At 40.3% G+C, this 1,146,154-nt stretch overlaps 11 protein-coding genes and 2 long non-coding RNA genes across 57 annotated transcripts; 9 read left to right on the top strand and 4 right to left on the bottom strand.

The window, feature by feature from the left end:
* The first annotated feature begins 17,900 nt into the window (after positions 1-17,900).
* ARMC3 (armadillo repeat containing 3) lies at positions 17,901-83,024 on the top strand. 11 transcript variants are annotated; one of them, XM_069005748.1, is made up of 21 exons: positions 17,901-18,094; positions 24,160-24,354; positions 24,763-24,806; positions 29,952-30,000; positions 38,437-38,554; positions 40,523-40,648; positions 41,724-41,792; positions 42,119-42,294; positions 43,624-43,818; positions 44,448-44,631; positions 49,900-50,052; positions 50,178-50,283; positions 63,111-63,360; positions 64,514-64,650; positions 68,044-68,212; positions 69,162-69,262; positions 73,381-73,449; positions 74,696-74,779; positions 78,457-78,654; positions 81,039-81,201; positions 82,672-83,024. In XM_069005748.1, exons 4-21 carry the CDS (start codon positions 29,953-29,955, stop codon positions 82,870-82,872), a joined length of 2,547 nt encoding a protein of 848 aa, XP_068861849.1. In that variant the 5' UTR covers positions 17,901-18,094; positions 24,160-24,354; positions 24,763-24,806; position 29,952; the 3' UTR covers positions 82,873-83,024. The 11 variants fall into 11 exon arrangements, with proteins under 11 accessions (XP_068861849.1, XP_068861850.1, XP_068861848.1 ...); XM_069005749.1 differs by lacking the exon at positions 24,160-24,354 and having other exon boundaries at positions 42,122-42,294; XM_069005747.1 differs by lacking the exon at positions 24,160-24,354.
* Positions 83,025-96,104: 13,080 nt separating this feature from the next.
* Positions 96,105-106,798, top strand: MSRB2 (methionine sulfoxide reductase B2). Of its 3 annotated transcripts, none has more exons than XM_069005743.1 (7): positions 96,105-96,207; positions 96,291-96,333; positions 96,426-96,589; positions 97,567-97,673; positions 98,658-98,734; positions 103,044-103,191; positions 105,666-106,798. In XM_069005743.1, exons 3-7 carry the CDS (start codon positions 96,481-96,483, stop codon positions 105,771-105,773), a joined length of 549 nt encoding a protein of 182 aa, XP_068861844.1. In that variant the 5' UTR covers positions 96,105-96,207; positions 96,291-96,333; positions 96,426-96,480; the 3' UTR covers positions 105,774-106,798. The 3 variants fall into 3 exon arrangements, with proteins under 3 accessions (XP_068861844.1, XP_068861845.1, XP_068861846.1); XM_069005744.1 differs by having other exon boundaries at positions 96,412-96,589; XM_069005745.1 differs by lacking the exons at positions 96,105-96,207; positions 96,291-96,333 and adding an exon at positions 96,817-96,866 and having other exon boundaries at positions 96,521-96,589.
* Positions 106,799-129,706: 22,908 nt separating this feature from the next.
* Positions 129,707-130,771, top strand: PTF1A (pancreas associated transcription factor 1a). Its single transcript, XM_069005742.1, has 2 exons — positions 129,707-130,331; positions 130,447-130,771. Exons 1-2 carry the CDS (start codon positions 129,707-129,709, stop codon positions 130,647-130,649), a joined length of 828 nt encoding a protein of 275 aa, XP_068861843.1. The 3' UTR covers positions 130,650-130,771.
* A 13,252-nt stretch (positions 130,772-144,023) lies between these two features.
* LOC138105712 (uncharacterized) lies at positions 144,024-145,619 on the top strand. The gene is made up of 3 exons (XR_011148630.1): positions 144,024-144,168; positions 144,291-144,384; positions 145,534-145,619. It is a non-coding gene; the product is annotated as an uncharacterized lncRNA (long non-coding RNA).
* A 49,229-nt stretch (positions 145,620-194,848) lies between these two features.
* OTUD1 (OTU deubiquitinase 1) lies at positions 194,849-197,569 on the top strand. Its single transcript, XM_069006648.1, has one exon. It carries the CDS (start codon positions 195,052-195,054, stop codon positions 196,345-196,347), a length of 1,296 nt encoding a protein of 431 aa, XP_068862749.1. The 5' UTR covers positions 194,849-195,051; the 3' UTR covers positions 196,348-197,569.
* A 53,357-nt stretch (positions 197,570-250,926) lies between these two features.
* LOC138105628 (uncharacterized) lies at positions 250,927-265,006 on the top strand. The gene is made up of 3 exons (XR_011148579.1): positions 250,927-251,049; positions 264,511-264,570; positions 264,698-265,006. It is a non-coding gene; the product is annotated as an uncharacterized lncRNA (long non-coding RNA).
* A 19,457-nt stretch (positions 265,007-284,463) lies between these two features.
* Positions 284,464-656,483, top strand: KIAA1217 (KIAA1217 ortholog). 18 transcript variants are annotated; one of them, XM_069006635.1, is made up of 22 exons: positions 284,464-284,733; positions 306,286-306,383; positions 484,805-485,091; positions 561,948-562,143; positions 578,292-578,490; positions 583,333-583,426; positions 606,655-607,487; positions 615,554-615,658; positions 616,076-616,128; positions 623,460-623,620; positions 630,020-630,195; positions 636,598-636,728; positions 636,975-637,122; positions 638,750-639,242; positions 640,053-640,233; positions 644,530-644,684; positions 645,295-645,441; positions 648,745-648,864; positions 651,675-651,752; positions 651,862-653,541; positions 654,000-654,122; positions 654,860-656,483. In XM_069006635.1, the coding sequence occupies exons 2-22, from the start codon at positions 306,320-306,322 to the stop codon at positions 655,352-655,354; spliced, it is 5,919 nt and encodes a 1,972-aa protein (XP_068862736.1). In that variant the 5' UTR covers positions 284,464-284,733; positions 306,286-306,319; the 3' UTR covers positions 655,355-656,483. The 18 variants fall into 18 exon arrangements, 17 of the variants coding, with proteins under 17 accessions (XP_068862736.1, XP_068862734.1, XP_068862733.1 ...); XM_069006633.1 differs by lacking the exon at positions 284,464-284,733 and adding an exon at positions 284,925-285,037; XM_069006632.1 differs by lacking the exon at positions 284,464-284,733 and adding an exon at positions 292,931-293,023.
* A 4,816-nt stretch (positions 656,484-661,299) lies between these two features.
* On the bottom strand, positions 661,300-778,438 carry ARHGAP21 (Rho GTPase activating protein 21). 5 transcript variants are annotated; one of them, XM_069006626.1, is made up of 25 exons: positions 778,099-778,438; positions 776,532-776,852; positions 730,607-730,789; positions 724,730-724,754; positions 713,573-713,665; positions 709,770-709,848; positions 702,444-702,498; positions 691,689-693,636; positions 676,611-676,769; positions 676,354-676,456; positions 676,230-676,266; positions 675,639-675,764; positions 674,611-674,895; positions 673,476-673,540; positions 673,246-673,394; positions 671,564-671,706; positions 671,326-671,481; positions 671,140-671,218; positions 670,610-670,683; positions 670,435-670,524; positions 667,854-667,979; positions 667,620-667,661; positions 667,188-667,293; positions 665,407-665,438; positions 661,300-663,881 (listed from the first exon to the last, which is right to left on the bottom strand). In XM_069006626.1, exons 2-25 carry the CDS (start codon positions 776,616-776,618, stop codon positions 662,148-662,150), a joined length of 5,976 nt encoding a protein of 1,991 aa, XP_068862727.1. In that variant the 5' UTR covers positions 776,619-776,852; positions 778,099-778,438; the 3' UTR covers positions 661,300-662,147. The 5 variants fall into 5 exon arrangements, with proteins under 5 accessions (XP_068862727.1, XP_068862728.1, XP_068862729.1 ...); XM_069006627.1 differs by lacking the exon at positions 778,099-778,438 and adding an exon at positions 777,955-778,080; XM_069006628.1 differs by lacking the exon at positions 778,099-778,438 and adding an exon at positions 777,495-777,647.
* Positions 778,439-790,159: 11,721 nt separating this feature from the next.
* LOC138106280 (endogenous retrovirus group 3 member 1 Env polyprotein-like) lies at positions 790,160-794,431 on the bottom strand. Its single transcript, XM_069006623.1, has 2 exons — positions 794,355-794,431; positions 790,160-792,976 (listed from the first exon to the last, which is right to left on the bottom strand). Exon 2 carries the CDS (start codon positions 792,825-792,827, stop codon positions 790,863-790,865), a length of 1,965 nt encoding a protein of 654 aa, XP_068862724.1. The 5' UTR covers positions 792,828-792,976; positions 794,355-794,431; the 3' UTR covers positions 790,160-790,862.
* A 23,057-nt stretch (positions 794,432-817,488) lies between these two features.
* Positions 817,489-861,309, bottom strand: PRTFDC1 (phosphoribosyl transferase domain containing 1). Of its 4 annotated transcripts, XR_011148955.1 has the most exons (10): positions 861,250-861,309; positions 857,540-857,646; positions 855,414-855,597; positions 838,770-838,835; positions 824,036-824,053; positions 822,528-822,610; positions 822,068-822,114; positions 820,727-820,842; positions 819,471-819,547; positions 818,840-818,849 (listed from the first exon to the last, which is right to left on the bottom strand). XR_011148955.1 is itself a non-coding variant. In XM_069006621.1 (9 exons), the coding sequence occupies exons 1-9, from the start codon at positions 861,292-861,294 to the stop codon at positions 818,802-818,804; spliced, it is 675 nt and encodes a 224-aa protein (XP_068862722.1). In that variant the 5' UTR covers positions 861,295-861,309; the 3' UTR covers positions 817,489-818,801. The 4 variants fall into 4 exon arrangements, 2 of the variants coding, with proteins under 2 accessions (XP_068862722.1, XP_068862723.1); XM_069006621.1 differs by lacking the exon at positions 820,727-820,842 and having other exon boundaries at positions 817,489-818,849; XM_069006622.1 differs by lacking the exons at positions 820,727-820,842; positions 838,770-838,835 and having other exon boundaries at positions 817,489-818,849.
* Positions 861,310-870,235: 8,926 nt separating this feature from the next.
* ENKUR (enkurin, TRPC channel interacting protein) lies at positions 870,236-881,535 on the bottom strand. Its single transcript, XM_069006620.1, has 5 exons — positions 881,456-881,535; positions 877,823-877,968; positions 876,467-876,687; positions 874,519-874,665; positions 870,236-871,071 (listed from the first exon to the last, which is right to left on the bottom strand). The coding sequence occupies exons 1-5, from the start codon at positions 881,527-881,529 to the stop codon at positions 870,898-870,900; spliced, it is 762 nt and encodes a 253-aa protein (XP_068862721.1). The 5' UTR covers positions 881,530-881,535; the 3' UTR covers positions 870,236-870,897.
* Positions 881,528-889,492, top strand: THNSL1 (threonine synthase like 1). Of its 9 annotated transcripts, none has more exons than XM_069006618.1 (3): positions 881,802-881,875; positions 883,493-883,566; positions 884,081-889,492. In XM_069006618.1, the coding sequence occupies exons 2-3, from the start codon at positions 883,546-883,548 to the stop codon at positions 886,358-886,360; spliced, it is 2,301 nt and encodes a 766-aa protein (XP_068862719.1). In that variant the 5' UTR covers positions 881,802-881,875; positions 883,493-883,545; the 3' UTR covers positions 886,361-889,492. The 9 variants fall into 9 exon arrangements, with proteins under 9 accessions (XP_068862720.1, XP_068862719.1, XP_068862715.1 ...); XM_069006614.1 differs by having other exon boundaries at positions 884,078-889,492; XM_069006615.1 differs by having other exon boundaries at positions 881,817-881,875; positions 883,488-883,566.
* Positions 889,493-949,445: 59,953 nt separating this feature from the next.
* Positions 949,446-1,145,056, top strand: GPR158 (G protein-coupled receptor 158). Its single transcript, XM_069006609.1, has 11 exons — positions 949,446-950,535; positions 968,851-968,956; positions 1,036,190-1,036,292; positions 1,043,317-1,043,534; positions 1,061,168-1,061,236; positions 1,090,914-1,091,023; positions 1,120,181-1,120,419; positions 1,131,777-1,131,915; positions 1,136,484-1,136,589; positions 1,138,499-1,138,645; positions 1,139,402-1,145,056. The coding sequence occupies exons 1-11, from the start codon at positions 949,664-949,666 to the stop codon at positions 1,140,854-1,140,856; spliced, it is 3,564 nt and encodes a 1,187-aa protein (XP_068862710.1). The 5' UTR covers positions 949,446-949,663; the 3' UTR covers positions 1,140,857-1,145,056.
* The last annotated feature ends 1,098 nt before the right edge of the window (positions 1,145,057-1,146,154 follow it).

Below are 1,146,154 nucleotides of genomic sequence, written 5' to 3'. Positions count from 1 at the left end.
TCACAAATTATTTGTTCCACTTCTAATAGAGTGAAGGAGGCCTAATGACTTTAGTTTAATGGGTCATGTCTATGCTACTAAAGAAGAAAACAGAATTATTACATAGCAAACATTAGGGCAGTTGTGCAGATTCATATCAAACAAAACAAAATACTTCAAGAGATAGCATTAACTATTAAAAAAATCTTGTTTGAGCTACAGCATTTTTGAAAACCATTCTTAGGTTTTGCTGTGCAAGTTTGTAAAATAAAGAGTTCCTAAATAGCCACATGGATCAAAAATCAATGTATTTTAAAAACGTTTCTTAATGACTGCTAATTTAGTGTGGAAATAGCCTTCAGAAATTTTCAAAGTTAGGTAAAAGTATGTTTGTCTGGATGGGTTTCAGTGGAATCACTGGGAATATGATCTGATGAATTATTTTCTTAGAACTTGAAGATTAAACTTCAAAAAACTATCTGGAAATCAAGAAAATGCAATTAGATAAAATCAGAATGACTTACTAATCATTACTGACCCTACAACAGTTGTCTCTGCCTATTGCTTGCTATAATTATAAATAGTTTTTACTGGATTGTCCGGATGTCTCATACAAGGCCTAGAACATGAACACATTCTAATTTACCTATGACATTCCTTAGCTAAAAGGATAATGCATTACATTTTAATATTTGGTCTAGATACATTAAAAAGTCTTTATTCTGCTTGTGAGGTGAATACTCTGCTTATTCACTTATAATTGTTCTTGGGACCAGTTATATTTTGTTGGAACAAACTAGAATGTGTAAAGAATGACAGACGAATACTTAAAAAAAAAAAAAAAAAGCCAGAGTGAGTTTGGTTTATAATAAGACTTTTTCAGGCTATCTAAGAAAAAGAATTTATAATTGAAGACGTCTGTCTTCTTAGTAACAGCTGTAATAGTCTTTAAACTCAAAGCCACATGTTTAGACTTCAGCTGTAGGCCATTACACATCTGTGACTTTCACCCTCCATCAGCTGAAGAACTTTTTGAATCTCTACCTAACGGCAACTGTGTTGTAGAAAGGAAACAACCCAAAACCAAAAAGTAACAATAACAACAAAAGCAACCAAGCAACCAAACAAGAAAAACCCCTATACCCAAAATTCTGGAACGAAGCACTGCCTCGCTTCCAGGAGGCACTGCTCCTGTTCTTTCAGGCTAAAAGGGGCTCAGAAACCCAGGAATTTCTTCCACCAATGTTATTCTACAGAGGGAAAAATTAATGGTGTACAGTCTCATTAAATGCCTAGGGCTGTGTCAGGGCACTGGATTGTCACATCTGCACACAGATTAATTTCCAAACCCATCTCCAGAATCTTTCCCATTCTTGCCTCCCAAGTCCCAGCACAGAGGCTTGGTCTGTTTCGGTTCCATTTTAGATGCCAAGAAGAACTGAATGTTCTGCCACAAAATCCAGGCTACAACTGCATCTCTATTTGGGCTGTGTTTTGAGGCTATGCAATTACTGCACACTGGTGCAGTCTACAGAACAGTGTTTACACTAACTGGGCTTCTTTTCAGGGATGTCTGACCTGATGGTGGTGCTCCATATGGCCACCCGTTTCACTTCAGCCCTGCTGGGGACACATGAGCCTGTAACAGTGCTTGCTGCTCCAGAGCACGACTTGTTGCAGTGAGTCAGTTCCATCACAAGAGTGTGTTTGTAGCAGATCTCCTGACTGCCCCACTCTTTGATTTGCACTGCAGAGGGGTTTCAGGGAGCCTAAACTGGATTCCTTGTAGGTGAAACTAAACTAGAAAATGTACTTCAGTTTCATTTAGGGCACTGCAGCCACTAGTGGACATTCAGTGTATAAGATCAGATGAGATCCAATTTGAAATACACCCCCTGAAACACACAGAGTGTGTGGTCCTCAGCACTAGCTACTTCCCCCTGCAGGCCTGCTCTTCCTGCAGCACACTATCTGCTAACTTCAACACAGCCTCAGAGAGTTTCAGACCACATGTGTGGTCTTGATGATTGTGGGGGTTTGGGAGTCCAACTTAAAACTGCTGCAGAGTAAAACCTCTGGACTGCACATAATATAGACATAAAGGCCTCAGAACCATTGAACTCAATAACTGTTCCTTTTATTGCACCAAATTACTTGCTAATATGGATGTAGCAGAGAGCTCTTTGCCATTAGATAGTAGCCTCTGATGCTTAATCATGCCAACCAGAGGACAGGTATTTTAGATGTGTGAAAAAATATATGCAGTTTTATCACAATTTTTACACCTGAACACTTACGCTCATCTCTTTGTTGCTTTAACTCTATGGCACTACTGGCAATAAGGCTGCAAATAGGGAGAGGTGGGAGACCTGTCATCATAGAGACCCTGAAATAGGTTGATGACTATTGGTTTTCATAGCTCTGCTTACTTAAGACTAAAATTCCATCATGCAGCTTTTACTGACAGTTTATTTAAATCCTGCAAATGCAGTTTTATTTTATCAATGCACTGTATATCAGATTAACTTTTGCATGCTTTTTTTTAATCTCTGTATATCACCTAGAATTAAAAGTAGAGTCACTGAAATAAATACATAAGTGAACTCAAATCCACCATAATTCTGCTGGTTTGATTCTGATTTCATGCTAGAATTAATCAGAACTAAAACAACAGAAAAAAAAATCAAAGCCATATATTTCCATAGCTGGTACTAGTACATGTCACAGAATCAGAAGGTTGTCATCTAGCAGCACAGCAACTTCTGCTGTTGTAGATTGCAAATACTAAACTAAGGAGAAAATCATGATGGAGCCTAAAATTAATCTGATGCAAAGCCCAAGAGAGATCCTCCACAGTCCTTGTCAAAAGGGAACAGGAAAGATTCAACCAACTATTATTGGTCAGGATTTAAAAAGTGGAAATGAAGGTTTCCACACACCACTAACTTCTGCCATGTCATTTCAGTCTGCAGTAGAATCAACGTACAAAAGAAAATAAATTATGACATAACTACAGACAAAGACCAAGGCTGCTTTAGATTAAGTTACATCAGGGATCTGCACCATCTGTTTTGTATTGAAAAAGAATAATATTTTAAGGGACGTTTATTTCAATATACTAAGCATCTTAAGAGCTCACATAGTCCTTTAAAGTATACCTTGAAATTAAAGACAAAGTCCAAAAGTGGAAACTGAGGGTCCTCAGCATCTTTCAAGAGACATTCAACAACTTCACGATACCACTGTAAATGGAAAACAAGCCTAATATACATGATTCTTGCCTGAATCCTGTAAAAATAAACACCATTAGTTATACTGTGCTACTCACATATTTTATATTCATATCCTGTAAGTTACAAAGGATAATCTTCAGTCATAATATTTACAGATAAATTTCTGTTATACAATTTTATGGAGAACTTTATAAAAACAAAATATTTGTTTCTTTTTAGTCATGGATGGACCTACTGAATTTTCATACACTAGACTTCAGACAAACCAGATTTAAAATACATACAGCTTTTTATTTATTCACTGGATATGAAATCCACTTTTTTTGTTGGGTTTGTATAACTTTTCTCTTATTATTCAGATTTCACAATGTCCTTGCATTGTTTGCCTTGGTGAATTCACTAACTTCAGGGTTTTTTAGCAAAAAAAAATTGATGAACCACCACATATTATCCTTGAGCACTGCAGTTACAGTTCCCTTTATACAATTTAGGCAACTCACCCATGCTAGGACTGTCATGGTCAGTTGTCTTTTTAAATGAGTTATCCAACATCATGTAAGATATAAAAGGGCCCTAATGGGATCTGTTTTTTTTAAATGGTTCTCAGAAACTAGAGTTACAAAGACCACTTCTCTGCAGCTTCCCTGTTTCCTCCCTCTAGCTGTCAGTGCAGCAGCATGACTGTCTGGCTGACAGAAGGGAGTGGGCCCCTCTATTCGACACTCATGTCCAGTTTTGGCAACCTCAGAATAAGAACAACATGGGCATGCTGGACCAAGCCCTGCAGACAGACATTAGGATGTTTAAGGGACCAGAAACACAATATACAAGAAGGAGCTGAGGTATCTCAGGAGGAGAGATGACTAAGTGGGAATCCAGATTCTGCTTTGAACTGCCTGACTGGGTTTACAAGAAAGATAAAACCAGACTCTTCTCAGAGCTGCACAAGGAAAAGACGACAGTCAGGTTGCAATAAAGGGAATTCTGAGTCGATACAGAAAAAATTCCTCTGTGAGAGTACTTAAGGACAGGAACAGGTTGCCCAGAAAGAGCAGGAGTCCATCCTTAAAAAGACTCAGATTTCGGCAGGACTACCCACTGCAACTTGAAAGCCGATTCTGCTTTGAGCAAGGGGCTTTATGTGGTGACCTCCAATAGTCCTTTCCAACTAAATTCTAAGCCTATGTGCATGGGTTGCTACTCCTACCACAGTAATACCTCTCATATCTAGCTTCTACATCTGCATCTATACACTAAATCTGTCATCCAGATCCTCATAATCCTGCATCCTGATTAATTCAAAACTGCTGCTTTCAGGCCATCTGTTATACATATTCCTTCCTGCCCTCCCCCATTGAGTATATACAAGATACAGTGGTTATGATATTCCCTGAACACAATTCTGATGTTACTGCATTTTTGTGTCTCATCACAGCATTTCTTATCTCCCCCCACAGCACAGGAGATTCGCTTGTCCATTTGTCAGATTCTGCCACTGGAATCAGCCTGTGCTGGCAGATCTGCATGGCAAATCGTAGGCCGTGACCAGTCCTTCTGAACTGGTGCACAAATGCCTTCCAGCCTTCCATATTCTTCTGCACAGAGTTCAATTATTGTGATTTTTTGAAGAAGCTGCCAGATGATGCATGGCTGGAAGGGTCATGGTGTTTGTCAGTATCTTTCTTTAAAATGATGTGATACAGATTAGAACATTAGGGAATATGCAAATATGGTATGTCAGCAATTAAATTCAATTAAATAATTACATGAGTCTAGATAACAATATAAATAATTAAAGCAGTTTTCAAAGTATAGGAGTTCTCACAGATATGGGACATGTTTGACAAGAGTCTAGGTAACGACAATAAAAATAACTGTGAAGGCTCTTAATCTAAGTTTGTTTTCTGTCCAGCGTTCTTTCGGCATTTTGATGATTATGTTTTTGGGGAAGACTGTAGGATGTTGTGCTCTATATAAATACACAATTCTGCAAAATGAAGTCCATCACAAAGGTTTGATTCACATACTTGTACACAGGCACCTGGTGATCTCTTTGAAATGTTCTAGTTTCTTGCAAACCCACCATGGCCTCTGTCCTGCCCTTACAGAGAGAGAACTAATCATACACTACATTTGGCAGCTACCTGAGGATTCCCGAGATCCTCTGGGATGTCTGAAAAGATATGGAGCACCTTCAAATAGAGGCAACTAAATCGGAGGCCCTAGCCCCTAGTTTGTATGTAACTTGTAAAATAATATAATAACAAAGGAAACAATTCTACAAAATACACTGAAATTATTAAAAAAAATATTGTAAGAAATCCAACGGAACAACAACAAAAAAATTGCCATCAGGTATTCAGTTTCATATGTTGAGTATACCAGTTCTTGGCACACTGGAATGGAAAGTGCTTTCAGTGCTGGTGAATCTAGTCCCTGCCATCATTGGCACAACCTATAATCCTACAAGTTTTGTCCTTGAGCACATATCACCTGCTCTGCCAACTAACAGCCAAACCCGGTAATCAGTTATAACCCATAGATACATGTGATACAAATATGGGTTATATTTTCCTGGAAAGATCTACATTTTGATTGTTTCTCACACTCTTTCCATTCTTTTGGAGTGTGTTTAGACCATGATTTTAAAGAATTCTATCAGTAAAGCTGGATATCAAGCTGCAAGTTACGGAATACTTGTCTCCAACTATCTGGCTACAATGTTGTTAGAGAAAGTGGAACTACTTACTAGACAACAACCCTGTATGCTTCATATCCTTAGGATAAAAACCACAAATAATTATATCTCCTTGTGTACTGCCTCTGCCCATTTTGGACTGACAATCAGCAATCAGTCTAAAAACTGATATTTGGTTTATATTATTCCATATAAAAAGAGAAGAAATAAATTCAGGACAGATACATCAACACAGAAAAACAAAATCATTCTTAAAGTGATCTGACAAACAACAGCTTCAGTAAGGGAAGATTAGTAATGCAACTAATAAATAAGGATTTTATTGAACTCTCTGCCTAATGGGAAGTTAGAAACATTTGTGGCTGGACCTCAAAATACACAGTCAACAGAGCTCAAACCCACTAACTGGAACTGAGATGTAGATTTGATACTCTTTGCAAAGGAGGGGAGCATTGCTAACTTCCTATATTTTTGGTCATCTTTTTGCTTGAAACTCTTCACTGGAAAGTTCAAAATAACATAGAGGAGGAGGACTAAAAACTTATTGTTTCAAAAGAATGAAGAGAGTGTTCATCAAAACTATAGACAGCCTTGTCCACCAGGTAACTCCAAGATCCTAGACTGTAAATAACTGCATAACTCTGTGAATATAACTACAGGAAAAATCTTTAATAATACTGTCTACATTGATCAAAATATTTGCATATTGAATTCACCAAAATATCCCAAATGCATCCACATAATCATTATTCAGCACAATATATTAATTACAGATTGAACTTGACAGCTATGACCAGTTTCATAAAAGCATTCTGACATGAAGTGTAGCCCCTCATTTTACTTATAGTAAAGGATTCTTTTCTGGATTTAGGTGATTTGTTATAACAATCTCTATCTTTTTTTTGGGATATTATTACCATATTCTCTTCTTCCTTAGCAGAGAAATTGAAAGTATCTGATGGTGTTAATTTTCTTGCTGTATGTTGCTTCTGGAATAATAAGCACAACATGGTTACAGCCTTCTCTCTTTTTTACCCAAAAGATGCGAGTGAATGTACAAGATGCTGGTCTGTGGCAATCACATCCATTACATAACTGAGTTTAGACTCAGACCTGCCAAGTATTTCACCCTGCTTGCAGGGCTCCCACAGTTGGCTCCTGCCTGGCCTTCTCTTGCAGCTGGGGATCCAATACACACATGTATTTGGCACTTACACAGATCCTTTGATTTGGTGCATGAGATCATGGAGCAGGAATGAAGCTGTCGCAAGCCCATGCCATCTTAATGGAGCCTTCTGCTCACAGAGGTCCTGCTAGGGGATGGTGCTCTCTGGATGCAGCCCAATTTACCAGCTGCATGTTAGCCCATCACTCAGTGCTCCCTCTGTCCCTTGGCCTCACACAGCATTCTCACAGGTACTGAAATAGACAGGACTGAAAGCACCGATATCTGATACAATGCAATGCACAGAACTTGCAGTTTATTATGAAGCAGACAGTGCAATAAATCCCTCTGTATTATATTTAGTAATGGTATCATTTGTGTCATTCAGGAAAGTGATCTTGATAGTTTTGTAAAGCCCCACAGCTTTGAATAAATCACTTCCAGAGTGAGGTATTTGACTGATGAGACACTAACTGTCCTACAGCGAGAAAATTATTCAGGCTGGGAAGATGACAGGTTCAGAGCCCGAAAAACAATAAGCCATAGAGAGGCTGGAAAGAACAACATGTACAAAAGACCAAAGGGCAATTGTCACTATCCCTGAGTAATAACCATAACAACAGGTGCTAAAACATACAATGCAACTATATAGTACTAGCCAATTTCTAAACTGGCAGAAAGCTCAATAGCCAAGGGAAACCCTTTTATAACCAAGAGAGTCTCATTAGCACAATGAAAGGGACAAATAAAAATGACTAGGTTTTGTTTGCAATACCCATTACAGTCGCCTGCAATGTGAAGGAGCTTCCTGTTTTCTATTTATATTTGATCTCCCTATGCCATATCTAATATAATGGTTGCCAAGTGGAAAAAGAAGAATAATCTGTAGCTAAAATTGTCTATGGCCTTGAAATTGTTATAATTTTTTCTTCATCTTTCTTTCCAATGAGATTTCTGTCTTACCAAATATAATATATAACTATTCCAATTTTCCCTCTTGAAGATGTTTATCCTTTCTTATCTAGCCTACCTGTCATATCTTATTATAATTTACAGAAATCTGAAATACACTGTTCTGATAAACCTGTCAGAATAATAAAGAAACACGTATAGTTAATCATTGTGATAGGGTTTCCATATTATTCTGAGAAAGACAGAACTGAATATTATGAATAATACTAAATGTAATTTATATGAATATATAAATCCTTACCAGTGGTTTCAATTTTCTAATAAACTTGAAATTTTATCAGATACTAATTGCTAATAAGCATGATTCATTATGACTTGCTGTGCACAGATTTACTATTCATGACAGTGAAGACAACAGACATGGGCATGAAGTATTACTGAAAATGAAAAAAAATTTGTAGCTATCTATAGGTCTGCCAAACATTAAATACTTGTTCTAAAGAATGTCAGTATGTCTGTGTTGGTCTTCAGTAACTATGTTACTCTCAGCATTTTTTAATATATAGTATGCAACCAGGCTGAGGTAGCTAGAGATAAGGATTGGCATCAAGCTGTCATTTGGGGAAATATTGCATCTAGATTCTTTAGGTCCAGTCAGGGGGACCTGAGGGGAGATTTATCTTTCCCCGTAAATTGCTAATGACTTCAACATTGAATTCACAAGTTCTGAAACCAGAAAATAAAAACCCCAGAGAAAGACTTTTTTTGTTTGAAAGGCACATTAGCTGTAATCCTAAGCATATTTTCCCTGCCCCCTGCACAAATATAGGAAAATCCAACAGAACGAGCAAAACCATTCTTCGATTTATTTCTCTGAGCTTTGTTGTCATCAAGCAATCTATTTCAGCCTCCTCTGCGCACCTCACATCTCTTTTCATTTTGCTGTTTTTCACTGCAGCTCTTCTTGCTGCTACTGTCTCTTGAGTCACACACAAATAGATTTAGGCATGAACATTTAAAGGCAAAAGCCTTTGAAAATGATAGAACTAATTTTTTTTTTGTCTAGTTGATAGCTTGCAGCACCAAACCAAACAGAATCATTAAATGGTTCAATGGACTAAGATCAAAGGGAGACACCTGTAAGCAAAATCCTCTATTATCCTTTCACTGTCAAAAGTAATTGTTGCTAATTGAACAAGTTTGTTTAATTGTAATATAGCTCAAGAGACCATATCCTGAGCTGCTGGAAATAGATCTGGTTCTGCTGAAGTCAGCTCTGCTAATCTGTAGCAACTGAGGAACTGTCACAAGGAAACAGTTAACCCATTGCTTAACTAACTGCATGGGCTGCATGACCTGCTATTGCAACCAAAAATGTCTCAAAAGTTGGGCTGAACAAGAAAAAAAAGATCACATTAATCTTTGTCTAATTTTATGTGACCTATTAAATACACATGTTGGTATCCGTAGACTAGAAGACGTCCAATAGAATTTTATGAAGGCCAAATTTAAAATATGCCAGAAAGTCTGCAAGCAGACACCAAACCATCATTTTGTAAATGCTTTTAAAATCTTATTTCCCTTTGCAAGAAAGCAAGCTTCTTTCCTACTTCTTCAGGTTTAACACACTACCGCAATAAACCAGCAAACAATGAAAAGCAGTGCTAGTGTACAGATTTAAAAGTTTAGAAAATAAATAATCATAAATACAGCACATCTTCAAATCAGCCATCTTTGTAAAAAGAGCTCAGAAAAAAAGGGAATGCTTCTGTGCACCCTGGTTTGAGTGTGCTCAGCTTCATTTGTCTTGCGTCAGGAACTAAAACTCATGAACTCTTTGGCTTGCATCCTTCCCCTTCTCACTCCTGCTTTAATTCTGCAAAACAGTTCCTGAATCTGAATGGTGAAAAGAACAAGATCCTCGGATACCACAAAGACAGACCTTGTTCAATCTATGTACAGTCATTTGTGTATCTCACTAATGATAAGGAAGGTAACAAAACACAATTATAAACTCTAAAGCCTTTTTCAATGCCATTACTCTCTACATTGGAAACCATATCCTCAAGTCTGGACTTCCCAAGGTCCTTGAAAAGTTTCTGCTCTGCTCTATAAATGAACCATGTAAGGCAACTGACCTCAAATTATTGCTGTTCTGGACAACAGTGATTTTGCAAAACCACCCAGCATTTACTCCTATTCTGAGTTAAGCATAGCAAAAGGTGCATTAGTACGTATCTACTCAGAAATTAGGAGTGGGCAAGTACAAAACCTGCAATTCTTCTAGAGTCAAAGGGAGTGCAAGATCCAATGACACCTAAATGAACACAGGAAAAGCAGAAGACAAAGGAGGGCTGTGTTGCAGGAAATGTTAGCATCTTATTCAATATCCTAAACTAAAGACAGCTCTGAAACAATTCTGTGCAGAAATCCTACCAAAACCCCTGAACACACCCTGACAAACACCTAAAATGACTGGGCTGATGACCAATTTCCTAACATCCAGAAATAGGTAGCATTTTGGTAGGCTGACAATATGCCAAGGTAATTTTCAACACAAATAATGCCAAACCAAGAACTGGATAGTAATCAGCCTGGGAAATATGTGAAATTCAAAATAACTTCAAGTAAAAACAAGAGTTTCAAGCAAAAACAAAAGTTTCAAGTAAGAACAAGTTTCCATGCAATTTCAAGGTCACAGACTAAAGCACAGCTTATCTTGCTTTTTCTTCTCCTCTTCTACTTTGTCTAGCATTTTTAGGAGCAAAAATACAAGATCTTGGCTTGGCTGATAGATCTAGAACTGTATCTAGATCTAACTGAAAATGTGAATTACACTATTCTAAGAGTAAGGCCTGGCACTGCAAGCAGCCTTCAGAGACAGCACTGCTGGGTCCTTCCAAGTCTCATGGGCTCATTAAGGAGTTGGCCAGCAAGATGCTGGATTCTCATGTCTGGTGTGAGTCTGGCAAAAACACTCCAAAACAAGCATTTGTAGGGTGTGGGAACACATAGACGCTCTGAATTTTACAAAAATTCCCCCTGTGATGGGAAAAGGGAAGAAAGCAGCTTGAAAATACTTAGATATCCTTAAATACATGTATCTGACTTTTTGCAATAGTAACAAGCTATTGAAATATTCTCATAACATCAGAAAGGACAACTGAGAGTTAAAAGCAAAGAATGTAATAAATAATAATTAAAAGTGATATATAGACTTACAGCTTAAAATATTTTAAATAAAGAGGTAAAATTTCTCCTTTCTGAACCCATTTTCTAGACACAAAGGGAATCTCCAGTTAAAAAAACCCAAAACAACACTAATGGGACTTTCATCCAAACTGGTATCTTTCTCAGGAAAATTTATTCATTTGACTCATGTGAATAACCTCAAGCTTTAAAATGTTTGCTTCTTTTCTGTTTTCCAAATTTAAAAAAATCTCTACATAGCGATTTCTTTTCTCTCAGCTGCAGGGATATTTTCCCTTAAGTTTTTAAAAATTGTACAGTGAGAAACAGGAAAATGCAGCTGTAATTGTGTACTCCGTACTGTTTTTTGAGTTATGCAAATTACAGAATAGATCAATGAAGAGGAACTGAAGAAAAGTGAAAAAATTGCTCAATTTCCCCTATGAATCTGAAAGAAACATAGGAAGAAAAAGAAAAGGACCAAACTCTCAAATTCTGAGAATCATAACTCTATAATTAAAAGAGCAAAGACTTTAATAAAGAATGATTCTCATTTTGAATGCTGCAGTATTGAATCAAATGAAAAATATTCATTAAACTGTCTTCTATATTTTGTGAGTCTAGCCTTCAAATGCAAGAACAGAGTTGTCATTCCTTGCAGAAACACAGCCTTTGGCAAGGCTTCAGACGATCGGTGCTGCTACAAGAATGGAAACAGTGCAGCATGATTTGTCCTGAGGACACTACAGAATATTTAGTTTTTGAAGAATGAAGCTGTACACTGAAATTTGGGCAAGAGAAGTCTTAGGATTTTTAAGTACAATCTGTGTATTTCTTCATCAGCACAGGAGATTGTGGCCTCTGAGAACACCCGATATCGAACAATCTGTCCAGGATGACACTTAACAGTGTCCCTGAGAAGTGATTCAGCTTAGCCTTTAAAAGGACCTATGTCTTGGGAAAACAAGGATTAAAATGTATTTGCTAAGAGATGTGAAAATATTTAGGCAGAATTATCTGATCTGTATTAGATGTAAGGTCAAAAATTTCTTCACTTTCTTCCCTTCCTTCAGTCATTCCTTGCAGTCATCCTTTAACATCTCTGATAACATCTACAGTTTTCAAATACCACTTTAGATAAAAATCCACTTGTATATATTCATTTATGTTAGCTGACAGTGGTCACTCCTAACCTACTCTTTTTTAAAAACAAAAAATGTGATAGCCATGGTGATGTAAAACATAATCTCATTTTCTTGGGATACATATGCCCTAAGAAACAAGTGTGCCACCTATTGATTTCCCAGGTACCGCTTTAAGCATTCCCTTCCTGATTTTGTAATGCTTATGTGATCCAGCAACAATTTTTGAGAACCTTAATGAATTTCATCTCAAAACACTGTGTATGATGAGAACTTCAGAAGCTCCCAGTTTCACAGGCAGAATACTAAAGTATTTGGTAATTTCTGTTAAACAACTAAATTGGTTTCACTTTATGCAGTTTATTCAGGATTATACAGAAAGTTTTGTGGTCTCAAATCTTGGCTTAAAGCTTTCACTGCTGAACCACCTGTCCTCTTCTGAGAGTCTCTGAAGCTATTAAGTACATACATACACATCCACTGATGTGACATACCATGAGCAGCACTGAGGTCTAGGTACAAGCTGTGGCTGCAAGTCATCAGTTTCTAAATGATAGTGCTATGCTATTTGCTAAAAGTTCTAATTCATGAACGTAATTTTTTTGTTTTATAGAAAAGAATGCAACTACATTGGGGGAGCATTTTTCAGTATGCCGACAGCATACACTTGGTTCAGGCAGGGTGCCTATGAAAAATGAAGACTTACAAATCTCACTTGCGAGTCAGAAGAAGGAAAGGCTTGTTCTCCATTTTTGTTTCCCTTTTTTTTTTTTTCCCTAGAGAAGGAGGTCAATTTACATTGATATTGAGTAATTTAATGTGTGAAGTAATACAGAAAACTGAAATGCCAAGATGATGTGTTATAAATTCATCACTCCTTAAGCCAGCTGCTTCTTGTCAGAAAAGAAAAGTTCCTTTTAAGTGTCTTTTGAGACTGATATAAAACAAGTTATATGACAAGACTGTTTGTACTGTATGTCATCAGGTATTTCTTAAAGCATAAATTATGACTGATTTTTTTTAACAGAAAAAAAAGAATTATTTCATACAAGCAATCCAGCAAATAGTAATTCTACTTCTGATGTTTTAGGAAATGAGAAATGACTCCCCCAGTGGCACTTTCAGTAAAAGCAGAAAGATAATTTCAAACACTTCAACATGCAAATTTCCAACACTTAAATTCAACGAGTACTTTGATTTGGCAGTAGCTTATTAATTTAAATCCCTTTTGAAATTAAATATTTAAAATGTTTTAAAATGTTGCTCCCCAATATTCTTTCAAATATGTTTCTAATCCATACTTGATTTTTTTTTCAGAAGCTTTAAATTAATCAAACTGATTGGCCCTGTCCCTTCATAGGACAGCACACAAATTCTATAGTGGCTTTATCAAAAGTTTAGTCATGAAATGTCATTAAAATGTGTAGATAATGAAGTTCTTGTAGTTAATTAAGTCCTTTTTCACTTTATTAGGTATTGAGTGTCTAGAAAGTTCTTTAATTTCATAATCTCCTGTCTTGGTTTGAAAGACAGGTGTCTGCCAAGGAAGGCAGGCGTCTCCTTTGAAATGGAAGAAAAAAAGATTGCAACCCCCTTCCCTCTGAATTATTATAATTTTGAAATTAAGGGGCTTTCAGGCAATGATATGAGGAACAGGAATAACAGTTCTTTACTATTATATATCTCTATGTGTATAACAAGGCAAACAAACAACAATAACTATGGCAGTAACAGCAAACACAAACCCAGTCCCGGCCTTCTCTGCTGTCGGGCCCTTTCCCCTCGGGTGCAGTTCCGCTCGCAGCCGGCAGGGGCGCTGGCGGCTCCCGGTGAGCAGGGCAGGTGCGATGGTTCCCCCGCGGCTGCAGGGGGCGCTCCGGAGCGAGCTCGGGGAGCAGCGGCACCGGTGCCCTGGGATCCCGGGGAAGGGTGGAACAAAGGCTTCACAAACCCCTGGGCAGCCGATCCCGGTGTCCGGCCGAACCCTCAGGAACAGCAGGCTGGAACAGCGGGCTGGAACAGCGAGGACGAGCACAAATCCCGGGTGGTAGACGAGATGTATTGAACTTCGGAGCTGCAGTGGGAACCCCCGGAGGTCTCGGCAGGCAGGGCGAGCAGGGCTACAGAGTAGCAAAGGCTTGAAGCAGCGGCAGGGGCAGGGCGCCTGCAGTCCGGCTCCCAGCGGGGCAGGGAAAGGCGGGCTTGGGAATCCCGGGGTTTCTCCGGCAGAAGGAAGGCAGCCGAAAAAGCAGAAGCCTGCAGTGCTGATGAATTAATTCCTTCCAGCCTCTCTCTCGGTCCAAACGCCGGGAACTAACAGCCCACAAGCCTAGGTGAAAGAAAGTAGCCAGATTCACCCCTCCTTCTGTGGCCAGGTCTTTTGTTTTTCTTAAGCACCCAGTAATTTGTCTGCCTGTATGGGGAACCTGTATGGGGAAAATTCTTTAAGAAAAAAAGAAAACAGAAGGAGAACTCCTAAAACCCCAACATCTCCGATCTTTAATACAATATGTATTATTTTGGTTTGCTTATTTTTTAGTGTTAGAATAAATTGTATTTCAATAAAATACTGAGTTCAATAAGTTTTTGGACAATGCTTTCAGGCCCATGCTGTTATTCTTGGGGCTGTCGTGTGCAGGGCCAAGAGTTGGGCCCAACGATCCTTTTGAACCCCTTCCAACTGAAAATATTCTGTGATTCTGTGGATTCTGTCATTTGTGACTATTTGTTGTGAATTTTCATGACATCTTGTAGCTGTTCTCCTCATTAGTTCTCCCCCTTTGCTTCCTTATTAGTACTTCCTACTTAATGATACTACATTTCTACTTAATGACACCTTCAGAATATTTTCACAAAATTAAATTTAAAGATATTTTTCTTGATATATTTGCATAATTTTCCCAAAACACATGTAAAAATGCTGCAATTATATGTTTGTCACACGGTGCTTGATTGCCACTTCTCATGGCAAACATAGATGAAAAGTAAAAACACCAAGTCTTTATTCTGTCTCAGCAGGCTTGACTTTCTCCTGGTCATCTGCTGTTGTCCATCTTCCTTCCTGTTTCTCAAAACAGATTCACACTCTTCACAAAATTTGTGAGAAGTGCTGGCTATGAGTTTGAGACTACCTGTGCATTTCCTTCTGTAGGAGACACTCTAGTCTTCAAGGAGAGCCGAGCCCATTGTTCCATGTGAGTGTATTGAAACACAGGGTGAAGATGCACCTGATTACCATGTCCCTCTTCTTTTCCATGGATTCTGCATCATCATACATCTTTTATGTGATCATTCATATGAAGTAAGGAAAATACCTAACCAATGAGCAGTTGGCCAGAATTATGCCTGAAATAGCAATAAGAACTACCATTATGGATGACAAAAAAAAGACAAGCTTTCCCAGTAACGGATATCGTTGGGTTTGGGATAAGTAGAACCTAAGCAGCAACTAAGCAGCAGTGGGCTGCTTGATCAGTGTATCTCCACACCCCACAGATGCGGGCCAGAATTAGAAAAAGAGAAGTGAGAAAGCAACAAATGGTTCAAGATAAAGACTCATTAATAAAGGAAGAAAAAATTTTTAAAGTTTTTAAAAACCCCAAAGATTTGCAAAGGCAACCACTTAGCACCTTCCACCAGCAGATAAGTGCCCAGCCAGTCCCCAGGCAACAGCTACCTTGGGAAGATCACCCTCCAGCTTTATTGCTGAGCCTGATGTGATACAGCATAAAATAACCCTTCGGTCAGTCGGGGTCAGCTCTAACAGCTGTGTTCTCTTCCCGAACTCCTGCCCACCCCCAGGCTATCCCCTGGCAGGACAGCATGAGAAACAGAGGTGGCCTTGACACTGTGCAAGCACAGCTTAGCAATAGCATTATCAACCCTGTTTTGGTCACAGACCTACAACTCGGCAACATACAAGCTGCTAAGAAGAAAAGTATCTGCAGCCCAGCCACACCCAGCACAGAGTTAAAACCAAATTTTTGCCTTTACTATTTACATTCATCTCTTTAAATTCATTTAAAGCACCTACTGCTCACTGTGGTGCCTGAGTCTGTTTAGAGAAAAATCCATGAAGAAGTTTGGGAAGCTGGTGACTTGCCTCTACCAAAAGTTTTTTGCTTCCTTTCCTGGTGGAGTAACACAGAGTGTCTTGTAAACCCAAGATATCCATTGGCCAGGCTTTGTGAAAAGTCACTCAGCCAGTCACAAAGTTCAGCGTGGCTTCTTTTGTCTCCAGAGGTACCAGTCAGTATAAACGGTTCTTGACTTGTCATCATAGTTGCTTTCAAAGGAAGATGACTATAAATCTCCATAAATGTTGTATAGGCGTTATGATGTTAAAAGTGGAATGAAATGCCTTCACATGTGGCTTGCCTATGGCTGAAAATGACCCACTGGGTCTTCTGTTATGATGGTATACATTTGTCATACTGTCAGGCCAGGACATGTTTCTGCCATGACCTCAACAGAATGATATGGCTTATAAAAATAGAACTAATTTAGACTTGCAGTATAACATTGTAAGAAATCTGGGGAGAAAGCAATGATATTTGTGATTAAAAGGAATCACAAGAAAGAGATGATAGCAGCTGTAATTTCTTTACCTATTACTACCTGACTTTGAGGCCCCAAAATGATTATATTTGCCTATTTTCTGTTACTTCTGCAGCCACTGATAGCAATTATGCTGCATTTGAAGTAGAAAATGTTATTTGATTTCAGAATTCAGTTTAGGATTCCTTCCAAAATAGCCCTGGCTGGCAGAAGAGAACACTGGAATGAATTATTATTCTGAGACTAGCACAACTCTCCACATGGCACGGCTTCCTCCATCACCAGCCTAGAGCTGAGAGGAGGTCGCTCCTCGGGCCCCTGATGTGCCTCTGTGCTCATGTTCTGCCCACGGGGCTCTGACAGAGGTTTACCTGCGCCGTGCTCTACCTCCTGGAGAGGTTTTATCCATTTCTCCTGAAAACTGTTGGCTTCAACTTTTTAATTTTTCTTTTCCCATGAATGCTCTGAAAATAGAGAGTTAAACGAGATCGAGAAAAATCACAAAAGGAAAGTATGAACATAGCAACTTGTAATTTTTAGACAGACTGTACACGTTTGTTACTTTTCAGAAACTGTGTCTTTGGGTGAGAAAGTAGCCTTTTCCTTTAGTCTGCAGAAATAACTCATTCCTTTTTCCACTACTACTCAGCATTAAAGACTTAAAAGTTTCCCTCCAAGCAGTGTCACCAGCACTTCGGAGTCGGGATAAACTGTGAAGTAATGGATTATTTGCATGTGTCACGGCGAAACCGTTCCCCGAGGACTTCTGGGAATTCATATTAAACACTCGAAGCCGTTGCCCTGGGGCAACTGGGAGAGGGGAGGGAAGGAGGCCCGGCTCCCTCAGGCCCGGCTCCCTCAGGCCCGGCCTCCCTCAGGCGCGGCCGCCGCCGTCTCCCGGCAACGGCGACACAGCGGCGCGGGCGGCGCTGCGCGATCGCCCCCGGGCGGCGCGGGGGGCGTGGGGGCGCGGGCGCTGCGCTCCGCCGGCTGCGGAACAAGGGCGGGGAGCAGCGGCGGCGCTGAGGGCAGCTGGCCCGGGGGCAGCGAGCACAAAGCGCCGGGGGCGCTTCCCGGGTCGCGGCGGTGCCGGAGCGGTGCCGGGCGGGCGGTGCGTTAGCGGTGCGAGCCCTCGGGCCGTGCCCCGGCTGCCGGTGGGTCTGGCTCCTTAGTGCTTGTCAGTGAACTGAGGGCCACGTGTCTGTAGACCTTCGAAGTAGTAAGTTAAAGTTTTAAAAGAAATTTTTTTTAAATTGTTTTTTTTTAATTGGTAGTATCCTTCCTGGTACCAGAAAGGATGGAGCAAGACTATTTACAAGGGGGTGTAGTGACCGAACAAGGGGGAATGGGTTCAAATTGAGAGAGAGTAGGTTTAGACTAGATATTGGGAAAAAAAATCTTTACTGTGAGGGTGGTGGAGGCACTGGAACAGGTTGGCCAGGGAAGCTGTGGGTATCTCATCCCTGGAGGTGTTCAAGGCCAGGTTGGATGGGACTCTGAGCAACCTGGTCTAGTTGAAAGTGTCCCCTGCCCATGGCCGGGGGGTTGGAACTAGATGATCTTCAAGATCACCTTCCAACCAATTTTCTAAGATTCTATAATTTTAAAAGGCATACATTGGTGTTTCCTCCAACAACAACCAAAAAGCCCACTAAAAACTTACTGTCTCCATGATAAGGGCATCTACCCCTTTAAGAAAAGCAGTGACGATTGCAAGATTTATACTAAAATTGTGGTGTTTAATAACAGGTGAAGTGTATCAGTGGGAGCATAAATAAAATTTAAACCCAGACAGAGAATATCCTGCACTGAAGGGCTCCTGACACTATTTTATACTAGAAACTGGGGATTTAGGAACTGGTGTCAGCAAAGGTAGGATAAGGTATGGGTGGACACATTCAATAGAGGATAACTGTACCAGTAGTTTTAGATGTGAACTGGGAACCAAGAAACTGCAGTGGACCTGCCATAAGGAAACTTAGATGGTAGAGGAAAAAGAATTTTATTTAAAAATCTAGACAGATAATATGGAAAAAGAAAAAAACCCAGTTCACTTCAGGTGAGACGTGGAATTTTTGTGTGGCAGTAACATGAAAGGTACGAAATCTAAAATCCTGTGGATCAGAGATAAGAATATAAAAACCCAATTGGATACAGAAGTTTTCTCTGAAAGAACAGTCACAGGTGATTAGGCTTTTAGGGGGAAAATCTCACCTCATTTATTAATATTTCAAAGGTTTTGGGACTTTTGTAGATGAAAATTTCAAAGCAAAATATGGGTCAGCTGATAGAGAAGCATCTTCTGTCGTACAGAACTCTTAAAATCTCTTTGATTATCTGAAGGGATCATCTATATGAGATAGTCTGGTACTTATGCAAGGTAAAAACATCTGCTTTCTATTGTTCATTGACAGTAGGCAAGATCACTTTCACATTTATTGATGGAAGCAACATTTTCTTTTTAAATTTCCTTTAATTTCTGTGATTTTTATCATGTTGCCATTTTCTGATTATCTAATATTACTCTAACACAATGGATGACAACATGGGCTTATATATCCCTTGCTGCAGTTAAGTTTGCAAACCTGCTACCTGCGTATTTGCCTTGAACTGCAACAAATGTCTTTTTTTTTTTTTTTTTTTTTTTTAGCATAATAAAGTCTGGTAAATGAGCAGTTAAAATTAAACAATAGGGCTACCCTTGCAGATACAACCATAAAAATCATGAACATGATAATAACACATCTGAGACATTTCCCTTGTCGACAAAGAAATATGAGTACAATTTTGTACAAGACAGGAGAGGTTTCATCTGGGATGCGGTGTTCAGCAGAGGTCATCCATGTTTTCAAAAGGTTGACTTAAAAAACACTTTTGAGGATGATCTTTCTAATGCAAAAATTCAGAAAAGGAAACAGTCAATATATTTCTTTGAAGAGAAAATTATTAATAGAAGCAGTTTCCATATCCCTGTATTCTTACCAGGTCTTGGAAAAGTAAAGGCTAAACTTAGAGTTTATCTCATTTTATCTCATTTCCTGGGGTTCTACTTCTGTTGTGGTGTTCTTCACTCAAAGTTCGTGTGTGTGTGTGCGTTTATGTGTTTTGTGGTTGTTGTCTTTTTTTTAAAGTTAAGTCCCCCTTACAGCAGTAACTCTTTTGTTGCTTTCATTATGTCCCATCACAGCCATTTTTCAGAACTTATTTATACTGTTTAAAATAACTTCATTTTCTGAAAAATAGTTCATACTCTTCAACTATACTTTCATTAGCCAGATGGTGACATATGGCCATGTCTCTTCTTGCTCTTTTGCTTGTACATGTATAAACTACGTATTTTCAGTGGTAAACTTTTTTACCAAGACAGGAAAGAACATAGGGTTTCAGTATGTGCAGTGTGAGAAATCCTTTGATTAAGGTTGCAGTTTTACATCCTTACAGTAGACAGAAACTATTACATATATAAAATATATTTTAACATTATATGTATTAAAATTTTATGTATATATAATATTATGAATTAAAATAGAGATGAGGGTAAACATTCTTTTTGGGTTCCATTTAGGATTTTTATTTGTTAAAAGCCTGACTAATCCATAAAATTTTACTGTATGATATAATCATTATAATGTTTTACAATTTTTATTAAAAAGTTGTTCAATGAATAAGATGCTGCTGGGACATGATTTTTTTTTCTAAAGCAATCTGTACACTTCAGTCAACAGCCTGTGTCTTCAGGAAGTTTGCAAGGCCCCTTTTTTGAACATCTTTTTATGTAGATAAGTCTTTAAATATTCTGGTTGAATTTAGATACATATTTCTGTAATTACTTAAATTAAAAGAGACTCTGCGGAAAGATCGGGACTAATTAGGGGATTGGGCAATCACCAGACGTGAAATTTAGCAAGGTCAAGTGTCAGGGATGGGACAACCCTGGATGTATGTGCAGACTAGGAAAGGGACCTGGGGGTCCTGGTCCATGGCAGGTTGAATGGCTGCCAGCAGTGCCCTGGCAGCCAGGAGGGTCACCCTTGTCCTGGGGGGCATCAGGCACAGCATCACCAGCCAGGCAAGGGAGGGGATTGTCCTGCTCTGCTCTGCACTGGGGTGGCCTCACCTCGAGTGCTGGGGGCAGTTCTGGGTGCCACAATATAAAAAAGATATTTAACTATTAGAGAGTGTCCAAAGGAGGACCGTGAGGATGGTGAAGGGTCTGGAGAGGAAGCCATATGAGGAGCAGCTGAGGTCACTTGTCTTGTTCAGCCTGAAGGAGACCAGGAGGAGACTTCATTGGAGTCTACAGCTTCCTCACAGGAGGAAGTGGAGGGTCAGGCACTGATCTCTTTTCTGTGGTGACCAGTGACAGGACCTAAGGGAATTGTCTCAAGGTGTGTCAAGGGAGATTTAGATTGGATATTATGAAAAGTTACTTCACCCAGAGGGTGGTTGGGCACTGGAACAGCTCCCCAGGGAAGTGGTCACAGCATCAAGCCTGACAGAGTTCATGAAGCATTTGGACAACACTGTTGGGCACACGGTGTGACTCTTGGGGATGGTTCTGTGCAGGGCCAGGAGTTGGACTCGATGATCCTGATGGGTCCCTTCCAACTCAGCATGTTCTATGAGTCTATGTGGGAAATAAGGAATCTTTTTTGGGGGAAATTAGAATCCTTTAACAAAATGAAAACTAACTGAGTGGGGATATGTTTGTTGTCTTCAGATAGAGGAAGGGCATGATCAGAGGGTTTCAGCACCTCTCCTATGCAGACAGTTTGAGAGAGTTGGTGGTTTTCAGCCTGGAGAAGGCTCAGTGGAGACCTTAGAGCACTTTCCAGTACCTAAAACAGGCCCACAGGAGAGCTGGAAAGGAACTTTTTACAATGGCATGTAGTGATAGGACATAGGGGAATGGCTTTAAAATCTAAGAGGGTAGATTTAGGTTAGATAGTTACTCAGAGGGTGGTGAGACATTTGAACAAGTTGCCAGAGAAATTGTGGATCCATCACTGGAAGTGTTCAAGGCCAGGTTGGATAGGGCTTTGAGTGACCTGGTCTAGTCAAAGGTGTCCTTGCCCATGGCAGCAGGATTGGAACGAGATAATCTTTAAAGGTTCTTCCAACCAAGCCGTTCTATGATTCTAAATGTATTCTGATTCTATATATGTAAATATATGTGGAATTTATATAATATACTATATAGTATATATAGAATACAGTAAATATATATTGTATAGTATATATAGTTACTATAAATAGTATCTTCATACATGCCAGCAAAGAAAGTAATTGACAAATGTTCAGACATGACACATATATAGTAAACTGTAGACTGAAAATTAAAAATTAAAAATAGTTCTCTGATGCTCTTAGCAATTGGCTTGTGGAACAACTTTTTAATGAGAGAGGTGGGAAAAAAACCCTAAGGTTTTAAAGATAGTGTTATAAGTGGGATTAACATGATGCCATGGTTGTGATGGGGAGGGGGACAAGTCCACTCGTTCAGAATGTCCCTTTCCCCCTATGTCCCTGTGAAACGGCCAGGAGAAGGCATTCATTTTAAAACATGTAGGTTTTCACAGCTGGCTAAAATCTTACGAGTGTGTCTTTAGTTTTTTACTAGTACTTCTTCCTAAGTCAGACAATCTTTGCCTTCTGAATGGAAGTGTCCTGCTATTATAGCTCAGATAATGGTTGTGTAACTACTGTCTCTCATTTGTTTTAGATTAAGTCAATTTTTCTTTGTCATGGGATGAGGGATTTCACTGTGCCTCTCAGACATTTGGAATCATAAAATTTCGAAAAATCTCCTTGATTCAGCTTGTCACAGCTTGGATTCTCCAAGGATAGATCCTAGGTCTGATGTTATTTAATATGTTCATTATAATTTGGAAATGACCAATAACATAGAGAAATAAAAATTTTCTGGTGAGGTAAAATAATTTTGTTACAACTAAAGAAGACTTGTAGAAACTTCTGAGAGCTCTTCTGCAGTTGGGTGAACTGGTAACACCATGACAAATAAAATTCATTGTTGATGAAAGCAATGTAATTTATACTGTCAGGAATACTTGGAACAATATACTCTTCAGTAGTAAATGTAAATTAATTGTGATTGACTGAGAAAATGAACTGTTTACCATATGTGGATAACTTAATGAAAATCTTCACTGAGGAAACTGGGTAAAAATAAATACCCTGAAAGTTACAATGTCACTCAAATAAGTCAGTAGTGTTCTAGAATTGATTGTGATATTTCTGGTTAGGTATGTCATATCTGAGAAAGATTTAGCAGTCACAGAGGGACTCTGAGACAGGAAACATACGTGTCTGGAAAAGCGATATGGAAAAAAATAATTAAGACAGCTTAGAAAGGAGGTAAATCAGAATGTACAGTGAGTTATAAAGGAAGGTAAAAAAGATCAAGTTAAGGTATCTGTTAACTAAAGTTGTAATACAAGAACGAAGGGTTATTGTGTTGAATTGAATAACACATTTAAACTATTTACATATTTTTAAATCTAAGGAATAGTTCCTTATACAGTACACTTGACAATTGGACCTGTGCTGTAGCATGTCTGACTAAGAATGAAGAGTAAAAGGATTAGGCATTTATGTGGACAGTAAAAATAGCTACTATTGTTAGGAAGAACATAAAAACTTTAGGAGATCTAAACCTTGGTACTTTAGGGAAATAGAAACCCTGCAACAGATGGAGAAAATCTGACTTTTGGGATTAGTTTCATGCATTTATCAGAAACATTTGTGTGTTGTCATTCTGGAGGCTGGATACTGTTCAGCCATGTGGAAGACTGTTCTTATTCACAGAAGCACAGAATCACAGAGTGGATCAGGTTGGAAGGGGCCACAGTGGCTCTGGTCCAACCTCCCTGCTCAAGGAGGGCCATCCTAGAGCACATTGCACAGGATTGCATCCAGATGGTTCTTGAATCTTTCCAGTGAGGGAGACTCCACAACCTCTCTGGGCAATCTGTTCCAGTGCTTGGTCACCTGCAGAATGGAAAAGCTCTTCCTCATATTCAGGTGGAACTTCCTCATCATTCTTTTGACAAATAGACACATGGACACAGATAAAACAGTGGGCAAATTCAAAGGCCTTGACTTAACTGATCTCTCATATAATGTATTATTTTCATGTGGCCCATATATCCATATCTGCAGGAACTGAATATTAAGTTGGACCTGCTATCTCTTTTTAACTTTCTTATTGTATGAAGCCAAGTTTTTTAACAGTGTGCTGATGCTTGTCCTGTCATTACAACACAGGGAAAGGGGAGCCTGTTGATCCATATTTAAGGAGTTGGGTAGAAAAGAAGATGAAAGAAGAATTCGGGAGAAAGGAAGGAGTTTCAAGACTATTCCACATTGTCCTCTTAATTAAGACGAAGTTATCTGAGAGCGATGAGGAGGATATTTAAGCTGACATACAGAGGACATACTGCTTTATGGATCAAGAAAGGAGTGAGATTGTCTGCTGATGATATGATTATATTTTGATTGCACTGGAAGGCAGCAGTACTAGAATGTCCATACAAAAATCAATTGAAATAATCAATGATAATGACCGATTTATAGGCAATTTCACTGTTATCACAAGAAAAAAATAGTTTCTGAGACAAAAATGAGCAGCCAGACTTCACTTAAACTTACTCAGCTAAATTGACATTATGTTATTCTCACCTGTAAGGCAAAAAGAATCTCACTTGTGCATCATTTTCAGTAAGAACCTGAAAATCGTGGCTAGGTTGTAGTAACACAGATTCAGACTGCCTTAAAGCATTGCACTGTTAATTTGAAAAGCGGATCATGTGATAAACAACTGGTTAGAAGCTATTTCTAAATCCTTCTCTTTGCACTGGTTTTCTACAGGAGTAATTGCTCTCAGAGGAGACCTTTGATTCCTTGACTAAGAGGTAAGTTCCACAGCTGGCTGTGCCTTTGACTTATTCCTGTTCTTCGTCTCAGCTCTTGCAGTATGTGCAGGGGCCTAGGTTATTGCATCTGTTATTTAAAGTTTTCGAAAACAGAAGATGCAAATGGAACAGGTAGTGTTTTCTAAATGCATTGTCTGATATAAAACCAGGAAATATTATGTTCTTTAGGAGTATTCAACAGGACTCTAATAGTGTAAAGAAAGTATTTATAAGACTTCAGTATTTCAAACAGAAAAACAATCAGAAGACTTTCCTCATATTTCGAAGGACAATTTATACTTTTTTTTTGTTAAAGCTCACTTGCTAGCCATCATCTTGTGGTTTTTTTTTTTTTTAAAGTGCAGTGACTAGAAATAAGTCGGTATCTCAGATTTGCAATCTAAGAAACTATTCACACTGAGAAAAGAAACTATTCACATTAAAACATGACAGTAAAAATAAGTAAGTACAGGGATCAGGGCCGTCGTTATCTTATGATCTAGTACTTGGAATCTGCTCCTCTAAGCAGGCATCTGCTGCAACTATTTCAAAAAGTAAATAAATTTTCCGTATTTTATTTGACATGGCAGAGATGGCAGTTCCTGATAAAATAGTCAAGAAGTTAGAGAGTTCCACTCTGAACCAAAAAATCCACATTTGTGACCTTCCTCAAAATCATTTTCCACTTACAGGGACAATGTTCTGGTCTTAAAGATTTTACTGGAGATGTTCCTGTTCCTGCAGCCATTTCAAAAAAGACAAGGTGGCTGTGTTTTGTTGTATGCCTGGTTCTGCTAATGTTCAGTCTGCTATGATAGTGTCTGCCAGACCTATCCTGGCATGTGGATTCATGTGGAGAAATGGGGTAATAAACTTAGCTCACAAACTTAGATGTCAATGTAAATGTAAATACATGAGCTAACAACTCTAGACTCTGGTTTTGGTCCAAGGAAAAAGTAGTTATTTTTAAGGTGCTATTCCATTTTAGATACTTCCTTTAGGATGAATCTGCCTTAAGAGCTATTGAATATGTTGACTGTCTCTCCATCCATTATCAAGCAGAGTGATTAACTTCAGTGCTGATGCTTAGTTTAGTTTAATGGACACTACTCATAGATTCTGGATATGGGTTTAATTTAGGATACTCACACTGGAGTGGTTTTGGTCCTGTGGGAAAGCTGGAGGTCCTAATGAAGTTCAGAGTGAAACAGAGAAGTGCCTACTGAGCTAAGGCACTAAGAATAGCCAGAGCTGAGGGAGAGCTTTGGGGATTGTGGTTTTGGAATGAGGATTTAGTTAGACATAATGACTGTCCTGCTGCTTGAGAGACAACACCTGATTGCACCACTGCACTAAAACTGGGTCAGAGTAAAGTAAAGCAAACTAGTTTGTCTACCACTGAGGCAATAAATTCCAGGTGAAGGACAGGAAGTAGCATGGAATGATAACTTCATAGATTGCTTGGCTATGTGTTGGCTACATCTGTTAGGTCAAAGTACTTTATTACCGCTAGCTCTACATGATTTCAAACAATCAAGCCTTTAATCTCAAAAAACATATGTAGAAAAGGCATGCTCCTATGATTCTAGAAATGTAGAGGACATGAAGTAGAGGATATTACTTAAATGAGAATATTATTTTGTCTTTAAGATTTAGAAACATAGAATCGTTTAGTTTGGGAAAGACCTTTAAGATCAACAAGTCCAACTGTTAACCTAACACTGCCAAGCCCACCACTAAGCCAGGTCCCTAAGCACGATGTTTTAAATACCTCCAGGACTGGTGGCTCAAGCACTTCCCTGGGCAATGGTTTCAATGCTTGACAACCATTTTGGTGAAGAAATATTTCCTAATATCCAATCTAAACCACCCCTGGCACAATTTGAGGCCATTTCCTCTTGCTGTATTGCTTGTTATGTGGAAGAAAAGACCAACCCTCCCCTCAGTACATCCTCCTTTCAGGCAGTTGCAGAGAGCAGTAAGGTCCCCCTTCGTCTCTTCGAGGCTGAACCCTCTCAGCTGCTCCTCATCAAACTTGTGCTCCAGAGGCTTCACCAGCTTTGTTGCCCTGCTCTGGACTCACTCTAGCACCTCAATTTCTTCACCTCCCCCTTTCATGTAGTGAGGGGCCCAGAACTGGACCCAGGATTTGAGGTGTGGCCTCACCAGTGCCAAGTACAGGGGAACGACAGGGTCCTGCTGGCCACACTGTTGCTGATCCAGGCCAGGATGACACTGGCCTCTTGGCCACCTGGGCACTTGCTGGCTCATGTTCAGCTGCTGTTGACCAGCACCCCCAGGTCCTTTTCCAGCTTGCATCTTTCCATCCACTCTGTCCCCAGCCTGTAGCACTGCAGGGGTTGTTGTGACCCAAGGGCAGGCACAGGCACTTGGTCTTGGTGAACCTCAGAGCTCTGGCCTCTCCCCATCAATCCAGCCTGTCCAGATGCCCGTGCAGAGCCTTCCTGCCCTCCAGCAGATGAACACTCCCACCCAACTCAGTGTGTCTGCAAACTGACTGAGGGTGCCCTTGATGCCCCCATCTGGATTATTGATGAAGATATTAAACAGAACTGGTCCCAGCACCAAGCCCTGGGGAACAGCACTGGTGACCGGCCACCAGCTGGATGTAACTCCATTCACCAACACCCTCTGGGCTTGGCTTCCTGACAGTTTTATACCCCGCAAAGTGTTAACCCATCCAAGCCATGAGCAGCCAATTTCTCTAGGAATTAATTAATTTAATTACACATAATTCCTAGTGAATAGTTTTCATTTTTAAAATAAGTTTTTCAGGTGACATTAAGCCAGCATTTGATAGATATAAAAATTTAAGCCTTACTACAATTGTTTTCCAAATTCTAAATATTTAGATTGGTAAACTGAGAATCAAAGATAGGTATACTGTAAACCTACTGTGAAAAAGACAACATGCAGTTATCTTGGAGAGAAAGGGATTTGAATAAAGAAGCTCTTTTATGGGTCAGTAGCCTTTCAATACCTGTACACATTGATTGTCAGTGATAATTACAGATCAATGCAGAAAACACATTTTTAATTATCAGTAAGCCAAAGAATTCCATGTCCATCATTCCCTCAAGTCAGAGAATGACCACTGAATACAGAGAGCTTTATGGAAACAAAGCTTACACCAACATTTGATGGCAGAATACCTTGAAATCTAGACTAGTAATTGTAGCAAAGAAACAGACTGAGGGGCATAATCCAAAGTAAAGTAATTGACCTGTTCTCTCTGCTTGTTGCTACAGATTACACTGCTTTTTTAATGAAATTTTTTAAGGAATGACATATTTCTGAACACTTAGAAATACCTAAAAGTTTCTTTAAAATATGCTCAGAAGTTGGATGCTTTCATACAGAATGAAGAAATATTTGCCATTAAAAGCCTTAGTTATTCTTGGTCTTGAAATAGATACATAATTTGAATCTGAGAACATTAATTATATAACATTATATAAATAATTTTACATCAATTAACTTTTAAAATTATTTGGTTTAAACTTAATTAAACTCACTCAGAATTAAAATTGCCTTTTATGTCTGCAGCTTAATTTATATCTGAAATGAATTGAGCTGATCTGAATGATTCTAAATGTGTCCATATCTCCATACCAAGATGTAGCGCAGTTTAAATAATCCAGATTTTCGTCAATATCTGTCTAAATCTGATTCTTGTATGTATGCATGATTCTTACTTTCTACAGTGACTGCATAAATCAGAAGGTAGTGTGTCCATCACAACTGTTGAATATACTGTTGGTATTTTGTCATGCTTTTCCTTATATAAGTGAATTTGTCTCTGGCCAAAGGTGTGCTTTCTGAAACACTGAATTCGCATGTGTGTGGTTCATATGTGTGTATGTACAGATGCACAAGGGTAAAGCAGATTGGAGCTGAAAAATCTTTGGTTGTATGGATCTTCCTCTCCAAACTGTAATTAGTGACCTGCCTATGAAGTTTTAAATTTCAGATCTGTTTTTAGGATATGCTTATCAACTGCTTTCATTACCAATGTGTTACAATTCATTTGTAGAGGCTGGTAGAGGAATAGTACCTGGAAAATTCAAGAAGAGCTCCAAATTTTTTTTGAACACAATAAACAATAGCCTTGACTTTTGTAACCAGCCAGGCTGCAAGTCATGTTGCACTAGAAAATAATCTCTTATACCAGAGGGAGGCTCTCAGTAAACCCTGGCTGAGGGTGAATGTGTGGTCTCCCTTTGAGAACTAACCGAGAAATTAACAGGGGATACTAACAGTGCACGTTTCACTTTTACACGGTGTTAAAACAAACTTCAGTTTGGCATAACTTGGGTTATGTTCTATGTATAGCTAGTGCTAGTGGCTCACGTTGCCCTTTACTTTTGCCAGTACCTTAACTGGAAGGCTCTGCTGAAGTTTTGCAAGCTGCATGAAATTAGGTCCACATGAGGTATTACATCCATATGCTTCAGAAGCTGCTATTAGGTGCAGCTGAGAAGGTCTTCTTGGTTATATGCATATGTGCTAATACAGAAAAAAAAAAAAAAAAGAAAGACAAGCTGAACTTTGTGTAAATAAATGTAACTTTTTAAAGTCAGTGAAATTTATACTGTGCAGAACTGTTTCTTAATATCTGTGGACCTGATTTTTGTCTCCTGTGAAATATGAAAAAATAATTAGAATTGTATTTGAACCATGTTTTCAAGGTAGAACTTATTTGTACATTCTGCAGTTGAATGGAATGTTTGCTGACATAGAACGCATAGACAGACATGGGGAAATACCCTAAAAGGACTTTCAAGTTCATATATGATTTATAGATGCATATAAAGCTAATTTACAGAAAAGGATGTTCTATGTATTTGTACTACATTAGAGCCTGAGCCTGTGATGTCTCAGACCTTTTTAGCTATGTATGTTGTTGGCAGATGTATTTTACTACATGTGTACTAATGTTAGAAAGAGGGACTACTTTCTATATAGAAATTAGTATGTCAAAGAAATCTTCAGACTGATAAGGTGGGTCAAATGAATAAGGAAGTCTGTCTTACAAGCTTTCCTAAATCACTGGTAAGCTGGTTCCTAAAACACAGAAGGGAGTTTGTTTGTCTGCTTTTATTTTTTTTGTTTGTTTGTTTTTAGAATGGGTAAAAAAGTAAAGAAGGAAGCAGAGTCTCCACCCAAGGATGTGGTAAGTTTATAAACTGCTATGCACTATAAAATAAACATTACACAATTATAGACCCAGCTCTACTATCCTTAACATAGTTCCTTATTTTCCTAGTGTACCCTAATTATTCTAAAAATGGCTTTTAAAGATGACTCTGTTTCTGCTTTTCTTGGACAGCATATACAAACCAGAGTGACTGGGCATGTGTAGTTCTTTGTAGAGATTGTTGTCTTTGGCAGGCATTGAATACAGTTATGTATGAAACAATCCAGGCTTCTTTTTATTTGAAAAACAGTGTTAGCTTTCTCTTTGTGAAAATCAAAGGAGAAAGGAGAAGAGCAACCTGAAATCTGCCTGTCTTTTCAACTGTGAAGACATTCTCTTTCTTTAAGGATGAAAGAGTTAAAAGCCTAAATGGATCTGTAGAGTTTTTTACTGGATACTAAATTTGACAAATATTTTGAATACTACTCCATGTTCTGGCTCTTCTGCAAAGATATACAGTTTTAAGAGGCAGTTTAGGTTTTTCTGTTGTCATTGGAAGTACAGTGAAAAGTAGAAGAGTTGAAGCCAAATATATAATAATGGTGGTAGTGTGACTTTTTTTTCAAAAGGTAGAGGCTAAGGGTCTGACACTAGTATACTTTTCAAGAGTTTCTATAAATTAACAAGGTATGAAGAGACCCCCAAAAAGGTAATTGTTCAAAATATAACTATTTTTTGAAGTTTAATTGTTTTATTCAGAAAGAAGTAGAGGAAATACAGAAACATTGAAAAGAGTTCAGTATAAATTCTGTGTCAGATAAGAACCAAATTAATGAAAATGGGGACCTCAATGAGTCCCACAGAGGGAGTCCCACTCCCTCAATGAGTCCCACTAAATGCAAAGTTCAGTACACTGTTTTAAAAAAACCAATGGATTTATGTCTAAAGAGTTGTAGTACTGCAAGAGCTTTTTCAAAGATCACAGAAAAGTTAGTCAGCAAAAACTACATTACAATTTCAATATTAAATAAGCATAGTTTTGACTAAGTAATATCCAATAGCCATGATGTCACTGAGACATAGCAGTTGACATCAGGTTTACCCAGCTGTTCTGTGGTAAGGGTGAATATTACCAATGTAATTCATAACCTTCAATCAGTAATAAATCCTTATGAAAGAAAATTGCATAAAACCTCAACATAACTTAGATCTGTATAAAATCACGTTGAAACCCAGGAGTCACAAAGAAGCTGCATGTGGATAAGTCTAATTAAAACAGGCCTGAAGAATTAGAACTAAGTATCTTTGCGGTCTAAGAAAAGGTTTGAAAGGCATGACGACACATTTAAGTCATACATATGAACTGAAGTAATAAAAGTTGACTTTTTCAGTAAATAGCTAGAAAATCAGTAGATGCAGTGCCACAATTTCTATATCCAAAAGATACCATTAGATTTGCTAGAGAAAAGTGTGGTACAGCCTACTAGGTTCTACAATAACCTGTGAATACACAGAAAAAGTCAGTAAAACTATCAAAAACGAATGAATTGGAAAGAGTGAATTCCAGATGGCATCTACAGCTTTTGGCTTAGTTTTTACCCTTATTGTACTTCAGGCTAGCATATCTATTCTGACAGTCCTAGCAGGAGAAAGAAATCCTGAATGTTGCATATTAAACATGAAAATTGATCATTGTAACTATTAATGAAGAAAATCTTACCATGATGAGAATTTTGTTAATAATTATTGTGTAAAATCAAATCTGAAAACTTTAAATTTTGCCTGGGTATTTCAGATGGCAGGAAATGAGATGCAGACAAAATAAAAGATGTATTAGCTATTATCTTGTGATTGATAATCTGTTTATGAAAATGTCAAGTCCAAGAAAAGAAGCCTTGAGATAATGTAGACGAGCTTATAAAAGAGGGCCTTTGTGCATGTGGAATACTCTGAGAATATATGGTTCTGCAGATGACCACTAATTTTTTATAGATTTCTAGGAACAGGTGGGAAACACATCTCTTAGCTTAGCCACTGCTTGTATGTTTCAGAAAGTATTCCTGAGGACTCTGTTTTCACTGCCTTTCATAATTTGTCTTTTACTGTTCTCTGTTCTGAGAATTGATCTCCAACAGGAAAAACATTGCTTTAAGCCTCTATCTCTATCTGAATGACCTAAAACAGTAATTCAGGCAGATTAAATATGCTAGCTTTGACAGATTGATAGGAACTTTTCACATGATATCTACATTAGGTTTGGTCTAGACAATACAATTATTTGATCATCAGCTAGGTCATGGACATTGAAAGGGGAGCCTAAGATTATCCCTAGACAAAATACTGAAGTGTGTTATCACTTAAAGAAAGCTATAGATACCTGAGTATTTTTGAAAATGGCTTCATTCACAGGACTGATGTTAAAAGGTGGAATGTGTGAATTGGCACAGTCAGCTCCTGAAGTTGTCTCCACATAAACACCTTATTTTGATTAATGCCTAAATATTAATTTAACTTGACTTTAGTGAGGCTTTAAATACTGTCTCTTGTAATATCCTCATAGGTAAACTGGGGAAGTACAGACAAAATAGACAGTGTAAATGAACTGAAAAGTAGCTGAACCGACAGGCTCAGAGGGTTGTGATCAGCAGTATGAGATCCTGTCAGAGGTCAGGCACTAGTGTTGTGCTTCAGGGGTTCATCCTGGGGCAGATACTCTTTAACCTCTTCATTAGTGACCTGAATGATGGGACAGAGTGCACGCCCAGCAAGTTTGGAGAAGACATGAAATTGAGAGGAGTGATTGACAGACCAGATGGTTGTGCAGCCATTCAGGGGAACCTCAACAAACTAGAGAAATAGGAAATTGGGAATTTAATTAAGTTCAATAAAGGGAAATGGCAAAGTCCTGCATCTGGGGGAAGAATATCCGGTACAGACTGGGTGATGACCAGTTGGAAAGCAGCTTTACAGGAAAGAAGCTGGTGATTCTGGTGGACATGCACCAGCAATATGAACTTGGGACAAAGAAAGCTAACAAAACCCTGGGCATTAGGCAGTGTTGCCTGCAACTTGAGAGAGAGAACTCGTCTTTCGCTCTGTGTTCGTTAGTGAGACCACACCTGGAGGGCTGTGTCCTGGTGTTCTGAGTTGTCTGCTACAAGAGGAACAAGGCCTTACTGGAACAAAATCTTGGAGCATTTGTCGTGGGAGGAGAGACTGACAGTTGGGACTGCTCAGTCCTGAGAAAAGGCGTGGAGGGGTCTTGTCAGGGTAAAAATGGCTCATAGGAAGAAGTAAAGAAATCAGGCCAGGCTCTTCTCGGTGCCCAGTGAAAAGATGAGAGGCAGTAGGCACAAATAGAAATGCAGGAGGTTTTTATTTAATCATTACAAAAAAATCCTCTTTTACCGTAACAATGATGGAGCATAGCTTGGCAAGAGAGCTTGTGGGGTTTCCATCGTTGGAGGTACTCAAAATCAGACTGTGCACTAGGCCTGAGCTCTAGCTCCCCCTGCTCTGAACAGGGCAGTTGGACCAGATTGTCTTTGGAGGTGCCTTCTAATATCAACTATTTGTGATTCAGTGGAATATCTTCGGTTTTATTGTTAGTACAGGAGATCAGACAATCACAGAACTGAAATAATTAGCATGTCCAGGTATCTACTAACTCTGTTTTTCTAGGTAAAGGAAAAGGGGTTAAGAATATCAAAGATACCAGTAGTTCTTCTAAAGATTCTATGAGAGGTGCAGGGTTAAAACTGACCTTAAATCAAATTTAAGGGATGAAAAAAAAACAACCCAGCATGATGAAACAGTAGAATAATAGCAGATAAATACAACCTTCAAAAGGTGGGATTTTCATTCAAATTGGAAAACAAAAAAATGCTTTCACTCCCGAAAGTGAAGTAAAAGCACTATGTCATCAATGTCACCTTGCAGCAAAATATTTTGGAAGAGAACTAGCAAAGATACAAAAAACAGCAGTAAAGCTTTTTCAAATTGACTAGATGCAAGAAGCTTCTTAGAGGGACACTATTAGGTGATTGCAGTCATGAAAGAAAAAGAAAATTACTTATTTTTGTATCAAAAAACAAAGCAATGTTGTAATTACTAAAATAAATGCGATAAAATTGCTGAAGTAGGAATAAATAGTGTTTCCCCAGATCTTGTGCTAAATGAAAAAATTGCTAAGATCTGAGAATGTGACACTAGAAGAATGGAAGGTAGAAAATTTCATTTTCAAAAGGAAATACAGCAATAATTACAGGAGGTTTATCTTCTGTGCTGTGCTAACTGGTAAAAGTAGTTTTGGAAAAAAAACAAAACCAAAACCAAACCCACGGATAAATATGACAGCAATGGGGAAGAATCATAGTGCTTGTGTAGAGGAAAGTGTGAGCTACAAAATCTATTTGAGTTCTTTGGAGGAGTCAGTGAGCAAGTGGATAATGGTGTTCTGATTGATACAGTTACTTAGCTTTTTCAAAAGTTTTCAGACCAGACTTTTCACTCACATAAACATGAACAGGTAAAAAGAATTTCCTCTCCTAGCAATAATGTCTGGTTATAAAATAGGAAGCAAAGGTGAGAAAACAAGTTATTGTTCAGATTTCTTACTGGAGAGAAGTTGTCAGTCATGGGGTTTATTCTGCAACTGTGTCATCCAGTGTATCAGAATTAATGTGGATATTTTCATGAAAATGGCATCTACTTCCTAAGTAGGAAAAAGTGAGTAAGTGCAAAATTTCAAATTCGAGGAATAAAAGAGAAAACATTATGTTACTAGCAAATGCATTATACATGCACATGAATGCCATTAACAGTTCTGGTGTTTCCATCTCAAAGAGATACAGCTGAACTATAGAAAGACAACAGAATGAACTAAGAATGAGCTAAGAAAGAAACAAGAACAGACAGAGTGGCTTCTGTTTTAGGAAAGATCAAAGGGAACAGTTTTCTTCATTCCCAGAAGGAATCACTGTGAAGAGGAGTATCATAGAAACTTACAAAATTATGAATATACAGGGAAGGCAAATGGGTGCAATTTATTTCACTTTTTCTTATAGTGGATGAACTGTGGAGGATAAATAAAATTGTCAGGTGGTACTTTTAAAACATAGAAGAGGCACAGTTATTTTATGACCCTTTAGTTCTGATACTAGTGTCTCAGAATATTAAGGGTGTTAAAATACAGATGGCTTCAAAAATTACATACCAAATTTTTATTGGACTTTTTGAACTCAGAGATAAGAATCACTAGACTCTCCAGTTCTCTAGGTTGCAGAATGCTGGTATCTGAGAGGGAACATAAGTAAAATTTAATAGTCTGCTTGCCCACACCTGTTACCCGGCCTTTGTCAGAGACAGGATGCTGGGCTAGGTGGGTCTTTGGTCTGATTGGAAACATATTTTGTATTACATTCAATTTCAACTAAATTAAGTTGATGGAAGCAAAAAAAAACCCAAACAAAACCCCCCACAAAACAACAACAACAAAAACCAACAAAAAACCCCAAAGAAACCCAAATAAACAAAAAAACCCCAAAAAACCAAAACCAAACCAAAACTAAGCCCCACATACTCTTCAGTTTTCTAATGGCTTTGAAGTCAAATGCATACAAAAGTCAAGATCAAAGACACATAGAAGCATTTGAGTTTATAGCTTGCTTTTTAATTTAACTTGCTTTTTTCTTAATACAAACTGAATGTTGGAAATGTTGTTGCTTATAAATTAGTTAAATTCTGTGTTTAATTTGGTTGTTTGTAACTTCAGGTATGTTATTCTAGCACATTATGTCCTGTATGTGCCATTACAGGAAGAGTCTGCAATGATGTGTGAAGATTTAGATGCAAGGCTTGGGTTAAAAAAAAAAAAGGTGGAACAGTACATGTACTGGCATTATGATAAGGAGAAGTCATAACCAGTTCTATGATAGTTCTGAGGAACAATGTTACTTCCTTCCCTGCAAATCTCAGAATCACAGAATGGTTAAGGTTGGAAGGGACCACAGTGGTCATGTGGTCCAGCCTTCCTGCTCAAGCAGGATCATCCTAGAGCACATTGCACAGGAGTGCATCCAGATGGTTCTTGGATATTTCCAACGAGAGAGACTCCACAACCTCTCTGGGCAACCTGTCCCCATGCACAGTCACCACACAGTAAAGAAATTCTTCCTCAATCACTCAGCTGCTAGGGCCTCTTGACTTCTTAAACATACATTGATTTCAGTGGCTATTTTTACCGTGTTTTCAGCACAAAAGTGCTTTTAATAGGAAAGTGCCTATTGAATATTTCAGAGAGTAATAGCAAATCTAATGTCTAATCAAATGGGTAGAGATTAGACTAATTTCACTGTGCTCATGTGCCAACCTGTCATTAAATCCTAGGAATTTTCATTGAGTTGTGATTTATACAATTAATTGTAAGCATGGGAAACAGTGAAAATGGGGCAGTGCAATTGTGACTTTGGTATTAGATTAATGTATAAATAACTGAGATTTAAAACTCTTATTTAATCTTTCATTTCCTATTGAACTTCATCTGAGATCAGTATTGATGTTTATTTTTCTCTGAAGAGCTAACAGCCTTTTCTAAAACTTGGAGTTTTATCCCATCACCAAGTATTTGACCAGACTCAGGAGATATGGTTGTGTTTAAATAATAGCACTTACCTGGAAGATGGTGTTCTGTCCCATGCAAAGACCCAAATGAGCAGAAGTAGAGAAGTATGAAGGAGAATAAAGGGACTTTCAGTTGCCTCTGAATTCTCCCATGGGTAGGATGAGCTGTGACAAGCTGAATTTTTTTGCCTCCTTATTATCCAAAAGAAAATTCCGATAAATAATTCCATCATTTTAGGCCCATCGTTAAGATTAATTTGTAACTTGCACCACTGTAGTATATTTGATTTAATTCCCATTGCGGAGTCATTATTAGGCAAAATGACTTATGGTACAGTAAGCTGATTATATTTTTTTTAGAAAGGGGCTTTGTTCCATGCCTTGGCCCATGCCTCCAGCTTGTCACAGCAAGCATGAAATTGGACAGTGTCTTCGGATTTTCAGACTTGATAGAAGCTAGGTAGGCCAGTTAAGCACATTTGGCAGGCCACCTCTTAATGCAGCTTGTATGTTGAGCTTGCTGCCTGCTAAATTGTGTAATCTGTCTCATGGAAGGTGTTGAAATTACTTAGATTTAAAAACCTATCAAAAATATGAATTTAGAAGTCTTGGTACTGGTATCATATTTTGCCTTATTTTTGAGCAAGTCAGAGAAGGGAGAAGAAAAAACCCTATTCTGTGTTCATTTATTTCTAACACACTCATAATGTTTTTTAAGATTTGTTCTCCATCATTTCCTTGCTTGACAACTGATTTCTATGTATCTTCATACCTTGATTGTTCAGCAAAATGTGCCTTTGATGTAGGTATTAGAAGTTTTTTTAATGACGTAAAAGAAATAATTGACATTTGTAAATATATATGTATATTTATTGTGATAATATTTTAATTAATTTGTATTGCTGTCTTATAATCTGGTATATTTTAAAGATTAATGCATTGTTTTTGAGAAACTGCATGACTCCAGTATCTAGTCATTTCTTATGTAACACAGATACTGTAGAGGCCTGAAGTGTGAGGATAGAAGACAGTTTTTTCATACTAATTAATTCCTTTAAAGCCAAGGAAGCTTAAAACTTTTTAATGAGTAGAATTTTCAGAATTCCTTGAGTTTTCTTGAGAAACAAAAGGCTTTTTTAAAAGATTCCCTTGCTCAAGTGATATTAGTCCTAAGGAGTCTATTGAGAGGGTGAAAACTGTCTGATTTGTTGGAAGATTTCTTTCTGCATGGAAGAGCTCAGAAATGGAAATGAAACCTTTGTATCATTTCTAGTTGGGTGAGCAGGAATTATATCTTGGAAATACTTCATCTAGTAGAGGATCATGGTGAGCTGGTGAACTGAGTTGACAAAGGCACAGAAAGTGTTCTTTTATTTTTTTAAGCAACCAAAAAGTGATATTGCCACAGAGTAACCAAATCCTCTTCTGTGTACACCACCTGAGTTCACAGGCTCTGTGTACAGCTGCTCCAAAGAAACTTCTCATGTCTCTTTCTGAAGCCTCAGAATGCTCTTACATGTGTAACAATTACATTGTGTGTTATCTTCAAAACTTTCTAGATTTGCAGGGAAGCATCAAGGTTTTCCCAAAATCTTTGTTTGCAATGAAATCATTATAATATTTATTTAGAAGTCAAGTTTTCCTTCTTATTTTTCAACAGTGTCTCTAATTGTTCTTAAAAAAATTGGATTTTCCCAAGCAAACAGCACCTCATTAATATTTCTAATTCAGTGTAGATATCAACCAAGATTTTATTTTATTTTTAGTGAAATGTGGGAGTCTATTGCAGCGCACAGGAAGACTCAATATAAATCAAACTTTTCTTTCCCCCTTTTTTTTTTTTTTTTGTAGTTTGATCCTTTACTGATTGAAAGCAAAACACCAGCAACAGCTGTGCTAATGCTTAGTTCTCCTGAAAATGAAGTTTTGGCCAAAGCATGTGATGCTCTATATAAATTTGCATCAAAAGGTTAGTCTGTTTGCAATGAGCTTTCTTTTGCACTGCTTAGATTTTGATAGTAGTTCACAATTCTTTAGTTTCCTAGCATTGAAATCTTTCTTTCTTCTCAAAGGTGTCTGTTGAAGTTTTGGGGGTTTCTGAAATATCTATCCAACCTGTACTTGCAGTAATAAAGAAGTCTTGTCGTTTGCATGAAGGAAACTTTTGTCATTTTGTTGAAGAATTTTATATTCACTGTTTAATAGAGCTTGTTTTAAATATAATATAGATATGCTGTTTATGAGCAACAGATCTGCAGTTGTGAAAGAATTCTCTTTTGTATGTTACGGTTGGAAACTTCTGTATCAGTGTAGTTATTTGAAGCTTCAGTTTTCAATGAAAAGGACTTCTTAGTTTTTTTCTGTTACTTTTACACAAAGTTGTTGCATCAGTATTTCTGTGCAGGTGATTCATTGGAGATTGCTCAGCTTCCTTTATCAAACTTATTTGTATATGAGTTGGGAGTCTAACAAGTCTCCAAGATTCCAAATCTTCCAAAGGTCCCTATATAATCTATAGCTAAATGTAATTTTCAAGGTACTCAGGAGACAAACAGCTGTATAACAATGGCTCAAATTTATATAGCACATAATTTCCTAAGTTGTCTCCTACTTATTCCATGTTATTTGATATTAGTCACTCAGATTGGTATACACTGGTAGTGTTCTTGCTCTGATGAATCTGGTTAAATTTTAATTTCAATTTAATTTATGTTTTATTCTAAAATTATGTATTTATATGCTGATAATTATACTGATGTAAATTACCAACACTGCTGAAATTGTGAGAGAAAAGCTGAAGTCTTTGATGGTTGGCTAGGGGTCGCTGGGTTCTGAAAGATGTTTAGGTTCTGCTTAATATGGCAAGCTTGGTTGACGGCATGAGATCAAATTCTGAATATGTGAAGAGAGAATGTGGACTGTTGCAGACAACTATGAACCATAAACTCTTGCTGGCTCCTTCCCTCCTGTCCACAGTAAAATATGTCACACTGCAAGAGGATAGATGTTTATGTCTTTTATGTTTATACTGAAAGAATAATCCATTAAATTGTTAATGTAGATATTCCTGCGATCTTCCAGAAGACTAGACTAACTTTGCAGGGTAGCACAGGAGGAGTTGATTTCAGTTAACCTATTTTTTTGGACTGTTGCTAGTAAATTAAGTCCCATCCCTCAATAAAAAATACTTCCTCCATTTTAATAATGTCTTGTCCTGAGATTGAGCATAGATCTCCAGTTTCCTCTCACATTGCTCACTTGTAGCCTTGAAGGGCAGGCATGGTTCACTAGAAAATGAATTATAAAGCTGTTGTGGGAACTGAAAATAAGAGTAGGACTGGGATTTTGTTTCTTGGGGTTTGTGTGTGTTTTGCGTGAGCAGGAACAGAAGGCTGTAATCACACTAAACTCCTCTGTTCTTTGTGTGTCCAGCACCAATTCAGCTACAAAGCACTTCATTCTCAGATAGTAGAAATCTCACGTAGGAATTAATGATACAAATCCTGGTAGTTGCTTCCCTTGAGGGATAGTAAAGATCCACAGAATTAATGAACTGTTATTTTGAGGAAGATAAAATTGGGAGGCAAGAAAAGAGGAAATAAAATGCGTTCACCTGGTGGTGTTCACCTATACTTTGCTAAGTAGAAAGCTTTCCTTTCTACTTCCACTGCAGTCTCCAACAAATGAGTGGAGTGTTCAATAGACAGTAGCATCCTTTGCTTTAAAAATATAATTAATCTTAGATACTACTAAACCGTGAAACTATTTGACCCATACGTATTTGGGGTATAAATTAGATGATCTCCAAAGGACCTGTCAGGCCTCTGTTCTTTAAGTCTACTGTCCAATAAAAGATTAGTAGCAGTTTTACCTTGATACATTAGAACTGTGAGGTTGCTGGAATTTTTCTTGGGCTTTTAACCCAGTTCCTTTTCAGGTGATGAAAACAAACTGACACTTCTTGATCTTGGAGCACTGGAACATCTGTATAAACTCCTCTCACACGAAGATCCAATTGTACGCAGAAATGCTGTCATGGTATTTGGCATCATGGCTTCTAATCGTAAGAGTCTCAATTTTTTACTATTTTTCAGTGTGTGGTCATCAAAACAAGAGGTTGATCATGTGAAAAAATCCTATATTAATGGCCCAGAATAAAGAGTAAGTGATGTAAGGTTGAGTTTCAGTGGCTGTTATTTTTATAGTACTTCATAGACCTATCAATGTCATAGATCAATGTCATAAGCAAGTCTTAATTTGGTGAATGTCTTCCATGAGGATATCCCAACCACTCTCAAGTCTTTTCGTCAACTGCTGCCTGCTTGTCATTCTGCAGTGGACCTTGCCCTCTCGGGTTACTTTTAATTTGGCATTAGCATATAGTCAATGCTGCTGCACAAACATGGATTTGAATGAACAAAGATCTCCCATTTATATTCACAGCTTAATTCGTTTTTTATTTAAAAGTAAATTAAGCTCATACCTTTTTTTCTTGCATTTCAACATGTTAAATATATTGATAATAACAACACAGCCCTGTAGGATCACATGAAGTCTGTCCCAAAGAATATTATTTGATTTTTCTCTCCATGGGTTGAGGTTTTGCTAGTTTGCCATTGACAACAATAAAAATGCAATCTGAAAGTCTTTGCTGTGATTTTAGTAAGACCTGTGTAATTCATGTTTTCTATTTGCTGTGTGGGTTGGTGTTAGCATCAAATTGCAAAGTGGTGACTTGAAAACTAAATAACAGAAGGATTAGTTTTAATTTGATAATTTTAACCACAAATAATTTTGACATTTGGGGTATGACTTCTTTGGCAACTAAAATCATGCAATATTTAGTCAGAACCTGCTAGATGCAAGTATTTTGAATAAAGTTTCAATGAAATTGAAATATAGAGGAACTTCATATGTATCAAATGTCAAAGAATGTCATCTGCTACTTGAAAGTCTCTGCTGTTTTTTCTGGGCCCATTATGATCTTGGTCTAACTTTAATTGTGTGTCTTTCCCAGTCAGATCTTTTTGTCACTCAGGGAGTAACCATAAGTATGTTTTGCTTGGAGCAGATTCTGTTTCTTTACTCAGCCAACATTGCCAAACAAAAGACTTCATATTTGTATTACTTCATTGTAGATGATGTCAAGAAGTTACTGAGGGAACTGGATGTCACAAATTCACTTATATCACAGCTAGCACCAGAAGGTACCTTACAGTATTTTCTCCTTGTGCAAAAGTACAGTCAGAAATACTTTATGATTGCCATTTTATGAGACAATTTAATAAAATCTTCCCTGTAACTTACAATTTTTCCTACTACCTGTTAAATAGGTAAATACTTTTATATAGCTCTGTAGCTCACTTAGTAGAGTTCTGTGTTGTAAAGATGGAGCAAGATGTTTGTGGACACATTGGGTATGGTTAACAGCTATTATTTATTGACTTCAAATAATGTTTTAAACCACTAGATTAGTGAACATACTCTGTGCTGAATAAAACTTGATCAAAATGTTTCTTTTTTTCCCGCACAGAAGACGTAGTTGTCCATGAGTTTGCTACTCTTTGTCTAGCACATATGGCTGTTGAGTATACTACTAAAGTAAAAATATTTGAGCAAGGTGGGTTAGAGCCACTTATCAGACTCCTAGGTAGCCCTGATCCTGATGTTAAGAAGAATTCAGTTGAATGTCTCTACCTTTTGGTACAGGTAAAGTTTGCTCTTGTTTGTTGTCTTAAACTACAGAGGCAGATAAGCATTTGCACCCCTGACATTCTGTGTGGGTTAATAATTTTAAAATATTTGTTTCCTTTACTCCCCAGAGTTCATCAATGCATTTGAAACATTGAGTCCTTGCACCTGAGTCCTTGAATGTTAAATTAGTTATGAATATATCTGGTTTTACTGTAATTCTGTTGAACTTAATGCAATTGTCTGTGCTGTACTGCAGTAAAAGTAAAATCAAGATGAGCTTCAGGTTTTTAAAACTAATAATTTGCCTTCTTAGTTGAAAAATACTAATCTTAGTAATGAGAGTTGTAATCTGTCTATCTAAAAGGTTGGAATAATCCTGTAAATTAAAGAACTACCAATTGCATTGTGTCTTGTTTTGACCGGCAAGTCCATAGCACAATTTTGAACATCTTTTTAATGATAGGTGAAGGCTGTCAACAGCTACTTTCCATACTGGGGGGAATAGATTTGTTATTGGCTACTTTCACACTCAGCACTAATGTCATCCATATGCTGCTTAGCAAAAGAATGGTGCATTTGTATGGCAGTTCTCTCCCATGGCTTAAGTGAATCAATTCAGTAATGAATTCAGTTTATAACTCTATCTCTTTTGGGGCATCAGAGCATGTCTATTCAGAATCACATTTTACTCTTTCTCCTTTTTTACTATCTCGCTGTCTTTGTTGCAGGGGATATCTGGATAACTGCACCTGGTGCTTGCTTATATTGATAAGGATAATTGCATGCTGCACATGTGCAATAAGCTATTTAAAAGCAAATTGTAATTTATTTATTTATTTTCTTTTTTAATATAATCAACTACTGTCTTTTTATTAAGCTGCACATCCACTGTTTAAAGTTGAAATTTTAAATTGTCATTTTATAATTACTAAAACAAAAGAAGATATAACCAGGCAACCACAGCAGAGTTCAAAAACTGTTTTCCTCCCGCTGAGGTAAATAAAAATGGTAAAACTAAATCTACAAAACTTTCTCAAAGAAACTCTTATGTTGAGACAAACATGGCAAAGTCAAGAGTGAATAGGCTTCTTTATACAGGACTAGATTTTGTAGTGTGTACTTCAGTCATGCAAAAACCCCTAGAATTTAAGGTTTGTGGGGCTTGATTATATTCAGTTTGGTTCTTGGCTTAAAAGAAAGCAATCTGCCGAACGAAGCTTTGGAGTATTGACTCATTTTTAATGTCTGAAATCAGATTTTTGGTGTTCTTTCTGTAAAGTGAGGAATTGATGCATTGTTATATTCTCTATCACTAACATTCTTTGTTGGAATATTTTGCTGCAGGATTTTCAAAACCGTGCTGCAGTTCGTGAACTGAATGTAATTCCCCCCTTGCTGGGACTACTGGAATCTGAATACCCGGTCATTCAGTTGTTAGCCCTTCAAACCTTAGAAGTAATTAGCAAAGACAGAGAAACCAGGATAATACTGGGAGAAAATAAGGGATTAGATTTCCTTCTGAATATACTGGAAAACAATGTACGGTTTACCTGCCTTAAAAGTTTTTTTGTTCTTGATGCTGATGTTTGTATGACTAATGAGAAATATTACTTATTTTATGGAAGGGTAACATAAGAAGAAAGAGTTACTTACTTGGAGTGAACTATGATAGAAACAGGATAAGCTAGAATATCTACCTTACTAAGAAAAGAAGCAAAGACATTTCCCAAAGTGTTTATTATTCAATGTTTTAGTTGAATTTACCTTATATAGTGGCTTTCAACACAATTTTCTACCATTGTTTATGTTATTATGAGACTCAGTTTAGTACTTCTTGAGTTCAGGTGTCACAATGGGAAATATAATGCGTAGAGAAATTAGTGAAGTTTTTGAAGCTTTAAGATCACAGGCCCATTCTGAGTACCTGTCTAACCCACTTTGATGTAAATGAGAAACTTCGGGGGATTTCACTATTTTTAATACTTTGTGTTGCATCCTAAGGCATCATCAAATAAATTACATGAAAATATGAATTTGTAAGTATGTACTTTGCAGTATGAATAAACTGTCCAAAAGAAAGTTACAACCATTATCCCACAAACTTAAATGCCAAAGATATTTTAATCCTGATTTCAAGGTTGTTTGTTTTTGTTTTTTTTTTTAATTAGGAACTCAGTGATCTACATATCGAAACTCTTGCTGTGTTGGGAAATTGCCTCGAAGATGTGCATACTCTGCAACTGATTCAGCTGACAGGAGGCATTAAAAAACTACTTTCATTTTTAGAAATCTCTACCGTTCCTGGTATTCAGAAGAATGCAGCAAAGGCAATTACCAAGGCAGCTTATGATGGTATGTGACTTTTCAATAATCCATGGACATGAAATTGTTTATGAAGTAATTTTTTATCCAGAATGAGGCCATCTTCTCTGGTTGAGGGTAGTACTTGTGCTGAGGTAAACATTCGAAAGAATTAATTACAGTGATGAGTCTTGCCAATCAGAGCAGCAATTGGATGCTAGGAGATAATATATATATATATGTATATGTATATGTATATGGAAATGTTAAGGTTTTGCCTCAATTTATTTTTAAATGTAATATATTCTTGTAAAATGCTGTCCTCAAAGGAAAATAGAGCTCTGAAAATATGATCCTTGTCTTTTGTTTGGTGATGCCAGCTGACTGCCATCTTAAGCCACCTTTGCTGGCACTGTTTCTCGCCTCTATCTGTTAAGACTTCATTGCAAGCTGACTTCCTTTTGCATTCAACTGCTCGTCTAAATGTCAGGCAATTTCAAATACAAATTCCTTTAACAGAGGCATGAAAGGAAACCTTTCAAATGGCTTGCAGATTAATATTCCCAGGGGAGTTAAATAGTTTCATTGTAATCTTTTTATAATTATTCATCCTATAGTTCTTTTTTATATACTTTTCTTTAATTCACCAAGGAATTGTGAATTAGGCAGAACATGCTCATCATTTTATGCCCACAAGGATGCTCTTTTAATCAAACTACATTTGAAATTCCTTCCGTACGTTGGCTACTGAGTTGCAACACGTGCGAAGTAGTGTTGTGTAACAAAATGCAATGTAACTAATACCATACTTCTGACTATAGAAGATTTTACTTCTGTCAAGGGATTTTTATGACAGTAGAATTTAAATATTTCATTCATATTTCTGGCACCTTGTGGTTGAATCATGGCTTTAATTTATGTGTATTTTAAAAATTTTAATTTAATACATGGATAAAATAATCTCTCCTTTCTGCCATATTTCAGACCTCCTTTCATCTCTCTCCATGCTATCTTTCCAATTCTTTTCTCACCTTGCTTAGTTTGATATCCTGAATACTTGTAATTATTTGGATTGAAAATGATACACAGAAAGAGTGTCCTAGTATTCCATGGGTTTTTCTGTGCTTTTGTCATTATCTGTTGGAAGCTTGGCAAGTCACTGAAAATTGTTTTCATTAATGTTCAGGTATCAAAGATAGGAAGGGACTTTCTTATGTCAGTATTTTCTTTGTGTATTTTCCTGTGTTGTTATTTTATTATGCTACTTAGGACTGTCAGTATCATTTTTATAGTCCTGTGACAGGCTTGTAAGTTGTATGCTAAGCAGATTTATATTTGCTCCTACTGCTTTCTACTGCATCTTACTCCTTTATCATATTTATTTTCAAATAAGCATAGCCTTCTTTTCCTCTTTCACACTTTTTTTTTCAGTTTTTGTGGCCTAATATTTTAGCAGCTGTTAGTAGAAACATGTCTGAGCAGATTTTTAAAGCACGGTTGCAAGAACCACACATAATATATTACAGTACTGCCTATGATCTTATATCATGGGATGTTACCGTCAGTGAAGATGCATCTTCTTGTCATGCTTCTTTACAAATGGAGTCAATGAGGTTTCATTATAAAGGTTTGCTCTCTTCTTCAACCTGTGACAGTTAGTATGGATGCAGCAAGCTGGGAAAATACATCAAAAGAAAATTTAAAATACTTGCTTTCAAGCTGTAGAATTTTGGTGACACCTAGTTAGACAAAAGGAAACTTCTTGTCCTGGTGCAGTGGAAAACACAGTCCAGTAAACTTGCTGCTCAATGTGGCCCCCAAAAGCACTGAATTTTTCAGATACAAAGAGCTGCTGGTCTAAAGTCAGCCTTGGAGTGGAAAGAAAAGGCCATTTTAAGAAGTGGCCCAAGTGCAAAAAGAAAACAGAAATGTTTTCAGGTTTTGTTTGTTTGATTGGATTCTGGTTGTAAGCATACTAAACAGCCTATCCAAAATGCAACACTAATGTATACTATACTAATACTTGCCTTGATGTGAATCCAGTATAATACAACACAGGTCTTAGTTCTGTGGTGACTTTTTTATTAAATTTGCAATAGCCATACCCACATTCTTCAGGTTTGATAATCATGGTTGCAATTTACCAACATTTCCTGTATACTTGGGAAAAAAAATACTGCTTTTCATTGGAATGAAAAACCTACTTCTGCTATGACAGAACATGTATCTAGCTGGTTTTTTAATGCTGGCAGCTGAGTATACAGCAATATCTGGTTTTGAAATTATTATTGTTGACAGATGGAATTTAGTTTTGGATTGGTTTTTTTTCCTGATAGATGTGATCATAGCGAGCAGTTTTGTTTTATGTCCCTTTCAACCCTTTGGAAAGGGACTCCTGTAACTTGGTGTTGTTGTTATAAGATATATTTATCCCTTAAGATTTATTCTCAGTATCAGAATAAATTACATGGTATAAACTTGATATTCAACTTTAAATAGCATCTTTAGGATGCTGCTCTGTTTAAGTACATTAAAATGGATCATATTTCTGTACATAATCATTATGCCTTTGCCCTGAATTTTTTTTTGTTCTGTAACATAATTTTGAATTTAATATATTAATTTATTGATGATTTTGTTTTGTATGCTCAGAATTATAGTGGTGAATTATACTGTGATTCCTGCCTTGCCCACCAATTAATGCAGTCATTTCAGAACGCTAAATATAATCTAATGCTATAAATTATTGAATGTCTGTGAGTGGATTATCTGGACTTTTGATTAAGGAGGGCCTGATTTTCCCCTGACAATGCCTGACATGCCAGCAACAACAAAATGCTGTGGAGTGTGTATGGAGAAAGTGATGATGATGCTCCCTGTGCCAAACTTCTGGCTTGAAGCTCTCCCCGTTCTTTCTGTGTATCTCAATGCATCTCATGCTCAAAGGGAAGCACACTGCACATGCTCTGTAGCCTGATTAACATATGCATTTCACAATATGGATCCTTGTTTATCTATGTTAGCTCAAGATCAGTGAGAAGTCATGATACTATATAACATTAACTTTTTTTCATTTGAAATTGGTATAAATAATTCCATAAGGTCGTGACAGTGACCTGAATAGTAATTGACAGAACTCAGATCATGATTTTGGGGTAAGAAGGGGAAATAGGAAAATATACTGAAAAATAAAGGTTGTCCCACCATGAGGTCAATGCATGAAAAACTGGACAGAACAGTTGATACTCCAAACTCTTTTAGTTGTGTGTGCTTGATTCTCCTTCATGTTAAATCAATGCATTCAAATTACTTAGGGGTCAAGAAATTAATCACTGTAAAAATGGTGTTGGCACTGACATATGAAGTAATTCAGTATAAATGATGCTTTTCAATTGTGCATTCTTTCTAGTCTGTAGTAAAGGACACAAAGGAAACAACTCATACACAGAGAGAGAGGATCAGCAGAAAATGTTCATCCCTTTAATAGAATTCTCACCTGGATATCGAAATATTAATGATTTTCATTGATCTAGCTACCTAAATATAAATGAATACTCTTTATCATAAGTTCAAATTCAAGATCTGTTTTTCCACATTATTATAAAATTCTTTTTCTGTTTAAAATATTTTAAATTATTATTTTCACTCATTCAAATGAATTATATTATTATTTCATATAGGCATAAATTTTCTTTAAAATAAATGCTTACCCATCATCATAGCTGCCTTTAAAATCAAGAATAATTTTTAAGAAAATCTGTAAATAAATAAGTAACTTGCTGTACAAAAAACCAAATTATTGAGACATAAAGAACCTCTAGAGATCACTATTTGGGATTATGGACTACTCTGGTGAGGAACAGGCCAGCAACATACTTGATAACCTGTCAAAAAAGTCTCTTATCCCAGTTAAGGCCTTCTCTTGAGAGGTGGCTGATATGCATCAAGGTTATGGCCAAAGCTCTTCTGACACTTAAAATCCTCTCTGTTTTATTTGTTGCATCTTTGTTTTGTGATTTCATTTGTGTATCTGAGGATTCTAAAAAAGTTTAAAGCTGAGCTGAAGAGGGGAAAGTTACTGCACCTCTCTCATCTACGTGCCTTGAGTCATTTCTGCTCTGCAGTTACATTTTTGATCAAACTTACTTTTCAGTGACTTTGTGGACTTGTATTTGTTTACTTTTATTCACTACAGATACAGATTTATCTAAAAGAATACTTACTATATATTTTTTCCCCTTTAAAACTTTTTTATTTGGAGGACAACAATCCAAACCAGGGAGTGATCCCTCAGAACAGTAGCAAAGCACTGGTAAAATTTCTAAATATTTTGAAGTTCCACTGACTTCACAATTCCTGAAATTCTTTAATACATTCAAAAATTCTACTCTGTAGATATAACTTCCAGCATGTAATTAGTCTGGTTTAAATTATGCCTATGGTTAAATGCTTATTGACTCTCATCATTGTAGAGCTTCTATGCTGTCCTGTGCCTTTCTTCATGAAAGTTTCTTTCAGGGGTGTTTCTAAGAAGCACCTGCATTTCTGATCTCATCAGTTTTGGAATGAGGGAGTTTATCAGTTTGTTAGTATCTAGATACAGATGTCTGTAGATACTTCATAGGTGCTGTGTGTTGTTACTTGTGTAGAGGAAGGAGCACCTCTGTCCTTCCGCAGCTGCTGCCAGTCAGTGCAGTGGAGGTCAGCAGTGAATTCTGTGTCGGCAGGCTAAACTACAAAATTCAAATTCTCTGCAAAGTGGGCATTAATGAAGAACTACAAGCTGTGCAGAATTCAAAACTCTCTTTGTAATGCTCCTTGCTTTTTTTGGGCTATTTTAATACATTGGGTGGTATTTCACCAAGTTAATTGTACATTTACTGGTATCTTCTTAAATTTTATGCATTTGAATTTCATTAGCATAAACTGAAGTTCAGCACAATCCTGCGTAAGCATGATGTGTTGCATTAGAAGAGCTGTTTCCATCAAGCCTTTATGCATTCTGCAGTTTTAAAGTCTTGCAGAGAACAAACTTTGCATTCTGTCAGCCTATGTATGTTTATACTGTGTTTAATAGTCATTATTTGGGCTTAATTCAGAGCTCAATGAAGCCTAATCCAGGAGCTGGACTTGGATGATCCCTTCCGACTCAGAATGTTCTATAATGGGATTTGACTCAGGTGCTTCGTGCACATTCCTTGATGGCTGATTCCTCTGTTACCAAAATATTTCCAACAACTAAATGAAATCAAATTCATGTCCTTTCACTGATTTGGAAAACAAATGCAGATTAATGCTATTGTTGTATCTCATTTAAAGCTGAAATCCGAAAAATCTTACACTGGGAAGAGGTTGAGAAATTTCTCCTAAACCTTTTGGAAACTAACAATGATGAAGTTAAAGTTGCTGCTTCCCAAGCTATTTCTGCCATGTGTGGGAATATAGACAGTAAAAGTGTCCTTGGACTCCAGGGTAAGTAAGGTGGGAAAGGATGAAAGGTGAATTTGTGTTTTTTCTGTTTATAAGGACAATATTATAATTTTGCAGACTGCCATGGTTTATTTAAAGGTTCATATATACAATTATTTCTTTCAAAGGGATTCCCCAGCTAGTACAGTTGCTAAGCAGTAATAATGAAGAGGTAAAAGAAGCTGCAGTGACAGCATTAAGTAATTTGACAACAGCCAGTCCTAGAAATGCAAGGTGAGTCTGCAATAATTATTATTTAAAACACTAATCTGAAGTGATAATATTTTTGTTTTTAAAGAATGCCTTATCTTGTCCTTATCCTACAAGGCGGGTCTGTGCGAATTTGGCTATAAGGCACTTTTTGGTGCTTATGAGTCTCCTAGAATAGCTCGGTTCTCCTCAGTGTTACAAGAGTTGTGCTGTCTCTAATAATGTTTGCTTCATCAAGGAAAGGTATGAAGCAGATGTAATGAAAGCAGAGATATAAATCATGTTTTGAAGAGAACATATGAGCAAAATACATCTTTTAATCTAAAGCATTTGATTTTGGTTTATTTTTTTAAATCCAAAATCATTGAAATGTTTTAAAACTTAATTGTTCATACAACCTTTTTGACTGATCTAAATCCATTCTTTGAGGGAGATAGATCTTCTGAATGTTGGCATTGTTTTGCTCTTCCTTTTGTTTTATTGTTTCCCAAGTAATAGGGAATGCTTATAGTGCATTCTCTGAAAGAAAGTAAGTGTAACTTCAGTATCCAAAATTACTAACAAAGGTAACAATGGTTAGCTCACTATATGTTTCAAAACAATTGTATCAACTAAATTCTACTGTCAGCTGCAGCGTTCTTTTATGCCAACTCTATTAAAAGTCCTGTTAGGGAAAAGCAACAGAGCAGTGTGATGTGTATGAGCATTCACACGAAACTTACAAACCAAAAAAAAAAAAAAAATCCTTGAAAGTTTCCTGGAATATACATACTTAAAGAAGTTGTAATCAATTCACAGGCATCCTTTGACATGAAAAAGTAAAATAACTCACAAAATGAATTTTTTGTTTCAGTTTATTGATTCAGCTCTAATAGTCACTAGTATTCACTTAATGTTACCAGATGGAGCCATAATTTGACACAAGAGAATAATACTCTGTTCTCAGATTCACATAGTACATTTTTTTTTGTCTGATATTCTGCTCTCCTCATGTGCTGGACTCTTCAGTTGGTGTCAGTGGGAGTCACACACACATAAAACAAGCACAGTGCTGGAGTCCAGAGGTCAAACTTTCAGCTCCACTACAGCTGGTTTTCGTAGTGCAGCCCTTTGAGGTTTCACATTGTGAAAAGGCGATCTCTGGAGAGTTTTGAGTTGGTATAGCAGCTTATGCCAACTCATTCCATTTCTTTTGCTAAGGAGATAGTCAGGACATTGTTTAGCTCAACTGCTGGAACAATTCTCTGAGACCTCAGGCAGGGAAATAGCTGTCTCTGTTCCTCTGCATTATAATGAAGTCCGTATTTGTTTCTTGCTGGGCAGAGTCAGGAAATTGTAAAGGTGGCTTGCATATACTTCTCTCTCCTCACAATCCAGCTTCAAGTACAATATGGAAGCACCAGATAATCTAATCAGAGGTCTTCTGTGAAAATCAGGAAGCAATAATTTACATTAAATATGTATATTGGATGAATTCCATGTGACTATATAATTACTTCAAAGCTTCATTTCTAAATCAAAACCATTAATAAGTCATAGAAGGGTCTGACTGTGACTAGGATCTAGAAATTAATATATAGTGTTGAACCCTTAGCTGATACAAATTGGTACAGTTCCAGCTCACTGACTGACTATCAGGCCCATATTTATTTTACATTCACATAATAGGAAAAAAAAAATAATTTGGAGAAAATTCATTCCGGATTGAGTTACCATAATCATATTTCATTCTAGAATGTTTCATTTGTATGTCCTGTAGACCAGTGAAAATAAGTGTATAAATAATGAAGATGCTGATACACTTTTATAATAATGTGACTTTGCTGTCTGATTATGTTGACAACATTCTGTTCTTAAATGAAACTGGTGAGACTAGTGCCCTTTTATCAGTTATGTATTAGATTCTTGTTATAAACCCTCCAAGAATATAAAATCATAAAGGTAGTAGCAGCAGGTGGACCTTATGTGGCAAGAACAAAATGGGTCCAGTGATGGGGAAGACTATTTGCCATAAGTGCTTTCACTTTTTCCTGGCCAGTCAAATATTTAACCTTATTGAATTCATATGCATGCATTCTGCTGTATTTCAATTAATGAGCATTTTTCTATATTATATTGATTGAAGGATGTGTACCTTGCCCTTTTATTTGGTACAGTGTATATTTGAGGATATGAAGTGAGTACAAGATGTTGCTGTTTTTGCTGGAGATTTGTTGCTCTTGTTAGGAATATCAAAAAGTGCTGCCAGGTTTTCATATAATATGGAAAAAAATAAGATTTAAGACAAATTGTGTGTAATTAAAACTTCTGCCATAGGTAGCCCATAAAGATAAAGTCTTCCATTGATTAATAGCACAAGAACAGCATAGGCAATGGGCAGTACTACCCCCCACTAATATAAATTAACCTTGACCTTTAGGTGCTTCCCCACAGCAATGAAAAGCTAGTTCTGTACCCCTACCAAATCAATCCTTTGTTTCTCAACTGAGACAGCTAATAAAGGTGTCAAATATGGTGGAGGTTTGGTAATTAGAGCACCTGTTCATGATGAACGGGACAGAGACCAGCTTGTCATTTCACACAAGTCCTCAAGCAACCATGATTTGGCAAAACCAAATAAATTAATGAATTACTGTGCTTCCCATAGTAGTTTAACCAAAAATCTAGAGCAGAAGAGGACATGAGTCCCCTACAAGTGGTTTGAGTTTTCAGGTTTGCTGGAAAAAATGGATTTTCAATAGGATCTCTACCAGAACACATAGCAATTAATATAAATAACTTCTAAAATATTTAAGCATTTAAATTTTTGCTGCAGAGCTGATGTTGTGTCATACTTCAGTAGCACATATAAAAAAAATACAGTGGTCAAATGCCTCATTAGTTTACAGACTGACACCCCCAGAATATGCTTTTGTAAGAATTTTATCATAAGGACAGAGTTTTAATGCTGCTCAATATTGATGATAAATCCTTGTAAACTGATTAATAATTAGGCTAAGTAAAAATAAAATTGCAAAGTACATTGCAGTTTAAAATCCCATGTGCTTATTCTAACATGTTATGTTATATGTTATGTGTGCATTGCTCTGAGGTCATCCTTGATATATACGTCAGAATTGGTTTCTGTGGTCTGCTTCTGGAAAAAAAGAGAATTATGTTCAGCTGGGTATTTGCATGCATCTTCTCCATTGCATCTTTTTAATCCAGAGCAGTAAATTGCCTTATTGAAAACTGTATACAGTTATTTGGACAGAAGAATGCCATTTAAAGAATCTCTGAAGCTTTCTGGTTTTGCTGTGTCCAGGCATCGGGCAGTGTGGGTGCAGCCACTTCAGTAATGGATGTGGTGCACAAATGGAACAATTACATGTGAACAAAGAAACAGCAGCGTCATCTGTTGGGCAGGAAAATAAGTGATTCTGTGCCACACATCTAATCCTGGAACAAACGGCTTACCTCAGCCTCTGCCTATTTTTTCTCATTGAAAGTATAATCAATTATTTTTGCTTTTCATGTATTTAGGATAAGATAATCATGTTAAATATAAATACAATATTAGAAGTAGCACATAGAAATAAGGTCTCAAGTATACCAGTTAGTCAGATATTAATTTGACCAGCTCTTTTCTTCAGTATTGTTGTAGCACAAATGCCATTTCTAATAGCTGCCTTCATAAATCTGGCAGTGTCTGAATTCTGAGCACCTAATGGATTTGCCACTAAAGAAAAACATATGCTCTGGAATTTAGAACTTTGTACTGGACATGAAAACTAATTAGCAGCCTCAGTAATATTTGTCCTAAATTGTTTATTTTAAGTGCAAAATTTATAGCATTCAGTTAGAATTTCGGCTGGGGAGAGAAGGAAAAGGATGTTTTTTCTTCATCTGTACCAAGGGCTGCAGGAAGTTGTGGTACGTGACAGACTTACAACAGAATATTTCTCCTGGGGTTTATAGTAACTGTCATGTGACAAATTTCTGTATTGTATCTGGATTCAAGGCAGCAAAGTATCATCCCAAAATCTACAAAGTCATCAAGCTTTATGGTTATTTAGCTTTCTAATTCTTAAATCCTTCACAGGAATCAGAGAACCTATTTAAATTCCCAAAGGTTATATCCATATAGGCAGTTCCAGGCATTAGTGCAGCATCTGAATGTATGCCTTCTGAAATGTATCAATATTGTCAAGATTTGAGAGTAGTTTGGGATAGGAGGAGAGGTTGGGAACTCGTTGGTTCTGGACAGCGCCCAGTGAGGAGAAAGTGGGTCGTTCCCTTGACTTTAGTGGATATTATATCTATTATTCCAAACTGAAATTCATGTACTGGTCTAATGACTCAAAATACATCCTCAGTCTGTTTCACCTGTAGTGAGATCGTCTCACCTTTTCCAGCGGAGATTTTCAGTACACAACAGATTTTTTTATTATTTATAAGATGAGTATGGCTGTCAAGGAATAAATTTGAAGAACATCCATTTTTTCTTACATTCCAAATATAGTTATTTTTAGGAAGTAGTGATTACTACCATTAGGTAGTAATATCACTAGGTAGTAATCTTCCCTGTTAGAAAATAGAAAACTTAGTAGTAGCTTTTCTCGTTCAAGACTGTAGATGGAACATAAGTCACATAACTATTCAAGTGTCAATATTACATAAGATAATACATTTGCATGAATATAGGTGTTAATTTATGAACACAACAGGAACACAAATTTCTAGAACAAGAGCTACATTTAATAGCATGATAATCCACAGTAGGTTTTGTCCTTTTTATGGTTTAATAGTTCTTTATGACATGAGTTTGTTTTCCTGAAGGAGGCTATCAACAATAGAATGCTGCTGGCAGTATTGTGCAGATGTAATGTGTTTTAATACTGACCCCTAGTGACAGAATTATTTTTTTGAGCTAATGCGCTGCAAGGTAAAGGGATTTTTTTGAGTTTTATGGGTTGTGCTGTTACTTTTTACATTAGCGTCCACATCGACTGCATCCTGTAAAATACAGTTATCTCAGGCCATGAACAGGTTCCTCTTTTTCCTTTCTCTTACTGTATATTCATATTATGTGAGGTACTTTATAAAAAGAAAAAAAAAAGACAACAAAGTCACTGCCCATTACCTACAAGCTCATAAGCTTTTCCTTGCAAGTTACATCTTGACTTCTATTGAAAACTTCAAAATGTTTTATGGTAAATTTCTCCCTTGGCAGAAAACCTGAATTAAATCCTGTCTGGGATGTCACTCAGAAACGAGTTCCCACTAAGACCTTAACATCACATCAGATGACTGATACACAACCCACAGACATGGGTCTGTGCCCTGCTGGCAGTGGAAAATCTTTCATACAGCCAGCTGTTGTATTTTTCTCTTAGATTGGGAAGGTGTGGCTGCATGGGAAACTCCTTCTGTAGGCTCAGACACTCTTACCTGTTTTCTTCCCAGTACAGGTCTTCTTTCACAAAAAAAAAGAAAAAAGAAAAAAAGAAAAAAATTGTTATGCATTCTCCTGGTTTGTTTGTTTTGTTTTGTTTTTTTTTTTTTTTTTTTTTTTTTTTTTTTTTGTTGTTGTTGTTGTTGTTTTTTTAACTTTGGTTTATATTCAAGACAAAAACCAGTAAGAGCATTTATCTCTATCTAACACAAATCTCATGTCACCACATCCTAAAGTGCATGGAAATCTAAGTAGGTCCGAAATAATTTCAGACAGAGCACTTCTGATCTGGGATAATGATAACTACATAGAAATTTTACTCCTTGTAGATATAGCAAAATCTTTTGGCCTGTTTGTACACCCCTACTTTCAAAGCCTTGCAGTATGATCACTGTTTTATCTTGGCTGTGGAAGGCTGGAATTTCACTCAGAGTATGTATCTTGTCACCTGTAACTTCCCATGATATATTTCTGTGGGATCAGGTGAAAACTTTTTCTTCCCAGATGGAGACTCTTAATCCTGGGAGAGAAAACTTTCTTTTGTATAGTGGCACAAGTACCATGATTACTCTTGAGTGTGTATCCTTGCAATGTCATTCAGTGATATCCACTGAGGTAAATTATGCTTTTTATGAATTAAAAGTGGCAAGGTTTATTTTACATATGAGTAAATATTTCAGACAAATATATCGGTGGTTTTGCATGCACATTTTCTTTGTAGTAGATTTCTAAATTAAATTATTAAAGTGTATGTATGTTTGTTTCAACTTACTTGAGTATAGTATGAAGTTGTTTATTTGAAGTGTCTCTAGGGAAATTTCAGGGTTATGACTGACCATGCAAACTTAATTCTGCCCTGCTGTGAATTTAACCTGTGCACTGACTGGCATGTTGTCCACTTGGACTGTCATCTGGTAAAAATAAGCTTTCACAAGTAACCTTAACATTTTGACTTGCAACCTTAGTAATTTTATCTTAACATAGTGGTCTATGTGTATTTTCTTAGAGATGCAATTTAAAGAGAGAAAGCTAAAAGCATAAATTTCTGCACTCTAAATCATTGTACGAGCTTGAACTTTTAGCAAGGCAAAAGAGACTGCTGCCATCTAAAATATGTTCACAGCTGTCCAGAAAAGAGTTATCCAGAAGTGAAAGCTCAAATTCACAGTGCAAAGTACTGTGTGTAGAGACTGACTTGGCACAGCTTTTTTATCCTTCCTCAGCTGGTGCTTCCAGAGATGAAGAAGAACCATGGTCTCCTCACTCTCTGTGTTCAGAGGAATTCTGAGGACCCTGATTGGGGTTTTTCTTTCCTTTCCTTACACCTCCATGAAGACTGCTCTGGCAACACATGCATGTTCCCTCTTACTTTGCTTTTGTGACAGTGTGGATTCCAGACTCTGAATATTTGTGCCTACTTACTGATTTTTGCATGAACTACTTCTTTGGGTTAGAAAAAAGAGAGAGGGGGATTGTGTCATTTTCATGAGCTTATCCTGGCTGAAGATACGTGGGATCTTTGAGGAACAAAAAGGGTATCTATTGTTGAATTTCATGCCTTCCACATAATAGTGGAAATATCAGAAATTCTTTACAAAGGTTGCAGTTAGTATTATAATTGAAAATCTCAGGTATCATGAATAGATAGTTCATTACCAATACTCCTGTAATATTTTCAACTAGGTATACTACAGTTTTAGAACTGACATCTGTGTAACTTTGTCAGATGACTTCAATGATAGACATTAGAAGATGTCTGTGAGTTGCTGAATGAGAGTCAGGTATTACAGTCTCTGCTAACCCAGACAGTTTAAGGTTTTATTATGTCCAGACTGTGAGGTTTATTGAGTTTTGGTTTTGTTGCAGTTTTAACAAGATACTTGTCATTAGAAAATAGGATAGAGGGCTCAGTTCCTGAAATGAAAAATTAATACGATTTGTTGATATCATCAGTATTTTTATTGGAGCACAAAGGGCCCCCAGACTGTAGATCAGTCTCTTGTGCTAGATTCCCTTACTCAGAATAAACATACTGACATTAATTTCCCTTGCATAGTGAAGAACACGGAAGTAATATTAGTCTTTAAATAAAATACAAGTGACTATTTACAACAGTCAATTGCTTTTGAAAATAATTAAATCACAAAATGAAATTTTTGGTAAGTGCAGAAGACATTTATTGGATGTGATTATTCTGATGGCATAACAAGGCTAATGAAGAATACTAATACATTTAAGGAATAAAAAGGAAGCTATTTCTTGAGGCTTTTTCAAACTTCTGGTTATGATATTCTTTTTCAGCCAGAAATTGCATCAGAGAGCTGGATCACAAATGCCTGGTGTGAAAAAGAAGTCATGCGATTTAACACAGATAGAGTTGATTTTAAAAAATATGTGTAATTAGATGCATAATTCTTATGCATAATTTACATGCAATTATGTATGAAAATGAGATATGCACAGGCATAAATGGCTAGCTAAGCACCTCACACACAATCACAGTAATTTTGCACAGAAATTAAACATGCAGTTGCAAACACATTTGAAAAAAATGAAGTCCAGTGAGGAGGAAAAATTTGAATTTTTTCTGAGCAGAAATTGTGTTAAATCTTCAGTCAGGAGTGGCGGGGGAGTAAACAGCATAGAAGTGAAAAAAAATAATTGAATATAAACCAGTTTATGTTCAGTCATGAAAGAGGAAACAAAACCAAACATACTTTACCATTTTTATGAAGTGTCAATCTCACTAGTGTAAATTTAGTACAGTCCTGAGTAAACAGTGGTGTCAAGCTGTACCACTGCTCTTCTCCTCTATCTCCCCTCCCTGGAAGGTTGTTTAGGTTAGGGCTTTGGGGGGCAGTCTCAGTGTTTTCTGGCAGCTCTTTGAACACTCTTAGTTGCTTTCTCCCGTAGGCTAGACTTTCTCTTCAGGAGGAAAATTCCCGATGTTCTGAGTAAATAATCTGTTCTTTTTCTTGCCATAGCAAGAAGGTTTGGTCACAGACCAGAGCTTTTATGCTCCTGTGATGCCAACAAAGAGGTGGTTCTTGTCACAGAGTGCTTATACTATTAAAAATAAAATAAAGTAAAAAAACCCACAGAATTTTCGTCAAATTTTTATTGGTGATTGTTTTCCCAACACACTTCCAATATTTGAGCTTTCCTGTTGCACCCCAGACAACTAAAGCAACAAAATACTCACTTCAGTGACATTCATACACTTCTCCAAATTGTTTGTTAAAAAAAGTTTGTATTGTGAAGTTTTTTTTGGTAATGATTTTATTGACAACTTAATTTATTTTTGCAGTAAAAGTAGTAAAGAAAATGTTTGTTTTTCTCAGTCTCTCAGCATTTATTCTTTGAGTCTTGAGTTATCTTTTAGAGAATTTTCAAGAAAATGTCTTAATAATGTTACAATGTATATTTAAAATAAACTAAATATTTATTATCTGACCTTTTAATATTTCTCTTTCCAATGACAGTTGAAAAAATTATTTTAGCTATTTTTGAATACAGTCATTTGAATCCAATTGTAATCAGAATTTTACTATTTCACTAAAGAGCGTGCTTAAGGTCCTTATGGTACCTGAACTATATATACCTTAATTAAGGTAAATACCTAACCCTGTTAGGGTAGGCATTCTAAGGATCATAATATGTGCTTATAAATCATAACATGAGAATTATTTTAACTTTAATTTAAGCTCTGCAATTCCTACATGTCTTGTGTGTTTTTGTCTTCCTATTTGTAGTTCAGATAGGCAGCTTCCGCTTTTGAGGAAAAAATGGTGATGTTGCAAATGCAATATCCTTTTTTTTTTTTTCTCTTGTCATTGTCTTCTTTCCTTTTCCCTAACCTTTTTTGTCCTTCTTTAGGAAAGTATGTATTTTGAATATATACACAACATGGAGGAAAAAACTTGTGGATTTATTTAATTAACTCCTTTTCCAGATCAAAAAGTATATTTTTTTTTTCAGATAAACGAAGGCTCACTTCTTCCTTGAGGATATAGTTCTGTAGTGGAAGCACTGATAAATTCCACAGTCTCAGTAGGATGTGTCTGAAGGAGCGTGTTCTGGAGGCAGGGAGAGTCTAGTGCTAATCTGTATTAGTCAGAGACAGAGCTGGTGAAAGCATTCTCTGACTTTTGTTGCCTTATAACAAAAAGATTACATGTGCATGTCTCTGCCCAAGATAGAAGGGAACAAGGACTTCCATACTTAGTGGTGTGGTATTTCAGCACCTTAAACTTAAACGTGTTCATTCTCTCAGCTCCCTTCTGAGGTCAGGTTCTGTGGCCCAGGGTGACAGTGCTATTTCTGTGTTCTCCAGGGGCCTGTGGGGTAGGAGTGAGTTGAACTATGAATTCCCCATTCTTCCTTCTTCTGTGTGCATCTCTGTTACCAGGACACAGCACTGGCCTCAGATGTTCATGCCATCTTAAAAACTTATTATCAAAGGCATTGATTACCTTCAACTCTTGTTACCTGCCATTGTCACTTTGAACAAATTCTTTTTGCCTTGTGCTCAGTTGTACTACTTGATTAAACTATATGCATGAAATTGTGATTCAAAATGAGTCTGCGCAGAAGTAGAATGCAGGATGGAAATAAATATGCATGATCTTCTAAATCAGTGGTTCTCAACCTTTTTGAAGTTGAGTGGCACTTGAGAAAATTGGCTGTGCTCTGTACCTTGCTGAGGTCAGCTCTGAACACACAAGGAGCCGTCACCTTGCTCTTTTGTTAAGTGCTTGTGTACTTGCTGGTTTTATGGAAATTATAGTAAATCTGCTTATAATGTGATTGGTTACGTCATTCAGTGCTATGTATCATTCTGTAGCCACTCTGTCAGGGACTACATGTTTACTAGGAGCTCCTGTGGGAGAATATGTGTATTCTTGGGTGTAGTATAGGAATAGTAGGTCCTCTACTTACTGCAGAAATATTGGATATACTACACCTGTCAGATGCAGTGATGCATTTTATGAGTAGTGACTCTGTCCCATAAATCCTGGGATTTCTGTGTATCTGTTGTAAAGGAGAAACTGCTTGGTTTTATTTTTGTTTTTATTTTTCTTCCTGGTTAAAGTGTGTGTGTCTGCACTGCATAATGCAGTAAATCTGATAGCTCATGAACACACCTTACTGTGTATGGCCGTGTATGTGTGTGTGTGCATATGGTGAGTCTCACCCAAGCTGTGCCAGCAGGTCCGTCCTGGCATTGTTACATGTGCTGGGAATGTGATGTTTTCCAGCAAGCCTGTGATACATGTGGTGTATAGCTCATTCTTACATGTGCAATCAACATGTCCAGAATTTCTTCATATACAGCAGCCTGGATAGAGCTACAATAGCCCTGAAGCTGAAAATTTGGATAAAATTTTCATGGGCAAGACAGTATTAACCAAAGAAGTACATACTTACCTCAATAATAAACCCAAAACAACCACGAGAAAGAAAGCCACCCATCAAATAAAACATTTTCAGCTCTTTGTCATCTGCTCAAGTAGGGACAGGGAAGGAGGACACACAAAGGGAAATCCAGCTACTTGAAGGAAGACAGATGTCTGCAGTGTGGGACATCTGAAAATGTAAGAGTCACTTCTGAATAGAGGCTGAAGTGCTTGCATCAAAGCTACTGGTGCTCCAGGAGGATTAATTAGGCAACACCAAACTGACCCTGTATCTTAATGTTGCACACAAGCTAGTTCCACTCACCTTCAGTTCCTGGATTGCTGTATTTTCCCTGGTTTTCCGAACAGGTAACTACTGCCTGCCTGCCAGATTTTGTAAGATCCGTGCTCCAACACTACTTGTGAGCTGCTACTGCCTTGCACCTGAGGCAGAGATGAGAGTAACAAACCCCATTAGGCTCTGCTGATTCATTCCAAGTATGCTCAGGAGCATCTGTATCCCCCTCTCTGACAATGTGGAGATACTTGCACTAAGATGAGTTCACAGTAAGACCTACATCATGTTGCCCATGTAATGGGATTATGTGGTACAGGTTAGCATGTATTCTACTTTCTGTCCTGTTTGCATAAAAGTGTGACTGGCAGCATTCCTCATGAGGTTTTTTGTTTGTTATCAGTGCCAATAGTCGTTGGTTATATAACATTTTATTTTGTATGTGATACTTCTAAGCTTGGTTTATTTTGTAACTGTGAAAGTTATCAAAATATTAGATTTTGGTAAGGCACTGTTACATGAAAAGATTTTCACATACAGATCTCTTTTTTACTGTGTTCACAGAAATTTAGCAAAACTTATAAAAAGTATAAACTCTTTTGTTGAAGAGTTTTTTATGGTTTTGATGTAGACAACATGTACTAATAGAGGGTATAAAAAGCAGTTGCAATGAAAATTCAACTTGCCATCTGTACATTGCTAACAATATTACCAACTTTTGTTTAACAAACAGATGAGCTTAAAGTAAAATTATATATGCTCTAGTAGTGCAGCTCCTTGCACTTTCTGCTGTCTCCTTCCCAAAGTTCCTACTTCATTAATAATGCTTCTTCAGTGTTTTTTTTTTCTTTGACTGTTCTCTAACCTAAATCTATGAAATTATCCTTAGGAGAAAAAAATCCCAACCATCTTCCCCAATGTTATTTGGAAATAGATTATTTAAAGTCTAGCTGAGGACTTGACCACACCAGCATTTGTCCCAGCACTGCTGAGGGGCAGCACCCTTCAGCCGTGGATGCAGTATCATCTGGGAACAGAGGGAATATGTAAACTGGATCTGCTGTTGATGGACTAGTTGATCTGGACTCATAGTCATAGCCAGCCCTAAGCTCTGTTCTGATGAGTGTGCTGTTACCCTGCTAGCTCAGCTTGTGTAAGTCCAGCTCAGTAATTCCTGCATTGTACTGAACTGTACCATATTCACTTGTGAACATGCACACTTTCGCTGTAAGAATGACAGAAACTTGGTGTCTATATTTATACCACCTAGGTATCTGATCACAGACATTTACAGAGGCAGAACAAAGAAAAATGTGATTTTCTGTTCACTATAATCCTCATTAGAAATCATGCTAGAATGTTTATGGGGAAAGGTGGTAAGAGGCTACAGAAGCATTTGCCTGGAACTAAAGAAACAGAAATTCTGCACCTTTGAAAAGCTGCAGGATTTAATTGATTTGTTCATTTCACTCAGAAAGAATCCATGTCCTTGTAAGTTAAAGAATCCAGAAGTTTGTGACTTGGTTTGTCCGCTTAGGTTGTTCCTCTTGAATTCTCACTGTGAGTCATATATAAATCACACACACACATATTTATGTACAGATACGTACATATGTATATCTGTAAATCTTGAATTGTAATACTAGTTTAGTTGGTAAAAAAGCACACTAAGAAGAAAAAATGGTCCTAAAATAATAAATATTTTTCCCCTCCTTCGTTTTGCTAGTGTTGTTGCCGAGGCTGAAGGAATTGAGCCATTAATGAACACCTTGACTGCCCAGAGAGATGGAGCCGTTGCCAATGCCATTGCAGTGCTAACAAATCTGTCCCTGCAAGAGCCATCCCGTGTCAGTATCCAGAGCCATGGTATCATGCGTGCTCTAGCAGGGCCGCTGCGCTCAACCAACAGCCAAGTGCAGAGCAAAGCTGCATTTGCTGTGGCTGCCTTTGGTTGTGATGCTGATGCACAAACTGAGGTAAAACTGCTCTTTGAGGTTGTGGTTATTGATAACGTTTCTAGATCTGAGTTAGGAGTTACATGAATCAGGAATCTGTTGTGTCTGACCTAGAAGTCCTGAGCTTTCTAGGTAGTTACTTATTTTTGAGATACTTGTTCTGCTGAATTTAGCTCAGTTTTTCAGGAGATCTTGGAAAGGGTTTTCTTTAACATGAATTTTCGTGACTGTTTGCTTTCACCAAATTAATGCTTTGCAGCTTTTCAGTAGCTCAAATGAGTTTTAACCAGGGCTCTATCTTGATCTGTGTATTTAGGAACATTAAATATCAAGGTTTCTTTCAGCTGCAACTGTCAGGTGAACTTTGAAGATGAGAAGTTCAGTCCTCTTTACTCTCCCTCAGAGTTCTGTTGCCCATTTTCAAGGCCTGAATGGCAATGTCTGACCTTGATTAATGAGATATTGGATGTGCATGGAGTAAATGTATTTCAGACAAAACTCAAAATATAATTAATGCTTTGATCAGTGGCATCCGGCAAGTTGAACTCTTTGCTGTTTATGAATTGGTCATAGTATTTTCTTCTCATAAATAAGAATGATGCTATGTGCATTCATAAATCATAAGCTGGGGTTTTCCCATGGGTCAATGCTGTTAATAAGGACATGAATAAGGGGCATAGATAATTAATCTACCTCTTTCAATGTCCTTAAAATGTCTTTCTCTTCAAAAATCCGAATGAGCAATATTTCCTCCAGCATGTATAGGAAAGGTATTGTAGCACACAAGAGAATAGGATGTTAATAAGATTGTCATACATACAATACAAATTCAAATATATTGTGATGTAAATTAGTTGCTAGGAGGCACCAGAACACAGAAAAAGCTGAGTAACTCTCTGTGGCAGTCTTGGGTTGTGTAGCCTCTTCGGGTTCCACACCACAGCCTAATAACTGAAAAGCAGGGCAGAGCCAGAAGGGATGGGTGCCTTGTACCACTCTAAAGCTCCAGCTTATGCAGAGTTCACAGAAACACAAAATCTCCATAAATGACCTTTTTTCCAGCCCAGTATAGCTTGTCTACAAAGCTTGAATGTTTTGGGAGGTGAATTTCACAGGCTGTTCTTGCTGGGATAGAAGAAAGATGTAAGTGGCAATATCTTCACTTTTCTAATAGTTAAGAAATGCAGGTGGACTGGGATTACTCATTGAATTGCTGCATTCTAAGAACGAAGAAGTCAGAAGAAATGCCTGTTGGGCTCTTATGATCTGTGCAAGTGATGAACTAACTGCTCTTGAACTGTGCAGCCTAGGGTGAGTAGAAATAATGTCAAAAGTCAGAGGAAAATTTTTGATGGGAGAATTTAATTTAAGTCAATCTTTACATATTTATAACAGAATAACAAAGCTTTCTGTTAAGCTGAAACTACTTTTGCACCACAGATGTTACAGATGAAATGGTATTGATTTTTAAGAACAGAATCTTCTGACAAAATATAAGCCTGCAGAGAGAACTGTCTAGAATTATAAAACATTTATTGTTTCTGTGACTGAATTAGACTTTACACTGAAGATAACTTATATCTATCAATATTAGGGACTACAGTCCCATACATTTAAAACTGAAATAAGGGTTTCAGACTAAATTTAATATACAGTGAATTGTACTTATTACACATAGGATAGATTTGATTTACAAGCTCTGGTTAACTGCAGGTGTGCTGAAGTGTCACGTGAAAATGGCTCTGTTTCTTAGAAACTCCCAGTTCCATATATTAATATCTGAATTACAGAATCTGGTTTAGGTTTTAAGAATTATGACACAGAACTCCTCAGACAGGGCAACTCCAAGTTACTGTTAAATTAAAATATATGTAATTGCCCTGCTCCCTCTGCTGGGCACTTCTCTGATGACTGCACAGATACTTTAGATCCATCTATGAGGGGATTTCTGAGACTCTCAGAAATTCAGATCAAGAGGGGACCTCAAAGGTGACGTTATCCACCTATCCTAGTGTAAGACAGAATAAGGTACACTGACATATTTTGGCTTGGGTAAATACTGATCCTAGGGAGTTTCACAACTTTCTGACGTAACCTGTTCCAGTGCTGGAATATCCTTACACTTAGAAGGGGTTTCTCAGTTTCAAATATCCCTTAAAACAAATCATGTTGTCCTGCTTTCAGTGAGATTGAATAACCACTTTTTATAGCAATTTGCATTTAACTCACTAAATTTTCTCATTTTCCCTCTCATATGTCCCTCTCTGTTTCCTTTTCATGACAAAAGGTTTTGTTTCTATCATTTCATCACACATCTCTGAATTTCTCTAATTTTTTATACCATTTGAAGTACCATCTCCCAGCTTGGATGAGGTACTTCACGTGAGTTCATACCACCATCAAATAAAGCTCAGTAATTATTTTCTGTATCTTGCATATGGCACTGTTCTTACTTAATCCCTTTTTGTGATGGTGCTGAAGTAGGACTCTAATTTATGTGTCCTTTGAGTTTGACAGCATATTATTGATAATAATACATTAAGCATAGTGTTTCAACTAGTCAGGCACTGCTTCATGTTATTTTCATGTAGATCATATTTCCCTGACTTGCTCATGAGTATCCAAGTAGGAATAAGTGAAAAGACTTATAAAAGTCAAAACATATTTCAAATTCAGCTCATATCACACATCTACTTCTTCTGCCTCTATGTTAATTCAATTATTCTATTGCAGCAAGGATTAGATTGACTTTACATGATTGATTCTTGACAAATACATAATGGCCATTTCTCATCTCTTGTTGCTTGCCAACTGATTGTTTAATAATTTGATATGATGTTCTTTGGACACTGAAATTTGGCTGAATGATCTCTATTGTAATTTCCTTGTTCTTAGTTTTTTCAAAACTAAATTGTATCTTTGCCCTTCTCCACTCACCAGGCATCTAGCCTAGAATTTTCCAATACAATTTTAAATAGTTCCAATGCTGCTTTTGCAAATTCATAGAGTGTATGAGGTAAGTATCCTCAGGGATTGCTAACCTTTTCTCCTCAAACTTATTCTAGACATGTCAAGACTACTGTTTCTACCTCCTTGTTAATATTGCTGCCAGGCATCTGCTTGAAACCTTTCTATGAAAACTGAAGCAAAAAAGGCATCAGACAGTTCAGTCTTTTCTGTGCCATCTGTTATGAGTTTTCTTTCCACATTGAGTAAGAGGCCTACATTTTCCTCTCTGAGTTGTAGCATATGAAACATTTATTTTTGTTTTGGTCCCTAAATAGTTGTGTCTCACTTTGCCTGTGCATCTTTTGGGTTTCTCCCTTACTTTTTCTATTCTGTTGGAAGTGTCAGTGTTTCCATTTCTGTTTGATTCCTGGCTTTTTTTTTAAATTTTTGTCTCTTCATGGAATTTTTGGTGCAGCTGTATTTGTCTGGTTTTGGCTTACCTTTCCTCCATATGAGGATAATGTGCCATTGTGCCTGTAATGTCATTTGATTTAGACCCTGCTGTACACATTAGCCTTTCTTTATTCATTTACCCATTTAAAATTCTTGCCTGTGTTGCTTGCTGATTATCTGCAGTATGCTGTAAACATACAGCCTGAACTGCTCTTCTATCTTCTCCCACTGCTCTCTTCTATAAGAGAAGGTTGTCATTTACCTCGCCTGAAAAACTTCTTCTCTGGAGTTCATCTGAATTCATCCTTCCAAAAGTCTACATTGTAGATGTCCACAGCTGAGGCTCCCTGTGTAGTTGACAGAAATATATATATATATATATATATATATATATATAGGGTACATATAAAATTGATTCCTTGGGATGTGAAGAATATCTGCATGTGTGCATAGTCACACATACAGATAGAAATTTGAATATGTACACACACACACACGAAGATATAATCCTTTTTTCCTGTGGTTTTTTTTCATTCCTAAACAGTCTCAAAACTGCAGTATGCGATGGTCTCCTGATTTGGTTTCCTTTATTTTCTTAGTGAGCTTTTCCTAAGTTGTTCAGGTCAAATCAAATGTTACCAGTATGTGTGTTTCAGCACCAGAAACAGCTTAAGAAATTAACTCCTGTCCTCCCATGTCCCCACATTACTATTTGTTTCTATCTCCATGCTGCAAAACTCCTGCCATTATGGTGGTGTTGATACAACTCTGTGTTTCCATGCTTGTTCATGTTTAGCAAATATCTGCCAACTGTGCTCCCCCAAACACAGTAACAGTCCTAGACCAGAAGGATTCACACATTGCATAATGCACAACTGAATCTGCAAATTGCATTGCAGCTGGAAAGAGAGAGAGAAAGACAGAGAGATAGAGGTGGGGGGAAGGAGGGTGCCTGGACTGTATCATATGGTCAGCTCTGATCATTATTACTTTTACATCTTTTTTTTTCCCCAAGTTCTCTGTAGTGCATAACATCCTTCTAGGTAAAAGGTTGTGGCATCCTGTCTGCATTTCTTTAGGCAGCATTTAACTACCTAAAGGAACTGCTTTTGCTTTTGAGCACCACACAGAGAAGGAATTCTGTGCATCCCAGCCAGCTCATTGCTGGCCCAGAGGGCACAGATATCAGCCCTTGGAAGTGAGTCTACCTCGGCCTTGGTAATGCTGAAATGAACTCTAAGTTGTATAATAACAGTTAATTAGTATTTAATGATGAATTAGCCTTTGTATTTTATTTATCAGTGCTTTAGACATCCTAGAAGAAATTAATCTGTCAACAAAGCGTAAAAATAAGTTTAGTGAAGCTGCTCTGGAAAAGCTACTTGATAACAATCTTTCCCAAAAGTACAGCCGGATGGGATATTTATCATCAAGTAATATCATTACTAATGGCTTCTATGACTGTGGTCAGGTAAGGTATTCTGAAAAAATTACTCTATTTAGAAAGAATAAAATTTTCCTCTTAATTTAGAAAAAGTACTGTAGCAAAAGCCAGAATCTGGTTACAGAAAAATACTTTGTTTTCTTGTCCTGAAATTTCACAGCTGTTCTACAGATCTCTTTTGATAATCTTTCTTCATGGATGAAATCATCTGCATGCTATTCCCTAGTTGTGATCCTGTCAATCCTATCTGAGCTCTTCAGACCTAGTTCCTTTCCAGATCCTTTCTCAAACTTTAGTTCTTCTGGTCTCTTTCCCTGCACTATACTTAATGCTAACTTGACATTGAATGACCTATGGACATTTTGTTTGTTTATTTTTACATAAGGAAGCAAAAAGTTCATATTTTCACCTCAGTCATGACCCTTTCTTTCACAAAAGAAGTGTTTGTATATAAAGACTGACTCCAGTATCACTTGTTAGTGCTGTGCTCAGTTTAAATCCGAGAAGGACTTTTCAAAATACCCAAATGAATTAGAAATACTGGTCTTACCAACAATCAGTGAAATACCTGCTCCTAAAGCACTTGGTTGCTTTTGAAAATTCCATCCTGTGTTGTAAGGCCTTCAGAGGCAGGAACATTTCCTTATTCTGGAACTGTTTGGAATGCTTAAAAACAAAAACTACAAGCTAAAATATTTATAAACAATCTTTTCTAAGAATAATTGATGAAGAAAATGCAAATTAAGAAGAAAATAATTTCAGATATTTTGAATGGCTTTATAAGTTCTTACACAGTCTTTGGTTTACGATTAGGAATTTTAAATTACTGTTTAGGTATCTTTTATATTTTTTTATATTTTATATATTTTTTATATATATGTAATATATAAAAATATATATATTTATTTTAATATATTTTTTCTCTGCATCTTTAACTGAACAGAACACCTTATATTTTATGCTAATTTTCTTGTAGATAAAACATGGAGAGAAATTTTTGTCTTTGGAAGAACTAAGCAAGCAAGAGCTTACTGACCGTCGGGCAATAATCTTCATTAATGCTAAACCCCAAGAAAAGTGAGTCATGTTAGATCTACTAGCATTTGTTGTAATAGCTCATATTTTTAATGGTTTTCACTGTTTCCAGTAAAAACTTCATTCTATCTATCTATCTATCTATCTATCTATCTATCTATCTATCCACACACATATATAAAGTAGAGACATCTGTTTTATTCACAATGCAGTGCTTTTATGTCCTAGAAGGCAAAACGTTTGTATTTTATAAAAAAGAAGAATTTGGAAAACAGCTTATTCAGTTGAGGTGCTTTATTTATGTTAGCCTTAAAGACTCATTCATTTAACACTCTGATTCCTGATGATGGTACACCCAATGTTTTATTAGCTATAAAAAAGCTTGTCATCTGCTGTAATAATTATATCATCTAAGCTAAATGTCAACATTTGACAACGAAACCTATGATTTGATGGTCCTCTTGTACAGACAAATGCATGGAATTTTAAGCATATCATTCCAAGGGGTGGGACAAAGCCAAGCATTAAGCTCTCAGGCTTGATAAAGAACCTGTGTCCATTTCTTCTCTGTTTAAGTTGAAGCCAGCCTAACAAATCTTCTTAGATTTGAATGCAGGAAGTTGGTATTGGGCTTGTTTAACTGGGAGCCATTTCCTGTAAACAGTCTCACAGATCAAAGATTGTTCTACCAATATTTTGCAAGTCCAAAAACTTCTGCTCTGTCAACACATCACATACTTGGTTTACAGTATCATTAGCTTCCCTTTTAAGCTTGTATATGACACCATAAAGATGTCTGGGAATATCTATGACAAATTAGGCTTCCATGCTCTTTGTTGATCCCTAGAGTTGTCTTTAACTATCAGGTCTTCTTTCTTTGTCTTTGATACAGCTTCTTGCTTTTGCACTTTGGCAGCAGTCTAACTCCCCAGTTACTTTTGTGTCCATCATTGGATATTCACTGATCTCAGAAGGAAAACAGAGTTCTAGCACAGGAGCTATCAGGGCTTGTTGGCAGAGCTTTAAACTAGCCTGGAAGGGAGAAAGGGACAAAGCCAGGCTGGCCAGTGATGAGTGATGGGATGCTGTGTCAAAACTTGAGGAAAGGAGCACTAATGGGATCTCCCAATGTGCCTCAGGAGGTGTTGGCTACAATGTACCACACCTGAAATGTTTCCACACAATGCCCCCAGCATGAGGGACAAACAAGGGGAACTCCAGGCTTTGGCCCAGTCCCAGAGATTTGACATTGCTGGCATAAGGCATAAGTGAAACCTGGTGGGATGAGTCCTGTGCCTGGAGTGCCTTGTTGGATGGTTACAGGCTCTTCAGGAGGGACGGGCACGGCAGGAGAGGTGCAGGGGTGGCACTGTATGTAATAGAAGGGGTAGAATGGATGGAGCTCACCGCTGGCAATGGCGCAGTTGAGAGCCTCTGGATAAGGATCAAGGGACAAACAAATAATGCAGATGCCATCGTGGGAGTCTATAGACCTCCTGGCCAGGACAATGATGAATTAATCTTTGAGGAACTAAGGGGCTCTTCCAAGTCAACTGACCTTGTCCTTATGGGAGACTTCAGCTTGCCAGAAATTAACTGGGAACATAACACAGCTGTACAACCCGGGCAAGAAGATTCCTAAAAAACTTGAATGACAACATTATGGAACAGGCTAGGAAAGATGCCCTCCTTGATCTTCTCCTTGTCAACAGAGTGGATCTCATGAGCAAATTGGAGATTGGCAGCTGTCTTGGCAACACCGACCCCGAAGCAATTGAGTTTAAAATCTCTGCTAACAGAAGGAAAAGTGCAAAAACCTCTACTCTGGATCTGAGGAGAGCAGACTTCAGACTGCTCAGGCAATTAGTGAGTTTCCCCTGGGAAAATGTTTTTGCAAGTGCTGGGGTCCATCAGTAAACATCACCTCCTAAGGGCACAGGAGCAGGCAATTCCCAAATGTCAGAAGTCAGGGAAACAAGGCAGAAGGCCATCTTGGTTGAACAGGAATCTTCTCTTAAAAATAAGGCAAAAAAGGAAGGTGTATGGCCGGTGGAAGCAAGACCAGTTGACATGGGAAGAACACAGAGCTGCTGCTTGTCACTGTACGGAGAAAATTCATGTGGCCTAACTCAGCTGGAGTTGAAGCCAGCCAGAACTGCGGGGGACAATAAACAGTTTTCTCAAATATATGAATGTCAACAGGCAGTGTAAAAACAACATTGTCCCATTACAGGATGAGGATGATCTCCTCACAAACCGGGACAGAGACAAGGCAGAGGTGTTTAACACATTCTTTGCCTCTGTCTTCAAAAAAGATGATAGACCAAGGGTGCCCTGAGCTGGAGGACCATGACTGCAAGAATGATCAACTCCCAATCAACCCTGAAATTGTGCAGGATCTGCTTCTCCAGCTGGATCCCTATAAATCTATAGGGCCTAATGGGATTCATCCAGGAATCATCAAAGAGCCATATGATGTCATCACAGAACCTCTCTTGATGATTTTTGAGCAGTCTTGGGAATCCAGAGAAGTCCCAGCTGACTGGAAGCTAATTTTGTCCATTTGTGAGTGTCCAGATTTTCAAGCAGTGCAAGAAGAAGGACCCCAGAAACTACAGGCCTGTTAGTTTCACTTCACCAGTACCTGGTAATGTTATGAAGAAGATTATTCTGGGAGGTTGATAAACACCTTAAAGACAACACAGTCACTGGTCACAGCCAGCACGGCTTCATGAGAGGAAAGTTCTGCTTATCAAAACTGATTTTCTTTTATGACAAGGTAACCCAACTGGTTGATCAAGGGAAGCCACTTGATGTGATGTTTTTGGATTTCAGATAAGCTTTCCATGCTGTCTCTCTCAGTGTCCTTCTGCACAAGATGTCCAGCTCACAGCTGGATAAGCACATCATGTGGGGGGTGAGCAACTGGCTCATGGGTTGGGCACAAAGGGTTACAGTGAATGGGGTGACATCAGACTGGAGGTCTGTCATTAGTGGGGTTCCACAGGGCTCCAGCCTCGGCCCTCTGCTCTTCAACAGCTTCATCAATGACTGGGACCCAGGACTGGGAGGGACACTAAGCAAGTTCACAGATGATACAAAATTGGCAGGAGCTGTTGACTCCCTTGAAGGCAGGGAGGCCCTGCAGAGAGACCTCAACAAATCAGAGGGCTGGAGAATCACCAAACATATAAAGTTCAACAAGGGAAATTGCTGGATTCTGCACCTGGAATGGGGCAGCCCTGGATGTACAGGCAGACTGGGGAATGAGAGGCTGGAGAGCAGCCCTGTGGAAAGGGACCTGGGGGTCCTGGTCCATGGCAGGTTGAACATGAGCCAGCAGTGCCCTGGCAGCCAGGAGGGCCAAGCGTGTCCTGGGGGGCATCAGGCACAGCATCACCAGCCGGGCAAGGGAGGGGATTGTCCTGCTCTGCTCTGCACTGGGGCAGCCTCATCTCGAGTGCTGGGGGCAGTTCTGGGTGCCACAATAAAAGAAAGATATTAAACTATTAGAGAGTGTCCAAAGTAGAGCCACAAGGATGATGAAGGGTCTTGAGGGAAGCTGTATGAAGAGGGACTGAGGTCACTTGGTCTGTTCAGCCTGGAGAAGAGGCGACTGAGGGGAGACCTCATGGCAATCTACAACTTCCTCATGAGAGGAAGAGGAGGCGCAAACACTGATCTCTTCTCTGTGGTGACCAATGACAGGACCTGAGGGAATGGCCTGAGGTTGTGTCAGGGTTGGTTTAGGTTGGATATTAGGAAAAGATTCTTCCCCCAGATGGTGGTTGAGCACTGGAACAGCTCCCCAGGGAAGTGGTCACAGCATCAAGCCTGACAGAGTTCAAGAAGGATTTGGGCAATACTCTCGGGCACACGGTGTGACTCTTGGGAATGGTTCTGTGCAGAGCCAGGAGTTCGACTCAATGACCTTGATGGGTCCCTTCCAACTCAGCATATTCTGTTATTCTGTGATTCCATACTTCGTTTTTGATCCCTGAATTAATGTCTGGTTTATTAGTAGTTACATTATTTCTTCCAGTTATATACCACCTAGGAATATATTTACTGTCCTTTAAAATCCAAACTCCATTTTCATAGCTTCACATGCAAATATTAACTCTACAAATAACATGCAAAAATATCTTATTCTTTTTCAGTGTTGTAGTAGAGAAGGCACAAGATGTGTCACCATCTCATTCAAGAACAAGCAGTAGAGAAAAAGCGAGGTATGGTTTTCAGATTTACTAGTTTTCAGTGTTCTGTTGCTCTAACAGTAGAAATAGAATTCTGACTGAAAATAGTGACAGTTTCTGAATGGAGTACAAAGACCTAAACACAATGTTAAATATGTTTTTGTAGTCTTTCTTTCACCTCCTATTTGCAGTAATATTCCTTTGTCTACTTTAGTGATTATTTGTCCTCTCTTCCCATGCTATATTTGAACAGCTCACAGTTATTTGCTCTTTCTTTCCTTCATTATCCCTTGGAAGCAGTGAAATGCTGTTATTTTACAATTTGACAACCACGACACAGGGAAATTACAGTAGAAGTTCTTTCTCAGTTTAGAACCTAGACCCATAAAATGTTCCTACACTGCCTACATGCCTCCTTATTTCTAGATTAAATCTCTTCCAGTGCAGTTCCATAGATGACTAAAAGCTGAAAAGGGTGTGCTCAAAGATGTCCTGATTTTTAGGCAACTAGCCTAAAAATGATTCGCTCTTGGCAGCGCTTGTTGTGATCCATACGATATACTAGGTACAGTGCTGCAGTCTGTCTCTTCATACCAAGTAGATAAGAACCTCTACTCTTGTAGTGGAAAATTAATTTCCTTCTTTTACAGAAAGAGGATTTGAGTCTGTCCCTCACACCTGCAGATAGCTGACCACAAGATATTTGGGGCTTAGCAGTCTCTTTGTGGTTTGTTGTAGCTGATCACTAACGATGAGGTGTAACAAACAGGGCTTTCTACTTCAGCTGTTCGGGTACTTAACCTTCCTTACTCTTGCCAGGACCAGGCTTCTAGTCCTTTTCTAATATAAAATACTTAACCTGTAGTTTGTTCCTGTGGAGGAAAACTGAGCCATGGTCTCCCAACTGTCCTTTATGTAAACCAGCACAACAGTGCCTTTTGGAGAAGGCAGGTGTACATGCCTAATTCCAGGGAAATGCAAAACCAGTCCAAATAGAGCCTCCTTGCCATCAATGAAATGCTAAGTGCTGCAGGGTTGAAAAAAAAGGAGAAATGGTGTGTCTGTTCTAGGAGCTGATGTACTGTGTTTCCAATTTTTATTTTGGAGCTCATTCATGAACTGTGATACCCTACTGTCTGTACAGATGTTTTATTGACAGATATAATGGCTGATTTCTTACACTGCTTGTATATTTCTGTGTATGTTTGTATCTGTGCTTGAGAGACAAAATGTGCGGTAAGAAAATCAAGACAAAACTGAAATGTGCTTTTGATCTCAGTAGTTCAGTGATATCTCCAATAGAGGAAAAGCAGGAGTTATCTGGACACATCAGCAAAAGCAGCACTAGAGGAAAAGGCTTAAGGTATTATACTTGGAGTAATATTTGAATATCTTTGAATTATATCAACTTGTTTAGAACATTCATGTAAATTACTGACAGATAGTAACTACTGACTGTGAACATTTCAGGTTTTGACTTAAGTCACAACCCAGGATAGACTAGACTGTCAGACTAGTCTGTCCAGAAGTTATTGACTTACAAGGCAGACATTCCCATTTGACTAGTCATTAGGACTGCAAGCACTTCTGGAATCCAGTTTAAATCATTTTATAGTAAATAGCTGAAATGGATCATATGGACTGCATCATGGAAGGTCCCTGTGTCAGGATGCACAGAGTGGATACGGCAGCTTGAGTGTCTTAGGAGGCCTGTCCCAGCTTCTGCTCCCTTGCAGGTCCTCGTGCTGCCCCATGTGCTCTGCTCATGACCCACTGTGCCTATGCCCATTCGCTCAAAGGGAGCAGAGGCAAGGGGAGGTACTGAGCCCCAGTTATGTTTTCTCTGCTCCTGTGGGGGGTTCCTTCACCTCGGAAGATGCTCTAGAGTCATAGGCCATTTTGTATAGTCTCGGGAGCTGAGAGACCTGTTCTGACAAGATAATATATTTGTTTATTACAGTGTGTGATGAGGATACACTTGGATAGTTGCTTATTAATGTAATTTATGTCAATTACAGAGTAAATGACGGCTCTGTTTGCAACCATAACTCTTCAGAAAGCAAAAAATTTTCGTTAGTTAAAAATAAATACCTACCTCAATTTCCCATAATAAACCTTGTGGGGGTACAAGGACTCCTTTCTTCAGCTATGAAATAATTGCTTTTGAATGTCATGATCAAGTTGTATGATTTATAACCCCATTGTCATTCATTTTGAATCCATAATTCATATATCATTGTTATTATTAATTTGTGAGATATATGGGAGTTACTTGAAGGTCAGTAGCTGACTCCAAGTCTCAAACATGCTTAGACATTTTCTTACATATTTTTTCCTTTGATCATATGTTTCTGTTCATCACTATTTTGCAAAGTCCTACTGAATACTGTTTAAAGTCACTGTTTTGAAAAAGTGATACTACTTTATATAAACCATAGTTGAAAGCCAAGAGAAAGGGCAGTTGTAATTGTCTGCTGGAAATGTTTGAATTAGATGTAGAGGAAGTGCCTAGTTGATAGTTTGACATATATTTGCATTGACAGCAACATTTTTAATCAAGCAATTCCATATCTGATATACATTGACTGGGCTAAAAAATTGTATTTAATGTAGACTAATAAATGTGTATTTATTCCATCCTATGTTTCTGTACTGGATTTAAGAAAATATTTCCCAATGCTCATTTATTCCTTTTCAAAAGAGAACCAGGGCATTTACACTATGCAAAATGGAAAGAAAATAGGTGTCATGGCTGCCTTTTTTTGGTAGAATACTGTATTGGCTGCCTTCTTCCTCCAGCTGATGCTCTGGTGACCTGTTGGATCTTGCACTAAAGTTGCAAAGAATCAGAAACAGCCTGGAGACTATTAAGTGCCATGAGCTTTCCTCTGCAATATTCCTCTGCTTTCACAGCAAGTAGTCTCATGACTAGGAAGACAGCTCTGAGAAATGAGAGTGATTTTTTTCTGATGTCACAATTCCCACTGGTAAGAAGATGGGGATTTAAAAAAGAGGGCAGGAAAAAATACAGTAGAAGTCTCCTGTAGTGGTTACCAGTTATTTTACAGCACTGAGCTGTAAGACAGCAGCTCCACAGTTCCTTACAAGGTAAGGATTAGACAGATATGATGAACTGAAGAGTTGAGTAGTAAGGTAGAGACAAGTGTGGAAGACAACCTTAAATCACCTATTCCACCAAGGAACAGAACATAATCATACCTGAGAGAAATAAGCAGCAGCAAAAAACCCAAACAAATCACTGTTCAAACCCGTCTCTCTCAGGTGTTTTGTTCCTGAAAATTGGAAAGGAGGAGAATAAGTGTGATTCTAGAGTTATTTGAATAGATAGGAATAGGGAACAAATTCTCCTATAGCACTGTAATTTTATGATGCACTTCTCATGGAGAAAACAAAGTACTGGGATGATAGAAGGGAAGAAGTGGGGAAAGAGCAAATGGTGAAGAAACAAGAATTATAGCATTTGTAAAAGTTGTTCTTTTGAAAATCTCCTAAACTGGGCACCAGAGAGTTGGGAATAATTCAGGATTTTTTAAACACTGTATTTTTAACCATAGTGTATAAATGGTTAAATGGGTAAGTAGATAGCTATTAAATGTAGCTTTATAAAGTTCTCTGGCTATAGTTAGATAGAGTAAAATTAGATAAAGAAAATTGTTTGTCTGCTTTTTCCCAAGTGTAACTATAATTAGTAACCAGAATAGTTTATTTAAGAGGGTGGTGAATTTTCTATAATTTTAAGATTAAATCTTAATTGGTTATCCTTCTAAAATAATGTCCTTTGTGACACCTATGAAAAAGGCTTTTTGTGAATATGGTAAATCTCAATAGGTTAAAGAAAATTTTGCAAAGTATTCTGAAGACAAATTGCTTGAATTCAACTACTGATAATGGTATATGCCCTTTTGCTTTGTTCAATGCCTTCCACCTTAAGAGTGCTATTCACAGTAAAAATTTTAAGAATAATTTGAAGAGCATGCAATAATGATAGTGTGTCCTGGAGCCATGTACTCCAGTGGTCCTTAATTTCTTTTTTTCTTTTTCCTTCCAAGATCTCCAGAAGTACTATAGATTTTTAAAAAATAAGCCAGAACTGTTAAATGAAGGAAAGAAGTTTTGTTGTATTTCACAGTATAATTGTTCAGGATCTATGCTGAAAAAAGACCTAATGCTTACAAAATACTAGTTTCATGTGTTCCCACAAATGAAAGATCCTAAACTGTCTGGTTGTATAGACCTTAATAATACCTCTAGTAAGATACTGATTTTATAGTTGTTGCATAACTTGTGAAATACACAGTATTTAATTGAAGCAGAACAATCATTTCATTTATACTTCTGCTGGGTGTTTAAGATGCCTGTTTAGGATCATAGTAATTTTTTCAGATCCTGAGCATTAGTAAAATATGAAGCATATGCAATGAAAAAAAGTCAGTAAAAACACAGAGTTGTTATAAAATCTTTCTCTGACGAGCCATGCTGTAGTTTGCATAATGCTTGAAGTACCTGAACTTGCAAGTACAGAGGCTGTCTTTTGGAATATCCTGTCAAGATTTCAGCCATGCTTTTGATACCATTTTTTCTTTTATTTGAAGACCAGATTTTTATCAAGCAAAAACTCATTGGAGTTCATTATTTTTAGTTCATATCCATACAGAACTAAACCATAACTAAAAATATGCCCTATATGTATATAGTAGGCAAGTAAGTGTCTCCTCCTCTAGATAATCCATGTATGGGAACGGCATATCAGAGCCATTAACTAAAAATAAAATTACAACATTGTTAATATGGAGTGAGTGGCACTTGTTCCTAACCACCTCCTGAGGACATGTTCCACAAGCGTTCTCTACAGCTTTGTAGATTTTTGGATATTTGTTACCAAGAGAAAAGATATTTCCTACCTTCCACCTCTCCCCAGTCAATTTGTCTAAATGTCCTGTTGGAGAACTAATGTATTTGAATTTGAACTTTAGAGTTTACAGTATTCTAAATAAGTGTGTAATTTTTTTTCAATGTAAGAAAAGGGAAGGGGGAAAAAGAAGAGGAAAAACCAAAAGAAGTTATTAACATTACACCTGAAGTCCAGGAGGAAATAAATGTAGAGAATTCCCATTGGCTACCACCACCTGACTTCATTTTAATGGATTACATTAATGATGCTTCCAAAACAATTCTACCACTAACTACTACCCGGGAACAGGTTGTGGCTCTTGCACAGTGAGTACCAAATTGTATTTCCATAAGCTGAATTGGTAAAATAACTGTTTTCTTATCCAAGGACAACTTTTCCAAAATGATTATTTTCCAATGCTTAAGTGGAATCCAAATCAGCTTTGGCCCAGAATGTTGACATAATTTTAGATTTTAATATTTTGTTTCTAATTTTGTTGCAATTAATTTAATTTTTTTTTAAATAAAGTATCACCTGCAACAAAAGAGTATCAATTTCTCATTTAAAAAATATTGTTATAGACAATTTCAGGTTCTTTTTCGTGTTTATGCATCTGTACTGATTCTTTGCAATGAACACTTTAGCAACGCATCAAGGAGCCCCAGAGACCTAGGTTTTGCAAAGCCTAAAAGTGTGCTTAGAACACAAATCTAATAGTCAAGATGGTTGAAAGTTACATGTATCATGTCTGTTCTTTCTCCTACCATCTTTCCTGCCTACTTGGTTTTGGAACCCCTTGGGACAGCAACTCTGTTGTATTTTGTTTTCTACGCAGCCAAAAGCATAAGACAAGTTTTCTAATGTAGCTTTTAAGTGCTCTTGTAATTAATATCCTGATGATTTAATAGTGCCAGAATATTGCAATAGTGCATGTACAGACTGTTGGTATCAATGTGTGATTCATTAGTTACACTGACTTCTCAGCCTGGGCACCAGTCACTGCCACCTCCAAGCAGTGTGTCTGTTTTCATCTTCTCCATAGTTTAACCTTTATATCTTAGCAGTTTCCTGGCTGCCTCCTGAGTCTGGAGAGCTTGGTGTCAGATCCCACTTACTCTCACAAAATTTGTTACTTTTACTAACTCTCATTTTAATGAAGTGGTCTAGTGTGATATGAGGAATGAGTTTTCCATTGATTGCAGAATTTGACAGAACAGATATTCAACCTTAACTATCTAGCTGTGTATAAATCATGCTCCCTTCCTCAAGGTGGAATCCATAAAATTCTCTTTTAAATCTGCTCTTCTAACACACCAGTGAAATACTTGCAGACACATAACCCAGTGAAACAGTCACGGGAAATTTATGTAGAATGTTTTCTGTGGGGATTTTTCTGCTTGTGTTCCATTTCAGGCAGCTGCCTGAATAGCTAGCATATGTTGAATAGGGAGTGGGGGAGAAGGCAGCTGCCATCCCTCAGCAGCCTGGGAGCCTGGGCAGAGTTCCTCTTGTGCTCATTGGGGAGGGGGTCAGGGTAGGTGAGGGGACATCAGTAGTGCTGGATGTCTCCTCTGGAACAAACACAGCGCACCTTTGTGTAGTGGTGAGCACGTTGGCTCGTGCAGCTTTGCTCTCTTTAATGAGGGCTGGCCATGGGCAAACACAGCACAAGGGACTGCCTCGAGCCCCACATTTCCTCAGCTTCACCCAGTAATTCCCAGCTTCAAGACACTCCATCTGACACGCTTGGTGATAGCTCTCTGTGGTCATGCTATTGCAATCAGTGCCTCCTCAGCCCTAAGTTTTGAAAAGTGAGGCCTCAGAGGTTGCCTTGCTTGTGCTGTGCAGAGGAACATGTTCACTGCTTCTGCAGAGAAGGGGATGCAGGTTTTAGCTCCCTGTCTGAAGCAATGGCTTGCAATTTTCATGTCTAATTTGCAACATCTTGTCCAGGGCAAGAGACCTCAATAACCCTTGGGCCTGTGGCTGAGACACTGAGGGGAACAAAAATCTTTACGTACAGTGACCCTGCACAGGGTGTGTGTATATGGGGAGACTTACAAACCAGGTCTCCGTCCTGTGTGTGCACAGTCCCCCAAAAGACATGCTTTCAGCAGAGCTTGCACTGACTGTGAGTTCTGATCTGTTTCTGTTTCTGAGCCATTTGTTTTAATGGATAAATACCTCTCACCCTCAGTATACTGGCTTCAATATAAGAAAACACATGTAGAAGGTAAGTACCTTCAGTGAATACAGCTGCTTTCCTATGTTGGGATCAGTACCTATGGCTTTATTTTTGTCATATATATTCTCATGCCTTTATTACTATTTCAAACAAATGATAGGTCTGGGGACTGCAATATGTAACTTACCTAATCTGTTGCCTGTAAACATGAACACTAGCTTCTGTAATTACTTCCTGAGTAATTACACTGTTATTGATGACTTTTTCTGAGGACTTTATGCCTATACTACACCTCTCCAGAATCTCTGCTTTTGCACCTTGGTTTAGGTCTGTGACAAAGGAATCACCTGAGTTATGGTTATCTGTATTTATCAGTAAGCATATTTAAAATACTAATTACTGAATTTTAAAAAATTAATTAGGCAAACATAGAAAAAGTGTTACAGTCTCTCATTGTGCTACATTTTTGCAATAAATACAAGAGGAATTATAGATGTAATTGATCCTGGAATGCATTTGGAACAGGTTTGTTGCAGACAAGATGGGTGGCCCTGTTGAAATAGAGAAACTACATAACTTCAGCTGGGAACTTCAGATAAGTGAAATAGAATTTGAGCTGAAGTGCAACATTGTACCTATCGGGAAAATCAAAAGAGGAACATTCTATCACAGGGCTTTACTTTTCAAGGTACATTATAATTTCTTTTGCAACGTAACATATTTTTGTTAAATGGATATTCTAAACTAAAGTATATTTGCATCAGTATAATACAGTATTTATATTAATGTAAAATCTTTTGTATACAGTTTCATAATTTTTCACCAGCAAAGTTGATTTCCCAGTGAATGAAAGCCAGCATCGCTTCTTTCTGTAAACATTCTTGTTGTCATTAAATTGTCTTAAGTGATATCAGCAGAATACTTGATAAATGGCAAAAAGCCAAAGGATTTGATTTGGAGTCAAAACATTTTACGTTTTCTGTAAACTGTAAAATATTGAATTATGCAGCTTCCTTCTTTTTCCCTGCTGCAAATGTAAACTTGTTGGGACAATTTATATTTGGTATCTACCCAGTATTCCGTGATAGTATATAACAGTTTCTGTGTTCTAGTTTCTTAAACTGGGAAGTTTTATTTCTTCTTTCTTCATATGAAGATGTATGGTGCAGCCTGGTTATCTGTCCCATCCTTTTTCCTTGGCTGGATTTTTCTCTTTCTTGAATGGAAAGAAAAAGAGAAACAAGGGCCTAGCACATTAAGCAGGAAGGACCTAGGAAAGAGTACACAGGAGAAAGTGTACGACCCTAAGTTTATGGTATCCATAGGGAGAGAAAGTTTGCAACTTATTTTATGACGTTCTGAGGGCATGAATTAATTATGCTCCACTGTTCTAAGAAACTTTTGTAGGGACAGGACATCTCTCTTGAAGCCACAGCACTCTAAGCAATAGATACCCTTGTCCATTTGTAACAAGTTAAAAATCTTCCAGGATTTCATTCCTTCACAGCAGATGCATGTTGAAAAAGCAGTTTGGTAGCTGGAAACCATTGTAGGTCTGTCTGTGAGAGTGCAGCCCAGAGGAAAGGCAGGTGTTTCATCCAGCAGACACTTGCCTCGCATTTCATTGCTTCCCACATTTCCAGGGCTGAAAAGCAAGGAGTGTCCTTCCAAGTGAAGCAACAATCCTAAACTTACACTGATAAAAATGTTACATTTTTACACTTAATATTTCATACTAGCTATATGTGTGCAGTGTGCCTACACCTAATTGCTTGAATAGACTTCAAAATGTTATTCAGAAGTAAGTCTTCCAAATAGAAAAAAACATTTCTGGGTACTGTGGGTGTTGCACTTCATTTGAGGTCTGAAGGACTGGCTGATAAACAAATGTATTAGTGTTTGAAAAGAGTTAAAATCAATGTTTTTCATGTTGTGCATAGGATATATGAGAAATAACATTTAAAAGTCTACATTTTCTAAGCAAAACCAACAATAAAATTTGAAGTTTGTAACACCGGCGAAATTTATAAAGTCTGTTTCAAGAAAGCTCTAGGCCTTTCAGGTGTTCGTTTTGTTTTTAAGTATCTCTGGGCCTTGCTGTACATCACAGAAGCTACATGAATGAACTGTGATTAACTACTTTTTCTTTCTTTTTTAGGTGATAGCAGACAGAATGGGCATTAACTGTAGTTTAGTTCGTGGCAAGTATAACAGAGCTTGGAATGAAGTTAAATTGGTTGAAGACTCTCCCAAAGGGCTTCTGCTTCCTCCTCAAGAGTATGTTGTAGATCTGATGTTTGAACCAGGCTGTTTGATGAAACAAGGAACTGCAAAGGCTGATCAATACAAATGTATTTAATCATCTTGATGAATTTCACCAAAATAAATATTTTAAATATGTTTGCAGTGCTGTATTTATGAAACATAAGGGGATTCATATCCAACTATCAAAAAGAAACGTGTCTGGTATGTTGCCTTCAAGGTTTAATAAAACATGGTTTTGGTATCTAACTTCAGTGCTTAAAAATTTTGTTAAATTTTTTGTACTATTTTAAGACTAAACTGCAAAACTACAGATTAAAATTTGGTAATCAATCATATTTGGTGTGTGCTAACATTACAATGCTTATTAAACAGATTTAAATTCCAATACCACAGATTCTTTTTTTAAATTTTCCTTCAAATCCCATGCACATTTATAGGAATTTCATGTCCATAAAGCAGGAAAATGTGACATCTGATGAAATAACAAGTCACTTAAAAACAACTGGACAATTTTTGTGTGAAATAACACAAGAGCTGAGAATCAGAACTACAATAACAGTATACTTTCAGCCTCTGTAGAAAAAAAATCCCATTTATATTTCTTAGAACTTGTCAGAGTTAATATTTACAGATGATAGGATACTCTGGATAAAAGTAAATACTTCTTGTTGTGGCACAGGAAAGACAGATGATTGATAAGTTAATGCTTGTGATCTCTGTTCAAGTTCTTTATTTTTGATGTGAAGATAAAATGGACTCCGAGAAGGCAGTGGTTTTAGACAGGGAATTTCTATTTCTTGCAGCCTTGGGTAACGTGGTGTTGCTGAAGAGTGGCGGTGCTTCTAAGAGAGGTAAAATACTGGCTAGAACACTCTAGTAAACACTTCCTGGTGAAACTGTCAGGAATGTACTGGAGTATTTCAGGGAGCACCACTATCAATTGAGTTTACTGTGGAAAACTGAGAAAATGTCCTGTACAGCAGTTAGGCCAGTGCAGGCAACGTTGTAGAGAACTGAATTTCAGAAGACCAGAACACCTACAACAAGACATTTACTTCCTGCCCACCAAAAATGTGATTTAAAAAATTGAGGTCTGTGTTGTTTTAGCTTTTTAATGTTTGTATAAGCACAGTCACTTGCCTTGACTGCTTTGGGTTGAGGAGGAGATTTGTATCCGTTGTATTCATTACTGCTCATGAGCATGATCCCACCACTCCCTCTCCTTCCTCCTCTGACATGCAGCATGATTTCCTGGTAGCCCTTAGGGGAACATTTTATCTTTATGTTGTAAATTTACTTATATGGCCTCATGCTCATTTGTTTTTTTTTCCTTATGTTCAGAAGTCCTCTAGACATCAGAATGAAAAAGAACTCTGGAAACAAAATGCAGGATGTGCTGGCAGAATTGAGAGAAAGATGAGGATGTGTTTCTTACCATTGCTATGTAGCAGGTAGGAGACTGATGGAAAGTCATATGCTCTCACTGAGAGGTATGATTCGGTATAGAAACCCACAACTTTGAAAGTCCAGCAAATTGAAGTAAAATAAGAATTAATTTCCTGCTAGCTATCATTTTGTATAGTTTTCTTACATTGGAATTTCATTATTTTGTATTGGAACCATAATGTTAAAGTATGACTGACTGTGTTTGAGGAGGTCTTGAAAAGAAAGCAATTTATTTTTTTTCTAATAAAAATTGATATTAAAAAAAACCCCAAAATGCAGTTTTTCAAAATAAAAATTGGGAATTTTCTAGACAATTTACAAGCTCAATTTACATAAAATAATTATCTAAACAAATAAAACCAAATACTATACCCTGCATTGAATAATGCAGAATTTGATGATCTAAAAATGTAGGATCCAGAAATGTTTTATGTCGTTCACAGTTTTGAACTTTGAACTGTCTGAGTTCTGTCACTTCAAAATTGTAATGCACTTGGATGTCAGAATTAAGTTCTAGGTAGAATATAAACAATCTCAAATTGTTGCTTTGAAAGCTGCACTTTATTTGTCAAGTAAGTCAAGAGATGCCACACCTTTTTATTTGATATTAATCAGGGACTTACAGTTGTGTCCATGGGCTGGTGAAGAATTCCTCCAGCCTTGATAAGAGCAGCTCAGCTCACACTCATTCCAGAACTGAATCAGAAAACAAAACGTTTAAACATTTCTGTAGGGCTCAGCTGGGTGAATATTCCCAGGACACGCCCAGCACGCACCATTTGGTTTGGGCCATGCCTGAGGGATTTGATCACCTATCTTCATTTAAGGAGCAGATGGGGAAGGGCTCATATTTCCTTTTACATAATAGTTCACTGAGCAGATCAGTCACACAGAAGGAGTCAGGCTTGATGCCTTCCTAAGCATGAACAAAACAGTCTGCAGCTACCTCATTGCAGGATCTGTTCTGGCCACTAAGCACTCAGCATCCCCTTTTGAAGATCTGCTGTCATGTAGAAAAGAATGCAGGATTAATAGACTGCAGAAACAGAAAAGTTGAGCAACCTCTTCAGCTTAATATTTGGGGGTAGCAATTAGGCTTTTCCTTTGGGAAGAAAGAGTCTGGGTCTCCAGTACCCATTTCCAGAAATGTTCTTGTAGTTTACTGCATAGGCACGTAAACTTCTACTGTAAGATGTAGAAACTGTACCCTACCTAGAACAAGATCCTTATAATTAGGTGCTCTCCTGCAAGGGGAAAAGCTGTCTTAAGCAAAGGTAAGAACTGAGATGAGGTTCATTCCTCCACAGCTGTAACCACCATGCAATGACACAGAAATGGGCATCATGCCCAGCAGCTGTGCAGAATGAAAACCAAATGAGATGTGCTCAGCTTCATGAAAGAGAGGGTATGTAGATGGTTATCCCAGGACAGTGATGGGGACTGAAGATCCTGATTTAAATGAGACATGTCTAAGTCATCCTCACTGTGGTATCTGTGCTTCTGAGAGAAGCTGTTGTGAAGACTCATTCCTCCTGTTCATGGGAACTGCCCAGCTTAGTATTGACTGTGCCAAAATGATGTAGTGCCCTGCTCAGCTTCCTGCATGGTCTTTTCCAAGGCATGTGCAAGTGACACACCACGCGTGCAGACACACACACCCCGCTGCCCCTGCTACTCATTGAAAAGAATTTTGGTTTTGATTTGGCATTGAAAAGTACAATGCCTAATATATAGCACATCTGCATATCAAGAAATAAAAATCTGGACTGTGCTGAGAAAAGGTCAGGTATTATTCTGACGTTTCTGATGAATGTGAGCTGGTAAAGCAGCAGACCAAGCCAATGGTGGTGTCAGTGGGATTGCAAGCTGCAGTAGATGTTTTGGCGTGAAAGAATCTAATGCTTTGGCCCTGCATACCTCTGCTTTTGCTTGTTCTGTGTGTGCTGGGACCATTGTGGCTAAGGGAGTAATTCCAGGCTCTGCAGATGAGTTTTTGGCTGAGACCTGTTTCTGAGGGGTGCTTCTGGTAAACACCTCCCTGCAGAAGTGGACTCTTCTTCCCCCAGCAGGTGCCGAGGCAGTACAGATTGCTGGCAGCAGCACCACCAGCACTTCCATGCTTCCCTTCTGTTGCCCTTGATCCCTGAGCAGTAGGAACACTAAGGTTAACTTACATTTATCTTTATGCTAGCAGAGAACAACTGCAGTGTGATTTATGGAATTGGGACATTTCAAATAGTTTGTGATTACCCACTGCTAAACTAGAGCGTTGGTGGGACATCACTTCCTCAAACCATGCACTCCCATGCATGTAGAAATTAAAATGAGCTCTTCCTCCAGGAAATCTCTGTTGCTGATTAACTCTGGATCCTGAGAAGAATCCAGAGCTCTCAGAACAAAATAGGTATTTATTTTCAAATCCAAGAGGAGCTTTTATTCTGTTACTTTTCTCACTAAACTTGTCTTCAGGGAAAAACAATTCTTTCATTAGTAAATGTGGGCTTTGAATGGTGACTTATTATTTTATCTACAGCTTCTTTGCTGTAGAATCAGCACCTCTTCTACATGATTCATTTCTCTGTAAATCCAGCTCATTATTGACACAGAGTGTCAGAATGGAAACTGCAGAGGCAGTAGACATTTACTGGCCAGTGTGTCAACTCAGTCAAGATAGAAAAGTGCACTAAAACATTTATTATATTCGTGGCCCTCTTGCTGGTTTAGACAAGAGTCTTCCTCCCAACAACTCTTTGGGTCTACCTACTTTCCTTCAAAGACTGGAAAAAAGAAAAAAACAAAACAAAAACAAAAACAACCCAGGTAATTAAAATCCCAAACACATTGCAACAAAGCATAGGAATGGACAGACAGGCTCAAGCCAGGAGTCTATGAAGAAAGTAACTCATCTCCAGCAATGATCAGCATGGGAAAGGTAAAGAGCATGGCCCAAATACATTTCTGTATTTCCAGAGTACTCTGCTAGGTTCAGCACTTCACAGCTGAGGGAATTTCTATTTGTCTAGGGATTTAATAACACATTTACGCAGAGATGAAAACACATAGCACAGATATGCCTGTACAACCACCCACTGGCACATCCAGTAACACACTCTACAGCTGTGCCACTGTACCTTCTCTCCTCCCAGGCAGCTGCACCTCTTCCCAAATGGCACAGAGGGAAACGACCAAAGGACTCTGCTCTAGCACTTGCTGTGGCCTTTGCAATACAACTGTGTATACAGGACATGTTTTTTTCAGTTCACCAGAACTGCTATTGCAACAGATCTTTATAGATAAATTAACAGCTCTTTAGCCCTCTTAATGAGCTTATTATTTTCCTTTTATACAAGCAATGTCTCTGACACTAAAAGGTATCAGAAATAGTGGAATAACTTTGTCTGGCCTTCCTTGTCCACTATCACCCAGGCAGAATTTAGAATTCACATATAGGTAGAGTATGCATAGGCACGAGGGAAACTTAGGGTGGGAGAGACATGCATACATACGCATACGTCTTTGACCTATAAAAATGTTATTTGTAGGACATGGAAGAAATTGGAGTATTGGAGACACAAGGAGCTTTTCTTTAATGAAGAGTGAGCTTATTTTCATGCTAATGAACCAACTAGTTCTTCCAAGTCATTGATGTTTCACTGGCATGCTAAGATGCCATCCATGGAAACCTTGTACAAAGGATAATGAAGCCAGTTCTTGCTTGAGGTTGGATAGATGTTGGGGGAAATACAGTAATATGGGAAGAGCAATCTTACCAAAGTGGGCAGCAGATCCTGTTGCTCATGCAGCCCTTTGCCCAGGCTACACCCACCTATTCAAATGCTGTCCACAACCAGCTCTCCTCATGCTAGTCCTGCCTTGCATGTGAGCACAGCAGAGGGTTTCTTTGACCCTGTCTTCCAGCAGACCAAATGCTTGGACTCTGCAGGAACTTTTTGCATATTTTAGAATAAGAGACAAAAAAAGCCATTCAGCAGGATCTGTTTGCTGCTGGTTTTCACTCCCTCATCCATGCTGCATAAAAGTAACAAAACTCTCCATAGGCTCCACAGTGTGTAACATCTTTCTTTTAGTGGCGCCAGTGTTGTGCAAGTTTGCTATAAAACATGGTGCCAAGTTCTTGTGAAGCAGAAACTGCTCCAAAGTCACTTCACCTTTTCGTTGCAAAAAAGGTTGAGCTAACTACCCAACCAGAGACCTCAGTGCCTGCTGGTCCCACAGCCTGCAGTCTCACTGTTCCCCATTTCTTTGTTGCTTTCTCTTGCTGTTTCCCTAGATTGTCTCACTGTGTCTGATACTGATCTGTTGTGTTTTCTAATCTACATCCTGTCATGGTTTAACGTCAGTTGTCAGCCTCTCATGCACTCCCCCTCCTGTAAGATGGGGGAGAGAATCAGAAAAGTGAGAAAATCAGTTTAATAGGTAAAACAAAAGCTGCATATGCAAGCAAAGCAACACAAGGAATTAATTCACCACTTCCCATGGCCAGGCAGATATTCAGGCATCCCCAGGAGATCAGGGCTCCATCGTATGTTAAAGGTGACTTGGTAAGACAAACAGAATCACAGAATCAATTAGGTTCAAAAAGACCTCTGAGATCATTGACTCCAACCTTTGACTAGGCACCACCAAGTCAATTAGACCACGGTTCAATGTTCCATGTCCAGTCTTTTCTGAACACCTCCAGGGAATGGACCTCCACCAACACTCCACCACCACCATAAAGGACATCACTCTGAATGTCCTCCCCCTTCTTTCTTCTGCCCCCAGTTTTATATATGGAGCACGATGCCATATGCTATGGAATATCCCCCTGCTCACTTAGGGTCAGCGTCCTGGCTCTGTCCCCTCACAGGTTCTTGCACAGCCCCAGCCCACTCGCAGGTGGAGTAAGGAGCAGAAAAGGCCTTGGTGCTGTATAAGAGCTGCTCAGCATTAACAAACACATCCCCATGTTATCAACACTCTTTCCAGCACAAATCCAAAACAGGGCCCATACCAGCTACTGTGAAGTAAATTAACTCTATCCCATTCAAAATCAGCACACCTTTTCTACAGATCAGCAATGCTTCCTAGTAATAAGAAGGATTTGAACAAAAACCCCCAGACCATAGCATGTTTTTAATTCCTTTTTAGTATGAGCTTCTCTGAACAAGGTGCTTTTAGTGACACAGTCTGAAAGAAGATTCCTTAAAGGCCAGGTGTCAAAAAGATATTAAAGAGTCAAAAGGCTTTTCAAAATGTCAAGTCATTAGTTTTAATTGGCATTAGGGAACATATTATGAAAGACTGGAGGTCTGCTCAGTGTCTCAAGATATAACAGATGTTGGTAATGATATCTAATTTCCAAAGTTGGAGAATTCTCTGACAAATGGGCACTCTTAAGACACAGCTTATCCATGGTAGATCATACAGAAGAATCACATGCTGTGAGTGCCAGCTTCTTTTCATTTCATACACTATTTTTGCTGCAGACTTCTAATGTAAGTGGGTTTAATCCTAGATCCACCTGCTATTAATGGGAGCTGCATTACCAAAGAGAGAACTAGGTGACTAAAGGCTGGCTCCTAGGCATAAATATGTGCAAAAAAGTCAGGGACTGTAAGCCCAAACATTGGGCTATTCAGGTACTACCTTTCTTCAGGAACTCCCAATGACAAGACAGTATCAGGAATTGATGGGGACTGGGACTTGCAGCACTGGGACAAATTTAATGTTGGGTCTAAGTGTCTCACTGCAGTTTCCACAAGCTAAGAGCTGTGTGGCATGTGGTAACACAAATAACACGAATGAAATGCAGGGTGAACTCAGGATGCAGTGTTCCACATGCCAAGGATCACACTGGTCCAATGCTCAGGGCACCTCCTTCAGAGCAAAACCTCTGGTCAGAAATCTGCAGCTATTTACACAGGGATTAGTCTGTAGCATTTGTTACCCTGGGGTAGAGGAGGGATGGGAGTCACAGAATCATAGAATGGTTTGAGTTGGGAGGGGTCCTAAAGATCCCCTCGTTCCAACCTCCACAGTGGGCAGGGACACCTTCCACTAGACCAAGCTGCCCCAAGCCCCATCCAACCTGACCTTGAACGCTTCCAGGCACAGGACATCCACAGCTTCTCTGGGGAACCTGTTCCAGTGTCTCATCCAGGGGCTGCCAGTGATTCAGGGTGTTGTTGCCACTTGCTGTGTATTTGCTGACCACAGAGATTCAGTAGTAAAGAGCATCACAGGTTTCAGTCAGGTCTGTGCTCAGTTTTGATACTGGAACACTGCTGAACATTAGGTATGGTGGGAAGGTATCTTTCCTTGGCACTCAGGAACTAAAGCAGTGCACTAACAAATGTGCTAGCTCTACCTGACCTACCAGTATTTTTTCTTGCTAGATGAATGGCAGTATGGTAGAAATAAGAGGTCCATGTGAAACCTAGAGCCTGCTCTGATCCTTTCTACCCTCTTCCTACATAGCAGATATGGACAAAAACATTTACCACAGCAGCACTGACTCAGTACACTCTGCCTTTTAAAAGGCTCCTCACCTAAGGTTCCCACATAAGTAGGTTGTCCCCGCAGCTCTGGCCAGATTTTGTATCACATGAAGCTGGAGGAGAAGGTTTTGCTCAGCTCAGAGTTGCTCAGATAGGTCCTGGAAAGGAAACCCCAACTCCTGTTCCTGTGGGAGCAGGGTGTGCTGGGCCAGACTGCCACCAGGCACTTCATGAAGTGGAAAACCAGCTCATGCCTTGAGAACTGAATGCTAGTTTTTCCAACAGATAACTGCTGAGCATGCTGAAGACCAAGGATTATAACTGAATCTTGAAGTACTGCTACAAGAATGAGTTTAAGGCAGGCAAAGCACACAGGTAGTGCAGATCTGCACACTGTGCACCTGCACATCCCTTAGGCAGTTTTTTGAACTAGTTTCTTATTTTTCAATTCAATCAAAATCTGGTTTTATATAACTGGGAAAATAAAACTCAAACAAAAAAGCCTCCAAAAACACAGATGTCAAATTATTTTTGAGATATTTCGTCCCCTCCACTGTCCATCTACTTTATTAACAGTCCTGCTCCTTACTCTGTAATTCTTTCCCTAGTTGATTCCACTAGGGAATTGGGCGAGCCCAATCTCCCAGTCTGGCCACAAGGCAGGTGTTTCTTGCAAAGAGCCACAGAGTGTTTGAGAGCCCCATCAAACCCCCATGACCCAGGTCACAGCCTTTAGGGGTGCTGAGAGCTCTGCCAAAGCTGCTGCAGACCCAGAGGACAGCGCTTCACACTGGTTAGAGGTGCTGGTGGCAGGAGCAAGTACCACATAAAAAAACATAGGGCTAAGATCTTCTTGGCTTCTTAACTTGTTCAAATACATCAATTTTTAGTCTAAGATTTCCAGAGGACAGATGTGCCAAGAGGTCTTACACAACACAAGTCAATCAGAACTAGAACTCCCAGCTAAAGCATTACCATCACTGGTGGCTGGGACAATGGCAGTACAAAAGTAAGGTCATTTGTAGGAAGCAGGGAATGCACACTCAGCTCCCTGCTTTCTTTTCCTCTTTTCTAATCAAGAGCACTGCAGTGAAGGTGTTACCTGCACAAAACCTGTGGGTCATTCTACCAGTTGGGCCCACATCTCAGCAAAGATGAGATGGAGAAAATGCAGTCTTTGGGGAATTTTTAAGGAGCATGATTTTGTGCTTTCCCAGATTAGAAAATACATTAAAAATAAAACTTTGGGGACTCACTTAAGAGGGAAGGAAAGGAGATTCATAATTTCACTTACATGAGCCCCAAATTAAAAAATACATTTATGATGAATGAGTGGGAATAAAACTTGTTCTTGTGAGCCCCATTCCTCAGTAATTCCCATTTGCTGGGAAAAAGGCAAACTCTGTTATCAGGGAAGTCAGTCTATTGGAGAGAGCCATTTTCCCAATCAGAGTGTGAAACATGACACACCCTACTCTTAAATCATTTCTATTTTACTTTTTTATGATGCAATCATGAATTCGCTTTTTCTGCGTTTGTAATGAGAGAATAGAACAGATGGTCAAGGCTTAGTTCAGGGTGATAAATCCATTAAGATAACCTACAGAAAGCTGCTGCTATGGCCATTGCTGCCAAATAGGTGTTCATTCAATGCTGTGTCCAGGCTTTGGTTACAGTGTGGAAGAACCATCTCAGTTCTTCACTACCTTGGGGTACAAGGGATAAGAAATCACACACAAGTTTGTAGAATGTATTATTACTGTCTATGTGACTTAAGAAATTTGGATGGTGTGATACAGGGGATGCATAGGGCAATGTAGGGAAATAGCCTGGATTTGTTGCTTCCCAATAGCTGCCCCTGAAGATACGTGTACTCCATACCAGACTGCATGTCTGCTTCTAGCTGAACCAGGGGCTCAGTTGCGGAGTAGAGTCTTCTGTCAAGGAGTGATTGCAAACTATCCATTTAACTTTGAATTCATGCCTTAACTTTTTATGCAAAAGATTTATCAAGGCATTTAGAATCCTAGAATAATTCATACTGGACAGGACTTGTGGAGGGCATTTGGCCTAATCCAACTCAAAGCATTTGTCACAGTGAACCAGACCAATAGGTCCCTTCCAACTGCAACTATTCTATTCCATTCTATTCTGTCCTGTTCTGTTCAAATTCCAACCTTAGACTCTAACAGAAGGCTTCCACTTAAGCTATTCCACAAATATGACCTATTACTTTTCAAAAACAAAGGTTAGAATAATCAGGTATCCTATAGTTTATGATTAGCAAAAAGAGGTATTAAACCATAAAGCAAACAAAGAGAGAAGTTACGTGTTCATTATTTCTGATGATGTCTTTGACCTGAATCACATCAGGCTGCTCCATAAATTAATCTAAGCACAATCCATAGATCAGCTTCAGGGAATTTCAGATCTGCATTCAGTCTTTGTGTGTCTCTGGAAACTAGCAATACCCTTTTCCAAGGTACTTTGACACTTCTGCTTCTAATAAATTTTGCCCAAATCCCTTTCCATCACTGGAATTCAGTGACAGAGAATTACCACGTATCTTATGATAGTGTTTCCATGTGGAAACAGTATCTCCATATACCAAAAGCTCATAGTTTCATCACATCCGAGTGACTAGAACCTGGCTGTGGAGCTGTATCAAGTCTATTAGAGAAGAGAGAAAACTCTGCTGAGGAAGGATGTGGAGTTCCTGCAGTATCTCCTACAAAAGCATTGAGGGTTTCTGTGGGGGAAGACAGAGCCCCCCACAGGTACAACCTACCTCTGAAGGGCTTATGCCAGGCCCCTGTTCTTCACTCCCCAGGGACCTCGGCGCACAGCATCACTACATATGACAGCTGCAAGACAAATTGTTGCTCCCACATGTTTCAATGGAACCACCCCATAGGAGGGGACATAGATGAGGTATGACACAGTGAGCAGAGGAAAACCGATTGCATACAAATGTGTACAAAATAAAACCAGCACAATTTCAGTGTTTTCTTCCATACATAGTAATGTCGAGGGGCTTTATTAACAAATGCTGTGTAAGCAGAGGTTTGAATTTGAGCAGGGCTCATTTCGCTTCTGCATCTCACTGCTTCCTGGCTGACTGCTCAGTGTCTGCCAGTGTAGGCATTACATGGTGCTCTACTCCCAAAGCTGTCAGTCAAGACAGAGCCTGAGCCAGGAAATGGTTGGAGCCCAAATAAATATTAGCAGGATAGTCTGGACTGTGACTGCTTCCTTCTTCCCTCCTGCTCTTGCCTTCACATGTGCTGCTGCTGCCTCAGCACAGAGCCACACTATGGGAGGAGCTGAGGAGCTTCTCCCCAGCTACACGTGTCTAATGGGACACTGTGCTGTGGATGAGTGACCCTTCCCTGGATGCAGCTTGTGTACATGCTGGAGTCAGATGACATTTTTAACAATAAATCTGCTGAATTACAACTCGGGGAGAATTTACATGAAAATTTACATAATGTAGCTAGGGGAGATCTTTAACTGCTTCCCCTTGTGTATAAGGGAAAAAAAAATAGGACGAAAATGAAGTAACAGCTTAATTGGCTTTTAGAACAGTCTATGGGGAGAAAGGCAGGCTGGATGTCTGCCTAGCTACACGGCTTGGTGTGTGCTGTAACCATGGGAGGCAACATTACAGGCATGACAGGACAATGATTTGGTTTTCCAGCACTGAAGATCTGAAAAATGAATTACCTCCAGCTGGGGGGGGGGTTGTTTTCCACTTGAGGAAGGCCTGTCATGCTGGTTTGGATGACTGCAGGTCAGGCTTCTGTTGGAGGGGAAAATGGAGGATCTGCTGCACCATGCACCACCTCAAATGTGGATCACAGCTGTTGGGATGAATGGGATCTGCCTCTTCCACCACCACACTCATTTTAATAAAGGAGTGGCTTGCAGTGAACTGGGTAACTGAGAGGATGATGAGGCTTGGGCTGATGAGCCTGATGCCTTGTGCTCCTTCTGCTCCCACTGCCCCTCAGGTACCCACTTCCCTTGCCACAAACTAAGGAAAATGGCACAGCAGCAGACCTCTGTTAGTTCAGTTCCCACTGCCTCAAAACTGCTGCATTTTGGGATGGTACCAGTAACAGAGACCTGCAAGGAAGATACTGACAGTTCATTTTTTATTTAATTTTGTCTTTAAAAAAAAGCACCAGTTAAATCTATGTCAATTACATGAAAACATGCAAGTTTAGGGACTAACCACTTTCTCTCACCCTCCTTCATTTCTCAGATAATTCAGGGAGAACTCTATTGATTACTTGACCTCCTCAGGAGCAAACACTGTCTGAGATTAAGAACAGGAATGTGAGGGAAATGCCTCTTTTCCACAGTTGAACTGGAGACAGAGGCCAGGAGTGACACCATCACCCGCTCCCACATTCCAGCCCTAAGCCAGTTGCAGAACTGGGGGAGTGTCAGATGGGGTCTCTCCTCTCCAAGGCTCCCTAACATGTTCCAACTCCCTTCTAACTTCCCTTTAGCCAGTCATGGCTAAATGACTGATATAAGATGCCACAGGGGTAAGCTAGAAAATGTTTGGAAAGATCACAGGATCTCACTTCCCAAAATGGCTGAACACGGAAAAATGTTGTCCCTCTGCCAGCACCAAAGTGGGGTGGCAAAGCCCTCTCTTCCCTACCAGCAGCACTGCTCTCCCAACATCCTGAATCACATTCCAGATTCACAGGCATCACATCTCCAGGATTTTTATCCAAGTACTCTGGCTTCACTCCACTGTGTCTTACTACACAGGACAAAGCCATAAATCAGCTGTGTGCCCCTCTTCCCCCGCCACTGCAGACAGTGAATGCACCATGTAGGAGCCTTGCTGATATCCATCCTTGGGTGCAATACTCCGTGGATCTGAGCAGAGGCAGTGATTGCAGCCATAGTACTGATCAGATGCTGTGTTGGAACTACCATGCTGCCATGGAGCTCACTGTGTTAGGCATCAGGACGGTTCAATACATATGAGTATAGACAGGACTGATCACACAAGACTATTTTTTAGCTTTGATTTTAGAGTTAGGCTAGAAGAATTAGACTAAAAAGAAAGTAAGTTTGTATTAAACACCATTATTTGCTATCCAATGCTATCCATATTTGCTATCCAATGTAATCAAAACACTTCCTTCCACATCCTTCAGAAATGATGAACTAATTCCAAATCAGAAATGTAACTATTGGAAGAAAAGCAGACAGTAGCACTAAGGCTTAACCTGGAAAACTAACTTGTGTGTAGGCCTACCTTTTAGGGACGGGCTGCCAAACTAACGCACGTGTCCTGTTACAGGTATATTTATAGGCCAAGCCAAAGCAGCTGTGACTGCAAATCACTCCACGGGAACAGGAAACCCTCAGATGGCACAGCCCCTTCGCCATTCCTCGATCAATAGCACCGAGAGCAATGCCTGTAACATGCATCCAGGACAGCAAGAGAGCTTTTGCATGCAAGTACCAGACTTGTTCTCCTTAAAAACAACCTAGAATGGTTGCAAGTAAATGTCTCAACAAGATTTTGTTGTGTTTGCAGCTGCAGCGAGTGTTCATTTTTAAGCTGGTCTCTTTGCCTCTCGGTAAGAAGTGACTGAAACCTTTACCTGCAAATGCTGCATCGGCATTTAAGCGGCTGCTTTACTCATTGCTTTTGTGAGGTCTGATTCTTTAGGTGGAACGCAGAGATTACACACGGCCGGCGTCTTCCCCGGTCCCGCCCCGTTACTATGGCGGCTCATCCGATCTGGAGGATGCTCGGGAGCCGCCGCCTGCTCGTCCTGCTCCGCTCCCCGCTGCCGAGCGCCGGCCGCGCCCGCGCTGCGCACAGAGGCACAGGTACCCCCGCCTGGAGCGTGGGGAGGGGGAAAGGGCGTCCCTGTGCTCGCCGTCTTCTGGCCGCTCAGGAAGGGCTACGTTAGCATGCTGTAGGTTTTGAATTGGCAGGCTAAACTGTGGGGGTTTTGGTTAAACTACCATTTTAAAATTCATTTCCCCCTGCCCTCCCCACCCAGTCTCACCTCTACCTTGCAAGAGATGAATGCAGGTAAGCGTTCATTCCTCAGGAGCTGATTGTTTTTCGAGGATCCCGTGCTGATGGGAGATAGGCTGGGAGGTAATTCCCCACCTCAGACTTTTTGATTTTTAAGCTATTTTACTTGCTGTTTTTCAGGCAGTTTATTAATTCTTTGCCAGTCCCATACCACCATAAGTGTTCTTGGTGTGTACAGACTCATGGGATGTGTTACTGGAGGTTTGCACCATGATGGGCAACTTCTGCTCTGCTGTTGTGTGTCCTTCACTTAACTATGGCCCCTCTTCTCTTGGGCTGCACGTGTTGCTTTCTTCCAGGGTTCCTTCTTAGCACCACTTTTCAATGGGGCCTGTGGAAGTTGCTAGTGTTCCATAGCTGACAGATGAACATTACTTCTGGTTTCTGAGCATTTCCAAGAGGTTTGCCAAGCCTTTTAGTGATACCCAGGGATGAAGAAGTAGCACCAGCAGACCAGCAGTTATCCTGAGCCAGGGCAGATATGGGCATGCACTGGGAGAGTGGATGGTATCTTGGGTCATAGGTGCCCATTTCCTTTACAAGCCTTCCCAAGCCTTCTGGTTTGCTGGAGCTGCTCTCTAGATGTAGCACACCAAACAGGAAGTAGATGCAAAGTCCTGCATTCACCCCTGCTCACATCTCTGAACTGCCCTCTGTGCTCGGTCTGTACCCATAGAAACTTTGGGAGAACAGAGATGATAATGGAAAGCATTAATGGAATCTAAGTTATGTTACTAAATTATCTTTCTGTATCTAATTGAAGACACAGGCTCTCTCACTAAACAAGCTGAAGCAACTGTTGCTACAGACTGGAAAAAAAAATTAACTCCGGAACAATTCTATGTTACCCGAGAAAAAGGAACTGAACCGGTGAGCAAAAGTGCTAATGCTGTCCGAGGGTGAGCCACCTGCTCTGCCTGCTGGGCACAGAAAAACCTGCCCTGGGGAGCTGTCACCACTCAGTTGCTTCACAGGATTTCCCCTGCCTTCCTGTGGATGAAAGTTAGACACAACATATGGAACAGGGTGGATTTTGTTCTGACCCAGATTGTTTTGCAGATGAAAAAACATTCTGCATTCTTTTCATATTTTGTTGTTTGTTTTTTTTCTGGGATACTTTGCTGCCAAATCAACTGTTTGTGTGGTGGGAGTAGAGGCCCCTCCAGAGGAGGGGGAGATCATATTTTTATCCTGTAGTCTCCTTTTTTTGACCATATGTAGATTAGCCATGGAAATCTTAGACATAGCACTCCCTTCAGGAGATGGCTTCTCCCTCATGTGCCAGATCACCCACCGACATGTCCCCACTTTTCCTCCTACTGTGGTGGAGGCCATGTAGCATTGTGGGTACAGAGCTGGTTGTCCCTACCCCAGAGCCAGGATTCCTGCACACGTGGAGCATGTGCCGTGGGATTAAGTCATGTGAGCTGTGCCCAAATCCATATCTGTAAAATAAGGATCCTGGTACTGGACCATGTAGGAAGGAGGAGAGTTCCTTTGTAAAGCCACTTTAAAGTTGTGGCAGTACATAGCAGAGCCCTGGCCTTTGGGATCCTGCACGTTTCACCAGTCTCTTGGAGGTCACGACTCCATCCTTGGTACCTGGATGATTTATGCATCTGACTAGTCTCAAAAGTTTGTGGGGGTAGGGGGTAGTCTTCACTACTAATCCAAAGGCATCCTCCCCGTCATTTCTTCAGGCTGCTAATGTTTGTTCTTCAAAGCCCCCCTGCGAAGCCTTCTTTTTATGGTTTTTCTCCTGTTTTGAATCTGATTCCTACATGCTTCTTCCAGATGGTGAGCCTTTAAAGACCTGCATTGTTAACTTGTCTTTTTTCCTTCCTATGTTAAAAGCCATTCAGTGGGATCTATCTGAATAACACAGAATCAGGAATATACTGCTGTGTGTGCTGCAATGCTCCACTCTTCAGGTAACATCCTTTGGATTTCATGGCATCTTTAACATGTACTAATTGTGGCAGGAGGGGCAATGTCTTTTCATGAATGGCATGGGAAGTGTTGGTCAGAAGAAAAATCCCTTGGTGCCCAAGTGCTATGTGTAAGTCTTCCAAGATGCCTGTGGTGATACAGATACCTGGTACACCTTTTCCTTCAGCTCATGAGGATTGCCAGTGACCAGCATGCAGCTGCCGCATTAGGGTCTGCCTGTTTCTCCTGGCACACACTGTTCTTTTTGGTTAATAATAATTCTCTTAAGTTAATTTGGTTAATAATAATTCTCTTAAGCCACAAGCTGCCACAAAATATGCGTATTTATGCATGAATATCACTGTGTGTTTGCTCTGTTCTTGTGCTCCTCCATACTCATCTTCTGCCACCCGTGCTGCTTGGTCTGCCTTTGTCTACTGTTGTGATGTTCTTATTGCTGGGTCCCTCACACTGGAGCTGAGACCTTCTCTTCATCCACACCGCCTCTTTGTTCCCTAAATTAAATTCCACTATTCTTGCCTTTTTGGCTACATCTACTTTTTAAAGCCTGGCTGCAAATGACTGCACAGTTAACCTCTGTGCTCTTTACAATACTATATATTTTGCAACTTCATTAATGTCTAAGTAAAAGGAAATAGAGTGCCTTGGAGTAGGATGTGCAGAGGGTGTTCTGTTCTCTGTAACTGAACCAGGAAAGACAGTTTCTCATATTTTTAGTCTAGAAAATAGCCCTTATTTATTCCCAACTGAGAATGGAATGAAATGTGGCTGATATGCCCAAATTTATGAAGACTTTAAAGGATGAATCACAGATCAGAACTTCAAATTATGCTAAAGATCAAGAGATCTTCTTAGTAAAAAAAGGATGGGAAAATGTAATGGATGTATTGAAAATAAACCTAAACCAAGCAATTTAATGATAATTGTGCACAAATAATTTTCCTTTGGCCAAGTGCAGAAAACTATTGTTATGTAAACATGCATTTGCTGAAATGTATAATTTTCTGTAGAGGTTTGCTAATGAACACTACTAAATAAATTTATTTCTGATGTTAGCTCAGCATTACAAAATATTCTGAAGACTGATATAAAACCTAAAAATGCCTCTGGAAAATTCAGATAAACTAGAAAAATTGTAAATTACTAAGCTGTAGATGAGTTCCTTCGATTCCTTCAGATTTTTCTTCAATTTAGGCATCTTTTATATTAGACAATTTATATTGACAGACCAACATGAAGAGAGACAAACACTGGAGGGAATTGCTTCTGTTGTTAAACTAGTAACAAAACAGCAATATAACTGAAGAATCAGGCTGCCTTTTGCGCTATCCAGCTCTCAGAGAGTATAAGCACTTTTCTTTGCAGCACAAGATAATGCTAAGCCTCACAGGCAAAAAACCCAAACTTTCAGAAAAAAAAAGCCTTGTAAGAAAATTGGAAACCATTAAATGTGCAAAATGGTCTGAAAAGATCTTTTCTATGGAGGAATTATGCTGTGGAGAACACTAGCAATGAGGGGGAGAAATGGTATTGGATGAGAGATTCATTCATCATATTTGTTTCCTAGTCCATTAAAAATGTTCTTTCTTTTTCAAATGCATTAGATCATTAGCTGCAGGTAAACATGAAGTATTTCTTCCTTCTTTGAAACGTGTGTATACATTTATACCAGAATTTATTACCTTCTGCTACCAAATATTCATTTGAATGAGTTGGAAATACATGGAACAAACCCCTAACCTTTTAAGACAGAAAATTGGGGTACTTTAATGAAATTTCAAACCTTCATCAAACCATAAACCTACAGCTGAGATTCATACAGCAAAAAGCACTTTTTAGAATTATCTGGATTCCATCCAGGACGACTGAAAGAGGGATCAAAGTAAATGACATGTGCTGGAGGAATGGTGTGTTGAAGGCTAATCTAATGCATATGTTTAGGGAAAGTCCATTTATCCATAAATTAAGTGGTGAAATACTTCAAAGGACAAATATGATCTTGAACAGCAATATTTTTGGGTACTAAAATGTTTCTATTAGGGAATCTAAGTGATATTACTGTTAATAAAACCACACAGAGACCATTTCTGTTGAGAGCTAGTTTGACAGCTCAAAAGATTGTTCCTTTACCAGTGGAAAACATCTACAATAAACTTAAGTATTGTGAACGGCATGTAAGGAACAGAGTCAGAGTCAGATGCAGAATCTACACAGTGTTAAAGACCTTTTTTGGCTCTGTGGGTTTTCAAAGAGGATCTTTGTATCTATGTGTGAATAAACATAAGGATCCCTGTGTCAAAAAATAAGGAGTTTTGATAAAAAAAGAAACAAAACAGATGTATGTAAGGGAAGCTCAGAAGTCATGCATGGATATGTGTCCCACAGGTTATTCTTGGGGACTCTGTGTCTGGTAGACACAGTGTTCATGTGGTTTTGTGGCAGGGAAAGCAGGGAGCCCTCTTTGGCTGGAAAGAAACAGACCTGAAGCCCTAAGGACCTTGATGTACAGAGTCTGCAAACTGCATTTGCTTCAGAGCAGGCTGCTTCTGTGCTGTGTCCTATTTCTCTCCAGTTTTATGGAGAGGAGGGGAAGGAGAACTTTTCTCATGGCTGTTTGTGCATTGATGTAAAGGACTAAGCAACATCCCACATAAAAACTAGCCTTTGGTCATTCTGTGCTTGCAAATCTTTTATTTCCACAGCTGCATTACTCAATGACAGCACTGTACAGATGACTATAAAAATGCTGACTCATGCCCTGTTCTTTGGGTTGGAATTTTTATGCCTTTTTCCCAGTTTGTTTGTCTTATCTTTCTAAAAGGCACTGCAATGAAGATTTTCAGATTTTTTTCACTGTTAATAACCTACAAAAATATACATGCTATATACCACAAACTTTGTTTTAAATTCTGTCTTAACCAACGTTTTAATCCCCTTGATCAAGAGCTTTACTGGTGTTGATGTCTCCGTCCACCACTAGATGCCAGTAAGAGCATTAGGTTTGCGAAACTGGGAAAAAAACATGGGAAATCGAGAGGAAATGGTTGTGGTGAGTCTCCAGACTACTGATCTGAGAAGTATGTGAACCTATCTTCATTTCTTGTTCTAACTCACGCGAGGTCCCTCTTTGATAAGAGAAGGTTCATATTGCTGTCAAAGCTTGCACAATTTTAAATAGGAGGGATTACCTCATTTCTATACCAAATCCCCAAAATATCTTCTGGTCATATTTGCCAATACACTCTAGGTTTTAATATGCAGCTAAACAGTGTTGGTCACCCTGTATGTTAACAGGAGGCACCCACAAGCTGACAGTCTGTTGTGCCGTTTCTTATGGCTGCAATTATCTCTTGGGAAAAGCAGATCTTTGTGCTGTGAGGATTTGTCGTTGGTTGATTGATGGTTTGAACAAAGCTCTGTTTGATTTTCCGAACCAGCTTGATGGCTGACTGCAAGACAAAGCCTCCATCATCATCAGGCACGAGCCTGGTCTGGTGGGCCAGCCCAGCCTTTGTCTATTCTTCGTTTCTTCTTGTAAACCCTTTTTTCTGAGATTGCTGGATTGGGCCAGGCTTCAAACTGCAACTCTGTAGGTGTAATTCAGCTGAGCACTATAGCATTTTGGGGTTGTTTAGCCTGGAGAAAAGGAGACTCGGAGGTGACCTTACCACTCTCGACAACTTCCTGAAAGGTGGTTGTGGTCAGGTGGGGGTTGGTCTCTTTCTCCAGGCAGCAACTGACAGAACGAGAGGACACAGCCTTAAGCTGCGCCAAGGGAAATATACGTTGGATATCAGGAAAAAGTTTTTCATGGAAGGAGTGGTGAAGTACTGGAATTGTCTGCCTGGGGAGGTGGTGGAGTCACCAGCCCTGGATGTGTTTAAAAAAAGATTGGATGTGGTACTTGATGCCATGGTTTAGTTGAGGTGTTAGGCATGGGTTGGACTTGATGATCTTAGAGGTCTCTTCCAACCTGGTGATTCTGTGAGCATAATATTACTATAGCATAGTTGTCAGATAAAACCCTTTTCCAAGCTTTATAAAGTAACAACCTGTCACTGAAATAGAAACAGTGAGGCAAAATCTCCAGTTGTGAGCTGATCAAGAATTCCCTTTGGAAAAGAGTTTCCAGCACAGTTTGATGCCAATGAGAAAACTTCTACCGTGCCAAATATTATTAATATTGGTACATCACAGGAATGAGGGAAAAAGCCAATGTTCTTAATAGAAGCAGACTCTTTTGTAACATCTCTGTCATTAATTAATAAGAAGATCTGGTTTCCACTATAGCTCAGAGAAGAAGTACAATTCTGGGACTGGATGGCCATCTTTTTCTGAGGCTTATGGTGCTTGTGGCAGAGATGAAAGCAATACCAATATCATGAGACGACCAGATAATTCACTGGGATCAACTAGAACTGAAGTTGTCTGCAAACAGGTATGTTTATTTTGGAGATGATACACAAAGACACAAATCTTAGCAGATAAGTTTTGTTTGTGCCCATGAATGAATCTACCTAAATACAGCAGTGAGAATTACAGTACCATTCTGTCTCAGCCTGGGGTGAAGAAAAGTACGTGACTGGGGAAAGCAGTTGTGTATGTATAGCCAAAGGCTGGAGTTCAGACAGAAAATTTACTCAAGGTATGCTGCAAGGTGTGGCAAGAGACAGTAGAAGAGACTCTGAGGTAGGGTCCATGCATTTGGCCCATCACAGGGACAGTTCTTCCTCATTCAGTCTTGCTAAATATTTGCTGTAGATGTTCTTAAAATAAGAAGAGATTGGGACACCAGCCACTGAAGCCATTTGCAGCTATTACTGTCTGCCCTCCAGGGTGGTGACTGTGCCCTGCATCTCCATAGCTATTTTCTGTGGATTCTCTTGTTTCACAGAAGCCACCCTTCTATTTTTTCTAGCTATTTTGACTCCCTCAGTCATCTCTTTTCTGGACTAGAAAGGTCCAGTTCCTTCAACCATTCCTTTTTATGCAGTGCTTTTTAGTGTGCTGATCATCCTGTTGCTCTGTTTTGCATTCTTTCCGATTGACCCTTTTCCTTCTTGAAGTAGAGTGCAAGGCTGGAGATAGCACTGCAGCTGGGCCCAGCATGCAGCAGGGTGTAGAGGCTGTTCAGGTGTGTTAGAAATGGTGTTCCTGTCCTTACACCTTTACGTTTCCACAGTCCATATTACACAGACACATTTATTTTGGGATCTGCTGTAACACCCAGGTTCTTTTTCTAAAGAACTGCCATCCCTAACCATTTCTTCCCAACCCTGAATCTGTTTCTTACTTTTGTTAAGGTATAAAAGTTTGCAATTGAATTTAATGAACTGTATCTCAGATTTGGGGTTTTTTTATGTCTGTGTGTGTCTGTTTTTCTAAACTGTTACAATAGTTAATGCTGTCCTTCAGTGTGCTTGCAGCAGGCCTAGGTACATCTGCAAATGTAACAAGTCCATTATCTTGGTAGTGTTCACATTTGCAGCCATATGCAGCAAGCACCTTCAAGAACTGCAGCTGAAGACCTTCCAATTTTATGTCACCAATAGCTGTACTGAGTCTAATTTATTCACCTCAGTAATTTGAGAGGGGAATCCTTAGTTGATCTGTGAGAATGACCTACAGTGACTTATTAACTAACTTGATATTTTCATGATATATTGAGATGTCTAGATCCTCTCATTTATTTCCTATACTTTCTGACATTAATACCTTTTGACTTGCTCTTCTGGGATCTGCTTGTTTGGGAGCAGATACTTGCCCACTGACCAGATGTGATTCCTTGTCACTCCCCAGGATGCTACCACTCACACAACTCAACAGTAATTTAATCATAAAAGATTCTTAATTCAGGATAGGTACATGAGGTAACAGCGTAATATTGGTCCGTAAGTGCAATGGTAATAATGCAATAACAATGGTTTCTGGTCACCAGTGCTGTTCCCCAGGGCTTGGTGCTGGGACCAGTTCTGTTTAATATCTTCATCAATGATCCAGATGGGGGCATCAAGGGCACCCTCAGTCAGTTTGCAGACACACTGAGTTGGGTGGGAGTGTTCATCTGCTGGAGGGCAGGAAGGCTCTGCACAGGCATCTGGACAGGCTGGATTGATGGGGAGAGGCCAGAGCTCTGAGGTTCACCAAGGCCAAGTGCCTGTGCCTGCCCTTGGGTCACAACAACCCCTGCAGTGCTACAGGCTGGGGACAGAGTGGATGGAAAGATGCAAGCTGGAAAAGGACCTGGGGGTGCTGGTCAACAGCAGCTGAACATGAGCCAGCAAGTGCCCAGGTGGCCAAGAGGCCAGTGTCATCCTGGCCTGGATCAGCAACAGTGTGGCCAGCAGGACCAGAGCAGTGATTTGAGGCCACAGCTCAAATCCTGGGTCCAGTTTTGGGCCCCTCAATTTAAGAAGGACATTTTGATGCTGGAGTGTATGCTGGATGCAGGAGAAGGGCAACAAAGCTGGGGAAGGGTTTGGAGCACAAGTTTGATGAGGAGCAGCTGAGGCACCTGGGGGTGTTTAGTCTGGAGAAGAGGAGGCTCAGGGGTGACCTTATCACTCTCTATAACTGCCTGAAAGGAGGGTGCAGCCAGGTGGGGGTCAGCCTCTTCTCCCAGACAACTGAACGAGAAGACATGGCCTCAAACTGTACTGGGGAGGGTTCAGCCTGGACATCAGTGGGAATTTCTTCATGAAAAGGGTTGTTAAACATTGGAATGGGCTGCCCGGGGAGGTGGTGAAGTCACCATCCCTGGAGGTGTTCAAGAAAAAACTGGACATGGCATTTAGTGCCATGGTAGTGATCAGTCAAAGACGGACTCTATGAACTGAGAGGTCTTTTCCAACCTAAATGATTCTGTCATTCTGTAACAATACAATAATAAAATAGCAATAATTTCTGTTGCAGTGTGATGCCCATCTAGGCCATGTGTTTGATGATGGACCCACACCTTCTGGGCAGAGGTTCTGTATCAACAGTGTTTCATTAAACTTCAAACCAGGCTCTGGTCAGTGAGAAGAGGCTCTCTCTGGCTTGCAGAACATTCTTTCTCTGCTCATACAGTACGCTTGTGAAAAACTCTCATGCTTTTAATATATAACTCAAATTTTAGTATTTATGCTGTAGTAGCTTTGTTTTCCAGCTGTTATAATTGATGATAAAATACATATTTTTGTTGTAACTCTTTGGCAGTCTGTCTTTTCATGGTTAATGTGATGTGTTGATCTGCTTATTGTATTTTTTGATTTAAAAAAGTACCTGTGCAATAGTTGACATTCACAGCTATCATCATTAACTGTATTGAGGCTGCTGAATGAGGTGCTCTCCTGAACCTGACTGCCTATTCTGAACAGTAGTTGTGGCCCTCAGGAACATAGATGTACATGGCTGATCATGGCAGAGCTTATACTTCTGTAAAATCATCGTATCCTTCTAAAGGGAAGAAAAAATAACATGAATCTTCAAATAAGGTCTGAGGGGGTTTTTTCCCCCTAATGTGACAGACCTTTAGCTGAGCCAAGTGACTTTTCTATGAACCCATAAAAGCAAAGTCCTGAAGGAGGACCTAATTAAAACTATTTCAGGCAATGGAACGAGTGGAGACATGGAGTCTTTCTTCTTTTAAATCAATTATTTTCATTCTGTATCCAATAGCAGAGCTGAAATAGGGTTTGCTCCAGAAACTTCTCTTACAGCAATTATATGATAATAATGTAATGATATGTGTCATATTTTCAGACTTCTGTTATCACTTGTGTATTTCAGAATCCAAAAATGATAATGAAATTTACTGTATTTGGGGAAAATAAATCAGCATCAAAGACCAGGTTTGGTAAAGTGATGCTTTTGATGCCTTGTCTGTTCTTCCTTGTACAAGTTTGTAAATACTTCTGCATTCTCCCAAGCATTGTCATTATGGTTTGCCCTAACAGCAAAATAAATCCTACATCTGTTAAATTGAGCTTTCCTTCCTTCAGTATTTTTTCCAGAGAAAATAATCTCTGACTCAGAACATCAGCTTCACTAAACTGGCTGGGTTTAAATGCTTCCCTGCTGAGAGTTACTAGGCAACATCTCATTTGGCTTTACCTATAACAGCCTGTTTCCATTCTGCCCACTTTGGTTGCCTCAGTGATAAAAAGGGTGTGTTCATTTACTAGTGTAGTCTTAAAGCTGTTTAATGTCTTCAGAAAATGGACCTCTACTGCACTGAATTTACTTCTGCTCCTTCTGTCTTGCAGCTCTGTGGTTTTTCCTTCTCCTGTGCTTTCTACAGGGCAACTCTACAATTCCACAACTTTTAAAAATATCATAGGGACAATGATCACTACAGCCAGCCTAAAGCAGAATGGCACAAAGCCCACCAGAGGTGCGAAGCAGCATGAATGAAGCAGACACTTGGTGCTACTGATTTTATGTAGTGTCACAGCTGGTGGCAGTCCCCTTGCCATCAGAGGTGTCTGTTAACAGCCCCAGCATGCTGCTTGCTGTGCCTGTGCTGCATCATGCTCTGCCTTTCAGCATTGCCCTTGCATCATCCTCTCTATTTCCTGTCTGCTCTGACAAGGCTGTGAATGCCCAGCCTGCCCAGGTGTCTGCTTTCAAGAGCCTTCACAGAAATCACTGTCTTTGCACTATCTGAATTCATGTGCCCCCTATCTGTTACAGCGGGGATACTGCAACACGCCTATACCAAACCAGGAGTCCCGTGGAAAAGAAACATATATACGGACGGATTCTTGCTAGATGTTTCAGAGATGTTTATTTCCCCAGCCGCATGGCCGGGCTCTGCTGAGGGACTCTGCTACAGTCACAGCACCCGAGCTGCTTTGCCCGCGCAGGGGAACACAAACCAACCCATGGGGAACGAGGCTGAGCAGGGGCAGGGAAACCCCGTGCCTCCCTCAGGGCTCCCAGGGCTACATGGCGGGGGAGGGACCCGGACACCTATCCTGATATATTTTCATCCACTGTTTGTTTGTATATTTTTTTGTTTGTCTTAAAATCTATTGCACAGCTACTGGAAAGGTTATTTGACCTTTAAAGGCATTCTTTAGTCAGGCAGCCTTCTCCATTCTCCTTGCCTTTCCCAACAGGAGAGGCTTCTCTCAGAAAGGGGGAAGGTGCTCCCATGTGGACTCCTGTGTTCAGCCAAATGCTGGTGGGAGAAGCCAGCACCTGCCTTAGAACAGTGACTTTCGGCTGGGATACCACTGGAAATGTTCCTCATTTCTGCAAGTGGCCAAAAGGAGAACAGAACTGGCAAAATACCTAGTTTTTTTCCTGTCCCCAGAGATTCCAGGTCTCACTGACAACTTTTACAAATGAAAGTGCCATACAAACAAAACAGACCATGAAGCTGCAAAACAAGTATCCACACAGGCCTGTGTGCAAACCACGCTCAGTTTGGTACCTTGGAGGGATGGACATGGTTGGTGGAGATCAATGCTTAGTAAACTGGCAAGTTAGTAGCTACTACTGATGGAGGGAGCTTGCCAGAGCAGAGAGCTTATTTATTTCATACCTACAAACATTATTGTATGCAACCAGATGTTTGGGGTGAGCTGCAGCTGGTACCTCCTCACTCATACAGCAGGATGACCTGAGGAAAGAGTCCTGGAAGGTCCCAGTTCAGCTTGTGCAGTGTTACTGATCCATAATCATATGAACAGATCCGTAGCTTTGAGAAGAGCACCTGACCTGCACTGCATTGATACATCACCAAGCAAACACAGGAAAGCCCCCAAGAGACCAGACACTGAGACAAGCAGCCTTGTTCTGCTTCATATGAAGCAGGGGGAAAGAGGAGAGTTTGACCACGTGTGTAAAATCAGGGTAATGGCAAATCACCTTTCAGTGGGATGTAAACTGTTGGACGTTTGGGACCTCTGACCAAAAGCTCTTTGGGGCACTGCACTTCATTATCTTCTGCATTTGTGGTACCAACCACACCAGGACAGATCCCAACTAAAGGCCCAAAGTGTTGTAAGATCATGAAAAATAAAGACCAATAATAATGGAAACCATCGTCAAAGGGTATCATAGGCTACAAGAATTTCCCCATGTGTTGGCAATTACTTTGTTCCACCATAGCAAATAGAGAGCAGTTGCTTTTCTGAGTGGAACATACTCTGCTAGGCAACTGTAGATTTATGTTCCATCCTTCGTATCTGAGGAGTTTTTTACCATGGTTATTTCATTAATTACATTCAATGATGATACTTTTTATCCCATTGTGTTTTTAAATAGCCTTTTTATAAATCCTAATTAAGGTTTCTACATAATTCTTAAGAGATTTTTACATCTTAAATAAACTATTTAATGACTTTCTTGGACTTTATAGCATCTCTACAAGGCAAGCAACTATTCCCTCTTTTACTGAGGGAAGACTTGATGAGAAAAATTTAATTGACTTCCTCAAGACTTCAAATTAAATTTGTAGCCAAGCCAGAATTAGACTCTGCATGGCTCATGACAGCACCCATATCTTCTGATCCTACTTTTTCAAAACTTGTCTTGGTATTTGATTGTTTAGGAGGGAGAGGGGTGTAAATTGTCAAAAGAGAGGGGGTAAACTTAGCATACATTTTTCCAGCTATGATATTAAAACCAAATCTAATCCAACATAGGCAACTTGGCTCACAAAGAGCAATACTTGACCTCTTTCTCAGAGTAAATGTGGTAAGGGCTTGGTTAGAAATTAGAGGAAAAAAAAGTGAGAAAACAGGAAAGAAGGAGCAGATTACTCCCATATTACTAGAAGCTTCACTCAGAAGAAAAACAGAATGGGCAGAAATCATAATGCCCATTATTTTAGCCATGTATCCACAGAATTGTAGTGATGCTCTTTTCTGTTGCACCATGCTGCAAATAATTTGGGTTCTTTTTTGTGCTTGTGGACAGCTTAGTCTGATTTTGGTCAGAATATGAATAGAAGGTATAGGAGAAAGTTTCACAAAGGATGTCTGGACTTCAGGCAGCTCTCTTGAAAGCTGTTTATTGCATAGGTGAAGTTACAGCATTTCAGGGAGTGGGTATCCAGAGCCAGCCCTACAGCTGTCAGCTCCAGCTGTAGGCATACCTGAAGCCACTTTCTGTTCAAGTTACAAAGCATTTTATACTTTTCTTTGCAGAGTATCTTAATACATATCAACCAATAAGCACCATACACAATACCTTTACATTTGCCTATAGCCTATCATAGCTACTACCATCACCATATTATAGTCATTGTTATCCAATCACAAGAGTAAGTTACAATTTAAGCTTACAATGGAAAATTCTCAGACCTCTCTTCTTCTTGCTACACCAACATTTCTTGTTTGCCTGCGATATCTCTCTTTTTGGTAAACACATGTTTCTATTTACTTATGCTCTTCTTGAGACTTATTTACTTGGTGAAAAACATGTCTTTGTAGTCACATACCTTTGTCCTATTCATAAAAATCTCCTTCCATCTCATCTCCAACCTTTGCCTTCTCAGTTATTCAGTGGTCAGTGTTTCAGCAAAACATCTTTTACTCTATATCAAAACTTGCTTTCATTTCTGTCTCATCCTAAGTTTCTACATTCAGAGATCTTTCTGCCAAGCCTACATATCTGTGAAACTTTCTTACCAAATTTTCATCCTCTCCAACAGAAGGGACACTATTCTCAGTGCAAATACAGGATTTTTGCCACCCCTAAACATCTCCAGCATAAGGTGGCTCAGGAGATAGTCTGCATGAGAAAGAACTGGAAAAGTCTCATCTTGTGTTTTGCTTTTTTTCTGAGTATTAGCTAGTAATCCTAAGCACGTTTGTATTTTCTGGTCTTAAGCCCTGGCCCTACTGTGTAGAAGAAATAAGTCCTGTCACCACATGACTCCACTGCCTCCTCTTTCATTCACTTAATGACTTCTTGCACTGGGCAATGAAGTGTTATAAACCATACTCCTGTGCCTGCCCCACCTCCTGCCATACCCGAGTGATGAGCTGATGGTAACACTACCCTCACAGCGTGTCCTGTACTGCTCAGCACCCAGTCACCCTCACGGATTTCACAGCTCTTCACACACAAATGATGCCTCGCCCCAGCCCTTTGAGGTAGTGGTGAGCCACACGTCACAGAATTGGAAGCTGAGGGACAGCTGTGGGAAGTGACTCGCCCACAGTCCCCTGGGGCAGGGCAGGGAAATCTGATTACAGAAGGGGTTCTCAAAAGCTCTCCAAGTGTGAGCTGCTGCCAAAATTCACAAAGGCAGAGTAGTTTAAAAGCAAAGCTCTTTATTGAAGAAGTGCCCAGATTTTTTCAAGACTAAAAGAATTTGTCTCAAGGCAGGTGTGTCCATGGGGACTGGTTTTAGTAGCACTGAGGAATTTGTGTAGAAGAGATTGGCAGCTTGCCACGGGGCAGAAGAAAGAGAAATGCATGCCCATTATTGCACTCCCTTTTACTGTCTTCTCTTTTGTTGTGGTGTTATTTTTTTTCTGTTGCTCTTTGGTATCATTCCTCGCTCCTCCTCCCTGGGCTCTGGCTTTCTTGACTGCACTCACCCTTACCTTGTGCCTGAACCCTCCTAGCTTCACACTCAGTTCACTCCCCTTGGTGCCCGAGAGACGAGCAAGCCCACGGTCCTGCAGCCACGTCCGAATCAGCAGCTCCCTGCCTGTGCAGGGGTGACTGCGGGGATCCGGCCGGCAGGCTCCCGGGAGCTTGGATCCCGGGCAGGCTCCGGGGATTGGATCCCCTGCCAGAGCAAACGTCGGCTGTGCTCATCCTGCTCTCCTGCTTTGCACACACAGTTTGACAACATTTACAAAGTGACTTCCAGAAAAACTCATCAGGGGCAGAGGAGTTGCCACATAAATCAGGAAAAAAACAGTAAAAAAGTCATAAGGGATTCTTGCATAGCCTTCTTTGTTCAGGCAACAAAGGCTGTGCTTCCCTGCTGTATTAGTGATGCATGAGATGTAGAAATGTGGACCACAGCCAGGTCATCTTTGCTCAGGTGTCATTTGTGGAAGAGCAAAAGATGGATCCAGACATCTTGTAATAGCAGGAAAAGGAACAGGAAAGAACAGCAACTGTTGCCCAATTACTAAGAAAGAGGCAAAGGCAACACAGAGGAAGGTGCTGGAGTCAGGGACATTGAGAATTCATGTTTTCCTTTTCAGAGGAGTCAGCACTGAAGGATGATGACACAGCTGGTGGATGTCAGCTGAAGAACTGACTGAGCTCTCAGAAACGGGAGAGCTGAGATCAATCCTCCCTGGTGTGAAAGTCTCTTGGGGATAGTTCTGACAGAGGCATGGGATGCCTATGCATATTCTGGGATTACTGAAGGAGAAAGCCTTGTGAAGGGCTAGGATATGAGCAGTGCTAGAAGCAGGTGTTCACGCTTGGTAAATTCAGGAGACTGACCTCACTGTTAATCAGAATACCAGGTGCAAAATGAACCCGCATACGTTCACTGCCCCAGGAATGACCCTATCCCAATCCAGAAAATGTTCCCACCCTATTTCAGGCTTTACATTTTACTTTTTAGTCCTGGGCCTCTCCTGAATGCACTTGGGTATTCACGCTTGGATCCATTATGAACAAAGATTGTTAAACCTTGTAATGTACAATATGTCTCACTGGAGTTTCCTTAGGCCCCCAGAGAAGGAAAAAAGGGGCCTCCATGACACTTCTCCTCAGCAATAGCTCAAATAACCTCTGCCTCTGGGCTTAGTCTGTAAGACGGGCATTTTCCAAAACTGGATCACATGTAACTTTCTATGACCTTGTAGCCTTCACTTAAGTTTTATGAATGAATCTCTATTAAAAGCAGGGGGTAAATGTTTTTTCTTTGTCCCTCTTTCAGTTTACAAATTTGTCTTCTCCTATAGCCAGCTGTTAAAAGATTGGTTCTGCCCCTGCTTTCACCTTTCCTGTTTTATCAGCTGAGACGTCAAACTGAGGGCCTGACCACTTGGTGTTAAAGATCCATGGCTTTTTTTGTAAGGCAGTGGCCTGGCCAACTCTAGACTCTAAATGCTGCCTTGTCTTACAGTTTGAGTTAGCCTCTCACACCCTAAATCGTGAGGCATCGTTGCCTTGAGCAATGAACAGCTTCTCTGTCCTAATTCAGAGGCGACAGCAGTTAAGAAATAGGTGAAAGAAAATGCGTGTTTCTGGTGTATGAGCACTGCTGAGAGGCTTGATTCTTTTGGCTCTTGCAAATTGTTTGACATGCACAGATGAAAAGGGCTGTAGAAATGCTTATGATGGCTTATTATTTTGGTCCTGTTGCTATTTTTATTTCTATTACCCCTGTGCCAATTTATCTTTTCTGCAAGATTTCACCTTCTTGCTCTACAACTGCCTCAAGAACAGCCAGAAACAGCCAATTGATAAACATTGACTAAATTGAGGTAGCAGATGAGCTTCTCCAAAGAGGCAGTAAAACTCCTCCACTCCACCTATACCATAGTATTTAACAAAGTCCCTTAAGCACCTCTCCACAGATAACTACAGCTGATTAGAGGTGTTCAGCTGTGCTTGTGATGACTTCCCAGCCTGTGGCAACCACTGCAAGGACCTATTCCTATCTGCCATCAGAACCATTCTTCTGGATGGAGAAAGGAAACAAAGCTATTTGATGGAACCATGGCAGGGTGAGAGAGGCAGTTTGTATATGCTGCAGAGATGTGATGCAGACAGGATGATGAGACTAGGCTACTCCACAACAGGAAGACCTCATGGGGTGAGGTGTGGTAGAGGGAAGAGGTGGGAATATGAGGTGGAGGGTGTAGCATGAGGGAGGTGACATTCTGCCTGAGAAAGGTAACAGGGCAGAGTTTTGGGATCCTGTTCTATGGAGCTATGGCATATGGTTGGGTGGTTTTGGAGAGAGATGGACAATGACTACTCAGAGTCACCTCAAATCTAGTATTTCAAAGTGTTTTGATAATTTTCCCTCGAAACGCATTGCGACTCAAATGACTGCTCTGCAGTGACCTCTAGGGTACGTTTGCTTTCAAACCCACTGCAACGTTCAATCACCTCGAAAAAACAGCTTCCCCTGAACATATTATATGGACCTACTTTCTCTTCTAAAAATGGCTTGTGCCATTGCCTGGCTCAAAGTCCTTCTTCACATAATGCCCTACACAGGGCATGTACAGAGAAGAGAGCCTTGTTATCTCCAGTTTGCTGGTGCATCAAAGGAAGTTGCAGATGGTCTGCATGAATCTGATCCAATACTCTTTGAAGTCAATGAAACCCCTTCCCTCGACCCCTCATTCAGTTGTCCTCTCTCAGCTCCTTATGCAAATCATAGTCTATTTTGTGTGTCTCTGCAACAAAACCAACATGCTCCTCCCAAGCATATCCCTTTGTAGAACCTGATGGCAAACCCTTCAGAGTTCTTGGTGTTCTCTTTTTCTGATGAAGCGTGACTTGAAAGTAGATTGGTGTTGTCCAAAGCAGGGGGGAAGAAGTAAACCCCAACCCTACAAACCTGTTTAAGTACTAATTACTGACAGCTGTTATCACTGACTGTAGCAGGACTGCTCACCTGGGTAACAGCCAGGAGGAATAGGCCTCAGAGAGGAACCTGGTGAAAATCAGACACAATGCCAGTGAATGCAGGCCACTTGACACAGAAGGTTGTCAAGAAGCCAAACTGAAAAGTGCTGTCCAAGCTTCAAATGAAATTGCCTGTATTTGCTGCAAACAAACAAACAAATTGATGGATGGAAGTTAACAAAGTGCATAACTCCTAGAAAACTCAGAAGGAAACTCTTGAAAAATTATGCCAAAATTCATAGTGGAAGCTAAAACCAAAAAACGAGCAGCCCTAATTGTGATGCCGGGGATACAATCCTAATGCTTTGTGCCTTATAAGATCGTTCTCATGTATTCATGTGCCAACTGCCCCCCCCTTAACAATTAAAAATCCGGGATACGGATTAAAGCGATAGCAGGTGGCAATCTAATTACTATCAATTTTACATCTGAATCTCTCATTTGTCATATAAGCCCAGCAACAGCTGGCTCTCAACCCTAGTTATCCTCGTGGCTATTACAACAGGTTCAAAGAAGGTACGGAGGGATGGTCCCTCATCTGCACGCTGCCAAGGGGCAAGGGAGGAGGGGGTGTCCAGGTGCCGTGGCGAGATGGAGGGGACACCAGTAAAGCCCCTTTTTCGTTCTCTTCGCGGGAGTCGTTTGCAGCAGGACTCGGCACCGCTGCCTGGTAGCAGCCCCAGCCCTCACCCTGAATCAGCGCGGGCTGAACGGCATCCCCGTGCCTGGGCTGCGGCCGCAGACATGGACCTTCTTAGCGACAACTACAGAGAAAGCACATTTCCAGTTTCCAGGACTGTTTCAGTCGTATCACGGTGTTCCAGGCGGCGGAGCCATCCCAGCGCCGCTCCCGGCCGGCTCCGAGCGGCGTCACGAGGTGGCGGCAGAGCCCCGAGGCTCCGCTCCTGGCACGCTTTTCCCGTGGGGAATCTGGAGGCCTGGCCTGGAAAAAGGTGGAATGAACTGTTGTGTTGTGAGTTTTGGGGATGTCTGTGTTCACACTTAACGGAAGCTTGGTCGATTTTTGCAGCCAGATACATCATAGTTTCCTTCTGAACAGGTCACACTCCCATCCTGGAGTGCAAGTCCAGGCACAAAATTGTTTGTAGTCTTGAAAGCTCTGTGTGGCATTTGCCTCTGGAGTTAAAAAGTGGGGGCTGGCTGTGCCGTCAGTGTCTTCTCTGCTGGAATTTGGTGGTGAGAGACAGTAACATTTGAAATGGCAAGTCTTGGGTAGGGAAGGAGAAGAAGGAGCAAAAGATGGTGACTCCAGGCACAGGGCAGTGTGGGGGAGGGGAGAAAGGGAATGAGGTACCCACTGAAGTGAGGTGGCATGGACAGGGGTTTCAGCAGGTAACTGGGATGAGTGAGGGAAAAGATTGGGGTCGCATCATAGAATGGTTTGGGTTGGAAGGGACCTAAAGGATCATCTAGTTCCAACCCTCCTGTCATGGGCAGGAACACCTTTCACTGCACCAGGTTGCTCTGAGTCCCATTCAACCTCATACACTTCAAGAGATGGGGCATCCAAAATTTCTCTGGGCAATCTGTTCCAGTGTCTCACCACCATTGCAGTAAAGAATTTCTTTCTAAAGTCTAATCTAAACCTACTCTCAGCTTAAAGCCATTCTCTCTTGTTCTATCACTACATGCCCTTGTAAATAGTCTCTCTCCATCTTTCTTGTAGGCTCCCATTAGGTACTGGAAAGTCACAGTTAAGTCAGCCTTCTCTTTCCCAGGCTGACCAATCCCAATTTTCTTACCCTTTCCTCATAGGAGAGGTGCTCCATCCCTCTAATAAACTTCATGGCCTCCTCTGGACCTGCTCTGACAGGTCATGTCCTTCCCGTGCTAAGGACCCCAGAGCTGGATGCAGCACTGCAGGTGGGGTCTCAGCAGAGCAGGGACAGAATCCCCACCTTGACCAGCTGCCCACACTGCTTTTGGTGCAGCCCAGGACACGTTTGGCTTTCTGGGCTGGGAGTGCACATGGCTGGGTCATGTCCAGCTTCTCATCCACCAGCACCCTCAAGCCCTTCTGGGCAGGGCCACTCTCACTCTGTCCATCCCCAGCCTGGATTGACACTGTGGATAACAGCATCTCTGAGGACTCATTAGAGTGTATAAGCTGGATGTGTCTTGTGGCTCAAGCTATCATTACTAACATGACCCTTCAAGAAATGGGGATATGTTCACCAGGTAAACTCCATTTGTATCTGATAACAGCAAAGAAATGGCAAGGTTATAACCAAAAGTACAGCTGAAAATATGTTATTGTCCCTCAGCTGCTATTCCTAAACAATTGCAGTACCCAGGGATCCAAAATAAAGGGAGGTAGCATCTCTGCCCTCTAAAGAGAGGACAATCTGGTGTGTGAAACACCAGGCAGAAGCCCTGGGAATGCAGGAGCTGAGCCGTGAAGACCTATGGAGGATTTGCAATGAATGCTGGCATGGCAAAAAGAGGGCACTGAATTCACACGCATTGCCCTAAGCCTTTGTGTGCCAGTGCACAGGGCCCGCTCTCACTGCCCAGTCCCACAGCCGTAATTAAGGGATTCCCACTCGGCGTGAACAGGTGCAGCCCCACCCAAACAACAAGGCTGCAGACAAAAGATTATAAATATGGCCTAAATCCCTCTACTGTACATTGCAGTGGTGAGGGGGGACAGGTGGCCTAGGGTAATTCAGGTTCAGTCCCCATGTTGGGGTGGGAAATTGCAGCAGCTCATTTGGATGTGATAACTCCTTGTTGCCTCTGTTGATTGGGAAGCCAATGGCGGCATGGATTAAATCAAACAGCCTGTAAGATACTGGCAGTGAAACTTTTCCTACAGATTTCTGACAGCTTGTAAATAAAGGCACAGATGACAGAAAAGCTGCTTTCTCAAGCTATCCCTTTCTCACACTTATTCTATGTCATTTATTCATTCATTCATTCAGCTATAATTGATCATAAAAATCTTGTACATCAGATGAGCCTGAGTGCAAATGCCGGGCATTTGCAGTGTTCACACACCTTTGGGGCTTGCTATGTTCAGAAGAGCTCTTGAGAGTTTTAGTAACAAAAAAAAAATTGTCATCTGATGTGATATTTGCTATTTTCCAAATTTATTGCACATGTGTATTGCACACTGTTGTGTTAGGCATGTCTTGCCACTGCTGTCCTGTCTCTAGATTTGGAGGGAGGTCTTACTCCAACTCATGTAAATTTCCAGTTTCATAATCTGTACTACTTGGGTGCATGGGACTCTGCTACCACAGATCAGAGTGCCCTGCAAGCTTTCTTCTGGTTATCCTCACCTGAGAGTGAGTGAAAGGCTGTTTTCTACATTTAATACATAGAGCTGAGTTATAAAACCCTGGATTCCTTTGAATCAACAAAAACACCCAAGCTAAAGTTTGAACACTGCAGGTTCTCTCGGTAATTGTTAGAGACCTATAAGCAGGTAAAGATTGTCCAGAAGTAATTTGAAGCAGTTAGCTTCCTACATGGCACATCTTCAGTAGGGCTGAAAAATCAGCCAGACTAAGCCTGGGCCAGACTGAGTGCAAGGTGCTTGAGTACTTAAAGCTCTTCTTAGGCTTTTTAATCATTTAAATGGCAGAATGCCTTGAGAAACATGTAGCTGCCTAAATATTAATACTTTAACTTGCAGGTAAATTGTTTCAGTTCCTTCTGTTGCCAGTGAACCAAGAGTGGCATCTTCAATTGCCACCAGACTCTACCTTTAAAAATTTCCCTTCTGAGGGTGCTTTGTTGTCCCCTTTTTCTCCCCATTGACTATTGATGAACACCTTACACTTAGGAGGGCAGTTACTTTAACATAGATGCAGATGCCCTATCTGGTTCTAGATGCTCTCAGGTATCCCATATGGATAGCCTGCATGGAAGTTCCAGCTGAGGTTCCAGAAAGGTGCAGATCTCCTGTTGATCCTGTGTCATATCTGCAAGCCCCAAGTACTGCATAGTTTTGGGTACAGCGTAGTACTTAACATGGTATTAGACCATATATGTCATACTGCTCTGTGTAAGGGACTGAATCCCTCTCCTAATTAGCGTCCAGCTCTTGACTGGATGGAGTTAATGAGGACTCACACCCTAAGTGACTTGCTTGAGGACATTGATGCCAGAGGCATGTGTTTACAAGCCTAAAAAAGAGCAAAGAAGAGGATCCTGGGAAGTATAAATCCATTAGCGTAACCATGATAATGAGAGTAAATTATTAATCAATTTGTAAGCACATAAGTGATAAGAAGGCAGTAAAACATATCAGCATGGATTAATCAAGAACATATCACTTCAAATTAATTCAGTGTCCTTATTTGAAGGACTAACTAGCCAAGTGTGTAAAGAAATAGATATAATATATGTCAACTTCATTAGTGTCCAAAGCCTTTACTCTTCTTATAAACAAAACCATTTAATGAGATCTAAATAAAATAGGGATTAGAATGAGCATACAATGTTTGAATCATATAAAAATGCTCATCCACAATTCGCTGTCAAAGCTGGGTGTGCCAACTGGAGTCCTGCAGGTGTCTGTTGCAGCCCCAATGTTTTCAACAATAAATAGACTACTGGGAAAGGGAGTGCTTTATTCAACTCCAGAGAGCACTGCCTGGGAGAGGCTGGGAGAGTTTGATTTGGAGAACAGGATCAGGACTCACATTGATCTTCACAGATTGGAGAGCTTGCCTGAAATCAATAAGCTGCACCATAATAAGACAAATACAAAATGCAATCTTGGGAAAAAAGACAGATCAAATATGTGATTTGTGAAGAATAACTGATAAGGCAGCAGTAGTGCAGGGATGGATCAGCTGGCTGTTGTGAACTATGCACGAGGCAAAATGGGAGATGCAGAAAAACAAATGTCATTTGAAGGAACATTAACAGCAGTGTTTTGGGTAAAACACTGAGGTAATTATTCTGCTCTACTTGGCACTGGTGAGGCTTAGCCTAAGTACAGTGTCCGGTTTTGGACACTACACTTGAAATGCTACAAGGACATTAGCATCTAACAGCATCAAAATGTTAACAGGTATAAAAAGTGCACACTTGAAGGGGTATGGATTTGCTTAGTCTCAGGAAGAGGTCACTGAGAGGAGACATGAAAACAATCCTCATTTTGAGAAAGTTTCTCATGGAGTGGAATGAACAATGTTTTCCCCTACTGGAAGGTGAGCCCTGGAGAAGGGCTACCAGGCTAGGCAAAACAGTATTTTTAATGTGTGGACAACTTCCAAAGGAAATGCAGCATCTCCTTTTGTAGATGTTTTTTGTGTCCCTGACTTGGTTAATAATTTGCCACAAAGATAAAAGCCTCAGGGCTAAATGGATGCAGAGATGTGGTTTTGCAATGCCTAAATTGTAGGTGCTGGGCATGCAGCCCCAAGGCTCCTGTTATAGTGACAGGCAGGTGATAACAAAGAGTGTAGGAGAGACCCAGTGGGCTCAGTAAGGAGCCAACAAATGTCCAACTCTGGGCCAGAGGAAAACATAACTGCGCTTAGAAGTGGAGGTTGAGGGATCTGCAGTGGAAATCCTTTCCTGGAACTGAACAACCGTGGCAGGTCAGCTATTCTTGTTGGAAGTCATCAAGATAGTTTTAACATCATATTACAGCCAAGACTACTCAAGAAAACATCAACAATGTAGAGTATTTCCTTGTGAGAGACACTTGTGGGGCTAGATGGTAGCTGATGGGAGATTCCTGAGGAATGTGAACCCTTAAGGTGCTTTTAAGCCTTTGGTTTTTCCTGCATCTCTAAGTTTTGTCTCTTTCCAAGACAGGAATCATTAATTTTAAACTCAGCTCTACTTAATAGTACCTAATAGTTTTAATAAAAGTACTCGAGTTTAAAAAGCCATTAGACAAGTTCATGGAAGGAATAGAGAGGGAAATGTATCAAGAGCTCTTAGACACATGGATCTATGCAGTGGCCCAGGATAGTCATCTCACTGCTCTTATGGACAAAACATAAAATTTTTCATGAGAATTGTAGAACAAAAGAGGGACTGAAAATAGTATTTGTCAGTCATGGAACAGGAAAGGCATCCCAGCATGGAAGGGGCTTGAAAAATCATCAGAGGAAGCCTAGGACTGTGAGTATCAAAGTGGCAAAGAAGGAAAGAAATCCAGTGTTAGGAGGTCACATTTTAGGGACGTGTATTAAGAACATACGCTATGGCTGTGTCTTGATAGTCCTTGCCAGGAAGAGGAAGAAAAAGACCTTGGGGCACTAGTTAATGACAAAGTGGTCATGAGCCACTGAAGGAACATGGCCATGAAAAAGGTAAATACAACCCTTGCAGTACAAAGTGAGGGATTTTGGCAGAAAGGCAAATGCTTACATCATTCTCCAAGGAACTGTGAGAACTCTCCTGGACAGGTGTGTACCATTACGGTTCTGGTTATCCCAGAAGATTAACTTAAATGGAGAAAAGGGGAGGGAAAGGTGATAAAGAAAGAGGGAGTCCAATCCTGAACTTGCTTTGCTTGCCCTGGCAAAATGAGAGCTGAGAGGGAATGTGGTGACTGCATGTAGACCTAAGGGAAAACCCCATGGAGATTGAGATCTTTCATGGGAACCAAAACCCACACCAGAACAGATGGGCATAGACCAGGAAGAAAGAATTCAAGGCAAGAAGATGGAAAATGAATGGCGTCTCTAACCAACAAAAAGGGTCAACGTCTGGAAAGCTTCATTTCTATTTAATCTAGAGCTGGTTTCATTTATGGAAGAGACGATGTAACACGGGTGTTTAAGAGAATGAAGAGGTGCCCTGTTACCCACTGGGTAGTCATTGGAAATTGTCAAGAATAAAAAATTAAAGCTAAATCCCCCAAGATTGCAGCATCTCCTGCCAGCTGGTGTTGGGGAGCCTTCCTGCCCTCATTACACTGTAAAGCAGTCACTAGCTTTCCATCAGCTGTGCCCTGCTCTGCTGTGTTTCAGCGAGCCCTTCTGCACTTGTGGGGACAGTCACAACTTGTGGAGTGTTTCAAATGAGCGACCCTGCGTCAGAGCAGTGTTGTCAGGACCTGGTCTCGAGGAACCATTTCCTCTTCCCATGAGTGTTTTTGTGTCTGGGAAGATAAGACACTCCTTATCAAACGTGCTTTTTACATACTGCTTTCCTCCAGTGGCCCTGTTTATACATTCCCCACGAGGGAACAGGAGGGACACAGCTCGTACCGCGAGATGCGGACAGGTGACACTGGGGAAAGTTCTGCGGCCAGGGTGTCCGGGCAGGCCCGGGAGCCAGCCCCTGCTCCCAGGCTGCCCATGCCTTCTGGGGCTGTCGCGGCCTCTTAGGGGAGCCCGTTCCGTGCGGGGACCAGTCGGGTCGGTTGCAGTCTCATTCCGCTGCGGTGCACTGAAGGAGTCACTGCGCCGTCCCCGTCCTGCAAAACCAGCACCCGCCCGACATCCCCCACCCTGCACCGTGGCTGCCTTTTCCTCCGGCCTCTCCGTGCCCGGGGCCTGGCCGGCCAGCTCCGGCTGGCCCCGCAGGCTGGGCACGGCCGCCCTGCTCGCACCTGAACAACTCCCGCAGGAGCAGCCGCGGCCCTGCCGCCTCCGCAGCCGGCGGAGCCTCGAGCCCGGTACTCTCCGTTGATGTAAATAATATTAAGTTTAGGCCCGTCTATTGATGGGTCAGTTTAGAAGCTGATGAAACAGTAAATTGTTGGTGGAAACGTAGGCAGCTTTGTGCTTTGCCAAGCAGGTGCCTGGCGGTTTCAGTCAAGGATTGGTAAATTTACAAGAGCGGAGTGAACGTGCCCTTCCCGGGCTATTGTGAAATTGAGGGGCGAACAAAGGAGAACGTGAATATTCACACAGCCGCCTTTCAGCGTGTGGCATTGCTTCGCAATTTTAAAGCGTTGCGCTTTTTTTGGTTGTTGTTTTGTTTAGGAAAAAAACTACCAACAGTCCTCCCCCCAAATCAGAAAGTACCTGTTTGCGTTTTAAAAGACATGGAAATCATCCGTGAGCAACCATATAATTTGATTTGCTAAGCAATCTGCGAGGCGATTGCACATCATTTATAATGTTCATTGAGCATTTTGCTTAATTGTGTCTCTTTTTGTAAAGGAAGCACAGCCCCCTCCCGGCTGCGGCCGGCACAAGTGGCCAGATTCCCATGGACCCGCAGACAACCGCCGGCCCCGCGCGGGGTTTTTCCCAAGCGGAGCCGTCCCCCCACGCACGTCTGGGGGGCGAGAAAAGGGCTCAGGTACGAGCTCGCTGTCTGAACCCCCTCTGCTCACAGCCCGCGGCTTCGGCAGGTGCTGCCCGTCCAGGCTGGCGGGTGCCCGGCTCTCGTCTCGCCAGGGCGGTGCGTCCCGCGGGCGGCGAGCGCCGGGATCCACAGGTGCGGGACGGGCCCGGCAGCAGAGATGGCGGGAGGGGCTGATTCCCTTTGCCAGCCCCAGGCCCAGGAGAGGAGTTCGGAGAGACCTGAAGCCGGCACCAGAAGGGAAGGAAAGACCTCTCACGCACGACCTCGCTGCGGTCCGCTCCATCCCGTTCCCCCACACGTGCTTTGCCGTAGTCGGTCGCGCCTCCGCACGCCGGGGAACCTGCGCGCAGGCCGGAAGCGCGACCGAGAGGCCGTCGGGCCCCTCGGGCAGGGAGGTGCCGGTCGGGGAACGGCGTTTAGCGGGACCAGGGCCAGCCCCTCGCAGCCAGCGACCCCCCGCCTTTCAGGCCCCTGCACGGAGCGGCAGGCGAAGCCGAGCGGGGCTCGGTGGGAGCGGAGCTGGGGCTGGCAGCCCCTCCGCTCTCCGGCGGAGGGAAGCCGGCAGCCCGCCCGCACCTTTTGCCGGCCGCGGCCGCCCAGCCGCACCATATAATTTGATTTTCCCCCGTGCCCGCAGATCGATTGCAGCTCATTTGTTACATTCAGTGGTTCCTCGGGACGGGGAGGGGGGAGAAGGGCGGGCCGGGGGAGCCGGCGGCACAAGTGTTGGGATTCCCATGGGCTGTGCCTGCTCTCCAGCTTGCCGCACTGGCACCCCGGCCCGAGCGGCCGAAGGAGGGGGGTTTGCAGACACGGTGACCTCCGCGATCTCGGTTTGAAAGACCCTGAAAGGCGGCCCGCTATGGTGCATTACCAGCCCAGCGCCCAGGTACCAGCTCGGAGGGGAGGGCGCGCAGCCGGGCCGACCCCGGCTGCAGGTGCCGCCTCCTCCGCCGGGCGGGCGAGGGCCCGGGGCCACCCCGCCGCCTTTGTGGGGCCGCCGTCCCGCCGCGCCGCGCTCGCCCCGGTAGCGGCGCCGAGGGGGGAGAGCTTTTCCCCGCCTTATTTATGGGCCTCACGTGGTGGAGGGGGAAGGGGTGGGCTCGCTGCGGGCTGCTCTGCTCCCTCCGTACCCCCCGAGCCAGTCCCTGCTCCGGGAAAGCCGCCCGGGTCCTGGGCACCTGCCTCCGGGGATGCTTGGGCTACATGGCCCGGAGGTGCTATGGGCTGGTGCGGTTCTGCTGGCCCGCGGGAAGCAAGAGAGCTCCCGCAGACGTCTCTGCAAGGTGGGTTTGGGTCTCCAGTACCTGGCAGCTCAAACCTACCTGGTGTCTGGCGTGCAGACCAGGTTTTCAGACCAGGAAAGTTGTGTAAAAGTTTATTACCATGAAACACACAGTCCCCCAAGATTGCACTGAACAAAGTTTGATTTAAGTTATGCTTTCAGTGGTAAAACATTCCTAGAAGTTGCTCAATAAAGTGCCACTTTGTATCGTGAATTGCAATAGGACTTTCCCCCCCCCCAAAAAAAACCTTTCCTGGTAAATATCATTTGCACAGATAGTGGGCAGACTCTGGTCCCGTCTTTTAAAATACTCCTGCGTCCTTTCTCCGTCAAACATTGCATCTGTGAGTGCAGCTGATGAGTGCAGCACGCCAAGGAGTCCCGACAGGTGAGCTGCTGAGTTTTATAATCTTGAGCAAAAAATGGTCACACTCAGAATTTGCTCCACTGAGGATTTATGGGCCCGAGACTTTTTGTTTAACCAGACACTGACAGGGTGGGTACGAAGATTTGAGAAGAATATTGCGTAAAGCCTGCATGGATGAAAGTGGAACTCTCCTGCCTTGTCTTCCCATGCCTGTGGTATGACACCCTTGAAGGGTATTGGATCAACAATAGGAGTCAGGAAAATTATGCAGTTAATATAGGAATAAGAGTCGAATGGGAAGCCCAACACACCGGGGGACTTCTGGGGACCAGGATTCGTTATTCTGGAATCTCAAATGCGTTTGGAGTTACTTCACAAGACTCCGGACTAAAAGGCAGGGCGCGGGCTGTGGATCTCGCCCCTCACCTGTGTCTCTCCTTCACCTCGGACCTCACTGCTGCCCTTTAACGCCACCTGTTATCCATTTTCCGTGTCCTAACTGCTGGGTGAAACATGGCAGAAAGTAGAAGCCGGGGCACCTGTGGGTTGGGGCGGCTCGGGGGCAGCGGGGGCCCGGCAGCTTCTTCCCGTCACGGGGGCTCGGGTGCGCAGTAAGGCAACGAGGACGAGCGCTGCCGCTTCTCGCCTTGCGGCTCATCCTCCGGCGGAGGGGCTGAGGAGCAACGCCCGGTCCCGTGTTCCTGCGTGGGTGTCCGAAGGGAGATGCTCACCACCGCGCCCGCCGCTAAGACGGCCAGGCGCAGGGGTGTGCGAAGGTGTTCGTGGGGATCGGGGCAGACCCTTGGGAAGTGCAAAGCCCGCCAGGGTCCAAACCTTCGGGCACGGCCCGACGTGCTCAGCGCGGCGGGCGCTGGGACAGTCAGTGAACCGGGACTGCCATCCTGTTGCGCTACGTGCAGAGCATCGCAGGGGGCCGTGCGCTTTGCAGCCCCTCCGGGGCGAGCGACTGCCCCCGCTTCCCGGGCCAGCTCCGGCCCCGAGAGACCCCGAGGGGAAACCTGTCGACGGGAAGTGATGGGTGGCGGTGGGCCAGGCGCGCTTCTTGCCTTAGAGAAGAAGAGCCTCTGTGGACCCTCAGTGGTGCAGGGGGCGGCCGGCCACGGAGGAGATCTTTGTCGTTTTCTCGGGCCAGGGCCGTGCACCCCAGCAGAGCCAGGGCCGAGTGTGCTCCGGATCCCCTCGATGCAAGGTTCGCGCCCTCTCCTTATTCCCCCGGCGAGGGGTTTTGCGTGGTCCCGCGGAGTGTCGGGAGTGGGTGCTGGTGGGCCAGGCTCCGTAGGCAGCCCTGCCCTGGCCCCGTGTCCCGCCCCATCTCTGGACCTCTGGTGAGTCCTGGTCCCCGTGGAGGTGGCTGCCAGCTAGACTTGTCGTGTGGTCATTGACGCTGAAGGAAGGGCGATGCGCCTCTTGGTGTGTCGTTCGTTGCACCCCCCCTCTTGCCCCCCCCCCCTTCTCCTCTCCCCTTAACACTTGTTTCTGCCCTCAGTGGATTGAAATAACGACGTGTCAAGTGCTGTTCATAAATTTTCATTGCTGCAGAGTGGTGCAGGGAGGTGTCCTTCCCGAGAACAAAAGGGGGCCAGGTGACACATCCGTGTTGGGCAAATATTGAAAAAAGGGAATTTGCGACACGGGCGGTGGTGGCCCAAGTGTGATGCCGCAGCCCAGGCTTTGCTTGTACAGGTTCCTGGTTTTTGTAGATTTCCTTTCGTAATATCTTAGGCAACCCAAGAGGAACCTTCCTGCACCTCAGGCCGTTCCTTCGGGGGCGGTCGGTATTCATTTCCCAAAGGAAGATGTACAAAACTGGAATCGTTCATCTTTAAAGCCATCACTGCCGCAGGGACAAGGGCTGAGTTGGGCACAGCGAGGGAATTGCTTCTGCCGGGCGTCGCATCGAGCGCTGAGGAGCCGGAGAGAGATATTTCGTTTCCTGCGCATACCAGCGCACAGGCAGAACGCCAGCCGTGCCCGTCGTGGGGTTCTCCCTGCATCGCTTTCCTCCCTGGGGCATTGCTCCTAAATTTTCCAACGATCTGCTAGGTCTGACCGGTTTCAATCCAAGCTCCGAGTCTCCCAACAGTCTGGAAACAGTGGGTTCTCACAATATCCCTCCGCTTCCCTTTGCAACTCTCTTCCTTCACCATCGGTCCTGACGGAGCTGCCTCTCGGACAGACAGACCGCACAGACTGACTTCCCAGACTGCCTGCCTGAGTTCTGTGGCCCAGTGGTGTCGTGCCACCTCCACAGTGTGACATTGGCATCCTAATGCTGCGGGGCTCACCCCGGCTGCGCAGTGTTACCGTGCGCCAGAGCTGAGCAGGCTCCGGCAGCCCTGGGAAATAGGGAAAGACTGGCATGGTAAATGAACTGAGCTCCCCCGTCTCTCCGGGGATATGCTGTGCTGGGATCAATAGGACAGATCTTCTTCTCTTCTTTCTTACTCCCGAAGGCCTTGTTAAGGCTGTCGAGAAGATGCTTCACCACCGTGTTAACGAGAGGTGCCCTGGCGCCTTGTCACGCTCTCGAGGACAGGGACACACCGTGGTCAAAATGCTGTGCTGGGAGAAGGCTGGTGGCAGAGGTTTTGAGGGAAAGAGCCTATTTGGGGGTGTTACTCCCCCGCAGGATCTGGCTGCACTTAGCCTGTCTGACCTGGGGGAAAGGTTGCAAAGTGGGCTATGAGTGCGTGTGAGTCTGTGGGTCTCGACCGGGGGCAGTGGTGTCAGGTCGACATGGTTTGCTCATCGGCTTTCAAGTGTCCGGCTCCAGCCAGAATGCGCCAGGAATAAGGACTCGCCACCCCATGGGTGGTGACTCCTTGGGCATGCAAGGGAGGGAACAGAGCCAGCTCTGTGGCCAGGAAATTCCCCCGAAATCACCTCAGTGTTGCTAGGGTTTAGCTTTTTTCTTTTTCCGTGTGTTTTGAGGTAGGTGTGACGTGGATCCGAGAGGGATGCATGGTATGTGGTAGATTTATACTTGTACTTCTGGCTGTGGTGCTCCACCGGTAGCGATCATTCCCTGGCTGCACTCAAGCCCATTTGCTTTTGGAAAAGGAGATACTTCAACTTCAGGCACGGCCCGGCCCGCCCACGCTGCGCGGGGCCAAGGTGGGGAAGGACCAGGCTCACGTTCAGGTGTGTCCCACGAGACAAGAGAGACCGCGAGCTGAGCCCCTGTCCCTCGGGTCTGCACAGGCCTGGAGTCCGGGCTGCTGGCGGTGACACGAAACAGGGGCGCAGCACAGCTGTGGGACTGTGGATGAGCTGGCGGCTCTTGGGGGCCGTGGGGCTGCAGAGGTGGCCGTGGGCTCCCCTGGACTACCCGGCCCCTCCACTCCCCACAGCAGCCGCAAGGGCTGGGCACGGCAGGTCCCTGCCGTCCCACCAGCGCCTCACGCCCGGCTGCCGTGGGGTCGCCAAGCATTTACCCGCCCAGCGCTGAGGAGCGCAAAGGAGGGACAGGGACGCTCGCAGTGTAAGGGGGCAGCGCGGCCCCCCGGGAACCCCGGGGCGGGGAAGGGAAAGCACCACTGTTTCGTGCGGTGCAGAAGCTGTGTTTGCTCCTAGGTGGGTCTTTCTGCTCAGCGGGACAGGGCTGCTCGGGAGGAGTGATTCGAGGGCGAGCGATGTCTCTGCCAAGGTACGGCTGAGAACGCCGAGGGGCTTCCTGGCCGCCGTGCTCAGCGCCAATCGGAGCAGTCCCCGTCAGGCGCCGGTGGGCAGCGAGCTGAGCGGGAGCCAGCCGTGTGCCCCGGCCGCACGGAATGCCAGCAGCAGCTCTGAGCGGTATGAACACGATCACAGCTCAGGAGACCGAGGGAACGGATTATTGCTCGCACTCGACGCTCGTGAGACCGCATCTAAGACTTGCGGGCGGTGTTGGGACAGCCAGTGCAGAAAACAGTCGTGAGGGGCGAAGGGCTGAAGAGGCAGAGGAAGCTGGGGCAGCTGCCTGGGGCGGGAAGGCTTCCCTGGAGTGGGACTGGCTCAGCCTGGGGCAGATGCAGTGTGGGGGGCACCCCGCAGCTCTGCGGGGGTGGGCGTCCAGAAGCCTGGCTCTTGACAGAGGCGCATGGTGAGTGGTTGAGGGACGGGGGGCGTGAATGGAAACAGGAGTCCGGACACACTCATCCCAGTCTCCTTCGAGGTCCCCGGTCCCGCCCCGCGGGTGGACGTGAACGGGGAACCGCATTGCCCCTCTACGGGGACACTCCCTTAGTTTCCCCTTTCCGGGACGGTGGAAGCAGTCCCCCGGCCACGCGTGGGTGCGTTCCTGGCTTCGCGCAGAGGTCTCCGCCTTCCCTTCTCGTTTTTTTCGCGTGGTCCGTCTGCAGGCGGGACTTCCCAAGAAGTGGTTCTTGCAAAGCTCTTTGTTCCCTCCCGTGACTCACGCGTTTCCCTGCCGTTATCACGGCGATGTCAGCGGCTTTGAAGTCGAGTCATTTATTACCTTCCCGGAGCTGGCCCTGTCTTGCTCTGCTGATAGACCTGGGTACGTTTCCACGCGGAGTTTGATCTCTGCCCGCGCTGGTGGCACACTGGAAAGTCACTTTCGATAAACCTCGACAGACTCTGCCGAACAAACTATTGCAGCGCTAATGACAGAGATAATCCTCTCCTAATCTGGCGGGTAATCCATTTCACTCACAGTGAGAATTTTTAAGGCTTTAATCAGTGAGAGTCAGCTAGGGAATTATTAACAGAGCCTCCTCCGAGCGAGCTCGTCCGGAGAGGGGCAATGGGAGTGGGAAAAGGGAAAACGCAACGGGGCCCGATGAGGTCAAAATCGATGCACGGCCGGGCGCAAGAGCTGACGTGATGTGTTCTGATGTTGCGATAGAATTGCCTTCAGTTCGAAAAAACTCGCGCCGTCGATCCCCGCTATGTCCGCTCCGGCAGCGGCTCTGCTGGCGGCGGGGACCGGCGGTCCCGGCGGAGCGGGAAAAGCGCCGGGGGCAAGACGCGCAGGGGTGGCGCTCCCCGATAGGGAGGGCTGTGTCAAAGCCAAGAGGCGCGTTTCGGTAGCGGCTCCAGAGGAGAGGTGCCGAGGCGGCCCGGGGCCCCCTCGCCCGGCGCGCGGTGCGGGCGGCTGCTGCGGGGCCGGGCGGTGCCGGGCGGGGGCTCCGTCGGGTCCCGCCCCCGGCCGCGCGCGGTGTCCCCGGCGGGCGGCCCGGCCCCCCCGGCGCGCGCTGATTGGCTGGCGGCGGCGGCCGGCGGCACGCGCCCGGGGATGTCGTTATAAGACCCCTCGCGTGCCGGCCCGCCGCGCCAGCGGCTCCGGCCTCCTCCCCGGAGAGCGGCGGCGCGGCCCGGCCTCCCGCCACACCGGGGCGGGCAGGGCAGGGCAGGGCAGGGCGGGGGCGGCGGCCCCGCCACCGCCGGGGCGGCTCGGACAGCGGGCCGGCGACAGCGGCTGCGGGCGCGTCCCGGCGGGGGCTGCCCCCCTGCCCCGTCCGCGCCGGGAGCAGCATGGAGACAGTGCTGCTGGAGCACTTCCCCGGGGGGCTGGACTCCTTCTCCTCGCCCCCCTACTTCGACGAGGAGGACTTTTTCTCCGAGTCGCCCCCGCGGGACGTGCTGACCTCGGACGGGCTGCTGGAGCCGGACGTGGATTTCCTCAGCCGGCAGCTGCAGGAGTACTACCGCGACGGCGGCGACCCCGAGGGCGGCTACCGCTGCCCGGCGCCGCCCGCCGCCTTCCCGCCGTCTCCCGCCTCGCCCGGCTTCGCCTACGAATGCTGCGGGGCGGCGGGCGCGGCGCTGCTGTCCCCCGGGGGGCGGCTCCAGGCGCTGGGCTCGGCCAAGCGGCGGAGGCGGGTGCGCTCCGAGGCGGAGCTGCAGCAGCTCCGTCAGGCGGCCAACGTGCGGGAGCGGCGGCGGATGCAGTCCATCAACGACGCCTTCGAAGGGCTGCGCTCGCACATCCCCACTCTGCCCTACGAGAAGCGCCTCTCCAAGGTGGACACGCTGCGCCTGGCCATCGGCTACATCAACTTCCTCAGCGAACTGGTGCAGTCCGACCTGCCGCTCCGCAGCGCCAGCAGCGAGAGCCCCAGCCAGCCCAAGAAAATCATCATCTGCCACCGCGGCACAAGTAAGTGGCTGGCCGGCACGGCCCCGTACGTCCCGGCGCGGCCCGGCACCGCGCTCCGCAGGAATGCCAGCCCCAGCAATAACCCCCTGCCTTCCTTTTCCCTCCTGCCCTCCAGGATCTCCCTCCCCGAGCGACCCCGATTACGGACTCCCCCCTCTGGCCGGTCACTCGCTGTCGTGGACTGATGAAAAGCAGCTCAAGGAACAAAACATCATCCGGACAGCCAAAGTGTGGACCCCCGAGGACCCGCGGAAGGTGAACAACAAACCCTCCGTCAACGACATAGAGAATGAGCCCCCCTTCGACTACGTGGCGTGAGGCGCCGCGCGGGTGGTCCCCGCCCCCGCCCGCTCTGTACATGCTGTATGTAGAGACCTATATTGTAAATGTAATTTAAGATTCAGACTCTAAGGGCAATCAGCTTTATTTATCTATTTATTACGGAGTAGTGATAATGAGGTAGAATCGTCTGGTTTGAATATATAATTTATATAATTTATCTTGATTTTTTAAGATATGCAATAGTTTTATTCCACCAGCACCTTTTCTTTTTCTTTTTTCCTTCTTTCTTTTTTTTTTTTTTTTTTTTTTTTTTAATGGGGGAAATATGACAGAACCTGTGAAAATAATTTATTGCCTTGTATTTGTTAATAATAAACCCGAATTGTACCTTGCGGAGCAGTATATTTGTGGGAAGAGGCTGCCGAGAGCCCCACCGCATCCCGAGGAAGCCTTGCAATGAACGCCTGGACCGGTCTCCAGGAGGGGTGGGCCCCGAGACCCAGTGGCATGCTCGGCCCAGATGCTGGCCCCACTCTGCCCCATCGCCGGCTCGGGCTGCTCTTATAGCGTCGGGGGGACGGGGACGGGCGGGGACGCATTTTCGCCTTCTCTCCACCCCTTTTGACGTCCGCTCCTGAAGTGCTTCCAACTGATGTCTTTGTCTATCTCTAGAAGGTCCCCCTCCTTTCAGTGTCTCTGCACTGCTTGTGGTTTCCAGCTGGACGATCCGAGCCCCCAAACACAAACCTTGCGAGGGTGTGTGTCCCCGCCTGGTACCCCCGACCCTGACGCCATGAGAGTGGGCGCGCTATCTGGAGCCGCATAAAGCTCTTCCCTAAAGTTGCCGGGGAGGGAAGGACGAGGCTGGGGGCCGAGCAAGCTTGGGGTTCTGACGGCTGCCCCTAGTCTTTCGCGGTTTTCCCACTGGCCGCGCCTGGGAAACAGCCCCCGCAGTCCTCGCCCTGGGGAGGGGGCAGGGGGATGGCAAAGCCATCGTGCAACTGGTGGTAGAATCGCTCTGGTAGCCCCAGCTCAGCGTGCCCGGCTGCGGAAGGGACGGCTGGGCTGCACCTGCCCGGGGGCGAGGGGTGGGGGCGGCAGTGGCCGGTCGGGCCGGGGGCTGCAAGTGCTCCCGGCGGGGGCGGGGGGGCCCCCCGGGGCTGGGGCGGGGGGCTCGGCCCGACGCTGCAGGTGCTGATTTTCCCGTGGCACCCGCGGCTCAGCCCCGACGGCTCAGCCCCCGGCAGAGTCCCAGATGCCCAGCCCGGCCCGCGGCCGGAGCAGAGCTGTTCCCGCGTGGAGCCCAGGCGGATGGGAACGGCCCGGGTGAGCCAAGGTGTAATTATAACTCATCATATACTGTACATCTCTCCCTCGTACATCTCTCCCTCTCCTTCCTTTTTTTTTTTTTTTTTTTTTTTCCAAATCTGCTGCAAAGTAGGAGCAATATGTTGCGTGCATGCTAATTGCATTAACCTAGTTAAACACATTTAGTTCCCTAGCGCGGATGGCATGGATCTATTCCAATAGCAATTAGAGGAGCTACTTACACACAAACACGCCGAGACTGGGCCGGGGCGGGGGTTGAATGGGGGCGTCATTGCTTATTTATTTGCTCACTTTTCGTGCGATTCCGGGCTGCGGCGGGGCTGACCGGCCCCAAGCCTTGCCGCGTCCGGCGGGAGGCGGGCGGCACCGGTGTCATTGAACTTAAACGGGGCTCTTTGAGAGAGAAAAAGAGCCGACCTATAATTCGATCTTGTCCTGTATTAGGACCTCATTAAACACAGAAAGTCGCTTTTTCACAAATGCTTCCATCAGGCATGTAATCTCATTACACTCATTAGAAAGTCAAATGTTAGTCGGACTTCAGCTTAATTATAAGTTATGGAAGTGTTGTACCGTTTCCTTCTGTGTATAGCCTCGTTCGTCTCAATTGGCTTTGGTGATGCGATCCCCCACAATTAAAACACTACAATCATTGTTATGTGGCACCTTTTCTTTGGCGTGCCACTTTTTGTGATTCAATGCTTCAACACATCCTTTAGTATGGTGCAGATGAAGCGGAAGAGCCGGCCTTCGCATGTAAAGCACCAGGGTCTCTATCTTGTCATTCTCCCGTCTTGACTTGGCAAGTCCCTTTAAACGCAATCTTCAAAGAGACTGACAGCTCCTTTTGACTGACTCATCATCCATTCACCCCAGCGTCGCGCTCCTGCAACAAAATCCGCCGCACAGGGCAGGAGGGAACCGCCTGTGCAGGTCCCCCGGCCCAGAGGGACGCGGCGGGACCCGGCGGCTCCCGCAACGCCGGCTCGCAGCTTTTGCGGCAGCTTTGGGGGTTTTGCTGGCGGGGAACACGGTTCGGCGCGATACGGACCAGCGTGACCGACAGCCACGCAACCCCAGCACCCAGCCGCCTGTCCCCTCCTCCCCGCGGCCGTGAGCTGCACCTTCTAGCGCTGCCCCCCGAGGCCCCGTGGGCAGTGGCTCCCCGCCTCCCTGCCCCGCTCCTAGAGCCCCGCTCCCCGCCCGAAACCCCGCGCCGGCTCCCGTGGGGCCGCCCCTCGGCGCCCGCACTGCCCCGACGGCTCCCCGGAGGGGCGGGGGAGGCCCGCTCGGGCGCCGGGACTGTCCCGCCTCCCTCCGCCGCTCCCCCCAGCCCCGCATCCCCGCGGGAGCTGCAAAGCAGGGTAGAAGAGAACAAAAGGGGGGGAGGGGGGGAAATCCCCAGTCCCGCTTGGGGTAGGAGGGAGTGTTAGAGGCACTTGCAGGCAGTTTGCTTCCCGCAGTCTCACAGGAGGGAGGTGCGGACTCTAGGTGTGCGGGCTGATGCTGTGCTTCTGGAAGCAGCATCACTCGTGCTGCCCCAGGTGTAAAGACAACTTAATTACCGAAATGGGCAATCCTCCATAAAAAAACAAACCAAAACAAAAACCCTGACCCCCAAACCCCAACAACAAAAAAGTCCGCCAACCCAAAAAACCAAAACAACAACAAAAGCCAAAAACAACAAGCCCCCCCACCCAAAGGACGGGAAGCATCAGACCGCTCGCCTGCACAGACAGCAAGGGGATAGGAAGGCGTGCGTGACTTCTCGGCAGAGCTGTGCGCAGGCAGGGGCTGCCGTGGGCACTGTGAACCCGTCCCGCCGCGGTTCCCAGGGCCTCTCATCTGCCGGCAGTCGGGTGAGCGCACTGCGAGGCGCGGGGCGTGAAGCCTCCCCAGCCCGGGATCTCATCCCTCTTTCATTCACGCATCTCTCGCTGGCACCGAGTACCAGCTGCGAGGTCGAACAAACACCAGTTGAGTGTCCCCTGGTAAACCTCCCGCTTTCCAAAGCATCCCGCAGCCGGTGGGAATGGTCCTAAATAACTCCACAACAAACCGTGCTGCCGAGACCTGGAAGCGTGGGCGGGAGGCGATTCCCACGACGGGGCCGGGGTCTGGCCAACAGGTGCTCGGGTTTGGCGGAGGGCGCCGGGGGAGCCCGGGGAGGCAGAGCCTCCGCTGCCAGAAAGCAGCCTGCTCCGGCGCCTCCGGCTTTACATGGCGTGGAAGCCGCAAACAATCGCAATGATATCTTTATTGCTAGGTTCATGTCCTGGGCTATAACATATCAATCCCTGTCGTGGTTCTCTCGGATGCACCTGGTATTTCAAACTTGTTCTTTTTGTGCTTCTGGGTCCTGGACTGCAGCTGCCTAAAGCGAGCAAAGAGAGAGGCCCTTACAATGTGTCCAAGACGTGTTGGCATGGTTTGCTTGTCTTTAATGTACCATTAACTATTGTCTTTACACAATATGGGAACTGTAAAGCATGACATGTGTTATAATAAAACACATTTTCAACGATACACTTGGACTCGGCGCTGGGATGCAAGCAAACAAACAGGCCCAAATCTTGTTTTGTCTCCCTCGCTAAGCCTACTGGCAATTAAACTTAAGACCACTGCTTTCCCCTGATCAGCCAATTAAATTTTATGTCTCCTAATTTTTCACATAGAAAAAAAGTCTCGGTGCCGGCCCCTAAAGACATTGATTTTCTTGCTATCACCTGGCGCTCAGACCTTAGTTCCATTTATCAAGAAGGGAAACGTCAGGCGTTACATAAAGTGACTCTGTTACCATAAGGCTCTCACCATCCTGCCCTATTGTTTTCCCTTGTTAATAACTCATTACCAGGATTTAACAAATCAACCATTACATATGTTTTGTGTCTCCATATTTTGATCCGTACGATTAAGCAGATGTTACGATTGAAAATTGAAAAGTCCAAGGCTACTCTCGTCTGAAAGAAAGAGGGCAGCCTCAAACAACGAGCTAACAATGAGATTCAGAAGATCTTCAGAAAAACATTTACGACCAATAAACAGACTCCAACCTGCTCCATTTCAACCATTGTGCGCCTTGGGGGAATAATTAAGTTGAATAGGAAGAGGTCCGCGGGGTTTTCAATGCCAAGCCCACAGGTGCGGGGTGGCACGATGAATGATCCGCCTGATTTTTGCCAGGCTCAAGGGCCCTTCTCCTGGCCGGGCGAGCAGATACGAAATATTGTCATTTCTTTTAATTCACAGCGTTACTCTCAGGGCGAACAAAGGGGCGGGGGATGAATGGCTCCGGCTGCAGGCAAGGCGCGCCCGGCCGCCGCTGGCCTCTCCGGAGACCGCCCGGCGGGGCCGAGCGCGCCGCCGCCGCCGCGCCCGGGGCCCGTCCCGCGAGCTCAGGGGGGTGCCCGTGCCCCCCGCGCCGCCGCGCGCCCCCCGCGCCGCTCCCCCCGCGCGGCCGTCCCGGGCCCCCGCCGCCCCCGCGCCCCGCGCCGCCGCGCGCCTCGCCGCGGGCCGGACCCCGCGCGGGCGCACGTGCGCCCCGCCGCTCCCCGCCGCTCCCCGCGCCGCCGCCGCGGCCGGGAGGGGGCGGGCGGGGCGGCCCCGGGCCGGGGGCGGCTCCCGGCAGCAGCCCCCGGTGCGGACCCGCCGCCGTCGGGGCCCCGGCGAGCGGCAGCGGGCGGCGGCAGCGGGGCTCTCCCGCCCGCCGGCCTGCGTTGCGCATGGAGGTCTCCAAGAGGGGGCCCGTCTGCCGGGCGCCCCCGCGGGCGAGGGCGGCGCCGCCCCTGTGCGGTGGCCGCGCCGGGGGGGGCCCAGGAGGGGGCCCCGCGAGGAGCCGTCGCGTCGCGCCACGGGGCCACGTCTGGCGGCGGCCACGCCGGAAGGAGCGGGGCTCCCCCCGGACGGCCCCTGGGGCGGCGTCGCCGGCTCCGGAGGCAGCGCTCCACTCTCCGTCTGCGGGCGCAATGCCCGACCGGGCGGCCGGGAGCCGGCCCCCAGGGGACCCACGGGAGCGCCCGCCCCTTGCCTGCCCCGGTCCCCGCGTCCCCAGCCTCCGCCTGCCGCCCCGGATGGGCGCGGACCCCCGCTTTCCCCGTGCACCTGCTCTGCGCAACCTGGAACGCCGAGCGGCTTGGAGAAGGCAGGGGAGGCCTTGTCCCGCCGCGTCAGCCCCGCTGTGGCGCCCCGCAGGACAGCACCGGGGTGCCAAGAGGCTCTTCCCGGCCCTGCCCGGCCCGGCCCGGACGAACCACGGCCGCTCCGGGCCCCCTGATCCTCGCCGCCCCGGGATTTCCGGTTGGAACGGCGCGGCCCGAGCCTTCGGGTCCGCCTTCGGAGAGTGCCCGCTCCCCGAGGACTGGCAGCGTGGCGGGATCGCACGGGTGGGAGCATCCGCCGCCAGCGCCCCGCGCCCCGACGGGGCCCCGAGCCCTCTGCCGCCCCGGGGCGCGGTGAGAGGACCGGGCGGAGGGGACTCCTCGGCGGAGGAGCTCCGCACTGCCCGGCAGGATGAAGGCGGCTTCCCGTACTGGGGAATGTCTCCGCCGAGCGCCCCGACGGCTACACAGGTCCCCAAGTTCACCGGGGGCCGGGACAGATTCAGAGTGGCCGCTCATCGCCCCAGCCTCCCGCGGTCCGGCCCTGGGCAGAAAGATGTCCCGGGCAGGAGCCACGGCTGGGACCCGGGCAGCCGGCTCCTCAGCGGATGGCGGGCAGGGACGCCCCTGGGGCGAGGTGGGCACCCCCGACGGCGCCGACCCCCACTCGGGCGAGACTACGGGGAACTGCCCCTTGCCGCTGAAGCGAGAAGTGGCCCGAGGCTCGTTGGGGCGAGTGGGGAGAGCCCCTGTGGTCTCAACTCGGCTCGGAGAGCCTCTCTGGTGCCTGACCGCCGCCGGTGGGCTCGGAAGGGTAGAGTTTTGGGAAAAGGGGGAAAACACGGTGCCTTCGGGACGTGTCTGGACCGATCGTGCCCTCCGGCTTGGGGAGCAACGAATCGGGGATGCGCGAAGCACTGTGGCCCCCCCTCGGCGGAGCGCAGCCCGCGACACTGACCTTCCCGCGGGGGCGACCGGGACGCGCCTTTCACGGAATTAGCCGCACAGACGTCTCGCTATAACTTTTGTTCCCCGCCACCGCCCGGACACACCGCACCCGCTCCGCCGCCAGCCCGTCCCGTCCCCGACGGCTCTCCCCGTGCCCTGCCCCGACAATGCGTGAAATGCATCACTGTCACCGGTCGCGGGTGACAGATGAGGCGAAGGCGCGGACCCCTCGCCAAGGTCAAGTTGAAGATGCCGGTGGCGGTGCGGTCGCCGCCGGTTGAAGCTGAACAAGGCCCTCGCGGGGGCCCTTTCCGACGTTATATTTCCACCTCCCCCGCTTCCCCTTTGCCAGCCCTTTCTCCGGGGACCCGCGGGGCCGAGGCGCGGTCCGAGGGGCTCGGGTGCTGCTCGGTGCTGCGCGAGGGGGGGTGGTGGTGGCACGGAATGCCGGAGCTCCGGGCCCTGCGGGTCCAGGTCGAGCCCAGCTGGGCCGTGCTGGACTGGGCCGGGGCGCGGAGCTCCGGTAGCCGTCACAAGCGCGGTCACCGCCTTGAAATAAACTGCGAAACGCTTCGGGGTGAGTTTTACCCCGCGTTCAGCAGAAGTTTTCCAAACGGAGTCTGGTTAAACAAACACTTCACCCTGCTCCCGGCTCCCTCTCTCCCTCGCCCTGTGATGATTGATATTTTTTATTCAGCCAACTTTTATTTACCTTGCAAAAATGTTGGGGACAAATGTGATAAATTACAGATATGCAAATTTCTTTGAATGGCGTTGTAAGTGTGTCTCGCTGGAGCTGAATAAGTCCTTGCAAGTCGGTCTGCGCGCACTCAGGACCCCAGGGAGCTGATCAAAGCACCCTTTCTCTTTCATCCCCAGTATTCTCCTCCAAACTATTTCGATACAATATGTTTCCATGATGCACTTAATGTGCTAGGGACACAGAACTCATTACAACCTAGCTAGTTCTGCCGACCCCTTTGTTCAGAGGCATAAAGTTAAAAAAAAAAGGAGGGGTGGAGGGGGGGTAGCGCTGCTAGTTGCCAGCTTTCTGAAATGTTAAAGCATGCGTCATTTTTCACCAGGTCTCGTCTTGATATCCTCAAAAGACAAACTATGAAACCGGCCTCAGCCCTTTCTGGCATTAATTACGCTGCTGTCCAGCCGATCTGTTTTTCCTATTATATGCATTTCTCAGCAGGGATTTTTTTTTTTTTTTTGCAAGACTAATGCAGCTGCAAGTCGAAGTATGAATACGTTGTATCGGTATAGAAAAAAAAAAAAAGTGGAAAGGCTGAAAAAGGTGTCAAAATCAATGCTGATGTTTTTCTTGCTTGCCCCACGTTTGAGACAGTGGCTTTGGAAAAGGGTTTTGAATCGCCCTGTAATGTTAACTGGTTTTGCCTCGAATTTTAAGCTTCTTAGAAGGGAACAATCTCAGCCGAGGGCTGCTGAAAGCAGGTTACATGTTTACTGAATGCCGATGCGCCCAACAAATCTTTTTTCGCCGGAGAAACGCTTCAAAGTATTTGGGAAAATCGCTGGAAATTAGAAGCCCCGAGTTTAGGGCGATCCATTTCAAACCCATGGCGAGGTGGCGGCTGTTTGGGGAAATGACTCCAGCGGGATGACAGTAAGAAATAAACTCTATTTCAGCGGATGGCGCGTTTGTTTACGGGGTTGATTGGTTGACGGAAATGGCTGGCAGCCAGTTCTGGGAAAGATTCCAGACCTGACTCCGATTAACCCTCTCTGGTGAAACTCTGCTGGAAACCAACTCACCAGCAATTGCCATTAATCTACTTACTAATTAAGCCAATTCATTTCTAAAGGAGAAAAATTCCTTTCTTTGGCCAAACTGATGGGAGGAAATTTGAAAGAAGCGCCAAACTGTGTAACTGTAATTCAGCCAAGGACTGCTAAAACAAGGTGTTGATATATAGCTGGAGATTTAAAACAAGTTTCTAGGGCAACAATCCTTTGGAGACGGTGGTATATAGTGCATAGTAGATGAAGCTCGAATAATGGTGGACTGCAGTGTGCAATTGTACGGACATTGGTTGGAACCAGGACTGCTTTTCCCAATTAAGCCGCTCAAGGCTTTTACTCCTAATAATTTATCTGTCCCGTTCTAACGTTTCAGCCTTGGGTGACAGCTACAAAGAGCATGTGTGCCGGACCCAGAGACCATGGTCATAGAATCTTAGAAAATACTGTACTGGAAGGGACCGACAAGGGTCACAGAAGTCCAGCTCCTGTGTCTGAACAGGGCAACCCCAAGAATCACACCATGTGCCTGAGATCATTGTCCAAACGCTTTTTGAGCTCTGGCAGGCTTGGTGCCGTGACCACTTCCTTGGTTGCGGAACTTGACGTCCAACGTTCGCGTGGCGTTGGCGAGGACGCTCCATCTCCCCTCGTCCCAGGGTCCGGATCAGCCCAAGGAGACACAGGGACACCCTCTGCCCTCGCAGTACTCTGCGCCTGCGAGGGCCCGCCAGGGCTTCTCACGGCAACGCGGCATCACGGCGGTGCCGCTCCGAGGCTCTCAGTGGTACTGAGGTATCACCTTTAGGCGAGCAAAGCTTAGCTCGGTCTGGGAGAGGGAAGGGAAGTCCCGGGGTGACTCGGCCGCTGGCCGAGGCCGCGGTGAGCTGGCTCGGGGGACGGGGTGCTCTTTTCAGAGCAATCCGCCAGCCCTTGTGCTGCTGGCAGGGGGGCACCTGCAAGGTGAGGGGGAGAGGTCATGAGGAGGAGCTTCACCCCTTCGACTTGGCACCTGCAGGAGAAGGAGCAGCCCCCGGCTCCCTGCCCTGTTTGTCGGCCCTGCCGCCGGCATCCCTGCCCGCCCCCGCCCTCGGGGTCTGGCTCGACCACAGTCAAGGGCACCCGCCGTCCCGGGCAGATCCGGGGCCCCTTCATCCTTCGCTTTTGCCTCTCAAACAGCCGTGTCCCTCCGCTATTCTCTCCCCTACACCTTTCTCTGTCCCGCACCTCTCGCAGAGCAGCTCCGCCACTGCCCCCCGTGTGGTCCCTTCTGTGCCCCCGGTGACGAGCAGCGCTGACATTCCCAAAGCAGTGCTGAGGATGTGGGGCCTATGACGGGCACGCAGCGGGGAAGGGAAGGTGCCCAGCCCCAGGACACGGCGCTCCTCCGGACCCGCGCCGCCGGCACCCCCAACCGCCGGGCTGGGTGCATTAAGGGCGCAGCCCTCGGGGTGTATGGCGTAAGAGACGACACACTGAAGGAAGGATAGTTTAAAATCAGTGTAACCGATCCTTCCTTTTTCGTTGCTGTTGTTGTTGGTTTGCTTTGGTTTTGTTTCTTTTCAGGTGCGGGTAATCGCATGAGGAGCAAGTTCGGCGTTCGGCGGAGCCGTCTCCGGACAAGGAGGCGGTGGCCAAAGCGCTCGGCGGGAAGTAGGAGGATGCTGAGCCCTGGACGTGAACAAACCACCCTCCCAGAAAGCAGCAGCTTCGTGTCATTGCACTAAAATGACAAGATCTCATGAAATACACGGTACCACCAAGTGATGACAGCAGAACTATGGACTCAAGCTGGAGACGAATGGGGAAACATTTCCTCCAGCAGCTGATGGCAAAACTTAGCAGGTGCTGTAGGTAGCGCGCTATGTCTTCGTATCTCAAGCAAACACTCAACTTCTTCATTTAAGTCTCTCTCTGAGATCATAAAAAATAGGATGCAATATCTTAAAAAGACTAATGACATTTCACAGGTAATGCAATTTAGAAAGAAACACTTCCATGTTTTCTTTTCCAACAATGTGCATTTCTGTAAACTGCTATAAATTGCAATTCAAAAGCCCTGATCTCGCCATCCCCAATCATTTTTTATACTGATCAAATGAATGCAGATACTCCCATTTGGGAGGGGCGACATGACATTTCACTTGGCAGTTCTAAACAGGTCACAGACCTTTCACAGACCCTAAGGCAGTGGGAGGGAGCTCTTTACGAAACCGTGTAACCAAATCAAACCAATGGTTACCCCTTTTCAATACCATTGGAATGGTTTGCACAATGCTATTCACATAGCAGCAGAGAAACTGAAAGGATGGTCATCCAATGGAAATTTCTTTTCTTTTGTTTAAACTTGTGGAGCTCCAAAAAAAAAAAACAACCAAACCCCCAAAAAACCCTGGAAAACAATTACTTTTTGTATGACAAAAAGCTAAACACTTCTACGTACAGACGTACGTGTACACCAGGGCCTTCAGCGCGCCTGGATGTTTATACAGATATAGTCACACATCTGTGTGTGGGGATGTACATTTATTGGAGATGTTGCTTTGTTTGAAGCCATAGGCACAAAGACACAACATGGCTGCCCTGGAGATGACCTATTGCTTTCAAGTTGCTTGAACACATCAGAATTTCTATTGTTGAGGTTGATTAATTGTAACTGATAAGTTACCATGAATAAAGATTGTTTTTCTGTTTAATGTGGTGGGCCTGATTTGGTAAATGCTTCATTCATGTAGCCTTGCAGTGCAGCATATGGGCAAGATTCATTCAGTATCGCAAACATATACAATTTATTATGCCTGTATGGTCACAACCAAAAGGCCTTTCTATTTTAATGACAAAGTTTGAATGAAAAATTCCATTTAAAGAGTCACTAACATTAAGTGCGGCTTCGTAATTTATTCCTGTTGCCGGCTGCCGGGGAATCGAGCCCTTGGAAAAGCGAAGGCGCAGCGGGCAGGGCCGGCTCCGGGGCCAGGCAGCCGCTCCTCGCAGGCCTCGACCGCCCCACGCGTGTCGAGGACGCTCCTCGCGTCACACGCTGCTGACAAACTCATCGCCGTCGTGTGGCGGCACCGGCGCCGCCGCCTCCCCGCGCTGCGCTGGACGGGGCGGACGAGGGCCCCCCCCGGCCTCCAGCGCCTCCTCTCCGGGCAAAACCGCCCAGGGGCCCACGAAGGCCTCTGCTGAGGCAGGAGGTGTCAGTGCCCACCCGGCGCTGCCCACGCGGCCGGAGGAGTCTCACGCCGAGGGCCGCGGTGCCCTCCCTGCGCCCGCCTGCGCTCGGGTGTCCCGAACCACGGCACGGCACGGGTGGGCGGCCGGAGCTCACCGGGGGCTCTCCGCATCCCCGCGGAGCGCACCCTACCCCCCGTGGCGGCAGGGAGGGCGGCGGGATGCCCGTGGGTGCTGAGGGCCTCCCGCCGGGTGTCGTCCCCGGCCGTGGGTGCCACCCCGGGGGCGCTTACACGGCAAGGGCATGGGAGGAACAAAAGGCTCCGTCTCCAGTATTGGCTCACCCAGGGCCTTGTGTTGATAATCAAGTGAAGTTAAGCACCACTGTGGCGCAGGGGATCTTTGCACCCTAACCTTTCTCCTTCCCCATCTCTTTCTGGCTGATCACTGGTCTAAAAGTTTTCAACATAGGCGACTTTCAGCATTGGCCTCGCGTCTACTTAAAAAGCCCCTGTCGTTTTCTGCATTATCTATTCCCAAGGAAACAGGTCAAAACAACAGCACAGCCTCACCCAGCAGGGGAAAAAGATCAAACTTGAAATGGAGATGTGACGAAGACATGTCACATCTAGGAACTAGGGTGTGGTGCAAATCACTACATTTCAGTCTACGTGTAGGGGGTTAGGTCCTGTTCCTGTCAATTTGAGGGCATTTGTAAAACAACATTTCACAAAATCAGCCTGTTTGACAGATAAAGTAGAGCTTCTGCAATATCACAAATAAACATTTAAATATGTAGGTGAAATTTATGAAAAATCCCTTGAAAGAGCCCTTTCAAGCGTTTTTTAAAAAAATATGACCTCTTAACCTCTTCCTCCTCGATTGACAGAGTAATTTGAAACAGAAACAATGTAATCTATCAAAATAAGTTGTGTTACTTCTGTAAATCAGATATTTATGTTTGAGCTTTCTCCTACTGGCAAGCTGTAAAGGCCCACTGTTATTCCAAGGCTTTATCTCTGAGATTCTTGTCTTTTCTGCTCATTAAGAGTCTGTCTATAGATTACAAAGTCAATAGATGCAAACACCAGACTGTGAGAAAACTCTCCCTGGGTACATAAAAATCAACAGCACTGGATGCTGTACAATGGAAAGCATAGATGTTTGTAGGTGTTCGGTTTTATCATCTTTAAACAAGAAGGAAAGTAAATATTGTGGCAAAACTTCACCCTCCAGTGTTGCACACTTCCTTCTGCCATTTCTAAAGGTGGATCTCTGCAGCATCATTTCGAACTGGCAGATGTAAGTTTAGTTGAAAGACAGTTTACAACTGTTTTGAGTTTTCTACCCCTATCTACAGTGCTAATTATGAATCCAAATAGCAGGTGGTGCACCTGGACGGGATGACTTTACAGCTACTTTTATGGATTATTCTGTAAGGGCATGACTGAACCTAGTGGAGCTCTTTCACATCATTAAAAGACTGAAGGATCCTGGGCCATGGACAGGCTCCTTCCATTCTTTAGAGGTGCTTTGAGGTGCAGATTTTCAGTATTTCCTACAATATTGAATCTAAATTACTAGATGAACTTTTTTTCTTTTTTTTTAATGCTGCAATGTGTGCATTCTCTATATTCCTCTGTGCTCACATGCTAAAATGAGACTAAAGTAAAAAATACCCACAGACAAAACTCTCAGCTTCAACCCAATCCACATGAAGGGGAAATTATCTATGAGGAAGCTGAAGCACACAGTCGGATGGATTTTGCCAAGCTTTTAATAATCGACTGTCAATAACACTCTTTTAAATACCTACAAGTAGTGCTTGGGGTCACCTTTAAAAGCTGGCAAAAAAGCAAAGCGATTTCCCCAGCTTCCTGTGGGTACCAGGAGGTCTGCAGTGGGCGCTGCTGGAGAGGAGCCCGCCCGGCACTGTGGCTGCGGTACCGCCCGCGGGCGGGGGCGCGGAGCGGCTCCGCGGTGCTGAGCGGCCGTGCCGGGTGCCCGGAGTGCGGGGGCGGCGGCTGGAAGCGGGGTTGGAGGTGGGCGGCAGCCCACGAGTGTCTCCTTCCCCCTGCTGCCACGGGCTCCCGTGGTACCTTCACGCCAGCTCACTGTTTCATGTTGAAAGAGCAATTAAGTTTCAGACCTGGGCGCAATCAACATTCCCCGTTTCGCCCAGCAGCAGGGCAGACCCGGCATCTTCCCTCAGGCGAAGTTAACTTTGGGATGGGAGGAAGGTAGGAAACTTGAAGTCAGTTTGTGTAACTGCCTGGGCCCCGTGCTTTACAGTTGGCACCTCATTTAATTCAGCTGAATTAACTTTTCCTGCCTACACTATTGTCATACACTACCCACTCAGGTGCATGGTGCTTTTTCTCTTCATGTGCTACACGGAGCAGTGACTGCCCAGAGCCCTGAAGGAGCCTCTTCCACAGCAGAAGCTTTACACCTGGGTACGTGTGGCCAGCAAGGCTGTGCTTACAGCTTATATTTGTAACTGCTTTACACAAGTAGCAAAGAATTGAAAAAGGTCTATTGGAAAATAAGGAAAGTATATAAAGGTGGGGGCAGGTGTACAAGCTAGAACCTGTCTAAGATAAAGGGATTTAATATGTTTCCTAAGCATTTATAAAATATTTTGTTTTGCAGGATGTTAACCTAGCATATGATTTCCTCCTTTACCTTTAAAAGGTTTAAGGTTCGACATACTACATTTTAGATAAAAATACATTTGTATGGGAGTGAAGAACCTATATTGAAGCTGATAAAGTCACAATTATCTTTACTATGAATCCTATTGTATTATTAAACTTGTATGTGGAGGTAGACAATAGGGGGAAGTGATGCACCCATTGAATCCTAAATTCAGGAACTTCAGGAATAGATAAAAGAAACAGTTCACTTCCTAAGATGTACTTGATTTATATTATCATACATTCCTCAGTGTCTGTTTTTTCATGTCTTTGCTTAAGTAATTATTTACTTCATTAAACATCAGCAAACTTATTCACAGAAAAACCTATGCATTAAAACATTATGTTATTTTCCTCTTTTAAGAATAATTTCCCAAGCTGAAAAAAATTCCAAGCAATTAACATACCTGAGATTTACTGCAATTAATTCTACCTCAGTATACAGAGTTCTCTGGATTTATCCACAGGATTTATCTGGATACAACCAAGAGATGATTTCACTGGTGCTTTGACAGGAAGCACCAAAACTGTTCTCACTTCCATACTGTTTGCAAGTATAACCAAAGTGATGCATTTCACCCTTTTAGAAAGGAAATTCACAATAATTGCACTAAGTGAAAATTTCTCAGCTGATGTCAATAATATTTCCATAAGCTGACAGCTTGCAATAAATCAATCATGGATATTTTAAAAAGGAGTCATAAACCTGAAGCATTTCTTTATGTTTGCATCAGTTATGAGGGCTTTGGTACCTTGAAAAGAAATTCTAGTTTGTCATTCTTGACATAAAACTGATAATTTTAAAATCAAGTACGTTTGTACCATTCCTTTCTGAAATGGGCTAGCAATGTTCCAAGTATATTTCTCTGGGAAGCTTGACCATGCCATTTTCAATTTGAAACTTTTCAGAGTTTTCTTCCCTGAGCATATGATCAGATGATTTGAAGCAAATTTCTTCTGTTACTGGAAGAATAAATCCTTGCCTGTTTTTGGACCATCTACTGTGCTAAGTAGTTTAAAAATCTTATTTTAATAACCTCTATTTTCTGTCTGGTACTTATTTATTACTGCTGTTTTTTAGGGTAGGTTGTGTCTCTGTTACTGTAGGTACACAAACCCATGAATTCGAGACTGGAAATGCTGAGAAGCCTTTTCCTCATCCTCAGCTGACACTTACCACACACAGTTCCTGATAACTTGCTTCTTTTGGTGTGTGCTTATGTATACATTCATCTGGTGTGTGACTCCTAAACCTCCATGTCCCCAGGGAAAGCTCCTGCAGTCAATACTGAATAAGGACTCTGGGACTGTGTTCCCATATGCAGCATCACATGACAAGACATCAGCATTGACAGAGGTGGAAATGAGAGATTTTGCAAAGAAACCCCTTTGAGCACTTGAATTCTCCCCATACATACTATTATAGCTGAATGTTCAAAATCTTCACAGAAAGCCTGTGGCAATGATCTCATGAGCGGGGAAAGGCAGAGTATTTTGCAAGTGTATCTTGTGATTAATGCTAGGTAGGTAAATACTTAAACTTGGGAAGAAGTGAGAAAGGGGGCTTCTTCTTCTTCAAAAATTGTTCATTTTCTTAGTATTTTTTGTTCATTCCATCATACATGACAAGAGGGTGTAGGGGTACAAAACAGAAAATCCATATGTCCAGATAGATTGGATGCCTTCTGATAATTTAGTTGAATATGGAAGCAGGGATGAGGTTGGTTACTACAGAATATTCAACACAGTTTATCAGCAGTTAAGAAGAGACTTTTCAGGGCAAAAGAGTTACTGAAAATATAAAGGATTCCTTCAAAATATCCCATATGCTCTTTGAGGAGAAACTGTAGGGCAGACATCAGCCAGTGGTACAGGTCTCTAACCGGAATGATGTTATATAGCACTGGTAATTAGATCAATTATTTCTGTATAGCTTCAATTATGCATGCAGACATTGTACTCTACAGCCTAATCAACTATTCATGAGAATGTTATCAATCCCTGTGCAGAAGCCAAAACATCACTATGTGTTGGAGGAGTCTTTTGCTGGGTCACAGTTTGCAATATACTTGCTTTCACATGCAATTTCAGCTTTCACATAGCTGAAATGATGAATTTATTGTAGCTACTTTTCAATAATATTAAAGTATCAAGGTTAGGCTTGCTTTAAAGGAAATCAATAATGAATTTACTTCTAAGAATTTTCTCTAGTTAGGGGAATATTTTCCTTTCTGTTAAAGTGATAATGCAGTGAACACTCTTTTTTGCCTAACTAACACTTTTTTTTTCTTTCCAAAGTTCTGAAAACAAAACAAATTACAAGTATGTACCCGACAAGCTGATCTTTCTATGGAAACAACTGCTGAAGTATTTCAGAAATAGTATTCCCACATTATTTTCCTTTGTGCTTCACATTGCCCCAGTGAAGGTAGCAAAAATTCTTTCAAATCATCAGAACAACATGACACTCTTGTTGCTGAAAGTGTAGTTTCTTTTTATTTTAACACAGTCTAGCAGATAGTCTTTCAGTATCTAAAAAACACCAAAACAAACAAACAAAAACCCCAAAACCAAAATTTTTCTTAATTCAGCCAATATTCAGTGTTCAGTAAGAGTGATAGGTATAAAGAAATAAAAGAAGTACATACCACTATTTTGTAATCTGAAATGTGCTTCTGGCTTGCTAAAAGAGAATGGCGAACATCTTCTACGCATTTTTGGTCATAGTGAAATGCAGTTGCATTTAAGTTTCTCTATGCTTTGTTTGGAGTCCTACAGCTTCCCTCTGCCCTTTGGACTTTGGTGAGCAGGACTCTGAAGAATGCTAAATTAAATTTGGCACCTAGATATGGGATGGAATCACAGATTGCACTTGGAAAACCAAGGAATCATAGGCTGTGTTATGCCTGGTTTTGTTCCATTCTTCATCTGTAAAAAATTCAGGTGGAAATTACTGTAGACGTGGTGGTAGAAAGAAGGCAATGGCCAGTCAAGACTCAATCCAGATCAGCCTCAAAAGATGAGCAGCTTTGCTAAATGTATTAGAGGTTGATGAAGGGAGAAAAAGAAGGAAGACAGTTCAGAAGTCCTTTCATATAGATGAGAGAACAAATGATACATTTGCCTCAAATTCCCAGAACCATTAGCAATTACCTAGACATGTTAGTAAAAGTGTCTAACTGGACTAGTTAGTACATAGTAGGTATTTGCAAGGCTTATGCATTTATTAGACAGTCTTCGTAGAGTGAAGGAAACGAGTGTGAAACCTCCAGTCACTGAAGCAATCAGACTTTTGTGCATCACAAACAGAACCCACCTCGTTCACAATGAGTGATAAACACTCACACATCCCAAGCATCCCTTCTTAGCTAGCCAAAATAAAATGTTCTCCGAGAGGCTACCTCTAAACCTTCTGATCCTGTGTCCTGAAGAACAGAATTTTGCCTGAGACAACTATTCTTTAATTCAAAATGTGGAATTAATGAACTCTTTCGCTTGCTCCCCAAAATCTCTCCTTTGCTTGGTCTTTGGGTCAGATAAAATAGCCACTGACAGCACAAATGCCACCAGATGTAATAGATTCAAGTCCTTTTGAATGTAACCATCTCTTCTCTTTTTAAAAAACACCACACCCATGCTATTTTTGCACTCCAAAATTGTATGATTGCAACATGCTAAAGTTAAAAATACTTCAACTTCAGAGTATGTTACTATGAATCAAAAATTTCAGATTGACCGTCTTCAAACACTGTCCATTTTTGTTGCACCTGGAAGTCTAAGAAATTAATCTTTGTCTTCTTTTTTTCTGCTCTTCTGTAGTCTGGATATTCTGTGGTAAATCTATGGCTAGAGGAGAAATATTTCTTTATCAAGGTTGATTAGAAATTATTGTTGACTAAATAATAAAAAAAGCCAAGTTATAGTAAAGTTTATCTGAAACTCAGGAAAAAGATGTAAAATTAAAACTGTTCTTAAAGAAAGACTAAAACACTTTACAATACAGAAATGAGACTAACATGAACAATTCTCCTGCTTAGCTTAGTAATGTAACTTAGTAACTTAGCAGAATGCTTAAAGAAAACCTTCTGAGAAATAGTTGAACTATAAGCATGTAAGCCAAATTTAATTCTTGAGGGACTCTTCTAGGCCCTAACTCATTAAAATAAGCATAAATACTTTCACTGAGTTATGAGAACTGGAATTATTTCTTATATGCCTTTTTTCCAGGCTATAACATGAAGAATTTAATATTTGCATTTCTGTATAAATATCTGAATCTATGTATGTAGCTATGTAACCTATGTGTCTGTATCATCTATATTTATACTTACATTTATTTCTGACTGACAACTTGTTATTACATGAATAAGGCACATTTCCATCATCTTGGTTAAGAACCCAGCTTTATCCAGTTCAGTAATTTAAAGCAGGTCACTCACTCACGGATGCAGTGAATCAGACTACTGTTAGACACACCAGCGTACCATGTAGTCTGTTAATAGCCATAATTTTAAGCACTTAAGCAACTAATATTCCTTTTAAATAATTTCACTTCTCCTAAAGAATTGCTAAGATATTTTCATGTTCTCTTCTGAGAGAATCACCTGAAAGTCAATTAATCCATTGCTATTTTGAGACTTATTTAGAGAATTGAAAAGACACACTTCAGGATGCTTTTCACTGAAAATTGTCCTTTTTTCACTTTATCTGAATTGATGGTTAAAATGGAAAGCACATTATTTTTGTAATTTTGTAGCTTTTCTGTAATTACCTATAGCATCCTGAACAGTACTTTATTCCTCACTAGCCCTTACTTCAATGTAATTTTTTCCTACCTGAATATTTTCTGGCTCTATATTGACCCCTGGATCCCCATCATCTTCAGTCATAAATAATCATATCATAAAGGTCTTTACATTCACATTATATATCAGAATTTCAAACAATCAGTGACATGTATTTCTCATAAAAATTCTACCTGTGCTCACAAACTGGGTTTAGAACTTTCCATCCCCTCATGATCTACCCACTGAGATCGAGGTTTATGAGGTAGCAAGACAAATTAAATTCTCACTGGTTTGGCAACTGGTGGTATTCATAGCATTAGAAACTCACTCATTTATCATTAAATAATTTTGGTCTTCCCATTTATTTTAGAACTGGAGGAATCAGGGTCACACTGGCCTTGCTACCCACTGAGACAATACTATTTCAGTTCATATGCAGATGGTTACAATTGCAGCCACATCTATTTAAAACAGAAGTTGGGAATTAATTGTTATTGTATACATTTGAAAAAAAAACCCCAAACCCTTAGAAAATCTGAATATGTTAAATATTTTAAAAATAAAAACCAGCACAAAATAACTGCAAGTAATAATTCATATTGTAGAGAAAAGGGAAATTCCATTTATGTCCATAAACAAAAGATTTTAAAAAGGATGTAGCATTTTGTTGACTCTAATTGAATATGGAATCATTACTGTATAATCATTCTTAAATCAGGGGAGTATGTTTTAACTTGACTGTTAAATTGAATTGTGTATCTTTTCCATTGAGTATGAATGTATTTGCAAACAAATTTAAAATATTACTTTAATCAAGAAAAAAGTCAACGGCAAGTACTATTGTAATGCAACTCTATGTTTGAACATTCACATGCTGGTGATGGTAAACTCAAAATGTTTCCAATTTGACAAGTTCCATTCTTGTTCATTTTCCCTGAAATTCTTACTATGATGTCAGAACAGCACTAAGGGGGACAAAACACATACAACTCTGCATGAAGGACATGAAAGTAATTATTTTAAGATTGACTGCCATGCAATAAATGAATTTTAATCCATTTATACTCCCAATTCTGTTTTGTCAAAATAATTTTCTTAAATCCCTCCAAGGCCAGTGTAGTGTATTTCTAACTGAACAGACAGGGACAATATGGATTTGTGCTAACCCATGGCCATCCAAAGGATTGACTGAAGAACCTTCTGAACTCTAGAGCATTTAAATCAAATCCCAAAGGACTCAATCATTATGGACTCCTCTGCCCTGTTCCTGAGAGGAAGCCAGACTCTGCTAATCCTGCATCTAGTTGAGAAAGTATCATCCTATATTTAACATCCCTGGAAAAAAACAGGCCCCTAATTTCAATCAGGTCTGCTGTGCTGTATCCACCTGCAAAACAGAAGGACAGATGGCTTTTTAGGGGTGGCTCTCCCTGCTGTGTCAGGACTTGAAATGTGAGTAGCCAACAGAGAGCAACATGCCAAACCTCATAGTCCTGATCTCCCTACCTTCTGTCAGGTGGCTACAAGGGGCAACCTACAGTGTGAGTCTGAGTTCAGAAAGTGGCTGGAAGAGTTACCATTGTGGTTCACTGTGAAACCCCACCTGGGTGGGGTCTGGTCCTCAGCACAGGAGAACCATGGTCCTGTTAGGTTGGGTCCAGAGGAGGACTATGAAGATGATCAGAGGGCTGGAGCTCCTCTCCTACAATGACTGGGTGAGAGAGGTGGGGTTGTTCAGCCTGGAGAGGAGAAGACTCTGGCCTTCTTCACTGCAGCCTTTCAAGTACACAGAGGGGGCTTTTAAAAAAGGGAGGTTTACACAGGCAGATATGGGAAAAGGAAGGAATGGTTTTAAACTAAAACAGGGGAGATTAAATTAAATATTACAAAGAAACTCTTTACTCAGAAAGTGGTGAGGCACTGGAGCAGGTTGCCCAGAGAACCTGTGGCTGCCCTATTCCTGGAAGTGTTCAAGGTCAGGTTGGATGGGTCTCTGGGCAACCTGGGCTAGTGGAAGGTGTCCTTGCCCACAACAGGGTGGGTGGGTGGAACTAGATGATCTCTAAAGTCCGTTCCAAGACAAACCATTCTATGATTCATCCATATACTGCAGAAGGATGTTTTGTTTACGCAGTCAAGGCACAATTCCTGTGCTATTTGTACACACAAATTATGTACACAATATTTTACTGCATGCAGCTGAGCATACCCAGCTTTGACAATCTGCCTTTGTTGGACTTACTGTTTTATAATTTCCACTGTCACATGGCATGAGCAGGCTTCTATGTCTTGATGTATTAGAAAGGTTTCTTTTGATAGAAATGAAGCATTAAATAAAATAAAATAAACCAGTTGCCTTGTCTTTACTTACTGTCTCACTGAGAGATGCACATTTAAGTGCTTAGTAACTGGCGTTGCAGGTTTTTTTCCAAGAAACCTGTCATCCTTAACCAATGCACACAGAAAAGATTTTCATATTAAAGTAACCTACATAAGCTTGTTGTCATTCTTAAGAATTACAGTACATAATTAAAACCATACTGAAATAGAATTCCCAAAATATCAAAGTAACTGTAATGAAATGGACATTTGATTTTCTCTTGAGAGATCTAAATATAAGAGACTTTTAAATACAGATGGATCATCTCAGTTCTGGGTAGCCACAACCTCTGTAATATGAGAAGTGACTCTGGTCAAAAAATTCTGCAGCTGAATTTCTCTTAGCGGAAGAAATCGGTGTATGAATTATTATCCCCTGCTCTGCCCAATTAATATTTACATTCATTAAAATTTTGAAAATGACAAACTTACCTAATTCCATCATTAATGAGTGTGAGGTTTGGCTTTTCCCCCTCCTCACTTTATTCACTAATCTTTGCCTCATCCCTGACATATTTTCTACAGACTCCTGCACATTTCCTCTGCATATAATTTCTATAGGGCATCAGGTACCAGAAGTCTTAAGTTCTGTTCATTCTGCAGTGACTCTTGTCAAAGAGTTTCTTAAGAATTTATACTAAGGTTGCAGTTATAATAATGTATTATAGCAATGAACACCAGGTAAGTTTGTGAATATGGCATTTCTTTTGCTATGTGAATGTACGCTACATTTCTTAGGTACAAAGTAACAAAGCAAGAATTAAAAAATACACTCAATTTTTAGTCTGGTTCCATCCTACTAAAATGACTGGGATAGAAACAAATAAAAATATTGGAAACCAGAAATTAAATACCAGAATAAACCAGAAAAATGCAAACAGATGCGTTGACCGTTTGCATTTCTTGAACATAAATATAAATATACCTATGTAATAAATAAATAATTGTACACAAGTACCATAAACACTGTGATACAGAAGAAGATTTAGGTATTGCAACCAATACTCTCCAGTAGAACTTTAAAACAGCCAGTTACAACAAACTGTTTTGGTCTCTTTTCAGGCCTCAGAGAAATAACTAAGCAAATGCTATTGATCAGCAGAATTAAAACAAATAATCAGTAAGCGTTCAGCAATCCACAAGACACATATACATAAAAATGACATTATTATATTGCATTAAATATTTGAATACAGTAACAGACCTTATGTAGTGGAAAAATCTGTGAGGAGTAGAACACAGAGCTTGAATTTAAAATACCATCCCTTTTCTCTCCTATAACTTTAATCACAGAGTATTGATATTTTATCTAATCCATGAAAATTACTACCTAATTTCTCAAGGCCCAGCTCATGAGTTAATTTGAACAGCTGTAAAATTTTTCCTCTTTGTTTTCAAAGAAATGCATGACACAGGAGAAACAGGTCTTTTTAATGAAAGGAAGCAAAACCCCCTCAAAAATATGAAAAATGTTTTATCAGGTGATAAGAATTTTTCTTTAAAAAGATTATGTAGTTTGGATGGTTTGGAATATTTTTTCTTGAATTCATGAGGGAAGAGTGATAAGTGGCAATGAAATAAACTCTCTTCCACCTCAGAATCACCTCAGAGCAGCTCCAGTTCAGTAATAACTAAAAGACAGCTCTGACTAATGGTCATATTTGGTCCTATATGATTGAAATAATTGATATATATGAAGACTTTAAAGTAAAAACATCTGTTACAAAACCAGAAGTTCCTGGACATTTTAGCTACAAATAGTAAATTAAGAAAAATACAAAAGAAAAATTAAATGGATTTCATTGTTATCAAAAATGAAAGAGAACTGACACTAGAAGTATTAACTAAAGAAATGTACACTTAGTGTTCTCTTGATAGTTTCCAGCAGTTACTTCACCAGGCCACATAGTTTTTGATGATTTCATAAGACACATAGAAGATATTCTGGCCACAAGAGGGCTCACATATTTTATAGGTTTTTGGTAGTTTTTTTTTTCTTTTTTTTTTTCTTTTTTTTTCTTTTTTTTTAATGTGTGTAATAAAATTATAACAATATACAAGCTAAATTCAAGGGGAATATCTGCTGCCCAGATAGTCACACTGTCAGGAAAAAAATAATTTGTCTGGTTCTTTAACAAACTATTGGAATAAAGTGAAGAAAAATAAGGCTGTTCCTACAGGCTATTTATTAGTCTATTAATTGGCTTTTCATCAAAATTATTTTATTACATTACACATTAGCTATGGTTAAAATGACACATTTATATTTTAATTGAACAAAAATTTTAATGGTCTGTGTTAAAAAATATCTTCCAGCACCTACCTATTCAGGTAAGTGTATACTCATTAAAGCAGACTTGGCAAGAATAATAGAACTTTATTTTTCTAAAGAGACCTGCATAGTTACTAAAAACACTGATAACATTGTCATTATATAATCAACAACACAGTGTATTCTCACCATTTTCAGATGAGAAGATAGCTTGGGGCCGATTTCAGTGAGTACTGAATTTACTGAGAAACTATCCATTGATCTTAGAGATATTGGATCAAGCTAATTAAGCATGAAGTACAATCCAGAGAATTTGCTGTGCCATGGATGTGTCTTCATTGCAGTTCACCATTTGTAGAACAGGAATTGCTGCATTTCCATGCCTTTGATTTGTGTTGTGGAGATAAAAAAATACAGGAGAAGAACTGTCTGAAAGACAGCAGAATGTGCAGTTGGTGGGAGATATTGTTCAGTAAAGTTTGGTATCGGTCCAGATAAATTTGAAATGAACTTGAATTTCTGAAAAAAAGAGATCTTGGAAAGAACAAAACGTGATGTTTACATTATTAAATAGATTTTTCAGGACTCCATAAATCTGAAGATAATATTTGTCTGATTCATCCCTACAATAGTGGAAAAGACACCACCAAGAACATATTGAATTAACTAATTTGGTATTTACTCAGGTTTTCCTATTCTGCTATTCCCAACACCACTCACATGTAAACTACCTCTGGTTGTAAACCGTACAGCTTCCACATCTTGTCCCAGAGCTTTCAGACTCTAGTTCCTAAGTTCATAGTAGGGACCCTAGAAGCTCTGAGAGCCCTTGTTAGAATAGAGGCTCCTGAGTCTTTCCACCCTATTTTTGTGCTGTGGAGTTCTGTCTTAGTAAATCCTGCACATTTCACAGACAATAAAGATGCTGCATGCACTACATAAGACATACACCACTAAAATGCTTTGCTGCAGGGAGGAAATCATAGCTCTAAGATATGCCACATGACTTGTTAACCACACTGATGAGTACCAGTGACCTCCAGAGTGGACTGGTTGCATTCCTACTGTGATAGGTTGGGTCCCATGGGACACATGTGTGGATTTCAGGTATTCTTAGTCTGTAGTTTCCTACCTAAGATTGCACTGGGCTCAGTCATGTCCTGTGAGAGAGGTGTTTCTATAGCATGGTGCTAAACACATCCTTTGCATGTTCTGAGATGTGGCCTGATGTTACATGGGGCTGTGTCTTGTCTGTTCTGACCACAGGGAGCAAACCAGCACCTACGGTTTTGCCTTGAGAATCTGGCTGATCTATTAGAAAACAAAATATGAATGAAGCAATAGAGACACTCTGAGGCTGGCAGAGAACAAAGACCCAAGGATGAATGCAAGCATCCAAACCACTAAAAATTGATGGTCTAGATGTAGTCCTAGCACACCTGACTGTCCAAGTGCTACCTGCCTAAGGAGTGGCATAAAGCTTTTTCAACAGGCAAGACTTATACTGGCACCAGTTTTAGACCAAGGGAATTCATGGCTGTACAAGGTTTTCAGTCTTCACAGCAAATCAGAGAGCTGTGTCCTCAGTAGTCGTGCTGGAGCTCTGTGACCTAGAAGCACTGCATTTCTCAATCAGTCTCTACAATGATTAGAGGGAATTTCTGGGTTTTGACAACCAGCAATTTTCAGCCAAAATGTTTCACAACATAGGGAGTGAAGATTTTAGAGAGGCTGGATAGAGCAGAGAAGAAAAGTGGCTGAGTAAAAAGTGTGCAAATAGGAGAATAGTCATCACATGAAAAACAGAAGAAAGCACTGAGATTCTGGGAAAGAGAAAGTGCAGTGACAGAAAATGGTGATGTATGGAACAAGGGAGATGAAAAAGAATTCTATGAAAGAGAGCCATTAGAAGGAAAGACAAAGAGAAACAAATAAGGTAAAAAAGCATAATCAGATTAAAAGCTCACTCAAGACTGATATCAGAAAGACATAAAAAAGATGCAGTCTAACATCACACAAAACAAGTTCTGTTTTTAAGAACTCTGAATACTATTAGCACAGTCTACAGAATTACCCATCTGAAGTGCTTATCATTGTTACAAGCAGTTTAACAGTATACTATTCAGGCCATTAATATTTAATTCCAATCTTTTAAAGCTAGCTATTACATCCTCAAAAGCTAATGACTAGGTAACTGTACAATGTATATCATTACCTTAATTTTCACAAATATAATTTGTACAATCTATAGGCTTGAGGTATTTTATCAATGCAATTATGCAACAATACTAAACCTGTTCTATAAAATCTAGAATTTCTTTTTAATACTGTGTTATTTTGCTCAGATTCCTAAGATAGAAAAGTGCAAAGAGAAGAAGTTAAATCATCTCAGAGGCTTCTTATACATCTTTGAAGCACAGCTTAGAAGTTTTGGCCACTACCTTTCTGTGGTTTGCCTTTCCTGACCTTTATGTTTCTTGAGTTTCTCTGTTTCAGCAGTCAGGCTTGTCTTGCCAGCTTGCTGCTCAGGTACCATGCATGTTATCTGAAAGTAAGTAAAATACTGATTATTTTCTTTGCCAACTATGCAAAAACAAATAGGAAATTTTGTTCATATACAGTGCTATTCTTGGAAAAAGTATTCCCTTTTTGGGGTTGTTAGATTTTTCCAATATCCTGTTAAAAATGGAAAGGTTTTGTAACCTAAGTCAGTCATTGGAAGTTGAATTTTTGTTTGTTCATTTTCGTTTTTCTTTTCTTTTCTGTTTTGTTTTGTTTTTATGGATTTCAACAGGGAACATTTTGGCAACTATAAGAAAAACAGCGTTGTGGATCAGTAAATGCAATCTTGTTACTGCTATCCATGGTAAGATTGCTATTGCTTTAAATGGATGAGAACTGAAGACCTATTGTTACAAATTCCCACTGGCAAAACCAGCACTTTGAGGAAGGTGTATGGCCATGTGAACCAAAGAAAGAAATGAACTCTTGACTCAGAACTAACTCTGATTTTCACAATTATGTCTATACTTGGAGGCCATGAATCCTACCTAATCTTGGTTTTGTGGGGATGCTCTGACTCAGATCAGTCTCAAGTCAGAACTAGGAAAATCCAGGTCCACAGACTAGAAGGGAGCTGTGGCACATTTCCAGTCTGGGTGGTTAGACAGGCTGATGCCCACGGAACATCCTGCCATATAACTTACACACATCCTGTGTGACTTTGGATCTTCACTCTCCTTTCCTGGAAGCTGATTCCTATTTCAGAGAAATGGCATTAGGATTTCTGAAGGGTCCTGGGATAAAGCTCCTACGTAAATGACTACTACTACTTTAGCAATAAAAATGTTAAAGATGCCGTAGTTCTGTGAGATCCCTAGACTTTAGAAAGGTCCACATGTAAATGTATATAAAGTATATATCTAAACAGAATCACAGAAAGGTTGGGCTTGGAAGCAACCTCTGGAGCTACAGCAGGTTCACCTAGAACAGCTTGCTCAGGATTGCATCCAGGTGGGTTTTGAGTCTCTCCAGTAAGGAAGACTCCACAACCTCTCTGGGCAACCTCTTCCTGTGCTCTGCCACCCTCACAGTACAGCAGTTTTTCCTCACATGCAGATGGAACTTTCTGTGTTTCAATTTGTGCCCACTGTCCCTTATCCTGTTGCTGGGCACCACTGAGAAAAGCCTGGCTCCATCCTCTTGGCAGCTGATCCTAGCTTGTAATAATTAGAAGATCACCTTGACAGTAAGTTCTTCCATCTATTTTTAAGATATTTCTGTCTCACAAGGTGTTTCTTTTCCAATTTTCTTTTCTCCTTGGGCATTATAGTTTCAGTTTCATTTTGAATTGGCAAATTGGTCATTATAACTTACTTGCAGTGGTGAAAACTGACAAATAAGGCCTAATAAGCACACAAACCTGTTTTAATTTCCTGTAGTATTTTTATTATTTGAGGAAAGAGAGGACCATTGATGAGGCACACTATCAAAAATCTTTATGCAACCAATCAATCTCAAATCTTCCACTTTCTCTCTGCAGGGTGTAATATATATTACCTTTCCAACTGAAAATTATATTCTATACAGAACAGATAAAATCTGAAAAAAACTAAGATGAAATGCTTGTTCTGTCCTCTCCCCAGCTATCTCCTTCTTCATACCTCGCACAAACACACATTCCCTCCCCTGTTACATTTCCACAGGTCTCCACACATGAACATGGACATGAACCTGGTAAATCAAATACACCCTGGACCCACCTGTTTGAACAGAACTTCCAAGTTTTCAGTCATGTTTTGTATGAAGCCCTAGTCCTATTCAGATCAGGTCCTCATTTTGTTTTTTCAGCTGTAGATGCATTCCACTTTCTCTCACATACACATGCTGGTAGCTATGGGGCTCATTCAGAGGTGTAAACACCAGACTTAAAGAACAGATAATATTGCAGATACATTGCAGTATCAGGGCTTTTAAAATAAAAAAAAAGAAATCTGCAAATGAAATTCACTGTAAATATTCATTATTACTAAATGACTGCAAAACCAATCACAGGGTCAAATTCTCCTTACAACAGAGGGATTTCATACTGATGTAGCACCCTGGATTTCAGTGTCAATATAGCTGGGTAAATGGAGAGTTTGCAAAAGCAGAATCAGGCCTATTGCAGCTGTACACAAAATGGGCTAGAATTCAAGCCATGTGATAATGGTCCAAAGCAGCTCCAAAGCCACAAGATTTGATTCCCACATGCTTGAAATAGAAGCATAAAAGGGCTTCTGTAGCTCTTACTGGTATCCTCACTGACTGCTAAGACACAACAGAGTAGAAAAGACCATGTCTAGAGACTTTGCACAATTTGAAGACCCTCAGCTCTTGGGATGGTTCTGTGAGGAAGCAGTGGCACTTCTGAACTCCGGCTCTCTATGAGAGTCGATAGGAGTGAAGGACAGTTGCACTTGTGCTTCCTATAACATTTATTGTGAAAAAATTGTAAAAAAGCCCACCTTTAAAACTAGTGCTAAGGACAGCTACATCAAATTTAAACATATAAATGTTTTAAATATATAATTCCCTCCATTACGTTTTTTCATTTCACTTATTTTCCTCATTTCAAATCATTATCATGTTTCTCTTTAGATCACTTCAGTCACTCCTGCGTTTTGATATTCTTTCTACTCTGCTTTTGTTTACTCCTCTGAAGTCTCTGTCATCACACTTGTCTCTCAAAACTGTGCTTTTCCTGCCTGAAAAGAAGAGCAAATATCTTTGCAGATGTGGAAAGCAACTATAAACTGGATTAAAATTAAACTTTTGAAGACAAGTGAGACTCCTGCCCCTTTTCAAGGGTGTCTCCAGTGTATTCTTAATACAGAAGGAGCCTTGATCAATCTCTTGATCCAAAAAGGCCTTGCTATTTAAACTGTATCCTTCAGCTTTAAAACCATAGTCAGGCCTAAATAAGATTTGATTCAAATTTAGGGTATTCAAATTTTTTCAGAAGTTTGGAATGTATCATTCTAAATGTGTTTATTACTGTCACTCATTCTACTCAGTGCAGAATGGTGAACTAAAATTTAGGCACTCCTGCAGCTGACTGAAGCTAACAAAACAGGTTTCTGCCTGCTCCTGATGTATCAACAAATCTGAGTGAAGGGCTATGAAACTATTGCCTTCTTCCTTACATTTGATTTAAGCTCTGATGCCTTCGTTTTTTTTACATAATGCTGCTTAGAGTAGGACACCCCACAAGCACAAGCCTACTGAATATTTTCCACTGTGAGCTTCAGCTCTCAGCAGCCATCCTTGGTACATGTGCATGGTCTTTGGGCTGCCTCAACACATGGCCATCTGTCAGGACTGCATGGTGCCTCCCCACAACTGGGTCGGACCCTTGCCTGAGGGCATTTGGTTCCAGACAATGCTGGTTTAGATGAACACTTTGGCTGACACTACAAGTGCCATCTGTTCTACAGGAAATCCTTTCTCTGTGTCATTAATGAAGTGTTTCCAGCACATAACTATATATTCTTCTCCTTATATAAGGTTTTATGTAGTAGGGATTATGAAAACATGTTACTTGCAAATGAATAGTTTGCAAAAATACCAAATTTCATTACATAAAGTTGCTTGATACACTCAGTACAGATGAGCCCTACCCACCTCTTTGGCAAAGGAAGCATTTGCTTAGATGGTGTTTCAGCATGGTGACAGCACCTCAGCACCTCAGCACCTCAGGCAATGTAAAAGAGCTGAACCTTGACCTAAACCTTCCTTCCTCAAAACCAAAATATGAATCCTGTTAAACAGATTCCAAAACTTAAGTAAGGAAGGTGAGCTCCTATAGCATAAGTTAGAATGTTCTGTATTAGCATGATGATTATAAGAGTTATATTTCAGGGAAGATCTTTAATATATTTCAGATAGATGATCAAATATGAAATTAATTTTTGACAAAATAAGTATGGCCAGAATCTAATAACTACAGCTTTTCATGTTCACTAAGCTTTTCATCCATTCAGATGCTGGAGCTTTAACTTTCTGGGTAGGAAAGGGCATTGGCAACCAGTCTTTTAGTAACATCTCCCCCTCCTTCCAAACTAATTTTCTTCTCGAAAGGTGAAAGTTTGGAAAACAACATATGCTGCTTGACTCAGCACAAAAAGCTACTCATAGTTATGTTACAGAAATATTATTACTGCATTTCAAAAATATTAGATTTCCTTCTCAACAAGACTTCTAATTGCCTGAAGAGTTCTAAAGTGAAACCCTTTTGGCTGAAAAACCACAAGGGCTGGAGAGGGGTGAAGATACCACGGCTTTATAGACAGGATCAGAGATAGACTTTCCCTTTACACCTAATGAAGAGGAGTGTCATAAATATCAGATGCAGTAACCTACTGGAAATCTTCTGTTTTGGGAAATTTCAGGAATATTCTTTCCTCTCTAGAGGACTCTCCAGAGTCCTGAAAGTACAACTACTGAAAAAAAAAAAAAAAAGGAGAACTTTTATAGGTCACTGTTCTCTTTTTTTGAAGTAGTTACAGTTTCTACTACTTGCAATTCAAATTCACTCATCTTAATCTACTTAAGTTCAGAAAGATTTGGCAAACTTATGCCAAACTATGAGGGTCAACAATATTATGACAAGATTTCAATAAAAATAAATATTATTTTCCATTACTTATTGTATTATTATAAGGTTTTATGATGACAAAGAGAAAACCTTGAAGAATATAAATACTAAGGAAGGAAGCCATTCAGTATGTACTAAATATTAGGAGCTGAGGGTTGAATTTAAGGAAGTTAGAAAATAGAATGAAACCAAGAAATTGAACTACAAATATGACAAGTCAGCCTATGAAACAGATTTTGGGACAAATGTGGCAATTTCATTACTTGTGACACTATATCTGTTCTACTCTTACACCCTTCTCATCATTATATTGCTTGGATATGAACTGCTCTAATGAAAACCCCACACTAAGAAAAGCCTTCCCTTTGATGGGACTAGCTAGAATGATCTAGTATATATTTCCATCTCTAGTCTCCTGGTTCTGTAATAAACACTATTTCTTATTGCTTATATCTCCCTTTTTATCAACAGTACATTATGCAGTCATCAATTACCACTGAAACAGAGGATAAACAGATATCCTATTATTTTCAAAATCTTAATCTATACCAAAATGGATTTTCCAGTGTAAATAAAATCCCTATCTAGATACATAAAAATGTATAGAGGTGAATGCAGGTGTCTCTATCTACAAAAAAAATTACACAACCAAACCTGCAACAGTACAAACACAGTGTAAAAGATCAGCTAACACTGTATGTGTACTTAATAGTAATTGAATAGTAATTGAAAAGTAGTTGCACATTATTGAATGTGTTATCGTGTACTCCTTCAAACCCACATTCAAAACTTAAAACCCCCAAACTATAGAGCAAAACCTCACCATATCATTTAGTGTTTTACCCATTAAGAGCAGATTGTATCTTGAAAGCCCTTCAGGCCATGCCAAAGTGTACTCAGTGTCTGAGAGGCACCATCCCCCAGGACTGCAGGGCTGTGGGCAGGGAGTGGTGTATGGACACCCCCAGATCCCCGTGTGATGGCCAGGCAGGAGTGGTCAGGTCTGGGCCTTTATCCTTTGCTAAGAGCCTGAAGGGAATAATTATGCTTTGTACTTTTTAAAGGGTGTGTGGAGGACGAGGACTCATCTTCTCTCTTGAAGGATCACTGTAGTGTTGTTCAATGTCAATACAAAGCCATACAGCTTTAAAAAGAGCATCTGCAACCACAAAAATGATACCTAACAGAAAACTGGAAAAACTGTAATTCTTACTTCATCAAACTGCACTAGAATCAAAGTGGCCATCTGAAGATCAGTCCTTAAAAAGGACTGAAAAACATTTTAGAGGTGGTGTGGGGGCCAATTTTTTGTCAAAATTTTGTGTTGTTTCTATTGAGATTGAAACATTATGTTTCTGCTGTGATTTTACTGTTGAATATAGCATTAAGGCAAGTAGAGGTCTGGGTAAGTATCAAAGCAGTACTTAATTGATACTGAATCTGTTAAATAAGAACATGAATTAATTTTTTCAATAATGTGTATTTCACTGTGCCTATAATGTTTTGAGCCACAAGTCTAAGTAACAAATAGATAATTACTAACAGTATACAAACTTTTTGTTTTAATACAATCAAGTACCACTTTCCAAGATCACACATACTTCAACTAACTTAGATGTGCTCTAGTTCAGTTTATCTCAGCATATGGCTTGTTCTCACCACATGCCATAGATTTCCAAATCTAACTGTAATTAATAGGATATGTCAAATAACTATTGAAGGAAATCCAGCCTCAAAAAGTGAGGCTGATTAACACATTGATTGAGATATCAACTTCTAAGCATTGCCTTAGTTGGTTTTGTTCCTATTATTTGAAGTTTCAGGAAGATCGGGGATATTAATAACCCTTTACTCAAATAAAGGCATTGTGAAATATAAATTAAATGTAACTTTAAGGATAATACAAACAATTAAAAAACCTTTTGTTTTTATAATGGTTCCCTACTTGTATTCTGATATAATAAAAATATTCTGAAACAGTTAGAAAAAGTCCACAAATATATCTATACACACACACATGTGTATATATGTGTGTATATATACAAACACATTTCCGGGCAAATACTTTCTAAAATGACTAAAATATAATTCATAGCAGAAGGGAAATCCAAACAGTTTCACTGTCCCCACACCTTTGGCAAATGACAGGATGTAGTAGTATGAATAGATGACAAATTATATTTTTATTTGATTATAATCACATTGAAAAACCTCATAGTAGAGTGAGTTTTTAAATAGCTGAAGTAATTAATGGAAATCGTTATAGATCTGTCATTCTTATGAAGGGAGAAAGAGCATTTTTTAAAGGAAAACATACAAATGCTATTTAAATGGTACAAGATCTTTCCTTATTTCTTTCACATGTTCTTTACTTGAAGGATTCCAAAATTGGGAAGTGTACAGAAGGACTTACACGAGCAAGGATTTGGAAAGGGAATATGACTTATGTAAAGCAGATCACACTTTCTCTCAATAAAGCAAAGAAGTGTTTTTGATTATTCAGCATGAAAAAAAGGAAATCATAAATGGAGATTTAATCCCTAAATGTCAAGAATAACTCAAAGACATATAATTTTATTATAAAACCCTTTAGACCACTGCTGCTGGGATCCCCTTCCATGCCATTTTAAATGAAACTAGAATGCAATAGAGGACAAATGAATTTCCTGAATGAACTGCTCTGTGGGCATATTTTGAAGTGTTTCAGTGATAGATTATGATAGGCTTTTGAAAATTACACTAAGCATTGCAACCACCTTAAAAACTAATTATGTATTCATGTATACTTTATTTGCAGACTCTTCTGTATTCCAAAAACATTTCTTGCAATAATTTTGCAATAATCTCTATTTTCAAGAGAATTCAATGATTTCTTAATATCCTGAATACTGACAGCCACAACACAGTAAGATCACTTTATATATATATCTGTTTGTCAGATTTCTTTCAGTTGTATATATTCATTACATATGTGTTATTGTGCCTTGAAAGCTAGAATATGTGAAGTGCAAGAGTAAGGAACCATACCTCACATTCGGTATAAAAACAGAGGAACTAGAGGACCTCCATGACAGGTATCAGTAATTCCTCAAGACCCCCCTGGCACCACTTAGGGCCCACACAGGTTTTTTTCTGGTAGTTACTCGCTCAGATGCCAGCTGTACCCAAATCCCCTAGCAGCATTTTAAATCCTGCTTCTTTCTCCATGGTCCCTACAGGATCTGATCCTACTCAGTTAATCTCAGTGAAGGAAATATTTTTCACATGAGGACAAATATGATTCTCAGCTTAAGATTCAGAAAGAAAAGACTATTCAACACCTGGACTACTTTTTCCTAAAACTTGCTGTGTGAAGGCACTACTGCAGCTCTGTAAGCTGTTGGTCTTCTGCAATACTATGGCATTAAGGTAGGATTTGTGCTGCTTTTGGTTATGAAATATGTAGGTGTAATGGCAAACAGCAACCATCTTGGTTTTCTGTCTCTGTGATTCATGTAGTTGTGTATTTTTGGTAAAGCATTGTTTCTGGTGGAAAACCTAGGATTTGAGGGCTGTTTAATATTTTCCAGTATTTTTAGCTATCTGTGAGGTACAGTGATAACAAAGGGATTTCTTCCATCAGACTCCTACCCTGTAAGTTGAACTGATTTCAGACAAACAGCCCCACAGCGACACTTACCCAATAACTGTAGCTGTAAAACACCATGACCATCACCAGACCACCACCCTGTGGTCTGCCATGCTCTTGTCTCTAGACTGAAGAGCAAGGATCACTGAGTACCTGTTCAAAGAGGTAGAAGGTAAGGACCTAGTTTAGTAGTGATGTTACTAAACTCCATTTGAGTTAAATGGAAAAAAAGACTGCTTAAAAAAGCATAGTTGTAAAGAAAGCAGACTGCTTTAAAGAAAGTAGACTGCTTTTGGTGTAAGGAAAGTATTTAATTACTTACATAATACTCATACTCACATACTTACATAACACAAACATAGGCTTAAGAGAAACTGGTGGAAAAAGAAAAACTGGACTAAGACAAATTTAAACAGAGGTATAACACAGTAACAGCACTTCACAATATTAAGTAATAAAATTTGTATTTGCCTTATGTGTTAATGGCATTGTTCTTTCTGCCACACCCAGGACACTTCACAGTTTTCTCTTGTTGTCTTCTCTCTTCTCCTTCTGCTGCTGAAAAAAACCACCAAGAAATATGAACAAGACTATGGCCAGAAATCTTTGCAAAAAAATCTAATATTAACCAGTGTTATGGTTTATCTAATAATTATATTAAAATTAGTTACAAAGAAGTCATCTGTGAATAGTGTATTCAAAAGCCATAGAACTTTTTTTCAGATATAAAGCTAATTGTATTAGCACTTTGATCTATGCCAGTGGAAAACTGTTTTTCAGTTCACCATCTGGGAACATAATAATAACTAGAGGGAAAATATGCACTCTTTTTTTTTGAAAATGCTGTTGAATATGAGCTGGGACTGTCAACAACATTAGAAAGTGACAGCAGCTCTGGCTTGTACTGAGTTGCAACAAAGCCAGCTATTTCTGTGTACTGCTCAGCATTGTTCATGGATTTGTACTACGCAGATGATGGGAAACCAATAATATTGTCTATAGGCAATTAAATGGAACAGAATATTGATAGAATCATTAAAGATGACAAAAGGGGAAGATTTAATCAATTGATATTTTTCTCCATAAGATTTTCCCAGGATTTTACTACTGATTGAATATTCAGTACTTTGTTCCTGATTCTATTTTGTAATTGTTAATTTTTTAATGTTAGTCTAACATTGTTACATTTTCCAGGATTTAAGATAATATCATTTAAATGACATTAGGAAATGTCATTTTCTATCGCTAACATTTTTATTTGTTAAAATAAAGTAAAAAATATGAAGAATTGTATAGTAATAAAGAAAACATTACATTTATGTAATAATCTTTATGAAATTGCTTTAAGAACATGTTAAAACTGAGAGCAGATCTTTTGAGAGCACAAACGCTTTATTCCAATCACACGTTCTAGGATTTATATTTCCAGATTCAGCCTTACTGACATATTAATTTTTACGTTCCAACTTCATCCCACACAAGCCCTATGTACACTGAGAGTGTTTTTATTCTCTTTCTTGTCCATCTTTCTTTTCCACATTTGTATGCACTCAGAGTACCAATGAGAAGTCCCAGAGAGGAAAGCTTTTAAGTTGTCACTGAGTCTCCTCCTTCCTCGCTGCTTTCCAGAGGAGCAGCATTCCACGCTCAGTGTTATTTCCCATCCACTGTGCACATTACTGCTCTGAATTACTTGATTTAGCTGCATTACTGCTGTATTTCTTTTGTGCTTAATATTGACCTGTTTGATAATATGCAATGACAAGACAAGGTCCCAAAAACTTTCATGCTAAATAAGGTTAGGGGTTGCAATCAGTCAAGGTATGTTCATCACTTTTCACTATCAATTGGGAACACTCTCCGTGTTTTGGGGACCTCAAAAGCAGACTCCAAAGTATGTCCTAGATATTTGACAACTGTGGGCTTGATTTTAGAATTAGGAGGAGAGAGAAAATTAGGAGGAGAGAAAAGAGTGAGACCAAAGCTCACTCAACAGCCTTTGCAAAGGCTGGACCCCTGTGCTCTCAGACTATTACTACACCTGTGCATGGAAAGGTTTGCCCAATTCATCCAAGAACATTCCCTTAGAAGAAGCATTTTTAGATAAAATTTTGAACTATCTCTGGATTAATAATAAACTAGAAGTATAGGTGTCTAATAATAAATATGTATTTTAAGAACCATTTTTATTCTGAGAACATATTTTTCTCCTGAGTTAATAAAAGCTTCCTAATATCTAGATTATATCAAATCTGACTGCTTAAGCTTTGATGTTAAAAGTCCCACTGGGATTTCTAGAATTATCACAACTCAATTTATGACTTAAAATTATTTTTCTAGGTGCCTCAGAGATGATGCAGAAATGTGTCTGAGCTGTTTTCATGTTACATACCACTTTCGAAACAGATGATGAAGCCAAATCAACTCTCAGTTACAGCATCTTACACCTTCAAATGCTTTTGGTAAATATACCAGTCAGACTGTAATTTTTAGCACTAACTAGGATTCTATGTGGGCAGATTCTTATCCCAAAAGATTTTCCCTGAAAGAGCAAAGTCTATACTCTGGCCTGACTTTAGACAAAAAAATTTTAAAATATTTTATTTATTATTTCCAATTTAATGCAGTCCTGCTTACACCTTCAAGTCAAAGAAATTTTCTTAAAATGTGATGAGAATTATAAACTAGTTTCATTATGAAGGTACTTACTAGAATTTATTTAATATGCAACTTACTTGGTAGGATTTTTTAACCTTCACAAACTGTTTTGAAAGACCTACTCTACATTATACTTTGGGTTTTTCCCCCCTAATTAAAAAAAAAAAATGCAGTCCTACAGTACTTACCCAGACTCACTGAACTGAAAACTGAGTAAGTACTGCAGGATTGGTCCTCTATTAAAAAAGCCCAAGACACATGGTGCTGAGATTAACAAAACAAAGTAAAGCAGCTATGACTTGGCACAAAGTTTGACAAGCTGCAGAAAAGCAAATGTTTAAATAACTGAAGTGGTACTGTTTTTCTATTCACAACCTTTTCTCTTCTAAACAGTATCATATTCTTTTCCAGCACATTTAGATTGCAAGTCAAGCTGTGTTTTATTTTTTATTATAATAAACCCAGTCAGTTTACTGTAACAAAGACGTACTAGCAGTGATCAGTGTGAAAGCCAGTACGAAATCAGGCTGGGGAAAAAAAAAAGTCAAATGGCAAAATAAAGGACCAGCCGTCTGGAAAGTTCCTGGATCATGTAAAAAGAAAATAAAAGGCAGTGTTCTTATGAGACTAATGCAGAATACAAAAATATTTTAAGACAAAACTCTGTATCATTCCCTATGACATTTGCAAACAGCAGCAGCAAATCTTTTCAAATAAGGTTGCATTTATTAAATATTTTCCAAGTCCTCCTAAATCAAAATAGTGGTGTTTTTTTTTAAAAAAAATATTTCTAGTAACAATGTTTACCTCTGTTCCTTTCAAAATATGGTAAGAACAAAATAAAACAGTAAAGTATGTTTGCTGTCTTTTTTCACATGTAAAATAACTTTCCTACTTTTAAAACAAAATTATGCAATCTATGGGCTACCAAAAGACTTTTGCATATTTTATTAGACTTGCAATAATAAATGATGGTTACAAACAACTGTGTTACACCAGTATCTTACCAGATTTTTAGCCGATGGTCTTTCATTGTCAGTTCTGCCTTGAATTTTGATCAACTAAAATACATATCTGGGAGAAACAGAGTTGGATTTCTTACTACAAACAGGCATAAATTTCTAAAAACCCTTTCAAAGGGTCAGTCTCCCTGATAAAGAGACTACAGATACCTAGCTTCTGGCTGGGTTTAAACCTTGACACACATACATTCATTTGTGTGATAACTGCTAACAGATAGGTATCTCCACTTAGAGCTACATACTTTAATGTGAAGTTTAATAACGTCACAAGAGCCACACATATAAAGCAGAGTAGAGTGTGATGTCACAGGAGGCAGGAAAAGGATGAAATCATCAGAAACAGAGACTTCAGTGACCCAAACCCTCAGAAAAGTGGGTACTTGTGGAAACCTGTTCCAGGCAGACAGCAAGGGCAGTTTGGAGCTGCAGGAGCAGTTCCACTGCTGTGTTGTACATGTGTAGAAAGATCAGCAGATGTCTGTATCATCTGCAGCAAGTTCTAACATGTCCCTGAGAGACAACATTGTCAGGAAAATTACACATCTCTTCTCACCCAGGACAAAGGATTGTGCCAAAGGAGCAATTTAGGCAAAATTCTTTATGAATTCTTTAGAAGTTCCAGAATCAAACTCCTTTAAACAGTTACACTGCATGGCAAAGCTTCCTCAGTTCTGCTGGACTGGAGCTGTCCGTCAAAGCTACTGTCATTTGGGAGTTAAACATCTATATTTCCCAGTGTCACCAGGAGCAGAGTTTGTTACTTACTGAATTTGCATTTTGAACATATTTAAAACTAGACAATGTTGAGTACAACACTGACATTCATTTTCTTTCATAAAAATGGAGAAATGCTCCCCTTCAGCATAATAATCTAGGAGCTAGAATGCTCGGCCACAAATCAGGGCAGCTGACATTGTATGCCACTGGGAGTTTTATGGGGCTTGATTACAATATCCCAAGTCATGGAAAAGTAGCCTAACTACCCCTCTATGATGAGAATAAGCCACCAGTTCTGTTCAAGCTGTGCCATTGGACACAAAGAATATGAAATTCATGAGACTAGATACAGAATACTCATGCATGAGCTTGATTACATACCAAAGCTGTGACTGCATGAGAAAGGGACAACCCTGTGTTTTGGCTTGATAGATTATTTATGCATTTTACGTTAGACTATGAATTACAAGAAGACAATATACAAAACATGCCCCCTTCCCCCACTCTGCAACCCAACCCAAGGAAAAATACTCAGCAAAAACACAAAGAAAGAAAAAAACAGATCTATAGATCCAAAGTCTCTTCCTCTATGCTGAGTATCCCAACCTGCATCCTAGAGATTATGGCTCTCCTGTGCTTGTTCCCCCTGTATTCAGTTTTAAGAGGCACATGGTATAAACTAGAGTTAATTCATTGGTATATGGAGCTACAGGTTCAAAGGTCCTCAAGTTCAATGATCAGAGCCCTAGGCAAATGCTCCAGTCCTTGTGAGAAATTCAGCCCTTGCCATTTCTTATGATGTTCTTATGATGAGAGAAATGAGAGAGGCAGTGCTACCAGCTCGGCTGCCTGGTCACAGGAGGAAGATCAAGACTCCAAGTCCCACCTACAAGAAATCAATCAGTAATTTCTAGTTAGTCCAAGTGCTTCCAATAGGTTTCATTGCCACTTATGACTGGCTGTGTCTGCTTGGATCCCATTTTTAAGTCTTATCTTTTCCTTATACTGTGTATACTGGATACTGGTGCCTGTATCAACTTTGTGAATTCCCTTTCTGGAATAAAATGCCCAACTGCTGGGTACTACAGCAGTGCGTGCCTTCAAGCCCAGCTCCTCTTTTTTAAGATCAAAGCTTCGTAACCAAAGAAGAATTTATGCACATTCTGGTTATCTGGAGGACATTGATCAAAGGATATGTAGTTGATCTCTAAGAATCGTGGTTTTCCTTTTGGGAATTGAAATATAATTAGATTTATTATCAGAATTATAATGAGGACTGCCCCAAAGATTTCTCACAGAACTTCACCTACCTGTCACCTGACAGACTGTGCCATGACTCTGAAGGGCCTCCCGTACAGGCAGCTGTGCTGGAGGCAATTGGGAGGAAGGTGTGTGGTCCAAATTTACACAGATATGTGCTTGCAGATCATATGAGTGGCACACAGAAAAGAGTACCTATGCTGCTGCTCAAACCCACAGACTGAGGTGACAGATAAATAGGTAAAGATAAATAGGTATCACTATTATAGGAGTGGGAAATGTGGTCATAGAAGGGATATTCATCCAAAGCACAATAAAAGGCAACAAAAGGTATGATTTTAGAAATCCAATGCCTCAATCACCATAAAAATATATCTATACTTTTAAAATATGAATTTGTATGAGAATTGAGTAATAGTGGGATTTGAATATAGAAGTACCACTATTTCCCTTATGTTTCAGCACCAGGAAGTGAGTAATCTACAAAACACTTTGGAAATGTGTCACAGAAGAAATGTTTTTTATAGGAAGAAGTCCTGTGTCTTATCCCTTAATTTTTAGAATGAGAACTATACACTGTAGAAAATAGTCCTTTGAGAACTATCACAAGATAGGAAGTCCACTGGGAAGATATCTAGATGTTATACCAGGAAAACACTGAGTGCTGTCAACCTTTTACTGATATCAATTGTTAATTAATAAATATTGGCATTGAAGGTTTTCTTTAAAAGTTGGCTTTTACATCTTGTTCAGATAGTGTTTTGGTCAGATATTATATAAATAATAATTCACATGTAGTAATAGATCTATTTAGGAATAGTGGAATATTTAACAAGACACAGGTTACAAAAACTATTGATTTTCTTTTTTGAAGTTTCTAGCTATTCACCTATGCAAATCTTCTTTCCTCGCCTTCAAAAACTTACTGAATGTGTTACTTTTTAAAATAAAGTGTTCAATCCTTTTACTGTAGCTTATTGAGGTTTAGAATATTCATAGTTTTTTCAAGTAATTTTCATTCAAGGAATACCAATTCATTATTACCCTACAATGAGTTACACTACCATAACCCAAAATGTAACATAAGTCAAGTTAAAGTCAGCTTTCTAACATTATTTCGACTGTACATTGCCCTAGACTCCAAGCTCGTTCTGCCAAGAGTGTAACTTACAGAAATTAAAATACTTTGAACCTTTTGAAGTGCTTGCACATCTCTTTCCATTTTTAATTGCACTGTTTGAACTTGCTTATCTGAAAACAAGAGGGGAAAGAGAAAACCCATGAAATCACTTGCCTCTGATACTTTATTCAAAATGTTTGCTTCAGGTCAGTGTCCAAAGCCAGCAGAATGCACTGGGATGAGAGTCCTGGCAGAATTGTGACCTTCACCACCGCCCTTGACATTCACAGCCTCCTCCCTGCTGTTCTGCTGGCTGGGCACAGAGATATGAAGAACGAAGTTCAAGTGTGACTGAATGCCCACAGCTTTTCACTAATATTGGTTCTGGACATCCTTGCTGCTTGTCACACCCAATACAAAGTGTTTTAGCAGGTGGTTCTTTGTGTCTCATCTAAAACTACCAAAAGATAAGAGGTTAGATAGGATCAGATGATAAACAGGAATGAGGAATATTGTCTGTATCAAATAAATCTTGCCACTATTAAAGATGATACTGGGTCTAACCTTTGTAGACATAACAAAGCTAAACAGCCAAATTTGATTCTGTTGCCATAGTTTCTAGTCCTTCACTAAATGTTTCACTCTGGCAATATGTGAGAAGTACCCTGCAGGTAAGGACTGTACATTGCATCTGGAAAAACACCTTTTTTTTAAGAACTATAATAAAGCACAGGTATCAAAAGTAGCGCCAGCTTATTTGAGAGAAAATGATTCTGTTATAAATTTTCCCAAAACCACAAAACTAATTATATGAAGAAATGTACATTTTGCAGAAGCTCAAAAACTACTCTAGGGAGAGAGTAGATTTTAATATTTTTAAGATAAAGTAGTAGACCATTATTTAAAAACATAACTATCTACAAATGACACTTTGCTGTATCAGTAACGTCACATTATATATCTGTCACAAAATAAGAAGTCTAGTCACATTGCTAGGCAATATTAGAAGTCTCAAAAGCCACAGCAAATATTCCTTTGTCATAAACTAAAAATATGTAAATATATGCATTAGAATTAGAATAAGTATGTATGAATTTTGCTGCAAATACATACAAAATTAGCATTTGATACCAGAAAAAGACAACAGTCCAGAAACAAGTTCTGAAGCATAAACAATTCCAACTTAATGACATTTCTTACACGTTTTTAAACTAATCATCTTGATCTGATATCAGTTTAAAGTTTTACCTAATAAATACTTTTCTTTTTCAGCATGTTCCAGAGCATTTTCGAGTTGAGAAGTCTCATTGTGCAATTTAAAAGCCTCATTCTCTTTTTCAAGCTTTTTTTTTCATGGTCATCGTCTTCAAAGACAACCTGAAAGATTGTGACGCCTTGAATTTATAAGGAAGGAATCAGGGATTTAAATATGCTGCACTGGTGTAATATTATACAACACAGTATCATATAATTTCTGAATTCTATTACAGAGTCATAATATGAATAGAAAAAAGTCGAGACTCTAAATAGGTCCCTGCTAGAAGAAAGGCTGCAGTACATTATATACAAAGCCCATAACACATGGGGACATTTTATTGACAGGAATAATGCATATCATACTGTTTGTGTGCCCTCATCATTCAGGTCAATTTATTATGGAGGCTGTGTCCAGGAAGGCAGCTGGGGCCTATCCACCCACACTTCCCCCCGTGTTTATGAAGTGCTGTCCGTAACTAGGCAGGCAGGAGGGACTGTGGACAGGCAACACCAGGGGGTTGCAAAGTGCATGGCTAAGGAGGGGGGCTTGTTGCCTTTGTGTCATTTCTCAGTGACAGTGCTGCCAGTGTCATGAGGAGCACATCACATGTCAAAGCAGTGAAGTTTTCAGGCTGGGAGCCGCATGGAGTCCATCAGGCCTTCTGATATCAACACAGTTGGTTTTCTACTTGGTGTCGGAGCCACCCAGAGGCAATTCATATTCTGAACATTAACATGGCTTTGCATGCCTGTCACACATAGACCGTGCAGGGGTTTAATGCTATTGAAGACTACGGTTTAAATCTCTATGCAAACAGTGATTACCTTGTAAGAAGGTTCCAGGATAACATGCAACAAAAGACTTTAAAGTTATAGTTTTAGTAAAGCAATCTCATTTACATTTTTATTATGCGTGTCCTTTGTTTAAATCTTGCCACGTCCATTATGGAAAAGACTTCTTATGCAACTGAAGCTTATTGGGACAGCTACTCTTTTTTTCTTGTTGGTTTCAAAGCTATTGAAAACATTTGAATATATTGTCTTATGGCTGTCTAGTTTTTACTGCCACATATTTCTTTTAAAATTATAGAAAAGCTTTCAGAGCTGGCACAGAACTTTATAGTAATACCAGAATATTAACTAACTCCTGAAACCATTTAAAATATTAACACAAAAGAGAAGACTCACACAACAGTTGCTTTGCTTGCTAAAAAAACCTCAGGATATTATTTGCATTGCTTGGTAAAAATATGGACTTTAAAAAAAAAATTACTCCAAACAAAAAATCTTAAAGACCTTAAAAAATTAAATTTCAAGGTTTTGAAACAGCCTGTAAACTTAAACTATAGTGTAATGGGTGATAAAATATAGTCCATAACTATTTGTTTTTCTTTGAAAAAGACATTTTTGTCTCAAATTTTCCAGAAGAATTACTAACGTACATAAAGTTTTGACTGCAAAGTTTTCATTGATTTTATAAGAAATTGTGTAAATAAAATGCCAAGTGCTTTGCAAATTAATTCATATTAGTTTGTGGTTTCCCTTCCTGTACTGAAGAAACAGTAGCAGCTTACATAAAGACCACTTGTGAGTAACAAAAATGTTATTTTTAATAATGCAATATTTTAAATAAATTCTAGTGAAATATTTCATCAAAATTTCATTTTAAACAGTGTTTATGCAGTATCAGATTTAAAATTATTCCTCTGAGATAACTGTGAGAGTGCATGCTTTCACTGAAAACTTTTACCAGATCTTGTAGACAGCCGAACACCCTGCAGGGAAAGCAGTAGTGTTAAGAAAACAGCACAAGAGACATTTAGGTAATTAGCTGACACTCTACTCTGGCAGTGGTCAGCCCTAAACCACCGCAAAACAACCTCAGAATTTCAAAAGACCTTTTAAGTAACTGTTACAGCTCTTAATAGGCTTAAGTATTTGTTCCTCTGCTCTGGCTGTGTTTAAGCATCAACAGCAGATGCTCGAAGAAGAACCCTCACACAAAATAAAGAAAAAAAGATTTAGATGACTCCTATGAGTAAGTCTGAAATGGCATCTCAGTGTAATCATGATCTTGTCCTGTTTTTAAAGAAAGGACACGAAAGGCTTTCCTGGCCGAGCTGCCCTTTGCCATTCCCGGACAGCCTTTAGCTCGAGCGCCCCCGGCTGCCGCGGCCGAGAACCGCAGCTCATTAACTATTCCGTCTCCTGCTGCAATGAGGACACTCATTAGCAAAATGAACAAAGGGACAATTTTCTGTAGCTACAGTCATCTGTTACACTTTGAGTGGCAGGTTTTGTAGCAATGTTCTCCCTACCATCTGCCCACAGCGGTAGCGTTTGGCTTGCTTAAACTGGGGAACTTTTAAGTTGTAAGAAAAAAGGGCTAGAGGTTGTATGGGTTATACAACATGGCTCAGACAGGAGACTTTCTGGATTTCCCACCTTTTCTGATGTACTGCCTTCGTTCTAACAATGTATTACTTTAAATTAAAAAAAAAAAAAAAAAAGAAAATCAGCATATTTCAGCCTTAATAATTCTACTCCATATTTGCTAAGGTTTTGTACAGTAAACTTACAATAGCTTTTCTAATAACACTAGACAGATATGCACACATAGTTTTGGAGCACAATGAGCTTCAACTAGATTCATTCACCTATACTTACAGTATTCTAGACAAACAGGTAAAGGGGAGAGAACATAGCTACTCACTATGCAATTGAGAAATACACACTTCAGTTTTGGTGCCTGGCAGTATTTAACATACACTCAAAATAGTAATTTGACCTTTTGAATAACCGCTATGACTTTTGCACTCTTATTGAAAAGAAATATGATGCAAATTACTGATGTTATCCTATGACATGAAAGAAGAATGTATTTGAGTATATTCCAGTGAAAATTATAAACTGAAGTTGTTACTGTTATAGATATATTGGTAATTTTCCTTGAAAACAAATCCATTCTCGAGAATCTGTCGCCCAAATGATCATGTACCTCTGTTTCAAGCTCGACTTTAGGTATTTACAGGCCATGCTGTGTGCACACCAGAGGGTGCAATTGCCCAGGCTGTCATTAAAAACACTCCTTTACAAACACACCCAGTTCTGAGTTGCAAGGGAAATGATAATTTCAATATTAATTTTTATTTATTTTTATTATCCATAACATCTAACATTCCTATGATTATAATTTTAAATCTTTCACAATTTATAACTGTATATTTCAAAGAAATACAGTTTAAGGTTTAACATGGGAACTTGCAGTATGGGCATTGGTTGGATACAAGCCTTTACTTTACAGTCAGCCATCCTGTTACTAAATCCGTATCTTCAATTCAGCTAATGGATATATTTTATTAGGGCTTCCAAGGTCTTGAAGGAGATCAAAATGTCATAATTCCTTTGACAACATGCTCTAATCAGCAACCATTCTCATAGTGGTTTCATCTTGTAGCCACTGCATCCTGTCATCTATGGAGGCCTTTTAAATGAAACAAAACATAGGCACTGCCCAGGGAGGGATTAACAAGTGGCTACTGGCCCAGATACCTCTATTTACCTCATCTATGGAGGCCTTTTAAATGAAACAAATCGCAGACACTGCCCAGGGAGGGATTAACAAGTGACTACTGGCCCAGATAGCTCTACTTACCTTCTAATGTCATGTCAGAGCTGGAAATACTAAAGACAGCATAGCTTGGGAGGGAAAAGAGGGTTTTAATTGCCAATTCTTTGACAGAAGAAAATAGTGAACTTTTCTTGTTCCTGTTTTGTATGAGAATGTAGAATTCTCAGAGAAGCTGGTGATCACAAACTTGCTGTATGGATTAGCTACTAAAGATTGCATAGATCCTGACAGCACCACCTAAGGATGAAGGGTCGGCCATCCAATTTGACACTAAATGTTTACTGCAACCAACTGTTTTCATCCATTCAGAAGCTTGTTTGGGATGAAAATCAACTAGCAAAGTTTTGTAAACTGTTAGAATACTGCATGTGACCTAGAGAGTGATTAAGCATTCTCTTAAGAGAGAGATTCCAAACACTATGCAAAGATCTCCAAGTCTTCTCTTTGGCAAGGTATTCAGATTCTGTAATCAAATAATCTCAAACTATATGATAAACAGATTTAAGATGAGTTTTTCAACTTAGGGCACTTTCTCCAGTTTTGACTGGAGAAATGTTTTGACTTTTTCTTGTTCACTTCCCTATCTATTCAGGCTAGAACTAGTACTAGTTCTCAAAGACTTCAGAGATCTAGTACCTCTTTACACTTATCTGGTGCCTGTTCCAGTACCCAACCAGCCTTTGAGTGAAGCACATTTTTCTAATACCCAACCAAAACCTTCCCTGACACAGCTTTAGGCCATTCCCTGTCACTGGTCACTAGAGAGAAGAGATCAGTGCCTGTCACTCCACTTTCCCTCACAAGGAAGCTGCAGACTTCCCCTCAGTCTCCTCCAGGCTGAGCAGACCAAGTGACCTCAGAAGTTCCTCACATGGCTCCCCTCCAGGCCCTTCACCATTCTTGTAGCCCTCCTTTCGACATTCTCCAATAGCTTTTTGTCTTTCTCATATTGTGACACCCAAAACTGCACACAGGACTCGAGGTGAAGCCGCACAGAATAGAGCAGGACAATCTCCTCCCTGGCCAGCTAGCTGTACTGTGCTTGTCCCAAGGATTTTCACTTTATTAACAATTCTACAATTTTTACTTAAGAGTAAAGCCATACAATTGCACTCATTTCCCTTGCTTACAATAAATTGATTATTTTGTCCTTAATTGTGCCATTTATAGTTCTTTCATTGATATGTTGTCCATTTTATGGACAGGTCTTTAGTAAAAGCAGTTCTCTCCTTTAGTAAGGGCCTATGCCTTATTTGCCACATAATACTTCCTTTTTTAGGAATTTCAGCTTTTTTGTTCATATTATTGTGTTCAGATTTTAACTGTTAGTCAGTTTTTCTCATCAATATATATCAAGCTTTGGAAATACTGCATGTATGTGCACCAAAACTCACTTGCATACATAGATGTGCTCATATATTTATGGCATAAATATATATTAGCTTCTCATTCACCTTGGCCTCACCTTGAACCCTGTGTCTGGTTCTGGGCCCCACAATTTCAGAAGAATGTGAAGATCCTTCAACATGCCCAGAGGAGGGCAACAAAGCTGATGAAAGGGCTGGGAGGAAAGTCCTATGAAGAGCAGTGAGGACTTTGGGCTCATCTAGTTTGGAGAAAAGGAGAATGAGGGGTGACCTCATTGCTCTGTACAGCTTCCCAAGGAGAGGAAGCAGAGAGAAAGGCACTGATCTCTTCTCCCTGGTGTCCAGTGCTAGGACACATGGGGATGCTTCAGGGTAGTGCCAGGGAGGCTTAGACTGGATATTAGGAAGCATTTATTTACTGACAGTGCTGTCATACACCTGAGGAGGTTTCCTAGAGAGATGGTCAATGCCCCCAGCCTGTGTCTTTACAGTGGGTTCACACGTGTGACAGTGGTAATACAAGTGCCCTGGGGTTAAGAGGCAGAGTCCAAAAACTCTATCAAGATCCCTGATGATCCACTAAATAATGCAGCATTACAGCACTAAAATCTACAACTAACTGGCCTAGTACCACTAAAAGCTGTGAGGCAGTTCAGGTATTGCTGCCTAACTATTTAGAACCGTAATAGCAATGAAAGGTTTAACATCTGAATTCCAGTGAAGTTACAAACGTCCCTACAGGCTTTCTGATCCAGCTGGATGTTCTAATAGTACTCCCACCAACTCAGAACTTTTAAAAGATATTGAGGAGATGATTTTTTACCCCTAGAATTTCACATACCGTCTACCTTAGGGGGCTGCCAGCACAGTTAGATGGCATTTTCAGATCTCGTTAGTACTACACATCTCAATGAAACATAAAGAGCAGGGATGAAAAAGCAATAGAGTTACAAGCTTAGCTGGCACTATGGAACCTCTTTAGAGCCTGAGACTGCTTTTACCAGCCTAAAGCATATGTGAAATTTTGAACAAGTGTTACAGATTTGTCACATTTCAGTGAACTCCAGATGAATACAGTGAATTTGGATAGAAGGACATGTTTATGTTGCAAAAGGGATACAAAAATGAATGGGCAAATTGAGACAATCATGTCTTCCATTTGAAGACTACAGACTGAATAAGCAGGAGAGTTCTTTGCCTTTATAACTACCTATTTGTGTCTGCATTTGCATGGGGGAAAAGATTAATAATTGAAAAGAGGTTCTCATATTTATTAATGGTTGTACCCAAGTAGCTGTTATACACCATGAACTCCTACTGCAGATGTTAAGAAAACTCAAATGAGGGATTTTGTATTACATCTTTATATTTCAAATGAAGTTATATCTTCACTGTATATTTGAAATGCTGATTTAAATGATTAACAACCCAATTCTGAATGCAAAAAGAAAATACTTATTTTAGGATTCCCAGAAGCAGTGTTTCACTACCTAATTGTAAAAAGGGAACATAGACTATTCTTCAAATTGTCTGTCTAGTCTACAGCTCTTTTAGATTATCTCTGCCTAAAACATTAAAAGTAATTGCTAGAAGATTCCTCAATGCTCACAAAACCCCCTATTTTAAACTTGGTTTTGGAGCAGAATTTCTTTTTTCAACTGATGGTGCTACAGACTATTATCCAGGAATGAAGAACAAAAGTAAAAAATGAACATCTTTACGCTCTGTGAAGTTTTAAAAAATCTTGCAGTTTCTTTCTTTACACAAGCCACCATTTCCTTCACTGCTAAAGCCTTGGATTTGCTTTCTAATCACCCACTTTAAGCTATGCAACATTCTTGAACTGCATATCATCTTCTGTCACTCGGTCAGTGTTTTCCGCATTCTGATTTCCTCTCACATCTTTTTAAAATTCCTCAGCCTCACAGCTCCCTGTATCTTTTCTGTGAACTTTTCTCCTTTGCTTCACATTTCTCTATCCTATTCTGTGAAACATCCACATGATTAATGCTGGCTTAAACCCATTCAGAAGTGCACCTGTTCTCCTGTCCCTGCACATGTCTAGGAGATCATTCATGCTGTAAAAACACATTCTTTTCTCCTTCCAGGATTCTCTATGATTTTTTAATATACTGTATTACACAGTAGATGCTGTTAATATACTGGACACACTTCCCACTATATATCTCCACTTGACTGTGCTATGTACAAACAGGAGAGAAATTTTAGCTAAATACTTTACCCACTACCTTTCCCAACTACCCAAATAAGTGAAGTAATTTAATAATCCTTTTATTTAATACTGACTTTGTTTTGTCAAGAAGTACAACTGTGCGTGCTCTGTTTGCATGCACGGAAAGAAAGATTCCATACTTCCTAATGTGGATTCTTTTTGCTGTTCCAGTTATATGCTGAAATTAGTCACCATGAAGGTTTGTGGCACAGACCCTAGAGGGCACTAGGAAGCCACCTGGAGTGCCCACGATTGGTCATCATGGGCTACTTGGGAGCCTAAGAGTTCAACTACCAAATTCATCAAAATATTTGTTTTTGGTTTTGTTTTTGTTTTTTAATTGAACCAGTCTCCCTTTTATATGATTACTAGGTTTCTGCCTCCTAACAGACCCAATCACAGACTGGCAATAAAGCAGGTTCCCTTCATTTGCTGTGAATTAAAGCATGCTCATCCTTCATGATTTGACTATCCTGAGTAACATGGAAAAGTAAGCACTGACTGCATATTTGGGTCTAATTCTACACTGCTTGAATATTTTGTGGTCAATCTTCACCAGTTGAAACTAAAATCTGCACTTTTTACATTCTTCCACTGGTATCTACTAACATACCTCATTCATGTTGTATTAACTATGATGTTACGCACTTAAAACTATATTCAAGAATGCTAAACTGCCAAAGGAAAAACAATACTTATAAAAGGAAATTTTGTGTTGATTTTTTTTTCTATTAAATATAGTTTAAATGCCTAGTCCACAAAAAAATCAAATACCTTCTCCAGGTTTTGAAGAGCGAAGTTATACTCTGTAACTAGTTTATGACACATTAATACTCAGATCAGCAGTCTACTATCACACCAATGACTAAAACCCACCTCAAAAATGGCCCTGAAAACAGCCAGTACATCACATACCTGTTGGTGTTTTGTTGAATTTGGACCTCTTTCTGTAATTCAATTTGTAATACATTACTGAGAATTTTGAGGTTCAGTAAAAGGACAGGAACAATTACAAAACTGAACCAACTACTTTTATTTGTTCTTCTTTTTTTGTTTAAGAAAGTTAAATCCAAGCTCTTCTACTTAAATAATAAGCTCATGTTCCTTTTCTGTAATTTTTTCTGCATTGGCTATTAAAATATTTTTATTAATGTTCGTATCAGAAACCTGAATCTGAGGTTTTATGTATATTTCTCTCTGTAATGAGGGTTCACTGGTTGCAACATGATAGCCAAGGAGTGTTAATGCTGGCATGGGCTGTGATTTACTACCTAACAGTCACTGACGGTATTTTGTCAAATAAATATGTGGGAAAAGAACTGTAAATAAATTATAAACACAGAAAGTGTGCTACTTTTCTTGCCCATTAAAATACTGCTATAAAGTATTTTACCAGAAATACCACAAGAAAATTTAAGAATATTTTTCTAAATATGGTTGTTAATATGCCAAGTACATTGTAATTCATGTTCTGCTCATTGCAAATTTGCAAAAGGCACCTTACACAGTAATTTTCTAATCTATATTAGTACTATTCTTTGCTTCCTTGGATTACTTTTCATTAAGTAAAGTATTGTTGTAATCTGCACAAAAAGGACATATGAATGAATCCCGGTATCTAGTGAAGTTGAACATAAAAGTAAAAAAGAATTTTTTCTTTACCCATTTATGTAAAAAGTCAATGTCTGTCAGTGGGTCATTTATGTATTTACAAAGGTTTGGAGTCTGCTCTTCAAAATTTTCTTCATATTGTGTTTGACTGATGCTTTTGCAGATGAACAAATCTGGCTAGAGGGAGCAACTGAGCTAAAAATGAAAATCTTAAAATTATTTATTTTTATATAGAAGGTAAGCTGGTCAAAAGAAAAGTATGGCTATTCCATTACTCTGTTCAAGATGCTGATGACTAGATTCAGTCACCTAAACACATTTCTATGTCCTACTGTTCACCTGGGCAGGGTCTCTACACCTGTCAGAGCCCACAGCTTCATATGAACACTTTGGACATCTCAGGCTGCCAGCTGAAATGACATCTGCAGAGCAAAATACCTAAATTTAAGTGTCTACCTAAGAACTTGGGGAGTTTCTGCTACAGGCAATAAGGCAAATGAAACCTGACTCATGAACACATGGTTTAGTGTCAGAAGAAGTGAGGTATGAAAGACATCTCATGCAGGGCTGGCTGACAAGGCACAGGGCTGAAGGAAACCTCTCCCTTTCTGAAACCAAAGGCAGAGGCCAGGTAGAATATCTTTGGACATCTCCACTGAACAGAAAGATCTGCATTCACTATTTGGGAAGACACTCTCATAAGACACCTAAATGTATGTTTCTCAATCTGTGAGCTGATTCTCAACCCAAATGAACAAATTTGACTGTTAAATAAAGTATCAGGGAGCCTTCTGTAAAGAAAATAAGAAATATTGCACTGCAATGTTGTTTCATAAAATTAAAAAGTAATTACATTAAGAAAATTCTAGTTTGATTTTGCAGAAAAAATTGTAAAAATGTGCCCAAATTAACATATATTGCCAAGTCAGAAGTACCAATGACACCTTTTTAATGCTTGTTGCAAGCATTGCTCCATTGGATCACTCCTGGGGATGTAAAATTTAAAACTAACACTAACATCAGGAAAACTGTAACTCATTAAATGGAAGATCTGAATACACAAAATTGAACACATATCTCATTAGTCCCATGCAAGGAAAGCACGAGACCTGACCCTCAATATAAATATACTTGGTATACTGGTGTACAAAGTGTTCTCTGTTAAACTAAAGACTCCCCCTCCAAACCTTCAGTACTGCATATTTGGAAGATACTTGGACTCACTATTTGACAGGCAGAGAATATTTATGCAGGAAGGATATTCAGCTTTCTCAAAAAATAACTAACTTAGGAACACTCAAGTATCTGCCAGATGGCAACCAGTCAGATTCTGCAAATGAGACCCACACATATGTATTAATACAGATATCAAAATGTAAGCCCAGTAAGTGGCCAAAGCTTGTTTATAAATCCTAATTCAACATCCTGTAAAGTATTTTTTTTGATAAAAAGAATTGAAAAATCAGCATTTTAGCAAGTAACAGGCGAAGGGTTAAAGGAAATACATTCTGCTTGCCCCTGGTTCAGATGAGCAAAATACGCTGGAGTCTTCCAGGGATTAGAGGCAGAATGAGATACTGCTTCTAAAAATAGTACCCAAAGCATTTAATTTTAGTACTTATCTCTGTATGCCGAGAACTAAAAAGAAAAGCTTATTCTTTCTAAGAATTTTGTGCGCATAATTATTTTATAACCCTAAGCACCTTCCTCTGAAATTTCTTACACAGTAAAGGGACAGCTAGAAACCCCTCATTTTGGAGGAGCACATCTCCCTCTGCAGGTCTCTAGAGGTACCTTCTTCCCGCACAAATTGCTAAGGCACTTACGTTAAGCAGACTGCACTGTGCCTCCTTTAGGACTGCACCCTCCCTCCCAAGTCTAAGCATTACATTCCAGTGACACACTGCTTAGGATACACATAACTGCGCAAGACAAGAGTAGACTATATTATTTGGATCTTCTTCCCAGTTTGCTTTTGTATGTGATTTGCCAAAGCACTGCGCTATTTCATTTAATCTCCTTAGATGTGTGAGATCAGCTAAGCCAAACTTGTAACTCACACAGGGCAAGTGTCAGGGGAACTGCCAGGGCCGCATTTATCTCCCTGCTCTTAGCCACTATTCTAAACTTTCAGAATTTTCACTTATCTTTTTTTGTACCTAAAGCCATGTTAACCCCTGTGTAATTTTCTCTGATTCAGATAGCTGAGCAATCCAGTCTCTAATTAAGCTATTAATACTTGCATATTAATCTATTTTAAAAACAGAAATCTATATGATTTAGCTAAAATAGGTATATGAAAACAGAAGAAAAGCCAAAACAGATTCCTTAAGGATTACACACTACAGAGATGACAGTGACAGAAGTATTTTTTATACCACAAGGAAAACGCTGACATTTTCCTAATTACCTTGACTAAAGCTTGCATAGCAATAGGTAGCTCCTTTATTCTGGTATTTCTCTGACACCTGCTTGTGTAGCATGATCAGTGTCATTTTTAAGTCACCTGAAATGCAAGGGATACAAAACCTAAAAGATTTGAAAAAAACCCCACTTGCAATATTACAGTATTTGCATTATTAATCGATCCTCTGTTAGTAATGGAAAATCAGAGGCAGTGCCTGTATTTCTTGCATCATTTCACTTGAATCACTTTTTAAAGATAGACGGCGGTATTGGGTTTGCATGGCCCGGTTTCGGTAGCAGGGGGGCTGCAGGGGGACTGCTGTGGTCAGCTGCCAGAGACCTCCTCCATGTCCGACAGGGCCAATTCCAGCCAGCTCCAGGACTGACCCAACGCTGGCCAGGGCTGAGCCCAGCAGTAACGGTGGCAGCACCTCTCCGGTAAGGGATTTAAGAAGGAAAAAAAGATATTGTGCAAATGTGATTGTGCTCGGACAGGAGTGAGAATATGGGAGAGCAGCAACTCTGCAGACACCAAGGTCAGTGATGAAGGAGGGGGAGGAGGTACTCCAGCCGGAGCGGAGATTCCCCCGCAGCCCACGGAGAAACACAGGGATGCAGAGATCCACCTGCAGCCCGTGGAGGAGCCCCACGCCGGAGCAGGTGGATGCCTGAGAGAAGGCTGTGACCAGAGTCAGGAAAAAGAAGGCCGAGTCCCGTTAACAGCGTCACCCGTATCACGGGATGAGGGTCCGGGAGCCGCCCTCGGCCCTGGAGCTGTAGAGCCGGGCGGGACTGCCCCGGAGCGCAGCCGAACGCACACAGCCCCGGCCCGGCAGCGCAGGAAGTGACGCGGGCCCGGTGCCGGGGCGGCGCTGGGCTCGGCCGGGCCCGCTCCGCTTGCCCGGTGCCGCCGCTGAGGCCCCGCCCCGCCGGGCCCGCCCCGCGGCCTCCGCGCTCCGCATGGGCCCTGCTGCCCCGGGGCCGCCGAGCAGAGCCCGCCCCGTGGCTGGTTCGCCCTTCAAAGCCTTCCCGAGCGGGGAAAATTGGTGCAGCCCAACCGGCCCATCTCCCCGGAGGCAGAACGCGCTTCATCGGTTTCTCCTATTTACTACCAGTCAGCTGCTGCTCCGCAAATACCCTCACTCCTTCTGCACCTTTTTTCTCATCTGACACGTTTAAATCTCATTCCGTAGCCTGTTCCCCACCTTAAGCCAACCTCCTCGCTGTTGGAGCATCTGGTCAACTGGACACTTCCTATTTAAGCTAAAAGTGCTGTTAAGTTGTAAATACCAGTGGTTAGATCCGCACTGGAGAGCGTCTGATGAGAGTTCATGCTCTCCAGGTAAACGAGGTCAAGAAACATTCTCCCCACACGATGGCATTTTTCAGACAATATTGCACATAACGTGGCACCAATGCAATGACTCCCACCACACATAGAACTTCTCACCTCTGTTTACAAACAGACTGGAGGAGGGACAGGTGGATGAAGTTTAGATGGATTTTTAAAGCTGCATAAGAAGAAGAAAATGTGGAAGAAATACGGAATAGTGGCTTAGGTGTTGAAGGTGCAAGAAGAAGACGAAAATCTGGGCAGTTTATGGCTGCAGGCTAGAGGAAGGGGGTGTCAAACATGAGTATAAGCCATTATAAATGGCCAGTTTTCTTCCATTGTAATAACAAACTTAGACTTTGACATTCTAATTTTCATGTGGTTAGGAGACAATAGTGTGATGGCCCAGAGCTAGGCATAATTTTCTCCCTTGATAGAAGTCAGTCAGAAAGTAAGGGCTAGCTGAAAAAGCTATAAAGGTATTAATGTGAGTTTGAATACACTCTTGGATCTATAGTGCTCTTTGACCACAATAGCTATTAGCATCTGCATTAAAAATTCCTTAAACTTTCTTTGAACTCAAATTACATCTGAAGAGATATCAAATATTTAATATCAAACATCTCATTGATGCCTTAGGCATCATCATCAACATGGCACAACTATACAAATATTGAAGCAAATAATGACTTATAGATGATGCAAGGAGTTTTAAGCAGGATGATTTCTTCTAATGGAGTCGAATTTTGCTAGTTCAATGCGACACATAATCTTTATGGCTCATAACTCACCATGATCAGATGAATAAGACTATTTCAGATTCTGAAATTCCACAGAAGTGCCAGGGAATCATATGGCTTTTAGAAAAAATGTGCCTTTCTTTTTCAAGAATGAAAATAATTTTACTAATTGTACCTTTTCTGCAAGCGCCAGGCATTATCTCACATCATCTACAGAAGGAAGATGGAAAGTGATACAAACTGCCAACATACAATTAAATGCTAGATTTTTTTCTCTGAGCTCAAGCTGAAAAAGGGGTAAACAAGTGATCCCTATTATAATAGTAAAAAAAGAGAAATTTAAGAAGTTACATATAGTACAGGAGGTAAGTCATGACTACATTGACAAATGTTACTTAAATGAATATAAAGGAGGGAGATTTCATTATTAAGTCAGATGTGCTGAGTAATACTTTAAATTGATACTTGTAATTTAACTATTCTTCTCAGAGGTTTTCTTCCGGTTAGAAAAATAAAGATAACTGAGTGGATGGCAGAAATTATTACTTGGCTTCAAAAGACCATTTGTAAAGCCTGTCTTTTAGGTCACCTTTCAACACTAATAATATAGGGAAGAGTGCATTTTGGCTTGGAAAAAGCCTCATGAGCCATTTGAAAAAGATCAAAAAATTATTAAGAAAAAGCTGCTGAAAATTGCATCGAAGTTTTTATGACATGTAGGAATCAGGTCACAGATTAGGAAAACTTATTTCTTTATCCTATATATTGCTTTGATCCATATGAAAGGAGCAAGTTTTATCCATTAGAAGTTCTGATCAGAAAATTCACATGTATTTGTGAACTGAAAAACTCAACACTTTGTTTATGATATATTTCATCCTCTGTTAGTTCTTTTCTTATTTTTGATTACTGTTGGTCTTAACTATTCTAACTAATGTCTTTATGTTAAGTAACTCAATGTTGCACACCGTAATTACCTACTGCACTCATAATAATCTTGTTTATTTAGAAATGTCTTTGCTATTTAGCCTGGGCAAGGACAGCTATTGATTCTCTTAGATAATAATCAAAAGCTGTTTGTTTATATTCTTCATTCTCCAAATTCCCTGAAATGAATTTTTATGATAATTTTAACCCAGTTAGAAGCTGCTGAAAATGGATTTGGAATGGTACTGATGCCAAATCTAAAAGAATAATATTTCTGGCATAATAAAACACTGCTTTTAACTTTGAAAAATGGGTTCAGTTGTAGTCTTTGAAAATGAGATTCTACTTGCCTCTGGTTTGTGTCCCAGCCTGGCTGGGTATTCTGCTTTCTGTGCAGGGAGCACTGTGGCACCACAGAAAAACCCTGGAAAAAAAAAGGAAACCAGGAAACAGAGATAAATGGAACAAAGATGCGGCATAAGATTTGACTGCACATTAAGATCAAAGTCTTTGCCAAGCTATAGTCCTCTGTTATAATGCAACTATAATGGTCCTCACATTCATAGGCCACCCTCGTTTCACCATGCTGCTGCAAGTATTTTGTTACCAGGATCCTTTCATAAATTATTTGCAGTTATGTCATATCTGAAAACCAAGGCTGTGAGTCAGGACTAAATTTATTCGTTGCCAGTCTGTGTCCATTTCTTTTTGGCCAACATTACCTTTAACCTAAGGAGCTCTTCTTACTCCCTAGTATTTAATCTGTGATGTATTTGTAGGGATCCCTTCTCAAACTCTGTTAGGTAATGCAAGCCAAGAACAGTTGTCTCCTCTTGTTGGACAGCCACCATTATAATTCCCCCTTGCTCTCCTTCCAGTCAACATCCTTAAGCAACAGTGAACAGAAATGTATACAGTATCCCAGATTAAGTTTCGCAAGTCCTTTCTAAAAGAAATATTTATTTTGGATACGTACTCACCTGCTGTGTTCTAAGATACTATTTATCCTTTTGAAAGTTACATCACATCAGAAACTACAGTGATTGTGCCTCTAAATAGCATTTGTGTGTCTTCTGTCCTGATGGTTTCTCACAGCTGAGATTCTGCTAATAACAGAAATACTGACCTGCCATCAGGTGGATGTCCTTTCATTTTGCACTGTTCAATTTCAGATAATCACATAAGAAATTCTGTCTCTAGTCTTCAGATGTTTCCCACATGACACTTAAAAAATCTTCTTTAAATGCTGCTCAGCTCTGAATCTTTAATTCAGTAGCACACCTAGTGCTGGTGTAATTAATGAAACTATTAAAGTCAGTCTCAAGATGGATCTTGGAAGAACTCCACTAGCAAGTTTCTTTCAGTATAACAGTTTCTTTAAATCATTTTCAGTTGTCTCTTCCCATCACCACCTTTTATTTCTTGTTCTAATCCTTGTCTTCATTGGGTTGGTAATGACTCATACCATGCAGTATCAGAAACTTTATTTAGATACCGCAAGATTAGGTGTACTAAATTTCCTATAGTGACTTTATATCAAATTCAGATAGACATGAGCTAAACCCTCTATGTCCAGGTCTGATATAGTAATCTGACTGTATTTGGGATTCTATCTGTGAATTACAAATTGATTAATGCTTAAGTTTCATAAAATTGTGCTTACCTATAAATCACAACTTGAAGAATGTTTATTTTCATATATGGATAATGTAGCTTTTACAATTAGTGCTTCTTTGTAACAATGGTAATGTTTCTATTACACTTGAACAAATACTGAAACTCTCAATTTGCCAAAATCCTACTTTAAAGTTTTTGTAGATACTCACTGGAAGCCTCAGGAACACTAATTTATATTTCAGGCCAAATAAAGATTCCATCCTGATCGGAATTACCAGCATAAATCGACTAACTGGAGAGTATCTGTCCCTGATTTCTTCCAGTGAAATATATTTCAGATTCAGGCTCATTATATATGCTATATATATAGTTATAAATGCTTTTTAAAAATTGTCTCTTGTTATATTAGAACTTTTAAAATTCAGATCAGAAAAAAATTCCATATTGTACACTTAGGTATGGTAAAGTGTGTTAAAGAAAGGTTTAATTATTTACGCAGAGTAGGACATCAGTCAGGATGAATTGATGTCATCCTCCCTCTCTAATGTCTCTACCTGTGTTATTTTGTCATGTTAAGACAGTGGAGTTAAATAGCTGTGATCCAACCTTGCCATAACAGTTAACTCTGTGCTACATAAATGGAAACAGAGCAGGTTTTTAATTGTGATGAGGTAAGCTTCTCCCTACATTTCATCAGGGATTTGACATGACTTGCTGGGCTGGTTATGTAGCACATAAGCACAGCCTTTTCCCACAGGAAGAACTTGGCAGTGGAACAACAAAGCTGGTTAATGTAATTACGTGCTATTCCGTGACTCTCAAAGCATGAATGATGAAATGCGGTTTTCTGTGACACTCACTTCTCCCTGCAAAATGATGATTCCTCCTTTTGCTGCTTATTGATGGCAGAAAGGCAGGGAAAAGTGTACATTGCAAGGTTGTGGAGGATAGAGGGCATGACACTTCCCATAGAATCAGTCTGTTTCCACAGTCTTTCGGTTGTGAGGCCACACATGGTAGTGCTGGCTGCTTGCTACTTCACTGGAGTATTTTTTCACTTCAAGAGTAGACAGTATTGCACCTTCTTTTCTACCACAGTTATTTTATGCTTCCAGTTTTTATCAAGATTAATCTATTAATAATATTTCCTGTAATTGTGAGTGGTGATTTCCTGCTTCTGGTATTTCTGTATTGCCCATTTCCCCTACCTCCTTCACAGTCTGTCCTTGTCAGAACTGTGTTCTGCTCTTAGTCTTAGCCGAAGTATCTACTTTCCTTGACCCTAAATTGCCATTAACCAACATGACAGGGAGAGAAGGTGACTGACCTCCTGTAACTGACAAAAAAATAGACATTGTGAACACTTCTATATCTCATAAGGTTTATAAAAATAGAGAAGATAACCTTTCCAAACATCATACACATTATAAAGTTTGTCTGTGTAACATTATTACCACATTATTATAATTTTTTTTTCAGAGGAAACAGCAGTGTAGATCTTCCGCCTCCCCCCCTCGCCCCCCCTTTTTTTTCCTGGTATCATCTTAAGGCCCTGTGCACAATGATCACTGCAAATGCCATTTACACTTCTGAGCAGAAATGTGAGGCTTGACCTGCGTCATCGCTCACATTTAGAGACTCAGTTATCGAGTGGGATACTAACTGAGCCCTTGAGACATGAGCAAATATCTATATTTATCACCAACAGCCCTTTTTCCACAAACTCTTGCCACATGATGTCATAGCACTGCATCTCTAATGCCTGGTGCATCCATACAGTGAATAAAATTTGAATATATGCAGAAGCTGAACAACAAATTGTGAGGCAAAGCTCTCTGAGACACAGCCCTTGTTTTATGCAACTTTTTCACACTTCAGTGTAAGTGTGGCTACACTTTTCCTCCTTTTTATGTTAGCATTTAGGGTGAAATGCAGTAGGTACACCAGTTAATACTAACACTTAGGCCATCACAAAGCAGCTGGCATCAGGAGTAGAAAAAGGAGATGGGGAATGGGAAAGAGCAGAACTAGTTCTTTTGGCAGTGCTGTTGCCTTGTGACAGCTTTATAGATTCACTGACTATACCCTGAATAAGTTACTTGTAACTGGTAATTTTATGAAAGATATTATATGATATGATTGATATGATCATCTGCAGGCAACAGAGGATAAAATTGATGTTTTGTCAGTATGTTCCTTCTAATTGAAGTGTATATGCATTTCTTCCCTGTATTGGAAGATCCTTGATACATTTTTCTATTTTCTGTTATTTTCCACATTTTGTCCTTGGTATACTGCTTCAGATTATTAGTATAAATTCAACATTTCATTTTCCAGTTACATACAAAAAGTTATTAATTAATTAAATACATCAGTCAGAAATGTCTTTGTGTGAAGGGCTGTTAGGTCAGCACAAAAGAAAAAAAAAACAAAACAAAAGAACAAGCAATGGAAATGCTCATTCAATGTCATTCAATACATAATTTTAGCAAACTTCTTGTTTCTTCACTAGCAAATGTTCCTGGTGATGTAATTAATTTGTTTCTTCTATGTCAATCATGTATCTACTACATATTAAAGTTAAAAGTAGTTTTACTCTCATGCATTTTGGTTTACGTCAGTGAATACCACTGTTATTCCACAGCTGTTTTTGTGATTGTGGTTTGCCTTCTAAACAATCTAAACTATTCCTGGAATGTGCAGGGTAACCAGTGATAACAGTAATGTCAAGAGAAACTTTAACCACGGGAGATGTTTATGCTTTATTACTACAGAGCTTGTTTTGAGATCTATTTTGTAAGAGCAAAGGACTGTACATTACCCTGTAATGACTGATCCAGAAGCTCAGGAACATTACTCTGTGGAAAACAGTGAAGGGCATATCCATGCTGTGTTCTCCTCACTTTCCAAATTCCCCTAGTGCTTGTGAGGCCACAACATGTAGGCAAAAGTGGATAGAAGTTGGAAATACAGGAGTATTCTGGAAGCAATCAATACATGCGTTGTGTTTTAGCCAGGTCATCATAAAGAAAAATTTAGTGTTCCCTTGGAATTAACAGCAGTTCTATATGTAACTGAAAGAAATGTTGACGACCAATATTCTGGTACTAAAAGGCACTAAAGGCAGAACCACATGCCCCTGGCTTTTAGAGATACCATTGCATTAAAGGATTCAAATATTTCTTTGAAATTTCTATTTCACCAGAATTGTACTCATAGCATTTGATCATTCCAGGTCCTGCACCTGGTGGTGGTGGATGTCCCATCCATGGAAGTGTTCAAGGCCAGGTTGGATGGAGTTTTGTACAACCTGGTCTAGCAGGTGACCAGGAGCTAGATGATTTTTAAGATTCCTTCCAATCCAGGCTGTTCTATGATTACTCCCTGGTGCAGACCATGTAGGATGTTATTGTTAAAACCTGTCAGATATCTAAGAAAATTACCTTTAGGAAGTGGTGATTCCTGGTAACTCCTAGTATGAGAGTTGAAAGCTAACCATGAGATAGCTTGTGTGGCAGAAGTTCAATGGGATTTTTGTCATTGGTCATCCAAAGAGACTGGATTCCCCTCAGGCCAAGTATGTGTGACTAACTCTGGCTGCTCAGTTATGAAAAATGTTGGTTGCATTACATTGTCAGTATTTAATAACAACACAGGTAAAACACACCAAGGTGAGCTTCTCTTTCCATTTACTTCACACAGGACATAGTAAGGATATCAAAAGTAGTATACTATTAACACCAAGACAGTGGTTACAATGTTTGTTTTGTCTCTCAGTTACCTAGCAACAGATTTTGATTCTATCTAAACCTTATTAGACAGCTTATTATGTGCTTTTTAACTGAAAATATAGGAAAGACATTATATCTGCTTATAAGCAAAAAGAGAAAAAAAAGAACAATCTATCTGCTACAATTACAAAAACCTGCTGGCGTATTTAGCGTGTATTTCAGGATATTCACTGGATTTCTGTTCAGATAAACAAGTTTTCTTGTTGAGAATATGCTACATTAGAGCATTAGAATACTAGCACGAGGGTAATTTGGGCATACAAAAATCTGTTTCTCTCCTCAAATGAAGCACCACAAGCTTCAAGCTGTACCTCATTGTAACTAACAATCAGATATAAACAGCTGCCCATCCATTAATGTACCACTGTTCCAAATAATCTATGGTTTTGGAGAGGCAAAACAGTCATTAGCAGGAGTTTTTGTAGTATCCTAGAAGAAAGAAATTTGCAGTACTGAGTATTCAAAATGCAGCACTTTCTCCTGCCAGAAGTGCTCTTATTCTGCTGCATCCATTTACTGTTCTCTAACAGAAAGAGCTGCCTCTCTCCCTCCCCTCTCTCTGTTACCAGATCGCTGAACTAAAAAAAAAAAAAAAAAAAAAAAAAAAAAAAAAAAAAAAAAAAAGCAAAAAAAAAGTAGTAGTAGAAGAACTGGTGAGCATTAAGTAACATAAGTAACATACATCTTTATAAATTACCAAAGCCACAATGTAGAGCAACTGGCATATTTTAAACCCACTTGGAAGGGGCAATTTCCAGTAGTTTTACATTAAATCTCCTATCAGTATATATATAAACATACACATGTTAACTTGGAAATAGACATTGTCAAGTTTTGACTAAGAAATAAAACTAAGCAGGAATCTTTCCTTTCCTCCAAGCATCCATTTCAAGGAGGAAAGGTTTCAATTTATTACTATTTGATCAATATATATTCCTCTCTAAGTAATGATTAGTCCAGAAATAAAGATTCACTGACTGGGCTCACAAGCTATATTTAAAACAAAGTTCTGAACATTCTGAAATACAAGAGTCACTCTGTAATTTCAGAGCAGTTGTAATATCTTATCCCCCTGTAACAGGCTGCCAGAAATGCTCCTGGATAAGGCCCATCACCATTTGTTCTAAAGATATCAACTTTTTGGCTGGCTCTGGCAGGTAAGTGAGGACATTTGGGCTTTGATTCACATCTGATATACTTCTTACATTTCAGCTTCGAAGGCAAAAATTTTGGATATATGTTTAGTCTGTAAATTTTTATTGAAAGGCTCCCAATATTGCATGCAATAAACTGCTGTGTTTTATCCAGAATAAAAAAGATGGGAAAGTTTTTTCCATAAATATCCACATTACATTGTATGAAGGGTTTCAGCATTTTTTCTTAAACATGCAATTTAGTCAAGTGAATCATAGTATGTTTTCTGTGTAAAGAGAATGAAATTCCATATTGTTAATTATTCATACTGGTAGCCCTTGAATCAGCTGCAGAGACTGAAGATAGGAAGTATATCCCTAAACATGGATACAAAATACAACCAAGGCTCCAAAGAAACAATTATTTTTGACATTGCAGTATATTGCAAGTGATCCTCTTGTTCTGTCTTTTTAATTAATATAAGTGGAATGAGGAAAATAATTTTTTCAGAATATTCAAATAAAGAGTTTTCTGTTTGTTTGTCTGTTTGTTTTTAAAGTTCTGGAATCTGCTTGAGTTACTAAAACTTTCCTGAAGATATTTGAGGCTGTGGGATGGAATCCAGAATTGTTTTAAAGTATCACTTTGAACTTGCCTATGTCAATACCTTTCCCCGCATTTTTTAAGAACGACTGTCTGTGTTAATATTTGATCATAGTGTAAACTGGTGTTTCTCAGTCAGCATGCCTGTCAGAACGTAATCAAATCGAGCGTGTAGAGACCACATCGTCATCCATGGACAAAGGCTTAGGCATGACTTTATTTATACCGCACTGAGGCTAGAAACATGGCTTAATTTCAAGGTGCTACAGGTATTAATAAACCAATTATCAATGATCTTGATGAGACCCCTATTTCGGACCGCATCTCTCCTGTTAATATGTCCTGGTTTATATCACACGTGTTTGTATACATGCAGTGCATTTCCCAGAGTGGGACTACAGATGGACACACACCAGCTTGTGCCTGGGACATTCCGAAACCGAATGGATATAATGATTATTATTCCTGCCCGAGCCGCAAGTGAGGAACCGCGACACCGATCACACGTAGGCAGGAGCTGGGCGGTGCTCGCTGACGTGCCGGGCAGCCCCGCCCCCCTCCCGCGCTCCCGCAGCTTCCAGAAGGGCCGGAGCCCGCGGGGGGGCCGGGCCGGTGGCGCAGTCGGAATTGCCGCGGCCGCGGGGCCCGGGCGGGGCGGGGCAGAGCAGTGATGCCCTTGTTTATTTTTACCCGGGCGGTTCATCCTCCTCGGCAGCCCCAGCGCGGCCCCCGCTGCCGCTCCCCGCCCCAGCTCCGACGGCGGCGCCGCCTATAAAGCGCCGCCCGCGGGGAGCCGAGGATGCAGCTCTACAGCTCCGTGATCACCCACTACCCGGCGGGCGCGACCGCAGCAGCCGCCGCGGCCTCGCCGAGCTCCGCCGCCGTCTTCAAGGTCTCCTTGTCGCCGGGACCCTCCGCCGCGGAGGCACCGAGCGCCGCCGACGCCGCGGGCCCGAACGCGGCCGCTGAGAGCTCCGGCAAGGACAGCTTCGTTCCCGCGGGGGGCAGCAGCAGCGCCGCCGCCATGCCCGCCTTCTCGTCCTGCCTGGAGGTGATGCCGAGCGGCCCCGCGGCGGGCCCGGCCGGGCGGCCGGCGGGCGGCCCGCAGTTCAGCTCCTGCGCGCAGGTCACCGTCAGCCGCCGGCGGCCGCTGGAGCGGATCGTGCCCATCCGCATCGTGCAGCGCGCCGAGGCCGCCGGAGAGCTGGTGCCGGGCTCGCCGCGCAGCCGCGCCTGGCTGGAGGGCATCCTGGAGAGCGTGCGGCAGGCCGGGGGCGACGGCGAGGCCGCCGCCGAGGAGCCCAGCAACCGTAGCCTGCGGCTCAGCGAGCACTGCCAGGCGCTGCAGGCGGCGGCCGCCGGCGCCCAGCCCGGGCTGGCCCCCGGCTGCGGCCCCGCGGAGCGGAGCGGGGGCCCCGCGCAGCCCAGCGGCCCCGCGCCCTGCGAGGAGGAGGAGGAGGCGGCGGGGCCCGACGTGCGGCGGGGGCCCGGCGGCAGAGCGGAGCGCAGCGAGAAGCTGGCGCTGTACCTGGCCGAGGTGGAGAAGCAGGACAAGTACCTGCGGCAGAAGGGCCGGTTCCGCTTCCACATAATCCCCGACGGGAACTGCCTGTACCGCGCCGTCTGCAAGGCGGTGTACGGGGACCAGCGGCTGCACGGCGAGCTCCGCGAGCAGACCGTGCACTACATCGCCGACCACCTGGACCACTTCAACCCCATCATCGAGGGCGACGTGGGAGAGTTCCTCATCGGCGCCGCCCAGGACGGGGCCTGGGCCGGCTACCCGGAGCTGCTGGCCATGGGGCAGATGCTGAACGTGAACATCCACCTCACCACGGGCGGCCGGCCCGAGAGCCCCACCGTTTCCACCATGGTTCACTACCTGGGGCCCGAGGACCCGACACGGCCCAGTATCTGGCTGAGCTGGCTTAGCAATGGGCACTACGATGCTGTGCTGGACCGCATGTGCCCCAACCCAGAGTACGAGGCGTGGTGCAGACAGACTCAGGTACAGCGCAGACGGGATGAGGAGCTGGCCAAGTCCATGGCAGTGTCCTTGTCCAAGATGTACATTGAGCAGAACGCCTGCTCGTGAGACTGCCTGGGCCGCAGGCTGGGAGCTTTGCTGCAGGGACTGACAGAGAGAAGGTGTGCTGGCTGTGATGGTGATGCCTTAATCCTTAATGAAGCAGCAGCACCACAGACTGAGAAGGACTGTAGATTGTGGGGGATAAATACAGACGTATTTGTAATATTCTCTTGTAAAAACTTAGCCTCGGGTTATTTGCAAGCAGATTTCTCTGTGTATGTTTGTGTCTCCCCTTCCCACTGTCTATTTTCTATAAGAATGTATTTTTTGCACACTATTTTTAAACTGTTACCTCCATCTTCTACATCTTACATTAGTATCTGGCTTTCAGCTGTACAGCCAAAAACGTTTGTAAACAGTTTTTGTAAATACGGCTTATGATGTAACAGCTATTTTTTGCTGTGTTTTTTACCCATAAACCTTATATTTTTACCAAATGAGGTTGATGTCAAACTGACCCCCCTAGCTGATGAAACTATTGTGGGTATTTTCTTGCAAAGTTAAAAGAATGGCCTTTGTAAGAGTGCAGCAAAGTAAGAACAGACTGCTTTTAGGAACAGTTGCTTTCTCTGCCTGGAGCACAGAACAGGTCCTTTGAGCCAGTTGGAATGCAGCTTACAGCTACACATGAACAGTGCAGGGAGCAATTGACTCTTCTGTATTTAATTACTGTTTTGAGTAAACTGGCCTCTTGTTGCCTGGTTGGCTCACCCTCTGCTCCATTTATATTATTTATCTATAATAACAGAACATTAACTTGCAATAGAATGTTGTGACTAGATAATAGTCTCCTGCTTTGGCAGTAATTGCCTTGGCTGCACCTCAGTGTTTGTGTTCTTGTTTCTGGGGTTTTGGTGTCTTTTGTATAAGCCCTGCTTCTTTTTTTGGCACTGGTGTTTCACCAACAAATCATTATCTGATCACAACATTTTATTCACTTGACTTTATTTTCTAATCAAGAAATCAGGAATGGTATTCTACATTATGGTTTAGAAGAAAAAAAAATACTTAAATTGAGGTTTGTATGGTTTGCTGGGTCAAACATTTAAATGTTTCCAATATGAATTCTGTCTCTTCTACTTTCTGATTAACTTGTTAGATCTATTTATTAAGTAATGCAGTTTGTACTTTTTTATTTTGTAATATATTGTGATTTTGGAATTTCTACTGTATTTGTATAATAGGAATATTCACAGCTAAAATGGAATGAATAAAGAATATAATTTTACTTGTGCTCTTTTTTGCTATCCTGTGCATTCCTGGTGTAGGGAGGAATTGTGGGTGGGTTCACAGGACCTTTTGTTTGGCTTCTCTGCCTTAGTCTCCCCTATTACGATGTGGGAAGAAGGGGCATAGTACTTTACAAATGTGAACCACTGATAATTCTGGTGTCTGTCAATATGTGAAAGACAGAAATGCAAGCATTTGAAGACAATTGAGTATCTGTAACTAGATTCTTACTGCAAGAGATCTTAGTATATCTGTTTGCCAATGAGAAACGATTTTGTGTATTAACATGCCTTAGAAGAGGTGTTCTCAAGCACAGTACATGAGCTGGTGACACCAGGGTTGGTGGTGAGCCAGCTCTCTGCTGGACTGTGCACACTTGGGCTTGGACATTGGTCTTTGGGAGCCTCCATTCTGCAGTTAGCCCCAAACTTGCCTGAGATTTGTTCTGTTACTGGTGATACCTTGGCACCCTCTTGTTACATGAATAGAAGTAATGTTGTAAGGAAATACAGCTTTTTATTCCCCTCACAAGATGGAAGTTCCTTGCAAGTTGTTAAAACATGTTTACAAATCAGTCCCTGATCTCAGAATAGTAGAAGGCCCCGTCCTTAAACAACAGAAGGGTACTCAGTTAAAGTCAGGATTAAAAAGTAACTACATAGTTGAAATGCATCAGTCTTAATTGAGCACATGTGATAAAGAGCTGCAGGACTGATTTTGTATGTATTTGTTACTGGTTTATGTGGTACAAAGAGCAGATTTAAATACTATGTTTTTTTCAAAATATTGGTAAATATAATATTTTTGCCCATTTTCTTTACACACAGTTGTGCTTTTTCTTTGAAGTGCAAACGGTGGAAAACCTCCAGTCTTTCTAGTCTGCTACTGCTTAACCACTGAATCTTTGGAAAGCCGAGTTCTGAGGTGACAGCAAGGCAAAGATGCAGTCGTGGATGTGTTCAGAAGGAAAAGAGGTAGTTTGTGGGGAAAATGGCTACTCCCGTGACTGAACATGAAACTCTTGATACAGCATCAGTAACTACTAGTGGAATGTTGACTGATTAAAAACATTGTATCCAGGCTGCTTAGGTTTTGGGTTGGATAGGATTAATTCATTCAAAGTTGTGAATATCCCAAACTTTCAAAAAAACCCCAAACACACTTACTTTAGGTCTTCTGAAGTTACCATTTTCAGTTGTATCATGAATTGTGATCACAAATTTTGTTCTGTTTTGCAGCACAAACCTTAGAAATGCTCAGTAAGCTAAGTGGAAAGGATTGGTACAGCATAGTGTTCACTCTCTGCAATAAAAATGATATTAAAACATCACAAATAAATAAAGTAGTGTTAAAAATGAACTGTGCAGGACCCTGGGATGGGTTCCCATGGAGCTCCTCAGCAATTTATCTACTGCATGAGTCATAGGGGCATGCAGATAACTTTAAGGAATTTGAAAAAACTGGGTTACTTGTTGAACTAGTTTGCAAAGACATTGAGGGTGTGTTGCTGAAGAGTGTAACAAGGCACTTGTTTTTTGCAGCTTGCATTATATACTGTGTCTAAAAGGAAATTACAGAAATGGCACTTCAGATGTTTTGGCACATTGAAAGTGATTTTTTTTTTAATAGCTGTGGTGTTTAAAGTTCAGCTGAGACATGGGGTTCAGATGCAAGCTAGTGGTATCTTGCTTAAACAGGAGTAGAGGCAGTTTCATGGAATAATTTTATGGAAGCAGGTATCCTAATGTGGACAGAGCTTTACAAAACTCCCTGTAACATTGTCACTTGCCACCAGCAAAAGCAGAGGTAGATGCAAGTTTTCCCTTACTGTCCTCTGTTCAACAATTCCAGTAACAAGGGAAGGACAAATACTGTCCTGGATCATAATTTCAGTGCCTCATTATTTTAACCTTGGCTAATCACTTGCATAACCCAGCTAATCCTTAGACCTGTCTGGGGACTTTAGTCAACAGACTTTTTATTATTGAAAATAAGTCAGAACAAGAGCTTGATTTTCAATATGCCACTTGTATGGTTCTGTAAGTCAGGTAGAAAATGCTTTAATTCAAAACCGAGCAAATGGGAACTTTGGTCTGTGGGAGCAGAAGCTTTGTGATGCCATCTTTGCCTGTATTTTATAACAATTGTGAATTAGTTGACAGGTTGGATGCTTCATTTCAGGAGTTCCTTAGGTTGCCAAGACTATGACATTCTGTCACTAAATGTGTATGGGATATGTTAAAATTCTCATGTGTTTTGAACAGACTTTATTACACAAAGCAACGTTTGCAAGAGCTGAATTGGTTTGCAATGAATGAATCCCAAAATAAGGGTGATGGGCAAGTAGGAGAGGGAAGATTTGTGAAGTTTTGGTTGTTTTTCATCTCAGTCAAGGTCTTGCTCTTCAGAAAAGGATGACACTTTGTACTTAGCAACTTTCTTAGGACACACAGAAGTTGTCTAACGCCAGCTACGGGGTTTTATCTGACCTATTGTATTGCTGGTACATTACATGTGTGCAAAATAAATCTGTTGCATTAATGCCACTTGTAAATAAAGGTGTATTTCAGTACTCCTTATACATGTACAAAATCACCTGAATACAAGTATTTCTGTCTGCTTTTGCTTTTATGATGTCGGAATTAGTTGATAGGATTTTTGAGGACAAAATTTCAATTTTGTTTTAGTGATTTGTCAGTGTGCTCATGCATAGATTCTAAATCCAAGCAGAAAATGATGACAAATATTTCACAACTGACAAGTACCTATCATTACCTGTTTTTTGCCTATAATTTGCTTATACTCTTTCATATTTATCCAGCAGTTTATTGATATGCAATGATAAGTGTTCCTAGGATGTTGGTGCAAAATGGTGTGAAATGAAAAAATTCCTGAGCCTCAGTGTTAAAAAGATTGTCCCATTCCAGAATTGCATGGTTGTGTGAAAATATGCAGCATGCAGTGAGATGGTGAGTAACTGTTTGAAAGGACATCACCTCTGCCAAATGCAATTGTGTAGTCATCAGAACTTTTTAAAAGAAGCAGAAAAATTTAAACTTTGAATTTTTACTAACATACAGGCCGATTTGTAACATTTATGTGTGTTTCAGTTGAAAAAAGTGTCTTTCATATTTCCTGTTCAGTTTTAATTTATAATCTTTTTTACAGCGAGTTTATAGTATTAATGGATAAAAAGATACAGCAATGCAGTAATATATTGTACTTCAGCCATTTTTTTCTGGAGTTAGTATTTAAAATCTGTTTATACAAGGAAACCCATACATGGTATTCAGACTGGAAATGAATGGAAATAAACCACTGTCAAGTTCCAGGTTTCTGTGGCATGAGTGGTTATTATTCCATCTTCTCATGAATTTGTCCTAATTACTGAGTAAGATCAGCCTTCTCTGGGAAAAAGATGAGTGTGCAGTTGTAGTAGCATGATGCATGTACATATGGATGAGTAGAACACATCTTTCTTGTGTGTTCTTAAAAAATGGCATTTCCTGCATTTTTAGTGTGCATTTTTAAACCATTATGCTTTTAATCCTATTTTACTTCATAGGTTTCTACTGGAAGTTGTAGAAAAAAAACCTACTGTGTTCTTCTTACGAGGCATGGTTAATAGTGTTTGAACCTTCAGTGCTGTAGCACAGTGAAGCTGTGTACAGAGTGGCATCTGCAAGGAAGAAGACAATTGTAGGAGGAAAGTTGGAACTGGGATCTGGTTGGGAAGGGGCCCAGGTCGCCTTCTATCCTTTCATCTCCCTTGTTCAACCACATCCCTGGCAGGGTGACCCTGACTCACTGTGCCCTTGGGCTGGTGACAGCTTCAGGATCACTGCTGCTCCTCCTTGGGGTATAGTTATGGAGTTCCTGTACTGACAAGATTTTGGAGGCTGTGAATGAAGGAAGGGATGCAACACTCATTAAAAAGTGGGAAGGATTTAATAGACAAAGACATGGCGTTTTTCTTGCCTGTGAACTTCTATTACTGAATTTCAAATACTTAAAGCATGGTTGAAAATCAAAATGGTTTGCAAAGATTGATGTAATTTTAAAAATCATATAAAACATGTTAACAGATTTTTGAGACTCAAATAATGCTGAAATATGCTGAAATACCTTTTTTTTAAAAAAATTAATCCATAATTACATTAGCAAAACTATTATTTTCACAGGTACAAGGATCCATCATTTTTCCTGCAAAAAACTTCTATTTTTGCTGACAGCTAAACTTCATTTTCCTGCTGTTTAACTAACCAACATTTCTGGGCAAGAAAATAATGATTTCAGATCTCTGAGTGGGATTTGGAATTTGGTAAACTCTGTCAATTTAACCCAATATCACTGAGTGCAATATTTCTTCCCATTGCTGATGCTGTACTCAAGTTTAGATGTCTGCTTTTAGAAATAACATGATCTTTGGAACTCCAACTGAGCTTCTTTTGGTATTTTTTAGGGAGAGCCTGTGGCCAAAATGTACTCCCTTTGTAAATAAACAAACCAGTATGTTTTATATCTAAATTGCCTGTCTTCCATGTGACTTAAAGATTGAGATATGACCAAGCAATTAAGCAGCTAACTAATGTGTTTATATGATTTGTTTGCTTTCCTGACAAACTTCAGCTCCACTGGATTGGGTTACTCACAGGGACTGACCTTGCATTTTGTGGTTTAAGGAGCAATGATAAAATTATTGTCCCAATAATTACTAACACAATTCCTATTACTTTTGCAAACTCTATCTTCAATTTTTAAATTTCTTTTAATGGTAATTTTTGTTGATTGTCAATCATATGCCTATTCAGGATTAACCTTAGAAAGCAGTTATGCTATAAACCCAAACCTAATTAAATAGAACATTTGAGTGAGTTTATGAGTTGACAGCTGTTTTGCTGTTTATGTATAATTGAGGGAAAGGTGGTGCCCAAAATGAAGTGGTTGTGAAAGGACTTGTTTTGCTCTGAAAGATGGTTATGTCAGCTTATAGATCAGCATTGTGACTGCTGATGTAAAAGCTTTAATGCAATTGAATTTTTTATTTCTTAATGAAGTAATAATGTTATCTTACAACAAGTTACATTTTTGCTACACTCAGGATGGAGACACAAGAGACCAATACTGGTAGATTAAAAAGAAAATAATGTTTTGCTTTTAGAAGTAATTGCTTTTTTTTTCATTTATCTCCCACCTTTGTAATAGCCAGTGAAAGAGAGCTTTGGTTTTAGGTACGGAATGTTTGTGCATGTGGCCTGTGTTCTTCCTGAACTGATAAGTTGAATACATGTAAAATAAGTTTTTTTACTTCAGATTTATACCTATAAAAGTGGTGAATAAACAGTTGGCTAAAAAACTGCCTGTTATACTGGAGAGCATTTGGCTCAGCAAAGCTGCAGTCCCACTGAGACTTGGATGGGAAGCAGCATTTTAACAGCACATGCTTTATAGGTATTTGAAAACTTAATCTCCATTTATTTATTTTGCTTTTAGTTTTTAAATTTTTTTGCATGCACATTATCTTACTTATCAGGAAGTAAATATTTATGGATGTTTTGGCAATTAGGTAGCTGTCCTTTTGGATGTATTCACGATAATTCATGTGAATCATTCACGTGAATGTGATTCCTGGTAGATTTCCATTTTTAGTTAGTATTTTACAGCGGTTGCCCTGAAGAGGCTGTGTAACATCTGAAATTGCTAGAAATTATACCAAACAGTAAAAAATACAGCTATTTGATAGAATTTATGTAATCAGATTCTTTCTCTTGTCTAGCTCTGGCCAGAGACAAACATGTTCCAAAACAGATAAATAAGACAACACTGGGCTCTGTTAGGTAAATTAAAGAGGCTTTTGCAGAGAAATAATAACTGTGGAAAGCTTCACCAAACATGTTATTGCTAAGGGGGCTGTTGGGATACCGTAGTACATATGTTCTTCAAAACACTTTATTGTCACACTGAAATTGTGACAATTTCAAACAAACAAAACCTAAAAAAACCCAGACAAAAATGGCAAACAAAACCCCAAAAGAATGTAAACTTTTACAACCAAAACCCCAAGGGAAGCTGCTCTGAGTAGGCTGTGTGTGTGAGGAGCCATCGTCACAGGGACAGGTTATATAACAAGAACCTTGGCAGTGGCCTCAGCTCTAATATCTACAGGAAATCATTCTGCCAACCAGGCTTCTGCCCTGGGAGACCAAGTAGGTAATAGTAGATGCTCTACTTCAGTCAAGGGATTGAGTTAATCTCTGCTAAGACTTTTGGTGCTTCCTCAAGCCTCTGAGCTTTATCTCTGCTCTCTGGATTATGCTCTTGCCAGCCCGCAGCTGTATCATTTCTCTTTGGGTCACTTGATATTGATGGACGAGGCAGACAAGAGGCAGGTGCTGTCTGTGTAGAGAAACCTGTGCTCCAGCATATCCCGTTGGTGTCTTGTATCACTCCTGTCTAGTATGAAGTGTGAGGAAAAAGAAATTGTACACCACTGGAACATGGAATCAGTTCTATCTCTTTGTTCACTCAGTTCTCAAAGAAAAAAGTACAAATCTCTGCCAAGTCAGTTATACTTACTTTTTAAATTTATTTTTTCTATGAACTATAAATATACCGCAAGGAGTTTATAACTAGCCACTGAGGCATTTTACAGCTCTAAAAATGCTACAGACATTTGGTCACATGGAAATTTTCAGTGGGATGCCACAGGTTTTCTACCAAATTCAGTTCTGGATTCAGATTTATCTTCTGCTTGAATATTTATTTCAGTCTGTTTACTATCACCATTATGTATTTAATCCCCTCATAAACTTCGAGTGTTTATTCCCATAGCATAGGGAGGAAATACTGGGAATTGTTTCCAGTGTTAAAGCTAGAAAGGAAAGGAGGGTAGCACCTTATGGTAGGGAATGTTCCATGACTGCTTAAAACCAAGAAAAAAACACCTGAAATCCTTGACATGGACATTTTAACTTCCTTTTTTTTTTTTTTTTTTTTTTTTTTTTTTTTTTTTTTTAAGGGAAGCTGTGGGAACCTAGAATGCAGAGAATATTTCACTGCCTGTTTTGAAAGGTTTTACCTTGGACAGTACTGTTTTTGACCTCTGCCCATGGGAAAATTTGCCTAGCCTCTGAGAAGAATTTTAATCTACAATGGTGTGAATTAGGTGATAGAATACTATGTGATATTATCACAGGGTGAAAAATTTAGAGTTTTTAGGTCTATTTGCATAGTAAATAGATAGAAGTAGAAAACCTCAAAATGGAGGATAAGTTGTAGTTAAAATCTTCTTTCTCCTTCTTCACTAACTCCATATTTTGAAGCAATAGTGGTTTGGGATGATTGGACACAGAATTCCGCAGTTCCTGTCTACGTGATTTAGGAACTTGTTGGACATAGTAAAAAAGTGAAAATATCTTGTGTTTTAAGTTTTCATTGGGTAATTTACCTTTAAAAAGCTGTGAAATCTTGGTAAGTTGTCTTCTTGCTGCATTCTCTGCTCTGTGCTATGTCTAAGCCATGCCAGTGGCTTGTACTCCTTAGATAACAATTAGTAAACACCTATCTGGAGACTGAGAAGCATGAAGTCCCACTCTCCTTTTTTCTCCTGGCAAAAATCTACATGTCTCCCCCATCAGGGAAGACAACAATTAATGACATGGACAGCGTTAGGAAGCGGTCATTTAAGTCCGGGCCTTGTGTATAGATTTTTTTTTTTGCATACAGATATCTGTAGGGATTGTGGATGAGAAAGAAAAAAATTCAATAAAATAAATCGACAAAAATGTTTATATACACACCAAAAAGGTTAGGAATGGATTTCTGGTCTCTCACTACTAAAAGGACTAACACTTGGAAAAAGTAGTTTCAGACTGAAAGCCTCCTTTAGAAAGCCTTATTCTGGTTAAATATTTCTTGTATTGAGTACATGCTGATGCATTTGCTAAATGCTCTGAAGAGAGGGCCAACAAAAATGTGCCAACAAAAGTGGAAGCAATGTGTCTGTCTCTGAGATGAAAGTGCAGCATGTAAGGCAGCTCTGCTTTCCATTGGCCTGACCCATGGGTTTTATATCTCACTTACAACTTTGCCTTTGTTTCATTGGCATAAAAAATGCATTTTATATGTTTTTGCAACACATTTCCCACCTAGAGATTAAATATGAAGAGAGATCTTGTTTCTTGGGAGTCAAGTCCAAAATATATTTTAGAAATTTTCATTTGATTGCACAACCTTTATGGTGTAATTCAAGCACAGAGCTGTGAAAAGTATGTTTGTAAAGGAGTATTAATTTCACCTTTATAGGCTTTTAAAGTAAGTGTTTACAGCTGGGTTAAGTTTGATAAATAGTAAGGGAATTCTGAATGGGAAATATGTGAGTAGGATGTTATAAAAATATGACATTTCTTGTTCTTATATGCTTTATTGTAAATTTCCAGATTTAATTTCTTTAGGGGAAAAAATAATTGAGAATGGAGCTTATTTGAGCTCTTTGCTGCTGCACTGCTGGGCTAGTTCATCCCAGCAAAACCCTGAACCTTGTCACCCTCCTGAAAGATCATCCCTTGCCTCTAGTTATTGCTGATGAGGAATTAAATGCAGAGTCTGTTTACACAGATTCCTGAAAGAAAATCTTTGAAAGGGAGAATGTAATAGCTACAGCTGTATGGAAGGTCAATCATCACCTGTACAATGTTTGAAATGCCATTTTTGACTTGTCTTCCTTCTATGCTGCCCTGTGAGATGAAGAAAGAAAATTACTGTGCTAGTCCTTTGGGGAATGTTTGCTCTGTAGAACACAGTGCTGTGCAGAGAGGCTGTTGAGCTCAGCAGGGGCAGCAGCATCACAGAATGGTGCTCCTTTGGTAGAAGGAAAAGGCAGGTCTCTGAAGCAGGTGCATAGGATGCTGAGTCCCAGAGCTGTTTTGCTCTCTCCCCAGTGCATGGACAAGGTCCTGGGCACTCTGACAAGGTTCATTGTCAACACTTGGAAGCATAGGTCAGTTTTTAGGGATTTAACTCTGTAGACCTGGTTTGAAGGTATTACTCTGTGCATAGCTGCCATGCAACAATCTTGCAATATCAAGCTGCAATAATTGTATGAGGAGAATGTAGCCCCGGGAAAGAGTTAAAGATACTATATTACATATAAAACTTCCATATATAACCAAATTACTTTTTAATAGGAAGCCATGGTGACTACAAGCAGGAAAATGTTATAGCAGTTGTAAATAACATAAACCACTTCTCAGCAGTTCTGGTGGAGATGAGAGGGAATTACATAACAGCTGCTTTCCAGCCCCAAGCTAATATGACTTGCCCGCTTTGCCAGTTCTTGGAACTCAAAGATCTGAATCGTCACCTCCCACCTACACTACAACTGCTGAGCTCAGAAGGGTGGTTTAAATTAATGGATGTTCTACAGTCATATTTCTGTGAAACATGTAAACTTGGTTCTGTTGAGGTGTTGGGGGTTTTTTGGGTGGTTCCCCTCCCCGTTCCCCCCTCCCGCCCTGAAGGTTTAGGAGGAATTTGACTGTTCTCAAAGTCACGTGTAAATTCTAAGGTCAAAATGCAGCCCTAATGCACATGCAAAAATTGGTTTTTTTCTCTGGCTGTTTGAAAAATGTGACTTTCACTCCCCACTGTCCCAGGCAGGCCTGTCACTGTTCCACCAGTATTCCCACCTCTCTCTGCTGCATTACCTTTAACTTTGCTCTTACTGTCTGTACTGCTTCTGGCTGGGGTAGAGTTAATTTTCTTCAAAGTGACTAATATGGGACTGTGTTTTAGGTTTGTACTGAAAAGAGTGTTGATAATAGAGAGATATTTGTTACTGGACAGCAGTGCTTGCACAGCATCAAGGCCTTTTGTACTTCTTGTACTGCCATGCCAGGGAGGGGGTTGGGGGTGCTTGGAAAGCTGGGAGGAGACACAGCCAGGAGAGGTGACCCCAGCTGACCACAGGAATATCCTATATTATAGAATGTCATGCTCAGTATATAAAGTGGGGGGAAGAAGGATGGAGGGGAGGACGTTTGGAGTGGTGGAGTTTGTCTTCCCAAGTCACCATTGCATGTGATGGGGCCCTGATCTCCTGGAGATGGCTGAACACACCTACCTGCCCATGGGAAGCAGTGAATTAATTCCCTGTTTTGCTTTGCTTGCATGTATGGCTTCTGCTTTTCCTATAAAACTGTCTTTATCTCAACCCACGAGTTTTCTCACTTTTACTCTTCCGATTCTCTCCCACATCCTGCTGGTGGGGGAGTGAGCGAATGGCTCTGTGGTACTTAGCTGCTGGCTGGTGTTAAACCACAACGCCCTCTCAGCCCCTTCTCCCTGTCCTTTTGCCAACCTGTCATTGTCCTCTGATCGCAATGCCTGTTCCCTCTCCCTTGCAGCATGCATCACTCCCAGTGGCAATTACCACTTTTCACAGCATGTGTCCCAGTAATGTTGGATCTAAAGCCCCTGAGTCACAGAGCGACTGCTGTTTTTCAAAAGGACATAGCAACACATCTTATTAACAGCAAGGCTTGTTTTTACTGGTGATATCCTAGTAGGAACTAGCGGTCATTTGGAACAAAGTTGTCTTCCTCTTGTTTTCTTGAGCAGGTTAAACAAATTACAAGTTTGAATGCATACACAAACCTTCATATCATTACAAATCCCAGTGCTGTTGGCAGAAAGGCTGTAGTGTAAGGCAGAGAGTAGGTAGATGAGAGAAGCTGCTGTGGCAGGGCTGGTTCTGCACAGGCTTGGCAAAGCTCAGCTCTGTCCTGACTCAGGGGCAAGGAGGCTTAGGCAGCAGCACAAAGGTCTGATGACTTTTTTATTATTTTAAGACCTGCTTTTTCTAAAACTCTACAGTTCTAAATTACTTAAGTTCATTGCATAGTCACTGGTAACTGCCAAAAGCTGTAACAAAGGTGATTTTAACATCATGTTCTGCTTTGCTTGCATTGCTGGAGAGATCAGAGCTGCAGACACTGCAGACAAATCAGCCCACCAACTATCCTGATGATCCAGAGCCTGCAGCTTGATCTGAAAGGAGGTGAGTGAGACACCCGAGTGTATTGAGCAGTTGGTGAGCTTACTTGTGTCTTAGTTATCGCTCCCTGGAAACATGAGGTCTGACAGGCTATGATGCCTCTCCACCCTTTGGAAATGTGGCATTTTGTGAGGTGCATATTACTTTATGGTTTTGAAAAGCTGTGTTACACTGAAAATTCTTCTTCGTTTGAATCATTTTGTAGACTACATGGCACCCTATAAAATTTTCATCCTGACTGGTAACTGTAACTTAAGATTCCTGCAGTATCACAGCTTTATCCACAGCTTCATCAGTGGCTCATGGCTGTGACAGTCATGCAACTGCTCTTGCTCAATTAATGCTTATCAGAGAAGCAAGGAACAACTTTCTCACAGAATTAGCTTACATAAGGTGAGAACCTCATGAAGTGCTACAAGGCTACATGCAAGGTCCTGCACCTGGGTCAGGGCAATCCCAAGCACAAACACAGGTTGGACAAAGCAGCCCTGAGAAGGATTTGGGGATGTTGGTGGGTGAGAGGCTGGGCATAAGACAGCAATGGGCACTTGCAGCCCAGAAAGCCAAATGAGCCAAATGGGCTGTATCAAAAGGACCTGCATGGCTAGCAGGTTGGGGGAGGGGGTTCTGCCCCTCTACTCTGCTCTCATGAGACCCCATCTCAGGTACTGCCTCCAGCTCTGAGGTCCTCAACATAAGAAGGATGTGGGCCTGCTGGAATGAATCTGGAAGATGGTGACAAAGGTGATCAGAGGGCTGGAATACCTCCCGTATGAGGGCAGGCTTAGAGAGTTGGGGCTGTTCAGTCTGGAGAAGAGAAGGCTCCTGGGAGATTGTATAGCAGCCTCCCAGTACCTAAAGGGGGCCCACAGGAAAGATGAAGAGCAACTTTTTACAAGGGCATGTAATGACAGGGCAAGAGGCAATGGCTTGAAACTGAAAGAGAATAGGTTTAGATTAAATATAAGGAATAAATTCTTATGAGGATGGTGAGACATAGAACAGGTTACCAAGAGAAGTTGTGGATGCCTCATCCCTGCAAAACCAGGCTGGATGGGTCTTTGAGAAACCTGGTCTAGTGGAAGGTGTCCTTGCCCTTGGGGATGGGAACTAGGTGATCTTTAAGGCTCCTTCCCACCCAAATCATTCTGTGAGTCTATGATTCTATGAGTTACAACTAACAGGCTTTATAAACAGCAGAAAGTACAATAGAGTTGCTGTGAGTCATGGTAGATATGATACATGCACTTTATTTTTCCTTATTTTTCTGTGCTTGTAAATTGCTAACTCATGTTAGATGCAAATGAAACATTTGGCCTTTCTAGTTTTTCATTCTGTTAGGTTTCTTTTGTTGTTTTCCTTTAGGCTGTAACCCTTTTCTGTCAAACTTGCTTTGCATTTGTTTTTGAGTAGATACTTATGCATTTGTCTATTTATATACTAAAATATAGCATTCATTTTCAATAGTAACAGAGAAATATAGCATTTACTCATAGATCTTTGCAGATTAAAGAGAAAACATACAGAATAGATCCAGTTACTAACTGGATGAGGAAGGCTTTATAAAAGCCAAAAGAAGTATATTATGTTTGTATATGTAACAAATAAAATGCCTTAATGAACATAATACCACAAGAATAGCCTTGCATTTTAACAGAATGGTGTCTTTAGCTCAATTTACATTAAAATTAATTCATATAATTATCATTAAACCCACATTTGTTTCAGTGAAGTTCTCAACTTTCAAAAAGACAGAGACTTGCCATCCATTTCTGGTAGGGCCAGTAATGCTGTTTGTACTTTGGCCAAGGCAGAAAAATGTGCCAGCTCTTTGATTAATAACAATAATTTGCAAAATAAATTCCCTCCTCTCAGGCTATTTCGTATCACTAATTTGTTTTACTTTGCTGTATGAAAGATTCTATCTCCCAAACATTATTAGAGATAGAAACATGTTCACAAAGGTTTTTGTCCCTAAACTTGTGCTGTTTATTGTAGCATCTCTAATGCCTCTGAAAAATACAAGATTAAACCCCCTCAGTATGTTGGATTCCACTGACAGATGAGATTGAGTCTTTTTTATGTCACGTGACTGTGTAAACAATTTTGTAGGAAAACAGCAGTACCATCATATGTTGTTCTCTCAAGCAGTAGGTACATAATCTTCAACACAAATACCTTTAAAAATAGAAAGGGTGAGTTGTACTGTGTGCCTGTGACTTTTAGTTCTACCAGTACTGATATATATCAGATACTTTACTGCTGTGCTATTTCAACCCTGTGGAAAAATTGGTCCCCTGTAAATAAGTGTCACGCATAGGGCTGCATATCATTGTAATAACAATTCCTGCTTAGTTCTCTCATGTTCAGAACTTCTGTTCCTTACAGTGCTGAACCTGTAAATAAATGAATCAGACACCTAAATAATGGGAACGAGAATAATAGTTATGTTGTTCATGAACTGTCTTGTGTTTCATTACTCTTTGGAGCTCCTCACAGGTTTTCTAGTCAAGCAGAACTGCAGCTCAATCCTAACAGCTGTTGTGAGCTAAGTGTGCTTTTGGCTAATCTTTGTTACCTTCCATGTTTGTGGCCTTCAGTTAGTATGCCACAAAAGTCCACAATCTTAGACACCATCTTCATTTGTTACATATGTCACTACAAACAGATGCTTATGGTAGAGGAATTAAGTAGCTTCTTAAAGTGCTTAAGAGATTACATTACAGTTTGAGGGGAGCATTATTAAAGGATTAGAAACCTCTCTTAACAACTAAAAGCACAAGCAGTCTAAGGTGTTACATTGCTTGATTTGCAAAGCTCTAGGTATATGGGTGTGCACTTTCTAACCTCATGAGTAGATGTGGGTTTGGCTGATGTGGAAAGCATTATTGTTGCCAGAACTCCTAAACACACCCAGAACATGTATTATAAACACCCCGAGAGCACCTACTGTTACTGCTATAGAGAGGGAGAAACAAAGTTTGGATTTACAACACTGAAAAAACCACTGATGTGGTGGTTTTTATGTACAGTGTTAATTTCCACAAAAATTGGAATTTACACGGAAAACATTTTTGAAGTTATTTTCAATCACATGTAAATTAAAGAAGGCAATAGACTTTTACTGAACAGTGTGCTTTTAATGCCATATGTATAGTATGGCTCTTAAAGGTCATGGATTTGCTCAAAGCTATTTGAAAGTGTGTTTTTTGTAATGTTTGTGTTGTAAAAATGACATTGTAATGTAAAACTGGTAATGTTTTTAAACTTCTCATTCATTTAGTTAAGACCAAGCAACTCCATCCTCTTGTGATAGATAAATGTGTTTGGATAATGGCACTCAATGTGGCAGTGCCTGCAAAATAGTTACTGCACCAACAATCACTTGAAGGAAACCTAACAGGTTTGCAGGAAACAGCTGAGCCCTTGGACCCAAGTGAATGGTATCTGAGTTTAACTTTTTCAATATTCAGTTCTACAATGTAAAATGTTTTATCCCAGTAACAACACTCCTTTGAAACGATTGTATTTTTCAGAGCTATGAATTCAATACCAAACTATACCCCTAATAGTTGTACATTCTTGGTAGCTTGAAATCTGTTCAGAAAGTAATTTAAGTTTTATAACCTATATCGGAAAAAAATCCATTCCAGGATTTTTTCCAGTCCTTCCAAGAATTGCCCTTTCAGCTTCAAACACCCCTGTGTCACTTAACTTGCCAATAGGAAAAAGAAATATCTGCAGGGGATAGATCCAATTGTGCCTCAGCAGCACACAGGTGTGACAGTCTGGATCCTGTACTTACATTCTTCAGGGGAACATAGAAGTAGCTTTATTGATTCAGAGGGGTCAGCAGCACCTGGTCTTCTCTTTCCTGTAGTAACTATAAATAGACACCTGGATGGAGGACTAAGGACAGGCCAAGCATATATGATATTCCCCCCCAAAATTTTCCCCACACGATTGCTCACAGCTAAGGGGTTTGTCTATTGGATTGGTCTGTTTTGTAACCCTTTCTCTTGCAAGGTGTCCCAAGAAATGGGCAATCTCCCATGAGTTCCCTTGCATCCACAGCTTCCTTTGGTTGTGCAGGGCACCCTTCCATGCCTTGCATCTCACCCCACACACCACATCCTCAGGGAAACTGCACAGATTAAGCAGAATTACTCCTGCACTCAGGCAGGAATTCCTGGCTGTCTGCTACCAGCATTTCTCACCATCAGCTACTGCCCTCTCAGACCTCTCAGTCCTGAGCAAGAAAACCTGTTAAAAAGATGAAGCTGAACCTTCAGGAGAACTACAACTGTCAGTGTAAACAGAGAAAAAGGTTTTCTATCAAGTTCCACAGGCAATAATGACCTGGAGTTCCTGTTTCCCTGTAGGAGATAAACATCTCACCTTCTGCCCTCATTAGCACTGTCCTGGAGACTCCAGTTACCTTTTCTCTCAGATGATTAGCATACCAGACTAAAATTGCAGGGATTTCTTCAACTTGCATTCAGCTTTGAATATCACTGCCCTGTTTGAAGAAAGGATTGACTGTCTGCAAGCTTTTTTTCCCCTTTGTACCGGGTGGTCTATCGAAGACCTTCTTCTTCCCACAAACTCTCCCTTTCTTGTGCCATTGAATGTTCATGGTGGTTACGGTTACTTCTAAGAAAACAGCTATTGAAGGAATGGTATTGTTTGAATTACTGCTCACTGTGTTCCATTTTCAGGTTGTATTTAGTGTCAGTAACAAAGACTTAAGATTTCCTAGCACTGAATCTTGAGGATATCGGAAGTCAGGGCTGTGAGGTTAGGATAACTGGGTAAGTAGGCCAATAAGTAATTATGGTAAGAAGGTTAGGATAATTAGTAGCAGCAATAAATGGCCAAAGTTATCCTGCTTGAGTTCTCTGTTCTATATTTTGTCAGTGATCATTTTATTAGGACAAATTAAGAGAAGTAGAAATACCTTGTTAAATACTGTTGCAATCATAGAAGTTAAAATTAAATTATATCAATGGGAAGGGATCACTGTTTTTTGATGTGAAAAGGATGAAGTAACTGGTGTTAGTAAAGTAGAATGTTATACAGTGAGTGATACTGATACAGTGAGTGAGCATGGAAAGCTCAAAACTGAAATTAATCAAATGGAAATATATGAAAAGCTTAAATAGCAATATATTCAAGCAATACATCCTGCAGCTGACCTGACTAAAAAGGGATTTTAAAGAAAAAATTCATAGTTAAACATGCAGTTTAGTGCATATATAATTTTTATTTGCACACAGACCATGCACAGCACTGGAGAAATTCCAGGTGAAATGTAGTTCTTGGCTTTCTTTCAATGTCTTTTCATCTGCTATTTCTAGGATTTATATCTCTTGTGCTTGGGCTTTTCACTCCATCTCCTCCTAATATTGAAGTCTGGGTGACTTTGTGTCTAGGCCAGCCTATGTAGAATAGACTATCTGCTTCCAAGTAGGATGCAAGTAAGATCATCCATAAGCTAATAATTCTCCTGAATCTTTCCTGTACTTTGTCTCAAAGTGGAAGATGTTCTTCTGTAAGTGTCACTGTTTCCTGGTGGAGCATGTAAAAGCAAAGAACCACAGACATGTGGGCTGGAAGTGTACTGACAATTACAAAAAAGGGCGCAGCTTTGCCATGAGGGGAACCATCAAAGAACACATCACAGCTGTATATTCTGCTTTCTTGCTACTGCTGATATTTTCTTTTTCTGACCACATTATGCTAGAAATTAAAGTCAGAAGTGTCAGTAACAAAGGCTGTATCCTTGTCCCTGAGATTCCTGCCTGAAGAACTCACAGCTGGAATATTAGTCTCAGAGATGGCTGATATATGCCAGCTTTTGTGTTCATCTATGTTCATCATGTATCAACTCCTCTTCCTGCTGCCCTAATTGGATTGTGAGGGGGTTCTTTGATTTTAAATAATCAAGCTATGGAATGCTGCATGTCTACATCTGATCTTGTTAACAGCCTCTGAGGTTTCCTAGAACCATAAAAGGTGTTTGTCTTCAACCTGAAAACCAAAACTGCATATTCTGGTTTGATTTCATTGGAATCTTTTCTTCTTTTTTACTCTCCTTTTCATAAACCAGAAACTGTGGGGTTCATCCAGTGCTCAAAGGGATAATATTTCCAAGTAAAAAAAATATTCAAACCACTGGTCTTCCTTTTATTTTGCAAGTGTATCTTTCTCTTTGAGAAGATAAATACAAACTCTTCAGGGTTGATCAGGACCTACAGGGTTGGTGTATGCCTAAACATGACCTCAAATAAATTAGTGGTTTACATGCCTATGCATATTATATATAGTAGTAACATACAGGAGCCCTGACAAAGATTGGTTTAAGCACTTTATAAATGGATAAACAAGTCCCTTCTGTCTGTCAGAAAGCCTGAAAAAATGCAAAATAAGTTGTTGCAGATGAATAAAGTAAGCTAGATGATTTTTCCATATGCTGAGAAGATCAGTGTTGGGGCCCTCCCCCTGCCATGTAGCCCTGGGAGAGGGGCCCTGGGGGGAGACACGGGATTTCCCTGCCCCTGGTCAACCTCATTCCCCATTGGTTGTTTTGTGTTCCCCTGCACGGGCAAGGACCCTCGGGTCCCGTGATTGAGCAGTTCCTTGGCAGAGCCCCGGCCATGGGCTGGAGAAATAAACATCTCTGGAACATCTACCAAGAATTGGTCCATATGTATTTATTTCCCACGGGCCTTGTTGATTGATACGCGTGTTGCAGTATCTGCACTGTAACAGATCAGAATTATGAATTGAGTAGTTTAGTCAAAGTACCAGCTTGCTGCTTGGGGGTACACTTTATAGTTAAGGTTGTGGCATCCATCCTTTTGAAAACAAAGCATTTAAAGTAATGCATACACATACACACACATATACACAAACAGTTTATTATCATAGGTCAAAATACGTTTGTGACAGTAATTACAGGTTCAGAAATAACATTGCATTTCTTTAACTTAGTAGAGCCGTGGGCAAAATGGAGTAAAAGCTTTATATGATACTTCTTTTCAGCAGAGCTGACATTTTTCTAAAATTTCATCTTAAAAATTCTTCATGTCTGCTACTTTGTCATTAATTGAAATCTATCCTGCATGACTAGTAAGGCATGTTTCACCTGAATTTTTCATACCCTATGGAGTATAAAGGATTCAGCAATGAAAAGTATTTTACCCAGCTAACCATTGCCTCTGAGGTTATGCAAGAGGCTGGTATGTTTCCAGCTAGGCTTGTAAGTTTGCAACATGAACTCCAAATGTGCATCAGACTGGGGTGGGCTCGGGGCTTCTGTCTCCTTTGTGCTGTCCTCACTTCAAAAGTTGGGGCTGGGGCCTTTTGCTTCTCTGCTGAAAGCTTCTCTTATGTTCTCCATTCAGAAATTTTTGAGGAAAAAAATGTTTTAAAGGAAATTTTTTCTTCTTTGAAAAGAAAACGGTATGGAAGTTATATGTGTTAAATGCTATCACCCCTTTATCTGAAAAATAAGAATCATGGTGGTCATTCTGAACAGACTAGATGAGGTTTCCAAGAGGATTTGAGGCAGCTAGGGAGGTACGGTAATTAATAAACCTAAGTACTGGTGGTGTCACTTGGACAGACTCTGCTTCTTACTAGGTGGCTCTGCATATCACTGTGGAAATAAAGTGTTATCACGGTTTATGCTTTGGATGACTCCTCTTGAAGTGACTTGTAATCTCTAAGTAGTGCAATTCTACACTCTTAACAGAAGAGAAGCACACAGGGCAAGGCAGTGTGTGATTTTCTTCCACCACACAGTGAGGAAATCCAGACTCGTTTAGATTGTCATACTTTTCTCTTGCAAAATAAAATTTTTAGATCTATCAGTTCTAATTCTTCCCTAATGTAATGTCAGCTTTATATTTTCCAAGCAGTGGGTTGCAAACAGTAACCTGTTTGTGCCTGGAACAGCTGCAGAAGTGCAACCACAGTGGCTCTGGGCAGGGCAGTGGGAAAAAGAAATCGATTCTCCAGGTCCAGTGCCCAGTGCAGTCATCCAAATCCTACTGAACACCAACCTGGGTGACCATGGACAGTGCAAAGTGTTTGGGAGGAGTAGCTGGGCATGGCATCCCCCTGTTTGGCTACCCCTTGCATAGCAGGCAGACGGTCAATACAAGCACTGTTGCTGAGGTGAGGGAAAGGAAAGAAAGAAGAGCAGCAGCAAAGTCAGGAAAATAATGCAGCCTCTTCTCTCGTTTTGCTGCTCTCTTCTGCCTCTGTGATTGACAGTGCTCCTGGGAAATCCTTGACTGACTGAAGCCATATGTTGGACTGAGCAGATCAGCCACATCCAGCAGCTGGCCACTGTGCAAGGAGGACGCAATAGTAACTGATTTATGAATTAAACTTGCTTCTTTTCAAGTTTTTTCTTAATGTTGCCAGAAGGGAATGAATCATATTTACCATCCAAAAAGAGTTGGACATAAGCTATCCATAAAAAAAAATAGTTTCATTATTTTCTTTATTGCATTTACATATCAAGGGAGGCTAATCCTGATGGGATAAGTGAGTTTGTGGCATGTCTGTTCAATTTAGAAGTCTCTGAATTGAAGCCTGCACATATTTGCAGACTGAACAAGGATGAAATACTAATCTGGTAATAAAGCCTCTTATTCTAACGTGCACACAAGAGTCATAGTAAAGGTCTGACTACAGAAAGGAAAAATATTAAGGTAATGTATAATTTAAAATAAAGAAGCAGGTTGTTGTATTTAGTGGATTTTGATCAGGAAACAGAAAATACACAAAGCATAGTGTATTTTAATCTTAATTTAACAGAGAACGGTTTCAGGTTGTTCTCGTCAACATGGTCACATGAATTTCAACATTTGGGCATCCCTAACTACCAAAGTTATAATTTGAAGTTTAAATTCAATAAGTATATGAGGAAATTGAAAGAGTGAGTCATAAAAGATCATATCCTTGCAAAATATTTGAATAATCAACTATATTGTGAGGAGAAATAATATGTATGACAGCTTCATGTGATTTTTGGTAACCAAATTACATTTTCAAAGTTTGCATAACGCAGCGAGAGCTCTGCAATTGGCCTCTGCTCAGAAGGTTCCTCAACTCATTATCATCACCATTTTTTGAGTAATAGCAATAAAATATTTCTCTGCTACATACAAAGTGGTGGTGGAAATTGTTGCTACCAAGTGTATATGGAAATGAGATTCATTTGTTTTTATGTGGTTATGGGTATGAACAAAAATCTTGAACCATAAATGTCAGCATTAACCTTTAGCTTGAAGGTCCCTCTCAGCCTGGAGGCAATGCTGGATAAAGCAGAAGTAAAATTGAAATAGAATAGACATTCTTTATAAAATGTCATTTTGAATGCAATAGCATTATAATTGAAGACACTACCAAAACAACACAAATAAATTCATATTAACATTAAAGGTCTCTAACTTAGCTGTTTGAACAAAAGGCCACCACAGACACACACAAGTGCTGCATAATGAGTTAGTATTAAGAAAACTAAGATCAGTCTCAGATTCAGCTACCTGCTTTCCCCCTTTAAACAAAAACATGCATCAAGAACAATAATCAAAATAAATCAGTAAATAGAGAGCTCAAACTGAGGAAGATATGAGGCACCTTTTTTTTCCACAAAGAAACAATTCCATCTGCAAAGAAGGTAAAGTGTTACATTTCCACCTTATTAGCTGTTCATCCCTGCATTATCATAATTTTTAAGAATCCTGCTTCTAGAATTATTCAGATACCACCGAAACTTTATTTATGGACATTCTGAATAAGCTGAATAAATCATTAAGCACTGTATATAAAATTCACAGGACAAAAAAAGACTATTTAAGTTAATTTTTTAATGCAACATTCAAGGTCTATTAAAGTTACGAGCTTTTAGAGTAATGTAAAGAAGCTGCTGCACATTGTGACTCCTGCTTTCATCTGTAATACTTAATGGCTTTAGGTCTTGCTACCATTAGGCTAAATTGAACAAATGATTGGAAATGTTGTTAATTGGGAGAAAGGGGGGAAATGTCAATCATGAGTCATTAATCATTTTACTTTTCATATCTGCCTTTACAAAAGCATGGGCAGAATGTGCTGGGCATTAAGTGTGCTTTAATTAGAACTGAGAGATAAACCCATAGCTTCACATTGAAAGAGAGGTGTTTTACCTGGTCTCTGGTGAACTTAGAGTAACAGGGCATTAAGACAATTTATTTCAGGAGGACCCTTCTAAAGCTAATATTCTTAAGGCTTCCAGATGATCAGCTGATCAATTCTCCTCCCCACTGGGTGGTACTTATTTGCCAGCTGGGTTAAACTTGCACAACATTTAAAGAAAACCTGCTTAAAACAGAGAAGGTAGCCTTAAAAGCAAAAAATACTACAAAGCTTAAAAACCTAAACCACTTGTCCTCCTTACAAAAAAACTGACAACAACAACAAAACAAACAAGCAAACAACAACAACAAAAAACAAAAGAAAAAGCAGCTCAGCTGCAGTGTTTCTCCTCAACTGCTGAAATACCTGAGGCTTCCCAAGCTAATATAGTGGCGTTAGCTCATTGCAGGTGGTAGAAAACGTGGAGGTTTTAACACAGACAGTCAGGACTGTGAGAGTTTGCCACACAACCCCTGATACTTCAAGGACTGCTGTGTGTAGAATGGTATGCACACCAAAGTGTTATTTGGATCTGATTACAGGGATAAAAATCCCATCCCCAGTCCTGTCCTTTCATGTCTGTCTTTTAATGCCTCTCCCAGCAGTGGAGCTGTGCTTTGCCAACTTATGTGCAGACAATGACTGCTGTAGAAAGCAGAGTGAAGTTTTTGGTAGGAAATGAATGATGGGAAATAAATCTCTTCTTGTTCTTAATGACTATTTGTTCTTTAGAGTGCCTTGATTTGGCAGCCTGCCTACTCATTGGTATTCCCCAAGAATGCAGTGGGCTCTTCGCGGTGGGATGGTACAGAGTGAGTTGGGATGAGGTAGGATGGGATATGGTGGGGTGAGTGGACTTTCTCATCCAGGAGTACTGGGTGCTCTTTTGCTCTGCTCTTCTGGTGGCTGCTGCTTTCTACTGCTTGCCAATGTGAGAGGGCAGCTTGTGATGTCCAGTGGTATGCTGTCATATTACTTGTTAGCGTAGTCATTTATTTTGCCTTGTTTAATATTTCAGTAATGAGTAAATACCAGAAAACTTGTGCAATAATCTCTGCCTGAGAATTTAGGCAGTGGTTTGAATACTGTTCCACTCTGGGAGATGGATCTACAAATGACAAATGTTAAAATACATGTTTTTATTTGTGGCCACTTCCCTGAGAAATGTGCAGTTTGCATTTCTTTCTCAAGGAATACTGAGCCTGAGAAATCAGTTTAATGTTATTTTTAATAGAAAGGTCAGTGATGGCTGGCTGTATTTCAGAAATTCCTATGAGAAAGGACTCAGCTTGTCTCTTGACAGCGCTGCAGATGAGCAATGATCCCAGCACAAGAGAGGTCAGTTCAGCTGCCCAGGGGATCAAGATAGCTCAGATTGTAACAGGGATTTCTGAAAACGGATCTATGGCTTTTTACAAACCAGTCAGCCAGGCCTCCTGTCTATGGAGAAAAGGAAAAAGCTTTGTTTAGAGTCTGAGATTCAGCACAGGGTTTTCTCTAATGATCATTATTCTTCAGCTACTCCTGAGCACCAGCTGCTGCAGTGGCCCTTCATCCCCACCTGTGTCTCTGCAAACACTGCTCCAGTCCAGGTCTGCCTCACCCCTTGGCCAGCAGCAAACTGAGTGCTCTCCACTTTGAGTTGGTTACAATTCACTCTGAGTTTGGTCTGATGCTGTTAATAAATTTTCTCTTCCAAGGAAACACCTTCATCTCAATCCATATTTTCAATGGTTAGGGACTTTTTTCACTGGAATATGGAACTCTATGCAGTCATCTCTGATACGAGTGCTCATGGTACAAGCCATAAAGACTGCTGCACCCATCCTTGCTGACACTGACCCTTTTTCACCAACTGAAATCAGAATCTCACTTGAGAGATGTCTCCTGTTGAAGAGTATTTTTATTCCACTTTTTTATTGCCTCCACTTAATAGAAGTATTTTCTCATCATTTCCTAGTTTTTCATTTGGGGAGCAGTCATCATATTGCCTTACCCCAGAAGGCAGGTAACAGATAGGTGGGAATCTCCTCCTGGGAGAAAGTCTTTGATTTACTGTGTTCAAATTAATCCTACCAACCTCCTACCTTCCCTGCTGTTGCAATATCCTGGTTTGGATTCTAGGCAATAAAGGAACAACATTAGTTTCAAATGTTTTATTCCCAGAAAGGTTTAGATGAACACTAGGGCATGCAAGGTGATGACCTTTCTTGTGGTACTGACAGAAACTGATAGTTAAAGATGCCAAACTTCTGTGAGGAGAGGAGAAACCCAGTGGGTGTTTAGAGAAAAATCTTTCCAGGGGAAAATTGGCTCTTGGTGGGTAAGCAAGTATTAATAAACTCATCTTTTTTGTCGATTACTTTCTTTCCTCCCTTCTCAATTCCCCACCTCTAAAGAGATTTTCTTTATCTGATTCAGTGGTCATGGAATGCTGTAGGGCAATGGAGGATAAATATATTGTGCATTGAAAAGTAGCTAATACTGTATGTCAACCAAGTTGATGTTCTGTGGCATCAGTTTGTCTTATTTGATTTGACCCAGGGACACTTCAGTCAATCAAGCTGTGCATTATCATTTCAAGCTCAAGGAGAGATGCACTATTAATCTAAGTGAGCTGTAGTCAGACTTGACAGGCAGGGGACAAATCCCTAATCAATCTTTTAATCACCCACCTGGGGTGATTTGAATGAAGTCAATTAAGGGATCTTTCATCAGCAGAAAAATCTGTACTCAGCTAGCTGAAGAAACATATGTAAGATCTCCTTTGTGAAGATATCTTTAGAATAAAACTCTCGAGTATCTTTCTCTTCCCTCATCCATTTAGTGGGAAGCAAGCTGGATGAGAAAGGAAAGATGTATGTAGGAGAACTGCATAAGATTTCAAAATAATAAGATCACAGACATGTATTTGCAATAAATGTCCTTATTCTCCAGAAGTGTTGCAAATATTCCAGAAAATGCCAAACTGGAAAGAAACATAAATACTGAGTAATTATTTTCATAAACCAGCTCTATAAAACATCATGATCAAATAATTGGTTGAGGTGTTAAAGGACTGCTTTTCCTATTGTAGTTAGTGAAGAAACATATGGTGGAGACTTTTATAAATTCGTTTTCTTCTGTTGACTTTTCTGATACGGTTTGTGACTAATATTTTGTATTCAAAATTCCTGCCAGAGCTAGTGATGCACAGGATGGCCATAGAAAGCAAAACTTGGTTGTGATTTCTGAGGAGAGATATTTTATTTTAACTCACTGGAATATGCCTGTAAGTTTTGAGAACAAGGTGGTTCTTTTCCACTGAAACTTGAATCGTGCGATTTGCTTACTGAGATTTAATATTTACAGATCTTTGAACATATGACCTGTTGTGCAATTTTATTTTGTTCTGGAAAAGTTTGAGCTGAAGTGTCAAAACCTGTAGCATTTGTCATTCCTGTAAGTGACATAGATTTGGTGTTCAAAAGCAGCTTAATCTTAAAACAACGTGACAATCTACCTGCAGCCCGATCGTGAAAATGTGACCGAAAACTAAAAGTACTTTCTCAGGGCATCTCAGATGGAGCTTCTATTTGTGGGGAATAAAATTACTGAAGGAATTTTCAGGATAAACATTAAGTAATCTGTTGTGGTTGCTAGACTTCTTACTCAGCCTTGTTTTTAAAGCTTTGTTGGGTTATTTCTGTTCTTCATCCTTGTTTGAAATGCATCCAGGTTTAAACTTCTATTGCATGTACATTGGGAGAGATCAAACCTTCAATTCTGTAATAATATTATTTTTTTCTTCCCTAATAGAGTCATATTAGTGCCGTAATAGGAACTTAAGCACTAAAGGTTGAGCTGACGAATAATCGACTTTTATTTTCCTCTCTACTTAGATCTTAAACTGAACAAAATCACCAGCTCCTGGTAATGTTGTCTCCCATTCTTATCTCTGTAGAAGACTGAGATAAATTTCAAAAGAAACAAACAAAACCTACTTGAGAGGGACCTGAGGGATGTGCAGGATTGCAGTGACATTTTCTTTAATCCTCTTTGGCACACTTTTGGTACTGCCTTGTGTGAGCAGCTGAAGCCACTTCCTTTTTGAATAGCAGGAGTTATTGCAAGCTGAAGCCCAGATTCATGGGGACTCTTGGGAATCTGAGCATACACCTGAAAATCTATTGTGTCACAGCTGATGGGGTCCTGGTTGACGTGAGCTGCCTTAACACATCTCTGAAAAAAGAAGCAAACCTCTCTTATGCAGTTGGACCTACATGCCTGCTCTTGAGGAGGTTGTTCTGGTTTCAATGTTAATTTTGAAATAGGAGTTGAAATTTGCTGGTTGCTGCTCAAGGTCACTGGGACATTGGCTGTTGTTTCAGATTTTATTTTCCAAAGAAAGTCAGGAACCAGCACATAGGACTTCACTCTGCTTCTGTTGAAACAATAGGAGAAGACAGAGACCACCATGAAGGACAGCTCACAGAAAAACAACAACCAACAACACACAACAAAGCCCATGGGAGCCATTAGCTGTATGGAGGAAGGGTCAATTAAGGCTTATGAAGGAAAAGTCACTTTTCATTTCTTCTGGCTTATCTGTTTCAGCTTTCACTGAATTCAGACAAATCACTTCATAGTTACACCAATGTGGTAAGAAAATCAGGAGTGTGGGTCATGCATGCAGAATTTATTGAGCTGGAGGAACCACAAAACCAGTGTCGTCTCATGCAAGACCACTTTCAGCTCAAGATCCCTGTGTGTCCTTGAGCTTCCTGGGTGACTCTGCCCTCCCTGCAGGGACAGGTACCTCATGCCTGGGGGCAGGATGGTGGATCAGATTTGGGCTCCTTTTCCTGTGTGCTGGGCAGGTGATGTTCCAGGCTGTGCTGTAGCTGTGTGACGTGAAGTAGAGCAGCCCCAACCTATCTTTGATCCTGTGTTCACGTTAGGTCACAAGCACAGTACCTGAGAATGTCTTGCAGAATCTGGGATTACCTATATGCCCTAGTGTGTCCCAATGTTCCACTGAATGATGATCCAAGTGTGCACTGTCCCTCTGCAGGGTCTGAATTTCTGTGGGAAGGTGATTGGAGCCTGTGGGCGAAAGGGGACCTGAGCTGCAACTCACCCTCTGCCCGCTGGAGTCACCTGGGATACGAGGGCGTTGGAGTTCAGATACAGCCTCAGTCCCATGCTCCCTCCAGACCTGGGAGATGAGAATTGCCTCTTATCTTTCACAGGCATGGTTCTTAAGGTCAGAACCCCAAGAGGCAAAACTGAACAGCTCAACAGTTCACATTCTGCTGTAGGATGTTGCTACCCTCTATTTGTACAACAGCTCAGGTGGCCATTGCCTTCATGCACATTAGGGAATGAGTCACAGGAGTGAAAGGCAGGCCTCATCAAACCTTTTTTCTCTTTCAGTCCACAGCAAGCTTTTGTATGCTGAGGAGATGACAAGTAATGAGCTCTTTAAATAGTTACTTGAGAGAAGCAATTCAGGTTGTGTGTAGTAGACACAACTTTCAGTAGTGTATGGAAAACAGATTTACTCTTCATAAAGAGATTAAATTTCATTCTTAATTGTGTGTCTTTCTTTTCTATAACAATTTTTAAATTAAAATTCCTTAAGAATAAATATCCCATCAGGTTGAATAAAAACGTTATGCCTAATTTATGCCATTTAAATTCAAATGATTATTATGGTGTTCAAATATCCAAAATCAAGTGGGAGGTAGGCAGACAATGAAGGCACAAAAGACAACATAAATCTTAAAATTTTTAAGGGAAAAAATGCTCAGGGTTCTGCTCCTCAAAGCCCTATCTCATGCTAGTCCATTGACTTCACTAGGATCCTCTGATAAGAGTCCATGCTGCTGGGGTCATTCCCATAAGAAGATATGTTTTCAAATTAGTGTAGCTTTTCTGTTCTTAAACAACAAAAATTTGAGATGATATGTGCAGCTGACTTAGGAATTTTGGAAAGCAGAACTGCAATGAATCAGTAGGATAGTACATAGGAAATCAGGGGATTAAATAAACCAGGAAAATGTGTGTGGGGACTGCTCCAGAACACCATTTTAGAAGCATGGAGTTAACGTGTACCACCTACCAGGGAAGAGTTTTTAAAGGACTGAAAGGAAAACAAATTGTTGTCATGATCAAACATCAAGGCAGTGGAAACTGCTAAATTAAATCAAAGGCATTTTTTAAAAGGTGGAAGTCTTATCTGAACAAAGAAAATGGAAAAGATCATAAACCTACCATACTGAGTGTCCCTCTTTAGTAAAGTAGGCCAGAGAGGATTTTTGAGGGGGAGCTAGTATAAAGGTGTGAAAGCTGCTATAAATCTGCATCAAAAACATCAAAGGAGAAAGTTGACCAGAAAGTCAACTGGACCAATGCATGATGAAGTGTAGAAAAGGCACCCTGTGAAGACAGGACCTTGCAGCAGAGCTAAATGATGTGTTTCTATAAGTGCTGTTTACAGGAGAGGTCAGCGAGGCTCCCGCTGGAGTCATTCTTTGCAGGAGATGAGTATGAGAAACTGATTGGAATAAACCAGCAAACTGAATCTAACCTCTTCCCAGGACCAGAACAAATTAATGCAGGAGCTTTAGGTAACTGCAATTGCCCTGTTTGAGGCACAGCTTCAAGCACTTAAAGACAAAATAATGGAAGGCTGCAAATGGGACACCAGGCTTCAAAAACGGGATTGAAGAATAATCTGAAAGAATATGGATTAAGTCTAACATCCATACCAAGACAGTTGGTAGAATTGAAAAGACAGTGGGAGATGGAAGGAGCAACTTTCTCACTCATAAGGAGGCTCTTTCCATGGATCCTTCTCTTCATCGATGGCCCAAGACAAAAACACAAGGACCTGATACCAAAGATATCCCTAAGGACAGAGACATAGGGACAGTCAGAATGAAGGGCTCCTCTCTCTTTCAAAGATGATGTGCGGCTGGCCTGGGCCAGCTTTGCCACTGTTGCCTCATGCTGCTGGTTGGAAGGGTCATGGGTGTAGTTTTAATGTGTTGGTGAGGGCTCTGGGCCCCAGCTCACCCTGCTGTGGCCCCCTGGTTTGCACCCCATGGCACCTAGGAGAAAGGAGGGTCTCAGCCTGTGAGAGGGCACATTGCAAAGGGCAGGGACACTGCACAGCAGGGAGGAGCGAGTAGGGCACAGGCTTTTGGAGGAGGACTCTGACTGAGCCTGCTTCATGTTCAGGTGTTCCATGGCTGTATGTTGGAGAAAATAGGAGGTTATTTGTGGATTATCACCTGATTTGGGCTTATGACTATGCCATTTAAGACATAAAGGATATGGTAAGAAGATTTGAAAGATGAAATGAGGGACAGCAATGCAGATGTTAAACCAGAATATTTTCTTGGAGTAGTCTGACCTGAAGCTACCTGAGCAGATTTGCAGAGATGACTGATTAATGAAACAGCACATGAAATTCAATGTCAATAATTATGAGGTAATGCATACATGAAAAAATAAGTATAAACATAGTCAGTAAGGGATTAATTCCCTAGTACCACTCAGAAAGGAGGAATAAGAGTTAATGTGGATAGTTTTCTAAAGGCATCAGTTCAATGGTTGTTCAGAGTCAAAGGCAGATTGAATCAGATATGCTTTTAGGAAAGGAACTTACAACAAATCAGAGCATATGATTATCCTCCAGAGCAAAACCGTGATGAATTGGCACTGGAGTGCTGTGGATGAGGCCCCAGGACTGACAGTCCTGGTCTGCCAGACCTGAAGGAGGCTAAAGCCAAACCAGGAGGAGGGTGCCTGGCTGCCTGTAGGGAATGATTTGCAGGTTTGGTTTTAAATTTATGCCTTTGGTCTCTTGTATCAAACCCTGCATATGGGGCTGATTTCTGAATTATTAAAATTTGTGGTGTGGATATGTGTGAGGCTCTGTCTTAGGAGAAATACTGTATGCAAAGTCCTGTGACCAGTTTAACTGTAGGTGCTGTTACAGGAGGGAATACAGAGATAGTCCCCTTTCTGAATCGACAGCTCAGTTACATCCCCAAACCACAGCCAAGCCTTTGACATGCAATTGCGGCTGAGACCAAAGAAAGTGGCTTTTTGGTGAAACTTTCTCTCCTCTGTATGTGGTCTTCTGATCTCATGATAGGATGAAGTTTTTCTGATGTTTGTCTTGCCTTGGGGAGGCAAAGAAGGAGAACAAAGCAATCTGTCTGTCCTTTGTATACTCACTTCCTTCTCCCATCAGGGTGAAAGTCCTGAGCTGTTTGACCTATGTCAAGAGAGATGAGCTGGGCTTCCAAATCCAAGTTAGCAATGACACTCAAGCACTTCTCTCACAGACTTCCTGCAGCAAAATTGTTTTTTCAATTTATTGTGCTGCCCAGTGCATATATCTTTCTATATTTGTTTTTATATAACTATAACAGACTTTGCAGGGAATGTTTCTTTGGTTGCTATTGTACAGAAGATAAATTACAGTAAGTCTGTACTGTATACCCAATATAACACCAAATTTTTTAAATTTAGATATTATTTTATTGTATTATTTTAGTATTTATATTATGAGACTATTAAATGATTTTCCTTTATCTAGAGGGCTGTGAGTGTGCTTAGTTTTGGCATTAGAATCATGGTAACCTCTTGTAAAAGCATGATGAATCAAGAAATATTAGATTGCTGATAGTCCAAGTGGATTAACTGTGTGAGTGTAATGTAAAGTTCTTACATTAAGGTAAATCTGTATATTATCTGATAATGTGCTGATTTACTGTTAGTGCTCTGTTGTCTGGTACTGTGATTGGTACAGAAATAGAATACTAAGTTATGTTCTGCTAGACAAACAGGTACTTTTAAAAAATGAAAAGCAAAATCTGTTACAAGTAAAGATATGGCTTGTTTTTTTCTACTAATATTGGAACAGGCAGTTTCATCAGTTAGTTTGTCCTTTGTCCGTGCTTTAAAATTGTTGCTCATATTATGTTGCAGCAGGTTCGAATTTTGCAGGCAAGGGAGTTTTGTTGAGCCCTTCACCTTCAAAAAGTGCCCTTGGGTTGAGCTTTCAGCTAATCTCTCTTGAAACTCAGCTTTGATTACATTTTGAGAGATTAGGAGCTGTTTGTGGTGTCTTTGGGAATGATAACACCACGCTGTAGCAGGGTGTAAGTGCGCTCTTCTTGAGTGTGCTGCTGTTTCTCCTTGCTGAGATAGCTGGGTTTTCTGAGCTTTGAATGTGTATAAAAGTAGAAGGGAGGCAGATCTTTGCTATCCCACCAAAGTGAGCAGATCTGCTTGGAGGATTAAGGACTGCACAGCCTGTTTTAGCAACCTTGCACAAACAAGGTTCAGTGATGCGACACTTCCATCCATTAGACCTTTATCAATATCACCTTGCTGCTAAATTATAAGCAAGAATGTATTTATTCATCATAAAAATGTTAATAAATTCCTCTTGCATTCATTTAAGCACCAGCCAAATAGCTTTATGTTCTACAGTGACACTTAACATACCAAGGTAATTGTTTTACTGAAGTGTTTCTACACTCCGAGCAATCGGGTTTGCTTCTTACTTGCTCAGCATTTTGCTGTACTGAATGAACAGGACGTCACTGAAAAACTTGGGAACCTCTAGAGTGTTTAAAAAGATTTTAGATGGAGAACCTTAAACTCACCTTTGTATCCTTTGGTATCTGCTTGTTCTCTTTTTTTGCCTTGAAGCACCAACATTCATACTTTATTTACAGATCTCAACAGGCTTTGCCTTGTCAAATATTTTGAATTCCATAATGAGGTGTGTAATGTCTCTTATATAAGCTCTCATTTGTGCTCTCCTGGGGATGCCTTGCTTTTGTGCTGAAATGGATTTGCCTGTGTTTACTCTACTCAATTTACTTTTTACTGAGAAATTAAGGCAGTAACATTTGGCTTATGATCTCCCACCATGTCGTTATTCCCCTCCTTGAAAAAAAAAAAAACCAAAATCAAATGAAACTCAAGCAATCACCCTGCTTCAGATCATCAGTTTGGTTTAGAACTAATGTCAGTTCCAAGAAGCAAGTGGGCTGAGTTGAAGGTGGATGAATGTCTCCAGCAGGAAGTGGGTGCGCTCATTTTTCCTGGATGAGAACTTCATTAATACTGTGATGGACTGTATATACAATCCAAGCTACTTCTATTTATGGACTGGCTCTCCAATTCATGTTTTATGAGTTTCCTCCCAGGCAAAGCTGCTCTGTTTGCTTCATTAAAGTCCTGTCAGGAGAACAATCAGGAGGATATTAATCTGAAGCTCAAATACCATGTCAATTAACAGGCGGGGGTTTTGTACTGTGGAGTTCAGAATGTACTTGGCAGAACAAATGCAAATAAACCTTTTATCAATGAGAGAGCCTTAAAGCAGTAGATAGAGACATTTCAGTCCCTTTTCTAAATATGGTCTTAAAATAGTTTGCACCAGATGCCATCTATGAATGACACTTTGTTATTCTCATGTTTTAGATAAAAATATTAGAACAGAACTTCACTTTCATAGCAAATATGTGGATATTTTCATGACATATTTTGGAGACAAGCAAACAATAATCTGTTCTACTCTTTTTTATGGCACAGAGAAGCAAACAAAGAGAAAGGTCTCTCCTCTGGAAGATGATGATAGTTAGATGCACTTTTTAGGAGCCCCACCCTAAGTGTGGAACATTGTTAGTAATGTTCTGTGAAACTGGGAAACTCCTTTTTACTGGCAGGCAAAAAATCTTAGCTTTTTAATGTAATCATTGGTACAATCCATGTGAAGTCATTTCCTTACAACACGATGGGATAAAACATAAAATTGTGTTTGGGAAGCTGTGATGGGGACTGAAATACAGGGATTATGGACACACATTGAGGCCATGTCCTCTGGTGCATTGACTCTCACTGTCAGGAAGAAACAACTGAGCCTTGGCAGCTCTTCTGGCAATATGTGCTGCATTTGGGTGAAGAGATTCCATTTCTAGGTTAATTTTCTAAATTATTTAAATTAAAATAAGTACTTCAATGTTTCAGTCCATTAGAAGTTGGCTTTGATGCAGTTACGTTAAGGTCTGAACTAACAGTGCCAGAAACCGTTTTCAACCGCTTATGCTGGGTAGTGTGGGCATAAAATGCTAGTAAATATAAATCAGAGTATGTCACATTCATTTGAACATGAACACAGCTATGTTAGCTTCAAGGCAGGAGACAAGTAAGGCATGAATTTATTACCTAGAACAAACCCGCATGCATGAGGCTTTAAGTCACAGTCTCACTGGCCATGTGTGTACTGCTTTATCAGATTGCTCCAGGGGACAGACCCAGGAAGGCAGCCTAAGCTGGAGTTCATGTCCACATTTGGGGGTTTACCATACTTTCCACATGCCCCAGATGTGTCCACACAAAGCAGCACTGAGTGTCCTTGGGATCTCCTATCCTGCAGTGCTTTAGGCACCGTCAGCAAGAGACGGGCTATCTATGTGACCTACCATCAGCTCTGCCTAACTGGCCTCTCTTGCCTCTGTTTGTGATTGCCAGTAGCAAAGACAGGTAAAGAGCCTTTTTTATTTGCCTGGACCTCTGGATTCCCAGCTGGTCTCACTGCTTCCCCAGAGTTTGTCTTGAGTTGGAAGCAAACAAAGCCCTGCTGGCTGAGCCCCCAGGGGGTTCCCTGACGCCAGGACAGGTGCCTTCCCTCTAGCTCTGCTCATCTCAGGCTTATTCTCTCCCTGGACCTTAGTTGCAGCAGTGGTCCCCAGCACCCACACTTGGCAGCATAGATCCCTTGGGAGATGCGGAAGGCGAGACCCTTCCCCTGTTCCTGCTGCAACTGGATTTTTACAGTTTCCTCATGGAACTGAGTCATGAGCTAGATTGTGCGTTGCCAAGTGACAAACACGTTGGGCAGGACTCAGTCTGGGATACTAAAATTAGTCATCCAATGTATTTGTAGATGAGATTTCTAAGCTCCCACTACTGATGGTGAAGATCCAGTCTGCAAATCTCAGGGGAGGGATATTCAGCAGAGATGGTGGGGTCTGGAGGCTGAGTCTGCCCAGAGTGAGGTAGACACTGAGAAGTTCCATTTGGTTGCCCTTTTACTAGCAGTGGTAAGTGGTAGCTCTGAGATGCCTGCGGCTACATTAGACGTCAAGATGGGGCTTGCAGATGTGACACAAGATCTACAGGAGACATTAGGTCCACTGGAGCAGCAGCTGGAGGCCAGCCAAAAAACTCCAGGGCATCCTAATGTTATCAGACACCAATGCTTTCCAGCTGAATCAAGGCTGATCTCTATTGACTACAGTAGGAACTGAGATGCCCAGTTCACAATTAAAGGTTTGAGATTAGGCACTTAAATTTAGATACTTCAGTCTCTGACTGAATACCATCTTTGTTTCTGGCAAGAACCAGGAGCCATTTTTGCACTCTGAATAAATTTACATCCATAATACACAGACACACATACACGCACACATATGTACACACACAACATAAGTTCTTGAAGCCAACTACCAAACCAGCATCCCCTGGACTTCTCTGTTCTCTGTCTTTAGGAATGCCCTGGGCATGGGGCTGCAGCCTTTCCCTTTTCCAGCTTCCTTGGAAAGCTCCTGCCACCTCCTTTCTTCATAGGTGAGTGAACAACAGCTCCTTTCCACCCTCACCCTTGGTGCTTGGCTGGGGGAGTCTGACAGCCCTGGCCTCAGCCCCTCATGCCCACACAGGACTATGAGGGAACATTTGTGCTGCCTCTGAGAGCCCAGGGTGTTGAAGAGGTGGCTCCTTTTATCACACCAGTGAAGACAGAGGTTCTGGCAATGGTCAGCACTGGGCACAAAACCTTCCAGTGAGGCTCTGCTACGAAGTGGGAACTTCTGCTTTACTTATGTTGTGGCCTCTTGAAGACCACATGGTCACTGTCAGCCATGGCCTTTGATGCAGACTCTGAACATGCAACATCACCTGCAATGCCTGGGGAAAAGACCCTGTGAGCACAGCACAAGTGCTGACATGAACATTCCTCCTTAATGAACTTCAAAAAATTCTGTTTTCTGAGAAGATAACCACAGATCCTCCTTGTCAGTACGTGGTGCGGAGAAGAGTGTTACACCAGCTTTATATCCTGGAAATATTAATGCAGTGCTTCTTTGTCTTCAGTATAGCTATTGACTAGATATTCCCTTGTATATTCTATTTATGCATTTGTTAACAAAACAGTTGCTATAGTTGCACTGAATAGTCTGGGTATAAAATTTATTAATTCTGGAGATAAGCATGTTCAGCAAAATGTGAAGTTGCACATGACCTTGGCAGTGTATGTTTGCCCTAATTTGATAACCCCATTGTTTGATCCTCTGGCAGAAGCACCTGTATTTGTTATTACTTGTGTTAGTTCTTATTATCACTGTATCCATATCCATAGGTCCATCTCTTCTATACAGCATACACTGAACCTATCACATTTGTCTGGGTAAAACCCCACCCTCTTAGCAATACACTGGTACCTCCCCTACTCCTACTTAGCCATTACCTTCTCAGCAAACAACTGACTGCTTTGTCAATCCAGAAAGTGTTCCAATGCAAGAGACTCAATTACCACTGTTCAGAAATGTTCAGATATTACCACCTGGATCTGAAGAGTATTGTGTTTTAGCAGTATGAGCTACTGTCAAAGAGAAACACACAGAAATGCTTTTGTTTGGGCCTTCGCTAACAGAAGTAATAGAACTTCAGAAAATTAAAGAGTCTAGGTAAAATTAAGACCACAAGCAAAAGAGGACTGAAGGTGGCACTGTAGGAACAGATATTTCCCTTTTTAGAAAAGAGTGATGGTAAATGCTTGCTTTCTCTTTGAAACAAGAAAAAGAAAAAAAAGAGAAAGGAAAAGAAAAAGAAAAAGGAAAAAAAGATAAGGTTGTAATCCATGACCCTTATTTTCCCATATATTTTCTCTAATTTTGCTATTCATCCTCCTTCCTCAGAGTGGGACGGCTTTGAGGAGAGCACCAGGGCATTCCTTGTCCTTTCCAGCAGAACAGACACACATCTGCCCACAGTGGGCAGACTGTCCACACCACGAGCAGGGCAGTCAGCTGGATGTGGGGAAGTCCAGCCAGTTTGATACCAGGCTGAGGAGCCATAAACTACAGCACTTTTCTTGAGAAAGAGGTCAGGCCTATGGCAGGTTATTTACTTTCCACAGATCTACCTCTAACACCCACTAGAAGGGCAAAAAGAGACACATCTAAACCAACCAGTCTTTACACAAAATGCTGTGGGTTGTTACTCAGCCCTGCAACTCTTAACTCCAGCCAAACCTTCAGACTATCTTTGCCTAAACTAACCGTCCATCCTTTCTTTGCCCCTTTGTTCTCCCTCTGCTGTAGGTGGTGGCCCTGCTGGCCTCCAGGCAGGAAGACTTTCCAAGAGCAGCTCCTTCATCCTATGAGAAGTAATGGTTATGTTGCAGAGAGGTTTATGGTTTCAGAAACTATCCCTAGAGCTCCAGAGGTGTCCAGCACCTGCTTTGGGGACATACAGCAAGTACAATACCCTGAATGTCTGCACAGTCTCTATACCACTTAACTGCAGAGTAAAGGCTTAATTTTGCAAATATTATGGGCCAGATGCACACATTTCAGAAGGAACCTTGTGGGTTGCAGCCAGCATCTGCATCTACCATAGTGCTGTTTCACTGTACTCAAAAGCTTTTAAAGACAGGGATCTGCCTTCTCACTCAGCCACAAGAATCAGACCCATGCTGGGAAGCAGCAATGTGACCTGGTCTGGGAACAGCTCCAGCTGTGAGAGCACAGGGGTGGGTTTCAGATTTTGTTTGGATTTGGTGCAGTTAATGTCTACGTCTACTTTGTTTTGGACCTTGTCTGAAGGTTCAGCCTTTTCTGGTCACAACTTTGCTCCTATAGTTCAGCAAATTAGTGGGATTTATTTTCTTGTTTTGTTTTCATGAGAAGGACAAATCATTTGTCATTGTAGGCATAAGTAGGCATGGAGGCTTTGAAAATCAGAAAAGGGACCTTGAAGTGGGATCTGCATCAGGAGCAGGGTGCTGGGCAGTGCCCCAGTGTGCGGTGCATCAAAATGAGACAGATCTTCAGTCAGCAGCAGCTCCAGCATTGGTGAGCTGGTGGACAACAAAAAAGTACAGCAAACCTGAGTGTGTGCACATACACACATAGCACAATGGAAGTTCAAGAAAACAATAGCATACAAAACAAGACCAGAATATGTTATTTGTTATCAAGATACTACTGAAAAGATGAGAGTTTTTAGATGTGTATCCTGGAAGCCAGAAAATACAGTCACTGTGTGGAGGATATATGGTTTTCCTGCATGCTGCTTTGGTGTGCAGCCCAGGACACCCCATGCCTGCCTCTATGGATCTGGGGACAGCCAGTGACATCCCCAGCAAGGACTGTTGGAGAGGTTTCACAAACATGAGAGCTATGAAAGGCATTTAAGAGCTAGTAGAAACAAGTATCATGGGAAACTTGTTATTTCTTGTAGCAAGTTGCTACATCTTGTAGTTTATTATCTGTTGTAACAGGTTTGCACAAGGTCTGTACTTGCCTCCTATGATGTTACTATAAGGTTTGTTCCATGGAAGCTAAGCTCTGTTACATTTTGCCAGTGCTAAATTTCACTCTAAAGGAAAAATGCCAAGGAAATACTTTGGCAGGGTAAATAAAGCAATGTGGATAGCCCAGCATCTGTAAAGGACGACTCATTCCTACCTTCTTGTCTCTAAACTCTGCTGTGGAGCAGGGTGTCATGTTCAGAGACATCTGGGGTATCTTTGGGCAGGGTCTTTGTTCCAGGACCCAGAGTATGTGACCGTGCTCCGTCTCTGAGCCTGGGGGATGAAGCTGGTATGCACTGTGAGGACAACTCAGGTAGAAAGTGAGGTGTTGTCCCCAGAGGCAACTTGCAAAGCACTTGTGAAGATTTTTGAAGGTGTATCTGATTTAACAGACTGATGCCTTCAACGGAGGGGTCCGTTGTAAGGCAGGGGTGTTATTCTGTGTGTTTCCTTCATGTTGGCATTGCTGTTCTCTGAATGTCTTTCTCTGCAGGAAGGAAAAGACAAGCTCCTTCCATTATTTTAGTAGGACAGGCAGAGTTCTTTTCCTTCCAAGGCTGGAGGTGTGTTGGTGTGTGCTCCACAGAGCTTCCCTTGCCCAAGAAAACATCCAGTTGAGGTCCTGCAGCCTGATGCAGGTTTTAGGGCCCTCAGCTTCATAACTGCTTCTGACACAACAGTGCCCTAGGTCTGAATGTGCCTGGTCAAACAGGAAAGACGAACAAAACAAGCACATCCTGTATTTTTCTAGAGATGCCAAGGAAGACTGTGTAGGTGGGAATCTGGTATCAGCCTGGATATTGTGCCCTTGGAGACTTCTCTCTCTCAGTAGTTCTCAGTAGTTATAGCCCTGATGATCACATGTGGGTACCAAAATCTTCCTCAGTGAGCCACCACATGAAAGCATGCTTATTGTCCAAGAATATTTTAACTGCCCAGATTACAGCTTCAGTGAGAGTGTTTTATTTGGATGGGAAATGTGAGGATGGTTGTGAGGAGGTACTCATTGTGGCTCATACCCTGTCTTGCCTCATGTAAGAAATGAGAGATTCGTATGCAACACTAACTGTATTTGAGTTATGAGAAAATAGAAATCCTTTCTATGTCCCTCTCTCACTCTTTCTGACACCCTCCTATTTAACAAGTCCCATTATCTTCAATAGGAGGCAATTCATATGTCAGTGGTAGGATAATGGCTGGCTGTAAGGTAGCAGATAACATAATCTGCCTCTTGAAGTTCTACAGAAACTGTCCTTTCTATTTATTTTACTTGACCTGGAAAGAGCAAAGTGCTGTTAAGTGAGCAGGTTTGACTGATTGCAGATATATATCTATACCCAGGAGTCTCGCCTATCAGTAAGTTACTTTCAAGTAAGGATAGGTTTGATTTGCAAGCTTTGTCCTTAATCTAAACCAATGTGTAATGGAAAGCTAAACCTCAAGTCATAAGGTGCTGTTATAAATAAAGGCAATCACTGGGAAACAAAACAAGTTACTTGTTCAGATGATTTGTTAAAATAAATTAAAATATAGTAGTGTGATAATGCTGTTCTTTAGATGCATTTGAACATCTTCTATCACTCTCTGTCACTTGGTAACTTCATTAAATAGCAATAGATTTTAAGAAGGAGAAAAATACAAATTATTCTTTTGCAAGTTGCTCTCCCACACATTCACAAGCAACATCTGTCTTTAAGAGCTATAACACGTCTGAGGCTATGACAGCTCTGCTCTCTCAAGTGAGTATTTATCACTAACCTGGGGAACTTGATGATTTATAGAAAATTTTGAAGCATGATAATTAGGAGACAGCTTGTAGTAGTCTTCAAGTCGTGTGTGTTCATTCTGGTCATGGATTGAGCAGTGGAGTATTTTTTGCTTTCATTTTGAGCCACCTAGTGGTAATATAAGTGAGATACGATTTCTGTGCTGGAGAGCTGTGAACCTTTCTCAGCAACTATTTCTAATTTAATGGGACTAAGCTCAGTAAAGTGAATTGAAACCTCAATATTTTCCCCTTTTGCTAAAGAACTTTTGTTTTGTTAGAAATACAGTAAAACTTTCAATGCTGTCTAACAACAAGGAGTTAAAACATTCCCTCAGATTTTTCCTGTCAATGGGCTGCTCCAGGACTCTGCTGAAGTTGTTTCAAGCCACTTTCAGCTCTGGGAGGCTTTCTGCGGACTTTCCAACTCACCAGGTGTTCAAGTGATGCTTGGAAGGTGTGGCAGAAGGGTGCATTTAGTGCCTCCCTCACCTCAACCCATTGCCTCTTTTGCACTGGAGACAAGCCTGGGTGGAGAGTCAGGCAGCCTTGGGCCATACCACTTTCTGGCCCTCAGCCAGATCTGGTTTGAGAGGCTTCCCCAAAATATTCTTTGATTGGAGTCAGGATTATGAATGGAAATCCCTGAGCTTTGCCTTGTGTCTTCAGCACTTGCTGCTAGCTTTCATTCTCCAGATACATTTTATCCAATGTATCCTAATATTAAAATCTGAAATTAAAAATAGTGTTTTCCAAAACTGAGCAACCCAAATACTAACCACATAGCTGAACTAGAATTAGCAGGGAGCATTATATATTCATATATCCATGACAGAGCTGCATTTTCTAGGCCTGTTGTCTGAATGATAATCAATCACATGTCCTTTAGCACTCAAAGAACCAAAGTTAATTACAGACCTGCTCAGTGGTCTATGAGATACACTCAGCACCTCAGATATACTGTAGCTAATTTTAGGGTTTCCTAAATGGGAACTGTAGATCACAGTATCTTTCATTTTGTCTGTGTGCTCATAAAATGGTCTCAAGAGCATCCAGATCACTAAAGCCTTATTGCTAATCTTGCAGGTTAGAAACCACAGTCACCTTTCTTTCCTGTGCTGAATTCTTGAAGCCTGTCTAGTCTTTGGCTGTTCCCTGATGCCATGTTGCATACCTTTTCCTTTATTTCCATATATCACTCAGTTCCATAAATATGACTTCCAGATTCTCAGACTATGTAACGTTCCAGAAGACCCCTAAATATTACATCCTATATTCTCAATTGTATTACTGAAATATTCTTCCCGAACAATCTTAAAAAATAAATAAAATAGTTCATCCTCTGATTTTAATATACAGTCTAGAAAAACAGAGGTCTTATTAGAGAGAAGAAAAAAAATTAAAAATTGTATCTTTAGTGCTTCCTAAAGGTTAACAGGCTCAAATAATCCCCCAAGCATTAGTAAAGAGAACATGCTTTGCCTTCCCCATAGGAAAGTTAGATTTCCCCACCTATTTAGCATTTGTAATTTCTGTGTGATACCTCAAGATTCTGGTGTGTCATGTTTCTGTTTAATTTCCCCCTAAATTGGGTACCGGAAGCACCAGACTTATTAAGCTGAAAGATAGTTACAGGCAGAGTACGGAGACAGGTGCTCGTTAATTATTATTCGTTCTGAAAAAAACACGTAGAAAGGATTATAAGAATTCCTTGTAAAGTAGGAGAGGAAGGAAATATCAGCTGGGGCAGGGAAACCACAGGAACAGCCCATATGGGAAGAGAAATTCAGCCAGATGTTTGTTATCATGCTGAATTCAGTGAAGCCAGACACCAGGTTGAGGATGAGCCTGGACAAGGAAAAGGATTTTCTCTCTTCTGCTGAAGGGCTGTGTCCAGAAGAAGATGTGTCATTTCCAGATTACTGCCTGTGTGGTCTAAAAAGAAGCTCGGCTTTTACTGTGCTGCGTGTTTTCGGGGTCAGAGCGAGACAGCTGGGCTCCAGCTGCCGGCTCCGCCAACAGGGAGCGATGGAGGCAGTGCTGGAGACCATCGCTGGCAGTGGCAGCCGCTGCCGTGGTGTGCTTTCCTCGGACACTGCCCTGAGCTCTGGAGAGAGAAGCCAGGCAGCTGCCGCGGCCCCAGAGGAGCAGCGCTGTGCCTGGGGCCTGGGGGTCCAGAGCCCGCTCCTCTCGGTGGAGTGTTAACCCTGACCTCCGCCGCTCCTGGGAGCTTTCTGGCTTTGCAGGGAGGATGAGGGAGAGGGGGAGAGCTGGGCACGAGAATTGACACCCTGGCTACTGCCCTGAAGGAGTGGTGGAGACCACTCCCTGTTCCAGTCCATGTGGAAATACTGACCATGAAATAGCAAACCCCAAATTGCTGTCCGTTACACCCAGAGAGGAATTTAGGAATGTCGTTCAGACAAAAATCACAAGAATACACTGGCTATCTAAATGACTGAGGACAAGTTCCACTGATTTTCAGTGCTTGTCAGACAAGGCTGTATGTCTTTAAAACCGGACTTTATCTCCTGCCAGGTTTGCTCAGAGGAGATGGGAATTCCTCAGTAAGCCTTAGGGGCAGGCAGTGGGATGGAAACACACTGCCTCCCTGGAAAGGAGGTTCTGGAGTTTGCAGCCATCACAGGTCTCGAGGCACAGCAATGTCAGTGGTGGCTCCATCTGGCACAACTTTGGGGTAAACTCTGCCTTTTTCTGACCAGAGAAGGTGGGGGTGTCTGCGCAGAGATGTGTGCAATGAACTTGGGCAGGCAGTTACCATTGCAGAGGGACATAGGCTGGGGGGAAAGATAATCTGTCACCTGGCCTCTTTACACACCATGGATGTCTGTGCAGGGGACCCAGTGCAAGAACATTTGTTGGGCACCTCCTGATTTCTTTCCAGGCATTTCCCCAGGGAAGGACAGACAGTGGTTTTAGATAAGCCCTGCCCAAAACGACTGAAGCTTTACACCCCTTCTCCAGTCACTTCCTCCCTGCTGTCCAGGTGTCCCTGGCTGCTCTGCACTGGAGGCAGCAGTATGGTCTGGTGCCCAGGCTGGCACAGATGCCAGGAGAGCTGTGGCATGAAAGAGGGGAGAGGAGATCCATGTAGGACCCACACTGCCACTGCCAGCAGTTCCTGGAAAACTTTCCAAGCTGTCTTCCCTGTCTCTCCGTGGACACAGGGAGAGCTGTATCCACAGTTTTTGTGGCACCTCACTGCAGGGCATGTTTTTTGGCTCCCATTAAGCAGCTGAGAGGCATAAAAAATAAGGTTACAAAGGAGCAATAGCTGGAATATCAGAACAGAAATTACTAGAGCGGGTTTGCCTGCTCAAGAAAACAGTGTGCTAACAGAAACAGTGTAGCAAAGGATGGGCTGTTTGAAATAAAACCATTGAATTGACATATCTGCTGGTCCACAGAGATCTGCGGGCTCTTTAGCTGTGTAACTCCACCACAAAGCCTGTCTTGTGGCAGAGTTATTGCTGCTATGCCAGTCTGATGTAGGGAAGTTTCTGGACTTGTGCTGGTAACTGCAGGGCACTAGCCCTGGCTTTGCCAGCTTTGCCATTTCAGCAGTTCTTCAGACCCATATGCATGTGCAGGGCACAAAAAGGTCATTTCCACCTTGGGGGCCCATGAAAGTTGTCATGCAGCACACAGGTATGCTCAAAACTTTTAGATGCAACATAACTGCTGGACTGTAACCACCGAGTAACTTCCATTTGGTCATGGAGAGAGCCGCAAAAACCCTTCAGATGTGTCTAGACAAGGAATAAAGTTTAAAGTTATTCCCGCCAAAGACTTCTACAGACTCACAGGCATGTATATATTTATCAGTCCAAAAAAACCTTCAGGTAACAGTACATTGCATGGAGCTCATGGTCAGTTATACACAATGTTGCCTGCAGAGCAATTATTTTCCTGAGAATATTAATGCATAATATAAGCCACCATTCTTATTTTTAGGTGTATAATTTTGCTTTGGCCATTTTCATAATCCATGTTGTCTAGTACCACCTGCTTTATAAATTGATCCACCTCTCTCACTCTGCATTACTGACATGTCCCCATTCTTTACTACTCACCAATTTCTCTCAGCTGCAGGATAAACTTTATCTTTTCTTCCCAGTCACTGATGATAGTGTATAGCAGTTTCTTGACAAGAGGGAAGGAGCTGTCATGCCAGTCTGTCAGGTTCCTGTTTATTAACTGCAGCAGCCAAAAGCCCACATTGCTGTAGAGAGGCTGCCTGGCCTTCCCAGCACTATTACAGCAACAATACCCACTGTAACCCTTTTCTTCTCACCCACTTTAATTTCCCTGCAAAACATTGATAATGATGTCATCAATTCCCAGTCACATTCTCAACAAAGTGATTATGCTTAAAAAAAAAAAAAGGAATTGTTTAAAGAGGGATTGATTTCATAGAGTCCACACTTTTCTGAACTGCATCTGAAAAACAAAGAGAAAGAAACAAAATAATGTGCAGCTAGTTAAGAAAGAGCTTTCAGACTTTATTTTGTTGGGAAATGTTTTAATGTTGCTAGTCATGGTTAGACAATAGGGGCATGACCTGAACATTCTAGAAAAATACCAGCTGCTCTGAAAGAAAAAAATTACAAACATATGGTGAAACCGGTATCACTGAAGCATTTAACTTGACAAATTTCACGTAAGTTAATTCTGGTGGTAATATAGTTTCTTCCGGGAACATTTATTTATTTGCACACTGTTTTTCTAAGTGAGTTACATCCAGGCTTTTTCACTAAGGTTCACTGTCTCTGGGGAATGTCATTCAATTTAATGTTGCTCAGAGTGGTCTCCAAACACACTGCTCCAACTGTTTTTTGAACAGCACAGTTGTGTCTCTTCAACCCAGCCCTCTCTCTGCTGCTATTAACTGCCTCACTTTCCAGACTACACCACAACCTTACTTACTTTCAGAAAGAACTTCCTCCACCCTTAAACATTTTTGTTTGTTTGTTTTACTGTTTTCTTCTCTGGGATATACTTATTTCCCTTAAATCAGCCTTCTACTTCATTCTCCAGGCAGATATCTTGAGTTGGTTTTGACATCGTCTGCCTTTCTCTCAACTCTTCCTGATGGTCTGTGAGTTGCTCTACCCAGACCTGTGTCAGCTTTTGCTCTCTTGAAATCTTTAACCATGTCCAAATCACCACATGACTTGACAATTGCAATTTTCATTTCTGGTTCTCCTAAATTTTTGCTGTCTTAGCTCTGATATTTCTGGGATGCTGCAGCCAGGCTCTTCTTGGTCTTTGAACAACGCTACTTCAGGATTGTCCGTGACTGTTGGTGTATTGATTTGCCCAATATATAAAATTAGGTACATTTTTTGGGCTTTCATATTTTATACTGCAGATTTGTGGCTATGTCTGTTGATGCAACCTGTACAAAATTAGTCACCAACTACTTACTGTATTGGAAACTAAAAGCTGGATTTATGCTGCATTGTTAGAGGTGATACTGTTCTCTCCAGGTCTGGAGGATTGCTCTGTTTCTTGTGATCTGTCCTAGCTGAAGTTACTTTTATCCAACCAGCAGCACAGGCAATTCCCTTCTTCTGGGAACAGAGCCTGCCTCAGAAACCAGTTTGCTACTGCCCCTTCCTGTAAATTTCACACGGTCACCAGCATGAGAAACTGCTTTTTAAGTTTGATACATAGTTCTCTGCATATCTGCCCAGCATAGGGGTACATTTGCCCTCCTCTGTACAGGGACATGTTGACTACCTTTTGATTTTCCAAAGTCAGTAATTGACATGCTGAGTCCATCTATAACTTTGATATTTTTTTGGCTTGTCTCCTTTCAAAATTTCACTTTCAATGCAAAAGGATATTTTATATTCCTTTATTGCCAAACATGTTATTAAGTTACATAAAAACAAGACAGAAATTGGAGGACTATGGGTAAGAAAGATAGCATAGATCCATAATTGTGCATATATATTAAAAAATATGCCAGTATAAGAGAAAGAGCAGAAGTATAAGAGGAGATGTTTCTTCATTGCAGTTTTTTATATCGGATAGTCCAAAACTGGGGCATGGAAAGAAAACACAAGAAATGTATGAGGTGAATGGGAGACTGGGTGGGAGAGGCAAAGATGTGAGAAACAGTGGTCCAGAGAAGGCTGGATGGTGACTTTAAATCTCTTTTGGCCTGCACAACCCCTGTGCAGGTCTACATGTGATGGTGAAGAGAGGTGGCAGCCAGCCCCTGAGCTGGGGTGTGATGCTGGCATGGGGCTGTTATGGGCCTCTGGGGTTTCCAAATGAAAACAAGAAGTGTAGCCAGTGTCTACCATAAGCCTCTCTTAATCTCAAACTATTTCTTTCAGCATATGGAGTGTATTAAAAGAGTATAAAACCATTCTCAGTGGAGGTTTACTGTGTATTATACAAAAATTGAATTGTTGTAATAGCAACTGCAGTTGACTACCACCTCTAAAGATGTGGCATAAATCTGAGTTTTAGTGCCCCATGTAGTAAACACTTAGTGGGTAACGTTGCACAGTCTGCACAAACAGTGTTATGGAGCAGAGCCTCTCTGCTAAAACAAACACATTGCCACCAATCTACATTAGAAAATAGAAAGGCCACACCAATTTAGAAAAAATATGTATCAAAGCAGATCATTATTAGACACATAAATCTAAGTTGTTGTGAGATGTTGTCTCAGCTACAGCACCATCATAAAATGATCCTAATAGCCATACAACCATTTAGCTTCATCTGAAAATACACATTCCTTTGACATGTATGGGAGTTGTATACTGGTACTGTAATTACCTTAATTGGGCAATTGCCATTAATAATTTTCCTTTTTAAGGATTTGAAGATGCTCTGAGTAGTTCCTCTACTTTGTTCTTACTATAGCATTTTCCTAGTTGTTCAAGGCAATTATTTAGAATTTAAATGTGCCCAGTGAATCTGCTATGTAAATGCAATTTATTGTATATAAATTATTAGCTATGTCTAGAAAGAGGAGAAGCAAGAAAAATAAAGACCCAGCATATGTGGTTATACTTTTTGTAGCATCTAAGTATATATTTTTTTGTTTTTCCAAATTTCATGTCATTTTCCCATGTAAGAAGAAGTACAAGATATCCTGATTCTTCTTGTATTCAGTCATATGCTTTTAACTTGTGATTTAGGCTAGAAAAATATGAATAAAACCAGCTTCTTTGACAAAAGATATGTATAGAGAAATATTTTTCTTAACAGTCTGATGAATGAAAAGACAAAATATCACTGAACTGCAGAAGAAAATGTTGACACACCTAACAATTTTTTTTAAATCCTGCAACAATTAAAAACTTCATTAATGGAATAATGAGGTAAAAGAAATAAAAAATGCCATGGGGAAGACCTGCTTTAATATAATGAAGAGTCTTGCTGTTCCATATCTGCAATATTAGAAACACTATACATTGCACATATACGTGGTGATTCTGCAGGCTATGAAAACAGTGACGCCTCTGTTATTTATAATCCATAAACTGTAAAAATCAAGTCATTCTCATTTCACAGGTGAGAAGCAGTATTCAGTAGTTCAGTATTTCAATACCTGAAGTTGTGACCCGTTGGAAAAAAATGGAGGAACATTATGAGGGATGAGTTCATGAGGAGGTGCCTGAACGAATTAATGAATGAACAAATTAATGAATGAATTTAGAGCTCCCATGAACAAAGGAATCTTCCAAGTATAGACCTGAGTCATGGGTAGGAGGATCCAATCTACAAAGACAAAAGTGAACATCACAATTCTTTGCAATTATGACTATGATTTGATCCAATATTAGAAATAATAGAAAGTATTATAAGAAATAATCCTTACTACTGTAAGGGTGACACCATTCTGGAGCTGTACGATACATCACTACATACTATGTTCTCACATTCCAATAACTGTAAGGAGTTTCTGAGGATACTCAGTCTCAGCCAGCTTCCCAGAACTTAATTAGAGCTAGGCAAAACTGAGAAAAATTAGCCTTTGGAATTTTTTCTCTTCTAAAACATAATGTACATAAAAAACACACAAAAATAATAAAATCCCCACCAAGCATGATGAATAGCAAGTTGACTGCAGTGTTTTGTAAAAGCTGTGTCTGAACTTGTCAACTGAGTGTGCCCAGGATGGTACCTGGATCCAGAGGGCAGCTGACCCACCTCTACTAAATTCCCTCAGGCCTTGGGGTAAGGTGTCACATTTCATGGGTAGGAACCCAGGCTATGCTAACTCCCAAAATGTGTCTAGGAATGGTTTGAGAGAGTAGGAGGCGGCACAGGCCAGCCTTGTGTTGGAGGCAACTCTGATGGCTCCAGTGCCTGGGGATGCTCCTTTGAACTGTTTAATTTGCTAGTATTGGTACAATGAGAGAGACAGTCCTAAAATAATAGCTGAGTATGTGTGTGTATGAGAACTGTACCACAGTCAAAGTCTTACATTTGTATTGTCTTACTAAGTATGTATGTTTAAATCCTGAAGTCATTCCCTTGAACCACAGTCCCCAAGAACCCGGTCCTGCAGATGGGGAGAACGAATCTCTGGAGAGCTATTAAGTGAGCAAGTATTTGTGGTGAACAAAAAAGCAAGTGTCAGCAGGATTAATATTCAGGCATCTCCGCTCTGGCCCACAGCCTGCCTGCCTGGCATTGCTCCTGTGTGCCTGCCTCAGCTTACCTTGCTGCTGCTGCTCCTACCTTCCCCACAGTCCCACGGCCTCTCTAAGCAGTGAGTTGCATCTCCCACCACCCAAGCTCCCTCTCTACTTGGCTCCTGCTCTCCTGAGCTCCCAGTTACTCCTCTTTCGCCAGTTGGTCACATCCTGTTTTTTGCTGCAGACTGCTTTTCCCTCTGGCTCAGGCCCCTTCCATTTGGGCAGCCAGTATATTTTTCTCCTCCAGCATCAAGCCTCAGCTTTCCCAGGAAACTTTTCTCTTTCTCCTTCCTCCAGCCTTTGAGTAATCTCCACTTCAGCAGCAAGCCCAGAACACCCATGAAAGACAAATCTGCCTTGGCTGGGTGTCCTGGAGGCTGTGAGTCATGCTGAGGGGACAGTGCCCTCCCTGTCACTGGAGCAGTTTGAGCAAGATCAGAGAAAAGTGAATTCTTGGAAACTGTGCTGTGAGAATAGAAGTCTCCACCCAACAAGAACAAACAGCATTCTTCTTCCCAGAAATTAAAAAACCCAGTAAGATCTGGTGAGATTTATTGCAGGCCTAAAAAAGCGCAGCTCAGAAGCAGGAACCATCCATTGTGTCAAAACATGGCAGCACCAGATTTGTCTCTTCTGTCATCAGAAATTTTAAGGCTAGTAAAACAACAAATTTCTCCAGGTCTTGCATCCTGAAATGATAGAAACATTTAGGCAGCAACACTCAAACCAGACAGTCCCAGTAACCAATACTGCCTGAAGAAAAAACCCAACATAGAAATATCTTAGCTGTATAGACATGCACTAGAAGAAGCCAAAAAATAGGATATATTGAACTGCCAACCCCACTTTTCATACCAAACCATGCTCATAATGTAGGTAATATGGATTACCAGAGCCAGCCCAGTTTGACACCGCGTGGCTCAACACTAACATTTGAAATGTTTATGCAAATGATGGGTACTCACATGATAAAGTTATCTTGGCTTTTTTTTAGCTGATTCTCCCATATCAATACTGTCACACAGCCTAAAGCAATTGAAATGATTGACTAGCAAAATGTGCTAATAACGTTGATTGTCTTCATTTATTTGCATATAATTCTTTGCTAATTTCTCTGCAGTAATTAGGACAGTGGCACATTGCTGACATGACTTTTTAAAACAAGAATGTGTTAAGTAATATTCAAACCTGTTTTGTGATTTCCAACTGATGTTTTCAATAAAGAAAAATCTCCTTCAGGAAAGATATTTCTGAAATGAATATATATTTCTAGATTTTAAGCAATCATTAGAGGGAGATTTTGCTATCAATGTAGATGTTAGAAATCCAGAAGACATTTCTCTTGAGGCTACAGCTCAGTCAAGATAGATCACTGTTGCCAGTCAGGTAGGAGTTGTTGCCTGGGAAATATGGAAATGACCCAATGTTCTGCACTCAAAGCCCCAAACTGGTTGGAAGAAAATACTGGCAGAAAGAAATGCACTCCTGTAGTGTCCCATGAATTATATTTCAGTTTGTCATTCCACCTGTGGCATTTAAGTAAATCTGATGAGGTTGATAAATTACTTACTAATTATGCATATTCCATTTTGTTCAGCAATTCTTCCTACCAAATCTTTGATCCTCTTTTGGGGTTACTTATAATCATGCTACTTATAAAAGTATTTAAATACTTTCTTTCTTCCTGTCACCACTTTAAATTGCATCTATACTGTGCATTACTGGGTACTAGACACTGAAATATTTTATAGAGATAGCCTGGATGTTAGAGTCTATTCTTATCTCTTATTAACATCAGGTTAGCATACAATTCACAACCTGGTTTTGTGTCTGTGACCCTGCAAGACAAAAGAATAAAAGTGAAGGACAAAAATCTGTGTCCAGAAAATCACAACTGGACAAATGTAAACTTTCCTGAGTGCTTTGCCAGACACGTGACAATTTTAAATAGAAGAAAGTGAACAGGTGAAGATAGCATCAAAGTCAGCATTAATGGTGCTGCCTAAACAGTTTAGCTGTCTTTGCTCCATTTCTCTCACAGCTATTGCTGACTGTGACTACAGACTTGAAAAAGGATGGAGGTCACCAAAACAAGAAATGCCTTAATAATTAAGGGCTCAATACATTTCACAAATGCACCTTCTTCTATATCTGCTGCCAAACAGCTGTGTATCTGTGATATCTCGTAAAAATAAATTAAGAAGCCTGAAAGGCTCTGTTCATGATCTAAATGTGGAACTGGAGATGCAGAATGAGGATGAAACTACTAATTACTCTCTCCAGGCTCATACTTGCAATATAATCAAATCTGTCTACCAGGGCGATCAGCACTTAATCAATTGAAGTGTGATATAACCTTGCACTTCATGCTAACATGAAGCTAGAATTAAAAAAAGCCCTGTCATTGTTACAAGCATATTTTCAAGGCAGAGAATTAGCAGGCTTTGGTCTCCAAAATGAGCCTTTCAACATTTAATTACCTATAGTAGGCTGCACACGTTTGTTAATGTCTGTGCCGAGCTAACAGCTGAGCCCGCTGATGCCAGCAAGCCCTTCCTCTGCTGCCCTAAGAACGGTTTGCTATAGGAATACCTTGTCCCAGCACACTTGTCTGCTGGTAAAACACTAAGTGTTCTCCTTGTTTTAATGCAAGATGGCTTATCAAGTAAAGAGGTGAAGAATTTTACATTTTCCACACTGTCATATCTTATAGCCTGAAGAAAATGTTAAGCGTGGAAAGGTTGTAGTTGTTTGGTTGTTTTTGTTTTTAATTTTATTTTTGCTTTTGTTTTGCTTTGTTTTGTTATTTTTTTCCCTTTTTAACTGAGACTATTCTTATAGCTGAAAACCTCTGTATAACATCAGTAGTCACTTAAATGCTGTATTTGGACAGTTAGCAAAATTTTGTGGATGTGTATTTAAATCTCAGGGGAGCTTCTCTGTCTGTCACATCAGTAGCTGGCAGCTCAAGAGGAAGGTTTCCCACAAAGATTCACTTGTCCTTTGATTGTGGGGAAGTGAAATAACATCTCTCTGGTTTTTTTATGACTTCTACTTCCGAATTAAACACGGAAATACAAGGACATGATAAAGAGAAAGAGCTTGGCTTTCTGAATGTGTAACACACTTTGGTTAGGCAATAGAGTGAAGATTCTGTGTCAGCTCTTGTTTATTCAGATGTGCTTTTGCTGCCCTCACAACAGGTTTTCCTACTCAATGTCCCTTTCTGGGCATGGAGAGCAACACTATGGAAAGGGACCTGGGAGTCCTGGTTGGTGGAAAGTTGAACATGAGCCAGCAGTGCCCTGGCAGCCAGGAGGGCCAAGTGTGTCCTGGCACAGCATTGCCAGCTGGGCAAGGAAGGGGATTGTTCCACTCTGCTCTGCACTGGGGCAGCCTCACCTCGAGTGCTGGGGGTAGTTCTGGGTGCCACAATATAAGAAACACATTAAACCATTAAAGAGTGTCCAAAGGAGGACCATGAGCACAGTGAAGGATCTGGATGGGAAGCTGTATGGGGAGAGGCTGAGGTGACTTGGTCTGTTCAGCCTGGAGGAGAGGAGACTGAGGGGAGACCTCATTGTGGTCTTCAACAACCTCACAAGGAGAAGACGAGGGGCAGGCACTGATCTCTTTGCTCTTGTGACCTGTGACAGGACTCAAGGGAATGTCCTGAAGTTGTGTCAGGGGAGGCTTAGGCTGGATATCAGGAAAAGGTTGGGTGGTTGGGCACTGGAACAGGCTCCCCAGGGAAGTGGTCACAGCATCAAGCCTGACAGAGTTCAAAAAAGGTTTGGACACTCTCAGGTACATGGTGTGATTCTTGGGATTGTTCTGCACAAGGCCAGGAGTTGGAACCGATGATCCTGATAGGTCCCTTCCAACTCAGCATATTCTATGAGTCTATGGTTCTACGGTTCTACGGTTCTATGATTCTGTGATTCTGTGACTCTATGATTCTATGTTTCTTTCCAATCAGATTTTGAGCTGGTTGAAATACTGACACAAAACATTTTGGTTTTGTCTGTTGTTCCATTTCTTTAAAACTGTTTAACTCCCAGACTTTGATTGGAAATGCTATAACGAAGAAAAATATTTTTCATAACAATGCTCTGTTTTGAAATTTCTAAAACAAAGCTTAAGGATCTTGCTCTCCCTAAAGAGGATGATAACATGGCTGTTTTGCTTAAAGACTGAAAGAGAGATCAGTCTGGGGCTCCAGGAGATTTCCAGTAGGCCTCCTGGCCTGATGCTCACCAGTCTCCATTGCTCAAGACAACTGAGGTATCAACAACTTGTTTCCCTCTCCTCGGTGCTTGACTTTTCTCCATTTTGTCTCCGGACCGTCCACCCTGGACATGACTCTTGTCTCGACAAACTCTGGAGAATAACTTACTTGCATGTTATTTGCATTTCATCACTCTTAAGGTTTGTTTAATACTCATTTGTATTGATTGTGTAATAGGACATATTTGGTTATACACCTTGGGTTTTGGAGACAGGAGGGAGGAGTTAGTCTGGCAGTGTCATGGTGGAGAAACAAGTGCTCTGGCAGGAGGAGCAACTTGGATTGAGCTGGCTGTGCCATGTGGAAGGTAAACACATTGGGCGAGTTCTCATCTGCTGCCCAGGGTTGGCAGCAGCTGTGCAAAGTTGGAGCACAAGCCCCTGTTCTTATGCTGTACCTTGCTCTGCTCTGCAGGAGTGTGCATTACTGCATATAATGCAAGTAGGAGCATTTGGCCTAATCACCGTTTCTGCTGAAAACAAAATCTGTCAAGTGGTAAAGACAAAACACTGTGCTGAAAAACCTTCACATTTTCTGCTTCTGTCTATTGTGAAGTCTGCCTTAAAAAGAAAGGAATCACAGAATAAATTAGGTTAGAAAAGACCTTTGAGATCATCGAGTCCAGCCTGTGACCTAACAGCCAAACCATGGCCTCATTAAGTCTTTTTTTAAACACCTCCAGGGACGGTGACTCAACCACCTCCCTGGGCAGCCCATTCCAATGCCGAACCACTCTTTCTGTGAAGAATTTTTTTCTAATATCTAGCCTAAGCTTCCCCTGGTACAGCTTGAAGCTGTGTCCTCTTGTCCTGTCACTGGTCACCTGGGAGAAGAGGCTGACCCCCTTCTGGCTACAACCACCTTTCTGGTAGTCATAGAGAGTGATAAGGAAGGCCAACTTTACGCCACTATAGAAATGAACAAACTACATTTCTGCTTTCTAAGTTCAGCACAGCCTGTGCTCTCAGAAAAATATTCTATTAGTAGGCAAAATCTGAACACAAAGGCATGATATCTTTGCTCATTCCTATTTTGTCCTATCACCTTCTGTTAATATCCAGACAAGTGAAACAACCTTTGTAATTAAAAAAACCAAAACAAACTCCAAAACAATTTCCTGTGTACTTCCTTCCATGGAAGAGGAGGACATTAGAAGAGGTCAGCTGTATCCTTGATTTTCTTTTTTTTTGTCAGCAAAATAAGAACATCAGAATTGTAAAAATGTCCAAACTCAGTAAAGTGTTCATTAGCATTCTGTGGAGTCACTTCAATTAAAGAAAACTCTTATTTTGTCTGCATCACTAGGGAAATGCAGACTAAAATTGGAATGTAAATGTGGTTGTATTTTGGAATGATTTAATGTGACAATCTTCCTATTTGCAAATGGCCCAGCAAAGGGTCACAGTTTAACATCAATTCATAGAATAAAATGCGAGTTCAAAAACATGTCAGAACAATTTGCAGGATGTTTTTTAATTATCTGGCAAAGAACACACAGAGATTTCTTACATTATTTCATTTTTCCTTGAGACTTTGTACGCTGCCAGTTTTGAGCCACGAGTTGTTTGCGTTCTTAAATTCCTGTTTGGGAAGTTTGCTAAGATGCTAGCAGGAAGCTCTAGCATAGTTTCCCTTCATTTTCAAACCACTTCAGTGTCTTTTCCCACTGATGGGATAAATGGGCTGAGCATTTTCAGCTGCATCTCAGGTAAAACCAACCAAAATCAAGCCCTTAAGGCCCTGATTTTTGGAGTGCTTAACACTAACTGTAGCTGAAGGTAATTGGAGCTGCTAGGGCACTGTAACCCTGAAAACTTTAAACAATGCTGTCTTTGTGATGAGGATGGTCCTTGGATTGTCAAACTTGCCTGGAGATATGAGGTAGGATGACTTTGCACATACTGCTTAAAGTAGGACTATGTTTTAAATTCTGTCTGCAATCTTGTTGATCACAATTTAATGAGCTGTTCCTCTCCCCTGTGCAATTAAGGTTAAGAAAGTACTCTAGATATTTTGTAAGTAGGTACAGTAAATACCCAGTAAATAGGCACAGAGGTTCTGCCCAGCCTGAGGAGTTTCCCATAAGGGCATTGAGTTGTGGGGAGGTGCCCTCTGCCCGGGAGGAGAAGCAGCCTGCTTGCTGCTCCCTCCTTGCTGGGGATGTGTGTGCACACAGGAGCATGTGCCAGACACTTGTGTGCACTGGGGTCCTGATCTTGTGGCACTGAACACTTCCCAGCCAGTCCCCACTTTTCCACTGGCATGAAGAGCAATGCCTGCTCCATCACACACTGTGCAGGAAAGCAAAGCAAACCCAGGCACATTTTGTAGCTCTTAATTTCTTTGGTGGGGGAAACATTAAGAAGTGCTATTCCCATGTGCGTCTCGGTCGTGCTTGTTGCTATGAAAGTGCTATAAAATCCCTGACCTGTTCTCAGGCTCTCTGTACCTCTGCCATTGATGTGCCCATTTACAAACCCCTTGGCTGTTCCTCCCAGCTGGGACTCCAGAAAAGAACCAGGACTCTCTGGCATCAATGCCACTAAATAATTCCAGCTAGTATTACTGAATTCAGTAGAAGCAGAGCAAGGTTTGAACTCTGAGCTCTGTAAATGGCACTCTGTGGTTACTACAAAGTGATAAACCAAAACTTAAGCTACCCTTTTGATATCTGATTTGGTTAAAATTGCGTATTGTAGAATCACAGAATTGTTCAGGTTGGAAAAGACCTTTAGGATCATCAAGTAAGTGTCACCATTAACCCAGCACCACCACCATGTCTACCACTGAACTATGTCTTCAATGAATGATATGAACTCCATTTGCACCTTAATCAGTATGCCAGGGTCAACACTACTGGCCATCTCCAGCAGCCATGAAGACTTGAAGACATGCTACAGTTAGACCTCCTGCTGAAGCAATTCTCCTGTGTCAATTTGTTCACTTACTTCTTTCACAACTGATCTTTCAGCTTTCAAGTGTGAAACAATAAAGTGCCACTGAAAAAATACCCTCACTGTCATAGTCCAGTGGGGTTCTATGCTCACTGTCTGTCAGTGTGGCCCACACCAAATAGGTTTACTGTACTAGACTGAAAAATAAAAGTATTTTACTATCTGTGAATCTTAAAAGATGGAGTGTATTGACTGAGCACATGAGTGTATTGACTGAGCACAATCCCGTACAGCCAAAATATTAATTCAATCCATTATCTTCTCTCTGATAGCAGTCATCTGTTGATGCATTAAGAGGAGTACAAAGCCAGGGAAGCCATAAACACTTCCCCAGCATAATATCTCAACTTCTGATGACCCATAGCTCCTGGGCTACGCATTTTTTCTCCATATTTAATATATCTGGACTGATTTTTTAAATTTTCCTCTTTTGACTCATCACTCTGGGAAGCCTGGGAAGTTCTGGTGAAAGCCTATGGAAAGACTTTTTGCAGCTGACTGTGTGCTTTATTTCTTTTCTTTGTTTTGAGTTTGCCATCTTTTGTCTTTCTTTGATACTTTCTGATTCTTGCACTAGAAAAGCCAGTGAAAAAAGATTCTCTTTTATGTTTGCCATACACTTGTGATTTCACAGACCTTTCTTACAGCCTTGTTGTCACCTCTTTTCAGACGGAAAAAGCCTGGACTATTTAATCACTTCAGATGCAGAAACCATTTGATACCTTTGTCATCCTAATACTCTACCTCTGACCCCCTTTCAGACCTGCTGTACACGATGGAAATGGGCGGACCAGAACTGCCCGCAGTATTCAAGGTGTGGTAGCCCCACATCTATGCAGCATGGGATGATGTTCTCTCTCTCCCTTCTCTTTTCCTTTCTTAAAAATTCCTCACATTCAATTTACTTTTTTTTTTTTTTTATTACTCCTCAGCATTAAGCTGACACTTTCATAGACTGTCTATTATATTTCCAAGATCTTATTCCTGAATGCTAATTTAAAGACTATCACCATGTATATAAAGTTAGGATTGTTTTCCTTGTACATGCTACTTTACATTTATCTACTTTGAATTTCATTTGCCACTTAATCATTCAGTCACTTTGTTTCCTGCAGTTCTCTCTCTTTCTTTTTTTTCTGGCATGAGCTAAATTCTTATCAACAGAAAACATAGCCATCTTACTATTCATCTCCTTTTCCAGGTAATTCAGAAGTGTGTTGAACAGGGCAGACTTATCATACACCCCAATAAGACTCTACTGGTACGTTCTCTGCATTGAGAAAATTGGTTGTTTATTCCTACTCCTCATTTTCTAAACCTTAACTCTTTACCTATCCCTCAAAGGAGTTCCTTTCCTATACTGTAGTTGGAAGAGTTTTTGGTGAAGGACATTGTCAAATACTTTTCAGGAATTCCAGAGATTAAATCCCAATCAGTATGTGTAGGATAGGGTAGGAATTGCTTGTTCACTATCTCTTCTTGTACCTGAAGTGGGAGACACTGAAGGATGTTTCTATAAGGCATACTTAGGAATTTTTTTAAAAAAGGAAAATGATTCTTCGTGCAATGTGTAGTTAAGTTTCAAAGTTCATTGCCACACACAGTGTGGATAGTATTTGGTATTTGTGGATTCTGGGGACAGACTGGTCTAGTTCACAGATCACAAATCCATTGAAGGTTACTAAACGTATAGAAATAAAGGCTGCCTGAAGAGCTCATGAAGTTAAAATGATTGGAAGCCCTAGGAGAACTCATCAGGAACATCTTGTACATCTGTCCTGGTTGTCTTCTCTTTCCTAGGCATTCACTTTTGGAGACAGGATTCTTAGCAAACACAGCACAGCCATTCCTCTGCCTTTTTGTGCCCACATTCTTAACTGGGTTTATTATTGGATGCCTTCAGAGAATTTTGTCTGGTTTGAAAGGCATGACTCCCCTCTATGAAAGCTCCTTCCCTGGGGTGCACTTTCCCAATATCCTCTGATTTAAGTCCTACCCATGCTCCTGATACAGTTGTCAAACTAGGAGGTGCTACAGCTCTTCAGGTATACATTAAAAATTTGTCATCACTTTTGCCATCCTCCATTCCTGCAGTGCAATGACAGCTCTAATGCCTTGCAGCTTCCTTTAGTAGGTTGGCTTTTAAATCATCTGGACCCGACAATTTTTTACCTTAATTTTGACAATTTCTTTTATGGATTCTTCTAATGAACTCACTCTGAAATAGTTCCTTTGACATATCCCCTCTGATGCATGAAGAAAGTTTCCAGCCCAGATATTTCCCCGAACTCCTTCAAGGCTGTAAAAAAATCATTTAATTTTCCTCCTCTGCTTTATCTTCTCTGAAAGTTCCTTTTGTACTTTGATCAATTAATGGGCCTACAAACTCTGTAGCTTCCTGCTCCTGATGTGTTTGAAGAAATGATTAATTATGAGGTTTTTATGCCCTCTGAAAACTGTTCTTCAAACTCTTTTTTACTGGCCTGAAACGAGGAACAAGGGAACTTTGCTGAAGGCATTAATTTTGATTTTTTTTTTTGTATTTTTACTTCAGCAAAGAAAGGAAAATTCTTATTGATTTTCATAATCCTGAAAATATATGGATTTGCAACTGAACATACTTCTACACCAAATTTGTTACTCTTTTGGTCCTACATACATATCTACAAGAACAATTATACAGCATAACCTGATTTTTTTCTGTAAAAATATTTTTACATATTCTCTGACACATTATTTTATGCTAAATAACTAGATGCCTTTTTCTTTATAAGTGTGACAAGTTGCTTCTGTAAAATGCATAAAAGTAGTATTTTAGTCTTCTCTTTCTTTAGCTAGATGAAACTACTTGGATGCCTTTCCTCTCATCTGCTTATATCTGACTTGTATCTCACCTATGCTTATGGCAGTTGGTTGCTCCACTGCTCTTCCACAGACCCCTTTGCACCCCCATATTGACTTCTGGCTGATATTTGCTGTTTAACTTTTTGTACTTCTGGTTTGGTACTTGCCCAGTCCCCAGTCAGTTTGGCTACTCCTGGTCATTAGTATCTCCTTTGTTTAAGCATTTCTATGTTGGTAACTTGGCTACTCTCCTCAACTTCTGGTATAGAGGCTGTTGTGAAGTAAAATAATCTCCTGGCTCTTGTTCTGTGCTAGGGGGTGTGTTGTGGTTGGGCATGCTTCTATTCTGCCTGCTGATGGCAAAAATCCTCTGTTGTTTTGTAGCTTCATCTTTGTACATGTTGGCAGAAAGCTTCTATGTTGCTCTCTACCCTACTGGAAATGTTCATATTCCTAGAAATCTTTCCTGTTCATACCTTTATTTCTGCTACTTTCTGGTTGTTCACAATGTAAGTAAATTTCCCAGAATTTCCTATTTGCTTTTGGATATTCACAATCATTCAAATTTTGCTGAAGTTGGTCTTGTTGAAGCACGTTATCTACCCTGTTACTCCTTGCTTTGGAGGTTTATCTGTGTGTGCACAGAAACTGGGAGGAGGGTTAAGTCAGTAGCAAATATGGCTCTTGATGTTTCAGAGGAGGAACTTCACATTTCAATCCCAGGAACTTCACAGTGTCCCTTTTCCAGGTCTGTCTCATGGGCCTGTTCATGGGCAGCCTGAAAAGTTGAGGCAATAGCAAACAAAATTGTACTTTTTGGTCCTGTTGTGCTCCTTTTTTTACTCATGATTTTTCCTGATTGACAGCATCTGCCTTCTCACTAGAAGATTATTACTCTTCCCTAATTCTAACTACCTTTTGAGGTCACTGTATGCCATGAAATTCTCTTTCTTAAATGAATATTATTAGAGATGATATGCACATCTAGACTGTTTAATGACATAAATTTTTGTGAAGTATAAGATTTTTCTTCTCTGAAACCTGCTTGTTCTTAGCTACTTGTCTGTGTCTGATTTCATTTGCAATAATATCACTCATGAACAGTTTCTGACACTGGCACTAATAATACTCTATTTCTCATCTTTCAAATTGCCATTCTTTTGGTAGTTTGACAGTAAAATAATCTTTAACATTAGCAGAAGTAAGGCATCTACCCTGTTGGGCAGTTCTAAAATTTTCTATAGTTTTAGCTGACTAAATGGCCTCACTTTTCTAGAATTAGTCAATTCTGTCTCCTTCTACCTTGTTTTATTTACCTCATTAGGAGAAAAAAAATGATAATTTTTTTTTTTAAAGCAAATGATGAAGTATAATTTAAATACTTAACCTTCTTTGAAACTGTGTATTTGCAATAAAAAAAACTGAAAACCCAAAGTGTATTGGAATCCGAGCTTGGATGTGAGTGTCAGAATGAGATTCATAACCCCTTCATAGCCACTGGCCATTGGGATTCTGCTGAACTTCGAGGTTCTTGAGTCAAAACGTTTCTAAAAATAAATTTGGAGAAGTTTAGAAGTGTGCTTTGAAAGGTGTGACAACAGAACACACTGATGAAGGACTAAATATACTGCCTTTACTCCCTTTTACTGCCCTTAGATGTGCTAAGCAGAGCTAGGCAGACCTGTGTTTCGATGACATTTCAGGCGGAGATACTGCCTGTACAACATTTCAAACATGGCTCTGTATGGTCTGAGAATCTCTGCTGATGGCCTCTTAAGGATGAGCATGTTTGCTCCTTGGCCTTTGTGGCTCTGGCTGTGGAGGCATATTTTTGCTTTGCTCAGTTGGTAAACCTAGCAATGCCTATGCCTGGAAGTAAAAGAAAAGCCCTCAACAAACAAAATCTGTTTGAAGGAACTAGCTTTAGTACTTGTTCATTGAGTGTTGATTCAAAACCAAACCAAACTGCTATAAAACACAATCACCACCTCTGTGAGCCAGACAAGAGTTTCAAGGTTTGGTGCTTATCTGAAGCATAAGATGCACCACTGATCTCTGTCTCTCCAAGAGACGCAGCCCACTTTCACCCTGCCTTGTTGTCCAGCCACTCTTTCAGTGCCCCTTTACCCTTTGGAAATACTTGGCTGGCTTCTGGAGTGCCAACTGTCAGAGTGGCTCAGTCTCGGCTGGGAGACATCTCCTCCCTCTGAGCCCTGCTCACTGTAATGTTTTCTGACAGGGGGAAGCTGGTTGTGGCTCCCTTGACCCTTGCCCACACCTCTCTGCTCAGCTGCACAGAGCATCCTGTGCAGTTATTTTCAGATGATAAAAGTTAGCTGATTCCTACAGCAGGATCACTCTTGCACTGCGGATGAGCTTTCTTTTATTGCTTTGTTCTTCAGCATGTGTGAGGTGGCCCTGAAAGGACTGGGGTCCCATTAATCTGGTATCTGTACAAATCTTTAATGAGATGCTGTTCCCTGCTACACAGCTTGCAATCTACAAATGTCTTATGACATATGATGAAACCCAATCTACAGAATAGAAGCAAAGTGATTTAATTGAATGTCATATCCGCAAAAGCCAAAAGGCAAAATCCTGGCCTCAGAGGTCACTGGCCAAGATCCATTGGCTTTAGCAGTGCCAGGCTTTCAACAAGAGTCTTTGCAGCACAAGTATTTGTATTCTGCTCACATTGACCTACTTCAGGTCGAAATTCCCTTTAGCAGTGCTCACTAAGCCATAGGGCTTGCTGGTAAACCTTAATGTGTTTAGCCAATGCAAGCTGACAAGGGCATGACATCATTAGCCAAGTTTCACATCCCACTGACCTTGCCATCATGACTTAATCCTCTGGGGTCTGTCATCCCTAATGGTTTGTTTTGACAGTGCTTTACAGCACTTGTTGTGTACTCACCTACTACAGTCTGTCAAGAAAACATGGATATGCAGAAGCTGCTGTATGTCTCTGATGGCATATGAATTCTAGCAAAGATTGACTATGTCTTTTGTTGAACTAGCATATTGACAGCTCTGTCTTGTTTTCTGATACCTGAGTTATGGATTTCCCAAGTCTGATATTATGTGAATTGTGTCACACAGAAATTACCACATTTTGAGAAAACTTGGTATTTCTACTGAGAGGGTGATTTACTATGATTTCACATCTATCATGTTTGTCTTTCAAAATTTCAGACAATTTTACAGGCATCATTACCCTGATTTATTTTGGAGAGTGAAAACCAAAGTTGCACGCTGACAGGTCTGACCAGAAACCATTGTTTCACTGATTAGGTCTCTCTGCGCTAGCAGAAGGAAGAGTGAGTGCCACATCTCCAGTAGGGAGCTGAAGTATTGCAGGACTGTTCTGCAGACCAAGCACACAAGCAACTCACCTTCTACTAGGAAAAACAGAAGCAAGTACCATAAATTCCAGAGCATCATGTGTACTCTTCTCTATGCCCCATAGAAAAAGACAAAACAACAAAACCAGAACCAAAGCAACCAAAACAACCTTTCCCCCCAAGGCCCCCCAAACAACTAGAAAAGAGAAGAATCAACACCACCTAAGTTAAATGATTTGGGCAGCTGGAGGAAAAGGGGGAGATATGGACCTGTACCTCCAGGCACTCCTATTTGAAACATCTTTCCACATTCCAAGTAATATCTAGTCCTGCCTAGCAAGCTGCATCCTGGGGAGGAGAGTGGGCATTTTACTGCATAAAAGATGAACTAAGCTTTACAGCTCTTTTTCTGAACTCCTTACATTACTTTCATTAAAAAATTGTCTGTGTGGGGCAGTTGTTGCAGAATAAATGCAGGGGGTGAATTTAAAGTGCAACAATCAGTCTGTACTCATTCCCAGTGTGGGAAGTACAAAACACACAGGGACAATTTCACTATGGATTAAGAATGTCCTCCTGAAGAGTTAGTATGCAATAACTATTCCAGGCTATTTCCCCAGGTAGACAAGCCTAAACATCTGATAAATAGGTCTATTCCTTTTCCTCTTAACCAATTAAGTACTTATTTTAGAAGGATAAAATGAATTATCACATAACTATTTCACTGCAATATGTCTTACTTAGTGCATTAATGTCAGAAAAAGTGAACTACTGTCCACAGATTGGAAAGAAAGGTATTAATGTTTTGCATGTACAAGCAAAGAGATGTCTCTTGACCTTATTTTATTTTGGGTAAAGATTATGATGTATTGTTGTTTTTGCAATGCTCCACATTTATTTCACAAAATAAATCACATAATGGACTGTCATAATAGCCCCAGTAGCGTGACAGGAAAAAAGAATTGGTAGAGCTACACTTCAGCGCACAGTGAAATAGCTAACAATTTGTTAAATATCCCATGAGTGGATTAAATAGGCATATGATCAGTTATGTGGCTGCCAAGCCACAGCAGGAGCCAATTAGAATTCACCAAAAATAATTTAGATGAAAACTGATGAATCTATCAAAACCTAATTAAATTAATGGAAAAAAGCAAACATCTCGTTGACAGATTATATAACCAACAAGTTTGTCTGTAAACAGTCAACAAAGGATGGCCACTGAAAGTAGACCTGCATTATTTGATCTTGTTTGAAGAGTGATGAGTTTTTTAACAAGTAATATTCTTCCTATTTCAGTTTCAGGTAAATCAGTCACATAGAAAGTGAATCAGCTGGCTTTACATGAAGTAGCACAAAGTCATTCAGCAAATTGTAACTGTTGTTAATTATTTCATGGCTTGTCTTACGTGAGACACCTAAGAGTCTGTGGAGGGGGAGGGATTTGAATGAAGAAGGTACTGTAGACAGGAGCTCTTTCAAGCTCTGATTTTATAGAACGGACTAGGAAATACACTGATAAATACAACTGTTAGAGCTTGAGTTCTTTAATACTGAGTTATTTTCTATGGTATAATGTTGGGGTAGAGCATGGTTTTTATTGAAATGCTGGGTATTAGGCCACCAAATGGTGAAGCAAGTCTGTGTGAGAATGAGCACTGAGGTACCAGCAACAAAACCCAGAAGGCAGAAAGGCAAGACACCTCTAAACCAGAGCTTTCAGCTGCAGTAAATAGATAAGCTGTCTTTAGAACCAAAAAGACAGGGACTTGCATGGTTATTCTCACTGAAATCCTGCAAAGAATTAGCCAGAAACAGGGCTGCTGATCATCTTACTCCAGCAATGTCAGGATAGGTATTTCTAAAATGTACCTTACACTCCAGTTGTTTCTCAGATATCTGCACTGTTCATTCTCCCATGAAACTGTTGTACACTGTGAACTATAACCTGAGTTTTCTTTTCACAGAAATTCAGTTTTCCCAGTGCACCAATGTATTTTGTGCTGGATGCGTTTTGTATGACTAATCAATACAACAAAGACATTGCTGAGTGTTACTCAAGACAGAGATTTTTTTTCCCCCCATGCTATTCAGAAATGAAGCTTTCAGCTGCCAACAGAAGAAAGGTGATATGTGTTTCTCCTCTGCGCCTGCGCTTTTTTGGTGGCCACATGGGAAAATGCTAGGCCAATGTCTGATTCATCTCTCTTGAAACTTGGGAAGTTAGCAATGACTTTCCTTTTCCCTTTTCCCCAAATTGAAGGCAAGTGAAAGATCCAATCCTTTAAACACAGTTAAAAACATTCTTCCAACTTGAAGAGTGAATATTTAGAGTAGATATCTATAAAAGTCAAAATGCAGAAGAGTATATGTTCTGTCATCACTGCATGAATGTTAACATTAGCCAGATCCTTGCATTACATAAAGATGTCTGAATTACCTGGTATAAAATATTCTTACAGTCTAAGGAGACATTTTAAAGTGACCGTGTCTTAATGCATAGATCCATAATAAGCAGAGGTGTTTGCTTTCTCTGGGAAAAAGTGTAGTCACACATGCCCCATTTTCTGATTTTTCTCGCTCCTAGAATTAAAGCTATCCTTTCAAATGAGGCAAAAATAGAATTGGACTGTAAAATATGAAGTAATTTCAGTCCTTGAATTAACTTTAATTAAACTAGAGATAACCTAAAATGGAGGAAAATGGGGAACCGAAGGGGAAAAAAGAAAATTGCAAATGAGAATGAGGATGACTTATTCAATCAACTGTTATACGCCCTCTAAGAGATGCCTTCCTGAGAGTTTGGGATTTTTTGGGGGGAGTGGGGCAAAGTTTTTTGGGGGGTTGGGTGTTTTTGCTTTTGGGGGTGGAATTTTTTTTGGGGGGTGGGAGGTGTTGGCTCATTTTGAGGGAGGAAGAGGGACAAAAGGCAGGAGAAGCACCTCGCAGGGCCCTGAAAAGGGACAAAAAGATGCTGTGCTTTACTTGCTCTTGGTTGTTTCTGTGGTGCTCTGCGGGGAAGAGGAGACTTTTGGCATGTCTACCCCAGGCAGCACAACGTGTGTCAGCACAGGGACTGCAAAAATGCTGTACAGAGTCATACAAATAGATGACACACTATGCAACCTCTCACCATGCCTAAATAGCCATCAGTGAGCTTCCTGTGGAAAACACCCAGGAGACAAGCTGTGAACATGTAACATTTTCTCAGCACTTAACAAGGCATCACCTTGGAGCTAAAGAGGATAGCTACCCTTTACCTCCTTGTTCAGACCAGTCCCCAGCCATAAATAAGCCCCTTACACTGCTGCAATGTGCTGCAAGGAGCACTTTGAGGACCAAGAAAAATAAGCTTCTACTCAGGACATAACAAAATGCAGGAGCACAATCTTTCACTAGGAATTTCCCACTTCTGTGGGGTTTTTTTAGGAGTTGGATATCCAAGTCTAACAGAAGCTTTAGAGATCCTCTAAAAATGGTGCTCTCTACCTGAGACTCCAAATTCCTCTTGAACAATCATAGAGTCTGCCCTGCTCTGCTAAGACATAAAGGACAGCCTACTTCTCTGTAAGAAGGAATTAGATAAAGATTTGTTGTGATTACTTTAAGCCCCATACCAATTTGCTAAAACTTGAATTCCTTGATGTATTTTGAATTACTGAATATATTGAAGAGAAATTACAGACATTTGCATTATCGCAACTGGGTCTTAACATATTTTTTTCACATAAAAGTCACATGACAGGTTGGACATTAGGAGGAATTTCTTCACAGAAAGGCTGATTAATTGTTGGAATGGACTGACCAGGGAGGTGGCGGAGTCAATGTCCCTGGAGGTGTTTAAGGAAAGACTGGACATGGCATGGTCCAGTTGACATGGTGGTATTTGGTAAGAGGCTGGACTTGATGACTTCAGAGGTCTTTTCCAACCTGTGGATTGATTCTTTAATTCTGTAAATATGAAGTTCTATGACACTACTAGAAATATGCCCTTTCCATATCCAAGGGTTAAATTTCATGCTTTGCTCCTGAAGAATGCATTAGACCCCTTTAAAACACATATCACCTTTTCCTGCTGGGGCTGGTGCAGGCAGGCAAATAAGGGCTAAGCAGCAACTGAAATATGTACATGTCTTGTGGTAGATTTCATATAAGACGGTGCCAATGTGTCTCACATTTATCTCTCACCAAAATTTTTGATAGTTCTGGAAGACCTTTCTAATGTATCCCTCCTATTTGTTGTAAGCAGAATGGGTCTCAAAACAACACCACTGCACTCTAATAATATGCACCAGTTTCTCATTAAAAGAAGCTTATAGCTTTGTTATCTGTTTGCAGAAGTAAACAGAAAGACCTTGGTGTATGCACTAGCCTTAATGTAGAAAATTTTAGAAGTCTCCTTGATAAAGGCACTACATGGTAAGGTATAAGAATGCATTACAGAGCATCTTTAAATAAGATGGAAAGTGTTCATTTTTTAAAATCACTGGATATACTCCTGATAGGGAGCTTGATTCATACCAAATAACATCAATAAAAATGTAGTCATTGACTTCATTAGAAGGATGCTCAAACTAATTATTTGCCACTGGTTTTACATCTACAATTAATTTTGAACTTAATTTTCAGAGGTACTAAGCACACTCCCATAACCCATTGATTTCAAGTAATGTTTTGGGTGCTGAGCACTTCAAAAAATGAGGCTGCCTTATCTACAAATTCAGTCAAATTGTTAATCCACATTGGAATTAATGGACTAAGCTAACAGAATCTGCAAATAAATTGGAAGCACTGAATTAGTGCGTCTCCTGATGGTTCTGGAGAGCAGCCTTATCTAACCAGCCCAAGCCATTTTTTCACCTGCTCTGACAACAGGCTGCCAGGCGTGGGCTGCTCTGCATGGCAGCAGCTTTCTGCTAGGGCACTTTATGTCACACAAAAATATATTCAGTGCTTGAAATGAGCCTATTATTAATAAACACCAACACATCTCAGGGGTGCTATTCATCTTAGCACCATCCTCATAAAACCTTTTTTATTGTTTGTGTGATACATTCTCAAGATATTAACATTTTATGTGGCTGGAAAGAGAAGAAAATCCCCAAATTTCACTCTGTGAACTCAAATCCAAAAGTGGCCAGTGCAGAAACTGTATAAAATTGGATAATCTGTTTACAGAAAGAGCTGGATGGGTAATGGAGTTGGCAAAGAGATTCAACTTTTATATAATTGGCTCAGATTCTTTCAGAGTCAGAAGGGTCAGTAAGGCTTTACTGCCTGAAAGTTGCTTTGAAAACCTGTGAAATAAACGGCACATTTATCATGTAAGGGACATTGCCCATCATAGGAAAAATACCATAACATTGCCTGGTATCATGGAAGAATTGCCAGGATTTAAACCAGAGGCAGCCGAACAACAAATGGGGTTTCAGGTACTTACAGGATCCTGGAAGATCTGGAGTCAAATGATGACTGGCCTCCCTACCCTCATGGAACAACCAACACTCAGACACCTGTATAAACAGCAATAATTAGCTCTTTTGTTGATCTATTTAGAAAAAAAATATATTTCAGCATTTTTAATTAACTCTGGGTTGGAATAAATAATCTTTATTTTTAACATGATAGTCTCAACTTCCATTTCCAGCATCTCCAAATATTGCTGACTATTCTCTTAAAATGGATTTTGTCTAAATAATTTCTTAAAATCTTTAAATTCCATATTTTAAAATATGCATGAACTTACTCTATAATAAATGGAAAAACTAAATGTATGCTTAACAAAGAAAGCTGAAAAGACATGAAGTTTAGAGTAAGACCATATTTATGTTTTCTGGTTGTTTTGGTATATAAAGCCATAGAAGAGAAAAAAGCTAAACCTATGCTATATTAACAGACGTTAAACAAATAAATTGTGAAGTAAGGATAGAGAATAAGTGAAGAAAAGGAACAAGAAATCCAAAAAATACAGTAGCTTGTCTATTTGAGTTAAAATGAAAGCAAAGTGTTCACATGTGTGTAACTTCCAAAATATTCTGCAGGAAGAGAAAGAATTTGTAATTTTCTGTGCTTTTCTGTTCTTGATTTTCAGAGCTAAGTGCAGTAAAGATGTACAAATTTTTGAGTTCTTATTGTTGTTTTGCTCCTATTGTATGGAGAAGGGAAGTAAAATCCTTTGGATATTGAATATTCCGTTACAGGTCTTCCTGCAGGCCATTTGGAATCCTTGCAGCTGTGAGGGAATTGCATGCCAGACCCAGGTAAGCCTGGCTGAAATTGAATGTTCAGCAGGGAAGGCTCAGGTGTTGGGAGCTCTCTTCTCTTTGAGTGCTTGTAAACTACCGGATCATTTTCCTCTTGCTTGTGCTGTTTCTGTCCTATACACAGGGATGGAGCAACTTCAGGCTGGATTTGTCTTAGCTGCATATCCCACAGAGTAAGGAATAGACTTCCTGGACCCACTGCTCCCAGTGGCGAGGGCTTTAGTTTCTACCAAAATGTGTGATGACAGTAATGAAAAACCAAAGCTGTCCTATCACCTGCAGCAATTGCAGCTTTGGTATTGCAGCTTTGAGACCAGAGTTATCTTTTGGGCACAGATCATTTTGGTTAAGAGTTATCACATGGATATCACCATTGCTTCCCTCCTTCTCACCTGCCTCATATCTGTAACAAAAGCTGTCGGTATGTATAAAAGTTTGTGCTGAGAAAGTCCTGCTTAGGCATGCTGTGAGTAATGACTTCCAGACCTGAGTGTGGAGGGACTCTATGCTTGGAACAAGTGCTTGCCTTACTGGCATTCCTCCTCAGAATATGTAGCAGATCTTTGATAGATAGATCTGTGATAGAATGCAATTAAATGTATCAAGTTCCAAAGCTCAGAAGAAATTTAATACTTCCACAATTTTTAGTAGTCCCACAAGAATGTTTGGCAGAAGTTGCAATGTGCGGTATAGCAATGAATATCAGTCTGTGTTTGGAGAGGATTTTGAACAGAAGAGTGCTACCATAGACAACAGCAAGGTGAGTTTTGTGAGGAATGAGACAACTCTTTGTAGAAATTAAAACAATTTATTAAAACAGAAAAAAAGTTGAAAAATTGCAAAAAACTAACAAAATATAAAAATTTGGGATCCAGATGGCTCGAGAGATATGCCCCAGGAGCGCAGGGATTCAGGAACTTTAGGCTTAAGACAGCTCTGAACCTCAGGTAGAGAAAAAAAATAAACTTGCAGTTTAGGCTGGTCAAAAAGAAATCTATTTCTAAAAAGCCCCTAGAAAGGGGTAGGCTTCTCCAGCACTGCCTTAGCAAGCTGGAGAGGATGGGAGAATGAGACCACGTGTCTTTCTTTTTCTTTCTTTTATAGCTTTTGCTCCGCCCACAGTTCGCCCACAGCCCACCCCTTTGGTTCAAGGTGATTGGTGCTCTCCCTTTGACAGACCATCTCCATCCACCAATGGCTCCTCCTGGTCAGAGGGGTGATATCAGTTGAGATAAGGGTCATGTGCTTATGGGGGGCTGGGCTGTTTGTTGCAACTGGGGTTTTTTAAAATCTGCCTTGAAACCAAGATACAAGTAAAACATAAAAAAAAATACATCCAACACATCTTAAAACACTTGTAAAGGTATACAGTAAACACAGGAAGATCATAAAAACTTGATTAGTGTACCTGGACTGATGGATTGCTTTAACATTCAATTTAAAAATATTAAGCTCAAATTAATTAAGGCACTTAATATGCAAAGACCAAGCACAAATAGGGATTTCATGTATGACAAGTCCCCCCTTTTTCTCTTATGTTCACATCTTTGGTCTTTGCATTTAAGTGGAGGTGGATAACTCTTCAGGGATAGATTCAAGCTCTTTAAAACTGTCCCACACTTGCTGGGCAATTTTTCTCTCCTTTCTAGTTTTCTTATTGTTACTATTATTGACATGCATAATCTTTTGAGCGAATGGTGGACGCTGCTGTTGTCCTTGAAGATCCTGGATCAGTGGCATGCCTTGGACGACAGTGGTGATTAGACGGATGAAACAAGGGATTAAACAAGGGAGAAAAATAAGTCCTGTAAGGGAAAGTCCAACAATAATTAAAGCTTTCTTCCACCATTGTCCTTGGCCAGTAGAAGTCTTGTGGTGCTTCCCAGAAGTGGGGTTGTATACTTGCTGCTGTAATCCAGTACTTGGAAATTTGTGGCAGGACAGAATATGGATTTCCTTGATCCCAGCACTGCCAGAGTTTTTTAACAGGATTCAAAATGCAGTTTTTGTTTTTAACCTTTTCTGCAGACCAGAATACATCTGGTTCTTGAGGTATCCACCAATGTTTTTGCCCATCAGTTACCAGGTACCTTTTGCATATTGTCTCACCAACTTCTTCTAAAAATTTTCTTCCTTTCCTCCAGATGCATTCTTCTCCAATAACAGTATTGCTTAGCAGCCAGGTTTCATTGTCATGTCTGGTTGTGGGGGAGAGATTACTCAGTCGGAGTAAATCGGGGGGTCCAAGACTGACTCCCCGCCAAGGCCAACTCTCCGATTCTAAAGTTCCTCCACACACCCAGCAATTTGTTAAATTTAGCTGTTGTCCAATCCTTTCTGCCAGGTCAATAAACAAGTTTTTCCTTGACATCAAAGGATTGTTTTCTTTTTGTTTTTCCTTTTCTTCTATGACCACCTCTTGGATCAGGTCAGTGTCATAGGTCTTTCTTTTTAACAAATCTTCTGTCTTGGTTATGTATCTAAAATTGAAACAGAGCCAATCGTCTTGGGAGGGGCACTCTCCCTTCTGCTTATGTATTTGGGTGCCAATGTTTTTGCCAATCCAGTACTTGTGACCTTTTTCTGAGCAGATACTCAACCTTGTTATGTTGTAACAAGATGGATTAACATAAGTATGTGCTCGGAAAAAGTGTCGAATTTGAAATGAGCCTCCTTCTGCCTGGTACACAGTCTTGTAACATCTGTTACAGCGGCTGTCGGCTGCTTGTGTAAAGGGAGGCCAGAGGACCCAGAGACAGATGACACTTAGTAGCAGGATGTTGCTCACTTTCCCCTTTTGGCATACCCGAGAGGAGCTGTCAGCATTTGGGTTGCCTCTGCTGGTGGGGGTTGTCATCTTTGCTTCTTTCGTCCTTTCTTTAGGCATCTCACCTTCAGATGGTTCTTCAGTGACCTCAGGCTTCTGGAAACTCATGGTTATTTTAGGGTTGGCCTTGTCAAAGATTAGAGTTATCGTGCCCATAATTTTGGAGTCTGATTGGACTGTTATTGGAAGAGAATGCTGGCTTCAAATGGAGCCTTACTATACAGTTGATGTGACAATATGGTTGTGTGAAGGCAGAATCTGTAAAAGGGAATAACAAAGAACAGAATTAACAGCAAAATATTTTCAACTTAGTTTAACAACTTGTAGCTAGCACTTATTACTGAGGTATAACTGGGGAAGAACTGGGAGTACAGGATTTTATTAACTTGGAGTGAGGGATGCTGAGTGGAGCTTTCAAACAGGGTGTTTAGTTTGATGGTTTGTCTGGAGGTTTCTTCTCTTCAATTGGTGGTGCCACCGGACCCTTCACCCTCTTGACATGCGTCCAGCCCTTTTCAAATGTCCGGACAGCTGTTTCAGTGGTTAGCTGGACCTGAAATGGACCTTCCCAGGATGGGGTTAATGACTTTTCTTTCCAGGATTTTATTAACACCCAGTCACCTGGATTGATGTGATGTAAATTGAAATCAAGTGGGGGAGTTTGTGGTAGAAAACCTCTTTCCCTTAGCAACTCTAGATTTTTGGCAATTATCTGTACATATTTTTGTACATTGGTGTTTCCACACTCTTTCACATTCAACTCTTGTGGTGTAGCAAGGTAGGGTAATCCATACAACATCTCATATGGTGAACAACCCAAATCAGATCTTGGCTGTGTCCTGATTCTAAGAAGAGCAAGTGGAAGGCATTTTACCCAGGTCCATTTTGTTTCCAGCATTAATTTTGTGAGGGTGTTCTTGATTGTCTGGTTCATCCGTTCCACTCTCCCAGAGCTCTGTGGATGCCACGGGGTGTGTAATCTCTAATTTGTTCCTAATTGCTGAGCCAATTGTTGTACAATTTGGGAGGTAAAATGAGTACCTCGATCTGAATCTATGCGGTGGACTATCCCATAACGGGGGATAATTTGCTCGAGGATCACCTTACTCACTGTCTGGGCTGTTGCATTGACAGTTGGAATAGCTTCCACCCAGTGGGTAAGGTGATCAACGATTACCAATAGGTATTTCCACCTCTGGACAGGAGGCATTTCTGTAAAGTCAATTTGAATGTTTTGGAAAGGCCTGATTGCTAATTCAATTCCTCCGCCCGTGTTCTTTTTCATTACCTTTTTGTTAACTTTTTGACAGATTACACAGTCCCGGGTTATTTGGTTGGCTATTTCATAAACACCAGTGCATCCAAAGGTTCTGAGATAGTGATCCGCCAGAGCCTTTGAACCCCAATGATTGCTTTGGTGGATATTTTGTAGAATTTCTCGGGTTAAATTTTTGTTTAAAATTTGGCGTTTATCTGGTAAATACCAGCGGCCTTGAGAATCCTCATTGGCACCAATTAAAACTAATTTCTGTTTTTCCTGATCAGTAAAAATGGGCGTGGGTAAAATGTTAGTTTGTGGAATAGTGTCAGATGTGGTGGTGTTAGTTGGAAGTTGGTTTACTTCCATCACTTTTACCTCTTCTTCCACTGCTGCTTCTTTTGCTGCCAAGTCTGCTAGGTTGTTCCCTCGAGCTTCTTTTGTGGTTCCCGATTGATGACCTGGAATATGCACCACTGAGATCACCTGAGGCAGTTGCAGTGCTTTTAGAATTTTTAGGATCAATTCCTTATGTAGGATATCTTTCCCTTTGGTGTTTAGGAACCCCCTTTCGGACCAGATTTTTCCAAAGGTGTGGACTACGCCATAAGCGTATCTGGAGTCAGTGTAAATGGTCCCAATGCTTCCTGCTAGTCGGTGGAGTGCTTTTTCTAGGGCATAGAGCTCACAGACCTGAGCTGACCAGGTTGGTGGCAATCTGCCCTTTTCTAGCACACACATTTGGTGTCCATTGACCACTGAATAGCCAGAGCATCGCTTTCCACCCACCACTCGAGATGACCCATCAATGAAGAGGATTTCCCCTTCATTGAGGGGGCAGTCCACCAGGTCCTCTCTGACTTTTGTTTGGATGTCAATTATTTCAATGCAATTGTGTTCAATTTCTTTTTCTGATGGGGTCCCATAAAGGAATTGAGCTGGATTTTGGTGTGTACACACAACTAACCTCAGGTGGTCTGAGTGCATGAGAATGGCTTCATATTTGACTATTCTTGGGTCAGTTAACCACTCTGCAGCCCTGTGAGCTAGAATGGTTTTGATTGAGTGTGGTGTATGCACTGTCAAGTCTCCACCAAAAATGAGTTTTTGACTCTCCGAGACCAGAACAGCTGCTGCGGCGATGGACTGGATGCAGACGGGCCACCCTCTGGACACTGGATCCAGTAATTTGGAAAGAAAAGCAACTGGCTTCCTGACTCCTCCCCACTCCTGGGTCAAGACGCCATAGGCAACTCCCTTCTCCACATTAACAAATAGATCGAAGGGTTTTTCTAGTGAAGGAAGGCTTAAAACAGGTGCTTTTGTTAATTTCTCTTTCAGATTTTGTAATTTTTGTGTGTCTGAATTAGTCCAATTAAAAGGTTCTTCTTCTATTAGTTTTTCATATAAAAATTTGGCAGATTGTGAATACTGATCAATCCACAGTCTGCAGTATCCAAATAAGCCTAATAATTGCCGGATTTCTCGTTTTGAAGTTGGAAGTGGTAGATTTAGGATTCCTTCTACTCTTTCAGCACTGAGTTTTTTTGTGCCATGGCCAATTAGATGTCCCAAATACTTCACCTCCTGTAGCACAAATTGTAATTTAGGTTTTGACACCCTCAGCCCGTTCCTCCCTAGAAAATTCAGTAACTGAATTGTAGCAGTTCTTACCGTAGACTCCTGTTCCCCAGAGAGGAGCAGGTCGTCTACGTACTGAGTTACCTGAATCCCTTCGGGTGGAGAAAAGGAACTTAGCAAATCTTCTAGCGCTTGGCCAAAGAGTGTGGGTGACTCGGTGTACCCTTGAGGCAGGCGAGTCCAGCGCAGCTGCTGCTTCCGTCCAGTGTCTGGATCCTCCCAGGTAAATGCAAAGATGTCTCTGCAATGAGAATCTAGAGGACATGACCAGAAAGCATCTTTAAGGTCAATAACAGAGAACCAGGCATGTGCTGGGGGTACCCGACTCAGGAGTGTATAGGGGTCCTGCACCAGTGGGTACCTGGTTTGGACTCTCTTATTGACCTCACGCAGATCTTGTACAAGCCGGAATGACTTATCTGGTTTCTGGACAGCCAAAATTGGAGTGTTGTAACTGGATTTGCAGGTCTCAAGAATTCCATCTTGTAATAAGTCCATGATAACAGGCTTCAGGCCCTTTCTTTTGTCCTTGGAGAGGGGATATTGTGGTACACGTACTGGCTGGCTATTTGGGAGCAACTCAATTGTTAGAGGTGTGATGTCCATTTTTCCCCGGTTGCCAGGTTTGGCCCACACTACCGGGTCAATGTGTTGCTCATCTACTAAAGATAAAACAAACAATTTAGTGGTAATTTTTCCACCCTGCGGTACCACCCCAACCCTCAGAGGTATTTGGAAGTCACGTCCTAAAAGATTGATTCCAGCTTGAGGTAGGTATAGCACATCCCCTGTATGGGTACGTCCTTGTATGGAAAGGATTACATTTTTAATTACAGGAACAGCAAAGCTTTCACCATTAGCACCATATATATCTAATGTATCTTGAGAAATAAAACATCCTGGAGGTGTTTCAGTGACACAGGTTCTTTCAGCACCTGTGTCCACTAAAAACTCCACTTGTTGTCTCTGGGGTCCAGCTTCTAATTTTATCAAGGGCTCTTTAAGATGTTTTTGCCCCAGAGAATAAAGCCCCTGACCCCTTCAGTTGTTCAAAATTTGTCCCTCCATTTGAAGGACTCCTTGATCTCTCTGCTTTTTAAAACAGTACCACTGCCCGTGGCCTGGTTTATTACAGTATGTGCAAATTAACCTCTCAGGTCTTTGAACAATTGGGTTAGGTTGTTTATTGCAAACACAAACCTGTGGCTGTTGCTGAGAGCAGATTTGGGTTTGCTGTTGTGGGATGCCCCTTTGGGAAGTTCTTTGTGTAGGAGGGTTGTGGATTGGAGCATTAGTACTGTTATTCATTATTCGGCTTTTAGCCTTCATCCTCTCTTCATCCCTCCTAACAAAGACTTTTTGGGCTTCCTCCAGTAATTCATCTAGTTCCCTCTCTGGCCATTTTTCCAATTTTTCCAATTTTTTCCTGATGTCAGGCCAGGAGTGAAGCACAAAATGTACCTTTAGCATAGTTTTGCCTCCCTCACTGTCTAAGTCAATGACAGAATAAAGTTGAATGTTATTCCTTAACCGAGCCATCCAAGCTGTTGGGGACTCATCCTTTTCCTGTTCCCCACAAAATGCTTTTTTTATATTATTAACTCGAGGAACAGCTTCTCTAATCCCTTTTATAATTAAATTTCTGTAGTCTTTCATGTTCCTCCTGCCCTCTTCTGAATTTGGGTTCCATTCAGGGTCTGTCAGTGGTAATTTTTGTTCTCCAATTGGGCCCTGATTAGAATTATTTTCTCTGTCCCAGACTGTCACTCCTGCAGCTCTAATCAATTTTCTTTCCTCAATGGTGAATAAGGAGTGAAGGATGGATTGTATCTCTCCCCAATTATAAATATTAGGGCCGAGGAATTGATCAAATTGGTCAGCTAGACCAATGGGGTCAGCCATCAGGCTTTTCATTTCTTTTTTAAATTCCCGTACCTCAGATGAAGCTAGAGGTACAACTACATAACCAATTCCTCCTTGAGCATTTCCCATGGGTACCTCCCTAAGAGGTAAAATTTTAGACTCATGGGGAGTGCTAAGGCAGGTGGGACAGTCAGGTGTTTTAAATGATTTCTTTCTAGTGCAAGATGCTGGGCCATCCTGGCTAGAAGAAATCCTTTGTCCGGTTGTCTTTTTGTGAGAGCAGGAAGGAACAGAATTTTCTTTTTCACTTTCATTCTCATTTTCTGAGTCCCTTTCGATTGGGTGGCTTGATGAAGGAAGGACCCTTTCTTGTTCAATTTGGACCCTCCTTTCTGGAGGAGTTACTGGAGGAAGGTAGTCTAGGGGGTCCCACTTTGGTTTATTTAATTTAGGTTTTTGTTTTTCTTTCTGTTTGTGTTCTTCTGCAATGGAAAAAATTTGGTTTGAATTTTTATTAAGTCCAATTGAATTAGATTTAGTTTCCTCTTCCAATTCTATTTTTTTGCTTTGGTCCTCATTTTGTTTTTGCCAATAATTTAACCAAATTTTAGCATAGTCTAATTCATCAGAATGTTTTGGAGCTTTGTAATGTACATAAGAATGCAAAGCCTCACAAAGCCATTTTTCAGAAGACCCATACTTGGGCCATCTGAGCCCATCTTTGTTAATTTTATGTTTTGGCCACTTAAAAACACAGTACCTAATCATTTGACACTGGTCTTTTTCTTTAGTTAAAAGATTTTCTTCCCACTTTAGGAGCATTTGCCCTAACGGACTGTCTGGGAAGATTTTGTATTTCTTCATTAGGTCTTTCTTTTTGCTATTCACTTGTCCCATTTTGTTACTGGGAAGCAAACAAGTAGCTAGTGCAGAAGAAAAAAATTTTTTTTTTTTTTTTTTTTTTCTAATTAAATAAACCAAAGTATTGTATTATATAAAACAATTAAAATATTGCATAAGGAAATAATATTACAAAATAATCTAAATTCAATACACTATCACAATAAAAAAATGATAATAAAGTTATAAGCATAAAATACAATACAACTAATGTAGAGAAAAGCAAGCAGGGTTAGTAGATATATGATGGCGAATCTGTGGGAAAAAAATTAAATATGGCAGGCTGGTGAGAAACAAATATGGTGCAAGAAATATTAATTTTAATTATAAAAAGAATAATTAGTGAATATTTAAATTGGTTAAAGTATGACTGAAATTTAGATAGTTTTATACATATATACTTAAAATTTAAGAAACAAGAGTTGTCTTTATTAGCAAAGGAGAGATAGATTAAAATATTTATAACCAAATTAAAGGAAAAAGATTATAATGAATAACACAAGCAGTAATTCAAAATATCAAAGTAGTGTCTTATGATTAAAGCAGATAAAGCAAATTACAACTACAATCCAATAACCCAAACACTCCAAACTAACAGGAAGTATAAAGGTGCTAGATAGCACTGACCACAAGAGTGCAGCTAAAACAAGTTCACACATGCACTTAAAACGGCAAAGGGGTGCAGTTCAAATTAAAAGGACACAAAATGGCGGCCGACCACGTGGCGGCCCGAAATTTCAAAATGGCGGCCGACCACGCGGCGGCGCGAAATTTCAAAATGGCCGCCGACCATGCGGCGGCGCGAAATTTCAAAATGGCCGCCGACCACGCGGCAGCCCGAAATTTCAAAATGGCCGCCGACCACGCGGCGAAAAGAAAAAGAGAGGGGTTTAAAATGAGGTTTCTCCTCAGTTCTAGACCCGAGGAGACTGAGACACTAATAAAAATGAATTTGGGGCTGCGCACACCCCTAAAACGTGGAAACCTCCCCCCAGAAAGGCTGATCACCACACTCGATCTTCCCCTCTGTGTCTCTAAAGGGGTGATCCCTCGTGGTGCCCTTAAAAATGAACCCTTTCAAGCACACTCACACACACACTGGGGGCGGCCAACCCCCCCACACACTCTCTCACAAAAGGAATTCCACTCGGAGGTTCCCCAAAAACTAATAGCCCTTAAAAAGGGTAAGTCCCTAACTAAGTTCCCTTTAAGAAGGGTTCAAGCCTTACCACAAGTCTTTCTCCACCGGAGGTGTCCTTTCTCTGCTGCAGTAATCCTTGTGGGAGCCCAGAAAATCCAAGGAGAAAAAAACCAAAAAAATCGCAAAAATTCAAAAATAGTAAAATTAACCAAAATACCTGGATTTTAGGGCAAAAATAGGCTCCCGGACGAGTCCCCAAAAGAGTTGTGAGGAATGAGACAACTCTTTGTAGAAATTAAAACAATTTATTAAAACAGAAAAAAAGTTGAAAAATTGCAAAAAACTAACAAAATATAAAAATTTGGGATCCAGATGGCTCGAGAGATATGCCCCAGGAGCGCAGGGATTCAGGAACTTTAGGCTTAAGACAGCTCTGAACCTCAGGTAGAGAAAAAAAATAAACTTGCAGTTTAGGCTGGTCAAAAAGAAATCTATTTCTAAAAAGCCCCTAGAAAGGGGTAGGTTTCTCCAGCACTGCCTTAGCAAGCTGGAGAGGATGGGAGAATGAGACCACGTGTCTTTCTTTTTCTTTCTTTTATAGCTTTTGCTCCGCCCACAGTTCGCCCACAGCCCACCCCTTTGGTTCAAGGTGATTGGTGCTCTCCCTTTGACAGACCATCTCCATCCACCAATGGCTCCTCCTGGTCAGAGGGGTGATATCAGTTGAGATAAGGGTCATGTGCTTATGGGGGGCTGGGCTGTTTGTTGCAACTGGGGTTTTTTTAAAATCTGCCTTGAAACCAAGATACAAGTAAAACATAAAAAAAAATACATCCAACACATCTTAAAACACTTGTAAAGGTATACAGTAAACACAGGAAGATCATAAAAACTTGATTAGTGTACCTGGACTGATGGATTGCTTTAACATTCAATTTAAAAATATTAAGCTCAAATTAATTAAGGCACTTAATATGCAAAGACCAAGCACAAATAGGGATTTCATGTATGACAAGTTTGCTATCAAAACAGTGGGACAGTGCAGTGAATGCTACCCTTTGTAAAACACTCCAAAAGCCAACAGAACATAACCAAGTAGACAAATAGTTATGTCTCTCTCCTTTGTATTAAGCTGTGTAGTACCCCTCAGAAGGCCCTGCAGCAAAGAATGATTGATGCACATAACAGTGAATTTCATCCTGCTCCTCGAGGACAGGAGCAATTGCTGTGCCTTTCCTTTTCATTTTATGCGGTTCACCATGCTCTTTGCTTCATGCTTTTCAAGTCCTTGAGCATAATCAAAATAGTACAGGCTGTCTGTAACCTCAAAGTAAAACAGATAATTTAGAAAATGTTTTTGCATATCCTTTCTTCCCTAATTTTTCATTTGACCGCCGATTATTTTGGTTTCTTTTTGGCATTTAATATCAAAGACTATACAGCTAAAGTCGGTACCTACAAAAGGTATATGAAAAGCAACACCATGTTCCCAGACTGAGAAGGGTGCTTGTCTGGATGGTATAATTTTAAAAAAGTCTAATTTGGCTGCAATAAAATATTAATTGAATGCTTTGCATTAGCTGTTCTTATTTCCTTGTGTGCAGCATTCTTTCATACAATTCTGGTACATTCTAAAAATGCTACCAGTCTAAGAGGAAGATCATGCCTCTAAAAACTTCTTCCTAATGGAATATTAAAATTACAAGTCAGTTGTCTTAAAACCACTGAGTAACAGCACTTTCCTGTTTACCAAAAAAACTACTCTTTTCAAATGGCTTTATCTGCCTCTTAGATTTTCCATCTTAGCCCACTGGCCTGTGGAGAAAAAAAAAAATTATGTGGCCAAAACTGGAATCTGCATTAATTGCCTCTGGGAAGACTGAATAACATTTCAACAGTACTAGCACTCAGTACCTCATTGTGATTTTCAGCTGAGACCACTGGTGCTTAAAGGATACCTATCTAGGTCACAGTAGTACTTGTTTATCCATAGCAATTGCTGTATGTCCAAACAAATAAGGTGAAGCTTAAAAGGCAGAAAAAAAAGAGCAGCTTTTGTGTCATCAGTTTGCCTTGAGAAACTTAGTCACCTATACGGTTTCATAAGAGCACATCATGTACACAGCATATCCACAAAACCAAGTGTTTGAAGCGGGCCTATCCAGATGACAAAAGTTTTTCCAGTCTTGGCAAAATGATTTGGTTTGACAGTTGATATGGGAGCCATTTCAAGGTATCTGGGCGCAGGAAACTGATGGCATTTCTCATAAGGGGGAAAGGTTTCTTCCCATTCCCTTTGCCACACGGTGATGTTGCAGCTTTCAGCTGAAGAAAATGTTTCATCTGGGTCCTGAAAAAATTGTTATCATGTAGTGAGTTTTAGAGTGAACAGCTTTTGTTGCAAGTTTACAGCTGCCTTCTAATTTCAAATGGATTTCAAACACACCTGCGCAGTTCTTCAGGCATCACTGAATCCAGCATTTACTGATTTCTGTGGATCAAAAAGTCTAGGAACCAGTATAAACTGCAGACCAATATAACACAGCATCGATATTAAAGTGCAAACCCTGCCTATGCAATGTTTCTCCTTTAGCTCCAGGCACAAATGCAATTTGAGAGACATTTTCTGCTCAAGAACCTTCAATGTCTTACTATTTGTTATGGATGTTGAATGTACAATTTTTAGTTTTGAATCATGTCATCACTGTCACCATTCAAAAGACAGCATGTCATCTTGGCTTAGTGTATGAATTATGGAGAAACAGTTTTAGTACTTTACTTTCTATAGTAATCACATATGCAGTCTTGACACACTTCATCTTCTCTTTAGCCTTTTGGAAATAAAGATCCCTATGAACAAGCAGGTATTGTCTGTACTTACAATTCTGAAATGTTGATCAGTAGTTCATCATTGAGTATATAAAATGAAGCTTGTACCATTAGCCACTTTTACAAGAGCTATTTTTTGGGAGCTGGAGCTCCAAGTGTTGATATAATGACTTCCTGTTTTCATGATGGTACTGCATTTTCAAATATTTTCTACTCAGAGGACTATCTCAGTTACTCGAAATATAAAACAGAATACTCTATAAATCTAGAAATAAATGTATAAGCACATCATTTCATGCTTGATGTATTTATCATAGGTTTCCATAAGTCAAAAAAGACCCCGTTAGTTTTAGCATTTTATTATGAGTGCTTCTCTTTTGATGGGAACAGCTCAGTCATAAGCTAAGAGTAATTACATTGGATGGGAGCAAAGGCCCACATCACTCAGGACACTTTCTCTAATGGTCACCAGTGGCAGATCACTATGGGAAAGTAAGTATAAGCAAAAATACGTATAAGCAACAAATTTATGTCAGTTTAGGGACTTCTATGCAACTACTGCATACACCCCACTGTATTCACTGTATCCATCTCCTTGGATGTTGGTTGTAAAAAACCTAAATGATTTTGAAAATATTGGTATTTCAGGCTGAGTCAGATATTGTCTTACTGAGACCTATTTCTTTACTTTAAACTTGAAGTTGGATAATTTCAACTGGTGGATTATAGATCTGGAATTATGAGAGAGAGAAGATAATGATTTCTTATTTTTCATCTCGATATCATCCATGATTTTAACCTTGGTTGTATCTTCCCAGTTACATCTTTTCAAAACTGGAGATTTCAGGTTGTCTTAGTTTCTCTTTGCAAGATTGTTCTACCCCCAGTCAGAAGTTTTTCTAACAGGGGCATCATTCTCTGTGGGAATGCTGTAGGGACATTATTAACATTATTGGGCTCTAATAGTCTTCAAATTGTGCTGAGAACTACCTACAGATGTATTCAGCACCTCTTAAAGCAAACCATTACAAATAAAATAGTTAAAAGGGATTTTAGCAGCCTATCAAAAGCCACACATAGCTAAAAGTCCATGATGTCTAAAAGATATGTTTTTCCAGGAGGAAATCTGACAGTGTAAATATAGATTCACATTGGTGTTTCAGGAACATTTTTAGTCGTTATTGTACAGGTGGGGAGACAGTGAGCTTCCTTTTTTGGTATTACTCTTCATAACTTGGTTTTATATTGAGGGTTTAGCTGCCCACCCTTCCTTGGCAACAGGCACATGAATGAAAAACATATAAACCAAACATGTGCACACACACTATCCTTTCACTCTGGCATCTTTTTTTACACTGCAGAGTAGTTCCTCGTCCGTTCCTGCTGCAAAACCATGACTGGCAATGCTTCAGCAGCATCTAAACTGCTGAAATCTTTATGCCAACAGTTGCTAGTAGAGGCAAGGATACAGCATTTGTCCCCATCCTCTGACTTTCCCCAGGAAGACTGACAACTAGGAGATTTCAATATCCTACCAAAAAAAAAAAAAAAAAGAAAAAAAAAAGAAAAAAAAAAGAAAGAAATTTATTGTCCAACATATTCCTCTTATTACTCTTCTCTCATCTAGAAATTAACTTCTACTGAAGCCAGCAGAATAACACCTGACTTAGCTGGGAAGAGAACTGAGAATATTTGGGTTGCCTTCCTGATAACACTGATGTCATTGTTCATTTCCATTTTATTGAAATGTTATAACTTTCGTCATTTTAATGTAATTTCAGTGGGCATAGTCTAGCACAGAGTTCAGACCTAAAATTTCTTTTATCTGTGGGCTTTTATTTTCTAATATTTTCTTCAATATATTTTATTCAAAAGTGGATGATTCCAAGGTCATGTAACATCAGAAACAGTGTCCTTCAGCAATGCATAGAAAATATGCAATTGAATTAAACTGTAAAGTGAATGAAACTGAATTGCTAGGAATGGCAGAATATTGCCCATTCCTACTTCAGTGCCAAAACGAGGAGTCAACCAGTCCTCTTTTGGCTAAAACAGAACCAAGGGAATACTTGGGGTGAGGAAAGGCAAAAAGAAGTTTCACTTCTTTGAGGAATCCAAGAAGGCTCTTTGGCATTGAAATGAAATATTTAGCTAGGGTTTTTTTTCTGAAAGAAGCAGAGAAAAATGCAGATTTGGGATTAGGTTCAGAAGGGAGAACCAGGAGTGTGGCAAACACCTGCATCCCAGATACTGATGATAATGATCCTAGAGCTGGAGATGCTCCTCTGACCCCCCCAGCCTGGACTCTCCCTGTGCCCACTCAGCTTACATGTAGGACAAACCTGGCCACCTGCCACAGACTTGACCTTGTGTTTTCCAGCAATTCCTGGAAAATGTCAGCTTTCCAGAATAACTCATAACTCAGGGAAGAGCCACCATGGGAAAAGCTGCTGCACTGGACAGGACGTAGCTGGATCCTGCCTGAGTTGTCCTGGGTGTGGATACCAAAGCAGTTGTTTTTCATAGGAATTTAATTATTTTTGATTCCTCTCTCTTGCTTTAGAACATTGTTGAAATTGGCTGAGTGCTCTGCTATGTACTATTGCAAAACCCTGTGATGATCTTTGCTGAACATAAATGTTTTTTTGTGTATTTTCTTAGTTTTTCTAAAAATCTCTTTTCCCTCTGTTGGTTGAATTTCAAAGGAGTATTGTGTGCTCCAAAACAGGGGAGAATGTTGCCATGATGAGATTGTGTCTTGCAGAATTCTTTTTTTTTTTAAATGCAGAAAATTCTGAAGGATATATTTTTTTTCTGCAGAGCTCCCTGCTTGGAGATCTGAATTAAATCTAGGAAAATATTAATAAAGTTTAAAGATCATTCCATAAGAAAGCAATGAAAACAAGTGCATGCTCTAGCCACAGAAAATGTAAAAGACTAAATGAATTCTCCATTGAGGTGGTTGCCAGGTTGTGCTGCAAAGGGGATGAATTTGGCTCGGAAGCCGAACTGCAAGTTCACAGCCTCCCCAGAGGTTTGGTTCTGTTGGAGTGTCTCTGCTGCTGTGAACAGTGACTTCTGGGAACTGCGCCTTCCCTCAGTAATTCTGCAGCAGTGCAATCCTATATTTAATCAATTCAGGTTCTAGAAATACTTCATTGCCCAGTGTGAAAGTCACTGTACAGACCCAGAGACCAAGAGAATGTACTTAGCCCCCATTCAGAAAAGTTAGACATTCCTTTGTAGAAAAATAGAGGGTGAAATGCAAGTGAAAGAAAGAGGGAAAATACTGTGTCGGACTTTTCTGCCCTTTCAAAAGGTGATAAAACTTCGGGGAAGTTCGAGTTGGTTTGTTCAGTGGTGTTGTTCTTTTTTTTTTATAATTTAATTTTCTTAGGGGGTGGTGTTGGTGGTTTTTGTTGCATTTTGTTTTGTTTTAATACTCCTCATCCCTACTTGACTCTTGGAAAACAAAAGGGATTGTTTAGGCATGTTGTACTCAGGCTAATAAGTTTTAGATGTAACGGTAACTTAAAGTAACATCATGATTGTCTCAGGAAAACAATAGAGCAGTAAAATCAGTGAATGCAGAAGTTTTGTGGATATCACAGGTACAAAAATTCCCTTCATTTCTCATGGTGCAATTAACAATTAGAATTTTCTTGTGAATGGGATGGGGAATCACAACACACCTGTACAACAACTCTTATTGCAAATACCAAAGTAAATATTCATCCTAGAATAGAATATTTCCATCTGACTCAACATTTTGCTTACTGCTTTCCACTCATGAATGGCTTCCTGTTTGCAACCATGACAGGAGCTGTATAGAACAGCTAACAGATATCAAATAACTAACTTTACATGAGGACAATGTTGAAAATTGATTCCTTTTGAAAAATCCCACTGAATGGAGAAGATGGTACTTTTTAGCATCTCTAAGGCTCTTATTCTGCCTGCAGGAAAAGCTTGTTTACTTCAATAGGAAAACACAAAAAAAGAAGTACTTGTCTGCAGATAAAAATGCAGCATTTTAATGTAAGATTTTTATTCAGAAGAATTAAAAAAAAAAAAAAAAAAGAATTCACAAGAAAAGACTAGCGTATGCTTTCTAAAGATCATCTTAAGTTTATTAATAATGGGTTTTAATCAACCCCAGACAACGATTTCTTCAGTGCAGTCTCCATTGGTATATATTATTTGTGGCAATTATACGTTTAAAAGGCTTTGTGGGTTTAAAAGGCTGTGGTGGCTGATTGACCTGTGGTACAAGAGACAAGAGAGTTCTTAGTAACACAGTCTCTGGTGCCAAAGACTGAGGTTATGGTGAGGGAAGAAGCCTCTCCCAGGATGCCGTGTTCGGTTTCGGCAATGTACCCCGGTTCAGCTTCCCCGGCTGGCTCCTGTGGTAGCCACAGCCCTGTACTTAAGCCTGAGCTGTCACTCGGGGTCATTTGCCTCTGGAAACCTTCACAAGTTGTAGCAATGAACTGCTTTCTGTGGAACTCTAAGCAAGGACCCTTCTCAGCTCCTCGCCGTCGGTTTAATGTTACTGGAGCCATCCCTGCATCTGTGTGCTCACACACGTGAGCCACGGAGCCGGCTGGGCAGGGAACCCACTAACAGGGCTCTGACCTGCTCATTAGGCCAACACACAGGGATCTTGGTTCTGTACTAAATCTGATGAACATCACTAGGATTTTCCTACAAGAGGAAGTAATTTTCCATTTACAGGTCACCGTGGGATGTTCAGTCATGCTCTTTGGCAAGGCTCAGGGAGCATCCTGTGAGACTGCAGGAGCCCTTGACTGCTGGTGTTGGTGAGAGCAGAAATCTGCAGCAGGACCTCTTCATGCAGCTCATGACAGTGTTTAGATGGGTGCTTGCAAAGCAGCATCTTCCTTCCACTCCCTCACAGCTTCCTCTTATGTTTCTAGAAAGAAATTATACAGATTTGGTCTCAGCTGGACTGAATAGCTTCCTTTGAAAATGCTGAGGTAGATCATTTCAGATGTTTGGAATGAAATAATCTGAAGCACTGCTAAATGCAAAGGCATTTTTTTCTCTTTTCAGTTTATTATAATGATACTACTATGATTGTATCCATTTCAGAAGTTTCCTTTGCAGTTACCCAGTTAGGATTAATCACCACCTCTACTCTATGAACTTATGGCCCAAGAGGCATTATAAGTAATGAAAATAAACAAGTCCTTAGCATTACTTTAAGTGAAAAATTTAAAGCTGGAAAAATGTATTTAATACTATGATAAAACACTAAGCGACCATTATTGTATTTTACATAAGGGCATATAGAGCATAAAGGTACTTACATTTATTTCTGATGTGTAAAGTCAAATATCATTCAAAAATGATTCCATTCATAAATATCTTCAGTGGAGGGGCAATAATTTACACTAACGCTTGGAAAACCCAATCTGAATTCATTAATCTTGCAATTCAGCAAGAAATCAGCATATTTAGCACAAAAGAGGAGAACTCAACTGAAATAGCCTGGTTTCAGGACACCAGCATGAAATTGTATTGAATACCTTTTGCTGCTAGTGCTTAGAGCTCTTCAGAAGAAGAAGAAAACCTCAATAAATTAATGCACCATAACACCAGTCTTGCTAAAAGCATAGTTTGTACATTTGATTTTCAGGACTGTGCTCAGTCCATCATGGCATCATTTAAAGAAATGCTTGGCATCACTGGGACTGTTGTATGGGCTGCTGGATCAGAGACACCTCCTGCATGGTCTTGGGCAAGTTATTTCACCTTTCTATGCTTCTGTTTACCCTGCCATCACTTGCCTGTCTTATCTGCTTAGCCTGGACTGGAAGTCTCCAAGACAGGCATGCTCTCTCTGTGCTTGGTCAGTAAAAAGCCCAACTGAGTCTCAGTTCAGCTGCAGCCTTTGTGCACTGCTATATTACAAATACTGCCTCTTACCATAGATGTAAATGCAGTGTATTGTACTTGGCAAAACCACAGTCCTGGTAATAAGATCCCTCTCTACAGCATCTGATACTCTAAAATCTCAGAGAGATGGAGAAACCACCTTATTTATATGAGCTAGGGTGAAGTTTGTAAGGACATACATTATTGAAGTTTTGTTGCTGCTCTGTCTCATGTTTAAGTGGATTATTCAACTTCATAGCTGCTGGTTTTTGCCCAGCACACTATGCAGGCAAAGCCCCATGCCTTTTGATAAAAAGGTCAAGTTCAGGCTGTCTACCTTCCAGACAGAAGTGTCAGCTAGTTGAGAACAGGAGGTGCAGAAAGGCAGAAGCCAAAACTGCATTACTAGCTGATTCCATTTTAAACATACCTGCAAAATAAAACCATCACCCCCCATCAAAATAAACTAAAGCAAGCTTGTGACTTTATAATCAGAGTTTTTAAATGTTCCCTGTCTTGATATTTCTTGCTCTTGCCACTTAAAATTCTCAGATAAACAACATTTACAAGCATAGTAGTTGTTGCAGGAGGTATTGCAAGATTGCAATACCAGTGTGGCTCCTTGCAGCATCAAGAATAATTTTTATGATGGGGGGAGGGAGGGGGAAAAACACAACAAGGAAAAAGAGATTAATTTAGTATTTTTCCTTCATGTAAATTTCTTTCTGTCTTGAGATCCTGTTTATTTTGATTTTTTTTTAAACATGCATGACATTGTAGAAAGTTTCCATAATTCTCATCCTCATTTACCATCAGATTACATAGATAACAGCGTCCAAGTTTAGATTCTTTTTTCTGGGCTCCTCGTGCATTTAGATTCTTGCTCAAGATATTTTTCACAGCCCGATTAGAGTGTGAAAGCCCAGTTTGTCCGAACAGAACTGCTAGTACGATGTTCCAACAGAAGAAGACAGTCGCGTCCCTGTTCTGATAGAAACCACTCAAGCCAGCACTCTCCTTAAAAAGCAGAGAGGAAGGTTTCAGGGGCTGGGGCACACGCTGATGCCCTTCTGGCTATCTCTCCACCTGGCTGTGGCAGGAGAGCTCTTTCCCGGTGTGGAGTCAGCCGGGCCAGTGCGTGAGCGACTTCAAATTATGCCCATGTATGTAGAACTGATTTGGGAGGTTCGAAGCACAGGAGCGACACGACTAAAATGCTCCGCTTAGCTAGATGCGGCTATTAGGACGCCTAATAAATATTTATAGCCCCTCACCGAGGAGGTGATTGACAGCACGGGGGCAATCCCTACCCTGCAGCTGCAGGCAGCCAGCCGCCTCGGGGAAAGCATCCCGGGGCGGGGGTCGCGTAGAGTAGGGTGGCGTTGCTTCCGCACTCGCGGAGGGGCTTGGGACGGCCCTCGGAGTTCCACAGTTCGTGCCTTCCTCCTCAGGGGCTGCTGGCACCGCCAGGGCAGGACCCGCCCCGGCCCGCGGAGGGACGAGCGGCCGCTGCGCGGTGCGGCCCGGCCCGGCCCGGCTCCCCCCGTGGTGCGGGAGGGCGCTGCCGCAGTGACTGCGGTCCCGCGGAAAGCTGCGGAGCCGCCCGCCCCGCCGCAGCCGGGCTGCCTGCAGGTGAAGTGAAAGTCGTCGGGGAGAGAGAGGAGGAGGAGGAGGAGGAGGCGGCTGCGGCGGCGGCGGAGGAGGAGGAGGAGAGAGCGCGCAGCCCGTCCTGCGCGCTGCAGCCGGCGGAGGCTCCGCACCGCCCCCGGCTCTCCGCGGCGGCGGCATCCCCGCTCCGCCGAAGTGAGTGGTCCCCAAGTTCGCTTTGCCGGGGAAGGGGGTGACCTTGGGGCGATCGCCCCGCGGGCGGGTGGGGCTGAGCGGGGCGGGGGTCGGCGCTGCCCCCGCCGCCGCCTCCCGGTGCCGTCAGCGGCTCGGGGAGGCGAAGGGCGGGCGGGGAGCGGTGCTCGGGCGGCTCCCGGCGCGGGGGAGGCACCGGCAGCCGGCGCGGGAGCAGCCGGGCGGCTGAGCGCCGGGTCGGGAGCACCGCATCCTCCGGCTGGTCGGGCTGTCCCTGTGCCTGCCTGTGCCTGCGAGTCTTCTCCTTGTGAGTAAACTTAGGAATATGTCAAACTTAGAAGTTACTTATTGATAAGCGTGGAGTACTACAGAAACTGCTTTTCCCCCGAAAAACATGATGGGGCTGTGTGTGTATTGCATGCTTTGACTGTCAGCTTTCCACAACAAAATGACTGTGCTTTTTGGAGGAAAAGAATCCCAACCTAAATCCTTTAAGAATGTGCAGTTTGAGTCGGCAAGCTTTTCCTTTGAGCCCTGAGGACGAAAGCGCAGCTCTCCAAGCACTCCAAGTGCGGGGTCCGCAACCCTAGACCTGCTGCTCTGCTTGCAGGGACCGTGTGAGGGTATGGAAGATGCTTAGTGGGGTGTTTTGCGTGTCTTTGCCCATGTGTGTGCCCTGAGGTATGATCTGCTCTCAGCCGAGAGTCAACTTTTTCTGCTGCTTCCGAAGTTCAAGCAAAACTATTGTTAGCTTCGAGAATAGCAGGATTTGGCTTGTTTGTGTTTGGCAAAGTTCAGCCCCTGCATGCAGTACTGGGCAGTGTGGTGATGTCAGCTTCTCAGAGTATTTAAATGTCGTGTTTAGTGCTGCATATCTGTGCTGCTGTTTAAAATCAGTCATCCTTAATGTGCTTTTATTTCCTGTTCTTTCTCTGTCCTAATGCCTTCAAAATCCTTGTTTGGAGTCCTGCAGATGAGCGTTGCATACTGCCCAGGGATATCACCAGCTGATTGTTTGCATGTCTCTGGTTGCTCAGGAAGGCAGCCTGGACAGTAGCTCTTGCTTATTGGGGAAGCACAGACTATTAGGCAAAGCATTGCATAATATAAAGCATTAAGATGTAATCTTGTAGACTTCTAGTAAACTGACTTTCTGCTTGTTAGAGATGGATATCAAACCCGTATTATTTAGTTTTTCCTTCTGACCTTGTGAACTGTGTGAAGTGCAGTGAGTATGCAGTGCATAGGAATCTGTATCCTCTAGTTCTCTGAGAATGACATTTTTTTACAGTGACCAAGATAGATCTCTGACTAACTATACCAACTATATTTTTATTTCATTATCTCTGTGTTCACCAAGCCAAACCTAATCTCAAATTCTTTTGATAACACCCAAACTAATGCGTGCAGGAATTCCTGGGCACACAGCTGCTCATGTTGTACGTACAGCGTCCAGGATGCAGCACTGATAGTGCACAACTCTTTCTGCAGCCAGAACCTCACTGTGATTTCATACTTTGTGTTCTTGGAGTTCTGACTGATGTGCATAGGCCCAAAGACTTTATATAATGCCATAGTTCAGGCATGGATTTTAGAGAACCTTTATCCTCACATCATTGCACAATTAGAGGAGGAAGTTTAGTATTGAGTACTTTTAATGCTCCTGCGTCTGGAACTATAAATATATATTTTTTTCCTGTATGGCAGAGAAATTATTGTAAAACTGTTTTGACAATTTGTTGTAACTCAGATTAGCTATGTTTTCCAAAGCATTCAATGTGCAACAATAAAAATGCCATTAATAAAACTCCTGTATTTGGTTACTTTTTTCTTGCCCATAAAAGCTTTGCTTTTGTATTCTTATTCATCATTGGTTTTGTCAGGGCTTTTTATTTGGTTTTGTTTTGTGCCTTTTTTTTCTTAACAGATAGATGTTCTGATTAGCTAATTTGCTGTCTACCTATTTTCAGTGGTTGACATAGCAATCTCCTGTTTATCGCTTTGTGATCAATTACTGTACTGATACTCCATGTGTGTAGCTTTTGGTTTAGGCTATAGGAAGAGGTGAGAAAAGTTAGCTTACCTTTTTTTTTCCCTTACACATTCCTAAGGAAGCCAGTGCTCTGGTAGGGCAATTTTGTTTGCTGAGTGAATAAATTCATTTCTCTTCATTGGAGGTTAAAGCTTGGCAGCTCTTTCATGTGGAGCCTTGTGTAATAGGGGCAGTGGTTTTGTTGGGGCAAAGATGACGTCTAGGCTGCTTTTGGTAACAGTTTGGATTTTGTAAGGTTGCCCTTAATTGAACAGCTCTCTTGTGTTTGACATTTGCTGTGACCTCCTGCTGTAAGCAAAAGGAGACAGTTAATGATTTTGAAGCTTGTCTTTCACTCAGAGTTGAAAATGAGGATGTTATTTCTAGTTCCTGTTCTAACTCTCAGCAATGATTGAATTTTCACTTTTTTTTTTCCTGATGTTCTATTGCATCCCTATCACACTTGAAATTTTTACAAACGTACAGAAAAATTTGTGCATGTACTGAGAAGCTAGGTATTTAAAGTTTGCTTTAAAGATACAGAAGTCTTAGAGGTAAAGCTAGCCCATTTTTACAACAGTTATGTTGACTAGTCAGTTAGGGTTTGCAGACTGTTGGAAGTTAAGTTAGAAGTAGTGAAGAAAGCAATGAGGAGAAAGTAGACTGTGGGTGGTAAATACGGGACTAAGAAAAAGGGCCGTGCTCTGGAGCAAGAAGCAGAGGATGCAAAGCAAGCTGAGAGGGAGGAAAACTAAAGAAATTGCTGGGAAAGTGGGGTGGAACTAATGTTAGCTGCCAGGGAAAGAGAAAAAATACGGACTTTTTCTATTTGACTCGTCACTTATATCAAACTGTAATGAGTTTAAAATCTCATGGAGGACGACGTCATTTTTACTTATGCCCATTCTGTATTTGACACTTGTGGTGGGCAGAATCTCAAGTCTATAGAGAGGAGTTTTATTGCAGACCCAGCTTTGCTGGCTTGTGGAAACCAACTAAATAATTTGTGCACTACCTCAGTCCTGGGCTCTTCTACTGAAGTAGTGCATGTGACTGGTTTGTCACGGTATCTGTGTGTGCTTGCACCTCGGCAATGGAACTGAAAATGGCAACTTGAGCATTCAAAGGGTGGCTGGTGGTAAATGCTTTGTCTCATGCATAGCCCAGCTGGAATGTAAATTGCTGACCTGGGGGTGAAGGCCTTTCCAGTCCATTGCAATTACTTGAGGTTTTGGGCCTCCTCCAAAACAGTGTGTTCCAGCTAGGCATCACTGATTATTTAATTCTGCAAAAAATAAATTGCTTTCCCTTGAATGTGTTGGGCTGTGGTGCAAAGGGACCTTCCTCTGTGATACCAAACGTCTCAATCCCTCTGACTGGAGGAGATGTGATCCTTGGTCTTGATTCAGTGAAGACTTGAACATAACACTTGACATTATATTTATCTGTTAGTCCTTCTAGATTTGTATTCATGAATTTGGATTCACTAAAGATGTCTCAGAACTTGTATACATAGTTTATATACATGCAAGACTGCTTCTCATTTTTTTTCTTCCTCAGCACAGTTGAGTAATAGTGCTTCTTCCATTTTTTTCTCCAGTATAAGCTGGAATTGGCTATATTCCTGAATGCCTCAGAATTCATTAAATAATGGAATGGTAGTTTTCCAAGCCAGCATGAAACGAAATAACTTGTGTACATGTGTACACAAAAAGAAAATGCTGAGATATTTGTTGTTAACATTAAAGTATACTTTTAGATCTTGGGATAACAACATTGTCTGTCCCAGGGTGATGGGTAATGCCAGGAGAAGAAACAGGTTTTGTGTCAGGGACGGAATGCATTGGGACAGTACAGTGGTTATTCCAAGATCATCCCTTGATAGTAAATGGTGGTGGTGGTTTGGTTTTACTTTTTTTTTTTTCCCCACTGTTTTTGTTGTTGTTGTTGATTTTTTTTTTTATTTAAGGGGATATTAAAATGATTGATTGTTATCCCTTTTGCTCCAATTTTTTTGGATGGGAGAGGGAAACAAACCCTTCTGCAGTTCCTCACTGAAAATCTCTCAGGAAACCCTGAGAGGTTGGAGTATCTCCAAATCGCTTGATACAGTGTTTGGGTTTGTGCAATGTAATGGTGAGTTTGTAAAATCTTGTGGACTATGTGTTTCTTTGAAACAGGGTAGCTTTTGTATTTGTCACCATATAGGTTCTTTCCCTGTATCTCTTCCTTCTGCCTGTAGCATTATGCAACTTTTTACTCTAGGCCCCAAATTGCCTAAAATATAAGTCATAAGTCACGTGTGTGTGTGTGAGTTTCTTTTTCTTTTCTCTTTTTTTTCCTTTTTTTTTTTTTTTCTGTTCATGCAGTATAGACTAAATCAGTTTTTAGATCTTATGAAATGCAGTGGAAACTGTTACTTTTCTGCATCCCTTCTTTGAGTGTGGTGACACATGAAGTGGTGCCTTTGTAGAATTTGGTAGGAGTTTGGTTGAGAGCCACAGGATGGTTAAGATTGACAGGGATCTCAGGAGTCCGTCTTGTACAACCTCCCAGTTCTAGCAGGCCCGCCTAAAGATGGTTGTCCAGGCGACTTTTGAGCATCTCCAAGGATGGAGATTCCAGGGCCTCTCTGGATACCCTGTGCTCAGTCAGTATTGCTAAAAAATATGTGGACTCCTTTGAGATGGAGTTTTAGAGGAGTGTTTAAAATCTTTGCGATTGGCGATGAGTATTTGATGAAAGATGCAATTTAAACCAAATTAAACCCACTACAACCGAAAACTTCTGGGGTTTGCTTATTGCTAAGATGCTTTATACAGCTTTATGCTGCTCAAACTCACAAAAGCTGGCATTTTATTCTTCAGCTTGCCTACCTGGTGCTTCCCTTTCATTCAGTTTTCTTGTGGTCTCTATCCCAAAAGAGTATGAGCACAAAAATCATTTATATCCTAATTTCCTTTACAAGGATGGAGAAAGAAGCCCTGCTTGGACTACTGACTAAAGGATCCCTTAACTCTGGAAGAATGAAACTTAATCATGTCAGATTTGGGAGTTCTGAACCACAAATATCCCCACATTCTCCTGCTCTTTTCCTGGTGCAGCTGACGCTGGTGGGTGCCCCATCTATTCTGTTCCTGAGTCTGGATATGCAGTTCAAACAGACCTTTCCCTAGCTGGAGTCACAAGTCTCAGAGAAGATCTGGAAAACAAAATACATGTTTATCAATTAATTTGCCATTTGTGTTGTTCACTATGTGGCTAATGTTACTGGCCTATTCTGTACTTTCTTTAGAATACATTGAAACTATATTGCACAAATTCAGTTTTGTTGCATTGCTCCGGTATCATGTACAGCAGAGTAGGGAAGACTACTTATAGTTAAGCATTTACTAATTGTTTTAAAAACTAATTGTATATAGCTTTTTGACCTAGGAAGGTTTTTGTAAGTGAAACACAGCAATACTTTTTTTCCTCATAATTGACTCACTATATTCTGTTTAAACCAGTTTTTTTTCTCGCCATATTGCATAAAATAGAGTAATAGAAGGCTCTCTACAAGCATGCCAGAGCTCAGCTTCATGTTTTTGGTCATTGGGAAGCCAATGGAGAAAAGCAACAAGGTTGTCTTGGCATCATGTAAAAGAGAACATGGACTGTCAAGATAGTTAGGACTGAATATTGCTTTAGTAATGACAAGTCCTACCTTGGAAACAGCATTCTGTCTGGCAAAAGTCTACATTCTGTGATTAGGAAATATGTTCTATCCTTTATTGCTATGACTTTGTATGGGGATTATTTGGAAAGGTTTGCTGGAAGAATTTTCTTAAAGTTATTTGTCTTCATGTTGAAATCCATAAGGATGGATTATACCTATTTGTTACGCAGGCATGGAGTATGTAATTAGAACTTTGGCTGAACATGTATTATGCATTTAGTGAGCAAATGCTTTCCATTGTTATGTTTGTTCGAGTAAACCACATTTCAGTATGGATAATCCTCTTTTAACATAATTAGAACATGGAGCTAATACTAAAACATCTTCAGTTTAAAGACAAATGGGATAGTAATAGTATGCTACTGAAGTATCACCAAAGAAATATTGAAGGAGTCGTGCTATAAGCATGACTACAAGATTTCTGTATTTCATCCTGGCCCATTTCTTTCATTCTTGTGTGTGGTGCTATAGTAATTATGAAGGCTTTAATTGCCTAAGGGCTTGCCAGCTTGCGTTTGCCAACTATGCTGAAATCCTGGCCAAAATCTTCAAAATCATGCAGTAAGCTGCAGTTGGCTCAGAATGGTGGATATAAATAGATGATATGGTGCTGAATTACAATTCATTATTGAAATTCAGCTAGTATCTAACAAATAGCCATAAAAAGGCAACATTTTTTCCCTAATAAGGGCTTTTAAAAGAACGCAGTATTTTTTTTTTTTTATTTAGCAAAGTTAATATTTATCACAACATCGTAAGATCTAGTTCTTAGTTTAGTGACTCTTTCCAAACAAAAATCTTTTTCTGTTCTTGAAAAGAGTTGTGGTCTACTATCTAGTTGGTTTCCGGTATGAACAGTTCATTATTTTATTTTGGGGCGAGGTAAAATTTGGATGAACACAGTGCATTTTATACATAAGTTGCTTTTCAAACATCTTGCTTCAGAAATTGCACTGAAGAACTGCAGTGCTTAACTGATAGTATTTTCAAAATGATTTGCGTTGCCTCTTCCCAATAATAAGGAAAATTTGTGCCAGATTTGAAAATGGGAAGATACAAAGGCTTATTCATGGAATCAATTTTAACTAATCTGTGTGTGGCTCCCAAACAGTACCTTCCAGAGGCTAGAACAACATCAAAGTCCAATGGCATGACATGTTATGGAAAGTATGGAAAGAACTCATGGGATAAATCAGTCTGGAAGGGACCTCATAAAGTCTCTAGAGTGGCCTCCAGCAGACAGCAGGGGCAGCTGTGGTGTCAGAACAGGTTGCTTAGGGCTTGATTCAGTCTTGTCTGTGCAGGCTCCATCCGTTTTCATATCCCTGAGGACAGCCTGTGCTGCTGCTTGACTCTCCTCACAGTGAAAATGGCTTTATGGATTATGGGTTTCTCCAACCTGTATGCTTGGTGTGTGCATCTGTGTTAGATCTTGACTCAGTTTTTTGTGTTGCCTGTCAGGTGGTTTTGCAGTTTGATTTTTAGAAGAAGGGGATCAGTTCCCTGATTTAAGTGTTTCACCTATGTGCTTGGGCTGTTTCCTTTGCACACAGAGAAGTTGGGTGCCTTAGAAGCCGAGCGAAAATGCACTTCTTGGGGCAGGAGGTGCAGAGAGTGAGGAAATGCTGCATGTGTTATATTTGATATCCTGTCTCCATGGAGCTTAGGCATATGAGGCCATGCCAAGTATTGGGTGTGCTAGAAGTTCAAAGTCTAGCATTTGCAAAGTGTTATGTGGGGCCAAGACCAGGACCTAGTTCCTGAAGCTTTGTCTGTTTGTGTTGTGCAGCTAGAAAAGCTGTTTAATTGACTTATCTCTGCTCCTCTGAAACACGAGACCTGAGTATGAATACTTCAGGGCATTTTAGGTAATAGGCAAACAGGTTAGTTTGAAGCACTTTCAGCAGTGTTTCAAGTTACCTCGTACATTCTGCTTTCAAACTAGCAGTTCTTCCCTGGTAGGTTCTTCTAAGATGTACTAGGTAATTCTGTGAGTGGTAATTTGAGGAATTCAAATTACTTCAGCCCCAAGTTAGCACTTCCAGCATCACCTGGCAGGAAAGTGAGAAAAACATTCAGCAATTCCTCAGCCTAAGTAAGTCTAAACCCACTTGTCCTGTACCCTGGCATTGTAACTTGCTGAGGTCTGTTTATGTGTTTCCTATTAAAACTCTGCATCTGGATGAACAAACCAACATCCTTGGGGGCAAGAAAGCATAAAGCTATTTTCTTTCTTTTCAAGTGATGGCAGTGCTGGGAAAAATGGACCTGAGCTAGAGTTCACTGTCTGCAGATGCAGTTTCTCAGGCTTTATCTGTGTTACTGTGAAGTGTAACTGCTGGTGTATTCACTAAAGGTATTAGTGACGGATATATCAGCTGTCAGCATGCTAATAAGCATCATTAACTATCCTCAAAGCAGCTAAATGACACAGCTGTTGAAAAGGCAGGAGTTGCACTCTAGCCTCCTGTCTGAGCTCCTCTTTAGGCCCTAATGGATGGAGCTTACTGGGGGAAAACCTGAGGGCAGAAGCTTGGAGGCAGGTGAGTCTGTGTGAGAGATTCCTCCTTTTGATGTTTGCTTTAATGTTTACAGAGCACCAGCATGCACTGGAATTGTTTGACTAGAGTTACTGTTTTTGTGTCTAACGACCCATAATTGCACTAACATCCAAAAATCTCCAAATGATGCGGTGAGGCCACTCTGCCTTCCTTGGTTACTTGTAGGTGCAGATTTACCGGTAGCTTGACCTTTTCATTTTTTACTGTTTTCAAGGTGTTGTCTTGCTTATCTAAATGTTACTAATTGTCTTTGTAAACCAAGTGTCTCCATGGATAGCTATCCTATTACTGTACTTCTGTTATTTTGTAATGTGAGTCTTGTAACCAATTCTTTTATGGGATTCTCTTTATGGCCTCTGGCACAGAGCTTGGTCTCTGGATTGCTCAATAAAGACCAGGCCTCTGAATGCTTTCTATCATTCACAAAAAATCAGACCATTCACTAGCATCCAGCACAGCAATAAATGATTTTCAATTTTTAAATTTTTTTTGCCTATGAAGGAGAAAATCCCCCTCGCGTTTGCAGGAGGACTGAGGAAAGAAACGGGGCACTCTGAGGTTAAATGGAAGGAGATCTGGGGCACAGCGAGGAGCCGTTCAGCATCGTCTGCCCCTTAAACTCGGGACTCGTGTGCTGAGGAGGGATGGGAGCGGCGGGCGTTGCCGCAGCTCTCCGCAGGAGGGAGCGCGGTGGCTCCGCGGTGGCTCCGCGCCGGCCGGCGGGGCTGCTCTGCCCGGGCCCGCTGCGCACCCTGGGCGGAGCAGGGCAGGGCTTGTCCTCGCCGGGACGTCTGCGGCTCAGCCCTGCTGTTCGCCGGGGCTGGAGCATCAATGCTATTTTATGTGTCCAGTTTTAAAGGTTACGTGGGGCGTTGTGTGCAGGGCGAGAACAAGAGTCTCTTTCTTCTGCAGGCTGCCGACTTCGAGAGCTGCTGGCAACTTTTAACGAGTGATAAAGTTGTACTTCTCCCTACTCGTTTTATTTTTATGGCTGACATTTTAAAAATTCTGAACAAATATCTGCAAAGGGCACCAAATAAGCTGAAAATTATTAAGATTCAAAGATATGAAGTGCAGCGATGAAAATATTTAAACCACAATTTTGTTTATTCTTTCCTTTCTTTGGTGGATTAAGCTAGTCAGTGAAAATCTGTCTCAAGTTCTATTGCCCACCCCCTCAAAGAGAACCTCATTTTGCCATGCAGCACTACTGGACACAGTTGTTATAACAATGGCATTTCTTTGTGATTCTGTACTAAGCTGAATTTTAAGGATTCTTGGTTTTCTCCCCATCTTCGCATTCTGTCACTACAAGGATTTCATTTCTCAAATGCTCAAAGAAACCCAAACACAGTATGACCAAAGAATATCAATAATACCTATTTATCAACTGCTTTAAAACATAGCTATTGTTTTAAAATCAAAGTTCACCAGAAATACATAGCAAATCAGGTGCTCCAGCCAGTCATGCTAGTTCCTTAGGTGCAAAGCACCCTTTGAATTGAGACACACAGAAGTCCTCCTGACCCTCAGTTTACTGATGTTCAGAACCATGTTTCTCAGCGTTTTAAGATTTGCACATATTTTTTCCTGGGTTATTTTTTCCACATCTTACATTTGCTCTAGAAGAAGAAATGCAATGGTAGTGATAAAAAATACAGACACTTTTTCCTTTTGAGGCTATACAATGGTATTTGACACACAGAATTAAAGCATAAAGGTATTCAGACAGACTGTCACTACATTGCAGCCACTTCTCAGATTCAGTACTTTATTATAGACCTGTATGTAAAGGATATATTTGTGAGATTTGACATGTCCAGTAACTTCTAGCATGATGTGTAGCAACTTGAGCCCAAACCCCATCTTCACACCTTCATCTCCTTACTCACTTTGGAAAGATGCAGACATTAGACATACTGTCCTTTTTGATATAAACCAACCCAAGTACATGAACAAATTAATAATGTAGGAGAAAAATAACTGAGGCATAAAACCTAAAACTTTGAGGCTAGTTATTCTGTGGATGAATATCACATGAAACATTCAAATATAGCTAAGTTAGTTATTTATTGTAACCAGGCAGAGCTGAAATACTGTGACTATACCAGTTCACCAACTGTCAGGTACTAAATCGGAACTGATTAAATGTGTAATTAATTTAGTTCATGCACTGATTGTGAAGAATTTCAAACTAATATGTGTGTACTAATAAAGTTGCATTTTTGCATTGCAGCAAGCATGAGCAGAACTTTTTATTTGTCATCCTGGTCCCCCGATTTTGTTTTACACAGCTGAGTAACTGTAAAACTGAGCCTTTCTGTCATGTGGAAGCAACAAGAAAAATGTTTGTAGTCTCCTAAATAGCTTTGTTTGTCCTAAAGGCAAACCATATAGTCAAACCATAATTTTCTTCCATGGTTAAATATTAAATGACGGAAATTTGCTTGTTGATTGTTGAGAATTGTTGATACAACATTTGGGGTTTGGTGATTTGCTTAGTTATTGATTTATTCTCCAAAAGAACTTTTTATGTTTCCATGGTCCAAAGGACAACTGTAGCAAACCAGTGACTGATGGAACTGATGCTTTATAGCTGCTTTTAGTTTTGAATTTTGGGATTAATACTAGCAGTTCTCAGGAATAGAATTAACACTTAGCTTCTTTCTGTAATAATACTTACCTGCTTTTTCTAGCTCAAGAAAGGTGCCATGCTGGACAAGCAATGCTGAGTGCTAAGTGAGGGATGTACTGTGCACATCTTCCTCTTGCAGCTCTTCCAGCAGAAGAATCAGGAAGTTTTGATAGTAGCACTACAGAATGATTGGAAAACAGGAGGCTGTAGAATTCAGTAGCTTCTGTTAACTGTGAGAGTTTTCTTTTCTTGTGCATAGGGTAACATGACCTACTAATGTGACCATTAACTTAACAGGGTAGTGCAAGTTGCTTTGTGAAGTGGGGCAGGAAGGTGAAAGCAACAAGTTGGTAGCTAATGGTCAGAAATTGGAGGGTGTCACAATAGAAGTACTCTTCTAAACCTTGTTATTTCTTTTCCTGTAGTTGGCTACTATCAGAAAAAAGTGGGCTAATAAATCGTAAAGTTTGGTATGTTGCAACCTGCCTTGAGTTTTACACAGTGGCAGTTCCAGAGCAGTTACACCGCTGACTTCTGTTGCTGTCTCCCTCCAATTCTGTTGGTGTTTTAGCTCTGTAGTATAGAAAATAATCTTTCATTCATATTTTGTCATCAGCTTTGGTTCCTCTTTGTCTCCTGACACCCATGTGCAAGAATATTTGTAGAAGAACTTGCTTAATAGTTTCAGAACCCATTTTTACAAACAACCTGCACCTTTATTTCCTTTAGGAATTCCTTTCAGGTGCAGTGTTTATCATACAAGTTTGCCTGTGGCTGAGTATGCACATCCTTCATTGCATATATCTTTATCTGCACTGTAAGGGAGGCTTGGTGAGCATTGGCAGTACTGCTTTTAGAAAGAACAAATGGCCTGTAGATGCAGAGCCTGTGAGATGGAATAGTATCACCTTGTGCTTGATGAAAGCTTATTTTGAAGAAATGCTGTCCATAAGACATGCTTCTGCTATACCATTCAGTCTCTTACTAAAGGGGTTTTGGTTTTTTTTTAATATAATCCTCTTCCCCGCCTCCGTCCCATCCCCTTCCAGTTTCCATCATGAGCATGTTCAAAGGAGTTGTTGTTGGTGCTAAATGGGACAAAAAGCCGAGCAGGAAGTCTGGGACTGGTGCCGTGCTTTGCGCTCCCTTCTGACTATGAAATGAGTGAAGCATCCACGCTGTCTCCCATTGCTTTATGGTTTGTTTTTTTTAACATTGATACAGTTTTAGCTCTTAATCTGGGATCTTGTGATACCAGAGAGAGTAGCTGGTGTGATACAAGGGTCTTGAGCTCCATTGCTTTTATGCAACACATCTGTTTCATATACTTGATTTTATTAGCAGTGGTGTTACAGGTGTCAGGCTTTCAGCATTAATTTCTTTTAACTGTACCATGAAGTATTGTTTGTTAAACAGTACTTCATGTTTCTTTTCAAAAATTATGTTTATTATCAAACATAGTAGTTGAGTTATAAGTAGAAACCAAAATGGTGGCAAGAAACATAAACATTTCTCACCTTTGGGGATGATGAAAGAAATTACCTTTTAATAACAGTGTTTTACTATAATGAGTAAAGGTGAAATGTGAAGATGGTTTGTGGGCTCAAGATGCTAAACATCATGCTAGGAACTACTAGAACACATCAAATCTCACAAACATAGCCTCTACATCCTGGTTCATAATAAAATACTGAACCTGAGCGGCTGCAATGTAGGGACAATCTGTCTGAATACCTCTATGCTTTAGTTCATGTCAAGTATTGTGGTGTAGCCTCAAAAGGAAAAAGTGCCTATATTCTTACATTGCTGCTGTTGCCTTTCTTGTTCTACAGAAAATGTAAGAGATGACAAAAATAAACTGTGGGTCAGGTGGACTTGTGTGCATCTGAAATTGAATGGTGCATTGCACTTAAGGAACCAGCATGACTGACTGGAGCACTGCATCACCTCTCTGTTTCTGGTGTATTACAGCTGGTGAGGGGTCAGTAGCTCTGACCGAGGAAGCTGTGACCGGTCTGGAGAGATGGTCCCAAAAGGAATCGCCTTCCCGAGGCCTGGTGTCTTCCCTCAGCTGCTGCCTAGGAGGGCCAGTGCAGAAGCTGTCAGCTCTTTAGTGATTGTCAGCTTGTGATTCCAGCTCAGCTCTGCAGGGCAGCCTCCAGGCCAGAGCAGGGAGAGACGAGAGGCCCGTGTGGCTGTTCCGCACGAGGCAGCTTTATTAGTCCGTACTCCGGAAAAGGGGAGCCAGGGACGAGAGCTCTCTCTCCCACAGGGGCAGGGGGCTGGCTTTATAGGGATATAGGGGATGGGTGCCAGGGGGTAAGGGCCAATGGGTTACAAGGGATCTCCATAGGGTCTCCTAGAGGATTCTGGGTCTGACTTTTCTCGCTGTGACTAAAGAAGTGGTTGCCTTTCCAGAGACTCCTGCTGGCCGATTATGCAATCTCAGCAGACATCCCTCCAGGGCAGGGGCTGGCCATACCCCACACTGGTGAACTTTGAGTTTGAAACCATAGCAATGTCTTAAAGCAGTTGATAAATAGCTGTTATTGATGTACTTCCGACATAATGTGTTTGGGTTTCATTGAGCATTTGAGAAATGAAATCCTTGTAGTGACAGAATGCAAAAATGGGGAGAAAACCAAGAATCCTTAGAATTCAGTTTAATATAGAATCATGACTAAAGAAATGCCATTGTTATAAATACTGTATCCAACAGTGTTGTATGGCAAAATGAAGCTGTTTGAATTTCTTAATTGAATTTTCATATGTAGCATATTTGGATTCTTCCCACACATAAGCTTAGTTCATTTTCCTGCATGCTGTAAGATTAAAACAGGGCAACCTTAGGGTTTGGGATTTTTTTACTTTTAATTATTAAGGTGTTGTGAACAGATTGATTTCCACACCACCACCACTTCCTCTTTTGTGTTGTTTATGAGAGAAGTGTGCACCTTTAAATTCTATTCCTTATATGTGCTAAAGCCTTTAAAATACATTGCTGAAGTGTTTAACTGTTTAGCACAGTTTATTATATTCACATACGTGCAGTTCTGTCATCCCTTAGTTACTCTGCCTTGTCCACTGTGGTATTTTAGTAGTCTTTTTTGAGTTCTTGGGTTTTTGTCTGGAGTTTACAACTGTACAGGATGGACTTTTCAGTCAGTCATTACTGGTGTGTTTCTTGAAGTGACAATTACTATGTAACGTTTTCACTTTCTGAGAGGTGTAGATCTGGATGCAAACAAGAAACAGGATTTATACTGTCTGTCTACATTTATAAAAGTACTCTTTAGCTGTGAATGGAGATGACTGAAGCACAGCCAGGAAAACTTTATCTGATATTTGGATGATTGCCATAAATAGAATTCAGCTAACACATGCCTTTGTCTGTTGTTGAAAATCAACTTTAAAAGGATTAATTTCTCAACCCTACCCTGCTGGGAAGAATCCTGAATATTAAAAACTTTTCTGAAGGTTAGTGGAACACTGCATAACTGGTTTTTGTTCAGCTGTGAATTGCTCTTTAATAGTAGCACTTTTGGTACTAAGAGCTGTGTTTTAAAAAATTCAAGAAACAACTTTGAGTTCTAATTTTTATTTTTAAGTACAAGAAATAATGATATTACAGTTATGATACAATTTTAATGACTTTTCTGGTTAATAATATATTCCTGATAATCTTTAAAATAGAAGCGTCTGTCTTTCAGCAAATTCTTCTATCTTCACTAGCATTCTACAGTGTGCATTTCAGTGTTGTTACATTTGCAGGTAAGATTTGGATTTTACACTCTCCAGTGCTGCATCATCAATAAATGTTCAGATCCTCTGCTGATTCTTCAGCAGAGCTGTGCCAACATGAAATTTTTGATCATGAAGTTTTCTAGTGCAGGTAGAAACATGGCATCTGCCTTCCACTATGTGCTCATGAATTGTCTTGATTTAGAGTTTTCTTCTTTTGTCTGAAGCCAGAGGAAACTGGAAGGGAGATTTCTGTTTGGCTGTGTAAAGCATTCCTGTACATGCTGCAGCTTCTTTGAAAACTTGCCACTGCTCCTGTAGCATCAACACAGCTCTGGTGCTGATAATAACAGGGGCACTGGAGGGAAGACTTGCTTCCAGTCTTTTACTGCTTTACCATCTGCAGGTACTTTGAATTAGTGTGGCAAATAGAGGGAGGGTATAGCACTTTGTTTCCACTGTCCTCTCTTTAGTGGTGCTACTCAAATGAAAACATTTGATGAATATTAGGAAGGCTACCAGTTGTCTTGGTGACATACTTTGATTTGAGAGCTGTGTGAAAATTAGTGGTCCAGATAGTGCTGGGAAACTTACTCTGAATATGTTAATGTCAATAGGAACAGAGGGAAGCAGTCTTTGTGTATTTGTCAATTAATCACATTATTTTGATATGTATACGTGAAGACATCAAATAAAAGCATTCTTTTAGTAAGTCTTTCCTGGCAGATTGAGCACTGGGTAAGACAAATTCAATTGTGCCCTGCTGACAGCAGGCTGAGGAGTCTAGCCATTCTTCTATGACTCAGTTTCTGCATTTTCTAGGAGTAGTCAGACTGACAACTTTCTACAAAGTTTTAAGGTGTCTCCATCAAGACTCATATAGCGTATGGTGCCCTTTTGGTCACTTTCCCCAAGGGTAGGTTTTTCTTGCTCTTTGGCTTTTGCCATGGTTAAATGGTTAAATTTCTATGGTTAAGTGGGACTCGGCAGAGTTAGGTTTGTGGTTGGAGTCAACGACCACAAAGGTCTTTTCCAACCTAAATGATTCTATCCTGAAGAATTTTAAAGAGTAACAGAGACTGAAACCATATGAATTAATAATAGCATTATGACTTATCTGATTGCTGAAAACAGTTATTTTCTTGGCTACATTACTGATTTCAAGGTACCATAGCTAAATGCAGATGTTCTTGTTCACTGTAGCTAATGTACCACTTGTGTGTGTGTGCCTTGCTCATCTGTCTGGGCTGCATCTGAAATGATGTCAAAGGTGCAGAGGTGTGTGAGAAACACCATTTGGATGCTTTCATATATCCAAAATGGAAGCTGTTCTGCTCTATATTGAAATGAGTTCCATTAGGAGGAATTCATTTCAAGCGAAAAGTATGTTAAGAGCTACTTCTGCTTACAAAAGCGCACATCAGAGCTGAAGAGACTTGGAAGGATTTCAAATCTCCTTGTGCTTTTGCATTAAATGAATGATTTCTGGTGTTTCTATTCCTCTGCCCTTGCTCCATTGCTACTGTGTCTTTTTTTGCCATTTTCCATCATACTGCCGGTTTGTCCCCGGAAGAGACCTTGAGCCTTCCTGTATGGGTGACTTAAGGTGTGCTCTGTGTTCTGTTCAGTTCTGTGTCTGCAGGCACCATCTCTGCTTGGTCCATGGTTAGGAAGTGTAAGCAGGCTCTTCCCAGTTTACATTGAATTATGCAGTTCAGTTAGCTATGTTTTAGATAGCTCACTGAAGCATAACTTTCCCCTCAGCAGAGCCCTCTTCTCACAGGGCAGCTCTCTGACCTGCCTCTTGTATATGTGGTGACAGACTTTTGTGTCATTTGCGCCTTGAGGGAATTCTTGTGCTTTATGGAAGGGGAAGCAAAGAGGGCAAAACACACTTCTACAAATTTTTGGGTTTTTTTACCCTGCTTAGTGTGGTGGTGGAGAGGAATCTTCTCCAGGTCCCAAATATTTTTTGGACAACAGGCCCAAATGAAAATCCTGTTCTGGTGCCAGGAAGAGCACGGCTGAGATATGTGGAGGCTTGGTTAGCACCCCAGCCCCACAGCTCTGGGGCAGGATCTGCCAGCCTCTCTGCATGGCCACCATGGTCAAACTCTTGTACCTTCCAGGGTTTTCCATGAAGGATGGTTTGTTCCCTTCTTGGAGACTTAATCTGAGTCTTGAAGATGCATGTGAACTAGTAGGGCAAGAGTGAAAAGCAAAATGTGAGTCTTGAAAGACTGGGACAGCTCGGGTTTTCTGAGATGTATAAAGAAGCTTTAACATTTCTAATTTAATTTTAATTGTTAATCTCTTTATTTGCCATTAAATTAATCTTCAGCTATTCTATTTTATGTTGTTAATTTCCTTTCTTTTCTTTTTATATTTATGTCCTATGCATTAACAGTGTTATTCATTCAAAGGGTATGGCTATCAAACAAAATGAACAAATAATCAGATGGTTCAGAAACCTTTTTTTAAATTATTATTTTTAGGAAATAAGCAGTTAATAGTTTAAAGTAAGATGGTAAGAAAGAATTGAACAACCCATTTCTCTTTGGTTTGGTCTACATTAACTCCTTCATGTTGCTTGCTATAGCTCTCATCTGCTGCCTGCAACACCTTCCCATTCCAAAGTTAACTGTTTCTTTCGTCTTGTGAGCAGCAGAGATCATGGTGAGGCCATTTGGAGAGCAAGTCAAGATCTCTGAAGTCAGTTTGTGGAAGGCTGCTTAAGCTGCTGCCACTGGAGATTGAATGTTACTCTGTCCGTCCCATGCCTGAGAGTGAATAGGTGATGCAGTTCTTGTAATGCATAACTTCTCTGCTTGAAAGTTGAAATTGAGTCCATGTTTATACATTTGAATGATTCAAATTTAAAAATAAGAGTAATTATCTGTAGTGACACACTAAATAAACTGCATTTTTCTCTCTTCAGAAACACTTTTCCTCTGGAGAATTCAGCAGCAGCAGTATAAGACAGTTGCTCTTTTCAGAATATAGGATTTCTTTCCTGGCCCTGAACTTTTATCTTGCTGAAACAAATATTTTACGATTAAGAAGACTTGGTCACATCTGGTACATCTTAAAGAGGGTTGCTTTTCCAGGAATAGCATGCAAACATGAAATCAGAATCACAAGCAGATGTTTGCTAATACGGCCATAGATAACCTTTCGGTTTCATGTTTAATTTTTATAAATAACCATCTGTAAAGAATGCAGATTAATAGAGAACAGAGATAATTTCTGTCAGCATTAATATGTTAACTGCGCTGTGTTGCTGATGTTGTATTTATTACTGTAAAATAGCATTATTTATTATACAAAATTGTCAGCTGCTGGTTACACAAAAAGAGACATTGTTGTCATTGCTCTTTTACAACCTGGAAATGTTTGCTTTTCTTTAAAGAACACAGGATGATCACCTGCGTCAACAAGACTGCTAATTTTGGCTTAATTCTTTCATCCATTGATAAATTACTTGTCAGAATGTTGTGGAATAGAGAGAATTTCTGGCTTTTTGTTTGCCTTTACATTTTTAGTGAGCTTGGCATGGCTCTTGCAGTTGGGCTGGTAAAAGTGAGGTATTTGCTCCCTTGACTGCTGGCCTCAAAGAAGCATATTTTGGCCTATTAAAACAAAATCTGTTTCATAACGCAGACCAGTAGCCTCTTATTCTTCTCTTATAATATTCTCCTTTTAACTTACTTAAATTAGTTTTGGATAGTTCAGTGTACAGATGCAGCTGAAAGGTCTCCCTGTCACTGCTGCAGCAGGAGACAAAGGCGTAAACTATGCTGCCACTGCCGCTGCTCTTCTAGAAGGGTCCTTGTCACAGTGGGACCTTAATTGGTGGCAAAATGTATTCAGATGCCATCATGGGGAAGGCATGACATAGGACAATGTCAGAAGTGTCCCTTAGCAGTAAGAGCTGGATGCTCCAAGCATGAGGCAACTGCCATCTACTTTCTGCTGAGGTACCCAGTACGTCGTGTCTTTAGGGCAGCTCTTGGTGTTGTGGGAGTTCAGGATGGGGGTGACTACTCGTGAATCTGAAAAATTATTGTTGGCAGAGTCATGTTTGGGGAGGAATGCAAGTTACCAAATCTGCTTACTCAGAGGATGAACCTTGTGAGGGAGAGGGGTGAAGTTCATTGGTGTGGTGCTGCCCAGTTTGTGCCACTTGCAGGACCCTGCCAACCCCCTCCCTCCCCTGGCTCCAGAGAGCAGTGCAGGGCCAGTCAGCAATTGGGCTGGTGGAGAAGGGTGAGATGGGGTAAGTGCCAAAACAGGTTAATGTGAGTAAACAATCAACCTGTAGAAGGTGTCTGTTTGGTGCTTTTTGGGGGTGTGTTTATTTTTTGTTTTTAATTTTAGAAACTTTGAAACTTCTCACTTGATGATAATATTGGCATTCCTCAGAAACAGAGATGCACATGAGTATAGCAAGTACATCTCAGCATCCAAATTTGCAGATGACGTAAAAGAACTGTTTGGGAAAGATAGCACAGCACTGAGAATTCATTAGAGCATTGCTTGCATTATAGTTGAAATACCTTCAAAGAGAAACTAACAATTGAAATAAGTTCAGAAGCAGAAGAGCCTTGCAGGCATTAGGGAAGGGGTGGGTAGAAGCTTATGTGCTAGCAAAATTTCTCCAGCTAGAATATTATTTTACATTCCTGTTCTGTAGTTTGCTCCCTTGGTAATTTGCAAATGGAAAATAAAATTTAGAATTATAGCTGATTAGATATTGTGAGCTCTCAACAAAGCATGTTTGTGTTCTGTATGCAATTATTACAGAGTTGCTGGGTACAACTTGGTAGATGAATCTGAGTTATCTTTTGTGTTCAAGCAATTTAGTCTCTTCTGTTGTGTATGAAGAACGAACTATGTTCTCCTCCAACTACAGCACTCTTTAAATAAAGGATATTTTATGTTATTTTTTAAACCAGTAATTATTTTTCAGTTTTATAGTGAAAATTAACCTAATTTAATCAAGTATAGCCTGTACAAAAGATTTTGATTTTGCCAGTAGTGATTATATAGACTGCATTCAGGTTCAAATAAGCAGTATTGCTATTCTCAATTCTGAAGATATAAACCCAGCTACTCTCTCTGGCTCCTTTTCTTTCTCCTGGCTCCCTTATTTGTATGTGTTCAAGTACTTTGGCCCTTTCAATCCTAGATGTGAATCTGTGATTCTTGCTAACAGATTGTCTGGGCTTGTTCTGAAAAATGCCACTTATGCATCTTGATGTGGGGACAATACTGGAGCATTTTGCCAGTGCCATGTTCTTTTGATGGGAAACTGGGGCCAGGAGAGGCAGAGGCACTGGGATTCTGCCTTTTGCTTTCTCTTGGGGTAGTTTGAAGCTCACTAATGGGGCCAACCATTTGCAGATGTGACCAATGATTCCCCACTGTTAAGCAGGGTTCTTAAAACTACTTTTGTTTTGAAATTTTGAGAGAGCATAGGCTGTGTTTATCAGACTACAAGGCTTTGTGAATATGAAATGTTGTCTTTAAGATTGAGAAATATGTTAAACCACATAGATGCAAATTAAAGGGTAAATTGCATAATTATATCTCAGCCTTTCAGTAGATCCACATTAAGTGTTTGCTGTACTTTTAACAACAGTCATTATTTCAGGATATTGTCACATTGAACCTAAATCACATTAATGGCATTGATAATCTTTAAACTCCTATTGTTCTTGAGTGACAGAAGTAATGTTACTGTTCTTTTTTATTTTCGTGCTTCTAGATAAATTTTTTTATTTGAAATGACTAGAACTAACAAATGGATGAAGCTTGGAAATGGATATTGGTGAAATAAAGCTGAAATAAAATTTTACAAATGCCGGGAGCTCAGTATTTCTTTGGACATATGTCAGCTTTGCCTTGTGATGAAAGGGTAGCTGATGCTTTAAGAAGTTGGATCATTTGTTTGCTAACTTGTGGCAGAGTAGTAGAGAGAAGACTCAGGTGCAAGAAGTATCACACTGATTAGGTGGATGATTGTGGTTAGATCTATTGCTAATACACTATCTAAATATTGCCTGTGCAGTGTATAATATAATCAGGTCTAAAGGGTTATACCATAAGCAGGTTCAATTAGGAATGTACAGGTTTGCAGTCTTTGGCTTGCAGAATGCACAATTGCAAGGCTACAAGCACCTCTGTGGCTACTTTTGGATTTTATTTCTGCACATGACTGGATCTTAGTGCTGTTACTCACCTGTCCAAAATGAGTGTTCCCTGTCTTCAGCCTGGATGTACCCTGCAGACATCTCTGCCTGGGGAAGGGGTGAGGGTGCAATCCACCTGGAAGCTGCCTGCAACTTTAGGGGACCAGTTGGCCCAGACTCCAGCATTTTATATCCTTTTGCAGGCCGATCTGTACCAAAGTCAATCACAGTCATCACAGCTTCCCCACCTCTGGAATGCATTCATTATGTTGACATACAGACAGCTCCTCCAGCAACTTCCACCTGGTGTTCTAATCTTAGGAAAAATCACATTGCCAATCAGAGACAACTGCAAGGGAGTGGGTGCGTGTGTGTGGGGAATAGGACTCAAAGACCTGTCTTTCCTTGCTGTCACCCAGATGCTGCCGGGCATTTCTGCTGTGTTAAGAATACTTGGTTTTGAGATCATTGCAATATTTTTCTGAAGTGAATAGCTGTTAAATTGCTCGTACTTCCAGCTTTAATTGCATTTTAACAAACAATGTTTTTGTTAGTCAGCCTCAATGATGTGTTGTTTGCAGGGTTTTCAGCTGTGGCTGTCTGTGGGAGGCTGCCACTGCTGGTTTCCAAAGGGGCTTCGGCACATTCACTCATGACTCACTTTTTTCCTGTTTTAGGTTTCCTGAAGTTCCTGTGCTGTGATGCCCCGGAATGCCTCATGGCAGAGCCACCCGGCCACCCCGCTGGAGCGTGGCACTCCCCTGTAGAGAGCTGGGTAAGTGAAACCTCATCCTCGGCCTGGAAAACGCTGCCCTCCCACATCTCCTGTCTTCACAAAACTGGTGACATGGGCTGGTCTCATCAGCCCCTTCTTGTGTGTCTTATCACGCTCTCCTGGCTTCATGTGCATTGGAGAATGGTATGCTGGGAATGCATGTGTATTTCTGACATGCTTTGAGACAGTTTCTTCTGGAGAGGTGGTCATGTGTTAGATGGATAGGGAGGATATGAAGGCAGAATTGGTAAGAGTTGGAGATGATCACTAAGATGTGAGTTGTGTCTTCATTGTCTCTTTTATATATATGTTCATAGAAGATAAGCCTTGGGGTGAGGAAGGTGGGTTAGAGGAGGTGCATCTGAAATTCCCTATTGCTCCCCTCTTTAAAAAAATTAATTTCTGGAAAACCTATTTTTTTCTGTCATGAACACTGTTGATTTCCTTCATGTGCTATGAGCCCCATCACATCTTCCATGTAGTGCTAACATTTGATAGGTGGGGCTACCTGTTAATGGAAAAATTACTATGTGGTACTCCAGTTGTATCATTTTCCTCTTGCAAAACTAAGGTGTGGTGGGTGTCTGGGACCTCCTCTTTGACCCTCTGAGGAAGACATTTGGCTGTTTCCAGGGCCTGAACTGGGCTTGGGCCTTTCTTTATGATTTTATCAGTGTATAGATCACTATGTCTGCTAGGGAATCCTGCTGAGACACAGAAAATCCTGCTTACGATTCTCATATTTGGGAATAAATCCAGATATTTGCATGTCAATATTTGTGGGTTTATGGATAGTTGTCAGGTATTAGACAGAACTGTGGACTTCTGGATCTAGATCCTTCTAATAGCCCTCAAAAACTTACGGGTCTAAGGGGAATTTCTAGGAATTAATCCAGCTGTCCAAGAGAAAGGACAAAAAAAGTACTCACTGGCATCTGATCATTTGCTTTAATTGACAGGACGGAGAGACATACCTGAAAAGAAATATTCTCTCTTGGTTTTTCTACAACAAAGAACTGTCTTGGGCAGTCTAAAACCTGAATATGCCAAGTAGAGCTGAGAAGAAATTACCCTGTTTTATGTAGATAATGCAGTCCAATGCTGGGACCAGTTCCTCAGACCTTTGGTTTAAGAAACTTGCAGATTACTGATGGACTGTTGTCTTCTGGATTTCATTTACGCTCTGATAAGAATGCATTTTGAATATCTGATTTCCCCAAGGCCAAATACTTACATTTTTGGTCTACTACTGTAGTTGCTTTAGCAAGTGCCAGCTCACTTATCCAGTGGTGGACATTCATTGTTAGTGTCTGAATTAATGGGTAGAGATTCTGCTGATTTTGAAAAACTGTCTGATTCCCAGGAAATGATCTTTCAGAGTTATGTTGTTAACTGATTATTTCCTGTCTTGTCCCATCATCTTGTTTGGGAGAAGATGATTGTGAGGAAGAGGCTTTTCTGTCTAGATGCCCACAGATTCAGAGGAAGTCTGAGCCTGCTGCCCTGCCTTCCCCTGGGGTGGAAACTATATGGGTGAGAGATCTGTCTGTATGGTCAGGGCTAATAAGTGATTTTGTTAAACAGGACCACTTTGTGATCTCGAAAACACTGTCTGTGAGCTGTTGTTCTGGTGTCTGAGGGGGGGTGCATTGGGGCAATGTCTCTGGGAGGACTTGCAGCAGTGGTGGGTGACTGCTGTTGCTGAGAAGAAATGTGAATTGTTGTGTCATCCATGTTCATGTGAAGCTGCTTGAGAAATCATTGTCAGCAGAGCACCATCAGTACATTGGTAACAATCACTTGGACTCATGACCAGGCCCTGTTCAGGCAATAAACATGTTGAGGCCTGTGGTTGCAATCTGTGCCCCTGGAGGGATTGTACTCTTATTTGCCTCTTGGGTAGATGATGTCAGCAATCTGCTCCTCTCATCTTGAGATCTGACCAGTGGAGTTACCCTGTCATCAGGTTTTGTGATGCTATTAGCTCAAATGTTTGAAGCTGTTTCTGTTCATCATGCTTTGCATTCATTTCTGGTTGTCTTGAGACAGGCTGAGTTTAAATTCACCTTACTGCTGTGTTTGTAGTTCTGAGGGACAGACTCTGAATCTCTGCAAGACACCTTCTTTGAATCTGAAGCACTTTTTTAAAGTAGGTTTAGTACTTGAAAATTACCTCCTCTTTGGGATTTTGCTTCCAGCCCAAGCTAGGAGATAGCAAAGCTTTGAAGTGGGGTCTGTGAAGGTGGTGTCTCAGTCTTTCCCTCTATGTCTGGTTAGTGACACTAACCTTTTGTATCTGCTTTACAGAAATATTTTTTCTTTTTTTTTTTTAACTCTTTCCACAGTTGATTATTCCCTTCATTAATTTTATTCAAAAGAGGGCAGATACAGTTCAGTAGAAATTTGCCTTGTGGTTATTTTTAATTGTATGAGCGGTTTCCAGTAGTAGATTTTCTGGAGATCAGTTGATTCACAACCAGCCATGACTGGCATTCACTGTGGGTTGATTCTTGTTTTTTCAAATAACTGATTTTGACCAGTTTGGTTATACCAGATGAAATAGGTTCATTTTAGGCACCCTAGTCTTCAAATGAGACTGGGTATGTGGTAGGGCAGAGCTGCAGCACAGGGAAGTTTCCCAGCCTTGTCTGAACTGGTGTGGATTCTCAGCATTGAGCTGGGGTTTTCCTCCAGCACAATACAGTGATTTTAGGAGCTGAAAGGAAGCTGCTGCAGTAGTTGGGTTAGCTAGAGTTAAAGGCTGTTGAGCAGCTTGAGCTGTATCAACCTGGCACTACTATACCTCTCCCTCCCTGGCACCACTCCTGGGCTTGTATTTGGACAACCCTATAAAAATGAGGGGGTTAGACGGAATCTTGCGATTCTTCATGACTATTTATTGTTACTTTCCTGCTGCAATGGATATTCATTACATGTATTTGGCTAGTTGCATTACATGCTCATCACTTACCAAACTTGCATGTTCAGAAAGTGCTTTTCTTTTCACTTCTGCTTTTCAAATTATTTTTTTTCTGAGTGTGGTGGGGAGTGTGTGCATGTGCTCCTGGTATCTTTTGCTTCAAATGTTCCTTCTGAGTCCTTATCTCTGCATATGTATTTATGGGCGTTTTTATTTTAAGTGCCCAAGTTGGAAATCGACTTTCCTTGATAGTGCGTCTAAGGCATTTGCACCCTGCCTTTCCTGTGCCTGTATGGATAAGCAAAACAGATGTACCTGATAAACAATTTTGACTTTCTCTCAGTCATTTAAATGAGTCAGAATTCTTTTTCATTACAGATTTTGTCTTTGCCAGTGTGTTGTTCTCAGGACTGTTTTCTCTCCTTGTTGTTTTGTTTGTCTCTGGGGTTGCGTGGTTTCTGCACTTCTCTTATGCTTTCACCTTTCTTTGAAAATCAAGGGAAACATTCTAGTTTATGGCATTTCTTTATCAGCCCTTCCCAACTTTTTACTAATTTCCTTCCTTTCTTTCTGGGATAACTGTAAATGTTGCCCATCCTGTGGTGGGATATTTGTGTCACAGATGTTCTTGTGAGGTGCTTGAATTGTATGGGGGGAAACTGCATCCTGAACAAACACTCAATTTGCTGATCTTTTAAACTTTACCTTTTTTTAAAAAAAAATTATTTTAGAAAGTACACATATGTGTGAACATCTTTATCAGTCTGGATTCCTTCTCACACCTGGTAAGTCAAGAGACTTGGCACTGAGAGCGTTTCCATATGTCTGCAACATTTTAGGTATATATATATTAAGTAAATTTTGCAAAATATTCTTCTGAAGAGTGCAACATCCTGAGAGAGGCAGATGGCCTGTAAAACCAAGTACTGCAAGAGTCTTTTCACCGTCTTCTGTGCTCCAAGATGTAGTTCTTAGGAGCTCCTGGATCCTGACATGCTGAAGAGATGAAGAGGCCCCGTGTTCCTCCTTACTTTTTCACACTGGAGCAGATTCATTTACCACTCACTGTAGCCTCAGTTCTGTAGCCCTCAGCACAGTCCTAGTACATTTTTGGTGTAATCATAAAGATGTCTATTTTAATTGGAGACTTAAATTTATCTGCTCTTTGAGACGCTAGTTCCACCCTTTCCTCCCCAAGCTGTAGAAATGTTGTGTCTTCCACTGAAATGTCAATAAGGACACTAGCTTCCATTACAGTGACCTGAGAGGCTGGGCACAGCATTTGCCATGGGCATGACTTGGGCAGTGTTAGCACAGTAAATCTATGATCCCTCATGGTGAGCCCCAGGGCACCATGCTTTAGGCAATGAGGTTTTTCCCATTTTCAAGGCAGATGCATCCACATATGAAGATGGAAACAGCCCCCAGCTTGTTGCCTGAGAAGCAGTCGTCACCCAGCTGGGTGTTGATTCCCACCATCAAGAGCTGAGGAGGTGTTATTTTCTTTCTTTCCCTTGTTTTATTCTTGAGGATTAACAGGACCTTCTCAGGAAGAGAAAAATGTTGTCTTTTAACATAGCCAATCCTCCCCTGAGGTGGTATCTTGAGGAACTGCTTGATTTCTTCATCTTTGTTCCTCATGAGCTGCAAAGGCATCTTGGACTCTGACCATCTGATTACTCCTTCCAAGAAGGATGTTTACTTTCCTCTTGAAGAGGAAACTGTGAAGAATGACACAACTATTAGTAAAAAATAAAATAATTTATTAAAAATGGAAAAATGGAAAAATTACAAAAATTAGCAAAATATAAAAATTTGGGATCCTAGTGGCTCAGGAGGTATGCCCCAGGAGCGCAGGGATTAGAGATCTTCAGGCTTAGACAGCACTGGACCTCTGATGGAAGAACTTGCAGTGCTGGGCTGACTTTTAGCTAATCCAAAAGTCAAAGGTAAAAATTATTAAAGGCTCCTTAATCGGAGTAAGGCTTAAGTACCCAGCACTGGCATCCACTACCGCTGATCTGCAGTGGTCTGCACCACTCCGAGGCGTGCCTCGTTTTTTTTTTATAGTGCCTTTGCTCCACCCCAGCCCGCCCACAGCCCGCCCACAGCCCGCCCCTTTGGTCTAAAGTGATTGGTGCTTTCCTTTTGACAGATCATCTCTGTCTACCAATAGCTCGTCGTTGTCAGGGGGGTGGTAACAGCTGAAGTAAGGGTGGTAAGATGCCCTCATTAAGATTCAGGTTGCCATGGAGCTTGCCTGCAGAATAAGGGCTATGGGGCTAAAAATAGCTGTTGGCTGTTAGAAACTGGGGTTTTGGAGTTGGTCTTGAGGCTAAAGTGCAAAGTAGAACCTTTAAAATATTAAAATACATCTACCTCTTAAAACACTTACAAAAGTAAACAATGAACATAGGAGAAACAACTCTTACAGTGTACAAGTGGTTTAAAGTTTGAAAAGGGATTTTTAACTGGGGAACTTTTAACTGGGGGATTTTAACTGGGACTGGTGCAAATAAACTGCTTTAAGTGAAAACAATAATAATAAACTTGATTTGTGTACCTGGGCTGATGGGTTAACTTTAACATTCAATTAAAAATTGTTTAACTCAAAATTAACTCATTAAAGCACTTAACATGCAAAGACCAAGCTAATTAGGGATTTCATGTATGACAGAAATGGTGGGTTTTGGACCCTTGTGAACTTGAAGAGGGTAGGTAGCTTTGCAGTGAGAACTGTAGAAGAATGTGGATTTTTAGCAGTGGGGAGTGTGATTAGGGAAACACATTGGACCCTAGTCTGAAGTGCATTCCATTAATGTAAGACTTGAGGGCTGAACATGGCAGGTATCAGGACAGAGAGGTTTCCCATTGCTTCTGTGAGGAAGTTTTATTTGCTCAACGTCCACCAGCTAATGGTGTTTGTTATTCCTGCCGAGTTGACATCGGTCTGAGTCTGTTGTGATGTGCAGGGCCTTCTGCCCAAATCAGGATGAGGTCTGATAGATATCAATTGCTTGAACCTGGGACCAACCCCTCACTTCTGCATTTTCTCCTGAGGTGTTTTGTTCCTCTCTTATCGATAGCATTTTCAGGGGAATAGGAAACATCCCAGCCTGCACTGCTAGTGCTCCTCTGCAGAATGTTTATTGTTGGAAAGGCCTTAAATTCTCCCTCAAAGCTCCCTCCCAGTTTTGTGTCAACGCACCAGTTTCTCTCTGGATTTTCTGTTTGGTTGGCTTTCTACTGCTAACCTTTCACCTAACTCTGGGGCTGAAGTATTCCTACAGCTTTTTAGTTTTCAGGAGGGTCTAGAGATGTGCTATGAACCTCCTGATATTTTTCTGATTGCTGGCCACAGCCTGGGAGAGGTCAGTAGCATCATCTATCCTCTGCTTAACGCTGGGAGTCTCCCTTCCAGTTTCTGCCATAAACGGAGCTGTTGCTGAAGTATCAAGAGGTTATTTGGCCTTTGAGTGTTGAGGGAGGCAGAAATGATTTATCAACTTTTTTCTTGAAAATGTCTGGTGACATGCAAGGAGCAGAATGCAGGGCTGTCAGTGTCACCCAGGTTCAGGGGAACGTGTAGTGGAGCAGTGCGATGCACAAACGTTGTAAAATGCAGCAGGTATCAGTAACATCTGTTACTGTGTTGTTTTAAAATTAACCTTTGGCATATCGCAGCATTTGGAAAAAAAAACCAGTACTGGAATTTTGATGATGACACATAATGTGGGGAAAATGTTACAGCACTCAGGTTTGTCAGTGATGTTCAGATGCTTTTCTCTATACCATTTTTATTGCTATCTTAAATAAATTGCTCTTGTAATACATAGTCCTGACTACTTTGGGTCCAATATGACTTCAGAACAAATGTCTTCAATAAAGAGATTCCTTCTGGCCTATTCTTTTTCTGTTAAAATAATCAAGATTTAAAAAGAATGCATGGAGTATGGTCATAGCTCCAGAGTGGATGTGAATGTTGAACAGTCATCATGGCAGTGCTGGAAAATACTGCTGTAAATAAAATGTACTTTCTTGGGTTTAGGGTGGGGTTTCAAAAAAGACTAAAAAAACCCACCAACCAGGTAGTTCTAGAAGGCTTGGCCACATCTAGGCTGTACTGATTTTGATGAGTAATTATATTATTTACTCTCAGAGAGGAACATGGTTAGTAGGAACTTTGTATTGAAGATTATTTTTAACATGATGAAAAATGTCTCATCTGTCTGTTTCTTTTCCATGTCTCTACTATTTGTGTCTTTGATTTCTTTTATTAGTAAATGAGAGGGGAAAAATGGGAATAACATCAGGAAATAGATGAAGGCACAGTAAACAGTACTATGGGAACAGTAAATAAAGCATCCGCTCTTGATTTTTCTGTGAAATCCAGAAGTAACTGGAGAAAAACACTTGTTAGATATTTTTCAACTTCTGCATCTGCTGTCACGCTTCCCCTACTTCTAAGAGTTTCTTTTTTTTTTTTTTTCCTCCTTTTCTCGAAACAGTTGCTTCATTGAAACCAAGACTGAAGCCTACAAAGGAGCCATAGTGAACGAATAATAAAGGACAGAGATTCCAAATGTTGTTGATCTGGGCTGGATTTTTCTGTAGCGTTTGTGCCTGGTTTGGGATCCGGATGTGACCCTTCCTGGCAGTGCATGCTTCTGAGGCTGGAGCACGGCAAAGTTGGTGCCTGCAGCTCTTCGGGCACCACTTATTTACTGCTGGGAAATTAATGTCAACATGACATGTAGTTCACCGTTTTTGCAGGTGGAATGAGTCTGTGGCATAACCTAGGGATGGAAACTAGAGGATTGTTTAGCATTCTGCTTGATTATTTCTTCTTTGGCTCCCCTCCATGACCTGTTCACACACAGATTAAGGCTCCCGTTACAGCAGAGTAGCAATGTTGGGCTCTGCCTAAAGCTCTCTCTAATCCAGGCATGCATCCCATTTGGGGCTATGTGCATGCCTGTCAGGAGCTGGTGGCTAATCCCAGTCCTAGGCCACAGGGCAGTGAGTAAAGCAGTGCTGAGTCTGAAGGCAGCATTGTGATACTGATTTGGAACCAGGGCACAAACCCAATACAGCTGTGATCAGCAATGGGGCCCCCAAATCCTGCTGTTCTCAGTGGCGTGCTTCCTGACACTTCCCTTCTCCTGAGGTATGTACCAGGGAGCTGGTGGCTAGTGGATATATGATCTATGGCTTGCAGATCAAGGCTTGCCAGTGGTATCCTGGAGGTTTGTTTGCTGTTCCAAGCTTGTCACTGCAAAATGGTATTAAATGGGAAATAAAAATGGAGAGGTTTTTTAAAACATGAAAGATTTTAAGCAAAACCCATATAGCTGTCTGCCAACTTTTAATGTTTTTATTCCTTTAATATTAAGGGCTAGAAGTCTATTGTTTTGGGTTTTTTGGGGAGCTTTTTAAAAGTATGTGAGTCTCTTCTGCAAACATCAGACTTGAAGAACTAAGACTTTGAAAGAGCCAGATGATATTGTGAGACTCTGGAGGGAAAATATGATGCTTATAACACTGCAGATAGCTCCTTAAAGTACTCCCTCTGCTTCCACATCCCTTTATTCTGGGACATGAAAGAGAAACCTGAGCCAATACAGGATTACAGAACTAGGTTACAAACCTGAAGCTAAGGCTTCAGGTTTAAATTTATTTTATATGCTTATTTTGGTTTAAAAATTGTATGCATCTGGAAAACTGTCTCTCCCCATGAGAGTTCTTCCTTTCAAGTAATTAATGCAAGACAGTAAGCAGCAGAGACAATGAATTGTAAAATTTCATTGCTGGTTTACAACAAGAATTTGAACCTCATCCATCTGTCATCAAAAAAAAAGAAAAAGCCTTTCAAACAGCAGATGGTCTTGTAACTGAAACAGATCTGAATTCTGGCAGACAGGGTGAGAAATGTGCATTGTGAGAATAGGGGAAACACTGCACTGGGAAATGTTCATCTTGGTGGAATGTTCCTGCCGTGAATACCTTTGCTAATTCTGCCTTGCACGATAGTGATCGTCAGAGGGCACAATCAGTAACTTCCATTCCAGCACAGCTTGTACGCTCTTTTTCTGAAAGGTGCCATTTCCTAATAGGTATTTTATGAGCAACTTTGGTGCACTTTGTGCATGTTAATAACAAGGGCTTCTGCATAGGAAGGATTTAATTCTAATTGGAAATCATGGATTAGCATTGCAAGAACCTCCTTCAAAATAGAACTCTCTACTTACAGTGCACGGTTTATGCACAAGCATTTGGTCCTATGGGTGCTTCTAGCAAGATACTTAAATTAACAATAAATAAATAATGCCAGCTCTCCATCATTTAATGGTACTTTGAATGACAACAAAAAAAAATCCCTAAACTTGCTAGAGGCTGATTTCTGCCTATTACTCTGCTTTGTGTTTTAGCTAGGTGAAGTTGTAGCTGTACAAATTCATTCAGGATTCATTCTCTCTAGGAATCCCTGAGTTATTTAATCAGATTCACTGGCTGCAGTGGATAAGTAAACTCAGTGCTGCTTGCATGTGTGCCACAGATACCACTGATAATTGAAATTCCTAGGGGCTGTCTGTGCCTCTTGCATGAGGTTTGGAGTTCAGTAGCCCAGCACACTATTAAAATTGCTTTTGTGACTGTTCAGTAAAAATCACATTGAGCCTTCTCTCAGGCAGCAGAAATGCTCTCTGGAGTTATTTTAGCCTCTTCATTGCTATCTAGCAGTTTTTTCAATAATACATAGTGGGAAATTCTCTCAGTTGAAAAATACAGTAGTAGTTCAACACATCCACATTTTAACTATTTTAGGCCTAGTCTTTAGTCCATCCTATGTTTAAAAACAGGTTAGAAATCTGAAGACAAGATTTTGATAGCTACAATTGCTTGTGCACCAAAAAGCAGGAAGATGATCATGAACAGCAAAGTCAGTAGCATCATGTGGAGTCTTTGGGTGGGAGCCTTCTTTATGCAGTGTAGTGCTGGTTTGTGCTGCTGACTGAAGCAGAAAGCTGGGGATACTCTGTGCAGTCCCTTGGGATGAGTTTTATGCCAGAGAGGCAGCACTTGCCATGCAAATAGAGGAAAAGCCAAACAAAAATCTTTTGTATGATTGATGAATATGTTGTTTGGTTGAAGAGAGCCATCCTTCTTCTCCACATCTCTTCTGGTAGTACTTCCTTTTAGCGTTGTTCTGTCTGTTGCATGCATGCAACATGAGTTTAAAAAAAATGGGTACAGCAAATACCTTTAAAACTATCCCAAGGAGAGGAATACAGCTGCCCAACCTGATAACTCTCTCTTCTGGCTATTTAACCAAATGATCTACATCAGAAGATGGGAAAAACCTTGAGACAGTGCTGTATACTTAGGAAGGCTTCTTCCAGAGCCCATCAATATTTTTATTATAGCCAGGGACCTGAGAACAGTCATAGCTCCTGCAATCTTCATCCTCATACGTATCCAACATGATACTTACGAGAATCTGAAGGTATGTGAGCTTTTAGTCTCACTAAAATATATTAATAAAAGATGTGAATAATGGCATGTGGGCTTTTCTTGCACTGGTGATACAGTTCTGTGTCTATTATATCAATGTGCTTTAAAAATAATTCCTTATAATGCATGCCGTTACATTTCAGTGACCCACAGACTGAAATGTCCTTAGCTTGGTAAGTAACATATTAGAAGGAAGAGATCCAGTTTCAAATCTAATCTCTGCCTTACAGCAGAATTTGAACTGTGACATCTCACCTTGGGAACATTTGTGAAGCTGTGGCTAGAGGGTCTCCCTCGATGCTGTACTGAAGGTACCTCCTTTGGCATCAGTAACAGTTTTGTGGAGCAGTGGTACTGCTTGGTTTTGTTTGTTGTGACCTCTGGGGCACTGCCTGGAACAAGTGAACCCCTGTCCACCCCTTGTGTTTATATTCTGGTGCAGAGCCCCAAAGGTAAGGTGAAAGGGGAGTCCTGCAGCACTTGGTACTCCAGAGTATACCCCACAAGGATGGGGATATGTGCTTAGGATCCCCTGAAGATGGGAAGGAATTTTATCCATGGACCAGCAGCCTGCTCTAGTGGAAGATGTCCCTGCCCATGGAAGGGGGGGGTTGGAATGAAATGATCTTTAAGGTCCCTCCCAATCCAAGCCATTCTGTGATGTTCTGCACAGGTCTTAAGTTTGATCGTTAAAAGAACAAGACAATGCCCCATTTTTCTCCAGCTCCTCTTAGCTAGTCTTGCACGAGTGAAATGTCACAGGACTTGCGGCCATCTGAAGCACAGTCACCTCCTCTGGCTGGAGTGAGGTCCAGCTGTCCACTCTCTTCTGCCTGGGTTGGGACTGGATGCAGAGACCTGAATTTCAGGGGCTCCATTTTCCAGCTGAAACCCACATAATTTCCTGCTGCAGCCTGTCCTACCTTGTTTCGTGTCAAAGGGAAAGTTTAAACTTCAGGTTTTCTTTTTATTTTGGTGAAGGGTTCCTGAGCTTGTGTGCACTGCTTTCTATGTGACACAGCTACCAAATAAAATCAATAAAAATTGAAGAGCTCTGGGTGTAGTGTTGAGGTACAGTGTGGCATGGGTATGTTAACATACACTTGGTTTTCCTTATTGTCTGTTTTATTGTTTCATATTTGCTTTTGTTTAAGTATTTAACCCTATTTAAAATTAATCTTGCTCCTCTTTGAGATGTTTGTATATGTTGATCTGCTGTGATGTTTTCGTGGCAATTTCTTGGTTCTTTTTAGGTAAGCAGAAATGTTGCAGCTGTCCAGGTTAGTCATCACTGCTGCAGCACTATCCTCAGATGTGTAATGCATGTTGGGTTTTGAGGACAAGATAATCAGAAAAGCTTGATTTCTGCCAGAATAGAACAGCTTCCTCCCTCTCCTTTGACTTTCTGCTAACAAATCACATCCCACTGCTGTTGGCAGTGGGAGGACTGTAGGGTAGGAGGGCAGCCGAGCCCACAGCGCTGCTGTGGGATGCAGAGGTGAGCCCCAGAGAGGACATGTAGAGCTGGCACAGCCCCACTTTCCAGATGTGGACCCTGATCCTTTAGTCACATCTCTGGTATGCTGTGGCAGTGCTTATGCTGAGTGGTGAAGCTACAGAATCCAGTGCATGTGGATGTTGTGGTTTGAAAGTTTACCTCTAGTTTTCTGTCAATCCAGTGCAAACATTGCTGCAAGAAGCTGTTCATTTTCCATACAGCTCCAGGAGTGCCTTCAGATCGCATTTCAGTGTTGAATTTTTTTGTGGTCAGTCAGAACGTGCTATGTTTGTCACAACTATTTTATTCAGGTCTGCTAATGGATTCAAGAATAAAACGAATTTTGCAATTCTGTGCATGTCTCAGAATCTTTCTCAGACTTTATCAGAGCCTGAACCCAGCTCCCTGGCTGTTGTCATTCACACCTCTCAAGAGTGCATTTGTCAGGCTGCTGATGCAGTAATTTCTTGAAAATATTAGTGGAAAAATGTGGTTTGGAGGGAAGATCAGGCTTCTAGTCTTGAGATAGGAGTAGTAAAGGCAGGAAGAAGTAGAAATTCATAGGCATTTTTGCTGTCATAGATTTCTGTGAAGTTTTTGAAGGAAAATGAGTTCTAGGTCACATTTAGACATGGGCTTTTTTTCTTTTCTTAAAAGGACAAAATTGAAATCTTTTGAAAATCTGTTAAGGCATCATGTCTGAGGACCACAGCCCTTGAAGGACCTCATCTCTCATTTAATTTCTCCATAAGATGTTGTATTATAGATCTTACATCTATGTATTAAATTTTCTTGAGATCTTATTATGCATTATTTATATATACATATTTATATTTAAGATATTTCTGTGTTAAGGGATCTCTGATGCATCCAAGAGCAATTTTTAGTTACTAAGTAAGTAATATGGTGAATATTTTTCAGAATGTGGTGCTGCTTAGAAATTTTATATCTTTAGTATGTTGTGTAGGGATACCTTTGTAGTAAGTATTCCATGTAAGTTAAATTGTGGATTGAGGAACAAGATCCTGCATTAGCAAGCTAAAATTCTGTAGGCTCATTCTTTGCTAAACCCCAGCCTTTCATGGAAAAGGCAATTGAAAAGGGAGAAAAAGCCCTGCAGTTATCTTACAGCAAAGGATTAAAACTATCCCACCCTGGTCTGGGAAACTGTGTGGCCATGAGGGAAAGGGTGATAAATTCAGCTGACTTTAATTTGCCAGAAGTTATCCTGTCTTCTCCTTTAATATTAGCTGTTGGAGAGCTGTGATGAAGTGTTCTTCCTCCTGATAAGGGCTCACTGAGAAGTGGCTGACAGGTAGAAACTGCAGCCAAACTGCTGCATGTTTTAGAAGGTGTTTGCTGATGGCCGGCATCTCTTGTCAGCACTGTTGATAAGTGCTAATGCAAACAGCCACCCAGAATTTGTCTGGCAGTCCCGTGAAGGGCCGGATGAATTGTGCTATGCACAATGTGCTAATTGTCACAAATTGGCTACTCTTGGTTGGGAATGACAGGGTGAGAGTGTATGGTGGGTTTTTTTATAGTCTAGTTGTTGCATACTTAGCTTGTATCAGTTTTATTCTGAGAACAGGCATTTAGAATTTTTTTGTACATTGGCACCAAAGGGAATTTTTGTTAACCTCAGAAATACTGTTGATTAACTATAGTATAAAATTCAAAGCAGTTTTATTTAAAACTAATTGAAAAGGGCAAGAAAAGGTTCTGGAATACACTATGAAGAACTTTTTTATTGCTGAAGTGTTTTAAAAATATTTTAGGAAATATTTATTTTTCCTTTCCAAGACCTTTTAAAGTCAGAAATTCCTTCTATCCAAAAAGGACCTGGCCTCCAAAAGCTAACAACAGAGTGTCCCCTTACATCCCCTCAGAGATAGGTGGAATATCTGCTTTCTTCTCAAAAGGCAGAGCCTGTTGTTTTTTCATTTGCTACCCTCCCACATCAACACTGAAATACTGTTAGAACAGCTCAAGCCCACAAGATGGGGGTATAAGGAATCATATACAGAAACGGGCAGGAGAGGGAATGTGTGTGTGCTCTGTGTGAAAGCATTTAGGAGAATGAAGCCCTTCTGTTTAAGGGGGAGCTAAGGCACTGTTCAGCTGTGTTTGGAACGAATGGAGGGGCTGTGGCTTTCCTGATGTGGAGGTGACCCTGTGGCACCTGATGCTGTGCACCAGCCCTGCTGCATGGTGGGGGCACTGGTGTGGTACCCCCCAGCAGCTGCCACCAGGAGTGATGATAGTGACCCATCTGACTTTGACAACACTCAGCTTTAGGCTGCAGGGCAGACATAGCATATGTTCCTGAATATCTTTTCTTTTCATGGTCAGGAACTACAAGGCCCTTCTAACACTGTCCAGAGAGGTGGGAAGGGAGACAGGAGGTTTGCTTACTGTTCCTGTTAGTGCATATAAGCATCCTGGCACAATAAGTGCTGCCTCTGCTTGTCCCAAGCTAAAGACACATAAGAAATGCAGGTTCATGCTACTATCTGCTTGTCCTTTCCCAGCCGATTTATGATTTAGATCCTAGGAGCCTGCTGGGTACATTTCTCTTTGAAATATAAAGCTGTTGCCTTTCTTCCTTTGTCCAGCTGCAATTCAGAAAGAAGAATGAGGGAGGGACACAGGCACAGCACCTGTGAATCCAAATGTGAGGGCATGAATGTTTCATGGTATTATTCTTTGCTATAATATAGCAAATAATAAAGTGCTCTGTAGTAATAACACTACATGTTTGCTGTACTGGGGAAATTGGCAAACACTGAGAGAAGGAACAGTATTAAGAGAAAACAGTAGCTTGGCATGTTTGGTTTCTGTCCAGGAGCCCCAGGAAATGAGGAGAGTGAATAAACAGAAGCAAGAAGACCCTGTATAGTCAAATTGTGCTAAATTGCCTTGACAATTGAAAGAAGGTGAATGGAGAGGGCAGGATGTTCAGAAGGATTTGAACAGCACCTAAGGCAGGAAACAAAGAAAGATGCTTGCTTAGCAATTGAAAGGGTATTGGGGTCTTTCTGTTTGTTTCATTTTGTTGCAGTTGCTTTTTTTCCTAAATTTTTTAGTCTATTATATTCCCAGTGGTAGAATCCTGTATTGCTCTTTCATCTAGCAAAAATGATGGTTACAGTAATGGTTGCTGTAATACTGTGTGAAGCATGAGAGAAATGTGAGAACAGTTTAAAGGAAAAACACGTTTATTCTGATTAAGAAAATCAGTGGATGGATTGCCACTCAACTTCATGAAGCAGAGCTGCATGCACTGCTTATTACTTAGTCTTTTTTTTTTCCTTTTCTTTTTTTCCCCCTTTTTAAAGGGGAGTATTAAATGTCAGGAAATAATTGTTATATAATCCTTGAAGAATCAGGCTCTTTTGAGTTGTTTAACTTCATAGATTTAATCTGGTTTAAATCACAATTAATTCTTAGGTGAGTCCATAAAAGTACTTTAGAGATAACCCTGATTTTATTATTTATTTAGTTAAGTTTTTCCTAATATAGACTTTCTTTTGTGGTTTTCCACTGGGTTTCAGCATAAACAGCACACAAATATTAGAGATGCACTCTCTTAGAATAAACCTTTTAATCAGCATTCTTGGCTGCTTAGTTCTGAATTCACCATTTGTGGCCTTTTCTTGCAAGCACTGCTAGGCTTGCTAAGGCTCTGTGGTCTTGGTAGTGACCACAGGAGCTTTCAGGAGCAGTGAGTTGCCCTGTGGGCTGTGATCTGAGCCTCTGCACATCTCCCTGTTCTCTGGTGGGCCGTACAGAAAACAGAACTGCTTGTGCTTCCACAATAGTGATTATACCCTCTTGGATCTGTGCTCAGTGTCTGTGAGTGCCATGTGCACATGGATTCAGGTGCCTAAGACAAGATTAAGTGCAACTGACCTGTTGTTGGCCAAATATATTTGGGTTGGGTTTCTGTCTGGGCTTTCTTGCCCTTCTCAGAAGCTACAGAAGTTCTCAGCAGCAGAGATGCTCCGTGGGAGAGTCAAAGCTTGGAGGTTGTACAGAGCACTCTGTTTTTTTGTGAAGATGTGACATTTCTTACCCATGTGGTCATATGGTTTGGACTTTAGAAGGAATGTTCTCTTCTCCAAATCAGGCATGCTGGTACTCATTTGTGTGCTGGGACTCTGATCACAAAAGAAGTGCAGATGACCAGGAAGAAGAACTGAATTTTCAGTTCAATTTATTTCAGGTTCAGTTTATTTTGTCTGCTGAAGTTAAATAACTGCTTCAGGTGAACCCAGATTTTAGTGGAATTGAAGACTCAGTCTCAATCTGCAGGAGTTTTGGAGATTTTTGACCTCCAGGCGTTCTGCATGTTGCAGTGTTTGAATGAAGACAACAACAAACTTTACAAGCTTTCTATTTTCCTGGCTTAGCTCTTTCCCTCCTTCTCCTTGATGTCCTCTGCTGTTCCCGGTTGCATTAGAAAGAACGTACATCTTCCTGCTTTTCTGCTGGTCACCGTAAACTTGAGCCATGAACCATGGACCCGTGGACACTTCATGCTGTGTGAAGGGGTCACAAAGTCATAAAGGAGTGTGGTGTCACCTGCAGGTGGCTATTGGCTACTGGCTGTGAGGGATGTTGAAATGCTTTGATTGAGTTGTGGTAGCTATTGAGATTTTACCCAGTTGCTTGTGTTGCTATCTGCAGTTTCATCTCCAAGTCTTGTGATTGTGGGAGATGCAGCATTAGTTCCACAAGTGCCAATAATTCCTTGCCCTTGTCATGACTGAAAAATGTGAATATGTGAAGATCAAATAAAAACCCCTCTGAATTTCCTTTGCTAAACCCCACCTTTTTCTTTAGTCATGATATTTTTTCCAATGCGTAGGCTTGGGAACACTGTTTAAAATCAGTGAACAGCATAAACATGCTGGTTTTATGTGCTGATTTTGTAAGTTGGGGACCTGACTCCCTTAATTTTCAGTGAATAAAAAGCTTTATATGATGAAACTGCTTAATGGTGAACTGATTTTTCTCATTGGTGGGAAACCATTTTTGTTTATTCTCACTGTGGTTGTGACTCTATCAGAACTGTCAGAAAGCAGTTGAGATGTGCAGGGAAATGTCCATTTTGTATTAGATTCATAACTCTGCTTTCAAATGGTCTAGTCCAGATGCCATACAATAATGTGTATAGAAAAGAGAATATATATTAAGTGCATTATTATGCAAAGGATAGGCAAATCTACCATGCCATACATCAGTTTTGTAGTCTTGCACCCTGCACATACCAAATCTGAAAGTAAATATTTTGAGATCTAGTCATAATTTTGTTCACCTTCTCAAAACCTATCTGCACTTTTAAGTTGAACTGAAATGATTTTTCCCCAAAGACATCTTCACTTACAAGCTTTCTGATGTGACAAAGAAATTAGCACTCACCTAGTAAGTCTGGAGATAAACTAGATGAAGCAATTTGCTGAAAACTGTTTCGGAAAATACTGTAAATACAAAGTGAATGTTGTGCAGTTCTCAGAGCTTTCAATGATCCTGATCATTGGTTATATTTTGATAAATTGGATCTTCTACACTAAAATAGTTTAAATTTTTTTAAAATGTGTACTTTATGTGAAATGGTATCAGTCTTGTCATTACTCCTTGTTGACTAATCTTGCCTTAACTGAGGCACTATGAAGCCCAAGTACCAAGAAACATGGCTGTAAGACATGGTGAAAAGGACTCTGCTGCTGATGTGTCTACCCAAGTGAAATGGGAAAGCATTTACCAGTCTTCTCTTTTTCTACCTGTTTTTTTTTTTAATGCATTGGTGGGGGCAAACATAACACATCCTCTTGTCTTTTCTGGGGCATGGTCATACTCTGGTTAGCTAAATTTCATGCTGATGTGCAGTGACAGGAGTTCACCATTAGATCTGTCAGTCTTCTTACCCAGAGCTGATCTTGACCTGATTTCTCTGTGCAATCAATTAATATAAAACCAGATGCCAACAATCTGTATTAACTGTGAATTAAATTCTTATCAAAATGAATTGCCCCAATTTGGGGTGAAACAAACAGAGCATGTCACTTGTTTCAAAAAGTATACCATCTGTCTGATAGAGCTGATTATCCAGAAGTGTCACTAAAAATGTCTGCATGTCTACAGAGGGGCAAATAATTTGCCTTAGGAAGAAAAAAAACCCTCTTGCTCTTACTTCTGAAAGTTATGCTGATTGATAAGGTGATTTGTTGTCCAGAATGCCTGAAGATGAGTTGTGTGTGTGGGACTGTTTATGGGGTGGGATTCCTTCTCCTGAGGGTATGAGAAGGGCTGCGTTATGAACCTTGTGTGTGCACTGTACTCTTACTCCTCTTGCCTTCCAGCAGCACTAACTTTTATAACCATAAAACACAATTATCCCTAAGACATGCCTGGTAATGTTGTGGGAGTAATTATGAAGCAAAATGACTATAATACAGCTGAATGAAGAGCTCAGGTGGTTTCTCTTAAGATTGCAGGGCAGGTCATGTTCAGAGAAGAATTAAATACTAAATGAGGGGTGAAAATGCACTGGAGTAGAGCCTGGATTCTGTAAGTAAGTTGTTGAGGACTATAATCTGGTTTCCTCAATGAGTTTTAATCCAAATCATGTAGGATATGGTGGCGAATAATAGTAGTTAAGCTAAGGATCAGGAGTCCAATTTTCATCATGTTTCTAGGAAATATAAGACCTAGTGTTGCATAGCAACAGTTGAAGGTATAGCAGTATTTGCACTTGAAAATGTTTAGTGCTTTGGGAAGCATTAGGTGGCTGATGAGGTAGGCAGTGAGGAAATGGTATTATTCTCTCTTAGGGTACAGTTTAAATGCAGTCTTGGTTTTACTGGCTGAAGAACATTAACATCCAAATAACTAGCTAAATGTCTGCAAAATGAGTTATTGGTCTCAGTCCAGTTTTCAGAGCACCCATATTCACATTTCAAAAACTATTTCTGTAATTGGCAGTGTTGTTGGTGTGCTCTGAAGGCAAATCAGATACAAACAGCCATGGAGGCAGGCACAGATCTCTCTGCTACAGAGCACTCCTGCCTGGTTGCAGGGGGCTTCCTGCTCTGGTCCTCCTGCCAAATTGAGCAGTTTCTATTCTTTCTAGCTTATAACTTTTCTCTACGGCTGTGTGGTGAACTTGAAAGCACATTATTTACATTTCATAGGATCCTGGTATTTTCGTTGTATTTTGTGTTAACTGTGTTTTGAATAAAAGATGCTACCTAGGATATTTTTCATCTTTTGAGATTCTCCTAAAATATTTTACACTTAAGTTTTTCAGAGTGAAATGTGAGTTCCCATTGAAGGTAAGAGTTTTTCAGAAATGTATAATCTCTATCCAAACCATCTGTTTTCAGAAGGTCGGTGCTCTTCTCACCTGGCACACCTGGAAATAGGAAGTCTGAAAAAAAACAGGAAACTATCAGAAGATGCAGAGAAGTAAAGCTGCTGGAATGACATGACAAGAATTTGCAGTGCTCTAAATGCAGTTTGGTACATTAGCTGTTGACTGCTCAAAAATTAGAAGCTTTTTGTCAGAAGAGCTTGTCAGATGCTCAGTAGGACCTGAGCATGTCGTAGCCAGGCTAAGGAGTGTCATAGAGTAACAATGAGCAAAAGGCATAAAAACTGGCAGCTGACAGCATGACAGCCATAGAAATGCTTGCTACATGTTTTGTAAACATCTTATTTTACTTTTTTTACTAGTATTTAATATGCTTTAAAGGAAGCATGTGTAGTAGATAATCTCCAGGGTAAATCCAATACAACTGAGAAGTTTGGAAAGGCTCGAAGATGTGCTTTACCACATGAAGATTTCACTCAATGCCAGTGCTGACTCTTCATTTTGTTAACTGCCTAAAGTAAGCTTGGTCATGAGCTCCATAAGAACATTTCTAACAAGAGAGAGGTTCAGATTTAAGATCTACTAATCTTTAAATAATCACCTAAAAAAGTATTCTGTATTTGACTCCACTTCATTGCTTTAATTTAGGAGCCCTCAAGACATATGTAAATTAAATGAAGGACAGATTTATAGGACATCCCTAACTACTTTGTTCCACAAAAATACATATTTGAATCCTAAAGTAATTTTAAAATGTTGTAGCCATTTCTGGATAAAAAGATTTATGACTATTCTGTTTATGTTGCTTTTTCTAACGGTAAGAAATTATGCCTATGTCATTTCACTGTTATGGTAGTAGCAGGGATGAGGAAAGGTGTTTATTAGTGAGGTCACTCATGTTAGCAGAGTAAATAAAGGACAAAAACACCCCACTGGACTCCTGTCATGAGGCTAATTCTTGTGTAATTTGGAGTTTTGAAGGTCTTTGGTAGGAAACTATGCACCCTTCTTGAGATAACCTTTATTATCTGAACACAATGCCAGCACATCTAGAAGTCCAGAGGTTTGTGCCTACTCATAAGAGAAGGTGAAGAGTAACATTTCATACTCAAATCTGGGAACATCACAGCAGATTTTAAAATGCATTAATGATTGTCAACTTTGTAACATATTGTGGTGCTTGGAACCTAAACAGCTTACTGTGTATTAAAAAAAAAAAAACCTTCATTGTTTTTCCAGAACTTGTATCTTCTTTTTCCTTTTGACAGCAAAACTTCTTATGATGCCTTCTTATGGTTTTAAATATGCCTTCATTTGTCTATTCACTGTGAGCCAAGGCAGTTTTCAGCTGTGATTTTTGATTAACAGAGAAGTGATGCCTAAAAAGGAATTTTATAAAATGTTGGAAATTATTTCCCGTCCAAAGCATGTGCGCTTTTTCCTGTGGGTGAATTTTGTGTTTAGTCTAAGGGATTATGGAATTTCTGTCACCTTAGTGAGACTCGTATCCACAATAAAACGGTCAAATGTGATCTGCTTTTAAATCTCAAGATCTTGTTCAGTTTACCTTTTTATATCAGAACCAGTCACATGAAAACTAGAAATGGAAGGGAATATACCTTATATGCACAGTTAGGGCTAACATCAGCAAGTGAATGCTGAAAGGAGTACATCTTATTTGCATGTGCCTATTTTTGTTTAAATATATTAAGCTCTGCAACTTTGGCTTCAGTGGGAATTCTGCATTCCCCATCTATTCAGAAAGCTAGTCATGTTCACATAGATTCTTAAATACAGTTTTGATTTAAGTGCTTCCTTTAGGCACCTTTGGGCCTGACTTCTGAATAAACTAGATCCAAAAAGAAACTGAATATTCTGTATTCAAGTATCATATATATGTGTAAGCAGGTAAGTTAATGCACCAATTTTTTTGTTTTGTTTTTTTACCTTGGCTGAAACAATCTTTTAGTGCTTCTTGATGTTTGCAATAAAAATTGGTAGAAACATATGCAGAAACTTGAAGAGATTCATAAAACACTTTTTTTTCTTGGTTGCTATTGTACTTCAGTTGTGTTTTTATAAAGTGTCCTAACTTTGAATTCATTTCTGTATGAAGCTCTTCTAAGGTAACATTTTTAGGTTTAATGTGTTTTCACCTTTTTCAATCAATTTTGTAGCAGTACTTTTGTTTGCTTAGTATCTAGCAGGTGTGCTCTCGTGCCTTTATATGCATAAATTTAACTTGCCTTTTATATAAAACTCAAATTTTTATATACATAAACTTAATGCAAGTTCTGTAATTTGTGAGGATTTGGTTGTGCATCAAAGTAGGCATCTTTCCTAAAGGGGACTAGTACTTAAATATATAACCCTAGGACTTTTGTTAGTTTATAGAGTGAAAGAAAGATGGTATTTTCAATGAAATAAGCTATTTCTAAAAAATGAACCAAAAATACACTGCCCCCACGCTCTTGTTGTGACATTTAGCATAGATTTAACGTTTCTCTGGTTTTTAGTTATTTGATGCATTCTAAAAAAACCCAGGTAAAAAGCGATGATAGCTATACCTTTTTTATTTTTCTTGGATTTTCATAATATTCTATCACAGAAAAGAAAAAAGTCTAATTTTTGTGCTTTGAAGTATGTACTTATGCTGTTTTGAAAGAGTTTACATTAAATGTACATATTTAGATGAAAAATATACATCTTTTTTGGTTATGTAGACTGCATACATAATTGAAATGCTATTCTCAGAACGTTCATATGATAGGATATGACGGCTTTGATGTAAAACCAAATAACAAAACCCAATAGGAATTTGTATGTAGTTTTGTTGATTTTTAGCTCATTATACAGATTATATTTCATTAAGGTCTTATTAATGAAAGATATAAAGATCTTGCTAAGCTATGTCCAATATTTGAGGGCCTGGCACTGCAAAAGCAGAAGGGAGCTTTGGAATTTTGTATTTCCATTGTGAACTAAGGACTGTGTGGAACAGAGGGAAGTATTTTTAATTTTATGCATATGAAGGTTTCTGTACAATACCCACCGATGAAGGCATTTTGGCATAGTCTGAAATATTCCTGACTTGATACATCTCTTGATACTTATTAGATATTTTCTTGAACTATTGAAATGACTGAAGTGCAGAGCAGACAAAGGCTTTGAATTAGAGAGATTTAGGATGCAAAATGCATGCTCAGGAGCACTGAGTTTTGTTTCTCAGCAGGGGTCTACCTGTCTTCTTGAGGAATTGTCTACCACCAGTTCAGTGTCTGCAGCTGTGGTGTTTGTGTGTCTGTATGTAGCTACACATGAGGCTGTTACTGGGAAGGTTTAGCTGGGATTGTGCTAAGAACGTCTTCTTCAAAGGGATCTGGACCTTTTCAGCACTATATTCTCTGTGTGGTTTTTGGTCTTGCCCTTCTCCAAGGGACAACAGAGAGAGAGAGAGAAGGTAAGAAAAGAAACCTCACTTTGCAGTCTATGGGATCCTACAGTTTGTTGTGCCAGTTCCCTGGGGATGCAAAAGCACATCAAATAGTGCGTGATGCCACTGCATAGTGATCTGGACCTGCATTGCCCTCTGACAGCTGGGCTGTCTTTCTGGGCTGGCTCTTTCTCCAGTCCTGGGAGATCAGAGATGGCATTTTGAATCTGCATGACAGCAAAACTTTCCTATGAACCAGATCTGTTCCCAAAGTCTTGCTTGCATCTGTTCTCATCAAAGGATGGTGCCACCTGCAATCTGGGCTCTTGTGTCTGGTTCTGCTTTCAGGACAGGTTTTCATGAACATAAATGGGTGCTTGGTTTTGATATTTTGGAGTCCTTGAACAGTATAAGCGGCTTATAGAAACATGCAAGGTCTTAGAGGGCCTTTCAAGGTCCTGTCCTGTTGTGAAATCTAAAGGAAAGTCTTTCCTATGTCAATTGATGGGGCATCACACCAACAGTGTCTTTATTACTAGGGCTTGGCATTCTGTGGGACATAGCAGGCAATTTATAGCACACTCTAAAAGCTGAATAATCCTCAGCATAAAATCCTGAGGCAAGTGGTAGGCAGAGTGTCAGACTGCCTGCCTGAATAATGAAAGGAAGCAAGTAGGTGCTTGTTTTCAAACACCAGTGCCATATAAACAGCAACATGTGGGAGTGTCAGTCAGTGAGAGATGGAGGGCTGCAAGTGGAAAAACTAGTAGACATAGAGAAATAGATGTGCACTAAAAATATGTAGAGTAAGACATTCCTGCTCCTGAGGAGGTGCTGGGAATAGCTGGCACCAACAGGAGGAGATGGTGGTAAGGAGGTGGATGGGCCATCGCTAAGCCAGGTGTGCAGCAGTGCTCTGGTCTGAATATACTGACATTTACAGGGTGCACACCTCAGCTTGTGATGTTTATATTTCTTCTAATCCTGTCCTTCAGCTTGATGTTCTTCATCCATTGGCTCTGGGTTGTGCTTCTATGGGTCCCTGCTATAACTGTCCTTCTGGTTCTGGTTGGTTGCAAAGCAGTGGTTCAGTGGGATCACCTGGCTGGCAAGCCCTGCTAAACTTGCTCTGACTTTCTCTCCTTTGCTGTTCCCTGCTTGGCACAGTCCTTGCTCTCTCCCCAGCTTTGATTACACAGATGCTGCTTTTGGGCAGATTTTCTGCCTAACCCTCCTGGCTTTCTAACTAGAAAAGAAAAACGAGAGAGAAAAATGGGAAAAGATATTGTTGGTAAAATTGTATCAGAGTTTTCATGTGAATTATTATTTCTGTAGACACCATCAGAGCAAGGCTGTTGCTTGAGCATAGGCAGGACTCACCCCACCCCTGAAGAAGCAGGGCAGAAGCAGCTCATGTCATGCAGAGGCCAATGGCTTTGTCATCTGACCTCTGCCAGCAGCTGCTGAATTCAAATGAGTATTGTTATTACCAGATGTTGCAAATAATTAACTGTATATTAACAACTTCTCATGGGATTCATATGAGCATCTGTTCTATTTAAGAGCACTGCAAGTGTAGGAGGAAGTACAGGAACAGGAGAGGAAGACAGGGCAATCCAGAAACTGATCATTGGCTCCTTACATTGATCAGAAACTTCTATCATTGTTTACCTCTGGAGTGCGTGGTGAGACTTCCTTCTTTTTTACTTCAAGTTGTTTTTTTGTGGACAGCTAATCATATCATAAAACCTGAGAAAATTAGAAACTTTTAGCACCCTCTTCAGATGCTTTAAAAAAGTCAATAAAAGCTCATGAAGATGCATTTTATGGAAGCATAGGTAGGCCAAACATGAGCTGCTACAGAGGAAACCTTTCCATGCCAAAGGATTTAACTTTCCAGGTGTGAAAAGAACAAGCTTGAATTTGGAAAGACACTGATCAGTTGTCATGTTTATGCTTTGATATGTAGGCAATGTTTGGTTCTGTTCACAGGTGGGCTGAAAAGACTTTCTGGAGAAAGAAGAACTTGTATTCTCTGAAGTAGACATGCTTGAACGGTTTGTGGGGAAGGGTGGTCCCGTGGGTGGCTTTTTTATTTCTGTTTTGCTTTTACAATGGGAGATCCATGGTGAAGGTGGAGCTCAGAGCTGTGTTTGGAGGAACTGCTGATAGTCATGGATACAGGATACAGAGCACCAGGGCAGTCTCTGCTGGTGGCTCTGGAGCAGCTGCTCCTATTGGCTGTGTTGGGTGAATAGAGCTGGTTACGTGCACATACAGCGGTGTCCTAGAAGCACAGGACCGTGACTCAAATTGGATGGCATTTCCATGGAGAAAGGCAAAGGATGAACTATCTCAAATGAGGTTTTGCACTACTTAATGTCTTTTAGATGTGGCAGCACAATACTGCTTAATTTGCAGATGGAAGGCCAGCTACTCTCTTCAGGCTAAAACTGAGTTTCTGCAGATGCTGGCTGTCCTTGTGATCACAGAACAAATTGCTTAATTTACTAGCTCAGAGATGTCTGCCTGGTGCTGGAGTTTTGTCTTTTCCTGTTTCTTTAATCCTTTGTGTTTAAGGCTGTGAATAGGAGCGTAGCACATCCTACAGCTGCAGGGCCAAGGCACCACTGATAATTGTTTCCACCACTTCGCACACAAAACAATTGCTTTCCTTCAGGATGTTGTTTGCCTGTGACTTGAAAATCATCAAAACTCTCATTTAGAAACTGATGGTCTTTCAGTTCATCCTAATACACATGCTATCTTTTTTAATGGCTTGTTTTACACCCCCTAAGCACTTTTTGATTGTTTTCCAGATTTTTTGAGTATTATTTCCTGTTCCCTTTAGAACTGTGTGTATGCTTTTGGCTTTAGCACTTGATCTTTCTTTGACATTCAGTAATTTTTACTGTGATAGGAGTTTCACTGAGTGAGTACTAAGCACTGTCAATTGTGTTTCCTTACTTCAGTCAAACTAGACCACTTCTGTCACTGTTGCAAATATGTGTGTGCTTCCTTTTTTTAGGTGAATCCATTAGGTTAATGAACTTTGCTTTCATCAGTAGCTCATCAAGCAGTAACTAATCAAGGTCATTTTCTCTTACTTGAAACTGCTGTTCTAATAGCTGTAGATATTGTATAATAATTGTATGAAGAGTCATTGAAAACTTTACTAAATATTTGTATTTGCACTACTGAAAAGGCTTTTAACCTAATGTTCAACTTCAGTTTCTTTCAGTGAATGGGGAAACATATTAGTGACACTGATTTTCCATGTTGTTGTGAAAATAAATCATTACCCATCTGTCTTTCCATAGGCCCTAACCATGATTTAATTTTGTTATTCTAGGAGGGAATACAATAAATTTAAAATTACTCAAAACATTTTTTGTGGGTTTTTTTTCCCCTTTACCTTTATAAGATTTCTGGGGAACTTTAAAATGTTGGCATAAACCCACTGTCACTGTGCTTTTCCAGTAAAAAGACTGGACTTTATGTGGTGGGTTGACCCTGGCTGGATGCCAGGTATCCACCAAAGCCTCTCTGTCACTCCCCTCCTCAGCTAGAAAGGGGAGAGAAAATAGAATGAAAGATCATGAGTTCAGATAAGGACAGGGAGATCACTCACCAGGTCATGGGTAACACAGACCCAACTTGGGAAAATGAGTTTGATTTGATAGGTCATAGATTAGACCAGGGTAATGTGAAATAAAAACTAAATCTTAAATACCTTCCCCCTATCCCTCCCTCCCTTCTTCCTGGGCTCAACTTCACTCCCCATTTTCTCTTCCTCCTCCCCCCAGCAGCACAGGGAGATAAGGAATTGGGGCTGTGGTCAGTTCACCACACATTGTCTCTACCCTTCTTTCCTCCTCAGGGAGAGGACTCCTCCCACTCTTCCCCTGCTCCAGTGTGGGGCCTCTCCCACAGGAGATAGTCTTCCATAGACTCCTCCAGTGTGAGTCTTTCCCAGGGGCTACAGCTCTTCCCAAACTGCTCCAGTATGGGTCCCTTCCATTGGGTGCAGTCCTTCAGGAACAGACTGCTCCAGCATGGGTCCCTCACAGGATAACAAATCCTGTCAGAAAACCTGTTCTAGCATGAGCTCCTCTCTCTACAGATCCTGCCAGGACTCTTACCATAGAGTTGTAGCCTCCCTTGGGAATCCATGTGCTCCAGGGTGGGGTCCTACATAGGCTGCAGGTGGATCTCAGCTCCAGCACCTGGAGTACCTCCTCTCCCTCCTTCTTCACTGACCTTGGTGTCTGCAGAGTTGTTTCTCTTACATATTCTCACTCCTTTCAGGACTGCTGTTATTCCAAGCAGTTTCTTTAAATATGTTTCCCCAGGGATGCCACCAGCATCAATGATGGGCTCAGCCCTGGCCAGAGGAAGGTTCATCCTGGAGCTGGCTGGAACTGGCTCTGTTGGACATGGGGGAAGCTTCTGGTAGTTTCTCACAGAAGCCACCCCTGTAGCCCCTCTGCTACCAAAACCTCATCATGCAATCCCAATCCATTAAAAAAAAAAAGGCAACAAACAAAATCTGTCACATCTTAATCAGTAAGAGATAACAACTTCTTTTTTATCTTAGGAGAATTGGTTGGTTTGTTCTTTTTTCCATTTTAACTGACACTTGTCATTATCTGGCCTGGACTGTAGGCTTGTATTTAAGCAGTTAAATCACCAGGAAACAGCAGGAGATTTGTACATGCTGATGGTAATTTTTGAAGGAATATAAGTTGGAAACCACTCAACTGTTACCAGCCTGAGTCTGTTGCTCATAGAGTTGCAGAGATACAAGTGCTAGGAGGGTACACATTAGCTTGGAATTTAAAAATAAATGGTCTCTGTCAACAAAAGTGATTTTCTTTTAGCCCAATGTAAAAGGGAGAATTGGATTATAGAGAATGATTGATATTGGTGTTTGAATGTGTTTACTAATTAAATTAAGAACTTTTTTGGTGGTACTCCTTGTTCAATATCCTTGCACAGATCCCAGCAAGAACTAGGAGGGAAAGATTGTATTGACTAAGATTCATTTCTGCATATAATATCCTGCATTTACTGAAGAAAATCCAGTAGAGGCAGCCACTCTATAAGTATATTTTATTCATTTGTTTTTGGTTTTTTTTGTAAATTTATTTACATACTCATTTTTGTAAATCAGTAACATTTTAAAATATCTGTGAAGGTAAGTTGTTGTCCATTAAATGATGATTGCTTTTTTCTATTCCATTTTTCCATGGATTGTATGCTTTTCTGTGTACACAGAAAGTGTACCTGTGTTCCAGGTGGTGCATTCCATCCCACTTGACAGAAAAGTAACTTCTTCCAAGCACAGGTTGTAACCTTGTGCTTGTTCCCCTCCACACTTGAATGTTCTCCAAGGAAAGGTATTTTAGAATTGTCTCTCTGTGCCTTTGTTGGTGGATGTTGATGGGGCAGAGGGAGAAACAGGGTTCTTGTACTATGGAAAAATCTTTTACACAGTCCTTCAGGATGCTTAGATTAGTAAAGAATCAGCTGTTAATACTCCTTTATCAATTAGGAAAGCAGTAAACAAACTAAGTGACATCCTGCCATGGTGTAATTCAGTCTGACTCCTTATAAAATTTACTGATGCACTTATTAGCAGTTCAGATTTAGGTCTCAGTATGTGTTGGTGAGGCAGTGTAAACCTCTTAACAACAGTTACTTACTTGCAATGTTTTCTGCAACCTTATAAGATCTATGTAGTACTGTGTAATTTAGTTGTCATAATTGTGTTAAATTTCTTGACATTATCTATCATAAGACTTTTCAGCAAACAGAGAGATAAGTAGTGTTTTTCTACTGAACTTTTGAACTTTTGCTAAGACAAGATGTGCAAAAAATACTAAAAAAGTAGAGACAAATTTATGAGTTGATAGGCGCCAGCAGTCTAATACAGGAGCCTGATAGGAAAACACCCCACAATTAAGAGCACTAAATTCAAAGTTTGAATTCTAGCCAAGTGTCTGAAGGCACTCTGGGAAGGAAAAGCGTAAATGTTGCTACTTTTTTTTTCTAAAAGGTTAACATGAATAGTTGGAACATGAATAGTTGATAAATATGAAAGAAACAACATGACATGGTTGGTGAGATACCCAGATGAAAACTGAGTTGGATGCTGCTGGGAACTTAAGAATATTGTTGAGGTAATTTCTTTAGCTGTTGATCTGTGCTAGGAAGGATGATTTCGGTTTTATCTGTAATAAAGGCTGGAGTAGTGTATTCTGGGCAGCCTTAGTCCGGTGAGGAGGGAGAGGGGTGGGAAGAGCCACTTACGATACGGTGCAGTGAGAAAGAGGAGACCTGTAGGATTCCAGCTCTTTAGTCATCTCTGTACAGAGAATTATTTTCTCCTCTCCTTCTCTAATGCTTTAAACCCCATTTGTATTTACTTCTGTGTCATGTCCTGTTACATGACTGTGTGTGCCTGAACTCCAGAGGTGCCGCTTCTCTCCATTGGCTCCACGTGGTTGGGATGCCTCCTGGGGATTGAATGATTTCTACATTGCTGAAAAGTAATTGTGAGGAGACCTCTTTCACTTGTAGCCAAACTTCCCAGGATGACTTGCTGGTGTTACAGGAAATCTTGAAATAGGGGACTTTTCATTTCACTTCATTCAGGCTTGCCCCTGCTGGGAGCCCATTCCTGGCTCCTGAGCTGGCAGTGTGGAGAGCTGGGGCTCCCCTTAGTGTACAGCTGCTGTTGAGCAGAGTTGTTTTTCAGTGTTATGGTGACTCAGGAAAACTCAGGATCAGGAAATCCCTAACTATCATATATGAGAGATTTTTTAGACCATTTAAATGTTTTAATGTTTAACAGAATCTCTCTCTTGGTGATGTAGAAGATCATACCTAGGAGCTCAGAGATATCATTTTTTTGAGGTAACAGGAAAAGCTTGAAATGTCAGGCAGTTGAAAAGTTGTCTGCTGAAATGCTTTTTGGAGGTGAAGGAGAAATTCATTTGTAGAAACCATCTCAGGGGAGTCTATGTGTCTTGGATGTGTTTTGTGATAGTTACATGCAGTCTTAACAGTTGCAGCAGTTCTGCACAGAAGCAGTTTCTTATTTTCCTGCTCTTTCAGATATGTCTTGCCTCATGCATGGCTTTTTAAATGTCTCTGTTATTGTTCTCTGCCATGCCACATTGTCTTATTGTTATTGCAGCACTTTAAGTAACATGTCAGAAGTGATGGAAATACAATGATAGGGCCAGCAAACAGAAGGCTGCATAGAGGCAGGCAGTGCACATCAGGCTTCATTTTAGACAAGTCTCAGAATAAAGTTTTAGGCCAAAGCTCTCATAATTTGGACTCCTTCTAGTGCAATTAAGTGGCGATTACTATTTTCTAAAAGCAGAACTGGAGAAAATTGATACTGTCAAGCAACTTGAACTTCTTTATTCTTATATGTAATTTTCCTTTGTCTCATAAAATATCAATAAATAATTAAAACAAAGAACAATCTTTCCCTTTCAGTTGAATGTCAGGGTAGGATTAATTTTCCACTGAAATACAGTAATGGTCACTGCAAAAGAACTGGCTGCATGAAAGCAGGGACTAAAGCAGATATATTCTCTCAGAAGCACTCCATCCTAGAGTTTCCTGCAGAACTTCAGCCATTCCCATTTGTCTGCTCAGAAACCTGATTTTCCACAGTCTGAAAGGGAACCAGTCAGCTTCAGGTGTCAAGGAGTTGAGGGAGCACCTTTGAGACTCTCTGTGGCCTCACTGACACTCTTTTGTGCTGCAGTGATCTGGGATCTGCAGTGATCATTTAACTGCTGTGGTGGAAAACCAGCAGTGTCCTGGCTGGTTGCAAAGTTCAGAGGTTGAAGCTGTGGTTTCAGAAAGGTAACAGTCAAAAGGTGCTCTGGTTTTTGAATATACCCCAGGGGTTTTGCCTGATTTACCAAGAATTCCAGGGTTTGAGCCTAGAGGTGAGAGGGTATGCATTGCACATTCAGGAAATGCCTGGATGTCCAAGCAGTCACAATCTTCTTGTTAATGGTGGGTGGAAAGCAGAAACTTGCCACTCTTCTTTAATCATCCAGAACTGGAGAATTCAACCAGACCTTCCTATCACTGAGATAACAAAATGATAGTTACCATTTGTCATGGGGCCTTGTAGGAGGTTCAGCCAAATCCTTTGGCAGCTTCTCCAACCTTATTGGGATGTGTGTTTGGGTAAGTAATGAGGCCATTAAAACAGCTGGCTTCAGTAAATGGGCTTGGATTGAGTTTTCACAAGTTAAAATGCATGGAAAAATATGTACTAACATGCATGTAAGGTAAGGTTTTGGGTTTGGAAAGGACAGACTGCATTAATCTGATTCCTTAGTTTATCTAAGTCTGCTGGGCTGTGGTGCTTGAATAAAAAAGTGGCTTGAATATTGAAGTAAAGTTTTTCCCCCCCTTAGGAATAGTACGTATCTGGAATGTGTATCTGAAGCCAAGGGAGACATTATGGAGAAAAGGACACTGCATTTGAGTGACATTTTAAAATACAAATGGAAAATAACATCTCTAAAAAAAAGTACTGGGGAGTATCTTTGTAATGAGGGTGTCAAGGGCAGAAATATAAGTGCTTGTAATATGGAACTCAGCAAATAATTTAAAAGGAGCTAAATATGGTTCTGAGGAGAAAGAGGGTACTGGGCTTGATTAGTGAGTTGCTCTTTCTCCAGTTGCTATAATTGTCTTGGTGCTGTGGCACCCCCGAGACCTCAGCGAAGTAAATCACAATATGAGATACAGCTTTGTGTTAGCTCAGACTTGAAACTGGTCCTGTAGGTTATACCTGGGCTAGCAAGGAGGATCAGGGCATTGGTGTGAACTCCAGCAGCTGTTTAGAGCTCAGTGTGGCCTGGAACAACCAGCCTTCATTCCTGCAGCTAACCAATTGTTCCCAGTCAGCAAGAGGTCAGCTTCTTTGGAGTATAAATGGGCCAGACCTGTGGGTGCAAGGCTTCACCAGCTTCAGAGACAACAGATGGGCACTGCCCCAGAGTGGTGCATTCAAACACTGGACTGTGTTTGAAGCTGCTGCCTTGGCCCTCAGGCTGGGTCACGTCTGCTGATGTGATGCTCCAGACTAACACTGAACAAGTCTGCTGAAATTTCCTTTCTGTACCAGCTGTATTCCTGTGGATATGGTTTTCTCCTGATTTATGCAAGAATTAATTAAGCCAATGATTTTATGTGTCCATATCTTCTCATAACATATTGTTAGTGGTCTGCTGGTATAGGAAGAAGGAAATGTAGCATAATGTTTTGCAGTAATTAAGTCCTTTATAGAGCAACATGTATAAATTTTTAAAAACCTCTTATTTTAATACTTCCGTCTAGAGCTCTGTTGTCTGCTCCCTGCATTCTAGTCTCTTCTGCTTCTCCTCTCCATGTTGCATGAGGCTGTTTTACATTTCTCTTGGCTGTCCTCTGTATCAAGTAATCACTGTAACAGTCTCTTTTCCTGTTCTCTGAGTGTCCTTTAACTCCTATCTGAAAATCTATTCTCTCGTGCTCTCTAATGGTGCTCATGTGTCAGTTCAGTGTTCTGGGTTGGAGGCTGTCCTCTCCTTTCACTCCAGCCATGGTGTCAGGGACTGGCCCTTGAAAATGCAATCTCCACTACATGGGAAGTTTAAAAGCTAAAATGTCATAGGCTACCCTGAGAGGTCATCTTACCTCTCTGTTTTTTTAACATGTGATTTTCTAAAGATAGAAATGCAGCTACTGTCTTTCACAGACAAATCACTGTGCCTTTTTAGAAATCATTGTGATTAGCTGAAGCTAGAGGATTAGTGGTCACATAGATGGAGTTGATCCTGGAAACCTTTGTGTAGATAGAGTAGTAGGAAGTTGGCTGTAATTGATGTCCCTGTAAAGGACAGCAAGAGTCAGGGACATAGGGACAGAGGAGAAGCCCTCGAGAAGATTCTATATTGGCTTTGACAAAAGCAAAGACAGGCTAAACTTGATATATGCTACAGAATACCACACAGGAGGGTGAAAATAGTGGTTGCTGTTCCTGAATTTCCCTGTTACCACACTTTAGTACAGGAGTGGCAGCTGTAACCCACTTGTTGATGGTTTTTTAGGATGCCTTTCTCATAGCCAGGCCTGACAGTTGCATGCCACAACCTGGCAGTAGGAAAGAGGTGGTTTTGGTGTGAGTGCATTTTATCAGCCCCTCCTGAATCAGGTATGGATTATGTCTGCAGTCATGCAAATCCAGTTTATTATAAAATGGCTTTTCTGGCCATTTCATTCTCACTCCCCTTTCTTCCCCCTTCTTGAAAAATTCCTTGTAATAATTTATGAGAATACTGAGCAAACTTTTCCCACAGGGTTTTTGTTGAAGTGGGATAAGCAAGTAACAGTTTTTTCTCAGCTACCTGTTTTATGATAGTTAATTCTAAAAGCATATAAAATCAAAAACTCCAGACAGTTTTTGACAAGAACTCCTGCTAAAGCAATTCTGTGCATCTACTGCCAGATAGTCTGGCTCCGTAAGTATCACTGTATTGTCGTGTACTTTTAAAAATAAAGCTGAATGACCTCTTCATTTGAGTCTGTAACTGGCCTGCTTGGCAATGAGTTATAAAGTAATCATCAAAGACCCTCACACATAGTTCGCAAGTAATTCTAAAATATAAAGTTGTTATGAGATTCCCAAGGAACTGCTTGCTAAGGCTGGGCACCTCTTTGATGCAAAGGAAAAAGTAACTGTGTGAGGAAGGAAAAACCAGAACTCACAAGACACTTGAGTAAGGGAGTTTGGAATCTAAGGGATGTAAGAAAGGGAAGACAAGGAGCTCCACCCAAAAAGAAAAAAACTGCAATGAACAGGAGCAGTAATAGCAGAGGGAAACTCTGAAAATTACATTCTTAACATCTCTTCTATAGAAAAAAAGAGCTGAATTAGTTTAATTGCAAGGAAGTATTTTCTAACAATCATTAAAATAGTGTAAAGCATATTAAAAAAGTGGCATACTGTGTGTGCCATTCTATCAGCAGCGTAAGTATACAGTAATGATATTTTCCTGTGTTTATGCAACAAAATTTGTCAAATGTTTATGTAATTTACACTTATTTCAGTATTGTCTCTGCACTTTCAAGCTTGGAAGGGGGTGCTGTAGTTTCTTACTGCTCAGAGTTAATATAATGCATAATCTTATGTAGCAGTCTATCAGTCACCCAATTTTGTTTCACATTTACAATGTGGCAAAATAGAAATATTGTCTTTGATTGTTTTAAATTTTATTCTGTTTTGTCACCCTTAAACTTTATTTAATTGAACTTCTTTTTTTTTCCCTTTTTTTTCTCCTTTCTTACATTACTAACATATTTGTTTGCAGAGTAGGGAAGACAATACATTTTTGAATCTGTCATTGTTTCAGCATTCATTTTATATTGTGTGATTACTTGTGTTACACAAATACTTTGGATTTATCAGTTTTTTTATTCAGAAACTTTGAATTTTGATGTAGTATTTTTGAGATAATTATTCCCTTTTTTTTTTTCTTTTTGGTCCTAAATTGTAATTAATATCGTAGTTGTTAAAGGTTGGAAAGAAGTTTTAAAGTCATATATCCTTCTCACAGGATTTTTTTTCTGGTCCCTTAACATGATGATTGCTGGTTATTTTATGAGCAATCCTATCTTCTGGCTATCTTTTCATTCCCAGGTGGTTGCCTTTTCCTTTTCAATTTCCTTGCATCTTTAAATTTATATCTCGAATCTAGGACCAATTAAATTATTTCCTTTCTTGAAAAGTTGATAAATTGGGGGGGTGGTTTTTTGAATGGTCAGATGCCCATGAGATTCAGGGCTAGTCTTTTAGGAGTGACTGGTTGGTATCTTCCCTTTTATTGGGGAAAAAATACTGCCCACTGTCGGTGGGCAGGAGGGGAATTTGGAGGCAGCAAGTAATTCTAGTTGAATGGGAGCTTCCTGTAGGAGCACATTCAGGCTGGACTTTCCACATAACTGCCTGTTATTTGCAAGTTGACTGTAAGAGGTGAAACTGAATTAAACCAAAAAAATCCTCCCCAGTGTATTCAAAGCTATAACTATTTTACTTTGCCCAATTGGGACAGAAGCATTGAAGTCTTTTGGAAAGCAATACAACTGCTCTATCTTTGGGGCTCTGCCCAGTGGTGGCTTTCCATGTCACTTGTTTTCCCTGTGGCACTTTGACTTTATTCTGTTATTTCTGATTATTAGTCAGCAAGGAATGAATCCATTTTGGCTTTAGATCATGTGTGCTTGCTTACAATTTTTTCAACAGTGTATTGACTTTACATGCTATTCAGCACTGAAAATTGCCTAAAAGTATCTGTAGGGTTTAATAGTTCTTTTGTCTTTATAATTTCTATTTTAATATGTGCCAAGGTTAAAGATATGTGAGGATTATGATTTTTCCATTTTTAATTGTTATTATTTATTTGGAATTCTGCAAATTCATTCAGTGATCCAAGAGTCAGGCTGAGTCCATTCCTTCTCACTGAATAATGCAAGTTTTCTGAAGAAATTATGTCTTAATTAGCAGTTGTATCATACCCAAGCCTTATCGAGTCCTTGGTGATAACTGTGTAGATCATCTGAGACTAATTCTTACGAAAGAGTAAGTGTTGAAATGTGCATAGCAGTTCTGATAATTAATTTCCTCCTCCTGTTCTCCCACTGTCACAGCTCTGTGGAGAGGGATGGAGCACCATGGGTGCTGTATTGTCACAGCAAAGGGCCAGAGAACTTGTTGTATCAGGTCCCTGGTAGAAGATTCCTAAGTAAGAAAGTCACATCTTCAAAGCAGAATAGCCCTTCAGGTATGGGCTGAAATGGGACTGACAAAACTTCAGGGTTTTCTTCATTCTCTTGGACTTCTTAGCGTTTTCTCTTCCTAAGGGAGTGGGGGGAAGGGGTGAAGGGGAAAGAAGAGGGATTTCTCTTTTCCAAAGAGATGAATTTGGGGTTTTTTTCTACTTGAAGTAATAAAATGGCTAGCTTAATTTTTAAGGCAATTCACTGGATAATAAGACTTCAGGGTTACTGCTTTTATCCTCCTGGAAAACCAGTGTGCACACATCCTGGGTTGAATTAATGCTTTTTAAGGTATGTGTTTTGCTTTTCCTATAAACTAATTCTCTCTGTTGAAAGGCAAGGGAATTGCAATTGAAACTCGGGGAAATACTATTTACTGAAGATGTATTTACTAATAATATGGAGAGTTACATGTCCTACATATCCCACACCATCTAGTGGAATTTTTTTGCATCAGCACCATGAGGTCAAGGACCTGAAGGGATTGAGAGATTTCAGAATGAGACTTTGTGCATTTTCCCTCAGCTACCATAGAAAAAGTGCCACATGGATTAATAATGAATTTTTACTCCATCTCCTTGAAAAACACGTATGATGGCTTGTTACTCCAGAAGAGGGAACCTACTCAAGAATATTTGCCTGTGTCATTAAACAGATCCTTATTGAAACCCTGTGGACAGATGTAAACTGGAAAAATAAGGGTTGGGAGAGGAGCCAGGCAAAAGGTCTTCAGAAGCCTGTGAGTTTTGGGTGGGGACTGGCCATGCTGTATCTTCTGATACTACATGATAATTCTTACAAAATACTCAAACAGTTTTTACAGAGACACTTTTGCTTTGCCAGGTACACCCAACTGGTGTGACAGCCTTGGTTTGGAAGGGGCACCTCCTGAGAAAGCTTTTTGCATGGTCTCTGATTCAAGCATAGAGCCTCTGGCCAGCAGCAATGGTGACCCTGCACATCTGACTTCAGGAGGCCACTTGTCTCTTGAATGACCATTTGTCATCTTGGATGCAATGGTTGCAAAGTCATACAGACAGTGGGATTTAGCTGCAATTGCAAAGGTAGTAATGCCAGCTGATAGCTGAGTTTGTATGGAGAGAAAGGGAAAACCAGAGAAACTTGGACTGACTTCAAGACTGGATCTTGTAATCTAGGAATTACTTTCTGATTTTTTAAACTTACTTTGTTTTGCATTGAAACGTGAATTATGGTTTATCACTTAACACCACCTGAGCTTTTTAACCTAAGAAATTCCCATTACTGGTATTGTTCTTAGTAATGCCTTTGGTTCTTCCTGACTTGTGTCTTAGGCTGGTAGCATTTCGTGTCAGGTCATGGGTTTGGCATAGTGTTTGGAGCTCATGCTATGAGGTAAGTGTGTGTGTAGATGGATTTTGACATCCTCTTGTCTGGGCACGTGTGCTGCTCAGGATGGAGTCAGTAGCTCAGGTAGTCTCTTCTGATGTTAGTGGATGGTTATGTTGGTCTCCATGCTACACAGTAGCTTTGTTGTTGAGTCTACACTTGCCTACCATGTGTATGAAGCTCAGAGAAAGATGAACCTACCACCTTTATATAGCTCTATATTAGAAGGCCTGTTTTCTTCTATGGCCAGCATGAAGGTGAGCCATGCAGAGAAAACCAAGAGAAGAAAACCATTAGTTCAACAGTAAGGCAGTTAACTATTTCCAAACTGTGAAATATAATTTATTGAGCAGGCGTTTTATACCAACTTCGTGTTTAACAGGTTTTCATAAATTATGAGCTGAGAATGTGTCTGATGGCAGGGGATGGTTGGGGCCCTTTGCCCCTGCCATGTAGTCCTGGGGGAGGGGCCCTGGGGGGAGACACGGGGTTTCCCTGCCCCTGGTCAGCCTCATTCCCCATTGGTTGTTTTGTGTTCCCCTGTGCGGGCAAAGGACCCTCGGGTCCTGTGATTGAGCAGTTCCTCAGCAGAGCCCTGGCCATGCGGCTGGAGAAATAAACATCTCTGGAACATCTATCAAGAATCGGTCCATATGTATTTCTTTTCCATGGGCTTCGTTGTTTGATACGCGTGTTGCAGTATCTGAACTGTAACAAATGGTGGTGAAATGCTGGCAAGACACCGATCCCTAAGGACAGAAAGTTCGTGAGTAAAAACCACTCTAGATCTCTCTCTTCTCACCTTGGTTTGGATATTCTCTCTGGACTATGGAAGAATTGTGGGAAGTGTGGCTCTCTGAGTCACAGAAAGAAATGTATCTAGAAGTTAAAGGAATCCTCGAACAACAAAACAGGAAAGTATTTGTTCCGGGACATCTAGAACATTTTTTTAACTGGCTTTTCAAAAATTTCTTTTATATTTCTCAAGACTTACTTTTTGATATTGATCCTTCTGGAACTGGTAAATGGAACTTCTGGTACGAGATCTTGGAAGAAATAATGAATCAAACAAAACATGCAGTAGTGACAGAACCTCTCCATGCATCCCGTGTAATCAGTGAAACTCTTGAGGAGCATTTGTATGGTCCCATTACCCCTAGAGCAGAGGATGGCCATAATCCTGTGGCCGAGACCGCGCGGCCGCCGTCCCAGGAGCGCGTGACTGCAGCCGTGCCAGCGGAGGTGCCTGCGCTGGATGCACCCGGCCCCCTTGGGAGCCCACGCCTGATCGTGGACCCCATCCCTGTCTCGGGGTCCCCGGCCACTCGACCGTGAGTGAGGGAGCGGCGCCGCGGGTGCCGTGGGGCACGTGCAGCAGAGAGGCGGCCCCCACGAGCAGCCAGGAACTGGGGGTCGGCGTGGAAACCCGCTCTGAGCACACGGCTCGGAGAGCTCTGTGGAGGGAGAAGCGGCGGTTTCCATAGTGACAGGAGAAGCCAGGCAGCGCTGAGCCAAAACAAGGCCGCTCTCAAAGCAGCGTGGAGTTGGCGGAGCCGCTCGCAGGGCGCGGGGCAAGCGACGATGGCAACGCGGGGCCGCACAGAGCCCAGACACGCGCCGGAGCAGCACCGCTCGGAGGGCGCGGAGCAGCCGCAATGTGGGGGCCTGGCCGAGACGCTGGAGTCAGAGAGGCAGCAGCCACGCAGGACCAGCAGCTACGACACAGACCCAAGCACGTAATAGGAGAAGTTCTAGCAATGAAAATCACAGGAACTGTGAAATGGTACAATGTCAAAAACAACCATGGATTTATAACACGAGATGATACAGACGAAGATTTATTCATCCATAGAACTGCCATTAAAAGGAATAACCCTAAAAATTACCTGCAACATGTAGGAGATGGGGAAATTGTACAATTTGATATAGTGCAAGGAAAGAAGGGTTTACAAGCAGCAAATGTTACTGGGCCTGGAGGTATTCCAGTCAAAGGCAGCCGTTATGCACAAAATTATAAACAATATCCATCCCAGCAACTTCCCTACCCACAACCTATTTTCCCCTTTTACCCTATACCTAATATGAACCCTTTCCTAAGTTTACCCCATCCCCAGTTTATTCCTAATCCGTTTTTCAGCCCATGGCTTGCCTATACAATTCCCTTTCCCTACAACTCCTCTCCGATGCCGAGGGGGGGATGAAACGGGGAGGGAAGAAATTAAACCCTCTCCTGCCTCAGTTTCCCCACAAAGCATGCTCAGAGAGTCCCGTCTCCCTTCTGTTAGCCTTAAGATGTTCCAGAGAATCTGTTTGGACATTTAAAGACTCAGGAGGGTGGCTTGTTTTGTGTTGAAACTGTCCTTGTTATCTCATGTTTATCCAGTTGTTTTCAATGTTAAGTTTTAAATCTCTTTTTGTTAAAAATAAACGGGTGAAATGTTGGGGTCCTTCTGCTGCCGTGGGGTCCTGGGGGAGGGGCCCTGGGGGGGAGACACGGGGTTTCCCTGCCCCTGGTCAGCCTCGTTCCCCATTGGTTGTTTTGTGTTCCCCTGCGCGGGCAAGGACCCTCGGGTCCCGTGATTGAGCAGTTCCTCAGCAGAGCCCCAGCCATGCAGCTGGAGAAATAAACATCTCTGGAACATCTATCAAGAATCGGTCCATATCTATTTCTTTCCACGGGCCTCATTGTTTGATACACGTGTTACAGTATCCGCACTATAACAAGGGATGCTGATTTTGAGGTCTGCAGGTTAGAGCCTGCCAGCACTTATTTGAAGGTGCAACTTTCTGATATTGAGGGAGAAGACACTGGCTTGCAGCAAGGGCAATCACTGGAAAGTAATTGCTAAAATGGACATCTGTCTGAAATGGAGGTGGCTGCAAAAAAGTATAGTTTACTGGACATACTCTGATACTTTCTGGTCTTTCCAAGTATTATGACTGGTTAAGTAATAATAGTTTCCTAGACTCAAAGAATGGTTTGGGTTACAAGAGACTTTAAGGATCACCCAGTTCCAACTCCCCTGGCATGGGCTAGGACACCTCCCCTAGACCAGGTTGCTCAAAGCTCCATCCAACCTGGCCTTGAGCACTTCCAGTGTTCTTCCAGGGACAGACCCACAAGTTCTCTGGGCAACTTGTTCCAGTGCCTCACCACCCTCCCACTTCCTAATATCTAATCTAATCCAATCCTTCCCTGTTTAAAGCCATTTCCCCTTTTCTTATGTCCTGTTTAGAAATCCTTGTCCAGCTTTTTTGTAGACCCCCTTTTGGTATTGGCAGGCTGCTCTAAGGTCTCCCTGAAGCCTTCTCTTCTCCAGGCTGAATAACCCAGCTCTCAGCCTGTCTTCACTGGAGATAAGCTTCAGCCCTCTGATAATCTTCATGTCCCTCCTCTGGACTTACTGCAGCACCTCAAAATCTTTTCTGTTCTGGGGCTCCTGTTAGTCTTGCAGGAGTGGTAAGGATGCCCACACACTCAGACATTACAGTAATTTGTACCCATCCTCAAATCTGGATTTTGATTTGAAGAAGAGTCCTTTCTGCTCTAAACAGCTTGAGTTGAGAATGGAAGGAGAAATACAAAAAACAAATAAAGCAATGGTTGCAACTTGGTCATCCTCCAAATAACAATTGTTGTCTCTTCCTGTAGCAGTAGCAGAATTCATTTATAGAAAACAATTCCAGCTGTAACACAGAGTCTGTGTTTAGACAATAGCCTGAAGAGAAAAAAGAGTTTTAGTTTAGGAAGAAATACCATACAGACTGGCTGCAGCAGAAAATCTACATGACACTACAATGAAAACATCTTTTTCTTTTTTTGAGTCCAGGAGAAAGTAATCCCCTAAGTGTAGGTTTCAAATATGTTAGCTTATATATATATATATATATATATATATATATATATATAAATATATATATATATATTTACACACACACAATTAAAAAATATATGTGTATGTGTATATATATACACACATATAAAATTTACCTGGCAGCATGACTACTTTTTCTTTCTTCAAATACAAATTGTATTTTCAAGAGAATTTTCTCTTTCCCCATGTATTTTCTCACAGAAGTTTCTGAAGAGAAATTAGCATTGGGAAAAATGTGCTAACCACAGGATTCAAATGTAGCAGCTTGGTGGAATTGAAACTGCCTGTACTTTGATTTCTGTACCTGAACATGTACTCTGATACAGACTTGTCACTCTCCGGAGAGGGAGGAATTTAGTGGATGAGAACATGGGGAAGGGAGGTTCTTTTTCATGTCCTTCCTTTTAGAAACATGGCTTGCTTCCTGAGAGTTATTAGTTTTATACCTTAGAAAAGAACAATTGTTTTCATCCCATGTTCTAAGTGTGGCTTATTTTTCCCTCTGACAACGTTGACCAGAGACCTGCAATTTAATATTTGTAGTGGTGCGCTAAGCTGTGTTCTGTTGTGTGCTACCTATTTCTTCTGTCACAAAATAGAGATGAAGGTCTGCTTCTTTTCTGAAGAAACTTATAGTATCACTATTTGGAACTTTTTTCTGATTTGCATCAAAATCTCATCAAACTGTTTTTCAGGAGATTTTGCTTTGCTTCTTCCTGTCTCTCTCAAATCACCATCATATGAACCCAAATGTAAACATTTTTACATTTACAACCACTTTGTGGAATTAATGAAAAATTTTCCACCTCACACAGCCACCTCTGCTGTCCCCCACTGAGGGTTAAATTCATCTCTGCTTTGTATGCTGAAGTGTCTTAGAGTCTATCATCAGCATCTGCAGGATGGGAAAAGTCTGTCAAAACACAGAGAAGTTTGGTCTCAGAATGCTCAGAGCTTTCCCCTTCCAATGTGTTCTGGGAATGGGCTTGCCAAGGCAGGCCATGGCTGTGTCCCCCAAAACACAGGCAGCCAGGTTGCTCTGGGCTTTTAATCGGGTTTCAGAAGGTTCTTGTTTAAAAGTCACATTCTTTTAATTGGGCACCTCTTGTTAGAGATTTAATACTAGTCAATTTCTAAAATTTCCACTAAATTGGAAACTGAGTGGCACTTTCATGTGGTGATGCTAATTCCTAGCAGAGGTCTGGCTGCTGTAGCCTGTGATTCTGCTGGCTGCAGTTGACTTCTGAAACATCCCAGTGGGGGTTTCCCTGCACCTTTGGGGCTGCTACTGAGTTAGGGAACTTTGAAAACTTCAGTTTGGCTGTTTCCAAACTGGCAAAACTTTTTGAGACCTGCATGTTTTAAAAGCCCCAGGTAGTGAGTTTTGTTGTTAATGTGGACATTCATGGAAGAGTTGTTTTCCTCAATGTCTACTTTTTTTTTTCATCATAAATTGCATTTTAAAAGTCAGTGTTTAATGATGAAAGTGGGAGGCATTTGAAGAAGAGATTCAGAAGCATGAAGTCCTTCTGAAGGTGAGTATCTGGATGTCCCTGTTAATAGCCACATTTTAGACTGATTTCCGACTTCAGTGTATGTTACCTCGAAATGTATTATGCCTTTCTGCCACTTCAGGGAATGCACAAATAGTGAATTTCTATGTTCTGATTTATAGGGAATGAATGCCTTGCATTTGTTACACAACCTTGGTGTCTCGCTTATTCATCTACGGACAGAAAACCAATTGACTTCTCATTTCCTGTGTTTCACATTCTTTTATGGAGCAGAAAGAAGCTTGTGATGAACTGTTACAACATCTTTTTTAATGCATATATAAAATCATTTAGCCCAGTAAATGTTTCAAGGATGGTTAGGTCAAGTTGTGTCAGCATCAGTCAGTAGTTCTGTGACGCCCAGAAATATTTTTGACCTCAGCAATCGGCGTAGGAAACTTTTGCATTGTTTTAACCTCCCGGGTGTAAGTTTTTACCAGTTCTGGAAGGGTTTGGGAGCTCATGAGTCTGTGCTGGACCACTAACAAGCAAAAGGTAACAGATGACTTTTCTGGAGAGAGCTTTCTATACGTGCAGGTATGGCTGTTCTTCAGTTTACTCAGAATAGACCACTTGACGGATAACTCTGGCTTTGCAAAACAAATTTGTGGGAGGTCAAGATGGGTGAGAGTGATTTACTGCAAGCAGGAAGTGAAGGTGATTTATGCTATCTGTTCCCTCCATGTGGCAGCTTGGGTCGTGCCTGGTGACTCCATTTTCTGTAATAAGCGTGGGCTGTACTTGTATTCTTTTTTAGGATGCTTTCTCCTAGTTTTGTCTTCACTTGCTTTCTCTGCAGGAGAGGCACAGAAGAAATGATTTCTAAGTGAGTTAATATGTTTCATGGATGGCTGAAATTAAATCCTTTTTTGTGACACCTGTTCTGTTGTGCCTTCCTCTCACCCTGTCTTTGATACATCTAACACAACTGCCTTGTTTATTTCTGAGTAAATACAGATTTAATTTACATTATGGCTCTAGTTATGTTCATGTATCTCTTTTTGGTGCCCATAGGCCCAAGTGTGCCACCTCCTTGTCATGAATTGAACCTCTCAGCTGCAGGACATCCTGTATTGAACTCAGTGAGGAAAATAGATTTATATGAGTTACCTGTTGAATATTTTAAATAATTAATGCACAGGAAGAGTGCTGAGAAGGGCTGTGTACAGTCGTGATTAGGGCAGGCATAGGAGAGCCCAAGAGTGCTGAAGCCACTGCACAGCCAGGGACAAGGATGGAGACAGGGCAGGTGTCACAGTGCTGCTGTGGCCTCCTGCTCGCTGCTGCTTTGGGAGCTGTAGTGCAGTGGATGATCTTTGCAATGCCTCCTACACTGGACTCTGCAGGGAAGGTTACAGAGCAAGTCCTCGTTTGGGGATTTCCCCAGTGCTCAGGAGAGAGCTCTGAGCAGCTGCACAGCTGGGAGGCTGACCTGGTGTTTCAGCTAAATGGCAGAGGGGCTTCACTTATTTCTCTGCTTGTCAGTAATTATCTACCTACAGCTTTCATTCCTGCCCAGTGTTATTGTTGTGCTGGAAGTCCATGTCAGTGGCTGTCCTTTCCTCGTTGGGTACTTTCCAGAAACTACTTTAGCAGTTACAGTTTGTTTTCTTTTTCTTCTTTCCATTCATATAGTAGTTCAAGATAAAATAGAAATAAATTAATGTAGTTTATCATGTTCTAGATCACTGTTAGCATTTAAGAACATCTACATGGAAGATAGACATTTATATTCCTCTATCAACAGGAAAGAAATTGATTGAGCTTCTGCTGTGAAACCAATAAATAACTGGGGAGAAAAATACTACAGTTATTAGGTCAAAGAATCCTCTTGCAATGCATTAAACTATCTATTACCTTATAAATCAAATTTAATGTTAAAAAGCTTAAGAATAGGAAATGTTTGAATCTTCTGCCAAAATCCCATTCAAATGAGTAAGACAATGTAGGTAAAAAATTAGTTTGGACAAATTCAATTTAATCTTATGAGAAGAAGTAATGCTATTCTGGTAGTTATAAGGCAAATAATTGTGGATTTCTGTCTCAAAGTAATATTTTGCTCTCTTGAAAATGTCTTGGGAGCATTAATGTTTTGTTTCTAGGCTTGTGATGTCTTAATTGTGTTATACAACTACATACTTACAGAATCACAGAATCACAGAATAACTTAATCAATTTTCATCTTGAATCAACTATGTGTTTTAATGAAGAAATTATTCTGTTACATAAAGAAAAATAAAACTAAATTTCATAATTAAATTTTCAGAGTCAAACTGTTAACTCTTAAGTGATACTAGCCATGGCTGGTTTTGTTGTGTAGTCAAGAGAAGTTGCCTGACTTAAGAAAACTGTCTAAATATGAAGTATAGAAATATCTGATTTTTCTTACCAGGTTATTAATTACTTGCCAACAATAATAATTAATTATTATTTATTATTAACCCAGCTATTAATTAATTATTAATCAACTAATCTTCTATTAATTATGATACATTATCACTAAATTTATAGGAATAGTGGGGTTTTTTCCCTACATTTTATCTCTGCTTTATTAACTGAGATATGCTAGAATTAGTCTTATGTGGGGGGAAAAAATGTAGCTGTCTAAGGCTAGAATCCATATTCAATTTTCCATTTTTATTTTTCATGGTTTTATTATTTATCTTTCTTGAAACCAGAACAGAGAATTTAAAATGTGATTCTGTATTGTACCTGGAGAACTAATTGTTAATTCTTACTTAGTGATTTTATTGATCTCAGTAGGAATGAAAATATGGCACAGAATGTATTTTACCTTTAAAAATCAAACATGGCCATGGAATTTCATTCATTACCATTGTATAAATCTGGAATTTATAGCTTGAAATTGCACTGATATTCTTTCTGGGTAGATGGTATCTGGGATGTTAATCTGGTTTGTGACTGACTGGAATCTTGGTCATTCTTCTGGTTTGACATGTTACAAAGTTATAGAAGCATCTTTTTAATCAAAGTTAGCAGATGAACACAGGTAACATTTCTCAAATGGGAGGTTGTTGGCTGCTTGTTGCAGGATTTGGAAAAGAATGGATATTATGAGTCATGCAGGATTTCTGTGTTTGTGGACTTCACAGCAGCACAACATTGACACCCCATAGCATGAGTTTTCTGCTCAGCTCCAACTCTGAACAGTTTTTCCAGGCCATCACCAGCCCCTGCTTGCTGAGGAGGGAACCTCCATGCCCCGCACCCAGAGGTGTGCCTGGGAGCTGGCTTCACACTGCACCAGGACCCACTCAGAGAAATCAGTGCTAACCCTTGTCTGAAGAGGCTGTTCCTGTGTGAGCCAGAGCAAGTGCCTCACATCAGGCTCCACACAATGCAGAATACCCTTGAGTCTATTTCTTCTGTTACCTTGATGGATCTCTGTTGGGATGGTCATCCAATTGCATATTCAGGCTTCACATCAACAGAGGAAGTTGAAGCATTTGATGGTCATGCCTTAAAACTTAAGGACCTGAATGTATGGTCCCAGATGAGAGTGGGTGCTGCCTAATCCCATTGATGTAACCAACAAATAGAAAGCAACACCTGTAACTGCAGATGTCTTCCAAAGCAGCATTTCTATTTCTGCCAGAATTCTAACCTCATATTACATCTTGATTGTAATTTTCAAAAATTTGACAGATTTTAATGTTAAATGGCCAGACTCTCTCCCAGGTACCAAAAGTCTGGCCAAAAGTTGTGGCTCATCCTATAATTTTGAAATAAATACACAAAATCAATCAAAAGCAGAAGCAGGGGTCACTTTTTTTTAGTGTTCATGTACCATGTGTCAAAGACGCAATCCCCATTTTTATCAGTTTGTAAAGAAGACAAAAATGAAGACAAAATAACTCTGCTGAGCTGTTTGTACTGCAAAAATCCATCCAGTTCCCTTTCATGCCCAGATGTTCAGAGTAGTTCTGCAGTGCATTTTCAAGGAGGGGGAGGAAAAAAAAAGTGTACAGATTTTTTGTGCTTGCAGATTTCTTCCCCTTACTGAAACAGTGAGACATGTAATGGCTGTCATTTTGAATACGATGATGGTGAATAAGAGTAAAATAAATTGAAAAAATGACTCCTGGAAACTTGAAGTACTTGTATAATTAATGTGACAAAATTGACTTTTTTTTCCGTTTCTGAAATGTTTTACAATACTCTTGTAAAATTTAGTGGAGGTAATGTTTTAGAAAGATTAAACATATAATAAGGGAGAAGAGTCTTCCTAATAGCAATTTTGGAAGTGCTCAGGGAAAAAAATGTTCAGTGGAAGATAGTGTTATGAAATTAATTATAGAAATTGTTAGAAGATACAAGAGGCAATAAAAAAACCCGCTGTTTTTCTACAAATGAAAATGGGCAATAACTTTGTTAGTTGTGGAAAATACGTGGTGGCAGAAAGATAATGCCAAATAAAAAAGTATAAAAGCACTTTCCCCCATTGATATTAAGCACCCAAATAACTAGAAAAACTCTTTAGGAGCCCCGGAGGAGCCCTGTAGATAACATTTTAAACTTTGTTAAGCCCTGTCCCTGAAGACTTGTCGAGATAATGACACAGTTTAGGAAACTGCTTCAGGACATGCTAGGAAATTACAGGCATTCAGTTGTAAACTAAGCTGTTAAAAACGATTCTAACATGTCAAATGGGAGAACATTAGGCACCCACAGCTCTGTTAAGTGTGTGTAGTGTAGGTTAGGGAAAAGAAGTGGTGCTTTAACCAGAGGCAGGGAGGTGGAAGCTGAGATGCTAATTGGTTAGGACTTGAATTAAATAAATATGTATATATATACACCTTTTGTTTTCTGTAGGAAATATGCACAGCAGCCTCAGAATTACTGTGACGTTTTTAACACAGCAGAACAGCCCTATGATTCTGTGATTTCTTTTAAAATATTCCAGTTGGCTTTTGCTTTTCTTACAAAATTATGCCTGCCAAAATTGTCAGACAATGGCACTGTTTACAGGTATTTTTGTGCAGAAAAAAACTCTTCGCTTTTCCTTCTTTAAAGCAGACACCTGGAGCAGCTGTATACAAAAGGTCCGTTTTTATGTGCTTGTCAACCATTACAGCTTTTACTGCTCTGAAAAAACAGTTGTTCTGTTTATGACTGACAGAAATCACATACAAATGGATGAATGAGAGTTTAATACATATTTAATGTAGGAATATTTCCTAACAGGGATATAATTATGAATTAAAATCCCATTCAAAAGAAGCTGTGTGCATTTTTTGCACTTATATTTTCATTACCAAGTGCTAAATAAAGTAGGGGGAAGCACCACTCGTAGCTGTTTTGGAAGGTAGAGAAATTCTGTTTAAAGGATGGAAGTGAACTTGAAAGGCAGTTGGTTTTCGAAAAGCACCTAAAAGTAAATATTAGCCTGCTTCCTGCATCCGAGTCTTGCTGCCTGTTCTGAGTTTCTAATAACTAATTTAGAGATAGACTTATCTATGTTTCTTTGTGTAATTTTTCTATGTAACTATTATTAGAGCAAAGTTTGTATAAAGTCCGATTTACTTCATAAAAAACCAAACGCAAAAAGAAAAAAAATCCCAAAAAAGGAAAACCGCATCAATTCCAGCCATCCCTGAAGTCTAACTTTTGAATATTCAAGGAAATTTGATGTTATGAAGAGCTGTCACTACTTCACAGCTATGGATGCCAAATCAATTATGTTTGCAAACCTTGAGATGAGTCTGGTTTTTTTTACCCTCTCACTTGGGAGCAAGGAAGCAATTTGGCTGAATATTTAGGCAATTAATGTTGAAATTAGCTTCAACTTTTGAATTTTAAGGAGTTTAGAAAACTATAATCACATATAAATGAACTTTCTGGCACTTCTTGAGGAATACCATTTTCTGAATCAGGTATTAGCTTTAAAATGTGGGTGGAGGTAGGAGCAGGGCTCTGGCAATCCTGTCCCTGCCAGAGCTGGGTGCTGGTGTGAGTCAGGAATTGATGGAAGTCCAGCCTGAATGTCTTGCTGACAGCACCCAGGACCTTGCAGCTTAGGGACAAAGTGAGCGGTGGGATCTGGGGAAGATGATTTGGGAGATGAAATTTTTGGGATCTGAATTTATGCTGCTCCTTACTCTGCCCTCCTTTTGGAAAGAAGCTGCTCTCTCCCAGGTGATCTCTCCAATGCTGTCAGGAGCTGTTTGAGTTAAAGTTTTGTAGGAGCATTCCCTCTGCTGGTCTCCTTTATGCTCCAGAAAGTGGGATCAGCTGCCAGGGCGAACTCTATCTCGCTGGAGCAGAGAGGTGGCAAAGCATGACTGTGGGAAGGGATTTGTGCCAGATTGTGCCAGATTGCTTCTAGTGTTTTCGAGAAGGCATGTGAAGGTTTGTAAGGGTTTATGTCTCCCAAAACCTAGACGGAAACATCACAACATGACAAAAGGCATACACCTAAGGTCAAGACTTTTTATTGTTGAGTTTCAAAGCCCAGCAGAGAGGCAGGGTGTCTAAGGAAAGGTAAAATTATCTGTGCAGGAAGAATTTTAGGCAAAGAAACAATATGTGAATTGCTGCTCATTCTTACTTTACTGATCGTGATGTGAATGGTGGGGTTGTGTGAGGCTGCCTTGGCCAATTCTCTGGTTATAAATTGCATTCTCAGTTTTTTCCATACGATGGTGAATTGGTGTCCAGGAACAATCAAAGAATAAATACTGTGACATTAAAAATGTAATTTATTTGTTAGCTTCCAATCAGTGGCAGCAAGGAGCTGTTGCATCACTACAGGAGATAAAAGTCACCCAAGAGACCTGAGTCACAGAATATTCTGAATTGAAAGAAACCCACAACAATCATCAAGTCCAACTCTTAAGAGAATTGCCTGTTGGAACCCTGAGTTCTGAGAACTTCACCCTTTCAGTGCTGACAGACAGTGATCCTCAGAAGCACACTGCATTTGACCTGAAGCCTTGGGAAAGGCTTCCCAAATTGTGCAATAACACTGGGGTTGTTGCTGTATAATTAAAGTTATATCACTGGGTTGAATATGTAGAGATGTAGAAAATTAGATTTATGGGATATATGTAACAATATGGAGGATTTGGGGTGTGGATTTGTTCTTCTTCTTTTCTCCTTCCTTCTTCACAAATCTGGGTGTTCTGGTATTGGGTCAAAAAACCCACAGTGCACATCATGAATAGTTAGCTAGTGGATTATAAGTAAAAACAAATTAGTTGGCATCCATAATTGGGTGATTTGGACCTTAAAAGGCCTTGGAAGTTAGAACTCATGGCCATTTTCCACCTTGTTAACTTAGAGGCACATCGTGTGCAGCTGTATTATAGATAAGATACAATAAACATCTAAGTCTGAAGATAAACTCCTGATCTCCTGCATTTTAAATTGAACTCTGAGTACAAGAACTCACGAAACAAAGGCAAAGAAGAAAAGAAATTATTAAAAGGAGAAAAATAATAATTGCCCATGCAGGGATTGAACCCATGACCCTGGTGTTATTAGCACTCTGCTCTGACCAGCTGAGCTAATCTCAGGGAGAGTTATTGCTTTCTCAATTTTAGATTCTATGTTTTTTAAAAGATGCCCCCTTCCCATGAAGGCTTTTAAGTTGGAAACACTTGAAGGCTCCATTCAACACCTGCTCACCTATCACTGCTCTTATGAATGATTGTATGGCAAGAGAAACCTTTGCTAAGCCTAGTGAGGCGTTTAGTGCCAGTACAGGCTGCCTTAGGTGCTGTGTAGCAGACTGGGTGTGAGTAGGTCAAGTAGGGATTGATGGAAAACAGCTTAATTCAAATAACATCTCTGATTTCCGCTGAAACAGGAAGGCTGTAGGTGGGAGTAATTTGCACATATAGGAGTTGGGGAGACTAGAAGGAAGGACATTTACTGAGCTTGGGTGAATCCTCACACTCATTTTCCTCCTCTTGGAGTATCCCATGATGTAATTACCATCAGCTGAGGTGAAGAGGTTAAGATAGTCACACAGAGAAATTTATATGTTTGGCTTGAGACATAGAGCCAACACCGAGGGTCCCAGGAACAATTGTGGGGCAGGTCAGACTCCTACAGCAATACCTATGCTGCTGGCAGGCAAAGCTTTGATCTGTCTTAGGACATCCTCTGGCGTGCCCTAAACCACCAGAGGTCTGGGAATGTGCTGGCTCCAAAACAGAAAGGGAGATTAGTCCTGATTAAAGCATAATCTTGGTACACGGGTTTAAGTTGCCTTATAACACCCTGTAAACAAGAATTCACATTTCCTTGTATTGGCTTTTGAGATTGTAAATTATATTTTAATGTTATAGGCCTAAAGGCTTGGTAGGCTGGTAAGTAGTTCGATGTTTAAAGAATTAATTGTTGTTTAGTTGCAGAACTTACTATGAAATACATGCTTTATGGTTTAGTTATTTTGGAGTTTAAATATAGGTGTTGTTAAAAATCATTTTAAGTCTCTATTTCTAGTAGTAATTTCTCTTTTTATCATTTATACAGATCTGAATAACTGTAGTATTTTCACAGCAAAGACTAATCACACTGCTTTTAGGTGTATGTAGTCCCTGAGACAAGCATGGAGGTTTTGTATTGTTTTGATATTTATTTCTTTTAATAGAACTAAACTAGTGCAGAGCGAGTCTTATTTGCTGGTGACTCCTTCAGTTCCAGAGCTCATGAAATATGGCTACAAATTGTTTGCAGATATATGAAGATCCTTTCACATTGATGAGCAAGAAAGGAACAAATAACATCACATTTATTATCATCAATGTCACCAAGAGAGATCTCAATCTGATTGTTTGGACTCAAACAAACCTTGCAGCAACCACTGCCCATTTTGATCCTCTCTCATTGCTGGTACCTAAGGTACCCTAAAAAGATGGTGATGCTCATATGAGAAGCACAGAAGATACTTCTGTTTTTCTACTCAACCTTGCAAATCCCCTACCAGGGATCAGTGAAACATTCCAGCATAGAGAAACCATTCACAATTTTTGAGGGATGGAGGTTTATACAGTTCAGGCTTAAATTGTTTTAACATACCATGCAACACTGGTGAAAGTGGAGACAAATGACCATTTATTTATTGTTCTGCTTTTTTCATTATCCTAGGGGTAAAGTAAACCACAGGCTCTTGTGGCCAATATGTTATTCCTAAGTGTTAGAACCATCCCAGGAAAGCTTTTAATATGGATTTGAAATTATCTTCTAAGATGCCCAGGTGAGTTGTTCTATTTAGTTGATGTTTTTTCCTCTTTTAATCTCATTAGAAGCATTTGGTTTGAAAGTGGGACACACAAAACTAAAATAAACCAGGCATTGATAGCAGACTTGGACTTTAGAGCATTAGAGGCTGGTATTTTTGAGTTTGGAAGAGATAGAGTAAATTTCAAATAAATGTTTATTATGGACTTTGAAAGAAGTACTTAAAAAATATATTTAAAAATTGATCCCGTTTCAGAGAAAGGTGTTATTATGCAGCAAATCTAAACGAAATTTTTATATATTAATATTAAAATTAAGATACAGAAAAAGCAGCCAGTATTAGCAAAGAAGACATATGTCAATATTGGCAAAATAGACATATCACTGCATGAAAACTGGGATTTATTTATTCAGTATCCAATTATATTATACCTTTCTAGTGGATTATGAAGACACTTTGATTTAGATTTTTTTTTCCAAATTCAAGAGAGTGAAAGTTTGACTTTTGTGGTTAAGTAGGCTCTGGTGATTAAAAGTGTGATTCCCATTTCTGCCAGACACATTTTGCATAACCTTGACAAAGTCATTTCATCATTACATGATGTTTAGTTCCTCAGTGAATTCTTAAGGATAGTTGTGTAAAACCTGTAGCTGATACACTATTCTGTTCAGGTGTAGGTTTTGCCTCTAGACACCTATATCTAAACATGAATTAATTATGGAATAGAAAATGAAAGTCCATTTTGGCAGACAGTACTTGCTGAAGAACAACAGTCTGTGTGTATCTCACAGTTTTATAAGGTGATATGTAGCAATAGTAACCTGACTACATTTGTGAGGAATACTGTGGAAGGCTTTAGAGCTCCTTTGTTTGATTAGAAGAATTTTTCTAAGTCTTTATAACTGATGATAGAAATTGTAGAAGTTTCGAGTTTTGCATGCAATATGTAGTCTATAATGTTTTTTTATATTTAGGTTTTTGCAAAATACCTGTGATCCACCAGACGATGAGCTTATAAATACATAATTAATTACAGTCAAGGAATGAGCAGATTTTTTTTATATATATATTTGGCTTTACACAGTGACTGGGCAAACATTCCTCTGAAATCTGAGAGACTCTGATTGATGTGAAGCAACAAAGAATAAAATACTGTATACTGTTGCATCAAGAGGCATTAATACTTCATGTAAATTGCTTCCTATTTTCCAAAAGCTTAATTTGCTTCCAATCTAGAAGGAAGGAAGGCACAGAGATGTACAGTGTTGGCAGAAATAAATGGTGGGTGATGCTTGCAGGACCTTGCTCTGCGTGGAACTGTACAGATAATGGATTTTGCCAGTTCTGGATTTGGGACTGATTCTATTGCATACTACATGGTTTAGTGGTGAGCACAGTGGTCCTGGGTTAACCACTGGACTCTATGATCTTAGAGATCTTTTCCAACCTTAACAATTCCATGAATCTATGATTTTATGGCAAGGCAACACAGGAAGTCACACACCAGGGGACGGAGGGCTGTTAGGCCTGTCTGGTGGTGCCAATATGATTTGTATAGGTTTTTGGTATTATCTGAATGTTGTTAGTCTCCCTACACATAGCAGCACAATGGGAAATTGCTGACTTACAAAGGATCTGTGATTTGTTTCTGACCACAGCAAACATAGGTCATGTCCATCACCCACCACAGCCCCACTCTGCAAAGTGCAGTACAGAGATCCCTGCAGTTGTCCTTCCTCGGGGCTGGTGGTTTCTACTTCTCAGTATTTTCAGTTCATTTTATAGGGAAAAAAGAGCAAGGATGAGGATTTCTCTCTCAGTGCAGCTGTGGCACGAGATGTTATGGTGACATCCTGGCCTGGTGGACAAAAAGAGTTCTTAGGAGAAGGGTTTCCACATCTTGTTGTAAGCAGTAAGGTAGGAACTCAGTTTACTGCCTTAGTTGCTGTAGCTGAGTTAGTGATCCAAGAGAGAATATTATTGAACTAAAAAGTTGTCTTCACAATTGTCTCATAGTAATTAAAATCCATATATTAACTGAATATTAATTATAAACAATTCATGAAGATCAAGAGATAGGAAATTTTTTTAAGGAGTTACGTGTGTGTGTGTTCCTTGTAAAGAATTTTTTATCTCTCCATCTAAATTGCCTTTTTATTTTTCTGCTCTTAATTTAAGCTTAAATCTTCTTTTTGTGAGTGGTTTGAATATATATCATTCTAACGGGTTTTTTTTTCCAGGAAAACTCTTGTAGAACAGCCATGCATTAACAGTGCATATTTACAGCCTCCCAGGAGGCTGAGTGCCTGGAGAGAAAGGCTTCTTAGTTCTATATTCACGCTGTTTTATTTACATATGTGTAACAAAGACTCACGCAGTGTATATCTTTTGAACATATGTATTGCTGAAAATTATATGTAAGCATGTTGCCACAACAGAAGTGCATGACAAGCCTTTAATTTCCTGGCATACCCTCGAGGGCACAAACCAGTTTGGTGGAGGGCTGGAAGTTGCTACATCCCAGTGAGGCAAGAAGGAGGTCTTTGTTTCCTCCCCTAACGTGCCTGTGCATGCTTCATCCTGTTGCTGTTCTCTCCCTCCTTTGAATTCAAGCTGATAAGAGCTGTGGTGTTCTCCTTGGGTTTCCCCATGGCTATCTATCAGGGCAACATTTGAAAAGCTATGGTAAGTTTGTGGCATGTTTGAGCGAATTTATGGTTAAGGTTATTTCTATTTTCTGAAATGCTGGTGGTGGTTGGTAGCAGTCTGGGACAATTAGGTACTCTTCTTGATAGACATAGGCAAAGGTGCTGGACTGAAGATGTTTACACTTTAAATTGTTGATGGGCAGCAGAACCACCCAGAACTCTTCTTATTATTTCCTGTAAGGCTCTAAGTAATAGCAATGTGTAAGGTGGGAAGCTCATATTGCCACAGTAAGGTGCAGGTTTGTACTAGCCCCCACCAGTCTGAGAAGACTTCTTCTGGCTTAAATACAGGAGGAGCTGTATGGAGAAATCCATTTGACTGTCCTTTTAAAATCAGAAGAGATGGAGAGGTTTATCTGCAGCAGATAAGCTGTTGCTGTACAGCACAAGCACCTGAATAATAATGTTTTTGTGGTGAGAAGGAGCTGCAGTATTTCGTCATAGGTTTGCTCAGCTGGTGAAGAGGGCTTCAAACTAAGGTTGCCAAGGGACGGGAGCCACAATCTATCCTGCTCTACCAGTTTGATGCCAATGCCAGCAGGAGATGCCCAGAGCCTGGTGAGGGATCACAGGTCAGCAGGGAAGCACCTGAAGAACAGGACAAAGGAATTGCTGCCACTACAGTCAGTAAGTTGGCTTCATCAGGAGCCCAAGTTAAATATCTCTGTGAAAACACAGCATGGGGAATAAACAAGAGGAGTTAGAGATGTGTGAAGACTGCAGGGCTGTGACCTAGTTGTCATCAGTGGCCAGAAGGTCCTATGACTGGAGTGTTGGAATGGAAGGATATGGGCTTTTTAGGAAGGACAGGCAAAGCAGGTGAGGAATGAGTGTTGTTCCCTATGATAATGACCAGCTGGAATGCATGGAGCTCCACCTGGGGATGGATGAGGAGCTGACCGAGACCTTATGGGTCATGACTAAAGGGAGGGAAGGGACAGGTGACATTACAGTGGGGGTCTGGTACAGGCCACCTGACCAGGACAACTGAGTGGATGAGGGTCTCTATAGACAGACAGGAGCATCCTCACATTCACAAACCCTGGTCCTTATGGGGGACTTCAACCATCCAAACAGGAGGGTCAACATAGCAGGAGATAAGCAATCCAGGAGGTTCCTGGAAAGTGTTGTTGATAACTTCCTTCTCCAAGTGATAGAGGAGCCAGCAAGGAAAGATGCTATGTGTAACCTTGATCTCACCAACAAGGAGGGGTTGATGCAGGAGGTGAAACTCAAGGGCAGACTGGGCTGCAGTGACCATGAAATAATGGAATTCAAGATCCTTGGGGAAGCAGGGAGGAGGCACAGCAAGCTCACTACTTGGGCCTTCAGGAGAGCAGGCTTTGTCCTCAGGGATCTGCTTGGTAAAATACTATGGGATAATGCCTTGGAGGGAAAAGGGACCTACAAAAGCTGATTACTATTCCAGGATCACCTCTTCCAAGCTCAGAATCAATACATGCCAATAAAAAGAAAGTTATGCAAAGATGCCTGGGGGCTTGCATGGATGAACAAGATGCTCCTGGACAAACTCAAACACAAAAAAGAAGTCTACTTCTAGAGGGTGGAAGCAAAGACAGGTAGCCTGGGAAACTTACAGAGAGATTGTCCGAGCAGCCAGTTATTTGGTTAGGAAAGCTAAAGCCCTGATAAAATTAAAGCTGATCAGGGATATCAGAGGACATCAAGGGCAGCAAGAAAAGCTGCTACATACAGGGTGGTGAAAGAAAGATATGGGAAAGAGTGGGCCCTCTCTGGATAGAAATGGGAGACCTTGTTACCTGGGATTTGGAGAAGGCTGAGGTAGTCAATGGCATTTCTGCCGCAGTCTTCACTGACAAGTGCTCCAGCCACACTGCCTAACTTGCAGAAGGAAAAAGTATGTACTGGGAGAATGAGGAACCGCCTGCTGTAGAAGCAGATCAGGCTTGAGACAATCTAAGGAAGGTACACAAGTCCATGAGATCTGATGAAATGTATCTGAGAGAAATGTTCTGAGAGAACTGGCAGATGAAGTGCCTAAGCCATTATCTATCGTATTTGAGAAGTCCAATTAAGTTCCCACTGACTGGAAAAGGGGAAACATAATGCCTGTTTTAAGAAGGGATATAAAGAACACCCAGGGAACTAGAGTCCCATCAGTTTCACTTCAGTGTCTGGCGAGATCATGGAGCAGATCCTCCTGGAAACTATGCTGAGGCACATGGAAAATTGGAAGGTGATTTGTGACAGCCAACATGGCTGCACTAAGGGCAAATCATTCCTAACAAATTTGGTGGCCTTCTATGATGAGGTAAAGATGTTGGTGGATGAGGAAAGAGTGACTGACACCACCTACCTGAGCTTGTGCAAAGCATTTGACACTGTCCCATAGGTTTCAACCTAGCTCAGGCTTTGAGTGTCAGAAGTTGGGTTACTGCTCAGCCTGTCACACTGGTTTGGGATGGACTCTGCACTGTTCCTGGTGGGTGGTGAACATTTTTTAGTCTGTGGATGTAACTTTTGGCAGGATTTCTGTCTGGAGTGGTTCCGAATTTGTATTATTGTACTCTAAAAACCCCCCACATTTGAAATCCTTGAACAGAGAAACAATACTAGTTCATAAACTCTTCTGAAGGAATTAGATGGAAAGAACCACCAGACTCTCCCCTGCAAATGTATAATCATAATATTTCTGGATGGCTTCAGTAATTTTGCCCCATCTGGAAGCAGCAAGCTGGGAATGAACTAAGCAAAAGGTAGGCTGCATGCTTTGTGTTTGTTCTAACAGGTGATGTGTTGGTAGGAGACAGAGAGTTGGAGGTTTTGATAGAGCTGTCTGACAAACAGCCTGGCACACTCCTTGGCATTGCCACAGGAGTAGCTTTGGAGAAAGTGATGGTAAGGGGTTCTTTTGTGCTGTTCTTTTTCTCCTGGAAAATACCATTTGGTAAAAATCGTATTTCCCTGGTGGAAAAATAGTATTTCAGTGATGTTTTGGACTTTTCTTTTTATTTGGTGGTAGAGGGGAGCAGTGAGGAGTGAAAGAGAAGCAGTGTCCTGTTACACTAAAAACACCAATTACAAGGTGGCATGAGGTTTCTAGATTTGTACTACCATTTTTGTTTTGTGTGTATGCTCCTTGAAGCCAAAATCACCTGAACTAAAAACTTTAGCTTTATCATGCACAATACTTTACTTTACCTGAAATCCCATATAATTGTTTTATTTTTTGCCTCCGAAACCCCCACTTCTATTAATCCCGATTGGGAATATTGATGATTTAAAATAAAAAAAAAAAAGAAAAAAAAAAGTGGAATTTTCCACTGAGATGAATCTCAGTTCTAGAAAATATTTCTTCACCTCTGTATTGTTCAAGTGTTGAAATAATTAAGTGGGTGCTTGCTTTGTATCTCTAGTATTATCAGGCTAAGCGCAGACTACAATGTCATAACTTTATATTCTAATTAGTAATTATCCTGATGCATTTGTTCTAATCTCCACCTGGGATGGGCATTGCAAAATGTCATATCTAAGACACACCCTTCTTGGATTTTTTCTTGTGAATATGTGCCAATTGATTAAACTCATTGATTTAAATGTTCTTGATCCCTGCTGAAGACCTTACAATTGTGCATCGCCCCTGTATCAACTGCACATCAGCTATTGAAAGGATTTATACTCAGAAGGCTTATTTTGTTGGTACTGCCCTTGCCCTGCCACAATAAAGCATTATTTGGTGACCTTTAATGAGTCCAGATTAGTAATGCGGAGAAAGCTGCCCTCTGTTCGTGACAGCAACCTATGGCTAGACCAGGGGCCACCAAATCTGTTCTATCACTCTCCTTCTCAGCTGGACAGAGGGGAGGAAATATACTGAAACATCATGAGTTGAGATAAAGACAGGGAGAGATCACTCACTGATTACTGTCAAGGGCAAAACAGACCTGACCTGGAGAAATTAATTGAAGTTATTATCAATTGAAAGATCAGAGAAGGACAACAAGTAAGTAAGAATAAGTAAATTAAATCTTTAAAAAACCCTTCCCCCACCCCTTCCTCCTTCCCAGGCCTAACATTATTCCCAATTCTCTACCTGCCATCTCCCAGCAGTGCAGGGAGATGGGGAATAGGAGTTACAGTCACTTCATCACATGTTGATTCTGTTGCTACTTCCTCCTCGGGAAGAGGAGTCCTTTGCCTGCTCCAGCATGTAGTTCCTCCCCCTGGAGCCAGTCCTCCCCAGACTTCTCCAATTTGAGTCCTTCCCAGGGGCTACAGTTCTCTATGAACTGCTGCAGTGTGTGTCCTTTTTCATGGGGTGCAGTCCTTCAGGAACAGCCTGCTCCAGTGTGGGTCCCCCACGGGTCCGACCAGGAGCCTTCTCCAGCTTGGGATTTCTACATGGTCACAGCCTCCTTCAGGCCCTCACCTGCTCACCTGTGTGGGGTCCTCTGTGGGCTGCAGGGGCACAGCTGCCTCACCATGGTCCTCACCATGGGGCTGCAGGGGAATCGCAGCTCTGGTACCTGGAGCACCCCTGCCCCTCCTTCTTCACTGACCTTGGTGTTTGCAGAGTTGTTGCTCTCATATATCCTCACTCCTTCTCTGGCTGCAAATTACTTCTGCCCAATAACTTTTTCTTTTCCTTCTTAAATATCTTATCTCAGAGGCTCTACCACCATCACCCATGGGCTTGGCCTTGGCCAATGGTGGGTCTGTCCTGGAGCCAGCTGGTATTGGCTCTGTCAAGATACAGAAGCTTCTGTCAACTTCTCACTGTAGGCCCCCCACTACCCAAACCTTGCCTGGAAAACTGAAAACACAGGCCCAGACATCAGTTACTTTAGATGACTTAACTCTTTTGCAATTAATTGCCTTGTATGCAGAATTTTAGGAGTTTGGGTTTTTTTTGTCTTTGGGAGGTTTCTTTGTACTGCTTTAGACCCTGGTGCAAGAGCAAGCCTTATGTCCAAATACTGCCATGTCAGGTGTGGGGTAATAATTATGGATGGGAGCTTGCTGAAACAGGGTTGCTGTCTGGAGGGAAGAAAAATTGGTCCTTGGACCCTTAACCATCTCTTTCATCCTGCTGTCATTTTCTTCTGAAGAACACTGTGAAGCCCATGGGCAAGAAGTACAGCTCAGATGTGGAAGCACAAAGGACTGGAAAAGAACTGTGGAAACATAAATGGTTGGTATTACAAAAGAGGCCAGACATATCTTCTTTTTTTTTTTTTTTTACTTTTTTTTTGCTTTTCTTTTTTACTGGGTCTGATATAATTGCAAATTCTGCTTGAACGGAGCTTCCTGCTGAAGTGTGGAATTTAGCAATGCATTGTTGCCTTGAGAACAGCACTCTAAAAACTGAAGCACTTTGCCAGTGGATCACATGGGAATTCTGAAACTTAGATGACTAAGGTCAAAACCTGTGTATGCTAAGCACTTGACAATATCATTACTGGAAACTGAGGATCTTCAACATCTTGTGGAAAGAGATCTGAATTTAGCCACCTCTTTTCGGAGTCAGTGTAACTCTCTCCAGAGTTTTCTTTTTTAAAACTAGAGTTCTTAGAGTCATGCTGGAAATTCAGTAGTCTGAGGTAAACCGAGTATGTTTTCAAGTGAATGTGCAAGTATAAATGAGTAGTGATAGTCTTGCCAAATAAAAGTGGGACAAAACCTACCAGACCACTACTGAAGTGTAGTCTCGTTGATGGGTGGGCTGGAGTTATGGGCAGAAATTGCATTGCTGTCCATATCAGAATTTTTGCTAAAAAAGATTTTTTAAGTTTGGCTCTCTAAAAACTGGTCATAAGCTGTATTTGTACCGGGATAAATATGGATAAACAAGTTATTTGCAGCATATCTTTGGTGCATTTGTAATGTCTCTTGAAAATTGCTGGGCATATCTAGACTTCCAGCTTTGCTGTTGGCTTGTGCAACCAACACTTTTTGTGCATTTTTAGATTCTCCCTCTTCTCAACCAATTTCCATTCTCTATTGATATTCTCCCTTTTTGTGCCTCCCTTTCTTCTCCATCATTACTCCTTTTACTCTTATTTCCTCTCTGTTCTTCTGTTTTCATTAGCTCCACAGTACTATCCAAACCAACAAAAATCTAGTTGATATTGGGTTCATTTCAGCTCAGTGACAAACTTGTCTCCTTGTGGTAGCCTGTCTTTGTTGAAACCCTATTAGCAATGTAAAACCAACCCTGAGTCCAGGCTGGCTGAAATGCTGTGCCTCTGAGCCACATCTGCAGTGTGGTGCAGTGATGGGCTGTAGAGGAGGTGCTGCCTGTGCTGATGAAGCATCCTTATCCTGTGCAGGCTCCAGTCCACTGGTTTTGCTGTCATTCCCCTAGTATTTGGCATAAGATTTTCATGCTTTTTCTATTTTATCTAACTATATTAAAACACTCATAGATAACATCTTAGTGAATGTTAGTAGATTTTTTTCTCCTCTGAATATTTCCCGTTTTCATTTAAAGTTGAAGATTCACAAGTAGCTGAGGAGAGACCTTAGCACATCCTTAGTTAATGCAATGCACACACAGTGCTGCTGTTGTTGACTTCCACTTGGCTGCTGCTGGATCCTGTTTTCAGTCTGACTTGTGTGTATTTTTGACTTTGTGTTTATCTGTTTGTTAGTCTCTCATGACACTGTCACTTCTAAGCAGTAATTCGCTGAGCTTGAATAACCCAAGTTTTGAACTTTCTGACCAGTATTATTAAATGGGGACAGAATAGGTCAAGGAGAAAAAAATCCCTGTTCTTCACTAACTGTGTAATGCTATTGAACAGGCTAAAATTAGCCCTGTCATTCCTCTTCTTGCTTTTAGGCATCTCAGGGTAATTATAATGGGAAAAGCCAGCCAAGCTATAACTCAAATAAGCTTAGGTTTTAAGGCAATCTTTTTAATGATTTGCCTTTCCCTCTAAGTAAAATACAGATTATAAAGATTAAGTTAGCGGTTGCTTTTTCTTGCAGACAGCATCTCAGGTAAAAAAATGAACCAGTTGTAAATTAAAGGCAGATATTCAAGCAGAATAAAATAATAATCAAAAAGTGGACCAGACAGCAAATGCAGCTGATGCTCAGGAGGGTTGGGTCGAGTCCCATTTCTGATGTTTTGGTTAGTTAAAAGCTGTGATTATGTTCCACATGAACTGCAACTTCGTGTATGCATTTTGCATTTATTAACTATGTTATGAAGATGATACAGACAGAGACGAAACTGTTATGGAGGATTTGGGATGGAACGAGCATGCTAATGAGCCTATGCAAAAATGCATCTATTAGCCAGATGGTGAGTTACACAGACATCAGTTTCTGTTTACCATCTGTAAACCAATCCTCAGAAAGAGGCAGGAAAGGAGCTAGAAATGGTGTAGAGGAAGAGCAAACAGTAACCGTGTAGTAACCTTCACGATACATCCTGAATGTCGCTTTTCTTGAATAGATCAGTGAAATACCCCTTTCTTGTCTCTGGCAGTAGATACTAAATTACTGCAAATTCTCTACGTTTTTCCAATGCTTCATTCTCCACTGCATCCCCCTTTCTCAATATGCAAAAAAGACAAGTAGTTCCTCACCATGAGCAAAACACTTATCATGGTTCAAAGCAAGTTGCAATTAAAAAAAAATGCTTTAAACTGCTAAATAATGTGTACCACCGAGAGGAAAAAAAACCGTCCTGAATGTAGAGAGAAAAAGACCTTAAGGTCAACTAGTCCTATCACCTCCTCAACAAAAACGTGTTTTGAAATGCAGTCTTAAACTTCTCAATTTATGGAGTGACAGAGTCAGGAAAAATAATTGCCGGAAGTGCTGTTGAAAGAGGTCTCTATTTTAGTCCAAAACTGGAAAACTGAATTGATTAATGATTCCGTTTAGATTAAATTCACTGTAAGATTCAAAGGTGCTTAGAGCTTATTTTTCCTTGTTCACTAGAGGGTAGCAGAGAGAACAGTGAGAGCGTTTCAGCACAGCCTGTGCTCAGTAGCAACGAGTTCACTTGCAAGCTTCTGTATTCTTAGACTAATCTGGTGCCCTTCAGGCTTCTTGGTAGAGCAGAAAGGGTACATTTGATAATATAAATGTAAACCATCAGCTTAAAACTTAAGAGCATTCTTAATGTGATGTGATAAACTTAAAAATCATTCTTGGTTTTAGCACTGTTAATAACTGTTTTAGTTTTTTTCAGATAGTAAACATAAGCATTTCTAACATGCACTTCTCTAAGGAAGCATGTTTTTAGTAGCATTTTATTGTGCACAGGAGACACTGTCATATTTATGTAGGCAGAAAATTTAAAAATAATACCATGACTGTAGAAGGTTGCTTCTCTTGTAGGCTGTATTTGTGGATATTCCACTGAAATAAATGCCTGCAGTCCAAAATTTCCTTCTGCCACCACATTAAATACCTGACAAAACAAGCCATCATGCTGTATACCAATAACGGAGACCTTGTGGCATGTCTGCTTCTACTGCATTAAAATTCAACAGATTTCAGTATGAGTTACATGTACCCTTTCTGGGCTGCAGATGTCCAAAGGAATATCAAGAGTAGAGTTTCAAAAGCTGTGTTGAAGAGCAGCCTTCTACTCTTATGGTGTTAATAGACAAGCCAAAAATATTGCCCTATGGCAGTATCTCCCACCATCAATATTTATTGCTGTGTCTGCTCTCTGGCATTTAGAATTTTAAAGTTATGCAGTTTTATGAGGTGTTGTTAAAGGTAATGTTACCTAACTGAGGATGATGTTGTTACTATGTTAAAAATCACCCTTTTTACCCAAAATAATTCACATTGTGTGTTGCCTTTATTTGTCTGTGATGTAGAAAATTGAATCAAAAAAAAACCTGCTTAAAAATGTTTGCCCATCTCTGTTTTATATGGTCACTTGGGCACAAGGTAATAAAAAGGGACCTTTCATTAAGTACTGGGACTATTCTCAACAAAAGGAACCACTTGAAATTGTGCTCATATCCCAAATAGCACTTCAGGTCCAAAGAAAACACCCTTTTGCAATCTCTCTGCATCGTGCTTGTAACAGAAGAGTATGGACTGAAAAATCTGTGTTGCCGTCCTCCCCTCCCCCTTCCTGTCCCCATACACATGCAAAGATGTGCCCACAGGCCCTCACAGCCTTTGAAGCTTTTGTGTGTGCCTGTGTGCCAGCCCTGCATTGCAAATAGAGAGGTATGGGGACTTCTTTGGTGTTACCCAACTCCATGTTACACCCATCAACTGATTTCTGTAGGGCAAATAAATATTTGGGGAATCTTTGAATGACTCACCCCTTTGCATTAAAACCTTTCTCAATTCCTACCTCACTTCTGGTCTGAATTCCACAAAGAGACTGAAATCCACAGAGGGGATTCATAAATGTGCTCCTTACTAAATATGGCAAACAAAAAGAAAACATGTTGGTGTAGAGAACCATCCTCCTTGTTTTGCTGATTCAGATGTTGTATGATTAAACATTTATAAACCAAAACTGAAATATAAGCTCACTTTGTATGCTATATAAGAAATTTAATATGGTCCTTTTCATCAAATTGAATTGCCACATCAGTCTTCAAAGACTTTGGAGGCTTTGGAAGCTTCGTGTTGCAGCATAGCATACAGATGTCCTACCTAGGGTTGAAGCTTTATTGTGTTTCATTGTGTGATGGATCATGTCTGTGCTCTGTTCTTTTATCTCTGTTATAGAAAACCTTTTGGACTTTGATTCATACTCGGGAGTGTAAATAATGCAATTGGTTCTGATGTGCTCCAGTGAGAGGGAGCCATAAGACAAGGAAAAACCAGCTAATATCTCATCTTCCTGAAATCTAGATTGAAATTAGCTGTAAAACAAGTTACATTGCCCATTTTCAATTAGTTTCTTATGTCTTTTTAATGACTTCTTTTAAGACAAGTTTAAAGAACAAATTTCTATGGAATTATGACATTCATTTTTAAAGATGTAATACTAGATATTTATCTTTACTGTAAAGCTGCTCAGGAAACTGAAATTTGCATAGCAGTTCTGAAACTGCCTCTCCACCATGGTAGTAATTAGTGCAGTCTTAAGCAACTTCTTACTACCAGGATCCTGTTAGTGGCTGTGTAATGTGTATTTGTAGAAATCCCCTCTACACCATGCCCCAAAACAACATGAGCACCAGTCTCTCCCGGTCCAGAACTTTGATATCAGCCTCTTTGGTGTTTGGGTCTGTAGGATTTGGGGTATCTGTGTGAAGTACTGCCTCCTGACTCTGGTTTTATGTTCTTTTTTTTTCTGTCCCATCAGCCTGTGGTTTTTTGCACAGAATTTGCTAAAATAAAAGCACCAAGCTTCTGTGTTTTGAGTCCCGTCATCTGAGTTCCTAAACCCTTCAATTAGGCTGAAGTATTCTTCATTTCTTTGACTTCTCAAGAAGCTTTCGTCACAGAAATATGTTTTTATTGTTTAAGGACAACTCTTCACCAGAAAAGGCTGAAGAATACTTTGCCAGTGTCGTGCATGCCAGGGTCATATCATTCACCTAGATTGTGTTGGTACCCCTGGACACTGACACTTTAAACTGCACTGCTCCAGTGCTTTGGGGTCTTGCTTTCCCTAGTGTTATCTGTCTGGTGGGTCTGACAGGTTATATCCAGATGTTTCCAACAGATGTTGTCTCAGTATGGGGGACAAAAGGATCTCACCTTCATAATCAAAGAACAGCTCATGAAGATACATGGACCAGTCTACTCTACATGCTAATAGAATTTATGCAGTATCAAAGTACTTAACAGTGATGAATGTAATGATTTCTCGTTATCCCTGCTTATTTATGTCATCTGTTTATTCATTCTGTTATCTTCTTTTTATTGACCAATGTGCAAATTTTTTTTGAACATAAGTTCGTCTGTTTATGGTTATAAAATGCCAATCATTCTGCTGATACTATCAAATAATAAGTAATAGTAGCATGAGGCAATGTACATTGAATATACAAACCAATACTTCAGAACTTTATGAATTTTCTTACACTGTGTTTATGAGCTCCCAGAGTATTTTATGTGCATTCAGGCCACTTCAGTTCCTGTGCTTGATGTAATTAAACCAGACTGTTGAATTTTTTTTAACTAACCAACCTTGATGGCCTCTCATTAATAAACAGCTTGTTAAATGACAAATTTCTGCAAGCATGGATTTATTATTCAAGAAGCTAGTGAAAATAATAGTTTGGAAGGCAAAAAACCATCTACAAATTTATGGTTTATGTAAGGATAGCCTAGACTATGGAAAAGTTTCAGTAAAGACTGAAATGTTTTGAAAGTAGGACAATCATGCAAAGTCATGCAGGGATATATATGGCAAGTGTGCACATATGCAAAGTATTTTCATGAGCCATTCAACTAATTTTTGTTCAGTGTCAAACCTGTCATCACTGTTATCTCCACCTCCCATTCTTGATGCTGCAAGTGTGTGTTAAAACCAGTTATGGTTTTCTTGCTCTTTAGAAATATCTTTGCCTTCCCCTCTCCCCACTGTGTTGGTGATGCAAACATGACACCTCTCCCAATGCTGATGACATTTGCTAAATATTTTGGTGCCTGCTCCTGTGATTATCCTCTGGACACGACCATGCACTTCAGCAGGGGAGGATGGGGGGGGGGGGGGTACAGACAATATTAATCCTGTCATAAGGATGTCTGTCCTCTGCTGCTGACTGTGCCAGTGTGAGGCATTAGCTGCATAATGGTGTCCTTCTCTCCCTCAGCCTTTCTGTTCCCCTTTGAAATTGCCTTCTGTAAGCTTCCTCCATGGCAAGGCACAATTGGTTATGTTGCTTAGCAAGGAAGAGGAAAAGAGAATTGTAGTTGGACAAATCTCTTTACCTTTCTTAGCCTTATCCACTGAAAACTAAAGTTTTTTTAGATGATATTATATATTTATGTTGCATGGGTAGTATCTTGTGTAAATTAGGTTTAATACACAGACATGTGGCCATGTGTGTACAGTCTCATGCCTCAAGTGTGTGTCCCTGTTCAAGCTTGCTGCAAGTCCCCTTTATTTCCATAACTTGTTACAGTGCAGCTGAGTAATAGCATTAAAAATTGTTCAAAGCTTTGCACTTTAAAATAGTCCTATTGCATTGCTTTAGGTGAATATAGGTATCCCCTGAACATAGACATCCTAGGGAAACTAGGACAGTGTACTCTGTGAGTGTGTGCTTCCATGTAGCATCTAGAAACTGAATTTGGATACTTAATTGGTGTCAATAGTGTAACTGGTTATTTCAGTTCTTGATCCTTGAACATTTTAATAATAAAAACTGCATTTATTGTGATCTATGAGTGCCTTTATCATTTGCTAGTAAGAACTTTTGTGTCTTTACTCCACTTACGTTTTTGGTTAAGAAGAAATGTGGGTTTTAAATCTCATAAGTGGGTGATTTCAGACAGTCTATATAAATGAGAGTTATGAAAGCACAGTGTGTTTAGCGAGGGAAGGCCCATGCTGACCTTTCCTCCCTGAGGACAGGGAGCATTCTGGATGCCATTCCATAATATTTCATTTTTATTGGATGTTTGGAATATTTTCATTGAGAAGTTACTGGCCTTCGTTACAGATTTTAGGTGTATGACCTATGAGGTATGGAGGCACATGGATTGTCTGCAGGGTGCCTGGAGGTTTTAGTAATTTAAAGCGTTTAATGTACCCTAGCTGTCTGGAATGTCCAGGGAAGGGAGTGCAGGGGAAGTCACTCCTACCAGCAGTGCTTTCTAGACAGCACTGGAAGATCTTATCCAATGGAGATGAGACAATATTTTGACCATTTCAGGTTTTTTAATCTCCCTTGTACTTACGCATGGGGGAAGTTTATTTGGCACATTGTAAGCACCGATTTTCTCAGAAAGAAAAACAAGACGGCATCAAATGAAGCTGCACAGTGGACTCCAATCCCTGGGGTTAGAAAGGAAAGACCTCTTTATATCTATAGGGAAGGGGGGTATTTAGGTGCAGCCTCGCCTGCTTTGTCTGGGTCAGGCATGCAAAACTGTGGGATTAGTTTAATGCAGTTTAAGTGGCCTCATGCTCTAAGTGGCACAATAGTTGGCTGGTGCATAACTTGTGTCTGTTGACCTGGTCGCTGTTGCCTCTGAGCTAATGCCCAGACAGAGGAGTCAGCAGTCACTTTCACTTTGTCTGCTTTGTAAGAACAGTCAGGGGAATAAAGCAAATGCCCAGTGGAGATTAAATCTATACACACTAAGTCTTCATTCACAAAGTTCTAATGGTGGTGGTAGAAACAGGAGGGGGAACAACAAGGTTTTACAGTTACTCATCCTCTTTTGCTGAGGAAAAAGACAAAATGCAGTCTCAGGAGCTTTGCATCTCACTGTATGGTTTCTCGTTCTCATATGAATCTGGTTGATTAAGAGGTGATGTGGGCAGGGACAGCTTTCTGGTGCATCTTCTGCCTGCCAAAGCCCTGACATGTAAGTACACAATATGCAGAGCTTCTACATTCTACTGCTGAATTTCAGCAGTAATTTGTTTTCAGTATCTCAAGGTAGAGTTCAGTATCTTAATGATTTTATTTTTTCCTGAATATTTCTGAATTGGTCCTCATTTATCATAATGATTTGTCTAATCTCCAGTAAGTTTTTGAGTAACTGTAGGTTACTGAAGCCTCAAGAGAAGTAAGGCAGTTAACTTCATTGAAACTTTGTGGAGTTTGAACACATGAGTTATTTATGCTCTTTTGAAAGTCTAATTGGTGGGACTACTTGTTATTTTTTCTGCGTTCAAAAGCGCAAGGAAGCACTGGTAAGTTTTATGTATTTGCATGCCTATGTGTGTGTGTGCGTGTGGGCGTACAGGATCTGTATTGCCTGTGTCTCTTGGGGCCTGTTTGTGTTGCTGCTCTGACTGCTGTGCTGCAACAAAGAAACTGCTTAATAATGTTAACTCAGTGTTTGGATCGGAAATATTTTTTTTGTTTCCAAAGAAGAATGAGCTCCTTCCTGTGTTTCCTTGTAGTCCTCTTGTAGCATTACGGGCTCCTTTGTTCTCTTCTGCTCTCGCTAGGGAGCTACCCCAGTTTCAGCAGCAAGGCAGATGCTTGCCAAGCCACCTCCTCTTGAGCTGAGCTCCAGAACTACAGACCAACTTGGAGTGGGAGATTAGGGAGCTGCTGTACAATAGCAGGCAAAGGCAGAACAAGCAGCAGGGGCAAAAATGAACTTTTTAAGGCTGTGTTTCAAAAACTGCTATTTGAATGTGACAGCAGATAGGATGCATCCAGAGAAAAAGCAAATTTTTTTTTTCTTTCATAATTATTTACACTGATTTTGGCTTTAGCAGAAGATTGTCCTCAGCTTTCAGAGGTTATCTGGTGACAATATTTGTGAGGAATGAGACAACTCTTTGTAGAAATTAAAACAATTTATTAAAACAGAAAAAAAAAGTTGAAAAATTGCAAAAAACTAACAAAATATAAAAATTTGGGATCCAGATGGCTCGAGAGATATGCCCCAGGAGCGCAGGGATTCAGGAACTTTAGGCTTAAGACAGCTCTGAACCTCAGGTAGAGAAAAAAATAAACTTGCAGTTTAGGCTGGTCAAAAAGAAATCTATTTCTAAAAAGCCCCTAGAAAGGGGTAGGCTTCTCCAGCACTGCCTTAGCAAGCTGGAGAGGATGGGAGAAATGGGGCCACGTGTCTTTCTTTTTCTTTCTTTTATAGCTTTTGCTCCGCCCACAGTCCGCCCACAGCCCACCCCTTTGGTTCAAGGTGATTGGTGCTCTCCCTTTGACAGACCATCTCCATCCACCAATGGCTCCTCCTGGTCAGAGGGGTGATATCAGTTGAGATAAGGGTCATGTGCTTATGGGGGGCTGGGCTGTTTGTTGCAACTGGGGTTTTTTAAAATCTGCCTTGAAACCAAGATACAAGTAAAACATAAAAAAAAAATACATCCAACACATCTTAAAACACTTGTAAAGGTATACAGTAAACACAGGAAGATCATAAAAACTTGATTAGTGTACCTGGACTGATGGATTGCTTTAACATTCAATTTAAAAATATTAAGCTCAAATTAATTAAGGCACTTAATATGCAAAGACCAAGCACAAATAGGGATTTCATGTATGACAAGTCCCCCCTTTTTCTCTTATGTTCACATCTTTGGTCTTTGCATTTAAGTGGAGGTGGATAACTCTTCAGGGATAGATTCAAGCTCTTTAAAACTGTCCCACACTTGCTGGGCAATTTTTCTCTCCTTTCTAGTTTTCTTATTGTTACTATTATTGACATGCATAATCTTTTGAGCGAATGGTGGACGCTGCTGTTGTCCTTGAAGATCCTGGATCAGTGGCATGCCTTGGACGACAGTGGTGATTAGACGGATGAAACAAGGGATTAAACAAGGGAGAAAAATAAGTCCTGTAAGGGAAAGTCCAACAATAATTAAAGCTTTCTTCCACCATTGTCCTTGGCCAGTAGAGGTCTTGTGGTGCTTCCCAGAAGTGGGGTTGTATACTTGCTGCTGTAATCCAGTACTTGGAAATTTGTGGCAGGACAGAATATGGATTTCCTTGATCCCAGCACTGCCAGAGTTTTTTAACAGGATTCAAAATGCAGTTTTTGTTTTTAACCTTTTCTGCAGACCAGAATACATCTGGTTCTTGAGGTATCCACCAATGTTTTTTGCCCATCAGTTACCAGGTACCTTTTGCATATTGTCTCACCAACTTCTTCTAAAAATTTTCTTCCTTTCCTCCAGATGCATTCTTCTCCAATAACAGTATTGCTTAGCAGCCAGGTTTCATTGTCATGTCTGGTTGTGGGGGAGAGATTACTCAGTCGGAGTAAATCGGGGGGTCCAAGACTGACTCCCCGCCAAGGCCAACTCTCCGATTCTAAAGTTCCTCCGCACACCCAGCAATTTGTTAAATTTAGCTGTTGTCCAATCCTTTCTGCCAGGTCAATAAACAAGTTTTTCCTTGACATCAAAGGATTGTTTTCTTTTTGTTTTTCCTTTTCTTCTATGACCACCTCTTGGATCAGGTCAGTGTCATAGGTCTTTCTTTTTAACAAATCTTCTGTCTTGGTTATGTATCTAAAATTGAAACAGAGCCAATCATCTTGGGAGGGGCACTCTCCCTTCTGCTTATGTATTTGGGTGCCAATGTTTTTGCCAATCCAGTACTTGTGACCTTTTTCTGAGCAGATACTCAACCTTGTTATGTTATAACAAGATGGATTAACATAAGTATGTGCTCGGAAAAAGTGTCGAATTTGAAATGAGCCTCCTTCTGCCTGGTACACAGTCTTGTAACATCTGTTACAGCGGCTGTCGGCTGCTTGTGTAAAGGGAGGCCAGAGGACCCAGAGACAGATGACACTTAGTAGCAGGATGTTGCTCACTTTCCCCTTTTGGCATACCCGAGAGGAGCTGTCAGCATTTGGGTTGCCTCTGCTGGTGGGGGTTGTCATCTTTGCTTCTTTCGTCCTTTCTTTAGGCATCTCACCTTCAGATGGTTCTTCAGTGACCTCAGGCTTCTGGAAACTCATGGTTATTTTAGGGTTGGCCTTGTCAAAGATTAGAGTTATCGTGCCCATAATTTTGGAGTCTGATTGGACTGTTATTGGAAGAGAATGCTGGCTTCAAATGGAGCCTTACTATACAGTTGATGTGACAATATGGTTGTGTGAAGGCAGAATCTGTAAAAGGGAATAACAAAGAACAGAATTAACAGCAAAATATTTTCAACTTAGTTTAACAACTTGTAGCTAGCACTTATTACTGAGGTATAACTGGGGAAGAACTGGGAGTACAGGATTTTATTAACTTGGAGTGAGGGATGCTGAGTGGAGCTTTCAAACAGGGTGTTTAGTTTGATGGTTTGTCTGGAGGTTTCTTCTCTTCAATTGGTGGTGCCACCGGACCCTTCACCCTCTTGACATGCGTCCAGCCCTTTTCAAATGTCCGGACAGCTGTTTCAGTGGTTAGCTGGACCTGAAATGGACCTTCCCAGGATGGGGTTAATGACTTTTCTTTCCAGGATTTTATTAACACCCAGTCACCTGGATTGATGTGATGTAAATTAAAATCAAGTGGGGGAGTTTGTGGTAGAAAACCTCTTTCCCTTAGCAACTCTAGATTTTTGGCAATTATCTGTACATATTGTTGTACACTGGTGTTTCCACACTCTTTCACATTCAACTCTTGTGGTGTAGCAAGGTAGGGTAATCCATACAACATCTCATATGGTGAACAACCCAAATCAGATCTTGGCTGTGTCCTGATTCTAAGAAGAGCAAGTGGAAGGCATTTTACCCAGGTCCATTTTGTTTCCAGCATTAATTTTGTGAGGGTGTTCTTGATTGTCTGGTTCATCCGTTCCACTCTCCCAGAGCTCTGTGGATGCCACGGGGTGTGTAATCTCCAATTTGTTCCTAATTGCTGAGCCAATTGTTGTACAATTTGGGAGGTAAAATGAGTACCTCGATCTGAATCTATGCGGTGGACTATCCCATAACGGGGGATAATTTGCTCGAGGATCACCTTACTCACTGTCTGGGCTGTTGCATTGACAGTTGGAATAGCTTCCACCCAGTGGGTAAGGTGATCAACGATTACCAATAGGTATTTCCACCTCTGGACAGGAGGCATTTCTGTAAAGTCAATTTGAATGTTTTGGAAAGGCCTGATTGCTAATTCAATTCCTCCGCCAGTGTTCTTTTTCATTACCTTTTTGTTAACCTTTTGACAGATTACACAGTCCCGGGTTATTTGGTTGGCTATTTCATAAACACCAGTGCATCCAAAGGTTCTGAGATAGTGATCCGCCAGAGCCTTTGAACCCCAATGATTGCTTTGGTGGATATTTTGTAGAATTTCTCGGGTTAAATTTTTGTTTAAAATTTGGCGTTTATCTGGTAAATACCAGCGACCTTGAGAATCCTCATTAGCTCCAATTAAAATTAATTTCTGTTTTTCCTGATCAGTAAAAATGGGCGTGGGTAAAATGTTAGTTTGTGGAATAGTGTCAGTTGTGGTGGTGTTAGTTGGAAGTTGGTTCACTTCCATCACTTTTACCTCTTCTTCCACTGCTGCTTCTTTTGCTGCCAAGTCTGCTAGGTTGTTCCCTCGAGCTTCTTTTGTGGTTCCCGATTGATGACCTGGAATATGCACCACTGAGATCACCTGAGGCAGTTGCAGTGCTTTTAGAATTTTTAGGATCAATTCCTTATGTAGGATATCTTTCCCTTTGGTGTTTAGGAACCCCCTTTCGGACCAGATTTTTCCAAAGGTGTGGACTACGCCATAAGCGTATCTGGAGTCAGTGTAAATGGTCCCGATGCTTCCTGCTAGTCGGTGGAGTGCTTTTTCTAGGGCATAGAGCTCACAGACCTGAGCTGACCAGGTTGGTGGCAATCTGCCCTTTTCTAGCACACACATTTGGTGTCCATCGACCACTGAATAGCCAGAGCATCGCTTTCCATCCACCACTCGAGATGACCCGTCAATGAAGAGGATTTCCCCTTCACTGAGGGGACAGTCCACCAGGTCCTCTCTGACTTTTGTTTGGATGTCAATTATTTCAATGCAATTGTGTTCAATTTCTTTTTCTGATGGGGTCCCATAAAGAAATTGAGCTGGATTTTGGTGTGTACACACAACTAACCTCAGGTGGTCCGAGTGCATGAGAATGGCTTCATATTTGACTATTCTTGGGTCAGTTAACCACTCTGCAGCCCTGTGAGCTAAAATGGTTTTGATTGAGTGTGGTGTATGCACTGTCAAGTCTCCACCAAAAATGAGTTTTTTACTCTCCGAGACCAGAACAGCTGCTGCGGCGATGGACTGGATGCAGACGGGCCATCCTCTGGACACTGGATCTAGTAATTTGGAAAGAAAAGCAACCGGCTTCCTGACTCCTCCCCACTCCTGGGTCAAGACGCCATAGGCAATTCCCTTCTCCACATTAACAAATAGATCGAAGGGTTTTTCTAGTGAAGGAAGGCTTAAAACAGGTGCTTTTGTTAATTTCTCTTTTAGATTTTGTAATTTTTGTGTGTCTGAATTAGTCCAATTAAAAGGTTCTTCTTCTATTAGTTTTTCATATAAAAATTTGGCAGATTGTGAATACTGATCAATCCACAGTCTGCAGTATCCAAATAGGCCTAATAATTGCCGGATTTCTCGTTTTGAAGTTGGAGGTGGTAGATTTAGGATTCCTTCTACTCTTTCAGCACTGAGTTTTTTTGTGCCATGGCCAATTAGATGTCCCAAATACTTCACCTCCTGTAGCACAAATTGTAATTTAGGTTTTGACACCCTCAGCCCGTTCCTCCCTAGAAAATTCAGTAACTGAATTGTAGCAGTTCTTACCGTAGACTCCTGTTCCCCAGAGAGGAGCAGGTCATCTACGTACTGAGTTACCTGAATCCCTTCGGGTGGAGAAAAGGAACTTAGCAAATCTTCTAGCGCTTGGCCAAAGAGTGTGGGTGCCTCGGTGTACCCTTGAGGCAGGCGAGTCCAGCGCAGCTGCTGCCTCCGTCCAGTGTCTGGATCCTCCCAGGTAAATGCAAAGATGTCTCTGCAATGAGAATCTAGAGGACATGACCAGAAAGCATCTTTAAGGTCAATAACAGAGAACCAGGCATGTGCTGGGGGTACCCGACTCAGGAGTGTATAGGGGTCCTGCACCAGTGGGTACCTGGTTTGGACTCTCTTATTGACCTCACGCAGATCTTGTACAAGCCGGAATGACTTATCTGGTTTCTGGACAGCCAAAATTGGAGTGTTGTAACTGGATTTGCAGGTCTCAAGAATTCCATCTTGTAATAAGTCCATGATAACAGGCTTCAGGCCCTTTCTTTTGTCCTTGGAGAGGGGATATTGTGGTACACGTACTGGCTGGCTATTTGGGAGCAACTCAATTGTTAGAGGTGTGATGTCCATTTTTCCCCGGTTGCCAGGTTTGGCCCACACTACCGGGTCAATGTGTTGCTCATCTACTAAAGATAAAACAAACAATTTAGTGGTCATTTTTTCACCCTGCGGTACCACCCCAACCCTCAGAGGTATTTGGAAGTCACGTCCTAAAAGATTGATCCCAGCTTGAGGTAGGTATAGCACATCCCCTGTATGGGTACGTCCTTGTATGGAAAGGATTACATTTTTAATTACAGGAACAGCAAAGCTTTCACCATTAGCACCATATATATCTAATGTATCTTGAGAAATAAAACATCCTGGAGGTGTTTCAGTGACACAGGTTCTTTCAGCACCTGTGTCCACTAAAAACTCCACTTGTTGTCTCTGGGGTCCAGCTTCTAATTTTATCAAGGGCTCTTTAAGATGTTTTTGCCCCAGAGAATAAAGCCCCTGACCCCTTCAGTTGTTCAAAATTTGTCCCTCCATTTGAAGGACTCCTTGATCTCTCTGCTTTTTAAAACAGTACCACTGCCCGTGGCCTGTTTTATTACAGTATGTGCAAATTAACCTCTCAGGTCTTTGAACAATTGGGTTAGGTTGTTTATTGCAAACACAAACCTGTGGCTGTTGCTGAGAGCAGATTTGGGTTTGCTGTTGTGGGATGCCCCTTTGGGAAGTTCTTTGTGTAGGAGGGTTGTGGATTGGAGCATTAGTACTGTTATTCATTATTCGGCTTTTAGCCTTCATCCTCTCTTCATCCCTCCTAACAAAGACTTTTTGGGCTTCCTCCAGTAATTCATCTAGTTCCCTCTCTGGCCATTTTTCCAATTTTTCTAATTTTTTCCTGATGTCAGGCCAGGAGTGAAGCACAAAATGTACCTTTAGCATAGTTTTGCCTCCCTCACTGTCTAAGTCAATGACAGAATAAAGTTGAATGTTATTCCTTAACCGAGCCATCCAAGCTGTTGGGGACTCATCCTTTTCCTGTTCCCCACAAAATGCTTTTTTCATATTATTAACTCGAGGAACAGCTTCTCTAATCCCTTTTATAATTAAATTTCTGTAGTCTTTCATGTTCCTCCTGCCCTCTTCTGAATTTGGGTTCCATTCAGGGTCTGTCAGTGGTAATTTTTGTTCTCCAATTGGGCCCTGATTAGAATTATTTTCTCTGTCCCAGACTGTCACTCCTGCAGCTCTAATCAATTTTCTTTCCTCAATGGTGAATAAGGAGTGAAGGATGGATTGTATCTCTCCCCAATTATAAATATTAGGGCCGAGGAATTGATCAAATTGGTCAGCTAGACCAATGGGGTCAGCCATCAGACTTTTCATTTCTTTTTTAAATTCCCGTACCTCAGATGAAGCTAGAGGTACAACTACATAACCAATTCCTCCTTGAGCATTTCCCATGGGTACCTCCCTAAGAGGTAAAATTTTAGACTCATGGGGAGTGCTAAGGCAGGTGGGACAGTCAGGTGTTTTAAATGATTTCTTTCTAGTGCAAGATGCTGGGCCATCCTGGCTAGAAGAAATCCTTTGTCCGGTTGTCTTTTTGTGAGAGCAGGAAGGAACAGAATTTTCTTTTTCACTTTCATTCTCATTTTCTGAGTCCCTTTCGATTGGGTGGCTTGATGAAGGAAGGACCCTTTCTTGTTCAATTTGGACCCTCCTTTCTGGAGGAGTTACTGGAGGAAGGTAGTCTAGGGGGTCCCACTTTGGTTTATTTAATTTAGGTTTTTGTTTTTCTTTCTGTTTGTGTTCTTCTGCAATGGAAAAAATTTGGTTTGAATTTTTATTAAGTCCAATTGAATTAGATTTAGTTTCCTCTTCCAATTCTATTTTTTTGCTTTGGTCTTCATTTTGTTTTTGCCAATAATTTAACCAAATTTTAGCATAGTCTAATTCATCAGAATGTTTTGGAGCTTTGTAATGTACATAAGAATGCAAAGCCTCACAAAGCCATTTTTCAGAAGACCCATACTTGGGCCATCTGAGACCATCTTTGTTAATTCTATGTTTTGGCCACTTAAAAACACAGTACCTAATCATTTGACACTGGTCTTTTTCTTTAGTTAAAAGATTTTCTTCCCACTTTAGGAGCATTTGCCCTAATGGACTGTCTGGGAAGATTTTGTATTTCTTCATTAGGTCTTTCTTTTTGCTATTCGCTTGTCCCATTTTGTTACTGGGAAGCAAACAAGTAGCTAGTGCAGAAGAAAAAATTTTTTTTTTTTTTTTTTTTTTTTCTAATTAAATAAACCAAAGTATTGTATTATATAAAACAATTAAAATATTGCATAAGGAAATAATATTACAAAATAACCTAAATTCAATACACTATCACAATAAAAAATGATAATAAAGTTATAAGCATAAAATACAATACAACTAATGTAGAGAAAAGCAAGCAGGGTTAGTAGATATATGATGGCGAATCTGTGGGAAAAAAATTAAATATGGCAGGCTGGTGAGAAACAAATATGGTGCAAGAAATATTAATTTTAATTATAAAAAGAATAATTAGTGAATATTTAAATTGGTTAAAGTATGACTGAAATTTAGATAGTTTTATACATATATACTTAAAATTTAAGAAACAAGAGTTGTCTTTATTAGCAAAGGAGAGATAGATTAAAATATTTATAACCAAATTAAAGGAAAAAGATTATAATGAATAACACAAGCAGTAATTCAAAATATCAAAGTAGTGTCTTATGATTAAAGCAGATAAAGCAAATTACAACTACAATCCAATAACCCAAACACTCCAAACTAACAGGAAGTATAAAGGTGCTAGATAGCACTGACCACAAGAGTGCAGCTAAAACAAGTTCACACATGCACTTAAAACGGCAAAGGGGTGCAGTTCAAATTAAAAGGACACAAAATGGCGGCCGACCACGTGGCGGCCCGAAATTTCAAAATGGCGGCCGACCACGCGGCGGCGCGAAATTTCAAAATGGCCGCCGACCACGCGGCGGCCCGAAATTTCAAAATGGCCGCCGACCACGCGGCGAAAAGAAAAAGAGAGGGGTTTAAAATGAGGTTTCTCCTCAGTTCTAGACCCGAGGAGACTGAGACACTAATAAAAATGAATTTGGGGCTGCGCACACCCCTAAAACGTGGAAACCTCCCCCCAGAAAGGCTGATCACCACACTCGATCTTCCCCTCTGTGTCTCTAAAGGGGTGATCCCTCGTGGTGCCCTTAAAAATGAACCCTTTCAAGCACACTCACACACACACTGGGGGCGGCCAACCCCCCCCCACACTCTCTCACAAAAGGAATTCCACTCGGAGGTTCCCCAAAAACTAATAGCCCTTAAAAAGGGTAAGTCCCTAACTAAGTTCCCTTTAAGAAGGGTTCAAGCCTTACCACAAGTCTTTCTCCACCGGAGGTGTCCTTTCTCTGCTGCAGTAATCCTTGTGGGAGCCCAGAAAATCCAAGGAGAAAAATCAAAAAAATCGCAAAAATTCAAAAATAGTAAAATTAACCAAAATACCTGGATTTTAGGGCAAAAATAGGATCCCGGACGAGCCCCCCAAAAGAGTTGTGAGGAATGAGACAACTCTTTGTAGAAATTAAAACAATTTATTAAAACAGAAAAAAAAAGTTGAAAAATTGCAAAAAACTAACAAAATATAAAAATTTGGGATCCAGATGGCTCGAGAGATATGCCCCAGGAGCGCAGGGATTCAGGAACTTTAGGCTTAAGACAGCTCTGAACCTCAGGTAGAGAAAAAAATAAACTTGCAGTTTAGGCTGGTCAAAAAGAAATCTATTTCTAAAAAGCCCCTAGAAAGGGGTAGGCTTCTCCAGCACTGCCTTAGCAAGCTGGAGAGGATGGGAGAAATGGGGCCACGTGTCTTTCTTTTTCTTTCTTTTATAGCTTTTGCTCCGCCCACAGTCCGCCCACAGCCCACCCCTTTGGTTCAAGGTGATTGGTGCTCTCCCTTTGACAGACCATCTCCATCCACCAATGGCTCCTCCTGGTCAGAGGGGTGATATCAGTTGAGATAAGGGTCATGTGCTTAGGGGGGGCTGGGCTGTTTGTTGCAACTGGGGTTTTTTAAAATCTGCCTTGAAACCAAGATACAAGTAAAACATAAAAAAAAAATACATCCAACACATCTTAAAACACTTGTAAAGGTATACAGTAAACACAGGAAGATCATAAAAACTTGATTAGTGTACCTGGACTGATGGATTGCTTTAACATTCAATTTAAAAATATTAAGCTCAAATTAATTAAGGCACTTAATATGCAAAGACCAAGCACAAATAGGGATTTCATGTATGACAATATTGTTGACTTTTATGAATAAGTACAATGAGACTAGGGAAAGTGCAGTAGTGATATCTTAAACATGCATTATTTTTCAGCTTTTTTTGTTATAGCAGTGGATCCTCTCCTCTCACATCAACTTTCCTGCTGCCTTTTCAGTGCTTCAGAGGCACCCGTAGTCATTGCTGTCAGCAGCAGCGGCCAAGAGAGCAATGACTCCTGCCTGCTAAGGGATGCAGCAGGGCCTTTGATCACAGTCTGGAAGGCATAAGGAAAACATTGAGAAAAAGTGTCTAAACAACCACTTAAAAAAGGATCCTGGCAATGAAAGGGAGATGGGTAGAGGAATTGGAAGGATCTTCAGAAAAAGAGTGAAGCTCAGCCAGCTCTGAGTCCGTCTGCTTAACCTGGCTGCAATGAACTTCTGCAGGTTTTCCTTCTGGTAACAAGGACGAGATTTGAAAGCAATCACTGAGTGAATGTGCATGTAGGGGTTTTTATTTGAGGGTGAAATACAAAGGGTTCCAACCTATGCTGTTTTTCCTTCCATGGGGTTTTCTTTGTTCAGACATTTAGGGGAACAATAAAACACTGTAGACGTTGTTCAGTACCATTGTGCTCTGTGTCTTCAATAAACCCTCAGGTAATTCAGCAAGTGTAATCCACTCCTTTTTAGGCTTTATATATTCTCACATTTTTGTTCTTAAGAACTGGCCTTTCTTATTGAAAAAAATATTGTTCATAATTATTTACATGCACTTTTGTATCTAATTTAAAAGGTTAAAACTTGCATGTAAATAAAGTGATATTGTTTTGCTTTTTTTCCTATAATTTGTGCTAGGTTTATGGGAGGCAAATATTTGTATCTGACGTATATACAAGTACAAGAAACAGCTCAAAAATTCAGGTGATGATGGACAGCGATTATTCCACCTCTCAAAGATAAAAGCCTCTTATTAGTTGATATCTCAGAATAAGACATTGAAGAATGCACAAGATTCAAAGCTAAAACAAAGTGCTTCTTACTTCTCTGGAAGTGTGTGACCAGATTTAGTAATCTCGTGTGATGACTTCTTGGATGGCTGGGGCTATCTCTGTCTATATCTGTAGCCATATCTGTGGTTACGTTATTTATATATTTTTAAAAATATTATTAATATCACTACATCAGAAGTCAGTAAAAATTACTGATGCAACTGTTAGAGATATGTTTACATAGTATGTAGAGAGACATAATCTAAAAAAATTTCATGGTCTTTCTCTAGCTACTCTTGAGGTACTCTCAAATTTCAGGAAGTATTTCATGACTGGATTGGTATCTAGTTCATGTTATTAATGACTTAATTAGAATACAGGTATCAGCTATTCATGTTTACATGTTTCTGATTTGGTGTAGTGAAAAATGTCCCTTAAAAAAAGGCAGGGGGAGGGGCTGGTGAGAACAGTGTCAACTCAATTGTGTGCATCAGTTCTAACAACTTACTCTAGTCTTTGCCAACAGCCCCCCTCCACATCAGCAGCTGCTTATCTCATCTCCTGGAAAAGGAAAAATGGATGAAATGGATGAAAAAGGATGGCATGAGCTTTCATTCTTACCATAAATCTTCTTGTAAAAAGGCTCCCTAGCAATGGCATAGCTTTTTCAGTTGCACTTCTGAAATATTCTGAGTGGGTCACCAGTTGTCTGTATTTGAGCCCAGTTAAAGGCTGTAGTTTGAGATCTCAGTCATTCATTCACTGGTGGTAATAACAGTTCTGATAGTAGAGGCAGTAAATTTTATCAGGTCAGTCTGATTTAACAAGTGTTTAAGAACATAAATTTTAGTCTCTTCCAAAAACACTTCTATATAAAGCTAAAGGGCCACTTTTAAACAACTCACTAAATTAGGATTTTGGATGTTTTACTTTCCAGCTGTTTGGTAATCTCATATACCAAATGTTATCTATTTCTATGACTCACAAGGACTTGCAGTTATGCTGCTATTTTCTCAGAGAAAGTACTATGAAAATATATTAAACAATGCAAACATAATACCAAAATAAAATTTACACTTTATTGTGTCTTATCTGATGCTACCCTGCCAGCAGGCTAAGCATGTAGCAAAAATTAGGTTTTATGAAGTGTTCGCTTATGTGAAGTAAATGCATATTTAAATCAAAAACATTTTAAAAGTGTGTGTCAGGGTGTGTCTAAGTGTTTGAAACCTCTCCAAATTTGAATTCTCAAGACCTCTCTGAATTAAGTTTTCATCATGAATCCCTGGGGATGGTGAGAGTTTTATTATTAATGGTTTTTAGGGATTTTTGGCACATTTGTTGCTCTGTGATAAAGCTCCTTGATGCCGAGCATCTCAGGACGGCAGAGTTGCAACTGCTTCTTGGAAGATGCCCCAACGTGATCTGTATTGATAACAGGATTCATTCTGCTGTCACAAGAAAGGAGAAATTTTTACGCTTTTAAGTTTGGATTGTAACAAAAAACCCACATTTGAGAACACTGGGAGGTGAGTGCCAGTTACTGAATAAAATTACACCTTGCATCTGTGTGTTCAAATATCCTACACAGTTCTATTTTCTGAGTGAAATTACCTGGGCCAGACTCTGGGTCTGACAGGTGACATAAATGGAGCCGAGCCATTCTTTTGAGCATCTTTTGGTCATTTATATTTTTCTGTCTTTAACATAGAGCTGTGGCTCACTGAAGTGCATAAGTGGTATTTTGCACTGTTCTATCAGTGTACTTTAATTACTGAAACTTTGTGCTTGCATTCTCCAGTACTGGGGTTCTTATTTGTTATGTTTAACCATGCGTTTGTTAGAAGGATACAAATACTTTTAATTTATTAAGCTTCAAATTTGAAAATAATTTGTAAATAAATGTAACTAGACATAAAAGATTGCAGTATAAAATTAATAAAGCAGAAGTAAAATATATTAACATTCTGCAGTGCGCTTATGCCTCATCAATGCAATTCCTGAGGCTCAGTGAACCTGCAGTGACTTTTCACTTGCATTAGGTATAGAAAGTCTACCAGCAAAGTAAAGGAGATGAAGCTAGTACTCATTTATTTTGTATCAATATTTTTTAGTAAAAGCCTGGTTTTAGTTGTGATTTGGATAAAACTTACCTTTCCTTCTCCATGATTTGCTTTCAATAGACAGATATTGCAGATAATGTAACTCAATCTATGCCACTGCATGGAGACAATTCTTGCTGGATTTTTTTTTTGTCCTTCAGCCATCATTCACATTCTCAATTCATGCAAGTTTAACAGGACTATTCATTTACAGATTTGTGGGTTGAGGAGTTTTTAAGGTATTTTATAAAACAAATATTAGGAGAAATTGAAAGCAAGGCCTCTTTCTCCTTGGGTACTTACAAACCTAAGCATGTGAAAAAAGGTGAAAAACGAACATTTTGGAAAGTATGTTCTCATCTTTCCTGCTTATTTAGGTAGTGTTTTTTTGATTGTTTAAGAACAATATCTATTCATTGACATTGACTCATATTCAACGCAAAAACTGAAATGCAGATATGAAGGCAAGACCTGTTTTTTTGATGCGACTGCTTTGCCTCATTAGTCCTCTTACAGGTTATGTCTACTAGTAAAAATAAGGGATTTTTTTTGGTGGTGTGATAGGGATATGAAAATTTAAACTATTTTCCTTTCCTCTTTTCACTGCATTTGGTAATTGTATATCTCAATCTCAGTAGAAACTGAAAAATCTTTGTTCAATTAACTAATTCAATGCTTTTGCTCTGAAAACTCAGTCCAAAATTTGCATTGAAAAAAAACCCCCAATGTTTTATGTTTATGGGATTCCTAATTAATATTCTTAGTGACCTAGAAAAGAATGCAAGCAGTCAGTTTCTGTGGCTAAAGTAGTTCAGAGACTCTCAGCTCTTTTCCATGTTTAATAATAAATATCAAAAAAGTTGATTCCCCCTCAAGAGCATTATGATATAGCACACATTAATTTTGAGTGAGCAGGAATAAGTAACACTAACATCTGTTCCAGATGTTAAAATAACTAAAGCTTAAGATTTGGGTGTTGCACCGCCGTTGTCACTTGGCTCTCCTGGGACTGCATGGGCACCCCTTCATTGGGATGGCCTCTAGACTTTTGTTTAGGTGTCTCATCTAGGCACTCCCCCACCAAAATCTTAGATGGCTTTTCCAGTAGGGTGGTCCTCTCCCATCCAGCCCAGCATAACTACCTGCACTGCCTGGGCAGCTTTTGGAGACCTACATCTCTAGAGACATGGAATGGAAAATCCTGCCTGCTTGCCTTGGAATGTCAATGTATAAGGAGCACAAATACCTCACAGGAGAGATCCAGACATGAATGTCAGCCTGCCATGTTTTTGTGTCTCTCAGCTGAGGGAGAGCGAAGTTTTAAGCAGTGTCCACTCTTCAAGTTGAGTTGTAGTTACTCTGCAGCCAAGAACGCAACAGTCATGGAACAAATAAAGGTGTTCCAGGCTTGAAGGTAGGGATTGGAGTGTTTATCTGCCCAGCCTGTTTCCAAGACAGTTCTTGCTTTTAAAAAATGCTTATCTAGTAGATGAAAGTGTAAAATGCCTACATGTGCTTCCACATTGCTGCCATTACTGCAGCGTTGGCCACATCTTGGTTTTCAGTGTTTTTGACAGACCTTAGCTGTTTGCTGGAGCCTACATGTCTTGGGGCACAGCTGATCAGCAGATGCCTGTCCACTATAAGCATATGTGTGGGTGATTAAGGTGAATGCACAGGGAACTTTTCCTGGAAACATTAAGTAAGGAGCCACCTGTTGAGTTTTAGTACCTAGGAGATTAGGTAGTTCTGAATAATGAGTGAATTAGTCCGTTGTACAACTTCAGTAAGTTTTAAATTTCACCTTCATATTTTATTTTCTTGGCACTTTTTCTTTCTGCAACATCTGAGCTCTCAGGAGAGCTCTTGGCACGTGATGACTTTGTGGCTTCCGCTGTCTCATCAGCAAGTTATTGGTCATCACTCACACGTTATCCAAAGCTGAAACAGCTGTGTGCTTCAACTGGTTCTATCAAGAAGTTTTCTTAAACAGGATCACAGAATCAATTAGGTTGGGAAAAATCCTCTGAGATCACTGTGTCCAACCTATGACTGAACAGCACCGTGTCAGCTAGACTGTGGCACTAAGTGCCACCTCCAGTCTTTCCTTAAACTCAGATTTTCCTTAAACATTTCCTTTGTTAAGTCACTGGCTTAATCTACTAAATCCCATGTGATGGTGCCAGCCACTGTCACCTTTCAGGCCGCGGGGTCCCCTTGCTTTCCTCTCCAGGATCTCCTGTCTTCAGTGCCTGCAGGCATCTTTCTGCTTTCCTAAATTGTTTTTTATTTAGGAGATAGTCAAGTGAGGCACATCTTGGCTACATTTCTGAGCTGATATTTCTGATTTCTCTGATGTTTATCAAGGAAGTGGTTGGTTATGTCTTTTATCATGGCCTTGGGAGTGTTATCATATGTATGTGTGGGAAGGAAGGGAAAGGGGAAGATGGCAGATGGGAAAAAGGGATTTTCAGTGGAGTGAATACCAGCACTGGTGAATTGACATAAATTGAATTGCACCCAGCCTATTTTGTCTTGTGTCCTCTGTTCTCACCAGTGTACACTGAGAGTGTCCAGGAAAATTATTTGCACTTTCCCATTATTAACTATTTTCTTGCCATGGGAGAGCAGTCTAACTCGGCCTTCCTTGCCCAGGTCCTGACAAGTAAAGGAGTGAGTGGTGCTGGCACATTTCTTTTAAACTGGAAGAAGTCAAGAAGAAAAGTGGCAGTGCAGATTGGATGTTCCTGCTCTGCAGATGCTTCTCATTTTCCTGCACTGATGCCCACAGACACTAAAACCAACATCAAAGAGAAACAAATGAAATATGTGTGCCTCCATGCTTGTCCAACAGCCAGCAATGAGTGTAGTAGAATCAGTTATTTTGTGATTCACTGAAATAATTTGTTAGTTGAGTGTAAGATTACTTGCCATAACATTTCTCTTTCAATCATGAGACCTTTGCCATGTAGGTAAATATACCTATCACCAAAGGAAATAGTTTGAGACATTACATTTTGAAATGATACTTAGATATTGTGCTCATCTGGACTGATATTATATTAGTTGTAATAGTTGACCCTGATGTACAAATCACACTCAGGGTATGTATTTTTCCCTTAAGGTCTGTGAACAAAACGATGATTTTGCTGATTTCACAAAGTCTCAGCAAAAAATATTTCATTATCATTAACCAAGAATTGCAAAAATTATTTTCCTGTTAGGTTTTATGTTTTATCAGTTGTATGTGCTTACTTTTTATAAATAATATTAACTTTAAAAAAAGTATCATGTAAATATATTTTATTGGGAAGTAATGTATGATCAAAGCTAGAATCTGTTTCTCAAATAGTTTGTTAGCTAGATAATGTGTCAGAATATCACTCTGACAAAAAGATAAGTAGGAATAATTAGATTTAGTTTGTAGAGATGTGGTTTGCAAGATTTTTGTCCATCTCCAAACAAAGAGAGGCCAGATCAGAGATCAGTGATCAAGTTTTGTTCAATTAATTTACTATCATTTTTTTCATAGTAGCATGGGTCTACAAGGCTTAGGAGAGGAATGTATTTTTAGAAAACCATTTAATTTCAGTTGAAGTGAGAAATTACTACACAAGAATTGTGATAGACAGGGAAAAAGGGAAAAAGGATTAAAAGTGGCAGAGGAAGAATAGGGGAATATTTTCAAATAATAATAATAAAGGAATAATAAAGTTAGGCCCACAAAAAATAGGCAACTTGAAGCACAATGATACCTAAATTATTATAGAAGGTGACTGGGAAGAAGGAGTAAACTTCCCTCTGTTTTTTATACCTTAGTTAAGGAAAATAAAAGTTGTAAATACCCAGTAGCATTATTGCCTCTTTAAAACTCACGTAATATGTGCAGTAAAAAATAAATGTATAGATGGATTTCCTTACACTGCCCCTCCAGGTAAAATTTATGATGTAAACACAATTGGAGGGAATTGTCAGGGAAAACCAGGTTTGCCCTATGCTATCTTATGAGTGAGTGTATGGAGTGTACAATGATGCAATGAAGGTTGTGATTTCTTAGGTGTTATCCTAGCCTCCTTTGGATACTGTTGGACTAGTGATCAGACACTTGTGTCAGAAGAACCTTTCAAGGATGATGTAAGTAGGATAAATTACTGGCAGAACAGCATACAAATGAATTGTGTTTAACAAATATTTTAGTATTTCAAGATATAAAAACATAGTAAACCAGAGAATAAAAAAGTCCACTCCACAAACTGTATAACGGAGTTCAGTAAACAAGACTTTTAAGTTAATATTCTGAATTTCTATCTTGATGCTTTCAAAAATAGCATCTAGTGAGTCACCCTTTGGACAGACTGTTGTGGTACCAAAGGTTGCTTATTAAGAGTAAACCTCCTGCTTCTGCATTTCAGAAAGTCAGAAAATTAAGTTATTTGTTTTAGGACAGGGATATTTTTAACTTCACAGGCCAGGAATTCCTAGCTTTGTTGACAAGCTACAAAAGATGGCCCAGCAGTATCAGAGCACCATATGTGTGGATGGAGAGATGGTTCCTGTCCCAGCAGTGCAGCAATAGCATGGGAGCATCCTGCTTTGCTGGTCCTGATGCAGACCTTTTTCTTCAGGTATCCTAAATTATATCCACCATTATTTATTCTTCAAATCTATCAGATTATTTAAATTCAAATTATGGAGGGAATTCCTCAGCAAATAATGTCCTCCTACTACATTGAACTACATTGAAAATAGTAAAATGCTTATGTAAAAACAACCTCAGAAAAAATACCAGCTGTATGGGAATAGAGAATCAGTTGAATTTATTTCCCCAAACACAGCATACTTTATGGATATTTCTTCTGAGTACAACCAACTTGAAAGGAAGAGAAACTTTATTTGTGGGAATGTAGGTCAGTCAGCAGTACAAACTCCTTTTTTTCCCTCCTCAAAGGCCCCATAGTTGACAGTCTATATATAATAAATAAGTAATGATTTTATGTGGACAAAACAGGCTAAACAAGTTGGGAAAATTGGAGGAAGACCATCTAGATAGTGTAGATCCAGTTGGTGCTTCGGATCCACTTTGAGGTGGCCTCCAGAGCCTCTGCTGCAAAAAAACATAGCTACCAGTCAGCACACTTACAGCATCTTCCCTCTCCTCCCAGGCCTGCAACCGGCCATCTCCCATGGCCCAGCTGTGTTTGGCCTTGGCTCAGGGTGGGAGCATTTCCCCACCAAGTCAGCTGCTGAGGGGAGAGCCCAGGGACAGCCACCTACCAGGGCTGGGAGATAGGGCTGGCGTGCTCATCTCTGATTTCCCCCTTGTGCCTCTGTCTCTGGGAAGTAACAACTTTCTCTTAATAAGCATAATGAAGCAAGTCAACGTATTTGAAGATGGCAGTGGTGTGACCCAAGAAATGGGAGAAGATGAGCTGCCACACATTTCTTGATGAGTTGTTTCCATAGTGAGGGAGTGAGGAGGGCTGGGAAGATGAAGGCTGCAATAACATGGAGCAAGGTGTGAATAAAGTGTGCACGAAAAAGGACTATTAGGTTTTGTTAGTATCATAACACAGCTGGCTAAACAGTGTTTCTTCCAAAGTGTTTCTTCTTTGCCACATTGTGCTCTTTCATGTTCTCCATTATAGGTAACTCCAGCCCATTGAATATCATTCAAGTGAGCTCTTCCAAGGAGTCTCTGCTGTTTCTGAAAAATGCTACACCCAAAAGGGCAATGTTTCCAAAAGAACATTTTTTTCCTTGTAAAAATACCCTTCTCTTGTCCTGTTTGCATGTCATTGCATTCAAATCCAACAATCAACAACGAACAGATATTACTACTCTGTAAAGTGTGTTTTGAAAAAGGCACCACATAAACAGACATATATACACACACATACTGTACTGTAAACTTGAATTCACTCTGGAGTAACTTCTATACTTAATTCTGTAGTTAATCTAGCTGGACAAAAGCTATTATTAATGGTTCTGTGTAGCATGCTATGCCTTTCGTGACAGGATATGTAAGTGATGAACCAAGATACACCTCTAGAACTGCTCTGCTTCCTCATAACAGGTCATGGCAATGTCTGTGAGCTGGTGGACAGCAAGCAAATGAGAAAATGTATTAAACTCTCATGGATCTGTACAGTGACAACTGTGGCCTTGCTATGCTATCTCCTACACAATTCCCTCTTTCTTCTGATGAATCATGACAATATAAAAGGCAGGTTTTTAGATTAGAAGGATACTAACGTGTTGATATCTTCCACTGAGAGCTTTGGTGATAAAATTCTAACATATCTTTACCCAGCACACTCCCAGTTGCAGGTGTGTCATGGCTGGGTTATTCCCCACTCTTTCATTCTTTCTTTTTTTACCCTGCAAATTATGTATAAACATAAAAAACCCACCTGTGTTATGGCCCTAGTCTGCAGTCATGTGTATAGTAGTGGATCTGTTCTACTTGAGATGAGAGATGTAAGTTTCCAAATCAGAATAGGATGATGAAGGAAAAAAAGACCTTTATTTATTTACATTTCAGTAAAGCTTCTGAAAACCCCCTAAGTACATTTGTAAATGGAATTTTGTGATACCCAGGTGTTATTTTTGGCAATGTCTAACATTTAAGGAAACACTTATTAGAAATTCAGGTTTTTAGCATGTGCAGCTATAATCATAGATTACAACTGATACCTTGAGAGGCCTCCTAGAAACAGAGACTACACAGGAGTAAAGGATTAAAAGAGGTATTTATTTGAAAGGCCTTCAGAGGTACACCCTGGGGAGCCTGAAGCTATTCTCAAAGATGGACCCCAGGTCATGAGTTCTTCACTCTTTTATAGGTTTGGTTCATTTGCATATCAGGGTTAATTCTCCAATTAAAGCTTCAGTTTCCCTCTCAGCTTGCCCCCCCCTTAGTGGCTCTTTGGTTTATACTTTTGGCCTAGGACAGTCTTGGTGTCCTTGGAAAGCAGGGCTGGAGAGGCTTTGTTATGTCTACCTAGTAAGAGAGAGCAGAAATTAACAGGCTACAAGAAACTTCAGTCACACACCACGAAATACAGAATTTGAAAAATATAAAGGTTAAAACCTAAGGCATCACAATCTATGATTGTAAGTATGATATAACCCTTTAAAATTTATGGCATTAATTATAACAACTCTAGTATTAGCCCATCTAAAATGTTTGGTGCAAGTTGTGGATCAGACTAAAGAAATGAAAGAAATGGGTGAGTTCTTCTTTCTATCACTGAATGTACGTGAAACAATTGTTGTGTTCCCTTGCATGCCAGACAAGGCCTTACAAGTTCTTGTAGACCATAAATAAATGGATATGTGGCTGAGATAGTGCCTTGGGGCTAAATGCTCATGAAATGATAAATCTGAACAAGTAACAAAGCAACCTGTCAAATACAGGGCACATTGTTAGATGTGGATGCTTGAAAGATGGGAGGGGATGGGTTGCCTGAGGAATGATAAAAATTATGATGTTTACAAGAAGACATGTTAAGTTCTGCAAAATGACTGCATATTTCAAAGCAGGAAATTGTACTAATGCAATTTTAAGGTTATACTGTTAAAAATCATAACGATTCGAGGAATACTGAAGTTAAGTGTCCCATGGCAAAATTGGTTCGGGTTCCCTGTGTGCCTGTTTTATGGTCCTATGTTGCATTCAGTAGTACAAACACCAGCCTAACCTACCCTGCAGCAGGCAATGTGCAAGAGGCAAAGCAGAGGTGTAAAATTACCCAAGAGCTCAGCAGAGATAACCCTGCTTTAGCAACCTTCTTTTATGTTTTTTGGCACCGCAATTAAACCATAAATGTTCTGCAGCTACATTAACTTAGCTTTAACTTGTCTAATATCCTATCACGCCTGTTCTAAAGCAAAAGAAAGGAATTGCATCTTTCAGGAGGAAGACAATTTTTTCTAAATAGTAAGTGGTTGTCTCTGGACAGGGCTGAACCTTTACTGTTCCACAGTTACTGGTAGTACTGTTCTGCCCATTCCATTGAAGAGGTTCCACTCCAAATTCATCTAATGATCAATTCCCTTGACATGCGCACTATAACTGAGGGGCAGTTCCTCATTTTAGGTTTCTAGACTTGTATCATTTTGCCTCCCTTTTTGTGATGACAGAGGTTGAAGTAGGCCTCGTGTCTGCCTCTGGCTTGGCTTTCCAGGCTTGGGAAGAGCAGTGCAGGCCAAGCCCTGGGCTTCCCTCACAGCTCGCCAGCCTGGAGGCATAGCAGTGTTTGACTTCTGTCGCTGAAGCATTCATGGAGGCTTTAACTGAGTCATATATTTAAGAGCTTCCAAACTGGAGGAGAATCTGTTCTGGTCTTTGAAGTGTCTGGAAAAGTTACTCTCCTGCTGACTCTGTGTAGAATTCTCTACCATAGCTTATACTTCTGTCTCCCTCTGTCTCTTGCATACACCTGTCAGCTGCTGTGCCTTCATTTATTTTGTGCCCCAAAGCCACCATTTCTCCCTCTGAAATGTTCCTTTGTTGTTTATTTGGAAATCATCTGATCATTTAAATCAGGTATTTCAAGTCCTACTAGGAGCTCTGGAAAACTTTGTGTTTCTGCACTTTGGATGATGGAGTTAAGAGCTTCTGGGAAGCTTATGCTGTAAGGATAAAGTACAGATTGTAGGTGATAGCACAAGTAATTTTCTCTGTACTTTCTAGGCCAACAAACACTTCCAGCTTCTATGAAGTTTCACTCAAAATTCTTTGTATTGCTAAGACATCTATCTTTCTTGAGTTGTATAAACTGTGTTTGAAGTATGTATTAAAAAACAAAACCAGTTTGGTTCTAATTCTTGGAACAGGTGTTGGCGGTTGTTTGCTGTGCTGAGAGGTGGAGGTATTTTTGCTTCTGTCTGAAGTTTTTCAGAAGTAGTCCATAAATGTTTCATTTTCTACTCAGGTGTTCTACCACTAACATAAATCATGAGTGTCTGTAAAGGTAAGCGTTAAGGGTGAGGGTGAGGGTGGGGGTGTGAGGATTGCTTTTGGCAAGACGAGGAATGAGGGTTAAATGCCAGAAAGATGTCTGCTGAGATAAAACATTGGGTGGGTAGGTATGTTAAAACCAATTTTGCATCTTTGATTAAAGAACAGTTGTTTTGGACCAGACAGCTCTAAGCAAACACTGTTGGATGATGAGAGAGGCAATCCTTCACTGACCCCTGTTTTTTCCCTGTAAAACTTTGATCCTAGACACTGACCACATCCCCAGTCAGACACACAGGCAAGGAGGACAGCATGGGGACAAGAGGCTGGCAGCAAGGGATAATTGGATGGCTTCTTTCTGGGGACAAACATGTTGTGTCTTTACTTAGTTTTGATGATTAGTTTTACCTACATGGTGCAAAATTGTAGATACACTAATTCAGATACCTGGGTAAAATTGAAGGTTTAATTTTCATCCAGTGGAGCAAAAAGAAGGTAATGTTTAATTTCTCTAGAGGTTCAATTTTTCGAAAATTACAGTATTATTTAGTGAGAAGAAAATTTTTCTACAGTATGCTCATTTTCTGATAATGTGCACAGGTCTATAGCATGTCTTGGAATTAAGAACTAATTTAATCAGTCATTCTTTGTGGCCTGTGGCTGAGATATACTTGAATATGACAAACTTCAAACTTCTATTTTATCCAAGGCATCTTCAACTAAGGAGCATTCTGTGAATATGAAGAGAAGAAATAGGAGTGTTTGTCTTCATCTCATTGGTTAATAGATTACTCTGTAGTGTTGATGGATATAAGACAACTTTTCCCTGGGTTCTGTTTGGAAAGAGACAAACTGCTGTGGTTGATGGCAGAAAGCTCTGCAGACTGTCATACCTGTCTGTTACATGTCTTTATTCAGTTTTTTATGCCTGACTGCTTAGGAGATAAATCTTGTCTCACATGAAAAGATGTATTTCCCCACTTAAGACAGTTCTGGCCTTTAATATAAAAACTTTCCCTCTTACACTAAGATTTATTTAGTGCCATTTCTTTTTCCTGGTCTTTGTGTTTTGAATCTGGGTTCTGCTTGACCACGTATGTAACAGAATCTCATGAAAAGTGGAAGAGTAAGATTTGGAACTTGCTCTGATTCCTTGCCTTTTGATACAATGCACAGTTGAGGTTTTTTACTTACCAAAATGCACTAAGTCCAAACGTAGTATTTTGCCAGAATCAGTGAGGATTGTTGACCTACTGTCTGTGATTGCTGTGGAGAAACCCTTCTCTGGAGTTTTTCTCCCTAAGTGTTACGCAATTGCGGTTCCAAACAAAAGTGGAGTTTGTACCTGAGGAACCGTGAGTGATGAGAGCTCCCTGATATACTCAAAGACTGCAGTTTCCCTCCAATTTGTGGTCCTGCTGACAGACTGGGTTTGTAGGAAAGCTACTGCTTTTCAATGAGTAGCATGGTACTCCTCATCCAATGAACTCACTGACTGCTCCCTCTTGCTTGATCCTCTTGGGAGAAGCATTAATTGACTCTAATTATAGTAGCAGGAGGTGATAACCTCTTTCTTGTCATGTTTGATTTCACAAAGCTCTGGAGCGTGCTGCTGTTCAGTGCCACGCAATGAGCAGAGGTGGGCTCTGAAGGTCTGGCAAGAAGTAGCTGATAGTTGTGGGGTTGTCTTTCCTAAAAAGAAGATACTGCTCAGCCTTGAAGGAACTCTTGCATTCAGAGTTAGACCTTACAAGATGACAAGCTGCAAGGGAAGCTTATTAATAAACCTGATGAGTTGAAAAGTGAGTGCAAGGTTTCTGGAAGCCCTCTCTCTCTGCAATTGTCTTCCTAGCTAACATTTGGAACAAATATAACATGGAGGTGTCATCACTATTGGCCACCCACCCTACTTCTCTCCCCTGAAAGTCCAGAAAGATGAATCATCACAACAGGAGTTACCTAAAATTGGTATCCAGATGTTCTGGGTGCAAACGGCAGATGCGGCTGTTGAAATGCAGGGAAGCCTGCGGGGGGAAGCCAGAAATTAGGATAGCTGATGATGAGACCATCATCTGGCACTAATGTCCAGATTTTGCTATCTAATAGGGGAATGCAGAGGAGGGTGATTTATCTTAAATGTCACTTCATGAACACAATGATTAAAGTGCTTACACTGGAAGTGAGATTTTGGTAAAATGCTTTTTTTTTTCCACTGAGTTTCAACTCTACTCTAAATTAAGTGCTCTAGGAATTAAGTGATTAGAGTGCTTAGAAATCAATGGAAGAGTCCTTCTGTGCCATTCTCTGTTGCTGAGACTGCTTCTATATTTTAAATGTAAGTAATTATGAGAGTACAAGTCCATTCCTTTGTCTTGCTTCAGGTACTCACTCCAGCCTGTAGAATCCAGACAAGACACAACGTGAGAGGTTTTCAAAATAAGCTAGAAATGTTCATGCACACTATCCATCTAGACATTAATGCTATTCATATTCCTATTGTATTGGTGGTTCTGACACATATGAGTGTTTCTCACAGCTGTGCTGCTCCATTTCATTTTGTCTGAGAAATAATGAAGGTAAGCACGAGAGTGATGCTGTCCTTAGTGGGCAGGTTTGGAACCCGTAGAAATGATGAGTTGTCCTTGGGGCTAGTGAGAGCACATTTGATTGCTTGCAGGCATAGGGCCTCCCAGCCTGGGCAGCGCTTCCAGGATTTATCCCTAAGAGGCAGATGAGCTCGGTGAGGAGAAGCACTAAGTTTTGAGGGACCTTGCAGATGAGTATAAAAGGATTTTGATATTTTATGGGCCTAGGTTAGCAGATGGCAGATGCAGCGCAGTACACATTCATGTAGAATAAATAATGAATCTTAGAGAAAAGAATAAGAGGAAACATCTGCTGAATTGAAACAGGATGTATCATATTGACCGAGAGAAGAAGAGCAAGTTACCATGGAGAAATTCTCAAAATGGGCAATACAGAGAGCAAAAATGCTGTTACTGCATATTATTTTAATTTTTTTTCTTTTTTTGTTAGAACACAATGTGTTCATTTAGGGGTATATGATTGCTGTGCAGGAATATATATTAGTCTACTGGCATAAAGAGCTTCCTCCCACTTGAACACTGAGTTGAAGGGCACTTAGAGCCATACCTTATCCATTGCCCACCAAGGGTGAATTTTTCTGAGAAATGTGCCAGTAATTCACCAGAGTGAAGCAACTCTACCCATCTGCATTAATGTACCAAAAGTGTGATGGTGCAGAAACTTAAGAAATACAAAGCTTCATGTTCAGGGTCAGGATCTAATTGCTCATTCTGTTGAATTCATGTGGCTGAACCCATAAATGAGCCAATTCCTGGCAATGTTGCCTCATGATAACGGATGAGGTGTTTTCTTTAAGCAACCAAATTGTTTGAGTTTTTGAGTTGGTGAAAATGTTACTTTTTAGGGAAACAATCTTGTGGTTCATTCCAGCATTATTGCTGTATATGTGTTCATGAATTTAATTATTTCTTGGTGTTTCCTGTTATAGAATGTGAAATAAGGTGGCACTGATATTGTTGACAGGTTCAATCTCTGTCTCCTTCCTAGTACTGAATTTAAATATCATTGCTGTAACTGACACTATGTAAGATAGGTAAAAAAAGGTCAATTCCTATGTTGAAAATCCTGTGAACTAATAGTAGAGATACTGGTAAAACAGTTTCAATTTTTTACTTTTAATTTGTTTTGGCTTTTTTTTATGAATGTTCAATCAAAGAACTTTAATACAATGTTAGTTAGTATTAAGCTTGCATATTAGCCAGGAGAAGATCCATATAATATCATAAATGTTGCACAACTGTATATTGTTACACAAATGTTAGTGGTTATGTAATATTTAAAGAATGTTATTCTGTCATAGTCAGGATTTTTAACCCTTCTATCCAGATACTCTGCTTATTCATATTTTCAGAATAAATAATCCAGCAGTCAGTGAGACAGCAATATACTTGTTGTGTATTTTATAAAAATAGACTGACAGGGATTCCGAGATTCCCATCTCGGTTTTCCCATGATCAAAAAGAAAAAAACTAATAATGTGACCTTTACATTAGTATACCACTAATTATTGTAGTTCAAATATTTGGATGCTGATGGACAAGTACCAGAGGATGGAAGGGAGATTTCCTGGACTAGTAGGTACAGTGTGTTGCAGTGCAGGAGAGCAGCAACCCTGTGGAAGGGTCTGCACAGATTTCACTTTGAGATACGTTGCCTTGATGACAGGATCAAGTACCTACAGAACTGAGTGGTGTTAAGATGACCTCGATAAGTCAAATGAAAATGTGAAGTAGTCTGGAGAACTAAAGGTGCCAAATTCTTCTTAAGACAGAATTGGTGTCAGCAGCAGCCTTTAGAAGTGCTTGGTTTAGTGGTTCTGTCCTGTCTGTGGCTTAAAATCAAATCAGGAGTTTTTCTTCAAAGAAATAAAAAATATCTCAACACCACCACAATAGTGAGAGAAATTTGTATCTCTCTAGTTTGTTACCCTGGGACAGGACAATGAGCATACATAGTTGTTCTGCTTATCCTTTTTTACCTGTGTTTTTTTTTCCTGCTATCAGGTTTGTTTCTGCCTGGTTCTGTTCTGAGACAGAAGGTGGATGTTGCAACACCTATCTCTCTTCTTTCTTGAAAGCTTAATGTGAATGAATTTCTTCATTTGGTCTCCTAATGAAAGAAGTACCTTTAGCTGCAAAGCCATTCACTGTTATCTTGGTAATTTTATGGGCCACTTGCAATAGTTGTATCTAATTCAACACATTTCAAAAAATAGGAACCTGGTACAAATAAAAAAAAAGTAATATTATTTAAAAAAATTTGAAACGAGTGAAAATTACTGGAAAACTTGCTGAATTGGCATGTCATGTTTGCTTGTCTGTAAAGTGTCCACTTAAATAAAGACCAGCAAACAGGGAAACAAATGTCTGGGATGTCATTCATAATAAACATAGATGAGCATTTGATTTAACATTCTAGGAAAGCAGGCACTTTATGATGTTGGGACAAGAAAAAAATTACTAGAACTGGAGAAACATGATTGGACAAAGCCAAACTACATGGAGGGGAATATTGAGAGTTAAAAATAGTAAGCTTCTCTGTATTATGAATATTATCATGATTAATAAATATTCTGACAAATACTAGGAGGCACTAAAGATTCTGCTGAGAGTTGTGAAATTTTCCTTGGAGAACAGGATTTGAAACTCTGCAATATGCTAAAAGGGGTCACTACAGACCCAAGAAATGAGTTTCCACCAAATGTTATTCTATTTTGAACTGTTAATATTTGTGAATTATTGGCAGCTGTGATCTAACAATTATGCCATCTTTCCTTATTTACATTTCCTGTCTGATGTAAAATCTCAGCAGTTACTGTATATCATTTGGCCTTCTTCAGTGCTTTATATTTTTCCATATTTATCCAAGTCAATGAGAAAAATGTTTAAATTGGCATTACAGAATATTCCTGTAAAACAAAAATATTTGCTAACTGAATGTAGAGAAGAGTGACCAAGATGAGACAGTTGTGTTAAAATATCCCTCCTAATGCACAAAACATGCACATTCCATTTTTTAAACATTATTTTACTTGGGAAATTCTGTTTGAGATGTGGCTGCGAATAAGTTAGTTGAAGACTGAGTTGCCTTTGACATGATCTGCATGTGTATGTGTACAAAGTGTATTTTATAAATGTATGTGTGCATGGCAGAAAATGAGATAAATAGCTTGAGAGATATATATGTGTGTTTATATGGTTTTGGCAACTTAAGTTGCAGTGTTTAGGCCACTGGTGTCATTTTCCACATTCCAGATCTCAGAAAGGCTTCGAAGAGCTGCTCATCATAAAATTTCAAGCCAAACCTCTGCTTGCTTTGGTGGGTATTTGAGAAATGTCTATGCACACTTTTTCCAGTGGAGAAACCCTGTAAGTTCAAGTGTCTGAGCTGACACAGCAGCTTGGCAGCAACCCAGGAATGGGGGCTTGGGCTGCCCCAGCCTCTGGTGCCTGGGGCTGTGCTGCCACGCTGGGCACGGGCTGCCTGCACAGCCCTCCACAGGCATCAGATGCACTGCAGCCAGGAGGATTATTTGCTCTGGCAGCAGCTGTTTACTCCCAGTCACTGTCTTTTTCCAGGGATTCTCCCTTGCCCTGTCATCTGTAGTAAATTCAAAAATTTCATTTATGCAGTGGGAGGAAGGCCATGGCTGCCTCAATAGGTTGTGCTGTCCCTGTAACTGAAAAAACCCCAGGTTGAATTCAATAAATCCTATCAAAGTATTTCCATAGAGACATTTTTATCATCTTTGTTTAGAGGCTCCAAACCATTTGTTAAAATGCAGATAGTCTAACTGAATCTGAATAAGGTGCTGGAGAGTTGCTATCAAAACACATGACTCAGTCATAAGGTACCTAACTTAATTTATTGATACTTTGCTTAAGTCCACTGAATTAATGTTTGTTTTAAGTTAGAAAAGCGAAATATTTGGCTATAGGTGAAAAAGGTGTAGGGTTTTTTGTTTTCTAGTGATTTAATTTCCATGATGAACTTAAGCTTACACTGGTGGGTTTTATCTTATACCACGTGGAGCTCCATGTCTCACAAGATCAGGTTGTTATTACACAAACTTTTACTGAATTTGCTCCCTGGAATTTGAAAAGGGGAGGAAATTGGAGGAACATTAGGTAGAACCCGGAAGAGTATTTTTTAGTGGTTGAAAAGCATTACACATAAGTGATTTTACTATTTTTCATGTGCAGTATTTTGCCTATCAATATCAATATCTTGCCTATTCAACCACTGAAAGACATATTAAATGAAAACTCAGTGAATGTGTGCAAAAATATTTGCAGTTATAGGGTACTCATAACAATCACATATTCAAATAGTAGGTGTTTTAATGGATCAAGCTTTGGGCAGGGGCTAAGGATACATGATCTGCTTCCCTACCACTACTGACCTTCTGTAAATCTTGACAGGTCCATTCTCCTGTTCTTTTTCCCATAATTTACAGTCAAATACAAAGGAAAACATGTCTGGAACAAATAGTCAATCTTCAGCATTCAGAGCATTTCCAATATAAACCCCACCCTAATCTTGGTTAGAACTTCACCACCATGTGAAAACACACATCATTACTAACCCTGTAGTAGGTCCTGAAGCTGGTTTCAGGTTCAAGAGAGAAAACGCCTGCGTAAAACTTGCTCTAGGACGTTAAAGGCTTGTTGTAGGAAAGTTTTAAAGCCTGCAGTGCCTGGCAGCACAATCACTCACGTGTCAAATAATTAATTAATGTTCCTCTTTATTGCATTCTGTGCCCATATATAGAAACAACCCATACCACAGCCCAGGGGTTTTAATGATGTTGCAATGGAAGTGTCCTTGACCGTTTTATTCGGGGTTCCTTCTTGGAGCTTGCCAGGGCTGGTAGAGCCTCTTGCTGCTTCAGTACAAGGCCACACATGGCTTCAAAAAGGTCACAAAAACTCCTCAGAAACTGAGGAACAGCTGGATGGGGAATTTCCCTTCCTCCTTTGCTTGTTCCCTACCTTTGTTTTCCTAGCACTGAACATAAACCAAACGCTACTGCCCGAGCCTGCCTTGTGCTGGTGCCTGGTGTGGGATTAACCTGGGAGTCAAGCACTGCCTGTGCAGACATGTGGTAAGTGACAGTCCCACCTTCCAGAGCTCATGATCAAAAAATACTAAGTGCCTATTTAGGATTTTGGTATCTTCAGTCTGGTGCCTGAAATTTCTCAGCACAAAGCAAAACTAAATGAAACAGTATTAAACATTGTGTTGCTGTGAAGCCAGCAGTCTGTGTGCTACTGCATATGGTGATACCTGCACAGGCATTATATAGTCATGTGGGTGCAACCTGTAGTTCAGATTCCTACAGTAAAGGAAGTCCATCATTTAAAAGATGCTTAAAATATATTTGGAGAGGATAAATTGTAGTTTACTGTGCTGTGAGTCAAATGAGAAATGGTCCTCAAATTAGCCAGGCCACATGGCTGGGGTTTTGTTCAGCATGAATGATCAAAAATGATGAATTCTCATCACAATGACAAGCTAGAAATACAGCACTTTTTGATCTTCTGTTTTGATTTTGCATTCTCTGCAGAGCAGCAGCCCATGCATCTGTAGGCACCCAGCTCAGGAGGGCCAGCTCCTGTCCCCTCCTCCTTAAGCCACAGAGGTGAATCCCTGTGGTTGTGTTTTCCTGTTACAACACACAGCAGGTCATTTTGTCCTATCAAATCCGCTGTTTTGCTATCATTTAGTCAGAAAGATGGCAGGAGTGTTTGCTTTCTTGTTAGAGCTATAGTAATTTTCATTGACTCCAAGATATTACTGAATTGTTTTGTAAGACCAAATATTTACTCTGATAACTACTTTCACTATATTAGTTTTGGAGGTGTTTGAAAGTGTGTTCATTTTTGACTGCAAAAGATGGTGGATCATAGTTATTTCCCTGTGTTACCTATTTAATTTCAGAATCCCCAGCGGGTTTCTGTCCTGCAGGATGTCAGGATATTTATTCCTTCAGTTGCCCTCTAAAATTCCTCTCTGACATTGCTGGAAAGTCTTTGGGTTCGTTTCCTTCAGGATTTGAGGTAACACACATTCAGTGTTCTTTTCAGTGCTGCTAGTAGAAGCATTCACCTGGTAGAGGTTAGAAACTTATTTTTAGAGACACAGGCCTGACCTAAAGGCAAAATATAGAATTCAGTGGAGCTCAAAATTGACTTTGCTGCTTTTGTGAGCTGTCTGCATGTGCCACAATCCCTGTGTTACAGTGGTCTGCAGGGGGTCAGAGCACAGGTCTGACTGGTGGGCTCACTGCTGCCCTGTGAGAGGCTGCCCGCGAGGACAGGACAGGACGGTGTCGCGGGGAGCAGCGCAGAAGGACAGCATGGGGTGCGAATCTGCTCGAGAGCACGGAGCCCACACCTTGAATCTGTGAGTTGGCTTCTTGCCTGTCTGATAACTTAGGCCAGGATGGGCTAATCTTTGCAGGCATGTGGACTGCCTTCGGATTTTAGGGGTGCCCACTTTGCCTGCTGGCACCACCCAGGACCAGCAGCTGCCCCGTTTTGCTTATGCTCCCAGGGAGAGGTGGTGGGACAGACTGACGTGGGCACTGAGCTGCCCGATGCTGATGTAAGCTTTTAGCAGCACAGCACTCTCTAGCCTGAAGGCGATTACATTTCTGGCAGAAACAGGATATTTAAGATTAATTCAGAACTCAAATGAGTATTAGTAGTGTTGCAGTGAGATAGCGTTTATGGGGAAAAGAGGTACTTTTCAAAGTTATCAGAGCACTAAATGGAGGAAGAATTCCTGGCTTCACAGAGCATCTCCTAGACTTCAGGCTTTTTTTTTTTCTCTCTCTTTTTTTTTTTTTTTTAGATTGGTTGTGAACGTCCTAAGTAGGTCAGTGTATATTTCAAACATTTCACAAAATGCTAGAGCTCTTAAAGCCTGATTAGGAGAGGTTACTAAATGCTTGCTTTTGGTGTTTTCTCCTTTGTTCAATGCATCGGGTTTTAGTTCGTGTTCTTTGTATCTTTGTTAGCTTTGTATCTTTGTAGTTTTTTTACTTGTGGAACAGATTGCAAATTATTTTTGCCAATGTTTTTTAAAAGTCTAAATGGCTTGGAATATTTTTTTGCTTTGGTTTGTTTGATGCAGTGGCTTTTACTACTTGGCAACATTATATTATAGAGTGAAGCTTTCTGTTGTTTCTCATTTCTGTTTCATAATACTTCAATACTTTTTAAAATGTCCATTAAGTATAATGATTTTGCTTTACTTACTCCCTATACTGGACTGCTGAGACTCATACAATCTTTTCTTTCCCACTCAGGAGTTCTGTTTTCCTTTTTGGGCATGGTTTGTCTTTAGAAGAATGTTTTTCATGTCTGATAGCCTTCTTTGCTCTCTCCCTCATACTGCCTTTTGGAGATGGAGAACTAAGGAGACTTAATAGACTGGTTTTGGGTTTGGGGGTTGGTTTTATTTTTATTCTCTTGCTGTGCTTTTAATCAGGCCTTTCTCATATGATAGCTTCATGAAGTAGCCTGACACAAGCACATATTTTAGTGCTTTAATCACTCAGGCTTTCTTTTAGCTAACTTCTGTGTTCTTACGTAATTCCTCTCTTTAACAAGTAAAACAGGGATGAACTCTGTACATGGGGCCAGGCATTTTCTTCAGTATTGTGTTGAACAGCAACTATTGGAGGTGGAGAGGAAGACCTGGGCTTGTCAAGGGACGTGGGAATGCACTTTTCAAAGGGGAGGGGGATCAGAGGGAGAAACAAGTGGCAGTAGAAAATACCGGGTTCAGGTTACTTTGAAAAATACAGGATAATTTAGTCCTTGTGGGAAAGAAGAGAGAGACAGAAAGAAGAGAAATCAAAGGGGATGACAAGAACAGAAGTTGATAAAGACACTATATCCATTACAAAGTGGATGGACACTATATGGGAGCAATAGGAAAAAGATTCAGTCATCCCTCTTAATACCGAAGTGCTCATAAGACTTTGATGCCAAGGGTAGGACTCCCCCACAGTGGTAGTCCCTCATCAAAGCTTTACATAATATGTCTGCATACAACCTTATTTATATTTGTCATGAATGGAGGTGCAAAATTATTTAGTAGTAGATTCCTTAGTAAAGAGTTACTTAAACTTGAATTCGCATCCCTGAGTGAAATGCTGTTGGTCTGACTCTAGAGCTGAAGGAACTCAGAGTCCTCTGGTGGTCTGAAAGTCTGTATAAGAAAAAAAAATATGAGTAACATATATACTTTCATAATATTTATACAGCTGTAAGAGTTTTACTTTACTTAAAAATTTCAGCAACTTCATGTTATACAGAAATATTTCCATCAGCCTTTTGAACAACGAACCTAAGATGATGTGAATCTTAGCCCAAAGCCCATGCACATAACACATGTTGTATTGTGAGTTGATAGATCTGAACACCCGTTCCTTATTATTGCCTTTATTTTTTCTTTCTGAAGGATATTTTCTTTGCTGCCTTAAAACTGATATGATAATCAGATCACTTGCATCAATCTGTGTTCCTGAAAGATAGGACAGACATGTATTGTAGCTGCAGATGTTATAAAAGTTTGACAAAAAATGTCTCATAACTTCTGTAGTGTTCAAGGTCGTAGAAGAAAACTTCTCACATAGAGCAGGAACTTGGTTTTAGCCTGTGAGTCATAAAATAGAAGCTGTAAAACAAGTCTGTGAAATATAGTAGAAGAATTTTAGTTGTTTTCAACTGACAATTCATTTTGTAGGTACTGAAGTAGACACAACTCTGTAGCACCAGTCATTCCTTCAGAGAGAGAAAGTGTATGGTCAGCATAGACTAATGTCTTTTTGTGTGGAAAGGTTTTTATTCCATTAGTAGAGTAGCTTGTTGAAATAATAAAATATGTACTCTTCACCTCTTATTTTCATTTCCTGATGTATGATTGCTTGAACTGCTGTTGAGTAAAATTTGCAGCAAATGTTCTTTCTTGTTCCCATTTGATATAGTTCACACTCCATTAACATCCTGATAGAGAGAAGGACGTTACTGCATAACTTTTTATTTTCTTGTACCTCTGAGGTGACTTTGGGATACCATACTGTGACTGCAGAATATCACACAGATTTTAGATAGTGTCAGTGGAGGGGGATGAATTCTTCAGTGATACTCAGACTTGAAATAAATTTAATAATCATATTTCAAATTAATTGTTTTGTTTAATTTTTTAATCATGAGATTACAGCTGAATTTATCCTATTGTGCACGTCTACTTGAGCACTCACACTGTGAATGCCACTCTGGTTCTGGCAAATACTTTGCCTGGATGTATCTGCAGCCCCTTGTTTAAAGAAAACTATTTCACATTAGAAATAAAAAAATCACTTGTTCATGACATTGGAAGAGAAAGGTGATTTTTGTAAAAGCAGAATTTACTTTTTCTATTTCCGGTTGATTAATACAGTTAAATATTATTTATTTTTCAGATGAAGCATTCTTTTGCATGTGTCTGTAGTCATTTCTTCAGCACAGATTATATAAAAGTGATGTTTGAATTTAAAAAATTGTCTCAGACAGGTAGGAAACAACTAGACTCTGTAAGTCATGTGATGGAAGGGAGATACTGAATACAAGATTAGTTTGAATACAAACAATGGTTAAAGAGGTAAAGATCTAAAGACAGATACCAAAGGACCTGTCTGGGTGGAACAGATAAGGTGACATAAATCACTTTAATGAGTGTTTCAGCTGAAATTCAGAATTAAAGTGGCTAAAATTGGCACCAAGAAATGCTGAATGCTTTTCATTCTTTTTAACTGAAATGAAAATAGAACTTCTTTTGTCATCTGACAGGGATGTGTTTATCAATCTGAATACATGGCCTGTCAGAAGCAATAAGCATTTGCAGATTCCTTTGAGGTCACTGGGAGTTGAGGGATAAGCAACCTTTTAAATTTACCCTGAGTGTCTGTGACAGAGTGCATGAGCCTTGGGGCAGGTGGCGTAAGGAAAGGGTTAATTAAACAAACCTCTACAAAGGGGCCAGCAGCTTATTCTTATCTGAGGATCTGCAGGGCTATTGGGGTGGATCCATGGTGTCTATGACTCTCTCCAGTCTCTGTCAAGTGAAACAGAGGAAAGGGATTAAAATGAGGCTTGAAGAAGCCTGGCTATTAATGGGAAGACTGAGACCAAGCAAACTCAGGGACAGGGGTGCCCATGTTTGGAAGGTCTTATTTTAAGTAGTCTGTAAGTTGCATCACTCTGTTACAATAAGGAGTGGGTTGGTAACAGCAGAAAGGTGTTCCACGGCATCACATTGGCCATCAGACTATACTTTATTCCTTTGATTCCTTTGTGATCTGGGTTCTCTAGACCAGCTGCATGTGCTCAGAGGAGACTTGAACTGATGTTGCTCTGACCTACTACCCTTGTCCTGCTTTTTTAACTGACTTTGTCACAGAGGCTGCAAACCAGAGCCAAACTCTCTCCTTATCACCTGTTTGATTCCAAGGCAATATGTAAAAAGTGGTTTTTATCTGCAAAACAAACCACAGAATAAGGCAAACCCCTTGGTGACATACCTGTGCTATTGTAATGTTTGAATGTGGGTATTGTAAGCATGTTTCACCCCACACTGTGACCTCTGCAATACCGCAGCAGTAAACAGTATTGGTAAGAACTGCTGGCTTCCAAGAAGATCAAGAAAGGGGAAAATAACGCTGAAAGTAATATTTTGCTTTGTTAATAAATGTTTTCATTTCAGTTTTTCTTAAAACAATCCTTTCTAGTATTTGTATTTTGGATTCCTAATGTCATTTTACAACAAGCAACTCTTAATTAGGTTTGAGAGTCCTGAAAATCAGATACCAGTCTTTTTGGTAGACAAAACATGAGGTATTTTTTGCCTGTAATTTAGCTGGATTTGAAGTTGATATATTTGAAGACTGACCTGAGTCAACCCTAGTGGGAATAAATCAGAAGGTTCTGTTATGGGCTTTGCGTCAGGTGGTGCTCAAGATCTAATTGTGTAAATCAGAAGCCTTATAAGTCTCAGTTCATGCTAGCAGCCATGTGAAGAATTGCTGAGACTTTCTCAGCACCTCATGGGGCACTGCAGCCTTTGACTAACTGTTTTCTTGGCACCCCTCTGAATCTGCCCAGCATGAAGCACTGTCTAGGGAGGAGAATTTCTGCATCTGTGTTCTTGATTGTGTTTTGATTCCTGTTTGGTTAGTTCAGAAAACCAAGATTTTGCCAACTTACTGTGTCTCGACTTGTATCAGTTTTTCACCCTAATTTGTTAGAAAACAGCCAAACACACTGCAGAAGTATGGCAGCCCCTTACTCATGTGAGAGGAAAACAAGGACTTGTCACTGCACACAGCATGCCTGAGCTGTGATGGAGGAGCACGTCCCAAGCTGTGTGCCATGAACACACGACTGTCGGGGTAACCACTCTCAACATACTCAGTAAGTCCCTTGAAAGGCTGGGGAGATTGGGAAGAAAGCCTTTATTTGACTTCAGGGTTGTGACTGAGCTGTTAGATGAGAATTTGGTTTCATCTTGGACTATGGGTAAGCTGCAATTTTTGTTAATAAACAGACATTGTGTGAAACTTCTGAAGAAGATAATGGGTCATCCAGGCACCTTTAACTGATTTAGGGCTTCTTTGTCATTATCTTGGATTTCTGTGCACTTCATAGGATTACGTAAGAAATAGCAGGTGATGTCCTGATTTTTTAAAAGAAACTTTCTGAAAGATCAGGAGATGTGGCAGACCACCAATTTGAGCTGATTGCATCAAGTAAGACCTCAGTACTCATTATGGCAAATTTCATTCCATATATACAATACTACACTTGCTTTCGTATCTCTGGAAATTTTACTTTTTCATATGTACCCATGAGGAAAAATAAGTTATTTGTGTTCTTTGACAGCCTCCTGTAGTTTTAACACTTGCAGCTAACTTACAGTTCATGTTTTCTTCATGATTTGAAGTGTTTGCTATTACTTCTGCTTCCTCTCTCTTCTTTTTGTTTTGCTTGTCTGCTGTAGGAAAAATTCTTCCAGTTTTATCTGGTGTGATCTTTTAGGAAGCTTCAGTCTCTTAGTAAACAAAAAGCATTGAATTCTATTTGGATGAAAATTCCTTTTACTCTAATTTTTGTGTAATGCATGCATTGCATTTTGACTCCTAGAATTTCTGAAATATGACTAATATGATACTGTCTAGAAATGGTAGGTATTAAGTAAGCAGCCTTAAAGTAAATGGTGCATTTGCTGTGTGACTGCAAGTTTTGAGTCCCTGCTAATAAAATAGTCCTGGGGAGGCATTAAATTCCATGAGAGCCTTTACTTCTTCTATCTTTCAGAACACCTCAGAAAGTTTGCTCTTCTTGCTCTACCAGCTCAGGTAACTTTCACTTGCTAGCAAATCCTTGCCTGGAAGTTGACAACCCCGTACTTGCCTGTATCTGACTGTATTTTTAGGAGTGACACTGTGTCGTGACTCACCCATCTGCACCAGACCCCCATGTGAGCAGTGTCATCAGTTTCCATCAGAGCACTGGAGTCAAAGTAGTTTGGCTCAAACTGAACATCAGCTGTTTCCCTAGGCTTCCGAAATGGCATTTATTGTTTAAATAAATTAAAAGGGTTTAAATGACCATCTATGTAAGATGTTGCTGAGCAGCCACGTGGATTATGTCAAGCCACTAGGAAAACGACCATTTTTCATAAGATTAATGATGCTGAAAAAGGAAGTGCAGGCTTTGTGATTGAAGGCAGCTGTTTAGTGGCGGAACATAATCCTGGGGACAGCTCATAGGAGCTGAGCCTTGCACTGGTTTGTCAGCATGGCCTCTATGTCAGCTCACTGTGGAAAGGAGGTGATGTTCTTGCCAGGTCATGGTGCTAAGCTTGCACAGTGTTTCTATTAACGATGTTATTCCTAGTGGCCTGGTAAAATAGGAGAGGGTGCGCATGAAGTAACATGAAGTAGTTGGACACACCAGATGTTTCTGGTAGGGGCTTTATGCCCTTCTGTCTGTCCTGGGCTTGGGAAGAGCCCTTTTTTCAGGGAAAGTAAAAAATGAAGGTGCCTCATGTCAGAGGAAAACGTACTTCAGCTCCATACTCCAAAATACTGGGTCTGGCTCATAGATTTACTTGCAATTACAACACAGTATTTTACTGAGGTGACTTGTAAATAAGTATTTCAGGCAAAGATCCAGCAGCTCACTTCTATCATTTACTGATGTCTGAAGAACAGAATAAAAATCCCACAGGCACTTAGGTTTTGTGCAACATTCTCTGTATAATCCCACAAACTATATCCAAATTCTGTTTAACTGTATTTTTGTGCAAATGTGCATGTTTCATAAGAATAAATGAGTGATAGTGTTCATAATAATATTTTTCTGTTACCTTTTTTAATATCTTACTTATAGTCTTGGACAATTTTCAATTTGCTGCAGAATTTAACAGTCTGGAGAAAAACTGGTGTCTGTGTAGAATAGAATAGAATAGACTATTTTCAGTTGGGAGGGACCTACAATGATCATCCAGTTTCAACTGCCTGACCAATTCAGGGCTCACCAAAAGTTAAAACCTTGTCCAAATGCCTCCTAAACACTGACAGGCTTGGGCCATCTAATGTTTTGTGGCTTGCTTTGAAGGTCAGCTGTGAGGTCTGGGTCTGACTTGGAGGAAGGAGAAAAGCAGATCTTGCTTTTAAGCAGTCAGCAATTACCCTGTGAAGTATGGGTAATGTAGAACTTGACACTTACAAAGGCAACAACATACTCACTTATATATTGGTTTGTTGTTCAAATGTTACCCTCTGAGTGAGAGAACTATAATGCTCCTCCTTACAGCCTCAATCAGCCTTGGCTCTTGCATGCAGCTTTTAAGTCACATCTGGTTGTTGTGGTCAATTCCAAGGTAGGAATTTTTACAATATATGTCATGATTGCAGTTTAAATTAAGAAATAAGTAAATAATTTCCATTTGTTCTTGATTATTTTTCTTTTTTTATTTTGTTTGTTTCTTTTGTTTGTTAGTGTTTTTTTGTTTAAGTTTTAACTTTAAAGTTTTACATTTTAACTTTATGATATGGTAATCATATTCACCACATTTTTACTAATGTCAGATACATACCTATATATGTATGCTTTGAAACCTTCTTATACTGCATAGTTCAGCAAGGCATTTGTAAAACTTGCACAGTCTAACCACTGAATATACCAAGGTTCAGAGCGCTTGTGCTTCCATGCTGCTGGCAAAATAAGAAAAGCTCTTGAATAAATTCTATAGAGAACTACTGTTCTAAGAAAGAGATTCTTGTGGTTCTGTGAAAAAAATATTCCACATCGTACAGAAGCTGTAGCTAAGTTGTTTCAATTCCATTTTAACCTTTTCAAAAATCTACACATTTTATGAGTTCTGGGTGATAGCTATTTCCTTCTCAATAGCAATTTTTGTCTCACACTCAAAAATAAGTGCATAAAACAGGAAAGTTGGAACAGTCCAAATCATACCATCAGCTTAAAAACCTGCCTCATCCACCAATTAAGCTAAAGCCACAAACACGCAAAACTGTTTGTCATGTGGTATCTAAATCCAGGAGAAGATGTGTAATAGGAGACTAATAGTAAAGGTCTCCTTTTAAAATCTTTTTGAAATTACCCTAATATGCAATGGAAAATCTGATTTTAGAAAAGATAGAAACACAGTCATGAAAAATTAGTTTATGTACAGTTTTATTGTATATGTAGTTTATAAAATGTTGAAGTTCTTTTTTTAAACTGTGATTCACTCAATTAGACTATGCATAAGACTCTCATCTAACACCATTATATCAGGTGCTGGACCAAAGAAGGAAAGCAGTAATCTCAAATCAATGTCCTAATATGGATACCAAATAGTTTGTTCTCTTAATAAGAGGATTTATCCTTTTTTCTTAGTGCATAAAATTTACTTCCTCTTTGTTGGCATGTTTAAGTTTACATTCTAGCCTTGAAATAGCTCTGAAAACACTGTACAAAGAGCTGGTTCTGGGCAGTGCTCAGTTGCTCACCCTCTCTCTACGTCTCTCCTACATCTTTCGTGCTGATTATTGTGCTATCTCCATTAAATGCTTATTCCTTGTGTCACCTTTAGTTGAAATGAAAAGAATCATCATCATAACTGAGTCAAATGTCCAAATGAAAAAGTGGTTTGTCTGTATGCAAGGACAGCAATGTCCTAGATCCCACGGACATGGCCAAGAGGTTGAGAGGAGGAATCAATGCCCCCTGCTTAGCACTCATTAAACCTCACCTGTACATTGCCCAGTTTGGTGCCCTCCAGTGCAGGCACACACCTAAACCAGAGGGCCTGAAGGCGCTGGGGCCAGAGCAGCTGCCCTGAAGGGAAAGCTGCAGTAGCAGGGCTGGCTCAGATGGGGTCAGAGGCACCTTGGGGCACCTTGCAGCCCTTTAGGTCACAGCAAGGAGGTGACTGCTGCTTGCTACAGTATATGGAGGGGCCAGAGACAACAGACAGAAATTGGAATGAGAGAGATTGAGAGTGGAATTGAGGAAAACCTTTTCCACCCTGAGGAGGGTGAAGCAGCAGCACAGGTTGCTCTGGGAGGTTGTGCAGACTTCATCCATGGAGGCTTTCAAGGCCTGAGCAGCTTGGTCTGACCGTGCATCTGCCCCAGTGTCAGCAGGAGGTTTTCCTAGGGGAAGGATTTCCCACATCTTTAGTCTTGGTGCTCTGCTCCTTGGTGGGGATTCAAGTTAATTTCTTCTCCTCTGTGCCTTTAGCATCCCAGTTTCTTGCAAGGTCTCCTGCACCACTGCTACTCTGATCCCAAAACCTTTTGCAACTGTGATGGTGAGAGGCTGGCTGCACTTTTGCAGTGCACACATTCCTGAATAATCTCCACAAATCTTTCACAATTTCCCTTTTTTTAAGAGTCCAAGTCCAAGTTACATATTATTGTAAAAGTTGCTTCAAAGCTTTAAAATGGACATAGAGTGAAGTTAAATGAAGAGACATGGGATATTTTCTTATAATTTCTTGATGTGTTGCTGTGATAAAGCAATGACATAACTGGCTAAACACAAGTAACTTCCACAAAACAAAGAACATCTCTGGCATCTAACATGGGGTCCTGCCAACACTGGTACCATCAAAGAATTCTATTGCTTTTTACTGAGCTTGAAGTTAATGAAAATTTAATGAGTTGTAATTAAGGACTGAAGGAATTGAAGATTCTTTATCAAAGTTTCCAAATTCTGCTTGGTGAATAACAGTAATTGGCAAATGCAAACATATTGATTGATCCTGTATCCTAATTGCTGTTCTGTAAATGGAATGAGCATTTCCCCCCCAAATTAACAAAAGATCACTTTTGAGGGTTTAATTAACTGTTCTTCCAATTCTTAATTCATCTAAAATTAACCTTCTGTGACAATTATGCATCTTTAAAAAAAATTCCTTCTAACATAAGCTATAGAGGTGTACACTGACTTGGCAACCTACCATTAGCTTGCAAAAGAGAAGATTTATGGCCGGAAAACGCCAGCTGCACCTGTTGTTTTTGCTGAACAAATCACCCTGAAATACACCATCACTCCAGCCTGCCACTACATCATTTGTATTGCTAGGAAAGTGGTTTTTTTCTGCATCAATAGTATATATTTTTTAGAAATGAGTAAAACCACACAGTTCCCCAAAGTCTAACTGGCATGTTTGTGATTTTACAAGAGTCTTATGAATCACTGGTAAAATAACACACTTCGATTAATGAGTAATATTAGCTATAAAGTGTCTTAAATAAGATCACAGGATGTGGTGTTTTTAACCTCTCACAGAGCAAATCTGAGATCTGTGCTTTGCAGATTGCATGTCTCCATTAGCACCCGGTTGAAATCTGATCTTGTATTCTTCATAGTAACCAAAATAAAAAGACTAGCCAATTATAAACTTTCTGGAAATAATGGATAGTTATCACAACTGTGGTCAGAGAGGCTTCAGGGGATCACATTGTTGTGCCACCTGAGCATAGATTTAAGGCAATTTTGTGCTGGCTTCCTCTGATCCTGAGGCTTGCTCAGGGATGAAGGGGTCTCTTCCCTAATGTTCTGTCGGGGATTTGGATAGGGCAGTCAAAGCTGCTCCACAAAGGAAGTCCTCAGGGCAGCTGCTCGCAGTCATGACAGCAGGTAGATGGACATGCCTCTTATATTCCCCACAGCCCATTTTTGTAGCAACTTAGCATCATATATTCTCACCTACTTGAAAATATGCCTAATGTGGTACAGCCATGATAGCTGGCAGAATTTCTTTTTTTATCCTAATGTCTTTCCCCTCTGACCCAAATTGCCTCTTTGTCTCCAGCAGGTTCCCTCACCATCAAATGTCCAGTGCACCTGGTGGGTAATATCAGGCTGCAAACTGCAAGGCTTCCTTTTTTGACAGGCTTCGTAGTGTATTTAGAACAGTAAAACTTGATGCTCTGTCCAATAAATGGAGACAACAACCAAAGAAGCAACTCTAACTGCAGAGTCTGGTGGCTGAGATAGAGGTGAAACCAAGGCTGATGTAGACTATAACAGCTGCTGTAAAATAAGCCATAGTTCACTTAAAAAGTATAGGATTAAATCCTGAATCTGGACCAGACTCATGTTATGTGGTTAGGTTCCACCAAATTAAAATTACCTGTGCAATTACCTTTGAGTGTAGAACCCTAAATAGGTGGCTTTAATAACTAGAATGAAATTGTTGTTATTAAGGGATATGTGATCTTATTAGCGACAAAATGGACCAAAATAGAGCTAGTCACTGCTTGTGGAAGAAGATGGCTAATTTGTTTGTGCTGTAGAAAACTGTGGAGAGCTTGGAAGAAAAGGTTTAGGATAAAAATGTCCAGAGCATCATTAATCAAAGAAATATTTTTCCTTTTTTTTCTGTTGTCATGTAATAGCGCTCTTCAAAAGTATTAAGGTGTGTGTCATACTTCTTGGCAGTTGACTGGCAATGGGGATTATTTTATTCAGTGGAAGACATTGCTTTATGTGAAATAAACACGAAGGTCTCATCTTGAGACCTGAAAGTGTTACTTGCTTAAAGCTACCTTTATGGTCACTGCCTCCATTTTCCCTATGTTTTATGGCTGTTAGCTTTGCAGAGTTGTTAAAGGAGAAAGCAGTAATTTTCTTTAGGTTTAGGCATTATCTGGGACTTACTTGAATTCCCAATTGCAAAACTTCATTTTGACATGGGAGTAAATAATTTACAAACTTGTCTTTAAAGTCCAGCAAAGATTTAAAAGATCCTTTTAATTCTAATGTTAAACATGGAAGTTGCCCAGATCCTATTTTCCCCCTTCAAGGAGTCTTTATTGAGGTAAGAAACCTGATTTTTTTGATCCAAGTGTTTCCAGTCTTTCCCCTTACAGACCTTTTCTCTGAAAGACATTTTAAGGACTATTAAAATGAGGGACATCATGAAGGCTTGCTCTCAGAATTTGTAACATTAATTTTTAATAGCTTCTGAATTATTCTGTTTATTTTATGGTTCATATAATAACATGGTAGATGTGGTGGTTGCATTTCAGGGGAAGGAATTCAGGTCAAACTTGCTGAAATCTCCCTGATAGCAGACTGGTGCCCATTAAAAGCACTGGAGGTCTTATCAGAGGGGAGTTGCTGTTCTTCTACTTCTTTTCACCTATTTTCTTTCTGTCTCTCCTTGCATGTGTTTTTAAGTGCATGTCTGTTCTTTATGTAGCAATCCCTACCTATAACATCAACTTTATTTTAACCCTTTGGGATCAAACAGGAACATATTGAAGTTAAAGTTTTACTTTATTTGATTAATGCATTAGTACAAATGAAACAACTTTGAACTAAGACTCTTTGTTTTTTACATCTTTTAGTCATTACAGCAAACCAATATAGCATCAAGAACAGTCAGATCAGAGAACACTATTTGGCAGAGCATAGTAAATAATGTGGTCCTTGGGAAACAAAAATATGCATTCAAAACATCATTTTACCAATTTCCTTCATGGTTCTAGGCAGAAATGCTGGTCATGCAGTGTTCTCTTTATTTTAACTTGTGCTAACCTACTTTAAAATGGCCATTGACCTTTTTTAAAGGTATAATTTTTATATAGTACTTGGCATGGTCATCAGTTTAGTTTTCCATTCAGAAAATAGGTTGGGGGTTTTAATAACATACTTCATAGGCCCTTATTTTTTATTGATGAGGTTATTAGTTCTTTTCAAGATTTTTCTTGGTTTGAAAGACTACTATTTCAGTTTTCTTTGCTTCATTGCCATCTGCTATTGTCTGCTGTTTGATCACTCTATTAGATTTTCCCTTCATGTTCCTGGTAAACAATGTCTAATGATGGAGGTTGGAAGAACCATCAGGGTTACCTGGATACCACCCCAAATATCTGCCATAAATAAAGAAAACAACAGTTGCTGCATTCCTAAAGCATGCTATGTGCTAAAAGCCCCTCACTCTTAAGTGCTAGTAACTGGGAGCATTTGCTGTCATTTATGTAAATAAGGTAATAAATCATCAAATATGCAAAGCAGGACATTAAGTCATCTGCATAAAATCTCCAGATTTCAGAACATTAGGCTCTACAAATATGGGCAGGTTGTAACCAAGAAATATCTTTCCAGATGGCTTGAGCAGGTGAGGATGCAATGCCTGTGCTTTTCAGAGGAGTAGTGGTAAACTCGGACTACCTGAACTATTATCTATAGCTATAGAAACATAATAAATGGAGTTGCAGATTTTTTATTGTTGTTTAACAAACATGTTCATCTCTCCAGAGTTGCTCAGACAGCAAGGGATCAAGCATCTGACTGTTTATAGACAGTTTACACAAACCCATGCAGTCAGCATTATAGGGCACTTACTGTGCTGTAAGGACAGTATAAGGGACAGAAAGGATCAAATTCAACTGTGCTGTAAGGACAGTATAAGGGACAGAAGGGATCAAATTCAACACCAGTCACTTGAAATTTTGACACAGAAAAGAACCTTATGCATCATATATGTTGTACTGCATAAGTAAAACTGTGCAAAATGTAAAGCTTGCTCCACTCTTATGATGCACATTTTAAATGGAACTTAGGAGAAAAAGTATTTTTTCTTCTCTGTCATGGCCAAAACCACACAAAAATCACAGACAGCTGACCAGATTAGCTTCTTGAAATATTCATTAATGGGTGTCTGAAAAATACTGCATCTTACAAGTAGAAAAATAACATTTTATATTCTGCAGTCCACTAAGTCATCACTCCCAGGACTACTCCTGAGAAAAGGACACTGGATTGGTGGAACACTCTGTGCCTGTCTGCAGTTTAGACAGTGTCTATAAGTATTTTGCTTTTTAAAAAAGCCCCCAAATAAATGTCATTGTAATACCTGACTATAAAGGGTTCTATATCTGCTTACTTGCCTTCTGCTTTCCATAGACATGTGGAGATTTTTCTTTACATCCAAGGTCTCTGGTGGAAAAAGACTGTGGTAGTCCAGCCAAGAGTGCCAGAGCTACAGGTACCCTACAGAGCTATTCCTTCTCACCACTGACTTCAGAGGACAACCCTTGCCTTCCCAGTGTTCTCTTTTCTCTGTAGTTTGCTCCTCCTAATGAGACTATCCACTGCAGCACCCATACCCAGGTGCTATTAATGGAGCCTTGGTGGCTGAGGAGTAGTTAAAATACTTCATGTGGGATATGAGTGAATTGCCTTCATGCCTGAAGTTTGTCTTCCTTTCATTCATTTTGTGCTTACTTTTCTTACCTATTTTTTTCCCCTGTGCGGATGATGCAGAACTTCACGATGAAAGAGGAGTATTGAAAGAATGAAAAGGACTTATCTGTGCCTTGACCATATGCACAGGATTCTGTCAGTTATGGACTGTGTTTGTGTCTCCTGGCATATCCAATCTGCTCTTGCTTCCTACCTATTTCCTCTTCATTTCAGGATTTCATTCAAACCGTCATAAAGGGCTGAATTTCTGTAAGGGATATTTTATCTTTTGTAAAGCTTTAAGCTCTCTGTATTTTTGATGTGTTAGAGCTCTTCTAAAGGTTATTCTTTTATTAAGAGGTGGTCATTTGAAAATGATGATTGAAAAAGCTAGAGAAGGCTGCAGTTATGCTAAAACAAATTAGCAACTAACATTTGAAACTAACATTTTCTTCAGAGTAAAATGTCAGTGTAGTGTTACAAATTGTTTCTCTCCCTCCCCTTTTTATAGTGGCAATAAAGACTAAGCCAGTCATAGTTTCACTAACTTAATTTCAGGAGAGATTTTTAAATCTGGACACTTCTCTTTTATCAAAAAACTACTAATGCTATGAATTTCAAAAGATAATTTTGTGCACATTTTAAAATGCGTTAAGAACCTCATATGAAATAACTGCAAATGTGGAAAGCAGTATTCATGTTACTTAACAATGAAGTAATAATAGCAATGATCTGCTGTGATTTATAGCTAATGGATATTCTTTTAAGAACATATTGAGCCTAAATTCTTATTTGATTTGATTAAAAGATCAGACCAAAAGTGAAAAAAAGCTTTGAACCAAGGTTGTATGAATTTTAGGTCTTTTAGTCATTACTGCCAACTTGTGCAGCACCAAGAACAGCCAAATCACAGAACACTTTGCTAGAGTTTAGCAATAATTTAAATGTGGCATAAATATATAAATTTTTTATTCTTCTGTGAATAGCTGATAAATAGATAAAGATAACATTCTGCAAAAAAAAAGTATTTGTCATGCGTTGCATGGGCAGCTGTTCACAGTCTGGAATTGCTTAGTGATTAACATATCTCATCAGGATAAAGTACCCAGGCCTGCCATCACAGTTGACACCAATTGGAAATCTTAGCACCAACCTTGGCAAACAGTTCAAACATTAAAGGCTGTGTTTACACACCAGTGCCCCGTTGCTTTGTTCTTCTGAAGGTGTACCCTTTGGTCTGTGCAGTTACCTAAGTGTGCCTGGGCTCCTGTAACCCTCAGGCAGGGAAGGGAACCAAGTGTAGTTGTCAAAAGGCATCCTGAGGGCAGAACAACACCAGGTAAGGGATAGTGATGATGTACCTACACTGGTTTAGAAAAACCATAACCTTCATATAGTTCAATGTTTACATACACTGTAATAGTAGGCCACAGACCTGTGTACTCAGGCAAACCAGGACTTTGAAGGTCTTGGAACCAAAGCCAAATATGAGATGTATAAATGATAAAATAATAAAGAAAATTAACTTTGCCCTTACAGTATTCCTGGGTTTGTGGCAGAATAAGGTATATAGATTCTACATCTGTAAATGCTTTTATCTTTAAGAAAGTCTTTGCTATGGTTTAATTTTTGAAATTTTGACAAAAAGGAAATAAAATAGACCTGAAGGTTTTTTTTCTGACTTAGGCTTTTTTCTAAAGACTTGGAACTGAGATTAAATTTTTATAGCTGAGTAGTAAATCTCTGGAACAGGATTTCCTGATATAAATGACAGCTCTGCTTTAATTATAGCATCTTCTGGGCAGGTATTATATTACAACAGGACCCTTAACAGACTTCCCTTTTTAAGACCATATTCAAGAGTAACAGGACTTGCCATAATTACAGACTGCTTTCTGTTGGAGGGGTTCACTTGTCTTTGAATGAACGACTAGGTACCTTTTGCATGGTTTCTTTTCCCAGCAAGAATGTCTTCAGATCTGTGTGAAATGTTTTAAAATGGGTCTCGATATATTGAATGTGAAGCATCTTGTGTACTATGCAACTATTTCAGAAATCATATATGGAGAAATAAAGCACTGGTACATTCTTCTAAGAAAGCTTTAACATCTGCAAAATTAACTTGTCACTAATTTTGCATGCTTCAGTTACTAGAAAATGTAGCTCTCTGAAGCACCAAGCTTTTTATTTTTTATTATTACATTACATACCTATCTGTGACTTGCATCTGAAATTGTTTTCATCACTGATCTTGTTCTTCTGGTGCCTATACATTTATTTCACATTTCATGCTGAAAATGTTATGCCATCTGGTTACTTGCGTAATTTTGTAAAGAGAAAACTTCATTAATTTGCAGTTTTAACTTCTGCACCTGCAACTTCCATTTATTGGTGTAGCAGTTGTTGCCTGTCAGTAGTTTAGAAAGAGTCTGCTGAAGTAGAAATATTTCTGTATACATGCCTTTCTCTCTTTAGATAATTTCAGGCCAAAGTTTGGGAGAGGATTTGGTGAGGCTGAGAAAACATCACATCCTGAACCGTACAGCATCAACTCCCAATTTTTCCTGGTTCACATATGAGGGATCCTCTCCCCTCCCCGGTTCTTTATGTGCAAATGTAAACTAGAGCTCCATGGTTGCCCAAAAAAGGAAATTTCAAGCTTTGCAAATGCTTTGTTTGGATTAATAACATCTATAGTCACGTTTCTTTTATCCCGGAGGGCACAAACATTGCTTAAGTTAATAGTGGTATCATAACATATTTAATATGCTATGGTAAAAATGCCTTCTGTTAGCTAACTCTTAACAAATTCTTGTTGTCATATTTCAGCAGTAATTTATTTTCTAGGCAGGAAAGAGGAGAGGTTAGTTTTGAACCTAAAAGGACAGTGTTTTAAGCAGGGTATGGAAAGTGTATGGTTTTCTAAAAATACTACTTGTTTACATATATGTGATTATTCAAAAACACAGACTGCACTGTTGGTCCCTTAATATTAATTTCCTCTGCATGAGGCTGTGACAGTTTATTCATTGACCCAAAGCACTAGAAGACTTCCTACAGCATTTTACGAAAACCTGACAAACTGAACTGCTTTTTGCTTAATGGTGTGTTACATCAATATGATGTCTCTGCCTAGCTGAAGTTGGCTATCTGAAATCTAAGGGAAAAGGGGCTGGGCTTGTTTTGGATTTTTTGTTTGGGGTTTTTTTTGTTTATTTTTGGTTTTGTGGGTTTGTTTTGGTTTTTTTTAAAGTAGTTCAAAAGAGTAGCTTGGGGTTTCAAAAAGCCTGAGAGCTGATGAAAGACTTGCTCCCTGGGGAGCTTCATTAAGAACCTGTGATGGAGAGGGAGGGATTGGCAGGAAGAGACCTGCCCCACAGTCGGGAGGAGCCCAGGCCTCCAGGGCAGTGGGGCTTGGGAGAGAGGACCTGTGCAGTTGGGATGTGGGTGATGGGGAGCTGGCAGCAACCCTGGGCTGCATGCTCATGGCTGTTCCAGCCTAGAGTGCACTGCTTTACTGTGTCTACATCCAGCCTGAAACAGTCAGCTAAGAAACCTCAGCTTATGTTCTGGAATGGTTTATTTCAGGGTTTGGGGAGATTTTGGGGTGTTTTCTTTGGTGTTTTGGTTTTTGGGGGATTGGTGGCTTTTTTTAAGGGTTTGATGCTCATAGCTGGAATCACCAGCTTCACATCTCCGAGCCTTTAAAACAAGCAAACAAACTGGACTTTTTTGGGGGGAACACTCTGCCAGTCTGCAGGAAGCTAAAACAGACGAATGACCAGAAAGGAAGCAAATGCTCCCAGAAATGGCAGTCAGGCATGGGATAATTTAATTGCTGGGACTTTGGAGAAAGGTTGTACATCCACCGTTGGACAGATTTAAAGATATTTAAGCTTCCAGATTATGGCCACTGAATAAATTTGATAATACAGAATGACAAAACTCGGGGGGGTGGGAAGGCACTTCTGGAAATTGCCTAGTCCACCCCCAGGTCAGGCAGACTCAGCTACAGCAGGCAGGTCAGCGCTGTGCCTGGTTGGGTGCTACTTGTCTCCAAGGATGGAGACTTCATGACCTCCCCGGTCAGCTTGTGCCACTGTCTGACCACCTTCACTCTATAAAAAGCCTAAAGTTCGTTCTTTCCCCTGGTTTCAATTTGCACTCATTGCCTCTGGTCCTTTCGCTGGGCAGCACTGAGAACAGCCCACTCCCTCCCTTTATCCCCACCTCAGATGTTCATGCACACGGATAAGATGCCTCCTGCAGGCTGAGCAGGCACAGCTCTCTCAGCCTCTCCTCACATGACACCGTGCCATCAGGCACTGAGATATTACTGAAAATGGTCATCTTTGACTGGAGTATTCCAGGAATTTCCCATGTTTGAGGAATATATTTGACTCACCCCATTTCTGCAGGGCTGTATCTCTGCTGTGAGACAAAGAGCTTCTTTCTTGTCAAAACCAGGATGTTGCTGCTGTCTTTCAGTGGAGAAGTGTCACCTTGGCATCCAAAGGGCCAACTTAGGGCCTTTCCTGTCAAAAGCTGATGGATAGAGCTCCCTTTCCCCATCCTTTTTTTGCTATGTTGCTAGAGAGAGCCTTAGGAAAATCTTGAATTCACTATGTCCTTGCTTTGCTTAGAAATTAAATTAAGTTTACAGGTAACATGACCGTCTAGTTAGATTCTCCTTCACAGATGAGGCCATTCTTTCTATGAGGAACCTGTGATAAGGGTGCTTAGTTTGGGTGAATGTGTAATGGACAAAAATCTCAGTTGGATTTTGCTTTAGCAGTAGTGAAATACTATTTTTGTAGTCACTCAGGACTGGATTTTATTTCACAATTGTTCTGTGTTTGGCAGAATTAAAATATGTCTTTGTAGTCTCAGAGGCATTATTGTCACTGCTCAAAAACTCTTCTTAAGCATACAGCACTTGTGTCTGCTTACACAATGAGAAATCATAATGGAAGATATTAAAAATTACTATTGGTCAAGCAGTCCAAGATCTTGAGAGGGAATGACAGTATTTCTTAGGCTCAGTACAACTGACCTCTCACATACATACTGGCTTTCAGATTTTCTCTTCCTTCTTCACTCATTCTTTACTCCAGTTACATGATTAACTTGCCATTCATCATCTTGTTTCACCCCTGTTTGTGTTCTCATTGTCTTCTGCATGACCTGCTGTGCCTGAGCACTGGTAATGAGCCCAGTTACACTCATGCCTGTCAGGTTCCTCCTTGTGAGTAGAAATCTTCCCACTCAGAGTTCCTTCTGTATTGATAAGATAATATGCAGAATAATATTACAGCAAGGCTTACTGTATTGAACGTAATCTGGCCCATTCTTGATGGGGCAACAAAGCAATAGACACCATGCTTTATAGAGAAGGCATAAACAATTATCTATCTATTTAATGTGGAATTCTTGGGGAAAAAAATGGAATTAACTTGCAAAAATGTTTTACTGCATTGTACAGTTGCCATCTCTGAAAACGAGGAATGGCTGTAATAATTTAGTCATGTTTTGCTTTCTTTTTGCTTGTTAAGCATTTCTCCTAAATATCTATTAGTACTTTAGCTTGTGTAATATTGATTTGCTTATGTTCATTCTAGTTTTGAAATAAAGTGGACCCTCATATTCTGTTAGAGATGCAGCATACTGTTTGCTTGGGATATTGAGAAATAAATTTTAAAATTCAGCATGAAGATTTTACTGTAACTGTAGCTGTGATGTTTTCTTTTGTTTGCCCTGTGTTGCTTTTCTCTAGAACTTCTTTCCAAAGTTATGGTGAATGGAATTTTCTTTTCATGTGACCAAATGCTCTTTGTCTTGGCAGCATTCACAAGCACAGAGCTGGCAGAGAAAGTTAGGCAGGATTTGCCTGGGCATTTTCAAAGAAGAGCACCCAGGAACTGAGATTTGAAATAATGTAGCCTGAGGTCAGGAACTTTTTGTTTAGAGTCGGTAAAGAACATGATTGTCTGTAGTGTGCAAGAAGACAGGGATTTTCTAGATATATATGTACCAGTGAGATAGGAAAGTATAATGGGCTGTATTCTGTGCAGTGTTGCTTCCTAAACAATGCCAGTTAATAATAAGGGATTTGGACCATTTTTCAAAGAGATGATATTTGCTGTCAATCCTTCCTTTCTTTTGGTGAGTCAGATAATACAATGCTAGGAGAATATGCATCATTTAATCCAATTTAAGCTTGCACCGTGCTTAACTCAAAGACAAATGTGTTCTTGACATCAGGCATTTACCATATAGCACTGAAGCAGTGTGATTTTGGCTCACTGTGAAGAAATCTGCTGAAACAAGAAAGTGTTCGTTTGAGAGAGAGGGTTGGGAGAGGAATGCGGGAGGGTCCCACATGCAGAGGTAAACCCTGCACCTGGGTGGTTTTTCACGTTATACCTGCATAGGTGGAGCATTCCCCTCATGCCAGGGTGCTCTCAGTGCACACCAGGAGCTCAAGACAGTCCCTGGAAGAGCATCTGCTCCCCACAGCGTGGTTGGGACTCAGCACTGGGACAGAGTCATCTGTTTTACCCCAGCACACATTTGCATTCCACAGGTCTGGGAAACTGCGTGACCACCCAACGCTTGGTGTTTAAAACTGATCGGGCTGGCAGCACAGCACTTCACATCCAGCTGCGCTGCGCACACAAACTCCCCAGCCTCTGTGCTGGAAAGTGAGCTGCGAAGGATTTTTTTAGGAATTGCTTTCGGAGCAGGTACATTCCTGCACAGGCAGGATGTCCAAACCCTCTCGGTTGGCTCGACCTGTGTCGGCTAGTACAGCTCCTAAATCGCCTTTGTCCAGGAAAGAAGATTTTAACAGCCGATCACGAAAAATTAGGCTAGGTGAAAAGATTTTGAGAGCTGGCAGCGAAGGAAACCTGGTTAAACAGCATCAGCAAGAGCAGGTGGAAATCACAGAAGGGCTTGTGCCACGGAGGGCTCCTTTCCTGAAAGGTAACCGGTTATTTCATGCTGCAAAAAAAAAAAAAAATAAAATCAAATGCATTTGCAATCTTTGTGCTTTTAATAAACCCCAAACATCAATTATGGTATAATAGGGGTATATGTGTGTATGTGTGTGTGTGTACTGTTTCTAAACGACAGATTCTTGTACATAAAGCATTTGTTTTGAAAATAAAAGGGCTCAAAACATTTTTGTTGTTCAGTTTTGGCTGGGTGCTGTATACAAGCTAAAAATGTTTAGCTGTCAAAGTGGTAAATCACAATCTTTTACAGTCTAAATGTGCCACTGTATTGTGAAGCTTTATTTGAAATAATGATTTGAAATTATTAGCAAGTGTGAGAAAGATTAAATAGAGAAAAATAAAGAGAAAATAGACATCAGTGCAGGCACAGAATCTTTCAACCCTGCAAGTAAAACTCTTCTTCGTGGGTCCTAACAAGGCAGCTGTGACTATTTCTTGCATAAAAACTAAACAGATCAAGTGTATTTGGAAAGGCTTATATGCTTTCAGAATGCAAACAAATGTAGAGGATAATATAAGATTACTATCTACTTTCACTGATCTGTTGAGCAATGGGCTGCAGAAACACTGCCTCTTTTTAACTTAGTTTTTGTGACAGTACTCCTTAGAACTGAATTTAAAAGTAGCCATTTAATCTGCATGGTGTAAAATGGGAGTAAGTTGCCATTCTATCAGGAAATAAAAGTAGTAGTATTCTAATTGTACTCTTCATAAAGTTTATATTTAAATATGAACAAGAAGCAGAATCCTTTCAATACAGAATAGAAATGTCCCTCCATCCTAAATCCACAGGAAAAAGAAGTGTAGATTATAGACCTTTGTAACTTGAAACTGTACTTTCATTTCACACACATGGTATCCAAGGTCACAGTTTTTATTCCCATCTGAATAAGGTTTAAAAGATTTTTTTTTTCCTGCAGTATGACTTTTATTATTTCACAAAGAAGGAAAAAGTGATGACACCTAGTCTTACTCAGGGAGATGGATGATCTGTTTGTTTCTACAAAGGAAACGGGGTTTGAAGCACTTTATTAATGGCAGAAGAGAGCAAATAGAAAAGCTGGAGGTGGGAGGGCTTAAATTTCTGGTCTCACTCACAGAACATCTTGCTTATTTAGCGATATAATGTGAAAACTCATTTTTGATCTTGAGATGTATTGCAAGAAAGTTTATTCCAAAAAAAACCCAGATGTACAATTCTTTTTGCCCTGGTAACCAGTATTTATTGATTTTATAGTAAATGATGTTTCATAGTCAAGTTTTTAAAATTTGAAAACTTTCACAGAAAATCCTGCAACAGTATGTTTTTCACCAAGCTAAAGTTTTTTAAATGGCAGTTTGTGTTCTCTCATTTATTGAGAAAAGGAAATCATGTGGGATGTACAGAACGGAAAGTGTGTCCTTTTAAGGGATGTGATTTTTATGGCACTCTCAATTACTTTATCACCTTACTTTTTCAAGATGTTCTTGGGCTATATAATGCTTTGCAACTTAAAGCAAGGGTTGCAGTCACTCCTTAGAGTTTTGGGTGAAATTTCTCTAAAAGAGAAATCTAGTGCCTATCAGTAGTGCTACAACTTGGCATGTGCTTTTAGTATTTATAGCTTACACTTACTGTCTTTTTGAGCATGAGTTAAACCCTGTTAAGTACTGGTTTTCTGCACTGGGATGGTTGTTTTACTTTAGGCAAGATGTTACTGTGAGTTGTTTTTGTAAGAGATGTTGAAGAACAAATATTGATATTTCTGAAGGGAGCATACTATAAGGGTGATGGAAATGCAGAGTGTGTTTTTTTCCCTCTGGAAATGGGACTGACTGGATGACCCACAATAAAGTCCAAACATTGGCCACAGTGATTTGAAAGATGTTTTGTGAGAAGCTGGTACAGACCTGGATGGTGAAAGGGCACCAGATATGGCAGAAGCCAAAAGAAACAGTGAAGGGTGTAGAGGCCACAAAGCAGTGCCCTGGGGCAAGGCTGAGTAACACAAGAGAGCACGAGCAGCAGCCAAGGGTGTTCATGTGGTCTTGAAGTGGTAAAGAGGAAAAGTGGGAGAGGTGGTAGAGGGCAGGGATAGCCTGAATGGCTGAAGTAGAAGGCTGAAGTGAGGGGAGGCAGAAAGTTCCTGTGGGAAGAAAACTGGGGCTTGGAGGAGAAAAAAAAGGCAAAGGAGGATTGGCTTTTAGGTGGGTCAAAGGGGCAGGAATGGAGAAGTGGGAGAAGGAGGCTCTGTTAGGTGGGGAGTGGGGTCCTGAACAACCTCACATGGGAGAGGGATTTGACCAAATTTCATTCTTTGTTGTGTAATGTCAGTGAAACCCCATGGCTGGGTGTGCACTATACCTTAAAATCCTGGTCTGTGCACAGAAGATCAAGCTGGGTTGTCTGGATTATTTTCTACTGGTGAACTTCACATGTCTTCATGTGAAGCAACATTACACTATTTCTGGTTTCTTTGAAAGTTTTAAATTAATAATAAAGAGACAACATGCATGAGTGGTGCTAACAGACTACAATCCAGCAAAGCTCAGTGCTTAACAGATAGGAAATACAAAATTTTGGCTCTAATTTTAATGGGACTGTAAAGCATGATGACTCATTTTAATTATGTTATATGTTGGGGGGGCGGGGGCGTTCTACAGAATTCTTCCCTGTTTTGTGCAAGATGAGTTGTGCTTAACTGAGAAGTTGGGTTCAATTAGCAGGGGGGCAGCTCATGGCAGAGACAACGGTAGTCCTTGTAGGTACTGCCATTAGAGGTCAGAGTGGAACTCTGCCTCTGCCACTGAGGTCTGTGTGGCGTAGACAGACACACTGCTTCAACTGTCACTAGGGAATGCTGGCTGTATGGATTGGGTTTTTTGGTTCAGTTGTTGGATGTGCAAATCTGAGACTATGGGTTCTGATTTGCAGAGCTGAAACCACGTAACTGTAACTGAAGTCAGTGTCAGCTGCAATTTTATTGCACGAAATGCTGTCTAATGCAAAGGACTCAAGAAGGTCATCTCATACTTACCTGTTACTCTTCATCTGAATTTAATGGACAACTTTGGCCATAATTTCTCTAGATGCCAGGTTCATCTTGCTAAAAGAAGAAGGAAGTAGAAGAATAAGATTCTTATTTTATAATTAGGAATACTTGACCCAGGCCACAAAATTTGTTGCTTGGTCTTCAGACCAATATCGGACAAGTGTGCAATACATGAACCCCAAGTCCACATCCAGAATAGCCAAGATGAATAATTTGCTTCCATGCATATGAAATGAGTCCTGTTGATTTTGTGAGGAGAACAAGGCAATGGCCATATGAAGGATGGGATGGGGCTGTGAGTAAGGAAAGTCTGTAATGCAATGCATGTGCACAGGGAGTGGGAAACAGGGTTGCAGAGACAGTCTGAGTTTTCTCCCTTCCCATCTGGTGAGGGATTTCTTTGTAAACTGAACATCATTTTAGGATTTGCTGGTTTAAAGAAAAAAATGAAGATAGGTAAACCTTTCTTTTTTAATTTTCACTTTCATGACTGAATCAATTAAAATAGGATTTTTTCTCCTCTGGGATGTGTTACTGATTGGAGAAATTTATGAATTTCTGTTACCCATACTTTCCTCCAAGAAAAGCAGAGAATATACTAATGTCTGTCTTTTCAATTTCCTTTCTCTGTGCCCTTTTATTGAGTTTTGATATTTGCTTTAATATTTGCCTTCACATCGTTTCACTCTGCTTTATTTTTCACTCCATTTTCTCCATTACAGTTTCCTCCTCGGTTTCTCCTCTGCACTTTACTTTGCAGTTCATGGTGCTTGGAATGCAAGGCCAATACTTTTAGACTAAACCTTTTGGTGTCTCATATTCAGTTGGATCCAAAACTAGACAAAACCTGTTTGTTCCATCTCTGGTTATTAAATGGGGGCCAGAGGACTTTGGGGATATAGTGGGATTCATATCTATGGCCTCTTCATGCAAAGCAAGCAATAATAGCACCATAGAAAGTGGAAGTAATTACATTTTCCCTATTTTGTTTTTATGACAAACTCCAAAGACTATACAACCCATATGTGTATTATTAATTATCTCCAAGAACATTATGGTTTTCAAATAGATATAGAATAATGGCCAAAGTTTGGAAATTATTCTTTCTGACATTCGAGTAATATCTATGGAATGTTTAAGGCCAAGAACTTTATTTGTCAGGAACTTCCATCTCACAGCATTTCCTGACAGGGATGTACCTACAAATACAGAACACATGTCAGACTAGGGGTTTGCCATCCAAGGAAGTTCATTATTAAAAGAATAGCAAAGCAAAGAATGTTTGTATTTATCCTACAGTATTTTTGTTTCATCTGCAACTGCAGAGAACACAGATCCTGTAAATACAGTACTTGTATATACAAATGTTCATTATCTCACTAATTTAATGCTAGTTCTTAACTACCAGTACATTTTTTTTTTCAATTTGAAATGCAGCATTTTTACTGTGATCTTAAAAAAAAAAAAAAATCAGAAATTGTATTGTCTTTTAGAGTAGTCTGAAAAACTATAGTGAAACTAGGGTTGGTATCAGATGTGCAACATAATACAGTTAGTGGTTCAAAATTTTGAGCTTGAGACACATAGCTTTGATAACCTAAAGGGAGTGTATTATTTAATTTTACTATATTAATATTGGAAATAGAGAAATAACATGGGCTGTTAGATTACAAAATAATTCTAGATTAGATATCCAAGCTGGAGAAGAATATTATTAAGATAACTCTTGGAATTACATAGTTGCAGTGTAGAAACAGAGATCAGGTATGAGACAGTAGACATTCTTTCAACTGCCTACATGAACATTTATTTCTGTAGCTGCTGAAGTATGACTTCACCTGGAGGGTTAATAGGGCAGCTGAACATGCCTCCCTCCAGTTAAGATTATGCAGTATAAAAACTGGAGTTATGGTTATTGAAAAGTAAATGTCTGGACATTTGTTTAGGTAATGAATGATTGGCCTACCTATGTTCTTATTTGCCCTGAGATCATGACTCAAGCATAAAGTATACTTTAGCTACTTTTTTAAGCATGATTTCTTACAAAAATTGGTCATGTCAGAAATACCTGGCAGGCTTTCTTTCATTGGTAACATTTTACCCATTATCTGAATTTGTGCAATTATGATGGGAGGTAAGGGTCTCAAAAATACTTCATTTCTGTGATATACTGTATACACTGTAGCTTTGTAGGATACCCTGTTCTGTACCTGACAATTTGCTGGCTGGGTGGAGAAGGAAGACCTGATTGATAACTGTGTTCAGCGAAAAGCTGCAGTGTGTGCTCAACTCTTCTTGCACATCAGAGAGTTCACGTGTGGGTGACACCTCATAAAAAACCATACCCCAGGGACAAGCTCAGGCTGGAGCTCACAGCTCCCATAATTCACTAGAGAAGAAAATTCAGAATGTGGATGAGATTGCATGAGTTCTGATGGAAACATTTTGAAATTGAATGTATACTGCAGCCTAAGTATAATTCAGTTTACCAAGTCAGTAGTCAATCCCAAATAAAAAATAATGGAAGAAAAAGCTGCTTTGGAAACCAAGTTACAGTAGTTGCGTGGCTTACAGAACTATTTTTCAATTGCAAAAAGTATTTTTTTAATTTTAAAAAGGTGCTTTAAAATTCTTCCTCTGGGACCTGGCAGGAAAAGAAGGAGAGCTCTATACATCCCCTTGGGAAGCTCAGAATCTTCTGTTTGTTTTACTATAAGGGCATAAGGGATGAACAAAAACTTCACCAATTCTCTCCACAGCTCTAAAAAAGCTTAAACCATATAGATAAGGGAATTTTGGAGAGGTCCCAATTTTGGGGGAAAATAAGTATAATTTTTGGAAGGTTAATTTTTCCTTAAATTGTGTCTTTCTGAAATCTGTCAGAAGTTTTGAAGTTTAGATTAAATTAAGCAAATGAAAAGATGGCACGGATTGTGGGTATTTAAATGTTCCTCATTAGGTTCTTGTTCCATAAAGCAACTAATCAATATCACTTTGACATGTTTAGGATGTAGGTATATATTTCATACTGAGTATATAACTTCTCCTGTATATACAAAATTCACAGCAGTGTAAGAATGTCACCTAAGTGGCATGGCTTAATTGGAACCATAGTACTTCAGTATTAGACATTTCAGTACGTGTCAGTCAAACAGTAACATGCAAATCTGTACTAATTTTGCAAAATTTGAATGAGAAGGCTCAGAAATATTAGTCCTACTGTCAAAATCCCCTCAAGCCTGGCTGTTACTGTGAAACAGGATTTTTTTCTATCCGTAATTTACCCTATTAATATAGGATGCATAATTTTTTGTCCTTTTGTCCCCTTTTATCAAAACAAGAGCTAGTGTTTTGAATTGAAAGCATGACTTTCAGATTTATCCATTTATTTAATGCTGTGGATATTCTAGTAGATTAAAAAGTTACTTGTGAGTTCTGTTTTAGTTTATTTGTATGATGTCAAGACAGGAGTTGGTCTACAGTTGAGAGGTTTTTGACTGAAAGTGGAAAGAAAATCACTGAAATATGATAAAAAGAAATACCAATGATCATGTATTTAACGTTCTTTGTACTTGATAAGCTTGTGTATCTTTTCTTTTTTGGTGGATGGACTCTAGTATCCTTATAGGCTGAAATTCAACTCCTTTCTCTACCTGTTGTTATTCTTATCTGCTAATTAAGTGATGAGACAGATCGAACTTTCTTTAATTTTCAAGTTAGCTCACATCATCCTCTGCAATGGGATTTTTCAAAGCTGGACATGGTGCTCCAATCACTGAGTGCAGTGGAAGGATTATGTTACAATTATTGCAGATAAATGTTTATAAATCCTAGTGCAAGTACAGGTTTTTTGCAAAATGGCATGGTAATGTTTTAAGCTTCTGATTAACTCTAGAGCCATTTTTGCTGTTAATCATCTTTTAACTTTAGGCATTGAGGGTTTCCCCCTGACCCAGAAAGACAATCATTCTAGCTGATCTTAATTCCTAAATCCTTTCTAGTATTATAAGTCTAGACACAACATCAGCTCTTTCCAAATATTCTGGTATTTCACCCATCCTGAGTGAATTCAGGTAACTATTAAGAACACAGAAATTTTTGTTAGTTCTTGTAGTGCCCCAGAATGAAATTCATAAGATCCCAGCACACTGTCTGGTTTCATTCCTTTTCTTTTTAGATTTTCTTGCTGGTATTAATTATGGAAGACATGTGGTCACAGCTGACCCTCTTCTTGAAGTCTGATATGAGAAAGGCATTCAAAATTATGCTTTCCCCACCCCATTTGTTAAAAACTGTCTTTTCTGATTGAGTAATGGATCCATCTTTTCTTTGCCCTTCCTCTGACTAGTAAGGCATTTATGCAGTAAGTAGTCACCCAGGCCTGCTGTTCATTTTAAGGAGAGGGAAAACATTCAAGACCTAGTCATGAGCCAGTTATGCTGCTTAAAAAAAAAAAGGCAAACTGCAAATACAAGAAAAATCAAAATATCTGGAATGCACAACTAGCTGGCTGAACATATCCAGGGTATTAGTATCCAGACATTTAAGAACAGGCAAAGCTGTACTATTTTTGGGAAATACATTTTATGATGGCCATCTCCTGATGACATAGGCTGAGGTGGTGTCCTGGCCTAGATAAAATTTATCTTGAGCCTCATACTTTGAGTTTGTGATCATGCTAAGGTCCTTGCTGCAGCTTCAACTGAGTAGCTTCCTGAGCAGTGAAAACTTCAGAGACATCTCCTCAGCCTTCTATCTTCCAGTACTCAGATTCATCTGCAGCATCTAGATGTGACATAGATAGACTTCTTGTCTAGACTAATTGTTTGAAATTAAACTTTTTAAGGACCTCTCGTTAGAACATGGGAAAAGAGGTTTAGGCAGAGAAGGTGTAAGTGCAGCCCTGCTGTCTGAGGTGCAGGCACTGCCTGGCTAACAAGCAAGCTTCAGAGGCAACTGTGCTGCCTGGCTGCATCTTGGCTGTCACCTTGCAAGAGCCTGAGCTGGCAGTCAGGACCTGGAATGTGTATTGCCTCCTTTTGAGGCTGCAGATTTATCTTCTGGCAATGATGTTCTGCCTGTCTGAAGATGGTCCCTCTCTCCCCATACCCATATGGTTTCCAGTGCCAGGTGATTATGACCTCTTTCTCTCTCAAATATCAATTTCATTAGGGCAGAGGATAAATACTAAGCATATCACTAGTGAGGGTGATCAGATAGCACCTAAAGGGGTTAAAATTAATCCAGCGGTTTGATGCCAAAGTCTAGCTTCCCTTAAACACATTTTATGCTGACCTATTAGTTACTATTTTGTGGCACAGATTTCTCAATGAAGCCTTGAGTGCATGATAAATGACCTCATTCACATGCTGGACATTCCAGTCAGTGTTAAAATCATACACTCAGTTCATGAACTAGCCATGTCAACTCAGGTTACACTTGGCCATTTTCCAGCCTGCACATCTCACTGTGCAGTTTGCTTCTCCTACTGATCCTGTGCACACTGTAATTATCTGAGGCTCATCCACCACCTTTCTGTGTTTCCCATTGTTATATAGTGCATGCACTTACAGGATTCAGTTTATCTTTGTGCTGAATTACGTCTTATATTACCATTTGTTTGCAGTTCAGGTAAACTGTTTCCTATTCTTCATGTTTGAATAACTGAAGTATCACTTGAATGCCTTCTTGACCTCAGTGCAACTAACTGACCTCTTCCTTTACAGGGCTCTCTAGCTCACAGTGTTCTGCAATGGTTTGCATGCTCCACGGCTGGGCAAGAGCCTTTGTGTGGGGCAAAGCTGCAGCTTTTGGGCAAATCAGACTACTAACATGAAAAGCTATCTCTACAGAACCTCAGAAGTCCTTCAGGATCAAGCAAACGGTTTAAATTGTACTTGTACTTTAAGTTGTAAACCTTTAATGATAGTTAAAATAGGTCATCCTGGAACCAGAGCATTGTTTGTAATGCTTATGCAAGTGTGCGTGTGTACCTCTACACCACTCATCCACCTGCAGCTCCCAGGGAAGCTTCTGGGAGACACAGTGGTGGTAGTTATTGCTGAGCAAATATCAGACTGAAGTTAGCTGCTGAGGAGATAGTTTTAAGTAGGAAAAAAGTGTAACTAGCATTTACTTGCTGACAACTAACTGTTGGTTTATAGTGCATTGTTTAGTTGGTTTTTTTAATATCATCAAGCTGATATGTATCACTGCATGTAAAGTAAATAGAGGTGCAAACAATACTTGTGCCAAGTAACCTAATTCTGTATTTTTAGAGGAATTAAGAGCCTTATCAACCATACAATATTTCTCCATGAAAGATACCTCTGTTCAAATGCCGCTATGTCCTAATATAATTAAAAGCAGAGCAAAGAGTAGCTTAACTTACATAAATATTTTGTTTGTTTGTTTTCCACATTCTTACAAACTAGTCTTTGCTAGAAAATTGTGATGCAGTTCTAGAGACTCATTGTAATTAACCCACTGCAATGTTTGTCTTCATAACTGGTGAAATTAGGGAACAGTGATATTTAGCATCAGGGCAGCTGCCGCTAGTTAGCTGGATGGTTTGTAGCAGACAAAACAATTCCTTCCTGCTTGACTGGCAAGTTATTTTAACAGAATGTAAATTCAAGATTTCAGTGGTGCTCCTAGTTGCATGAAATCCCCTTGGGTGTCTTACTGCCATGACCTCCTTGGACATTAATGCTGCTGTTATTGCTTGTTCTGGGGGTGTTAGGAGTTGCTGTCTCATCCAGGATGCCATGGAGCTCCTCCCTGAGATCATCTAGGAGCTTCATTTAGCAATATCTTCCTGTTTCAAGGACTGAATACCAGTGGCAGTAGCCTTGATCTCTCCTTTTACTTATGTGCTAAATCTAAACTATGCATCCAGAGATAAAAATGGTGGCCTGTAGTCATCTTCTGTATTTAGTAATTCCTGTTCAGCCTTGAATGAAAACTGTAATTTTTCAAGTCAAAAATGGACTGCCATTTAATTTCTTTTTTAGTCAGCTAATCACTGCAAATGCAGAAAATCATGTTATGTCAAAAGAAGGAAATTTCCACCAGTACAAAGCCAAAAGCTTTAGGAAGAAAATGTGTGAGGCTCCAGGCTGCTTCTCTGGTGCGTGGTACAGAACATTGCTCCATCACAGCTGACCCATAAAAATCCACAGAGGTGATCTACAGTAGCTGTTTAATAATAATTTCTCTGTTTTCCTCTCAATAGTAACACAGGAGTTAAATTTTGAATGGCAAGTTACAACTAAAAGCACTGATTTTTCTTTAGTCTCTTTTCTGTCGGTAAGCACAAGTCTTATTGCAGATGACAGGATAGAGATTTTCCAAGCCCTCTGTGAAAATATTGGTAGAAAACAGCAGGTGCAGCCTTAATTTTCACTCTTCATCATGGCATGTTTAAGCTCACAGTCCTAGCACCAGTTGGTTTTTATCTTCCTCCAAAAGTTCTGTAAAGCTTATCAGTACATTGACTCAAGCCACGTTCCTGACATTTGGAGCTCTTCTGCGCCACTCAATGGCATGCAACAGCTCATATCTTTATATCCTGTAGAACATGTATCCATTTATTACCTATAATAATTCTGATAAAACGTCATCTCTCAAGCAGAAGTCTTGTCATGGTAAATGTTTGAAAGCCAAATCCTCAGTATTTAGTATATCAGTATATCAGTATTTAGTATTAGTATATCAGTATTTACTGACCATTTTCAAATGATGCTGATAGGATGTGTGGCTGATGAGCTCAGGCATTCAGTAGTTTGTCAGACACTGTTCTGGAGAGATACGAGAGGAAGTGTCATTATCTCTCCAGGAGGCACATTGTATTCTGTAGCAGTAAGGAAATGCAGCCAGCTGATGGTACTAGATATTCTCCCATCATTAAAAAAGCTAACATATGAGATTAAAGATCCTGTAGATTGTGACAGGACTATTTCAAAAGAGAGTTGCATAACTCTCTAAAGAGGTTCTAAGTAAATTTGTTTATGATTTTCATCTGTATGTTTGCTTAAAGGACATTAAGAGCAGGTATAGGTCCATTTACAGTTTGAATCATTTTCTATTAATATGTTTGCTGTAGCTGCCATGAAGAGACGTGATGAAGTAGCTGCTGCCTGACCTGTGGGCAGTGTCAGTGTGGAAGGGGAGTCTGCTCACTGCCAGGACTGAGGATCCCTGATCCTCAAAAAAGATTTTTTTTTAAAAGAAATATGTGCTTTGGTACATGGAAATACAGACCAACCAGTGTGGATGGAACAGTCAGGACTCCCTTACCTCAGCCATGCCACGGGGTGCCTTTTGGGGCAGGGGTTGCTTGGTGGATTAAAAGTGCTGTAAAGGAAGGGGATGAGGTGTGTGTTAGGGGCTACTTTAGAAGCTGAATTCTGAACAAGTCAGAATTCATGGCAAAATCTGTGTCTTCACCATAATGATATATGGTTAAAATACGTGAAGCCCTCGTAAAGGATTCTGTGTTTTAAATGAAAGGTGATATACATACAGACAACATTACTGATATTTTCAATGGAGAAACTGAATAAACATCTGATAACACTTGTGTTGAGGATGATAAAAATACTGTATCTCTTTTAAATTACCACAAAATCACTTCTACAGGAGTTGATGTAAGTACCGTTTTAGTCTTCAGTGATTTTCAAAAGAATACATTCAGTAACTTCAAAACACAAGTATTTCAGCTTTAATTTTCTGATTAGATGCTTCCAAGGATTGAAAGAAGTATGTTTGAGCTCTGAGCTTTTCTGTTTTACTTTCTTAGTTCAATGAAACTGGACTAATATAGACTTGGGGTAACCAAAGCAAGCACCCTTGCAACTTATTATATTATGTGATCTTTGCACAGGCGAGCCTTGTAAAATCATCAGCATGTTTAAGTCTCTTGGTAGCTACACAAGATATTTATACACTTTTTCAGAAGGGAAGTGCTGTGAAACTGTCAGAGCTCTTCTGAATTTCCAAAAGAGTAAAAAACCCCAAACAACCAAAGAAAATAGTGGGTTTGGATGATGCAATCAATATGAATTGCATCCTATCTGCATTGGTACTAAACATTGCCATAAATATTTTTAATTATCACATGATTTTGCTCAATCAAAGTGATGTGTATTCAGCAGTTCTATTAAGTAGTCACAGTCAATACGTGGATTTCAGTTCTTTGATGTGTCTTGATATGTGAGACAACCAGCTATAAGGAGGGGAAGAAGAGTGATTTGCACTAGCAAATTTAACTGGTCACTCATCTATTCACTCAGTATGCAGGCTACAGAATTCTTAGGCTTTGTTTGATAGCAAACAAGATTTATGGTTTCTCCTAGCCTTAAGAAAATTCTTGTACAGTAGGAGTAATGCAATTCCTTATTTATCTGTCTAGTTTCGCTCTCACCTTCAGCTGGGGCACCCTTCATCTGTCATTAGCAGGCAGCCTGAGCACCCTGCTGCTGTGTGTAATTAGCCCTCTGGACAGGTTAGGAGCTGGGGAGCACATTTCCTCAGCCAGGTACCTTCTGATGGCTGCACACTCCCGTTTCACCAGCCAAGGGATGCAAGGATGTGTCCCTGTCTGTGTCCTGTGGGCAGCAGGGAGTTATATGTACAGCCTGTCCAACTTGCCACAGTCTCATCTGAGGAACTGATGATCTGCACGGCTGAGCTACGATGAGGACACTAATGCTTTATGGGATGTGGCTGCCGAGCAGGTGTGTACGTAATGATAGTAAATAACATTGACCAGCTACATATCAGCATGCTCAAAGTGTCACAATAATATAACACACTCTGGCTTAGCATGTATTTACTGGCTCTAACATCAGGTTTAAAATTTGTAGTTAGGTTGATCTAATACTATGGTTGTATATTATGAAAGACTTCATCTTAAATAGTAAATTAGCATTACCTTTAAAATGTTCTGTTATTTATTCCACCTTCTTTCCAGTACTTTTGACTCCAAAGAAAGCCTTTTTAACTGTTTCTGCAGTTTATAAAGAAATGTGTCCACTTATTAAATCCAGATATGCCATTTGTTAAAGGAATTGCATCCTGTGAGACACCCTGGAGAATGTTCCTTTCATCTTTTAAAACTGCTTCAGCTAAATAAAATGGGTATTCAGCCTCCCTGAGTTCACTTTAGTGAATGTTGTAATGCTGACTTTAAAATAAATGGGTATTTGGAAGAAGCATGTTTCTCCTGCTGTGCCGAAGTTCTGGTATTTTCAGTATGGTACAAGCTGCCTTATAAATGTTTTATCTGGACAACTGAGCATAATGCATCTAAAGACAACTCTTCTGGTGTAATGATAGTCTTCTCATTATAAATTATGGGGGAAAGGAGATAGGAGAAAGCTTTGGGATCATACAGCTAATTCCATCTGGTAAAGTCTAGACTGCATTGAAGGCGTAGTTTGAGATCTGGGTTACTTTATGACAATACTGATAGATGACTGTAATTGGACTCAGAGACACTAAAATGAGAACAAGAAATAAAGAGGTTAAGAATTTTTGTCTGGGCTGTGAATCTGTCTGGTGGTATTCTTAATGCATTAAAATAGTATGTATTGTATATTAATAGACTATTGTTTTAAAATTATTCAGTGTTGTTCTCTCCTGTTGTCGGCATTTTAGGTGCATTAAATTACAAAAGGAAATTGAAAAAAAACCCTGTGAGCACAGGAATCCAAGTGAGTTCCTGCATGTCAGACAGATATCTAATAAAAATTAAAGCACATGTTGAGTTTAGATTGTGATCATTATTGATTAACTGCAGAGACCAGATGTGGACACCAAAGGGGATCTGGAGAGTAAAAAGTTTGCTGCATGTGAGGGCATGAGACACTTGAACCTGAAAAGAAACAGGAGAGGAATGAGAAAAGTTCTTACTAACCCTATTTTGAGTGAAGAATGACTGTGAGTCTCATGTTGGAGTGGATCAACAAGGACCACAAAAAGATGGAGAATGACACAGGTGAGAGCTGAGATGATCTCTGGTAGATCTGTTCAGTAGATTACCCCTAGAGAAGATTTGGAAAGGAAGAAAGTTTTAGGCAGTTTCATTATTGTATGTCAGTAACAAAATAAGGTCATTGTCAGTGGGTGGACAATATGCAGCTTCCTCATTTTGTGGGATTGATGAGAATAGTTTTAAACTGATGAAATGGGATACAGGAGAAAGTGCAAGAGAGACCCATGTGATGCCTGTACAAGCCTTGAGGGCACAGAGAAATTAAAATTGGACAAATGAGACTACAAAAGTGGAAAAGGAACAATATTATGAGGTGATAGCTAGCAAGAGAAAACTAGTTCCATTGTTGGTAAAAATTTTGACATGAAGATTTAGTTATGGAATAATCCCATCTCATCTGGCTGGGAGTTTGGGTGAGGTCAGAGTGAATCATGGAAGTGTTGTTGCATCAGTGTAAGGATCCACGCAGGTGCATGGAAGCTATCTATGCCAAAGGGAGAAGAGGTGTTATCCAAAAAATGGCAATGTGTCCAGGAAGGCTTGTATTGGCAAGTGGAATCAGTTCGGTGTCTGTGCACATTAAGGGCATACAACATTGAGACAGGGAAGATGGGATTAAAATAGAACCTCCATAAATAAAGAAAAAAAAAAAGGAAGAAAAACTAAGAGAAGAGCTCTACTGAGGTAGTGTTGCAGTAATCCAAAGGTGGGTGGGAACAAGGACAGGGAGAGAATGACTCAGAAACTGACATAGGTCTGTAAGGTTTCCAGTGGACAAATATTTGAGAAGTTGCAGGAGGCAGTTAATTAATCTGGAATAGAAAGTGCAGGGACTACTATATAAGGCAGGCATGAATGTCATCCTTAGCCCAAGGTTCAAAAAAACTGCTAGAACTAATAAAAATATATAATTGAGATACATTGTAAAACAGTTTCCCATATTTCATTGTATAAATAATCATCCTAAAAATAGTATTAAGCATAAGCAAGGAATCTGAAAGTAGTGGAAAGAGGATTGGCCTATGCAGAGAACTGTACCATAAAATCAGAAAACATGAGAATGAATTGTAAATGTCTAAGAATCCACTTAACAGAGATGAAACTATTTTTCTAAAAATAAAAATTGCAAAAAGCAAAGAAGACTGGAAATGCAATCAGTGAAAAAATAAAAGAGAATTTTGACATTAGTGGTGATATAGATGGATGCATTTTCGATGTAATAGGTAGCATTTTAATGATTCTATCGAAGACAGAACAAATGCAGGGCATCTAATAGGCATGATTATGCAGAAATGGAAATTCTTACCTCCAGGGGGAAGCAAAACTTAAATTATGTAATTGTTTCAATCAGAAGAGACCATATAATCCACATCCAAGAACTTGCATAATATTTCAATTCCAAAAGCAAGTAGTTTTAATAAATATATCACATCAGTTGGTATTACCTGGGGAAATAAATGAAAAATAGTACTTAAATTGGAAAAAAAATTACTCCATTAAAGAGCATTACTGTAATCTCAATAGTATGTAAAATCTTCTTAAAAAAAAAAAAAAAAAGGAAAGAATAAGCAAATGACACACAACATGATGAGTGAGTGAAGACAATGTAGGATCTCCACAAGGAGGTCATGCCTGATTAAGCTGATACCTCTAGCTGAAAAAAATAGCTAAGCTAATTCTCTAAACAAAAGAAGTAATGATATATCCACATGGGCTTCAGTAAAATACTGTATTTGTCATCTGCTGTGTAGAGATTTGTTAACACAGGAATTATGAATGAGTTGTAGGAGAGAAAAGAGAATGAAAAAATTAACTAGAAGCAAAATTGGAGCTGGAGGACAGGTTGGAGGTCACCAAAGGGTTTCCCAAGGACCTGACTATAGGATCAGTCTTAGGAAATGTTTCTGTTACCAGTTGTACCACAAAAGCAATGAGAGTGGGAAAAAAGTCTTGGTGACACACGCTACCAGAAGGATTATGCTAAAGGCTGGAGTTTAATTTTGAAGAAATGGGATGAGCAAATGAGTTGGAAAACAATGCAAGGGAGATGAAAGACTGCTGTCAGAATTGGAGGGTCTTGCACTTGGGAGCTTGTCTGAGGGAGAGACTGGACAGGCATGGGAGTGCTAATCACAAGATAACTGAGGCCTCAAAATGAGACTTTTGTGGAAAGTGGACAGATTTGGTTCTAGCATGGATCATCTGACATCTGGCAGTATAAGGAAGTATGTTTCCCATGCAAGGAAGCCTTAGTGCTGCTTGGTATAAGGTATGTGTAAAGTATAACACACAAAAATCTGTGCCAGTGTGATCATTTACTTTAAGGAAAGTAAATTCAAACTGTTATAGGAGCCTAGGCAGGTTTCTAAAATGCCTTGGGGAAGGGAGAGACAATTTTATGAGGGGAGATTAAAATCCTTGATTTGTCTGAGTCTATAAAAAAGAAAATTGAGAGGAAATACAATTGCTGTCTTGCACGTAGGAGGATTTGTACATAAAAGATAGTTCTAGCACAAAAAGAAATAATTACACACTGATCTTGAGAATCTGTGGGGTGGAAATTCAGGCAGCTTTCAAATATGAAGCACAGTAGGACAAGGCACCTAACTAATTTTTAGATGAAAATGTGTTGATTCATGAAAAAAAAGTATGTAATGTAGTGCCATGTGGTGCCTACAGGGAAGGGATTTGGTAATTAAATGGATTTCTCTTCCTAATGAAAGGAGACACTGGAAGGATGGGAAAGGAAGACTGTTTAAAATAATATTGGTAAAGGTAGCATGGTGATATACTTGTAAATTATTAAACTCATGTTTTTGATTCAGAAGGGAGGAAACCCCTGTATAATACTCATATCTCCAAAACTACACACCACAATAGCTTTTTAATAGCTGAATTTTCCTTGTCTGGGGAGACTTAGATTAATTCGGCCCCTTTTTACTGTGTGGATAGGTTTGTTAAATGAAAGCCTACCTGTATTTCTAAACATTTTTTTATTTTAAACATTTTTTTCTACTTTCTTTTAGTAAAAATGATTTTTACACTGTACATCAGAGAAAAAAAAAGGGAAAACCATACTGCAGCTGCCATTTTGCTAAGCTTTTCACGTAAAACCTTGATATATATCGTGTGACTGTATTTTGCTGTATATTTATAACAGTAATTATTTTTGATGTTACCTTTCTGCAGTAAAACACAATTTCTTGCAACTTATGGGAAGCATAAACTTTATGACTCTCCTATTTAGCATAGAGAAGAAAATCTCACAGCAAAAGAACAGTTAGTGTCTTGTATTAATATTTCTATGATTAGTGTGAGAAGTTGAGTTATTTTAATAGCCCGATTAAAGAAGTAGAATTGTATAAATGGGCTTAGTGCAGTGCTGTGTAATGTAATCCTCCTCATGGCAGCAAAGAAAAAGGAAAGGTTTCTGCTGGAAATGGCATTTGGTGTAGCTCAGTAATGCAGTCTTTCCTACAATGGCACAGAAAGATATTGGGAGCCTCAGACTATGTTTCTTATAATGTCACTTTAGTTATTCTGGTTTTTTTGGGCTTCCTTTTTTAGCTTGAAGGAATTAAGTCCCATTGAGATGGAAAAGATCCATATCTGAAATAATGTAAATTGTTTGTTGATTTTGTGAAATGTGTAAGTCATAATGTGAGCAAAAACAAATCTCTAACTTTGATGGCATGCTGTGAACTTTCTCCCTCTGCCAAAATGTTTGTCCTTGGAGGTGATGCATGGTGGAAGATTTCTAAGGGCAAAGATAACAACAAAGTGATGTGTTCCTGGAACTAGAGCGTTGGGTTAAGTGTTCTGCTTGTTTGTTTTTTTTCCCAATTCGTTTCAAGTAAATGATGATCATTTACACAGACTTGGAGAGTTCGGTGAATAAATGAACCCCAGGAAAATATTAGGCGGTTGCCTGCAGGGTTGTTTAGAAGAGACAGTGTTTTCAGAGAGGTGGGAGGATTCCTGCTCGAGGGTGGCATTTGTGACAGCTGCCACAGGGCAGGAGCCAGCCATGAGCTTTGCTGTGCTGCTGTTATCCTGGAATTTCCTCTGCAAATGGGTAGTCCTGCTTCACACACAGCGGCTTTTTGAATTTTGGCCCCATCAATGCAATTGCATTGCTTCCAGCTCAGCTATGATGGTGTAGCTAAGATGGCAATCTGGTGTGGGGTCCGGGGGCAGGGAGGATGCCCCTGTGCCTGCCAGCTTGGCCCTGCTGCCCTGAGCAGTGGCATCCCTGCTGAGCCAGGCACCACCGAGCAGGGGAGGAGTGCAAGGCAAGTGCTTGAGCCCCGCAGAGATGCAGAACTGGATCTGGCGTTGTCCTTGATCTGCACTAATCCCAGTCTTTCAGCAAGGTCACCAGTGGTGTGGGTATGGGGAGGGATTTCTCTGCCAGGCAATGATGAGCCACCAGTGGGACCCGCCATAGGTGGGAGGGCCTATTTCAAGAATTACAAACGATGCACTGGTTAAGGAATGTAGGTGGAATAGGGATGGCCCCAATATGAAGTGAGCCAAGCTGCAATTTTGTGATTTCTCAGGGAATCTTTTCCCTCAATATTATTGTTTTGAATGTTCAGAACAAATCTGCATTTCATAACTAAATATATTGGTTGTTTTTGTGTTATTTCCTGCTTAGACATAACTAGGGCATGTGGGGGATCTTGGAGGAGATCTAAGATAGCTACCATCTGAGATTTTTATCCTCAATTTTCAGACCATGCTGTGTAACAAAATCTGAATATTCATTTTGAACTATTGGGGTTTGCTTATCTAAACTATTTGAAATTCACCAATCATTATCAAAGCTAAAATCTTCTTCTCTTTCCTTCAGTTACTGAGGGAGATTGCAAATTCTTACTTGGGAGAGTAGTCAGTGTGGGGAGATGGACTACATAGCTCCAACTTTGAAAGTGGGACAAGTTTAATGTTTTATTTTCTGTTTAAAAAGCCCCCTAAAGCAATGGAGAAAGGACATCTAAAAACTTACGTCTCCTTTTTGAAATTTATTAATAGAGGTGATTCTCCCTTAGCAAGCTGTAATAGCCAGCTTTGCTACTTGCTTGTTTATTTGAGCAATGATGAAGTTACATAACTTTTCTTTAGGTAATACATTCATCAACATAAGCAAAGTCAGTTCTTGTATTTTATGTATGGATATACAGTTTTCCCTCTTTGCCTTCTTCCTATATGTGAATTACATAGTCTTAGCCCCTTAAAAACTGAGCTTCAACAATAGAATATGGTGTCAGCGGAGTGTCCAGCTCACCAGCCTCCATGAAAATAGGTTTCTCTAATGTAATTTGTGGTTGCATGTGTGACACAGACTGTCAAAATCTTGTATTCAAGATTAAAAATTTTATTTCTCTTCACTATTGTCATGTTTTTCTTTCCCTTAGCTTTATTCCATCTTACTCTCTTCCTTTGCCCTCCCTCAGCCTTCTCACCTCTTATTCTTCCCATTGTAACAAGCTTTTATTTCCCTTTGCTGCCTCTGTCTGGCTTTAGCTTATGCTGTTTCTCCTCTATGCATATTTTTCCTTGTATTAATTTTGTAATTGGACCACTGTCTGTGGTTGGATGAAGTGAGAGTGAATGAATGTGGTCCTGAGAACGAAAATTTAAATCTGCTTTGATGGCCAAGCCCATGGCTGTAGAAATGACAGTCAGGTTGAGTGCTGTGAAGGCCAGAAGGCCACATCTTTCTTAAAATAAGGGGTGGGAAGGTTTGCCCATTTTTCCCTGCCATTTTACAATATAAAGTTGGTTGATCTTCAAAGTGATCCAAGTGGCTGAATGGATTTTGTTCATGCCCCTGGACTGGCATGCCCCTGGGCAATCAAGAAGCAGAGGAGTCCAGCCGATGGTAGGGAAGAAACCTTTGAAAAATTTAGAGGGGAAGGGATTTATCTGACTCCTCAAAGGGAAAATTACTGATTCTTGCACTCATAGGATGCTTCTGTTGGGATAGTGTGAAATAAGCACCTTCAGGACTCGGAGCTGCTTTGGAAGGGTTTCCATTGCACTCCACCACAAAATCAAAGGCAGGCAAGGAGAGGATTTTCATCCTGGTTTGTTTAACTGCATTTGAAGGACAAGCCTTTGCATGTAATTTCAACTCCATGGAAAACGTGCTTTTAAAAATGAGTCAAAATGAGTGGTAGAAGCTTCCTTTATTTTCAAATGGCCAGGTTGGTATTGCAAAAATTAGAGAATAGAAAAAAACCTCCGTCAGCATATCATAATGCCTGCAGAAGGCCTTTTTTTGGTTATCTTTCCTTTTTTTTTTCCTTTAAGAGAAATTGCTTTGTTTATTTTCTGATATTTCAGCTGCATCAGTATGACTGACCATGTTACTTTGGTGATTAGAATTATTCCTGCGCTGGGCTGTGTGCAGTTTTCCTTTTGTACGCAAGAGGAATGCTTCTGCCAGAGCAGGCAGTGCCCCTTCTGTCTGCAAAGTGGAACACGTTGTCTACAGAAGCAGAAACATATTTGTGATGAGAAGGAAAAAAATATTAATCCTTTCAAGAATTAATTTTCCAGACTATGCTTTTGCAAGGTACTGAGTGTGTAAACTGAAGCTGCTCATCGTAGATAAGGATAGAGGGGAAGGACAGATGTCTGCGGACAGGAAAGAGAAACTGCTAAGCACAGACTCTAGGTGCACTGCAGGTAGCTTTATGTGTTTCTATAAACTGAAATGTGATTGGAAAAATGGCAAATTTCTGAATGTGAAAAATTAGAAGGTAGAAAATGATCCTTTGCCATTGAGGATGAGCACTGCCTGGGACTGGGGATGACCTGGCAAGGCAGCAAGCACGTCCCTCCATTGCTGGGTGTGCATCCCTCCCTTGTGGTCTGGGTGCCTGCAGATGGACAGCCTGAGCAAGTCAGTGCCTTGCCCCTGGAATCTGTGCCTCAACAGGGACCCTGCAGCAGGAAATCCTTTAGCACACACAACTTTAGAGCTCCTTTCCTTTTCCTTCAGATGTCCTCACACTGCTGTGACATATGTGAGAGAAGTGGCAATTAATGTCATGGGGAGTACAAGAGACCTGTTCAAAGGCTCAGGGTGATTCTGTTGCCTGAAATTTTTATCCATTAGAAAGATATGTATTTTTAATAAAAGGATTTTTTAAAGCTAGAATGGGGTATGATGAGAAATGTAGAAGAATGAAAAAGTTCAAAAGATTTCACTAATCCCCTAAGGAAAACAATCTCACAAAATCACTCTCAAGTGCTTTGTATTTGTTTGCTAACTGGAAACTCTGGATTATTTTAACAAGAAAATTATGAGTAACTACTTTTTCTTTGGACTTCTGCTACTGTAAATAAAATGTGAAATACTTTCCCTGTACAGGAAAGGATTATTTTACTGATTCATAGTTTACTTGTGTTTTTATATTGAAATTTATTTTCACCTTTCTCATGATGAAAATGGATAAAATACTTCAATCTGTCTATATACATGTATTTTGGGGGTTTTTTAGTAACTTTTATGGTATGGGCTGTAAGCAGGTATCTGAATCAAAATACTTCATCCTGAAGTTCTGTTCCACTCATTCATGAGTAATTTATTTCCACAATTTGTTAAGTAGGTGATTAGAGTAATAGGCACATACTGGTAGTTTTTCAATTATTTTCACTTACACTCAAATAAAATTCCTTTTAAGAAGAGAATATGTTTAATGTGTCATTGAACGAGAGCGTAACTCTCTCAAGATAATTGTCTAACTTTTATTTGCAGTTGTATCCATCAAATACAAAGGCAACATGAAAAATTAGAGTAATAGAAGAGTAGATACTTTGCTTTAGTGAGAGACTATGAGCTGCCCTGGTGAACATAAGAAAAAATTACCTTCCTAAAACTATTAATTTTAGTATGGTATGTTAGCAGGCATCAGACTTAGAGATGATTGGGGAAGGATTTTTTTTTAATTACTTTCTTATTAATTTATTTAGTTATGACTGTGAACCCATAAATGTATAGTTTGAAGTAAGCTGCCTTTGACATTGATATAAAAAAGTCTCATGTCTTTTTCCAGCTTTAGATTTTCTTGGTGCTCCAGCTCCTGGAATCCTAAATGTAAATTTAAACCTCTGATTCTAGGAAAAAAAAAAAAGAATCTCAGCATTAGAGTTACAAAATGAAATTGGTGGAAATATTACCTGCCTGTAATTTAAATGCTCAAAATCCACAAAGCAAATGGAGAGTCCAAAATTTATTTTGGATTTTAGTGGGGATGTGGATGCAGGGCTGTGCTAAACCCAAGGACACCTTAGCTCTTTAGGTTCAACATACCACAGAGGTTCTATTCTGTCTCCTTCTCACATCTTCCAAGCAGGATATAGATTTTTAATAAAAGCTCTGTGAAAGGAAAAATAGGTGTTCTGAGCAGCTTTAATCCTGTTCTTTGAATTTATACTGAGAAGCCGGCTATTTGTCATTTCATTTCTCACGCTGTATTTTTACCTTCACTAAGTACACGACTGAGCAGCTTCACACCAGATTTAAATGAGAGGGAAACCATAGCCTTTCCAAGAGAAAGTCTCGGTTGTGGCTGGGAGGGTCTGGGCAGGGAAACGAAGAACCCATTCTGTTAACTCAGTTTGCCTTCATAGCTTCTCTTTGAGTCATCATCGCCTTTGCTCCCACCTTTCCTCTGACACCTGGGGAGGAAGGAGATGCCACCCCCTTCTCAAGTCATCATGAGATTCTCCTGGGTCCCTGTCAGGTGTAGCACAGTAAAGGTGGGAGGGCCTGCAGTGCAGTGGGGCTGTGCTCTGCAGGGATGAATGCAGTTTCAGCCCGACCCCAGGGAGTCTCCCGAGTCCAGCCGAGCCCGTTCCTTCAGCGAGGCAGCACAGTGCCACCACTCCTGATAGTGGGGATTTGTAAACTATGGGGGGTTTTTGCTCAAGTAAGCATTTTCTTCATACAATATGAACAATTATTTAGTTTAAGTGCTCCCAAATTTAGACACAATTTCTTGTAGGTAAAACAAAAGGATACTGAGGTAAGATTTCTGTAAGAAGGAGCTTTTAAGAGTGAAGTTTGTCTTCTTGTTATGCTTGGTGGGACCAATGACCATAGCCAACAATTTTTGGTGCTGCTAAGGGGAGAAAGAACAAGATCACTTCTCACCTCCTTTCCCGGCCACCTCCTGGCTCTGTGCTGGTCAGATGGGACAAGAGCTGTCCCTGTCCTTTGCCAGGACCCAGACCTCCAGGGCAGAGTGGGAGCTGCAGAAGTGCTGGGAAAGTGGTCACTAGCTTGGCTTTCAGCCCCATCTGGTGAGCTGCCCTCGCCAAGGATAAACAATGTAAGGATGTGCTGGTAAGAAAAAGGGCAGGAAAAAAGTGATTCCCAGTGTGCTGGAGGAGGAATAAACTCTAATGTGATCATCCCTGTCACAGATGGAATATTTTACAAAGTATTCTGTCTATAATATAAGAAATATGCTAAACATCACTATTATGCTGCATTTGAAACATAGAAATAAAGATAGAAGTTGAAAGGTAGAGCTATTGCCTCTGCTAGGTTTATAGCCTGCTGTCAGTGGAAGATGTTAACCCTAAAACCTCCTGGGAGCAGCTCATTCACTGTGGGGGAATAGCCTTAAGGGTTAATAAAATGTAGCAAATTGAATTTTTTACCACTATAGCTGGCCATTATTTTTTAATTTCTGGAATAAATGATTGAGCACAGAATGGTAACACAAACTGTTGCAAAAATCAATCTCCCTGTTAAATCCCACTTTTGTTTGGATTGAGGTGGAGTCAGTTATTAACTGCATGATCAGAGCACAGACGCTGAGTACTATTCTTTCCTTAATTGAGAATTGCTGTTACAGATACTTGACAGTGGTTCATAGTGGCAATAATCCCTTTTGAAAATGGTTGTTATTCTAGTCATAAGTAGCTTGCCAGGGCACTAGCCCCAGCTTCACCTCTGATGGTTAGGAAAAGAATCTGGTTGGTAACTGATGATGTTTAGTGATTTCCTGCTAGATAACTGCTGAACTAGCAAAGTAAGAAAACATAACTTTTAAAATATTTTACCTTTGGTTAGAAGGAAGGTGTGGGCTGTGAAAAATACTGTAACTCTCATTGTTCAAAATGAAAATTTGCTGCTTACTGAGAGTGCTGACTTAAAATTCTTGCACGTCTTTTGTTGATCTTGCAGGCTGATGCACACGACCTGCTAATGCGATGCTTGGCTTTCCATACAGAGCCATTCATCCATGTTATATGTGAATGAAGCTTCCTGGTTTGTACATGTGCTGTGTCACATTCCTCTGGTTTTCTAACAAAGCTTTTAATTGGTATGCTGTGACTAATGAGCATGAAGTCCCAGAGGAAATGGAGCAGAATTTTCCATTATCCACCAAGAAGCTTCAAGCACATAGATTATCAGGGCTTGAACTCCAGGATAAACTAGGGTCAAAGGCTCCAAGTATAATGAAACTTCATAGCTTAATATTTTGCTTCCATAACATTAAATTAATAGTTTCTCAGCAAAACTGGATTGTCTGTCTGATGGTGCTGTGCAAACTGTAACTGGCATTTCACTTGGACATCAGATCAAATCCCTGACCCTTCACTGTTAAAGTTCCCATAACACTTGAATACTGAGGTCCTGCCTTTGTTCCGGTTTGGGTAATGATGTGTGGCATACTTTTGTGGGATAAATCTCTCTTCAGTTTCTAGCAGAGAACTTGCTCTTCATTCTTCTTCTGAAAAACTATTATACAGTGTTGCTGACACAGGATTGCTGCCATATGGTGCCCAAGAAGTGGTTGCATTTTGGCGGGGGGTGGGGGGTGTTAAGAGCTCTGACTCAGACTTGAACATGTTCAGGACCACTTTGCTTTCAAGATTAGATGAGATTGGATGTAGTGAGACCAGCATATAGGCTACCTCTGCCAAGTAGAGCAAGGTAATTATCTTCTATGCCTTATGTTCAGCACACCTACTAAGTGTCCCCAATAAGCACAGTATCAAAGAAAATTTAAATTAACTTAAAAGCATAGAAAAGTATTCAGAATGTTACTGGAATTGGTGGAGGAAATTGTGGTTAGCTTTCCAATAAAGTATATGGCATAATATTTTTACCAATTCACTCTTTTAGTATTTAGCCGAGTATACAATTAATCTTTTCCTCCTTTGTCATAGTCTCAGCGTGACTTATGCTTTGCAGTGAAGCCACCAACCCAGAGAAAGAAAAAAAGAGATTTTTTTTTTTTTAAGGTTAGTTTCAGCAGGGTCAGTTCCCTGAGATGTCATGGTTCAGTGTGTGGCTGTGCAGAGGTCTGTGGGGACAGGGACTGGAAGTGAGCAGCTGAGGGAAGAAGGGATGTCTTCTTGCAGCAACATTACCACCTCGTAACAGGTTAAAGCTCATGAAGCTATGGCTTATGTCTTGGGAGCCCAGAATTAAAATCAAATAAACCTGATTTGTTTTACATGTTGAAACTCCTCTATTGCAGGAAAACATCACGGTACTTGTGGGAGCTGTGTGGGGTAGGTTGGTCCTTCTGGTGCAGGTGGATCCTTGCCTTCCCAGCAGCTGTGGCTGCAAGAAAGCCACCTTTGATCTGCTCCTCTCTTACGCATTTGGTTTGCTTCATTTCCTAGCTGGTGGGCTCTTGTAGACCCTCTCTGTTCTCATTCTGGGAAGGAGCTGCCAGAGGTGCTGTCACCTCTTGTGCTTGTTGCATGAGTGCCCAGTGTCTCTGGGGGGTGTAAGTGCGTGTGTGTGTTTGCAGTGAGGAGAACACAAGGAGATCTGTGGTTCTGTGCATCTTTTTGAGAAACAATAAGGGAATTGCTGCTCCAGAAGTATCTTGGACAGTTGTTTCACAATACAGAATTGGTTTCTTTTGTTTGCATATCGAAGAAATTCTGTATTAGCAGTGTCTTATAGAATATTAAGGTTGTATTACAAGATTCAAAGGTTACCATGTGCAAATACTAAGAGCAATAAGTACATTGTGTATTCAGATTGTGATATATTGTCTTTTTATCCTGCGAGGAAGGGGTTTATGCTTCCTCTGCCATCAGGATTTCTGCATGCACTATTAACCATGGATAGCTGTAAATACTTGCCTGTCCTTTTCTACTGCCACATATACCAAGGGGACAAACTAACGGTGGTACCAGAACATTACCTATTACTGCTTTAAAGCCCACAGAGAGGGGCAAGGGGAGTGGAGTTTAAAGGTTTTGGTTACATTCTAAATGCAGGTAAGAGAGCACAGCTGCTGTACTCCAGGGTGGCATGGAGTATATCCATTTACTCATCCATGTTGCTGTATTTAAAGTACAAAAAACCAAGGGAGTTGAGGTGAAGGTCAGTACTGCCTTTCATTTTCATTTGACAGATCCTGTAAAACCCAGAGTGTGGATGTCTGCTAACCACTGTTACACTGCAGGTTGTATTCGGTGACCCAGCAGTATTGCAAAATATGCTGGAGCTTCATCTGTGGAACACCTCCTGGCTTTCTGGAGAGCAGAATGCCTCACAGCCCCTGAGCTGGGGCACAGGGGCGGCCCTTCTGGCCTAACAGGGAGAGAGGGTGCCAGGGGCTGCTGGAGCTCTCCAGACCACATGCCTGGATTTAGTACTGCTCTGACCTTCTGGCATCTTGCTTTTGTTTGGGAGCCCACAAGTGGAAGGAGAATTCCTCTGTCCAGTCCAACCCCCTTTTCCCAAAGGGCAGTGGTGTTGAATCACATTCACAGATTTGCTGGTTTCCAACTCAAAAACCACCTTGGTTTTCATACTAACTGTGCATTTTGGAAAGCTGTTTGGTCCATGATTCCTTTCCCTTTCCAGAATTGTAGCAGGTCTGCTGTGCAAAGACCTTTACCACTCAAAACATCTCCTGTACTGAAAGGGTGGAACTGTAATAGCCAGCCTGTTTCTTTGTGTAGGCAAATGTTTGGGAAAGTCATCCCACAATCCCCCTCTGGTTTTTCAACCCCCTGTGCTGCCATGACAATCTAGAGAAGTCACTTACCTGTTCTTATTTTCATGCAGGTGAGAAGGAGGTGATTATAATTATGCTTTGGAAGCCGTGCCTTGTGTGAAAAGTGTTATCCAGCAGAACCTCCAACCTTGTGCCTTTCAAAATCAAACATATTTTCCTACCAATCTCAACAGGTACCCAAAGGCACAAAAACCTTAAAGAATTTTCAGGCTACAGCAAGAACCTCAAATTTTGCTCTTCCCAGATCCCACCACTATATTCCCCAGAATAATTACACTTTTTGACAAATGAGATTTTGGAAGCTGTACAGAAATAACCTCTTTTTAGTCAGTAGTTCAACTGCTCAGAGAAGTGTGTATTGAGTGATACTACTTCTTAAATAAATGCTAATATGTGCTAATGTCTAATAATTTCACATTTGTATTTTTGGTTTTATTCTTTTTGTTAAAAGCCTTAAAACTTTCTTCTGAATTTTATACTTACATTTTAGGGAACAATAAAGCTATAACCTTTAAGATCATTACTGCTTTATAAAATGAGGGTAAAGGTGTTTGCTTTTTTAGTGCTTTGGGAGATATTCATATTCTAGTAAAATATACCACACTAGTTAATCTAGATCTTCACTAAGCAAATGTAAAAGTCAAACTTTTTAAAAGAGTGAGAAATACTTGATTTTCAACATTTCTCTGAAATAAGATGCCATGTCCTACTTTTTAGTGCTTGGTTTGTTGAAAAGATCAGAAGTACAGCCCTTATTGACTTAGTCCTGTGCTGAGTGTAAATTCACACAAAGAGGAGCAATTTAACATGTGACTGACCTTTTTCAGTGCAAGATGAAGAAATGTGCTGTTAAGGTTACCGGAGTGTGGCAGGATGTTTAATCAGCTTCTTTGCTTTAAAGAACAGTAGGAAGGAGATGATGTATTAAAGACGATAGCTTCTTGTAGATTTTAACTCGTAATGCCAGGATCTGAGTACAATAGCAGATTAAATCTCTGTAGGGAAACTTCCTACTGGACTTTCTATTTTTAGATGTTTGTGGCTGCTTCTTCCTTCACTTCTCACTAGTTGGCTGTTGCTCCCTTGAAGAGTTGAGTTGCTTTCTCTGAGATTAACTTCCAAATTCTGACAACATACTTCTTCTAAGAGCATTTTTTTTTCTCAGTTTTGTAGAAAAGGCAAAAGAAGACAGTATAAGTGAAGCCATGCACCTCCCTGTTGTATTTCAGTGCACACATGAGGTAAATTCATGGCTTTGAGCACTAAATGTTTGCAACACTCTTAGTGTGTGTGTAACAGCACAGCAAACTTCCATGTAATAAGAGCAAATCAACCCAGATTTGCTTGTGCAGCTGGGTAAGAAGGGCAGTCTGGTGTTCTGTGCATTCAATTTGTCCCTCATGTTTGAGAATGGCCCAGAGCTATGTTTGTCTCCTCTGAGTCATGCACATATCCATAAGTCAGATGGCTTCACCTGGCTGCCTTTTCTCTCTAACCAACATGAACTGGTTCCAGAATAGCTCTTTATTTTAGGAACAGCACCTTTTTTCTCTACTGCCCCCCATGCCCTCTCTTGAGAGATTTATTTACAATAGGAATCCTGATTCTAATCTATCTCAGAGCTGGCACAGCTGAGGTTATGATATTAATTTTAATTACAATGAGGCCTTCTTCCTCTTCTCCACTGTTCATCCTCAGGATGTTGTAGTTCTGTGCATCAAAACCCACCACTCTCTGCACCTACTATGATCTTTTCAGAGGTTCACATATCTTGCATTTCACTGTCTTTCAAAGTCCATTTTTGTGTCCATTCTGCTCTTGGTGTTGGACCAGATGATCTTTAAGGGTCCCTTCCAACCCAAACCAGTCTATGATTCTGAATTTCTATTCTAATTCAGGCAATGCATATGTATTTTTTGGAAGTTTCAATAACCACTTCATTATTTGTAATTTGCATTTTTGGCTCATACATTTACTATTAATTTTCACCTTTTGCCAATCAATGATCCTTATTTTTAATAAGGTATATTAACACAATGAAACTATTATAATATTACAGAAATATTCTCCTATTAGTCTTGTATGTTTAGATGAATGCTCTTTTCACTGTAACAAATTTTCATTTTATTCTTTTTTAATGTAACTGTGTGGTGGGTTGATCCTGGCTAAATGCCAGGAGCCCACCAAAGCTGTTCTATCACTTCCCTCCTCAGCTGGGCAGGGGAGAGAAAATGCAATGAAATTCTTGTGGGTTGAGACAAGGACCAGGAGAGATCACTCACCAGGTACCACCCCAGAGAAAACAGACTCTGTGTGGGTAAATTAGTCTAATTTATTACCAGACAAATCAGAGTAGGATAGCAAGAAGTTAAATCTTAAAACACAACCCTCCCTTCTTCCCAGGCTTATCTTTATTCCTGATTCTCTACCCCCACCTCCAGCAGCGCAGGGAGATTGGGAATGGGGGTTACAGTCAGTTCATCACATGTTTCTGCTGCTGCTTCCTCCTCAGGGGGAGGACTCCTCACACTCTTCCTCTGCTCCAGTGTGGACTCCCCCTGAGGGGAGACAGTCCTCTACCAAGCTGACATAAATCCTTCCCGCAGACTGCAGTTCTTCACCAACTGCTCCAGTGTGGGTCCCCCACAGGGTCACAAGTCCTGCCAGAAAACCTGCTCCAGCATGGGCTCCTCCCTCCATGGGTCCACAGGTCCTGCCAGGAGCCTGCTCCAGCATAGCCTTCTCGGGGGTGGCAGCTGCCTTCTGTCACCAAAGAGCTAGCGTAAGTTCACACATATTTGTCAGCAGTCTCTTCTTGGACTGGGCTGTTTTGTCCATGGCTTCCTTGTGCCAGGGTGGTGCTCTGGATGCTGCATGTTGGATACGGAAAAGTCTCTTCCCTCCCCTAGCTTCTGGGTATCTCTTGACTCCCCCTTGGATCTGGCTCAGCTTGTCTGGAGGGTGGAATTAAATCTGTATACAATTTTTGCTCTCTGTGTCATAAGGGTTGTCAAAACCAGAATTACAAGCATTAGTTTATTAGTTTTAAGAATGGTATAGCTGAGATAAAAGCATTAGCTGCATCACTGAAACAAATCTCCCCAATGATACTGACATACTACCCTGCAGAGGACACTTACGAAATGTGTTACAGTGGGTTATTTAAGGGGCTGTTCTTGAGGAGTGCAAAGATACACCTTCAAAGGATACTTCTGTAGCAGCAAAACACACATGCACAGCAATAGCAAGTTGTCACAGGTTACACCCCTACTTCCTGGAAAGGAATTAAGGCAAAACAGGGACACACCAAGTTTTTTGAGAACTGGAATGAAAGTTCTGAGTCTCTGTTTGAGCTGTGGTGTATGAGCCTGGCAGCAGCTGCTTCTCCCCGCCTACGCCTCGGCTGTGTCCAGGGTGACTGTGACAGAGGAGGCTACAGCCAGTAATGGTTTTCATTAAAAAAAAAGTATTAACAGCAGCATAAACCTTCTGTGGGTTCTTCTTAATCAGTGATAACATGATGAGTAAAATAAGGATATGGTAAAGACCATTACAAAAACTTCATTTGCTGCTAAATAGCAATTTTATGCAAAATAGCTCCAGCCTCTTATTGGGTCCTGCTACTACTCTACTGTTTCTCTTCCAAGAAGAGGCAAAGTTCATGGGTGTAGGAAGGGTAGCTGCAATTTATTTCCTTTATTCCCCAAAGATGCTTTTTGGGCACTGTAAAATGAGATTTCAGTTTTGCAGAGCCCTGCAACAGGCCCTACATAGCTTGGGACCCTGCTTTGGGAACCATTGTCTTGGACTTTAAATGTGAAATCAAGACAGCATCTGTTTGCATTTAGTCTGCTATTTAAATGGACATGGATTTTGGTATGGCAACCTAATTAGTTTGAGACAGCATTCCTTTTCCTCATATGAAACAAAAATCATCAACTGAATAAATCTGTAACAAATTTTATTGACATTTTGGGAGGCAAAAGCATTTCTAGTGTCAATTCAAAGTATTGTCACATGCTTTCCCAGGACAGACTTTCAGTATATCAGTCCATTTTCATACCTGCTGCCTCTATGGTAGCACTGCTAATCAGATGGCAGGTAGCCACGAGCCATCAAACACGTCTCTCTGCGTTTCTCCCAGGAGCATTTTTATTTCCCTGCTTCCTAATGAAGGATTTTTTTGCCAGAAAACTTGTGGAAATATTTTTCCTGTATTTCTTCAGAGTTTTCCCAGTAGAGAGTATCTTTCAATTTCAGCTCTTTTCCTCTGTCACGTTGACCCCACCACTGTTCTTTCTGGATTTCCTGCACGTTTTGTTTTTCCAAGTTTCCGTTTGCAGTTTGTGATGATTCTTTTGCACTGATGGAGCATCTGCCCATAATTTGCCATTTTCTATTGTGAAAAACCATTTTGTTACAGTGAGGCTTTGATTCAGTGATTAATCAGTTCAGTCTGTTATTCTCAAAGATGACTGACTTCTAGTAATTTAATTTCAACCCCTAAATGAGCAGCCTGGGCTCCTGATACAGCAAATAAAACCTCCATAGAGGAGTCTAGAGCACTCTCATCTTCCTGATCGTTGATCAGATTGTCTTAAATTGATCAGGGATGGAGGAAGATATGTCCTTAGGAAGGACTTTCTTTGTCTCTTGCTTTTTATGGAAGGTGATAATCCTGTTGAGCTGTTACAGTTCTTCCACCTCACATATTAGTATTAAAAGTTAGATCATGGTTTCTCTGTTTTCCAAGTCTGCAGCAAGGTCAGAAAAAGATATGAGCGAGGGATTGGTAAATCCAGGAGTGGCATGCTGTGCTGAAGAAGCCTGTGATTACCAATCCAATGCTACATAAAAATCTCGTGGAGAATGCTTTTTGTCAACACAGTTTCCACAGAAGAGTCCTGGGAAGGTTGTGAAGGCTGAAGTGCTCACAGCACAGCTGAGTTTTCAAGATTTTATATCAGATCTCAGGGTGAAGGCATGGACTAAACAGGGACAACTCTGGCCTTCCACCTTTCTTAAGATGCTGGGGCTGCAATGTCAGTCTCTCTGCCAAAATCCCTTAATGATACAGAAGGATCTCTGAGAGGGAGTTTCACAAGCTATTGTGCAAAGCCCCTTTCTTTGGCCTATAAGAGAGGAGGGGAAGTGTTCCAGGCTGAAAAAATGAAGAAGAGACAGAGAATACTATCTTCTAAAAACCCCAACTACTCCAAACAAACCCAGGAACCAAAGGACCCTCTATCTTCTCAGCTGCTGAATTCAGCTAACACCCACTTCTCATCATTGCTGTACCAAGGCTGATCTCAGAGTCTAGCATATGGTTTGGCTATTGACTTGGCTTCCACTTAATTGAAGTCTTTGAAATGAGATTGTTCCATGCTGTGCAATGCACATTTATACAGCCACTCGCTAAATATTTTGCCTTTCCTTGCCTATTAATGGCAGTAAAGTTGTCAGGAGGCTGTTGCCACCTGAACCTTTTTGTCGTTGTCTGTCTTCTGACTGTTGACCCTGCCAATTGGGGTGAATTCCCTGATCTTGCAAGGCTGTGTGGGGCTGATGTAGAAATTTTCATTTAACATTTACGGCAAAGGCACTCTGTCCTCTATTGGCATCCATAAACTATCACTGGTTTGTTTACAAGACTGGCTTATAAAAATACACCCAGAGAGTGAGTGAAAACTTGTTTCCTTACTACAAGGGATCTTAACAAAGAGCTTTCCGGACTTGAAAGGCAAGACAAGCAAGCATTATGCTAAGATTTAGGTTTCTGCAGTAGGAAGTCTTTTAAAACAGTTCATAGAGATCTCCTTTCAGAAATGTCTGTGCTGACATTTAACAATGTGGTTGTCAAAATTTTGGGATGGAGGTTGTTTGGTTGGGGTTTTTTTAGTTTGTGAGGTTGTTCCTGCCTGTAGATTGAGAGTTGCTTCCTTTCCTGGGGTTGGAAAGGAAGACTTACTGCAATCTATTTCAAGAATAGTCTGAGGAGGAGGAAATTCCCTTCTTGTTCCTAATAACACTCTGCTGGAGGAGGAGAATTGTTCAGTAAGTTAAAACATTTAAATGAAGTTTTGATTTTACACATCTTGTTAATATCTAGAAATTTGATTGTATTTTAAACAGAGTATGTTTTATCTTCTTTGTTAAGGGGGAGGGACCGTGGGTATCGTGTAATGTCTTTGAACTCAGTAGATACTAATTTGGTGAATTAGCAAGGGTGAAATGTTCAGTAAGAAAAGAAAACAATAGCAGATCCTCTACTGCTTGTTATTACAAAGTGCCAGTCTAAGCTGCTGGGTACCTCTGAGAGATATCAGCAGTGCATTTCATTGTCCAGGATCTTGGATTCAGAAACAGAGGTAATTTTGCCCATCTACACATCTGTAATGTTCTTATCTTTTCAGATGTTTCAGATAGCTTTAGGGTACTTCCACCAACAGTTTAGAATCAAGGGTTCTGTTTAATTATCAATAGTAGAGCAATCCAAACCTCCTTCAAGGCAGAGTTAGATACCCTAGGTGAGCAGAGTAGAATGAGAGTGTTTTTCTAGATGCATTTCTCTTTTGCTTTAATCAAAAATGGAGTGGTGTTCAAGGCATACCTAATGCTGTACTTCATCCAGAAGCGTATGCTGGGAGCAGTGGCCATGTGGACCTAGGTATGGAGGCACTATGGAAGCATTTGTGCTCCTCCATTACACAAGGAAGGTGCTCCTGGTGCAGTGGGGTGTGTGCTGAAGCACAGTGGGAGCCCCCAAAGTCCCCTTGCCCTCTGCTCTTTCCCCACAGGGCTGACTTAGGGAGGCAGCTTGGGTGCAGTAAGACAAAGCCCAGGATCTGTCTGTGCCTCCTTGCCTGCTCCTTGGCTGTCAGTAGAAAATTTGTCTTCATCCCAGTGGCTGCGATTCCACCACTGTTTTTGGGCTCGTTGTAGGAGCTGTTACACAAATGCCAAAGAGGCTCTGCACCCCAGAAGTCTTAAACTGCTGAAAATTCACATTTGTTCTCCTTTTGCCACCCCTAGGAACTGAGGTTTGGTGAGCAAATTCTTGAAATTTTATGCAGCAAAACTCAAAGAAAATAATTAATTTTTTAAAAATGAGAATAAGCTGGAGATGGAAGAAACATCTTGTGCCAGATAATTTATCAAGTGTTCTCTGCAACCCTTTTCAAGCCAAGAATGTTGCTGCAGGTGTGAGTTTGCTCATGAAGCTACTTGTATACCCAGGTGAGCCACCCTCACACACTGTCCCCACCATGTACATGCTGGCCTTTCAGAAGAGACACATTTCAGCACTGAGTGTCTCATCCTATCCCATGATCTGTTTTGGGACTTGGCCAGGTGGGACTTTAATCTTCTGCAGACAGTATAACCTGCTTTGAATTTCTTAAAGATCTCTGTCAGACTTGTGTGCCACTATGTGAAACTATTAATGTTCATTTCAGTCCTGCATCTGTTTCAGAAGATGATTGCTACATTTAAGTGAAAATCAAGTTTTTAACTGAGAGAAAATTTCTGCAATGCATTGTAAAGTATCACTTATTATATTATGAGTAATAGCCTGAAACTCTTAGCAGAATTCATTGGACCATTATATCACATGCTGTGCAGGAAATTCTTGTGCGTCTTGATAGAGTTTATAATTTAATTGATGATGAGCAATTTAGAGAGGGAGGGATATGCTGTGAAACAGAGGTGTAGCATTATGTGTCTGTGAACACAGGTGTGTATATATGGAATAGTTCAAAATTTAATAACTTAAGAATGTCTGTCTTCCAGTCTATACAAATTTATAAAATTTTGAGTAATGTCAAATAACTCTTATTTCATTTTTCTTAAATCACTTTATTTTCCTGTAACTTTGTGCCTTTGTATTTCTTGCACGTGAAAGCCCAGATTGCAACTTTTAAACTGTATGTTAGACAAATTTCAGGAATTCAAGTGCTCTACTTTCATTTTTATTCTGCCATTGAAAATACAGGGAAAAAAAAGATAATTTGCCCAAAAAACATGTTGGGCGCTTTTAGTGTGTTTCAGGTATTCAGAAATTTTAGAACTATCTATTCCTTTAAATAGAACTCAATGCATTGTCATGTCCAGTGCATGTGGCACTGTAAGGCAATTCTTTTTGTACTTGTAAATAAGATTCCATATGCAAGTACTTTGAAAGTGTTTTTTAAATCTGCTGCATCTGTGTCTGATGTTAAAAGCATGAAAAAACAGCCAAAAAACAAGCCCTCCTAATGACCTGAAACTGCAGAATAAGTATACACATTCAAAACTGCCTATCTTTAATTTAAAATAGCAAACATAAAAATTAAATGCCTTCCTAAGCTTTCTCCATTAGCTTTACTGTTTTAAAGACCTTCTCTGCCAAAAATTCCTTGTCTTTGCTCGCAGTTTTCTCATCTGGGCAGAGAGAGTCATTCCCTTCTGTGCTCTGACCAGATCTGTTTTGATGTCACCTCATCTGCAGGGTGACACAGCAAAACACTCGAGCCTCTTTCTGCAAAACCTGGAGCACCCAGTGCCCCCTGCCTTGGCACCCTGTTCAGTGGCCCTGGCCAGGCATGGCACAGGCAGGGCTGTGGAGGAGCTGTGGCACTGCAGAGAGAACCAGGGCAGCCAAAGCCTCCTGGCTGTGGGGCAAACACCACTGGGTTGAATTTAGAGTTGTAGAAGCAGCTCAGATGGGGAGAGCTGCTGCTGTGGTCTGTGAGCAGGGTCTGACAAACGCCTTTGGAGAGTGGGCTGATCCCATTTCCGCCAGGAGGCTTAGCAGCAGAAACCACGGCCTGGCACACCCAGACTGAGTGGTGGTAGGTTTGTGCAAGGTATGTGACACTGTGAATGGACTGGCACTGAATTTCTGTCAGGGTGGCAGAAGCAGTTATGGTCCAGCAGCTGAGTATTCGTAAATTAAGCCAGTGACAGGCATAGAAAGACTAGGTCAGCAGAGCCATACTGGTTTAAAATTAAATAAGTGAATAAGGTTCATTAAAAGATAAACCTAATAAGCCAGTTACATTTTAATTTTTCACCTAGAAGTGTTTAGCAGTATTGTATTATGTGTAAGGATATTGTGGTATCTTATTAGGAGACAGTAAGGCTTCTTATGTGTTTAAAATAGAAGTTAAAACACAATAATGAAGTTATGTATATGTAAGAACCACCTTGTGTAGATATTATGAAGCTACATTAAATTTTGCCTTGGCAGTTTATCTTTGCCCTAAAAAACTTAAAGTAGTGGGTTTTAAGGGGTTTTAAGGGATTTTAAGTCAACAGAATTTTCATGTCATAATTTTGCAGCAAGTTGTGATATTTATAGATTAGTGAGGTTCAGCGTAGTAAGTGGAAATTTATCCATCACTGGAAACTATGTGAAAATGAGTTTTACTTATTGTTTGGATTAAAATTTATTATCTTCTTACTTCTGTACTTATTGATTAATTTAAAGTATAGGAAAAAAAATTTACTAGGTTATATAACAATGGCTAAATCTTCACAGTAGTTTTGTAGGAAACAGACCATGTAAATGCAACATCAGAATGGTGTGTTTTCCTAAAGCGGTACCATATGTTAGTTGATTAACAAGTTGTAGGGTTATTAGAAGATCTTGGCTGCTGGTAAGAAGGAGCATCTGTTTTCTAAGTCTTTTATCTAATATGTGTAAAGACTTTGCCAAGTCAAGTTTAAGTGTTGGGTTTTTTGGTTTTTTCTAGGGGGTGTATATCAGCTATATATTCCTTGGGTATTTTTCTTTCCATAGGTGACACTAATGCATTGTTGGGATTTAAATCTAACCCCATTCCTGTGAAGAGCATGCAGTAACATTAAGAAGTAATGCTCAGTATCCCACGTGCAGGTATTTTATAAGATCAGTTCAAAATTCTGCCAGCACCACAGCTTGTATTTCGTCTAAAACTTTATGTTTTGTTTTGTTTTTATCTTCAACCAGACATCAACTCCAGTAACTAAATAGCAATTATGGAAGTTTAGTTTTCCTTCAGAACTTAGCAGCTTACACTGATGGCATTGGAGTGTGTCCAAAGTACCAAGTGTGCGTGCCTGCATCATTGTGTAACTCCAGAAACAAGTGTCATGAGTTTTACAGAGTAAAATATACCTCCACTTATGACTTATTCTGAGATGTTACATGGAGTTTTAAGTGGTTAATCAATTTTATGACACCGGCTTGGAGCAGAATCTCTTGTGGTCAAGCCAGTTTTGAGGCTGTAGGGAGAGCCAACAGCCTGAGGCTTCACCCTGAAAACAAATGAGGTTTTAGAGAAAGACTGAAGATTTTAAGATCTTTCAGGACTCTCGAAGAGAACTTTTACTCTTCTGTGTTCAAAATCAGTATGCGGTTTCCAAAGCAGCATCTAAGAATAGCTTTAAGGTTTCTTATCCAGGCCTGATGAAGTTTCTGGACTTTCATATGGGGATCTTGCCAGCCACAGGGAGCCCGTGGGACATGCTTCTGCATGTTCTTCTTTTGGGACTCCTCGTGTTTCATTAAGGATGAGAGACAAATGGAAGTTTTAAAAAGAGCTTTTTTTAAAAAAAAACAAAACCCGTGGTTTGCATGTCATTAATGTCTCTATTGTCAAAGTCTGATTTCTCTGTTCATCTGATTTCCCCATACTTTCATTAGAAGGCTGTAATTTGAGGCTGTGAAGGAAGTTTTGACACAGACAATGGGTGGAGATCAACCTATTTTCTCTAAACTCTGGGACTTTCCATGGTAGGGAACTGTTTAGTTTTGCAAAAGTTGCCTGTATTTCATTGGCAGGACATTGAGCACAGTCGGGTCACGACCACAAAGTGAAAAGCTAGGACAAGTCTTGAGATGAAGTAGCTTGATGGGAAGTGAATTCCCTCTCCTGCGGCCAGGCTGTGTGTTTTAGGGGACAGCAGCTTCAACACCTGCAGGAGGTGGGTGCTCACTTTCTCACAGCCTTCAGCAGCTGTAACCCCCCAGGCCAGCTCTCAGCCTCTCACTAGCCCAACTATCCACTCTATCCTGCTACTGACAGCTTTAAAAACGCAGTCTTTTAACTATGCCTTTGTCTCTAAATAGCTTTTCTTCCTGTGTTTCTTGGGGGGGTGCTAGGTGAGGCAAAGTAAGATATGTTGTCAGCAAAATACACTGAAGATGATGAGCCAAGAGGTGAGAGAAGCAGCAGCTGAGCAGGCAGTGGCAGGATGCACACGTGTGTTTGTGTGAGAGAAGTGTTACCTCTCCGTGTGGTGCCATATGCTGCACAGCTCTAGATCCCCACATGGCTCAGCAGAGCCCGGTGTGGATGCTGCAGTGTGTCTACATGGATTGGGGTCAAAGTGTAGAAGGAAGCGCTGTTTGCAACCCTTCTGGCACAGCCACAGCAACCACTCATGAAGTGTTACAGACAGAAGTTTTAAGAGCAGGCTTCATGCTTCGGTTTTCAAAGTCTGGGCAGGAATCAGGCAACAGCTCCATCTGGTATGACATTGCAAACAGAAATGTAGTGCAAGGGAAAGACAGACCATCCTCAGCCTTGTAAAACGGCATTTTATGGTAGTGAGAGTCTCCTCATATGATCTGGGTTAGATTGTTCTGTTTCAAGAGAGAAGTCTTTTAGAAACTGATTGTCTAGTCTGCTGGCAGCAAAACAGTATGACAAAAAGTGTTGGGTAAAAATAGAAATAGGAAAGTCTTTATACAGAGAATCTGGAACATGAGTCTAAAATTTAGAATTAAACATATGCTTGGCTCTTGAGGAGAACAGTCTACATGGGAATCACTCACTGTCTAAAACATCGTGGAAATGTTAGAAAGAGTATTAGGAGATATTTCCATGTATAGAGAGTACATATTTTTCCAAATAAAAAATTAATTTTATTTTATTCTCAGAGCTATTTAAGGAAGTGTCATGCCATCCAAAAAACCACATGTACAGATGTTTTCAAGTGATCACCACTACCTCCATTGGAGAGCGGCCCACTGAACAATAAGTGCTCTACTCTGCTGCGTGCAAGAGTCAGCTCCTGTAACATTGGTCCTGTACATGCTGGACATTTAGTCTAATGCATATGCTACTGTACAGTCATGGAGAGGTGTCTCAGGAGACTAATTCATCTCATCCTAAAACAGGTGTCTAGAGTCAGTGCAAAGAATTACCTTCAGCAAGTTCCTCTTTAACTTCCGTGGTTGCTAAGTGGATACTAGGTGGGCATTTGCTTGTACTTTTGATGGCTGGGACTAAGTGAGGTCTGGCAGGTTGGCTTCTGTGCAGAAGAAGGAAGGTCTGGGATGCTTTGGTGGTATCTAAGGAGAAGTCCCATCAGCTAGAAAAGAGCACTCTTATTTTCTCTCATTTGCAGGGCCAATACTGCAGATGGGTGTAAAACATCTCTAGAACAACCAGTGCATCTGCCAGCCTGCAGCCACCTTTGCAGGTCCATGTGCAGAGCCCTGGTCTCCAGTAGAGGACAGATTTGGCTGCTCTACACAAACCACAGTATCCGAAGGTTGCTTATGCAAGGTGTTACAAACTGTGTGCTCCACACCCATGAAACTTTTGTGATTTTTTTTTTAACTACTTCAGATTTTCTGTGTGACGAGTTACTAAGATATATCACTATATATTGTGTCAGATGTACACCACTTGAGAAACAGTATTTAATCATGCAAATAAAATGTTTACAAAGAGTCTGCTGCAACAGAATCCCAGACTCTAAGAGCTCCCTGTTACAGCAATAGCTCCAAGTGCATGACACTCCTAACTACTCTGATGTGTTTCTGCAGTTAACACACAAGTACATAATCTCAGATATGAAACTGCCATTGCTTTACTACTTTCTAAAGTACTTGAAAATCTAATGAGATTCTGGATAGGTCTCTTTCAAGTCAGCCAGTCATAACATTCCTTGGGAAATGGCTAGTAAAAAGTTTCTTACTGTGCATCACTGCTTAATAAAAGGTGTATTATTCTTTGCCCTTGAAAAATGTCTCCTGACTAAAAAAAAAAAAAAAAAAAAAAAAAAAAAAAAAAAAATCTCGTTTCCTTGGACTGAAAAAGCATAAAGATGGTTACACATCTCAAATAGGAAATAGTCAAAGCAAATCTCCAAGGAACTACAGGAACAAAGCATATGATGCCTTCATCACAAGGTTTTGTGCAGCAGTGTGAGCAGACATTCAGATTTTGTGCTTCTAAATGAGCAAATTACCAATGACCTACCAGATCCTGGTGCTGCCTTGTGGAGTACTGTGCGCTGATCTGCACAGCCTTGCCTGCTGTACACTAGGTCCCATATCCCAGAGAAATGGGGAAGGGCAGGGGAGGCTTGGTGCCATGCTGTGCTTCAGTCTAAGTCAGGGCACCTAAAGTCCTCCAGAGTGGCTTCTCAGTAGCAGGGAATTGATGCAGGAGAAAAGATGATCTCAGCCCTGCCAAGCTGTACAGATCCCTTGTTCAAAAGGTTTAACAGTGTTCCAACACTTGATGGTATCCAGAGCCCTGGATGCTGATGCTGTCTAAGATTTACCCTGCATTGTCTGTCACCTCTGTGGAACAGCCGAAGCACCGCAAATTCGTTCTCTAGCTTCCACTGCACTAACTTTCCTGCATAGACTATTTTCTACAACAGATGAGACATGACTTAATATATTGTATGCCATTCATTTTCTCCCATATCCTCTCTTCAGGAGGAGATTTCCATGCGATTCTCAAGAGAGAGCACAGTGTTTTGGTTAGGTCTAGGGTTGCTATTTTTCTGTTGTAATGTGCTTCTATTTCTTTATGTTTAGCACATATTACAAAGTGTTGCCATCAGTATTAGGGCTTCTTGTACCTTGTCAAGTGTTAAGAGCAGTTGTAGCAGGCCCAACAACCTGTCTTGAATGATGATTGTTACCAAAGGAAGAATGTGGGATCAAGGAAAGTATGTAGTCATACTTCTGGAATATCCTCCCAGCTCCCAAAAATATGCGATTAAAAGATTACTTGAGAGAAACCAAGGATTATGTCCATTTTATTAACAGTGCTCAATGGATTTTTTTTTTCCATTAGTTTGTTTTTTATTTTTTTTAACTCCTCTTAACTCAGTAACTGCAATGTCTTACAGCAGGAAGTTCCCCAGCTTCACTTCCATATTGCTCTGGGAAATTAATATTCACATCTGTGTAGTTTGGAATCATTAGCTTACTTCTTTCATTTGATGACCCTACAGTCTGTATTGAGAGAGACAACGAACAGCCTTTTTCCATTCAGCTTCTGTCACTCATGTTTATAGACCTCAAACAGATGTTTGAGTCATCTGTTTTCGTAATGGAGAGTTCTACATAATTCAGTTGTTCCTTGTACAGAAACTCTTTTATAACTTTGATCATCCATGCTGCCTTTTTCTAAACATTTCTATTATATCTTTTTTGACCAGGAGTAAATTAAAATTGCATGCAATATCCAAAATGTGAGTAGACTGTGGATTTGTACAGTAGCATAATGGTATTATCTGCCTTTTTTGCTATTCTTTTCCTAGCACTTTCTAACATTTATCTGGTTTTTTAATCACTAATGAGCACTGAGCTGAAATTTTCAAAAAATGATTATAACCTCAAACTCTCTTTCTGAGAGATAATAGTTTGTTCAATGTCAATGTGCATCACTTTACATTTGTCTACATGGGATTTCATCTGACAATTTACAGCCTAGTCAGTGAATCTTGTGGTCTCTTCCTTGTAACCAATCCTTGTCTTCCCTGAATATCAGAATGTACTCAGTAAGCTCTGCCACCTAGCTTAAACCCCTTTTTCAGCTCGCTAATGTTGAGAGCTGCCTGAACCAGTCCACTCTGTGTGATTGCTAATCTACATCTCCAGGGAAATTTGGCTTTTGTTCCTACAGGGTTTTTCCTATTTTTATTCAGATTTTATCAGTGGAAGATCTCCTCTCTTTGTTTCTTTACTGAGGGATGTTGCTACATGCCCTCTGGAAATCCAAGGGAGCCATGTCTGCTGGCTATCACATGTCAGTTCTCTCGCGGGGCTGGGAAATGGCAGCAGTTCTTGCTTCTGCTTTCCTTGACCCATATGATCTTGTGTTTCAGTTCTCTCGGCAATATTAAATTGCTAATTTCACACTACCACATTTGGCGGTTGCTACCTGCCTAACACATTGTCCACATGGAACCTGTCAAGAGCCCTATTGGAGAGGGACATATGCTGCTTTCTGAAGTTGGGGGAAGTGTTAATGGTTCTTATTTTAGCTCCATCAGCAAAAGAAAATTACAAGCGATAGTGCCTCTGTGGCTAAATTTGTGGTTTATTGAAACTGTGGCAGAGCCCACAAGATGAGGAGAGAAAATAATGTCTGATTTTAAATTTCAGCTGTTGGCTGCAGCTGCAGCTTTCAGAAAGCTTTTCAGCCTGGTTCCTGTCCCATTTTCTCCTAGCTTCCTTTTACTGCAAAGGGAAGCTGAATTGCAACATTGAACACTCCATGACTTAGGTTTTTCTGTACACAACTTTAACTGGCATGGCTCTTAGCATAGGTATTATCAGATGTACATTGTTTAAGTAGAGGATGAGGAAACAAAATTTTTTAATTCATTTTTTAAAGTCTGAATGTGTAGCAATCCAATTGATGTTTTTAAATAAATAGGAGAATTGTTTGAATTTTCTGCAAGGTGCTGAGTTTTTATGTTACTGTTTAATTGGGATGTCACTTCCTCAATGAAATAATAACATCAGAATTCACAGTTACTTACATATTGAATGAAGCTGTTGTATTCTTGCAACTGGTGACAACTACTGCAAGATGAAGGGGAATTAGTCTCTAACCTGATAAAAAAATCTCTGTGGCATGGCAGTCCCATACTGATAAGGACAGCTGAGGAACTGGAAATATGTTACCTTTCAACAAGCAAGGCTCTATTCATCTCTTGGAAACACTCCTGAGATTTACACAGCACTATGAAGAAAAGGTATTTAGTGATGATTTGCAAAACATTGCCACAGTCTTAGTGTCTGTGACTAAAATCAAATACAGTGTAAGACCATGTTGAAAAAGGACCTCATGCTGCCCAGGAGGCCTGGGGTAGCCTTGCCCTTGAGAGGAATATTTCTCAGACTCTAAAAGTCAGAAGACCACCCAGTCTTTTCCTTGCTGGGTGGAGAAAACAAACAAATTACCTTCTTTGATGGTTGGGAAAAGAAAGTGATTGATAATTACTGCCTGCAGCATTTTACCCCTAACTGTGGTATTCAGCCTGTGTTTTCTGGCTGAGTTTAGGCACTTCCTTTAGAAGACTCCGCATAAGAGCAGACTAAAAGCATTACATTAATATTACTCATGGACTGCAAACTCATCCTTCACTTACTTCACCCTCTTCCAAGGGCACTCCTGTGTTACTCTCTGTTGTGAGAGGGGATTTAGAGGAGCTTATAAGAGTGAAATGGAGGCATGTAAGTAATACTGTATCTCGTCTCAAAGAGATCTTGTACTTCTTTCCTTCTAGCACTTTGCCCAGAATTTCCTCCAGCTGCTGAAAGGAGTTAAATATCGTTCCAGCTGTGGTCTTGAAGCATTATCTTTTAATCACAGTTCTAGAGCAAAAAAGCAAAAGAGGGATGAAAACAGGAATTTATTACTGGACCTTATTATATTAATGATTAAATATTACAGCAATAGTATGAAAATCATAAATAAAATTGAACAAATTACAGAGTTACATTTTGCAAATGAGTCTTAGAAATCAGAGTATTGGAGTATATACATATGCAGTAAAGGCTGTCTGTGTTGCCAATTAATATTTAATAGCCTTTTCTTCTGGACTGAGGAAAATCTGTCATTGTCAGTACTTACTGCCTGCTCCCTACCCTGCACTGTGCTGTATGTAAAGGCATATGCCATGTTATGAAACATATTTATATATCTCAGCACAGACTTGCAGTTTGTAAAGGGGCATACATAATAAAATGTCACTTTATGTTGTCAGTGGAATGTTCACCTGTGAGTCATCCCATGGTTTGAAAAGTTTTTGTAAGAAATACAAAACAGTTGGAATTAAATTGTCTTGGGTTACGTATTTATTCATGAGAGAGATAGACACTCTGCCTCTGAAAAAGCTTAAACCTTGTATGACACCTTCCTATGCTGATGTTGCTTATTCTTGTCTTCACCCCAGGCAGTTCTGTATGCTTCTTGTGGCCTGATAAGACAGAGCTTTGTTACTTTTCTCTGTTTTTATCTTGCACAGGAGCAGCAGACTTCCCCTTGTAGGAGGAATAGGATATGACGTGAGTCATGACACTGCATCTCACTTGGTGTTTGGACATTTTACCCTTGCAAAACCTGAAACATTCTTTCCCTTTTTGGGAGGAGGTTGCTGCGGCCACAGGCTCCGTGTCCTGGCTGGGCAGAGTGCCCCAGCCTCAGCCCCCTTTCCCTGGGAGCTCTGTGTTGTCATGCAGCATCCAGCTGCACCGGTGTTTTCAGAGGTAAATTTAGGTCATGTACCCTTTTATTACTGTTAGTATGTTTAGTTCAGAAGAATGGGCTCTGACAATCCCACTATCTGTACTGCAAGGAGAAGATGGGAATACTGGAAAGAAAGTGAAAAGAGGCAAAGACGTGTTTTCCAAGAAGAAAACCAAGACAAAAGGATAATGCAAGTCTGATGGAGCTCAGGATGTGTGAGTGAGTGAGTGAGTGAGTGAGTAGTCTGTGAGGTGGCTTTCTTACCTAGCACACATTCTACAGTACTGCTGGGTCTGGCTGACAAGGGGAAATAAATCTGATCCTTGGAAACTGCAGTTAAGGCAACTTCGCCATGAAGAAATAGGAGGCTATTTCTTAGCACTGAGGGTAATTAAACATGAGTCAGTTAACTGTAACACAGTCTGTGAAATGAGAACAAATATCTTTGCAAAGCCATTTGAGCCCAGGCAGCAAGAAAGCCTGTATTTACTGGATGGTTGTGGAAGGGTGGAGGGTTGTATCAGTCCTGCTGCTGCTGGACATGGTATGCCCAAGTCAGCAGCTCCATCAGCCGTGTCTGTGGGCCTGCCTGCTGAAGCACCCTCAAATAACAGCACTGGCAGCTCTGTATTAAAGGCAGTGATTAAAATCAACTGTCATGCTTGCACCTTTCAGCAGGTAATGGGCATTGCTCAGCAGGATTCATTCCCTTCCATGTACATCAGGACAGTATGTTTTGAGGTGTTCTTCCTTTCAGGTTTTTTTCTCATGCATAAAAGATGGACTGGGCTGGAGACAGTGACTGGATGTGTGTATCACTGCTTTGGTTAGGATGGTTTGGAGGTTTTTAAGGTGAATTTCTCATGGGGGAAATTATAGGCAGAGGAGAGAACTTTGCTCAGTGTTATGCTTCCTCAGATGGGAGCTTGATGTCCCTCACTTTCTTATGCTGATCCTCCAGGTAGATCTCATTGCATGTGTGGTGGGGTTTTAAACAAATGCTAGGGCAGATGCAGCATTGGTGTCCTGAGATCAGTAATGTCTTCTTCATCTCATTTAAGCTTTTGGCCTTTGTGGGAGGTTCCCACATCAAATTTAATGGCTTGTGATAGAATGGGAAATCAGACAAGATAATCAAATGGTCTTGTTGCCCTAAAGCTATGAAACCCTAAATACTGAAGAGTGAATTAGTAAGTGTGCATCCCAGCAGAACAGACTGGGCAGGCCTGAAAAAGAACAGCAGTGCCTCTACTGTCAACTCCAATTGCTTTCTTACTAATCAGCTGTCTTAATAATAGCATGAGCATGGTCTGGGGAGGTCAGAGAGGCACTTTGAAGGAGGGAGATGTACATACTGTTGGAGAGGTCATTCAACATTACAAGTTCAAAGGTCTACATCAGACCTCTGCTCTTACATCTGCCTTCAGAGGCTGGTGCCCTACAAAGGGTAGATAGAAAAGCTTTACATACCACAACCTGCAACCATCCCTGCTGGGTTAGAAATCAGATCTGCATAGAAAAAGGCTGTAAGGATTTATTCTGCTTGGTTTTATGTCTTTTCAGACATTCGGATAGTAATTTGTTTTATAGTACTGCCTTTGTAGTAGGGGACAGGGAGAAACTGTGGCAAAAATGATTTAAAATGTCCAACTCATTAAATCATTAATGGTGCGGACTTCTCACTTGATTTTAGTCTGAGTCTTAGAAAAAAATCTAGTTCTTTCCAGTGACATTGTTGAGAAAAGTCAAATACGTGTTTGGGTACAGTCCAGAGATGAATAAAATGAATAGTGTTCCCAAAAATGTTACTTTTCAAGAAAGACCATCATCATGAATTGTGTGAATGCTGTGGGTTGGCAACACTGATGCCATTGTGTTATATTTCTAATCATTATTTACCAATTTTTTATTGAAACAATTTTTTGTGGTAGAATATTTATCAGAAATGCTGTTTGATAAGTAAGTTGTTATGGTAATCACAGCATAACTTGAACTATTACTTTATTTCTGAACCCAGGCTCTATTGAAATATACTATGTATTTCCTGTTAATTCAAGCAGTCACTTAACAATCTTATAAACTTGATGTATACATGGTAAAAGCTAAAATAAAGGATCTCTCATATTATTTCAAAGTATAATTATACTTTGTGTAGAGCAGCTCTTGATACTTTTGATCACTAAAGCATGTCACCTCATAAATGTACAACCAGATCCTGCAGACATCCATGAAATCGTCAGTGTTTCAGGCAGTAAGTCTATTCTTCTGGTACTGCTAAAATGTTGGATCAATCTGAATTGAGACTCTCAACCAGAGCTCTTTTTGAGTCAATTTATCCAAAGTGAACTTACCAAAACCAAAGTGCTTTACACTGGGGAGAAATAGAATTTGAATGTAGAGCAGATTGACTTTAAAGTGACCTTCCCCCCTCCCTTTAATCCACCTCCTTCAGGAACAATCCCCTACACTGTTCTTTCCCACCCACATATTGCTTTTTATTCCATTAAACTCTAGTGATTAAAATTTCTGCAATGTAAGGCATATTTTGCCTTCACAGAGTAATTTGTTTGGTACCTTACAAAAACATGATCATATTTTCTGAGTGTTTCTGAGTTTGCAGGCTGATTTCTTTCCTTACCTTCCTGTATGAAAATGTGGTGTGTGAAGGGCTGGCGGGTGTGAGGAGGAGCTGAGGCATGTCAGGGTTGCCAGCTCAAAGCTGGCTGTTCTGGTGGCAGTGCAGTCATATTCATGTTAGTTTGGTATGGTGGGACGACAACAGGCGGTACAAAGGCTGAAATAAGGTGTTGCATTGAACGAGTCAGAAACGTGGATCCTGTAATTACGCTCATTTAGCTCTGTTCCATCTTCCCTTGGGCAACAGAAAGGGAAGTCATGGTAAAGTGTATCTACTGTTGGCTTTGTTGGGATTGTCCCAAACTAGAGAGGGAGACAAAGTTATTGATGAAAGAAAAGAATCACCTTTTTTTGTTTTTCTCCTCACTTGAATGTTGGCACTTCTTTGTGATGACCACAGTTCTTCTCAGTTTGATTTAGGGCATGCAAAAGTGTTTACCGCCCTCAGGCCTTTTGACTTATTTATAAAATTGGAGGGAGAGGAAGGAAACAAAAATAAAACTTGGAAAACAGAAAATCTAACCTATTTAACATGATCTATGTCCAGGTGTGAGAGTTGTGAACTTGAACAAAATGTCTTTTGGAGTGCATGAAGGTTGCTCTGTTACTGAGATGAGCATCTGAGAGCTTGGCAATGCCAAGTGACAGGTGATTATAGCCACTTTCCAGAGCTATATTTGAAATGGAATTGGAAGGATGAATATATCTTCTGCCTAAATATTTTATGTTCAACTTCTTAGTCACTCTTTTGTACAGTTTTAGTGATTAAGTCTGGCTCTTAGCACCACTGTTAGTCTCTGAACTTTTCTGAAGAGCTGAAACCTGGTCTGACAAGACACAATGAAATTCTGTTGTGGAGATGTGCAAACTCATACTTTTTTGCTTCAGCTGAGTGTTACCATTTCACTCCTTTGGCTAATTTTGCCTCACAAGTAGGAGACTTCTTAACTGAACTGGAATATACAGAGTATAAATATTGAAAACTCTCCACAGATTTTTAACAGGGAAGGTAATTTCATGATAAATAATCCCAGTAGTTGTTTTAGATTGTCACTGTAAATTTTAAAATCAATTTCAGATGTTTTCCTTTAATTTAAGCACTGAATAGTTTAACCACTATGCTTGCATTAAAAATAGGACCCACTTCACTGAGATCTTTTACTAAGCAGATGAGGCCAAATGATCATAAAGCCCCCCTCCACATCTTAAAAATCTCGAATTCCTTGTACAATACCAAATCAATAGACAATTAATTTAGAAAGTAATCCTCTTTGCCCCCAGATGTATTTACATGGATTCATATTGATAGACCTCAGAATTTTTTTCATTTTGCCTGTACATGTTAGTGGCTGCTATTATATCTTCTTTGATAATATGCTGTTTGAACATAGTCCTTTTCTTTTTGAAGTGAGTCTGTTTTAGTTTTAAGCATTGAGAGACCACCACCCAGCCTAGCAGTGAAGACACTGAGGATGAACAAGAATGAAGATGTGCTCAAACAAGCTACAGCCCTGAAGCTGGTCTCTGCTGTCCAAGGGGGAAATCAGAGCTTTGTCATGTGAACTCATTGCTCTTTTTCTGAAGTTAGTTACTTTCTCCGTTTCAAATCTGACTACTTCACAGAGAATGGCCAATTCCCTGGAGTACAGAGGGGAGGTTTCCTGACACACTGGAGCCATCCTCATGATGCTCCCCTCCTGCAAAGCAGCCCCAGGGCAGTCCCAAGCAATCTCGGGCCATATAAAGGCTTGGAAAGGTGCTGCAGTGTGACCCACTTGGGTGCTCATAATTCCCCTCAGGCTTCTGCCTCACCACTCCCGGTCTAATATTTTTTTCTGGACTACAATAGGCTGAACAGTGTCAGGCTGGTTCCTGCAGAGAGCATTCCTGATGTTTTTCGCAGTGGCTGCATGATTTCACATGGACATTGAGACAAGTCTTTAATTATGGGACACTTCTTATGATTTAACTAATAATAATTAGATTCCCAGATTTTTAGTTATGAATAATTGCTAGAGCCATGGAGTCATTGTTGTATATTATAAGTTGCACTAATTGAGTGCAGCCAGTATTTGTTAATTGTTCCTCTTACGCATATGCTAAATCCAGAAGAGTTGAAGTCGCTCTGGGACATTAATTTTAAACACAATTAAAACATCATAACCTGTTGGCAGTTATTATCTCTGCATTGTTTTCATATTGATGGATCCAGATCTGAGCACAGTAATTAAAAGGAACCACTGTTATTGTTGATCCCACAGATAAACAAACGCTGATTGCGTGCTGTGAACTGGTTAATCAAGTTTATTTAACTTGTCGTTAGTGATTCATCCCAGTGACTCTACTGGGGTGCTCTTTATTTGAGCCTAATAATATAAAGGTTCTGGCTGTCTCCAGCTGCTAAAGGAGTTTCACTAATTCTTCTAAATTAACTCCGGTAACATCTTGAGGAATAGCATTGTCAGATACACAAATTAAATCCAGCTTGAGACCAAGGAATTTTTCCTTAAAATGAGACATGCTTTGAGACCCAACTGCTCCCTGTCCTGAGCTGCAGTAGAGGTGATTGTGTTTCCTGGGTGGTGATTATGTTTTATGTGCAGGCTCTTTTGTTTTGTTTGATTTTGATGATACTAAAGTGTGCCATGTTTAGTCTCTGCCTTTGCCAATGCTCTTTAATCCTGTTTGAGAAACTACTTCTGCAGGTGCAGAAGTTCTCATAAGGTGACACCCAGTTTTCAAGTCATGGGTCCACAAACAAAAAACCAATCTCTCCTAGACCATCTCTATATTCTGGGTGTCCAGTTTGCTCAGGCCCCTTAGCAGCACTATCAGTACCATTTCCTGTCTGTCTCAGAAGTGGGAGCATCTTGCTGTGGCCATGAAAGCAGCAGTTCCAGACCAGCTTGGCACTTTCCCGAGGGGCACCCGGCTGCTCTCTGGGACTGGGAAAGTCAACAGAACAACTCTTTCTTGTGCTCTTGGCTTTAGAAAACTAAAGGTGCTGGCTCAAAGTAGATAGTTTAATTTTATTATTATTGTTGTTGTTACTGCCATCATTATTTTAGTCTTAGACTAATTTTCTAGGTATTTTTCCCCACCATGGATGGAGGGAAAGCCTCCTAAGGAGCTAGAGTGCACTGATTCTGTTCTTATTAACGTTCTTGGTACAAACACTACTGACCTTCACAGCTAACCCTGGTTTTGTACAAGGCTGAAAAAGTTCCTTCCTTTCAGGCATTTAACGCAAGTATGTTTTGTGCTTTCTTTTGTGGTATTTTAGGATGAGGTCTTTTTAAATGCCCTTAGTTTCTGAACTCTCAGTTTCTGGGCCCTGTGTACAGGTAATGTCTTAATACAGCTTTCATGGTGCTGCTCCAGGCAACCACAGTGGCTTTCTTTTTCCATCAGAGGTTTCTGAGTTCCTTTACATTTCTTGAAGTAGGTGGTGTTCAGTGTTCACTATTCCTGCAAGAACCCTCTTATCCTTCCAGCTGGCTGTGAATGTAAATTGCAAGAGGTTCATCACGATTGTCCAGACTCTGGAAACCATCGGTTAAAGGTACATTCCTTCATATCACACACATCAGATAAGTGGGATGGCTGGTCATCACTTCTCCTCCTAAAATAGTCCACAATCAGAATGAGCAGGAGGAACCCAGGGCCAGTAAAAACACTATTCTAAATAAAATCACACTGTTTTCTTTACAATTGCAGGGTAACTATAGTATAGTATTCTGCTGGGAGCACTGTACTGCAGACCTTAAATAGCAGTGCTAATGTTTAAATCGTATTTTCATCTTTTCTATGTTTTCCATGCCAGATTTCTGGGACTTTTGCCAGGTTCCAAGACCATATAGAATTAATTGTTAAAAAGGAAAAGAAATATTTCTGAAGTGCTAGAGAATATGTATGTCTGATCTAATGAACAATAGTTTTGTTTGTTATCAGTTGTTCCTTGTAATTTACTCAAATGCCTTTTTTTTTTTTGCCTGGAAGGGGGAGGATAGGAGCATGAGGAGAGTGATCCTCCTTGAGCTTCTGTACTGAATTTATATACATGCAAAACATTTCTGCATTCAATAATCTAAGTAGACAGGATGACATTTCTGCCAGATAGAGATGTAGAAGGAAACGTAGGGGAATTTTCCTAGCCTGTCTGGACTGGGTGGTTAAGAGGTCATTGCAAACAATTTGGCTGATGTTATATTGAAGTCAGAGTTGAAGAAAACTTGGAAGACCATGTCATGCTAGGTCTGTTTAAAAAGACATCCAAGATACTGTTACCTGGTGTTGGAGTATGCATTTAAGTGAGAAATTGCCTATTTTTATTAATATCTCAGTTATGCTTTGTTCTTAACCTAATTCAGAAGTTGTCTGTGGATAAACTTTCTGGTCTTCATGCTGTACTCAACACTAAGTTTGTTCCACCATCTCTGACTCAGTGTTATGATTTGGATAGACTAAATCCGTCTGATATTCTCTATTAATCAACACATGTAGCATCTGCTGGAATCTGTGGGATTTGATCTCATCCTTCTCAGCCACATTATTTTTTGCTTTGCAGCCTGGTAGATCTATCGATTTTCATGCAGGCTGCTGACCTGTGATCTGCCAAGACAATTAGTTACATGTTTCTATATGTTTTGCTACTGAGGCTTCAGAATCCCTCTTAACCCAAGTCCCTGCTTACATATTGCTACCATTCGTTTTTATTGGCTTCGCTAAAGTTGAATTCCTGTATCTCGATTTTTCCCCAATCCATTCTTTGAGCGGCTTGAAAGAATCCAACTGAAAACAAAACCTCAAAGAGTTTATATAATGAATTACTTTTAAACTAGACGCTAAAAAAGACAGAGGAGCATTTATCAGGAATGTTTGTGGGCTTGGTGGTTACGAGCTTAAAAAAAAAAAATACCGTGTGGAAAGGCTTTTGTCCCATGACAGAGATTTAAAAGGCTGCGGGTTCGGATTCCAGCGGAGGCTCAGGCCTGTAATCGCGTTTGAAATGTTGCCTTTCACACGGCCGCCCGGCTGCCGCGGGGCGCGGGCCGGGTAGGGGCGGCTGCGGAGCCGTCACCTGTTGGGGCCGGGCTCGGGGCGCGCCGGTGCCGCCGCGGGACCGCGTCCGGCCGCGGGGCTGCCGGGGGGCTCCGCGCCGCCGGCGCAGCGCGTCCTTCCTCCTCCCGAGCCCGGCGCGGACGGTCCGGGAGCTGCGGCTCCAAGTTGGAGAGCTTGTGCGGTAGGCAGGGACAATGGAGGAAAATGAAAGCCAGAAACTTGAGCTGTGCCTGGCTTGCCCAACAGACAGCAGGCAGACGAGGGGTAAGTAAGCGGCGATATAAGTAAGGCAAAGATGGAGTTATGTTGAAGCATGTCCCTCGTTGCTGCTTTTTATAAGTGGAGGCAGAATGCATGAAAAAAAAAAAAAAAAAGGCATTTTTTTCTTGAGCTAATGGCTCTGCTGTGCACATTTCCCTAATATTGGAACTTTATGAGTTTAACTTTCTCTTGGGAGAGATTTCTGTGTGCCCCCTGAAGCCGGGAGCACGCTGCATGGCTGTCACGGATGCGGGATCCTGCCGGTGCGGAGGCTGAGGTGGGGAAAGCATGTCCCCTTCCCTTTAAATGCTCTGCCAGCCTCAGCTATGGCAGAGAAATAGCTCTTCCTTCGTAAAAGTGGGTTTGAGCTCATCTTTACCTCGGGGTGTCTGTTAAAAGGGGGACGTTCACGGCAGATTGTGACAGGGTTAGTTTACTTTGAGTGAAACCACTGGGGTTTGTTTTGGAGTGAAGCCAGGACTGTCTAAGCGGGCTTTCCACGGCGCTGTGCATTCATACATTCACTGCTGCACTATCTATTTCCTATAAAGCGAACGAAAACTATTTCCTGGCGAATTCTACGTGGGCTATTCCACGTGGAACAGAGCATTCAGGTAGCATGACAAACACCTAATCTAATCTATATCTTTTACAGTATCTGTGGGGCACCTGTGGACATTCCCATTTCCTGCATGTTATATTCCTCAAAGGCACTTCAGGAAAAGTTGTGTTAACTGTGCTTCTGTGAAACAAATAGTGCATGTGGTTTAAAAAAAATAACATAAGTTTATGAGCATGCAATACCAACAAATAGTGCATTGGCAACTTAGAAGGAAAAAAAATGCTCTTTTTTTTTTTTAATTTGGGTGTTCATTAATTGATTGATGCTCTTTTGAATTGCTTTTTAAGTAAAATTACTGAGCATTGTGAGTAACCTTTGTATGTGTATGTTTAGTGGGATGGAAATCTTCACTTTGTGTCTGTCTAGGGAAAAAAAAGCCTTCAGTAACACATTTCTTCTGTAGGGCTTGTATGAAACTGCGTCAGATACGTGTGGAGCTAGGAAAACAGAGGGCTGACCAGACTGATTCTATGGTTCCAAAAATGTTGAGTGCTGAAAGCTCATAACCAAATGTAGTAGTTTTGGCCCATATCCAAAATTTACATTGGAAAGAGAGCTAATTGTAAAGACAGTGAAGTAAATTAGAACAATTCCAAATGATATCACATTTACTGCTAACATAAATGTAACAGAGATTGGTTTGACTCATGCTGTTAAATCCGTATTCTTTTTAAAATTTTAGTATTGAATGGGGTTTGCTTCAAGGCTCAGTTTCACAGTTTCAGTATGGGTCAGGTCCACACTTGTTCCTTTTCTGAAATTATTCTGAAAATGTTCTGTTCTCGTGTCACCTAGGTTGCAAAACAGGACTATTTAAAATCTTCATAGCATTTAAAGTAATGAAGCAAAGTGACTTTCCTGACCTTTGTAGACTTCATGGAGGGTGTGACTTAGAAGAGTTACATGCCAGGACATGTCAAAGGACTTCTGTTTTTCTATTTTTTTTCCTCCTAGCTCATAGCCATTAATCTGTCATGATAATCTTGCTGCTGATCCTACATACACTGCTTCTATGCTGCAGACCTGGGCCTTTACTGTAGTCATGGGTGACGTTTGTGATGTTAAGAAATCTTGAAACTTGTTTTCAGATGCAAGAAGCAAATCAAGTATAAGAGTTACTCACACCTTTGGATAACCAAATTCCTCCCTGTCAATCACCAAGACTTGCTTTTAGTTGCCCTCTAGACTTGCTTCTTTATTGAACAGAAGAACCTTCAGCTTTTAGCTTCAGAATATGAGGGAGGGAGAGAGGGAGACAAGCTTATCTCACACCTCTGAGTTTTCTATTGCCTTCTCTTTGCTCTTTTCCCAAGGAGGGTACTTGAATAATTTATCCTTTTCCTTCTCTACTCTTAGCACTCATCTGGGAACCAACACATGATGTTTCACACGTTTCACAGTTATCTGTGGAGATTGATTTGCTAGGCCTATTATCTTCACTTGGAAGATATGGAAGGTTTACCCACGATGTTATTGAGCAACTCCAGAATCCAGAAAACCTCTCTCAGTTTTTCCTCCCTGTAGCACTCTGGCATACACAGCATCTGTAGAATTTATGTGTCTCAAGATCCACAGGGGGGTTTCAGCAGCCCAGTGCTCAATCTCACCATTGAAGTCACTTATCCTGTCCAGGAAGTGATCCACAACATTTTTTTTCAGCAATTAGTAGGGAAAAGACCCATACTGAAACACAACAGATTTTGGTTTGCAAAGAAAGTCATGTGCTGCTGAGTGCTGTAATGGTGCAGGATCAGGATCCTGCTGGATGCCCAAGTCAGCTCTCTGGCAAGATGAGAAATTAGTTTGCATAGTTTACATTCCTTTCTTTTCACTGGTATTTATGCAGTATTTTCCAAATATATGAAAGAAAAATAAGAGAATTTGTTGATCTTTCTAATACAGTATAAGAAAAATATGTTATTTTTGATTCCTTTTCAAGGTTTCACCTAATAACAAACAGGGGTAAAACACTTTACTTGATATGTCTCTTTATGTGCCAAAAATTAGCTCTTTCTTAAGGTATTGAAATTACTGAAGTGCAGAGTAGGGAAAGACTTTGCATGAGAGAGATTTAGGACCTAAAGTACAGACACTGGAGTTCTGGGTTGTGCTTGTCAGCATAGGTTTACCTGCCTTCTTGAGGAAGTGCCTGCCATCACTGCAGTGATTGAAACTGCTGCTGTGACCATACTCTGAGGGTTTACACCAAATTGCTGTACTCAGTCACCCGCGCTCATGCTGACTCCCTCCAGCTCCAGGAAAATCCCTTATTTTATGTCTGTGCCTTTGTTCCAGGAGCCTCAGGGATACAACCTCTAGGCTCTTGGCACAACAAATTAAAGCTGGTCCATCCAGCCCCAGCCCACTTCTCCCTCCCATGTAAAATCCATTGGAATGACTGTGCAGCTTTCAGAAACCATTTTCACTGGGTGTATCTAGAGTAGCCATGCTGGCTTCTTGCAAGCAAAACTCTCCTGTTTGCCATTTTTCTCAAACAAGCTCAGTGTACCTGGTGGCTCATGCTCTGACTTTTCAATAAGCAGAGGGTTTGGATGCTTCTTAATTGAGTTGTGCTTGAAAGGTTGAGTGCATGCATGTTTGTACACAAAGGTGAGGCTGCTGCTCTGAAGGTTTGACTAGGATTGTGCTGCTAAGAAGGTCTTAGAAGGTGCTGTGAAGATCACAGATGACATTTTGAATCTTTGTGAGAGTAAGACTTCCCTGTGAACCAAACCTGCTCACAAAGCTGTGTCCAGATCTGTGCTCATCAAAGCATGGTATTGCCTGCAGCCTCGGCCCCGTGTCTGCATCTGCTTTCAGGATAGGTTTCCATGAATGCAAGAGGGTGTTGTTGGACATTTTGGAGCCCTTGAAGAGTATAGGCAGCTTAGAGAAACATGCAAAGTCTTTGAAGACTGTCCAGGGCCAAGTTTTGTTATGGAACCCAAGGAAACTGATTCCCTATGTGAATTGGTGGGACACCACACCAGCAGTGGCTCCACCGATAGAGGATTTGCTTTATTACCAGGGCTTGGTGTTCCATGGCATGTGGCAGGCAATTGACAATGCACACCAGAAAGCTGAGAAATCCTCAGCATAAAATCCTGAGGCAAGTGGTAGGCATGGTGTCAGAATGACTGACTGAACCATAAAAAGAAGCAAGTAGGTGCCTGTTTCCAAACAGCTGTCCTGTATAATGGCAGCATGCAGGGAAAACATCAGGGGGAAGATAAGGGGCTCTGAGGAAAAAAGTGCCTGACAGAGAGAAATAAAGATTTATTTAAAACAGGTAGAAGAAGGAGCTTCCTGCTCCTGGGGAGGTGCTGGGAAGGGTTAACACTCACAGGGGTGTCCAAGTCTGAGTCTGCCTGGAAAAGATGAGGAAGGCCACATAAGACTTGGAGAGGCCTTTTCAGTGCTTCAAGATTTTGTTAGGTTTTTTTTTTCTTTGCTGACAAAGGAGTGAGAGATTTTTTCAAAGGTATTAGGTAACAAGGCTCCAGTCTACAATTTTTTGAGCACCAGAGGATTCATGTTACAGAGTTACCTGAAGATAAGCCAGCACTTACTCACAGTGTCTGCCTATCTCTTTACAAATGTCGTCGTGGTCTTTGGTCTTAAAGTAGATTTTAAAGTAGTAACATTTATCTGAGGGGTTTTTTCTTTTCCTTTTTTATATCACACAAAACTTGCTTTTATACTATTTCTTAAGAAATGGTTTATGAAAAAATGATGTAGAATTTTCCAGCCTGCTGTCCTGAGACATATAAAATGCAAGGGAGATCTGCGAAATTTAAAACCAGACCACAGTCACAAATCAGGAAAAAAGAGCCTCCCAAACCCTGTTATTATTTCCTAGGTGTTTCAGAACCTGTTGAAAACCCACTGGAAAAAAAAGATTAAGGATTACAAATCTGCTCTGTCAAAAGAATTTTATCAGTTCGTATCCTTAAGGATACTAGTTATGGGGCCATTAAGTGTACTGGACCCTATTGAAGAAATCTGTTTCTTCTTGTAGAAAGCATCCTGTAGATCTTAAAGGTCAGGGCATAAGAGCCCTGTCAGATCTTCTTTTCAAGTCACATAGGTAAAGTTGATATAAAAGGAACATCTACTTTAATGACACTTGCTTTTCTGTGAGGCAATACTGCAGTTGTGTGATAAAAAGTATGTAAGTATGTGTATAGCTTATATAAGGGATTATTTCCGGGGCACTTACTATGATGTATATATGCCTAATGATGCAGAACATGCCGCTGCACACTGCCAGAATTTTAAAAGTACCTAGCTTTTACATCAGTCTATTTTTCTATTTTGCTGCTAATGTGAATGTTGGTATTAAGTTTTTATAATAGAAACTATGTTTGGTTCTGGTTTTTGTTTCTTTTCAGACCAGGCAAAACCCAGTTTGCATGTAACATCACTGGACGATGCAGAATGTCTCCGATCTAAAGAGCTCCTTTCGACCCCGAGCAGTCACGCTTCTTCTCACTCTAAGTCCACCCGCAACATCCCTCGAAGACATACAGTAGGTGGCCCTCGCAGTTCCAAAGAAATACTGGGAATGCAAACCTCAGAAATGGACAGGAAGAGAGAGGCTTTTCTTGAGCATCTGAAACAGAAATATCCCCACCATGCCACAGCAATAATGGGACACCAGGAGAGACTGAGAGATCAGGTAAGGAAGTCAAATTTGTATCATGTTTTTTGTTTAACAGTCCTTATAACTCCTACAAAATTGAGTGTTACATCATTACAAAAGGGGAGAATTAACAAAGTATGAAACAAATTTTTTGGATCTGGCCTGTGATTCAGATGTTGCCTTAAAATTCAAAGAAACAATCATTAAAATTAATCTAGTCAATATTACGTTGGAATTGTTTGTTGAAATTGACATTTCTGAAGAGCTTTTCATTTTTTTTAGTGCATACACAGAGAAAGGAGTGAAGGTGAGACTCTTGATCTTCGTATATGAGTCTCAATCTACTTTTCACAGCTGAAGGGAAAATATGGAACAGCTGTTAATTTCTGTTACACTTTCAGTATTGGCACCGCTGCCTGGGAGAAAAGAAAATACCTGCAGAGTATGTCTGTATGCTTTAGCTGGCTCTGTTACACTTTCATTTGCTTTCTTTTCTATTTTTGAGTTTTGTAATGCAAACAGAACAGACTTACCCATAACTATCTGCCTCCTCCAAGCAGCTTTGACACCCACATTCGTCTGTCAGCAGCGTACCTGAGGGTGGTGTACCTCTGTCTGCCTGCAGTTGCTTTCCAGCAGCGAGCAGTAGTTGTAGGGTCAGAGGAGAGGTGACATGCTGATGTATCTCTCAGAGCAGGTGGAGGCTGTGACACACCAACTTTCTGAATTCAGGGAATGCCATGCAAGGATCTCTTCCTAGCTCTGGACTCTGGTTTTGGGTGCAATGATAGAGTTTAATCTCTTCAGGCAATCTACTGTCTATTCAATAATTTTTTTTTTTCAAACAAGCATCAGAATTTGGAGTTTGGTCTAAAAAATCTTGTGCTCATTATTCTCGGTTTAACAGCAAACCTTTTTGTAAAAGTTTTTTTCCCTTAGTGGTATATAGGTGTTTCAGCACTAATAGCAAATTAATTGTAAATAAGGAATAAAAACAAGTTGGAAAAATATTGTACACTGTTGTGGAAGCTCTTAGTGAATTCCAGGCTTCTTTGAAGCTTTGCAAACTTGAAAGGCTTTGAAGATCAGACTGCTACAGGTTTGGAAAGATTGTAATTTGTTAACTCACCCCTAGAACTTCTCTTTTACAGGGTCTCTAGAGATCCCAGGTGCTATCACTGTTAGAATCCATCTCTATTCAGCTAAAATTGCTGCAAGACTTCAGCTCTAATGAGGATGATCTATTCCTTATTTTTAAACAGCTTTACTCCTTTCTTTTTAGAGTCTTGACTTTTTTCCTCCCCACTTATCTCTTCCATGGACTTTAGTGACTGTGTGGAATGTGCTGGGTGGTGGATAAAGATAGCATACAAATTAAATAAAAGGGGTGGGAGGGGGGTGAAATCCAGAGATTAGATCTTTTGGAGTCATGTAAATATTTAGTTCCAGTGTTGCAGACACTGCAAACCTCGTTTGAACAGCCTACAGCATTACACCCTACACATTTTGTAATTTGAGACTTTTCTGAAGGCAATAAATTACAGAAGGAATGCAGTAACTGCTCTTTATTTGTTTAAAATGTGTCTTCCTTGCTAATTTATTGAGGGTAAAATTCATTCTCCTGCTTCTATTTTTTAGTGATTAGACATATGTATTATATGTGTTGTGTGTAATGAGTTTTTTAACAACTTTAAAACAAAATAACTTTAAAATTACTATTAAAGCATCAAAATGTATTTCTTGGAAGTGGGAAATACTGAAGACTCCATCCATTCAGCATTACTTAAAGAAGTATAATCTGAACCAAAACCACATTAAAACATACAGAAATAAATAATACAGGTTGATTATAAGAAAGTTGCTTAGTTGGCATGTGATTTATCAACTGTCTGGCTCATCAGATGCAGTAAGACTATGATGATCATAGCATTACAATTCAGAGGGGGATTTTCTTACCAACTGTGTCTCTGTGTGCACACCCACATACCAGTATTTCTTGTGTGTGTGTGTTTGCGTGTGTTTATATGTAACTGTATATAGATACACATAGGTATGTGTGTACATATATATATATATATATATACACACACACAGAGCTCTGTGTGCGTGCATGTATGAGTATGCATACAGCCTGCTTTCTTAGCCACTCCATGAATAAGACTATAGTATACTTTTGCCTTAGAGGGTGTATATGTGTGTTTAGCATCCATGCTTCTTTTTTCCACACATATATATGGAAGTGTGTAGCAGTGGTATGGAAGACAACCTACATGCACATGTAGTAGGTATGCATGTGTAACATATACAAAGATGTATGGGAAAACACGATTTAAAATGTCACATTCTAAATTAAAATAGCAATTTATTTTCCAAGTTCCTTTCTGGGTTCCTTTTCTCCCTTCTTACTTCTGCAGCTGCTCCAGTATCGGGAAAGCGGCGACATTGTCCATGGTGGGAATTTCCCCACTGTAGGATACCTATCAAGGATAGTAGCTAATGCAACTCCATCTTGTAATCTCTCTGTCAAATGGTGCAGCTGAAACATGAAACACCCCAGTTTTTATGGTCAGGAGGTAGCCCTTGGTATATCTCATAATTTCTCTTCCAGATTGCTCTAAACCCCGTAAGGTCCACAACCAACAGAAAATCAAGATTGGTAATTGTCTGGTTTTTTCCTATGTGGACTTTCTTCTCTTGTCCATTTTAGCCATCAGTATCTGAGTATGGCAGACGGACTCCTTGTTTGCAGAAAATAAACATAAGGGAAAAATTATTTGATGCTGTCACATCCTACTGTGTCACTTCTACCAGCAAGGGCAGCTCTGAATGTTGTCTGCATCTTCCACTATGCACTAATAGTTTCCTCCAGGTTTCATTTATTCAGATAAATCCCTCCCTGGATGTGCCTCCTGAGGACCCATTTCTACTCTTGATAATCTGCCACAAATCAGAAGTACAATCATGGCCAGGTAAAATGCCTGCAGGGATTACTGGTGGTGAGCTAACGTGGTGACCTGAAACCTCCCAGCTGTGCACACAGATAATTTCTCCTCCGAAGGTTTGTTGCCTTGTTTGTGATATCCTGTTCAGGAGAGGAAAGCTCACAGAGGCAGGGGCCATCTTTATTTGCACAAAGGGGCTTGGGATAGTGCAGCAAGGCAAACAGCCCGCAGCTAAGCTTGGTCTGTGGTAAACTGGAGCGTGACTTTGCAGCAGCCTGGAGATGCAGACGTGCAGTGCCTTGTGCACCCCAGCACAGGGGAATGCAGCACCCAATGGCCACAGCTCTGCGACCCACAGCCTGGCAGCTCACCCTCACCATTTGCAGGTTTTTCCCCTTCTAAGATAAGTCCACAGCTGGGCATCAGAGCTCCCTCCACCTGGAAGCCTGTAAAGCTGAGGAACAAAATTTTTTTTTAGGAAATGCAAGTTTCTGCAGGAGCTTTAAATGCCTTACCTCTGCTAAAGCTGTCTCATCTGTGGCAATGAAAGGAAGGTGCTAATGTAATCCCCAGGAAAGTTAGAAAAAAAAAAAAGAGAGAAAGCAAGAAGGAAACAGTCTAGGATGTTTTCAGTTTCAGACAGTGTGAATCATCTGCTGTGGAGCTCATGGGAGGACACGGTCACCCACTTAGGTGAGGTCGACTCTGGTCAGCAGAGAAGGAAAGAGCAGGAACAAGTGTAAAAGCTGGGTCTGTAGCTGCAAGGATGACAAGCAGTTAGCAATTAAGAGGTTAAAATGCTAACCTGGCAATGGGAGGGGGTAATCCCTGCTGTGAACCTGTTTTACAAGTCACCTCTAAAAAAACCTTTCTGAGGGGCAGAGAACAAAAATGACTGTGTGGAAGTTTGTCAGAGCAGGAGTTTGTGAGCCTGGGGTAAGAAAGTGAGCTGGAAGAAGTTTGCCACAGCTTTTTTCAGTTGTTGTTTGACTAGGAAATAGGCTGGGAGGTGTGGAAGAGTCAGGAGCAGCTCTAGTGCTTCAGGCAGTGCTCCGTGAAGAAGAAGTTTTCTTGGCAAACGAAATTAGATTTCAATCAATTAAAAACAAACCCCAAATCTTTCCGGTGCCTTTGGAGGGCCGATTGCCTAGAAAATGGTGGTTGAGGGATTTTTGTTATGTTCATTTAGGTCTGAACATGACAGGTAACTCTGGCATCTGGGCAGGTGTGGCTAAGGTTACCATGGAGATCCATGATGTCATGCTTGATAGAGCATGTCAAGACAGCTAATCTAACATGTAGATGTTCAAAAAGTCCCATAGGCTAGGACTAGGCTTTATGCAAATAACAAAGTTACTCTGCAAGAGGGCAAAAGAAAACACGGCTGAGATATGGCGTGCATTGTACCTGGCAGCCTGAAAGGATTATTACAGACTTCATCATAAATTAAAACTTTTGGAACTAAAAGAAGAGGATTTCAGACCATCTCTGGCCTCACCTGTGGAATCTCACATTTCGGTAAATAAGCCTCTTTCTGTTTCTGCCGTTGCTGTAAAAAAATGCTTTTGAAATCGTGGAGTTTGCTTCACCACGTTGATCCTGCTGGCAGCAGGGCTGAGTCAATAAAGCAAGTTTTCTGGCAGGGCATGTTCCCTTTTCTCTTTCAAAAATGAGTTCTTTATTGAATGAACTAAGAATTCAGAATTATTTGAAAGGCATTGTAACTTATCATGTTGATTATATGAATCATGCTGCAAAAATTTCCTAGGTAGTGTTTTGGAGGAGAAACTAAGAATGGAGACACTGTATTTATTTGTAGATTATTGCCAGATGTCTCTCCTTTAACTGTTAAAATAGAACCCTAAAATAACAACAGCGTTTATTCCAGGATTTGATATCTGTTAAAATATTAAAGCTTTTTGTTTTTTACTTGAATAACAGTATCAGTTGATTAAGCTGACTTTGATTGTGTGTTTTGGTGTCATAGGTAACGTTTGAACACTTCTTAATTGTTTTTTTTCTTGGGTAAAAGTACATTAGTAGAGGGTAAACACATTTGGAGGTGAAAGTCTAGCAACAGAAAGGCTATTGGGACTTTGGGATTTGAGGTATAAACAAAAGGGGATAGTTTCAGTCCCTCTGGAGAGACAGTACACGCCTTGTGTTCTTAGTTGCAACCACTTTTGTGCTCACATCAGTCAGGACAGATCAGTAAACACCAGTAGGTAAGGGATGGCCCCCCGCTGGCACGGCAGGATATGATAACGGGAAGCAGGGTTAGGGCTGCAGAGTTCACTTGGTTCAAATCGCTCAGTGTGGAATGGGAAGGGGTAGGTCTGGGTGGGAAAGGGTGGGGACAGTGCCCGAGCTTAAAACTGTGAAAAGAGAAAAGTCTTAATGTTCTGCCTAAGACAGCTGAGAGATATAAACTTGAGAGGAACTTCAGTTCGATGTAGATCCTCAGCAGGATTTAGGGAATGAGGGGGCTGCAGAATGTGGTAATCACTTTGTCTAATTCCAGGTGAAAAAATAAAGGTTTTCTGATGTTCTGCATTGCTTGATCAGGCAAGGTTAAATAAACTTTTTTTTGAATGTGTAGTGACTTTTAAAGTGAAAGCATTGAAAGTACTAAAAGTGAAGAAATCACCAACTGATTTTTTTTTTAGTCACAATTCTTTGGCTTTTACACCCAGTTATATCTTGAAACTGAGTTATTCATGGGAAGTTTTTAGAAAATATTTCAATTTAACCCTTCTCCCAAAGTCTGAGTGTTAGTTATTTAGTACTTGTGTATGAATTAATACCAATGTGTCAAATGAACTAATATATTTTGCATTCATTACCCTGTTGCTGGTTGATGCCATGGCATCAGGTAGGGAGAAATTGATTTAGTGTTAGTACTTCATGAACAATCTTTTGGTCTGTGCCAGTTAAAAAACAGAGTTAAAAAATTACATTTAGTTTTAAAATGCAAAGAATGTGATTCTAATCTGGATATAGATTGCTGCAGATTTTTCTAGTTGGGAACATCCATTTCATTGAATTACTACTTGGTTCACAAACTGCTGTATTTACCGTGTCACCAAAAAATGCCTATTTGTATCTGAGAAGTCAGCATCATACAGCCAGAACTTGCTGTTGTGTCGGCATAGGCTGTAGGTATTTCTTCAGGAGAAAAGTAAACTTTCAGAAGTTGTCTGAGGAGATTTCTCTGAGTTCCTGCCTCCTCTCCATCAATGGGCACTACCTCCCTGCCCGAATGGGACAGCAGTTCCCCCTCATCCTGGGGCAGTCTGTGTAACCCAGCAGAGCACACTGCAGGCTGAGGAAGGGAGGCCCTCCCCAGTGTCCACACGTGTCCCCTGTCTCACATACATCTGGTGCAACAATTCATTGCTTTCCAAGGCTGCTCTAAGTTAAAGGCAACTGCTCATGTTTTATGCTGTTACAAGAACCTAAGAAAAGCTATGAAAATGAACATATGCAACATGATTACACGGTTAAATGTCTGCTGGATTCCAAGCCCTTAGCTTTTGTTTATGGAAGGACATGAGATGACATGTCCATTTGTTTTGAGCTGAAACATGCTCTTTAGCCCCTAGATAATGCTGTGATTGCAAGATATTTATAAATAGCTTGATAGATAAATGAACAAAGAGCTGGTTCATTAGCAAAGTAAAGTGGATTTACTTTGTATTCACTCAAAGTGAAAATGCTGAGGAAGAAGAATATTCCTAATAGAATGTCTCAGTGGAAAGTCTTTCAATTTTACCCTCTAGTTTATAAAAGTAAGGCAACCTATTAAGGTACATATTAAACTACTAGCCCTAAGGTATCTCTGGGAGTAAATGAAGTTTAACTAGATCGTTAATACTTGCTTTGATAAATGTAAGTTTCTCCATTTATATCTATCAGTTAAAACTAATTTGAAAAGCTGGGTTTTTTTGTAAAAGCAAACAAAACAAAGCTGCAAAAAGGCTAATAAAACAATTCCTTTTCTTTTTCCTTCCCTCCCCCATGCAAACCACACACCAGTGCAGTTACTTTGCCCCAACAGGATTAGTAACTTTTTTTCTGTGGCAACGCCTCTGCATTTTAAATAGTATGTATTGTTTGTAACTCAGAAGTCCCAGGTAGTTGTTTGTACTCACCTTTGTTCATGTGAATTTTGTACATATATTTTTCTAATCTAATTTTATGACAAGCAAAAGTATTTTTAGAATGCTTTGTATTCAGCTGACTGAATTAATGCCTGCACTAATCTTGTTCCAGTACCTATTGTTAAATCCAGTAAAGAATCTAGGACTTTGGTATCCCTTAAAGCGTATTTCAGGCAGCTGCCTTCAAGAGTGTTGCCCATGGAAACCTTTCCCAGTTATTGTAGACACCTGAGATTACTTAGGTTTCAGAAACTTAAGCTTTTCTGGCCCAGAATGTCCTGAGGCATTTATAGGTGTGTTTTTGCACATACTTGGTTTAGCCCTCTTTATTTCTGGGTTGCCTCTGTCGATGACTGCCAAAAGCTGCACCAAAACAGCCAGCAGGGCCCTGCTTGGGGGATGGGTTCAATGCAGCACTGGCTCCTTCAGCAGTGATGGGGAGGAGCATCTGCACAAAGGGTGCTATTGCCAGTGCTTTCCCTTCCAACTCTGCTTTTAAACCAAAGCACCTCCAGTTCCTTCCTGCCCAGCTCAGGGGTGAACAGCATGGGAGGCATCCTCAGGACACCATTCTACATGGGGCTTGTCAGTGATCCCTAAGTCCCAAAATTAATTTCAAGCCCCTTACCAACTTATGGGAGCACAGTAAGTTTGTGACAGAAGCGATAATAAAGCTCTGGTCTACAAACGCTTTTGGCCATGCTGGTTTTGAGGAGGCATTCCCACTTGGCCATAGCTCTGGAGGTCTCCTGCAGAAGGTGTGAGCAGCACTTGCCTGGCAGATGATCACAGACAGACAGAGGTGTTGGGTGAGGGCAGCAGGTTGTGCTGGTGGTAGGGCTGAGGTGACAGCATGACTTCCCTGGCCAGGGGTCAGTGCTCCCTTCTGTAACCTGTGATTAGCCTCAGTACTGGTGAATATTTGCTGTGTCCAAAAACCATTTCCCTGCAAATGGTTGTGAATATGCTTGGGTTGTTCTCATTGCTGCTGAATAGTCCTGTTACCTTCTCACTGGCAGCACTTTTGTGCTCTTTGCACACTGTCTGTTGGGATGGGAGCACATATTTGTGTCTGTCATCAGCAAAGTAAATGCACCTCTGGACTATTGCTGCTGCTTTACAGCATTTTTCAGTTGATTTTCTAACAAAGGCAGATTGCACTGAAGCCACCTGATTAAGTGGTTTGGTTTAACCATAATCCCTGGGATTTAAATGTCTTTTCTGGGCTCAAATAGGAGAACAGGAGTAAATAAGACAAGCAAATTGCTTATGAACATATATTCCAATTTCCTTTCTCTTCAAATGAGTTGAGTACACCAGGAAAAACAGTGCTATTGTTAAAACTGTGGCCAACACCTGTGACTCTGACAGCTGTCCCTGAAATGTGTCTTTTTAACATTCACCCAGTCATGGTAATTGTGCCAGTTCAGTAAATTCAGAATCTGTGGTATTAAGTCTTGCATTTTGACATAGCAAGTTAATGCAGGGACTTTTGGTTGGTCAAGAATCTTTTGAAGGGTCCTCTTTTGGTCTTGTGGATTTTCTGTCCTAATTAGGACCTTTTGTGCTACTGCATTTTGTGTGGTCTCTTGTGCAGTGGATTGTAGCGATTCCAGTCAGTCACTAGGAGATTGCTGACTTAGTAAACACTGAGCAGTGTTGGTTGTTTAAGTTTAGGAAAGATTTTCATACATGCCATGAGTGCAATTCACTTAAAAAAAAAAAAAGTCTAAAATTCAAAATTAGTTATGAAGGAAAGGAAGAGAGAAGCTATTCTCTTAGGTTATCTTTGGTTATCTTTGGATTATGAAATCCAAAAGACCAATAATATGTTTTTCACCATGAGTTCTGCCTCTCGAGGGCAGTTTCTTAACACTTGTCACGTGGTAGATGTGGGATAATCAGCCATCATGTATGTTCTGATCTTTAGTAGTTACAGATTATTTTGTCTCACATCTTGAGATTTATCTTCCAAAATTATCTTCTTGCTAGTTGTTAGACTGGATCTTCCTGATACCTACATGAGTGTCCAGTTCTGTTTTGTATTGCTGAATTCTTATGTTAATGTCTCATGACAGAAAATTCCGGAGCTCAATTAAGTTTTAAGAATATTTAATCTTCTAAGGGGTTTACATTTCTTACACATACCTTTAATAAACTATCTTCATGCTCTTGCAATTATTTCATTCAAAAGAGAAAAACCAGTTTTACTTAAATTTCAGTTGAAGCTAAGTATTTCTTCAGTCTGGAAGGAGATATCTATCTTTCAAGAAAGGAGGAAGGCAGCAAAAGGAAAATGTGAAGAGTGGAAAACAGAGTTAAAAGGTTTTTTTTTTAATTTGAAAGAAGTTGATTCTGATTTTAAATCCTACACGATATATCCATTTCAGATACACTTCCTGCCAGATGAACAAGCAGAGACTTTTCCAATTTGCACCTATGTTGTGGGTATGTGGGTGTCTAAAGTCTGGAAACAGACCTGCTGTCAATGTTTATGTATGAGCTTTGGGCTTTCTTCTACTGTGCTTTGAAAGCATAATTTTAGCTGTATTTATTAATTTATAGCCCTATTTTTAGAAACACAAAATATAACATCAGAGTGTTGTAATTAGTAACAGACTACCCACAGAAGGAACAAATACTTAACTTTGATTAGAATAAGTAAAAAGAAATGTTACTTATTTCCCATTGGCTGAACAAATAAACCATTGCATGACATTGGTTGGTTGATTTAAACGAGAGTAAATATTGTTTGGAAGGAAGAATTATTTTTTAGAATAATGTAAAAAAATAATTAAAAACTACACATATAACATAAATGCTTCTTAAAATGTGTACCTAAAAAATTAGAACACTTATAAAATTTCTTGTGGATCTAAACAAACTGTTTATTTTTTCTTTTTTTTTTTTTTTTTTACAGAGAAATAGTAATTTGAGTAAATTGTTGATCTACTTGTATTTCTATTATATATTTCCCTAAAAGTCTTTAAAGAAAAACTCACTCCAAAACCTCACAGATATTGTGTGCCAATTTCGCTCTTTCATTATGGATATCCCATGTTCTTTATTTTTTTTAAAAAGTTATTTCATACTAAAATTGTTTAATAGCTTTGCATTAAACAGACAACATTATGTCAATGACTACTACCCAGTTATGTGGGAGAGCCTCTGTATTCTTCTGTTCTTAGAATGTAAGTAATCCAAGTATCATGACTTGTCAGTAACTACTGCAGTTTTTTGGGTTTTTTTAGAGGATCTCTATTGTTCTGATTTTTTTTTTCAGCTACTAATCCAAGATGCCATCTTTTTGGCTAGTACTAAGTCCAGCACTGGGAATACAGGCTGGATGGTGCCTTCTGCCAGCCTCTTCCATGCTCCTGTGTGGGTGAGTGGGGCAGAGGAGGGTTTTTCTGCACTACGCAGACCAGGGACTCCCTGTTTTACCAGAGGCAATTAGTACGGTGTCTGTCACTGGGGAATTTAAATGAAAGCGTGTGGTAGAAACAGCATCAAACCTTTTTGGAAGTCAGTGGAGAACCTCTCCCTTCAGAACATTGCAGAAGGGTGGGATGGGGTGGAGCAAGGAGGCGCAGATCACAAAAATGTTTTTCTTGGCCCTCGTGGTGCTGGTGTTGATGTCAAAAAATTCCTGCTGACCGGGGTACAGTTGGCTCAAACCCCCAGCGGATTGTCTGACCGACGTGCTCTTCCTCTGATATCAGATGCAAGATGCAAGCATTTAATTTTTGGCTCATGTGTACTTCCCTTCTAATTTATTTTTACCAAGTGTTTTCCACACCGGACGTTGCAGCCGGCGACTTCCCGCGCAGGCACCTGCTGCTGCCGCCGCTCCTGGCACACCGGGCTCGGCGCTCCCTCGCACCCGGCAGCTGCCGGGCACTGCTGCTTGGGCTCCCGGCCACAGCGTCCTAATCCCGGCCTGAGCAACTGGGTTAATCCCATTCTGAGCCTGGAACCCTACAGCAAGTGGAGTCAGGTTTCTTCCTGAGGCCACAGAATAGCTTTCAGTAATGCAGGACCACTGTAGAGGTCACATATGATACTTGGTTGTTACTGTAGCTTAGTTCAAGATACTTCACCACAGCATTAACTATTTGTATTACTTTGCTTTTTTATGTCTTCTTACTGTGCATGTTTTGCCCTCTTCCTTCATTACTAACTTGTGACCTCCTTGGTCTTGGCTATTAATCCTGACACAAAAGGGTAGTTTCCAGCCCATATGCAAATGTATTTGCTCAATCCCCACCCGTGTGCGAGCATGCAACCATGAGAAACCAGTATTTTTTTGTATCTGACTCATTCACACACCTGGATGTGTAATGAAGTTGCACATCAGATGAGGCTCTGCTGCATGTGCACACCTATGGAAAAGCTTCACCAGGAGGAAGAAGGACATTTGCTGCTCCTGCTTCTGCCCTTCCATGCTGGTGACAGTGTGCTCCTGAGGGGATGGCTTTTGGGGAGAAGGCAGCCCCTTGTGCTCCTGTGGCACAACCGAGAAGAAAAAGGAACCTCTCATCTCTTTGCTGCTCCTCTGGTGATTCTCCTGCAAGCCAGGTATAGCTGTGATAAAGAGTCAGGGCTTTCTTCTGTGTAAGAGAGAGTGGAAGATTTTGGATAGGCTGTTATATTCAAAACATTGCTCCCTGTAAGAAGGAATGTCTTTAAGTGTTCCTTATTATTATCCTATTGTCCATACAGGTTTCTAGGTTGATTTTGAGAGGTGCAAAAAACTTTGTTACTGCAGTAGTTATCAGATGTTTTTAAGAGGCAGACTGACAGTCTAGAGAAGGAGGGTTCCTCTTGAACCATGTTAAAATACAATTTGATTTTATCTCATGGTTTCAAAATTTGTCATATGCTTTCTTCTCTAATTATAGAGAATGTCTACATGCAAGGTTTAATCATTTTACTGGAAGTCTTCCAGGACTCTGGACTTTGTGGGCCTCTTCTAAATTGAAGGGTTAGAAAACAGACTTCTACTCTGAAGATACTTGAATAGTGAAGATGCGTGAGCTACTTTTTTTCTCATGTCTTCTGTAGCTTCTACTGTAATATTTTGGGTTTGACATATCTTTTTTCCTCTTGCTGTGACAGCAGGTGTTGGTTCGTTTTAAAGAAACCATGAACTCACAAGTTCAGTCTTGTTTCTGCATGACCTAAACCTGTCTCAGAGACATTATTTTGCTAAGAATAGTTCCACTTATAATATGTTAGACAGATTTCTTTGTTACTGTGGTATATAGGCAAAGCCAGCTTGGAATTAAGGAAACTTTTCATAGTTTGTAAAAGGAGAACTAAGGAAATGAAGGGGAAAAAAAAAGGCTCACAATTACTCAAACAGGTCCTTGTGAGATGCTCCTCATAGAGGGTTGGGGGGTTTTTAATGTACTTTTGCAGATTTCTCACAATATCTGTTAGTGATGTATTGTCAGAGAAAGGGCTGAGGTTTTTTGTGATGTGTCACAGCAATGTGATTTTGGATGTAGGAACTGGGGCAAATAATTCTGAACTGATACCAAAGAGATTTTTTTTGTAGGTGATCACTCTCTGTGATGACTGTAAGGAGATGCATAAACTTCTAGATTAGATTGAGTTGCTGTGTAGCCTTTTAAACACACCAGACTAAAACTAATGTGGGGTAAAACCTACAGATCTATTGTGTCACCTGGCAAAACAAGGGCAGTTTAGATACCATTCAGTAGCTTACTGTGGTAAGATAAACATGGAATTCTAGGTATTTTCCACAATAAAAGAGCTTACGTGGTCTTTTGATCTGTGCTTTCTGCTGCCACTTGTCAGACTTCCCTGGATACTGCTAAAATGTCTGTGCTTTTGTTATTGTCCTTCCCTCTTTCTCTTTTTTTTTAGTTTTAGGAACACACTATTAGGTTTTGAGAGCAGAATGGTTTCCCTAACTCTTAATTTCTTCTGCAAAAGCAGTCAGACAGAAGTTATCAAGCCTTTCAAGTGAGGTTTGTCTAGCCACTACTGCTTTGTTTTTCAGCTTATCTTCCCTGTGGTTTGAAAACTTTTTTATATGTCTGGGTTCTGTGATCTTTCAGAAGTCTTTTAAAATGCAGTCATAATTTCAAAATGTTCATTCTGCCTTCAGATACTTTGAGTGGAGACAAGGGTGATGATCTGGTTTTACTTACTTCGATATATGGCAGGGAGCTATGTTTGGAAGCCTAATCTCACATACTGTTTGACTGCTCATTTAACCAGAACAGCCAGCCTGATTTCACATCGCTGTCTCTGCCAACCCACAAAATCACCTACATTTGTTCACCCAAATTCAGCAAAGAAGCTGAGTCTGGCAGTGTTCTGTTGCAACAGTCAGATTTAAGCAATTTTATCTGAAATCCGGGAGGGAGGGAAAGTTGAATAAAAGTTATAAGGGAAGAAAAGTCTGGATGAGCCAAGGAGAATGTTTTGCTTTGAGTGCATTCTAGGTGTGTTGGGTGTTGCACTGAAGAGCAAAACCATTAAAATCCTTTTGAAAACTAATGACTGGCACCAACTGCAAGATTAACAGCACATTGTAGTATCATGCTCAATAAAAGCACATAGTTTATCTTTTACATGACTAGACTGCCTTGGTTCACAAACAAAGGGAGAATTTCCAGTTTCCTTGTTTGTAACAGGTAAGCAGTCATAACCATAGCTCTGCTATTTGATCACTTGGAAGTTCTGGCACCAAGAAGCATTGTAAAGAACAAATTTGCCCAGACTCATAGCCCATGCGATCCCTCTTATCTCTCCTGTAACTTTGCTCTCATCTAAGAAGAAGATCGACCAGTTGTTTCTCATTTAAGCTCCTGCTTCAGACAACATTAGGCATGATGCTCAAATATTCCCCATAGAAGTAAAGCTGGTTGTCAGCAATGTAAAAAGGCACCATTTTTCCCCATTGCCTTTCCTAAAAGCTCCATGTAAATATACAGGCAGTTGGTTTTTAATAACCAAGCTCTTCCTGTTGGAAAGTCTCAGTAAGTAGGAATATACAAACATCAAACTGACTTTGCTGTCCCAGGCGGGTGTTTGAGTTAACTGCTGCTCATTGAAGATGATTTCAAAAGCATCTGATTAAAATGTTAATACAAGTGCTGTATTTCAACGTTTTTTGGTGGGGTTTTTTTTGACTGATAATATGATTGCTGTTTGCTTCTGTAAGTCCAAAGTGTACTGATCAAAAGAAGAGTGATGCTGAGATCTGGAGACATTGTGGGAGTTGTACTTCTTTTCCTCAGCCTAATCCAAAAAGACACAACCAAAACAAGTTAATAATTCATCATATTGGAAAATTTCTTAAGTAAATACTGCACTATGAGCTCTGTTTGACTTGAAGGAGAACAGCTACTATACTTCCACTTAAAAGAGAGGGGGATATTCCTTCTTATCAGCAGAGCTGTTTCTTTCCTGACAGTTTATGCTGGTCAGAAAGGATAAGGGATAAGATCACAGGCAACATAACAAGGCCTCTTGCCCCCTTTTTCATGATTGGTAGGCTGAGAGTCAACGGGACAAAATCTTTATTTATTTCTCTGACACACTGCCTTGCTACTTCACATGAAAGCAGTGCAGTCTTAATCTAAGGGGTTTTGTACAATTTGAGTTAATCCAACCATTAAGAAGCACATTGTTTAAAGATTTGCAGATACTATTTCACAGGTCAAAAAGCTTCTGAGAGTTTGGTCAGCCACTGCATTAGATAAACAAAATTAGAGCAAACCATGATGCAGTTGTTTTGCTCTTTTTTCTTTGCAGGGTATTTTTTTTGTCTTCCCTCTTATATTACAGGTTGCCACAAATCATCTGTAGAGTACAGTGACCTTTAAGAAAGACTAGTAGTGATAAGTGCTTAGGGATCATTGTCTTGATAGCTGGTAAGAGAAGATTATTGTAGCAGGAAGTTATCTGAATGATGAAAGATCAAAAAAATACAGATTCCTCCCAGCCTCAACCCCTGGTAGAGTAGCCAGAGGTTTATTAGCCTCCAGGAGGGCTGGACTACTGGAATGGGTCATCTGGCATGGTTTTAGGCCTGGTCATTGATATCAGCATAGTTTCTACACCTCCTCCTTGAAAACTGAAATCAGGAATATGATTTACTGCAGACACAGGCAGGGGGAGGTTCATAATCTGGATTTTTCCCTGCAGAAATTTCAAGGAAAATGATTAGGGTGCCTTGAGAATTGCTGGCCCTTGGGACTGGCACAGAGAGAAGTAGGTGACATTTAACATTTGAAGAAATCCATGGATTGCTTCAAAGTTTGGTAGTAAAGTGCTCTCACCTGGGTTTGCCAACTTGAGTTTGGTACTCAATAATCTTATTTTATATTCTTTGTAAATTTGTGGTGAAATGAGTTCATTTGGGAGGAGGTAAAAATAGCTCAAAGTTAAGATTTTTCATATAGAAGAATGTTAAATGTCATCTCTTGAAACAATTTTTGGTAATATATTGACAGGCAGCTTTTACAGAAATATTTCTTTTTACTGGGATCTGGACTTTGGCAAAGAAATTCATTCTGCTTAAGCTGCCAGCAATTGCAATACAATCTTTTGCCATAGGAGTATGACATATTGTCCTGGGAGGTACACAGTATCTTGTTACAAAACCAGAGTGTATCTCACCTCAGAGAGCATATTTTAATATGACGTTATCTTTTGTTTCCTCAATACTTCATCATTAAAATAGGCAAGGAAGTTTGGCAAGCAATTCTGTAAAGATGTGAAGAGCGACAAGTGAGAGAACGGTGATTTTACAAAGAAAATTACAAATAAAACAGGCGAGGAGAGACTTTATTCAGATGTGTAAACATATCCTTTGGGCCAAGAGATAAAGCCAGAGGTAATGAACTGTCAGACCCAAGTAACCACCTTAGGAAATGTGCACAGTGTTTGTGCACAGACAAATGTGTGTTCTGCTCACAGTTCCTGCTGGGAATCTGCTGTGATGATGCAGAAACCTGCAGTAGCCTGCAGAGTGACTTTTTCGGGCTAAAGAGTAGAGCCAGTTGATGATTGTGAGCATGGTGTAAATATATGATACATGTACGTGTTTAATATACCACAATCCTACATGGGTAAAACTTTTCACAGGTTAAGACTTTAAAAGAAGATACTGGGTTGGTATTGAAAGAACCAGCAGTGGCATTACAAGATCAGATGACTTTGTAAAGTTTTGCCTTAGCTTTTGAAAACTGCAATGGAGAGTGGAGCAACTGCATTTGAGCAAATGTGTGATTGTGTGTCATAGTAATGCCTAAGCTGAAAAGGGCCTCTGGGTAGCATCTGAACTGCTGTGGAAAGCAGAGGTTTAGATTAGGTTATCTACACCCATCAAGCTGAGCTTTGAATATTGCCAGTGAAGGAGTTTCCACCACTTGTCCAGGTGGAATTTCCAGGAACAAGGTAAACCGTACCCTGGAAAATGGTAAGTCTGGAAGGGATGTTAGGAGCTTTTGATCTTTCTGATTTCACAAGAGTTCCTAGTGTGATGCTATCATAAAAGGAGGAGTTATTTTCCAGGAAGACAGTGATTATGACCCAAAGATATCCTTACCTCTGGATGTGCATTGTGACAGGAATGCCTGCTGTAGTTTCAGAGGCAATACTGTTGAAGGGAGTTGAGCCATGGGAGCATTGCAGAAGGACACCCAAAAGGTTTGAGATCTCATCACATTACTTCTCTCTGAGAACCATGATTTTTTACCCATTGACTCAATCAAAATAGAGATCTTCCTTGATTAAGAAATGTAATTCTCTGGAAGCAGGAGAAAATATACTGAGTTTATACTGGCTTTTTAGAACAGCATTAAAAATCATAACAGAAACTAAAGCTTATAGCTGGAGAGCTGGGCAGATTCAAATCAGGAGTAATGCACAATATTTTTCATATAGAAATGATTCATTATTCTGACAAATTATCAAGGGAAGCAAGAGGTTCTTCATCTCTCTAAATCTTTGAACTACGACAGGTTGATTTTCTAGCTGATATATGTTTTAGTCAAACAAAATTTACTGATGAATAGGGGTGATTGGCAGAGACTTATTGGGTGCTCCTTGGCCTTGGTTATGCAACTGAGGCTCTTGGCTATTCATGCAATTTTAATGTTTCAAGCGCTGTTCACATGGAACTGAGTTTGACCCAGCTGCTTTTGAATATAGGACTGCAATAAGAATGATCTATTTTAGAAAAAAAAAAAAAAAAAGCTTTATTATTTGAAAAATTAGGTTGATGGAAAATCTAAGATTAAAAATAAGAGTGGTACACAAAATATTATAAGAAAAAGAGTCAGTGAATAAAATTAAGGTAAAGGTAGGATAAATAGTATTTGCCATTTACAATTAGAATATTAATATATATATTATTGTTATCCTAGGCAGGATACCAATATACAGCTATCATAAACAAGCGCAAGAAAGGCTCGTGTGGTCGCCACCACAAAAATTTCCCAGCCTTAAATGCCCTTAATTCAGAGGAGTTTTTTTTACCAAAACTTTGAATTTCACCTCAGTTACTCCTTGGGAAAATTCTTGCTTACAGCAAAAAACAGTAAAATTTTTGGTAATGTTAGAGATCTCAGGATTAGTCCATCCTGAAGTTGATACTTTGTAAGGTACCACCAAAGTTCCCCATTGCTTCTTCATGTGCTGTCACAAGTAATGGATCTGGCTACAGTAAATTGTTCTGAACAAGGACAAGACTACAGCAATCAAGAAATAACCCACAACCTAATTATTTTGGGGCATGGTAGGGTAAGGAGGAGACAAAAAAACCTCCCTTCACTAGAGCAAGGTTCCACAATGGATAGAAATGTACCTGAAATTGGGACTTTGCACCATTTGACAATCATTTGTGGGCACAGCAGAATGAGGAATGGGACTCTGTCTGAGGGAAGGTGGTGACAGAAATCAGAATGAGTTTTCCAAGAGAGAACAAGAACAAAGTGAACAGAACAGAATGAGGAATTTCTGTTAGGACTCATATCAGAAACAAGGAAAGGACAAGTGCCATGTTAAAGCAATACAGGAAATCTCTAGGCAGAAAGTAATTCTTGATATGTTCTTGTAATCATAGCAGTATGTAAAAAAATGAGGGAAAGAACTGTAATGCACATGTGGTGTAATAGGCCAGAGGCATAACATGGATCTGTCAGAAAGGCACACACAGCTTTAGAAGGGGTTAAGTAGATGGCTGTGCACTAAAGCTGGTTGCAGCAGGAGGGGAGCATTTTGAACCCAGGGACTGAGGTCAGTGAGTGCTGCACAAAGCTGCTGGTGCTGAGCAGTTTTGTAGCTGGGAAGGCTTTCCTAAATGATGTACAAGAGGTCTGTATGTCTGTGCCTGGGGAATTCAGGCTGCAGTTTGGTTGTGTGTAGCCCAGCTGAAGGTAGGTGGGGGGTTCTGAGAGGGAACCTCATTGTTGTCTGTAAGGATCTGAAGGGAGGATGCCAAGGAGGTGGATCCAGTCTCTCCTCAGTGGTGCCAAACAACAGGCAGAAACTGATGGACAGGAAGCTCCACCTGAATATGAGGAAGAAATTCCTTACTGTGTGGGAGACCAAGCACAGGAACAGATTGCCCAGAGTTGCTGTGGAGTCTCCTTTACTGGAGATCCTCCAGAACTGCGTGAACACAATCCTGTGCCATGTGCTCTAGGATGACCTACTTGAGCAGGGAGGTTGGACCAGATGACCACTGTGGCCCCTTCCAGCCTGACCTATTCAGTGATCTTCATTCCACTGTGTGGGTAGATGGGGTTTGGCCTAATGGTCCAGAGACCATCTGAACTGTATCTTCTTTAAAATACATGTACACAAGAATATATAATTTCTTCATTGAAGCCATCAACAAAAATTAAAGTTTTAGTGATTTACAATTTCCAACCAAGCGAGGGATAAATTTGTTGTACTGTCAGTCGTAAAGGAGCTAATCTATCTCTGCTTTCTTTCTTTAGTGCCTCTCCTTCTTTCTTCGCAGATCTTGCTTCTGTTTGGAGAAAACCAGATTTGTAATAAAAATTGATAACAGCCTGTTTAAAAAAAAAGCTGCCTCTATCCAGTTTATACTTTGTATAGTCTAGACAGTCTGAATTCGTAAATATCCTGCTATGGCATTAAGCTGTAGCAAGCTTGACAGTAATAAAGAGAACTAATTTTTCCCCATGCAGCAGTGGTGAGCCTTCCAGGTTTGTGTGGGTGACCCCCAGAGGTTTGCAATATCACAGTCAGCTGCCCTGGCTCAGCAAAATAAGCAGAAAAATTCATCTCCGGGGTCTCTTGGAGTTTAAATGCAGAGGAGGGGAATTTGTAAAAAAGAAATGCATTGCCAAGAATTCAGAACAACATTTTCCTGGGTTTTTTCCCTGAAATTTCAGTCTGAGTAAAGCAAATCAATCTCAATTTTGTCCCAGTCTCAGCAGGTACCTTTTTAAACTTTAATTTGCTTTATTTATTTATTTGTTTTTTAAAAACTCTTAATTTTAGTGGTATTTCCTAATTTTGGAAGTATAATTTCTGAAATGCTGTGGAGAAATTTTGTCTAGGCCAAAAGGAGGAATACTGAAATGCTTTGAATGTTCATATTTTAATGAGGAGTACCTACTTTAGTATATAGACTGTTAAAATTTGATCAGTTTCAGATGAAAAGTTGGCCACATTTCTGCAGATGAGTCAAGAACTAAGTCTGTGAGCATGGGAGTTCATTCATTAACATGGTACTTCGTTAAACTGAGTCTCTTAAGCTCTGCTCCCAAAACATTATTCCTCAAGCCCCTATAAAAAAGAAGCACCTTTGAACTGAAATTTTCACAAGCATGAAAGTTATATTTTGTTTCCCAGATAATTGTGATCTAAAACATTTCTTCGTACCAAGAGTATATTAAACTCCCTATAACATTCATTTTAACCAGTAGTTCCTCTCTTTTAAAAGAAATGAATGTTATATAAAATAGAAGTCTAGTGTCCATGTCACTTTCAATTCTCCATCTGTCATGAAATAAATAATTTAAAGGAAAACAAAGCATCCAGAGTATGTGCTAATGAGTCAAGTGTACAGTTGCTTTTGTTAGAGTTCTTGGTGGGGCTGAGTATTACTTTGCACAGGCTTTTCGAGCTTTGCTGACAGCTACAACACACCTGTAGGGTGTGGGTGGTGGAGTCCCTGGAAAACAATACCAAAATGCACCCTTGACATATGTTATGCAGTACTGGGTTTCTGTCTGTACTTTCCTGAGTTTGGGTCACATTCTCTACAAGGTCTCCAGGCTGTGTACAGAGGTTTGTGGCTGATGAGAAATGTGCTTCCAGTATTTCTTGCTGATTGACCTGGGTCGTGATCATTTCTGCCTGTAGTTCTCAAGGCGTGGATTGCTAGTGCCTTCTAGGCACTGGGAATAACACTATGATTATGGAATACCTTTAAAATTACATGTTAACCAGCAAGAGAGAGAGGGACTCAGTTTGTAAATCTCCTTGAAAAGCACACTGGAGTGTGAAAGTGTTTTTCCTCCATCCCCTTGACTGTACTGCTGCTATAAACCCAGCACAATGTTCACTAATCATCCTCTCTACAACTATCCACCCTAAGCTTTGTTCCAAAACTTGGTGAAGCCTCGGTTTTGTCATCTCTGGAGGCTTCTGTCCATTTCTTCACAGTCTGAAGGGATCAACATTGTCCGTGGTGTACCCTTTCCTTCCAGGACTTGTGCTTGGCTTGCATGGCTCCCTCCTGCCAGAGAGCATTGAAGTGAGGCCAGCTACCAAATATGTGTCTGAAATGTGTGCATATTGTATATTTAAATTAACACAATCTCATATTTGTATATAAATGGTACTTTTAAGCTATTTCCTCAGAGAATACCAAAAGACTCCTTCCTCCTCTTACTGTGGTGAAGCTGGGGAGCCTGTAGAGGGGAGGGACGGCTGCGAAAGCACGAATGAGTCTGGGGAAATGTCAGGGACAGCCTGTGGACCTGTGCCATCAGCCAAGTGTGTCCGGGCAGCAGTGACCTTCAGCGTCCCTCAGCCATCTCATGCCAGTGGCCAGGGTCAGTGGAATCACCACATGACCTTTCCCATGGGAAAGCTTTCTCCCACAGCATATTTGTGGAAGTCTCTTGTATTCAGGCTTGGAGAGGGGGGAGTTGGCCTCTGTTTACGCTAAGGAGCAGATTGGTGATTGCTGCCAGTGAAGCATTTTGCTCAGCACAAAGCTGTTTGGATAATAAGATGCTAAGATGAGGACATAAGAGTTCATACCACTTTAAAAGTCCATGTAATTATTTTAAATACTGGAAATATTACTTGAAGAAATGTTCTGTGCTGTTGTGTCACAAGAGTGAAACAACAGCACATTTTATTTGAGACCTTGAAAATATTTTCCTCCTTCTAGTAAGATTGATACAACTTTCCCACCACTTGCATTGAAAGTTGGCAAGATGCTGAGGAGAAGTTAGAGTTTTACTATTTAAGTTAACTTTGCAATCATGTTTGTACCTGGATGGAGAGACATGATTTACTCAACTATGCATAAGGAAATTTCAGCTGTGGGAAGCAAGTCTTAGAATGTGTTTAGTTTTAATTCTTTTCTTTGCTGAAAGTTGAGGAAACTCATACTCCTAATTTAAATGAACATCAAAATTTCACTCAATATCTTAAAAAAAAACCAGCAAAGACATGTTCTACCACACCTACAACTGGTAGAGAATTTGAGAGAGATTGGTATTATGATATATGATACTGGTTTATAATGAAGGCAGATACTGTTTTAAGAAAACAAATCCAAAAAGTCCACTTTCTGCCTTATCCAAAATTTAAGGCTTTAAGTTGTATGAATCACAGAGAATTTGACACTGGCACACAAGGATTTTAAAAGCATTTTACATCCCTTAAAGTGGTGACCAGCTTTCTATTCAGTTTTAATATGTAGGGAGAGTAGCATGTATTACAGATACTATTTTAAGTTTTGTGAAGTTAACTATTAACTAGAATTCATTCAGCTGATGAGCCAGGGCATGAAGGCTTTCTCTGAAAAAGAAAAGGAGAAATAGAACAAAATCTTATCCAGATAGAGCTGAGCCAAAGGGGGCTATTCAGAGCTGTGAGTACAACAGGGTGCATTTAGACAGGAAAAAGGATGTCCACCTGCTAGCTTCAAACACTTCTTGGCCCCAGGAAAGACAAGCTTTAGTCTTAGCTCTTCATCCAAGATCAGTAGGTAACTGAAAGTGTGTGCAGCAGTGTTTGTGCAGTGAGAGTTAAGGGGCAGTGGCCAAGGAGCCTTCCCAGCATTCCAAAGCATTGCAGATGGGCTTTCGACTCATTCCTCTGACCGTGCAGATGAGCCATAAGCTCTGACGAGACAGCAGGAATTCCTCCAGTGAAAGGAAATTGCCAGGTGGTTTAAAGCCAGTATGTCCAACTCTACCCAATTGCCTTGTGCCAGTACTGTAGGATGAGGCAGAGGGGGTCATGGGGACACTGGTGCTGTCACTGTCTGGTGGTCTGTGGCTGCTGGCAGCTTCTGGGGACAGTAGGGGCTTGGAAAGGCCATGGTCTATTCACAAATGTACCAGAGAGGTCAAGAGTTTATTACAGGAGCACCCCCTCACCTGGCTCCCTACATTCAGCTAGATTTGTGATACATGTAAAATTAGTCAGGATAATTTTAATAATATCTGAAAAGCTCAGATACTAGTTCACTAAGGCAGAGTAGTTAAATCTGATAGGCAACCAAATAACATGGGATGAGAACAGTGTAAAAACCTTGAAATTACAAGTCTAAAAATATCCTTCAGGATTTCTACTGAAAGCAGAGAAAAAAGAAAAAGGACAGGGTGATTTTGCTTTTTTATTAAAAATCAGCAAACAAAACAGATGGAAGACATCTCTGACTTGTGTCTGCCTAATGTGAAGCACCAAAGGGTATTTTTTCTGTTTTTCATTTTGAACATGGGGGTGGAGATAGATTAATGGGTTTTGGTTTAGCCTCCAGTTCTTAAATGTCTTGCACTTGAAAACAGTGTTTTTCTCCTCCTTTATAACAGATGTTGCACTCTGGAGAATAATTTCTTACTGTTTTCCAAGTTCAGTGAACTGCCTTGTATTTTAATGATGTTGGTTAGGAAATGTACCAGTTCATAACCAATGATGTACCTAAGGCTGTTTATAGACTTCAGTATGGGATCCATCACAACTGAAATGGCTTAGGAACATGAAACTTGATCCTTTTGGACAGCTGTGTACTTAAACTGAGGAGAGACAATCAAACGAGGAAGGATGACACTGGTTTTTTTACATGATGACATGTTTGGGATTTTGCAGTTATTTAAACAATACTTCAGGATTTACAGGATCAGAATGATTCCCCCAGGTAGCAGGGCAGCTCACAGTAAGTTCAGATCATTGATGACATGCGTAAGCTGTGTATGTTAAGGTAATTTAGATAATATTTGTGAGCATATTTTTTTTGCTTTTATAGGGATGGCTTAGTGAAATATGAACAATTTCCTGATGGATTTCTTTTGTTTTCTCTTTGTGGACAGGGTGTAGTGCAAGGCATTTCTCTGAAGTTCTCAGTTCTATTGCCAAGTATCATTTCCAGCAAACTAATTGAGAGAGTTCATTTACTATTGCTCACTCCATTACACTTTTTCCTTTGTTTTGCAGCATGCTTCTCTGCTTGCTTCTTTTGCTTTCTTTTATGTACCCTTTAAGCCCTGAACGAGCTGCTTGAATAAGTCTGTTCCTTGAGATTTTCTGCCTTTAAATCCCTCTTGCTGACTGACACATTCCTCTGTGAGATCTGTGCCTACCATGGCATCTTAGTGGACTAACATGGTGCAGCTGCATGGCTGCTTAGCACAAGCAATCTCGCTAATTAATAGAGGCTCCCCTTAGGGAGTGGAATCTCAGTTCAGTGCTCACCCTGAAGGAGCTGCCTAAAATGGATCAGATGACATGTGTCTTAAAAATGCCCACTGGTTTTTAAAGGTGATAAGCTCACACTTAAAACACACCCTGTGGGAATCCACAGTGTAGGTGTCCTGAGTTAGGGAAGATCAGTGTCTGAATAGTTTTGTCTTCTAAAAAATTGTAATTAGTGCATTGCCATCTTTTACTTTTTTTTTCTTGAAGTTCAAGCTCTGTGAAGAAGGAGCTATCTAACTTCTTGTTTGCACAGTGCTTAATAAATAGCGAATGCTGTCATGATGTTAGCTCATTAAAGGCATTGCAATTTTTAGAGCTTAGGGTCAAGGCTGAGAAAACCACATGTTGTGGGGCCACACAGAGCATGCAAAACTCAGTTCAAAATTCAGAATTCTTACTGCAGATCTTGCTCTGTTTCATGAATAATATTGAGATACCTAAGGATTTTTAGATAATTTTTTAAAAGCAGCTTTGTCAACCAAGTTACAAAGAGAAATCATAAAGCACTTTATGGTGCATTTCCATTACATAGTGACACCATTGTGGGAGTAGTGCAGAAACCAGTAGAAGGAATAAACAAAATACAGTTGGTATAGTTCAAATACAAGGATAGGAGGATATATAAAATACTACATAGTGCATAGAATCAAATATTAGCTGGGAAGAATGCCAGAAAGACTTATGTTTTGAGTTCAGAAGTGCTTTTAGTTACATGTCTCTTTTTTTTTTTTTAATTGAAGTACTGTTTTTTTCTCCTATGGCCTTTCCTTCAAAGGCTTCTCATGTAGATGTTTATTAGTAAACAGTTGCTTGCAATGAAAGACCATTACTTTAAAGCCATTGTGGTTTCTAATGTTGATTGGAGGCTGTTTGTGCTTCTGTTTGTCCTAATATAAACCAGATAAGAATATGTAAGTATTCTTAAACTGGGCAGTTAACTCATATAAAAGCTACATAGATCAGATAACAACCGTGATTATTCACAGAACTTTTGACCCTTTAAAATCCTTGAAGTAAAATAAATCATTAAAGTGTACCTAAAGCGCACCCTCATGTGAAAGCTTTTATTATATATAATTACTATTTATACATTATCTACCTATATATTATATGTATGTGTGTATGTGTGTGTGTATGTGTGTGTCTGTGTGAAAACAATGGTTATTACAAATATGTTTATTCTCTTTATTTGTTGTATTTAGCTGTCCAGTGAGGTAGGTACTTGAGAACGCTGTGAAGATGCTTGATATTTAGGTATCAGAATTGCTGTGTTGTCAGCTGGTGTCTTGTTCGTTCAAAGTATTTGAAAGATGGGATTTATTGGAGATTGGAATCTATAAGATTGAATTCCTTAAAAAGTCTCTATATAAAAATATAGTTCAAATCTGTAAGATACAAATTCCTTAAGTTGCAGTTACATAGTAACCACTGTCTTGTCAAAAATTTGAGGCTAGCTACTTGTGGTTGAGTACCTGATGTAAGCTGGTCTTTAAAATGGGATGGTTTTGTCCAGTGCAGAGTTGAAAGAGGCTTGGCCTCTGAGAGCTTAACATTTTCTACAGTCTTGAAGCTTGCTAAATGGTTAAAAGATGCTAAAGCTACAACAGTACTTATGTTGATGATCTGAGAGTATTCTCACAGCTTTGAATAAGCAGGAAAATATTATCTCTAGGATGTGAGAGACGCAAGCTTAACACAAATATGTCACTATAGCTTCACTTGATTTGCTTTACTGAGGCACAAGGGGACAGTGGCTATAATAATCCAAAAGACTGAGCTTCTGTGAACACCAGAGTTAGACTGTAGATTATTTATTTTGGAAATGTTTTGGTATTTTGAGATGAAAAAAAAAATTGTGTTTTTTTTCCTTATGCTCACAAAAGTTGAGTAGTCATGGGTGTCTCCAACATCAAAATGGTGTAACAGAACAGGGGACAAGGTTTGTAAGAGAGCAATGATCTAAGTTAGGGAGTGGCTCCAGGGATAAGTCAGCACAGTAAGAGGTTAGATGACTGAATGAGATGTGATGGAGGGAAGGAAGAACAGGAAGTTACAGAGCTGCAGATTTCTAGGGACTGGGAGAGAATTCTGGAGCAGCATCCCTGTTTGCGTCACTGTTCTTAACCAATTTCCTGAGCACCTACTTCAAGCTGGTGGTGTAAACAGGCTACTAGAGTAACTGGACACTTGGTCGAGTCCTTCTTATTCCTGAAATAATCTCTAGGCCATAGTAACCCCTGGGTGACAAGGATGAAGTACAGCATAACACCAGGAGAAGAACCAGGTTTGGGGAAAAAAGTGACAACTTTGCCATTTGAGTCCCCTGCCATAAGCACTGAGCCCAGAAAGTCTCTAGCTCTCCAAACTTCACCAGGCTGCCTTTCTCCAATTGCTCCCCAACATCCTGCTTCAAATAGTTTTCCGTCTTCCCAGAAAATTGTTTTCTTGTCTGTAATTTCTCCTTCACCATGCTACTGTTTGAACTGTTTCCTGAGGGTGCTTTGGCCTTCTCCTTCCCTGACCTGGATATGTAGTTCTCCAGGCTTTTTCAGTAGCTGGTCTGCAGTACAAATAAAGGCCTGTTTGCATACAGCCTCCTTGCTTTGTCCCAGGTATGGAAGCCTGAAGATTGGGAGGCAGGAATGTAGTGTTGAAAATTTTCCATCCACATCCATCCTTGTGTCATACTAAGTTAAACTTGTCACCTACTTAGTGACATGCAGTTTATATCATCTTACAAATGACCTTTGACCTTGTCCTGCTAAATTGAGCTTGAACTTGTGAAACTTTAATGTCAGAAGGCTAGAGCAGGTCTGTGGGGAATTATAAGAGAGAATTGAGCTGTGAGCTGTAAAACCTGCCTGCAGAGGCACATGGCAGAACAAAGGAGCACATGGCAGCACAGAGAAGCTTGTCTCCACCAGGCCCTGGGGGAGGAGGTGTCACAGGGCAGACCCCTACGAAGTGTGTTGCTGATGGGGCAACACGGCATAGGTCACGTCATATAAGGAAATAAAAGTGTACAAAACCAACTCGCTCCTGTGAATAAACAATTCAGATTCCCTGGCAGTTTGGGTCCGAGATTCAATCTCCGACACAGGTCAGAACAGCGCAAGAACATAAGTTACAGTTCACCATACTATTAAATTTGAGCTTTACTAAACATAGTACGAATTGCCTTTAAAGAAACACTATTGACTTAGAATTTGCACTTTGTCTTGGAAAAGTTGTGTGTGTGATATATGAAGTCATTGGACAGAACATATAGGGAAAATTTTCCTTTGTATTTCATCTTATTTGTCCTTTTGCTCACATGTTGTACCTTTGGTCCATACTTTGTCTTTTTGGTTGGTTGGTTGATTTGGATTGTTTTGTGCTTTTTTCAGAAGAAAACATAACTGTAAATCCACAGCAATAAGAGGTAACCCAATAGTCATAAACCACTTTTCCTTAGCTTCTCTCTTGAAAGAGAAGGTGTCTTGATACTGATTTATAAAGGGGGCTGAATTTGTTATAAATCCAATTTAGAGTAAGTTAACATTACTTAAAAGGATATTTTTAAACTAATAGGATTTGATGGTCTGACTTCTATTTCTTCCCTAAGAATGCATATATATGCAGTAGAAAATATTTTGTAGTATGTTTATCTAAGTATTCTTGACTGTTCAGTAAGATTACTATCCAAGGTACGTGCACATTTGGATACTTATTTATGGGGGTAAAGATCTTCATTCTAGGACATGCTATTTGTGTCTCTCTGCTGGTTTTTAGCACTTGTCACTGTGTATTGTTTTGAGTACAAAACATCATCAAAACCCAAATTAACTGGGTAAAAAATTTAGTTGTGACCTATGATCTCTTTCTTTCTATAGACTTACTCAGAACTAAATCTATCAGTGGTTGATAAGGGTAGCATGAGGACTTTAAAGCCTTAGAATTTATTTTAGCTGAAGAGCAGAAAGAATAAATTTGTGTTTCATAGCCTGCTTACTCATGAATAACTTTGACTGAGATATATTTGTAAGCCTGGAGAACAAGGCAGAGGAGTGTGTCTGAGCTGCTCTTGAGGTTTTGTGGCTAGGTGCCTTTGGGGTTCCCTTTCCTGGAGGTTTTGTGACCAGTGGGGAGTAACTAGGGGTATTGGCTCATAGTGAATAAGAATATTGTGTCAAACCTTTAAAAAGATGAAAATATGTGGAATTGACAGTAGTCCGGTGTATAGCTTTTTTTTTTTTGTAATGTAATTACATCCAGAAGTGGACAGGTTTCACCTGTGTTTAAGGTACATGCAAAGTTGATTTTTGGTGTGAGCCTCACTTGATTTCTTCTAATTCCAACTTGAAAACAGACTTGCTGCATTTTTTTGCCACCATGAGGCTCTTTTAATTAATACTTTCTAACTCCAGAGTTTCTTTTTTCTTGAGATTGCCTCAGAAGGAATGTCAACCAAAGAAGACTGGCAAGATTTATAGATGAGGTGCAGTAAGATGTGAGGGAGAAAGAAAAGCAGTCATTAGTTTACAAAATTAAAAAGAATCGGTTGCAATTGCAGGTCTTGGAACTCTTGTTGAAGCTCTTGTGAATGCCACAGTTTGGGTGCACTGTTTGTGCCTGCATACATCATCTTATTTCCAGAACTGTTTGATCATCAGCACTAAAGCTCCAATCTCACCCCTGGGACAAGCAGCGTCCTTCTGCCTAGCTTTTATTAGATTAACAGAAGGAAGACTTACTACTCATGTCTCCAGAGAGCCAGAGGTATTTCCCATTTCTAGAAGACAAGAATGAAGGAAGCACATTTCTCTACTTTTTGCAAGACCTTCCGGGGCCTTGTGGACCTGAAGCTTCCTCCTTGGACAGCAGTGGCTGCAGCCTTTACCTGTGTGGCCTGGCTGGCTGACCATCACATCAACACACCTCTTCCATGACATAAACTACAAAGCTTTAGCACAGAAGGAAGGGCTAAGCTGGATAAAGTTTTACAAATTCAGTGGCACGGAGTAAGGAGTGTTTTGGACAGAAAGGTAGGCTCAGAGAGAAGGAATGGAAAGAGATCCAAGTTTAAAACTTCTTTCTTCCTCCTGTCTGAGAAGAAAGGTGTCCTGCTGTTTGTGGCTCAGTCATCCTGAGGAGTTTCTGTGAGAGAAGGAAGGGACAGGGACAGGTGGCCTTGCTTGACTTCTTACTGCTCGGTAAGGGAGTAGAGCTCCAACCAGTTCCTCAGGCATGTAATATTGCTGGAGGAGCAGGTCTCTGGGGAACAACTCTTGGGGAAAAAAAAGCATAAGAAAGAAATGTAGTAAATGATACATTAAATTGTATAGAGAGGGGGTTATAAACATTTTTTACCTACTTTTTAACATACTTTATTCATGAAAAAGTCTTTGTAACAGAGAAAATAGGTAGAGGATGCAGCTTAGACTGGAATACTTCACTGCAAAAAGGGAAATTCCTCCTCTGTGTAGTAGGAAACGCCATAAATACACATTCCCTATGAGTTGTAACCATTGTACACAACAAATACAAACTCAGACTTTTGCAGGAAAACATGAGTCTTCAAATAGAAACTGGGGTTAAAACAAATTAAATTTAATCCTTTTCCTGGCTGCATGGTGTGGGTCATTGGCTAGTTCCCAAAGGCACTGGCAGCTCCCAAAGGCATTTTGGCTGTCCTTGTGCCTCTGAGCATTTGCAGGGTGAAATTGTACCGTGTCCTGTGGCTTTGCTGGCTTTTCAGTTTGCAAGGGATAAATATGGAATCAGATGATTTGGAGTCAGATGATTTGATCAAAAAAAAGAGGCTTGGACATACTTCTGTGTATTGCCGTGATCCGGGGTGAAGTGAGTAAACCTCTCTTACCTGCTGCTGTTGGAAACAGAAAGGCAATAACTGCAGAGTGGGTATAAAAGGCAAGTCAGAAACTGAGTTATGCATCTGTATTGTCTCACTGGCTGCCTTTGGTGGAGTGCTGAGCTGTGGTTATGAAACCGTGCCCTGCATTTACTCATGTCGCATTTGATTTGCAAACCTGCATGCTAGAGTGGCAGGTCAATGCCTCTTGCTCCAGCTGGGAACACCCTCATTTCCTCTTCTGTGCAGCTGTTGAGAACCTTGCCAGAGCATGCCTTTGTCTGAGAAAGGATGCAGACACTGAAGTGACAATATGTGGAGCAGAAGCACAAATGGGGACAATTTAATACAGAGGGCAGGCAAGCTCTGTCACTCAGCCCTGTGACAGGGAGCTCTGCATTTCCCTTTTTTCAAGAATTTAATCTGGTGGAAGTGCCTGTATATGACACTTCTGAACTTGCTGGTCCTGTTCTCCTGTGTCTGCATATCTAAATCTGGCATAGATATTCTTTGATATTTCTCTTTTAAAGAGAAAATTTGGTGTCTCTTCTGTTTGTAAAGAAAAATAGCATTGTTGAGTGAGAATCAAGCATCTTGTCACTTTCATAGAAATGCTCCAGTGCTAATGCACCTGAGGGAAGTGCTAATTCCCCTGAGGGAAGGTGCTTTCACTTGCCACAAAGGTGCCTGGAAGGATTTGGAACTTGATCTCTCTCACACACACAGACAGATAGAATGTTCAAGATATGCTCTCCTGCTTCTGGTGTTTAGATTTTAAGGTCTACTCTTCTTCTGGAGCCATGTTTGAGATAGTTGATCTGTGTAGCAGTTAAGGGCACTATGTCCCTGAGATACCAACGGGAAGTTTGGGAGGATGCTAGGCAGAGAAAACAAGGTTGCTTCCTCCTCTTTTGGAGTTCTTGCTCACTAAAAGATCACAGGATTGTCTCAAATTTGTTTTAATCATCAGAGACCATGTGGAAAGGAAGAGGAATACCAGAACATTGACAGTGTTAGAGAGAAGTAGAAGGTTCTTATTCATGGTGTTCTTCAGAAATTAAAGTGCAATATAAATTTTAACACCTTTGCTTAAATCTAACAAATAAATCTTTATTAAGAGAATAAAAACATGCCATCACTTACCAATGATCTTGGAAGCAGGCAGAGTGAAAGAGGGAATTCTGCATTCAAGCCAGGAAGTCCTCAAACATCTTAGCATCTGATGGCCACTCAGAAGCTTGCCCACTGTGACTTATATTACTCCACACTAGTTAAAAATACACCTCACCTTTGTGCCCTGGGGCCATTTCATTCAGATCATGCCAGCGTCCTCTTCAACCAGATTTTGAAGCTGACTCCCAAGAAGCTGAATCCCAAGTGGCCTATAATCCACTCTTAAAAACTGCAGAGTCAAAGACCAGGCAGTTTGTGGAGTTCCTGAGGGAGCAGAGCAGCAGTAAAGGCAGGACCTGGGGCTGCTCCACAACCCAGGGCAGCACTGCAGTGTCACAGAGGTGGCTCCATAGCACCATCACCTCAAGGGGCACAGAGAGTCCTTTCCATCTTCTTATCCTGTATCTGTCTCATTGCAGGGACCACACTGTGTGGGAGCGAGACCCAGAGTAAACCTGGGTTTTCTGACCAGGGCCAGTGCTGTGGCAAGGAAGAGGCCATCTGGTCAGCCCTGTCATGGCCCTTTCAGATCTTACAAAAAGGCTTGTAATTACATTTGGGTTGGATTTAAATAACACATGAAAAGCCAAATCTATCATAATGCATTTAAATACAGCAACTACTCTGCTTTTCTGGTTTAGTGAGGATTGTGTGAATCAAAAATACCTTACTCATCTGCAAAAAGTCTTAGTCCCAGTAAATTATGACTTTAATTACAGGAAATAATCATAAACTACTTTATATGCAATTAAAGACACTTTCTTTTGGAGATATTTTTGTAATTTGTATTTTTTCCTAAAACCAATTATCTAAAATATTATACTTTTTCATGCCTGCAGTGCAACTTTGTCTTGCATATAAATTGACTTTCAAAAATTAAGCTTTCTTTATGTGTAATTGAAACTTGAGACTATTTTACCTTTATATAGTTAATTGATTAATAGGTCAGATAACACCTGCTGGTTGGCAGTAGCAGCTAACAGTTTTGTGCTACAGTTTGCTTGTTTAAATAATTGTATTAATTTAGAATGGAAATTGGCACAATTACAATGGTATTTTTGAAAATGTCAATTTTATGGGGTTTTTTTAATGTTAATGTCTAATCAGCCTGTGATCAAATGCTGAAGCTGTTTGAAACAGAAAATACTTCTCACACTGAAATTTAATGTAACGCTGGTCCAGAGCTCATTCATTTCATGGGAAGCTCAGTGTTGGATTTGGACTATGGTCATAATTTTATCCATCTATTGAAAGAGAATGACAATATTCAAATTCAGACCAAACAGTGGTGTGGCCCAGATCTTTCACAAACAGCTACAAACAATCAGTGGAGAATTTCATGGCAGTGGTAGACTTGAAGACCGGGGAAAATGTGTCCTGAAGGATATGTACCCCTGTAGTGATTGCAACCCATGACATGGGAAGAAGAGGAAGGTAGATATTTTGTCTTCTTGTGCTCAAAGTGACAGTTCAGGGAAGATCCTTAACCTGTAATGAATATCTATGAGTCAGGAACAGAAACATGATAATCCAGCAAAAGCAGTTCTGCCTGTGTGCTCTCAAGGCCTTTCCAGGGGAACTGTCCAGGTGCCATCCTCCTTAGTAAATACGTGAATGGTTGATTGGGAGGATAGGGCTGGGTGATGGGAAACCATCAGTGTTCTAGAGGCTGCCTTGTCAGCCTTCTGCCTCAAAACCCAGTCTGCCTGTGACGTGACTTCCACAGGACCATGTTGCCCTACCAGCTGGTGACACCACCCAAGTGCTGGTGTGAACACACAGCAGGGCAGGAGTTCACACACCTCCAGGAGTATTGCACATTGTTTTCATTAGTCCCGATCTGAAATGTGATCTGGGGAATTTGCAGAATTAAGCTGTCAAAACTATGCAAAATTAATTATAGGCTGGATTTGGCATGAAAGCTTAGATACAGTGTTTTCCCTCAGCATTTGTATTTGCTGTTGGAAATGCTTCAGCCCATACATTGTGCAGATAATGCCAATGGGGGAAATCACTAATGAAACATAGTTTTACAGGTGGGTTTCTCTTTCTCAACCTTAGGCCAGCCATTTATCCAATAAGTATAAAGAGGTAATTTCCATTAATTTTTACAGCAGCAAGGATAATTTAGTGTAAAGTTACATGTTATGTCTGTATTGATCTAACAATCCAGTATCCTTTTTTTCCTCTTTCCCCACACGCTAGTTAAGGACTCACAGAAGCAGGACAAAATTAACATGGTGCTGGGAAATGAGAAGACAAATTGTTTCACCTTATGCATAGGGAGGAAGAAGGGGATATGAGGTGGGGAAGGGGGCAGGAAATTTGAGGATTTTGCCCCCTCTTCCAGCTATGCTGAACTGTTAGATCAGCTGAGCCATAAATAATGTATCTTCAGCCTTAGATTAGTTCAGGATGTAATCCTTCCTTTTTGCCCTTACCAGGGAATCACTGCTGAAGCCCTTTCACTAATAGCAAAAATATTTATTCAGACACAAGATAGCCATTTATCCCAAGGAACCACTTGTTCCTCCAGAGACACACGAGTATATCCCATTTAAGTAAATGAGTGTTCTGCAGACCTAATTAGAGACAGGGTAAAGTCCATGGTCCTGTGCCAAAATGCTACATCATGAACTAAAATTCATGGAAACTTAATACAGAGTCACCATTTATTTGCTATATTTAAATCAGACTTCACACATTAAATGAAAGCCAATACGCCCAATAAAAGCTTGTAATCCAGACTGTAATAATAAATCTCATGCTGGTATCCTAGTACAGAAGAGGGTGAAATTGTAACTGCATTGACATTAATGTCATAGTATGTCTTGACTTCAATAGATCCAGGATTTTTTTGGTAAGGTTTTTAAGGGTCTTAATTTACTAGCAAAGTAAGTAATCTAGGATTTCCTGTTCCCCCCCTCTCACCCCCCAGTCACTGGTGTTGTGATCAGCTCCTGGGACAGTACTAACATGTACTCAGGTGGATTTCTCTGCAGCATCAGCTGTCTCCTTTTTTTTCATCTGCCCCCCAGAGCCCCTTGTCTGTTTTCACTGCCTTGCCTGCAGCCCATGGGCTTGGCCAGGTGCACTGGTGCGTTTGGCTTTTAGACTCCTTTCCTAGGAGGAGAAAGCTCACATGACTGAGTATGCATCTTTTTGTCTGCAAAATGGTCTTCAGTGATCTTATTTGAGTTTGAAAGGAGAATAGCTATCCTGAAGGTCACTGGGCAGAGGAGGTAATCCCAACTGAGCACCTTACACTGCCCCAAGCTGCCTTGGGAGGGGAGCAGAGGCAGCAGTGCCGGCAGCTGAATGCCTGTGGCACAGACATTGCTGCAGCAGGGGCTGTCCTTCCTCAGCAGGATGGTGGAGGGAGCACAGGTGGGTCTCACTCTGTCGTGCTGTGTGGATGAGGAGGGGTCAGGGACAAAGGACATGAATGAAAGGCAGAACAAGTTTCAGAGTTGTGTCCATTGCAGAGCTCTTTTTTTCCCCTCTGAACAGTTTGGTTTCGTGTGACTTGAACCCCTTCCACTGAATGGTGGCAACACAATGATCTTTGCCAAAGTGTCTGATTATGTTTATTTAAGACATGTCTAGTGGTAGAAAATCAGTAACAAAAATCGATTTGCAGCTTTTTCTGTGCTTTGCAAAAGGCATGCAAGTTTCACTTGCACTAGTTGGAAGCAATTGAAAATAGTTAAGAAATATTTCATAGTGTACAGTGATAAAAAACTTATTTCTTGAAGAAAATTAATTTATATTATTACATATGACATTACCATACATAAATGGGAATTAATTTTATGTCCTTGGAGATATAAAACAGCATGGAAACTTGCATAAATACTTTTGTCCTCAGTTATGGTCATTAAATTGATGTGTAATGTCTAGTGTTGTGTTGATTTAGCTGTAGCTTAAACCTGGGGCTTATGAGCTGGGAAAAAGGTAAGGTGTTTTATTCCATGTGTATCCATATTTTCATTGCCTTCAAAAATATTTGTGTATATGCAAGAGGCACAAGATTGGTTACTAATGTGCTGGCTACTCCCCTTTATTGTTTTGAAGGGTTTAGCAACTCCTTTATACAGACTTTTTCATTCATTCTACATTTTCTTCCTGGCCTTACCTAAAGATTTCATTTTGCAGGCTCCTGTACGTGAGTTTATCTTTAAAGGTACCAGTATTATAGTACTACAAATGTTAGGCAGGTTTCTTGAAGTTAAGCACATGGGAGTTTCTGCAAAGTTAAGGCAAGACTGGGAGACATTGAGCTGCCATCTGAATAAAAAATACCTTCATTTTCAGTAGATGTGAGAAATGAAATGTTCCTTAGAAGGTTGCAGACAGGTTTCATGCACTGGGGACTGATCTATGAGCACTTCTTCTCTGCTAGATTAGAGCATAAATATGTTTATTCTTGTAAGTCACAGTACAAGGGCAGTGCAGTGGCAAGCAGACACCTGACTGACCAGCAGGTTAAAGGAATAAGGAGGAAATTCATAGTTGTTCTGTTTTCTTGTAAACTATGCTTATGATTCTAGTGTGTCTGAAATTAAGGTAGAAAAGAAGGATATACAGGGAATATTCAGAAATTAGATTACAGTAGTATGTTACCAGTGAACAGAAGAATCCAGTTATAAAATTTACTCCCTTATTATTTATTTTCTTTTCTATAAGGGAGTCTTTTATTTCTGTTTGGTGGGTAGGATTCATCCATAGCTCAGTTTGCTTACACCATCCCACCTATCCAATCTGTGTGTGTCAGGAGAGGGGTCCTGTGTGCAATTGCTCCCCAGAGAAGGCTTTGTTGCCTGCAAACAGCAGTTGAGAGAGTCCTTTAGTGCTTATATGGTGACTCCTCTAGAGAAGTTCGTTATTTAATACCTGTTTTATTTTAGGACCAAAAAAAATCCGTAAGAGAAATGGGCACTGTTCACATCAACTGTTTCTGCCCTGCAGATATGAGGGGAATAGTTTCCTTTGCACAGGAAGAATTGCCAGGAGCCTTTTAGCCAATTACCACAGCAGTTTGTGGACCACAGCAATAGAGGGATTACTTTGCCTTCCGTAGTGAACATTAACCACTGCTGTGCTAAACAAATGAGCCTTTTATATTTTATCTACTTTGATATTTTAAGGAAATGACAAGTCTTGAAATGACAAAACCCTGGTAATAATGAGGTGACTTATCACCACATGGCTATTATCAAGAGAATTTACTTTCTATACTAGTGTGTGTTAAAGAAGAGGCATGCTCCTTGTTTGCCTTGGAAGTAAAATCATTCAAGTTTACTCTTGTCAGGTTTCTGAGAAGAATAAAACATTGTTACTGTTTGCGAAAGAGAAATGCTCTGGTGGAGCCTGGCCTACAAGTTTTCTTCCTGGAAGCTGCAAGCGATCACGGCTCTTGTCTTGCTGAGGTTTCTCTGATTTCACCTTCATCTGTTGTCAGGTTCAGCTGCTGGCAGTCAGTTCTGCATTCGTTATCTCCAGTAAAGTTACCTTATTTGCAGTTAATCAAACAGGGTAAAAAAAAAAGTTGGACTTGGGTGTTTTTTGACCAGCATAGACTTCACCTGTAAGGGAAGAATTCTTTTGGCAGTGAACCGCAGCACTTCTGTAGAAGCTGGTAAGCCTGGAAGTGTAGCATCCACTACATCCTTGAGGTAAGGTTGTTTCAAATGTGTCCCTGTTCATGTCCTGATGTCCTTCATGCTGTACTGGGAGTAGACTGACCATAAAGGGAAGCTCATGTAAATACAGGTAACCAAAAATATACCATATACTTAAATTTTATATTGTAACATTAAATTAGTAAACCACTATTCACTGTGACTTGTGCATTAATCTTGTTTTCATGTAAAACCCTGTAATCATGTTTTGTTCGTCAGTCAGTCAGTGTTCACTGGAAACAGCCAGATACACAAGGACCTTTGCAGTAGTGCTGTTCTTGGAGTCACTAGCACAAGCACAAATGACAAAGATTACAGTAGTATGTTACCAGTGAACAGAAGAATGGCTATGTGTTTGAAGACTTTTGCTACTTCTTTCTCGAGCTTCAAGCATGAAACTATATTTCTGTGCAGTGCAACTGTGGAGCAAATCAAGAAGAGCCCGGGTTACACTGTTGTGTACACCTAAAGTGTAGAGTTACAGTATTACTTTGTGGTGTCAGCATACTGCAGAAATAATCAGTGTATATAAATTAAAATATGAGCTTTCCAGAATTGCATGTGGTGAGCTTTAGTTTAAACGTAGTTAACAACATGGCAAAACCTATTTAAATGTCTATGTACATTTGTCTCTGTCTACTTTTAATGTAGGTGCTCTCAGATGGTTGTGGATGCCATGTATAAAGCTTTTGTGTAGTACAGAACTTGTATGAGCACATCAGTATGCCCAGCAGCCTTTACAACTAGCAAGAAGAACCTAACTGAACATAAGAAACTTCATCTCTGATAAGGGATTGTTTGAAAGTTTTTCAGAGAAAAAAAAGACAATTTCGTAAGAAGCTTTTGCCACTTCAAAGCCTAGAAAAGTAACACATTTGGATTCTAAAGCTAATTGGAAAGATGATTTTACTAATTGTATGAGCATCAAGAACAAAGACACTTAAAAATTCACAAAAAAATAAGTGCAAATAACTTTAGAAAGCTACAAAAGCTTTATAAAAGTAGACCAGATATTGCATAGCTGGATAGTCTACCATAATGGATCTGAAAGAACTACAGAAGTAGAAACTCTGAAATTCTCCCAGACATGTGAAGTAATGCCTTGCATTATTTTGTGGGCAAGGCTGTTTTTCTTGGCCATCATTTAGAAAGGCTTTCGTGTGTTATCATCAATGAATTAGAACTTGAATAACAACTCTTGGATATAATCATCATAATCTGTTCCTGTTGGGGCGAGACAGAAGGGGAAAAAAAAGCTTATTGTAAAATAGTTTAAACGTATTTGATGAAAAAGTATGGATAACTCATTTGCTTAGAATAGCTTATCATTTAGGTGGACTTTTTTTGTTGGGTGGTTCATAATCATTAGAGCCTGCTTTAAGAGTTCCTAACTCAATCACACTGCAAAAGCAAGCTCTGTGTATGGTACTGGTTAGGATCTTGTGTCTGCTTTGAGTTCCATTCTGAAATGGAGTAACTGAACATGTCAGCCTGTCCCATAAAACAAAAATGAGTGAAGTAAAATAGATTGCAGTGTGTTCTCCATATTGCATACCTGCCTTAAGAAATTACTCTTAATAGGCCTTTGGAAGACACTGAAACTGTGTGATATATGCTTATATGTATATATACATATATGTATATATCCTTATGTCCATTCATAAATTATTTTTACACATGTCAATAGGTATCAGAACTTGCCTTCATCTTGCCCTGTGGTTGTGAGTGTTTGAAGGTATGTGAGAATGTCAAGTAGTAACACCTTGTTGAAACTGCAGGCAGTCATGTTAGGTGGTGATTGTTAGTTCCCAGTTTAGGAATCTGAAAAGAGGAGCATCTTTATATAGGGAAGTGGATAAGATGGAGATTTTGCAGAAGACTTTTGCCTTGTCTGGGTATACAGAGAAGAAGGTAGATTTCTACTATGTGGGGATAAAAGAAATGAAAATTTCTGTGCAGAAGGGATGTGAGAGGTGCATGTATTCTTGGATGCAATATATGAAATATCAGACATAACAGTCGTTACTTCTGTTTCCTTTGTTTTTTTCTGTCCTTTTTTTTTAATGAAGGAAAAAAGCATCATTTAAGTGAAAACCATTACATGAACTAGAAGCTTTTAATTTGTTTCATAACCCATATATCCCTCTGCCCAAACAGACTCAAATTCTTCAGTTTTCCAACAGCTTGCAGTTTCTTACTGATATCCCCCACTTGTGTCCATTTTTTCCTAGTTGCACCTAAACATAAAATCTGCATTCTGATTCAGTGGTCTTTTCAATAGCTAAAAAAAATGTTAACACATTTGTTTGGAGCAATGAAGTGGCTTGTTGAAACTTCTTGTAAGTGACTGGCAGTATAACAGAGTCTCAGAAAGACATTTAGTGAATTTGTCTTTAGATGAACTTCTTAATGCAGGAAGATTTTGTGGGGCCAATGGTGTGAGGTCGTTCCAAAATTACCTTATTTTAGTGGGTTTTGGTCCACTGTGTTTCAGGTTCAGAAGCATTTACTTCGTTCTACTGTGAGTGATAGTGCTTCATTATGACATTTGCACCGACAGTTCTGGGAGAGGTGCTGAAAGGCCCTAGGCTACATCATAATTTTCAAACTCCCACATGCTTCTCCCCATTTTTATTAGGATCTCCTCAAAGGCAGTTATACACCCTCTTTCAAAATGTTGTTTATAACTCAGGTCTGTCAGGTTGCCTGTACAGCACTCACGAGTGACTGGGCAACCAGAATGCTAATTGCTACCTTACTGAACAAACCATAATGGCATGTCATTTTCTTTTTGCAACCTTTTTGTTTATTAACCTTTTGTCTTTGACCATACATTTTAATTATTGTGGCTTTGGAGTGGATTTTGCTGCCCGCTTCAAGCTTTTCAATGCCTGTGTACAATGAGACCTAATCCTCAGCTGGGGACCATCTCTAACAATGCAGTACAAATACATTGTATTTCAACATTTTTTGTTTGATTTTTGCCTCATTCAGAAGGGCTTTTGTTGTTATTTCTCAATTCCTATTTGACATATTAATTTTACAGTGATTTTCTGGCTATTTAAAGCAGATTTAAGGGACACACTTTCAGTGTTTTGCAAATCATCCACTGCACAATATAAGAAACAAATCCCTGTATATATGGACTGAGGGTTGATTTTTAGCATGTCTCTACACACAGTACCTGCTAATGTACTTGAAAGGTAAGATGTGTGACTTTCTACAAATCTTTAGCTTTGCAAATCACAGGATTGAAGAGCTGGAGTCTGCTTGTTTGCTTTCTCATGCTGAAGTGGTACCTGTCATTACTGTGTGTTACGTTTTTAAAAAAGCAGGGAGGAGAACATTTTTGCTATTGTGTATGCCTCACAGAGCAGGAAAAGTAAGGCATCATTTAAAGTGGCTATTGTGCAGGAGGTTTCTGGAATGTTTGGCATTGCATGTTCAACTTTGGCATTTTGTCATTAAAAACTGGAACAGAGCACAGGCTCTCAAATATGCAGTCAGGCCTCTTGAGCTCCTGTAAAAATAAGCTGGCAAACAAACCCCTCTAATAAAATGCTGATGCTGGAAAAGATATACGGTCATCATTTCGTTATGCTACTTTTCTCAGCATGTCTCATCTATTTCCGAAAGTAACAGAGAGAGATGATTACCAGAAAAGCAAAAGTCATGATGAGGTGAAATCCTGGCTCTGCAGAGACAGAGAACAGCTATGTCACTGGGCCAACCTTCGAGCCATGAAATATCCCAGTGCCCTGGCCAGGTCACTGGTTTTGATGGCCATTAACTTGCCTCTTAGTCAAAGCAGTTGTTTCTTCCCCCCTACTGCTCTTACGATGTTCATTGTTTAGCAGTGTAAGTGGGGCTTATGATTGTTAGTTTGGGCTTTAATGACATTGTAGCCATTTAAAATGGCCCCCTGGAGCCTTCCAGGGGTTGAGTGCACTGGGGAGGCAAAAGGAGGCTTCTGGCACTGGGAGCATTTGGGTTTTGGGCTGCTGCTGATGACCTGGGAGGTGAGGGTGGTGACCGTGCTGTAGTCCTGCTGTCTGGGCTTCTTCTGCTTACTGGTACTGTTATTTTTCCTAGCAATTTTTCTCAGGATGGGAATTTGTAATTAAATTATAAATTTTTAACTCACGTATTTTTTCATTCAAAATCTGTATATGTACTTGCAACATTCTCTTAATTATCCTGTGCTCTTTCCTTCAAAAGGAAAATACATGTGCTTAATATGTACTGTGTGGGGCACTTGTGTAGGATAGTTGAAGGAGTAATTACAGGAGTAATGACAGCCTAGAAAAGTATAGTATCAGAACATTTGGTCATTTAATTTATAAATTACAGTTCTAGTTAAAAAAAATGTATTTTCAGGTTAGACTCTTCAAAGTGTATGTATCATCTGCTAATAATGACAGTAGAACTTCCCTGAATACAAATAAAAGGTGAGGATAAAGAAACTTCTTTTAAAACAAACATTTTGGCAGTGCTGAAAATGGTAACTCTAATGATGTCACAGAAATTGCACCATCTTTCCTGTCATACCACACTGGCACATGGGAGGCTTAAATAAGAAAAATACTGACATGACAATCAAAATAATTTGGTAGAGAGGGAGTCCTTGAAGAGACCATGCGTGCCAGAGCAGAGCTACTTTCCAAATACTCTTGAGTGTGACAGTGATCAAGTTGGTTCAGAAGGAAACAAGTTTGTATAAGACTACATAATCTGTTTTCTGTTTCCGAATGAAACACTCTTGTACTGTCCTCTCAGTTCTCTGGCCAGCTCTACTGGGCCCCTGTTGCTGCCTTGGAAGGAGCCCATGGGTGCCTGGAAGACTAATTGTGTTGAATGAAGGCAGGACCTGAAAAATAGTCTTCTTTCCTCATTCAGAGAGTAATACTTGTTAAACTGCCCAGCTTTAAATATGGAGGAAACAGTATTTCTGATCATCTGTAGTGTCAGTCAATCAGTCTTATCTTTTTCTTTGTGCTGCTTGATTACTGGGGAAATATTTAACTATGAGCAGCTTAAATGTTTCTGAAACAACTCTCTGATCACATATTGTTTTGCCTCTTCAGTTTTGGAAAATATAAAAGGAAAATACTATTATTTGGTCTCTAACCAGTAGTGTGTTTTAATAGAGTGGAGATGAACGGCGTTGGCTATTTGCGGCTTCTTTCTTGCTTAATTCAGTAGCTCTTGTGTCCCACAGCACTGAACAACACAGTTTGTATGTGGTCTCTACTACTCATATAAGCAGCTCCAGGAACTTTTTTTTAAACTTGTATCTTTGAGAAGGTCCTTGAGCCTGGCTATCTATAGCTCACCAGAGAACAGCACGTCCTGTGTGCTGCACTCTGTTCATCACGTCTTGGAATTGTTCTGGGCATGCATCAGCCACTCATCTGGGTGAGATGAAACACAGACGTTTCTAACATTTTGACTCCCTTTATCCTCTCTGTAGGAGCTCAGCAGGCAGGATGTACAGTGATTTGGAAATTTCTGCACTGAATTCCTAAAACAGCTGAGTCAGCTCCAAGGTTTCTCATGGCTGTGTTTTTAGTTGTCTGTTTCATAGATGGTGATAGGACTGTGGACTGCCAGTGATGATAAAAACAAATATATATTTGTGGCAATTAGACATTGATGTATCTGGAGCTAAGCTGTACTGTTGTTGGCAGGATTACAAGAGCTGGGTTGTTTGGAGATTTAATGTTCTCCTTGTGGCTATTGTAGGGCAAAACTGAAAGCTCATAAAACTGAAGGCAGGTCATATCAACAGACCAATTAAAGACAGTGTGTATCATGGATACAAATGTTTGTGAGCTATATTGCTTACACAGTAATCATTATTTTTGACCTTTCAGCATGAGCTCTGTTGATTCCTCATCACTTTTTCATGCAGGATAGTCTTTCGGAGAAAATACTATGAGACATGACTTCATACAGTCTCTGACTGCAGTCCTGATTAAAACCAACTTGGTTTTACTGGAGTGATGTAGGGGACAGAACAAGCCAGCTTTTCCTTTCTGTGGTTTTCACAGTGCAGGTCATCTGAAAAGATGAAAATGGTTTTCCCAAAAAAGAATACTTTTTCCCATAGGTTTCATTACTAAATCAGAACTTGAGTGAATGATTATTGTGTGCAGTTGAGTGGCATTCGCTTTAATTGTGCGTTTGCAGGTGGCACTGTCTTCTCTGTCAGGAGGTAGGAGAAGGTCTAAGGACTTTATCTGTTAGTGACACAGCCACTGGAACAGCAGCAAGATAGCTTGGTTTGCAACCACAACACTGTTAAAACACAGATAACTTTAAACAACTACATTCAAAACAAACTTCTGTCTCATCAATGCCCAACTGATTTCTAATAAAACCAAGCTTTAGCTCTTCTTTTGATCTGTTTGCATTGAGGCTTGTTTGCATGATGCAGATGCAAAGGAAATACCTGCTTTGCTTCAGTCTGACGTTTCCATTAAGATTACTCTTAGTATAATCTTGCTTCACAAAAACAGATTCAAACCTATTTAAGGATAAGATAAGGGCCTTATCTTGCGGCAGAAAGCTGCTGAGCCCAACTGGTGAGGATTCTTAGTTGCTGTGAGTCGAAGAGAAAATGCATAGACTCGGAGCTTTTGTTACATACTTTTTTGATGTGTCACTAGTTCTCATTGAAACTAAATTCAGGCAGAAAGTTGGTGCCCTGATACCAGGGAAGGTATGAGAAGGTTGATATGGGCCTACATGTAAATCATTATCACAGTGAAACCCCAATACTGGATGCTGACCCAGCATCCTTCTTTATGGTATTTTTTCTATGTTCAGTGGAATATGCAACTCTTACATTGCTGTTTGCTACCTTTAAACAGCATTGAACAGTGTTCTTGAAAAAACACAAATAATGTGTGGACTTTCATCCATTTCTTGCTAAACACCTTAGATAAACTGTTGCAAGCCCCTATATCCTGTACCTTTTCCGTTATGGTTCTCTCTTTTTTTTAATACCATGGTAACTAGAACTAGTAATAAGTAACAAAATGAAATAGGATGAGCAAATTTCAGCTCTTAAAGCTCACTTCAATGATATGAAAGTTAATCTTGTGCTTCTGATTTTTGTCCTGATGAAGTCCCAGTTCTTTCCATCAACTAAAATCGGGGTTTCTCCTCTGGAAATATACCTTAATATTAGAAAATGCACATCTCTACACTTTAGGACCAAACTGATTGCTATAATAACTTTTTTTTCCTGTCTCACATACCTTTTCTTCAGAATTGAAGTGTACTCTGTTATCAGAAATTTCTCACAGGTACCCATATTACATGATCAAGTCTCTTTTTCATATTCTTTTGAACAAAGCCTGAAGGGAGGACTTCTCTGGCATCATCCATAATTCAGAATTTTATAGCTCTTTTCTGAATGTGCTGAAGTTTTTCAACATTACTTTTGAAATACACACACACCAGAACTAAGCTCACGTTATTTTATGGTCCTGTCAGAGTCACATAGACGAGTAATGCTGCTTCCCTACTGTTAGTTTGAATTCCCTTCATATATTGTACTCACTGGCTGCAGCATAGCTTTGGGAGTTCATGGTCTCTTGTTGCTTCATGTTTTTTAAAACCTTTTTAAACCATTACCTGAAAGATTGTCATTTGTTGGTGGCAGAACCAGCAAAGGTCTCACAAATTTCCTTGATTATGCAAGGTGGAAAAAATTCCACTTAGTCCTAAGCAAAACTCTGTAACTGATGGCAAGGCATATCAATAATCACATGATAAGTAATGTAATTTATTATATTCTTAAGGTTTTTGACAGTTGTCACATCCAGTAAAAAATTGCAGTTTTACAATATCCCTATAGACTGGAAAGTAAGTTTTATTTTGAAGTTTGGAAACTGAGGCACAAATTTGTCACTGGCTAGAGTGTTGCTATACCTGTACTGAACCTGCTTTTACTGAGTCCACAACCTACTCATTCCCATCATGATGTTATTCTGAAAGTGCTTCCTTATATGTGGACATGGTACCTGTTTTTAGGACAGTCCTGTGCAGGTTAGTGGTCTCTTACCAGTGCATGAAATGCACCATGGCAGCATGAACTTAGTTGCTCAGCAAGTCTGCATTCCTTGGCACAGGGATCAGGATAATACTGCTGGTGTCCAGACTTACTGTTTTCATAGTGCTGCATTTCCTCAGTAATGGCTTATGAGGCAAATATTTAAGTGCTTATTGTTACATATTCTCCTTTCATCTCATTATTTATAGAGCAATTGTTAGGATTGTGAAACTATAATTTTTTTTCTTTTTTAAAAAATAAGTTCAAGCAGCAGAAGTTGAAGACTTTCAAGTGTGCACTTAGGAGTTCACAGTGACTGTTTTGTCTCCTGTGGTTCACTCCTGGCACTCCTTCAACTTAGCAGCCCTCGATCAGCAGAGCCTGCTGTGCTCCAGCGCCTGAGCTCCTGCAACACCTCTGTGTCCTCACTGGAATGAATTTGAGAGTTGTCAGACCCTGGCAGATAGATGATCTTCCACCCATAGAAGTCCTGTCAAATCTACTAAAGTATCTTTTATGGTGGAGAACAGACACAAAGTGCTTCAAAGGACTTGCTCAATCTTGCATCGTTTTTTCTCTGCTGTTAAAGATGTGGGGCTCGGGTCAAGTTCAGCATGGGACCTTTTGCATCATGGAAACTTTTGTACTGGAAGGAGAAGTTCACCTATTAGTTAAACTAAAAGAATAACTATTTTAGGAACTTTGGGTACTTTTGTTGGGCCAGATACTGTGCATCTCCTGGGGAGCAGGTTGTCCTCTTTGCAGTATGTGTGTTTTACTCCTTTTTGTACCTGCAAAGAGTTTTTGCTTCAGTGTACTTCATAGTTTTACCTTGCCCCGATCACCCAGTATTGCTGTAGAAAAGGACTCTTTGGGATGTACCTTTTTCTGCTGAGGAGACCAGTTTTTCCTCTGGTCACAGCTGTTTGCTTGGAGCCCATCTCAGACTGGAAGCCCTTGTCTCATCTGAAAGAGGATTGCTCCTCTCTCCCTTTCCCTGTCCCACGATGACAGCCAGACGTACCTCACAGCCAGGATTGGTTCTTCCATGCCTGCACTGTCTGGAAGTAAAGGCGGGAGCTGTTCAGGCAGCTGGAGCTGGAAGGTGCCAATCCAGGAGAAACTGAAGGGATCCCGGTCTGAGATGTTTTCCTCTGAGCTGTAGTTTCAGCCCCTCTGCTTTCCCTGCTGATGCTTTGGGAGCACAAGGCAGAATGAGGGGCTGCCCTGCTGCCTGCTCCCCCCCTCATGGCATGGCTTGCTGCTTCCCAGGGGCAGAGCCATGGACTTTCTGTGGATCAGGGAAGCATGGGAGAATCCAACACAGCTTTCCAAGCCTGGTTGTCTGCCTTACCTGTGCTGCCCATGCCAGCCTGCCACTCCAGGGCAAGCCTTGCCATCTCATGAATCCCAAGGCTGAATTGTCCAACGTCCCACTTGCTAAGAGAATGGAAGAGGTTTTTTTAATTATTACTTCTTTTTCTTTCTTCAGAGCATGCAACAATCTCTAAAGGTCTAGAAAACAGGATCCTGTTGAAAATTACTGCCCTAACTGAGCCTATTGTCCTTGCCCAGTGATCAGGCCCTTGGCTCAGCAGTTGTGGTGTTAGATGCAGCTCCTGGAGGAGCCAAGTCAGGATCCTATCTTCTGCCACCCAGAGAGCCAGGGATCCACCACTGCTAGAAACAATCAAAGAAGACAGTCCCTAGCATTTGGTTAGGGAGTGTTTGTTTACTCTGCCCTCCTGACATATATCCATGATCATAAGGTCCTTAAATTTTTTTAGTTTTTAAGTGTAATTATCAGAGACATTCTAAGTCATCTTCTATATCCAGTGCCCAAGCACTTGCAGCGGGAGTGCCACTTGCTGTGTGGCCCTTTCATACTTGTAGTCACTGCCACACTGCAGGGTCATTACCCAGTGTTTGTTTTAAATGTCTGAAGTCCAGATCTATGTTGGTATGTTAACCCACCACTTCTGTGTAGTCTGGAAATGTTAAAACCATAAATTATTATAAACAAAGTGCCTTTGGGGGAGCTTATATATTGTGGTTATTTAAGTAGTTCTAGAGATTTCTGCCTTAGAAATCTCTTATGCTTTCTTCTGCTCCTAGAATGTATACACTATCAGAGAAATATTCCACAGTTCACTGAAGAACAAAGGTATATTTAACAGAAGATGTATTTCTACCGACTATATGCTTTTTTAATTAGGATTTTAGCTTAAAAAAATAATTTCAGGTTGCTTCATCTGCTTTCCATATGTAACTGTTTCAGCTAAAATACATAGCGAAAGGTTTAATTGAATCAGTGCCATTGTGTAAATACAGAATTTCTGTATATGTACATTTCTCATTCTGATAGCTTCCAAAAGATAGCTAAGTGACCATTAGAATAGTTTAACAAGAAAAGATTTTTGTTTTATGAGATGTAAGTTCTCCTACATAAAATACAACATGCTGGAACTAATTTTCATTGCCTGGTTATGGTTAATGGGTAAAAATTTTCAGTCTGTGCAGAACCATTTCCATACCACTGACTCATCTGTTTTAAAGAGACCTTGTCTTGAATAATACATGATATTTGGTCTTTGAGGAGGAACTCCCATGGTCCAGTGTATACTCAGTACACCCTTGAAATTTAGTCCTTGGTTTTGAAAGGTTCAATATTTCAGTGTCTGGCCATCTTTAACCCTCAATGAATATTTTTTCATAATAGATAAAGTTCCAAGTAAACTGCTATAGTTTTCAACCACATCCAGGAGGAACAAAGTGAGTTAAGGCTGGAGCCTAAAACTTCTAGGCAGAACTAATAAAGCTTCTCTTTGTTGAGGTTTTAGATGTTGCTTTGTTCTCGTATGCCCTGGTGAAAAAAATGTTTCTTAAAAAAAAATATTTTACAGACACTTAATCTTGGTTGTGTCTAATGCCTTACAGTATTTTTAAAAGAAATTCCAAGTGGATGAGTTATTTATGTGTTTAGCTTTTATTTTCCATTATGTCTTCTAATAGATTCCAGATCTTATCCATATTGTAATGGCTTCTGTATTACAGAGCAACAAAATTTACTGGGTTAAATACCCATTTTTCTTGCCTCTCTGACATGAAAGTGCCATAGACCTATACAATAAATTGCTAACACATTTTTGAGCTTGAAAGCCCATGCTGTCACCCTGACTGTCTGCACACGGGCTTCACCAGACATGAGGAGGCCCCGGTGCACTTCAGCACACCTGGAAGCACCGTGTTATTCCTAGCACTCAGGTGAACATGCTTGGAAGACATGATGATTAAAGGCTGTAAATGGAGAAGTGTTCAGGCTTGAATTCTTTGTAAATCACTTCCCTCAACCAACATGTTGAAGCACATGTAGAGCATAATTTTATAGACTTGTCTGAGACTTGGGGTATGCAGATGGAATACGTAACGTGATGTCAAAAAGAAGAGATAACTCAAACTGCTGTCTGCTTTCCCCCTCACCATCCTGTCTTCCCCACGCATACATGTCTTTTCTTTTTTTGTTTTTTTCTGGCTAGATTTACTTGAATTTCTGGGGAAAGCAGGTGTTTAGGGGCCAGAACAGCACAAGGAGTGGGGCTGAGCTTTCAGCATCTTGGAATTGTCACCATGAATCCCTGATTTATTTTTTTCTGATTTTTGAGACTATAAGCTCCAGGAATTGAAATGTAACATTCTGCACTCAAGAATTATTCCATAGAAAATTGAGGGAGCCTATAATTAAACACTTGTGCACAGATAGCAGTATTGGAAGAATAAATTTGGTGCCAGTCTCTCCAGAAGTGGTTGAAAACCGTAAATCATGAAGCGAATAGATAATCACAGATATGACAAACTGTAGCTGCATCTGCTGATTATTTTCTCCTCAACCTCTTGTGTACAATTAAGAATTCAGATTTAACAGCTGGGAATGATTTTCAAAAGTTGATCTGAAGCAGAAAGTTCTATTCAGAAACTTTCAGCAGTTCTTTTATCTTCCCCATTCATTATTTTTTCTGGAATAGGTTAAAAAAGATAGTACTTGACCTGCTCTGCATTGAGATAGAAAAGAGATCATTATAAACTCAGATATGGATTTATGCTTAATGATCCACCTTCTAGTGTGACTGAGTTCAACAGCAAACAGACTGAATATCTGTCAACAGGCTAAACTTTCTTTGGTTAAGAAACTTCATCTGTTAATATTTTATTTTCCTAGTTCAGCAAAGAAACATCTTTAAAAGGTTTCTTGTTGATAGTTGTGGCAAAGAAACTTAGATAAAAAGCTCACAGTGAGTGCCTGTTAGAGACAATACAGAAGGGAAAACTATTAAAAACTGAAGGTAGTTACTAATGTAATCATACATCATTATATACACTGGTTAGCATAGAGTTCTATATGTAAATATACCAATACACTGAATGGACAGATCTGTGTAGACCACATCTACATATAAAATTCCTACAGAAAGATCTCCTGCGTGTCAGTGTGCTCCATGTGAATCTGAGTTCAAAGCATTTGGCATTTAGGGTGTCAAAATCAGCTCTTCAAGCATCAGGACACAGTGTTTATATGTTTATGTTCTCCAATTTTTTTGTATTCTGCCAGTAAAACCTCTGTTTTTAATGATCCAACAAGCCCATACAGGAGTTTTATCTGAATATGTATGCACATGGATTTACATGCTTCCTTTACAACAGCAGGTATTCAGACATCTTTCCCATGTCCAGTAAAGGGAACTGTGCATCTTTTCCAGTGTGGTAAAGGATTATTGTGATTAATCTGGTTAATTAATTAGTCCCTCTAGAAATGGATAAAAGAAGAATTGCATTTTTGGTAAGGGTACATCCTGAGGGGAGGCACTAAGGGCAAGTTTATTTATTCTCATTTGACAGCAACAGTTGTGGTGTACATTTTAACTTCAAATATTTTCTCCTCTGTTCTTTTCATTTGGGCATTTACGGTTGCTTTGCAGTGAAACAACATATTTTTATTTTTCATCAAATTTTTTCAAGTCTTAACCTTATTGTTTGCAGATCACCTCCAGGAAACCTGTCTGAAGTCCGATCACCCTAAACAAATGTGTCCCATTTTGGATTTTTGAAAGATAACCTGCATTATCAGCCAAAGTATTCTTTAGAGCCAATATTCTACTGCTTATCTTTCTCTTTATTCTTAATTTGCTTAGTTGTGTTGGGGGTTTTTAATTTTATTTTATTTCATAACAGCAGTATACCCATACCTAAGCTTTTCATTTTTTTTCTTCGTCTGTTCCATTTTAAAGGTGCAGAATTATGCTCCCTTCTCTAACTTGGTCTTGTTCTCCTGTTACCTGGTCTGCTGTTACATTGTCTGCTGCTCAGGTTAAGAAGCTTTCTTCCTACAGCCTTTGTAATTTGACGTGTTTTTAAGGATAGAAAGAAAGTAATTTTTACATCATTTTACAAGCTGAACATCGAGAATAAATGTTGTTTTAGACTATTTCAATATTAATTTAAACAACCAGTTTTCCAGAAAATTTTGCTTAGAATGGAGGAGCCGTGATCCAACTTCACTTATTTTTTAGGCTGGTCACACTAATTTTCAGTGTATCCAGTGATTATGGAAAATTTTGCTCATGGTAGACTGTGGTGTTTCCTGGGGTTTCAGCTGGAAGAAAACAGTAATATCAGGTGGTGGGATAAGTTAGCAGATGGTACAAGATAGGGAAATAGTGAACAATTTTCTCAGTACAAAATGATCTGCATCCACCGATTAACTCAAAGCGATAAAGCAGTTTCCAGTGCAGCCAGATGTCAAGACATATGTGCAGGAGCAAAGAACATGGGCCATGTAAGATCCTGAGGACATGGGCATGTGAAGCACTGGCTTCAGAAAAACTTGAGAGCTGGCGCTGCATATTCAACCAATCCTGACCTCTCAAGATGACTTGGAGTGGGAGGGCCTTCATGGCCTTGGAGTTGAGCAGGGAATTCTTAAGTAATGCTCGGAAGATGACACCGCTTACCAAACTGAAATTGAAGGAATTATCCCTAAACTCTTTTTTCTAGTTCTGCTTTCTCCAGTTTGAAAAGAATGTTGAATTATAAAGACCCAGAGAAGCCGTCTAGTTAATAGCCTGAGATTATTCATCAGAGTAAGCAGAATTTCCCAACTTCAGTCAAGTTCCAAACAGCTCAAAATCAAGACAAGATGCACATTTTTTGGAATCCACATTTTTGCATGAGAAAAACTATCCACTTGAATAGATGTTGGTTAGGGGTTTTTTTTATTTTAGTTTGATCTGCTGCTTTTGTTGTTGTTGCTGTTTTGTTGGTTTGGTTTTTTGGTTTTTTTTTTTAATATGTGCTTTATTCTAACAAGAATGAATTTGGATTAGCCCCATTGCCTGTGTTCAGACTAGTGGCTTGCTCTTAAGTGAATCTTGGTTTGTGTGTTTGAATTTTCAACAGGAATGTGAGCATTCCTAATTTTCACCTCTTTAAAAACTCAGAAAATTTTTAACAGGTTGTGGAATACTATCTTTTCTGCTTCTCTGTCACACTTGGAGATGAAATCTTTCCAATAATAAGGGTAGCAGACTGGAGAAATAGTCATATGAACAAAGAGCTGTTGAAACCCTTTGAATTAATATAAAAGCAGTGCTACTCTACACCTTAATCAATGAAAAGGGCTGTTTGAGCCATAGGGGTTTTATATTTCTTTTTTGTTTACAGATTTACAAAGAGAATTTTCAAAAGTTGTCTTCAGGTCTTCCTTCAGAGAGCAGTTGCAATGTAATTACAAGATATATATTGAGGAAGAGGGAGCATCTTCAAAGATGTTAAAAAAAAAAGATAGCAGTGATGATGGTTTTCAAATAATATATTTTATACAGCAGGAAGAAGGTGATTACTAAAAGGTTAGCCCAGATTATTATTCATGAGTTTTCTGAGCTTTTAAACAAATGTTCATAACCTCATCATTTTCTCCCTCTCAAAAGGTGTTCAGATCTCCACATGTGCAACAGATCAAGTGTACTTCAAAAAATAGGCATGTTGTTTGTGCTTGCAATTCCAGATGATCTTGTTATGACAATGGAGCTTCTGCAAGGAGTTATCTGGGGGCTGTGTGTATCCTTTCTCACTTCAGTTCCTCTTACAGCTGGGAGCTGCTACTGTACTGCAGAAAAATCCTCTCCTTTTTGGGCACTGTGCTTTGGTTTCAAAGCCAAGTGCAATTAAGTCACCCCGATTAGATCATTAGAGCCTTCAGTGAAATCTGCTCAGTAACATGTCTGAACTTTTGCTGTGGTTCCAAATGAATAATTTTTTGGTATTTGACTTTGCTTTGAAATGTGGAGTGCTCCTTGCCTGAAGGGGAATCTGGTATTGTATAAACATGGAAGGTTTCAGACCATTTGAGGGACACAGTGCAGAATAATTCAGCCATGCTGAAGATCTGAAGTATTTCAGCAGTATTATTGACACTGTGCTCTGTATCTGCTTCATCTTGCTGAAAATTTTACAAATTAGGGGGACTCCTCACAAACACTTCTGGAAGAGCTCACCGGGCAGAACTAGCTGAGCTCTCTCCCTCCTGGATAACTTCTGTACGTGACCCTGTGCATTCAGCACCAGGCATAAAGTCCTTAAGGGCATCTCCCTCCCCAGACACTTTGCTCCCATGGTACACCATGTGCCTCCTGAATGGTAACGGAGTGTTGCAAAGTGTGGAGCACTGGATATTGAATATTCTCAGTGTCAAGGCTGGCATGAGGGCATTATTTACCAGCAAAGGTGAATCCATAGGGAGAGTAGCAATTTGCTTTGAAAATCAGGGTCACTTTCACACACCATGTGCCACTGAGCTACATTCTGTGGCGAGCCTCACCCCTGGTCACAGTGGTCTGTGGGAATGCACAAGTCACCAGATGCATGTGATGTCTTCACTTTACATGTCCTCACAGTACTGTAGGGGTAAGACACGGCCATAAGAATCACCAGTTGAAGAAAACAAGAGGAAAGAATATGAAGGTAACAGTGAGCGATGAAAATACAGATATAAAACTGGGAAGACAAAATATACAGAAGAAATCCCCTAAACATCTGACACCACCAGCTGTGCCTCCACCTACTTAAAAGTAGTTGGAGGTTTCTTGTGAGCACTCTGGCTCTGTTTTTGTTTGTTTGTTTTCAATGCTAGAAATTCACAGAGATTTACTGTAGGATTAATCACTGTTCAGCATGACTTAGGCTAGCAGAATTTGACTGCTTGACTAGTGTGAGAACTCTTCATCAGAAACAAAACCACTAAAAATTCTAAGCAAAGCCTGAGAATAGAGCACATTATTTTTTTATTCTCCATGGCATCAAAATAATAATTAATAGTTAGCACCATTTTGGTGACTCTTTGTTTCAGAAGTCAGACTGTTAAAGCTACTCATTTTCAGAGTTCCAACCTTTTGTTTGTAGCTTATAGAAATACAACATTAGTGCTTTAGACTTCTCATCAGCTCTGTGCCAATGAATTTGACTATATGAATAGCTGAATTCTTCCTTCCAGCAAAGTATGTTCTTCACAGTAAGCATTTTTGTGTGCTCCTCTGCACCACTCCAGTTAACATAAGAAAATCAAGAAAAAGAATGATAGCCTGAAACATAGTTGGCAAAAGTTTTATACTTTCATACTGAAATGTGTTTCTTTTGCCAGTAAGTTTACTAAAATTCAATTTTTTTGGAAAATACAGTGCCTTAGGAAAGCTGTAGTACTTGCTAGGGAGATCATATTTATTAACCAGAAAATAATAATTGGAAAAGAGATGAAGCATGGTCTGTTGCTTTAGAAGTTATTCTTTGAATTGGCCAATTTTCAACTATGAGGAAGTCTAGAAGGACTCTATCCCATTTCTGCCTCCTAGATTTTTTTTTCCCAATACCACACTGATAAAAGATTGCATGTGAGGCTTCTATTTTTCCAATAGACAGTGGAAATATAAATTATCTCTGGGGTTTTTCCTAGTTCTAATGAGTTAAGCCTAGTTTGGAAAAAATATACACAGAATGGAGAGATGCAATTTGGACACATGTTTTGCTGTTAATACAGGATATTGTGAAATAGCAGATTCAGGCATTAGGAATGCAGCACTCTGAGGTGGTAGGTTGTGACTCTACTTGCAGCAATTTGCATAGCATTTTCTGCGGGTCTTTATCAGTTTACTTTTATTGCTATTTCACTTCCTGTGTGAAGAAGTGGAAGACCCCCTTCTGGCAAAGAAACCTTTGCAAATTATGCTGACCAAAGGAGGAGTTGCCCTTCCTGATCCCACTATTCCATACTCACTATGAAGATTTTTCTTCAGTTTACACAGTTACTGGCTTTCCCTTCTTTGTGGTCTCATCAGTTTTGACTGTGGAAGAGATGTGTTTTATCTTACCCCAAAAGATCGGATACTTAGAAGAATTTGTCAAGTACTTTAATATCCTGTGATGCCCTTTTAAAATATTGCTTTATTATTGCTTTTAGGCAAAAAGGCAAATACTAAAAACACTTGGAAAAGACCAGGTAACTCATAGACATACGTGAAGGCTAGGTATGGTCAATCAGATGTTCCTAGCTATGTCCCATTGATGGTTTGTGGCAGTCTAAAGAGAGACCTGGCTCTTCACATGTGACTGACTTTCTTCTCCTTGCATGTGAATCAAATGAAGCTTAGTCTATCCCATATACTGTCATACAGCTTTTTCACCTATAAGCCATCCCAGCATTTGGTGCAGCAATGCACGCAAGTGCAACTGAGGTGCCATCACAGGGGCCATGACTGGAAGAGCTGCTGTTCTCTGGGCCAGAGGTTCTTGTTTTGCTTGGTGATCTTTCCTGCACCAACATGAATCAAGTAGATTGAGAACTAGCAAAAGTTGCTGCTTGGGGATTTGCCCACAGATTTGGGCATAGGCAGCTCTACAGGAGACACCAGGCAGGTGAAGGGTGTACGGCTGGAGCTCACTCTCAATTGCTCGCTGCTCCTTCAAACTGCCCAGTGTGAGGCAATTCAGCAGAGGTCTGTAACCGGCTTATCTGAGTCATAACATGGCTTTTATGGCCTCTGCTTCAAGGAGCCAAGGATGTGCAAAGTGGCTGATAGCTGCTCATCTTTATCATCCCTGCAGCTGAAATCAGGCACTTCCCACCTATTAATGTGAGGTCTGGAGTTTGAGAGCTCATCTGAAAATAGGTTTGTTCACCTCGTGAAGGTTAACATTTGGTAGGGGTTTTTTGTTTGTTTGCTTGCTTACTTGGAGCATACATTTGACAAAGTACCAGGAGTTTGCAAACTGTTTTACCTGTTCCTTGGGCCAAGTTAACACACATTTCTCAGTCCTTGCACAAAAAATGCTGCAGCTGGAGTTGCAGACTTTAATAAGCTGGTATCTGTTGTAGTTCCTCAGAAGAAAGGTCTCAAAGGGTGAGTACGGTTTTGTTCCTTCTTCCCCTCTCCCCATGTTAAATGCTATCTAATAAGGATTGCTTCTAGCCCATATGTTATTATTTGTCTAGTATTTACTAAGCCATAAAAAGGGAGGTGCACAGTTTCACAATAGTTTTTGTTCCAAATTTCCTTTAAGTATTTCATGCAAACAAGACATGCAGGTTCTGTTAACTAGATTGAAAGGATTCATGATGGGAGAGTACCTTTCCAAATTAGAATTGTCTACAGAATGCTTTTAAAGACATCTGTGGGGTTTTTTTGTACTCTTAGGCCACACAAACATATTTTTTTAAATTTTCATTTGCATTTCAAGCAAGAAAATATAAGAATATCTAGTTAATTTAGAAACATACTTTTCTGGATGTTCTTATGGTTTTTTTCTTCCTATTTTTCTACTGTCTGCCTTTCTCTTGTTCCTCTTAGGAGAACAATTTCTGTTTTCCTTCAGCACAGGTGCTATCTTTGTAAAGATCACCATGAGCAATACTGTTGGGGAGCTCTATCCACCATTATTAGTCAAACCTTTACTACAGAAGGGTCTATCTTTTCAATTAAAAAACCAATTTTTATAGATTTCTAGACCATTAATTTAGAAATAATTTAATCTGATACTGAATTATCTCTATGTCCTATAAGCAGTCCCATGCATTTAAACTTGAGACCTCTGAGTTCTGAAATTCAGGAGACGCTGTCCTAACAATCATTACCTTTTAGTACCTAAAATTCCACTTTGAGAAATTTCTTAAAAGCTTTCAGTTTTCCAGGGAGTTTTAAATGAAATTTATAAGAAAAAGTAATAGATATTGGGAAAGAATCTAAGCCATTACTAATAAAATCAACAAATAGTCCCTCAGTTCACATCGCAGAGGGGTCTGTGGAATTGTCAATTTCTTGAATTACACCAGAGAATCAGAAGAGACATCTAGGTATTGCTGCTACTGGGTTCTTTTGTTGTGCCCTACTTTCTTCTATATATGACATGAAGTTAGTTATTAATAGCTCTGAAATAATCACATTATTATTTCTTTTTAGAATTCAGTGTTCCTTCAGAAAAATTAAATATAATCTTATTTCTTTCAGCATTGTTGTACAACTTGCACCCTTGCCTTATTGGACACTATTGAAATTACTGGCCACTTATTCAGTTCCTGAGATAAACAGAACAGAAAGCTCAGTCAGTGCATGTCAGGGCAGATATGATCATCCACTAGATTTTTTTTTCCACTTGGCTTTCTTACACTACCTAACCTTCAGTGAACTCCCTGCAACATCTGCTTTCACAGAATTCTCCTTAATCCACCTTCATTGTCAGACTGGGTTTTCTGTTTGATTTTTAGAAATAGAGAAATAATCATCCTTCTGGTAATTTCAGTAACTAGAGAAAAATGACTGAGGATGGGAACTGATTTAAGAGGGTTAAAGGGATAATAGGGTAACACAGTCAATGTGAATAGAAGTCTTGAATATGTTCATGTCTTCATAAGAACTTAGTATTTCCTTTTGGGTTCATCAAATCAGAGTATTTCTTCAGTTTTGAATTACTTTAGCCCAGAACCTTCAGGTTAAAAAAACCCAAAAGTTTCTCAGTCTCTCTTCTGCAGCAACCAAATAGATCCTGTAGTATGAAATATTTGTCATACAATTATTATCCCCCACATAAACCATCTTTGCATCTCCTTTCTGAGTGGAATAGAATAAGAACTGTGTTTTCTAGCTAGTCAACCTGGGTATTATTCCTGGGAACAACGATGGCTGTCATCAGTTTATGTTGTGAACAGCATGCTGTTGTGAATAGCACTGCTGAGTATATCTCAGGGTCATGATTTCTCTCCATCGGAATTAATACAAGTGGAAGCAAGAAGACAATCTCTTGAGGACACTGAAGGGAAAACATGCACCTCTGCAGTGCACATTTAGGTGCTGTAACCCACCATCACAGAGTTTTCCTTGCTAACAACTGCCTCAAAGAAAAGAAGGCCTTGATGTTTGTAAAAAGACAATATACATTTCACTGCCATTTGGAGAAAAAAGTTCCTATCCAAAAAAAAGTAAGTATTGTTTCATGGCCAAAATAGAAATCATTTTCTAGTTTCCAAGATAGCACCAAGACAGAGAGCAAACACCAGACAGGAGCAAAGCTACAACAGAATATCTGCAGTCTATGAACATATTTATTTTCACAAGACTAGGTACCAGTATGTCCCTCAGGAACCATGTTCACCCATGTTCAGACACATCTAAAAAGACCACTGCCCGTATGTCCTGCAGGATCACCTGTTGGAAAGTGAATTACTCTCAGAAAATTCCTGCAAGAACAGTACATTAGAGTCCATTCTTTCTTCACTTTGAACCTTTCAAATCTGTTTTTGAGGCTTAAAGACTCTTAAAGAGGGTAACTTTGTAGGGATGCCTGTTCTATGAGCTTCTGTGGAGTCAGGATTCCTTTTGTGTGCATACCTGTAACTCGTGAGATGTGCTCTCAATAGTATCAGTAACCAGGCAAATGGATAATCTCAAGTACAAACCTACATTGTGTGCTGGGTGCAGTATTTATTGGCTGTTGGAGGCTGTGTTATGTAATTAGAAGAAACTGAGACAGTTTTTTCAAATATTTGTGTATACCTTTTTTTGTTTGAACAGGTAACATTTTCTTTTGCAGTATTTAGGAGAGGGAAGGCACTGAAGAATGTGAGGTCATTGAATATTCACAAAAGAGCAGAAGAAGCTATGTACTGCTCATCTGGTTTTGTCTACTAAAGCTTAGTTAATTTCAAAGTTTCAAGTTGATTTGGTAAATTTTCAGCAGTTCTGAGGACACTATGTTCTAAAACATGCATATATTCTAAAAGAACACTAAATCATGAAAGAGAAAACTCAAATGTACATACTCCTGTTACTGCACCTCCCTCTGATATGCAGAAGAGATAACTATTGGCTCATCCTAATCACAGAATGGTTTGGGTTGGAAGGGACCTTAAAGATCATCTAGTTCCAACCCCCTGCCATGGGTAGGGATACGTTCCACTAGAGCAGGTTGCTCAGAACTCCATCCAGCCTGTCCTTGAAGACACTTGGGGATGTTAGGCTTGCTTTCTCCTAACTTTTGATACTTTGTCATTTAAGAGTGATGCTAGCACTGTAGCTAGAAAGGTTTTTGGTGAACAAAGATGTTCTTTGAACATCTTTGTTCACCAAAATAAAAGATCCCAACTTGTGAAACGTTTAAACATCTGAAGAGAAGACATGCAAAATACAAGTAAATGAGATTTTAGAAAGACACCTCTCTTTGTAGCACATAAGAATAGAGAATTGCACATTCCTTTCTGCATGGATGTGTTATATCCCTCCCCTGTTGTCCTTAGGAAAAAACTCTATACTCTATTGCAAATTATTATCCACTGGCGATGGGCCTGGCCCCTTACAAGTTGGAAACCATTTTATATGCTGTAGATTCTTTCCAGTTTTAAAGCCGTGTTGGCTTGTGAACAATGATGACATCAACTCCTGAAATCCAACTCCAGCTTTTGTTCCCTGTTCCGTAAGGTTTATAAAGCCAGTAGCATTTGTTTTTGTTCCCAAATAGGATATATTTAAACTGACATATCTGATTAATGGGCTGAAGTTATGGTTTGTTTATTATTGGGTTTACATTGTATCCCTTAAGTGTGAGAAGATAATTTTAAGAAGAAAGTTTTGCAGTACATAATAAAACATATTGCAATAAAGACTTTTGAACAATATATAGTATTTGACTATCTATACATAAATCTGAAAATGAAATTAATATGTAAATATCCTTATCAATGAAAACTTAAAGTGTTGCTTTGCAATAGTGATGTTACAGTAATTTTCCACAGCCTAAAGTTGGCTGGAGTCAATTAGCCCCTGGCATTACAACAGTGATACCTGATTGTATCAAAACCAGGAATCACTTGGGACCTTGCAGAATCTCACTGTTTGTGTATAATATTATATGTACTTAATATTTATCTATCTCACTTACATGAGATAACTGATATTATGAGATAATAAGACTGACTTATTCTCCTGGATTCCACTCTAATTACTTTATAACTATTCAAGTGTAAGCCGCTGTATGCTGCAAAAAGGCATTTCTGAGCTCATAGTTCTCTTGTAATTGTGTAGATGACAAGTATGTGCTTAAGTAAGGGTGGAAGGTAATAAAATTCAGTTAATCATAAAACAGCTTTTTATGTTTGATGTTGTAGTTCAAAGTTTTAGGTGTTCTTAGGGAAAATGCAGGAGACTGCTTTGCAAAACCTCCCTACTGTGCTAAGACAGTGATCCTTACAAGAGGTTAAGAGCAAGCTTAATGTGGTGTATAAATGTAATACTTTTCTGTAGCAGTTTTCCCTGCAGTGTGATGGAAACTGTTCATGAGTTAATTATTGCAGAAACCATGTAAGGTAAAAAGGCACTGTGAGTTCTGTTGTATATGGTGGGCCAAGGACAGGAAAAGTGGTTTTGTGACTGGAATGCGAACCAAAGCTTGTTAACTCTCAGACCACAGAAAGCTATGACTGGACCAAAGCTATTCACCCATTTCTCTGTCGTCAAGGAATTCTGATTAAGTTTTCCAATAATGTTTTAATATATTGAGAAATACTTGGTTAAGAGAGCACTCACCAAAGAAAGAGGTTGCCACTGCAGTTCTCCATTGATTTTTCTTACCCAGGTTACCCTCAATGAGTATTCTCTAAATTGTTTCTGCTCCACTACTTATTTTCTTAAAAGAAATTAGGAGCTTTGAAGCATATAAATGAAGTAGGTTTTGCTTTTTGTAAAAGCTGAGCAGAAAAACAGGCTGCGGGATGCAGTCCCAGGCATCCTGACATAGGCAGGTACTCAGTCTACTGCATGAACCCTTTCCTAAAGTTGTCTAGGGCAGTAGTTAAAAATGGTGGTTCTTGGCTGAGACCTGCAGTTGCCATCATTTGAAGTTGTGGGCTTTAAGTTATTAGAAAACCTGTCCATTGAAGTTGTTTTGTCTTCTGGAGGTACACAGCAGAAAGGTGGAACAAAATGTGTGTACACGTTTTTGTTTATACTGTCTTCTGAGTAAATACAATATAATTTTTTTTTTCTTTTGGGGTGGGGGAGCAATTCCTGTAACCTTTTCATTCTGAATAGGAAGTAATCCAAATTTTTATCACTTCGAGTAGTTTTTATAAGGTTTAAATGGATGAGCCGATCACAGACTGAAAAACTAGGTAAATTTAATCAATATTGAAGGCCAAAATGCAATCCTAAAACAAGAACTTCTAAAAGAAACATTACAATTAAATCTGAGCAATAAAAGATGACAAGTCCATGCATTTTTCTGCATTTCAGAGATGTTGTTCTCAATAGACCATCAGTTGTCATTGCATACACCATACTGTGCTTTTCAGTGATGGTTGTTGTATGAATAACCAGGTCAGCCAGTTGTTTAAATAAAGTTGGGAGAAAAATATCACAGAAAAATGAGAGAGAGCAACAGGCTATGCTCTTTAAACATCACATTTTCTCTATTATTCTTACTTTTCAAAATACTGGAAACAGCTCATGAAAATCTTTTGCTTCTTAGATCATCATTGTTTCTTTATTCCTTTATAAAGATTTATAATATTTTTTGTTGTTGTTTATCTTCAGCAATGTATTGTGATTCCAAGAAGAGGTGATAACAATAGGAGGAAGGGAGTGAATAATAGGAGTGATAGACTATTGGAAATAAAGATACTGCATTTGTCTAATTGTCCCAATTTCTAACAGTGGAACAAATACAGAAAAATGGTAAACAATATACTTGACACTTACTTAGTAAAGTTTAGTCTCTGAATCCATACTTAAATTATTGGATATGTCAGATATTACATGTCAGTGGCTGAAAACCACCAATTGAACCAGTAACTGAAAATTGGTCTGTTTAATGCTAATCTTACCATAATTAGCAGGAGGCACAGGGAGGTACCTCTTTGTGAACTCATAAGCCTTGTTAGGCAACCACATTTGAGATCTTCAGTCAATGTTTTTTCAGTTTCTGTGTCTGTACAATGGAGGCTTTTCACCTACAGAATTTTGCATCACAAAGGAGTGATTCAAGTTCAGGTTCATGGATTCGAATCAGGTTCAGATTACCTTAGATAAATTAGGACCAATCATCATATTTTCTTCAGCCTGCACCAACCAGTCTGGGTTTGCATGTTGCACTGACAGAATTTAAGTGATACTTAAATTCTGTAGTGGGGAACAGACAGATCATAAACACAGGAATAATTTCTTTTATGTGTTGTCTTGGTTACTTTTATGTGAAATGTGGAAAGAGGAGAGTCTGATAAGCGCCCATCCTGTAGGTGCTAGGGCCCAAGAAAAACCAAACAATCTGTTCATGCCTAACGTCTTTAATGAAAATAGTTTCATGGACTTCTTATATGATTATTCCTAATTATGTGCTTAATTATATACTTTACACATAAAGCCAAGACTGAAATATACAATACCCTGCAGGTTCTTGCTTAAAATCCCCTAGACTTAAAAGTCATCTAAGGTGAACAAGAAGTTATATTTTCCTTTGTTATTGCATGTGGAGTACAGATACAATACTGTCTTTATGTAGAGACAATGCAAAAATACGGTGCTTCAACACAGCATCTCCACATGGGTGGAGAGACAAGAAAAGGGGGAAGGCTGTGTGACCCTGGAGAAATTCTGAACCTCTTAAATAGCAGAATATTTTTTACTTTAAAGTTGTAAATACTTTATATCTCTTAAAAAGTATAATTTGGACTGTGATCTGAATTCCCTTGAAATTTTTTTTGGTCTAGTTCTGGGTGTTTGCTTTTAACATTTACTATACATATTATATGAAGTTATATAAGATAGTATCTTAGATTTAATTCTCACTAAAATTAGATTAAACGCAAGGGTTTAGCTATTTTTTTTTACAAGAACAGTAAGGAAGATGAAATCAACCATGTAGAGAAGACCCTTCTTTTTTGTTGTTGTTGTTTGGAAATCAAACCCAAAATAGGTTGCCTGGCTAACATATGTCATTTTTAGCTGTAATGTTCAATGAGTTTGAGCCAAAGAGCATATGCAGTTTGAAGGATATGTAGATGAAGAGTGTGCTGGAAAATGTAAATCTTGAAACATAAGAAGTCCTAATGTTTTGTGCAGACCTCTTCCTTTGCTATCTTTTTGAGTGCATTCCTGGTTTGAATTTCGCTGGTCTTTTTGTTTCCATGCTTCCTTTAGAGCCATTTGTCATTGGCCATCACCACGTGTGTCATCCCCCACCCCCACAGTTGTTTAAGTGCCGTCTGTAGATCGCCTGCAGTTGATCCTGTACATGGTGTTTTCATGTGATGAAAGACTTCACCCTTTCCCTTCTTCGGCAGATACTTGTATGCTTAGCATTTCTGTTGGAAGAACCTCTTTGGCCTGATCCCAGCTGAGTTACTATCCTGACTTTTTCCCATCCCAGAATTGTTGAGAAATACCATTTTCTCGCATCCTCCCCACAAAACCATTGCGCACAGGATATAGGCAGTTGATCCTCATTTCCTTCCTTCAGTTTCAAGCTGTTTAAGAGGACTTATGAGTCAGCATCTCATTTAGTTGTATATTATCATCTACATACTCATCTCAAGCCCTTTGTGTTCTCATTATCATTTCCCTACAGCTTCAGCTGATTGCATGTCTCTGCAGGATTTCACCCAGTGACTGTAAACCTAAGGAACGTTAATTGTCATCCTAATGTCCTGGGGTCCTGGCACAACCCCCCTTTGCTTCATTCTGTACTCCTGCATTTCTGTGATTTTAGCTGCTTTTTTTCTGAACAACAGTGTCATCTTCCTGGGTGACCCATGATAAATGTAATGCATTTAATGTATTCTGCTTTTGTAAGGACTTCCCTTTTGAAATCCACCAGAAGCATAAATCAAGGGCATATTACACAGACTGAAAAAAAGGGGAAAACTTAATATGCTCCTCTTTTGCAGCACTGCCAGTGAAAAGGCACTTTGGCTTGTATGTCACTGCCGGCCAGAACAGCAGTGCTGCATTCCTGCGGAGGGAGCACATTGTGCTCCTAACACCCTTCTGTGACATTATTTCAGACTGACTCAGGGGCACAGATGTCTCCTACTAAATCATCAACACAAATGTCCCAAGCATCTGCGTCTTCCTCTGGATACTCAGAATTTCAGTGTTCAACAGGCCTGATCCTGCTTAAAATGGTGAATACATTCCTTTGATCTGCTTAGCAAGCAGATCCCACAAGGCAGATTTGCAGTTCATTCACCCTTGTTTTGAGGGCCCTGGAATAATGACTAATACAGTCAGTCAGCCCCAAGGTATTAATCTTTGTCCTCCCTAAGCTGCTGTGTACTCCTTTGGGCACTACCTTACAAGTGGTATTCACCAGACTTACTCTTATGTCTTTGTTTGACAACATTCAGCACATTCCTGGCAACTTTGCTTTCCTCCTATGACTCTTAGCTTTCTACACCTTTTTCCAGGGCCACCACTTGCTCCATTTAGGTTTAAAGTTCAAAAGCAACATGTTTTGCAGCTGTTTCCTTTGTCTCTGGTACTTTTCTCATTACAATGATGTTTGGCTCCCAACATTTTCTCAAATGTAATGCCCCTTCCTCCTCATACCTGCCAGTAGTGACACTCTGCAACCGTTCCTTAGCTGTGTGTTGTGTCCCAGCCCCAGCTTCCACTCTCCTTGGCCTCTAGTATTTTCCACCTTTTTCCAGAAGAAACTACTTATGCTCTTTTGTTGACTTTTTTATGTATTACTTTTATCTATCCACCTGCCTGGATTAATGTTTCTTTGCATGCCAGTCCAACATATACAAGCGTTGGTGCCTCTTGTATTCTATTTGCTTCCACAACTCATAAGAATATAACACTGGTTTCAACAGGAGCCTCTGTGCTCTGAGGGTATTTGGTAACAGAAAGTGGAAATCTCTGTCATTTTTCCATCTCACCGTGATGTGACAGGCCCACCTTTCACAGGTTTTCCTTGTGCTGTTTGAGCTGGTCAAGTAATGTTCATTCAAGCCAGCTAAGGATATGCACTCATAGATGAGAATGAAATCACAGGCTCTGTACAACTCCATTTAGGAGAAGGCGTGGGATCCTATCTGCTGGCCAGCAGAGGTTGCTCAGAGCACGTTATTTGAGTGTTCTGCACTCTCCAATTCTTTATTTCTTAGTAAGTCAGGTCCAGGGGTTTTTAATCTTCTGTGGGATTTGCTCCAACATCCTGTTTCTCCCCTCATGCTGGGTATTTGTTTGGATGCCTCATCTCTCTGGAACAATGACAGAGTTGGTGAGAGAAGCAGAAGACAGGGGATTGTCCCAGGAACCTGTCACTGGGCTGGGAGAGATCACAGCCCTTACTGCATTTGGAAATTGCAAAGATCTCCTTGGATTCATTTCCCATCATTGTGGACTATATATATCCATATGCATGCCAACAGATGGAAAAAAAATCATACTCCTCTACAATCTTGAAGTAAAGGAAAAAATAGATCATTATTGTTTTCCATCTTCAAATACCCCTGAGGTTAGTGAGTGCTGATGAAGGCATCAGTGTGGTGTTGAGTTTGGATAGAAATGCAGACAGTTAAGAAATATTTTGGAAAGTTCCAAAGGAAGCCATGCTTCAGGTTTGGGTTCAGACCCAAAAGTCTTCAAATTTCATTCATAATAAGGTCTTTACGTGGGCTGCAGTAATGGTCTTAATTATATTTCTCCCATACTGGCATGTCTGGATCTTCTTTAGGAGATCTGAAGTTTGCCACATAACACTATGGATGCCTTGTTTGTGTCCTTGTGCTACCTCATGCAGGAGCTGAAGAAGCCTCCTGCTGCACTGCTGTTGTGGTTCTGGATTTGTGTGGGCTTCATTTTTTTTCCTGCAAGACTGTTTATTCAGAGAACACTAGCTCTGAATCTGGCAGCATATTCGTATGATTTCAAATCAATTCCTGCAGGAGGAGGGAGAGACTTCTGGCTCTAAGGTGGACTAATTTTATGTATTTTAACTGCAAATCTTAATTTATCTACTTGCTTTAAAATAAATACCATGTTGTGATGAGAGGAGGGAGAGAGTTAGGGATACAGGCAACATTTTCTCTGGATTGAGGGTGGGAAGTGTTGCAGGTTTCCTCAAGCATCCTCATTTCCTTACCCACCCCTAAGTCAGAATTGATGTTTCACTTCCTTTGGGACTAGGAAAGTGGAGAGAAAAGTGAGGCAGTTGTAATTCTCCATGAGGTGACAAGGTTTGAGGAAACTAAGTAGCTCAGGTTTCTCCTATGCAATGGCTTTAGGCAGGGTGACTGTTGCACGCTTTTAATGCTGCCGTTGGGCACAGTAATGTCCCTCCTGAAGTGTGGTCTTCACATGTAATGATGCCTGAATGTCAAGCAAACATGCAGCATGATTTTTTTTCCCTTGGAAGTCTTGTTTGACATTGAGAAGGGACTTGGTCATTACAAAATTATTTTCTTTTTTTTTCTTTTTTTTTCTTTTCTTTATTAAACAGACTAGTTTAATAAAAACCAAGGCGGATTTCTCAGGTTTGCATATGTGGGGTGGTAACATTATAAAAACATGAAAAACCCCAATATAGTTTCAGTATTACCGAGACATTAGCAACAGACTGTTTTGTCTTTGTGGTTTGGAACTGGAATTTTTCCAGTTGTTGCCGGAAGGCTACATTTAATTTGTACTGTGTTTGCATAAATAGCTTATTTGTAAAAATGACATTTTACTTGAACAATTCTAAATGATGCCGTTATCATAGGGAGAAAAATGATCTATTGTTCTCTTTATAATAAAATGGTACTGCCCTTCCAAAGTATCCAATGGACAAAAGCATGAAAAATCATAGCATACTTGTAAGTTGCTTATCTCCTCCCCAGAATCAGCTCTCACATGCTCATATCCTCTGGGTTTGTAAAATTCGAAAGATTTTTTGAATTACTCTCTTAATTGTGCTGTTTGCATTATAATTACTCGCTAAATAAGATTCTTTAACAATGACGTCCTTGTTGTCAAAGCAGTTGCATTTCTTTGCCTGGTATGAATAGCTGCATGTTCCGAACTGGGAAGCAGCAGTTGTTGTGGGATCCTGACGCTGTTGAAGGAGGAATTGATTGCTTAGAGAAGATTTTTTAGAGCACTCTACAGAAATCTCTCTTACCTCCACCCACAGGCAAATGAAGATTAAGGAAAATACAGGAGCTCCACCTCTGTGAACTCGAACAGCAGTAGGCAATTTCCCCTCCAATTAGCATCTTGTTCATGTGTTGGAGGGAAAAAATGGTTGGGTTTTTTTGGCCTTTAAACCCCTTTTCGCAAATTCTCACATTCTGTGGGGTTTAAGATCAGAGATAGAATAGTAAAGAGAGATGTGATTGGAGAAGACTTTTTAATCATACCATAGTTTCTCTTACTCTTCTTAAAGTTGTGGTTAATCATGAGTTACACAGTATTTCTAAGTTCTGCTTGAAGGATTCCATGTCTCTGTAGTAAGTGTGAAACAAACACAGAAGTATAATGACTGCTGCTAACTCCAGCCAAGAGTTGTATAATTTCTCAGGAAGAATGTTTTGTTATTTGTCAGTTATGGTTTTTATATATATATATATATGAATCTCTATGGCTCAGCTTTCAGCCATTAACTCTTATATTAAAACATTCTTTGTTTCTTTGACATACAACCATGTGTAGCACATCTGAACTGAGTCCAGCAAGAGTTCTAAGAATATTGCGTATTAAGTATTGATAGACCATTTTGTTCTCTGCTACGTGTGTTTCCTTCGTTATTTTTCAGTGCTTCTCTTCTTTCAGTATACTTTCAGTATGTACAGGTTATTCTTTTTAAATTTATATTGTTCTCCTTTTTCTTTTCCTGTTAACAATTATCTCTCCCCCTCCCCTTCTTTCCTCTCTTTGATCCACAGGTTTTGCAGTGCATGTTGGTCTCCCTTCATTCAGAACTTGACATTCAAAGGTACATGATGAAAATTGAATCCTCTCAGAGAGTTAGTACTGTACTTTCTTTTTTCTGCACTCTGCTGTGAATTGATTTTGTGACCCTTTAATTGTGTGTCTTGCTTCACAACTAAAGTTCTCAAATAAATATGAATCTGCATGCTTTGTCTCTCTGTATTTCACAGCAATGAAGAATTATGCATACAGATTAATTGCATATGGAAGTGTGATGCATGTGCATCCCTTGATAATTTTTTAAATTCTGACTTTTCCTTTAGTGGCATGATAGACATGAAGCTCTTGTATTAGATGCTCTCAAATCCACCAGAATTCAATAGGAGATCCTAGATAAGTAAGTGATTCCTAAACACTGTCCCAAATCTAGCCTTATATTTCTATTTATACATACATGTATAAATATATATAATAAGGCTTATGTGGTAAAAGTCTTGCTGCAAATTGAAGGACAGCTCTGTGGGCAGAGCAGTATTTTTGTACTGGACATGCAAAAAATCTTAGTTCCACAACTTGCGGAATTATACGCACACTGTGCACCTCTGAAGTCACCTGTATCTCACCTTTCATCCCGTTGAGCTTCTCTTCCATTTTAGATGGCTTGTAACGCCATACAGAATGGATGTCTACAACAGCTACCTTTTTTCCCCCAGGGAGGCAGTGAATGTGTCATGCCTTGTAGATCCACACGTAAAAGGTGCCTCTGCACGGTTTCTACCTCAGTCAACAGCGCAATGATAAAAGCACCAAGATAACGCGTGCTGGGAGCAAGGAGGGACGCCTCGGAGCAGGCAGAGTGGCAGCGGCTCATTTGCACCTCATTTGTGTTTCCACTCTCGGGATTTAAGCAGGCCAATAAACATGCCGACCACAGGGAAGGGTGGGAGAGGCAGAGGTGTGGAGAGCTGTAAGGCGTCTTCCTCCCTCACCAAGGAGATGGCCTCGAGGGAGGGAAAAAGAAGCAGAGGAGCAAGGTGACAAGTTGGGAGAGAGGAGCAGCAGAAGCTTCCATAACTTCTCTCCTATAGCAGCCCCCTAACTCTCCCAGGTGCCAGAGCAACAAGCTCTAGTAAGTGCTTCATCACATGTTTACTTCTACGGGTAGAGGCTAAAAATAAGTCCACGGCGTGGGTGTGCTGCCGCCGGAGGCAGCGCTGCCTCTCCCGGGCGATTGTTCTTGCTGGGGGCGGGCAGCTGCACCCTGCCCGCAGACCTCGCTCCCACTCACCGGCCCTCATGTCGATTGGTCTTTTTTTCGGGTATTTTTAAAATAGCATGTTAATTCAGAGCGCTTTCTTAGCTTGTAGAAGAACAGAAAAACAGGTTTTTCCAGGATCGCTGCATTGTGTTCCTTTGCTTTGGGAAACTGACGCCACAGAAACAGACCGTCCTCCTGTTTTCCTTAGGGACATATGTGGGAGAACAGGGATGGGTAAATAATCTTCTTGAATCAGAACTCACTATCCTCTAGGTACATTTAGGCATCTGGTATATATTCTCCCCCCCACCCCCCGCCCCTTAGTTTTTGCATGTGGTTTTAAGCATGTAAAGATCTTTCCCCTTTAATCAGCATAATGACAGTTTTTGTTTAAATCATCCCTTTTAATCTTCACAGTTCTCATGGCGATTTTGGGGATTGTGTAGGTAGGAGTTACCTCACCCGCTGCTGATGAAATGCAGCCATCTCCTGGATGGAACAAAGGGTCGTGCTGGGTTGTGAATACTTCACAGTAGAGTTTTTCAGGAGGAAAAAGAAAAATAGCTTCCAACTGAAACTGCCATAAGGTTTTAATTAAGACAAATGCTGATATCCAGGCTGGAATTTATGGATAACTTATTTAAACAAAGTAATAATAAACTGAAGCTGTAATGTAAGAATATGACAGAGGCTGTGAAAGACGAAATTTTGCTCTGAGCAAAACTGATGGACCCATAGAAGCCTTTGCGGGGAAAAATAGTGAGGTGATCAGGGACTTTCTAAATTTGACTCTCATGTATGAATAAAGTTTTCACATGGCAAAGGATGAGAATAAAGCAGAGAGATAAATAATTTTATTTTAAAGATTTCTTTCATTAAGTATGACTTTTTATTAGTGGGTGACTAATAGTTTTCTCTATTGTTTTACTTCAATTTCTACCCTAAAATCTCAGGCAGGCATTTGTAGAAAGAGAAAACCTTGGATTTGGACAGAAACATACTGTGAAATATTTTTACACTTTAATGTGGATGGCTTGGGGTTTTCTGATAATACACGTATTTCAGAGAGATGCCACAGCATGTTGCATATTTCAGTCTGGACTTGTCTGGACCAATTAAGCTGCTCTTAGATGGGCTGTTGAGTTCCTTAGGGCAGCATTTTCAAATGCAAGTTCCTGCAATTAAACATCTGAATAAGAGGTCTGGCAGCATAAGGGCTGAGCACCTACAGCTTTTATTGCTCCTAATGAATATCTTTACTATAAACAAACAGATTTCCTGAAAAACAGGTTTCCGTTTATCTAGGTGCTTACAGTTAAAAAAGAAAAGTTTGAAAATGTTGCTTTATGTTAGTAATTTATAACAGAGTTTCATGAAAAACTTTTTCTGCTAACTCTGGGGATCAACCAGCTGAAGAGCCAGCCGTGGTCTTGCCAAGGGGGAGCAGCCTGTGGATGTCCTGCTTGGTGATTCACAGCACTCAGGATTAAAAGAAATGGGTTTTGGCAGCTTGCCACAGCAGGGAGCATGCAGCTGGCCACCAACAGGAGCTAGCAAGGCTCGTGGGAAAACGTGCAGATTTTTAGGATGATTTGAATATCATTACTACCTAAAAATTTGGCAGATAAACTCTGTCACATCATTAGATGTAGTTTTTTTCCTCTAGGTGGAAGAAATTGGGGTCAGCATCGGTGAATACAGAGTGGTGATAAAGATCCTGTCAAAAGCAGAGAGGAGTTTTGCCTTCAAATAAATTCACTAAATTGAGTAAAATGGCTACTTGTTGGAGCATCCTGACCCTGTCACAGTGACGGGTAGCGTGTGGCTGTGACTGAGCATTGCTGACGCTGATGACTGAGTTATCTTTCCCTCCTTCTCATTCACCATGGGAGGGAGGAATGCTTTCTTTCACCTTACTTGGAGAAGTTCTTCTGGGTCTGTTTCCTCCCTTTCTCAGAGCATGAGAAGATCTGCTCTGGGGCAGTACCTCAGGTTCACAGTACACTGAAGTCATTGCTTTGCTCAATGACTGCACGGCAGGTGGCCGGCGGGGGGGGCTCTGTGACTTGTGCTCTGCTGGCTGGCATCCCTCCTGTGTGAGTATGGCGAGCCCAGGCTTCCCTCAGGACCGCCGGTGGCAGGAGAAGGCCGGTAGTGCTGCAGACAAGGGCGAGCTCGGGCAGCATCCAGCGCAGAACATGCCTCCAAGCCAAGGAGGCTCCAGGCAAGTGGGGTACCTTGGCTCAGTGCTAGGGGTGGTGGGCAACCATGGCTTAGGCATAGTCTTTCTCCTTATCAAAGAGGAAAGAAGTCTTGCCATTCATACCATAGAAATCAATATTGCCACCAAACTGAGGTGCTTTGTGAGAAAGAACTGGCTTTGTAACTTGTCCTTGATTCAACAGAAAGTAGTGAAAAGTTTGAGTTTGAAATAGAGAAATGAAAGCAGACATAGATAGAGACATGCTAGGCCATGAGTAGGCATCAGGGAAGAGTATAACCAACACCTACAGGATCTGCGTGCGGGCAAGTGGGCAGTGGCCCTCTCTCTCTCTTCAGCTCTAGAGAATATGGATGCTGGCATGTGCCTGCTCCTGGCGTGGTACCATTTCCAGCTGATGGCATCTGAAAGAAAGATGCCATAGATTTTTACATCTTGTAATGGTGAAAAAGCACACAGAGAGTAGTTAGCTTGTCATGAGAGATGGTTTAATGTTGCATTCAGCTGCTGAGTCATCTCCCCACCCTCAACTCCCCCAGTGAGACACAGTATCCAAATACATCAATTGCACAGATGTAATAGGAACTTTATACAGACACGTATAAGCATTTAACTTGTCTGAGAAAGTGCTGTGGAAAAATATGGAAAATGCTTAAAAACAAGATGATATGGGTAGTATTCGCTTTCTCTTCAGCAGTAATGTGTCACTAATATCATGTCCAGACAAGTAAAACCCCGTTGTTGCGTTAATATGGAAACCCAAAGACTCTGTATCTGTGGAAAAAGCAGATCCATCCTTCAGACAGTGATAATTTAGATCTGACACAAATGTGATGAAGTATTATTGTTGCAGTAGTAATAATTCATGTGCTGTGGCAATACTTTGGAGTTAATAAACTCATCATACATGAAACACAGCCTGTTTATATGCCTATTTGCAGTCTGTCACATATCCTGTATCCATCTTTGGCACAAGTCACAGGACAAATAGTTTACTTGAAGGTCAAGAAGAGTAGGCTTCCATTTTTCTACTAATTTTTCCTCTCTATTTGAAATGTCAAGAAGACTCTTAAATGTGGGGAGAGGAGGGGTTGCCTATGCTTTGTTCTTTAGAGTACATGATTGGAAAAATATATTTTACTAGCCCTGTATTATTTTTTTATATCTTTGTTTACCATTTGTACACTGCCAGGAGTGCTAGCAACTTCCAAGATATGCAGGATTCTTCTCCTGAATAGATAAGTTTCTGTTGAGGTAAGGGCTAAGGAAGTTCCTGGAGAACAAGAAACAAGAAGTGTGAATTGATCAAGAGATGAAATTAAATCTTCAGGTTATATGATTTTTTTTTTCTTAGTTCTGTTTTGTCTGTGGAAATGTGTGAATCAAATTTGCAGGAGAAAGGAAAAGAGGGAAAAAAGATTTCTGTTATATAGATTAGTATGAAAAATAACTGGAAACAAGCATAAAAGAACACTATGAAGAGCAGAAATATAAAACCGGCTAGAACAAAAGCGTGAGAGAATTAGTGTGGACAAATGTGAGCAGAGGACCAGAGGCAGAGACATACAGAGAACTTGATGAAAATCTCTGGTGCTCCATGACTGCCCATTAGATTGGTATCTCTGCAGTATTTCACTTTTCCTTATTCAGGTACTTTCAGACTTCATTCCTAATTATTTGCCATTTTACTGCATTTAAAGAACCTTACACTTTTTTTCTTTATTTTTTCTGAGTCAGTGAAAGGACTAAAGCAGATGTATTGAAAATGCATTCTTTTAACAACCTGTAGCAGACAGATGCCAGTCATGAGGCATAATTAACTACAGTTTTAATTCTTCATCAAATCCCAAGAGTAATTGAAAGATACTGGATCTTATGTAATTGCTAGCCCCATGTGCTATATTTAAATATATACCCTGAAAAAGTTACAAGGACCTATATCCTTGTAAATAAAATAATATATCCTAAGTAAAAGAGACATCACAACGCACTGTGTAATTACATGTAAGTTTGCACCAGAATTGTCCGTCCCTATTTTGGCCTTTCCTTTCTGATGATCTTCTAACCCAGAACTAGCACAGAAAACATCTTTTGTCAGAGAAGTCCTTAAGGAGGGTCAGCTCTACTCAGCTGGCTGAAAGATGAACCCTATTGCACAAAGAAATGCATGGGGGTGCCTCCCAACGTGCAGCTTGGGCAGAAGACCATGGCTGACTGAGGAAATGCAACCTAACTGGTCTTGGCAGAGGGGGCAGAGAGACCTGCTGCCTAGTTCTGAACCTCCTTCTGTGCTCTGGCATTTTTCACCAGAGTGGCTTGGAAAGTGCTGATGTTTCTTTGGATTAGTCTGCCTCTGTGGAATATCTATTTACACATTTAAATTTTGGAAAATGCTGTTCCTTAGTGGGCACGTCTTGAGTTTTCTTCTCTGTTAAGTATTACAGGTTTTGTTGCTACAGTACCATTCTGACTCACATAGCAGCAGTCTAGACTATGACTCTAGTTGGATACTGTTGGGTCCTGAAACATGGACTGTTGGGGTCAACATTTTGTGAATGCTTGTACTGTGTGCTAGTTCCTGAAAAGTCCTTACAATGACACTTGCTGGAGTCTTATTTTAAGCATTTTAATATTAGTGAACATTCAGTGCAAAAAAATCATGTGGCATTACTTATTAAGTATTTATTTGCCATTTGTCTTATTTATCTTATTTGATATTAGAATCAACATCCTGAATAATTATTACGAGGGTAGGATAATGCTGAAAGTTTCTGCGCTGCTTTCTTCAACAATCTGTACAAGTCCTTGTAGTTATAGCTACATAAATGCTGCTGGTTCCCTCCCCACTGCATGGGTTGGTTTTCCTAAGAAGTGAGACCTAGCAATCCACTTGATTATTAAGTAGCCTCGAGCCTAGTGCTCATTGCCAATGATAAAAATGCTTTCCTATCAAATATGCACTCATATCTCTCAGTTACTTGAATAACCACTGTTGTTGCTGAGTTCGAGAATTTTTTAGAATCTATTTAAAATTCAGAATCCTGAAATGTAATGTTTATAGGAGCTGAGCATGACAAATAGCTTGAAGCCTTTCATAAACCCTATGTGTATATTTTGGGGGATCTCATTTATAGCTTGTGTTGGCTTTAGGTTTGTGCCACTCCACTTACTAGAGTGGAACTCCTATGGATTTGAACTGGTGGATTAAGAGGAAGACTGGGCTTTGTGTCTGAGCAGAATCCATGATGTGCCTCTGGCTTGCTTCAGAAGGTGCAGTATTGATGGTGAAGAATGAGGGCTGCCAAAAAGGGGTCTTTTTTAGTGTGGTGGGTTGATTGTGGCTGAACACCAGCTGTCCATCAAGCCACTCTCTCCCCCATCCTCTGCTGCAGTGCAGGAGAGAAAACAAGATGGAAAAGTGTCATGGGTTCAGATAAATGCAGTTTAATAAAGAAAAAGGCCACATGTGGAAGCAAAAGTAAACAAAGTATTCTCTATTCACCATCAGCCGGTGATGTCCAGCCACTTCCCAGGAAGTAAGGTTTTAGGCTCCAGCACGCGTAGCAGTTGCTCCATAGGACAAATGCAGTAACAAATGGTCCCTTTCCTCCTCCTTTTTCTTCACTTTTATTGTTGGGTAGTCATCAAATGATATGGAATATTCCTTTGGGTCAGCCCTTCTGATTATGTCCTCTACCAAGATCTTGCCCGCCCACAGCCTCCTGCATGAGTGGGGGGCATGCTGGAGAGAGCCTTTATGCTGTGCATGCCCTGCTCAACAGGAGCAGAAATACTGGTGTGTTATCAACACCTTTCTAGCCACCAATACAAAGTACAGCACTGTGAGGGTTGCCTTGGAGAAATTTATCTCAGCTAGACCCAATAGATTTAGCTACAGTAATGATGTCATGTCATCTGTGGGGATCTGGGATGCCGTATCTTAGGTCCTACAGCATTTCCCCAGGGACAGGCAGCCAAAGAAAAAGAGCATGTTGGCTCCATCTGTACATTGACAGAACACGCTGGGCAACTGCTCAGCTAAATCTGCGTCTGTTGATTTTGGTAATGAGGTGTCCCCTTACTTCTCAAGTATACATCTGTTCATACGTGTCAATGAACAATACACATGCAACTGCATGTCTGAAATGACACTTGGGGATTATTATATTATAAATTGAAGAGAAAAAAATAAGCAAAAGCAAAGCAAAATAAGCTTGACCCATATTTTCACATTATCAGTATATGTTTTCTTAAAGAAACAAAAGCAATCTCCTTCCCAACAAACTCCGAAACTAAGGACTTTTTTCAGGTTGATTTTGTTGCCTTTTTTTTTTCTTGTTTTATTTTTAGTCATGGTTTTCTAGAAAGGGAAAATTATATGCCTTCTAGCTCCCCATTCATGGATATGTACAGATAAGTTTTTAATCAGTACAAGGAACTATAGAGCTGTAATGTCTTGGCTTGGTAGTACTTCCGTAATATTGCCCATGTAAACAAAATACTTTAGCAGTGATGGTTCAGAAGCCATTTTGGAAAGTTGAATGAAGAAGTACTGAGTTACCAGATTCTTTTCTGCGTTTGCAGGTTGCTTGTCACCTCTAACTTTTCTGGCAAAGTCCCTGTGTTTACAACCTGCAGGCTAGTGGTGACCATGTCAGAGGCACTTCAAAGCATACTTTAGAACAAATGTTGTTAGCTTTAAGTTCTGCATAAAATTCGATGCTCTTGAACAATTTCATTGCAGGACATTGGATAGTACCTACTATTTTAATATTAGCATTTTAAAAGTGAGGAGTTCTGGAGGATTTACTTTCTTGTGAGGTATATCTAATCATTGTAGTTTGAGAGCAACTGCACAGCTTGGCAACAACAGCCCTCTATAGCCAGCTAATGAAAATGTAATAAAACTTGAAGTTCTTCATACATTCAAAGTCACATAAGGAATATTATGTGATGCATGCTTTTGCTGAAATGAGCTCTCCTCATTTCACTTGAGAAACCACTGAAAGAAACAGATGTCAGCAAGATTAGTTAGCTTAGCTATCCAGAAAGAAGCACAATCTTTTTTGGATCTTGACAGCATCTTCAAACCTAGAGTTGAAGTTGATTTTGATACAGGGGATTTTTAACGTAATAGCATCTGACCTTAAATGATAGGGGAGAGAAAAACATGTAAGTTTAATGACATCTTGTGCCTGGTGCTGATTATAGATGTCTGTAAAGTTCATATTTACATACTGGATTTGGAATCGAGTAAGCTTGCTTTGCTTTGAATTTCTGCTTGTATGTTCCCATTTGTTGTGATATGGTTTGATGGAGAAAGACCAGGAAATTATTCTTCCCAAGTAATAGTACGTGTGGTTGTGAGGGGGTTTCACTACACATTATTGAGAATGCTTCTTAAAGCAACCCCTTTTTGTAGAAATGGCTTATAGTGTCACGTACAGTTTGCAAAAAATGTTCAGGACATTTTATTTCCTGTTGAGTGTGTTTTTATTAGGCAGATCCTATGGTGAAGAGTTGGTAGAAGTGCATAAATGAAACCATATCTCTCCCCTGCTGGAAGAGTTGGGTTTTTTCCCAGTAACTGTGTTTAGCAATTTACTAGTATGATTTCCCAGTAAAAGCCATAGTTAATTTGGTCAGTTAATGAATACAGTTCTGATTTATGCTGGTGTAACAAAAACGAAAGTAATTGTGATTTCAGCTAGAAATGTTGGATGGCTATCTTGGCTTTGCTGCGTGACCTGGACCTTGCATAGATGGCACAGCAGAAGATACTGAAATTGATAGCTTTACAACTCCATTACAGTATTGCTTTTCAGAGAATTTTTCTTAGCAGATTTTTTAACATTAGAGAGAGAGTGCGTGTGTGTGCGTGTGGACAAAGAGAATGGCATTACTGTACATCTCCTCAGCACATATCTTATCCTCAGGGCCTTGTTAGCAACAAAATTTGCAGTGTGGATATACAACCATAAAAACTGGAGCAGAATATCCAAGGACACTCTTTTCCTAAATAATCTACACAGAAGTGACCTTCAGCATACCAGTATTTGAAGAAGTTTGGATTCCTTCCTTCTTCTCTTTGATTTTTTTTCCTCCCACACTCTGGTTTCAGTAGACTAATAAGGAAATACTCTGTGTTGCAGACAAGAAGCCCAAAGCCGTCCCAGAGCCCACAGCCCAATTTGGGTGACCACACAGAACACCTCTCTGAAGCATCTGCTGATTCCTTAGAGGCCATGTCTGAGGGTGATTCTCCAACCCCCTTTTCAAGGGGCAGCCGCACACGGGCAAGTCTTCCTGTCGTGCGGTCAGCAAACCAAACGAAGGAACGATCACTGGGTAAGAACCTGCTTCAGTCCTTCTCCATTCTGTGCTTAGTCCGTGTTTTCTATTTGTGGATTTGAAACAGTCTTTAAATAGTTTGGGGTTAAAAAAGGAAAGACTTCAGCAGCACATTATTTTTCATGTCAGGTTGTTCTTTGGAAATGAACTAGGTATGGGATACTGAGTAACTTGGGGGAATGGTGAAATTGTTTTCATAAGATCTGAAAGTGTGATGGGAGCATAGTAGACATGCAAGGAGAGCGATGCAGGCCCTGACATGAAATGCTGAGTAATGGTTAAAACCCACTATTACAAACACTTTCTGCCAAGCCTGCACAATATGTGGCAATGAACTTAATACAAGATTGTACCCTCATTTTCAGACAGGAGACACAGGCTTTTTCACTTTGCCATCTCGTCAAAGCCAGACTTAGTTGAAAGAAACCTAGAGATATTTTTGCCTTAGTAATCCATGTTACTGAAAAGGTTTGTATGTGCATGGTGGTAGCTTTCCAGGCAGAGGATTTGAATGGATATGCTGATGGAGATGCCCTTTACTTTGGGGCAGTGTCCTTCTGTCTGCCCAGTGACAAGAGTGATGTGTCAGCATAGGTGGACAGCTCTGGTTCCTGTGTTCTGCCCATATCTCAGGGTTGAATTCAGCCCAGCTGTGAACCAGACCTCCTTTTATGATGGCGAATTTTGTCTCAGAGACTGTGCTCAGCTGATGGATGGTAGGAGTAAAGGCTGTTCTTTTGAGAGAAGACACCAGAGGGCAGTTAAAGCGTTTTGGGAAGGTGCATAACTCGTGCAGATTGCTGAGGAAGGCAGGTTTTGCTCACAGGTAATAAAGTGAAATGCTGCTTTCCTGTAGGCTCATCTCCCAATATAGAGAGTGACACAAATCGAAGACTGGACTGTAAATCATACCATGCTTGTAAGCTTGTCACGGTGGTTTACTCGTCCCTCAATAATCTAAGACAGTTTCTGTCAAGAGTAGTATGATATGTGACAAACAACAACAAACATGAAGAAAACAGGGCTGGAAGGGGTCCCTGCCTCTCCCAGAACTGCCAAGTGAAGAGCAGAGGGGCTGGAAATAAGGGGCTGATCCCTGTCTGTGCCAGCTCACAAAGTGGCTGCCCTCCCACAGCCTCCTGGGCCACCAATATGTTGAACTTTTGGGGGAGAAATTTGTAAGACTTCAACCTGGACAAGACTTTTTAGTTTTGAGGTGTTTTTAAGAGCACATGTAAGTTTACTGTACATGCAGAGGGTTCATCTCTGCCTGTAAGTCACTGCTGGCTATAGCATCCTCAGTATGGCTTACTTCACCCCAGGGTTTTCTGGAAAACTTGTATTTGCTTCAATGTGATGTTAAGTGATTGAGCCTTTGCAACTCACGGTCCAGCCCCACTGTGTGGGCTGAGGACCCCAGAGCTGGATGCAGCACTGCCAGTGTGGTCTCAGCAGAGCAGGGACAGAATCCCCCTCTTGACCAGCTGCCCACACTGCTTTTGGTGCAGCCCAGGACACATTTAGCTTTCTGGGCTGGGAGTGCACCTGGCTGGGTCATGTCCAGCTTCTAATCTACCAGCACCCTCAAGCCCTTCTGGGCAGGGCTGCTCTTTCTCTGTCCATCCATCCCCCAGCCTGTGTTGATACCGGGGGGGTGCCCTAACTCGGGGAACCTTGCACTTGGTCTTGTTAAACCACGTAAGATTCCCATATGCCCACTTCTTGAGCATCCCTCTGGATGGCATCCCACTCCTCAGGCATGTCAACAGCGTCACGCAGCTTGATGTCATCTGCAAATTTGCTGAGGGTGCACTCAATCCCTTCATCTATGTCATTGATACAGCATATTAAATAACACTGGTCCCAATAGAGACCCTGAGGGACACCACTTGTCCCTGATGTCCATTGAGACTCTGAGCCATTGACTACTACTCTCTCGATGCAACCATCCAACCACTTAATTATCCATCTAGCAGTCCACTTATCAAATCTATCTCTCTAATTTAGAGAGGAGAATGTTGTGGGGACCATGTCAAAGGCTTTACAGAAGTGAATATATATTCCCTTGTCCACTGCTGTAGAAGCCCATCGTAGAAGGCCACTGGGTTGGTCAGACAGGACTTGCCCTCGGTGAAGTTGTGCTGGCTGTCCTGAATCAACTCCCTGTCCTCCATGTGCCACACACACGTGTGTATGTATGATCCTTTCCCCAAGTGTTCTCAGCCTCAAGGTATCTTCAGCTTAGAGATTTCCTGGTTATGATTTCTGCCTGTATAATAACCATCAAGATATGTCTCCTCCAGGTATTTGTTCTGGCCACCTTTGATCCCATGTAAATTTTTCACATCTGCAGCAGTGCATCTGTGACTTTGGCAGCAAGTTTCTGTTGGTTTACTGCCCAACCATTGCTTTCCTGTTGCTTTGTTTTGTGTGTGTTTATCAGCTCTAAGTTATGCTCCCTAGTTCTTGTGTTGGAAGTGACAGAAAACATCAGATTGCTATCTGCTTCCCTCAGGCCATATCTGATTTCTTTGGCCTGTCATTTCCCTCAGGTCATCTCTTCTCCAGACTGAGAAGTGCTGCTATAACCACTTGATCCTCATCCAGAAACCATCCTGGACATTTGATAATCATTGTTGCCCTGAACATTTTGCAGTTCAATAATATCTTTGTGAAGATGAGAGAACCATAAGTTCACTGTTAAGTTGTTCATTCTTAAACCCTTTTTTCTGCATCTCTTGCATGTACTGAAGTGTGTTGTCCAGGCCCTAATGGAGGACAGCCACATGAAGGTGTACTATTTTATCTCATGGCCAGGATTTCAGACCCTGCAAGACACCCTGTCTTTCATGTACCACAGACCAGGCCCCAGCTTATCCCATCATGAACAGGCCAAAATCAGGAGAAAGAAAAAAAAAAGCAAACAACAGCGAAGCGATGTAAGATGAAGCATTTCAGTTGAGAGTTTTTAGATTTGAAATGAATAAAATAAGTCTTTTCTCTCTGTATTGCAGGAGGGGTCACAGATATGTGTGTGGCTTAAGGGATCATCAAATTAGCCAAATAGGAGGTAATATATTGTCATCACCCCACAATCTGTCTTTCAAGTTGCTCCAGGAACTAAGTAATAAGAAATAGCTTGTTTTAAAAGGTAGTCTAAAAATTATTCCAAAATAGTTGCCTTTTTTTTTTTTTTGTTATGTGCACTTCTTTTATAATAATGTCCTTTTCAATTTCTTCTGCCACTGTGTTCTAACAACACCATCAGCAATGTTCTGAAATTTTACTTTTGAGATGCTTTGCACGCTGTGGTCCTGTTTGGTTCCAGCTGTAAAAGGGGACTGTTTATTTAAAAAAAACCAGGAAACTGTTTATAACTTCAGATTTTAAAGTGTCATGAAAGTACTTCTATTCACATGATTTTAAATAATCTGTGTATAATCACCACCCTTTCCATATCTATTAACTTTTTAATTTAATATATTTTAAATACAAATTATTTTTTGATCCTCAACCAGCGTAATTTCAGTGAGGAAAATAATGAACTTTTGTAAATTTTTATTAATTTTACATTGTATATCTCAATGCCATCTTAAAAAACTGATATTTTCTTTTTGAAATTCTAATTGTTCTGTGGGTTCCTATTTTACTAGCTGTGTGTGAGTCAGTTTGTTTCTAAATTGTGGTCTGAATTAACATAGAGCCTGAGAAAGAATAACAGAAATGCATTTTGGCTACCTCACTATCATGGGTTTGTCAGTCAGGACTAATCTAATAGGACATGGTATTCACGTGGAGTTGACCTAGAAAACAGTATTCCAATTGTGGGCCCATTTAAAATTTCAGCCACAGCTTTTGAAATTAAGGTCTTTCTTGGCTAAGAGGTCCACCAGAAATCAACACTTTCTTCATCATTGTGCAGCCTGGAGACAAAACAAGATATTAAAATAAATGAATTCACTGTGCAAGAGAAAACTAAATGTATTTTAAAATATCTATTTGAAAGCTGGGAGCTTTTCCAGTGCGATAACTGTGGGAAAAAAATTATCTAGCAAAACTGTCAGTGAGAATCAGCTGAAACCTGGAAAGTGCTCAAAAGTTTTCAGCAAACTTCACTTGCAATTTGCCTGGAGGAAGCAGAACCTGACAAGCATCCAGAGGTTGCACCAGCAAGCGCCTGTGGCCGCTCTGCAGCTCGCTGCTGTCCCCTGCTCCGGTACCTCCTTGTGAAATGAAGGCTGACAAATGTGTTCACTTGTAGTCTCTCGTGTGGTACATCTGTCCAAACAATGGGCAGCATCCTTTGTAAGGGCAGGCACTGGCATCCTGTGTGGTGATGGAGTGGCCAGGGCAGTTGATTCGATGGGTCACAGCCCTGAAGGGCAGGGTGTGATCACGACCTCCCACTGCAGCAGCAGCTGTTGGTGCTCCTACAGGATCGGGCTGTACAGGCAGGGTTGGATGAAGGAAGAATGTGGTACAGGGGGGGGATTTCCATAAATGCACAAAAATTTGGGTTTGAGAAGTGACTGAGGAGGACGGAGCTTTATGGCTCAAGGGTTGCAATCATCCTTTCTGGGTGCCCCAGCTGGAGTGCCTGGCCACTCCAGTCTAGATGAGTAAAGAGCAAAGGATGACCAGGCTCCCTGCTAGTAAACCCATGCCTAAAGTTAGGTGTGTGGAAAGGCCTCTTCAGAAATGTTTGAGCCTGCCAACATTTGCATTTTATTTGCATTTGGAGGGATTACATAAAGGAGTAAAATTATACAAATGCTCAAGGATTGGCATGGGGAGGGTCTTAAGCGATCATGGAGTATTCTGATTATTATTTATTAGCCCCCAAACCCGAGTTTTGGCAGGCACAGGTTTTAATGTCTGATTAATTCGTTTTCTGCCACCTTATATGGAAATGCCATTACTAATTATAATCATAACACCTCAATCTTTTGTAGCAGTTCTTACAGATGTCTCCCAAAGCCTGGTAAAAAAGAAAGTCAGGGCCACAGTGACAATTTCACACATAGCAAAGCCTTTGCAGAGAGACAGATCATTGCTTTTCAGCTGGCGGTAGAAATAACTCCCTATTCGTGTGTATGCAAGATGCTGTAAGACACACAGAGAAAAATTTAAATGGTAAAGGTAGACATATATTATATTGGAGCTAATTGATTGTTACTTACTATTTATGAGCTAGAAATTAAAATAGGCATGTAAAATCAGACAGAAGACGTGTGAATGGCCATAGACTTATTATATGAGAAGCCTGTGATTTGCTAGCAGTGGCACTGCCCTCTCTGATTCCTTAGGGCATGATTTAAGCCTAATGAAGTCAGCAAGAACTTCAGTTTAGTTCATGGGAAAAGAACTCCCTGGGAAGTGCATTTCAAGTTAAGGCTAAGTATAACTTTAATGTATTCAGTCACCTTAAAGAATTTTCCCTATCTTGACTTTTATAGTGTATGCAAAGCAGCCAACATGCAAAAAGGTCATGTAAGTATTTGCTGTCATGGTCAGATAGCTTAACAGCAACTGACAGGTCTATAGGAAAAACAGCCTGAAACAACTAGTTCCAATTAATGAATTGAAACACAGACCTTAGGAAATATAATACTCTAACGTAGCTCAAATTTTCCTTCCAGCTTTTCTAGACTTTTATTTTCTTTCCTATTTCTTCAAATTATAATAGCTAAAGGTTTTGGACTTGGAAAGAAGAAAACACACACCTCTTACCTGAAATCTTTTGTAACAAAAGAAGGTAAACAATGATACTGACATATCAGAGTTTTTTCTGTTCCATTTATTGTCTCTATAGGATATGTGAAAGGCAGGTATATAAAAGAGTGAAATATGTGTGGCTGCACTTATGCCCACAATTACTGTTTACTTAAGAGTTTCTTTCTCCTGTGATAAAATATGTTGTGAGTACCTGAAAAAATGCTTCCAAGGAGCAAGATCCTATTTAGTACATACTGTCTCCACAGTGGCACATTCTGTCTGCCACCAAAAAGCTGATATGCAGGATATTTTGGATGCTGTGTCACACTGGAGCTGAATTTTGTTGCAACAATTTTTGTATCAGCATGGATCTAATGGGTTCATTGCAGTGATACTGGAGTAGAAGATGTACAGTGTGCTAAACAAACCCATTAGTTATGTTAGTCTGTGTCTGTCACTGCTATATCTGTTGATTGACTTTTGAATGCAACCTTTATTAGTTATGTGCACTGCAGTAATACTAAAGAACCTTGAGTAAAAATGATGCCTCACTGTGTTGGGTAATATGTGGTGACAAAATACTCCTATTTCAGAACCTTGCAACATGAATAAATCAGAATGAAAAGTGGTGAAAATAGTAGGAGAGGTAATGAGTGTACAACCTGGATGAACTGAATAAAGCTATGTCAGGGTAGCAGTGGCTTTTCTCTTTACCCCAAATCATGCCCTCACTGAAGGTGTAATATCTTTATCCAGCTCTAGTATCGCTTCATATTCTGATTTAGCAGCAGGAATTTGAGCCTTCAGCATTTGGTGTCTGCTGGAAGACAGATTTGGCAGATGGAGTAGCTTGTACAAGCCTTCTTCCTTCAGAGGAAAGGTAGGAGGCCAGATGGAGCTGTCCCATGGGTTGTATCTAGCACAGGAGCTATCACTTGGATAAATATGATCTAATATTTGTGTCAGATAAAATTTTTAAGTCTACCTCTAATACAGTAAGTCACACAAATACCAGAGCCTTTCATTTGACATGGGCATGCAAAGGAAAAAAGTGCATTGCAATTGCATGCATTGTAAGAAGTGTAAGGCTTTGGCCAAACAGAGAAGCAGAGCCTGTCCCTCAGCTCACTGAATTTAGGATTTGCTGCCAGGGCTGACAGCAAGTCCCTGAATGAGGACAGCTCTTGGATTTAATCATTGCTCCCCATACTGTTTATATATTTGGTAGCGATTCTAATGCATAGTTACTATGCTGGGCCTAAGTTCAAATTTCTGTTCCCAGAGGGGAATAATGTCATCTCTGTGGTATCTCTTGTATTTGTTCTTGTTCTGTATCTCTTTTCTGCACAGAGTACCCAATTCAAACAGGATAAGAGGATAATCACTGCATCAGAAGCTTGTTGATAGCCCACTGATTAGGGTGCTCTCTTGGGACAATAGGGGCAATGGTCTGAGCAACTCTAAAGATGGGAGCCCTTCTGGATAATTTTTCAACTACTCGGCTGTTTCATAGGAGACAGGTGCTTGTACCACTGCTTTGCCCAATTACCTTCTGTGATGAATTAGACCATCTGTGGGTATGAGGGCAGAGCAGTGGATGTTATTTATCTTGGCTTTAACAAGGCCTTTCACATCTCTCATAGCCTCCTTGTAGCCACATGGGGGAGGTAGGGGTGGCCTTCAGGGTCTGTAACTGGCAGCTGGGTTTAGCTGTGTTCTTCAGGGCTGGACTCTGGGGCCAGTGATTTTTAACATCAGAAATGGTTGTTGGGATGGAATGAACCACCAGTAGGGTCAAGTCTGACACTACGTTTGAGAGAGCATTTAGTGTGCTGAAAGGTCAGATGGCCACTTCACTGGGACCCAGTGAGCCAGAGAAATGGACTAGCAGGAGCTTCATGAAACTCCAGAGAGGCAAATGCAGCCTTTCACCAGGGACAGAACAGCCCTGCAGCAACACTGGCAAGGACAGGTTGGCTTGGTAGCAGCTTTGCAGAAAGGACTTAGAGTATGACAGCAAGGTGACTGTGTGCTAGCAGCATGTCCTTGCAGCAAGGGAAAACTGCATAGCTGGCTATAGGAAAAATTCAGCCAGCAGGTCAAGGGGAATGATTATTTCCCTCTTCTCACCATTTGTGAGGTTGCACTGTGTCCAGTTTTGGTTCCCCAATAGATGAAAGATAATGACAAACTGGAGTGAGTCTAGGAAATGGCCTCTTGGCATTCTTCTTAATCATGCACCCTAAAGTCTTGGGTTCAAGATCCTGTCTAAAGTAGCTTGTGAGGACTTCACACAAAGTCAAGCTGTTTGTTAGAGCCCACAGAGGTGAATTTTTGGTGTGGTGCCACAGCCAGCTGTGCTCTTAAATGCTGATGGCTCAACCCCTAAATTTGCTACTGACAGCAGTGATCTTTTTAGAAATGAAATAACTTCAGAAGTATTGAAGAGAATTCCTGCTGTAAATACAGAACATGTGGTAAATGGAGCAGAACTACAAAGGCATGCATGGCCTACGTGACTTTAATGCTTCATGTCTATGGATTATTCAAATGGTCACATTCTGCACTTGAACACATCAATTGCACCTTATTTAGTACTAAAAAACAGGGTTTATAAAAATAGTCATTACTCAAAAATTAGTTTGATACAGCTGATTTATACAGAAAGGAAATGTAATTGGGTAGAATTTATCTTTCTTCATGTTTGTTGAAGAGGAAGAACGAGTAGTCCAAGAAATTTAATTGATATTTTCTTGTCTTTTTTGCTTTTGCCCATTTAAAATTTACTAACAATAATGCCCCTATGTAAAGTACTTGACTGCAGTGGCCTTAAATGCTTCACATATCTGTGTAGTCTTTGGCATACACATCCTTGGAAACTGTACTAGTCAGCTTGGTAGCTTTGGCTGGGAGCCAGCCATGGCTTACTGGCTTCTTCAGAGGTCAAGGGCTCAGCCTCTGGTGGACTAAAGCAGAGCCTGCATGGACATGTCCCGTGCCTCTGTGTGTGGAGTTCTCTGATTTTACTGTGCTGAACTGGAATAGGTGCAGCATGGCAGAGCCTGTGTGCCCTCTGAAAAATAGCTCTGGTACACACTCTGGTTCTCGTTCATCTCACTGAGTTGTTCAGTTGTCATTTTTAAAGTATTTTTTCATTAAGTATCATAGGGATTTTGTGTTCTTCCAAGTTTGCTGGCATTGTTTTGTCAGTTCAGGGCATGAAAAAGTCACCTTGATGGTCAGTTGGGCTATTCTGTGGAACAGAATGCAACTATTGTCCAAAAGTCATCCTACCAGAACATGGATTTCCACCTGGGGAGCTGGGTTAAACTGAAATTGTTGTCTCAGAATCTCTAGATGACAGAAGTAACTTTTTACAGTAGATGGACTTGCTGATATAGGTATATAGACAAAGTTGCCTTTTGGCAATAGGGTTTTTCACAGGTTTTATCAGAAATCAGATGGGGAAAATACTGGGTTTTCTTTAGGTAAAAACAGTTGTCCATTTTCTTTGTGGTTTTTACTTATTCTTCTTAGCCAGCTAAATGTATTTGTCTGTAGAAAAGTGCTAGTATTTTAGTGGCAGTTTAAAACCTTTATTTTTCATAACACTTTGGTAGGAAATTTATGTTACTACTGAGTTTTCCATCTGTCTTTTTCATTAAGGAACAAAATATTGCAAGTCACTGTAAATAGCATAGAAGAATGAAATAGCAGTAAAAAGCAGTACTGGACTAAATTAAACAGTTCCTTTTTCTTTTTTTAAATAGTTATCAAACAACTTAATACCTTAAACAAATCTCTTCAGACTATTCTGCAGAAAAAATAAATAAAATAAGTAGTTGCTTTTATTCATTAGAAGATCTACTTTTTTATTCTCTTAGTACTTGAAGACAACTAAGTATATTTATAGAAATTTTCTGAATGTGGAAGACATATTTTCAGGAGGGAGTACTAATAGAAGTTATTATGAGAGCTTCAGGCTAGAAATACCACAAGGATCGTAGCAATGACCTCAGACTAGTTGAAACTGTGTGTGGTGAAATAGGAGAGTTAAGTCTTGAGGGTATGGAAAGTAAGAACTTCATCTTGAGGAATTTCTTCCATGCTGCAAGAGTTGTTACTGTAATAAACTTGTGTCTGCATAACTTTGGCAGAATTTGGTGATATGTGTTTGCTCTGTTTATTAGATAGTTGGGAGGAAGGAGGGACAGGGAGCAGAGAACAATATGGGCCTATGCCATCCTTACAGTCTTATATATGCCAATTTTGTCAAATAAAAAGCAAAAAAAAAATTGAAGTATCTTGGAATTTTAGTAAAAAAGTTTAAAATTGTAAGCTACTCTTTTGAGGAAGGGCCTGGCAGTGTTTATTGTGACCCCCCGTGGATTGTCCTGAGGTGTCCCAACAAAAACAGTTATCATTGAGACTTTAAAGGCTATCCTTAGTTTCTGAAACTCGTGCAAGTCTCAGGTAATGATTTGACATTAATATAAGTAAGAAACAAGGATGCTTTTTTTCACTTTTGCTTGTTACCATTGCTGCTGATTTCAGCACGAGGGAATGTCCAGACAGAGACAGTGACTCAATGAACTTATGGTGGAAGATCAAGCTAAACCAGCATGAGAAGACAAAGATTGCTGGTCTTCTCAAAAAGATATGGTTAACTGATGGTTATGGGTAAAGAGTGAAACTAATCTAATGGCATTTCTCCCATTTTAGTTACACCTTGCTTTGCACCTTGGATTTCAAGAAGGTCCAAAGGTCCCAGTGCATCCAGTTTTTGATTGCTGTAGTCTAACCAGCTTTACTATTACTGGAAATTTACAAACTGCTCACAGAATTTCTAGAGGATACATACAGTCACTGTGTTGGAAGAGAGTAGGAGTGCCTTGTTCATGCCAGTGGTTTTTGGTTCTGTGGGAAGGTTTCAATGCTCCAGCGCCCAAGCATCCTACACCAGCCAAATACAAATTTTATCATCAGTTAATACCTCTCTTCAGCTGGATTAAGGTATTGCCAAATGCCAGTAAGATATTTCAGTGCAGAAATTTGCAAGACATCTTGCCTACACAGAGGGAGTCCTGTAGCTTCACAGAAAAGAAACTCATGAACCCAAATGTAAGCTTTAACTGTATTTTATTTCATAACACTGAGGAGTTATTAACTCTTCTGCCTCAGTTTTCTCTTCTTCATTATAAGAGAATTATGTGAGAAATTGTATTTTCCATTTAAAACCCATCGTTTGAGAGAATTAACAGATACTTGTGAAGGTCACAGAAGAGGACACAATCTTGTTTGTTTACTTATTATTGATTTATCAGGTATTTAAATTTCCTTTCTTAAATAATGAATTTCTGAAGATCATTTTTGTTCTTTAAACAAAAGCAAGTTGTGATTAGAGTTCCCCTAAGTATGTAAGCTGTCCTGCACTGAGATCATTGTTAGCAATATAACCATGATAACATGGTGCTTAGTCAGGGTTAGGTCAGCACCATGGAGGTGCTGAGAGATGTGAGCTGGGTGGTTTCCTGACGCCTGCATGACATTAGCTCTTGCCATAAGGAGTAAACCTTAACCAGCTCAGGGGTTATGGTCTAATCAGTTTCGGTGCTGTGCCAACTCTGTTGTGGTCATGCAGCTCCTTGCGCTAAAAGCCAGCCTAGAAGCCCTTGAGCTCAGGTGAGATTCACCATCACACTGTGAGGGCACGCCATCAGCTCCAAAGTGGGTTTTGCAGCCCAGCAGCACTACGTGAGCTCAACGCCCTCCATGAACGTGGTGTGTGTGCCTGAGCTCAGAGCTGCGCTGGACTAAAGGCACAGGATGGCTGCGCTGGGCACCCCGACCCAGGGCTGATGGGCTCAGCCACCCGAGTCAGGTTAACTGTGCATCTAACACACTGTGTTGTGTTTCATGTAGATCATCCCTCAGAGAAATGATGAAATCTTTTGCACATCCTGCCACTGACCCTCAGTACAGAGGCAGCAAAAAATACTGTGTTTTGAAAGAGCTCTGTATGTAGGGAAGGAAAGGGCAGTCATGTGGTGTGTTCACAGGATCATCATCAGATCTGGGTTTGATGCTTGTAAACCTTTCTTTGAACATGTTCTTTCACCTCTCGGGTGTTTAATTTCCCCTTCTATAAAGCATACCTCTTTGTTGACAGGAATGTTGTGAAGCAATTTGTTACAAGGCTTATGTTACTAAGGCCTAGTGTAAATGTTTTCTGCTGTGGCCTGTGTTGAAGTCTGTGGTCTGTTGCTTGTCAGGTGAAGTACGATCAGAAATTCCAGAGGTATTTCTGCAGCTAAGTTATACTACATGACAAAGGGGATGGCTCAACATTATGGTTTGTGTTGCAGCTGTAGGACAGTGCACGGCTGGCAGTACCTCCAAGCTCGCAGACGAAGGAACCACAGCATTGTCTGACATGCACTTTCAAAACTGTTGGATGGTGTTGTTACTTCGTCATCTTCATACACATTGTCCTAGAGTAGCAGGGAATTTTGTAGTCCTCTTTGGTTTGTGTTCTATAAAACTGGGCACAATCTTCATGTTTCAGGTAAATCTATTGTAGCCGAAGTGTAAGTGCAGGAGGGACTTGAGGGTACATGGAGACAGGAACATCCCTTGTGTTTAATTGTATTTTCAGCAGCTTTGCTGACACATGTCCTGTGCCCTAAGTAAAACCACACCTAAGTTATATTCTATTTCTTCTTGCTTTAAGCTCCATGGGAGTGATTTTTTTAGCTGAAGATAAAACATACCTGAGAGCAGCTTCCATGAAATAGAACCTGTGGGTATTGCCGGTGTTCAGAATTCCACCTGGGCAATGTGTGGAAGAAAAATAATGTGAATGATTTTAACTAATGGATTTTGAATCTCTTTATTTTGTCATGCTCAAAAGGGATTTTTAGAAGTGAGCAGTTAGTTCTGTCAAATAGGAACTGCTCTAAAGCATTGCTGTATCATGATATGGATCAGACAACTCAAGAGGAAAGGCAGTTGGTTTTTTAAGGGCATGTGATTTAAAAGAGAATAAAGAAAAAAAGAATTTTTTGTGTCTTTGAAAATATCTTTTCTCTGTCAAGTGAGATTGGGGCCAAAACATTTCTCCAAGTTGTATGTTTAAGCTGTCTATTTTAAGGCATAACATGCATATTTGCATTGAAAATTCAAGACTCAAGGACAACTGTGATTTTGCTTTTGTGGGAGCATTGAAGCACAGGCAGAATCAAGACTGGTCTGCAATGATTTAGACTTGTGTGTAAGGAAGTTTTTTCAACTCTGCCACTTACTCTGTGTTAATGGTTTCAGTAGCTCAGTATTGAGTGTGGTTTCAATGGTCTGAAATGCAAAACTAGCATTTTTAAATTCGGCACTAACTTCTAAACTGGGCAGAAAAGAGAGTCACACTCAACTGCAAAGCTGATATACAAAGACTGTCTTTTTAGCCAAAAAAAATCTCCTTTTTTGCCACTAAATCCAAGAAAGTTTAACTGCCAAAACACAGAAGGTTCCTTATGTTCTTCATAAGAACTGAAAGCTATCATCAAAAATGAATATGTCTTTGCATATCTTGAAAGAGTGAAATAAATGCAATCATTAACTTGCTTAATTTTTTTTTTACAAATATAGTTAGTTTTTGAATCCTAAAGACTGTTTAGCTGCATAGAATATTTGAGCATTAAAAAGACAATTTTACCTAGAAGAACATAAAGAAATAAATGGTGTCTCAAATGATAATAAAGAGAAAAATAGTTTAATAGCTCATTAAATATTTGCATTAGAAATAAAAGTTGTAGGAAAACTCCTCTCAGTCTTTGAAAGAAAACTAGTTAAGCTTCAGTCTGAAAAAGTTTTTACAGACAATGGAAAATGGAAATTTGTAGTAGAATTCATATGGGGTTTGATTGCAATATTAATGAACAAAGAAGTATCAGCTCTTGATAATAATACGAAGATTAAGTTAACAGCTCTATTTTATAAAAGCAGCCTAATATTAAATAATGGTTAGGTAATGCTGAGTAGTCTGTTTAGTATTCAGGAAAGTTAACATCTTCCATCTCTAAGTGCAAGCACAATTATCTACCCACTGATTGTAGGAACATCTGACTGTTTGTGCCTTCCTCTATAGCAATTATGGGCAACACAGGGACAAAAATACTAAAGACTAAGGGGAGACAGAGCACTCAGCTTGAAATGTCTTCTCTTCATTAATTGCCTTTGTATTCTAGGACCTCAGCTTTTCCCACTGCTTTTGCTCAGTGTTTGTATCTCAGCACCATAAACTACCCATCCATTCTGTTGCTGATGACTTTCAAGTGTGAATCACTGACTTCCCATCTAAATTTTGTGATTTGCTGAGATTTGCTGATGTCTGATGGTAACTGCACTGAGGCCTTGTGTTCCCAACCCTCCTGATTACATTGGTCATGGGAGAACAACATTACAGTGCATCTACACTGCAAGAGCTGTGGTGAATTCAGCTTGTGTAAAATGCTCTGCCAGGCTTTAGCCCACCTGTGTTAGTTACTAGTGGATGCAAAGGCCTGGCAGCACAGAATCTTCCCAAGATTGGAGAGAATCCAATAGAGGGTCACAAGGATTATTAATTTGGTTGGAGCCTCTTTGCTCTGACAGGTTGAGAGAGCTGGGACTGTTCAGCCTGGAGAAGGCTCAGGGGCAGTGATGTCATCAATGTACAAAAGAACCTGAAGGGAGGGGGCAAAGAAGAGCCAGGTTCTTTTTATTCGTGCCCAGTGAGAAGACCAGAGACATTAGTCATCAAATGAAACATCTGAGATTCCCTCCTAATATCAGGAAACCCTTCTTCAGATTGACCAGGCACTGACACAAATTTCCCAAAAAGGCTGCGGAGTCTCTGTCCTAGAAGGTATACAAAAACTGGACATGGTCCAGTGCAAGTGGCTGTAGCTGTCCCTGTTTGACTGGGATGGGGGGTGGACCAGATGACCTCCAGAGGTGCCTTTCAACCTCAGCCATTCTGTGATTCTGTGATCTGCCATATTTTTGCACCAGTGTAGAAGCTATACTTTCTCCATCTCGTACAGACAGCAAGACAGTAAAGGTGTTTCCTCCTGGGACAATGCAGTGTTGTACAGAGACACCTGGGATGGCTCAGGAAGAACACAGTGCACTAAGCTGGGCTCACCAGTTCCCATTTCCTTGTATCCAAAGTAGTTCAGCTGAACACTTGCTTCTGAATCTACTCCCTAGTGCTGTACATCCCAGGAAATTGCTTAGTTTAGTTGCAGTCCTGTGGCAGCTTGTTTCCTGCTGTGCGGGTCCTAATAAACCTCCCCACATTGGAGATGCTCATGAGAAGACCTTTTCGTTTTCTTTAGGAGCCAAGCCCAGCATGGTTAGAACTCATCAACACCATCAAGTCCAGACTGATTTATTCTGTTGATTGAGATGGCTCTTTCAGAGTGCTGTGGTCCTTGGAGGGCTTTGGAGGTGGCAATGGCATGGGAGTAGGCTGTAGCAATGCTCATGAGCCACACTCATGCAGTACTGGCCAGTGGAATACAGGCACCTGCTGGTTGTACAGGAGTCAGCAGAGGCCTGGCAGGGCCTACACAGGCATCACAGAAGAGGTACTTCCTATGCCTTCATTCAGTCCCTGGTCTGTATTATTCATGTTTCTTTCCATTATTGAGTATATCACAGCCTCTCATTCCCGGAAAATAGCTATATCAGAAAGGTGTTCTGTCTTGAGTGAATAAGAATATCCATATTTTGCAATTTGGCATCTAAGATTACTCATGTTCCTCCCTGAGTAACAAGCATGATTATTAACAGTACTGTGAAACCGAAAGATTCTAAAATTCCTCTTGTTTTTGTGGGGCACCTCAGTTTTACTCCTGGCAGGAGTTTCACCTGAGGTTTTATGCGATATAATGCCAGCAAACTGAATTGTGAATATAAAATTCCTTGTGCTAAAATGAAAATCTTGGGTTTATTGATAAGTGTGAGGTTAAAGTGCAAAATTTATGTATAAGGAAAGCCATGTGCTATAAAAGGATTATAATTTCTTCTTCAGCTACTTTTTTTAAAAGTACCTTGTGACTTACCAGCAACTTCCAATACGCAAACTTGGTGTGTTTGAGATTTTCCATTAGGATTCCTATGGTAAACTTCTGATTTACCTAACTGAAGTACAGTAAGAGGCTTCTCAGTACTGGGACTAGTACATTTATCAAGGTAGAAACATACCATTGTTCTATGCTCTATTCCAATAGTCTGTTGAAAAGGAAAATTACATATGTGCTTTATTTTCTAAAGAGTGTGAGTTCATTTTTCTCTTGTCATTATGAATGTGGTCTGTGTTCCACACAGATTTTGAAATCAGATCATTACTGTGCACTTAAGAATATGTAACTTCCTATTACATTTGCTTGTAGGTGTATTATATCTTCAGTATGGAGATGAAACAAAGCAGTTGAGGATGCCGAATGAAATCACAAGCACAGACACAATTCGTGCCCTTTTTGTAAGTGCCTTCCCCCAGCAGCTGACAATGAAAATGCTGGAATCACCCAGTGTCGCCATTTACATTAAGGATGAGAGCAGAAACATATACTATGAATTGTGTGATGTGAGGTAAGACATGGAATTACAGCTATGGGTTTGGAGATTTTTTGTGGGTTTTTGTTTTGTTGTGCAGTTATAGAATAGAAAGGAGTGGGGTTGATAAGTATCTGACAGTGGCCTGACACATAAGGGCATGTTCAGTGGTATCTGAGTAATCCAGGAGGTCTGGTCTGACAATGCCTTCAGCTGTAGGTGCAATATCCATTGCACAAACCACTGATAAATGGCATGCCTTGCTGAAATATTTGTATATTACACAAAGCTTGACATATTTAATATGTTTATTGAGTTTTAAATGAGACACAATCACTTAAAATACAGAATAAATATTTACAGAAAAACGGAGTTGTTTCTTTGCTGGGAGTGTAAAGCCTGATTTCATGAGACTGAAGGAACATGAATGTCACTGATGTCCTTACAACAATGCCAGCTAACACAGCCAAAGCTCTGTGGCACTAGTGACCGCTGCTTCAGCCCCATCACCTTCCTGTTATATGTCAGGATGCAGCAACTGATGCAGTTACTTCCCTTCACTAATTCAGAGCTTGGTCAATGAATAGTTCACCTTTCTATTCTTTATTTTGTGGGAGTGCAGCTTCTTAATTAACCGTGTTTCTTCAACAGAAATTCCAGGGTCTCAGGTCCCTAGAAAGCCCCAAATCATGCATAAATAAAGCTCTCAGGTACACCTCAGACATGTTACACCTTGTAAAACTGATAAAATGGACAGAGGAGTGTAAGAAGATGAAGGAGAAAGCAGAAGAGCTGTTTGCTCTCTGCTAGTCTGCCACTAATGCAGGAAAATTATGTGGTGCAAGAGAAATGTACTGTCCACTGCTGCCTTGTTTCTTCTGGAGATCCTATGGCTAAGGTGTTTCTCCATATCATGTTGTAGTTAAAAGAGCAAGTTGGAGCTTTTCTAGCCCTTCCCCATCCAATTCCCCCATTCCGGTTCTTAATCTTTGGACAGCACCACACTCCATTTTCTCACCTGTGTCTTGCTCTCCCCAGGCTGTCTATCCAGTGTCTTGTCATTAGCCAGTCTCTTGGATTTCAGTTTATTTTAATCTTACTTGCTTTGCAGACTCCCACACCCCTGTTTGGCTACTGTAATGCCTATGTGAAGACCCATCTGATTTTTTTCATCAGCATCATCATCTTTCAACATGTACCCAAGTTTCTTATACATCAAACAGTTTATTCAGAAGATCAGATCAACTGATTGAATCACAGTAGGGGTTACCACATCTCTGTTGCCAAGTGCATTACTGCCAACCATCATCTAGCGCATTGGCTCCTTTTCTCTCCCTTTATCCCTCCATCTTCCCTTGAGTTTCAGACTACCAGTTTATGACTTCATCTCCTCCCTGCCCCTGAGAATGCAGTTGTTGATTATCTTAATGCCACTCCGCCTTTTTTTCCCTTGCTCCCATTGCAGGCGTCACTCTGCCAGCCTCAGGCCTGGCTCAATCCCAGCATCTGCTTCCTCTGTTCCTATGCCTGTATTGTAGAGCATTTCTAGAGGAAATCCCACAGCCCAGCTGACTTCCTCCATAACAAAATTCCTCTATAACAAAATTCCCTCCTTCAGTTCTGCCACTCTTCTTTCTTAGGAAACCTCAGCAATTCCAGGTTAATGGAGTCCATAACATGCACTACCAGCTGCATTTTCACCACCTTTGAATAGTTTCCACAACCATTTCTCCATTTCTGTTCCTTACTCTTCACAAGATCTTGCCAGTGTCTCCCCTCAGAGAACAGATGAAATAAAGCATCCTTTTTCTCTCCTTTGTTTGCCATGTCTTCCTTCAATCCTCCTCTTCCTTTCCCTTAAAAACAGGGGTTTCAGTCAGCTTTTTAAGCTCTCCATCTCCCTCAGCGGCTGCTCCATGTTCTTCTGTGCCTTACATTAGGCCATCATACTTCTTCCTCTTTCTTTTTCTCTTTTTTCTCTTTTTTCTCTTTTTTTTTCTCTTTTTTCTCTTTTTTTCTCTTTTTTTTACTTTTTTTCACTTTTTTCACTTTTTTCTTTTTTCTCTTTTCTCTTTTTTCTCTTTTCTCTCTTTTTCTCTTTTTTCTCTTTCTATTTTTTTGTTTCTCTTTCACTTTTTTTCACTTTTTTTCACTTTTTTCACTTTTTTCACTTTTTTTCACTTTTTTCACTTTTTTCACTTTTTTTCACTTTGTTCACTTTTCCCTTTCTTCTCTTTTTTCTTTTTTCTCATTTTTTCTCTTTTTTCTTTTTTCTATTTTTCTCTTTTTTTCTTTTTTTATTTTCCTTTTTTCTTTTTCATTTTTCCCTTCTTTTTCTTTAATTTTTTTTTTGTCGCTGGGGACAAAGCCCTCTCTTTCTACTTAAGTAGAAAGTTTTTCCTTAAAACGGTTCTGGACTCTGCGTCCAGTGTAGACTTCAGATTTTTGCTCCAGAACATCCCTATTGTACAGTCTTTCCTCTCCCATCACATGGAGAAAAACCACTCATGTAATTATTCAATTTTTTTAATAGCAGTTGCTGTAATCGTCTTTTCTTGGCAGTTGACACAGGTAATAGGTAATCTTGCTTACTCTTACCCATTCAAATGAAGCAACAAAGATCATTCTCCTAGTTTGACAAGCAGATTGTTCCTCATGCATTTATTTTTCACTTGTCCTCTGACTGTATCTTCTCCATCTTTTTAAACCACTTGTCTTCATTATGAGGGCTCTTCCAAGCCCACTTCAATGCTACTTTTCATTTCTTGTTAAGTACCAAGTGCCATCTGCTTCCACTTGGTGAATAATGCCAGCTTGAATTCTACGTCTTTAATTTTCAAACAAGTGCTTTCCTGCTCCCTCAGGCAGCCCTCTAACATGCTTGGAAGGTGTCCTCCACAGACATCTGCAAAGCCACTGCGTTGGTCTCCTTCCCACTCTCTCTGTTGCCTACTCAGATCATGCCCATGGTTCCAGCATTTGTTTGTCACTCCTCTGGCTGGAGAGACTATGTGCTTCTGAGTTCTTTTTGTTTCCTTATCTTCCTGCAGCTATTGTCTTTTGTGACTCCTATTCACCTTGTAAGCTGGTGAAGAGGTTGTCTTCCTGGGATGTTTACACAGCACACAGATCAGTGAGGCCTTTGAACATGCCAAGGGCATCTGGGAGCTACAGTAATGCAAATTATAGTAATAATAAAAGTACAGTAATACATATCTGTTATCAGTAATGTTTATCTTAGAATAGCAACATGAGGTGAAATACATTCATATCAGAGATCAAATGCCTAGTATTTTGGTGCTCTGCCTTGCAGCAATGTTTTACTTTAAAGTGTCATGTTTCTACAAGAAATATTTATGGAAAATGCTTTTAAAAAAACCCCTCCAGTTGTTTGAGGTCCCATCTCATAGCCATCAGACAGAAAAGACAGCAGATAAAATGTATTTAAATGAATAACATGCCATTTGTTGAATGGGAGATGAGAGAGCTTGCTTTGTATTGAGAAGAACATAGTCCCACGTCCGAGGCAGATGGTGGTAACTGAGGCTCCCAGTGCAGGTCTCAAAGCAAAAGGGTCACATTTGCAAGATGGAAAACACTTTATGTTACCATAAATAATTGAAGAACTTGAACTTGCCACAAGGTAGCTATTTTCCTAAGCAGTCTACAAGTAAACACTCATAAATACTACACTTCTCATCAACCCTCCAGTTTCTAAACACAAGACACTGATCTGTCTCTTAAGCTGCAGGGTTTCTTTAATAACTACTTGACATCTACAACAGCAACACAAGTTCTGACTAGCTACCCATTCAAAGCAATCACTGATTGTAATATGACATTGTAAGAAAGAAATTGGACCTGCCCAACAATCCTTCCCTTCATTTTTAAATTATAATTCAAGTGATTAAGATCAGTTCACTAGACTTGTAGCTGCACCTGGAGGAAAGGAATTCAGTCACATGTGTAAGTAAATTCTCTAGAGATCACTGCAGGGAAATGAACGGAATCGCAGATTTGAAAGGATGTAAGTGAGCATAGATTGGAGGCTTTGCTACTGATTAAATGCGAACCAGAATTCAGCAGAGCTCAGGGCAAGTGTCAAAGCCATAAAATTATTGGAAGGTAGGTCTTGAAACAAAATAGAAAACTCTTCTCTCTTTCCTAAATGTAGTAGTTAAAAAATGAACTAATCAATGACAAAGTGTAGAGTCCTAATAAAACAAAAGCATTCTCATAGGGCTTTTCATCTAAACCACTTCTGTGTAAGCTTTCATCAAAACTTTTGCTAATTTGTTTCTATAAAACTTACTTTTTCCCTTTAAAAACTGTCTTTATTACAGATAAAGTTTAGAGGAAGAATTTATCTACTACTGACTTTTTAGCTTTTGTGGATTTTTTCAGCTTTGTGAACAAGCTGATAATTAAAATTTCATCAAGAATAATTACAGTTAGAAAGACTGCTTTTCTTCTGATATTCTTGCTTCTTAGAACAGCAAAAATTTATGTGGGCTGAGTGCACAATAAAACATGTAAATATTAACTAAATCCCTTTTGAGTGCTGTGCAAATGTTGAAGTTCTATTGTCTTCAAAGTGTTTTCACTCTATGGCAGGATCTTGAAAGAAACTTAACACTATCTAATTTTTATAGGTGTGGAGTTCTAGTGAAAAAATGATACTTCCCATGGGAAAGAAAATCAAAGTAGGCTTTTGTTTGTTTGTGTATGTCTTAGTTATGGCATTTACATTTTCCTTATAGATCAGCTGCAGACCTACTGTGTTTGTCTGTTGCAAAATTCATCTGTCTGAAAATTTCAGGCAACAGAGTAAATAAAACTTCTTTCATCTGTTGTCATTGCTGATTCTTTTAATTTCAGGAATATTCAAGACCGATCTTTCCTTAAAGTTTACAACAAAGATCCTGCACACGCATTTAATCACACTTCCAGAGCTGTAAATGGAGATATAAGGGTAAGTACTAGTGCTGCATTTATACTCTTTTCCTCCAGGTTTTATGCTACATGTTTGAATTCTGAAATGTAATATGTACACAGCAATTCATAAAACCAGGGTTATATGTATGACACATACACAGAAGAGGGAATAAATAATGCTTGTTGTAATGTGTTTTAACTGCTTTTCTTTTTCCAGTTATTTGGCATGGGCATTAACTGGTTTCTTGATCTTGTTTAAATGCAATAAAGCATGTGAAGCAAAACATAGCCTTTAATTATGTATTTTGTGACACAGACAATACTCGGAGTTTTTTACAGCTTCCTCTCTGTGTTTCCAAACCCTTTACACTGAAGTATGGCATGGTGTTAGTACACTCCAGCAAAGTTTCAGCAGGGATTGGTTTCCAGTGACTGAGCAGATGTACCTCACTTGAAGGCTGCTGAAACTCTTTGTAAATGACATTTTGGATAGGAAATTCTGATAAACATTGTGGTGTAAATGGTTTTGTCTTTTTCTAAAATTTTCTACCTATACTGAAAAAGGATGAGTATATTTGCATTTTCAGGTGAACGTTTGGTATTAGGAAACTACAGAGAATGCATTTGAAACATTTGATTTGTCTCTCTCGCTGTGTCTACCTTTTGCTGCACTGTCACCTCCCGCCCTGATGCCAAGAGGGCAGGAGATGCAGCTGTGGGGCACCTCTTCCACCATGTTGCCTGCAGCTGCTGTTGCAGGAGAGGGTGGTGGTGGTGAGATTACACAGCCTCATCTCCTCCCCACCCATCCTAGGTCTCTCCACAGGAAACAATACAACCAAACCAACTCAATGGGGCTGGAAGAGAACGCCACTACTGTCCTACCTGCTTTGTGCCTTCCAAAACTGATTCAACTGTGCAGAAAATTTCCTGTGAAGTGATTTCCTTAATTGTACATTTGCTACTTGGTTTCATTACCAATTCTGAGCATGTCTCACTGCTTTATTGCTAATATTTTGTCTAAGTGCTTCTGTGTTTCAACAGTTTAAGGCTACAATATTTTAGAAAGATTGAAATAGTTTATTTACAGGCACTATTCTCAACCACCTCTCATTTATGCACTTCAGTTATTAAATGGTCCTTTGGATAGGTCAGAAATCTTATTACTTGATTTTTCACACTGCTGCACACACAACATGAGAAAGGAAATGGATGTGCTTCAAAAGGAAGATGGGATCATTTTTTGTGTATTCTGTAACATACTGAAATTCTTCAGTTCTGGTTATATTCCTGTGGCAGTAAGTGGATGTATCTGATACATCTCATTCATATTCAAAGACATGACATACTGTCATTTTGCATTATGACATTAATGCTTGTAACTGTGGCTTTATGAAGTTATGTTATACTGTTCTTGTTCCATGTACAGTAGATGCTGAAGGTATATACTGTGGCTTTATTTGTGTGTTCTAGGCCTGTTTAAAGGTACTATTGTAGTTAACTACATATATTTGAACGTAAAAACTACTTCTTTGGCCCTCTTTCAGGCATTTGCTGCCTAGCAGAGTTGTTTTGAACACAGGTGCTGCCTCTGTGCAAAAACTGCAATTATTTGAATTGTTTATTTTAAAATCCTATGTTGTACAACAGATACTCACACTCAACATGTCCTGGTTATGCCTGAGTTAGCACCTGTTGGTCATAACTAAAAAATAATGGTGATGCAGTGATGACCTTTGCAGAGGTGGTGTTTTCATGGCAGAATATTGTATTTTACTTTACAGAAATGCAAAGACGCCATTTTGAAATTCTGTGCACCAGCAAAAGAGCTATTTTCTCATTTGGCTTTTGCTTTGCATTGGCAGATTTCTTGTCTTTCTGGTCTGAGAGGTGAAGTCAGAGCCAGGATGTTCATAAAGGCTTTGTGGAGAAACATGCAAAAAGTCTTCCCTTTGATCTATGTGAACTTCTGCACTTCAAAGTTAGGAGCATGGAAACAAGCGATTTCTTGAGCTCCAGAAATACTGAAACCTGTTTTTCTAAGGATGTGTGTCTTTTGGTTGGGTTCTTCCTTATGCAGCAACACTCAGGTCCTAACTGAGGCTTTTGCCAAAGCTGTAACACCCTCCATCCTCTAGAATCTAAAAAGCTGAAGCCCACACTGCAACTGTTCCTCTTTGGCAGAAGTACAGTAAGGTCTTCTGTCAAATCTCTAATTTGGCAAAATTTATAGGGATGTAGTAGTCTTATGGTTTCTACTCATTGGTTAAATCTGGTTGAACTTTGCCTGGGGATTCACAGGTTATTAGTTCAGCAGAAAAAAACCACCAATAACCAGGTGGATTATTTATCCCTCTTTCCTTAGGAGATGGAAATGTGAGGGTTATAAGTGAAAAACATGTACATTTTATGTACTGGTATTGCAGAGTACCCATAAGATTGCAGAAAAACCTTTGCTTCTTATCTCTCCTTTTATGTTTGCATATCTTTGCATTAGGCAAATTGATGTTCATCAATATCATACAATATATGAGTGCTAAATTCACTACAGTGGGAAGGAGGGAGTTTGTGCTTGGCATCATGTTTAACTGTTTCAAAATACCTACAGAAAAGCAGCTGATTGTCAGACTGTTGAAAAGCAGAATTTAGACTATAATGAATTAGTCATTTTAAGTATATTTTTCCATGGTGATACTCTGAGTGTGGTTGTATCTCCTGTCATCTGTGAGTTAAAACTTTATTTTCTTGATGTTTGGGAAAGTTTTGCCTTTACAGATTTTTCTGCTGTTTGTCTTCTTGTCCCTTTGGAATGTTTATCCCTGGGTTTGATGAAGTTCAGGCTTCTATTCATGTGCTTTATAATAATTTCCATGTAACTGGCCCAAAATAATCTAAGAAAATAATATTAGCTGCCAGCTTGAACACCTGTTTTAACTACCAAACAGATGTGAGACCCGTATAGGAATTGGCAGTAACACTTGAAGTATTAAGTATTATCCATATGGACAAGAAGATTCAGAATGTGCAAGAAGAATGTGGGATCTGTAACTTTCAGATCTTCCATTGAACCATTCAGCTTTCGTGTCCACTAATCCTAATTTTCCTGCTCTTTGTTTCATGCATTTTTCTGAGTGGGTTGTGTTTGAGAAAAAAAGAATTGGCTGAGGGTCCAAGCAAGCTCTAAAGGAAAGATTTTCTTGAAATCCTTCTGAGTGCCTCACTTGCTTACTGGTATTGGCCACTTACATCTCAAAGAGTGTGGTCTGCTTGACAGGTCTGCTATGTTGAATGCTGCTAAGCAAGAAGTAGCCACATAGTACAGTCTCACTGAATATTTGTGCCTGTGCTCTTCCTTTTTTATTTTTCCTTTCCAAAAATGTGTGCTGTAAATATACAACAGCTGGGGTTTTTTAAAAAATGTATCTTCACATTTCTGTCTTTCATTCATTTATTCCTACACTTGAGCTTGTATCATTTTTCAGCACTTTCTAGCTCTCTGTGCAACAATACTTTCTTCTGACAAAATATTATGAACAATTGTTTAGATGGTCTATTTCTTCCCCCTGGCATTGTTCTGAATTCCAGTGTAAATGCATGTACACAGCCATGCAGCTCTGTGCCCTTAGAATTACTGTTTGTAATTTGCATAGGTTGGAAGGAGAAGGGCCCAGGTTAGCAATGGTGCATAGACTGAATGCCAGGACATGGCACTAAAGAACTAACAGTGGGGCTTTATATGTTGCTGAGTGAATTGAGTTTCTTTGGAAGTGTCACACAGATCCTTTCATCCTGGGCTGTTGAGCTGAACAGTGAAGTGATTCCCCCACTGAATGTGCACAGCATATTTTCTATCCTCTTTCCCTGCACCCTCCTTCCCTCCTTTTCTGGAATGGCTAAAGGCTAAAGAAATTTAAATTACAATCTCCCCCTTCTGTTATAGAAACTAGTCAGTGTTTCTGGTGGCACAGCTGGATACTAATAACGTTGGCTTATGCAGTGGTTTGTTTTGGGCTCCACTTAGCAGCCAATTCTGAGAACTGGGAGGGAGTTTTTGCTTCATAAGAAAGCAGTGGCTATTTTGCTTGGCAGTCTTTTTCTTCCCATCCACCTGCCCTAAAGTCTGTGGGGTACACTTTATTTTGAAATGTCCTAGACCTGCCATTGTTTCGCTTAATTCTCTGACTTGCATAAGATCTCTGCTGGGTGAGGTCAGAATATCCTAAGAATGCTTGTTGTGGCTGTTGTTGTATTGAGGTATGCTTTGAGGTGTTTTGCGTTTTTTTTAGAGACTATTTCTCTAAGAAAGAACAATTAGGGCAAGTTGAGTCAGAGCTCAGTTGGAGCAGTGCAGGGTAATCTGGAAACTCCACATTTTATGGGAGTTAGAGTGGCAAAAAGATGATGATGTTCCTGACAGCAGTGGGGCTGCCAGGGTGAGAGGACTTAAAATGAGTTGTATAGGAAAGTGAGACAGACATTTGGTAAGTTGGGTAAACTTGTGCTAAATAGCTTTTATTATTGAAATTGCACACCACCAACTTTTCAGTTTTCCCTTGAAAGCAACTGGTTAGCAGGCTGCTAACATAGCTCTCTGGAGCTAGATGCAATTTGTGAACTTGAAAATACCCTACAAGTGCTAAAAACCCTCAAACAACTGCCCAAGAATTTAAGGCTTCCCAGGAGGCTGAAATTCAGTGTTGCTTTGCAGAAAAGACAGAGAAATAATAAAAGCAGAAGAATTTTTCTGTGTTCTTAAGGTACCTGTAAATATACATCCAGCTTCTTTAATTTCTTTTCATTGGATAGCTTATGATCTTAACATCAATAAACATAAAAGTTGCAAATGCTGCCACAGTTATATCTTTACATTGCATACTACAGCTAAAAAAAAATAACAGCTCCTTGCACTACATAGAGGTATTTAGAACAAAAGTATTTATTGGAAAATAATTCAAGCAATAAATTGAGTGAATGCATTTTAGTGCTAGGATGCCTATAGGACAGCATCTGTATAAGTTGCTATGTGTTTACCTTACTGATCCTATTACTTTAAAACTTTGTTTCCTTTTGGGAAGAAAAAAAAACAAAATGAAAAGGCAAATGCTAATACCTCTATTATCTGATTGAGACCTTCCAAATGATACAAATCTCATCTCTCCTGCTGTTTTGCTGTCTGCTTTTTCTAGTGCTCTTTTTGTCATTGAGAGGTTATGACAACATAAGCCATATTGTATTTATAAACATCACGTGTTTCCTTGATATGACTTGCGGTGTCTGCCAAACAGAACACATGGAAGAAACATTTCTCATTAGCTCAGCATTGGTTTTGGTTATACTGATTTCCGGGACAGGAAAAATGCCTTCCTTACTCAGCTTTAACTTTCATACAGTAGAAAGAAAGCCTCTGAGTGTCCATGAAATCTCTTGAGCAGAGACGCTGCAGCTCTTTCAGGCCACATACTTTGTCTGACAAAAAGAGAAAAAGCAGTTTATTTTAAAGAGCAGATGTAATGGCATGTATTGCTGAAACTAATTCTGAATTAAAATACCTGCCAAAGTCATCTAGAAACAGAACTGACCAGGAGATGTAAGGTAAGATGATGCTTATAAATAATGAAGGATATGTATTTTTTTTTACTATTATTTTCCAAATGAAAATATATTTTCAGATTAACTGGGAATTTAAATCAGAACAATTAAAACTGTTTCTTCTTCCTTCAGCTGTTGAAAAAATATTTAATTGCTCTTTAAACCACCAAACTCTACTCTTAGATTTTATGTCTAGTTTCAAACTTACATATTGAACATGAACAGTTATTTTCCAACTTGCTGTTACAAATCTTGCTGAGATCTGACCAAAATATATAAAAGAAGTCTCTGATGTTCTGGATTTTCTTTTTACTGATACGGATTTTACTACTTTTGCTTTGAGTGGGTTTTCAGTAGTTACCAATTATTTATGCATGTACAGACCTGCAGATATCAAGGAGTACCTGCATCAAATTAGTCTGTGATGAAAGACTGTAAATGTACCTGTTCTCTTTCATTCATGTGTCCTTTGATATACAATACCTACTGCTGTGCAAAGCCTAAATTAGTGAGAAAAAGGATAGAATTATAAAGAAAAAAAATTATTTTTATTTTAGCTACACATAAAACAATATATTATTCTCAAATGTTTTCTAGCTCAAAGCTGCTTTGTTTAAAGATACAGATCCTGCATTACAATTGGATGGATACTGCACTGTTTCTTTTTTAATATGATGGCTTTGTGTTTGTTTCACAAACATTAGAAATAGTATTATATGTATGTATAGGGAATATATGTATGCATAAGGAATATAACCTTGTATTACCATACCAAGGTTTTAAAAGATACTTCTGGGTTTTTTTTTAATTTTCAAATAATGAGTATGGATTTTAAGTTGATATGAAGCTGCCATTGAAAGAAAGTGCCATATTCTTGATATGAAACCTCTCAAAGAACACGAGCTTGCCACACCCATGCAATCATCTCCCAGTTAGTCTGAGAGGAGTGTCATATGGTAGATATCACAAACCAGTAACCTGGAAACTCCCAGAGAGTGGAATTTTTAGGGGGTGGGTTCTTTATTTCCCACTAACAGGCCTGTATTTAAGCTGGTCTGCCTTTCATGTTGAGGTTTGCTGAGACCTTACCCTGCAGCTGATGAAGTTACTTAAAGACAACATATTATCTGTTTTGGGTGAAAGTCTTTCCAGCCCGTCATTAAAACTAGAAATCATATCTCTCATGTACGTCTGAGGTTCTTAGGCAAAGATTTTGCTGCCTTCAGTGACAGCTTTCCCTGAATAAAAACATAAGGATTGGATTTGAGTCCATTTTTTATTATCTACTAGTTTCTGCTTTTATTCTTACTCCACCTCTTTTTACATAATGTTTCCTTGTGCCAATTCTTTAGAAGTTTTGCTCTCTTTTTTTCCCCCCTGCTTTCCTTGCTTTTAGTACAACAGTTTGCACTAATTTGACTGCTTGACATTCCTAAATAGCTGACAGAGTCAGATGTTGCCAGAGCTCCCTAAACACATTGATAGATGATAAAAATGCTCATGGCTGTGACCTCCCTTACCAGGAGGGGAGGTCCTCCTTTACCTCCTTTGTAAACCAGGTAGCTTATCTGAATTGCAGGAGTCATGCAAGTCAAAGTCCAGTCAAGTTTTATGACTTCCATATAGCTTTCCAAATGAGCTGTTACTCAAACAGGGGTTAAAAATCACTTTTTGAAGGTGGGCATTTTGCTACCAGGGTTCCCAGAACCAAGTGAAGTTAGCAACAATGTTTTTTCTTCTTCAAACAACCCATTCTTCTTGTCATCCAGGACCTTAGCTTTTCCAGTAAGTTTTTCACAAATCCAAAATGTGTTAGTTCATGTGATCGTGTCCCAGATTCTCTGCTTTTATTAGTCATTAGCCTTATGAATACTAAAGAGAATTAATTCTGTCCCAATCTTCCTTTTAACAAAGAGGAGTAAACCATTACCTGGTGTTTAAGGGAACACAGTTACACATCTGAGAATCTTGATTCTTCTCCATGTTGGATTGCACTTTTTCTAATAAGGGCTCTGGAAAACTAATCAGTCTTCTGAAAATATGAGCAGTAAAAATATCTTTCCTTGGATACAGGTTAAGATCTGGGGTTAAAAAAAGCCTCAGCTGGAAAAAGCAAGACAGTTGCAAATATCAGCACTCAGTAGGACTCCATGAGAAATGATGTGATGCTGAAATTATTTTTTGTCTGAATAGATGCCTTTCTTACATCATTGCAAATTTGAACTCCATGTGACTAAGTGAAAAGACTGAACGGGTGTGTTGGGTAAAGGGCTAGTCCCTGTATCACTTGATATTTACTATAGATAGCTTGACCTTTGGGTAAAGTAGGTTGCTTACTTCAGCCATGCTGACCAATTTGTATATTTTTGGGATAGAAGGAAGTAAAATGAAAAGAAAATGTAGGATTCAAACAGTATAGGAAGAAGTTTGTGATCTAAGAAGACTCTTAGTTAGTGCACTGATAGCACTTGTAACACTTTAAAAGACATACAACTGCAAATGCTGTTTGACCTTATAGCAATGAGCTGTGGTGTGGCTTGGACACTTGCATTGCAAAATTCGGTTGAATTAAAGACTCTGCATGACCATTTCTCCTGCCAATAGTGCTGACTGCAGAACTCAGCACAGCAACTTATTTCTTCTGACTTTCTGTGTCCTTCTATTGGAAGAAACAGGTGTAAACATGCTGCTTATGTCTTTTGACTATCAGCTCTGTTTTATAATATTTTTATATTATTTACATTCTAACCCATTTCATATATCTGTAGTAGGAATTTTATTTTGACTCATTTGTTTGGTAATGTAAGATGAGAGCAAGGGTTACACTTTCTTTATGTTCATTTAGCTATATCAAGTTGTTCAGTTTTATTTGTCTTCAGTGCAATGAGAAGAGATACAAATATGGAACAAAAATAAGAGCTGAGTCGTTAGTACAGGGAGTCAGAAAGCCATGCATTTATTTTGATTTATGAGTGCAGTTACTAAAAGTATTTTTCTTTTAAATAGCAGGAATCTGATATACAGCATATTTAAACCAAATAAAAATGCTGATCTGTACCAGAACTGTACATCTTTGAAACTATTCCTTTTTTGGAAAAAAAAGAGATGACCCCATCAGCTCTGTGGTGCCCTGAGGAAGTGCTGAAATTGAGGCTGGTCTGAAGGGTTTGGCTCCCTGCATTGGTGGTGGTTGTCTCTGTTATGTACATGGTGTCCTTCATCTCTTCAAAGAGAATGGGGAGGGGGGAGGAAATGCTTTATGCATTTTCATGAATTACATGACTCTGTTCTCAGAAAATTCTACCATAAAAAGCATCAGTGGAAAATCAAAAGAAAGGAACTGTTGGTTTGAAAGCAAAAGCAACAATTGGTTTGAACGCAGCACTATTTATGAGGGTTGCCATAATGTTAACTTTAGAAAAATAGATCAGTAACAGCTTTTATATATTCAATCCAAACAATCTAATGGCTTATGGAATGGGTGGGCCATGCTATACTGATGAGATAAATGTGGATATTGGCAAACCAATGATGTAATTATGTGAATTCGACCTTTTTAGGACTGAAATGTGTTATGTTTTAGTGTGTTTATATTTTTGTCATTTGTGATAAAACCCTGAAAAATCTTGGCTGAAATGCCAGGAGGTTTCTTAGTGCACTCACCATTCTTTCTGCATAGTACACAAAGGAAGCATAGGAAAATAAAGCATGAGAAATTTATTAACTTCTCTCTACTTAATTGGATAATCTAAACATTTTTTTTAACTCTCACATTTCATTTGTTCATAGGAAATTAAATACATAAATAGGCAGAAATGAGTGCCTGTTAACTGATCTGGGTGTTTGTCTTGCCAATCAGGAGTAAAGCAATGCAGACTGGTAGCAGGGAGATAGCTGAAATGATGAAATGCTGCTGGGGAAATAAAGTTCCACACAGAGGCACTGTGATTTCAGACAGGCCAGTCAATGCAAAATGTGCTGCATCTCAACCATCTTTTTGCTCACTTGCCTAAAGCCTAAAGTGTGGCTAGACTGGAAGCTCTCATGGGGTGGATCTGGGTCAGGCTCCAAGTGGCCTTGTGCTCCCTTCCCTTCCAAGCACAGTTCAGCCAGTGTGTTGTCAAAGTTGTCTGACTTGACAGCTAATATGTGACAGCAGGTCCAGTTCAGGTATAACCAGGCTAGTCCAAATACAGAGCCCATTCCTGTAGCTATGTTTAAGAGGATGCATGTTGTAAGCTCACCGTTCTATGGGAAGAAGAGCGATACTGCTTTCCTCTTATTTTTTTGTTTGCGTCTTGTTTTACACCTGAAAAAAAGGTGACCTCCGTGTAGGAATGGGAAGGGCCATTGAACATTATGATGGCCAAAGAGCTTTTGATGTGCAGGTGTTCTTGGGGTCGTAAGCCTGTGTGGTCAGGGGATTGATAACATGATGGAATTGATAAGGGGAAAATTTTTCTGAGAAGTAAAGGCTGCATGTACATGCACATGTACACACACATGACATCTCTCATCACTTGCCAGAAGCTTGGTGATGATTTCATCAAACCAGAGTTTCTGTTGTCCCCCTCTAACAACCAGACATGTACAGAGGGCAGCAGCCACCTCAGCATTCTCTCTCAGCACGCAGTCCCACTGCACGGGGCCTCTCAGAGGTGCTGCTCTAAGGCCTCACTTGTAGAAAGCTGTTATTTCTCACAGTGTCTGAGGGAGATGGAGCTGTTTGGAACCTTATATCTTCAGTGGTAATGGCTGAACTAGTTTTTGAAACCTAATGCTGGGTTTCAAAAGCCATTTATAGCTTTAAAGTGCATCTCAAATATCTTTGTTTTGAATATGAGAGTGGATTGCAAAAGCAAGTGATGGTCTTATCTTCTTTTCCCATGTTCTCAAGCATTCATGGGTCACTCCAGCTGGCATTTACCTGAAGTGCTCTGCTCACTTCTTTCCTAAAAACCGCCCTCATGTTCTGACCACACCTGCCAAAAACCCCACAAAGCCTCAGACTATTAAACAAAACTAAGTAAGTTTATCTTGGATGTTCTTCTTCCTAGTCCTTCTTCTCTTTCCTTTCTTGCCCTCTCCCTCCCATGCCTGCTGTGCTAGGCTACAGCATTGTAATAACAAGAAGTAATGCAAAATCTTCTAGCACGGAAGAAAATTTGCATTAGTTCATGTTTTTCCACTTCATTCTATTTTTTTCTTTCTTTAATTGAATTTTTTGTTGACTTTTCCTTCATACACTACAGTCTCTTTAACTCCTCTTTTTCTCATCAGTTCCTACCTACCCAGCTTAAGTAAGTCTCTTATTTTTGTTTCTTTTTTTATTTATTATGCCTTTCTTGTTTCCCTATTAATTTCGCAGCATTCCATCTCCAATATTACTTTCATCTTTCACAAACCCCTATTTAATATCCTTCACACTGTTTTATTCCCTTTTTGTTTTGTCTTTTTTCCTTCCTTCTGTAGTTCTACACTAAGAATTCCCTATTACCTTTCCACATAATTCTTCTTTACCTCCTGTCTCTATTCCCAGTTTCAGGGAATCCCAGTCATTTAGGTTGGAAAAGATCTTTAAGGTCATCAGTCCAAGTCATGAGTTAAGTCTTAGTTAAATGTCTGCAGTATATGACTTGCTATTAATATTTCTGCATTACCTGTGAACTAAGAAGGAAAGATTTCATGCCACAAACTCAGTTCTCTGCATTTAAAAAGTTAGAAAGTTTAGGCATAAACAAGTGTGCTAATGAGTAGGACAGAGGAAGATGAATGCACTTCTATGTTGCTCTGCTGATAAATAATGTTTATTGCCAGCTTCAGGAGAGAGATGCTTAATTCTTAATAAAACAGGAACCACAGGTCAGGTTGGATTCTCCACAGTGGATCACAGCAATGTCCATTGCATGGATCAGCAAGCAGCAGATGGAATGAAGCTGTCATTGTGCTTTGTAGTTATAGGATCTCAGCTTCCCTATAAAGAAGGGGGAGAAAAAGGAAAAAGGTAGGATGAGAAGCAAAGCAGAAAGTGAGCTAAATGAAAAGACATATGGGCAGGCTCACTATAAAGAATTTTTAAAAAATCTAATCCTTGTAAGCTCAGTGTAGAAATTGCCGCCCACTGCAGTCAGTGGTGAGAGGCTGGGAATGCAGAAGGGCAGTTCGTCCCACCCAGCTCTAGGGGAATGAGCTGACTCTGGAGGATGTCTGGCTGACTTTCTTTTAATGCAACATTAGGTGAGAAAAATCCTCAATCCAGAGCAATGAATATTGCTTCTTGACTTTTTGAGAGGTGCTTAATGCATATATGTCTGTGACACATGCTGTGATACTTTCCTATAGCTAGGCAGATGCCCTTGCTTAAATTAGTACAGAAACAAGGGGGAAGCATGAGGTTTGAATTACAGGGTAGAGAGACAGACTGCAGACCTGATGTAATAGTTCAGTTTTGCAGAACCTTCTTCATGCAACTCCAGTGAGAGCTGGCTATATTTGCTCTAGTAAACGTAAAAAAAATTTTGAGAGGCTTATAGAGTTTCCAGCAGAGGAGTTCCCACTTTTACTTGTTTGCCTTTAACTTTTTTAATCCCTAAAAATCAAAAATTTTGAATTATACAGATCTGTCACCACAAAAGGACAGGCCAAAAATTTACTGCTACTATGCAAAACATATATGTATGTATATGTACATAATGTTAATACACAGGTTACAAGACAGCACCGTTCTCTTGGGAGTGTGGGCTGGTTCAAAGGCTTTGCACACAGGTTGCTCCTCACTGCAAACTGCAGCTGTTCTAGTGAGAGTGCTGCTTTGCCAGCAGTGACGCTGTAGAGCTGCCTGTCCCCTTTACAGTGATGCATTCTAGCCAGTAGTAATGTGCTCTGTGGTGAGAGAGGGCTTTTTGTTTGTTTGTTTGCATTTATGTTGTAAGAACTAGGGAGTTTGGAATAAGTATAAGAGAATTTTATGGTACTTATGTTTACCCCAAGGCATATCTGTTTCACTGCATGCCTTTGGAATCAGTAAACAGAGGGAATACAAACAATATGCATGTTTAGGAGAAGATAGCGTGGTCTGCACATAATCTCAAATCCAGTATGTGTTAGGCAGCCAGAACTGTTCTGTTCCATCCCTGTTTGTTTAGCTTGGCGTCTCAAATTCAAAGAGCTTCTGTAGGATTTTCAGTCTTCAAGGAAACACCACACACATCCTTGTAGGTATAAACATGGGCAGTGGGCTGGAGAGCTGATGTGAAAAAGTCAAGGCTGATTTGAGAGAGCTTTTCAGGGTCATGGAGAGCAGTGTGGAGTGCAGAGTGGCAGCAGCACAGCCTGGCTGGATTCCAGGGTGTGTCACCTTGGTGACTCTGTGAAGGACAGCAGTCTGGGGGGCTGTGTTCTGCTCTCTCATTTTTGCCATGGGGAAGCAACTGACACTGAGATCAGGATGAGGTAAGAACACTTCTTTCTTCTCTGCTGAGTATTTTGGAGGCAAAGCTAAGGGTGGATCACTCTCCTTTCACTGAAGAAATTGAATATCATATCAGGTGCCACCCTAAGCAGAGAGAAGAAAGATGCTGATGGCAGTTCCCCAGCTGCCTTCATGAGTCTTGTGTATCAGAGCCAGCAGATTTAGGAGATCCTGCAGACAACTCCACAGATGGGTCTTTGACATCTCAAACTGCTGGTTTCTTGGGTCAAAAATTAGAAGCTGGGTGGGCGATAGGACTGGTGAGATGGTAGAAACCTTCCTTGGCAGAAAAAAACCCAAACCTCAAAACCCAAATCCACACCCAAAATCCTAACCCCAAACCCCCAAACACAGGAGAAAATATGCTTTCTTTGTAATTCAGCTCTAAAAGCTGTCATCAGCAAACTGTCTTTCCATTTCCATTTCCATTGGATTCTGCTGGACTGAACTAACTTGCTGAATTTAAGCAAAACCCTATTGACTCCACCACAAGCTTTGTTCTGGAGTGCTGAGAACAAAACCAAGTCATGAGTTAGTGACCAGCAATCACTGTAAGTGCTTCCCTGTTCTCCATCAAGGAAATAGTTGTTTACAGCACTATAAGGCATTAACTACTTAATTATTTCCATCCATAAAAGTATTATTAAAGGCATAGGAGCCAAAAGAGCTGTTAGCAGGAGCAGAAAGAACTTTGATCAGCAGTCAAGCAGTAAGTTATGTCTATGTCACACGTATATACCCCACAGTAGACTTCAAAATATTCTCTGGCTTTATAATTGTGTGTTCTACTGATGTTTAGTCTCTAACATTTTTTCTGCTTCAAAATGAGGGACACAAGCAGAAAATAAATTGATGTGATGAGCAAATTGATGGAAAAGTCCGACAGACCAACATTGTTAATGATGTAGAAGAAAGGAGGGTGACTGGCATTACAGGTCTGTGGTAACTTGAGCCTATCATTAGTACAGGCATTAACATCGGTTTTAAAGTCCTAAATTAATCTAAACTTCCAGGCTTGGTCTCAGTGAAGCATAGGGTGTTGTGCCTCTTAGGGGCATACCCTTGGTTTACACGGGCTTGAACTGAAAAGGAGCTCTTGTTCTGTACAGTACTTTATAAATAAATATATGGCATGTAATTGTACACAGGGTAATAGATAATAGATGGCAAGCTAGATAATGCTTGAGGGCTCTGATAAAGTAATTGAGATGGAAAGTGATGCTTGAATTGTTTGTATGCATTGTTAGAACCTACAAATTACAGCCTTGGTAATGATGTAACTGTGCCTGATGTATTTTAAAATTAAAAGCAGATTAATTCATCTAATTAAAAGCTTTTTGTATGCATCAGACATACATGAAGACTCTTGCATATCATGTCATATGTATGGAGAACTAGTTATATCCCAGTCTGATGTTCTGGGATATACTTTGTCATGCTGGAGTCCAATTACTGAAAATGTGCAGCCTACCAGCTTGCAAGTCATTGCATGGAAACTTAGCAAAATACAGTAATCTTTTTTATCCTGCATGTTAGCATAATAATGTTATTTCTCACTTCAGGTTTGTTAGCCTGTAAGGAAGAGCATGGATAGAAGAATATTCTCTGCAACTGCTGAAAAGCACATGTAGCATTAAAGTGTTCTAGGATAATTTGCTTGTATTTTTTACTCTTGATGTTTCTGAGTCGGGTTGGTCCACCAACCTAAGCAGCTTTTTAACTAGGTCAAGTATATACATTCATTCATTAAAAGGGGATGCTTGACTGGTTAGTTAAACCTGCCAAATATAAACCAGATTCTTCAATGGTAAATACTGCTTTACCCCTACACTTCAAGAAACAAGCCTTGACTGATTAAATTTGAAACAAAAATAAATAGGTTTAACATTGTTTCTGTGACATAATAATACTTTATTATAGTGCTAGTGCAAATATGTAATAAAAATAATTTTAATATATTTAGGGGGAAACTGAAAAGTAAGCATTTATGACAAATTTTTTTTTATTACATTTATGAAAAAACTGTTACTATTACACTTCATATAAGGTTCTAATAAAGGTCTAGTCAAGATCAATAATAGCTTACAAATTTACAGCTTACATTGCAAATCTGAATTCACAGCCGCTGTCTAGAAATCTGGAAGATTTCTCTGATGCTGGGCTGGGGATAGTAAGGGGTGAAACACCTGGATTTTTAATTTTGGCCACCAGATCTGCTCTGATCTTTTCTCCTGTTACTTAAATGCTTAGTGTCAAATTGCTGTTTCATACCAGAAATGAATGATGCCTCCTTCACTAGTGGCTGAGAGCAGTACAGTGAAACAGAAATGCTACTCCTGTAAGGTCCCATTAGAACTGATTCTGTACAGCAATATTAGCTCATGATCATATGCTTAAATTGTATTTTTATTCCTTTGAATGCCATTTATGATGATATAGGCAATTTTTTATTTGCACAAAAGCAAAATCAGACAAAATCCAAACCAAGAGCAAAAGAACCAACCCCCCAAAGCAGAAGATAACTGCAGGACGGGGAAGGGTTTGTGTCATGAGATTTTTCCCTTATGATATTAAAGTGTCATCTCTTTGAGGCTGTAAATGCTGTCTTTTTAAGGAGACAATTTCCATATTCTATGGTCTTTTTGTGTGAGGAGATAGAAGGGAGTGAAGCATCCTTTCTGTTCTAATTTTGGAAAATGTATTTACCTTCTCTATTGTTTCCTCTTAAAAAAACCCAATAAAACAAACAAAAAAAACCCTAGCAACCAATCATAATGCCTTATGTGGTGTGCTGCAGAGATAACAATGAGATTGATTTATGGGGATCCCGAAGTTCAGATTAGTCAAGTGGTTCAGGTGCCTGGTTAATGAGTAGACAGCTCTCAATGGGAGGAGCTTGCTCTTCCTTCTGCAGTGTCACTACCAATCTGAGGAGGTGAAAATCTTCTAAGGTTTATAACTACTGAAATTTTTTTCCTAAAATTCTGTCTACTAGGTTTGCTAAATAGTTGGAGGTCTTCACCTGTTGTTTTTGAATATGTATATGTCTCATAGTGTTGCCTTTGAAATGCACTGTGTTACTGAAACAGAGATTACTCACTATTTTATTTATGCCTTTTCCCCTTTGTGAGTCTCTTTTGTGGTTCACTCCATAATGTTAGTCTCTTTCTGTGCATCTTATAGGCACACATTAAAAAGTGATTGAGCAGTTGAATCACATAGTGTTGCACAGTTTGTGACTGGGTGACATGCCAAGGAGGTTATTTAGTGACTAATTTCGAAGGGGAGGAGAAATCGCAGGCTTGTCATGTGGAAAAGTACTTCAGCCTATTGAAACAGCATTGCTTGGATGACTGGATAAAGCAAGATGGCCTGTTGTGAGCAGAGGGAACAAGGAACATTTTCCCTGTTTCGAAACCTTTTCACAGAAGACATGGCTATACAAAATACTATACCATAGACCAAGGATTGAGATTCAAGACTGAAAACAAAAAGTGCTTTATTAGATGAAGTGGAACCAAATGTTCATCTCACTGCTGTAGCCATTTGAGTGATTTCCTTAAGAAACAGTAAGTGACTTTAATTATTTTGGAGCAAAGATCTTATCAAAGATTGTTTTATTGGTCTGTAGGCAACAATGTTGTCTAAGTGTGTAATAAGAGTGTTAGTGTTTTAAATAGTGAAAACAAATACTCAGGGTAGCATCAGGATAGCTGAAGAAATTATGCCCAAAGAGCAGACTGTGTAGGATTTGGTCTGAAAACTCTCCTCTCTGCTTGTTTGCATGATCCACCTTCAGCATGCACATTGACTTACAGGCAAGGTGAAGCCTTGAATCAAACATTATTTTTGATATTACCATTACATTTGTTTTGTGGTTTGCTTAGAATTTTATGGATCTGTTTTACATTCAGTAAAAAGTGAACTAGGTATTCTTTGTTTTCCCCATGGGAGCTTTAGGATATGGTATGAATTAAACTTATATATAGTCAGGGATATAAAAGGACATACTGAGACATGTAAAAATACCTTGAGGTTAAAACATTTGGATCACTGTAGGGACTGGATTCATACATAAGTGTGCATTAAACATATATGTATAAAATAAGGAACAATAATGTTAAGAATGTGTTTGATGCTCTATGGCATGGCAAGGGAAATGATGCTGTGTCTGAGCTTCAGGTCAGTGTATTGGTAACCACAGTATGGTGTCCTAAAAATTCTGCTTTTGAGGATCAAATAGTGCTTTTGCCATAAACTCTGTGCACACCTGCACAACTGGGAGAAAGATGTGGGGACTGGATGTCACAGTGGTATTGAGTAGTGGGGTGACAACACCTGATTATAATTCACTCAGGATGCCTCCTTTCTGGAGGGTCATGTTTATGTTCTCTAAATTCCACCTCCTAAGATAGGGAGCATCATCTCCTGGTTCTCCTGTTTTGTTTGTGTCAACTTCTAGCTAGCTGAGCCTGGACAAAATAAACAGTAATCTGTGAACATAGAAACTGGAGGACTGGATGATTTCACCATCACTAACCATCACAGGCTCATCTTAACAAACATCTTATATTGACTGACTGTGTTGTTGTTTGTCAAGGAAAAGAAAAAAACATGGAATTAAGAGCATAAATGGAAGAAGAAAAACCCAGTGATTCCCTTGATATATCCACCATATTTGTAATCAGTCCCTAGAAAAAGAAAGGTTCTCTTTCATAGATGGTCTGAGTTTTAATCTCAATTCTCCTTTCACCATAATACAGAGATTTTTACATCTGGGCACATACCAAAACTATACAAAAGGACCTAAAAAACTGAAACCTAGGTGTATGCTAATACTGGGAAATTAATTATAAGTGTTGAGATTTCTTAGGGAGCTCTGCAACTCGTTTTCTGGAAAATTATCCAGGAAAAAAGAATGGAAATATGTGGAAACATGGAAAAATATAGAAAAATGTTAAGAGCAGCAAGCTGGGTCTTGGATTTCCCCATTCATTGGAAGTTTGAACATTTGAAATCAGTTTCATTTTACCAGCATGTGGTCCCCATAATGAAAAACAATTGTGAACCCTGGCAGCTCCTAGAACCATGTACTGTGGGGTCAGATTCAGCTGAGGCCAGGTTCCAACTTAGGCAAGGTCAGTGGTTTTGTGATCTGAAACCTTTTTTTTTGGGCATCAGAGGGCCCATTCTTAGCCAAAATTGCCAAGTAAGCCTCTAGTCTGGGAGCATTGCTGAGGAGTGATGGCTGTTGAAACCCCAGCATGTCTCACTGCTCAGAAACCCCAAACTACCGAGCACCCACCCTGCTGAAGAGACCATGGAAGAATTGGAGTCCCTACCCCAGATCAGACTCTGACCAAATTGACCCAGGTCTACAAATCTGGAAAGCCATAGCTCTAGAGCACTCAAGGGATGTCTGGTAAGAAATAACACCACTGTTGACTGAAATCTGCTGGGTGCTTTTTTCCCCGCTTTTGTCTTTACTGATGTTTTTATGAAATGTTTTCAGCTCTCTTGGATTAGAGTTGTCTGCTGAAAGTACATGTCATTGGAAAGTTTCTGACCAGAAACAGCTAAAAGTTATGCTAATGTGCTTGAAGTTTTCAAATATGGCATCGAGCAGCTGGAGGAACCCACAACTGCAACCAGCATGATTTTTTTTTCTGTAATGACCCAACAGAATGGGGAAATTGATAGGAACTAGAAGGCATTCTGTGAGAAAGCAAGAACAGACAAGTGTGACAACTTCTCAGTGATGTGTGATTTGGCTTCAGACAGATAGTTTTGGTACAGATACTTAAAATTTTCATTTAACTGTTTACCAATTCTGTAATTTTTAAGTACACTTTTTTGTATTGTAAATTATCTTATTTTAGAAATACTAAAACTGTATAAAAGTGTTTGGGTTTTTTTCAAAAGTGGATTTGTGCTTTCAGCTCTCCAAATCCAACTGGAATGAAAGATCAGTCATGACAGAAGTGTTATCATATAGTGGAACTAATGGTGAAGCTGAGCGGTTTGGACAACTAGTACAGTAAAGCTGTCAATTTATTTTTATGGAAAAGAACAAACTTGTGGATTCTATTGTTGTTGGATTGAGGGTTCTTTAATTAAGTCTTTCCTCATTAGAAAAGTGAAGGATTGCCTTACTTTTTAGAGGATTTTTTTCTGTAGAGAAATTTCCATAAAATATCTCTTTACAAACAGCTTAATTTATCCGTTTTGTATCAGTACTTCGTGTTTCTGTAGCTTTTTCATCATAGACTCCAAGGTCTCAATATAATTCTTTGCAGGTGTCCTGTGTTTACTGTTGGGTGAGCCAGCTTGGGGAGCATAGGTGCACTTTCCTCAGGGAAATGCAGAGTGTCAAAGGGAGAGTAAGAAAAATAATAGCTTCACATGGCTGAAAGGTGATTAATGGAGTCTGTTGGGAACTCCCCAGTGTCTGCAAGAGGGTGCATGGATAACCTCCATCTCAGGAACATGGTCTGTGTAGGTATTTTGGCAGTCTGAAAAACTTGGGGCAAAGCCAATTGCTGTGTTGTCTGGTGATGTAGAGGAGGCCTAGGAGAGCAGAGTAGTGGGAAGGGCTGCCAGGTCAGAAACTCTGGCCTACTTTTCCCTTTGCCCAAGTTTCACTCTGAGATCTTAGCAGATAATGGCTTGAGTCAGGCTGTATGTCTGGTGTCCAGCTGCACGGTGAGCTGAAGGGTTGGAGTGGTGCTCATGAGTCAGCAGCAGGCTTGGTGCCGGGTGCTGGCTGGCATTGCCCTGGTGCGTGCGCAGGCACAGCTCCACGTGCCCTGTCTGCTGGATGCAGAGGGACTGGCTCTGCTTGTCCTCTCTGTGAGCCACCAGGAGCAAGACTCCTTGCACCCACTCGAGTGGATGGATAACTGGTTTGCTGACTTTGTGCAACAGACATTTTCAAAATCTAGCAAGTTACTCAGTGTGCCAATAAGCTTTGAAATAAAGAACATAGATGGTTTTACATAATGTTGACTCTTTAGTATATAGAGACCCTGTTTGAAAAAAACTATCAAAATCTGTATCTTGCAGACTTAAGTCTTGTTAGACTGACCAAAAATCTCCACAGGAGATGTTTAAACGTGGTGTAATCTTTTTTACTATAGAAAGTGAGAGATTCTCAATGATGTGATTTTCCCTCAAATGTTTTATACGGAAATGGTTGCTAGCTGTTTGCCGTATTTTAACCAAAGGATTGATAAGACAAGTTTCCATTTGAAGGGTGTAAGTTCTGTAGGCAGTAGGAACAAGGAAGAGCTATGTGCTAAAGAAAACCACACCCTCAGGCAAACATATTACATGGCTGCAGTCGAAAAGCACATGATCCTGTCCTTTCTCTAAAAAATCTTCCTCTTGCCCTCAAAGCAATTGTTTGTGACAGCACCCAGTATTTAGAGGCTCAGATAAACCCAATATCCTCTTTCTCTGTCCCTGAGTCATGCCAAGTGGCTCAAGATAGCCTGTGTAGAAGAATCTGGGGTTTCACTGAGCAACATGGGGGTTTTGTGGTGGAGGATGGAAGACGAAAAACAGCGCAGAAAGTGAGATATATATGAGAGAGAGTAGTGTGCCTAGACTGTCACACCAAAGGGGTACAGATGAGAAGCAAGAAAAGACCATTCTTCACATTTTTAAACTTACCATTAGCAAAGAATCTGGAGAGGAAGTACCAACCATGTGGCAGAAGACACTGTAATCCACTGGGTAAAGCTGCCTGGCTCCTGGGAACCAGCTCAGATCCCTGCCCAGCCCACATGCCCTGGTGAATCTTTCCTGGGCACCCTGGACTCTCTGGCTCCAAAAGTCTCCCCTTTGGTACACTCCACCCAGGGCCTGAGTCCTGGCTTAAAACAGCAGGTGAACTTTTCAGAAAGGGGTTGGGTGCCCAGGTGCTTGTGCCCTGCCCAGCCCAGGGGAGCCTTTATTGAGGCTGTGTACACCAAGTGCTAGAGTAAAGCAAAAGTAAATAATGTTATATACATCAGTACGCAGACACAAGATTTTGAGCAATAGTCCCATATTCAAATTCTTTTCCATCTTAAAGTATTCCATCTAAATGATGTTAAGGTGGAAAGTAGTAATTTTTCTTTGACAGATTGCTTTGACTTTTGAGAAATTAATGAGCATATACAGGAATATGAAGTCCAGAAGTAAGGGGAAGTTAAACCTTTCAAATCTTCCCATGGAAATTTTCTCCTCTCTGCAAGGTAACATTGGAATTTTCCTCTCACTGCAACCCACCATATCCTAGTGGCTGTGGTTTCTTTGACAGATACTATTCCATCTGTTGTAGCTTTATCTGAAGTGACTAAACAGGGCATGGTGTAGCTTGTACAGTAGAAATCTAGGAGGATTTTCTTTCTCTGTGTTCTTCTCTTGGTATAAAACATCTGCATTTGCCTGTCCCTGAAGACATGATCCCAAAGCTGCTCAAGTCAGTAGGAGTTGTTTTGTTCTGCTGGCCCAGGGCCAGAGTCAGTACACACAATATGGCTCAGTATGTTGCAGTGTTTCTTCAAGCCAATAGAAAATATGTTGAATTCCCTCTTATAAAGCGATTAATACTGTTTAGTTATATTTTAATTATGTCTTATTTTAAATTCCAGACTAGATTAATTCTCTGTGCAAATGAAAAAATTATGCCACGTTCCTGTTTGGCTTCATAATTCTTGTCTGGCTCATAAAAGGCCTATCCCAGTGCACACCTTTGTTGTGTTCCACTTATTTATTATTGCTGTGGCCACGATCAGGTTATCTCCTTTCTTCTTTCTGATACCTGATTCTCCAGACTGTTGATCTCCGGCCCTGGGGAACGTCATTTCTAATTCCTGAGTGCAGCACTTGCTGTGATAAGTACAGCTATTGTTTATATACTAACACTGCAATTCCCTTACCAGTGGAAAAACCTGTGGTGGGGCAGGAATAATCTCTTGCTTCATCTGCCATGGATCACTGTAACTTCAATGAATCCAGTCACATTATCAAAGCAAGGAGTGAGAGGGGAGAAAAATTGTGTAGATTTCAGATCAGCAACATCCAATGTACATTATTTTGCGCTCTGTAACTTCAGGAATGTGGAGTCAGGCTTGGTGATACACAGTTTTCTACAATCCCTTGGAGGTAATGGAGAGGGAGGCTGAAACTGTCAGCATGAATTTTAGAAACTATACATTTTTTTCCCTATGTAGTTGGTCATTAGCTGAATTTTTCATTTCCCTCTTCATCCACCTTAGCCCAAGGGCACCAGAGCAGGCACATGATGCTTTCTAGAGGGAGAATTTCTCCTGTCTGTCATTGATAGTGTTCAGCCATCTAGAGAGGTCATGGTTGTCAGAGTGAGATTCTACACTCTCAAAAGCACAGGTATCCATTGCAGATTTTTGCCAAGGCCTCTCTTAACAAAGCACTAATACATTTGGAATGGAAGTTTCCCATTTCTTTTCCTTGCTTGCTCATTCCTTACTGCTGCTTACAAAACTGTGATAAAATGTTGGATGATTTTCTGAGGGTGTGCTACACAAACCCTCTGAATCACTCTTATCTTTGCAATGGCACATATTATATAGGGTCAAACTGTTTTCATATAAGTTGACTGTGTTATAGTCAATAAATGTGTGGGTGTTTCTTCTATGCTTTGTGTGTCCTTTGTGTAATAAAGACCATATCAAGTCATTAAAAGCTTAAATCCTGCACTGAAGAAAATGGCCAATTAGTTGTAATATTTTTTTTTCTTGTCTAACAACTTCAGGTATGTTTGTGATGCCAGAGCATCAGCATTTTTATCCTGTTTTGGAATCAGGGAACTCTAGCCTGTGTGTCTGATCAATAAACTGTTTAAGTCTGTCACTGGCTACATGTACTTGAGACACCTGGCACCACAACCTCTGATTGCAGCTTCAGTAGCTGTGAATATCAGATTAGGGTGAGAAGCTATTTGCATAAGTAAAAGCATTTTTAAACCTCTCATATTCCTTTAACATACAGCCCATTTTATTGCTGTTTATAGTTGTTATTTTCATTAGGCACTGAGGTCCCAAAGTGTTTTATTTATGCAGATGTAAAATTATTTTGTCTTGAGGGTTTGTTTTTATTTCCTAATTTTCCATAGACACCCCACATCATGTTTTGCTCATTCAGTAATTTTATATCTTCTGTGTTTTTCCTTTTCTTTCCAGATGCAGAGGGAAATTGCTTATACGGGACGAGACGGCCCAAGTGGTTCCCACCCTGGATCTGCCACACACCCTCTGCATGTGATGCCCAGCTCTCCACCCTCCACCCCAGTGCCCCACTCCATGCCTCCCTCTCCGTCCAGGATTCCCTATGGTGGGGGCCGGCCCATGGGTGTGCCAGGCAATGCCACCATCCCCAGGGACCGTCTTTCCAGCGTGCCAGCCTCGCGCTCTATATCGCCCAGCCCGAGCGCCATTTTGGAGAGACGGGACGTGAAGCCAGATGAGGACATGAGTAACAAAAACCTTACCCTGGTCCGAAACGAAAGTCTGTACGGCGACCCCTACTTGTTTCACGAGGGGAGGATGAGTGTGGCTGCACCACTCTCTGGACACCCCCTCGATGTCCCCGATCACATCGTAGCCTACCATCGCAGTGCCATGAGGTCATCGAGCACTTACTGCAACCCCTCTATGCAGCCTGAAATGCTGGAGCAGTCCTTGTACAGACAAAAGTCACGAAAGTACCCGGAGAGCCATTTGCCCACTCTTGGCTCTAAAACACCTCCAGCCTCACCCCACAGGGTGGCTGACATGAGAATGATCGATATTCATCCTCACCATGGCCCTCACATTCCTGCCCACACCCTCCAGCCTGACAGGTCTTCCCCCAGCCGCCAGTCCTTCAAAAAGGAGCCAGGACCGCCCATGTTTGTGGATGCAAAAGCACGGAGTGCTGTCGGCCTCTCGGGCATGGCCGAGGCAATGCCCTCTCCCGTGGACAAGCAGGCCTTTGGCTATGGGTCACCCACGATGCCCAAGGATAAGGAGACAAGGTAAGGCAGAGCTGGGGCTTAATTTATGCAAATGAGAAACGTTCCTAATCTGCACATCCTTTGTTGTTTAAGACTCAGGGGACAATGTAATGTGTAGGAGGCTGCTGCACCCGGCTGCAGTGTTTATTAGCTGCCTGTCAAGGTAGTTAGTAATTTAGAGGAGATGTGACACTATTCATTATTAATTTGAAAGTGTTGCCAACCCATGATGAATCCCTAGTTATTTTCATTTGTGTAAATTTCAGTCATTGGAAAAAATATAATAAAATAAAATGATTAACTGGGATTTTTCTTTCCAGACAGCCAGATCATGTTACAAGAACAAATGATGTTCTGTTCCTGCTAATAAGGGAATATATTTCACCCCCATTAAGAATGACACTCTGATATTACAATTTTGGTTCTTTATGGAGTGAAGTTTTTCTCATCTAGTGTTAGGAAATGGGAAGAATTTATCATTACTGTCTTATCTCCAGTAGAACATGAATTTGCATAAAAATAGGACAGTTGTTTACAATAATGTTCCGTGAGGGGAAACTGCTGAGAAAAGCAAGTCTGTTCCAGGGAAGAAATTGAAACACGAATGCTGTTCCCAATGATTTTTCCAGCATCACAAGTAGTTGGTGACCTGACTGTTGTTAACTTTCGTGCAATGGCAATGATGACAATGATCTCTCCTGTCTTTTTAAGGACCAGATTTACACAAAGGTCTGTGAAGGCTTCTCCTGCCATAGACCCTGCCCTGGGAGAGAAAAATCATTACATGGCCAGGCGGTTGCTTTGTATTTATATGAGCTGTGTTAATCTCTAGCATATTGTTTGTGCTGTTAACTTTTATGGAGCTCTTTAGGGAAGTGAAGATGAATAGCTGGAAAATGCTGAGCTCACAGAGGCCAAAGGTAACTGCTGACTGCCTTAACCACTGGGAAGATATGGAGCTTCATCTAGACCCCAGGCTTCTCCTCTATCTGAGCAACTTGCTCAATTATTAGTCACCTCTTCCCATGCTTGGCCAGAAAAAAAAGTGGGTCGTGAGGTCCACTGGTGGGGAAAAACTGGAAGAAAATAAAGAAAATCAGCCACCCACAAAAATTACAGGCTTATAGCTTGGTAGACATAAGAGTACAAGTTAGGGCATATTACAATCTAAGATCAGTGAGATCTGATTTTTATGTATCTATTTCCAAGAGAAAGTTGCAGGTATCTGAAATTTCATTTCAAGCTACCATTATTAAAGCTAGGAAACTATTTGAAGGAAATTTGCCAATTTTAATCCATTTACAGATTGAAAATTTTACAAAATTCATGATAGGGATTGAAAATAAGGAAGGACACCAAAAACTTTTTTTTTTTTTCAGTTTGGGCAATTTTCTGTCTTCCCACTGGGCATCTCAGCTGTTCACTCAGCTACACAGATATGCACAAGGCTGTGTTTGTGAATGGATAAAGAGCAACTACACAGATAGTTCTACAGCTCCTTAAAAGGGAGTTTTGCACCAGGAGTTTTAATCCCAGTCCCAGAATATATCAACAATGAAGAAAACAGTATTTGCATAATTGCACTTCCATATAAATACATGACCCTAAAATTCAGCATGGTGTGTATTAGTCACATGGCACTGAAAGAATAATTTTGAAAGCTGTCTTTATGTGTTGTGGTTTTTTTCAACCTTGAGGAAGTGTGACTTTCTAAAAAATAATTGTAAATACCAAAAGCAATTAATGCAAATTGGTGTGTTTTCTAACCACTGCAATATTAAGAATTGGGTTTGATTTCTACAAACACAAAATGCTCTAAGCTGTAATTTTGCTTTGTAGTGATTTTGTAAACTTTGAAAGCAAACACTGTTTAAACCGTACTAAACTAAACAAGGGGTTATCCATGTTGAGGTGCTCTTTTCCTGCTTCAGCAGGGGCTGAATTGTTACCAGGTTGTTATGGATACCTGAAGGGTGATGTGTATAATGGCAGACAGGTATCCCCTGCCTTGTTGTGTAGGACTTAGAGTTTACACCCCTAAACAGTATGGGCTTGCTTCTGTGAGGAAGAACATTTTTGGGGTTGGAGAGATAGGGCTGAATTAATTCTCTTCCAGGCATGGTAAAATGAGCTATATGCTACTTGCTTGTGTATGTTACCATTTGCTGAGGCCAAGAGCCTAAAAGCCAGGCCATAGAGAGCACACAGTAGTGTATTCAGTCAGCCTGCATGCAGAGGTGTCAGCTGTGGGCAGACAGAGCAGCTCTTAGCCTTGGAGGTGCTGAGGAGAGAGGTCTTGTGCATCTGTGCACTGTGGCAAGACAGACTCCCCTGACTGATTCAGGAGCAGGTTGAGGACCCTGCAGGCAACAAATCCATCATCTCAGCACTGTTGTTGCTTTAGTCCCTAGTGGACTGTGCTGAGAGCAAAGAAAACATCTCTTGTGTCATATCTTTATGGAAATTACCTTGAAGTAGTGCTGTCACAATCTCAGGACAATGCAAGTTTAAATATAAGTCAGAGGAAAGATTGAAACAGATAGTGACAATGTCAGAAGTAAAACTGAATCTCTCTTCCCATCTCAGTTCTCCTTCAATTTTTACAGTCCAAGGCTGAACTGGGATATCTCTGTACTTTATCAGAATATGTTGGGTACTTACACCAGACAAGACCTCTCATTGACTGGATCCTGGTTTTGTTGAAGAAATAGTTCCATTACCTTTGGAACATTAACTGCAGCAGATTTGGATCTATGAGAGATGAAAACTGGTATTTCTGAGCTCTTCTTTTGGAGTTTCCCATTTTAGTTTGACATTGCAGAAGCCAGTTTTATCAAGCCTGTTACTTAAGGCAGAGTTGAGGGGGATTTAATTGCTTCATGTAATGCCTTCTTGTAACTGTTTTACCTCAGTTATTTCCAAGATAGCTACTTCTGTGGTATAAAGCATTGAATAAATTCTCGCAGTTAATTCATTTACCACAAGAGTTCCTCCTAAAGCTCTTCTACAACAGTAAATAAAATAAGATAGTGTTCATGTGCAGAAAAATATTAGAAGTGACAACAGTTTGCAGGATTTCACCTTCAAAGGTGAAAAAATGCTGAAATCTCTTAAATCTGAAGTCTACTGGAAGAAGAGTAAATTTTTGTGAGTGAGCATGAGTTGTTTAAACAGTGATTTGCTGTCATGTTTTTGGATAGCTCATTTTTGTAGCTTGTGGGACATTTCTGGAAGTTACTATGGGCCAAGCAGATGTTTAAATGTTGATAAATTGGAAAGAAGCTGTTTATCCAAAAGTGCATTAAATTAAATACTGTTTAACTTTAAATCATTGCATTTATAACACGTGTTGCAAAATTCTAGGTTATTTGATAGTGCTAAATATGTATATAATAAATGCTGCTACTCCTTAAACAGCAAGATAACTCTAGAATATTTTTCCTCCAAAAGCATTTTAGGGGTGTACTGTGGTTCTCTTCTGCCTGAGCACAAGTTTTATCCTCTACTTTTTATGCCATACTAGTGAGAGAAGATGATAGTTGGACTGAGCAAAAAAGTGATCACATTTTTGGCTCATGGCTTGCAGTTCAAGACTAAAGTGTAATGGCCATGTGTAGATTATTAGATACTCCACAAAACCACTTTATTGTTTGATATGTTGAAGTATGGATGGACTCTCTATGCTTTGGGAAGAATGACCTTACTTTGTAAAGGCATGGACAGTGAGAGACTCTGTCAGCAATGCACTGAGAAGTGTGTAAGGGAGGCTTTGCACATACACCATCTCAGACACTTTCCACAGGGTCAAAACTGCATATTCCTCGGTGAAAGGTGTTGAATAACCAGGCAGAAAAAGATGAAGTCCAATGACCAATACAGGATGGAGGAAAGGTAAACTGTATTTTGTCTTCCTTCTGTTAGAGGAAGATGAGATGCAGGCTCTGGGATAAGAGTTGTCAAATAGTGTAACAGCTGGCGTGCTTCAGAGCTTCCTTTTCCCCTTTAGCTTCAAGATGTAGAAGGTTTGAGTTTAATCTTCTCCTTAGAAGACTGAAATATTCACCTGTGTGAATCTTTCTGTGGGAAGAAAGCAGAATACAGAAGAGTTGTGCTGATCTTGGGTTCCCACCCTTCCAGGACACCCACTCATCTGTTTGGGGCAAATTTGGGATAAAGTCTGACTAAGACATCTTCACTTGATTCTAGGAAATCCATTTGGAAAGCCAACCTACTCCTGTTTCCTTTCCTTTCCCAGTGAGATAAAAAAAAATTACAATGAAATGTTTCTATCATAGGGTAATATAGGAAGAAATATGTATTTCTCTGTGTCTGACCCCCTTTTCATGGCTTTATTTGGAGCTTAACTATAAAATATGAAGTCACTGAAAGTGTTTTCTCCAGGAAGGTGTGCCAGTCAGTTCATGGTGCAGATTTGGTGTTTTGAGTACATCTGTTGTGGGTGATGTGCTGCACAGCCTGGGGTTGGGCAGGAACATGAATGAACAGTTGCACAGACCAGTTTTATTCTGTGTCTGTAGGAAGTATCTTCTCAGTGATGTGAATATTAAAGATGTCCCCAGGAAAGGGAACTAACATGCAAGTAACGTCACGCTTAAATAGCATTGCTGTGACAAGTGGATACCAATTCAGCAATATGCTGTACCCCTTCCTGGAATTACTTCCAGTTAACTGGAGTAGAAGGAATAACATGAAACATCAGTGAAGCTGTAAGGAAGAAATCTGGTGATGAAATCTGATGTATCCTTGCACAGTCCCCAGAAAAGCAAGGGCTTGCATTGGTTCTGCTGAATTTGGGGAGTGAGATACTAAGGCCGGGCCCCAGTTCCTGGACATACCCAGAGCCAGAGCTGTGGGTCAGGCTGCTGGGGAGAAGAGGGCTGGTAAGTGGCCTGTCCCTACCTTCCTGGCCAAGGTCTGTGAGAAGCCAAAGCCAAGTCTGCCAGAGTTCTGCTGGGCGTCGCTTCTGACCTTGTTGCCTCCTTTCCTCCCCCACCATGCTGCCACCTCTGACTCTCCCAGCATTCACAGGAAAACAATGTGAAACAATGCCTTTCTGTGCTCGGGTTGATAAAATAGCCATTTCTTTCCCAGCTGCTGTAAAAGGGACCCTCCCTGCTCTTCCTGGGTGGTGGACAGATGCAGTTTTATCTGGGAAATTAATCTTTGAGCAGAGAGCTGTTGGCTCTTCTCAGGCTACCACCCTTCGTCGTAGCAGCAAGCAGAGGCATCACTTTGTTGTGTTCTGCCTGACCCTCTGTCCTAGTGCTCCACATCCTGGCCTGCCCTATGTCACTGGGGTGCCAGCCTGTCCTGTGCCCTGGGAACCTTGGTCTTTCCTATGTTGCTGGAGTGGCAGCCTGTCCCATGCCTGGGAACCCTGGCCTCCCCCATCCACTGGACTCTGGCCAGCCCCGTGCAGGCAGAGCTGCTGGGACGGGCTGTTCCCACCTTCCCCTCTCCCAGCAGTGAGCACAGCCAGGGCTAGAAAACACCATGCTGAGAACCAAAAATGTACAATTTTTTTCATGGCAGTTCTGGCATCCCTGATAGACCCTGGCCTGGCACAGCCTGAGGAAAGCATCTTTTCTCTCCTGGAGCAGAGGCTGCTCTAGCCCTTCACAAGGAAATTGGAGGCAAAGGGGTCGACCGCAGATCCTGTCCCTGCTCTTCTGGGGCCTTGTGGTGACAGAACTGGGCCACCAGCCCTCCAAGCACATCAGCCCAGGTTGTGGCCCCACCACCAGGCCATCCACATCCCTCCCTGCGCATGCTGGAATGCACTGCCTCCCACCACCTTCGGTCCGACCGCCTCTGAAAATCAGGTTGTTTTATTTAATGCCTGAAAGGCACCTCCTTTCAGACACCTGTTTTTGAAATGTTTAGTGCTAATGGCCTTAACAAGGGTATTACAGTGAAATGATTACAGGAAAAATCTGCCTTGTTTCTAAGAGAGTAACTCCAGAGCACACGTAAATTCTTCACATTCTTAATGCTTTTACCATATGAAGAATAATGTGTTCTGTGCAATTGATTCCAGTATTTCATTCATTTTTCATCATCTCCTATCTTGGAACATCCCTCTCCCTCTTAACAACATACTTTCCTAGATTTCATGGCAAAGGACATGATCAGCTCTGTGTTGCCATAATATCCTTTGAAGCGGAAAATTGTTTCCAGATTATCTAATGTGGGATAAAAAAACATCATCTTTATGGATTGGTAAAACAGATAGACTTCCAGTTGAGTTTAGTTCCAGGAAGGTTTTGTGATGATTATCTGGGAAAAAAAAAGTTTTCATTATTAAGTGTCAAAAATGCTTCATTAAAGTTTTTTAGAGTATATTTATCCCTGGGTTTTCGTACTTGTTTTTGTTCCAAATGTTACTGTAGCCTGCACCAGTTTCTTATTTTAAAACTTGTAATAGTGGAAATTCCGTAACGTAGTTCTTGGTTTGAAATTAATTAAGTCAGATTCACTAGTCTTCTCATCACCCTTCAAAATACCTTTCAACATGCAGACAGAAAAGTAAGAAGTGTGCACTGCATTAAATTGCAGTAAGAACACATCTGGTGGCTGGGGACTGTCTGAGCACTCTCTTCTTCCCTGCTTGTGTCTGTTAGCATCTCATTACTTGTTTTGCTGCCCTGTTTTCTCGACCTCTGGGTGTCTCTGAGTCTCTCCTGGCTATGGTATCTGTGTGCTGTCCCAGGAAACCTCATACATTCCCTGAGTGTGAATGAAGTAATTAGCCAGGATAATCCATCTGGCTGCAAGCAGGGCTGGTTACTTGCTTTGTATTGTGTCAGCTTGCTTTTGGCTGCTATTGGTACCTATGTTTGAGTTTATATGACTATTATTGATGGATGCTATTGCTTTGGCCACCAAACAGCAACTGCAGCTGGGGTGGCCAGAGTTTGGCTGCTCCCATGTGCACAGGATGCTGCAGTGGTGATGGATGGGCCGTGCAGCACTCTGTGTCTGAGTTTGTCTGTCCCATCTTCTCTCATCAGTCACTGCTGCTGGTCTTAACCACTTGCTTTTTGAGAAGTTTTGTTACCAGTCATCTTCCAAAACCACAGGCTGCTGTTAGAATTTCCTTCTGCATGTCTCCCCACACACTTAACTGCTGTAATAGAGGGATGACTTTTCAGAAGGTCCCATACTGATGTGTGTCTGTGTTGTGCTGTGTCATTGACGTACTGGCACATGTAAGTGGGCACCTGTGTGAGCAAAAGGCTGGTTTGGAGACGACTGAGGAAGTCCCCTGCTACCTGACTAATATATGCATTTATGCAAACAGATAAACACACAAATGTTAGCCTTCACATCCCAAAAAAAGTTACTGTTCTTGTTTAGTGACCTTTGGTTCCTATGGAAAACACTGAATATACTTACTGTAGTTCTCCATCTCTTTTCTTCTGCTTTTTGGGAATTTCTTGGGATATGTGCATGAAAGAAAATCTATTTTATTATCATGTTGGCGTACAGTCTGCATTTCATGTCCTGTGCCTCTCTGTCACATTTCTGTCCTTTTCACAGCAGACAGTTGAGATGTCAGGTGCAAAGGATTTGGACTGGAAAGTAGTCAGTTTGGACAGATTAAATGCTTCACAGACAAAAATCCTGGGTTTGAGGAAAGTAAAAATAGTAACAAGAAGTGTAAAGTCTTTAATCCTTTAGCCTTAAGTACAAACAAAACGATTGACCCAGTGTAGGTAAAAGAGAAAATGCATGTAATGCTGAAAATTTTTTTTTCACTAGTTCCAAGAGTCATTAACAAATTGTTTTAGGTGCCTGTCTTGTGAGATCATTAGAAGTTTATTATTTGGTTGTTTGTTTTGTTCTTTTTAGCTAAGCAGATTTTTTAAAATTGTCTGTTACTGTGCAAAAGCTGTCCAAACCAAGATGTGGTAAGCTGCTGCAATAAGGTATATGCAAACTGGTACCCAAGGGCCTTTGCACAAGCTCTGTAGTGTCTTTCCAATCCTGTGGTAATCATTCACCTAGAAAAACAAGTCTGAAAGCAAGTATATCTGGCTTTAACAAACGGTTCTCTTGTCTTACAGAGAGAGGATACAAGCCATGGAGAAACAGATTGCCAGTTTAACTGGTCTTGTTCAGTCTGCGCTTTTTAAAGGGCCAAATACAAGTAATAGCAAAGATGCTTCTAGGTAAAAACAGAATTCATCTGTAACGATTTTAGTAATCAATCAACAAAAATATATTTGAATGTAATAGTAAAAAAAATCCTGAATGCTCAATCATTTTAAAATTTCTTTATCATCTCCATGAGAATGCTAGGCAGAGAGGAAGAATATGTCAAATGATAGATGGAGATTAACTGCATTACTCTTTGTGATAAAAAGAATTAATGTAGCTACATCTCTGCGCTTTCTACTGCTTATACTCCATTCCTTGCTTAACTTATACTAAAAGGTGATTAAAAAAATAAACAACTGACAAATTACTGGTGATTTAAATTAAAAATATGTATGTTAGACAAGGCCATTTAATTTGTTGAATATAAACTTCACTACAGTTTTAACAGCTAGTAAACTAAAGTTACAATTTTTCTTATTATTACTTAGTGAGAAGATGATGTTGAAAATTGTGTCCAGCAAGAGCAGCGTTGACACTGCAGGTAAGATAATTCACTTTTAATTTACAACTTATTCAGCTATATGAATAGCTCTAACATTACAAACATCCCAGCTTATGGAAATGTCAAATTTACTTAAATTTCCATAGCTGTACTGTCAGAACTAAAGTTTAAGTGCAGGATATGGGAGTTGATCACATGTTTAAGAGAGGAATTTCTGACAGGTTGAGATGGTATTTGGAATGAATTTCACATCTGTGCTGAATGGTTTAAATGAGATGCAGAGCCTCTATCTGGTGAATTTCCCAGTGACTCATCTTGTCTATAGGGTATATATACATATATATATATATATATATATATATATATATATATATAGCTGTCATTAACCCTAGATTTGTCCAGATTGCTGTAGAAGACTAAATATTTAACTCCTTTTCTTGTCACCTGAACTTTTTCTAAGGTCCCTCTGTCACTAGGATACTATGGATGTAATGACACCAAGAAATTTAGCAGTCAGCAAGATAGCACTTTCCCTAATTAAGCCACGTTGATGTGTTACTAATTATTAGCGTGCACCTAAACTGCTCTGAGCAAGCAGCAATTATGAAGCCAGTAGGAGCCTGTCTCGTTTTAGCATCCCACTTGGAGAGCTGTTAAGTGTGTAAAAGATTGAGTTAAGGCCTGTTGTGAAAGATCTCTGTGTGGTTCAAGCTCTTTGTGTATGGGCTGCTGCTGGAGAAGTCCGCAGGGTATGTGTGTGCTTATATGCCTCCTCTTCACCTTTGTCATGTACTGAAATGCAAATAAAGGCAGTTCCCTCCTTCCTGGTAGTGCTGTTCCCACAGGGAGGTCTGTGCTCCGGCAGGTAGTAAACCACACACATTTATTAGCAAACCTCTTATGCTCCTAACTAACCTTTCTGTTGGAGCTGTTAGCTCACGTTCAGGATTCCTGTTTGTCTGGAATTGCAGTGTGTCCTCCTAATCGACAGAAACCAAACTAGACCTGGAAGCGATCAACCACATGGAAGAGAGAAAAAGCTAAAGTCCTGGTACTGAGGCTTTGCTCCCAAGCCACTCTCTGGTGCGGTTCCAACTCTTCCCTTCCTGCTGGCCTCTGGATGGGGAGAGGAATACTTAAATCTTTGAAGAAATAAGTTGTAATTTTTCAGTTGCAGACAATATGATGAAAAGTCTGTAGTTATTCAAAACAGCTGCAAAATGGTCTTAAGATTTTTCCCTATTGCAGTGTCATTATAGACTGAGAATTTATGGCATTTCCCACTTGCACAGGCTTCACCTCATATAAAGCACTTATGAAACCCTCACAACCAGCACATACAGTGCCTTGTGTTCATCTTTGTAGTGCATTGCAAACAGCAGCCTCTCTGCTTTCCCTGTGATGGTACCAGTTCAGACAAATACTTGGGGGGCACTGAGCTGGAGGACCTGATCTGAGTGGGCCCTACTTTGAGTGGGAGTTTGGACTTCCAGAGGTCCCTTTAAGCCTAAATTATGTAGTGATTTGTGTGTGCATGTGTGAATGTGCTCTCACTTAAATGCGAAGTGGATTAACATTCTTTGGGAAAACAACCTTACATAAAGCAAAGGCAGGGATTCTCTGGGAAGTCATGCCCAGCCCACCAGAATAGCATGGTTCATCTGACCAGCAGCCATTTCCTGACACTGTTGTTCCCAAGTACTCCTTGCACACATTATCGTATGACTGACACATCCCTGAAATTACAACATTACATCTAACAGCTGCATGTGCAAGCATGGTGGGAGAGATGGAGGGTGGGGCGTGTAATTTACTGTCAAAGACCAGATCATCATCTGTCGCTTACTGACTGAGAGATTGGCTTTGTCACATGGCCATGTGCCTGTCCACCATATGAGTAAGGATTCCAGCATTCAGCTTGTGCTATAAATGCCTTTCTCATCACTTGGGAGAAGGGGATAGGACAGTGGGAATAGCCATGCAGCCAGCAGCTGCAAGGATCCCTATCAGTGCTATAAAGTATAGTTGTAACTCCAGCACCTGCATCCCTATATCCTGTCCTTCCAACCTGACTCAGCCACAAAATTAAATTGTAGCAGGCAAGGAAAACAAGGTGTGATGACCCCAGTATACTACAGTATTGTAACCTACAACAGCTATTATTGAAGACTGCTGTATAAAAGAATAGTCTTTTATAATGGAATATTTTGCTTTTGCATCTAGAATTGCTCAGGACATGGTCCAATAAATCAATGCAGTCCAGCTTACTTGAAAATTAGGCGATCTGCCAGAATATGCTACAGAATGTTCCTCCTTTTTTGTGAATATGCTTGGGTTCAAACATGCCAGCAGGAGCTAGACACACTTCTGCTGACCACTGTTTTGTTCTTCAGTTCACCCCAATCTTTATTAAGTATAGCCATTTAGGCAGTCGACTCTCTTACTTTACAATTCCATTTGACAACTGTGCACTGAGATACAGTTTTAGCAATTTCAAAGACTATTTGAAAGAAAAAGTGGTATAAGATGTTGATTGAACAGTCCTTTCTAGAGCTCTGATAAGCAAAAATGTGAATTGCTTCCCATTTTAAAAAATAAAACATCTGTGCAAGATAATACAGCCTCATCAATGTTGAACCAACATTGTATTATATAGTATGTGTTCCAATGATAGGACACTTTCATGCAGAAAATAGAGAACTACATCCCTTGGGATGGGAAAGAAACCAAAATTTCTAAACCCTAGATAGCTCTATATAGCTAGGTTGTGAATACTCTGGTATGTCATATGAGCCAAATTGTTGTTTTTAACATGCTTTTGCTTTGCCAGGCTGTAAAAAGCAGTGACTTCTTTAGCCCCAAATGTTAAGAACCCTGAAGAAACCCAGCTTTTTCACTGAGGAAAATGAGTCTGCAATGACAATGCTGTCTGCATCTTTTATTGCTTTAGGCTCAGTTCTTTCATGGGGGATGGGTTCAAAGAGCAGTAACCCTCCACAGACTGGCTATATCTCTTCTGTTAATGTTAGGAGAAATGCCATGACTGAACCCTTATAAAGATCTTAAGTTCCTGAAATGCAAATGGCATCAAGGAATTCTTCACTTAGAAACAATATGTAATTCTAAAACCAAACCATACTAGTAAGAGTCCCCATGAGATTACTAACAAATATTCTGAGAAATACTCACATACTCTCTTTTCTGTCATATTTTTGTCCATCAACTGGAGATTGATTGATAGACTAAATCCTGGATTCATTTATTAAATTGGGATCAGTTGTTTCATGGATTACTGGAAAAAGCAGTAACTTTCTCCTAGTTGCTGCCTTGTTAGAAGAGGAAGGAGGACATTTCAGTATTCCCTGAGAAGGGGATCAGGGAGTACAACTTTCTGCACTAACACCACCAATACAAAACAAGAGGAAGATGGCAGCAGGGAGAAGTATTACAAACATAGGGCTCAGGTTTGGTTCCTTGCTCTTTGTGAACTGCCTTGTTGTCTGTGCATATCTGTGTGCCTTTTTCACATGCATGACTCTTGCTGTGATGACCTGTGAATTAAATCACTGTCCATATCTGCTTGCTTATCTCAGATTCAAAGACAGATCATGCTAATCTTAGAACTCTGTTATCATTTGCAGATAAAATATGATCCTGAATTCATTCTGGATCAGTGAGGTGAAGTTGCACCCTAATGTATATATAGAATATTTTACTCTTTTAAGGGCGATTTAGTACCATCTATTTACTGTCACATCTTCCCAAATAATGCTTGAAAATATTGTGGCTCTTTAATAAGATTAGTAATTGTGAAGAAACATTGCTAGGTGTCTTCTGATGGCCTTTTGTCCCAACCTGCTTCAAAATAAAATCTTAGCATTTTAGAAAAAAAAAAATCTGGAAAATGGAAGGAGAGCAGTGTCTTTACAAGCATAGCAAAAGTCAAGTGTCAGGGAGTAGAAGTCATGTTCCTTACCCCCTGAGCACACAGCAAACCTTTCCTCTTTCTGCACATCAGTTCTCTCTGTGCTCTAAAATGGCAGCTTAGTTCATTAGCCTTTGTAAAAAAAGTTAACTTTTTTTTTTGTTTGTCCAGAGTATTAGGAAATTGTGGTGGAAGGTTGAATTTCCCTTACCTAGCTCAAGAAGGGGTTTATTTAAAAACCCAAGAGCCAGTGCTGTTTCTTTCCCTTTAATCCATCTGGCCTCACATCTAATCGCAAAACTATAGCCTGGGACTATTTCCAAAAGTGAGCTACACTCCCTAGATGAAACAGCCCCTCATTCAGCTGCCTTTTTATTCTTTCTTGATGAAAATATGTATATCTGAGAAATCAGCTGCTGATCATTATTGCTCACTCGGTGTCTTGTGTTTCACACCCCCTGGAGTCAGCAGTCCCAGTGCATGTTTCACAGGCTCTGAGTACACCCTGCAGCAGGGACACTGTGGCAGCCAAGAACACCTAATGGCGAAAAGAGGTGGCTGAGGCAGCAGTGGAGGAGGAAAGCTGATTTGTAGGGAGTTGGAGACATTTATTGCTTACAGAAGCAGATCACAGGCAATCTACACTAAAAGGAAAGCAGGCACCCCTTCCTGAGAAAATACGTGAATTGACTGGGGTCCAGCATGGGGGGAGGGACTGGTGGGGTCTGATTCATGCCTTGGCTGCCTCTTCACAGGGTCGGGGGCTGAGGTTTTGGAGCTTTTGCTAGAGGCAAAGAACAGCAGAAAGGTAGATGTGCTTTCAAAAATAGTCCAGATTTGTGGCTAGGGATCAGAACTCTTGGAGGCTTATCCACATTTTTCAGACTCTCTGGTGGTTTCTGTCTGTAAGGTTTATGAACTAAATACCATTTTCTTAAAAAAAAAAAAAAAAAAAAAGGCAAAAAATAGTTCATGTGGGAGGGAAATAGATGCTTGACTGTAGGAGAAACTGCAGTGTACATATAGACGGATAAGTATTAGCATATATTAGACTGAAGCATGGAGTGGGTACATAATGGCAGAAAACAAGGACTGTTTATTTCTTGAGTGTTGCTTTCTGTTAAGGAGCTCTTTGAAAGTCAAGAGAGCATTGAATCATACTGGAGTATAGCAAAGATGTGCAGCAGCTTGCTCTGCAGTGTAATGACAAGTGCTGTTGTTGAAGCACCAAGCAGATCTAGCTGGAGTACGTTTAGGGAAGGTATAGCATTACAACAGCCTGTACCAAGCTAGAACAGCTTTTTGTCTGAGCACGTCTCCAGAAGCCCATGGCATGGCACACTGTATGTAGCATGGATCCAGCCAGAGGGGCCTGGGTTGCAAATGAAGGTGAAGTAACAAACATGATTCTTAAAAACCTTTTTTTAAAATAAGAATAGGCTGGTGTAATTTCTATCCTTTCAGAATGCTTCCCCCAGATGAATTTTGTAAAAGCTGTATTTGAGGTATCCACACCTGTTGGAAAAGGAATAACAGTATGTTGTTATGCTGAGCTGTACTTACTCAGGCACGTTTGGAGGAATGGTTGAAAAGACTACGAGGGATGAGAGCATGGGGAGAGAGCTTCCCAGTCTTGGAGTCATACTCATTCCAGTCAGAAGGTGTGTCATGCACTTTAGTGCACTGAAAATTTGACTTCAGCAGGCAAAGCTCACAACACTGGTTTTTGTTTGATTTCATTAAACTTGATAGAATGTGTGCCTGTGGGAACAAATGATGACCAAAATCCCTGTGCAGATCCATTGATGAGCTATTTTCTGTTTCCTCAGTTTGTTTTTTTTTAATCATAGAGAAGAAAGATGTTGAAGTAGGGAATGACCTAATCATAGAATAGAATCATGGAATTATTTAGTTTGGAAAAGACCTTCCAGATCAACCAGTCCAACCATTAACCTAACACTGCCAAGCCCACAACTAAGCCAGGTCCCTAAGCGCCACATCTACACATCTTTTAAATACTTTCAGGGATGGTGACTCAACCACTTCCCTGGGCAGCCTCTTCCAATGCTTGACAGCCCTTTTGGTGAAGAAATTTTTCCTAATGTTAAATCTCCCTGGGTGTAACTTCAGGCCATTTCCTTTTGTCCTATCATTTATTACCTGGGAGAAGAGACCAATTCCCTTCCAACCTCCTACCAACTGCCTTTCAGGCAGCTGTAGAGAGCATTAAGGACCTTGAGACTCCTTTTTTCCACACTGAGCACCCCCAGATCCCTCAGCTGCTCCTCATCAGGCTTATGCTCCAGACCCTTCACCAGCTTTTCTGTCCTCTGGACATGCTCCAGCACCTCAATGTCTTCCTCATAGCGAGGGACTGTTAACTCAATAGTTCAGGGAGCAGCAGCCATCTGAGCCATTTGAGATCAAGGCATAAGGTGGATTTGGCAGTGTGATGAGAAGAGTTTGCAGGACTACCTAGTACTGGACTTAAAAAATGAAATTTGTTGCACTGTCTGTCATTTTGTCTGCTGGGGGAATGAGGGGGGAAGGGACACATTAGAAAAAAAATTGAAGAATATGGGTGTGCAAGAGCAAATTGCGATAAGGAGCTGACGTTTCTATTAGCTGATGAGCTGGAATTTGCTTGTTCTCTCTAAACATAGCTTCTTCCCAGGTACTTGGGACTGGAAAGAACAAGCTTGGCATTGTTGCTGTGTAGAGGAGAAGCATTCTTTAACAAAGTTTTGTGAGGACAATGATCATTATTTTCAGTGTGGCTTGGCTCATTTCCTTTTGTTATGCTGTATTCCTTTCTGGCAGACTGAAAGGGAGTGGGGTTGATGCAACATGGCTGGAGAGCCTCTGCCACACCATCATTCCATTTCTCTGGTTTTATATGGTTGCTGCTGGAGATACCTGCTAGAAATAATGCAATTGTCCTTTAAGCAGTGAAGCAAGATTCTCTATAGAAATCTTTTCTCCGTATTTGGCAGCTTGGCTGAATCCCTCTCCCATGATGATTAGTCAACGACTGGGCAGTTCAGGAGTCCTATGAATGAATTTGCATCATCTTGGTCTCAGACATCTCCTGGGAGGACAGTCCCGAAGTTACTTTCAGAACCAATTTGATTTGCTGCTGTTTTGTGTAATCAGCAGTTATAACTTATTATCCCATCTCCACTACATGTGGTAGAAAGCAGTCCTGGGGTAATGCAGGGCTCTGATAGAACTGAGGTTCCAGCACAAATACACTCTGATACTGTGCAGGCTTCCCTCAAAATATATTGGATAAGGAGGTGCCAGTCCCCTGTTAATTCTGAGCATTGGCATCCGTCATTTTCTTTTCTCATCCATCTGGGTGAAATACGTGGATTCAGTGGGCAGAGAAGGATCATGTTTGTACCTTCTCTGCTGTGAGCTCAACCTATACTGCTGCTTATTGCAGGTGCTGCCAGCATATCTGGGGGGAAGAATGCACTGGCAACTGTGGAGTCAGCTGTGATCCACCATCCTGCTGGAGCCCCAGCAATGCAAGTCAGCCTGCATGATATGAAACGCAACGTGTCGGATCTGCGGCTGCAGCTGCATCAGATGAAGCAGCTACAGGTATGATTATCTGGATGATGCTGGGAAAAAACGTGGGTTGTCAGCAAATGCCTCTTTACTCCCTCCCTCTCTCTCATTTTGTCTCTTTTAAAGCTTTTGTGCAAGTGAGTCTCAGTAGCACAGTTCTAGCAAAGGGCAGACCCAAGTACTACGGATACAAAAGCTTGCATAGTCCTCGAGGCGTGAGAATTAGCTGAGTTAAACTACTGCTGCTCAGATATTGAGTAAAAAATTCATTTCTAGCTTTTTTTGGATGACTCTAGACATTACAGCACTATTTCTATTATAATATATCAAGTCTGTGATTACAGTTTGGACCCTGCTATGCTATGTGCTGTATAAACATGTCAAAAGAACCATGTTCCTGCTCCATACTGTTTACAGTTGAGACAGATTTTAAGTCCCTGAATAAACAACTTTGATGTCAGGAAACCCAAATGTAGCTGAGGATCAGTAGATATGCATCCTGTCCTGTATTTACAGAATCTAGACAAATAGCCAGCTTGAACAGTAAGGAAAAAAGGTGTTTCAAATATTGCTGCAAAGGTTTGTTGCGGCCTACTTACATTCACATTTTAGCCATACCTTCCTAATGCACATCAACACCTCAAAACCTTCAAGAAACAGTACACCCAATGAGGAGTAAACAAAAACAGCATGTTGGCACATACAGTCATGCTGCAAATATAAATATATGCTGTTCATCTCAGACACTGTGAAAATAAGCATATGCAGCTGTACAGGTCTTCAGCCCTTCACTTAATTGGAAACTGAAGAGCACTGTGTATCATCTCAGAAGATGGAAAAGAAGGCAGAGCACTTTCTTGTAAGACAAAGTGGGCAGCAGGGGAAGTTTCAATACTCTGCCAGTCCTCCTTGCCCAGAAAGTGACATCACATGTTTGGTATCTTCGAGCTGCAGCTACTGCTTTTATAGCCAGGGTGATTTTGAATGGTACTATGTCATCACATTTGATTTGCTGATGAATTTTAGAACAAAATAATGGTAATACAAATCAGAATTCAGAGCATGTTTTACCTTCACCTCCTTATCTAAATGAAATTGAAAGATGAACCAGTCATAGAGCAAATGAGCAGAAGGGTGAGGTAAACATCAGTATAGGAAAATGTGTCCAACTGAAGGTCCTGTGCTCTGTTTGCTGGGAGTGAAGAGATGGCAGAAGGTGTTTGGAGCAAAGAGGTGGGTCAGGTGACTTGTGTCTGTGATACAGCTCCCAAGTGTTTAAACTTGCAGTTTAGGATGAGTATGTTCCAAATGTCCCTTTCAAAAGCTGTTCTCAGCAGTGCTGCTTACATGCCAGCCATCGTGTTCCCCATCTAATTTCAAGGCACTGCCATGGGATCTCTGCCCTGGCACATTGTGTCTAAGTGCACATTCCTTCCACATTTGTGCCGCAAACCACTGCAGCCCCTCTGTCCTTCTCAACGCCATGTGCCAAATGCAGCTCTTGGCAAATGCCTGCGGTCTGGCTCCCAGCTGCGCTCAGCATGTGGCCTTGGAAAGCCGGAATGGAGGCTGCAGTGCTGCTTGGAGGCAGGGAGTGCATCCTTCTCACAGGGCTGCTCACCAAGGAGGTGGCATTTCCCCAGCTGCGCTTTGTCTCCACGGCCCTGCCCAGGGCAGAAGCCTTGCTTTTGATCAGATGTAACATTGTCACACAGGAGCGAAGAAATTTCTACCATCTGCACAAATCAATGCTGCCAGGGAAGTCTTGAGAAGGAAAAAGGACATATCCCGAGTGTGCTCATTAACTCTGGCTGCCTTCCCTTAATTCAGAAATTATAGCAAACTTGGTGCATTGAGCTAATAGGAAGTTAAGAAATTTTGAGAGTTGGAAGAACCTGTAGCTCAAGGGAAACTTTGCTATGTTACACATGAATTCCATTCATGACAGTTTCTGTCATGGCATTCCTGAATTATTTTGGAAAAGAGCTCACAGTTTGTAGGACAGCAAGGGAAACAGGCAGTGTTTTAAACTGAAGAGTGTTGAAACATCACATTTTTAATGAAATATTTTGTGCTATGTTTTTTCAAAAATAATTATGAGTAAAAGAGAAAAAGTATTTTTCTGGTTTCCCAGATTATTTTCATTTTATATTTGACAGTGCTTCATATTTTTCAATTTCACTGTTTTTCCTGGGCTGGCAGTCAGTTTGTTCCTGTTTGTGTGAATTTTTTGTACAGTGACAGACTGGAAGAAATACTTCAAAAAAATGAAGAAAAAAAAAATTGCACAGGCACAAAATTTGGCAGGATAACTAAGAAACAGGAACAGGACATAAAACTATGTTTAATAATGTCTATTGTTTAATTTTCAATTGATGTTACTACCGTAAGTTCATACTAATTTTCTTACTAGAATCAGAGAAATACATGATAGAAAAGACCACTCATTCATGTATCCGTTGTTTGTGCTGGCAAAATCTTCTTTTTAAACCATATCCAGCAGCAGTGGATCCAGACGTATTGATTCATACACCAGATAAACATATGGTACAAGATGCCACCAAAAAGTCGAGACTCAGTCTGTGGTTGGGTTTTGAACAGAGATTCTTAGCACACAAACATTTCCCTCATGGCTGTTGCTAGGGACTGTATACACTTCTTGCTACTACACTTGCATGTTCTAAGTGCTCTGGTTTTCAGAGACATTCAGGACAGACTAGTTTCATGGTGCTGTGGAGTTTTCCTCATTGCCAGAGATAGGCTGTAACCCAACCTTTGTCCTGGATGAATGTATTACTGATAATAATTGAGCCCATGAGTTTAGTTGTTCATTCTGTGCTCCCAGATAATGAGAACTCTTAGTAGCAGGTTTGAACCAAGCCTTAAGAGTACATGTACATGGTATATATCATTGGTCATTGTATTTACATTGGATTTTTTTGTCTATTCCTTCTTTTCTTTAATTGAACTCATTTTAAGGGAACACAGTTAGATATGATAAATGTTCACCATTAGGAACGTGTATGCATGCATGCTTTTCCTTCACTCAGTGCACTGTTTGCAGGGAAATGAGTGCTGCAGAAAGGACAGAAAATGTAATAACAACACTGTCATAAATGGTATCTGATACTCAGTCTCGCAAGTGTAACTTTGAATTAGAAATTCTAATATATTTTGAGCTGCATTATAGAACTGGAGACACTACCTTTAATCAGCGTATGGTAACTTCAGGAACTAGATACTTAGATTCTACACAGGTCTTGAGCTGCAGGGAGCTAGGTCCTGTTTGTGGCTGGGCTCTGTAGTTCATGGGGAGGTGGGTGGCCCAGAAGCCTCTCCTAGAAGGGCCTGGGGGGCTCCCACTGGGCAGGTCATGCTTCTCTCCTAATGAGGAGCAGGGTTGTGAACTAATACTTGGTTTTTTAGTTACCTGTCTCATAGATAATAATTGGTTCAAAGTGAACTGAACTAGTTATCAGATTATTCTTGAAGTGGGTGCCAGAGGCAGAGCTGGGGTACTTGTGTGAGAGCAGTGATGAATAATGGCTGGAACACTAGATGAAGAAGAGGGACAAGGAAAGTATCTGAAGAGATTAGTGAGGCTGGAAGTGAGAGCCAAGGGTAAAGAATGTATGAGAGGATGCTAGAATTCTAAAAAAGCACGTTAAATTTGTTTCTGTTTGATTACTGCTTGCAGTTACAAGTTAAGTTAACTCTAATTAGCAAGAAATTGCCATTTGGTGGTGACAGGAAAGCCTGTGTTGCTTTTCCTTACTTTTGGGCACTTGCCTTTGGAACTTCAGTGCTGTTTTAAGAAGGTTTCTTTTCAAGTATGAACGTCTAAGATTGTTTATTTGGCTTGTTTTCAAGTAAGCTTATAGTACAAAAGGTTCTACTGTGTGGAACCAGAATAACTGTGGCAGATCCATAAAGCATCTTCTGCTTGAGATGGTGGAGTAACCAACAGAGATGGTCAGAGGGGCAAGTGGAGTGTGCACTTAGCCAGGGAGTCTCATATCTGACACTGCTGGCAGAAGAAAGGTAAGAATCAAGTTCAGTTCCAGAACATGGAGGTGAATGTAGTGGCCAGAGACTGCCGTCTCCTTCTCAGCCACAGCTCTTCTCCTGTGCTCCTGCTCTGTCTCATGGTGTCCTTTGTCTTCTGACTGCCACAATTGCTCCTCTCCCACAGTTTTCTTCTGTCTCTCTGAACCCAGTACGTCTTCCTTCTCACCTTGTGTCCCTATTCCCCAAGCATGAACAAACCCAGGTTTTCTGTAACTAGCCAAGTATTGCATGAATTTTCATAGAAATACCAAAAACATTTCTTTGATACCTACATGAGTCATTTCCCAGATTTCAAGAGCTCACTCCAAACACTGAGGTTTGGGAGTCCTCAACATACAAGCTTTTTTTGAAATCTTGCTATGTTACATTTTTATTCCCTATTATCATTATCAGAAATAGATGAACTTTTATGACTGAAACTTCCTGGTATTGTTCAAGCACTTCATAAATGGAGGTGACAAGCACCTTGGCTGTACACATCACCACAACAAATATAGATCCCCTGCATACCTCCATAATAGGAAAAAACCTGTGCCTGCCATTTCACAGCCACACACACTCACACATACTCAGTTTTGCTATTAGTGGAAGTCCCTGTTACCAGCTGAGGAACATCAAGGACTTAAATTCTGGACACCTAAGACTTACGTCTAACTCTGTTACTGACCTTCTCACCGACCTCGGATCAGTTGTTTCACATATCCTAGCTCACTTCCATGTGTCAAATTTCCCCACGTTTTAAAGAGCTGTGAATAAGTTGTATGACTGAAGTGTTACATGCTCATTCACTCATTTATTCATTCATTTAGCTTTTCCTACTTGAAAATATGACATGATGAAAGAGGTGTGTATCTTAGATAGTTGTGCTGGCCTTGCAGTAAGAGATTTTAATTTATCAAATACAAAAATTAATTCCATAATGGTGAAAAATACACATATGCACTGTCTTCAAAATAATCCAGCTATTATTTACATATTTCTGTGATGTTGAAATGTTTTTCAGCTTCATTTTTTCACTAGCTCCTAACACTTCTCTTCAGCTGAGTTTTGAGCTAACTCTTCCCGCTTGTCACAGCTTTTCAGACACACAGACACACACACACATTTGCACTGAGGTGTTACCCTCCCTCTCATTGCAGTTGTGTAGCTGGAGAACAGAGTCAGGCACAGGGACTGAAGAGTCAGGAGTGGGGAGCTGAGTTTGTTTCTCTCATGCCCATACCGGTTGGAAAGAATTGTCTCAGCAAAGGATTTTTTTTTTGTTGATTCTCATGAATTTTCATAAATCAGTTTTAAAGACATCTTGCTACATTATACTGTCTTGTAGGTAACCCATTTTTGTGATTCTTCCTATTAGGTCATGGGTTTATTTTGTGTATTAAATATGGTTTGGCTGTTAAGCCTGGATGTTTACAAGACAGATGACAGTTCAAGTGCTAGTTTTAAGATGGGAATTTTGTCCCCCAATTAACACAGGTGCTTATTAAAATTTTACAGTATGTGATAGCTTCTGGTCTAACAGAGTTGTGTTTATGTTGCCTGTATCCTAAAACTGTGACTAGGTGGAGTCCTGCTTATCACTTTGAATCTTGTGATTTACGTAACAGACTTAAACAGGTTTGGTTTGTGTGAGCGTGGGTCTGCTCCAGGGCTACCCACAGAAGAGTACAGCCTAGTTTGCCTTCTTACCTGTGTTTTGCTCTGTGAGCTTAGTATCAGCAACACAATTAATGCTTTAGTTACTTAACATCAAGTTAAGACAAGAAAGAAGGTGTGACTTGCCGTTCTCAGAAAACTACCGTATTTTAAAGGGGGGGGGTTTCTGGTGGGTAGAAGGAGGTTTTATGTATTGCAGATGAGCTGTATGCCTCTACCAAATTATACCACATGTTACAGTCCTTCCTCTGCCACTTGAGAGACTGAAAATTCCCATTCTGAAAACAGCAGTGCATTCCAGCCATGACATTAATGTGTGGGATTATCCACTAGGCACGTATGGACAGTGAGATGCATAAGCTTGCCCGATACATGCAAAGTGGAAGTCAAGCATCCGGCGTTCTCATGAGGCGTAATTAATTCTTGATTCAAGTTGAACCAAGCAGAATAAAGGGGCCACAATCCTTGCAGAAGTTATGCATTGAAGGTGATGTACTGATCCCAACATCTTTTGCTTATGAGTTTGAAACTGGAAGCTGTATATATACATGAAATAATGTTTATAGGTACAGCTAAAGAGGGAAAGAAGGTAAAAATACTCACTGTAGGGTGGTATTTATCCCAACCTTCTGAGCTCTGCAATGTATTCTGTTGCTGGGGATGTCAGTCAGGCAGGAAAAATTGAAGTTGATTTCTTTTGTGCAACAGCTGCAGAACCAGGAGATGCTGAGGGCAATGGTGAAGAAAGCAGAGCTAGAAATCAATGGCAAAGTGATTGAAACAGTGAAGAGGCTTGAAGATCCTGTGCAGCGACAGCGCAACCTGGTGGAACAAGAAAGGCAGAAATACCTCAACGAGGAAGAAAAGATTGTAAAGAAGTTATGGTAGGTTGAGAAACCTCTTCCAATTTATTGCTTTTGCCTGTCTTTTTCTTCCATGAAGTAGACACTTCTACTACCACTGTCTTCAGGTGAACTGCATCTGTATATGCTGTATTAGCTGTGTTTCCTTGATGTGTATCCCACTGGCTGTAAAACTGTATCTTTTAGTGTTCAACTCACTGGTCCTGGCTGGGAGTCCTTCTCCACACTGGGTAAGTCCCACCAGTACCAAGAGTTTCGACCTCTTCCGAAGTCCCCTGTAAAGGGACAGATGACTGTAAGGACTGTGCCCACCCCTGTATTCTGGAAGCCTCCCCCTACCCTAGTTCTCCCCTTCAGCCTTATGTATTTTGCTTTAGGGAGGGAGGGAGGAATTTCCTCGAGAACAAAGGGATGCAAAGGAAGGTAATGAGTTTGGCTTTAAGTACGAAAATCAGATTTCAATAGTAAGTGCTTTGGCTAGTGCATGGGAGAGGTAGGGGGAGCTCTAATAGAGCACTGGACTTTAATTACAGTCAGTAATGCCAGTCCTTGTCTAAAATGTACTCACTGAGATTTCCAGCCACTTAGCTGTACTTTTTGTTGTTGTTGTTGTGGAAAGGCCTTTTGGAAGATTCTGGGCTTTTTTCCCCAGAACTTTGGCCCACCAGGACTGGTGGGATCAAGTTGTTTGGTTTAGTCCATGTTTAGAGTCAGGAGGAGGCAAGATAAAGCTGAAATTAATAAACAATTTAACTAATTCTAACACTCACATTTGTAAGATGTTATATAACTAATTATTTCTCATCAGTGCCTTTCTTTCACACCTGAAGAGTTGCTCCATAATGGAGAAAAAATTTCTAGTCAGCTTGTTGTTGGAAATTGTGATTGAAGAGGCATAGAGTACAGTTATTGACAGCTGAAGAGAGTAAATCCTTCCTGTTGATCAATATGTTGTCAGATTAATACTTTTTGTAATTAAAAAGGTGCATCTGTAAGGGCAAGGTTGGATGTTACTAGGGGAGAGTACTGTGAAGAAAGGGTGAACGTGAAGTAACAGTCCATGCTAGTGTAGGTAATCCTCTCAGCTGGTTTGTAATCCTAAATAATGACCTTCCTGTTCCTCACTTTACTCCTGTGTACCTCATTGCCAAGTTCCTAGGTTGTCTGTTCTCTGTGGAAAGAACAATTTGTGTGATGGCTGTTTATGGCATTGCCTCATTAAATGGATACAGAGTGAGGTCAATTGCCAATGGCATTTGCTGCTACAGCTGCTCATTAAGGATACGGCTCGGATTGCAATATGGTTCTATTTTATCAGGTTTTGGAATTTTTCCTTTCACAGAGTTTCTGCTACTTCTGTGCTACTGCATTTGTTAAAGCTATAGGAAAATGTTGTAAATCATTCAAATGTTAGGTTACCCCTTTTAGAGACATCCTAGAAACAAACATTTATTTTTCATCAGTTGTGTCCAATGAGATTCCTTTGTCATGTATTTGCTCATTTGCAGGGTCAGAGCCTGAAAGAAAAGCACATCTGACAACAATAATTTCAGCAGCTGATGGCTGTTAATAGTGGAGAGCATACAGCACAAAATTACACATCAAATGTCACTGTATTGAGAAAAAGGTTAATATTCTATATAGGCATTTACAACTAAACTGATCCCACTGCAGATGAACAAACAAATGCAAAGCCACAGGGCACAAAAATTGCCATTTTTTAGGATTTCAACTGTCACACTCTTGATCTTTCCTAAATCAATAGACTGTCTTCATGTGAGACAATGGAGCCTAAGGATTACTGCAATACTCACAAAAGTGCATTTACTACCCTGAGGTGGTAAATGTTACCTTAAAAAGTCCTTTCTGCAACTGAAGATTATTGCTTGAGCATGGAGGTTGGACCAGATGACCCACTGTGGTGCCTTCCAGCCTTACCCATTCTGTGATTCTGTGAAAAAAGGAAATAAGCATATTGGGAGTTCCATGTTGTAAACAACAGAAATGTTGGTGTACATTTCAGAGCAAGCTTTCTTTTTAGCAGAAAGCTTGCTCAACAGATTCATAATGGTGCCTACAGAAGTGTACCCATGTGTGTCACAACTGTAGCAGGATTACAGTTCAGAGATACCTAATGAAATCTGTTAAACATTGTGTTTATGTACTCTTTTAACAGTGAAATACACACTCAGAATTGAACGTGTAGGTTTTCTCTATCTAGTCTTTGGACTCAACATTAGAGATGTTATATATAGCACTTGTAGATACTAGATTTAAGATTTACCAGGCCAAGGACAAATTATACTGCTATGACACATTGACTAATGAAGTAATTGTGTCATAACAAGCATCTTAGAGGTGTGACCACTCTATGTTGTAGATTTTAAGCACTTTAATAGAAGGGGTTTATAAGCACAGTATATAAATTATAGCCACATCCAATCTGTTTAATTGGATACGATCCACAGTAAGTTACAATTTATACTTTGTTAGAAAAAGTATCAGATTTTTCATAATAATAACCATGCTCCATGAAAACAAAACTGCACTTAGCAGTCTTGGAGAACTACTTGGGAAAGGATATCAGAAGAATCTCTTTTGGTTTTGTATCTTTCATCTGTCAATCAGTCCCCAAACTCATAAATGACGCACAGCAGAATATTCACCCTCACCGTGCTACTCATTATGTTACAGACACTCCCCCACTCCCTTTCCACTCCTCTTTCCCCCACTCATGCCTTTTCCAGTATGAGAAGTCTTAGTCTGCTTAGTTAACCTTCTTCTAGAAGCCTTTCCATACATTTCATCATCCTGTTGCCTTTCTCTATGCCCTTTCTAACTTTGGTGTACAACTGTGAGAGGGGGATGAGGAGACAGGAGAGCCCTACAACAGCTTTGTTGGATGCAGGCACACTGTGACCTCATGCATGGTGTGACCTCCCTGTCCTCATGTTCCACAGGAGCTTTACATTAAAAATCTAACATCTCACTCACAATGGATGATTATCAGTTCTAAGTTCATCACTGTGTATAAAACCTTAGGGTTTTGGGAGGTTATTGGTTTTAGGTAGGGTTAATTTTGGTTTTATTTCTCCTCATGAGCACACTTTACATATATTAGGAGTTAATTTAATCTTTGGTGTTTTCCTGGTCAGTTAGTATCAGATGGTCCATCTGCAGTCCTCTGCAGCCACCTTTCATTTGCATTTCCCTGAATAATATGATAGCCTTTTGAGATTTTTTTTTGTTATATTATTCATCCTCTTTTCCAAATTATTTATAGTATGTTGAAAAGCACCAGCCCTAGCAGTGAACCCTGTGGAAACCACCAGGAAAGTACATTCATTGAGTTAGCTGTTCATTGATCCCTTATCTTTACTTCAGTGCTTTATCCATGAGAGAATTTCCTCCCTCGTCCCATGGCAACTTTGCATTCTTGAAAGCTTTTCCTGAAACACCTTGCTGAAAGCCTTTTGGGCTATACTTTGTCCCCAAACTTCCATTGTTTCTTCGTGGATTTGTGAGACTTACCTTCATTTTACACAGACCATGTTAATTCCTACCTAACACAGCATATTTATCTGTTGTTCATTGATTCTTTATTGTTTATTTTTATATCTGTCCATTACCGATCTAAGTGTCAGTCTCACCAGAGTACAGTTCCCTGGATATCCCCATACCATTTAAAAAATGTATTTGTATCATTTATGACACTTTCCACTGATCTGGTGCCAAAGCAATTTTAATCAAGAAGCTAGATGCTTAGCGTTAGTAGTTCAGCTGTTTCAGCCTCAAGTTGCTATAGAACACCAGGGCAAATACTGTCTGGTCTGGGTGATTTGTTACCATTAATTTTGTCAGTTTGTTTTCTAACCTGTTCTACTGATACATCAGTCTGAGGCAGATCCTCTGAGGGGTTTTTTTGCCTAAAGAAGGATTTCAGCATAGGAGTTGCCTCGGCTTCCCCATGTAGAACACAGATGCAGAAAAATCATTTACATTATATTGGCCTTCTGAAACTGCATTGATGTCCATGTCTTGCTAATTTGCTCAGGCCAATCTATAAAGCCAAGTGTTTTGCCCAGTGAGAGAAAAGAAATTCTGGAGACAGCTAATCTGTTTCAGGCTTTGGGTCCTAAGGGATGAAGTTTTTTTTCCCTTGCAGTTAGCCACATGAAGCAGTGTAATATGGTATCCCCTGGGTAATTTCAGGATCAGTTGTCTTGTTTGATAATATGTGGAATCAAAGGGGTTTGTGATGACCCTTCCATTTCTGCTCAAAGGGGAAAGTGGGCCACTGTCAGCTACCTGCAAGTCCTTCTTTCATCCCTACATTTCAAACAAGCATAAACCTACCAAAACGTTGTAATCTCATTTTGTGTTTTCTTTTTTCTTCTTTCCACACATGGACAAATTTAAGTGTCTTTCTTTATATTTTTTGTTGCCTGGTAGATGCCAATATCTGAGAAGCTGCTTTTTCGGTGCAGATCTACAAAAGGGAGGAGGGATACCCCGTGATTCCCAAAGCAGCACTGCCTAGCCTCAGTGCCAATAGCAGGGCATAAAGACTAGGGAGGATGCATGACTGCAGAGCCCCGTGCTGTAGAGCAGGAGCCTTTGCGTTATAATGAGTGACAGAAGGCCAGATTCTTCTTCCAGGTCCTTGCTAGAGTGTGTCTGTGCCCTTTATTGCAAAGGCAGCCAGAGACAGTAGATTATAGCGGCCTCTTCCGCTGGAAAAATACCCTTAGAAATGTTCCCTTGCTGCCATCGTGTGGTCCAATGGATTGTTTCCTGCAAGTCTGCTTGTGCTAGTGGGAACTGGGACTGCCCCAGCTTTCTGAAGGCAGAGCCTTTGGGAGAAATGTTCTTAAAGTGGGAACAGGATCATTTACCTCCACTTGTTTGTGATCTGTTCAGACACAAATTGTGATTCTCAGTTCAAAATAATTTTTTAGTTTCTAAAGTTCTTGGTCTTTGGATTGAAATGAACTCTTTGCTGTGCATGCTTAGTGTTCAGATGCTGATCCTGTTTCTGTTTCTCTGTGTATGAGAAATACTATTGCATTGCCATGGATTGTTCTGTGGGACTGTGCTTCTGATCTAAACTGACCTACATGTACAGTAGTGCTGTAAGGAATTTCCTTTGGTTTTATCCCATTACTGGCCACCTGCTTTTCTTCCCCATGTCACTGAGATGGGTCTGGGAAATGGCTGGCTTTGCATGGCAGTGCAAAGGAAATATGTGGAAATGCAAGACTTGCAGATGGTGCAGATGGCAGGCTTCTCCCACCCCTTTCCTGGCAATCATCTTGTACCTTGGTTCTCTTACAGCAATTGCAAAACTGATCCCTGATGGATGCAAGAAATGAGGCCCAAGATTAGGTTCAAACAAGTAGCTGATTTGTCAGTTCAGAGTTTCCATTGTTTTCTATCTGCAATTAAACTGCTTCCTAGAATATTCCTGTGAGTAAATTTGATATCTTAATAGAAGTGAATTTCTCTTAGATATTCAGGAGATGATCTTTCTAAGGTATTTGCATGGGTGTTTGTATAGTTGCACATAAAGCATCTCAGGGTTGGGGTTTTTTTGAGAAAATTTTATGTATCTGTATGGAAACCTCAGCTAAAGCAATGTTGTCTCAAGTTTTAAAAGAAAATCCTCCCCAAATGAAAACAGAGTTTATGTGTCTGAGGTATTAAAAAATCTTACATGAAGTACGGAAAGATTGGCAAAAATATTGGGAAAGGTGAGAAGGAAGCACCAGATGAAGCTGGAGGAAGCACAGAATGGCAGTGGTTGGAAAAACATCCAAAGTGATTCATTCTTGTGTCCAAGTGCTGAGCAGGAGCTGCACACAGCGCACACTTGCTGTTTCAGTCTGGCTATTCATGGAAACAGGATCCTGTATCCTGCCTAGCAGTACCCAGTAGATAAACAAGGTTGTGTCAAGGGGCCTTTGGTGCCAGGTTTTGGGTTGTTCTTAACTGTTGGGCATTCCTCTGCATGTCATCAGCAATGAGAAAACACAAGGTGTAAACCAGTACTGGATATAGTGGCACAGTGTTTCTGTACCCTTGGAGCATTTGCATCCCCAGAGGGCTGCTGGCTGTTCCGTGTGTTTTACCACCCCACCTGCCCTTTGTAGCACAGCTGCCCAGAGGTCAAGATGCTCTACACATCTGCAGCCTGTCATGGAAATCAGTGACTTGAGCTAGTTACAAGCCTGTTCTTATGCTGTGAGTGTCCAGCATTTTCACCCCCCCCTCTTGGTATCCTGTGGTTTGTTCAGCCTGTGGTGTCAGATTTAAAGGTGCCCCACTTGAGGTTTATGGTTTAGTTTACTCCGTTCATTTACATATATTTTCTTGCAATGTGAAAGTCCTGCTTAAATTTTCTGTCCATGTTATTTCTTCTGCCAGTGAGCTGGAGACATTTGTTGAAGACTTGAAGAAGGACTCTGCTGCTTCCAGCAAGACAGTTACACTGAAAGATGTTGAAGATGGAGCCTTTCTTTTGCGTCAAGTGGGAGAAGCTGTTGCTACCCTGAAAGGTATGTACTTTCCTTTTTACTTTTGTTTCTTTTCTTTTAACCACAGAGAACAGTTTTGCCTTTGATCTGGAGGCATTAACGTCTACTTCCAAAAAGATTTAAAGATTTAAAGCTGGGATTAGGGAGTTCACTGCATGACCCCTGGAGACAGACAGACATTCAAGTAATTGACATTCACCCAATTGTCTGTTACTGCCCAGGGCTTTTATAATTTCCTCTTCAGCTTCACAATTGTTTTCTTTGCAGGAGAGTTCCCAACCCTGCAAAATAAAATGCGTGCTATCCTGCGGATTGAGGTAGAAGCTGTGAGGTTCCTAAAGGAAGAGCCCCACAAGCTGGACAGCCTGCTGAAACGTGTGCGCAGCATGACCGATGTCCTTACCATGCTCAGGAGGTGACTTTTTTTCCTTTTTTCTTCAAGTTTAAAGGATTTCCTCAAGCAGGGCTGGAACAGCTTTTGGGTTTGTTTTCTCCTCCTCACCCCTGGCAAGTCTGAGAAATTCAGCTTGATTGCAGTGTTTATAGGTTATTCCTGGAGCCCTCTCAAGGGAAATCAAATTAGCCTTTCCAGTGCTCTGTGCAGTGAGTCCATTCTGTCCAACAGCCTCAGTCACTGAGATCTCACAATTGAGACTAGGTGCCTCTCAAGCTAGCACTTCCATATTTGGGAAGTACCTGAATGAGAAAACTTACAGTGGCAACAGTCCCATATCTGAGCTAATTAACTTCAGGTATTTACAGCAATTTAAGCTAACAGAAACATTCTCTGACACTGAAAGGTTCATCTCTTATAATGTAACAGTAAGAAAAAAATAGGGAAAGAATCTAAGTGGATAAAGGTATCCTAAACTTTCCTGAAAGAATACACTTCTGAATTAATGCCAATTCTTTTTCTCTTCTTTGCAAGGAAGATGCATTAGAGAAAGTTGAAATATTAGATAAAACTTATGTCCACTAAGTGCCAGTGTTTAGCTATGTTTTTCAGAATATATGAGCAGCAAATTATTGCTGATTTATATAACTCAGTGGGCATTGGATTTAATTCCTGGTCAAAACTGTCAGTGGTGGTGGTCTCAATTTTAGTTCAATTACAAGAAAATGTAAGTCATGAGCTATTGTCACTACCGTTATTCTAAGGAATGTAGGGTGGTTAGTGTTTCAATATATCCTGGATCATATGTAAAATGGATTTGGCAGTACTGGCAGATGGATAAAATGGTTTATGTAACAGGTTTTCTAGGAGCCATCACTTATTTTTCCATGCAGACAAACATCTATATCCTTTCACATTAGTTCCTTTTCTTAAAAATTACTACAGTTTTTTCCTGTCATGCAAAGAAAAATAGAACAATAAGCTATGCATACCAGAGTTTTACCAAAAGTCATTTTTTGCAGCAAAATTGCACACTGAGCCTCGTAAAGTCTGTTTCAATAATGGGAAAACTGATGGCATTTGATGGCTTGCGACACTCAGGAGCTCAGACATTTCACAGCTAGCTGACAGAAATAGTTGCTTCTTTACATCCTCAGCTCATCCTAACCCACACTCTTGACAGAAAAGATCTTTGTGAAGTATCATTTGAGACAGAACCTTCATTTGAAGGCTCTGTTTTGACAACGTGCCAGACTGCTACCTCTCATTATATGTAGCTTCACTTTTCTGTGCTTATAGTCCAGGAATATCTTGTTTAGCTAGGTACATTGTATACAGTTTAATCGACTGATTTCCATTCTTGCACTTAAATCAACCCACTGTAACTCATGGTTTGGTCAGAAACTGCCAGCACATCACTGAAGGTTTGTAAACACTTTAGAAATTAGAGTAGCCTCTTTAAAATTCTGAGCCCCTGACTGAGAGAAAGCTATAAAATCATACAGCTGAGAGCATCACAAAATAAAACCCCACCATTTTGATTGTTTTGATGTAGGTGCTTTTTCTTTGCAAGAGTTTATTGTTATGTATTGCTCACAACTGGCCTGTGTACTAACCATGTGCTATTGTGTTCAATTTGGCTGCACAGACATGTTACAGAAGGTCTGCTGAGGGGTGTGGATCCATCCCAAGCCGTGCAATACTCTGCTACAGAAAAGTCCACTGCAGCTGACACGCTGAAAAACCAAGAGGAGCGCAAGCCCACCCAGGGACATGCACAGCAAAACCTCACAGCAATCCCCTCCGAGTCCCAGGTGTCATCAGTCAAGTCAGAAGTCATCCCCTTCTCCACAATGACTGTCCATCATGTGCAGAGCTCTCCTGTTGTCATCCATCAGTCTCAGCACTCCTCAGCCCTGGTCAACCATGCCCAGGGCTCACCCACTGCAGGCAGTCACAGTGAAGGTGTGCCAGCAGCTGGTCACCCCACAGCCACCCCACCAGCCCCCCTGCAAGAGCCCACAGCAGGATCCCAGGCCACACCAGCACCACAGGTCTCTATCAATGGCACCACCATGCAAAGCCTTTTCATTGAGGAAATTCACAGTGCAAGTACCAGAAATCGAGCTGTATCAATTGAGGTACGGTGTATTCTGCTCAACCAGCTGTCCTCTCTTTGGGTCTGAGCTCCCAGCCTCACTCTTGAGGCTGCAGGTGGGACTTTCCAAATGCATTCTGGGGATTTATGTGCTTAACCCCTAATTACACTGTACTTCTGAAGATACCTTCTGATTTTGTCCCTGCTCATTGCAGAAGGGTTGGAGTAGATGACCTCTAAAGGTCCCTTACAACCCAAACTATTCTATGATTTTAAATGCAACGGAAAAATTACACGTAACCAAAATTAGTAACTGTGTTTTTAAAATTACCTTTATTGAAAAAAAATTAGAATTCTATTTTAGAAATTTTTAAATATCTTATTATTGACCAACAGCATATAATTCTCTGGCAACACTTGCATCAGTGGATTTCATTCACTTTTTAAATCTCCATATCCCTTATTATGGAGAAGTAAAAGTGAAAAAGTGTGAAGCTCCAGTGGTTTCAGACAGAAATATTGAGAAAACCCACAGGTGAACTGCTGTGTCCTATTACAGACAGGCACTTTAATCACTAGTGTGATACAGTAAGGCAGAGACCCAGATATAAATTTTGCCTTTGTTCCTTTAGTGAGTAGTGGCCACTGTCAGTCTGCCATTGTTTGTGCCAAATCTAGCACAATACAAGTCAGAACAGTGTGCAGTTACTGTTCAGTTTCCTTTAGCTGCTGACTAGAACTGAAAGAATCTATCCATACTGACCTATAATGTTGACAGATGGATTTTATTTCTAAGTGAGCGATCACAATGGAAATCAGAAAAATAAATAGATGCTTTACTGGTTTTGTCTAGAAAGCTGAAAAGAAGTGGGAAGAGAAAAGACAAAACCTTGATCACTATAATGGAAAGGAATTTGAAAAGCTCTTGGAAGAGGCCCAGGCCAATATAATGAAGTCAATTCCTAACCTGGAGATGCCTCCCCAGCCAGCAGTCCTGCCTAAAGGGGATGCAGCAGAAAAACTAGAAGTCTCAGGTAAGGTTTGCGAGAGTAAATGGTGCTAAAGAATTGCATGTCTGGAAAGAAGAGGTTATTTTTCTGAATTTCTAGTATGTTTTCAGTTTATAGATTTCTATGATCTTGAGGAAGGACAAAACAATCTCTGAATACACAAAAATCTGCTTTAAAAAGCAAGAATAACTTGCTGTGTGTGGATAGAACAGCAGTAAAAGTTGGCAATTGCAAGCAGGAATATCCAGGTTACGCATTAGGAAAAAACCTCAGAAAGATAAGGAAAGTGAAGCACTGAAGCTACATGAGGCAATGAGGAGGATGCAAGATCCCCATTACTGGATAGAATGGCTTAGACTAGCACTGAACAGGAATTATATAGGTAGAGCTACTTTGTGGTAGCAAGATGGCAAGATGTCCTTCCAGTCCTATTTCTTTCACAATTTAACATACAAATCCATGTCTGAATTTATGCAAAGTTCAAGGAGCAAAGGAGATGACTCAGCCAAACCTCGGATTTATCCCATTAGCCAAACATGAATCAGCTGTAAGATTCTTGCCCAGCTACATAGGCAGGAGTCCATCTGGCTCAGTCTCTGACAGGCAATTGGAGACACTGTGTGTGGGGAGCACAGAACCTGGCTGCCTCCTGCAGTCTGCCCACATGATTTTAAAGGGAATATCCCAATCTCCTCCTTTTCGTATCCATTATGGAACTTTTATCCAGTATTTCTTTACTTGGCTTATACAATTTGCATCCCCTTGCTGTGGCAGCAAGCTCCCATCTTGTGAAGGACCTTTCCTTCATCTCATTTAAACTGATACCGTACCAGCTTCACTGAGTGAAGTTCCAATAGTTCTAGTATTCTGCCATTTGGCAAACAGCTCTTCATTTCCTTTATAAAATCATAAAGGCAGCAGATAAACCTTTATAATATCCTGGAGCTCTCAGCCTGCCCCACAGACTTCAAACTGTGAACTTGCAGCCTTTCTGGTGCCTCCATGCAGGCCAGCTGCTCCATCCCCAGGCTAGATTCAGTTACCCTTGTTTAACTCCACTGTGTCCTTCTGGAGCTGTGGAGGTCAGAGCTGCATGCTGCACTCAAGGTGTTGGCATGCCAACGTAGTAAAAAGCTGAAAAATAATGCCCTAGGGGTTGTGTAGACAAATTCATATAAAAATTGGGAGGAATGTTTTCAGATCCAGCATTTTGTTCTGGGTGTACCTTTGACACTGCCAAGTTTTGCCGTCTTGGATGTTTTGCAACATACATGTTGAAAATAAATTCTGTTGAACCTCATAAAATAATTTTAGAATTCTGGCACCGTTCAGTGAGATTACTGGCTATCAACACAATTAGCTTGTATAATGTGTGGCATAAATAGAAGAAGCCAGTGAAAATAAGTACCATATGGGTGCAGTGAGCTGTGACATCTTAAAAAGTGCACAGAACAGTAACTGAGAAGTTTTGTAAGTCGCCTAGTTAACTAATCCACTCCTAGAATACAATTTTGCACAGTGTGCAACCAGCAGATTTAAGAATAAATTTGATGAGATGAGACATTTGCCTTCTGTTATGCATAATGAATCCTGCAATAGTAACATAAATACAGGAACAGCAAAACTTTTCCTCAATATCTAATTAAATATCTCACGTACCACTCAGCTCTTTTATGGCTGAGGATGAAAAGTTCAGTACCAGTCTGCTGTAGACTTGAAAATTGAGCAACATAAGAAAAGACAGACCACCTATCTACCAATAAAATTCATTAAAAACTTTGGCCATAAATTAGCAGAGCCTTCTGTTGGCTCAACTGCAGTCCCCAGATAGGTCATGTTGCCAGATTGTGTTGTCTCATCCATTCTCCGCAAAGAACCTCTCCCAGTGAAGAAACTATTATTTTTTTCTCTGCAAACCACAAAGCAAAATGAAATTACACACTTTTTACTGTCTTTCTTATTTACTCTGTAATTATTTCTTTAATGTCTTGACTCTAACTCATATTTGTATCAAGATTGTTCAGTGAAAAATTTGGGGATTGTTTCTAGCATGTACTTTAGAAATTGGTCTCCTTCATCTCTCTTTCTGCCTTCATATGTGAGAATGCCCTGATTTTTGCAAGTGATGAGTGATCAGTAGCTTCCATTAGAAAGAGTTTATCTGACTGCAGAGACTGCCTCAAGGCAGGCATTCTAATTTTGAAACCTTTTGGATTTATTTTGGTACAAGTAGAAGTCTGTATGGTGGGAGCAATTAATTCCAGTCCATCTTCCTGTTGCAAAATGCTGCAGTTTAGTCAAACAGCTGGCGACAAACAACTCACATTTTGTTCACAGAAGTGCTGAGCCCTTTGGCCCCAAAGAAGGTTCCATAATGTGTAGGGTTTGTTCATGGGCAATCTCAGGCTTAGTGAGTTAAACTTGTTTATTTACTCCTCCCTCTCTAAATATGCCAGAAGGAAAAAAATAATAGATTAAGATCTTCCCCACATTTTTTTCTTCCAAAGTTTTTTTTTCTTCCCATTTATATTGGGAAAATATAATTGTTTAGTAAATAAAATAAAAATCCAGCTTTGAAGTTTTATGACTAGCCTAAAGTCACTGCATTGACCATGAGCAAACTCCATCACAGCCTCTCCTTAATGACTCCAGCTAAGGAATGCGAGAGGGATTAGCCTTCGATAACCAGTGCACCTTCCACACTCAGTGACAATATTTCTTGCCTGTGTTCCTCCTTTTTATCTCCCATTTTGAAGATGGAGATGGATGAGTGTCTCAGAGATGTGAATTAGATGGTAGGAATCATGTTTTCTTTGTGCCTTCCATTTCTCTCATCCAACCTTGCTCTCATTAAGTGGGAGAAAAACTTGGAATTCTTGTAGTCAGAGTCACCAGTTTGAGGGTAATGGGTTGTACCTATTAAAAGGAGTAGGGATTTACAAAGGCCCTACATCATAGTCTGCTAAACACCATCTTGGAGAATTACTCTGATTTTACAGCAGAAGTACATCTGATGTAATTAAAAACTGAGTGGTGTGTATTGACCAAAGAAGAGGTCTAATGTCAAGTGCATCTGGAAGTTCACTCTTCTTGCAATCCTGCAAATGAGTGCCAGATAACCAGGGAGGGAGATAATACAAGTGAATATTTCTTTAAGCTTAAGCAGCTTCAAAGAACATTTGAGCTAAAAAGGAAACAAAGATGAGCCCAGGTCAGACAAGGGCTCCATCCAGTGCCCAGGGCCAGCTGGAGCATTGGAGGAGCCTGACAGAGCCCCAGGAGTGGGCAGTTATGCAATAATTTGCCCAGAGGGAACACTTAGCCCTAAACAGCTGAGTAATCCCAAAAGCAGAATGTTTTATCTTTCTGGATTATATTTATTCCAGCTGTTTATGTAACACTGAGTAGCTGCAGAAAGGTCGTTCTTTTGCTCTTGAAAACAAACACTGTAAACAGCAGTGTGAAAATAGTGGCTGTTGCCATATTTATGATGCTTAGCCTTTAACCAGAAACACACAGGGCCAGGTCATGAGCAGGGTAATGCTACTTCTGGAAGTAATGCTGTCCAGGGACAATGGGGAGGAGGAAGTGGCAGCTGGTGGGAAAGCATCCTTGGGGCAATGCCAGTTTGAGAAACTGGTCTTCTCTAGGAAGACTCTCCTCAGAAAGCAAGGGCTGATTCTGGTCAGCCTTTGCATTTGGTATTTGAATCTTCTCGAGTTAGTGAAATACAGGGCTCTTATATGATAATTCAAAGACAAAACTGTGCATTCCTGGAATGTTAGCTAGTTGTGTCCAGCTGTGAGATGGACAGAACTCCAGCTCCTTGCACCTTGCCAGCAGCACCTCCCAGGCAGAGCAGAAACGTGTGCTGGTTGCTTCAGAATTGCTGAGAACAATGAGAAGCCTCCAGGCTGGTGTCTCACTTGCATCCATGTCAGTGGCCTTGCTTCCAAAGGAGCCTGAGGGGCACTGTTTGTAACTGGGTACCCAGAATTTGCATTTTACCTGCTTCTTTACACATGTGTGCTCTGCTATCCCATTTGTACACCTGATGGCTGAGACTCAGCTACAGTGGCCTGGAGGACAGGAGTTTTGCTGAAAATTTCTGGGTGAAGTGACCCAGTTTCTCTGTGCAAGTGCAGTGCTATTTGCTTTTGTTAGAGGTAGTTACACTTGAGTACCAAATGTGTTTCTGTTCATGTATTCAGCAACAGGACCTTTTAAGACATTTTTTTCTTTTCCAGTTGAGGCAGGTGTGCAAACACTGTTTTCCTCTCCTTACCTATGCTTACTTTGTGCTGCTCTCTTTACCTGCAGAAGAAGCTCCTGATGGAGAACAGGATAATGACAAGCTGACCAAGTCTCCACCTCCTCCACCTCCACGGCGCAGTTACCTGCCAGGGTCAGGACTGACCACAACGAGATCAGGAGAGGTCATCTATACAGCCAGAAAAGAGGCTGCTGCTGTCAAGGTTCGATGATTCATACTCTAGGCACTCAGACTCCTGGTGTGAGAGGTTGGCAAAGACACAAGACACAGGCTTGGGTCTGTAAACCACAAAATAAGTTGAGGCAGAGCTATGTGTTGGAAAGCTACTGAAACTGCTTACCAGGATGCGCTTCTGTTAGGCCAAGTGAACAAGTCAGATTTGTTCAGTTCTGTTTACAGGAGTCTTGCTGCTCTTATCTCCTAGCAATGCAGCAGGCAAGCCACAGTCTGCTTTCATTTAGAGTGTTAAGAAGATTAAAAATCAAAAAAAAAGAGAAGCATGCCTTAAACAGATGGGGAAGATCAGGTCAGATTTGAGGGTGTTTTTACAGAAATGTTGCAAATTAGTTTCTTTGGGCTTGTTTTCCCCATCTGTTCTGGGGAAGGAAGTGGAGTGAAGTCCAATTTAGGAAGCTTTTTAATCTGTGAACATATAATCACATTGGCAATATTGGTTGCTTTTGAACTGATGAAGTAGCAGGAAGAGGGACCTTGCAAGAGGGGAGTTGCAGTCGTGTTGAATTTTTGGTGTTTACTTTGCATCAGGAGGGTTCAGTTGTGTTATCTGTCTGTGCTTTCTCATCCCCTTGTAGGAATGCAGTGAAGATGCTGGGCAAATAGCACAATCCAAAGCCCCTAAAGAGGATCAGGCATTGTCTCGGAGCACAGGGCACGCTGTAGCACCAGCTGCAAAAGATGAAGAGGAAGAGGAAGGAGATAAAATAATGGCAGAATTACAGGTATGCCTTTAGGGTTGCACATGAGGACACCTATGCCCAGTGTCACTTCTATGGCCTCAGTGCAATTTCCAGCTCAGAACACGGAGGAAAGTAGGTCTGCTAGCCTCACCTGGTACCACTGTGTTGCACTGAGTAGTACGCTTTTTGGAAGTACTCCCAAATTTTGTTCTGAGAAGTCTGGAGCTGAGTGGTCAAGAACACAGTAGCTGCCACTGGAGAAGCCTGCACAAGCAGATGGGACAAGTAAAATGTTGGTGTGCATTCGATGCGGTTGTCCCTGGCCAGTGTTGCTCACCTGGTACCAGACTGGCAAGGTACTGAGCGCCCATCATCTGTGCTAACTTTGGTGGGAGCAGAGAGTAACTGGGTCTGCTCCTGGTGGGCTGTGCTATGCTCCAAAGTTTCCCACAGTGTTTGAACATTGACACATAACCTGATCCCTGTGGTGCAGCTGGTACCTCACTCTGCCGGTGGCACAGAAAAGGGCTCTCTGGCTGGTCCTTCACTTGACATCACATAGGACAGTTCACTTTGGTGATGAAAATGCTGCAGTAAATGCCAACTATTCTAGCTACCATCAATGAGCTCCAGCTTCCCAGGGGCACCCTCTGTCCTCTTCCATGCCCACATGAGGAAAGGAGGTGTGGATCAGCCTAACTGGCTGTAACTTCTGGTGTTTTGGAGCACTGTTACAACACGAGATGATCCCTGCTGTCCACCTGCCAGCAGGTGGGCTTGGTGCTGCCCAGGGAGCATTTGGAGCACAGGAAACATGGGCATTGAGCAGTAACTGTTCTGTCTGATGGGTGCACCCTGCTCCTTCCCTCAGCTCTCACCCACCAGTGCTGGTTTGCAGGAGAGAGCAGCAGTTTACCCTTATCCCCCCTCCGTGTGCTGATGACCAGTGGGACAGGAGAGCTGGGGACATGGAAGCTGTCATGGCATCTCTGTCTCTAGGAAAGCAGCCCTTTGCCTTGCAGCTGGTGACAATGAAGTGGAGGTGAAGATATGGAAAGGGAGGCGGAGAGAAGCTAAGGAGGAGAAATAGGCATGATTACTCAACAGGGAATGGGTGTTCAAATGCTAGTTTTGGGGGCTAGCAATACTAATTTTAAACCAATACCAAATACCAGGTATATTTTAGAAGTTTAACAGAGTACCGTGTTTTAGAAAGGGCAAATTGCCTCATCTAAGAGCTACAGGCTGATTAGTTTGATATCAGTCATAGGAAGAAAGATGGAAAATGAGATATGAGATTCAGTCATTGAATAACTAAAGGACAGACATAAACAGTTATGCTGGTGAGCACCATGTGATGTAACAGAGAGCTGTCAAAGCAAACAACACTCTTTGATCAAGTAACAGGTTTGACTGCTTGAAATGAATTGTATACCTATAAACATTCTAGAAAGGCATTTGATCAAACATCACACAACATTCTCATAAAAATCTAGCACCTCCAAGTATACCAAAAGACCCCCTATCACAGCATAATTGAGAGCTGTCTGATTTTGAAATCACTGACCTTGATGCAGGTGTTTATAGACAGGTCTCATAGAGAGCAGCAGCAGTGTCTCTGTATTTTCATCAAGAACCTGGAAATATGTTTAAAATCCTTACTGTGTAAATCATCTTAATTCACATCAGTGGAGTATGAAAGCAGAGACATGATAGCAGTCACTTAATGGTTATAAAGCTTTGATGAACTAAAAAGTCCCCATGAAGAAGAACAACATATAGGCCAGGCCACAACTGCATGTCTTGGAAAGAAACAGGAGTTGCAGTAACAAGTTGACAGGAGCTCCCAGGTCAGTGCTGTTGCCACAAAATTGTGTCTGCTTTGGGTGTATATGTGAGAACTTGGCGTGTTTTTATCTCTGTGTACAGGATCAGTGAGATCCACACTGTGCTGCTGCATCCATGACTAAGTATCCATGTGTCTCCCATTTGAAAAGGCTGTTACGAATATGAAGCTTTTCAGAAGAAACTTAAGTACAATGTAAAGATTTTTAATGTAGCAGAAAAAGGCATCATAATAATCAGTGGCTGTAGCACAAACTATTTGGAGACTGTTACAGATATTTCAGAGCAAGGGTGATAAAAAAATATGAAAGGGAAATAGCTTTTTTGACACTTAAGCCTGAAGGACTTTGAGGATGCTTAACTCAAATCCACATCACTGGTCTCACAAATGGGTATGTTGGGGAAAAATCCCTATCCTGTATTGTGAGGAGCAAGACTATTTTTTCTATTAGTTCCATGTCATCTTAGGTATTCTGGTCTGTTAACACATACAAATATGATGTAATGGAAAACCAGAAGAAACTCTACATCCTGGTTTTCTGCGCTGGTTTTTTTTTTTTTTGTTACTCTTACTTTTCTGATTTTGCATTAACATGCTCTTACATATGAAGAATACAGTATTTAAAGGGCAGGCCTGATTCTAATCTGTAATCAGGGCTAATAATTTCGTGACTTACCAGGAGTCAAATAATTTCCCTAACACATGGTATAAAAATATAATCTTCCTGCATGTCAGGGTGTGTCTGACTCCTGTGAGCACTCCCCCCTTTTTGCTGTACCTCCCTGTACATCTCACTGAAGGCAGGCCATGTGCCAGTAGAGGTGTATGGAAATTCTGGTGAGGCACATTTGCTGCCTGCACTGCACAGTGATAGTGGCAGGGATAGTTTTGCTCCTCTGGATCTGGGAGCCAGTTGGATAGAGAAACTCAAAAGAAATAAAAGGAGGATAGCAAAAGAAATGGCTGAAAATCTGGGCCATGCCCTGGGGGATACATGGTGGGACGTCAGTGTCCACAAACCCATAGGTTGAGACAGTCAACTTATGGCTCATTATCAAAGACTGTGACAAAGGCACATCTCCATGTTTAAAGTTTTAATAGCAGTTTGTGTGGGAGAAGTGGAATTATATAACTCTTGCATGATTATCAGCCACAGGATAGGTGCTGTCACAAGCCCTAAGCTTGTCATGCGCTTTCTACTTGAGTTTGAATAGCCTGTAGCACCTCTGTGTGCCTTCATCATCTGCAAATTCAGAAATCAAGCTTGTCCTCCTTACAGGGAGCACTAAGGTCAGCATGATGTTAGCGTCTTGACAGGCTGGAGGGGATGCCCTGGTTCTCTTAATCTCATAGTCTAAAATCTCTATCTCACAAGTTTGTAGATAACATTGTTGAGCTGTGACTGTTAAAAACAAGTGCTCTCTTTGTAGTTGGTCATCTCCAGATATTTCTGTGTAAAAGTCTTGGTCTCCTGATAACCTGCAGTATTTATTTCCTAGGCTTTCCAGAAGTGCTCTTTTATGGATGTAAACTCAAACAGTCATGCTGAACAGTCCAGAAATGACACACATGTAAAAGACATAAGGCCTGGGACTTTAATGCATCACAAGGAAAAGAAGGTAACAAGTGGCAATTGTAGACAAGCCACCCCGTCTTGGCATAACCTTCTTTCCTTCAAAACTAATCTTACATCCTGCGTCCTGTTCTTTTTAACCCCCACCCACCACTGCCCAGCGGTTTCTTTCCTTTCATCTCCGTATGGCCCAGAAACACTCATATGGAACTCTATATTAAACTATATTATGTGTCTCGTTAGCAATTGCACAATGGTTGCATGAAGTTTTATGATTCTGTGAAATCAAAACAGGATCCATCAGTTTCTGTCAGAGATGCTCATACTACTTAGAACATCCATCCCCTGCAGTTCTGGCGATGGATGGTGAAGCATCTCTCCTAAGCTTGAGGGGAATTAATGGTTCCTCTCAGTCTCTAGAGCCAGCTTAGAGAATATGTGCTTTATTTTGTTTCATTTGTGGGTCCCAGTGTGTCTGGGGCTGTAGCCGGGCTGGGGTAAATTTCACAGCTGTGCATGGACTGGAGTTGCCAGTGGAGTTGATTGGACTTAGCAGGCAGCCAACGTGCAGGACAAGAAAAGGATAAGTATTTCTACCCTTGCAGACCTCTATTTTATGTTTAAGAATAATGAGTTGCATCAGTGCTGGGGTTAGGGTGTTGTGTGAGCGTGACAACTCATCAGCCAAATGCCAGTTTGCAATGAAGGTGGGTATGGTGGGGAAGGAAACACAGCTCTTCAGCACAGCACTTCAACATTCTCATGCATTTTGTGTGTGTATGCAAATGCTGCCAGCTCAGGGCATTGCACTCAAGGACTTGTGATGGAGCTGCCCAAACAGAGGTTCTGGTCTAAGGCTGCAGACAGCTGGCTGGGTGAGGGTACAGGCCCATGGGAATGAGGGAAAAAGGAAAAACTGTTTTGTTGTGGAATGTATGACAGTGTTACAGAGGAAAAAAAAGTGTGAATTCATCCTCATTACTACTGTTGTCAGAATGAGAAGATCATATTGTTATATAAAATCCTGGGTCATCACTCAGGACACTGCACATCCTGTAGCACAAACATTTCTTTGAAAGGTCCTGCCAAGTAATTGCCATAAACTGGTATTTATTTGAATAGCACAGAGTCCAGGAAATTAAGGTTAATGAGATCTGTTTTTGTAATCTGACATGACAAGAGTGTTTATTGGCTTTAAATATGGAACATTATGGTCATGATAAAATCGTTGAGGAAATTAGTTTTGTTGTGGTTTTATTTTTTTAGTAGAAAAGCAGCAGTTCCTAAAATGAGATATATTGTACAAGGACACCATGAGGTGTTACACTGGTGCTTGGAACTAGAAGTGGAACTCGCTAGAAAAAGATGAGCAGTCAGCATATCCAGAGGCAACGAGTGCCATTAAGTGGCTTGGCCTAATTCTGGGGAGTCTGATATGTCATGGGACTGGGAGGCACTGAGCACTGGGCAAGTCGGGGCCTGGGGGGATCACAAGCCCTGGTGTTTGGTTCCCACAGTGCCCCTCAGCACCAAGTGCAGACAGTGTCAGCCTGCCCACCAAGGCCTTGCTGCTCTGCTGGTTTGCATGACAGCTCTTCCTCATTTAGAAATATGAGGGATGTCAGGGTATCCACAGAGCAGCTGCTCAGCCTTGTGACTGCTGAACAAGCCTTTGTGGAGGTGAACTGTGACTCTGGTGTGTGAGTGACTTTGATTGTGAGTAAAGTTTTTCTGTGTAAAATCCTCCAACTGTACATAAGAAAACATCACATAAGGTGTAGAAACTGTACCTGGTGAACCTCTGTATGTATGGGTGTGCATGCACAGCCAACCCGGGGATTTCTGCACTGTCACTCATCCATCTCAGGTGGGAGAGCAGTGCTCCTGAATGTTCTGCACATCTTGATGCTCACATAAGTATAGTCTGTCCTTCTGGTGTATTAGGAGTCAGCTTCTAGTCTCAAGCAAGCAATGTCAGTATTACTGCTTTTGGTTCACTGCCTTCGGGCACTCGAGGCCAAATTACTTTCCTTCTTGGTGAGCTGTCTTTTGACTGTAGATTTCTCTCTTACTCATTCATAGTCATGGTGTCTCCTCAGATCAGTCCTTCACCCTGATGATTGGTGTTTCTCCTAAGTTGTCACAAGCACTTAAACCAAGCCCCAGAGAAAAGCGTGGTGTTATGAAACAGCATTTCCAGCGGTTCTCACTTGCAAATAAAGAAAAAAGTCCCCCTAAAGTTTTGTTGCTAGGAATATACATACTTCTTTTGAGCCAGTAGATGACTTCTCTGTTTGGTGTTTGGCATTTCTGCTATAAATGAATGTAGCTCAGTGTTTCATTCTGCACTTCCACAGGCACCACAGAGTGCCACTGGTAATTCTGATGGAATACTTCTAAGCTGAAGCAAGGATTTACAAGTGCTCAGACTGTAATGATACTAATTGTGATGGAGCAGCACTGCTCAGGTGTGAGCAACATTAGAAGAAGCAAAATGTAACTTGAAAATCAGCTTTTACTGATATAAAACTTCCTTTCAAGGCGAGCCAGGCTCTCGCGTTTGGCTCTCTGGGGAGCCAGCAAGCCACAGTGCCCTGCTGTCAGCCCTTCCACGTCAGCCTCCCTCTGATGTGTCCCAGCAGAATGTGACCAGACAGTGGGAGACTTTCAACTTCAATCTTATAAAAACATGGGGGGTTTTTTAGCTGGAAGGTGAACAGGTCAAGGAGCACTGTGTTGGAAATAAGGTAATTAATGGGCTTTTGCATATTCTGGAGCCCTTGTTAAAGCAAGGTAACATCCCATCCTGACCTAATGCATAGCACAAAGCAGTAACATCATGCACTGTTCTGCCAGAATTTGGAATTTTGCCCCGAAGAAAGACAGGAATCAGATGACAACTTGAGACATGTCTCTGCAGCAGTAAATGGAGTGGTGAGTTCATGAGGTCTGCACTTCCCCTGAGATTAATCTTGGGGGAAAAAAAAACGTCCTGTAAAGGTAAAAGCCCTGAATAACTAAGTAATCCAACTTTCCCCCTTAGGTGTATGGGGCTACAACAGGATCTCCCACAGATAGTGACCATCCTAAAGAGAAGAGGGAAGGGAGAACTGAAGAAGAATTGGGTTCTGATTCATCCAGTACATCTGACAGTAAAATTGGCTTTTCAATGAATGACAGTCCTACATTTAGCAAGGGTTTGTTTGTAGACAGTACAGACTATTCTAACAAAAACCTTCAGAATATGAGCACAAACCTGTCTGGTGTCAGTTTGCCAGAGGAGGACAAACGAAGAGGGGCTCAAGATATCTTAGGATCACATTTTCCAGCTGTTGAGACTGGAAAACAAAAGCCAAACTACAGACTGTCAAGAGATGCTCACCAGGACGTTTTGCAGGGTGAAGCCTTGCAGAGCACAGGCAAGCACATCCCCATCAGCAGCGTTGCCCCTGTCCTGAGGCACGCACAGGAGGCTGCGGGGCCTCAACCTTCCTTGCAGGAGCAAGAAGTCTCTGCAGTCAACTACAGTCAGGTTGTACTGAGACCCAAAGTGTCCAGAGCAAACAGTGTGAGCAGCATTGAAGACACAGACTCTCCAGCCAGCTCTCCAAGTGAAGACAACCCACCCACAGAAAACATTGCCTTCATGATTACTAAAACAGCTGTCCAGGTGCTCTCAAGTGGGGAAGTTCATGACATAGTCAGCCAGAAGGGAGGAGATGTGCAAACAGTCAACATTGACGCGAGGAAGGATGGGGCATCAGAGAAGGGCATCCCTGAGAACACAGACAGCGAAGAGCCAGTGGTGTGTCTGGACAAAAAACCTGTCATCATCATTTTTGATGAACCGATGGATATTAGGTCAGCGTACAAACGGCTTTCTACAATTTTTGAGGAATGTGATGAGGAGTTGGAAAAAATGATGACAGATGAAAAGATAGAAGAAGAGGAGGAGGACGAACATGAAGCACATGAAGTCTCTCAGAGGCAGAAGGAAGAGTCCCCAGTAGCTAATGACAGAAAAGCAACCACAGAGCATTCAGCAGCTCATGGTCCCCAGAGGCCATACCTATTTAGCCTTCAGTCTGACTCTGTAGAAAGCACACCTCCTGCAGAGGAGGAAAGCACAAAGACAAATTTTAACAAATACCGTCAGATCTATGGGCTGAACACAGACGCAAACTCAGACTCTGCTGATCAGTTGGGAAGCAGGCAGGATTCTAAGAAAAAATTTAAGTTTAAATTCCCTAAAAAGCAGTTGGCTGCTCTGACACAGGCAATACGGACAGGAACCAAGACTGGGAAGAAGACTTTGCAGGTTGTGGTCTACGAAGAAGAGGAGGAAGATGGGACCCTGAAGCAGCACAAGGAAGCAAAGAGATTTGAAATCACTAGGTCTCAGCCTGAGGAGAGTGATAAAAGTCCTTCTGGGAAGCAAGAGGGACCCTCTGGAGCTGCAGTGTCCCTGTCTAGGACTGATGAAATTCGACAAAGTACATACAGAACGCTAGACAGCCTTGAGCAGACTATAAAGCAGCTGGAAAACACCATCAGTGAAATGAGTCCAAAACCTAACCCTGAAAACACATACACCTCTGAGGGAAGCACTGTCCCCTTCTCTGCCCAGATAGTACCAGAGACCCCATCCCGAGAGCATGTAGTGCTGGATGAGAGCCTTGCTGGTGTAGAGCCCCCTGCATCACTCCCAGCCACTTCACGTAAGGTACCTTAGTCCGAGAAATCAAACCTCCAGCTGCTTTCTAAAATCTGCAATAATCACCATTAAACAAGAGGGTCTTGTGATTTGTTTGCTTCCTTTCAGGTGGCTTGTTTGGGCTCCCCACGAGGTGTCTAACAGCTAATAGACCATTGGTTTTTGGGGTTTTTTTTTTAATCTTTGCTGCTGATTGGTGATGGGCAAATGCAGGGGAGCTGGGTAGAATAATCTGCTGTGTGAAATGACAAGCGTCACTGACATGAAATCCAGGCTGATCAGTAGCTGAGCAGTTTTCTCCATTTGATTCTGGAAATTAACACCTGCAGTGTGAAGCTCCTGAACTTTCCCTGCATGTAGTACTGTGGCTTTTTTTTGGCGCATGGTGTGCAGTCCTCTCTTCAAGCACTCCAGCACTGACCACGCCTTCTTGTCTTCCCTCCCTGCCCCTCCACTCGTTTCCACAGGGCTCCAGCGCTGCCTCCCAGACAAGCCGGATGCCAGTCCCCATGGCTTCAAAAACTAGACAAGGAAGCATGGAGAAATCAGGCAAACAGCACAAGCTGCAGGATCCACGCCAATACAGACAGGTAGTTTTACCCTAAACCCGGTGTTTGGATGGACATTTCATGTTGTTTGTTTATTTAAAAACTCCAGTAACTGACTGAGATTATACCAAATATCGGATGCCTGAGGTCTAACTGGACGTCCTGGATCCTGGGGGCATGACAGTACTGATCTTTTCACCATGCTTGTGCATGCATGTCTGCAATAAAACACCTGCTGCTTTTTTTGGTTGGTTGGTTTTTGGGTTGGTTTTTTTTAATTTGTTTGTTTATTGGGTTTGGCCTTTTTTTTTTTTTTTTTTTTTTTTAACTGTGGTATTCAGCTGTAATTTTAAGATGTCAACTACCTGTTTACTTTCCATCTGGTAAATGTGGTGGTTCCTTAGGAGAACTGGGAATGCTTCAGTTCAGAGTCTTTACAGGAAGCCCTGGACACTAACCTGTTGGTGTAGGTGGCAGTGGGTGCACATTAACCTCGGCGGGACGTCTCTCACACGATAATAACGCGCAGCATGGCCGACGTAGTGCCTGGTCTGTAACTCGTAGGTCACGCCTTCTCACAAAGCTCTCTTGGCTCTTTCTCGATGCACTCTCTGTTGGGCACTTTGGGTTTTCTACCAGGTCCAGTTCATGGCTGCAGGACTTAGCTCAGGCCTCGAACTGTTAGTTCTGATTCTCTGTAGGGCTGATTTCCCAGGTCCTGTTGGTTTATCATGTTACTGGCTTTCTGACAAACTGTCTCCTGACATCTTTATTTGCAGGCTAATGGAAGTGCTAAGAAAGCTGGTGGGGACTATAAGGCTACTTCTCCTACCCTACCTGCTTCTAAGATCCCAGCCTTTTCTCCCACTTCTGGGAAAAGCAGCTCAGCACCTGCTTCTAGCGGTGACAGCTCTAACCCTCTTAATCCACCTACTAAAACCTCCATTCCTTCCTCCTCCCTTCTCGGTCCTCAGACAGGTCGCATAACTTACTCTACCTCCCTCATCCCCTCTGTCTCTAACGGCTCCTCCAAGTTTCAGAGCCCCACTTACCCAGGGAAAGGTCACCACCTCTCGTTCTCACTACAGACTCAGAACGGCCGACCACCCCCTCCTTCCTCCTCTACCTCTCCCCCCTCCTCTCTCTCCCCTCCTTCCCTGAACCAAGGTATGAAGAGCATCAGGACAATCCACACCCCTAGTTTCAACAGCTACAAGGCACAGAACGGGAATGCCGGCAAGTCCGCCCCATCCACGGTCAAGGAGCCATCCTAAAGGCTAAGCACAGCACATCTGCCAGGTCACCAAGGCTTTTTGTTCACTTTTCAAAGAATCCGCAGCCAATATTTTAACCAGGGAATGTAACCATTTTGCTGTATTGCTGGAGGCTTAATACTAATCACGTGCTAAATACTGAATTACTACACTAGATTAGAGTGAAGCTTTTTGGAAAACTGTTGCTGTTGTAATGATAAAAGAGCATTTTATTTCTATAGGCAGCACCTCTTACAAAAAGTGTGAAGGTGTGTGAGTGAACTTGATTGTGTGTGCACAGTGGTGTACTGAGCATGGGGAATTGTATGGTTAAAAATTTACTAAGTTGTTTTGTATAAAGCTATTTTTCATTATGGGGTCTAGAAGTGAACAGAGATATACTAAAGTGTGATTATATTCAACTGTAAAACTGAAACTAAAATATTTTTCTTTTATTTTGGTGTTATTTAGCTTTGTTACAGATTTCTATTTTTGTCAACAAATGTCATGGTTCCTTTCGAGATCTTTTTGCCAAAACATTTTGATACTATTGTAATGTACATTTGAAAGTAGTATGCTGGACAGTAAACCTCTGCACAAGAAACAGAACAAGACTGGTCTTATGTGTGTATGAGGCAACTCAACTTATTGCACTGCCATTCAGATTATATTTAAGAATTTGCCAGCCAAGGAAAAAATAAATTGTTTTACACATATAGATAGTTGCTGATTACTTTTTTTCTTAGCTAAATCCACCCTTTTTCCTTTAGTTTTATTTTACTGAGACCTGGTAGCCCATTAATGTATTGCATTGTGGATTTTAAAATGTACACTTCAGTACTGTTCTGTATACTGGCAAACTTTTGTACATATCTATAAATATCTATAAATAAATAAATACTGTATGTGGCTGGGCACATAGAGTAGTTTTACCACACCAAAGTTAATTTTTATGCATGCTTAAAAATATATATGGGGAAGGGTTGAAGAAGATGGGTATCAGTTAAATAGGAGAAGAGCAAGAAACTTGCATAGCTAATGGTTTTGTAAATAAATCTATTTGTATAACACCATAATGTAATATACAGAACTATGATAAGCAAAGATCTTTACAAAAATAAAGGGCTGCATGCTTATATATTTGTATTTTGTCGCTAGTAACTTTTCGGATGGTCGCAATTGGCTGTTCAGCTGTTTGCCTGAAGGTGTTAAGCCATTAGGAGAAAACCTGACTTAATTTTCCCCAGGTTAAGGCTATACATAGTTTTTATCGACATAAATTTGAAAGACACCATTTTGAAATGAATACCTTACTGCTGGAACTCCAAGTTAGAAAACCAGCAAGCAAAAAAAAACCTTTGAGTGATTGAATGAGGTACCATCCCTTCCATCTTGCAGTACTCCTTTTTTTATTTCCCCTTGTGAAAGGGGAAGTTTCCTGGAAGCATCATTCCAAGGCGCTGCCCTCGGATGGTGCATCACATGCAGCTGGAGAATGTAAACATTGAGCCATACCTCAGGAACACAACACACATTCTGCCTCCAGCGGGGTCAGGCCGAGTGCCATCCCCTCTGCTGGCACGGCAGCCAAGGCGCCTGCAGAGCACAGGAGCTTCAGTGCCAGGCTGAGCTGGGCTGGGACAGGCTGGGGTGCTCCAAGCTAAAGCAAAGGCGTGGTCAGAGCACCCACACAGACCCACTGGAGTGAAGGCAGTTCCCTTCTAGCCAGGGTGGAGCAGCAGGGACTGGTGGCTCCAGTGCCTGCTCTGTTCTCTGCTTTCTCATGCATGGAGTACACGACTGCCTGGCTCTAACGGGAACCTGCCTGATCCAGTGCTGTAGCTTGTTACCAACTCCAGACAGCACACACAGAGCACCAGCTGGCTGGGTACCTGCTCCTCCTTCACACAGCCAAAATGTAACCTCAAGCTAAATGATGGACAGAGTAGGATTTGTTCCAAACTGTTTGTCTGACATCTCCCAAGGATCAGACACTTACTGAAAAACAGACTTACTAATAACTGATGCTCTGTAATGGCACCATGAGGTGTCTGTCCCCCATGAGCCATGGCACAGGCAGGCAGGGTCCCCAGTGGCTCTGGCACTGCTCCCATGGCTCCTTTTCACAGCCTCTTCAGGTGCTAAAGCAGCACATTCTCTGTATCTGGCCGTATTTAGACATGGACAGCGCTTGTATAATTAACCAACGACCCTGCACAGTCACTGGTGTGCATGGGCAGTGAGGCAGTGCTGCACTCACTGTTTGTGGTGGTGAGTGTGAAAATCACCATCAGGCAGTGAACACTACACCCACCTGAGGCCTTAGTGCATCATGACCTGCACTTTTGGTGCACCTGCCAGGGTGCAGCACCCGCCAGGAAACAGCATCAGGCTCAGCCAGCTCATAACCCACTGCACAGGCAGAACTGCCAGGACTGTCTCAAGGCAGGCAATGTTTATTCCCTCTCCATCCTGCTTGTTCAGCAATTACCAGGCTTTCACAAACAGAGGAAAGAGCTGTACACAGGTTGTGGCTCAGCACAAGGAAACCATCAAGTCTGTAAATAAATTCCTTGGACACAGAAGAAATCAGAATTGGACAGTAGTGAAGAAGACAGGTTTCCCACTGGAAAGCAGTTATGAAGAGCAGTTTTGGTGGAGCTGGCTGCTGCTGAAGTTTGGGACAAGCCATGGGACAAGGTACCTCTGCAACAGCAGCTCTGCACTGGCAGAGCAGCCCCAGCCTCACTGCTCTGAAATCCAGCAGTGAAGCAGCTCACTAAAGGAGCTGGCAGGTGAGCAGGACCTTCTTGCTGCCTGCTGTAGTCACAGCCAGCCAAGGACTTCCTAGCAGAGTAAGCACCGTCCCTGTGTCAGCCAGTTCCTCCTACAGGGAGGGACTGCAGCAAAACCAAAGTGACACAGCACAGAGCCCCTGCACTGGGCAGCACACAGACGTGGGAAGGCAGAGCCAAAGAGGCTGCATATAGCAGGAAAAGGGAGGGATGTGCAGGACATCTGAATGTACAGGGCCAAAATCCATCTGATCCCCACTGAGACACAGCCCTTCCTGCAGGCTTATAAGCTCATGGATTCTGTAGCAGATGGCTAAGGCAGATTTTTACAGTCTCATGACCAGGAGCCACAGGTACATGCACCAGTTCAAGGATTGCAGGCCTGCTTTAAGCCATTCCCCCTCCAGGCCACACATCAGCCCATACCCTTTCCAAAGGCTGGCACAATTAATTGGTTGATTACTATCTAAATGTGAATGGTGTTATGACCCGGCTTTGGGAACAAAACCACAACTTTTTGTAGTAAATGAGGCCACATTTCAAACTCTTGCATCCTGTCTGAACGAAGTGGAGAGGTTCTCAGAGGCTACACAGGAACCTGAGGTCCTTAATGTGCAGCTCAGCAAACAATTTTCCTTCAGCTCTGCAGCGGCACAAACGAAGTTATGAAAATGTCTGGCCTGTGGCCATATTTTAATTCCACATCAACAGTGCTGTGAGTGATACTAATGGGGACCATAACAAGCCCTTAAAGTCTTCCAAAGCCGTCACACAGCACCTTCCAGCTACCACACTCCAGAAAAGGCAGTTCAAACTAAACCACTGATCACCACTGAAGCAGGAACTGCTGTTAGGAACCATTTAAAAAATCCAAACACTACCACTGCTACCAACACAGTTCATACTTCCATTATTTCTCCATCAGATCTCAGCTTATCTGTCCCTAACAGCTCTAAACAGTCCTCAGACCAGAACTACTTTCCAAGCCAGTCTGAATCCTAGTGAAATACAGAAACAAAAAAGGGACACAAATAGCAATGTTAAGAAATTCTGTTTAAACATAAAAAACCACCTCTTTTTATTCTATGACCAAAGACCGGCACAGGTTGCCCAAGGAGGTCATGCAGCTTTCAGCTGTGGAGATCTTCAAAATCCAGCCATAGCCACAGCCCAGAGCAACCTGCCCTGGCTGCACATGGCTGAGCTGGGGGTGAGCTCAGTGATCCCTGCCCACCTCACCTGCTCTGCAAGCCTGTGGAGCTGCCCATCCCCCTGAACCCAGCTTCCAAAGGGAACACTGACAGTAACACTATCCACCTCAGGACAGTGTGCTGTATGCACACACTTCCCTTCTTGAGTCAATCAATCAGACTGTCACCCTTCTCTTCCACAGGAGGGGGAAAACAGCAAGAAAAAAAAAATTTTAAAAAAATCCCCAATATAGTAAAAAAGCACTACAGAAAAGGGTCTGAGATAGCTCCTGTTAAGGTCTGGGCATAGTAATAACTCCTAAAAATGTCTATTTTCTCAGCTGCCACACTGGCTGAAATTTAAGGTGACCCAAAATCTTGGCAGTCTTCAAGAAGCAGAAAACAGCATCAGTGATTTTCCAGCTTCAGAGATGCAGTCACTCACTACTTTTTTCAGGGGGAACTCAGCAACCTCCTCTCCCTGATGCCCCTGGCAGTTGCTCCCTCAAGTGGAGCAGATCTCCCCCCCTCAAATCATCGGTTTCCCCTGCATGTTCAACGCTACCAGTGCAGCAGCAGAGAATACCATGGAGGCTGATGAGGTTAAATAAATTTGTACACCTGCAGCACTGTCAGCCAATACAAGTCATGTTTTGCATGTTTGTTTTCTAAGTTCCTAATTTTTCAGATCTCATGTTCTTCTTCATTTAATACAATAAAGTTCTATGTTCTCAAACACAAAAGCTGACAGTCATGTGTCTGGGTTCAGAAGTAAAATTATCAGTTATCTAGAACACAACAAAGTGGAAATTAACCCATTAAAATGGCTGTCAAAGCAGAGTAACCTGCAGACCCCCAGCCCCCCCGTGCACCTCCCTAAGTACACTGCTTCACTGAGGAGACCTCTGGGACTTCCTGTGGATGCTCAGCACACACTGACAAGCTTCTGAGACTAATGATGGGACAAAATGCAGCTCCAGTAGAAGACAATGGGTACTCGCTGCTGAACAGCATTAGAGGCATCACAACACTGTATTCTGAAAGCCTTTGTTGAGATACACTTTACTGTTACAACTGAAACAAAACCCATCCTCAGTTACTTGGCCCTTCACAAAACACACCCATTCTTCCCGACACTGCACACAGGAATACTGCTAATGCACCCACCTCTGTCTGCTCTGGGAGGAAAAGACATTTTAGTTTGCACAGACACCACAAGAACATGGCTCATTTTTATGGGACCTGGTATTAGATGCACCCAATTACATGGTGAGAACTTTCAGAGGCCAGCTGTTGTATCTGGGACTTTTCTTCACAGCCGATTTTTATAATGATTTCTCCCAAGGATCAAAACCACAGAAGATCAAAGCACAGGACTGTTACAGTCACTCTGAAAAGAAATGAGGTCTGCCTTTAAAAGCACGTCAGCCAACACATCCTAGTACCACAATTCCTTCTCCTCGCAGTAACTGGACACACTGAGTTTTAATCCTCTGCCAAGCAGGAAACAGTGTAAGAAACAGGGACACCCAAAGTGATGAACAGCTGCTTTGTTTTCAAGTAGGTATGCAAGAACATAGAATAAAAAAATATAACTGATATAGTTTGCACACAGATGACTTTTTAGGGTAAAAACACTTTTTTAAAGTTAAAATTATAAAAAGTCCAAGACCCAAACTACAGTATTGTTCCGATTGGCAGATACTGATGTTCATTCTGACTTCACAAAACCTGCACATTAAACCCACTTCCTGCATACCTTAGAATCAAATTATGTATCAAGATGAAAATATTTAACCAACTGAATCCCTCTCACCTGCTGACCTGCATACTGTGGCCCCACCAACAAAAGATTTATGAGAAGTTTCCTTCACCCAGGAGGAACTGCAGGTTTGGTATCCCGAGAGCAGTTGCTGACTGCAACTTACAAATGTGGCATTTCAGAACGGTTCATCAGAAAGAATTTGAATCACACAAAGAGTCACCAAAACAATTTTATTTCCAGTGTTTAAGTGGGTATGCACACAGGCATGATACAGGTTTGGATTCATTAGGTCTTCATGCAGAATTATATTCTCAATAAAAGAAACCAGTTCCATCCAGTATCCACTATCTACACGCCTATGTTACAACATTTATATCAAATCTGGTATCTGAAGAAAAGATACACATGTAATATGTACAGTTAAGTTACTTATTTTACAGAAAGATTAGAAATTCAAGTCACATAAAACTCAAAATCTGTATTAAAATTGGAAATATAAAACTCCAATATTTACTGGAATGCCTAAGGAATGGAAGCTCTGTAGCCACCTGTGTTAACATTTGTAAAATGTAATGAAACTCCTTAACAGTAAAATGCATTCATTTGTTTGTAATAAGTTTCTCTAATTTAGCAATATGGCACCCTAACAAACCAAATGAATTTATAATGAGGCACTTGTTAGTGACTAAACCAAAAGAACAATTTTCCTGCATACTAATGCCAGGCCAACTCTCAGTCAGAAAACCATGTATACACTACACAGCATGTTGCATCAGATGCTTTGTTCAACATTTGTATGCAGCCATCAAATATACTTTTTCTTAAAATATATATATATATATACTTTAGTGTTCTTCTGGCTGTGGTAATGCACTGTGAAGACGTTCCACAGAGCACATTGATGAAACCAGCCCAAATGAAGGCTGCATAACAACAACAGTACAGGAAAAAAATATTTATATATGTACACACACACACGCACACACACACACACACACACACACAGTTACTGGGAAGTGTAACAGTAAGTTAATGAATTGCTGCAGTGGACGTATCTCCCCATTTCAAAGATACTGGTAAAATCGAGATCTCACCACTTGGGTCCCAGACAGTTTATGAGGATGGGCATCAACTGCTGGGCTGAAGTTGTTTTTGTTGATGTTCTGATAATTTGCACCATTTACCTGGTCTGGTGGCTGAAATGGTCCCGAAGGTGGTGTTCTATTAATTAAGGTCAAGCTGCTGGAAGAGCTGCCTTCATCTTCCTGCATCTCTGCAGATGAGGGCAGTTCTGCCTTTGATACCTCTGCTAAGTTAGTGTTCTCAAGTCTGGGCTTTCCAGTTTCACCCGTACTAAGGTCAGTTGTGCTAGTGCGTAAACGTTCTCGTGCAAGCCAGTCCGAGATCGAGAGGTCCTGGGCTGGACATTTTGGCTTCAACCGAGTCACAGCTGAAAGCTCAGATTCTCTCTCTCTACTTTGACTTGGTTCTTGAGCTTTCCAAGCATTCAAGACACTTATTTCAGCAAAATCCCTCTGCCCTCCAAGTGTATGCCTTCGCCTAATATTCTTTCTCTTTGCAGTCTCTGCAGAATTAGCTTTTTGATTCCCAACTCCAAACATGTCATCAGCAGATGATTTGAGTCGCAGCTTTAACCTGTCTGTAATCTTAAGTCTCCACGTAGGTTCTTGTTTGTCAGCCTCGTTTTTGGCCGATGTAGCTAAACTGCTTGTAGATCTCCCTTTTTTCATGATGTCAAACATTTTGGTCACAGTAGGCAAGTCCTTCTCACTCTTCGCATCCCCTGACCCCTCACTGTCCGTTTTGTGCCGTGCAGACTTTCTCCTGGAGAGTGTATCACATTCAATAAGTTTGTGCGAGCTGAAAAGTCTGCGACTCTCTAACTTTGGCGTGGAACTTCCCTCAGTACAACTTACTTCACTTTCTTCAGAGTTCCTCCGACTGGTCTTTACTGCTTCTGACACTTTCCCTTTGGACAGCCTTTCGGCAGCAGCGCTGGTAGCAAAGACAGGGAAGTCACTTTCACTGTCTGTCTCCATAGGACGCCCTTCGCTGATCAATTCACTTCTTTCATCATCAGCATCTTCTCCCTTGCTTTCTGTCACTGACTGCACCTCAGGGCTCAGCATACTGGCATCTAAACCAGTCAGATACATAGTAGATGAAGTAGTTGAGTAATCTGAGGTGATGGAGCTGACATCAGCTGCTAAAAACTCATTGTGTTTAATTTCAGGGCTGGCTACTTTTTTGCATGAGTATCTGTGCTGGGAAGCCTGGGAAGAAGTGCTTAGCATAGTGCCAGAGTCAGACACTGTCTCCTCAACCTGGGAAGAAGATTGTGAAATAGGCATTTTTGGGTTATTCTTCTGCATGGTTTGCAGACAGTTGATATTTGATGATTTTGTACATTTTTCATGGTAAGGCAGTGAAGGTTCCTCTGTCAGGATATTTTCTTTCTTTAATGACTTCTTTTCATCCTTTACAACATTCACATCTTTTTTACTGCTGTTCTCTTTTTCCTTCAGGACAAACATCCTTTGTTTTCTCCCTATCTCTCTCTCTCTTTCATATTCCCCTTTAGCTGTGTCCTCTTTTGCTGTGTCACCACGAGATTGTTCTGCAAGCTCCTTCTTGAAAAACACATTATCCAACTCATCCTCTGAGCTACTTGGTTGTGGTTTCTCTTTAGTTTTTTTCCGCTTGCGACTAGCTGCTGCAAAAATGGAGGACACAAGCAGTTCCTTGCTATACTGATCCTTTCCAGAACCCCAAGAACCCTGTTAAAAAAAGGGAGAGGGCATAAGTAAAGTCAAAAATAAACATTCATTAGCCTGAGACAGTTAAAAAACACATCCTGAGCTTCACAGTAGAAAGTGCGTCTTCATTCAAGAAACACTTACATGCTCTTTCTGTAGTTTAAATGACATTGCCCCAGAAGCCAGTTTTCATCCTGAGCCTTCCACTTTTTATCTGAGTCCCTTCAACTTAACAAAGATTAGTTTGTGTATACTATTATTTAGTTTTTGATTGACTAATAAAGCAGGCCCCATTACAGTAAGAAAACCTTTTCAAGACTGGTTTGCAACTGCTTCACAGATGCTTCACAATCTCTCCTTTCAAGGTCTCATCTATTCAAAAAGGCTAATTACTCCATTTTCCAGTTCATCTTTCACCTTTCAGACTGAGTTTATAAATGGTATCCATTAATTACTGCCAATAAAATGAATGTTACTCATAACTAGTTTAAGTGTAGAAAATTAACAAATAAACTTCCTTATTTTAGAGGAATCTATCTTTAAAATGCCACAGAAACAATAAAAGTGCAAGCCAAATTATTCCATTTTATGAATTAAAAACTATTTTCACTACTCTGACAACATTACCACCTCGCCCCTTGGAAGCTTTGCTCCTTTCCTACTTACTGCCCCCCACCGCTACAGGCAGTATGATGTGGTGTCCTGGAAACTGGGCTATTTTGAGGAAACAGCCAAACCACCAAACATCCTCCCAGAGCAGCTGTGTTGGCATCTCCACAGTGAACCAGAAGGATGCTCTGAGTCCTGTTCCCAGCTCCAAGGGGGGCATCAGTGCCACACCTGGAATGCAGGCCAGCATAAAGCTGTGCCATGAGCTCACCGAGGTCAGCTGTGTGCTGCCCTGTCACCCTGTGCTACCCCGTGTTAGAACTACTGAACAACAGCCCAGGAGACAAAGATTTGTCCACACGTCAGATGAGAGCTTTGTCAATAAGCTGAGGACTGAGCGAACGCCCATGTTCCAGTCTTGTTCCCCTGCTTCACAAGGCGTTCCTCCCAAGCACAGCAATACTTCCAAGGGAGATTCTGCAGAGCAACCTTCAACCACAGCCTTTGCCTTCCTCTAAGATGAGGAGCTATTACCTCCTGAAGAACAGGCTGAATTCTAAGTATATTTTTCTCAGTGAAATACAGAAATATAAATACTCTCTGTGAGTTAGTACTATGCCAACAACAGGGAACATATTATATATACATTTACCTCTACCAAATGAGATGCAAAAAGAAGCTAAGTGCTCACAATTGTGAGAGCTTGGAATGAAGCTGTTGCTGTGTGCAGCTGACTGCTTTGGTAGATGCAGCTAACTGCACACAAGTACTTCTCCAACGTAACACTTCAAAAATAGGTTATGAGAAAACAGTACTACCACTTACTCAAGAAATTCTACATAAGCTCTATAGTACATCTCCATATCAGTAATTTAATAAAGCAAGCACCTAACAGATTTCAGAAGCTTGTACTACACCACATCACAAAATGATTTACCTTAGATTTTGCTGAGTCACTAGTAGCTGAATCTGTGGAAAAATTAGAAAAAAATTTTGCTCAGTTCTCTGCAACTTTTTCCTTGTTGCTACAGACAATGCTGGACTTATGAAAAAGACAAGCACGGAACAAGATGTGAAGCAAATTAAAACCAGAACAGAGTGAATAGTCAGAGCTCACAAAGATGCAAGCTGCACCACAGAAAGCCACCGCCATGAAAGGATGCTGTGAATTGTAGGCAGAACCAGCTCAATGATAGGAATGGCAAAGGAGCCCTGTTCTTCAAAATCAAAAACAGAAATACTAATGTTTATTTGATGCTTTAAAGTATACAGCCCCTGCAAAACCGCAGCTGAGAGACCTTTTCAGGATGGCACTGTGTACTCTCTTGAGATTCAGAATACACAAAGCATAATTGGGTGTCTTAGTACAGCTGGCTCCCTAGGTACAAATCATGGTTCTTGTAGTCATACTCTTTTTGTGAGTTTTTAAAGGAATTAAGTCATATTTTGTGTGTAAAACCCCAATTATACATCTCTCTCCACCTCTTACTACATACAGGCAAAATTTTATTTTTAAATTGTCTAGATGTCAGCAGCTACTAGTTTTGTACTTTCCCACAACAAGCGCTTTTATGAAATGAAAAATGGACACCATAGTTTTACTGTCTCGCAAAACCCAAGATTATACAATTATAAAGGGGGTAGGAAGGGGCTAGCACAATGACTAAAAAACATGAACTTGGGACTTCCTCCCTGGGAAGAAAGAGCTGAGCCCCCTGCCACACCCCTTTTTGACACATGGCTAATGCTTTATGACTAGAAAGACTGGTAGACCATACCATGCTATTTCTCCTCAGGGTCTGCTTCAGAGATAACAAGAAACAGCAGAAAAACTTTTAAAAAGTAGCATTGATCTGTTTAAAATACTCTTAAAAGAAAATTTACAGCACAGATCAACTTGGGTTTTTTTCCATTTACAAGAAACGGGGGTTTCTGCAGACAAGGCAGCTACAGTGTGGGCAACAGTCCTCCTTCTTCCTACAGTTCCAGCTGTCCATCAGTGACATCACAGAATCCACTAATGACATCACCGTGTGATAGACTCCTCCCACTTCGCCTGTTACAACATCAGTACAAAGTGACTGTTTCAGTAAGTGCTGAACAACCCTTTGAAAACTGAAACAAAAGCTAGAAACGAAGGGATAACATTTGTGGCATACAACATGCTGGGTTAGTGCAATAGTAGAGTGAAGGGAGGAGGGGAAGAAGTCACCAAAAAAGAGCCTGTAATGCTTATCCTTAGCCACAAAAGAGGATGGCATTTATAAACAGAAGGAAACCAGCTTTAGTATAAACATACTGCAACATAAAGTGTCCATCACTTGACAAGAAAACATAACTCAATTTGCATTCCTAACGTTGGAAGGAGCAATATTAGAACACCACTGAAGATCAGTCTTTCTGCCATCACAACAAACCACTTTATAGCAGCGTATCTGCTTGACCTCACAATGATGATTGCATGGGTTACTGTGAATAAATAAAATACTATGTGCAAGACTCATCTTTTAATGATTAAATTCCTGTTAGACAAAAAAGTCTTCCAAATTATATCATGCATGATTATCAACAATTCAAGTCTTTAAGAAGTGTTAAATGATCTTTTGGAAAAGAGGAAAACGTTTTATTAGTAAAAGAAAATAGGAAGAGAGAGTTACAGTGAGTTAACAGAGTAGGTTATTCTAGCCTATGGACTAACACTGTCCAGGCAAGAGTTACCTGATACGTCTCCAGGAGATACTCCCGTTCTTCCAATGTTGGTGAGTAAATGATCTATGTTTGGCACTGGCTGAGATTCTACAGTGTTTTCCTCCTGAACTGCTGTCTACAGTTAATAAACAAAGATCTCTTCATCATCGTTTCACAAATAGTTCATTACGATTCAACAGCATTTAGAAAACTGCATTATTCACCTGAAGAACACGAGGAAAGCGTGTCCTATTTTCCTTTATGCTTTTAAAACAAATGCATGGCTTGCTTTTTAAAAAAAAATAGAATTCATTACTACAAGGACTGGAAAGCTAAAAAAGTGCTTCTGAAGAGCAAACCATACAGTGACATAGTAAGAAATACACAGGCGGTCTAGAGGCAGCAGAAGCAGATTCTAAACTAAGGCAGTTAGAACACAAGTATTTATGCCATAATACTTACAAGAGGTTCTTCAGCATCATCTTCTGTGAAAAACCAGTCATGCTAAAAGTTAAAATAAAAAAGGTGAAAACCCCACAGGAAATACAAAACCCAAATGTGGCACAATCATACATGGATATTACTGAAAGTGACAGTTTGATGGATAAATACCAGACCCAAACTGGTCCAATGAGAAAAAAGCTGGCTGATCTCTGTATGATCTTATCTTTTAAATAATGAAATGCACCCACTTACTTTTTGGATGAGTGTTTCTACAATTTTATATTGGTCTGGCATGTGCGTAACCATGTGTGTCATGTTATCATCAGATGTCCTCACAAGTGTTGGACCAAATACTATTGCCAGGTTTCTTGGCTCCATCTAAGAAATGAAATATTTCCACATCATACATTTATAATGAGAAAATACAGTAATATGGGCTAAGTACATTAATATAATACTATTAATATATATGAGAACTATTTTAAATAAGGACATAAAAGAGTTTTTTAAAAATACATTAGTGACTCAGGTAGCATGTTACACTACAAGAAAAGTCTCCTAATATGCAGCTGCAATAAATACACCCAACATTTCTGCAATTCAGAATTCCAAGCTTCCTTAACGTACTGCAAGCAAATGGCTCCATAAGCACAGAAAACTCACAGACTCAGATATATTCTTTACACTTTCAGGGGGATCTTTGCATCTTTCCTTAAAGAAACACTGATGCTGGGAAACATTGATGTTTTAAGAATTTCTTGTTTTGTAAAAAGGCATTTATAGCTCCCTGGTTTTTTTTCCTGAAAATGTTTACATGACACACACACACACAAAAAATTAAGCTGGTAATCAAATACTGTATTATATCTACTGATAAAGACCTCATTCAATTTGCACCAGCTTCAGAGGAGGTGGCAGAACAAATATCACACATCTATTCTAAACACATCTATTTGTGAGACAGTCATGTGATCAGGTCACCACTTTAAAAGTGAATTAAGTGTATGACTAATGTTACATCTCTGACAAATAATTTCAAGAAGCAGCAGCAGAACTTACCTTCTATTTTTGCTTACTTCTTTAACTCTGAATTTACTATTCTAGTATAGAACAGTAATATACAGGAGGCAAGGTCTTTGTGCTTACCAGAAGTAAGTTGCAAACGTGACACAAGCCCCCAACGCTCTCTTGGACTTGAATTGTGTCTTTTGACAAGTCACACAATTGTAACAACACCTCATTCATCTAGCCTTATATATTCAATAATATTAACAGTATTTAACAACATTCATATAGCCCACCAAAACCATAAAGTTATAAAAAAGCTTCCTTTAGGCACTGCACTTAAAAATGACATTTACTATAATTTCCTTATAATATCTGCTGTAATTTCACTGAAGTTTGTAATCTGTTGAATTTTTTTTAATGAACACACAAATACTTCTCTTTCGTATTTACCTGGAAGGTATTATTTGCAGAACCTACCATATTCACCTCAACTGATCTTTTAAGTGATATAAGATGATTTAAATGATTTGGCCACAGGCTCTTCTATGTACCACCAATTATATCAAGTTTTTTTCCTTTACTCTGTGTGGGGTATGCCCAGACACTGCCCTGGAGGGACGTCTGCTGAGATAAGGAGATTGCTCAATCTCCAAGCAGAACTCCCCTGGAAAGGCATCCACTTTTTCAGTTACGGCGAGAAGAAGACAAACTCAGAATCCTCTGGGAGACCCTATGCAGATCCTTTGTAGCCCACTGGCCTTTACCCTCTGACACCCACCCCCTGTATCCCTATAAAGCCAGCCCCCTGCCCCTGCGAGGGCAAAGAGAGTTGCTCGTCCCTGGCTCCCCTTTTCCGGAGTACGGACCAATAAAGCTGCCTCGTGCGGAACAGCCACACGGGCCTCTCGTCTCTCCCTGCTCTGGCCTGGAGGCTGCCCTGCAGAGCTGAGCTGGAATCACAAGCTGACAATCACTAAAGAGCTGACAGCTTCTGCACTGGCCCTCCTAGGCAGCAGCTGAGGGAAGACACCAGGCCTCAGGAAGACGATCTCTTTTGGGACCATCTCTCCAGACCGGTCACAGCTTCCTCGGTCAGAGCTACTGACCCCTCACCAGCTGTCATAACTCTGCACACTGGAAGCCAAGCCACCACATTACCTGCCCTGAGGTAAACCTCCATAAGCACACCCATATTATGGACAGCTTTGCACTCAGCTACCCCTCCCTGAGAAAGGGGACACTATTATTTGTATTTACTGCAGGATTACAGCATGCAGAGAAGCACTCAACACCTCTCTCCCACCCTACGGAAATGACAAAAAGTTACATTTAGTGGTGGAAAAAGACCCAGTAGTGATGGACTACCACCACTTACAGTATGAATTTTCTTTATTAAAACCAGCCAAACAGCATCTATAGGGTAATTAAATAGTCAACTACAGCAAGTCCTAGTCTTAAAAACTTCTCAAGCATACAGAAGCCAGGCTTCAAAGAAAGCTAATGTGACAAATGCTGTCAGCACTTTATTCACCTGTGCCCTGCCCAGGCAGTCTTACTGGTGTCTGAATTGGATTACAGGAAATTTACAGACTTGGGATACATATAGGATGCAAGGAGTTACTACTAGTTTGAATAAACTTAATTCACACTAAACAGGTGCATATTTTGCAGGAGTACTTAGCCTAATACAAAAATCTTCTACACACAGCAAAACTCCATAATTTCATCTACAACAATAAACTATCACCTTAATTAGAAATAACTCTGCACAAAAATACTACTTAATGAAACTAACCAAAACACATTATATGTTTCTTTCTAATACCTTGTTCTTTTCTGAGTTCTCTGCTACTGTCTTCAGGTGTGCAGAAAGAAACTTGAGAGTCTCATAATGATGTTCAGGTAAATCATGAATCTGAAACAAACAATCACTATTCAGAACACTGACCACTTAATGCTAATTTTGTAATGCACCTGCAACACAACTGATTTTAGTTTACCAGTCTCTTCAGTGTTTTCAGACGTTCAACAGGATCTTCTTTTCTATTGGCATCTATAAAATCTGCATATTTATCTGTTAAAAAAGCAGAAATTATTCATATATATGAGTTTTTATATCTATGTATGTATGTGTATACACCCCCATCTGCCAGCCCCACTTCCCCTTGAACACAAGTAACATATATACAACAATGACCTCTGGAAGTCATAAATTAGCCCATTATATTGTACATATATGTATTGTATGACAGTGGGGAAAAAAAACCCCAGCTTTCATAGAATACTGCAACAGCAGAATTGAAAATTTTACTCCTTTAGTTGCATATTCATAATCCCTTCACATCAGAGAAATTCTATTTACACCTCTCATTCTTAAGACGATCACCATGACTCCCACTCTTTAAGGAAGACAACATTTATTGCAGAGTGGGGATGATTTCACTGGATTTTCTCTCAAATCATCTGAACGTTGTAAGACAATTGTTCAACAGCAAGTCCTAAAGACAAAGCTGTAATGAAAACAACCTACCGTTGGTAAAGAGGGGTTCTGGGAGCTTTCGGAAGAAGGATTTCAGCAAACTGCTTATCACGTTCAAGTCACGCCATTTCTATGTGGTTAAAATAAAAGGTCAGACATGCTTTATATTTCTATAATCACAACACAACCAGAAGTTTTGGGCATTTTAATATGAAAATAGTGTGCTCGAAGACTTACATCATCATGAACATCAATGTCAGTCATTCCTTTGTTGAGCTCTTCTTGCATACTTGAGATGGCAGCATTATTTCCAGGCACTCTGTAAATACCTGTGTACTCCAGACCTCTTTCTTCAACCAGTTTGCAGCATATATCAACAATCAGCGGAATATACTGAAGAAAGAGTTGCATAGATAAGTAATTGATTTAAAAAGTATTTTAAATTCACAATGGAAAAAAACCTCTACTTCCATACTTTGTTGGTATGAGCTGGGGGGCAGTCATCCAGTCTAACACCAAATGTTCCAACAGCAGAGGGCTTCTTTTCAAATGTCTTCCTCATAATGCTTGGAATGCCTTTTCTCCACGTCCCTTTGTCTTTTGGTGGGCTTGTCTCATCTTTTTGTTGTTAGGACCGTGGAAAAAGAAGAAATAAAGACAAAAAATAAGAACATTTATGCCACAAAGCCAACTGTAAGTACAGGTAACAGATTTGCAAAAAGCAAGTGGCACCTGCTGCATTTTTAGCTTTTACCAGCCTGGCTTTAGGCAACAACTCACTAAATATTAGTCTGTCTTAAACATAACTTCTCTTACTCTTCTGTGGTTCAAAAGATAAATCTAAACATACTCACACCCCAGACTTAGCAAAGCAAGTAGCTGGATGGAACTGTGGCATTTCATCATTCTAAGACTAAAGGTATATAAACTACGCAATTTAAATTTAAAATTTAACTTAAAATTTATATAAACTACTCAATTAGAAAAAAATAAAATCTACATTTAGTAGCACAACACTAAGTCTCTATGGAATCACACTGCTGCACAAAATACCCATCAAACTCTAGAGCCATGCTCACACACTTGGGCAGACTTACTCACTCTTTCAGAAATTATCAGATTTTAGTCACTCCTAAATCAGTCCAAACATTACTCACTTAAAGTATTCTCTATTCAAAAATCAGATTGGAAGTTCAGTTGCTCTGTCTACCTCTCCTAGAGAATTCTTGTAGCAAATTGCGATTCCCATTTATCCTGCACTGCAAGTCACCTAACACAGTAAGTACTTCCTTCTTATGTCTGGAGATATTCTTTCAGTAGATTTGACATTTACCCAGCACATGGAATTTAGTCACATGTGTAGCATTGCAGGAGCAAAGGGACATTTGTTGGCAACAAAAAACAGAATTCACTGATAGCTTAAATTCAAGACTGAATCGTTAAAAAGTGGCTGATCAAAAGTGATTGCTTATTCAATTGCCTGAATTTGTATACAACATTTTTTAAACAACAGTCTGATCTGAAGTACCATATGTTTACACACTACATGAAAAAAAAAAAGAAAAAAAAGAAAAAAAAAGAAAAAGAGTAAAGAAGAGAAGCTTGTGACATTATTTGATGGAGTTCAGATACTGATTCAAGTTTGCCAGCTCATCAGACTTTTTTAGAACTCAGGAGGCATTAATTTTATTCCAGAAAAAATAATACAGGTTCACTCCAGTGTTTTAAAATTAAGACAAAAAAAGCCGTTTTTCTGTACTTTTGAAATACTTCAATGGAAAAATTTACCTTGTGACTTCCAAGTCAGCTGGAGACTGACTTGTATGTATTACACATAAAATTATTTCCAAAGCTTGGCAAAATTTTGCTCACAAGAAGCCTAAAACCCGTATTTTACTATTGTTAGCACTACACTGAGCTGTTGGAGAAAAAAAGCTACAAAACCCTCTTGAGAGGGACCTTAAATAAAATGCTTCAGGGATCTGAGATGAAGTAGCTCCTAGTGACTAGAGTGACCAGAGCTGCAGCTTAAAAAGCCCTGGCTAATACTTGGTTTGCATCTATGCATTCATGAACTAAAAAATACCTGAGAAGGGCACCTCGATGGCCTTGCACTGGGGCAGAAAGGAACTAAAGAAATACACAGAACATACAGACCTTTAGTGAGAAGCTTCCTTTCAGTCTCATCCTTAGGAGAATGTGGACTCTGAGTCCTCTGTTCTGCTTTAGTTCCAAGTAGAGTCTGTCTGATACTTAGACTCTGGCGAGGTGTTTTGGGAGATGGCTCTGTTTTGCTGCTTGAAGAGCTGAACAAGAGAGATTACTTCAGTTAAAAGAAGCTAAATAAGAACTCTACAACAACTACTGGCAACATATAATCCACCTACCTCATCATTGTACTGTACTCTTTAATCCTTCGACTAATCAGATCTCTACTAGTAACACCAGTATCCTATAAAACAAATTGAGAAATACTTTATATTTCCTTTCAGAATATGATCAACTCTTCTGGTCACCAAATAAATACAGAATTCAGCATTTCAGTCCACCTTAAAAAAACCCAAACCCTCAACCAAACCAAACATCCTAACAGGCAGTTCTTGAGAACAGCAAAGACAAAACATTTAAAACCAGAAGGAAAACTAAAGTGAGTAATTACAAATCAAGTACTGCTATTTATACGGGTTTTTTTTCAAAGCAGTACAATCTGATTAAATCTTTTTAAACTGAAAGTAAGGTTAAACAGAAAAAATGCAAATAAACACATTACTACTTTGAAAAATACAATCCCATGTGCACACAGTACTTAGAAAACTAATTGCTACTACAAATACAGCTGAAAAAGACATGAATTCAAATCTGCTTTTTTACCTATCTTTGTAATACTTTGGATAATTATTTTGAATCTTAGCAGATGTGCACAACATGAAAATATTCCTCTGTTGCTCCTCAGTGCAGTGAAAATGCACCATGGACAATATTGGGACAGATATTGATACCTTATGTACAACAGGAAATGCTTGCCTTGGGCAATGAGCATTAACTTAATTCATAGAAACATCAGGATTTAATCAGAGAAACAGGCATCCTCCAAAGTTTCACTTTAACTGCTGAGAAACTCTTCACACTGTATTACTGCACACACCACTTTTGCAATGCAAGCCTGAAGAGGGACCCCCACTGGTACTAAACATGCAATTATCTTTTAAAAAAGATTAGGTATTTTTGGCAGATCAGTTTACTATAAAGTGTACCTTTAGTCAAATCAGCAACAGCATTAGCTAATTTCTTTCAAAATTCTATGTTCTAATTATGACTATGTTGACCTTTTTTTAAACTCTATTCATTTACTCAGTTACCTTTCCTTTCACCTCATTTTCTTGTATGTTCCTGTACACATTTTGGTCAACTGCTTAATGAAAAAATAATTCTTTTGTTCAAGTATTAATTACAAGAAAACACAATACATGTAGAATTAAAATGAAAGAACTATGACTTCTGGTTTATATATTATAGGATTACCTCATCATTTAAGTTGCTGTTGTCCTGTATTGCTTTAATCCATGCTAACATATTATCTCTGTCCTCAGCTTGAAACAGATACTCGCGGTCTGATGTGGTGAGTCTAAATACATTTTTCCTCTTGGTTTCACAGTATGAGATGTCTATTAAGCAAGCATTGATGCTTATAGGTTGTTCTTCCTCAGAAAGGGTCACTTGTTCCTTTTTATCCTTGTACAAATAAAGTGAATGACCTCGAAGAACAACATACAATTGCTTCCACGGCCGAATGCTCCCACCAACTCGCTGAAAAACAGCAACCAAAGTGTCAGTTTGCTTACTTGTTACAGTGCACCATTCTGGATTACATAACTACCTCCAGAAGCTTCACAAAGAAAGGCTACCCACCTGGCTGGCAGAAAGACTACACAAGGTGGGATTCACTAATTGCTCTCCATTAGAGGAGTGAATAACCTGCCCTCCCAGACCACCCCACTGAGTGTGAGCTCACATATGACAGTAGGAAGAAACAGAATGCAACAAATTCTGGTCTGGTATTTAGGGAACTCTTGCCCATGCCTTTTAAACTGCCTTCAAGTCAGAATGGCATTTTCACACCACTGCAATTCCAGAATCCCAGTTTTCTTTAAGTGTTAGTCTATATTTGTGCAGAAGGTTAATTTGAACTCAACTCCACAACATTCACAAAAATTACAACTTTTTTCATTATTAGGAAAGAGGAAAAAAATACAACTACACCCACCAAGGGACTAATTCTTATTATTTAATTAGTCATTAGAAATTAGTTTACTTCAACAGATCCTTTGAAATGTAAAACTAAAACAGTTTGGAAAGCAGTCTGTAGAAGAGGCTGAGGAATTGACTGAAGTCAATTTTTAACAGGTCTGAACTTTTGTCAGTCTTATTGATGATCTTATCCCATCCAAAAAAATTAAAAAACCCAACCAAGGAAGGATTCAAGTTTCTTATCTTAGTTTGTTACCAGCTTAGTGTTTGTCCGAAGTTAAAAACCCAAACATGACAGGTACCTTTCCTTTGTCTGTAAAAAGCTGACGAAAATGGAGCCATCCTTCTTTGGAGGCATCAGCAAACACCTCTGAAGAAGAATCTTTTCGGGAGCCAGAGTCTTCTGAAGATTTCTGGCTGTCTGGGACCTAGAGAACACATCACAGAAAGAACCCCACAGTGTAATTCTAGACACATTTGTCTACAGTTCCTCTGCTCAAGATGTTTCTCCCTTTAAAAATGTCCCCAGGGAAAATATAATTTCTAAAGTTTACACACAACAATAGTGACCTTCCACATGTCAAGAATACTTTGAGAAACTTCAGGAGCTTTAGACTTGCATTAGTGAGTTTTCACAAAAGGCCACCACATTTAATATGCTTTGTTTACAGAGACTAAGGAAAATTAAAATCAAGGACCATGTGATGAGCCCAGGAAAAAAGAGACCATGTTTACTTATATGATGTATACATCAGCAATCTCATCGGTAGCAATTCCAATGAACTTCCTGTCTGTTCAGCACATCACTTTGTATAACAGACTTGTATAATTCAAACAATTTGTCACAGCAATATGGGTAACATTTAGGAGTTGCTATATATATATTTACCTACCTTAATCCCTTTTAAACTAGACACATGTTTGATGGATCTGTTGGAAGAAAAACAAATGTTAAAATGAGATTTTAGACACTTTAAAAACAGATGTCCAAATTCACTGATTTTTTCATGAACTCACGATTTTCCCTCTTCTCTGTAGTCATCCAGTCCTTCATCATACGACTTGGATCTCTCAGTTTTTGCGGCAGGCTGGCTATCCAGGACACTAGGCCGGATGGATTCTACAAACAAATAGAAATTCTTGAGTATGCAGGAACCTGAATCATATTTTTGCAATTTATTTCAAGCAATAAAGAGTTTACAAATTTCACTTCTGATCTCCAGAGTGTGAAAGGAAAAAAGTTGCAAGAGAAGAAGAATGAAATCAACGCTCACCATGATCATGTGAAAGTTGTCGCCGAATTAAAGGGATTGGAGATGTAGGACTGGGAGGAACAGTTGTTATAGCTGGTGCTTGAGAAGCAGATGCAGAAATAACAGCAGAAGCAGGAATGTGTGCAATATCATGGTCAATACTAGGACTAGTCGGTTCATCTACAAAGGTAATATGTTATATATTAACATATTAAATGCATTAATCAAATGCTCAAACCAAATAGCTGTCTGAACATTCTTGCTACTGGGATATCAGATCTTAAATCATGAAGTCATTCTAACAAACAGAAGTGTCCAATTAATTCACACTGTCACATGTACTCTTTTTTTCATGAAGAGAAACCTGTTTCATTTCTTAGGGATGTTAATTGTACATCAGGGATAAAGGCAAAGAACATCATCGATTTTGCTGTGTTTGAAAGAAACTGGAATTATTTGCTAATCTCTCAATATTATTTGCAAGTAGAGTCTTTTTGTTTATATGCATAAGTAAAACCCACACTTATTATATCAGTAAGTCTGAACTCAAGAAACAGATAACTACAATAAAATATGGGCAGACTATCAAAAGCCATTTGGTTTAAAGGAGTGTTCAAATAAAAGAGGCAAGTTACAAGCAAACAAGAAAAGCATTTTAAATAGCTATCTAGCATTCAAAGAACCAATCCCCCCCATCCTCCATACATTCAAATAAAAGCAGCAAGTACTCAGACTTTTAAAAGATGGGACTACTACATACCAATCAGTTCTTCCACTAATTGTTCATAGAAACGATTGCATGCCATACATGCCCAGCACCTCTCAGTCTCAATAGCCACAAGAGTCATCATGAAAGATTCCAAAAAGCTTTAAACATTCTAGTATTTAACATGTTTCTTACAAGATGGAAGAAGCCAAAAGATGCATTTTCCATCATTTTGAGAAAAAAGCCGTAACATCTTCTAGAGCACATTACTAGTAGAAAAATCATTCTACTTCATGCTCTGGTAGAGGAGGGGATGGAAAAGAAAAAAAATCAAGTCACGAGCAGGGGCTGAACTGTACTGCCGTAATGAATATGAATGTACTCTAGGTGCTAAGAATTGTAATATGCAGAGCTACTGAAAAGCCTATTGAAATCAATGAACACTCACAGACAGAGGTTTATTCTTTGCTTTGTGCGAACACAACTGCGTGTGCTGCATTGTGCTGCTCCAACAGTCACTAACAGTTCTGTTAAGGCAGCACTTGTACCATCAAAATTTGGCAATGTACATTTAGAACAAGGCAATAAACAAAGTACAGGACGGTTTAAAAATAACATGCCTCTAAATTGTCTGGAGTGAAAAATATGGTAACTTTTGAAGTTAAAAAAGCATATCCCAAAAAACCCAGCTGCAAACTAGAAACATTAATAAAAAGGAAATGCAAAAGAATTTACACCAAACCATGACATTACAATTTAAAAATTTCCATGCTTTACTTGCATCCAAAGTGATAAATTAACATGATTTACAGATGACTTTACTATAGAACTAGCACACAGGAAGAACCTCAGCTACACTTCCATTTCCAACCTACAACAGCACAATTTCCTATTGCCTTTTTTTTCTCCTGTGCTCCCTGAAGCTAATGTTGACTGAAGAATATAATCACCCACTGCACAATTGATTGACTTACAGCACACAGACTGAAAGTGTTCAGGTTTAAGTTATTTATGCTAACAGACATATCTCAAATTTCATAGTCTCTACTCCCAAAAGTTATAAAAACACTAGAACTTGAAACAAATCTCTGCAAGCTGTGAATACAAATGTGTTTGGCAACACTACATCATTTCCCACAACACTTAAATCCAAGAATTCAGATGAGGAAGAATAGTTTATAAGTCCCTGAAAGCAACAAAAATTATTCAAATCATTATTACTTCACAGTGGATCTAATTCCCAGTTGAATCAAAATTAAAGTTGTTTTAGAAATATGCAAACTTTAGAGGAACTGCAAATTACATTGGTACAGGAGAGGAATAACTATTCAATCCCTGAAGGGACTGAAGGTCAGCATATAGCAAGCTCTTATGTAATGTAAAGTGATTATAGAGCAAATCTTGATGTATACCATACGAGTTTCTGCCTATTAATTTAATGCATTAGCAAATACCACTGCTGCTGTCCAGTAAGAAACAAAACCCAAACTACTACATATATGCCTTGTATTTTGATCTTTCTTTCAAGTGCTTGCAATATTTATCTACCTTTTCAGTTTCCTCAACTGACGTATTTGAACCCCAAAACTCCTCGCACAGCATATGAATGGATGTGTTCAGCTCACCAATCAATGAAAATAACTCTGTCCAAGATGCAGTGAAGCGCACAGAACAAACAAGCCAGAAGAAAAACCACACAAAAGAACTTTCAGTTTCCTACCTCAGATTACTGATGTGTCTTTAAATATTTGCAACAAAAAGGTCAAAGACTCCATGGAAAAGATTACTCTGGGAGGTACTGAAAACACCTGGAGGACAATGCAGTCATTGGTCAGAGCCAGCATGGCTTCATGAGGGGAAAGTCCTGCTTGTCAAACCCAATTTCCGTCTACGAGAGAGTAACCCACCGAGCTGCTCTAGGAAAGCCTAGGATGTAACCTTTTAGGCCTTCAGCAAAGCTTTTGATACCGTCTCTCACAGTGTCCTTCTGGACAAAGCATCTGGCTCACAGCTGGATAACCCTGTTACATGATGGGTGAGCAACTGGATCAGGGGTCAGGCACTAAGAGTTACAGTGAATGAGGTGACATCAGGTTGGTGACCTGTTACTACTGGGGTTCCACAGGGCTCCATCCTCAGCCCAGTTCTCATCCACATCTTCATTTTAATGACTCGGACACAGGACTCAAAGGAATACCACGTAAGTTTGCTGACAATATTAAACTGGAAGGATCTGTCAACTCCTTCAAGGGCAGAGAGGCCCTTGACAAGTTACAGGGCTGCACAACCATATGAAGTTTGAGAAGGGCAAGTGCCAAACTCTGCAACTGGGATGGGCAACCCTGGTTGTGTGCACAGACTGGGGAATGAGAGGCTGGAGAGCAGTGACGGGGAAAGGGACCTGGGGGACCTGGTCCATGGCAGGTTGAACATGAGCCAGCAGTGCCCTGGCAGCCAGGAGGGCCAAGTGTGTCCTGGGGGGCATCAGGCACAGCATCACCAGCTGTCCCACTCTGCTCTGCAATGGGGCAGCCTCTCCTCAAGTGCTAGGGGCAGTTCTGGGTGCCACAATGTAAGAAAGATATTAAACTATTAGACAGTGTCCAAAGGAGGGCCACAAGGATGGTGAAGGGGTCTGGAGGAGAAGCTGTATTAGGTCACTTTGTCTGTTCAGCCTGGAGAAGAGGAGGCTGAGGGGAGAACTCATTGTGACCTTCAACATCCTCACAAGGAGGAGGGGCAGACACTGATCCCTTCACTCTTGTGACCAGTGACAGGACTCAAGGAAATGGTACAAAGGTGAGTTAGGAGAGGTTAAGGTGGGATATCTGGAAAAGGTTTTTCACCCAGAGAGTGGTCGGGCACTGGAACAGCTCCCCAGGGAAGTGGCTGCAGCACCAAGCCTCACCAACTTCAGGAAGAGTTTGGACAATGCTCCTGGGCAGATGGTGTGATTCTTGGGGTGTCCTGCACAAGACCAGGAGTTAGACTCAATGATCCTGATGGGTCCCTATGATTCTGTGATTCCAGCACTACTTCATGTTACACTTTTCAAACACAATATGTTCTGCATTATTGTCTATGAAACGACACGAGACCAGCCATCAGAACAAGCCAACACAGTGCCAGAACATCTCTGGCCAAGGGGGGGGGATGCCACTTGTAACCTCTGTTTGCACATGAGAGTGCAACTGGTGAACAGCTCAACTAATGATTTTCAGGAAGATCCCTTCAATGCAAAAACATTTATGGGGGTACAACGCCAAAAACTTGTAATAAATAGGCAACGCAGCTCCAACCACAACTAACTGATCCTCTAGCTAAGGCAGAGAGGAATTTGTGTATCAAGGTACACTTGTATTGCCATGCAGCTGGAAACTGGGGACCTACAAAGACAGGGAGCATCTGTACACAATGTAGGTGAGCTGAAAAAAACCTAATTGATTCTGCAAAGACACGGATTTACACAGAATGGGCTCAGAGGCAGAACCGGAGGCAAAACTGAGGATTTCAGGGGTGAGAAAGCATAACAAAGAGGACATGCTATCCCCACTATGTGAATGAAGAACTAAGGAACAAGTATTAACCAATTTATCAGATATTCAAAGAAACAGGCACAAAATCACTGAAAAAAAGCACAGATCCATATAATAACCTATTAAGCTGCTACAATACAATTTTATCATGATTAACATAACATTTCATGTGTTTGTGTATTCCATCTCCTGAACAGTCCCTTAAACATTAAGGTTTAAAAGTAACAACCTGAACACGAAAGGGGGCATATTTTGAGAACCTCAAATGTAATTTGAATGAATCACAGAATTATTCAGGTAGAAGCAAACCCTGGAAGGTCTCTTAGGCTCACATTCTCCACAAAGCAGGGTTAGTGCTAAATTCAGACCATTTTGTGAGGGCTCTTATCCAAGAAGTGCCAAATAGAGGGGAAGATGTTCCTCAATATCCTGGCTACGTTCTTTCTTATTGATACAGACCAAGACAGTGTTGCCAAACTTAATAAACATATCCTATCTCCTCTCTAGGTCATGAAAGTTAAACAAGATGGACCCTGAAGAATGCCACTTGTAACCAGCCTTCAGACAGAATATGAACACTTAAGCAGTATCCCTGAGACCTGATAATTCAGTTTTTCTATGTATCCAGCAGTACAGCTGGACTGCACGGCACAAGGATCTAGACTACAGCACAAGGATGGTATCACTGAAGAGCTCAAAACCCTTGCTAAAGTCAAGGTTGGTGACCACCTTGTGTTTTTCCTCTCATTCACAGATCTACTCATCTCATTACAGAAGGCAATCCCATTAGTCAAACACTTGGTAAAAATCCATGCTATTCCAAATCATCTTCTCCTTCCTTTGCCCAGAAACTAGTTCCAAGAGGACCAACTCCATGATTTTCCTAAGGACTGAGATAAGGTCAATTGACTGTCTTCCCTGAACTGTCCTTCTCATCATTTTTTAAGATGGGTGTACCATTTGCTTTTTTCCAGTTAACAGGGACCTCTTCCAGTCCCCATAATCCTTCAAAGATAGTATCCCTGCAATGACACCAGCCAACTCTGTCAGCACCTTCACATGCATTTCCCTGGGTTGCATGGACAGGTATGGGCTGAGCTGTACTGGAGCTGTCTTAAGAATTACCTTCTTTATCCAAATTGGTAATGATTGTGGTTTTTGTTTGTTTGTGTTTGTTGTTGAGTTTTGGCTGTTTTGTGGTTTCTTTTTCTTGGGGGTGGTGCAGAAGCAAGGGAGAGAGGTATTTAAGGAAATTGTGTAGTTAACTGAATCATATACACATGGGAAAAAAATTCACAGACAGACTTTCACACAGACACCATCAGGGATGCTTTAATAGGGATTATTAACAGAGAAGGGTGCTTTCTCCTCCAATCCATACGGATTCAGTTTGCCAAAGCTTTTCTTCACTGGTAATAAAAAATTACTGGAAAAAACTAGCTTCCTTCACATTTATTCTTCTTCAGGCATGGCAATCATGCAAGCAATGTTTCAACACCTCAAAAGACTGTAAGAAGGAACTGTGTTATTTAGTAAATGTATTGCAGACCACATTACCATTTGTAACACTAATTGGGCATCTCAGTTTAAACAAACAACATGAATATGTGGCCACAAAGCTTAATTCAACAAGCATGTATTTTATCAAAGACTATTATCTGATTTCAAGATTCAGATCATAAAAATGTAACAGCTGTGTAGTAATAGACACTTTAAAACAGCTTTACATTTCACATGAAGAATGCTGAAACAGAATGCACACCCAGGAACAAAAAAATTGTCCGACATACAATTTCCCAAACTGCACATATTGAAGGAGATAACTTATTTTAATATTATTGGCTTTCTGACAACCATACCAAACTCTTGGATTAGGTATTTGTTTATAGATGCTCCTGTAGTATTTAATGCAATTTTGGTTACTCAGATCTTGTGTAAATGTAACAGTGATCGATTGTAAAAAGGCCAGCCTTCTGCAGACGGCTACAGAGAGGTAGCTTATGCTGCTGTCTGTAAAGCACAGGGCTAAATGAGTCATTACAAACATTATTTTCATTCAACTGAGGCACAGATGTCAAGGTTCCTTACAGACTCAGATGGCATCTACCTGATAGCCATTACAGTAAGTATTTTAACAATTGCCTCTCTATTTCTTCAATAGCTCACTCAAACAACAGGCTATGGCTTTGGATGCAATTTAAGAATGAATCTTACATGTCAAATTAATTTGCTTATGTAAGAAAAGAAAGAACAAACTATCAAGTACTCATCAGTAGAATTAAAAAAGCCCTAATCCTCTCTTTATGAAAGGACTGACAGGATGTGCCAGTGACCCTGCAGCAGCAATGGCTTTAGAGGCACTGCCTTACTGATTTCAGCCCTTTGTCAACAACTGTTTTGCACTCCAAATCCTTGGCCTGTCCAAGTACTCCACAGTACACGACACCACAACAGGCTCTGCACTGTCACGATGTACAACAATGCCTTGCTCTGAAGTATTCTTCCATTAAAATCTTGCCCTATGTCTAATACACCCTCTGTGCCTCTCAGGTTAGATTTGCTCCAGCTTGCTATAGGAAGCACTTCTCTAAGTACAGCCACATGGACGGGATGTCCCTTCCTTGAACTCAGCAGCAGGCGGGACACAAAGGGTCGAGAAAAGGCTGCTGAGGCACAAGTGGAACAAGGCAGAGCACAGCAGGGAAGTGGCACCAGTGAGGAGATTGCAGAAAAGAAGGAGAGAGCATGGACAAGATAACACAGGTTAGGAAAAGGATCCTCATCCACATACAGGCAAGGAAGGAAAAAAAAAAAAAAAAAAAAAAAAAAGTCTATGTCCATGAAGCCCCAGAAGAAGCTGCCATTAAGGTAAACATAGACACACTAATGTAGGCCATTTTTCTCAAAAGCCTGTCAGGAAGACAATCAAATAAAAATACCCTGTATACGATTTTGCCAGTAGTGAGAAGGCCAGAAATAACCAATAAACAAAAATGAATTGTTGAATCAAAAGTAAACTATATGGAACTAACCCTGCTATCATACAAGATAGCACAAAGGACTAATAAATGACCCAGAGCAATGACTTCTTGTTTTAAATCTTGCAGTACAAGCTGCTGCATCTCATACTTCAGCCTTCAAGGGTAAAAGCTCCCTTAGGTATAGACCTCCAAGGCTAAAACACGTGATTTGGAAAAAAGATAACACTATTGCCTGGATTCCTCATGACCTGTTACCTCATTTTTTCAAACAAGAATCTTTAAAAAACTATTTTTTTGCTAGTTTTTAAGTACTTCCAGCACTGGCAGCACTAACTGTCTTTACAAAGAACTTATTCATACATCTACTTTACACAATTATCCTCACGTGGCCAAAAGAATAGAATGGAAACATGTCTGCACGCTGAACACATTGATTGCTCTAAGCCCCAGAAACACAGGACTGGAACAAGCTTCCCTGAATCATCAAATCCAGTCCTCTGCTAATGCACTCATGTAAATAATATGTTTGTTATACTGACTGAGTTACACACAAACAGAAAAGGTTTCCCAAGGTTATCCTTCATGTGAGACTATTGTGAAAACTGTATCTATGAAAGTCTATTGTTTATTTCAGTGTCAAACAAAAGTTTAACTATCTTTCTACACAAAGCAATCCTAAAGGTTCCTGCTTGCCATACTACCCCATCACACAAAAATGTACAATTCTCAGTATACTATTTTTTTACCAAGAACCCCAACAGCATTCCCTTATTACCTGAAATTATTTGAAGTTATAATGATACACTAAGGATGATTTATGCTTTGAAAATATTACTCATTATCAAACAAATCTGATGCTTCTACTGAATTAAAACTCTTCTAGACGCTATGAATCATTGCTCCCAATTTTAAGTTTTAATTAAAAAAATATTTTTGAGTTACTGAAGCATTTAAATTGTACTTAAAACACTAATTTGTAATTTTGCATTTTGGCCGCTATACTTCAGAATACCACAATGATTTAAAAATTGTTTGTTGGATAAGAAACACTGAAATGTTCAGCCTGGAGCAACAGTGATTTGGCAGGCCACACTGTAAAACCCTGGAAAAAAAAAATACAAGGCCGATGCTTATCTTAGAAACACTGATGACATGTTAAAAGCTGTTCCAATGCTATTACTCTAATAATGGAAGAAACAGTCCTCAAAAATGAACATCTGTCAGCCCTAATCTCTACTGCAATTACACTTATATTTTCATAGTGTGGAATAGCTAGGCAGTAACTTGTAGAAAAGAAAATTATCACAATAGCTGAAAATTTTCATTTTCATCTTGACTGCTAGCAGTTTTTCCTTAAAACACATCATATCAACCATCAGTATTCAGGCACCATTTGCCCTGAAGATATCCATACATTTTGGGTTGATGAACCACAGTCTCTGCTGGAGAAGTCTGAAGTTTTGAATTTCTCTCTGCCTGATGCTTCTCTCTCCTCATAAGCAGAAAATAGAATGAGTACATTCTTTCAAATGTTTCCTTTGTGCATATGAGAATATTTCTGCTCGTTTCCCCTAACTTTGTCTATTCCTATCATCATAACCTTTTTCATAGTGTGTTGTGCAAGCATATCAATTTTTCTTGTTTCAATTGCATTCAATATGTGTGTATTCACACTGTCATCTTCCAAGCCTCAGCAGCCTGCACAGAGAGGCATTAAGGTGTAGGGGGAGGATAGGGAAAGTACGGCACACATTCCTCTAAGACAAGACAGTAAAGTCTTTAGACTTTCCAAAAAGTACTCGGAGTTATGTACATAACCTAGGATTTAAAGGTAGGGATTGATAAGGTAAACCCTATACACCCCTACTTCAGCACTAGAGAATATGAATGCAAACACATGTATAATAAAGTCACCTGAAAAGTTTAATAATACTAGGTGGTTTACAAACTTTCAACTCCTAATTCCTTAAGGTATTTTAAAACAATATATAGTAACAAAATTTAAAAACTAAAAATAGGATTGAGCAGAACTCACTGGAAGCCAGGTACATTTACCCTATCTGCTAACCAACAAATACCCAAGTACTTTTATTTATGACATATTTGTAGAAAAATAGGTAATATCAAAAAAAAAACCCAAAACCAAAAAACCCACAAACCAAATCAAAAAACCAACCCCTCCACCCCCCCCCCCAAACCCCCAGCTTTTTGTTTTTGAAAATTAGCATGAAGATCAGCTTTTAGCTCCAGGTAAACAGTCAAGTGTGCCTGATTACTAGCACAGACATTGCTGTGGTGGTTTGCCTGCACTAAGGGTAAAAACAGGAGATTTATTGTACAGGTGGTGAGGCACTGCATCAGATTCCCCAGAGAAGCTGGGGATGCCCCATCCCTGGAAGTGTTCAAGGCCAGTTTGAATGGGGCTAGGAGCAACCTAGTGGAAGGTGTTCCCACTGATGGCAGGGGGTTGGAACTGGAGCATCTTTTAGGGACCCTTTCAACCCACACTGTGAAGTTAGCAGGAGACATGTTTTAGAAAAACACAGAAACACACTAAGGGTGTAAATACCATGCAGTTTAAGCTGTGAAACTCCTGGCAAATCTTTATTTAAATCAATACAGAGTATTGGACAAAATTTTACTGTAATACAAAAGAGAATAGAGAAATTTATGGTGCACTTAAAATCCCATTTGGCTCACAGATGTTGTAAAGTGCCAATAGTTGGGAGGATAGGAAGTACCAACATTAACTATCACATATCCTTGTCCTGTTTTTATACCTTTCCTAATGTATGCGTTTCAGTCAGAGGAAGAACACTCATCTAATTTTTACAACATTCTGGTGTTATCAAAGTCTGGTCAGATATTTTTATCTGTCTAATTTTCTCTCAGTTGTTCACAAATTATTAGTGGAATGAAGTGACCTAAAATTTTTCAAGGGTAAGGATGTACTAAATATTTTCAAAAGGGGATCACACCTTTGAGGAAAAATCTTTGTACTTATGTGATGCTACTCCATGCCTAAGAAAAAAGCTCTACAACAGGATGGCTATGAACTTGATTTAATTTTAAAATCATTTTGAACTTCAAGATGATATTTAGGCTAAGTTTTTTAAAACATATCCGTTTAAAACTAATTTTCATGAGACAGGCCACTGCGAAGTTGGAAAGAACATTCACCCAGTAGTGATGGCCAAAGCACTTAGCTGGCCTGACAGCTGGACATGCTGCAATCAGGTTAAGTGTTGAAGCAGTGCCCCCATTTCACTCCTGTGGGTAGCTCATTCAGCTCAGCATGGGAGCTGGATTAACCTCTACAGTAAATAGTGTAAGAAGCAAAAAAATATTTTCAACCTTGCTGCAAATCTCAGACATGCATACTAGACATTTATGTCTACGAAATGTATTAAAATAACAATATTCTGAATCAACATTTTCTCAACAGTTACAAAACACGTAAAATGATTTGGGTTGGAAGGGACCCAAGCCCCCTGCTGTGGGCAGGGACACCTTCCACTAGACCAGGTTGCTCAGAGACCCACCCAACCTGGCCTTAAATACGTCCAGGAATAGGGCATCCACAAACTCTCTGGGCAACCTGTTCCAGTGCTTCACCACCCTCACAATAGAGCACTTCCTCCTAATATCGGATCTAAACTTCAGTTCAAATCCATTGTCCCTTGTCCTGTCCCTACACATTCTTGCAAAAAGTCTCTCTCCAGCTTTCTTGTAGGCTCCTTTCAGCTGGAAGGACACAATTAAGTCACCCCAAAGCCTTCTCTTCTCCAGGCTGAACAATCCCCATTTTCCTAGCCTTTCCTCATAGGAGAGGTGCTCCATCCCTCTGATAAACTTGGTGGCCCCCTCCTCTGGACTTGCTCCAACAGGTCAATGTCCTCCCTGCTGAGGACCCCAGAGCTGGATGCAGCACTGCAGGTGGAGTCTCAGCAGAGCAGGGACAGAATTCCCACCTTGACCAGCTGCCCATGCTGCTTTTGGTGCAGCCCAGGACACGTTTGGCTTTCTGGGCTGGGAGTGCACATGGCTGGGTCATGTCCAGCTTCTCATCCACCAGCACCCTCAAGCCCTTCTGGGCAGGGCTGCTCTTTCTCTGTCCATCCATCCCCCAGCCTGTGTTGATACCGGGGGGGTGCCCTGACTCGGGGCACCTTGCACTTGGTCTTGTTAAACCACATGAGATTCCCCATGTGCCCACTTCTCAAGTGGTCCAGGTCCCTCCAGATGACATCCCATCCTTCAGGTGTGGCAACAGCACCTCTCAGGCTTGGTGTAATCTGCAAATCTGCCAAGGTGCACTCAACTCCACTGTCCATGTCATTAATGAAGATATTTAATAACACTGGTCCCAGCAAGGACCCCTGAGAGACATCACTTCTCATCCATTTCTATCAGGATGTTTATCAGCATTCTAATTTCCATTTCAGTGAACATTAACTCATCCAAAAATTACCCAGAAGGTCAGAAAACTATCACTTGCTGTTCTCTAGCACAGAAATCATGCAAAAATTACAAGTCCAAAAAATGCATATTAAGCACCACAATTGCTAATATAGTCACTGATAGAGAAAATTATTATTAGTGTAGAGAACAGGTGAAACCATTTCAGGGTAAATAGAGTAGGCTGTCACTAGACTAACTTGTATAGTTTGAAACAATAAAGAGCATTTTAAGAATACAGCTTTTCTTTGGACCTGAAATAGAAATAGCAGTTTTCTGAGAACCACAATATCCTGCATTGAGTAGCACATGGAAAGTAGAGAAGCCTGGAATACCACAGTATGTTCATCTGTAAAGCTGCCAGCTTTCATCATCCTCCAAGACCATGTGCTTACCTGAAGAAGAGTTTGAACACACAGTATCTTGCCTAATTTTTTCAAATAAATCAGTCTCTCCCATAAAAGGTACTCCAGCTACCTACTAGGCTTGGTCTGGTCAGATCTCTAACTTCTATTAGTAAATTAAACCCAAAATTTAAATCTCCCTGCTTCTGAACTGCCTTTCTGAAAAGACTAGCGTCAAAAGGCAGTCAAAAGTCAGTAACCCACCATGATCCCTGCAACAATCTGCTGCAAGGAAGCGCGATGGAAACTCTGCTTGGATTTTTGCTGGTGGTGCAGGGCACTGTGCTACTTACCAAGAGCTAAAATCATCCTGATGTGCTATTCTCAGAAGCAGGTTAGTCACAAAATACTGCTGCAAAAGGCAACTGTTCCTGGCTGAATTTCTACCAAAATAAAGTCCTGGCCATATCTACTACTTTTAATAAGCAGAAAGTGATGATAAAAATAGACACACCACAAATATTTTAAACACTACACCTATTTTAAATGGCAACAATATGTAACCTTGGAAGATGTTTGTTACCCTCCTCCCAATTTATATTTTTACACTACTCCAAGTATCTACTGTACAAATTACTTCAGTAAGTGTATTTATTAAATTAGCTCTATCCAATAAAACCTAAGAATGCAAAAAACCCAATTGCATGGATATAAACATAAGGGAAGTAAAGCAATTGCCAACTTCAAGGTATGTTTTCATTCAAAGATCCTTCTCCATCATCAAAGAGAAGAAAAAAAATAAACAAAACCGAAAGAAAACCCTAAACCAAAACACAAAACTCCCAGCGATTTTCCATCTGAAGACTTGAAAAGCCTTTAACTGAATTTCAAAGTAGATCTAGGGTTTTATCCACCTGATTAAGTACAGCTTTTAACAAGTGAAGTTGTAATTAGGCATAATGATAGCAGAACAAGCAAAGTTAGAATATGCATATAAATTCTAACTTAAGAAGTGGTCCACTTTCATAACATTTCATGTTCTTCCTATTCAGAGAGGGTTAATTCCTTCTCAAGGTGCTGGAGCTGGTGTGGAAATTTTCCACAGCACCTGTACTGGCAAAAGAATTTTGGGCTAGGAAGACAGCCACAAGGACCGGGCTGGCTCAGATAGTGCCCAGGCTCTAGAAGCACCAGTTTTCAGCATTTCTGGAACATTCAGGAAGTTTCATTCCAAGAGGCTTATAAGAATTCAGTCCCATGTGGTGCGATGCCAAGAGGCTGCAATGGAGAGTTACAATTTTGTTCCTTCTGAACTGCTCAGCTGCTACCAAATACAGTACAACTGATATGTTTAAGGCTTCTTTGAACTTTCATCAACACATTTCTCTAAAATATGGAAGCAAGTCACATAAATAAAAGTTCATGGGAAATCTTTGTCAAAATCAAGACAGGAGATGGTGTAGAAAAGGTTGGGCTTGACTTCACCAATCTTGATCTGACTTTAACACGACATTTAAACTGTATGGGGTTACAATACTTCCAGCAAACATGGTACATAACTAAATCAAGAGCCCAACACTGATTTTAGGCAGAGTATTGAAAAATCCTGCACAAAGATCAGTTACATGCCTTACAAACTTGTGCTAATCCTTAAAGATAGATTGGCTGATTCTAAAGAAGAATCTAAAATTACACTGGGTACTGATGCATCCAGTAATAACAAGAATGAAAAAAACTATACAACTTCCATTCAAAATGGAAAACCCAATATAAGCAGCATCTACTAGCTAAGAAAGCACTTTTTAATGTCTTACCAGTATTCTGTCAAAAGAATAGAATTATTGTATCTTTTGTATGATTTCCACTTTCTGATGAACACAAGATTCTTCACTGTTTTTTCGTTATTCATTCTCAACTAGTAACAGATAATATAGATAATGCTGGGGGAAAAACATCACTGCTTCAGATTCACAACAGAAGACAATTACGCTAAGACATTGTATCTGTAATTCCCTTAACCTAATGTGTAAAAAAAATGGATCATTTAGAAGAGTTGTTTTTCACATAGATGAGTTCAAGAATCAAACTTCAGTATTCAGTATTTTCTAAATACTTCTTACACTAAATTCAAGAGCAGAGTCAGGTATTAATCAACCCCTGTGGAAAATGATCTACAGACATCCAGACTACAAAAGATTAAATCAGCCACAACAAAAGAAAAACCAACCCAACAACAGGACAAAAACAACAGATGCACTGACTACTTGAACAGAAATGCTCTGCCACTGTAACCCTTTCTTCATCAAAAGACACTAATTCATCACATATCCAAAATTCTTTTTTTTCTACTATTTCCAATCATTCCTTTAGTTCTTTTCAGCCTCCTTCCCATAAGCTCCCTGTAATTCCAACCCTGTTTGTGTCGCAGCACAGACAAATCTTTCTGCCTTCTCAGATTCTGCTTCCACAAACCCTTGCATTCATATCCACACAAGCATCTTTACTTGCAAATCCATTTCTTTTTATTGCTATCCTTTCACCTGAAAGAGCTTTCATCTACTCCCCATCTGTCTCAGAAAGCTTTCGCCATACCTACTCAGCTGAAAAACTTATTTTTTCCCCACATATCACTCTTACATGGATTTACATCCATATTCTCTCTTTACTGGATTCCAAATATGTTTTATACTAGAGAAGTAAAAGTATTTGAAAGGTGCTGCAAATGCTAGTTGTCCATATACATAATATCACAACATTATGTGGCGTGATAACGAGATGGAGTTATGTAACACAGACTTCTCCAGAGGGTTAAGGAAAACTCTAGAAAAATAGTACATCACTGTAGGCTTTTTTACACTCATTCTCCAGGACTCCCAAACAAAACAGAACATTTTTTTTCCTCCACTGAAAAATATTTTTACATTACCAACCTAAAGTTATTCTAGATGAGAAAAATCTCCCATGCCTCTCAACCTCAGAGTTTACAGTAATAGCAGTCAGCTACCTGGTATGGTGTTTTTTATCACCTTTAGGAGAGAAAAGCACTTGATGTACACTGAAATAATTTAACTCACCAATAAAAGGAATTGAAGCCAGAGAGTCACCAGGTGGGCTGGAACTTGATGCTTTCCTTTCCTCTATTCTTTTTATGTGGACTTCTCTCCGAGCATCATTAGGTAACCAACAGGTAGTGTCTGAGGCTGCCTCTTGATCATTTACAGCAAGAATATAGGACTGATGCCTCAAAGGCTGGGGAGTTTGGTGGCCAGAAGGTGATTTGTCCCGCATGACCACTGCGTCTTTGTCATTTCCTTGAACATCCATTTGCAGACTTTCAGACTCACGAACATCTTCCCTTTCAAAACCATGAATCTTTTGTCTGATGGAACCATCTACATTGTCAGAGGTAGTTGAACACTCACTTGTTGGCTGAACAAGTTTGGCAGAAGCTGGAGCCAGACAGGAAGGTTGGATGGTTTTACCAGTTTCTGTTTTGTGATCTGGGGCACCTTCGGCTCGGATCCTTGACTGTTGGTTTAACAGACTGCTTTGATGCAAGTGATTTACTGTTCTTTGGTCTTTGCTGGCAATAGCATCCAGGCCCTGGTTAAGGGGAATCGATGGTTTTGCTGCATAGGGAGCTGAGTTCTTCAGAGAGCTATTTTTAGAATTTCGGGCTGGTGTGAGAGACAACCTCTCTTGTGAAACACCTGCAGATTTTGAAACTCCCCCAGGAGTTTGCAAATCACGAGAAGGCTGTAACATTTTAATATCTGGTGAAACTTTCTGAAAGTGAGAACCAGGTAGAGAAGCTCTACTACCTGTTCTCCTGCTGTCTGAAACATAAGCATTCGGAGCAATATGAAAATTTTGGCCTCGAAGGGACATATGAAATGCATGTTGTCTAGATCTGTCATAAATACCTCGCCGATCGTCTTGTTCGGTAAATCCTGTCCATTTGTAAGTCTTTCTCCTATCTCCATTTGCATCTGCAATCATATTCTCAGAATGAAAATTTTCTAGCACTTCACCCTGTTTGCTGAGATAATCCCACGACCGAGCCCTGTGATTTCTAGCATTGACTGAAGGCGAAGTCAGAGTATCTTGTGAAGCACTTCGTGGCCATTCTTTCAACACAGGATCTTCAAGCCTTTCCTGGGATACACTTCTCTGACGGATCTGGACAGACTGTGGAACCCTGTCGTGAGAGGTGCTCCTGCGCCGTACCTGAGAAGCAGTGCGATTTGGCACCACCTGATTATACTCAGTTGTGTTCTGAGAAGCTGCCCTTAAGCTATCTAACCTTTCCTGTATTGTTCTGGAGCCATACATGTGCATGCGCCTATTATCAATGTACTCCTTGTAAGTTTTGTAGGTCTTCCAGTCTATATGCTGGTGGGATGTTGGAGAACTGTAGTGATTAGTAGAGACTGAGGGTGAGTCTGTGGCTTGAGTAGAAGGTCTAGTGCTTGGGATGCCTTCTGGACATACTACATAATTTGAAGCTTTACTTACTGTTCCAGTTGTATCAACTGGTCTCGTTATTGGCGTCTGGGGAAGTACAATGGCAGTGGACACTAAAGATGGTGGTGATGTGGTCCGTGCTTTTAGACTGGTTTGATCTTTCAAGCCGTATCTTACTTCCTCTGTCCTGTGAGATGGACCAGCATGGTTATTTCTGCAAGATGGCAAATCTACAGCCTTCTCAGAAGGCACAATAACAGTCCTTACAGTTTCATTGCAAACACACACGGCTGTATTTGATTTTGCAATGTCTGTTGGTGATGGAGGCACTTGTATTTCCATTCTGTAGGCCCTCTCTGGCTGTGTCAATGCCCGGACTGGTCTACTGACTTGCCTTTTCCCCAGCGAGAAGTCAGAAGGTAGCTTGTCTCCAGCTTGTGCCTTAACAGAGGCTGTGGATGTCAGGCGTGGATAACATATTGGTGGTGGTTCAGGTATGTTGTGGGCATTACCACTGTAGGCTTCGTTGCCTTTCAGGTAGGCATCTTGGGAATACGCCTGTGGAGAGAAGAGTAAGTGAGTATTCAGCAGTGAGGGAGATGGAAAAGTTCACCATCTAGTATTTGCATGATCAAGCTTCAAGGGAGGGGAACACAGGTTCTAAATTCACACTCCCTCTAATCTTAGACAAAATGTTAGTTAAGAAGACAAAAACAGCATTCCATCGCCCTAGTGAGCACAAACACAACAAGCAAAATCATGACATACATTCCCTCCCTCAACAATTAAAAAACTGAACTGATGACCAGTTCCAGGAAATACTGCAAGTAGGGCACTGAGGCAGGTTTTTCAAAATCCATGAGCACACAACACAGAATTTTTCTCTCCCTTAATTTTGCTTTCTAACATGATACTTCACGCATTCTTCTTGTTTAAGCCTCCCATTTCTGGAAACTGGAATTTCACATCAATCAATAGGTTAAAATGCTGCATAATAAATTCAACTAGCACTAGAAAATTCTCTATTCATTTAGGGTATAAAACAACTGTTCACTTAATGCAGTACATATGAAAAGTACAGACATATAAATATACATACACATACTCCTCTAAGATGTCTTCTACGTAAAAACTACTGTTCCTAAACATATAAGGAATAAATTGAAGCAGTAACATATTGTTGTGAGCCAACACCCTGTAAGTCACCTTATATTTTACAGGAGACAGCAAGTACATGGTACGCAAATTTTACTGCAAAAAACATTAATGATATTCAGCATTTTTAACTTTGAGGTACAAATAGTATGAAAATTCATACATAGCCACCACTGTCCATGCACTATGGAAACCCAAACTGAAATCTCTAATTTCCTTAGTGCACTTTGCATCTTCATGCATAAGAACCTGATTCCTAAGAAAGAAATGGTTATATTACACTTGGTATGTTTCTGCAGCATTTCTGAAAAGCAGAATTTGTCATTGTGAAATTAACGGAACATTCAAAATAATAAATCAATGAGAAGCACACAGCATACTTAAACAATATTCTATTATTGAAAAACTTTAGCATGACTTTGTTCAGTTTGACCATAATGAAATAAAGAGCCAATGCAGAGCCTGCCAATGTAACAGAAGATTAAAATAATTTCTCAGGGCTTTTACACACTTAGGCGTGCTATCATATCACAACATTTCTTGTTCAAATCGTAACATGCTCAATTCCAGTATATCAGTGTGCTCTGCCTTAACAGCAGACAGTTATAAAAGCCCAAGTGCAGCCATAAAATTAATACAGAGCAAAGTACAGAGGAGGGCGAGGCATTTACAATACTGCTGCAATGTTATACCGAGCATTAGCGAAATGCAAAACATTAAAGCACATTGAGAGAAAACAGACCAAATAACACAGGCACAAACCACAAACCAAGAGATCAGCATTATGAAGAAAATTCAGCTCAGACTATCTAGCTCATTTCCAAACTTGCTGTTTCATATTCTTGCTTCTCACAAATCATTAAGAAAAACATGCCTTATAAAACCATCAGAGAAATGGCTACTGTACATTTCTTACCAGTGCTGTGACATCCTTTGTAAACTGCAGCTGGCAGAAAACAGGAAAACACAGTAAAAACTGCTTACAGATGTAAAGACAGAATTATCTTGTTATATTGATGTTGACTACAGCAAGCTAAAAATACAGCTACACTGATTTCACTGGAAGGTACCAACAGACATAAAGGGCAGTAGAGCATAAAAAATAACTTCACCCTCCTTGTGAGCATGTCCATCTCAGGCTTATATTTGCTCCTTACGTTTATCCTGTACCTTTACAGAAAGCAAAATATGTTTGTGCCATTTTGCCTTGGTGCATCCCTACAGCTGCCTGCAGAGAGCTCTGGCTCTGTGCAATGAGACTTCCCTTCCACTACAGCAATATCACTGTCTCTCATTTCCCTGGGCTGCTACCATCCATCCCTGCTTCCTGGTGACGAAACAACGGCTTTATTATGCATTTAAAACAGCACGCCCCTTCCTCACATATATCCAAACATGACCACAAACTGTCAGCTGACTGCAGCTGCTTTCACGCTGTACATCTGAAATTAGAGGAATGATGCTGCAGAAACACTCTCCTCATGTGATTCGTAATTTTTTTCCTTCACTCATAGTAAAAATCAGGACAGGATTCCCACTGACACATTTAATGAGGGGAAGGAGCGTAAAAAGGTAAGTATTTCTAAACCTTTAAATAAATGGCTATTTAAGATCTTGATGGACTGTAAGAATTAAATAAAATTTGGAAAAGATGCTGAACACCCAGAACCAGATTGAGCGAGATCCTTCTGGCATGCAGGACAAACAAAAACCATTATATAGTGCCCCCTAATTAGAAAATAATTATCAATTTATACAGCTGATAAAACAGCTTATATCCCAACTTCTCTGGGATGTGCACACATCACACCAAGAGAAAATACACCCCATCTACATTTTTGTAAAGCATTCCCCTGACAAACAATGCTTCATTGACTTTGACAGCACAAAGGCTAAATTCCAAAGCTGATGTGATCTGATTGTAGCCGAAGACAACAGATGAGTATAAAAGTAAGTTCTCAGCTCTTGACAAAATTTATCACAGGTATTAAAATATCACCCTCAGAAGACAGGGTCCAAAATGATATCAGCTAGGTTTTCTCCTCCCAAAAAAAAGTATGTTTTCATGATTGCAGGTATATCCAGACAGACAGACTGCCAGTTCTGTGTTAGTTACTGGGAAGTGTGTTTCTCCTTTCAACCTCACTTCACCCAAATCACTGAAACAAAGCGGAACATACTTCCAAGAAAGAGAAAGTTTACAGACAGGACTGTGATAGTTCCACAAAGAATATTTGATATCTTTGTTCCATAACTCTGATTAGGGGCCTACAGGAAATAATGCAACATATAAACAGATGGATCTGTCCTAAATAATGTCACGCTGAAGGATGCATTATCAGCCTTTTTACTACGAAATATTTTAACTGCTTTAAGCACAAAGTGGTGAGATTTTTAGAAAAGGTTTAGAGACTAAGAAATGTGAAATACACCAATATATTTATTACTTCATACATTGCTTTGACATTTAACATATTTTGCAACCACATAAAACACAGCTTGATTATTACTCTCTTTAGTTTCTCTGACAATAAGTCATGTGAAAATGCTACCTTAATCTCTAAGTGATTGCAACAGGACACATTCATAAAAATGTCATTAGGGTATGGCTGAATTTTAAGTGTTTATAAAAAAACAAAAACCAAATCAACCAAACAAAAAAAGGCTTGCAACTTAGAAAACAAAAATTTTCTTTTAATATCCAGATCAGTGATGCTCCGGATTCAGACACCAGCCAAGCTATTTCAATTTCTAAAGAACTAGTTACTCAGCAGTTATTCAGAAGTCTCAACATAATCGGAAAATTAGTCTAGATGTTTTATGAGCTCTTTTCCACCTTCTCAAAACAACGGCAGTTTTAAAAGACTACCATACAAATGCAGCAATTTAGAGTGACATTAACTGCTCTGATGGATAACAGCTCTGCAACAATTACTAGAAGAAAATTGCTGCTCTTACAGTAAGAACTCAGTGTGTTTCCAGTTATTGGATACCATTTCTTCCCACCTTGCAATCTGCTTTTGTTTGCACGAAGTTTGCAAACTCCTATGGTAAAGGATTAATTTCTTACTGCGAATTTGTAGAACCATAAAGGGTTTAACTCCTAAAGTAATTCATGCCATATGATAGGCAAAATACATTTTATGCAAATAAAGCATTTTACAAGGTATCTCATAAACCACTTAAAATTCAGCTGAAGGGTTTTGGTCCCATTTTTATCCCCTTGGTTTTATGCCATTAGATGCTAGAACAGTAACAGCCAAATGCATGAGGATTCCTCTGGGAAAGAATCATGGCGAAACCCTGTACTTTCAATAGCTCAAACTGACCCCTTAGCCCAAATCCATGAAAACATGCAGCCCTATGTTTCACTGAGGATGGGTGTGCTTCACTACACTTCACTACAGGATGAGCAACAACACTGATTTCAACAGAACTATTCACAAAATTGGTGATAAGCATTTTGATAAATCAGACGCTAATGTGCCCAACTCCTTGCAAGACTGAGCTTGGGGCATTCTTCTTTCCTTCTCCAACTAGTTTGGCTTCAGATTCTTTACTACTAAATTGTTCTCTTCCCTGGAGCTAACTTATCTTCACAGTCATCATGAGTATGGGAACTGCACACCAGAAAAGTTTACAGCTCTCTTAAAAGGAAACACTTTCTAGTTACAGTTTGTTCTAGCAAGAATGTTAGTAATACAGCTCAACTGCTTTCATTTTACTCTGAGACACCCAAACACTATAGTCAGATAATGTTATTTGAAAAACAACCCAAAAAACACACACCCTTTTTTCCTAAAGGCAGCGCAATTTTAGTATTCAAAATTTAATGCCTTAGGCCCAATAAATTTTATTTCCAAATACAAGCTGTGTAACAGACCTTCTTATAAAGTCTAAATTGTGGTTAGGAGGGTCGATGAAAATGGCATTTTCTAACATATGCAGTGCTCAACAACAAAGTTTAAGTCTCTTCTTCTAGGTCACTGCGTCTTCACAGCACACACGCTGCCTTTTACTGTACTTGCTGCCAGAGCTTTAATATTAACCTCTGTGCACATCAGTAACTGTCAGCACAAAATCTCGAAGCAAAAAAGTGCTCCAAGTCTCTGGACTAAATACAGCTACTTAGAAAAACGTATCTATCTTTATTAAAAGATAAAGCGAATGAAAATAGTTCACAGTTTGCCATGTTGCTCCACTAGGTCTGATACAACTGGATGGTCTCAGGAAGGGGGGGGGAAAAAAAAAAAATAGTCTTTAACATTGAAACTGCAGGCAGACCTGTAGTCAGAGACACAAGGTCATGTAAAACTCTAGGATACATTTCCTCATTTAAGATATTTTTCTTTTTGTTGTTGTGGGTTTCTTTCCTTCCTTCTTCTTTTTTTTTTTTTTTAAATTATAGGTGCACCACTGGCAATTTCAGGCTACTACAAGGCCTTGAGAATCACCAAATTCCTCAAAATCTCTAAGTTAAGAAATGATAATGCAGCAAACTCTTCTCTTCTGCACAGATCTCCCAATACACTGAAAATTTCCATATCACCTGACTAGAAAGAAGGGAAAACAAAAAAGAAAATCTATGCTTCAATTCACTTTTATTCACTTTCCTGGTCATTCCATCCAGGATTTTTGGTTCCCCTACTGTCTATGACAAGAGAAACATTTCTGTTCAAATGCAGTCAACTTTCAGTTACTGACACACAGCTTCATTGATTTGTAATTCTAAGGAAAGATTAAGACTTAACTAAATTTACCAAAAACATAATAGTAAACAGCCCCTTTTTATTTCCACATTTACCATTATTCATGGAATGCTCAATAAAATCTTTCTGTAAATGAAACTGCAAAGTTCTTTCCAGAAGGCTAAGGCATGCTTCAACAGATTTGTACATTTATAGAATTTAATGGTGATAACACCTAAGACCAAAAGTAACCTCTTACCTTTTGGGGCAATTCCTCTAAGAAAATGGTTTTTCAGAAATTAATATGTTGAAGGTAGGCTAAAAGTTAGGTAAGACAAGCTTTTGAGTGAGTGGGTAGTGAGAAAAGTGCTAGAAAATGAAAGGCGGAAAAAAAAGGACACCTTCCCTATAGTATGTATATACAACATAGTTCTATACATCTACAAAATAATATCTACATATATTTACCTATAATAAGTACTATATATAATGATTAATATGCTACATTACAAACAACCTTCCAAATAAACGGCTCCAATGTAGATCATATTAAAGATACCATTTTTCAAAGACTGGTATTTTCAAGTGCCTGGTACTTCGAAATTCAGTGACTTGTAGGCTGTATTCTTTTTTACATATATAAGGAACAACTAGCAAGTAAGTAAATTCCAATGTGAACATTCCCAAAAATCCTGCATACTGAGGACAGGCTAACATACATGTGTTAGACACAACAAAGCCTATTGACAAAAGTCATAATAATGCTCACCTGTAAATAGGCTTAGAAAACCCAATTTACCCTATGGAGCACCTTCAGTATTTCAGTATTTTCCACATCGCACAAAAATTTTTGAACAACTGGAAAGTTGTCAAAATTTGAACAGTATTTTAGTATTAAACTTGCTATCCAAAGGCTACAAAACAGCAACAATTTCATTGAATACACTTGAGAAAAATGAACTATCTGTAGTTGACCTAAATGTGTCTTCCCATTTGCATGAAGTCAGTGGCACTAAAACCTACAAGATGTCAAAATTCTGTCAAAAAAGGTTGACAATGCTACAGAACATGCATGTAGATACATCAAATTTGAAACACCGAGGATAGCAGGACATATAAATAATCCTCCTCTTCCTAGTTTAAAAATGGTCACAATACCTAGAAATGTTTCAAAATAAGGTCTTTTGATAAATTTAAGTAAATTAATCACAAATCTGAGGAGGAGCACAAGAAAGCCAACACATACACAGTTGTCAAGAGTTCAAGTTTTTGTCATGGATAGAGATGTTTTAAATATCCTTTTCCCCATTCACAAAGTGACATTTTCAACATCACACCAGTGAACAAACACAACTGACACTGGTTTCACTAATGGCAGGATTTCACATGTAATTCCCTTCCTGGGAATGTAAGCACTGTTCACATGCCACAGAGGGCAATGGCCTGTGGATTGGAGCACTTCATTGTTACTATTGATGAATGGATCTGAATCCCTGTTTTCAGGAAATTCAATATACCAAGAGGTTCACAGACATATATGGATATTTCTGAAGACTAAACTCAAGGTTTAAAATTAGCAAACTAAAGATAGAAACAAGTAACAGTGTTTCTAGCCATAGAATAGACTATGTTAGTAGTCATGAGCACATGGAATAGACTGCCAAGTACTATAAAACTTAGCACAACCAGCATCATTCCTGAATATAATGAAACTATTCCATCCTCGTTGCACTAGATACACCATTCATGAGCTCATACCACAATATCCAGTAGCTCTTGGAGCTTTTCTATTTTTACAGCATACCAGTATTTAACATGAGTTTACAATGAGTGACACTATCTGAAGACACAGTGAAACGTATGGCAGATGTCACAGAAAACAACTATGTTATTTAACATTCTATAATAGGCTTACATAACACAACTTCAGGTTTAAGTTTTTCCTCTATTAATAGGGCCATGTACCTTACCATTGACTGTTCACTTGGCACTTACACTGACATCTGAAGATGTTTCATATATCCAATCTTTTTCTAGAACTTCCACAGGCAGGTATTTTTTCTCTTTTCTTTACCCCTCAATCTCCTCAAGGAGAATTACCTTATTTTCTTTTTGTTAATATCCTTTCCTTTGTCATCCCAATGACAATAATAATCTTTTTTTCCCTCTGACCCCATCTCGCCTGTTGGTACAACAAGTTATATCCAACCAATTATTTTTCATCTCTACTTCACCTGAAGGTTGCACTTTGTGTTTCACCAGCAGAGAGATGATGTGCCTAAGACCTTTTCACCCAGACAAATACAAATGTTTAACTTTAAAACTACAAATCCTGCCTTGCCCAGATTCTTACACTGTTACGGCTACAAGACTGCATTAGATGCATATGGCATTCAGGTAATTTAAATGTTATCATCATTCCTTCATTTATACACATTCACAGTTCCAGTTAAAAAAAAAAACAAAAAAAACCAAAAATACCAACCACCAAAAACACCCCAACAGCTTTTCTCTCCCACTTATTCATGCAATTGAAACTCACACCCTGCCCCCAACATTTTCTGTGTTGGATTACTGAAATACTTCTTTATCAAATGTTCTCAAAATATCACTTCTATTCTAATAATCTTGGCTTGTTGTCCTAGCTGGAGAGTTCCTGTACTAGCTTCTACCTCCACTTTAACTCAAAACAAAGTTTTTTGGTTTTTTTTCTTTACCCATTAATTTGATCTGTAATAATGGAAAACAGCTACTGAAACCCATAGGTTTTTCTTAACTTAAAGTCACCTTACTACTTCTGTGTGCATTAGAAAATACACTTTTCCAGCTACTAACAAGTAAATCTACTCTGCTTGTCATCTTCTCCTTTCCTCTGCTTCCAATTAAAAATAAACTAGAGCATATCAATATATTAGGTGTTTTTCTGATTCTTCCCAATATGTACTTACATATCGTGTATTATTCAAGGCTCTTTTGGACTTAGAGACAATAAATGGGATATGAATTATCTCACTACATATGCAGGACCTCAGTTCAAATCAAGAACAAATAGGCATTAGTGCAACAAAACACTTACAGCAGCCAAAATTAAAAAATTTGGTAATAAACTTTGGCCCATTCATCACATTTCTTAGTCCACTCACAATTAGTGAATTATTAACAAAGGCTTCATCTGTAAATTTTTTAATTCAAATTCTTTAGAACTGGACAACCTAGTTAAAGGAAGCAATCCCATTCATAAATTCTAACATAAGGAAATTAATCCAAATTACAGTAAAAATATAAACAAGATGTATTTTTTAACATGCTAGAAATATCACGTGAAGACACTAATCCCTATGTTCGGATTCCCCTGAAATTTCAGGCATGGCAAGAAGGCAGGAAAATATTTAAGGAGTGACAGAGAGATAAATGTTAACTCTTAATTATTTGCTGATAGCACACTTCAAAGACTTTGTAAGCAACAACAGAACATTTTTGTCTAGTCAATATACTCTCTGAACAGGAGCTTCATAAACATACCAGTTGAAGGATGTCCTCATCTTTTGGCATAACACTAAGCTCCAATACGCTGTCACTGAAAGAAACAGGAAAAAAAATACATCACAGATTAACTTCTGGAGATTTTCAATTCTTGTTATAAAGATAATCCATTTACTTCCATAGATGAAAACTATTCAAAAACTCCAACTCAGCTATTATGACAAATATGCAACTCAACAAAAATAAACACTGATTTCCACTAGAATCTTGGGAAGTAAGAATAGAAGAGTAATCTGACTGAGCCAGTTTATTGAGCCAACACACTGGTTTGAGCAGTTTTATTTCCTTTTATTTTCTCCCTCAAGTCCTAAGGTACACTACTTGTTTGGAGCCTCTCAGACAAAACAATATGACAAATCTGCGAATAAAGCTAAAACTTCCCACTGTGTTTAATTCAAAAATAAAGTCTCTTAGCACTCTTTAAAATTGCTGTGGTGATGTCTTAATCACCACACCACATGAAAAGAGGAGCAATACCAAGGCAAGTACTGACTTACACCCTTCCACTCCAATCACCTCTTAGCAGAATCAACTTAAACAGTCATTCAGATGACATCTGAAATATGGATGAAAAACACTTGCTATTTGTAAGTGCTGCATTTGTCAGTCTGAGCTGGTGAAACCAAAAACAGCAGCAGCATAAAGATCCAGGAATCTGAATAGTTCAATCAGTGTGACTCAAACACAAGCAAAATCAGGACATCAAATGAACAGTGTACCAGTTATCCAGCCAATTATTTTACAAACAGTGAAATCCACGGTTGGTTTTCACCAGAAATAAGGTATTTTCACAAGCAAGAGAGAAGCATATGCTTGTAACACTGGACACAGAATAGATGAATTTATTATCTCATTTGAGATAATGGAATAATCTGTTCACATTCATTAAATGTGAAGTGGAACAGGTACAGAGAAGGGCTACAAAAGACTAACATACAGTCTATTACAACGAGGGGGAAGAACCAAAATGAAGATACTATGAACATTATTTGGAAATCTCACGTTAGAATTAAAAAAGGATCTTTAAAAAAACCTGACCAGTATCAGCATTAGAAAAAAAGGCATACAACCTAATTGGGTATGTCAGAAATTGGCTCATCTGTACTGGTCAGTACAACGCATTAGGTGAGGAAATACAAAACCAGCACAAACACTGGCCCAATTACAGGGCACACCGATCAGCCTACTGAGAAGGACCTCAGATTATTTCTGCAGAAAAGAAACTCATCATCTCAAAATGTAATGTGTGATTTATTATGCTTTCTTATATGAAAAATGTTTCTAATTTGTGGTTCCTTTTCCATTTTTTAGCGACCACAGACATAAGGCTGAATTCCAAAATAGAAGAGTAAGGGTATTTGGTTTCACAATCTTTTAAAATCATTATTCATTTTGGAAAAGAGTGTTCTCCAAGTAGCAGAAAACTTACTTTAGTCTTAAAACTGAAGATCAGCAGTGATTTAAGTTTTTAAGTCTACATACATCTAGGAAAAAATAAGTCTTCAAAAGCCTTGCAAAGATTTTTTTTTTTAAATACTGAATTATAAGAAACAAGGGAGTATTGATTTTATGTGCACTTAAAATAGCATTTCCCATATTGACTGAATGCATAAACAGCTTGAGGAATTTTTAACAAAGCGTTCAGATTCCAGTTCTACATATACATAGCATGTACATATAAATCATATCAGACAACTACTTACTTGCAGGATGAAGACTTTGGATGTCAAAAATATGATAGCATTGCTCCTCTTGAAATACTTCTTATATAAAGAAATAAAACTTGACACAGAACAAACCATACTAATTCAAGTATTTTGCATGTTTCCTCCCCCTCTTCTAAGAAAGTGAATAAATCCATTTACTCAATTTACATCTTTTTAGTAAACATTCAGAAGACTAAAGGGTTCCATTCAGGAACACTGTTTTAAACATAATTTAATTAACTACATAACTATTCTATTCCTGTTTGCCTGAAGAATCTTTTGGAGACAATTTGGATCTTCCTACTTTATATTTCGTGACATGCTCTGAGGATGTTTTTTAATTCTCATATCAGAAACAAAAAGTATTAAGGAAGACATCTGGTTTATTGTACTACATAATGTAAATGCAAATTATGAACTAGAAAGTAAGAACCACCACACAGAAAGTGATAGTCTACACTGGAACTCCAGACACAGAAGTACTGGAGAGTACTCCAGAGTACTCAGAACTCTCGAGATATTTCTCATTCTCATTACTTGCATTACACATTCCGAGAGTTAAATTAAAGTGTATTGATTCCAAGTCATCAAACTAAAGCACTAATCATGAAGACCATCTTCTGATGCATTATTTTGTATTAATGAAACAGATTCAGTAGCAGAATTCTGTACGTTTCTGAGTAACCTCAACACTTTCAGGAAGAATTTGCAAAGAGAAACAACCAGAATAGAAAATCATTCAAATTCCCCAGTTTAAGAAAAAAACAGGGGAAAAAAGAGAAGTTGCAAATCAGAATCTGTTTCTTCTTTTATTTAGAACCATAAATAATTTACAGAGTTTATGTTAGCAATCAACATATCTCCAAGTTGATTATGTATGTAAACAGGTAAGAATAAATTTTTAATGGACCAAACCAGCAACTATTGGCAAAGAGTAGGAAACCTAGAGTTAAAAGAGTAATCATGATTAATTTTACAGGACTGTAATTCTAGCAACTCTTTTGAGGTGTGCCTTTCATCTCCCAGAGGAAATAATTAGTGTAAGTTTAGTTTTACTATCTCCAAGCAAAGAAAAGTAGGAAACATTCTAGACACAGCTTGAAACTTTTCTGGGAACAATACAAGGCATGGCTGAATTATATCTCATCCTTAAGTCCCACTGGAAGATACGGACATCATTTCATCTCAGGCAAGTAAGTTCTGATGTCTGAAGCATTATATAATGAAGACAAGCAGCTAAAATTGAACAACTTTTTAGAAGAATAATAAGCAGCTATGAAAATGGAGCCACAGGAATAATCTAAAAAAAAAAAACAACCTGCCAGCCTGCACTGAGTTTTATTGTAAACAGCTGAACAGTGAGTGATGGGGAAGCCCTCTCTTTAGACAGAAAAGATGATAAAATGTGTTGTAACCTTAAAAACTACTCTGAAGATGAGTAAAATGACAAAAGAATAAGCATTTACACTCATCAATATGTTTGAATGAGTAATTAAAAATTATAAAAGTACAGCAATTAAAATGTCTAGAAAACCAACACACAACATACTAAGACTATGAAGAGAACTGTCTTCAGTCATAAAAAAGATTTCAGCTGACAACTCAGCCTTTCAAAGGGCCTTTCAACAAGTTGCTTGCACACAGCCAACTAAAGAAGCCAAGGCATGCTGGATGAAAGATCAGCTAAGACACAAAACACAGCAAAAACTGTGTCACTGGGTGTTTCTAATGTGAAGAGTTTAAGTACATTCAACAGTGAATTTGTGCAAGACCAACCCATCATGAATTATTAAATCAAGCAATGAAGGTAAAACCTGTGGTTTAGCAAGTTCCTGAACCAAGATTTACATAAAGTGGGCTGGTATTATCTGACCATTCAATCACTCTACAGTTCCAGTGTTTTCACGGACTTCAAAGAAATCTTTTTTGATATTATCATAGAGGATAATGACATAACAGACCATCCGTCTGACCCAGGTGGCAATGCTAATGCAAGAGCAGCATGCACCATAATGCAATTTTACTTGCTATGAAATGGCAGCATAAGAAGTTGTCATAGGTTAGCAAGCATAGTCCCAGAAGGGATGTCCTTGCTAAGGGGTGCTTACAGCTTCCTCTGGGACCTGATAGAACCTATCAGCTGGTCAGTTTGAATATGGACAGTTCTTTAAGCCACTTAAAGTTGTGACCGCCTCTGTGATCCACACTTAAGAATAGACAAACTCCCCCCCCAGCTCTCTCTCGTTTCCGGCGCTGGGACAGGTGGCTGCGGGGCCCGAGCTGGGACCAGTGGGCCCGGCCAGGCCCTGCTCAGGCCAGGCCAGGCCGGGCCATGGCTCCAGGATGACCCCCCCAGCAGGGCTGTGGGCAGCCAGAGCAGCTCGGAACCGCCCCCCTCTCCACTGCGGCCAAGATTTCAGCAAAGCGGCCCCGCTGTCCGGCAGAGGCCAGGTGACCAACTGCGATAAGCCACATTCCAGCTGCAAGGCCGAGGTGAGATTAACCCTTTTATTGCTGTGAAGAGCTGAAAACCTGAGGGAAGAGAAAGAGGAGATGCTTAAAGCTGAAATTCTGTTGTGAAGCTATGATATATCAGAGTACCCGTTGTAATTTCATGAAGATATGGGGGGTGGAGTGTTCAACTCGTAAGCAGAAGCACCTGTGCTGAGATAGGCAGATGCTGAAGCAGCTGTAATTTCATGAGAAGTTTGAACAGGGAGAGATGGAAGCGATGAGGACTTTTGCTCCAAACGGGAAGGGAGAAACCTCAGTTCCTAGAGATGCTCCCAGAGATAGTCCTAACGATGAAGATGAGGAAGACCCTTTGCTCCCAGGGAAGGAGAAGGGCCTCTGTTTTTGTTTCTGAACGGCTCAACCTTAAAATTGTACCCCAAAAAACTTCAAGAGTGGACCCTCGAAAGCAGTTGCAGGAAAAGCTGCAAGTCGGGGGAAGGGACTCACATCGCGAGCAGAGAGACTCCTCTTCCTAAATGGACTGAACAATATTTGGAAGTGGGTGGCTGTCTCGTTGTGATAATGTTTTCATAGCACGAGCAAGAAGAGACTTCTCTTTCTAAATGGACTGAACAAGGTTATTATGGAAGTGGTAAACAGACTGAACATCTTAAGGGTTGTCTTTTTACATTGTCAGTGGGAGACGGGAGGAAGGTGGGGGGAAGAGAAGAGTTCTGAAGGTGAGGTATAATTTTTTTTCCCTCTTTTAGGTCTGTTAATAAACCTCTTTATATTCTTTCAAGTTTGGTGCCTGCTTTGCATTTCTCCTAATTCTTATCTCACAGAAGATAAACAGTAATGAGTATTTTGGACCAAACTGTTGGAGAATGGCTAGAGGATCAGGGACATGGATTATTGATAAAGGGTACAAATCAATAACAGAACTGTACAAGCAAAAGCCTGCAAGCAAAGGCCTGCATGAGAAAAAGCCTCCATGAGAAAATGCCTGTGCAAGAAACAGGCCTGAGAACCAAAAGGGAGTTTCAAGGAGGTACAGTCCTATGCTGATAAAATGTACTGACCATGAGAAGGGAGGAAGATCTTTGATCTCTCAAGTCAAAACATAAATAATAGAAGCTTGCCAAATGTAGTCTTTTATCTAACACAATTATGTAGAAGTAAGAATGCGCTTTCGTAAGTTTAAACTAATTAAAGAACTGATAAGCATGTACTTTCACACTATATAAGTGCCTCTGTATTGCTAATAAACAAAGCTTGCTTTATCAATCACATTGATTGTCTGCATGTCTTCCCCCGCTGAAAGTCAGCACCAAACCACTACAGAAGTAAAAAATTATGTTCAGAACAACTGCTCTGAGTTCAAAAATACTGTTTTCAAGCAAAGAATGAGAGACAGCTGATTCTTCAGTCACATGAGAAGTACTGCCTGTAAGCTACAAGATACACCTGATCTGGAGTCTGAGTTCTCTTCATGGATCAGAATTAATATTTATCTGTTTATCCTAAGAGGTTCAGCTGTAGACTTCCTGATGGTCGTATCTGCTGTATGAAATGCTCAAGGATACACATGACTTTTTGTTACAATTGCCTGTGATGTACACATCTGGCTCGAGAAAACAAACTGTTCTCCCCTAACAAACAATAGCATCCCTTCATCCACCCTGCACTCATGGAAATCAGGGGGACAGATGCAGCAGTGTGCTACACCATTCCCGGTTGCACCAGATAATCACTGACAAGGCCTTGTTCAGGTGTCCCCAGTTTTTCCACACACAGCAGGGGTTCAGTTCTACTGAATGGTTCACTACCTACCCTCACTGAAAATAAACTCCATTCACTGGCACACCTAGAGTTAAGAATCCCTGATCACACAGGCCACTCAAAGACGTGACTGGTCTCTCTTGGATTAAGAAAGTTAACTGACTGATCTACATGGTTGGGCATGTAATGTCTTGGGTATACACTACTGTACAATAGTGGTGCTTGTAAAAATACAAAATAGAGAAATTATTTACGGCTAGTGTTATGTGCAGTGAAGGAAATAAAAAAGCCCATCTGTCTAGACAGCATTAATGCTCTTGTATAGACAGCATTAATGACACAAGACATGTTTCAGTCTACCTTGCCCATCACATCTCTGAACAGTTTTATTGTTTATAAAGAACCCCAAAACAACAACAAAAGAAACCCAAAACAAAACCACAAAGATAAAAACCACTCAGTACACGTGAGATGTACACATTTGCAACAAAATCTTGAATAAAGACATCACTGAAATAGGAAGATCATAATCTTATTTTTCCTATTTCAAACAGTAAGAACATCTAAATCTTAACATGTGACAAGCCACTAAAAATATGACATGTGAGATGTATTCTTTCATACTGATCATAACACAACTTTTTGCCACATAACTCAACATTATATTATATATAATTATAATACATATATATTATAACATTACATATATATAATTATAATTATATATAATTACATTATATATAAACTTGTTGCTGTAGAACAGAAATTCACACCAAGAAAACTGTAAGAATGGAGGCAGACATGAGACATGAAATGGAGAACCTAGACTCATGCATAGACATGATTTCGCAAGTGCTTGTGAGGTACAGGAGCAGTAAATATTAGTGTTTTCTCAACTCTGTGCAAAGTTCATAATTTGCTGCAAAACAGAGGAAAGCAAAGACTTACTGCAGATGTTCTGCAGGTGTGCACTACCATAATTTTTTTCCTTCACCAGATACACTGATTTCTAGTTCTTAGATATCATAAGCAAGGTAGAATTTATAATCTTCTTTTCCAATTGATTATATACATGTATGTATACCTAATCTGTCTATTTTAAGTTCAGATCTCCTCTATATCACTTGGTGTTATTGCTAACAAGGGACAAGTACTGACAATAAAAGGACTGTGGTACAATTCAGCACCCATATTCTCAACCTTTTCTCAGCATTCAGCAAATACATGAAGAAAAGAAATAATAAAATGGAGTGTGTATAAGTGAAAATTTAATAATATGATGACTTTTCAAAACTCCCGTAACTGGTCATTTCATGCTTAGTATACAAGAAGTGTGGCACATAATGAAATACTATTATCTTACCTGTTCTGTATTAGAGCAATGACTTGAGAATATGTCTTCCCAATAACACTTTCTCCATTGACTTTTATAATTCTGTCACCTGTAGAGAAAAAAGTTGTAACTGAAATTAGTTTGTCTAGACGTTTTTTAAACAGTTTTTACTTTGCACTTCTGTACCTCACAATAATCAAGAATACCAATATGTTAAATTCAAGGTTAAGTCTTCCTTAGAAATAAAAAAAAAAATCCAGAAGATGCACAATACAAGATGCACACGTAACTATACACAGGATGCCAAATTTCTCCTCTTTTCCCTGAACATTTTCAGACATTTATCTTACTCTAAACTTTCAAATTAATAACCCGGGTAGTCTCATAGAAAGAAAACTACAAGCAGCTGTAAGCTACACTAGAGGCCCACTTATGCATCCCATCTTCACAATAAAGCTATCAATGTATGGCAACACACACTAACAGCTCTGCCCTATTCCTAAATAAATTATAAGCAGATATAATTCCCTGGGGTTAGCCCAGCTGGTCAGAGCAGGGTGCTAATAATGCCAACGTCACTGGTACGACCCCCTATGGGCCATTCACTTAAGAGTTGGACTCGATGATCCTTGTGGGTCCCTTCCAACTCTGAATATTCTGTGATTTCACTCCAGCACTTAAAATAAAACCAAACTTTAACTCTCCTTTCATAGCAGCAAATACTGCAATTCTGTGCTTCTTCCTTATTACAAATAAAGAACAAACATTTTGAAAGGCTCCAATTTCCTCCCTTCTCAGAATAATCTGGGCTGTTTCCAAGATATTACTGTCTGTTCAACGCATCTTGGACAATGGTAAATGGCTCTTTCTTATTAATACCCACCAATCTTTAGATCTTTAGATCACTTTTATAAGATTTCTCCCAGTAGTTTGTTACACCTTCCTCAAGAGCTTCATATACTCTCATAAATTAATTGTCAAATATATTGTGTAGAGCTATTTTTAGCTTGTGGTGACAAACTTATCCTGTTCTTTTGACCAAATGGTATTTAAGACATCTCTGATCAGAAGAGCAGAAAGGTATCTTGAATTTCTTAACAAGGAGAAAAGGGTCTGAAGGATTATAGGGAGGAAGCTCCGAAAAGCTGCTGGAGGAAGAAGAGCTGTAAGAAAGGACCTGTGCAAAGTGAGGCAAAGGGAATGGCTTTTTCAACACTGCTTTAGAAACTGAAAGCCCTTTCTGTGCTTCTGGCATGATCAAAACAAAGCAAGGAAAATGCTGTTCACTCTGAATGCTCAGCCTGACTTGGGGACAATAATGCTTTAAATGCTCATACTCTGTGGAGGTTCCCCATACAGACCCCAAGGATTAACAAACTACACAGATCTGACTTTTTAATTAGGTCTGCACACATAATGTAAACATCATGCAAACAAATTGGTGTGATGTTTTCAACTTTATAAAAGTATACCTATTCCCCTTCATCCACTGGTTACTGGTTACTTTTTTACTGCCTGAAAGAACTCTTCAAGTTTTGTCTAATGCTTCCTAAGCAATGAAAGAAAGCTTGATAGCAGCAAGCTCTGAACCTGGTCCTGGCTCGGTCATATTGCAAAACTTCCGCAGAACACACCAGATCTTTCTCTGGGACTTTAGCTGGCTCTTTTCCAGGCTGTTTAAGAACAGCCTGTAATGTGGGCTACATTACCACAGATGTAGATCTTTACTCAGTATTCCCACTAAAAACTATAATTAGGAGTATCTTTAGGTCATAAAATTTTATCTATACTTGTGCAGCTTTTATTTTTCACAGAAGCAGACTAGATTACACACAACAGTGACACAAGTCTACTTGAAATATGCATCCAATGGATCTGCTAAAAGATCTGATGGGGACACACTGCAGAACTGGTTACATAAATGACATGAGCACAGACAACTCTGCAAGTAAAACTTTGTTCTATTTCAGGCACATAGAAAGGGGAAGTCAGTGCCTGTAGTGCAAAAAAGGATACAGACACATGAAGGCTTCTTCTAACAGCTCTCCATCAGTCTGGTGGCCTGCTACATATTTCGATCACAGTAGAAATTAATCAGAATGCCCTTTCCACACACATTTTAATTCTTTATATTCTTGCATACAGGTAAATGACAGCACAAAGATCAAGACACAGGAAATGTAGATCTGTTTTGGCTGTTTGTATTTCAATATTTCTAATATTTATGAACTCCCAGATATGTTATTTTTAATGAAATGCCTCAGAGGTTAAATATGGGCGAAGTATTACCTTTCTAACTCTAACAAAAATGATTTTACAGGAGTATCCAAGAATTCTTCAGAATGGACTGTCTTATATTTAAGATATTTTCCCTTATTGCTCAGATTTGCAAGAATATTTCAAGCTTTCTGGTGAGTAGCAGTCAAGTAAGCTCCTGAAATGGAGCTCATTTATCACGGCTGATGAAACTTACGTTAAGACTTTCAGTATTACAAAGGACAAACATAACTTCCTAAACTCAAACTCAATCTTCAAGTATTTTCATTTGTGTAACCATGAAACAGAGTGAAGTTACATTAGGAAAAAAAAAAATACAGTTGATTCTACAAAATAAGAAATGTATACAGTGTCCGTATCAGAGGTTAAGCAATCTACCTGACTGATTGTTCCCTGAGTGTTTTATATTACTGTATTTCTGTCTTGATATTATATTTCAACCTAAAACTCATAAACAAGAAATACTGGCATGACCTAATTAGATACAACAGCTATAAGCAGTGTGTTTAAGAAGAATATTCTAGTTATTAAAAATGTCTTCTCTCATTTGTTTTCTGCTCTTTATTCTGGGCTCCTAAAAATCTCTTCTGTAACTAAAAATAAAATATTGTCTACAGATTTCATCTCTCTCAATTTGGCAGACACTGAACAGAGTAGAAATTAACATGGTTCCTCTGTACAAGTTCAACATATGCTGTGTTTTATCAAGCCAAAACATTTCTTTATATAATAGCAATCAAATTTTGCCAAAGTAGCCCTTCTCTAAATAACTATTTAAGGAGGAGTTAAAAAAAAAACCCAAAACCCTTCTGGTGTACAAGTAGGATCTAGAACTGTTTTTAAACTGATCAACCTAGAAACTTTGTCTTTCTTTAGGAAGAACATATAAAACTTACTCTATTCCAGTCAAATGGATGTAAAGAGCTCTTGAAAAAAATATATCGACATCCTGTAAAGGCACAAGCCTTTTATAGAATACAAGTTCTGCCATATTTTTAAGAAACATGTGTTCACAGTGGTATCCATCTATGTATGTAATTTTATCACCTGTAACATTTTCTATTACAGCTTTTTCCTTCCTTCAGCACCTAAGTAAAGATATGACACAGTTCAGAAAAAATCCCACATTTTCTGCTCTCCAGTTTGATTAAATGAACAACTGAACAGAATTTTGTAAGAATAGAGAGACTTGGACTGTTCCTATTTGATTTAAAGGACACAGAGTCGAAAACTTTTATTTAATGTACAAAGACCTGAATGTTTTCAGGTTATCAATTTGCCCCAAACCAAAAGAAATGGGAGCTTACAGACATAATTTTCCTTTTTTTGCCTCTTCTTCATGTATTTTATTACTCTTCTCAGATAGTAAATCAAAAATACTAAGACTTTAATGCCTTAATAAGCAAAACAGTGTTTCCAAGGTGAAAAATACCGCAGGACAACTTAAAAGTTTTTAAAGGAAAGAACAAGGCTTAAATGGAAGATAGAACTATATAATAGCAACTTAAACCGTAAGTATTTTATATCATGTAAATAAATATGCTATTGAACAGTACCTGTGCACAGCCCAGCTTCAAAAGCAGGTCCACCCTCTTTAACTTGTTTAACGAATATGGTATCCATTGGCTCCAGTCTGTTTCTTTGTTTTCCTGAGAAAGAAAGAATATCTCTTAACAGCATTTCATTATACTGCATTACAATGTTTTTACTTTAAAAATATTTTGTGATGTAATCCTGCTGCATTCACAGAGACATACAGAGAAAGAAATAGTAATGTAATGGAAACTGAAAAATAAAATCTTTTAGTCTTCCCTTAGAATGAAAAAACATAACATTGATTTGCAGTTCTCATGGACCACAAAACTCATTTTTCAAGTGTTTTTCAGAAACTCCAAGATGAGGTCTAAAGTTTTCCTGAAGATTTACCAAGGTTCAAAACGAAATTTATAATTCAAATTATATGCACATCATATGTCTGCACATGCTGTACATATCTGTACATACACAACTTCAAGTTAATCTACAGTAGTTAGAAACCATGTACAGCTGTATTTTCTTGCTTTCTCAATACACTCTTAATTTCTATACTTCCAGAAACACAGGTACTTTTTGCTTTTACATGCTTGTCACCAAAGTTAAGTAATTCTTTGTTAAGTAGCCACAGCTTCTGAAAATCAAGATAGGAGGGTGGGTGTGTGTACAGTAAAACAAACAAAAACACCAGCAAAAAACTCCACAGTTATACTGCAGGTTAAAATACAGTGTTGCTGTCCTATGTTTGCACACAGATGGAGTAAGCCATTTTACAGCATCTACACAGCTTCACTCATGCAATCATTATGCCAGCGAAGGTAAAAAAACAGAACCAAACCAAACCCCCCCAAAAACCCAAACATTCAACACCCCCCAAAGAAAACCACCCAGGAATAATGAAAAATAAATAAATAAAAGAGTAATAGCCCTACATGGTTCAGTGCTGACAGAACCAGTGGCAGAACCTGAAAGGCTACAGCCAGATACACACAGTCTTACAGTGCCAGCGCTGGCTTTGATAGCCTTGGTCCCTCCAAACTCCGGGCTCCAGTTAGTATTCCGGGTGCACACTCTCAGCTAGGGAAATTCCACCTTTGGAAGCTACATGATAAGCCAGCCCAGGGAACTGACACAGCACGAAAATAAGCTGAGTCTGTTCCAGTTTAGCAGGAAACCCTGCCATAGTGGAGAGAGAGAGGTTTAAACTGCAGGAAAAGAAGGCACAGGAGGAGAGAATAAAGGAATTGCTTTAAACTGGCATTGCTGATAAAGAAACAACTCTTTAAAACTGGAGCTACTAGGTTCTAACCATTTCTGAAATGACTTTGACTTAGGCACAAATGGCCCTGCTTTTGGAAGTACTTTCCCTATAGCTTTAAATGTCCCACCTAAAGTGTTTAATAATCCACAGTAGTATTTATTGACTATAAGGTCCCCCCTTTACCTCTTTTTTAAGTTCAGTTTCCATGTGGGCAACGTTCATTTGAAAAACTTTAATAAACTGCAAAAAACCAGCTCACCCCCAGATTCACATTTTTCAGATGCTAGTTTTAGCCTAATGCCTTTATTGCACATATCCCCAGTGTCCTGCCATTTCACCACAAAACAGTTCAACAAAATGGCTTACTCATATGGCTCCACATGGCCTTCTCAAAATAGTTCGAGATTGGGAGCAAATAATCAAAAGGTTTATTTGATAGAATCAGAAAAATTCTATATATAAAGCAACTGAATTACAAATCAAGAAACTCCAGCTGGCAGCTCAGCCCCAAATACTTAAAATTTGATTAGCAGGATACAGCTACAAGACATACAAAATGCTCTTTGTGAGCCAAAGTTAATATCTGTCATTTTTAATCTGCAGATTTAAATAGACACTGAACATATGATGGGTCTTGTCTTTTAAAAAGCCAGCAACATTTCAGCAACTTTAGAGAAGCTCCAAGATTAATCTACCCAGATGCCATGAAAAAAGGTTGTTTCAAACACTTACAAGAATGAAGTTAAAATATGGCCTTTTATAGGACCACCAAACACCCTTCCCAGTGCTACCATTTATCTTTTACTGAAGACACATGCATTTCCAAAAGCGGCAAGTAAAATAAAAATAATACAGCTCCCATGGCACATTTAATTTATCACATTTCAGCTTCCTTTATAAAATACTCTTCAAAAAAATGTTACTGCTGGTTTGCTTAATACTCAAGTGCTGCTTTATGCCTTGTCCACACCTGAACATGCAAACCAAGAGGTCAGGCAGATAAGGTTACTCCCATTCAGCATGCAAGACAGAACTCCTTTAGTACACTTCCCACTTCTGAGTAAGAGGGGAAACTTGCAATGATTTATGGAGACCAGAGACTGCATGCTTCCCTGACATATGACCTGCCTGTCAGCTACACCCAGACATTATGGGCACTCACTTCACATTTCCACAGCTATTTTATGAATCAATTCCGAAAGCTAATTGCACATTAAACTTGGTTCTTTGACCTACTTGCAGAAGGAGGCTACATTACACAGTCATTCTTACTTCCTAAAAAAAGTCAGCCACCACACTAAAAAAATCAATTTAGGGGCAAAAAAAACAGAATAAAAAGTTAAAAATATTGACTACATTTGCAGGTTCATAATATTAGTAATATCAGTAATATCCATATACAAGTAGAAACGAGAAGGAATCTTAGAACTCTCAAGCTCTGGTAGATGAATATATGTTCTTCATTTCTCCTTGATCTTTTACATACTTGGATACAAACCAAATCTTTTTTCAATCAGTAACATATAAATGAACTTCCTTGAATACATAACCTCAAAATGTACATTTATACTTTGAGTTTGAAACTCAAGCAAAGCTAAGCAGTATTTTTTGACAGTAGAAGCTAACAGTACTTTCTTCAGATCAGCTGAGAGGGAATAATCTTGTAGATGTGCACTCAATCATCAGAGAAATAAACCTCAAGTAAAATGGATTACCTAATAACTTACCTCGTGTCTCAAAATTTAACGTTCACTACACTCCAATTTAATTGTGCCTAAATCTCCATGTGGTCCTGTCTGTACCCACTCATAAGGCAAAAGCAAGATGCTGTCTAGAAATGAGAGCTTAAACTTCCCTTGTAAATCTAGAAGAGACTATAACAGCCCAAGTTTTACACAAAGTTCTCTAGCTCTGCACTACATACTGTCAGGATTCATGATTTTTGTTTCTAACATTGAAAAGACCAATGTTTTGGAGCATGCCAGAAATTTCTGACAAGGTGATACAACTAAGAACAGTAAAAGCACCTCAGACCTCTCATTTGTAAGGCACATAGCCTTATTTGTGCTTTTTCAGTGCTCATTACTGCATATGATTTTGCCTCCTTCCCCCTTCTCCATACTTTTGAAAACAACTTTGTAATTGAGCATTACATTGCAGGCTACCAGCAAATACAACAATTTTTCTCCCAAATCTTCAACTGCAAGTGAAAAGTAAGACATCATGCACACACAAAGAATAGACAAAGTGTGAGTTGCCAGTAACACATTCACATGTGCAAGGAAACAGCACAGATGAAAAGCACAACTTCTGTAAAAATAACTTCATTTGTACTTTATTCCCCCATAAATGTAGCTATAAAGAGATGTAGTCTTACGTAAGGGCAATAAAAAGAATAAAGCAAAGTTGATAAGTACACAACTCAGCTGGTCAGAAACTGTAAAGTCCATCAAGTTGTTCTTTCCTGTATCAGTTTTGTAAGCACACAAAAATTTCCAGCATGAGTAAATGGTCACCAGTCAGGATAAACAGAAAGGCAAGTTTTCATCCAGGCACCAGTGTAGTTTTGCTAACAGAACAACTAAAATACTCCTTGCAGTGCAATAACTCCCTTCAATGATGTTATCCAAATGAAAACAGAACTTCCGAGTAAGCAAATGGGTGTCTGAACTTTTAATTCGGAGATTCAGCATCATTAGAAATAAGGAAATAAAAATAAATCCCTGTATATAGAAGGCTCAAGGCAAAAATTAATTGGCTTAAACAAAGATAGTACAGAATCAGGAGAGTCTTAATAATAAAGTCCTTAGTCTAGATAACCAACGTTAAGAAAAAGTAGTCTGAAGAAGCACAAACACCTGAAAATCAAATGTAAGACAAGTATCAGTTTATTGCAACATTCTTCCAAGCCAATATGGTTTTCATAATTCTACGCAAATCTTCTAATTAATCATAAACTACATGCCACCTTCAATAACCAGTGAGATCACAGTGAAATCTACAAATTACAATTAGTGTCTTGTTTTAACTTTTGTTCAAATTATTGCAAAATAAAGATTTTATTTATAACACATATCATTAAATCATTTAAAATCTAACCTTTATACTACCTGGATCTACAAGGTGAGACTTCAAGTCAATAATGCCTTCACAGTCTGACAGGAGAAAGCAAGTCTCCCACTGCTAGTTACAAGGAAGCTTTCCTGACAAATGTTTAAGAGGCCAGAAGTGGGTGGCAGAGGGGCGTAAGTTGCACTAGCAACCCTCACATTTACAAAACAATAGAATTCAAACATGCTCTCCCTAATAAAAGGGCAAAAAAAATACTACTGCTTTTAAACAGAACAGTAAAATTAAGACTAGTCAATATTTAAAACTGACTTACATCTGGGGGGTGATATTCAGCAAAGCTTCTCCTGACTCCCCCAAACTTGACACAAATTAATTTTATCTAGGTGCCAATTCTATCTTAATCCCCTAAAAACATAGTTTGAAATACAACTGTTACAAGGAACATAACTAGTATTATATCAAATGCAGTAACCATGACTCAGTTTTTTACACTACTCCTTACAGACCAGACAGTATTACTGTACTGCTTTATGATTCACCTGGAAAACAAAATGTCATGGCAGAAGTTATGCTATCAAATCTACCAACACATTACAACCTAGCAACAAGCACTTCACTTCTCTGAAGTCATTAACCTTTTGATATAAAACACAGACTAAAACATCTGAGTCATGAAGACTACAAAAAGGACAACCTTTACATTTGGAATAGGAAAGGAAAAAAGGAAAAAAAAAAACCTCATGCTAAAGTGCTACTGCTAACAGAGCTCTTCTTTTCTTTTTGACCAGCACAGCACAAAGCAGCAAGTGTTGGGACACAGTATAAGATGCACTTTCTTACAAAGTCTCTCCAAACTAGCCACTGCTTAAAAATATGTCATTTATCCTCTTCCTCAAGGGGGGAAAAAAATCTTCTGCTCAGGACAGCTGAACTGTGCTTAGAAGTCCTCGTAACACAGGGATTCAATAAAGTCTACTAAGGTTTGTAAAATAACCTTTTGTAGAACATTTTTGCTCCCAACCCTATGCTCAGCAGACAGCAAAAGGATGACTTTCACTTTTCCATTTAAGAAACCAGCCCCATGAAACACCTCAAATTAGTCAATTAAGACAGGCTCTTATGTACATCTTTCTCTGACTCAAGGAAGAGGAACATTCCCCTTGAGCATGAAGATCTGCAAGTATGCTTTTGGGTATCCAAAGCATTTGATCTCCATTGCTTCAACAATGCTGAGTGGCACTGATTCTCAGTATGTCTTTCAGGCAAAGGGAGGGGAACAGATACAGCAGGGCAAATGCTTCAAATCGATCACTCAGTCAAAAACCTATTAAACATTTCCCAAACTACTCAAAAAGAGAGTGCTGAAAGTACAGCAAAACTTGCATTTATTAACTGAGATTTCATATAATTAAATATAAATCACAAACCTGTCAGGATTAGATCTGACTGAGGGAGTCCAACTAAAGATAATTCTGCATATTATAATCTGCAAACTGAATTTCATACATAGTAAGCATTTCTCCACTAGCAATTCACTGTGGAAAAGGAGCCCAAAGGTCCCGGCCCAGCCCAAACAGAGCTTATTTCACCTACTGTCAAGCACAAAGCAACTCAACTGAAAAACACTAGCTGAAATACAGTGCCAGGGATGAGCCTCTGAAAGAGGATGAGAAGTAAATTAGTGCTCTTGAGTCATTTAGCAGAGAAACACCTGGCATTCAACTCTCTAACACAGGAAAAACACACTCTTATTTCTCAAAGCACCTCTGGCATTTTAATTAGGCAACTCCAAGATGGTATTTCTTATTTTGCTTACTTTTCTGTTAAACCACTTGACTCAACCCGATCTTCATGCCAAGGTAGGGGAGAAGAAGGGAAAATAATCTGGCAATATTATAATTTGGAAAATTATAACACAGTTTCAACTTAGTTACAAACTCTCCAAAACTGTGTTTTCTCATTGCATAATTTGCCATTACTATGACTTTATTCAATTCTCTCAAATAAAACCTTTTCAAGTTTAAAATTTAATCTATGATTAGTCTAGAGGATTTACTATAGTCCTTAGATAAGCATAGAGCAATACAACTTTTATCTGTTGTAATGAACCTATGGACTCTCCCTGAAATCCTTTGCAATCACACTTCATGTTTTTATTAGAAGTTAAAGATGATTTGAACTCAATAGAAATCAGTGAAAAAACACACACATGACAAGCTGGAAGACTAATCCAGTAGACATTCCAGATGTACTATAAGAGAACAAGGAATGAACAGGCTCTGGTCTCAGTAGAAAACTAAGTGAGCCCTCTTTTAGCATTCCCAACATTTAGGTGTTAAAAAATTAACTTGGATCAAAAATCCACAGAAGAGGGCAATTTACTGTCCCACTATCCTGAAGTATTACTGTTACATACCTCTTGCCTCTTACTCCTAATTCTACCTTGGACTGTATCATCCCAGTCATCTATGACCTTTCCAAATGCTTGCTTTCACATTCATTCTCTTGTTCCTTACCTACCTTGTTCCCATCATCACAGGCACAATATGTTTATTTCATAACAGACTGAGCTGATAGACCATGATGTTAAAAAACATGGGATTAAATTAAATCCCGGGAGAACACAAACTACATTACAGAAACCAACAGTCTGTTAAAATAAATGAAACATTAAAAACTCCAGACTTATGTAAGCAGCAGTAAGGAAAAAGAAACTTTTCCTGCATTTATTCCACCCTTCCCTCAAAGGCTCTACCCTGTCACAGCAGACTTGCACAGAGCTGAAGAAAGCCAAGTAATAAATTGCAACTATTTAGTGTAGACAATTGAAGGGTAGAAACTTCAGTACCTACTTAGGCACATTAAAAAATAATAAGCCTGGTGATCAAATTTTAATGTTCTAGAAATCCCAATGAAATGTCTGAAGTCTCATTAACAAATGCACACTGGGTCTCTACAGAAAAGGACACTGAGTAATATACTTAAGTTGCCTTTCATTTTTATGGAAAAAGGAGCTCCTAGTTGCCATAGCTACTTCTACACAGAAATAGAGACAAAAGTACAAAAAGCAAGAACATCATACTAAAAAACAAAAGACACTGGATTATAATGATACAAGATTCCCAGGTACTGTGTTAGACAAAAAATATCTTAGTTCTGTTGAAAGATAAAATTTCTTTCAGTCTGTTTCTTTATGCTGTTTCTTTATCACTGTTCACTTTAATCATGATCACCAAGCCAGAAGACTTCCTTTTTAAAAGAAAACATGTTTTAGGACAATACACAAGGAACTACCTTCATATGTACAAAACTTGTATTTTGGCATCCACAGTTTTAAGTAACGTTTGAAGGACAAGAAGATACAGAATCATACTAAGTGCATAATCAAATGGCATGAAGTTCTTCTCCAGCACACTCATCACATGTTGACAGTGCAAGTTTCTAATAAGAATGCTCCAGTTTTTAATAGGTATGGGTATTTTTCACTTTGGCTCCAAATATTCCTAATATGCTCTCCTGGAAGACTTCTACCTGTGAGATTCCACTTAAATAAATGAGTATTGAAATAGGGCAACTCGAAATAATAGGAAGAATGCCAAACTCATGGCAAGCTGTCCTCAAAACACACAAAACAAATACTCCAAGTTATTTACTGGAATAATAACTCCAAGAAATACATAATACAGACTGGTCACTGTAACAGAGACTCTCTGGAAAGCAGTAGAAGCTGATAAAAGTTTCCAACCAGTGACCAAAGAATCCACTGCAGAAAATCTGTATCTTCTGATAAAACGCACCTGCCAGAGAAGCATTTCAATGACTTGGCTTAAGATCAACAAACTGGAGCAGTGAAAGTATGAAAAGAACTGAAAAATTTAAAATAATCACTACAAAATATTTGGGGTAAATCTGTTGAGTTGCCCTTCCACCACATAAGGGGGTGCTAAAGTCTCCCACAAGGAGCATTACATGCATATGTGAAGCCTACACCGCTTGTCTGAAGAAAGCCTTGGTTGCTTCTTCCATCAGAGGGCAGCAGCAGACACCCACCAAAACACTGCCCACAAATCCTGACCACAGGCTCTAAGCCAGCTCCCCATCCATCCCAAGCCAGAGCTCCTTCCATCCCTGCTGTTGTCTCACAACTGGGCCACAGAGGCAACTTGACCTCCATGGTCTCAAAGCCTGTTCTTCCCAAAGTACCTCTGCTTATCCACTGCAGCATCCTGGTCCTCTCCTGTGAGATATCCCACCAACCCTCTGTGATGTGTGAGTGTGCAGGGGCTTCAGAGAGCTCCTGAAAAAGGCACGAGAGCTCCATGATGTTGTTCTGTAGGCTCTCTCTTCTTCATGTGCATACAGTTAAGGACGACCCCTTCTGTCCCAGCTGTTGACCATAGGATGTCTCCTCTTCACAGCATCCTATCTCTTTTGCCTGACAACCCAATCTTGCTTTTGGGCCATCATCTTCCTCCTGGGTCATTCCCAGTTTAGAGCTCGCCTGGACAAATTTGCATTACCTTTCACTATAAATGCTTTGAAACTTTACTGCTTACCAAAACAAAGGTTAATGCAAGCCAGGAGCTTGATCTAACTATATACTAAAATTCTATACCAGAACGTAAAATCATACAAATATATTGCTTTCACTATTTGAACACATCAAACAGGGTACCTGCTTTTATCTTCTGCCCTCTAGACTTAATTAGGTGTTTTGATCCTTTGGAAAAATATTCAAGTGCTCTCAATGAAAGGTAATAGCAACAAAGATGCTTTTTTCCACACTCGCCTAGTCAAATATATAAATGCTGAATTTGATAAAACCCCTCATCTTTAACAGGTAAGCTCAACCTATGACAAGAGCAAAGCATAAAGGGCAGGTAACTATAAATTTTCACTGAAAACTGATACAAAAAAAGACACTTCTGCACTGGCACACACTGCTTCACAAAAACGAAATGCTTGGATCCCCTTAGCTTAGTCTTTCAGAGAGGAAAGCTCAAGCGAATTAAGTGAATTTTCATGTACAAACTTCAAAGAAAAGTGTTTTTCAATAGGGTGTTTTCAGTTAATTACGGCAGGGCTCCGCAGAGGCCGGTTTTCCCAATTTCGCTGCAATGCAGGAACCCGCCACCAGGTGGCTCCGGCGCCCGGCCCCGAAGGCGCAGTTCCCGCCGGAGCGGCTCCATCCCGCGCTCCGGTGCGAGGCGCTCCAAGAATCCCTGAGATAATCCGGCACAGAACTTCTGGCCTACCTGCTGCTGCTGAATAAACACCACTTTTGCGAACATGCAAAATGAGATGTGCGCTTTTCATGATTTTCTCCTCACAAGCTGCCTACTGCCCTTATTTGGGAACAGGAACAACCTGTAGCAATGTAAATAAAAACAGTTTCATCCCCTGTATGCCCCCAAGATCATGTCAAATGCTAGAGAAAAGTATCTAACAGACTTTGTCCCATTTTGCTATTTTTAAGGGTTTAATACACAAAAATGGCGGGTTAAATTCTACTGACATCTCACAGCCATTCCTCCTCTTTTCAGGGGGACAAGTCCAACCTCCTCTCCTTCATGAGAATGCTGTTAACTTCCAGAGAATTTGTGCACTCTGATCTGCATTTCAATGTATACAACATATCACGGTACTATAAATAAGCAATAGTTGATCTGTGATTCATAGGTTTAGAAGCTAGACAAAAAATTTTCACGAAGTAACCTTGTTTCCACCTTCACAGGTCTCATAGCGAACCAAATAAATATTTCTTCACTGCTGTTCCTCTACTGAAAAATAGCTTTCAGATAACATTTTAGATAAACTGACCCACATTACATCTTTAGCTGCCTGAGTTCTCCCTGTGAGAACGAGAATACCACAGAACTTCTCTAGATCACAAGTGGTGTCTTCCATACTGGTGTGGCACAGAAGATCAACTCCCTTCCCTTCCTGAAAGAATCTGCCTTTTCCTTTTGTATGTCAAAACAGATAAAGGATGTTTCATGTTTGGGGAGCGATAAGAAGTAGGAAGAAATTAACTTCTCACTGTTTAACATGCAGGTGATGACAGCTGAGTAAAACTAGGAGGATGAAATGGATGAATCCATCTGGTTCCAAAAGAAAAAAGTAAGAAAGTTCAAATATTCATGTTTCCCAGAATGCTTCTAATACATCACAGCTACACAAAGAAAATGGAAACAGGAGTTCAGACATACCTTCGTCTTCCAACTAAAGGAGGTATTTAAGGTACACAGGTACCATGCTTTGCTGCAATCAGAACCCGCCAGCAGAAGCAGCACTCAGGCCACGCTGTCCCCCGGCTCTGGGCAGCCCCATCCGCAGTGAGCTGCACTGCCCCTGTCAGGCAGAGCACCAGGGGAACCCCACACAATGCAGATAATCCCACCGCCCCTGTACCTCTCCATCATGACACACTGGGAAAACAAAGTGGGACTGGGTTCTCAGTCTGAAAACCCAACTTCTTGAATCAACATGTTTTTCACCCTTTTAAGGAAACAGTAAGATATCAGCAAAATAGAAGCATGGATGAGAAAACAGCTAAATACCAAAGAAATTTAAATTAACTGGGATGGAGATATAGCATAAATTTATAAAAAATAAGTTCATGTGTGAATAAAGAAAGAAAGCAGACATAGGCAATGTGAGAGGGAGAAAGCTATGAAAATGGAGGGGAACTGACTGGCATAATCTAGAATTAAGTGACTAGTCAATGAGCTTGATGCTCACACTGAAGTGATTTTAAATTTCAAGCTCTTAGGTAGCAATTCAAGTCTATTACACAGCTGAAGCATTCAATATATTGGATCTGTAAGAGAGTAAAAACAAGACATACCTTGTCTATTCCCATTCTCTTCATCCTAAAGAGGAAGAAAGAGTGCATATTAAAAATTCAATAAATGGAAAAAAATGCATAGGCATCTCTTAAGATACAAAGACTTGAAGTGAACTGGTAAGGTTAAAATTGTATTTTGGTACCTCCTACTTTCTCCACAACTGTTCAACTTAAAGAATTAAAGCTTTTGTTCTGAGAATGTAAAATAATAGCTATTTTAAAAACAACAACTAAGCACAATCCTATGAAACCTCCCCACAGAAACAACATGAACATCATTATGTGGAAACAAATGTACCAAACCCCATGAAACACTGCCACGAAGACTTATACTGCACTGAATGTTGTTGCAAGCATGTTTCACCCGAAAGCCAGGCAGGAAAGGTTACACTAAAATCATCAGGATACAAAGCTACATATGCAAGAGATACAAAATATTTTGTAACAATATCTGAAGATGCTTCCTGAAATTTGAAATACCAAGTTTGTTTTACCTTCAGTACCACTAAGGAAAAATATGTACCCCAAACACTATTTAGCGACAATCTTAAGAGTCTCCTTCTGCTCACTGATCCCAAAAATCACACAACTGGAAAGTACTGGGGGGAAATGGCATGCTTAAACTAAAAAAAAAAATATTACCTAAGTTACATTCTTGTCAATATTTTGGTATGAAGAGCATGGTTAACCTTCTCTACAAAAATTCTACCCTTTAAGAAGCAAAATCACCTAATTAGGAAAATACCTGCTTCCTTTCTAAACTGTAGCCTTCATAGAGTAATAAATATTCAATCAAATACTACCTATTAGTCTCAGAAATTGCATTTGAAAAATATTTCTAACTATTCACCTCAGCTAATTAGAACAGCTTTGTCCTGAAGGAAAGAAGGAGCAAGGAAATGACCATGGAAATAATTGTCACCTGGATATTTCCTCCTACTTTTACATGGACTAATTCCAAATTTCTAGGTATTTTGCCTTTAAAGAAAAATCACTATGTTTTTCAAATTAAATAAGCTCAAAGCAACTACAAACTGCCCTGAGCAATCCATTCAAGAGAGAAAGACTTGAAGAAAGAGAGGAAGTAAGATCCAGATAAGATCATTATATAATGATGAGGAAGAGGCAAGTCTGTCCAAGGTGCAATAAATTTCTTACAAGACATACAAAAGTTCTGCTGGAACTTTGTAAGACATTAGAGAAAGATAACTTTAAGGAACAAAGAAATAAAGAATAAAAGGACTCCCTCAAACCTGAAACACTAAGTTATAAAAATCTAGCACATATTCTACTTTTAAAAAGACATGATACATCATTCCCACCCAAACAGTGTATCTCTAAGTTGTACAGTCCTGCTCTACACTGTGGTAAAAATGGCACACTAGAAGGCAAGTACCATTGACTGCTTACTCCTGAAGCCCTGTAACAGTCAGTTGGTTCTGAACTACAATCAGCAGCCAAGAATTAGACATGGAACTTCTGCATGTTTTGAGTTGCGGCTCAATCTGTCAAGTGAAAAAACATCTTTAGGACTTTAAGTATTAGAACTCATAGTCTGAAAAATCTGGGTTACATGTATGGGAGGCTACTTGGTTTGATGCTATATAACAAACAATTTTGAAGAGAAGACTTAGCCAAAGTAGAAATGCCATAATTTATGAAACACTGCAGTGGTTTGTCAGTTTGTCACTGGCCATGCAAAGTTCTGTTATCAAAGACAGCTGCAAAACATTCGTTTTTCATGGTATCAAGCCAATGAGATCAGGCCTTGAAAAATGGAATGAATGCTTTATAACACAAGTGTTTTGAAACCAGCTTTCCCTCCTACATTGACCCGTTACACATGGCAAGATGTCAGCATATGCTGCATCCAAACCCATAGAAAAGGTTTTCTTTTACCACTTACTTGCTTCTCAGACAAATAAACTTGGGAGAACAAACTTCACATGCAAAAACAACGTGTTTCTAACAAATTCCAATAAACACCTCTTAAAGGCATTATGTAACACTTGCTTTTTGCAATGCTAGCTTAAGAAATCTTCCACACACTCCAAATTCACTTTCTTAGGGGAAAGGAGGCATGGGAAGAAAGGACGATATATAAATGGGTTATTCCTGAATGTGCAGCTATTCCCAGTTTGGTCTGTGTTCCCACAGAAGCACAGTCAAGTACTTTTGCCAAAACGAAATGTGTTAAACCACAGCCTCCATTTCCAAGGTCATCTTTCACACTGTCCTTCACACAGGGCTGTCCCTCCCAAGAGACCTACCAGACAACAGTTTTTTCCATAACCTATCACAGTGTTTATAAGTTAGTTAATTAAGGCCAATTACAATGAGAAAGAGACCCTTGATTTGTACTTAAATAGCTGTTTTATGCAGGAACCATGAAAAGATAGCAGAACTTAGCAAAATATACTGAATTTGACCTAGACTGAAGTACTACATACATAAGGAATGCTAAAAGAATTAGATATATTTTTATTATACATATATATAATAAAAATATAAATAATTTAAATACAACATACTAGCACTCCATTTTAAAATATGCAGAGACACTTCCCTGAATTGATCATAACCAATCATTTTCACATGGGGAAAGGGTATCACAAAAAAAAAAAGAAAAAAATATCACCTGAAGTACTATTAGGTGTTGATGTATCAAGATAAGTGTGTTTTGGGGCTCAGAGCAGTCACCCAGGTCTTGGAGGCAGATCTGCCTAGATCTCCTTCCTTGCAGCAAGCTCTTTGGGACAATAAATGAAGAGGCTTTCCAACTGAACAGAAGTTTTATTAGACTAACAACTAGAACACTGAACTTCTCAAAATTTAACAGCTCAACACCGCCAACACACCTAGACAGAAAACAGATTACACATTTTATGAAGTAATGCCCATTCTCCTCCACTCAATACATCCTCTGGTGTGCAGTTCTTTGCTTCCAAGAAAGTTCACCTCAGTGGCTTTCCAAGCAGCAGCATCCTCCAGCATGTAAAAAGCTTATCTTTCAATTCCCATGGAATATGCAGCTGTGGTGTGATCTTTACCAGACCCTGCAGGCTAAGAACATTATGCTCTATGTCCTAGAGATGCCACTGTTCTCCCCTTGTGAAGAGTCTTGTCCTCCTCTTCCCAGAGGATTCCACCTGACTCATTAATAGCTTTTTCAAACACAGAAACCACAAGCAACAGGAACAGAACTTTGAATGGAAGTATTTTCACTAGTATTTCTGAATTGGAACCTACAGTAGGTGTTAAAAAAATCAAAAACATATACATCCACAAAGAATGTGGAAAGATTGTTTGAAGGAAAGTACTTTTAGACACTTTTCTTTCTCTTCACTACCTCTACTAGTTTATGTTGATTTGTAAAATTTAAAGAGATCATAGGGCAGGCTTACCTTGGGGGAGGGGAGGAATTAAATCCAACAAAATTAAAGGAGCTAGAAATGCTTTACACCCTGGGGTAAACAGTAGAGACTTCTGCATTGACCTAGAGGGACAGCACCAGCATCACACTGACACTTGTGATAACAAAAGGGCTGTGGCTCTGAGAAACAGGACAAGGATTGAGTGACTCCAGCTGTTATGTCAAGGGCATCTTCAACATTCAGTTGTAATCCGTGTCTTACATCAGCAGTGGCTGCATTCTCAAGTGTGAAGGAGGGACAAGGCTACTACAAGATTCAGAACAGTCAGAAAACCAAATCATATTCATCATTGTTATACTGTCTCTGAGGGGTGCAAAACGAAACATCTGTGACTTCTGAGGCACTTACAGTTTTGATCAATGAGGAAAGAGAGAGGAATGATACTTGAGCTTACAGTCGATGACAGAGACTGTAATTAGCTGGTAACCTTATCTGATCAAAGATCCTATTGAACAGCTGAGAAATCAGATTTCCTCATATTAGGATCAGTCTGACAATAGGTGAATTTCATTCTTTCGTACCGTAACTTAGGTACATAGATTTCCACAAAAGCCACATTATGAAGACTTTTAAGTAGTAATTTGGAAGATCTTTTTTTTGCTTCACCTCATGGACATTTAAAAGAAGAAAAGAGAATATAACTGTTCAGTTTGGTTTAGAGAAGTACAGACCAGGGCTTTGTCCAAATGAACCTTACCATCTTTACATGTAACTGAATCCACGAATAAAGGTGTTACATTATCCAATCATACAATGATTTCCTTTTCAAAATCAGACAGAAATAGGAATGAATTAACCAGATTCTAACATGTCCAAGAAGAAACAGAGAAAAAAATTAAGAAGGCATGAAGATCTCTCTTGCAGAAAAAGAGGGAGTTAGAGCTTCAAAAGAAGTCTCGAGATTTACAGGTGTTAGGCTCACTACGAACTGCTTGGGTCTCTCAGAAACCATCAGATATGAATGAGAGAGGAAGAGAGAAGAATTTCTTTTTTACAATGTCCTTCCCTTCTGCCTGTCTCCCTTCACATGTGAGAAACATACTGACTCCCTCAGAGACATCTAGTGATGGCTTTTTTCCAGAACATATCCAGTCACTTCTTAGTTAAGGAGGTTAACCTTGCTCATGGCTGTTTATTTTCACCCTCAGCACGAAGATCAGCTCTTGTTGAGAGATGCTAACAAGTGCATATAACTTGTTCTGCTCAAGGCTAAGGATTCCCCACCCTCCTTCCTCTGTTTCACACTGAATTCAACCAGAGACTGCTATTACCTCTGCTCAAGGACAGAAATGTTGGGATCACCTGATACTGCTAATACCTTCACTTCCATATAACTTCAGTCACTCCTGTCAAGGAAAAAATTTGGGCACTCAAGTGGAGGCTGAACAGCTGAAGTTAACTGGAAAATTGTGCCAACTTTCTTCTGCAAATCTTTTTCTACTTCAAAAGAAATCTTACAGCTACCAAGGACAGGCAAAGACAGACAACTTTATTGAAAGACACCTGCAGAGACACATGAGTCAATTAACTTCATGCTCCTTCCCAAAAGCTTCAATACCCATTCCCCAGCTTGGTAAGAATTTGTTCTTCTGCCTAACTGGAAAAACAAAAGCAAAACTGAGGGGTAGCAGGGCTCATGAATACCATTACAGTTGATGCATTTAAAATGAGCAAGTGTTATCTGAACTCTCTAGGAAACACCCTCTCTCGATTTTCAAATTCCTCTCATTATTAAATGGACTTTTTCTCAACACCACATACTACAGCAGCTTTCAAAAGCTTCAGACACATAAGAGAACATGTACACTCTTTGAGCAAGGAAGACCAGTTAGCTACTTAACATTTAGATCTTCTTGTTTTAAATAACAAAAATGTAAAATACTTTTAAGAAAGTTGTCTTTTAATGTAGGCCTGTATATAGCATGTATATATTCGTCTTTTGACTAATGGAGAACTGCTCTTTTCAGCAGAAAGAATGTAACATAGAAACATAATCTGACTTTCTAATGTACATTGATTTTAGGATACTCAGTTAGAAACTAAGGCAGACTAATTCTTCTTCATCTCTTAGTGTGATGGTGTGACAAACTTCAGTTTGGGGTGGAGGGGAACAACAACAACAAAGAAACCCAAACATCAAACCCTTGAAAATTAAATCTACACTTTAGAAGAGGTACAGACTAATTAATGACACTGGCTTTGGATAAAAGAAGAATCTGTAAAGAGAAATACTTTCCTATTCTGCAATGACCACTGGTCTTACCCATGATACAAACATTTTTAACTGACTGACATACTCAGTCAATTCCATTTTATTGGAACAGGTCAGCAAACAATGCCATGAGCCCACCCACCTTACAAGGGATCTTTCAAGTAAGCTGGATTTTTGACCCTAAAAGATACAAGGCTTTATAAAAAGTGCTTTATTATTAATTCCACTTACTTTAAAAGAAAACTGAACCGCAGACTCCGGAGGGTAAACTATGAAGTGTCTTAAGGTGAAGCCAAAACCCTGAGATGTCCTCCTTAGCACGACAGTTTTAGGACCAGGCCAAGAGAAAGTTTCTTCCTCCTCCGATGGTGATATAGCTTCACTCTGCTCTTTTCCATCTTTATTTTTTGATGTCTAAAATAGAAAAAGATATGCACAGAAGTTTTAATTTGGATCATTGAAAAATAAAAAGAAAACAAGAGTAAGAGTTCCTAAACATTCCTGTACACTTGAAAATAGAATTTCTCCCCCATAACCAAAATAACTTGATGATCACTAGTATTTCCAAATATGTACTCCAAAGCAGCACCCCTTACACCACTGCACCTCTGGTCATATTGCACACAAAATAACACTTAAATTTTAAATGAGGTTAGGTATTTTAAAAGTCAACATTCAACAATGAAAGACTTGAATGAACCACAAGAAATGCGTACAGCTTGCATGTTTTATTTGCCTTCTATTTACAGACTATTAGAGATGTGACTTCTGGGACCCCACTTCTGGCTGTGCTTATCTCACACACACATGTACAAAACAAACTTCTCCTTCCCTCACAATTCAGGCATGATTTTCTAATATCTCCTCACTTAATGTAAATAAAACAGGACACGCAATTGGTTTGGCTTCCTCAGCAAGACATTTTCCTCTAGTCATATCTATGACCTCACCTTTGCTTTTTCCACCCTTAGCTATTTTCTCTGAATATTTCACTATGCAAATTCTAAACACAAAAGTAAAAAAGTCTCCCTTCCTTTTACAGTCCTACTGCAATCCTTCCTCTCATGCAGACATAAGCAGTCTTGGGTGGGTTTTTTCTTATGGCTAATTTTATATACCTATGACTCAAGAAACATATTAAAATACTTATCTTCTCAGCCTTATATAAAATCTTCCATTTCAATTTTCAAAATGAGTGCCACACCAGCACTCAAAGGCAGGAGACACAGAGAAAGCATGCAAAATCCTATGACCCTCCTCTAAAAGATTCTAGTTCAGTGATGCGTGAAACAAATTTAGATACCAGAGCCTATAGCCTATTCAAAGGGTATTCAAACAGAAATAATAGTCTTCTTGTCCTCCAGTAGCTCTGCTGCTGTGGCTCAGCAACTGGCTGATGTGTGTCAGAATTTACTGCTTGGTTTTCTCCCTGTCCTACTCCAAAATAATCTCTTTTGCTTCAGTCTTAGAGCTGGAACCTCGAACTGCAGTGCTTGCTGGCAAGATGGGCTCAAACAACTCCAACCAAAACCTACAGAGAAGACAGAGCATGCCCACTCTAACCACAATGAGAGCAACACGTGTTACTACAAGAAAAATAGCGCAGCTCCTTGGTAAGAGCTAATCCACCAGAACAACATTTTGCTTTCGGGTATGTAAAACACAATGCATTTGTCCACACATGCTACAGTTTGCCCTCAGAAACCCCCATCTTGCTATGTCCAACAGGGAGAACCAGCAAATACTAGCCAGTGCTCCAAAGACCAGCCTCCCTACCTCCAAAAACCCTGTTTTCAGCAAGAAAAAAACATACAAATCGAGAAGGGTCTTAACACTACAGCCAAGCCACGAAATGGAGCTGCTTCAGAAACGAGAAAATATGGAGAATCCAGAGCAGCCTGACAGGATCCTGCTCTTCCAAACAACCTGAAGAATTAACAGCAGATTTTGGAAAGAACAGTTATAAATATCAAGGACTCAGTCTCAGCCTAGTCTGTCCTCATCTATCATCTTCATTCATGTTTTAAAGTGTTAATGTGAAACCGAGAAGACTATGCAATTAGATGACTAATGAACAAAAAATTAGTGAGCACTGCAGAACTGCCAAGAATGAGTGGCTTGAGTTTGAAGTTCAAACAATGAAAAGATTAGGGCAAAATTTACATAATCCTTTAGCCTAAGGATGGAGTTTGTTATTGAGGTGTTCCCAACCACTCTGTTCAGCTTCTGAACACAACAGCGTTTTATCAGTTCTGCACAAATAAGTGTCGCTTTTCAGGCTTTCAATCTAAGGACACAAGCAGAAACTGGAGCCAGCAAGAACATTTTGATCCTAGTAAACTGGCAAAAGAAATAGCTCCTAGTAAAAAAAAGTATCACTGGCCTCTAAAAAATGACAGTGATTTCCTCCATCAAGTGACTCACAGCAACCCATCTATTTAATATTCCCTTGCAATCTTTTGTTTCTCCTCTCAGGAGAACAGGCAATGCATGATGCAAAGTTTCAAATGATCCAACAACCACAGATACTGAAAAATGTCCATAAGCAAATACCCATAGTTAGAAATAGGTAAACAGCAAGCTTAAATGTAGCACTGAAAAATCCAAGTCTTCAATATACTTCCATCTTTTTTCTAACAAAAACCTCCTTAATTAGCCAAAAGGTAATTTTAGTATGTGTAACAACTGATCACTGTAAGTTACATATAGAAATACTGTAACCTCAGTTCAAAATAGAGCCATACAGAGAACTTCACTAGCTTTTAGAAACAGGAGTTGCAGCATTTCAGTGTAGCAAGGGAACCTCTAAAATTTCCTTGTAATTTCATGCAAACTTTTAGCATTCACAGAAGTTAATGAACTATAAGTTATTCATAAACCCAGAGCCAAATAATTATTTCTTGAAAGAGCACACCAAAAGGGAAAGGTGAACTTCATGCCGACCTTGGACCCCCCTGCAAGGTCTGACAACAGGGTAACAGAAAAAGCCAGTATCAGTAATAAATGTGAGATATGTTCAGTAATAGCAACTTTCAGCCACCACTACAAACAAGCAAGAATCTGATTTATAAAGAGAGTCAACATCTGTTGAGTAACCCTGTGACACTTCCAACCACAGAACACACACCAGAATATCCCTTGCCAGAAAAAGCTTTAAAAAGGAACAAGAAAAGTTCTCAAAAACATAAACAAAACAAGGATGCAAGACAGCAAGCAAGAAACAGATGATATTTAGCACAGGCAAGTACACACTACTGAAGGCAAAGTCCCTACACAGTTTTCCTTGCAAATCAAATACCAAGTTACAAACACATAAGTATCTCCTATCCTAAGGGAATCTGTATTTTGGGTAGAGTCATTTCCATTATGAGAGATGAAAAATGAATGCTTCATTTTCATATAAGATCTAACAAACCAAAGGTTATTGAGCCATATTCCTTACTGAAGATCTGTATGTTTATTTCTCTATAGACTCAGTCCTCAAAACTGAAGTCAGAATGCATACAATCGAGTTCAAGGACTGAAGAATCCCAGGCTACTAAAAATGATTCAAACATCATTTCCCTTGGGAATTTTTCATGCAAGGTTTCTGAACAAAGTATCTCAATGCATTATTTCCTGTTCTATGCAATTGCAAGGACATACAACAGATGCTTAAGTGCATTGTAAAATGCATACCTTGTTTTTAATATTGTATTTAACCCTTCTTTCTAAGCAATGAAAGCATCCATGAAAAATCAGCTAGCATCATAAAAAAACTACATGAATCACTGGCAGCTTAACATGCAGTTAACAGAATTATGTAAAATCGCTAAGTAGCATTAATGTTTGTAAGTATTATTTCCAATTAAAAATAAGTCTCAAAGCAATAGTTTCCCATTAGATCAGTCTGAAGTAACAACTAAAAAAGCTAACACACCCAACCTGCATGCTCTCTAAAGCCCCTCTAATTTCTAATCTTCTGATCAATTTACAGACCTGTACTGTACAAGCTAAAAACCCCTAAGTGACAGTCATAGGCAACTGCAATCAAAGCTATCAATAAAGAACAGTTGTCTTGACTACCTAAACAGACAAATAGGTATGGTCCAAGTTCCAAACACTGTCTTCATAGGTGAAAAATGGTGAACACTAGAAATAACTGATATATTCCACTATCTATTCTGGAAAAATCATTCAAGCCCTTTTAAAGTTGGTATGAGCAACCAATTTCTATCCTTATTTTGTGTTTGGTACCTAAACTCAAAATTATTTCTAAAGAAATGGGGCATGGGACTGACATCCAGATTTGCTCCCTTTTTACTGTTTTATGTGTTTTTTTACAATACAGAATGCTTCACAAATAAGTTATGTAAATTGTATCATTATGTAAATATGTATCATTGTGGATGTAAGGATTTCCCACACTGCATTTTTTTGAAGCCTAAATCTGTATTTAAAAAACAAACTAAAAACAAACAAAACAGAAAAAAAACCCAAAAAACAAAACAAAACAAAAAAAAACAACTCCCAAACCAACCAACCAACCTCCCCCACCAGACCACCCAGGGGACTTACCTATGAGTACCCCAGTAACAGCATGGAAACAGCCTGTGCTAAGCAGCACCTACTTCAGCTGCACTTAGCAAATGTTCAACTTTTAGCTAGTCTACCAAGAAAAGAGATACCTGATATAGCAGTTCAGGTAGACAGATCTATGCTGAATAGAAAATGGGCTGATGTTACCCAATTTTACTGATTCAACAGCAATCGTATGAGTTTTAGGGCTTTTTATTAACTACTGACATAAGCCAGAGCAAAAAAATATGGTTATTAATCCCTAAAATCTTCCTGAGACACTGACAGGATATTCCAAATGCTCTAATAAATGCTCAACTCACTTGAAAACAGGAATATTTCTTGTATTGGGTCATTTACTTTCTCCAGTTTTTGCACCCAGTTGCTATCACTTAGCTAACTGTCCTGTTAAAATATCTGCTATTGCAGAGAAAAAGGCTTTTCTAGAACAGTCTGGCCTTATTTTAATGTGACAATGAAATAGGTTCTTTAAAAAGCTAACAAAGAAGAAATAAAAAGGTCTTTTCTGGCTAAGACTACAGAATGTGTAGGAAAAAACCTGCCTATGAGACAGCCACATAAAAGATTATACAACCTTTTTCTGAGATACATTATCTCCATCCTCATTTGCAGTATAGGAAGGTATACCCAGCCTACAGACAGTATTTTATCTTAGTAGCATCTGAGAAGTGGGATCATTCACACAAGGTGTAAACTGAGTCTTTTTCTTTCAGTTCTCAAGCTAATAAACCAAAATTTCAAGGGAAATGGGTGACATTTATAAAGCCAAATACCTTGATCATGTACTGAAACAGTCTAAAGATGCAGTAAGATAACTTCTAATGTGTCTTTAAATCAAACTGCAATGTACAAACAGCATCTTGTACAGAAGTTTATTCCCAGTTGAAGAAAAGTAATTACTGACACAAAGGTAACATTTTAAGTAAATCCATCTTCCAGGTATCCAGAACACAGCCTTCTTCTAAAAACAAAGAAATTAATTCAATCACTTTTAGCCTTAGGAAATATATTAATTTCTTACTGAAAAAAATGACTGCAAAGAGATCAGCAGGAAAACTGGAACACAGAAAACCCCAAACCCACACAATCATTTTAGGCCTCTGTGTCAAATACCCTCTTGTCCAAACTTCTGACTGACTTTTATGTTTACCAAAATTTGTAATCTTGCCCTGAATAGGTAGGATGTTGACAGAGACAGAATTCAGGCAGGAAAGATAACCTCTCAGTAAATATACTGGCAGTGTCCTTCCCTCAAAGAAGTGTTTCATCATTTTATGTCCTTGAAATATGGCTAGAGAGTGTAACCAACTATATTCTCCAAACCCACAAGGATGGTCAGAAATCAGTCTGCCAAACTGGTGAGATACGAGGAAATCTATAAAAATCCTAGATGTAAGACTGTGGATGGTAAATGACACCATAAAAAAAGGCATCTAGAATTTGCAGAAAGCAAGAGAAGCAAAAAAAAAAAAAAAAAAAAAAAAAAAAAGAGAGAGAGAGAGAGAAAAACACCAACTGAATATTTAACAGCTGTACATGCTAGACTTGTTAAAAAAGTCTAAGCTGAATTCCAAAGACGCATGCGGCAGCGCATGCATAATACCAAAGCTGTCCCTTCTTTGCTAACATCAAAATTAGCATGCACAGCTAATTAACAAATATCCCAAATGTTTCAGTATTTTGATTGTCAAACTGGAGCATTCATTTTTGCATGAATGTCACCCTTCACATTAAACAAGCAACAAGGTTAAAAAATAATTATTAATAACATTTAATTTATGTACAGATTTAAGCTGATGGCAGATATATAATAACATTAATTAACTGCTCCTACCTACATGCTCTACCTACTTCAATGCAAAAGTACATCCTTCTTCTTGTCTACCTTTTAGAAATACGAGCATTACTTGGGCATGGCTGAGTGTAATCAACTCCTGTCAAAGTGAACTTTGCCAAGTAGAAATAAATTACTGTGAGTTTAATATAAAAGTTTCCCTCTATCCAGCAATGAGCTGAACTCTCAACATACAACTAAAACGCAATACAGATTCAGAGCACAACATACTCAACCTAACAGTATTGACCACATATTTACATGATTGCTGACATTCACTATGTGCTGACACACAGTACTGAAATTACTTTGCTCCACTGAGAAAGCCTTTATCTACAGAGTGACACTGAAAGAATGTTCCCCAAAGAGAAAAATCAGGCAGCTTAGATGTACTGAAGCAAAGAAGAGGAAAGTGTTTCCTACCCCAGGACATCTCTAAGGATTCCTCTTTGCAGAATGGGCCACAGGGAAATGGATCCTACTCAACAGATCTCTGACTGGTAGCAAAACCCTCAGAGCACAAGACAGAAGGTATCTGTCTCCATCCTCTCCACTTCAGTGCTATTTATTTAACAAAGCTGCAAGAAGGACTTGGTTGCTCAGTGCTTGTAACTGCTGAGCCTGTTTTCAGTAGTTACCAAGAGGAGGCTGCCTTGTCATGAAGCACCTGAAACTGGAAACGGAGATGTAAAAAAACCCTCAAAGCTTTAAAGATCAAACAGCTACAGAACCACACTCACCACAAGACGAGATGTGGAGATAAACACAGCCTGAGTCCACACACAAAACCATCAGCAGATAGCATTAACAGAGACAGATAAAGCTGATCTAGTCAGGGCCCTCACTCTGGGGTCACTGCTGTCTGGTTTTGGAACTGGGGGCACAGCTTCTCTTCCATGCTACAGTTCTTCCTGAAAGGGGCAGGGGGGCAGAGGGGGACTAGGGAAGGTGTGGAGAGGGAAGAAAAAAGAAGAGTTTCCAGAGAAAGACTTCAACTCCCAAACTCTAAGAAAGCATCAGCACTCAGAGTCACTAGGGTTCCCACTCATCTCTTAGCGGGCAGGGGTTATGCATGCATGAAGTGCAGGGTATTTCCTGAGACACCCCAACAGTAACATTTCTCTTGTATTGCAGCTGAGTGAGATGCACTAACTGAAAAGGGTAATAGAGGCAAACAAACTGAAGAACTCAACTACCACTAGAACAAGATCCAAATCCTTTACGACTACAAGTGGAGACTTTTACTACAATTAATGGTTCAGTATAAAACAACAGGAAAAGAGAAACAGATTATTAGTGATCACCACAAGACTAAGGGGAAGATTGGCAATGCAATTCCTCCTGTTTGCCGCTCACCTGGGTTGGTGAGGTGGGACCCAAGCAGCCACCAGCAGCAGTGAGGTGGTCTCTATGAGCAGGTCTCCCTCTCTCAGCCCCCTCATGGGTCTTGCTGAGACCCCTAATGAGACCAGGCAATTCAGAGCAAGGGAAGGCAATAAAAATGTCAGCATCACTTGATGGAGTGACCACAGGTCCAGGTGTGTCCCTCACAGGAGCTCACTTCTTGTCACTCTAATGCACCATTATGGCACTAAGCCTCGGTCCTTTTTGGTGGACTAATCAAACTTAATTCAGGCATGTGTTAGGACACAATCCTGGGAGCAAACCTGCCTGTCTTTTTCGACTGTGAATCTCACCCAGATGGAATACAAGCCAGTACAGTTCAATAACAAAGGCAGTGGCTGCCTGCCTGCAGCAGAGGTTAGCAAGAACACCAAATTTTGAGGTGCATCTCAGGACTGAATACTGTAATTCAATAAAATACATAAATCATATCCTCAAACCAAGACCAGGTAAGGAGAAAGGCAACTGAGATGGCAATACATGTCTACTCCCAGCATATGAAGTAAGTGGGAAATCTGCGACCTTTCAAAACCAAAGCATACCCGTGCCAGCATGGCAGATGGCTGGGAGGCACAGGGAAGGAAACATGCAATTCTGTCAAGCACCATGCAGGCTTACAGAGCTGGCTTGGGCTTGGAAGGAGGACAGAGGGATGCATGTTCCTGTGTACTTTCTGCCTACTTCTGTAGTACTACTGTTGTAGTAAACACAATCATTCAAAGGAGAAACAGTATTTTCAAGATAAAGGATTTCAGTTCTCATAAAGGTCAAGGCATACACAGAAAACAAACAGTAAAAACCTCCATGTGCGCATGTTACTACACAGCTCAAACTTGCCTTACTGCACTCTACTGTTCATGAAAGGCGGCTCTGTAAAGCAGCTGGTGCTCATGTCAGTTTCATCAGTACTCCACGAGACTTAAAATGCAAAGCTGAAGGCTATCTACAGCAAGGATGATCTCAAAAACGTTCCCTCCATGTGTCTGTTCAACTGAAAAGTTTTCAGTTTACCTGGCTCTGGATTAAAAACAGTGACACCCCAAGTGAATCTGCAAACTGAGGCTAGCTAGACATGCTTGCTCGAATGAAAGCAGCATTCAGCTTCCCAGGCCAGGCAAGATTCGGAAAGAGTTCTTCTACTTCAAAGTAGGGAAAAATCCCAACCTAATAAGACTGCCTAGACTTCAAGTAACTTTTTTCTTTTTTCACACAGCACAAGCTCTGGTTTTCTCATACTGTAGTTCTGATAGCTGGACCTTTTGTACAATGCTCTTAACTTTACCAAAACCAAGATCATATCTGGTATGACTAGTACTCCACCACTTCCTAAACAGGATTTCTCCACACTTAGCCCCAAACCCCTGAATTAATCACAAATAGACATAAACTACCTCCTCAGATCTCCGTTTAAACACTACATACTACCAAATTTAGCATATTTCATTAATCTACCATATGTCTATTTTATTTTTATACACATAAATACACACAGAAAAGTATACTGTGTTGTGCGTGTACATATATACATATATTTGTAGTAGCTTGTACACATCCAAAAAGTGTACTAATTGACTGGGATTCTTTGCAAAGCTAATTAAGTGCACTTCAGATAATAATTTATACTGCCACAGAGTAAAAGCCCATTTCAAGCAACAGCACCAAGAAACAGAGTAAGAAGTATATACTTCACAGTTTTTTATGCAAACTATTTCCATGATGTGTTTTGTTTGTATCTTGAATTTTGTTATTCACAATAAACATGGAGTTCATAATATTATATTTAGTCAGAAAAACATTAACAACAAAGAGAAATTGAGAGCTTCCTTGTTTTCTTATAGACCCATTAGCAAAAGCCTCCCCTCTTAACAGCTACATCCTTAAACTGGAAAGAAAGGAAACATCTGCAGGGCTGGTAGCTAGCATAACAGCAAAATATCATGTGATCTTAATTTAGCTAATTTGAAAATTTTCCTTCTCTGCTTGTTCTGTCATTGCTTGTTAAGAATAGGAAATTCTTTGTCCTCACCTTACAGTGTACTCTGGAAATATCAGAGACAGGAGACAAAGAAAGCATGCTTCTGCTCCTCAGCATTGAAGAAATGTTTGAGGTTACCCCATGCAAGATAAAAGAATATTCTCAGCAGTCTGACAGAAGTGGTAAGAGCACCTCACACAGTCTCCACCTGTCAAGAGCTGCCTTAGACTGCTTCTTTCAACCTATAGAAGTTTTCCAGATCCAAGACTATGAGCTGCCCCATGACCCACTCTGCCTCCTACAGACAGGGAGAGGGCACTAAGAAACACCACCTATGTCCCCAGCTAAGTACACTACTGCAAAAACAGGAATGAGTTTCAGTGAAGTTTGTACTCTTTTTGCTTTCTAGAATAACACAGGCTTTACCAAACATGCAAGATACCACACAGCTTCCACTACACTTTCACTGTAGTATTACCACAAACCTATTTACACGTGAAATAGCTTTGCAGAAGCCTTCAAGAAAACCAAAACCATTGCACAATGTAAAATCACCAGAATCACCTGCACACACTCCATTTCAATAACATGATGCAGCACAGGTGCATTGAAATTATTACCAGCCCTGAAACTACCAACAGATTTCCTTTGCTTCACAGTGTTTCTCTCCACTGTAGCCAGAGACTATGTCTTGAATCAAACAACTATTAACCCCGCTAGGGACACAGTTAAAGTTGACCAAACCACCCACTTTTCCACAGCTTCTCTGTCCCTAGGGCAAACCTCTGTGTTTGGACTAGGCTATTCCAGGATGCAGCTACAATACTGAGTAAGGGCTTTGCTTTTGGGCTGAGCAGTGGGACAATGTACATCTTACACCTGCTCTCTATTGAATGTAAGCATTAGGCTGACCTCTTACTGAAACTACTTGTCTTGGGGTGACTACTGAACTTTTCAACATAAAAAAATATGCTCCTTCCTGTTCTAAAAACAAGAAAATTAGGTCATTTATAGACTAGACACATCACTTCATCTGCATAAATACATCATCGTACCTGCTGGTAATTCAAGCTGTTAATGCTTAAGCTCATTCAATTCTGCAGTACTGCAGCTCTACTTGAGATTTTATTTCATGTACATCAGAAAAGTCTCTGACCCACCCAGAGCCAAGCACAAGTCTTTGGAAGATCAAGGATTTGATCCTTCAGTGTCAAAACCTGAACAGTAACCTTAAAAACATGGTTATTGCAAGTGGGTTGTTATTCCAGAGTTTGACTCTTCCGTTTGCAGAAGATTTACCTAGTCATATGGGGGAAGTTTCAAGAACAACCCATTTAACAACAACTGTGTGGATCAAGACTAAAAAACATCATAGGAATTTTAAGAGAGAACGTGGCTCAAAACACCACAAAAAAGACCAGTGTGTCAAGATTCTTTACCTCCCCATATACACAGCCTCTCTCCTCAAAAATAACCTCTAAATAAATCTACATACAGCTTGAGATACTCAGTGTTGAAGCTTTCCAATACAGTGACCTATTAATAAACTCCTGCAAACTCCACACTTAAAAACAATCTTGGTCCTGTGTTTCTAGACATTTAATTTCAACATACTACATAATGTGCAAATCAACACACTCTTATGTCTCAAAGCCCTAAACCCAGAAGTGAAAAGGCTTGTCCATTGTAAAGCAAAATAAAATAAAATTAGCATACACAGATGCAAAGCCACATATCCAAACACCCAAATTAAATTACGTTTGACCTCTAAATTTGTAATCTATTGTGCATATATAACAGAGGAAGAAAAGCAGCCTTTTCAGTGAATAACTTCTTTTACAAAGATACAATACACAGGAAAATGCTTAATAAAGGACTGTGAAGTCATTAACCTGAAAAAATATCTTAAATCTTTATGCCCAGAGATGTCACTAAGAGGATAAAGAGGAGAAAGTTGTCCACAGGATTTTCAGTTTAACTGCAAATCCAAAAGCTTCTGAACCATGACTTATGTGATCAGAAGTGACCCGCATATTTCCTCACAGTTTGCACTGTGTATGTCAGTAAGAATGGCTGATATAGGTAACTAAATCTACATTTGTTTCTCTGTCTGGAGGTTGGAGTGCGGAGAGAGAAGAAATCTATTTTAACACAAATCTGTTTGCTTATTTAAGAACTACTTGCCTTTTATTGTGGCTTGAATTGCACACTGTTGCCAAGTTATTTCCCTGTACTTCGGACACTACAAAAATGTTTCCTCAGCAATGTGAATTCCCACAATGAGTTAAGTCACCAGCTATTTCATGCAATGATTTTACACTTTTTGCTGAAGCTGAAAACCCTGCACTGCTACCACGACAGATTTTTATCATATTGCCTCCCTCCCTTTCAGAGGCAGCAGATGAACAGAAGTAAGAGCACAGTAAGATAACATAAATATCGCATTTCAAAACCATTATCAGCTGCAAATATCTCAGAAGGAATGCAGACACCTTTGTTATTTCATCCTCCGAGTGACACATTTGGAAGACTGAAAAGCATTTTTCACGTTATTGGAGATTCTCCGGAGGAAGGGAAATAGCTGCAGTGCAGCAGCTGCTGCAGCGCTGCTGCGTTCTGGGGCTTGAAGGAAGGTGATGCGAGAGCCGGGCTCACCCCACAACGTCGCATTCTCACACACTGCCTGCAACAATGAACTCCAGCTAAAGGAACAGAAATCAGACACCTGGGCTGCTACGTCACCACATACTAACAAACCTTCATGTACATCAAAATAATCTTTGATAAGAAGGTTTCTCCAAACCCAACAACTGCAAAGATGAAGCCCACCCTGTGCACTGGAATTTGACCAACTTCCAAGTTTACAGAACCTGCAAAATACTTATCCCTGGCTGAAAAACCCAAGATTTGAGTATTTACATGGCTGAAAGAGCATTATCATTATTTTTAGCGGCTAGGCTGCAGCAATAAGATAAAAAAAAGAAGCCTAATGCAGTTCATCAAAGAACCAATGAGAACAGCACATGAGAAGATGAGATCTCTCTCCTCAAACTAATAGAAGTCTGCTCAGAGCATAGTGCTGACCTATGCTCTGTGCTGGTAAGAAGACAACCTACATTCAATTTGTGGTCTACCGTTTCCTATCTAACACATGAAAGAAAGGCATTTGTAATAAAAGGACGGAAAAAAAACCAAAACCACTGTATCACCTACTTTATATTACCTGCCAGTACTTCTTCCAACCATTTGAAGCAGTGGTATTTATTGTTTTAGGCATACCTGCTCTACTGTATCTCACCATGGCCACAAGGTCAACTGACATACCAGGCATCTCCAGAGTCTGCTCACATGCTGGAGGCTCATAAAGGACATCCTTACAAGGACAGAGGAAGTAGCTCCTACTGCATCTTATTGAGAATGAGCCTAGCTCATATGTTACTGAGGAAAAATATTACCTAGCTCTTCCATACATTCATTGAAGAACTCCTCTTGGACCACAGCTAGCATGCTAAGTTATGATTCCAAGACTACAACTCCATAAACACCAGACTATCATATGAAAAAAAAAAATTGCCTTAACTTTTTAAGGCACTCTCAGTCCCTCATTTTTCTTCTTTAGGAAACAACACTAAAAATTCCTTGTTTACTAAGACCAAACTATATTAAAAATAGGATCAATCATTTATGATACTGTCAGGGCAGTCTGGATAAGTACAACATAAATTTGCACATAAAGCAGTATTTACCAAGGTCCCCCACAGGATACCAACCTTTCACCTACTACTCTGCTTCACTAATTCTACATTTACAATCATGTTGAAGTTCTGAATTGCCAGTAAGACTCTCACACTTGAATCTACCCCATGTCCCACAACACAACTGTCACAGACAACATAAGCAAGAAGCAAGACACTTTGGTACTTTGCAATAACTCATTTAAATAAATGTTTTTAAGACAGGTAATGCAGTTCTCCCATGAACAAAAAGTGAGAGATGAAAAACTGCAAGCAATCAAGTTTATTGTCACTGAAGGCTTCTGAGTAATTATTTATGGATCACCATGTGATAGCCATCAATTCCATTCAATGTTTGGACTAAAAACTGTATTTCACTGATGACAACAGAACTTCACTGATCTACATCACAAAATAATTTTAAGGGTTTTTGTTTTAGTATGAAACACTGCATATCCTTTGAAAACATTCTAATATACTTAACAGCTTGCTGTATCAGAGTGCAATGGGTAACTGTGCCCAACCATACTAACTTTTATGTCACACTATGAAAATACTTTTTCTAAAATTTAAACCACCGTGGTAGACAGAAGAAAATATCCCTGCTATTTCATGCTCGCTCACTTCCTGTTTTAAAAAATAAGACTGGGGAAATATATGCTGCAGAGCCAAGGGAGTGGGTGGTGAACAATAAAACCAAAAGAAATCCTTAGAATGACAGCAATCTAATTTGAGATATTATTAGTGACACAAACTTCAGGAGTCACCCATCTGCTTTCTCACCAGCAGCCTGCTTGGGCACTGTGAGGTGGGAAGGGTGAAGAGCAGCACTGCTGTGTGCAACAGCGTGCACTTCTCCCCAAGCCTGGCAGCTTCCACTCCTGCCACAGCATTTCAATGCAGCAGGAACAGAGTAGCTGTACTGTAACATCCCATAAATGAACTTCCAGCGTCATCTCAAAGAAAAGTATCAGCAGCAGTTCATTAAATTGTATGTTTACAGAGACTGGACTTCAGTTAAAGTAAACAAAACAACCCCAAACACACACAACTGCACAGTCTATTTAACAAAATCTAGCAAGATCAAACAGTTCAGCAACATTTCTAACTCAAGCATGCAATTAATTCAGGGTATACTGATCTAAAGCTTGTTTCTTCTTTCCAGATTGGTAAGAAACAGTTTTTAGATTATGTGAACCCCGTCTGGGTTTTGGTTTGTTTTTTTTTGGGAGGGGCGGGGGGGGGCAGTGTTTTGGTTTTTTTAAAACCTTCCACTTCAATATGCTCAAAAACCAATTCTCTTTTCCGTTCCCTCTAGTTATATCAAATGCACCTTAAAACTTTGCAGGACTGCGTACATCATAAGCTCTATTTCTTCTTGATTTCTGTGAAGTATGGTAAGCAATTGTCATACTGCATTTGACTGGACAGGTGAATTCTTACATACATGTAAGCAAACTAGATCAAACAGTAGGGCATCTGTAAAAATTAAAAGTTTAAGAAAATGCATCATGTTTTCTCTGTTTTTTTAAATTCAACAGAAGATACTTGTTACCTGGAATATTACCTAGACTACTTGAAACACCCAGACACCATCAATCAGGTTTTACACCATTAACAAAAGAACTAAAACAATACCCAAAACAAACAAAAACCAAAACCAAAGCACACGACCATCATCTAACAGTGTGTACTTTCCTGATTCAGAAGCTTCAGTACAGATGTGACATACTGGGATTGCAGGCATTTTTAAATGGCAATTATTTCAAAGGACCTCTATGTATGGTGGAAAAACATTCTGAAACCTCTAGTTACTGTACTGAAACTGCAACTTTATAAGAAGTGCTTACCTCCCCCTTACACCAAATAAAAATTAAATAAATTTTCTTCAGTGACTGGCTGAATGTTATATGAGAGATACAGGTTACATCTAGAGTAACTTTAAAGTAGTATTACAACTGCATGCACTATTTAAAAGCGTTTAGCAAGAGGATTCTATTTTAAAACATTTTCATTCAGAATCCAGGCAACTTTGTTTGGGTTTTTTTCCCTCCAGTTCTAAAGGAAGGTAGTGAATTAGAATTAAATCTGTCCATATTAAGAACTGAATAGCATCCTGTGATTTATTTAATCCTATATATTAAAAAAAAAAAAAAAAACAAAAAAAACCCCCCAAAAAGGTAAAAACCTCCCCCTCACACATTTTTTAACCTATTCATGATCAAGTATTTTGAACTAGCCAAGATGCTCAGTCTTTTTAAAGCAGGAAAACATATCAGCTTTATATTTATTAACAACTTAGTTTATCTTGGCATATCTCCCCCTTCCTATATGTGATATTTACCTTTTTGTGCAATTCATTTAACAAAACCCCACAAAGCATAAGACTCTAAAGAGAACAAACTAAAGTACTCAAAGTATTTAAAAAAGCAATTATATAGTCAAACCATGCTTTGTAAGCTTATTGACTCTAGAATACTCCTTAGTAAATAGCAGCATTTCCAATAGCTCATTCTCAGCAAGACTGGGGGTGGGGAGAAGAGATCAACCTGAGCCTTTTTGTTTTCCCCTAATACTAAATTATATAATCACCTTGTATGTAAGGACAAGCAAACAACAAACCTGATCGCTCCATGCACAGTACAGGTTACATATGAAACTCCAGTTGTGATTGATCATGCAGTCCAAAATCCTGAACTGGGCCATGTCTTGCTGTAGTGCAGAGTGCTGCTGTGCTCTGACTCAGCTTTTGTCCGGGTGATCCTCGAGGATATGAGAGCTATGCAGTAATGACATTCAGGAACAAGGACTTTCCTTCCTGTTCAGTCTCCTTTCCCACCCTAACTATGTGTCAAGTCAACAAGATAAATTAACAGAACTGTGTAACATTCTTCAAAATAACACTTCCGAAGCTGACAAATTATGCATTCTTGGGAATATATGGGAAACAAGAACATCCTAAGAAACCACACTAAAGCAAACAGAAAGGCACTTTCAAACTGTGCTTGTTCTTTTCCCTACCCCCTTCATTTCTGCTCCTGCTGAAATCACTCCAAAAATCAGCAATTTAGTGTCATCATTCATATCATATGAATCTTAAAACTTCCTTAGGCACAGTTGTGATGATGGTTCCCCATACTGTACATGAGATTCAAAAGCTATGGTTGCTTCTTTTAAAACAGCACAATACAAACAACTTTTCAAAGTTAGGAGAACATCACAGTGTTCATAAAAATTATATGGGATTATCTACTTTGTACTCTTAAAACAGCAGACTTCTCTTTAAACCTGTAAAAGTACCATTGGCATTGCACAGAAATGCTGGCTGCCTTTAGTAATGAAAGATGACAACCCTACTGGTCAGAGCTGCAACACCAGAGGGATCCTGAGAAACTGAAGAAAAGTTTCCTTCTTCCTTTGTGTATTCCTTTTTTGCAATCTGCAAACAACAATCCTATATTAGCATGAACCTCACTTACTGTATCTTGACTGCTTACCTAGTATTCCCATTCCAAAGTGAGATTCAGAAACACAGGAAATGTGTTTCTGCAGAAACATGCACATTTTATCTGGTGACTACACAAACTATTAGACTAGTCACAGAACCAGCTTAGAATAACCTGCAGTTTAAATGATACAATTATTTAACAACATCAGTGAGATGCAAGAGACAGAAAACTGTCTGGGGAAAAGATGGAGGAACAGCTACAGGAACAAGTGGCCAGTTCACCCTTTGGCTCAGTAATGGCCAAAGGACTGACAAGTACTTCAAATGTCAAAGAAAATGTGTGCTACAAAAGTAGTCTGGAAATAAAACAAACTTGTACATGAGGGTCAAACAAATGGTGTGGCCAAAGAGCAGCTCTAACTTTGAGACAGTTATACAAATAAGGCCTCATTTGTTTCAACCAAACCAAACAAAAAAATCTTGTTCCAATTTCTCATCCGAAGGACCCTGGAAATTAATACCGGAGTCCAAGCCAACCTCTTCCCTTCTTGCCAATGTGAATAGTCTGAAAACTTCTAAGACCCTTTTGTGCACAAAAAAATCTATTCTGGTTCATTTTAAGATATATATGACAGGAGATTCTCGATTATCTTTGAAACACCTAATTGTGCAGAAGGGAGAACAGCAGTATCAGTGCAACTCAGCAAGAAATGAATGTGTCCTCAGGTGAAAAAAAAAATTGAACAATTACATCTCAAACAAGTTAGATGGTCTGTGCTGACATGACATGTGGCTGTAAGAGTCGCTCTGCTTAGCAACTATTACTAGGTGGAACAGATACACTTCCTCACAAGAGACACCATAACTATCCAAGCTTGAGAAATGTTGGAGAGGATGTCTGGGAAGGCTTTACAGAGCAGGGGGTTACTGCAGAAATGCCAGAGCAGACTAAGGCAGTGAAATCTCCAGGACAGCAATGCTGGAACGAGGAAGGACTCGGCACCCTGCAGGACTGGCAGCAGGGATGCTGGCAGAGCGTGTGGGGCAGCCTACACATGGCTGGAAAAGCAGCCAGCTGCACATTTGTTGAGACTGTGGAAAAATGCTGTCATCAACTAAGTAAGGCAGAGAGAAGAGGGAAAGTAGATCTGGAAAATTAAGAGAAGACTAATCTTCTATACCAAAATCAACATCAACCAAGTTATTCTTAAACAGTACTTCAGTACAGTTCTGCAGTGATTGGTTTTACTATCAATTATCTACTTGTAAATTCATAAAATATGACTCCATACTTATTTCCTATGAAGCACCCAAACGCCTAATAAAGTATTCAACATATAATATTAAAAATCTCCTACTGCACAGTATGTTATTATTAAAAAAACAGCAGTTACAACTCAATCAAACTTGTGTAATTCTTTCCATTAAGTCAGCAGCCATTATTTACCCATTACTTTCCATTCATTTTCAAATCTGTTTCAAGGAAATCCTGAACCCATTTTTTATCTCCTACAATGTGGACAGTGCTTATACACCAGTGCAATTTACGCAAAAGTGTCTAAATAGTGCAGATAAAAACATAAATAGCAATACAGAGCAGTAGGAGAACATTTTAAGAAACAGTCAGTCTTGGCCTGTCAACTGCTGTTAAAAGTTAGTATTGAAATGCTTGCAAATTCCACTAGGCACAAGAATGAGATGAGGACCCAAGTTCTTGCAAGCTAGAGTCTTTAGTGAAGTGCCTCAGATAAAAGGAATTCACAAACTGCTGCAAGAACACCACCTTGAACAGTAAATTACAGTTACTGCTTAAAATGGACTGTCTCAAAGTTTTTCTCCAAATCAGTCTTTATACTTGTAAATTTGAATCTGCTGTTACTGAAAACTGTTCCTGATCGTCATCAGCCAGCTTGACAATTGCCCTCATTTACAAGAGACAAATCCCCTTCCTGGCATGACCAAATTCCACTAGTTCAGCACTCCCCTGTTCTAACCTTATTTTCTTCATTATTAACATGTTTTTTGGGAAACTGTTTTTATTTCTCCTAAGCATGGTTACTACATATGAAACTTCCTTAAAGCAAGCATATGATGATGAGAGGGCTTCCCTTTTTGCCTTCAACATTCAATTTACCAATGCCTTCCTTCAAAAAGTTTAATTCAGAAGCCAAACTGAAATGACTTTTGTTGTAAACATTAAAACTTTTAAAAAGTTTTGCTCAAAATTTAAAAGCAAAGTTTACACACAATTTCCAATTTGAAGGTCAACAGAGCATTTAAAGATGCACCCACAGTATAACCAGAGAATGACAGATGACATACATCAACATTAGCAGGCACCAAAGGACTCACTGTCCAGAGAAAATTTGAGTCCAGGACTCAATTGCCCAGAGACCTCCTTATCACATACTGAGCTTGACTGAAAAACAGATGACGATGACACCTCAGTTTTTGATGTTCTACTGCTGGTCAGCTTTCCTCCCCTTAAAATAATGAAGGGACCACTTAGAATTCCGAGAATACAATAAAGTTGAACTTCAATTATGCAATTTATTAAATAAAAAATCAAAATATTATCCAATGTCCTCTCACATCTGTCACCATGCCCAGTGTTTTCTGTTGGTGTCAAAAACCAGTACTAAGATCTCAATATTTTGAGGTAACTAAGCTAAAAACAGGTCAGAAACAACTTCCTCAACCCTTTCAGAACTCTCCGTCTTTGTATGCAGATTCTAGAGGGTTAAAAAGGAAGAGTAGAAAAGAGCCACAATTTCCCTAAAATTGTGCCCTTCGAGCATCTAGACTTCTCTCTAAAAACTGCAGTGAGTTTTCTGAAACAGCTCATGCTCGGAGAAAGGAAGGGCTTCCACTTCCCTGTAACGCCGGATACTTTTTGTACGTGAGCAAACATGCAAGCCATACACAAGGGTCAGCACACTGGCAGCACACAGTGCAGCGCGTACCAGAAAGGTGCTGTCCAGAACCTGCAACACAATTCTTTGAAAGGGTAAATCCTTTACCAACAAAGTGTAGACTGATAATGATGATGGTGAAGCTCTGGTGGAAATCTCGCGGGTTTTTAGCAAATGAAATTGAGAAGTGCACAAGAACAAGAAAGGAAACACGTGTCTGAAGAAAAAGTGTTTTCATTGCTCAGGTCACAAAGACTGACAAGGAAAAAAGTTCCTACAAACCAAGTCAATAGCAGGAAGAGGTTGAAATATGATTCCATTTTGAATTCTTTCCTATAACTGAAATTGTTACCTATGAACATTAAGAAAAAAGGAAGAAACAGTAAATACAAAAACCATCTCTCTCCGTAGTGGGGAAAAAAAAACCTGGAGTGTCTCCTTCCCTCTATATCAACTCCTTTTAAAGATGCAACACAGTTCATAGAATTAGAATTACAACAGATCCTTGGGGGGGGGCAAAAATGCAGGGTACAATGGCTAGCACAGTACCGTTTCAAGCTGTTTAACACATACAGTATCTAGATCATATAAAAAGAACTGTTCTAGTAATTGTTTTAAAAACAGGCAGTGAGGTACTCATCACTTTGGCTGCCTAATTCTTCAAAAATTCTCCTGCATTCCCTCTCAAGACAACTTTACCATCACATTTGCTTCCAAGAAGGACATGTGATAGCAGGATTGATCTGTCAAGTGTCAGTTTGAGTCACAACAAAGAAAAGTCCTTTTCTCTTGAGTAATCAGTTCAGTTCACCAGTTAAGCTCAAGTACTGCTCACTTCCTTGGATTTTAGCCATAGTTCTTTTCAGTGGACTAGCTCTATGTTTCCCTTCTCTAACCAACTTTTAGCATTTTCTCTTCTTTATCTGACATATTCCAACACAGATCTCTGTTTCAACAATCAACATCCAAACCAAAACTGCCTTTTACTAGCTTCAGCTACAGGAAAGTATAATTTTCCATGTTATCCCATAAAAATGAATATACTGGATATAAAACAGGATCAGATTCCTCAAACTGAACTCTAGTAAAGCAGCTGGCAATCTTTAGAAACTGGAAGCAAGCTTCTAACAGTGCTCTATTTAAGAAATGCACAGCCAAATTTAATGGGAACTGAGTAAGAAATAAAAGCCATATGTACTCTCATGCAAAGTATGCTTCTGTCACACCCTTAAGCACTTGGTAACATTTACCATGTTAATGAACTCAAACTCCGGAGAACATGTAAGTTTACTCAAGCTATCATCACTGCTACCTACAAGCTCAGTGTCTCCCAAGAGCAGATCACTTGCTTTCCACCTGCAAGCTCCTGGATAGCAAATGTACTCCTCCAGAGGAAATTTCTGTTTGTCTAACCAAGTGTCCACACAACTACATCAGTTTTGTTTCAGTGTCCACTTGCTCTCACTGTCCTTAGTTTTTTTATGTTGGCAGAGGATGAAAACAGCAAAATCTAACAAAAATTTTACGAAAGTCTATTTGTTAAATGCATTTTAAATCATATTAGTACTATTCACTGGTTATTTTACATCATCTCCAGTCTAAGACAAAATGCAACGTGACTTAATTTGAACTTTCTCCACATGGTAATTTTTCATGTCTGAGCAAAATGTGGAAAAAGAATACTGTAATGCTTATTCCTACCATAATGTTCCACCCACCACCACTTAACTTGTCCTCATGAAAACAATTGTAAGATACATTACTAATTGTTTCTAGATTACGTCTGAATCTCTAGAAGACACTGTACACACCAGCAAATGATGCAGCCATTATCAGGTTAGAAAGCAGGCAGGTATTCTTCTTTCACCCCCCCCCCCTCCCCCAGGAACAATGGTAAAAACCTCTGAATTAAATCACATCAAATGTAATGGCTTTGGTATCAGCAGCACACACATTTTATTTTACAAAAAGGTTTTTCACTGACAGTGTTAGTGATCCTATGTGAACACACGTGTTCACAACTGGCTTGAGCACCACCACAGGAAGAATTCTAACAGGGACTTCCTGTTTGTAGGGTATGCCCAGCCACTGCCCTGGAGGGATGTCTGCTGAGATAAGAGATTGCACAATCCCCCAGCAGGACTCCCTGGGAAGGCAGCTAACCTTTTACCCACGGTGAGAACCGACAGACCCAGAATCCTCTGGAGACCCTATGCAGATCCTTTGTAGCCCACTGGCCTTTACCCTCTGACACCCACCCCCTGTATCCCTATAAAGCCAGCCCCCTGCCCCTGCGAGGGCAAAGAGAGTTGCTCGTCCCTGGCTCCCCTTTTCCGGAGTACGGACCAATAAAGCTGCCTCGTGCGGAACAGCCACACGGGCCTCTCGTCTCTCCCTGCTCTGGCCTGGAGGCTGCCCTGCAGAGCTGAGCTGGAATCACGAGCTGACAATCACTAAAGAGCTGACAGCTTCTGCACGGCCCTCCTAGGCAGCAGCTGAGGGAAGACACCAGGCCTCGGGAAGGCGATTCCTTTTGGGACCATCTCTCTGGACCGGTCACCTCCTCCTCGTTCAGAGCTACTGACCCCTCACCAGCTGTCGTACCTGTTGTTCCCATTCTTCACTACACTGCAGTGCCATGCCATCAGCTCTGCTATTTTCTGATCCCAGCACAAAGCCAGAACTAGGTAAGTTATTTGCCTGCTAAAGACTGAGCTTCAGAATCCTAATATTTCAATTGTAATAAAATAGAATCCTTACATACATTAATGTCTATAGAAGCACACAGGAAAATGTAGTGCTAGCTCTGGTGATCAAACAGAAAATCCTTTCAATTTACTGGGACATTTATTTAGATAGCAAATATATTATAATACAGTTAAGTCTTCTCAATCTATCAATCTCTAAATAGAAGGCTAGGATAAAGCCCATCAGCAATTGTGATCACACCGAAGCACCTTAACTTACAGCCCAGTACCCTCCTATTGAGACCATGGGGTGTTCAGAAGGCTGAACTGTTTGTGTACAGAGAACTGCCTTCCTGAAAGACAATCCCAGAAAGCAACACCCATGTCACTCCAGACACAGTGCCAGCCTGACCAGAACACAGACATATTCCTGCTTTCTCTGCATTCAGACTGTAAAAAGAGAACCAAAATTTAAAAATATTACTGTTGGTAAACAAAAGAACTGTTAAGTAATAAGATCTTTTCAATAAAATCCTCCCATTTCCATTAGAACAGTAGGTTCTCAGTACCTGACTACATGGTCTACTTCAAAGCACAACTCTGATATATGGAGAGTAACAGCATAACTGTCCTTCAACACAAAGTACAAATTTTGAAGTTAACATAGCCTCACCTAACAGGTAATCAGAATAGCTGAGCTCTTCCTGAAGCCAGCTAAAATGAGAAAATAAAATCTTCATTAAAATAAAATTACTAGCGCATGTGTGAAGCCACTAGAGTTTATCAGCTAGTAAAATAATCACCTTTGCTTCCCCTGCCTTCCTTTTTCCTCAGCTGGAAGGCAGTCCACCAGGGGAACAAGAAAGGGACTGTACCAAGCTCTCAGAAAGGTAAGCTCCCACTTCAGAAAGCAGAAGTCTAACCTCATCTACAACACAAAATTTCCTAACATTTCTTTGACATAACTAGTACCACTGACTGGACTGAAAAACAAAAAACAAACCCAGAAAATCAGTTTTGGCATGCTGGAAAACAGATTACATAGTATTATTGATCTTAATTTTCACAGAACATCTTTATTTTGCTATTCTTAATGTACAGGGTTTTTTCCATGAGTAGTGAAAATATGTTTCTGTTAAATGATATCTTACCCTTACAGATTGGCAATCTCTATGATTTTAAACTTTACCATCTGCACTATCAGAGTCAAAAAGCTTCAAATTCAGCAGTAATTCTTCAAGGTGTTAGACTTCAGAAGAACAATGCGAGTTTCTTTTAGAATTGCTCTCCCAAAATTCAAGTAAAGATCAGTTATTGTACACATGTCCTAAAAACACTAGAAAAAAACTTGTAAGTGAACATTACATTCCTTAATATCTCCCTATATGTTTCCCATAGCAGCAAGAGCCCTAAGATCTTAGGGCAAACTTGCTTAAGGCTGTTACACTCCAGCTGGTGAGGCCTGTGTATGCTGAACACCCTCCTTAGCCACTTCACCTCCACACCAAGAGACATCTTGAAATACTCTTCATAGGAGCCCTTCCAAATACCTTTCTCCTGTTCCCACCTGTGGTCTCATAAAGGGAAAGCTTGAGTAGAATTCCCACATTGTTAGTGTCATGCAAATGCTACAGAGAAAGGTGCCATGTAGAAACATCATTTACACTGAATTACTCATTGCAGTCTGAAGTCCTTTGTTAGCACATTTTTTCCTGCAGATGCGTGGGCAGGGGACATAGACTAAGATACTGGATTACTAATGAGCTACACTCTTCACACCTGCACTTCTACTTTCCTTTTGTAGGGGGATAAAGTGTAAATATATTAGCTAACATATGCTACAAATAAAGCTACTCCGGGTTACGTTTTCCAGTCTGTCAGGCAGTTTGTTGTATTGATTACAGGCACCATAATGCAGTACAGAGAAGTCCTGTCACACTGAAGCTACAGAACCCTGCAGAGAAACAAGTATCACCACTTGTCACTCCCAAGAGAAGAAGAGTTAAATAAAAACAGCTTGTCAACTAATACACCCTGGTGACTTATGTCTAGCTTTCTCTTCTGACTGGCCCCAAATTTTGTTAACTTGCACAGTGCCAGAGGCTCGTCTAGAACTTTGATGAAGCTTTCATTCCTTTGAATGAAGATGAGGTACCTCAAACAAACAATAAAAATCAAACACCCCTGTTCCCTGTACATCAAGTTTACAAATAAAATTTTAGTTTAGACCCTATAACCTTGCTTCCATATGCTGCATTTTCAGAGGCTTAAATTCAAGTCTTTTTAAAAAAAACCTCAAAGATTAATCTCTATAATATCTAGTAATCTCTCTAGGCAATTTACATAACTGGAAGAGATTCAAAGATTCAGATTTTCCTTCAGTTTTTCCATCATTTTTTCTATTAGGAACAAGCCCAGTTTTGCACAGTGTTACCAGATCAGTCATGTGACACAATCTGAAACTAACTTTCATGACTTCCATTATTTTTTGTTTTATAAAATATGTGGACTTGATCAAAGCTCTTCCCCACCATTGTGCAAATTTCACCTCCTCTCTAAGGTCTTCATTCATCCAAAGGCAGATTGACTTGGAAGAAAATATCCTTTCAAAGAAGTTAACATATTTTCCAGGGAGCTCTGGAATTCTAAGAAGGCTTAAGGTTTATTTTAGAAACAAATTAAACATATCAAGTTGCTACACGAGTAGTAGAACTGACTTTGGTCTCATACATCTTGTAACTCCCCCTCATCTTCTTTCGTCCTGTCAGATCCCCTGTAAAGGAAAGAATGTTTTTTGGCAGTCACACATGTGCTGACTGGCCACAAGAGCACCCCCATCTCACCTTCAGTGTGAGGCATTAACCGAGGCTTCTCTTCCATCTACCTACTGAGTGGCTCTGAATTTCCAGGCACTTCATTACCTCTGAGACCTTCTTCCTGCCTTGAAATTTGACCAATATTGGCCAGGGATCTCAAGAGCAACTGCAGAGCAACTAACAGATGGGCAGACTGATGCCATGAACAAAAGAAATCAGATTCAAGAATTTTTACTTCTTCACTCCATTACATCACTTGCTTCTTACACTATTTTTTGTCTGAAGAAAATGAGCCTTGCATTTTCACCTGTGCTGCCTTCAGCATGCAATTATCCTACAGAAATGCAGATATTGTGATCTTTTCATCAAAAGTAAAAGAAGAAACTTGCAGAACCATAAGCTACTGCTTTTAATACATTTCAGTCCCATAATGCTTATATACATTATTTAGGAACAAAATAACATAACTGAAAATTATGAAGTCAGCCATATTCATGGCAAAAAATTACATGACTACAGGTAGAACAATAAACTTTTTTTTTATCAACATTCATTTTCCAATAGATTAAACTGTACTATCCCCATTTTCTGGATGTCTGTAGAGCTAAAGATCATGTTTTTCCAGGCAGCAAGAGCTCAAATTCACAAAATACAGGCAGAGCAAAGATAGTGTTGCACTACTCTTTATGGGGTATAGCCCCAGGTCTAAGCATCTAGTTAGGAAATTCAAAACAGTGAAGTACAGACCAGGCAGATGCTAAAAGCAGCATTATGCTGAAGAAAGGAGTATTCCAAAATCCCACCTATTTTTACAGCTTGGACAACGGAATGTATTTGCAGATGAAATGAGAAAAGCACTATGTAAAATTACTGCAATGCATGTCTAAATGATCAAAGGTGCAGAGAAGCCAGGTGTCTCAATCTGTCGGTATGTAACAGAAAAAATTACCTGTAGCATGAAAGAGACTTGACATGATACTTAATAATTCTTTCATACAATGGAATTTAAAACCTTTTAATTTCTTAACCACAGGATAAAAGGAACTTTTATGACAGAAACAAACATTATGCAAAACACTACTGTAGCACTGGCAAAGACCTGTTTTTCGTCAACTAGAAGCACTGTCCCATTACACTTACAGAGGAAGTCAATAGCTTCACCCTCTGGCCTCAACATTTCAATTACACTGTGAACCCAGGGTAATTTTTAGTGCTTACCACTAAAGGGAAATACACTGATTGCAAAAAACCACAGACTCAACACATGTAGCTCCACTGGGATAGTATCTAAGTAGATCTTAGTAATGATGTGTCGCTTAGAACTATGGTCTTAAACCTCACTATGCTGGTGGCACAATTCATCATTCCAAAACTCTTGGAAAAAAAGTCAGGGCATCCTCTGAAAGGTTAAGACAAAGAGAATGTGCCCTAAATGCAGGAAGGATCTTAAAAAACAGAAGCTTGCTCATATTAGCACATTACCATTCATCAGCACAAAATATCCAACTAATAATAAGTAAGTTTCACTTTCCAAATGATCTCTCAAGCCTACATGACATTTCTAGAAGTGATGGGCTTGGCCAGCCTAGCAGCTTACTGCTTGCCCCTTCAATGAACCACTTCAGCCAGAGACTGCTAAGAATGCCACCAGAAGTGCAGCCAGGCCTCAGAGGAGATGGGAGAAAAACTCCCCATGAACTAGAAGGAACTGGTTTCTGAGAGGTATCATCTTTGCTCAATTCATAACAGAAAATTAATAAATAAAAAGCCTCATCTGAAGCTAATTCTAGAAATAAGGACTTACTCTGCTTTAGTTAGTAGGGAGTGGAGATATATTCCCCTAATTTCTAACTCAGTCAAATAATTTGTCAGTTTTCATAGGACAAATCTGTGCAAAATCTCATTTTTTAGCTTATAAATATTTTGGGGTGTTTACTACTAATGAAAAGGTATAAGCAGAGCCACACCAAAACTCCGGCCAATAGGGTTCCACCCCACCAAGTCAAGAGCTACCCACAAGCCTGTCTCCCACCCTGCACACAAACAGCCACATAAGTAATGTTATTTGGAAACCAGTAACAGCATCCACATCTCGCTAATAAATAACGGCCTAGCAAGGCAGCTGTGGTACAATGGCCTAAATCATAACTCCACCATTTCCTTCAGATTTATCATCAGTCTTAGAAGCACACTGACCTCAGATCCATCTTTTGTACTACTTATTCCCAAGATCTTGACAGAGAGAACTGTTACACTGAGAAATTAAAGGACAATGGAAAAAAATAAAAAGGGTTTCCAAGAACTGAGTTTAAAACGCAATCTCTGGAATTCCCCAACATTAGGATAAATTAAGAAAAAACACTCTAGAAAGGAAATTTGTACCTTCACTTTTCATGAGCACTGAACCTGAAAAAAAGTTGTTAATACAGGAAACACAGAGACAAAACACTCCTAAGAAAATGACCTAAATCTCATTTTCTTTACCAAAATTTCACCCTCCAAAGTTAGGCAATAAAGAAGAACTGTAAATTTGACCAAATAATCACCCTAGTAAAAACTCATGCTGGATAATGAAAAGCCACATCCTCTGCAGTCATCTCACTGAAGTTCTTGAGACAGGCTTAAAACTCAGATCCATCATCCATTTTTTTTTCTTATCCCTGAAACACCTTTATCTCTAAAAAAACATAGTCCAAAATAGCACAATTTCACTCAGCTTTACTTCATACTGAAACATAATCTTCATGAGGTATTGCATAGGTGGGACTCGGGACAAAAAAAAAAAAAAAAAAGAAAAAAACGCCCCACTCCAGTGTGCATAGAATCTAATTCCAATTTTTTAAAGAACTCTACAGGCAAAGACAAGTGTCCTTTTCTTCACATAACTATATTAAGAAACACCTCATTTTTATTATAAAGGACATGCCAGTAAGATTTTTTTAAAATGTAGCAGGCCAGAAGGTTTTTTCAAGAAAAAGGAACAAACACACAGCTCTTATCGCTGACACTGGAGACTGCTGATTAAAAGGCTGCTGAGGTCTTCGTGTGGTAAAGTCCCAGAAGTCTCCAAAGAGGAAGGTTCCAGGACCTCTCACAGCCTGTTCCAATGTTTAACCACCCTGAACAGTAATTTTTTTTCTTGTATTCAGCTGGAGTTTCCCTTACTGCACCCGTTCTCTCATCCCTTCCCTTTCAATAGGCTGAAGGCCCCATCCAGCTGCCTCCGCAGCCTTCCCTGCTTCAGGCTGAGCAAAGCTGGTCTCAGTGGCCTCCTATCCAGGCAGGCACTCCAGGCCTGAACACCTTCCCTCTCTCCAGTTTACCATGTCCTGCAGCAAGGGCCAAACACTGGGCATGGTCTTCTGGGAGGAACACAACAGCGAACAGATGGGCAATGACACCAACACGTTCTGAGATTATGGAGTACAAATGTTGTGAACACTGACCAACCAGATACGCTACACCACCACAGCAACAACAATTACACCGCCAGCACTGCTCACAGTCATATTAATATTTTTCCTCTCACCAAATTGTTTGAACAATGACCTCCAGAGTTGCAAAATCAGCATGCAATTCCCTAGCCTTTCTTAAGTCTTCTACTCATTAAAGGAGGAAGTCTTGCCACACACTAAATAATGGAATGAAAGCCCCAGCAATGGAGGAAGTAACAGTTCAGTAGGAAGAGGATAGGATGAGAAGGGGTAAGAGAGGGCATAAAGTGGTCCTCATTTTTAAGACACATGGCAGGTGTGATCAACAACATACAAAGGCACACAAAGGCTTAACCGAACATGAATAATCTGTCACCCATTAAAAACTTACCCCTATACTGAATACTAAGCACAAGGTACATTAATGAGTAACAGATTCCCTTTCTAAAAAAGCTGGATAGAATAAAGGGTCAAAGACTTCTTTTATTCTTTTAACTGGAAAGTTCAGGGCTACAGTGCAAAACTAATTAAAAATATCAAAAATTCCCACTCTGAAGATTCTTAGTAAATATGGAATAAATGTACTAGCACTTAAAATCTCAAAGACACTTTTAGTAACTAATGACTGAAACAAACAACCTGAGCCAGAAATCTAAGAGCACAAACTCAGAATATGGTGCATAAACCCACCCAAGACAGTATATTACAACAGACTGAAAAACTGTTCACCCACCAAGACATTTTCTGTATGTAAAAGAACACACCACACAAAATGTCATCGGCAAGTTTAAGACAGTCTGTGAGAACTACATTAAAAGTCTGAAATTAATGTGCCAGTGAAACTTAATGAAATTACCATTTCAAGAAAAGCATACAATTTTAACAAGCAAGTCCTAAATCAATCATATCAGGTATCAGACTTCTGTCAGTACTTGGGGGAGTACTAACATTACAGCCAAAAAATCCTACAAAACAAGTTATAGAAAACTACAACATTCAAAAAGAAATTAAAGAAAAAGAAGCATAGCTGAATGTGTGGAATAGGGGAAAAAACAACACACTAGCAGAAACCAAGAAACAAGCAGGAGGTTTATCAGTGGAAAACTACAGGTTGACTATTGACTATATAACAAACAAAGTCACATGAATTAAATTCAGAGTTGCTTATATTTCAGCAGAAAGTCTGCCTTGTGTCACCACAACTTCATTTCAGCCAGCAGCAGGTCTTGACCCTTAACAAAAATTCACCTAGCATCATATTAAGCTCATAGTATATCTTAGGAATGTATTTTACCAGACTTATCCCAAATGTGAGTACACACACTGTGACCCATCAATCATGAACTACTACACACATGCCAAGCTCCTCATTACATAAGTGACAATAATCGGACAGTGCAAAAATACTTGGTACTAGGGAAGTGGCTCTCTTCTGGAGGCTTTTGCTTTCATTTTTTATGATGTCTGTAAAAGGACAGTGTATTTCCTAGCCTTGTCTTTCAAGTGAGAAATTATTTTTTTTTAAAAATCACCATACAGCAACTTCAGGTCAAACAGCAGGAGTTCCGTGACCTGCGTGTGTTTGCACGAAATACCACGTGTCAAATGACGATAGGAGACCTGCACTCTACTAAAACACAGCAAGACATGAAGACAGCACAACTTGCCAAAATACTTTCAACCGGATTTCAAAAATGAAACTGACATCGAACAATAACTGAAAACTACTTAACTGCAGGAATGCAAGCTGTTGTTTCAGTTTTATTTAACAGTCCTTTTCCAAACCTCTTCACTGCTTTTCTTATCAAATTTGTATCCTGGCTTTCGAATTATGTCATATGACAAAACAGATTAATCCTCTAATGAAATTTCCTCTTCTCTGCATTTAATTCCCCTGCACAAGTTCCTGGCCAACAGCCTTGTACAAGACCCATTCAGAAGGTATTCACAAAATATATGCAATAAAATACACCTCATTTTAAATAATCTTATTAACATCACAGCAGAACACAAGCAATCCAGTAGGTTTTCAGAATGTTCTAACAGTTACTTTCTGACACAGGTGAGTGAGATTCCAAAAAGGAACAGGCAATCTACTACATCTTGTATTTACAGAAAAGGAAGAATTCTTGGGAGCATGAAGTTCAGGGGCCCCCTTGGCTACAGTGACTGTGAACAAGATTCAGGATCCTCAGAGCAGAGAGCAAAGCCAAATAACAGCACCACAGCCCTGGACTTCCACAGAACAGGACTGCTCAGTGATCAGCTTGGAAGAATTTCAAAAGGAGGCTGTCCTGGAGAGAAGAGGGGTCCAGGAGAGCTGGTTGATTTTCACGGATCTCCTACTACAAGCTCGAGAATGGTCCTTACCAGTGTTCAAAGAATCAAGCAAAGGTGGCAGGAGGCCTGAATGGACAAACAAGAAGATTCTGACTGAACTCAAACGTAAAAGGGAGTGTACAAGGATCACAGGCATGATCCAGGTGATCCAGAAAAAACAAAGACCCTGTCTGAGCATGCAGTGATAGGGGTTAGGAATGCCAAAACCCACTTGGATTTCCATCTGGTACAGGACATGAAGGGCAACTAGAAAGGCTTCCAAACATACAATGCACAAGAAGGTGGATTTATCAAGAATAAAATGTACTTAATCAGCCTGATGGCTATTTGTAAAGAGTTGACTGGCTTGGTGAGAGAAGAGCAGCAGGTATTTTTTGCTCTGACATCAGGAAGGTTTTTGACACTGTCTCCCATTATGTTCTTATGGACAAACTAATGAAGTATGGGCCAGATAAAAATAGACAGTGAACTGAACTAGAAATTGAAGGGGTTATGAACAATAGGAAGAGGTCCAGCTGGAGGCCAAGTATGAAATTAGAAGAGAAACAAACTGAAATAGAGGAAAACCCGTGTAAACATCACCACCACCACCCCAAATTCTACTATAAGCATCATCAAACACTGAAAAAAAGTTGCCAGAAAAGCTGCTGAGTCTCCATACTTGTGGTCAAAACCAGCCTGGACACCATCCTGGGCAGCCTGCCCCAGTTTACTGAACTAAATGATCTTCAGAAGTGCCTTCCAACCTCAATGATTCACTGATACTGTTAAAACTGGTTTTAAATCTGTGCCATATTTTCAGTGGTGAGAAAGCATTTTACAGTAGCTACACAAATCATAGCTGCAGACAAACCAGGTTCAGACTATTTTTGGCGAAGTGTCACATTCTAGCTCAAATCCCGAACATTCCCTACCTGCTCATGGCCAATACAATCAGCAATACCCTCTGCTAACATGCACACAGGACTCGGAAGTAAGTGTAAAAGTGTGGAGGGCTGTGAGCCCTTGGCACAAGAGCCCTCTGCACTCCCTTGGAGGAGAGAGGCCAGAGAGCAAAAAGACTCTCCCAGAGATAAGCAACCCTCCTCGGGTCATGGTGATAAAGTGAACCACCCCCAGCATGTCTTGTTTCTATATGGTAATAGCCTGTACCCAGTTGGCTAACTGGTTTCTACCCCACCCCCTGCCTTTCCCATAAAAAGCCCCTGTTTCTGCCCCTTGGGAAGGAGCCTCTGTCCCTGGCCTTCCCTTCACAGGGGCTGCTGGACAATAAAGGCTACCTCTGTGGAATTACCAAACGAGGCTCCTGTCCCTCTGTACCCGAGTTCGCCTTGGGTGATTTCACAAAGCTGAATCAGAAGAGCTGGAATCACTTTTAGCAGAGAAGTTGCTACACTTGCTGAAATCTCTTGCTGCCCAGGGAGGCCTCCATCGCCCTGGAAGAGTTGTTCTTTGCAGGATGCTCTCTCTAGGAAGGTCGTTGAACACCGGTGCTGACCAGCATTGGACCCCCTGCGATATAAAAGTGTATTCATGCCTTCTCTGCCATTCTCATTTCATTTACTGAAACGATGCTGTTCATGCAATTGCCATCATTTTCTAAAACTTCTGGCTTCAGCAACCACTTACACAATTAAATAATCACATGTGTATATGGAAGGAAGGAGGAAATGGAAGAACAAATTCACCTTAATATTGATCTCAGTGGACCAGAAACTCTCCAGTCATAGATCTAACACCAAAGAGAGATGGCTGCAGCTACAGCAGTGGTCACCACACTCCAGGTAAAATCCTGTGGTAACTACAGAAAACAAAACCACACCAGGAAGACAAAATTCTCTTAAAACAGGCAGAATTTGTTAATGTTGGAAGGAGATACTAGATGAAGTATAATTATACTTCAATCCATGACTTATTATGGAAAGATGCTCAAGAACTTCTTTTAGTTTTGCTTTTTTTTTTTTTTTAGATTAAATTTACAATTTGTACTGCTTTTACAGCAATGAGTCTTATTTGCCTGTTTTTGGACACATACCTACAACTCTTTCAAGTTGCAGACATTCAAAAAGGCAGGCCTCATTCTTCACAGATCTCCTTTAAATGGACAAGCTTTTTCACCCTCTAAATCTGAGTAAGAATAAAGGGGTTGTATAAAAAGATAAACTTTTTGTTCCTGAAACAAACTTATCTACTTCCACTTGTGTTTAACTTCAAAATACGGTTATTTTTACTACATTCTTCATATTTTCATGTTGTGACTTCATATATGAACGGCATGTCAGGTTTTCTATAGCATATATGGTCTTGCATTATACCAAGAACTGGTATGTGTAAGCTTTTTACTCTAACAGTTGAAGAAAATGTTAGCTGCTTGTGGTATTTTTGCTTAAATCTGACATGGGTCTCTTCAAAAGAAGGTTTGAAGAAAGTATGTAACTCAAGTTACTTATTTATATTCTAGCACATAATACAAAAAGCAGTCAGCATCAAAGAACAGAATAGGCAAAACTGATTTTCAAAAGAATTAAAGATTTTTTTTCAAAGGCTTATTTATTAGAACCACTGATCCAAAGCCTGATGAAGTTCAGAACCATCTCCAGCTTAAAGGACTTATACAGGCTATTTATGAAGTACGAATAAATGTAATTTTTCCCTTATTTTACTATTTAAAATTAGAACAAATATTTTTTTCCCAATTATTAAAAAACTTTTATTAACATAGGCAACACAAGATGTCTTCTGACATATATTTTTTTATCATTTCTGAAATCATCTAACTTAAATCTGCACTTAAGAATAAAAAATACTCTGAACTTCAATCATTTAAAACAATAAATACAATGGAACTTCAAAAGAATTCATTGGAATGCAAAATACAAAACAGTATAATGGAAAAGTAAATAAGGTAACAGAGGAAAACAAGCTTGTGAAATAATGTGCAGGTAGGCCAGAAAGGCCTTATTATGCAGTAAGAATAAATTAGAAGATCCTTCTGTAATGAGTCATTCTAAAATGCAACTAGTTGTATTTCTTTCCCAAATGAGAAGTGTCTTTGCAATAAAGAAACCAAGTTCCACAAAAAACAACTGCACCATGGGATAAAGAATACAGAGAAAGGACAACCACTGCTCCTAATGCATTGAAACACACAGTTAGATGACATATTCTTATAGGAGTTGAGTAACACTCAGCTGAGTGTTTTACATTCTTGTAATCCCAGCTTTCTCATTTACAAAAGTAGGGAAGACTACAGGCACCTTCCAAGGAATGAAAGCTCAGGGTATCTTGGGTCCTAAGCAGGAAAGAGAAATCTGCCAGACCAGATTATCCAAGCGGGGGAAGTCACCACAGTATTAGCTGAATTTAAGGTCAAGTCACTCCCACAAATCCTGGTTTTAATCTCACACATAATGCCTTCCCCTTAACTCATTTGGTAGGATTAATGGTTTGAATTTTTTAAAAATCCAATAATTTAAAAAAACAGACAAACAAACCACCACCCACATAGCAACAGAACATCAAAAAACATACCCAATAACCACAAACAAAAAAAACTCCATGATAAAACATCGTTATTCACCTTTTTGGCAGTATCCAAAATAAGGTGATTGTGGTGTTTTGTGCTTCACCTCCCCCACAGCAGAGAACCTAACACAGAAAAAAAATCTGTTTCCAAACTTCAGACTCCCATTATGAACTGCAAAGAAGCTTATAGACAACCATTACATCACTTACTGATGTTGCATCATCCAATATTTAAGCCACTGAATGGTGGCCATGAAATGCATAAAGGTTAACATGCTGAGGGAGTTGCAAGGGGAGAATCTTTTTCCCAAATAAACTCACACCGGGATAGTGTGAAAAACAGGCATCACTGAATTCTAAACTAAATACAAGATTTTTTCCTAAGTTTATACAAGTCCCAGATTTAAATGAAACAAGGAAAAAATGATTCTCTACAGACAAACTTACCAGTGAGGACTGTTTACCCTGAACACACCTTGCTGAGTAACTGTCTAATATTACCACTGGCTCTACTCACTCACATTAAAGAACTCAGTTTCTCAGTCATGAATCACTGATTACAAGAGCAGAAACCATCTGAGCCACAGACACCTTGTAACATTTTGGATCAAGCTTTAAAAATAGTTTTTGGGGGTGGAGGTTGTATGTCTGCCCACCCACAAAAGACAAAAACCCCAGCTCAACAAAACTTTTTGTGGCCATCTCATTTCAGAGTTGCTTAGGTAGAAGTTTACCTTTTTTCTCCTTACCTTCCAGATAACTGATTTTCAGGAGTGGTGAAGGGGAGAAGTTTCATTTTGCCAGATGGAGCTGCTCCTTCCAGTCCTTGCCCTATCCGTACATCACTCAGTCCCATGCCTTTAGAGCTACGCAGCTTGCTGTGTAACCTCTGAAAGTGCTACTTCCTTCCCTTAAGCTGTAGAAATGGAGTGAAAGAGAAGTAACTATTCTACAGCAAACAGAAGTCCCAGCAGCATCATTCACCACAAAAGGAGAAAGGACTTTTCCACAGGATCTAAGGGATTTACTGGATTTGCTGCTGCAATAAGACCTGGAATCAAAAATTAAGTCCTGCAATGTAATACAGTCCACTAAAAAGGTGACACAGGAAACTATTCTACAGGCAAAAAAAGCACTTGCCTGACTGCAAACAAGTAGAAAAGAAAGTATGACAGTATATGTAACTTGTGTGTACAACCCCAAATCACCTTGCATTTTCCTTCAGCTGGGAGAGAGGATGGAGAAGAGATGGGAGTGAAAACAAAAGCAGGCAATGGTGCATTTCATTTTAGCTTATTAAAACTGGAGAACATTAGACCCATATGATGCAACAACTTTAACAGAAGTGAGTAAAACCAAATACGTAAGTTTGGTATCTTCAAGAAGCAAAAATAGGCCCAGTCCTGAATATCTGAAAAACTCAATTTCCTGTTGCTGATCACCAACAGCTGCCTTGTTTCATCAGGCTTGGTACAGAACCTCCTGAAAGCAGAAGGAATCTTGATGAGCTACTATGGAATCAGCACTCCAACATGTAAGAACACCTGTAGATCAGATCAAAGATTCAACTAGCCCAGCTCTTACAGTGCAGATAGCTGTGGATAATTAGGAAAGAACACAAAAACTAGCATCACTACACTATCCTCCCAGCTTTAATTATTCACAAATCCATAATTCCTTCCACTACAAGGGTACTAAGTAACTCTAAAAGCATTGCTCTTTCAAATATAAATACGCGTTACACACATGCTTTTAGCTTCCAAAATATTATGGTGCAGAGTAACAAGCTTAATTAATTTTTATGCAAAGGACCATCTCTTTTTGCTTGCTCTCACTCCACCATACTGATCTGACACCTCCAAGTTCTTGGTGTAGATAGGATAAAGCTGGTCCACAGAAATTCAAGATGGAAACGGAGAAAGCTACAATATCTCAACACCACCTCTCTCTATTCTCCTCTTTCCTAAACTGCGAAGTCCTAGCTTCCTTTTTTGGTTCTGATACACAAACAACTCCATATATTCAATTATCATAGCTAGCCTTTCACCCCAACTTTTCCAGCTCTACTACATTGTTTCTGAGATGGGGAAAAATGAAGGGAGATGGGACCTAGATACACAAGCTCCAAGTGCAATATAGATTTATATACTGAAGCCTAACAGAGAACACTGTCTATGGATGATGATTTGCTCTTTTGACCAACACCAAGCATTAAGCTGCTCTTTAATCTGTGGAGTTACCTACCAGAACATTTAAGATTTCACCCATGAGCTCCTGTTAAATCATTACCTCTCAGCATTTTATATGTGACATAATACTTCGACATTTACACACATTTTATACCAACTAGTGCTGAAGAAGGTCCTTCAGCATTTCTGCACAGACAATTCATCTTCACTAATCTGAATAACTATCAGCAAGCAAAAGTTCTCTACAAAGAAAAAAAAAAATAAGCACTTTACCTCTCCATTGCCATTTAACTCACGAAAACAGCAGAAAGTTACCAGACCTATTTAGATATACAGCTGAATCGTAGCCTCAGTCAACAGTGCAAATGGAGAGAAAAATACTCAAAACCATCTACAGTCCTGAACTCACAAAAAACAACACCTAAAGGGCATGGGCTATGAAATGCTACCTGTATTGGCCAGCAGTCATTATACAACATAATATTTTGTAACACTTTCATACAGAAAAAAACCCTTTGTTGCATGGACTCAGCTACAAGGACCATTTTGGTTCTGTATGCAGTATTTTTAAAAAGCGGGAATTTTACTCCTCATGTTTAAAAAAAATTAAAATGCTAACAAGAGACACAAGCATGATCACCTTGTAAGATCACCTCCATAACATCATGATCAGAATACCAGCTTGCCAAACTACTTACTGCTACTGAATTACTTCAGCATCTGATTCAGATGCACAGATTGTGACTAATACTGAAGGTTTTTCATGTTTACTTGTTTCACTCTTCCAACTTTCATATTATTGCTAATTTGGAAAGATGGGAAACTTTAAAAACCCCAGAGCAGCACACAAGCCATCCATTCTTTTTTCCTTAAGAAAGATCATGTTTAAATCTCACCTCACAAGCAGCTCCAAAGCAACTTCTCCAACATATTTTTTTAAGAAAGTAACTAAAGCATACAGAAAATGTGAGACTGTATTTAGACAGACCCATGTAAGTACAGAGAATGGAGCAGAAGGCCTGTAAAATTGCCATGAAAATTGATTACTCCGGGCAAAGTTTACTTACTCACCTTTTAGCATGGTGATTGAGGATAATAAAATTTTTTAATGCATGCAAGAAGGAACAAGTCAGATTTTACACCATTGATGAATAAGAAATGTTTGTGGCTATACATGGGAATACTTTTCACTGGAGTCACAGGCTCCCTATTAAAGTTGCATCAAAATTAGAGAGAGAGCTGAGAAGAAAAGCACAGCAACAATAACAAAGTATGAAGTGCAATGGGACAGCTTGTTACACGAAAACTGCAGCATTTCGTATGGAGATAACCCTAACCAGATCTTTATCTTACAAAAAACAGGTCAGAACCCACAGGTAAGAAGAGTCACCTGCTTGAGGAGCACATACTAGACCTGTTGCTTCTTTTGCTAACCAAAAAGAACAACAAAAACATAATGTTTCAGTTCTCAATTCTTGCATCAAAAGGAAATTCTGATAGCTTTGCATACTCCTGCAAGCACTGACTGACCTCTAGCCCTCTTAAACATTATGGAACTCAGGACATATATATTTAAATATGTTTAAACCACAACAGACTTTAATTAAAGAATTGTATTTAAGTATCTGTCAAGTTTCCTAGGAAATTAACCGCTTCCACATTGTCTTACATCAGGACAGACCTTGAACAAGTTATAATGTGTTTTCCTCAAAAATAACTGGAATTGTGTTACAGTTTTGAAGTCCACATGACTTTAGCATCATAAACCAGTTTTTGAACGTCTCCACGTATGCAGTTTTCCGATATAATACCACAACTTAAGTTGTAGATTGAGCTCAGTTTTAGTTTTCAAAATTGACAAGTTCACCTCAATGCTGTGAAGGTATCACTGGACACATTGTATCTATCTGCCACAAGCCAAGTGATCTGTAAGGGATTCTCGAGAATTTAAAAGATTCTCTTTTTGCTCATCCCATGACAGAACAAGTTGTATCTAAGACACCTATTCACCTCCAAGTTTTAAATCACATCAGCATTTGAATTTTAGTCTTTTCTGCCCTTGCACTTAGACTAAGAGAAGTACACAGATATATTCAACACTAATATTTAAGGCAATTTAAGAAGCTTTTTTTTAAACTTTTTTTTATTACAGGATTGTTCACTCTCTTATGTCACAAACTTTGTAATACAAAAAGACCCAAATATTTAGATGAAAAACTAAACTAAGAGAGAACAAAATACAGTCTTTCAAAGGGTAAGTGGTTTGCAATAAAGTTTCAATAAGAAATAGTACTCCATCAAGTGTACAAAGAGATCTACATACATATACCAATAGGAGGGCACACTGCCATTTCTGTTAGGTAAAAAAAAACCAACCAAAAAACATCCCTTCCCCCACCCCCCCCCCCCCAAAAAAACCCTAACAAACCAAAAACCCACAACAAACAAACACCAAAATCCCCACACAAATTCAGGTTTCTCTTTTCAACCAATTTGTACCAATTGCAACTGTGATCTTTTTAATTTCTTGTCCTCAGCCCTTCAAACAGACAAATATAAACCTCAAAATTTAAAGTACGAAGATTACATTATCTAGCCAACTCAGTGATGCCAGTGCAAGATTACTCCCTACAGCATATTTGCTAGTGCTTAATGCAGTCCATACTGTGTGTCCTAACACATTATGCAAATGACACACACATAAAAGAAAATGTCTATCTCAGAGTGCCCCCCTCCACCAACAGACAATCTGTAATTAGCCATGTCCTCTAAGGAGGCACCTCATTCACTCTCACCAAAGCAGCAGCTGCTGGCAAATGGAAATAAAGAAATTTAAAACAAAAATAAGCCTACTACTACCTATACTCCCCAAAGGTGTATACTCATGGTTCCAAGCTAAAGTCAAAATCTAAACAGCTGTTTGTATTTTTCCAGAATGCCCACACAGAACCTCTCATGCCCAGTGCCAAATATTTATTAACATGATTTGTATCGGGCTCTCAAACATGCTGTACAGAGAGCTGCAGCAACAGATCCCAAGGCTTCACTGAAACACTTCTGATCTACAAGCTCCCAAGGCAAAAATCTAGAACAGAAAATACTAAGCAGCAATGCTTTCTGCTGAACACAATTCAGAAAAATGCAGTAGTTCTAGTCCCCCAGCACAGAGGTGCAGAGAACAAAGCATACAGTTGTGCCTAATCTTTACCATCCTACTACAAAGTGATCCAATTGCTAAACTCTAATATCACCTTCCCAGGAGAGTTCTCTTCAAATCCAACAGCAGTCACCAAACAGTAAATTCTGAAAATTGTTCCCTGTAAACAATTCAAGGAGTAGCCAGAATTCCCATCTATCTAGAGTAAATGAAAAGTGCATTTCACCATGGTTAAATAAATAAATAAATAAATAAAAAGGAAAAACACACCACAGAAGAAGCCTTCCCATTAAATAACCATTATGTACTCAAGAACTGTATACATAAAACAACTTAATCCTACCTTCCAACTCTAAGATTACGCATTTTCAGGTTTACAAGATGTGTCAGGCCTCTGATATGAGCAAAATCAAAGCCTGTTTGATGTCACTGCTCCCACCCATTATACTTCTACTGTGTGTGCCTACTACTGGATGATGGGCAAAAAATACCATGGAAGTGTCTTTGCAAAAATAATAAAAATTACAAGACATAAGAAGGATTTGGACAGCAGAAATGTGCAGCATTTATAATAATCTGCATTTCATACTATAAACAGGCAAAGCGTTACAAGATTCTTGTAAAAATAAATCAATCTGATCAGACAACATAACTCACATCCACTGTCTGGGTGCTATGCTTAGTGTAACATATTTTTAGTACATATCTATTACCTTTTGATAAGGCAGACAAACACCTCCTCTGTAGCAAGGCCCTAAATTCAAGGTTTTGATGAGATCGTAGGCTCTGACAGCTTCCACAATCATGGAATCTAACAGCCCACCAAACTGACTTCTGGAGCACTGTCAATTCAGACTGTTTCAATGCATTTTAGAAGCCTCAACATTTATATCAGGGCTAACCCACTTTTTTTTTTTTAAACAGTGACTCCTGTTAACCACAAGAAATCAATCTTGTTTTCATTTAACATCATTTCGTAATTTTTTATATCTGCTCCTATTCTATGCAATTTAACATACAAACAACTGCCAGGAAGAATAGCACACAATCTCTGAATGCTAGAAAACCTCAATTTTTTCTTCCAGTTGTTATCAGAGAAAAAAACCAAAACATCAGCTTCAGAGGACCAGTATATACTCCTAACAGCTTAGCCTAACAGTGCCACTTAGACTTCCTTAGAAAGGTAATATTTTTTTTTAGTAAGGCTCACAGGTTGCACATGTTTATATTACAGTCATCATCTACACAGCCACATATGTACGTAGTCAGGGAATTAAAGAAAAAAAATACCATCTTTTACTCTTTTCAGAGCCCATACTGTTCAGCTATGATTTCGTTTTCCACCTACAGTAAGACGTTTTCAAAGGTACAAGAGGGACAAGATCACAAATGCATACAGCAAGATAAAAAAACCTCCTCTTCCCTAACTCAATTGTTCTCTCAATTGTTTTTGTGGGTTAAGTAAACACAAATGACATGAAATAATATGTCTGAAGTAGCAGACGTTATTTTTGCATCTTAATGATAAAAATTACTAAAAATAGCTTGTAGAGAGAAAAAACTCAACTTAGTGCTTTGATCTTTGTCAAATCTGCTAAAGAAAAAAGGTTCAGCTGTATAATGCATATACAGCATGCAATAAATGCAATTATTTTATACACAGTTCAAGATACTCTGAGTCCACCGTATTTCTCTTGCAAAAGTTTTTTTTTTCCAGACAATTATACCAAAGTGGTACAATCAACAAACTCGTACCACTGGGAAGCAAGAAGTCACTTTAGAAAAACACATCAAATGCAGTTACATTGGAATGTAAAGGAAGATATCTTCCTTTCCTTGAAGGAACGACTTCCTGCTTCATATTGTCACTTATCAAATATGTAACATTTCCTTATGGAAGAGGTCCATGTTTTGTCAAATTACCCTAGGCTTATGCTGACATAGAGCAGAAGTCAGCGTTACGCTTGCATGATTAAATAGGATTTGACTCAAGCTTTTTAAACAGCTTCAACCAAAACTCCTGGTAAGGCTAGTATTTATACTGAATTTATTTAACAGAAGCTTTGGGTGAAATTCTCTATCACCCAAGTAATGTACACTTCTAACAACCAGTATTGTGTACTCTTTGACATACAAAATCTTACAAATGGATTTCTCTAATTCTGATCTTTAACATTACGATTAAACCTTCCAGTGTCTGAGTATCAGGGATAGAAAAAAGCACCAGTACCCAACAGCAGAGAGTTCCAGAACAGTTCACATGTTTACAGGCATAACTACAGAAAGACTGACATTCTGCTCGGATAGTAGAGAGATGTAACACCTGGGAGTCACCACTTGAAGTTTACCAGTGTCATCCCAACCGGGCTGTTAAAATAGTAAACAATCTATTCATTATTGTTAGCAAGAAGGCAAATGATTTTCTATTTTTAGTGCCACCATTGCCCTTCCCTGGTTCCTGACCCAGCACATGCTTCTCCTCAGTTTACGCAGTTGTGCTCTCTCTGATAAGGTGTAGGAGTGAGAATATTGCGGGGTTTTCTTCTTCTCTGAAATTGAACAGTTGTGATTACAAAGCAAGTACTGATAAACCTCTTTTAATTTTATAGAGGTCTTTGGAAAGGTATTCCTAACTTTTGACAAACACAGAAGCTCTGGGGAATCACTAAAGACTGTTCACTATTCCTAACAACTCACCTGCTAAGCAAAACAAAAACATGTCACAAAACCAAAAGAAAAATACCAGTCGTAATAAAATTATTTGATAAAGTATTTTTAGTATTCATTTTAGTATTCATAAACCAAGGAAACAGTATTGTTAAGAATAAAATTTGGCTTTTAAGGCCACAAACACTGTTGCTTATATTTTCTTCAACCTGCATTTAATGTTCTGAATGTAATTTTAATACAGATTAACAGTAAACTATACCACAAAGAGACACAGCAATTCTTTAAATGCAAAACAGTAGTACTAGAAAAGCAAAAAAACCCAAAAACTAAAAGCACTTTTTGTTGTGCTTTTCCAGGCAAAAGGACGGGAAATTAAATTTACACTAACGAAGACACCACTTCCAGCCTCAAACCTGGACAGGCCTGTGGGATGTTGTGACTGAAGCAGTACTGGCTGTATCGCAGCAGGGCTTAAACTCTCCAGCAAAACACCACTACAACCTGACAGAACAGAGATAGCCAATGCTTGTTAATCTAAAAGCCAGAAAGAACACGCTCTCACTTATCTGTCCTTATGAACATAAGCCCAGCAGTTCTTCCATTTGTAAACGTGTGTCAGATTTCAAACAGAATGGCAAACAGCCCTGAGAGTCCCTGGCCCTCTCTGCCAGCTCCCCCAGGAGCGCAGAATACGTGACCTGTCCCTTTGAGCAGGCGCTCCAAGCTCAGACGGAGCCTGCAAGCCTGAACGTGCAATCTTTGTTCACAACAATCGTCTCAGTGAAGGGGCTCTGAAGGGAGAAAGACCACTAGGTATGGTGTCGAAGGGAAAACCAAAAAAAAAAAAATGAAGTGAAAATAAAAATAGAAAACATGGCAAGGCATGACCAAACGGAACTTAGTATCAGAGCAGGCAGGCGTCCAAAACAAAACACAATTATTGACCAACATACGCAGTATCCAGACGACTCAAATCGCATGTCCTCTATTCTCCTACCTGTGTACACAAAGATTCACAGAAGCACCACTTCTCAGTCAGACATTCCCTTTCTTAGTCTGACCACTGATCTTGAAGCTAGAGGACAAGTTTTTCAGTTCTTGCTAAAGCCTTGATGATTACAGTTGTGCATTTCCAAAACCTTAAACTGATCGAAAATCCTAATTTCTGTTGCAACTCCCTTGACTGTAGTGAACAACAGCTATGCTTGGAGTCTTCCTCATGACAACCTGCTGTCTGTGTAGGTCTACACCTAAACATTAAATGGGGATGACTTAATTACTGCATTATAATGCAAACACCATATGGGATCCAGTATCCCAAAACCATAAATCATTTCCCAAAATTGCTAATACTTTGCAGATCAGTGCTAGAACACTACAAACCCCTGCAACTGCAGCAATTTTTTTGAAAACTAGAAGTCTGTTTTTAATAGTAATTGTCTTTTCTTAAAGGTGTTTTCCATTTTTTATACAGAAAAGCCATTCTTACTGTTCAACACCAGCAAGAGAGACTTCAATTAAAAGGATTTGTTCACATATAGCACAAGAAGCACTGTACACAGGAACTACTCCATCAACTGAACTGAGAGAGCAGATGCCAAGCCACAAATCCTCACTCTCTTGACATTTTACACAAATCTATGAAAATAAAGTTGTAAGAAAATAAACTGAACTTTAAGACATGCAGCAATATTACACGAAGGCAACGGAGAACGCACAGCAACCTTGATCATGAATTCACCAGGGCCGTCTAAGTTCAAGCAAAGATTACATCAGGCCTGCTCTGATCAAGGCAATCACCCGTCTGAGCGCGTTTTTTACCAGTTACATTTTAACTCTAACATGTATGTGCCTGGCAAAACAACAGGCAGAGCAGTCCATTTTGCAATTCCACACCTATTAGTAGTCCCCAACTAGACAGCTTTAACATGATAAGCTCCAAAAGTGCCACAGACCTTGTTAGGGCTTACCACCGTAGGGAGAGGTAGATTATGACAAGAGCCAGTACCAAAGCCCAGATGTTTCAATATGACAGAATTAAAAAGCAGATATTCATTTTTACCCTTAGACATGTGGTTTTCTCCTCCTTCCCAGACTATGTGAACTATTGAAGAACAGGTTCTCCAAACATGCAACTGTTTTTCAGCTGTATTTTATCACAGAGTATTTACATCTTCTGTGCTCTTACTTAAGACTCCGATTTCATCCTCACCCAACCCACCTGACTTTAAGAGACTGTGTGAATCTCTTAATTGAGGTGATAGCAGAAAAGAAAACCCTGCAATACCATATGTGACACTTTCAGACGAAGGCAAAAGGGTGAATTCAAGATAGCAGTAAACCAAAACCCAGTGTCCTAAGGAAAAAAAAAACAAACCCACAAAAACACAAAAATCATAAAACAAAAAACCACAACCAATCCAAAAATCACCCAGACTTTTAAATTAAAGTTCTGTATGTTTAAAAATCACTCAATTGTATTTCAACCTCGAGAAACAAAAGGGGGAATACCTACATAAAGGGCATATATCTCATAGCCCTATGCAGATTTAAATCAGCTTTTTCTTCAGCACAACATACATACTCTAACTTTGAGAAATACAGAATCAAGTTTGTCTTTGTAAATAAAGCTTAAGACAAATCTTAAAACAAGTCTACTGAAACTGTTGTATGTATTTTGTTGAATCTGAAGTTCATAATTTTTTCAGACACATTTATTACTGTTAATAGGGAGCACAGAAGGATCAGACACGGTTCTGTGTTAAAAACTTTGTCTTACAAGTCAAAACATGCAATGGTGCCACCATAGGGCATGCTATTAAGTTTCTGAACTAAACACACAGAGGATCGTTCCAGCAACAACTGCTATGGACAGAAATATCCTTAATATAAGCTGCTGCGGACAGACAGGAGAGTGGCAAGCACAGGGTACAAGCAGACAGAGGCCAGACCCTTATTTCTACTAAAAATCATCACGGTAGAAATGTGACAGGAACGAAGCCGTACCCCCGAGCGCCCAGCGAAGCGCTCCTCCAGGACGGGCAGGTTGGGCGTGGGAGCGACACGCCAGGCTCTGCCCGCGGGGCCGGAAGGGGGGCGAGGGGCCCAGGGGGCGGCCCCGGGGAAATCTCCATCCCGAGGGCCAGGGCGGCGGCGGCTCCGCAGGGCGGGAAGCGGAGCCGCCGCCCGGCCCGGGAGCGGTGCCCCGAGTGCGCGGCGAGCGCTCGGCCGGGCGGCTGCCTCCCCTCCGCTGCTGGGGAGCCGCACCACTCCCAGCGTCCAACTCCCAGCAACTCCGGGGCGGGCGGGCAGGAAGAGTGGGAGGGAGGGAGAGCTGGAGGGAGGGAGAGCGGGAGGGAGCGGCCATTAAGCCCGCTCCAGCCAAGCCGTTCCCCGCGGCGGGAGGCGGCCGCCCGGCACGGCCCGCGCCCCGCCCGCCTCCGCCGCTCCTACCTGGCCGCCGGCGCCGCTGCCGCCGCCCGGGGGGGGCTCGTTGTCTCCATCTCCGCCGGGTAGCCCCGCTGCCCACCGGGTCGCCATTATTTCATTCCCGGTTACAAAGGAGGCACAAATCCTCTGGAGTCCACATCGGGGAAGGGAAGGGACGAGAGGCGGGAGCCAACGCCAGAGCCACTCACGCACACCAGGCGAGGCTCGGCCAGCCCAGCCCCGCCGCCGGGGGACGGGGGTCGGCCCCTTCACGCGGTTGCCATAGGGAAGAGCACCCGAACGACCCTGGGCTTCAGCTACACTCCCCGGCTTCTGCCTTCATGGCTGGAGGAGGAGAGAGAGAGCAGATGTGTCAGTCCTCGGCACGGGGCCGCCACCGCCTCCGCCGCCCGTCCCTTGTTAGGCTAATTGCACCCACTCGTCATCTTCCTCTTCCTCCGGCTCCTCCTATCCAGAGCTCCAGCCGTGGGGAGGAGAGGGCAAGCGGGTAGAGGCGGGAGGCGTCCCCTCCCTCCTACTTCGCTACACGCCGCCGGAGGGAGCGAGGACGGAGGGAGCAGCGCTGTTTAGGCAGCCCCGGCCGGCGGGGCGGTAGGGCCGCTCCCGGCCCAGCCGAACTTTGATCAACTGGTAGAGGAGGAGGACGGGACCAGGGGCCGAGGGGCCGCTCGCTCTCCAGGCCGGGCGGAAGCCGCCGCCTGCTCACGATTCCCGCCCTGGCAGTATCCAGCGGCGTGCCGGGGCGGAGGGCGGCAGCAGAAAGCACACAAGCCCTGATGAAGAAGTGGCAACAAAAGACCCCTCCAGCAGCACCGAGGCCGTGCCGAGCTTTTGTCTCTTAGGCGGGTCTGCCCCGCTCGCAGGCGGCTCCCTCCCCCCGACTACGTAGCCCGAGCCGTTCGCGATCAGACCACCGCGCCCCACGCCCCGCCCGCGCCCCTCCCTTGGGCCTCCCCCCTCACAGACGTTGCTTCGCTTCGACAGCGGCAGCCGGCGGCCGCTGCGGCCCCGCCGGCGGCAATTAGGGCGTCTCGGCGCTGGGGCCATCGCGCCGCGCCAGTTACGCCCCCCTGGGCTCCTCCCAGGGCTCCCCCGGCTACCTGGGCACCGGCCCGGGCTCGGCGGGGGTGGAGCGGCGGGGCACTCCAGCCAGCGCCTGCCCGAAGGCGCAGGGCTGTGCGCGGCTGTGCCACCTCCGCCGTGCCGCTCACCGCGATCGCTTCCCCGGGCCCTAGCACGGCGCCCCTTCCGCCCCGTCCCGTTACAACCCATCCCCGGGCAGGCCCCGGGTCCGTCCCGGCGCCGCAGGCCGCCCCCGCCCTGGCAAGAACAGGGGTGACCACCACCCCAGCCCGCCGGGCCGGCAACGCGACCCCGCGAAGGGCGGCGGCGCCGCCCCACGGCCCCTCCAGCCGGCCCCTCTTACTCGGCGGCCCGCGGAGCTCCTGCCCCTTCCCCCGCCGCGGCGTTCCCGGCGTTGGCGGCTCCCGCTGCCTCTGCCGGTGGGGAGCATGTCCCCTTCCCCTGCCTCCCGGCTGGCGCTTTCTCTTCCCTCCAAAAGTCCACCCACCTTCTGAGACGACACCGCGAGGGCAGGAACTGGCTCCCGGCTGCCGTCCAGGGCACCCGCCCTGCGGCCGGGGAGCGCAGAGCCCCGCCGGCCCCCGCCCCCCAGCACGGCCTGGGGCGGTGGCGTTTGCTGCTGCTTCCCTGGGCGTTTTCGGGGGTGTTCAGACAGCACCGATCTCAGACTTTCCGCCCTAATGCAGGATTTGGTGCTTCTGCCGCCAGCTCCACCTGCACCTGGCTTCGGGAGGACCGGGACCGCGACCGCCTCGCGGCTGGCTTTGGACGGTCCCGGCCGAAGTCCTGGGCCGCCCCTGGGCGAGTGGCGGGGGGAGCTTGGTTTTGTTGTAGCCGCGAAGGCGGTAAATGTAAACATTTTCTATACTTTATCATCATCGGAGTGTCTGATTTTAAATTTCTTTTCGGTGTTTAGAATGGTGTTTTCTAGCGTAGAGGCTGGACAAATAAGGTTTCTGTGAAAGGGAACAAAGAAAAACAGCATTTGCAAGAATTGGTAAAGAACTGAGTGAAATGAAAGGTTGTGTCTAGTTTGTGTTCTGAAAACAATAGTAATGTTTTGGGTTGTGGTTTTTTTTTACTGTGCTACCCTTGACCATGAGATTGTAATCTCTGAAAAGAGGTGACCGCCCTGGTTATCCATCAGCAACTTGCATCATCAGCAGGGATGAATACTGGTATCCAGAGAATTGGAGAACGAGCTTACTTCCAGTAGCTGGAGGAAAAGTCCCAAGACCCATATGCTAATTATTGTCAACCAAGGTCACGTCTGGTAAGTTTAAAAGGGTGTTACAACTCACAGCCTGTCACACTGATTCAGGTGCTTGCCTACAATACTGTGTGTTGCTGTAGATTTCATTAGGCGTATAGATAGTTAAAAATGTGTGGTAGTTTCTGAATTTGAGTTCCTCATAAATTTCTGGTGTTAAAGACTACTTTGTGCCTGAACCTGATCTGGCCCAGAGATTACATACGGATGTTTTGAATAAGCATACTGCTGTCCAGCTGGCAATCTACAGGAGGGTTCTGCCCAGCTCCCTAATAATTTCACACTGTCCTACAACATTGAAAGATTTGTTTGCTATCCAGACCCAGAAAAAAACTGTTATAGTTTGCACAATGGTTGTGAAGAAGTTGAAAAGACCAGAATTAAAATCACTTGACATTTTTGAAGGGTGGAGAAGGGGAACAGCTGGGGCACTTCTGTTGGGATTCTGTTATCAAACAGAACCAAAAAGTGTAGCTGTGTGCTCAGCTGCCTACTGTTCTCTGCATAGGAGTCATCATGCCAATCTGCAGAACACCATCAAGAATCCACGATGTATACAAAATCAGTTCATGTATTCATAATAGTATTTTTTTCTATGGTAGCCACAGTACTGACTCCAAATCTAAATTAGCATCATAACTAATACCCATATAGAATGTTGTCAGATTTACAAAATGTCTTGGAGAGATTGAACTACAAGTGGACTCTGAATATAGTATCTAACAAGTCTCTATATCAACATAGCTCCATCAATATAGAGACAAATCTTCCAGTTTCACTTTTTTTTACATTGCCAATCAATTTCTCTAGCTTTAGCTTTCAAACTTTAACAGGGAGATGAAAATATCCCAGAGGAAAATTTGATCCTAGAATCACATATTACTTCATTGCTGGGTTGAGGGATTAGATCTCATTATTGACTCTGAGACACTTATATTTGTGTAATTATCAAAAGAAAATTCAGGCTACTCAGACCTTTGTTAAACTGTGTACTTAATTTTCTTCCTCATATTACAGTGTTCTGTTTTTTCAGTCGCAGAAGTTTTTGTTCAAGACACTGGGGCGTTTTTAGGACTTTCCTGTATAAGACTATCTTGCTGTAATTTTTCATTGTAAATGTGGTGTCTTAGTTACAATAAAAGCTTAAGGAAGGACACAAACTTTCAGAAACGTGCTCCGTATCTTGGGTTCATAACACATAGCAAACCTTTGAGTCCCTTAATCATCCTTGAAAGTAATTTAATGAAAGAGGTTGCAAAATCAGAAATAGGGTAACCAAAAGCTATAATTTCACTTTCTCACCTTCCAGTCTGAAGGTGTTGACACATACTCGCTTAGCAGGCAGCTGCAGCAGCTTAAAGTGTTAACACCATCCTACTGTTTATTATCACTCCTTGCTAAAGAGTATCATCCCCACAGGAGAGCTGCTGCAGACATCTTTGAGCGCATCTCAACCACTTCAGTGCAAAGTCTAGCAGCTAATTTAAATTGCCAAGGTAGGCAGACGTCAGCCTGTCCTGCAGTCTAGGGGCTAAGGTGTGCTCAGTCTTTCTGTTCTGCCCATTCTGCTGGGTCAGTGGTGGCACAATTATTGGGCTCTATCTTCTTAAACTATCACCTGCTGAATGAATGTGTTGATGTGTTGAGAATATAGATATTCTAGAGGCTAATTTGTGGACATCAAAATTCACTGGGCCAGGTAGACTGGAGGACTGAATTTCTTTACACTAAATACATTTTAAGTACCTGCCTCCTTTCCAAATGGTGCATAGCACCTGCCTCTGGCAGGGCACAGGGGCCTGCTTTTCTCTCACATGCACAAGTGTATAGACCTGTAACCTGCACCCAGGTGAAGCAATTCATTTGCCAAGCAGTTCTGTTGTCCTTGCCATCTTGAGGGCTCTCTCATTTTTCACCACCTGCAGCCCACCATGATATGTCAGACCTGAGGTGCCACAGGCACTGAGGAGGCTCAGCCATAGCCAGTCCCAAATGCCCAACCTTTGGGTTAGACAACAACAGGAGTGGAGAGAAAAGGAACTTAAAGTGAGAACAGGTTTTTTACAGGACTCTTTAGATTAGATTAGTGTGGAATACCTGAGTAAAATAGATTAGATAGGCAGCAGTGGGAGATAGCAGTAAATCTTGAGTATTTTGTGCTGGGGTAAGGACTTCCTAAGGAGAAGTCTGAAAAGTTAAGTAGGAAAAGGTCCAAGTTTAACAGGGCCTGAGTTTATGGATGAAAGGAAGAGTGAGTGGGTGGAGATGCGCCTCAGGCAAGTAGACGTTTTTTACTGAATTTTGCCCTCAGAAACTGTCACTTGTAGGAACTGCTGGGGTAATGATCGTTCTGATAAGAGTTTCTGCTATAGTCACTAGTGGCTTTAATCTCACAATCAAGGCCTGCTTTGAGATGTTCAGGCTAAACCTGGACACCTCTGCTATGTTCTTTGTTTTGAACATAAGAAATACTACTGCTTCCCAGGAAATGTTTGCAAGCACATGTAGTGTGCCTGACTACAGACTTTCCACCACTGGCATCAGCCTAACAATGTCCCCACTCCCCGAGGATGCTGACAGGTGCCCGAGAATGATTCAACAGATTCTCCCCAGCATGAGAGTTTGAGGAGTGGATTACACATATATTTTTCATTCATTGGTATTTCCAAGATACTGTAGATAGTAGTCAGACCCTCCTACAAGTGTAAAAGCCATTAAATCATTACTATAGCTCCACAGTAACATGACCATTGTCTGCAACTGCATTAGCTTTACAGATTCCTGCATTGAAATTCCTATGATTCAGACATGATACAGGCATCTGTTTCTTGTCCAGCACTAGTATAGTATTCATCCTAGACATCAGTAGTGATGGCCATTTTCTTGGTAACTGTACCACAATATTCCCCTTTCACTTCATGGATGTTCCTATCAACCAACACTCAGGAAACAGAAATAAATATCATTGCTGCCATGCCTACATCTTGCCTCCCCTTTTACACCAAACCCTTGCAACTGTGTCTCCTTTCTTTTATTTAAATCTTCTCTTCACAGGAGATCACACCTACCTCACTTGGCCCCAGACATTGATGCTTTTAAAGTGCTCCAGAACACTGCCAAAGAGAATTGCAGCAAGGCCTATCACTGAGTCTATAGTAAAAGAGGATTTTGACATCCTGAAGCTTCAGTCAGCCGTCTCAATCAGTCACAGGGTGTTAGGCAATACCTCCCAGAAGTAACACCATTTTAAGCGCATACAGTATTCTGCAAGAGTACTCTCAGGGAAAATCACTGCCTGGGAGTGCCAACAGAGAGTAACATTGCAGCTTTGGTGGAAGTCTGGGCATCTAGTTCTTATCCTGCTGCACTGTGGGGAGAAAGAAGCCATTTGGCTTCTGGCAGTGGTCCACTTTTGGGAACCAGCTATCTATGTTGAGAAAAGCTATGTTGTGTCTCAGATGAAGTGTCTTATACTCAGTGTAGTCTTCTCAGATAACAAAGCTGAGGTGTTAAGGGAGATCTGTGTCTGTCAGGATGCTGCTCCTGATGTGGACTGGGTAGCAATGTCCGAAACACAAAGAGAAGCCAGAAGTGGACAGCAAGATGACTGTTTCTCCTGGCCAGCATCCCTGATCCATCGCCAGTCTTCCTGAGCTGGACCCAGAAGTGTTTGTGTGAGGCTACCAATGTGCACCAAGGCAGGCTGGCACAGCTTTTACAGCAGTAAGCCTCAGCTGTTCAACACTAATCATCCCTGCTGTTCTGACTCTGGAGTTGGATACATTTTGGTGGGTTTGAAGCATTAGTATTTCAGCTCAGACCACAAATTTGGTACTCTGTAAAGAAATACAAAGTTGTTCAAGCCTGCAAGTATTTACTAGCATCCAGCCAGGGACAAAAGTAATTTCAAGTATAATTCAGTGAGCCCAGGAGAATGGGTTGCAGTATAAAATTTGAGCAAGCAAGATTATGGTTAGGAGGAGCCCAGCAGAAGTCACTTAATACTTTTAACTTGGGTTCCTAGCAATGAAAATCTACTGACACAGTCTGAAACCATGAGCAAAGCAAAACTTGTTTTTCATGCTTTGCTGTTGGAAACTGTCACTGTGGAATAACAACAGTGACAATGTTTCTGAAGATGCTGTGCCTGTTTACAGAGGATTTCCTAATTTTTTAAAGGTCGAGGGAAATAAAATCACTGCAATATTTTCTGCATTCACTTAAACTATCTACATTCTTTCATTTGTTTCAAATTAGAGGAGCCAGAGTTTAACAGATAAAGTCATCGGCCTCGGTTCTGCTGAGGGTTTATTCACTTTAGGTCAAACAATGTTAACTTGTTTTAGAAAGCCATCAGGGACTATTACATGTGCAGCATTTTCCTTCAGAAACCCTCCCCTCCCACACATGCAGTTTAAAAGAGTTCAACACAATAAATATCCAACCTATTTAAAACTGTCCATGACAGGAAAGGTTTAAGTGCTCGAATGGCAGAGAAAAGTGAAATGACAATTTGAGTTACCTTAGCTCCTCTACTGAAGTAACAGCTCTGTGTTTGCTTCTGTGCTTCTGACTGGAAGGTGATAAATCAGCCCTATTTTGTAAAATGTTTAGTTTAACTACTGAACTGACAATTTAGATGGAAGTAGCTGGTGATGAATTGACAACAGTGTTATCACTCTCTCCTTGCTTGATCACATAATCAGCAGCTTGATCGGCTGATTAGCGAAGCCTTGTTTTAGTAGCACAGAGGTGCTAACAGCCATCTCCAAAATTCAGGCTACCCATCTTGTATTTTTTCTGACTATCCACAGCCTCCCTCTAGATGGACGAAGTGTGGCAGCTTTCTTCTGAGCTCTGCCATGTAACAGATCTTCCTCTAGAGCTGAGCTGGATCAAGACAGCTTTCAGGCATTGAGGAAAAACTCAGGAGTAAAAATTAGACATATCACATGAATATGTTGATTTCATTCAAACCCTCCCTCCTTCCAAAAATGACGTGCCCCACCCAAAGGCAATGTGTCAGTTGCTGCTCCCACATTTTACCTACTGTCAAAGAGCTCTTACTTCACTTTGAGCTCATAAGAACCTCACTGCCAGATACCCTGTAGAAACCACGTACTTGGCTTTTACTGGCTTCTAAACCTGATTTAATGTGCTTCTACTTATGCCAACTGACCGCTGCTCAGCTCTCTTTTCACTGAAGAGACACAAGAGATGTTCTCTAGGACAGCAGGAGTCATCCAAAGGTCAGAAGGTGTCTAAACCTGTAAGCTGATTACTATTTATGGAGACTAGGCTCTGAAAGTGATATTACGCTGGGGTGGGTTTTTTTTTGGTTGATTCGTTGGTTGGGGGTTTGTTGTTTGGTTTGTTTCCCCACTGCTTTCCCACCATCCATCTTTCTGCTGAAGCTTTTAAAAAGTGAGATGGAAAATAGGGAGACAGCATCCAGGGAAGCATGATCCCACAAAAAAAGAAAAACGAAAAACAAACAAACCAAACCCAAACCAAAAACCAAACATGTGAGGCAAGCTGGATTGTATTTATGTCTGTATGGTATAAATTTTCCAGAAGTGACTGGATTTGGAATATCTTTTGGTATTTTAACAGAACTAAACTTTTACTATAGCTTCCTGAAAGAAGTATTATAAATTCCCCAGCAAGCTACATCCTGCTTCCAGAGAAAGGATTGTATATGAATGCTGCTTTCAAGAAGAAGAAAATACAGGATTAATTTTCTTTCAGTGTTTTACAAACCCTTTGAAGAAATGGTGCAGAAGATGCTGGCTGCTTGGAGTTAGAGATACTATCTAATGACTGATTCTCCTCTAGCTTTGGGGACTAACACAGACAACTGTGGGAATTAGGGACACTCAGGATTGGGTTCAGGTTCCAAGTGGCTCATCTGCCTTTACAGAAAAAAAACCAACATAGGAATCCAGCAATGTAAATTATTGCAACTAATGAACAGAAATGCTCATTATATTTCTGTAAACAGGCTGTGTTGATTGCCTATGCAAACTGTAGTATGGAAAGAAGAAACATGCTTTTGAACTGACTGAAGAAAGCATTAAACATAGCATGTTTCTAGTGTGACTAAATTAATCATCTGCACCCTCCACCAGTTTGTCCCTGTTTGGCAATGGACTTAGAGCTTCAAATCTAGTCAAAAATCAATCCAGTAATCTGATCAGCAATAACATAATGGTGGGAGAAGTCAAAATTAAAGTAACGAGCTAAGGAACAAAGCCATGTTTACAGAATATTTTCAGCCCAGTCTTCTGCTGAGGCACCCTCAGATATTCATTTCAGAACTGCTTTCCCAGAAAAAAGCAGCAGCCAAATATTTTAACTCATTAGATATACTTGAACTTTTCGCTGCAGTATTGTGCTGTTTCACATGTGCCAGACTCCAAATGGCTCCATGTGGATGCAAAGTATGTCCACACAAAGGTCATTTGCAGGATTAGACCAAAGAGTTGCATGGGAGGCAAGGGAAAGCAGTCCAAGTTAATTTAATTCTCAAGGCGGTCCTTCGGGCCTAAGCAAAATACAAAACAAACTGAGCACAGTAATGAAAAGCATTTTTCCCTGATGGCTAGTGTCAGGGATTAATATTTTTGATATATTAAGAGTGGTCTTTCCTTTTGATCAGGTAGGGATGGACTATTAGCTTTCAGGACTAAATGACTACCTGAGGTGAGGGCCACAAGTATTTTACAACTTTTATAAAGGTAATTAGCCTGAGTGACTGGGTCTGATTAATATAAAAAAGACATCCAAAGGGAAAACCCTCCTCCTTGATATGACATATTCCTGTTTACTCTTCTCATCCCCTGTGGGACCAGCTGCAGGAGCAACAGGTTCTATTCCATTGGCAGTGTGTCAGGCTGCTCTTCTGGAGACATCCTCTAAGTTTTAGAGAAATCTTGATGAAAGCCAGAGAAGAAGCAAAGATTTGCAGCAGTCGTCATTTGTCAAACTTCTGCATTCACTAAAACTTTTTTGTGCTGCTCTTAGCTTCTATGTTTATTTAATCTGATTTTCCTTATTTTTTGCTTTCTTTTGTAAAACAACAGTTGTTAGAACACTGGCAGCTCAATCATTTCCTTGAAAACTGGTTATATTGCCTTTTGAACTGTGTGATACTTCCAAAGCACAAAAGAGTTAAAGAAAAATAAACAGATTACTGCAACTTTCTGCATTTCAAAATAGAGGTAAATAACATCTGTGCAGTGCTCAAGTCCCTTCCAATAGTTAGCTGCTTTAGCGAAGGGGTGAACCATGTGGAAACACTGCAGCAGTCATCTTTTGTCTTTTCCTCCTGCACGATGTGTTTTCTGACTCCAGCTCAGAGGATTATGCTTTTCTTGCTCATGACAGTACTGTTCTTACAAGAACAAAGATGAGAGCAGAGAGTGAGGCACATTGCTTGGATCACTGGGAAGGATGGTCCATGATAGTGCCGCCTGAAGACAGCTACCTCAAATAGCTCCCTGATTTAGCTGCATCTGAAGCTAAATGGTAATTTCACAGACTGCTGGACTAAGGAAATAGTGCCCCCACCCCACTCCTTTCCATGCTGCTCTGCATTGAGAGAGGGTACAGAAACTGACCCAGCTGGAGGGGATGCCAGCTATAGGGAGACTGGTCCTCCTGAGTGATGGGATTGTGCTGGTCAGTGATCCTGCTCCTTGCAGCATCCTCTGCAGAAGCATTGCTGGAGCACCTTATTCCTGTCAAATGTGTCACTCGGTGCAGAGCAGACTGGCAGGGTGCTCTAAACCATGTCAGGGCTCACCTGCCAGTCTTCAACAGATGTGGTCCACTTAATAGTCAAGTATTTTGGTTCTTCTCTGATAAATGCCAGAGCCTTGTAATGTGGCATCTAGTTTGTTCTAGTCTTTGCTCATTTTACGTTGGCTTCCTGCAAGCTTTTCGAGTTTCTGCTCATGCACTTTCCATTGATTATACATAAGATGCCTGCAGAATCTAAATGGTCCTTAGCGTTTTGGCTGGAAAAGCTTTAATTAAATGGATCTCATACTCTCTTCTTCTTTTTAATGAAATGACTTCTTTTGGTTCCAATTCAGAGCAGGAGCACTGCTGAAATATTGAAAACATTAATGGATTATCAAAGCATATGCTGGGTACTCTCCTTCAAAAATATGAATGTCTTATTCACCTTCAGTTTAGCTCAACGTGAAGACAAGAATGAGGGGCTCTTGTTACAAATACAGGTGTTCCTGCACAGCCACTACTGTTTATTTCAGGAGCAAGCAAATCCTTACAAATCTGGCTGCAATAGGACTCCCTTTCTGGGCAAACAGGGAGCTTAATAACACAACCCCTTAATATCCTGAGACAAGGGAAATTTTCTGCTTGCCTTGTGCTCTCCAAATGCACTAGACACTGAGGATGGTATTCATGACACCTGATTTTTTTACCCATCTATAAATTATTCATTTGATCTGAGATAATCAGCTATGCTCCCTCAATAGTCAATTAAGAGACAAAGAAGCTGGCCAGACACGTTCATACCACACATAAGATGGCTTGCATCAACCTCTCAGGGCTCTTATTTCTCTCCAGTGACTTCTGGGAAAGCCCAGACTACTGCAACTGCAATGACATATTAGCCCACTTTCTTTTTGTCCACCCTCATATTGAGAGAATTACAGAAAAAGTAACAATTTATTCTTGTGTATAAAACACATCCCTTTGATGGCTAGCCAGGGACAGCTGTGCAATTCTGCTCTGTGTAACTATACATATAGAAGTATTAATTATTTCTATATTTAGAAATACATATGACATGAGGTAACAGCAAGGCTTTCATCCAAGTGTGTAGGGAGAATTTTCTCTTGGTAACATGGGTGTTAACCAAGTATATTAACTGAGACATTTCAATTATGTTAATTAGTTATTTTCTAATTCTTTAGCTTTATAAATTGTCGTGCCATTTTGTGGGGTGAGAGCAACAATGTGACTAGGCTGCAGGATCTGTATTACTAGAGGTTTATCTTTAGTAAGGAAGAATTTTTTACTCTGAGCAAGGTACCAGGCCTTGTATTTTGAAAGCTTCTGTAAAAGAAAATATTTATTTTCAGTTTCGTTTCATTCATCATGTTAAAAAATTTAGCAGTCTGGCTGTCACTAACTATACCAAGAATATTTGTATATTCTGGAAAATATATACCTTTTTTTTTTACATAGAAATTGGATCCATTTAATAGTAATAAAGAATTGAGCAGTGTGTCCCCTACCACAGGAAATTATTAGAAGATCTGTTTCACAACTGATTTGTGTGTAAGTCCAGAGAAAAATAAAATATTGAAACATGATGTAATTGACCTCTCTTGAGGTGAAGAAACATCATAAACCATGTGCCAAATGCATTAAAACTAAATTCAAGTCTTTTCAAAGTACACACTCTCATGAGGGCTGGGGGTTTTTTATTCGTTGTAATCTGTATGTCAGCATCATAGAAAGACTTTCTGGACAGATATTCTTTAAACTACTCCATAGCAAGGAGTGATTAAACCCTTATCTTGTTCACCTGGACAAGATAGTGATTGGAAATGTGTTCTTTTCATGGAACTGGGATTGAGAACGAAGGCCACCCTACAGCAGGATGCTTTTCAGTCATGTGTGACCTGAACTGAGACCACTGTGGTTATTCTTCTGATGCTGCCAGCAAACAGCATGAAACAATAACTTTGTTATCCAAGCATTGCCACATTTATCACAGCCTCGAGGTTAATTTAGAAAGCAAATACAACTCAGGGCTTTAACTGTGTCTGTCTTAAGGCATAAGTATATGGGAAGGCATGTCAGAGGTCAAAGGTGCTGTTAACTACAGTTATGAAATAGAAAAGAAGTTTTGGGAAGGAGATCAAAAATAAACTTAGTTTTGTGCGTGTTAGCACTGTAGAATCTGTGACTCAGGCATCCATTGAACACATGCAAAAAGTATTTGGCAGCAGGATGGTCCTTCAGGAGAAACCATAGTATTTCTAAAGGTGCCAGAACACATAAGTAGCTGGGTATGGCCCCCGCGGATCGCCTGGTAGCAGCTCCTGCAAAGTGCTTGGAAGCCTGTGCATCTCTCACTGTATATTCTCATTTATCTACTTGCCTTTGGAGTCAAGAAACAGCCTCCCACGAGTTCCTGAGTGCCAAATTACAGTTACCCACTCTCTTGTTATAAAAGCCTCTCGTTCTCCTGTGACAGCTGTTGGAGCAGAGCAGTGCCGGGGGCGGGTCCTGCAGCCCACCGGCTCCTGGAAAGTATAGGAAGGCAGCATCACAGTGGAAGAAGATCTGCACAGGATACTGATCATTATTCAACATAAACATATTTGAAATAATGAATATACTATAGAATATACTATGTTTTCCTTCTTTGTTGTAAGAAACCCTTTTTTCATCTCTCTATGAGGCTGATATCAAAATGTGCCTCTGTCACAGGACTTGCAAACCCCACTTTTTTTTTTTTTTTTTAAAGACCATTCATCTTGATTAGCAGGATTTCCAGTGTTATAACTATGTCAACAAAGTCAAACTAACTTAGGAGCCATCTCACACACTACTGTGTTACCCAGGGGCAGATCAGGCCTCATTACTCCTTTCATGAAGCTATAGTGTTATGATCACTATTATAAAGACCTGAGGGCCTTTGGGATATTAGTCACATGTTAGATCTCCTCCCTTAAGTTCCTTGTGAATTTCAGGGTTATAAATCATTTTCCTTTTATGTGGAGAAATCCCTACCAATGTAGGAGCCAATTTCTAGTCACCTAAATGGTCATGCACACAACCCGTAATTGCAGAATTTGTATTCAGCGAGCTACGCTCACAGTGTTTATTTTACCCGCTTCATGACTGGATGGAACTACACAGCTCCATACTTATTTCAGGCTAAAAGCATGCAAGTGTTCAGCACTGAACCAGGAGAATATCTTTTCCTGGTTTACCTCCAAAGTAGTTCTGTTATGAAGATCTATTCCTAAACTAGCACATAGATGTCACTTAGAGACAGGTTGTAATGGGAAACATTGGCTTTTTGGCTAGATTAGTGCATTTAAATGGATCAATGATGTGATGCAGCTGTAGGGTGGAGGCTCTTTAAAAGCTGCACTTCTCAGTGCCAAATATAATGAAATACGGATGACTTCCAGCTAACTTATTGTTGATCTTTGTGAGGAATGAGACAACTCTTTGTAGAAATTAAAACAATTTATTAAAACAGAAAAAAAATTGAAAAATTGCAAAAAAAAAACTAACAAAATATAAAAATTTGGGATCCAGATGGCTCGAGAGATATGCCCCAGGAGCGCAGGGATTCAGGAACTTTAGGCTTAAGACAGCTCTGAACCTCAGGTAGAGAAAAAAATAAACTTGCAGTTTAGGCTGGTCAAAAAGAAATCTATTTCTAAAAAGCCCCTAGAAAGGGGTAGGCTTCTCCAGCACTGCCTTAGCAAGCTGGAGAGGAAGGGAAAATGAGACACGTGTCTTTCTTTTTCTCCCTGTTATAGCTTTTGCTCCGCCCACAGTCCACCCCCCTGGTTCAAGGCGGTTGGTGTTTTCCCCTTGACAGACCACCTCTGTCCACCAATGGCTCCTCCTGGTCAGAGGGGTGATATCAGTTGAGATAAGGGTCATGTGCTTATGGGGGGCTGGGCTGTTTGTTGCAACCGGGGTTTTTAAAGTCTGCCTTGAAACCAAGATACAAGTAAAACATAAAAATACATCCAACACATCTTAAAACACTTGTAAAGGTATACAGTAAACACAGGAAGATCATAAAAACTTGATTAGTGTACCTGGGCTGATGGATTGATTTTAACATTCAATTTAAAAATATTAAGCTCAAATTAATTAAAGCACTTAATATGCAAAGACCAAGCACAAATAGGGATTTCATGTATGACAAGTCCCCCCTTTTTCTCTTATGCTCACATCTTTGGTCTTTGCATTTAAGTGGAGGTGGATAACTCTTCAGGGATAGATTCAAGCTCTTTAAAACTGTCCCACACTTGCTGGGCAATTTTTCTCTCCTTTCTAGTTTTCTTATTGTTACTATTATTGATATGCATAATCTTTTGAGCAAATGGTGGACGCTGCTGTTGTCCTTGAAGATCCTGGATCAGTGGCATGCCTTGGACGACAGTGGTGATTAGACGGATGAAACAAGGGATTAAACAAGGGAGAAAAATAAGTCCTGTAAGGGAAAGTCCAACAATAATTAAAGCTTTCTTCCACCATTGTCCTTGGAAAATATTTTCCCACCATTCAGAAGTGATCAAGGGCTGCCATTTCTGCACTGGAACATGGGCTAGTTTCCTGATGTTTTGGGTAATCTTGGTGATGGCTTCACCGTGATCATCAATATGGATGCAGCAGTCTGAGGTGTTAAACTTGCCACATACTCCACCTTCTTCAGCTAGTAAATAGTCCAATGCCAGCCTATTTTGGTACACGGCCGCTCGAGTTTGCCCTTGCTGTGTGTTAAGTAGTTCAAGAGCAAGAGAGGTCTCATTAGTGATTACCTCAATTAGTGCTTGCAGTCTGATGATCCGGTTTAGCATGTAGATGGGAGTTCGGTACCCCCAGCTCCCATCCTGTGCCCATGTTGCAGGTCCATAAGTCTCTAGGATCCTCTCAGCTGGCCACTCTTCTTCTCCCCATCTCTGGGTCCCTCCTATTACATGTCTCTTAGTACGGAAAAGTTCATCATAAAGGGAGATTCTAAGGTGGGCTCCAGCGTTTTCAGCAAGTAGGAAGAAGTTTGGTTGAATGGCTCCAAGAGTGCAGCTCCCTTTCCAGCGAGGTGGTAAGTTGGAATAAGCTCGGTTACCACAGATCCAGTAGAGGTCTTGTGGTGCTTCCCAGAAGTGGGGTTGTATACTTGCTGCTGTAATCCAGTACTTGGAAATTTGTGGCAGGACAGAATATGGATTTCCTTGATCCCAGCACTGCCAGAGTTTTTTAACAGGATTCAAAATGCAATTTTTGTTTTCAACCTTTTCTGCAGACCAGAATACATCTGGTTCTTGAGGTATCCACCAATGTTTTTGCCCATCAGTTACCAGGTACCTTTTGCATATTGTCTCACCAACTTCTTCTAAAAATTTTCTTCCTTTCCTCCAGATGCATTCTTCTCCAATAACAGTATTGCTTAGCAGCCAGGTTTCATTGTCATGTCTGGTTGTGGGGGAGAGATTACTCAGTCGGAGTAAATCGGGGGGTCCAAGACTGACTCCCCGCCAAGGCCGACTCTCCGATTCTAAAGTTCCTCCGCACACCCAGCAATTTGTTAAATTTAGCTGTTGTCCAATCCTTTCTGTCAGGTCAATAAACAAGTTTTTCCTTGACATCAAAGGATTGTTTTCTTTTTGTTTTTCCTTTTCTTCTATGACCACCTCTTGGATCAGGTCAGTGTCATAGGTCTTTCTTTTCAACAAATCTTCTGTCTTGGTTATGTATCTAAAATTGAAACAGAGCCAATCGTCTTGGGAGGGGCACTCTCCCTTCTGCTTATGTATTTGGGTGCCAATGTTTTTGCCAATCCAGTACTTGTGACCTTTTTCTGAGCAGATACTCAACCTTGTTATGTTATAACAAGATGGATTAACATAAGTATGTGCTCGGAAAAAGTGTCGAATTTGAAATGAGCCTCCTTCTGCCTGGTACACAGTCTTGTAACATCTGTTACAGCGGCTGTCGGCTGCTTGTGTAAAGGGAGGCCAGAGGACCCAGAGACAGATGACACTCAGTAGCAGGATGTTGCTCACTTTCCCCTTTTGGCATACCCGAGAGGAGCTGTCAGCATTTGGGTTGCCTCTGCTGGTGGGGGTTGTCATCTTTGCTTCTTTCGTCCTTTCTTTAGGCATCTCACCTTCAGATGGTTCTTCAGTGACCTCAGGCTTCTGGAAGCTCATGGTTATTTAGGGTTGGCCTTGTCAAAGATTAGAGTTATCGTGCCCATAATTTTGGAGTCTGATTGGACTGTTATTGGAAGAGAATGCTGGCTTCAAATGGAGCCTTACTATACAGTTGATGTGACAATATGGTTGTGTGAAGGCAGAATCTGTAAAAGGGAATAACAAAGAACAGAATTAACAGCAAAATATTTTCAACTTAGTTTAACAACTTGTAGCTAGCACTTATTACTGAGGTATAACTGGGGAAGAACTGGGAGTACAGGATTTTATTAACTTGGAGTGAGGGATGCTGAGTGGAGCTTTCAAACAGGGTGTTTAGTTTGATGGTTTGTCTGGAGGTTTCTTCTCTTCAATTGGTGGTGTTACTGGACCCTTCACCCTCTTGACATGCGTCCAGCCCTTCTCAAATGTCCGGACAGCTGTTTCAGTGGTTAGCTGGACCTGAAATGGACCTTCCCAGGATGGGGTTAATGACTTTTCTTTCCAGGATTTTATTAACACCCAGTCACCTGGATTGATGTGATGTAGATTAAAATCAAGTGGGGGAGTTTGTGGTAGAAAACCTCTTTCCCTTAGCAACTCTAGATTTTTGGCAATTATCTGTACATATTGTTGTACATTGGTGTTTCCACACTCTTTCACATTCAATTCTTGTGGTGTAGCAAGGTAGGGTAATCCATACAACATCTCATATGGTGAACAACCCAAATCAGATCTTGGCTGTGTCCTGATTCTAAGAAGAGCAAGTGGAAGGCATTTTACCCAGGTCCATTTTGTTTCCAGCATTAATTTTGTGAGGGTGTTCTTGATTGTCTGGTTCATCCGTTCCACTCTCCCAGAGCTCTGTGGATGCCACGGGGTGTGTAATCTCCAATTTGTTCCTAATTGCTGAGCCAATTGTTGTACAATTTGGGAGGTAAAATGAGTACCTCGATCTGAATCTATGCGGTGGACTATCCCATAACGGGGGATAATTTGCTCGAGGATCACCTTACTCACTGTCTGGGCTGTTGCATTGACAGTTGGAATAGCTTCCACCCAGTGGGTAAGGTGATCAACGATTACCAACAGGTATTTCCACCTCTGGACAGGAGGCATTTTTGTAAAGTCAATTTGAATGTTTTGGAAAGGCCTGATTGCTAATTCAATTCCTCCGCCCGTGTTCTTTTTCATTACCTTTTTGTTAACTTTTTGACAGATTACACAGTCCCGGGTTATTTGGTTGGCTATTTCATAAACACCAGTGCATCCAAAGGTTCTGAGATAGTGATCCGCCAGAGCCTTTGAACCCCAATGATTGCTTTGGTGGATATTTTGTAGAATTTCTCGGGTTAAATTTTTGTTTAAAATTTGGCGTTTATCTGGTAAATACCAGCGGCCTTGAGAATCCTCATTGGCACCAATTAAAACTAATTTCTGTTTTTCCTGATCAGTAAAAATGGGCGTGGGTAAAATGTTAGTTTGTGGAATAGTGTCAGATGTGGTGGTGTTAGTTGGAAGTTGGTTTACTTCCATCACTTTTACCTCTTCTTCCACTGCTGCTTCTTTTGCTGCCAAGTCTGCTAGGTTGTTCCCCCGAGCTTCTTTTGTGGTTCCCGATTGATGACCTGGAATATGCACCACTGAGATCACCTGAGGCAGTTGCAGTGCTTTTAGAATTTTTAGGATCAATTCCTTATGTAGGATATCTTTCCCTTTGGTGTTTAGGAACCCCCTTTCGGACCAGATTTTTCCAAAGGTGTGGACTACGCCATAAGCGTATCTGGAGTCAGTGTAAATGGTCCCGATGCTTCCTGCTAGTCGGTGGAGTGCTTTTTCTAGGGCATAGAGCTCACAGACCTGAGCTGACCAGGTTAGTGGCAATCTGCCCTTTTCTAGCACACACATTTGGTGTCCATCGACCACTGAATAGCCAGAGCATCGCTTTCCATCCACCACTCGAGATGACCCGTCAATGAAGAGGATTTCCCCTTCATTGAGGGGACAGTCCACCAGGTCCTCTCTGACTTTTGTTTGGATGTCAATTATCTCAATGCAATTGTGTTCAATTTCTTTTTCTGATGGGGTCCCATAAAGGAATTGAGCTGGATTTTGGTGTGTACACACAACTAACCTCAGGTGGTCTGAGTGCATGAGAATGGCTTCATATTTGACTATTCTTGGGTCAGTTAACCACTCTGCAGCCCTGTGAGCTAAAATGGTTTTGATTGAGTGTGGTGTATGCACTGTCAAGTCTCCACCAAAAATGAGTTTTTGACTCTCCGAGACCAGAACAGCTGCTGCGGCGATGGACTGGATGCAGACGGGCCATCCTCTGGACACTGGATCCAGTAATTTGGAAAGAAAAGCAACCGGCTTCCTGACTCCTCCCCACTCCTGGGTCAAGACGCCATAGGCAACTCCCTTCTCCACATTAACAAATAGATCGAAGGGTTTTTCTAGTGAAGGAAGGCTTAAAACAGGTGCTTTTGTTAATTTCTCTTTCAGATTTTGTAATTTTTGTGTATCTGAATTAGTCCAATTAAAAGGTTCTTCTTCTATTAGTTTTTCATATAAAAATTTGGCAGATTGTGAATACTGATCAATCCACAGTCTGCAGTATCCAAATAGGCCTAATAATTGCCGGATTTCTCGTTTTGAAGTTGGAGGTGGTAGATTTAGGATTCCTTCTACTCTTTCAGCACTGAGTTTTTTTGTGCCATGGCCAATTAGATGTCCCAAATACTTCACCTCCTGTAGCACAAATTGTAATTTAGGTTTTGACACCCTCAGCCCGTTCCTCCCTAGAAAATTCAGTAACTGAATTGTAGCAGTTCTTACCGTAGACTCCTGTTCCCCAGAGAGGAGCAGGTCGTCTACGTACTGAGTTACCTGAATCCCTTCGGGTGGAGAAAAGGAACTTAGCAAATCTTCTAGCGCTTGGCCAAAGAGTGTGGGTGCCTCGGTGTACCCTTGAGGCAGGCGAGTCCAGCGCAGCTGCTGCCTCCGTCCAGTGTCTGGATCCTCCCAGGTAAATGCAAAGATGTCTCTGCAATGAGAATCTAGAGGACATGACCAGAAAGCATCTTTAAGGTCAATAACAGAGAACCAGGCATGTGCTGGGGGTACCCGACTCAGGAGTGTATAGGGGTCCTGCACCAGTGGGTACCTGGTTTGGACTCTCTTATTGACCTCACGCAGATCTTGTACAAGCCGGAATGACTTATCTGGTTTCTGGACAGCCAAAATTGGAGTGTTGTAACTGGATTTGCAGGTCTCAAGAATTCCATCTTGTAATAAGTCCATGATAACAGGCTTCAGGCCCTTTCTTTTGTCCTTGGAGAGGGGATATTGTGGTACACGTACTGGCTGGCTATTTGGGAGCAACTCAATTGTTAGAGGTGTGATGTCCATTTTTCCCCGGTTGCCAGGTTTGGCCCACACCACCGGGTCAATGTGTTGCTCATCTACTAAAGATAAAACAAACAATTTAGTGGTCATTTTTCCACCCTGCGGTACCACCCCAACCCTCAGAGGTATTTGGAAGTCACGTCCTAAAAGATTGATCCCAGCTTGAGGTAGGTATAGCACATCCCCTGTATGGGTACGTCCTTGTATGGAAAGGATTACATTTTTAATTACAGGAACAGCAAAGCTTTCACCATTAGCACCATATATATCTAATGTATCTTGAGAAATAAAACATCCTGGAGGTGTTTTAGTGACACAGGTTCTTTCAGCACCTGTGTCCACTAAAAACTCCACTTGTTGTCTCTGGGGTCCAGCTTCTAATTTTATCAAGGGCTCTTTAAGATGTTTTTGCCCCAGAGAATAAAGCCCCTGACCCCTTCAGTTGTTCAAAATTTGTCCCTCCATTTGAAGGACTCCTTGATCTCTCTGCTTTTTAAAACAGTACCACTGCCCGTGGCCTGGTTTATTACAGTATGTGCAAATTAACCTCTCAGGTCTTTGAACAATTGGGTTAGGTTGTTTATTGCAAACACAAACCTGTGGCTGTTGCTGAGAGCAGATTTGGGTTTGCTGTTGTGGGATGCCCCTTTGGGAAGTTCTTTGTGTAGGAGGGTTGTGGATTGGAGCATTAGTACTGTTATTCATTATTCGGCTTTTAGCCTTCATCCTCTCTTCATCCCTCCTAACAAAGACTTTTTGGGCTTCCTCCAGTAATTCATCTAGTTCCCTCTCTGGCCATTTTTCCAATTTTTCTAATTTTTTCCTGATGTCAGGCCAGGAGTGAAGCACAAAATGTACCTTTAGCATAGTTTTGCCTCCCTCACTGTCTAAGTCAATGACAGAATAAAGTTGAATGTTATTCCTTAACCGAGCCATCCAAGCTGTTGGGGACTCATCCTTTTCCTGTTCCCCACAAAATGCTTTTTTCATATTATTAACTCGAGGAACAGCTTCTCTAATCCCTTTTATAATTAAATTTCTGTAGTCTTTCATGTTCCTCCTGCCCTCTTCTGAATTTGGGTTCCATTCAGGGTCTGTCAGTGGTAATTTTTGTTCTCCAATTGGGCCCTGATTAGAATTATTTTCTCTGTCCCAGACTGTCACTCCTGCAGCTCTAATCAATTTTCTTTCCTCAATGGTGAATAAGGAGTGAAGGATGGATTGTATCTCTCCCCAATTATAAATATTAGGGCCGAGGAATTGATCAAATTGGTCAGCTAGGCCAATAGGGTCAGCCATCAGACTTTTCATTTCTTTTTTAAATTCTCGTACCTCAGATGAAGCTAGAGGTACAACTACATAACCAATTCCTCCTTGAGCATTTCCCATGGGTACCTCCCTAAGAGGTAAAATTTTAGACTCATGGGGAGTGCTAAGGCAGGTGGGACAGTCAGGTGTTTTAAATGATTTCTTTCTAGTGCAAGATGCTGGGCCATCCTGGCTAGAAGAAATCCTTTGTCTGGTTGTCTTTTTGTGAGAGCAGGAAGGAACAGAATTTTCTTTTTCACTTTCATTCTCATTTTCTGAGTCCCTTTCGATTGGGTGGCTCGATGAAGGAAGGACCCTTTCTTGTTCAATTTGGACCCTCCTTTCTGGAGGAGTTACTGGAGGAAGGTAGTCTAGGGGGTCCCACTTTGGTTTATTTAATTTAGGTTTTTGTTTTTCTTTCTGTTTGTGTTCTTCTGCAATGGAAAAAATTTGGTTTGAATTTTTATTAAGTCCAATTGAATTAGATTTAGTTTCCTCTTCCAATTCTATTTTTTTGCTTTGGTCTTCATTTTGTTTTTGCCAATAATTTAACCAAATTTTAGCATAGTCTAATTCATCAGAATGTTTTGGAGCTTTGTAATGTACATAAGAATGCAAAGCCTCACAAAGCCATTTTTCAGAAGACCCATACTTGGGCCATCTGAGTCCATCTTTGTTAATTTTATGTTTTGGCCACTTAAAAACACAGTACCTAATCATTTGGCACTGGTCTTTTTCTTTAGTTAAAAGATTTTCTTCCCACTTTAGGAGCATTTGCCCTAACGGACTGTCTGGGAAGATTTTGTATTTCTTCATTAGGTCCTTCTTTTTGCTATTCGCTTGTCCCATTTTGTTACTGGGAAGCAAACAAGCAGCTAGTGCAGAAGAAAAAAATTTATTTTTTTTTTTTTTTTTTTTTTCTAATTAAATAAACCAAAGTATTGTATTATATAAAACAATTAAAATATTGCATAAGGAAATAATATTACAAAATAACTTAAATTCAATACACTATCACAATAAAAAGAATGATAATAAAGTTATAAGCATAACATACAATACAACTAATGTAGAGAAAGGCAAGCAGGGTTAGTAGATATATGATGGCGAATCTGTGGGAAAAAAATTAAATATGGCAGGCTGGTGAGAAACAAATATGGTGCAAGAAATATTAATTTTAATTATAAAAAGAATAATTAGTGAATATTTAAATTGGTTAAAGTATAACTGAAATTTAGATAGTTTTATACATATATACTTAAAATTTAAGAAACAAGAGTTGTCTTTATTAGCAAAGGAGAGATAAATTTAAAATATTTATAACCAAATTAAAGGAAAAAGATTATAATGAATAACACAAACAGTAATTCAAAATATCAAAGTAGTGTCTTATGATTAAAGCAGATAAAGCAAATTACAACTACAATCCAATAACCCAAACACTCCAAACTAACAGGAAGTATAAAGGTGCTAGATAGCACTGACCACAAGAGTGCAGCTAAAACAAGTTCACACATGCACTTAAAACGGCAAAGGGGTGCAGTTCAAATTAAAAGGACACAAAATGGCGGCCGACCACGTGGCGGCCCGAAATTTCAAAATGGCCGCCGACCACGCGGCAGCCCGAAATTTCAAAATGGCCGCCGACCACGCGGCGAAAAGAAAAAGAGAGGGGTTTAAAATGAGGTTTCTCCTCAGTTCTAGACCCGAGGAGACTGAGACACTAATAAAAATGAATTTGGGGCTGCGCACACCCCTAAAACGTGGAAACCTCCCCCCAGAAAGGCTGATCACCACACTCGATCTTCCCCTCTGTGTCTCTAAAGGGGTGATCCCTCGTGGTGCCCTTAAAAATGAACCCTTTCAAGCACACTCACACACACAAAGGGGGCGGCCAACCCCCCCACACACTCTCTCACAAAAGGAATTCCACTCGGAGGTTCCCCAAAAACGAATAGCCCTTAAAAAGGGTAAGTCCCTAACTAAGTTCCCTTTAAGAAGGGTTCAAGCCTTACCACAAGTCTTTCTCCACCGGAGGTGTCCTTTCTCTGCTGCAGTAATCCTTGTGGGAGCCCAGAAAATCCAAGGAGAAAAACCAAAAAACCAAAAAAATCGCAAAAATTCAAAAATAGTAAAATTAACCAAAATACCTGGATTTTAGGGCAAAAATAGGATCCCGGAGAGCCCCCAAAAGAGTTGTGAGGAATGAGACAACTCTTTGTAGAAATTAAAACAATTTATTAAAACAGAAAAAAATTGAAAAATTGCAAAAAAAAACCTAACAAAATATAAAAATTTGGGATCCAGATGGCTCGAGAGATATGCCCCAGGAGCGCAGGGATTCAGGAACTTTAGGCTTAAGACAGCTCTGAACCTCAGGTAGAGAAAAAAATAAACTTGCAGTTTAGGCTGGTCAAAAAGAAATCTATTTCTAAAAAGCCCCTAGAAAGGGGTAGGCTTCTCCAGCACTGCCTTAGCAAGCTGGAGAGGAAGGGAAAATGAGACACGTGTCTTTCTTTTTCTCCCTGTTATAGCTTTTGCTCCGCCCACAGTCCACCCCCCTGGTTCAAGGCGGTTGGTGTTTTCCCCTTGACAGACCATCTCTGTCCACCAATGGCTCCTCCTGGTCAGAGGGGTGATATCAGTTGAGATAAGGGTCATGTGCTTATGGGGGGCTGGGCTGTTTGTTGCAACCGGGGTTTTTAAAGTCTGCCTTGAAACCAAGATACAAGTAAAACATAAAAATACATCCAACACATCTTAAAACACTTGTAAAGGTATACAGTAAACACAGGAAGATCATAAAAACTTGATTAGTGTACCTGGGCTGATGGATTGATTTTAACATTCAATTTAAAAATATTAAGCTCAAATTAATTAAAGCACTTAATATGCAAAGACCAAGCACAAATAGGGATTTCATGTATGACAATCTTTATACGAGGGGAAATTTTGCCACATGAGTATTTGATACTGTGTAGCTGCACTGTGGAAAATCAAAAAAGATTCACAGAGATTATAAAGATATGAGATACAGGGAGGAAGCAAAAATTGACAAAGTTGGTAAAATAAATGTGAAATGAGCTGTAGATAATCAAAGATGAGTAAAATAAAAATTATAAAACTCAGTAAAAAAAAGAGATTAAAATAATGGAAAATATAACATAGAGTAACATGAAAATGATCAATAAAAGACTGGATGCAAACAGAATAATTATTCTATGAGAAATAAATTATTCTGGAACAAACTGTAAAGCTGTACAAATTCAGAGCTAAGAAGATTAGCCTGATTCTGAGCTGATCACTTGTCAACACAGATAATTTTTTTTTGCTGTGTTGTACTCACAGCTCTTGATTTGGATCACGTCTTATTACCTAAACTTACAATCTCAGATAGGTAACAAAGGGAGACCCATGAAATAGTTCAGATCAATGTTCTTGTTCCCAGGTAATTCCCTTTTCCCCTCTATAGATCTACCACAGCCATTGTTAGTATATTTTTCTTGTTTCTGACTGTAAGATGGGAAACTCTCAGGCATTTTGTGCTAATCCAACAATAGTTTAAAAAAAAAAAAAGTCTTTTGCCAACTGAGAAATGCAGCAGCCCATGTGAAGATGCTCAGTTGAAAAAGAACACACACAAAAAGACCCTGACCTAATGTCCTCTTCAGCAAACCATAGAAAATTAAGACAGTTCTGGAGATAACAGTACTCAAGTACTTTTTTTATCAGAACCTTAAACTTGAAGTTATGTGTTTAATCTCAAAAGAAACCATCAAAATGTGACCCAGTTTGTGATCAGGTTTCCTCAGCATTTCAACCCAAAAAAATGCATTAAAGGAGAGTTCAGTGAGTTGGAAGAACAGCTGTGTGTGGGGTGAGAGCAGTGCTGTGTGTGGAGTGAGAGCAGTGCTGTGTGTGCAGTGAGAGCAGAGCTGTGTGTGGGGTGAGAGCAGAGCTGTGTGTGCAGTGAGAGCAGTGCTGCGTGTGCGGTGAGAGCAGTGCTGTGTGTGCAGTGAGAGCAGAGCTGTGTGTGCAGTGAGAGCAGAGCTGTGTGTGCAGTGAGAGCAGTGCTGTGTGTGGAGGGAGAGCAGTGCTGTGTGTGGGGTGAGAGCAGTGCTGTGTGTGGGGTGAGAGCAGTGCTGTGTGTGGGGTGAGAGCAGAGCTGTGTGTGCAGTGAGAGCAGAGCTGTGTGTGCAGTGAGAGCAGTGCTGTGTGTGCAGTGAGAGCAGTGCTGTGTGTGGGGTGAGAGCAGAGCTGTGTGTGCAGTGAGAGCAGAGCTGTGTGTGGGGTGAGAGCAGTGCTGTGTGTGGGGTGAGAGCAGTGCTGTGTGTGGGGTGAGAGCAGTGCTGTGTGTGGAGGGAGAGCAGTGCTGTGTGTGGGGTGAGAGCAGTGCTGTGTGTGGGGTGAGAGCAGTGCTGTGTGTGCAGTGAGAGCAGTGCTGTGTGTGCAGTGAGAGCAGTGCTGTGTGTGGAGGGAGAGCAGTGCTGTGTGTGCAGTGAGAGCAGTGCTGTGTGTGGGGTGAGAGCAGAGCTGTGTGTGTGGTGAGAGCAGTGCTGTGTGTGGGGTGAGAGCAGTGCTGTGTGTGCGGTGAGAGCAGAGCTGTGTGTGCAGTGAGAGCAGAGCTTTGTGTGGAGGGAGAGCAGAGCTGTGTGTGGGGTGAGAGCAGTGCTGTGTGTGCAGTGAGAGCAGTGCTGTGTGTGCAGTGAGAGCAGTGCTGTGTGTGCGGTGAGAGCAGTGCTGTGTGTGGAGGGAGAGCAGTGCTGTGTGTGCAGTGAGAGCCGTGCTGTGTGTAGAGGGAGAGCAGAGCTGTGTGTGCAGTGAGAGCAGTGCTGTGTGTGGGGTGAGAGCAGTGCTGTGTGTGGGGTGAGAGCAGTGCTGTGTGTGCAGTGAGAGCAGTGCTGTGTGTGCAGTGAGAGCAGTGCTGTGTGTGGGGTGAGAGCAGAGCTGTGTGTGCAGTGAGAGCAATGCTGTGTGTGCAGTGAGAGCCGTGCTGTGTGTGGAGGGAGAGCAGTGCTGTGTGTGCAGTGAGAGCAATGCTGTGTGTGCAGTGAGAGCAGTGCTGTGTGTGGAGGGAGAGCAGTGCTGTGTGTGGAGGGAGAGCAGTGCTGTGTGTGCAGTGAGAGCAGTGCTGTGTGTGGGGTGAGAGCAGAGCTGTGTGTGTGGTGAGAGCAGTGCTGTGTGTGGGGTGAGAGCAGTGCTGTGTGTGCGGTGAGAGCAGAGCTGTGTGTGCAGTGAGAGCAGAGCTTTGTGTGGAGGGAGAGCAGAGCTGTGTGTGGGGTGAGAGCAGTGCTGTGTGTGCAGTGAGAGCAGTGCTGTGTGTGCAGTGAGAGCAGTGCTGTGTGTGGAGGGAGAGCAGTGCTGTGTGTGCAGTGAGAGCAGTGCTGTGTGTGCAGTGAGAGCCGTGCTGTGTGTAGAGGGAGAGCAGAGCTGTGTGTGGGGTGAGAGCAGTGCTGTGTGTGGGGTGAGAGCAGTGCTGTGTGTGGGGTGAGAGCAGTGCTGTGTGTGGAGGGAGAGCAGTGCTGTGTGTGGGGTGAGAGCAGTGCTGTGTGTGCAGTGAGAGCAGTGCTGTGTGTGCAGTGAGAGCCGTGCTGTGTGTGGGGTGAGAGCAGTGCTGTGTGTGCAGTGAGAGCAGTGCTGTGTGTGCAGTGAGAGCCGTGCTGTGTGTGGAGGGAGAGCAGAGCTGTGTGTGCAGTGAGAGCAGAGCTGTGTGTGGGGTGAGAGCAGTGCTGTGTGTGCAGTGAGAGCCGTGCTGTGTGTGCAGTGAGAGCCGTGCTGTGTGTGGAGGGAGAGCAGTGCTGTGTGTGCAGTGAGAGCAATGCTGTGTGTGCAGTGAGAGCAGTGCTGTGTGTGGAGGGAGAGCAGAGCTGTGTGTGCAGTGAGAGCAGAGCTGTGTGTGCAGTGAGAGCAGAGCTGTGTGTGCAGTGAGAGCAGAGCTGTGTGTGCAGTGAGAGCAGAGCTGTGTGTGGGGTGAGAGCAGTGCTGTGTGTGGAGGGAGAGCAGTGCTGTGTGTGCAGTGAGAGCAGTGCTGTGTGTGCAGTGAGAGCCGTGCTGTGTGTAGAGGGAGAGCAGAGCTGTGTGTGGGGTGAGAGCAGTGCTGTGTGTGCAGTGAGAGCAGTGCTGTGTGTGCAGTGAGAGCAGTGCTGTGTGTGCAGTGAGAGCAGAGCTGTGTGTGCAGTGAGAGCAGAGCTGTGTGTGGGGTGAGAGCAGTGCTGTGTGTGGAGGGAGAGCAGTGCTGTGTGTGGAGGGAGAGCAGTGCTGTGTGTGCAGTGAGAGCAGTGCTGTGTGTGCAGTGAGAGCCGTGCTGTGTGTAGAGGGAGAGCAGAGCTGTGTGTGCAGTGAGAGCAGTGCTGTGTGTGCAGTGAGAGCAGTGCTGTGTGTGGGGTGAGAGCAGTGCTGTGTGTGGGGTGAGAGCAGTGCTGTGTGTGGAGGGAGAGCAGTGCTGTGTGTGCGGTGAGAGCAGTGCTGTGTGTGGGGTGAGAGCAGTGCTGTGTGTGCAGTGAGAGCAGTGCTGTGTGTGCAGTGAGAGCAGTGCTGTGTGTGCAGTGAGAGCCGTGCTGTGTGTGGAGGGAGAGCAGTGCTGTGTGTGCAGTGAGAGCAGAGCTGTGTGTGCAGTGAGAGCAGTGCTGTGTGTGCAGTGAGAGCCATGCTGTGTGTGCAGTGAGAGCAGAGCTGTGTGTGGGGTGAGAGCAGTGCTGTGTGTGGAGGGAGAGCAGTGCTGTGTGTGGAGGGAGAGCAGAGCTGAGAGCTGTGTGGGCTGACAGTGCTGTGTGGATAACCCCTTGTGTTACGTAACAGAAGGCCCAAAAGTGTAAATGGACAAGGTCACTTTTATCTTGTCTGAACTTGCCTCATCCCATGTGTTGCTTTTCCAAGCATCTACACAACTGTATTATAGATGATTTTTTTCAAGAAGTTGGTGTGGCTGGACACTGGGGGTTTGCTAAAAATACAACCATAAATGAACCATTTTTTTGGTCTGCTGTTTTTGAGAACTGGAAACTTGAATTGTTTATGAGAAACAATATCCTTTTGGGCCCAAGGCCTTACTGCATTTACTGCACATGGAATTGGACCATCTCTCACACGCAGCAAAAAGTGACCCATGGCAACAGAAGCTGTTTCTAGCCAATAGCTCTGAAGAAATTAGAGGGCTGGCTATGGCAGTCCCTGTTCCAGCAGGGCTCTGTAAAGCATTTTGCATTGTAAATTGCTTCAGCTCTGCCATCTAGGGGAGCTCAGCCCAGCAGGGTATGTGCTATAGGAAATAACAAGGAATCCATTGAAAACAAAGGTTTTTGCTAGAAAAATCCAAGGACAATCCCCAGCCAGGCCTGTGATTTGGAGAGGAGGATAGCCTGTACAGGACTCCTCTGGTCATCCTGCCAGGTTTTAGCTGTGATGTGGGCACAGCACAGAAAACTGATCAGACAGAGTCACATTAGCATTTCAACCTGGCTATAATGAGTAGAACACATGCAGCTGCAGGTTTGTCAGTCCCACATGAGCAGGCTCTAAACAAAGCTTGTTATTTAATTTCAGGGGAAGAGAAACTGAGACTAAAAACATCTTTCAAAACTGTCTAGTTCATCCCCTTCCAATTCCAATTGGGTTGTTCCCAGTGCTCTGTTTTTTAGTGATTTATCTGTTCTAATTTTAAATGACTCAAGAGATGGAGTTTCCACCTCTTCCCTTGGGAAATTAGTCCATGGTCTGATAGACACAGCCAGGATATTTTCCTGATGTTCAACCTTCAGTGGTTTTCCTTTGTTCAGTTTAATCTCATTACTCTCAGTTATTCCCTGTCGGTCAGTGCCAAGCACTCAGCCCCTCTCTTTTGTGTTTACACCTTCACAGTTGGATACAGTTGTCTTTAGAAAAATCTGGTAGGCTTGATTATATATTGTCCACCTTCTCAAATGAAGAGAAAAAACAAAAAAAAATGAGTAAAGGATAGTACAAGTTAGACTTAGAGGATGTTTTCAAGACTTAATCTACTTCCATTCACCAAACCTCACAGAGGCCTACTCATGTTTTTTAGGTTACAGTGATTGGTGACCCCATACAAACCCATCACCACTTTCCTACACATACAGAACTATGGAAACATAAGTTACACAAGGTGGGAGTAACGGATGTGAGAAACCAAAATCAGGTTTCTATAATAAGAGGACACAGAAGCCCAAGAGTTGCAAGAAAAATGTGTTTAGTGGAGTGGCATTAAAACATTACCAAAAATATCTGAATGTGACGAATAGGAAGTAGAAAACCTGGTGAATCATAAGCATGGAGAAAGCTGCCGAAATGGTATTTATGGTGAGATCCTTCAGAGGCAAAGTACAGAGAGGGAAGAAGAGGTGATAGAATGCAGCTATTTCTTGAATTTGCAGAAAATATTGAAAAGAGAGTAAGGTTCCCTTAACTCCTTGTAAGAAAGATTAAAAAATGTGGAAGTGGAAATAGAATCGTGGAAGCCAAATGAAAGAATGGAGAGTAACCTGAGCAAATCCCGTGAAAGCAGGAGACAGATGAGAGGAGGAAGGTAGTATTAGCTGGAAATAAATCAATAGAAGCTTTTGTGGGACCCTCAGCAGACAGCTGGGCTTTCTGGAAGCATGGTCTGAAATGCAGTATCAATAGACAGTCTGTTCCTGCTTTGCCCTCATCATAAGGAAGCTGCTGAGAGAGATGCACTATTCCTTCTCCTTCCCCCACAAGCTTCTGTCTTTAACATACCTGAGTTTTACGTATAACAGTTTAAAATGTTTTTAAAGTGACAGTTTGTAATTAGAATGGAAGACTCATCTTGCCTCCAGTTCTGAACTTTATGGACATCATGAACCAAGTACACTGATTCAGTGGAGCACAGGTGGCAGAAGCCAAATCAGGGAAGAGTTAGGTCAGAAGAAGAAAACTCTGAGCAATGATGTGCTGCTCAAGGAGCAGACCTCCAGCAAGGAGGAGAGAGCACCCGGATGGACAACTGGAGTCAAGGACAGGATTTTAAGGTGGGAGAGACTAAAGCATCCTTAGAAAGCATTGCTCATTGCACCTGCAAATATGCTAATTCCTCTTTCGAGGTGAATCCACTGAGGAGGCAGCAGGAGAACATTGCTTTTGTCAGGGATAATGACTGTAACTCCATGGCACTGACGTTATCAGGAGCCACTCCAACAGCACGCGCACAAGCTCCAGGCCCTTGTCCTTTGCACACAAGTGAAATAACTGGGATAAGTAGGACAAGTAGGACAAAAAGTTGTTCTGGGCTCAGGCATGGCTGTTCCCAGGACGCTGCATTGCCTTCCAACCCATCTGGACTGCAGTGAGGTGTGGAAGAAAATTCTCTGGCATATCTTCATGAGCTAAGTGTAAAGTTATTATTGTTATGTGGTGGCTGGTGATAGAAACTGCAAGAACTCTTCTGGAGACAGCAGAATCTCCTTTCACCTAGCTTAGTTCAGATAATGCCAAATAGACAGACCCTAGCCAGAGACATCCGAGCCCAGAGATACATTTAAAAATGTATAAGACATTCAGATTTTGAATTTTAGAAGTTTAAGCTAAATATCCCCTCTTGCCATAGATAACCTTCTGTGATACATATTTGAAAATTAGTTTTCTCTATAACCTCTTGCTTTTTTCCCTTATGATTTTTTTTTTTTTTTTTTTTCTCATTGGACATACTTCCCAGTTTAAGGTTGTACATTTTCAGTTGGACTGGAACAAGCGGAAGTGCTTGGTAGCTGGCTAGGGTCACCAGCACTCTAGTTGTCAGGCAGGAACAAAGAAAGGCTGCAAAATGGCTAATAAGATCCCAGGTTGAACTTTTTGAAGAAGATAATAAATCAGGGGTTATAAGACATTAGGAGATTTTAAACTGATTTAGGAGCTGTAAGGCTATGTAATTTTTAATTCATCTGGGAAGCAGTAGCACAAATATAAGAGTTTTGTCTAGACCAACATCTAGTGATCTTTTCTAATTCTGCATTTTGCAGAATTAGAAATGCGTGGTGACTCCACCTAAGCCATTTGTCTTGATATTATTTGGCTGGACTGTAGTGCCTTGGTATGCAATATCACTTACTTATCCATTTTAAGGATCACCCTTCAGCTCAGAAGGAGAAGCGAAACTGTCAGGACAGACAGCAAGAATCTGTGATTCACAAGATGTCACATGCTTCAGTTTCTTGACAGGAGTTGCTGAAACAAGAACCACCTGCTCCTGGTAGTAATGCAGCATCTCAGCTCTACAGCTATTTCAGTAGAGTCTGGGGGGAAAAAAAGCTACAAGAAAAAAATTCTGCCAGAACCTTCAGCAGCAGTCCTGTGAGACCAGAAAGGAAGAGCAGCAGATCCTTCAGTCTGAGAGACCAGCAGAAGGCTGCTGGTTCCAGCAAAATCAAGACAAAGCAGAGCTAGAAATACAACAAAAGATAAACAAAGGCAATAAAAGAAATGCAGTGGGGGGAAAAGAGAGTAGTATTAGGAAGAGGGCAAGGTGCTGCAAGCAGAGTATTATCCAGCAGTTGATCTGTTGGGCAAGGGGCCAATTAGCTAAACCCCAGCACACCCTAAGCCCCAGGCCTGTGATGGGGCTTCCCCTCAGGGTGCTGCTGCTGAACAGGACACTTTGCCATGTACAGTGCCACTGCTGAACAGGACACTTTGCCATGTACAGTGCCACTGCTGGGGATGAAAAGCCGGGACACCTCAGCCCCTACAGAACCTTGGTTTCATTTGCTGTGGCACACTCTCTAATAGCTTGAAAGTAGTGCTTATACGTATCTCTAAAATCAGGCCTGTAACTTCTTGATTTTTGAAACAGAAAATCTGTGTTCTTGCCCACATCCTGTATTTGTGCTGTGAAAGCCAGCTCAGACATATCTGCAAAGGGCCAACCTGTAACAGTCTTACTTAATGCAGTACTTTTCTCTTGGAAGTCACTGCACTTGGCTATCCACTCGATTAGATGAGCTTCCATGTTTTTCAAGACTGATTTGAAAATACGAAGATATAGAAAGGAAGATGATATCCAGAAAGGAGAAGAGGGGTATAATCTGGCCTTCAGCAATACCTGATATTTGGGTGGGAGCTGAAAGCATACAGCTGTTGCTTTTGATTTTAATTGCAATAGAATTTAAAAGAATTGTAATTAATATGACATGAAAGCTGAATGGAATGGTCTGGCATAAACTGAGCCTGTGGTTAGTTTAAACATCTATCACACTGACCTCTCATAAATCAGGGTCAGGAAATAATGAGGGGGCAGGCAAGTGTTTGTGATGTTGTTTGCTGTCTGGATGTTCAAAGGAATGCTGGAAGAATGTGCCAAGAATCTGGCTTTGTCAGGAAAAAATGTTATTGTTTTTGAAAAGACTGACAGATCTTTAGAGACAAAGAGGAACAAGTTGGGACACAGGTGAAGCAGACTAAATCCAGAAGCAGGGCTTCTAGAAGTTTCTCCAGGTGTTGCAAATAATTGAAGCTAGTAGGAGAGGCCCAAGACATCGGGCTGTAATCTGGCATCATGCTGTGCCTGTGTGTGGAACCAGTCCCAAGGGTGGGGGCAAGGTGGGGGTCTCAGCAGCCTGTAAGGCTTGTGCAGGTGCCTGCCCAGCCCAGAGAGCAAACCTGGGGTTGCAGAGATAGATACTGATTGCAATGCACTGGGAAAAGCAGATCAGCAATCTGTGGCATTGCCACAAAAATCTGCAGCAGGAACTCAGATGACGCCCAGCATATATTCTATGCTATTGTCATGGCCAGAAGGGCTGAAATGATGAAGGATATTCCTCTAAAGCCAGTTGTTCTCACTTTGAGGCTGCCTTGCTGTGGCACAAAATGTCACTGGAGCAAGAGAAAACAATTTTGTAGTTGCTGAGATAATTCAGAACTTAAATGTGATCCACTACGAACGCAGCCAAGGTGTATTGGGAGAAGTAAGGCACGTTGACCTGCTGTGGAAAGCACGAGGGAGGGCAGCAAGAAAGATAATTTGGATGAGCAATCTGCATTGCCACCTTTGAAATATACTTGTTGGAAGGAGGGAAAGTGAGCATCCTAAGTTAAAAATAGACTTGTGAGGGTTCCCTTAACTGGAATTTCTAAGGTCAGTAAAGTAGAGCTAATGAAGCACACTCGATATGCAATGAGGCAGGAATTCTGTGGCTTCAATTTACTGACTTAAAACATAGAAGTTCTGGTAGAATTCTGAAAAATTACTGAGAATATGAGAAATAGAAAAATACCTTTTAGCTGAGACTTTCTCAAAACAGGGATAGAAAAAACTGATTTTTATTTTGAGCTGGTTTTCTATGTCCACATTTCTACTAACAACTAATATTACAGGAATATTATACATAAATAAGAATTCTTTCTTGTCTTTCAGAAAGCAATTAATGCAGATAGTGACACCTGAATGCTTAATTGCCTATTTTAAAATTAACTTTTAGAGCAAATTTGGTATGAATTAACTCAGAAGAGTGATGGCAACTTCCCAAGATTTTTCACCTTAGGTGAGCCTATAGACAAAAGAACAAATCATAAATGCTTTTTTTCTTGAAATGACTAATTAGAAGACTTTTGAAAATAAGCTGGCAAGGGATTTTTGCAAAGTGTGTCAGGAAAGAGGAAAATTTTTTAAAAAGCCAAAGCCTCTCCAAACTCTAAATTCTTAAGTAATTATTTACAAGTTTGCAGATCTTTATCTGTTAGCTCTTAGTTTCTATGATAAATACAGTATTACCTACTGGGACACTACATTTCTCTATACATCAAAACTGTCTGAAGGAGCGAAGGCAGCAGCTTCTTTCAACGGCAGCAGAGAACATCAGCCAGGCCTTGGTGCCTTAGCATTTCACGTATCTTGATACTATAATTTTGATTAAACCTAAACATGGAAATCACCTGCTTTCTTGATTTTCAAAATAACTTTTTCCCACTCACCCTATTATTTCAGTTGTAGCTGTGGGCTGGGGAGTAGGTCAGGAATGGTAATATTGAACTGTAAAACACACATTCATGAAGCAGTCTCAGGTGAGAGCCAGTGGAGGGTGAGAAAAAACTGGTTCTGGAAAGAAGCTGAAGCAAGGTAGCACCAGCAGCCAGGGAGAGCAGCACAAACCCTCGGGAGAAGGGCAGGGATGTTTATACAGGTAGCGTGAGGACATTTTTTATTTAGAGCTTGTTCTTGGTGAAAAGCTAACTCCTACACCTTTACAGTTTTAAACTGTGATCCCATCTGCTCTAACACTGGGAGCTGAGCTTGGAAAATACCAGGAGACATCAGTGGGGTGCTGGACTTGGCGTTGGGAGCTGCCACTAGAGGCTATGAGCCCCGAGGGAGCACTGTGCTTCTGATGAGGTGCTCCGGCTGCTGCATAAACCAAAGACTGTGGTTGTCCTTCTCACATCCCCAGCCCAGCCCTTCCAAAAATGGCAGGGTAAAATGTCACTATCCCCATCCCAGTTCAACCCAAGCCTGTTACTCCATAGGCTGTGCTGATACCCAGTACTTTGTGGCCACTCCTGCACTACGTAACTGGTAATAATTTTACATAGTTTAGTGCTTTGGCTGGGAAAGGGTTTCTCTTAGCAAATTAAGGTAGAAGATGCAGAGGTTCTGCCTGCTCTGTCAGGATAATGACTGTGGATGAAACTGTGGCTTTAGGCAGGCCAGGTTGGTCTTGAGGAGCCTCAAGGGAAAAAGCCTTGGAATTCACAGGCAGGTGAGCTACCGAGCAGAATAAAGCAGCTGTGCTCTGTGATGATTGTTATGATTCATAAGCAAGAGTTTATATTCTACTCTTTTTGTTTTACTAGAAATGGGCCTTGTAAATTATGAGTTTGGAAAGTCTGCCTAATGATAGTTGAGAACAGCTATGATGTGCCTTTGTCTCCTCAGGTAATGAAGATTTACCTCAACAGCAGAGACTTCCAGAGCACATTGGTGGATCAACTGGTGGTAAGCCTTACTTCAAACTGCACGGCTGCTTTCCTGTCATATTTAGTGATGTATTAAATTTTGTGCCCAAAGTTTACATTCTTGTAGTTAACAATAGTACAAACATTCCTAATTTTAGGCCAATGCCATTATATTAAAGGAGGCAAAAGCACTGTTTGAAGTAACATCCATATTGAAAATTATACTATTTTGATGTGTACACCTAAACTAACAAAAATCTGTGGCTCGGATCTTGCTCAGACTCTGTAGGGGCTGAACTTGGGGTGTGTGAGCAATGGTGGTCACCTGGTCTGTGTTCCTCTGTAGGAATGGGGCTTGTATGTGTGGAGTGAGTTGCCATTCAAATACAGAGAGCATACACTCCTTCTTGAGTAGCTTTACTTTTCACAATCTATTTTGGCTTCACACAATACTGTTGGCCTTCTGCATAAAAAAATTTACATGTCTCAGAGACTGCTGAAGTTGAGACAGTCTAAACACAGTTTAGGGGATGGAAAATAACCCTGGTAGATCTGTTCCCAGCCAAAGAGTTCAGATCTGCCTGGGGCAGTGCCATGATGTGCCTCGATTCCCTTCTTCCCTTCTGCATAGGAAATGTGTCTTATGTTTGACTCTTTTTCTATAAATAAACAGACCTTAATCAGGAAAACACTTGGTAGCTTTGTGACTTGTGTGGAGAAAATATTAAAATATTTTGAGGCATATTTTGGCTAGGCTGCTGTGAGATATGGCTGAGGCCTGACCTGACTGGGATAAACCCTGTTCTGGATTTGTCTGAGTACTGGAGCTAGAAAAGCTGCAGCAAAGGAGGATGTTTGTTGTGCTGATTTGTGTCTCAATGGCTGGATTCCTCCTCCAGCCCCAGCCGCTACCTAAGCTCTGGGAGCAAACAAAACCACACTGTACAGTGGTGGTGGCACAAAATCCTCCCTCTATGCCTTACAAGCCAGTCACCTCTAATACTTCTGGATACAAACCAGAGACTTTCTTTCCCCCCAGAATTTAAATATTTGTTACGTTTCTTAAAATCTCCCATGAAAGACCAGCGACTGCCACTCAGCAGAGTATCTCAGCACTTTGTGGGTTTTGTTTTCTCTTAGGGTTGCAAAATCAGCAGGGTCTGTCTCCAGATCATCCTTCACCTCTCTCCCAGCACCTGTGAGCTGGTAAATTGGGTAATAGGCTAAGAGGAATTGGGAGAAATTAAGATGTAAGGAATAGGGGTAAAGCTTAGAGGGGAAGACCTTAAAATCTCATAAAATAAGACAGAGAGGCTGTGGGGAACAACACTGAGATCTATATAGAAGGAGTAACACAGATGTATAGTACTTGATTAAATTTAAGACAGAGAGATTGAGATTGACTTTACAGGGCCTACAGCTTAGGCAAAATAGTACTGGAAGCTTCAGTTGGGTGTTTGTAGTTAAAAGCTTGAACACAGTTAATAGCATCATGTTATTATGTGAAATGCTTCTGAAGGAAGATAAACAATTTCAGTTTATTGTGGTTTTCTTTCCCATATGGCACAAATGGGCCCAGGACCAAACTGGCTCTCAGCAGAAAGCTTCCATCTCCACACTCATTCAGCAGGTCATATTTAACCAATTTTAATATCTTGTCTGTACACCCACTGGTGGATCCATTCCAATCAATATTCTACAAATAAAGTTTTTTTTATGACACTTCATTTTTTACTCTCTTTGACTCTTTTGCCACTGTTGTTGAATATTCCTTTGTAGCTGATCTGTTTTCTGTCTCTCTGGGCTAATGTTTATGCTGAGTTATTATTTCCAAAAGCTAAATTTTGAGCACTCTCACTTCATTCCAAATTTCCTAAGAAAGAGCAGAAACACTACTATAATAATGCTCATGAAAACACAAACAAATAAATCAATTAAACACTTGTGTGATTCAGAAAGACAAAGAGATATTCATGCCCACATCAAAGAATAGCACAATTGTACTTGCCTCTCCTTTTTGTTGTGATATCCTCCTGTTTTCATTCCAAGTTATGTTGCTGCATATTTTCCCAGTCCATCCAGATTAGGCAAGAAACATATTTTCAAAGGTACATGGTCACTGAAGGATGCAGCTAGGCATCTACCCAAGCAGGTGAAATCCCATGAAATTCTCTTGGATGCATAAGCACCTTTGAAAATCTGCTTTTGAATGTTTCAGGAAAAGGGCTTAACTTACGTGGTAAACAACAAGCATTTGTGACTGTCCTTGAAAACTACAGGACTGGCAAGGACTTGGTTAAAAGACATTGTGATAGAATAGAGCATAAAAGCAGGGTGTAACTGGAGATAAGAAATCTGAAGAAAAGAGATTAATACTCTTTATGAAAATGGAAGATGGCTGAGAAAAGACACTTCAAGATAACTCTGTTTTCTGGCATTGCTTCCAAAACATCTTAGCTAAATTCCAGTGTTTTTCTATGCAAATTCAATAGCTATGAAGGCATAACATATGTTTTCCAGCAATAGCCGTCCCTTGTGTAACCTCATGACTTAACAGCACTGATAAATGTACAAAGCTCTACTAACAGTAGGAAAAACGGATTTTTGAACACATGTAGTAATGAGTTAATTTAATGAAATTTTGTGGCATGATTAAAAACAAGACTTTCTTACCATTATCAGAAGCCAAATCATGCAGATTGAAGACAAACTTCTAGAACTACAGTACTACAAGTAATTTTTGTCTCTTTCTGCTATGGAAAAACAGAGGAAAACTTTCATGCCATTCCTGAAACAAACTAAAGGTCATCCTCTGAACAGTATCCAAAACTTAGTATTAGACATAAATCGCTGTACTGCAGACTCCAATAGTTTGTCAGTAGTTCATTGCTCCATGCAGCAGCAGAAGGAACGAGGCTTGACAGCAAATTTTTAACTAATTGAGTCTAAATTTCTGCATTTGGAAACCCCTTGGTGTTCCAAAACAACTGCTGGCAGCAGTGAAAAGTTCAGCTGCGGATACGCATGTGTTCATGTGAAGGTACAAAGAAACCAAGCACTGGTTTATTGACAGAAAGGAAGGCAGGGTCAGCCAGTTCTGCGTAACAGCACAAGCATCCAAACTACAGCTGACAGCCTTCAAAGGGCTTACGGAGCCTCACCCAGAACTGATGTCTCCTTTTTTCCCTTCTAAAAAATTTTGTGTGTTTTCTGCAAAATAAAGGACAACCTTTCCTCAGTATGTTTGTACTGCCTTCTTTATTTGAGGTGTCTTCCCCTTCTAATCATTTATAAGTGCATAATATTGCTGTTTCTTAACAAATAATTATCCTTTTAACACTACAAAATAATCCCACAGTATAGTTTATGGCTTGTGAGCAAACTTTCCTAGCTGGCCAAGTGTCGCTGTGGTGCTGTCACTGCTCTGAATATCCCTGTCAAGCACAGCAGTCATTCCCTAGTGGTACAAACATTTCAGCCAGGTACTGGCATAGCTGTATGTGGCTGCCTTCCCAGAGGAAGACATGTGGCATTAAAACAGTAACTGTGAAAAAACTGTGAAAAGTGTATGAAATTAGGATGCAAGCGTTTATTTTCCCTCCACTGTATTTTCAACTTTTTGAAAGGATGGCTAAAGCACCTGACACCCTGCTTCTCTCACCTAAAAGATTTCAAATGGGGACAGAGACAAGCACAGGAGGATGCTGAATCAGCCCCTTAGTCATCTGGAGAGTACAACCAGAGCTAACTTTTGGAAGACTGAATTGGTAACACACACCTACCTTAACTTATATATCTACATTTCTCCCTCCAATTTAAGGAGAAAAAGAATTTAAGATACCTTTCCCAGTACACTGAGATACTGCATTCATCTCAAATCTTTATATTTAGACTATGAGAGGTTTTGGAAAACATTTAAAAAGGTAAAAGAAGGAAAAAACATCCTCAAATATGATGGTTTTACAAAAGGGCAAGGAATCCCTCTGTCTCTTGCTACACGACCCTGTACTGGTTTTCTTTTGAGACTCTCATTTTTAACTGAAACTGAAAATTAAAGTTTTCAAGGTAGCTAGAATCAATTACAGTTTGCATGTGTAACAAGTTTGATTACAATAGGGGTGTTCACTGCTATGTTATCTGAGAAAGTCAAAATGCAAAATATGCAGAGAAGCCAATTCAGCCTTTATCTTCTTCAGTATAAAGAAATATTAAAATTTAGAATTCTCAGTATTTGTATTTAAATAAATCTTATTCTTACCACTGAGCAATAATGATGACCCATGACATAAGTACATCTCAATCATTTGACTGAGTATACATTGTGATGATTTGACTCTTTCACAGATCAGAAACTGTTCTGCAGCTGAATATCACATACAGTTAGTATTGTATTTTGGGGGAAATATTGGAATTTTACATTATACAAATTTATTAATAACACTTTGAGGATTAACATAACATGGTCAAGAAATATAACACTAATAGTAAGCAATCAAACAGACACTATTTTCTACTTTGTTCAGCTCTAACTAGAAGAGTGCAGCAGCTGATTCAATTGAAAAAATATCTTAATTACAGACCATTTAGACTATTTAAATGCTATTTTTAGGCAGAAATTAGTAGATATTCAGACCGTATCTGTGGTTTGCAACATGAAATCCTAATTTATATTCAGTCAATCAAGGTGCAGGAATTATTCTTCCTACTTTGACCTTCTCTCCAGAAAATCACTTCTGCCTATTTTGGAATTGGACATAAATGGACTGAATAAAGTCTAAAACCTGATGGCTGATAAGTATTTACATCACAGGTGGGGAAAAGATGCTGGTGTTAAGTGCACAAGAAGAAAAACTGAGATAAAAAAGGAAGCCCACCCATAAACACAATGTCCAAGGAAAAGAATGGATTTTAAAGAACATCTTAAGTAACAGATGTTGCTGAACTGATTAAAAAACCCCAAACATAGCTTTGTGGGTCATAGTGTGCAACCATAACTGAAAAAATATTTAGTGGCCTTTTAGTTAAAGAAGTGGAATCAACACTGTTACCAAAACACAAGACAACAAATTCTCTGAGCACACCAAAGAGACTAAGCCCAGTATTAATCAGTCATATATGCATGATTATCTGTTCCCTCAGTTACACTAATGATATTTTGGAGTCTGATTGTTAAAGTAATTGAAAGCTAATTTTTCAGGTGGAAGTGCTTCAAGTGAAGAGTAATGTTGATGGCAGCTGAGATGCCTGGAGATGCTCAGATACATATAGGTACAAAATTCAAATATGACATTAGAAGAGAACAGCCCCTTATTCTCGGCATAATTCCACATGCAAATTCACTAGTGAAATCTGTATGGTGCTCTTTCACAATGTGAAAAATATGATGACAGGAGGAAATGGAATTTGAAGAAACACACCAGTTCTCATATTTGCTAGAAATCTGGTCTTTTCTGTTAAGCATGTAGATTTAATAATCTGAGTCTTCCAGTGAAACAATTTTGACACTGTCTGAAGTATGCGTATCTACAGTACTTCATATTTTCACTCTAATTTTACACTAACTCGCCACATTTCTGTTGTTGCTGCTGAAAGCTGATCAATGTAGCAAGGTGAATTGGACTGCGATTTTTTAAGAATAGAGGAAAAAAAGGAAATAATCTAATGGATGTCTTGGACTAAGCCTAAGCCTAAGCATGTCAGTCTATTCAGTGTGTCATTACTACTAAATCCAGGGCAGTCAGAAGCATTAAGAAAAATGTCACTACTCTCATAAAACATAAAGTGATAAAATTCTTCAGCAGCTTCTTCCAAGTTCTGTAAAGGTATGCATTATTCTCCAAAACAGAAGAAATTTACTCTGAGGGAAAGCTTTTCAACAGAACTCTTTTAAAATACAAGTTAAAGGATTAGAAAAGAGCTCTAGCAATCACCATAATTCTTTGATCTTTTTCATTCCCTTAACATCATGGATTTTATCCAAATAACAATAGATTATCAGCTACAGAATAAATACATATGGTATGTTTAGATTACCAGGTAAATGCATATTTTTTAAAAGCTTTTATGAGATGTGCAAAATACGCTGAAGTGGGAAAACAAACAACTGGGCAATGTAACAAGAATTCTTAATGTTCCTTTATTAGTTTATAGGAATCTGCAGCTAGTAACAATCTGCCTCTCAGTTCAGAGCAAAGCTCCTGATACACAGCTACTTACTTTGCATTGGTTTCCCTGGGGAAGTTTTTGAGAACACTTATATTCAATACAGAATTAAACTTCTCTCAGTTAATACAGTATGTAAATTCACAAACTTCTTCAAACACAATCTATAAATGAAGGAATTAACTGGTTTTCTGTGTTGTCCTATACATTTTTTCTTTTTTTGCTATACCAGTCTTCTTCAGCATGGTCAGATATGTGTTCTCAAAGACTACAGAAGGTTACAAAAAGTCTCAGCGTAGACATTCTAAAAAATCAAATCATAACTGAATAATTGTCTGACTGGCATTAAACTTCTGTGGTAAATGAGGTTTAGTTAAGTAAATGAGGTTTAGTTAAGAATATAAGCTCAGGAGAACACTGTTAATTTTCATACTTGTTTGTGTCCTAGAGAAGAAAGGGATACCATGCAGAAATTCAAACCTGCCTGGCCCTGGTTTGCCTTGATTAAAATTGAGCACATTAAACAGGTCAGATCTATGGCTACATGACATACCAGAACCACAATATCTTCCAGTTTTGGATCAACGGGGTCTTGCAAAGGTTCATTTTGACCTGCACTCTAATTCAGCACATTCTGAGAGCTAAAACTTTGTTTGGAAGAGTGGGTAATGAACTGCAACACAACACAGAACTTCAGCTGAAACTTTTGAATTGTGGAATTAAATCAAAATAATGCTTGCCATTTGGTAGCAGCATATCTGACCAAGACTAAAGGGATGATGAAGTCAATAAAATCTTGTAAAATAATCTTCCTTCACAGAATGGCACTTTTGAACAATCTTACACAATACAGTGCAGTAGATGAATTGCAATAGGTGGAAGGAGGGACTGAGCAAAGAAAAGATGCATTCACAATGAGACCTGAGGCAGACAAGTTATTAGTTAAAAGGCATCTTAGGTGGTAATTTTAATACTTAATAAAGGTAGTAACTGTAAAAGTCCTATGCTTCACATTTTAGATAAGAGCTCTCACTTGTGTAAATATTCATCAGCATCTCTAGAGTAAACCCCTTCTTATACTGAGTTGAAAGACATACGAGTCAGTTGAATTGCTCTTCTGGGAGATGCTTGAGGGAGTGTAGTCAAATTTCTGCTTCACAGAAATATTCAGGTGTGGATGTTACTGCTTCAGACTCTGTATTTTGTTTTGCCATGATCATTGATAACACATATGTGCTGAAAAAAACAGAACATTGCAAAAGCATGGTTGAGTACATTATTAATTATTAATTAATTGTTTAGAAATTCTTAGGCTTGGCCTACCTAGTGATCTTATGATTACTCTTTCCAGACATCTGGAAGTGAATTCTGATTTCATTTTCTAGCTACAGCAAGTTTTCCCACTTCGAATTCCCAGCTTTGAGGTGCACCTCTGGGACTACCACAAGAAGCAAAGGCAAGGTTTGCATCTTTTATCCATCCTCACCTCTCTGAGAAAAGGGACAGGCAACATAGCATTTAGACAGCCTGTCTGACCTATGGCTGTGTTTCACTTTTGCTGCTGTCTCTGCACATGCTGGCAATGGTGGGCCTGAGAAGTCCTAGGCTCACAGAAGATGGAAATTTAGGGAACTCTTAGGGGGAGGGAACTGTTCACAGTGCTGAGCAAGGACTCTTTTGGATTACTTGAGGTCTTGCAGGGAGTTCTGCACTCACTGAAAGGATCCCAAATCCCAACCACATCAAAGACATACCTCCACAGAGCCCCAGGGAGACAAATTATGGGATATTTATGGGAATAAATAAGGGAAAAGTAAATCAGTGACTTTTTAAACTATTTTTTTATAAGAAACTTACATTTAGATCTCTGAAGTGCTCATTGTAGTCTAAGGCATAACCTACCACAAATAAATCTGGAATTTCAAATCCGTAATCTGTATTGAGACAAATAACAAACACCATCAATACAAGATCAATGGCAGTTATAAACCCTTAAATTCATGTGTGGTTCTCAACAAGCAAACTCTGCATATATGTCAGTTGGGGCTGTGTTACTTTTGAATCTGAGACATCATGGTCAGCAGTAGCTCCCAGTCACAGAGTACTTGTGACAGGGATGTGAATAGTCAGAGGAGAGGAGAGTTGTATAAAATTATCCCTGGCACATTGTGGAAGGAAGCCAAAATCAGAGCTGGAAAATTCTGCTTGCATTTGGAAGCTCCACTGGTATATTTGTGTGATGACTACGGTCCTGTATCACAGTAATGACAGAAAAATGTAAAATGTTAAATCAGAAGTAGCTTCCAGAGATCTATATATTTTCTGCTAAGAATAGCAAAATCTATCTTTTATTTTATGCTACCAAAACATGGCAAATGCTTCTTAAATTAAAACCCCAAGCTTATGAAGATGCAAGCACATGCTTAACAAAGTAAATGCATGCAGTGCACCTCAATTATACAACTTACACACATGAAGCTAAGCACAGACGTGCATCTTTTTGAGTGTGAAGGTCTGTGCAATATCAGCACTATATAAAACAAGTTAGACTTTTTCCAAATTGTTCTTTAAATAACTAGAGGAAAACCCAATCTTACAGACACAAAAATAGCTCCACATAAAAAATTCTACAGGTATTCAGGTAAGGAATTCATTCAGTTGTTTAAGATTGGGGGTAATAGGCACTTTGGAATTGTAAATTTAGGTAAGTGAGGAAATGATACAGCACTATCAGTGATTTACAAAAGAGATCTATGATGTTTTATACAATTCAATGCACTATGAATAAAAGAGGATAAAATTTGTTTCATTTAAAAGTTAATACATAAAAATATAAACCTACCCTTCATGAAGTAATTTTATTGCCTCTTTTATATGTTTAACATTAGTGAATCCATTCAAATATGTCTTAATTTACTGGATTAAATTCTAAATGTTAAAAATACCACTCCACTGTATAAAAAGTTGTACAACAAAATGTTTGGATCATAGTTCAGATTACAGGGCTAAAACCTCAGGGCCATGACCAACATTTAAGTAACTTTGGCTTCATAAATTTTCCCTCTCTCCCACATCTCAAATCAAGACCCCTCATGCTGCCTCCTGGTACTCACCTGCCTACTCTCCTTCTACCCTCCTCCCCAGCTCAGCTGACCAGAGCCTTCTTCAGTAGCAAATACTGGTCGATCGCTTCTAGATGGATCTATTATTTTCGTACTTAGCCACATACCTGTTATTACATCATATATTCTAAATAAGTCTAAAATGACAATTGCTTGGTATAGCTCTATTTATAGCTTCATCATAATACAGTATAAGGACCAATAATTTAGAGAGAAGTGGTGCCAATATGGTGCAAACTGAGCAGCAGGAGGAAGTTTAAAAAGCCTGCCTTGGGTTGCAGTGTATTCTATTACCATCCTCATGAGCTGTTGAAATCAGGTGGGGCAGTGTTTCCTTGCCTCCTCCCCCCAGACTATCTTGCTGTTAATGGCCCATCATTGTCCCGCTGCATGACTCAGAGATAACTCCCTCCGGACTATCTTCTGTTAATGAGCCTAATCAACACTTGGCCTCATGACTCATTACCCTATTGTGAGATGCTCCACCCAGAGGGAGGAACCAAGCATCCCATCCTGGATATAATCTGTGAGTCTGAACACCAGAGGCAATCCTTCCACTGGATTTCCAGAGGACAGGAGCTACACAGCCACCACTGGACCTGAGGAAGAGCAGACCCTTTTTTCTAGAGGATCACCACTTCAGAGGACTGCAGCCACCATTCTATCGGACTGCTACCACCATCCTGATTAACAGGGTGTCAGGTTGTATCTTGACTCTGTCAATTTGAACCAGTGTTTTCTTTTAGTTTTTCCTTTTCTTTAATTTCTCCATTAAATTGTTATTCTGACTTGGTGCCTCCCACTGGTTTGTTTTCAAACTAGTACAAAGCTCAATTTATCTTCTGTTTTTTAGGGAGTGGGATTTAATTATAATATCAGTGTTTTCCCTTTGAACAATAATACTTAAAAATAATTAGAAGTGCTTTTGAACAAAAAAATGTAAAACTTGTTAATACTTAGTCACAATAAAACACCTTTCGTGCTCAGATGGAATCCTGTGGCTCCTCTAAAGAGATGCAATGAGGAAGGAAAAAGAAAAAATGGACATTCTCTTCAATACTGTTTGTCAGAGACAGAAGATAAAACACTCATCTTTCACTGATAAAATTAAACCCTTTCGAAATTTCCCAGTAAAGTTAGTATTCTGCAGAAAATCTAAGTAGGGTAGGCTTCCAAATGACAATTATACAAATCCTTCCATTGCATCCCATAGACCCATTGACAACTTGGTATTTTACCAAGTTATTACAGTCCACAGAATGTTATGAAAGGCAAGTGACAAAGTAGTAGTAACTTCTTCTACTGTCAAGTAGAGATTTTCAGAACACTTACAATCTGGTCTGTACCCATCAGGCCGAGATGTTCTCTTCACCAACAAACTGTAATTAAAAATAAAATAAACCCCATTTAAATCTGGATATGTAACTGAATAACACACATAAATACTATTCCCTTTATCAAAAATCTTCTGAGCCATGTGAATCCCTGTTCTTGTTCTGCTTCTCTTCCTGACAACTTCCTGATTGCAGGGAAGAGGAGGATGTATTCCCCTCCCAAGTCCATCAGTGCCAGTCTTGAAATGGCTGGAGGGTCATCACCAAGGGAGAACAATACAAAAGCCTTTCCCCTCCTTTCCTTCACCCTCCCCTTAGTGATTCAGGCAGCTCCTCTGCACAGCTCTCCTTGATACTGCAGCATCAAATTAAAGCAGGATCTCTGAATGGGAACCTACACTGAAAAAGATGCTGGACCAGACTAATTAATTACAAAATTTTGTGATTGTTTTACTCACCTTGCCACTTTAATCATTTTGGGCTTGTATTTTTCTATATTGTTAAGCAGAACCTTCATGGTCCTGCCAGTTCCAACAATATCCTTATAAAATAAGAAAAATAAAGTAAGTAAAACACAAAGGAAAGCTGAAAGGAGGAAATCTGGACAATGACTGAGCAGTTCCACATTCTTATTTTGTAGAGATGATTTATTTTTCCATTGCATTGTAAACCACATCCAAAAAAGGTTTTAACTGAGCTTACACTCTTTGAAGCAAGCACTTTGTATTCATAAAATTATCAGTTTAAGGACTGTCCACTTCCTCTTGAAAATAGCTATGTTGCAAGTACGTGGGATGTAACATGGGACTGGAAATGACTCTACTGGGCACTGCAAGGATGCAGGGATTAGACTTTTCATATTACACACAAGATCACAGTATATCAACATGTCTCCATGTCAGGACTAAATCTGCCCTTTTTGTTGTTTTATTAGCACAGTACAAATTAGCACAGTGATTTCTCCAGAGCTGCCATACCCAATATCATCTCAGTGACATCAGTAGGTACCTAGCTATAAAACTGACCATGGAGAGCAGCTGTTGATCCTGAACTCTGGGGGTGGATTAGCAACACCTTGTCTCTCTTTAATAGCATTAACAAAATTTGCTGTGGACATTTTTAATTTCTGTTAAAGCAGTTAGAATGAGTAAATATGGAGCTCTTAGCAGCTATTCAGGTAACCAGTCATCTCTGTGGCTGATGGCTTTTTTTCCATCCTTTGCTAAGAAAAGAAATTCCAACATTATACAGTTCATTACACCGTCCAGCTTACTTCCCACACAAGTAGACTGGATCTGAAATGCCAGGCAGATCCTAATGTGCTCTCTAGCTCTCCCAGTTGCTTACCCAGCATTTTCAAAGAGAATCACCTATATTAATCATATGAGAATTTGGAGCACCAGTGAGGTGACACATTCTTTCCCTCTACAACTGAACACTGTTGACTTACATCAGCTGCAGCTCTGTGATGGGCTGTCGCTCAGGGACACTGTTGGGTGGAGAGTTGGATGCAGGAGCCAGAGGGACTTGAGGGAATGACTCACACTCCCAACCACACTGTGAACAACCCTGGGGCTGTAAAGCATATGCAGGGCCACTATTTCAAAGTCATGCACCTGAGAAATGCAGGGCATCACTGCAGTTGATTCATTGTCCTCTGAGGAACAGAACAACTTGCAGAACAGGAGTTGATGAAACCATAGAAAGAAAAAATCAAATGATGCAGAAACAAAGACCCCTGTGTATCACAAGGCAGAGCACCACTTAGAGTGACAGCAATGTAGTTTGATCTGTCATGCAGTTGCAAAAAGACTGAGAGGCCATTAAGCAAATCAACCCCTCTCCCTCTTCACCACCTCCCAGCAAAAAAGTGTGAACATAGACAGTATTTAGAAACTGAACAGCCAATCATGATTTGACTGTGTGAATTTATCTAAGTACAATATGACATAAGCATCCAGCTTACCTCCACAATTAGAACATTCTGGAAGAAACAAACAAAAATGAATACAATTACACAATATTCACATAGTAAAAGAAACAAATGTTTAAAAAAAGGAAATTAAGAGATAGGTCCATGTGCATATGTACAACACAGTAGGTCGCAAGGAGTTTCCTGTTTCATTTTTGTGCCCTGAAAAAGAGCCAGCCATAAGAGCAAGCCCTGCAGTCAGGGACCACAACTTAACTCAGCTCTGTCTAGATTATCCTCTTTGTTCAAGAACAGATGTAGCTTTGGAAAATAAAATTAGATGGAAGAAGTCCAAACAGAATGAGCTTCACTTCATTCCAGTGTCTCTAGCGGTGTACTACAGTGTACTCTATAGTTCACTAAATACTATTTCCAATGTTAATATGACCATACAGCAATAATATTCTTTCTCTGAAATAAATGGTCTTCCTCCCTCCACCCACACCCCAGCAACCTCATAGTAAAGTATTACAGGCCAAGTTGTAACACCCACTCTCAAACTGTAAAGCACCCTCTTTCTCTTCAGATACTGCTGCTGAAATAAGTATTCTTTGAAGGGAAGGGGAGTGCGCCAGCCAAGAGCAGTGATGTCAAGCTTTATGACAGTATCATCACACAGGCTGAATCCATTTGCTGAAATGGTTCATCACTGTTCCAGGAATTACAATGTCTAAGGAGACTTCTGCTCTTCTACTAAAAGCAATAATAAGATGTAATGTCCTTATTAGAAGACATAAAAACCTGTTTATTAGTAGGCGTGATGATACGCATGGTCAAAAGATGGACTCTCACAATCTTGCATTAAGATCTACTTTCTGAAGTGAAACCTGCAGTAGCAAGAGGAAAGTTATTTCACAAATACCTTTATCTGTCTATCAGTGTATACATCTTAGATGCATGTGCACACTGTGTGTCCTGCAAAACCTCGAGACCACATAGTTTCGTATCCATGCAGTATCCACCAGCCTAGTTTACATTCCACTTCCTTTCTATCAGGCTTGTTGGCTTTGCTACATACATAACATGGAGACTGTCTAACTTCCTGTTCCATAACAGAAACCCAAGTTGAGAGTTGTAAGAGACACTCAAACACACAGAATGAGTGTGAAGGGAGCATGCTCACAACCAGCACACCTTTAACAGCTTCATTAACTGATATGTAAATAACTTTTAATCTTCAAACCAGAAATTATTAATATAGATTATCCATATATATATTCATACTGCAGCTCTTCCTAACACTCACAGTGCTTGGTAGGGAGATATGGCATACTTCATGCATCAAGCACTGAAGAAAGATGTTACCACACACTATATTATACCTGGATGCTTCTGAAATGGCAAAACACTTGGTAAAGGTGTGGAGGAAACTCCCGGTAGCAGTTGAGCAAATGTCAGCAATAGAGACACCACTCAAGAAAGCCACTAATTTAGACTGAGCTCTGGTGGAATGTATATTAATTATATTAAAGGGAGGCTCCTTTTTGGTGTTTTCATAACAGGTTTCACTCGTGGTTATCCTGCTTGGCACTCCTGACTTTCAACCTCTCAGCTGCTGACACAAACAACTTTGGATCTCAAACACCTAGTCCTGCGAAGGCAAAAAGTTCAAGGCCTCTTAACAACAAAAGTCTGAAGACACCTTGCCTCTAGAAACTTCTCCCTTCAAGAAAAAATGGATGTCAGTTGTCTAGATAAGATGAAGAGACCAAAACCATGTTCAGGAGAAGCTTATGACAAGTGTGTAGGAACACATTTTTTTGAAGGAAGCCATTTGGATTCAAAATCAATTTGGTTCTCATCTGGCTTCCTGTATGAAGTCATAAGTAGGAAAAACACTTCTGAAGACTAACTCAGGACACCTGGATCTGAGGCATAGGAAATCACTTGATTCAGTCAGTGGACACCTGAAGATAATGTGCAGGAGTAATGGCTTAAATACCCCCAAGGAACTTGTGCAGCTAGTGATACACATAAATATTGATGTGTTTGCACACAGACATGTGTACGTGCGCACACACACATGTACATACATACATATATACACACACCCACACACACATATGCATACATCATATAGGGAGATAGCAAAAGAGTTGACAAGGAAAGAACTTCACCAGAACTAAAGATGGAAATGAACTCTTTTAGTACCAGCCCCAGTGAGAGTAACCATGATCAAACACAGCCCACGGATCTCCAGGCAGATCCATAGCGATGAGACAGGTTCAATAAAGTTAGTCTATGTGTCAGGGTCTGAGTCAGTGTTTTCAGTAATGTACAGGTTTGGCTGTAGCTGAGCTGAAGGTCACTACCCACGCAGCACAGATTAGGCATGGATTAAGAGCCCAGGGCTGAGCTGGTGTTCCTGTGCCCACAGGTGTGAGTAGAGGCCCCAAGAGACACAGGTCATGGCCATTAGCATCTATTAGTGCACCTATTAGTGCACTGTGACAGATGGAGAAAAAGCAAAGTCCTGGGACATTTCATTGACAGACAAATAGGTTTCTTTGCTACCACAGTTGCTTCAGCTATTCTGTCAAGATCGGCAGTAGGGATTGTTTTGCTTGCTCACATGTGGAAATCACAAAATTGGACAGAATGAGGGGAGCGGCCTCCCTGACCATGGAAGTTGGGTTAACCAATAGGGAGCAGCAGACCTTACTATTCAACTTGTGAGAAAAAAATCATAGACATTAATAGAAAATGGGTCTGAAGAGACCATGAAAGATCATCTTCTGTTGGCCTACAGAAGAAATTTTAAACTATCCCTCACAGATATCTGATTAACCTCTTAGAGAATACAATGAGTACTTCAGAACCTCTCCAGGGAATGTGTCTCCATAGCTCACTATCTAAGAGCAAAAATACAATTAGAAAACTTCTGTTGATATTTGGCCTGAACTTGTTTTGAAGAGAACATGGAAAAAGCTTTGTTTTCTTCTCTTTTTTCTTCTATATTTGAAAGACATTTCCTCAGTTTCCTCTTCTTCAGATTAAACAACCTGTTTTATTCAACATTTTCTCACTAGTTATATTTCCTAGCTTTCTGATCACTCTTTTGTTCTCCTCTGGAATTTGTCCAGTTGGTCAGAAATCCTTCCCTAGTTGTGGTGTTCCAAACCAGAAGGAAGTCTTTTCCAGTGTCGAGAGAAATAAAAGAACCACTTTGTATGCTTCATAAATAATACTCCTTTCTATATATCCTAGTACAATAGTTACATCCTTTATAAAAATCTACTGGTGTCTCATGTGCAACTTGTGATTCACCTATTGTCTCCAGGACTGTTGCTGAGTCAGTCCTCCCGCACTTGCATTTATGCAAAAGATTACTTCTGTATAAACACAGAAGTTGGTATTTGTCTTTTTTGTCATCACATGTCATTCTTTGAAACAAATTCTTAAAATAATTTCTTAAGATCATAATATCTTGTAGTATTTTTCCAGGTAGTATGAGTACTATTAAATGCTAATTCCATCTTTTCAATCATGAATTAAATATTGTATAGTCCCTGGAGAGGGTGCTTTAATGCATCTTGTCTGACAGGGAAGTATAATTAACTGTTTCTTGAGAACAGCTTTCCAACCCGTTACACATCTGTCTAATAGAAATTTAATCTTGTCTGTGTTTCCTTATCACAAATGACTCATATGAAGGAAAGAGGATTAACGTGGATCCAGACATGCCTGAAAGGTTTGTCTGGCTACAGGAGTAACAGTCATCAGCACATGACTTCATCTGAAGTGTAAGATCTCATATTTATTGACTAACTCGAGAAGGAAGGATTTTGGTGGACTCTGTCTCTCATCCATAGAGTCAAGGAGTCCAACTGTTGCAAATCATACACATTGGGAAATTTGGTCCTTTGAAGTTCCTGTAAGTTGTCTAGGCCAGAAAACGCAGATGCTGTTTTGTATTATGCACATTCTCATTATTTGCAAAACACTGATGAGGATTTTCTGTACTATGGAGAAATCCTGTATGTAAGGACTTTGTAGTTGAAAAGCCACTATAAAATATTTAGATATGAAAACATTTTGTAACTGTAAGTAAGCAGCATCCTAACTGTTCAGAGTGATACTTTAATCTCTGTTTTCATTATTCAGGGTTACTGTGTCTAAAGTCACCATACTTTTCAGTCATTAACTGCTGCTTAAGACCAAAGACGTTCAGTGGTTTCCAATCCTCTGGTACCACAAACCCTCTCCTACAAAATAATGTGATGTGCTGGGAAACTGACTGTCTTGCTGCCTATCCCCTGCCTTTCTACTGTTGAAGCAGTCTACAGATAGAAGATTTCAGAAAAGGGACGGAATAGCAGAGTAGTAGACGAACAAACTACAAACTGCCAAGAAATGTTTTGATATACAGCGTCCAAGACTAGACAGTGGTGACATCTAACTAAAACTGGTTGAAATAGATTAGCTTATCCTTGATCAGATGGATAGCAGAGGATGGCAGAAGAATGCAATGGATACAACAAATTAGTACATTATTAGTAATGTCAAGATCATCCTAAAAGCACAGCTGGCTGCATCCAGCATCTCTTGTGAAAGGTCAGTTATGTGGGAGACCTTATTCAGCTTTGCTGTGAAAACCACCTGTGAGCTGGTGCACAGGAGACTGGTAAAGCTCATCAGCTTGTGGTGCTGCAGCAGTAACTGATGGCTGGATAAAGAAGAAGCTAAAAGACACTAAAGAAAATAACTTTTCACAAGTATGTGTGTTTGGAGCTCATGTACCACACAGATCGAGACTGTTTTGTCCTTTCAGATATATTTGAGGCAATTACAAAGAAGGAAACCACATGAAAAGAAAACTAATCCAGCCTTCTGGATTCTATCTACTTTTGAAACCCAGAGAACAGGAAATAGGAATGTTTACTGACATGTTGACTAGACTAAAGATGGTTTAATTTCTGAGTAGAGCCATCTTCACCAATACAATCTCTGAAGTATATCCAGAAATCTAATAATGGCATTAATATATCTTACAGTGAGACAGAGTACAGTCAGTTTTTAAAAATATGTCCTGGAAAGATTTCATACATAGTCCAAATAAAAAAGGATGCTGGCTCTCAGAGAATGAAACACCTTCCTGTTGAGTCACTGCAAAAGAATCAACATTGCAAAAGAATCAGCTTCCATTGCTGGTGGATCAGAGGGATGGATGGGAGCTGATAGATTTGGATGACTATGATCCATTCCTTGTTTACACCTTTTTTTACCAGGTAGCTGCCAGAAGGTAGGCTGGTGCAATATAGAGTCACAGAATATCTCAAGCTGGAAGGGAACTCATAAGAACCATCAAGTCCAACTCCTTGCTCTTTGCAGGACTACCTAAAACTAAACCATATGAATAAGAACATTCACCAGGTGCTTCTTGGAACTCTGACACACTTCAGACCCTGCCCACTTCCCTGGGGAGCCCTGGACTACCCTTTTGGTGGGGAATATTTTCCTAATGTCCAGTCAACTTCCCCTGACGTGGCTTCATTACATTTCCTCATGTCCTGTTGCTGGTCACTAGAGAGCCTATGCGCTGCCCCCCTTGAGGAAGTTTTAGGCTGTGATGAGGGCACCCCTCAGCCTTCACTTCCCTGGGCTAAACAATCCAAATGACCTCAGCCACTCCTCAGAAGTCTTGCCCTTGAGCCCTTGCACCAACTGGGTTGTCCTCTTCTGGACACACTCTGATAGTCAGAAGTCCTCTTTGCATTGTGGCACCCAGAACTGCCCCCAGCACTCGAGGTGAGGCTGCCCCAGTGCAGAGCAGAGCAGGACAATCCCTCCCTTGCCTGGCTGGTGATGCTGTGCCTGATGCCCCCCAGGACACAGGTGACCCTCCTGGCTGCCAGGGCACTGCTGGCTCATGTTCAACCTGCCATGGACCAGGACCCCCAGGTCCCTTTACATGGTGTTGCTCTCCAGCCTCTCACCCCCAATCTGTATGTATAACAGGGATTACCCTGTCCCAGGTGGAGAATCTGTTAAATTCCATACGATTAGGGATTGCCCAGTTCTCCAGCCTATGCTGATTTCTCTATAAGGCCCCTTTACCTTGGAGGGAGTCCACAGCCCCTCCTGTTTTAGCATCGTTGGCAAACTTTCTTAATGTATGTTCGATTTCTGACTCCAGATCATTTATAAAAACATTGAAGAGCAGTGGCCCTAAAATTGTCCTCTGTGGTTTTGAATGCAAAGGGGTGCTGTGAAATTTAAAATTCTCCAGTTTTGAGTGAGCAGGGCACACACAGCTTGCAACTCTGCACATGATCATTTGAACTGAGCAGAAATAATATTTGTGGTGTGAGCTGGATCTGCACAAAAATAAAACTTGCCCTTCCATATTCTTTTCTAGACAGTAGTGAAAATGGCCCGTAGCAACATGTCTTGGGTCATCTGAAAAAAGAAGGAGTTTTTTGACAATACTAGTACTATTTAAAATTAAGAAGAAATAATTTTTAATCCTCGTCTGGCATGTGAATTTGTCGCTCATGCTAAAGAGAATTCTCTGTGAATTTTATTTTTTTTAAATAATGAACAGAAAACATACAAAAATTGAAAATCTGTCATTTACTGCTTTTTAAAGCCACACAAGTTTATACACTGCAAAAAAAGTAGGTTGTTTTTACAGTACATGTAAAAAAAATCCTCACTTAAAATAAGATGGATACTCCAGCACTGGGTCAATATATTTCTATTGTTTGCCTTCCCACAGGTCAGTAATAAATGGAACAATGTCAGCTAACAAGACCAAGCAGAGTAATGAGAGCATGTATGCCTCCTGGCTGACAGTAGTAAGTGCTATGGAAGTTATTTTTCATCTTCCTGGAAAAGAATAACATTTTTTTTTCTAGACTTGGATTTTATGTTCCGTTCAGAAGACTGTTTTCAAAGGAAAATTGCTGTGAAATAGTAGTACTTTGAAGTTAGCACTGAATAAGACTTTGAGGAAAACGGTGTCTTTGAATTAATATAAAATGTGAAATTTGAACAAGGTAAAAATTCTAAGTTGCACATTTAGAAAGGGGGAGTATTTCCTTGAAAACTGAAACTATACTTAAGTAATCAAATAAACAACTGTATTTAATGCAATACTACAGCTAAGAGGACAAACTCAGCCCTCACTTGTATAGCAAGAAAATCAGGTAGGTACATAAAGAGGATATTTTCTCCTTAAATGTTTCAGCATAAAATCAGCGGAATAGCATGCACACACTATTTTTTTCTTTAATAGAAAGAAAAGAACAGAAAGAACTTAAAACTGAGAAAAGAAAAATAATTTGAGAGCTGAAAAATACACCTTAGAGTGAAGTAAGGTTTGTAGCTGGAAGGAATAGCTTTTATTTAATTAACAGTCCATTTCCCAGTGGGGGAACATTTTTCACAAAAGAACTTTGACCTTTCAGCCCACAACCTCAGAGAGAACACAAAATACCTTCAACAGCTGAGCCTGGGAACAAAAATTCAGAACTGCTGTATGCACTCGAAATCATGGACTGAATAAAATACTGGCTTTACAGCACATTATAATCCTCCACTGCAGCTGCCCTTCAACTCATTTATCAGTGTTCCACAGCTGATAATTTCCTCTCTTATTTTAGCTCAGAGGAATTCTTAACATTTTAGCTGCCCCTCTGGTCACAGGGCAGGTGATTATGTAGGGCAATCACTTTTCTTATCCCAAATTGTCTGATTACCACATTAGGTTAAAATAAAGAGTTTCTCCCAGTCTGTACTTAGCTTTAAGTTTGCTGATTCTATTCAGACCAACAGAAGGACCTACATGCTTGAAATTTCATTTCTTCCAACTATATCAGTTGCCTACTATTAATTTCCTGTTGTTAATTCCACCTTCAAACCTTGTCTCATTTACATCCTACAGTATGCCAGTACTGTACAGCAGGCTCCCAATGGATTAGTTTATCTAAAAGAAGCTTAAGTAATGACTGTGTGATAGGCAAATATGCAACCATATGGCAATATAAATTTGATAATGGCAAACTGCTCAATCCAGTAGGCAAAGGTATTAAAAAAGGGAACAGCAAAAGACAAAAAACTGTTCACATTCAGAAGAGAAAATTAGGTTCACCATCTTAGCAGTGATGACAGTTGACTATTGGTATAACATGCCTGATACATGGTGGCTTCTCCATCAAGTCTCTAAATCAAAATTGTTGGTAGTTCAAAAGATACACTGTGGGTACAGTGAAGCAATTATCACTTGGGACCCTTCATTCTAATCACCCAGAAGTTCAGACAAGATGAATTTGGGCCTTAAGATAAAGGAATCTCTAAACAAAGCTCTGTTTGTGATCAGGCCAATTAACTGTCCTGGGAAGGAAAAAAAGAAAGGGAAAAAAATGAACCTTAATGTGGCAAGATTGGCAGAATTTGGATGGATGGAAATACTTTTATCTTCAAGTCTCCATTGATATCCTGAGTTCCTTCCTGTCTCTTTCTTGGATAGAACTATTCTTAAACCATTTGGGAGAACTTGTAACATATTGTTAGTTACACCAGCTTGCAAAGCACACATGAATACACAGTTGCAGGAGAAGGTGAGTTCTTTTATTTGTCCAGTTCTACGAGTGAAAGCATATTTGTAAAAATACCCCAAAACTCCCAGCACCTTCCCTCCACAAAATCTCTTTTTTATCAATCTCTATTTCCTTTTTTGTTTTGTTCTATGGCGGTGAGGGGATAAAAAGCAATAATATAGTGTATTTTCATCCTCTTTAGTTAAATTCCCATTCACTAGTCTGCATTTTCAGTTAGATTCTTTCTGAAGACACCTTTTCATGTGTACTCCATATCATTAGAAATATATAAATTAATAATGTGATTCTTCAAACTGAATTTTTAATGGTTTATCAGTTTACTCATCACACATGCAGTAGTTTCTTTCTTAGCATTGTATTTGGGGAACCTCAGGTACCACTGGTTAAACGACATTTTATGACAGTGCCATAGAGCTGAAGAATCACCATTAAATAATAATTAAAGAAAAATGCATCAAATTTCAGTGAAGAGGTTCAAAGGAAGCTACAAGGACTCCTGTGAGAAGTGAAATCATTTCATGTTATGCACACAGGAATGAAATCCACAGATATTAACACTTCACCACAGTGTCGGAAAATAATATTAAAGACTTTTGTAAAATGAGACATCTAACTAGGAACTTTTTACGGGGTTCTAGAAAAGGTCACATATGTCCGATTTTCATCTTTTCTGCTGAGCTCATCCACATCTTATGGCATACTTGGAAGGACAAATATGATATTTCAAAAATGGGGTTTTTTCAGACTTTGTTTGGTCAGTAGCAGATGCTGATGGGAGCAAATGAGTTAATGTGTTAAGAGTCCATGTATACAAACTCCAACTATTTAAACTGTGTAAAACAAGTTCAGAATCTCCAAGAGTTATCAGAGGGGGAGGGGACATAATGGAGGACCTGATGCTTTGTTCTTAGAGAGCATTGTGTCGAATGCTGTGCACACTCATGTTCCACTTGCAGCCATCTTCACAGCATCCTCCTGTTGCACATAAAAAGTAGAACCAACTACCATAATTAATCTAAAGGTAATGCAGGAATGACTCATGTCCCCATTTTCTCACTTGTTTGAAAAGGTACAGTCTTTTGGTCATCTGGAATTGGATGAGGACTTTCTCGACATAGGTGGAATAGGATTATGAACAGGTATGATGTAGAAGCAGGCAGACAGTGGCTGAGAAGAGCCCATGTGAAAAATGGGATAGGAAGGCTGTAAAGGTTATTTTATAATTTCCTTCCTCCAGAACAACAGCAACAACAAAATAAAATAATGATGAACAGCAGAACAGATTGCCTAAGAAACAAGTACAAAGAAAGGTGATTGACTTTGGAGAAGGAAAAAATAGTGTATTTTGCTTTGGAAAAAACAGTTAAGGATGGCAACTGTCAGAAGAATAGACAGTATCAAAACTAATTAAGAAAAAATGCAGAACAACAGAAGTGACTAAAGATGGAAGTTAAGCAGAGGTACTGAAGATGTGCAATGCTTCAAAACACATAAAATCAACCTTTGAAAAGATGAGAAAGGCAAGGCTGCATGTCTGATAGGAATAAAGTAAGATGTTGAGGTCAGTGGGGGACATGACTATTTCCAAAGTGTATAGTGAATCTTGTACACATTTATTGTCATATAAACTGTCTCTCATGTACATAATGTTCTAAAGAGAATGGCATTATTGTTTCTGCAAATTTATGGGTGTTACTCTGGAAAGGAATGCATATAGGGGAAGAAATCACAACATTAGCCAAGGCAGTGAATACTGATGGAGAGAATATAAGAAGTATAGACTGAATAGAAATCTGAGAAACAAACTTGAAATGGTGAGGATAATATGTATATTATTCTAGAGAATAAAACATTGTGTTAGACAGGTGTCACATGTATGGTTTATTAAATAGTGAAGTGCTAGCATATTTAGGAGAATGATAGAGAAACAGCTCTCAGAACTGTTTCTGGAGCACACGACATGCATAGAAAATGGTTCTGTAAAATAGGAATGAAATGAGAGGCATAAGAAAAGAAAGTAAGAATGCTTTATGTTCCTGGAACATCCTCCCAAATGACAAGCTGGGCAAGAAAATGGTAGACAGTGGATAAATCGATTTAGGCAAGACATACAAAGGAATTTTGGAGATTTTATAGCACAACTCCTGCCAGAAGTGAGGAGTGCTACATGGAGGATATCTTCTTCTGAGTGAAACTTCTTTTTCGTATGAGCTGATCAGTCATTTTAGGAGACCATAAGAGTGATGATGGAGTGCTCAAACTAACACAATGAAGCGCAGAGAGAACACAAATACTCACTTTCTTTTTTCTTGATGACTATTTATTACCTTCTACACTTCTCTGAAAATGACAAACCACTGGCTGTCAACAAGATGTACTTAATACGAACAAGGGAAATTCATACAGAACATAAGCATTGACAGAATTTCAGAAGTTCACTGGCTCCATAATTGTATTGTACTAACTGTAAAACTACTCTGTTTTAATTTGAAGTTCTTGTTAACTTCAAAATTAATAATGATTATTTTTGTTCACATTCTATGCTATACAGAAATGGGGCAATGACAGTAATATATGGATCTGATTTTGACATCAAATATATTATGCAACTGTAATTAGTATTTAACTGCAAAATGATATAAACTTCGAATTTAAGATTTTATCTAACTTGTCTCATTTGCAAGGAGACAAGTCAAAGTAGTATAGGTGCTTTTTGAAAGATTACAGGACATATTTTACATATGGAATGATATACAGAATGATTCGTGTCAATGGAGACTTTGGACTACAAAACCAGCCCCCCCAAAGCTCCTCAGACAAAATATGCATACATACAAATATAAGAGCTAAATGGCAGTGGTACTCATGACTCTGGTACAGCTGAACCTACTGAAGTTTCTAGATGCTTTAAAATTTACTTTGTTCAAATGTCACCAACACTTGAAAATATGTTAGGAATTTTTAAAGTATTATACAGTATGGTTACAGTATTGATAATAAGCAGGGTTATATTGTTTGTTCTTTCACGTCATCTTCATACATTTTCATTACCATCTTGCTGTGAAACAGATTTCTGAACAGTAATTAATTATCTCACCTTTTCAAAACGTTTTCCTCTTTACAAACATTAATGATAAATTTACCCAAGTGAGCATTTCAGCTTTAATTGTAATTGAAAACTAAGTAACTACTTAACTATGAAATCAGATACTGAGAAACTTTATGTTCACTTCTTACATGATTAAAAGAGAGATTTTTAAATAATATTTTTCTGGATAGAAATGGTTACAAAGCATTAGAGTGTTAAGCTCTATCAGGATTCATTCTTCAAGTACCTTAATTAATGACTCGTGCCACGGAAAACTTCATTCTTGCCTCAGTGACCTTCTTCACAGAAGAATAATTTCAGATGGGGATGATTTTCTTCAGATAACAATTTGGGCAGTTTGGGTCTGTATGCTAACTCTCATAATATTTCTCTTTTTCGTGGTTTGGGTCATCATACATTTTTGCTAGGGTTATAATATTTTTATAAACAAAAGCATATAGTAGAGAAGTACAGAGGAGATATTATTCTGAAGAGCTATTATCCTTAACAACCTCTTTTTAATTAGCTTTTAAATTTTTTTGCTTTGTTTAAGCTTTCTCAGCAAAAAAAAACACGTTATATACCAGTATGTTCAGTCAGTAATCTGTTTTTCCGATAACCAGGAAAGCACAAACATGCCTTAGTTCTTCACTCAGATTACAGGCTAGCTGAGGTTCCAGGTATTATCACTTAATGAAAGGGAGTCCAACATTAAAATCTCAAAATCTTTTGTCTGTAAGTTTCAAAACTGTTTACATTTATTGATGCTTTTCAACTTTACAGAAACTTAATGGAACTTATATTCCAAACCCACGGTGGTGCTTTTGAAAACACCTTCCATGATCAGTAAATTAATGGGATTTCACATGGTATATTAAATTTCCAATGTAATTACAATCTTTTCTTATTAAGTACTCCAAGCAGGCAGAGGAAGAACAGAGCTTGCTCGATAGCAGGGAAGTTGAATTCTATGAGTTAAGTCTTCAACTAATTCACTCAGTGACATTGGATGGTTACTGAACCGGCAGTTTTAAAAGCCAGCAGCTAAAGAGAGGTACTAAAAAACACTTCAAGGAAAGATGAAGGATGTAGGAGGCTCTGAATCAGCCCACAAATGGCTGATTAGTAAAATGTGCTGAATACTTGCACTAACTGCTGAAGTCAGCAACAGATGGAGGAGTTGGCATCTGTGGACGTAAGGCCACTCCTTCACATATCCAACTTTAGATACGTAAGCATGAGCATTTGAGCCTAAGCTTTGCATTCCAGCTTTTCAAACAGTAAAGTAAGTCTTAAGGGAACCCTGTTCTCACATGTTATAGTGAAAATGCTATTTCATTATTCATACATCAGCTGTGTCCCAGACAGCCCCACACACAAACAAACGCCAAATAGGCCCTTTGAGCGTTGCTCCCCCGGCAGCCCCAGCTCTCCCTTCCTGCCCCGCTCCAGCCTCCACACCCAGCTTCCAGCACCGGGCTCCCTTCCTGAGCAGCAACCACCTTTATTACCAAGCCAGCCGCTTCCACCTACCCAAGAGCCCAGCCTCCCTCCCCAGCAATCTTTAACTATGTTGCTTCTCAGTCTTCTCCCGAGTATCTCCTAGCCTCCCAACAGCCAAATTTTGTGTCCCATTCCATACCCAGGAACAGGAGAGCCATGCCACTGAGAAAAAGACTACCAGGATTTTCATTGCATGAAAAAAATTTACTTAATTTTTGGTAAGAGCAGGACTAAATAGGGTAAAATCTTCCTTCTCTCTCATACACATGGGACTCAGATAAATACACAAAAGTCATGCAAAAAATAATGTTTTGCCCAGTGAATTCAAATGATACTGAAAATATTATGTCTGGAAATAATATTAATATCTGCAACCATTAATCAAGGACATTTGGGATTGGAAGATGGGGAAGGAGAGCTGGGTCTGGAAGTTTAGAGAGTGTTTGGACTATCTGGGAAAGATAAATGTTAAGTAAGATGAATAGGTGCACTGCCAGTTTTGCCTCTGAGGTAGATAAACATATGCAAAATCATCATAGAAAAACAGGTAACTCCAGTGTTTGAATATTAGAAAGTAGCAAATTAATTAATATTTCCTCAGAATATGATTAACACTTCAGTGGTAATTTGGAAACAACATCCGGCAGGAGTATTTAGAAGTGTAAATTGAGTACATATATATCACTAAAATATTCTGAGTATAACAGCATTTTTTAAATTTCAGTTCTAGTTGCATCAAAAGCTATTTAATATAAATGAAATATTTAAAGTTAAGTTTTTCTCTTCTTTTTCTTGTGTCCTATAGTACAACAAAATAAATGAGCTTGCCAATGCTCCATTTGAGTGCTTTGAAGAAACTGATATTATCTAGAACCACCTAATAAAACAGTGACTGCACATACAGTACAAATAACAAGATAAGTATTATGTTGCCTTAATGCATAAGTAAAGAATCCATTTTCTGACCATTTGCCACACAGACCATTTGCCTAATGAAATCAGCCTTCCTTCCTCTTCAAAGTACTGCTTTGTATTACCATGGTTGGATGAAAACAGCCTTTTCACTGCCCCAAACCACTCTTTCTCCTTACCACAATGCTCAAGCATAGTGCAGATTCAGTCATACAGCCAGCCTAATGCTGAAATAAAAAATCCCATCTGATTCTCTGAGTGAAAGGTTCCACAACTTAATTCTGTGCAGTAGGCAAAATGGTATTAAACTCATATGCTGAATTCAACAGGGATACTCACTATGCAGTTTGCTTGTATGCACCCACTGAAGGCAGAAAAAACAAGGTTTCTTGACATAAACAAATTCAGGGGAAACATTACAGCACAAATTTTGTCCACAATCTCACTGGTAGTACATATATAACTACTGGGAAATCCCTACACAAGGATGGAGAGGCTACATTCTGGCCTTTTTGGGCATCTGCAATCTGAAAGCAATGGCATCACAGCAATTTAATACAGAAGAGTAAATATCTTTGATTCCAGTATCTGACAAAAATTACACAGCTTTTCTCAAGCATTTTTAGTGAATTTATTTTCTTTCTTAAATTTAAAATTAACAAACCTTGCCAGCCAGCTTTGAAAGATCATCTCCTCCCATTATCTGCATATCTTGCATAGACTGATCATTCTGAAAGAAGAAAGATAAAACTTTGAAATTGGTTATAACTGTATAAAATAAAAATATAAATGTTACCTTTTTTTTTGAATCTTGATTACTAGTCTTGGTTATGATTATTTTCTAATGCTTGTTAGTATTGGTGTACAAGAAAACCACACTCTCATTTTTTCCTGTGGCTTCCTGCATCTCCAGGTTGTTTTTAAGCTAACATCAAACTCTAGGCTTTACAGGACTAGAAAAGGGCACATCTTGCTTTTTAAAATAGTGCTCCCTTGCTTGCTATTTCTTAATATGACAAGTGTTGAGTAACATATTTATCCCTTTTAAAATGGGAGTACAGGAGCATCTCAACACTTGACTGAACACCTGTAAGCACATTCTTGGTTTGGAGCAGTTTTTGGAAACACAGGATAAATGTGCTTACATCTAATCTCTTTTTGGAGGAACTCACTCCATCTTTTTCAGGGGAAAAAAGGTTTTGCAAAATTTATCACTTACTATCAAAAATATTTTCAGTGTGTCATACAGTTTCCAGAGCTTTGCATGTTCTTTTTCAACTGACTCAAAGATAAAATCCTTGAGGTCGATTACTGAAATATGGCAAATCAGGTTGAACTAAATGCAACAGAATAATATGCTTTGATTTTCCTATTAATAAAGGTATTTCTTTGAAAAAATCAGATTTCTTTTTTTCTGGATTTGTTTTATAGACATTTCTAGTTGAAACTTTTTCTGATGGAAAATTCTCAACCAGCTCTAGCTCCAATTCATTATCAGTGGAACACAGAGTTAAGATCACATAAGGGAGACTCGTGGACGCTCTACTCTTAAGGCAAGACAAAAGAGGCCTTAAAGAAGGTAGCAAATTCAAAAACACATGGTCATGGACAGGCTAAATGAACTTTTCAGAAAAAGCAAGAGCAGAAATAAGTATAGTTCATGTGGGTTTTTTGCCAAATTGATGCATATGCTAATCTAATCTTCCTACCCATAGGAAGATAGCATTAGTCCGATTTTAATAGTAGTGGCAGTACCACAGTGTGATACTGTGGTTTACTGGTAACCCCAGGAAGCTTCACCATTACAGACAACTGACAAAAACCCAATGCTTGAATACTGTGCTTTTATTCCATAAATCCAGTTCTCTGAAGTGAAATGTTTTTCCACAGGTAAATAGTGGACCTCAGGACTTACAAGGTAGGTAAAGATCTACTGGACTAAGGGGTTTATAGCTCTTCTTCTTCCCCTCCCAAAGCAGGATAAGCACAGGCAGCACTTGGAGGGTCAGAGCTGCCCCCTGTGCCGATGGAACCGCACCTGCCCACGCTCACAGCCCAGGGGCAGAAGTTCAGGGACTTCCAAGCACCTTTGCAGATACTTGATCACAAGCAATCCTGGCAGCCCCAGGAACTACTCGTGGTCCTCATGGGAATGGATTGCCTATGTTAATACAGCCTTCCTGAGTAACTGTAAGTAAAGGTTGTAGAATTGCCCAGATGAGAATTTCTCCAAGTTCGCATTCTGCAGACCCACCAAAAGGCTCCCTGGCTTTTACTCAGACTCCACTCTCCACAAAACCCTCACACCACAGCTTTGTAAGAGGTCCTTAGCAGTCATAGCTTTAAAAGACAGTTTTTAGACCTGCCTTCACTTTTTCTGCACTGGATCTGGGAGCTTTAGATAAATCTCATGCTGCTCTGATCCGTTTCCTGGGAAACAGGGCTAGAGCAGCAATGAAGGTTACATCCCATACATTTTCTAATATAAGTTTCAATATATCTTTTACTTTTGTAAAGAAAAACAGAAAAAAAGCCCAAGCAACAGCAAAGCAAGAAACTGCTTTCCTCATAAGATTATTTTAAAACTAAATAAAAAGTGGAGATTGAGAAGCTTTTAAGTTCAGGTTTAAAAGCATAAGTCTTTTGTTGTAAAGCAAGACAGGTCACTCTTCAAAAGTCAGGGATGTGTTCAAGTCAAGACTATTATAAGACTATAAAAAGCAGATTGTTTCTAATATCTACCACAGCATGTGTAACCAAGGCACTGACAAAATATTTTTTCATTTCCAAATGAGAAAGTGTAGAATTTCATTAGCAACCAGCACACAAGAATTACTGAACAGGCAGTTTGCCCTTAGCTGCTAGCTGAAAAAGAGAAAGAGAAAAAAGATGACAGTGAGGTGCAATGATTAATGAATTTATTTATTTTCACTAAAAAAACCCCTCTCTTTCAACAGTATTCACAGCAGCACTGTTTCCTTTGCATTTGGTATTTCTGGCTTCAGCTGAAAGGAAGATGCTGAAATAGCATCTTCATTGCTGGCAAGCAGCTAAGCAAACACAAAAGCCATTGAGAGCAGGGGGATCACAGCATCCCGTCAATCTCTGCATTCACACATGGCTGTTGGGACACAACTGCACACATTTATGAAAATCCTGGTGTTCTGGAGAACGAGTGCTGTCAGAGGACAAGGCTGAGTATTCATGGTGCCTAAAAACCATATCATTTTCTATTTGGTTTTTCTAGACACAGCTCAGAACACTTCAGCCAAGGTATTTTCAAAAAAAGTAAAAGAAATTCCTTGCATCACACTGGAGAGCAATTCTCTTGTTAAAAAAAAAATAAATTCAGATCATTGATTTTAATGCCATTTATAACTATCTACATTCATCACTTAACTCATGTTGTAAAATACATACCTGCCAAACAGCAAGGCTCAATACCACGGTGTGACATTACCCTGATCATAATGTTCACATAGATAATTTGCACACTATGGTTACCATGGGAACCTCTCAGTGCATATTTCTGACTTCTCAGTTTATGATCTCAAAATAACACTAACTAAATGTTAAGCATAAAGTACAATGAATGTCAGGAGAGAAAAAAATCTGTTTCATTCACTACCAATTAATGTCAATTCAGAACTGTTTGTTTAATTTTCATGGTCTTAAGTCATTCAGAGCTTCTTTCTTCCTTTGGGAGTTGTTCCAGCTGATATAATCGAATCTCTGAGATTTCTTATAAATACAGAAATATGAATTGAAGCTTCACTTTCTGTCACCCAAAGTTCCTCAATACTTGCTTTCTAAAATCCCTAAACTCTATCAACTCTTTTTTTTTTTTTTTTTTTTTTTTTTTTAATATTTGACACTAAATATATTGGCTTGGATAGACACAGCTCTAAATCACAGTATGTTTTGGTTAATGCAGCACAAAATTTATTGCAGCTGTTTCTGACAAGACACAATGTGTTGTGTCACATCTCCACACCTCATCACAAGCTACAGTTAATACTACGTTTCTATTTTTTTTCTGTGCTTAATAAATCTGCATTTTCCAGGATAAATCTCAATTTCTTTGGTTTTAATTGCTGTGTTGTGGTTTTTCACTTGTTCATCTTTGTTGTATAATTTTATTTAATTCTAGGAATACTTGATGAATTAAAGCAAGAATGTTATTTCCACCACCATTTTTCATGGCATACAAAATAAAACTTTTGCTTTCTATGTACATTGGAAGTATACGTATTTAAATTCCATCTATACTAAGTCATGTATTTTGAACTGGGTGGGGCACAGGATTATTACATCTCTTTTACATCTCCTGAGATCAACACTTGGACATAGTTCAAGTTACAAGTGAAATGAGTTGGGTGGTCTCGGGAAAATTCATTATAAACAGCATTGCTCATCTGAAAATTGCACCAAACTGTGAACATCTGTTACTCTTCTGAAGAAACAGAATCTGGAATACATTAATACTGGGCTCAGTAAAACAAAGATTCTTTAATCATGGCAAAATGTAGCTTTAACAGAACAGTTTAAATGCATAACTAAATTATGAAATATGGACACAAGGTCATTATCACACATCTAATTACTACGGTCTGCAGAGTTCATATGGAATTTCTTAAAAAAATGTGGTTACCTTTTTCTCCCAAAATTCATCAGGGAAACTCAAAACAAAAAAGAATGTGACCACAGGCCTGTTCTATGTTGCTTTTGTCCCCTTGGGTGATACAGCAGATCCTCCAACCTGAGAATTCCCATTAGAACAGCTCTTTCACTTCACACCATCATTCCATCTCCTACAACTGGGTTTTCCAGGAAGGTTTTGACCAAAAAGACGTCAATGACAGACCATTCAGTTGTCCCTTGGATCCTAGTATAAAATTAAATTGCTTTGCAACCTGCCTCCCTGAGACATACTTCAAAATATGAATATGTTAGTTGGGGAAGTATCAGTATGGCATCTACATGATATATTAACCTATTTTGGCTAATAAGTAAAGCCAAACTGATTTTTAAAGTATAGGCTATGAAATATCAGTGAATCAGCAGAAGTCGAGTGGTAGTACATAAGATGCAGTACTTAGAAGCAGCAGTACATTGAATCAATACAATTTTGGGTTTCTTCTCTCAAGAACAACAGCTAAGAACAAAAGACCTCTAGGGTGCAGAACATGAGCTGCCACAGTCTTCATGGCAGGCAGCTAAAAGGACTATCCAGGCTTAAGTAGCAACGTTCAGAGGGCAACTAGTAAGTACTGTTAAGCTGGAGACTTGTGCAAATGAGTGGGAATGATATGCATCACTTCCCAGTAAAGACTGGAAAGTTTGCCTTCCCTTCCCCAGAATCAAATGTATACCAAAGTCTGCAACCTCCGGGGTACACCCACATTCAAAACAGTCAAGTGCCAGGTCACTGATATATTTTTAAGAAGTGCCTTGAGTACCTTGCAAACAATCCAACAATGCTGAGCCAGTTGAGAATTGAACCCAGTAAACTGGCACACACCCACTGCCAGACCATCCCCTTTCCCACAGGGAAGTACAGGTACACGTGCACTGAAGCACTGACAGCTTTGTCCATCTCTGAAAGCTTTAAAGCTGCCTTCCTGAGCTGACCACACCACTGACTGTGCTGCACTGAGACTGGCCTTATTGCTATTGCCAGGGTAACAGATGATAGCAAATTTTAAAATGGTGTAGGTGTATATCTAGCAGAGTTCTAGTTACCACACTGTAAGACATATTTTACTTCTGTAGCAGTAGATCTACAATATAACTCATTTGAAGATTTACTTATTCTTTATTCCATTTCTTCCTTTTTGTTATTCCTTAACTAAAAGCTCCACCACTCAGGTTTGGAACTGCTTCAAATTCAGGCTAGTCTATCCAGTTCCAGGGAAGGCCAGAGTTTTGCAATGAGGAAGTTGGCTTTGGACAGAGAAAGACAAACAATGAACTTACTGACAGCAAGGTACTCCTTATCAGCTGACCTGTGGTAACAACTGGGTATGTTTCTTCCCTACTGTAAAAGCAAGGCAGGTCATTCAGCTTAAACAACACTCTGGGAAACAGTAAGTCATTAAACTTAATAAATGGAATTGTTTGCAATCATCTGTTCAGACACTCAGTAATTTTTTGTGTACCAGGACTCCTGCATACCTTCTCTATATTTAATCCAAGGAAGGTAAGGTATCTTAAAAAAGGGCCAAACTGTCATAAATTGAAGTAGAATTTAGACCAGTTAACTTGGCTATTAAGGATTTTAGACAATAAATTATTTCATTTTTAAATTTCTGATTTAGCAATTAAATTTTATATACTTGCTTAGCATTGGTTAAATGGGTTATTTTGTTTAAGAATGAGGCAGTAAGATTGCAGCACTACAAATAACCATATGGCACAAACAGCACCCGAATACTCAAAAAGATCAGCAAGGACTGAAATCAAGAACATATGATAACAAAGGTTTTGGCTTGTATGTGTATCAGAAACACAATAAATCCTCAAAACTCAGGTTAGTTTCCACAGACTGTAGTCTGAGATTTCCTTGTACTCTAGCTTATTTTTATTCTCTAAGATAATATTTAAAACATAGAAATTTAATCTGTGTATGTTCCAGGATCAGAAAAGGTACTAACAATTTTACATGGCTCTTCAGTCATGTAAGGTGAGGTTCACATCACATAATTTTTTTCCAGACATGGGAAGCAAATAAATTTTAAAACTTACGGGTAAAAGAAAAATTTAGGAAGCATACCCTCCAGAACTGCCCTAATCCTACTCAGGCACTCCTTTTGGGCTGGCAGGAGGCATTGCTAAGGGTGTCTCTACCTTTTGTGATAATAACATAATACCAGCCCACACTCTTGGAATAGCAGACTTGGGATGCTTTTCCTCCTCAGCTCCATAAGCTAAAGAGTGTATGGAAAATCTTCCTCCTGCTATGGTAATGCAAAAATCATTAAGGTCATCAATCATGCTATGGCCAACTATACTGGATGCAGGTAGGAAAATGTCAGTTTGGATTCAAGTCCACAATAACTGGAGTATCTGCCTTTTGCCCAATTATTGTTTAGCATTAAATGCACAAACATTACAGCAATGGAACTACAAGTCATGTTTCCCAGCCTCAGCAGAGGATCTTAGCATGCCAGCTGGGACACTACTAAATCCACATGTACGATCTTACCCCATTTTTTAAACTGTGTTGTAAATTAATGATCAAAAGTGCACGAACATTGTGAAAAATCATATAGTGAGTTTGTAGCTCTGTACTAAAAACCCTGTTCACTTGGGGACTCTGCAAGCACAAGAGAAAACAGCTTTCTCTAGAATAAGCACAAAGTTCTACCCTTCTGACCCTGACTATCGTTAGTTCCTACGATCTGGTGATAAAAGGGAGATAGAAGAAAAATCTTGAACTTTGTCAAATAGCCACAGGCTGAGAAAACAGATAAATAGGTGTAAGCAAATTCACAGAAGATGAGGCTGATAAAAACCTCAAAAGCTTAGTCCCTTCCAGCAATCCTGAGCTTACTGAGTTGACTCTCACAACTCAGTAGCACTCTCTCCCATACCACTGTGTTTAGTCCCTTGGCTAATGACAACTTGGAAACTTAACAGCACTCATATTCTTTGTGAATTTTCTTGCAAGGTTGTTTTATAGTGTCTCTTCTTTATTTAAATATTTTAACTTCTGTTAAACTTCTGTCTTTCAAATGAGGAGGGAAAAGAACTTTGTATCTGTCACACAGATCAGCACTGCAATTACAGAGGAGTTCCTGTTACAGCCATATTCCTTTAGAGCAACCCTTTTAGTTTATGCCTTACAGCCCTGCTGGGGTGTGACACTCCATGAGCACTACACATGTTATGATCTGTTTTAAGAAACAGCATTTAAGATGCCAGTAAAAGGGAGTCATCAAATTCCTTGAGAAAAATTAGAACCCTCTGGCTTCTTTTAATTAATTTTGCCCCATTTCAGATCTTACTATGAAAAACTCACATATTAAAGGGCACTGCTAGCATCCAAATAATGTGATATTTTTCCAATGCATAAAAATGGAAAATGCAGAGTACTTTCAAACTCATCAGTTTTTACAACAGGATTTACAACCATTTAGTTTTGGACCTTTCTTACATATAAGATCCTATCTCCCTGTCATTGTAAAATCTGTGAAGCAGGATGATGTATAGTATTGCTGCAAATGCCATAACTTAGTAGTATCTTAGTGTCTTTTTTGGCAGAATATGAAACATTTTACTAAAACTAAACTTCAATGTTTTAGGTTTTATAAGAAACCACTGCTTTACAACAAATATTGTATCCAGGGGAATCTGATTCTTTGAAAACATGAACAGTTGGATGCTTCTAATAAAATCCCTTGATGCTTTGAATCCGTTCTAAAAGTGACCAATTTAACAATATCTACAGTCTTAAATGTTAAGATGTTCCACGAACCTGGATTGCTTAAAAATACCAAAAATTTAAGCTCACAAAAAAAAACTGTATTAAAAAACCTTAAGAAAAAGGAACTTCAGATCTAAAACTATTTATACACAGCAGCTGTAGCCTATGTAATATACTGTAATCCAAGACATTTATTTCAAATTAGAAGATGTTTTTCAAAAGAAAACATTACAGCTTGTAAGAAAAACATGATCCTGGGGGAGACAAATTTCTCAAAAAATATTAGAAAATACTTCTATGGAGTTTACATTAGATCTGAAATCCAGAAGAACACAGTACCAACCCACAGTAAACAAAAACTAATTTTTTTTCATTAAAAAAATAATTCCATAGCTAAAAATCATATATCAGTATGAAGGAAGATAATACCTAAGCTGGAAATGATAAAAATTACAAGTATGTTGAAAAAGCAGGTAGCTACTTGCTTTAGTATGCCCCATAAATGCTTTAAAACAATACTTTGATATTTCTGAAAAGCTGTAGGACAGCTCAGTATCACTCTGCCTTCACCACCACATCTGCTCTAGTTCTGTCCCCATGGCAATCAGGCCGCTTCCTACTCAGTTCTCCCTCGGCTGTTTGGTTCCCCCAAATCTTTCATATGTGAGTCACTGAAACACTTACTCATACTTTAAAAAAATCACTAAGAATTCAGATGGTGCTAACATATTCAAGTGATGCGTAGGTGTGTTATCTGATGCATACAGTTACAAAGATCATCCTCTATGAGTAAGTTTTACATTAGAGATAAACTTGATAAACTGACTGTATGGTAGAGTTATTATGACCTTTCCTGAACTATGCCCACAAATTAACACCTACTTACATTAGAAATAGCATCCCAAGCCCCTGAGCAGTGTCCAACAGCAAAATACTCTGTGTTTTATTTTAAATATAATGCTTTCTTTGAGCAAGAAATTAATTAAAGCTCTCATATCTCACAACTCTGCCATCACATTAGATGGAAGCTGTAGATGCCATGCAGGTGAAAGGAGACCATCTGCCTCCAGACCTAAGAAGTTTCAAGACTCTGACTTTTAAGTTCACGTTTTATTCCATATAGTATGACCTTCTTCAGTTTATCTTAGAATACTGCGAAAACTAGGCTGGTTCATGAAAGTAACTAGGGTTGAAATATCCACACTTCTGATACCTTTGAGGAGCATCTCTCAGGTAAAGCAGAAGGTGAATCTGAGGCTTGCACACATAGTAGGAAGGATCCCTTGACTATGGGCAGACTCCTTTTTCCAGCAAGAACTGTGCTGACTAAAGAAGTTACTGCCCACAAGCTGTCCCCAGCTGCTTGTTAAATCTCCCTCTGGCAGGGGTTACTGAGATGCATGTGTGCATCTGGGTCACTAAAAATTAATCCAGCAAGCTCAAGCGGTCCAAACAGAAAGTCTCTCATAAGTGGTATCATCTGGGCTGAAACAGGGAGTGCTCAGAAGCAGCTGAGCTGGCCCATGTGGCTGCCTGGAGGGCACTGCAGTCCCTGAAGAATGAACTCCAGACGGTCACTGTTCCAGCCAGTGCAGATGCAATCAGAAAAGAGACCCACCTCCAGTGTCTGAGTTTTCACACCAAGACACTAGCTGTCTGTACCTGATGTACAGATTAATCTGGCAGGAGAGTTTACTCTCAAAGTGCCTGAATTGTGCTGCTACTCTTGTAACACCACCCACCATTTAACCAAAGAGACTGCCATTCTTCTCATTACAGTTTTGTGAATTTCTTTTAAAGGTTCATCAGCTAGCTGCAAGCTTTGGGGATGACTTCCACTACTAACATTTTTGGCTATTTCTCTGAAAAGTTTGAGTGTCTCTGAGGCTGGCAGTTTGCAGTAAGACACTGCTCCATGTTGATGTGGTTTTTTGTTTCTTTCATGAAAAATATTCTATTTTTAAACAACTCTTAACACTTGAAAAAGGAACATTTGGACACAGTTTGGAGAACTGTGAATTGTAGCATCTCCAAACATTCAATTCACAAAAAATATGATCTGTTTCCACTGTTCATCACCTTCTTAACCATCTCAAGTCTTACTAAGTTTCAGAAAATACCTGAAGCATAAGAGATACAGTCAGAGCATCAATGCCTGCTTAAGATTTGGGAGTGTCTTTGGTTTGGAGGTGTAAAAGACCTTTTACTCACTTGTTTTAGCAGGTTTGAGCATCTTATGGAACCTTCACTCAAAAAGATAGTACTACTTTGAGATGCAAATGTCATTTTGTCCATTCATAGATATGGAAAGTGCACAGAGATAAAATCCCTTTGGCAATTCTAGGAGATTTCCCAAATCTCTCATCATTAACTTGCCCATAAGACATCTCTCTGGTAGCATCATCTACAATCAACAGAACATATTTCTCAGAACAGCAACAGCTTTAAGGTCTAGATCCCTGACACTGGTAGCTTCTATGGACTAAATTATGTCATGTTTCTGCTTCCCATTAGCATCTAAAACTATGCTAAAAATGCTGCAAAATTCTCTGTAAAGTTGTTCACTGTCTACAGGGCTGACTGCAAGACATATATCTGAAAAAAGTTGACTATATTTTAGTTTTTGAATGTCTATTACACACACAACCTCTCTCCAAATTAAATAAACCGCAAATTACTAATTTTCAAATTAAACCTCCACTGAAGTTATTTATTTACATGTCAAATGTATAATTCACAGATAATTTGGAGTTCAGTCCTCTGAACTTATGGTAGAACTTTGCTTTAAAGTTGACAGGAATTCATTCTATCAGGCAGTCTCCAGTTTGTAATTCTTCCATGGCTACTCAACATCAAGAAGATGATGCAGTCATCAGCTTAACTGTGTACATGAAGCAAAATAAAGGGAACTCACAATTTGCCCAAGAGAAAACCTGTTAGTACAAAAACTAATATGAATTCTCTTTCATCTCAGGATGTACATTTTTCTCAGGAGATCACAAGTTGTGTTTTCCTGTGTGACACAGCCATTGAGATAAACAATCATTGTAACAGTGGTGTAGACTCTGGGTATAGACTTGAATCACTAAATGCAAGCAAGACAGTTTTTTCTTCTGTGTTGTTAAATTAATACAACCATTTTGAGGTTACTTGCTTTTTCAGGGTCATGATTTCAACATATCATTTTTAAATGCAAAGTTCATAGTGATCTTTAAAAAGTCAAGTTACATACAATAAAATTATACTGAATAAGAATAGGTTATTATGAAAAGCAGGACTGTAAATTTTATACCACTCTGATTATAGTCTGATGCTTCATGCTGTTGAGTCTTTTAGGAATTACGTACACTCATTTGGTGCATGAGAAGGAAACCTGCATGGCAGAAAAACAAATTGTTTTACTACATTTACCAAGCTTTCAACTTACTCATTATAAAATCCCTCTGTTTCCTTGCTCCTGCAGTAGAGAGATTTAGCAAAACTATTTACTGAGGTGGCTTCATATAGCAAAAACATTCAGATTTCTACTAAACAATGATAGTTTTGTTGCTTGTTTTCAGATTCTTGCAGCACTAATAGCCCTGTTTATGCCAAGACTAATAACCAACAGTTGTAAATATGTTTCAAACAACTGGAGGCTGAAGAGGAAACAGATCATATCAATGGATTTGTTTGTGAACAGAATTCAATGCAGCCATTGTGCATGGATTACAATTCAGCAGTCACATTTTTACATTTTTTTTTATTTGTTATGTTCTGGAAACCATAAATAATGTACTCATTTTAAAGAATTACATGAATTGACCAAATCCACATAATCCTCTGCAAGTTCATTCATATTTGGAGCATCAAACACATCTTTGGGCAAGCTGTTCCAGTGCCTCACCAGCTTCATCATAAAAAAAATCTCCCTTATATCTAGTCTAAACGTATCCTCTGTCAATTTAAAGGCATTTCCCCTTGTCCCATCATTCCACGGCCTTGTAAATATCCCTCCACCTTTCTTGTAGGCCCCTTTGAGGTACTGGCCATCTCCTCTAAGGTGTCCCCAAAGCCTTCTCTTCTCCAGGCTGAACAACCCCAACTGAATCAGCCTGTCTTCCTAGGAGAGGTGCTCCAAACCTGTGATCATCTATGTAGCCCTTCTCCAGACTCCCTCCAACAGATCCAAGTCTTTGCAATACAGAGGACTCCAGAGCTGATGTAGTACTCCCAGGTAGGGTCCCAAAGTTATTCAAAATAACAGAGTTTGTTATAACAATGTAATTTCAAAATAACAGAGACAGCTGGACTTCTGCCACTTTAGTCCACACATATAACCAAAGAAATCACAAAAGACTTAAGGAAAAATAACAATCTCATTCCTAGTTTACCTCTCCATGCTTTTCAGTGAAAAAAGGTTATGCCACCAAGATTCACTTGCTCTTCCCCAAGATGTGAGCTTTACTATCATACCTATTTTATAAAATATGGTAATTAGGAGAACTAGATAAATATCTATGGATAACTATATGGGAATACTAAACATTTCACAGGAACAGGTAGCAATGCATGTAGAAAGCACACTGGTCTGCCTTATAAAAGTGTGTGGTGTTCCTCCTCTCTTCTATCAGTCCCCACCACCAGTTTCAACGACGACTCTTATCATGATTCCTTCTCTTTTTAGCTTCCATCATCTATCCATGAAAGAAGTCTTAATTCACATGCATTTACCTTCTCTTCTATTTAGAGGTTGCTGGGAACTTCTCAAGAAAGTCTGCATACTTACCCTACTTCTTAATTTTTTCAATTCCACTTAAAACTTGAGGTTTGACTGAAAGATCACATTTGGCATAGCCATGGAACAGGATTAGGTGATATTGTTGCATCTCTTAGTAGGGGATCAGACTTGCTAAGCCAGAACATCCTCCTCTGTCTCAAGCTGTAATTCAACCTTTACCTTTTCAGCTTGTCCTAAATTGTCTCTTCCAGACTGAACAAAGAGAAGGTCTAATTGTTGTTTACAGTCTACTCTTCTGCTACACTTCTTCTAGAATGTTTTTTTACTAAAACATACCCTATTCAGCCGTTCTCTTTATGACATCCACACCCTTCTATTTTTTTGTTCACTCTCTCTTTTGGTTCATCCTCAAGCATTCATCCTTGTCTAGTCCTATCATTTAATTGAAAACACCCTAGTAAAATATCTGCCTAATTTCTCTGTTGTACTTCCCTCTGGATTCTCCCTAATTAGCTCTTTAATCTCCTAAAGTTATCAGTATCACAAACTTATTACAGAATTTCTGGATTCACCATCTCTCCTGCTAGGGTCACATTCTCCTTAGACAGCATTTCCCAACTCAACTTCTTCCACCAATAATTTTCATCCTTGACTTCAACATACCATGCTTCTGAAAATATTTTTGAATTCTCCTTTCAATCTGAAACTCTCACCCATTTTCAGCTTCAGAACTCCGGTTCTCTGTGGAGGAACAATCACTCAGGAAAAAAAATCAGTATGGTAAAAATAGAGTAAATTTTATTCCTCCAGTTTTAAATTCAAAAATCTCTGCAGCCAATTCCACTGTTCCTGACTTATATTAAAATCCAGTATCTTAGAGCTTAATATCTAAAAAGCTGCTAGATTCTATCAGTTCTCATGTCACTGTTTCTAGAATACAGTGTTTTCCCCTAAAACTTGGCATGTATCTTTCTATATAATCATATTTCACATGAGGACTATTGTAGTGCTTCTTGCTCTACCCACCATACTTCTTGCCTTGCTACTCTTGAGTTCATTCAAAAAAGTGTATGTTTTCTCTTCTCTGCCTCTTAAAACTCAGAGATGCTGCTTCTCATTCAGATTTCCATCTGGAAAATGCATTTGATTTTCCTCTCCATCTACTTACTGACTCTTATACTTAACTCTACATGATGCTTCCTATCTTTTTACTCCTGAAATCATATTTTCTAACTCTCGGTGCTTTCTTTTAATCTGCCCCTTGTAAAATACAGGAAAGTTTCTCACAAAAATGTAAAAATGTTCAGGCACATACGACAGTATTTTGCAAACCAGATAAAACCATCCTGATTATGGAAGTACAAGTAGCCATTCATCTCATTAATATCCAGAGAATCTAAATGTACTATGTTTTTTTTTTTAATCAATTCATTTGCATGAAGAAATCTAACAAAAGAAGATACATGCCCAGCTTTCAACTACTTAATCTGAAAGCAGATCCTAACATACTAATTAAGTCAAATTCTAAAGTCTAAATTCTGTAATATTATGACAGCTTTGAAAAACAAAGAGCCACGTAAAACTGGTCATATTTGCAATCTCCTTTTCCTGTAATCATGTCTGTATGCCAACCAGCAAAGTACAACATTTTCCACTGATGCTTGGTAATTAAGGTGTTCTTTCACTGATGCCAAGATCTGATTCTGGGTCACAATTACAGCCCATTTTTGCTATCCTATTGAACCAAGAAATCCCACTTTGAATTACAACCGCTAAAAATGAACTAACCTTTCAATACTGAAGCTGGAATGAGACAATACAAAAATCCGATGAGTTTGAGCTGAAATTAGTTGCTGGATTTAAACAGCTGGAGGGGGGAAGGGAGACATGTCTGAAGTAAGCATATTGAGAGCAGCAGAACTCCCTTCAGGAGAGAAAGAGAGAACAGTTAGTAAAAGGAAGCAGGATAAATAATGCGAGAAGAACAGTGTCTATAAAATGACAAAGGGATAAAAAGAGAGAGCAGTAATAAGTCTTACTAGAAAGTGGAACAGAAAACACAAAGGAAAGCAAAGGAATGGAACTTGTGATGCTCCAAGATTTTAAGTAGAGTCTTATCTCTAAAGCTGTAATTATTGCCTCTGATTAAAGTGTAAAACACTGAGAAAGATATGCTATTACAGAATAAACTAACATGGGAGATTTGGGAGTTTCATATAAGTCTGGGATAAAGAGTCACTCCAACTAGGGACAGCGAGTTCCTCAAGTGTTCTGAGCCCAGCTATGTTGACAAGGGAACATTCTCCAAAACCTGCAATTGCACAGGACACAACAGTAACTTAAGATGCAAAGGACGGCAGGGAGTGGTACTGGTACTTCAGTCAGCATTACATTTATGTATATCTCATGGACTGCATCTACCAATATTAATGTAATTTCAAATTTCCACTGTGGTGTCATTCAGCTTCTGAAGACCAGACAGGTATCAAGCCCTGATCCAAGCACTAAATCAAGGACAGCTTCAGCCTCTAAATACATGACACCTCCTTGAAAGTACATATAACAAAAAAGAATATATTTAAAAAAAAACAGATGCAGGCACTAGTTCTTGGGAAGGTGCTACCTTTCTGATACAGCATGAGGTTAGGACCCAAAAGATGCATAGCCACTAAATGCTAAGATCACCTAGGACTTAGTATTGGTAATTGCACCTTCGCATAATAAAATTCTTAGTGCTGTTTCAGCTTGATTTAACCTCCTTTACATTATTTCCTAAGCTAAAGATGTGAAGATTTCCACATTTTTGCAGTATACATCTTCTGCCACTCATTGATTACGGGTTAGTATGGCTAATAACATTTGACCCCAAGGAAAGAAATTTTAGAACCAGGATATCTTCATACTGGCTAAAAGATAACCCTATAGGAAAAGCACATGCATTACCTATATGCCAGATGCAAAATAAAACCCAATTTAAGTAATTCCACTGTTTGCTCAGCAGTGTTACGGAAGTGCTATCGTAACTACACAAAAAAAACTTGAGTAAGATTTCCATGTGCCATTATGTGAGACAAACATTACAATTTATTAATTATTTCTGTAATACTGCTGAATACCTAGAAAATAATTAATATTAGTATTTCACACATGCTTCATAGAACTAATTCTTGAAAGAGAAGTCCCAGGACCAAATCCTAACCAAATGGCTACAAAAGGTTCTCATTCACTTTTTTCCACTATGAAAAAAAGTCAGACTGGATCTGTGAAAGTTAGGAAAAGTTTATAGTCACTGGGGTCAGAAGAAAACGCCAGCCAACAAACTGTGGAAAGGATGTAGAGTTACTGTGGGAACTACTGGACACAGCAAGTTGCATTTCTGCAAGACACTATTTTATCACTTCATTTATTTAGTGTACTTCCTCAGACCTTTCTACAACAACTTATAGAAATGCTCCCTCACTATGAAACATGCACTGCAAGGTAGAATATAAATTTATAACTTATATAATAAGAAATCGTAATTACAGGTTCTAAAAAGATGCTGGTCATCTCACTATCATATCCTCACTGACACAGGTGAATTATTATTGCATAATTTCCTCTGAAGATAACAGGAGGTCTTGATGACTACTTCAACACTGGATTTGATTCAATGGCTTGTTTCATTTTCTTGTAGAACACTATCATCATCTGGTGGTATATTTTGCTGCTATGTAAACTGCATGCTGTGAAGATGAAAGCATTTCATTTACCTAGCATTAAACACTTAGAAGAAGACACAGATTTACCACCTTGCAGTTATGCCAAACTATGTGGGGGTGGAAAATGCAGTGGCATGAAATTAACTTGACAGAACTGCTGAGGATTTTGATAACAAACAAGATGTCGACATTTTACATGAACAAAATTTGAATAGTTCTCTGTCCAGAAGTAAAAGACAGACTAAATAAAACAATAGGGCTCAAGGATGCTTCATATCCTCATTCATACTATCTACAAAGTATGAAGGATATGAGTTTTTAAAGAAAACTTCACAGGTTTTTCAAACAGAAATATTTTTCACGTCGTTTTTCTTATAATTGGAGGTGGAGATCTCATATGCAAAAGTCAACTATTTATTACAACATTCAACCAGAATCTACATAAATCAGTTGTTGACTTACGTGGTAACTTTTCAGTCTAACAAAATCGACTTTCATGGAGATGAACCTTTCTGAATTTCTGCTAAGATTTTTAATGTGCTCCACAAGATCAGCACAGAACTTGTAGCCACCTTTGAGAACACAGAGAACCACAATATCATTGTCTCCAAGGTCTTGCATAATATCTTTGGCCAGTCGTTCTGTCCTGGGCAAAAAAAAAAATAAGGACAAAGTAACATTAGATGCAGATGCTCTAAGTTCATGGTATGCTTTACAAACTAACACTGTGGTGAGTATAAAGCTTGACTGACATTGTTCAAGTATCTTGACTTCACAGAATCACAGTCATTTAGATTGGAAAAGACTTTCAAGATCATCAAGCCCACCCTTTGACTGATCATCACAGTGTCAGCTAGACTATAACAGTAAGAGCCATGTCCAGTCATTTCTTGAACACCTCCAGGAATGGTGATTCTACCACCTTCCAAGACAGTCCATTCCAATGCTTGACTGGGTTTGGATCCAGCTCACAGAAGGCAGATACAGAGTGATGGATGCATGATGCAAAGCACTTGAATCTGGTTAACCTTAAATGCATAAATTCCCCAGCTGTACAAACAGGAGCTACACATCTCAGTATATTTTAGGCTCATAAATATGTCAGAGACTCGAGAGAAAAGAATGTGAGCTAGCCTTCCATTTTACCTCACAGGAATTACCAGTGTAAAACATACCTGTACAAACCCCATACCTGTTAGTTAGTGCACAAGAACAACAAATTAGGTGAGAGGGAAAAGAATTATTTGAAATATTTCATGCTGATTGGCTTTGGAAGATGTTACCCCTACAATTTTAATAAAAATATACATAAATACTAGAAAGAAATAGAGCATCAGTCAAAAGCTTATATTATCACTATTTTGTACAGCTCGTTGTTTTATACAGCAGAAGTGAAGAGTACAAAGAGCTTCAGTGACTTGTTCAAGGTCAAACACAGGCAAATAATCGAGCAAATGCTCCATTAAAACCTGCAGTTGTGGGGTTCCCAACCAAACCTGTCTTCCCTCTGACAATTCTGCATTGCAAACACAATATGGCAGATGACTGGAAACAAAAGACACATTTCTGCCAGGCAATGCTACAAATGTTTTCAAGAAAAAAAAAATTAATCTTAATAATAAATATAAATAATAAATATTAACCTTAAAGATAGCATTTCTAGACCCACAATAAGGTACTGGGTCATTTCTTGATGTAATGCAGTATCCACAGAAAACTCAACAATGTCATTTGATGTTTTGAGGAAAAACAGCTCAGTGCATTATATTCTGTAAACACACTGGAAAATTCTTTGATAGCTCTCTGAATTAGATTAGTAGTTTCAATGAGAGTAGACTTGTTGACAGGATACAATTTATTAAATAATCCTATCATTTATCCCATGTCTTTCATTATTATATTTTTCAGGTTTAGCTGGTTTTTTCTTTGTCTACCAAGTGTAATACAGAAATCAATTTGCTACTACATAAATACATCAATTGAACTTTACTGAAATCTGTGCATGGAGCAGAGAAGAATAAGCTCTAGACTGAAGATAATATCCTAAGTATGAGAAATGGCTGTTGCTTCATTTCCACATCTTTGTATTTTTAACGCTCTAGTAAATTCATATAGCAATAATCAGTATACTTTTCATTTGAGAAATAGAAGATACTAGAATATTAGATCATCTCATTTGATCTGAAATATCTAATTCCTTTTAGTGTTGTAAGAATGAGGATCACTTACTTTACTGAAGATTAATAAAATAGTCTTTTATCATCTTTTATCAAGTCCGAGAATAATGGGGAAAACCTCTCATTAAGAAACATTTCTTTGATGAATTTTCATTTTTTATATTTTGGCTCAGATTTGGAGCCAAAATTTCCAAGAATTCCAAAGACCACTTTGTGTGTTAAAAGTGTATGAACTCCAGCACAGACAAAAATGTACTAATTTAAATTTCTAAATAAAAATAGCCAAGTTTTTAACTTTTAATATTTTAGGACAAAGATTATACATACATTGTATATGGATGACAGCCTTCATAAAAAAGGATAATACTACTGACCAAATAATTTATTTAGTGACATTAAAACTACACCTACCTGTCAACAATAATGCCATGAGGTATGAGCACATATTCCAGATCTCCATAGTAGTGCTGAGGATAAGTGAACAAATCCAGACTGTATCCAGGCCAATTGTCTGAAATCTGAATATCAAATAGTACTGTCAAGAACACTTCATGGTGTTTGACATTATGTAACTGATACAAAGTCAGCATTCTAGTACACTCTATTGGATGCCATACTTTCTTCCAGTTACAAATTACTATTTTGCTTTTCTCATTAATTATTTTGCTTCTCAGTATATCTCAGACATCAAATGCTACAGTTTTTTCCTCACAGAATCTCGGAAATCTCACCTGAAATTACAAACAACTGGATAGATAAAGGAAATATTTAATACTAATCTACTGTCAAAGTTTGTTTCTAAGGACTTTCAAACACAAAATGCCAGTAGAAGGGATTCTCTAACGGGAGATTCAGACAGTGGAATTAAAAGTAATAAAATTCTATATTCAAATTGTACATTTCTAGTTTAGAATTACTTAAAAGTCATAAATAAATAAATAAATAAATAAATAAATGTTCTACAGATGAAACAGCACACATGGAGAATAATTTATGTGGTTCATGGATATCTATACAAATCAGTGAAAAACTACTTCTTGCCAAAGGTGAGGTTCTTAATTTAGATATCATCAAAGATAAGTGATTATGAAATGTTTGCATCTCACCTCACTATCAAACTAGTCTGTAAATCCATATATTTACAGAAAAAAAAAATTACAGACTTAATATACATTAATTTTTAAGTGTCAGAATACAAAGATTAGATCTCTCAGCATACAATGGTAGTAGAGATTAAGGTCAAAAATTAGCCAACAGTGGAAGGCTTCAAAAAGCTATGAAATGCAAAGTCACCAGCAAAAAAACTAAACAAACTCCAAAACAAAAATTTTCTCTATTCCTTATGAAAGACAAGATCTGAAGGTTCACAAGGTATCTTGAAATCATCACAAAGCTTTTCTTCAGTACTGGTTCAGGATAAAATGCGACACCTAATAGGTTTTCTTTACAATCATATTCCTCAAGTCACATATTGTCTGTCTTTCTACAGTTTGGCTGCAGGAATCTTGAGTAAAAGGAGAAATGGTGACAAACTTGCCATTGTGCAGTGCATGTCTTAATGGCATTTTTGCTACAGATAGTCCTTAAAGGACCATCACTGAAACTAACCTCTGCTTACCATTTTACAGTAGAGCAATAAACTGTTTCTCACAAATATTTTGGCTAAGATAACATATTTGATGTTGAGCTGTTCCTCCACATCTGCTCTTCTTTAACTCAGACACAGCCCTGCCTCATGCTGTATTGAAACACTGTTCTGCTGTGTGGATTTTGGTTTGCTTGGGCACTTTTTTTGCATATTAATTGACAGCTACAGACACCTTGACTGGAATGTTTTCTTAACTCTACACAAAAATTTCTGCATCAAAAAATGTTATTCGTTGGAAACTGCTACTGAATGTTTGGCCATGAAGGGAATGACTGGGAGATCACTGGAATCAATGAAAGCTTTTCACCTGACTTACACAAGCCTTGAAACTACACAAAAGAGAAAAAGTTACTTAGTTGTGTTCCTCATTTCCATAGAAACAGGAGATTATAAATATCCTCCTTGGCGAGGTTTTTAATTAGAGGCAAATCTTGCTCCAAAAACACTGCTGTAGTCGGCCTGGAAGGACTATTTTCCCATCTACTTTTTCAGTGCATGGGGGGGGCTGAAACTTTAAAAACATTTTGTAGCAATGAATAGTCTGTTCAAACGCATTTTAATGTAAAGTGAAACAATTTCATTAAGTATTACAAACACCCACTAGCAAACCCTGTCAGTGTTGCTAACTTCTGCATTCTTGTCAAATTGCACTGTTTCAGTGTGATGCAGAACATCAAATTAAATGGAGAGAAACTGCTTCAGAATTCATACAACCAATAACTTTTACTTAGGTTACAATAAGTCCTTTATGAAATAAGATCAGGATGAAATTTTGATTCTCCCATTTATCCTTCTGGTTCTCTAGAATAGCAGAGCATAAACAGCCTAACTCTGCAATAATATTGAGGTTCTTGTTTACAAGTGCTTGCTGGCATTTGACAAATAATGCAAAGTACATGTGAGTGAAATCCACATGTACTTTCAAATTAACGATTTGTCTAATATAATAAGCCTGTTTCATATTCTTCTTTCCTTTAAACAGGCACTTCCCAACAACAACTCTTAGAAATTCTCATTTATCCTAAAGCCAGCCACAGTATTATGCTATAGACAATTTTTAAGTAACTGTAAATTCTTATTACTATTCTGTTTGAGAATTTTAAAATACCTTGAAAATATGAAGGAAAAAATTCTGATTTTTTCAGAAAAAAGAAGCAGCATTCAACTAGATAAGTAAATAAATATTCTAAATACTTTGGCACACTTCTGTGTAAAAAAATTCCTACAGTGAAAGAAAGACCTACTTTTAAAGTTCAGGCTTTGCATGTTTGAATAGCCCAGCAGATATTCTTCTTAAGTCTTTAACAAGTTGATGTGAATGGATACAAAAAGGAATACAAATACATGGAAATATCCAAAAGTGTGCTCTTGAGGCCTAAGAGAGAAGCTGAAGACATTCAATTGCAACACCTTTGGAAGAATATTACTAGTTTTGTTGTCTGGTAAAATGAGCACAGGTGAAGTTTGAGCACAGTCCTCAGCTCCAAGCAAGCATCAAGGAAGTCCAGCTTTTGTAACTCAAACTATGCTGTGCTGGACTTACTGCTGGTTGGGTTTTCAGGGAGTTGAGCAGAAAAAATTAAACCAGTGCAGCAGAAGATAGTCATGCACATTCATGTCCTTCTTTGCAATAACCTCATGTTGCTTTGGTGATACACAGTCACCCACTTTAAGAATGTCATTCATTACACAGGTGTCAGGAGAGGTGGTGGATGTGCAGTGTTTTCAGACACAGCTCGAACACAGAGATGGGTCCTTCGCAAGGGGCTTGGCGGGGACGTTGGAGTGGACAGTGTGACCTACACAGAGGGCCCTGTCCTGTAGGCAGCTGTCCTGTGAATCTTCTGTTAAAATCCTAATGCCACATTAAAATAAGAACATACCTAAGGTCGTGGCAGTGATGGCATTTGCTTCATAGGGGAATCTGGTGTGTCTATCAGAATAAGGATCACATTCATTCATTTTTGCATCATTTATCCTTCCCCCCCCCTCCCCCCCAGCAGAACACGGGCAGCCCAACGTGCTTTCACAGCGCCCGCAGACCCCCAGGGGCCTCTCAGAGTTCGGGTGGGAGAAAAGACACCTCGGGATCCCCGGGGATCCTCATCCCCGTTACTGAAGGAGTCTGGGGAAGCACAGCCACCGCCACAGGAGCCGCTCGGGGTGATTCCGGACCGTGTTTTCACGGCGGAAGCCAAGAGCGCGGCGCAGCCCGACACGCCCGTCCTCCTCCGGCGGCCGCAGCCGGGCCGGGGCCGGCGGGCGTGGCGGGACCGGCGCAGGGTGGGGGGATGCGGCCCCAGCGCCGGCCGGGGGGCCCGGAGCGAGCGGGAGAAGGGAAGGGGAGGAGAGGGCGGGGGGTTCAGCACAAAGCGCTGAGGGGCAGAGGGGAAGCGGGGCCGGGGACCGGGGAGGGACCGCGGCCGGCGGGGGCCGAGCGGCCGAGGCGGACCGGGCCGCGCTCCGCATTTACCACAACGCCGCGGCCTCCAGCGCTGCTCCCGCCCTGCCCGGCCATGTTCCCGCGCGCGCCCGCCCGAGGGGCTGCGGCGGGGCGGGGCCGCGCCGGGGGAGCGCGGCTGCAGCGGGTGCGGGGTGCGGGATGGAAGCTGTGCAGGTGTGGGTACGGTCGGGAGGGTGGAAAGTCTTGGGCAGGGCTGACCAAGCGGCCTGGCCTGGGTTAGTAGGTAAGATTAAGCTGGTGTGGTTTAAACTGCCGTTTTAACAGGACTTTGCTTATACTCCAGGAGAGAATAAAGCAAATTTCCAATAGTTCAGTACTTTCCATCCTCGCTGTCTGCTGGAGTTGCTGCTCCTTCCCCACCACCGTGCACATGCTGGAGCTATGTCTTCCCATTGCCCCCAGCCCATGCCCATGGTGCCTATGCTGTCTGTGCAGTTGGAGGAAAACAGGCACCAGGAACAACGCAGCTTTCTGCCACCCCCTTCCAATTCTGTAAAAATTATTATTAATATTTTGCTTTCACTGCCTTTTCAGAGGAGAAGGAGCTTGTTTTTTTCCTAGCTTACTATGATCATTGCCTACCTTTACGTTCCCTATAAAAAGTTCAAATTTGGACTTGCTCTATCCTTTTTGTATCCTGTCTTTGGGGGAAAATGCCAACAGCCTCTCTGCCCACTGTGGAGAAAAAGAGAGCTTTTCACGTTCTTAAAATTGAAAGTTGGTTATAATTTCTGGTATCAATCTGTCAGATACACAGCTGGTAGAATTCTGCCACTCCTATACTAGAAAATACTAAAGGAAGAAAAAGTTGCTCTTCGGGGAGACCTGGACATAATGAAATATGCTTGGTGGTACCTGAGGCGCTCTCACCAACTGAGTAGGGAACATTTCAGCTTGATACACTGCTATTCTAAAATGTGGTCACTGACACTTGTAGGACACAACAGATGGATCCAGGGAGCACTATGGGTATGTCTACACCGGGAGTTTGGTGTCCAATGTGGACTAGTTTTAAGGTGCATTCTGTTAGTGCACTTACATTAGAACTGATAGAACAATTCTTAGGAGTCTGCTGTTAAGAAGGCTCCTATAAATGAATAATTTATTAAAATCTGGCTAAGTACTAGAGCAATTGAAGATTATTTTGTGATAAATTATTTGTTTCATATATGAAGCCAGGTGTGTTTGCTTTTTGATGAATTAAGGAACTATTCTTTAAAGAACTATTGCTATAATAGACAACATGTCTGGAAGAACAAAAGACCAGGTTTACCAAGTATCAGAAGTCCACTCCAGAATATATCTGCCTCAAAGTGGTGCCTGTAAATGAAGACTCAAGCGTGCTGGGAAAAAGTAGTTCCTGTTCACAGTGCTGTAAAATAATAAGTAGTGAATTTGATAAACAGCATATGCAGACTTGTACAAAACTACAAAGAGTAAATAAAAATATTCTTGGAAAATACATAGGGGGTTTCATAATGGACAAAATCTCCAAACAGATTTGCATTTTAATGATATATCAACATTTCATACAACTATTGAGAAAGAAAGTTTAATATTTCATCTGAACTTTGGCTTAAATACCCTGATTTGTATTCACAATGACTTTTCAGGATTTGAAGATTCCTCTTGTCTGAACATGGGCAAGAATCCCTCCTAAAGCCCATATTTGCCCTAAAGCTAGCACAGTCTGAATCAGTTACCACCAAGTTACCAACAAAGCTGCTGCTACATTTAGATCACAGAGCTGAACTCTATGGATCTGAAGCTATTTAGATTACAGCTAGAAACTCAAATCAATTCTGTCACTTCTATATGAGGTCTGGTTTCTTCTACCTTTCAGACTACTTGGGTTACTATTTACAGAGTTCTCTGTACTTTTCACCATGTTTTTTATCAGACTACTGCAGTACAAGAGATTGTTCTCACTACACTGCAAAGAGAAGCTTAATGCTTTGAAAAACATTAACATGAACAAGATACTAAAAAATAAATTCTTCCAGCATTGTGCTGGAAAACTTAAGCAGGAGATGTTTGTTCTTCCCATCAAGATTGGATGACTGTGTTTGTCAAGTCTTTGTTTTGGTATTCTTCCAGCAATTTTGCAGGGCTCGCTTAAGGAGTGTAATGAAGTGTCATGTCTTGCTAATAACAATAAATATGAGTAAGGAAATTAAAAACTAGATAAATTTAGCTGGGGTACACGTAGATAGTACTGCTTTCAGCAGCCACACACACAACCCACAAGGCTGTTCTTCTCCATGCAGGATTTTTTCATTGGCACAAAATGTAATACATTTTGTTTAGTTTTTTGCAAATGAGAGAAATTTGTGGTTCTGTGAACTCACAGAATTAGTAGAAACCAGAATTAGTGACATTCTTTGTGCATGATGGAAATGAAGCTGCTAAGGATTTTCTAATGGAGGAATGTATACTTACTGGATATTTACTTTATTTTTACAGTATGAACTGGTATAGAATGAATGAATTTACAGTAGACTTTCAAAACTTATTTTAATTAGGGCCAAAATATGATTAGTGAGAACATGATATTTGGGGCTTAACTATGAAAAAGCCTATACACATTCTGAAGCATGTTCTTACTATCTTTGTTTAGCTGTTTGTTTATGAACTAAAAATAGGAGGAAAAGAATAAACATTTCTAGATATACAGCCATGGGAAATGATCAAAGGGGAAAAGAACAAAGAAAATAAGGGTAGATAAAACTAACAAGTAGGACTGGGTAGGTCTGGACACATAGCCAAGAGCCATAAAGGAGCAGACGGAAGAAGCGACACACAGAGAAACAAAGCAGAGTTAAGACTTATATGCAAACCCCTTGTGGATTTATTTATATCTTTGTCCTTTACACAACTTTATAATTTCAATTAGATGTCTATTCGTCTCTTACCATGTTACTGATAAAAGTAGGACATGCTCACCCTTTGACAACTCTAATGTAAAGAAATACTGAAGGTTGGGGGCAGGGATATGCCAAGAAAGCAGTCCAAGACAAATACTATTATGGAGTTCCCTGTAAGCAACCTTTGCAACTGCATTATGTATTCTGCTTCCAAGAAGCTATAACAAACATTTGACAACTCAGTTTAATATGTAAACACCAAAACTAGACAAGAAAAGCATGAAAATCCAGAATATTTCAAGAGGTATGGCTTACCTAGGTAGAAGCTTGCCAATTAGGGGATGAAGTAAGAGCTCTTTTTCTGGTTCTGCCTGTTGATGCAGCTGTTATGTGAACAGCAGAACTGTAAACAATCTTATCAAGCATAAACTTGCATTTCTTAGTGGTTACAAGGTAAGCTACAGCACACACACACCCCCAATTGTGGCAAAGACATTTTTGGGTAAAATGGTTTCTGAAGAGAAGCAAAGCAAAAGTCTAGCATACATACAGTACTTTAGGGCATGTTGGAAGCAATTCTAAATTGTTTTCATATCCAGTTTTAACATATTCCAGAATTTTGAGTTCTTGTGTATTACCTGAGGCAGTTACCCAGTCCATAGGGTGGCTGCTGGAGACCGTAAATGTGGCAGAACATGTCTGGCAGACAGTATTACAGACATCTGGGAGAACGTGAAACAGCATTTCAAACCATTCCCCTACAGTCATGAACACAGGGAGGCCATAGGAAAAGCTGCCCCATTAGCAGGGCTAAGGAGCATCCTGCGATGTGCAGCAGAAGAGATGCACATTGTTCTTCGTGACTCCTGTACTAGAGCAGGTGACACAGTGGCACTGCAAGCTGGAATCTGGCTCCTGTCCACCTTCCAGTTCAGAGGAATTGGAAAGTTCAGCTTTTGAAGCAGTTGCAGCATCTAAGATCTACAAGGGAAGCTTGGTCACAGTTAACCTGTACTGAGTCTGTGAGACTGACTTAGGCTTTGAAAATTAACTTGAGTAAGTTTGATATCAAGAAAATGGCTAAAAGCTGCCATTCAAGATGTTAGTCTATTTTTTCAAGTATTTATAACCTTCAAATCACTGTTAAGCACTGCTTGACAGAACCCTGGGCTTTGACTTATTTGGTCTATGATAAACATCTTTAATACAAAACTACATTTTTGTTTGTTATTAATCTCACTGTGCCAAACTAGAGCAGCGAAAGCTTCACTTTGCAATTTCCTGGCTCCTGAAGATACCCTTCCTGCTTTTCAGGTTCATGTTATTAATATAGAGTCCTTGTAGCTGAAAGAAATGCAAACAGAAATTTCCTTTTGTCCTTTAATACTAGAATAAACTTTATATTCTTTATAATACTATGGAAATATTTGCCCTTACCAGCTATTTAGAGGTATTGACATTTGAATGATAAAGCATTATTTTCAAGGAATGCCGCTCACATCATATCCTATGACAAATTCATCATGCAAGACCATGAAAACTAGTCAGGGAGTTGTAACTATATAGTGGGTCACACCCAACGTAATGAATTTAACTGTTAAGAGTTTGTTTTCTTTTTAAAGGAAGAACAACCGTTCACTTGGCTTCATCCCTCTTTTTAATGTTTTTTTCTTTTTTTCTTTATTAAAACAAATCTGGGAAAGTCTGCCAAATAAAAGAATTCTGAGTGTCTTAAACAGCTAAACAAGTAACAGTTTAAGGGCTTTTTTTTCCCCCAGAATAACTCAGTTATATTTGATATAATTTTGCATAATTCACAGCTTGCCTAGAATAAACAGTGCAGTAACAAAAGTGTATTGAAAAACAGAGTCTGGTCCCAAGAGTTGTCCTGTAGTGTAGGACAGTGAATATTCATGGCTGGCCAGCCTCTGTGCTCTGTTGTGGCACAGAATGACCCGCTACCCGAGGGTGCTGGAATGGTGGATTTGGACCATATGCTAATTTTACTGTTTGTGTAAAAGACGAATTATTCCTCCTGAGCAAACAGCAAAATGTGGTTGTTTCTCCCTTGTGCAGTGCTTGGGGCCACATGTTGAACAGTACTGGAGTTTTTTCCTCCAAAGAGAGAATTACTACATTGCTTCCTCAGCTTTAATATGGACCTCAAAGCAATATGAGGTCCTTTAACGTGGACCTCAAAGAACAGGTCTAGAGGTACTCGTCCATTTTTACAGCAGCTCTTGGAATTAGAGGATTGAGTCCCCTGAATTTTCTATATGGGGGCTCTCACCTAGCAAGACTAAATTAAACATTTATTTCAATAATTTTGAACAACCAATAGCTTTTAAACCATTCCATAGTGCTGTCTAGGCTCAGCTCATAGTTCTAACTTTAGGCACACATATCCTGTATTTAAAACAGATGGGCTCAAATTACCTAAGTCAGGAATCCCAAAAATGAGAAATGCAGTATTAATGGTTACCAGTGAAAAAGCCAGGTATAAGTCATTTACCATTGCATTTCAAAAACGTTCTATGACAAAGACATGAATAAATCATATTGCTCCAGGGAATAAGTTAAGTGCTTTAAATCTCATTTCTCTTCCTTCAACTCCTACTTTCCAGTTGCTGAAACAAATGAGATGAGGGTTCTTGGAAAACAGATCCTTTTAGTAAACAACATGAATCTTATTGCATGGTCTTCATGCCCACATGATCATATTTTATTATTATTATTATTATTATTATCACACAGGAGCTCCACTAACAGACAAAATCATGTCAGACACTAAGCAAAGAGAGAAAAACACAATCCACATGACAGATAACTTTACAGTCTAAGACAAGAAACAGCATGCTACAGTGCTAGGGGAGTTCAAGGAAACTGCACAGGTCAGCGAGATAAATCCTAGTCTCAGCTCACTAACAGCTCAGCTGTTGTCACATTTTTGGTGGGCACCATTGAAGAGGACATTTGAGGAAAGATTTGAAGACAAAGTTACTCCGGTGTTTGCATGTTTGTGTAAATTTCTCCATGCTGTGGAGTCAATGTTGAGGCTGGAATGAAATAATGAATTAACACCACAGGCTAGTACTGTGACCGAACAGAAGTTCACTCTCCTAGCAGCATCAACAAGACCAGAATATAGCTGCTATTTGGCTATGTCTGCCTGTCTACAGCTATTTGTGGAGGTACACTGTGCAAAAAAATGGTTTTTCATGACTTGGTGAAATGGAAGTCACATTTACATCAGTGCTCTTTAAACAGTAAAGAAGAAAACACAAGAAATAACTCACATTGCATTCCTACCACAATGCCACTTCTTATCCTGGAAGGTGAAAACCCTGAATTTATTCGTATTTTATTTACATAACTTTGCATGACAAGAAGGGCTGGAGGAAGATTGAGATAGTATGAAAAACCCTATAATCCAAGCATTCGGTTGTGAAGTGTACATCACCACTTCAGATGGTCACTCATGGGAGAAATGGCTGTTCCTTCTTGGTTTGGTCAGGCTCAATACACCCCTAGTTCCTGGGGTGGACAATGCCAGCCAGCTGCAGGGCTCAGCAGCTGCCTTCCTTGACTATGGAAAGTGTCAGACAACCTTAATAACAGGGTTTGCCACCTGTCTCTCCTGTAATTATGTTATTAATATTATAAGCATCCTAAAGCTGAGGATGAAAGTGTGGACTAGGGCTAGCACTTATCTAGGATTCCTATTAATTTGCATATATGTGAAATTTTCTTATCTAAAAGATGTCTGCCTTCATTAGGGCTGAAATTGTTAGATATGTTGTGTTCCCTGAAATGTATGCCAGTGAAAGGACTAGATTCTAGCTTTGTGGCAGAGCAATCACAGCAGCAGTTTGCAGTACCAATTTTCCACAAAAATATACAAAGGGTCAGAACATGCCCTCCTAGAATAAAACCTACCTACAGAGACAATGGAAAATGAATTCAGGGAGGGATTTCTCCCATTTTTCCCTCTGAACTTTGCCCTTACTGTTTTGTGAGGGGAATGAGGTTACACCTCTGCAAGGAAGGTTCTGAAGAACTGTCCCAGACTTAGTCCCCAGGAATGCATGCAGAGCCCAAAAAGCCACCATGGTCCAGGATCAGCCACACGGAGCCCATATGCTCCTGTCACAGCTGACACTTGCTCGAGGCAGCTCTATTGCAGCCATACAATCAGGAACTCCCTCGGTTTGTGATGATGCCATATCTGATCCCTTCCTTCCTGAATATAAATAGTTTCATTCTCAAGAACAGCCAGTGAGATACTCATCATAATTTCATGTTGCTATTTTTAAAAAATAGATACACAGCTTTGTCATGCACAACTTCCAACAGGAAATATTTTCAGTTTGTGGCAATGTAACTCTTACTGACCAATAGAGAATTCATGCCCCACTTTGCATATGTTTTATTATGGTTATCCAATTTAATACAGACAATTTAAAATTACCAATTTTATGATTAGGAAGTACTGAAGCATTTTGGTTATAGTCTTCTAATTTCATTGATTATTAGTAACTGACTGGTGAATTTAAAGGATGTTTCAACTGGTAATGCTACTTTTTAGCCTGTGGACAGACTTGTTTCTGTTAATATTTAATAGCTTTTATGAGGGAACAATTCTATCAGAACTATTGAGTTTATTCACCTTTTTCTTTTTGTGATACCAATGGTATATATTAGTTGATTATGAACATTATACTTTCAATTACTGGCCTTTCCTGAACATATAAATACAGTTACATTCTTTGAATTCTGTAAATTTATTTTGTCAAACTTCCCAGAGAGAGCTAAAGGGTAAGAACATTATCCTTCTGAATGCATTTTCAATGATTTTCATTATAACAATTTTTTTCCATAATCGGAGGTGTTGGCAGGTCCCTTGGAATACACCAAAAGGAGTTACAGCTCTCCATAGGGTGACAGAAGCAATTTGCATGTCTCGTGAGGGGAGCATGCAGCAGAGCTACCTGCAAAGAGCTAGATGAGGCCCATGAAAAAAACCCCACAGCACTTTTGAAAGACACTAGTGACAGTCCACTCAGCTACAGAAGGACACTGGCTTTTGTCTCTTCCTCTGCTGTTAAGCAGGAATACTTTTTGCATCCCTTCCCATTCACGTCCTAATTTCCCAATAATATATTAATATACTTTTAACATTTTTTAAAAGCAGTCATTTCTACTGGTGAATGATAAATATTTCTAAGTGTGGTCTAGCTGCTTGTCCCAAGTTTTGGGATAGGCCACCACCTACTCTGCATTTCCATAAAGATAGCACTGATGATAAATGGAAGAACCAAATACAGATTCTAACCTAAATCAGCCATGTAATCTACAAGTAAGTAAAAGCTGAGAGGGAAGCAGTGGGAATGCATGCTCTTTTGGAGCCAAATCCATTTTTTTAAATTTCAAGCCATATGAAACAGCCTTTTCTAATTACATTTAATTTCTTAAGAGGGGCATCAGGTACTTTATTAGAAGATAATGTGATGTATTATTAAGTGCTAATAATTAAGTGTGGTTTTGTTAAAATATACAGTGTGTCATTCTTTTGAGTAAAAAGTATATTAAATCCATGTTTTACTAATCTGCATCTTTCTTCCAGCTTATATCCTTCAAAAATAAACATGACTGATTAACAGTAAGTTACAAAGAAGAAAATATGCATTCCTGCTCACCCACACGTTCCTAGTGCATGTCATAGACAACTATAAGAGGCACAAGAAATAGAGCCTAGAATCACTGTGAAGTCTTTAAAGCCATTCCCTGACAAATTTAGGAAAGGAACTTAATGTATGGGGAAATTTGGCTTTTCATTCTTAATTTCAAATTTTTTACTCTATCCTTTGCATGTCAGATATGATGATGTCACAGCAGCTGCTGGTGGTAGTGATTGATACCATACAGAAAAAGCTGTGTTCTGACCGACTGAAAAGGTATTTTCTAATCTAAACAATATCTATGACTCTATGAAGCAACGGTTAACCAGTAGGAAAGAAAAACATTTTTTCCTTCTATGCAAACAATTGCAATAGAGTGTGCTGATACAATTTTTGTCAAAGTCTTGACTCAGATGCTTGTATATTGCTTTCATTCTAACAGTACACACATAATTCCAGTCAAAACAGTTTTTAATCGTAGATTTACTATAGTATTACAGAATTATGTACTTGTAAAAACACACAGCCAACTACATGTGGTATCTGTATTGTGTGAAGTCTATATAATAATAGGTTTCCACATTAAAAATTGGTTTTGGTAACAAATATGAGTACACAAAATGTTACGCAGAAGCCAAGATGTTTAGAAATACAATCACTCAAGTTTTTAAGTAAAGCACAACATCTCTTTAATATGTAGTCCAGAAGCCATTCCATCCTGAAGTTATATTTACCAAGCTGTCTTCAGCAGCCAATTATTTCCCTTTGTTTTGGCTAGGCAAGGAAAAATGTGCTCCAAACATACGAAACAGTGTTTTATATGCTTTCTGTATGGTGTTTATAGAAATCTTAGTAGTTAATAAAAATTACAAAGAATAATAAATTAAATTCATTATTTATACTCAAAGTTTAGTTACAAATTTTATTTCAAAATGTTTTGGTAATTGTACAGAGGAGAGTTATATGTAACAACTTTTCTAAGAAGCTACATACTTAGTTGAGTATTTCCTTCTAAATAGTTAAGAGCAGTGTCTTCTGAGAATTTAGAGAGGCACTTCTTGGAGATGTAGGGATAGAGAGAAAGGAAAAAAGAGGCAATATCTGCATAACAATCCTTACACATCTGCAATGTAAATATTTTTGTGCTTCTCAATTGCTGCTATGTCATGTTCCAGTTGTTTCAGCTTTAATTCTAGCTCTTCTTTATGTATCTTCTTGTACCTGGTGTCTGTTAGTACTGGAAGACCCTGATATGCATGATTTATTTCTTCCCAGTTCTTTTTCAGTGCCTGGTGCCATTACATGAAAAGGAAATATATAAGAAAAACTTCAAGTAAGAACAGCATGTACATAAACTACTTGTTTTTTTAATTTATATTACATTTGCTAAGTGTCACTGCAATGTAAAAATAATAGAGAAGTACATGAATAGTGTGTAATCATCTTAATTGGACCAAATTAATTAAATCCTTAAGAGTTACACTACTTGGAACTCCAGCCAAAATTCAGCAAAATTCAGCAGCAGTTTCAGACCACCACCAGCTTAATTTTCTGCAACTGAGACTTTGTTCAGACCATGGTCACCAGACTAATTCCACAATATTTTAACTTCTATAAACTACTTTGAAAAAATCTGAATAGTTGCATTCCCCTTCTAATCTACATTTACAGTAACAACCATAGGCAATTTATTTATCATTTAGACTAAAAACCCTGTTACTGACCGTATCAACAATAATTTCAATTACTACCTTTCTTGAATGATGCTGTGCGAAGAATTACCTTTCTAGATAAACCAAACCATACCCTCCGTGTATAAAACCTCGAGACTAAAACCCTTCCTAAAAAGTTAAAAATGCTACAATCCAAAACTTATTCACAAATCTATTAAGTCAACACCAGAGAAAACACTTTTATCCACCAATATACACTGAAAGGAACCAGACAGTGGTAGAAAAATAAAATTTAAATCTTGTCTTTATATCTCTTTATATCCTTTACAATTACCACAACTATTTCTCTTACTTTCTCTTCTCAAAAGTATAATCACAACCTACACATCCTATCCACATGCATGTGAGGATTTAGTAGAGTTTATCCAGTGCATCAAATGACCTCATGAAAACCACATGGGTGAACTTAATAACCACAACTAACAAGGAGCTGAGGCAGCAATCAGTAAATAATAACATAACACACCTATCAGTGAGAAAACACTTTTCCAAAATGTTTATGGCCCTCAGTTCTGTCACCTGAGAGAGTATCACAAAGTATCTTCAAAAATAAAGAACTGAAGTTACTCTCTTGAGAACTAAAGTTTTCAACACTGCTCCATAACTAAAACTGGATTTAATTGGCACACTGATTTTATGGTACACTGTGATTTCCAGCCTCATGTCCCCCATTATTATTAAGCAGCTTTTCACACAAATTGGCTAACTGATGAACATACTGAAGTTAAATTTAGAGGGTTATACACATTTAGCTTTGAAGATTGTTGTTTCTATTTCAGAGCTCAAGGGCTCTTGCACTTAAAAACTTGTCTTTTGATGACTGTATGAATTGATTTAACAGAAAAAAAATGAACTCTTCTGCCAACACTAAGAAAAATGTAATCTTTAATATGAACTAATATTTTAACAATTCAAACTATTTACTGGATAGCAATTCATGCTTTTTGCATATTCATATTAAGCATCTAAGTGTTGTTCATAAAGGTTATTCCAACAATGTTCGTATACCAATATCTACATAAATTTAAAAACCCTACTGCTACATGTGAAACTTAAAGCAACAAGGATATTTATCTACTGTCTTGTAATGATACTTGTCTTTGCTATCCAAGGCTGTGAAGTACTTTGATAAAGCTCATAGTCTACCAGGCATTAGGTAGAGTTTACAAATATATAGGCATAAAAATAAATCTCATCTTTTCAAAAACTTTCATGTAAGAGTCATTTGTAGATTCGTTAAATAATTCTTCTTTGTGTACATTAGTAGAAACTGGTTCGGAAATAATTGAAAACAGTGAATTTTAAAACATTAGAGCATACATTCATCAAATTTGCTCTATCCCTACAAAGTGGAGAGATCAAAAGCACATCACTCTATAAAAATCTCCTACACAGCTCCTCCAACAATGTAATATGCTGACCACTATTCTTATAGGCTAGATCACAAACTGAATATCCAACTCTATATAAGGAATTCTAATACATGCTGGATCAGTGAGAAATATGTACTGCATTTATCAACATTCTCTTTTATTCTCATAAAATCCCAACCAAAGTAAGCATAATGGAGAGTTCAAAAAATGTTGGCACAAATTACTTCCCTTTATTTTTGTAAGATCATGAGGCTTGATTTTGGTCTCAGGCATCTATTGCCACGTATTCTTTCAAATCAGATAGTGCACATGTGTTCAATAGCAATGCCAATTATTTTAAAGGACAGGAATCCCCATATGTCTACAGCTGAGCACTGGGTAGAGCACATACCCTGGGGACACTAATTCCTCCTGACAATATAACTGTATAAGTAAGCCCATGAAAGTGCAAATGGTTTTGAAAAAAGATAAAAAATAGAAGAAATACTGAATTAATAAAAACAACCTAAAAACTTCAAAAGTTAAAAAAATATTCCAGTGCATTAAATGAAGAATGGTGAGCAGCTGAACTCCTGTGCCTTTCTTGCACATATATTTTTGCAGCATAGTTAACTTGTTGGACCATCAGCTTGTTCCATGCCTTACTCATCACAAAAATATCCCAATCTTCTTCAAAACAGCACGCTGTTACATTCTTTATATTGCTGTCAATGCAATTCCCTCACCTCTCTCCCATACTCCTTTGTAGCTTCTACTGCTTGTTGTATATGCAAAAGACCATTGTGCTGGACATTTCAGACCTTGCCAATTAACCAGTTCATCTTTCAGGCAAGTGAGTTAGACAATGTTTCCTCTCTAGATTTTTTTTTTTTTTGATGGGCATTCAGCATCTTAGAGCTGTCCATATATCTATTAATTTGTTTCAGGTGGATGCTAAGAGCAAGTTATTAAGGGACAGACTGATAAACAGGTATCAGAGTCATTTTCATAGGAAATTTGTCTAAAAAGTGGTCAGGAAAAATTCCAGTTCAAGGGCAGGATATACTTTTAAAATGTCTCTTTTATGGTATACTACTTTTATGGTATTAATTCTCTTTAGAAAGTCTTGTGCAATAAAAACTGTATGAAAGACAGTATCCAGAACAGCTTGACAAAATACAAAATTTTTAGTCATAGTTCTATGACTATATTGCAATTAAATTCTGTTTTCTTTTTTTGCCACATTTTAAAACATGACCTTATGCTTTAATCAGTGAGGTCACAATGTGAAGATAGAAACTACCAATAAAAGGAGCAATATTCTGCATTAGGAAAAAAATTGTATTTCTCCATTTAAAAGTGTCACTAAATCCATATTGGTGATTTTCTGCTCTTTGAAGTTTCACTGAAATTCCAAGTCATTAAGGTGGATAAGAATCAAACAGAATTGAAAACTGGATTAAAACTGTAGCTAGATCAGTTTCTTTCAGTTGTTTACAACTGTTCTACAGCACCATCTAGTGAAAAAGTAGCCAACTCACTCATCTCGCTTAAATAACAAAATAGTATACTTTTATTATTTATATGGACTTACACTACCTTATTTAGTCTTTTGGACATGTTACTAATTACACTAAATCAAAATATGCACCTTCAGAATATTTGTCCTTTCTTCCTCAGATAGAGTTTTCATGGCTTTCTTCTTGAGTTGCTCCAAAACACTGGCCTCATATTCTTCCTCCTCTCTCTTAATTTCTTCATTTCTCCGTGTCACATATTTTGGTGTAACACCATAATTCTGCAAGGAGAAGGAAGAATTTCCTTATATATGGTTTTAAGAAGGAAACAAAGAGATACCTGTCATCCATAATATATTACATTTGCAAAAATAGCTTGGAATTACAATTTGTGCTACTAAGCACTAAAATCCTAACCACCATGTTCTTAAAAGTGTCAAACATTATTACCTTTGTAGCCTGAGAAAAATACATAGACAATTCCCTTCAATTTCTTTTTACAACCTTAGAAGACAACAGAATCCAGAAACCAAAATGTCTATTTATAAGAACTGATTGTTGAGCAAAGAGTTTGAAACCTGTTTATGACAGTGAGCTATTTTACATTTATATGGTGTCAGATTCTATGACTGAAAACATTCCTTAGAGAATTTCTTTGAAAGGTCTTCCTGTATCCTGATTTTTGCTGAACATTGCAACATACAAGAATACATACATGAAAAATGAACTAGTTAAGAAGGATAAACTATCCCATATTGATGTGTTTCTGTGAGGAAAAAAATAACTTCTGAATATCCCACATGTTCTTGGGGAAACACATCTATTTTGCCATAACCTTTGTAAAATGAAGCTCATCTAGCTCTGACAGAAGATATCAGAGTCTACCTTCTTTCTAATAAACGCAAAATTTTTCACAAATCTTTTAGTCTCAGGTAGCACCATGACTAGCATTGTTTATATACATGTTTAGCCATGAAAAAGTACTACAAGGGCTTCAGGTTCTTTTTGGCATCTTCTCCGTCTTGAGTTATGTCTTACGTCATCTTCCTTTTTTTTTTTTGCATAGTGCTCTGTCATGGCTTACATGTCTTGATACATCTTATTTTGCTGGGTAGGGAATGGACTGTTCTTGTGCTCAGAGGAGGTTGTCCTTAAAAGCATGTCAGCTCTCCCAAGCTCTTTGCTTTCCAGAGCTGTCTCACATGGGATTCTACTTACCAGTTACCCTGAATAACCTGCTGTTTGCTCTCCTGAAGTACAGGGTCAGTACACTACCACCTGCCTCCCCAAGCCAGAGGGGATCTGGAACTGCTACATGGCCTGTGCCACCCAGACTACAACTGATTATCACACCCCTGACCAATTCTTTCTCCTTTGTAAGTAGCAGAGCCAGAAGAGCATTACCACTGGTTGGCTCATCCACCACCCGTGAAGAAAGCTGTTGTTGACATGCTTCAGGGAACTTCTTAGATTGCTTTCATCCCATTGTGTTATCCTTTCAGCAGCTATCAAGGAGAGTGAAGTCTTCCATAAGAACCTGCATTGTGATCTGAAGATTTCCTCAAGTTGCTTAAAGAGATTTTCATCCAGTTCCTCACCTTACTGGGTGCTCCATAACAAACACATTTTTGACAGCCACTGGCCTTTCCTCTGATCCTGACTCACAGGCTCCACCAGCCTGTTGCCAATTCCACAGAAGAGCTCCATCATTTGAACAGCTCCTTCACTCAAAGGGCAACCCTCCTCTCTTCTTCCCTAAGCAATGAACCTTCATTCATCACAGAATTCTACGTCTCCCCATTCGACACTCTCTGGGTTCCCAGTGCCTGACATACATCATTGCTTTAGAACAATCACTCTGCAAATTTTTTTGGCTGACAGCATAAGCAAATGAAAACAGAGTAAAGGCAAGGCACAAATCTAGTGCCAGTGATTTCTTCTTGATGAATTCAAGAAGTCTAACATGAACAGCTATGATATCTAAACATCTCAAAAAGAATAAATATTTCACAGGAGAATGCAATAGTGAACCTAAAATAGGCATTACTAATAGTACTTCCAATATAATTTAATAAAACTTACCTTTTTTTTAATGTATTTTGGAACAAGTCCTGAAGGTTCAAGGGGATATTTATCTCCCTGTCTTGTATCAACACAAAAAGGTCGAGGCTTTTTAGGCACCCCCCTGATAACAGCAACTGCATTTTTAATTATAAAATTCTTTTTAATCCGAATAACTGGGCGGTATGTCCTCTGTGGCACTGATAATGGAAGCAATTTTTTACCATCCTCTTCCTTTTTTTCTGTGAATAGAGCATGTAAACATCCTCAGCAATAAACTTGAAGAGATTTGCAATTTCATATTATTACACTTTTCAAAAGGGAAAAACTATGTACACAATTACATAGAAGTAGAACCCAACAGTATCTACAATGAAAGAACTGCCTGTCAATGAACTGTGATGTATGTATGTTTGGCCTAACAGAAGTTTCATAACCTTGGAAATACTATGTTGTTTCAGGTGGGTTTTCCTTTTTTTGTCACTCATTTCCTCTTAACCACAGTAGTACAGGACTTTTTTCAAATGTAATTATAACTACTTTTAGTAGAGGGCCTCGTTGTCAGAGCCCTTAGGCAATAATGGCCCCATCCAGTCTCACCTGGGGCATCCACCCCGACTCCTTGGACTCAGGAACCCCATTTCACCTGTCAATACCTGGATGAGCAGTCTCAACCATGTCTGCCCCTAGTCCTGCTCCTGAAGAGCTGTGTGGAATCAGTGGAAGCACCTGGCCTGTAACCTGATTCTGCCTGATGGTCACTGGGACACTGACAGGACAGACTTTCCTCACCACCCTGCTCTGCTGGCCTGCCTCATGTGGTGGGACTGCACTCTCTTGGTGAGGTCTTTGCCCAGCATGCATTTTGGTTGCCTTCAATGTCTGACTCATCTCTCCATAGGGAAGAACCCTGCTCCTGCTGCTCCCTAATCCTTGTAAACAACTTCTTACAATCCTTTATCCAGACAATATAGAAACTCTTCCATTTTAGTGTAATCTTTTCTCCAAGGCACCAACAGAAATTCAGTAGTCTCCTGAGCAGTCTCACTTATAGTGAGCAATTAAGAATTATTATTTCCCATCTTATTTCCCACTAGACATAATTCTAATTCATGATCATTACCAGAGGTAATGATTTTATCCAGGTTGTCTGAGTTCATATTCTTCTTTGGCAGAAAATACGTGTAATGTCACAAGTGACAAAGCTCATTCCTACAACAGCTGGTTTCCTGATACCGACCCCATGAACCAGTACTTTCCTGGGGTTTGTTTTTACAACCTGATAGCTGGCCATAACTTAGTACTGTAGGACACACAGACTTAACTCTCTACTGTAAAAAATACATTACATTGCATATACTTTCTGTCTACACTTACTTGGTGCTAGCTTGGGTTCCTTGGAATGTTTCTGCAGAAAATCATTTGGAGATGGCACTGCAACTTTTGCTGGCCCCATAGTTTTCCACTGAGATTTATTTTTCACTGCTTCATGTTTCACAAATTCTCTATATTTGGATATATACCTTAGAGGTTAAGAAATAGCCAAGAAGAAGTTAAGGGTCAGAAAAATATTCAAAATAGTTCTTCAAAGAATATACTTTTTTGCAGTAATTCATGGCAAAAGCCTAATCTGATTTGGTTTGTACTCTCTCCCAAATAAAGGTCATCATTCACACAGCCTTCATGCTAAGGCTAAACCTAGTGATGCACTGATAAATGAGTTTTCTGGTTCTGAAGTTAGCTTGATTCTTCCTTCAGCTTTTGTGTCTCTGATGTCAGGATTATCACACTTGGGGAAAAGACTACCAAATATAAATACTGAACACAGACATTCTGAAATTCAACAAAACCTAAATTTTGGGAATAAACTTGAGTATTGCTTGCATGAATTCCTTATGGTACGTGGTGTGATTCTTGGGGTGTCCTGTGCAGGGACAGGAGTTAGACTCAGTGATCCTGATGGGTCCCTTCCAACCCAACATATTCTATGATTTATGCTTGAGAAAGGATGTCAAATGTAGTCAAGAATTGTACAGAATTCTTATTACTGTCCACTGCATCACTGTCTCAATGTTCCTGTTGAACCATTTGTTACAAACTCTTATGAGAGATTATATGAGATGGGTTACTGCTCTGGAATACCACAGCCCACTGCAGATTCCTTATATTACACAGATATGAGCTACAATCCTGAACAATGGTAATCAGTGGTGGGTTTGGCACTGAAACAGCTGATGTGAAAATTAGTAAGGGCTCAGACATGAAAAGCTGTATGCACATGGTATGCACACACTGCTGTTTTGGTTTAATGTTGTGTATGGCATGGTAACTTCTGCTTTAATCAAAATCTCCAAAAGAAGCCAAATGCTGATCATTAGCTGATTAGCAACATCTTGCCTCTATCTGAAGGACTGAGCTGTCACAGATGTTTGCCTGAGGAAGCAGAACTCCCTGCTCCTGAAGCAAAGGCTCCCCCACTGTACTTTTATAATCTGTCCATCTTTAGGAAACATCATATTAATTTATGGTAGACAAAAGCTCATGAAAAACTGCATTTCTTCTACAGAAAGAAAAATGTTTATGAAAAAAACTATGCCATGTTTTCAAGTAAGCATAAAACAGAAGAACAAAAAAGATTACATATAGTGCAACCCATTCTATGGAAATACTGAAATAGGAAAAAAGATACCATGTAATGCTGGGCCACTGAATGTGTATCACAGTAGCAACACTGATAAAAGCTCTTGTCCATGAGCTGCAAATTTGCAATACATGTATTTGTACTTGATCATAACATTAGAACATGTCAGAGGACTTCAATAAAATTGTGAAGTTCTTTTGTCTTTTGGAGGTTTGGTCTCCAAAATCAGAGAGAGGATTACGTACATAAGATTATATATAATTCCTGAAATACTTCTAGTTATAAGGAATGAGGTTTTATTTATTTTTTGCTGTTAAATTCATGGCAAACAGCTATAGACATTGCACAAACCAAACTGATAAATAACAGTATTTCTCACCATTTTCTAGGAGTGGCATTGTAAGCACACAGGAGAGAAAGGCACTGGCTTTATGAGAAGTTTGACCTAGTGGGGTTCAGAGTCTTGGAATGAGAAAATGAATGAGAAGACACTGAGTTTCTTACATAGTGGTATGAGGTAAAGACATCATTTGTAGACAGCTATAGACATTCCTCTGGACAAAGAGATGGGGAAGCCGTTATCTTTTCAGTGACTTTCCAGGCCAAGAAAGTGGCTCAATGCCACACACCAATATCACAGGGTTAGAGAGGGTTGCAAGGAAGAAAACATGGTTATGGGGAGCATCAGAATCTAATCTGTTCATCATTTAGCAAGGGAAAAAAAGACAATACATCTGTAAGAAGACAGAAGAAGATGACACCTATTCCTTAGGTGTCATCTTCGGATACCAAAGCTGGGGAAAATGAGGATGTTTGCTGTGGTTTCATGAGCAGTACCAGCCAGCAGAGTAAAATTTATATGATTTCATTTGGCAAAAAAAAACCCCAAACAACAAACTAGATTTTGTATGCATTAGTTAAAACTAGTCAGATCACACTATTAACCAGGTTCAACACTCCTGTTACCAGCTGAATATTTGTCACATTGTGAACCTAAGCAGCAAGTGTGGTGACAACACCAGGATCAGAAGAGGATTTAGTCAGATTATATCCAAGCCAAGGAATCCCTTGCCTAAAGTGAACCTGATGGTCATGGAGTATACAAATCTCTGAATGGTATTAAGTCAGGAACGGGTTTAGTGTGCATGCCTTTCCATATTGTCCTTTCACCTTCCTCTGTCTTCAAAAGTATCTCTGTCCAAAACTACATCCATTCACAATGGAAACAAACAAAATCTTAAAAATCTACTTTTACGTGGAAAAGACTCAGAACTAGGAATCTCATACGTCTGAATCCTTTTATTTGAAACAGGATACCTTTGTTCTAATGAGTGTCATTGATCCAGCTACTTATTTTAAAGCTATTGAGTTATGACCTACATTACCCTTTCACTGAAGACGCTAAGTGTAATAGCCTTCTTTTATATAAATAAGGACTTGAAGAAAACCCAACATGTCTGCATAACTCTTGGCAAAACACTTTTTAAAAATATTTTTAAGGTAAGATGTGAGAAAGAGAAGCAGAAGAAACAGTGTCAGAGGACACACCTGACACATGGGAAGCATGGAAATCAGAAAGCCCAACTTTTCAGCTGCTCACTGAGAAGTTGTTTTAAGCACAAATAACAAAGATGTCATGTAATTCCTGTGCACAGGAAGAGTATTTATCAATTATCAATGAACAAGATGACACTTAAGATACCAAACTGAATCATCACCTCATGGAGCAGACTGTAAACTCTCAGATCATAGAATCAATTAGGTTGGAAAAGACCTCTGAATTACTGAGTCCAAGCTAGGAAAAACCACCATCTTGTCAACTAGACCATGGCATTGAGTTCCACATCCAGTATTTCCTTAAACACCTCCAGGGATGGGGACTCCACCACCGCCCTGGGCAGCCCATTCCAGTATCTAATCACCCATTCCTGTGAAGAATTTCTTCCTAATGTCCAACCTAGACCTCCCCTGGTGCAGCTGAGGCCATGTCCTCTTGTCCTGTCGCTAACTGCCTGGGAAAAGAGGCCAGCCCCACCTGGCTGCACCCTCCTTTCAGGCAGTTGTAAAGAGCGATAAGGCCACCCCTGAGCCTCCTCTTCTTCAGGCTAAAAACCCCCAGCTCCCTCAGCTGTTTCTCGCTGGAACTCACTGGACTCGTGCTCCAGACCCTTCACCAGGTTCGCTGCCCTTCTCTGGACACGCTCCAGCACCGCAAGGCCCTTCCTGATATTAGTGACTCGTTAGGAGGAGGAATAACTATGCAAAAACTAGTTTGTTGGGGGGGGGTTTAATACCTGTTACCCGTTAAATGCATTGCCCTGCCAGAACCAGCCATCCTGCCTGCAAGTGGCTCCGTCACACCCACATACCTGGCAGGTTTGCCGGGCTGCTCCGGCCGGGGTGGGGGGTCAGAGGCGCCCTTCTGGGCACTCTGCGTGGCCATGCTCCGGCCGCGGGACCTGGGGCACGGGGAAGACCCCACCTGTTTGTGGAGCTCTGGGCGCGGGGTGCCTGCCCCGCTGCGGGGTTTGGATATGGGGAAGCGCGGCCTCGCCGAGGGGCTCGGGGCGGGGCCGCGGCTGCTGTCAGTTACCGGGGAAACCCGTTACGGGGAACGGCGCCATGAGGGGCGGGGCGCCGCCACCTGCCCCAGTGCCCGGCGCGGAACGGCTGCGCAGGCGCAGCTGCCGCCGGTACCGCGCGGCGCGGGCGCGCCGGGGAGCCAGGGCGCGGCGGGCCGTTGGACTGCGCGTGCGCGGTACCTGTGGCAGCGGTCCCCGCCCCCGCCGGTACGTGCGCGCGCCGCGCTGAGGGCGCCGGGGGGCGGGGGTGGAACCAGCCGGGATAGGGGGGACGGGACAGGACAGGATAGGGCAGGGCCGGGCAGGGCCGGACCGGACCGGACCGGACCGGACAGGACAGGGCAGGACAGGGCAGGGGCCTCGCTGCCGCTAGCGAGCGGAGGCTGCAGCTCGCAGCCCGGGGCTGGCTGGGTGGGTGCGGTCCCTCCGGCTCCCTCCCTCTTCCCGTCCGCGCTTTGACTCCTTCAGGGAGCCGATGCAGGAGCTTGGTTTGGGAGCTGGTCTCGTGTCTATCCAAGTAACAAGGCCCATTTTTCACTAAAGCGCCTGTCATCGGCACTGGTTGTTAAAATTGTGGGTCACAGCTAATCATAGGTAGGGGCTTTCCTCGTTCATGTCGAGCTGTATTGCTAAAACAAAATGTCATTGGAGGTGTGGGTGTAAGCTCTGCTGCAACAGCCCCACCCTTTTGGCATGGCGTTTATATCTGAAGTTGGGTGGGTGGATCATTTGAGCTGGTTTTACTGTTAAAGTTTTGACAGTGAACAAAAAAACTATTTCAAAAGAAATGAGTTGTATTCAATGGTTGCAGGCTTCTGTGTACATGTACTTTATGCGGGTGGGTGCAAAACTGAGTTACACGGGAATGGGTTGAAATGAGTAGCTGAGTAAAGGAAGTCTCATCAAGATTTTGCACCAAGTTGATTTTAATCAATACCTATGGCCTAAATTCATAAAGCAGCCCAGATGTTAACACCCATTATTTGTGTAATGCAAGTGACTGCAGCTCAAAGTTAATCTGTAGTGGAGCAGGACATGGCAGGTCGGACACTGTGCTCGGTGTGGTTTTCACTCCCTTAGTTCACACACACAGTGCTTGAAATGATTCTTACATTCAGGAAATAAAGTCACTAAAATATACCGGGTTTTGGTTTATTTACTCCTAAATATAACCTTTTTACATCTGCAGGTTTAATATGAAGGTCTCTCTGTCCCAGGAAGGAATATGTACATACTTCTGTATGCACTAGAGTGCGTTACTATTGCAGTACAGCTTTACAGTAATACTGGATATTATAATTACTCTTTGCAGTTTGTTTTTCCTTTTTAATAACTATTACAAAAAAACTTTATATTGCATCTACACAGGATGACCACCTTATACTTTACAAGGATTGAGGGGAAAAGCCTGTACAATATGATATGCACATCTTTGATCTGTGCCCTGTAATTACAGCATATCCACCAGGTCACAGCATTTGGTGCAAACACAGACTTACTGTTTGCAAGCTCAACTTTCCATAGAAGTGAGCAAATGCTCTTCCCCTGCTCCCCTCTCAGTTTTAAGGAGATTTTGAGAGTCTTTCCCCCTTTGCTCTAAACATCACAGACAAATCATGTGCTCCAATTAGTGCTGATATTGGTGTTTATTTCTCTAAGTAAACAAAGCACAATGTTGGGAGTTTCTTGCTTTGCTGGAAATCCATCCTTCTTAGTTACTTTTTTTTTGTGGGTGGTGTCCTCATGATTTCTCTCTCTCTCTCTCTCTCTCTCTCTCCTCCCCTCTCTATCCCCAAATTTATATTCAATACAATTACAGTATAGAAGTTCTTCAAAAATCCCTTGCTTGGTTTGTCATCCCTTCAGAAGAGGCTTGAATGCAACTCTTACACAAGACTGTGAGTTATCTGTGTATTTAAGTGGGTCTTGCATTTGTTTTTTTAGAAAGAAAGTATTAAAAAAAATTAAAGTTTTTTTGGGAGGTGGGACAAATGCATGTTTTGTTAACATCTACAAGATTACAAGAAGGTAATCAAGGTAATTGCTGTTTATAAATGTGTAGTATAAAATGTGTAGTATAAAAGCAAGTCTACTAGAAGAAAAGCTAATTGACTTTGAATTCCTATAAGCAATATTATTTGCAAGCAATATTACAGTGTTAGGCTTGGATGTCTTTTTTTACCTTGAGGACATGGTTTTGAAGGTGGATTTGTCAGTGGAAACAAGCCGGAACTATGCAGGAGAGGGGAATAAGTCTTACTCTGAAAAATACCTCCTTGGCACTGATGAAGTTGTAGCTGGATTTATGTTTGAAGTCTTGTTCTAAGTTTTATATCCTTGAGGGTTTTTTCATAGGTGTTTGCTGAAGGACTAGTTACTGTTTGTTTTTTTGCTTTTTTCTTTCTGAAGCAGCTAAGTGGATTGTCAAGTTGTCTTGGAAAAAAACCCACAATAACTCATCAGAAGATGTTTCACATTTTTCAGTATCAGCCTTTAAGACTAATAACCCAAAACAGTCTTTCTAGCATGTGTTTAAAACTGATGCTTTCAAGACCTGTTGCATTTGCACAGATATGGAAGTCATGGTTATCAAGTCATTCTCTTCTTGGAAAGAAAAATATTATCCTGATGGGACCTCCAGGTGCTGGGAAAACAACAGTTGGGAGAATAGTAGGCCAGAAACTGGATTGCCCTGTCATAGACATAGATGATGATGTCCTTGAAACAACCTGGAATATGAGTGTGTCAGAAAAACTGCAGGATGTTGGTTATGAGGAATTTCTAGAGGAGGAAGGAAAAGCCCTGTTGAAGTTCTCAGCATCTGGAAGTGTAATTTCCCTTAGCGGGTCCAATCCAATGCACGCTGCTGGCATGCAGCACATGAAGAAAAACGGAATAGTTGTATATCTGGATGTGCCCACAACAGTCATTATGAGCAGGCTGAAATCAAAGGAAATGGGTCGTATAGTGGGCCTGTCTCCTGGTATTTCTCTCAAGGACATACTTCAATTTAGGAAGCAGTTCTACAAAAGGTGGTTTGACATCCGTGTTCTTTGTGGAGGGGATATTGCAGCAGAGGTTGTAGCAGAAAAGGTACTTGATGCTGTGAAGAGATACCAAGACTCAGAACTGGAAACTTTCATTTCAACGAGGTCTAGTAGGTCTGGAAGGAGTACGGAAGAAGACTCTCATAAATTATATTTCAGTGACGTTGTTACTCAGGGCTTAGCCCTTGATGGAGGACTCTTTGTTCCTGAGAGAGGACTTCCAAAATTCACTGCTGAAGAATGGCAAGGTCTGATAGAAGCAACTTACACTGAAAGAGCCCAGGTGATACTAGAAAGATGCATACATCCTGATGATATTCCTGCTGCTAAGCTGGCAGAAATTATTGAAACTGCATATGGAGAAAACTTTAGTTGTTCTAAAATTGCCCCAGTTAGGCATCTGGCAGGCAACCAGTTCCTTCTTGAGTTATTTCATGGACCAACAGCATCGTTTAAAGATTTTGCATTACAGTTGATGCCACATTTATTTGCCTACTGCATTCCCAGAAGCTGCAATTACTTGATTCTGGTAGCTACTTCTGGGGACACAGGGAGTGCTGTTCTAGATGGCTTTAGTCGTCTCCATGACACTGACAAACAGAGAATTGCTCTGGTGAATTTTTTTCCTGAGGATGGAGTAAGCCCAATTCAAAAATCACAAATGATTGGCTGTCAGAAAGAAAATGCTTGGTCAGTGGGTGTCAAATCTGATTTTGATTTTTGCCAGACAGCTATAAAGCAAATCTTTACTAACTCTGATTTTACTGGCTTTCTTACAGTAGAATATGGAACAGCTTTAGCTGCAGCAAATTCCATAAACTGGGCACGACTGCTTCCTCAGATAGTTTATCATGCCTCTGCATACCTTGATCTTGTTCATCAAGGTATTATTTCTTTTGGAAGCCCTGTAGATGTTTGCATTCCTACGGGAAACTTTGGCAACATGTTAGCTGCTTTGTATGCTAAAATGATGGGCATTCCTATTAGAAAATGTATTTGTGCTTCCAATGAAAACAATGTTTTGACTGACTTCATAAGAACAGGTGTTTATGATTTGAGGGGAAGAAAATTAATTTCCACTTTTTCACCAGCGGTAGATATTTTGAAGTCCTCCAATCTTGAGCGATACTTACACCTGATTGCTAATGAAGATGGACAACTGGTGACAAAATTATTTAATCAGCTGGAAAATCAGGGCCACTTCCAGCTGCAGAAAGATCTACTTGGAAAGCTTCAACAGGACTTAGTGGCTGGCTGGTGCTCTCATGAGGACTGCCTGGCTGCCATTCACTCTGTGTACAGTACTACAGGATATATTTTGGATACACACACAGCTGTAGCTAAAGTAGTTGCAGATCGATTACAAGATAGAACTTGCCCAATTATTATTTCATCTACAGCTCATTATTCTAAGTTTGCACCTGCTATCTTGAGGGCCTTGAGGATTGCAGAAATAAACCAGAATCCATTAAGTCAGCTACACCTGCTGAGTTCTTACAGTGCTCTGCCTCCAATCCACTGGGGCCTATTAGAGACCCTGAAAAAGACAGGAAATGGGGATCACCAGGTCTGTGCTGCTGATATGACTGCGCTAATGTCCCATATAGAAACCTTAATTCAAAATCATTTTATGAAAGTTTTTTGAGCAACTGATCCAATGTCCACAATTGCAATACCTTCTTAACAAGCTGCATGTTTCACTAAAGCCATTATTCATCTGGCCTGTGTCCAGTCCACAGCATATCACAGAGTTTTATATTCAGTTGTCGAGCTTTCAACAGTATTTGTAAGTAACGTGTGAGATTTCTAGTGGTGAAAGGTTGTGAATCGAGAGTGTAAAACTGTTAAGAGGAAGAGCATTTTGCGGATCACACACAGTAGAGAAGCCAGTACTGCTGGCTTTCCTTGGCAGTGCTGTCTCCTTCACAAGCCTGAAGCATCCTCGTTGGAAGGAGGCAGATAATGAAGTCTGACCTTTCTGGAACTAATAGCTCTGGTTTTGTTGCCACAATGATGTGAACCTTTGGTCAGTGGATGTTTTAATTAAACTTCAACTCATTTCACTTAGGGCACTGAAACATAATAAGATAATATAATGATGTTCACATGTTACTAACGAGGGTTGATTTCACTAAAAAGATTAAAGTTTCCTTGTATTATTAATCCTTGAACCGTTGACTTTTGTGATATATTACCTTCTTGTATAATGTTTTTTATGTATTGTGTGGCCAGTGTCTAAGTAAAATAATATGATCTTTTTTTAATACCTTTTTCTCTCAAATATTTTACTGTGTCAAATAGAATACCTAATTCAATATTTTTAATATATTTGAGGTGTGGCTCTTCCTCCAGTGTCTTGTAGTCTTTTTCCTAGATGTTTTGTATTTGATCTTTCAACTTTAGAATCCTTTTTTAGTACTGTAGAAGAATCTGCTAGTAGTAACAGCCATCTTCTTAAATAAGAATCAGACTTCACCATTTATTTACATATATTTTTTGTATTATGTTTTGTCTTTGAGATCATATAGCTTTTCTTGTTCTAAATACTTATGTTTTCATATTTTTTTAAGTTAATTTCCTTGATGTTCTGTTCTATTCATGCTTTGCATGAATTAGTGTAAGAAATAAGCTTTCCAAATTGCTTGGCATCTCATCAAAGAAAGTGAAGGATGAATTCCAGTGTGATAGCATCAGAAGTGTTCATTATGTAACCTAAAATATATCTACGTGGTTTTGCTAATGACAGGCTCTTTGCTTTTTTTTTTTTTTTTTTCCTGAAGAAAAAATAGACTGGATTGTCCAGGGAGATCATGTGGTTATGGACAAATGTATTCTACTAATTGAAGATTATATTTCGCAAGGACATAAACTACATTTCACACTATGAGAAATGGTAAAATGATGTATTGGAAGTTTTGAGTGGCATGCAGTTAAAGGTAAAGAGCTAAGAGTCTTCAGATATAAGGACATATAGCTATGGGAAATTGTGTTTCTTACTAAGATTCAAATAATCTGGTAATTGATAACATATTTTTTTGCCTCTTCAGTAGGCAACATTTCCTCCATGTCAGGATTCTCTTGGGGCTTTGAACTGTTGCTGTATCTGACAGCTTCCTCTATGTGCCTGCTTGTACTTTTTGCCACACTAGAAGTGAACAAGACACCATCTAGCAAACTATTTTAAAGAATTGTCATTTCCTCCAGCGTAAAGTAAAAGTCCCAAGCATGATGTGCCTTTGCCACAGTGAATCCATACACAGTATCATTAAATGTAGCTGAGAACATGGGTGTGACACAGTAGCTTTCTAGATTCTCCCATTCATAGATACTTCTTGGGACCTTTCTAGTTCTTTGCTCAAACCTCATGTCTGCAGGAACTTTGAAAAATAACTTTTTGTTTTCATGGAATTGTGAACAGACCAGGTTGGAAGTGATCTGAAAACATCTGGGCCAATCTTTTGTGACTAAGGGAGCCTAGATGAGACTACATAGCAGTCTGTCCAGTTATGTCTTAAAAACTTCCAGAGATGGAGACTATTCCCCATTGCTGGGGCGATTGTTCCAGTGATTGTGTTCTCACTGAAAAAAATTGTTTCTTATATCAAAATGAACCTTCTGGTGCAACTTCCCCTTGTCATCTCCATATGGCTCCTTGGAAGAGAAAGCCTCCAATCACTTCCTAACCACCACTGAAGCATTGGAAAACTGTGCTGAAGTGCCCACTGAACCTCCTCCAGTGTGGAAAGATTTTACTTACTCAGTGTCCTCGTAGGGCAGGGGAATTTTCGTCATTTTCCAAACATGACATGGGAAAGACCATGTTTATGTAATTTAAAAAAAAATCCAAGTTCTGTAAGAAAAAGTTGCATAAGCATGTTGCCAAGAAAGAAGCATTGCTTGTATCAGTGTTGAGTGAACATCCACCTTGCATTTCTGTATGTTTCAGTCTGATTCTTAACAGTAATTCCAAGTGGGAAAAAATGTAATTCTTTCTCTGGATGTACTCCATACAAAACCAGAATTCTAAATCTTGAAAACAGAAAAAAAAACCCAAACAAACCAAATTGCCTGGATTGAATTACTGGGACAGGGTTTGGTTTCAGCATACAGACTTGGTGGAAATCCTGCAGTACCTAGTTCCATGGGGCTTAATTCAATTTGGCATGACAGGGCAATTTGTCACACACTGTTACAATACTCTGTGGAAATATCTTCAAAGAAGAGCTTGTTTTCTTAGAAAGTACCTGAGAGGGAAGAACTGAGATTCTAAGCAAGATAAGACTAGAAGCCAACATCCTACCCTGAGATAACTCAGTGTTAGATAAACCAGTCAGAAATAAACTAGCAGGGGATTTATTTTGGCATGACTTAATCATTATTTCAAAGTTCATGGCAGTAACCCAAGTATGGTTTGAATTTCTAGTTGCTGCTTTCCTATCACATGAGCCATTATAGCAGTTGATATAAATTAAATAAGTAAAACATGAGCACTTGTACTTAGGTAAGGGCTTTCAACGTGGACTAAAGGTGTATAAGGGCAGTGGTTAATGAGCACATACAGTATTAATACATTTCTCAGAGTGTCTGTTAACTTCAGTAAACTATTTTTGTGCACTACATCTGCTTGTGGATCCTAGTAATGAACATTACAAAATGCTGCAGTGTTGTGATCCTGGATGTACACAGTATTTGTGACCTGGTGCTAATGCTGTGTTCTCGTAGCTGTAGTGTACAGTCTTTTGTTCTGCAGGGCCTACAGGAATGGAAGGGAAAAAATTTCCAGCATGCTCAGAATAGCTGGCTGTGTGTACATAGGATAGCAATCCCCCTTTCTTCCCAGCTTAGATTTTCTTAGTGTCAGTAATATACTGTGGTTCAACAAATATTGTGCTACTGTTATAGTCCTTTTTTCCCCACTGTCAGTATTATGAAAGATTCAAAAGGCATTAAAGACTGGGCATAAGTGCCCTTTTTGTCTTGTGTGTTCAGCGTGCAGACACTGTGCACACTGAGTGCTGTCATACATTATTTTCTATCAACTTCTTAAGGCAAAGGTGGTGTGCCAATGGTACAGAACAGCAAATCTATATTGTGCTGGTTAGCAGGATTCTTTAAGCCATTTAGGTTTGCTGTGTACACAGTTTGTTCCTATTTGTCTAGCAGGATGTTGCAGTATCAATCAACAAAATCCAGGTTGATGGAGGGTGTGAGCATGCAGAACTACACATTTCCACTGGCTTTGTTGACCCAGAGTAGTAACATAGCTTTAGTTAAGCTGTTATTCTTCTGTACAGATAAATCTTTGCTGAACACTTGCTACTACATGGAAAACCTCAGGGACAAATTGAATACATGTAAGGACAAATATAATGTCTATGTTTACACTTTTTATTTTAAGAATATTTATGTGGAAAATGCTTTGTTTTGCTTACAGATGTACCAGGTGCTCATTACTTGCCTTTAGTCACAGCCCTTCTCAGGGTGACAGAGAATAATGTGAGGTAAAGGATGAATAGAGCATCAAAAGATAATTCTGTGTTCTTAATATTTTATGATCTAGAAAGGATTGCTGTTTACAGTTTTGAGGTGCTGGAACATTTTATCTGATGGAACTCTACAGGGAAGATTCTTGTTGTTCAAAAGGTCAGCTTTGCTTTCAAGGACATCAAGAACAGACATTGCTATTAAGTATATCATGTTTGGCATACCTGAAATACACATTACTCATTTGTATCCACTGTATTTTTTTCTAAATAAATACTGCAGGATCCACACTATAGCACTTTTTTTGCAAATATGTTTGTAAATCCTTATCAATCTGCTATGAAGAAAATCTACTAAAAGAAGTGGTTTTCGGAGTTTGATATTCTTAAGTCTTGAAAGATGTGTTCCATCCTGTGTTTCCTTGAAAATTAGGGGTATAGTTGATGACAATCTCGTAATTCACTGCTAAGACTAAGGTTTTAGTGAGATAATCTGCATCATTCTGGAAGGAAGTATGTATAGAAAAAGAAACACAGATCAAAACCAGCAAATGTCTAAACACTCTGTTTACATTGCACCACAGACTTGTCCAGTGCTGCATGGAAAGCCTGTATTCTGAGGATTAGTGTGGAAAAGCAAATCTCTGACTGTTTAATGTTTCTTATTCATGTTTAGTTCAGTGGAGAGATGAACTAGTTGTCTGTTAGCTGTTGTGAAGCAACTTTGGTACTCTTCTAATATCATTTCAGGATCATGGGCTTAAAAATTACTTGAATGGTTTAAACAGCAATGAGCAGTTAATGTCAGAGAATTCATGTGAATGGGCCATTGATTCTGAACATGTATTAGCAGCTTAAGGAGGATTTAAATGTCACTGTGTTTTTTCACAGCAGTTACAATGTGCTCAGCTTGCTTATGAGAACTGGGAAAGCTGGTGCTTCAGATTTTTCAGAATGTAGTGATCTAAAAGATGGCTCTTGCTCTTACTCTCCAGTTTAGCTAAAACTTTTGAAGATCTCCTAAACATAGATCTGTTTGTTCTTTTACTCGAGAAGACTTATTCCCTGATAAATGTTTAAAATGCTGTCTGGCCTCATTCTTGACTGTATAGGAAAATTATTTAGCAGAGTTAAGAAAACACCTGATTTACTTGCTTATGTACAGTATCTTGTAGAATTTAACCAAGGAGAGCATCCACAGTGTATTCCTTGTGCAACATAGGAACACATTTTTTATAAAAAGTGTATCTCAAGTTTCATGAAATTAGTTACATAGCACCAGAATTGTTACTCTAGCATTTTTTTAGATATTTTGTCACTGAGATTTGGAATAGACTTAGATTTTCAAATAGTTTATTTTATTTTAAAGAAGTTACTGTTATAGAAACATGCAGGGTATCACCCCCAAATTTAAAATTCATCATGACAATAATTGAGTCAAACCCAAAACACCTTGAAATATAAATCAGAAAGGAATGACTGAACAGATTTGTTATGTGCATTCACACAGGATTTGGCTCTTAACCATGAGTTTATTAAGAACATAGGAGGAAATAAAGTAATGACTGTTCAAATCTACGAATGCCACAAAACTTAAATAATAAGGAGCCACTTAATCAGAGCAAGATTAATTGCCTGGTTAGGAGCTGTAAGCAATTTGTATTTCATTCTGGCCTAAAGCAGACCTGTGTTTTTAGGACCATAGAGGTTTGAGAACATACTTAACAAGTTGAACAATTTGTGGTAGGAAGTGCTGACTTTGAATAGTGTCTGGAAATGTGCATTCTCAACCGAACACGAATTTTCAGCATGCCTTGTGGTCAAAAGGACCAGTGAGATCCTGAGGTTAGAAATGGGAATACTGTCAGGGAAGTAATACTACTGTCTGTATTTGACTTTGGTGTAACCTTTTGGAAGAATATTATGCCAAATTTCAGTAGTCACAATTTTCAGTAATGCTGGGAAGTTGGACAGAAAAGAGTCATGAGAGCAATAAAAGTATTAAAAAGAAGCACTGGCATGAGAGTCTCAACAAACAGAATCTGCTTAGTTTAGTGAAAGAAGAATCAGCCTAGATGAATCCTCTTCGGAGAAAAATTGATAATACTGAACTGTTCCACCTAACAGAGATAGATCCAGCAAGTCTAAGCAGAAGTTGGACATGTTACAAAAAGAGATAAAGGTACATAACCGAAGGTATCCCTCGTCTGGACATATTAGATGATTTCTTGAAAAAATGTGATTTGATAGAAAGAGGACTAATTCAGACAAGTCAGACCCATGTTACACAAGAGGTGAAACCAAACAATCACAAGTTATGTTTGGCTGCCCCAGGAGTAACTTGCCTGTTAACAAAAGCATGAACAGCGTTTCACAGAGGTTTGAGAGCTAGAGATTGTGAGCTAATTTCAGTTCTGCTGTGGTGTGATCAGTACACAGAGGAAGTTGTGTGCTAAATAGCCTACTGGATATGTTTAGCCTTGTTCTTTCTGTCTCTAGAGAATTGCAAATGGACTACTAATGCACACCCTGACTTGACTCATGGCTATTAGGATATGCCTCATTAGTTTTAAATTTCATTATACAATTCGCCTTGTGATGGTTTGGGCTATATATACTTTCATTATGAAAATGAGGTGAACAGCACAGGAGGAAAGTGTCTGTGTAAATGTCAGCTTTATTGAATGTAGCTAATTATTATTTATTTTTCCAAACTTTTAAAAGTTAGAGATCTTTTAAAATTTATTAGATATTTTTGGACCCCTTTTCTCTCTGCTTTTACAAGAAACTTGCAATCCAATGGCCATTTTCAATTCATTTTCATCTCATAACAAGATTTATATGACAAATGGGAAAATCCAATGCTTCCGTTTTGTAGTTAAACTTGAACTTTTATATACCAGTTAAAGCTTAGAGAAGGTAAAATGTACTCACAGGTTCTGCTCTAGCAATGTATTTTGTTTAAAACATATTTGCTGGTGATTGAATCACAAACTCAGACCGGCAGGGAATCTGAATCGTTTCTTTAAAGGAGTGAGTTGGTTTTATACACTTTTCTAAGGTACAGTATTTCCTTATATGGCGTGACCTATCCCGTGTTGCCACATCACCAACACACTTCCTAAATGCCCTTCTGTGGGATGGTCACTCACTGTTCACCCATCCGTCAGCTCCCAGCAGGCTCCTCTCTGTAGGGCTCTGCCATGTGACACCTCCTCCCCCAGGGTCTGCTAAGAGACAAGCCTCTGTGTGCCACCATGTGCTCCTTTGTGCTGCCATGTGCCTCTGCAGGCAGGTTTTACATCTCACAACCTAATTCTCTAATTCCCCATAATTCCCCCTTTTCTGTTTTATACAAATAAAAATTATGACAGTTATTAAACAGGTAGAACTTTGAGAAGCAACATAAAGTTGTCTAAGGCTTTTACTATCACTCAGAGTCTGCAACTGCTGGAAGGTCTTGTTTAGTCTAGTGAAGACTTACAAAGACTTTCTTAGGCAAGACTTTTAAGTTTACTTTGAAAAAGGGTCCAGCTTTTGTAAGCTCAAATTAGCAAGTCAAAATGACTTGACTACACTTTTAGGGCAGAAACACGTGGGTCTGATGGTATAAATCCCTAGTCAGCCAAGGCTAGGGCTTGGCCAGAGCCTTAAGCCTTGACTGAGAGGGTTTCTCAAAAATACTTATAAAATTGCTTAAAAACTTTAGTAATATCATTCTGAATGCAATTGAAAAATTAAGAACATATAAAATTTTTTACAGTCTTTGCGGGGGGTACACCCCATCTCTGCATTCCCCCTTTTCTGTTCTAACAATATGTAACACGAACATCTTTCAATTTACCAAATTCAGGAAAATATGGAACATAACATGCAGTTTTCTTACTATGAACAATAAAATAATACATCTAATACAACAACAAGTGTGCACCAAGTAAAAATAAGCAAGGTAATATCATTAACTGCTTAAATACTTCACTGTTTCACAGAATATATAATCTAGGCTTTGGACATTACAATTATAATAACATTAACTTTTTAAGTGGTTTCAAAAGGTTTCAAAAGGTAATAAGTCTAATTCTTGCTTAAAAAAATAGCTTACAAATTATAATTATTTTCTATCACAAAAATCAATCAGAACAATGCAGGGTGTCACAACGTGGTGTGGTAAAAAAAAAGCATTGTGCAGCTGCTCTCGCACAAGCTGGTGCAAATGCTGAATGCTGCAGGCTCCCCCACCCCTGAGGAAGGGGCAGGAGACAGGAGCCCGGGTGGAGCGGCTTGAGTCTGGCCGTCCATGTGGGTCCCCCTGGCCACGTGGCCCTGCTGGCCGTGCGGGCCTGGGCGGCCGCGCAGGTCTGCAGAGGTCCTCTGGCGGCCGGCAGAGGTCCGCCAGCCCATCTCTTCACCTCTTACATGCAGAGAGCCGCCTGTGGCCCCCGCCTTGTGCTGAGCAGAGCTGCAGCCCCACCAGCTTTCAGCGCCACTGATCTCGCCCATCCACGGTGTGGGGGCGGCCGCCGGGCGCAGCCACGACGCGACTTTGCCATGTGCTCGCCAGCGCTGTGCGGCCCCGCCGTGCGCTCGCCAGCGTGTGCTCTCTGGCGTCGTGCGCTCACTTTCTCCCCTGCCACATCTGCCGCTGCTGCACTTCCGCAGAGGGCAGAGACATAACGTGGTACCAGGGATTATCGCTGGCCAGCGTTCCTGCTTCTTGCAGCAGCACTTCAAGTCCCACGGGGCTCACCAATGGACACACACAGAGAGGCTTATAATGAATTCCTCACACGGGGCACCATTTGCTGGCGATTGAATCTCGGACCCAGACCGGCAGGGAATCTGAATCTTTTATTCAAAGGAGTGAGTTGGTTTTATACACTTTTCTAAGGCACAGTATTTCCTTATATGGCGTGACCTATCCCATGTTGCCACATCACCAACACACTTTCTCAATGTCCTCTTATGGGGTGGTCACTCGCTGTTCACTTGTCTGTCAGCTCCCAGCAGGCTCCTCTCCGTAGGGCTCTACCTGTGACACCTCCTCCCCCAGAGCCCGGTGGAGACAAGCCTCTGTGTGCCACCGTGTGTTCCTTTGTTCTGCCATGTGCCTCTGCAGGCAGGTTTTACAGCTCACAACCTCATTCTCTAATTCCCCATACATATTTTCTTTACATTTTAAACTAATTCACTAAATTATATCTAAATAGAGCAGGCATTTAGGGGACTTTTTTACTAAGTATCTGTGGCAATCTGATTCTGTTTAAAATGGTAATAAATGCATCCTATCTCATAATGAAACCAGTGCTCCCTGCATAATTAATTTGCATTTTATACAGATGAGGATGGGAAAGCCATATTCACAGTAGTTTTCAACCAGGAAGGTTAATAAAAGGATTCTATGCAGTTCTGAAACACCACACAAGCGGCTCATTTCTGCAAAACCAGTATTTTGCAAGTGAAAGTTTTAGTGAAATTTACCTGGAATCTTTGTTCCATACAGCTCTTATCCACAAGGTGGCATTCCTAACAGGAGTTTGCTAGACATGGTCATTTCTTGCAGTTTTTGAAGGGATGTAAGTGAAAGGCGGTCATAAGCATTTGTAATATTATACAAACTTTTTATGTTTTCATTTTTATAAAGTGTAATTAAGAGTAATTTAAGTCAGAAACCTTAATGATAATTAGATCAGTACTCATTGATTGTGGAGTATCCAGAAATTTGTGATGGTTCCAGGTTAACAAAACAACACATTCATTCATGGTGTTATATGCTACTAGAGACTTTTCAGCGGTAAATCTGGAATCAATTTTGCTTTAATGAAGGAGTCTCAAATAATAATTTAAAAATTCTTTAAATCAAGAGCACAAATAATACCTAGGTCTTGTATGCAAACCTCAGTGTTTGGTGTTTTGAAAATGATGTGGCATATGGGGAGCTTGTAGGGAGTTCTGTGTTAAGGAAAGGGAGATAACAGTGTTCTTGGGAAAAAGCTGCATAAATTATGTCTTGCTCTGCAGGGGAGGATTTTCATAGTTTAATGTTACAATGACCAAGCAACTTATTTTCATATGCCTGTCATCCAGGCTGATAACTGAGGCCACAGGCAGCTCTGCTTTTCTTCAGGCTTTGTATAATTTTCAGTTTCTTGTAATCTTTGTATGCTAAATTCAAATGCCTTGTTATTCTTTTTCTTTAAATACAAGCTTGAAGGGAGTATAATACAGCCTGCTAAACCAATGCAAGTGCACTAGATTTTATATAACAGGGACATGCATATTGTACTTTTCTCTCCTGTGGTTAAGGTCTTGATCTTACTTTGCTTCTTTTGCTGACTCTGTAAGATCAGACCTGAGCTAAATAATCATTTATATTTCCATTCTAGCTTGTGGCCTACTTGCATTTTGGTTTGCAAAAAAAAGACATAACCTACAGTTTGTACTTAAACTGTAATCCAGTGAAAATTGTGGAATTTTTTCCAAGTCTATTTCAAGTCAACAGAAAGGAATATGAGTAGATTTTTGTTTGTTTGATGTATTGTTTTGTGGTAGCAAAACTTCTGTGGAGTCTTTCCTAACGCTTAATTCCTGCTAATTCCTCTGTTCCCTGTGCCGACTCCCACTGATGCCTCAGCCCTCTGGGTTTGGTTCCTGTCACTTAACACAGCTGAAAGAACAGAGCAGCGGCTGCATCCACGGCTGACACTAATGACAGTCGTTGCTGAGTTAGTGGGCACTACTTTGACATTAGGCAGATGTTCTTTTTCCTAACATGCTGTTGTACCTCTATCATCTCTCAAAGATGAGTCTGCAAAATAGAATACGAATTCATATTTACTGAAAGCAGTTGTCAGTCAAAAAAACCCACATTTTCAGAATATTTAAGATGGTAGAACCTACCTGCTTGTTGAATCTGGCAAGGACTGTAGAAGCAAACCTTCTGAGTTGGTATCTCATGCTAACTACCAGTAAAATTTGAGGGCCAGAACATCTCCCACATGCCTCAAATTTTAAAGAAATGTGGTGAAAATTACTATTTCCAGGATGTGGAAATGGCTGGACAAAGAAAGTTATACATAACAATTACGAAGTGTTAATGAGGAAGTAAATTATTTGTTGTTGTTGCCTTTCAAGTAAAGCTACACACTGAATTTTCATTATAGTAGGTAGGCATAGCAGTAGGTGAGTAGATGGGGGCAACATTCTTCTGAAAAGAGCAAGAAGTCCCACAGGGGAGGTTTAGGAAAAACAAATGTACAAAAAAACAAATGGAAAGAAACATTCTCTGCTCTGATGGCTGCCATGTGGAAAGGGCTTATTGTGAAGGGCGGTCTGTAGATAGAACTGTACACAGCTATACAAGGGAACAGGTTAGTCAAGGTAATGGCAGGGTTCAGGGTCCCCAAAAATGCTGTAATGTGTAGGGTGTGATGGACATCAGCAGGAGAAATCAGTAGTCTGGAGCATCGCTGATGTTGCTTCTGGGACATCTCATGATGTTGGATCAGATGGATATGTACTCCAACTCCCAGAAATGGGGGAAAGAAATTCTGCTGAATTTGTCCTTTTGCCTGAGGGTCTCTCAGTTATGTGACAGGGATGATAAGTTCATATAAACAAGCACTTGCAGGTAACACTGTCAGAAAACATGGCTGTACTGACTGCAGACAAATAATAGTCCTGATACTTCATGATGGATCTGGAAATTGCTTTGCTAGTACAAAGCACGTCAGGGGCTAATTTGATGCGGTTTATTGCTTGCAAGAGGTGGATTATAAATGTTTGGAATTGCATCTTATGTAACTGCTGGTGGATAAGCATAGGTATGAGTAAGTGTGAACTGGGAAAGGAAAATTTCATACTGGGAACTGTAACCACAAGTATTATCACTTCCCCTATGTAACAAACTTATGCCTAGGGCAAGGAAGCACAATTACTGACAAGCTGTGTTTGCTCATGCAGGTGATTTTATTGCTGTAAGTGATGTATCACTCTGGATTACTTTTTTTGATGAAAGACTTTTCTGGAATGATCGTACTCCAAAGAAACTTTGGAGTTGTTTGCCTTCAATAGATGACCAGGTCTGCCTTTTGAAAATGTTAAATTTGTAAAGTACTTCCCTGGGGGTTTTAAATTGGTGGAAGACAAAGGGTCATTATTCAACATGGAGGTTTGCTTCCTCAAGTTAGTCACATAATCTCTTTCAGTCTCTCCCTTTGACTTCCTCAGTCTCATAAATCTACAACTACGTATTTTAGAAAACTATCAGATACTTAAATATTTAATATACTTCCAAATTGTATGATTTTACTTTACTGTTATCAAAAGAATATGCTGGATTCTCTGAAATTATATTGGGTGCTGAAGATACGCTGATCATTTCTGAAAACAGGAAAACTGTCCTCACTTCTTTTACTAAAGGCAAAACGATGTTACATTTTCAAACTGTTAAATCTAGCTTTTAAGTCCTGATTCCAGGAAGTGTGCAGCACCTGAATTGCCAACATCTCTGTTCATTATGCTCCTGGGTCACTGATGGTAAAGTTCTTACTTTCTTATGCATTTCTATTATTGTGAAAAGAGATAGTTTTAAGTCTAGATACCTTTCTTCTCAGAGGGATCTGAATGCAAAATAGAGTTATCCACTGTATTACTTTGGCCTGACACTAGAATTACTTTACTAAAGACAAATCAAACCTCATATCCAGTCAACCCCTGTTCAAAATACAGTGATGAAGCTGAGCCAGAAGATACTGAGTGCAAAGTGAACTTTTCAGTACTGTGTAGAGCCAGTATAAAAGCTAGTTGAAAACTACTTCACGAACTACTAAGATCTCTGTAGTGCCCAATATCAAACAAATTGTTACTAATTTCTGCAAGGCACAGCTGACAGCTGGTGGAAGAAATATAAATCACTTTTTAAAAAAATCTGTCCAAAATAAAATTTGCCTTCTGTGAGCACTTAGCTTGTTGTGCTAAGCCTCAGGGTGAAGAGTGGATCTCCCACGTCCCATGGTGGTGGCTCTTCGGTCAGTTCAGGGACAGCAGAAGCATCATCTTCATTTATGAGGTTTTTTCCCTTGTATTAATTGCATGATCTGCTTCATAAATCAACTTACATTTAAATGGAACAGCTTAAAAGTAATTGTGCAGCTGAGCAACTGATGAGTTATTGTGCCTTATGGCTGTGTGGGTAAGGACCAAAAAGACAAAAATTGGTCTCTTTAACCTCCAATGTCCCTTAAGTCTCCTCCAATGAGTTTCCTGTCACTTTAATTTAAGATGTATTTTGATCACCTTATGAAAGCAATTCTATGATGCATTTATCTCCAGTTCCCCAGAAACAATTGTCCAGTCCTGTGTTCCTAAATTCCCTTCTGTATGTTGCCTTTCCTTTTTTCTTTTTTGATAGCTGTAATAGATGTTGTTAGGGATGATGCTGTGTGTAGATCTGGTTTTAGAGGATAGACAGAAGAAATAAACAATATTTGGAGTGTCACTGAGACCACCTTGGTAATTTTTTTTTTGCTTGCAAAGCAGATGTCTCTGTTATGCACTCAAATTCTTCACCACCACCCATTATCATAAAGTCATTTTAGCATAACTATTTTTTAATTCTCTAAGCCTTTTCATGGCACAATTTAAAATCAGTCTTTGTAGGATAAATTTCACTTTATATTACAACTCAAAATACAAGAATCATATTTTTTTTTAAAAATCTTGTAATAAGAATTTTGCTGTTAATGTAATTAAGTTCCTTTCAGGCTAATACTTGGACTGCAAATCAAGAGTTTTATTTTCCTTTTGCAATCAGGTACCCTTTGAAATGTTCACACTGAAGTTCTGTGAACTGTGTTGCCATTCTGTGTTGTGACACTGTTGTCACTCTACTTCTGTCAGCAGGATTTTAAAAACTGCCATGAATTCTGACTGGAAGGAAAAGTGTATGTATGCAACAATTTTCAGTGGAAAGGAAAACTAGAAGACATTATTTTGTTATTATAACTTCACCTAAGAGGAGAAGAGGTGCACATGTATGTGTGCGGATATTTGATAAGTTTATATCTTTCTCAGAAAGCTTCAAAGTCATGATTTTTGCAACACTTCAACTTGATATGGGGATGCTGGGATTTTTTTCCCCCACCTTACTCCTACCCAAATTCATTAGTGAATGACACAAAAATTTTAAAAATCAGACTTCACTATGTAGAAAGTAAAAAATGGTAAGGGGAAAGAGCAGCAAAAATCAGATCCAGTGAAGACTCAGAAGCTGGATGCAATTCTGCTGAGTATCTGTAAATTAAAGTCCAAGACTGAAATTCTGACCACTTAAACAATTCCTTTAACCATGGCCATGACTAAGGCTTCCCCTAGCCTTAAAATCCTACTATAAAAGTGGAGCTGTGGTTTTCTTGAGAGATTTGTGTAGATGCCTGCTGCAGTGAGGCTAGGTACCAGGGAAACAGCTTTTGCGGGGGGGCAGGGGCGGTGCTGAGAGGTTCTACTTCTTGTCTGGCAATAATTCTGAGCTAAAAGAGGAAGAAAGCATTAAAATTTTTATTTAAACCCTCAAAAATTGTGTTTAACATGGAATGAGCATTTATAGTTTAGCAGTCTGTTTATCTGAGACTGTATGATTTTATGTATATGCACATGTATATATAATGTACATGCATACAGATTGTATATGTATTTCAGTTTGTTGTGTGCATGGAATATCATGCTCACTGGATCATTGTGATGCATCTCAGATCATGGGTTGGAAGAGTTGTACATCCCCGTGAAGGAAGAGATGTGCATCCCTGTGGGTACCAGTCTGCTGCATCATCACGTCCAGATGGGATCTGGCCCATGCAGTTGTCCTTCCTACTCAATGCGAGTTTGATGTCACAGAGGGACCACACAACTTCCCTGAGCTGTGCTGTCAGGTTCAGGGCATCTGCAGCCCAGGGCTCCAGCTGGCCTTGACCCTTGGCAGGTTTTGTGCAGCTCCGTTGCCTGACCCTGGTTCACTGTCGCTGAGGAAGCTGTCGCTGAGCTCTGAGAGTTTGTAAACTGAAACCGTGCAAGATAAGAAAAGTAAAAACAGGCAGAACTGAATGTGCTGAGCTGGGAACAGTCTCGGGGATTGGGGACAAATACTGGTGTGGAATCTAAAAATCTGAGGGAGAAAGCAAAGACTTAGAAGATGGCATCTCTGCAACTATGAGGACTTGAACTGATTTACTGGAGTATTTTGACATGAATGAAAGACCTTTCTTATTAAAGTATGCAACACCAATAAAAAGCAACAGAAACCACTTTGTATGCTTTTCTCTTTTTTCCCCCTCTCCCTTTTCCATATGGATCTTCATCTCATCAGCTCCCTCCTGACCCATCTGAAGGATGCTTTTCTGATCAGCCTCTGGTCAAAAGTGCCTCTTGATACCCTTTACTGTTCTCATTTTGCTCTGTGAATCATACAGCCCCGAAGGCACTCTTGGCACGTGGTACTGTTCTCTCACTGCTCTTGACCCCAATGTCCACACTGGCATGGTGTGGTGGCCCTGGAGCGCTGCAGTGACCATCCATCCCCCTGGCTACCCACAGAGGTACCCAGCTTGACATCAGGGCTGGAGGAGGAAGAACAAGCCCTCAGCCCTGATGTGAGTGTCCGGGGTCGGGGTAGGGACTAGGGGCCCAAAACGTTCTGCACTATTGCTTATACCAGCACCCAGGTGAAAATAACTCTGGTTTCTAATCACAGCAGTCACCAGGGCTGCTGAGCCCAGGCAGAGGTTCCCCACCTTGCTGTCACAGCCAAAGCCAGCAGCTGTCTCCAGAAGCACACTACATTTATACATGGCAGACTCTGCTGCCTTCAGATCTCTCTGATTAAAGAAATCATCTCATTTTGGGAGTGTCTAGTAGCCTTCATAGGCTTCATGTTTGGATGTACTATTTGTATAGATGGCATTGAGATGCAGCCAAAGCCTTACTGAACTTCTGTTGGTTTTCACTTGGACATGGAAGAAATACGTGTGTGCCTTCTGGCATGTGCTCTGCAACTCCTCAGACCAAACTGGAGATGCTGCATCTCCTTATCTCTCATGTCCTTCAGACCAGGCTCCTTTCTACCTGCACTGTGTATCTTGATGCCAGTCTCTTCATCTCACGTCTGATGGCAGGTAATTAAGCAAGGAGAAGGGCATTGGACAAGACAGATGACCTGGACAATTTAAGCTGGACTGCAAGTATACCTGGATTCCATACATTTTAATGTGAGGAGGTTTTTGTTTGCTTGGGTTTGTTATTTGTTGATTGTTTTCTTTGTTTGTTTTTAAATGAAGATGTTAACATTAAATGTTTGGCAATTTAGCTGTCCCTGAAATGTCAGTTCTGAGGACCAGATTTGGAACGGGATTTATCTCTGATTTTGTTAGAGTATCCATTTTGGCACAGAGTGGAAGTTGCATTTGATTCACTAGTTGCAATCAGACCCATCAATACCAATATCAATCAATTTTTTATTATTTCATATCCACATTGTGTGGATTTCAGCTGTAGCTTCAAATGCATGAACAATGCTTGCTATTTGCCAACTGATAATTAAAGAAAAACCTTAGCGGTTGGAAAATAGTAAAAATCAGAGAAATTGAAGATATGATTTGGTAATTAAAGTGGTTAAGAAATTTCTTCAATGTATTCTTAACTAAAGAGAGGAATAAACAAGTGATGGAGAATCAACCAAGAGGCAGGGGCAGAAGACAGGAAAGTGGTTGTAATGTTAAGAAGGAAGTTCATAACTCATTAATGTAGGAGGATTATTTGAAGATATTAATGTTATGGTGTACAAGGGAAGTGCAATAGCTTTCTAGAGCTTTTGGCAAAATTTCAGATGAGAGTACAGTGGCTGCAAATAAATGGAAGGTTTTTCATTAGTTTCATAATTAAGCAAAAAGCAAAGGGGAAAAAGGTAGCTATAAAAAAGAGCTTCTTTTAACTGGAAAAAAATTACAGTTACATTGAAAGCTGTTTATTACAGAGAAAGATATGGCCTCGATCTGGCCTACAAACTTTGTACTTGGATGATTTTCCATACAACAAAAACCCCATGCATGTTAACTCCAAAGTAGCAGTGAGACATGATACTATTGAGAGGTCTCCAAAGCTACAAAGTGTGAACTAGATATAGACAAAATATAAAAATATATCCAGTGAACTAAACTGCCCATGTGGTTAAATCACTTGGGAACCTGGAGAAGTAGGATTTCATACACAAGAAAGAAACAAAGGTGCTCAGGGGAAAGAAAGGCTTCCTAGTCACACTGTGAGCTTCTGCTCTGTAGAAACTGCTGCTGCCCAAAGTCTTCTGAGGAAACCAGTCTCTGTTTGGTGTAAGCTGAAGGCAGAAATATTATTGCACAGTGTACAATAGCATTTACTTTTGGGCATTTGCGAAACAGGCAAAAGATACATTTTGGAGAGAGACTCACAGCAGTCTATCAACTGGAAAATAAATTATCCTCTTCTGCAGCCCACTCCATTATTCCCCACTGCCCTTAGCTGCCTCCTCTGAACTTGGATTCACTACATTTCCAGGCACATCTGAGCTTAGAGAACATATTATGTAGCACAAGGGAGAGCAGGTGGTCCTGTGCAGCCCTGTTTGTGTTCAGCCTAATCTGAAAGATTGGCTTTTGGAGGAGGGGCAGAGATCTGGGGGCAATATATGCAATTCATCATCACTCTTTTCACTGACTGTGAGAAACTGCTACACCTGCTGCTCTGCTTCAGATGGGCTTTGAAATGCTGGCAGACTGAAGGACATATGAGTTTTTCTTTCATGATAACAAAAATAAGCACTTTGTTCTGGTATCTGTAAAGCTGAGGCAGTTTCCTACAAGCAGCGATAATTCGAGAGCAGTTTCTGGCTTGCAGTTGATACATAAACAAGAGTATTTTTGGAAGTGCTGGTTGCTTTTATTATTAAAAAAAATAAAATCACTGCTAATTTTCACTTTGCTGAGTCTTTAAAACATAATTTCCAAAAGAAGCACTTTGAATTATCAGGCAGAAGGAAAATAACTCATTGCTGTGAGAGAAGATCGGCAGTGCTTAGTATGAAGTAACTACTAGAAATCATTGTGCTCTCAGAAGGAGTCTGGGTGCCTTTATGCCACAAAAAGTTCAAACAGTGTTCAACTGTGATCCAGAACCCAGAATAACGATGCAAAGCAAATGTCCATTGATGTACACAACCTGTCCAAGCGGAATCCGAGTGTGTTAGAGGGCTGGTAAGATGCCCAAAACCAAAGTGCTGGTATGGGTGCCCTGATGGGAAAAAGACCCAACACACAGTAGCTCAGAGTCTGTGTTGGAAGATGCAAGCTGCGAATGCATTTTCTGTGTTTGCCAGGCACTTCTAGAGAAAGCTGGGAAAATCCACTCCTGATTCATCAAAGGTTTTCACAAATCTGCAGATACCAGGCCTGAGTTTGAGGTCCAGGAGAGGCCACGTGCTGCCTGTGTGACTGTTGGGGGAGCAAAACCAATGCGTCCTTCCCCGTGTGGAAATTGGGGAACTCAGCTGCCTTGCCGAGGGTGTCATGCCCAAGATGAGGGCAGGGCTCTGGGTCCTGATTTCCAGCACTGCCAGTGTTGGCTGCCCCATCCCATTCTGCCTGCACCATCCTGTCCTGGCCCACTTCACCCTCTTCCCTTGCTGCAGTTCCACAGCTACCTGGTACCACTCCCTGCAGCGAGTGTTTGTACCTGCACTGCTGAGAGCCCTGGAGCTGATCTGGGCATTTAGGGAAGGCAAAACCAGATATGCTAACAGTGCATATAGATAAGGTAATATTTTATTTGGGAAAAAAAACTGAATACAGTTTCCAAACAGCATTTAAAAATGGATTGCAAGAAGCTGAACTTCTCTTGTAAATAATAAAAATTACGAATTGTCCATTGTAAATACAAGCTGTAGCTTCATTGAAGTTCATTTATTTAAGCAGGTTATGAATTATTCTAGTTTTGTTCATCACCTGGCTATGTGACTGTGTAACATTAGCATCTACATCTGTATGGGAGTAATATTACTGTATGTCTTTGAAGACCCTGGAATTTCAGAATAAAGGGTTTAATTAAGTGTTGGATTTTACTTTATGGAAACTCTGCAACCTGATTTATTTCAAGTGAATCACAAAAGTGCCATGGAGACCAGTGGGAGCAAGATTGGATTATTGCAAAATGCAGGCTTAAATTATTAAATATTTATTAACTTTAAAACAATTATCCATGACGTTCCCTCTTAACCTTTTCATTATTGTTCTACACAGCCTAAAATAGCTACCCAAGAAGTGGCTCTAAATGTGAACATGAACAGGACATCATGCTTTCCAAAACAATTAAAATTCTCATTCACTCTTTCCATCTTCCTCATGCTTCATGAAGATGAAAGACAGCAAGGGACATGGTCACTGGAGATACTTGTAAAGTCTATGACTGAGGCTACTGAAATTCCCTGCTAACTGGGCTCGTGAAAACTTGGCTAAAGAAGTGCTACAGTTCCAAAGTCATTCAGCTACTAGAAATAACTAAGTCATACCTTCCAAGGCAGCCTTAGCTCAATTTCCCTATGTATTACCCTTTATAATATAGTATTTAATTACATCATCACAGACAAGTTATTCCTGAAATTTCTTCCTAATACCTTGAGCATATATGTATCTATGTAGCCCTATGAGCTAGGTCTTCATTTCCTCCAGAGAGCATTGTATTAGAACCTAGCAGAGAGATACTCGATCTAAACTCTTGATTTCCTGAAGTTTCAAAGGCAAAGTCAACCTAGCACGACAGCCTTGAGTGAGGAGAGCTGTGGAGGGCCCACAGAGGAGAGAGTGGAGCCACATGTCTCTTTGTCCCATCCACCTCTTATATTTTGCTACAAATACAGTGATCAAAGTGACAGTCCAGTGCCTCCCCAGCAATACAGCCCCACCACTCACTGATTAACAAAATGAAAAACCCCTTGCCCAGCGGGATGAGCTCATCCATGCTAGCTGAGCGTTCAGGATTTTATTTTGCTCTAGGGTCAGGGAAAATGCAGTATGATTTTAAATTCTGTCGCAGAGGAAGAGTACACAGTAGGTAGGCAAACATGCTAAGGAGGACTTTGGACTCAGGTTGGTCAGAGATTGGAAGGTGTCAGGAAACGCCTTGCAAATCACTGGGAGTAAGAGCAAAGGAGCAGCTCTGCAAGTCTCCCTTTTCCTTTCGGCAGTAGCTAATTAGTCTCTTCATCAGGAACAGGTTCCCGTGAAAAGCAAAGCCCTGCACTGGCTGTTACCAAGCAATTATTCATTGCCATTCAAGCAATTATTGCTGCCTCTGAGACAGCAGCTCCTTTCTTCTTTGAGAAACATAGGAGACGACTTTCCATTAAGCAGTCAGTCTTGTTTACAGGAAAATGCATAAATAAATAATAGAAATAATCTACCAAAGCAAAATTCGATCTTTTTGATTTTTAAGTGAAAAACCTGAGGGGGGAACCACTGATGTAGAAAACAGTGAAGGTTTTTGACTCTGCCTGAGGAAAAATAAAAGAAAAAGCCCAAATCATTTAAAACCTTTTTTGTAAAAGATTTACCTTATGTTTTCAAAAATTATGATAACCTCTCCAGATAGGTAAAAAAATGTCACTGCTCCCAAGTTGGTGGGGAAACAAAGAGTTTGCAGTCTACTATCAAAGACTTAGTTGGTTTCAAGTGTTTCAGTTTCTGATTATTTTGATAGGAAAGCTTGAAAGGATGAATGTGTCTGTCCACTGCCTGGTGACACTCTTAATAATGATCTTGTGCACTGTCTCGGGGTTGCTGAAGACCCTTATCAGAAGGCATGAGAACACCAGACAGGTTGCACATCCAGAACCACACAGACCCATCCACAGTTTAACGGGCACATCTTTACCTGGATATGAGTACTGTACATGCCTAGGTCTCCATTGTGCTCAATTTCAGGGGTTTTTGCAGGACTGATATATAAAAAGCTGGTTAGAACTAATGAACAGGATCAAGTGGAAGCGAATGGCACGGCAGTAAGAGGATCTGTCCTTTTACAAGCTGTGGCAGTAACAGATGAAGCAAACTGGCCTTCCCTGGCTCTGCAGCTTGGCTCCGGAATTTCTCTCCAAAGGGGGCCGAGCCCACAATCGCGTGGCAGCACAATCGCTCCTAAAACTCGAGATGCTGCTCTCCTGGAGGTGGCACAGCGTGGTGCAGAGCTGTGGAAATAACAGGCACGTTTCTCTTTCAGCCTTACAATAGTATTAGTAGGCTTTTCCAGGAGTTTTGCCGACTTACCGTACTTAGTAGCCTAAGGCAGGATGAAGGCCAGGAAGGCGGCGCGGCAGTCTGTGCTGCTCTCGGGAAGCAAAGAGAGCCCTGGAGCGGACACCGCCCGGGCTGGGGCCGGGAATGTGCCATTAAGGGCTCCCTGGGCTCTTTTCATCCCGGTTTTCCGGACAGAAAGGCATCCTCAGCAGCCATCTGCCGGGCCCCCGCTCCCAGCCCGCCTGCGGTGCACTGGCTCCAGGGGGAAGCATCTGACTCATTTACCCTGGGCTGATAACATATTGCAGATATTTTGCGGAGGACAGCTGAGCTTTTTGGTGCCTCCTGATGCCTAAAGAGCGTTTTGTTCCTTTTGCCTTCCCTAGGTATGCCGGTTCCTCTGTGATGTTTTGGAGGGCAGAACCTGTCATCCCACAGGATATTACTTGCTTTGGTACATCTGCCTCGTCTAAGAGAACTGGGGCGTTGGTCCTTCTGAAGATATCAGAAAATCATCTTTTAAAGGGACCCTACTTGCTAAATAAATTACTATTTACCTAAGAGTGCACGACCTGCTATAAGTGTTCATAAAACTTTGAGTTAATGCCTTAAAATGAGCTAACATTACTTTATTGTGGTTCTATTTTAGTTCATTTATTTTATTTTATTTTATTTTATTTTATTTTATTTTATTTTATTTTATTTTATTTTATTTTATTTTATTTTATTTTATTCTTCAGCTTGCTCATTATACTCCAACACTGCTCTTATGCATGCACACATGTTGCTATTTGTACATCAACATCAAAGGAAAAAAGAAAGACACTCTATTGCTATCTCTTGATCCTCCCCTGAGGATGCTGTGATTTAGTCTCTGATCTGGAGGGCACTGTTATTGGGAACAATGCCAAGTCCTTTTTTCAGAGCATGTATGAGACTGAAATTGCTCATTAAAATTCTTCCCCACCTTAGTGCACAGTGTTTGCTGTGGGCTGCATTGCTGTTTGACTGACTGTGTCAATACTGTCTGGCCACTCAGCACCTGAGGCCTGGGACTGCCTTGTTATCCCTTTCTGACCCTGCCTTGGAATACTTGCAGGATTGTATTCAGATACCTTCCAAATTTCAGCATCTTCCTTTTATAGATTTAATGGCCTCACCAGTTTTATCTGCTTCTGTTTTTTTCAGCTCATTTATCTTGGTTACATTTAGTTAATTGAGACTAATGTTTTGTTGAAAAATATCTCTCTTGGTCCCCAAGCTGAGCTTTTGAAGTGAGTAGATTTGAGTAAAAATTTGCAAATGAGCTATTAATATCACCGCTGCAAAGATACTCTCTCTTCACCCATCACTTCCACATTGGCCTGCAGGGGATTCCCTTTCCTGACTGGTAGTCAAACAGTTGCCAGCATGTCTGATAGCCTAGTCTACTTCTGACTGCTGTACTAGAGCCAGTCGTACTTACGAAGGTGTAATACTACATTTTATCCCAAAAGAAAGGAAAATATATATTTTATCTTCAACTCCTTAGTATCATTTTATAAATTAATCTGAATTCTTATTTGGCTCGTAAATGTGAGTATCACAGGATACTCCCTGGGAGCAGGAGGCAGTAGTTACACATGTGAAACCAGCCCCCCTCTCCTTTGCCTTGCTTAGGAACCTGTGAAACTGTGATGAGCTGCCTGGGAGATCCCAGCACTGCCAGAGGGCCACCTCCTGAGAAACACAGTTCAGCAACAGGGAAGCACCTGGTAGTCTTTCTGGAGTTTGTCTGTTCTCTTGCTTGTAAAAGGACCTGCAGTTTTCTCGTGTTTACAGGCTTAATGTTGCAAAGGGCATAAAGGTGCACCCATTTTTCTGTGTTAGAAGTAGTTCTTGGCATTCCTTCAAGGTGGGGTGACCCTGGGTTTGTCTAAACTCCAGATTTGTGTGGCTGAGGATGCCTCTACTGCTGCCCTTTCCAGCCTGTCACTGTGACACACACTGTGCCAAGTCCCCATGGCCTAGGCACCATGAGGGTTGGCTGCTCAGCTGCTCTACAGCTGCAGTACTCTCTGTCCAGCTGGAGAAATGCCATTTGCACCAGCTGAAGGTCTTTCTCAAATATTTAGTAGCCACATCTTTCACAGCTCCTGGCCATTATTATATCCTTAATGATGTGTGAGTGAATGATTAAAATTCTACTACTAAAAGTAGAAAGATGTTTGGAAAAAGTTGGATCTATACCCCACAGAAGGAAGAAAAATGTCATAATGTTTGGTCTTGCACTTGACTGAGAAGCTGGTCAAATTCTCAGACATACAGATCAAGCTGAAAAACAAATATAATTTCCTAAAACTGGAAGAAAACTCAAAAGACAATATCTTCAAACAAGAAGTCATTTTATTAGGGGAGCACCAGGATACAGAGGCAGTCCAGGAGAAGAACAAGCTCATCCATGTCAGTCTGTGACTGCACAGCACTGCTGGGGCAAGTGGGAGCAGAGACCTCAGGGAGGCACAAACCTCTCCCTGACTGGGAGTGATGGCAGCATTGTGAGCAGGGGTGACAGATGATACTTTTTTCTGCAAAATGAGGATGGGAATGTCTCATCAGTGAATTCCCAAGCTGCATTTCAGTGGACTGCAGAGGTTAATACTATGCCTGGAGACAGGGAGCTGAACAATCACAAGACCTAATTGCACCTTCAACCACCACCTGTCAGTGGAAGACAGTTATGTGAGAGGGGCCAGTCTGGAAGTGAGTTTTCTGCTCCTCATGATTATGTCCTCAGCAAAGACACATCAGCTGAAAAGCTGTGAGGCATTTCTAAAACTTTAATCATGACTTATTATCATGGCTGCTTTCTGCTGGATATTCCTAGCCTCATGGGCCTCTTAATATTTATAGCAGCTATCACCAAAATGAGTGCAATACGTCTTCAGTCCAGGACAGATGGGATGCAGAGAGCAGGGAATGGGAAGGTGTTTCTCCTGGAGACCCTCGTTTCCTGTGGCGATTTAGCCTGTACTGAAACTAATAAACAGGTCATGTCATTTAAAAGGAAAACTCCCAGGTGGAAAGGTAAACACATGCTTCAGAGCAAGGCTAGGTTAGTAGGTAAATAAGCATCCCTGATACTCAGGTGCATTTAATGTGAAATGTTAATTGTGTTACAGAGGGCTTAGGTTTGGCAGGATAAAATGACCAGACAGCATTTCTAGATCTCACACCCAAGCTGATGACAGTATTTTATTCTGTTACAGTCCATGGATTACCATCTAGTGACATCAAATTACTGCTAAAAATGCTAACCTGTGGCACGGAGTTCAGAAACACAGCATTGCACAGGCAAGCACAGCAGAAAGGCATCCCAGTGACCATGGCAGGACTTGTGCTGAGTGGGGCAGTAAACACAACACGTGTTGGCACAGGTGAAAAGTCTTCAGGACAAAACATTTTTCTTTCCCTTTGGAAAGTGCTTTCTCCAAAAGCACTGCTTTGCCTTTAAGTCAAAAAATTGACCTCATGTTGCTAGGAGGATATGCTGAATGAACGGAGTGAGATAACCACATTTTATTGGATATCTTGGTATGATGTTTATAGGGTAATATTGTATGATGTTAATACCAAGAAAGCTCAGGGTCAGTGCTCCCTGGTCTTGCCTTCACAGCCATGGAAGAAAGCAATCCCATGAATGACACTTGAAATAAATCTCAATATTTCCATAAGAGACTTGGGTTCTGAAATGAATTTGCTTTTTAGTGCCCAAAATTAGACATCACAAAGATTTTTTTAGAAATTGTTGATCATATTCCAGCTCTGAATGTAAAGGCTCCTGGCAATTCAGCCGTGGTCAGTATGCATAGTTCTATATTTAGGTATCTGATTGTAAGGACCCTGGCCGTGATCTCCAAGACAACTTCATGAAAGCACATAGAGAGGCTGCAGCTCAGCTCATTCTTACTATTTTCACGACCTTTTGTGCTCCATAGGTATATTTGTGATGACTGAAGGAAAACAGCCCTGTTTTATGGGAACCTTGGGAATCAAAGAGCCTTTCTTGAATATGTTTTTGGTTTTGTTTCTTTATTTTAAATCTGAACAGAGCACTGAAGATTTTTGCCTCCACAAGTTCAATAAAGTGTTTAAATACTGAAACATTTTCACTCTTGGCTCATTACTCAGGGCTTTCAGCATTGTGTTTGAAAAGGAGCTATTTATGGGTTATCAAACAACTGTGCTGGGAGAAAGGAATTTAAAGAATGTCCTTGAGCCTTTGGGGAGCTTTGCAGAACAGGAACAACAAAAACTTATGCCAACCCTTAGTGCCTCCCCAGCCAGGCTGCCCTTTTGCACCTGCCTGCTGCCACAGTGGGATCAGAGGACTGTCCCCACAATGACATGGGCACAGCGTTCAGGAATGGAATCACTATATCCTTTTAAAGACAGCTCAGGCGCTGTTCTTGAAATGGAAGGGAGGTTTTAGTTGGGATGGATCCTCTGTAGGACCCAAATGAAGAGTAGATGTCCCACAAGAGAAAATTCTGATCAAAACAGAGCCCTGACATTATTTCTTCATACTGGGACAATATGCAGTGATGTTTAAAGCATGCTAATGAAGTATTTGTATGAATCTCTTTTAAACACAGCATATTTTGTAGATGATAATGACAACAAGAAGACATAGTAATAGAAAACTCACTAATTTCTCACTATTAACTTGAGTGATAGGCAGAAGGAAAGTGCCTCAGCCCCAGTGCAGGCTCATATACCTATCCTGACCTTCTTCTGGCTCACTCTCTTTCCCCATCAGGGCAATTTCATCAGGGAGACACAGATTTTGTCCCATCATAATGGACAGGAGAGCAGGGGTGCTCTGCCATTTGAGAGATGGCTGCACAGACTCCTTGCAGAGCTCTGTTAGCAAATCTTAGGGACATGTCAAGTCCGGCAAACTACTGTCCCTGCCTGCCAATACATGCAAAGGGAAAACATTGAGAAAGAAGAGATGTATCTATTGAAAGAGCCCACAAAGTGGCATTCAGACAGGATATACACAGAGTACATTTCAGTCAGAAACCTTTTACCTTCCAGACACTGAGATTTTGCAATAAGCTCTCTGAGATTTTCACAAATCAAATGCTTTGCTTTTTTGCCAAAGAAAAGGGTCTGGCATCTGGGCTGTTGACAGCAGGGGATGAGACTTAATGATCTGTGTGGCTGTTCTAGGTCTCTGTTGTTCTCTGCCTTCAAGAACTTTCCCTCTCTGCTCCCCCAGTTACTCAGCATTTCTAAACTTGCTTATCCTCAAGTGAGTGTAAATCCTACACTGTCTGTATACAAGAAAAGGAATTATCCTCATTAAAACCAAGTAAATTAGTATCTTATTGCAGCACAGCAAGCTAAACTCTGACTTAGACAATTGGTATTTGTGTTATCTTGGTGTTTTGTGGCTCAGTAGGAAACAGCTACTGTATAAAGCCCCCTCTATTGAACCCAGTATCTCATGCTTTAAATATGTTCACCAGTGCCTGAGGGATGCATTTCCCAACTAAAACTCCTCCATGCCCTGGATAATCACTTATGGACAGCCAGGAAAAGCAATAGCTGCTGGCAAAAATCAGCTCTCCAAACCCCACAGTCCTGCTGTAAATCTGAGGAGATATAAGATGGATATGTCAAGAGCTCTGCTTATGCCCTAAGTCATCTACTGACAAACAATAACAGAAGACCTTTACCCCATCTCCTGCCCAGCCAAAGCCTGACACCATGGAAGGGCTGTAAATCCAGTACATGAATTTTGAGCTTGTTTTACCAGCAATGACACTCTCTCCTTTCTGAGTAGGATGTGAAAGACTTGGAAAAGAATTTGAACTCCAACTGGCTTCCCATAAGCCAGGGACATCATAGAATCATAGCATGGTTTACACTGGAAGGTAGCCAAAGATCATCAAGTTCCAACCCCCCTGCTGTGTTGAAGGACACCTTCCATTAAACCAGGTTGCTCAGAGCCCCATCCAACTTGGCCTTGAACACTTCCAGGGATGGGGCATCCCATCTTCCCTGGGCAACCTCTTTAGTGCCTCACAAATCTCACAGACAAGAATTTCTTCCTAATATCTAATTTAAGCCTCCTCTCTTTCAGTTTGAAGCCATTGCCCCCTGTCCTGTCACTACATGCCGTTGTAAAAATTCTCTCTCCATCTTTCTTGTAGGCTCCCTTCAGGTACTGGATGGCCACAATTAGGTCACCCTGGAGCCTTCTCTTCTCCAGGCTAAACAATCCCAATTCTCTCAGCCTTTCCTCATAGCAGAGGCGCTCCAGCCTTATGATCAAGTGGTGGCCCTCATCTGGACTTGCTCCAACAGTCCAATGTCCTTCCTGTGCTGGGAATCCCAGAGCTGGATTCAGTGCTCCAGGTGGTGTCTCACAAGAGCAGAGGGGCAGAAACAACTGCCTTGACCTGCTGCCCACGCTGCTTTTGATACAGACATGTACTGGAGAAATGCTGCCAGACTGAGGAACTAGGCAGGCTGTTTCTTTAAGGGCATAAAAAGATCAGTGTCTGAAAGAACAAATCTCCTGACACCATAGGGATGACATTTGCTGTATGACACTACACGAATTTAAGATCATTTAGAGTAAGGTCTCTGCTTGGCTTCCAAAATACAGTGAGGTATTTAAAAGATGTGTAGATCTGGTGCTGAGGGACATGCTTTAGTGTTGGGCTTGGCAGTGTTATGTTTAACAGTTGGACTTGATGATCGTAAAGGTCTTTTCCAACCTATATGATTCCATGATTCTATACTTGCTCAGTTGCTCCTGTTGGACATGAGGGGCATTGCCAGGGTCCCCCCTGTGCACTCAGAGCTGACAACATTCATAGGCATTTTCCAGATTTCCTACCTTAAAGTAACCTGAATTTATCACCTGACAAACTCAGCAGCGCAGTCTAGTTTTTATCTGTCACAGAGCAGACGGCAGTGGAAATGGAGGTTCATTACTTTCTCTCCAGGACTGCAGCGCTCCCCGTTTCACCGACTGGCTGCTGCCCGACAGACTGGTCGCTCTGTCTTCGTAGCTGACGAGGGCTGTTGCAGACGCCACCTCATCACTGATCTGATTATGTCGAGATGAGGGAGGATGTGGTTTTGAAACCTTGAATGCCCTTCACTCTCCAACTGCTCTGCCGTGAGGCGGCTGCTGTGCAGTGTGGGCTCTTCAGTTGTCTCCTGGATGGAATGATCTCATTAGGTGATTTCAAAGAGCTGGATGGAGCAGAGCCACCTGCTTTCTCAGAAGGAGAGTCTCATCAGCGTTCCTGGAACTGATAAAGCATATGTGAAAGGGATGTCTGCATCCCATGAAAACATTACTTTAAAGACACAGCTCCAAAATTTCTTTGTTTGGAGAGCAGTAAACAGACCAGCCCTTTGCCTCCTCTCCTTCTTCCTCTAATCTTTCTTTCCCCTTTACCCAGGCTTTTTTTGTTTACATTATACTTCCAAACAGCTTAGGGATATTTATCAGTCACCAATATTTTTATTCTAGAACATGTAAGCCATGGATACACAGGAATAAATCCCCGTGGGGAAACCCCACTTCTGGAATAAGGGGATTTTTGATTTCTAATCCACAGTGGTAAAATGAAAAAAAAACCTCCTTGATCCTGGAATAAGACCATGTCTGAAGGTGTATTACCAACATTGTTGTAATCATATGCAGTGCCGTGTCAGCACATGCTGGTTCAGCTCTTCTACCAAAAAGAGCTGCTGCATGGTTAGAAGTGCTCCTGAGACTCCAGGAAGGTGAATTCCTGTGCCTGCCTGTGGAGTCGCGTGGGTATGGCACCTGAGGAGTGCAGACTGGGCATCCACATTCCTGTCTGTCCATGAGCTGCACAGAAGAACCATTTCTGGGAACAGCTGGAGGCTTGGGACTGAATTGCCTCCGGTAAGAAAAACAATACCTCTGATGGAGATTTTTCTAATGGGAGTATCTACTGCCTTCAAAGTGGGGTGATATTAGCAGCTCATTTCATACAGATCATAACGTAGCTACCTAATCTGCCTTTAAATGGTGGCCTGCCTGGTTTTTTGTTTCAATACCATTTCCCAACTCCTTCTGTTCTGTAAAACAAGCAGTATTAGAGATGTAACTGAAGCTACAAATTGTGGTGTGGCCTGTTATCTTTTTAGTAAGCATCATAGACTATTTGCTCAGCTTACAACTGACATTTTTTCATTGCAATCCTTTTAAACATAACCTGTATTCTGGAAAGCCAGGCTGACTTTCTGCAGTGTGTGCACATCAGTAGCTGAAAGGTAGAAGGCAGCATTCAGTTTTCCTGATGATGTGAAGGGCAGACAGAATCTGCTGCTCTCCTCTTGTGCTACTGCCTTTGTGGGGCTGCCAGATCAAGGTTTTTTGGGTAGGAAATGTGGCTGGATAAATCAGGAGAGAGCATGTATGTGCAGAATGAAAGTGCCATTCCATGAGGTTTTTTATCTTAATGGAATTTTTAAAATTAAAGTTGGTTTATTCTTCTATATTGCTTTTGCTTGAAAGCTGAGGCATTGCTAACTAGATTATGGAAAACATGCACTCTCATGTTTTTCTAGAGTTTGACCATCTTAGAGGTGGTTTTCTAAGACATTCTCAGAGCTATTAGAGAAAAATACCCTTTTCTCAGAGCATCATAAGTATAGTCTGCTGTCTTCTCCTGTGATCTTCAGAATGGTTACTATTTAATTGTTGATATTTACAATGTGGCAGTAGTTAAATGTGGCTGCTGTTCTGAAGTAATCTTTATATGCCTACATTCAGATGGAAAAATATTTGTGTTATGATGAGTCACAGGAACTGATTTAAAATGCTGCATGAAAACATCTATACAACCTCTACCTGCAGCCTGAAATTCTTGGCATAAGCAGCAGGGGCTGACTGAAGTCTGCAGGGTTTAATCTGACTGTTGTTTCCCTTTGCTGACACACAGGGAACCGTGTGTTTGCTCCTGTCTCTCCTTGCTCGGCAGTGACTGTGCCTGGACTGGTGCAGCAGGAGGGCCGAGGCCCCTTGGTAGCACCCCTGCAGCCAAACCATCCTTCTGCCTTCACCAGATGCATTGGACACTGCCTTGTGGTTTCCAAACCCACTTTGCTTTTGTGCCTTTAGATTATGGCTTTGCTTCCCTGAGGGATTTGCTTGAAGAAAAGCTCTCTGCAGCAACAGGAAAAGCACTGCTTTTCTCCCGACAGGCATCCCCAGCCCTGGCCTTTGCTGCTGGGACTCCTCTGGGTGCTTGAACTTCCTCTATCATGTGCATTAGCAGCAGTGCTGGAGTACAGCAGCTGAGGGCACCAAGAGCAGCCATGGGGCTCACCTTTGGGGAAACATCAGCGACAGCAGCTCAGGTGCTGCCTCTCTTTAATACCAGGCTCCAGCAGCAGGCGCTGGGGTAAGGATGCTTCTGCACTCCCTTCTGCTGAAAGCACTCTGGCTCCGGCTGCTGACAGCTGACATTCCTCCAGTTGAGCCTTGCCCATCCAGCCCGTTGGAAGGTTTAGCTTTCAGTAAAAATCAGACCAAGGCACCCATTAAAACAGTCTCACATTAGGGCTTAGCAGTCTGGGCAGTCTCTCCTGCAGGCAGGTTAGTCACTGGTGGATTTTACACTGGTGGATGGACAGGGACCTGTTGCAGTTTTGGAGACAGACAAGCGACAAGACACACTGGGTTCATGCACAACAGCCAACTTTTATGGAGTGCTCCTTTACTTTCATAGATCTGAAGGTCCGCACAGTCGATCCCTATGGGCTGAACCTGTTGCCACCTGGCCAACCAGCCAGTGGCTGCTCGTGTCCCCAGCGGCTTGGGCCTGCTCTCCAACAGCCCACACTGGTCGGATTACACAACCCACTGGTCAGGGTACTTATGTAATTTCAGTTATGTCTTCATTATGTCAATTATAAAAGAGGGAGTTATAAAATGGGATTAATTATTATTGTGGGGCCTTCAGGCCAGCTGCTGACCACCACAATAGGGATCCATTCTCTAGAAGTGCCCTAGGTACCAGTGCATGGTGGTTCGTGCTCTGGAAAAAGTGGGCTGTTGTTCAGAGCCTGGTGATCTCTGCTGATATACTGCTCTGGGGACAGGCTGATGAGGGTTAATCAATTCATCTGGGGCCACCAGCTTTCTCAGCTGGTTGCCACTCCCAGAGAAACGATATTTTCCTCCATCAGACTTGACTAATTGTAAGCCCTTAAAAATGGCACTGCCAAAAAAGAGGGACCTGCTGAGTGAGTTATTAGTCATCCTTATCTGGGAGGGAAGCGATGGTTGCTGTAACAGCTTCTTTATCTCTGCAGCACCATGTTCTCCAGAGAGGAGGCTGTGGGATGCCAGGTGCAGTGAGCTGCCAGACACCTTCCTTCAAGGGGAGCAAAGGGTAGAACAATTTGTTTTTGAAGGGCTATCTCTGTGCTCTCCAAATCATGACCTCGTTTTTAAAAGCTGATTATTTTTAACAGGTTGTAACTAATAAAACCACCTGTATTTTCCTGTTGATGTCTGACATGGGTTGGACTTTGGGGTTTTTTTTTTGCAAATAGATGAAGCTCAATGTTTCTGCTGATGAATGATCCAGCTCTGTCTCAGAGCTTGCAGCAGACTCCAAATGTCTGGCTGGGAATATTCTCACTCTGCATAAGTGTGATCCTCTGTTTGTAGGCACAACAGAGCCCAGAACACATTTTGAAGAATGCTATGGTTGAATTCACTTTGGTATGTCCTCTGATGTCCTTCCTCTTGGGTTTAAAATGGTTTCTCACATACTTTCCAAGCTTGATTTTGTTGTGGCTACTTTTCTGTGCTGATGAAGAAGTCTCCAGAAAGCATATTGAGCATGTTATATATTACACATATGTGCAATCCACTGCTGGGAAATGGCATGGGGTGTACCAGACTGGTCTTTCCTAAGTGGGAATGTGAGAGCATCACTGTGTCTTCTCTCTTTAACCCCCACATATCTCAAGAAAGAAGAAAAAGCCTTGTTCCAAACCTCTCTTAGCTACACTCCCTCATCCTCTCCATCCCACAGCAGTCCCAAGGAACCCCTGGAGAGCACTGCCCACCACAGCCATTCAGTATAAGTGGTAGATGTCTTCAATCGAAGTTTTGAGTTTGGTCTGTGATTCAGAGGTTCATTCATAGGTGTTTCCTATCAATTAGCAAAATACTTGATCTCCAGAAAAACTGGCAGTGATCTGCCTGTCCAAAGTAACTGAATTGCTGTCAAACTGTCCATCCTGCTCCTCCTTTGCATAATGTACTCTGCTACAGTGCCTGTTTAATACAGCAGCATTGTCTAAGAAATGACATTTGGCTTTTGTCTTGACAGGGGTTTGACAGTATCTCACCACCTTTCCCATTATTTTCCCATTACAAGTTTTATCCCTAATGAGGCTGAGAATAGGGGCTGCTTTGCTCATATCACAGAGATTGTCACAAATGAATTTACCCCCAGCTTCTTGCAAGGACCCATCAGCACCCAGTTTACTGATTAGACCTCGGGTGTCTAATCAGCAAATTCCTCTGGTGCAGCAGGGAGATGTGTCTCTGCCAAGCCCTGGCTCCTGCAGGTTGAAGAGCTGCTGTGTTTCTTTTATTAGCTGTGATATCCACATAGGCATTAATGGGTCAGCTTTTGCTCCTTATCTGTGACCTTCAGTCCTGTTTGTTAGGACATTTGTGTGATAAAGAAGTGCACCTCCCAGGTTGATAACATGGTTTGTTTTTCATGAGACATGTACTTGCATACGAAATACAGAGTATTACTTGAAAAAAAAATTAAAATTCAGTATCTCTCTTGTGTTTAAAACATTCCAGGAAAACTCTGTATCAAAAAGTATTCTCAATTTCTATTTCACAAATTTTCTGTTTTCTTTTTCCATCAGCAGAATTGACCTCATCTGGGCACACAGAGGGGATGATGTCATTGTCAGGGGCTGAGGTTAACATGAGGTTCCTAAGGCTGTCATCCTGTATGCTCATTTTCCACTGAAAGAAAAACAGAAAAAAAATGCATTAAACCATTTTAGAAGTCAGAGTATCTAATCCAATCCTTTCAAGCCCCTCACTACAAGAAAGATATTAAAGTGCTGGAGCGAGTCTGGAGAACAGCAAAAAAAGCTGGTGAAGAGTCTGGAGCACAGGTCTGATCAGGAGCAGCTGAGGGAGCTGGGGGTGGCCAGCCTGGAGAAAAGAACACTCGGGGAGGACCTCATTGCTCTCTACAAGTCCCTGAAAGGAGGTTGTAGCAAGTTGGGGACCGGTGTCTTCTCCCAGGTAACAAGAAGAAACAGCCTCAAGTTGTTCCAGGGAAGGTTCAGACTGGATATCAGAAAAAAGTTCTTCACCAAAAGGGCTGTCAAGCACTGGAACAGGCCACCCAGGAAGGATGTGCAGTTACCATCCCTGGAAGCATTTAAATGACATGCAGAGATGGCACTTAGAGATATGGTTACCTGGTGACTTCAGCAGTGCTGGTTAATGGTTGGACTCAATGAAGTTGAAGGTCTCTGCCAACCTAAACAATTCTATGATTCTATGAAATGTCTTCTAATTCATAATATACCACCTACTTATTGATTGTGCTACAGAGCTTATAATTTTCCATACACTGCAAAAAGTTGTGAATAACTGATGATGTAATAAATTTTGCTTCAGCACTTGCTTCTGGTTAAAGTCATATACAAAAGTGTTCAGTTTCCATTATGGTTTACAAAACAGGAAAAAATGTCTAATGGAAAATTTAGATCACTTTGCTCAGAATTTAGCTAGGTAAAGAAGTTGCTCAAAAAATACCTTTTTCATTTATACACATATAAATTCAGAGAGATTTCCCTTTTAATGATAGACCAGACATGTGTCATCACAGTGACAGCTAGCTGAGTCCCCTGGCTGATACAATACTGTTTGTCAAACAAATGGCAAGGAGTGCAGGTTGCAGGAGCCTCTCTGCCAACGAAATGCCTCCTGCCAGCACCGTAGGTGGCTGACGGACAGCTCCTTCCAAACAGGAACAGTTATATAATAATAACTCCACTCTGTGTCAGTGGTGATGCTAATGTATGCAAATACTGCTATGATGAATCCAATTAGATTTCTCTGTATATAGAAATATGCCAGACTACCTGTATCTAATATCATGATGAAGGGAGAGAAGAGGACTTCAGCCTTGGAGATTTCACCCCTGTCTCTGTTCCTGGAGCTGCTCTGCACTGGGCTGGGGTCCTGGTACACTGCAAAACTCCCTGCTCCTGCCAAGTCCTGCTGGCTGCTGCAGCTGCCTGGAAAAAGAGGCACTGCAGCTGAGGGGACTCAGAGGCTGGCATTCCCCACTTTACCAGGCTGCAGTAGGTTCAAAAGTACAGCTGGTCAGGGCTAACAGTAACAAAGAACTGTGGAGCCTGATCACCTGCTTTATATTTTCAGGAGCTCATATTCACTTCTGCTATGGCATTATAGAAGAGCCCACTTTGGAAGGAGCCATGAAAGATCTTCTGGTCCAAACTCTTGTGGAAAAAGGAACCTGCTATCTGGCACCCTGGGACTGCCCCAGCTTGCCCCAACTGCCCCATCACCTCCAGTGATGGGCACTCTACCATATTCTTGGGAAGGTTGTTCCACTGTAAAAAATGTCTTTATTCCATCCTGGTTAGGTTACTGCTTTCTCTTGGTTTCCTGACAAATCTCTTTGAGTGTTTCCAGCTTATTTCCTAAGCTGGATAGTGAACAAACTCTGTTGTGCAAGGAGGCTGGAGGGGAAGCTGCTGGCTCAGTAGACGTGAATGAGACACTTCCAGACTTCACGAAAGAGAGGTTGTAATTTATTAAAGAAATTTTTCTTTAGGGCCTCCTGAGTACTTATTATATTCTTGTTCCTGCTGATCAATGTTCCTGTTGTCTTGATTAATCAACTGATCTTGTGAATAGTTTTAATCAGCTCCAACATTGCCAGGAACTAGCCCCACTTCAAGTGAAGGAAACACAACTGTCAGCAGTTGACAGGACACCCAGCTGCTTGTTGGGCCTGAGGCTGGATGCTTGGGATGGTATAAAGGCAGATTCTGAGAGAAAGAAAGATGCTGGGAAAGACAAGAAAAGAAAGAAGGACAGGTAAAATCCCAGGAGTCCATTGCTGTGAACTGTGATTGTGGACAAGGCACTGGCACCATGAGCATGGCAACATGCAGGTGGCCAGAGTGGTGGCCAGAGGGAAAATCCACTGCTTGCATTTTTAAGTCATGCAGTAAACACTGCAAAGACTTCATTTAGCTGCATTTATACCGTTGGCCCTGATCCCTAGGGGATGGATTGACTTTAAATCACAGGATTTTCTATGTAATAAATCTGTATTTCTTTTTGTTTGTCTTGCAAGCTATGGATTTCACCCAAATTCATATGCCAATATTTTTCCCTTGTGATGACAGGAACCACAGTGACAAGGACTCTGCATGTGTGAGTCTGTCCAGCTGTTCAAAATTCAGTGAACCTGTGGGCACTGCTTCAGAGAGACAGAACATACTGCTGCAGTCATCTGGGCAAGGCAGCTGGGTCAGACATGGCAGGCAGCGAGCTACGGCCCTGCTGTGCCACACAGCTGCAGACAGGCCAAAGCACTTGTGGGGGACTCAGCTTAAAGCAGCCTGTGCCCCTTTAGGTGAGCCCTGCAGCAGTGGTTCGTGTCAAACTCCTGCTCCCTGTCCTCCCAACACAGACATCAGGCTCCATCGAAAAGACCTATTAGCTCCCCTGCTCAAATGGAGCACAACATAAACGGGATCAGGTTACCCAGGTCCAAGCTGCACCAAGCTGCTGGGAATACTTGCTTTGATCCCCACAGGTGCAGGATTTCTGCAGCACTTCCCAGGGCATGCTGGAGCAATTCCCCTGCACTCCTGCATTCCCTGGAGGTTCACACCCCATCCAGTGGTCCTTTCCTAGTACCTGCACTGATGCTGACCTGATGGCAGCATTTCACAATGAGATTTGCCTTCTTTGCACTGGCAGGGCAGCTCCAGCCTGGTGTCCACCTGGTGTGGCTGCAGGTTTGCAGGGCACAAACTCTTCACCTCACACATCTCATGGCACACCTCTTCCCAGAACTCCAACTACTAGGTGGTTAAGTTTGTCTTGCAGGGTCAAAGGAAATGCATTCCTGGCTGCTGAGTACCAGCCAAGGAGCCTAAGTGGCTTCCTTTCACCATCTTAAGTAACAAATGCCCCTTCCAGGGCTTACTCCCCTACCAGCCACCAGTGACAATCAGCACTGGTCCACCATTAGCATTGCTCCCCCACCATCATGGGCAGCTGTGCAGGAGCCTGCTCTAAAGTCACATATTTTAGGACCAAATTCCCTCTGCCTTCCTGCCTTCAGCCGGGCACCAGGGTTGCACTGCAGATTTCTTTCCCTGATGAGAGCAGAAAACTGATCAGCCATGAGGTGCAGCTGATGATCATCTCTTCTACAACCCAGTTCCCTCCCAATACAAAGCAGCATACATTCTTTTATGATATTACATATTCCTACAGTGCATTTTTCTAATGACTTAATTATATTATCTATATGCTAAGTATGTGCTAAGTGAGATCCCATTGTTTGCAGTGGTTGATCTGTAAACATGAGCTGAGAGGAAGAAAGTGGAGGAATGCCCTCCACAGAAATATTACACTCAGACTTGTGGATGGAAAAGAGTAGAAGAAGGACAATCTGCTACTGCTAAAGCAAAAGAATTTCTGTAAGGCTTCAGTACTAAATTTCTGATATCAGGAGCAGGAATGAGAATTATAGCTGGAAGCTCTGAGCCCTACCTTCAAGATCACTCACTGATAAAGAGGCCAGTTCTCTGGCAGGGGAGAAGTCTTGCTTGAGTTTACCTGAGCTCTGAGGAAGCTCCCAAGCCATTTGCAGATAGGAATCTTCACTTGAACATGAGCTCAGATATGGGTTGATTCCTTCCTTTAATGGCTTATCCCTAATATGAAATTATCTGTCTTTTTAAGGCCAGCAGATATACCTCCTTGCTGTTTGCAGTCCAGCTTCTTTCTGTTGATCCAGCAGATAGGACATCATGGCTTACCACTCACATCTGACACTCTTTGCCTCTAATGCCTTTCCTGTTAATTTTTTTCCCATTAACATTAATTTGAATGATCAAAGTCAGGCTGAGGCTTGTAGTATCATTGTTCTACCTCTCCTGCTTTAAACTACACCAAGATAGCTTACTATGATTTAACATACCAAGGCCCACAATAATATTGAATATTGAAATACATGGAATAATTAATATTATCATGCTGCACATCTTTTAATGCCACATGTAACCATATCCTGGTTTGTGTGTGCTGCTCGGTGCTCATGTACCACAGCTGTCTCACCTCAGCCTCTGTCAGTTCTTTGAGGGATCACAGACGGGCACAACCCCTCATGACTTACCTGCCCCATGCTGAAGCACTCCACCGCTTCAGTGGTGCAACATGCAACAATAAAGCTTCACAGCTTTAGGGCTTTGAGGTTTCACTTTTGCCTATCATGTAACCCTTGATCAAGGCTACCAGATGTTTCAAGTCATCACAGTGTTGAGTAGACACTACCTGGTTTTACTTACCTGTCCACATTCTCCACTAGAGAAGGTTTCCTTTTGAGTAGGAGGTGCATAAAGCTTTATCAAATCTTGCAATTTGCCTTTTGTCATTAATGTTGGCATCTACTCCCCAGAAGAACTGGAAAGACAGTGGCAAGAAAGGTACATTAGCCTCCCAAACTGAAGTTTTTGGTTTAATATGTAGTTGCCATTGCATACTGAGGGTTTGTAATAGAAGTTTTTAATTGAGATTCATGAATTGCTGACAGACAGATGTCCAAAACTATTCTACTTACCATCAATTTGCCGGCATAAGCGACTGACCAAGGTACACAGACCGAGGTACACAGTTGGTATAAAAATCTCTCTTATATCCCTTTTATCAGGTTTGGCTACACAATTCTGTTCATTTTCCACAGAAAATCAGCAGCAATGAATAGCTGTCACATTAGGGCCATCACAGAGTCACTAATACAGCTTCTTTGCAGGACTAAAACATCAGCTGGCCTGTTTTTTCTTTCACAGAGACCATCTAGGGAATCTAGAAACACCAGAAATGAGAGAACTGTTCAAATTACTTTTCGAATATTCCTTCAAAAGAAGTCACAGTCTCCTGTATGAGGAGCTGGGCTAATCTTCCAGAGACCAGTTCTGCAGCTCAGCATCTGTTTTTGTGAAGAAATAATTTTCTATCTGGAGTCTGGCATTGCAATTATCTTGAGTTTTTCCAGGAAAATTTATGATAAAAAAATTAAATAAATTAATTTTCCTGCTTTATCTATTGAATATTCACTCAGGCTCCATAGCTAGGCCTTCTTATAAGCTCTAAAACACCAAAACAAGCCTTTCTTCTCTATGTCCAGCTGTGCTGTGTGGAAAAGCCTCCAGGTAGGACTGTCCATCTTGAACTTTTCAGTTATTCCTGTTCCTTGGTGGGGAATTACCTCCCTCTGGGCCCTGGGGCTGAGGAAGAACCATGTTCTGCCACCGACCTCCCTCAGTGCCTCCTTTCCCAGGTCCATGGTGTTTGCTCTTAGAGAACATTGCTGTACAGAGGTAGTTGAACCATGTGGTATCTGCAGCACCCCGGTACGGCCTGCCCTCGCTGTCAGCAGCTCCATTAAGGCAGGATTTGGCTTTATTTCAGTGGTGCACTGGGAGGGGTCGGTGAGGGGCCTGTTCTGTGCAGGAGTGACCTGCTGTCACTTCACCGACCTGGCCCAGACCTGAAAGGTAATCTGACTCAGAGAGCTGAGAGGTTTTGTCTGGAGACAAGGCGATAACAAAGCCAAGCAGCTGAGAAGGATATTATTTTCTCGAATGAACTGTTGTCGATTAAATTCTGGTATAAGAATAAAACAAAAAAGAAATTACAGTTGTTTAGAAAAGGCTCTTTTTCACAATGATACTGCAGCTTTTAACTTGGCTAATTTAAAGGCTGCACTGGGGCTACCAAAGGGTGTCAAAATTAGTGGTTCTTCTGAGAGGGTCAGTCATGTCCTCACAAAGATCAGCTTGCTTTTGCGTGTCATTAACACGAGGCTCAGTTTCCACCTGGTCCTGAACACTACATTAGAAAGGCCAGCATCAAAAGATCCACAATAAAAAAATCATGTATTATTGTCAGTTTTTTAAAATGCTCCTGCCCTTCTTAGAGAGCTGGCAGCAGGCAGAAAATGCAATAGGCCTTTGGCCAAGGTCATCCTGAAAAGCATCCTGACGGGGGACTGGGCAGAGGAATCATGCCTTGCCACCTCAGTCTGAATCCTGCAAGTGCCCTCAACCTTCACAGGGCTGGAGACCTCAAACTATACCAACTGTTTGAATTTCACTGACACAATGAACCTCTGCATCCTAACTCCAAGTGTGCAAATTTTTCTCCTTTTCCTGTTCCTTTATGTGTAGGCAAAACCACCCTAAAGGATGGTTTTGATTGTGTTTATTTGACTCCATTTGATCCCTGTAAATCTGTTTTACATCCCTCTAGTAAAATTGCTCCAGTATAAGGCAAGAATAGCTTTTTGTCATTTATCACTTCGCTCTTTTAAAAACAGACTCTGTGTTAGTGCTAAGTAGAATAGGAACAGCTCAGAATAGGAACATCTATTTTCATGAGAGATGAGTCTGAGATTCTTCTATACAGGGTCATTGGAAAACCCAGGAGTCCCTGCCCCAGTGCAGAGATGTGCTGTGTGCACATTTAATCTCCAAATGCTTCCAACTTGTGCTACCTGTCAGTGATGCTGATGCTTCTGACCTCCCACGAGTGTGCAGACTGCTGGATGGAGATGTTAAATAATGGCTGCATTTTCACTCCATGCTGGCTTGTATCTGTGGTGACAGGAATATTTCCTAGGACTATAATGCCGTGCTATATTTTTACATCTGTGGGTCGAAGGCAGAGGTTTTGAAGAAGGGCTCCCAGAGGCACTCCCTTCTATTTTTCCCCAGCAGCTCATAAGCAGAAATGATGTAAACCAAAGAGATTTCCTAGGAGAATGAATGCAGGAACATCTCACTTTGCTGTTTGCCTCTCCAGCTTCTGTCCATAATTATCTTTTTGAGGGATATGGACTCCTCAGAAGAGTCTTGGTGTGCATGACTTCTGCAAGGACAACAGAGCTGGAGGTGACTGAAACTCCCTGGAATAGGTTATGGAGAAACAGGACATCTCTGTGGCTGTCCCTCAACTGAACTGCTCTTCTCATTGCTGTGCAGATTGGTGGTGGGCTTGTTTGCCTTGTCCTTGGGAAGAAAAGAGATAAGCCCTGTGTAACTGGAGCAGGAAGAAAGGATAGGACGTTGTGAAGGGAAACTCACTGACTGCAGTGTACTGAACAGGAGTAACCAGAGATGGAAAGTCATTATAGTTTACAGACCAGCCAGTAATTTGTAAAGCATCTGTATACCCTTCAGTGCCAAGGTGCCAGGCAAATGGATCAAGACTACAGGTGGTGAAAATAATTAGGAAGGCAAGACACCTCATTTTGATAATCTCTTTTAATAACAATAACAATCTCCATTTCATCCTAAGAGCTCTGAGGCTAATCCAGCAGTTTTATTTCTGAGCATTCTTGAGTGTGACTTTTAAAATCTCTTCAGCTAATTCACTGCCTTCTATTTGGGGAAAAGCCTTGAGAGGTACTGCTAATGAAGACAAATGAAGGAAAAGGAACTTGACCCCAGAGTATGAAATTTTGCTCATTAACTTGCTCTTCCAGTTGGCTGATTGATATTATTTGGATGTAGATGGGATAATTAATGACAGGAAGTAATGCAGCAGGATATGAGTTGTGCAGAATGCACTTCAGTAAATCTACCTTTTATTATGTCTTGTTTTATTTATGTGCACCGTATTTGTTATGCCACTGCCTGATGTAGTTACTACCTTCATTCAGAATTTCCTTAACTTAATAGTTTTCTTCATTCTTTTATGCTATTTTGGGGGGTTTTTTTGTTCATGTTTCTGTATATAACAATTTCCTAGTCTGTTTTTAGTAGCATGAGGATGCATTTTCATGGTCATATGGAACATTCAGCATGTGAAACACTTCTTACAATAGGAATTGCCATTGAGATGAACTATACTTCCTTCCTACTTCACTGGACAGGCTATTGGCATTGCCAGTAAATTAATGCTCACAAATCTCCCATGTACTCTCACTCACATTATTTCTCTACCCCAGAAGGAAATGAGCTAAATATGAAATTTTTTACATTTTTGAGGTGGGTGGAGGGTGAAAGAACTTTTTTTTTTAAATGACACAGTCTTCTGGGAAGAAAATTATCTTATGGTTTAAACCAAAAGATTTTAAACTAGTAAAATACCACTGTGCTTTTGATTTAGCTCCTTGATGTATGAACAATAAATAACACCAAAGGAAAAGATGAGCTTAGAATACTGAATGATGTGAAATGACCTCTGGTAAGCTTCTGTAAGTATTTATGCATGTGAATAATTTTACATAAACTTACTGGGGTGGTAAGAGAATATACACCAAAAAACTATTGACCTTAATCTTTGTTTGAATGATGACGCTGTTGCTATGAATATTTTTACCCAGGTTTCTCAAAGAACACTATGTTTTGTATGTTTGCCTGTCCACCTGTCTTTTGCCACCCCAACCTGCTTTGAATCCTTTGACATAAACCTGGTACTTACACTTGAGGTCCTACAATGAAGCCTTTTATGTAATGAATACTCATAAAATTAAAACATTCGAACAAAAAAATAACCTTATTTTATGCAAGATGTAAAGCAGAAGATGGAAGAAAGTGCCAGGACAGATTAAGAATCTGAAATTAAGAAATAGTCCCTGTCTGAGTGGAGCTTCTATGGTCATTCAGCGCATATCAGCACAGATTCCTAGGAGGCAGACAAAATGGGAGTTACAGCTTGGGGCTGCACGGCAATTGTTTGTGTTTACCTCGCTGGATCGAAGGGACTGAGACTGCTTATCTGCGAGTCGAAGAGGGGAAAATGACCTCACACGTCCTGCAAGGAAGAACATTCAGATGAGCAATTATCAGACAATAGCTGACGCTCTGGAATTTCCTCTAGTAACAATAACTTGATTGCTTGCATAGTCTTACAGGCACTGGAAAGAGAGGCGGGGAGAACCAGGCACCCCAACAACTTTGACAGTCTCCATGATTTTATTTAGGACACATGGAGATGAAAAGTTGGAAGTGGTGTTATAGAACAGAGCTGCATTCCTACAGAGTGTGACGGTGTGTTTCAGGTCTGTGTTGCTTTTAGATTACAAAAGTATCTTTCTCCATGCCAGACTGCTCCATCCTGCTCACTTTGACCATGGATGTCCATGGATGATGAACATCATCCCAGACATAAAATGGAGATCTTTCCTCCTGAAGACACCCAGTGTTGGCTGCAGGGTCTTTGCTATATACAGAGAGGTGTATGCTTATTAGTGTCCTGTACCTGAATATGGCATTCGCTTGTCCTTTTGGATCACTGTGCAGTGAAGGTAGTGCAAAGCTTGCATTTCACCCCAGAACTCTGCATTCCTCACTTTTAATAAATGAAACACATTAGGAAGAAAAATCTCTCTTTAAATTTTTTTATTGGAACATGCTCAGAATAGTTCAGGTATAGGCTCAGCAAGGGATCTTTTAGTGATCTTATTCTTTAGTACGCTTCAAAGAACTAATAACACCTTTAAAGTTCATAATAAAATACCCTAATAATGAATATTAATCCATGTCGGCTACTTTTATGAGATAGTAACAATCTGAAGTGAAAGTTCATCTTGCTGGAAATATGTAACATAGCCAAGAGAAAGAAAAGCTCTCACCCTCTCCAGTGAGAACTGCAGAAAGGAAAAAAGCAGACTTCTTATCATTCAGAATTTACTGAAAACATGTTGAATGTTTATTTGAAATGAGAGGAATGGCCAGCCAGCTGGCAGCCTTCTGAAAGTCTGTGTGTCTCCTCTCAGCAGATGGTGCACACAGAACCCAAACACAAAGCCTCCTCCTTTTGTCTGAGGTGCTTGAAACGTGCTTCCAGGCAGAACTGTGGGCTGCTGTGCGACCACTGCTGCTGTCTGCAGGGGACTAGTGAGGGTAGGAAGCATTTTAAGAGGGGTAAAAGACCATTTAGTGTGAAGGATTTTATTGTTTTCCTGATGAAATAAGCTTCGAGCTGATCCTTTTGTCCCAGCACAGAGGAAAAAAAAAAAAAAAAAAAAGGCTTGATAATCCCTCTGTGTAATACTAGCAGTCAATTGCACAGACTCTGTTATCTCTTCCAGTCTCTCCCGCTCTCCTCCGCTCTCCTAGAGCACCCATCTTTGCCCTTCCCCACAACTGCTCTGCTGTGATCTGCCCACATTCATTGTCTGTAACTCAAATCCATCCCACCTCCTTTGAATCAGAGTTTTTCTTTCACTTTTTCTCCATTTCTTCCCTAATGATTATTTATGAAGTAAATTATGCACATTACAGCTTATATGAAAATAATAAATGTTCTGGCACAACTACTATAGTAAACTGTCTGGGTAATAAGCCCTGAAAATTACAGGGAAAATGCCAAAACATTTCATTGTATAAACGCCACAACCTGGGAGCATGAAGCACCCATGACTAATCATTGGTCTCATTAACTAAACCGATGGTGGATGTAAAGACAATAATTAAGTCTGTGGCATTTATGACTTTTTAGTCAGAAATGGTAAAACCATCGTTTTTGGCCACTTTGAAAGGCGGGATAAGCTGGCGGCCAGTTTTCCTAGTAAGAAAATACCTGTAATGAACCTGAGCTTAGCGCTCAGCAGCATGCGCTGCGCTCCCGGAGCACCCGAGCCGGCCCGGGACAGACGGAGCTCTCCCCACACGGGAGCCGCGGCTCTGCCCCCGGCACAGCGCTCGTGTTCGAGCGGGAGGAGGGAACGGAGCTCCCCCTAATGTTGTTTCCACGTCCTACAGCCCGGGCTGCCCGGGGGGGCCGGGCCCGCTGGAGCCGGGCTCTGCCCGCAGCCGCCGCGTCTCTCGGGAGGGATGCTCGGGGTACTAAACCCGAACCAGGAGCCCTTGCTGGCCCGCCCCAGAGGTGTTTGCTGGCTCCACTCTTAGGACTGGGCCTTATTAGTTTAATAATAGAATCATAGAATGATTCATGTTGGAAGACACTTTCCAAAGGCCATCTAATCCAACCCCCCGAAGGGACACCTTCGACTAAGTCAGGTTTCTCAGAGTCCCGTCCAGCTTGACCTTGAACACTTCCAGGGATTTGCCTCTCTGGGCAAGTAATTTTTAATTAATTAATTAATTAATGACTATTCTTGCTGTTAAGCCTCCTAGGAAAAGCTCTTCATAGCTAAGCAAGTTGCTTACACTAAAGCAGGAACAAAGTGAAAAGTAAATTTCTAGTTTAAGGATTAAAGGCAGACTCCACTCACAGGCACATCAGAGGATTGCCTTTTACTGCTGTGGGTCCCAGGGCACTGACTCTGGTAGAATTATCCAGCTGCTCTGTTACTCACTGAATACAGCTTTGTGTAATGGTTCTCTCATCAGCCTTGAGGATCTCAGGCATAATGGCTGGTTTTATTATAGCCACAGATCTCCGACACAGATCCTGGGTATATGTAGTAGAGAGAGCCTCTTTACCCCCTTCTTTTTAAACCTGTTTCCACAAGAAGAAATGGAAAGGGGTTGCTGTTTATGGAGTGTAAAATCCACTTTATTTTATACATAGTTAAACACCTTATTTCTCAAGGCCCGTGTAAAGCTCTGACACGCACAAGCTTTTCACAAAGATTATCTTATGAAATACCACAAGGTAAGGGTTATAATCTGGAGTATTCCTGTTTCCATTCAGAGGTCCAGAAGCCTGCAAAAGTCTGTAAGCTGTACAGGGCACAGATACTTATAAGAAACGAATGTGAATTGGAGTGGGTGGCATTGTGGGTTAGGTAAGTGTCCTGAGTTAGGCTGCTGGCTGGCTGAGCTTCATCTGAAATAATGTCATGTGGTACAAAATATTGAAATGGCCAGAGTTCTGTGCTTGGCAACACATCTGAATACCCTCAAAAACGGTGTAAAGAAGGCATGTGCAGCATCTAAAGCCTGGAGCACTACCTAGTGCTTCACCCAAGCTCAGTGCATTGGCAGAAATCAAGAGGTGAAATAAAGCTGCTAGGGGAACTGCAGGTCAATGTGTCAGCTTTGGCTGGCCATTGGCAGGATGATACACATTTGAGAAGGGATGTTGTCAGACCTGATTACTGCAACCCACCTACCAGGACAAAGCAGTCCCAGCTGTTGAAAGAGCACAACAAATTCTGGATGCTAATATTGGCATTAATAAGTTGAGTAAATACAGAATCATAGAATTTAGGTTGGAAAACTCTTTTAAGATCATCAGGTCTAACCATTAATCTAACACTGCAAAAGTCACCATTAAACCATATCCCTAAGTGCCACATGTAATTGTCTTTTAAATACCTCCAGGGATGGTTACTCAACCACTTCCCTGGGCAGCCTGTTCCAGTGCTGGACAATCCTTTCAGTAAAGAATTTTTTTCCTAATATCCAATGTATAAACCTCCCCTGGAGCAACTTCAGGTTGTTTCTTCTCGTCCTTGGAAGAAGAGGCCAACCCCCACCTCTCTACAACCTTCTTTCAGGCAGTTGTAAAGAGCAATAAGGTCACCTCCAAACCTCCTTTTCTCCAAGCTAAACACCCCCAACTCCCTCAGCTGTTCCTCATCAGACTTGTGCTCCAGACCTTTCACCAGCTCCATTGCCCTTCTCTGGACATGCTTCAGCACTTCAATGTCCTTCTTGTAGTGAGGGGTCAGAACTGGACCCAGGATTTGAGGTGCGGCCTCCCCAGTGCCAAGTACAGGGGAACGATCCCTGCTCTGGTCCTGCTGGCCACACTGTTGCTGATCCAGGCCAGGATGACACTGGCCTCTTGGCCACCTGGGCACTTGCTGGCTCATGTTCAGCTGCTGTTGACCAGCACCCCCAGGTCCTTTTCCAGCTTGCATCTTTCCATCCACTCTGTCCCCAGCCTGTAGCACTGCAGGGGTTGTTGTGACCCAGGGACAGAGCCCAGCACTTTGAACCTCAAACCTTTGGCCTCTCCCCATCAATCCAGCCTGTCCAGATCCCTGTGCAGAGGCCTCCTGCCCTCCAGCAGATCAACACTCCCACCCAACTTGTTGCCTCTGCAAACTCACTGAGGGTGCCCTCAATCCCCTCATCTGGATCATTGATAAAGGTATTAAGCAGAATACCAAGTCTGAGGAACAGCACTGGTGACCAGCCACCAGCTGAATGTAACTCCATTCACCAACACTTTCTGGGCCCAGCAATCAGGATAGCTTTTTACCCAGCAAAACTATTGAAAGAAGGGGAAGAGACAACTTGTAGAAAGACTTATTTGACCTTGTGTGACTTAAGGGGAAACCTTATAGATGGAAGAATCTTGAGTGCAAGAAGAGGTGTTGCTCATTCTCTTGGATTTATCTATCATAAAAGTGGGATTTCAGATTTTATGGTTCTCTCAGAGTAATGTCTAAACAAATTTTAAGAAGTGGAAGAGACTCCCTGTTGAGATTTGTAAAAAACGTAAGTGCAGAAGTTCACATTGTGACCTTCACATACTCTGTGTGTGTCTGTGGATGGATGTTCACCTCCACTAGCTCTTACCTATCACTCAGGGAAAATTCTCACCATTTATTTTGCTGTGTTGCCCTTCAGGCTATCCTCATTTTCTACAGTACCCACAAAGTTATTGTAGGGAAATTACAGGTTTAACATTAGCTGCAACCTTTGTCACAAGAAGACATTAGACAGGACTCTCAGAAAAATCTACCACAAGCAGCCAGCACCTCATTAGAAGAAAAATCTGATCAAATGTGGATTTTTTATGAGAAGTTTGAGCACTTTGCCGTGAGGATAGATGCAAAAGGTGTGAATAAATCAAGGGGTAAAATAACTGCTGTAAAATCTTTTCTTGAAAACATTACACCAGGGATCCCAGATATTACTTTTCCCTACACTTATATTTTTCATCCATCAGAGTTTTTTCAATGCCATCTAATTTTGCAAATCCTGAAAGGTCACCGGTTGTAGGTGGATTTATATACTTCTGTTATTTCAAATAGAAATACAGCACTGAACTTTGTGTGTTTGGCCCTTTATATATCTTCAGGAAATTCTAGAAATGAAATACTGACGGATAACACAAATCCTATAACTAACCCCTGACACTTTAGGGAGAAAGAAAACTGCTAGTGAAAATGAAATGAGCTTCTCAGCAGTAAAGTCTTGCAGACTAGAGGAATTGACAGTGAAACCAAGGGTACCCTCAGCCCAAAGACATTGCTAAGAGAATTAAGAGAAGAGTTCGGGAAAAGCAACATACCCTGTGCCGAAAGGGTGGCCGAGGAGTGAAGGAAGCATGTGCTACATGGTATCAGAATTATTACAAATGCTTCAAAATGTTTTAACAAGCATTCACGCTTATGTTTAGATCATACATATATAAACCACAGACTGAGCATTGAGACCTCCTCTCCAACACAGAAGAATGTAAGTATAATGTTTACTGGGGAATGGGCAGACTAACAAAGAGGCAAAGGCTTCTCTTCAGTAAAGCAGTGTTAGTGTGCTGCTGGGAGTAATCTGGCAGGGAGAGAGATCCTGAGGGACCTGAGGAGAGAGCACAAGAGTCATCAGAGCTCTAGAAAATATGACCAAAGAAGAAAAAGATTGAAGTCCCTGTGGTAGCTCAATCCAGAGAAATCTGAAAGTGGATATGTGCAAAATCTAAATGGTACCTCCAAAGAGGAAGGAATGAACAGTTCACCATATCCACTGTGTTGGCACAGGAAAAATAGACTGACATTGAAACAGGGATAAGCAAGGATGGGGAGCAAGGTTAGTGGGGCAGGCATCTGGTTGCTAGGAAAGTCTGTGGAATCTCCACCACTAAGGAATTCTGAGAAATTATTTAATCCTAGAACAAGAAGTATGCTTTCAGGTGCATTTTAGTGGCAAAAGTGAGTGACTGAGAACAGTGGGGCAAAGCTTTAGGGGAAGAACCATTTTCAAAACTGACATAGAGGTACAGACATGGAAAAAGAGAGAAACTGAGGGCCAAAACCACTGGGCTAGACAGAATTGATTTGCACTAACCCCAAGGATGAATGAGAACTCTTAGAGCACAAACCTTTCTCCAGTGCTCTAACTCACCAGGATCTAGAGAGCTGTGGGCTAAATTTAACACTGTTTGCAATCTGGTATTCTCTGAAAGAAATGTTGAAAGAAAATTTCCTATGGAACAGAACTAGCTACACAAGGCCCTTCTGCCTCTGGGATAAAAAGGAAGGGAGACACAGTACAGAGCAGATTAAAAATTATGTGGGGAAAGCCATGAAAGGCACCAGGAAACACAGCTGAAAACTAGACTATGCAAATGCAGACCAGACATAAAGTGAGAAGCTGGGGCACAAAAGATGACAGGTGTTGCACAGAGATTAATAGTTCCTGTGAAGATTAAGAGTGCCTGCTGCTTCTAAAAAATAAAATGGGAAAAAAAAGAAGGGAAAAACTCCAAAGCTGTCAAAGCTGCAGAGGGAATAGCAAGGTACAGGTGAGTTCTAAAAATATGGGAAATGAAAATGAAATGGCTTGGAAAGAAAGTCAATGGAGAAGATAACCAGAGAAAAAGGAATGAGAGAGGAACAGAAGAACTAAGAGATTTAAAACCTTTACCATCACATATTATCACTTCCCAATAAAATGTGCCATTACCAGGGTGCTGCCACCAGAATCAACAGAAAAAAGGAGAAGAAGGGAGATAGCAAAGATGGAAGAGTACCAGGGTTTTACAGATGATTTGAAGGAGAGTGTTCAGATGACAAGAAATGGAAGATGGTAAGAGTTGGTTGACTGACAAAACTGAACACAGGAAAGAGATCAAAGAGGCAACATCCAAGGGCTGTCTGCAAGAGAGATTGCAGAGCAGGGAGGGAGAAAAAGAGAGAGAGATCCTTTTTAGAGAGGTGCAGCTAAGCTTGAAATGGCTGGATTTATGGGGTGAAAATAGGAAAGACAAGAGCAAATTCAGATGAGAGTTATAGGCTGTCTCACACTATGAAACAGCCCAGGGACCACTTGGAGACTGACTGGCCCAGCGCAGACTGCACCTATAGAGCTACATGTTCAGACCGCTGAACAGGATGGCTGTGACCAGAAAGTCTGTTGGAAATGTTCCCAGGTTGGCATCAATGTCCTAACACTGCCATGGAAGGAGTGCTGGGCAAGGTCAGCACCCTCCCAGGGTCTGCAGTACCTGTGCAGGCTGAGTGCTGCTGCTCAGGACTGTGCCCTTGCTCCTCCTGTAGCAGATGACTCCCAAAGGGCCCAAAACTTCAAGAGAGAGGGAAGATTAAGAGTCTTTGGAGGGTGCTTTACCATTGCTACTGATAGGACCACACAAATTTCATTATCAAAAATAAGGTGGTTCAAAACAGAACAGCTGAGTAGGATCATGAGTAAAAAGCCTTTTCAGGTAAATACAGCATCATCATGTCACTGCCAGAAACAAAGGTAATCATTTCAGCTGACAGGACAATGCAGAATTGAGTCCAACTGGCATAAATGTAAAATGTGTGCATAATGCACATTCCTGGAGTAGCAGAAATGAAAATAGGCTTGGTATCATTCCACTTTGATAAACATGGAGCTTATCTTCTGTTTGCAATAGCAATTTATCAAGTCTGATGGCCTAGAGCAGTGGGGAGACAGGGGAACATCTGCAGCATAGTGAACAGTGTAGAAAGCACAGCAGAGGTGGCTGGACACCTTTGTGGAGCTCACAGGGTGCAGAAAAAATAAAAGTTCTGCAAGCTTCAGTCAGAGGGTGTGCCCTGGAACTCAGTTGATTTAACCCTTACCTCTCAGCACTGCAGTCTTTGTTAAGCACTACTCCTGGACATAAGAGGAATGCTGGATGAATTTTTCCACCTCTCTTGCCCCCTGCTCCTTCCCAGCTGTGTGAGATGCTGCACCTTCCTCTTCCTGGCTCTGATGTTGCCTCAGGTGAGTAACTGAGACTCCCAGGGCTAAAAATGTAGGTGGGGTTGGAGTATAAAAGGAACATGGTTAGGATAATCCATAGGGTTCAAAGCATGTGGATGTGTTTGTGTATTTACATAGTTGAATATATGAGTGCAATGGAAGAGACCAAAGCAGAGACCTTAACTAATACCAGAGGATCAGAGCTATTCAGCAGAACTGGAAGGTAAGGGAAGGGATTTTTCCCCCAGTCTTGGGCTATTTTTCCAGCATTTGGTCGTTTAATGGAGGTACTTGGTGTATTTGGTATGTGACAGTTCACCAGTACAAAAACATTTTCATTTACAGCAAAGACAAAAGCAAGAGGAGACACATCTGCAGCACCACTCCAAGACACCAAACCTGCACCTGTATTACACTGAATGGTGCTGCCTCCTCCTTCAACTGTGCCTGGTCTCACACAGACCTTGGTGAACCCCTGCCACAAGTACACAATTTTGTTCTTGCATCAGGGTGGGGCTGCTGGGATACACACTCCTGAAAGATGGGTCCTACCGAGAGGTGGAAAGGTAACCCTGACACTGGGACACTGAGCTGCAGAGAGAGGATATGATGTGCTTTAAGCAGGTGATGGAAATTTTACCCAAAAGGTACATCACAATGTCAAGAAAAAATTTTTTATTTGGACAGAGGTAGGGAAAGGAGAGTCCTCCTGCCTTGAACCACAGAGATGGAGGGGACCAGATCCAGCTGCCAGCCGCTGAGCGTCCCATTTATGTGTAGCATAAGCTACAGTACTGCACAGGCTCTGAAGGCACACTTCCTTTCTCTTCCCATTTTTAATGGCTTTAATGGAGCCCTAAAGCCAGCTTGTCTTCATTCTCTGGTCTTCATTTGTTGTGATTATTTCTGTATAGACTTTGTGGAGATCTAAGAGCCAAAGTTATAGAATGGGTTTTTGTAGAGTTAGGAGGAAAGTTATCACAGCTGATTTTACCTTTAAGGAAAGAATGAACTCACCAAATATCATAGCTGATTTTTACAGAGAAATGTGTCTACACAAACTAATTTAGCATATTGAATTAAAAAAAGCATTAAAACCCCTTAAGTACAACATTTCTGCGTTAAATGAAATTACAGAAAGTCAAATGTAATGGCTGGAAGAGGAAAAATTATCTAGTCTCATATTTGATTTCCCTGACTGCTTCTTGTTGGCTCACTGAGCACATTCACTTTTTCATCAAAATGGTCACCAGAATTTTGTTCTGCTCTGTTTGTTGCAGAGCATCACAGACACTGCAGATCTTAGGAAAAAAATCTCTTTTCCCTCTTTCTCCCAATGTGTTAAACTGCCATCTTGTAAAATGAGCTAACCTTGCAATTTGGTATTAAAATAAACCTCTATGCAAGTCGTTTTTACAGCAGGAACAAAATTTAAGCAATGAATGCTGGTACGCCTACACAAATACACATACATGCACACACGCCCACACACAGCCATCCAAAGTGAAGGCTCAGTTCCAGACTCTGTATAAATTTGATCTGGGTTGTGCTCATTTCGGATGTGGAAATCTGTAGTTTTTGTGGAAAATGCCTTAGAACAGCACGCAGGGCAGTGATAACACATTTGCAGAGGAGCAGTATAAATAGCAGATCTGAGATAAGATGGCTGATAAGTTCTGGCTTATCAGATAGAAGATGCCTCTCCTGCTTGTGGAAGGGAATGAATGATTTACATACATCTTAACATAATTCTTTGATATCTTTTAGGAAAAAAAGTAGAATGTTGTGAATTTTCCAAACCTACAGACTCCAAGTCTCACTTTCCAAAATGATTTTTAGCTAAAACATTGTGATTCAGAAGAATCAGCTGAAATTACACTTACTGAAATTATTAGCTACAAAAGACTGATGCTGAAAGCAAAGCTGAAGGTTATGTATCTTCTAACCACAGCAGGGTAAAACCAGATGACATTGTCTTGGAAGTGAAAAGAAGACATTGACCTGACTTGTCCTCGGCAGAGTTACATGTGAAGGAAGCCCACTTTCCACAAATCCAGCAGCATGGATTTGGATATACTTGATCTGTCTCTCACCTAGGTGCTGTTTCAAACTTTGGAACATGCACCAAGCACGGACAGAATGAGGGACTTATAGTGTCAAAAGCAACATTTTCCATATCTTCCCCTCTCTGTCATTAAATGTTTGCAAGGCACAGCATCAGTCCAGTGCAGAACTTGACGGTGTCTCTCCTTTGTCAATGTAGACTAAAATACTGACTCTTGCAAAATCTGTGAGTGGTTTACTATTGATTGCAGTGTAGATAGATTTTAGCCTTTGCATCTATTTGAAAATGGAGTTTGGACAGACCAACTGAAAAAAAGTAGATTTTGAATAGGGAAGTAGCACTAAAACCAGTGCACTTATCAAAATAGGTCCCTGGATTATCTTACTACCACCAGTATTTTTACTGCTCTGAGAGCTGTCATTTGTGTTTCAATGAAATACCTAGAGCTGGCTGGCTTCTCTTTCAGCTACTGGAAGTTTATTTTATATGAAGAACTGCATGTCCTTATGTAGGTTACTCAGAATCAGTAAATTTACTGTATCTCAGTAAAGGAAAAAGAAACTTATGCTTGGTAAAAGTGTTGTATGTCTATGAAAACTGGCAGACTGCAGTCCTGTTACTTATGCTACAATCACAGTGGGTCACTACTTACACTCTTGGAAAAGGACACACTGACGTGGCTGCCTTGCCTTTAGTCATTTGGTGCAGCTGAGTCAGAACAGACACAGGTTTAACAAGTGACCCAGCTCATCATTCTCTTTCTGGAGCACAGTGGGATCAAGAAGCATTCCAACTCTTGAGAGAGCTAGTATTTTAGCCTGCATTGGCAAAAGAGAGGCATCAAGCCCTGCATGGACTGATGCTGTCTCTTGCAAACATTTAATGAAAGAGAAGGGAAGGTACAGGTAACAAAGCTCTTGACATTGTAAGGCCCAAGTCCTCCACTCTGTCTGCCCTTGGTGTGTGTTCCATAGATTGAAACAACAGCTGGATAATACTGCCAAGACAACTCAAGTACACCCATCCCACACTGCTGGACAGGATTTGCGAAAAATAGGCACCTTTCACAAATTATGATTTGGAGTAAGCAAATATCAGCAGTTTATTAGATGAAAACTGAGTATGAACGAATTTGTCCTTGAAGCTACAACTTAATGTGTAACTGACACACCTTTGTTTTGATTTTACTATTTGAATTGCCTTAGAAAGGTAATTGGGATAATCAATGCAAAAACTAAACCATTGGCTATATTATGCCTTAGAGAGAGGAGTTGCAGGCTGAGTTTAGATGTAGAAAAACAGTTATCCTTCTTTTCTATTGCTGCAAAGTAGGTTGGGTTTTTTTCATGGGAAATCATCACTCTTTCTAGAGAAGGCACATTGAAATGTTCCTCTGAAATAGCTTTCCTCTTGACAATAATGGCTAAATCCTTTCTATACCTCATCAGTATTAGCTTTCAATCTTTTCAGAAGCCTCTGATTTCTAGAATCAGTGGGGAACAAGCACTTTCTGCTGAATGCCATCCTTGCTCAGTTGAACCATAGATTCAAGTCTCCCCAGTTTTACAGACATGTACAAAAATTCCCTGCTGCTCTTGAACTGACATTAATTTTGAAGATAATTCTAGAGGAATGCTGGATTGGCTGAAGAGATTTCTTCTTCTATAGGGATTTTTTTCTGAGTTCAAAGACCCAAAGCTCTTATCCCCAAAAGACCTCTCTACCATCTTATGAATGATGTAGCTCTGTGCATCACTATTCACTACAGGTCCCAGTGACCAGTGATCCACATCAGGAAATATGAACCCTAGAGTTGCAAATAAAGGGCATCAGTGATGAGAGACCCTAAAGTGTATCTGTCAGTCTACTCCTACCCACTGTCTGCCTTATTTCTTCATGTCATGCCTCCCTCTTCAGTGCCAGAGGACTGCCCAGATCAGCTCACAGAGTTCCCACCCCAACACTGCAGTGGCAAGTGACTGTCTCATCTCTCATCTGCTGTCCTTGCTTTATAGGGTTTGTATGACTTTTGAAGGTTTGGCCCAAAGCTTATCTGGCCATGTGCCCTCTTGTCCATTAAAACTGCTTTCATAAATCAAAAAGATAAGTATTCTGGAGCCTTTTACATATGACAAAAGGCTGTATCATTATTTTATTTTTCTCACTATGCTACCTCCAACACCTTGCCTTTCTCTTCCAGAGTGAAGTCTGTCTGACCTACAGTCAAGCAGAGCCTCTCTTTTTTACAAGTTATTAAAAAAGGGTCAGAAAAATTAAATTTCTTTGGCTCCACTTTTTCCTTCCATCTCTGATATCATTGATATGTCCCTCTCATTCATTGTTTAAAAAAAAAGCATCTACTTTGTCTTACCTCTTGTTTTTCTGTTGAATGTGGAATGGGGCAGATGGAAAGGAATAGGGAGAGGAAAATTTGGTTTTCTTGGATAAATCTTGTTTCTTCCAAGAAGAAAAATAAAATCAGCATTTTAACTGAGGGTTTATTTTGAATGTTTTATCAGGTGAAAGCAAGGGCTGCCTCCAACCTCAAGGTCCACGATCAGTAGCTTCTGCTTTTTGCATCTTGTTTCAAGTGGACAGCTCTACATGAAACAGCAAAGCTGTTAAAAGACCCACTTAACAACACAGCATAAAGAAACCATTTCCAAACAGAACTTATTTTGAGATTGTGATTTAGCTCCCAATTAATTCAAATTATTCCTCCCTTTGAAGTTTATTTTCATTAGCTGACATCTGCAAATTCTTAGAACAAAATGTAACAGGATGTAGGTTCTTGTAACATTTTAATAGGAATCCTGAATTCTTCCTTCTGTATATGAGGTGAGTGGGCAAATACTTAGCTATATAAATTAATATAAATTCATTGGCTACAGTAAAGATATGCTAATCTACATCAGATAACAATTTTTTCTGTTTTATGTAACAGAGAGAAAATGGAAGATGATTTTAGTCTTGAAATAGATTTGAAAAAAAAAGTAATTGGTATAATAATTGGGAGGGAGAATACTTCATCTGGACATAAAGTTAAATCCAAAGTAGTTACCATGCCATCATATTGCAGGTTACATCTTTGAAAGTTCAAAAAACATTTATAATGCCCTAAATCCCTAAAGCAGCAAGGAAGAAAACAACAGACAGCAATTTACTGCTGTACAGACTGGATTAGGATTGTGTACATTCATGGTTTATTGCTTCATAGCAAAATTGTTTTTCTTGAGAATATTGTTGGAAGTACTATGAATGGTATTCTTGTTGTAAGAGAACAAATAAACCCACCTTGCCTGTGCTCTTCTCCCAGTGATTATTCTTCCCTGACAGTTCTGAAGGATGTATATTTAGTTGCTAAAAAGCACTATATTAATTTGAATGCTCATTGTAATGAACTAGTTCATTACTGAAACCAAGGTGCTCAGAAGAAACTTAGCTACTTCATGTAACATGTCCTGGTTGAGATGTTATTTTCCCAATGCTTATAATGATTTTTAAACTTTATTTTTCAGGTGATTACTCCTTTATCCCATTTTAGCGCATTTATCTCTCGTTGATTTCTTGCCTGCTTCATTCTGACCCTGGCAAGGTGCTGGACTGCTGTTGAGCTGTCTCCTCAAAGCTGTGGGTTTAAAGCTCTTGTTGAGAAGGGTCTCCACCTCTCACTTGCCATAGGAATGTTCTAGGCCCTGGCTGTTAATCCAAAGATAAGCACTCCCACCACCTCTGCCTGTGCTTAAGCAGACATCCATTAATCTGTACCCAAATACATGAGTTAGGTAGTTAAGGACAAGAAATACTTTTACCCTTTGAATGAATGCTGCTCTTGCTGCAGCTAAGATTATCAGGGGATCGAGCACTCCTCCTCTCCATGTGAGTTACTGCTCACCCAGGGATGGCTGAGGGTCTGAGCTCAGCAGCTCGTTCTGCTGCAGGGGCTGGGGATCCATGTTAGCCTTTAGGCTTCATAAAACAGGGCCAGAAATACTAATGTCTCCTTTTGGGTATAGCAGTGAATCCTCTTCTACCATTATTAGGGGTGTTGCCCACTTAACGTCCTTATTTAGCACAACATTTACACTGGAAATTAAGGGGAAGTGGGATTTGCTTTGTGAAGGCAGCCCAGGTACTGTGCTAGCCATTTATTCCATTTGCTGCACACTGCCTTAATTGACACAGGCGTTTCTGGTTTACCTTTGTTTGAATTTCAAATAAAGAATTAGTGGAAAACTCCTCAGGGATCTGACTGCTTTGGGTATGCATTCTGAGCTGCAGTTCTGCTCTCCTTACTGCAAGTGTGTTACACTGTGTGTCCTTGCCACAGAGGCTGAGGGCACCAGCAGCTCTCAGTACCTGTGCACAGTGTTTCCCAACACTCACATCATGTCTGTAAAGTACAAGCAGAGTGGACTGTATTTTTATCTGTATTTTATATGGACTATATTTAGACCTGAACTTCAGCATCCCCCATCTTTTCCCAACTGTGAATAAGCTAACAAAGCTTTGAATAGTGTTTATTTAAACTGTAGAGTCTGCATCTGCATATTAGATATCAGATGCAAGTTCTCCATAAACAATTAGGTGCCAAAGTCATCAATGTGTTTTCTGACATTTTCTCCTAATCTAGAATAACATTCTCTGTTAGAGATAAGATGTGATCTTTCAAGCATATACTACCACTTGCTATTTCAAGTGTTTGGGGGGAAGATTTTAAAGTTGGAAAAAAATCATGCTGTGAATTTTCAGAAAAAGAGACGAGAGAGATTATAAAGAAACTAATGAAATAGATATCACCAGAAGACTACAAAAGAATTATTAAAGTATTTTTTAGTAATCACCTAGAAGTAATAAACTGATTAAGATTAGCCAGTGTGAGATTGTCAAGAAAACTCCACATGAAACAAGCTGAATTTTCTTCTTTGACTCATAACTGACTTCATGGACAGTGATGAAGCAGTAGATATTCTATATATCTGCATCAGCAGCATTCACTATATACGTAGCTTGAGGTTCTCATCAGTAAATTAAGGAAATATTGTGTAGGTGATTCATGAGTCAGTAAGCAATTGCTCCTGAATTCATTTTCAAAAGTAAGTATCAGCTGTGTACTATCAAACCAGGAGGATGTTTCTAGTAGGTTCCTGAAAGGTTCTGATCTCAGATACATTCTCTTAAATAGGTTAATCAACAGATTGGCTAAGGAAATAAAAGGTCAAATCATTAGCAAATGACTACAAGAAACAAGGAGATAGTTAAAAGCATTTTGAAAAATTGAATAGGAATTAAATATAATCTGGAAAAATCAGAGGGTGCCTAAAATCACTTTGGTAAAATTCAGCAAATACAAGTACAACATACTACCCAGAGGTAGGCGAGCTCAAATCCTCAAATAAAAACAGATTATGGATAACTGGGAAGCAATATGTTTTGAAAGGTTATGAGGATTACTAAGCATTACAGACTTGAGTACTGGTCAATACCATGATGAAGGTGAAAGAGCAGACCTCAATGTGGGTATATTAACAGAGAATTTTACACATCCTGGAGAAGATGCATAATGGGAGGCCTTGTCTGGGACACCTAGAGAAACAGGCTAACAGAATGAATAGTCAAGAAGAAAACAGCAGGGCCAACAACAGTTTTGGAAAGCAAAGCATAGACTGTTAAGAAATTGGATTAATTTAGCCCAGATAAAGAAAAAAAGGAGTAAGTCAAAGTGGTCTTTTGCAGACAGATACTAGTTTATGGTGATTGTGCTCTGAGAAGAAGGCAAAGAAACAAAGAAAGTAAAGAAGACTTTGAGTGTATTATAGGGCCCCCTTAACCCCACACCTGATGCTAAGGTTATGAAATCTGGAAGAAGGTAGTTAGGGTGGCTGTGGGGTCTACCTGACTGGAAGTCTCTGAGAGCAGGCAGAGAAGCCCCTGCCAGAGACAGCTGTGCTGTACGTAGTCCTGCTGCAGTGCTGAAGTGCTCTACTAGAGAACTTCAGTCAGATTCCTTCTGTCCCAATGTTTCTAAGAAATATCCAGTGGGTTGGAATTTCTCACTACCAGTGAACATTAACTGACAGGCAAGCTCCTGCTGCTTCTTTCATCCACTTCCAAGTAAGAACTTTAGTACTCTGCATTTTGACTATTTCCCCCTGAAATATTTAGCTTATGGTTTTAATTCATTTGTGAGAGGAAACAAGAGAACTAACAAAGCCTGCTTTCCAATGGATTTGTGTTCACTCTTTCTCTCACCCTCTGCTGTAACACCAGCATTTCTCCCAGCCCCCATGGACTCTTTGCATCGCTTCTTAAAGTCTCACAGCACTGAGCTCACTGTCAACAGTACCTGCAACTCCCCCTTGTCTTTTTGAGTTCCACCCCATCAGCCCCCTTGGCTGTTCCCCCATTGTTGCATAGGGGGGCTATCCCATATATTCCAGCTGTTTTGGGGGTATATTTATGCTTATTGGCCAATATGAGTGGTCAAATGAAACACCAAAGAGACCATCTAACTGTTGAATTCACTCTGAAGCTTTTCCCTCAGTGTAAAAATGAACATGGGTTGCTTTCTTTGATCTAGCTGTGAGTTTCATGGCATTTGTAGAAGCTTGTAGACTGCTGTCAAACTTACCTGAAATGAATTAAAGGGATCAGAAGTCATTGGCAGACAAAAAATATTGCTGTTAGAACATTATTTGTTTAAGTACTCAAGCTAAGAGCACTTCTAAAAATACTTCATTTTCATGTATTTTTAAATACTATAAGCAGTGATTTTGTCTCTGTTTTGTGAGAGACATACAACACATAATTTTACAAGTTTTGGCACTTACTCTTGTGGGTATACTCTGTATATCTCCTAAATAGCTCAGGACAAGTACTAGTAAATGAGTCTTTAAATGTATTTCTTTCCTTGATTGCAACTGGTTTAACAATGCAGTAATTGTGATGCTTTTAGCTTTTAAATAGTTCAGATAAGCCAAGATCTTCTTGCATAGGCCATATTTGAAGAAAGTAAGTTACACTTATTCTGGTCTGTTAATAACAACTAACACTTTGCACTACTGTTCTTTCTACTCTGTAATTAGACCCATGTAGAGCTGACTTCTATCCTGATAGGTAATACAGTGAATTTGGATGCTTCATGTACATGTACATTGCATGAAGTAATTGCAATAGTTGTAACAAAACTCAGAAATATTCAGGACAGTGGTCAGGTGCCTCCTCATTCCTCACCAGTGGATGGCTCGATGCAGCACCTCTGGCAGAACTGAGGCAGAAGCATAGGAATTATTCAGTCACAGTAATCTTGTGTCTCAGGGGACTCCCAGTCCATTTTCACAATGTCTTGGTCACAGCTGAAGGGATTTCTGACACACTCAACTGATTACAAGTAACAGTCCAGAAAAACTAATGCATTTTAATATTAAAATAAAAATACAATGGTCAAAGGCTTCTACACCTCTTCCAGTCCTCAGTAAACTGGTGTAAATAAAATATTTGGTAGATTTCCTTAATCTAGGAGGATACTACATTTCCATTTTGCCAATTCCCTGGATCTGGGCCATGAATGGTAGGCTTTGGGTCACACAGCTTAGTGTTTACAAAGTCATAAGAAGATGCACATTTGCAATGGCTTAAAATCTATTTGTGTCTCATTTTGGACTGGCTATACACAGTAGCTGTTTGGGATCAGCTCTGAACTGACTGCAGAAAGAAGCCCTGCAGGATAAAGAAAGCCTCTTTGAACCCTCTGTGATACACCTGTACAAGACTCAACCATGATCCTGGTACCCTCAATGAGAAAGTCCTCATTAAACCCCTCATCCTCTTCCTCTGGTTCAAAAATGGTAGCAAAGAGACCAAACACACAGAGCAGCCCAATAAGATGGGAAAAAGAGAGACTTCTAATGCCTGAGGTTAAGGGAGACTTCCAGCAGCTGGAGGTGTGCACCAACCCATTTGGGTCTTTTCTGCTGGCAAGCCTTTGGGTTCAGAACTATAGCTTCTGGGGTGTTAGTGAAGGACAAGGGGCTGGGGGACCGGTGGGTGCTACTAGAGAAGGGTACGTGGAAGGACTATGAGGTGATCAGGAAATACAAGGGACTTACCATGCAAGTACATAAAGGGGATATTTGAGTATTCTGAGAATGTGTGGATGTGGCCATTGAGGAGGCCTAGCACAATTCAGATAGGAATTAATAGTCAGGCTAGAGTAGGGGAAATGAATTTCCAACAGGGAACTGACCTTTTCTTTAGAGCAGCCCTTGTCTGTCAATAAAGAGAATCAGCCTAGGCACACCATTAAAAAAAAAGTGTTTATTTATGTTGCCAGTGATATCTCTCCATGTAACAGATCCCACGTTAGTTTAGCTCAGTCCTGAGAGCTGCTGCTGTCAAAAGCCCTAGTTATCTCTCATCCGTGGCAAACGATGCATCTTTAGGTATTTGCTCAGAGCAGATTTGGAAATACAGACTTCCTGTGCTGTGCTAAACTGTAAATACCAGCGTCTGAGCTTCTCAGTATAAGCAGTTTCTAAATAATCTCAAACTCTTCACCTGAGGGAAATTTCAGTACAAGTAAATGATTGTTACGTGTTGAATATCCTCTTCAACTGCATGCAGCAAGAGACAAAAAGGATTTATCATTTTCTCCCTTAACCAACACGTGATATTATAATTATTAAAGGTGTCCATAGGCAAAGACAAAGTGCATAACATCACTAGGATATATGGACTGCAAATGTAATTTACGTTTAGCTGTGTTAGAGTGACTACTCCATTAAGTGTTGTTTCAAATAATTCTAAAATAAGATTATGCTTTAAGGAGCAGATATAGCTTATTTAAAAATGGTTTAAAATTAGATCATATATTCTGCATAACTGAAATAGGATGTGAATGCACGTGTGTATGTGGGAGAAAACAAAAAAAAAAGATCTTTTACTACTCTTTTCATCTGCACTTTTGAATTACAAAATGGAATTTTATATTACATGAGAATGGAATGTAGTTAGGAGATTTTGCTATGGACCACCTCCTCCAAAATTCACCCTCTGCTGTCTCCTATCACAAACCCCTCATCCATTAGTAAGATATTGAGCAGGTGCATACTTCTGACAAAGAAAATGCACAGAGTTAAACACATGTTGAAATGTTTTACTAAACTACATCCTTATTACTGATCATGATGGCTTATCTGGAAAATCCCAACTATGTCTTCTAAGCATTTGTGTTATTCCAAAGGGGTTTCCACAGAGCAGGAAGAAAGCTGGGTGATCAGCCTGTGCTGCTGTGGCTCCACAGAGGTGCTCTGAAGGTCAGTGTTAAAAGCCACTGGATTAAGGCTTTAGTTTCGAAAACAGCTGTAGGAATTAGCATCTTGGAGTTAAAACACTAAAGGAAAAAAAGAAGAAAGATCACGGTTACACAAATACAACCAGCCAGCCACCGTATTGCAGGAGAAGGAGAGTGGCCCAGCGCCCATTCCGGCGGGATGCACTCCGTGCCCGGGGCAGGTGAGGCGAGGCGGCGAGCGCGGCGGCCCGTGCGAGGCGCCCGCGGGCCGCGGGCCGGAGATCCCGAAGGCGCAGTTCCCATTCCCACCCAAACATCGTTCACTTCGACAAAGGCATCCCTCCTGGGCAGCCCGGCTGGCCGCACGCGTCCCGGGGGAAGCCGAGGAACAGCCTGTGTCCCCGCCACCCACCCTAGAAATGCTGGAAGCAAGAGCGCCTTCCCCACAGCGGCACGCAGCCCTGACAGGCACCAGCCCACGCTGCGGATCTAGCTGCAGCTGCCTTCCCCCGGAGCGCCAGGCTTCTCCTGCTCCCCGCAGAGGAGGGAGGGAGGCGGAGCGGGGTATTTTGGGCCCCTGGACCCCCCCCTCCTGCCCTCGCCCCGCAGCCGCTCCCGCGGGTCCCGCCGCTGACCCCCGGCGCGGAGCCGCCGCGGCGCCGCCCCAGGCCCGGCCACCAGGTGTCGCTGCCACGCGCCGCGGACGAGCCCCGCGCCTCGGCCCGGGCCCCGCGGAGCCTCCGCAGGTTCCCCGCCCGCGACCCCCGAGCCCCTGGAAAGCGGAGCGGCTCCGACTGGGGCGGGCACCTGCCCCGCCTCCGTCCCGAGCGGAGCCGGCTGCAGGTGAAGAGAGGTGCCTCGACGCCTCTCCGCGGTAGCAGCACCGCCTCCCCCGGCACCGCACGGCGCCGTCCTCCTGCCCCGTGAGTGGTTGCCGGCTGACTGACAGGCGAGGCGGCCACATAGGGCGGCCGCTGGCTGGCGTACACCTATAAGGGCCGGCGGTGAGGAGCGCCGTGAGGTGTGGGGTTGCCTGTGGTCGAGCCGCTCGGCGAGCATCCATCCTCCCACGGCCGGGCGTCCACGCTCGCGGAGCCGAGCGTTGGCGGAGGCGGGCTCCTGCCCGCTGGCTCCCCGGCAGCAGCCCCGCCCGCCGATCCCCGCAGCAAGTGGCAGTCCCGCGCTGCGGGCCCCCCTCTCCGGCAGCGGCGCCCGAAGGATGCGGAGCGGCGGAGCGCGGGCGGCGGCGGGGCGCCGCGGGGGGACCCGCCGCTGCGCCGGGCGCGGGCGCCGCCGCCCCTGCGCGCTGCGCCGGGCAGGAGCTCAGTGAGCGCGGTGGCCGCGGCGGGAGGAGGCGCAGGCGGGCTCGGCTCTGCCGTCGCCGGAGGGGCTGCGCGCCGCTCCGCGCCGGCGGTGGGGCTGTGCGGAGCCCCGCGCTGGGGCGGTTGCGGGCGGCACCGCCACAGGTGACTCTCGGGCCGGGGGTCGCGTTCCGCCCCGCTGCCGCTCGGCCGCCTCTGCGCGTTCGCACCCCTGCGCCGCGGCCGCCTGCGCGAAGCCCATCTTCAGCCGCCTCGCCGTGCCGGCGCGACCGGCAGCACCGGGGGACATGGCTTTGCTCTGGCTCCTTCTCCTCTTGCTCCTCGCCCAGCGCGGGCTGGGGGCTGCTGCCGACCAAGGGCAGGCAATGCGCGGCCGGGAGCGGGCGCTCGGAGGGAAGCAGCCTACTTACAACCACATCAAGAGCCGGGAGCCTCCGCCGGCTCCGCGGAGCCGCTCTACAGAGAGCACCATCTTGGCGCAGCGGCTCGCCGAGGAGGTGCCCCAGGACGTGGCCTCGTTCCTCTACACGGGCGACTCCCGGGAGTTGCGGCGAGCCAACTGCTCCGGGCGGTACGAGCTGGCCAGCCTCGCCGGCAAGTCGCGCTTCACCTCGCACCCCTCCCTGCACGGTGCCCTGGGCACCCTCACCCACGCCACCAACTTACTCAACATGATCCTCCAGAGCAATAAGTCGCGGGAGCAGAACTTGCAGGAGGACCTGGAGTGGTACCGCGCATTGATCAGGAGCCTGCTGGAGGAGGACCCCAACATCTCCAGGGCCGCTATCACTTTCAGCACGGAGCCTTTCTCCTCCACTCCCCAGGTTTTCCTCCAGGCCAGCAGGCACGAGAGCCAGGTCCTCCTGCAGGACTTGTCCTCCTCGGCTCACCGCCTGGCCAACGCCTCCGTGGAAACAGAGTGGTTCCACGGCTTGAAGCGCAAGTGGAGGCCACATCTGCACAGGAAGGTCTTAAACACGGGCCCCAAAACTTTGGAAAACAGTTGGAAGAGGCGGGAGAGCTTCACTGCTGAGAAGAACCACATCAGGTGGTCCTCACCATATCTGGAGTGTGAGAATGGGAATTACAAACCGGGCTGGCTAGTGACTCTCTCGGCAGCTTTCTATGGGCTGCGGCCAAACCTCCTGCCCGAGTTCAGGTAGGAGGAGTGTTCTGCTTGCTTTCTGTCGAGAAGGGGAGGGGGTAGTTTGGTTCTGCTCCACTCCTAGGGAAGGGCATTTTGGGTCTCTGGGTGACCTCATCAACCCCTGCCGCACGGGCTGCTCAGTCACACCGCAGAGCAACCTCAGGCCTTCTTGTTGAGCTGTACCTTCGTGTGCCTTAGGGAACTGTTGCTCAGTACAAGAATCGCTGTCGTCTCGGTCTGTAAGACAGCGTTTGCTTTACCTGCTCCTACTGGAGCAGGCGTGCATGTGTGTTATGTTCCTGGTGTGCTTGTGGGGAGACTAGAGCAGCAGTTGCCAGTTGAAGTTTATCTCTGTCTGCAAGAGGAAAATGTTCACCAGGGCGTTATTAAATTGTGTAATAAACCTAACTTGACCCCAGGTATGCTTTTAACCATCTGGGAAATAACATTATTGTGCTGGTAGACTGCTGTTTCTGGTCTCCAGAGCACATCCACTGTGGGGTGCTCGAACCTGGTCAGCAGTCAGTACACTTGTAGGTAAACAGTTGTTGGTGACTGCAGTTCTGTCATAGTGCTTGTGGCTATAACCTGAACTGGCAGTAGGAGAGCTTTCCTTAGGACACCACTAGCTTTATATTTGATACCTGGCATATGTAAAGATTTGCTTATTTTTTATTGCTTTATGTACTTTTTGTTGGTTTTATATACTTTGCCACTGCGCTGCAACTAGCAGAGAGGAGGATAGAAAAAGACTCTCTTGTGTCTTTGTATTTTGACAGCAAAGAGGTATTTGCTCAAAGAATGAGAGTGACCTGTAGAGTAAGAGATGTCAGATTTTCCCCCGGCACTTCTGCAAGGGGTTCACAGGCAGCTCTGCCCAGTGGGGAATGCCCACTGCCCAGAACAGCTGGCATTTCTCAGGTTGCAAAAGGAACACAGGGTTTCATTTGTGCTATGAATTAGTAGTATGTGAAGATAGATAAGAACATAGCAGACACAGAAGAGATTTTGCCACACCTAGGTGGCAAGGAAATAGTGTCTGCAAAAGCTGTTTCTCTTGGCTTAGTCTGAAGTCCAGTGAGATCAGAGATATGAGTGGAGTCATAAATCCTTGAAAAACCCAAAATCTGTTGAATGGATAATGGCTGCATATTTCTCTGTTGAATTACTTTTTGCCCTGAAATTTTCACACTTGCGGGAATGGTAGGGTTAAGGTAAAATGAGCTCATCTGTATGCTGTTTGTTGCTGAATTCCTCTCGAGACTAAAACCCAGGAATAGGTCTACTGTAGAGCTCTTCTGGACCCTAGGGAGTCCAGAGAAGTCAGGAAGCTTGTCAGAGATCATTGAAATGCAGTGTTCAACACTTGATGAATTTCAGGATGTGGATGAAAGTTAATGTAGGCTGATAGTCTCTTGTTGGGGGCAGAGTTTTGCAGGACCACTAGGCTGGAGGTGTGGTGGCAGGCACGAACTAGCAGAGCACGTAAATTTTGATACGAGGCTTATCTCAAAGGAGCTTCAATCTTGACTTAATTGAAGAGGAAATAAATCCATGTTTTAAGCAAAAGAGTCTAAAGCTTCAATCCCATCTGTGTGCCAAGATTCTGTGATGCCAGGAAGCATCTTAGTGGTGTTGGTTTCTGCTGTGGTGGCTTTGGTGTGCAGAGCACACCAGTTCTGTTTTGGAGTAACCCTGGCCAACCCAGGCAACCAGTAGATGTCCTCCTGGATGCGGTACAGAGCAGTGCCTTCCCTGCCTCATCTTCCCAGCCTCTGTTTGCCATGTGGGGGTCACTTCTGTTAAAAAATGGAATAACCTCTTATAACCCTGATACTTCAAATGGCATTCACTGAGCTCATCTAAGCTTGGAGAACCACTTCTTATTTAGAAGATCTTGAGATGGAGTATACTGTGCAAGTTCAAAGTGTTGTGTTGCTGCTGTACTGAACAGTTAGGACAAAACTAACAAAGCTTTGTGGTATCAAAAGAGATGAGTTTGTAAGCATTTCTAAAAAAATGGGTTATGTTTTTTGCCAAACTATTAAAGAAGCAGGTGGAAGAAGTAAAATTATAAATGCATGTATGCACATTCTGGCAAGGCTAAAGGATAGTTCCTGTGTTCCTGGTTTGAGGTATGCTAGCTGAAAGATGGGCTTTAATGTAAGCTTATCATTTGGGATATTGAGAAAGTAACTTCTCAGCTACACAGAAAATAGGATACACAAAATATGCTTCTTCAAGACTTGTAGTTTGTCTATCTACACAATGTTTTCAATACTTAATAGGTACACAGCCTCAATGTGAATTTTTAAGAGAAAAAATGGTTTAACGTATGAGTACATAATAGAAAACTGTAAAATCTAATGTGGTTACTGGAAAATTAGTGTGAATTAATATAAGATGCCTCTTGAAGTAAGCTTTACTTCCCCTCACCATCAGTCTTTGAGTGACACAGTATTTTGACCTTAAATCCTTATTTAAGGCTCATATGATAAAACAGTCTTTACTAACCTTCACCTTTTGGGACAGCTAGGTTGGTTCTCTGGAAAATGTATCTTTGAACCATCTGTTAGAAACATTTTAATGAATCAGTGTACATGCTCCTCCTATTTAATAGTCTGGCATGATGTCCTTAATGGTAATTTAGTGTATGCCCCTTTAATATTATTCTAACTGTTTGTGTACTTTCTTTGCTCACATTAGGTTAAGGCATGGTACAATAGGGTGAGATATATTCGATCATACTATATTCATGAAAGAGAGTTCTTTCAGATTAGAGAAGGAAAAGCCATTGCTCCTTCTTGGTATCTCTTCTGTGGTAGTAACAGATGTGTTTGTTCATGTGGCATAGCAAAGGAAAGAGTTTAATGGAGGCAATACTGGTAACTACTATGTTCAGTGCATGCTACTACTGCAGTGCTGTTGTCAATGACATTCTGAAAGTGCAGCCAAAAGCAGCAAGCTTTGTTCTTAACACTGGGAAGAGTTACAGTGCTTTTGGCCTGAGGATGTGAGTGTTACAGGCCAGGGGGCTCCTGCAAGTAGCTTGTCTGTCTTCAGTTTCACCTCTCTCCTTCCCAAGAGATTACTGCCAAACTGCCCAGAGTGAAGGCCAAGGAGAGAATATGGTTGTCTTGCCATGACTAATACTATAGATGAATACTGAGATGAAGTTGTGCTGATAAATGTACCAGAGGCTGTTCAGGCCCAATGGGGCCACATCAGCCTAGTACAATGCTGAGCTAGCAGTGCTGGCTGCCTGCAGCTTCTTAGCAGTGCTTGCTGGTATTTTGTTGTTGACATTTGCTGGTCTTTCCACCCAAAGTGCATGGAGAGAACATTACTACTGCCTGCTTGCAAGAGGCAGTGTAGGCCCTCATTCAGAAATGAGGATCCACAGAGACTAGAAGTAATCACTTGGCGTTAACCATCCCTTCTGTCTAAATTGATGCTGTTTGCAGCTGAAATTCACCACCTAATGTGCCTAATCACTCTACTACTCCAGTGCTGCAGGGGGTAGAGCACAGTAGCATCTGTCACCGATCTTCTGTGTCCCTCCTCTGCTGCTGCCTATCACATGATGAGAATGAACCATATTTTATGTCATGTAATGAGCCAACTGTCCTCTCTGCAGCCCTACTGAGAAGGTGGGAAAGTGTGGGAAGCTGCATCTTACAAATACAATTCTTTCTCTAGAGTATTTTCTTGGCCCCAGAGAAGAAATTAGAGGTCTTCATTGCTTTAGCACTCCAGGAGACAAGTGGGGAAGATCACTTACTCTGGAGGAAAGATGACCAAATAGTCAGCTAATAGGAACACACAAGTTAAAAAAAAGTCCTCCTTGGGTCACTGAGTCAGTCTTCTGCTGTCACAAGCCCACTTAATGTTATCAGCTGACAAATCCCCATCTTAAAGTAGATGGGTTTCCCTCTTGACTCTTCAGTTCACTGGCATGCCAGACCTAATGGTTGGATAGCTTCTCCTGATTTCTGATCTGAATTTATTCACAGTCAGTTCTCATGCATTTTTTTCTGGTCCAGAACTCTTCCATCTGACTTAGCACTCTTAGCTGGTATTTACTGCCCTGACTTATTTATAGACAGTGGCCCCTTCTCCACCTTTGTTTACTAGACTACACAAAGTGGCTTTCTTTAGTCTGTCATAAACTCTCTGTTGCCATGGTCCCTCTTCTCAAGTCCTGTCCCAGTATTTGAAGGTGGTTAGTCAGATTCATGTGCGCTGTTTCAGCCTTGTGCAATGATATCAATTATCCCCAAACTCTGATGAATGAGTGGCTGCTTTTGCAGTTCAAAATGTTCCCTTGTGTGCTGTTCTCATTTTCTTTAATGTTGTATTGTAATACATCTACATTTTGGGAACTGGTCATTGGTCTCACATGATTTCTCATTGTGGAGGTCAGATTGGCTTCAGGATACAGGGCATTGGCTTTCTTTCCCCCCTCCCACCACATTCCAGCAAGTTTTTCACTAAATTTAGCACAGCATTTGCTATCTTTTTTTTAAAGGTTTTTAGGAAGAATCCAATGGAGTAATGTCTGTTTTGGCAGAAAGGTACTTGTAGCGGGTTTAGTTTGTAACCGGGCAGAAACACCAATTTAGTGTAGTGGTTTGGTCCAAAATACTCATTTACTGTTTATCTTCTGTGAGATAAGAATTAGGAGAAACACAAAGCAGGCACCAAACTTGAAAGAATATAAAGAAGTTTATTAACAGACCTAAAAGAGGGGAAAAAAAAATTATACCATACTTTCAGAGCTCTCCTCCTCCCCCCACCTTTCTCCCGTCTCCCACTGACAATGTAAAAAGACAACCCTTAAGATGTTCAGTCTGTTTACCACTTCCATAATAACCTTGTTCAGTCCATGTAGAAAGAGAAGTCTCTTCTTGCTCGTGCTATGAAAACATTATCACAACGAGACAGCCACCCACTTCCAAATATTGTTCAGTCCATTTAGGAGGAGGAGTCTCTCTGCTTGCGATGTGAGTCCCTTCCCCCAACTTGCAGCTTTTCCTGCAACTGCTTTCGAGGGTCCACTCTTGAAGTTTTTGGGGTACAATTTTAAGGTTGAGCTGTTCAGGAACAAAAACAGAGGCCCTTCTCCTTCCCTGGGAGCAAAGGGTCTTCCTCATCTTCATCGTTAGGACTATCTCTGGGAGCATCTCTAGGAACTGAGGTTTCTCTCTTCCCGTTTGGAGCAAAAGTCCTCATCGCTTCCATCTCTCCCTGTCCAAACTTCTCATGAAATTACAGCTGCGTCAGCATCTGCCTATCTCAGCACAGGTGCTTCTGCTTACGAGTTGAACACTCCACCCCCCATATCTTCATGAAATTACAACGGGTACTCTGATATATCATAGCTTCACAACAGAATTTCAGCTTTAAGCATCTCTTCTTTCTCTTCCCTCAGGTTTTCAGCTCTTCACAGCAATAAAAGGGTTAATCTCACCTCGGCCTTGCAGCTGGAATGTGCCTTATCGCTGTTGGTCCCCTGACCTCTGCCGGACAGCGGGGCCGCTTTGCTGAAATCTTGGCCGAAGTGGAGAGGGGGGGAGTTCCGAGCTGCTCTGGCTGCCCACAGCCCTGCTGGGGGGGTCATCCTGGAGCCATGGCCCGGCCTGGCCTGGCCTGAGCAGGGCCTGGCCGGGCCCACTGGTCCCAGCTCGGGCCCCGCAGCCACCTGTCCCAGCGCCGGAAACGAGAGAGAGCTTGGGGGGGAGTTTGTCTATTCTTAAGTGTGGATCACAGAGGCGGTCACAACTTTAAGTGGCTTAAAGAATTGTCCATATTCAAACTGACCAGCTGATAGGTTCTATCAGGTCCCAGAGGAAGCTGTAAGCACCCCTTAGCAAGGACATCCCTTCTGGGACTATGCTTGCTAACCTATGACAGTACTCAATCAGCAAGCTGAATAAGTTGGGAGTGGGGTGTTGTTTTTTTTTGTTTTGTTTTGTTTTTTGTTGTTTTTTTTTTTTTAATTTTATTTTATTTTGAATGGAGTCTTGTTCTGGAGCATTTACAGGTAACTTCATTCTGAAGTTTGGCCAGATTGTGCTACATCTTAATATCTTCTGTCTTCTAGAAGCTTGCTGCTTCTCTCAATTATTGGAAAGATATTCCTTGATGCAAAGATAATCTTTACTGCACAGTTAGATTGAGCTGTTTCTTCCCTAAAGGCAGTGTAATTTAGTGATTTCCACTGTACTATTAACAATTGGACCACTCCAGTGTTGGACTATGATGGGACTCTTAGTTAAGGAGACATTACTAAAGGCAGATTAAACCACGGAGATAGAAGTATTTATGACAAATAAGTAATTTTTTAGGGATTACACATAATTTCATATTCTGCTAAATATTTCACAGTTGTTAAATTGCTTGGTAAAAAAGCCTAAACAAATGTAGACATGAAAAAAAGAAATTTTAAAAATGGGCAATTATTTTAAGCATGCTTTAATTTCTTCCTTTAGCCCCCTTTTTTTAGTTTCTCCCAATCTCTCTTTAGTCTCAGTACTGAGCTAAGAGAAAATTAATTTTAATTGTTTAAGGAGGCTTTTTAATTTTTTGTGCCATTGTGATGTGACACTAGTTGTATAATATGGAAAGTATTTTGAAATGGTGAAGTTGACATTTTTTATAACATGTCCTGGCTCTTAACATGATTGAAGGTGTGGGTGGATTTAGAACAGGTTTCAAAAATGAAAACGAATAATTTATTTCCTAGAATTTCTGAAAGTCTTGGATTTCTTTTCCTGAAAAGAAGTTAAAACAAAGAAGCTTCTAATGATTTACTGTCTGTTTGTGGAAACCCCCAGGGTGTTGTAAGTATTCCCTGGGCAATCAGTTATGTCCCTGCCAGCATTTTTCATATGAGGTCATGGATAAGGATAGAAAACTGGATGTTGATGAAACATAGGAAAGGAACAATAAATAGGGATTTTTCTTTTTAGAACCATGATTTGTCTTTCTTCAGTACTGGAGAAACAGAAGTGGGTCTTTGAAGAAAAAAGTTAAATATGGCCATGAGAGGATTGAAACACATACTGCATTCATGTCTGCAATTACATAGCATGTGCTAAGTTGCAATAAAAGGAACTATTCTTTTTTGGGTCAAACTTCTGTTTCCAATTCCTCTGTTCTCTACCTCCATCCCCCTTGGGCCTGACTTCCAGCACAGCAGGTTATCAAAGTTCTTTTGAAGGGGATGTACATGTGGCAGTCCTTACTATCTGAGATTCAGCTGTAAGACTGTCATCTTTTCTGTTTGTGAATGTGGGCTGAGATAGAAATGTTCCTAAGGGTAAGAAAAAATGTATTGCTGTGTTAGGTCAGATGAAAGGTTTCCGTAGCCCTTGCTCCAAAAGCAGTTTCTGGCAGGTACTGAAGGAAAAATGTCAAGTTCTCCTAACCTGATTATATCCAGTTTACCAATATTAAGCAATAAAAATAAATTGTTTTTCAGACTTTATCTGAATGACTGGATCATAAGTATAGATTAAACTGACCTTCTAATCCATGTTTTAACACATTTGTCTTCTGCAATGTAGTTTGGTATTGTATTCCATAATCTATTTATTTATTACATAATATCCATATATTATGGGTTCCATAATTTTTTGTTTTTAGATTCACTTTGTGAATCTAAATTCATTGGGAGATCCCAGATTCTTGAATGAACATTTCCCAAAGTGTTTTATTACATCTTTTCTGTGTCAGGCAGGTTTAGTTGTGGGTTATATTAAGTGTTTTTTTATCACTCACAGACTTTGTCACTGGCTATCCATTTGTGGTCATCTGTGAATGTGCCAAACAAAGAAAAGAGTTGTGAAGTCCAGCTTGTTAACTGCCCTGCATGTGAAAGCTGACTTTAGTTTCATTGATTCTTCCAAGAGCAATGAAAATAACTAATTTTTGACAAAAGCCATCTCTATTCTGAGCAATTTTTATATCTTGGTTTTGTATTGTGTTAGAGATTCTACTTCAGCCTTCTACTTTCTGAGGTATTTGAGATGTTTTTAATTAGTAGAGCCTGTCCTTTTAACATGCTGTTTCTAAAAATGTCTTGGTTTTGTCTTACATTCTTGTAATTTGTATGTTCCTCCTTGCCTAGGTTTATGCCTTTCCTTTTTTTTTTTTTTTTTGAGGTTGGCGTCTACTTACTTTTGAGTTTTAAAATGACCTTTTTACCTTTAAATAAATCTTCAGGGTCACAGGATTTGGTATAGTTAGGCTGAGACCATCCCTCCTGTGTAGGATTCTTCTATTTCAAAAGCTCTTTGTGTTCCTGACATATTTTCTTCTATCATGCTCTGTTCCTTGGGACTCTTTCTACCTGCCTCTTTCACCTCATGGAGGGTAATGGAAACATTTCAAAGAAAGCAACCTGAATTTGGCTCCAAGATCTTTTTTCATGGGGATAATCTAATGTAAGTAGTACTCCACCATCACTGACATCTGGTATTCCTATCCAAGGTGATGTTTTGTGACAGAGAGCATCCTCAAGCAAAAAAAAACCAACCAAACCATCTCTGCCCCTCAGAGTATCTAAGAAACTCTCTGGCTAAACTGCAGGGAAATCCCCAGGGAGGCAGCACTGCATGCCATAAATCTCAAGTCAGATTTAAATCTGAAATAATTCTTCAGACAATAGAGAATTCAGCTTTAAGTATTCTGCCCTTGTAGTACTTTTCCAAATGGCCTAGAGGGATTTTCTTTGCAGGTGAATCCTAATTTATGTGCCCACACTGCTTTACCTTACTCCTCAGTTAAGTTTATTTTTAGTGAAAGCTGGTTCTCCTTTGAAAGGTGTGTGTGTGTGCTGAAGAGCAGCAGTCATGCTATGGCTGAGGAATTAGGGAGGTGCCTGTCCTGTTAGTAAGGAATTGGTGGTAACTCTGTGACCAGGTCAAAATTGTGTGTCATGTCCCAGTAGCCTTTTGTGATCTGGCTGGTTAGGCATGGTGACAACTTTAACAATGTCTAAGTGATGCAGAATCCTAAATCTTAACTTTCAAAGGCAAGCAGACTGCAGAAGCTGCTGTTTGTCAGTGTGACTTATAGCTGAAACTCATTTGTGAATTTGACACCAGGATTATTTTTGGATGCTCAGTTGATGGGGCATTGGAGGAGCCCCAGGTGGCAGGTAGTATGCAGTATTTGAAGACTAATATTCTTGAAAGTGGCAACCTCAAAAATGAGTGGTCAGAAAAGGCATCTGCCCTGAAAACATTGGCTATGCTAAATACAGTGTGTATTTGTCTAGAGGAGTGGGCATTTGTAGATTTCTGAGGGCTGTAGAGAACTTGTTTTTCTTATCTCCTTGTTTTGTGGTAAATAAGGACTTATGAAGGACAGCATGGAGGGCTGAATGAATATGACAGCAAGAATCTGAGCAGCTGGCTAGATGTGGGGGATGATGCCCACTTCAGTGTGTGATAACCATGCCTTATACCTTAATTATGAGTGCTCACAATGCTTATGGGCTCAAAAATAAGTGTACAAACTTAGAAGGCAAACTGCATGTTTAGCTGAGCTGTGATGACCTCTGTGCCAAAAAAGCTTTTGAAGACTTAGAGGACAAGGATGCTGTTTATCACCATTTAAATGCTGGCAGGCTATTATTTTGTACTGTTCTGGCTTAAACTGACTAGGAGAAGGAGAACATGCTCCTTCTGCTTTTTTTATGATGTAACGGTAGATGCAAAAAAAATATTCTGGAGATAGGTTTTACAACATGTTGTTACAATGAAATATTATAACTACTGAAACTATCAAGATAGCTAGTAGGTTGGGAAAATAAGCTTAAATCAATTTCTGGCACAGATTTCAAGGCAAGCAGCATGCCAACAAACAGTAGTACTGGAAATATAGACAGGCATTAAAGCCTCTTAAATCAAACCTCTGACCTGACAGAAAATCCTTGATAACATCATTCGTCAATGATTATCTTACATATAATTCAACTAATTCTTTCTTAACTGTGTGTTTAGCATGGACATGCAATCCTTAAATACCTTTTTTGTGTGTGTAAGGACTGTAAAATTGTGGCAGGAAACAAATATCTATTGTTACAAGGAGATTAACAAAATATACTTACCTGCCAGATGGTCCACAATTACCAGTAATGTTGTTATTAACTTATAGCTGTGGCTTGGTTCAGCCAGGCAGCATTGCCAGTGTGGATGAATGTGTTACGCTGACAAGCAGAGTCTAGTCTTACACCCTTGATATTTGTCTTGATTGCTTCCACCAAGATAGCAACACTGCAATTATTCCCAATTAGTTCGATAAATATAACACAGGGAGTTGGTCCATATATGTTCTGGGAGGATGTGTTCTTCCATATGTTCCATTTTCTGAATGCTGAATCAAAAATAACTGGAAATGTGGGTGGCTAAACAGGCTGTGCCAGCTACTGTATTAATCACAGATGAATTTCAAAAATATATCGTGTACATATTGGTGTATACTGTGTAAAAGCAGTGGGGTACAAGTCTGAGATGGTGTTTTAAAATGGCAAAGGATCTCAAATGAACACAGTAGAAGTCTTTTACCATCATGATACTTTTTGTAAATGCCACATATACGCTTAAAGAAACTTTGCTTTTGAAAGCACTGTATCCTCAAGTAGTTTCAGACCCTGGTACTACTTCAGAAGTGCGATGTTACTATGCAACATCTATTGCAGAGGTCTAGTGAAAAAAGGATAATAATATGCACCATGGGGGGAAACAGTTGAAATCCAATGGCAGCTTGTAACTATTAGGAGAGAGTGCTTTCCTGCTTCTGCACTGTCCTGTTTCTTCTTGTTGTGAATTTTCACCCCAGAAACTCACAAAGCTCTGAGAAAAGAGAAAACCAGAACAACTTAACCATATCAAAAGTTCAGGTTGTGCTGCAGAAGAGCTGCAGATGGGAAGAGTGTTGGTAGAAAAGTCTGCACTGAGTTCATGCAGATTAGGTTTTGTGAAAGACACATTCTTGTAAGAAGTGCTTTAGTACAACAGAAGCAAAAGGAACATGCATTTAGTTTGAAATGGTAGAATTTTATAGTGTTTCTGGAAGAAGTATTATGAAAATATTTTCAAGCTTGCATAGCTTAACAGGGAGATCCTGACAAAACTTAAGCATAAATTGAAAGTGCAGGTGGGAGTGGGGCCTGGTAACCTGGGAGGAATATGGAGATGCTGTCTGAGCATGACTCTGATCATGAGTATCTTGTATCAGCAACAGTGAGGCCAGCAGGACCAGGGAAGTGATCATTCCCCTGTACTGGTGAGGCTGTACCTCAAATCCTGTGTTCCATTTTGGGCCCCTCTCTGCAGGAAAGACATTAAAGAGGCTGGAGCAAGTCCAGAGAAGGACAATGGAGCTGGTGAAGGGTCTGGAACACAAGTCCTATGAGGAGCAGCTGAGAGAGCTTGGGGATGCTTAGCCCGAGAAGAGGAGGCTCAGGGGAGACCTTACTGCTCTTTACAACTACCTGAAAGGAGGCTGTAGAGAGGTGGGGATTGGTCTCTTCTACCAAGTGACAACCAATAGGGCAAGAGGAAATGTCTTCAAGTTGTGCCAGAGGAGTTTTACATTGCATGTTAGGAAAACTTGCTTCACTGAAAGGATTGTCATGCATTGGAACAGGCAGCCAGGGATGAGTAACCATCCCTGGAGGTATTTAAAAGATGTGGCGCTTAGGGATGTGGTTTAGTGGTGACTTTGGCAGTGCTTAGTTAATGGTTGGGACTCAGTGATCTTAAAAGGTCTTTTCCAAGGTCTTTACTGCTGAATGGAAAAGTGTGCTTTGTGACAAAGGATGCTGAGAAATCCAGGGTACTCGAGATATCTTCCAATAACTACAGGCTGATCAGCCTCACCTCTGTCCCTGGGAAGGTGATGGAAGAGTTGTGAAAACCTCTTCTGGAACACATGAAGAGGAGGAGTGTGATTGGGAGTAGTCAGTATGGATTTCTGAGGGGGAAATAGTGTTTAACCAACTGAGCAGCCTTCTGTGTGGATGACTGGTGTCCAATTGGAAGTCAGTCACTTTACTATACTCCTGGTGGGCACCAGTTTGACGTGAATCACCAGTGTGTGCCTGTGGCAAAGAAAGCTGACAGCCTCCTGGTCTGTGAGAGGAAGTTTTGCCAATGGGTTGAGGGAAGTGATCCTTTCTCTTTACCCAGCCTGGTGGGGCTCCATCAAGAGTGCAAGGTTCACTTCTGGGCTCCTCAGCACAGGAGACATGGATGTACTGAAGCAAATCTGGTTAAGGGCCACACAGAAGGGCCACAAAGGTTGAAGCATCTGGCAGACAGGAAGGGCTCAGTGAGCTGGGACTGTTCAGCCTGGAGAAGAAAAGGCTTCAGGGGCATTTTATGTGTAAGTACCCAGTGAAAAAGGGTAAAGGAGAGAGAGACAGACCTTTCTCAGCCTTATTCAATGAAAGGCTGGAAAGTCCAAGAGGCACAAACTGAAATACAAGAAATTCATTTAAACATCAGAAAATTTCTTTTTTGACACTGTGTGTTTGGTCAGTCACTAGATCAGGTTTCCCAGAGATGGTGAAGTCTCCGTTATTGAAGGTCTAAAAAACCCTAAACTTAATTGAGCCTGCTTTGAGCAGGTGATTGGACTGAATGATCATGAGAGGCTTCTTCCAATGACAGTTGCTGAATGAATCTGATTTTCGCATCTATTATTAACAAAATAATTGTATTAAAGAGCTTTCAAAGGATGTAAGTTCTTTAATCAATTCTGATGTGAGAAGTCCAGAAGTATTTTCCTTTCTTTCCAGTACATGGCTCTGACTGTTAGGATACTCTCCTGCATTCTGATGTTTGTCCCACTAAAACATGCCATGAATTCTCCAAATTGCAGCACTTCTGGTATAAGGCCATACTCAAATGCTTTCTCAGTGCTCTTACTGACCCTAATTTCTCTGGCTTGTGTGTGTTGTCTTTCTCAAAGTAACCTCTAGGTAAGTTTTCTTTTGAAAGTATTTATATTCTTTTTTTACTGGCACACTGCTCCCAACAGGGCTTGCTTGTGATACCACACAACAAACTCTTAAAGGTGTTTCTTCTCTTCTGGCAGTGATTAGTTTGTCCTGTATTTGTAATCTGTACTTCTCTTTGCAGGAGTGTTTGAGGAGGGAAAGGTGAGTTTCCTCTCCTACCAGTTAGTTTCCCTTGTGTACAAAATGTACACAAGGGAAAAACTTTCTGTGTAAAGGAAATTAAGCCTTCTTCCCTAAGGTGCTTGAGGCTCCCACATGAATGGGCTACATTTCTACTGAAGTTCAATCATCACTGCTTTTTCTACTGATTTCTTTAGAGTAGTTAGGATGATGCTAATCCTTGATAGCTTTGCTGATGTGACTGGTGTATAACATGAATTAGAAGAGCAAGGAGTAATGTTGGTCCTGGTCCTGCTCCTGCTTTGTGCCTCTATGCAGCCATGGGGAGATTATTCACTTACAGAACAGGTCCTGTCCTCAGCCCACACACTGTTTCCTTGTAAAGGTCCAGAAAATACTAGAAACCTACCTGATGGGATCTGCACATGACCAGATAAGTAATCTGTTACCTCTACTGGTTTGGGCATCTGTCTTGCCAGGCTAAATTTGTAATCCACTGATATCAACATTTTAAAGAGATAATCTGTGCAGTATGGCAGTTTTTCCTCTTAAGGTTATTGCTCACCTGAAACATGGAAGAAACAGTTCCTTAGGATAGAAGTATGGTTTGAGCAGTCCCTGGGGAAACTGCTGTTCAAAACAAGTGTGTGAAGGCACAAAGCTGTAAACTAAAAATATACCAGAATATTCTAGAAGTGTGATGTGTGCTAATTGAACTTGCTAGAACCAGCACTTAAATATTTCAAGTAATTTCTAAATGTGCCCAGCATTAGATTGTTGAGATTCTAGGCAGGAGACTGAGGGGGCTGAAATGCTCCTGTACTGTCTAACTTCCTACTGTCTGCTTTATGTAATTTTCTAATTTATTCTTCTGACCACTTACATGATGTAGTTGTGCTTCTCCAATTACTATATATCATGTCAGAAGATGAATGTCCAAATTTAGCTGTTGTGGACTCTTGTTGTACTGGGGTCAGGTATGAGGGAACAGTATTGTCCTGGTTTTGATCAAGCTCACTCTTATGCCTGTTCTAATTTTGTTTTGTTTGTTCCCTCTCAAATATGACTCTGTAGCTATCTTGTTACTATTATTAATGTGTTATGAGCATTAATTAAAAGAGGGAATGTTGTAGTGCTAGGTTTAGTTTAGCAAGCTGCAGTTTTCCCTGAGAGCTCAGTGCAGCTGCTTAGGGCAAGGCAGCCATTCTGTCCTCCTGGAGTAGTTTTTGGACGGCTCTGCACTCTTGCTCTGGCCAGCTACAACACAGTGACGGTGAAGGAGGTGAGAAGGGTCTCTCCATAAGGGTTTCAGAAGACCTTTAATAGTTACATCTTCTCCTGGTGGTCCCCAGAGGCAGAGAGACCTCGTGATCTGGGTGCAGGGGGGTTTTGTCAGGTCACAGGAGAAGTACATGGGTGGAGTTGGGGTCCAGGAACCAATAAGCAGAACTCGAGGGAGTGGCCAGGGCTAGGGGCAAAGGAAAGTGGGGCAGGGGGCGTGAACAATATGGGATAGGAAAAGCAGTGGATAAACAGCGCACCGCATCTCCCCCTTTCATATTAAATTGAAAAGGGAAGGGCATACAACAGAAAAAATGGTAAAACAATGCAAAATAGATTTAAAATGATGAGGCAGCTGGTTGTTGTTGACTTTGGAGATCAGTGCTGGCTGAGTTCTCACACAGCAGCTGCTTTTGTACCTTATCGCGTTCTGTCTTCTGCTGGGTCTGCTAGGATGGCATCTTTCTGGTTGCTGTTAGTTCCACTTCTGGTCCATGCAGGGTGGCGAACAGGGGAGGCTGTGCCGCCGCTCCCACGCTGTGCGGCGCGCGGAGCTGCCGATACCCTTGAGGCAGGCCAGGTCTCAGGGTCCCCGGGCTGGGCCTGCCCCGCAGATCCAGTCCCAGGCCGGGGCTTTTCCCCAGCGCAGCCGCCGCTCCTGCACCGATACTACTTGCAGCTGGGCGGTCCTGTGCAGTCCTGGGTTTTTTGGTGTGGTGGTTTTTTTTTTTTTGGTGTGGTGGTTTTTTTTTTTTTGGTGTGGTGGTTTTTTTTTTTTGGTGTGGTGGTTTTTTTTTGGTGTGGTGGTTTTTTTTTTTTTTGGTGTGGTGGTTTTTTTTGGTGTGGTGGTTTTTTTTTTGGTGTGGTGGTTTTTTTTTTTTTTTGGTGTGGTGGTTTTTTTTTTTTTTTGGTGTGGTGGTTTTTTTTGGTGTGGTGTTTTTTTTTTTCTTTTTTTTTGGCACAGCTGCTGCTCTCACACCGCAGTCTGAGCCGGCTGTCGGGGGGGTGGCGTGGGGCAGGACCGTGGCAGGCCGCGTGGCACCGGTGCTGGACCGGCACCGCCGTGCACTTTCAGGTTCAGGAAGCAAGAAACTGGCGGAGAGGGGAGGGAGGGGTTGAGACAGGGATGGGACGGGCTCACCAGTGAAGCAGGGGGTGAACATGGGCAGGACTTGCTGCCAGGAGGGAAGAGGCCGCTGCGGCAGCCCGCGTGGCCTGAGGCAGGGTTCCATGGCCGGAATGGAACACCTGGGGACAGGGGGAGGGGCTGCTGGGGGCACATGCGCTGCTGCAGTGCAGGGACTTGGCACAAAGGCACTTTGTGTTTTGAGGGGGGGATGCAGCAATACTGAGTGATGCAGGGGGTGGGGTTAAGGAGGGGCCAAGGGTTTTCATGCACGCAGGAAGATACGGAGTACAAGAAGGAGAAGGCAACATGGCGGAGCCAAACACACAGTTGTGGCCATCTTGGCTGCTACTTAGAGCCAGCACAGTGGGAGTTTTGGGGGATTGGGATTAGGGTTTAGGGGGAGCTCCCGGGCCAGGGTGATCAGCCCTAGCTCGGTGAGGGGACAGGGGAGACATGGAAGGGTCAGAACATTTTCCGATCTCTCCTGAGGGTCAGAGGGAGAGGATTGGAGATTTCTGTTTCCAGATGACTGAGTGAAACAAAACAAAGGTTAGTTCTTTTTATCTCTCACATGCAAGGACCCCCCCCCACACTGCTAAAATTAACTCCCAAACTGGGGGCACTGAACCTGCATCTTCTCTTGTTAGGGATGGGTTCTTTCTTGTGGGGGCTTGACATGAGGCACGACCTCCTTCACCTCAACAAGAACCCACCGCCAACCCTCCACCCAAACCGAGGCAAAAGGATTAAACTAAAAAGAAAAAATGATCCTCTGAACCAGGCCATTTCCTGGCTCCCTTCTGAGGCTTACCAGCACAAAGAGTCTCCCACTCTCGTACCAGGCCATCCAGGCTCCTCTTCAGGGCTTACCAGAACAGAGAATCAACTTGAGGCACTCGGCGTGGTACATTGCTGTCCAGCTGACCTGTTTTCAAAAGCACTACTTTTCTCAAGGAGCTAACAGCTGTCCTTTCTGTCATCTCGCTGAAATGTGAGCTTTGCATCGAGGAACTGGCTTCCCAAAGGCAACTACGCTCTCCTGGGCACCTCTTCTCAGATGCTGCACATTGGGCACCATTTGTTGTAGTGCTAGGTTTAGTTTAGCAAGCTGCAGCTTTCCCTGAGAGCTCAGCACAGCTGCTTAGGGCAGTGCAACCATTGTCGCCCTCCCATAGTTTGTTTTGGATGGCTCTGAGGTTTTGCTCTGGCAGCTATCAGCGTTACAACCATTGATGGCAAAGGAGGTGAGAAGGGTCTCTCCTTATGGATTTCAGAGGACCTTTAATGGTTACATCTTCTCCCGGCGATCCTCAGAGGCAGAGAGACCTTGTGGTCCGGGTGCAGGGGGTTTTGTCAGATTGCAGGGGCGGTACATGGGTGGAGTTGGGGTCCAGGAACCAATAGGCAGAACTCAAGGGAGTGGCCTGGGCTAGGGGCAAGGGAAACTGGGGCGGGGGAACAATACGGGATAGGGAAAGCAGTGGGTAAACAGATCACCGCAAGGGAACATGCTTGGAGGTGAGCGAGGTGTTTCTGAGATAGAGGCTGGGCCATGCCCTTGTTAGTTTGCAGCCTGAAAGAAGGAATGATGGTGTTTGTAGTTGTAGAAGTCCAGACTGGAGATGAAAACATCTGTCCCAAGTGGTTGAAATTATTGACTTGAAAGGAATGGTATTCTAGATTTAAGAATCAACTCAGAGCATTCATCCACTATGAATGAGTTTGTGTAATGATTTAGCACCTAGAAGTTGCATACTGACATTTTTGTCAAGTCTGGACTGCAGCAAAGCAGTCATAAATGACATACATTCACAAAATGATGCTATAAATGTCCTATATCATTCTGAAGAATATGTAAATCTTTGAAGGCTTTTTTTTTAAGATATACAACTACAGTCTTGTACCTTTCTTCTGATAATTTTCAAGTTTTTTATAAAATAGTGTGTCAGCTTTGAAATTGGCTTGTTTTCTTTCAAAAGAATTTTTGAGGTAAACTGTTGATGATGAAACCTAGAGACTTCTTGGTATAGGACTTATACAATTCAGACAGTCCTTCAGGACCTGTGTGTGTAGGAAACTTTTCTTTTTTTGCTTCACAGACATCAGTGGTCTGTTGCTGGCTTGTGCAACTTTCTGATGTTGTATCAGGTTTTATTGCAGGGCCAGCTGGCAGAGGTGTGGGGAGAGGGGCATGGATGTTTGCTGGAGGAGGATGCTGAGTTGCAGAGAAGAGGCCTGAATGTCTCTGGAGGCTGGGTTGTCACTGGGGAGAGTACAAAAAAAGGCTTTTGCCAGTTGTTTTGGCAAATAGGATTCCCTGGAGCAAAGGGGAGAATGTAGTTCTTGCTGGACATGGAGTGAGGTCCAGTGCCTGGTTCCTTGCTCTCAGAATTGGCTGGGAAGGTTGCTGGCTTCAGAAAAAGTAGTGCAGGTCTTTCACTGTATTTATTTTGGGTCTTTGCTGCACTCTAAAATGTGAAGGGCATTACACTGTTTGAACATATAACTTGTTCTTAACTGCCACCCTACTCTTAATGTGTTAGATTTACTGAGCTCTTGTCATAATACATCTCAGTAAAGTCTAAAATAAGAATGTGTGTCTGTGATCGTGGCTCTGGGAGCACAAAACTTCTCTGATTTTAGACATTTTATCAGATTCCATATTTAGAAGAAAGATGTAGTTCTGCTTTTCAGGCTACAGCATCATAAAAAAGTTTAACCTCTTTCTGTAGTTATGTTCAAGGCTGTTTCTCTCTGTTTTCAGAGGTGTTGTCAAAGTCGACATCAATCTGCAGAAGGTGGACATTGACCAGTGTTCGAGTGAGGGATGGTTCTCAGGGACGCACAGGTGTCATCTCAACAATTCTGAGGTATGTCTGTCCCTAAGGGGCCTCACTTCAATAACAAATCTTTACACTGAGTAGTGTTCTGTAGTACAGATGTTATTTATTTTATAGACATTAAATGTGGTTTGTAGGGCTGAAGAAATCTTTCTGTGCGAGGTGTTATGGAATACATGAGTTTCAGGACTGCCTGCATTTCAGAATTATTGGTGTTAAATAAAACAGAAGCTAAGTTATTGTGAAGAGATAACAACAGTTACAGGGAAGAAGATTACCAATGAAATGATTTATGAGGTTCTGCTTTGCAAGTCTAACAATTATTTTGCGCCCAAAATCAAAATAGGCTTTTAATGTCAGTGTCACTTTCCTTGGACAGCTTTACAAAATATAATAGAAGTAGCTGAAATGCTAATAGTAATTATTCAGAAAAACATGATCTTTTGATAGAGTGATACAGAATAACAGGCAGAATTGGATACTGTAATTCCTTCTTAGTAGAAATGCCAACATTTTGACAGAGCTGGCTAAAATGTTTGTGCTCAGCTCCTTCCTGCTTCCCCTTCCTTCTGGAGGTCTGTGTCTGGTTCCATCTGTCAGCAAATCATAGATCATTCTGCCTGGGCAGTCATATGTGTTCAGTGAAACTTTAAAACAAAATGCATTTTGATTTTTCTTTTAATTCTGCCATGTAAAGGTGATTTCCAAGGCACCCATTTGTTTTCTGTGAGAGTAAGCACCTTGTGCGCTTCTGTGCTTTTGGAAAGGACAATTAAAATGTAGAGAAAGTTGACATTTGTCTACCAGAAGTTGGGAGATGTTTGCCTAATTTGCTGTAAAATGCCAATTTATCAAAGCCAAGTCTAAATTTAGGAGAACAGTTGGTTTTGATGAATTCAGCTGCTAACATATTTGAGCAAGAACAACTCAGAATTTTTGTAAACATTTTTTTTGTATTTTCACTTTGATTTTTTTTATCCTGAAATGAGAAATGAAGTCTTTTATCAAAGACTGATTTACGACTAAATATTTCTGCATGTGGAAAAATGTTTTTCTTTGTCAAGTACTTTTTGACTTCGGAATTTGAGGGAATACTTTTTAAATAGCTCATGTTTCTTCCTGGAAGAAAATAGTTTCCCATGTGATCTGGTAAAGATTGTTTTTTAATATATTCTAGTTATCCCAAATGTGATTATATACTTTGACAAGTGCTCCTCCTTCTCCTAATGTCTTATGAGCAAAATATTTCAGCAGAGGGATGGGATTGTAAGTTGCATTTCTGCAGCCAAGAATAAAAGGGAAAAAACCCAGTCTTAGGTCTCTTGTGGTTTAGCCCCAGTTGGCAACCAAGTCATGCAGTCATTCACTCATTTCCACTGCCCCCACTGCCATGGGGAGGAGAACTGGGGAAAAAAGATAAAACTGGTTGGTTGAGATAAGAACAGGTTAATAATGGAAACAAAATAAAATATAATAATAACAATGACAATAAAATATACTATTACTAAAATGATGGAGAAATAAAAAAGGAAAATGAAACCCAAGAACAACCAGTGATGCACAATACCACCTGCTGATCGATGCCTCTCCTGTCCCCCACCACAAGTGACCCCTCCTGCCTAGCTCTTCCCAGCTTATATACTGAGCATGGTGTTCCATGGTGTGGAATATCCCTTCAGCCAGCTCAGGTCAGCTGTCCTGGCTCTGCTTGCTTCTTGTGCACTTCCTCAGTGGCAGAGCAGGGGAAACTGAAAAGTCCTTGACTTAATGTAAGCATTGCTTGACACACTGATGTTTTTTGGCTGTTGCTGTCAACATTACTCTCATAGAGAATCCAAAACACAGCACTGTACCAGCAACTGAGAAGAAACTACCCCAGCTGAATCCAGGAGAAGTTCCCATGTGCTGCTTTTCATACTTGTTCCTTTGGAATCCACTGTGTGGAATAAGGATAACTTACATAGTTGTGCAACAATGTTTTCCACACAGTTTTGCTTATAAATGCTAATGAAATCATTTTTCCTGTGCTCTCTTTTACATACCTAGGATCATTTAAAAAAACACCTGCTGATGGTGGAATGCTCTGCCCCCATTTACAAAGTCTGTCTCTAGCAGAGTAGGAAGAGAATGGAGATCTCTGGATTTCCAGTTCTTGTTAAGTTAGACCTTCCTTGCTTGCTTTAGTTTTGTTAGGTGACTTGAGTGTACACTGCAGCATAGGCTTTGTGCAGACTGTTTGGTAAGCCTTTGCCATAGTGAATTTCTGATTTGGCTCTGAAAGTGTTTACTGCATAGCCCATACCATGTGGCCAGGCTACCAATACCGTTAAACCAAAGGCATAAAGGTCAATATTAAAGAATATTCAAATATTTCAGAAATACAACTCCCTTCTTCCCTAATGCTTGAAAACATAGAGAATGACTTAATGAAAGAATAAGAGGAGAAAACCAAAGTAACGGATTAATCAAAATGCTTCTTTGTTATATATTTCAGTAAATTTTATAGTGGCTAAAATCTACTAGACACATAGCAGACAAATTCTCCTACTTTCTGTGCTGTTCTGAAGTGTTTATTTTCTAAATAAAAAATCGGTTGAAATGAGGGAGATGGAGGTGCATTACAGTGAATGGAAACATAGAGTAAGCCAGTGGTCTGTATGTGCTAGACAGAAAAAAGGGAAAGCATGGGTGGCATCCAACTTCTACCAGAAAATTGAGACTGTTGTTGAAAGTACTGTGTTGCCTTCACATAGTCTGACACAGCAGCACTAGGACATGATGCTAGCTGTGACACTGAGATTTGTCTTTGGAAGGTCATCATGAGCGACCTGATTGTGATGGAATAGTAGTGCTAGTCCTTGCTTGGCAGAAAATAGTGTGTGGTTGGGTGATTTAAGAATATTATGACTCAAATAGGCAAAATGCTGAGACATACTAATATTCCTTTTAATTACCTTCTGTCCTTAGATTTGGATGTTCTGCCTTAGGATTGGTGGCTCTTAAATATCTTGCTTTATGTATGGTGCCCTTAAGTACAAAACAAAAGCAAGCACCAAGAACTTTGGATTCCCCATTTTAATTCAACTACTAAATTCCTAATTTGTAGTGAAATTTTTACCCAATTTGTTCTCTTTTGTGGACAGTAAGCATACATCCCTGATTTCATAGCAGCCTAGATGAACTGGGAGAACAAGAGTGCCCTCCTTTAACCTCAGGGTAACTGGACACTGCTCAGCCTAATCATGCAGGAAGTTAGGTGATACTTAACACCGGAAAGCCAAATCACAGCTATGACTAATGTCTATTTCAGTTGTGGCTTTTTTTCTCCTTTTTTTTTTTTTTTTTTTTTTTTAATAACTGGATCAGCCACAAAGAAGCTGATGGCCAGGCATTACTTTTGTGTGAGAGAGCTACGTTCTGCTTCCTGCCTTTTACCTTGACTCTGAAATAGGCAAAAGCTTCCCCAAAAGCTATTGGGCAAGAGATATGGATTCTCTGGGGCTGGAACAAGTATGACAGGTAATATCTGCAGAGTTAGAAATAATGAAGTTGGGTAGATCATAAAATGATGCAGACAATTCTGAAATTAACAAACAGAAGAAGTGTAGTTACCCAGTAACAAATGCAAAGTAATTTCATTGTACGGTAATTTCATTGTACAATATACAGTCAACGCTGGTTATAGGAGTAAGAAAACATGCACTTCTACCCTGTTTGAAATCCTTGAAGACTTTTATTATATTGGATTTCTTCTCCAAGAAGCTGACAGCAGCTGCTGGCACTTTTAGTAACAACTTTAGAGTCCTTGTTGAGACGCCAACAATAATGTCAAGGCTGAGGAGTGTCTGAAGAAATCAGCTGGTGTGGCCCCTTGAGCTTGGCTGAATCCTTCCAGCCAGCAGCATCAGTCTGTGAGCAGTGGCAGCAGACTCCACACTGCTCCCCCAGCCTTAATGAGCCTGCCAACAGCTTGCAATGTGAGACAGGCTCAGCTGACATCCCTTTGGGTTTCAACAGTATTCCACAAATGACAGCGTGCAAAAATATCTAGAGGAAATGAGGGAGGCAGAGTAAACAAGAAAGCTGCACTGGTGTCTGTATACAGTGTCTGCATATCTGTGTTTGTAGAGGGATGCATAGGCCTACTGTGTGTGTATTTATTCAGCACAAACACAAAACCATTTGAGAAGGGAAAACAAATGAGCAGTACAGCCAAAATATTTTTTCCATTGTTTAGCAAAACATTTGGGACCATCATATTTTATTATACTGCATGCAGGGTTACAAGCAACTGAACAAGGTGGGGGGGGGCTGATTAAAGATAGATTTGTAATGGGGACTGAGTTGGGAGAGAGGGGGGAAAAAACCTAATGCTTTCCAGGTTTTTCAAGCAAATGCTTTTCAGTGCCCTTGTCAGACTGGGAAAAGGCTATTAATGTGCACAGTTCTGTGGGAGGGGAAGCATGGTAAGAGATTAGCATCTGAAGTTATAACCCAGTGGGTCATATTCAGTGTCATTGATTTTGCTTATTACTTGCATGTATTTTCTGTCCTATCCATTAGGAAAAGTGCAGTCAGAATTAGAAGAATTAGAAAGGAAAGCTTTTTGGTGATTCAGTCTGAGTGAATGGTTTATGGACTATAGTTAGATTCTAATTTGGAAATAATAATCATTCTTGAAGCTACAGATTGCATCCAAGATAGGAGAAGTACCCAACCAGAGCAGAGAGCATTGTCTTAAAACATCTTTAGTGATAGAAAACAAATTCTAAATGCTATATCAATTCCTGGGCTGAAGGGGAAATCTAAGGCAGAAAGGGCAGTGGCTCATTTCAGTATGCAGGTAAAGGAAACATAGCCAGCACTTCTTGGATTCAGAAGCAGACAGGTGTATCTGTTCTCTCCAAGAGCTCAGGGTATTTGAAGAGCATGCAGTAGACACAAAGAACATTTTGGATGCTATTTTGAAAATAAATTTGCATCATCTGCATTCATGGGAAAAGTCCCCTTATGACAGTAAACCAAATCTAATCTGGCACTCCCCCAGACACTGTTACATAAAATAAGGTAGAGGTTTGTCAGAGTTCTCAGGGATAAACAAGGTGCTGTGAAAACCAACTTTCAGGTTAAGGAAAAGCCGGGTTGCTTAGCTACAGCATCTTCGCTTCGAAGACTAAAAATTTAAATGAGTCTGTTTTGCAGGAGCTAATCTTGGTTATCAATGTTTTCTTCAAGGAAGAAAACCTTTGCAAAAATTCCTTTCATCCTAGTAAGTGGTCTTAACTTGAGCATTTAAGTTCATCTGGGTCAATTCTATTTGCTTCTGGTTTTCCCTCCCCCAGACTTTAACCATGAAAAGGGGTAGATGGTTGGCTGAATGATGTTGTCTGTCAAATTAAAATAGCAGGGAGATACTTGTTTTTTCTTGCATATGACAGATGATGGTAGCATTGCATCCATTCCCAGTTCTTTCAGGTCTATGGCTGCAGTTTTTGGATCTTTCTCTGCTGAGTAGAACATCCTGTTAGGCTCATTAGTTGAACTGGTGCTTCTTCCCATTGTGTTTGGGAAGTGGTGAGGCCCAGAAGTTTAGTTGGCTGGTGGAACATGGCATAATATACCTGGTGGGAGCAGAGGGAGGTTGCAGAGAGCGGAATGGGTACAGGGAAGAGCTCTTCCCAGGAGAGAGATTGAGAAACTCTGTGGCTGGGGCAAGAGAAGGAAGATCAAGGTGTATTGGGAGGCACAGAAAACCTTGAAGTGAGGAGCCTGGGGACTGTAACCAGGCAGCACCATTCTCATGGCAGACTGGCTGTGAATTCCCTTTCCCACATGTGAAGTGGCAGAAGCTGTATCAAATCCAGGCATAAACAGAGCACGGCTTCATTCATGGTTCCCATTTTGACACTGATTATGCTGTAATCAAATCTCTCCTGATGGGAGAGAGTTTTTAAAGTCCTTGCCAGGAGTTCCAGAGACAAACGGGACTCTCAGCCTTCGCTGCTTCTTGATAGTTGTTTATTAAGTCTTATCAGAGAAAGAGTCACTAGCATGATCCAGACATAGCACAAAGCAGGGAATGCAGGAGAAAGCCAAATTATCAAGACTACACGGCCTTTTAAAAGGTAAATCAACCAATGGTTACTGAAAACGTACATTATTTTTACTTTTCTACTGATTATTTAATAACACAGCCAGGAACTGCAGAATTCTTTGTCCAATCATCCCAAACTACTTTTACTGCAGAATATGGAGTAGTAGAAGAGGAAGAAGGTTTGGAGAACAACAACAATCCATTTTGATGTTTTTTGCTTTTATCTATTTACTACATTAACAAACCCAAAACCTCTAAATTTTTCACCCTGTGACAATCTTACATAGTAGTCTGTCGCCTAATTTACACTAGTGTAGTTTCTAGTTCTTTTCCTAATAGTAGGCAGTTTTTCCCACCGACAGAGGTCAAAAGCTGTGTTGTTCAGGGAGGTGAAACCCCTCAAAACAGGCAGAGAAATATTCTCTGCACTCTGGGTTCCCACACCATTTCTTATCACTACATTCAGAGGACTGTACAGTAGCTGAAAAAATGCCTCTAGTAGCATTAAGCACAATTAGATATATGCAATCAGATAAATACACAGCATTTTGACTTCAAAGCATCTGGTCTGGTCCATTCTGTGAGAGCTCTGTCAGGCTTATCTTGGAAGGTGCCAAGTACTCCCATATCAAGTGAGGTAATATAAATACTATTACTCCCATCTTCTAGCTTACCCACAGACAAAATTATTATCTCTAAACTGATAGACTGGAATTGGGCAGTGATTGCCAGGTGTGTGAATTACCTTTTCCAGAGTTTGATTTCTGCAGAAAGGTGTGCCAAGCATATGAGCTGAAAGTCCCGATGTGCTCCAGCCAGGGCTCAGGCTGGATCATCTTCAGAATGGGATTTTGGAGTGCCTCACAGCATGTACTCACACCATGCTTCAGATACTTCCAGCAAGACTTAAGCAACCTGATATATTTTTGAAACCTGTGTCTGACGAGCTTCATAGTTTTCTTAGTGCTCCTGACTTGTGGTAGAATTTTGGTCAAAAATGAAGTCACCCAAACTCCTCTTAGATAAACACACTGTTGCTACACTTGCTGTCATTGCAAAGGACTCAGCTTCCTATGAACTGTGCAGACTCTGTTCTTGAGTGACACAGTTAACTATCAGTTTACTCAGGTAATACACTGCAGATGTTTTTTCTCATTGTTAAAATAGGACATGCACACATACTGCAGTTAATTTTTTTTCTTGGGAAAAAACCTGGGTTTTTTTCAAGACTTGAGAAATGGTTAACCAATAGAAAAAACTTATTGTCTACCTTACTTAAAAAAAGCTTTTATCAACTGTAGCAACTGTTTTTCCTGCCTTTTTTAATACTTCATGATATGTACATAAGAGGCAAGTTTAATTTAATCTAGAGAAGAAAGTTCATTCTTTTCTCTATAATAAATTAAAATTAGCTTGGAAACATATTAAAGATCTTGTGATGAGAAACTGGAGACAATTACTGCTGAATCTTTATATTCAAAACAATGTACTGAATCATAGTTATAATCTTAATGGAAAAAACCTAATTTAGCTTTATTTTTAAGCACAATTTTATAGCACTAGACATTCAAATACAGTAATTTTTGTTGGTGATTTCTGGTAGGAGGTAAATGTTTTTTGGAAATGAAAAATGACTGCTTTTGGGTTATCTATATTTTTTTTAAATCTCAGTAATTCATATGATTTTTTTCTTCTGGTTTGCATTTGCTGATGGCTATCAGGGACTGGTCTCCTGGAAATTTTTTAGTCTTTACTAACCTACTTAGCATCATCTTTTGTGTTTCTTTAATACTTTCTTGCCCTTTCCTGTTTGAGATCATGAATGTACTAAGCATCAGTACCAACATGGGAATGATGGTACATTTGATTTTTGATCTTCAACTTTTTGAGTATTACTGCCTTTCTGTGTTTTAGCTATTCCATAAGCCATTGCTGAGCTTCATCCTACTGCATTTCTTTATTCATCTCCTATAAGGGTTTTATTCTTCTTTCTGTCAATGAAAAGAAAAACTCTTCCCAACATCTTATGCATATAAACTTCTTGAGATAAATAAGATATTTATTGTCTTTGATTATTGGTGAGCGAAAGTAGATACTGCTTAGAGGCCAATCAGACAATTTAATATTTGTTATACTGAGCTGTTTATTTCTTGGTGCAGGATCAGAATCCCTCTGAAGTTAAATTTGATCCCCAGATTTACCATAACTATTCTCAAGGTAACCAGTTTTCATTTACTTTCATGAAAGAAGTAGTATGATTTGCTTACTGAGCTCTACTTTTTTTGTCAGAATGTAATAGCTACTTTTTTTTTCACCACCAATCCCATCTAAACATTCTAATAACTTTTCCTCTTTCAAATACAGTTGGCTAGGGGAAAAAAGTATTCCTGAAGTGGTATAACCATGCATTCTAATTTAAGCGAAGTGAGTCCCATATCTTTCATCTTAACCAGTTATAGTCTTACCGTTGCATTTTAAAATAAAACTAACTACATTGGCTTGACCTGAGAAACAAATTGAACTTTCTCTATAGCTAATAAATTGAAATATTTGCAACCCTCAAATATTTTTGTATGTTTTATATTAATGTTTATTACAGCTAACCTGTTTGTGAACATCATATAACTGCATGTGTTTGAATGTCTATCTATATGTGTACTTGGAGCTGTGAATTGCTTGGTCCTTTGCACAGAGGCATTCTGCCAGAGCAGGCTTTGTGCTGAGATATTACAGAGGCTGGGGGGATACTGGTCCTTGTCTTGCACCTCACCCCATGCACCAGGACAGGCTGTAGGGCTGAGCAGCTCAGAAGCAGCTTTATGAAAAAGTCTCAGGGGGTCCTGGCGGGACACCACGTTGACCATGAACCAGCAGTGTGCTCTTGAGGCCAACAGCCTCAGGGGCTGCGTTAGGCAGAGCTTTGCCAGCTGGTCAAGGCCTCCTCTGCAGGGCTGTGTCCACTTCTGGGCTCCTCAGTTCATGACATGAATGCTCTGCAGGGAGGGCCACCACAATCATGAAGTGTTTGGAGCACCTGTTGAATGAGGAGAGGCTGAGCAAGCTGGGACTGTACAGCCTGGAGAAGAGAAAGTTTTGGGGATTTTCTCTGTGTGTAAATACCTGATGGAAGGGTGTAAAGGAGGTAGACAGACTCTTCTCAGGGGTAGTCAGTGACAGAGCAAGATGTAGTGCTTCAGACTGAAGCAATATAAAACCCCCATTTTTTGATTACACTGTGAGAGTAGTCAGGTACCAGGACAGGTTGTCCACAGTTGAGATGGAGTGTCCACCATTGGTGATGTTCAGAACCTGGATATATGTGGCCTTGGGCAATTTGGTTTAGCTGAGCTTGCTCTGAGTAGAGCTTGGGACTGGATGGTTTTCAGAGGTGCCTTCCAGGCACAGCTGCTAGGTGATTCTCTGCTCAGCTGCTCTTTCATCCTTCACATGATTCAGTTTTCCTGTCTGATATATGTCCGGAAAACATGGCATCCCTTTTGAGCTTTGCATTTCTGCACTGCTTTATTTATACTTATGTCAAAACTCTCTTCCATGGCCAACTGCTTTTGCTCATCACTTTTTTCTTTTAAACTTCTAATAAGTCTGTGAAGATGTGTGTGTAAGTTTTTTGAGAAGTCTTTTGCTTTAGACACTTTTTCTAGAACAAGTTCAACACTTTTCTTCTACTACAATAGAAGAAAGGGAGTCAGTATATCCAGATTCTTATTTTTTTAAATGATAGCTGTAACCATCTCAACTTATTTACTTTCAGAACTTCTTGGAAAGTGGATTTAGTAGAGATAACACTAATTTTTGAATTGTACTGGCTTCCTGCTTGCACAAGGTTTGAAATACCTTTATCCCTTCATATATATTATCTAAGTATCTAATGGTTAAATCTTTGAGTGGAGGAAAGGTCTAAAATATAGATTTGGTGGTGCATTTAATTGGATGACGAATGCCGCATTATAAAATGTGAGTTTTCCAAATAAACTACAATGTATAAAATACTGTCATAGAGTTAGAGAATTGCTAGGGATGTTTAGTAAATTGTTATAGGCTCTTTTGAAATTAAGACAGTTTGATACTTGTTTTCATCCTAAAATGCAGTGAAGGAACACCAGCAGTGCAATTTCTGGAATTAACATGTTTAAAAAGTGTTAATTTTGAAATATGAAAACATGCATTTCAGGTAGATTCTTTAGGAAATTGTATAATTTGAAAGACTGATAAAACTTGATCAAAAACTGTGATTAAGTTAATGTCTTAATCCTTTCTTATGGGCAGAAAGTGAAAAAAAGACACTTTGAGAGTGTCCTGTTGTATGGTAACGGCAGAAGGCTTTTTGATACATTTTGAGCATTTCTAGAAACCTATCTAAACATCAAAGCCGCACCAAATGCACGTCTTTTTTTTTCCCTCTTGAAAAGTTTAGAAACTTTTGATACCATTTGTCCAGTTCTATTGCTAATCGTATCTATCTTATGCTGTTGGATATTCATTGTGTTATTTTAGTTCAGCCGAAGCAGCTTGTCTCTCTTCCAAGAAAGGAAGTCAAATAAAGCAGCACTCTAGAACTTGTGAACTTTTACCAGACATGATAAAACATCATTACCTTCCAATATGTACAAGACGTGGCACAAATTGGTTTTAAGCATGTGAGTGCAAATATTTGCCCTGTAGAGCTTAAACTCCATAATTAATATTGTTCCACTGCCCTTCAAAGTAAATACTGCATTACACTGGCTGAAGAGGCATTTCTTGGTAGCTTAAGTATACTGAATATTTGTATGGATAATTAATATATGATACTTGTTTGAAATAAATGTCTAAATAAAATGCTGCCATCATCCTGATATGAATATTCTGGACTATTTTTGTGAAAAATGGCAAGACTGATTTTTTTTTTTCTTGGTAGTAGAATAAACTTTAGTTTTTAAATTTGAGTTTTCTTTTGGGATACAACTCCATAATGATGATTGCTTTCTAAGGGACTATTTTATTGCTACGCAGAGTGTGAACTATAAAAAGCAAATTCTCATGAAATATTATTTGGTAAGCTACTTAAGGAAGAAATATTTTTGCATGTTTAATGCACATTTCAGTTATGTTTCATATCCATAGGTGATTGAGAGTTGCTTTTAATTATGCATAAGAAGATTATTCTAACTGCTTTCTAACATTGTTTAAAAAAATGGTACATTATAGCAGTCATTTTTGTTACAAGTGTAACCTAAACATATTTTCTTCGGTGATTACATGATTATATGGAGAGACATTTTGCATCTTTGTCATTGTGTTATACTGCAGCAAGTTTGTTTCCCCTATTTGTGTATCTTTGTAACACTGCTAAATGGTGAAAATATTGAAATACATGTAATAGAGATGTGTCAACTTTGAAGTCCTTACTTCTCACTGAATTTTCCATAGGCTTTATGTTAATTCTGTGTTTGAATTTGTACGTGTGAACACGAGAAATGACTGCTATGTGTCACAGATGTGGGAAAGAAAGGGAAGCTGGTGTGTATGGAAAGCACTGAGTATGTCACTGGGACCCTGGGGCCACAGCAGCTGTCCCTGTAAACTGGGGCTACAACCTTGAAAGTCCTGTCAAGGAAAGAGTGATGGAAGAAGAGGAGGGCTTAAAAAGCATGAATTCTATATTCAGCTGTATACTTACCTTTTTAGTAAGAGTCACATGAAATAATACCATTGTTGCCATTAACTTATTATAATGAAAGAATACCTCACTTGTCCATTGTAAGCATCAAGCATTTGACTGTGCTCTTGCTCCACTCCATTTGTTTTCTCCAAAGATATAAACACTGTTACAAAGAACAGTCTTTGTGTTTTGTGAGGGGTTTTTTTTCCATATTATTTCTTGCCTTAAGTCCCAAATAATTTTGGGTTGCAAGTGTGAGAATGTTTGTAATTATCCATTCAGACCATCCATAGCTCTGTGAGTTTATAGAAATAGCTTTACCTTAGGAATTGGTCTTCCAGTCTGTAGCATGCAGGCAGTTCTCACTAATATCATTTGAATCCTTGTTTGGTCCTGAAGAGCAGAGGCAGTGTAACCTGTGATCTTGGCAGAGAGGAGTGGAGCTGCTGACCTGTTGTGTTGGCCCTCAGAGCTCCAGTTGTGCTCTGTTCTGAGACCAGCATTTTTGAGGGCATCCTCTGTAGAGAGACATTTTAGATCCTGGAGGGAGAATGAAGGCAGATGGGATATGTTCTTCCCTCTTGCAGCAAAGGCTAATCAGCTCACCATTCAGGGGGTCATTCTCTCTATCACCTTTCCAGGTACTATTGATCTTTATGTTCAATTTAACCATCAGTACAAGCAACACACTCTTAGTAAACACAGTCCTGTGGACATGATCCAAATTGTTAACATCAGTCTGGTTTCTGGCAGGCATTCATTCTGACTTCTGGAGTACCTTTATGCAGGTTAAAAGAGGTCTTTTTCTGCTTCTTCTTTTTGAAAGGATGTTACCAATTATTATTTTTGCCTTTTGATACAGTGTCATAATTGAGACAATCAGGCCCTTTTTTTTTTACCTTCTCCCCCTACCAAATCCCATACCACATGTTGTCTTTTTGGAAAAAAAACAACCCCAAACAACTGCATAAATTTTTCTTAAGTCTGCAGTCTTATTTTAGATTGGAGTCTCTATTTAGCTTAGCCTCAGGTTTAGATTGTGTTCCTTGTTTTGGGAAGTATGCAGATGTAAATACTAACCTGTGTGCAACTCTGCCTTAAATCTGGTTTTGCTGTTCTCCTCTCTGGATTGACTGAAAGGCTTTAGAGTCACAGCCTATGCCCTGATGACTGTCAGTGCAAATATCCCCATGCTGGGGATATTTGCATTGTTAACCAGGAAAATCAAGTACAAATATGGCCCAACTGCTTTTCTCTCTGGTGTTTAAATGCAGACTAGATACCTTCCTGGAAAACCCTTATTGGCCATTCCCATGCCATTGGGATCCAGACAGAGATGTTTTATTTGAATTCGTGCGGTCTGTTATTGTAGGTGGTCAGATTATATCATCTAACACTTGCTTTTGTCTTAAAATATACTGTAAAGTCTCAGAAGTGATGAATCATTTCATCATAGGTGTCTTGGTCCTGTGCTTCTCCTGGGGAGCACCACTGGACTGGTCACATCTCTCCCTGAAAATAGTCTGTAAGAAGAAAAACAACAACTCGATTTTGGATGCCTGCCTGATACTGGCTGTTTGGCTTTTACAGAGGAAATGCTACAGACATGAACTGAGTGCATCTTCTTCAGGATAGATAAAGGAAACACCTCAGGTCTTTAAAAGCAGCTTGCACAGTTTGCTCATTCACCTCAAATCACTGTGGCCATCTGTAAGGAAAAAGTTCTGAGTCAGAACTGTGAATGTTAGACTAAATTTTTTTTTTTTTTGCTATTTTTCTCTACTTGTATGAAGTAGGTTCTCCCTTAAAATGCTATTAGCACTGATCTTGTGAGAGTTGACTCAAGAAACTGTGCTCTGACTGGCAGGAAAAGGTTACGTATTGGAGGGTTAGTGCATTGTCAAAACACCTAAAGATACTTAATTGCTTCAAAAGTGACTGCCAAGTAGAAGCTCATTTTTAGCTTACTGTCCTTATTCAAGAATTAAGTTAATGGCATAGCTTTCAGGGACAGAGGCTGACAGTAATTCAACTAATGCTAACATTAGTTGAATGTATTCATGAATATTTTCAATGAAGTCATGAGAGAGAGCAGTTAGTTTCCAAGCTTCCTATCCCTTTTCCTGGGCTTGAATACAGTCTACTTGATTACCTCTTCTAGTCTGATTTGCAATTGTTTTTAGGAACATTTACTTCTGTGACAATAAATGTGTCCGTGTTCCTTATGTCTGTGATGTACAACCCATCACACTTTTTCCCAGTAAAAGTGGGCTTTTTAGGCAAGCATTCTTAACATTTGTTTTCACAGCTTCATAGAACTAGAGCAACTCTGGCACATGGTATCACACTACAAAATATATTCTCTTTATCATTTTGCTTGAAGAAACAGTGGCAGGGGCTCTTCCTGTGAAGATTAGATTGTGTCTTAACATTCAGGACCATCAGAACTGAAATCTCGATTAATGGCATTCTGACAGAGACAAACAATTCTTTGGGAGAAAGAGAAATAGGTAAAACCACTATTTTGAAGGAGGGCTGAAAAAAAATACTCATTTTTGAATGTGCATTGAAAGGACTGATGCCCAGTTTGTCAATACACCCAAGCAAATTCTGATGGAGAAGCCATGTGCTATTGCTTTGTACAACATAGCTCAGCATCTTCTAGGTCACAATGAGAAGGTCCTTTCTTAGGGAAAAAACCCCCTAGAACTTAAAATTTACAACAGTAAATAAAAGGTGCTTTCATGTATAAGAAGTAATGAAGGAAAAAGATCAGCAGGGTTCTTAGAGAAAAAAAAATTAGTATCATGAAAAATAACAGGAGCCTCTTACTTCTAGATGAAATTATTTTAGAGAGCATAGTGACAGTATTAACTAAATAAATCAGATGGGAAAAAACCATTTTATTAAGTTTCAAATATGTAAACTGAGAAAAATGCAGTCCTAGCAATGTAATTGTTTTTATTAAGATAAGCGAACCACTTTTATTCAGTAGAGCACTCTGTAGAAAGCTATTATATGCAAGTTAAAACTAACTTATGTTTTAGACTCAAAATTTAGACTTGCATATAAATTTCTCTCAGGCAGTATTTTTGTATTGGTAAATCCACAGGTTTAATGGTAATTTTACATTAGCTAGAATGAAAGTAATGCGGAAATAGTTCTGTAATAAGCCGTTTTTTACCCAATAAATACAGTTCTGCCATTACAGGAGACAAGGATTTGTAAGCAATTTTCAGATGAAGCACAGAAATTGAGATGGTGATGAGTACCTGTAAAGTTAGTTTGTCCACATGTGATCTCAGGGTTTTCAACTATACTATGTGCCCACACCCTAAAAACCTACATGAGAGCCACTGTAACAATCTGGGCAGGCCAGGCAGCCCTGCTCAGCTGCTGGACCAAACCTTCTGAGTTCTGTACTGAGGTGTACTGACCTTAAGCACTATTTGAAGCACCACAGAAATCTGACAACTAATAACTTAGGTTTTGGGATGAAATGAGGGAAAAAAAATATGCTATGGTTGAAGAGTTATGTCTTGGTTTACGTCTTTGTCACTGATGTTTGGCTGTAATTTTTTATGGCAGTGGAGTAGCTTCAGTTGAGAAGCAGAAAATTCCTTTCCTACTGCAGAATATCCTAGCAGAAAATTACTGCAGAGGAGCCACAGAGGAAGTGTGTCTTTTGGTTTTGAGGTGAATGTCATCCTTTCAAGGGTATTTTAAAATATTAGAAAAGAAAAAAAAAGGGGGGGGTGGTGCAGGGGCAGCTCTAGTACCATGTGTACCTGCACAGGTATGGCTATTACATGCAGAGTCAACAGAAGCTGGTCTGGGCAGGTGTTTAGTTTTTCCTCATTGGAGAGTGCTGTCTTTGACTTCAGTTTAGGACTGAACTTTTCACTACAGAACTTTGCTGCTCAAATGACTGAACATTATCAAACAGCCTTTGAATTCATAAAGTAGTGACAAAGACATTTGAAAGCATGTAGAAGTTTCCAGAGCTTTCTAAAATGCTTATTTGGAGAGAAATTACTGTATTAAAAGTTCACAAAAGTATGGGTAAAAAGACCATAAACCCATTAAAATAACCTCTCTGAAATACCTTTGTGCTTCTTTCCCCTGTGCAAATTCTCTCTTGCCATCTGAGCATAAATGGACACTTGTCTGCCACCTCCTCATGACTGCTTGAGCTTCACTCATTAGATCAGGCAGAGGTGTCCAGTGATTGGTATCAAGGGGGCAAAATCACCTGTGCTATTTTACAGGTGTACCTAAAATGGCTGGAAGTTCATTAGTATTCTATAGCATCCTATGGCATTTCAAAGGACAGGAGTTCCTGAGGACTTTTTTTGAAGAAGGTGGGAAAACCATTATGTTTTGGTTTTGCTCTGCCTGAGAAGTCAAAGTAGATTAAATAACTCCATTATGCAAACAAGTAACAGATGCATTATTCATCTCTGTCGCTCCCAGTTCATGCATTTTGTATATGATCTATTTCCTTCCATTTAATGAAGAAGATAAAACTCCCGAAGTAGCTCTTTTTTCCTTCTTTTTTTCCCCCTTTGTATTTTAAGTGTTCTTGCCGGTGCTGTCTGGTAAAAAGTCAAATCAGGGTCAGGGTGTCCACTTTGCCCAAAGTGAAAAGGCTGGGCCTACTTTTAATTCAGGACTTCAGCCGTGGACACAAATCTTGAGATTTGTTTTACTGCTACAGTTGGTAATGGATACATAATTGCATGCCTGGATGGAATGAGAAACACTTGATTTGAGAATCAGGCATTCTAAGAAAGACCCCAACTGAACTGTGTGGCAGGGAGCATATCTTTCTGCTTGTTTCACATTTCACTCTTACCTTGATGGGAGGAATTATAGAATACTTGGAGATTAATACTGATAGGCTGACAAAGGGTTACATTCTCCCCTTGCTTACACAGGGTTTACTTGAATGTGACTGCACAGATTCCAAGGAATTGCGTCTGAGTTAGACTGAATTCATCACCAAGCCTTGTGTTCCTGAGCAATTTCACCCTAAGGCATCACTCTAGCAACTGGCATGTGTAAGGTGTTTAGTTTCCCCAAAAGTCTCACAACATGACTCAGAGGTTTTTAACATTATTGCTCCTTCCCTTCCTTGCTGTTTTATATTTGTGCCTACTACCTAATTTCTGTGCTCGTGATTTTTTTGTATATTTTCTGCACTCTAACTTCTACCCATCCAAACTCAAGATCTCATAATTAAGGTTCTCTGGCTTCTTTATATGACACAAAATCAGGTTTATGTTTGTCCAGCTATGTTAGTGTATTGTATAGATACCAAGGATCTAATTCAGAAATAAGAATTAAATTCATTTCTCTACCGGAAACTAAATTACTTTGTCTTTAAGGAAGCTGAGGAGCATCTTTCTCTGAGGTTTTGTGTGTGTTACTGCTAAAATTAGGGGGAAAGATTTCCTGAACTTTCTTTGCACCCAGGTGTACTGCAGGACCAAACTTATGAATAATTTGAACAATACAGTACTGTTTAACATTAAGTATTAACTTCAGGTATGTATCTTGACAATTTCCAGTCCTGTGTTTTAATGTCCCAGGTGTTGTTTTGAACTTGCTTTTCCCAAGTATTTTTATGCACTTTGCCTACAGTATTTTTCAATTAATCAGTAGGTAGCAATACCAGTAGTGAAAGGTAAGCAAACCAATATATACATGTAGTCTGTGAAGAGGCTACCAGGGCTTACCCTGTATGGTTGACTGTACCAAGATGGAATTTTTATTTATGAACCATTACTATAATTAAATTACTTATTTTTTTAAATTTTCTTTTTTCAGTTTTTGTATTTCCCCCAGAAAATAAGAAAAGGAGGTCAGGAAGCATGACTATAAATACACAAACTGTTTTTGGAAGCAGAGCTCATCTCTTAGGGACTTTGAAAGTTCAGTTCCTTTGTGACAGGTGCTGAGCAGTCTAAATATTCTTTTCCTAAGAATGCAGTGAAAAATTAAGGAACTGCTTTTCTTAGGAATTTAATTACAATTATCTGTGTTGTCTTGAGTGGCTGTAGGGTAGTTAGACCTTAATGATCTTATTTAAAAAAATCCCACAATGTTAGGAAAAAAGGCTTGAAAGCCTTGTTTCAGTACAGCAGTGGAAACAACAAGACGAGAATCAGCAATAAAGGAGCCAACAATTAGGATGGCTTTCACCCTCAGAGGAAGACTCTGACCTTGAATCTTTTCTCAGATTGGTTCAAGGTCCTAGATCAGACCTCTTCTTCCTAGAGAAGTTGTGGATGTCCCATCTCTGGAAATGTTCAAGGCCAAGTTGAATGAGGCTCTGATCAACCTGATCTAGTGAAAGGTGTCCCTGCCTATGGCAGCAGGGTTGGAACAAGATGATCTTTAAGGTTCCTTCCAGCCTAAAGCCATTATATGAACACATTAGGAACAGGACAGAAGGACTTCGATGGTATTGAAATGCCACCTGAATTTTCAGCACAAGCTTAAGTGCATTCCTGATATGAAGTCTGGCTTGTGAGTGACTGAAGAAATGAGGTCAGCACACTGTAAAACTTGTCTTCAATCAGAAAAGTCTACAAGAGCATCTCTTTGGATTTGTGGGCTACCCGTCCTTGTAGTGAATTTTTTATATGCCTCCAGGAGGAGACTTGTAATACTGAAAAGGATTGTTTGATAAGCAAAGGTATTTTCACATTTTAATAAGGATATAAGTGACAAAAGTTGGTCCATAAGACAACTTTCATTTACCTGGATGAGTTAGCAGCAGTACCAAAAAAAGATAGGTGACACAAAATTTGGAGCCGTTTACACAAATTTAAACAGCTCTTTATGCTGCCTGGCGAGGTACAGGCAGGGGAGTTGTTCCTGGTCATGCTGAAGACGTGATTTCCTGAGTGTTGCATAAATACATGCAGGACACCACACCTCATAAGTAATGTCCAAAAAGTATGAACAATATAAAGAGAAAAATACCTGAGGAAAATACCATAATAGATGGCGTGTGTGGTAATCAAATGTATGTGTCAGCATTTGTCTCAGTAGTTGGACACTAAGTAATTTAATTATGTCTGACAAACACAAAGCAAGCCATTTTTATTTGCAGACTGATCAAGGCATACAAAATATGCTAAGAGTGCTTATATATCATCTAGTGGGCTTGGTGAGACTCCTCAGGAAAGGAAAACCATGTTTAGAGTTTGTTTCATGGTGGGAAGGGACAATAACAGAGGTTTGTGGAATTCAGAGATGGGTTGAGCCCTGAGAATTTGTTATCTACTCGGAATCTCTGCAGTCTCTCTTCTCTGGCAAAAATGATATTTTCCCTACTGGGTAGAAGTCACATTTTTTGACTTGTCAGCATTGTCACAATAGTAGAACTGATTATTAGTTTTAATAGACCAGAAAGAAATACTAGAATTTTCTTACTGATGTGGGTCACTGTCTCTACCATTGCTCAGTAAAAATGCGTAAATCTTTGTATGTACACAGAAAGATGTGTATCGCAGCTTTGTTGTTAGAACCATGATGAGTATAAATTTAATGAAATACAGGACAATTTCCATTGCATTCTCTGAGAAAGATGCTCATTGCACTTCTCTACTTTAGTTGCACTTCAATTCACAGGCAGCTCTAATGGGTATAGCAAGTTGATATTAGAAAAAAGTTCTTTTTCAGGTAAGACTTGCGGAACCTAGGAATCCTGATTTCTTTGTCACATAATATAGAGTATATTTTAAGACATCCATTTTTATTTAATTAGAAATTATTGAAAGCAATTTTCAAGCTTTTTTTTTTTCTTTTATCCTTCTACTTTCAGTCTCCTATCTTGGCAGTTTTCAGGTTTCTTAAAGCAAAGAAATATTTCAGGCTGAACAGAACTTTTTGCAAAGTCTGGTATTAGCTGATTCCAAGGGATTCCTTGCTGAAAAAAGAAGGAATATTTACTGGGTGGTTAACACAGGTAAGATCTATTGCCCTCTGCATCCACAGCTTGTTCTGATTAAGATCAGTTATCTTGCCATTGGATAAAGATTCATTTTTCATTAAGGTTTCATAAGGGCAAGAAAAATATCTGATTTTATGTGTCTCTTTTTGGCTTCTAAAATAATTTATTTCTATCTCTTTTTTCTTTTTTTTAATGAATAGTGATGCTGACTTACTTCTTAGGAGGAATGATTCTCATTGTCACCCTAGTCACAACTAGCCTTACCTATCATGATCATTAAAAGCAGACATATTTTTCAGTCAAAAAACCCTAAGGGATTCTGCCATCCATTTTTACGGAAGGAATAGCCATATTCCATCAGTCTGCTGTTACTTTTATTTCAGATTGTTTTTCTCTTGCTCTCAGGAAAGTTTTCATGGTTGTGTTCACTGTATTATTATAAAAGACTGGAGCTGCTCTTTCACAATCTCCTATCTTTGCAGAACACAAAGACTGTAAGTATTTCAAGGTGAAGCAAACAGAAATCAAAGGCACCAGCTGAATTACTGAGAGAATTAAAAATCATTGAGTGGTAGCAGGCAGAGGGACTGAACAAGAAGCATTCTCGTCTTATGTTATTACTGAAAGAGAGTACCCTAGGCTTTTTTTGTTACATCTTTTGTGAAACAGTTCTGTGCAGTAATTTCCTGAGAAAAGAAGGCCAAAACCAAAACCCACTTCTGCAGCACAGGTTCACAGAATCACAGAATATACTGAGTTGGAGGGGACCCACAAGGATCATCGAGTCCAAATTTTCAGCAAGGAATCCCTTGGAATCAGCTAATACCAGACCTTGGAAAAATACTGTTCAGCCTGAGGTATTTCTATATTTTAAGAAACCCAAAGACTGCCAAGATGGGAGACTGAAGGTAGAAGGTTAAAAGAAAAAAAGAAGCTTGAAAATAGCTTTCAATAATTTCTCATTAAATAAAAGGACCCAAGAGTCTCACCATGTTCCTGAGAGTGAGATCCCCTTTTGTTTTTAGATTTCAAATGGAAAATGAACTGTTTGGTGGCATGGTACATTTTTCAGCAAAAATAAGTCTCTTGTCCTGTATCTCCTTTACTATTGGCTAACTTCTGCTATAGATATTTGGTAATCAAATGAAGTTTGCCTTGTTTGTGAAAATGTGTTTCAATCGAAACTATTAAGCCTTTTTTTATCATGAAGTAAGTCTTCTTGTAAAACCCATTATCTGGTGTTCAGCTCATTTTTATGGGTCTTTCTCTGGATTTACTCTAGTGTACCACTGATCTGTCACAAAATGTATACACCAGGAATGGGCACACATCCCAGAATGTGCTTCACCCTGGCTGAATTCAGGCATGATGTAATATCCCTACTTCACTATTTGATATTTTTTGTGGCATTATAATCAAAGATTATGTTATCTATCAGTCTTTCAGGTGACTGCAATGTTTATTTTTTGGGTTTTTTACATATTTTGGCTTTTATGTGCATCAAAACTTATGAAAGAAAAAATTTAAAAAATTGACTGGTATCCTTGAATATAGCCTTTAGTAAAATAGGAAGTGGTTTTCATAAGTTCTGTATGCATTGATATTTTAATTCTGCTTTTTGCTGCTCTTGAGAAATTAAAATGTGAATTACATGCAAGTATTTTGTTTGTATATCTGTAACTGATACAAAAAAGTAAAAGAAATGGAAATTTGAAGTGAACTGCACTTGCAGATCCATAATGTTCCAGTATTTAGACAGGATGCTTCCCTAAGCAGGTGGGTTACTTGAACCAACTGTAATTATTTTTTTGATTGGCCTGTCACTGATATATCTGTTATACCTTGCAACACTTAAAAAGTATCACTGAAAATAGCAGATGGCATAATACCAAATGATTTTGCTTAGCACCCTTCTGAGGCAATATTCAACAATATAACATGCCTAGGTATCACTTTTCCTTAAAACTTTCCAAATACATTTACTTCGGATTGAACTGGGTGTTGTCAGCTGTGATGTGTTACACAGAGTCACTGTGCCAGTGCTTCATGTCAGGTGTATTGAAGCAAGTCTTGGATAAATTACCTGAAATCAATGAAGTTGCATCGATGCACTGAATTTTGAAACTTTTAAAACAGCTTTGTCAACTTAGGAGTGAGAGGAACCACTGTTTTTGTATCCTTTCAGTTAAAAAAATTTCATTTTTCTCTACAGCATGTTTGTAATTACTCATTCCGTTTCAACAAGGTTTCTATAAACATATTGGGACATGGTTGAATTTCTTACAGTCATCTCTTGCCGACCACAGGAGTCAACAGGTTGTTTCAAAAGTCTGTCACTTTAACTGGAAAAAGCAATGAACTTAATTACATTTTGAGCTTATGTAACTTCAATTTGTAATAATTGAAATAACTCAGGTGGTTTTGTTGGATAAAGGCAACCAGTAATAAAAGTCTGTCTGGCAGGAAAGTATTTATGAAAATAATTGATTGTTATTTTATTTTTTAATAAATCAGGTTATCATTCTCTCCCAACCTTTAACTCATTCCTGTAGCTGTTTTTGACTTCTTAATTTTGTTTTTCCTTATATTTTCTGAAATTTGGATGCTAAGACAAGATGCTGCCTTTTAAATATGGCTTCATGAATGCCACAATATAATATTAATGTTGTCTCTTCACTCTTGGAGTATTCCTGTCTTGATATATGTCAGCATTAACTCTGCTGACATAGCAGTCTAAAGTAATTGGTGATGATTTTTGATCACTGATTTCTAATAATTCAGAAGTCCTTCAGAGTTTCCTTTTGCTGATTTCAAGTTCAGTGGTTAGCAGATTCCTGTGAATTTTCTGAAGATCTGTACTTCAGTCCTGTTCTGTGTAACTGCTTTCTCTGACTCTGTCTTTCATCTGCTTAGCTCCTTGCTCCTTTAGGTGTAAAATTCAGATTGCACACTCTGTGAACCTCCTTAACTGGCTATGAAATTCCTATTTTTCCTGTGGTCTTGGTAGCACTTGTTCTTGATTATACCTTCCTTTTAAACAGTGGTTTTCCAAGTTTGGCTCTGCATTTCCTAGAACATCAGGAGGAGTTTCCCATATGTTCCTCTTTCATGAAAGCTTTTTTACATTAACTACTTATGCATTTCCTACTAGGGGAAGAAGGTGACTGCATTTATTAATTCAAATTAGGTATCCTCAACATATATCTGAGTTGCTTGCCCATTTTTTGTTTAAATATCAGAAGACTTGGGTAACCCTACCCAGACTGCTGGCCCTGGATTTCTTGCTTCTAGGAGTTAATGGTTGTTGTTATTCAGAACTGAAGAATTTTGAATCATTATTTTGGGTATTTTTGCTTATAAAGGTGGGAAGTGTTTGCAGATGTTTCTGTAGCAGAAGGGCAGTGTAGCCTATTGGACATACACTCTTTCCTTTGTAGTTCCAGCAGTAGCAGCACCAGCAACCAGGGTACAGATGAAGCTTCGTGTCTGTAGTAGCTACATAACATGTCTAGACATCCCTGTCTGGCTAGGACAGTTCTGAAAGCAGAATCTCCTGGCATCCTAATGGAAATGGTCAGGATGGTTTTGTGCTGTTTCTCAGGGCATGAGATTTTCTTTCTGCAAGCTACTCTCCCCAGTCCCCTCCCTCTAGCTGCAGCTGTAGGAATTTAGTGGTTTCTGGGACTTGGATGTGCAATGTAATAACTGCATTGGGTTATGGAACCTGACACAGAGCAGGTCCCTGTCACATGTACTAAGTGGCCAAAAGGAATACAGGGAAAAACTTTACAAAAATCACAAGCAGGAAAAGACAAAGCACATGTATTTATTAACAGAAGAAATGACTTTGTATTCCTGAGGTTATTCGTTGAACACTTGAATTGCTTCTAAATATTAGCTGTTGCTGTTCATTAAAAATCTTTCTTGATAAAACTGATTATTGCATGTTCTGTGGCCTTTTAAAATTGACAGCATTTAATTTTGAAGACCTACAAATTAATAAGGTCCAGCCAAATGAATGAGTCATTAAAGAGATGCAGCATCCTGTTCCTGTCTGCCCTTTAGCCATATCATCACCCTTTTCTTCTGTGTCAGAGACACCCACAGGCACTTTTTCTTCAGTCAGTAATTTGGAGCATAGAGATCACAGTAAGTGGTTGAAACTCCCATCAGCTTGAACCATTTAAGATCAGCAGTGGGAACGATTCACGGGCTGGGTGGGCCTAAATCTTTTCTAATGACTTTTCTAGATGTCTTCACCCACACTCCAAACAGAATAGTTTGATCTCTGTTATCTTGAAGATGCTGACTGGGCTACTCTTGTCATCCAAAATAAAAGGCTTCTCTTTCTTCTCTGTAATACAGTTAAATATTTCTGAAAGGCTAACCTGGTGGGTCAAAATAAATCGTGTCATAAACATAAAGTGAAAACGATATGAAAAATGGTGAATCCTTTACAGAGTTAGGATTGTTCTTCATCCTGTGTAACTGTTAGCCTGGGAGAAGCAGATCTGCCTCTGTTAGCACAAAGGGTAGATCTTTGGTCTTCAAAAGCATTCTTAGCTTTTTCAACCACGTTCTGAGAGTTTACTCTGTTCATGTATTGTGTAATATATTTTGCTTTTGATTAGTGACCATTGCCTATGTAGAACCAGCATTTGCTGGAAAATGGATGTTTTCTGTGACTGTATTTTTTGGTTATATCTGGAAACTTGCTCATTGGTATTTTTAGCCTTTTCTTGTCTCTGCACATTTCTAATTTTTGCTCTATTTTTTTGCTTGTGTCTGAACAGTTTTGTTATTTCCTGCTGGCTAATGGCTTCTAGTAGGAATGGCTGCTGCTGTAGTAATGGGTTTTGATAGGCACATTTCAAAACTTAAAAAAAAATATGATCTACTTAGGCTGTCTCTAACGTAACAGAAGAAAGATAATTCTGTAGAACAAATTAAAGTCCTCTGGTCTTGTGAAATTTTGTTTCTGCTCTTCTGGGGAAGTTTTCCTAGAACTGATGCTCTGCTATGCTGAGAACAACAAAACCACTAACTTTATTTATTAATATTCATGTCTGTGTGTTTCTCTCGACACACACAAAATCCTTAAAGGCTGATCAGAGTTCAGTGCTGACTTGACTGGCATAAAATATCTCAGTTCCTCACCCCTGCTTGGTATCATAAATCTTGTGGGGAAAAAGTAGTTTTCTTCTGCCTCCAGCTGTGTTATAAAAAATTGTGAATTGTCCCTCCCTGTTAATTTGCTTGGTATCTGTCATTTTGAAAATGTCAGTAGTACCTCTAGTGAAGCAAGTCTTTGCCAAGCTGGAGAATCAGTGAAAATACTACTTGGAACACATGTCTGGTATGCTAAACACCAGCAGAACCCACAGGATAATGTTTGAAAAGCAGAATGCACAATTTTGTTATCAAGCATCATTCCCAAATTTAATCAGCTACTAAAAAAGTAAACAGACAGTAATTGAAACTAAATCAAATGGGAATAAAAGAAGAATGAAAAATCTAAAGTTGTTCTTGTTACGAATGTCTGGTTATTTTTATTTCCTACTTAAGCATTAAATTGAATTTCATGTTGATGAAACACACAGTGTGAGATGCTTAAGAAATGAACAGCCAAGTGAGATGGTGAGTAAAGAGGAAAAGGAAGAGATCTTGGATTCCCTGGTGAACATATCTCTGTTGTCTTGTATTAGTAAAAAAAGCACGATTTTTTGTTAAATGGATAGAGGGTTGAAAATTATCTTGGAAATGTGCCTGATTTTGACTGAGGGCTGTCTTTAAAACAGTGGTTGTAAAAAGGCATGGCTCTGTGTGTGAATATGTGTGTACATAACATAGCTGTTGATGATCTACATTTTATTTTGGAGAAACAGTTTGAAGAAAGGTTTACAGAAAAGGACATTTATTCCTTTCTCCAAATAACAAAACAGAAAAATGCAAAAACATTAACATTTAAAACATGATATGCAGCAAAATCAAAGCTTTGTTTTTAAAATAGGTGAATATCTCTTCAAGTTTAGAGATTTTTTAAAAACAGTTCTGTACAGTATGGTCTAGGAGTCTACAGTGTATTTTGTGTATGGTGTGTAAGAAGTGCAGGGCTGCACGTCTTGTTGGAATGGGGGAGGAATGCTCATGGTGGCTCTTACCTGCCTCCAAGCCCAAAGTGTGCTGTTCCCAGTGCCATCAGACAGGCTGTGCCTTTCCTGGGCTCTCTGGTACAGGTCAGCTCTGCTCCCTGTGTATTCGTAGCAGTGGTAACTTTTAAGCAGAATCTACTGTCTGTCTCCCAGGATGATATGACATTATTGGAAGACTGTGGTGGCAAAAGCTCTGCAATTTTTTTTCTTGTTGTAGGCTGGTTATTTTCTCATTACTTTCAACTCCCTTCCTTGGGATTAGCTCTATATTAGTTAAATTTCCTTAGTCCATGCTTATTGACCCTCACATTTTTATTTAATTGCCTGTCATGTTCACCTGAGAAATGCAGTTGGAAGGAGTTCTCTGTGAAAATATCTTGAGCATTTCTGTTTCTCTTGGGAATATTCTTTCAGCATTTATGTAAAATTCTTGTTAAGTGACTGGATATAAATACACACCAGAGCATGCACATAACTCCTTTGAATGTGAGTAATTTTATTGATTAGTCTGTTATTACTGTATCCCACAGCCGTAGGGAGGAGAGGAGAGAAGATCCAGCAGGCAGGAATTGTGCAGCAAGATTGATTTATTTAATTATTTTACGAACTCTTTTATAGACTTTTTTATTCATAGTCTAATTGGACAAAGGATCAGCCACCCCCCTGGGGTGATTGGCTAAAATCCTAAAACATCCATTGTCAAAATATTTTTCTACTGTACCATTAATATAGTTCTACAAGGTTGCAGGTGTTCATAGTTTACAGAACTTCTGCAAATATCTTGGTGAGCGAGAAAAGTATCTCATGGGCTTAGAAATAAGCAGGAAAATTTCTAGCTAACATTAGCATTTTTGTATCCACGGTCTGTTAAGTGTGTTTAACGTTGCCTCCCATCACTCCCCAAGGAGACCGAGAAACAATTCAGGTTCCTCCCTGGCTGTGATACTTGTGGCAGTGACTTGACTTTCTTACAGGAGCCCAGGGAGGCAGAACCCTGCAATCTCTGCTACTGACTACAGTTACAACCACAAGCTTTAATTGTTTGCTGTAGCCTTTTGGATACAGCTCCCTCCCACGGAAGAGAGGTCTATTTTTTCAGGTTGTTAGGAGAACACCATCCTTCATTGTCCTTCTCTTCCAACACTGGTTTGTTGTTGTATACAGTAAGATCTGTCTTATTTTTTTTTAGTTCTTCCCCCACAAATGGAGAATAGGTACCAGAGATACTTTTCTCTTTCCATAATAGTGACAGTGTGGGAAGGAAGATACCAAATGCATCAAGCAGGTAACAAAAAGAAGAGAGGATTCCTTTGTTTGCTGAATAGTTCTGCACTGAAATTCCTTGACAGGGAACACTGTGGAGGCTCAAAGTTCACATATGTTCAGAAACTGTCTGGACACATGAAAGGAAGCAAAATCAAATGGGGATTAAATCAAATGGAGATCATGAAATTCAGCAATACTGCGTCTTCCCCCTGAGCTGGAAGTTGGGAGAGTGTTGTAGAGGAGTATCACTGTATATTATTCCAGTCCATGTGGGCTTTCCTACATTTCCTCCTACCCTTGGTACCAGACTGGATGCTAAGTGACTTGTTGGTCTGATTTAATGTGGCTGTCCTGTTCTCCTGACAATTGTCTTTAAAGGATGCTCATAATAAGAGCACCAGATGAGGTCTCTGGCTGTGTGGAGCAGAACGTAGAAGAATTGTTGGCACTGTGTGGCTTTCTGGCTTTATGGAGAATGGGAAGGGTTAAAAACGGTAGCAAATTTCTCTCTTTTGCTTAATTTTCTGAAGTCTCCCCTTGTTCTCTATCACCGTACCTTACTGAGTCCTGAATCTATGCTTTTTTTTTTTTTTTTCTTTTAAGAGATCCTCTTAAAAGCAAATTTTGGACAGGACACACACAACTCTGCAGTGATCTCTTAGAGGCTGAAACATTATAAAAATTCACATTTAAATTGGAAATCTACACTACAAATCACACAAAAATACATGGGTAGATGAAGAAATTTTATCCTCCTGCTAAGTATGGTTACATTTTATTTTTCTGCTAAGTCTACTGCATGTGTGATTATTTTTTGATTGTTGATGGCTAATAGCTTCTTGAGTTCTGCTACAGTCAACTTGTGGTGTCAAGCCAGGACTGGTTCCTAATGCATGTGTGGCCCCTTGGTCTGCTCATCTGGGGCTGTGCTGCAGGTCATACAGGCTCTTTCATATTGTGAAAAACGAGGTTCACTCTCCTGTGAGAATTTAAAGGGTTTAATATAAAGACAATAAGAGACACATAAAATAAAGCAAAGGGGTAATGGCCAGGTGCCTTGGCGCTTTGCCAAGAGCACCCCTGATGCTCGAGGTGAGTCCTTTTTATACCATTTTTACTGTCTGTTTTTTATTCATATTCAAACTTTTCCCGGAGCTGTTCTGCATGGCCACTCCTTGGTTCCGCCTTTTTAGAGCATGCGTAGTCTTCTGCCTTGTGGTTTTATTTCTCTTGATTCTTGGGGTTGGGCCCGCTAGGTAAGAGTCGATGGTAGGGTGGATCTCTTAATTCTCCAGACAGTCAGGGCTGATTGCAGCTTTGGGCCTCTTTGCCCCCCGGGCAGAGCGGTGATAGCGGCTCTCGGACTCTCCTGGCCGCCCGTTCTCCGGGCGGAGTAGCCTTTGGGCCCTTTTGCTCCCTGGACAAAGTGTTGATTAGCAGCTCCTTGGGCCTCATCCTCTGTTCGTTTGGAGGTTATCTTACTTGCTCACACTTGCTAACATTCTTGCTAAAAAGAGAGAAAACTACATCCACACAGCAAAAAGTATTTCTAACATTATATAACATCTACCTTTATACTTTGCGAGAAGCCAATATAATATATGTTTATAACAATATGGCCCTGGGTTTTCAGGATGCAAAAAGGAGTAGATGACAATTTTGTGTTTTCTCTGCAGTTTTTTTGAGCTGCCTGTCCTGTTGGTAACTCCTACCATCAAGGGGCCTTACTAACTTGTCTGCAGCACTCACTGTATGCAGACAGTACAGACATCACTCTGCATGATGCAGCTTTCCATGGAGAGGTGTGAGCTTGCTCTTGTGTTTTAGTGTCTATGATTTCAGGACCATTAAGCCATGAACATGATCCAACAGCAGAGTTCCCTCACTGATGCAGCACCTGCAAGAGCCCACACAGCTTTGCTATCCAGCTTCTTGGTTTATAGCTCTTTTCTTACCCAGTACACCTCCCTGTGTATCACATCAGGCAGTTGCTACTTTTCACACTCCACGTGCATCTCTCTGCCCAGTGCAAAAGTATGCCAAACTTGCTCCTTTTATTCCTTCATGTTTTGTGTACACTTAAAGTCTGTAGCTGTTTCAAATTATTATGGTATGCAAAAAATATGTACTGTTGATGCTATGATGATTTTTTGCCTTTTCTTTTATACCCCTTTTATATACCTTTTTATAGCTTTTTGTATTCTTAGTGTTTTTTAGCCTACATTCTTAGACTTATTTTATTAAGCTAGGAGACTAAACATCTTAGAAGCTTCGTAGCTAGGGATCAGTGTGCCCCAAACCCCAAGGTCCTCTCCAGAACACATTCTGTAAACTAAGATAGAACCATCCAGGGGGGGTTCCTTGGGTAGGGGGGCTCACTTGAGCCTCTCATTGGGGAATCTTTGATAGATATATTAATTAGTAAGACCTGTAATGTTATACCTGATCTTTTGGGGGTGTGCATTGTGGTGTGCGTTGAGGTGCATTCGACCTGGACGTGGTGCATCTAAGGATCCTTAAAATAAATACCAAGGTAAAATCCCTTTTTCCCTTCTAACTGTGTTTGATTCTTGATTTTAAGACCAGCAAAAGGCATCACTGTCTTTCCAGATCTAGTTATTTTCAGTTAAAGCAGTAAGTACAGCAATTAGATTGAAAGCATTCTAGTTTTTGTTAGCTTTGCTAGTTCTACCTGCTTCCTGAACCCTGTCTGTACTACTGGGATCATCGTTACTTTGACTCATCTACAGGTTTGTGCAATTAGCATAGTCCCTCCTCAGTGTAAGGCAGTTTTGCCTGTTGGCATGTGCACTATATGTTCAATGTATGAAATATCAAGCCGTCTGAGACCTTGCTGAGCTGTCATAATAACACAGCCAAAAATCCTACTGCCTGATACCCATATGCTCAGCTGGCAACATCCCTCAGTCACGTGAAGTGGTTTCTCTGGATGAAAATGGTCAAGAGATCATAAGACCTTTGATGAGCCTTGCAGTAATGTCAAAGTGGTGACAAATCCTTTCTCTGGTATGGAGAGATAATCTGGGTTCTCCTATGATCTTGGGTTTTCACTGTATTTGAAAGGAGACTTAAACATGGTTTCTCACAGAAGCTTGGATTGGACAGTAGCACTACAAAATTCAGAATATCATTCTACACCACCAGTGGATTAGTAAAATCGAAGTATTAAATAAAAAATTCTTCTTTTTTTTTTTTTTTTTTTTAATCTTGGTGTAGGTACTGAAAAAATAGGGACTCCAAATTTCATGTGTAGTAGGATCACTGGAAGATTGCTACAACTTCTATATTGTTTCTATGAATTTTTAAAAGAGGTTCTAATCTTTTTTTTGTCAATTTTGAGAATTCTTTAGAGTGAGATAGAAAGTAGGACAATTCTATTTAACTCCACAGATTTAAATTTTCTCTAGATTAGACCTGAATGCAGCCTTATATTTATCCCCTTTTGCTGCCACTGGAGTGTGGTATCACAGAAGGACTGAGTGTGGTCCCTGATTACTTCCCTTGATCAAATTTAGCCTTAATGATATTTTTTTCATTTCAGTGGTTACTGCAGTGTAAAAAGCAATGAGACAAGGAGTGTATTGCAGTTGGTTACAAAGTGCTTTATGGTGCTGCTACAGACAGAGCTTTTAGGGTATACTTGGAAATTCTTATGTAACCTTGTATCATTTATGCCTTTGCCGGAGTATTTACTTTGAATTGTGAGATGTGACCCTTTGATATCTGCTTCTAATCTTGCCTCCTCCCATTTCAGATATAACTTAAGGATCCAGTATATAACAATTTTTAAAAATAATTAAAGGAGAAGGTTAATGCTTCATAGCCTTTGAAATGTTTTTAAGCTATTCTTGGCTAGTACAAGGATCTGATTTCTATTTCTGGCTGCACTTGAGTTATTGGTTGCTAATATTGCATCCAAATTGAAATAAGGGAAAAGGAAAGTAAAAATGTTATAAAAATGAAGTTGTGTGATTTTAATGTCTGCTATTGTGCCACTTGCCAGGAATAGAATAAAATGCTTTCTACCATTTGGTAATTGAGAATTGCTGTGTTCCATTAGCACAGGCAGTGTTCTGCTGCTGCTGGCCCATGAGATATTAACTTTCCCAGCCTTGAACGATTTTCTGTGGGGAACTGTGGAAATTTGAGTTCACTGAATCTTGGAGAGTAACATTTAATCTTTGAGTTCTTCAAAGACATAGAAGTAATATGGTAAAGATTACACAATCAGTATTCCTCTGTCTCAAAATAATTGCAGGTCACTAGTTATAAAAATGATTGTATTAATGTTATTGAAAAAAATATTAGTGGGTTTTGCTTTCTTTCCCCCATATAATCTAAACATGATTATTAATTTACTTTAGGGCTATGGCTTGTGCACACATGAAATGTTCCCTAATTTTGGACTTGGATTAAAGCAAAACTAAGAAACATGTTCCTATCCAAGAAGACTGGCAGCTGGAATCAGTCAGGACCTCGTAACTTGATGAAGTGTGCCACCTTAAAATTGTTTTGGATTGAGACCAGTCTGTAAAGGGAAACATTAATTTGGAACTTCTAGGACACATGAAATCACATATCATGGCCTCAGCTGTGGCTCACCAATTTCAAGGCCACAAAGAGAAAATACAAATAACTGGTCTTATCAGCTACGTAATTCAAAGCACAAAATGTCTCTCAGTAATTCCTACTTTGGAGGAAATTCATCTGTTCTAAGGTGTAAGTAAAAGCAGTCAAGTCTGATAAATTGTAACCAAACTCAGTATCTTTGAGAGAAACCTACCATCTGAAATTAAGGACTAATCATCGAGAAATTCCTTAGTTCCTTTGGTAATCACTTTGTTACTCATGGCTCTGACTAGCTCATACTCTGCTGTTGGGCTGAACGCAGGAGTTATTTGAGTGGATTCAATGTATGCTAATGCTGTCCTTTCTCCATTTCTGCCTTTGTCCTAATGCAGTTTTTACAAACTGTAATTCTCAACTTGGTGAAAAACTGCACCATGATGTGAAATGACTAAATTATAGTAGACTGAAGAGTAGTGGGAAATAAAATTACCAGAGAAAAGACAATGAAAGGAGAGAATATCAACCATGGAAAGCACCTCGTCCTGTAATGTAGTGAATATTGCAGCTTCTTTGCTGATGGGCAGAAGTGGTGCATATCAACTGAGACAATTATGTAGTAGTGTTTAAATCACCAAAGTTGTTTAAGTTTGATTGAGAACAGAATTTGGCCACTTACAATCCATTTTTAGCATATTACTCATATAAAAACACAAAGATGGGTTTAGTTTTCTGAATAGATGTCTTTAATGTTTATTTGAGCAGTCCCATCCAAATGTTCTGGAATTTCTGCTCATCATGCAGGGTATTTCTTGAAGCTCTATTTGCAAAACTCTTGTATAGGGAGAAGGATGTTAGGTCTTGCAATGCAATTGTGAATTTAAGACTGCACAACTAACCTATATTTTGAACTGGGAATTGTGGACAAGGTGATAGGAAGTTATCTCACTTATCTCTTTATTGATTCAGGAAGGCTTAGCAAGGCAGGATTTTGAAAGACCCATCTCTGACTTTTGAATTTAGCAGGGTTCTTCCTTGTCTGCTATACTCAGTTATTTTTACTTTCTCACTAATTCTTGCCTGACTTTTTGGTGACTCTTCTGTTAACAAAGTGTTAATTTCTGGGTACTGAGCTCAAGAATGTTTTGCAATAGAAAATATTTTGGGAGGGGTTGTTTTTCCTAACATCACCCATCTCTCTTATACTTCTCTCTCTGTGAAAATCTGATTACAAATGAATGATCATGCTGTAATTCCAGCTTGGAAGATGGTGACACCATTTTTGGTACTTTGGTACTACTTTGTCAGAATTAGTAAACTGTAAAGTGGTTTTATAGAGATAATTTCTGAATATGACGTAATGCAGGTTTCCATAGGTTCTTCCAGTTGCAGTGCAGCCCAACATCTAGGATGTTGAAAGATATATTCAAATATGCTCCTCTATCCACATACTTTACATTATGTTTCAGCTGGCTGTGTAAACAAGAAAAATCACAATATAATCTAATCCTGCATATTTTTGTAGTAATGAACATTTTCTAAAAAGTATTACTTTCAATGTTCTTCAGAACACATTTACAGTTATCTCTATGTACATACTATTGTATTCTGAGCTGTGTTCTTAAGCAGTGAAAACTGAACAATTTACTTTTATTTCCAGTTTAACAAGACACTGCTCTAGTACCTTAAGGTGTAGACAGATGTCTTTAACAGTGTTTATTTATTTACATTCAAACATAATGCCAACAGTTGTGAGTTTAGTTTTGCCAGCAATATTGTTTTAGAGAGTTTAGATGGGTTACCCTGATCCCTGAATGCAAGGGGGATCTTTAGCATCCATGTGCTCAGCAGCCAGGGATAGGCAGAAGGGACTTAGTTTTATCCTCTTATCAAGGCTATAAATAGCTTTGTAATTAAAACATACAGTCTTTGCAAGTTGAAGTTCTGAAGTAATTTCAGTGTTGAATAGTATTGATGCCTTATCATTAGACACATGGTCTGCTAATTATGTCTGATTTGGGCTGTTCCCGGAGTCTCCTGTAAGTGAGGACCATGAATTTTGGCCTTGGTTTCATGGAAGTTATGGATTAATAGAGGCATTAGCACTGCTGTGCGGCAGCTCCCATTTCTGATGTTGGTGTAACTCAGGATCTTATCAATTGCCTGCAGAAGCAGCTTGTGAAGGTGGGGTGTGATGCAGGGGAGAATAAGTGTCCTCACTGTTCACTCAGCATCTTTGAGTGAGTTTTTCCACAGGGAATGACAAGAACTAAGGAAAGAGCAAAGTTTCTTACACTGAGACACAGGAGAGCTCACAGATTGAGCCAAGAGTATGGACAAGCCTGAGCCTAATCCAGATTTTAGCTCCTGGAGCTGCTGAAGTTCTGTTTATCGGTTCTCCTTAAGAATAGTTGTGTATTTGCCAAGGTGTAAGTATGTTTTGCAAGCTACAGTGACTCCACTGTTCTCACATCCAGCCTTACTTTGCAATAGCTCCTGAAGTCTCATGAAAGTTATTCTGGCTAGTGGGAGAAGTAATAGCAGGAGACAGGCAGTGACACTGAAGGTGCTTAAACATAAAGAGCCCCAAATTAGGGAAGAGCCACTCTGGCTCAGGAAAACTGTGCTTTCTTGGAGCAGCCTGGAGTTCAGTCCTGACTGTGCTGCCTGACTGCTCTGCAGAGAGCATGGGCAGGCGGCTCTGCCTCTGCTACTGCTTTAACATTTTCCACATGGTTTGCGCACTGGCTGAGAGCAGCACCAGTGCAACCTGCTTCGGCCTGCCCCCATCACACTGACTTTAACACTACAGTCAAAGAGCTAGGGATTCATGAAAAAAAATTTTTTTTGAAGTCTTAAGGAATTAGCATGCAAACCTGGGTGGATGTGCTGGTCCAAACCAGAGCTCTGCACTGCTGCGGCACCACGGTTTCCCAGCGTGCCAGCCAGCCTGTTTAAAGATGGTATCTCTGTGCTGCACTGCGTCCTGCAGCATCAACACACCCACTGTCTCCTGCTGTTTGATTCCTCCTGTGCTCAGGGAAATAGGACTTTTATAAATATAAACACAGTTGTGTCAGAGGATTTTGTGGATCTCTAATCAATTGCTTCTCTTTCTGCAGGCAGCCCTCAAGCCACTGATTCTAATAGTGTATGTCAGAAAAAGTAGCAGCATCATGCAGTCACATATACACACAGATTAGCAAGTCAGTTTGGCCTGTTTTGTACTTCTCTTTTATGCTTTTTCTTCTAAGCTGCCTTTACTTGCCGCTTCAAAATAAATGCTCTGGGGTGTGACCTCAAGCTTGTTTTGAAGACGTAACCAAAAAATATGGAAAACTGAGAGAACTGAAGGGCAATATGTCTGTGTCAACTGAAGTAGAAAATCTGCAAGAAGATGGTAACAAAAATTTCTATTAGCCAGTGGAAATTTTGCTGATTCACACCTGCCATAGATTTCCTAATGAAGAAGAGCTGGGGAGACAGGCTGTACAGAGGGACTAGGGGGCTCAGCTTCCTCCACATGATCTGCTTCTGGAGAGAGCTGGAACTTGCTGTGTTTGTTAACAGGGCCTTTTCAAGTGTATTGAGCTGAGGCATCCTGGAATCAGAACACATACAAGAGCAGGCTGCTGTAGAAAATGTTACCAAGATCTACAGATACCTTTGAGGTAGTAATAGAAATGTCAGAGGGGAGCATTACTCCACCTGCATCCCTAGGAAGACAAAAAATTATCTGAATTTAAGACCAGGGAAATTGCAGGCTGTGGCAGATGTTTCCTAGCAAACCTCTGTATGGTAGATTGAAGCACTGCTACCAGCAGCCTTCTGTCTGTCCCTGCTGTCAGAGACTTACGCCCCTGCTACAGGGTGCTGCCAAGAGATTGGGGGCAGGTACATTACCTGCATCAATTTTCCATCCTGAGCTTTAATGCAAACCCACCTTTACCAGCTGATGATGATAGGGCCATCAGTAATTTAGATGTGTCTGAGGCAGAATAAACAGCGAGGACAGCAATGTCCTCAGCAGTGGCAGCTGGAGCCAGCCCTGCTGACTGTCAGGCTAAATATTCAAGATAATTAACCACAGGTAGGTTCTCCAGGGAACATCTGTGAAATCTGTCTCTTTAGCATGCATATGTGCCTCCTTTTCTTGTGAAGTATCTGAACACTGCCAGCCTTTAGAACAGCCCTCTGTGTGACTGCCTGTGATTTAAGCATGTGCTGTAAGCTGTGCCTTCAAATGGGGATGTGGTCTCAGATAAATGTCAAAATTCTGTTGAGATAACAGACTGCTGCTTTTCATTCGAGGCACTGTAACTATCAACTGGATAGACTCACAGAGTGATTCAGACTGGAAGGCCCCCAGGAGTTTATTTAGATATTCCTAGTCTTCCCAAGTAAAATGTATTAGCTTTAACCTTTTTGCTGAGGTTTTAAGTGAAGCTGCATCACTTCATAACTTTAAGTCAAATATGGGGAATTGAAACATAAGAAGAAATTCAGGGGAATGGGAAGCATATTGAAGAGAAGGTATTTAGAGACAGCCATTGATTAGTCCATGAGATAGTGTGCTTAAAGGACATTGCCAGAACAGCCATGGGTAAGATGGTCAATTTGAAGGAAGAAAAATCAGATTTCTAGTTCCAAATCTGGCAGCAAGGGCTGAATCTTGAAGAATAAAGTGATCTGACACTGGAAACACTCAAAAGGCAACTTAATCAAGAGCAGTGCAGACCCTGTGGGCAGCAGTAAAAAAATGAAAGAGACCATCTTCACACTGTTTAGGAAAGGAAACTGTTGTGCACTGTGGTTCACATAGTCCAGACCACGTGACCCACAGATGGGAATTAGCATGACTTCTGCCATCACATTTGGGTTCTGACTTTAGATCTTTGCACATTTTCTGATGAGCAGACTTACAATTTCTAGATGATACAAAAATTATGACCAGTAGACTTACAAGTTCATGCTGTTTGTTTCAGATTGTCCTGTCTGATATTTTTGTTACCATCATGTGAAGCTTGGTGAATAAATGCCTAATCATGTTTACATCTAAACCCATTGAAATCTGTTATTCAACGTGTCATATTTATCCACTTCTGCTGACAGCTTTAATGAATTGCAGCTCTTAGAAGTTTTATTTTCCCCATGGTCACTCATGAAATCATTATTGAAGCACCAATGGAGTCAGGGAACCAAGCCCTTCAACAGAAAACCTAACTCCGTTTAGTTTTCCATAACAAAAAAAGAAGGATGCTATGTATTAAATGGATGATCTAATAATGACAATATGACAAGTCACCATGTAACTGGTGGGTTTCTTTTCTTTCGGTAATATACATGTTGTCCCTTTACTTTTTGATGATGTAATTCCACATCACTCCTTGCTTCTCCCTTCCCCATGATTCAATCTGCCCCTATGGGAAGCTCCTCTCTAAGTTATATATTTGGTAAAGTAGGACAATTTCAATTCTTCCTCCCAGAAAGGTGTCTTCTTCTCAGGCTTCTGAGTCATCATGGCTGTGACTCACATGGCTTGCTTTCATGAAGATGAGTCACTCCAAATTTTCTGGCGTTAAAACTGTCCTACTCTCTATCAGTGTGTTATCTGCTGTACACTGGAAATGTTCTGAAGCACGGAGTTTTAAGTAAGCAATAGTGAGGGGTAACAAATGAGAGGGAAAATCTTCAAGTGATAGTTTGATTTATCTTCTTGGGGGAGATCGGAAGTGGAAGAAGATGATGGGGATAAAGTATAGATTATTCTGGTGACATTAGCTGATGTTCTTCTTTGGACTGCCAAGTTCCATGGAGAACAGTTCAGGAGACTGCTAAAGAGAAATTCTTTGCCAGTTAACTGTGAGAAAGATGGAAAAATCTTTAAGAGACTGAAATAGCTGATGTCTGAAAATAAGAAGCCTTTCTCCTTTCCAATAGCTGTAGGAAGCATGTCAGCAGGTATAGCAAAAGCCAAAGAAGTAGGATAAGGATCATGTGCTGTATAAACTACGAGAGTAAATATTTACCTTTTTTGTGAGCTGTTATTTCTTCTCTTCAAAGGACCTAGAGGAGAATGGTTTTTGCTTTGATCATGTGACCACAGACATGCACTCTGAAAAGGTTCCCCAGAGCCTGGGCAGGTTGTCTCTTTGAATCTTCCCCCACTTGCCTTTTTCTCTCCTTTGTCCTTTTCTTGAAAGTAGACGAAGCACCTAGACATAAAAGCAGCAGGGGGGGAATTGTGTGTGTGTGTGTCTTCTTGGGTTTGTCCAAGAGGAAATGTGCTGAAGGGCTTCAGGAGCCTGCAAGGCAAATTGAAGTAAAGCTGGGGAATCTTGGGTGGCTGAGCTCTACTTCAGCACTGGAAATTGGGAGGTTAGAAGATGCAGCAGAAAGGGCACTGGGTTAGGCGGCAGATTTAGATTCAGTTCCCCACTCTGACCCATTGTATGACTCCTGGCAAGCCACTGAAGGCAGCAAAGAGGCTTCTTTCCATGCTGGTGAGCCGCCCCCCCCCACATTATGGGCAGCCTTTTTTATGTTTTCTCATGGAACCTCACCATGCCTCACTCTTTTAATTTAAAACACAGCTGGAAGAAGAGCTCCAGCTAGTATCCTCGTGCTGCAATAGCTCAGTAATTAAAGTTCTCAGGCAGGAAGAAGGAGACCAGATTCTAATATTTTTCTTTCTGAGTTAAAAAAAAAAAAAAATATATATATATATATAAAACCTCTAGATCAAAGGAGTAACATGCCACATGGCTAATGCTTTTCTTAGGTGGGACAATAACCTTTCTTCTTGTTGACTTGTGTAACCAAGGAACCAAGATAAATCAAATGAGAGAAAAGGGTTGTGGAAAGCTCTGTTCTGGAGCCAGATGGTCAGGGACCTCATCAGATCTGGAGGAACATTGTCCTCTTCCTCCTGCATGTGTAATTTCTGGGTCTTGTACAATGAATCTTTAATTGTGTTTAATAATACTTCAGCTACATGGCTGAAGAGCACTCTCACCTCTGCCTGCCCTTCATCTCCTGTCACATGTGCAGAGTCCAGAGTCTGGTGATTAATGCTCTGTCTTGGGATTTGCATGGTGAGGATTGAACGGTGTTCAGACAAGAGGGACCTAAACCTATGTCTTTTTGTGTCCTCTGTGACTGCTGTCATCCAAAAACTACTAGAAAAGTGGTGGAGGGTGGCAGGATGCTCAACCAGGTAAGTGCAGCAGCTGCCTTGGGCAGGGACCTGCTCCTGTCAGCACTGATGTGCCTGCCAGGTACAGGGGCAGAAAGGTCAGGAGTACTTGAGTTCTGCACCTTCCTCAGGTGTCAGCATCTGTTCAAAGAGTGTAAAAGCCTGGTGAGCTCTTGTTAAGGGGACACTGTCAACAGACCAAGGGCCTTCAGTACTCTCTGACCCAAGTCCTGACTCTTTTTGTAAGGGATGGGTGGGTGGGTCATTAAGGTTACTAATGGAATAAGTGTTAAGACTGAAGTCCACCTGCTGGTTTTGGATGTTGTCCTGAGTGGACTGAGGTAATGGATACTCAGAGCTGAAGGCTGGGGAAGGTTATGTCACCGAGACCAGGAAGTTTTCAGACTTAACCAAGGTGCTTGAACTTCCCTGCAGTACTATCTTTTCTTTCGATCAATCTTTTCAGAAGATCGCAACAGTGGAGCAAAGAAAGATCTTTGCTTGGGAATGTTTGTGCAAAAATAGCAAAACATTTCAAGTAATATTAAAAATCACATCATTTTGATTATGTAACAGTTTGCATAGTTCTTTCTACTATATACTTGTTTTGGCACGGTTATGTTTTGGAAGGGGCTTCACAACTTTATGAAAGATAATTTGAAGGAATTCAGTTTATTCGGAATTAAAGTTTATTATTTGTTGCAACATGCATTTTTGTAGTTATTAGGTTTGTTTAATATCCAACATCTCCAAACACATGCTGAATGTGAATCAAACTAGTTGATAGTGTCCCTTTAAATTTGTTATTGCGGTGCTCTCATCAAGCTAACTAGCACAATAGTCAGTGCCATGAAGAAGCTTAAAACATGCATATTTTATGAGTATTTCAGAGAACTGCCACACAAAAAGAGAAGTAGGCTATGTCTACAGCACTATCACTTCACCTATTGTAACCTTCTCAAGAGGTTTTTTTTAGATAAAAGGAAAACTGCAGTGTATGATCACTGCAGTGCAGGGTTAGAGATCATAAGAAGGGGGAGGAAAACAATGACTTGTGTCTGAGGACACTTACTTCTTGTCACCTTGCTGCATGCCATCTGATCATCAAACTGTTCAGAGCATTATACAAAGGTTATTGCTGGAGTCATTAAGAACATACTAACACCCAACACTTGTTTCTGGATTTTGAGGGTATTTTGCTAAATGGTTTGAAATGTTGGCTGGATGTTTCCAGTTTTTTGTTAACTCTGAAGGCTTGTGACATCTGGAAACCACACAGGATTCATAAGATATATATAGCATCCTTTTACTCAGTTTCTATCAACCCCTGTGAAAACAGCTTTCCCCTTTAATGAGAATGAAGGGAAAGGCTTGCTAGAATGAAATGCAGTAGTTGCCTGTTTAAAAATAAACCAGCACAGTCTGCATCCCAGAATATTTACCAGTTAATTCAACTATAAAACACCATTGGGAATAGTAGTTTAGACATAGCATTACACAAGTAAAACCAAGTGTGCCACACACCTTATGTTTGCTCGGCCATGCAGAAATATGTAGAGCTGTATTATTGCGTGTAAGTATATAGGAAGAACTGCAGCTGTTTTTATCCATTGGCAAAGGCGGCAGCCAGGGACAGGGGTGACCTCCACACAAGATGTAGATGGTGTGTGCAGAGTGCTTTGGGACCGGGTGGCTGTGCAGTGAAGCCAGCAGAGCTTGTTCCTGCTGCCAGAGCTGAGTGGTGTCAGGATCTGTGCAGCTGGGAGGGTGAATGAGCACCCGGTGAGTCCATGAGGATTGTGCTCGACGTGCTGGATGCTCCTAACCTGTGGAAAGCTGCAGGCTGCTGAGCGATCTTGCGTAACATTTATTTCAGATTTCTCATGAGGCAACCTTTGAAGGACTATTTACATAGCAGTTTTAGAAGGACTATTAAGACAGCTCTCCCTGGAACTATTTTCCATTTTTTACTCATTGGCTTTGTTTGTGTGCCATCTTCTCTTGTTCATGCTCCTGTCTGGCTGATCATAATGTGTGACTATCAGATTGCTTCAGCTGGCTTCCCTCACAGCAGCCAAAATGTACGATTCCAATGGCATCTGCTGGGCAGTTGTTTCTTTCTTCTGATCTCTGCTGCTTGGTTTAACCAAAATCCTTTGTGTCCAGGCTTTTTTAGATCTCTGCCTCTTGGAAAACCCTTATTTTCCACATCTTGATAGGATAGCTGTCAGGAGGACCCCAGAGAAGTGCTCCTAGCTGCACACCTTCCTTTCAGCAGCTGTTGAGAAAGGGCATGACCTATCCCTGACTGTGATGGGGTTCAACCAAACAGATCTCAGTAGAAAAAGTCACGTTCTTAATACTTCTCTATACTGACTTCAGACACCTTACATGCAGCCAAGAGTCTGACTTCCTGCACAGGGCATATGAGCCTGGGCTTTGTGTTCTGGATGTGCAGAGTCTTGAATCAGCTCACTGGCAGGGTGAGCTCAAGTCTGCCAGATCCACTACAGTACCCTTTGCAGCATGGGCTGGAAGAGGAGTTTGTTCTTCATAGTTACCCAGATCATGAAATCATCCTACAAGTCCTCTAATGCTTTGTCTCATGTTCAGTGTACTGATCAACTACAGCAGCAAATGAAGCAAAGGTTACTCAGAAAGCAGGCACTGTCAGCACTGAGATTTGTTCAAAATCCAGGTCTACTCTGGATGAAGAGGCAACAGCCTTGGACTTGTACAATTACACACACTATCCTGTGATTCTCTTGCTTGTCTCAGTGTTTGCTGGGCCATCCTCAATTTCTCTCCTTGCTTCTGGTGTCAGATAAAGCAGTCCTGTAAGGGTCACAGAAATACGAATTTCAGGACTGTGGGGTGGAGGTAGAAGATGTGATCAGGCAAGCCATCCTAAAAAGTCTATTGCTATGTAAAAAAATAAATTAAAAGAAGGCCAGGTAATTTAGTTGGAAATGGCAACAGAATAGAGCTGGATGTGATTTGTAATGGAACAATCAATCATAGAATTCAGAGCAAGTAGATGTGTAATATTTATGGTACATAGCTTGAGAATGTAGATAGGAAAAGGAGTCAGTGCAGGGCATTCAGAAATGCCACTAATGGCTTGGCCGTGAAAGGACAGTCCAGGGAGTCTGCAATGGAGACCAAGGCTGGTGTGTCCCCAGGAGTGTCACAGGATAGTGATCAGGAGTGGTCCTCACCTGCTGGCATGGTATACATCTTGATGAGCTGTGTTGGAAAAATCAGAAAATGAAGGGAAGCACAAGAGGGGGAGTGAGGCTGAAGTTTGCTCTCCCCAGCTTTCCCAGGAGCAACCTTTCTGCCTTTCTGATTGATGTAGGAAGGAACTGTGGCCAAGCACGGGGGCTCCTGGGAGCCATGGTACAAGGCAGGGCTGGGGCTGAAAACGCCTCATGAGTAGTTGCTCCTTCCCCTTGGTCAGAAGCTGTGGCAGAACTGGGGACAGACTGTTCAAGTTTACGCTGTAGTCCTTTGCAATACAGTGTGTCAGGTACATATGTGTTTGAGACAGACTCATGCCTTCTGCAAGTAAAGCATGGGCAAAGATTCTAAGAATGGGAAGATGATTTTTTAGTTTAGAAGGGGCAGCAGAGACACCCGTGACCTCTCATGTTTCCGTGGCCAGGTTTCCACACTCCAGGTTTATACACATAATGCTACTCCTGGCAGTCTAATAATACAGTTGGTAGAATTATGTGTAATATATCTATGAGTGAGATTACTTGCTTTGTGTCATTTGAATGAGCAGAGTTCCTCTGAAAACTTCCTAAGGTGGTGGTCTTGTTGCTGCCACAAATTGCTCAAATGGCAGGAGACAAACCCCAGCATAACTGTGAAGCATTGAATAGATAGTACTGGATTTCACTTTTATGGTGAATAACAGGATGGATAACAGCTTCTAATGGGAATGAGTAGCCAATAATGACAGAAATGATCCTGGGGCAGATTGAAATTACTCCCATATGGTCTGGGAAAGATTTGTGGTATCTATAAATATGCAATTAATCTTGTGAGGGAAGGAAAAAAGCAGAATAAAAGAAGGAAGCTACCACTACCTGAGCAGCCTTCGTCTAACTGTCTAAAGAAGTGATGAAATGGGAAAGGAGTAATACACAGCAAAGATGTTGTGCAACCAATTATCTAGTAAGGCAAAAAGAAAACAGGATGCTATGAACTATTTTTCTGCAGAAATCTGTAGAATCTTTGTGTTGGTATTGGTTTAAAGCTTGGTTCAAATGCTGTAATAAGGCAAGAGGGATTTTACTACTAACTTAGAGTGTATTTGACTTAAATTGTTTATTGCACAATTTTATTTGTTCTTTTATTTCATGCATACTAGTTAGAACTGAAAAGAACTTAAAAATATACAGGCTTGTTTTAGAAATTTGACTTTGTAGATATGTTTTTTTTCTTGGTTTTCTCCACAATGTAATATTCCAAATTCAAGTAATCTCTGTTGGTTTTCTTGGAACATATTTGTCTCATATGTTCTGTACTCTGATTTATCTTACAAATATCCAGCTATTACACATTTGTCATTTGGTTTTCATTGTTTGCACTGTTATTTGTGTGGGTAAACTGTTTAGCTGTTTATATGTGGGAGTTTAAATAATGGAAGATTCATTGAAACTTTTAATCATTCCAGAATATTATGTGAAAAATATGAAAAATTTCCATTTAATGATTTAAAACCATTCTTATGAAAGATAAAGATAATGTATATTTGAAATTAAATCTATTTATATTGGTAGAGAGTTAAACAAAGCATCACTTCTTATTTATGAAAGCAATACAATGATCCTAATATAAGCACTTTTATCTAGATAAGTGCACTTTTGAACTGCACAACCAAAAATGAAGAAGGTATATAAAATTTAAATCCTCTTAAGGATAGCCACTTCTAGAGAAGTATCAGCATTGTGTGCTTTCAGTCCACACCCACTGAGAAATTAAATGAAAAATCATGTCATTCCCAGACAAAAAAATTCCTTAATTTAGCTGAAAGTGTAAATACATATCTGCTAATTAAAAATCTTATTAGAGTGTTGTTATGAACGGATGATGTGGGTTTAAATAAGTCCCTGCCTTTTGCCCAGGCCTCTGGCAGCAGGCAGTTGCGTTATTGAGGTGTCCAGCACCCCAAGATCCACTCTCATTCACAAGTTCTTTAATAATGGCTGATTCAGTCTATTATAAAATGGATTATTTCTTTATAGACACAAAACTAACAGACATAAGGCTTAAAACAGACTATTATTACACAGGAATAAGACAAAGGGAATACTAGTATTACACACGTGGGGTTAAGGGTACCATTACATTTATAGCTGGCTAAGAAATAGTATACCTTAGGATGCAATGTTTCTTACCACCAAATTGTTGAAGGGGCACACATCGAAATCCTTCCCTCAATTTCTGGAAAAGTAACCACAAACTTTGCGTCCAAGCTTCAGGGAGAAAGCATCTTGCATGTTCCAAAGCAGTGTGCAAGAGAATTCTGGCTCTGTGATAAACTGTAGTACTTTTATAGTGTAAAACTGGCCTTTTGGTCACCCATGTTTTTTTTATCTCTTTCCACATCTGTTAAGCTGGCAGACCTTCTGGTGCCAGGAGATGATACCCACTGGGCCTTGCCTGCCTAGGTTGTCTCTCCTATATGCACAGGCCACCTGTGGTGGGGAGAGGGGTGATATGCCCTGCCACAAGTGTTATTAGAATTTCCCAATCCACCAGAAAGCAAATCTTAAGTTCAAACAAAAGGCTAAGCACAAATGCAAATGCATTCCCGTATCTTCTCTGGAAGGAGTAGCAGCACACAAATCAAAGACATTTTTTATCTGTCAGTAAGGATAATTGCAAAACCCAATAGTGGTTTAGTCAACCTTGAACTTTATTTTATTTTTTTAAATTATGAAATTACCTTAGTGAATTGACACTTCAGTTCCTATGTTTTCTTGCTATTCATATGCTTCTGTTCTCACATTGAAACTCTTCCTTAGTGAAGGCATCTAATAATTGTTAAAACTCTGGAGACTTACTAAGGGGAAAAAGAAAATAGATGTTGCTGTGTCCTAGACTCTGACTTCTATTTCTCCTAGAAATCTTTTGACACCATTGTTGCAGTGCTTAGAGAACAGCAAAGCAGTGTTCCTCATATGTGGGAGAAAGAAAATAGGTTTCTTGCTGTGTGCTTGCTTTTAAACATAGCCAACCAGAATGTCTTGAATTTAATTCATCAGGAAAACAAGACTAGAAAGTACAGTTTTTCTTCATAAGTGTTTCTCTGTAGTCCAATCTCATATCTGTAAAGTTGCATCTGCAGCCTTGGTAAGATTGAGTACAGTCTAATTGACAATCAGGTGCCTCAACAAGGTGTAGCAGCCCCCCACTGTGAGGAAATTTCCAGTGATTCTCAAATTTCCAGTGATTCTCTCTCAAATTGGTATGATGCATGTCAAAACTCTCAGCTTGCTGTCAATGCTACAAAGGTGGCAGATGGTGGATCAAATGCTAATGTGTTTTTTGTCTGGGAGTAGGTCAGTGGTACTTACCAAACTGTTTAGGCTGCTTTGTATCATCTTTGGACACTTGGATTTTAGGACAGATTGTTTTAGACTGCAGACGAGTGACCTTCCTGGTTGGGAAGGGTTCATGAAGAAATTATTATGGCAATTACTAATGTGGTTTTTTTTAGGAGGGAAGGATAGAGTATCTAATGGTGAGGCCATTGGATAAATTTTGCCCAGGAAGCTGGTTTCTGCTGCTGATAATCAAATTATTAATGACCAATAAGCAAATTGGATTGTATAATGATCCTTGCTTCATTGCTGCTCTGAAATGGTTGGAAATTATATTATAATCCCTTTGCTCAGTAAGCACAAAGCTTTGGGCAGTTCTCTATCTTTTCAAGATACCATCAGTCGGTAGGTTCCCATCTTCTTTCTGCTGTTGGGGTACTTGCAGCAGCTATTAGTGTGCTAATGTAATGACTTTTATCTGATGTGCTTCACTCAAGTGGTGATGCTGGACACAGGAGACATGCTCTTGATTAGCTGTAGTGAGATGACCCAATCTGCAGCCAGGGCAGTGCTTGTGCAAAATGTGGAAGCTATGGTGGAGAGAATTCTAAGAAAAAGAATGGGGTTTTTTTCTGATGATTTCTTTTAACTGATAAAATGTCAAACATATTGGAAACTGCTGTGTTTCTACAGTCATTTTTCTATCCAGGTCATACAGTTGAAGTTGTGATTGCAGAAATCTACAAGCTCAACAAAAAACTGCTGAAATAGAGCCCTCTCTAATGGTGTTCAGTGCAGCCCTGGGATAAAGAGAATCAGATGTTGTCTAATTTGTCAGCACATTCCAATATCACAATTTTACTAAACTGGAAGTCTGCTTGGAAGTGTTTGGGAGGCAAGCTGTCCAGGTTAAGTTGGGACAGTCTCATAGCTCACTGGGTAATAAGCACAGAACTTTGAGTTCTTCTAGAGGGAAGAGTGTGTTACTGTTGGATGCATTTCTATGGTAATTTTAGCCTGGATTTCCATTGAAAATATGTATTCACCAACCGTGTTGTGTGACTGTCAGATCATCTCACACAGAAATTTTGAGCCATTTGTCAATATGACATTGAAGTCACAAATATGTTCTGGTCCTGTGTGTTTTGTGAAGAGAAAGGAGTAGAGGAGGGCAAAAGCTCTCCATGAGGCGAAAGATGTGGGGCAACTTCATGTATTTCAGGCAGGAGATGTTGTCAGAGTCCCAGCCACGTGAGAGGATTGAAGAAGAACTCACAGTGAAAGATGAGGTACATCTCTTAAGAAACCAGACTTCCTTCATTGTACTGACTACAGAGATTTTTTTTTAGGTGGTAACAGTGGCATCCAGAGTAGCAGGAGAGATGTTAAATCCTATTGTCAAGCACCCTTTATATAGTCTAAGGTCTAAAAGCAGGGACTTTTATATTCTGTCAATACTATAAAGCACTGCACAGCCTGGGCAGGCATTTTTCAGAAAACTAATTTTTAACAAAATTCAGGGGACAGAGCTTTGTGCCAGCCCGTGAGCTTGCTGAATTCTCACCTACTAACCACAAAGGGTACCTCTGCAGATTGCTTTGATGGAACTCTGTTCCTCTGTGGCCTTTTGACGATTTGCTATTCGTATAGCACACAAATGGGTAGTAAAGTGTTACACAAAGCAGCATTTCACTTGTCAGCTTTACCCCTGCTGTTGATGCTTCCCACTCGGGAGCCATTGAGTTAAATGCAGCATAGTCAGCTGGATGTATTTTTCTTCTCTCCCATGCAATGACTTCACCTCATTACCTCCCAGGTGAAACTGGATCTGTCTGCATCAGCAACCTGCTTCTGATTTCAAAGAATGAGTTAGAATTTATGATTGTTGACTGTGTGAGGCAGGGATATTGGAGCACTAGCCTATTTTAAATCTATTACACCAACTTTCTGTTGCAATCACTGCTTCTGGAATTAATTGTTGGGCTTTCTTGGTCAGTTTTGTTTTCAAGTACACAGTAGAAAGCTGAAAAACATAGGAAAGAAAAGGAGGGCAACACTACAGAAGAAAATTTACACTCTTCCCTTTGACTCCTGGAAATGGCACAGCAATGTTAGATGTAATGTTCAAGTAGTTGTTGCAGATCTCCATTTATCAGTTTAAAAAGTGTATTGCTAAAAATTGACGTATGCAGAATATAAAAATGCATTAGTAAAAGAAGGGGGAATCATACTAGTTTGTTTGCTTCTCTGCTCTAGCAGCTTAGATAACACAGGCTGAATGCTTTTAATTGCCTTTGTAAGATATGTTTGGAAATTCTGAAGCAGTTATTTAAAAATATGTAAATCCTTTAATTTCTATGGAGATGAGCAGTAACAAATAATTACAAGTGTAAGCTAGGATCCAGTGTATCTGCAATTAAAAGCCTGTGTTCTCCCAGGGTGTCCGCATTTCCAGAGTGCCTGAATCCAGTCTGCCCAGTGAGAGATTCCTTGGCATTCATCTCCTCATAGGCTAATCCTACACTGACAGCTTTTAAGAAGAAATCTTTTTTGTTTATTCTTCCTCAACATTCAACATAACCTATTTAATGCAGAGGCAACGACTAAAATAAAAAATAGCAAGCTCAGCTGGTTCTGTTAGTCTAAAACCCAGTGTACAAACTGTAGAAGTTGGATCACATGGAGCAGTTTCATGTGTATTTACGGCAGCTGCAAGCAAAGTGGACTGAAAAAACATTCTCGAATTCTGTCCCCAGGTGTTGTTTCATACTTCTGCATGTGGTGCTATTTGCAGCACTGTTTCTTACAGATCCCAGGTGGGAGAAGCACTTCCCACAGAGCCCTTGGGAGCGCTTAGTGTGATGGTGCTCTACCAGGCTGCATCCTTGTTTCTATTTCCCTTGGAGGTTACCAGCTGTCCATTAACAACTGCACTGATGACACAAAAATACTGTAAGTGTGATACAGATCTCTGGAGACAAAGTGCCTGGGGAAGTGGTCAGAAGTTGTTTGGGGCTGTAGGGAGGTGGTTTATCCTGCCTGAGGATGCCCAACTTCTCCAGCCAAAGTAAAGGTGCTTTCTGAGTTGCTGTTCTTTTTCGATTGCGTAGTTTCTTTGAAAAATAGCTCACTTAAACCTCTGCTTGATGACTTCTTAACTCTTAAGCATTTCATGTGACCTGTGTTATTGGGAAGAACAGTGTGATTGAGTTTGTTCTTCATTCATTAATCAAAAGTGGTAATCATACGAAACTGATCTAACAATAGAATTGAAAAGAAGGGGAAAGTCAGAAGCAGAAAAAGATTCTGAAGGAAATGTAAAAAATGGAAAAAATAGATCAGCAGAGTAATTTCTGCAGATGCAGCTCAGGACTGTGAAGATGTCTCTTTCTGAAAGTTAAGTGCTCTAGAAGGCAGACAGGAGGGGATGCAGCACTAAGTAAATTCCCAGGCAAAAGCCTGGGAGGGGCATATCCCAGACCTCAGAAATTCTGACACCGACTGCTTCTGCTATCCTGCTGCCTTGTCCCTGCCTGCTTCGCCAGGCTGTGAGTTCCTTGGGCAGAGATCATGTGTCTCTGCCATCCAGGGCTCTCATGAGTACTATAAAATATTTCAGTGCTCTGGTGAAACATGAAAATCGAGAGGGCACCTTGAGGAGGGAAGTGTGTGATAAAAAATGTACCAGGGTTTTTTGCTGTGAGGAGATGGGACACTTCAACTACACCCTACTAAGTGTCACTTAATAAATTACTTAGAGTGCTGCCATGAGGCATGGAAAGCACCAAGGAGGTGTGAATGGATTACTTACCTGGTAGATAAAGGGTGCATTTGAGAGGTGAGATGCTTTTTCTAAGGCACATTCAGACAGTTGAACTAAAATGCCCAGAGATCATTATTTTAGAATCTTCTGCTGAATCTGAGACAAACTACTTCCAGAATAATTCTGAGTGCTAGAGCAACCTCTGAGGATGAGAGATGCAAGTTTGGGTCCTTCAGCACAAGAGAAGGACCTGGACCTGTGATGCCTACAGTTCAGTGGTAGGTGTAGGTTCTCCTGGTTTTTCAGTGCCCAGCTGGAGACGAGCAGTTCTGCAGCCATTATTGAATCTGTGTTTTAATCATACAAAATTTAAGCTCTCCCTCTCCTCAGCAGTATTTTTCACTGGAGTGGATTCAGACAGTTAAATAATTTAAATATGACCCAGACAATTCTTATTTTGCAAATAATAGTTGAAAAGTATTTTCTCAGCCCTGATCTAAGGTAGTGCTAGAGCTTTCCTTCAGCCCGTATCTCATAGCCGTAAGTTAGCAAAATAGGAATGGCCCCCATTTTCAATGGAGGCCCTGGTTCTGCTCTCCTCAGTTGGTAGAATTCAAGTATTTGTGATACATCCTTCACATGACATAGGTTTGTTAGGGAAAAAGTGGTGTCGCAGCTGCATTGCTGCCATCAGCACTCGCAGGCAGATCTGGTGCACATCCATGGGATAGGGCATGAAGTAGCTGAGCATGACAGGAGGTGAGGGAATGGTCTTCAGTTTGATCTGCTGATTAGGCTGACTGCAAGAAATGTGTGTGGATAGCTGGAGAGGTGGTCCTTTCTCCTGAAGAAGGATGGCTGTGGTCCCTGTGCGGTCAGCAGGGACTCCCAAACAGGCAGCTGGGTGTGAGGGTAGGCGCCCAAACCCTCCGTCACTCAGGAGGGGATCACAGGGGACGTCAGGAACATCTGTGCTGTTGGCTTCCCCTGTACAGGCTTAACTTCTCTTTGGAACTGAACCTTTTCCTCTTGCTCTTGTTGAAATAAATAATACTCACATTTCCCAGGCATGGATTTTAGGCAGGATTCTGTCTGGCTAAACTGGGGAGGACCGTGGACCATAGCCTTTGCCACTGGATGGGACTGATGCTTTCAGACCACTTACTACCGCCTTGTGATCCACATTAAATAGGGCAGAAAGTAACATAGTGCTGTGCTAGGTATTTTTTGGCAGAAAAATTGCAATTTGCTGATGGCCTTTCCCCAGTTAAATGCTGTACAACTACATTCTTGTAATTAATATTTAATCAGACACTAATAGTACTTTATGCAGAATCTAGATGTGCTGGTGAGACCTTGCTGCATCTCAGAGCTTAGAGCTGTGCTGCTTAGAGAACAGTTGTGTCTATATTTTAAAATGATAGATCGACAGATAGCTCTGCTTTCATCTCTGCAGTCATTGTAGAGGAAATGTATTATAACATAGGTAAACTGCAAGTTGTTTCACTCTATGAAATTTAACAACACTGACAGAAAAATAAGAGCTTTGGGGACTACAGTTCCTTCAGAAGACTGGACAAAACATTTAGGAAAATATAATGATGATTGGAGTGGAACCAGCATTTACTGTTTTGTTTGGTTTGTTTACTGTTGGTTACTGTTCTGAAAATTTTACCTACAAAATTGAAAGTTAATAAAAATTGCAGTAAGTTTTTCTTTCTTTCTTCTCCTTTCTGACCATCAGATCTCTTAACTGTGCCATCAGGCAGTGTGGCTTGATCTCTTGCTTTCCTGAGAATAAAGCTTTGGACTGCACTGCTAAACAGAAAACCTCAAAGTCAAGCTATGATTAAAATAGTCAGTGAAATTAAATTGAAAGTTGCATGTGTACAATTAAGAATAATAATGGGGAAGATCAATCTTCCTGGTGAAGCAAGTGTTGACATAGTAGATACTGCCTTTCAGGTTTGAATGAGACTGCTTATAATGTTTTTCTTCAGTTGTCTTTCAACGCAATGTTAATTACACTGTGGGGTTTCCCCCATGACATGTTTGTTGAGCTCTATGTAAGTGACAAGATGATTATGTCTAAATGATTGGTAAATGTTTTGGCTTTGAGGACTTAAATATTTGTATAAACGATTCCTCCAAAATCTGAGAAACACTTGATGTCTTCACAGGGTAACAGCTTTTTTATGCACCTTATTTTAGGGCTATATTTTATTTGTCTTGCTCATTTTGGTAGTTTCTTGCACCAGCAAAGCAACCATGAGAATATAAAGGCTCTTTGAGCATGCCACAGTCACAAGGGTTAATTCAGTGTAAGAAGCAAATCAGGATAGGGAAGGTGGCAGACGCTCCCATGCAAAGAAGGAATTTCTGTTGTAGCCGTAAGACATATGCAGCCATGACACCTTCTTCTCTTAGAGCAAATGAGGAGAAAATACATCTGAAGTTAGTGTCTTTAAGTGCAGAGTGCTTCTTACCTCTGTGAAAGGGTTTAATAGAATTCTGCAAAGTTATTTTAAAGGATGAAATTTTGAATCCTGATTCAAATCTATATGATCCTAACAGGAAAAATAACCTAATGATTTCAGTTTCTAAGGAGCTGCTGACACATCCAGTTAAGGAGATGTGTAAGGAATATGAATTCCAGGGTGGTTGGCCAAAAATGTTTAGTGACTTTCCTCCAGTTTTTCTATAAATTAAGGAGCATGTCTTGGACTGAATTGAAAAGTGGAACAAAGGAATATGTGAAGTGGGAAAGAGAAAGCAAGAGCTTTAACTGGCACAATTTCAGGTTGTGCAGGTAGGGAAGCCTCCCAAGACAGCAAACGGGCTGCAGGCAGGAGAGGGAGAGGGAAAACCCAACCTGTGCTTTGGGGCAGATGGCCTTTCCAGTCCAGCAGACAGCTCTCATGAAAAGTGAGTTAGGGCATGAAAAGCACAGTGGGTTTACACAGTAAAGAAAGAGGATGCTGTCCATAGAGAGATCTGGGTGATGACTGAAATGGGAAATTCTCATAGCTCAGGTGAGTGTTACTGCTGTGTAAAAAACAGCTAATTTACTGACAGGGAAAAGGTGCCTCTGGGCTGTCAGTTGTGCCAGTGCAATGCTCTTTTTGGACAGAGGCTTTTTGCAACCTATTAGCTATTTTGGTTGTCTAATAAAATGGGAGTCAGGCATAGGACAACAGGCTGCCCAGAGAGGGTGTGGAGTCTCCCTCACTGGAGATACTCAAGAACCATCTGGTCACAGGCCCAATTAATGTGCTCTAGGGGAACCTGCTTGTGCAGGGAGGTTGGACCAGAGACGTCCAGTGGCCCCTTCCAACCTTAACCATTCTGTGATTATATTCCGCTCCAGCTTTAACTGTAATCTCAAGTGATGCTATAAATAAATATTCCAAAGGATCTTTGGTTTTTGTGGAAAGCACTCATACAATTGTATTACTCTCTTCCTCCTTCAAAGATCCCACAATCCACTTTATGGACTTCTAGAATAGCTCAGGGATTTTTTCCCGCCTCCTAATACTGAAATCCAGCTGTTTCAATGATCAAACTTGGCACCTCAAGGCGAGTTTGCAGTTTGCAGCAAGGAGAGGGGCTTGCTCAAGCTGTGGATTGAAAAGATTTGGGCATTTAACAATTTTAGGAAAGTATTCATTGATAAAGCTGGAATTTGATGAGGACCTGGGGAGTCATGTGGCTTAATGAGTGCTATTTGCTAATTGGCAATAGTAGCAGGGCTGCCCTACTTTCTCATCCTTCTGGAATCTGCTGGAAGCTGGTGTCAAAGTGGCACTTAATGCTGAGGTGATCTTCATTCTTAGGTTTTATAACTTCTTAATAGTCTCAAAAAATGAATTTATATTAAAGAAATTGGGTATAAATTAAAGTATAAAAGCTGAAGGAGGCAAAGTGGGTTTGATTCAAGCATCATTAGCCAGTAATTTCAGTGAGGTGACTGGAAGCACTGGAGTCACTGGAATTTTGTTTTATTTAAAATAAGGTCAAATGAGAATAGAATTGGATCCTTCTCATTTTGTCTTTCAAGGGTCTGTTACAATAAACTTCATGTGACAGAGACTGTATATGTCTTTTGTTCCGTGCAGCTCTGTGCATATTAGTGTGATGCTGAAAATAGCCGCTAATCATTTCCTGAAGAATTGTCCTTTTCAATGAATTGCTGTTTATTCTCAGCTGCTTTTGATATGCCACTAAAAGCTGGTTTGCCTTTCAAATATGTTTCCTCAGTTCTAGTCTGGGGTTCAGCAGCACAGGATAAATGGCTTTGTCTGGAAGATTTAGAGATTACAAGAAGTATGAGGGAGAATGGGGTCCTTTTTTTATATTAACTTTATATGGTTGGTAATCATGTGAATTTATATAATTAATACTTATTATTTTAAATTAACAGTAGTATTTACTTCTATTACTAAGACATTAGTACAAGATGAGATTTTTTTTTCACTCTCTGTGTATTTATTTTGGAGTTTTGTAATAGGAGTTTGTTAGGAGATGTGGCTGAGGAGCCTGTGGCATATTTCTAGGGAGAAAGACAGTTTTAAGAATACTAATAGTTTGTATGGATACCTGTGTAAAATTTTGTAAAGTGCTGAAGAATGCAACTGAAGGTAGTTTCTGTGTTAAATCACCTGTCTTGTAGGTGTGGAAACTGTAAGAGAAAAAGCCTGATGGGTGCAGTATATCCAGGCCCACCCTTCTCCTGTGTCGCATGTGACAGCTGGAGGCGGATGAAGGGGCATGGCACTCACCTGGCTGCTGCTGGAGGCATGTGTTCTGTGGGTGGAGGTGTTTAGTTGCCCATTCACTTCTTTTCCATTTGGTCCTTACACAGGGAACTTTGTGTTCACAAAACTAATTGCTCTGCCACAAACCTATAAAAATGGTGGATTGTAATTTGAAAAGTAGCCAAATGCTGAGTGCATCCCAAATGCACTATGTTTTCCAAATTTGCTTTAGTTTGAATATAATTAATTTCAGTGTCTATAACTTGCTCTGTCAGTACCAGCATCACTACCAACATTAACTGTTTGAGGTTTTTTTTAACAAGTCAGAGTGATTATAAGCAGCATAATGCTCTCAAAAGATAGCAAGCCTAAGTACAATTTAGCTTGTCAGGTGACATTTTGTATGTCACAGGAATACTTTAAAAATACTTACATTAGAGTGAGCAAGTTACTACTTTTTAGAGCAAGAAACCTTTATTTTTTTTTTTTTTTTCTTTTTTACTCTATTTCCCTATGGGTATGATGCTGACTAAACAGCCTGGTATATATACTACTTCACCAAAACACTTCTCATGGTACAAGGCTGTATGAAATCACTAATCTTGAGATGTCTTGAGGATTTGCAAGTGGGACCTAAAAAGAAAGTCCCCCACCATGGAGAAGTCTATAGACAGGGAAAAGATGTATCATCTATAAGGCAAGTGAGAAAGAAGCCTGTAAATAAGCAAAGGAATCATTTTCCTGGTGAGAGATAGGTAAGGATTGTTAGTAGGTGAGTCACATTGACAGTCTGTGGAAGCATTTGTCCTGGAGTGACCACTATGAACTTCTGAACACTTTGAACCTTACCAAGAACCTCTGAATTTACCTGGAAGCTTGCAGGCTCTGCAGGTCTGCAGGGCTCTCATACTGCTAGTAGAGAGGGCTTTGCTTTTTCCTCTGATGTTTCTGAACTTTTGGAGCTCTCAAAACATTGCCTCTGGGTTTTAGGGTTTTTATTATGTGTTCTGCAGCTGACTCACTGAAAGGTTGGTGTGAGAGAGGTAGGATTTCACCATAAGCTTCTGCCATGGTCCATTCATGCAGTTTTGTAATTCTGTAACACAGTGAATACAATCCTATAATGAGATAACTAAGATTGAACTTTTGGATATAGTTACCATACTATGGGATTGTATTCACTATATTAATAGAATTACAACTTTAGTATATAGAATTCAGAAACTTCCTGGAATCTGTGAAGCAATGATTCTCAACATTTTGAGGGTTTGCTCAGACTCAAAAAAATTCAATAGAAACTCTTGTCTACAAACTGCTGGTTTATAATTTGCTTACCATGCAGAAATATGTTAACACATTTTACCTGGTGGTTTGTGTTTGTGTTTGTTTGTTTGTTTGTATTGATAAAGGGAATGGTTGAGATGGAATTTTTCAAATCTCAGAATAGAAATCTGGAAGATCCAGTCTGTGTCCTATTTTCACTTTTAGAAGATTGGGAAAAGTACTGGTCAATGTATTTGAACTGGGAAGGCCCTTCAGACTAAGTGGGCTGGTTCCTGGACTTGTGTCGTCCTTCGTGAGTGTTTGAAATACAAGTCTGTTGGAGTGAGGCAAATGGAGAGTCTGTGTCGTTCCTGGGGTGAGGTGGGAGGCTTTTCTGGGGAAGTCACAAGTCCCATGTCCTTAGTGATGTGTTGCGTTTTGCAGCAGAATGAGAGATGAAAGGACAGAGAGGGGAAAGCAGTAACAGAAAACATAGTAGTAATGTAATTTTACAAGCCTCTGTGCTATAATAATGTTGTTCTGGGATTGTTAACCCGGGAAACTGTGAGTGTTATTTATTTATAAATATGAAACAAAACCTGATGCCTTTAGAGTGCAGGTTAATGAAATTACTAACCAAAAAATTTCTCTCTTAACCTAAGTTGTTTCCTCTTCCATTGAGACCTTTATAACATCTACATGTTACCAACTAAAATCGATGGATGTGGGAAAGGACTTGGTTCTGCCTTCATTTGTCCTGGCTGTAGCTTCACTGGTCTCCAGGATTCTGCTAGTATATAGAAGTGGTAACTGTTGCCACATCTTCAAAATGTTATTTTCAAAAAGTTATTTCAAAATGAGAGTTAAAAAGTAATGATAGAGAGCGAGGGTGGGCGCCTGTGTGCACACGCCTGTGTCACATTAAGGCTGGCAGGTCTTTGGTGCTATTTCTGTAGTGGCTTCCAATAAAAATGGATTTGCTCTGTCAGACGGAAAGTAAACTTGACATTTCGTTCAGTCTGAGGCAAACTCTTCCAAACATCCTATTGTCTGCTGAGGTTTGTATGTCTACAGTGTACTGCTACCACATGCTGTTTCACCATTTCTGAGAGCTCTGAAAACAAGAGGGACATTTCTATAATTAATAATGGAAAACAAGTTCACTTTTAATTTTAATGATGTCAGAAAAGATCCAGTCCATCATGCTTTGTGAACCAGCTCCTGGCAGCTGCTGAGTAATGGAGAGAAAACTCCAGCTTGCTTTCTCTTCAGATGATGTACCGTGTTACTTGTTATTCATTAAGCCTGTTTTCATGCAAGTTTGTTAAATAGAATTGGTGAGTGATAGGTACTGTACTGCCTGAAGGCCACTTTGATTCCTGTGTTTTACTGGTAGTCTTCTGCCACTGTATACTTGCAAGTACTTGGGGAAGAAATAATTACAGTGCAAGTAAACTTGCTGAATTTTCTGACATTCTTAATGATTCCTAGGAAACTGGCTTCCAAATTTGCAGTCATGTGTGCTTCAAATAGTGTTATCAGTAGTTACCCTGCCAGGAGAAGGAATACAAAGTTCCAGAGTTTCTGTTTCCAAAGACTGTTTGATGCTTTGCTGTAGCTTCGTGCTGCAAGCCGGAACATCATCATATATCTATGTGGTGTGGCCATCTGCTGTTTGGGTTAGCAGGGAACTCATTTTGGAACTGGACAATCTGTCCCAAGGTTGGGACCTTGGCTCAGAAACAAGGCATTGCTGAACCAAGGGAAAGCAGAGTACTGAACAAATTGAAACAAAAGTATATTTCATCCTTCCAGCTTACATTTGAACTTCACCGCCATTTTGGAATGTGTAGCGTTATACATCTCAGAAGACTGATTAACTGTGGCTGCACTTCTGTGGTAAAGATTAGTTATACTATAGATTTATACAAGAAGAAAGCTATCGTGGCTGGAGCCCTCACAATGCAGGAACCTGTACTTCATATTTATACAGGAAGAAAGCTGCCCTGCTTAAAGATCTCACAACAGAGGAGGGCTGCTACCAAGATTTTAAGCCACCTTGGCACACTTATGAGTCTGGACAGTTCTGTGGATTCCCTGGTATAGCACTGTCCCACAGCCCCTGCAGGGCTCTGGGACCAGTTAAGCTGTGGGTGATGTGCTCCAGCAGAGTCCCACCCACTTAGAATTTCTGTGGGTGTGAGAGGACCCTGTAATACAGGGACTCCCTGTTGGAGACAGGACAAGGGAATATTTGCATTCCTATAGATACCTGGACACAAACCTTATTCTTAGTCTGAATGCTCTTTACAGGGCTGTATCAAAGCTCATGTTACACTGTGACCTTCAGAGAACAGCTTTATAGTGTGTGGCTTTCCTAATGTTAAATGGAGGCTGGCTGTAGCCTCCTAAGGAGCTCAGCTTGGGCAGGAAATGGCAGTCGAGCAGAACAGGGAAAAGTGTCTTTTAATCACCAGGGCGCAGGAATAGCCTTGTTGGAGTAAGTGCAAACCTGAAGGAAAAATAATGATGGGCAGAGAGAAGCATCATTAAATATCAAAAGCAGCCATTTAGAATGGAACTTCTAAGAAATTTACATTCATGGCCAAACCCTCCAGCTCCAGAAGGCAATGGAGGAATGAGGTATGAGTCATCAAAGCTACATTGGCTTTGGAAAAAAGTAACAATCTAGATTTGAAATAAGTGAAGCAGAAGAATAGAGGAAATATTTTCAAGGTGTCTGTCTAGAATTTGGTGGCTTCATATATTGGGCTTGATCACCAACCCTCTGGCTAGCCTTAGACCTAGAAGTGAGGACATGCCTATGGAACAGTTACTATTCAGGGTATTTTTCAGCAAATCTGATAAAGGTTGCAGGAAAAAACAAGTATTCAGAGCATAAAGCAGGATTTCATGGTGTGTTCTCCTGGCTGATCTCTGAGGTGTCCTGGATGAGAAGCAGTAAGCAAGTAGACAGGTATTAATTTATCAAGTATATTGCCGTTTCATATTAGATTGTTATAACATTTTGTTTCTGATCTGTTACCCAAAAGTTTAACTGTCTTGCCCAAAGCATTTTTAAAAACTCTTGTGCTTGCCTAGTGCTGAAGAAGAGGTGGAATGAGCTATCAAATAGCTGGCAAATGGTGGGTGCTCTGTTTTCATGGTGCTAGAGGGACATGTAGCACCTCTGTGAGACTTGTGCCGCGTAATGAGTGAGTGTGCAGCTCCAGGCTGTGGAGATCGGTGTGAAGTTGTTGCTGTCAAGTTAGTGGGATTTGGGGAGGATTTTTTTCTGACAGCAACAATATGGTGCTTCTTCTCACTGAGGGATTGAAAGCAATCAAGAAGAATCTGTAATTTAACAGAGCTCAGATCGTGGTTAAACCCAGAAACTGTGCTCTGAACTTCAGTTCCGGGGTACATTCCAACTCTGAGGATGGGAGACTTGTGTCTGAACATGGAAATATGCTTGACAAGTAGAAAAACTCAAATTCTGACTGTATCTTGTAAGATTCCTGGTAAGTTGACACATGGTCAAACTGTAGAGACTACAGTCCAGAATGAACCGAAATTAATGAAAGGATATTGACCAAGTTGTGGACAGAGAGTGCACTCTGCTGCAGGACTTGACTGTCTTGAATTAAAGAAATATGCTTTTAAAATGCATGCTGCTGATGGACAGAACATATCTGAGAGTTTAGTTTTACCAATGACCACCGAATAGACAGAATGACTTGTGTAATTGATTATGTCAGACCATGTTTTGTGGTAGAAGATGCCATGTCTTCATTCACGTAGTAGTGAGGTGGGTATTTTCCTTCAATTTCTGTCTAATGTGACACCAATATAAAAGGGAAAAAAATGCTGTAAAATTGACCAAATATATCAAAATCCGAGCCTTTATGTAGCTGTCTTCTCAACCATGTTGCGCACGAAATTCTCAAGTAGGATTTCAGTAAGGATTAATTTTGTAAGTAGGAACATCATTTATTCAACTTCACACAGTTGGACTCAACTCAAGACTCCTGGCAGTCTTGAGTAGTCAAAAGCTATGGAAAAATAGGCAACAAGTCCTGAAGATGGGCTGAATACCAAGGAGTGGGAACGTCAGGTTATTGTAGCCTGGTTTCCTAATATATTTTCTTATCATAGATCACAGAATGGGTCAGATTGGAGGGGACCACAGTGAGTTATCTGGTCCAAACTCCCTGCTTGAGCCTGGTTCTCCTAGAGCTCGTGGCACAGGATTGTGTCCAGATGATTCTTGAGGACATGCCCCTGCTGAATTTCAGACAGTTCCTCTCTGTCCATCTCTCCAGCCTGTCAAGGTCTCTCTGAAGGGCTGCACAGCTCTCTGCGGTGTCAGCCACTCCTCCCAGCTTTGTGTTGACAGTGAACTTGCTGAGGAGGCCTCTGCCCCTTCATCCAAGCCTTGATGAATAAACTAAATAATACTGGGCTCAGGGGACCCCACTAGGGACAGGCCTCCAACTAGACCCTGTGCCACTGATTATGACCCTCTGAGACCTGCCATTCAGCCAGTTCTCAGTCCACCTCTCTGTTTACTCATCCAGTCCACACTTCCTGAGTTTGTCTATGAGGATATTATGCTGTTCACTGATGTCTAAGATGGCACCAGTGCCAGCTAAAGCATTCCTTGTGACTGTGGCATGCTCAAAGAGCATTCTCTGGTGTCTAATAAAAGGTATGTCCTCGTGATGTAGTGTCTCCCTCAGCAGGGACACTCGGAGGGTATATCTTCTCTACCAAGATGTTATTTTCATGAAGCCTGTGGGAGCTTAGCAAGTTTCGGACCCCCTTGCACTGTCTGAAACCAGGCAGGAAGTCCAAAAAGTGATTGAATTGGGAAAACAGACACAAACTGTTGCAGATCTTTTCAATGTGGTTATGGTTGCTAGTGTGTTGAATCAGCCTAAAAATCATGTTTTAGGAATAAAGAAGTAATTACATGAATGGTTGCTAGGAAATGCAATAGAAATGACAGATATATCTGCTGCCCAGAAAATGTTGGTTTAGCAATGTTGTCCACGTTAACTTATTAAGATATCATGCACTGTTTTCCACCATTTTATTCCCCTCTTTGAATTATGCATCTAAATTACCTACTGATTATAGCAGCTATTTGTTAGCTTTTGGATGAACCATAGAAAATTTTTTCCCTTTCCAGCTAGCAGGGCCAGCAGGCTGTCCATGCTGGAAGCACTTCTACAGTCAGACTCTTTCCAAAGAATGGTGCAGTCTCCTGGATGTTTGGCAGAGCTCTTCTGTGAGATGAGCTGTGGAATTCCCATGCACCCCCGTTACTGTGTCCTATTCTAAATGAGTTTTCTTTGCTTAAGCACCACAATTGTCTTGATGAAGTTACTGGGTTGGATTGGCTATTCTAATAGTTTCTATTGGCCTTTATAAGAAAATGTGAAAGACTATTTTTAGTATTGTAAATAAATATTTTTAATAAAGTTTATAAATGTGCAAAATGGATTTCAGAATGGAACTAGATTACATTGTCATAGGGCCATTAATTGCATTTATTGGCAGAGGTGGGCCAACTGAAAATTTGGTTAAAAAATGGACATCGATAAGTAATACAAAGCTGAGGGGTTCTGCGTTTCTTAAAACACTGCATCTTTTGTAGGGATCAGAAATAGATACATCTTTCCTCCCCACCCCCCTCCCCAAATGGTTTCGGAAATGACTCACATTCTTGCAGATTTTGGCAAGCTTTCTTAATCCCCTGTCTCACTGTGTGGCTCATCTTCCAGGCAAACTTTGCAACAGTTGCTGCCAAGCTACAGATGAATGCAGAAGTAGCTGGCAGAACCAGACATCCAGAGGTGAAGGACCTCTGTGTGTTTTGGCATATTGTTTGACACCTTCTGGAAGGTCTTCTGCAGATGTTTGATTTTTCCAGTATTGCCTATGTTTAGAGCCTGCAGTTACCCTAGTGATAGGAAGAAAGTGTTAGAGAGACAGCATGAAGAGAATTCTCTCTTAGTTAAGACACTGAGGAAGTGAACTAAACCTTGCTCTAAATGAAGTTTAACCTGTGCTAATGATGAAAAATGCCTTAACTCATCTTCAAAGCCAAGGATATCTGGCCCTGAGAAAGTGCCTTCGCATTAATTACACTGCATTATTTAATGGTTATAAAATTCTAAGTCCCTTTGGTGTCTGTTAACAGATTCCCCTGTAATTGCAGTGCAGTTTTCTAGGAGAGGAGAAATTGTAATTTTATTGTTTAGTATGTTAACCAGAAGTGAAGTTGGATGTGTTCTAAAGTGATATTCAGGTTATCAATGCCAATTCCAGACTATCAAATAAAGAGAATTTGATTTTTAAAGTAGTCTGATTGTAGATTGCACAGATATTTCCAGCAGTAATGAAAAATCTGTCTTTAAAAATGTCATTGCTGAGAACCTATGAGTGTCCGAGCTACCCATCCTCTGAAAATTGCTGTAATTATTGTACTTTGATCTGTCTGTAAAGGATCTTGTGGGAAGCTTAATTTGTAAGCTGACCACAGGTTCTCCATGTGTATGACAACAGCTGTCAATGAGTTTTCTGCTCCTTATCCTCACCATGGCCCCCAAGTAACCTGCTTTTAAACACTGCTCAATTAAACTTTTTTCCCTTTCACCATCTTCCAAGAAGGTACTATTATTTGTACATATTTCTGATCTCCTCTCTTCTTTTCTTTGCAAAATACTCCACTTCCACCATTATTTTTTTTCAGTAGTACTTGCGTGTTTGTAGTTTTTGTTCACCAGTGGGCTGATAACATCATCATCTTTGAAGTGAAGGAGATGAGAACCAGAAGGGAATCAGTCCTGTGTGTCCTCAAACATACAGCCTGATCACCAAACTGAGTCACATTTCAAAAGAGGTTAATTAGATGTTAAACACTAAATGTCCCTTACATTTAGGGAATGACATCAACTTTTCTGCTCATGGTTTGTCAGTAGTCATGTGTCGTTTATCATATTTGTGTGAATGAGCTGAGGCTCCTTTCCATCACTACTTACTCTCATCCCATGCTTAACAAGACCAAAATAATGAAAAATCAAGTTTGAAAGCACTGAAGAATTTTTAGCAAAGCATCAAGCTATAAAGACAAATATTGTCCTGACAGCTACCTTTGCTCTAAGCTGAATCAGATCAGCTCTTGCTGTGCTTTGACTGACTCAGATTTAAACAACTCGATGTTATTCTAAGTCTCTTGTTGTTGGAAAACACATTTTTAATTTGAATATAAAGAATAATTTAACTCCACCAATGCACTCAGAAAGGAAGAGAAGAGCTACAGGGGCCTAAGCAACCCTGCAGTAAAAGTATGGAGTGTCCAACCCTGTCCTGTCTCTTTGAAACAAAATGTTGTATTTGAAAAGAAAGGTTAATGAGTAGTGTGGTTGGCAAGCTGGCAGCCTCCTAAGCTGTCTGGAGGCAAGCAGGGCCTCCCAGGTGATGCACAAGGTTCATGGATGCATGGATGTGCTCACTGCTCGATTGTGGGGCTGCAAACACAGTGTAACACAACACTCTGGTCTTGAAGGGTAAATGAAGTGAGAAAATGCAGTGGGTAAAGCCTTGTCAATGACAGAGCTGTCACTGACTTAGGCAAAGAGACTTCGGCTTTTATCTTCTTTTTTGTTGTTGTTTCCTTTTATTGTGTTTGTTTTTTTGTTTTGTTGTTGTTGTTGTTGTTGTTTTTTGGTTTGGTTTTTTTTTTAATGAGTGAGTGTGCTTGACTTGAGCAGTAAGCAGGATCAGAAAAATCCTCCTGGGGTCTTGCAGGCCACCAACCTGCTCCAGCTGCTATTGTGTGCCGGGCACAAAATTACTTTACACATTGCATTTTCTAGGAATCCCTTATGCGCTGCCCCTAACCAAAGCAAAGAAACATGGGCTGACTTGTAATATCTTTGTTAAGCTTTATCTATCCTGACATTGCTCTTACTGTGCCCTTTGAACAAGGAGTTGACTTTAGAGAAGGGAGACATTCTCACTGCTGTATGCATGGGGAAATACAGATTTTGAAAGCTGCTCTTTGAAAAACTTGAAATACCCAACTCAAGGCTGGCTGCATTCTTAGTCTTTATTTATTTATTTATTTATTTATTTATTTTTTTTCTCCTAAACTCTAAAATTACTGGTTTTACCCCCTCTGCTTCAGAATGCCAAAAGATGGATTTGTTTAGTCCTTTATCTCTGAGTCTCTAAATTACATGTGGGACACGATGCCACATGCTTTCTCTTAAACTACTAGTTTGTTTTTGCCCTGTTCTCCCCTTCTGGATGTCTCACCTGCTTTGTGTGTCTGCTGAATACTTTGTCACTTGGTTTCTGGCTAATCGCATCTGATGAAGGGCTTTGGCTCAGACTTCCAAAGCAATTGCACAGGTTATTTGAAGGGTTTATTTTCTTTCCAACAGAGATAATCTTTATTGCATTAGGTTTTACCAACTTAGTCCTTTACAACAAGCAGCATAAAATTAAACCAATACAGACTTTTAAAAAACTGGTTTAGATGTTGTGTTTAAATGTGTTAGAATCTTGTGTTGGTTCAAGAGCTATTAATTTATAATTTCAAGATAAATATTCATGGAATATCTAATTTTTTTCTTGAGCTGAACGTATGATTTAAAGCTTACTATATAAAGCCTGGGAGTCATTACATTATACTACTGCTGTAAAGCTAAAAATATAATACCAGGGAAGAGACAAGTGGAATAAATGTGCTGTGTGAATTCTACAGACATCTATTACTCTCTCTTTAGCAAACATGATGATAAAGCTGATCTTAACTGTAACCAAGCCATCTATAAGAACTAATGGCTGGAAGTTAAAGCGATACAAATTCCATTTAGGAGTGTGATGTCCTGAAGGCCATATGGGTGAAGGATCATTCAATAGCCACCTGCATCTTTCACTGTTTGCCTCAACATTGGCTGCTGGCACATAGGAGGTGTGATACAAGCCTAAATGGAGCTACCTAAGGTAGCTGTTTTTATGAATTGAATAAAGTATGGTTTTAAAAAAGTTGATGACTACTGATGAGGCAAAAATACTCAGGAATATGGTGGGTTTATTCCCAGAGCTTTGCTTTCACATTTATAATGAAATTTGAAACCAGGTCAGTTTTATGCTTGCCTCTTTTTTGCTTATGTGGAAGCAGATATTTTTCACACATCTGCTTTTATTCAATGCTAAGTTCTATATGGATCAAATCTTAGGTAATTTAGCAGCAGATTAATATTTTACTGGCTGTGTCTACACAGCCTGTTGTGCATCACTGAGTTCCTGTGCTCCTGAGGGTCTGAAGCCCATGGCCAGTTCTGTGGGCTGAGCTAGTACAGCTTTGCAAGGCTTGGGCTCATAGTCTGCCACTGGGGCCACTGGAAACAGGTGCCACTTGTCAGGGCAAGAACAAAAGCTGCTTGCTTGTGCCTGCTATGTATTGTGTAGATTCACCTACAGATTCACCTATAGGAAAAGTCTTTATCTGTAAATAAACATGACAAACAAATCTGGACTGCGTTTGATAAACTCCTTTTGTACAGCAGAAAATAGTTTATTTATTACCCTTTTCACCATAATATTTACCACCATTGCTTAATAAAATATTATCTGTTAAATCTTTTGTAAAAAGAGTGAATTTTTTTCTTTCCAGAGAAAGTATTTTTCCCATTTTTGGCCTCATGGTATTTAGGTTTTTTTCCTGCCTAGATGCTGCAATTTCTTTAAAAAACTGAGGCTGTAAATAGTTCTGTTTCCATGCAATGTTGAGCACAGTGGAATTTCAGAGTTTGAAATTGCATCTAAAGGGGTCTAGGCTTCTTTCTCTCCTTCTCTGCATCCCACCTTTCAACGTGATATTCTGATCTCTATTACACCTTTGCCTGGGATTATGTGGACTGCAAGAAACAATTTGACTGATGGTTTTTAAGCTGTATTACAGCTGCCAACATCTGGAAACAAGGATGATGTCCTAGACCAATGAAAGATAACAGCATTTGAAGTATTTTGTCCATTTTCAAGTTCTAGACTGCTCAGGGACAATAAAATAAAAGTTACAGGCGTTTATTTGGTGTGAATATTGGATGTTTGTGAAAGGATCATTGGTAAAGCATTTGTTTTAATGCAGAACAGATTAATGAGCCTTCAGCATATTTGATATGAACAATTCTATGACTCTATGGATTTGTTCAGTGGCAAAGGCTTATGAATGCAGTACTAGGGGTGCTGCAGTGTTCACACAAAACAGTAGGAGCTGCTTCTTCCTTTCCTTCAAAAAAAAAAGCAGTCTCTACAGCAGCATGTATCTTCATCTTACAGAGCAAGAAGCCAGAAAGATGATGAGAATTTTTCTCTGAAAAAGTCTTTTTACTACTTTAACTATCTTTTTGTGCTTGGTTAAAGAGGCTTGGCTGTCATTGGACTTGCACACACACTCATCCCACTTCAATTTCTCCCGTCCCCCACCCTGTCAACAGTCACATTTCTGCAGGGTGAAGATAAAGTGTGAAAAAAAAAAATAGGTTTGGGCCTTCTCTTTCCTTTTTTTTTTTTCTTCTTTCATGTCTGTACAAAGGCTGAATGAATTTTCAGTGTTCTTGCATACCAGTTTCATACTTACTAGTTGTTTTCCAATAGTGCCGGCAGGCCTGCACTGCCTGCACTGACATCAGATTGGCAAAGAGTGCAAGAAGAGATGATGCTATTTGGGGAACTGAGGCAAAGAAAAGCAAAGTGGCTCTCCTAACATCAGGCAGAATTATGTCAAAAAGCTGAAATTTGATATAATACGAAATTCTTAACTTTTTTTTCCTGAGTTTTTCTCAAGGGTCTACAGTGCACACTGTCCTCTCTTGGTGTACATTTGATTTTTCTGTACTCAGGTATTTTTTGCTGAGCTCTGTCCTCTGCATCTTCCTCCCAGTCACAGGCAGTTAGATATTGAAGCAAATCCTAGAGTCACAGACAGTCACAAACAAGTGAAAAATATGGAGGTGAGAGGACAGAGACTTAGTTAAATCATTCAGTTGGTCACTGAGGAACTGCTAGTGTCTAGTTCATATTCATGGTACACCTACACTATAGGTACACCTGTACTCATGGGAAAGGCAGCTAGTATAGTAGTCTGCTTTCATCTGATGAAGTTAAATAAACTGTACTGGGAATCATCATTTTACAAGTGTTTCTACCTTTATGTTGCTGGACAGTTTCTTCCCTCTGTACTAGGCAAAGTCTATTTGATGTACAGAAATGGTCTGACAGTAGATGTTCTGCCATGGTAATAAATTTGCTGTGGCTGACTTGATGTCAAAACTAAGCAAGTGTGAAGCTGAGTTTAAACAAAACTTGTTTCACACATTGCTACCTTGAAAAATTACCAGAGATTTTAAAGGTATGGGGCTCCTGTTGGTGTAGGTTTTCTCTCTTTCACCCAGGTCAGATTTATGTCTGCAGCCGTTTTCTGTAACCAGTTGTTGTCTTTCTTTTAGCTGGACTATCTCCACTTTGCTGTGGCTGCAGGGGCACTGGCATGTGTTGCCAGCAGGAGGTTGGGACTTGGCTGCAGGTGTTCATGGTCTTCCTCATGTAGTGTGAGCTCCAGCTGTCTGAAACCCACCTGCTGGGCTGGGAAAAAGTGCTGGAAACCCCCAGGAAAAACCACAACTAGCTGATGTCCTGTCTAGATCAAATGTGCAAGAGTCAAATTTGTCACTTGGTCAGTTTATCAGTGGGACAGGCTTGATTATAGCTGTCTTTGCTCTTTGTTGGAGATGAACAGCAAGGCAAAAAAACTGGAGTGATATATGACTATGGGAAAACCTGCTGAGAAAGTACTGTCAGTCTGGAAGGAGTGCCTGTTTGTTCTTAGAAGTCTGCACAGAGCATCCTGTAATGTTTTTATGCTTGAATGTACATCTGAGTATACAGTTGTATGATTATCTGCATGACTTTTTTTTTTCCTTTCTCACAGTGCATGCCAATTAAAGGCCTTGGATTTGTGCTTGGAGCCTACAAATGTATTTGCAAGGCTGGATTCTATCATCCCAACATCTTCTCAGTGAACAGCTTTCAGAGTAAGTGCCTTTGCTTGAGTTAAAAAAAAAAAAATAAAAGAGAGCTAGCATTAATAATGCAGGGCTGCTTTTTATCCTCATCAGGGTTATACAGTAAAATCCCAGTGGTTTGCAACTCTCAGATTATATAATCACTTAAGGAGTTCTAGCCCTTTGGTTTGTCATTCACAATACTCTTGAGAATCCTGTAAAACATACCCACTTGAAGAATATTTGATTTGTAAATAAATTAAAAAACATGAAAAGAAGTCTTGCTAAGGGGAAACAGAGATTTCTGACATCTGTGCTCATGCACAAGTATTCTGAAAATTAATCTACTCATTTTATGTTTAGCCAGAGGAAATGAGAATGCCCTAGCCTTTGGCTTTATGTGGGCTTTAATTGTTTTCATTTTACTTCATTTGCAAAGGAGAATTCAAAGGAGCATCCAAACTCTATTATGTGCTTATGAGGTAATAGAGGTGATTCAAGCCTGGGAGTCTGTTGGGCTGGATGTATGGATGACATACATCCTGCACATGCCCAGGACACAAATTGTATGGCTCTTAGACTGAGTTGCCCACAACAGGAGAAACAGAACTTGGCTGATGCTCAGCAGGGAAGACAGACAAACTGCATGCCCAAAGCTGGTGTCTGTTACTGTCATCCTATGACCAAGTCTCTGTACGGATTTTATGCTGAAATTGTTACAGTTGTACTGGTAGAGCTCATGCTGCAGTCACAGGTGCAAAGCTACTGCTTGGAGGTGTAACACGATATCCTTCTCTGCCTCCTGCTTTCAGGTTCATATCATGCCCAGCTTCTTTGCACCATCTTTTCACCAGAGGTTCATGTCATCAGCTCTCATGTGAGATCAGCTTGTGTGAGATATCCAGGGAGTGGCAATGGGTAACTTTCACTGAGCCTGGTCCAGGACTGTGTGCATTATCTCCTGCCTTGTGTGCAAATAGCTGTTTCTGTTCCCCTAGAGAAATACCTCTAGTACTAATCAACACTTAATGTGTGCATATATATAAGTAAAAAAAGACATAAATATATATATAGGGTATATAATGTTTTCTGTATATATTTGTAGAATAAATAGCACAGTTTGTTCAACAGTTTATCTGCTGACTGTTTTCCCTTGTCTTTTCATATTGTAAAGTGTTGCAGAAGGCAGCCTTGTGAGAGTGCTGTTTCTCTGGGCTGTGTGAATCTTTTGCTAGAGTAAGGAAGATGTTTGGTTCTTCCTGAAGTGCAGTGACTTCTGGTGGAATTAGGATTTAATTCCTTGAGAGAGCATATAAAGAAAAACTTTGAATTTTGTCATACCAAATGCTCTAGAACACATGCAAAAAATGTGGCTAGAGATCATAACAACATTGATCATTAGGGATGAGATTAATTTTATTTCATATCAGTTGTGCAAATATATATGCTTGGTGTGTATTAGTCACCTAGGGTTCAACTGCAGTCAGCATGAAGAGCATGACTCCTCTGGAGGGTGATTTGTCTTTAGATGGAAAAAGTAATACCTCCATTTTTTTCTCAATTTGCTGTAGAATGAAGAGTCCATATAGTTACCTTAAAATAGCTATTTAGTGCCTGATAAAGTGAAATCAAGAAAGTTCATATATGCTGATATTGTAGTATGTGGGAGGACAGTTTGATTTGAGCCTTTGTTGCTGTGAGGTAACTTGAGTTTTGGAACAGTAATGAAGAACTTTTTAAATTCATACAGATGAAGCTCCATCTGCCAAGTTGTATAGATTATTTCAAAAAAGTGAGCAGTGAGACTGGAAATTACTAAAGTAATGAGGAAAGTCTGTGGTTCAAAGGAAACTTGGCCCTGTCACACAGCTGCATTCTGTAAAAAGAAAAGAGGAAAAAACTAACATTGCTAAAATGGCTGTAGTATGTATCTGGTGGTTCAAAATTATGTTAACATAGGAACTCTAAACACGAATTCTGCAAGCAGTTTTGACAGAAGCTGTCTGACCTGGAGATCTCTTTGTGGAGCTAGGTTGGTGAAATCTGATGATAAAAGAGATGAAACTGAATAGGAATGTTAATCATTTAGAAAATATTCCTAGTGGAAAAAAATAAGGAGGCAGCAAAGATTTTCAGGTCTCAAGATATAAGAAAGAAGATAGATAGGAAAAAATGACCAGTTTTGTACTCCACTCGATTGAAAAATTGGATTGTATTGTGTCTCGACGTGGGAGCATTTCTCAATGACGCTGGGATTCTGCACTGCAGCAAAACATGGTTAACTACAGTTGCACATTGTGTCTGAAGTGTCCAGCTTTTGAGTGGGGGAAAGGTTCTGCTTTAGGCCCAGATAAATGCTTTGGTTTGAGTCTGAAAGATAGCTGTATGATATGGCTTTGCACAGACATTGAATACTCTCCAGAGTTTACTGGAAGACTCTTTGGGAACCTGCAACGTGGCATAAACAGTGTCTTGTGTAGGAAAGATTCTGCAAATCAGTTACTTTTCTATCTTAAAGCAGCATGGTGTTGCTGTTCCCAGGGAGGCTGCACATGTTGCAGGTTCCCAAAGAGTGTGGGACAGGAGCACAGCTGGAATTCAGGCTGTTCTCTTACTGAATAAGAAGCCAGGCAGGATGGCATTTCCCTCCCAAGTCTGTGTTCCTTCTTCAGAACTGAAGGTGCCAAAATATGTAAAACCTTTCTATTTTTTCTACATGTGTTAATGAGGACCTTGGGTACTAGAAGGGCACAAAGTTATTACCATACTTCCAGGGTGTGTTTTGAGGTTGGAAATTGATTTTAGAAAAAACCACATTTCATGTACACAGGTTGTATTAACCTGTAAGTGCTTGAGTACATGATTATGCACTTTCTCCTAATGGCTCATTTTTAGGTAGCATTATTAGTGTGGGTAGAATAGACTAACTGATGACTACTTATATTTTAACATTCCTGTAACACCCTTCTCCAAAGCACTTCTGTTCTCTGCCTCCTGGGGTAATCAGGTTTGCATTGGAAAATCCTTAGCACAACAACGGTGCTTTGTTCAACCTTGAAGTTTGCTCTTTAGCAATGCATCATCCATATATTGCAGAAATTCTCAGTTCTTGCTCTTTGGATGTGAAACCTACCCTGCTTGCACCAGCAGTGGCTCTTTTGTCTGAGTATGGGACTTTGCTGTCTCTAACATTGCTATGATCACATAAAAATTTCCAAGAGGGGTTTCCAGTTCAACAGGAATTCCTATTTTTTACACCTGCCCTTCGGCTTTGCTTCTTCAACAGAACTCACATGTGCAGATCTTTGCACATAGGAAGGTTGTCACTGACTTCAGTGATCCCTTTCTGGGATGAGGCTTATGACCATGGCTGATGACCAGGTTTTGGTGCCAAGAGGTCCAGGTATATTCTCACTAAGTTACTGCAACATTGCTGTTGCGACTGGAGTGTTCCTAATTTATTCAATTATAGAACAAGAGCAGAATCAGTCTTTTGTTCTGCTCAGTGCTCAGCATGCACTGTGCTCTGTGTTCATGCTCTGAGTTCTGACTGGAGTGCAGGATGATTTGGTTAGGGACAAAGCAATCCCTGCCCTGGCTCTCAGCAGTCTGTGGTGCCATTCTTACTTTGCAGGAAGATCTCAGCTGGCAATGTCGCAGCTGCTGAGGCATCCCTTGCGTGGCAAAGTGTCCTTAGGAGAACCACAGCTGATGAAGAGTTGCCCTCAGGAGAACATTTCAAAAACAGATGGGCCAATCACACAGAAAAATAAGGCTGGGATAGAAGAGAGAAGAGCTAGGAAAAAAATATGGTAGACTGGAAATAGATGAAACATTTAAGCTTTTTTTATTTTATTATACTTCATGTTAGTTTGTGTCCCTATTCCTACATTCCACCTACTTTGCTTTGCCCTTTTCTCCTTCCTTTTTATCCTTTTTATTTTTTGGTTGCTGCATTTTTTCCTGTTCTTCTTTCCTTTAGAATGGTATTTTTTTACACCTTCCTCATTTTCAGTTTTAACTCCTGCAGCACAGTGTTTGCTTCCATCTCATTTGTGACAGTGCTAAAACTGCTGCTGCCTTACACAGAGCAGAAATGACTTCTTGTCCATCTACCTTACCAGTGTCTAGAATCTTTTGTCATCTTTTGAGGAGGAAAAACTGTTTTTATTCACTGCAGGAGACGTGTAATCCCAAAGAACTGCTGAGATAGGAGAAGGCACAATGAAACATCTAGCAGTGCTGTTAGAGGCACTCAGGCTTGGCTTGGACTGTCTGTGTTTTGAATTGATGGTACATTGGCTTTGGTGAGAGGACAGGACCAGACAAAAAGGGCAGAAATGTTTGACTATGCATTGGGCAGCTGTGCCCTGGGACATGTAGTCAGGGCAAGGGTGTGGGTGGACAAGATCCTTGTCAGTGGTATATACAATGAACAGTTCTTTCCCAAAAATTTATTTTAGAGAGTCTGAAATAATTCTTTCTTTTTGTCAAGGAGAAAAAAAAAAAGGAAAAAAAAAAGGGAATTTTTAATTGTTCCTTATCACATTGTAGAAAATCTCAGATCAATTTTTTTCAATCATTCTTTTATTTGATATAAGGAGGAATTACACAGAAACACAGAATCCAGTAGGTTGGAAAAGACCTCTGAGATCATTGAGTCCACCCTATGACCAAACACTGCCATGGAATAGACCATGGCAATGAGTGCCATGTCCAGTCTTTCCTTAAACTCCTCCAGGGATGGTCACTCCACCACCTCCCCTCTAAACATGATGCCAGACACATCTAAACAAAAGCTTGCTGTTGTGTTATGAAGTCATATCCATGGGATACTTACTTCAACATGCACTGTTTATTGGCTGTTATCCCTGTAGTATGTGATGAGCATCCACATGAAGAAACTCCCACATATGATTCAGATAAGAAGCTGCTTGATGAAATGGAATATAATGTATTTGCAATGACTTTCAAGGTTGAACATTTCAGAAATAAAGTGAGTGCATCAAGTTTAGGATCATGAAAAATTATCCAGCCATATTCATATAGTATTTGTGACAAGTAGTCTCATAACTGTGGGTTTTAAACTATTTTTTTTCAGTGTGTAAGTTTTTATACTGCAAATAATTTATTTAGTTGACACAATAAAAATATATTAACGAATGGCTCATGGGGCTCAGAAATGTGAGGTTTAAAAGAGATGGGCTAATTGAAGAGCAGCTATAGAAGAGATAAAGGAACAGATATAAGGTGGAAAATCAGGTTGACATGAGCTTAAATGTTGAGGAAATGAAGTGGAAAACTTGGACAGTAGGGAATGCACTCTTGGTTTGGATATGGAGATGGGAGGCTATGACTTCTGTCTCTGACAGAGAACAGTGTGGGTCTGTTGCTCTAGCTGTAATTAAGAAAGCAGGGATTTAATGTTAGATTTGGAGAAGGTGGTTTCTGTAAAAGCTCTTGGAATGATAAAGGGCTGAGGTCCATGGGTGTGTGCTCTGAGGAGAAATTCCAGTCCTAGGATATCTTCAAGCTTAGTGTTCCTTAGAGGTTCTCCATCTGCTTGGTATGCCCAAGCATCATTATTTTCCAAGATTTCCATTCCTGCCTCACACAGTCTGGGTCAAAAAAGCACAAGATCTCTTCTTGCTCACTCCTTGTATCTAAAAATCTGACTTCCAGCATGAGTCAGCACTAAAGTATATTCAGGTTTCCAACATCTTTGTTTAAGAAAAGCTCCAAGGAGGAATTAATGATTTTCATGAGAAACACCATCCTGTTCTCTGCTCACTATGGGATGTGGAAGCGAGGCATCCTACACTGAAGACAAGGAGCTTGGGGCTGCTGGAACAAGCCAGATAAACATACCTGAGTATGTGGCTTCTGTCCATTTCCCAGGCTTTTCCTGGCAGCAGATGTATGCTCGTGTGCATTTGGACATAGATTTGAGAAAGCAAGAGGTAATTTCCTGTACAGATAACCTTCTCTTTCAATTGTTTCAAGCTAAAAGTCTGAAGAGAGTTGAATAAGGCTATGTGCATGTGCAGCATAGGTGGAATAGGCTGTCTCTTGAAGGACTCAACAATACATGATTTACTGCTTTCACTGACAGAGAAGGAATGTTTTGATCAAAGAAATTGAAGAAATTGTCTAGAATTGTGAAAAGTGAGAGGAGTTATCACACATTTTAACACACTGTTGATTTGGCTTTAGCCACATTCTCTTGTTTCTGTGAGTTCCTAAGGTTGTCTTGCCTATAATAAACATTTTCAACAAATCCATTTTTTCCTTTTATTTAAAAATATTCTTTTTTTTGTCCCCTTTCTCTTTTACCTTTTAACTCTATTCATGGCCTGTAGGGCAAGCAGCCTTAGAGGGGTTTATGGGCCAGTGTCATGGATCAGAAGAATTAGGAATCCTGTGTGCACATTGATTTTCCTAGACAAAATATTAACTTTCCAATAGGTTTTCTTCCTGGTGTGCTTGTGTGAACAATGGAAAATTATACTTAGTCTGAATGCACTGGTTTTGCTTTGGGGACAGAGTAGTGCAATCATGCAACAGCCTGTTGAATAAATGTTAATTAAGAGGGGTTTTATCTGATTTGAAGCTCATTAATTCACTAGATAGCATTTTTATAAAATTGGGGGACAATCTGAAATAGGATCAGAGTTTGTACTGTGAACATTAGGTTGTTAATGGGTCTGCTCTTCATGTGTCTATGTAAAATCCTTTCCTTATTCCCAAATATTTAATGAAAATTTTTCCCCATTTAAAATCCTTCTTTGTAGAATTTCCCATGCAGATTTAGCCCACTTTAAATATAACAGGAAAACATTTGATGTTTAAAGTTCACATTCCCTCATGTCTAGATGGGTCTGTGTTTTCTGAATGTTATAAAGGATGGTTCAGTGAGAAAAGCAGCACTGGCCAAGCTATCTTGTAACCTAAAGAGAGAGAAGGGGAGGGAGAGGAAGCCCAGCAGAGGACTGGTGATGAACTCCCCATCCTGTACAACTGAAGGTGTCTCCCCTTGCTCTTCTGATACTTTCAGGAAAGGATGCAGAGAATCGCTTTTCTGGTGGTGAATTGTCAGAGGAAGTCTACACCTGCCTACCCTGCAGAGAAGGATGTTCTTTCTGCACAGATGACACTCCCTGCTATGCACAAGAGGACAAGTATTTACGGCTGGCTATCATCTCCTTCCAAACGCTCTGTATGCTGCTGGATTTCATAAGCATGCTGGTGGTCTACCACTTCCGCAAGGCAAAGGTAAAGCCGCCTGTTTTACTTTTTGTTCCTGCTCACTGTGTGATACACACTCATTTATATATACACACTCTCAGGTGTATAACTTCCCATTTGGAAAGTCAGTTTCTCAGCACAAGGGGAGGATGGGATTTCCATATATATTTATATAGTTTTGGGGGGGGGGGGGAAGGCTGAGTAAAAGCTGAGTAATTTGTCTCTTCCAATGAAAGATGCTTACATTTATAGATGTTCAGCAAAAATCAAGGAAACTATTATGTTCAAAGTAATTTTGGAAAGTCAGACTGGTAATGCACGTATCTAGGGGGACATGGGGACTTTAGAAACTGGGGATCTTGAAAGTCTCTATTTTGCCACTATTGGAAATGATGTTTGGTTTCAATCTACTTGAGAGACTAGCTGGAAAATAATTGCAGCAAAGAGAATTTTTTCTGAATAATTCTAGTTCCTAGAGAGTTTAAATGTGATTCTATGGTTAAAGATTATTATTTTTTTCACTAAAGCATGAGTATATTAAGGAATGTCTGTAAATTGCTGATGCAGCATATATGTACTAAGTTAACAAACTTTCTGCTTTCACCTCACTGAAAATCTGGTAACGTCTCTTGGAATCTCACTGTTACCTCAGTAAATGCAGAGTATTCTCTGAAACTTCAAATTTACTAAAAAGAAATTAACTGAACCTGGCCTATATTCACTACCTACATTTGGGAGACGTAGGTGTGCACACAGTATGCTACATTATTGAAATTAATAGCTTCATCCACTTTCTATAACCAGATAAGTATTTCCATTTTGGTTTTTGGAACACTTGATCCCCCAGTCTTCCTGATCCTGCAGTGTCTGTGTTACAGATGCATGGCTCATTTTGAAAGACTTTAATATCCTGCCAGGAAATCACAGAACGAGCAATAACAGGCCTTTTTTTTCTTCTACTGTTTCTGACAGTGTCTTTGTATTTAATGATGTTGCCTTAAATGAGTCAAATTACAGACTTAATTGTATTCATAAAGTTTTTTGTTATGAAAAGTTTGTTGTAGGCATCTGTTTAGTTGCTTGACATTAACTTAGTGGAAGAACTTCATTCTGATTTTGTGAGGTTTTAATACGGTAATGTTACTCACTTTTAATGTCATAGACAACATAATGACAGAAGCATTTCTTGTGAGTGAAAACTATTTCTAGACGTGCAAAGTGATATGCAGCTATTGCAAGCTGGACAGCTTCTTTTTTACACACTGAAATATTGGTTGTTTTATAGGAAATTTTTATGTTTTCTCACAAATAGGTTGAGATCAGACACATGTAAAACTGTGTACACTCTTGCACTTGTACATTTGCATATGTTCTGATATAGATATCTGCTACAGTAAAAAGATATATCTTTATTAGACATAACACAAAAATCTTGTGTTTCACAAAACCTGCTGGTCATGAAAAGCATATTTTTACGTTTGTGATGATTAGTCATATCTCCAAAGTAGTCTATGAGTAAACAAACGCATGGAATCTGAATCTTTAATACCAAAGCAATACTAAAGAGGCATATACACATCTTTCATTGTTTCTGAAGTGCTTTTCAGTCATAAAGAAGATGTTTTGTATTTTTTCCATATTCCATTTTACCATTAGAAATCATGACATATGAATGAGTGAGAACCAGACATAAAACAAAGCATTCTTTTTCCTAGAAAGAAAAATGATGCCTTTGAGACATTGCAGTTCATTCAGTTGACCAGAGATGGATTCAGTTACAATTTTGGTACCTTACAAGAAAGTTGACTTTTCTCTAAATGTGTACCTCACAAGGAAAAGGAAAGGAAACATGAGACAAAAAAAATAATGTGGTGATTAACAAACCTTTCCATTTTGATTGATGTTGTCATTCAGTTGAGTTTTTCTTGGCTATTCCTTTTGTGTTCTTTATCTTGCTGGTACAGCATGAAAAAGATCTTGTGTGTTTACCATGAAATGAGAAGTTGTATGGAGCGCAAACTTGTTGAGAACCATGAGTATTTGCATAAGAAAACTGCTGGTTACATTGGGAAATGACAGAAATTGGGAGTGAAGAAAGAAAACTAGTAGCTTAGTATGTACTCTCTGCCAAGGAGGTAAAATCATGAAAATGAAAGAACACATATTGAAGTATATTCAAAATATCTGCCTTTTTGAGAATTTCCAACTGTTAGTGAAGCAAACCACAATTAGGTTAGTATATATGTCTGTGATTAAAGTTGCTGTGTTAAACTGCTCATTTCCATTGTGCTGTGTGGGTGTCAGAGAAGAGCATTTCTTTGGATTCTCTCCCACGTGTAGCACTACAATATTCAAATGGTTGCAAAAATAGTTTTTAATGCAACATTTTAACAGAAGAACGGTGTACTGCTACTATATCAAGAAGCAAACTTCCAAGTGTTTGAGGGAGCAGAAGGTGGGGGTTGAGAATAAAAGATATTAAATTAAAGCCCTTTCAGTGCTGAAAGGGATGAAGAGTAGATATGTGGCATTTCGATTTGGCTGTTGATCAATAAAATCAGAATGCAAATGGGATCAGGTAACCTCTTTAGTAAAAGTGACTGCAGAGGGCTTCTCAATGCTTGTACTTCATGGGGGTAATTACTCCTGATAATTATTACCTTCAAAAAACTAATGTCCTGAAAAGTTAAGGTCTGCCAACAGAAAGCACTTGGGAAGAAACACCCCAGGCACCTTGGCAGTGATACCGTGAGTATAATAATTCACAGAAAGAATGATAAAGGTCTATAAGCATCCTTTAGATTATGATGGAAGTGACAAGACATTGTTTTGTCTTAAGAAATCAACATATCAGTAGGAGCAGATGCAGATCCTAAGTATTTTAGGGAAGTGAAGAAACACCTCAGCTATTCAGATCGTACTGGTTGCACTTCTTATGACCAGTACTTAAAATGGAACATTGCCATCGGCTTAGTTTTGTCAACAGTGCGGAATATATGTGAGATCCAAGGCAGTTACTGAAACACCAACCATGGGTAAAAGATAGAGTGCTGCACTGCCACAGAGCGTGGCAGGGAATGGAGAATGGATGAGAACAGAGACCTGGACAATTACTGCCAAAGTGTTACTGGCAAAACGTGATGATACAACTTTCATTTTGGCATGATCTTTATTACTGACCTAGGCCATAATAATAAGACTCTACAGAAAACCTGGTAAATAGCAGCTTGTGAGTTCCCACTCAGATCTTGACAAAATGAATGGTAATAAACAGGCAAAGCCTATAGCAAGCCAGATGACTGGCTTTTAAAAGCCAGGCTTCTTTTTGGAGGAACTTTTACAGGTCTCTGAAGTTTTAAGTCTCTTCTTCTAGAACTTACTAAGGTTCCTCTAAAGAATCCTCTTCTGTCTAGAAAACTGCTGAACTATTTACTGTTGTGCTAGTTTGAAAACAAACCAGGGGGAGGCACCAAGTCAGAATAACAATTTAATGGAAATTAAAGAAAAGGAAAAAAAAGTAAAAGAAAACACTGACAGAGTCAAGATACAACCTGAGTCCCTGTTAGGCAGGGTGGTGGTAGCAGTCCTCTGAAGTGGTGATCCTGTAGTAGAAGGGGTCTGCTCTTCCTCAGAAAGTCCAGCAGTGGCTGTGTAGCTCCTGTCCTCTGGAAATCCAGTGGGAAGAGTGTCTCTGGTGCTCAGAGTCCCAGATTATATCCACGATGGGATGCTTGGTTCCTCCCTCTGGGTGGAGCATCTCACAATGGGGTAATGAGTCATGAGGCCAAGTGTTGATTAGGCTCATTAACAGAAGATAGTCCGGAGGGAGTTATCTCTGAGTCATGCAGCAGGACAATGATGGGCCATTAACAGCAAGATGGTCTGGGGGGAGGAGGCAAGGAAACACTGCCCCACCTGATTTCCTCAGCTCATGAGGATGGTAATAGAATACACTTCAACCCAGGACAACTGTGTAATAAGTTTACATTAATAGCAGTAGAGGAGCAATGGAAGATAGGAAATGTGACATCTGTATTTATGAAGACTCCCCATAACAGTGACAAGAACTAAAGACTAGTAGGTCCAACTTACACACCTGCAGATTCAGAGTAACAGTAATAATAATAGAACTACGGGGTCCGTGGGCAAGTGTGGGAAGTGCACTTTTGTGAGAAAATGATGCCTTACAAATGTATTTGTAGCTCTGTGAAGGGGGATTATGAGCATGAGGGGGATTATGGATATGAGAGTACTTCTTCCAAGGTCTGCCACCAAAAGCTCTTAAAAGTGATGGTCTCAAAGGACTAGGTGGGCTGCACTATTTTTAGGTAACCAAGGGATGACAGAGGAAAAGACAGGACAGGAAATACGGTATAAAATCATGTATAGCAGAGAGATGTGGATGTGTGAACATATTTATATATATATTCATGGTTCCTCTTATGGTATCACTAGAGGGATTAGGGATCAAGGGGTCTCTCAAATGTTCAAGAGATCTCTCAAATGTTTTCAAAAGATGAAGTAGTTGCATTACACCACTTTTAATTGCTTTATGTCACTCATTGGCAAAGAATATCATAGATCCCAAAGTATAAAGCAATTCAAACAGGAAGGAATCATGGAGGATATTTCTATATATATTTCTGTATATGTTTTTATATTTCTCGGGTGTTTAAACACAGTGGTTTTGGTGAAATATCTGGTGCCACAAGGCCATAATTTTATTGTTGGAAACTTGGAGGACAGATCAGGAAGGATCACTCACTGCTTCTTTAGTAATGCAGCACAGACTGTGAAGTGAGGCAGGAGTCTAAATCAGAAAATCTTTTGCTCTCTTGGCAAAGAGTCATTCAGTTAGATTTCATGTCTCTTTTGTAAAACCTTGTGGATACTCTTGTAGACTTGCACATTTGATAGGTGGCGAAACAAAATTCAGCTTGCTCATTCAAAACACAGTTGGTCCAAATTTCTGGTACCAATCTGACCATTGCCAACCTGTAAATGTAATAGCAAAGTAGAGACTTCAAGCAGTAGTCAGAATTGGCCAAAAGAACAAAATGGAATGGCAAAAAGATACTGTGACAAAGCTCAGATCAATGCTGAGGAATTCATTTGAGGCTTTGTCAAACACAGGTGAAAGTGACTCAGCAGCTCTGAGATCAGCTCAGCAGCAATGGTATTAAACTGCAAGAGTCATAACTGGAGAAAGTCACATGCAGAAAATGTAGCCCTTTGCCAAGAGAAGGAATAACTCCAAAACGATAAGAACAAAAAAAATTTGAAGAAGGTACAGAAGGAGTAGCAGAAGCTAAACCACTAGTGAAAGGCTTTGTAGGGAAAGACAGAAAAAGATGAAAAATATAACAGATAAAGAGGAGATGCTACTGCTATAATGGGAAAAGACGAAGCATTTCAGCAGAAGAGAAATGGGGGAAATGGGCCAAACAAAGAGAAAAGAGGAAAAATTATTCGTAGCTAATACAGAAGGGGAATCAGATATGTGGATCACTCCAAAGAAATCTTTGCTCCGGATAGCCCTCATGCCAATCAGTAGTAAAAGCTGGAAGCCATGAGCCTGGCATTGACACAAGGTGCAAGAGGCTCAAAAACTCAAGGGAGATGAAAATTTGTGAAATCACATCAAAAAAGCTGACAGCACCTGACAGCACCAGTTTAATGACACTGAGGGAGTTGTGTGATGAAGCGTGGGAAAAAGAGATTTTTCCTCAATAACGAAAATGTTGGAACTCTATTTGACTGCTCTGACAGAGTGATTTTCCTGAATCTGACCTGGGAAGATGGTGAGGCTTCAGAGAAGTAAAGGGACAATGGATGCAAAACCAGGAACAGGCTCAGTGCTTCTGATGGTCATGATATGTCTTAGCAATCACAGAGGAGTCTGTAAAAGAACAGGCTCCTCTTCCTTGGTTTCCAAAGGCTTTGACAGAGTATAAGTACAAGAGGATCTTGCAGAACAATTTTCAGCCTTACCAAGTCAGATTTTCATGGCTGTATGCAGACATGCAAAACATTCTCTGAGTTGAACAACTAAGGAGCAAAACAGCTCAAGGTGATACTAGCAAACATCTTTATGTGCTGTGGCATTATTATTGATTGAATAATGCAAACATCACTACAAAAAACATGTCCAAAAAGTATGAGGCTAAGCTAACAAAAGTAGCTGGTTAGACAAGGACAGAAATCATTGATGTTAAAACAAATATTCTCAAAAATGAGAAGCTGAACAGTGATTTTGTAAGAAAAAGCATCAACAAAATAGGAGAATTCACCTGTGCAAGTAGTGCTGTGTGGACCAAGGGAGAGCTCCAACAGGGAATGACCAACTGCAGTATTTATTACATGCAGTGTGAGGGTAGCAAAGTTACTGGAAAGAAACTGAACATTTAAATAACTATGAATAAAAAGCAGATTTTTTCTTTTAATTTCAGATTTAACATAGGGCTAATAATCTTCCAGAGCCTTAAAGAGAAAACCAGCTGCATTGTAATCATGTTTTTGAGAAAGTACTGGACTGTGGAAGAACATTACCTGCAAAGGACCTAAAGGGCTCATCAGTTATCAGGCTGCCTTTTCAAATGAATCGGAAAGAAGAGCTGAAAATAACTGACCTTTGCATAGCAGCCTCCCAACTCAAACAGGGAGCTCTCGGGTGGAATACAGGTGCTGTGAGGAATTGTAAGTGCCCTTAAGAAATGCCAAGAACCTCTACTGGCAAAGAGAACAGAGAAGTTGGTCTCAGCTATAGAGTGGAAGAGACTAATTGCTACTTTGTGATGAAGGAAAGATGAGAATGTGCTGCCAGCCTTGACTCATGCTAGACCTTTTCAGAAGGGTCTTGTTTGCTGGGAATTCTCGTTCAGATCAATGCTAAAGGCTTCAGAGTAGTTGCACTAAAGCCAAACTACTTTGCCCTCATCTCACCATCCTGTGGTGCTGCCAGGTTCTGAAAATAGGGGAATGAAGGGTGAGCGTGGGGATCTGGTCTTTCCATCTTCCTGATGTACCTGTGGATGTAAATCCAGCATGTCAAGGTAAAATTGGTAGCAGTGAGCACACTTGGAAAAGGTTTTCAGCTCCATAAAATAATGGAAAAAATGCTTGGAGTCCAACACTAATTTGGAATGGTGCTGTCATATGGCATTAACAATGATGAAGGACTGTGATACCGCCCATTGGAATGAAGGGCATTGCCCTGTTCAAGACCATTTCCAACCCCAAATATTGGAAATTTTTAGATAAATGACCTTTCATTGTACTGGTCTTCTCCCCCCCCCCCCCCCCCCCCCCCCACTTATGAACATTCAAGAACTGTCGGAAATACAGAAATACAAATACTTTTAATGAGAGGAGGAAAATACACATCTTGGGCACTGATGAAGATAAAAACTCACTGTTAGCAGGACCACAATGGCTAATCATCAACAGGAATAAATCATTTTACCTCTCTTGAGGGAACTGGGCAAATAATAGCTACAGACTGTTTTTATATGGTTTTTATTCCGTCAAATACAGATTTTCAGTTTGGAGTTCAGGCTGCCACCACTATCCCATTTTTCCATTTAGTGTAAATATATTTAAGTGTTCTGCTAAATATGATTTCAAAACTGTGAAGATAGTCCCTAAACTGCAATTTTAACACTGCACAGAACTGCATGTAGATGGAAAGGCAACATGCAAATTTATGCTGTAGTTCCCCTTTCTAATACTGAGAAATCAAGAATGTCTTTTCTCCCTTGCTGCAGCCATGATAGGATACAGTAATTCAGAGTGAGGTAATCACAGGCTATTGATGTGTGATACATCTTTAAATATGAAAGCATGCTGGCTTTGCAAACATACCTCTTTTTCTAATGTAAATCAGCCAATCCTTTTTCCTTTTTTTGACTCTGCAGTGGCATCTTGATGTGCTTATGCCTGGATGCCTTTCATCTTTGGTGCACATTCTGCTTTTTTCTCCCTAGACAACAATTTCTGTCATTTCAGCTGAAGTGGAAACTTGATAGAGGGAAGAGATCTTGCGCAGATGGAGCAGCTGCCTTTACATGCTGTGCTGGTGGGCATACCTGATAGTTCACTCAGCATATACACATTCTGCACAGTGCATTATATACCCTTTCTTCATCCTATCCTAGGGTGAGAACCTAGTTTCTTGTGATTTCTCAGGAAGTTTATTGTAGCTTTCAGGTGTGCAACTTTAAAGACATTGCCGATGTTTTTTTCAAAACTCTTGTTTTTAGTGGAATTCGCATTTCCTTTATTTGCATGGCCCTTCCCATTTTTCTGTGTAGTTAAGATGTGCATTTAGGGATGCTGTACTTTGTTAAATCCCACACAAATAATTTAGGAGTGCCATGTTGGAATGTTAAGAAGTGGAGGGGCTGTTAGCCTGCAGCAATAGCTGAGTCTCAGGGAGGATGTACTGGCTGCTGGAGTTCCCAAAGACAGCAGGCATTGGTAGGCATGGCTGCAGTGGTGGCATTGCCATGTGCTTGCAGGATGTTGTGTGTATTCACTTCATAAGGCCAAAGGTTTCACATGAGTATGTATTTGCATTCTAATACACAGCTTAGAGGCATTAAATACTTGTGAATAGAAAAATAAACTACAGACACTTTAGGCCTAATGAAAACGAACGTGTGAAGAAAATAAAGATCTAGGTATGAAATATGTTCATTGATTTCAGTTCAGCCTCATAAAGAAGAGCTAATGAGAAGAGCAGGGTGGTAGGAAGCAAAAAAAAAAGTCGTCCAGATAGAGTCTATTCCTAATGGACAAGGTAGGTCATAAAAATAACTTTTCATCAATACTCAGCAGTAGCTCTCAGGATTCAAAAGCTACAATCTTCTCTGTATAACTTTATATTAAGCCAATGCTTGTCTGTACAAAGTTGAATTGCACAACACCTTAGGGGGCCCATCTGGAAAACAGTCGTGGTTTTTCAAGGAGTTCACTGCCTTCAAAGTGATGTGAATCAGCCGTGGATTGTGACACATTTGCTCCCCTTTGACACTGAAACTGATTCCTGGCCTTTGCTTTCTTAATCTTAATGTCTTGCTGCAAAAGACCTCACAGACTGTGAAGCACTGTTACCTTCTGTTCCACCAGTACTCCACAAAACTCTACAACACAGAGCCCCAAAGTTCAAATGAATGCAGCTGGTAGTGCACTTCCAGTGTAGGGTGCTGGCCAAGGATATAGCTGTGGCCAAAGACAAAGCTGTAGTAGCCTTGAAGGCATATATTCATTTGATTCTATTACACTATGATTTCACTTATAAAATAAATTATGAAAAATAAAGTAATTTGATTCTTGAATAGCAGCAAATATTTTCCAACAATGACAACTATTACAGCATAGGCAAGCTTTTCCAAAGTTGTTTCAGAGTCACAAATTAAACTGAGAAAAATGCTAAGATTTTTGCTTGCCTATTATTCTCTGATTCCTGCTGAGTCTTGTACTTATAGCCCTTACAGGGTATCTGAGTAGACTGAATGGTCTATCACATGATAATAAGCTTTCCCCACTAATTCTTTGATGCAGTAACTTCAGGACAGTTGCATTTATCTGAAGTTTCGTTTGGGTTCCTGAATGGGCATTTACAGATTTGCTGGGAAGAGACTTGCTATCATGTCAGCAGAATAACAGCTACATTATTTATTTATCCTGCTATTTGTCTTGGACTTGTATCCTGCTGTGAACCTTCCTTGGACAATCAATAGCAATAGCAAAGTCCCTGGTGGCTTGCATGAGGTCTTTGGCATGCCTCCCTCTCCAAAAGAAGACTCCTGTCTGAAGCAGAGCTTTCTTTTTGTTTTAAGGGTCTAATAGTAGGACCCCATTTTGATGTTGAAAAACCAGTTTAACTAAGGAGAAGCTCTTATGAAGATGCGAAAATAGGGTTTTTTAGAAGTTTTACTCAGAGAGAAGAAAGAAGGAACATAAATTAAGATACAGGGAAAGAAAACACCAGAAAAAAATGTAGCATGAGAACTTTCAAGCAGTAGAAATAAAACTGTGTTGGAAACATTATTCTGGGAAGTCTTGCATTTTTTACTGGATATTTGTAACTGCAAAACTTTTAGTTAATGGTAGAATGTTCAGAGAAACTTTGTGCTGGTTTTAATATTTTGGTCGGTTGGTTTTGGCTATATCATGGGGTACAAGCTGAATACAGATCACTCAGACTAAAACATATGCTTGTTCTTCATTCTTTTCTTCATTTCTTTGGGTGAAAGTTGAAGGTTTTTAGGAGCAAGATTATGCTGTCAGCTTCTCATTAGGACTTTGTGCTATGAGCACAGTCAGATTGCTTTCTGCCTTCCTTGTCCCAGTTATGCCTCCCCCGTCTGGAATAAAATCATGACATTTTTCTCTGACATCTTCTCATCAACTTCAATATAGCAGAAAAGAAACCTTGATCTCCTCCTGCTTCCCCCTAGGACATCCCAGCTACTGCTTCCTTAGTTACTGCAGCAACCTGCTTGTTACCAAACATCATTCTGGACTCTGGAGCTCACCGTGCCTCCAGCTATGTCTAAGCCTTGCTGAACTCCTTCTGAACTCCCTTTTAATACATGTTTTCTGCTGGTCTGCAGACCTAAGTTTATTGTCTCAGCTTGGTGTCTTGTGAGTTGACTACTGTGATGTCCTTTCATCTGGCCTTGCCAAATGCAGCCACGGCCTGCTTCTGTCTGTTCAAAATCATGCTGCAAATGCTTTACTGCTCTGCCACTGTGTTGTCCTCGTTGCATCTCCCTCTTGACATCATACATGAGCTGTATATCTCTTTTTTCTTCAATTCCCACATGAACTTTTTTGTCTCTCCTAATGCCATTTCTTTGGTGCAGATGTTTCAACACCAGGCTCATCTTGTTACCTTTTCCAAAAAACACTCCTTGTTCCTTTCATACTTTACTCGTGCTTGGTGGAGGCTTTTTGAGAGCATCCCCTGCTCTTCATATCATGTCTTCAGATTCAAGTGCTGCCAAAGTAGGTGACTTAGAGTGGGATACTGATAGGCTGGGACTACTAATTTCTAGTTCTGAAATATGATATTGCCTTGTTGTTCCATTGTTCTTCTCATCTGCCCTTATCCATATGCTGTCCCTTGTCTTAAACTCTTAACTTTGTGCAGATAGTACAGCCATTTTCACTTTTTCCTTGTGCAGGGTCTGCACTAACTTGAAGCTTCCCTGGGGTTGGGCCTTTCAGCAATACAGTGGTAGGAAGAATAATTAAGTTATGCATAGCAGTATTTCCTTCAAAGATAAATGTGCTTTTATTTCCAGTGAAACATACATTCCATGATCTAAACTTAATGAGAGATTATTTAGCATAACAAATTCTGAAGAGCTGAAAAATCTCGTCATTTTTGGGATCAGGATTTCTCAGATCCAGTCATAAGGTATTAGTTTGGAGTGGTTTAGCACTTGGCTCTTGTAAACTAAAAGTGAATAAAATAAACTGAAGTTGGATTCAAAATCTTCAGAATTATGAGGTTTTGACTGATCTGAAATTAATATAATGATTTTCATCTATAGTTCATTTGCCTTCTAAGTCATGAAAATAATGAGATTTTTTTACCTTAATCAGATTTTTTCTAACGCTTCTCACATCATTCTCAGTTTGTTTCCTCTGAGATATTATGAATCTTGAGCTTTGCAGTCAGGTTCATCTTTTTATCCTGTATTTTACCATAAACTATTTATTTCTGCATGATTGCACTACAATATATACAGACAACTTTGGTGAGCTGTGGTGTTATCTTCTGTAATGGGTGAGGCCAAGTTGAATAAGAAAGCTGAAATTCAGGTATTCTGAAGCTGTTTGTAAACTAAACAGGGGAACTGCTCCTGAAATTTGGTTTCCTATTCTATCAGATTTTTTGTGTATTCCATTTAATCTCTTGGTGATTAAGCAGCTATCAATATTGGAATGGATTTTATTCTTGAAAGTAATGTCTTAGGATCTTCATTTAATTTCTGTGTTAATTGAATGCATAACCTAGTTCTGAAACAGGTACTTCAAGTGATCCAGATTTTTGATGATTGTCATTGTACGTATTCATCTTTTAAATTAATGATAAAGCTTTGAATAGACTGAAATTGAATTTAGGTGCTATTTACCTCATTACTAATTTTCTTTCATGTATATATTCACCACTATTTGATGAGAAGCAGGTGTCTTGATCTAAGCAGTATGTCCCCAAGGAAGGAATTTCTGCCCGTATAAGAAAAGATGTCCCTGGAACATTAACCATTTTTATTGTGAGGGTTCTTCACCAGCAAATACTGTTTTCTCAAATGTCTGTCTTGTAGGTGATGTAGCACAACTTAGATGCAGCAGTGCCCATGTTTCTAAATGCAGAACACCTTACCTTCATCACGATATGTCTCAAGAGGTTTCGTTACTTGCATAACAGAAAGGATCAAGGGCCACATGAATTGAAAAATAAAGTATTTGGGGATTTCTTGGGTGCCTGACATCTTGTGCACTTTTAATGAAACTGCTTTATGATTGATGGCCTTTGCTTTTCCTGACTTTTTTTCAAGTAAAAAGTAAATTTAATAGTTATATTCTGTTTGAGCTCAGCTGTAACTAGTAATAGAAAAATAAATTGACCTCCACATAAGTATTCTTCAGAGGCTTGAAAGGGAAATGGAAGAACATGAGGATTATATTTATTTGGTTTAGGAATACTGCACAAAACCTGCAAATGCCAGAAAATTCTGACAATTTGTCAATACAGTTTAAGTGGCAGCCCATAACCGTAGGCCTGCCTTTGGAAAATTTGCCTTTGGTATGAATATTTCTGTACTTGCAATCTGTAATCTATTAGGAGGCTATGATTCAAATAGGTTAAATGTATTTGTCAGTGTGATGAAAGGTTGAGCAGGACACACAATTTCCTTTTCATTATTTTACAGAGAAATTTTTAAAAGAGGTACAACTTTTTCTCCCTTGAATTGAAGGGTGTTTCCTGCAGTTAGCTGGGAATGAGTTGCTTGAATTTTGTACCTCAACCAACAATAATAAAATTAAAGCAAAGCCTTGTCATGGAATTTGGCATTTACGTTTTCCTGGGTAGCAGTCCTAATCAATCCCTGAATTTATTATCAAGAAAATAAATAGCTTATGACACTACTGTTACAGGGTACTAACTGAGGATTCAGAAGACTCCTTCCAGTTAGTTTTTTGCCCATTCTTTAGTCCCCAGTACTTCTCTTCCAGGTGTGAATAGTATTAGGATAATCACCACAATGAAATGTAGTTCCACTTTTTTCTGCAACTCTTAATATCAGTGTCTGGGAACTGGCAAGTCCAACTTCTGTCTCTTAACAGAAGAGCCAAATGTCTTGCTTTCTGCCTCAGGGACAGAAAGAAGAACCTCTGTGTTCTATTTCTTAAAAGTAAATTTTAATTGAGATAAAATTTCTGAAAATTTTCTCAATCAGCTCTTTCACTAAGAAAGATAACAGTGTCTTTGTGGTTGGGAAAAGGTATATAGGATAAGAAAGAGGATAAAGGTTCAATGGGCTTTAGAAAAACAGCACATGGAAGTCAAGACAAAAATATAGTCATACTGGAAAAAAATTATTTGTTGGGAAGGTGTATTTTAGTGAGAAAAGCAACTGGTAATAAAACATTTCAACCAGCTCCACTTCAGACTATGTATTTTCAACTTGACAAAAATCTCTTCTCACTTCTGTCATTTAAGAGAAGTGAAGAACCACCTGTACCAGGAAAAAAAGAATTTGAACAGGAAGAATTTTCAGAGAAGTAAGAGATAGATTTGGGAATACAATCCTGTAAGGTCTCATCACATCTGCCATGTCCTCACACGTAGAGGGGGATGGATCTGCCAGACCTGCACCACCAGGGTCCTCCTGGGAGCGCTGCAGAGTTAGCACATTGCCTTCACATGTACCTTTGGCTACGCTTTTTATTTCACTTGTTTTGACAGAAATTTTGATAGTAATTTTCTAGTCACTTCAAATACATCAGCTTAGCACAGCCAAGCAAACCTGTGCCTGTTCTCTAGATTTCCTTGCTTCCCTACCATTCTGTCACGTATCCATATGTGTTTTCCATGGAGTGATAGATACACTGTCCAGTTTAATAAATATGAATGTATTCAATAAATATGAATGTATTCAAAGTTGAGATCAAAGAAGACATGTATGTGAATTTTTTTCCTCTAGTAATTTCTGACATGCTTCATTTATCTGAAAGGCAATCTCACATTATGGTGAAACCACCTTTGTAAAAGGAAATTTTCTGTAAATCACAGCCTTCTTTGGTCATTCTTTTTGTTACAGAAGTGGCAGATCTGTTTAACAAAAGTAAAAAAAATCAAAATATGCCAACCTTTTCCCCTCACTAGGTTTCCATGGTACCATGCTCATATAATACACAGTGACATGTGGCCCTGGAGGAACCTGCAGTCTTCCTGGACTGACACCAAAAGCCTACAGTTCAGTTAATTCAGTATTACACAATGTAACCGATACAGGATGACTTTAACTTTATTTTGGCTTTTAATTTCTTCTTTTTTCTCCACTAGGAAAATACTCTGACACTCGTATCACTTATTTATGTGATGACATTCAGGAATTCAATGCTAATTAATGCTGTTGTATTTCCTGGATTGCTTAGGACTGCAGACAATTGAAATGCAGTATCTTCTGTGCTTGTTTATACATCATTTCAGCTTTTGTTTTGTTACACTTGACGCAACTTGGGCAGCTACACTTTTAAAAATTTTCCTTATGCAAATAATTGTTAAACATTTATTTATGGCCGTTTAGCAGTGGCCAAGAGACACCTATGACTTTCCTTTCTTAATGTGATTTTTCACAGAAATGGTGTTACTTTCTGAGATTCAAGGATAAGGAATGACTGTTTATCTCAAAGGCTACTAATGTGGTCTGGATAGAATGGATAGATGGAAGACTGAGCAAATCCCAAGGCATAAATCAATCTTTCACAAACAGTACTCTTTGCAGGCCTAGATAAGTAAATGGTGTAAGTATGAAAGTTAGTATGAAGCTAGAAACAAAATAAATTGCACTATTACTTAGGTGCCATCAACGTGTAACCATTGAGTGAGACAAGGAAATCCAGAAAGGACAGTTTTACTGAGACAAATAAGTAAACATAGAAATGAAACCCTGAATGGGAAATGAACACACAAAGTGGCAATAAACTGTACACAAGATAAACAGCCAGAGAGCTAAATAAGTAGAACCAAAATAAATGCCAACAAGCAAGACAGATGCAAAAACCTCCAAGCAGCTGTTAAAAAAGACCAAAAAAAAAAAAGCACAAATATTACACGCAAGTGGAAGAAATTCCCACTGCCTGAAATTTGAGGGCTTTATCCTAAAATGCCCTGATTTCTGTGAATTCCGTTAGAGAATTCTATTTGTGCAGCCTCTATAGGTGGACACCAGCTGGTGGAGACTTTGGGTTATCATTAGTTTCCTTTCTTTTGTTTATTTTCTTAAAAGAGCAAGGGCTTTTTTTTCTGAGGTGTGTGGGCGTATTCACTGCTGTGTATGTTGCTGATGCCCATAAAGTCAAGCATTTGTGATCTTGCCCCCAGCCATGCCTTAGGGACCCGTATTTGCAACGTCTGTACAGTGGAAGATTCAGCTTTTGGTGGAAAATCTATTAGTCAGAGACTGCTGGAAATACCTGTATATCTAATATAAAATATTTTTTAATAAATTAATTTTGAAACATTGTGCTTTAGTTTTGATTTTCTTCTCTCTTGTTAATCCCTGTTCTCTCTAGTTAATCCCTTCAGTGCTGGATAGTCTTTTCTTCCTGGACTTCTTGGGCTATGGTGGTCATTATGGAAGAAAAAAAGGAAATTAAAATCAAGTGTTAAAATACGTCTTTTTCTTTGCAGTAGAGAAAACCAACAGTTTCAAAAATGCAATTTGGGAGAATTCTTATACTACCATTTCCAACCTATTTCTTTTTCTTTTCTCTACACTTACGCAAAAATAGTTCTTTGCTTGTACTAGTTTGTATTTGAAGTTTTGAGCTTTTCCTCATCATTGTGGATAGCATTCATCTCTGTTAGAATGTCTATTCCATTTGCCAAGGAATCCTGTTTAGAAGAGCTGTGATATCTGTAAACATTGGATGAAACCCCCTGTTCTCCTGGTATCAAAGACTGAGGTGAGAGTACAGTCAAAACCTGGATTCAAGCTCATTTTGAATTCCAGCATTGCTCTGCAAACCACACTTCTTTTAGGGCAGGAAGCAGAAGTGCATAGGTAGAATGGTCCCTACTGGAACGCAGGTGAGAAGAAAATCATGGGGTAATTTATTGTTATAGAAGAAGAACTGGAAATGCTGAAGTTCTTTGCCCTGGCAGGTTATCGTATCGTCATGCTGCCCAGAAACAAGCTTGGTAAGAAAAGACTGATCAGGATGTGAAAGACTCGTTTAGAAAAGGATATCCATACAGAAGTTACATGGAGATCAGATGTTTTAGAGAATTTCCATCTTCTCTGTATGAAGCTCATTTCAGTTGCTTTGCTGGTCATTCCGGTATATAGAGATTCATTGTACATAATAAGAAAAAAAATATTCTTTGGTGGCTTGAGCGTTGCTCAGTCATGAGAGACGTGAGTTCACTGACTTCTGCCAGTGTCTTGTATGATGTTGGAGTCACTTGTGTGAGGGAGGGCACTGGCATGATAAAAAGCATTATCCCACCTATCAGGATCTGATTCTTCCTGGCCCCATCCCTTATCTGGCTCAGCTTCTTGCTAAACAAAGGTTGGTTTGTTGTGGTCATCCTCTGGTGCTCCCAGCCTCTGCACCTGGGCTGTACCTCACACATCTCAGCAATCCACCCCTGCTTTTGCAGTGGTTGATTCTCTGAGTCATTAACCCTTAACGTTTCTGTTTCTCACAAGTATTTTGTCTCTAAGATAAGGCACAATTGCACTGTACATAAATCATCAAACTTACTGGAATACACTTTGTATTAGGAAAAATAGTTGATTTTTTTTGTTTAATTTTAAGATGTAAGAAAACCATGTTGGAGGGACTACATTAGAATCAGTGAGGAAATGGCATAATATTTTACAATCCTGATAAGTTAAAGAATCAACATCTTTGTACAAAAATTTCAGAAAAAGTAAATGCACTTGCAGTCTAAGAGCACACTCTATATTCAGTGAAGTTGTAGATTATTCATACTTATTATGGAAACCAAGTCATTAATATTAAATAAGCATAATATTCTTCAAGGGACTTCTTGAAATTTAAACAATGCAAAACAAATCCTACAGTAAAATTCATGTCTGTAATTCCCATGGTCCCTAATTTTTGACACTTGAGAGCAAATTTAGCAGTTTCAAATCATATTCAGGTAACGTGTGTTGAATAGTATTTAACATAGGAAAAAGATTTTTTAGATTGAATTTTGTAAAACACAACCATTCTAACAGGCCTGTGAATTAAAGAGTGTAGAGCATGCAAGTATGACAGACAGCTTAATACTATGCTTTAATAAACATTACTGTGGAAATGTTATACTGACAAAAGTGAAGGTACCTTTATGAAAGTGGCACACAGAGAGAATTTTCTAATATTTTGTGTTGACTTTTGTCTTCTAGAGTATCCGGGCTTCAGGGCTGGTGCTGTTGGAAACCATTCTTTTTGGATCACTTCTTCTGTACTTCCCAGTAAGTCAAACTATAACTTTTAAAAAAAATTCTATCCTTGCCGACATTTTAAAATGTTGTATGAATGACTGTGGTGAAAATATAAATGTCAAAAGTATTTATTAATTATTAGTTTAATCTGACTACAAAATGTGCTGTGTTCTGTAAATATTCTTTAAAACACTCAAATGTTTTACTGTATTTGTAATAATTCTCCATTTTCAATTTAGTAATATTGCCAGTGGTTTAATTGGAAGTTTTTGGGTGTTCTGGGTTAAGCTGAGATTTGGCTTTGAAAGACAATACCTCTCTAATCTATGCTATGGCAAAAAAAAGCAAGGTATGTAAAAGGAAGACACTGATTATACCAAGTATTTCTCTGGAATGTAGTACAAAAGAGATTAATTATTTCAGTGGCATGTATTTTTGATGTTTCTGAAGGTATGTGGCATCTTCAGTACCATATCTTCAGAAAAATTAGATGACATTACCCTTACACTGTAAGTGGAAAAAAAAAGTCATGAGAAATAGATCACAAAAGTCACAGAAACACGTCCATTCTCTTTCAAAAGTCCCAGAAAAACTGAGTTTGTTAATTGCCACATAAACCCAAAACAATGACTAGATAAAGCAAGACATCAAAGTAAATTGAAAGAATTTGATAGAAAGCATGCATGTCAGGAGATAATCAGAGATGGAGTCGTGGACTTTTCAGAATATGTTTATGTTCTCTTTCCCTTAGTAGTCAGAATTTTCTGTGCTTTTACAGACCATCATGTAGTAACTAAAAGATGAGCTGGATAACAAAACTCTTCAGTCGTTGCAGAACAAGTAGGAAATAAACTGCAGTAGAACGTGTGAAGAATACTATAATAAACACAAATCCTGGTGGAATTTTTATACATTGTTTTTTGAATTGTGTGGGCCTTTCAAGTTCTAAAGAAAAGCTGTATGGATTTCTAGGATAGTTTTATGTATTTTTTCATCTTTCACTTTTCAGAAGTCAGGGAAACAAAAGTTTTTGGTTTTTTCATATTGTACAAATGTTTTTTACAACTTATAATAAATGCACCTCCCGTGGGTTTTTAGAGCTGCTTTCACATTTCTTTCCGGTGAACAGAACAGAAAGCCCATGCACTGCTTCCTCATCTGGTGCTGTGGAGCATTTACAGGAATTCATGGCATAAAGCATTATGCAAGGGGTTTCCTTTCCATGTCTGTCTCCTCTTTGCTTTCTCAGAGAAGCCTGGAGCCAGGGAGTGGCTTCCCCAGGCAGATGCTCGATTAGAACCCCTCAGTGTCTGTACAGCCTCAGCTCCAAAGTGTGAGAAGCCTCATCACAGCTCATCAGAGTTGTGTCTGCAGTCTGCTCACCTGTCACCCATTGTTCAGTTCATTTCCCAGTTCTTGTCCTGCTCCTCCATTTGTTGTATTTCACAAAGGACAAATGTCCTTTGGTGGCTGTCTGTCTTCAGGCTTCAGGTCTTCAGCACCAGGGACACTGAGATACTGCTGTGGAAAAAGACTTCTCTCAGCACTTGACTTGAAGGACCATGCCATTGGATGCAAGACCTGGTGACCATCCACAACCTTTAAATGCACAGGAAGAAGAAAGGAAATGGTTCTGGGATGGAGCAGTTCAGTAACCCAAGCATCCCCTCAGCTCTTCACTGACATTTAAGCATTTCCCCTTTTTTTTTTTCACTGACATTTAGGATGTTAAATGTACAGTAAGTGCAAAATGACAGTTTGATGTATTATGAGGAAAAAGTTTTTGCTGGAAATTCCTGATTAGCCTGTGTCCCAGGTGGGATGTAAATACTTGACCAGAGTTTATCTTTCTCTGCACATCTCAAGCTCCTACTGTATGAAACTATCCACTGAGAACATGTTCTATCAGAAATGAATAGGCAAAATGTGCGACTTAGCTTCTCTCTTTCTAACAGTTTTATGTTCCCACACTCTTTGCTGGGGCACTCTTCTTTCTTACAAGGGTAAGTACTAATCAGGCTGCTTACTCCTACAGGGTGGAAAAAAAAAAAGAGAGCAATTTTATCATTTCTAGTTTTAGGGGAGGGATGTAGCAAATGTGATAGTGGGAGGTCCTTTGCATGTTCAGACAGAGAAATTAATCCTGATTTCACCAACCAGAAAAATATGGTTTCATAAAGAAGAGCAGAAAGACCAGTTTTTCAATATCCTTGTCCCTCAATTCACTGCAAGGAAGTTTTCATTAATTTCTGATTCTGGGCAAAACAGTGAAACGGTAAATGTGTGAAAACTATAAAGCATAGTCTTTTTAAGAAAGAAAAACTGCAAGGCGTGAATTATAAGGGGTGAGCCCTTGGAATGTGAACTCTTGATGTTTTGCTGTACATGTCCAGAATCTAAATGTGCTCACCTGCTTATTGTCTGGGAAAGAAGCACAAGGCAGAGCAGAATGACACAAGAAAGAAAACCCAAGCTTTAAATGGAGTCATGTTTACATCAGCTGACATGCACACACATTCATTCATAGCAGGTGCAGAGCATATATTATCAATATACATGTTTGTCATAAGTCAGGTACCTGAAAAGCAGATTTTGCTTTTCCTGGGTTATATATACATTGTTTATTTACCCCTTCATGTTGTTTGGTGTTTTTATTTGTTTCCAAGAAGAACTGGGAATGTTTTGTGACTTAGAGGTGTGATTTAAGATGCAGTAATATGTTCCCAGAGGTCATTGTTTCAGCTATTTGATTTGGTCCTCATTTTATGCTAGAGGAGTACATGAGAGCTCTAAGGCTAGTTAATATAGATCTCACATCTTATACACCCAAATTAGGCTATGTTTCCCATACATAATATGAAATGCAAGTTAATGTATGGAATGGAGTTCATAAGCATTACTGCACTACGGTGTTGTCTTTTAACGTAAGGCTGTTTTCCTTTTGTATCATCTCTTCTTCTATTGTGATTTGGAATGTAAAACTAAAAATATTTACTTTCACACTCAACCAAGTGTGGAATTACACAGCTTGGCTTAGTGCATGTAACAATGTAAGGACATTAAATGATGGCATTTCAGTTCTAAATAACTGAAATCTCTATTCATTTGAGGATTCAGTGCAAAATTACATTCTGATTTAAAAAACAAAATCCTCTTAGATTTTCTCAACACTGCTTTAAGCCTTTGGCCTCTTTGTTCTCCACTCTTCTACACTTCCATAATTCTCTCTTTTTCTAGATCTGTTTACTCAGTCTGTCTCGGATTGTTTTGAGAGCCTTCAGCATACAAATTTCACTGTGTCTAGAAGGGGTTTATTGCATCTCTGACTTTCCCTACCCTCCAATTAAATGGAAGCCAAAACCTACTTTGTTACATTGCTGAATTTCTTTCACTAATTGTTGTTGTTTTCATGCCTACATGCAGTGATCTATTCATAGTGTAACATCATTAATTGAAAAATAGTATCACCAGTCAGCTGCTTTTGGTGAGAAAAACAGCTGTTACGATGCCCTTCTAACCAAATGGGAAGTGCAAATGATGGTCTCCACCTAAATTTATTATTCAAGTTCTGCTATACTGATAACAACACTGATCTTTCCTGAATTATAAGCAGGCAGATGAGCTTTGTCTATTACAAATGCATAGATTTTACTCAGAAGTTGCTGGGCAGCTCACATTTCTGAAACTCTCATTTCTTATATTTTCTGTAGTCTCACAGTAACATCTCTAATTTCCCTTTACTTAGTCTTTCCAATTATCGAGGATCTCCTCTAAATGAATACTAGGCTTTCTCATTGATTTTGTTTATTTCTTTGTTCTTAGATTTTGAACAGAAAGCCAAAACCCAACCATTTTATGGATGAGTCTCTTAATTTCTGTACTTGGCATCTGAGGGGAGGATTCTCATTACTTTCCTTTTCCAGAAATACTAACTATTTTGAAACCTTTAGACCTTTCTTAATTCCATGTCCTGCTAATGCTTGGAACATGCTACCACAAGTTTACTCTTTGCTTGCTACAAAGACCTTAAAATAAAGTGAGCAGTAGCACAATGTTGTCAGAGAGTAGCCTGTTAATTGCATTAGGGTTCAGACCTTTGGTGATTTTAGACATCTGTAATGGGCACAAGTTGAAAAATAGGAGATTCTGACAAGATATCAGGAAACCTTTTTTTAATTGTGAGGGTTGTCAATTACCAAAACTGTTTGTCCAGAGTTTATGAAATATGCATCTTTGGAGGTGTCAGGACTTGACTGGGCACAGCTCTGAGCAACCTGACCTAGTACACCTGTTTTGGGCAGGGGGCTGGACTAGATGACCTCCAGAGCTCCCTTGCAAATGAAATTCTTTGAGTCCGTGTTTCTTAAATATGCATCAATAGCTGAGATTGTCACCCTATGCTCACCAAATCCTGAAGAGGAACTGGGCCTTTTATGACTTGTTTTAGACTTGGAACTTGAAGATGAGGTGCATCATGGACAGCACTTAATGGACTATAAACAAAGTCTGAAGTGCTTGCCTCGAATGGTGATGAGTTCCACCCTAGGCATCTGGGATTATCTAATATATTAAATAGTTAGCATGCTCCTAGTCTACGTTAACTGAAACTCCAAAATCCATGCAATGGAATGGATTGCATGATATGATATGATATAATTTGTACAGTCAGTGATTAAAGTTAAGTGAGTATGATGATTCAAAGGACAAGGGAATAATTTCTTCTCCATGTTCTTGATATAGCAGATAAGAAGTACTAGATTTAAATTCCAGCAAGTGAAAGTTGTTAGACAGTGAGGCTGAATCTTATAACAGTAAGTTCAACTAGATCATAAGATGGACTAGCTTTGGAGGCTGCAGAGTATCATTTTTAAAACTTAGGATTTTTTTGTTTCACTCTTCCTTTGGCTAAAAAAATCCAGATTCATTACAGCTTTGCCCTGTTTTTCCAAACTGCAGATTGTAACAAGGCAATATTGTTATCAGTTTAGAGAAATGGAGGTGTGGGGTGGAGGGCATTGACTTCCTAATGCTCATGAAATAGTTCAGTAGCGAATCCTGGAGTAAACTTTGTGCTCAGACAATTTGTTACATGCATTAGGTGTTAAGATCTGTTTCTGGGGTTGTCTTACTCCCTCTTTCACACTCAAGCTAAAGTCACCTACTCTTTTGTGTTATGAGAAGGAATAGAAAGTGGGGAGTCACGGAGCTTAGATATGGATATGGGTTTTTTTCCCCTCAAATGATCTGTATGTGCATTAGTGTGGAAGAAGTGAGTGGTGAGGGTTGGGGGCATGAAACTGTGGTAGGTCCATTAGTGGTAACAGTCCTGAGCAGAGCAAGGTCACGGGGAAGCTCTGGTTTTGACACTAATGAATGTGAAAATGGAACACTGCAAAATACTCTTACGCATTTGTCCTTCAAATGAGGGATGTGTTACTAAAGCACAGTCACTGTTTATTCCATACACATTGATGTGCACTGAGGCCAACGGAAAAAATTGCTTTTTCCAACACAATTAGCACTGCAAGTCTGCTCTGATACCCTAGATGTTTTAGGTTGATTCTTTTTTTGGATATAACTACATTGCCTTTACTCACAAAATAGTACTTAAAGCTTTTAGAATGAACACTTGTCATTTTATTCTTTTTCAGGTAAAGAACTTGCCTTTCTTTGGTGTTGGTGTCACTGAAGTCCAAGGGCACAGTGTAAATACCTGCTCTGAGCTAGTCACTGCAAATTTCCCTAGTACTCTAGGAAAGAGTCTTTCTATTTTATTTGGATCACAGTGGATTAGACATCCAGCCAATGCAAAAAACAAATTTTAAATACCACGTTGCAAGGATTTTATATGTACGTTGTCTTGCTTGGGCAGAGAGGTGAGGGAACCAGGCAGAAGATGATGCCGTAGTTAGTCTCTCTTGGTCAATGTCCTTGTCAGACAAACATACTTTTTGAAGGTAACATGCAACCAGTAAACCAATAGTTTTTTTGAGAGCTTTGAATGCAAAATCCAGAAGTCAGCTGGTATTGCCTCTGCATTAGAGGCTACAAAGTACAGAAACATCATAGGTACTGCAAACACTTGTGTCCTTGCCCTGAACCATGCTAAGAAAAATGTTTATGACTGTTTTTACTGATAGGAAGCAAAGAGTGAATATTGTCTGCTTTTGAATAAGTTTATTTTAAATGTCAGAAAAACAAGATACATGGTGTGATAGTTCTTCATGGCTGTGTCGCCACTAATCTACATAGCTATCCTAAAAAATTCTGTCAGCTATTCTCAAGGCTCTAGTTATGGAGATAACTAGAGGCTGTTGTATATATTATCCACTTTAAGAACTGTGATTAGGCAGAGCTATGTGTCTCCTGATCTTAATTACATATTGGTATATATTGGTGTATATATATTGGTGTATATGACAAAAGTTTGGGGTATTGGAAACTCAGTAGAGCTATGACATCATAAATTCTAAGAGATTGTACAGGTGGAATTTGGTGAAGAGTATTTGTGTGTGTTCTGTGCTTGTGTGTATCAGTGTGCTGTGATACCTTAAGCTGGAAGGGACCTCAGGAGGCCTCTAGTCCAACTTCCTGCTCAAAGGACAGTCAGCTATAAGAATTTATACAACACAAGGTTACTAAGGGCTTTATCCAATAGGTCTTAAAAACCTGCAAGGATAGAGACTACCCAATCAGGCAGTGTGCAGGCATGCAATAAAGTCACATGGTTGTAGGTTTTTGGATAATGATAAAATATGTGATGCTGCTGGAACATATTTTATATGAATTTATACATGGCAGGCTGAAGATAGGTCAGTGAAGGTACAGGTACTGATTTTACTATTCTTTCACCTCTTGGACTCCCATGCTTATCCTTGTGGCACTACTTGTGATACCATGACAAAGCTTGATCTTCCCCTTCTATGGATTTGAGGGTGCAATATGGTATTGTAGGAGGGCATTGCTATTTTTGCTAGTCTGAAAGCTTTTTTTGAGGACTGAGTTCAAAGGGCACATTTTTCAGAGTCTGGGTTCACTGAATAGCCAAGTGTATGTGTGAAGGGCTTGAGAGTAGAAGAGAAAAGGACAGCAGCCAGTGACCTGAGCCAACTGCCATGTTGGGTTTTCCTTGACCTTTTTATTTTAAATTAATATGTTGCACTGCCAGCTTGCAAGGACTTATGTGGTACAGTCTTGCCAGCCCTTCATTCAGAGAAATTAATCTTGTAGTGAAGGGAGCAGAGAAAGATCTTGTGGTCTTTCCTCTTTACTCATAATTCCATTGAAGTAACTTGAATGAATAAACCTACATATATAAGAATTCATAGATTAAACTCTACATTAATATATTCTTTTCAGAGAAGTGATATAAAAAACCAGACTGAAGTCCTAAAAAACAGTGAACAATTTTTAGCCAGGAGATTTAAAATTTTTTGATATAGCATGAGCAGTAACACATGCTCAAGTTAAAAATGTGCTACATTTGAAAAGTAAAAGTGTGGGGAACTCTTTTCTGATCACAGAAAGCCTTGAAATACAAAAATTATCAGAGGGTAAAATGTGGGTGTGTTCATATGGAGGAAAATAGTGCTGGACATATTCATGGTATGTTCCTTACTAAAGCCTGGACCATGCTCTAATAATCCATCCTCATTGTTCTGCTCTCTAAAGCTGAACCATTCAGTGCTTGGTGAGCACTTGAGCAGGAGACCACAGCAGGGCCACTTCCATGCTAAAGAATTACTGAAGAACACCTGACTGAAAAAATTTAATCAGTGGAAGTCTTCATTTGGCCTACTGTTGCTGCTGAATTAGAAAACAGGAAGAAAGTCTTTTACAGAACTCTTTTATGTATAGTCTTTTATATATCTTTTATATAATGCTTGTTGGATCTCAGTGCAAATAAGCTAGAAAGGAGTGGAATAATTTTCTCAGCCAAACGTTTTGATGACCACATCGATCACTTGGCAAGTGAACTGAGTCAATAGGCATGATGCTTAGAATATGTTTGAATTTTACTGTAGTGGCTTAAATTTATGAAAAAATTGACACATGAAAAAAGGCACTCTCATTTATTAGTTCAAAATATGTGATAAAACTTTTACAGGAAAGATATTGAAAGACAATATATTAAATTTTTATTAAATTGTAAAACTAAAGAGGCAATAGGTTTGATAGCAGAGATGAGCCAGGATTGAACTGTGCCGGAAAGGAAAATATTAAAAATTGTAGTCACCACGTACATATTCTCAGTAAGGCATAGTCCTTGCATCAGAGATTTGCCTTCATTCATTAGTTTGGCGCCAGAGAGACTGCATATTGGTGGGAGATAAATTTCAGTCATTCTTTTTCACTTATCCAGGTGTCCTTCAGTGAAAGCTGGGGGCATGTTCCTTTTTATCCAACAAATGCCTTTTCTCTTTGTTTATTCATGCTTTCATACCTAAGACCCAAGGAACAACAGCTATAGTCAATTGAAAAGCCTGTATGAAAATCTTGCTGAACTCATTAGATTCAGCTGTTGCCTGCTTTGTGGTTGTTGTGATCTGCATCAACAAGAATCTGAAGCTAAGTGAAAGCAGAAGCAGTTCATGCCTAAGGAAGACTTGAGTTAGATAAGCTGATACTACCATGCTGTTTCTGATATGAAATTGGGTGCAGTTGTAAACCAATGCTGCATGAGGAAACTGGCGGTATCGTAACTCACCATGCCTTGGAATATGAGGTTGAGGTAAAACACTGACCAGTACAATATGTACAGGTGAGCAAGAAAACGTGATATCCTACCTATCAGCTTCTGTGTCACTTGACAGAGTACTCTGCATCAACACAGAGGAAAAGTCAGTCTCCATCTCAAAGCCTGTTCCCTGTGAATAATACAGGAGCTGAGTTATGGGGTTTTTTCTCCTTTAGTTTTTCTTCTCCATCTCTTCTTTTATGTATGAATGCATTAGGTATTTCCTAACCATCTACTCAGATTTTAAGTGTTGCACCATGAAGGATGATTAATGGTTAATGATAGGAGAGATAAGAAATTCAATACATTACAGTGGAGGAAGAGAAGAGTTGATTTTTTGGAAGAGATCCTTAAGAAAGGAGAATTTCATCCATCAGAGCTGAGGCTGCTCTTAGTCATTCTACAAGCTGAGAACTGAGAAGATGGTACCACAGGCAGTGGTATCTTTACGGTTTTTAATATCAACTGCTAGAAGTTAAGCAGTTTGCAAGCAAAATTATATGACAACTAGTGGAATCTTTGCACTGGAAAAATTTTAAAGAATTATAATACTGATAGTGCAAAGTTTTCATTACTGTATAGCACTTCTAAACACCTCATTTCTAAACTCTGAGATAAGAGATCAGTGGAATTTAAATCAGTGCTTTTAACCCAAAGCCACGTATCATCTGATGTATGTAGGAAATTAGCTTTTTATGTGTAGAGAGGAACTGGAAAACATAATATAAACAATTATGAGAGTAGAGACAAGTTTGCAATATAAGTTGCAATATGAAATCATCAAAACACATCAACAAGTACCAGGGTACAAGATATTATACCAGGTTACAAGTCTGTATTTCTTCTAGTATTGACAATAGTAGAGTCATCTGACAAAAATACCAAAGTTTTAGTTTGCCAGGGTTAAAAAAATGAAGAGGGAGGGCCCAGCAGGTAAAAAATTTGCCATGTAACTAGCCGGATGGATTTCTGAAAAGGAGACATTCAAACAACTCATGCCTGGGTCTAAATCTACATCACATCAAGTAGGGAGAGATGAGATTTCTGTTCTTAGAAGTAACAACAGTCCTGCAGATGCAACAAAAGATGTTCATTAGAGCAAGAAATTAGTCTTAGAAAAAATATGCTTTTTTCTATGTGATACAAATTTTCTGATTTCTTGGATATAACTCTGTTTATTAGGATCACATACAAAAAGCACTACTTTCACTATTTGATTTCTAGATCTTCTTCCTTTGTGAGACTAAGCACAGATCTGCAAATATATGCAAGTTTTGAGGAAGCTATTAGGAAATATCCTGTCCTTCGTAACCAATATACAGTATCCATTTCTCTGATCGCTCTGAAATCTGAATCCAAAGTAGATTTCTTGTAGTGGTGTGATGCCGTGCAGTAAGTTCTGCACATTTTTGGATTAAAAAACACTAACCAATCAAAAACCAACCAAACAGCAAAGAGAAATATGTCAGTTCAATCAAAACTCAGAAATGGGTGGCAGGATTTCCAAGCTAAAAAAAATGTAAAGCAATTCCGAGATAATACATATGAACAAAATACCTATAGAAAATAAGAGGATGAAATGAGACTTTCTTTGCACAAAAGGTTGTAAGTGGAAGAAAACAACATTTTATACAGTTCTCTTATGTATCATTACGTGATAATTTATCAAACTTCAATTATTTCAATCATCCACAATTTTATTACTGTTTGATGTTAATATTTTAAATAAGCCAGAGCCTTATTGAATATGGTTTAGTTAGTAAAAGCAAAGTAAAGAAAAAAGGAAAAGAATGATAGGGAGAAAACAAAATAGAGAACTTCCCCCTGAGAATTAAAACACAGCAAAAAGTCTAATATAGCAACTGGAAAATTTATCCAAAATTGAGCAACCAAACAGTATAGAAATGAAAACAAGACACAAATGACATCTTGCACCTTAATACAGTGAGGACTCTTATTGTCACAACTACATGTTATAGGAGATATTTATAAAACCACAGATTGTACATTCAGTGCTTGTTCTTTACTTGCATACAGTTATTTCTCACTGCTCCTTGCAAGCTTTCTTCTCCTTTCCTAAAACACCACTTACATAATTGTAGAAGATAAATCTTTTATTCTTTCCTTTTGCTTCCTCTTTATTGATGTGTGGTTTCTCTTCTCATATTTAAGTTATGAACCCTTTGGTACAGGAATGTTTGGCATTGCTGTGCCGTGCACGGCAGGGTCCTGATCAATGAACAAGAATCACATTACAAATGGCTGTTACTAATAATAACAGTGAAAGTGTTTAAAAATATTTTATTAAAGGTGTGAGCAAGGACACATTTAATGGTGAATTTCTCATCTCCTCAAAGGACTGGTAGCATGCAACTGTTTTTATGCTGCTAGAGAGTATAGGAACTTTATGAGAATTATCTGAGAATATTTGAGTTATGTTTGAAAAGATTAAGCCATAATAATACTAGCAGAGAAAACCCTAATACTGATCCCACATGAAACTGCTCTGCTAATTTCTGTGGAGCTGCACCCAACTTGTATGAGAAGACATGCATTAGGTGATAAACAAAGCAGTTAGAAATAGTAGAAGAAAATTCATTGCTCTCAGTAGAAAGGATCAATCTGTGGGATTTAAGATAATGGGGAACAGTGGAAAAGCTGGCAATGTGAAGGGGCAACAGCAAGAAGAGGTCCCAGTTCTACTCAAATGAATATTTTTGTCTTCTTCTGAATAGACACAGAATGATGATTTTGTCCTTTTTTAGGGGGCTGACCTGAGCTCATAAGGTGCAGACTGTCACAGTGAATGCATTCAAGCATTCCATGTAAGCTGGAGCAGCTCTGTTGGCGTGGGTTGTAAACAGGCCAGGTTCAGATCCCTGAGTTGCCTCACAGTGGGCATGCCTTTACACATAAGGGACTTCAGACTCTCTCAAACTAACCAGGGATTTAAAACTGCTTTTCCACAGCCTAAGTAGTGTTATCAGTCCCTTGGTTTCTCCTTGGCAGCAAGACTGGATCCTACACCTTAACAGCTGAGGGGGGCTTAGAAGGGAGTTAGATGTTACATGGTTCAGCACTGGCATGAGTTGGGTGGGTTCAGATACTTGCTAGGTTAGAAGGTTTTTGTGACTTACAGCAGCAAATTGGTCTGGAAGCTAGTCCTTTAGATGCCTCAGACCCCTTGGCAAGTAATTGTTACTGGGTTACTTGTCTGGTTTTCTCTTATATATTGCAGACGGTAGTGTAGAGTAGAGAGGGTCCTTGCTTTGTATGTCCTGTGTGACTCAAGGCTGGTGAGAAAGGCAGTAAGCCAAAAAGCAGGCAAAAGTAAACCTAAGCAGTTATTTGGAATACCTGGAAACTTTATCAGTGTCAGGTTCATTGGTTTTAAAAGTAATCTGAAGGGCCAAATGCATGGGGGAATGCAACCCATAGTCATAGCATACACATAAATTCTGACATATTGTGAATGTGTTGCACTGGTGCACGTGGGCAGATCCACCACAAAGGCAGAGTGTGTTCCTTGGGTGTGCTGCAATCTTGGTGCTTTGTGGTGAAGTAAAGTTGTGTTAGGAATTCCTGACAGGAGAGCATTTCCTATGCTGCAGCCGTGGCTGGCTGCCGTTCTGGCAGCAGTGCTTCATCTCTGACAGCATTTGCAGACTGAGAGGTTGTTACAAAGAGGTTTGGGTCTACTTCATGGTGCGTGTACAAAGTTTGGGGAAGAAACAGCTTTTGATAAAGGGAAATTTTAATAGTTCTTTGTTTAACTTCTTTTTTCTAATTAATTTATATTGATGCAGCTTTTGTTATGTAATCAAAACCTTTTTGATCGATTTCACTGAAAGAAATATTTAAACCCATCACATATCTATCACACTGCTATATTTTGTATAGCATATGCTGATACTTACTGAGACTATGATGAAATTAATACAGGAAATATAAAAAAGATAAATATAAAGAATGTATTAAACTATTAGAGAGTGTCCAAAGGAGGGCAGTGAGGATGATGAAGGGCCTTAAGGGAAGCCATGTGAGAAGCAGCTGAGGTCACTTGTTCTGTTCATCCTGGAGGAGACTGAGGGGAGACCTCATTGCAGTTGCAACTTCCTCGTGAGAGGAAGAGGAGGGACAGGCACTGATCTCTTCTCTGTGGTGACCAGAGACAGGACCGGAGGGAATGACCTGAAGTTGTGTAAGGGGAGGTTTAGGTTGGATATCAGGAAAAAGTTTTTCACCCAGAGGGTGGTTGGGCACTGGAACAGCTCTCCAGGGAAATGGTCACAGCACCAAGCCTGACAGAGTTCAAGAAGCGTTTGGACAACACCCTCAGGCACGTGGTGTGACTCTTGGTGCTGTCCTGTGCAGGGCCAGGAGCTGGACTTGATCCTTGTGGGTCCCTTCCAACTCAGCATATTTTGTGATTCTGTGATTCTGTGACATTTAGGAAGAAAAATAAAGGAAGTTATGTTGGCATAAGGAAGTCCTTTCCACTTTTCCTTCAAGTATTTTGTCTTGTTCAGACTTTAATCTTCCTTTTAAATTTTGGAATTTTCTGTAGGAAATAGTTAAATAACCACTGTTTTTAAAACATAGAGCTATGATTTAATATTCAGATCTCTTCTTCTGTGTCAGTCCAAGTGTATAAGTTGTCACATTAGTCAGAGTCAAAAAAAAAATTGTATATATTCCAGCCATGTGTTGTTGAATGTATTAATCTTGCTCAGTTTGTTAACTACCTAATCTTCAGCACCTACTGGAGTGCTATATACAGAGCAAGTGTTTTCAATGTTCAACTCTCTCTCTTAAATTCTTAATCTGGCATCACCAGCATGCTGAACCCTTGAAATGTGGGGGTTTTTTTTTAATCTGACAGAGCTTGCTGGCCCATAGAGTCAGCTCATCCTTTTTTCTGTCTTTATTGATGGCATTGCCTTGAAATCTGTAGAGAAGTGATCTATAGAAGTTACTTAGTCAGCTATTTATATCCATATTTATTAAATTTGTATCTACTTTCCAAGCCTTGAGGCATATTTACATCTTTGAAATCACAATCAAAATAAGTTACTGCCAAAGTGGCAGGCACTCTGTTCAAGTAATCACCAATTGTTGCTACAAGAAGGCAAAATGCTGTCATAACAAATATTTTAAAACCCTAAGGAACATGTTTGTTGACCATTAATTCAATGTAAAGCTCTGTTAGAATATCATATGCTCAGTTGTTTGAAGACCCAGGAATTTTGAAAGATAGCTTAATCAGAAAAATACTCTAAACGCTTACCATGTAAGTCTTAAGAAAGATTAATAAGTTTATTATTGGCAACAATAAGATATCTGCCAATTTCAGATGTCACCAAGAATACATTATAAAGATCAAAGTTTCTCTTTTAGCTGCTCTTCATGTAACTTTTCTGGAACCAAAGCACATTCCAAGTTACTAGATTTGCAGGACAAGAAACTTGATCTGTTTTGATCCTGAGCTGAGATGGTTTTATATGGGCTGCAGTTACTGCTGTCAGTGTGGGATTAACAAATAATAAGGAGCACTTCTTTTCTCAGGCAGGATATCTTGTCTGTTTAGGATAAGGGACATCAGTGCTTACTACATTTGGAAAGCAACCCTCTAGTGTATTAGATTTTTCACAAGTGTCTACAGATTGGGCTAACCTGGTAACATGGAAAGCCTTTCGTACCGAATGGCATAGTTGTGCAAGACACTCTTTTCTCTCCAGTGTGTATAGCAAACATCAGATGTGATCAAGAACTTGTAGATGTGAAATCGATAGATAACTAATTATATTTGATACCATAATTAGTATGTGTTGATGTTAATAGTTATAATGATAATAATGGATCAGATTAAACAAGGAAGTTGGCAGAATGAATTCTTGAGAAGACAGTAAAGGGGAGAAAAATTCTGGTTAATTTCAACAAATGCAAGAAAAAGTTTGAAACCTTGATCTAACTTCAAGTAATGTTTAGTCTTAAATCATTAAGAAATAGGTTAGAGAACAGGAAAAATGTTGAAAAAAATTGAAAGCATTCAGAGTGAAAGAGAGAAAATTGTATAGAGCACAGAGAAGTCCCTGTTGCTAAACACTGAGTGCTCTATTGGTCTAGAGAGCACAGCAGACATTCTTGAGATTTTGAGTTATCTTGAGTTATCTAAGCAAGTTCAAAGAAATGTGGTTTTTTTCACCCTCCATGTATGTCTTTCATAAAGTAGATGAAATTTTGTGGCATGATGCACTGAATCTTCTAGATTCATTTCCTCAGACTGTTTAAAGTAATGCATTTTTCTCAGACATGTCACAAACAATCGTGTCAAAATCTGCCTGGATGGACTTGTTTTAAATCATAAATACTTGTTATATATATAGTAAATGTTCAAGAACCTTGAAGAAAAAGAAGGTCATGGCCTTCTGAGTACTCACAGCTCCTCAACTAAATATGAGTCTTGAAATGTTTGTTTTGGGCAGTCTCACATATGGGGTCTCACCACTTGGTTGGTTTATCTCATTGCTATCTCTCTATTTTAGCAGCCTGACTTCTCTTTTAAAAAAGAGAAGTTTCTCCCTGGCCCCCTGGAGTTCAGTTATTTTGGTTTCTGTTTGCTATCTCATTCTTAGCTCTGGTGACAACTGTTAATTTTGCTCTTAAATATTTTGCCCTTCTGCTTTTATGCTCTTTTTATTGTGCAGTTGTTTATTCAACACCACAAGCATCTTGGTAGGGAGGATGGAGAAGGAAGTTCATATAAATAAATAATTGCAGTTAAATGCAGAGGACTGCCTAGCAACAAAATGCAGGGGAATATGTCTGTCCTGCTAGAAGGTGGGCCTTTTCTTTGATAAAATGGTGAAATGTTTGGAGGACTCCCCCTGTGCTCAGGAAGGACTGGAACATTTGAAGAAAGCCTCCTTCTGCTGTTTTGTTAGCTGTTAATGAACGCATTTTGTGGACCATGCAAGTGAGCTGTGCCAGGAATGCCAATAAGCAATTTTGCCTGAGAAGGCTGCTATTTCTAATGCTTTATTTTTGCAGCTGCAGCAACAGGAGGGAAGCAGCAGGTACTGGTTATAGGTTATTTTGGTTGGTGTCTCTCAAAGGAGGAGACCAAAGATGCTTGAATAGTTTAGCCATTAGTAGGGAACATGTTTCCTAATACAGCCTCAATTTTTATCATGCCAAGTCTTTTAAGGACTCAGCATACCATTGGGTAAGCATTGCAACCTCAGATTGCCATGCTCAGTTTTGGTGCCTTGAGGTCAAGTGAGGTACTCTTTGCATGGGATGACTGTGTGCTCAGTCAGGGACACAGACACCAGCACGCCTGCTTTGCTTGCGTAGGGAGCTGGATGTCCTGGAGAGAGAAGGATTTGTGCTTATCATCTGCCTAGTTTTTCTGCATGGGAAAGTGCCTTCCTTCACCAGGGCTGCAGACTTGAACCCTCTCTTCAGGTACAGAATCCTCACTTTTGTACCAAGGGTAGGTGGTAAAAAACCCAGCCTATAGACAGCATTTTTATTCAGTATCCCACTTGGTAATATTTTCCTTCTGGATGTGGCACTTGGGTTCTGTTCCCCTCTCTGGCTCAGAAGAAACAAACTTCTACCACCTTGAAGAAATATTTACTGATTTGTCTCTAGGATGCCATAGCATGAGAGGTGTTCAGCCTGTTGTGCTGATATTGTTTCATTTCACATTGCTCCACTAAACAGTAGTAAATGGGTATAAACACAAATCCAACTACAGAGCAGTAGGAAAGGTATTGTACCCATTGGTTAGATTACATATTGGTTAAAATGGGGTGACCTGGCTTTATAACTGCTTCATGGAATGGTTATTTTTAGGTATGAGCAGAAAGTAGCATATGGGCCTCAACTGTTGTCACTGAAAAAAACACAGCTTGAATTTGGTTGTTTTCCAGGTTAAATCATTCACAGTCAAGAGCTTTCCTCAGAAACCTGCTAATTGTTGTACTGCAGACAGGTGTGTTGTTTTGTCTAATCCCACTAAATTTTCAAAATAATAAAAAATTGGCTCCTCTGAGGGTTTTTTCCTTATTCACAATTAATTTCTCTGTAGTTAATGTACGTTTGAAATAAATGGCCATTATAATCACATGAAACAAACCCTAAGTTACAGGGGAAGCATAGTTCAGCAAAACAAACTCCAAGTCCCAGGGTTGTTCTGAGTGTTGAGTTCAAATCTTTAGGACCTGAAAAGACTTCACATCATGTGAGGAAAAGTTTTTATTGATAACTGAAAAAGACATTAAATATCAAAGATGTGCCTGTCTAAGGCAACCTTACATCTCAAATGTTTTTGTGGTGTCTCAGTTTCTTTTTGAAAAAAACATTGCCCATGTGAAACAATTAAGAATTCATCAATAAGTTTACTTGTGCATTTGGCAGTGCAGTTTTCTGGAAAACCTGAATGTATGCAAAGGTTAGAAAATGCAATATTTGGAAGATGAGATGTGCCTGTTATCCCTTAGGGATTGTACTGTTGCTGATGTTACAGGTGATGAGCAGCTATATAGATTGTTGAGGTGTCATGAAACTTTGTTTTCCAGAGGAGGAGAATTTACTACCCTTAGTTTCTCCCAGTCAACAATTCCACATTGTGCAACCTGATTCTTCTCTTTCCTGCATCATTGTACTTCAGACTTCTCATCAACTGCTCAGTGACCTCCACAGACTCTTTAAAGTTTTTCAAGTCCACACTCAAGTTTCCTAAAAATCTGCTTCAAGATTCATCTCCTACTTTCCACTTCCATGCAGTGTTTCCAAAGGGAGATTTCTGTTCTGAGTTGTTCTGTTTAGTTGGTTGCCACCTACACGTGTTGAAGCTTTTGAAGACTGCTCTTTCAGAGTCAAGTATGTTGTTCTCAAACTCTTAAAGAAAAATTCTTCCTGAGGTCTGTGATGAAGAGTTCTTCTCAGGCTCCGCTCAGGCCATCCAGCTCTGTTGCCAATACATTGCTTGAGATTGCTTCGTGACAGCTTGTATGCCTAATCTTGAGATCAATGCTTTCCATTTTAGGACTTTTAAAGTTTTCTTCTGTAATGGAAATGTCACCTGTCCATTGAGAACATGGCCCTCAACGTGCTGATGTCTCTGTTACTTTCTATACCATCTTATTTTTGTGTTTCTGCATTTTTCAAGAGTTGCATTAAATCCATGAAACATAACTTTTGTTCTAGGCCCATTTCTTTCCAAATCAGTTCAGTGTTCTAAAGTTCTTTGCTTCCTTTGAGACACCCAGTTTAAAATAGCAATAAATATGAAATTAGTCTAAATAGTTCTGAAGCTTTTTCCAGCTTGTTCTCCTCTGTAGTATTTCAGAGTTGAAGGATGGGCTTTACATGGTCTGACAGGTTACTAGCTGCTGCCTGCACTTGAAAAAAGAGGGAGTACTGAAAACTCAGAGTAAAACTTTGGAGTGGCTATTTGCAGTGCAGGGATTTTTTATTTTTTTTTTAATTAATTTTAACTCTGAACATCACATTTAACCCTAGGCTCCCTTTTGCCTGTGAAGTAGGCACCTCTGGAGGACAGCACTCGTAACCCACCTTAGGTACCTGTAGAAGGATGATGTGGTTTGCCCTCTGCCTACAGTGCTCCCCATTGAACACAGAGGGAGCTTGGGCCAACTGTCTTGGAATTTAACAATTCACTTGTCTTCCCTAGCTCAGGTGTGTAGAATATCTACTCCAGATTCCTAGTCCCAATAGAAATAGAAGGATTATAATATAAAACCACCCTAGTTGAATGTGGTGAAGAGAATGAATATAGAGAACAAGGCTTTCTCACATACTGTGTGAAGGAGTGGTTTATGGCTCATGGAGATGCCCTGTGAATCATTCTGCAATAAAGTGTATTTCAGGGCTGTTTAGGATTGCAGGAGACTGATGCTGATCACGTTCTGTGTTGCTTTTCTCAAAGCAGAAAACATTGACACAGATACACTCAAATTATGCTGCTATTTTGGAATCAATGTGCTTTAGAATCTGCGTGAAAAGCAACTAACTTTTGAAAGAGAATCATGATTTTACAGGCAAAAAAATCACAACAAATGCACCAAATCTGTTTCTGTATTTAAGTATATATCTATTCAAATATTTATACAAACGTGATTAATTTTATGCTGTTCTTTAAAAATCACCTGGGTGGCATATGTGACTGAAAGAAAATGACAGAAGAGCTTGATCATCTTGAATACAGAAATTTATTTTGCTAAATTTGTTTTAATTTCTCAGTCATAATAATTTTTCAATATCTGCTCAACACTCTACAAATGTTCTTCTTGCATAGATTTCTATTAGGTTTTTTTTTCCTTTTGACTAGACTAAAAAAGTATGAGCACTCTGGCCCTCTTAGGCAAGCAAACTGTCCAAATAATTTTTTTGGAAGGTGGAAATGTTCGTATCCATGTGATAAAAGAACAATAAGAATGTCTTCCTACTAGGAAGAAAAATTGTGTTTCATTCCTATTTCCATAGTTTCTACTGTGGAGTGAATTTTGAGTTTGCAGATGTTGGTTGGTTGGCTGGTTTCTTCTGGACTTCATTAATTACCTGTAATGAATTAATTATGTTAATAACATAATTTGCTTGATACAGTTAGTGTAGATTGAAGGTTAATGTAGATCGTGCCAGCAGGGTATGTCACTCATTTTTACAATTCATCCAATTACCAATAGCTTCAGTTTACCTAAAGCAGATTTATGAGACAGACATTCTCCATTAGGGAACATTAGGAGATAGAGTGTTCCCAGCACTTTTTCTGGAGGCTGGTCACGCCGTGGTCTCTGGCTTGTCCCCACTGCTGTTGTTGCTACAGGTGCATAAGCTGAAAATGAAAAGTCAATAGTTCCAGCAGAGATGTCTGCAGTAAACTAATCAGCACTGGCTGGATTGAGATGTCCGGCTGGTATTTTGTGGAGAGAGTTTTTCTAAATTGCTTGTTGTCAAAATAAATACCAACAAAAATTGTCATGAGGAGGATAGCAGACAGTTCTGTCCTGCTCTTCGCTGTGGTTTAGCAGGGTATTTCAAAGTTCTGGTCTGTCCCCATTATCTTTTCCAAATAGCCATCTTAATAGATGATGTCAATAAAATTCCTACCATGACTCATGAACCTGCCAGCATGCAGTTCAGACAGAGCATGCAGCCAGAAAGGAGGCATTTCTGAAGAACCTAAACCATCAGATAGCTTTTTTTCCTCACGAACTTTGTGTTAAATAATTCTCTGGCTTTTTTAGATTAAAATGAGGAGATAGGTATTTTTGGAACTGTGAATACTGCATGTTTTCTTTTCCCCAGGTAGGAGTCACTATTTGGAAATACTCAAATAACACTCCCCCCCCCCCACCTTACACTGTATATTTGTAGGGATTTCAGCTATAGTGTAACAAGATAAAAAAAGTCTGTGTGAGTCTCTTTTGTGACCTGTGTCTTACATTAAGTATACTTGACAAATTGCTCTGAATAATTTAATCTATTTTGTCTTGATTTAGCTGCAGCTCTTGCAAGATTTATTTTAATATAGACTACTTCACAATTATGTTTTTAAAAGATTCCTTTTTCCTAAAATCACAGATGTGGTCTTAAAATTAATTGTTAGATTTTCCTTAGTTTTAATAAAATAATGAAAATACATGTCCTTAAAACTATTATTAAAATGTGTCAGTGGTTTGGCAAATGAGGAGGCTGAAGAGATGTCAAGGTTTTTTCATTAGAGATGGTTCAGCTCGTTAAAATGTTTCTCTTTCTGCTTCTTTGGTTACCACATTCTTTTTAAGAAAAGATAATTGTAATGCACCCAATAAGTAAGTTAAGGGGGTTTTTTCACATAGGAAGTAGGTAAACTAGGACATTCAGTTGACTGTTGTCATTTACCCAGGTGGCATGTCACATGGAAGAAAATGTATCTGAACAGATGAAAGAAGCAGTTGGATTATAAAAGTTAACTGGCGGAAGAAGCAAATATTTTAGAAGATATTTTGACTTTGCAGCTTCCTTTGATTTTCCACTTTTATAACATCAGCATGAACAATTTTTGGTGTGCCTGTACATTGCCTAGATAAAACATTTGGATGAAATTATTTCTATTAATTTTGAATGACGTTTTTTGAAAGTAATGCAAACTATGAAAATAGAAGCTTTGAATGATTAAGGAGCTCAGCTTCTCCTCTGTATTTCACTTGTGTTTCTCAGCCTTAGTGTGCATGAGGCTGGAGCCCTGAATGCCCCATCTGCTCATCTTTGCTTTTAGTGTTTCTGCTGGCAGATCATGTCTAATAATCTTCACTCAAAACCTGACCATTTGCTTGGTCAGGAAACCCACATTTTCATGTATCTTTCAGTATTTAACTGGAAAGTAATTGAAGACCTTTTCATCTAAGTTTAAAAAACATCAAATGAAAAAGTGCAGAGCATCAGTGCTATCTACACTGCTCTTAGCACTCTTTTTGAAGACAGGAAGACAGATATTTTTTAAATATTTGGTAGTTGCCTTTCAGTGAAGTCGATGGCTCCTGACTCCCTTGCTAGGCCCTTAGAATCTTTAAAGTCAGATCAATGACTATGCATGAATTTTGTGCTTCAAGGCTGTGGTTGGTGATTTACGTGAGTCAGGAAAAGCATTTTGCTCTGTACACAAACAGAGAATCCACAAACTACGTGGATTCTGGTAGGCTTTAAATTGTCAAACACAACAGTTACTGTTGTTTTTAAAGAATCTTGTTTAAACACATTTTAAACTTTCTGGGGCATGTCTTGATTTCAGAGGAAACTTCAGACGTCCAGCCAAGTCCTCATCTGGCCAGTTTGAAGTGTCTGAATTGCTGAGATGAGCCAACTCTCAAGTCCTCAGGGACTGACTTCTGAGGCTGTTCAGGCTGTTTTTAGGGTAACTGTATTAAAGACTGTGAGGTTGTCAGGAGGGCCAACATACATGTGAGGCATAGACATCTACCAAAGACAGAGAAATAAGTGGCCCATCCAAGCAAATGAGTAAGAAGGTCAGTTGGACCAACCAAGCTCATTGCTTTTTGGACTCCCTGAAAAGTATTTATTTGCTTCTTTTGCTTTATATTAATGGTGAAGCAGAAGTACCTTTGAGTGAAAGGGAAAGCATAGTGTGCAATTCTGACTTTATTTTCTCTTCTGCCTTACATGGGACATGATTAAAGCTAGCAGATTTTTTTTTCAGCTTGGATTTTTCAGTGTTAGGTAATTTGTTCATTGTGGTACACTTTGGCGTGGTCTCAATGGAACTTCTGAGCCTCAGACCTTCTCCCTGTCTTGTACTGCGTCTACAGAAGCATCCAATAACCAGCAGTGGTCAGGAAGACTCCTGTCTTGGACAAACATTTGCCCTAAGGAACTGGACTTGCTGCCTCCATCACCTCAGTGCCTACAGCCCCTTAGACTGGAAGATGTCATACTTACTGATTGATCATGTTTTACCTGTTTAGTATCACCACTCCCTGGGCCAGTACCACTGAAATCTCTCCTTGTATTTGACAGTTTTGCAGCTGAAGTTAAATAGTTTATTCTATTACAGTGAAAAGCTAAGCATGATCTTTTGGAAACAGATGCAGAGAACATATGTGACAATCCAGTGTTTCAAGGTGATTCCTGTTTCTCCTCAATTCCTCCAAGGGTTCCCACAGCAGCCTGGAGTAGAGGTCTAGTCCTTTTGGTAATACTAGTTTTTAAGCTTTTTTTTTTTTTTTTTTCCCTAAGAGGGTGCAGACCTGGTGTGATATCTTTCTTTGTATCTCTTTTCTCTTGTTGGTTGTGAATTGACACTTGGAGTACCCTTCAACCCTTAGCATTTATAACCAATGCAGCCAGGGCATCAGTTGATGTCTATCATAAGCTAATGAACTGTTTTGTGACAAAGTTTTATCCTTTATTAGGAAAAAGTCCTGGATTGCTCTTCTCTACTGTGTGGACCTTGTTGGACATAAAAATTCATTTGTTGTGATCAAATCTATCTACAAAAGTGCAAGCATGTCTCTTGTTAAAGCCACTGTGGATTACATGTTGATTTTTTTATTACTTGACTTTAAAATGCTATTTATTAGACCAAAGCAAATAGGAACAGTGAATCTGGATCATTAGTAAGACTTAAGCAAAGGCTAGAATTTATGGTGAATAAATGCATTTTCAGGCCATGTGTTCAAGTCACTTATAAATAAATATTTTCCAGAGGTAGGATCTTTGGCTTATCACTTTTTCTCTTCGGATTGGAGGAAATACATGACAGCATCTTGGAAACCACATGGAAGGGTTTTTTTTCCTCAAAATAACCTATTCAGGGGTGTCTTGTCAATAGTTAGTTGAAATCTCCCTTATGAACAGAGGAAGGAAAAAAAAAGAGGGAAAGTAATTGAAGATATATCCATAAAAAGGCATTCTAAGTATGCAGTCTTTTGTCAAACCAGAATGATCTTGAAGGTTCTGTTTGCTTAATCTCCCGTGAAATCTCTCAGGAGGCTACATGAGCTCTACTGTAAAATATGTGTTCCATAAAGAACTTTAGAGTTCTGTTGTTACTGCCTGGTGGGGATGAATCCAAAGGGTAATAAAACCTAGTGATAGCAAAGCATTCTGATGAATCAAGTTCTAGAAGTCTGCCCTTTCATTCTACACTGGTGTTGGTGGTTATGTGTTCATACTGGGTCTTGGTCTTCCAAAAGACTTTACAGGCAAGACATATCTTTGCTAAAACACAGACAGGGGTTTAATAGGTATTTTATTAATAGATATTTTAAGATAGGCAATGAAGAAAACAGCAATATCTACAGTTGAAAGTATAGTGGGAAGGAAAAAAAGATTTCAGTAGGTAGAATTTCAAGCTGGACTTTGTGTGGGTGATGAGGAAAAGGTTGTCTTCTTTTATGAAGAAACCCAGAAGATTTTACTTAAATGGCTGCAAGGATTTTGCCTGTGAGATACATCTTATCTGAAATGCAATGCCCCCAGCAGCAGAGTGCTTCCAATGCTGTATACTGGGAAGTAGATTCAGTTCCAATTCAGAGGCATATAGAATATTATTCTATTATAAATATAGAATTTATAATGATAAAACCTACTGAGTAGTTACTGTTGTTTTGTGCAGCAAATGTGTGCGTTACAGAGGCATTGAGCTAATGATCCGGCACAGCTTGGCTCTAAAATGGTGAGATTTGCAAGGATAGCAGGGTTTGATGGTACTGTGTGCTCACAGGCCTATTATAGGAAGATGTAATGTCTCAAAAAGCACATGTGGTTTAAAAAATGGGATGGAAGTGGAAGGAAGTGTTCTTATATTCAGCTGTTATCATGCTAAAATGTTGTGTGTAGCTGCACCGGAAATGCTTGTGGATGGTACAGGGCTGGATAAGGAGCTGTGCATTCGCTAATATTTAAGCAGATGATCTGAGCTGTGACTCATGCTGTGAGCAGTGGTATGTGGAGCCCGTGCACAGGCTCATGAGTGCCTTCATTCATCCCATCTGTTGAGATGGCAGTGTGCCCACATACAAGTGGATTGGTCCCTTTCCTAGGAAGTGTAGTGCCAGACTGTTATGAGTTTGGATGGCAAGCTTATCTAACATTGCAAACAACATCTCTGCTGCAGGAAATCCCTCCTCAGTGTTAGGATTGAAGCATTAATAGGTGACTTGAGATACCCTGGAGGATATTTGACGAGTTGAAAGAAACTACTGAAACACAGCAGAAGGAAGACTGCCCATCCCTCAGCATGGCAGGATACTGAGAGGAAGTATCTGATGGCTTGTTGCATAGCAGAATTGCCTAGAGACAGCCCTAGACAGCTGTTGCAGTCAGGCAAGGGCAGATGGTGCTGGGCAGTGGAACAGATCCGATGGATCTCTTCACAGTATCTCCTAGATGCTTGTTAATGGAATTAGCCTAAAAGGCATTATCTTGAATAGCTGTGTCATGTCCTGCATTGAACTGTGCAGAGTACTTGCAGAAAACTCTGAAGTTCAATTAAAAAGTAGGTAGTTTTCCTGTGGGCACAAGTGGATTAAGTGGGCACAATTTTAAGATGAATTTGGTTATTTGCAAATGAGAAAAAAAACCATTACTTTTGCATCATTTTTGTCTAAAGTGGGTGACTTGCACCTCAGATCCATAAGCACATGATGCTTATGCTCAAATTCTAAGCTCTGAATTTCATTTTCATCTATAGAACATGGATAACATCCCTGTCCACAGCACTAGGAACTAGATGATCTCTAAAGGTCCATTCCAACCTAAACCTTAGTGTGAGTCTACAACTGAGGGCAAAAATAAGAAGAGTTCAAAAATTTTGAACACCTTGTGGCTTTTGGAGTTAAGGTCCTGCTCAAAATTTTTCATGTTTAGCTTTAGGATTTTTAGCAGTGACAATACTCGTATTTTTTAAAGCTCTTTGACTTCTGATCTTTTGAGATGTTATAGTGTTGCCAATTCCCTCTCAACATGAAGTATAGCAATTTGATGATTGTAGAGGAAAATGAGTTTTTGATCTATTCATGTGACTTCTGTGGCTTAAGAATTTAAGTAAAAAGTACTTGTCTTAAATACATTACAAAATTGGCTGTATAATTACAGCTGGCTATAAAGTGCTTGGCTTAGTCCTCCTAATGCAGATTATTAATTGACATATAGTGAAGTAAATTCCCTAAAATAAATGCTGTAGTGTCTTTCTAGTCAATGGAGATGTGTGTTTGAAACTTTTAGGCCAAGCTCCTGTCCAAGTAGCTGAAGCTGAACTTCTTCAAGGTACTGGGTTATCTATGAAACTTACATTAGTAGGCCTGATTTACTAAACCCCCTAAAACAGTGTAGGAAGAAATTATATGTTTGATTTAGCCAGACTGAATCCTGGTCAGTGCACCTTGGGGAAGTGCACAGTATAAAAATATTTTTGCCTGCATCTGATGCCAAGGTGAAAGGCAGAATTAACCATCTTTTAATGTGCACGGTAAAATTAATCTGAAAGACTCAAGAGCATTTTGTGATGCAGTTTTGCTCACTATTAACATTATAGGGCTTTAATAAGGTGTATTTTAATGCTGTTTATCTTTTAAGAAGCAATGGCACTGAGCCTCTAAAACTCAATAATTCCCAATTTTTTGTGGGGATGAACTCTGTTAGCTTTTTGAATGTTCAATTGTTCAGTGTTAGTTCTCTTCACACTTTTACTTTCCTACCTGTCCCAATAAGGAAAATTTGCTGTAATGTGTGAGGTGCTTTTATTGACTTCAGCTGTTGTCTTTAGAGAGCGTGTGTGTCTGTTCACCATGTCAGATGAATAGCTGAGCTGGCTGATCTCCATGTCAGCAAGCTAAGTACCTCTTCCGTGTCTGTAATTCTCCAGCTCTAAACACACTTGACAGTTAGCTGGTGACCTTAGGAAGTCTTTTCATCTCTGACTCCACAAGTGGTAGCGTGACTACTGGAACAATGTTTTGGCAAGGATAATAATAGCTTAAACCACGTTGAGTTTAAAAGCAAACATCTAAATGCATTTGTCCAAATGACAGAGATGAGCCACAGCTCATGAAATCTCACGCACAGCTGCAGTAACCAGGACAAGAACAGCCATTGTTTGACTTTATCTTCTTCTGGTTACCAAATGATTTTCCCCAGATCTTTTTGTTTAAGTAGCAGAAACTGATGTCTAGAATTTAAGTGGATGCCAGGAGCTGGCAGAACTGATGAAAACACATTTCTTTATGTACAGTAAAAAGGTTTTGTTACATGATCAGCAAAACATCCCAGCATTTTTAAAAAAGGGAAAATGAAATATTGTCAGATTTTTGGTGGGCAGGGTAGTCTTTTAGAACTGAGGGATTCCCTTGTTCTGCTGAGAGCAGCCTGGATATGTGGGTGAATCTGGTGCTCATCCTACGCTCCTCACTTGGAGCTCAGCAACCCTTTGCTGCACATTTGTCGTCACTTGAAGAAGGCTTAGCTCTGGGGATAACAGTAGGGAATGGGGGTTTTCATAAGGTGGAAGAGGCTTATACAAAACAAACTGGAGACTCTTCTGTGTTATGTTCCTCTTTTTTTTTTGTTTGGGTTTTTGTTTTTGTTTTTTTTTAACTAGGGGAGAGTGAGGGATGGAATGCAGCAGCCATACTTTGGACCAGATTCTTTGCAGGAATTGTATTCCACCTAGGTTAAAAAACTGAGCAAGGCTTCCAGGGCAGTGTTTCTATAGCCTCTTGGCTCCAATCCATTAAAGATTCTTCAGTTTAGAAATAGTTCCTCTAAAATTCATGGTGCTTATAAGAGATGTAATGCTGACAAGAGCTTAGAGAGGGCAGTCACCTGAACATCCTCGTGAGCCCTGATGGGAATGGGAATGACATATTCTTAGAATAGCCTTCTGCGATGCCTAAGAATAAAACAAAATGTACATATAGCAATTCTTGCTCTTCAAAGCCTGGGTCCATGACAGACCACCTGCAAGAATAGGTAGACATGGACACTGGCTCTACTGAAGGCACTGTTACAGTTCTCCATCATATAAACACAGGAAGATCCAAAAGGGACTCAAACTTGGGTAAAGTCTTTCTTCTGCAATATCCATCCCCACTGGGTAAAGGAGCAGTTAAAATGTGTCTATTTCAAATGGGAGCCTTGCCTCTGCAGCCTTCACGGTGAGCTGTCACATGCCAGCTCACACCAGGCTGCGTTTGAAGTGGTGGTTTCTTGGTTGATATCTAGCCAAATGCCTCAGCTGCTCATACAAATGATTCAATGCAAATCAATGAGATTTTCTAGACACAAGCAGTTAATGTTTCAACAAGCAGCAGCAGATGAAATTGCTGTGTCAGATTGCATGGCAAAGAGAGCTGTTGCCCTTGTTCAGAAAATTTTATGCCTGGAGAGTTTTCAGACCTTCCCATTTCAATTATCTGAAAAATTCTGCTTTCAAATCAACTTTGAAATGTTCAGAGTCTCTGTATGCCAGTCTTTTTTTGACATTGTTTTTCTTCTTTGGAAGAATCAAAGATGAAACATGGTGTTTTCTACCCCCTGGCAAACCTCAGGAGACAAGTTACTGCTACAGACTTTGCTCAGGTTCTGCAACTGTCCTAATGTATATAACTGTATATTAGGATAAGAGGTCATTGCTGCCTTTCAGGTCTTTCTGAGAAGCTTTTTGCTGGATGTTCTGTTTGCCCAAGCGTGGTCATGCACGTGTTGATGCATTTTGGTTTTCCAGCTGATTATCCAAGGAGAAAAGCTGAATGCTGCTGCTGCCTTTCCAACATGCAGAATTTGTCAGAATCCCAGAAAATGTCTACATTGAAGCATGTCAAATCAGGAAACAGTTTTTCACCCAGAGGGTGGTTGGGCACTGGAACAAGCTCCACAGGGAAGTGGTCACAGCACCAAGCCTGACAGAGTTCAAGAAGCGTTTGGAGAGTCTCAAGCACAGGTGTGACTCTTGGGGTATCCTATGCAGTGTCAGGAGTTGGACTTGATGATCCCTGTGGGTCCCTTCCAACTCAGTATATTCTGTGATTCTATGTCAGTCCAATAACAGTGAAAAAAAGTAGGTTAAATTTTGCAGCACAGTTTGATTCAGCAAATCACATTTTTAAAAGAAATAGTTTGATTCTGCTGTATAAAAGAGCATGCCAGTGAAGCACAGCAGCTTCCATCTCTCTCAGCCCACATCTGCCATTTTTGCCCCCACTCTTCTAAAGAAGTCTATATCACCCAAAGGATGTAGTCCTGGGCTTTTGGCCAATATCCTGAACTTGAATTCCACATAGAAGAGCATTTACTTAGGGAAATAATATGTGGCAGCCAGTAGGCACAATACTACCTCTGCTGCCAGAATGTACTGACTGTAAATGAAGCTGTGACAGATGGCCTGAAATGTTTCAGTGCTTGCTTTCTCTAGACCAGGATTACCTAATTAATTTGTACTGTGGTGCATTGGGTTGTTTTACCAGGTTCTGGTCAGACACACTGAATGCACGGGATCTAGGTTTGCTGGACCAAGCAGGGTCCACAGGTGGGGTAAGGACAGGTTACCAGTAAATCCCTGGGACAGCAGGCTCCTGGTGGGACCAGATGAGTGGGACCCTCAGGACACCAGGGACAATGTCTGTTGGAAGGAGAAGAAATGGACTCCTGGTTGAAATTGTGACTGAGTTCACTGAGCAACCCTGTTTTAGAGAAGAGTGCTATTTTACTTGATAGTGAAGCTTCTATATGCACTGTACCCACAGAAGTAGCTTTCTGTTACTGCTTACTGAGTGTTGTCCTTGTGCAGGGTCCTTGGCAGACAGGGCAAAAGGCTTTTGTTGTGATTAGAGAAATATGTAGGTGAACAAAAAGCTTATTTTCCTTAAATAAGTGGTGATGCATAGGGAGATTTGGTATAGCTTAGATAAAATATATGGGGCAGAAAGAGTTAAGTGTGTCAAATATTTCGTATTTTGGATAGAGAGAGACTAGTGCAATCATTTTTAGTTTGGCAGAGAAAAATGAGCAGCTATCATTTTGCTAGGTTTATTAGGAGTGACTTTGAAGTGTAACCTAGTAAATACAGCCTATCAAACCAGAATTAAGCCAGCTGCGTTATTACTTGAATAGCTCAAGGAAAATGTCCTTGTCTGTTCTATCCTCTTCTCTGGGTACATGTTTTCACTCAGTTAAGAAAAGTCAGTGGAATTGCATTTAAAAGTGTTGTCACTTCACAGTCTGTCACAGGGTTTTTGCCAGCTCTCTTCAAAAAGGAGTTGGTGCCTAGAACTGTGCCAGCTGGTTGATCTGATCATCCCGACGCTTTACTAGAAAATCTGAATATACAGCAGTACGAGCTGAAATGTGTCTGCTGTCCTGTTTTGCAACTATTCTGCATTCTGCAAAAGAACTACTTTTTCATGAAAGCAGTACTGAAGCTCTCTCTATCTTTCTGTTCTATAGGTTGTCATTTTGTATTTTGAGCCAAGTATATTTCGCTGTGTTCTCCTAAGATGGGTTCGTCTTCTGGGCTTTGCTACTGTTTATGGAACTGTGACACTCAAGCTGCACAGGTATTTCACATATTAATTTCCATCTTTGTGGGAGTATGTGCAATCTGTGTGGGTACTTAGATGGAGGAGCTGCAAATATTATCATAAACAAGTGCCATTTATGGTTTTAAACTCACTGTGTATTTCTCCTCAATTTTCCTGCTCAAATTATATGCCACTAATCTGAGTTGAGAGCTATAAATGCTGACAGGATTTGATGAAAAATATATATGCGTCAACTGTAAAATTGTGCAAGAACCCCTTTTCACAGGAGATGAATGTATTTTCTTTGAATACAAAAAATACAGAAGTGTTCATAGAGTGTCCAAAAGTTTCCCTGTGAAGTGTTCATAGAGAGATGCTTTTGAAGTGTTTAGACACAGCAATGGTGGGTAAAACAGTGGACTGTGGTGCATGTACTTACTATGTTTTCTTATGGCTTTTAAGTCAAGGACTGTTTTCTTCAGGCAGTCGTAGCAGACAGGCTACACACTCACAAGCATCAGTACCTGCCAGCAAAACTGTGGGGCGAATTCTGGGTTCCATGGGATTGACAGTGCATTCACGTGTGATTCAAATTAGAGGCCCAACTTCAATTCCCACTCCTACAGTCCCCTTAAAAATTGAAGCCTTTTCTGTGTATGCTGGATAAAATCCTAATACTTTTCCCTCTTTAAACTTTAATGAAAAAAATTACTGATACATTCTGTAAGTATTTTTATTCAAGCAAAGAGATAAGCAGTATATTGATACTTGGACATATTGAATAACGTACACTCGCTCATCTTTTTATCTTATTTTCATTACTGTGTTGGCATGTTAGAGGTTTGATATTATGCTCATAAACTGAATGAGAACTAAAAATATCTTGTGTTTCATGATGCATTATTGGCTTGTCACATTTTGGGTGGAAACCCCTGTTTTTCCATTAAAACAGAGTTCCTTCTTGCAGCTTCCTTTTATTTGTGTCCCTGGTTACAAGTGTACACTTAGGCTAGTAAACTCTAATTATAAAATGCTGTGTCTGGTCACATCTTTGCTTTGAAATTGATCAAGAAAATCCCACACCTCCATGGTATTTTCTGGGATGAACAATTTCTGAGGAAAAAAGTAAAACAACTAGAGCAGTAGAGAAGAGAGGGAGCTGGTGACTTTGCTTGGATGCTTTGTTATCTATAGATCAGATAGATAAAAAGCCTATGACTGTGGGTGGCTCATGTTGTCACTGCAGTTCTGCTATCCTAACAGGTTGTTTATATGATTTTGCATGATGTGAGGAAGCAGCTATCCTGACAGGACAGTTGATCTTCCATTCATATTAAGTGAGGATAGGCTGCAAAATTGGGCAGAAAGTCTTCTGCTTTGCTCATTCAGCTGTTTGGTGTTACTTGGCACATGTGCTGACAGGGTCAGCAAACAGGAAAAAACTGAATAAGAAACCAAGAATGCAGTACATCCTCATCCTTGATCATCACAAAGCAATGAAAGCAGCAGACTGGACTGTATCAACGGGACAGTAGTCTGAAGGCTGAGGGAAGTGATTATTCTCCTTTACTCAGACCATATCTGTGATGATGCCTCCAGACATCAGTGAACTTGGATGAGTTCAGTGAAAGGCCATCAAAATGGTCAAGGCTTGGAGCACTTGTCCTGCAAGGAGAGGTTGAGATAACAGGGTTTGTTCAGCATGAAGAAAATATAGCATTGGAGGGACCTAACATGAGCTATCCAACACCCACAGGGAGGTGAAGCACAGGGAAGTTCTTTACAGCAGTGTATAGTGGGAGAACAAAATACAATGACAGATTGAAATAGGAGATTTCAACTTCATACAGTATGAATTAATATCAGGGTCAGTGTTATACAAGGAAAGAATTTTCAGTATCAGGTTGCTGGTTACTCATGAGGTTATTAATTTCCATACTCTGAGGTTTTCAAAACCCAACTGGATAAAGCCCTGAGCAACCTTATCTGGATTCACTGTTAAGCCTGCTGTGAGCATTGGATAGCCTTCTGAATAATTCTGTATTTGTTTGTGTAACACAAAGAGGGAAAAAACCTATTTAGTATGTTAATCTAGAAGTACTTCTCTAGGAATCTATCTTTTGTTTTCCACCCAGATATCCTAACCATTCCTTTCCTACATTTGTGATATTGTGGTCCTTTTTGGTACTGAATATCTCAGTCCCAGAGTGTGCCTTGCAAAAGACTGAGTCAAGTTACATATATATATTATTATACACATTCACAGCAATTATGCTGTTAGGAACAATATGATGCTAATAGAAATTTGGTAGAAAATTTTGGCAGATCTAATTCAATCCACAGTTCTTACAGGACTGAGGAATGGCATACTGCAGACATCACAAATACTCATGATAAGCACTGGTTCCCTCCCGCAGCTAACCTGTGTCCTGCCTGGGGGAAGAAGCAATTGCCAGCAAGGAACTTGTGATTTTTCTGAGTTAAATGGGAAAACCAATACTGTGTAAAGGTAGCTGTTAATGATAATGAGAAAGTCTAATGCTGTAGTTCTCAACAAATGAGGTACTTTGAGTAGCACTGGAGCATGAAGGTTAACCAAAGCCAGGAGTCACTGGAAACACTGGGGGTTTTTGTAGCTTTTTTAGTTTTCCTGTAGCTCCTCACTTCCTAAGGAGGTCTCAGAGGTTTTGTTCGGGTCAGGCATCAAGGGGAAATCAGAAAATAAGTCAAAAGCAGATGCTTAAGGAAGAGTAAAAGAACAGGGAAGTCATGTACTGATTCATTCTTTGAACACCTGTCATAGTCAATTTCTACAGTGCCTCATCCTTAATTGCCTCTTTCTTATTCACTGTGCATTTTTAAAGTAACAAGCTGATGTTTATGGGGGTGGAAGGATGGGGGCATGGAAATGAGCTTAATTTAAGAAATCTAGCTGAAGAGCTATGAACATAAAATACTTTCCTTAACAATGAATTTTTCAAAATAACTCTTTCAAGAAATAATGATGTTTCAAATTTAACCTTTTGAGTTTAAAGGGGCTGCGGATGCTGCACCTTTCAGTATATTTCTGTAACTGAAGATTCTCTATGTCCTTTTTCAAGCCCTGTATTTTATGAACAGGTTATCTCATTATTTTTGATATTGCGTGAACTTCTGTCATCTTCATGTCTGGATTAATACAGAATCCTTAATTATGGACTAAAGCATAAGAATGAAACAAAGTTACATACAAAAGTATGCATATGTGTGTGTATACATAGGATAGCTTTCAGCTATTTTAGGAAAAGGAAACCCAGGTGTGGGGTCTCTAGTTTGTGGGAATCTCCATTTCTTATATTACTAAGAGACAGAGGAGAGTGGGAAAGTGAGGAGAACGAGAAGGTATGGGGAGGGTAATGTTTCAGGTATGCGAAACAAGACAGTGACATAATCCACACTTTTTTGACAGCAGTGATGGTGGGATGGGAGTGTTAGTGGGAGAACAAGATGTTAACACTATGATGCAATTCTGCGTTTCATCTAAATGTTGTGCTAAGATTATATTGCTGTGCTTTGCCATCTGGTACAGTTGGAGCAAGTAGTGGACCTTCCTACAGGTTTTGGAGGTGGTAAAGAACGGAGGAAAAAAGCAGTGTGGGTAGGTAGTGTGCAGGTGTTTAGAGGCATGTTTTAGTGGGGGACATGGTTTAGTGGCTCTTTTGGCAGTGCTGGGTTTATCGTTGGACTTGATGATCTTTAAGGGTCTTTTCCACCCTAAACAATTCAATGACTCTCTGTTTCTCTGGGTTGTGGTTCAGTATCTAACCAAAGAGGAGACTCATGCTAGCAGAGACCCCAGAGAAGTTGTCAGTTTGCTTCTCGAAGCATCAGTGGTGAGGACATGGTGTCCTGTTCCAGCCAGGACAGGGTTAAGGTTAGCATCAGCCAGGAGGGGCACAGCGAGGACCCTGGGGTTATTTGATATCGCCTCACACCATGTGCGGGGGGACTGAGGGTGAAGGGTGGGTGTGTGGGTGGGGAGCACTCGTGTGTGACTCATTTGTCTAATTTGTACACTCTGTTATTAGTATTATTTGTTGTTACTGTTCCCTTTCTTAGTCCATTGCTGTTTCTGCTAAATTGTTCTTATCCTGTGATCTTTACCTTTTTGTGCTTTCAGTTCTTCTCTTCATCCTGCCACAAGGCAAGGTTGGGGGAAGTCAGCAAGCAACGTGTGGTCTGGGGTGTTTCAGTGGGAACACTAAATTTGGGAATACTGTTCCTAACTACAACACACAGCATATATGACCTCCCCTAGGTCAGCTAGGACTGGGAAAGAGGATACAGATGAACTTGTCTAAAAGTGTCTGGTGGGAATGTGGTGCAGAAAGGGGCAGAAGGTACCTTGGCAGTTGGAACCTGTACAGCTGGATAATCCCATGGCCAATATTTCACAGGCCATAGTGCCAACAGGTAACAGCTCCATAGTGCCAGTACACCACCACCCCATGGTTCCATGAAATGGGATACTGGTGATGAAGCACTGCAGAGAGAAGTTTTCTCTCAGAGAAGTGGTTACTGGTAACAGCTTAAATTGGAAGGCAAAGTGAGATGGGCATGGGCTGTAGTGGTGAACCAGCCTGTTTTTTTGAAATGAGTCAGGCCCTCATGGTTATGTTGGTTGAACACATAAAAAAAAGTGGAAGATTTACTTCCTATTGAATTATTCTTTTTTCTTGTGGAAGGTAAGAGTGAAATAGCTTCAGACAGATGCATTCACTGTTTTGATGGATTTTGCCACTGGATGTGGTCCACAGTGTTGTTATCTCACATGAAACAAAAGGAGGAAAAACTGTTTTCAAGGCAGATGTTACTATTGCAGAAAGGCAGTGTCCAGAGTGCTGGTCTGATACTGCCTTGTTGAACTGTTTGGGTTTTTACTGCTTTAACTTGACTGACAGGATTTCAGTCTGTTTGCAATACAGGAAAAGGAGTGGTTTGGTCAAGCTGCAGAGATTTTTACACTGTAGGGACTTTCTGTAACTCTTCCAACCATTTATCTATCTCTTCCCTAGAAGTGGCATATTTTAGTACCTGGGGTTGTATGCGCTGAGTCTTACTAAGCTTTGTGAAAAGCAGCTTTGGGACAGAAAACAGACCTTATGAGTGTTCCCACAGAGCAAAGGCTGAAACCTGCAGCATCAGGTCCTTCTTTGCCTGGTATGCCCTGGGTAGTCAGTAGGCACACTGTGCTGGTGGCTGCCACACTGTGCCTCGGGCCTGGCTGCTGGAGAAAGTGGCAGAGAAACGAGGTTTTAAGGGCTGGGGACAGAGTGAAAGGCTGGGGATCCAGGTTAGGGAGGGAGGAAGCTGGGCTTGCTGAAAAAGTGTCTGCACATACAGTAGGAGTTCATAAGGAATGAAGTTTCACTAATTAGACCAGTCATGGAAAAATGGGTTTTCTTGTTAGCATGCCTTAATTAATTCATTTTGTGAGTATAATTCATGCCTCTTGTCTGCTGCAAACCCTTGCTACTTTATTTATTTTTATGGTATACAACAAAACAGGGCTTTAGAGAGTAAATTCCAAATAGCATTCTTGCATGATGCACTTTCAAGATGAAATTCTCATTTTTGCAGTTCTTCTAGATTAAATGAGTCACATTCTGTTGTGCTGTGGCTTTTTTTCTCAACAAAACCTGCATTATTAAAATCCTATTTAGCTCTTTTGTATCCCTGCCATTCTCAAGCAATAACTAGCCTTAACTAGACAGTATAATGGTTCAGTTTCATATTTCTGAATAAAGTATCTACTTTCTTATGTATAAACTAGCTGTTATGTAGCACAGCTGTTAAAAAACAGTGCAGAACTAACCTTGATGGAGCATCATGTAGAAGTGGGATTAATAAACATTATCTTAAAGCAAAAAAATCAGCAGCATATAATGTATTTAAGATTATTAGAGCACTGGGATCCTGGAAAATATTCTCATCCATATTACTATTAATATTTAATTTATATAAAAATGTTGTAGATACAGCTGTACAGTTCCAAGGGCTGGGTTTTTAATCACCTTAATGTAGCAAACATCCTGCTTTATCATCGCAGACTGAGTTTGGCTAGGAAGGTTCAAAGAGAAGATAAAGAAATTATCTGGTGTTTTAATATTCAATTACATTGTTATCATGATTAGAAAAAAAACAGCAGTGGGTTGGAAGGCACTTTGTACTGATACACAGGTATCACAAGGCCTCTCAGATGTCTTTCCATGGCATGCAAGAGCACCCTGGCAGATATTGTGAGAAAGGGCTGGTTTTGCACAGCAGGTAAACATGATAGGAGAAGGGCTTCAGAGCTGGATCTGGAACCTATCCTTTCCAAGACCTTATCCAAGGCCAGGACCTCCCTCAGGTAGCAAAACTTTCTGCTGTAATGCTGTACCTTCCAGGTAGGTGTGCATTTGTGCATGCACTTGCAATACAAGTAATAATGGCTCTACAGACTGTTTTTTTTCTCATTATGTGGGAAGGATGGAATTGGTCAGTGGAGCAAGGTATCTCTGCTGGGTGGGATTATGGCATAAAAGAGAAACCAGGCATTACACTGCAATACTTGAGTTATAGTTATTTGTGGAGAAGCATGATGAGGGCGTGAAGTATGTGACTCACAGGCGGGCTGATCACAGTGGAAGCAGAGATTTTCAGATCACATATGCTGATTGTCAGTGAAGAATCATGACTGGAGAGGAAGCTTCTGGTGGGCTACTGTGAAGGATGAGGAGTAAGCCTGATACTATTTAGCATTTTCAGTTGCAATGAACAACCAAGCACAAAATGATTACTCACAAAATTTGTGGATAACAAAGCTTAGCAAAATAGTAAATTCTGTTTCAGAAAGTATAGTAATGAGAAGTATTCTTCACTAGAATCATAGAATACCTTGACTTGGAAGGGATCCACAAGGATCATCCAAGTCCAACTCCTGCCCCGCACAGGACAGCACCAGGAATCCCACCATGAGCCTGAGCCTTTGTCCAAACACTTCTTGAACTCAGGCTTGGGGGGCCTGTTCCAGTTCCTAATCACCGGGTGAAGAATGTTTTCCCAATATCCAGCCTAAACCTCCCTGACACAAACTCAGACCATTCTCTTGGGTCACCACAGAAAAGAGATCAGTGCCTGTCCCTCCTCTTCCCCTCATGAGGAAGTTGCAACTGCATCGAGGTCTCCTCTTCTCCAGTCTGAACAGCCCAAGTGATCTCAGCTGTTCCTTATATGGCTTCCCCTCAAGGCCCTTCACCATCCTCATGGCACTCTTTTGGACACTCCCTAATACTTTAATGTCTTTCCTATGTGATGCTCAAAATTGTGGTGCCCAAAATTGCATGCAGGACTCGAGGTGAGGCCACCCCAGTGCAGAGCAGAGCGGGACAATCCCCTCCCTTGCCTGGCTGGTGATGCTGTGTCTGATGCCCCCCAGGACACAGGTGACCCTCCTGGCTGCCAGGGCACTGCTGGCTCATGTTCAACCTGCCATGGACCAGGACCCCCAGCTTCCTTTCTGTGGCACAGCTCTCCAGCCTCTCGTTCCCCAGTCTGTCTGTACATCCAGGGTTGCTCCATCCCAGGTGCAGGATTTGGCAGTTGTCTTTCTTAAATGTCATGTGGTTGGTGATTGCTCAGCCCTCTGATTTGGCAAGGTCTCTCTACAGGACCTCTCTGCCTTCAAAGGAGTCAACAGCTCCTCACAGCTGTTTAGTATCACTGGCAAACTTACTTAGTATTACTTTGAGTCCTGTGTCCAAGTCATTATGAAGATCTTGAAGAGAACTGGGCTGAGGGTGGAGCCCTACAAAACCCTTCTATTGACCAGTCAGCTGATGTAACCCATTTACTGTAAACCTTTTCACCTGACCCATGAGCCAGCTGCTCACCCATCCCATGATGTGTTTATCCTGCTGTGAGCTGGGCATCTTTTGCGGAAGGACACTGTGAGAGAGAGTAACAAACACTTGGCTGAAATCCAGAAAGATTATATCAACTGGCTTTCCTTGATCAGTTAGGTGGGTTACCTTGTCATAAAAGGAAATTAAATTTGACAAGCAGGATTTTCCGTCGTGAAGCCATGTTGTCTGTGAGTGGTGACTGTGTTGTCCTTCAGGTGTCTTTCAATAACTCCCACAATAATAATCTTCTGAATTTTACTGGTCACTGAAGAGACACTAACAGGCCTGTAGTTCCTAGGGTCATCCTTTTTGGGACATTGGGACAACATTAGCCATCTTCCAATCAACTGGGACCTCTCCAGATTCCCAAGACTGTCCAAAAAGCATTACAAGAGGCCTTGCGATGAATCATCCAGCTGAGTGTTCCTGGATGAATCCTATCAGGCCCCATAGACTCAGAGGGATCCAGCTGGAACAGCAGATCCTGTAGAAGTTCAGGGTCAACTGGGAGTTTTTCATTCTCATAGCCATGGTTCTCCAGCTCAGGGCACTGGGACCCCCTTAGCCCATCATCAGTGTTGCAGACAGAGGCAACAAAAGCATTAAACATCTCTGTCCATGTCCCTGTTGCTATTGTTTGGTAACTTGGGCTTTGTCAAAGAGATGCATTTGAATGCAGGCAAAAGGCAAATTATAACTAGGGACAATTTAAAGACAAAAATTTATGGAGAATAGGAGGTTAAGCAGCAGGGAATTGATTTTACAACAGGAGACAACATCTTCAAAACTCATATAAATGCATTATGTCCTATTCTTGAGATGCATTTTTAAAGGAGGTGTACAATAGATGGTTGTGGTTCAGAAACTATTTGAGGGCTGGGAAAATGCTTGATACTGTGAAAGCTAATCTGGTTTTTAGATCTACAAGAAGATTGAGAGATGACTTCTGTGGTGTATAAACAAGCAGGGAGAGGAAAAGTAGTCACAAAAGACTCTTTAATCTATTGGACTGAGGTTTAATCAGATCTGGTAGCTGGAAGCTAAAGCCAGAGAAATTCTAATGAGCAATCTGGCATACGTTTTTCTCAGAAGGGTGCTTAGCTATTGAAAACTCCACATAGATTGGAGGAGAAATGAGAAATTTTTTGTGCCGCTTTCAGTTCAAAACTGATTCCTCTCTAGGAAGATTCTCTAGTTAAGTACTACTACAAATGGCAGGAGTTTCAATAGAAAAATGTAGTGGTCTGTGTTATACAACTGATCAAGCTGTATAATTTAGTGGTTAATCCAGCATTTGGCCTATATTTTAGAAACATGCAATAAAAATTAAATTAAGCATTCTTTTTAGTATAGATCTATTAAGATATTAAATGTATTTGTAAACTGAAATGACATATAGTGGTACTGTTTGTTGGAGTGTACCAGCTGCTTTGACATTCATCATTCCTGATCACTTACTCCAATGTGGATCTTAAGTACAGGGGAAAGCAGTCCCTGGACCACATATTCTCACATATTAGTTGTTCTTTTCTGGATTTCTATGAAGGCCAAAAATTGCCATTATGTTCTTGAAAAATTGAGTATCTGATCAGTGGTAACCAGCTACTGGTGACATAAAATGCTGTGTTGCTCTGCTGTAACATAGACAGGGATAAAGCTCATTCAGCATTGTACTGGTCTGCATATTGGTGAGTTATCCTCATAGACGGTTTTCTGAAAGAGGCCCAAGGTGCTCTAAGAATTTAGCATGCAGTATATTGATCTGAGCTGGAAAGGCCAAGACAATGCTGGCTTGACTGCTTGAAGCTCAGGAATACATACACAGTAGGTCCTGTAGAAAGTTTCAGTATTAATTCAGTTGTAAGTATTAAGCTATTCTTTTTAGAACTAATCTGTAGTATTTTCAGTTGATATTCACTACCAAAAAATAGTATTAAAAATAAAAACTGTTTTTCTGCTGTAGAGTATTACAGTACAGGACAAGTTTTGGATGTTCTTGAGTCCTACCTCCTTTGTGTGCAGTGTCAGCCTCTGTTCATACTTGCAGTTACTGTACTTGGTTCAAGCTGGAGCCTCTGTTTCTGGCAAATCTAAAAAGACTAGATGTTAGTAATCAGTGTAAAATTTTGAGTGCCTATTTCCAATGCGTGAATTAAGTTAGCTGGGGGTGCTGAATTATTCAGGGTCTCTGAGTCTCTTCCCAGCCATCAGCAGTGCTATGCTCTGGCAGTTCAGGTCAACACAGCTGTGCTGGTGGAGCCGTGTTCTGCCCTTGGCCTCTGCTACAGCAACGTCTCTTCGGAGATTTTCTTGAGCAAAAAAAAATCCTTCTCCCCCCTTGCTGGGCTTTTGGGGAGATGCCACCTGTTCCTCCCAGGTGTGTCTAGGGGAGGTTACAATTCTGTGTGAGTGCAGGGCTGCTGGTGGGGCGGCCCCAGCTTTTGGCAGCCTGTGCCTCAAGCGCTGGCTTGCACAGAGCTGTTGGGAAGTGGCAGCCACTCTTGTGACCACAAATCCTACTAAGCTTTTTTTTTCTCCTTGCCTATCTTTCTATGCAACTGTTAAGCCTCTCTGGTATCAGTCCTCACCAGTGCAGGTATTCTTGTTTTCACCATTCTGTTCTACGAAACATCAGGCACTGGCAATCAGGGATTCACTAGTTCTGCTTTGTTGCTCTATGTGGATCAGGGTCTTTGTCAGAGATGTTTTTCAGCAATTCTTTGATAATATTTTCTACTGTTCATTTGTGAATAATGCAAATAGGCATTACATGTCTGAAATCATTCTTCAGTTCAAATTACATAAATTCATGGCTTCTAAACAAGGAGGAATGTCAGAAGATACTGTGGCAATTTCACGAGGGCTAGTAACAAGAAAGTTGGTATGTATAAGCAAGTATGGTACCATTGTCTTACTGAAAAAAGGCTAAAAATCTGTGAACTGTTTAGTTCCAGATGTTGCAATCAAATTTTTGAGCACATTTTTGCAATCTTCTATTCTTCTCCTTGACTTGCTTTTCTAGTTTTTGCATGTGACAAGCTTTTAGGACTTTTTTTCATGCTACTGTTTGTAAAGTTATGTATTAAAATTAATATTTTAAATTATTTTTTATTAAACCATGTACTTTCTAGCTCTCCTATGGTTTCCTTCAGTCTGTAAATGACCATCATATATTCCTGAGATATTTCTCTAGCACCTCAGAAATCACTCTCTTGTTGGCTTTGAACAAAACTCCATACAGTACTGGGAGGCTTGAAACTGATAAAAGAGCTGGAATTACACTGTCCCAGCCATCCCTTAGTAAAAGCTTTAATTGCTTTATGCAGGATCTTGCCTCAGCGATAAGTCTGCCTTCTGTCTTAGACTGAACAGGCTTTTCTTTCTTTTAAATCGGATTAACATAATCCAGCTCTGGACTTTGCTCCACTGCACTTTTTCAAATGCTTTGGAGAATGTGGCTGCAATGACCAAATTTCAGTTCTAAGTTTCTATTCAATTTGAAAATGATACTTTCCTAGTTGAGAAGATGGCCTGTGTGTTGCTCTGAGATCCTTGTAGAGCATGATTGTCAAACTTGTGTTAAAGTAGCAATTGATGGCTTCCAGTGAGTGTCAGCTACCATTGGCCTGTGAGGAGCAAAAGCCTATTAGTGTTGGTTGGTAAGCCATGACACTGTTGTACCCAGGAAAAAGAGACTGTTTTACCATTTGAATGTATGAAAATGTAGGGTTTGCAAGAACATATGCTATAGAATGTTCAGTTTTGTCTCTGGCTCAGTCTCTTATAAGGAAATTTTGTCAGTGTGTACCCTCAGAAATACTGGCTGGTGCTCAGTTTGTTTGCTTCCTAAGATGTTGCCTCAGGTCTGGAAGCTCAGTGAACAAACTCCTACTGTTTTTTTGCATTCTTTATTGGGATTTGCACTCACGTGTGCTGCACAGCTGCACCATCAGGGCCACAGATGTGAGCAAGGCACAAAATCCTTGTTGACCATTCTGTGTGTTTTCATGATCCTTTTAATTTGGGTGGCAAACATGATGGTGATGCCCACTGGTTAGTTATACTCATCTTTGAACTGTGTTTCTGTGCTTGCTGTTTCTCTCATGTGGCATTCTGGCACTTGTTCATCTTTGCTCTGAACTCTTAGGTCTCATCAGAGATTCTCAGGATCTTGGACAGCTATTATAACTGTCCTGGAGTTCTTCCTGAATGATTTTTGTGCTAGAAAATGGCTTTTGTGTTTCTGGCTGAAAATTTTGGTATGCCAAAGATACACTATCTTGCCCAAAGGAGAATGTGAGTATGTGCCTACCAAACAAATGCTATTACTTGATTTTTTCCCACATGATACAACATCATGTGGATACCTAAAATCCATAGAGCCCTCCAGCAGTGTGCCAAACACTGAATCATAGAATCATTTAGGTTGAAAAAGACCTTTAAGATCATTGAGACCAACTATAAACTTAACACTGACAGGCTCACCACTAAACTCTGTTCCTGTGTGTCACACACATTTTTTAAATACCTCCAGGGTTAAATACCTCCAGGCTGCCACTTCCTTGGGCAGCCTGTTCCAATGCCTAGCAATCCTTTCCAGGAAGAATTTTTTCCTAATATCCAATCTAAACCTCCCTTGGCACAGCTTGAGGCCAAACTGAACAAAAAACCTAACTCTTAACAAGTAGCTGAGGTGGGTATCTCACTAACATAGGGATGGTGCTTCCAGTCCTGATACTGGTGTGCTTTATAACTAGTACAGCATTTCTGTGCCATATCCATATTGTCCCTTGAAGATGAGAGTATTGCACAGTTGCCTTAGCATTTGGCCTAGTCCAGGTCCTCCAGGTTTTCCGTGGTTAGGACAACCAAATATTTCTTTCAAATTCCTATTTGTATTTAGCCTTACAGAGGCAGAGTTGCATATTTAGCTGTCTTTATTTGCCTTCTGGAGAACCAGAACTACCTACTTCCTTGCTTGTTTGTCAGAGCACCGAGTGACTCTCTCTGTTTAAGCTGTTGCTCTGTGGTAAGCAGCATAAATCACCATAAAACTATAGGTCATTTGGACTCTTATGAATGTGCTGTGTTCTGCCAGGATGTTCCTCAGTTGCCTGTTCCTTGCCTCTGCAAGGCTGAGCATGACCAAGAATGGGGCATGCTATTATCCTCTTAATTCATCCATGTTTTTATTGGTAAAAGCTATAAACTGAGTAATTTCCAATTATCTATTTATCTGTATGTATATTTAATTAGTCAGCTTACAGGATGTTTGAGCACTAATTAACTCCGAAACTACACTTACTTTACATCAGCTGTGCATTTACTTTGAGCACTAGGCATTATTTCAGCTGCCATTTTGGCTTGTGAGCCCTGGGCCGCCTTAAGCTTGACCACAGGGTACTTTGTTGGCTCATTCATCACTCCTGTGGAGCCAGCAGCATTGCTGGCTTAGTCCTGTGTAGGGTGTAAGAGCAGGCAGGTTTGTGTCGCTCTTCAGCCCTTCTTCAAACAGGCATAGATGCCTCATGTAAGGCATCTTTTTCTTCAAACACTGTAACTGGTATTTGAACAATACAGATGTCTTGTCTAGCACCATCAGGTGCAGTGCAGTGTTTGTTGTAGATTTTTTCACATGCCTTTTTGTCCTACAGGTCTTCTGATCCAAAGTTCTGTTTAGGTAATTTAATTGCTAGGCAAATTCTTGTGGCTTTTTAAAGGGCTAATTCTGAGGTCCCAGTAATTCCCTTCTGAGTTTTTTTTCAACCAGATGTCAGCCACAACCAGGTCTGTTGCTCAGTTTCTCCGCCTCAAATGACAAGACCAATTCTTTTTCATAGGTACATTACAAACTCTCTTGTTCCCTTCTTTTCACCTTCTCTTGTTCACCTTCTTTGGGGTGTCTGTTTGAAATACCACTTCTGTGAAGGAGGTCCTGCACTTTGAAGTGTCAGTGCAGCAGTTGCATAGCTCACTGCCACTGTCTGTGCCTGCTGCCCACACCTCAGTGCTTCTGGTTGCACATGCACAGCTTGCCTGGGTTTATCCCCAGGCACCACGAAACACTTTAACCTTCTGCTTGCACTGAGAAAGGTAGATTGACCACAGAGAGCTAAGAGTTGTCTGTGTTTTGTTTTCCTTCTGTAGTGTTCATGCAGAGCCAAAGTCTGCTTTACACAGTGGGCACAATCCAGTGTTGTGTGACAGGAGAGGCACAACCACCAGCTGCCACACCTTCCTAAAGATGCAGTTCCCTCAGCTGACCAACACTTTCTTGTACAGAGTCACAGAGTGGACAGAATGTCCTGTCTGTGACATCTGCAGTCCAGCCAGAGTGCACAAGCCTTCTAAAAAAAAAACAAACAAAAAAACAAAACAAAAACCCCAAAGCCCTTGAGACTTCAACTGTGAGGCTTTTTTGTAAGAAAAAAGGTAGAATTTATAAATCAAGTCCACGAACTTTGTAGTTGTTTTGTGCACCTATTTACTAGAAGCATAGTGACTGTAGTAAAGCCACTGACAAAGATCATCCTGCAAACCCAAACAATGCTATTTATCCCAAATCCCAATAGGTTTTCCTGGGTGTGCTCCTCAGTTTCTGGAATAAACACAAGACTGTCAAGAACAGCAAAATTGAGTACCCTGAAATATATTGGAAATCAAAACTAGCAAGACAGGTTTTGTAGCTGTCTTCTCAGAATGCAGTGAGCATTGAAGCTTAGCTGTTTCCTAGGCTTGCAGCCTGGATGCAGCCCTAGCAGGCTCAGATGTATGAAGAGCTGGCAGCATGCCCTGCCCTGGACAGCCTCAAGTCTGTCATCATGCATCATTAGCATGAAAAGTCAGAGTCATCAATGCCATTTGCAAGACTTATCAGATAGAATACAGAAACCAAATTATGTATCTAGACTATTTTCAGTGAAAACACAGTGAGTGTTCTGCTCCTTTTTGTCTGCATGCTCAGTTAGACCAGGCTTATTTATTTTCATCTTCATGCTACATGAAACACCACATTTAAGCTGTTATATTCAAGAGTACAAATCTGTTTCTTGTGTGGTTAGCTCTTGTTGCATGGATGTCACCAAGTCCGAACTTGAGTCAATGTCAAGGAATCTTATTAATTCCCCCTTTTTTTCCCCCCTGTTTTCTTCCTTGGGTTATTTGCTTCTGAAGCAAGGTCATTGCCACTGCATTTCTTAGTACTATTTGATGTCTCTCTAATTGCAGTATTTCTTTGTAAGCAACTACTCTTTAAAAAACATCATGGCTATCAACACTTCTAATGTGTATGTGACCACAAAGTAAAGATGGGGTTGATCTGCCCTTAGTCTTTGCAGATTTTATGGAGCTTCAGGCTTATTGCATTTTATTCCCATTCTGTTCAGTCCATGTTGCTGGCAATAGGGTCTCATTGCTCTGTGTGGGTAGATTGCCTGTGTCTGTATTTTTTACATCTTTTACATTTGATTTCAGTGAGAATACAAGAGTGTTTTATTTATCTCATAGCAATCAACTGTTCCTCTTTTGTCCTGAAAATTGTGGCATTTAGATTAGCTCTCCTGTGTCTCATTAAATAGAAACATTATTCTTGTTTTTCTTGACAACTAAACCTTTGCCTGCAATTTAAATTACAATTTCTTTCATTATTTCATGGTCAAAACAGAAAACAACCGTTCGTGGAATTCAGCTTGTCAGATGATGCTATTTCTTCTTCTGTTTGTGAGACAAAACACAGAAGATGAGAGTTAGTATTTCTTGCAGTTAACTTTTTTAACTTAAGTATTTTATTGCAGAATGACAAATAAAGAGAACATTTCATTTATTTATTGAAGTTGTATGTTGCAGTGCTGTATATAACTGTGCTGAGGATTATGAGTAATTGCATTGCCCTCTTCATTAGAATGGATGATGGCACTGTATAGTAATAAATTTGAGAAAAAAAAGTGAAAATGTGTACTTTAGTGGGCACCTGAGAGCATAATTTGTGATGCCTTGTAGAATATTTAGTCAAAGCTCAGAAGATCATAGAACAAGTTATACAAAAGAGCTTCTACTGCTAACTGTGCTTTTAATACTAATACGGTTCTAAAGCATATTAAATCTTCAGATTTAAGGTCTGATTAAAAAGCTTGTTACAGAAAGCATACTAAGAAAATATATTTTCTTCCATCTATACATCTGTATATCAACTTCACAAAGATTACAGAGTCACAGAAAAGCTGAGGTTGGGAAGGACTTCTGGAGATCATAGAGTCCAACTTGCCTGCTCAGAGCAGGCTCAGCCGGATCAGAGTGCTGCGAGCCATGTACAGTCAGGTTCTGAATGTCTCCGAGGTTTTTCGTACGTTTAAATGGATTTTCCGGGGTTTCAGTTTGTGCCCATTGCCTCTTACCTGGACATAGGGCACCACTCAGAAGAGTCTGGCTCAATCATCATTACTCCCTCCAATCAGATATTTATATACATTGGTAAGTTTCTCCCTGAGCCTTCACTTCTCCAGGCTGAACGGTCTCAGCCCTCAGCCTCTCCCCTTGTAAGGTGATCAAGTCCTTCAGTCATCTTTGTGGCCCTTCACAGGGTTTATCTCCATGATGTCTGTGTCTCTTGTACTGGGGAGCCTGGAACTGGACACAGCACTCCAGCTCTGGTCTCACCAATAGTGAGTAAAGCACAGGATCACCCCCCTCAACTTGCTGTACATGCTCTGCCTGATATGTTCCAGAAGGCTGTTGGTCTTCTTTGGCACAAGGGCACACTGCTGGCTCATGGTCAGTTTGATGTCCACCAGTATTGCCAAGTCATCCTCTGCAAAGCTGCTTTCCAGCCGGTCAGCCCCCGGAATGTGCTGCTGCATGGCATTGTTCTTGCCCAGCAAGCAATTACCAAGACATGCAACTTTAATCATTTTCACAAAATTTAAATTCAGACAGACATTCAGAAACTAGTTTCCAAGAAACTGTAGCTTCCTCAGAAGTACTCATTATTAACCTAATTAGCATTTTTTTCTGGTTGCCACACATGCTTACACATATTGAGAATAAACATAGTCGATTGAGCATTTACCTGGCATGAGATCATGGAAGCTTATCAAAGAATTAATTTTAATCAGATATTGCTAACACTATACAATGATTCCAGGCTACTATTTTTTAAATCTTATAACTGTATATTTTATTTTATATGCCAGAACACAGGGTTCATTTGTATTGCTGTGTACTGTGCTGCTTGCATGAGCCAAGCTGAAGCTAATTGGAGCACAGGAATCCATAGGGATGCATTTTATCAGGTCTCAGTTTTATACAGCTGGGGCTTTTTGGCTGCTGGATTTTTTAGTTATTTGTCTTGTTACTATAGTAGTATAAACTGAAGAAGTGCATTCTTCTCATCCTTCTTTATTTAACTTTGTTCTGACCAGAATTTGTTTTAGCTGAGGAACTGTTTTGCACCTACTAATGTTCATTTTCTTACATGGGCACTTGTTCTTCCATCAGGAGAGGTGTTTGGCATACTAAAGTACCTAAAAAATTCTATTTTGTTCTGTTTACCTTTACTGAAGAATTTTTTTTTTTTTCTGAAGTTCCTAGTGAAGGAAACAAGTAATTGGGGCGATTTGTCAGGGAACTTATGTGACTCAGCTTGGTTATGAACTAATACCTGTTTGTCCTCTACATCATCTGTCTTTAGAAGAAAAGACAGGAGTTTGGAGTAATGAAGGCTTGGAACCCTTGCAGTTGTTGTGTTTGAGAATGGAGAATGTAAAATAAGATGACTAGCAAAGCAAGGAACAGACTGTAGTAGTACTGCAACCTCTAATAGCCATATCTGCACCCCTATATTAATAGATTAGAGGCATATTTTTATATGATGATTTTCCTTCATGTTAAGTATCTCCTGAGAGCCTGGAACTTGCAGTGAAAGGCATGAAGCTTCTATGGGAACCTTTGCCATTTAACTTGTATATTAGACTTTCTATTCTACAGAGGGTCACTGCTCCTCCATGCCAGCAACTGGTCTCTTGCTTTCCCCTCTGCGGGAGGTTCTTGACATAGTCTAATAACTCAAACCCCAACTGTACAAGGTTCTCAGTAACCTGCTGTCATTGATCTTGCTTGGATCAGGGTTGTATTAGAGAATTTCTCAATTTCTCTCTTCCAACCTTGGCTATTCTGTGAGTTAATCAACCAGAGATGTAATAACTCCCAAGATGCCTGATGAGCTTTAACACCCTGGCCAGCAGTTTCCCTCCATTCAGTGTAAGTTACTCCAGGTGCACATTTACAGAGGAATATTTTAATAATAACAATATAGCATGTAAATTTTATTCAATGAAGTTAACGTTGTTTATGGTTTCAATTTCTATTGGCATTGACACTGTTATATTTTGTGACAGGTGGAGATGTTCCTGATTTTATCTGTTATAAAAGTGGTTTGAATCTTATCTTTTGCAGGCAAGCTGAAGAATAAACTTTCCTTTCAAATACACATGAAGGCCTTAGCCATGATACCTGCAAGCACAACCATGGGATAAAGTTAATATTTATTCCACAAGTGGAAGGAGAACACAGTGCTGATAAAGAGCTTCTTTTGCAGTAGGGTTTATACAAAACACTGCTGTCTGTCAATCTCATTATAAATTGGTAAACATTTGTTTTACTAAAGTGGGCAAAAAACTGGCAACAAATATTATAACTAAATAATGCAGTTATGTGTCTTTCTGTACCACATTTCGTTACCCCCTGTCAACTTGGCATCATATAATAAGGATGTTGGCAACCCAGCACCTCTTCTGAGCTCTGCTAGGTACAGCAGTCTGCATTGTGGATCTGAGGGAAGGATTGTGTCCAGTGGGTGTGATTATTACTCTTTCTCACACCTAAAAGAAGTAAAATAGTCAAGACAAGTTCTTTCTGCTTCATCTGAGCTGTTTAATTAGCTGGCAAGGCAATGAATGTATCTAAGTGAGAGCACAACTCATCAAAGGCTGGACCTTTCAATGTATCCTCCTCTGTCCTTGTGGTCGAAAAGAAATGCGTATTTTTGATTATCAATGAAGTGATAAAATTAGGAGGATGATATGTTAAAAAAGTAAACATTTACATGACTTTATTTGGATATGTAAAGATACACATGCTTCTGGTCATTTAAAATGGAAGCAATTTAGCCAGTTCACAGTAACTTCCAGCACTGAAGCGCTCTGACATAAGGAAAGTGAAAGAACAAAAACACACTCCAAAAGATATAAGGGCATAAAAATGGTGGCTTGTTGCAGTGTATAAAGACAGGACAGGCTCCTGTCCCTTTGACTGCTGATGTTTGCTTCCTGCATCTTTAATAATGAATTGCCATTTTAAAGTTCGGTGTAGGAATGTCATTGCACAGCAGAAAAGGAAGTAAGTGTTTGCAAGTAAATCTGTGAGGAGATACTTTAGTGCCAAAAGATTTTGTGTATGGTGCTTTAGTCAGTGCTTCACAGATACAGTTCTTTTCCTAGACTCCTTTTTACTGGATTTTTTTCCATGTGGTAGTCTTAAATGAGTCTATTTTGAAAAATACTTCTCTTGAGCATCCTCTGAAAATGCAGCTGGACCCACAGTCAGTGACACCTTTGAGCTGTTTGCAGCTGCTCCTGCATGATCCTCCTCCAAAAAGACAAAGAGAAAACTCAGAAAATCTGATTGACGAGTCAAGGTGACTTATTTTTTTTAATGGAAAAACCTCAAAGCAATGAGATGCATCAGACCAGAAGTAGCAGTGCTTGTGCCTAATTCTTGATTCATGTGCCAAGCTCTTGCAGGGTGGTCTTGATTTGGTCTAGCTTGGTGAATTTTGAAGTTACCTCAAGTTCTCCACAGTCTTCTCTGTATCTTGGGAATTTTGTTTCCAGATTCCTGCATCTATTCTAGGTCTCCTACTGTTACCTGCTGCTGTCTCCCAGATCTGAGCTTGCCCAGCAGTCCGTGGATTGGCAGACAAATAGCACTTCTGTCAGAGAAGTCTACTGACCCCACTGTTTCTTAAAAAATTGTATCTTTAATGTCTTAAAATATAGCTAATGCCAGACATCACATGGAGTTTGAAGATCCACAAGAGAATCTCATCGTTGTGAGAAACTTTATAAAGGAAACACAATTTGACTTCCAAGGAGAAATCAATTTTCCTGCTTTTCATCTCCTGCAAGTGGAATTCTCAAAAAAATCGTTAGGTCACTGAAGCTTCTGTGATAACAAATCCAAACCCAAACTTTGTGGTTAGATCTTGTAAATCAATGTATCTGTTCCTTTAGTGCAGAGTTGGGAGCCTCCTACTTGCTGGGGCTGTGGAGAGCATGCAAGCACCTGTACTGGTCTGTGCATTAATGGGGTCCCAGGGATGTCAGCCATGAACTGTCAGCCTTGGTAAAATGAAGAGCTACATCTGCCCTGCAAGCTGCAGGATCACAGATGCTGCTCTAGAAAATTCAGTAGCATAGTTGTATGGTATTATTAGAAGAAGACTATTAAATAGTTTTTAATATTGTTAAAACAGCTAATAAGACAAAAGAGATCACATAGCAACACATTTCATTTCATTCTGCTTTAGTGTAGAAACTTGCTATGTAATTAGGACTAAAAACAAGTAAAGGATGAGATATTTTAAGTGAAAGCTTTTTATCTCATTCAAATCCACAATGGAGCACACACAAACTAACAGTTACAGTATCATATTAACTACTAGTGAAGTAGGATACAATGGGTAAAGCAATGAGGCATCTATCTGCGAACATGAAAACATTTATCTGTGAAATTATGGTTGTTTTCCTTCAGCTGCCAACTACTGTTTAGTGCAGTTCTCAAAAAACAAAAGTATAGTGATCTGTAAATATGCTATGGATATATAGTTCAGTCCTCACAATAAATAACTGCTAGCAGGGTGAATTGTAATTCACTCAAGCCCACTAAATTTTTATTCACTGTTTTTTGATCCAGTGAAAAGCCTTAGATTCTTCTTATGCAGTACCCGAATAAATTAATCGAATGCATTTATAGAAGTTGTGAAACACATAGTACAGCTGCAGTGGATTGCTAAATCTTTAATAAAGTGGCAGCTTTTCACATCATGCAAATGATGTGAAATTTACCAGAATATTTACCATCTTTAGCTTAAAAAGAGCTATTTTGGTTTTCTGGCCACATTAAAAATGCTGGAAAAGTACTTTCTTTTTTAGGTGGGGCTTATCATTCTCCGATCAGAAGTACAATGCTTGCCAGTGAACTTAAGGAGGAGAAGAAAGGAAAGAAAATCATATAATCACAGAATATTCTGAGCTAGAAGGGACGCACAAGGATAATCAAGTCCAACTCTTAAGTGAATGGCCTGTGAGGGAAACAAACCCCGACCTTGCTGTTATTAGCACCATGATCTTTCTTCAATATAAATAGCCGCTCTCAAATTTACTTGGGTTTGGGTTTGGGCTTTATCCGTTTCAAGACTTTCCCTGTTTGTAGTATGACTATTTTAAGAACAAAAGTACAAGCTTTGGCATAAGGTTTTGCCCAGCTACCTTATTGATGATGCTAGAAAATGCCTCTGAAAATTGAAAAGGATGTTGAAATTGTCTGTGAATGTTTTCAGTGGTAGAGGAGCAGTGTTAGGTAGAGCAGCATTAACAAGAAGGGGAATTTTTCATCCCAGCTGGTTTTACTCATCAGCCTTTGTCCAATCAAATGTTGTAAGCCAGGTTAATGACAGGAGTTGCCTTTTGTATATTCAACTCCACAGTCGTCTGTGAAGCAAATTTTGGAATTAAAGCCTTGAAAATGTTCTTGACCTGTTGTAGGAAAAGATTACCAGGAGGCAGCTTTTGCATCTGTTTTCACAGTGTAAGCTTCCTGATAAATAGTGACCTTGAGATCTTTTGTACTGCCTTTCTGAAAGTCTTTGATAAGGATAAAGAACTCAATGGCTTTCGATTTGCAAAAAAGATAATAACCACCTGATGAATTTTAAAATGCAAATAATTAACTTAACCAGAGCTTATATAGGCTGAAGGATTTATAATCTTTAGACCAAACTACTAGTGGCAGGAGTCTTGAGGATCTATGAGTTAAAGTTTTTGTCACAAAGTCACTAAAAATTTGGATGAAGGAAAGACTTCAACAAGATTGGTTTGCTTCTGGAGAAAATTGTCTGAGGAGCTGACCTCATTTTTCACTCAGAGAGTGATGTAGTTATTTAAACAGATTTGTTAGGAGGAGAGTACTTAAATGGCTGTGTTAACCATTCAACAGCAGACTTGGAAAGAGGTGGCTTTGTGCTTATCCCAAGGACCTGGGGTTTTCAGAACTTTAGGCATCAGATTCTGTGGTCATGAGCTCGGTGTGATGTAACCTTAAGACCAAGTAGTTGACAAGCAGGAGACATTAAAGCGTTCAAGGCCAGGTTGGATGGGGCTTTGAGCAACCTGGTCTAGTGGAAGGTGTCCCTGCCCATGTCACCAGGGTGGAACAAGGTAATCGTTAAGGTCCCTTCCAAACCTAACCATTCTGTCATATGTCACTGCTAGTTGTCTGGGGACAGACTGATGGGCTTTTTATTTCATGGTTTACGGTGTGCTCTGTAGCAGCTCTGCCTCGTCAGAGTTTGACAGTGGAGTGTCAGATGTTTCACTGGCCCTCTGTAGTTCTGCTAATCTCAGCAGCATTTGTGGGGGTATTAGTGCAGTAAGTAGTTTATTAGAAGAGATAATTAGCACAAAGCAGATGAGGATTTAATAAATAAGGAGACTTGGTCTGCATCACTGAAACCTAGTTACGTGACATGGCAAGTCCCCTTGTTGAGACTTTTACCTCTGAGCTCCCCAGTGCCTAATACATCCATCAGCACACATTTAGGGTGGGCAAATCCTGTTGAGGAGTGACCATTTCTGATGAGACCTACCTGGATGATATGGTGATATAAACAAAAGCATATCAAAAAGCAGCACACACATAGGCAGAAGCTTCACTATCTCCTGCAATGGGAGCTGGCAGGCAGCTGGAACAGATGCAGGCAGCAGGACAGTGAGCTGGGGAGCAAGGAGGCACTGGGGAAAAGCAAAGCTCAGCTGGTCTGTCAAAAGACTCCAGCTGCAGTTCTTGGAACTAGCTCCAGGCAGAGAAAGCTTTTTGTTCTATAATCCACCAGGAAATTGAGCTTTTCTCAGGTGGGAATTTAGACTTGCAGGTGAAAGGAGAAAATAAAACCTATGCATAGCATGAAAAATGTCAGAATCCTAGGCTACGTTTAAAGAAATAACGTTTGCTCACTCCAGGCTTACCTACAGATTGGCAGACAAAAGCTACTTCAAATCAATACATTTTCATCAAAGCAAGCAATATTTTTAGACTTTTTCCATGTTATTAAATATGCAGGAAAATATGAGTCCAGTGCTGCTCAGATGGGAGTGAGTGATTGGATCTGATTGCAGTGGGAAATCTATTGTTGTCCTGTTGTCTCCCAATACGCAGAGCCTTTCCTTGAACTGCATGTGATTTTCCTCCCACCTTCCTCAGTCTGTTTAAACTCCTGGAAATTATGTCAGTGTTGATCCAGAAAGGGAACTTTCATTTAAGCACTGTAGGATTACCTTTATATATGTAGCATTAAAACTAATCTACGAAACTCTTGTGCGGAGTACGTTATCATTAAGTCACGACACGTCTCTTTGCCTCCTAGTGGTAGATTTTACCAGGCACTGAGGTAAAATACATCTTCACAGCTTGTTATGCTCGCCCTACATTATAAATTTGTATAGCATTAATTTCCCACAATGGAAAATCACTTTAAAACTCTAGGGAAGTTGTGAAGGAAACTGTATTTTCAAAATAACATTTTTGAAAGTAAATATAATTTGTTGCAGAAAGTGCTTCTGCAGCAGAAATGTTGCAGAAAATGTTTTGGAAACAGCACTGTTTCTCTCATTACTCAGTATACAAAATTATCTGGTTGGGAATTTTTACTGTACCATCAAGATATCCTCACATATTAATATTGCTGTTTATTAAACACAGACATCCAGGTAAGGATTTGAAGTCAGGTACACTTCCAGTACGGAGGAAACAATCCTGCAGCACAGTCTGCCTCCCCCTGTTTCCAGTGCTATTGGTACCTATGGTTTACCCTGTAACTATTGAGCAAGCTTATGATACCCTTAGTGGCCTCAGTGTGCAGACCGGCCTTCACAGAATCACAGGGTGGATCAGGTTGGAAGAGACCACTGTGGGTCTGGTCCAACCTCCCTGCTCAAGGAGGGCCATCCCAGAGCACATGGCACAGGATTGCATCCAGATGGTTCTTGGATATCTCCAGTGAGGGAGACTCCACACTCTCTCTGGGCAACATGTTCCGGTGTGTGATCACCTGCACAGTGAAGAAGTGTGGTGGAATTGAGATATTTTGATGGTGGTTTGTGGCCAAGTTTGCTGGCTACACACAAGATGGGGGCTCTCAGAAGTATTCGTATGCGCCCATACTTGCCAAAACTTCTTTTTCTAGTTGTACGTTTTCTCTGGACAGGACATGATGCATGTGATGCAGGTCTTGCCATGCTGTTGTCATGCTGTTGACATGGCATACCTCTCAGTCCAGGTTTGCTCAGGTTCAGTGTGGTCAGAAACAATAAAGCAAAAGGTCGTCCCAAAAGAGTGTTCTCTTCAGTGGTGTGCTTCTAGTTTGTTCTGTGCTGAGGTCTTGAGAAATCGCTTGGGAAGTAGATAATGACTAATTTGGACACTTTCAGCTGGGGATTTGTTTAGAAAGCTGTTAATTTCTCTCCCTCATTTGGGATTTATCCTTTCCAGTGAAAGCCAGTAACTGAGGGTATAAGTCTATCTAAATATGTTTTCTGAGGTCTTGGGCCTTAAATGTTGATACTCTTTATTCAGCCATCTTTCCTGATGTGGAAATTATACCTGCAGTCAGTATCTGTGTGTGTGTGTGTGTCTGTGTGTCAAGTGTGATGTGTAGGCAATCTTTTGTATTGATGTGGTGCCATACATGTCCCACAGGTACCTTTTCACTGTTAGTAGAATCACATCAGTTTACAAACTCAAAGTAACTAGTGGCATGTTCACTGTTAGTCCAGAAAATGTAGATAAGACATCATCCCTGCACTGTAGGAGGGCAGTATACTTCCGAAGAGCTTGACCTGTTGTCTTTCTGATGTAGCTTTTGTATCACAATAAAAATCACCAGTCTGAAACAGAACAGTTTGACAGAATGACTCAGTGAAGCCGCAAAATGACAGATGCTAGAAATAAAAAATAAACTGTGCCAGGTCATTGCTGTCAAAGCAGGATCCTTTACCTGTTGCTTCTTCTGCTTATGCAGTCAGTGGTAGTTTGGGGACCATCTTTTTGTTGATATGACATGAAAATTTAATATGGTTTTATTTATTTTCTAAGATTACACATTGCATCTTAGGATATAACTACAGCAGCAGCCACGTGCTTCACTTAATGTTTCCAAGCTGGTGATCCCAGCTGGTCCTGTGAACTAGCATGCTCTGTCCCTCTGTTTCAGATCCACTTGCAGCATTGCTTCCCTTGGCTCTCAGTGTTTGCAACCCAGGCGTCCTTTTTTCCATTTATATGGAGCCAAGCACCCCAAAGAAAATCCTCAGACCATGTAGCTTAATTCTCCCCAGACTTGACGGTGCAGCCAGCAGAGTTGGGCTTTATGTGCGGTGATCTCCAGGCAGTTCATTCAGCCTGAACGTCACCTTCTGTTTACTCTGTAAAAAGAATGGCTATTGCATATCAGCTTTAATGCTGCCTGTAGCTGCCTGTGAGTCAAAGCTTTGCTTGAAGGCAGCTGCATCTTCCAGAAAAGCAGATAAAACACATTGCAGTGTTCTGTCTGATCTGCCTGTAAACAGAGCTGATAACATGTCACTGGAAATGATTGTTTGATGATCCAACAACAGTGCAGGAAAGTGGATTGCATATCCTGAGTGGCTTTAGGTGGGAGTATAGCTAGAAGATGCTGAGGAACATAGTTAAGTTTCCTCTTCTGCTTTAGACCAGAGACCATATGTCTCAAACAGACTCCTGAGCTTCTACCAGGGCACTGACTGGCATTACTGGGAAATTTGGATGTAGATAGGACAGGAAGAGGAGTCTGTCCAGTTTGCCTTACTTGATACTCATAAATAAACATTAACTCGGGAACTTGCATCTGGAGCTACTTTTATATTCATAAATTAAGTAGCATCTGAGAACATTCCTGGGCACTGGGACTCCATCCTCTGTCCTGCTGAATTGTAACGCTGAGGGTAATAGTATGGATGCTGGTTGTTCTGTGCCAGTTGGCTTCTGTGCCAGGAACAACCCAGGGCGTACTTAATTTCCTAGTATCAGTGCAGCCCACCAGCCCCATTTCTTGCCTTCCTGTAAGAATTCTCTCTCATTTGTTCAATAGCTAGTTTGACCCAATATAGAGATATTGAACTGAGTGAAAAAGGGGGGCTTGATCATTGCCTATCCAGAAATCAGGACAGGGATTTGAATCAAGAACTCCCGTTTCCTGATAGAGGGTGCCAATAATCAAACTCTGTGTGTTTGCTGAGGCAGTTTGGTCTCATACTTCAGCAATTCAACTTTTTTACAGTGAACTTTGATTGTATGGGTGAGAGGTACAGGAAAGATAATGACCCTCCAGTCTGGTGAGAAGGCGTGCCCTTGGGAGAGGAACTCCTGGGCACTTGTCTCTGCTTTGATACATGTTCAATAATACATAGAAGATGAGAGCAGACAGAGCATGTAAGTCAGTGCTGAGGTGGTGAGCAATTCTTTGGATTCACATTGTGGCAGGAGGATGAGGGAGTTGCAACTTGGGAGCTTGTGTTCTACTTGACTGCTTTTATACCACAACCTCTGAAAATGAGATTTGCACCATTACTAATGTAACCCAACTTTACAGCTTTTCAGAAAAAGAATGTTTGAAAAAAGAAGCATAAATGTTGGCTTACTTGTAAGTCTATGTGTCCAAGGTAGAAATGATTGTGGTGGGGGATGCTTATTTTTGTGAAAAAGAGGAGAAAAAAAGAAATGTGATTTTATCCACATTGGAGGGGGTTTGACTGCTGTACTGCAAAATATTATTTGTTTCACTGTGCTTAGGTAAATAATGTAACAGCAGCCCACATCTCTTCCTTAGAAAGCTGTTAATGAACTAGTACTGGAAAAAAATCTAATGGGTTCTGCCTTATTATGCCCATAAAAGGCTCACATGTTGACTTTCAATAGAATCATCAAGAATTGACTTTGGAGCCAAAATACAAGAAGTTTCTAATAGTTCTCAGCTGGTTTGTGGTATTTCTCTAACAATTAAACATTCATAAGAATGTACAATGAGATTTTTTTGAAATGACAAACTATAGCTGTGAAATTTTCCAGTTCATTACAAAATGAATACATTTTTCTTCCCTTCAGAGAAGCTGACTATTGACCAGCATTTAGAACAGGGAGAAGGGAAGCCTTTGCTTTCTGATTTTTATTGTTTAGAAAATGAGAGTTCACCAGTGCTGCCCGGGAACAGTAGTGCTGTAGCTGAGCAATGCAGAGGGAAGTGGCCTGCCTTGCCTTTCTGTCTCTCCTGGCTGAAGTCTTTGGGAGTCTGTTTCCAACATAAGGCACTTAGCATCTGTAAAGGGAGAGCAGAACATCCATCAAACATGGAAAGATCAAAAACTGTGACTCCCTGTGGAGTGACTGTTGGGGGGGAAACAGCTGAATAATGTTGAACATATTCAGATCTCTGACTTCACCTAATGCACACTGGGAAGGCTGTGTTTGTAGTCAAATGCTGATTCATTTTTATGGATGCGGAAAAGCTTTTGTGTTTCTGCCTTTAAAGACACTGCTCTGTTAGTTGTTTGAGAGGCAGCACTAGTTGATTCTGCCTTCTCTCAGACAAATATAAGAATAAATGTTAACTGAAGTGTGGTTTTGTATTGCTGAAAAGGCAGGCCTGGTTGTAGGCCAGTGTCTTGGGAGGTGGTGTGGTGCTTGGTATACTGGAATAATTTAAGAGCTGACAATGGCATTTAAAAACTCAACAACAAAAAAAATCAAGATCCTGAAACTTCAGTGATAATTTGTCCCTTTGTGGATATCAACACTGGACATGCTCATGCTCAGGAGTCAGGAACCACCATGATTTTGAGAACAAAATCACTGAAACAGCTTACCTCTTCAATTTGAAAGACTCCTCACCCCGGTCTCTAAAACAGCTTTTAAACTTCTGTTCATCTGCTTCTAAAGGTCTGGGTACATAAAAACTTCCATGATAGCCTTTCCTCAGTGCTCATCCTTGGTAGCTGAACAGGGCCAAGGCAGGAGCACTGCAATGCTCCCAGAAGATGCCTCTGGCAGATCCCATGCTACAGGCAGCACAGAGAGATATTTTGTGCTACATGAAGAATCAAACTACTCCTTCTTCCCAAGGGGATTTCCTCAAAGTTTGGTTGTTCTGATGCTCCCAGGAGGACCTTTTTCTGCATTAGCAGGTGGTGATGGATAGAAAATGCAGGTGATATTTGCTTGAACAGTTCTTGGTGGGAGTAAACTTATCCCAATAATAAGTGCAATTATTTTTAAAGTGAGTGTTACATGTTCAGTAGCTGTTATGTGGTTTAAGTGCTTGACGTGTGGTGTGGCTTTTCTTATGATGGTTCTGTCCTAGCTCAAAAAACATGTTGTTTCCTCTAAACAAATCAAACCCCATTTAATTAGCAAAGTGCCTTCCACAGTGATTTCTATGATGAGTAGGTTATTGTCTCAGCAGCATCAAACTCAGTGGGAAAAATATCTAAGAAGTGTTAATTTGTTCTCTGGAAATAGCAGGATTAGGGATGAGCATCATTTTTGACAGCATCAAAACAATAAAATCTCACATACATGGTTGCTGTTTTATGGAAATGACCTTTTGTCTTTTAAAGACAGAAGTCTTCCACTGGGAGATGAAATGTACAAAACAGCTTGACAACACAGCCTGTAAATGTGTGTCTCTAACATAAGCATAGCTAATATTTTCTATTATTGCTATATAACACTCTCTGGGCAGCAATCAGTTCCATTTAAATATGATTAATATGAAAGTAATAATGTTCCAAACTTCACTCTTGTACATACTGTCAGAGGAAAGACTGTTGATTTTTTTAAAATAATCTGATACTGAAATAAAATGAAAGTCTAATTTCTGCGACACTGCTAGTGCTCTTCTTAATTCTGCACTGTCTTAATTTTTCAGGGTTTTGAAGGTATTCCTGTCCCGAACGGCTCAGCGTATTCCGTATATGACAGGTGGGAGAGTGATGAGGATGCTGTCTGTTATTCTTCTGGTAGTCTTTTGGTTTCTCATTGGCTGGACTTCTGCAATAACCCAAAATTTGGAGAGAAACATTCCACTCATTGGTCAAGGGCAAACATCTGACCATCTGATCTTCAATATGTGCCTCATAGACCGCTGGGATTACATGATGGCTGTTGGTATGTTAATTTTCTAGCTTATCTTTAATTTCTAAAATAAAGCTTGGTTGCCTGTCAATTTTTCTTCTTTTAGAATATCTTAAAGTTTTGTCAGACTGCCTAATATCATGTGAAAACGTATATGGAAGTAAAATATCAGCATATATGTTTTTTAAATGGGCTGAGAAGTAAAACAAAATATGCTGACACTTCTATGACTTTCAAAGGTTTGTAACTTGGATTGTAGTAACAAAGTGATGGGTACTCAAGACAGTTCATCTTTGAAGGCAGAAGGAAGAACTAGCTCTTCTACTATTGAAGGTCTTCAATAGTTCTTCTACTATTGAAATGAGAAATTGTGGCTAGTTTAATGAAGGCTTTTTGATTGTACACCACAGAACTGGGCAGAGGTCTGTGTGAGGAGGGAAAGAATTTCCAAGACTGCTCATTCATAACCTTACAGAAATTCAAATCAAAGTACAGGGAATAGGAGATGAACATCAAATGCGCCAGCTTGATGTACTTGTTAAGATGTGCTTTCAGTGCATGGAAAAGGCAGGAGCTAAAAAATGACACCCTGCAGAAGTCATATAAAGGAGAGAAAAGATTAGTTTTTGTTTCCTTAACTCCGTAGCAAACAGTGGGTTCCCCAGGCCAGGGTTCAGCTAAACGGTGTAATGTGCTTTCTCCCACAGCCTCACAGCTTCAGTGCTTCCTCCTAGAGCCAGTGTTTCTCGTACAGCCCAGGCCAGCCACCCACTGTCTCAAATATATCGGTGTTTTGAAATCTTATTTTTCTGCCCTTTCCCTGCTTCTCCCATGGACATCCCACTGACAGAGCTCTGCTACTGAGGATTAGGGAGAGCTAATGATGGCTTCTCTGCATGAGAGTGCAGATGAGATGGACAGAAGTGTTTTCTCTGAGCATGGTGTACAGAAAGTCAGCGTATGACAAAATACTGCTGCCAGATTCACTGATGACTCCAAGGTGACCCTGTGCTCCACTTTTCTCTCCTTTGTGTAAGATCTCAGAGGCAGTCAGGCACAGGGGTACCCCATCTGTCAATATGCTCACTGGTAAACCACACAGAGAGGAGTAGAAAGGAGCACCTTTTGAAATGCATCTTGATTTGGGTCCCTCTGGAGGGTGTACTTTGCAGTAGTGGAATACTAGTGTTGCCAGGGATGTTGTAAAATTAACAAAAAAGAATTAAATGTGAAACACTTGATGATGTCATCTGCACTAACCCATTTTGGATCAAAATTTTGGTGCATTTGACAGTGTAGTTTTATTAATATTTTGATAGTGGTGGTTTTTGCATAATGGCAACAAATGTTTTTAGCCTCTTGATTTTGTAATTCTGGTGGTGTAGTGATTCACAATTCAGATCTTCATACCCAATTATGATCAATTGTCTCTTTTGGCAAGAAATTACATCAGTTGCTGTCTGCATGGTTTTGAAAAAAGTAAGGATTGGTTTTTTAAGGTATACTTACATTTAGAAGATTTTTAAATGTTTTTCAAAATACACTCAGGGGTAGTAGAAGCAAAGTGAGCTCTTGAGCCTGAAAAATCAGGCAGAATTTATTTTGTTCAGTCATTTTATCTTCTTACCCACGCTACCTCATAAACAGAATTATGCAAGTCTTCAGTAAACTATGCAGTCATATTAGTGGTACCAGGAGATGTGCACCTACAAGACTGTAGTAATGTGTGGTCTATATATATATTTATATATGTGTATGTGTGTATGCATGTGTACTTCAAGATTTTTATTGCTAATAGTGGCTTGAAAAGCTTACAGTCAATAGGAACTAGTCCCAGAATTAGATACTTCATCTCAGAAATGTGTCAGAAGTGATGTCCTTAACACAGAACTCCTTTTATTCCTATGGCAGCAGCCTTGCAAGATATAATATGTAATAAATTAATTGATAGATTCTGCTATTTGATTTCAAATACTAAAAGAAAAATGGTGGATGGTAATTTATAAAAGAGTTGTTATTTCATTTAGTTTAGTCAGGCACAGTATTTTATATAAATCTAGTGAGTGTTTTGTGATATATTCTGTCACTCGTAGCCCTTGCTGGAATGCCTCCCTATTTCACTCGGCTGTCAACACTTCACTGAAATGTGGACAGGGAATTTTCAAGGTCACTGATTAGTGAAGTGAGAATTAACAAGGCTCTGCTAGAAAGTTGTAATGAGATGAATCCTTTATGCTACCAGAGATTATTGGAATTGGGATTTATGAAGCATTTTCCATACTAATCACACTACTTAGACTCTATCTCCGGAGACTTTTATTGCAGTGAATGTTTTATATTTACATTTCCATTAAGTTTAAGAGGATGCTCTCTGTGAGAGAAGACGGACTTAGACACAATGGTTATCACCATTTCTAGCATTGCCTCTGTACTCTGTGATATGCTGATGAGAACAATTAGCATTCAGTAAATCTTATTTTATCTACATAATATAATGTAAGTTAGTGTATATTTCCTTAGGGTTTGTAAGTTAGTGTATATTTTCCTTAGGATTGTTTACTTGTGGGTAGCTTATTTGTTACTTGCCTATATTCTTTTATTTCCTTTGTGTTAGTTTCTGCATCCCTTTCAAGGTCGGGGCATCTGTCTCATTGACAAGCCATGGCATGGTTGACAATCTGAGATTGCAGAGAAAGACCTGAGGCCTTGAAAACACTCACCCACAAAGCCTTTTTCCTATGGCCTGAATATATTCTACACCACTACCTGTCACCATCAGATTGTGACTTAGAAAAAAACTCCAAGTGATAAACTTCTGGTACCTAAGGGCTTGCAGTGTCGCAAATCAAACTATTATTCTTTATCCTGAGGGGAAAACATCCTGTAAGTGTAACAGATATTGGCACAGGATTTAAAAGAGCTTCCCAGAAAGTGGAAAAAGAGACAATATAATAAGTTTAATGAACAAAGCCCCAGGGAGGAGACAAAGGCAGGCAGAGAGATAAACATGCACAAACACAAACAAAAAGCAGAGGTGAAATCCTGGCAGGTAGATGTTCCTGACTTCAGCAGGGCCAGTTTTGCCCAGAGTACATAGGGTAAGATTTTTTAAAATCCCCTTTGCATTCTGTGTGTGTTTTTCAGTTTTTATTTAGACCAGAAGTGAATGACAGGTATTAAGTAAGCACAGGGAGATGTTTTTCCCCTGCACCTGTTTGATTTCTGGCTGGCAGGAGCAGTGCTACTCCACTGTGCTGAGCTACTGCCATGGGCCACACATCCATAGGTCATGCTTTGGGTCTTGGCATCAGGATTGTTTCAAATATGAAGCTTCCTCATGATTACTGCATGCTCTCAGCCAGGAAAAGGAACAAAGTGAGTATTTTGGACTGTTGCCAGAAGAACTCCCTCCCACTGTTCATTTGTTGATATTTAACATATATAATCTTTGCATCTAAAGAGGGCATGAGGTGCCAGGACAGGCTCTGACAAATTTGGCATCAAGACTGCCTGTACAGTTTTGAGCTAGGGCATTGCAATACATCCTTATGAGGCCCTGTGTTAAATTTTCTACAGGCCTTCTGCTGCTTTCAATGAATGAGTGATTATTATTTCTTTTTGTATCCCCATGTGATGTGGCCCTATGCCATATTTGGGATGTGTTGTTCAGAGCATGCAATGAATAAAGAACTGTTCGTTTCCAAATGGGCTTTTTAAAACATGTTCCTCTTAGCATCAATGTGCAAAGATTAAAGCCAAAATTATCCATTTTCGCTGTCTGTCTTGAGACATCGAGGGACTGGTTTTTCAGAGTACTGTTTATAGCCTCCTCTGTGGAAAGCACAACCAGGAGATGCTTAGAATTCAGCACTGGTGTGGATCTGGCTTCATTTCTCACATTAGATACTTAAAAAATGTATAATGTAAAAATAGTGTTTACTTGAGAAAAGTTTATTCTAAGTGATAAGGCCAGGGCTGTATAAAATGTTTGCAGCAGAAATAGGAAAAGAACACTGTTTTACAAAGTACCTTCAGCTCTGTCCCTTTTCTGCTCTTAAACCACTCCTCCTGCCACTATGTACACCTCTTTCACAGCCCTTCCACAGTCCGCATCGCCGGTTTATGGCACTCATCGCTAGGATAAGGTAAATCTGGAAGAGTATGGGGGACAGCAGCAAAGATGGGGAGTGCTGCTGGAACCCCCAGGTTCAGCATTTGAGTTGCATTACCCCCTGCAGTAACATTGCTGTTTCTTGTTACCTGCTATGTGATAAGTGAAATCCCATACCCTTTACTTAGGCATGGTTTCTACAAAATATTTCTGTTCAGGAAACCATGTTAGTGTTGTCTGAGCCATGTGTTTATGTATTGGTGAATGCCATATTTAGGTGCTTCTGCAAGTCACCTGTGGTTTGGGAGAGGCTGGAAGGTGCTCTGACTTCCTTTTGTCTTTGCACTGCTCTTTTTGGAGTCCACTGGTGGTACCGCTCCTAATTTTTCCAGCACTTCAAGTACTTTGGACACCATTGGCATTTGCTTGCATCCTCTTTAAGATGCAAGAGAAGAGGCCCCACACTCAGCCAGTTTTTAGCTGATCCTATTCTCCCTCTTTCATCCACAAGCAAGTGAAGAGGATGATGGGGCACATGGAGACAAGAAGAATGTCCAGCTGACTTTAATAACAATAGTGAGCTATGGAAGTCACGAGGCAGGACAGCATATCTGAGTAGAGGAATTAAAAAATGCTTGAGTACCAGGGCTAAAAGAAGTGCAGAAATGAGGGGAGCTCCTAGAGACCTGAGCACTGGCATGTGTTTAATGCAGTGAGACTCCTAGGTGTGTTGCTCGCACTTAAGTCAGTGGATATGTCCTCATTGCCAGCAAAAGCTATCTCTCGGGCATCCTGAAGCCATGAGACCCACAGACCATGGTCAGCATGTCCCTTGAATTACTTTGAGTGGACCTGCAAGGCAGTCTTGTGACAGTGTGAGGGACAGGGTATGCTATGCCTCCCACCAGCCCAAGGGCCCCAGTCACCTTTCTCAGCCTTCACAGCCACAGGCCATGGAAGTTCTGGTAGGCAAAAAAGTCTGAATCTGGCACCGTCAATTCCTTTACCACACATAGGTCTCTTTATTGCTGTGCATAGCTAATTAAAATGATGCTGAGATATGGTGGGAGAGACAGATAAACCTCTGGTAATTTATAATTTGCTAGGAATAACTCTAATAACTCTAAAGACTTGTAATCACAGTTCATTGAAATATATGAAAATCCTTTCAGTTGAAGAAAAAAGCTTCTCCTATGACATGGTGCAACTCTCCAGGTGGGAGATTGGGCACAGCGATGCAGAAAGAGATTGCGTTGGCTGGCAACACAGGAGCAATCGAGGACACAATTTTTTTCCAGTTTTAAAATGGTGCATGCTCAGCTCCAGCTGGCACCCTGAGTGAATGAATGGATGGAAGAGCTGTGCTTCCAGATCCATAGCTCACTTCATTTCAGTAAACGGGATTTAAAATGTAGTGAAGTGTGGTCGAGAAATAGATGAGTTGTCGTAGCTGTGTTATGGATGTAAGTACAGTGGAAATCAGTAATTTGAGTTTAAAACCTGGGGAAATAATGGTATTACAGTTGGAATGGTACTATTTTACAAACAGTCTAGAGTTCAGAACACCAAGTGAACATAGTCAAGTCACACCTTTAATGTCACCATCTCTGGGGATCAGTGGCCTGGTTTTGGCATATGATGGTGCTTTTTAAACAAGTAAGTGTGGTCAGACATAAAGCTTCATAGAGAATCATGAAAATGGGCTTTAATCTTTCAGGGCTGTCTTTGCAAGTAGCTTCTGGACAACAGAGTGCCAGCGAGCACAGGAATGTGTGTCCTGGCTCCAGGGAGCCCACAGCCATCTTCACAGAGGGGCTGGCATGAAGAAGAGAATGTAGAGAAAGGCATTTCTGCCAGGCTAGGAGGGCTGAGAGCAACCAGGAAAGTCTGAAATAGTTCACTTTCCTCTCCTGACCATGGCAGGAAGGAAACCCACAGTTTAGGACTTAAGCTCTTCACAAATATGGATAAATTTATTTCCACCATCATAGTGCAATGGCAGGGTGGCATTACCCCCATTTTACACAGGCAGAGCTGAGGCACAGTGAGATTAGGGTTATATGGTCCATTTAATCTGGGTGTCCATGTTGCAACGCCTTTGGCTCAGCTACAGAGCTTAGTCAAATGTATTTGTAACATTATGTATGGTCTCACTGGCTACAAATACAGGCCTGCATGCTTATTTTTGCTGCAAATCACAGCAAAATGCATATTTGGCACCCAAATAGCAAGAAAAATACTCCCACCTCAGCAAAAAATTACCACCTCTGCAAAGTTTGGATTGAATGGAGACCTGAAGTTGGGGCTTTTTTCACATTCATAGGAATTTGAGGCACAAGCAGAGTTAGAAGTCAGTTGTGCATGTGTGCTAGACCACCTTTCCCTCTTGTAGTCTTTCCTCTCATTCACTAGACATCTAAATGTCATTTGCAAAAAATTGCAGAGCTTTCTTCATTAGGCAGCCTTGATTTATCCCTGGAAATGCTCTGTCACATGCATTAAATGAGTCTGGTCTCTTAAGACGTTATATATTTAGCTGAAGATGATATATGCAAAAGAGAGCAAGTTGGGGCTGCATGTGTGGTATTTTTATTTGAGTGCTGTGCAGTTTTTAGACAACAAAGCTGTAGAAGTAAGGGTGAGGTACTTCGCTGAGGCCTCTGAGAAGAGTTGGTATGTAAGCCATGTTCCAAGGTGCATTTTCACATTTCTTGATTTTTCATGTTTCCTTATATGAGTCTCAATGACTTCTTCAAATCTCTAAAGAGAGGACAGTGACTTTGGTCACTGCTCTCAGTTTGTCATATTTTGCTCTCTAGTTCTGTGCAGTCAGGTGAAGTACAGACATCTGCATAGCAGGAGTGAAAGCAGTGATGGATTAACTTGGGGATTTTCTTCTGCTCAGAGCAACACACACCACTGCACATTTAGCAAAACCTAGAAAATATATTAACCCAGATCTTTTGAGGAAGTTTGGCTAAGTCAGTAATAACAACCCTGAGTCCATCCTTTTCTATAAAGCAGATACATACCACAAACTATGAACATAAATCATTGTCCTTCATTATCAGAACATGCAGAATATAAGCAATGGCCTAAAAAGATCTCAAGTGGCATCAGGTGAGTCTGGCCCAGTGTATTGGATGATCAAGCTAAGTGCTCCAAGTTGCTTCATTTTCTAAAAACTTAATCAGCATCATGAAGACAAGGAAGAATGCTGCTTTTTAAGCACCAAAGAATATACTAAGCAAGTTGATCAGATAATGCAAAGACCAGATAAAAGGTTCTGTGGATAAGAAGTAGGTAGTGACTAAGAAGAGATATATTTAAAGACTAATTCATTTCTGCACATGGCATATTGAGGTCACTTTACATTTTCATCTCCTACCTTCCATTCATATTTGCATCCATTTATGCCTTTAAAGCAACTGTGCCTTTTCGTAACCTCTTATCTATCAGAGATTTTCTCCCAAAATCTGAACACCTGGTTTGGACAACTATAGAGTCGCTACTGCAAGGTTTTTTTCACAGCTTTTATGTTTTATTGTTTTGACTCTTCATTTTCTGTCCAGAGAACAGTTGACAGCTCTCTCCTAGGAGTTTCCATAATTTTTCATAAGGGGAAAAGAAGGTTTCTTGGTTTTCTGCTGAATATGTAAAATGGGATCATTTATAAGCCTTGTGCTAAATCATACTTACAGGAACAAGATCATGTGTTTTGAGCCGTTTGCTCTTGACAGTTATGCAGTATGCTAAGACATTCCTTTAGTGGTCAGAGAGTCACTCTTCTACACCAGACTTTTAGTGGAAAATTATTCAGCAAGCCAAATAGAAATTTCATGTCACATTTCACAGATTTTGATCATTAAAGATATTTGGTCCAAAACAGTTGCTAGTGTCCCATAAACAAATCTAATCAGATTTGAGTTGTACATTAGAACCTTGCTGCATGGTGGCCAGATGTACTCAATTATCTGTCTATTGTTAGTTAGTTAGTTAGTTAGTTAGTTAGTTATATCTTTGTTTTTCTTTGGAGTAATAAATACATTAATATGTCACCTTACTTTATATTGAGAAAGAAAAGAGGCCATTTAGAAAAACAATAAGCAAAATTTTATAACACCTTCAGATTTTGTTGCAAGTTGCACTAATAGTCTGTAGCTAATCATAGGAACTTTACTTCCCCCCTCAAACACAACTTTTACATGATACATTTAAGCTGTCTAATTAGTGGTTTAGATAATAAATTGGTTTTCTATCAGTCTGCTTTGTTTTGCCATTGCTAATAAAATTATTGTAATGTTGGGCTTAGCAAGTAAAGGAACTCTGTTATTTTAGCTTATGTTTTAAGAGCTCTTCCCTATTTGTGTTCCATACCAGATGTCACAGTAATTATTATCTGCAGACAGGAATACCAACTCTGTTCTAAATGTAAAGCTTTTCTAAAAGTATTATGCACTGATGGTACAAACTACTGTTATGCTCCAGTATATTAATACTTTGTAATTGCCTCTTGTCTTAAGAACTCCTTGTAACTATGATTGTGAAACTGAAAAATTTTCAAAAGTAATCAGATCTGGAGATCAGATGCTACCTACCTTCCTACTTAGCCCAGCAAATTGAAATGTTTGGGTTGTAAAGGTTGGGGGTTTTTTTAATGGAAGTATGGCTTTTTCATTTTCATTTGTTCTGTATGCAAAAAAACCAAAAAACAAACAGAAAAACCTAATTCTTGTTAATCTTCAAAATTACAGCAATTTTATTTCTTCTAAAAATAAGCAAAATTTGGCCTTCACTCTTTAGTTCAAGTAAGAATACCTCAGCACATGAAATTTTAGCCATACAATGGGTATTTTCATTACTTTGAAAGCCAAACCTTTCCAGACTCTCAGCCTCTGTTAGCACTTGTAACTGATCTTTTCAGTCAGAAAGAGACTTGGGGCTCTTCTTGCTTCAGCTGAGAAAGAGGAAGAAGAACAGACCATGGGTAGTTTTGTGGAGTGTGCCTGTTGCTGCACAATTAGCTCATCTATTCAGTTCTGCTTCTCATGTTGGGGAGCAGGGGAGATTTGGATGAAAGGCAAAATGTGAGGAAATAGACATTGTCTGGCATGTTAGAGGAGCCCTGCTGAATTGTGTTAGTATGAAGAGTTTCTATGGAAGATAGGACAGTAAGATACAGTGATTTGGCTTTAGCAGCCTAATTCTAACCATTTTCTGCTTTTCAATGACTTCTAAATCACTATGGAGCAATTAATGCAATAAATTAGTCATTTGAAGAGCAATACGTTTCAGTGCTGTGATTCTGCATGTGAGGCAATGACCTAAAGAAAAACCCCAAACTGCTAACATTTGTAAAAAACCATTTATTCTTATTTCATTGAAGCCAAATTTGTATCCCAATTGTTCAGGAAAGACTTCAGGATCAAAATGTCTGAGTAAGTCATTCTGTGCAGGAGTTTTTAAGAAACCAGAATGATAGACTTCATTTACAGAATAGCTAATTTTCTAGGAATTAAATGGAAGTAGCATCCAGTTTGCCCAAGTGTATGGGGAATTTGGGAAAAACATACCTGCATGTGTGCTTTTGTTGAGCTCAAAACCAGGCTGGGACACATAGTCTCAGAAGATTCATACCAAGCTTTTTTTTCCTTTTGACACTCAGTAAGGCCTCAAATCATACTATTACTTAGTCAAAAGATCAAAACTTTATTACTGTTAGGATTTGGTGAGGAAGAACACAAAACCAGCAGTATGGATGGATTATGCCTCTTCAGATGTTTGGGTTTATGTAACTGGTAAGGCTGCTGGGTCTATGAAGGATGTGTTCTAGTAAAAATTATGATCTTGGATCTAGAACATCTATATTTCATTAAGAAACATGCAAAGTGTTGTTTGGAGTTCAAACTGAACTTTATCGTAGCACAAGATACCTATGTAACTGAATTCATTTTATCCAGACTTGTCTCCTACTGATTTTAGCTGAAATTAATAGCAAAATTAGAAGTTTCAAAATGGTGTAACAATATATTATAGGTAAGTTACAGCAGTCATGCACTACTAAAAGTGGAGGAACTAGAGGACCTTTTCTAATGAGATATCCAGTGCTGATGTTATATTTTAGTCTGTTGTTAATGGTGGGGTTCACAAGCATTTGTTTCATTATTGAAACCAGACCAGTAATTATTTGCTGATCACTTCCATGATGTCACTGATCACTGGGTTTAGTTACAGTATAGAAAAATTATTGGCAAACATAAGTCTGAAAAAGAATTAATTTTCCATTATACAGCTTTTAATTGTAGTTTTTAGTGCAAAAATTAAACAAGACAAAAGCAGTGTATGAATAACAATGGGATAACAGTTTCTGAAGCTGGTGTGGAGCAGTGCTGGCATTGCAGGGGTCTGACACGCAACTGCACATTGCTGGATGACACTCAAACACTTCCAGCCACTGCAAAGCAAGAGGGACTGGCACCTGCTCTATTCATAGCTGCATGGCAGAGCTGTAGGGTTTTTTCCTGGGAGTTTTTTCAAGACAGTTAGGAAATCGCTTCATTCCTATCAAGATCAAAATGATGTCACATCAGAGTCTGTCCACTGGAAGCTGAAGTCAGCATACTGCTGGGTACAGATGAGCTAGCTCTAACTAAATAGTTTAGGCTGATCCAGACATTCTACTACTTCTCCTTTCTTCCTCTACTGATTTTTCTCCTAACAGAAACACATGATTTGTTTTAATTCCATTAGACCCTCAGAAGTGACTCATCATGTTATGGGTATCAGCAGAATTAACTATCATGAAGAGGAATTTTTTAAACACAAAATATATTGTTTTATCTAAGTTATAAACCTTTGAAATGAAAGTGTTGTCTTAAAAATCATATAGTCTGGTAGTAGCACTGTATCTGCCTCTGTAACAAGAACCAGAGCTACAATTAAAAATACTTGGTATTTGAAGTGATGTCAGACTTCTGTAGTACTGATTATAAAAGCAAGCAAGACATTTTTAGACATTGTCTCAAAGTTTGTCAGTTGAAAAACTGAAACACCATGAATGTAAAGGTTCCTGATCTGGAAAAAGATGTGTAAAATTAAAACCAAATATATCATGTACAGTGACAATATCCAAAAGAGTTTGAATGCCTATGTGTGTACATATATACATGTGTATTGTCTTTGCATAGATACTCACAGATACAGAAGATACTGTAGTGCTTCAAATTTCCTTCCATCTATAAAACTAATTGCAAATTATTTCTTTTTGTTCTTCTCACAGCTGAATTTTTATTCCTCTTGTGGGGTGTTTATCTCTGCTATGCAGTGCGGACAGTCCCATCAGCATTTCATGAGCCACGTTATATGGCTGTTGCAGTTCACAATGAGCTCATTATCTCTGCTATATTCCATACAATTAGGCAAGTGATCTGTAGATCTAGTAATTAACCATTTATCTTTCAGGTTTCATATGGTGCAACTTAGAATGGTTGAATGGGATAGGATGCATAATGGAAGGTCTTATAAATATTTGTTTCTGCAAATTAAGTGATTACTAAACTTAAAACTGTTCCCATGGGATTCAAGGATATGAAATTGTATAATTAGGGTTTTTTTCAGCAGTTAGGTGATGTTTTGTTGGATCAAAGTTCAGTATATATGATAAATTCAGTAGAGCAAAACAACTGTCTGTCTTCAGTCATCTACATAGTGCTCACTGTTTTGTATCCCTAGAAAAACAGCAGGTAAGAATGTTGGTTTGTATGAACTTTTGCTGGTGTGTAACAGATTGGTGAGCTGCAGCTATATGTTAAGATTATTGTACTGGTTTGGGCATGAAGCACAGTGTTTTATATGCTGACACAAAAAAACTGTTATGCATATGATGCTGTATCAGTAATATAAAGCCCATGTTTCTTCTAAAGTGTATAATGAGCTCTACATTTCATACTTGTAAGTTATTTGGGTAGTAACAAATAAATAAGGGTCTTTGCTAGAGCTACATAAAAATTACTAAATCTGCCTTTCCTACAGAGTACCCTGTAAAAATGAATTGGTCCTAGAAAATGCAAAAGAGCAAGATAACATGAGTTTCATGTCACCCTGTAAATTAAGACTTTCTTCTGACATTCTCACACCTTCTTTTGCCTCCTAACAGACCTTATATACTAAGTTTTTTTTTTTTTAGATTTGCATTGCTTCATTGACAGTCTTCAAAGACTCTTCTCTGTTCCTTGGTCTGTCTTGGCACTAACCTTTCTCCCTGTCTTCTTGATTTTTGCTTTTGTGTTTTTTTTCTGAGTAAACATCAGCAAAGCAAGTCCTTCATCTCTCTTCCTTCCTGATGCTCTTTTCTCTTATCATTGTTATACAGTTCGCTGCATTTTTCAGGCTTGCCATTTTTTTTTCCTTCCCGTTCTCCTAACCCTGTATCTCAACATCCACATACTCTCAAAATCTCTACTCCCTAACACAAACATCTGCAAAGTTATTGTTTAAAATCTTTATTTGATGGAAGCATTTTTCTTTTAATTCCTGATAGATATAAAATTGACTTACAATACTTTTGAATTTATTATAACCAATATGACAGCTTCTCAGTCAATTTTTCCCCCATTAATTCATATTCCTAAACTGTGTGTTGAGCCATGTTAGAAGATAGAGTTCAGAGCTATTTTGTGGGCTGCAAGTTTCTTTTAACAATAGAACAGGAGGCAGGTAATCTTGGATTAAAGAGAGGGGAAAAGGGGAAAATGTGGCATTTTAATACAGGCCTTATGAAGGAGACACAAAAGGATTAAGTCTTTCAGTTTTTCTTATTGACAATCCTGTGCCTGCAGCCTAAGGTCTGCTGATCTTATTCTTCCTTATTTTCTTCTTTCTTTTAATGTACATTTTGTATTGATTCTCTGCCATCTGTCTGATATATGCTGATTTGTTGATGAAATATCGTGTAGTGTTTATAGATAAGATTGAATAAAATGCACATGATCCCTCCTGAGATTATGTCCATTTCTGCATGCACAGCTCTTAATCCATTTCCTTACCTTTTTTTTTTTTTTTTTTTTTTTTTGCTTCCATCTTCTCTGCCAAGTTCTGGATGGCAACTGAAAGGGTGGAAATGTAAAACTTAGATTTATATGACATACCTGAATTGTCATGAAGTTGAAAGTACTGGAGCCTTGAAGGACACCTACAAGGCAGCCATCCAGTTTGAAAACTCCCAAAGCTCATAGAAGATTGATGTGAGCACTAAATAAAACCTTGAATTGTTTGCATTTTGTTTTCCTTTGAAACTATTCCCATTTCAGAAACAGAAGATTCTGGATTATCTTCAGATCAGCATAGTATTAAATTCCTGCATTGCTCTTTCTCTTATATTACTGAGAAACACAAAATTTATATGGAAAAAATCTCATTCAAGTAGAAATTCCATCTTTCTAGGGCTGAATGGCTACTACAAATGTAATTTTGCTTTCAGAGGCATGGTATGGCATGTATACCTTAATCAGTCAAGGTCTCGAGCATAAAACAAGCAAAAAGGCCTTCACAGAATTTGAGGATTGCATCTTGTAAGCATTAACCAAATCCAGTGGCCATCAGGATGTGGGTGCTTTCTCCTGTCTGTCTGATGGATCTGGCTGCTGTTGGTTCCATTTGCAGGTTGAGCAAATCTGCATCAGGGCAGTCACACAACACCTTGCTGGCCACAGGAACAGCGCAGGTCCAACACACACAGCCTGGTCCGGCTCCTCCTCTGCAGCCGGGCTTGGCCTGAGACCTTGGGTCTTCCCAGGGGCAGGTCACCCACGTGCTGCCTGAGGTTTGCTCATCAGTTGCACATACCCACATGCACCATGGAGAGAAGTGGTATTGATGAGCAGGAAAGACTCCACTACTGGAATAAGTAGTAAAGTAGGATGTTTATTCCAGCGCTGGGACGCACGGGGGATCGCTCCTCCAAAGCCATGGTGCCACAGCTGCACTCAGCCTGGTATTTATCGGGTTACAAGTTCCATATTCACTGGGTTTCCCAATACACCTGTACATATTCATCACCTGGCCCTGCCCAGCCTCGCTTGTATTACAGTGAGCCCAAAAGTCATTGACATCCGCGTTGCGCTTGCGCAGTGTTGTCTGGTGGTCGTGGGCAGGGGTCTCCGAGATGAAATAAGAGTCTTCCTCAGATGAAGTAAAGGGTCTTCCTCATCCTGAACTTTTCACCTTTCCTCCCTGCGCATGCTCTTTATGCCCCTGGGCTAAGTCCAAACTTCAAGACTGGTTTGAGTTAGCTTTAGGTTAAAAACAGGATCTTTGGTCAAGATTCCTTCCCTTTATCAATAGTCTCATATCTTCTCATCCTGCTTTGGTAGGCACAATAAGTGTTGGGCAAGCGGTATGCATTGCTTCTAACAAACCAATTCCTAGTAAATCATTTAATCTCTGCTTCCCCATCCCCCTGATTCAGTATCACACATATCAGAAGGATTTAATGAGAAGATAGGAGATATTTCAGGTACAGGGCTCAGTGACAACTTGCTTACATGTCACTAGCCATTTTACCCCCCCGCCCCCCTTTCCAATCCCCTATCTGTCCCAGTCCTTGTCTTCTCCCAAATAAACAATCCACCCTCATTATTTTTTTTCCTATTGGTCATAGTTTTGCTACATCTGTACTCAAATTTGGTATCTGTGATGCCACTAGCTAGGTAGTCAGTGTCTTATCTGCTTTTACTGATATGTTTACACTGGTGCCACTGACCTTGCAAGTTCTGCTCCCTCAAAGGTCCTTCAATTACCTGTGAAGTTTGGCCATCTTTCAAATGACTCCCTATTAACCACCTGTGAAGTCTTGCTATCCCTTACAGCACTGTCTGTAACTTTTGTTCACTTTTTGCTCTGTTATTTGTTACATCCATCAGTTTCTCATGTCATCTTCATCAGTTCAGTTGTGTTCAGTTTACTAAATCTCAGGCCTGAGCTTCCTCATACTCCTGCACACCCCAAAGCAACATCTCTCTAAGAATTAATTAATTGGAATATTTTGTTGTGTACATAAAACGTTTCATTTACAAAGTATTAAACAAGTAATTATGACTGTATTATTACAGCATGTAAGCCAGTGTTTCATGCCAGACTATATCTGTTAACAAAAGCTTCTTCAAAATGTGCATCTGTGAACTTGGATAAGTTGCAAATGTCATTCCTATCTGAATGATTTTTTTAAACCTGGAAATTGCAAGCCAGCAGTACATCCATTCATCCATTGCATTGCTTACTGCTTCTATCTTTGGGAGCTCACTAAAGCAGACAAGCCAAGCATGCTCCAGCTTTAACTGCACCCCTTGTTCTACCACTCCTTTAGAAAGCTCAGCAAGGAACTGTTTTGTTTGAGTAGTTCAGCCACTCACTTCCAAGCATTCACAGGCTCTTGGGCCCCGCAGCAGTGAGCTGGGCAGTCCTGCAATAAAGACCATTTCTCTGCTCCCTGCTAAAATGCATTTCAGTTCAGTTCTCCCTTGGATGGCTTATCAGCTGTACTCAGTAGCTGTGATCTGTGGACATCCTGTGTTTATGAAGTGCACTGCAATTCATCATAGTACATGTGCTTACATAACCTAAAAATCATCCCTTCAGCTCCTTAATGTATGTAAGCTGCCATAACTCAGGCCAAAGAAACTGTGACAATATACACAAAAAAAGGGCAGCTCAATAGAGTGAGAAAGATGGAATAAGCAGTATAATTTAAGGTCTGGTGTTTCCTTTTATATTTTGGTTTGTTGATTGGTTTTTTTTTTCAGCGTTGTTTTGAAATTGTAGCATATATGGAAAGCATGTGGATGTAATTTTCAGTCCATATGAAAGAAGTACAGAACAAAACCAGTTGTGTTTGGCCATTCTGTGTAAAGAAACCTAAGGAATATTAAAGATATTAAATCTAATGCACTGGAGAAATGCAGTGAATTGCAACCTTGAATTCTATTTTCAGATTCATTCTTGCTTCAAGACTTCAGTCTGACTGGATGCTGATGCTGTTCTTTGCACACACACATTTGACTGTGACAGTCACTGTTGGGCTACTTCTGATCCCTAAGGTATTTGAGTCTCCTGTCTCTTTTCTTTTGCCAAGACTGAGGAAGATAGATGTTGTCATGCAGAAGCAATTCTGTTTAAATCTAGCTAGCAAGCAACTGAAAGAAAAGGAGGATGTAAAATTTGGCTATTTTACCTTAAAAGCTGGAACTTTTTTATTTTCAAAAAGTATAGATTTTCAAAGATTCTTTCTTTCAGCTTTCAAAATTCCAGGACTTTAAAGTACTTAAAATTTTGAAGTAATTAATACAAGAAGGAAAGAATCCTGCCTAACTATGCTTTTTTTTTTTTAGGTATTTGTGTGACTGTGCTGCTGCCAGAATTAGCTGAGATCAAGAAAAGAATTTAGGCAAGGGTGTAGAAACACTAGAATCAGGAGGCTGGACTAGCCATGAGACAGGGAGGTAGAGATTTAAACCAGGCAGTTGCAGGCTGGAAAAGGAGAACCCTTTGCAAGTCAGAGCCTGGGACAGACAGATGCTGCATACTGGGAGGAGATATGCCTGTGACAAGGAGCCAGGAGCAGTGCTGGGTGCCAAGATAGGTGTGTAGGGGCACAAGTAAATGGGGATGGCAGGAGTCAGGGAAGAGCAGGGAAAGCCCCCGAGCTGCAGCCCGGACACCTCCCATGGGGCACTGGGAGCAAAGCCCCAGTGTCACTGGGGGCAGGAGGTCTGCAGGTGGCTCCACCTGTTCCCAGCAACAGTCCCCAGGAGTGAAGTGGAACTTCCTTTTTAAGGCAGTACCTCAGCAGAAGGAATGACTGTCTAATGGCTTTTGAAATGACTAATCATATTAATCAGAAGCTCAAGAGTCAAAATAGCAGTAAAGGTGAAATCTGCATATGAAGAAGGAGCATTAAGTAGTTCAAGTTGATAGAATTTCCAGGTTAATGAAGCTGCTATCCCTGCCCATTTTCCTGTGTTTCAGAACAGGGTATGCTGATGACTGTCACATATATGTACATTGAACAGTCATAACAGGGGACTCATTGATGCAGCCTTAATACACATAACCTTGTTTTATTTTAAATTACTTTTCTGGTCTTTAGCAGTAATCTTATATTTTCTATTTTATATTCATGTACTTTATTAGATATCTTCAGAGGTGTCTTTCTAAAATAGCCTAGAAAATTTGTTGACCTTTCTGAAGCTGACTCATAACTACTGATCAACATTTTCATTTTCAGCTTATTATCTGTGTAACGCTGCACAGACTTTCCTTCCAACACTCCAAAGAATTCAGAGAATTAAGATTCACAAGGTTTAGTTCTATTCATAAAGTCCTGAAGACAGATGACTATGTGGACAATAGTAACTCCAGATGAGTGAATCAATATGAACAAAACAATAATGACAACCTCACTCCAACTCCTGATTCAAGGACTTGCTGAAACTTTGAAGAGAAAAATGGTCTATTTTTTCATTAGTTTCTTTCTTTTTTTCTCTCCTTTTTTTTTGTTTATTTTTCCACCTTATGTCTTCCTTTTCAGGGTCAGGATCTAAAATGGGAGAATTGCTTTCTGCAGGATTATTAAGATGTATGTAGTATAAAATAGTGTCTTACTGTTTTAGCAGCCTAATTGGAAATACTGTTCATGGCAGCTTAATTGAAATGCCATTTAAAGAGGTTCAAATAAGTATAAAAATAAGTAGGATTTTTTTTTTACCTGATGTGAATCTCTAAGATTTAAAGTTAAGCCATCATTAATAAGAGTTCCTTCCGTACAATTCTGAGACTCTATAGGACACTACTTAAGCGAGTGAAGCTTACAGTAATGTTTGAGTTTGAGAATCACATCAAATCTATAGAAGGGTCATTGTACCATAAAAACTGTTGTAAGCTCTTACACTGATGTTGAAATAAACTTTTGCACTCATGGCAACTATTTTTTGTGAATACTTATTGCAGTTTTCACATTCAAGCAATAACCCAAGAGATGATATAGCTACGGAAGCTTATGAAGATGAGCTTGATATGGGTCGGTCTGGATCCTATCTGAACAGCAGTATCAACTCAGCATGGAGTGAACATAGTTTGGATCCTGAAGATATTCGGGTATATATAACTCATTTAAATAGCATTTGTTTTCAAGAATACTTCTTCCTACAAGAAAACTCCAACCTGCATGCATTTGTTTCTCTTTGCAGATACCAGCTGAAAAATGCCAGCTTAGATCTTTTATGATTGTGGTATCAGGTCATGTAAACTCTCATGGAAAGTATTTAGTAGTGTGAAGAGATGCTGCACTACTAGTTGTAGTAAAAGTCATAGTGGTGGCTAAGGAGGAGGAATCATCCTTAGCAAGAGCTGTTATTCAATTTACACAGGTTCTCTGAATTATCTTGAAGAGCAAACAGCTTTTGGTTTCAGTGTAATCAGTCATTTGTATGTAACATATAGATAAGCATACATAACTGTAAAGATAAAACTTTTAAAATGTGATTAATGGAGAAAAATACTTTAGTCTTATTTTACATGATTAAAGGTCTTATGTTCTGAGAACAAAGAATAGCTATAGAGTTCAGCAGGAAGGCATACACTACAGCATTGTGAAATCTGAAGCAGCACAAATGAATATGAAGTGTGCATGCTGTGGAAAGTAACACATTTGTGCATGAAGGTTGAACTTTTTCTAAAATGGGAAAAAATGGGATTCAAGTTGATGGATAAATGGCATATCCAAGAATTAGAAAAGACAGTGAAATGAATTTACTGCCCTTTTTAGAGCAATAGGTCTTGCATTCATCAGGCTGCTTGTTTGACTGTACTCTCTGTGTACATACTAGTTTTGCCATTCACTTTGCTTTGCAGGATGAGTTGAAGAAACTCTATGCTCAGCTTGAAATCTATAAAAGGAAAAAGATGATTGCTAATAATCCACATCTCCAGAAAAAAAGGTGCTCTAAAAAGGGCTTGGGGCGCTCGATAATGCGGCGTATTACAGAAATCCCTGAGACAGTCACCAGGCAATGCTCCAGGGATGAGAAAGACCTGATGGAGCACAGTGCTGTGAAGAACTTGGCCACAATGAAGAAAAACACACCGGATTCCACAAGTTCTGCAAAGCCAAAAGAAGAGACTTTGAAAAACAGAGTCTTTTCCTTAAAAAAGTCCCACAGCACTTACGATCATGTTAGAGATCAAACAGAAGAACCAAATGGCTTAACTACAGAAAGTGCAGAAGTTATAGCTGCTGAGAAAACGCTTCTGGACTCCTTGAATGGTAACAAATTAACCAAAAATGCTCCTGAAAAAGTTGAAGCTGTCTCGACTGAATCGGTCCCTTTGGTGTGCAAATCAGTAAGTGCGCATAATTTAAGTGCTGATAAGAAGCCTCTGCATCCAAGAACATCTGTGTTACAAAAATCTCTCAGTGTTATTGCTAGTGCCAAGGAAAAGACTCTGGGACTAACGGGTAAAACACAAAGTCTAGAAGAAAGCACTAAATCTCATAAACCTCAGCAGAAGGGTAAGGAGGCCAGCAAAAAGCACTCAGCCTCCGATAAAGGGGAACATAAGGATTCCCACCGGAAAAACTCTACCCAGTCTGAGGAAACAAAGAAAACCCATAAATCTGGAATTATTAAACAGCAAAGGGTTAGTCAAACACCTGCAAATCCAGACACAGGCCCAGGTAAGTCCCTGCACAAGGACAATTTCAACATAGGAGAAGTTTGTCCTTGGGAGATATATGACCAAATTCCTGGTCCTGTGCCTTTTGACTCTAAAGCTCAAAAACATGTGTCTATTGCTTCCTCAGAGCCAGAGAAAAATCACCCTTCCCAGCCAAAGGGGAAGACTCATCATAAGCTGAAGACACCTGAGGGGTACCAACAGTCAAATCAAAAGAGCTCAGAGAAGGTGGAAACAGCCACTCAGGAGATGCAAGAGCAGAAGATCTTTGAAAATGAGAAAAAACAGTCAAATTCCAAGTCCCAGGTCTCTCCTGGGCTGAAGTGTGAGAATGTTAATAGATATACACCTAATACTCGTGCTGTGGAGCAGGAGGAGCTGCCCCAGAAAACAGCAGAAAAGGAAAACCTCAATAAATTGGCTGAACAGAAAAAAAATGCCTCTTCTGAGGGAAATGTGCTTTCATCTAACTCCCATAAGCCAAGTAGTTACCTACAGCAACCTTTAGCATCTCGAGCTGAAGTCTGCCCTTGGGAGTATGATACAGCAGATTTACCAAATGCAGAAAGAAGTGTAGCTTTATTGAACACCTCTGCTATAAGTGCAAATAAAACAGCAGCACCTCGAAAATAAAGAGGCTTTTGGACTGAGGAGAGTAGCAACATTGAGAAGACAGACAACAAGAAAGACAGAAGGGACTTAGGCCAAAAAGATCTGAAAATTCCTAAGGAGCATCACTTAAATCAAGGGAATCAGCACTACAAATAAGTAGGAATTAAGCAAAGTAAATTATCATTAATGTTGTTATTATTTATATGTTGAGTGCCAACAATGTGATTAGCAGTGCCCAGAATATGGTCCCTGCTCCAAGGATTTTACTGTGTCAATGAAAGAAATCTGCCTTTGTGAAATCAATTCTCTTTTAAAAGAAAAACCAAAAAAGATGGTAACAAACGCACAGTGTAGATCTTAACCAAATTATTTCTGGATGCCATAACTGGCTGTAACTTGCCCTTGGGACTTTAAAGATCCAGCAGAAATAGGGCACAGAAAATGTCCTGATGGCAAAAAAGGGTATCAACAAGCAGCTTATTAAAATGACGACTTTTCACTTTACATATTTAATCTAAATAGCACTGCTAACTCAATGCATCCCAAAAATATTTTATAAAATGATTGCTCTCATTTTCTTATTCTGTGTTTAAGTACATTGTTGTGTCTCAAAGCATTCCAGATTATATGAGTTTTGCAAATAACTTTGATATGTGACGCAACAACACATTTATGCAATCTGCAGATACTGTCTTCTAATTGCAAGTTAAAATACCTGCTGTAGACCTTTTTGTTTATATATAGAATTGTAGTAATCTTTCACTGGCTATGGAAGCTGTAATTCATATCAGGAAATTCTTTTGGGCTTTGGAGATTATATTTTTTTCCTTTCCTGTGATTTATATAGAGTGATTTTTTTTTGTTTGTTTGTTTACTCTCTGTTATTTAAATTTATAGTTTGATACTGTATTATTCAGGGGTTTTATATGCAGTAAGTTATGCACTTCCCTCTTAATGCTCATAGACTTTGTTAATAGTGGAAATTCAGTCGTCTTAGCTGCCTATTCTGGTATGTCTTAGGACAACTTACATGGGTTTTTTGTTACTAATTGGAAAATACCATCTAAGAAACCAGAAATCTTACTTTAAGCATCAATGGTGATGATCTTGTTCAGTATTTCATCCTGAACCTATCCTGTTAAATAAGACAAGCAAGAATGACAGTGAAAATACCCCAGAAATGATCACCTGTTTTACTAAAACCAGACACCTCTGGAAGATATATCAGTTAGCCCTTATGGAACAACACTGTACTGTTTATCCCTGTTGGCAAACCTCAAAAAATTGGCCATTGGAGTGAGAAGTCTAAAATATTACTCTTCCCCCGTATATGCAAATGTCATAGATACTGGGAACAGAAATTATGGCATCTCTCTCCAACTCTCCAAAATACTTTGACTTTTTAAAAATTTATATGTACATTTACAGTAAAAGTTAGTGTTTGATACAGTGCTACTTTTCAGCAATAGCTACAGTCCTCGTCGTGCATAAGAGCTTAATTCATAGGTGGCCCATTCACAACTCTGAGTCTAGGTGGCAGTTCACCATCAGGGCCTGAGGACGTGTTGAAAGGTTCTGAGGAGTATCAGTAGTAATGAAACACCCCCAGCCATCTCAATGCAGTACCAGTAAAGTGCTGTTCACAGGACTTGGCTATACGTAGTATACTCCAGAAAACCAGCTCAGTCCTAAAGAACTTGTGCAATTTGAGAGAAGTGATGGGATTCAGACAAAGAACATGAAATGTGGATGATTTGATAGAATGTGTTGTTAAATATATATATAATATATATAAAAATAGATATTTATATATGTTTAATATATATATATATGTCATATCTAATACACACATGCACATACACATATGTAGTACAAACTGATTTTTTGTGGCATCATAGAAAAAGTGGCTTAAGATAAAATGCAATGAGCAGAGGGACTTAGACAACCTGGGCATGAGGAGGACTTTTTCTGTCCTTTAAAAAGGAGAAGAGTTTATGGGCATGTCTAGACTGACAGATCAAGATGGATCTGATTTTCCTACTGCCGCTGCTAAGCCCAAACCTGGAATGTGCCAGCACCTGAGCCAGCTGGGGACAAGTTGATTCAGGTCTTGGTGCTGTCTAAGCCTGTTACCTCACTTATAAATTCTGCTCATTAGCTCCAGATTAAGTGGCTGAACTGCCCCAGCCAACCTGGTTATCCAGGATAGTGCTCAGTTCCACCACGGGGATGAGCTGACTTAGGTCTTTAGTACCCTGGGCTTGTCTGACTCTCCCACCCCTCTTTTGTAGGGCATAATTATGGTCTAGGAGATCTGACTGTTCCACCCATGAAAGGGAGTCAGGCACATGGGCCTGGGTGCTTTGGACATCAGTGCACCCACTTTGCACACGCAGTGCCACTGGCATCCTATGTGCAACTCAAATCCAACTCTGTCCTTCATGTGGAAAAGAGTTGAGATTAGACCTGGTGTGCTTAGATTCTCCCTTTCCAGTCCCAGACACTTACGGGATTTGTCTGTAACTTGTCTTGTCAGCTTCAATGGGACTTGATCCGCTTTTCTGAGAGAAAGTAACCCTATATTTCCATGGGAAGAAGTCTATACTAGGAACAGAACTTTCTGGGAGACCTCCAGGAGCACACTGACCCTGTGTGCAGAGAAATACGCAATTTTACACCTGCTGAAAAGGTGACCATCCCACACCTCTCCTACCCTTGAAAGGAAGTTCTGCAGTCTCAGCAGTGGTTTTTGGGATTGGGATGGAGGGACAGCTTATGTCAGGCTGCCCTGACTCACTTACAGGAGCCAGACTGTGAGGTTAGAAGTGGGCATCCATGGAAGAATCATGGAAGGAGATATTTGTATCTAATCACTGCCTCTTGGAGACAGATGGTTGCAAGGTACCAGCCCTTGTGCCCTTGCTCATCTGGCCCTCCATCCTTTACCTGGGAGCTGGGCAAGGCCACACTCTGCTCTGCAGGAGCTGTGTAGAGAATCCTAGTGTGCACCAAGGATGAGGGGATCCACATCAGCAAAGTGTCTGCACAGTACCACTGCCCCTTGCATTCCTGGCAGGATCAAGCCCTTTATGCATGACTGTGTCTGTGCCATCGCTATATATCTGTACTTGCTTGGTTTCTTTTCCCATTCTTTCTTCCTTAAAAGGTAACTTCATTAGAAACGCAGAAACAAAGCCCACTCCTTGGCTGGTGTAAAACAGCCCAGCTGCACAGCAAGCAAAAGCTGATGGCTGGTTTACCAGGGAAGGCATTGGCTTGTATATTCCCATTTGGTTTCGATTTCTTTCATCCTGACCCTTTCCCTCACTTCTTAAAAACTGTCTGTTATGGTTCTTTAGGCTCGTTGAAGTCACATCCCTTAAGACTGACACAATTGGAGAACTTTCCTCTTCAAAACAACAAAGCTTTCCCCAGATCACAACTGATCTTTGGGCTACAGATTCAATTGGGACTTAAATTATTTCACATTCAAGAAATTGAGGGGCCAAACTTCACTCAACTATTCTATTTCACTATGATGCTGCTAGAAGCATTGCTTAATGAAGACATACTAAGTTAGACATAAATAATGTTCTGTATTTCATAGATTTTTCTCCACCAGCATATATTGACTAGATTGCTTAGATGTCTTTTTCTGGAATTTCATTGTCATTGTTCAGCCAAGAGAAGTGCAACTAGAGTAAAGATGTTATAAAGATGTTTTCTAGCAGATCCGTTAAGAGAAAAGACAATAAACGTGAAGGTCACAAACATTTGCTAGGTTGTCCTTCTAAATGCATGTGCAAGCTGCATTTCTCCTTTATTTCTAAGCCATGGTTTATAAATAATTAGATTTATACCAATCTTATTAGACCTGTATAATTTATGCAAGATTATGCGCTTTAAAATATAAATCAGTACACACCTATCATCAGCTTTGGTGGCATCATAGACCTGAAACCAGACAAGACGTTTATATTTGCTCTCCTTAGGCTTTTGCATGCATATGACAACAGGCAGGCCTGAGCAAACACTGCCTTTGACTTTTAAAATTTTAGCTACTCCAAGATGTAGAGTATATAAAGCTGTAAGTCTCTTCACTTTATAATGTGGTTCTTATGACAATGTTGTCTGGCAACCAACAGCATCCACCATGAAATACTTGATAGATTTATGTTGTAATGTGTTGCAGCATGTAAATAATGTAACTTCTCTGCAATAAAGCACATTTATATTAAATCTGTCTGCAGGCTTTTGTGTTGTGATTTTCTGAAGTCATTACTGATCCAAACTGAATGGGTTTCCCATCAAACTTGTGAAGTAACTAACTTTACAGCTTCTATGATCTGATCATGCCATTATCATGTTCTGGATTTTCCTTGTATTTTCATCAGAGCAGATGTGTACTATGTTCAGGATTTCAGGTTAAGGAAATAGCTCTCTTTTCTCAGTAGTTGCAATTTTGAGGTCAAAATTGTAGTCTGTTCTATATTCTTTTGAATTTAATGGCAACCACAATGTTAGAAAATAATAGAAAATAAATAGACTAAATTTTACAATGTCATTGTAAAACCCTATAGCTTATCTGTACTATGTGTGCACATGCCTGAATTTCTCATCTCAAATATGTGTCTTAACAGGTATAGGAAACATACAAAGAATGGTAACAAAAAAGATGAGAGACAGAGAATGGCAGCTGTGTAAGTGCAACTTGTTTACCTTGGGAAAGATGACTCAGAAAGAGGGATGAGACCTATAAAAATTTTGAATGATTCAAAGGTAATTAGGAGACTGGAATTTGCTGGATTTTGTCGTCAGGAACTACAGAACACCCAGGGTGGCTATCATGCAGCAGCTTAAAATAAATTAAGTATTCTTCTGCATCTGTCATAAATAAATTGTGGAGCTCATTTTAACAGATCACTGTGCTTATCATGGGCTCAAAAAAGTATTGGAGAGGTCATGGAAGACAAATCCATCGAGATCCCTGAACATGGTGGATAGAAAACTCTTAAATCCCTAACCTCTAGGTAGCTGATAAATGATTAGCTGATTCTCTTTGCATAATCACGCGGTTCTCTCAGCTTAATCACCCACTGCTGGATATGGTGCTACATGAACATTTCATCCAGCACAGCCTCTGTACATTCTTATGTCTGCATAAATGCAGATAGTGTAGGCTCAATTAATTTCTTTTCAGTTGTCATCCTGGTGATTTTTAATGACTGATTACTGATGTACAGGCTCTGGTAGGTTTCTGCACGGGCATATATATATGTGTTCACTTGTACCTCTCCCAGTGTCTCCTGGGTTGAAAAG

The sequence above is a fragment of the Aphelocoma coerulescens genome, chromosome 2 (genome assembly GCF_041296385.1).
Source record: "Aphelocoma coerulescens isolate FSJ_1873_10779 chromosome 2, UR_Acoe_1.0, whole genome shotgun sequence".
Classification (NCBI taxonomy): Eukaryota; Metazoa; Chordata; class Aves; order Passeriformes; family Corvidae; genus Aphelocoma; species Aphelocoma coerulescens.
Note: the sequence above shows the minus strand (reverse complement) of the source record. Positions and strands in the feature narration are given on the sequence as shown.

Excerpts from the sequence above, each read along its gene's own strand:
- ARMC3 (XM_069005747.1), top strand. The coding sequence starts at position 29,953 with ATGGGTAAAAAAGTAAAGAAGGAAGCAGAGTCTCCACCCAAGGATGTG. Across the intron at positions 69,263-73,380 it reads AATGCTAAACCCCAAGAAAA|TGTTGTAGTAGAGAAGGCAC; the intron begins GTGAGTCATGTT and ends ATTCTTTTTCAG. Across the intron at positions 73,450-74,695 it reads AGCAGTAGAGAAAAAGCGAG|TAGTTCAGTGATATCTCCAA; the intron begins GTATGGTTTTCA and ends TTTTGATCTCAG.
- MSRB2 (XM_069005743.1), top strand. The coding sequence starts at position 96,481 with ATGGCGGCTCATCCGATCTGGAGGATGCTCGGGAGCCGCCGCCTGCTC. Across the intron at positions 98,735-103,043 it reads TGCAATGCTCCACTCTTCAG|CTCAGAGAAGAAGTACAATT; the intron begins GTAACATCCTTT and ends TTTCCACTATAG. Across the intron at positions 103,192-105,665 it reads CTGAAGTTGTCTGCAAACAG|TGTGATGCCCATCTAGGCCA; the intron begins GTATGTTTATTT and ends TTTCTGTTGCAG.
- PTF1A (XM_069005742.1), top strand. The coding sequence starts at position 129,707 with ATGGAGACAGTGCTGCTGGAGCACTTCCCCGGGGGGCTGGACTCCTTC. Across the intron at positions 130,332-130,446 it reads CATCTGCCACCGCGGCACAA|GATCTCCCTCCCCGAGCGAC; the intron begins GTAAGTGGCTGG and ends CCTGCCCTCCAG.
- OTUD1 (XM_069006648.1), top strand. The coding sequence starts at position 195,052 with ATGCAGCTCTACAGCTCCGTGATCACCCACTACCCGGCGGGCGCGACC.
- KIAA1217 (XM_069006631.1), top strand. The coding sequence starts at position 479,725 with ATGGAGGAAAATGAAAGCCAGAAACTTGAGCTGTGCCTGGCTTGCCCA. Across the intron at positions 583,427-606,654 it reads CTGTAAATGGAGATATAAGG|ATGCAGAGGGAAATTGCTTA; the intron begins GTAAGTACTAGT and ends TTTTCTTTCCAG. Across the intron at positions 639,243-640,052 it reads ATCGAGCTGTATCAATTGAG|AAAGCTGAAAAGAAGTGGGA; the intron begins GTACGGTGTATT and ends GGTTTTGTCTAG.
- ARHGAP21 (XM_069006626.1), bottom strand. The coding sequence starts at position 776,618 with ATGGCGACCCGGTGGGCAGCGGGGCTACCCGGCGGAGATGGAGACAAC. Across the intron at positions 713,666-724,729 it reads AGAGAATGGGAATAGACAAG|GAAAACAAAGAAACAGACTG; the intron begins GTATGTCTTGTT and ends TTTCTTTCTCAG. Across the intron at positions 676,267-676,353 it reads TACAGAGAAGAGGGAAAATC|ATCCATCAAACATGTGTCTA; the intron begins GTGAGTTCATGA and ends TTCTTCCAACAG.
- LOC138106280 (XM_069006623.1), bottom strand. The coding sequence starts at position 792,827 with ATGAGCTTCCAGAAGCCTGAGGTCACTGAAGAACCATCTGAAGGTGAG.
- PRTFDC1 (XM_069006621.1), bottom strand. The coding sequence starts at position 861,294 with ATGGCCGGGCAGGGCGGGAGCAGCGCTGGAGGCCGCGGCGTTGTG. Across the intron at positions 857,647-861,249 it reads CTGGAGGCCGCGGCGTTGTG|ATTTCAGACAATTGGCCTGG; the intron begins GTAAATGCGGAG and ends TTTGATATTCAG. Across the intron at positions 822,115-822,527 it reads AAAATGATTAAAGTGGCAAG|TTTGTTGGTGAAGAGAACAT; the intron begins GTGAGTAAAACA and ends TTTTAATTACAG.
- THNSL1 (XM_069006619.1), top strand. The coding sequence starts at position 881,528 with ATGCTCCGGCCGCGGGACCTGGGGCACGGGGAAGACCCCACCTGTTTG. Across the intron at positions 881,876-884,080 it reads AGCGGTCCCCGCCCCCGCCG|CTAAGTGGATTGTCAAGTTG; the intron begins GTACGTGCGCGC and ends TTTCTGAAGCAG.
- ENKUR (XM_069006620.1), bottom strand. The coding sequence starts at position 881,529 with ATGGCCACGCAGAGTGCCCAGAAGGGCGCCTCTGACCCCCCACCCCGG. Across the intron at positions 876,688-877,822 it reads GGAACCCAAGCTAGCACCAA|AAAAAAAGGAAGAGGATGGT; the intron begins GTAAGTGTAGAC and ends CTCTATTCACAG. Across the intron at positions 871,072-874,518 it reads AAAGGACAAATATTCTGAAG|GCACTGAAAAAGAACTGGGA; the intron begins GTGCATATTTTG and ends TAATGGCACCAG.
- GPR158 (XM_069006609.1), top strand. The coding sequence starts at position 949,664 with ATGGCTTTGCTCTGGCTCCTTCTCCTCTTGCTCCTCGCCCAGCGCGGG. Across the intron at positions 1,061,237-1,090,913 it reads CACTTCTTCTGTACTTCCCA|GTTGTCATTTTGTATTTTGA; the intron begins GTAAGTCAAACT and ends TCTGTTCTATAG. Across the intron at positions 1,091,024-1,120,180 it reads GTGACACTCAAGCTGCACAG|GGTTTTGAAGGTATTCCTGT; the intron begins GTATTTCACATA and ends TTAATTTTTCAG.